The 1,153,433-nt window shown below is 39.8% G+C and overlaps 1 protein-coding gene and 3 long non-coding RNA genes across 5 annotated transcripts; 2 read left to right on the top strand and 2 right to left on the bottom strand.

The window, feature by feature from the left end:
- The first annotated feature begins 221,987 nt into the window (after positions 1-221,987).
- sorcs3 (sortilin related VPS10 domain containing receptor 3) lies at positions 221,988-887,509 on the top strand. The gene is made up of 27 exons (XM_062976280.1): positions 221,988-223,234; positions 459,422-459,489; positions 518,767-518,866; positions 585,323-585,481; positions 627,378-627,451; positions 690,340-690,404; positions 696,426-696,544; positions 720,568-720,657; positions 722,286-722,465; positions 728,802-728,948; positions 729,694-729,796; positions 741,064-741,140; positions 741,260-741,351; positions 753,313-753,420; positions 786,112-786,229; positions 787,668-787,801; positions 797,773-797,886; positions 800,171-800,342; positions 816,490-816,676; positions 825,074-825,207; positions 840,272-840,395; positions 847,109-847,221; positions 852,554-852,685; positions 865,374-865,473; positions 867,148-867,253; positions 881,368-881,528; positions 883,248-887,509. Exons 1-27 carry the CDS (start codon positions 222,578-222,580, stop codon positions 883,310-883,312), a joined length of 3,699 nt encoding a protein of 1,232 aa, XP_062832350.1. The 5' UTR covers positions 221,988-222,577; the 3' UTR covers positions 883,313-887,509.
- Positions 689,895-693,314, bottom strand: LOC134297779 (uncharacterized). Its single transcript, XR_010004649.1, has 2 exons — positions 692,841-693,314; positions 689,895-690,425 (listed from the first exon to the last, which is right to left on the bottom strand). It is a non-coding gene; the product is annotated as an uncharacterized LOC134297779 (long non-coding RNA).
- A 101,890-nt stretch (positions 887,510-989,399) lies between the features above and the next one.
- Positions 989,400-992,846, top strand: LOC134297778 (uncharacterized). Its single transcript, XR_010004648.1, has 2 exons — positions 989,400-989,720; positions 992,677-992,846. It is a non-coding gene; the product is annotated as an uncharacterized LOC134297778 (long non-coding RNA).
- Positions 992,847-1,000,417: 7,571 nt separating this feature from the next.
- LOC134297777 (uncharacterized) lies at positions 1,000,418-1,004,739 on the bottom strand. 2 transcript variants are annotated; one of them, XR_010004647.1, is made up of 4 exons: positions 1,004,399-1,004,739; positions 1,004,125-1,004,287; positions 1,003,248-1,003,583; positions 1,000,418-1,001,334 (listed from the first exon to the last, which is right to left on the bottom strand). It is a non-coding gene; the product is annotated as an uncharacterized LOC134297777 (long non-coding RNA). The 2 variants fall into 2 exon arrangements; XR_010004646.1 differs by having other exon boundaries at positions 1,003,248-1,004,287.
- Between the last annotated feature and the right edge of the window lie 148,694 nt (positions 1,004,740-1,153,433).

The raw sequence follows: 1,153,433 nt of genomic DNA, 5'->3' as shown, positions 1-1,153,433 counted from the left end.
ATGGTGAACTCCCACTGCTAGCCCTAGCTTTTGCCAACCTAGCAGTTCGAAAACATACAAATGTGAGTAGATCAATAGGTACCGCTCTGGCAGGAAGGTAATGGTGCTCCATGCAGTCCTGCCCACCACATGACCTTAGAGGTGTCTTCGGACAATGCCAGCTCTTCAGCTTAGAAATGGAGATGAGCACCAACCCCCAGAGTCAGACACGACTGAATTTAACGTCAGGGGAAAACCTTTATCTTTACTAGCCTATATCATGGAATCTCTTTAATGCATCACTTTAACTAATTTCAAATAAAATATCAATTTATAAAAACCCCAGAATGGATGGTTTAAAAAGTTAAAAGAATTTTAAACTGATTAACATAGTTTGTGATAATTTTTAAAGCCATACACATGAGTAGATTAGGATGAAATCAATTGGGTTTGATGAAAGAGACACATTTGTTTACCTGGCACCAGAATGAGATGAACATCATTGCCATGAGAGCCTCTCTAGAAAAGGAGCTTCACAACTAGGGTGCCACAGCAGATAGGTTGCTCCTACTTCCATTATCCTCACTTGTTGAAAGCTCCTTCAGCACCCATGAAACACATTTATATAGGAAGAGGCACTCCTTCAAATACTGAAATCTCAAGTCATTCAGGGATGTTATCGTCAGAACCTTGAAAACAGAAACTGGAAGTGTACAGTATTGTGTGCCGTATCTATGGAGGACATGCTCCAGGACTATGTATGGATATGTGAAACTGTTGGTAATAGTGAACTCTGTTGAATAAATGGCTTCCAGTAGAAGTTGACTACAGAGTCATCTTGAAGAACTTAGAAAATGCCAGAGAGGATACTTTCCTAGAGAGGACATCTTCACTGGACTAATTACTCACCACAGTCTTACTACAAGTCTCATGAATACATTTATTTTAAGCGCATTGGGTTTTCAAGGAAATCAGAACAGCCAAAGTACAAAATGGAGGCCCAGTCTGCTCAGCAAATATTGAAACTGAGCTATCCTGTTTCCAATCCCATAAAACATTTTACTTAAAAGGCACTTATTTTTCTCTTCTAGGTTAAATTGCGTCATCATTAAAGTCATCTATGGCATTCTCACTGTCTGTTGTTTAATGATTTCTCCCACCTTTGGCTCCAGTGGCAGATTTGCTAACCAGTGTGGTTCTTTTTATTATACTCCTGTCTCCAGCCAGTGTTCATATATCAATAGTTTACTTCTGAATGAAATAGGATGGTTGTATTTTTCATGGTTTTAGAAACTTTTTAGCCAAATAAAATGCCAGATAATGAAAATAAGGATGTCATTGGCATAGGTACTAAGTCTCCAGGGTGCACTATAGTCTATTTGTGTGTCTGGTTTTTTTTTGTTTGTTTGTTTTGTTTTTTGCTGTAACTGAAATCATCCAACTGATGCTCAGGATTTTGGTTCTGTCTATATATTCTATACACACTTAACCATTAGGTTTCCATCATATTTTAAAAAGAATATTTACACTGCATATTTATCAGTTGAATTGTTTGTGTTTTGTTTTTGTTTTTTTGCTCAAATGGCACCCAGTAGATTCTAGGAGCCAATACTAATGAATGGAAAAGTTTCACTTTACATTTTTTATGCATCCATTCAAAATTTATGATCTACTTTTGAGTCCTGAGTTGGTTTAAATAGCTGATTTTAAAGTAGATATAACTGATTTTAATGTTTGTGTATATTTATAATTATTTTATGTCCTGGCTGTATATATGTTGTGCTCTGCCCTGAATCCCCTTCGGGATGAGAAGGGTGGAATATAAACGTTTTAAATAAATAAATAAATAGATGCAATTGCTGAGAAAGCACTATACAGCTTTTCTCAGTATGAGTTTGACCCAAAGCCTATTGGTATTCCTGATTAAAGTAGTTGTACAGGCTATTGAATGGTGAATAAACTTTGTGTAAATCTCATTGCTGCAGTGAGATGACACTAATTGGGGCTACTGATCCAGGCCTGTGTCTCTAGAGTTAGAGATACCTGCATACCATAAACAACTTAATTTATGATTGGTTATCTGGTCACTATGGAAGTAAGGAATGTTGACAAGCAGAGCTGCTCAAGCAATAATCTGAAACCACCTGCAATCACAAACATTGGAGGTATGGGAATTATATAGCCCTTGAGACATTCACTGGCCCACTAAATACCCAATACCACTAAAAATTGTCCTTAAAAAGTAACTTCTTGGCTTAAAAAATCATTTTGAGTGAAAGAATTACAATACTATTGGATCATCTCCAAGAATCTAGAAGTTGCTTTTGAGTGATCTGGCATCACCTCCAGTTGCCAAAATGGTAATTGCCAAAGCAAGTTATGGTGTCATATTTAGAAATGAGACAGCTCTGATGGGCTTGAAATGTTTTCTGCTGCCCCTGGGCATAATGATAGTCAGGACATCACCTCCCCTTCCTCAGAGCTGCACATGAAACAGAGGTCTGTGAGTGGGAGAGAAGATTCATCCTTAGACAGACAGGATGCCTACAGTATTGTTTCGTAAGATTTACCAAGAGCCGACCACTACTGAAGGAGAATCTGGTCTTCACATTAGTGCAGTGGTTCTCAACCTGGGGTCCCCAGATGTTTTTGACCTACAACTCCCAGAAATCCCAGCCAGTTTACCAGCTGTTAGGATTTCTGGGAGTTGAAGGCCAAAAACACCTGGGGATCCCCAGTTGAGAACCACTGCATTAGCAGGATTCAAGGAGAACCAGCTGATACTGATGATAACTGTTTCAAGACCTATCTTGGAAGTTATCGGGTTTACAAAAGACAGTGATCCAAGTTAAAACCATTGCTTTCCATGGGATCCTATGGTTCTGCATAAAAGTCCATAGAACACAAGTTACAGTGATTCACGTTAAAACCATTTCTTTCCGTGGGATCCTATGGTTCTACATAAAAGTCCATGGAATACAAGAGACAGTGATCCAGGTTAAAACCATTTCTTTCCATGAGATCCTATGGTTCTGCATCAAAGTCCATAGGATACAAGAGACAGTGATCCAGGTTAAAACCATTGCCGATGGCTGGGCAATAAAATAGGACGGGAAACTGTGATGGTTCCCATCACACCTGTTTTCCAGTTGTAAAGAAGTGAGTAAAGTGTGATAAGAAATAGGAGCTCTGAACACGATTGCTGGCCTGTGTTCCAAGTCCCCTCCTTTCAGGACATTTCTGTCTCTTTTCAGCCCTGGAACATGTGATGAGCTTCATGTTTCGCCATACTTGAAAGAGGCTGAAGTGTCCTATGAAGGGGAAATTTCTCAATGTGATGAGGTTGATTGTTGGAGTTCCTTCCTTTCAGGAAACTTCTACCTCTTTTCAATCATGGAGGAGAATGCATGACAGCCAGAAGTAGTTTAACTCATGTGATGAGCTCAGTGCTTCTCCATGCTTGAAAAGAGGCTGAAGTGTCCTATGACTGGGAAATTTATCAATGTGATAAGGTGATTAGGCTGACCCAAACCAATAAGAATGAGAATTTAGAATATAAGAGGATGTGGATGTAAAATAAGATGAATACTCTCTTGTTGGCCTTAACATTAGCAGGATTCAAGGACAGTTGATACAGATGACAACAGTTTTAAGATCTATCCTGGAAGTTTCGAGCTCAAGTAGATTTGGGCTTACAAGAACCAATGTACCTCCATTGTCTTAGATAAACTCCTGAAGCAAATGGCAGTGGCATATCCAAGTGGAAACCCAGAGCCAGAGGTTCAGGGACCTTGTGCTATGATAACAGTGGTTAAACTTGATGAGCAGATGAAGCCAGCCTCAAGGGCAAAGCTCTGGTGGTATGTCAAAAAGGGATGGGATGCCAAAACTAGCAATCCCAGGTGTTTTGGCCTACAACTCCCAGAAATCCCAGCAAGTTTACCAGCTGTTAGTATTTCTGGGAGTTGGAGGTCAAAACATCTAGAGACCCACAGGTAGGTTGAGAACCACTGGTTTTGATAGTGCTGAGGCAACACCTTCTCACACTGTGCTCCCTGCTGGACAGCTTCTCTGTTAGGTTGTCATATTGATTCCAGGCCTACTGGATAGTTCATTCTGATAAAGTGGTCTATCTTAAATTGACCACTGCCATGAGATCAGTGGTTTCTGGATGTGAGGTTAAAGCTGCATTAGCAAAGCTCGTAAAAATGTACATTTGAATAAAACAAATGGATGAGATCAAGATTGAGATAGTTTGGCCAAACTGAAATATATAGGTTGTTTCAGATCTAATAATAAGTTTTCTGAAACCCTCGAAGAGAATGTATTTTCTCAACATGACAGAGTTTTACTGACATTATCGCATGAAGACATATGGAAAGAAAAAGACAAATCCTTGACTGTCTTTATGCCATATTATGTTCTTTCGAGTTCATTTTAAAATGAATGTTTATATTCTGTGTACGTGTGTATTTCATTTCTTGTTTCTGATGAGGTGACACAGATACATCTTCAAATCCTGGAAATCATGAGAAAGAGCTGCAAGATTTGTTGCTTTTTAAGAGCCTAACCACTTAGCTATACTAGTTCCCATAAAAGAAGAAACATTGGCTTGTTGCAAAGACTGTAATTTTTTAAAAGAAAATATCTGTGAAACCCCCAATGAAGTAAAACTCTGAATTATCTTATCTAATTGCACTTTGATGTTACAGATCCAATGCATACTCAGTCAGTGATCTCTTTTACTGACTTCTATGGGGAAATGTACAGATGTACAAGCTGGGTTTAGAAAAGGCAGAGGAGCGAGAGACCAAATTGCCAATATCTGCTGGATAATGGAGGAAGATAAGGAGCTTCAGAAAAACAACTATTTCTGTTTTATTGACTATTCTAAAGCCTTTGACTCTGTGGATCATAATAAGTTCTTAGTGGTATGGGGATACCAAGTCACCTTGTCTGTCTCCTGAGGAATCTGCATAACAACCAAGTAGCAACAGTAAGAACAGATCACAGAACAACCTAATGGTTCAAGATTGGGAAAGGAGTTCAGCAGGACTATATATTCTCACCCTACCTATGTAACTTGTATGCAGAACACATAAAGTGACATGTAGGGCTTTATGAATCCAAGGCTGGAGTTAAAATTGCTGGAAGAAACATTAACAACCTTAGATATGCGGGTATTTGATGGCTGAAAGCTAGGAGGTGCTGAGGAGCCTTATAACCAAGAAAGTGCAAAAGCTGGGCTGCAGTTAAACATCAAGAAAACCAAGATTATGGCAACCAGACTGATTAATAACTGGCAAATAGAGGGAGAAAAGGTGGAGGCAGTGACAGACTTTGTATTGCTAGGCACGAAATTACTGCACACACAGACTACACCCAGGAAATCAGAAGACTTTTACTTTTTGGGAGGAGAGCAGTAACCAATCTCAATAAAATACTGAAAGGTAGAGACATCACATTGGCAATGAAGGTCCACATAGTTAAAGCAATGGTATTCCCCGTAGTAACCCATGGATGCGAGAGCTGGACCATAAGAAAGGCTGAGCGAAGGAAGATAGACGCATTTGAATTGTTAGAGGAAAATTCAGAGTGTGCTTTGGACCGCAAGAAGATCCAACCAGTCCATCCTCCAGGAAATAATGCCCGACTGCTCACTGGAGGGAAGGATATTAGAGGCAAAAATGAAGTACTTTGGCCACATCATGAGAGGACAGGAAAGCTTGGAGAAGATAATGATGCTGGGGAAAATGGAAGGAAAAAGGAAGAGGGGCCGACCAAGGGCAAGATGAATGGATGGTATCCTTGAAGTGGCTGGCCTGACTTTGAAGGAGCTGGGTGGCTATGGCCGACAGGGAGCTCTGGCATGGGCTGGTCCATGAGTTGGAGAGACCGAACGAATAAACAACAACATTGGGAAATGTTGGTTTCTCAGTGAGAGAACTTAATGATAAACGGTTTGCTGCAAACCAATAAAGACTTTTCCAATGCGTTTGATATTGAATGGAAAGCAAGGTAAGCATTAAATAAAGACATTTAAAATGTTCTGAAATTTTAACAAGCCAGCTTAATTTCTTACCAGGGATCACAAAGAAAGAACTAAAGAGAATGGTTTATAAGAAATGTAAATCGAGTACTGGAAACGGAAATATCTACAGCTTCCTTGGGTCTGTTCCAGAAAAATCTCAGCTATTATGTAGACCTATTTATAAATTGCATCCATGGAAGGATGTATGCATCACCCCTCTTTTCTCTTTCCATTTTTTTTTCATATTGAGTGGGAAGGTTTGAAGGCAGAGTGGGATGGCATTTGGCTTCTGCGGATACAATCTTCCTCACCATTGGGAACTATTGGGAGCCAGAATTTCCAGTTGCATGGGGAATTGCAGCTATATTTGACCAAAGAGCTTCTTTTTCAATAAACGGCAGCAGTGGATTCAGAAGTTCCCTATGATCTGAAATGCTGAGAATGAGATATGCTTCCACAGACCACAAGGCCCTTTTATTCAGAAGGAACAGAGGGAGCATATTCATCTCTGTGTTTCATCCGCAGGTTAAAAAATGTGAATATCTGAATAGGTCTTATATAATTTCAGTAACAAGACACAAAAGCATATCAGACATAATTAACTATGATTGCATAAAACAGGAACAAGTCAGTGCACAGTTACAGTCAAGGACAAACATTCAGTGACAAATGAAGCTCTATTATCAATCTAAAAGTAACATTCTAAAAAGGCTAAGTAAAAGCAAGAGGGTAGGGACTTTTGGAAAACGGAAATCTCCACAACTTTTTGCAGATTTTATGATCTTTGGAAAGATCTTTATGATCTTTGTTAGAAGTCATGACCTTTTGAAAAATGATGTCATAACCTCTTGGTAAAAAGCACAACCTGTTAGAGTCATAACCTTTTGGGAAAATGGCATGCATGTAAGGCAATCAGGTTTCTCAGATGGATATGTCTTTGAACTGTTAGGGACAAGAATATGCCAATGCACAAACATACAATATATTTGTATATATTTGCAGGACCATAGCCAGAAAAAAATGGGGGGGGGGGATTTGAAACTTTTTTTTAGCGACAAACTTCAGTGGACACTCATGGGGACTTTGTTAATCAGGTAAAATTCATGAGTAAACCCTCCCACACTAGATATTATTCCACAGGTATATAAAACACACTTACCTGCCTGTTTCTTACCTAAGTAAATCCATTTACAATGAAAAAAAACCTGGCTCCCACCATAAAACATATCTAAAACCAGAACAGTAAATACAAAACTACAATCTGAAAACAGGGGAATTCCAGACAAGAAACAATCAGCCAAGCTAACACCACCCAAGAAAAGATTCCCCCAGGGAAGAATCCGCCAGGCTTTTAGGCTACAAGGCCATTAAATCCTACTCCACCTGGCCAATTTACTATGCCACAACATACCAACACGTCCAAGATATGACCTCCAATAAAAAACTTAAACAAATACACAGGAATGAATAGCCTTGCAGCTTCAAACCCTGCATACTTCTCATTACTTTATTTTCCATGCCACAGCAATGCATGGCTGGGCAAAGCTCATTTGTATATATATTCAGCAGAGTTTCAGAAGTGTTCTTTTTATCTTAAGGTAAAGGTTTTCCCCTGTCATTAAGTCTAGTCGTGTCCGACTCTGGGGGTTGGTGCTCACCTCCGTTTCTAGGCCGAAGAGCCGGCGTTGTCCATTGACACCTCCAAGGTCATGTGGCCGGCATGACTGCATGGAGAACCGTTACCTTCCCGCCAGAGCAGTGCCTATTGATCTACTCACATTTGCATGTTTTTGAACTACTAGGTTAGCAGAAGCTGGGGCTAACAGCGGGAGCTCACCCCTCCCCGGATTTGAATCTTTCAGTCAGCAAGTTCAGCAACTCAGAGGTTTAATCTGCTGTGCCACCGGGGTTTTTTTTAGTTGTCCAAAAACATCTATTCTCCTTTAAAATATATTTGCCTTTAAATCATGATCTCAAGAGACAAAAATAAGCAGACTTTTTAAAAAGTAACATAGTTGGTTTACTCACAAGCTTCAGGTATTCAGCATACAGGTACTTTGCTTATCAGTCCAGTTACAGATAGGATTTGAAGTAGTTTCTCTGTGTATATAACACATGGTATCTTTTTCATAATCCGCAGTTGAAAGCATCTCTCTGTTCTGAGAGTCTAATAGAGTATCTATCTAGTCTGAAAATCCAATGGAGTCCCACTGAAATCTAAAGTATACTTTTCTAAAATGGAGTCTAAGTCCTGAACAAGCCCAGATCTGATCACATTGTCTGCAGCCCCTCCCACAACAAAAGTTAAGGTAAAATTGCATACCAATACAGTGTTCCCTCACTACTTCGCGGTTCACTTTTTGCAGATTCGCTGTTTTGCGGTTTTTCAATAAACTCTAAAATACTATTATAAATCATAAAAATTATAATTTACAGCCTAAGGAAGGGAGGAAGGAGAAGCCAAAGGGAGAGAAAATGTGCCCAAGTGGCAATGGGAGGAGAAGGAGGTGATTTATCAATACATAATTGGTTGATAAAGACTTAAAATAGTGTATAACTACTAAAATAATGTATAAATATTAAAATAAATATAGTGCCCCTACTTCGTGGATTTTCACTTATTGCGGGTGGTCCTGGAACTTAACCCCAGCGATAAGTGAGGGAACACTGTACGTACATATAAAATACAGTAAGCAATTTCAATTATAAACATAACAAATAACTAGTGAAAGCTTGAGAAAGTTGCTACCCTGTTTCCCCTAAAATAAGACATCCCCAGAAAATAAGACCTAGTAGAAGTTTTGCTGAATTGCTAAATATAAGGCCTCCCCCGAAAGTAAGACCTAACAAAGTTTGTGTTTGGAAGCATGCCTGCCAAACAGAACACCAGAGCATGCAGGATCGGTAAATGTACGTACCATAAAGTGTTGTACATGGAAATAATGGTAGTAACAAGAAATTCTTGATAGGATTCAAAGTTTGTCTGGTTATGCTGGTTTGTGATGACAACTACTGTACAGTATATAATAAATGTTCATTTTTTTGTTCAACAATAAATGTGAATTCTTCTTCATGGAAAAATAAGACATCCCCTGAAAATAAGACCTAGAGCATCTTTGGGAGCAAAAATTATTATAAGACTCTGTCTTATTTTCGGGGAAACATGGTATTTACAACAGGGACAGAACCCGAAAAAACACGAGGATATTAATGGTTTCTTTATATCTGAGCATTGGTGATATTTGATACAAAATGTACCAAAAGAAAGGAAATGAAAAGGTCTTAAAATGGAATCATAACTTTAAAAATTTCTCCATTTTTGTGTATATTCACAGCCATTTTAGACATGTAGGTGGGTGGGGGACTCTTAGTAACTTCCATAAGCATTGACCTTGGTTTTTCCCAGTGTGAGCCATATTATTTCCTCCCCCTCCACTGCTTTCCCAAGACTATAGCTAAGGAGATTATTGCAAATATCGAGCTCTATCCCCGGAGATTGAGCAATGGTTCTTATAGCCATTGTCCTCCTGTTTTGTTGTTGCTTGCCTGGAAGGAGATCCACTAAACTTGTTTTTTCAAATCCATTGCTATGACCTGATGGGGCTTTTAGCCACATTTCTAGTTATGGTTTGCAATATGCTTTTGAAAATCCCTTGCTGTGCAAAGGTGCACATCTTATAAAAAGTGTGGAAGACTGAAATCCTAAGCACGCTTTCCTGAAAATAAATTCCATTGAATTCACTGCAATTTAGTTCTCAGTACATACGAGCAGAATTGTACTGTATTAGCTACATAGCTTCATTGTAATGTACATTAGAAGCCCCTCCTTGAAGCTTACTAGTGTGCTTATGTGCACTTAAAGGGCTTTTAAGACCATTCATAAAAATGATCTATTTTTAAACCCCTGCCCCTGTTTTGTGCCTTTAGTGTCCCTTCAACGATTACTGACATTTTAGTAGCCATTTTAGGGCTGCCGAAAGACGCTTTGGAATGTCCTTTCCCAGAGGGCTCAATTGACCCTCTGTCTACTCTCTTTCTCCAGGCGGGTGAAGAACTTTGTTTTTATTTCGCATTCTGGCTACTAACTGCTGCAGAACACCTTTCAATTGGTGTGTGATACATGTTTTATCATCTCCATTACTGTGTTCTAGCTGCCTTTTTAATGGCTTTTAATGTTTTAAAAATACAATTCTTTCATTTCTATAATGTTTTTATTCTCCAATGTTTTAAATACAGGGTTGTTGTGAGTTTTCCGGACTGTATGGCTATGTTCCAGAAGCATTCTCTCCTGACATTTCGCCCACATCTATGGCAGGCATCCTCAGAGACGGAGGAGTCTGTTGGAAAGTAAATAAGGACTTCATCAGATTACCCTGGGAAGTGTTCAGAAGTGTTCAGAAGAAGAGAGTTCAGTCTAACTGCATTTCGTAATAAAATGGAGTTTTCCCCTGCCTTACAATCACACTGTTTAGTGCACTCAGTTGTCTTGCATATTTTTCAATGAAGAGGTTTCCACACTGCAGACATTTGGCCCCGCCCACCATCTCTTTTGGGGCTTTTTGGTACTTCAACTCCCACAATTCCCTAACCTGTGCTATTTCATTAGAAATTTGTCAAAACATCCAGAGTTTTGAAAAAAAATCAATTTCCTCACCTCTTCCTGATACGTTGGAAAAAATGCTGCCTTCAACATTTAAAAGATTCAAAAACTGCACTTTAACCAAAACGAATATGATGAACCCGGTAGAATACCAGATTTTAAGTGTAGAACTCAGTGGAATTTAAGTTATGTGATGGAGTGGTAAGTGAGATTTATATATCTGTGGAATGTCCAGGGTGGAGGAAAGAACTCTTGTCTGGTTGAGGTACATGTGAATGTTGCAATTTGCCACCTTGATTAGCATTGTAATGGCCTACAGTTTTGAGGCCTGGCTGGTAGTTGCCTGGGGGTATCCTTTGTTGGAAGGTGTTAGCTGGCCCTGATTTATTATTGTCTGGAATTCCTCTGCTTTTTAAGTCTTGCTCTTTATTTACTATTCTGATATTTTTAGGGTTTTTTTAAAATACTGGTAGCCAGATTTTGCTCATTTTCATGGTTTCCTCCTTTCTATTGAAATTGTCCACATGCTTGTGGATTTCAATGGCTTCTCTGTGTAGTCTGCCATTGTGGTTCTTAGAGTGGTCCAGCATTTCTGTGTTCTCAAATAATATGCTGCGTCCAGGTTGGTTCATCAAGTGCTCTACGATGGCTGACTTCTCTGGTTGAATTAATCTGCAGTGCCTTTCATGTTCCTTGATTCATGTTTGGGCAATGCTACATTTGGTGGTCCCTATGTAGACTTGTCCACAGCTGCATGGTGTATGGTAGACTCCTGCAGTAGTGTGAGGCTCCATCTTGTCCTTTGCTGAATGTAGCATTTGTTGGATTTTCTTCATGTGTCTGTAGATTGTTTGTATGTTGTGTTTCTTCATTAGCTTCCTTATGCGGTCAGTGGTTCCCTTGATGTATGGTAAGAACACTTTTCCTCTGGGTGGTCTTTACTCTCGTGGCTTGTTCTTGGTCTTGCAGCTCTTCTGATGTCTGTGGTGGAATATCCAATGGCCTGTAGAGCCCAGTTTAGGTGGTTCTGTTCCCCTTGGAGGAGATGGGGTTTGTACATTCTTTTTGCATGCTCCACCAAGGCTTTGATTGTGTATCTTTTTTTACTTGGATGGTGTTTGGATTTTTTATATACTTATCTATCCATGTGTGTAGGTTTTCTGTAAACTGTGTGGCCCAATTGTTGATTGGGTTTGTGGATGACTAGGAAAATCTAGAAATGGCAGTTCTAAATACAGTTCGCTTTAGCTAACATTGTGAGCAACCTGGATCCCATATTATGAGACAGGTGGAATATAAATAAAATAAATAATAAATTCACAAAATGTACCCTACTCAGCACTACAACAGTATTATTTCTTCCACTTACTTACATGACTTTGCTCTAACTGATATGTGCAACCATGCCATTACTCGAGTCGGAACATCATGGCAAATGGGCAAAAAGCCTTCTTGCAAGCATAGACCAGCCTAATTTGGCATTGGCTGATTTCAATTTTGAAGGTTCTGCAGTCCATGAAATATGGGTAAGTGATGTGTGGAGATGGGTGAGGATGAACAGTGGAAGCATATTTTTATTTCATTTCTCCAATGTATTAATCCTGCTGGAACTAATACCTTTTAAGTCTGGTCTTTAAAAATTCTGAAAGTGTGCTGGTTTGAATGACATGTTAAATGTATGCTCAATACCAGAGTTTGCAAGATCATATGTGTGTAGTTTTGGGTCTATGAATGGGGTTTGATTTTTTAGTCTGGTTCTCTGGTTGCCATTATGGAACATTGTCGCAGAAAGCCAACATTAGTTTATTCTGGGGGGAGGGAAATGGAGAGGAGCTTTCCTTTGATTTGGGTCAGGAGTGAGTTTCAAGCATACATTGAAGTGGAGAACATTTGCAAGGGCTGCTGGAGGCTATGTGGAGCTCAGTGACAAGCGGTAATGTTGAGTGATTGTTCTTTGCTTGTGGACAATTACACTCCAATCGCAACAGGAATCTGAGCATGGCTAATCTAAATGGTCTGGCATTTTGCTATTCAATGAGTAACAGTTTTTAGATTTGTTAAATTGATCAAGTGCTCGCCACAGCTCACATTTCTTCCTTGTGTTCACACAGCTAAAGGCAGAGCTGAAGCACCTGGGTATCCAGGATGTTTACCATCAATGGAAATTAAAAAAAATACATGCAGAAAACTGGAACTCTTCAGGTAAGTGCAGTGGTGGGGAATGGTATTTTAAAAAGACACTATCTTTTTACCTAACAAAGAGGTTGTCATGATTCATAGAGCAGGTCAAATCCTCAAGGCAGGTAGCAAAACTTTACATGAAATAGATATAATCTTATCCCTGAAATGGATCAAAGCAGAAACAGAGAAGGTCCAGAGCACTTAAGGTGACATTTCTTACCATGATGCATAAACAATCCTGCCTCTTGGGTCACTTCTGCTTCTGGCACAAGCCCTTTCATCTGCAAGGCCATATTGGTTTCATTTGTCAATCTTGACAGAGAGCAACTGGCATTTCGTGTTTTATTTAATGGAAGTTGTGTGACGAATTTAGCTGATTTCATGGACTTAATCATTAATCTTATTAGAGAACACCTATTGCATCAATGTGCCTTGCCAAGTTGCCTTGTGTCCAAGTTTTGCAGGAAAGTATTTTAAAGATACTTTTTTTAGCTGGGTTTTATCACAGCAGGTGTCATACCCCAGCCACCTTTGGTTTCTGACCCTGATCCAGAAATGAACTTTGACCAGGATGAAGCTTATTCTGACTTTTTGCCTAGTCCACAGAGCTCCTTCCAATCACAGCTCCCAGCTGTTGATAGCTCGGAGGATTCCTTAATTGGGAGAGAAATTGAAAATATTACTCCCATGGCTGAACCAGATGTTCAGAGTTCTCCAGAGAATGTGTCCTTCAACAGAAGGGAGTTTCTGCATCGCCAGAGATCAGAAAAACAAGGGCTCCGAAGGAGTAACCGCTTGGCACCCTGAGGGGATAATGGATAGAAGATTCCCTTGGGAACCTCTGGGGAGTTTGGCTTCCCTTCATTGTGATTAGATCTAAGTTCCATAAAAGTGTCTTGCCAAGCCGGGCCATGATTCCCGAGGAGACCCAGAATTAATCCACGTTTTTGCCTTGTTTCTGAATCCAGTTGGGACTTAGTTTCATCTTGTTCCTGCCTTGCTTTCTAAGACTTTCCTAGTGACTCTGGACTTTGTTGTTCAGTCTTCTTTCCTTGCTGTTCCCCGCTCAAGAACTGTCCAACAGTTTTGAGCGTGTTTTGGTTTCTGGACTTGGACAATAATATTGGACATTTCTTTGCAACTCTATGGACTAATTCATACCTCTTTACAAAGGACTATTACCCACCCATCTTTTCCACTTATTCATTCCTGAATTTATAATTGTTTTAATAAAGATATTATATGATTATTGGTCTCTGTCTGGTTTCCAGTGCTCACGCTGCCTTGGGGTGCAACAGCAGGTTAAACTATCACTTGCAATAAATCTTGTCAATCAGGGGGCTGACAGTTCAAAGCCCAGGCCAGGGCCAGTTTCTGTCTATGTAGTGGTTCAAAAGCAAAATGTGAGTAGATAAATAGGAACCACTTAAAAAGGAGAAGATATTTTAACAGCATTCGGAAATTGTCGGCGATTGATCAAAAAAAGCAGGAAGTTTACAAATGAAGCTCTTTGGCAGGGAGATAGAGCGACAGCACCCTGCCCCACCCCCCGCCCCCCTCCATGACCGGATCTGAGCACTAGTCTCCAGGATGCTGAAGATGGGAAAGCCTATGTATCTCTATCTATGTACAATTATCTGTCTTGTCAACTGTCTAAAACAGCATTGAATGTTTGCCGCATATGTATGTTCTGTGATCCGTCCTGAGTCCACTTCAGGGTGAGAAGGGCGGAATATAAATACTGTAAATAAATAAATAAAAGATCACAATGATAATGATATGAAGTCAATATGTATGTCTATCCCAGTGCTTCTATTGGTTTACTCTACATTTGGATTTTTTTATCGTGTCAAAATTGACTTGCAAGTCGCTTCTGGTATGAGAGAATTGGCCGTCTACAGAGATGTTGCCCAGGGGATGCTTGGATGTGTTACCATCCTGATGTAAGGCTTCTCTCGTGTCCCTGCAAGCTAGAGCTGACAGATGGGAGCTCACTCAGTCTCATGGGTTTGAACCAGCAACCTTCAAGTCAGCCACCCAACCTTCAGGTCAGCAATCCAGCTGGCACAATGGTTTAACCCATTGCACCACCGCAGCTTATATTTGGATTTAGCTAGTGCTAGTGCCCCACCAAACTATGACTTTCAGGATTCTATATGATTGAAACATGGCATTTAAAATAGTGTCAAACTGTATTAAATCTACAGCATAGATGCACCCTGAGACACAAGGAGGACCCATGAATCTCAACAATGATGTCATAATTGTGTGTCTGACTATGGGAAAGGGTAGTCAGACCTCTGATCCTGCTTGCTCACACTGAAATAGTGAGCAAACAGGATCAGTGAGCAACCAATGTGAGGGGGCTTTAACATTAGTTGGGGAGGTAGTACATAGGTCAGTGTAGGTATAAGGTCTGCACTACACTTAGGGAATGCTGAATCAAGGCTGTTATTTGGGAAGAACGAGAACTTGGGGCCAGCTCTTTGAACAAACAGCCAAAAAACTGCCAGCAATGTACTGATTCATTCCTGAGAAAGATCTGGATCTTGGAAGTCCCTCCTCATCAGTTAACAGCTCATTAGTAGTGCCCAGATAATTGGGAAGCTATAAATACTGAAGGCAGACATAATATTACAAGGCAGTGTCATCAATTAGCCAACGACAGCATCAGAGAAATGTCAGGTTAAAAATAACTTTGAATGGCATTAAGACTTTTTCATCATTTAATTTTCCCTCCCCCTCTGAAGGAATGAACTACATTGAGAGGCCTACTTTTTTAAAATATTGATCATATATCAAGGCCACTTATGTAGGTGGGTTGTCAAAGAGGTTAGGATACATGCTTTCAAACTAAAAGGTTGTGGTTTTGCTTCTTCTTTTTTTTTTTTTTACAGAAGTTTCAATCTTTGGCAGAAATCCTACTTTGTGTCATTCTACACAATGGCATCTTTTTAGTGGGTGTGAATCGCACTGATGGATACCATCAATGGAAGTACACCAAAGGGATTGTCTAGAAAATGTTTGTGCAGTTTTTCCTCTTTATTATTTGTTATAAAAATAACCCTATGGTTAGATATAACCACAAAAAACATTTTTGTAAGTCCATCTTATTATGTACTGAATGTTCAGAGCTTTCATATCACCCATTATAAAGAACTCTTGTCAAATTCTCTAATATTGTAACTTCAATATTGTGTCACAGACTGGTACTGAAGGAGGTCTATGGAAGTGTCAACATGAATTACTGCAGTAGATGACAACCCTTGGAAGATGCCAGCCACTGTTGCAGGTGAAAATGCTACTGGAACACGGTCATACAGCCTGGAAACCACACAACACCCCAACAGGACTTGTGTTCCTTTAAATCAGCATTTCTCAACCTTGGGGTTGGGACCCCTGGGGGGAGGGTTACAAGGGGGTGTCAGAGGGGTCACCAAAGACTATCCGGAAAAAAACCCCAGTATTTTCTGTTGGTCATGGGGATTCTGTGTGCGAAGTTTGGCCCAATTGTATCATTAGTGGGGTTCAGAATTCTCTTTGATTGTAGGTGAACTATAAATCCCAGCAATGATAACTCTCAAATGTCAAGGTCTGTTTTCCCCATACTCCACCAGTGTTCTAGTTTGTGCCTAGTTTGCCTAGTTTGTCCAGATGTAACATTGTTTGAGTCCACAGTGCCCTCTCTGGATGTAGGTGAACTACAACTCCTAATCTCAAGGTCAATGCCCACCAAACCCTTCCAGTACTTTCTGTTGGTCAAGGGAATTCTGTGTGCCAAGTTTGGTTCAGGTCCATTGTTGGTGGCGTTCAGAATGCTCTTTGATTGTAAGTTAACTATAAATTCCAGCGACTACAACTCCCAAATGACAAAATCAATCTCTCTCCCCACCCAAACTCCACCAGTACTGAAATTTCGGCTTATTTGCAATTTATGTCAAATTTGGTCCAGTGAATGAAAACACATCCTGCATATCAAATATTTACATTACAATTCATAACAGTAGCAAAATTAGTTATGAAGTAGCAATGAAAATAATTTTGTGGTCACCACAACATGAGGGACTGTATAAAGGAGTCGTGGCATTAGGAAAGTTGAGAACCACTGCTTTAAATGAACATATACAAGTAAATATGATAGGTGGAAGTAGGACTGGCTAAAATCCAGGCATTTTTGCAACATCACACTTCTCTGCCTTCCCATATTTTTATCCCATTGGCTCCTAGCATTCCCTCTCCCATCGCTGCACATAGTTTTTGCCTTTTAGTTCTCTGGCACCATATTACTTGCTCCAATGTTTCAAGTACTGTGTGTACTGTTGCCAGTGTTTTTTCTCTCATAGGGACTGCACTTTTATGTGCTGTTGAAGCATGACAAGCATCCTCCAGAAAAAAACCACTCCAAACCAAAGCTTGGGAAATCAGTATGGACTTCCATTCTTCACATAGCTACTGAAGGCATGGGAACTGAGCCAGACAAAAAGTTGGCAATTGAAATTATGGTTTCATCCATGAAAACAGAATGAATAATATAAGCCAATTACATATATGTAGTCAAGTCTTACATTAGCTTTTTTTGTGTGCGTGCAGCTGCCAACAGACAGCTAGGATATTGGCTCTCTGCTGATCCAAGTAAGTTAAATCATGCTTCTGGAGAATGAAGGGAATTCTTTCCTTAATGGCCTTTTGATGTTAAAGCAACTCAATAGACCAGCTTGACTGAAAAATCAGGCTCTACTTGTTACATGATCCAAGCTAGTACATGCTTTAGGAAATGGTAGAGAAGTATGAATATTTTGCTGCCTTGACCTTTCTTTTCTATAATGTAGAGTGATGGCTGATGGCTCTAATTTCTTTTTTTATGAATCATTTTTATTGATATGTTCTCAAAAGGTAAAAGTAAAAAAAAATTAGGGAAAAAATGGGCAAGGAAATGTAAAAAGGGAGGATAGTGAAGTGGAGGGATGTGAGGAGAGGGTTGGGATGGGGGTAGTTTGTTGACTTCTATTCTCTTTCATCAGGATTTTCATATTTGTTAATACTCCGCTCTTCTTTTCCAAATGCCTCCCTTTTGTCCATTCTCTACATGCGGATCCAGTTCTCATGTCTCTTCCTAGTTATTAAATTATAATTTTCATTTTTTGTCTCATATAGTCTTTAATTGGTATCCAATACGTTGTGTTTTGGGGGGATTCCCTGGTGATTCTTGAGATGTTGAGTTCGATTATCCATATTCATAATATCTAAAACTTTCAATATCCATTGCTCTGTTGATGGAGTTTCTTTGATTTTCCAATTTCTAGCATTATTCTAGTGGCTGTTACCAGGTAATTGAATAACATATATTTATTTCTATCTGTTTCAAAATTTAACATTCCTAGTAGAAAGTATTCCGGTTTCATTTGAATTTTAATATTTAATATTATCTCTATTTTTGGTGGATTTTTCTCCAGTAATTGCTACCTTGGTAAAAAGAGCCCACATGTGATTCACACTTCCAACACTTTTCTTGTACATTTTTATAACATTTTGCTAATTTCTGGGAGCTGATGGCTCTAATTTCAATGAAGTAATGAATCTAGTCTTCAATCTAGACTTGACTTTAAACTAGATGTTGAACGTATGAGGGAGGATACGATTCAGTAACTTGGATAGCTCTTTAAAATTTGAAATCAAACCTGGAAGGTTTTCACTAGACCACTGACATGGAAGCCAACAGCCAGTGTTGTTTCATCCAAGTCTTAATTATAGCTTCAGGAACTTCCTACAAAACAGCAAGAGGGATTAGCTGTAGTTCTATTGCTTTTTGATTAAGTGGGCAAAAACTTTGACTGACAGCTTGGTTGCTCGTTTCTTATCTCTGACAGCCTTTCTTGACATTGCAAAATCTTCAGCACTTTTGCGAAATGCAGAAGGCACACTGTTTTGAAATGTCTGAACTTCCAAGCCCTTGATACCAAATCAGGAAGGGAAAAAGATCAGATGAAAGACTGGATGAAGAGGGCTTCAGCAGAATTTATATTTGTGTTGAGAAATAAGTCACAACTTAGGGACACCCCATAACTGTAAGAGAAATGCAGTGTATGTTATAAAAAGTGCCACTCAGTAGCTTATTTCTGTGGATGTCACTCAACAAATCTCTGATCAAATTGGCACTAGTCATGTGCGTGGTACCTGTTTGTGCTGTTTAATCTGTGTTTTCGTACCATTTGTTTTATCGAGATGGCATGATACAGTAAACCCCCCTACGGTATGAAAATAGGCCCAAAACCGAAAGAAAATGAGAGCAGTTACTGCCTAGTCACCTTATTTTTGGGCCACGTGGTGCTCCCATTTTCACATGGCTCGCTGAGCATTGCTATGTGCTATTTATTTACCTCTGAGCCCTGCCTGTTGGGCCAATGGGAGGATAAGAAGCCTCATCTGCTACTTGCCTTCCTTGCCCGCCCACCACCGCTCTGCAAGTGAAGGGGAAAGCATCACAGAATTAGTGCTATCTTAAGCCCTGTCTTTAAACTTAGTTCTCTTCTGCAGATGGAGGGTAAAACATCTCAGAATTAGTGCTATCTTAAATAACTCTGATGCTTTTAATTCAGATGCTCATAATGAAGGATATAAGGACAAACCATGCCACTGCCAAAAATGATGGGAAGGGGAAGGGAATTTGCCCCCATTGCTGCCAGTTAAAGACAAAGTGAAATAGTAGGGGTGGGCACTGGGCGGTGTGTGTGGTGGGTGGAGCATCTCTGACATTTGGAAGGAAGGAGTGGTGCCCTCCCTGCCCTGCCCTGCCTCCCTCCTACTGCAGCTCCTAGAGAAATTAGAGGGCAGGGCCAGCGGGAGGAAAGGTGGAATGTTTTTAAGGAGATTTTATTTATAGAAAGAAAAAAGTCCCTAAAAATCGGGGGATGAGCCAGATATTATAAAACTTGGTGGGATAAGAGTAACTATGATTACAAGAACTAGTGATGGCTGCCAACTGGATTGAAAAGAAGATGACACTAATCCATTGGTTACTTATCAAGATGGACATTAATGTTCTCAAAGGCTGGGAAACATAAGTGAGGAGGTTTTCCTACATTTGAGTCCTTCTTATGGGCTTCTTATTGGCATCTTCTGGACATATGGAATATACAGAGTCTGTTTGTTTGATCCAGTGTCCTTTCCAGTTCAGGATGGGACTCAGGCTATATTCCTGGTAGCTTACACCATTCTCACTGGTGGAAGTGAGTGCTACTGACGAGAGTGTAGGGGCAAGTCTGCTCTGTGTTTTAGTGTGGACTTTAAAGGAGCTACCTAAGTGGTTAAACCCTATTACTGAAGCAGCTGCTTTGAAATTGAAGTCAAATGATGGAGTGAGTTTACCGCCCTAGTGACATGGAAGCTACCAGGTTTCACTGATTCTCATAAAAAGGACCAGTGGTGTGGCTACAGTGAGATCTTAGAGCAGATCCCAAGGACCTCATGGTTGATCCCCACTCCCATGAATGCTCTGAAAATTGCAGATGGAAAACAAGCTTGGTATCAATCTATAGGTTGGCTCAGTATTCTTTCTCTCTCTTGTAAAAAACTTTCTACATCAGGTTCTGACTGGATAATTACAGTCTCTCCTCCTCCTGCTCCTCCTCCTCCTCCTGCTCCTCCTCCTCTTCCTCTTCCTCTTCCTCTTCCTCTTCCTCTTCCTCCTCCTCTTCCTCCTCCTCCTCCTCCTCCTCGCAATGTTTTGCCAGAAATCTTAAGTGTGTATGCTAGAGCAGGGACATTTAAAAACATTTCTCAGAGGCCATACCTAAGTCATATTTGCCTAAGTACCTATGTCCCATCTAGCACATTTAAATCTTTGAGGTCCCACTACTTAAATAGCTAAATAAATTTATTTACAGCTTAGTTCATATCTTTACTGTGCAACTTTTATTTACAGAAAGAAAGATGCATTTTTCCCAAATAATTTTTATGCTTCATTAAATTGTCTCATTTAATTTCCTTGCCAGAAACGATAAAATGTGTTTTTGTTGTCACACACTAATGTGTTTTTTTTAAAAAAAAATCAGTATTATCAGCTGTTTAAAATTACGTTTCACTGACACATTCTTTTCTTGTATTTCCCCCTCTCTCCATCCGTAGGGGAATAAATGGGGGGGGGGGATCTCTGCATATTTTGTCATTCAAATGTCTGTCTTTTTCAGCTACAGAAGCTTTTCTCCATGAAAATTGCATTGGTGACAATAATAAGTGCCTAAAGCTTTCCACCCCATCTCTTCCCTTTTTCCTCCCTGGACAAGTGTGCTAGCCAAGAAAATAAACAAATGAGGCATCCCATGTAGCAAAAACCATTATGCAGAGGGAAGCAATAATCATTTAGATATGCACATAAAAGGGAATAGGTTGTAGCAACAGTATAATTGCTTAATTTATATTATGCGGCAGGATTATCTCTTTGCATTGACAAAATAAGCTTTTAGTTGTAGACCAGCCGGTTCTTGATTAGCAATGGTCAAATAGCGTCCAAAATAGAGGGAGGGTACCCAGAAAAGGAAAACATGGCCATCTGTCCATTGCAAGTCCTCCTGGTACTTGATGACTTCCAGACCACCTGCCCTCCATTGCAGAGCTGATTTCAAACCTGAGAGCAAGTGAAGTGTCCTATGAGTTCCTCTCATGCAAGGAACTCTCATGTGCTTTGGAACAATTCATTAATTACACCCCGCTGCTACCTGGTGAGGTATTATCCTAATTTGAGATGTTGTTAATTGAGGGGAAGAGAAGGCAAGTGACTGTGCGTGACACATTTATGACAGAAATTGAAACATGAGCCTAGGTGGCATGAGCCCAAGTTCAGCCTGTTGTGCATAACCTGCTGTGTCTTCTGATGAGTCAAGATCTTGTTGTGCAGATTGCAGAAATACAAGGTCAGAGGAAGAACACAGTCTTACAGCACCTTTAACATGTGGATATGTTGCAGGATTCGTGCATTCATGGACCTGAGTCCATCTGCTTAAATATATCTGTAGACCTGATTGCTTCTACCTTGTGAAAGGTCAAAAACAGGAGGTGAAATGTCACTAGAGATGGGGATTATGTTGAAATTTCCCCTTTGGAAAGTCACCTGGAAAATGTAGAGTGTGGACTCCATTATTTGTCTCACACTCATTTCTGTCCTTGTCTTGAGGATCTCAAACATTCAGATAAAGCGGGTCTGCTTGGTGCTTGATAACTTGAGCTGCTATCCAGTTAACACAATCTTAGTCAATTAATCATAGCAATTGTAATTGATTAAATTTACATATTAATAAACACAGTAGTTTAAATGGTGAAGTCTATTTTGTTTTTTAATGCAACATGAAGTCAATTGGCCCTTCACTTTCATGGGGGTAAAGGGCATAATACTATCATGAAAGTGGGAAAACTACAAATATATCCTGGACCCCGTGGACCTGTACTGTTGGGGTAGCAGGATGTGCCGATGGTTATGTTCCCTTGCTTGTTTACTCACTCATGGGAAGTGGGAGTGAGACAAAGGCAGGATAAGGGAGAAACAGGATACCTATCCCATCTCCTTTCCTCTCCTGCCCACCCACATGATTAAGTGAACATGAATGCACACTCTCATCTTGGCCCATCCTCTTCCCACTTGACTGAACAAGGTAATGCATGCATGGCTGCACCCAGCCAATACCATAACCACCCAGTGTTATGTCCTCATAGCAACACACAGCTACTCCAGCTACTACAAAGAGAACCACCTGAAGCCTAACCCTTCCAAGACACAAGTGTGTGCTTTCCACCTACGTAACCGTGAAGCCAACAGGAAACTGAAAGTTACTTGGGAAGGCCAAGAGCTCGAACACTGTTTCCATCCTAAATACCTTGGTGTCACCTTAGACCGAACACTAACATATAGGAAACACTGCATGAACACCAAGCACAAAGTAGCTGCACGCAATAACATCCTGCGGAAACTGACTGGCAGCGCATGGGGTGCAGACCCACAAGTAATAAGAACATCAGCCCTGGCCTTGTCTTTCTCAACTGCAGAGTACGCCTATCCTGTTTGGCACAAGTCTGCCCATGCAAAGCAGGTGGACATAGCACTGAATGAAACATGCAGAATAATCACAGGATGCCTTAAACCTACACCTGTTGATAAACTCTATAAGCTAGCTGGCAGTGCCCCCCCTGACGTGCGACGGGAAGTTGCTGCTAACAGTGAGAGAAATAAGGTTGAACATCGTGAAAGCCGTCCACTGCATGACTATTATCCTCCTCCCACCGGACTCAAATCAAGGAAGGGCTTCATGAGAACCACCACCCCTCTTGATGTTCCTCCAGCAACAGCAAGAGTTGTCCTCTGGGCAGCTAAACCAGGTAATTCTAACTGGATGGCCCCCCATGAGTGTCTTCCTCCAGGAGCAAAGCAAGAATGGGCAATTTGGAAGTCCCTAAATAGACTGAGAAGTGGACTGGGCAGATCAAAAGACAACCTGGCAAGATGGCACTACCTGGAGGAATCTTCCACCTTGTGTGACTGTGGAGCTGAACAAACAACCCCTCATATGTATGCTTGCCCACAATGCCCTGCCTCATGCATGGAGGAGGAGTTGTTTAAAGCCACAGACAATGCGATTGCTGTTGCCCACTTTTGGTCCAAAACTATTTAACTGTTTGTGATTCCTTTATTTTATCACTTTTAAACTTATTTATTATGCAATGCTTTTGACACGAAATAAATAAATACACAGCAACACACGAGTTATTGAAATCTATGTTAAAACTGACATAGACTAGAATTGGAGAGAGCAGCAAATACAAAAATCTGTGTATAATTATATTCGCAAATCAGTGGAGGACTGACTATACTTGAAATACAGTACTGCAGCATATAGTTAATACTTCAGACTTTTCAACTTAAGATCTGCAAAGTGCAAATAATGGCTGGGGTACATCCACCTGCTCTCCACTGGTGCACTTAGTCTAGTAAGAGTGCTAGCATGCATCTTCCTGCATCCCTATGTTCTTCTCAATGGCACACTACACAGGGATGGAAGGAGGCATACTGGAATAGAAACAAGTTGGCAATGTGCCATTTTGGTGTTGAGGCACATGAGACATTACTAGTTCCTGGAGGCAACATGTTGGGAGAGGCAGATTCTTTTTCACACTGAAAGAAATGCCTCTTCTGGTATCACCTGTCACTTGTTGATACAGTATGGGAATACTTCATCAATATGTGTCTCGACTGAAGAAAGTAATAGTTAATTCCACTCTATTCTGCTTGGATCAGATCTCACCTAGAATACTGTATCCAGTTCTGGACATCACAATCAAGGTGGATACTGACAAGCTGGAAAGTGTCCAGAGATGAGCCAAATGGTAAAAGGTCTGGAAGCAAAGTCCTATGAGTAGTGGCTCAGGGACTTCCGTTTGTTTAGCTTGGAAAAAAGAAAGTTGAAAGGGATCGTGATGGCCATGTTTAAATATCTGAAAGGATGCCATCTTGAGAAAGACACAGAGCAATGGATTCAAATGATAGGAAAAGATATTCCATCTAAACATCAGGTAGAATGTCCTGCTGGTAAGAGCTGTTCGATAATGGACTATACTACTCAGATGCTGGTAGAGTCTCCTGCTCTGGAGGTTTTGAAACAGGCTGGATGGCCATCTGCCAGAAGTGCTTTGATTGGGTATTCCTGCATGGTTGGGGGCTAAACTGGATGGCCCTTGTGGTCTTTTCCAAATCTGTGATTCTATGATTCTACATGCATGTCTTTCAGACCTAGACAGAAAAAAGTACAAAATCAAGAGTAGGATTTGTACAGCCTTTTGAGGCTTTACTATGGTCCTTTTCCCCATTTTTCATTAGTTGTTTACAACAAATAAAGTCAACAGAGATACAGTATCATATAGTCAGTTTAAACATTCTACTGTGGTCTTGAGATTACCACTGACCATCATAAATTTTCAACACCCCTCCACTGTTTTTTTTTGGGGGGGGGGACAACTCTAATAGGATTCAAAACTGTCAAATATGTTGTTTTCAGTGGACCAACAGTCAGATACAGCAAGACCCTCATGGGCCAAAAGGTGACTGAGAGTGATGTGGTGTCACTTCCATTTGCTAAAACTGTGGCTGTGATGGTACAACTGCAGCCATTCTGGACTCAAGTAGAGTAAAAATTGCCTGAAGCAGTTCTCCAGGCTCTGGAGTGTGTTCACCCATGTACTAAGCAGATTATCTTGCCTTGCCCCTGGATTTCCCGATTACAATTGATGCCATGCCTTTCTTTCTTTTAAGTGGTTAAGTGACAGCTACTCATGGGAACGAATGGACAAATCTGGCGGTGATTTGACAGCATTTTGTCCCATTGCCTTTCCAGACATGCAATGTCAGATCTGGTTTGCCAAGTGCTCACTTTGTGGAATCCATTATGTAACTGCTAATGTTAACTTACCCAAAGCCAAAGCTTATGCTCAACTGAACAGACACATGGGTGCACTCCTTTCTACTTGAAAGCAAAGAAGCAGTGCTGTTACCACTTTACTAGGGTAAACTGGAAATTGCAAACAGCTACTGAGCAATTTACCTTAAAATAGCTTGAAGTCATATTAAACACAGAATTTGGAGAAAAAATAAAACTAACAATACTAACAGACATTTTTTAGGATATTGTTCATCCATTAATTTCAAAATGTTTTAGGATAATTGTTTTGAGAGACACTTGGCTGTTTGGGACCAGGTTTCTATATACCATATGTACTAATACGTCACTTGCAAAGCAACCAGTACAGTCGAGTCTCATTTATCCAACATAAATGGGCTGGCAGAGCGTTGGATAAGTGAAAATGTTAAATAATAAGGAGGGGTTAAGGAAATATCTATTAAATGTCAAATTACGTTATGATTTTACAAATTAAACACCAAAACATCATGTTTTACAACAAGTCTACCACTTGTTTGGGATTGTGGCTGTACTTGTGTTGTTGTTGGGCATGTTGGCCCGCTTCGTGTTGCTGACTAGAGAAACAGATCCAGGCAGGAGACTGACTGCGTTGGATAATACAGAACGTTGGATGAGCAAAGGTTGGATAAGTGAGACTCTACTGTAGTGAGTAACATTAAGTTTTTTTTAAAGGTAAAAATATCAGTGATTTTAAAGAAAAAAAATGTCCTCCAAGTTCGGATAAACAGAAATAGTTTCTAGATAGGAATTTATGGAAAAGTTAAGCACGGGTGTGTGAGAGTGTGTGCACAATATACAACCAGATGTTTCAGAACAACGGGAATAAGCTGCATTCTTTTTGGCACAAAAAGGTTGGAACTCTTTTGGCTTCATCAGCTTGCTGCCACTTCCATCTTTCCACAAATTCTCTTGAGATCTTTTTTGAGGGGGGAGGACCAATTCACAGACAACATCAGGCATCCTATTGGAACAGAAATACTCTCTGAAATGATAATTATAGCTAAACTAAATTAAGTGTATTGGAAATGTATGTATGAGATTTTCAATTTTCTCCCAAATTTACCTTTAGGGTATTTAAGTCCCTAAAGAGATTAAAAGTATTACAGGTCCAGAGTTGCAGTCCTATTTAAAGTGGGAGATTAATCACATTTCCCCATAAATTCCTTGAGATAAAGATACTTAGTATAAGTAAATTTACACATTGAAAATGGTTCAACCAATTGTTTCAAAATGTGAAGGACTATATCTGAAGATGGTGCGAAAGGGGGTGAGAGATACCTTGTTCTCATAGGAATTTAAATTTGTCAAGTGAGTCTTGATGTTAGAGAGCATTTGGGTTAGGCGTCGTGTATTGCTTTGTTTTTTTTTTGTGGTGCTCCTAGGCTTTGTTGATATTGGGCATTAGCCAGTTCATCTCAGTTTTATTGTGTTTCTTAGGAAATGCTACGTATTTCCTCTTGACTCTGCTTTGAGTCAAGAGGAATGTCTGCTTTGCACTGTAGCTGAAAAATAGCAAATTTGCAATTTTTATTAAATGTTTCCCCCTTGTGCCTATATTAGCCTGTGTTTGGTGATAAGGTTCTTTGTGGTACATACTTACTGACAACCTCATCACATTGAGGTCCAATTTGTGGGCATCATGGCAAATCCGGTGGGCAGAAGGGAAACCCGTCAACCCACACTGCCCATTTACCCATCCTATGGCGGGAAGCATTGTTGCTTGGCTTCCCCCCACACTAGCTCCATTCTTTCCCATGAGAACACGGGAAGTATCCTAGGAGGCTTGGAAGATGCTGGAAGGACGGAGCCCCGCCGGAAGTAACTGTGTGTTGTCTGATAGCATCCAGCAGGCTCTGTTTTCCCAGCATCTTCCAAACATCCTAGGATGCTAAAATTCCCAAATATGATGATGTCCTAAGAAACTGTATTGCCTAGCAACAGCATCAGCCAGAGAAGGTGCCTACTTCTGGTTTAGCAGCTCAGTTGGCTAGAATATAGTTCTAGTACCACTAAAGTCATGGATATGATCCTGCTACAGGCCAAGAGGTTTTCTTTTACGCTTGCCTTCATCCCACCTCATTTTGAAAACAAATACAAGTCGTTCATAGGAATAAAGAAAATGTGCATAGGACAATTTTTCAGAGGATGATTTTGATGTTGTTGTTTATTTGTTCAGTCGCTTCCGAATCTTCGTGACCTTGTGGACCAGCCCATGCCAAAGCTCCTTCAAGGTCAAGCCAGTCAATTCAAGGATACCATCCATCCATCTTGCCCTTGGTTGGCCCCTCTTCCTTTTTCCTTCCATTTTCCCAGCATCATTTTCTTCTCCAAGCTTTCCTGACTTCTCATTATGTGGCCAAAAAACTTCATTTTTGCCTCTAATATCCTTCCCTCCAGTGAGCAGTCAGGCATTATTTCCTGGAGGATGGACTGGTTTGATCTTCTTGCGGTCCAAGGCACTCTCAGAATTTTCCTCCAACACCATAGTTCAAATGCGTCTATAGTTCAAATGCATCTCAGCCTTCCTTATGGTCCATAGTTTACTACAGGGAATACCATTGCTTTAACTATGCGGATCTTCATTGTCAGTATGATGTCTCTACACTATTTTATCAAGATTGGTCATTGCTCTCTTCCCAAGAAGTAAACATCTTCTGATTTCCTGGCATCTGCAGTAATCTGCATCTTCAGTAATCTTTGCACCTAGAAATACAAAGTCTTTCACTGCATTCACGTTTTCTCTCTCTATTTGCCAGTTATCAATCCATCTGGTTGCCAGCATCTTGGTTTTTTTTATGTTTAACTGCAACCCAACTTTTGCAGTTTCTTCTTTCACCTTTTTTATAAGGCTCCTCAACTCCTCCTTGCTTTTAGCCATCAAAGTGGTATCATCTGCATATCTAAGGTTGCTAATGTTTCTTCCAGCAATTTTAACTCCAGCCTTGGATTCATCAAGACCTGCGTGACTTATGATGTATTCTGCAACTGAACTATGAAAATAAATGTGAGAATTATATTATCACTCACTTACCTATGTAACCACCTTAGTGATGTAGTTAAGCAGTGTCTTTCAGCCTGACCCCCTGCAATCCACACTTACCAGATAGCAGTTGCTACAAGCAATTGAGGTTTGTTCTCCTGTTGTCGGGAAGCAGCTAAATAATGTTCCCAACCTTTTCTGTAAGCAATCTTCTGAACAACAAACATGGTTCCTATTACAATCAAGGTTCCTATTACAATTCCTCTTCACACTTGAGATCACTTTTATGAGGGATTTGAGAGATTTCAGTCAACTACTTCTCCATTGACAGAGAGACAGAGCCCTGTTGTTTGCAATGGCTGCTACCCACTAAGGGAGGATTGAGGAGCATCATCCCTTTGTATTGTCTAAAATAGAAAAAATGTAGGGATAGTGAACACGAAGCAATCACAAATGCATAACTCTAGCTACACATTTGAAACTGCTTTAGTGATTTCTAGACAAGACTGTTCATCAGGATATGCACAGAGTGTCTCTCCATTTCTACTGAGACCATTCTTATCCTTGCTCAGCTGTGTCTTATCATCTCTCTCCTCACAACTATGGACAGTATTGTGTCTGCTGTTAAGAGCCATTCTTCTTATGTTGGCAAGTGATCAATTTCAATGTGGTTTCCTTGCGGTCCTTTCCCTTTGTATTTCCCTGACAGTGCTAAAGAGATAGGAGCAGTAAAACAGAGTTGATAAGAACAATGTTTAAGAGTATTTAGAAAGAAAAACATATTCAGCCACAGAGGAATTTAAAAACAGGGAGTCTTTCACACTATAATACCATTTTAATTGTCATAACAAAATCCTATGGAATCTTGGAATCTGCTGTATAGAGAGTGACAAGGCTAGTGCCTCTCCAAACTACCACCTCCAATCCATAGGATGTATTAAATTGGAATATTACTTTAATTGTGTAGTGTGAATGGGTTGCAGGAGAAGATCTCTACTTTTTGGAAGTTGTGAAGATATGTTGACAATTTCATTAATTTTTAAAACTCTGCTTTTTATTTAAAAAGCTACCAAGAAAGCATTGTTCTTGTTTTGTGCCTTCATTTCAAAACTATGTAGTCTCTTGAGATGACCCTATCATGGGTTTTACTTGGCAAGATTTGATCAGAGCAAGGTTGTTTTGCTTTCCTCTGAAATTGCAAAAAAAAAAAAATGACTTGTCCAAGTTCAACCAGATAATTTGAACCCTAGGTTCCAGAGTCATATTCCAGCACACAAGCCACTATATCATACTTTAGAATTCTTACCCTTCAGTATTACTCCTGATATTTCTTCACTTTTTTCCATTTTCAATTTCAAATTTGCCTGCCTGAGTTGTCAAAATGCTGCCATTCTAAATTATAACTATCCAACTGGAAAGTAGCACCATCAAAGCAGAATGATAGAGCAGAAAGGGTTTAACTCTGAAGTTAAATTAAATGTGCATTTTAGAGCTAGGAAATAGACCTGCTGCTGGCCATTTGGGATGATGCCTAACATCTCTTTTTAGCTTTTTACTTGCCTGCTAAAAAACTAAAAACTGCTAGGATAAACCACAACTTCCTGGAGATTCAGCACTGACTATCATGTATTGACTAATTTATTAAAAGCTTATCAAAATTAGTACAGGTCTTACTTATAAAACATGTTTATATCTTGGAATCTATATTATGCTTTCTAAAAATAAATGTGGAATCGTCAGTCTCCAAATATATATCTCTAGATTCCTCTGTTTCTATATGAGAATGAAAAAGTTCCTGGGTGGGACTAGTGATGGTTGTGGTGGGGAGACACTACTGTAGGGGAGAAAATGAAATATGCACAACTAGTTTGGAAAACAATGAAGCCACAATTTTATTATTTCTATAATAAAAAGGAGCCCCCGATGGCACAGTGGGTTAAACTGCTGAGCTGCTGAACTTGCTGACCGAAAGGTTGGTGGTTCGAATCCGGGGAGCGGAGTGAGCTCCCGCTACTAGCCCAGCTTCTCCCAACCTAACAGTTCGAAAATAAGCAAATGTAAGTAGATCAATAGGTACCACTTCTGCGGAAAGGTAACAGTGCTCCATGCTGGCCACATGACCTAGGAGGTGTCTAAGGGCAACACCGGCTTTTGTTGCTTAGAAATGGAGATGAGCACCAACCCTCAGAGTCGGACATGACTAGACTTAATGTCAAGGGAAACCTTTACCTTATTAAGACTGGCTTAGCATGGGACACAGAGGCAGATGGAGGCCCAGTTGCCATACTTGTCTGTTGTGGGACAACTGTGGAGTGACCAATATGGAACCTACAATGGTGCAGAGTCCATCATGGTTTCCTTACCACCTGTCAATGAAGCACCTTGCAGTCCCCCAGTAGGGACTGGTTCTGTTAGGCCAATATACAAATGTCCTCAAACTGAATCTGCACTCATGCTCTTCATCAAACATGTGACAATGCTTGCATCAAGACTGTTAAATCTGAAAGTCCATATCTAAAGGGAAGGCCCAAAGTTTGGGTTGGAAAAGGTGTATCTAAGTTACAATTTGCTTGCTAGTTGCCTGGTTTTTGCTATGTGGGCTCTAGGGTAGCCTACCAAGTGCCCGAGGAAGTCTACCAAGCATGAAGAGAAAACAACAAAGAGTTTGGGGAAATCAACTGTTGACCACAAAGCAAAGATGTATTGCTCTGGGTCCTTCAGGTGAATTTGGGTCCCTGTTTTTTGTAGTTTGTTGTCGCTAGCTTTTGCAAACATTGTCTGCTTCCAGGAAGTCTCTGGCACTTATTGAACCAGTTCTTTTACAAAGCAAAGGAGCATACAGCATGAGATAATTACAATCAATTGACCAAATGTCCTAGGATTTGGTATAAGAATACTTCATGTTCACAGCAATCACAGAGTTCCATAAGAGCAAACCCATAACATTTTTGCTAGCAAAGGAAAGAGGGAGGGAGAAAGTGCTCAGCTGAAAATAGTTAAAAAGACAGAATTAATGGCAATTACAGTAAAAAAAAAAAGATCTAGAAATCAATGTGTATGATTCATTGAAATTTGTCAAGCTAATGGGATTTCTCATATCTTATATACATTTTGTTTCCCTCCATCCAGGACTAAGGGCCCTTTCACATTGATGCTAGAATGCAGTTTGAAGTTGACTTGGGGTAGTGATGGACACAAAATGCACACCACCAATGCAAACTGCAACACAAATCAAGAGTGATATAGCATTAAAAAAAGTCCCAGATGATCCCTGAGTATCCTAGGTTCACGGAGAAATCAGCTCTGCAAAATGCAGAGCACATTACAGGCACCCACTTCTGCTGATGTTATATAAAAGACACCAAACAGGGCTGCCAAACATGTCCAAAGGGCTGGGTAGCAGGGGGCTAATAGACACTCCTGGGAGGTGTAATTTATTACTTCTGCTGCTGTCATTTTACCTTTTTTTTTCAACCATATGCCTCTGGTGCACAGATGCACATTTCTCCAGAAATGGACCCTCTGCCCCCCTGCTGGAAAGTGGTTTGACACTGGGTTCCATATTACATGTAATCACCTTCCTGGACTCCCAACTGGTTCCAGCATAACAATCTGATCAACCTGTAGATGGATTATAATGTTTGTGTAGAAGTACCCTAAAATGCTTGTGTGTACTTTTACAAAGATCTTTGTGGCCATGTGTTGTAATTCCAACCAAGACAAAACACAAGATTCTACTCCTTGTGGAATCCCTAAGGGCAGTGTAGAGGAGTCCTATGTGGATTTGTACTTATATGATACCATTCACCTTCCTTTGTTTGCACATTGCTTTCTAATTGGCTAATTAGATTTCAAGAAACATCATTTCTGAAAAAGAAGAAAAAAGTCATGATGATATGAATGATCAATAACTGGTTGCAATGTGCCAAAATACATCAGTAGTATCAAATACGTTGCATACCCACCCAACTAATAATAAACTTTAATAATAAACTTCATTTGTATATGTGGGAGCTTGCCTAATTTCCCTGGAGAGGGTTCCAGAAACACGGGGCCACCACCGAGAAGGTTCTCTCCCTCGTCGCCACCAATTGTGCTTGTGACGGTGGTGGAAGTGAGAGGAGAGCCTCCCCAGCAGATCTTAAAGTCTGCACTGGTTCATAGGGGGAGATGTGATCATGAAGGTAGGTAGGGCCTGAGCCGTTTAGGGCTTTGTAGGTCAAAATCTACACCTTGAAATGGGACAGGAAACTTATCGGCAGTCAGTGGAACTGTTTTATTAGGGGAATCATACATTCCAACTGTCCTGATTTGCCAGAGATAGCCTATTGCCTACTATCTATCTATCTATCTATCTATCTATCTATCTATCTATCTATCTATCTATCTATCTATCTATCTATCTGGAGTATTTATACACTTCTCCTTATCCACAAAACCCCTCCTCTCCCTCCATAGCCAGGATAGTGGCAGTTGTGATGGATACACAGTAGTTTATCTGTTAGTGGTCCTTAAAAATATGAAAGCCATGTCTTTCTTTTCTTCTATCTCCCCAAGGCCACATGAGTGGCATTTCGATAGAGGGAGTCTTTCATTTGCTTCTGGCCAGGCATGACTGAACTTTTTTCTGTTTCCTCCTCTTTCCCTCCCAGTCTAGGGCAGTGGCAGCTGAAAGTGAGCTTTCACTTGCTTCTTTGTTTAAGAATGATGAAGTTGTGCCCACCTATTTTTCTTTCCCTCCAATTGCAATGGCATTTGAGATGGAAGGAAGGCCTCTAATCTTCAGCCAAGTTTAGGCACTGTGGAGCCATGCTTAACTCCTCCTGCTCCTTCCAAGGCCATAGCAGCAGCAGTTGGGATGGAGGCACTTTCATCTGCTTCGGATGGTTGTCAGCCCACTTTTTCAGCTGTGGTTTCTCTCTCCTCCCTTTGTCATCATCTTGCTTCAAATCCTTGAAAAGTACTTTGTACTCAATTAACTTATCAGGGAGGAGAAAAGATGACAGGGAATGGGCAAACTTGCCTTTCATTTAGTCAGGCAAAAGCCAAGTGCCATAGTCACTCCTAGTTTTTGTGTTCTTCTTGAATAGCTTTTGCCACCTCAATCAGACTCAGATGTTTCTTGGCCACACAGGTCCTGTTTTCATTGGTGAGATGTTCAAGAGTGTGGCGTGATCAGTGCTTGATTGCATCTTGGGAAACTCAAATTCTAGTCCTCACGTGATTCGTGAGTGAAAGAATATTCATAATTATCTGTTCCCATGTTTTAAAATGTGTTTCTCAACCATTGGAAAACCATGTTGGGAAAATATCAATCCAGTAAATTTTGCATAATTTTCTCCTGGTATTCGAAATCTTCAAGGTGTTGCAGGAGAATTATTCTGCAGAGAAAAAAAAATATTTTCTGTACATGTTTTTCTCTACAGAATAATTCTTCTGCAGTATTCTGGGACTTTTGAACAAGGGTGGGCAAATGTTTGTTTGCTTCTGTAGGACTAACAAAACTGCTGTTGTTTTTGAAGGATTTCATGGCTGTTGTGAGTTTTCTGGGCTGTATGGCCATATTCCAGAAGCATTCTTTCCTGATGTTTCACCCACATCTATGGCAGGCATCCTCAAAGGCTGAGGGGTCAGTTGGAAACTAAGTAAGTGAGGTTTATATATCTGTGGAATGTCTAGGGTGGGGGACAGAACTCTTGTCTGTTGGAGGCACATGTGAATTTTGCAATTTGCCACCTTGATTAGCATTTAATGGCTCACAGTTTCAAGGCTTGGCTGGTAGTTGCCTGGGGGAATCCTTTGTTGGATTATCACTTATTTAGTTATTTTATTTTATTGTTATTGCTTTAATTATATATGCTGTCATCGTATTGTTTTATCTGTTGATTTGGGCTGGTCTTCATGTGAACCACTCCACGTCCCCTCAGGGAAATGGAAGCGAGTTATAAATAAAGTTTTATTGTTATTAGTTTCTCAACTTCTGAGGATGCCTGCCATAGATGTGTGTGAAATGTCAGGGGAGAATACTTCTGGAACATGGCCATAAAGCCCAGAACACTCACAACAACCCACTACTGTTATTATTTGTCATTTTTGTGAGTATGAAAGATTTGAGGATCTACGTCCCTACTAGTACTATGAAACTCAGTGGGTGACCTTGGCCCAGACATTTTATCCCTATCTGACCAATATGATGGAGCCGTTGTAAGAAAAAAAGGGAGGAGTCATATATACCTCCATGAGATCATTGGAGGAAACATGGTATATTAAATGTAATGAATGAGAATAAATAAGATTTTATAGGTCCTCAAAAAACCTGTCTGAGCCAAATAGGCAATGAATGCACTACAGGAAAGTGTGTCCCTTATCATATTTTCTCTTTAAAGGATGTTGTCTCTCTAGCTGGGAATTTTTCATATTTACATAAGTGTATGAAGAGAACCAAGCCTGAAGACATGCACTGAAATGCAGGAAACCAAAGAGAAAGGAGCAGCGATTTTGACTCCTTTGTGGCTTAGCAGTGAGAAATGCGAGCAACCCTGCAGTGCCAAAGGCAAATAATCAGGTTTGGTACTGTGGATAACAAGTGAGTTTGGCAGTTCCGTTTAATTGCAGACAGTGCCGCAGGCAACAATATTACTCTACAGTAAATGCTCTACTGGAACATAACTATGCCTGAAATATAAACAAGTACATTTGCAAAGAGTCCAATGACCATTATATTCTGTGCATCATCTTAATTACAATTCTCTTCATTGGCTGTTCCCTTTTCCTCTGATTTTAAGCATAGTGGGAGGTAACAAAAGCTGGCAGTTCAAGCTCATTATGGCCCAGGCAGATTATACAAGGTGACAGGGCAAAGAACATGTTCATTCTGTTTTCCTAGGAAGGTGCCTGATATTTTAAGCAGGGGGAACCAGCTGTACTACTGATGGGAGGGAAATGATCAGATGCCCTTAGTTATTTCAATTATAATCATGGCTTTATAGAACAAGCTGCCCAGCCATCTTATTTTTCAGCACCAGTTTTTATCATCTAGACCTAGCTTCCTTTCTCCAAGACAGAGTTCCAGAGGATGGAAAAGTTATTTCTGGGACTATAAATCCCAGAACAACCAACATGATGGCTGGGTGGTCTGGGAGTCACAGTCCCACCCAACAAATAACTCCTTGAAACCGTGCATTTGACACAGAACATTAACAGCTATTTAAGACCTCACTACCACTGAGGATATATTTGTATGAAAGAAAGACATGAAGTATTCAAGCCAGTGGCCATTCAGAATGGCAGATTAACATTTCTGTTTGAAATTTCACACAGTTTTTTGTGTGTGTGTGATCTGGGAATAGATGCATTCCATTTGAAGTGGACTGTTATTTCTTTAACCAGCATCTCCTTCATACACTTGCATTTATCATGGCTCTTTTTATTCCTATTTTCCTTTCTCTCCTCTGTATAGAAGATTTTCTTTCATCATTATTAATGAAAGGTGAGATAGACATAGTTTTAAAAAAAGAAAATCATTGTCCTATTTTTCCATGAGAGTTGGTCTTTTCTTTCATTGACTCTGCTGACTCTTACAGTAATAATAATAACAATAATCTTTATTTATATTACACCCTATCTTCCCAAGGGGACTTAGGGCGGATCACAGTAAACATACACGAAAAACATTCAATGCCGGTTGGACAAACAGATACAACAAACAGAAAGGAGACATGTTGTGTCGAGGTCCAGCTTTGGCACCTTGGAGGTTGTGCTTGTATTCAGCAGCAGGGGGATGCTGTTTTTCCAATCTCTATCAAGAAGAGCCATCAGGACTTCCTCTTTCCTTTTGGTCACCGACATTTCTGGTCTTTTTATGTTTAGTGTCGTAAAATACTGGTACCTAATTTCTCTATTTACAGTTCTAAGCTGTTTTTGAACTGCTTAGGTAAATAGTGAGCTAGGCTTCATAGTCAAGTGCTCACCACAACCAGGCTTTGAGCTGGCCACCTTTCAGTTGGTAGATCTTTTTACTGCTGGTGATTTACCAAGGGTGCTAAGGCCCAGCCCAGTATCTGTACTCATGTACTCAAGGAGAGAAATTTAAGATGAACAAATTTATTTTGTTGTAAACTAACATCTCTTTGTTTTGACCCAGTCTATTGGATAAAACATATTGGGAAGTACTCCTGAATGAAAGACATTGAGGGTATTTCTACACAGGCCATTTAAGATGGTGTAGAATCTCAACAGCCTACAGATTTCCACACAATGACTGCAGACTGACATAAGTTAACCTGGGGTGAGCCATTTAATGCTGCTGTACCCTGGGTTAAAAAACGTACAGGGGAAAGTCCAGGATTCAGACTTTTCCCTGTGGTAGGGCAGTGTAAATACCCATCCCGGATTCATGTGCAGAATCTGGGATTGGTATCCCTAAAGCCATTGCACACTCTCCTATCCCCCCCCCCCCAACACAGAAAAATTGCACATCTAATCTCTGGCATGTTTAATTCCCAGACGCTGCCATGTAACTGAGAGAGGCAGCTTGGAAGGCTCACTCCTGCCAAGCTGCTTTGCTCAGTTTTATGGCAGAGAGTAGGAACTAAACATACTAGAGATCAGGTAAGTACTGTTATTCTGTGTTTTGGGGGTGGGGTAGGGTATAAACTATCCCATTCCCAGTCGTGTTGAACCGACTTCATCATGGCTCAGCTGTGGGGCTGATGTGCCACCATGGATTTGGCAGTGTGGTCATAATGTGGCCATTCATCTACAGCCAAGTTTGTTCTGGAGTGAGATAATTGGCCATCTGCAAGGATGTTGCTCAGAGGACACCCAGATTTTTACCATCCTTGTGGGAGGCTTCTCTCATGGAGCTGGTGCTGATAGAGGGAGCTTATCCATGCTCTTCCTCAGTTGGATTCAAACTGGCAATCTTCAGGTCAGCAACCCAACCTTCAAGTCATCAGTCCTGCTGGCACAAGGCATGGGTTTTTCAAACACTCATTCAGCTTTTTTCTTCTCTCTCAAGATCAAAACATTTAAGAGTGAATGTGAGTGAGAGAGTGCAAAATACTGGATGGGATTCTGGTAAGTCTTTTCAGTATAGACATTTAACATAAGCATGATAATTGTTTTTCCTATTAAACCTAAATGAAATTGAATTAAATATTTTAAGCTTGTTAACAGTGAACTAAATACAACAACTCTTTCCTACAAACTTTCTTCTCCCTATGTTTATTTTGTCTTTGCTTTCCACTATTGTAGCTTTGAACCTGCATTTTACATTCTCCTGCTTCCCTTTATCATAAATGTTTAAAATAATTCTTTATAAAATGGAAATTGTTCCAAATAGCTTTGCTATTCCCAAGAGAAGCACTAGCTGCCTACAAATGTGGCACCACAATGAGCTTTTCTTAAATATTTACCCAAACCAGTTTCCTCAGAAACAGGAACTGATAAACAGAATGGCAATATCGTAATATGATTTTGGACACTTTATGAAACAGTACAACCTCCGTATCTGTGGAGAATACATTCTCGGACTTTGCATTGATAGATGAAATCGTGAACAATAGCAATCTCTACTCAATAAAAGACTTCTGGCCCAATAATAAAATGGCCCAATAAAAAAATCTTTGTGTTTTGATTTTATAGGCCTGTTCCTGATGTTATAAGCAGTGCTGATTCAGAAAATTGCATTGGATAGATCACATCAACTCTACCTTTTTAGATATGGTTATCATTGTTTTCTCTGGGTGAGCAGATGACAACTGGTATATGGAATATGTTCTCTATTGCAAAAACTAGAGCTGATAAAAGAAAACAGGTGCCATTTTTTAAATCAGCAGGTCAACTATACCCAGAAACAGGTCTAACATTGGAGGCACCAAAATGTGTGCTGGCCAGTATAATAAATATCTCCCTGGAGGACGTAGAAAATGTCTAGAGACACCAGATTCTTTTTTAATAACTTCTTTCTCTATCTAAAAAAAAATATTTGCAGTAGTAATCATGAACTCAGAATAATTCTTAAACAAGAAACTCCAATTGATCACATAGAATTATAGGCCCAGGTCCTGTGACTTTGTCATTACAACCAAAGTGCTATCATTATTTTCAGTCTACTGTTTAAAGGCTTGTGCTATTATTTTCAAGCAGAAGACTTTGCTGTTCTGAAAATGCTGTCATATTTTCACTGTGCAGCTGTGCTTTGATTAAGCGGGTGTAAGGATTGCATGAATCTGAGAGTAAGGAAACTGAATATGCACACCACCACACACATCTCACATGTGAGGAAATATAAAACACTGCTAGCCCTAAGCCCTCTTCCATTCAGCCCCACTTCCCTTTAGTTTCTCTTTCAATGGATCCTCAGTTTGTCATTACTCTTGTTTGGTTACATAGCAGGTGTTTGACAGATGTGGCTTTTGTCTCCCCACAAAACCTTAACAGCAATGGATCAGATTTGCGAGTGAGCATGTGCTCCTGGAAGGCCCCATTCCTTTATGGAAAAACTGTTCAGCCTTGCTTGAGAGCAATTGCACTGGCACAACTTCTATCTATACCATACAAAGGTCATCTCAATTTCATGGTGTATACAGTGTTCCCTCACTTATTGCGGGGGTTAGGTTCCAGGACCACCCATAATATGTGAAAATCCGCGAAGTAGGGATGCGATATATTTATACATTTAGTAGTTATTCACTATTATAAGTTTTTATCAACCAATTGTGTGTTGATAAATCGCGTCCTTCTCCTCCTTTTGTCTCTTGGGCTCCTTTTCTCTCCCTTCAGCTTCTCCTTCCTCCTTTCCTTAGGCTGTAAATTGTAATTTTTATAAGTTATAATATTCTTTTAGAGTTTATTGAAAAACTGCGAAACAGCGAATCCACAAAAAGTGAACCACGACGTACTGAGGGAACACTATATACTGTAGAATTAATACAGCTGGATACCACTTTAATTGCCATGACTCCATGCTATGGAATTATTGGAGTTATGGTTTTACAATATCTTGAGCTTTCACTGCCAAATAATGAGGGTCCCTTACCAATCACCAACTCTCAGGATTCTATAGCATGGAGCCATGGCAGTCAAAGAAGTGTCAAACGGCATTAATTCTACAATGTAGGCAGGGCTGTAGCCAGAAAAAAAATTCGGGGGGGGGGGGATGACTTTTTTTTAGCGAATCATGAAGATTAGTTCCATAACGCAAAATAATTTAGAAATCAGGCTCTATTGATAACCTTCAGTGGACACTCAAGACAGATAAACTTCAGTGCACACTCATGGGGATTTGGTTAACCAGTTAAAATTTATGAGTAAACCAGTTTTTTTAAAAAAAAGACCTGATTTTTTTGGGGGGGGGAAGGTTGAATCCCTACCCCCCCCCCCCCCCGCCCTCCTTGGCATCTCTTAGAAGTGGAGGACAGATGGATGATTGAGTGGAACATATGTGTGAATAGAAGGGAACAGGACGTGTTTTCCATGTTGGATTAAAGAAGAAATGAGACAGTGGAGTCGCAGATAGAAGAAAAGATCTAGTTCAGAATTTCTCAACCTGGGCGTCGGTTCCCCTGGAAGGGTTGTGAGGAGGTGTCAGAGGAGTCGCCAAAGACCATCAGAAGACATGTTTCTAATGGTCTTAGGAACCCCTTTGGCAGAGAAGACTGGATGTAAGTGAATTACAACTCCAAAACTCAATTCAATGCCCATCAAATCCTTCCAGCATTTTCTGTTGGTCATAGGAATTCTGTATGCCAAGTTTGGTTCAATTCAATAATTGGTGGAGTTCAGAATGCTCTTTGATTGTAAGTGAACTATAAATCCCAGCAACTACAACTTCCAAATGACGTTATCAATCCCCCAACCCCACCAGTATTCACATTTCGGCATTTCAGATATTTGTGCCAAATTTGGTCCAGATCCATAATCGTTTCGGTTCAGAGTACTATCCGGAGGAAGGTGAACTACATCTCTCCTAGATCCCTGTCAGTTCTGCCCAAATCCTGCCAGTATTTTCTGTTGGTCATGGGGGTCATGTTTGGCCCAGTTCTCTCATTGGTGGGGTTCAAGGGGCTGTTTGACTGTAGGTGAACTATACATCCCAGGAAATACAACTCCCAAATGACAAAATCAATCCCCCCAACCCCACCAGTATTCAAATTTGGACATATCGGGTATTTGTGCCAAATTTGGTCTAGTGAACAGAAGTACATGCTGCATATCAGATATTTACATTATGCTTCATAACAAGAGCAAAATTACAGTTATGAAATAGCACATTTTATGGTTGGGGGTCACCACAACATGAGGAACTGTATTAAGGGATCACAGCATCAGGAATCTTGAGAACCACTGATCTAATTGGACATGATGAAGGACAGTTACCACTACATCTATTCTTTTCATTTTTATTATGTTCTTCACCCCCTTCTTTCTTTGTCCCAAAGGTATACCAATGTGTGGCTGCAGTAGACACATTATTTAAGACTCGTACATGAATGGAAAGGGTTGAACAAAGGAGAAGGAAAGTAGGGGCATTTTTTAAAACATTCCTTGCAGTCCCAATTGAAATAAAAGGATTGGGGAGGAGGTTTACTTAAGCTGGAGAGGAGAGGGTCTGTGCAAGATCCCAAGTGTTGTCAGATCATAGCATTGCTCTGGGTGACCTTGAGGAAAATGCATCTCCTCCATTTCTGCACCTGGGGTGGACAGCACCCACTCTCCCCCACAAGTGTGCCAGTGTAGAGAACCATGATCTCATATTATATCATTAAAATTAACAAGAAAGTTGGATTCATTGCAACTAGTTCAGGCTCCTGAGAATCACACTACATAGCTGGAGACTTCCTTTATTAGGTATAGTACAGATGAGTGGCCCTTTCATGCTATACAGTCTCAGTCCTTTGATTCCATTTATCTGCTATGGCTTCTTTCTATAGAATCCAGGAATCTGTCGATATAGTGCCATTCTCTACTATGAGAAATAGACAACAAAGCATTTTTGGCTGGATCTGGAAATTGATATAGAAATGGGCTGAACTTATGGTCAGGAACACAAAAGAGAGAAAATCAAAAATTGCAAAATCTCAATTTTCATATCTCCTCACCCAAGGACATTAACTCCTTGTGGATTCCTTGCCACTCAAGAAAAGTGGTGAGCGTTTCAATATGATTACGATATATGCCTTGTTCCCAGAATAAAATTGTCCTTTTTAATAATAATTCCAACTCATTGGAAGTAACTAGGGTGTAATTTAAGGTTACTGGTTAATTTAAGAGGCACTAGAATTAGAACTGACAGATTTCAACATAAATGAAGACATTTTATAACCTTTTGGAATACTCACATCCATGGTTATGGTTTTACATATTCAGAAGTGAATCAGCCAGATGTATAAGATTTCTGCAGCATCATATTTTTAGGCAGTGGTGGGGTGAGAGGATAGAGAAGGTTTGGCCATAGCTTGAAGAGGATGATATAAATGGCGATGACTCATTCAGTAAAGCTGGAAATAGATGGCTTTCATTGGGGAGAAAACTATTCTTTTCTGAAAGATCCTGACTTAGAACTACCAAATTTAAAACAAACAAACAAAACCCACAAATAAGTTGTACTTTCTACTGATCAAGCCTTGTGTTTCCCCCCTGCTGTTTGAGAGGCAATTTTCCCCTTCATGTACCCACTTATCTGATTACAGCTGCCTGAGGAAGATGAGAAAGTAGAGCTCTACATACTTCGCAATGCCTTCATTTCCCCCTATGTACTTGAATGAATGAGGTCTGTATCCACAGTCCTCTTGTAACACAGCTAACATTCCCTCTTGTAACACACCAAAAGGGGGGAAATGGGAGAAAATGAAGTTTCTTGTTTTCTGAAAAAAAAAAAAAAGGCTGCAGGAGGAAAATGAAATCTTGGGTCAAATTGTGATCGGGAGAGAATAAGAGTTCTTAAGAGGGGCGTAAATTATTAACTGGAGCGAATTACAGGGTGCAGTCTACCCCCGTGTTCAAGGAGCTCAATTGGCTGCCGTTTATTTTCCAAGCCCAATTCAAGGTGCAGGTTATTACCTATAAAGCCCTAAACGGTTCGGGATCCACCTATCTTTGTGACCGCATTTCCCCCTGCACGGTCTCTTCGATTGTTGAGAGAGGCCCTCCTCTCGCTCCCACCACCTTCACAATCATGGTTAGTGGGGACGAGGGAGAGGGCCTTCTTCATGGTGGCCCCCCGGCTCTGGAACTCACTCCCCAGGAAGATTAGGCAAGCCCCTACCCTTCTAATCTTTTGGAAGACCCTAAAACCTTGGCTCTTCCAACAGGCCTTTGGTGAATGATTCTAGCCCTCATGTCAGGACTTGTCCTGTTGATCAATAATATATCTGTTGCCCTTTATTCCTTCAGTTGGCAATAGTTCTCATGTTTACCTCATCCTTAGTCCCTTATCAATGATAACAGTCTCGGGTTACCTACTTTTTTTGTTTACGTCCCTCACTGTATGCACTTTATGGCCCAGTCATTTTTATGTGTGTCTCAGGTTTTTATCCAAGCCATGTTTTATTGATATGTTTTATTGATATATTTTATCGATTTGTTTTACTTTGATGTTTTTTTACTATGACTGTTATTATTTGAGCTTGGCCCCATATAAGCCGCCCCGAGTCCCTTCGGGGAGATGGAGGCGAGGTATAAAAATGAAGTTGTTATTATTTTATTATGACACAGCAAACAAGATAGATATGCTGGATTTCGTATCACAAAATCATAAGTCGAACACTTCCCAAGTGTCTAGGACTGTGTGATGTTTATTATTATTATTATTATTATTATTATTATTATTATTATTATTATTATTAAATCCAATTGTTGATCCAATGAATCAATGGGAACGATACAATCACACATATACGGATTCCATTGTGTCTATTTTATACTAACAACTGTACTTAGGAGACGCTTTTGGTATTATTATTATTATTATTATCATTATTTATTGACATAAAGACATAGTATGACACAACAAATGAGATATATATGCTGGATTTCGTATTACAAAATCACAAGTCGAACAATTCCCAAGTGTTTAGGACTGTGTGATGTATTTTTGGATGATGACGACGACGACGACGACGACGACGATGATGATTATTATTTGTTTGGTTGCATACTGCAAGTTGCTTCTGGTGTGAGAGAATCTGCCATCTACAAAGATGTTGTCCAGTGGACACCCAGATGTGTTACTATCTTGCGGGGAGGCTTTTCTCACCCTATACCACTGGAGAAATTATGCTGTTTAGCCGGTATTGCACCACCTGATATCCGCCAGGAAGTAGCAACCAGCAATGAAAAGACCAAGGTATTGACATCTTTGGCCTATCCTCTGTTTGGATACCAGCCAGTATGTCAATGACTTAAATCAAGAAACAGCTTCCTAAGATCTACAGAGATACTCACAGGGAAACCTCAGCAAGCGAGAGTCTGAAAGTGGCAGGTAAAAACCAGAACCTCAATCAGAGGCTGATACTGGATGAGAAACTCCCTCCTGGCCACACAGAAAACTGGGTGCTTTGGAAGCTGCTGAACAGAATGGGCTCTAGCACCATGAGATGTAGAGCAGTCTTAAGAAATGGGGCTATAAAGTGGAGTCCATGATATGCGAATGTGGAGAAGAGCAAACCACAGACCACTTACTACAATGCGGCCTGAGCCCTGCCACATGCGCAATGGAGGATCTTCTTACAGCGACACCAGAGGCACTCCAAGTGGCCAGCTTCTGGTCAAAGGAAATTTAGCATGATGCCTAGTTTTGTTTGTGGTTTTTTAAATACATTGTAGCTGTATTCCCAATAAATAAATATTATTATCATTGGTCAAAAATAGCAAAAGAAACAACTTTATTATTCATTTTCAAAGAGCACTTTTCGGGTTGGAAGCTCATTGGAAAATAAATATAAAGAGATTAAAAACTAGATCTTGCATCAGGAGATGGTATATTGCTAAATATCTGTAGCTATGTTTCCTGGTGGTAGCCCCTCGAATTCATTTATAAGAGATCTCCTCTTCCAAATCCTCTCTTTAAGCAATGGATGGACATTTTCAGAGACCTCCTATGGTCCCCAGGAAGTTCCTGTAGATGACAGATGTCCTTGTAGTGTGGGCAGGTACAGAAAAATAGTGTTGCTGATCCCGTCACTTTCTAGTGTTATGGAAATCACTGGAGCGTGACTGGGTTTGCAGGCTGGTGAGTGAAGGGAGCAATGAATCAACTTTTGGATTTGAATAGTAGAGGTAGATAGTAAGTAGAAGTACATTGGCATCATTTATCTATGACAAGTTTTGTTATTTGAGCTAGCAATGGTCAATTGTTATGGAAAAGGAAGTCATTGGTATTCCTCCCTTTTAGATTATTAATTTGTGTTGTGTTGTGTGTGTTAGGTATGTATTGAGAGGGTTTTCCTTGTTTTTTATTTCTATTAAAATGTATGTACTTTAATTAAAAAAAACATTGTGTTAAAGTACAGTTGAATTCTGATCTCCTCAATGAACAAAAATCATTTTGGATTAAAACCAAATTGGTGTCTCTGTGTTAGAGAGAATGAAATGCATGAGCTCTGAAAATAAATATCTCCAAAGCTTACATGAGCACCCAGATCTGTGGTCTCTTCTTCAATGAAAAAAGAATCAGGGATAATAACTGGAAAAGTAACATGAACAACCAAGACATGCCTAATTTGCTTTGCATGGAATTTTTAAAAATGTGTCTGGTTACTGTGGAATGTGTTAATGCAGCTTTCTCCATATTGACATCCTTCAGATATGTTGTACTAAGTCTCCCCACATTCTGAACTGACTTGGGCAAAGGCTATTTTGGCTGGAGATAACGATAGTTGCAGTCTACTACATTGACAGGGCATCAGCGTTAGGGGAGAAAGAAAGACTTATGACCTTATCACAGTGGTTCCCAATCTGTGGGCCGTAGCATGCGGTCCATGAGACATGTGGGGAAAGTCAGCTCTAGATTATTAAATATGGTTTTCTGTGGGTGAGGAGATGGCAACTGCTGGATGGCATATGTTCTGTATCAGAAACTAAAGCTGATGTGGTCTATTCAATGCAATTTTTTGAATCAGCACACCAAAAATCCAAACCGAATTTAAAGTTGACCAAAAACTGATTTGTAACTGATGCTGGAGAGTGGTCCCTGGTCAAAGTGGTCTCCCATGAAGTGGTCCCTGGTTAAAGTGGTCTCTGGTCAAAAAAAGGTTGGGAACCACTGCCTTATCAGATGCAGTCTTCTCTACATCTTCTCTCCATTTTCAAGCGCTGGCAAAATGGAGTCCAACAGAGGCCATCCCACAATATGGATCTCATTGGGTTGGGAGGGATGTTTCATATCATGACTTCAAAGCTTTTAATTCCTTTTATAGTCTTGTGCGTAGCTCAGATTCTTCCTTCTAGTCCATATGTAATGCAATTTGATACTTATAATCTTTAGAACAGCTTATCATTTGTAGTTGGTTTTATTTTGTTATAATTAGCTGTCATTTTAAAATGGCTTCTAATTCATGACACACCAAGTCCAATGGGGAGTGACACCCATAACGTTGCCTGAATTAAAGTCATCGTAGGAGGGAAAATGATGTAGTTTATCACTGATGTGAAATTATTCCAATGGTTTTTCATATTTTTCTAGGGTTTTTTGTTTGAAAGACATAGATTGGATGACTATGTCTTTTGTGGCCAAATTTGGTGTGGTTTGGTTCAGTGGTTTTGTTGTTTACTCAGTCCTAAAAATGTACATTACATTTTTATATATATAGATTGTCCTCCCACCCCTGTTATATGCCTGTGAAATGTGGACGGTCTACAGACGTCACACTCAACTCCTGGAACAATTCCATCAGCATTGCCTCTGAAAAATCCTGCAAATCTCTTGGACAAATGTCAGCATACTGGAAGAAGCAAAGACCATCAGCAATGAAGCAATAGTCCTGCGCCATCAACTCTGCTGGACTGGCCATGTTGTTCATATGCCTGAACACCATCTCCCAAAGCAGTTGCTATATTCCCAACTCAAGAATGGGAAACGTAATGTTGGTGGACAGGAAAAGAGATTTAAAGATGGGCTTAAAGCCAACCTTCAAAATTGTGGCATTGCCACTGAGAACTGGGAGCCCTGGCCCTTGAGTACTCTAATTAGAGGTCAGCTGTGACCAGCAGTGCTGCAGAATTCAAGGAGGCACAAATGGAGGGCTTGCAGGAGAAACGTGCCAAGAGGAAGGTGCATCAAACCAACCCTGACCAAGACTGTCTTCCATCTGGAAAGAGATGCCCTCACTGCGGAAGAACATGCGGGTCAAGAATAGGGCTCTACAGTCACCTATGCATCCACAACCAAGTTAGAGTTGTCATAGTGTGGTTGGAGTACACTTGGAGGGCCATCATCCTCAGGCTAGGGATCGCCTAAAAGCATTGTTAATCTTTTCCACAACTGCACTATGACAACTCTAACTGGCAAAAATGATAGCTCTTTGATAGGTCTTTGGATAACCCATCTGGCAATCTTGGATGTTTATTCAACCTAATAATAGCTATTATTCAGTCATCTCCCTCTTTCAGTTCAGTCTATAGAATTACACTAGGGAAAGATTTAAAAGAACACAGCTTTTGGCAGCTCATTTATTTTGATCAAAGATATTTTACCTAGTCAGAAAATCTCTAAGAATAACCATCAAAGGCTTTGAGGAAACCTTAAAGAATGTTTACCTTTAAAATCTTCTTTAGCAGCAAATAATCGATTAGGAACAAATCCCTCTTGTTCTTTCGAATTTTTACCTCTACATATCATACTGGTTAAATTCAAAGGGGTATAATCTAACCTTTCGATCCTTCTTTTAAATCCATCTGTTAACATTGCTAACTCTGTTTCTACTCATTTTGATTTAAGTTCATATCCCAAGACTTCTCTAAATCCAGTAATACGTTTCCAGCAAGCTGACAAAGATTTTTTTTTAAATTTATCATATAGCTTGGCCACATAATGATTCTTTAAATTAATGTCCCCACTTTGGCTCCTTTTTACTGCATTTATTTTATTACCAGCATTCACAACTGGTTCTATAGCAATGGCAAAAAGAAAGAGGTGATAAAAGCCATCCTTGCATGGCCCCATTGGGGTAATGATAACTTTTGGGAAATTTGCTGTTTTCATTAGTTTTGAGGAGGACTAGCCCTGTTGTTGATAACAAATCTATGACCTCAACAGATGGGGGAAGATTCAACAGCATGTTCCACTTTGCAACCTCTTTAAGCATGGAGCCGGCTCCCATTATACGATGCACAATTACTTCTGGTGGGGCTCAGTGCTTAAAAGGGCGGCAAAGTGGAGCGTCCCAGTGTCGCAGCAACATGGGAGCTTGGATTGATGGGGGAAGCTAGAAGGTTGACGCTGCCCCCATGGGATTGCATGATGGGTTTCCCAAGCCCACTGACAGCAGTCGCCGGATTTGCCATTTATTTATTTTGTATCAAAAGCATTGCATAAATTAGTATAAAAATGGGCAACAGCGACCACATTGTCTGTAGCCTCAAACAATTCTTCCTCTGTACATGAGGCAGGACATTGCGGACAAGCATAGAGTTGCGGAGTTGTCTGTTCTGCTCCACAGTCTCACAAGGTGGAGGATTCGTCTAGGTAGTGCCATTTGGCCAGGTTGTCTTTTGATCTGCCCACTCCACTTCTGAGTCTATTCAGGGACTTCCAAGTTGCCCATTCTTGGTTTGCTCCTGGAGGCAGACCCCCATGAGGGGCCATCCAATTGGGATTTCCTGGTTTAGCTGCCCAGAGGGATACTCTTGCTGTTGCTGGGGGAACATTAAGAGGAATGGTGGTTCTCATGTAGCTTTTCCATGATTCGACTCTACTGGGGGGAGGCTGATAGCTATGCAGTGAATGGCTTTGACAGTGTTTAACCTTATTTCTTTCACAGTTAGCAGCAACTTCCTGTCGCACATTGGGGCGGGGGGGGGGGGGGAGGGCAATGCCAGGTAGCTTGTAGAGTTTATCAACCGGTATAAATTTGAGACATCCTGTGATTATTCTGCATGTTTTGTTCAGTGCTATTTTCACCTGCTTTGCATGGGCAGACTTGTGCACAACAGGGCAGGCATACTCAGCAGTTGAATAAGACAAGGCCATGGCTGATGTTCTTATTAATTTTGGGTCTGCACCCCATGCACTGCCAGTAAGTTTCTGCAGGATCTTATTGCATGCAGCTACTTTGTGCTTGGTGTTTCCTATATGTTAGTGTACAATCTAAGACAGGGGTCCCCTAACTATGTCCCGTGGGCCACATGCGGCCCATCGAAGCCATTTATCTGGCCCCCACAGCATAAAGGCAGAAGGGCGTTGGGCTAAATAGCCCAAGGGGTCTCTTCCAACCCTCTTTATTATTATTATTATTATTATTATTATTATTATTATTATTATTATTAACATTGAGGCTGGGAGGCCATCTGTCAGTGGTGCTTTGCTTGTGTTTTTGGTCCACAAAGGCAGAAGGGGTTGGGCTATATGGCCCAAGGGGTCTCTTCCAACCCTCTTTATTATTATTATTATTATTATTATTATTATTATTATTATTATTATTATTATTTACATTGAGGATGGGTGGCTGGGTGCTTTACTTGTACTTTTGGTGCACACTGGTAACCATCGCCCAGAGGACTTTTTTGTCTGCCGCCCCATAACTGTAGAATGATCTGCTGGAAGAGATCTGACAGCTAAATGAGCTGAAGGGAATTTAAAACAGAATTAAAGACTGATCTCTTCCGACAGGCCTACCCAGTCAGCTCTGAACCATGAGTTTGAATTTACATTCTACAGTAGAGTCTCACTTATCCAAGCTAAACGGGCCAGCAGAACGTTGGCTAAGCGAATATGTTGGATGATAAGGAGAGATTAAGGAAAAGCCTATTAAACATCAAATTAGGTTATGATTTTACAAATTAAGCACCAAAACATCATGTTATACAACAAATTTGACAAAAAAAGTAGTTCAATACGCAGTAATGCTATGTAGTATTTATTGTATTTACGAATTGAGCACCAAAACGAACGAACCCAAAAGGGTGCTCACCAATGCGTCGTCTTCATCATGGAAAGAAGTGACAAGTGGAGTGCTGCAGGGCTCCATCCTGGGCCCAGTTCTGTTCAACATCTTTATTAACGACTTAGACGAAGGGTTAGAAGGCACGATCATCAAGTTTGCAGATGACACCAAACTCGGAGGGATAGCTAACACTCCAGATGACAGGAGCAGAATTCAAAACGATCTTGACAGACTAGAGAAATGGGCTGAAACTAACAAAATGAAGTTCAACAGGGACAAATGCAAGATACTTCACTTCGGCAGAAAAAATGGAAATCAAAGATACAGAATGGGGGACGCCTGCCTTGACAGCAGTGTGTGCGAAAAAGACCTTGGAGTCCTCGTGGACAACAAGTTAAACATGAGCCTACAATGTGATGCGGCAGCTAAAAAAGCCAATGGGATTTTGGCCTGCATCAATAGAGGAATAGCGTCTAGATCCAGGGAAGTCATGCTCCCCCTCTATTCTGCCTTAGTTAGACCACACCTGTAATACTGTGTCCAATTTTGGGCACCGCAGATGAAGGGAGATGTTGACAAGCTGGAAAGCGTCCAGAGGAGGGTCTGGAGAACAAGCCCTATGAGGAGCGGCTTAAAGAGCTGGGCATGTTTAGCTTGCAGAAGAGAAGGCTGAGAGGAGACATGATAGCCATGTACAAATACGTGAGGGGAAGTCATAGGCAGGAGGGAGCAAGCTTATTTTCTGCTGCCGTGCAGACTAGGACACGGAACAATGGCTTCAAACTACAGGAAAGGAGATTCCACCTGAACATCAGGAAGAACTTCCTCACTGTGAGGGCTGTTCGGCAGTGGAACTCTCTCCCCTGGACTGTGGTGGAGGCTCCTTCCTTGGAAGCTTTTAAGCAGAGGCTGGATGGCCATCTGTCAGGGGTGCTTTGAATGCGATTTCCTGCTTCTTAGCGGGGGGTTGGACTAGATGGCCCATGAGGTCTCTTCCAACTCTACTATTCTATGATTCTATGAAAATATCACGATGTATTGAAAACATTGACTACAAAAATGCGTTGGATAAGCGAGTGTTGGATAAGTGAGACTCTACTGTATTACCATTGTATGTTGATTTTGTACTCTTATGTTTGGTGAATGTTTTTATAATGATGTGTTTTTACCCATTTATTTTATTGTATATATGTTATGTTCATATGTTTTGACTCTGTTGTGCCCTACCTCAAGCCTTTAGGAAAGGCAGGTAGCTAATAATAATAATAATAATAATAATAATAATAATAATAAATCTTGAATTATTATTATTATTATTATTATTATTATTATTATTATTATTATTATTATGATGATGTCAGGGGAAAGCCTCTTCATGTAGATCAGGCCTGGGAAAACTTTGGCCCTCCAGGTGTTTTGGACTTGCACAATCCCTAACAGCCTATCAGCTGTTAGGAATGGTGTAAATTGAAGTTCAAAACACCCGGAGGGCTGAAGTTTGCCCAGGCCTGATCTACACTGTAGAATTAATGCAGTTTTACCCCACTTTAACAGCCATGGCTAAAAACTATAGAATCCTGGGATTTGTAGTGTGGTGAGGCACCAGCGCATTTTGGCAGAGAAGGCTAAAACTTGTAATACTACTTTTCCCATGATTTCATAGCACCGAGTCATGACAGTTGAAGTGGAGTCAAACTGCATTAATTCTACAGTTAGATATATCCAGGGGGAGTCAGCTGGGAGGTGGAGCTAGTACTTTCTTCGCTTTGTGCAGTCTTCTCCTTTTGATTCAACACACTTCTTGTGGTGTTCCCGGTGGTGCAGGACTGCTGATGGTTTGGATTCAAGGAGCGGGGTGAGCTTCCTTGTCAGCTCTAGCTCCCCATGCGGGGACATGAGAGGAGCCTTCCACAGGATGGTAAAACATCAAACATCTGGGCATCTCCTGGGCAATGTCCTTGTAGACGTCCAAATCTCTCATACCAGAAGTGACTTGCAGTTTCTCAAGTCGCTTCTGACACGGAAAAAAATACACACACTTCTTGCATGAATGAACTTACGAGCCTCATGCCAAAAGAAGTGTTTTATGGTTTTATTTTCAAGAGCTCAGTTTGGTCTCTGAAGTTCAATGGAATAATTATGAGACCCTTCCATATTCAGTTCCTTCAAAACAGCAAGCACATATTGTTGTTTTCTATGCATAGAAATAAAGTATTAAAAAGTGTTATAAACAATGGTATAACCATTCCCCATTATTTGCTTCCAACTCTTAAAATAACTTGGTAATCTTCTATTGCAATCTTCTTGGAAAATGTAATGTGGCATATATTTTCTGGTAACTAAAGCAGTAATCAGTATTTTGAAATTCTATTATACAGGAGATTGGAGAAGCTAATATTTCTGGGGTGTTTTTTTTTTTGAATTTACAAATCAAATGACTTTATTTTGGATTTTGCAAGTGCTCCATTGAATAAGGAAACTATTTTATGACCAGATTCACAAATACCGATTGAGTAAATTTTTTATACACCTCGTTAGAATTCTCAGTGTAGAAAACTAAATATTAAAAATGATTAACTATTAGAACTTATAAAATTGTGCCTGAAGTCCATCCAAATCAGGGATTATTTTGCTTCAACTGCCTGATTATTATTTGAATGTTTTTTTTCCTTTTGAAATTGCCTCTTTAACAATGGGAAGGCCTTACTATTTCATCAGGTTTATAAAAGGCTTATTTCCTTTTCAGGATTTTTTTGTTTTGTTTAAGACTGAGTTTTATTACTAGATGAGCTTTTAAAAATATTCAATATATGTCTCTTAAACTGCTGTCTCTATAATGTTTCCTCTGCCTTTAAGATCTTATCCTCTCTTATAGTTCATTCAGTATTTCACCTTTGGCTTTCCGTCTTTATTCTTTTCAAGTGAAGACAAATGAATGAAGCGTTCCATAATCATAGCTTTTGTCGCACTGCAGACCTAATTCTAACTGGTCTCCCAATCTGCATTTTTACATATGAATGCTGGGCTTCCCCTTTCTAATCGCTTCCTTGTCATGAAACCTTATAAGCATGATGGTCTACTCCAGTGACTCTCAATCTGTGGATTGCCAGATGTTTTGGCCTTAAACTCCCAGAAATCCTAACAGCTGGTAAAATGGCTGGGATTTCTGGGAGTTGTAGGCCAAAACACCTGGAGACCCACAGGCTGAGAACCACTGGAGTAGACCATCATGCTCTTTACCTACTCACAGTCAGGTCAGAATATGCAGAAAAGGAATGATTTCCAATAGGCAAACGGGTGATGCAAGGCTGCATTTTATCACCTTATCTGTCACTCGTATGCTGAATATATCTTAGGGAAAGCTGGATCAGATGGAGAAGAAGGAGACATGAATACTGGAGAAGGTAACAACACAATTTAACATATCCAGATGGCATGATACTACTAGCAGACTTGGAGTGATTATTGAAGACGGTCAAGGGGAACATGCAAAGGAAAGTTTACAGATGGATATATAAAAAATCAAAGATATCACTTGGCCAACACACATTTTGGTGCCTGAAATGTTAGCCCTGTTTCAGGTATATTTGACCTGTTGATTCCAAAAATGTCACCTGTTTTCCCCTATCAGCTCTAGTTTATGAGATACAAAACATATGCTCACCTTGAGAAAACAGTGATAACCATATCTAAGAAACTAGAGCTAATGAGGTCTAGCCAAATACAATTTTTTGAATCAGCACCCCAAATACCATAACACCAGTAGCAGGCCTAAAAACTTAGACTCCAAGAATATTTTTATTGGACTATGTAATGACCACTGATTATTTGTCCTAACTCAAAGTAGATGATGACGGCATTGAAGCAGTGGAAGGTTTCTCAAAATTGAGACTGCAGTCAAAAAATGGGAAGAGGTCTAGAATGTGGAAGGGTAACTGATGAAGGAACGGGATAATAATAATAATAATAATAATAATAATAATAATAATAATAATAATAACAACCCAGCATATCTTTCTTGTTTGCTGTGTCATACTATGTCGTTGTTTCAATAATAACAACAACAATAATAATAATAATAATAATAATAATAATATTAATAATAATAATAACTTTATTGTTGTATCCCGCCGCCCCATCTCCCTGAGGGGACTCAGGGCAGCTTACATGGGGACCAAGCCCAGCAACATACAATAAAATACAACATAAAATATATTCAAATTACAACAAATTAATACATCAGAACTATAAAATCCTCAGGTGTAATAATATCTATCTGAATATCAAAGTCAGATTTGTCCAAGGCCCTGTACTTCCATTTTCTGTGTATGATTATGAAAGCTGGCCCAAAAGAATCAGGTCATCTGAAATATGGTGTTGGACAAGGGTTATGTGGATAATATGGAATAGCCAAAAATCTAAACCAGTAAATGGTTCCTAGACTTAATTAGGTGATTCCTTGTTGTCTGAGTATGATGGCCTTCCAAGTGTAGTGTCTTAGCGGTGGATACGTAGGTGACTGTGGAGCCCTATTCTTGACCTGCATGTTCTTCTGAAGTGAGGGCATCAGTTTCCAGGAGGAAGGCTGTCCCGGTAAGGGTTGGCTTGAAGTATCTTCTTTTTTGGCATGTTTCTCCCTTTCGCCCTCTATTCATGCCTCTTCAAATTCCACAACACTGGATACTATGGATTGCCCAAAATCTAACAACCAGTAAATGGTTCCTAGAAGACATAAGAAGACATGGCTCACTAAAAAAGACAATGATACTTGACAAGTAGAAGGCAGTAGAAGATGGGGAAGGTCTATTTCAGATGTTTAGATTCAATCACGGAAGGCATTGCAGTTAATGTGCATTCATGGATTTAAATCATGAAGCGCTCAAATATTGTTGAACTACAGATCCCAGAATTCTTCACCATTGACTAGGGATGGGGGGACACAATAAGATCTTTACTCCTATTTCAGCAGATTTGGAGAAAAGGTTATGGTAATTTCTGGACTACAATTCCCAGAATCCCCTAGACAGCACAGTAGTTATAGTAGAACTATGAGGTTGGGAGTTTTACTAAATTTACCCAGATCTAAATCTGCCCCCAGCATGTTTACATAAAAGCATTCAAGAAGCCATGGCTGATTAAACTAAAGGTCCATTATTCTGATACCATTACACTGACAGGCCTTAATAGATGTGTTAAATTGTTATGTTTAAATATCAAATTAAAGGATTACGTAAATTTTGAAGAGTGGATTATTGTTTTTTCTCTCAAAGAGAAGTAATTATTATAATCAATTATTATTAATGTTGAAGAGCTAGCCATTTGTTAACTTTCTGCAGGATAACTTTTTAGTGTTGCAAGATATTTATATGTTCATTAGGCTTGAGCGATCCATGAAAAAATTGATTCTAAACTCGTTTCAAAAGTAGGGGGCGCTAGCGTTTCGTTTCTGATGTCATTTCCGAATTTTGCCCTCAAAAATTTTCGAAATTTAACGAAAATTCGTTAGTTTCAAAAGTAATTCGTTAATGGCGGACGCGCATGCACACTAGCAAAAAAAAATAGCACGAGGGGAGACTTTACAGGACTCTCCCGCCCTCATTTTTTGAGCGATCTTCTTCAAACTTGGTACAGTGGTAGAACACATTTAACACTGATATCTCACCAAAATTCGGAACGTTCCCCTTATCCTCTGATTTTTGGCAAATTTTCATAGCTTATATAATAAACCATTTTTTAATAATTGCAGAAATCTGTTCCCGATTGAAAGTCTTATTTCCTGTTTCATTGGGTTGTCTTTACTGTGAAAGTCATTGTTCTACTTGAGAAACTTTGTTTTTGTGGCTGAAACTTTGTTAAATTGGTGGACCAAACCATAATATGTTCCATCCATGTCGCTTGCACAAAGTTCAGGCAGTGTCATAGATTTTGCCATGTTTCTATGACAGAACCAATTAGGAAATGACATTTATCACCCAGGAACAGAAATCATAGTACACCATCAAATCATTCCTGACAGATGGCTATCAGCCTCTGAATAAGGAAATCAGTTCCTGGTTTGAAAGTGCTATTTCCTGAGAGTCATCTCTGGTTGTTTGAGAGTTTGTATTAATGCTATGACAGTCGACTCTCATTTAACCGGCACCCATGGAGAGCGGTCAATGTCGGATAACCGAGAGTCATCTCTGGTTGCTTGAGAGTATGTATTAATGCTATGACAGTCGACTCTCATTTAACCGGCACCCGAGGGGAGTGGTTGATGCTATGACAGTTGACTCTCATTTAACCGGCACCCAAGGGGAGTCGTTGATGCTGAATAACGCAGAGTCATCTCTGGTTGCTTGAGAGTTTGTATTAATGCTATGACAGTCGACTCTCATTTAACTGGCACCCGAGGGGAGTGGTTGATGCTATGACAGTTGACTCTCAATTAACCGGCACCCGAGGGGAGTGGTTGATGCTGAATAATGCAGAGTCATCTCTGGTTGCTTGAGAGTATGTATTAATGCTATGACAGTCGACTCTCATTTAACTGGCACCCGTGGAGAGCGGTCAATGTCGGATAACCGAGAGTCGTCTCTGGTTGCTTGAGAGTTTGTATTAATGCTATGACAGTTGACTCTCATTTAACCGGCACCCGAGGGGAGTGGTTGATGCTATGACAGTTGACTCTCATTTAACCAGCATCCGAGGGGAGTGGTTGATGCTGAATAACGCAGAGTCATCTCTGGTTGCTTGAGAGTATGTATTAATGCTATGACAGTCGACTCTCATTTAACTGGCACCCGTGGAGAGCGGTCAATGTCGGATAACCGAGAGTCGTCTCTGGTTGCTTGAGAGTTTGTATTAATGCTATGACAGTTGACTCTCATTTAACCGGCACCTGAGGGGAGTGGTTGATGCTATGACAGTTGACTCTCATTTAACCGGCACCCGAGGGGAGTGGTTGATGCTGAATAACGCAGAGTCATTTCTGGTTGCTTGAGAGTATGTATTAATGCTATGACAGTCGACTCTCATTTAACCGGCACCCGAGGGGAGTGGTTGATGCTATGACAGTTGACTCTCATTTAACCGGCACCAGAGGGGAGTGGTCGATGTCGGATAACTGAGAGTCGTCTCTGGTTGCTTGAGAGTATGTATTAATGCTATGACGGTCGACTCTCATTTAACCGGCACCCGAGGGGAGTGGTCGATGTCGGATAACTGAGAGTCATCTCTGGTTGTTTGAGAATTTGTATTAATGCTATGACAGTCAACTCTCATTTAACTGGCACCCGTGGAGAGCGGTCAATGTCGGATAACTGAGAGTCATCTCTGGTTGCTTGAGAGTTTGTGTTAATGCTATGACCGTTAATGCTATGACAATGTTTGACCCATCCACTGATTTTTGGGGATTTTTGAAGCAACGTTTTTTAAAAATGTTAGCAGATCGATGGCCACGCCTCCCTGTCCTTCTTCCTTCCACTTTGATTGGCTTGCTAAGGCTTCTGGGAAATGGAGTTTTTGGCTCATAATGGCGACTTGCTTCATTTCCACTTAAAAGAATGGTCAAAATTCAGAGGCTTCGTTCTCCTGCATTTTGAAAGCTATTATGAAAGCAACGTTTTTTAAAAATGCTAGCAGATCGATGGCCATGCCTCTCCCTCCCTCTCTCTTCCACTCTGATTGGCTGAGAGGCATGCCAACATGGCTTCTCCTCTCAGAGGGGCTACAGCTACATCCGAAGACATCAGAAACAAACAAAAAAGGTCCTTTTTTGATTCAAATTCGTAATATTTGTAAGGCAGTGAGCAGATGTTTCAAATGTCAATTCAAAAGTACTTGCGAAACGAATTTTTAACGAATTTAACGAACTAACGAAAAATTTGCTCAAGCCTAATGTTCATTAACGAAATCAATAGATTATAGAAATAAGTGTATCTTTGTTTATTTTTTAGATGGAGGAGGCTCGATTAGGATTTGGCTATAGCAGCTATAGAGAAGATTGGGAATCACAATATGGGTTAATCTTTACTGTTTGGGATTGTAATTTTTAGCATATAGATAAGTTATTTTAGTATATTTTTATTCTATGTTATATAATTTTAATAAAAGTTTTTTAGAAATATACAGTGGCAGGCAGTAGTTCCTATGTCAGTGGGATGGTGAATCCACTCTATATCTTAGGAGCCCTGGCCTTTCACCGGTGGGGTTCCACAAGGGGATAGAACTCCAAGGAAGCCCCTTGGGTCTTGGACCAGTGCTTGGCCGCTGCAATGGGCTGGATGAGGGCTAACAGGTTGAAGCTTAATCCTGATAAGACAGAGGTCCTCCAGGTCAGTTGTTTGGTGGATTGGGGTATAGGGTGGCATCTTGTGCTCGATGGGGTTACACTCCCCCTGAGGACACAGGTCCACAGTCTGGGGGTCTTTCTGTACTCAGCGCTGACGCAACATGCTCAGGTGTCGGTGGTGGCTGGGAGGGCCTTTGCGCAATTAAAACGTGTGCACCAGCTGCGACCGTATTTCGAGGAGTCTGACTTGACTATGGTGGTCTATGCCTTAGTTACCTCCAGGTTGGATTACTGTAATGGACTCTATATAGGGTTGCCTTTGAAGATGGCCCGGAAACTACAGTTAGTGCAAAGGTCAGAGGCCAGGTTGCTAACTGGAGCAAATTACAGGGAGTGGTCAACCCCCCCTTTTCAAACAGCTCCACTGGCTGCCGATAAGTGTTATATTGTTGTTGATTTATATTGTTTTATGATGCTTTTATTGAATACTAATATGCTCATTTTGACTATGTCGTTAAATTTCCCCATGTGAGCTGCTCCAAGTCCTTTTGGTGAGATGGAGGCAGGATACAAAAATAAAGTTAGTAGTAGTAGTAGTAGTAGTAGTAGTAGGTGTATCTGCACAGTAGGATTAATGTAGTTTGACACCATTTTAACTGCCATAGCTTGATACTATGGAATCATGGGAGCTGGAGTTTGGTGAGGCCCCAGAACCCTTTGGTAGAGGCTACAGACCTTGTAAAACTCAGTTCTCATATTCCACAACTTCGAGCCATGGCAGTTATAGTAGTCTTAAACTGGATTAATTTTACAGTGTAGATCAGTGGTTCTCAACCTGTGGGTCCACAACTGTTTTGGCCTACAATTCCCAGAAATTCCAGCCAGTTTACCAGCTGTTAGGATTTCTGGGAATTGAAGACGAAAACATCTGGAGACCCACGTGTTGAGAACCACTGGTGTAGATGCACTTTTAGTTGGAACTGTTAAATAGCTATCCAAGGTGCTGAACCTATGTGGATGGGGAGTGTGTGGGCGGATGGGTAAGATTCATCACTCTGGATAGATTCTTGAAAGTATGGACTAAAACCCTGATTCCGATTGCTCCTCTGATGTGTTAACTATCAGTCGTCACTCTTCATATATGTGTACAAGTACAGGTACTTATACTATTAATGCTCAGAATTAGCCAGTAAATGGCTTCCTCCCCCATTACAAAACCCTTGGACCTCTTTGTAACACAAGAATCTTACTCCCCAAATCATTTTTAAGCAAAATGTTCCTGGAACTCTAGCTGAACCAACAGAGTTCTTTCATCACACCTTCAGTTTCTTCAATTAGATATTTTCCTCCTAAAGCCAGCTTTGTCTCTAGATTTACTAAGCCCAATGCAATCATCTGGCTTCATAATTTTGTTGCAACAGGCCTGCTGGCAAGTTTATTAAGTAATAAGGAATGACAGGTGGTGCATTTCTTGGCGGTTATAGTGTGTCTTGGGTGGTGTTGATAAGGCCCTGGTCAAAGACTTGTGGTTTTAATAGCCCAAGAAGTGCACTCTGGAGATAGAGTATCTTATTGGTCTAATGAAGTGGAACTGAAACATAAAGAAAAATGTTATAGTAAACTGCCTGTTACTTCTCTACCCTGGGAAAAAAGAGGGGGTGGGAATGCTGAAAAGAGAGAATATATGTCAGGATATCAGGGCAATCTTGAAGGTGAATTATAGAGCTGTGTTCTGATAAAATAGATGAGAGGTTTCCTACCTCTTTTGCCAATAGTGTAGAAAGTTACTAGAAAGGCTTTGAAAAAGAGCATTTGCTTTGTTGTAGTGTGTCTTCAAGTCTTTCTATGGTTCTAAGGGTACCATGTCCCAGGTTTTCTTGGCAAGATTTACCTTCTTCTAATGTCTAAGGTCACCCAATGGGTTTCCAAGCCAAACAGGGATTCAAACTGTGGTCTACAGTCAATAGTCCAATGCTCAAACCATTACACTCTGCTGGCTCTTACATACCAGAAAAGCCAAGGCAGTAGTTGGGTAAACTAGCACCACACTTTACTACTTACAAATATATGAAAGACTTACGGTCCAAGCTTTAAATAAACTACTACTACTACTACTAATGACAGTCTGTGTAGTAATCAAACAGCAAGGGCTTAAACCGATTTTCCTTGAACCTCAACCATGTCAAGGGGCAGTCACTCAAGTCCCTAGTGACAAGCCATAAATCACAACTTACCACTGGTTGTCCATCTCTTATTAAAATGTCTTTCTGACATTATATATTCCTTCAAATTCCAGAATTAGAGCTATCCTAGGCTGGTTTGCTTGCTGACCAGGGACCTAAAGGTTAATAATGTTTACTGCCCAATCCATGAATCCATTGGTTGGGAAGCAAATATTATTAACCTTTGGCTTAATAATGGTAGAGTAAAGAAGCATATTTCACCATCAAGGTGCCCTTTGCTGCTCACTGTCACTAGGAATCATAAAACTTCTGATATAACTGCCAGAAACAAGGGGCAAGCAACTGCTCCATGTCCTTTCCCCTCTACTCTTCCAATATAGAATTACAGTAGAGTCTCACTTATCCAAGCTAAATGGGCCGGCAGAAGCTTGGATAAGCGAATATCTTGGATAATAAGGAGGGATTAAGGAAAAGCCTATTAAACATCAAATTAGGTTATGATTTTACAAATTAAGCACCAAAACATCATGTTTTACAACAAATTTGACAGAAAAAGCAGTCCAATACGCAGTAATGTTATGTTGTAATTACTGTATTTACGAATTTAGCACCAAAATATCACGATATATTGAAAACATTGACTACAAAATGGCTCGGATAATCCAGAAACTTGGATAAGCGAAGCTTGGATAAGTGAGACTCTACTGTAAATTCACAATCTACAAAAGAGTGATATCTTTATTGGACAACCAGCACCATCTTCACTAGCTTCAAAAACATGTGGTGTTGTGTATTTTATTTGATTTGTTTGGTCTATAAAAGCATTGCTGTTGTGTGAAATTTGGATTTTGTTGTATGTACAGTCAGCCCCAGGGCTGTAGCCAAGGGAGTGGGTGGGTTAGGGGTTCATCCCCCCCCCCCCCAATTTTTCAGTTTTTTTTTTAAAACCTGGTTTACTCATGATTTTTAACTGGTTAACCAAATCCCCATGAGTGTCTACTGACGTTTATTGATGGAGCTTGATTTCTAAATTATTTTGTGCTATGGAACTACTCTTCATGATTTGCTAAAAAAAAAAAAAAATCAACCCCCCCTCCAATTTTTTTTCCTGGCTATGGTCCTGGTCAGCCCTCCATATCCATGGATTCAACCATCAATGGCTTAAAAACAATTTAACCATTTAATATGATGGGACTTCAAAATCAACACATTTTAATATGGGAGGTCCAGAAACCAAATCCCAACAGATACTAAGGGTACACTGAACATTTAAAACGTAGCTCCAGCGTAACATTTTAATATTTTTTCATACTCAAAAAAGGAGAGAAATATAATTTTGTAATTTTTTTTGATGTTTGCAATATTACTGATCTAATTAAGATCATTATTAGGGACAAGAACATATTTTCCAGACACAGGAGAACCTCATGAGATGGGTAAACTTAATATCTGGTAAAATCTTTTCCAATTTCATTTCCATTGCTACTACCACTCATCTTGATCTATCTGCTCCAGTATTGTGGATGAAACATTGTACAGGGAGTAATTGCGGTACTGATGCAACCTGTAACTATACTAAATCCTTAAGCCCTAAACCACGAGTAATTCCTATCCCAACCTGTGGTACTGATTCTATGTTACTGGGACATTTAATTGATTTATTTTCTTTATTCTCATATAGCTCCTTTAAAGGTCACATGGTCTTGCTAAAAACCCTTTATAAGGAAATATACTTATAATAAAATATCACTGTCTAACTACTGTCTAACTAACTAGCACATAATAATAGATAACGTCTGTAGAAAAGCCACAAAATCATATCATCTAAACTCTACTGTTTAAGAGAAACAGCAGGCACCCTGAACCAAATAAGTGTTAAATTGTTGCATACAAATGAATGTAAACTGATCCTTAAAAAGCTATTTAAAAATGCAGAACCAATAGCCTGTGGCAAAGAATTCCACAGCTGTTCAAACCCATATTGTGTGGGTATAGGATAATTTTTAAATTCCTGGCATCAAGCAATTTAGGGTACAAATTCACTGTTACGTGCTTTTATTACCTCATTTTCCCAAGCCACCAGTGTAACTTTGTTTCTTTTGTACCATACAGACCACATTATTGATTAGTGCATAGATAACTTTGGAAAAATTACCCTTTCTGGAATATAGTTTCAGAATGTTGAAATCTTATATTTTGGTTTATTTAATTCATGGTGGTTCAATGGGCTAAACTCTTGTGCCAGCAGGGCTGCTGACTGAAAGGTTGGCAGTTTGAATCCGGGGAGTGGGGTGAGCTCCCATCTGTAGGCTCTAGCTCCCCATGTGGGGACATGAGAGAAGCCTCCCACAGGATGGTAAAACATCAAACATCTGGGTGCCCCCCAGGCATCTCCTGGGCACATCTCTCACACCAGAAACGACTTGCGGTTTCTTAAGTCACTCCTGACACAAAAACCTTTCATATACTAGTTCTTCACTGAACATAGCTTCTCTTCTTATCCCTAGGAGGCATGGTATACTAAGAGAGAATGCTTCACCCACAGCCACTCAGGGTGCAGTCATAATTCACAGCTCAACTGTCGCTGAATTTAAGGAGGGATCCTGAATTCCCTCCTTAAATCCTGTCCAATCTTGGAAGCTAACTTGGATCCATCCTGCTTAGTACATGAATATGCTGTAGGCCATATTTTAGAGGAAGGAAATGGCATACCACCTCTGAGTAATCCTTGCCAAAGAAGGTAAAGGTAAAGATTTTCCCCTGACATTAAGTCTAGTCGTATTCAACTCTGCGGGTTGGTGCTCATCTCTATTTCTAAGCTGAAGAGTCGGCATTGTCCGTAGACACCTCCAAGGACATGTGGCCGGCATGACTGCATGGAATGCTGTTACCTTCCCGCCAGAGCGGTACCTATTAATCTATTGCATGTTTTCAAACTGCTAGTTGGCAGAAGCTGGAGCTAATAGCGGGAACTCACCCTGCTCCCCAGATTTGAACTGGTGACTTACTGATCAGCAAGTTCAGCAGCTCAGCAGTTTAACCCACTGTGCTATTGGGGACTGTTGAAATCCCTACAAAATTCACAGGTCAATATTTAGAATTCCCTGCCAGAGAGCAGTAGTGTCTCACCAAACTACAAACTCCAGGATTCCAAAAGATGCCACCATGGCAGTTAAACTGGAATCATAGTGCTGTAACTATGTAGTGGAAAAGGAGCCCAGGATTTCATAGGATGGAGCCATAGCAGCCAAAGAGCTATAAATCAAACGGCTTTAATTGAGAAGTACAGGTACATTCTCAGTTAGCTTAATGGCTGCTTTGGAGCCATTTCCCAATTCTCCCATCATACTTGAAAAGGCACTCTACACCACCAATGTCACCTCCTCATTTAGCACCAGCATTTAACAGAACACAGTAGCTCTCCTGACCTGTAAATCTGATCCCATCTAATACAGATTTCATTCCTCTGTTCAGATTGATAGATTTCCCTATCCACAACACCTGCACAGACCTGAACAACAAGAAATAACTGTTTGTGACTGAACACGGGCTATACATTTCTAAAAAGCCAGAAACACTAACCTCTCAATTACATATAAATGATACATCTCACTGGTGTTGGACTGGCATTAGCACTGCTGTAATGCTAGGCATAAAAAATATTTCTCAGCTGTGTAGGAAAGCCCTTAGTCTCTAAGCATTAAATGTTGATATCATTATTGCTTCCCTGTGGATGTTATATCAGATGTTGAAAGATGTCATCTTTGCAATAAAGACATTAAAACCATCTAAGAAGCTGGCCTTGCTTCGCAATCCAAACACAGCCGGGGCTGAGAAAACTGTTAAATCACCATCTCTATGGAGAAAGAAAGAAATAATTAATGCATCTATACATAGCCTTGGAGATTGATAGCTGTAATTTAGCTCCGGCTGCTCAGCACTTCTATCAGAAATGACAAAGTGACTTGCGGAATTACCTGTTTCCTATTCAATCAATCACTTCCTATTCAGGAGAGACTAGGTTTGCTGTCTAAGGAGAAGAGTTCCTAAAAGAAACTAGGACAGCTAGGCCATATGGATGGCCATATGGGAAAAGGAACATCTGCAGATTCCACAGAAAGGCATCTCTGAGCAAACATTTTCTCCTCTCATATTTGTTATGAAAGGGAATTTGATTAATTTTGTAAACCACATCCACCGTAGAACCAAAATGAGCTTTTACATGTCTTTAATCAGACCCTAATTGGCATTGAAGGAAGGTGGGATGGAAGGTGGCTATTTCATGTTGTGCATCTGTTGGCCAATATCTAGTCTTATAGTTAGGTAATCGGGTTGTAGACATAGGAAGTGTAGATGCAGAAGTATGTTGGGTGCTACTATTCCATATGGAGTAGAATCATGTCCACTCCAGATCCCCATTTCTACATATGTCATCAAATTGAACCATAATGTGATACTAACCCCATTGTAGTTTAGTTGGTCCTAGGATTTCAATCCTTTCTGGGCTCTTCAAAGACTGTAGCAATGACTGAGAACGATAGAGGGCAAGTATCTATCCTTCAGATGAATTAAAAGGAATTAATTTGGGTTCTGCTTGACAACCAGTGGATTACTGTTGTTTATTCATTCAGTCATTTCCAACTCTTCATGACCTCATGGACCAGCTCATGCTAGAGCTCCCTGATGGCCATCACCACCCTTGGCTCCTTCAAGAACAAGCCAGTCACTTCAAGGATATCATCCATCCATCTTGCCATTGGTCGGACCCTCTTACTTTTTCCTTCCATTTTCCCCAGCATTATTATCTTCTCCAAACTGTCCTGTCTTCTCATTATGTGGCCAAAATACTTCATCTTTACCTCTAATATCCTTCTCTCCAGTGAGCAGTCGGGCATTATTTCCTGGAGTATGGACTGGTTTGATCTTCTCGCGGTCCAAGACACTCTCAGAATTTGAACAGCACAGTTCAAAAGTGTCCATCTTCCTTGGTTCAGCCTTCCTTATGGTCCAGCTCTCGCATCCATAGGTTACTATGGCTTTAACTATGCGGAGCTATGTTGCCAGTGTGATGTCTCTACTCTTCACTATTTTATCAAGATTGGTCATTGCTCTCCTCCCAAGAAGTGATTGTCTTCTGATTTCCTGGTTGCAATCTGTGTTTGCAGTAATTTTCACGTGTAGAAATATAAAGTCTGTCACTGCCTTCACATTTTCTCCCTCTATTTGTCAGCTATAAATCAGTCTGGTTGCCATCATCTTAGGTTTTTTGATGTTTAACTGCAACCCAGGTTTTGCACTTTCTTCTTTCACCTCGATGATAAGGCTCCTCAGCTCCTCACTTTCAGCTATCAAAGTGATATCATCTGCATATCTAAGGTTGTTAATGTTTCTTCCAGCAATTTGTGGGAAACAATGGTACAAATATTTTTAAAATTCTTATGAGAGCAAGGTGGCAATATATCATAAATTACAGCTTCGAAAAGGAATGGGCAAAGTTGCTGTTACTTGCCAACTAGAGCATGATGTCACAGTAGATGGGAGATAACAATAAAACTATTTAAACATGTCTGTGGATGCTTTTAAATTGCCTATTGATTTACCAATTCCATAGGGTTTTCTTAGGCAAGGAATACTCAGAGATGGTTTTGTCAGTGAAATATAGCACCTGGTATTTTACAGCAACGAAAATCAAAGTTGTTACAGAACATAAAAACATGCAATATATGCTAATAAAGGAAGAAAGACTACAGCCCCAACTAAAATATCGATATTTGTACAAAACCAAAGATGTTTTGACACAGAAGCCACGTTCCTGCACCTGGCTGTTGGATAGGAATTCTTTGCCTGCCCAATTCTGTCTCTTATCCCTAGTAGTAGCTGTCAAGTTCTGGGAGGTGATCATTGGACTGTACAACAAACAACCAGGAGGGTAGTATATAGGGAGAAGCATTGAGGACAGTTCATTTGTCCTCACTTTGGATCTTAGAAGCACAAATTACCTATTTATTTAAGTACTGCTATTTATTAATCACCTCTTCCCAAAGCTCTCAAGTCAGCACACAACAGATAAAACCACAATTAAAACTACGATTTCCAAAATAACTGGAGGGTGCTCCTGTATCTTTAACTGTTGAGTCAAACAGGGAATTTATCATGAAATGAGGTAAGAAGCAACATCTGCTGAAATCCCCACTTTTACGCTACCTGTAAAAGTTTCCATCTGACAACCCTATTTAAAACATTAAGCAAATAACTAAAAACTAATTAAGATATCCAAATTTATAAAAAATAGCTCTCAAAACAGTTTTAAAAACAGCCTTTAAAAATAACTTTAGAAACATTTCCTGTTGGAAGTTCAGTAAAAAAATAGCTAAAGGGGCTGTTCCCAGATCAAATGTGAAATGAGAGGATTATTCCTTCTCACTTACTTAGGGAGATGAGATAAGGAACATTTAATCTACCCTGCTCACTTACAGCCAAAAGGTGGAATCAGAGAGGACTGAAAGAAAAGTCATGGTGTCACAACAATGAAGGTAGATAAATAATAGGGTTGAGAGGAGCACAAAACTTTCAAATTCCACTGGCTGCTGGTCCCTTTTTGGGCACAACTCAAAGTACAGTATGAGCCTCATTTGGGCAAATCATGGGGCTTTCTGGATCTGAAAGTGGGTGACTTGTCAGGGAGTTTTAATGGCAAAACAGGGAACTGAATGCTGATCTCCAGATTCGTAGTCCTGTGATCAGGCCTCTACAACACACTTGCACTCTTTTCATAGTTTTGTCATCTTTTTTTGGTATGATGTGCATTTGAACTATGTGTTTTTCTCTCTTATAGGCTTTTTTCTTCATGTCAGGAGTGACTTGAGAAACTGCAAGTCACTTCTGGTGTGAGAAAATTGGCCGTCTACAAGGAATGCGCCAAGGGGATGCCCAGATGTTTTGATATTTTTACCATCTTTGTGGGAGGCTTCTCTCATGTCCCTGCATGGAGCTGGAGCCGATAGAGTGAGCTCATCCATGCTCTCCCCAGGTTGGATTCGAACTGGCAACCCAAATGTTAAGTTAGCAGTCTTGCCAGCCCAAGGATTTAACCCATTGCGTCATGGGGGGCTCCTCATAGGCTTATAGGCTTCCTTGAATTCTAACCAGGAGAAAAAAAAATAATGTAATGACTATTTTGTATTCAGAATCTGTACCTAGGCTTTAGATTAGGGGCTATGTAATGACTGTAAAAGTCCCTAAATCTCCACTTACTGGGAAGCAGCAACTGTACTTGATGAGGCTCTGTTTTTCTGTTCCTTGGGGTACCTCTAGCTGTCATTTGCACGCTCCGTGCAAAAGCACTCAATGGTGAAAGGAGGAATTATGATGGGGTCCTTCTTCTGACTGTTATACTCGAGACCTCTCACAATGGTGTGGAAACAGCAGTGAACTGCTTTCTGAGTGATACAGAAACAGATCTCTGTCAGTCTCAATGCTTCGAGTAATTGGGGATGGAGCAGATTAATTGGAATGTACTGTGCATCATTGTAACTACAGTACTTATGTATACTTAAAGATCATGTAGGACACCAACCTATCAGCAGCAGCAGCCTCAGCATCATCAGCATCACCACATGAACCCTCTGGAGAGTCTTTACAAGTTGCATTAACAGATCAATTAAATCTTGCTCTCCTAGCTGAGCTGGAGATTTGCATACAGACCTTTCTTCTTGCCTGAATTCAGCCTACCAAACACTGGACAATTTGTAGTTTTGTCTCCCACCTAGAGATGGCCCACAAAAACTGGGATATGGTTATACCTCATGCCATAGTTCTGTCCTTTGGAATTCTGGGATTTGCAGTTTAGGGAAGGGTAATGGTGCTTTTTATTTTTTAAAATCTTTATTTTTACCCCACTTTTCTCTCCGTGAATACTCAAGGTGGCTAACATTTCACACTAGGCAGATTTAAAAGATGCAATACAAAAGTAAGAAAAAATAAATATTAAAAGTTTGGTAAAAACAAAATTAAAATACAATAGATATACTAAAATGGCATTTAAAACTCACATTCCCCCCAATCCCACCCCCAGAGAGTTCTAGTGCTATAGAAGGTTTCATAGGCTGCAACTATGGCACTCTGTCCAGAAAGAAACACAGTTTCAAGTTATATCATATCCTTTAATTGTCCCAATTTGTTAGGAATGGTCCTGATTATTCCTCTGCTGTCCCACTTTTCCAGCTGCGTTAAAAGTGTCCTAGTTACTCGCTCCTGCTTTACTTGCAATATACCCTAACTGCCTCAAACTGAATCCAAATTACAGTACAAAGGTAGTATTTACTCAAATAAGTGAGCAGAGGGAAGTGGAGAGAAGAAGAGGGATCACAATCTTGTACGATCAGCTAAAAGTAAACTGCTGCAGCATCTGAGCTAGTGTGTCCTTCCTCATTAATAACTTTTGTTAACTTGATTACTTTTTGTGGAGTTATATTCATCCTAATTTACATCTGTGAAATGTTGAAGGGTATAGTACATCATCTTTCCATCCAGAGTTTGTTTCAGGGATTGTGGTACTACTGTACAATTATTTTTAAAATACTAAAGATGAAATGAAAATTGAAAACACTGTTTAGCTGCTGGTTTCTCTGTCTAACCATGGGTATGAAAAAAGAGAGATGACTATAAGTTAAGCCAACTTTGACATTTTGAGATATGTGTGACTGAACAGTTTCAATCCCTGGAGAACTATTATTACTTTTACTCAAGCATTGGTTTCATTTTATTTTCAGTTGTTTAATATCTATAGTACAACATCCACTGAAGACTGCTTTATGTCAAAATGTGTTTGATCTTGTACATGTACTAGTATTTCAGCTGAGAATGTACTTTCTTTCTTTTCCTTCAATGGTTTATGTTATATATCTTTACAGTAGATTTTTGTTCAGTAGACATTTCCCAGCTTCGTATAATGCACCAGGATTTATTTCTTGTTTTTGCAGTTCATTTTCACACCCTCCAACTGTCCTGATTTGGCAGGAATAGCCCAAGTAATCCTTTCCCATCCCACTTCTTCATCTGTTTTTAAAATGTCACAGGTTTTTTTTTTGCTTCTCCCACTATCCTTTGTCCTCAACTTACTGCACTTGCTAGAAAATGAATTAAAAGTTCTAAAGTAGTTTGCATCCTGTTAACTCAATGCTAAGAAATCATAGGAATTGTAGTTTGGTAAGGCACCAGCAAAATTTAATAGAAAAGGTTACATTCCACCAGGTTCACAGCTTACGAGTTATCCTGGACTCATCGCTGAGCCTGCAACCTCAGGTTTCGGCAGTGGCCAGGGCAGTATTTGAACAATTAAAACTTGCGCACCAGTTGTGCCCGAACCTTGGGAAGTCAGACTTGACCACAGTAGTCCATGCTCTGGTTACACCTGAACAGACTACTGCAATGTACTCTACGTGGGGTTGCCTTTGAAGAATGTTTGGAATCTTCAAATGGTCCAACGGGTGGCAGCCAGATTGCTCACCGGAGTGGCATACAGGGAGCATGCAACCCCGCTGTCACGTCAGCTCCACTGGCCGCCAATCTACCACCAAGCACAATTCAAAGTGCTGGCCTTAGCCGATAGAGTCCTAAATTGTTCTGGCCCAGCTTACCTGTCCGAACGTATCTCCTTCTATGAACCATCTCGGAATTTAAGATAATCTGGAGAGGCCCTCCTTCGCAGGTGCAGGTGGCGGGAACGAGAGACAAAACCTTCTCAGCAGTGGCCCCTCAGATATGGAATTTCCTCCCCAGGGATATTGGATCAGCCCCCTCCCTCTTGACCTTCCGTAAGAGAGTAAAAACGTGGCTTTGTGACCAAGCCTTTGGAGAACTTGTGCAATAGATAGATATGGAATAACATGCAATGGCTATAGGAACGGCCCGGATTATGCTTGTGCATCATGTGATTAATTGTGATTGTATTGTTTTAAATGTTTCTAATTGTTTTAATGTATTTGATTATTCAATTTAATTGTTCATTTTAATTGTGCATTGTTTTTAAGGCATCAAATTGTTGCCTATGTGTAAAGCCACTTTGAGTCCCCTTCAAATTAGAGAAAGGCGGAGTAGAAATGTTGCTAATAAATAATAAATAAATAAATAAATAAGGAGGCCCCTGGTGGCGCAGCATGTTAAAGCCCTGAGCTGCTGAACTTGTGGACTGAAAGGTTGCAGGTTTGAATTTGGGGAGTGGAGTGACCACCCGCTGTTAGCCCCAGCTTCTGCCAATCTAGCAGTTCAAAAACATGCAAATGTGAGTACATCAATAGGTACTGCTCCAGTGGGAAGGTAACAGTGCTCCATGCAGTCATGCCAGCCATATGACCTTGGAAGTGTTGTATGGTCAACGCCGGCCCTTTGGCTTAGAAATGGAGATGAGCACCAATCCCCAGAGTTGGACACAACTAGACTTAATGTCAGGGGAAAACCTTTACCTACAATAGTACAATTGCAGTAATTTGCCAATTCATGGTCCCACAATCGCTCTTATAACCTTGTCTTCCCACAATACAGCTATTCCTTGTTTTTTAATTTTTGTTTTTAACATGATTCTGCACTTCTAGCATTTAAAAATGAAACATAAAAAGGACAAATATAACCATAAAAGACAAAATAAAAGGAGGAGTGTCAGCTTGGGAACAGTAACAAGGAAGAAATCTCCCCCTTTGACGTAACTTTACTGCCAGTATGCCTGTGCAGAAGCAGAAAGGAACCATCTCACCAACACATGTCACAGAAACACTGCGAGATTGCAAACTATTGATGGGGGAATCACAAGTAAAAGGCAGAACATTAGTGGGGTGCACGTGATAGCGATTATCATCAAAAGTGCCAGTCTAATTTCAATGCTGGTTTGCCTGTTTTATGCGATAAAGTCCTTGGAAGATTGCTTCCTAAATTTATTTTCTTAATGTTCTCCTTTATAACATTTTCATATTAGTCCTCTAGGCCTGAGCACAAGGACATTTCACAGAAGTATGCCTCCTACATCTGCCAGAAATTATGGCGGCATTTGCTGTGTATGCCTACTTTTATAGTTTTCTTAGCTCAAGTTACTAGGTCACTTGGTGTGGATCAATGCAACCCTTGGAATCAATGCCTATATATGCCAACCGAACATCTATTCCACTTATTTTAAATTTCTAAATGTAATTAACCAGGAGGTAGCTCTAAAAGCAGAGGGTTTTCATGAACCCTGGAGTCAAGCACATTGATCTGCAACACTTCGAGCCAAATTGGTGCAACTTTGCTCATGCTGTCTCTGTTAGTAGAAACAGGTGGCTGGGAACCAAATATTTGGTTTCGGAACATTTGATACAAATTTGATCACTTGCAGCTTATTTGCATGTTCACACTGGTTACAAGATAATCCAATATTGCTACATCATCACATGGGGTCCTTCTATACTGCCATATAATCCAGATTATCAAAGCAGATAATCCACATTGTCTGCTTTGAACTGTATTATATGAGTCCACACTGCCATATAATCCAGTTCAAAGCAGATAATCTGGATTTTATATGGCAGTGTAGAAGGTGCCATGGAGATGAATGAGCACTGCATGGGGATCTTGTTTAGGTGAGTCACAACAGTCCTTCATTGGAGTTTCCCTAAACCCCAAGAGGGCAGGATGAAGAAATATATAGTTTGCAGGGCATCTTGGCTTACCAACTGAGCAATAAGGAGAATGCGGGCTTTACAATGGTGGATTTGGTCGCTCTACCGGGGTGATGGGAGCTGCGTCATATGCATTACATTTCAAGCATTTAGCTGCATGGTTAATGATATATAAACTCTCAGCGGTATAGATTTTGCCCTCGGGTTTCATACTACTGCACTGCTGGATTGCAGCAGTCAGTTGTGCTGAAACAACATTGACTAAAGGTAAAAAAATAGGAGGTATTTATCTACTCAGTTTCATATCTGGATGTTTTACTGCTTACTCAGGAATCAATTGTTTTAAGTACCACCCCATGTAGAGCCAGTTTCTTTAACATCTCAGAATTAGGAAAACGGGCAATGAAAAAGAAGGAAAAAGTCAAGGGAAAAGGGGGGATTTTGTTCAGTTTCACTGTTTGAAGCCTTGTGGCAGGACGTGTGGGATTCTCTTTCCTACCTGCACAAAAGCTTCACTTCTCCCAGCTTTGCTGGGGGAGTAAAGGAATAGTTCCACAGCTTTACTGGGGGATCAGCACAGTTCCTACAGTCTTCATGGAGTAAATCTAAAGGACACCTTCCAGTTTGTCAGAATCTACAGCAACCTTGTCTGGTAAGGGACCACTCGGGCTATCCATAACGCATCTTGGAGCCGGGAGCAGGGGCCTCACGCCAGCAAGGTAAAGAAAGATTGCCCAGGGAGGGGTCAGAAGATTTCCCTAAGGAAAAAGAAAACAGTTTACCAACAGTTGCCTGTCCTTGATAGCAGATTGAGGAAGCTACCGGTTTTCCAAGGTTATAAAGCATTTATTTCATTTGTTTGAAGATTTAAGCATTTGTTTGACGATTTAAGCACAAATAAAGAACTTTGTTGAACTTATTTGGAGCCTCATTAGAAGTTTGTGTTGGGAAATCTATGGGACCCTTCAGCTGAGGCACCCCGGCATCCCGTTGGGCATACAGAAGGCATGTCCTGTAAACAGACATTATTACAGGCCCAGCGTGCGACAGCACAGCTATCATGTCTCCTCTTAGACTTCCCTGGATTTAGACACTATATCCCATTGGCTTTTTAAGCTGCTGCATCACATTGTTGGCTCATGTTTAACTTGTTGTCCACGAGGACTCCAAGATCTTTTTCACACGTACTGCTGTCGAACCAGGCGTCCCCCATTCTGTATCTTTGCATTTCATTTTTTCTGCCTAAGTAGAGTATCTTGCATTTGTCCCTGTTGAACTTCATTTTGTTAGTTTTCGCCCAGCTCTCTAATCTGTTAAGATCGTTTTGAATTCTGCTCCTATCTTCTGGAGTCTTGGCTATCTCTCCCAATTTGGTGTCATCTGAAAACTTGATGATCATGCCATCTAACCCTTCGTCTTAACTTGCTTAACTTCTGTTCCCTTCACTTACTGGCATTTACATCACCTTCACTTTTTTAGACCCTCTGACAACTCTACCTTGCTGGAGAGGTAACCAGTGAGGTTCCCAGTCCTCTTATTTCAAGTGGCCTCCATCTTGGACATCGCACTGGCAACGAAGGTTCTCATAGTTAAAGCAATGATATTCCCCGTAGTAACCTATGGATGTGAGAGCTGCTATAGGGAAGGCTGAGCGAAGGAAGATAGACACATTTGAACTGTGGTGTTGGAAGAAAATTCTGAGAGTGCCTTGGACCACAACAAGATCCAGCCAGTTCATACTCCAGCAAATCATGCCTGACTGTTCACTGGAGGGAAGGATATTAGAGGCAAAGATGAAGTACTTTGGCCACATAATGAGAAGACAGGAAAGCTTGGAGAAGCGAATGATGCTGGGGGAAAAGGAAGGAAAAAAGAAGATGGATGGATGATATTCTTGAAGTGACTGGCTTGACCTTGAAGGAGCTGGGGGTGGCTACGGCTGACAGAGAGCTCTGGTGTGAGCTGGTCCATGAGGTCACAAAGAGCGACTGAATGAAAAACAAAAACAAAACCATTTTGGACATTAGAAAATTCAGGATCAGCCCTTGCATTAGGCCTTGAGTGGTTGGTCCTGGGAAGAGGCAGAAGACTGTATGTTTGCCCTTTGTACCTGAAGTTAACCTGCTTCCATAAAGAACAGTGGGGGATGTTATACCAACAACATTTGTCTGGCAAGCATTTGTGTATAGGGGACACACCATCTTATTCTTTCTTTTAAGCAGCCTGGTGTCTTTGGCCAATGCTCCTATTACTTCCCTGTTGCAATACATTTTTGCCATTGATCTAAAATAGCAGGTGTAACGGAATAGGCCTACCTTGCCAGGTTGGTGTGTAAAGACAGTTGTAGGCCTTTAGTAGGAAAGGCAAAGTCAGGCAAGGGGAGGAGAGATCAGCCAACTCCATATATGGTAGTGGAGTTTGATTAGTTGATGGAGTTAGAGGGTGTTGCCTAGCAACAGGAGGTAGGCGGCACCAGGGAGACAGAAAGAGTTAGTTTAGCCAGGGTTTGGAGCGTGAAGAGAAAAGAGGGAAAAGTTTAGAGCTGGTAGAAAGGAACTTTTGTGAGGAAAAAGAAAAGTTAAATTATCCTTTGAGGAGAAGTGCTGGATATTGTAGTGAGCCTCTAAGAATTAGAGTGCTTATTATAAGAGCCTCTGGAAGGGAGGTGTGAAAGGTTTTAAAAAGCCTGTTTCGTTCTCTTGTGAGGGAACCATTTTATTTTAAGTAACCAGCCTGTTATTCTTCTGTAACCAATATGCAACCTTGTTGTTCAAGTTCTAATAAATTTCACAATTCTGTTTTTACTTCACCTTAAGTTTTCAGTGTGTCATTCTGTATATCAATATAAGGAGGTGGCCAGTCTGCTTATTAACCATCACTCTATAAGCTGGAATTTCCATTCATTTTTGGGTCTCTGTGTTCTGGTTCCGGTGAGCAGTGGCACATATATGTTATAATTGGTGGCAACAACGGTACATATAATATAATTGGTGGCAGCAACGGCCACGTCTGCTAGAGCATGCAATTGCAGAAACATGCCAATAGGTGACAGTCCTGCTACAAGGGTACAAAGGTGAATGTCATTTGCAAGGTTGGATCCAACCCAGGCAAATGACTTGGATATCACAGAGCTAGGGACTCAATGGAGCTAAATTCCAGCATCCTGTGTGGATATGCAGGCTTAGCAGCTCCCTGGCAGTGCAGCATTTTTCAGTAGCACTGCATTCCTATTATAAAAGACCAGGGAGCTACTGGCTGCCTGCCATTTCCTACAGGTTGTAAAAATCAAATGACTCTTGTGACAAAGAAGAGAAGCAAAAGATACAGGCGCAGGTGTTCAAAAGGCTGCAACCTGTTTCTGCTTCAACTAGCTCTGCCAAGGATAGCAGGTGCAGAATGCTGCAAATGCAGGGCAAAGGGGACAAGAGCAAAAAGGATATAGATATTTTGGGGAAAAAATATTGCAGGAATGTACATAACCTACTTTGACCCTCTAGTTAGTAACTAACCACCCAAATTGTAATGGCAAGCCAATTCATTTTTGTATTTCCCTTTCTGAAGTCTCTCACTCTTTGAGTTGCTATTTTGGCATGTTTCATGATCCCTGTTTGGGCCCAAGCTGCTTTTGGTAGATGAAATCATTGTTGATTAAATCATTTTGCTGATCGACAGGGACAAGCTTTGTAAATCACTTCTCCGAAGATGATTATTTTCACTGTCCGTTAAACCTGCTCTAATAGCTAAGCCACTTACATAGCAGGGATAATTAGAATCCTGTTGATACAAGTGGAAAGATGTGTAAATAACTATTAGGGGCTCAAACAGGAAGGGAAAAAGAATCGAAATGGAGAAAGATACCATGTGGCAGATACTGTGATAGAGAAAAATGATAATTACTAAATACGCAGTTACACCCAGGTTTGTCTCAAGCGTAAAGTGTATGACTACCAGGTTACCAATGTGCATCAAGGAATCCGAGAATTATACAATCTAAGTTCACAATTAAGGAAGCGTATCACAAATTTGATCTTGCAATTGATTTTCAGTCTGTATCATTTCAGCTCTGAGCTTACATCATTTTTAGCTGTTTCTTATAGCCACTTCAGTGGGTTTAGTATAGTAAAAAATAGTTCTCCCTCTCCCATTCAATACAAACTTGATAAGGTGGGTATTTCTTGGCTGTCATATTTTATTTATGTTGAAGGTGGGCCAGTTTTTCTTCTTTTAGCAGATCGGATAGCTTCAAACATGTGATGAATAGGCCTAGACATGCAACCATGTATTTTTCAAGACAGCAACGGTAGACAGGAATCCTAGATCTGGATTGATATCCTGGTTCACTTTATGAAACGGATTTGGTATACCTCTTATCATTCAAGACATGCCTGGATACTGATTCATAAGAGCACTGCTATCAGCCCCTGGAATCCTCCACTGGCCATGCCAACTGCCAAAGAGATCAGTAATGAAAAACAAAGAAACCAGAAACCAGATCTGAGGACAACTTCTGGTTTGGTTTATTAAAAAACATACTGTTTTACAGTACAACGTTCCCCTTCCTCCAGCAATCTCCTTAAAATATGAATTGTCAATCATAGAGGCTTCTTAGAGAGGCAATTCATGCACATTTTTAGGAAGAGGACAGAAAAAAATGGCTTGGGGAGACTGAAGGGACTGAAATTTACATGTTTCCCTAAGGCCATACTTCACCAGCTCTTCTTCCTTGGAGATACAAGGCTTCCATAGGTTGTGGAAGCACATAGGGTGGCTTTTTAAATCATGTCAGAAGTGACTTGAGAACATACTGCAAGTAACTTCTGGTATGAGAGAATTGGGGGTCAGGACCGCTGCGGGGGGGGTGTGTGTGCCGGAGGGGGCGCCGAAGACCAGTATTTTCTGTTGGTCATGGGGGTTCTGTGTGTGAAGTTTGGTCCAAAAGGTGGGGTTCAAGGGGCTCTTTGATTGTAGGTGAACTATAAATCCCAGCAACTACAACTTCCAAATGTCAAGGTCTATTTCCCCCAAACTCCACCAGTGTTCAAATTTGGGCATATTGAGTATTTGTGCCAAGTTTAGTCAGATCCATCATTAGGAAGCAGCATTAGGAAGGTTGAGAACCACTGGTCTACAGAGACATTGCCCAGGGGCCCGGATGTGTTATCTGGGAGGCTTCTCTCATGTTCATGCAAGCTAGAGCTGACAGTTGGGAGCTCACTCCACCTCAGGGATTCGAACTGGCAACGTTCGGGTCAGCAACCCAACCTTCAGGTCAGCAGTTCAGTCGGCACAAGGGTTTAACCCATTGAACCACTGTGACAATTGTAGGTGTGGGGAATGTATGGCCCAACAAATGTTGAACCTTGACTATCATTGTTAGTCTTAGCAATGCTGTCTAAGATGTACAAGAATATCTTCTGGGTTACATGTTCCTCACCCCAAATTTAGAGAGAACGCGTTGAAGATGAGGCAGTCTTTTCCCTATTCTCTCCATCCCTAACAATCCTCGTTGCTTTGAAAGCAGACAGCCGAGCTTGTACACACATACACTTTGTACTCTGGTTTTTTTTCTGTGCAAGTGAAGAACCATCATTTTTGCAGTTGATAGCAGGGTATATAAATCTTGAATGCATGTAAGCCATGTTCACAAAGAAATAATGAAACTGGTGGTAGAGGCAATCAGACTGAATGCCCCCTCCCCTCCCTGTTATGTATTTATTTTATTTATTGAATTTATATCTCACCTGTTGCCAAAATGGGGATTCAAAATGGGATTCCCATATGATTAATCTGCATATTTTTCATGGGTGTGGGGTTAGAGCAGTAGTTCTCAAACCTGTGGTCCCCAGATGTTTTGGCCTGCAACTCCCAGAAATCCTAACAGCTGGTAAACTGGCTGGGATTTCTGGGAGTTATAGGCCAAAACACCTGGGGACCCACAGGTTGAGAACCACTGAGTTGTTGTTGTTATTATTATTACAGTAGAGTCTCACTAATCCAAGCTAAACGGGCCGGCAGAAGCTTGGATAAGCGAATATCTTGGATTATCAGGACTGATCAAGGAAAAGCCTATTAAACATCAAATTAGGTTATGATTTTACAAATTAAGCACCAAAACTTCATGTTATACAACAAATTTGACAGAAAAAGTAGTTCAATACGCAGTAATGTTATGTTGTAATTACTGTATTTATGAATTTAGCACCAAAATATCACGATATATTGGAAACATTGACTACAAAAATGGCTTGGATTATCCAGAGGCTTGGATAAGCGAGGCTTGGATTAGTGAGACTCTACTGTATTATTATTATTATTATTATTAATTCATTTCTATCCCACTTGTCTCCCATGGGTGTGATTCAAAGCGGCATACAACATATAAAATTCATACAAATACATCAGACCACAATAAATAATCAGTTAAAACATCCTGATATAAAAACCCAATTAACATGTCAAATAAAACAATTTTAAAAACTTACAGCAAGCATCATTTAAAGATATCCATAACCTCCAGACACTGAAGTTATTTGTCAAGTATTATCAAACTATTTATCAGACTGGCAGTGCCTATCAGACTGTTTAGAGGGTTAAGGACATGTTAAAGTTTGATAACTGATTTTTATATATACACAACACAATAAAACAATTTTTTAAAAGTCCAACAACATCTGGAGAGTGATGAGCTCTCACTACCTTGCTTATTATGTGCCTACCCCAATATTTTTCACATTGTCATAAAATAACTCAGGTTTGCTTTATGAAACACCAACTCTGCCACTAGCTGATATGGATTTCCTACTAGTTTGAGATTAGAGAGTTCCTATCTCAAACTAATCCGTTACTTTAGCTTTTCTTTGTAAAGTTGACTGGATAAAGTCAAAATTAATCAGGCTGGGATCTATGGCAATGCCCTTTGTGTATGGCATCCATGAGTCCGGGGGAAAGCACACAACAGGGATCAGGCAGTGCAATGGAGAAGAACAAATATATTCTGACACTGTAAGTGAAGATTAAACTGTGAAGAGAATGTGGCTTCAGCTATCACTCATTAGATTAACGGCTTGTGTATGAATAATCATCTTCAAGCTATATTTCATCATGCATGTTAACAAAAAGCTTGACTCCTCAAGGTGTTTGCTGTAGGGAAAAAGAGTTTAAAAAGTAAAATGACAACAATGCTGCAGTGTACGAAAGAGGTGTTAATGAAGTTTCCCTTTCTTTAAGATACAAAGATGCTAGAAAAACAGGCTCGTGATTCATTCACTTCTTCCAGAGTTGATCTTCAAGTCAACCCAAAGTACTACAGCAAATCTATTCGTTTCCTTCTTTTATTGGTCAAGCAAAACCCTTCTGAGAGCTCTGCTTATGGGAGATGTGTGGAGCTAGAGGCTAGTCCGACACTCATGTATCAGAGCGGCTATAAGATAACGCGTGGCTTCTGGAAAGATGTCAAGGAAAGAATTAACTTGTCACCAGGCACAGCCTGTGAATTCACTTTTGTTTACTTGGTGCTTGGATACATTCCAGTCCAATGGGCCCTAAAGAAGATGTATGAGGCTTGGAGTCAATGTGCTGCCTGAGTTGCTAAGCAACAGGTTTTATGGGCTTGGATGTCCTACTCTCCACCTGATATTGATGACTGGGTAGTGAAAATCCAAGAATATGTATCATGAGTAGTAACATATCAGCAAAGAAATGCCTTGCACAATATAATGGTGTGCTGCAAGCTGTTTCTCTGGAGTGTTGTGGTTACTAACTTGGGGACACAGTTTTTTTCCTGATTCCAGAAGTTGGTGCTAGATGGTAGTTGCTTCTTTGGGGTTTTATTTTGCAATTGAAAGTCATCAACAGGCTGATGATGCCCAGCTCTGTCTTATTCTTCTCATAAGAAGGAAGCCTATGGTGATATAAGCCACTGCCTAACTTGTGCTAATTGTGATGACGCTCAAAGATTGTTTGAATGTTGTTGTTAATTCGTTCAGTCGTTTCTGACTCTTCGTGACCTCATGGACCAGCCCACGACAGAGTTCCCTGTTGGCCGTCGCCACTCCTGGCTCCTTCAAGGTCAAGCCAGTCACTTCAATGATACCATCCACCCATCTTGCCCTTGGTCGGCCCCTCTTCCCCTTTCCTTCCATTTTCCCCAGCAACATTATCTTCTCCAAGCTTTCCTGTCTTCTCATTATGTGGCCAAAGTACTTCACCTTTGCCTTTAATATCCTTCCCTCCAGTAAGCAGTTGGGAGTATGGACTGGTTGGATCTTCTTGCAGTCCAAGGCACTTTCAGAATTTTGAAACCTATAAATGGTGCAAAATGCAGTGGGCAGAGTGGTTTCTAGTATTCACATTTGAGAATATAGCACTCTAGTTCTTCTTTTTGGCTTGTTCTGATTTATGAGCTCCAGGCCAGCTTCAGATACTATGGAGCTGGTCAAATGTACTTCTGCCTCTGATCTGCAGCAGTGATGGAAAGGAGTCCATTAAGTCCTGCCAGGTCTGGTTTGGCCCTGCTGGACTGTAACCCTTACTTGTCTAGTTGTCTCCATCACCATGGCACACTGAATCATTCCCTGATTTGCTTAATATGGGATTAAACAAGGTCACTTAATATGGGATTAAACAAGGTCACTGTGTATAGAAAAGCAACTATACACACTTAAAAAAACTTTAAGGTTGTAGATGGAGAAAGAAAAAACAAACCAACAAAAACCCAGAAACTGAGAAGCATTCATAGAATCCACAGAATAAATTGGAGACATTTCTTAAAATGGTAGGTCTCTTTTGCCATGGTTGTTCTGTTTTAGCACATCTGGTGCTGTAGTCTATGCAGTACCTTAAGGGGGAAAAGGGACTTTCCAAACAACAGCATATTATTACAAAATGTTGGAATGTAAAGTATTTTGTGCGTGATTTATGACCTCATCAAACACAGTCTTTTCTGCATCTTCTTCTCGTTTGTCCATACTGCTAAAACGGAGCCCCGTGGAGTCCATCTCATGATGCAGGGTAATTTCTGGTGGGACTCCATGGGGTTCTGTTTCAGTAGTGTGGAGAAATTGAGCCCAGAGTGCCTTTGGAGGACACAAATAGAATCATAGAATCATAGAATAGTAGAGTTGGAAGAGACCTCATGAACCATCCAGTCCAACCCCCTGCCAAGAAGCAGGAAATCGCATTTAAAGCACCCCCGACAGATGGCCATCCAGCCTCTGCTTAAAAGCCTCCAAAGAAGGAGCCTCCACCACAGTCCGGGGCAGAGAGTTCCACTGCCGAACAGCCCTCACAGTGAGGAAGTTCTACCTGATGTTCAGGTGGAATCTCCTTTCCTGTAGTTTGAAGCCATTGTTCCGTGTCCTAGTCTGCAGGGCAGCAGAAAATAAGCTTGCTCCCTCCTCCCTATGACTTCCCCTCACATATTTGTACATGGCTATCATGTCTCCTCTCAGCCTTCTCTTCTGCAGGCTAAACATGCCCAGTTATTTAAGCCTCTCCTCATAGGGCTTGTTCTCCAGACCCTTAATCATTTTAGTCACCCTCCTCTGGATGCTTTCCAGCTTGTCAACATCTCCCTTCAACTGTGGTGCCCAGAATTGGACGCAGTATTCCAGGTGTGGTCTGACCAAGGCAGAATAGAGGGGTAGCATGACTTCCCTGGATCTAGATGCTATACCTCTATTGATGCAGGCCAGCATCCCGTTGGCTTTCTTAGCAGCCACATCACATTGCTGGCTCATGTTTAACTTGTTGTCCATGAGGACTCCAAGATCTTTTTCACATGTACTGCTGTCTAGCCAGGTGTCCCCCATTCTGTATCTTTGAATTCCATTTTTTCTGCCGAAGTGAAGTATCTTGCTTTTGTCCCTGTTGAACGCATATCATCATCATCATCATCATCATCATCATCATCATCATCATCATCATCATCATTATACCCTGCTTTATCTCCCGCGAAGGGGACTCAAAATGGTATCACATGATTCCTAATGGCACAAAGCAGTGAAACATGGGGTGACACAGACCTGAAGGGGAAAGCAAACATGGGGAAATGTGAGATGGCAGAAGATGGACCTAGATGGGAAGGAACAAAGTACAATGCTTCCCTTCGCTGTCCCACACTGTCCCCCTCTTTCTTCCTTCCCCCCCTCTTTTCCTCTGATCGTCTGATGAGGTCCTAAGTCTTAACTGGACAACTAAGACTCACTAGCCCTTGTGCAGTGGTCCCCAAACTAAGGCCCCGGGGGCCACATGCAGCCCATTGAAGCCATTTATCCAGCCCCTGCGGTGGCAGCTCCCTCCTCCTCCGCCGAGGAAGGTGCAAGCGGCGTGGGGTAGGAGAGAAATGCGTGCACCTTTCCCATTTTCTCCCTCACCTGGTGCATGTCTTCCAAAGATTTGCTTGTTTTCATAATGGTATTTTAATTATTATTTAATTGATAATTAATTATTAAGGGGTGTTTTGCTAGTGCTTTTGGTGCACAAAGGCAGAAGAAGGTTGGACTAAATGGTCCAAGGGGTCTCTTCCAACCCTCTTTATTATTTTTATTATGATTATGATTAACATTGAGGCTGTACTTATTCCTGTTTTGTTTTTTTAATTCAAAATAAGATATGTGCAGTGTGCACTGCATAGGAATTTGTTCATAGTTTTTTAAAAAAAACTATAGTCCAGCCCTCCAACGGTCTAAAGGACCATGAACTGGCCCTCTGTTTAAAAGGTTTGGGGACCGACCCCTGTCTTAATGGAAGATGGCCCAGGAAGCTGCAGTGATTTAGTACTGGGCAAGGATTGTGGGGATCAGGGTGTGAATCCTTGCTGAGCCATGCAAACCCATTGGACGCCCATAAGCAAGGCACATTCCCTCAGCAAACCTCTTGTGAACAAATCTTGCCAGGAAAATTCTATGATAGATTTTTTCTTGATGGCACAGAACAACAAAACCTTTAATGGGTATGAAAATGGCTGGAACCGCCAGCATTTTTGCAGTCCCCATGGAGTGTGTGACTATGGGAATTGTCAGGTTGACACCATGCACTTTTAATATACTATTGGTTATTTGGGGTTGGAATTCACTGATATTTGTAACATGTTATTATTTTGACAGGAATGAGGGAGATGCCATAATAATGTTCCTTTTGCAAAATAGTATGGTAGTGTAACAGTTTTGTTTTTAAAGCCAAAGTAAATGAAGTGTGTTAAAGTGCTGAGCTGCTGAACTTGCAGACCGAAAGGTCGCAGGTTCGAATCCGGGTAACGGAGTGCGCCCCCTTTGTTAGCTCCAGCTTCTGCCAACTTAGCAGTTCGAAAACATGCAAATGTAAGTAGATCAATAGGTACCGCTACGGCGGGAAGGTAACGGCGCTCCATGCAGTCATGCCAGCCACATTACCTTGGAGATGTCTACAGACAATGCTGGCTCTTCAGTTTAGAAATGGAGTTGAGCACCAACCCCCAGAGTCGGACACGACTGGACTTAACGTCAGGGGAAACCTTTACCTTTTTAAAAATTTGATTTGTTAATTGGGATTGCTGGGAGCAGGTTTTGGCCAGCATTTTATTTTTAAGATGTATTTCTGTAAATATTATTTTAAAAGAAATTGAAAAATGACATAGTAGGGTCGTGCAAAATAATAATAATAATAATAATAATAATAATAATAATAATAATAATTTTATTTTTATACCCCACCCCATCTCCCCGAGGGGACTCGGGGCGGCTTACATGGGGCCAAACCCAGGCAAAACAGACAATATAAAACACAGCAATAAAACAAATCAATCAACAATAAAACAAGTCAAAACAAATGAGGTCACATAAAACAAACATGTTTGATAAAATCCTGGGTTGGCTCCTAAGAAGAACTGGGTCATAAAAATGCTAGTAGTGTCAGATACAGAGTCAAATGACATTTTTTTTTTCATGTCAGGAGTGACTTCAGAAACTGCAAGTCACTTATGGTGTGAGAGAATTGGCCATCTGCAAGAACGTTGCCCAGGGGATGTGTTGATGTTTTACTATCCTTCTCTCATGTCTCTGCATGGAGCTGGAGCTGATAGAAGGAGCTCATCCGCTCTCTCCCTGGGTTGGATTCGAACCGGCAACTTTCAGGTCAGCAACCCAACCTTCAGGCCAGCAGTCCTGTTGGTGCAAGGGTTTAACCCATTGTGCCACTGAAGGCTCCTAAATGAAATAATGCATGTGATTCTTTGGGGGGGAAAGTATGACCAAACATATTACTATGAAAAAATAACTTTCCCTACCAGGTTTTGGGTACACATTCTAAACCAGTCGTTTTCCTTATGACATTTGATGACTGAAAGGAAGCATTTTTAAACCCTTTCCTCAGTCTCCCATCCTGTATGTATTCTATTTTGCCCTGTTTTAGAAATCTGAGTGTGTAGCTTAGTTCATATTGTCTATAGTTAAGTTTCCAGGATAATTTAAATCAATAGACTTTGGAAACTGGAAACATCATATATACAACAATCTCAAAATCATATTGCAATAGTGAAATTTAATAAAGGAAATATCACCCTTTCTTCTGTCCTGATCAGTACTTTGGTATCTCCTTTAATTTTTACAAGGTTAACAGCACAGGGCATATTCCGACCTTCTGGAAAATCATGGCATTTCAAGATGTATGTAAAATGTTTGGAACATGGCATCATTTGACACCCAAATGATGGTCTCAAATCTGAGTGGATGACTTGAATGTTTTCAGTGTTATTGGGTACATTAAATTTCCTAGGAAAAGCAATCTTTTGCTTGGTTAAATTCTGTATGGAGCTTTTTCTCTTTTTTGCTCGGCAGAACAGTAATCAGCAACATGTAGTCATTTCCCTCTTTCTTTTTATTTGGGGTTGTTCCATTCTCCATCTCGCTGGTTATTCAGTAAAACTGTATTTGCAGAACGACTCAGCTGTTGTAAAAATACATTTTTGAAAGCTGCTTCAGAAAGGGCAAGCCTGAATTCATCCCAGAGGGAAAATGCCAGAGTAATTTGTCTCATTCACAAGTCTGTCATGTCACTTTTATTTCTTTGCTTTTGGTAGATCAGTGCCCCAAACCAGTGTTTTCCTTTCATGTAAAGCAGAGTGACAGAACATATCGACAAATTGAAGGGAGTTCAGAGTCAAGTTGAAGAAATAATGAAGGAGATGGAGCCAGGAAACAAGAAGGCGAGGATGAAAGATCCAAGGAAGATCAGAGGGGCCAAGGTTTTGTCAAAGGTAGCATGTGCGCGTGTGTGTATATGGAAAAGGGTGAACAAAAGTCATACCCAGGAGAACTGTCAAAAAGGACCATCATGTTCTGATATGTACTAGTTGGCACTGCTGTGCTTCCGTAGAATTCATATGAGCGATACAAATAGCAACCTTGTTGCACACTTGAAAAGTAGGCGACCCGGGGTGGAGGTATGGGCCATGGCAAAACACAGGCTTTGTTCCCCCAACTATAAATTCTGCCCCTGCCAATGAAATTTTCTTTCATTCCTTAGATTTCTAGCATTGCGGAGTTTGATGGATTGAAAACTATTCATATCTAGGACTCTTATATTTGCTGTGTTCATATTCCCTTGATATCTTTGCCTTTTTCTTTGTTCCCCTGACATTCCTTTCAAATGTTTAACTGTAGTGTTAAGTTACTACAGTAATGGAAATGTAGAGACAGAAGAAAAATGTAATGGTTACCAGGGAGAGGTCTTATTGGGAATTAAGTTCTCTTATTTTGTAGCAACACTCCCCTGGGCTGACCTTCTGTGGAACAATTGTGGCATATACAGTGTTACGTTCCAGGACCACCCGTGAAAAGTGAAAATCCACAAAGTAGGGATGCTATATTTATTTTAATATTTATATGTTATTTTAGTAGTTAGGTGGCCTTTCTCCTCTTTCAAGCCCCGGGGAGGCTCGTGGGCCGTTTGTTTTCTACTGGCACCAGCGGGCCCCTTGCTCTTCTTCTTTCTGCGCTTCTTCTTGGCACCCTCCTACCCGCCAGCTCCCGCCGTGCCCTCCCTCTAATTGGCGTCTGGAGTGGCCTGGCTGCAGGAGCAGAGGCAGCCAGAGCAACATGGCGGGCGTGGAGCAAGGGGGGCAAGGGAGGCAGTCCTGAGAAGGAGAAGCAGTAGCAACACCTCAATGGAGAGCTGCCCCTGGACACCGATGAGAGGGCGGACTCATGCACTGCTCCAAGAAAAACTGCAAAACAACGAGTTTGCAAAAAGCAAACTGCGAAGTAGCAAGGGAACACTGTAGATGTCCTTCAGAGATGATGGGACTTTTTTTTGTTCTGTGAACCTCTATATATGGAACTCCTAACATTTATAAAAGCTTCATGCACCAGAGTGACATGTAACTCTCTACCTTGCTCTGCTAATAGATAATGGTCTGTAAAACTCAACATACAGTGCTTAAATTATCAATGCTCTGTGTCCTCTCCCTCTTTTTTGTGCTTTTAAATAATATTATCTAGCTTTTTAAAAGCGTCCTCTAGCTTAAGCTGGTCTCCAGTTGAGTAGTCTGAATTTTGTGGAAAGATGTAATGAATTCTTTGGGAGGACATGCTTTGGTGTTTTTAGATCTCTCTCTCTCTCTCTCTCTCTCTCTCTCTCTCTCTCTCTCTCTCTCTCTCTCTCTCTCTCTCTCTGTATCTACTTCAGTTTTAGAATTTTCCTCTGGGATATTGGTTTTACTTGAAAACAGTACTGTTCATTTGATTTTTACAGCTGTTTTACATGTATATATTGAAGCTTTTCATGGTATGACTACAAACAAATTCATCATGACAGGGAAGCCAAAACAAATCATTATATAAATATAACACAATTCATAAAACAAATCAATTGTTGGCAATGATTTTTGAGTATATGCATTTGATTGGGCTCCCTACATTCCTTGGGTGAAACAATTTATTTGTGTGGTTTTTTTTGGCTATTTTTTTTGTTAAGTAACAGCTACATAAAATACAAATTGAATAACACATACAACAAACACAAACTACAAATTGCAAACTACATAATGCAAAAGATAAACGCAAGACTTGTCACGCTACCTCTGTACTAATAGAGAACAAAAAAAAAGATAAAAAAGAAAGACAACATCCAACTCTTTTCTACCCTTAAATTCTACCTCTCTCCATCTTGTCAATGAATTACACTTTCTTCCCTGCCAGTCCAGTGATGCATGGGCAGGCTGCCCATCACAAGACGTCCCTGGACTTCTGGTGGAGACTCCACACACAACCAGAGTGGAAGCTTCTTACAAACCTTCCCTCTAAACATGGGAGCCTGCCCGTGTTGGGCAGGCTTCAATGGAGCCAGCAGGGATCTGTGCCACTTCGGCAGTGCTTTCTCTGTGTGATAGGGGAAGCGTCACTGTAATGAAGTGGTGTGCGGGGCCACAGAATCACCTCTCATCCCTGCCATGAAGGCTGGCAAAATGGCAATGAGAAGGAGTGTCCCCTGTGTGATGAAGTCCTTTGACTATGTATTTTAGACCCTATCTACACAGGTCTGAAAATCCAGAAAGAATGTGATAAAAGGAGAAGATGTCAAGAAAATGCACATCCCCAGTGTGCTTTGCAGTACACTCTTAGCCCGATGCAATGCATTAAAAAGCCCACAGGAAATTCCAAAGTTGGTGATAAAATGTGCTGCAGCTGACCAGTGTATGGCCACTACAGAGCAGGAATTTAGGATAAATATGAGCAAGCGTGAGCACGTGCTTTTTGTGAGCATGTGGTGCTTGCCTCTTTGCCTTGGAAAGTGCATGTGTGTGGCGTGCAGGAAGCGAGTGCACCTGCCTGGCCAAGCACTTCCCCTCCACTGTGTAAAAAAGTCAGAAGTACATGCCTCCTTGCCTTGGAGAGTGCGTGTATGGCAGCCAAGTGCCTCTCCTCTAGCCTGGGAAGCTTCCCCCCCCCCCCCAAATGGACCAATAGAAAATGGATCTTCGGCACCCCAGACTGAAAACAGATATCTGCTCTACCGATGTTGGGAGGCTCCCCAAAAATGGATCGGGGGCCCCATGGAAAGCACGAAACAGCTCAAGGTTTACCCTGAAAGCACAACACTACTGGCTACTAGCTAAGATGGCCACCACCAAATGACTTCTCCTAGAACAGCAGATAAAAAATCAAATGAGGGAAAGAGGAAGGCTGGTAATAAAAGTAAATTATCTCAAGGCTTAACTAGTGTAATACTGCTAAAGCATGTTGACTGTAATTCCTGAACAGTAATTAAAAAGGCTCAGCTGAAATTGCTGAAATGTTTCCTCAGTCTATGTGTGAGTGGCACAACTCTGCCTTCCCACTGTGCCACTTCTCTCCTATGTTTTTTTTTCTTTTTTCTTTACTTTTTAGTTACTTTACTGGGTTGGTTTTTTTTACCACAAGGGAAGAGGAGAGGATGCCACCACAAGAGCACCCAAATCTTGATCCATGAAGAGATGTGGGTAACAAATACATTGTTGTTGTTGTCGTTGTTTGAATAGATTTGAATTAGCTCTAAAGTGGTCCAGACCAAATTGGTGCCAAATGTCAATTGTTAACCAGATTGAAAACTTCATTGGGAGGTCTTGTACAGTCTTGCTTGTGTGTAAAATTTTGAAAGGAAGTAACGAACAAACAAGTGAACTCCATATAATCTTTTTTACCACACAATATATAATTTGACCTTCTACTTTGACTCCTTCTAGAAAGAAAAAGCAGAAAAATGAACTATTGCACTGCTAAAATTCCACTGAGCAAAGAGACATTTGGTGTGAATATTCTGGCATGTTTTGAAGATAAATCAAGATAGTATCATTCTCACCATCCTCAGTCAAAGGTGTACTCAGCCATTCATCTTATGGGTTATTTGGAAAAGGAATGTGTGCCCATGCATGTGTACAGTTAAGTCAAAACTGTAATGCATATGTACATTACATAGAAGTGTAATGCACTTCTAACCTCTGGACTACATCTGAATGTAGAATGATACATGGAATTTCATACTAAAATTCCATACTAAATGCAACAGTAGGAAGTTCCAATGCAAAAGACAAAAGTCTGTCAGAGGATGCTCTCCATAGGACGCTGCAAACAAAGTAAAGATTGCTTTGAAGTGTTTTGACAATGACATTTTGTGATCATGAGTGCCTCCGTTCATGACTAGAGAGCTTGAAACACACACTAGAAGTCTCGCGTGATAATCTCCCCAGAGAGGAAGAAGTGTCTTGTCTTCATTGCAAGGGTAAGGGAAATGAGGATGCTCTCCTAGATACACTGTGTCTATTTCTCTTCTCTTTGAAGGAGAGACTAGCTGCTTCTTCCTTCTCAGAGTTGCCTTCTCCCTCCTGTGTCAGTAAACAGCTTTAGCAATGGTCTCTCTGCTAGAGAACAGAGCCCTGTACCCTGTCCAAAATAACATCTACACATATATAACTTAGAATTGCACACATATATACCATGACAGATTTCCTGTCTCTCTTGGTGAACTAGTTGACCTAAAGGACTGCGTTGGCAAGGCAGTTCTTAAATGCTGCAGTTAGTTGAAGTTATCATCGGCAATCATAGAAATGATTAAAAAAGCAATAATAACAATGACTATAATTGTTTCCTCCACGATCAAAGCCAATGACATTCTCAATGCTAGTTACCAGGGAACATGAGTAGAAGGGTGTTGTGCTGTTCTAGTTGTCTTCTATGGGAAACAGGGTGTTAGACTAAACACTCATTTTAGGATGACTATACAGAACTCTTATTGAGTTCCAGAAAGTTGGAAGATCCTTCCATTTTAGTTGCCCAGTATAAACTAAATGCATACTTTCCAGTTCTGGAACATGAGGAAGAACTTTTAACAATGCAGTTTTATACATATCCAGTTAGAAAAAAGTTCCATTACATTCAATGGGGCTTACTACCAGTAAATGGAACAGAATTGCAGCCTATGTCTCTTGGTCTGATGCTCATATAGTAGCTGTGTGGGTGACACAGGAATTATAGTATTGTTTGGAGTTGGCAGTGCACATCTCATGAGCTTAAAAGTGGCCATTAAAAAAAGAAGACGGTATTGAAAATCAATTCTCTCCTTGCAGGCATCGAGCAATTTTATAAGGTATAATAAGATGAGCAATCTAATTCTAACAGTGGAAAAAAATAGATGCCAAGCTATAATTTCCTTTCACAAGAAAGCACTGCTGTGAGGGTCACTTTGTACAAAAGAGAGATAAAGAGAGAGCAAGAACTATAGTATGCCCAAGTCTTCTTGAGGTCGCCTTTGGCCTTGCTAGTTTTTCACTCTTCTATCATATTCAAGTATTACTGAACTTGCCAGGTTTACAAAACAAGGCCAGATTCTTGTTGAGATTTTGTACTGGTGTAAATTGTCTTGCACAAATGATTGCACTTCCTTGGAAGTTGTGAAAGGGCGGTATCCTAGTCAGTGTTTTACAAGTTCCCTGACACTACAATAAGCCTTTAGGCCAATTTATATCATGCTTAGAAGTGGTTCTAACAAAGGGCAGGAAATTGGATTGACTTTTGTGCACTGGGATAATGCAAGGCCCTATCAGCACTGTGTATTTGGTTGTACAACGGTGCATTCCAGAAACTTTAGTGTAGCTTTGCTGGCATAAATTTACACTATGCAACTGATGAGTAGAATTACAGCTCAAGAGTTCTAACTGACTATCAGGACTGACATGGATAATAGCTTGGAGAAGAAAAAGGCAGCTGGGTTAGTAGCATCACCCATAGAAACATCAAGATCTATTTCCTGAAAGCCCAGGGCTAACAAATACATGTTTAATGTATTTATTTTAATTGATTGAATTGTTTGTATTATTTTTATATTGTGTTTTATTGTAAGCTGCCCTAAGTCCCCTATGGATGAGAAGGGCGGGATATAAGTACTGTAATAAACAAACAAACAAACAAACAAACAAAAAGACCATATCAATCTGTTGTTTGAACTACATAGTCATCTTTAGTGTTTTTTACTTTTGGGATTTCAGAACCACAGAATGTCAGCCCTCCATGTTCACAGATTCAACCTTCAATTGCTTGAACCACGGTATATAATGAAACCTAATCATCATGAATTTTGGTATCCACAAGGGTCCTGGAATCAAGTGGATATCAGGGGCCTACTATATACAAACTATTGGGCCATGTGAACCCTCTATATTGTTTGCTCTGACTGGCTGTAGCTCTTCAGATGTTTCACTGAGTGTTTCTCTACCCAGCAACTTTTTACCACTAGATACTAAAGACTGAAATAGAGATATGTTGCATGTTGAACAACATGTGTGCTTCCTATTGCTGAGTACCTTCTTTTCTTTTCTTTTCCTTTCCTTTTCTTTTCCTTTTCCTTTTCCATAATTCTGGATAGTTGATCCTTCTTGGCACCCAATTATTAATTTATTTGTGAGTTAGGCAGACTAGCATAAATCTAATTGATAGTCTCAATTACAGCAGGGTCACTGAATCAATGATAGCATAAATCCCATTGATTCAATTGATCTTCTCCAGTTAAGACTAACAATTGGATTTAGGCTTTTCACCGCATTAACATGAAACCTAAGTTGGCTTTATCTGGCTTTATCTTGATGCTCAAGTTCTATTACATACAATGGAAAAATAGAATAGCATACCTTAGATAAAGTGGTGATAAACTCAAGCAACTGCCAGAGAGAGCCTGAGGATCTGTGGAGTGATTGGATGCCACTGTAGAGTATGCCTACACATTAGTGTAGTGCTTCACATGTGGCAGAATCAAGGCTTGCTTATTGGATTTTTTTTCAGAATATTTTCAAGTTGTGGTTGCTTGAATCCATGGAGGCAGAGCCCATGGAAACAGAGGACCAACTCTATATGAGAATTAATCAAGTGAAATACTGATTTCCACATTTTTAATCAGTTCATCTCACCAACAGACACAGTGAAGACATCTGCCCTTGTGCTTTGCTACTCTGCTGCTGAGTATGCATGCCCAGTGTGGAACACATCTCACCATGTTAATACAGTGGATTTGTCTCTTAATGAGACATGCCATATTATCATAGGATGTCTACACCCCACACCACTGGAGAAATTATACTGTTTTGCTGGTATTGCACCACCTGACATCCGTCGGGACGTAGCAGCCAATAATGAAAGGACCAAGGCAGTGACATCTCTGCCGCATCCTCTGTTCGGATAGCAGCCATTACGCCAACACCTTAAATCAAGAAACAGTTTTCTAAGATCTACAGAGATACATGCAGGAACACCGCAGCAAGCAAAGAGTCCAGAAGTGGCAGGTTAGAACCCAGAACCTCAATCAATGGCTGAGACCAGATGAGAGACTCCCTCCTGGGCACACAGAAGACTGGGTGACTTGAAAGGCACTGAACAGACTGCACTCTGGCACCTCGAGATGCAGAACCAATCTTAAGAAATGGGGCTCCAAAATTGAGTCCACAACATGCGAATGTGGAGAAGAGCAAAACACAGACCACCTACTGCAATGTAGTCTGAGTCCTGTCACATGCAAAATGGAGGCCCTTCTTGTAGCAATACCAGCAGCACTCCAAGTGGCCAGCTACAGGTCAAAGGACATTTAGCATAATGCCAAGTTTTTAAACTTTGTGTTTTTTAATACATTACAACTGTACCTTCGGTTTCGCTTCTGATACAATACATAAATAAATAAAATCAGTTCATCAAAGTTTGGAATAGCCCCCAGAATTTAAGTTATCATTGGAAATGCATGAGCATCTGAACTATATTCACATCACTGTTCCCTACTCATCTTTACCTCTTAATAAACCTCTCTAATGGTATAAAGTGAACAAGATTTTTATAACCTGTCATTTTTATAATCAAGGGAGAAGATTGCTGTTCCAATACATGGCGATGCTTTGTGTACAGTATCTGTCTAGGGGTGGGCAATATGAGTGGCCATATATGTAGCATAATAAATAAGTTCTATCTTAACTGTGTTATTTTTAAATAATAGAATCTGGAATTGCAAGCCACATAAGCAATGGCAGATAGAACAACCTCTTAACACTTGCTTTGGGAAATTGCTTTTCTCATCTCAGAGAGCTTTGAGCAGCTGAAACATCTTATAATTGTTGGGAGACAATGTAAAAGCTGGTAAACTTTTATCACAGGCCTATTACTGCAGTTGTTTGAATGCTCCTTAACCCTCACTTTCCACCCGCAATCACATGCACTGCACTTGGGAATTGATTTAGTATGCAGTTTTGTTCTTCTGTTCTGACTCTAGCCATATAAAAGATAGCTGCTTGCCCTAAAACATCTTGGAATCCAAGATTTCATCAATTCTCTTTTCCCTGCTACCTTCTCTTTCCTAATGCCATAGAAAACATTCTAAAGAGAAGAGAACTAATCAGACTTCCTCCCAGCAAATGATTAGCTGGCTTTGAATTATTGGTTCACCACATGAGCTTAAAAAACCCATACCAAAGTATGTGCCACTCTAGGTGGAAATACAAAAGCTAGGTTAATCGTGAAGTCAGTGGATCACCACCCAGTTGAATATTTGCCTTGCTGGATATATAATCACTTAAAGTTCAAACATCAACATGAGTCCTTTCAGCCATGTACATAGGGGATTTTGTAAAAACACTGTAGAAAGATTTTAGTGGGAAAAGAGTATGAGAGGAAGGGTGTTGTTGTTTATTCGTTCAGTCGCTTCCGACTCTTTGTGACTGTAAGGACCAGCCCACGCCAAAGCTTCCTGTCGGCCATTGCCACCCGCAACTCCTTCAAGGTCAAGTCAGTCATTTCAGGGATACCATCCATCCATCCATCCATCCATCCATCTTGCCCTTGGTCAGCCCTCCTTCTTTATTCCTTCCATTTTCCCCAGCATCATTCTCTTCTCCAAGAGGAAGGGTGGAATCTCTATTTCCTTCTTTTTGATCCTGATCAGACCTATCCCTTATTTCTCTGAAGGTGTAACCTTCTATGCAGAGAAGAAGAAAATATCACCTGCTAAAATTTTCATAAACAAGACCAATGGACCTCATCCAGTTGGCACATATAAACTGTGTTTCTTATCACCATGTTGGTGGACAGTAAACAATGACCAATTTCCCAATATCTGACTGTTTGCCAGATATTGTTGGCTATATTTCAGAAGAAGGAAGCTGCAAATCCACCCCACCTCTCCATATTCCTTTCATAAGAAACCTCTATGAAATTCATGGGGTTGCCATAAGTCAACAGGCAACTTAGAATCATGGAATCAGAGTTGGAAGAGAGCACACAAGCCATCCGGTCCAACCTCCTAGGTACATAACACGACAAGCAGCCTGTGATGTCACAGTACCTGGGACAATGGTGGTTGGAAATGGTCAGAAAAAAAAGATTTTCAAAGCACCTGGCAGTATTTATCATTCTCACGCATGCATGTTTTGTTCGCAATGATGATTAATGGGTTTGGCTTGAGAAGCTTGAAATTGCACGAAGATACAATGGTTTGGTACTCTCACATCATTCATAACAAATTTTTGGCATGAAAACTTTCAGATAACCTGGAAATACACTCGGTTGGGTTGTGAAGACTCAAAAATATTTCAGGAATGCAGATATCCTGGCAATGCATCATGTCATTTGTGGAATCTGTGGAAAAACTAGCAGATTTGCTAATGGACAGCGACATTTTCTGATCATGAATTAAAAATGTCAGGACAGCAATGGGTAACTTGTGGACCTATAGTTGTTGGACTACAAATTCCATGGTGACATCCCATTGGCTATGCTGGATATGGTTGCTGGAAACAGTAGCGTAAGGACATTTGAATGGCCAAATTTGCTCACCCGGTCCCAGAATCATAATGATCGAACAAAACATCAATGGCTAAGGGTAACAGTAATTCTTGAGAATGCAGCTCTAGCTTACTTATAGGTGGGCATATATTCCAGGAGATAATGTGGGATTTTATTCAGCTGTATGGACAGGGCCTTTATTAATGACTTACCAGAAGGGTTAGAAGGCATGATCATCAAGTTTGCAGACGACACTAAATTGGGAGGGAAAGCTAATACTCCAGAAGACAGGAGCGGAATTCAAAATAATCTTAACAGATAAGACAGATGGGCCGAAACTAACAAAATAAAATTCAGCAGGGACAAATGCAAGATACTCCACTTAAGCAAAAGAAAAAAGAAAAGAAAAGAAAGAAAAGAAGAGAAAAGAAAGAAGGAAGGAAGGAAGGAAGGAAGGAAGGAAGGAAGGAAGGAAGGAAGGAAGGAAGGAAGGAAGAAAGGAAGGAGGGAAGGAAATGCAAAGATACAGAATGGGAGATGCCTGGCTTGACAGCATTACATGTGAAAAAGATCTGGGAGTCCTCATGGACAACAAGTTAAACATGAGGCAGCAATGTGATGCGGCAGCAAAAAAAAAAGCTAATGGGATTTTGGCCTGCATAAATAGGAGTCTAGTGTCTAGATCCAGGGAAGTCATGCTACCCATCTATTCTGTCTTGGTCAAACCATACCTGGAATACTGTATTTAATTCTGGGCACCGCAACTGAAGGGAGATTTTGACAAGCTGGAATGTTTCCAAACGAGGGTGACTAAAATGATCAAGGGTCTAGAGAACAAGCCCTACGAGGAACGGCTTAAAGAGCTGGGCATGTTTAGCCTGCAGAAGAGAAGGCTGAGAGGAGACATGATAGCCATGTATAAATATGTGAGGGGAAGTCATAGGGAGGAGGGAGCAAGCTTGTTTTCTGCTGCCTTGGAGACTAGGACGTGGAACAATGGCTTCAAATTACAAGAAAAGAGATTCCACCTAAACAATAGGAAAAAACTTCCTAACTGTGAGAGCTGTTCGGCACTGGAACTTTCTGCCCCCGAGTGTGGTGGAGGCTCCTTCTTTGGAGGCTTTTAAGCAGAGGCTGGATGGCCATCTGTCGGGGTGCTTTGAATGCAATATTCCTGCTTCTTGGCAGGGACTTGGACTGGATAGCCCATGAGATCTCTTCCAAGTCTATGATTCTATGATTCTGATTCTATGTTTCTATGTCAGGGAACTGAATGCCAGTTGTTTGTTTTAAAACTAATAAAGCTTATGTCCACTCGTACATAAATATGGTGTTCTTGGTTTCATTTTATTTGTTTACCCATCAACATCACAACTAGAAAATGAAAGCACAGGAGTGAGAGCAGTACTCTAAACATATCAATGTGACAATTCTCCATGGATAACAGCATTCTCTCTTGTTTTTGCCCACTTCTAGTTAAACCACTATAGTGTCCCTGCTTGTGGTAAACAGTTAGCCTTTTGTGTTCAACAAGATAATATCTCGTAATTCAGTATCCTTAACCTCCTGGGTTGTTGCCTTGTTTATTGAAGAAGAAAAGGAAGATCTTGCATTAAAACAGAGGTATCAAGAGAGAATTCTGTAATTACCAGCCACCAAATAAAGAGCAGGGCTGTTTCCTCAAATGTCAAAGCACAGCAATGCAGATATGAGAGCCAAAAATATAATGGAATATTTAAACGTTTGAAAAAGAAACACATGAAGATCCTTCTGGTGCAGATTGTTTTTGTAAAAAAAAAATTGGCAGAGAGACACGGATCTATAGTACGTATTTTCTGTTTCTTCTACTGAAAATGTAAGACCAGGGCAATTCTTATTCCTCATTGTATTTGCTTATTCAATTACACCCTGAGGACAGGATGGTCCCTGAAACCTGTTTTCCAAGGATTGTCACATATCTATACGTGTGCTGCCCTGCTTGATTTCCAGCTGTACTATTCCAACATAAATTTACACCAGTGTGCTCATCCCTTGCTGTTTTTGGGATTGTCTACATAGATCCTATACCCAGCATTGGACCAGAAATTGCTCATAGACATCCAGATGATATCCAGGGATTTTAGATTCATAATGTGGGCTAAAGCTGGTTTATCTGGTTTTATCCCATGTTATGAGGAATAGGGGAATGTTTCAGCTGTCCACACTAATCCTACACTTCGGGATTGGTGTAGACTGGTAAACTGTCAAAAATTGGAATGGGTCCATAGTCCACATGAGCTAGTGCCACCATCCTGTTTTCCTTGTGCTATGCAGTGCAGGAAAAAAGAGATGGACCAGACACATGTCACCTTCCCATTGTAAAAACAGACAGCCATGGAGCCCTTGAGACTTCTTGGCTGTCAGTGGGTGACATTTGCTGAGATCACCAAATCATAGAATCATAGAATAATACTTGGAAGAGACTACACGGGGCATCTCATCTAACCCCTTGCCATGCAGGAAAAGCACAATCAAAGCACCCCTGACAGATTGCCATCAAGCCTCTGTTTAAAAGCTTCCAAGGAAGGAGCTTCCACCGCAGTGTTCACCACACTATTGAACAGCTCTTTCATTCAGGAAGTTCTTCCTAACTTTCAAATGGAATCTCCTCTACTGTAATTTGAAGTCTTTGCTCTGAGTCCATAAGGAAGCCTGCACCTTCTTCCTTATAACACCCTTTCACAGGGAAGAAGGATCAGGCTTGTTTTCTGCTGCCCTGGAAACTAAGGCAGATGACCTCATGACCACGGAAAAGGAGGGAGATTGTCCCTTCTTCTCCCAAGTTGTTCAGGCATCTTTGCTGATGTCAGCAATTGCATCCAATGTTGGCCAAAAGCTCTCTGGAACTTCATGGCAGCGTGGCAGCAGTAACAGGGAACATCTTAAGTAGGATAATTGTCCAGCAGTGCTGAACTCACTTGAGAAACTGCAAGTTCCTTCTGGTGTAGGAGAATTGGCCATCTGCAAGGACATTACCCAGGGGACGCCTGGATGGTTTGATGTTTTTACCATCCTTGTGGGAGGTTTCTCTCATGTCCCTGCATGGTGCTGAAGCTCTCCTTGGGTTGGATCCGAACTGGCAACCTTTAGGTCGGCAACCCAACCTTCAAGTCATCAGTCCTGCCGGCACAAGGGTTTAACCTACTGCACCACCGGGGCTCCAAGTTACACGTTGACTTATGGGAATTCCATTGGGAAGCCAACATTTAAACATCTCTCTGCCAGTCCTTGCAGGGCCATACTATCGCTAACAGACTGTCTTACTTCCCTGAAGATAACATATGCTGATTGCACCTAGGTTTCTTGATTTGTGATGAATACAATCTGTTAGGTAAAGAATTTTCAAGATACCAGATAAAGCACAGCAAAGCAGGTGACAGTGTGCCTTTCAAAGGATCCAACCTTTAAGCCACATAGTGACGTCCCTATGCCATAAAACTGACTATTAGTTCAGAAGCAAAAATTTGCCTCTCACTAAATGATCAGCAAAAACTGAACATTGCAAACCTTTCTGAACCTAACTTAGCTCTCGTACAAAGTGATCAGAGGGTGATCAGGCATGGCTGTGAGCATTATGCGCTACCCAGTAGGCAACCTCAACAGTCTATAAAAGAAAGTGAAATAAAATTCAATCTTCTCTCCGCACATTGCCTGGACTACTTTTTGTATGTAAAACAAGGCATTGTTCACCGGCAGCTTTTATCCTCAGGTTTCTGCTTCCTTTTCAGAATGATGAAGAACAGAAGGAGAAAGGGAGCCTACTCTCTCTAGCCAGGTTCAGTCTTGCTTCATATACAGCACTAGCTGTGCCCGGCCACGCGTTGCTGTGGCGAAGTATGGTGGTATGGGAAATAAAGTATTGAGGAATTGGTGGTAGTTAAGGTCAAGGGTAAAGGTTTTCCCCAGACATTAAGTCCAGCCGTGTCTTACTCTGGAGGTTGGTGCTCATCTCCATTTCTAAGCCGAAGAGCCGGCACTGTCCGTAGACTCCTCCAAGGTCATGTGGGATGACTACATGGAGCGGCGTTACCTTCCCGCCGGAGCAGTACCTATTGATGCAATTCAAACCTGTAGCCTTTCGGTCCAGAACTTCAGCAGCTCAGCGCTTTAACACGCTGTGCCATCAGGAGATATTATTTACTAAAGGTTGTGAATATACAATATTTCTGATTGTTTTTTTTTTGTTTGTTGGAGGCAAGTATGAATGCTGCAATTAGGAAAAATGATTAGGATGTAATGGCCTTGCAGCTTTAAAGCCTGGCTGTTTCCTCCCTGAGTGAATTTTTTTGTTGGGAGGTGTTAGCTGGCCCTGATTGTTTCCTGTCTGGAATTCCCTTGTTTTCAGAGTGGTGTTCTTTGCTATATTTTATGTGCTTCTACTGTCTGTGGCCCTGAGAAAACAGAGGATTTTCCAGACTTTGATGATGGGAATACTTGGTTGGGGGTGTTAGCTGGCCCTGATTGTTTCCTGTGTGGAATTCCCCTGTTTATTTACTGTCCTGGTTTTAGAGATTATATTGTTCTGCATTATTCTATCCCAGTAATTATTTCATATTAAAGAAGAATCTCACTTATCCAACATTCGCTTATACAATGTTCTGGATTATCCAACGCAGTCTGCCTTTTCATAATCAATGTTTTTGTAGTCAATGTTTTAAATTCATTGTGATATTTTAGTGGTAAATTTGTAAATACAGTACAGTAGAGTCTCACTTATCCAACATAAACGGGCCGGCAGAACGTTGGATAAGCAAATATGTTGGATAATGAGGAATTAAGGATAACCCTATTAAACATCAAATTAAGTTATGATTTTACAAATTAAGCACCAAAACATCATGTTAGACAACAAATTTGTCAGAAAAAGTAGTTCAGTACACAGTAATGCTATATAGTAATTACTGTATTTATGAATTTAGCACCAAAATATCACGATATATTGAAAGCATTGACTACAAAAATGCGTTGGATAATCCAGAATGTTGGATAAGCGAGTGTTGGATAAGTGAGACTCTACTGTATATACTACATAGCATTACTGCGCATGGAACTACTTTTTCTGTCAAATTTGTTGTATAATATGATGTTTTGGTGCTTAATTTGTATAACGATTACCTAATTTGATGTTTAATTGGCTTTTCCTGAATCCCTTCTTATTATCCAACATATTCACTTATCCTGCCGGCCTCTTTACGTTGGATAAGTGAGACTCTACTGTATATTTCTAATCTTAAAGTATCTGCTCAGAACTGGATTATATGAGGCTCCTTCTTCACAGCTGTATAAAATGCACACTGAAGTGGATTATATGGCAGTGTGGAGTCAAGATAATCCAGTGCAAAGCAGATAATATAAGATTATAAATGGGTTATATAGCTGTGTGGAAGGGCCTTGAGTCTACACTGCCATATCATCCAGTGCAAATTAGATAATCTGTGGAAGAAGTCTAAGTGAGGCCTAAACCTGCCTGTCCCCTAACTGAAACCTGGCTGTCCCTTGGTTGCTAGGCAACCAAGTGGGCAGAGATTAGCCCTCTAAACTAGCAGCAATTGGATAAAAAAAATTATTGCTCTCCCTCTAATTAGGACTTTATTTTTCTTTTCTTTTTGTTGTATCAACCTTGAGGCGTGGATGATGGGTTGTGTTGTCAAATTTTGAGGTTGGGGGGCCTGTACTTTTGTTGTTTTGTGAATTGCCGTGATGCCATCACTCTTTTATATATATAGATTACCATATAAAAAGTTTAAAAATTGAAGCAGGCTCATTGAGACACGAAGAGAGATACTGAGTGAAGTTTTATTGCAAAACCGCCTACAACCATTGAAGTGTGTCCAATTAAGTCATAGAGGAGACTCAGTTATAATCGTGCTGCTAATAATCTGCAGAATTTTTTAAAAAGTCCCTCTAGCAAGAGTACTGTAAAAATGGGAATGCAGTCTTTTATAAATAAATTAGTTGACTTCTCAACTTGTGTGTAAATGTGCATGGTCCTGCCAGCTTTATTGAACTGGTGTTCAGAAGGCAATAATGTAAAATGTTCTTTTTTATGCTAGGAAGTCGGGGATCTTATAAGATTCACCAACTACCACTTTGTGTGTATATGTGCCTTCAAGTCGCATGTTAACTTAAATTGACCCCATTAATTTTTCATAGGGTTTCCTTAGGCAAGGAATATTCAGAGAGTTTTTTCCCCATTTTCTCCCTCTGAAATATAGTGTGCAGGACCTAATATTCATTGGTGGTCTTCCATACATGTATAAAACAAGGTTGGCTTTATTTAGTTTCCAAGAGCAGATTGAATCTTGCATCTTTAGGGAAGCTAGACCTTTGTATTTGGACATATGATCCTGGCTGTGTAACCATGAAAGCACATTATATATGCTAAATTTAACATTTGTTTAAGTAAATTATGATGGTTTAAAAATGTTACAATCAGTATATAATACTATGCTTTTTAGGGGAATGTCCCTTTCTATAAAATTGAACAATAGGACCAAAGTGAAGTATCTTTATTACGGGATATAACAGATTAGCCTACCTTACAAGGTCAGTGTACAGATAGCTTCAGGCCTTGCTTGCAAAAGCTATGCAGAGCAAGGGGGAGGAGTGATCAGGCAACATTACTGGAAGTGCAGTCTGATTGGCTGATATAAATGGGGAGAGTTGCTTAGCAACTGGAGGTGGGCGGAGGCAAAGTGACAGTTGGAGCTAGGCAGCCAGATAATGTATTCAATTAGCTAGGGAGCTTGAAGATAGATATAGTTTTGGGAACTGTTATTAGAGAGATACCTCTTTGAGGAATATAGTTAAGAGCCTTCAGGGAAGTAAAGCTAAGAACTATATTGAAACTCTATAGTTTAGAGTGCTGGTGTCAAAAACAGGAGAAAAGGTTTTTAAAAAGGGTTTCATAGACCTCTATGAGGGAACATATCTCCACAGAATTCAAGTTATAAAACCATTCGGTGTAAGAATTAAGACTAATCCTTTATTGTAACCACTACGCATCTTTACTGTTTAAGAACAAACAAACAACAACTTCTTGTTTTTCCTGACATAAAGTGTCTTGTGCAGGGCTGTAGCCAGAAAAAAATTTCGAGAGGGGTTTTGAAAATTTCGGGGGGGGGGGGGTTGAACCCCTAGCACATACCCCTCCCCGCTACAAACCTGTCAATATCTGCTTGAGATAGTGCCTGGAGGGACTCTTAATGTTTTGCATCTCATAGACTTAGCATGGGGATTTGGTTAACCAGTTAAAATTCATGAGTAAACCAGATTTTTTTTATAACCTGAAAAATTTCGGGGGGGGGGGGGTTGAACCCCTAAAACCACCCCCTCGCTACAGGCCTGGTCTTGTGTGACTCTCTAAATATCCTAACACAGAGGTGGCCTCTCAGTTTAAAATCCTGTCAAAGAGGTGGCTGAGGTGTAAATAAATGGTGGCAGCAAAGGAAACCTGAATATAACATTGGTGGCAGCAAAGAAGAAATATAAATTACTAGCTGTGCCCAGCCACGCGTTGCTGTGGCGAAGTCTGGTGGTATGGGAAATAAAGTATTGAGGAATTGGTGGTAGTTAAGGTAAAGGGTAAACGTTTTCCCCTGACATGAAGTCCAGTCATGTCTGACTCTGGGGGTTGGTGGTCATCTCCATTTCTAAGCCGAAGAGCCGGCGTTGTCCGTAGACTCCTCCAAGGTCATGTGGGATGACTGCATGGAGCGGCGTTACCTTCCCGCCGGAGCAGTACCTATTGATGCACTCACATTTGCATGTTTTCGAACTTCTGGGTTGGCAGAAGCTGGGGCTAACAGTGGGGGCTCTCTCCGCTCCCCCAATTCAAACCTGTAGCCTTTCGGTCCAGAAGTTCAGCAGCTCAGCGCTTTAACACGCTGTGCCATCAGGAGATATTATTTCCTAAAGGTTGTGAATATACAATATTTCTGATTGTTTGTTTTTTGTCTGTTGGAGGCAAGTATGAATGCTGCAATTAGGGGAAATGATTAGGATGTAATGGCCTTGCAGCTTTAAAGCCTGGCTGTTTCCTCCCTGAGTGATTTTTTTGTTGGGAGGTGTTAGCTGGCCCTGATAGTTTCCTGTGTGGAATTCCCTTGTTTTCAGAGTGGTGTTCTTTGCGATATTTTATGTGCTTCTACTGTCTGTGGCCCTGAGAAAACAGAGGATTTGCCAGACTTTGATGATAGGAATATTTTGTTGGGAGGTGTTAGCTGACCCTGATTGTTTCCTGTGTGGAATTCCCCAGTTTTCAGAGTGTTGTTCTTTATTTAGTGCTCTGATTTTAGAGATTGTATTGTTCTGTTTTATTATACCACATTAATTTTTATATATTCTGATTTTAGTGTTTTTGAATACTTGGAGCCATTTTCACGGTTGACCGCAACACAATAATAATAATAATAATAATAATAATAATGATGATGATGATGATGATAGTAATAATAATGACTTTGATAATACACAGTGCTTTACTCCCTTCTCAGCTTCCTTTCTGGAAGAATCCTTTCTTGGGAGGTGTTAGCTGGCCCTAATGGTTTCCTTTGTGGAATTTCCAATTTCCCTGCTTTCAGAGTGTTGCTCTTTATTTACTGTCATGGTTTTAGAGATTATATTGTTCTGCATTATTCTATCCCAGTAATTATTTCATATTAAAGTAGAATCTCACTTATCCAACATTCGCTTATACAATGTTCTGGATTATCCAACGCAGTCTGCCTTTTCGTAATCAATGTTTTTGTAGTCAGTGTTTTAAATTCATTGTGATATTTTAGTGGTAAATTTGTAAATACAGTACAGTAGAGTCTCACTTATCCAACATAAACGGGCCAGCAGAATGTTGGATAAGCGAATATGTTGGATAATAAGGAGGCATTAAGGAAAAGCCTATTAAACATCAAATTAGGTTATGATTTTACAAATGAAGCACCAAAACATCATGTTAGACAACCAATTTGGCAGAAAACTTAGTTCAATACGCAGTAATGCTATGTAGTAATTACTGTATTTATGAATTTAGCACCAAAATATCACAATATATTGAAAACATTGACTACAAAAATGTGTTGGATAATCCAGAACGTTGGATAAGCGAGTGTTGGATAAGTGAGACTCTACTGTAATTACTACATAGCATTACTGCGCATGGAACTACTTTTCTGTCAAATTTGTTGTATAATATGATGTTTTGGTGGTTAATTTGTATAACGATTACCTAATTTGATGTTTAATCGGCTTTTCCTAAATCCCTTCTTATTATCCAACATATTCACTTATCCTGCTGGCCTGTTTATGTTGGATAAGTGAGACTCTACTGTATATTGATAATCTTATATTATCTGCTTAGAACTGGATTTTATGAGGCCCCTTCTTCACAGCTGTATAAAATGCACACTGAAGTGGATTATATGGTAGTGTGGAGTCAAGATAATCCAGTGCAAAGCAGATAATATAAGATTATAAATGGGTTATATAGCTGTGTGGAAGGGCCTTGAGTCTACACTGCCATATAATCCAGTGCTAATTAGATAATCTGTGGAAGAGGCCTGAGGCCTAAATCTGCCTGTCCCCTGGGCTGAGTTGGTTTCTAGGAGACCAAGTGGGCAGAGATTAATCCTCTAACTGGCAGCAATTGGATAAAAACAATTATCCCTTTCCCTCTAATTAGGACTTTATTTTTCTTTTCTTTTTTTGTTGTATCAACCTAGAGGCGTTGATGATGGGTTGTGTTGTCAAATTTCGAGGTTGGGGGGGCCTGTAGTTTTATTGTTTTGTTGGTCGCCGTGATGCCATCACTCATTTATATATATAGAAGATGAAACATATAACACCTTATGAACAAAATATCAGTTTTGAGCATTCCCCCCTGCTCCTGTCCTCTGCAGGGACCTTCCAGACAGGCCCTATATCCCAGGTTCTGATCCCAGATTATCTGGCAGTTTGGACTCATATAATCCAGTTTAAAGCAGAAAACCAGGGATCAGATCCTGAGATATAGGGCATGTCTGGAAGGGTCCTAGAGATACCTGGCAAAATCAGAAAAGAGTTATTGTTTGCCTGCCTCAAGTGCTAATCTCACAGGTTTACATGCATACAGCTATTTGTGTACCTCTGTTTTACTCTTATGTTGGATGAGCTTCCTTTTCCTTCTATGTGTGCGGTTTATTCACCAACCTAGAAGGATAGACTTTAGCAGCCAATGTACTATACTTAATTCTCTATGAAGTCCTGGTGCTCTCCAACATTCCTCATCTCCTTCTGGTTTGCTCACAGCTGGGGGAACTAAGTGCAAAAACAAAGTAAAAGATCACCTGTGAAGCTTGAAACCCAGAATGATTTCCTGTCAGGCCAAGCCAGAGCAGGTTTAAAAACTAGGCCCCATGAGTAGAAAGAGCAGCTTGCTCCAAGGTATTAGATTAATTTTAATCTAAGACCTCAATTGGGGAATATGAATCTTGGCATGCAATTCTCCTGAGGGGGGCACAGAGCTGGTTTATAGATTGTGTCTCATGCATCAAAGAGGGAAACTCCACTCTTGCTGTCACAGCAGTTTTCCAGGCTGGTTCTTTGCAATTCAATCCTTTCAGAATGCAAGCAGACCTCCTGGCATGTTCATCTGTACCTTGGTCTTATCTGATGGAGGAACTCAGACTTGCACTGCCTGCTTCAGAAGAGGCACATAAGGCAACTTTGTGGGTCATTGGCTTCGTATGTGGAACTTTAACTGAAAGATTTTGAGCACCATGGCTGGAAATAGACCTCTCTCTCCCTGATCCTCTGCAGATGCAAGGTCAGTAGATATGGCATGGGCTAGATCAGGGGTTCTCAAACCTTTTCAGCTGTGGAGCCCTTTTTGAAGCAAACATTTCTCATGGAGCCCCAAGAAATGTATGTATGTATGTATGTATGTATGTATGTATGTATGTATGTGTATATTTATCAAGCATGGGCAAACTTTTTGACACATTGTGTTTTAAAATTTGACACACAGACTGGTCTAGTGGCAGATGGATAGAGAGTATTTGTGTGAACTAATTTAAAAAATGAATAAATGCCTGTGCACACTGCACATATCTTGTTTGTAGTGCAAAAAAAGGAAGGAAAGAAAGAACATATTTAAAATGAAGAACAATTTTAACCAACATAAACACAGTATTTCAGTGGAAGACCCCTGGGGCCATCCAGTCCAACTCTGTTCTGCCATGCAGGAAAAGCACAATCAAAGCACCCGCAACAGATGGCCATCTGGCCTTTGTAATAGTACCCTGTTTCCCCAAAAATAAGACAGGGTCTTATATTAATTTTTGCTCCCAAAGATGCAGTAGGTCTTATTTTCAGGGGATGTCTTATTTTTCCATGAAGAAGAGCTCACATTTATTGTTGAACAACAAAATGAATGTTTATTATATACTGTAAAATAGTTGTCATCACAAACCAGCATAACCAGACAAACTGTGAATCCTATAAAGAATTTATTGTTACTACCATTATTTACATGTACAACAATCTATGGTACCTCTTTCAGTTTAGGTTTCACAAGGTTTCCACACTGATTTCTCTATATTCTAGTTTCAATGTAGTCATGAATAATATAATATAATATAATATAATATAATATAATATAATATAATATAATAATAATAATATGATAATAGAATAATAATAATATAATAATATAATGATATACAATATATTAATGGGATAATATAATAGGATATAATAATAACAGAATATGATGATAATAATATGGTATTAATAGGATAATATAATAATGGGATATAATAACAGAATAGCATAATAATATAATAATAATAGGATAATATAATAGAATAATAGAATATAATATAATTATATAAAATATATTAATAGGATAATATAAAATGGAATATAATAATAATAACAGAATATGCTAATAATAATATAATAATAATATGATAATATAATAGAATAATAATAGAATAATAGTATAGAATATAATGATATAATATATATTAATAGGATAATATAATAATGGGATATAATAATAGAATATGAGGCTAATAATATGGTAATAATAATAGTATAAAATAATAAGTTTCATGGCATAGGATAGGAATAAGAATGGGAGGAGAATTCCCATTCTCCTCCCATTGGGAGGGGAGCAGGAAAGGGTGTTGAAGCCCTCTTCCTTCCCTCCCACCCTCCCTTGCCCTGGCACCAGGAGCCAGGGCCGGCCGGAGATAATTTTTAATGGGAAGCGGGGGTGCTGAAAAGCGCCCCCGCCACCGGCCCCGCCTCCCGCGCCCTGGCCCCGCCTCCCACGCTGCGTGGGAGGCGGGGCCATGGCGATTAGTGAGGGGGCGGGGCCACAGTTGGCCCCGCCCCCGCCCAGCGTGCCCTGGCCCCGCCTCCCACGCTGCGTGGGAGGCGGGGCCAGGGCACGCTGGGCGGGGGGGCGGGGCCAGAGTTGGCCCCGCCTCCCACGCTACTCCCACTCGCCCGTCCGGCCTTCCTAGCAGGCCAGAAAGCAGCGGAGGTCCCTCCAGGCCGCGATTGCGGCCTGGAGGGACCTCCGCTGCTTTCTGGCCTGGTAGGAAAGGCCAGACGGGCGAGCGGGAGTAGCGGAGGCGGAGCCAGCTCTGACGCCGCTCCCCCCCCCGCCCAGCGTGCCTTGGCCCCGCCTCCCACGCTGCGTGGGAGGCAGGGCCAAGGCACGCTGGGCGGGGGGGGAGCGGCGTCAGAGCTGGCTCCGCCTCCCACGCTACTCCCGCTCGCCCGTCTGGCCTTCCTAGAAGGCCAGAAAGCAGCGGAGGTCCCTCCAGGCCGCGATTGCGGCCTGGAGGGACCTCCGCTGCTTTCTGGCCTGGTAGGAAAGGCCAGACGGGCGAGCGGGAGTAGCGGAGGCGGAGCCAGCTCTGACGCCGCTCCCCCCCCGCCCAGCGTGCCTTGGCCCCGCCTCCCGAGGCAGGGCCAAGGCACGCTGGGCGGGGGGAGCGGCGTCAGAGCTGGCTCCGCCTCCGCTACTCCCGCTCGCCCGTCTGGCCTTTCCTACCAGGCCAGAAAGCAGCGGAGGTCCCTCCAGGCCGCAATCGCGGCCTGGAGGGACCTCCGCTGCTTTCTGGCCTTCTAGGAAGGCCAGACGGGCGAGCGGGAGTAGCGTGGGAGGCGGAGCCAGCTCTGACGCCGCTCCCCCCCCGCCCAGCGTGCCTTGGCCCTGCCTCCCACGCAGCGTGGGAGGCGGGGCCAAGGCACGCTGGGCGGGGGGGGGAGCGGCGTCAGAGCTGGCCCCGCCTCCCACGCTACTCCCGCTCGCCCGTCTGGCCTTTTCAAGCAGGCCAGACGGGCCAGGGCGCACTGGGCGGGAGGCGGGGCACCGTCAGGGCGGTGCCCCGCCTCCCGCCCAGCCTGACGGCGCCCCCCCGGGCCTGCGCCCGAGGCGGCGGCGTCAGCTGCCGCATGAGTGGGGCCGGCCCTGCCAGGAGCCAATCAGAAGCCTCTGGGATGAAGGGAGCATGGCAGGACGGAGCCTTGTCTCCGAAGGAAGAAACGGCAGGCAGATGGAAGGTTTTTTGAGCTGTGGCTGGGGGACAGGCAGGAGGCACAGAAAGCAAGCACTCTCCCTCCCTCCCTCCCTCCCGCCCGTGCGTATGAATGCTGCTTCTGCCCTGCAGCCATGCTTCCCAATGGAACTCTCCTGCAGCCTGGAAGGTCCCATTCTTAGTTGCTAGGTCTTACTTTCAGGGGAGGCCTTATATTTGGCAATCCCCCCAAACCCCTACTAGGTCTTATTCTTTGGGGAGGTCTTATTTTAGGGGAAACACGGTAGTAATAATAATAGTAATAGGAGCAACCTCAGGGGCCATCTTTTGGCAATGAAAAAAAGCTTTTGAGGGAGAGGGGGCCAAGCGAAAAGGGCTTTTTGAGGGTGAGGGAGGTGGGGAGAAGGAGAGGAGCAGGAAAAGAAGAGGGAAAGTTTTTGGGGGGGGGGGCAGAGCCCCTCAAGATGCTTAGCGGAGCCCCAAGTGTTAGAAAAACCAGCATCCTGTCTTACTAAATGACACATTTACTAACAGCTGGTAAATTGGCTGGGATTTCTGGGAGTTGTAGGCTAAAAACATCTAGGGACCCCAGGTTGAGGACCACTGTTCTAGTGTTTACAAAGAACTAAACTGCTATATGATCTCTGTGAACCATAAACCTTATTCAGGCATTAAGAATCCCGATAAAAACACCCAAGATGAACACCCAAGAATCCCGATAAAAACACCCAAGACAAGGTTCCTTGTCTTATCCCTTTCCCATCCATCCATTTGTATATTTGAGTGGGGAACTTCAGACACCTGGGGTGAAATCTGGTCCTCTTGGCTTCTCCATGTGTCCATTGTATTTTCCCATGACATCACTGTTGGGTGGTTCCACAGGTTTTTTAAGGCATGATTTTCCACTCTAGAAGTATAATTTTTTGTGTAAGACCTATTTGTTGGCACAATAACTTTAGCTAAAATAGGTTGGCATTTTTATGTTGCCCACACGTTTCCCTCTGTATTTGGTCTTTGAGCCAAAAGACATTCCCCATCCTCATTCTGTATGACTCTCTGGAGAAACTATCCATAATTTTGTAGTGTTTAGGACAGGGGTCCTTAAACTTTTTAAGCAGAGGGCCGGACCACAATCCTTCAGACTGCTGAGGGGCCGAATTATCTTTTTTTTAAAAAAATACAAACAAATTCCTATGCACACTGCACATGCCTTATTTGTAGTGCAAAACAACAACAATAATGAAAGAACAATACGATATTTAAAAATAAGAACAATTTTAACCAACATAAACCTATCAAGATTTCAATGGGAAATGTGAGCCTGCTTCTGGCCAATGAGATAGTCAAGTTAATTAGGATTGTTGTTGTTGTGTACCTTCAAGTCATTTCAAACTTTGGATGATTCTAAGTCTAAAACTGAGGGCGGGGCCCAGGTAAATGACCTTGGAAGGCCGCATTCTGCCCACTGGCCTTAGTTTGGGGACCCCTGGTTTAGGAGGTCATGGTTTCAAAGCCTATAGGGAGAAGAGGTTGTAGGAAGTGGAGTATGGCAGACTCCCCACAAGTATACTTTACAAGGATTCTGTATGGCTGAATAGAGCAACACTGTTTGACATGTTGTTTTAGATGACACATAAGGTTCCCTGTGCCCTCTTCTCCTGCTGTACCACCATGGCAGTAGCTTGTGGTATACATAAACAAAGCCACAAATAGAGCAGCTTGATATGTGCCAGTCATTTCTAGCTTCTTTTTGAAAACCCTGGTAAGAGAACACATGTTTTGACTTTCGGAGCTGCTGCACAATTCTTAAGACTCATGTCAGTGACCCTTCTGAAATTATACTTTTTTCTTCGTGTACTCTGTGAATGCACACTAATGGAGAACGCTGCGCCTGCGCAGGCTCCAACGGATACTCTTCCAAGCTAAAGTTTGAAATTTGGCGGTAACCCCGCCCCTCTCCCCAGAGGGTATAAAGGGCGCCCTCCGCGCCCGCTCTGCAGTTCCTTTTTTTCCGCCGCAAAGCTCACTTCGGACTCTTCGTTCTTATGTCAACCACGCGTTTTAAGCGGTGCACTCAGTGTGCCACTAAGATTCCAGATTCCGACGGACACGCTAAATGCCTTTTCTGTCTCGGCGAAAGCCACGTCGTCGGTACCTGCCGTTTTTGCCTGGCCTTTACAGCTCAGGCCCGAAGAAATAGATCTGCAAGACTCCGCGCAGCTCTTTACGAAAAAACTCTTGCTCCTGAGGCTTCTACTTCCACCTCGGCCTCGATGGCGTCCAGGCCTGCTCCGTCGGTATCATCTAAAACCTCGAAAACTTCGAGACCGCGACCGACCAAACCGCCCTGCACGGTGACCACCGCTACGGTATCCACCCGGTCGGGCAAAATGGGCCCTTCATCAACTTCGAGTTCGGTGGCTTCGGCCATTTCCACTCGATCCCGCCTGGCTTCGCCGCCATCTTCTTCCGCCATGAAGATTGCCTTCAAGAGGGCTCAGGAGGAATCCAGACGGGCTCAATCTGACTCGGCAGCTGTGTGCCCGATCCCCCCGACGCCAGGACAATCGCTGAGGGTCGCGTCGAAGCAACCCCCAGCAAAGAAACGAATGATCCAGAGGTCGTCCTCCTCAGCGTCTTCGAAGAAGGACGTCCCCTCCTCTGGGCCTTCCTCTAGGAGATCCTCTCCTATCCAACCAGCACAACGCCTCCGCTCCTCTTCCTCTCCTCATGGTCAGTCCTTGGATGCGGACGCTCAAGCCTCCCCCGACCGGTCGGTCAGGACAGTTATTAAGGCTCCCCAGCCGGCACCATCTCGTCTTCCGGCTCGACAAGAACTCTTTCCCCCGGCTCAAACACCTGAGAGGGGTAGACAGATGACGCGTTTAGCCCGTGCCGCCCAGGCCTCCGCGTCCAAGGGCGTTCCTCCACAGCCGGCTCCCGCTGCTCCTGAGGTGATACCTCATCAGGACTCTGTGCTTGTTTCTCCTCCCCGGTCCCCTCAAGGGCCCGAGGAGGATGACCCCGATATCGAACGCCCCGAGTCGATACTCTCCGCCTCCGTTGTCTCTCTCGGTCTCGACCTCTCCCTGCCTCACGACGCCTACGAGGTCGACCCACCTTCCCCGACGGATAATATTCGGGCTTTCTCCAACCAGATGGTCAGAATGGCAGACGCTCTGGGGATGGAAATTAAACAAACCTCAAAGGCTGTTACCGACCCCGTTTTCAAGAGGGTTCAAGCCCAAGCCCCGCCAGCCACCTTGCTGCCTTTTCTTCCATACCTCCTGAACGTAATCCAGGCATCTTGGAAGACTCCATCTTCGATACCTCCAACCTCTAAGAAAATAGAGGCCTGGTACCGAACCGATGACGAAGCCTTGGAATGGCTCAAGCATCACCCTGACCCAAACTCCATGGTGGTAAAGGCCTCCCAATCGTCGGGTCGACACTCCAACTCCCCTCCCGACAGGGAGGGTAAACGATTCGATGCGGTAGGCCGCAAGCTGTACTCCGGCGCTCTCCTCCTTTGCCGTATGGCGAACTACGGGGCCTGCATGGGCGCTTATCAACAGATCCTCTGGGAGAAAGCCCAACCTTTCTTCGCCAAACTTTCTGACGAAGACCGGTCAGTCCTTTCGACCCTCCAACAGGAGGCGGACTCTCTCGCACACCACCAAATTCAAATGGCTAAGCATACCGGTGATACCGCTGGAAAAATGATTGCCCACGCAGTCGCGATCAGACGGCATGCATGGCTTCGGTCCTCAGGACTCTCTTCTTCCTCTTGACAGGTGATCGAAGACCTTCCTTTCGACACCCAGGGCCTTTTCAATTCTGGTACTGATGACAAACTGAAGTCCAATCATGACTTCAAGATTCTCGCAACAAAGTGCGGGATCGATCAGCCTCAGACTCAGCGGACCCGATGGTTCCCGCAACGGTACCGTCGCTACCCTCAGCCTTTTCGTCACCAGCCGTTTCGACGCTCGTCCAGCTCGAGTCACCACAGTCATCAGCAACAACCTCGCCGCCAGCACCAGGTCCCGAAAGGTCGGGGCAAGGGTGCTGCAGCTATGCCACAACCCCAGCGACGGGCCTGATGCCCACTTTCTCGGGGACTTTTCTACTTTCACTACTACTGCCACTGCCATGCCGTTCCTAGGCCCCGACCAGATCCTTCCTCTCTGCTCTTTCCTCGATCGCCTAGCTCCTTTCTACCGCGAATGGGAGTCTATAACCTCAGATGCCTGGGTTCTTCGCATTGTCAGAGACGGCTATGCCTTGGAATTCGAAACTTTGCCCCCCACGGGTCGCATTCTCCACACCGACCCTTCACCGGAAATATGCTCCGAGGTCGACTACCTTCTGGTGAAGGGCACAATCCAGCCTTCTCCTTCCGAGCAGGACACTCGAGGTTTCTTCTCGAGATACTTTACGGTTCCCAAACGGGGCGGAGGTCTTCGGCCTATCCTCGACCTGCGGGCCCTAAACCTCTTCATTCTGCCTTCAAAATTTCGAATGGTTTCGGTGGCCTCCATTCTCCCGATGCTCCGACACGGAGACTACTTTGCCTCTATAGACTTACGCGACGCGTATTTCCACGTCTCGGTGCGTCGATCCCACAGACGCTTCCTTTCCTTCAAGCTCCTGGGACAGTCTTACCAGTTCACAGTTCTCCCTTTCGGCCTCGTCACGGCCCCAAGGGTCTTTACGAAGGTGGTCGCCGTGGTGGCAGCGCACCTCAGAAAACAGGGCATAATGGTCTTTCCTTATCTGGACGATTGGATGATTGTCGCATCCGACCCCTCATCCCTTCAAAACCACGTCTCTCAAGCTCTTTCTCTTCTGCAACGGCTGGGCCTTCAGTTGAATGTCTCAAAGTCTCAACTCCTCCCAACCACAGAGATCCGCTTCATCAGAGCTCTCTTCAACTCCATCACGGAAACCGCCTCCCTACCGAAGGACAGGTTCCTAGCCCTTCAACACCTTTCTCTCCTCCTTCGCAACCGCAGGATCCGAGCCCACTCTGTCCAAGTTCTTCTGGGTCACATGGCCTCCACGGTCATGGTTACTCCTTTCGCCAGACTACGTCTCAGACCTCTCCAAAGATGGTTTATAGACTCTTTCAAACCCCATCGGCATCCGAGCAAAATGTTTCTCACGGTACCGAACCACGTTCGCCTCTCCCTTCGTTGGTGGCAGGACCCAGCGAACGTTTGTGTGGGACTTCCCTTCCATCCCTCCCTCCCGTCAGTCACCATCACGACCGACGCCTCCAATTTTGTGTGGGGAGCCCACATGTCAAACCTCACCATCAGGGACCTTTGGTCCATCCAAGAAAAGTCTCACCACATAAACTTCCTAGAACTGTTATCAATCTTCAAAGCCCTCCGGGCGTTTGCTCGCTTTCTTCCCCACAAGACTGTTCTGATACAAACAGACAACGTAGTAGCTATGTACTACATCAACAAACAAGGGGGTACGGGCTCGAGAAAACTGATGACTCTCTCGATGGACATTTGGCTGTGGTGCATAGCGAGACACATAACCCTGTCAGCGGTTCACCTTCCGGGGGCTCAAAACACCCTAGCAGACTCTTTAAGCAGAATGACAACCTCCGCCCACGAGTGGCGTCTCGATCCCAAAATCCTGAAATCTGTCTTCGACGATTGGGGCTGGCCAGCTCTGGACCTTTTTGCCTCCCCCTCGAATGCTCAACTTCCTCGCTTCGGAGCGAGACTACCTCCAAACTCGACTCCGGGCTGTCTCGGAGATGCGTTTCTCCTCGACTGGACCCTCGAGCCCGTCTATCTTTTTCCTCCCTTCCCTCTCATCTCGAGGGTAATAGAGAGACTCTATCTAACGCCGACATCGGCCATCCTGATCGCCCCTGCATGGCCACGCCAGCCGTGGTACCCAACTCTACTCCGGATGTGTGCGGATCCTCCCTGTACTCTCCCAACTCTCCCTCATCTACTATCTTCACAGGAGGGACAGGTCCTCCACCCCGACGTCCCGTCCCTACACCTGACTGCCTGGAGGATACTTCCTTAAATTCTCTCCACCCAGACCTGCAGGCGATCCTTCGTGCCGCCCATAAGCCGGCCACGTCAAGAGCCTATGCTTACAAGCTTGCAAAATTCCAAACTTTCCTTCGGGACCGACACGTCGATCCCGCCTCTACTTCGATCCCGCTGGTCCTGGACTTCCTACTTTCTCTTGCGGATCGTCAACTCTCTCTGGCCTCGATAAAATCCTATCTCGCCGCTCTCTCCTGGCATTTCCAGCGTCAGGGACAACCCTCTCTTTTTTCTAACAATCTCATTAAGACCTTTCTTCGAGGTTACAACAACCTGCACCCTCCAGTTCAACCTCCAACTCCCGGATGGAGCCTCGAACTCGTCCTTTCTCAACTAGCTTCAGCTCCCTTTGAACCTATGGCCTCGGCAGACCTTCACCTTCTCTTTTGGAAGACTGCCTTCCTAATCGCTATCACCTCTGCGCGCAGGCCCTCGGAACTGGCTGCTCTTCGGGTGGACGAACCCTACCTCCGTTTCCACCACGACAGGGCTGTTCTTCGCCTGGACATCACCTTCCTACCTAAGGTGGTCTCTGCTTTTCACCTGAACCAGGACATAATACTTCCTGCTTTCTTCCCTAATCCTTCCTCTTCTTTGGAACGGAAACTTCATCTCCTGGATGTCAGGAGAGCCCTCCTTTTCTACAAGGACAGGACTAAGGACATACGTAAGTCACCTAGATTGTTTGTGGCTTACGCTACCCATAAGCTGGGCGAACCGCTTTCTTCTCAAAGACTCTCACACTGGATTGCTCAGACTATCGAACTCGCTTACCAGCTGGCTAAACGCCAACCCCCCTCTTCGATCCGCCCTAGATCAACGAGGGGCCTTTCCACCTCTACGGCCTTCCTGAGGGGCGTCCCTCTCGACTCCATCTGTCGAGCGGCTATCTGGTCCACTCCATCCACCTTTGTTTCACACTACAGGATGGACTCAAAGAACCTCAAGGACTCGGCCTTTGCCAGGTCTATCCTTTCCTCCTGCCTTGCCTAATGTTGTTGCCTTACTCAAAACCAGTTTTTGTGGTTTATCCTTCTTACAAGCTGACCGCTGTCATCCACCCTTTATGTACTCGATGTGTTCAGGGGTTCATTAACGTAGTGCTTGTGTACTATACTTACCCACTGCACTGAAATGTATTTCATGAATACCTCTACCTCTGTTTTCAGGAAATGGGTCTATACTTACCTCTGTATTTTCTTACAGACTATCGCTCACATACAATGTTGTGATTGTGTTCTAGGTCCTAATAACAAGGATCGGTTTTTTTGCACTATATGCTGTTGCATCGTCTTCTTTGACTGTTGCACTTGCTTGTTTTTGCACCTTGTGCTCAATAAATGTGTTGTTTGGACACTAGACTGGTTATCGGGTTTGCTATCCCACCTACCTACACCTCAGCTTGCTAGTCTCCATTAGTGTGCATTCACAGAGTACACGAAGAAAAAGGACAGGTTGCTTACCTGTAACCGTGTTTCTTCGAGTGTACTCTGTGAATTCACACAATCCCGCCCTTCCTTCCCCACATGCAAACCTCTCCCTTTCTCGCTGCCTTTGCGGCGTAGGAACTGGAGAGCGGGCGCGGAGGGCGCCCTTTATACCCTCTGGGGAGAGGGGCGGGGTTACCGCCAAATTTCAAACTTTAGCTTGGAAGAGTATCCGTTGGAGCCTGCGCAGGCGCAGCGTTCTCCATTAGTGTGAATTCACAGAGTACACTCGAAGAAACACGGTTACAGGTAAGCAACCTGTCCTTCACCTGGATTTTGTGTCAATTTCAATCCTGAAACAGGCAGTGAAGAATGACCGGGGAGTGAAACAGGCATGCATCTAACTATTCAAACAGTACTTGATGCAGTTTGAATGGAAAACGGGACATTTAATCCTTTCTCCATCTAACCCTCCACTTCAACAAATTATGGCTGCCACATCATCTTATGGAGCCTGCAAGGCTTTCAATGCCAAGGCAAAATAGTTGTAGATTTATACAGTATTAAATGGCCTTTGAAGGCTGATGTGGCCCTTGGTGAAAAGGAGTTTGACACTCCTGATCTAAAGCCACACCATATGAGCAATGTAGAATAATCACATGAATACTTTCTCAGAAGCAAGCATTCTTGTGCTGCATGAGCTTTCCTCTGTGGAAAATGAGCACAAGATTGCAGCCTAAGATTTAGATAGAGAACTGTCATACTCTCCTTGTCATTCGTTGCCTACTTGGCTGGAATATTTTCTATTTTTCCAAGATGCTGTTAATATATAGAGAAGAAGTCAAAATATGCTACAGCCTTTCTTTCTAGGTGCCTGATTTATTTTGGGGGAGTAGCATAGAGGACAGTCAAAGTTCTTCTTTGGGTTGGATTCCTGCCAGTTGTTTACACGCATTGGATTTCTCTGTGTACAGTTCTGGCTATTGATTTAATCAATTAATAACAGTGTGGGGGCTTGTCTTTCCTGTAATCACACAGTGTGTTTCTGTTGACATTTCAAAGGCTGGAGGATACTCGGGGAACAAGAAACCAAACATTTCTTTGAAGCCTGATCTATTTTTCCACCCAATTCTCTTCTAATTACTTGCTGTAAGAATCGCAGTAAAGCTTTCTTCGCTAAGGCCTTACTGAAGTTGAACTGCCCCTTCAGGAGATTATATGGCCACTCCTGAGAAGGGTGATATTTTCAGCAGGGGAATCATATAGCTTCAACTGTAGCCTCCCTGACCCAATCTCATGCCCAATTGTAGCTTGATGTACCTTTGTTCTCCCGTAGAGTAAAACAAATCATTACATACAATTCTGTGCAAGAAAACACAGAGGGCTGTTTCAGGAGCAGTGTGATTTAGGGCTGGTAAGTAAGGCGAGAGAAGAGGACTTAAATCTTCTGCTCTTCTTGACTTTGCTGCTACTTTTCCCCTTATGGCTGCTTTTCTCCTTATGGAAAACAGATGGTGGTGAAAAGCTGAAGTTTCTCTGTTTCATGATGCTTCTTTGCTCCAACTTATCTCCATAGCATCTTTTCTTTGACATAATTCGCTCTCAGGGGCTCTGCTATTAGCTTTTAGTACCAGTCTTGGGCAACAGTGACATCATAACCTACCCCATGAAAATGTCATACAAGTAGGGATACTGTAGAATTTTTTGGGTTCATATTATAAAACAAATAAACCAATCACCTTTCTAAAGCTATTATGTTACCTCGGAATTTCTCTCTTCTCTAAATGTTGTGGTGTATTTCTGACACACAGAAAATCTATATGTTAAGGAAATGTACATACAAAAACACACAATTTAGCGGAAAATGCATTCAAAGATATATATATATATATATATATATATATATATATATACACACACACACACACACACACACACACACACACACACACACACACACAGGTAGAAGCTGATCTTAGACACCACACCAGTTATTATCAGCAAGCAGTTTATTGAAAAATATATGAAAGCCAAGCAAAAAAAGTGATGCAAATAGTATAGTCCAAAAAGATATCTTCAAAATGTAACAGTTAGTCCATGCATTTCAAGGTACAAAGATAAAATACAGGGTACAAGGTTGCAAAATCCACAAGAACAAGGCAGCATAAAATCCCAATACTCACAACAGGAACTTGGCAAGACTGGAACCATGAAACTAGAAATCCACTTGGAAACAAGACTGGCATGAAAAATCAACATTGACCACACTGAAGTAAAAAGTTTTCCCTTGTCTCTTATAAAGCCTTTCCTGTCTCATGCAATGAAAAGAACACATTGCGTTTCACTTTTCCACCAGATAAAGATTTGCTTTCCTTTTTTTGCTGAAGACGGGCTGACCTTCGACGGACCTGTGAACTCTCTCTTTGTTTATAAAAGTCTTGTCGTCTATCTTCAAGCTCATTAAATTCTGCACCTGACAAATCATCCTCAAAAGACTGATTCTCGGAGAAAGCCTGCTGAGGGCCTCTCAGGAATTTGGCCTTGAATATCCTCACTCTGTTCGAGAGAAACCTTAGGCTCAAAGCCAGACCTGTCAAGAAAACCATCATTCCCATTGTCATCAGATACAGGGCCATAAACCCCAGCATCCCCATTGACACCATACATTATTGCAGGCTGAACTGCAACAGAAGCATAGCAAATGGCATATATGTTAAGGATAATTTCATTTTTGTGAGTTAAAAATTCCAGAATTTGCAGAATGTTGTGGAATTTGAGCAGAACATTCATATTACTGAATTGAAATAAAACTGAGATGGGCCAAATGTAAACTGTTACATAAAGAAGTTTCATTTTGTGCCTAATGGGAAAAATAGCAAAGATGTAATTGATAAACAGCAATTACTGATAGGTATTTGTCACTATGTAGCCACTGTGATATATTAAACTATGCATGGGATTTTGCATATGTGACTTTACATACCATATTGAGTTTGAAATGACAGAATACAGTAAACTTTCACTTGCATTGAAGTGTGGAAAAGTTTGTTCCAAAGTTCTGCATCACTCAGATTTTGCTACTGTCATTTTTCCCTGAATTGCTTATATGTTTGTACCTAAGTGGACTGTTCTCCCAGTAGTTGCTATATGTCACTAAATGTCTACCTTCCTATAAAGGAATGGTGGGTTGGGAGGGAAAATCAGTGAATAAAGGGATGAGAAAATTATGTGATTTCTATCTTTGTGGACCTTAACAGGCCTAGACTTCTCTGGGTGCTCCCCTTTTTGACTAAAAATAAAGATCAGTTACCTTTATTGAAACTCTCCAGACAGTCACTTTATTTTTTAAATTGATTGAAGTCTATATGTTGTTTGTGTGACATTTTCAGCAAAGATTGTCATTCCAGTTTGAGTTAAATTCTATCATGTCAAGAAAAGAATGCTCTTGTTTCATTTTTAAATGTGATATCTGAGAAATTCAGGATCTGACTGGATTGCTTTTATGAGTATTTTGTATTTCTTTTATTCTTCTTGCTTTGATACTTCTGTGCCTTTTGTGTTGACTAGTTCTCTGCATTAGGGCTCTGGTGTCCAGCAAACACATCTCTGAATGTTTTATTTGAAAAGTAAATAAAAAATACAGCTTTCCTTACCTCTCCTTCTTCTTTAACCAAGTTGATAGCTTGTCTTCTCCTCCATTTTTGCAGTGTTCCTATTCATTCCTTGTGGGGATGCACTGAATAATTCATGGTTCCCAGTAGAGTATAGACAGAGTTTTGTTATCATAAAAGCTGCCAAGAATCCTGATATTAAATTATACAGTTAGGACCAAAGCTATAAGGTACCAGCTTCCTGATTTCTGTCAGTTTGCTTAAGAAAGTAGTAAACTGACAGCCCAGTGCCAGACATGTTTACTCAGAAGTCCTACTGTGTTTTATGGGATACTCTCAGAAAATTGTAATCAGAGGTTCAGAGACATCTATTACCATGATGATCTGACCTTTTTTCTTGATTGGACAATTGCAGTGTAGCTAAGCTGCTTTGAGTCCCCGCTGGAGGAGATAAAGTGGGGTAATAATAATAATAATAATAATAATAATAATAATAATAATAATAATAGAAACTTTTTTTCAAATTAAGGAGTGATTGATTGGAAGATAATCAATAGATTCTCCTGACTATCGAAACTCAGGTGAATCAATAAACAGGAGGAACCAACAAACCTCATGACAAGGTCTCAACATTGTGAATGATGGACTTGTGAAAGTATTGTTTTTAGTTATTAATACTGGTTTTAAATTGTCATATTTTGTTTCTGTTTTGGGCTTGGCCCCATGTTAGCTGCCCGAGTTCCTTCAGGGAGATGGTGGCGGGATAGAAAAACAAATTATTATTATTATTATTATTATTATTATTATTATTATTATTGCATCAATTTCTCATTTACTTTGGCTAGGTATTTGTTTTACTTTTGAAGACCTCACCTTAAAACCATATTGGAACAGGCCATTGTTTTGTTATCATTTGGACCTTATGGCCATGACAAGGAAATCTAACACATTTCCTTACGGAGTCAATTTTCTCCACTTCTTTCTTACTGTGTAGTTAAGTGATTCTTCATTTATAATATTCCTCTTATATACTGGTTTTCTCTATGTAGATAAAAGGATTGGCCAATAAATAGTCCAGTAGGAAGGGACCCTCCAAATTGAAGCTATATTTCATGAGATGTTTTTGGTTCAGTTAACATGAGCCATCTGATGGGTATGCCAATCCTTTGAGTCACAAAAGATTAGTTCATACTTGACTAGGAATCAACAAGATAAGAATCTGATCCAGAAACATAAGACACATTTTTGTAGGCCGTGTCTTTAACAGAAATAATAGTATATCTTCAGTATATGCAGAAGTAAATAATTCTCATAACTTCAGGAGTATGAAAGGAGCTTCATGGAATCATAGACTTAAAGTATTCTCCACACATAGCTCAGATAACCAAGATCTTCTAAATTCCATGCATATTTGAAGTCCAAAGTATCATGGGAGTACATCCAAAAGGGATCTGGCCTGGTCTCTAAGCCCCTAATTAGGGCAAAAGTTTCAGCCTGCAGTTGTGCCAAAAAGGAATAATACATGAGCACAAACAGTATTTTACTGCCCAGATGCCTCCTTGGTGACAGGTGTCACTGGGTTTTCACCTTCAATTGTATTCACAAAATTGCAGGTGAACCTTTCAGCCTCGTGATATTGTTGTTGTTGGTTTTTTTTTTAAATGGCCTCAAAATATGGCAGCTGTCAAGCCAGATGCGCTAGGCAATTTGTTGAGCCTCTTGACAGTGGTTAAAGTAGAGCAGCAGTTTCAAACTTTTTATTTAAGTACTCCATTTGCCGAGTCTTACTTTGGTTGTACTTGATAACAGAAGGTGGGTAGCCTGTTCCTCTTAGTAGCTTTGCATTCTGTCCTCTCGTCTGTGGTCTCCACGTGGAAGCACTGGAATGGGTGACTCCCATTTCACATAAGTTTTTATCCAAACTTTCAGGATTTATCCAAGTTATGGAACCCTGTGTATAGGATTTGGTACTTTGGATCATTTTTGTAACATTTTGACTAAATATCTGAGTGGATTCACAGTCATATATTGGAACCTTTTTCGCTGCCTTGGAGTTTAGGCCACCTGGTTTTCACGATCTGGGGTAGAGTAGGGAATCGTGGTTCAAGAAAATGTCAGAAAAAGGGAATTAACAAGTCGATTCCTATTCTCTCTCTCTCTCTCTCTCTCTCTCTCTCTCTCTCTCTCTCTCTGTGTGTGTGTGTGTGTGTGTGTGTGTGTGTGTGTGTGTGTAAGCAAGTGGTTTACCATAGTTGGTAAAATTTCATCTTGTGGAGGCTATTAGATTTATGTTAAAATATATGTATGAGTGTGCATGTGCAGGGATGTGTGTTGTTGAGGCTATTTTGGGAGACTTTGTGGAGGGGTAAGTGATGGTTTACTAATATGTGGGAGGGTTTGGTAGCAATTTCCTCTTTTAACCACATTTTGGCACTGCTCCAGACAATAGAAGAGCTGCAATGAGTGAACTACTGATAATTCCTCTTTTATATAAAGACCCCATGAAAATGGCACTACCTCAAAATGTGATATTTTGATCTCAGAAGCATATGTTTGCCCCTCCCAGATGGTGGTCACTTAAACATCACAAAAAAGAGAAGAAAAGAAGGGAAGACACTGATTTGCACAAAATGATATGTACAGTAAGGACCTCATTACATTGATGAAGTCCTCTGGATTGATTCACCAGCCTCCATGGTGAATCTGGGGGGCTTGTTGTAGCCTTGTTGTTTCTAATGAAACATGGGGAAGCTGCTGTATCGGCAGTGCAGCGTTGTAGGATACTACCACCCTAGCTAAACAACAGAGCCCCGCCAGAAGTGAGGCTACATCATGTGATGAGCGGCAGAGGGTTCCATGGCTCAACTGGGGCAGAAGTGTCCTAGGACATTGAAATTTCCTCATGTGATGAGGTTGCAAGACCCTTGTTTCCATGGGGATAGACCCCTGGCTAAAGCGCACTTGCTTGGAAGTGCACATATGACAGTACACCATTGAATAAGGTAACTTCCAGTCCTGGCATACTATAGAATTGTGCTGGAGTACCTAGAGATTCCTAGTGAGATACTCTCTCTAGGAATTTGCTATGTCCTCCAAGACAATTCTATGGCATTTTCCAAGAATATTATACCATAGAATCATCTGAAGGTCCTAGCAAAGGACCATTTCTCCCCAGCGCATATTGGCTTTATGGTTGAGGGAATATTACTGTACTCATTTACACATGCTAGTAATACCCAAATTGGGAAGAAGTTGACCAAGTAACCTGTGCAAACAGTGCCTATTGTCCAGATGCTAATGGTAGATGGACAGCTTCAGGAAACCCTTCAAATAAAGGTCATCATAAAAAAGATAGAGGATAGAGGACTGATCTCTATAAAAGAGGACATGTGATCTTTCCTCCTCCACTAGTCAGTTCTAAAAGAAACTACCCTCAAAGAAAACCTACTACCAGGACTATCTATGCGGATGCTACCATGATAGATGTGGAAAATAATGAATATCTGTTTCTACATCAAGCATTTAATATGTTGGTGCTAAGATGCCATTTGAGAATGCAGTCAAATTCAGACAGTAAAATGTACTGGAATGACACTGAAATGCATACCATATTAACATTCAGTCAGGACAAGTCTTTGTAATGTTTATGGTTTTTATTTGTTTGAAGGCTGTAATTTCTTATTTAGGGCTTTTTCTGAAATCTGTTTCCAAGGTTATTGCTTCATGTTGTTTCATGACAAGACTGGCCCTTAACAAGACTTATTTCAAAACATTTTCCTGTTGCTATACCTATATGTTAGATTTAGCAACCTTTGCATGCCTTTACTCACTAGCTGTTAATTTGGTGGTGATTTCCTAAGCCATTATTATACTACACCAATTCTCTTCATGCATTATTCTAACATGCAGTGATTACTTTTCCCCCTCTCTTTCCTCCAGCAGAACATGCATTTGAATATGGGAAAATGTAATGCAGATGGCAGTTCCTCGCCCCTGGTGAGAGAGAGAGAGCCCTCCCTCACCACACACACACACCGTGCAAAGAAGTAGGCCAAGGCAGTGGGGCAGTTGTGGGGGTTGGTAGATGTCCCTCTAGTCTCCAGATTCATGGCCCTTGTGCAAAGGGAGACTGCCACCATGGGGCTACCCCCGCCTTCACCCTCTTTTGAAAGGAGAGGATTGGGGGGAGGGGGTTGAGAGAGCGGGAGCCCCTCTCTTTCTCTCTTTGGAGATGGTTGTGGTGAGGGGACAAGGAGACATGAAGACACCCTGTGTGTCAGGAGCAATCAAGAATTTCCAACTAACATGCCTAGTACACATTCCAATCTCTCTCCACTCGCTCCTGTTGCCTCCAATCCAAAATAACCCATAAGCCAGGCCGGGGTGTGTGGGTACCTGTCACCCCATGCCCCGCACCGTCCTGGCTTCCCCCCACCTCATCAGATGGGGGGAAGCCTCAGTAAGCCGCTTCAACTCATCTTATGGAAAACCAGGAAGCCTTGTAATGGGTGTGGCAGGAGCCGTTAGACTCCATAGACAAAAATGAAAAACCCCATCACCACTGCTGAAAAGAAGCCCGCGTGAAGAGGTCCATAGACATTAAGGCGTGAGACCTATTTGATGTTAATTAGAGCATGAAAACTTCTGTTTCGTAGCTCAATTTCATTACTTTTCTAAATACATTAACAAATGACTGCTACCTTTTTATTTCGTCATTGGCTTCACACTGTTAGGTTATATGCTGATTTTAATGAAGCATTTATACCTTTAAGATAGTTTTTAGTCATTAGTACTACGTAACAGTGAGTGAGTGTGTACTGGATCTTTTTAGCGATTCCTATGGCATTCTCAGATAGTCTGCATTGATTATCATTGTACAAGTGTACTAACAGATTTTGATTTCCACATCCAGAATTTTGCTATATATCGATGTGGTGATAAAGTTGGACATTTATCATCTCTCACATCTGTAGGACCTAGAGTCTAAGTAGACATTTTCTAATTATTCAATAACAACCAGTGTGCCAGAATGCTTTCTCTGCTTTTTTGTGAGATTAAGATAAAACTCTTCAGACTTTGCTTATGTGATTGGAAAGCATCTTGGTACTAACACCAAACTAAATTTCCTGTCTACTTCATTGTGCTAGGTAAGGGTCATGTATCAAAGCAGTGTACCATTTCTAGTGTAGGGAATGAAGCATGCCTCTAATTTGGTAGGTGTCCTATAATGAGCTAGTAAATTCAAGAGAAAATTAACATCTGAAGTAGGTTGAGATCATACTCCCTGTTCTTCCAACTTTTGTATATTGATTACCGCGAATACTCATGTATAAGTCTAGAAATTTTAGTCAAAAAGTCAACCCCCCAAACATCATCAACTTATCTATAAGTACTGTACTTGAACTGTTATATTAAACAAGAACCATCCTCTTCTTACTCAGAGTATAACATATTGTAATAGCTTACACTTAAGGTTTTCTTTTAAAATAGTCTGGGAATTTAAGTTAATCCAAAACAGGGTAGCTACACTGATAACAGACCAGTTAATATCACCATATTTTGTCAATATAGTCAGCCTTCTATATTCATAGATTCTGTACCCACAAATTCAACCATCCGTTGCTTGAAAATAGTAATAAACCAAACAAACAAACACATCTAAAAGGCAGACCTCGATTTCACTGTGCTATTATATATAATGGGACTTGAGGATATTGGATACCAAGGAACAACTGTATTTCCAACACCTATGCTCTTTTCAAATTAAAAGTTCTGATTTAACTTTTAAATTGCTAAATGGAGTGGTTTAGATTACCATGCATCATACTGTAGTTCCTTGTCTTGAACTAACTTATCTAAGGTTCTTTTCTAGGTGTTCTCAACAGTTCGGGTCCAGCCTATTTGCGTGACTGTGTCTTCCCAGATAAACCCATTCAGTCCTTAAGGTCCTCCAGGTAGGGCCTTCTCACTGTCCCATCACCCTCACAAGCATGACTGGTGGGAACACAGCCTTCTCGGTGGTGACACCCTGGCTCTGGAATGCCCTTCCCAAAGAAATCAGACAGCCCACCCCTTTAGACACATTTAGGAAGGAATTGAAAACATGGACGTGGAAGCAGGCGTTCGGAAATGATTATAACTTATTATGATGATGGCTTTTATAGTTGTACAAACACCAACTGGCTTGAACTGGTTTTGCCCTGGTTCACAATTTGTTTCAAAATCCTTACAAATTAAACCTGTGTATGTAATTATGATGTTGTTAGTTTAGTTTGCAATGTTTTTGATTTTGTTGTTATGTATTATGTATTATGTTTTTAGGGCCCCTGGTGGTGGCGCTGAGCTGCTGAACTTGCAGACCAAAAGGTCCCAGGTTCAAATCTCAGGAGTGGAATGAGTGCCCGCTGTTAGCCCCAGCTCCTGCCAACCTAGCAGTTCGAAAACATGCCAATGTGAGTAGATCAATAGGTACTGCTCCGGAGGGAAGGTAATGGCGCTCCATGCAGTCATGCCGGCCACATGACCTTGGAGGTGTCTACGGCTTAGAAATGGAGATGAGCACCAACCCCCAGAGTCGGTCACGACTGGACTTAACGTCAGGGGAAAACCTTTACCTTTACCTTATTATGTTTTTATTCTTGCTTGATTTTATATTTATTTTTTATAAGCGACCCCAAGTCTTTTTGGAGAGGGGACAGGATATAAATAAAGTTTATTATTATTTATTATTAAGTGAGCCAATTGGCTATAATACAGCACTGCACAATGATAGAAATATTTCACTTTAATAGCCATGGATCTAATAGTCTTAGAACATAGAGATATCATGCAGCCCTCCAGTTGTTACTAGACTGTAACTCACAGCAATTTGTACTATTGGCTGTGCTGGCTAGGGCTGCTGGACTTGACGTTCAACATCTGGAGGGCTGTTTAATTTGCACCCTTACTTTAGAGTGAGAATTCCCTTACTTTCTTCAAAATGCAGTAAGCCAGTTCCACGTGTTTATGAGGCCTCTTGCTTATTATGTACAGGAGGTTCGATGTCTTCCTCACTGTCCTGTTTTGAGGTTGATAAGGGTCATTTTTGGACTAGAACTTCCAGAATCCCCCAGATACATGGCTACTGGTTTTGGAGGACTCTGAGACTCATCACTGGAAGATGTAACTTTTCTAAGTTCTAGCCTTGAGGGCTTCACTAAAGAGAAATAGGTTGTGCCTGGCTGTTGAATTATTTAATTTGAATAGAGCTGTGTGTCTAGTCTAACTTAATTTATGTAAGGTTATTTATTTGTCAATAAGCCCAACATTACAAAACACCATTCGATTCCTTGACCTCTGACCAAAGAAAAGACTGCACCCCAGGAATCAATCAGTGCCTGGAAAAATGAGAAGAGAATAACAATATGTTTTAGTATCTATGAATACTAGTGTCAGGAAAAGTATATGAGAAATAAGAACAGTAACATTGATGTTCAGAAGTTTTTGCCTGCTTCAAATAAGCACCTCACATAAAAAGCAGCCTGCTAAGTAAAAAGCATCATCTTGTGCATTCAGGTGAATGTTCCATAAACGGTAACAGAAACATCTCCATAGGGTGCTTGTGGGGGGTAGGACAGTTGCCTCATTGTGTCATACCTTGCATTCAGTACTCTCACACCAGAAGTGACTTGCAGTTTCTCAAGTCACTCCTGACATAAAGAAAAAAAGTACTGACTTTAGGAGAAATGAGGCTCTGTGCTAGTTAAGTTATGAGGATCTTACTTGGACCCTGAAGGAGGTAAGGGCTACACTGCCTGCTTTGTGGCATGCTTCCATAGACTAGCAATTTTATCATTATGTCTGGAATCTCTCCAAAACAAAATACCTTCAAATTTAGAATTGCACCACATAATCAAAATCCAGAGTAAAATATTTTCTTTTGGCAGGAATATGCCACCCACAGTCAACGGGACCCTAAATCTGGCACTGATTGCACTTCCCAGCATATGAAGTTCTGCTTTTCTCCCAGTGGGAAATGGTTAGTGCAAATTGAAAGCACTCCACTGAGATAATGTTTACTTTGATGTGCAGGTAGTTGAGACTGCCTGAACGAGGACTAGCTAGATAAATACTAGTGCCATTTTCAACCTTTCTTCTAGCTCAGCCATGACAAAAAAAAAGAAGAAGAAAAGGGAGCATCTAAAAGCTGTTGACACGAGTGTGTGGAAACTAGAACATTTCTCCATATGTGGTGGGACTGTGCCAAGGTTCAAGAATTTTATAGAAAATTCAAGAGGGAAATGGAAGAATTATTAGAGCACACAACAGGGTGGAATAAGAAACAGTTTTTTTGCCTTGAAACTGTAAGGAAAAAGCAGCAATAAAGATTGGAGCGAGACAATTAAATATATGCTAGCTGCGGCCCAAGCTACAGTTGCCCTGAGATCGGAAGAACATAAAATGTATGTATGTATTTATTTATTTATTTACAGTATTTATATTCCACCCTTCTCACCCCGAAGGGGACTCAGGGCGGATCACATTATACACACATAGGGCAAACATTCAATGCCCATAAACACATCAAACAGAGACCGAGACAAACAGACGCAGAGGCAATTTAACCTTCTCCTGAGGGGATGTTCAATTCTGGCCACAGGGGGGAGCAGCTGCTTCATCATCCACTCTGATGGCACTTCCTCATTCTAAGTCGTAAATTAGTTAAACTTGCCTCCCACTTTTATAAGTGGTACCTCATAGTCAGAGTTATTTATTGCAGCTGCTCAACAGCCTGCGCCACAGCCCGGCCCCTGTGGCACAGGCCACAGGGGATATATAAATGGGATATATATCCCATGGGATATATAAAATGGTACGAATACTTAGCAGACTATGTGCTTCAAGATTATATCATGGATAAGAAAAATAAATATATCAATGGATACCCCAGGGGGAAATGGGGAAAACTGATAACCAAAGCAAACACAAAATATAAGAAATTGAGCCAGACTATCCTTGCAATCCAACAAACAGAATGAATGATAAAGGAAATGATTGACTGTTCCCAGAGCGAGGAAGTGAATGGGAGAAATGGGGGGGAGGGGGAAAATAGTAGAAAGGGGATAGATACAAGTAGGTGACGAGGGTGATTACATATGAAATTTTCAATCTCTTTTTCCCCATTTTAATTCAATTTATTTTAAATTTAATGCTTTATATGGGTTTAGGCATTAAATAATTGCCATATGTAAGTCGCCTTGAGTTCCCTTCAGGGTAGAGAAAGGCGGGATATAAATAGGGTAAATAAATAAATAAATAAATACATTATAAGATTAAAAAAGACAGAGGTGGTTAAAACACAGCATTGAAACAAATAAACAACACACATATCTAAAATGCCTACTACAATTTGGTCAAAGGTATATCAAATTTAGCCCTCTTTCTAATGTTAAGAGAAAGGAAAGTAGAAATAGCTACTTGATTCATAACATACAGGAGCTCATCTGCCAGTAAATAGTTGATACATTTCTCTTCAGACCCTAAAAATCTTATTACATGTCTCAAAATCTCCCTTATGTTGCTATTAAAATGACAACGTGGAACATAATGTTTATTATCTTCCAACTGACCCAACCCACAGGGACAAGGTTGCCATTCCATAGGGACCTTATTAAATCTGCCCTCAAGATATACAGAGGGCATAATTTGTAAATGTAGACTTGTAAAATTTTCGATAAGGAGGCACTAGTAAAGTTGATGAAGTGTTAAAATGAGAGTATCACCTGGAAATTTTTGAATTTTGAATCAAACTGACATCTTGATTACAATCCCCAGAAAATAGCTAATCATAAACATTTCTATTGACAAGAGCTTAGTAATTTCTAAAGAATACAGAGAATAGATTTGTAAAATAGTCAACAACATATTCACCAATTTATTCCCTTCTTTAAGGAGCCAAAAGCAAAGTTTGGCAAAGTTTGGCTATCCAGTTTCCTAAAATATTTTAATAGTTTCAAGTGAACTCTTACATGGATTGAAGGTAGCCCAATGTTCAATCTTAAATGTTCCACAGGAGAAGTCTGGGAAAGACCTAAAATTGTCCTTAAACATTGTTTTGAACTCACCATCATCTTTCAAAGCCCAACCAAAATATAGGATATAATTACCATATCATCCACATATAACCAAATTGATTTTACATCCATTTACAGCAGTGGTTCTCTACCTTTGGTCCTCCAGGTGTTTTGGACTCCAGCTTCCACAATTCTTAACATCTGGTTAGTTGGAAGTTGAACTTCAAAACAACCGGAGGACCAAAGATTGGAAATCACTGATTTATAGATAGTTGAGAAAAGGAGTATCACTAAATGCCCTGAATAATATTATTAATGCAAAGATAAAATAGGAAAAAAGTCAACAAAAATCCTGTTTGATAGTATCAGAGAGGGACCATTGTAGGTTCACCTTTATCTGAACTGTTAACATTTGATTGCAATTCAGCCAGTAACCCAAGAAGCCTCCTATCAATATACATTTTTTTAACTTTTCTGACATTCACTGTCTGTCAATAGGATCAAATGCGGAAGTGGGGACAACAAACCCAACATATAGTTGTTTACTAAAATGTTAATATATTTTTCAATCATATTTCTTCAAAGTAAAGCAATGATCAATTGTATTATGATCTTTATGGAAGCCTGCTTGTTCAGGATAGAAGAGCTTATCAGTTCTGCCCAGTCATCAAACTTGTACAATAGATGGAGAATGCATAGCTCTGTGGATACGTCCAATAAACTGACTGGGTGATGCTTAGCAAACTCCTGCCTATTTCTCTTTTTGTAAATTGGGTCAATTATATTTTGTTTCCAATTTGGAGGGATAAAACAAGTATTATTGAATTCAGTGAGAAGCCATACAAGAATTGGAAGCTACCAATGAACATTTGATTAATAAACCTCTGGAGTTATGCTATCTTCTCCAAGAGCTTTCCCTAGAGTTTATGTAACAATCAACAGTCTGAATTCAGAATGATTTATCAGGACACAGTGGGAGTGAGGCTAAATCAGAAAGTGGACATTCATAAGCTGTTTCGTTCATAGTGCTGATAAATATGACTGAAAAAACAATTCTACACAGAAAACACCTTATGCTCGCCTTAGGGACACCGTAAGTCAGAACTGGCTTGAAGGTACACAGCAACAATAACAAGGAGAAATTGGATATCTGGATGCCAATGACAACTAATTCCTTCACTTTTCTAATATTTTAAGTAACTTTTCTAAGCTCTGCCTGAAAGGCACAAAGATAGCCTTTCCTTAAAAGCTACGTTGCTTAGTTATTCCTAGAAGAATGGTTTGTTTAGGGAGCTAGTGGTATGTTTATTCATTTTATTTTTAAAGTAATTGAAGTCTTCTAAACTCGTCTCTTTTTAGGTCCCGTTTTGAATTAAGAATTGGGGTTGATCTGAAAGCCACGTTTTATCTGAGGGCTACTTTCATGCACATGCTGAGCCCATCAATCTGGTTAGTAGACGTTTAGAGAAACTTCTGAAACAGAGTCAAAGACTGGATTCTTGTATACAGAGTGCATAAAAGTTATTAAAAATGGGAGTGATTGTTGTACATGAATAAATATAGATTTACTGAACAGAATTGACAGTGTAGGTCACCAGTTTTTCATATTGTTTGGAAAATCCTACACATTTAGAATTCTTATATTTCTTAGATTATTTTGCTAACTTTGCTTGACCCTTTCCTTTGGATGCCAGAAATGTATTTCTAGCAGGTCAACCAAAGTTTTAAATTACTGCAATTCCAGAAATGTGGGCACAGAATGAAAACTTCACTTGGGTGGCAGAAGTCTTATGGGATGGCAATGACCTCATTCTATCTCCCCCCATAGCTGCAACATGAGTTGTTGTGATATCGCTCCTGAGCATTTGCGAGTTGTTATTGCTTTTCCATTTCCTTATTTCATTTTGGATGTCTGTGTGTATGTGTATCTTTTTTTGTATCTTTTTTAGTTTTCAAAACTGAATGGTTTTTTGAGATGATCCCATGTGCACATAATCCTATAGTGCAAAACCGATGAACTATAGCACTATAACGTGGAGAGGGGAAAAGAGAAAGGGAGGAAGGAAGGCAAGCAGGCAGACAAGAGCATGCTACTTTTTTGTTTCTATATGTCCTGCAATTTTTTTTCAAAAAGCAATTAATACCACAACCTACCAACACATTTGCCGGGTTTAGAAAAATCCAAACCTGCGTTTTCTTTACTTTTTAAGTATGCAGTTTGCTTTTAAAGGAAGAGATGCCATACTGATCTGGTCAGACAGAAGCAAAGTGACATGATTTTTTTTTTGCTACTGCAGAGGCATTTGCTACCTAGGTCATTTTTCTTGGCACACACATTCTTTTCACAGTTATCAGCTAGCTTTTTGCCTGAAACAATCCAGAAGGTTGCAGAGCACTTAGTTCAGGAGCCCAAGCTGAAATGATATGATGGAATATTTAGTACCACACTTCAACGAGGACCATATCTTTCCTTTGTGAGATGCCCCTTATTCCCATCTCTTGGCCATGCCTGCTCTTTGCTGGCAGTACTCCTTGACTGCTTGTTACATTTAAATAACAAGATCTATTTATGCATCATGCCCCCGTCTTATTATCTTGCATAAAAATGTCTGCCATGCCATTATTTTTCTTTAGTACATTTTACAAGCTGCATACAATGGAGAGCTCAGCAGAAACATACCTTTAATCAAACTCAGAGGAGTGAAAAAAATGAACTGAATTCCAATTACAAGTAACCCAACCAACTTCAGATAGATTGCAAAAGTGTGTTGGGCTTTACCCACTCATATCCAAAAAAAGTCCGTTTGAAATAAACAGTGCAAAATTAGTAATTATTACTTTTTCAAAAAGAAAAAGAAAAAGAAACGCAATAATGTTGATTTTTAAAGCCTCCAAAAGAAAGTTAGGTTTGGCTTAAAAATCTCAATGTACTTTGAGAACCAATAGGAAAGTTCATATGAACATAGTCATCACATTTTATTACTTAGCATATTTGTATTGCCCAACAGTGGCACTGCCTTTTCACAGTGATGAGATTCAGTACCCCTGTGAGGAAAGGGGTTATGCTGATGTCAACAGTGCTGCTTATAGAATCTTCCATGTCAGATACGCTTTTGCTGAGGATCCAGACTAAATGCGCCAAACAGCTACAGGGAAAAAGCGGCAGGGTTTGAACGTGATATAAACATGATGCCCTCACTCTTTTTACATTTGATGGTCCAGATGCATAACCTGTACTCACGGCAGGAGTATACCATCAGGACAGAACATGGGACACAGGGTGGTTTTCAGTTGGCAACAGGGTCAGGAAAAGTTGCATCATATCACTCAACCTGCTTAATTGTACACTGAATTGTCATATGTAAACAGGATTAGAGTTGAAAACAGGAAGCATGAAAATTTGAGGAAGGGACATCAAAAAATTAAGATATGTAGATGAGACCATATAAGTAGCAGAAAATAACAAAGACTGGTTTACAGTTGAACTTTAAGAAAACAAAAATAATGACCATAGATGATTTGTATAATGTTAAAATATAGGTAAAGGTAAAGATTTTCCCCTGATATTAAGTCTAGTCATATCTGATTTTGGGGGTTTGTGCTCATCTCAATTTCTAAGCCGAAGAGCCGGTGTTGTCTGTAGAGACCTCCAAGGTCATGTGTCCAGCATAACTGCATGAAGTGTTGTTACCTTCCTGCCAGAGTGATACCTATTAATCTACTCACATTTGCATGCTTTTGAACTGCTAGGTTGGCAGAAGCTGGGGCTAATAATGGGAGCTCATCCCACTCCCTGGATTCGAACCACCAACTTTTTGATCAGCAAGTTCAGCAAAGTATAGGATGAAGACATTGAAATAGTCTAAGATTTTCCATACCTTGGCTGAGCCACTGATCAGAATGGAGACTGCAGTCAAGATAGACAACTGTGAAGATGACAACTGTGAAGAAAACAGACAAGATTTTGAAGTATCAAGATATATAACTGAATCCTGCATTTAGGATTGTCCATGCCATTGTATTTTTTCTGTTTTCAAATTTTAAAACAGAAAAAATGATGGCATGGACAATCTTAAATGCAGGATTCAATTATATATCTTGATACAGTACTGTTGAACTGCAGATGTTTCTGTGTGTTCCATAAGATTTTAAATAACTATGTTGTCAACACACTATATAAGAGCAATTATGAAAAAAACAAGGCACTTAAATAGGCTAGGGTATAGTCTATTTATTGGGTATAGTTTGCTGGCATTGGATAACCTATCATTGGTGTACCACTGGTTGCAGGGTACGTATACTGCTGCTGGTTCCTTGCACTGTACATGTTTGCCATGTTATTTCCATACTGGTAGTCATAGCCATTCTGAAAAGCTGTGGTGCCAGCCCTAAATCTACTCTGCATGCTACTTGCTCCAAAGTTGCTTCCAAAGCCAGTTCCATAACCAAAACCTTGAGCACCATAGCCACCATTCTAAGTTTTTGCACCAAAGTCTTTCTTGCCCACTGCAAGAAACTTTCAAAGTTTTCCCTCTCTCTGAAACCAAATCCACCTCTTTTGCCCGCAGAGTATCTATCTCATTGGTCACCTCTGGAATGACCTGAACCTCTGACTTCAACCAACTGGAGAAATATTGAGTTAATTGCCTGATTAGCTTCACGAAGGACAGAGATGAGGTCAATTTCAAATGTGCATATGTGATTGTGAGAGCCGAGCTGTGAAGAAAGCTGATAGGAATAAAATCAACTCATGGTGTTCTACAGACACCATGGACTGCTACCCCCCCCCCCCCAAATAAATTAGTCCTAGAGGAAATTATGCCCGAACTTTCCAGAAAATAAGAGAATTAAATTAAGACTGTTCTACTTTGGCCACGTCATAAGAAGATATGGTCCAATAGAGAATGCAGTAATACTTGGGAAGACAGAAGGCAGTAGAAAAAGAGAAAGACCACATTTCAAATGGATAGACCCAATCAGTGACGGCACGGTCTGCAAGACCTAAATAGAACTGCTTATGAGACTTGGAGGTCTCACATTCATAGGGTCAACATATATCAAAGTCAGCTTGATGGCAGTTCATAACAAAATTCCACCTGAACATCAGGAAGAACTTCCTCACTGTGAGAGCTGTTCGACAGTGGAACTCTCTCCCCGGGGCTGTGGTGGAGGCTCCTTCCTTGGAGGCTTTTAAGCAGAGGCTGGATGGCCATCTGTCGGGGGTGCTTTGAATGCGATTTCCTGCTTCTTAGCAGGGGGTTGGACTAGATGGCCCATGTGGTCTCTTCCAACTCTACTATTCTATGATTCTATGATTCTATGATTCTATGAAAATATTTGAATTGACCCCATATTTCAGGAAAACCTAGGCTAGTCAGGCATTTATTTGAAATTGCAATGGTACTAAAAAGCTAGAGAGAAAGGGTTCTACCTTCCAGCAGTCAGTTTCTTTCATCCTTCTGTTCTTTACATTTACACCATTCTATGCCTTTTCTCTCTTAGCCCTTCCTTTCTGCCTTGCTCTTGTAGTCCCTTCTTCTTGTCCCCTCCTCTCAATTTCCAAGTACTGTTGATTTTATCTGAAGTAGATATTCTTAATCCCCCTTTATAATTTCCATCAAAGCCCTCTTCCCTCTGTTTTACCTTACTCCACTGAACTTCTCTTCTTCCTAGACACCTTTTGATCCACTATTATGATTCAGTGATTTCATTGTGTTGTACCTGCTGTATTCACTTGCTCTTACACAGCCTATTGATTGCTGCCAAGAGGGTGATATGCCATGAGGATGTTCCATAATTTATTCATTGTATTTTATCTACAATTCAAAATATATCTTAATGGGTGAAGCCTGTAAAATGAAAGGGTGTGCAGTGCTTTGTGCAGCCAGTATGCTGTAGTGGTTTGAGTGCTGGAGTAGGATACTAGGAGACCAGGGTTCAGGCATGGAAGCACATTGAATGGCCATGGGTAAGTTATATTCCCTCCACTTCAGAGGAAGGCAAGGGCAAAGTCTGTTTGAGGAAATTCTGTCAAGAAAACCTCATGATAAAGTCACCATAGTGTTGCCATAAGTCAGAATGACTTGAAGGGGTTGTGGCACAGCTGGTTAATAGCCAGCAGCAGTAGATCACTTCTGACTGAAAGGTATTGAGTTTGAAGCTCGCGTCGGATTGAGCACCTGACCGTTTAATAGCCTAGCTTACTGTCCACCTAAACAGTTCAAAAACAGCTGCAGCTGTTAGCAGATAAATTAGGGACCGCTTAATGCAGGAAGGTTAATTTAATTTATGACACCATAAAAATGCCGGTTAGTGAAGAGCAAAGAGGAAATACTATGCTCAAAAAGAACTCGGCATCATAGTGGTTGAAGCAACAGCTCCCTCTGTGCCCGGAATCGAGTATAACCACCTGAAGCTGGAAGTTGGAAAATGTTGAATTACCTCTACTGTCTGTCTGTATGTGTGTTGTATGTCTGATACTGGCACTGAATGTTTGCAATGTATATGTGCATTGTGATCCACCCTGCGTCCTCTTCAGAGTGAGAAGGGCGGATGTAAATAATGTAAATAAACAAACAATAACAACAACCATGCCTATTGTTTACGAGCATACATTTCCTACATGTGGTATCTTGTAGTTCAAGAATAAACACAACAAGGTAATTCTAGGTACACAGTCCTTGTTTCGGTATCTCCTTCTTCAAGTATTGTTCTTCGTTAGTATATTTTGAAAAGTACATAAAAGTGTTGTGTGTAAATGGCTCTTCTGGGATTTCTCAGTACATCAGTACTCCTGTATATGGTCAGCTATGCACGGATGTATTCAAGTGTTACAATCGTGAGCCTTACACACAACAAACTAGAGACTTTTATGTACTTTTCAAAATATACTAAGGAAGAACAATACCTGAAGAAGGAGATACCGAAACAAGGACTGTGTACCTAGGATTACCTTGTTGTGTTTATTCTTGAACTACAAGATACCACTGTTATCACCTTTTTTGAGCTCTTGAATACCACCTGCATCAGTATAGTGAATATATACAGACTTTATATCATCTATTATTGACTAAACAGGTGTTTATATATGTTCTTGTGTGACCTATAACAGTGTGTATTTGTTATAATTGATGTCATTATAAAGTGAGTACCCTGTGAGGACATTATATAAACAGGAGACCTATGTTTTCTTTACATCAATATAATCATAAATACATATAAGGCATAAGGTAGTGTGAATGCTTATATGTAAATTATCTTCTCAAAAACCTTTATTTTCTTAAAAACTTCTGTTTCTGTATTACACCATTTGACTTTTCATACTAATAAATGGCCTCATATGAAATTCTGATTAATTGATGTGGAATGCTAAAATCTGTGTAAACATGTTTGCAAATTTTGAACCAAGAAACATTTCCTGTTGCTTCTTGATAGTTGGTATTTTGTTGTTGTTGTGTATTCATTCAGTCACTTCTGACTCCTTGTGACCTCATGGACCAGCCCATACCAGAGCTCCCTGTTGGTCGTCGCCACCACCAGCTCCTTCAAGGTCAAGCCAGTCACTTCAAGGATACCATCCATCCATCTTGCCCTGGGTCGGCCCCTCTTCCTTTTTCCTTCCATTTTCCCCAACATCATGATCTTCTCCAAGCTTTCCCATCTTCTCATGACGTGGCCAAAGTACATTTTTGCCTCTAATATCCTTCCCTCCAGCAAGCAGCCAGGCATTATTTCCTGGAGGATGGACTGGTTGGATCTTCTTGTGGTCCAAGGCACTCTCAGAATTTTCCTCCAGCACCAAAGTTCAGAAGCGTCTATCTTCCTTCACTCAGCCTTCCTTATGGTCTAGCTCTCACATCCATAGGCTACTATGGGGAATACCATTGCTTTAACTATGTGGACCTTCATGCCAGTATAATGTTTCTATTCTTCACTATTTTAGTAGAAGCTAAACAGCTCAAAGCATTTTCACAACCAACTCTCTTGTTAGGTTCTAGTCTTCCAGGCTGCTAAATGTTGTGTGAGTGCCTGCCACCTGCTATTTGCCAGTACTCTACACCCCCAGTTATAGTGAATCTCCCACACGTTCATTGAGTGAGAGCAAATAGGATACATAAAACCCATTTCTCTTTTGCTCAGTACGTCCAACATCTGCTTTCCCTTCCGCTTTTCAGATAGTCTTAAAAGGCCACAGCTCAGACAAATCCAATTCTGCTAGACCTTGTTTCTTCCCAGTCCTGCAATTCTATAATTTTGTCATTACCTTTGCAAAGCTTATCTAGCTTGCTAGAGTCCTTTAGGGGTTTATTGGATTGTCCTTCAGAAAACATTGGTCCTGAGCCTCAGTTCATAACAGTATATTATGAAGAATGCGCTTTTCAGAGTCATGGATGATGGAAAAACAAAATTAGAAGCGACCCAATCCATCATGTAATTTTTTCTTCTTTGGTTACCTTACATTCAAAACATTCTGCACAGAATGCAGGATGGACTTGTCTCCAAGTTAATCCAAGGAAGCTAATCTCCAAACTAATCTTCAAGGGATGAGATTGTGCAGCTTCCTTAAGTAGTGGACTTCTATTATGATTAGGAAATATATCAGAATGTTGCTGTTCATTTAGCTCAAATCTCTCTGTCCATATTTTGAGCCATTGCTTCTTGCCACCCTACATGGAAGATACATAGATCCCTTTCTGTAGATGCTAGCTTCCCTTCTTAAGGGAAAAAAGATAAAAATTATTCTAGTGATATTTATAATGTATTGGGTAAAAAGAAATCCATTTTGATAGCATTTCAGTTGCACTGCTAAATACAGTTCTAGAAAGTTAAAACACATTTAACTTAGAGGAAGTACACTTGTTCAAGAAAAAGCGTTAAGTAAGTTAACCCCTGGTTAGATTTAAAAGATAACAAGCTGAAAGGTTAGAACATAGAGTAAAAAAATTGGTATTTTTCACAATCTTAGCAGTTTTATTTCACTTTGTGTTCCAACTTGGTCATGACAACTGCTCTGCAGAATCTGTGATTCATAGTTTCTTGGAGTATCTCAAATTCTGTCTGAGAGCTTGATTGCCTCATTAAACTACAAATTCTTAGAAACACAGGATTTTTTTTAAAAAAAACACACACGCATGCCATATTCTGTTCTTATGATATATGAAAGGATAATATAAACAGCAGAAAATTATATACACACACACACACACACACACACACACACACAGAGAGAGAGAGAGAGAGAGAGGGAGGGAGAGAGAGAGGGGGGGAAGAAATATTAGTAATACTATCCTTGAAAGGGCCAACATAAAAGTACTAGTGCAGTATAGTTGGGTCAGGGAGATCAATGTTGTTGTTGTTGATTTATTACCCACTTCTTTTTACAACTTGAGATGGGACACAACACAGTTAAAATACATCATCATTAACAAAGTACATTCAGTAAAAAGTATATATTAAAACATATTTTTGTAAAATACACATATTAGCATACATGGAACAAAGATTAAAATACAATAGACATAGAATGTGAATTTAAAATTCACAGGTAAAACTGCTGGAATAGATAGGTCTTCAGTTGTATTTTAAATTATGACTGCTGATTTAATAATAATAATAATAATAATAATAATAATAATAATAATAATAATAATAATAATAATAATTCTGCCCTGGCAGAATATGTAAAACAAAGTGAAGAACCTGCTTTGATTGAAGTCAAAAATCAGAAACTCCTCAAAGCACAGCAGACAAAAAACCAGTACAAGAAAACCGCACTACAAACTAGAGCTGACAGCTGGCACAACAAAACACTGCATGGAAAGTTCCTTGACAAAATTGAAGGAAAAGCTGATAAAGAGAAGACCTGGCTCTGGCTCACGAATGGGACCCTGAAGAAGGAGACAGAAGGCCTGATCCTTGCAGCCCAGGAGCAAGCCATCAGAACAAATGCAATCAAGGCCAAGATCGAAAAATCAGCTGATGACCCAAAGTGCAGACTGTGCAAGGAAACCGATGAAACCATAGATCATATCCTCAGCTGCTGTAAGAAAATTGCACAGACAGACTACAAACAGAGGCACAACTATGTGGCCCAAATGATTCATTGGAACCTATGCCTCAAGTATCACCTCCCTGCAGTTAAGAACTGGTGGGATCACAAACCTGAAAAGGTTGTGGAAAATGAACACGCAAAGATACTGTGGGACTTCCGAATCCAGACTGACAAAGTTCTGGAACACAACACACCAGACATCACAGTTGTGGAAAAGAACAAGGTTTGGATCATTGATGTTGCCATTCCAGGTGACAGTCACATTGAAGAAAAACAACAGGAAAAACTCAGCCGCTATCAGGACCTCAAGATTGAACTTCAAAGACTCTGGCAGAAACCAGTGCAGGTGGTCCCAGTGGTGATGGGCACACTGGGTGCCGTGCCAAAAGATCTCAGCCGGCATTTGGAGACAATAGACATTGACAAAATTACGATCTGCCAACTGCAAAAGGCCACCTTACTGGGATCTGCACGCATCATCCGAAAATACATCACACAGTCCTAGACACTTGGGAAGTGTTCGACTTGTGATTTTGTGATATGAAATCCAGCATATCTATCTTGTTTGCTGTGTCATACAATGTCGTTGTGTCAATAATAATAATAATAATAATAATAATAATAATAATAATTTTATTTCTTACCCGCCTCTCCTTGTGGCTCGGGGAGGTTAGAGCATAATTAAAATACATATACATTGTAAATATTCTATAAATATACATATCAAATGTATTTCTATAAAAGAAACATTAAAATGTATTTCTATAAAATACATACTAAAATACACAGTACAGAGATTAAACACAAGACACGACTTTAAAATTCATGCTTAAAACTGGCTGGATAGGCTGGTCAGAAGAGATAGGTCTTTAGATGGTTTTTGAATTCCAGCAGCTTATTTAGCTGTCAGAGCTTTTCCGACAGGTTGTTCCAAAGTCTTGGGAAGCCCAATGAAAAGGTCCTCTGGGTGATGGTCACCAGTTAGGTTCTGGCTGATTAGAGTAGCTGTCCCTAGAGGACATAAGTGTGCTGGGCGGATTGTATGGGAGAAGGTGATCCTGTAGGTAACCTGGACCAAAACCATATAGGTGTGATGACTCATGGGCCATGTAGTCCCGTTCCTAGCACTGTTGTGACAGATGAAGAGGAAAACTTAGGTTTCCCACCGTTTCAGCCAGAATTGGAGCTTTTTCAGCCAGAATTGGAGCCCTTGCACCTGCAGGAGATTTGCCTTCCAGAAGTCTGCCAAACAAGCCTTGAGCCGAAATCTCCCCCATTTTCTCGCCGTGATTATTATAAACAACAGAAAAGCGCTCAGGAGGCTTCTCGCAGGAGCGCTAGGATCGCTGCCAGGCATTCAGCTGATTAAGCCTGCTTCCCATGGGAAACTTTAGGGAGTCATGCATCTGGACGCAGAGAATGGCTTTCGGTTCTGGTTCCCCAGAGAATTGTTCTTTGGCGGGAAAACGAGACCCTATTTAGGTGTTTTGCCCACGTAGGAACCTTGCGGAGTCAATTCGTCAGCTTCGGGAGTAGGTTGTGTGTGGACTACGCTACTCCCGCGTCCAAGCCCTTGTTCCCGTTTCCAGCCTTGCCTTGCTTCCCAGGACCTTGCCTTGCTCCACGGACCTTGCCTTGCTTCCCGGACCTCGCCACGAATTTACCACGGATCCTGTTCTTGCTCCTCGTTTCTTGTTGCCTTGAATTAAGCTTAGTGTTCCAAGAATCAAGTTTACTTCCTGGCCTTGCTTAAGTTTCATGGACTATTTTTATTAACTTTATATACTCCTACAATAAAGATATTAGATAGATTCTGGCCTCTGTGTATGGTTATTGGTGCTCTGCAGCCTGGGTCTTGACAGTTTGACTCCGCCACCTTAAGCACCAATCAACCTAGGCCAGAATGTCTACCGGAGCCGGGCCGGGAGACCAGCCACTCAGCTACACCATCGCCAAGGATGAAGTGGACAGAATCCGTGATATGATCCATGCGCAGGAGGGAGAAATACGGGGCTTGAAGGAACGCGGAATCCGTCTCCCTGCCCTGGCATTGCCAACCAAGTTTTCTGGAGAAGCTTCCAAGGTTCACGTTTTCCGTCGTCAATGCCAGGCATACCTAGAAGCCCGTGATGCCGAGTTTCCCAAAGAAGACATCAAGGTGGCGTGGATTTACAGTCTCCTGGACGGCCCCGCGGCCAACTGGGCCACGGCGCTGTTCGATGAAGCCTCCCCACACCTAAGTTCCGCGCAAAACTTCCTAAATCACCTTAAGGCGACTTGGGGAATCGAGGACAATTTAGAGGCGGCCGGCCACAAACTCCGGCGCCTTTCTCAAGGGGACAGGCCCTTGTCCCAGTACATAGCCAAGTTCCGAGTGCTGGCTCAAAACACCGGTTGGAATGACATAGCCCTCAGAGGACAGTTTCGGGAGGGTCTCAATATCGAGATGTTGGAAGAAATCTCCAAGGTGGATCCTCCGAACTCTCTTGAAAGACTTATTGACCAATGTTTACGAGCCGAAGTCATGCTTGCCAACCGAAAACAATGGCTCCGAGGCCAGAGTGGGAGAGCTGGGGCAAAACCTCCCGCTCCCGCCGGCGTCCTGCCACGTCCCGTGTGGAGACCCCCGCCACCAGCCCCATACCCCAGAGAAAGCGGGGAGGTGCCGATGCAATTGGGCAATGTGCGCCCCAGGTTAGACGTTGCCGAGAAGGCCCGCCGCCAACGTTTAAACCTCTGTTGGTACTGTGGAGACGGGGGCCACTTTGCCAGAGAGTGCCCAGCCAAAAGAAAGCCCGCCGCTCGTTTGGCGGCGGCGTCCTCCATGGAGTCGGAGACGGCCGGGGTGGCTGGCGCAAAACCGGCGGGGGAAGCCAACGACCGGGCGTAGAAAGGCTCGCCAACCCGGTCAGAAACCCCACTCAAGAGCCGCCAACCGGGGTCCTATTTCTCCTAGTGGTCACCTTGTGGTCAGCGAAAAAAGGACCCGTCATGATCCATGCCATGATAGACTCAGGAGCAACAAACAATTTCATCGATAGAGAGTATGCCGACTCTCTGGGATTACAATATCACGATTTCAAGAACGCCCGGGTGGTGCAAGCCATAGATGGCCGTCCCCTAAAGACAGGTCCAGTAAGCCAATGGACTGAACCCACCAGAATGTGGATAAGGGAACATATGGAAGAGATCTCCTTCTTTGTTACCGAGGTTCCTCATTTCCCTGTGATACTAGGGATTCCATGGCTGACACTCCACGACCCCAGCATCTCTTGGACCATCAGAGAACTGCAGTTTGCTTCTAAATATTGCCAAAACCATTGTCTTGTAGCCAAGGTCTGCCATGCCACAGACGCTGAATCCATCATCACCTTGCCCAAGAAATACTCAGACTTTTGGGATGTTTTCAATGAGAAGGAAGCCGAGAAACTGCCCCCGCATAGGCCTTATGATTGTGCCATTGACTTGGTGGAGGGGGCCCCGATCCCGCGAGGACACCTCTACTCCCTGACTGAACCAGAGCAAGAAGCTCTCAGGGAGTTCATAGAGTCAAACCTCCGCAAGGGGTTCATCAGACCCTCTCAATCCCCAGCCGCTTCCCCAGTGATGTTTGTGAAAAAGAAGTCAGGGGACCTACGCTTGGTGGTGGACTATAGAGCATTGAACAATATCACTAAGCGGAACCGCTATCCCCTGCCTTTGATCTCGGACCTATTAGACCGGCTTCGAGGGGCCAAGGTTTACACCAAGCTGGATCTTCGGGGGGCTTATAATCTAGTTCGCATCAGGGAGGGGGACGAGTGGAAAACCGCCTTCCAGACTAAATTCGGATTATTCGAGTCCCTGGTCATGAATTTCGGTTTATGTGGAGCTCCCACAACGTTCCAGCATTTTGTCAATGATATCTTTCAGGATTATCTAGATTGGTTCTTGATCATCTACTTGGACGATTTTTTGGTGTTTTCTAGATCACAATCAGAACATGAGAACCACGTCAGAATGGTGTTACAACGATTGCGGGATCATGGACTTTATGCCAAGCTGGAAAAATGCGCTTTTGATCTACAAGAGGTAGATTTCCTGGGATACCGTGTCTCGCCACTAGGACTCTCCATGGACCCGGCAAAGGTTTCAGCAGTATTGGAATGGCGGGCGCCAACCAACAAGAAAGAGGTGCAGCGTTTCTTGGGGTTCGCGAACTATTACCGCAAGTTCATTCCAGACTTTGCCCGCTGGTCTGATCCAATCACCAGCTGCATCCGTGGGAAACAGCCTTTCCGCTGGACGGAGCAAGCAGAGAAAGGGTTCCAGCAACTAAAGAAATTATTCACGTCCCAGCCAATCCTTCAGCACCCAGATCCTAAAACCCCTTTTGTTGTGCAGGCTGATGCCTCCGATGTGGCAATTGGGGCTGTACTCTTGCAACCCGTGGGAGATCATCTTCACCCTTGTGCTTTTTACTCCCGTCAACTAACAGCCCCAGAGAGAAATTACACTATTTGGGAAAAAGAACTTTTGGCCATAAAGGCAGCCTTTGAAACTTGGAGACATTGGTTAGAAGGGGCCAAATTTCCCATTGAGGTCTATACTGATCATCGGAATCTAGAGCATCTAAGAACTGCCCGCAAGTTAAATCAGAGGCAGCAGCGCTGGGCTTTATTCTTTGAGCGTTTTGACTTCCAGATCCATTATGTAACCCCAGCTCAGACCAAGCAAGCAGATGCCCTATCACGGAAACCAGAATATGCTGCAGGGCGCAGAGAGACCTTTGAATCCCAATTGCTGCAGCCCGAGAACTTTGCCACGCTCACAGTGGGGAACACCAAATCCACTCCAATTGAATCTACTTCCTCTACTCCAGGGCCCCTTTGTGCTCAAGAAATCAGGGCCAGTCAACAGGCGGATGCCTGGGCTCAAGATCAACTTCGCCAAGGACTACATTTTCCCTTCTCGCTTAAGGATGGGTTGCTTTGCTATAGAAATCACGTCTACATCCCTCCAGGAACGGGCAGGGAAAAGGCACTTCGTCTGTGTCATGACTGCAAGCCAGCAGGGCATTTCGGATTATTTAAAACCATGCATTTGTATGCCAGCGTTCCAAGACAAGAAGGGAGAAGCCCTCAGGGCTACTGCATCCCCTTCCTACTCCATCTCGTCCATGGGAAATAATTTCTGCGGATTTCATCACTGACCTACCACCTTCCCTTGGATTCACCACGATCCTAGTGGTGGTGGACCTTTTTACCAAGTTAGCCCATTTCATTCCCTGCGATGGCCTCCCCACGGCCAAAGAGACTGCAGATTTATTCCTTCAGCATGTTTTCAGACTACATGGTTTGCCCAAGAGTTTGGTCACAGACCGTGGGACTCAATTCACCTCTCGTTTCTGGAAAGCACTACAAAAACTATTGGGCATAGACTCTCGTTTATCTTCGGCTCACCATCCCCAAACGGATGGGCAAACTGAGCGCACCAATGCCACTTTAGAACAATACCTTCGCTGTTATGTAAACTATCAGCAGGACAATTGGGCTTCCCTGCTACTGCTGTCAGAGTTTGCCTACAACAATGGTGTCCAGGCTTCTACTAAAGAAACCCCGTTCTTTGCAAACTACGGCTTCCATCCACGTTTCTTTCCTTCTGTCATTGAAACTTCAGAAGTCCCTGCAGCGGAGGACTGGCTGCAGGAACTCACAGCGGTGCAACAACTTTTGCTCCAGCAACTAGACCAAGCCAAGGAGGACTATAAACGCCACGCTGACAAACATCGCCAGCCGGGCCCTGAAATCAAGGTAGGAGACCGGGTTCTTCTGTCCACTCGCTTTTTGCCCTCCCACCGCCCTTGCCGGAAGCTAGATGCCCGTTTCATTGGTCCCTATCCAGTGGTGGCGCAACTTAACCCCGTGACTTTCAAACTTCAACTTCCGCGCTCTATGCGCATCCATCCAGTGTTTCATCGCTCCCTGCTCCTTCCGGCGGATGGTGTGCGCCCTGATGTAGACCGGCCGGCCCCCACTCCTGTTTTGGTGGATGGGGAGGAGGAATTCGAGGTTCAGGACATTTTGGATTCTCGCTTTCATCGCCGCCGCCTTCAGTATCTCATTGACTGGGTAGGTTTTGGCCCCGAAGAACGCTCTTGGGAAGACGCTTCCACAGTCCATGCCCCCGATTTAGCGCGCCGCTTCCACCAGGCCTACCCCGCCAAGCCGCGGCCCCGCACCTCGGGAAGGGAGCCCATTTTTGAGGGGGGCCTTGCTTAAGTTTCATGGACTAAAGGACCTTGTCATCTCCCCTCACTTTGCTTGGCAAAGTGAGTGTTTCGGTTACTGGATTACAACTTTGGACCTTAATATTTCATATTGGACATTGTTTCTTTGGACTAATTTTGACCTTTCCTGAAAGGTCTACTTCTGGACTATTTTCTACTCTTGTTTTTATTAACTTTATATACTCCTACAATAAAGATATTAGATAGATTCTGACCTCTGTGTATGGTTATTGGTGCTCTGCAGCCTGGGTCTTGACAATAGGGTTTTAGCTCCCGAATCTCTTCCGGCAGGTCATTCCACAGTCAGGGTATCCAATGATCCATGATCAAAGTCTTCTTTGAGGCATGAAATTCATTAGATGCCTTTGGGACAGCCTCACAGTGTTGTATAAAATGGAGACAAGAAGAATGCTGAATACCAAAGACATTCCAAGAGATCACCAAAGAAAAGGTAAAATTTAAATGACTAAGTAATAAGTAAAGCTTAAAGAGTTGGGCATGTTTAGCCTTCAGAAGAGAAGGCTGAGAGGAGACAGTATGAGGACCGGGTATAAATATGTGAGGGGAAGTCATAGGGAGGAGGGAGAAAGCTTGTTTTCTGCTGCCTTGGAGACTAGGATGTAGAACAATGGCTTCAAACTACAGGAAAGGAGATTCCACCTGAATATTAGGAAGAACTTCCTCACTGTGAGAGCTGTTCAGCAGTGGAACTCTCTGCCCCAGAGTGTAGGGGAGGCTCCTTCTTGAAGGCTTTTAAGCAGAGGCTAGATGGCCATCTGTCGGGGGTGCTTTGAATGCGATTTTCCTGCTTCTTGGCAGGAGGTTGGACTGGATGGCTCACGAGGTCTCTTCCAACTCTATGATTCTATAAATAAAAGCATGAATGAGAGAAATTGATTTCTAAATCCTAATAGACACTGAATAGCAGTGAGCACAATGGGGTCCCCCCATCGTAAAAGCTGAGACTGTTTAGGGGTAACAACTGAGTTTAGATCTATCCATCTTTGGCAAATTAGGAATACACAACTATTATTTCCAAAGTGATCCACTGAACCAATGGAAACTTGGTATGCCAACCTTTTTGTAAATATCATTGATTCAATGGAATTTAGGCTATATCGCTACTCTGTGTTAGTTTTATGAATGCAGAATGTTGTGCTCAATCAGTCAATGTATCAATCAGTCTCCTCTTAAACATTCTAAAAAATTTCTTGATCCGGATTTAGTCTACTTATTGTGTAAACTTGAAATAGGCACCTGAATTTATGCAGGGTCATTTTATCTACTGGACATGCCTAAACACCATACACTTTCCTCTCCAAATGATGGTCTGTTGTCTTACTTCTGGACTGCCAATTACACTGAAATGTGGAATTTAATTAGGAAAGACTGTCTCACCAGAAGGTGTGCCCAGTCTAATGAATTCTGTTCTTCCTCCAGGAAATTTAATGAGCTCGACATCAGAAAACACAACTCTCCTATTAGAAGTATGACAGTGATATGTTTGAAACACCTAAAAGCAATAGTGTTAATAGAAGGGTATCATGAAGGGAAAATGATGTTATACTCAACAGTTTTTACCCATTGCTTATATCAGATATATATAAGTGTTGTTGGCAATAGGAATATCAGACAGCAGAAGTTACCTGTCTTGAGTGTCACTGTGAAGGGGTACTAACATGCTTGCTTACTGCTTCTTGAAAATAGTGCAAACACCCCCCACACAAACTGTAAAAGCTTTCAAACTGCAAAATGTGAGCAGAATGATCAGATCAGAGTTGTATGGAAGCAGGGTTTTTATTGTTTGGATTTTAAATATTTAAATTTGTGTCTAGAGTATTAGAAATAGAAACAATTGCGCTTGTGCATGAAAAATTGAATGGAACAGCAGATTCAAAATTAAACATGACCTGGTAAAATATTCATGGTTGGTATATACAAATTATGCACTAAAGATGTTTGAAGGTAATTTAGTTTGGAAAAGTTTCAAGTTGTGGTGCATCTGCATGTGTGAATTCAACTCAGTGAAGCCAATACAGCACCAGCTCATGAATCACACAAACATTAGTATATTGAGCATAGACCAAATCCTTTAGGTAACATATCATTGTGCTCATTCAGTAACTTGGGGGGGGGGGGGTTCACATCCCACAAAGAAGCAGTATGAAGTAAAAGTGCTTTCTTTACATACCTGCTTTTGACTTTGGGGCTGAAATGCCTTTTCTTTGCATATCTCTGGCACTAAAGCTGTCACCCAGTGGCAGCTGGCGGCTTCCATGTCAGTAGGGTAATAAATCTGATTTGAGTTTTTGTTTGGACTTATTATCCAATTTGTGGATCCATTTGGGGAATAGGATTCAGGACCCTGGATAGTTCCTTTGAAATACAGATTAAAATGTGGGTTTTGCTCACTGGCTCAGAAGCCTTGCAACCAACTCAGACAACATATTGAAAGTATGGGGGGGGAGCTAATTGTGATTTGTTCGTTTAGTATTGTGGGATTTGCACTGTCACAGATATAAAGGAAAGCTTTGAAGGATGTTCTGCTTTCGGGGCCAGAACAACCTGGTTGATCTTGAAGAGAGGGGTCATTTGCTGCTTTCCATCAGGCAGCAAAACCTATTAAGCCAGCCCTGCCTGGAGTCCCATTTTTTTAAAGTGTCAGGAGTGACTTGAGAAACTGTAAGTGAGAGAATTGGCTGTCTTCAAGGACATTGCCCAGGGGACGCCCTGATGTTTTGATGTTTTACCATCCTTGTGGGAGGTTTCTGTCATGTCCCCACATGGAGCTGGAGCTGACAGAGGGAGCTCACCTGCTCTCCCTGGATTCGAACTGGCAACCTTCAGGTCAACAACCCAACCTTCAGATCAGCAGTCTTGCCGGCACAAGGGTTTAACCCATTGCACCCCCGGGGGCCCATAGGAATGCAGAATAAATATACATGGACAGACCTGGATTATAATTGACAGACTTGGATTGTGTCTTGAATTGCGCTTTCTAAATAGATGTTTATATGGATGTTTTTAATTAATGGTTAATTGTTTTTAATTGTAATTGTTTTAAATATTATGCTTTCTAGCATCTAATGATTGCTGCTTGTGAGGCAGCCCTGAGTCCCCCCTTGGGGGTGAGAAGGATGGGATATAAATGTCTGAAATAATAAATAATAAATAAATAATAATACATTGTACCCCGATCAAGAACACATATGTTTTTCAACAGGAAAGATGTGTGAGTTCAGCTGACATATGACTAATAGAAGTGTGGAAAGAGGATACATGTGCCATTCTTTCTTTGTCTCTCATCATTTCCATATTAACTGAAATAGCTCTTGAGGCATGAAAGATGACGCTGTGAGCTTCAGGCATCGCCATCAGCAAGGCTATGGGGCAAGGGATGCATCTTTGAATTGTGATTGTGAGTTCTGGATCTGATAGCAGCAGGCATATGCATAAGAATGATTGGGGCAGCAGTGAATACTGGTGGGAGACAGGCAATTTCAGTTTGAGGGAGAAGTTTATTGGAGAGTTATTGGACAGACTGCTGTCAGAATCTGCAATATTAAGCAGCCTCAGATGAAGGGACATAACATGAAGCTTGGCTAGCACATGCACATGTGGGTGGTTTTGAAGATGAGAGTGAAATATAGAATGATAGCAGAAATGAAGTCAGAAATAGATATGAAGTCAGAAATAGAATGAAGTCAGAAATGGCAAACATTTAGACAGAATTGGATAAAGAAGTTTAATCCAATTAAGAAATAATGGGGGCAAAAATTTGGTTCAGAACTAGAAAAGAACAACTAACTATTCAGGATTGCCAAGCCCTCTCAAGATTGCAACTTTGATGCGCTTTCCCTGATGGTCCTGTTGAGGCCTTGGGAGAGAACAGCACACTGAATTTCTATGTTTTTCTTCTTCATTTAGCTTTTGTTAAGGAGGCACTTTGCAGTTCACAGCAAACAGGTGGTCCCAGAAATCAGGATTGTGTTTGTTTGGCAGAGAAGAAGGAGTTAGAGTGCTACAAACAGTGATGTGATTTATTGCCCTACTTCCTATTATTTATAGAGAAAGGAAGCCAAACAATGTGTGAATCACTGTGGATTAATCCTTTGTTGGTGCTTCTCTGGCATCACCTTAGGTTAAGTTTTGAATTCAAGGGGATGACTACTCTTTTAGTCTGTGAGTATCTGATCAATCCTTGGAGAAATCAGGTGGGAGGAGATGTGCAGATGAGCTCTTTTTAATGTCATATTTTGTGGATTTCTTAATAAACCAGTCAAGACAAGATATGGAATGGTGTCCCCTTTTTAGAAGCAAAATGGACTCCACCATTAAGAGGAACAATTCCTCTTCTCCCACTTATCCTGGAAATCTGATTTGAAGGGCTGAGAGAATATTCAAAAGCATGTTAGGGAGCCCCTGACGCAGCGAGTTAAACCGCTGAGCTACTGAACTTGCTGTTCGAAAGGTCAGCAGTTTAAATCTGGGGAGCGGAGTGAGCTCCCACTGTTTGCCCCAGCTTCTGCCAACCTAACAGTTCAAAAACATGCAAATGGAGCAATAGGTATCGCTCCAGTGGGAAGGTAATGGTGCTCCATGCAGTCATGCCAGTCACATGACCTTGGAGATGTCTATGGACAACGCCGACTCTTCGGCTTAGAAATGGAGATGAGCACCAACCCCCAGAGTCAGACACAACTAGACTTAATGTCAGGTGAAAACCTTTACCTTTACTAGGGTTGCTACATCAGGAGATGGGCGCTGATGGTATTTAAAGGGTATCGTTTCAATAAACTGGTTATGGTAAAGTCATTCAGCACAACACAGGACACATCAACCATTGCCATGAAAAGTACATTTGAATTTTAAAAATCCACTAAGTACTTAATTATGTGAGGCTGATAAAGTGCTATTATGGCAGGAGAAAAAGGCCTTTAGATGGAACTCACCACAGGGCTTCATATGTTTTCTGTAAACAAATTGCACTTGCATTGCTGAATGCTTTCATGGCCAGAATCACCAGATTGTTGTGAGTTTTTCAGACGGTATGGCCATGTTCCAGTAGCATTCCCTCCTGACCTTTTGCCTGCATCTGGCTGACATCTTTAGAGGTTCTATTGGCAATGAAGCAAGTGGAGTGTATATATATCTGTGGAATGTCCAGGGTAGGAGAAAAAAAACCCTTGGGAGGTGTTAACTGGCACTTGATTGTTTGCTGTCATTGTCATGGTTTCCTCCTTTCTGTTGAAATTATTCACATGCTTGTAGCTTTCAATGGCTACTCTGTGTAGTCTGACATAGTGGTTGTCAGAATAGTCTAGAATTTCTGTGTTTTTAAATAATAATCTGTGTTCTGGTTGGTTTATCAAGTGCTCTGCTATAGCTGACTTCTCTGACTGAATTAGTCTTCAGTGCCTTTCATGGTCTTTGATTCGTGTTTGTGTGCTGCGTTAGGTGGTCCCTATGTAGACTTGTCCACAACTGCACGATATACAGTAGACTCCTGAAATGGTTAGAGGATCACTCTTATCCTTTGCTTAAAGTAGCATTTGCTGAATGTTGTGAACAATTTCAACAGAAAGGAAGAAATCATGAACATAAACAAAATCAGATTGCCAGTATTAAAAAGAACATCAGAATAAAAACATTAAACAAGGAACACCACTCAGAAACAGGAGAATGATAGACAGGAAACAATCAAGTGCCAGTTAACACCCCCCAAACATAGGATGCCTCCAGGCAACAGAGGCCAGGCCACCTCTATGCAGATACCCTCACTGATTGATTTTGCAGCTTCATGGCTACTCAATGTCATTCAAGCTTGCTAATTGCAACATTCACATTTGCTAAAAACAGAGAGGCATTCTTTCTCTCATCCTGAACATTACACACACACACACACACACACACTTGCTTCTTTTCCTTTTGGCCCAGGCCAATGATCCAAGACATTCAGAGCCAAATTGCAGTTTAGTGCTATTATTCCAAGCCTCCAGACTTTGGCCCATTTTGAGATGAATGGCTTAACACTTACCCTGCTCTCCAAAAACTACACACGTTTTTCAGGCAGTTAGTCTAGGTATGGATGGTTGGCTTTATAACTGAAGTTGTAAAGATTTGTGTTGTGTAGTTTCAAAATCCCTAGTGTGGCACTTTGTGGCTCTGTGTGTGTACGAGAAAGTTTGTACACATACAAACTACAAATCTCTGAACTGGTTGTGCTGCCAAGTACAGTAATACTTTGATCGACCTTTTATAGCAGGGCTTTAAAGTAATTTATGTATGCTATGCTTGGCCAATGATAAAAATATTTTAGGTATAAATTGCTTTGTGTTTTTAGCAGTTTTTGAATTCTATACATTTTAATGGAGATTTGTATTGAAAAAGGCTTTTGAAATTTGTTCAGCCTACTTATTACTACTAGCCATATACATTTTGAAAATCTAATTCTTGCCAGACTTAACAAAACATGTTTTAACATTTTTATTCAGATGTATTTAGTTATATATATTTAGTAAAGCACAGTGTTTGAGAGCTCTCATTTCTGATATTACATTATAATCTCTTCTGCATCTTTTGTTCTCCCACTTTTGAAAATAGGTAAGGTAAAGGTAAAGGTTTTCCCCTGACATTAAGTCTAGTCATGTCCAGCTCTGGGGGTTGATGCTCATCTCCATTTTAAAGCCGAACAGCCAGCATTGTCCATAGACACCTCCAAGGCCATGTAAATGTCATGACTGCATGGAGTGCTGCTACCTTCCAGATGGAGCAAAACCTATTGATCTACTCACATTTGCATGTTTTCGAACTGCTAGGTTAGCAAAAGCCGGGGCTAACAGTAGGAGCTCACCCCGCTCCCCAGATTCAAACCTCCAACCTTTTGGTCAGCAAGTTCAGCAGCTCAGCAGTTTAACCTGCTGTGCTAATATGAGTCATTAAGCTGTAAAATAGTCAGTTTCAGTATATTATTGCTCCAAGCCACTATATGGCAGTATGTTAGGCGTCCCTTCTCCTCCAAAAAACACCTAAAGTTCAAACAAGATATGAAGAATAATCTTCTGAATATACACATTGTTTTTGATCCTGGTATTTCAATCTTTGAAATAAAATATTGCATTACAATGCACAATGATTTAAATTTCTAAAAACAGGTCTTATGATTGAGCTGGTTACAGAATTGTTAAATAGTGCTTCTGCTTAAGATGCCAAATTTCATTCTAGTTCTTCAGCATTCAAGACAGTCATGGCATTGTTGTTGTAACTGCTGTCAAGCAGACTTCAATTTATGGCGATCCTAGGAAAGAGAGGCCTCCAAGTCACCTTACTATCAACAGCCCTGTTCAGGTCTTGCAAACACATGGATATAACTTCCGTGATTGAAAGTATCTCCACCTATAATGCAGTCTTCCTCTTTTCCTGCTGCTTTCTATCTTACCAAGCATTATTGTCTTCTCTAGCCCATCATGTTTTTGCATGGCATGTCCAAAGTATGGCAATCTCAGCTTAGCTGTTTTGGCTTCCTGGGAGTCTCAAGGCCTAATTTGCCCAATATATCATTTTGGCAACTTATGGTATCTGTATAATTTTCTTCCAGCAATACATTTCAAATGAGATATTATCTTCTTATCAGGTTTTTTTCACTGTCTAGCTTTCACAACCATGCATAGACATTTGAAATAGAATGGCTTGGACAATCCTAACTTTAGTGCCATAATTTTGAATGGGAGAAGGAAATAGAGATCCAGTTAATGTTAGAATATATTTTTCCTGTCAGGAGCAACTTGAGAAACTACAAGTCACTTCTGGTGTGAGAGAATTGGCTGTCTGCAAAGACCTTGCCCAGGGGGGGCCTGGTTTTTTTGTTTTTTTACCATCTTGTGGGAGGTTTCTCTCATATCCCTGCTTGGGAAACTGGAGCTGACAGATGGGAGCTCACCCCACTCCCCAGATTTAAACTGCCATCCTTTTGGTCAGCAGTCCTGCTGGCACCAGGGTTTAACCCAATGCGCCAGTGGGGGCTTCATTAAAATATTAATTAGGTAACAATTTTAGAGAGAATAGTCAGCATGATGTGGCTCAGGAGTCCGGGAGATCAGTGTTCAAATCTCCAATCTATCATGGAAATAAGTTGGATAAGTCACATACTCAGCCTTAGATTAAAACAATGGCAGACCTCCTGTGAATAAATCTTTCCTTGAAAATCCTATGATAAGGTCTAAAATTTGGAGTCTACTTGACATTGCATAACAGCAAAACAACAAAGGTTGATACTTTACACAAGAGATGGTAGTATTTATTTATAGTACTGATATGTTTTTAAAAAGAGATAACTCCAAGGTAACCTGAATAACTTGCAGTGGCTTCTAATAAATCCACTTTTGGTTTAGTTCAAACATAAAAGTGGCTGGGTTGTTGTGTGTTTTCTGGGCTGTATGGCCATGTTCTAGAAGTATTCTTTCCTGACGTTTCGCCCACATCTATGGCAGGCATCCTCTGAGGATGCCTGCCATAGATGTGGGCAAAACGTCAGGAGAGAATACTTCTGGAACATGGCCATACAGCCTGGAAAACACACAACAACCCTGTGATTCCAGCCATGAAAGCCTTCAACAACACATAAAAGTGGCTATCCAGGGTACTGGACCAATTTGAGGCAAGTGCAACTTGCATGGACCTGTTTAGTTCAGTCATATTCAAAACAGATTCATCTCCCTGTTGATATACATAGAAGCCATCAGAGGATACTGACAATGTGTGTGTGTGTGTGGGGGGGGGGGATGAAACAACTATTTGTGTGTGTGTGTGTGTGTGTGTGTGTGTGTGTGTGTGAGTTGGCATATTTATCACCAGTCAACCTTTGAATCTTCACCGGCAGAAGTTCTTAGGTATGAGAATTTGGAGAAGTTGCTTTTCTGGACTGTAATGCAATCTCATGTTGACTAGGGGATTCTAGAGGCTGTAGTCCAAAATATATATTTTCCTGGAATGAGGTGAGCTGAAGGTAGCTTGGCATATATGGGTAAATCTGTGATCTGCATTAAAAATCTTATAAATAAAAATTGAAAACTAAAGGCAATCCCATGAACCTAAATAAGATATCCTTTAGGATATTCTTTTAAAACAAAGAAAGAGAATTCCCTCCAGCCAACAAAATGTATCCCTACATTCAAGGCTATATTCTAGGAGATAGTGGGGTGAAAGTCAAAAGAATATGATCAAAATGCCAGCACAATTCAACAGAACAAGTATGGTATAGTAGTTTCACTGTTGGATTATATATGTATGACTCTGGAGACCAAGGTCTGAATCCTTGGTCATCTTTGGAAACCTGCTGGGTGACCTTGGGCAATTCACATGCTATCGGCCAGAGGAAGGCAAAGGCACCCTGCCTTTAAAAAACTCTGGGATAGGTTCACCTTAAGGTTGCCATAACTTGGAAACAACTGGAAGGTGTTTTTTTTTCCATGTCAGGAGCGACTTGAGAAACTGCAAATTGCTTCTGGAGTGAGAGAATTGAGAAATTCAGAGGGTCAGGCTGAAACTCTAGGAGGGCTGAATTTGACCTCAGGATCTGACATTTCCCACTCCTGTCTTAAAACTGCATTGTGCTTATTGTGCTTTATATGAAGTCCTCCCTTCTCAGCAGTCGTTGAGGTTTAAAGCATTTTTTTTAAAAAAGAAATATGAACATCCAGTAGTGTTAAAGCACTTTCAGAGATTTAAAGTGCTGAGAGCCTTCCCTGCTGAGTCAATTCCTGAAGCCTCATTTGATCCAAGACATGCAGAGCTTCCATCTTCTTCCTTAACTCTCTTTGCTAACTAGACATGAACACAAGGGAGCACCAGAGAGTTTCCTAAGGTTTCAAAGAACTTTGCAGAAAAATCCTATATATCTATACTCTTTACAATCAACACAGGGGAGGGTATATATATTAAAAAGTCACAGTGGATGTATGAGAAGGGATTGGTAACAAGCAGGATCAACTGTGTTGCTTCCTATCAGGAAGCTTTGTTCCAATACTGATTTTATGTTTTCATTTCAAACTATACAGAACTCACTCACACCAATCTCCTTGTGTTATCTGCTTTTTCCCTTCATCATGGACAGAATTACAACAATTAAATCATATTTATTTGTTTCCCTTCTCCCCTCGAATGAGCTTTTCTTTTAAAAAAATGTCTTTTAGTTCCCAAAGTAAGCTTTCCAAACTCTGGTTTAGAGATCAAACTTGTCATACTCTGTCCTCAGTATCTCCTAGGGTTTGGTTTCAAGAAGCCCTGTTGATGCCAGAATTTGTAGATGCTCAAGTCCCATTATATATAATGGTGTAGTAAAATGGCTTTCCTTATATAAAATGGCAAAATCAAGCTTTGCTTTCTAGCTTTTTGGAAAATATTTTGAAACTGTGGGTGTTTGAATCCATGAATTGAGAATCCATGGGAATGGAGAGGTTGTAAAACGTTTCATTGCATTTGGTGCACCTAGATTTTTTTTAGAAATGCAAATATCTTTTATCTATTTCTATCTTGTTGTGTGTGTCTAGAGGTAATTATCAAGGGAAATCTCTTTTCTCAATCTGGAACTTACATTGGCAGGAAATCCCCCGTTGATTTCGTCTGAACGCAATAGCACTCTCAGAGGACAGATTTTCCAAAGGAACACAGCAAACAGGGGTTGGGTTAACCTCCATTCTATCTTTACTATGATTCTAATATTTTTCAGTCTTCATCTATTTGCTCATAGCATTAAAACACTTTAATAATATAAATAAATGTAATGTCACAGTTCGTCTCTTTGTAAGAAGCCTCACTAGATCCTGATAGAACCTGCTGCCTAGAGACAGTGCTGGTAGGGGAGCTTGGTGGAGATAGAAAAGGAATGAGCATTTCCCATTTCAACTACCTTGGAACCGTTTAAAACAACCTTATTTCTGGAGACAATACTGAAAGGATGCTCAGTGAGTGAGGCTAAGTGGGAATATATGTTGAGAGAGCGTGAAGGAGAAATGGCAGGCCTTACCCTTCCAAGTGTGAGAAAAGGAAGGGACTATGAACAGTACCCAACTGAAAACTGGGAATAGGTTGCTATAAGTGACATGTGGTTGCCAGACAGTGTTTGTATATTAATTATGGTCAGCACCAAAATGTTTGTGTAGAATGGCTATCTCTTCAGCTTTATGTATAGTACAGTATCTATGGTGAAACGAATGCTACTGAAATGAAGAACTTCTGATCCAGGATTACCATAGAATCTGAAGGACTCAGAAAATGCATGGAGAGGACATATTCTGTCAGATGTGGATAAATGAAGTTGCTTCTACCAGTCTCATGGATGCTGGGAACATACATTATATAAGAAGTCCCCGAGTTACAAACATCTAACTTACAAATGACTCATAGTTATGAACGGGGGTGAGACAACAGGAAGTGAAAGAAATCTGCCTCTTGGAAAGGAAAGTCACCCCTGAAAAGTTTACCATGAGGAAAAGGTGTCTCCACTGAAGCTTTATCACCAATCCTTGTTAGGAGCCTCCGGATTAAAGCCTTGTAACTTGAAGGTTGGGTTGCTGACCTGAAGGCTGCCAGGTTCGAATCCCACCGGGGGAGAGCACGGATGAGCTCCCTCTATCAGCTCCAGCTCCATGCAGGGACATGAGAGAAGCCTCCCACAAGGATGGTAAAAACATCAAAACATCTGGGCCTCCCCTGGGCAACGTCCTTGCAGACGGCCAATTCTCTCACACCAGAAGCAACTCAGGTTGCTCCTGACACACACACACACACACACACACACACAAACCAATCTTTGTTTCCACAACAATCCAAATGTTTCAAAATCCAATTATCACAGGGACAGAAAGTGAGGTGAAATTTTCTGAATGGGGGCAGCAAAAAACAAAAAACAAAACAAAAACAAAAAACACACACAGAAAGTGTTAACCCTTCCCTATAATAGTGCAATGAATCATTCTCAGGATTGATAAAAAAAAAACATGCATGGATATGTGGTGTTTGGTTACTGGTTATACTTTGAAAATCCTCTTGTAAAAAAGCCTCAGACCTTTTCAAGAGAACAAGATGCAGACCTTGCCTAGGTTCAGATCGTAGTTACGTACATCTGATTACTGAGTGTTGAATCACAATATTCAGAACATCCAAGAAAAATCTGTGACTAGCAAGCAATGGTTACTCACCCGATGCTTTCCCACTTTGCTTGTGCACTTCCACTGGAGTTCTGGGTGTCCAAATAAGGCGGCAGATGACATTATTTCAAACTAGATACTGTCTTGACAAATTAAGAACCTGGACATTATTTGGACCCAATATATTAACCAACCCAATGTGTTATCTTTGTAGATACAGAGTGGGGGTATTTAAGGCTTCTTAGGGTGAAGAGTTATCGTGAAATGATCTAATAGCAAAGTGGCTGTTGTGAAAAGGAGCACTACCGTGTTTCCCCAAAAATAAGACAGTGTCTCATATTAATTTTTGCTCCCAAAGATGCTCTAGGTCTTATTTTCAGGGGATGTCTTATTTTTCCATGAAGAAGAATTCACATTTATTGTTGAACAAAAAAATGAACATTTATTATATACTGTACAGTAGTTGTCATCACAAACCAGCATACTGTAAATCCTATCAAGAATTTCTTATTACTACCATTATTTCCATGTACATCAATCTATGGTACGTACATTTACCAAACCTGCATGCTCTGGTGTTCTGTTCGGCGGGCATGCTTCCAAACACAAATGGTGCTAGGTCTTATTTTCGGGGGAGGCCTTATATTTAGCAATTCAGCAAAACCTCTACTAGGTCTTATTTTCTGAGGATGTCTTATTTTAGGGGAAACAGGGTATATGCTTCAGAATACAGTTTTCTTCCTTGAGCAATTTCCTGCTCAAATTAGCAAACTCTGGGGCATGGTTTCCATAATTGGATCCATTAATCTATATTGCTGTCTCCCTCTTAATGCATTCTACTTTACCAAGCATTATTGTCTTTTTCAGTGAGTCACATTGTCTCAGACATGCCCAAAGTACAATAGTCTCGGTTCATTCAAACTTCTAGTGAGGTTTCAGACCTGATTTGCTTTCAGACCCATTTAGTTCCGTCATGGGTGCTCATCCAAGTCTTAGTCTTCTGAGCTCTTGACTAAAGTCTCCAATTTGTGTAATGACTGGCCCTTGTAATATAAACTATTTGCTGTTTCAGTGTCCTCATTGCTCTACAGAAATTTTTGTTTTCCTAATATTCAAATGTTAACTCTACTTTTGCAATTTACTCCTTAATCTTAATGTAAATTTCTATAACAATGAAATGTATGCAAAAATAGTTCAACTGATCAATGAGAGGAAAAAATGAAAATGAAAATCCATAGCCCTTCAGTTCCTTTAGTGGAACAAAGTAAAACTGCAGAGTTTTGTATTCCCCAGAACTCCTCATCAAGCTAGGTGACATTCAAGACTAGAATGGGTAGAGGAAAAAGCAGGGAAGTTTAAAACTTTGGCCAATTTTTGCCGTTGCCCTGAAGTCTTCTGATAAAAACAGTGCTAAAATGAGGATCACAACAATGAGCAAGTCACTGATAGGTGTGCGGGCAGATAAAATACAGCAGTGCCGAGTGGGAGAGAGAAAGAACAAATAGTCTCTACTTTGGAAAATGTATGTCTCATTTGTCAGTCTGAGCTACTTTTCTCTCTCTCTGTCTCTCTCTCATTCTTCTTCTTCCTATTTGGGGGGATCAGTATCTCATACACCTCTTTTTTTTCTCTTTTTTCTTCTTTTTTAAAGTTTTTAAACTTCTCTACTTTTATAACTTCATTTTCTGCACTTTCTATTCTATAATTGTTCTCACTCTTTCGTTGTAAAAAAATTTTTTTCTCAATAAACCAATATATATATATATATATATATATATATATATATATATATATATATATATATATAAAAAGAAAACCACACAGCACAGTAATTCCCGGAGTTCATTTCTCCAGGCATTATGGACTTCAACTCCCAAAGGCCCTAGCTGACTTGGCCAACATTCAAGAATTTTAGGATCTAAAGTTTAAAACATCTAGAAGACCAAAGTTGAGGAACCATTGATTGACAATAAGTGGGAAATTAGGAGGAAATTGGTAATTGCACAATGTCATTTTAGCCCTCTTACCCCATAGATTAGAGGAAAATTAAGGATGAAATGGGCAAATAAATAGCCTACCTGTCATCACCATCCATTGTAATGGAATAAATGTTAATACATGATTAGACATCATACAAGGATGGGGTGGTGGTGGTGGGAGGAAGTATAGTGGTGGATGGGGTTGTTGTATGTCTTTCGGGCTGTGTGGCCATGTTCCAGAAGTATTCTCTCCTAAGGAGAGCATACTTCTGGAACATAGCCACACAGCCCAAAAGACATACAACAACCCTGTGATCCCGGCCATGAAAGCCTTCAACGATACATAGTGGTGGATGTTTGAGAAAAGCTAACACGCACTCTCAACACATGATTGTGAACCTCACTGTTGGAATTGCAAGCATATATAAACATACTCTATTTAGCATCCATTGGGAAGTATTTTCTTGTTTATCACTGTCAAAGTGGCTTTGACTTATGGAGATCCCTTCAATTCATCATCAATAGCCCTTCTCAGGTCTTGCAGACTCAGACTGTGACTAGGATGAGAGGGAGAAACAACTGTGTTCAGGATGCTCTTTGAATATAGGTGAACAAAAATCCCAGCAACTACAACTCCCAAATGTCAAGGTCTAATTTCCTCATATTCCACCAGTGTTCACATTTGGGCATATTGAGTATTCGTGCCAAGTTTGGTCCAGATCCATCATTGTTTGGGTTCTCAGTGCTTTCTGTATGTAGGTGAATGACAGCTCCAAAACTCAAGGTCAGTGCCCACCAAACCCTTCCAGTATTTTCTGTTGGTCATGGGAGTTCTGTGTGCCGAGTTTCGTTCAGTTCCATCATTGGTGGAGTTCAGAATGCTCTTTTATTTTAGGTGAACTATAAATCCCAGCAACTATAACTCCCAAATGACAACCTCACCAATATCCAAATTTGGGCGTTATCGGGTATTTGTGCCAATGTGGTCCAGTGAATGAAAATACATCCTGCATCTCAGATATTTACATTACGATTCATAACATTAGCAAATTTACAGTTATGAAATAGCAATGAAAATAATTTTATGGTTGGGGGTCACCACAACATGAGGAACTGTATTAAGGGGTCACAGCATTAGGGAGGTTGAGAACCACTATGTTACATTATCTATGGATTACTGATGCTTTCTGAGGACTGTGTTTGTTTCTTACAATCAGGACCTGCTTTAGCATTACTAAATTTGGATTTCCCTTTTTGTAAAATCTTTTTGCATCCATGATTAATGTGGGCTTATCCTAGGATCTTTTTCCCTCCCCCAAACTGACATTCTTCACACTCCAGGTGTGGGCTCCTGCTCCTGGTCCCCGATCAGCATTATTGGATTAAGCAAATTCATAATCGTTGTGTCATTTTTATTGTGTGAACACCTCTTTCTCGACTCTTCCCTCCCACCTGTTCCTTTCTATAGAACAGTGTTACACATGGTGCCGGCTCCAAATAAAGATCAGGCTGTTCTAAGTCATTCCATCTCACTCACGGCTGTGATATGAGTCAGTCACTTTAACTCTGGGCTTTGATGTGTCATCCACAAATGCTGACATCTCTTTAGAGTAAAAGCAGCAGAAATGAGGAATAACAAGTGGGAGAAAAGGAGAGCTGGGGGAAGACAAGAAGGGTAAAAAAAAAAAAGGTGTGGGTGGACTAGAAGGGGAGGATATTTTACAGACAAATCCAATTTTGGAAGAAAAAAACCCCTGATGATGAATCTAGATTTAGAGCCAAAGCATCTCAGTTTCCAGAGTGGAAACTGAACAGCTTTGGCTATAATTCTAAACTACAATAAACCAACTACAATATACTACACTCTATCATTCCAGTACAGAACATCTGATTACTATATATTATCACCATACTTTCTGGAGGCACATGAGATGGAAAAGTTAGTGAAAAGGTACCACTATATTATCTTTATACAAGGAAGTTAAAAAGGGTGTATTAATTACATTTACTTTGAAAAGAGGACATTTATCAAACTTTTATTAATTCTAACTTGACATCTAAATTTACTTTACATTAGTGCACTTAAAAGCTTACCATGATGAAGATGAAAAATCCCATCCATGATTTAATCCCTTGCAAGTCCCTTGCAAAATTGTAGTCCAATGAATGAGTTTTATCTTTGCTGGAGGAAGAAAATGAGTTTGAGGGTTTTTTTTATCTCCAACAAAGGTAAAACTGTTTTATTGGACTATAATTTGGGACTACAATTTGACAAGTTTTACCTATACAACATCTATTTTTTTCCCTAGATGTAATAGTACAGAGACTTATTGAAAAAAATTAAGTGTTCTCTGCCCAAGGGTGTATCTGCACTGTAGAATTCATGCAGTTTGGCACAATTTTAATTGTCATGACACAATGCTATGGAATCCTGGTATTTGTAATTTAAGATTTTTGCTGTCTCTACTAAACAGTGCTGATGCCTCACCAAACTACAGATCTCATGATGCCATAGTGTTGAGTCAGTATAATTCAAGTAGTGACAAACTGCATGCACCTCAAGAAATGAGAAGTTAGCTTTGCACAAGACAGGGAGATCTGGATCTTGAGAAAAGTTACTTTTCTATTGTTAATGTAAGTTGACATTTATTACCTGTTTATTATGGCTCTTTGTTCCTAGTTTACACAAGGCCAATTAGTAGGGACCTCTTCACATGTGCTTCTTTTCAGCGGTGTCCTGTTTTGTCTTTCAAGAACAGCCTTAAAACACTGTGATAAGTAAATGAAAACTGCTTTACTTCAGCAAAACATAAAGTACAGCACACTCAGTGGAATAATGCAAAAGGAACAAGGAAGTCTTAGGGTAAACACAGTTCTTAGTCTCTGTTAAATTCCCAAATCAAATAGCAGTCTTACTTCAGACAAAGAAACAGCAATAAATCCTTAGAAGCAGTTTCCCAGATGCAGACTTGAAGCCGGCACAATGAGAGTGAAGAGTCAGTTTGTTACCAACAAGAGCTGGCTGTACCTGCTTTTGCTTTATAGCCCTGAGTCCCCTCACAGCTGCTAGGGCAGTTCCTAATTACTCAGCTGCATTTCTGGCAGCTATTCTAGCAGAACGACGTCTCTGCACTGTTTCCTTTTGCCTCTCCTGAAATGTGGGTACTTGCAAAATCTCCTCCTCAGATTCCAACTCACCCTCAGATTCATGAGCACTTTCCTACTCCCCTTCCTCTTCGCTAACATCCGGCAGTGACAGGGCTTTTACAGTTTGCCCAAGGAGCCCGATGGCTCCCATCACTCCCAGTACAACTACTTTTGGGGTGGCTCCGTGGCCGAACTGGACAAAAACCCTACCTCCACCGAAAATAAGCCACCGGCGGCTGTCGGGAGGCTCCCCATCTTTCTGTTAGAAAAATGGGTCAAGCCAGATTTAGGAGGCTTCCCCACATGTGATGAGGCAGGGGTGAATGTGCATTGGTGATAAGATGCCCGTGCCCCCTGTGCGGGCATTGCCAGGATGTGGTGAGATTGGCTGATTCCAATGGCACGTATGACAAGGTGACTTGGAGGGTGTTTACATCAACTGCCCTGTCCAGGTCCTAGAAACTCAGTGCAGTTGTGGCTTCTGAATCAATCTTGGGCCCATCAAAATCCATCAACATATCTTTCTTTGTGTCTCCCAGACTGTGCCCTCACAGGGGGGTGGCTCTGCAGCTGATCGATCCTTCACTCTGACCAATCCCCAGCTGCCCTTCTCCCCTGCCTTCCAATCCTGGCATTCTAGTCTCTTTTCTGGCCAATCAAGGGCGGGAGTGAAAAGTCTGAATAACTATTATATATAATATAATACACACATACAGAGTAGAGTCTCACTTATCCAACGTAAACGGGCCGGCAGAACGTTGGATAAGCGAATATGTTGGATAATAAGGAAAGATTAAGGAAAAGCCTATTAAACATCAAATTAGGTTATGATTTTACAAATTAAGCACCAAAACATCATGTAATACACGAAATTTGACAGAAAAAGTAGTTCAGTACACAGTAATGCTATGTAGTAATTACTGTATTTACGAATTTAGCACCAAAATATCATGATGTATTGAAAACATTGACTACAAAAATGCGTTGGATAATCCAGAATGTTGGATAAGCGAGTGTTGGATAAGTGAGACTCTACTGTGTGTGTGTGTGTGTGTGTGTATATATATATATATATATATATATATAATCCTGTATTTCTCTGTATGCTTATGCTTGTATTTTTGGAGTTAGGCTTACATGCATCCTTTTCTGGCCAGATCACAATTAAAACCTCTGTTGTCTGTCAATATGATGACCGTCACCCCGGCTTTCAAATTGATTTGAAAACGCAGCGGAGAGTTCCGCGGATCGCTCACCAAAGGAACGGAACGGGACCGCAGCAGACTATTATTAAGAGATCTTTTTTATTTCACTTTCCCCTTCCCTGAACTATGTAACAAAATCCCCCAATAAGAGTAGCATTTATTTTAACAATAACACTCTCTATCTGGTTATTTTGTATCTTTCTCTGACTCCTTCCTTTGCATGCAATTTCTCTCTCTCTCCCGTCCCTTTAACTCCGGCTGAGGTTTCTCCGCCATAGATTAATATGGCGGACGATACAAATCGGCTCATATCTCTATCAAAATTACCCCTAGAACGCTCCTCTTTTAGTCCTAACCCTTTCTAAGGCTCCTGACTCGAAGACAACCAGCGGAACCGGAATTGGTCCAGTTTTCGGCACCTCAACAGCTGACTGTCAAACGGGACCGACGGCTCCTTTCAAGCTAAACTGCTGCCTTATCCCGGACTTTCCTCTCCCCGCAGCCCGCGGAATGGTTTTAAGAGATCCCTAGCCCCTTTCTGTGAACTGGGGATGGGGGGATCGCTCTCTCGCTGGGGAAACATAGTTCTCCAAGAACCCTTACCCTCTCTACAGCTGCCAGGGGGTGCCCGGACGGATGCCCTCCACGTTTCATTCATACCTTCATAATTTTATGAAGGAGAAGAACACCCTTCCCCAGACCTATCCCTGGACTTATGAAATCTTATACTTCCAAAGACTACAACCCACATGTGCCCCTTCCCCATGTCATCTCTATGAATTCCTTATGAACTCTTTTTCCTCATGTATTTGTGAATTTTCATATTCTATGTACTTGGACACTCTCATGACTCACTGTTGTATGAACTTCTAATCGTTGGGCTAACTTCATGAATTGTGAAATCATGCTGCTAGAACTCCACTTCTATATTGGGTTCCCCAGATGTTGTAAACTTCGTTCTTATCAAATGTTTTCTATTGTTTATATCATTCATGATTCCCCTTTATGCAATGTCACCCACCTTTATGGATTCTCCTTTATTTCCTTGAAATCTATCTATCTGCCTATATGTATTTGTGCTCCATGGGATCCCCGGAAAATATGTATTTTTCCCAGCAGGGTTTATGTTCCAACTTTATTTTAATTTTCATTCTATCCCATATAATTGTCAAATCATGAAATCAAATGGGAAATATTATGACCCCAACGTGAACCCTAGCCCTATGACCCAGACCTCCCTTCCCAAAAACAAAAGGATAATCTGCCACCGTTTAATCCAATCTCATTCCGATCGCATGGACAATATAGGGCTTGAGTCACCAAATTCCTAAAGGTGACTCGCCCCCAAGGCAAACATTGTCATATCCCAGGCCAGGACGCCTCAGGAAGGCACCCCTGTGGAGCCCGTCAATGACGGCTCATCACCACCCTTCTTTACTTCCCGTCTGACACCCCAAAGACATATCTAAAATCTGTGAACGTGACAGGACCCCGGACATCCTTGATGGGTGCCATTAATTCCTTTAGAAATCGGCCGGGCCAGGATTAATCTGATATTTCCTGTCCGGTCACTTCATTGTTTTAATAGCTCCCGCCTCCTCCTCTCTGATTGGCCCGAATGGGGACAAAAAGCGGCTCCCCATTGGACCAGCAGAGCAAGGCGGGAAACGAAAGCCCGCCTCGTTCAACCTCCTAGCCTATCCACGATCAGATGGGCGGGGGAGCGGGGCGGGAAATTCAAAGGGCTGTCAGACCGAAACATTGTATAAATATGGCTTTATTTGAAACATATGTTACGCTAGTAGATTGAATGATCGCTATTAGCGTCCTTTTCAGCTGAATTGCTCAATAAAGACTCCTTGGCGGATTTTCCTTCACCCTTGGCGGACCTTCTTCATTTCAGGCTTCAGGTTGTATTGCGGCTTATATTCTCCTTTTGGCTTCGCCAAGGTCCGTTCCCTCAGGACCGGGTCGGGTCTCTCCTTAAGGGCCCGATCCCCTAAAACGCGGTCGACAACATTCATTTCTGGTGAGTGTAGTCCTTAATCTGAAATTTTGGGTGTTAGCGTAAATACTTGCCAGGCAGGACCTTCCTTAACTGAGGTCCACAGTCTAAATTTGACCTCAATTCCACCATCAAAGTGTAGAGCAGTGGGTCTCAACCTGTGGGTCCCCAAGTCTTTTGGCCTACAACTCCCAGAATTCTCAGCCACTTTACCAGCTGTAAGGATTTCAGGGAGTTGAAGGCCAAAACATCTGAGAACCCACAGGTTGAGAACCACTAGTGTAGTTTAAGAACTCTATAAGCTTAGGGAAAAAATCCCTGTGAAATAGGATATTTGCTTATAAATATAGACATGACCCTTATTCTTAACTGAAGGTGATCTCACCTTTTAAAAAGGTTTGATATTAAAGATAATCACATATATAATGGCACATGCTTTCAAGAATAATACTGTCCACCAGATGCATGAAGTGTTGAATTCAGTTTGGCATGTGTATATATACAAATGCTTTGGGAGCTGGGGAAGGGTATAACTGTAAATAGCAAAGTCAGAGGGAACAGAAAGACAGGAAATATCTCATCCAGTGAAAGAGAGAGGCCCCCAACTGTCAAGAGATTTCCTAACTATTAGCTCCCATTGATAAAGCATCAACAACACATGAGCAATTATCCTAACAAAGGAATAGTCAGCTAGCAGCCATAACACATCATTACATTGCTATGCATGGTTTTAAAATGAGGATAACTAGAAGCCAAGTGACTGCAGAGCTATTTGCTTAGGTGGCTGTTTTCTGCATGGCAAGCTTTGCAAAGATGACAAATAGAATCGGTTTATATTCTTTCTCCTCCCAATTCCCTCCCTGCAGTGAATTCAGAAATTAAGTGGCTGTAATTTTCTAAGTGCCCAAGCAGCTTAACTCATCAGAATCAGATGCAAACACCTGGAAGGAAAAAACAGATGTTGCCAAGATTGGTTATTTGGCTCCATCAAACTGCAGGTAGTTCATCCTCTTATTTTTGCATGTGTGTGTCTAGTGTCACCCACCAAGAGTGACTTGTCTGTGGAGGATTTCCCATCTGGCATCATTTGTCATACCATACAGCTCAACAAGGTTCAGGCAGATGGAAAAATTTTCCTGGATGAAACAGCTGGGGGAGGGGGCTCACTTCACTATTGGCTCACACACAGCATAAAAGCTGCCTGAAAAAACTGTCCCCAGATTCATAGGGTTGAGTCTATCTACCAATAAAAATAGGTTTATAAATGGTCTCTTTCAAATTCAGGCCTACTGAAATTTGTTTCCTTAGAGAGACTGTCATATTATTCATAGAGTTAGGACCTCTTCACACGGCCCTTTTGGGCCATCCCGTTGCGCCAGCAATTGCCGGTGAAAGGGAAGGCGCGTGGGGTGCCCTTTCCCTCCCCTCATCAGATGGCAGAAAGGGCGGCAATGTGTGTTCTGCTATCACACGAGGAAATTCATCCAAGCTACCCAAACTACACTTTCCTCCAACAGTAGTGGAAGACAAAGAACCTTTCAGTAGTGGAAGACAAAGAACCTTTCGGTGCTTCTCCTCCACTTTGGGAGGAAAATGGACGGGGCCTGCCGTATGTTGTGTGATGGTGCATGGCAGGTCCCGTCCTTGGCGCAATTAAAAGTGGAAAAACAGGGCAAAAATTAACCGTGTGAAGAGGACCCTAATGGAATGCCCCAGCCAGTACATTTGGACTACATCGCTCAGAATTCCCTATCAATCTGAGGTCAATGTTTGTAGTCATGCTGGCTGCAGTAGTCATAGAACCCTAGAGTTGGAAAATATCACAAAGGCCATCCAGCTCTTAGTGTCTGGAGGTTTTTTCCTAATGTTTAAGAGGAATCTGTTTTCCTGCAGTTTGAATCCATGTTCTAATTTCTAGAGAAGCAGAAAACAAGTCTGCTCCATCTTCAATATGGCATCTTTTCAAATATTTAAACATGGCTATCAGGTCTCCACTCAACCATCTCATCTCCAAGCTAAAAACATAGTTGACTAAGCTGTCCCTTGTAGGGCTTGGCTTCCAGACCTTTTGGTTGCCTTTCCCTCGGCACATTCCAGCTTGTCAAGATCTTATTCTGGATAGACCAAAAAAGCAGCTTTGCTAAGCCCTAAAAATGGGTATGAATCAAGAATTCTGAAAGACTTTATGTTAACATGATGGTGGAATTGAACTTGTGGAAAGACATAAGCATTAGTGACTTGCATTGTGGCCACATCTACACTGGCCATGGAGGGATTATGATAGTGGCTCCATGAACTGGGATGAACCTATTATGGTGTGAGGCTGCTGTCCAGCTGGTCCAGGTGCACAGTGACCACATCAGCCTTGATGGGATACTACCTTGGTCTCTGTGTCAATGTCACTGCTCTCTAATGGCCACAGAGGTCGATGAAAGTGTCTGGATGCTTTCTGTTGCATCTGCTGATGTCAGAACATGGTGCCTGTGTGACTGACAAGGAAGATGTAGAGTGACCCCTTCCTTTCTGCAGATTGTGTGCATTGTTTTGACATCAGCAGATTATCTACTAAAGTCAGGCACTTGCAGCAAATTCTGTGAGCAGCATCGGTAACATGGATTCAAGTCATCTGTTTTGCTGTGATGATAAGTGCAGGTAAAGGATGATGGTGTCTGTCTTAGGACCTCATCAGATGGTCCTTTATAAAATGGGGGATAGTGAAGGAAATCATGGGGCAGTGTAGGGACAGTAGGGCTGTGTTCCCTACATTCGGGGTACTTCCTCTGCCTTCCCACAACATTTCCCCATCATCCCCTGCTTCTTTGTTGGCTTGAGTGCATGCTGCCAGCATGGAGCCCACCAGAAGTAGGCCTGCTTCATATGATGGGTTCTGGGGGATTCCATGCTGGCAGTGCAGAGAAGCGGGGAGTGCAGTGCAGAGAAGTGGCCTTAATGTGGCAAGGTTGTAAATAGTGGTTTGGGTTCCATTCATGGTTGTTCAGACTTGCAATGAAGGTTGGGGATACTGTGGAATTTCCTGAAAACTCTAGAATATCCCCCGACTTTGCCTAAAGCAAATACTCACTAGAAGTCATAGTGCATTGTGAACTCTTCATTATTTCTTTTTTTTGTACTGGATTTGGAGGATTCGGCGGATTTGGTTGCTGAATCCTTGAAAACAAGCCTGACATGGGCAGCTGAAGCCTTAGCCAGTAAATGTCATTCAGCCATATCTTTTTGGCTAATAGGGGCTAATGGGGACCAATGGGGCTGAGCAGCACTCTACCTGAAGCAGAAGTTGTGGTGTGTGGGCAGGGCAGCCTTGCAAATCAGGAAAGCTGAGGCTCCTTCTTTACTTTCTTTCCTTGTGCTCCTCCAGGGCTTGATGGGAGTTGAAGTTTTTCTCTCTTTGTGTTTCTCACTTTATCAGCCAATCAGAGGCCTGGTTGACTGTGTCTGTTCTCCTCCCCTCTTGTGGCATGGGCTTGGGACTTCAATTCCCAGAACCCCCTCTTGTGTGTTTTTTTTTTAATGTCATGGTAAAAACTTTTAAAATTTCCCAAAAAAATAAGTAGATTGCTGAACATTCTGAAACTTGGCAGGCTTGCAGGAGTAAATGTGGCCTACATGTGAGGTGAGTTTTATGCTGATAGGCTTAAAAATGACAGAGAAATGAGCCTCTAAAGTTTCCCCATTGGCACCAGTGGATCTAATCTTTCCGGCATGAAAACAGAAACCCCTCTCAAATTTGGGCAGTTCCCAAAAAATGGAACTGGGCGCAGCCAAAAATTAGGCACCGAAAATGGCATGAGTTTTTGCCAAATTGCACACCCAAACTCTCCATGCATTCTTCCACAGTTTGAAAACTGAAGACCCGTACTTCATGAAATTTCAGTTCAAAATGTTCAATTAAAATGTATATGCATGCTACCAAAGTTAAAATATTATTGTTACTATTACTATCCCACTCTAGATTGAGATGTGCAGCTACTCACAGCATTAAAAATCAGTTAATATAAATATTAACAAAGAATTAGCCAAATCAAATAAAAATTCTCAAAACACTTAAAATAATCAAATACCCTAGAACAACATAGGAGAGTGATACACCTTTCTGATCTTCCTATTCTAGTCCTTTAATGCAAAACCACTCTGCGACAGTCGAATCATTGCAAGTAGTGTTATTTATGTTCAAGTTCCATGTAATTACTTCTCATTTATTGTGGTATAATTGAGACAGAGGATCTGAATACTTGCACAGTATGGGGAATAGATACCTGATTGTTTTAGTGAGATCAGCATTTGTCAAGGAGGGAGCTTCCTTTCTTTTGTGAATCTTTACGGTGCTATATACATGTGTATGTTTGTACAGGTTGAGCGTCCTTTATCTGGGAATTCTGAAAATCAAATACTCCAAAATTTGAAATTATCCACATGGGTGTCTGAGATATTTTTTTTTCTTATGAAGGTTCAGTATACCTTCAGGTTATGTATATGAGTTGTATATGAACCATAAATGAATTTTGTGTTTAGACTTGTGTCACATCTCCAAGCTATTTCATTATGTACATACATGCAAACACAGATATTCCAAAATCTGGTGTTGTGTGTGTGTGTGTGTAAATTCCAAAATCCAAAACACTTCTGGTCCCAAGAATTTTGGGTAATAGATGAGTTTTAGTATTGAATAGAGTTGGCTGGGACAACTATGATACAGGGGCTGCATTTAGCCACACAAAGCTGTTTTTGCAGCACTTGGTCCCTCCTGATTTCCTAGACTACTATTGTTTTAAAGCTCTAAAAGGGTGAATTATCTTCCATGTTGTCATCTGTATCATTATGGCAATACACTATGCAATTCTCAGATTTTCAGTTTGTAGGTAGCTACTTTGAGTCCCCTTTGGAGAAATAAAGAAGGATATAAATAGTATTACTTATTAATTAACAACAACAACAACAGCTGGACAATATCAAGCATGGGCATGTGAAAAATGTGGTCAGCAAAGAATATGTTTGAAGAACAAATTAAATGGTTGAAATACAATCAAGGCTATCAACACTTGGGCTATTACTGTCATCAGATACACTGCTGGAATTGTGAACTGGACGCAAGCAGAACTGGATGATCTGGACAGTAAACCAGAAAATTTATGACAACCTACTACTCTTTACACCCATGTAGTGATGTCAACAGATTTTACCTGCCCAGAAAATCAGGAGGCAGAGGGCTTCTGTAAGTGAAACCAATGGCAGAAGAAGAGAATCATGCACTGGCAGATTATGTGAAAGACAGTCAAGAACCAACCTTGATGCAAGTCAGTAATAGACAACTGCTTAAAGTGCAAAGAGTGAATACCGTAAAAATACAATGTAGATCGGAAAAGAAAACTGGCAAAAGAAGGCTCTCCATGGACAGTTCCTGGAAAAAAATTGAGAGCAAAATTGACAAAGAAACAACATGGATGTAATTTACTAATGGAACTTTGAAAAAAAAGACTGAGGGCCCAAGAACAAGCAATTAGAACTAATGCCATCAAAACCAGAATTGAAAAGTCGACAACAAATCCCAACGAAGCAGATGAAACAATGGATCATATCTTCAGCTGCTGCAAGAAGATTGCGCAGACAGACTACAAGCAGAGGCATAATACTGTTGCTCAGATGATCCATTGGAACTTGTGCCACAAATACCATCTGTGACAAAGAACTGGTGAGATCACAAGCCTGAAAAGGTTACAGAAAATGAACACGTCAAACTACTCTGGGACTTCCAAATTTAGACTGACAGAGTTTTGGAACACAATACTCCTGACCTCACGATCGTGTTAAAAATGAACTATGGATCGTCGATGTTGCAATCTCAGGCAGCAACCAAATTGACGAGAAACAACTGGAAAAGCTGACATGATACAAAGATTTAAAGATTGAACTGCAAAGACCCTGGCACGAGCCAGTATGGTGGTCTTAGTGGTGATCGACACACTGGGTGCTGTGCCTTAAAGACCTTGGCCTGCACTTAAAAACAATTGGCACTGATAAAATTACCATCTGTCAGCTGCAGAAAGCCACCCTACTCGGATCTGCACACATTATTCGCTGATACATCACACAGCCCTAGACACTTGGGAAGTGTCCGACTGGGATGTGATCCAAGGATTGATACTGCACTGCTCTGTATCTGGTGGAGGTAGAATGGGTTATAGCTACATCTGGCTTAATTTTATTATGTATTGTAATTCATGGCAGTGAGTGCAACCCCTCGAGGGTCCTAGACCTGCTGTAGTTGCCTTTTCCAAGAATACAAAATGGGGAATTTTGCTTTCTTTCTAGAAACCAAACTATTCTAGATCTCTTTGATAGAAGCAATTGAATCTCAGAAAAGTATGCACAGCTCATTAAGCATGTTAGACATTTGCAAGCAGGCAAACTAAGCGAATGGGGAGTCAGTAGTACACGCAAGGGCTTTTATCTATGGCATTTATTCACCCAGTCACCTCTCTCGCCCACTAGTCAACACCAAAATGCAGCAGCATTGTACAAATGATGCAGCTCATTAGGGGAGTTTTCTGTTTTTCTGTTCAAGTATTCAGCTCTGGTCATTACTACGGGGCACAACTGTAACATGGCATGTAACCTGGCAGGTTGGAGATGTGATCCCTCATTGTCAATTCAATGCTGCCTATGAAGAATGACAGACAGATTCCAGCAGCAACCTATAGTCCTTCCTGTTTGCATCAGGTAGAATTGTTCAGTAGAATTATATTTCATATATTCAAGGATCTAGCTCTACTGCTTTCTCTTATAAGTTGTTCCTAGGTGTTCTTTTTCACTGCAGTAACTGCTATCTATTCCTACTTTGAGATTTGTTTTCCCTTCTCGCTGGCAGTTTATACTGGTTTGTAACTCTGCCTTGGGCTGTTTCTGGATTCAGAATTAACGAAGACGCACACTCCATGTGATTTCTGCCATCGCCACAACAGTCCTGATATGGGTTACTTTATTCCTCTGTGGACGATTCCATATATGGCTTTCTGGAAAGCAGATTCCTTAAATTAATTTCTGAATTATGTATCTTATAATGAATGCATGTAAAGATGCATAGAATAATAAGAGTATAGGAGCTTGCACTAACTTTGTTTGGAGATAGTTCATGAGGCTGAATTTTAAAAACTACAGTGGAACCTCAACTTAAGAGCATCCCAGCTTAAGAGCATTTTGAGTTCAGAGCTGTAAAGAAGTGTATGATTTTATTTTGTTTATAGATGACATGTTTATTTTATTTTGTTTAAACAGTCAGGTTTGGTTAATTTAAAATGGTAAGTATTGGAGCTGATAGTGCCAGAAGGTAACCAGCTCAGCATTAGAAGATAGGTTGCCGTGACAATGGGGGCGGAGCCAACAGCCGTTGAAAAGGAAACCAGGGGAGTTTAAATCTCAGTCTGTGATTTTTAGTCATAGGGAAAAGACTGGTTTCAGGTTAAGGAAACCAGGGAGGCAGACCTCTATTAGGCCAGACTAAGCAAGTTAGGTGACTTGTTTAGGGTTATTTATAGAGGCTGTGGATTAGGGGAAGTTAATCCCAGTGGATCCAAGAGGATCAGGTTCTAGTTTAGTTTTGGAGAAAGAAGTATTTTGAAAGTTGGAACACCTCACATCTGTTTGTAACCATTAATCTAAGTGCCTTTAAAAAGCTATAGAAATCATTAAGCTCTGTACATGCAATAAACTTGTTTTGATTTTTGTTCCATCTAAGTCTCTGTCACAATCATATACTAAGTTAAGCAACATCACCATCTGAAGTAAAATAAACAAAGAAAGCATAAAAAGAATAAGTGCCATCTGCCTGACATCTCCTCCATTGGTGGCAGCGAAGAAGATAGTTAAAACATAGAATAATATAGTTAAAATCATCATTAAGACATTTTTATAATTGGTGGTAACTGTGTGTGGTGGGATCAGAAAGGATTCCATTCCTGTCACCTCACACATCTGTACATCTGTACAAGAGCCATTGCTCCGCTCTGGTTTTGCTTTGACATATGGGCAGTGTTTTGCTTTAAGAGCTAGCTCCAGAGGGCGTGCTAGCATAAGATCACAGCTTTAGGGCTTCAAGGGAACAGCCTCTGTGCCTCGTTCTCTTTTCTGCTTTGAGAGATTGCCATCTGCACTCTTGTCCACTTTGAGGAGCTTTGGGTTAGTTAATTTTGTGTGGTTTTTATTTCTGGTATGTTTGGCTTCATGAAGAGAGAGCGGGAGAGAGAGCAAGGGAGGGAGAGATGGAGGCTGGAATGAGTACAATATGAAGCAAATGATGCTTCTGCCTCTTCACTTTGTGCTTCCTTGCCACAACTTTGTCCTTCTACCATTTTAAATTTGATTTTTTATTGTTCCATGTGAATGTGCAGTTATACATTATTTGTTATTTATAAAGTACATTTTCTTTTATTAAAAACAAGTAACAAAAAGGGGGGTTCATGGGGTCAGAGTGGATTAATAGAACAATGCATTTCAATGGGAAAATTCACCTTCAGAGAAGAGCTTTTTGAGTTAAGAGCTTGGTCACAGACCAAATTAAACTCTTAAGTCAAGGTATCACTGTATTATTCAGCTATATACTTATCTATTTCCTGTGGCTTGCATCAAGTCAACTAGTACATTCTCTACATTTCAGCTGTAGGAGCCCCCAGTGGCACAGTGGATTAAACCCTTGCGCCACAGGATGGCTGACTTGAAGGTTATGTTGCTGACCTGAAGGTTGCCGGTTCGATTCCAACTCGGGGAGAGTGCAGATGAGCTCCCTCTATCAGCAGCAGTTCCATACGGGGACATGAGAGAAGCCTCCCACAAGGATGGTAAAAACATCAAAACATCCGGACATCCTCTGGGCAACGTTCTTGCAGATTGACAATTCTCTCACACCAAATGTGAGAAGTTTCTCAAGTCACTCCTGACACAAAAAAAAATCTGTAAGTTGGAAGAACGAAGGCACAAATTTAATGTAGAGAGTATGCCGGCTTCTTTCAAGGCAGACCCTGGACTCCTAATATACTGAAATTCAGGGAGTTGTAGAATGCCTGTCCCCCTATTGCTGTCTATGGTCTGTTCCAGATTGGTGCGAAGAAGTGAGATCTCTTATAATATAACTCCTTAGTTACTGCTAGATATTGCCAGCTGTTGTTGCATGTATCTTTACTTTTACCTGTCTAGGGTGTGGCGGGAATTAGGAACCTCTCATTTCTAAGGTGTTGCTGCCAGACAGTCCAACAAACTCAATAAGGCTGCTATGCTGGCTAATAAACCAGTGTGGAAAGCAGAAAAGAGAGGTAGTAGTGCCTTTCTTCCCCATGCAATTTGCAAGAGCAGGGAAACAAGGATATGGCTTCTATAAACTGAAGGGGAACATTCTTGCTGTCACTCACCTTGTAGGCCTTTTAATTTAATTCTTGTTTTTTTCCCAGGAAAAGTGATCGGACTATCTTGATCTCTATTATTCTACTATGTCTGCCAGGAACTGTACTTTTTTGCTGTATAGTTTGGATACACGATTGGTTCAATGTGACAGAGTATTTGAGTTGTGGCTCTATGCCATGAACATTTCTTTGTAAAACATTTGGGGCCCTTATTTGGTTACTACGAATGATGAATGGCATGTAAACCAGATTTCACCATTGCTGTCTTCACCCATAACTATTGATTTTTGTCTGGTATAAACAACTTTCTGTATTATCTGTGTGCAGTAAAAGAGAAATGCACAGAATACAATTTTGGATGACACCAGATAAATAACAACACCAATCATAACTAAGAATTTGTTAACAGTATCCATAAATTTTGTCAGTCAAGTCTTAGGGGTGTCTAAAGAAAAGCATACTGTGCCACTAGGTATATTGGATTTCAGAGAAAGCATGTTAAATTTCAAGCAAGTCATTAGCTTGCATAAAAGACTAAGAGTCTCAGTTTTCATTGCTTAAGTACATTTTAGAGATGTATTGTTATAATGTGTAATTTGATGCCATCCATCATGCCGTGCCTATCCGATGTTCAAAGCAAACGATTTGCTGTTCCAATCTGCCAGCGGATTCATGCAGCTCAAGCTGGTAATTGGAACATATCGTCACACCATAACTGTGAAAGATCATGAAAAGTGGGACTTATTTTTGTGAGCGATTAATGGCTTTGTCCCATATATCTTCTAAAGCTTGTGCCATAATTTTTTATGGAGCATGTGTGTGTGTGTGTGTGTGTGTGTGTGTGTGTGTGTGTGTGCATGTTGGCATGTTCTCTCATGTGACCATGTCAGATGTAGTTTGCTCTGAAACAGGCTTTATTTATGAAGCAGTTGAGATTACAGTCTGTGCTGAATTTAGCAATTGATCTACATTTGTGGTCTATTTTTTTCAATTTTCAAAGAAATACCCCAAGCCACCCACAATATTTTAATCGCGAAGACCCCATTTTTCCAGATTTATGAAATTAAGGAAATTAGTATGAAGTGCTTGCTTGATGAGCTCATTTTTAACAGATCCGATGGATCTGGAAGTTGTCATTGTTTTATAAAACTCATAATCAGTGTGATTTATGTGTTTTAGGGTGCTTTATTAATGTTTTAAATGAGTTGGAAAAAGTCTGCTAATGCTTAATCAGTCATGCACACGTCCTTTGCTTCTTGGGACTGTTGTGACATAGAATGTGATTGATTTATTCATGCATCACAAATGGTTCAGTTAATGTTTCAAGGAATTAAATAAAAATGAATTTACAGACCCTGTTTCTTTCATATGGACGCACAAGAGATACACAAGCCATCTCTTCACACCACCCCAACATTTTTCCAGGCCAGCAAATATTATGCAAAAGCCCTTTCACCTTTCGTTTCCCAGATGCTGAGATCTTGACCAGTTATACGTGTCCCCCAATGACCTATTAAAATATAACCGCAGCTGTAGGCACATATGCTCTTAATTTGATGCTGATGTTAAGAGAAGTAGGAACTGATTTAAAGTGGCATGCCTTGAAATGACAGGTACTGATGGGTTAGTAGTACGCCAGAGAAGAATAGGAGCTTGCTGAGTAATTCATCTGCATGTTCTGTTAAAAGACTCTGGAATTTCAACATAGGGCCATTTCTGGCACTCTGATAGTAGAATGAAGACTATGTAAAAATGTACTTGCTCTTCTGTCTGTATTACCAGAATTCATCAGTTTATTGATAGGGATGATTGTTGCTTGATGTGTATATATATATATATATATATATATATATATATATATATATATATATATGTGTGTGTGTGTGTGTGTGTGCGCGTGTGTGTGTGCGTATGTGTGTGTGTGTGTGTGTGTGTGTGTATATATATATATATATATATATACACAGTAGAGTCTCACTTATCCAACGTAAACGGGCCGGCAGAATGTTGGATAAGCGAATATGTTGGATAATAAGGAAAGATTAAGGAAAAGCCTATTAAACATCAAATTAGGTTATGATTTTACAAATTAAGCACCAAAACATCATGTTATACACGAAATTTGACAGAAAAAGTAGTTCAGTACACAGTAATGCTATGTAGTAATTACTGTATTTACGAATTTAGCACCAAAATATCATGATGTATTGAAAACATTGGCTACAAAAATGCGTTGGATAATCCAGAATGTTGGATAAGCGAGTGTTGGATAAGTGAGACTCTACTGTATATATACAACTTTATTTTTATATGCTGCCCCATCACCCCGAGGGGACTTGGGGTGGCTCACATGGGGCCAAGCCCAATAACATACAATAAAATACAGTGGTATAAAATACACAATATAAAATACAACAATATAAAATACATAACAATCACAGCAGATTATATATTAACTCTACAACACAGCTTCACAGAATAAAAAAGCATGGCCATTGAAAAGAGACGATATCATGGTATATATATATGAAGTCTTGGCTCTGCCTTTTCCTCTCCTTTGCTTTAGTTCCCTCTGTTTAGGCTTTACCTTTACAGTGTATTAGTTTTTGGGTGGAGCATAATATCCCACTAGAGGACAGCCTTAGTTGGTTTAGTCCTTTTGACTGTATAGAGCCCTCTTGTTAGACTCCTTTCTGCAGTAGAGCTATAGAGACTACAGGCCTGTTTTTGTCTGGAAATCCTAGGCCTAGCAATCCAAAAAGGCATCCTTAGCTCTAAACACTGCATTCAGCAGTATTTTTGTACCACCAGACCCAGAGATACCAGAAGCCCTTGACCAGCTTAGGCTTCACAAAAAAAGAAGATTGAGACAGCCCTTGGACTCCAGCTTATGAGGCATTGCTTCACACCAGAGACAAAGGACTTTCAAAGACTCCAGAGAGATAACTGCAATTGCCTTGAGTCCCCTCGGGTGAGAAAGGTGGGGTAGAAATGTTGTAAATAAATTGTAAATAAATCAGCAAAATCTCCCTTTGTAATGTACTGTTTTAAGCAATCTTTCAATAGCCTTGGGTGGAGTTAACCCTTTATTCAGTTTGTTTTCAGTAAACTCATTTTGGTTATCTTTTCACCGTGCGTAAAGTGCCTCTGTATGTTAAAGGTCTTAATCTTAATAGAAAGTATACAGATAGCCCCCGAGTAAAGCCAGACACTATAGTTTGCTCAAAGGCTTAGGTGTGCCATCACATTATAGACTATTTTTACACACCACAAAATGCCAGTGTAGTTAATAGGAGTCTAGGTGAACTGTTATCTGAAATTTGTCCTTTGAGGACTTGGATTTTGCTTAAGGATATGCATAGATAAAGGTAAAGGTTTTCCCCTGACATGAAGTCTGGTCATGTCTGACTCTGGGTATTGGTACTCATCTCCATTTCTAAGCCCAAGAGCTGGCATTGTTCGTAGACACCTCCAAGGTCATGACTGCATGGAGCACCTACAAAAGTGAGTACAATTTTTCAGTCTGTGTAGACTAGCCCTTGGTCTTCTGCCATGTGGCATTAGGGGAGAATAACTTCAGTCAAGTGACTTTATAAAGCTTGATCCTTTCTTTCCCCAGTAGGCTTCAGTTTCTGATTATTCATGGCACATAGAAGAATTGTACATAAATGTTATGCGTATCTGCAACTGAGAAAGCTGACATGTTCCTTCTATCCAATGACATTTTGTACATATATCATAGTATGTTTGGTTCAGCATGTCATCACAATCCTTTAATTCTGAGGATATAAATGAAGGTTTTATGTTTTAAGTCTTCTAAACAGATTTGCATGCTATGGGAATTTATGCTCAGTTCATAAGACACATAAACATAAAGAAGTCACATAGTGGAAAAGAAGTATATAGTCAGCTCATAATTTAAACTTCATGGAAAGCATTACCTCTTGCGAACCTACCTTTTAATGTGTCAGAATAACCTTTTAACACTAGCTGATTCTAGGCATACATTTTACCTCAACAAAGCTGTTATAGTATTTATTGTGCTATTAATTCTTTTAAAAAGAAATAGAATGCTTTCCTTTTGCATTTCTTTTCGGCATGTAGCAATGAAAACGTTACTTCCCACCATATTTTTCTCACTCAATTTATTAAGTCCTGTCCACAAGTCATTGAAGCCAACTCAGTATTAAACAAATTTTAGAGTAATTAAAGAGACTTAAATCCTGTGTATCTATTTTAAATTCTTTGCGGTTTGCACATTTTAGCGGCTCAGCATCTCAATCTATTATAAATAGTTTAACTATCATTTGGAGAATGGCTGGCTTTTCTTGGCTCTGACTTACCCACCCACCAACTTGATTAAACCACGATATAATTTCCCCACGGAGTGGGGAAAATTGTTTCCCTGGAAAATATAATAAGCAATGGAATATTGAGAATCGATCCATCATAATGTGCAGGCAGAAAACCCAAATCTTGATATAATTACAGGATTCACTACTCAAGGAGACAACTTTTAATTTTACTTCAAGGGACCTAAAATGGGCCAATCCTAAACTTAAAATGCAGGACAAGAAAAATATTAAACTAAAGTGGATGCTGTCTGGGTGAAGATATTTTAAACAAGGGAGTTAAAGGTAAAGGTTTCCCCTTGATATTAACTCTAGTCGTGTCTGACTCTGGGGGTTGATGCTCATCTCAATTTCTAAGCTGAAGAGCCGGTGTTGTCCATAGACACCTCTTAGGTCATGTGGCTGGCATGACTGCATGGAGCACCATTACCAGAGCAGTACCTATTGATCTACTCTAGGTTGGCAGAAGTTGGGCCTAACAGTGGGAGCTCACCCCGCTCCCTAGATTCAAATCGCCGACCATTTGGTCAGCAAATTCAGCAGCTCAGCGATTTAATCTGCTGCACCATTGGGGGCTCATCTCTAGGTGTTATTGGACCAGCAGTCCTTAACTAATACAACAATGCAGAAAGCAACCATTTTTGTAAGTGGCAAGATAGCAGAAAGAGATGAAAACAAGAGAAACTGAATGAGTAACTCTCCAAGAGATCTACCCAAGCTCCCAACAACTCCAAAATAGACTTTTACTGCACTTGAAAGACAAACAGAACTCATAGCTACAATAGTTTAGTTTCCCTGTCCTCAGTCAAAACAACTGCTGCTGAAAACTAGAAGATAGTACTAATGTGTAGATAATTGCTGCACATCACACTGGGGCTTTATGTGGGCTTTATGTTCTTCTGGCGCCTGCAGAATTCTGGGAAATTTAGTTTGGGAAGGCGAGGACCTCTCTAAATGAGTATTCAAAAGTCCCCTCCCTAAGCTACATTTCTCAGAATTCTGCAGGTGCCAGAAGAATGGCTTGTAGTGTACAAACAAAAGGCTGCCACTGAATAGGATCAGGAAAATTGAAATGTGGCAAGAAAATGGGAGAAAGGGATTTAAATAGGTCATGTCAAAGTTGTTACATTGCCTTAAAATGGGAAGAGAAAAGCCCTGAAAATGTAAGCAAAGTAGCCTGGATTGTTGGGGAAAAGCAAACATAACACTAATTGTCGTGGCTTCACAAGATTTTTCACTGTTTCCTCCTGTCAAGCCCTCATTTAGTTAGAGGAGATTAGTATTTTATGTATGGATTGTGTGGGTTAGTCTAGCCTCTTCCTCCTTGTATTTGAAACCTCCCTCACCCTAGAATCATAGAGCTTGAAGAGACCTCGTGGGCCATCCAGTCCGACCCCCTGCCAAGAAGCAGGAAAATCGCATTCAAAACACCCCTGACAGATGGCCATCCAGTCTCTGCTTAAAAGCCTCCAAGAAGGAGCCTCAACCACAGCCCAGGGAAGAGAGTTCCACTGCTGAAAAGCTCTCACAGTGAGGAAGTTCTTCCTCATGTTCAGGTGGAATCTCCTTTCCTGTAGTTTGAAGCCATTGTTCCGCATCCTAGTCTCCAGGGCAGCAGAAAACAGGCTTGCTCCCTCCTCCCTATGAGTTCCCCTCTCATATTTATACATGGCTATCATGTCTCCTCTCAGCCTTCTCTTCTGCAGGCTAAACATGCCCAGCTCTTTAAGCCGCTCTTCATAAGGCTTGTTCTCCAGACCCTTGATCATTTAAGTCACCCTCCTCTGGACACATTTAAGACTCCTCTCAGGGGCAGGGTCTTGGCCAAGGCCCTTCTGGCTCCTTGAAGAATCAGGCAGTGTGGTATTGGGAGATGAAGAGTAAGGAAGGTGGAAGAACCACAAAACAGAACATCAAGTCGGAGTTACACATGTCATGTCGAAGCTACGCAAGTTACGTATAATCCACACAAGTCATAGAAGTTACATCAAAGCTACATAAAAGTAAAGACACAAAGTAAAGCCACGTCGGAGGCTGAGATCTAATTGAAACCATATTAACGTGACATCCAGTCAGAGTTGTGTTGTGTTTCAAGGACTTTAAGTCTCCTCACAAAGATTGACAGTAACTCTCTTGAGGAGAGGAAGTTTGAGATCTCTTATGTAATAAATTGTTGTTTTTACTTCAAATGTGTAGCATTCGATCTGTTACCTGCATCACAGACACCTTCTAAATAAATGCTAATGTCGGGGACTTCTTTATGGCCAGCAAAATCTCAGAATAGATTCACCAGTTCACTGACATGGGAGTCACCAGCCACTGCTGCTCTTTGGCAGGAAGCAAACCACAGAGCTTCCAATATCCACATTGACATGCATGTTGTGTCCAGTGAAAATTAATGTAGGGAGAAGAGATATGCAGAGTGAAATTCCCATTACAATTAATTAGGTCCATCTGTGGGACATACATTTGTCCTAGAAATTTACAGTCCATTCAGATCTGTCTCCAAGAAATTAATTTTTTAAAGCTAATTTTATCTTGGATCTTATTCAAATGTATTGATCAAGAGAAGACATGGATTAATGCAATGTTAATTAAAGACACCAACCTTAATTGACATTTGGCATTTCACTGTTTTCATCCAGAAAAGTTTCGGGCTGTCAAAAAACTGTGGGGCAAGTAAACTGTGCACAATAAAGTAATAAAGAAATACTACCAAATTGCTTACAGATATACAGTAGAGTCTCACTAATCCAAGCCTCACTTATCCAAGCCTCTGGATAATCCAAGCCATTTTTGTAGTCAATGTTTTCAATATATCGTGATATTTTGGTGCTAAATTCGTAAATACAGTAATTAATTACAACACAACATTACTGCGTATTGAACTACTTTTTCTGTCAAATTTGTTGTATAACATGAAGGTTTGGTGCTTAATTTGTAAAATCATAATGTAATTTGATGTTTAATAGGCTTTTCCTTAATCCCTCCTTATTATCCAAGATATTCGCTTATCCAAGCTTCTGCCGGCCCGTTTAGCTTGGATAAGTGAGACTCTACTGTATCATTGCAGGGAAGGAATTGTGTGTTTTGTCACAATAATAATGGAGTTTTAACTGGCAGCTGATTTTAAATCCTGCCAAACATCTGCATGATACTTTCTTTAGGGACCACATCTGTTCATTCATCTCTCTGGATCCCTGGAGCCCTGATGTTTCCAATTCAACATACAGGTCGATTCTCAGTCCAAAGGGCAGATAGGGACAATATGACAGCCAGAACACACTGCTTGTACAAACCAAGGTGCAGTAACAAAACCAGACTGAATATTTTAATCCAGATGTGTGCAGTCCGATCCCATTCATTCTTTTAAAATAACAAAGAATCGCTTCCAGGGGATGATTTGAAATGAAGAAGCAGATGGGATGGGAATGGTTAACATGGTTCTCTCTCCCAAATCACTCCCCCAAAACAAGCTTTTCTGTGGAACAGTATAATTTCCTTCTAATTACTATAGGTCCATCCTATATAATCTTGGGCCTGAGGTTTAGCAAGGCACTAGAGCTCTTTTAGTAAAAAATTCAAAGTATTCCTCCATACGCTACATATCACAGGATTTCGCAGATTGGAACCACAGCAAATAAAATAGAACTATAGAAGCCCCTGATGGCACAGCGGGTTAAACCACTGAGCTGCAGAACTTGCTGACCAAAAGGTTGGCAGTTTGAATCCAGGGATTGGGGTGAGTTCCCATTGTTAGCCCTAGCTTCTGCCAACCTAACAGTTTAAAAACATGCAAATGTGAGTAGAGCAATAAGTACCATTCCGGTGAGAAGGTAATGGTGCTACATGCAGTCATACCAGCCACATGACTTTGGAGGTGTCTACAGACAATGCTGGCTCTTTGGCTTAGAAATGGAGATGAGCACCAACCCCCAGATTCAGACATGATTAGACTTAATGTCAGGGGAAAACCTTTACCTTTACTATAGTGTCATACTTGTGTGAAAGGGCAAGGTAGTAAAACAACCTTTTTGTTTTATGTAGTTTTTTGTAGTATCTAGACTAGCTATAACTATGAGGCTATTGACACCACAACATCATGACAGAGTTTGGAAAAGCTCTATCCAAAAAACCTGACTTTTCAAAATCCAATTCACAGAAGCAGAGAGATTTCTCTTTAAAATTTAGTTTGGCATACATTTCAAAACAGGAGCAATAAAAGCAGGCCTTCTCAAATACCACATGATTAACCTTGGGATTTTGCAAACCTGACTGGAACTAATACATATGTCAGTTTGATTAATTTTCCATTTGCTATTGCAAAAATCCAGGGAAGGGTACACATATTTCAGGATCGGCACCTACACTATGCATGTAGGATATCTTAGATGCAGCACTGACATCTCAAGTTATGTGAAGCAAGTAATGGGAAAGATAGATAGTCTGAAACCCTAGACAGCTTCTGCTGATCAAGGAAGATAATACTGAGTTGATGGACAAAAAATGTGATTGGGCAGGACACGGTTTCCTGTATTTTCACAGCCACATAATGACAAAATTAAATTTTGTCCCAAGTCTGTAGATCAGGGTGGACTAAGGACTTTATTAAATGAGGCAGGCAACCCAGCATTGCAGCTGATCAAAAAAGATATAATGGTATAGCACAATGACATGCACATTCTACTGCCGTTATGCCTCTTCTCTGTGATTATCCCATTTTTCACTTTTGATGAGGTAAATTCCACCAATAGCTTGTAATTTCACAACATTCCCATCTCCTACCTAGATGCAATGGGGCCATTCTGCTTCTGTGCTAGCATGATGGCAGTAAAGTGACATCAGGCAATGGGATTCTTCTGCTCTATCCCCTCCTCTTTGCTATTTCCAAACTGGCTGTTTTCTTTTAATTTTTTGTTTTGTATTTAAATTGGACTTTTATTTTTCAATGTGGAAATAAAAAAATTACTCTAAAATAAAAATAAAACTATGGTACAGAAGAAGTCTGGGAAGTCTGAGTTATGAGGGTATGTAAAAGTATTATCACTGGCCCATGGATAGTCAAATCAATACAACTGCATGAAGAGAAGTGTGATATTGAAGGTGTTCAAGCTGGTATGTATCTGCTATCAATGATAGTGCAACTGCAGTGGAATATGGGTTTGAGCAATAAGGTCCAAAGTTTGGCTTTCAGAGGCTTAATATATAACCCCTGAAGCCCCTCAAAGCACTCAGACTGTTGTACAATTTATCTCAAAAAAGGGGTTCTGGCACAGGAGGCAATGAGACAGAAAATCCAGTCTCGTGAGAGTACAAAAGCAAAGTTTATTTTCACATAGCTATGAGAAGGCGGGACAGCTTTACACACCCCAAAAGGTCTGTACTTACAAATGGCTGCCGCGAAGCGTGGCATCACAAACAAAGGTTATATTTGACGGCTTATCTGTGCTTGACCAATTACTGAGGGTCTTCTTCACCTCCACACCTCTTTGGTACAAGTGGTGTCTATGATCTCACTTGTTGATCTCAAGCTAGCATTTGGCCTTGGAACTTTCTGGAGAAGGTACCAGGGAAGAGAAAAGGGGGGGGGGGCACTGGTCCTTTGTTACTTTGGCTCATACAAAGAGATTACATTGTCTATATGAAGCTAATATATTAGCAGAGGCAAAGCTATATATGCAAAAGTCTACTATTTTCTGGCTTATGGTCCCTTCAAGACAGCTCCCAATTTTTAGTGTCACAGTTTCTTAGAGCAGTGGTTCTCAATCTAGGGTCCCCAGATGTTTTTGGCCTTCAACTCCCAGAAATCCTAACAGCTGGTAAACTGGCTAGGATTTCTGTGAGTTGTAGGCCAAAATCATCTGGGAACCCCAGGTTGAGAACCACTGCCTTAGAGACTTTGTTTCCAGAACTTTTACCATGTGGTTCACCCTCCGCTGGACATATTGCAGATGTAATTGACAGGTGAGACTGGCTGTTGAATCTCACTTCAACAATGAAGACAGCCCAAATGTGTTTTGCTGCATGTTAAAGTAGCCATCTTGCTCAGAAGAGCAAAAAACAGTGAACAGACATACACCACTTTGTCCTGCAACATCTTGTTGCTTGAAATAGCCACTCCACTTAACTAAATAGTATGGCTGGCTCCAGATGAACTCTCACCTGGAATTTAAAGGGATGTGGTTTAGACTGCCATTTGTAAGGAAATGTGATTCCATAGACATCATCCAATGAGGGGAGGAAAGCGCCATATTACCATGGTGCTATGTCCCGCTGCATTATACAGCAAATCATATCATGTCACAGATCCCACCACACTTTGTTCTTTCTTACCTTTTCTCTCAAAATCATTCATGTTCAGATTTATCACATGAGTGAGTCCAGTTCCCATGCACTCAATTAAAAAAAATCTTGGGAAAAAACTTTTGGGGTATAGGTTTTCCCTCCCAATTTTGCCACTCCTGAGTAGATCTAAAACACTCTATACACATAATGAAAGTAAAAAATTTTGTATGTGTGTATGTTGTGAAAGTGTCCACTTACACAGAAAGCCCCCAGCTTGCACAAACAGCCTATAGTTCCAAGTGCAAAGAAGCCACCAAAGGCACTCTGTCTATTGACATTGCAGGTTACAGCGAGCGCCATGAACATGTAGCCCAAACCCTGCCAATGTCCTCCTCAAACACAATGGCCCACCTCCCAGTGACAATTTCATCCTCGATTTTAGGTGGTTCCTCCACCACAGGAAGGCATCCAAGGGTTCTCCATTGGTGTGGAATTTGCATGACCCCACCCACTGCCTCTCCCTTAATCCTTTCCTACTCTTTTCAACTCTGTCTGCATAACAAACTGAGCAGCAACTAAACATACTGGAGGAGTTTGGGAGATTTGTTGTGGTAATTTCTGAGCGGTTAGACTCAATTTAACCCTCTCTGGGGGAGATTCCACCAAAATCAGCAGAGTAGCAAAAGCAAAGCTTTTAAATGCAACAGTTACTTACACAGGGCGAGCAAGAGAAGCCTTTGATCACTTAAAATTGCAATGGACTGCAGAGTCTCAATAAAAGTTCAAAAAGTATTTATTCAGGTAAAAAGAACTCCATTGTAGACAGAAAGGCGTGGGAGCTGTGTAGTCTACTCTAGACTGGTTTCTAAGGAAAAATAAGAAAGGAAAAATAACAAACATCTACATAGTTACATCTTGCCAGGAGAGACAGCAAGATGCTTCTTGTTAGCTAGAAGAACAAAGGGAGAAGAAGCTTAGAGAGGGGCGACTGACTGCATGGTCGTGCCTTTTATTGGGGCAATAAACATTCCAATAGATAGGAAGTTAGTATCCCGAAAGAGTCACATTTCTACTAACTTCAAAGTAAGGGATGTGACGTAAACAGGATAGAGTGAAACACAGTAAAGCCTGTCTAGGCATGCTTTGGAAACAGGGAAAGGATTCCCTCAATCTAACTCTATCATCTATCTAACTACATCTAGACTTGAGTAGTCCAGGATGATTCCCAACAAGATTGACTCCACATGATGGAAGTTGTTAACCCTGTATCAAGTCAGAGCACTGTTACCCCCACTGAGGGATTTATAAGAGTTGTAGTTCACCTACGCCTAGAGCGCATTATTAACCCAAACAATGATGGATCTGGACCAAACTTGGCATGCATACCTGATATGCTCAAATTTGAATACTAGTGGGTTTTGAGGGGAATTGGCCTGAGCATTTTGGGGTTGTAGGTACTGGGATGTATAGTTCACCTGCAATCAAAGAGCACTCTGAACCCCACCGATGATGGACCAGGGCCAAACTTGGCACAGAGAACCCCCATGACCACCTGAACTGCAAGGGTTTAGAGGGAATTGACCTTGATTTTGGGGGTTGTATTTCACCTGCATCCAGAAAAACAGCGATCCCCACCGATAATGGACCTGGACCAAACTTGGCACAGAGAAGCTCCATGATCATACTGCAGTTGTTGGAGGGAAATGGCCTTGATTTTGGGAGTTGTAGTTCACCTGCATCCAGAGAGCACTGATCCCAGCCAAAGACAGATCTGAACCAAACTTGGCACACAGACTCAACATGGCCAACTGTGAATACTGGCAGGGTTTCGGGGTGATTTCCCTGGGAATCTAGGAGCCAGTGACAGATCTGGATCAAACTGGACTCAACATGGCCAACTGTGAATACTGACAATGTTTTGGGAAGATTGCCCCAGGAATCTGGGAGTTGTAGATCACCCTTATCCAGAGAGCACTGCAGTCAGATGATGATCAGCCAACAAGCGATCTAGACCAAACTTGGTGCACAGACCCAAAATGACCAACTTTGAGTACTGGTAGGGTTCGGGAACTATTAACCCATGATTTTGGGAATTGTAGTTCGCCCACACCAAATTGAGAATACCTAACATCAAAAAACAAACAAACCCCAATGCCTTTTTCAAATAACCCGGGTATTGCCGGGTCCCCAAGCTAGTATTCTTATAAGATAGACATTACTTTTGGGATATATTCCCTTACAATCCTATTACTCCTGAGTAGACCGGAAGCACTGTTCTAATTAGATAGACACCACTTTGGGGATTTAGACTTTCCCTTCCAATCCTGCTACTCTCAAGGAGACAGGAGGCATTGATTTGCATCCCCCACTTTTCTGGGCTCCTTTCCCCTCTCCCAATTTCATTGGACTCAATGTCCAAGTCCAAAGCAAAAGTTGCAAAGCTAGCTGTAGCGCAATTTTGAAAGCCAAGATTACTATGAAGGAGAATTGCCAGGAAAAACAAAGTGTTGGTATTTTCAAATTTCACTATTTCTAATTAAATTAATTTTAAAAAAATACCATGCCAGAATCATGAAGCAGGGTTTTGGGAGATAAATGGCAATGTTAATTTCATTTTTCAACTGTTTCAGAAGTGTTTGGGGAGTGGGGGCTGCGTTGGATGTCTTTTGTCTCTGAAACTAGTAATGGATTTGATTGCTGTAAGTGGGCTCAATAAGGGGCAAAATGTATCTGTGAGAAGCAGTGTTTCTGACATTACTAACATGACCAGAGATGCAGATCCCCTCCACCATGATATAATTTTGTAGAAGTTTGACTTGTTTTGCTCTGAACACTTTCATAGGATAAGTATCCTCTTGTTTTACAGTTCTAGCTAGAGCATATGTCCATATCTCCAAGGTGTGAAACCACATTATGTAGTGTCTCTCCTTTCTTGGCTGTGACAAGAAAGAGAAGGTAAACAGACCTACCACAAATAAGATCATCTCCCCACTCCTGCCAGTGACGTGTCTGAGCCTATGCATCGTGTAGGAGTGTGTCTGTCTTCTCACAGCAAAAGGTATTCCTACTCCATAGTGTGTGGGCTGAATATCACATTATGAAAGATTTTGCGGGAGTACAACTGAACTAATAGCAAATGCAGGTGGGACACGCGTTGATAGATCATCAGGATAATCCCTTATTAACAGAGGGCTCAGCTAGGGGTGCTGTAAAACAGTGACACCTCTGAACCTTGGGGCATTCAGCCAAGGATAATTAACAACAGTGCCCAAGTATAGTGCCGCTGTGTAACAATTTACTTCACCTAAGCAAAGGAAATGGAGGTCAGCCCTGCCCCATGTTGTTTTCCCTCAACATGCTATTAAATCTCCACATCAGTTCCTGGGGATAATTAAGCAATTGCAGCCTATCCAGGAATGATCCTCTGAAAGATTCCATTAGCTTGCCAATGTTATATGTGCCCCTTGCAATAAATCAATGCAAACTGTATTAGGCTGTAACACTGCAGTAGCTGTGCAAAGTGTTCTTTGGCTTTTTTTAAGATCAGGGATTGTAGAAAATGTTAATTTTCTAAAAAATATCTCCGCTTCCCCCTTCCTCACCTTAACATTTCGTTGATTTGTTTTGCTTGACTTGTACAAGTGAGTCCAGCAAGGACAATATGGACTAGATGGTTTGATGACATGTTTCCTGAGCTCCAATAAGCAAAGCATAGCCATTGCTCAGCCATATTCTGTTGTCAAATAATGGTGGCTTCAATTTCAGAGGTGCAATGTGTGATGGCATGCCCGAGCCTTTGGGAAAACTATAGTGCCTTGCTTTTATCAGGGGCTATCTGAATACCGTGTGTTAAGGTCAAGAACCTTAACATACAGAGGCAATTTAGGCAAGGTGAAAAGATAACCAAAACAAGTTTACTGAAAACGATGAATAAAGGGTTAACTCCAACCGGGATTATTATAAAATAGCTTAAAAATTAAAGATTTTACGGGTTGCAGTCATCTCTCTGGAGTCCTTAAAAGTCTTCTGCCTCTGTTGTAAAATGATGGTTTACAAGCTAATGCTTGTAAGTTGTCATAACCTTCTACTTTGTGAAGTTTAGGCTGACCAAAAGCTTCTCTTGTCTCTGGGACTGGTGGTATATGAATACTGCTGAATGCAGGTGCTAAAGATGCCTGTTTTGGATTGCTTGGGCCTAGAATTACCAGACAATGCCCAACCCTCTAGTCACTGTAGATCTGCTGCACCAAAAAAAAAAGAGGAGTCTAGCAAGAGTGCTCTGAACAGGGAAATGGAATAGACCAACGAAGGCTGGCCTCTAGGGGATTTTATGCTCCACCCAAAAACTAATACAAAGGGAGATATCTACACTATTGGAGAAACCTATAAACAGGGGAAACTAAAGTAAAGGAGAGGAAAAAGCAGAGCCAAGACTTCACACAATGTGTCTGTTGTTGGTTTTAACATCAACTTGGAAAGATCTTTCCAGGATGCTAAAGTCTATCTCCAGCATGCTTCCTTTTTGAAAACTATGAAACATAGAGTTCTTCCATGCAGCCATATAACCCAGAATATCAAGGTAGAAAATCCTACAATATCTGCTTTAAACTAGGTTATCTGAGTCCACGCAGCCATATATTCCAGTTCAAAGCAGAAAATGTGGGCTTTTATTAAGCTGTGTAGGAGCCCCCTGTGGCATAGTGGGTTAAAGCCTTGTGACTTGAGGGTTGGTTGCTGACCTGAAGGCTGCCAGGTTCGAATCCAATCCGGGGAGAGTGCGGATGAGCTCCCTCTATCAGCTCCAGCTCCATGCAGGGACATGAGAGAAGCCTCCCACTAGGATGGTAAAAACATCAAAATATCCGGGCATCCGCTGGGCAATGTCCTTGCAGACGACTAATTCTCTTACACCAGAAGCAACTTGCAGTTTCTCAAGTCGCTCCTGACATGAAAAAAAATATTAAGCTGTGTGGAAGGGGCCATAGCTTCACATAACAAGTTAATAGCTGGTGAATCCCATGAAGTGCCTGCAAACATCCACTCTGTAGGAGGATTTACAGTAGTCATATAAATCCAGCCAGGCTAAGCATATAATACAAGAGATGGAGAAGAATAATTTGTATTAAAATTAACTACAGTTACTTTTTGAAACACTTTGCCCCTTTCTGTGAGCTAGGCAGGGGCTGGTGGGAAGAAAGGTTGCTGCAGTTAATATCTTAAGGTAGACAAGACCAAACCTAGCCTTTCTGAACTCGTCCACAAACCAAAACATAGTTGCACTTTGACATTCATATTTTTTGAATATTTTTGACCTGTAACAAGTGACAGCAGGTTGATAAACAATGGCAGGAGAGACACAACGAAAATCCAGCTTATTAACATAGCTGAAGAAACAGCTCATCTTCCTCCATCTAAAATGCATCCATCTTACTCACCTTAAGGGTCTGACAGTATTTGGGGCCTTGACAGGTGACAGAAGAGCTATTTTTAAAAAGCAGAGGAAAAGAATGAAAACTCCATGGCATACAATGCAGACTATTTAGCAGTACATTGGTAAAATAACCGTGATGGCATAGCATTTTCAGTCGTTTCTTGATGAATGCAATTATCAATTTCTGCTAACATTAAAGTACTTGCTATGAAAAAATTAACAGCTAAAGTGGTGACTCATTTTATTCAGTTTTTGACTTGAATAGTACTAGTTGACAACATATTGAATTTGGGAATTTAGCAGAAATCCCCATTCTGGAGAAAAAGGTTAATGTGGAAATACCTAGTAGAGTAGAGCCTCCAGTGGCACAGCAGGTTAAACTGCTGAGCTGCTGAACTTGCTGACTGAAAGGTCAGCAGATCGAATCCAGTGAGCTCCCATTATTAGCCCCAGCTTCTGCCAACTTAGCAGTTCAAAAACATGGAAATGGGAGTAGATCAATAGGTACCGCTCTGGCGGGAAGGGAATGGCATTCTATGATGTCATGCTAGCTACAACCTTAGAGGTGTCTATGCACAACACCGGCTCTTTGGCTTAGAAAAGGAGATGAGCACCAACCCCCAGAGTTGGACATGAGTAGACTTAATGTCAGGGGAAAACCTTTACCTTTTACCTAGTAGAGCACACAATGGCTAGGAGAAGAAGAAAAAGGACAGGAGAAGAGTGTGGAAAATGACTTTTGACATGGATCCCATGTCTACATGGGGCAAGTAAAAGCTGCTCACCTTGAACCCATCATGAGAAGACCAGATGATATACAGGTAGTTCTTTGGCAAAAGTGCTGCTTCCAGCCTTTAATATACCATTAGAAGAACAGCAGGTTACTCCAGAGCTTCCAGAAAAGAACTGGATGGGGCTGGATCTGGGGCGATCTAGTGACCACACATCCAAAAGACCCACCACTGTTTTGTTGCCCAGAAGCAGATCGACAGTTGAGCTTTGCCGGCAACATTGCTCCTGGTAATCACATGGCTGGGTGTCTTGTTGTGAAATATAAATAATAATATAATAAAACTTCATTTGTATTCTGCCCTATCTCCTCAGAGGGACTCAAGGCGGAATCTAACATACAACAGCAACATTCAATGCCTCCATAAAACAAATACCGACATAAAATCCCAGAAAAAAACCCCACATATGAAAACAACAACAATAACAACAACAACAACAACAACAACAACAATAATATAATAATAATAATTTATTTATATATCGCTCCATTTCCTTGAGAGGACTCAGGGCGGTTTCCAAAATGTGTGCAAAAACAGCCAATTGTCAAAAACATCATATAACAACTTGAACATAGTAAACATAATAAAACAACATTAAAACCTAACATCACATTAGACCTAACATCAATAAATTGAACCAACATAGTCAGACAAAAATTATATAATGACATAAAATATGAACAAACATCCTCATTAATTTACAAAAGCCAACTAGAGTTCACAGAGTTGTATGGTTCTGTGGCCAGTGATGGTAATTGGGCTGACATGGATTAGCAGAGCCCAGATACAAAATAGTTCTCAACCAGGGCCCAGTAGTGATCTTTCATTATCTAGCAAGGCTCTTCTAGGGAGCTGCTTCTGGCTGGCAACACAGCAATAGGGTGATGGCCCTCAAGAGGACAGGGCACTGGCATGGATGAACTATCAGCCTGGCCAGCCATGTAGGCTGCAATATGGCTTTGGGACACCTCCGCATTACAGGATGCCTTTGGAGTATCTGGGGCAGCTCCAGAGCAGACTATGCTGAATTATTTCACTGGTGGTAGACATAGCCTGAATGTAAGTATAGATAAGAAGCCATCAATTCATGAGCAGCAGCAGCATGAGGAGACCAGTTTGGATAATTCTGAGATCTAGCAGAAGGCTGTAATTTATGGGGGATTTGTGGCGCTTATGGGAGAATGAAAGCAAAGAGTGAAATTGGGGTTAGAATAGTAAAAGGTAGAGAATAAAAGATGGATGAGAGAGACAGCCAGAGTTAGGAGATTATCTCATGATCTATTCATTGATGGCTGTGTTTTGTTGCACTGTGCGTAATTATTTATCATCCAGAATTATGGCTGCAGACCTCAGGTGAAGAGTGAAATAGCCATACCATTGGAATAGCTTTTTACTCAGGGCTACTGGACCTGCTTACCATCAGGTACTGTCATGTTTCTTTAATTTTTAAACATTCAATTTCTCCCTCTTTTCTCACCCGAGTTGTACATTCTCTGCCCTGGCACTCGGAGCACCTGCTGGGATTTTCTTATCTAGGAGACCCTTCTTAACAGTGAGAAAAGGAATAGCCTGAGGTAGAAATCTTTAAAGGTCTGTGTTTATCATATGAGACCAAACAACACGCAGTGGTGGAAGGATGAAATATCTTCTGGCAAACTTTCCTTTCAAAGCTGGAAGAAATCATCTTGGACTTAAAGTCTCCTAACCTGCTAAGAAATTCTGACTTCAGAGGGAAAGTTTCCTTTAATTTAGCAGCACCAGAGAATAAGATACAAGACCCCCCCCCCTGCCTTTGGGGTGTATAGCAGATATTTTACAGTGGTGAACCCCCCCCCCCCCCAAAAAAAAAGCCAACATATTTTATCATGTAAAAAGATTGTGATTGGGATTGTGAATCCTGATTAAAGTCAATATTAAAATGACTTTTGCCCAATTGTGTTGGCCCATTTGATGATTCACAACATCTCAAGACACCTCTACCCACTAAGAACCAGCTGTCTATCCAGAAAGTAGGTCGTAAAGTATAAAGTAGGCTGTAAAATGCAAACCTTTGGGAACTACCTTTCTTTGCTAGCATATTTCTCTTTCTCTTTCTGTTTTCATCTTCTACAGTATTTTTTAGTTACACCTATCCTATCAAGGGTACCATGTGCCCCTGGTCTGTCATAAATATAAGCAAATCTATCCTAACCATATTTCAGATATTTGCAGCTTCAAATCAGTCCAGAGAATAGTTGGAGGAAGAGAGAGGAGGAAGAGGAGGAGGTTTCTTAAACAGGTGGTGAGTGTAAGTAAGGATTGATATTGCTACATTTCCCATAGGGATTGTTTGAGGATAGAATGTCTGCATTTTTGAGCTCCACCTCCTTCTCTGGAGAATTCAAATAACTTATGGGGTGATGAACAGAGAACTTTGGAATATGTCCACCTCTAAACAAACTTGGATTTCTACAGCTGAGAGACTGGCTTATCAAAGGCAACTTCATTAGTTCATTGAAAATGAATTGATACATAACCAATTAATACTCATGAATTACTTACTACTTACTTACTTAGGTAATCCCTTGTTGTCCGAGTATGATGGCCTTCTAACTGTAGTGTCTTGACGGCTGATACATAGGTGACTGTTCTTGACCCGCATGTTCTTCCACAGTGAAGGCATTGGTTTCCAGATGGAAAGCCGTCCTGGTCAGGGTTGGCTTGACATGCCTTCCTCTTGTCACATTTCTCCCATTCACCCTCCATTCGTGCCTCTTCAAATTCCACAGCACTGCTGGTCACAGCTGACCTCCAGTTAAAAGCACACAAGGGCCAGGGCTTCCTAGTTCTCAGTGTCTATGCCACAGTTTTTAAGGTTAGCTTTAAGCCCATCTTTAAATCTATTTCCCTGACCACTAAGCTTCTGTTTCCCATTCTTGAATTGGGAGTATAGTAACTGCTTTGGGTGATGGAGATCGAGCATTTGGACAACGTGGCCAGTCAAGCAGAGTTGATGGCTTAGGAGCATTGCTTCAGTGCTGGTGGTCTTTGCTTCTTCCAGCATGCTGACATTTGTCTGCCTGTCTTCCCAAGAGATTTTCAGGATTTTTTGGAGGCAGCACTGATGGAATCGTTCCAGAAGTTGAGTGTGACATCTGTGACTGTCCATGTTTCACAGGTGTATAACAGGGTTGGGAGGACAATAGCTTTATAAACAAGCACCTTAGTATCCCTATGGATGTCCAATCCTCAAACACTCTCTGCTTCATTCGGAAACATACTGCACTCGCAGAGCTCAGGCAGTGTTGTATTTCAATGTCAATGTTGACTTTTGTGGAGAAGTGGCTGCCAAATTATCAGAAATGGCATGAGCTTTCACGATCCCAATTCTTCAGGTACAGTACCAAGTGATATTAAGGCCTCATGTATAAAGCATATTTATGCAGATATGGGAGCAAGATAGAATGTAAATAGGATCCCAGAAAGATGCAAATCATATGCTTTGCCCCAGATCTCCAAAAAGCAGGTCAAAGTGATTTAGATCATTCAGATTTTACAATGATCAGTTAGTTTGTGAAAGCAATAAATCTGCTTACAAAAAGTAGTTTCCCTCAAATATATATTTGAGAATATATATTCTGTGACATGTGCAATAGTGAGGATCTCATATTAATATATGCAGTGCATCATAGAGCCATTGTTTTTGTTCATTCCTCTGCTAATAGACTGGACTTTCTTTTTAAAAATAAAATAAAAATGTATTACATTACTATTCATTTTGTTACAAAGAAAAGAAAATCTTTGCAATTCATATAATTGAATATTTTCTGAATATAATTCATTCCAGCTGTTTCTCTTTCTAGTCATCCTTTGTCAAGTCCTTGTTCAAAGACCACAACTGGCAGTTATGATAGTACTCGTGATGTCAATGAAATTTGCCTGTTTTAGACACACACAAAAAACTGTTTTAGAATACAGTAATGTTTACTATACTACAGAAGGAAATACATACTGTTCCCTTTTGATATTCTTTTCTGTCTTTGATTATTGTAGCTTGTGTTTGTCCTATGGATAATGGAATAGGACATTGCTGGAAATTAACCACATTAGGAAGGGACCAAGTGAATTAATCATGGGATTTTGTGATGACATTATTGGGTTCTGTAATGGATGTGTCCAATCAGATGTAGGGAATAAAGCTTGTGAATATATGAACAGGAATGTAGTGAGGTACCTGGAGAGGAGTTAAACTGAAGCTGCATGATATAAATCCAATAAATAATAAATAAATAATATTGGAATTACTCTATATTACTCTATATAAAAAAGTAGTAAAGGTTTTACCCTGACATTAAGTCTACTCGTATCCGATTCTGGGGGTTGGTGCTCATCTCATTTCTAAGCCGAAGAGCCAGCATTATCCATAGACACCCCCAAGGTCATGTGGCCAGCATGACTGCATGGACCTTCCCGCCGGAGCGGTACCTATTGATCTATTGCCATTTGCAAGTTTCCGAACAGCTAGGTTGGCAGAAGCTGGGGCTAACAGTGGGAGCTCACCCCGCTTCCCGGATTTGAACCATTGACCTTTCGATCAGTACGTTCAGCAGCTCAGCTGTTTAACCCGCGGTGCTATTGAGGGTTCTATATAACCATTTATAAATCTAGAAATTTCAGTCAAAAATTCAACCCCAAACCTGGGTTAACTTACCCTTTCCTTGAGGAGGATGTCAAAAGCTGAGAGCGTTGTCCCTCCTTGGAAAACCTATATAAGAACCAAAGCTCTCTACTTTCTCCATCATGGTTTGCTTCTGGCCTCACTCTTAAGCTTCAGGAAAAATCTTAAGACTTGGCTATTTAAGCAAGCCTTGGGGGATTAATAGACCCATAAGTATGACAGAACCTGTATAAGAACAACAAAAGCAATTGGTTTAATGTTTATAAAGTTGAGTTGGTGCTAGACCTTTCATATGTTTTCATCATCTGAAAGATTATTTATAACTAATATGTATATGTTTTTCAGGTTTTATAACATTGTGTTTTACTGTTATTGTTATTGTTTGGATCTGGCATTGAAATACTGCCATAGTTTGTAAGCCACATTTGATTTATTATCCATTGGCCATATCAAAACCGATAATTTTGGCCCCAGACCTGTCCTCAACGTATACATGAGTATATACAATAGGCTGAAAGACAAACAACCTCTGAGCCAATGGAACAGAAGAGCAACTGATTCATCAAAATCAGTTTTCAGTTAAACCAGTTGTTCTCAACCTGTGGCCCGTGGCTCAGCAGTGGGCCGCGAGAACAAAAATCCAGTCTGTGAACCTCCTTCCTCTTTATTTTATTTTATTTATTTTATTTCTACTCCTTTCCACAGAGCTGACCATTGCATTGGATAAACCACAACAGCTCTAGATTATTAAATAAGGTTTTCTATGGGCGATCAGACAGCGACTACTGGATGGCATATGTTCTGTATCAGAAACTAGAATTGATGTGGTCTAGCCAATGCAATTTTCTGGATCAGTGACCCAAATAATCAAACTGAATCTAAAGTTGACCAAAGACCGATTTGTAACCCTTTTGGTACTAATGTTGGAGAGTGGTTCCTGGTCAAAGTGGTCCCTGTTCAAGTGGTCCCTGGTCAAAGTCATCTCTGGTCAAAGTGGGCCCTGGTAAAAAAAAAAAAAGGTTAAACTAGAAAGACTTTATATCATTATAGTTATGATTCTACCTAGAATCAAACTCTACTTCTCACTCAACATTAAACCAATGAATAAGTGAATAAATAAAGTACCAGCTGCAAACTGACTGTATTTAGTCCTCCATTTGTCTACTCAGGTGTAAAAAGTACAAAATTCATGTGGATATAGAAATGTAATATCCATGAAGAAGAAAAAACCTTATTTTGGCTTCATTTCACACTGTGGTCCTAAGCAAAGAGGGAAAAAATTAAACGCTATTGAATAATGATGATGCAATGACTTGTTTGCCTGAACCAGTCTCGCTAAACCCATGAGTGGGCTTTTGGCTTATGATGCATAGATCCCATCTGTGTTCTGCTCCTCCTCACATTAAATTATCCATAAAATGACACACACAGCATAAATGCTACAGCAAGCACAGAACTTCTTGCTCTAAATGAAAATCCATATTAAATCCCTACTGCTCCTGTGCGCATTTCTGTTCTGAAAAGAGTGCAACATTCACTTTTTAGTTAGTACGTTGAAAATTATCTCTTTCAGCAGAAAGGATGTATGTGTTCCTGAATTTGTTGCTTCTGTGAACAATCGACCCAGTTAATTTAAACAGGCTTGTGTCTGTGATGTAAGCAAGGGTGCCCTTCTATCAGTTTCTCAGAGAAATATATTACTCTGCTCATGTTCTTGGGTATTATGCATTTTAAAGCCATGCTTATGCCTCTGTACATTATTATCTCTGGCATATTGGCTGACCTCCCAGCCCTTGGAACTTACACAACAGGGACAGATGAACTAGTTTCTTGGATCAAGTCAGAGTTTGGTCATAGTTGATAGGTTAAGGAATAGGGTGGGGTTGGGAGCTTTGGAGCAAGAGATGAAAGATGTGTTGGGTGCTTAGAAATCATATATGCCATTACACAGGGGATTTCAGGCCCAGCTTGACTTGTAGAATCTGATAATTGTGTTACAGAACTAGCTCTTCTGTGAGAAAGGGAAACGCTATTCTTCCTTTATAGCACTATTATGGAGTCTGCTACAAAACAATATCTATTTACCATATTTATATCCCACCCTGGGGGGACTCAAGGCAGCTTACAAATGACACTATATAGTGCCTACAGCATAAAACATGTGAAAGTTGCATTAAAGTTACATTAAAATTAAAATAAGCATACATAAAACATATTGAAATATCTAAATAATAATAATAATAATAATAATAATAATAATAATAATAATAACAATAACAATAATTTATTTGTACACTGCTCTATCTCCCCAAAGGGACTCAGGGTGGCTTCTAATGTAGGTAAAGCATTCAGTTACCAACACAGAACATACAACATAGCCATAACAAAAATAAATAAATAAACATAATACTATTAAAACAGACCTACACATTTAAAATTGGAAGCCAGTTCCAGTACTACTCCATTGGGTAAAATTTAACTACCAATGGTCAGAATTTCAGGGTGGGCCAAGGCAACTATGAGAGGCTGGACCAGGGCTAGTGCAACCAAGTAACATAGGGCTGGGGAGTGGGTAAAGTGCAAACTAATGGCCAGGATAGGGCTTAGGTTACTCAATCCCAAGGGCTACTGAGCAGTTATAGGAGGACTAGGCTAGTACGAGGTATCGCTGGGGAAGTGGGTAAAGTGCAAAGCAGGGTTCTAACTAGTGGCCAGGGTAAGGTCTGAGGCTTTCAAAGGCCTGCTGGAACCACCAGGTTTTCAGATCCCTGCAGAAGGAGGACAGCGATGGGGCCTGTCTTATCTCTCTGGGGAGGGCATTCGAAAGGCAGGGGGCCACTACTGAGAAGGCCCTATCCCTCCCCCCCCCCCACCAACCGTGTTTGAGATGGTGGTGGGAGCAAAAGGAAGTCCTCCCCTGTAGATCTAAGAGTTCGGGCCAGTTCATAAGGGGAGATATGATCGCAGAGATAGCTGGGGCCCGAATTGTTTATAGATCTATTTATCTATCTAATATCCACCAGTATTAAAAAAAGCTCTAAAATCAGGACAGTTAATAAAGAGCAACACTAAAAAAAAACCAGAGGAATTCCAGTCAGGAAACAATCAGGGCCAACGAACGCCTCCCAACAAAGGATTCCCCCCGGCAGGAAGCAGCCAGGCTATGAAGCTGCAAGACTATTAGATGCTAATCAAGGTGGCCAATTGCAACATTTACACTTGCCTCAAACAGACAAGAGTTCTTTCTTCCACCCTGGACATTGCACAGATATATAAACCTCAGTTGCCTAGTTTTCGAACAAACCTCATAACCTCTGAGGATGCCTGGCATAGATGTGGGTGAAACGTCAGGAAAGAATGCTTCTGGAACATGGCCATTCAGCCTGGAAAACTCACAGCAATTCACTATCTAATATCTATCTATCATCTATCTAATTTACAATCTGTTTTTATTCTCAGTGGGACATCAGTTAAAGCAAGGTATATAACTGAATGGCCTAAACACCGAAAAACACTAGATTGTGTCAGATCTTGGAAGCTAAGCAAGGCCAGTCCTTATTAGTACTCGGATGTGAGACCACCAAAAAATGCCAGGTATTGATGGCTATATTCCAGAGGGAGGAACTGGCAAAACCACCTCTGAGTACTCCTTGATGTAGAAAACTCTATGAAATTCACGGGGTCACCATAAGATGATAGACAATTTGAAAGCACTAAATCAGCATTTAATAGGTGAGTGGAGAGGGGATCCGTCACACATAGAAACTCATTTTAACACACAACCACCATTAAAATGTTTTTGGTGTAGTGAACTGATCAACAAGTGGCAGTTGAAATAAAAAGGTGTTTATGTGCTGGTAGAGAATGGCAAAGATGGAGAAAGTCTGGTATCTTGTGGTAAAGAGATACACATCCTGGGAGCAGTTAGCAAGAAGACTCTCTTCTGTGTCCTCATCAAATATATATAAGCAGGCGATATTGAGACAAAGGGATACTGGAACATCCCCTACACAGCCACTCTCCCTGTGCTAACTGGAGGGCTTTTAAAAACTACTGCATCCTCTATGTGGACTTTGAAATTAGAATTGAACATATATGGAAGAAAATAGTTTCAGGTATGTAATTATCTTTGTCTGGGATCTTATATTACTAGGCATGGAAGAGATTAAGTGACCTTTGCTCTGGCTGTTCCATTATTTCAGCAAGTGCTGGGTTAGTATGTGGGTTTTCTGAGATAAAATCTAGTTTAACTCTGATAATTCTATCAACTTGGCTTCTCCTCCTCCTTTTTCTTGCAGTTTCCAGCAGTTTCCAGACTGCAAATCTGTGAAGAAGTAAAAATGATTGGAACTCAGTAGGTATGAGAAGCATAGAAACCAGAGACTGGACCAAACTTCCAGCTGATTCCAATGCCTAACACATCTTATCCTTATTCCCATAGACGTATGAACTAGAGTAATTAATGTGCAATATTGTCAGTACTTTCTACTATTTCATATATATTTTTATTACATTACTATTCTATTCTGCCTTTTTTCTGTACTGAAGATAGTGACAGAATATGTAGGTTTCCCTAGTGTTGTTGCAGTTGGGCAGTGATGAGTTAAATCTGGACTTACATAAGTTCCACTAAGGTTGTTGTTGTTGTTGTTGTTGTTGTTATTTATTCATTTCTATCCTGCTTTTCTCCTGTCGGTGGGATTCAAAGTGGCATACAACATATAAAATCCATACAAATACATTGGACAGCAATACATAATCAATGAAAACATCATATCCTGATTAAAACCCAATTAAGATATCAAATAAAATAATTTTAAAACTTACAACAAGCATCATATTAAAGATTGCTTTCATGACCAGGACATAGGAGCTCCCAGGGGTTAAACCCTTGTGCCAGTGAGACTGTTGACCTGAAGGTTGGGCTGCTGACCTGAAGGTTACTGGTTCGAATCCGGGGAGAGTATGGATGAGCTCCCTTTGTCAGCACCAGCTCTCCATTGGGGACATGAGAGAAGCCTTCCAAAAGGATGGTAAAAACACCAAACATCCGGACATTCCCGGGGCAATGTCCTTGCAGACAGCCAATTCTCTCACACCAGCAGCGACTTGCAGTTTCTCAAGTCGCTCCTGACACACACACACACACACACACACACACACACACACACAAAATGATCAGGACATTACAAAAGGCCCAGAGACTTCCAGAATTGAGAGGAACATTGGTTACCACTTGACTCCCCATGGTTGTGGAGACAGGATATGAACAGATGTCGCTAGTTAGGGTTGTGTGCATGTGTTTTGCATAATATATTTCTTTTTAATAATGAGACTTATTAAACATTTGAGCCAAGCCAGTTTGGTATTATAGATGGAATTTAGGGTTGCTAAATGACAAGTTCATCCATTTTGAATCCTTGTCTGGTGATTATAGATGAGAAAGGGCCGTTTCTACTACTGAGAGATATCCACAGTAGCCTCTTGTAAACAGGACTAACCTCTTTTCTTGTCCTTTTCGAAAAGATCTGAGAAATTAAAGGGGAATTCAGACTGAGAATAGGGATGATATGTGATCAACAGAGGTCATGTGTAATCAAAACAAAATGAAAAGATATGTGAAGCAATACACAGAAAAGCTGTATAAGAGAGATGAAATAATGACAGGTTTCTTCAAGGAACAACAATTTGAAGATGAACTCATAATTTTAGAATGTGAAGCAGAAAGGGTTCTCAAAACACTTGAAACAAATAAATAACCACGAACGGATAGAATACCAATAGAATAGAGAGAGAATCTATTCAGATTCTAACAAAAATTGCAAACAGATATAGAAATCAAAACAATGACAGGCAGACTGGAAATATTTAATATATCAGTGCATTGACGTCACTAAGAAGAACACTGGGAATTGTATCAAACTATTACACTGATCTCCCATGTGAGCAAAGTGATGCACAAGATTTAGGAAGGAAGAAATTAATTCTAAAATATATTGAGTGAGAAATGTCAGATGTCAAAGCTGAGTTCAGAAAAGGAAAGGGTACTAGAAATCATATTGTAAACTTATACAGGCAGTCTCTGAGTTACAAACATCAGACTTACAAAGTTACAAATGAAGTTGAGACAACAGGAAGTGAGAGAAATCTACCCCCAGGAAGGGAAATTCACTCTTGAAATAATAATAATCATCATCTTCTTCATCATCATCATCATCATCATCATCATCATCATCATCATCATCATCATCATCAACTTCATTTATACCCTGCCACCATCCCCCAGAGGGACTTGGGGCAGCTCACAAAGCACTCAAAGGTACAACCCGCAAAATACTAAAAGGGCAAAAGCAATAACATAAAACAGTAAGCAGCCAACATAAACATTACAACTTCACAATGCCCTCTGATTAAAATCAATAAAATACAGTGATTGCGGCAGGTAAAAACAACAGTAATCTATCTCAGTCTTGTAAAGTGCTTGATAAAGAATCTGAAGGTCCTCATGAATATTCATTAAAGTAATCTAAATACGGTCAAAGGCTTGTCAAAAAACCATGTCTTCAATTGTGTGCAGAAGGCTTGGAGAGTGGGGGCTGGCCTGATCTCCTTTGGGAGAGCATTCCAAAGCCAGGGGGGCCGTCACCGAGTAGGCCTTCTCTTTTGTGCCCACCAACTGCACTTGAGATGGAGGTGGGACCGAGAGGAGGGCCTCTCTGGTAGATCTTAATGCCTGTGCCGGTTCATAGAAAGAGATGCGGTCTCGAAGATAGGTTGGACCCGAAGCGTATAGGGCTTTATAGGTAATAACCTGCACTTTGAAGTGGGTCCAGACATTCATCGGCAGCCAGTGGAACTACTTTAGTAGGGGCATGGTATGCTCCCTATAACCAGCTCCAGTTAGTAATCTGGCTGCCGACCTTTGCATTAACAGAAGTTTTTGAGCTGTCTTTAAAGACAACCCCACATAGAGTGCATTGCAGTAGTCAATTCTAGATGTAACTAAGGTGTTATCATGGGAGAAATGTCATGGTTTGCAGACACTGTGCTGTGTGTGTGTTAACTAGAAAATGAAGTGCATGAAGCTGATTGGCTGAGCTTGCAAAGACCTGGGTATTGATTTGAAACTGTTTCTGTTCTGCTGCTGCAGAACCAGTTTGGACAAGTTTTTCAGTGCTGACTGAGTACTGCTAGAGAGTAGTATGTACTCAGAGAGGCCTTGCTATTTTTGAGGCCTGTTTACTGCTGGGAAGAGAGGATGAGGAAACAGGACTGTATTTGTTATGATTGAGCCTCATGGCTCTGCTTCTGGCAGACGTGGACGTAAGACTCCTCGAGAGTCAGATACTCTCGAGGAGCGCGAAAGAAAGAGGCTGCGAGATATCTTTGCAGAACCATCTGACGAAGAGTCTTTTGAAGGGTTTACGGAGAGAATGGAGGAAGAGCTGGTTAGCTCAGAAGAGGATGAGATGGATTGGACTCGGGTAAGGGAGGAGTTGGGTGCCACTGGCAATGATGGGATGGAAGATGATTGGGGACCTTCAGGACTAGACCCATGGACAAGCTGGAGGGATGGGACGGGATCCACAGCTGGGGATGCTGTGGGGCGTAGTCAGAGGTGTTCCAGTTCTGATGAGGAAAGTGATGAGGAAACGCCCGGGTTAAGGAGAACAGCTGATAGTGATGAGGACTTGTAACTGGCATAAAATGGGGCTTGGGAGCAATAGCAAATTGCGTTGGGCAAGGTAATCTGGACAAACGCTTGGGATCTGTGTGGGACGTTTTCCTGAAGACGGGTGTGTTTCGTGTGCTGATTACGTAAGTTGTTTTGGAATTTGGGTTCAGACGGCGGGAGGAATTGTGTGGGCTTTTGTTTGTGCAAACCTCTGCTTAATCTCAATAGCTTTGACCTTCCGTCGTCTTCTTGACGGACGCCATCTGCTGCTCTGGATTTACGGACTGAACTGACTACGGGCTTGGATTCTCCTTCTGGACTTGGAAAACTGCAAACGTCTGCTTCTGCCTATCGACCTTCGGAAAGAACTGGGACTACTCTACTGCTTCAATCCTCAGCTGTGGTGTTTGTATTGGAAGTTTCCCTGCTGGGTGTAGGAGTGACTTCTAAGTTACTCAAAACATAGTACTGGCAGCAGAGAGGCATCTGCTGCCAATTAGTTACATTCTTTTGAACTCTTTGTTTCCCAGCTTCTGTTTTGTTTGTTCCCAAGCTGAAGCAAGCTGTTTTGATTTTACCCGGATTAAACTCCGGTTTAATCCGGTTTATCTTTTGAACGTTTTCCTTGCCCCTTTTTGCTTTTTGAGGCTAATGTTGCCTGGCCCTTGTCTTTTACGGGCATTTTGAGTTCTGTAAATCCAATAAACTCTGTTATCTTTGATCTTGTGGCGTTCTGTCCTTGACAGTATTCTTCTCTGAAGCAGATTTGTGGACTGAGAAAGGACCATTTATGACTGTGGACTTCTGTAAGTGTCTGTAATATGCTAAAAATGCATATTTTTTTGCTAGAGTTACACTTAAAAAGTACCTGTTTTGACTTACAAATTCAGCTTAAGAACAAACCTACAGAACTTACCTTGTTCATAACTTGGGGACTGCCTGTACTGGATAACGGAATACATCAACGAATTTTGGAAGAAAATTAATTTGTGCTGCATAGATTACAGCAAAGTTTTTGATTGTACAGAAATGGTATGCCACAAGATCCGATTGTCCTGATTAGTAACCTATAGTCTGGTCAAGACACAATACAGAGAAACAAAATGATTTCCCATTAACAAGGAAGTCAGAAAAGGCTGGATTCTCCCCTTATCCCTTTAATTTATATACCAAACGTATCATATGGAAAGCAAGATTATATTCAGAAGAGACAGGTATAAAGATTGAGTAAGGAATAATTTGAGATATGCCACTACATTACTTGAAGAAAATAGCAAAGACTTGTAATGAAGTTGTCTATACCTACACCCATTTATTGATCAAAATAAAGATTAAAGTCAAGAATTCAGAAGAAGCCCGGGAACTAATTAACAATGGCATTATAACCCACATTATAACCTACAGGCACATTACAAAGGCCAGGTGAAGCATCTCGCTTTGCCTGGCATCCGAAAGAAAAAAAGGGGTGAATCTGTTGCCCTGCATGCAGCTCTCTCTGCAATTCTTTCCCATGTTGGGGGGAAAATGTCCGATGATGCTTTCACCCCAGGTGGGGGTGGGGCATCCGCCAGAACTCACACAATGTTATGTGATGTCTGCTATAGGGTTCCATCTTCTAGATAGGATGATGAATTCACCTCGTCTGATGAGGTCCTTAGACTCACTCTAAGTTTGCTCCTTGCTGTCCTAATGATATTTCTCTACTTCCCATAAATATCATAGAGTAAACTGGTCTATTAAGAAAAGTTGTGGGATTCTCCAGAGTTTGTGTTGAGCTCTGGAATATTTCTGCAGCTTCAGGGCAGTACAGATAGCAGGATTAGGTCTCATTCAAATCACTTCACTGTTCACATGGAGAAAGAGAATGGTTCATGCCCATGTCACTGCTGTCACTCCCAGATGGTTGTGGGCAGCTAGTGCTGATATCAACAGGAAGGATGGAATCAATCTCCACACATTTTTCCGGGTTGGATGGGCAGCTCTGCTGTGTCAGCAGAGGCCTCATCTATACTGTCATTATAATGTAGATTGAACTACATTATACGGTCAATGTAGACCAGTAGTTCCCAACCTTTGGTCCTCCAGGTATTTTGGACTTCAGCTCCCACAGTTCATAACAGCTGGTAAGCTGGCTTGGATTTCTGGGAGTTGAAATGCAAAACAACTGAAGGACCAAAGGTTGGGAACTACTGATGTAGACTAATATAATGTAGTTTAACCAAATAGAATGGGATTATATGAATCTCTCCATACTGACCATATAATGCTTTAAATCTGCATTAAAATGGCAGTGTATATGGAGTCAGAAAGTGCCATGAAGGCCTGGAGCTTACATAGTGAGCACTGTAGCCATGACAGTCACACGAATTGTAAAATGATGGTACAGTAGGGCCAATACAGTCTTGGTCTGGTTGAACCATGTGGCCTCTGACCTGCCACCTCTGGGGCTAGAATGGAGCATTTCTGTTTGGACTGTCCCGGATTTGCTGGTCAGTGTAGACTCACCCTAAGACTTGGAAAGGCAGCATGAGGGAGAATCAGAAATCATCCAAGCCTTGGTATTTCTATGCATATTTGCGAAAGCTGAACAGTGAAAAAAGCTGACAAGGGAAAAATCATTTCTTTTGAAAAATAGGGATGTAGACGAGTTCTATGGATAGCATGAACTGTTGAAAAGACAAATGCATGGGTCTTAGAACAAATTAAGGTTGAGCTTTCACTAGAAGTGAAAATGACTACATTGAAGCTGTCCTACTTTGAACATACCATGACTGATTGAAAAAGACGATAAAGCTTGGTGACGTTGAAGGCAGTAGGAAAAGAAGGCTGCACTGCAGTTGGATTAACTCCATCAAGGAAGTCATGGTCTTGTGTTTGCAATATCTAAGAAGGCAGGAGGTTGATGACCATGGATTATGGGGTGTGTGCTCTCATTCATAAGGTCACCATATGTCAGATCAGGTTGGGAACAAATAGAAACAACAACAACATACTGTCATTGGATTACTTATTTACATTACTTTGCTTCTGTTTTTACATTGCATTCCTTCCATTAATATTTCTTCTTGCTAAGATAGCCAGCTATGTGATACAACCTGCCTCCCTAGTCAAGCTGTGGTGGAAAAATATATTTTACTATTACTCTGATCAGCATTCTTAGTTTACTCAGCATGCCATCAGTTACATGTTCTTGGACCCATTCTGTTATATCCTGGATCATACTTGTCCCTGTAAGGTAAAGGTAAAGTTTTTCCCTTAAGTCTAGTCATGTCCAACTCTGGGGGTTGGTGCTCATCTCCATTTCTAAGCCAAAGAGCTAGTGTTGTCCATAGATGCCTCCAAGGTCATGTGGCTGGCATGAGTGCACGGAATGCCGTTACCTTCCCCGGAGTGGTACCTATTGATCTACTCACATATTCATGTTTTTGAACTGCTAGATTGGCAGAAGCTGGGGCTAACAGTGGGAGTTCACTCCACTCCCCGGATCTGAACCGCTGACCTGGTCAGCAAGTTTAGCAGCTCAGCCGTTTAATCTGCTGCACCATCCCTGAACCCTTGGATAAAAGAAAAGAAGAAGGTATAGTTTGAATTTAACCCAGAGAAACTGGTGAGATCAATCTCCCTCCAATCCCTAAACATATCTCAGGTTTCCTTTCTTGGGAAATAACTGTCTTGCCCTTTTAAAGACACAAGAGATATGTCAGTAAACATGCCATAGCCCTGGTTACAAAAAGAAAGAAATATTTAAAAATGTGTCGAAAGTTCCCTATTCATTACATTTTGCTTTCTTTCTTTTCCATTTCCTTAGTGCTGCTTGCGTTCCCCTCTTGGATTTGTGACTCTTTTGATCTATAGAATCATGTAATCTTAGATCCTGTGAAGATCTATACTGGCATCCGATGATGCCTCTACATGTGTAAGCTTTGCTTCAATAGGGAAGATCAATGGAAAACCAACCCGATTTACTAAGACACGTAGCACCAGCAGTGGATATTCACAGCCTGCAAGGGATTAAACTAGATTATGCCAAGGTTCATAGCAAGGATTAGGGTTGGTTGTAATGGATATTGTATAGGATTAATCAATTTCTATTCTGGGATACATATTCTTAGAAATCCCTGACCATCAAATCATTTCATGATGCTCCTGTGCCTGCTGCCTTTTGGCATACATTTAGGATGTAGTATGCATTTTATTTTGATAAACTCATAAAATGGAGAGGAATAGAGGAATACTATTATATATATTCAAATAATATGCTATATATGGCCAACATACACACAATTTTAGTAAGATGCTTTTGTGTGTCTCATCTTAATATAAAATATGTAGAATGGACCCATTTTTAAAAATAAAAATGAAGGTGCAATTATACACATTTGTGTAAATCTCTCAAATAAAGAAATAAATCTTTGCGGGATCAGGTTCTTCTCATCTATTCTGCCAATACTGTTGAATAAGTTCCTAAATTCAATCCGATCACATCCTTGTTTGCCTATTGGCCACTGTAGGGCAATTTTGGAATCAGATGGCCCTTTAGGTGTTGGTTTGCAATTTCCAGCATTCATCAGCATTGGTGATGCTGGGAAATGTTTCCGGGAGTCTAACAACATCTGAAAAGTGTCATGCTTCCCACTTCTGCTAATTTAAAGTTCCAATGTTTTTGCTTTTCAGCATGGTGTGATTGTGTGTGTGTGTACTGGTGTGCCTTCGTGTTGCCTATCAATTTATGGCGGTCCATGAACTTTGCAACGTTTTTTTTTTAAAGTTAGGATTACTCAGAGGTGGTTTTTCCAATTCTTCCGTCTGAAATACAGCCTAAAGTACCATTTCTTAATTGGTGGCCTCCAATCCAATTACTAATTGGAGCTGATCCTGCTTATCTTCCAGGATCACACTTTAGTGTATTTGAGCCTTCAGTGCAATACAATTAGCTAAGTACAGGTAGTCCCTGAGCTACAAACATCCGACTTACAAACAACTCATAGCTAAGAACAGGAGTGAGACAAGAGGAAGTGAGAGAAATCTACCCCTAGGAAGGGAAATTCACTCTTGAAAGAGTTATCATGGGGAAAAGGTGTTTCAGAAAGTGCTGCTGAGCTCTACAGTTAAGGCAATCTAAGTCAAAAACATAACTGCATTGCCATCTCATGTTCTACCTGTGTTAAAGACTGCATTGGTGCCTTTTAACACCTGTGTTATACGGATACTCCAAATTCTATTGGACATTCCAAAACCTATTGCAAAACAAAACTTAATTGCATAAGCTATTGGAACATAACTGCACCCAGACTATGGGCACATATCCTTTTGGCAAATGTGAATCTCCATTAATGTGTAGAGACCACCTTTGGAAAACCACTAGTCAAGAAAAGCATAACCTTGTTAGAAGTCAACTCTTTTAAAAAGTGATATTCGCAAGCATTAATGTAATAGCACACAGGTAGCTTGTCAGGACCCAGGCTGCAGAGCACCAATAACCATGCGCAGAGACCAGAATCTATCTAATATCTTTATTAAAGGAATATATAAAGTCAATAAAAACAAGTGAAGAATATAGTTCAGAAGTAGACCTTTCAGGAAAGGTCAAATATAGTCCAGGAAAACGATGTCCAATATGTGATATTAGAGTCCAAAGTTATAATCCAATAACCGAAACACACACTTTGCCAAGCAAAGTGTGGGGAAATGACAAGGTCCTTTAGTCCAATGGAGCTTGACAACAAGGCTGGAAAACAAACTAGATTCTTGGCAAACAAGACTTGATACGTGGCAACAAGAAGCAAGAAGCAAGAGCAAGGTCCGTGGCGAGGTCCGGGGAACAAGGCAGGCTTGGAACTAGAACAAGGTCCGTGGCAAGGTGCGGGGAACAAGGCAGGCTTGGAACTTGGTCCTGGAAACAAGGAACTGGAGTAGCGTAGTCCACACACGATCTCACTCCTGAAGCTGACGAATTGACTCCGCAAGGATCTCCTTGCGGTAAAACAGCCAAGGAACACTTTCCCTGGGGAACAAGAAGTGAAACCCAAACTGTGTCCAGATGCATGACTCCTTAAGATTTCCCAAGGGAAACAGGCTTAATCAGCTAATTGTCTGGCAGCGATTCTGGCGCTTCGGCGATTCGCCTCCCTAGCGCCGCTATCTCGATTATAATTATCCTTGCGAGAGAACGGGGGAGAATTCTGCCCAAGGCTTGTTTGGCTGACTTCTTGAGGGCAAACATCCTGCAGGTGCAGGGGCTCCGATTCTGGCTGAATCGGTGGGAAACCCAAGTTTTCCTCTTCGTCTGCCACAATAGTACTAGGAACGGGACTACATGGCCCATGAGACATCACATAGCTTCAGGTGTTAAACTGAGGAACCATGTCTTTAGACTGCCAAGGGTAAAGTCATGCCACTATAAAAATGTATTTAGTTAGCAGAGGATGGTTGTTTCTTTGCAGTTGAAATTGTCCAAAAGATATACACTCCCTTTAAACCTCCTAGTTAAAATATGCACTCAGAGATAAAAACTAAGTCTTATTTGAAAAATAACATATCTTGTATTAATTCACCATACAGGCTTAATCTTAATAAAGTTCAGTTACAGATAGGATACAGTTCTTCTCTCTGTGTTGAGAACACATGATATCAGCCTTTATCAATAATTCATAGTCTTTAGTATAGCTGTACTCACTAAAGTCCATAAGCAAATATTGAAGTCTCTAAACTGACTTCTCTATTGAAGTCCAAACAGCAACTTGTATGCATTCACCTCCTCTGAGGTCTAATGCAAGACATCTGCTCCCATTGAAATCCAAACAGATACTTCTCCACTGAAGTCCAAACAGATACTAAATACAAAAATGGAGTCTTGAGTCTACACATGCTCAGTATAATCACATGTCTATAACTCCTCCCACACCAAAGAGTCAAACTGACAAATTAACATACATATAGAATATGGGTTACCAAATATACACATTAACAAACAAATCGTGAGTGATTTTGGAGGTTGCTATTTCCAACAAATTCAGATTGTGTTTTGACTTGTAAACATTACTTTGAATCTTGACTAAAACCCTGTTATTTTTAGTTGAAGCCTCATATACATATCAAGTACAATACATCATCTTCCAGTTGCACAAGTAGAAAAATGGTTGAATAACTGAAAAACATAGAAAAAGCAGAGAGAAGGGGTGGGGAAAAGGAGAGAAGGAATAGAGTCATAATTATAATTAAGATAAAGCCAACTGCATCCTTGCTGTGGATAAGTAGAGAGTTTTGTTGTTGCAAAATATCTTGATGTATCCTGTACTCCCAGCATGTATTCATAACACCAGTAGTTGTGATATGAACCCTCCCCATGTCATCATTGAAATGGAAATTGTTTAAAAATGTTGAGCAGCACAAGGCTGTGGTACCCCATTTGTAAAAATGCCCTCCCTTTGGAGATGCAATCCACTTTGATGATGGCTTTTCGTTGAAGCCTTTGGGGCCTCATTTATTTTAAATATACATGTATACGGTTTTTAAAAATCATTTGGCTTTTTTCAGCTGCTTTCTTTAAAATATCATTAACCTATATGATATGCTTTTATCGTGTTTAAATTATTTTATTGTTTTAAGTGTGGAAGTTATTTAGTTTGGCTTGGTTGTTTTAGTTGGACACCACCTGAGATCCCATGATAGAGGGTCAGGCAATAGACAAATAAAAGGGCAAAGCCATGTGGCAGTCCTTCCAAAAGCTCTCCAAGATGACACAATACCATTAATGACTCCTTATTTGGTACAATTGTTGAATCAACCCAAACAGGAATGGGCAACCGTGGGTCCCCGTATATTTTGGGCTTACAACTCTAATCCTTTTTGCTGATGTAGTGATGAGGGCTCATGACACATTGTTGTTGTTTATTTGTTCAGTCGCTTCCAACTCTTTGTGACCGCATGGACCAGTCCACGCCAGAGCTCCCTGTCAGCCTTTGCCACACCCAGCTCCTTCAAGGTCAAGCCAGTCATTTCAAGGATACCTCCAGCCATCTTGCCCTTGGTCAGCCCCTCTTCCTTTTTCCTTCCATTTTCCCCAGCATCATTATCTTTGTCAAGCTATCTTGTCTTCTCATTATGTGGCCAAAGTAGTTCATCTTTGCCTTTGATATCCTTCCCTTCAGTGAGCAGTCGGGCATTATTTCCTGGAGTATGGATTGGTTGGATGTTCTTGTGGTCTAAGACACTCTCAGACTTTTCCTCCAACACCACAGTTCAAATGCATTTATCTTCCTTTGCTCAGCCTTCCTTATGTTCCAGCTCTTGTATCCATAGGTTATTATGGGTAATACCATTGCTTTAACTATGCGGACCTTTGTTGCCAGTGTGATGTCTCTACTCTTTACTATTTTATTGAGATTGGTCATTGCTTTCCTCCCAAGAAGTAAACATCTTCTGGTTTTCTTGCTGCAGTCTGCATCTGCAGTAATTTTTGTGCCTAGAAATATAAAGTCTGTCACTATTTCCACATTTTCTCCCGCTATTTGCTAATTATCAGTCAGTGTTGTTGCCATAATCTTGGGGTTTTTTATGTTTAACTGCAACCCAGCTTTTGCACATTGACACACTGGGTGACTACAATTACTTGTCTCAGGCATAAGACAGGGTTCAGCACTGTGAAGGATGGGAGATACATTAAAGATCATGAAAGAAAATCAGGAATTGTTGTTGGTTCACTATGTTCCCTCTGTCTACTAGACCTGTGATAATGATTGTATTTTCTCTTGGCCATCTTGGATCCCAAGATGCTAATCTTATCAGTGATGGAAAAGTCCTGCTTCCATGAGATAAGCATGGATTCCTGCATTAATTCAATAGGAACCTCCTTGGGATATCAGCTATGGTAAATGTAACATCATGTTATCCTCAAGGCTCTAATGTTGTTGTTGTCAGAATGTTTGTGCTTCTGCCTATAGAGGAAACGGCATTTGAAACTGTCCTTAACCGAGACACATTCAAAACTGATCTATACATAGAGATAACTCAAGGAACCATCTTGAGAACTCCACAGTGGTCACCGTTCTTTTCCTGTTTGTATAGAGGTATTTATTTATTTAAAATATTCTTATTCTCCCATCCACTACCCATATAATAAGGTCTCTGGGCAACTTACACTAAAATGTGTTTGAAAAAATGTAAAATGTAAGACAATACCAATTTAAATAAAAACAATGTAAGCATTCTAAACATATCAAATGATTGAATAATTCAAAAAGTGTAAACAATACAAAACCACACATGCACACATTGGAAGGCCATTAGGCTCCAAAAGCTTCTATGAAAAGCCAGGCTTAACTTGTTGATGGAAAGAAGTGAATATTGGTACCAATTGTCCCACTAAGGGAAAAATCACTTTGCAATCGCAATATGCAAAGACCTGCTTGCTTGTTATGACAGATTTTGTAATTGTGTTCCATACATCCCTTTATGGAATAGACGTGAACATTGTGATATATGAAATCTCAAGACCTAATTTCAAAATATAGGAAGGCCACTGTGTGCTTTACCATGAATAATTATGAGGAATAAATAGCTGTGCATCTGTCAGTAATTTATGAGGTTGGCTTCAGTGATTCAAAGCCAAAAATATGCATTTCTATGAATGGTGTATAGTAAATGATCTCTACAGCTTGTACGCATCATGAATACAAGCAGTTGCTCAACAATGCATTTATGTCCCCAGTGGGGAAGCAGGTTAAACCGCTGAGCTGCTGAATTTGCTGACCAAAAGGTCAGTGGTTCAAATACAGGGAGCAGAGTGAGCTTGTGCTGTTAGCCCCAGCTTCTGCCAACCTAGCAGTTTGAAAACATGCAAATGTGAGTAGATCGCTAGGTACCACTCTGGCAGGAAAGTAATGGTGCTCCATGCAGTCATGCCTGCCACATGACCTTGGAGGTGTCTACGGACAACGCCGGCTCTTCGGCTTAGAAATGAAGATGAGCACTAACCCCCCAAGTTGGACACGACTAGACTTCATGTCAGGAAAAAACCTTTACCTTTACTTTAGCCAGCTTCCCACCAGCATCAGATGCCACCGTAGAAAAAGATTGTTGGACTATGTAGGCCTTTGGTCTTATCCAATATGCCTATTCTTAGGTTTTAATGAAGTGTTTTGTGTGTGTCTGTGTCTTTAAGTTAGCTGTTAACTTTTGGTGACCACATGAATTTCAGAGGCCTTTCTAAGGCAAGGAACACTCAGAGGTGCCTTTGCCATTTCCTTTCTAAGAAAGGAGAAAGTACAGTACAATTGTTCATTGGTGTTCTTCAATCCAGAGTTGACCCTCTTTAGGTTCCAAGAGTGAGTGGGATCTTATGCCTTTAGGATATTTATGCCCTTATATAGTTGTATGTGTTGAAAATTGAATGCACTCACCTGCAGATTTGTTTGAATTGGCGAGATGAACAATATTTTAGTGCCCTTCTAAATGCCCTTCTTCCACTTCCACAACCACTGGCATGACCGGATGGCAAAACCTCAGGATCAGTGCAGCCTGTACAATGTTTTGCTTCTTGCAATGAATATGATGATTGTGCTGCATTTTGATTTTTTGTGCTGCAGGAAGCAATGATGTAGATGGTGAAATTTCTTTGAATATGTGCTAATCACCATAATCATGGTATATATTTCATGGCAAAAGAAAAGATTTTCCCAATAGGAATAAATATTTACACAACTATTTTCACAAATTAGGCTTCTCCCTTGGGAATCGATCTGTTTTGCAATCTTGTGGATGTAACACCAAAGAGGGCAGCCAACACATTTGGATAATTGGGCATTCAGATAAACAAAAATACTGTTTTGCATAGAGGCTACATTAGCATGTGGCTAATAAGAAATTCAAATGTATTTCTGGATAACCTGAGATCAAAGGAATTGGGTTCTTACTGAAATATCCATCACTGCAAGAACTGACAAAAAGCTGCACCAGTTCTCTAAGCATGAACTATGGCCTTATGAAAATGGCTTTTTTGCTCCAATGCAAGGCCCCAGCTCCAAATCATTCATGATTTCCATCAGCGCTGAACTAAGCATATGTTCCTGTCATAAAAACAGCTGTGTGATGGGAAGCATATTGAGTAGTGTGTGGCTGACTGACAGCGAAGAAGCAATTCATCGAACGTTAGACCAACCAATGGCAAGGTTGTAGATGTTGGTCCAAGGACTGAATGTGGAAATTACAAGAGTTGGGCTCACTGCCACTTTAGTCCTGGCACGGCGCTTGGAAATAACTAATCTACAAACAAGGAATTACTTGCTATCGATCCCTTTTTTGCAGTGACTAAGACATATCTTAGTCACATTACGATTCTAAAACTATGAGTGAGAATTGCACACCTCAGGTAAAATGGAAACTGCTTGAGTTAAAGCAGTGCGCAGCCTTACCACTTAGACGTGTTTTGAAGCCAAGGTAGATTATATGCAGACATTTTAAAAAGAAATTGTACCCATTGCCTGCTTTGTCAGAGAGAGAGTGAATCTACTCTAGACTTTAGTTTGAATTTTAAAGGAGCTGCAAAAGACCAGGAACCCTATTGTCAGTACCTTGGATAGCTCCGTGTATATTTCAGACTAATGTTAATTCCAGGATAGGAAAGGCACCAGGTTGTTATTGTTTTAAAAGCCCATTTTAATCTTTTTAAGGAACAATTCAAGCTTTATCCCTTCCCATGTTTTACATTCCCACCTTGGGTACATGCCATTGCTTCTTCTGCTTCTTCTCACAAATGTCTCTGGAAAAATAACAGGGTTCCTCATCCTCTCGTATCAAGAGTCCGAGCTTGGCAAGGTTACTTTTTAAGGCAGTGGTTCTCAACCTGTGGGTCCCCAGATGTTTTGTCCTTCTATTCCCAGAAATCATAACAGCTGGTAAACTGGCTGGGATTTCTGGGAGTTGTAGGCCAAAACACCTGGGGATTCATAGGCTGAGGACCACTGTTTTAAGAACTATAAGGTAAAGGCAAAGGTTTCCCCTGACGTTTAAGTCCAGTCATGTCTGACTCTGGGGGTTGGTGCTCATCTCCATTTCTAAGTCGAAGAGCTGGCGTTGTCCGTAGACATCTCCAAGGTCATGTGGCTGGCATGACTGCATGGAACGCTGTTACCTTCCTGCCGGAGCGGTACCTATTGATCTACTCACATTTGCATGTTTTCGAACTGCTAGGTTGGCAGGAGTTTAAGAACTATAGCTCCCCAAATATTCAAACTGCATGGGTGAGAGAGCTGGAAGTTCAAAAGTAATTTTTCCTAGCTTTGCTTGGCTTTGGAATATGTTCAGTTTAGGTCTGGGATGATGGCAGCTATGTTGGGTTGGGGTGGGATATGTTCTTTTTATTCCTGTGTGAGCTGCCTTGGGTCTCTTTGGACCAAATAAATGCAGGATATAAATTAAATAGGTTTGATATATACTTTTTTAAAACACTGCCCTTTCATATTAGGTGGCCATGAATTCCATTCTGTTTCTTAACACTTCCATGTAAAGTGCTGACATCTCTCTTCCCCAAATAAATGAAGAGCCTTGGGTACATCCTGCAAAATTAAGACTAAGACCCACAATACACCCTCTCCCCTGCAGCAGGTAAAGTAGCCCCAGCGTATTTCTGGAAGACTTTCTTCTCCACCTTTGGGTTGGCTCTGAATGAATGCAGTTTGACACCACTTGAATTGCCATGTGGATGTTATGGAATCCTGGAAGTTGTTTGGGAAGGCACCAGCAAACTTTGGCAGAGAAGACCAAATACTTTCTAAAACCTCAACTCTCATGATCCCATGGCATTGAACCATGGTATCAAACTGGTGTCAAACTGAATTACATTCCACAGTGTAGAGCAGGCTGAGAACAACTTTCAAGGCCAAGAGTGCCTCTACACCAGGCATGGGCAATCTTCAGCCCTCCAGAAGTTTTGGACTACAACTCCCACAATTTCTAACAGCCTCAGGCTCTTTCCTTTTACCTCTCAGCTGCTTAAGCAGTTTAAGAAGGGGTCTGAGGCTGTTAGGAATTGTGGGAGTTGTAGTCCAAACACCCGGAGGGCCAAAGTTTGCCCATTCCTGGTTTAGAGGCACTCTTGGCCTTGAAAGCTGTTCTCAGCCAAACAGCCTGGAGAGCCGGTGATGAAGGCAGAGGAAACGAATCACCATAAAAGACAAAGGATTTGCTGCTTCAAGGCAGGGGGAACGTGTCCATATGATGTGGGACTGAGAGTGGCCCAGCAGCATCAGGAGGAGCAGCAGCAGCTTAGGTAATTTGTATCACTATTTATTAGAAAAAAGTCAGTCTTTCATTTTGTTTTTATTAATGCTGCCATTAGAAAATGCATAAGGATGTGGGTGAACTGCAACTGCCAAAATTGTGTGTCAGTCTTCCCCAATTCTGACCAGTATTCATAGCCATGTCGGCTCTGCATGCCAAGTTTGGTTCAGATGCATCATTGGTGGGGGTCACAGGGTTCTCTGGATGCAGGGAGAACTACAATTAGCATCATGTTGAATCAGTCCCCCCAAACCCCACCAGTATTCAAAGTTGGTCATATTGGGTATTTGTGCCAAGTTTGGTACAGATCCATCAGTTGAGTGCACATTACTCTCTCAATGTGGGTGAACTTTCACTTCCAGCCTCTGAGGTCAGTCCCCTCAAAACCCCACCAGTATTCAAAGTTTGGCATGTTGGGAATGTGTGGCAAATTAACTAGTTCCATCACCAGTTTGGTACAGAGTGCTCTCTGATTGTTGATGAACTACAACTCCCAGAATTCTAAAACAGCCCCCACCTCAATGCCACCAGTATTCAGTGTTTGCCATGTAGGTAGTATGCCAAGTTTGGTGCATATCCATTGTGGGCTGGGTTCAGAGTGCTCTTTGATTGTAGGTTGACTATAAATCCCAGCAACTCCAACTTCCAAATGACAAAACCAATCCCCCCCCAACCCCACCAGTATTCAAATTAGGGCATATCAAGTATTTGTACCAAATTTGGTCCAGTGAAAGAAAATACATCCTGCATATCAGATATTTACATTCCAATTCACAACAGTAGCAAAATTAGTTATATAGTAGCAATAAAAATAATGTTATGGTTGGGAGTCACCACAACATGAGGAACTGTATTAAGGGGTTGCGGCATTAGGAAGGTTGAGAGCCATTGTCCTAAGGCATCTCTAGCACCCTATAGCCACTGCCATGCAGTGTGTACGTCCGGCCTTCTGTATCCACGGATTCAACCCTCTACGGTTTGAAACTATCTCAGTCCCTCAATTCCCAAAAGCAGACATCAATTTTGGCTTTTTATATTTTGCTACGCCTTTGCATATAATGGGAATCCAGCATTCATGGATTTCAGTATCCACCTTGGAAAGTTTTCATGGCCGGAATCACTGGATTGCTGTGAGTTTTCTGAGCTGTATGGCCATGTTCCCGAAGCAGCATTCTCTCCTGACGTTTCACCCACTTCTGTGGCAGGCATCTTGTTCCGAACAAGAAACAACCAAGGCCAGTTAACACCTCTCAACAAAGGATTCCCCCAGGCAGGAAGCAGCCAGACTTTGAAGATGAAAGGCCATTCATTGCTAATCAAGATGGCCAGTTGCAACTTTCACACTTGTCTCAGGCAGACAAGAGTTCTTTCTCCCACCCTAGAATTCTACAGATATATAAACCCCACTTAAGGCATCAGGTCCTTTCAGTTTCAAGGTCTGGCTGTTTACTGTCTGGGGGAATCCTTTCTTGGGAGGGGTTCGCGGCCCTAATTGATTCATGTCTGGAATTCCCCTGTTTTCTGAGTGTTGTTCTTTATTCACTGTCCTGATTTTAGAGTTTTTGAAATACTGGTAGCTAGATTTTCTACATTTTCATGGTTTCCTCCAGATACGAATCAATCAGGGCCAGCTAACACCTCCCAACAAAGGATTCCCCAGGCAGTCAACAGTTGCCAGACTTAGAAGCTGAAAGGCTATTTAGTGCTAATCAAGGTGGCCAATTGCAACATTCACACCTGCTTCAAGCAGACAATAGTTCTTTCTCCCACCCTGGACATTTCACATATATATAAACCCCCACTTGTCTAGTTTCCAACACCTCACAACCTCTGAGGATGCCTGCCATAGATGTGGGCGAAACGTCAGGAGAGAATGCTTCTGGAACATGGCCATACAGCCCGGAAAACTCACAGCAACTCAATTCAATTTCTCTTTTCTGATGCAATGGAAGAGAAATCCCCAAACTACTACTGCCTGTTGCTATCATTAAAAAAAATCAAACATTTAAGGTAATTGTATTCCTTTAGCCTGTCTCCCCCCCCCCCCCCCCCACTGCACTTCTCTGTACAAAAAGAAGGGTGTCTCTTCATTTGGCACTCGGGACTCCGCCTTGAAAAAAGAAATCTCGGAGATAAGAGCTGCTGAGCTGGGCACCGCCTTTAGTGCTGAAGTGGCCGCACCGCTGGCTTCAAGAAGGATTGGCACCCAGGGAACAAGGCATGGGGCGGAGAGCTCTGGATTTCTCAGGTTCTGTGTCAAAAGGGAAGCTTTTGGAGAAGTCAGCGGAGCATCCGTCCAGCCCCATTATCCGCAGTCTTGTTTGGAAGCGCGTTGCAGCTGGTGTGGCATCCCACGCGTGTGCGGGGCGGGCATCAAGCCCACTCGCCTCCACTAGATTCACCTTCGCATTGAAAGCACGCCTGAAAACTAGGGTGGGAGACAAAAAGGCTTTGATTTCGGGAGGAATCCATCAGGTCCCGAGCTTGTTCACGGGTGCATCTACGCTGTTTGTTTGCTCACTCACTGCAATGAAATCATGGGCTGTATAGTTTGGGGAAGCAGCAGCCCTCGAAAGAGCTTGTAAAGCCACCGCTCCCAGGGTTCCATAGCCATGAGCTTTGGCAGTGGTGCCAAACGGCATTCATTCGACAGTGTGGACAAACCTTGTTGCCACACACACACAAACCTACACATCCGGGGGTGCAGATGGAGAGAAACGTTCTTGGGACTTCCCAACACTCTGCTCAGAATCTCCTGTCTCTCCTGCTTCCAGAGCGGAGCCACATCTACATTGTGGAATGAATGCAGTTTGACGCCACTTGAACTGCTTTGGCTGGAGTATGGAATCCAAAGATTCGCAGTTTGGCGAGGCACCAGCACTCTTTGGCACAGAAGGCGTTGTAAAACTGCACCTTCCATGCTTCCATACCATCGAGCCACGGTATTGAAAGTGGTGTCAGGCCGCCTTCATTCCACAGTGTAGACGCAGCCCATGTTTTCTTATGGAAGCAGGAGAGACAGAGGAGATTCCCCTCGATGTGTTGGGAATATCCTCAAGACGTTGTCGAAGGCTTTCACGACCGGAAACACAGGGTTGCTGTGAGTTTTCTGGGCTGTATGGCCATGCTCCAGAAGCATTCTGTCCTGACGTTTCTCCTGCATCTATGGCAGGTATTCTCTGAGGTTGTGAGGTCTGTTGGCAACTAGGCAAGTGGGGTTTATATATCTGTGGAATGTCCAAGGTGGGAGAAAGAACTCTTGTCTGTCTGAGGCAAGTGTGAATGTTGCAGTTCGACACCTTGATTAGCGCTGAATGGTCTTGCAGCTTCAAAGCTTGGCTGCTTCCTGCATGGGAGAATCCTTTTGTTGCTCCGGACAAGAAGCAATCAGAGCAATCCAACAAAGGATTCCCCCAAGTAGGTAGCAGCCAGGCTTTGAAGCTGCAAGGCCATTCAATGCTAATCAAGATGGCCAATTGAAACATTCACACTTGCCTCAGGCAGACAAGAGTTCTTTCTCCAACCCTGAATATTCCAAAAATATATAAACCCCACGTAAGGTGCTGGGTCCTTTTAGTTTCAAGGTCTGGCTGTTTACTGCCTGGGGGAATCCTTTGTTGGGAAGTGTTAGCTGGCCCTGATTGATTCATGTCTGGAATTCCCGTTTTCTGAGCATTGTTCTTTATTCACTGTTCTAATTTTATAGCTTTTAAAATACTGATAGCTAGATTTTCTTCATTTTCATGGTTTCCCCCAGACACCTCCCAAATCAGGGCCAGCTAACACCTCCCAAAAAAGGATTCCCCCAGGCAGTCAACAGTTGCCAGACCTTGAAACTGAAAGGCTAGTCAGTGCTAATCAAGGTGGCCAATTGAAACATTCACAACAAGAGTTCTTTCTCCCACCCTGAACATTCCATAGATGTATAAACCCAATTTAAGGCGCCGGGTCCTTTCAGTTTCAAGGTCTGGCTGTTTACCGCCTGGGGGGAGGAATCCTTTGTTGGGAAGTCCTATTCAGTGCTAATCAAGGTGGGCAATTGCAACATTCACGCCTGCCTCGAACAGACAAGAGTTCTTTCTCCCACCCTGGACATTATTCCACAAATATATAAACCCCACTTGCCTAGTTTCCAACAGACCTCACAATTCTTGGCGAAACGTGAGGAGAGAATGCTTCTGGAAGATGGCCCTACAGCCCGGAAAACTCACAGGACCTTTCTCTCCATCTGGCCCCAACCTGTCTCTCTCCACTTTGGCCAAAGCTCCCGTGTTTTCCATTCGGGCAGAACGATAGGAGCCACCCGCCTCCTCCTCCTCTTGGCTTCTCCTTCGCTGTTGTTGTTTTCATGCCCACGCAACACGCCCGAGTGTCGTTCCTCGCCGCCTTTTGCGTCCTCACAGAGGCGGGCCAGAGCGAGCCACACGGAAAGAGAGAGAGAGAGAGAGAGAGATTGAGAAAGAGAGATCGAAATATATATAGAGAGCGAGAGAGAGAGAAAGAGAGAGAGAGACCGGCGGCTTCCCCGGCTTAGCTGGTGGATTTCCAACCTTTTCTTCTTCTTCTCGGCGGCTCCTCCCCTTGGCGGTCCCCTCCTCTGACTCCATCAAATCCTCGGACGTGAACAGTTTCACTGAAAAGCACTTTTTTTGGGGAGGGAAAGAGAAAGGACGGAAGCAAGAAACCAAGCGGGGGGAAAGCACCGGATCCAAATTCCCGGAGTTTTCGGGATTTGTGTTTTTGCTTGGATTGCGCGCCTCCTCTCCCAGGGGAAAGAAGAGACCTTGGGGTTGGCAAAGGAGCTTCTCTAGTCGCTCTCCTTTCCCCCTCCCTCCTTATTCAGAACCAAGATACCCTCCTCCCCTTTGCTCGCCTTGCGCGCCTCTCTCCCTGCTCCACACTCAACTCTCTTCTTTCCTTTCTCCGTCTCTCTCTCTCTCTCTCTCTCTCTCTCTCTTTGCAAGGCATGGAGAGAGAGGCTGGCCGCTCTTTGGCTTGGCTCGCCTGGGCATGGCTTTTGCTCGGGTCCTTCGCCGGGGCTGAGATCACTTGCAGGTCTTCCCGGGCTGCTTCTTTCCGCGGGAAGGGGCTTCAGCAGCAACAGCCCTCGCCGCATCCGCTGGAGCTTCCTCGGGGAGTGTCGCTTGGGCCGAGAAGAAGCGAAGGTTTCCACGGGGAAACCCTGCAGGGGAAAGCGGGCTTTGGAGGATGGGGAAACCCACTGGATGGCGGAGAGACGGAAGCACACCCAAGCCCCAGCAAAGCGCCTCCCCGGAGCCGAGCTAAGCAAGTTCGGGGTAAAAGGACTCGGAGGGATCTGGTGTCGATGCCGCTTGGGAAGAGCGGTTTGGGTCCAACGCCAAGCCGGAGCTTTCGGGCGCGGAGGGACAGCGAGCAGCCTTTTGCGCCGGACGCTTTGGGGAAGGAAAAGACCCCCAGGGGCTTTCAAGGGGGCTCCTCTTTCACCCAGGGCTCCCGAGAGGAAGGGCGGATGGGCAAATTGCGCGCAGGAGGAGCAGCGGGAGGCAGCGAGGAGTTGAGGTTGACCAGCACCACCTTTGCGCTCAACGGAGACTCGGCCCACAACCAAGCCATGGTGCACTGGTCCGGCTACAACAGCAGCGTAAGTCCAGGGGGAGGAAAGGATTTGGGGGGTAAACACCAGCGCTCTCTTTGGTGGCAAGTTGAAATCAAAATCTTTATTATGTTCCTAGATCAGCATAAAGTGGGGATACAGTGTCATAGAAGCATGTACATACAATCTAAAAGGTTAAAACACAAAACTCTTTAGAGAAGGGATTGGACAAAAAAGGGATGGAGAGGGAAGGAGATTGATGGGTGAGTATGACTATTCAGGGCACAAGTCTAGAGGACTGGAGTGAAAATAACTGATTGACATTTCATAGTTGGATTGTTAGCTGTTGGATCATCACTCAGTGGATTGGCAGCACTGTAGGTTATAACTGGGTTGGTATCTGAGAGCAGCAGGTTGGTGTAAAATTGCCCTGAAGGGCCTAGGGAATTCTATAGCAAAGGCAGGATGAGTCTGGATTCAATGTCCCTGTAGAACAGGCAAGTTCAAGGCGTTCAGCAGACCTTTGCTCTTTCTCCTCCAAGAAAACAAAAGTTTTTGTTTCAGGGTTGAGTTTCCTTTCAAGCCTTTCCATTCCAAACCACAGAAAGAGCAAATGAGTCTCTCTATGTGTATGAGTTGCTGGAGGAAAGTTGGTTTGTTGTGCTGTCTTAGTCTGCCATGGCCTTTATTGTGAATTGCTGGGCTTGTGGGCCGCCCCAGTGCCTTCGGGATATAACTATAACGTTATTATTATTATTATTATTATTATTATTATTATTATTATTATTATTGTTATTATTATTAATATATCTGTGGAATGTGTTGTCGAAGGCTTTCATGGCCAGAATCACAGGATTGCTGTGAGTCTTCCAGGCTGTATGGACACCTTCCTGACGTTCCACCCACATTTATAGCAGGCATCCTCAGAGGTTGTGAGGTCTGTTGGAAATTAGGCAAGTGAGGTTTATATATCTGTGGAATGTGTTGTCGAAGGCCCCGGAATCACTGGCTTGCTGTGAGTCTTCCAGGATGTATGGCCATGTTCCAGAAGCATTCTCTCCTGACGTTTCGTCCACATCTATGGCAGGCATCCTCAGATGTTGTGAGATCTGTTGGAAACTAGGCAACTAGGGTTTATATATCTGTGGAATGTGTTGTCAAAGGCTTTCATGCCTGGAATCACTGGATTACTGTTAGGTTTTTCAGCCTGTATGGCCACGTTCCAGAGGCATTCTCTCCTGATGTTTTGCCCACATCTATGGTAGGCGTCCTCAGAGGTTGTGATGTATATTGGAAACTAAGCAAGGAAAGTTTATATATCTGTGGAAGGTACAGGGTGGGAGAAAGAACTCTTGTCTGCTTGAGGTAGGTGTGAATGTTGCAATTGGGTACTTTGATTAGCATTGAATGGCCTTGCAGCTTCAAGGCCTATCTGGAATGTTCAGGGTTGAAGAAAGGACTGTTGTCTGTTGGAGGAAAATGTGACTGTTGCAGCTGACTACCTTGATTAGCACTGAATGGCCTTGCAGCTTCAAAGCTTGGCTGCTTCCTGCCTGGGGGAATCCTTTGTTGGGTAGTGTTAACTGGCCTTGATGGTCTCTTGTAATGTTGCAGTTGGCTACCTTGATTAGCACTGAGTGGCCTTGCAGCTTCAAAGCCTGGCTGCTTCCTGCCTGGGGGAATCCTTTGTCAGAAGGTGTTAACTGATCCTGATGGTTTCTTGTCTGGAACAACAACGGATTTTCCCCCAGGCAGGAAGCAGCTAGGCTTTGAAGCTGCAAGGCCATTACATTTATTTTTGATTTTATTTATTTACTGTTCATATACACCACCTTTTCCCACAAACTATGGCAATAATTCAATGCCAGATTCATATAATAATAATATCAGTGAAACACAACACTATAAAACGGTGTGTGTGTGTGTGTGTGTGTGTGTGTGTGTATATATATATATATATATATATAATATTGATTAAAATAGTCTTTCAAATGATTAAAACATTTTAAAACATATCAAAAGTCTGAGCTATGTAAACATTTAACCAACTGCTTGCTAATCAAGGTGGCCAATTGCAACATTCACACTTGCCTCAGACAGACAAAAATTCTTTCTCCCACAGATACATAAACCCCACTTGCCTAGTTTCCAACAGACCACACAACCTCTGAGGATGCCTGCCATAGATGTGGGTGAAACGTCAGGAGAGAATGCTTCTGGAACATGGCCATGCAGTCCAGTAAACTCACAACAATCCAGAAAGTTGGCTTCATCTTTTTCTCTTTCTCTGCCGGGAAGGAAAATCCTCTTCCTTTTTCATAGAGTGAAAATGCTCCTCGTTGCCTGGCTGATGATGCAGCCGCACTGTTGCTTTTTCCGCCTCGCCCTCCGCGTATCCACACATGCGCACCTGCAAATGAGTCAGTGGGTCTACACTTGAAGTGATTAATGCGGGGTGAACGCGAAGGAGGGACCCTGCCTGTCCGTGTCATTTAGAACCTGTGGTTTGATTTAGCATACATAAGATGCCAGATGCACGGGCATCCCTTCCTCCTCTGGGCATGTGGGAGGAGAGGAGAGAAAGTGGCTTTTCTCGTGCCTCTCCAGAGGCAATTAAAGGTCCCCCCTCCCACTTTGCAGTCAATAAGGAACAGAGAGTGGAGACATCCCTGAAAGTTTGCGTATTGGAGGCATGGCTCTCTTCCTTGGACTCAGTCTCATCAAAAGGTGGCGCCCTTGAAGTCTTATTCTGAGCGTTGGAGGATGTAGCTGTTACTACATGCAATGTGTCGGCTGGGCAGAGCCATGAAAGCGGCATTGTTAGGTTAAGAACGCTTAGCTAGTAACATCTTGCTTCATAATGCTCAGCCATCAGAAGGATCTGCAATGTTATTTCCACCTGATATAGGAAAGGAAAATTCTGTGTGGAGGTTTGGGAACAGCTTATTAGTGACAATGTTCTCAATAGTCTTTATTGTTTATTTACATTATCATATTATTATTTACAGTATTTATATTCCGCCCTTCTCACCCCGAAGGGGACTCAGGGTGGATCACAATGCACATAAACATGGTAAACCTTCAGTTCCAGTAGACATACAACATATAGATAGACACAGAGACAATTTAACATTTTCCAGCTTCCAGTTTCGATTCCAGCCACAGGGGGAGCTGCTGCTTCAGCATCCACTTGTGACACTGAGTCCTTGATGGAGTACTTCCTCATTCCTTTCTGTACGCTGCTAGAAGTTTTTATGGTGTCGTAAATTAGTTAAATTAGCCTCCCCGCATAAAGCAGTACCTAAATTTTCTACTCGACAGATGCAACTGTCTTTCGAGCTGCTTCGGTCAACAGGGGCTCAATCTGACCTGGGCTTCGATCCCATGACCTCTTGGTCAGGCGTGATTTATTGCAGCTGGCTACTAACCAGCTGCGCCATAGCCCAGCCTCAAATCAGGCATTGAACCATTAAAAACCCAAAGTGGAACATCAACATTTCCTATCACACCTACTGATTTTTAATAATGGGTTGCGGTGAGTTTTCCAGGTTGTATGGCCATGTTCCAGAAGCATTCTCTCCCGAAGTTTTGCCCACATCTATGGCAAGCATCCTCAGAGGTTGTGAGGTCTGTTGAAAACTAGGCAAAAGCGTTTATATATCTGTGGAAAGTCAAGGGTAGGAGAAAGAACTCTTGTCTGTTTGAGGCAAGTGTGAATGTAGCAATTGGCTGCCTTGATTAGCATTGAATGGCCTTGCAGCTTCAAGGACTGGCTTCTTCCCACTAGGGAATCCTATGTTAGGGCGTGTTAGCTGGCTCTGAATGTTTTCTGTCTGGAATTCTCCTGTTTTCTGTGTGTTGTTCTTTATTTACTGTCCTGATTTTAGAGTTTTTTTTAAAAAAATACTGGTAGCCAGATTTTGTTCATTTTCATGGTTTCTTCCTTTCTGTTGAAATTGTCCACATGCTTGTGGATTTCTTTTTAAAAGTAATTTTTATTAAAGAAAATTTTATTTACATAGGATAAAAGGAAAAAGTGTATCGGGGTTGGGTAGTATGTAGGGAAAAAGGGTGGGAAGGGAAGGGAGGGGTATGGATACGGTTAGGGTTAGGTATGGATAGGGGTAGAAAGAGTGAGGTAGTAAGGGGGGCAGGGAGGTTTTGACTTCCAGTCTCTTCTGTCAGGTAATCTTCCTTATTAGAATTCATCTATTTTATCTTCTTTCCTTCTTATAATTGTACTCCATCTCCAAGTTTGCTTTTTCATCTTCTACAACAACAACAAAACTTTATTTATATACTGTTCTATCTCCCAAAAGGGACTCAGGGCGCTTTACACATGGCAAACATTCACTACCAACGTAGAGCATACAACAGTCCAACAATAAAACAGTATAAAAGCATAATAACGATTACAAAAAACAATTAAAAACAATGTACTCATTTGAAATATAAAATAAGTTTTTTTTCTTGTTTCTTTTCATGCTTGTGGATTTCAATGGCTTCTCTGTGTAGTCTGACATGGTGGTTGTTAGAGTGGTCCAGTATTTCTGTGTTCCACAGATATAGAAAACCCCGCTTGCCCAGTCTCCAGCAGGCCTCAGCAACCTCTGAAGATGCCTGCCTTATATGTGGGCGAAACGTCAGGAGGGAATGCTTCTAGAACATGGCTATACAGTCCGAAAAATTCAGAGCAACCCAGTGATTCTGGCCATGAAAGCCTTCGACAACACATTCTCATTAGCCTTTGTTGTTTATTTGCATGTGCTGAAATCAGCCATTGAACAATTCAAAACCCAAAGCGGAACATTGACATTTCCTATCCCATCTACTGATTTTTATTATCTGTTCTTTCCAAGTTTTTCAATGGTCATTCATGGCTCTGACTTTTGGTGTTTATTCCTATCTGTTTTGATGAGCCACAATAATGCTTGACACATTTTAATCTACTTTATGATGTGGAAACTTTATCTCAGCTTGATCATTATTAGTTGGATGCATACCATCTTGAATCGGGCCAAACTGTAGACACCTGTTTTTCCCACAAACAATACTGAAGCGTCTTAAGAGGTGTGCCATGTCTAAGCACTGCAGACCATCCTTTTCCTTTTTAAAAAACACCTTAGATCAATAGGATGAAATCGGTTATCATTGTTTTCTTGTCTGAAGCATTCAGTGCTTAGTGTTCCACCAAAAGAGCGAATCAATGGTAAGGATTTCCTATACTCCCTTTGACTGCCTGTTGCAAAAAGCTTCTGACACTTTGGGAAAATGGAGGTTATCATCCTCCTTATTGTGTATGTTAAAGAGTCCTTCTGTCTTAAAAGGTCTGAGATCACCGGGCCATTAAACTAAGAACTCATTCGCTTTTGGCAGTCTAGCACATTGCAGTGCCGTTTGGTTTTCCCTGGTGTTTCAGGTGGAAGTATTTGGCTGCAAACAGGCAGTGTTTTGCTGCTGGAACAGGCTGCTGTGATGTGTGCATGGGAAGGGAAATAAGCCAGTGTGTTAATAAATAAGTGATATTCTTCCATGATTCTTATAATTAGTCGCCAGGTACCTGGAGACTTTTTTTCTTCCTCTTTTCTGGGAGAAAGCGTACACTCTTGCTCGTGATTAATTAGCTTGGTTTTGAAAAGCCATTGCTGTTGTGAACCTACAGGGAAAGCTCGGTGTTCAACTTTACTCAGAAACATGCTGCTCTTGTGTGTTAACGGTGGGTGGGAAATGTAGCCTGAGATTAGCTGAATCTTTCCTCCCTCCTGCTGTAGCTTTGCTTTTACCCGATTTGACAATGGGCTTGATTGTGGCATAAGAAGGTCAAGCAATTGGCTTAAAGGGGCACAGTGAAATAGTGATTTGGCTAAGACTAGAGCTCAAAGCTATTATATAGCTGACCACAAGACTTTATTACTGCTTAGTGTCATATATTCCCTGAATGTAAAGGATCAGGGATGGAAACAGGGAATACAGAAGCTCATCGCAACTGTGCCATTGTGTAGTGTTCTCTGGAGCAGCTCAGCCTTCAGTTATGAATTTACTAACCCGATGAGCACATATGGGTCACATCTGCACATCTTCTGCTTATCAAAACATAACTTGTCAAAGCCCCCCTCTTGCTTTTGGTAGGCTTCAGGGCCCTTCCACACAGCCGTATAACCCAGAATATCAAGGCAGAAAATCCCACAATATCTGCTCTGAACTGGGGCCTCTTTCATGTAGCTGAATAAAATCCCACATTTTCTGTTTTGAACTGGAATATATGGCAGTGTGGACTCAGATAACCTAGTTCAAAGCAGATATTGTGGGATTTTCTGCCTTGAAGATTAAGATCATCTGCTCTCGATCCCGCCTGTTTCTCAAGCACGGTTGGTGGGGACAAGAGACAGGGCCTTCTCAATGGTGGCCCCTCGGCTGTGGCTCTCCCTCCCGAGTGATATAAGATCACCCCCCTGCCTCCTAGCCTTCAGAAGGAAAGTGAAGTCCTGGCTCTGGGTTCAAGCCTTTGGATAGAATGTAGTGCAATAAGAGATGTATAACTCGTGCAATGACCATAGAACGGCTTTAGACTATGATTTTGGATGGCATGATTTTAATTGACTATCAGGTTTTTAATCTTATTGTATGAATTTTAATTTTGTTATATTTTAAATGTATGCCTGATATGTGTATCTGTAAGCATTGACGAAGTGCCTGTGTAAGCCACCTTGAGTCCCCTCCGGGGTGGAAAAAGGCGGGACACAAATGGGGCAAATAAATAAATAAATAAATAATATGGCTGTGTGGAAGGATTCTCTGTTATTTGAGTCCACACTGCCATATATTCCAGTTCAAAGCAGAAAATGTGGGATTTTATTTAGCTGTATGAAAGGGGTCTCAGAAACTCAAAAAAGTGGTTATTATACATATAGTTTTAGTCAACAAATCCGGCCCAAGGCTCTTTAAAATCTGCTTTGTAGGAAGAAAAAAGAAAAGAGTTAAATGTCAATGGGGAATGCAGGTTGCATGTTGTGTGAGAGAAGGAACAATTATATACAATGCAGGTTAATTAAAATCAAATACAAAAACATCAAGGAGGGGCCATAGTTCATACTTGCTAAATAATTTATTGTGTGTCACGTAAGAAAACATATGAAAACTAAGCTGTATGTTTGGACGACTGTGGTCCAGCCATGGATGGACTTTATGTTCATAGAATCCTAGAGTTGGAAGAGACCTCGTGGGTCATCCAGTCCAACCCCCTCCCAAGAAGCAGGAAAACAGCATTCAAAGCACCCCCCCCATAGATGGCCATCCAGCCTCTGCTTCAAAGCCTCTAAAGAAGGCGTCTCCACCACACTCCGTGGCAGAGAGTTCCACTGCTGAACAGCTCTTATAGTGAGGAAGTTCTTACTCATGTTCAGGTGGAATCTCCTTTCCTGTAGTTTGAAGCCATTGTTCCATGTCGTAGTCCCCAGGGCAGCAGAAAACAAGCTTTCACCCTCCTCCCTATGACTTCCCCTCACATATTTATACATTGTTATAATGTCTCATCTCAGCCTTCTCTTCTGCAGGTTAAACACGCTCAGCTCTTTACGCTGCTTCTCATAGGGCTTGTTCTCCAGACCCTTGATCATTTTAGTCACCCTCCTCTGGACACGTTCCAGCTTGTCCAACATCTCCCTTCAATTGCGGTGCCCAGAATTGAACACAGTACTCCAAATGTGGTCTGACCAAGGGAGAATAGAGAGGGAGCATGACTTCCCTGGATCTAGACACTATACTGCTATTTACGCAGGCCAAAATCCCATTGGCTTTTTTGCCACCATATGACATTGTAGGCTCATGTTTAACCTATTGTCCACGAGGACTCCAAGATCTTTTTTGCATGTACTGCTGTCAGGCCAGGAGTCCTCCATTCAAAGGCATGTCATGCATATATGTGTATAATAATATGTATAAAGTAATATCCAGATTAGGTAAATTGGTTTTCTTTCCACACCACTTTCCTTTTTGTGTATGAAAAGAGATTACTGTTCACAGTGGGAAGCTACAGAGAAGAATTCACTCTTGTTTATTACTTCAGGCATTGCTTCCATGAGATATAGCTTCAGTAGAATCATTTTGTGGTGTGTTGGTGGTTTACACAGTCTTTCTCCACACATGCATTTCTTTAATGTGGCTTTGGAAGATGGTAAAAAGAGGGACACATATGATACCTACTTATCCATCTATATATGTACATATATATGCCGTGTTGGTGAATGAATGGCCAGATTCTTATCTTGTCTCTTGTAATGTCTATCTCTTTTTTTGACCACAGTTTTGGCAGTAAATCTTTGGGCCACAGGATGGTAGTGACCTGCATTTTCTTCTCTGGATACCCAATACAGTTGGCATGAATTTGTGTTAAATCAGTGTCACCTCAGGTATTTCTCATTTGCCTCAACCACGATAGATATGTGCTGTACCATCCTTCATGTGTAACAGCCATGGAAGCTAATAATCTAAGATGCCAGAGGGATTACTTCATTAACTTGGATGAGGGTGTTTTATAGGGTTCCCCCTCCTCAAATAGTTGCAGTTGATTGCTGTGCATTACTGCTGGGCTCTTTGATTAGAAAAGTAAACTTTGACTGAAAAAGGAGATACAAACAATTGTAAGGTAGCAACATCATTCAATACAGCTGAGATTTAGAACTTTACTCATCACTCCATCTTCTTCACAAAAGAGTGGAGGGCTACCTGTGGCCTTCAGAGTGCTGGTCATTACCTTTAAAGCATTCAACAGCTTCGGTCTAGGCTACTTGACCGAACGCATCTCCTCTTACAAATCAGCCCAGGCACTGTGGTCCGTGGAGGAGACCCTGCTCTCAGCCCCACCTCCATCTCAAGTACGGATGGTGGGAATGAGAAAAAGGGTCTCTAAAAGGAGGATTAGACAATGAGTGATACTCCCTGGCTCTGGTTGAGAATTATTTTGCATCTGGGCTCTGCTAGTCTATGTCTGCCCAATTTATTACTATAGGCCACACAACCAACCCACACAACTTTGTGAACTCCAGTTGGCTTCTGTAAATTAGTATGGACGTTTGTTCAGATTTTATGTCATTATATAATTTTGTCTGACTATGCTGGTTTAATTTATTGAAGTTAGGGTTAATTCATCAATAATTAAATCTAACATCAATAAGGTGTTGTGGCACAGCTAGTTGGTAGCCAGCTGAAATAAATCACTACTGACCAAGAGGTTATGAGTTCGAAGCCATCCCACATCGGATTGAGCACCTGACCATTAAAAAATAGCCCAGCTTGTTGTTGACCTAAGCAACCCGAAAGATAGTTGCATCTATCAAGCAGGAAAATTTAGGTAATGCTTATGCAGGGAGGCTAATTTAACTAATTTACAACACCACAAAATTTTCCAGCAGTGTGCAGAAAAGGAATGAGGAAGTAATCCATCAAGGACTCGGTGTCACAATGGATGATGAAGCAGCAGCTCCCCCTGTGGCCGGAATCGAGTATACCCTCATGAACCCTGGAAGCTGGAAAATGTTAAATTGCCTCTGTGTCTTCATCTCTGTCTCTGTCTGTATGTCTAATGGCATTGAATGTTTGCCATGTATATGTACATTGTGATCTGCCCTGAGTCTCCTTTGGGGTGAGAAGGGTGGAATATAAATACTTTAAATAAATAAATAAATAAATCAATTGATCTTAGCTTTAATTTGATGTTAGGTTTTATTGCTGTTTTCATATGTGGGGTTTTCCTGGGATTTTATGTCAATATTTGTTTGTTTTACGGAGGCATTGAATGTTTGCCGTTGTATGTAGGAATCTGCTCTGAGTCCCCTTGGAGGATAGAGCAGAATACAAATAAAGTTGTTGTTGTTGTTATTATTATTATTATTATTATTATTATTATTATTATTATTATTATTATTCTGCAAGTTGCTGGATTGAAACTCCTTGCATTCATCATTGCTGCTGATGCTGGCTATGGCTAATAGAAGTTACAATCCAAGAGCAACTGGAATGCAACATACATGCCACCTGTGATGTGGCAACAATAAATATTCCCTAACATGAAAACATTGGGGCAATAGGGAAAATACGTTTGAAGTTCTCTTCTTAAACATTTCTCCAAGTGTGGCCTGTTCCTCCCTTATAGGAAGAACAGACACAGGATATATTGACATTGGAGGTCATGTGACAAACGTAGAAAGGGAGTTGTAGAAGGGGACCAGAAAGATTTCCTTCTGTTCTTCTATGCCTCAATCCACATTCCTTGTACATGCATGCACATGTTTAACAATGACAGCGATGGCTAGGGACAGGCTAGGGCTGAAAATACAGATCAGAAGATACACACCATTCACTTCATTATATTGTTTTGACACTGGCATCATCCCTAGGAAGAATAATCAGACTGTGGATGATAGATGTTGTTGAATGACACAGGTGGTGGACTAAAAGTAAGGAGAAGGCTCATGTGCTGGGCATGTTTCCACGTTAAGGGAGGTAATATTGCCATTATATGTTGTGCTAGTCAAGCCTCATTGGGAGCACTGCATTTGGTTCAGGACACTTCATTTTAAGAAGGATATAGACAAAATGGAGTAGATTCAGAAAAGAGCAACAGGAAGACAAGAGATATGGATAACAAAGCATATGAGAAAGGTTGCAGGAGTTGTGCATGAATTAAAAACTGAAAGGTTTAATTCTTAACAGACAGGAGGGTGCAGATTTGTTGTCTGATGCCCAAGAAGGTGGGACCAGGTTTTAAGGAGTGAATATTACCTATTATTATTATTATTATTATTATTATTATTATTATTATTATTATTATTATTATGTTTTTTCTGTCTAAAAAAGACTCAAAGTATTTTTAAGTTACAGGAGTGTAGATTTCAACATTAGAAGGAACTTCTTTATAGTCAGAAGGTTCATAAGTGGAACCAATGACTTAGAGATGTGATGGGGTCTATGTCTTTGGCCATCTTCAGAAAGGGTTTGGACAGCTTCCTGTTGGATCTGTTGTAACTTGAGTTCCTGTAGTGAGGTCACACTCAGTGGTTTACCTCAATAGTGTTTCTTCCAACTACATGAGTCTATGTCTTGGTGCCATTTCTGTAATAGCACCCATATGTTCTGTTGAGTAAGATCTGTCAAATTCTGACACATTATTTTAGGAAACCAGCAACATCTTTTTTATTAATTTGACGGCCTGGTATGATATTGCAATTCTCTTATGGCTGGTGTTTTTGGCAATGCTGTCTGTTGAATCTGTTTTTAAATATTCTATGGCCTTTCATTTCTTAAGTTACCTTGAAGTTATTCCTTGGGGGGGGGGATGGTGGAATAAGGTTTTTTAAAAATAAAATATCTACAAATATTTAGAAAGAATCCCCAGATGGGAAAGAAAAGAACGATTATTTTAAATGTGTTGAAGTTGAAGCAGGCTGAGAATTCATATCTTTAGCCTTGGGAGTCGTTCTACCTAACCACATTTGAATGGGACCTAGGTTTGATTGCTCAGAGGGGAACAGAAAGTGCTTTGTAAAATATCAACAATTTTTTCAAGGGCAAATGGAAATTATGCACTGTTTTCGGAGGAGGGTGTGTTCTTGGCCTTTTCCATGTTAGTGAATTTATTTATTTATTTACTTTCCAATATTTATATCCCGCCCTTCAACCCGAAGGGACTCAGGGCGGCTTACAACATTGGCAAATATGCTTTACTGTGCTCATTTTGTCATCCAAGGTGCTGAAATCTATATCTCAAATAGGTTCAACATCTTGCACGATTCTTCGAAAGTTCAAACTAAAACCTACAGCACATTCACTGCCTGTCTGATATGAAAGCCACCAGTTGCCACCAAAGCCAGAATTCCCTCAAAAAGCCACTTTTCCAAGCTGTGGCTTAATTTTGTGCAGCTATAAATTGGCTGCACAGAATCTACACAATTGGTTTTACACAGTGTAATGTAAGTCACATGTGGTTGGATGAGTGTTGATAATTGTAATTATTATCTTACAGAAAACACGAAGAAAGCCAGAGTTGAGTACTGGCCTGGTTGTTCAAAATGTTGCTCACTCACAAAACTTACTATAACAGCTTGAGATGATCATTGTCTCTCAGCCTAATCTATTTCATAGGGTTCTTATGAGAATGTGTGGTAGAAAAACCAAGGATGGAATGCATGGCATTCTTCTGTCGCTGCTATCCTTAGATCCATCATACAGGATAAGTCTGCCTAAGAAAGTGTCACACGGGGAATTCCATGCTTCAGTGGGGAATGGAACCAGCATCTCCTAAATCCCAGTCTAGCGCAGTAATCTCTAACTCATGCTAGCTCCCTATGGATATCTGAACTAGTCCACATGATGGAAAAAGGCTCAACACAACACAAGGGAAATAATGAGCAAGTGTCAGAGCTTGGGAAAAGTCACCTTTGGTCTATAATTCCCAGAAACCCCTATCTAGTATAGCCTGGATAAACACAGTTCAAAAAGTTCTAGCATATGCTCACAATCACATAGGTTGGAATTCTATTGCAGTTATATCTTCATCAGTATATAGAAGTTAGATTTGAGCAGTTCCATCATGTCTGTATTCACAGTAAAGAGTTCCTATTACATTATTACATAGGAGCCTTCGGTGTCACAATGAGTTAAACCCTTGTGCCGGCAAGACTGCTGACCTGAAGGTTACTGGTTAAAATCTGGGGAGAGTGTGAATGAGCTCCCTCTGTCAGCTTCAGCTCTCCATGCAGGGACATGAGAGAAGCCTCCTACAAGAATGGTAAAACATCAAAACATTCGGGCATCCCCTGGGCAACGTCCTTGCAGACAGCCAATTCTCTCACACCAGAAGTGACATACAGTTTCTCAAGTCGCTCCTGACATGAAAAAAAAACCCAACATTATTACATAGGGAGTTGGTGAAGTTATCAGTGTGCATTGGAACTGAGATCCTGTTGTGAATCTTTCCTATTGTGCATGAGTCCTGTTCTGTATGGGATACCAGCTGTGGGCTGCTTATGTACATCACTATCCTCTAACATAGTGGTTCTCCACCTGGGTCCCCAGATGTTTTTGGCCTAGAACTCCTGGAAATCCCAGCCAGTTTACCAGCTGTTAGGATTTCTGGGAGTTGAAGGCCAAAACATCTGGGGACCCACAGGTTGAAAAAAAACTGACTTAGGTGATTACATAGGTGATGGCTGAGATTCTGGATTGGGAAATTCAGATAACTACAGGGATAGGAATTCTGTATTACTGTATATGATGCAATTTGTAACCAGAGTAACATTGAGAATGAAAGAAAAAATGAGAAATAAATATGGATAGATATAACTCCACTCCCCGCTTTGAATCTGGGGAACAGAATGAGCACCCACTGTTAGCCCCAGCTTCTGCCAACCTAGCAGTTTGAAAGCATGCAAATGTGAGTAGATCAATAGGTACCATTCTGGCGGGAAGGTAACGGCACTCCATGCAGTCATGCCGGCCATATGACCTTGTAGGTGTCAATGGACAACTCCGGCTCTTCGTCTTAGAAATGGAGATGAGCACCAACCCCCAGAGTTGGACACGACAAGACTTAATGTCAGGGGGAAACCTTTACCTTTACCTTGTGGACTCTATCCAGGGGCACAGCCATGGGTAATGTAAAGGTAGCCTACCCACTGCTGCTGGTATGGCTTTTGTTGAAATTGTCATATACTTAATTGGAGGAAACCCCAATTAAGCCAATAAATTCTCCCATGTAAACTGGAACTAGGATTCATTAGCCAATAGCTCTAAATTTCTGGCTTTTAGAAAATACTATGAAGTCAGCTTTTCTGTGCAAGAGGTGAACCATTGTAATTTCTACACAATGTGGTTAAAACTAGTTTTTTTCTGTTCTCTGTGTTAATAATACATCAAAAAATTTCATGCAAAGAATTATCTATGACGATGAGTAATTAAAGTTGTGCGTACACCTAGAGGTGTTTGTAAGAAATCTAAGCTGTAATTGATTGCTCTTTTTTCCTCGTTCATCTGATACCTTACCTTCTGCTCAAAGAACTGGAAATGTCTTTATTGAACAAAAAGGTGTGGAAGCACACATTTCTCTTCTTGTTCCTTCTTAGCAGTAATTATTAGGACTGCCGTTGGCGGCGTTCTGATGAGATCGCTAGGTTGTTAATGTACAATTGTCAATCAAATTCTGTTATTTACCTCACACTTCGGTGATTTGCAGGTTCAGAGCCTGCTAGAGACTAATATGTGGCAGGTGCTTTTTTCAAATTAAAGCACCAACAGTATAGGATGCAGCAAACAATTTTTTCTCTTAATGAAATAGTTCTTCAGAGACTCTTACCTCAGATAAGAATGAGAACATCTCAACACTGTGGTACAGGAGACTGCTCATTTACAGTGCAGACCTATAGGTAGCTACTCAGTGGGGTTTACTCCCAGAGAAGAGCATGTAGGATTGTGGTCTTACGTTGTCTGCCATGACATTAGATAGGAAGATAGCCACTTCAACCAATCCCTCTACCGTTGGTGAAATAGAGAGTTCCCTGAAGTATAGGTTTGACTATACTTATTTACTTAGGTGATCCCTTGTAGCTCGAGGATGATGGCCCACCAAGTGTAGTGTCTTGGTTGTGGATGTGTAGGTGATTGTGGAGACCTATTCTTGACCCGCATGTTCTTCCACAGTGAAGACATCAGTTTCCAGGTGGAAGGTGGTCCGGGTCAGGGCTGGCTTGTTGCACCTTCCTCTTGGCATGTCTCTCCCTCAAGCCCCCCATTCATGCCTCTTCGAATTCTACAGCACTGCTGGTCACAGCTGACCTCCAGCTAGAGCGCTCAATGGCCAGGGCTTCTCAGTTCTCATGTCTATGCCACAGTTTTTAAGTTTGGCTTTAAGCCCATCTTTAAATCTCTTTTCCTGTCCACCAACATTATGTTTCTTGTTCTTGAGTTGGGAGTATAACAACTGCTTTGGGAGACGGTGATCGGGCATTCGGACAACGTGGCCAGTCCAGCAAAGTTGATGGCATAGAAGCATTGCTTCAATGCTGGTGGTCTTTGCTCCTTCCAGCACGCTGACATTTGTCCGCTTGTCTTTCCAAGAGATTTGTAGGATTTTCCGGAGGCAATACTGATGGAATCATTCCAGGAGTTGAGTGTGACATCTGTAGACAGCCCACGTTTCCCAGGTGTATAGCAGGGTTGGGAGGGCAATAGCTTTATAAACAAGCACCTTGGTATCCCTACGGATGTCGTGATCCTCAAACACTCTGCTTCATTTGGAAAAATGCTGCACTTGCAGAGCTCAGGCGGTGTTGTATTTCAGTGTCAATGTTGATTTTTGTGGGGAGGTGGCTGCGAATGGTAGCGGAAATGGTTTGACTATATACACAATTTTAAAGAATTCTCAGTGTCTGTTACAATGTCATTATGTTTTCATTGCCCACGTATTGCTTTCATTGGAGTTTAATAGCAATAACATGATGGAGGTATAAATTAATTATATTTACTGATAGGTTACATTAGCTACTTGCCCTGGAGTGACCATGATGTTGGCTAGATGCATCAAGCTGAACTCACTTTGGTGCCATGTTGACAGCAATCAGTCCAGCTGGTTGTGACCACATCAGCCCTACTAGAATGTCACCTCAACCTTCATGCCACCACCGCTACTCCCCACTAGCCATGGAGCTCCACGAGAATCCTGGACAAAGCAGATGCCAAAACAAGCTGCCCATGTGGCTAGCAAAGTGGAGTTCGAGTGACTTTTTCCTTTTTGCTGGACATGTGGTGCCCCATTCTGACATCAGAAATGTGACTATGGCCAAGTGTTCACATAGAGCTCTGTGGCCAGCAGGGATGGTGACAATCCATTCCTTTCCTCTGTACTGATCAGTGTTGGGAGTATGTGTTTAGACCAGTGGTTCTCAGCTTGGGGTCCTCAAAATTTTTTGGCCCACAACTCCCAGAAATCCTAGCCAATTTACCAGCTGTTGGGATTTCTGGGAATTGAAGGCCAAAAAACATCTGGGGGCCCCAGGTTGAGACTCACTGGTATAGACAGTGGATCAGGATGAAACAAAACCAGTAGACCTATCCAGATTGTTGTAAAGCTTGTGGATACTTCAAAGATTCCTGCAAACTCAGGAATAGCCCTTTATTTTGCCTAGGACAGGATACAGTTGGGCAAAGGGGGAAAAAACTGGGATACTCATGTAGGCTGTCATGCTGGTTTTGAGGTGAGTCCACATTTTTTAATTCATGTAGATATGCCCTTAGTTATGTCTGTTACTAAATCCCATTGAGTTTTATGTGAATATCAATGTAGCAGCACTTTAAATAAGCAGCAGTGTCTCCTCGGAGGATCCTTCCACAGCCCACCTTTAGTGAGAGCAGCCTGATCTCAAAGGTAGTCTGGTCTGTTCAGCTGCTGAGTAAGGTGCAAGAAAGGTGACATTTCTAATCCTTTCTGTTAGGGAGCAAGGTTGTGACAAGGCCTTGCAGCAGGGGTCCCACTTCTGATCATTGCAGTTTCCTTTGCTGGTGGGAGGGGAGTTGGAAATGTCTTCTTCTGTGTACCAGCAGCTGAGTAAACCTCCTTCACTCAATTTGTCTATTGGCTCCTAAGGTCAACTGGAAGCAGCGTTTTCATAGCTTTACTTTAAAACTATATAGATTTCCAAGATTCAGGCAGTTATGGATTCATAAATAAAGATTATGAATCTGTAACTGCAATCCTGAATGTTAACCAACGCTTGTAGCATGTTGAGATGTCCATAATGATGGTCTTTCATATAATAACTTGACGACTTGAAACATCATTGCTCCTGCTTGTAACAATTAAGATTTCCATGTTACTTTTCCCATTTTTGTTTGGGGTAATAAATGCTCTGGGACTAATTTGAGAATCCTCCCTCCCTAATCTTAGGCTTTTTAATAGATAATGATTTTAAATCACCCAAAGACTAAAATATAAGATAATAAGATAAAACACTAAGAGTAAAGAACAATTAGTACTTGGATTGAGAGTGAAAAGTTTCATACAAAGCATTTAAAATATTTCTCTGTAATGTTTAATACAATTCCTTAAACTGCTCAAAAAATGAAAAAAATCTTAACCAAGATATAATAAAGATAGCAACAAGCTATGTTTTGGTTAAGAAAGGAGCTGATGCAGTCTCTGTGGGTGCAATAGCACATGTTGCTGAAGTTCTTAGCATATGGCTGGTTGATTTGGGAGAAGATAATCTTTAACAACACCTATCTGGACTGTAAAACTATAAAGTACTTTCAAATTAAAGTCAATCCCTTCAATGAAGCTCAGGAGCGAACCAATGACCAATGTAGATTACTGGCACCTAAGGCTAGATCTACACTGCCATATATATATATATATACAATGCTGAAGTAAAATGGTGTCATTTATATGAAAGGGCAAAATCAGGGTTTGTATTTTGTATTTTTTGTGTGTATTTGGCCCTTCGTGGCACAGCAGATTAAGCTGCTGAGCTGCTGAACTTGCTGACCGAGAGGTCGGTGGTTTGAATCCGGGGAGCAGAGTGAGCTCCTGTTGTTAGCCCCAGCTTCTGCCAACATAGCTGTTTGAAAACATGGAAATGTGAGTAGATTAATAGTTACCACTATGCTGGGAAGGTAACTGCGCTCCATGCAGTCATGCCGGCCACATGATCTTGGATGTGTCTACAGACAACACCAGCTCTTCGGCTTAGAAATGGAGATGAGCACCATTCCCCAGAGTCAGACTCGACTAGACTTAATGTCAAGGGGAAATTTTTACCCTTACCTTATTTTGTTTTGTCTTCCAATATTTTCAAGTCGTGGATGGTTGAATCTATACATACAGAATCCTTGGGTATGGAAGGCCAGCTGTACAATGAATATGAGTCTGTTGGCTATGAGCAGAATCATTCTTAGGGAGTCAAACCTGCTTTGCCAGGAAGTGGTTGTCACTATCACTGTGGTCGCTTTTAAATCTAATGGCTTAGCTGTCCGGGAATGCATGGGATTGTGATTATGCTATGCTACCATTAGTTCTCATTGGGAACTTTTTGTGGTAATGGGATCATAGGATTAGATTGTACATCTGCTTTGTTGTACTAGGGCTGCTGCCTTTAGCCAGTGTGGGCCTGCTTTATCCTCTCCTTTTTGTCTCCTTTTAATGAAAAGCTTGAAAATATTTTAAGGGGGACTGTCATGTCTTGGTACTCTGCCACCTAATGACTTGATTCCATCAGAACAAGCGCACCCTTTCTCTATCTGCATCAAGGTCTTAAAGTAGTTACATTTCAGGCTTTCCTTGTTATTTCCTTTGCTTCATTTCCTTTCTCATTTCCCTCCTCTTTTGAACCAAATTCATGTACAATCCACCTCCTCACTTTCCAACTCTACTTTTTTGCATCTTCAGCTGTGTTGCTCCTCATGTTTGGAATTGCCGCCTCCTTTTTCAGACATTTTTCTCTTTTTGTTTATGTACTTTTTTGAGACTCTGCAAAAATTCTTCTGAATCATATTGCCTTGCCTTACTATGGAAGTTTCCCCCTATCCTGCTCATAACTTCCCATTTTAATCCTTCACTTCTTTTCCCTCCCCCTACCACCGCAGCTGTCTTGTTGGTTAATCTGACATATATTGTGGGTGATATGTCTGTGGAATCATGTTTATTTTGATGACAGTGTCTGGCAAACTGTTGGTACCCAATGTCTGCAATACAGCTCACAAGATGTGCATTTACGTTTGTGCAGGCTGTTTGCACCAGCTGTTCCTTTGGGATATATCTGAAGCTCATTCCAGGCTGCAACCAGTATATTTAAACCATCCAGTAGATAAAAGGGTGTTGGGTTTTTTCAGTGCTTTTTGCCTTGTTCTTTGAGTGTCCCTTTCCCTCAGTCTCTGTGGTAAATAGGACTCCAGCTGTGCCTTCCAGTAAGTGGGGGGAAAGTAGACTAAGAGTATGCAGGGGAAATAGACCAGAGATGCTATGTTAGCTGAGATTTAGTCTTTCAGTGATTTTCTCCACCCAATGAGGTGAGACAGATGGTTAAAACAGAGAAGGCGATTACACAAGCAGCTCCCATAGGCCCTCCCCAGTTAGACTCAGCTGGTGCCTGTTTCATGGTCTCTTATATTGCAAAGCAAAGACCTTTTTATTCCTTCAGGCATTTAAATAATTTTATCTAATACTTTCAGGTAGGGTTGTGGAGTCAAAAGCAGTTTTGGGTGGAGTCAATGTACAGAGGAAGGCAATGGCAAGCCCCTTCTGAACAAATCTTGCAGAGAAAACCCAAGATAAGTTTGCATGGGTTGTAAATGACTTGAAAGCACACAGCAGCAAGAGCAACAAAGTCAGTCAGCAGAAATAAACTGACTCCAATTCTGACTTCAGCATGAAAATGTATTATACCAATACATGGTAAATTTATCATTTTATATTTGCATTTTATACTTATAAATATATTTCCGTTCTCTCAGTCCAAGAAGCCTGAAGATGTGTGTGATGATGCTTTATGCAGCCATTTGCTATAGTAAATGTGATAGATTTTTTTTATTGTGCAATAAGCAACTTGAAAGCATACTGCACGTCACTTCTGGTGTGAGAGAATTGGCCATCTACAGAGACATTGTTCAGGAGACGCTTGGATGTGTTACCATCCTGCTGGGAGGCTTCTTTCATGTCCCTGCAAACTACAGCTGACAGATGGGAGCTCACCTCGTCTTGCGGATTCGAACCAGCAATCTTCAGGTCAGCAACCCAACCTTCAGGTCAACAGTCAAGCCAGCACAAGTGGCTCTAATGTGATAGAATAGTACAATAGTAGAATTGGAAGAGATCACAAGGGCCATCCAGTCTAGCCCCCTTTCATACAGGAACATATCCAATTGACAAACAGCTTTTATGTTTATGTCAAATTTCTTGAACCCATTGCATGTTGTAATATTATTAGTAATTAAGATACATTTGCCATGTTTGGTGGAATTGGAGTCCAAGGTTGGGCAAATTGGCTCCACAGCCCCACTCGAGGTCGTAATACTTTTCAGGTTTGCTGCTGGTTTGATTTTTATTTTCAGCTGGTTTTATTTTTATTTTCATTGTTTTAGTTTGACTAATTGTTACTATTTTAGAATAAGGGTCTTTTTGTGTCAGTCCTTGTGCACAGGCACTTTGCATTCCTCAGCATTTGTGCAGTGCAAGCAGATGTCTGCTGGTCTCTGTGCCAATTGGCATACGTGCAATATTAGGCAGAGGTGCTCTGGCATTACTACATCAGTGGGCTTTTCACTGTGGTCTATTCAACAGGATTTTAGTCCGTATTTTAGTATACTGTGTATATTTCAGAAAACTTTGGTTTTAAGGCAGTCTAACACTGAAATAAATGAACATGTACAGTCAGATCTCAGTATCCACAGATTCTGCATCCATTGATTCAACAATACACAACTTGAAAATATATTTTAAAAAACCGGAAAAGCAAATCATATTTGTGTATAATGGGACAAGCACTCATGGATTTTGGTATCCATGGGGGGGGGGGGGGCTGGACCCAAATCTATAGTACATACATACCAGTGCAAACATTATCTATGGCAGTGGTTCTCAACCTGGGGGTCCTCAGATGTTTTTGGCCTTCAACTCTCAGAAATCCTAACAGCTGGTAAACTGAATAGGATTTCTGGCAGTTGTAGGCCAAAAATATCTGTGGGCCTCTGGTTGAGAACCACTGATCTAGGGGGTATAAACCCATGCTTATTTTTTGCATTTTACTCTCATTGTATTTCACTGAAAGTGTATCCCTATATGGAAACTGCATGTGGAACATTGTTCTTCACACATAATTGCCAGATGAGAAGGAAATTGTTTTTTACTTAACCACTTGGAAATACAGAAACAGCTTTCCCTTATATTGAGGAACCTGTCACCCTCTAGGTGCTACATTGCAACCCAAAAGGCCAATGTAATTTTGGGATATATTTCAAGTATTGTTTCCTGGACTTACTGCTTTGAGGTGATTATCAGTCCCAGACAGAGTGTGGGGGCTTTGGGGATTTGTGTGTCCAGCAATCTGTTATTTGTTTTCTCCTGTTATATAGTAATTTACTTTGGGAAAAAATTAGCAGGAATTCTGCTTTTCATAGAGAACTGTTTTTCAGATATCAAAGTAAATAATGTCCTTTGCTTCCTTACTTCAGATATTTGTTGTTTAAGTACATGCAACACATTAGAATGCCAAATGCTAGGGATGCATTCTGATGAATATACTGTATACTGTTTGTAGCTACTTTGCCTGATTGTATAGAAAAATGAGATATGTAATTATAGTTCTGTATATACTTAAGACTCATCTGTTCAGTCTTAATAGGAAGAATCACTTACCCGAAATCACAATACTTTTATTCTACTATAAATGAAGAATCCTTTCACTGTCTCTTTTAGAGCCATACACAGTAGGAAGTACCAGCATTTTTGCTGGACAGATTGGTAACCTTGCAACTCAAAATAGCATCACTCTTAATTAGTACTGCTGACCTCCTGCCATTGTTCTCCTCTTGATCTCAGCAGCCCTGGGGCAAAAATAATAATAATACTGGAACAAAGAGTGGAAAAAAGAGAGAGGGAGAGATCCCAAACACAGCCAGAAAAAGCATTTGGGAAGCATGAAGGCTAACACTAGAGGGAGTGTGGACATTTAATAAAATATAAAAATGACAGCAGGAGATGAAATTGAGAGCTTTAAAGTATATTACGAAAGATGGATACTGCTGAAATATAAGTATTGGAATTGCTCTTATAGGTGAAATGGCTCCTATTAAAGCCTTTCTTCTCAGGGAGAGAAGTTGGCACATAACAGCTTAAGCATGAGATCAAGAGGTCTCCCAGTCTGGGACACATTCTGGACATCTTGTGTAGTGGTGGATCAAGCAAGCTGTCTTTGCCTTTGTTTGGCTGTGGGGTGTTTTATCCTCTGGCTTCCCCTTTTATTGCTGGAACATATTTGTGTGATTTTAGGCTGGAGAATGGCTGCATTATTGTCTTCTCAGAATTTCTTTGAAAATGAAGTATTTCATCTCTGCCCAGCCCTTTGCTTGTGAGATTGCCTTGGTGTCTCTATTGCTGATGGATGTCACTGGACATTGAACACTCTCACAGTACTGGAAGCAAATAAACTTATTTTTTCTGCCATTGGCTGATAGACGATTGCACTGTTTGTCTTCCACAAGCGGCAACTTTTTTGATGTCACTGGAATGATGAGCGTACTCTGGGTTTTAGTCTGCATTTCAAAGGAGCTGTCCAAGAATTGAACCCTACCCCAATATGTTCAGCACCTTTGATAACTCCTATAAAACACAGGCTAGTGTCTTGAGCTCTACATTGACACTAAAAGCATGTGTAGCGCTACTGAAACTGAACCCATTAGAAACAGATATTAAAAAACAGATATTAAATCCTTATCAAGTTGAGTTACTTGGGAAAGAGATAGTTGAGGAATTACTTTTAAGATATTATCATTTACAGAGCACTGAGCTTACAAAAGGAGTTCATATTTTTAGGTTATATAGCTGTTCTCTGAAATATATTGGCCAGAATCCTGTATAGTCGTTATATAAGCACAGCAGCATGAATTCCAGTGTACCTTCCAACCTCATTTACTAGGGGGCAGTTGCTGCAGTCAATGGGAATCTGTTCTCCTGTCACCCAGGAAACTGCTGGTTGCCTTTTCCAACCCTTTTCCAATCTTTACATAAGTAATGTGGTTAGGTTGGAGAAACAGGGTCCCTGTCACAGTCCCTCCCCACCTCAGAGATGGGTCATGCGAGGAATGTGGATTTGGAACAGAAGACAGCTGCTTTGTGATCAACAGAGGAACAGACTCCTGTTGATCACAGTAGCTACTTCCCAGCTGCTTCCATGATTCCTCCCTCTCTACATGGATAATAAAAATTGTTCTCATTTTGTAGCTGGTTTGCAATAAGTGAAAAGTGCTTCTTTTAGGCTTTAATGTGATATACCAAAACTTATTACTCTGCAGTTTCAAGGAAAATCTGGTCTGCCATTATGGTTTTTTCTTTTACTTGTGTATAATCTATATTGGGCTGCTGGCTTTGGGTGAGGAGGGCGGGACAGTTTGGTGGGTGAAGAGTATCACCATTTCTTTTACACATTACAGAGTGCAAAATTGTGAATGTTAAACATCAGACAAACAACACATGAATTAATGAAGGCTGAGAGAGTGTGTACCTAAGAGAAACAACAGGAAATGATAAGGATATATGCTATATCTCTCCTCTTAGGTATGCCCTCATGCAAGCTAGCAGCTACTAAGTATAAGCATTCTACCCCTAACAGAGAAGAAGATGACAGAAACAGAGGCACTATACTAGGGTCAAGAATCCCACTTTTAGTTTTACTGCTTCTGCCTGTGGACACTAACCTCTGACATATTAATACTATAAGGAATGGATATCCTGTAGAAGAAGAGGTTGATTACACTATGTAACAAAATTTGAAAAAAAAAGTTACGTTCCTGGTTTGCTTAATTGTGCAGAACTTGCTTAGGAAATTAGTTGTTATTTTCCAGCATCTTCGTTTTTGTAGCTGCCACAAACTATGTTGAATTGGTTGAGACTCAATGAGATCTCAGTTGAAAAGCTATAGCAAAATGTGCTGCAGGATGTCCCGCAAAAACAAAGTTTTTGCAGTTTAATAAAATTTTTCCATGTTTTTCCATAGTTTCATTTTAATGTAGATTCAAGACTATTGAGATGTTCTGCTTTAACTTCCCTTTTTGAGCCTGAATCAGTGTCATCGCAGTCCTAGATTTATCTCAGGAAATGTCAGCCATAGAAGCTGGTTTTTTTTCCTCCCTGTGTGCATATGAAATGAAAGGTGGAGTGCTCATTACCTGGACAAGCTTTTGAAGGGTGCACAAAAGCACACTGGCAGAATGGGTGATTAACATTTGCCCAGGCCATTCAAGCAAGCCACATGGATCTGAATTCTCTGTAGATGGTGTCACATGTTTCAGACCCAGTTGGGATGCTGTCTTCTAGTCAAATACCTCCAGTTGTGTCATATTTTCTGTGTTGCTTGGAAAAAGTTCCTCCCTAAAAAACAAACAAACAAAAAACAGAAGAGATACCATTGTCAGCCTTGTCACATTTTTCATCCCAGTGTCACTGGGGTCTTTTGTTCCATGCTTCAGTTTTATGGTGAGCCACTTTAATTAATTTAAGATTGCCCTCATCACTTCTTCTTCACTTGTTTGATTGCAAACAGCCAGAGCCTTATTTTCAGGTGACATTTCTTGGCTTTCTTCTGCAAGCAATTGGCTTCATTTCTCTTTTTTTTCCAGAGGCTGGGAGGCCCAAACAATAAACTTCTTAATTAAATTTTACATGGCCCAGGGTGTAGGGAGGGAGAAATAAAGAAGGAGATCAAAGTGTAAATAAAAGCTTTGAGAGAAGTGCCAGCAAATCCCCTTGTTTGGATTTCAGCTGTTCTCCTTTACCTGAAGGTGGCTGTTCAGGAATCTGGCATATGGGCTGTCGATATGGGAGTTCATTTATGAACAAATGTGGAGTACAAGGAATAACATTTTTTTTCATTTAAAGTACACAGAAAGCATGAGAGATGGCCCCTCCTCCTCCTTTTCTCATCTCTTACCTGCAGTGCAGCATTCAATGTGCTGTTGTTGATATCTTCCTTCAACTCATTTCTGAATTATGGCGCCTCCTACCATGTTTCCCTGAAAATAAGACACTGTCTTATATTTATTTTTCCTCAAGAAGACTCACTATGGCATATTTTCAGGGGATGTCTTATTTTTATTAAGTACAACAATCTGCATTTATGGGATGATCTCTCTGGGCTCAATAGCAGATTGCTTTCCTCTATTCCCTGGTGTTTGTGTTGGGTGAGAGAGACCCACAGACTCTTTTTGGTCAATGCTGGGGGAGAAGACCCACAGCGCTGAGTAACAGGGCAACCACAGCTTTACTTCTTCCCCCTGAGGACACACGATACCTAAAGCAGAGCGTCCTGCTCCTCACTTCACTGAGAAGTTTTTCACTTTCTATGTCTCCCTCTATGCCTCAGCTTGCAGCAACGACTGAAACCTGACAGGGGAGCTGACCTTGTATGCTGCATAGCATGCCTATCACTATGTCTTATTTTTGGGGTATGGCTTACATTGCATAAATGCTTATTTTATGGGTATGTCTTATTTTAGGGGAAACAGGGTATAGTGATTCCATCACAGGGTTTTCTGGGACTGAGGGTGTATGACTCACCCAAGGTGGCTCAGTAGGGTTCCATGGCCATGTGGGGTATTGAAACCTGGTCTACAGAGTTGTAATCCATTCTTTAAACCAACACTCCATACTGACTGTCAAGGTGGCTTCCAAACAAAGGAAGGTGGCTTCCAAAAAGATTTCAGCTAAAAAAAAAAACCCATCATACATAAGTTAAAATATAATTAATCTCACAACAGAATTAAAAGCAGTTGAAAGGATCACCACTGCAACATAGATTAAAACAGAAGGCAGTTAAATTTAATATATGCCAAGTTTCTGAATGTGACTGATTTTAATATTCTTAGGTAGCTTAATATTTTTAATGTTCTTGAAGTATTGTCATCTTAGGTTGATGAAAATGCTTCAAAGAGCATCACAGAACACTTCAACTGGTATGTCAATGAGAAATGCATGTTTGTTTAATTTTAGTTCTTAAGCTGGGCTTCACTTGGTACACAGTGTAGATTTAAAGGAATGTATACTGTCCAAATGGAATATCCTGTTTTCCAGTTAATGTGAAAACCAAAAAGGCACATGTATCTGAATTTTAAAGTATATTTGATTGGGCCAAGCATTAACATATTCCCATGTTACATAGAGAGAGAGAGGGTGTGTGAGAAAGTGCATGCTTTATATCAGAAAAACACTGTCACTTTCGTTACATGAACTTCTAATACCTTGTGGTATTATGATGCTAAAATATCTTTTGAGGTGTCTTATCACACTAAAGCTTAAAGCAGTGGTTCTCAGCCTATGTGTCCCCAGATGTTTTGGCCTTCAACTCCCAGAAATCTTAACAGCTGGTCAGCTGGCTGGGATTTCTGGGATTTGTAGGCCAAAATACCTGGGGACCCGCAGGTTGAGCGCCACTGGCTTAAAGAGTAGATAAAGAGTACGTGTAGGTCACATGTGGCACCCAGTGGTGCCATTTTTCTTCAGCAATCACAGAGCATGGCATTTTTTGTGTTTAGGGGAATTTGCATTGACCCATAGCAGCAGGAAACTAGTTGGGGCTTTGTTATGTACTCAGATTGATGTTTCATCTTGAACTGTGAGATCCTTGTTAGACTGGTGTCCCTGATTTGCCTGCTGTCAGAAAGAATCCATCGAGATAACAACAGAGTTTTTTTGTTTTTGTTTTTTAAATTAATCAGAGAAATTAGCAAGGTGCAGCTGTCAGACCCAGTGGAGTGCATCTGACTCAAGTTTTGTTCTTGGATAACATTGCGCAGCAGTGCTTTCCAGCCTTCAGCACAAACAGCTGAACGACAAGAAGGTGGAAGGCAGGAGAGAGGAAACTCTCTGGCTGAGTGTTGTCAGCATTGCTGCCTTTTGGAATCCCGTCAAGTTGGAGACATGCTTGGGGGAACTTGGGAAGGGCATCACAGAAGCAGCAATATTGCTGGGAGGATTCTACTCAGCTTATGCAGGTCAACAGAGTTGAACGGGTCATCCCTACCTGCCAGAGCTCATAAATTTGTGTCAGGAGAACTAGCACTTTCAAGTACTGCTTAAGTCATCCATCCTGTCAGAAACTGAAGGCAGGAGAGAAATGAGCTGGCAAAACAATTCTGTAATAGTTTAAAGAATTATTGTTAAACCAGTGAAGGCTTATTGGCTTGAATATGGGATGTAGATCTTTTGCATTAGCACGCATTGATTTGAATCCAGATTTCGGTCTTGTCAGGTGTACACAGTTGAGGACCATAAGGTAGAGAACAGTTCCATAGTGTATGAGATTTACTTATATCTCATGAGAGGTAATTAATGCAAATTAGATTCTTAATTGCCTCATGGACATTGAGCATCTAGGTTCTGTGCTAGATTGGGACTGTTGCTACTGTAGCCCTGTGTAATTATGGAGACAGAAGGCTGGATTACTACTTCATGTACATCACTTGATCACTTATCTGTTGGGAACCCACAGCTGGAGGTGTGAACTAACTCTACTGAATGCATTGGGTTATAATGCAGTATAGATTTTTTTTTCTTTTAGAAGGTGTTTCAGTCTATGATGTATCATTCACAGAGGCATATTGCTGTGTTCTTTGAATGGAAGACATTATATGTGAATCTACCACAAGTGTTTTTGCATATCAGAACATTCGACTCTATTAACTCTGGTGATGTAACTTCTTTTCTTTATCAAGATGTTGCAATGATGAATACAAATTTCAGCACTGAGTCAGTCTCATTATTTGTCTAAGCCAGTGGACAACCTTGGAACAAAAAGCACTTTCTGAGTTGATTCCAGAAAATGTGGCTTCTTTCATAGAGGCAAAGATCCATTATGTTGCAGAACAAGGGGGACTGGCATATATAATGCATGCAAAAAGTCATGCAGGGTACATGGATGCTGAATAAATATGCCAAATTGTCATTGTATAAACCCTCCAAATGAATTGGATACCTGTGCAGTTGTATATGTTCAATGCATACCTCCTATGTGTGGTAAAAGCAGATATATACCACTATGCACTGTGTATTACCAAAGTCATTATTATTACTATCATTACTATTATTATTATTATTATTATTATTATTATTATTATTGTGTTGCGGTCAACCGTGAAAATGAATACAATCTGGTTCCAAGTATTCAAAAACACTAAAATCAGAATATATAAAAATTAATGTGGTATAATAAAACAAAACAATACAATCTCTAAAATCAGAACACTAAATAAAGAACAACACTCTGAAAACAGGGGAATTCCACACAGGAAACAATCAGGGCCAGCTAACATCTCCCAACAAAATATTCTCATCATCAAAGTCTGGCAAATCCTCTGTTTTCTCAGGGCCACAGACAGTAGAAGCACATAAAATATCGCAAAGAACACCACTCTGAAAATAAGGGAATTCCAGACAGGAAACAATCAGGGCCAGCTAACACCTCCCAATAAAAAATTTACTCGGGGAGGAAACAGCCAGGCTTTAAAGCTGCAAGGCCATTACATCCTAATCATTTTTCCTAATTGTAGCATTCATACTTGCCTCCAACAGACAAAAAAAACAACAATCAGAAATATTGTATATTCACAACCTTTAGGAAATAATATCCCCTGATGGCACAGCGTGTAAAAGCGCTGAGCTGCTGAACTTCTGGACCGAAAGGCCGCAAGTTTGAATTGGGGGAGCGGAGAGAGCCCCCACTGTTAGCCCCAGCTTCTGCCAACCCAGAAGTTTGAAAACATGCAAATGTGAGTGCATCAATAGGTACTGCTCTGGCGGGAAGGTAACGCCGTTCCATGCAGTCATCCCACATGACCTTGGAGGAGTCTACGGACAACGCCGGCTCTTCAGCTTAGAAATGGAGATGAGCACCAACCCCCAGAGTTGGACACGACTGGACTTAACGTCAGGGGAAAACCTTTACCCTTTACCTTAACTATCACCAATTCCTCAATACTTTATTTCCCATACCACCAGACTTCGCCGCAGCAATGCGTGGCCGGGCACAGCTAGTAATGTATAAATTTGTGTAACTGAAGCCTCATCTACACTGACCATTTAATGCACTCCGTGTTGGAAATAGCAACCTCTCAAGCCTACACTATTTGTTTGTTAATGTATATATTTGCTAACCTGTATTCTATGTGTATGTTGATTTGCCAGATTGATTTACCTCTTTGGTGCAGGAGGGGTTATAGACATGTGATTGTACTGAGCATGTTCAGACTTAGGACTCCATTTTGTATTCAGCATGTGTTTGGATTTCAGTGGTAGCGTTTGCATCAGACCTCAATAGAGGTGGATGCATGTTGCTGTTTTGACTTCAATGGAGAAGTATATTCTTAGACTTTATTGGATGCATGTTTGCTTCATTCAGTGAGTACAAATATACTAAAGACTATGGACTATTGATTAAAAATGATACCCTGTATACTCAACACACAGAGAGAAACTATATCCTATCTATAACTGAACTTAAATAAAATGTGCCTGTACGGTGAATTGATACAAGACGTTTATGAGTAAACAAGATACGTTATTTTTCAAAGAAGACTTTGTTTTTTAAATCTCTGAGTGCATATTTTAAACTAAAAGGTTTAAATGGAGTATATATGTTTTGGGCAATTACAACTGCAAAGAAACAACCATCCTTTGCTAACCAAATATATTTTTGTAGTGACATGCCTTTATCCTTGGTAGTTTAAAGACATGGTTCTTCAGTTTAATAGCTGAGTTACCTGTGTGCCATTACATGAATGCTTGAGAATATCACATGTTCATAGAGTTGGCTTTTAACAAGATCATGCTTTTCTTGACTAGTGGTTTTCAAAAGGTGGTCTCCACATATTAATGGAGATTCACATTTGCCAAAAGAATATGTGCCTAGAGACTGGGTGCAGTTATTTTCCAATAGTCCGAAGCTAGCTTCAAACTGAGGGGGCCAAGCTGCGTATCAGGCTTGTGTAATCACATTCAGGACTCAAACTGCTTCCAGGATTTCCTATCTAATTGTCTGCAAAGTGAAGCCACTTTCTTCAATATCAATTCAAAACTGCATTAAATAGTCAATGTAGATGTAATTGAGAGATCCCCTTTGTGCTTTAAAATAAACAAATAAAGCAAATAGCCCATCAATCGTACCTTTTCCTTGGATGTTTACAACTCCTTTGTTTTTTGTTTTGTTGCTCTGGCTTTTCCCTCCTGGCTATGATCAGTAATGGAGGAAAATGATTTTTACGTTCTGTATATCCTTGGTTGTAGCTACAGAAGAAAAAAGTGATAGTGCAAATGGAGCCATATGGAATGAGGGCAATGGTTTTCTTGGGAATTCTAATCCAAGGGCAGATTCCTTTGATGAATAAAATGAAACAAAACCCACTAGAGAACAATACTTTCATTGGCCAACCAAAGTGCATAAAATGCATCATTTGATTTTTTGCAGTTCTACTGGCATTTTCATCGCGGAACGTTCTCAAATTGTCATACAAGAGCAAGGGGGCAGAGGCATCAAGGTTGTAGTCACAAACCTACATTTTGTATCCAATGTTCTCTCCATTGTAGTCCACTTGGTCTGGAGGCACCTTAATGCAGGCAGAGGCCAATCCCTTCTTAGCCATATGGCTGCTAATGGAGTTTAAATTTTTACTATCTTTTGTTTCAAGATATCTTATTTATTGCTTTTTATTGTTTTAACATCTTAGCATTGATTTTACCCTACACTTCCCTTAGATCTTTTTGTGCAAGGTAGGACAGAAATATTTTTGTACAGGGCAGGATAAAATTATTTTAATAAAATGGATTAAAAGAAACAATAAAACAGTAAGTAGAATTGGAAAGCAAACTAGAAAGGTCATTCTGTATTATTCTGTTTCTAATAATACCCATTCATTGTTTGGCTGTCACATAAAAAACAAGAGGCTGTCAACATGCTAAAATTATTACTAATATCAGAGGAGGTCTGTTAGTTTGCTATTAAGACAAATGTTTGGCCAATTTAGACTTTGTCTCAACTGGAATTGCTTGCTTTAATTGGCAGAGTACTAATAAAGTACATGCAAAAGCAATGACTTTCCAAAAATTGAACTCATGATAGATGGAACAGCACACTTTAATGGTTCAAGTCGAAAATAATGACAAAACCTCAACTATAATTGTGAAAGTCAAAGTAAATAGCACATAATTGTAAGTGGTAAAGCAACTTTAATAAATCACTGGTTTTAATTAAGAATTAAAATACATTTCTGAAATAACATAATGAGTATCACAGCTATTGATATCGCATATCGCAGCTGCTTAGAGTCACATATAATTAACAAACCAGGCTGCCGTCATGTTCCCACTTACCTGGGAGTTAACCTGCTTGAATTCAGTAAGACTTATTTCTGAAGGGGTATGCATAATATTTCATTGTGGCAAGAAATAACCTTTTTGCTGCTGTCTCCCTGGTTGTGGGAGATTATTTTGGGGCGGCACAGGATGAGCTTTTCTCCTCTCTCTCTAGAGTTTGCAATAGGAATGTGAAAGAGCGAGGTTTTCTATAGGGACAGATCTAGAGAAATGGACTGATCTCAGATTTTGAATTAATGAATAGTGGATTATGAATTCATGAATGCCAAATAGTAAATTATGCCCTTGTTAATATTGTATGATAAATTCACTACTGCCAGAGTGGTGGCAACCTCTTACAAAAGCATATTCAGGATTTAATTGCAGGATGCCATTAAATCTGCCTCATGCAAAATGTCTTCCACCAAAACATGTGGATACATTAATTGGCTTTGCTTCTCACTACTAAGTGATTTCTGGTGCACTCTTTGTTCCTCTGGAAAATTCTGTTATGCATGCATTCAATGTAAGTGTGTTGTTGTGGTTTATTCATTCAGTCGCTTCTGGCTCTTCGTGACCTCATGGACCAGCCCAGGCCAGAGCTCCCTGTTGGCCGTCTCCACTCGCAGCTCCTTCAAGGTCAAGCCAGTCACTTCAAGGATACCATCCATCCATCTTGCCCTTGGTTGGACCCTCTTCCTTTTTCCTTCCATTTTCCCCAGCATAATTCTCTTCTCCAAGCTTTCCTGTCTTCTCATGATGTGGCCAAAGTACTTCATCTTTGCCTGTAATATCATTCTCTCCAGTGAGCTATCAGGCATTATTTCCTGGAGTATGGACTTGTTGGATCTTCTTGCGGTCCAAGGCACTATCAAAATGTAATTGTATTTGCTTTTAATTTTTTAAAACATTGAGGGTTTTTTGGGGGGAGGGTGCTATTGATCAGTATGGAACTCAGCATGTCCAGCTTGCCTCTTTTGTTTATCTTTTCTACTTGATTTTTTCCATGTGAAATAAACAATGATAATCAACAAGTATGGTATCTTTCATTAGAGCGGTAAGGTCACCATGCAATGAAAGATGGTTCATGCTTAGCAGTTTGTGAACTTCCAAGATGTTGACTAATGTTGCCTTTTTTGCTTGGGAAATTTGTGCAGCTACTTGGTAGTGTAAAACTGTTTTCCAAAGCAAAATCTATATGTTCTGCCTCCAGCTACCTAAATGCCACTGCATAGGTCATACCTCTGTGTAGAAACTGTCAGAATTTCTTCTTTTTCACTAAGAGTGCTTTCAAGGTCTGCTAGGCAACAATAGATTTTCAATGTGGCTCCTTTCTTGCTCTCAAAGCAGCTAATGGGAAATCTGAATGCTATATTGAGGTGCCATTAAAAAAGGATGAAGTTTGCCACGGTAGATCATTCCTTTCAAGAACATTTATTGCTTGGCCTTGAGCTGAAATTGTTAACTGATATCAGATATTCAGATATCTATTGTTATCCATCATCCAAATCTAGGAGATTGCAAGCAATGGGCAACTGTAAGATTAAAAATACAGATAGAATGGAATAGAAACACACACACACAATATATATATATATATATAAATTTTTGATATTACAACACTCAAGTAAATTTGCCAATGGTTCATGTACACCTAATAGAAAGTTCCATACAATCCATTTACACCCGGATGCCTGACCTCTATAAGTTCTGCTTGCTACTTCTGAACTCCTCTTGTGTGGCAGATGGCGTTTAAAGTTCTGGATCAAATCAGAATCATGTTCTCACTTGACTTCTTCTCCAATTTTGTGAAGAAATGCCTGTGACGGCTGCAAGAGTGTCCTTTGAATGTCTCTGTTTATATGCCAATCACTAGGTTGGATTAGGAAGTCCTCTCCACTGTATGCTAAGAAGGCCTACCAGTTTTCAAGAAGTAGTGAGGACCTAGCTAGTTAAGGGTAGCTGGTGGCTTCTGTGACAGAAATGTGGTGAAACTGTTCTGTGTTGACTTTGAAGGAGCTGTTCAAGATGCCAGAATGGTGTAGTGGTGTAAACATTTAACAACAAGAACAGCAACAATTTATTTCTTATCCACCTCTCCTTGCAGCTCGAGGCAGGGCACCACATAGTTAAAACACTTCATAAAACATTATATAAAATACATATGTTTAACTATGAAAAACGTGTTAAAATACATGGAACAAAGTAAAATACAGTAAGCACTGGACATAAGTTCAAAATTCATAGTTAAAAATTGACTGGTTAGGCCTGCTGGAAGAGATGGGTCTTTAGTTGCGTCTTAAATTCTGACAGCTGATTTAGCTGTCAGAGCTCTTCTGTCAGGTCATCCCACTATGTTGGGGAAGCTGATGAAAAGATCATCTGCATGACGGTTTCCAGTCAGATTCTGGCTGGTTGAAGTAAGTGCCCTCCAGAGTACCTAAGTGTTTGGCGTGGATTGTATAGGAGGTGATCCTGTTGGGAGCCAGGACTCAAACCATTTAGGGCAGTGGTTCTCAGTCTGAGGTCTCCAGATGCTTTTGGCCTACAACTCCCAGAAATCCCAGCCAGTTTACCAGTTGTTAGGATTTCTGGGAGTTGAAGGCCAAACACATCTGGGGACCACAGGTTGAGAACCACTGATGTAGGGCTTCAAAGAACAAAACCTGAAAACTAATTGGTAATGGCAACTAGTGGAGTGACTGCAATATAGGTGTAATATGCTCACTCCTACATGTTCCTGTTACTAGTGTGGCTGCTGTGTTTTGAACTAATTGTAGTTTCCAAACTTGGTGCAGAGGTAGCCCAATGCAAAGCACATTGTAGAAGTCCAACCTTGTGGCTACCAGTGCATGCACTATCAACTCCAGGTCCTCTGACCCATTTGATATACTTTGCACTTTGGCCCAGATCCTTGTTTTACTCTTCTGCTTTTAATGTTTTATGCTATATGTTGATTATTATGATGGTTTTATTGATATTGATGTTTTATTGTTGGTATAATTGTTTCATCATTTTATTGTTGTATGTTTTCGGGCTTGGTCCCCATGTAAGCCGCTCCGAGTCTCCATTGGGGAGATGGGGCGGGGTATAAAAATAAAGTTGTTGTTGTTGTTATTATTATTATTATTATTATTATTATTATTATTATTATTATAAAGGGGCACAGCTGGCGTATCAACCAAAGCAGATAGTAAGCACTCCTGACCATCACATCTTTCTGGGCTGACATTTGTAGAGACGGATCCAGGAGCATTCCCAAGCTGTGAACAGTCTTTCAGGGGGAGTGTAACCCCATCCAGAATTGGTTGTTACATCTTAATCCCTAGTTTAAGACCCTTGATGGCAAGCACCAATGTCTTGTCTGGATTCAGTTTCAATTTTTTTCCATCCAGCCCATTACCTCTTCCAGGCATTCATTTAGAAGAGACATACTATCCTTAGTTGAAGGCAGAGAGAAATATATATTTGGGTATCATCAGAATAGTGATAGCACCCTGCCCCATGCCTCTTGATGATCTCCTCTAGTGGTTTCATATAATGTTAAAAATCATTAGACTATGACCCAGAGACCAGAATTCAATTCCCTGTTCATTGATGCAAACCCACTGGGCCATTACACTCTCAGCCACAGAAACCTCCCATGTTAGGTTTTCCTTAGGGTCATTATAAGAAAAATGGCATGAAGGTACATAATAACAAAGCTGCTGAGCCTTTTTTGAGGATTATGATTAGCACCTTTAAAACTTGGAAGAAATCTCATAGTGACATTACCAAAGCTCTAGGGAACTCTTGGCAATAGAAGACATTGCTTACTATTGGTATCACAAGATGTGAACTAAATATGTGTTAGTATGCCTTTCCTGAGGGAGATCTGGAATTGATGACTCAAAAGAAGGGAGTCTGTGTTTCATTTTCTTCAGAGCAGAGCTTATAAATAGCTAGCTACAAACAAGTAGTTTTGTAAAATCAGGTCCTGTTTTTTTTCCATCAATGTTTAGACTTGGGTCCCCATTTCCATGATAGAAGAAAAGAAGGCTGAGAGGAGACATGATGAGGGCCATGTGAGAGGGAGGAGGGAGCAAACTTGTTTTCTGCTGCATTGGAGATTAGGACGTAGAACAATGGCTTCAAACTACAGGAAAGGAGATTCCACCTGAACATTGGGAAGAACTACCTAACTGTGAGAGCTGTTCAGCAGTGGAACTCCCTGCCCTGGAGTGTGGTGGAGGCTCTTTCTCTGAAGGCTTTTAAACAGACGTTGGATGGCTATCTGTTGGGGGTGCGCTGAATGTGATTTTCCTGCTTCTTGGCAGGGGCTTGGACTAGATGGCCCAAGAGATGTCTTCCAACACTGTGATTCTATCATTCTATCTCATTATGTATTTATGTAGGTATGTATGTGCAAATATAGGCAGTCCAAAATCTGGAAAAATCCAAAACACCTCTGGTTCCAGGAAGTTGGATAAGGAATACTCAATCTGTATCATTACTGTACCAATGTGATTCGTACAGTGAAGGTATCTCTTGTGAAATGGAAAAAATGCACATAAAGACATGGTTTTTATAAAGTGAGAGAACACATTTCTAGGTCTTTCAGCACAACTCTGTGGTCAACTTCCACTAGAAACTGATGATCAAATCACATCGGATGACCTACAGATTTCTACAGAGGTGTGCTTTCGGGTAAATACATAATCTGTGAGTGTGTAAACAATGTGCAACTTTTGAAAATATGCATAAAATCCCACACGTTTTAAAACTTAAAAACCAGAGAGATGTTTCCTTTCAAAATTAATGGTATCTCCCAAGTCTTCCCTTCTGCACCAACCAGATGTTTTTGGATGCACCACCCCTAATTCACATGCACTTATATCCTGAATCATTTAGAGTGTAAAGTTCAAATCAAATGGTTAATGTCCTCTTTTGGGACCATCAGCTGTCAGATGGAGCTCTCCTACTGTTTACTGTTGGAGTGCAGAGACAATTTAGAGATCAAGAAGTGACTGGTCTCAGTTTGGAAATGAAGAAAAGCAAGAACATGCATATATATTTCTTACAGATGGAACACATTCTCCTTCCCCTCTGAGCCTAAACCAGGTACATCATTACTGTCCCCATTATCACTTCCTTCCTCTCATCATAAGTAAGCAGCAGCAACGGTGCCTCCTCCTGAATTGACAGCTATCAGAGGAGGAAGTTTGGGATAGGTTTCAAAGGCCTAGAGAATGGCATCTCAGTCCCAAAGAGACATATGCTCACACATGTCAATAAGTATCTTTCTTTCGTGTCAGGAGCAACCTGAGTTGCTTTTGGTGTGAGAGAATTGGCCGTCTGCAAGGACGTTGCCCAGGGGATGCCCAGATGTTTTGATGTTTTTACCATCCTTGTGGGAGGCTTCTCTCATGTCCCCGCATGGAGCTGGAGCTGATAGAGCTGGAGCTGCACTCTCCCCTGGTAGGATTCGAACCTGGCAGCCTTCAGGTCAGCAACCCAACCTTCAAGTTACAAGGCTTTAATCCTCTAGGCCACCGGAGGCTCCTTCAATAAGTATAAAACTGTGGAATACATTTTTGAGCTAGTCATCTTCTTGTCATCTAACCTAGTAATACTTTCCCCTGGCACAGAGAGAATAAATGTCACTCTCCCTTTCCCACATGCAGTTAACACTGATACAGCTTTTTGGAGTTGGAATTTGCACATTCTCCATATCATCACATCCCAGCATGGGAAGACTCAGAATCAAAGTGTCAGCACATGATGAAAAGGTGAAGGCCAATGCTAATGTGCAATTCTGACCTTTAAAAGAATCAATATACACAGTGTGACACATGCTATACATCTTTACCTTCGATGGCAGTAACCTACTACCTATGTGTTGTTTTCTATATGAGGAAAATAAAGTTGCAGTGGTATCTGCTGTAGTTGTTTCCAGGGTTCTCTGTGAATACAAAAATTGGCAGATGTTAAAGTCCTATTATGTGCAGTGGCCTAGTAAAATAGTATTTCTTGTAGAAAGTTGCAAAATCAAAGTTTTGTAACTATTTTTTTTTTAAAAAAAATTCAAGCTGTGACTGGTTGAATCTGTGGATACAGAATCCATGGATATGGAGAGCCAACTATATATCAAAATGCATCCAATGGAAGAGTAGTTCAGAAATCCTTAAAATCTTGGATCAGTAGAAATAGCTTCTCTCTAAATATGAACTATTTTCAAATATGCACTGCCTACATTTCCATTAAAAGCATACTGTGCCCTATGTATCTGAACTGTCATGAAACACTGAGCACACACAAAATAGCCACATGGTGAAGGGCTTTAGACAGCTACGTTGTTTCCTGGTCCGTCCATAGAGTACTGGGATGTAATAAGCTATGCATTAACTTTATAATTCAGTGCCAGGCTGGGGATCCAAGGGGAAGCTTGGCTGATTATTGAAAATGAATTAGCGGTGATGAAATATTTAGCCCTTAAACAACAAATTTAATATGGTGAATTGCATTTTATTTATTAATGGCACTTGCAATGATATTTGGAGAAGGTTTATGCTGAAGTGTGCTGTTGTGATATTGCAAAATATGGTAATTACTCTAATATTTTTGATGAATTATTAATAAATACTGGGCCTAGGAGAGCACCTATGGATCACAGATTTTGAAAACTGTGTGTGTGTGTGTGTGTGGAAAGGTATTGCTATGGTTAGTAGTTTTCCATTGTTTTTGCTCTCTGTACTTTTTCATACACAAATATATGTATAGGTTGTGTTGCCTGCACCATGAATCTCTTAGAAATGTTAATATTGCTGTTGTTGCTACGTAACTGCCATCAAGTCATCTTTTCCTTAAGGTGACTCCATGAATGAGAGACCCCCAAGTCACCCTACTCAGATCTTGCAGACACTATTGTTTCGTATTGCCTTCTTTACCAAGCATTATTGTCTTTTCTAGTGAGTCATGTTATCTCATAGTATGCTCAAAAGACATTTGTATACCAGCATAGCCATCATGACTGCTAGGCAGAGTTGAGGCTTGATTTGCTCTAGGACCCATTTATTTGTCTTTTTTGCAGTCTATGCTATCTGCAGAAGTCTTCTCCAGCACATTTCAAATGAGTTCATTGCTATCTTACCCATTTCCTTCACTATCAACTTTCACAACCACATGTGGAAACTGAAAATATGATAACATGGGCAATCCTAACTGTAGTACTCAATGATATACTATGGCACTGCAGGATCTTGTCTAGTTTCTTTGTAATTTTCTTTCCCGATCCAAATTGTCTTCTGATGTTTTGGCTGCATTCTCAATTTTGATTAAGGACTGAACCAAGGTATGAGATATCTTGAACTATTGCAATATCTTCATTGTCTTCTTAAAAGTTGTGCAAATCATCTGTGCTCATCATTTTTGTTTTCTTTTTTTCCTTTATTTTATTATTGAAAATATAACAGTCATTCATGAAAGTGAAAAACAAGAAGTAAAATAAAATAAACACATACAAAAAAAGAAAAAAATACATTTTTGTTTTCTTAATGTTCAGTTGTGAACCTGCCTCTGCAATTTATCCCTTGACTTCATTCAGTAATTATTCCAAGACTTTGCTATGTTCTACTTATAGTATATTACCACTCGCATATTTTAAATTGTTGATATTCCTTCCTCCAATTTTGACACCTCCTTCCTCTAGTTTCATCTTGTTTTACAAAGAGGGTGATCAAATCCTCCTTACCAATTCCAGGTCTCCCTATTTTGTCCTGATGGTGGCCTCATGTCTTGATTGCAGGTTATATATCAGGACAATCAGATATTATGACACACCCATTTTACAAAGAGCAGGCCATAGCTTTTTATGAACTATATGAATGTGTCACAATAATTTATAAAGCACAGACTGATTTTCTTTTGAAATTATTTGGTGTGCTCTATCAGGCAATGTATATTTGCAATATGACCCCTAGTGCCTCTTCCTTTTCTAAAACTATCTTGAACAGCTAGCATTCATCACTCAATTTACAATATGATAAAAGTCTTTATTGTACAATATGTGGCATCATGTTGCTTGCACTGGAAATTAATGTAGCAGTCTTGTGGTCACTGCAGTACTTGGTTTCTCCTTGGTTGCATAGGAAATGTATATTGAGCATTTCCATTGGGCCATTGTTTTGTTTGTGGGCCACTGTATCATTTTCCATAGTTGTTGAAAGATTTTAGTTAGATTCAAACAAACAGATAATGAAATTGCATCCTATTATTCATAACTCCAGGTATATTCTCACAGCTTCTTCCTCTTTGCTTCTTTCCCGAGGTTGAACTTTAGTGGTGAACTCTAATCCTAGGTTACATTTTGCTAGAGATCTATGTCAGAAATTGCTGTCAAAATTGCCATAATGATACCTGCCTGGAAAATGTATTATTTGTTTAATCATCTCTGTGCACAAACTATCCTATCCATGAACTGATGGGAAGTTGAATTTCATACCTTGCACTGAAATAACTGGCTAGAACTTTTGCTGCACTAAGGACTTCATCACATTGATGAGGTCCTCTGGATTGATTCACCAGCCTCTTTGGCGAATTGGGGGGGGGGGGGGAGCTGAGCAATCCCGGCTCCCGGCCTTGCTGGCAACTGATGCTTCCCCATCACACATGGGGAAGCATCACTGTGTGGCTTCCCTCTGCGGTAGTCTCGTTGTTCCTAATGCAGCACGAGAAGGCTCCCGTGATGGCACCGCAGTGTCAGGATACTGCATCCCCAGTTGAAATTTCCTCGTTTGATGAGGTTGACAGTCAGCAAGAGCATAAGAGGAGAGCCCTTCTTCAGTGTGGAAGATAAAACACGAAAGGAGTGACAAGCCAAGTAAATTATGAATGAAGCATTGACAGCTAATAAAGACTTGCCAACAAGCAACTGGCAACCAACTTCAGAAGGATGTTTTCTTGTCTTTGGCTTTTGACGCTCCAGGCAATTGTATGAGTCAGGTGATAAGGAAATGCTGTTTACCATATACAAACAGCTGTTCTTTTCTATACTCCAATGCTAAGCTACAGATAAGTCCTTGTCTACAGACTCTATTTCAACACAAGGAGGAAAAGAAGAAAAATACAAGGAATCATTGTGCGTAGTATACTAATACAATCAAGAAAAATGTGACACACATCTTAATGCCAAATATTCTTATAGAGATGGAAAGAATATGTATTTATTATTTTAACTGAATTTTAATAGCAGTTATATTTAATTCTGTTTTAATGTTTATATATTTTTAGATTTTAAATTGCACTTAAATGCTTTTAGTGTAAGCCATTTTGAGTTTCTGTGGAGGGAGAAAGCGAGGTATAAATAAACATAAAAATAAAGCATACTTAAAAAATTTGAAAAATAATAAAAAATATTTCTAGAGTGTTGAGAAACCAAAATGGGGGGAGGGGGGAATTCTAAATGTGTAAAAAGCTTTATAATTTAGCAAGTACTCTGCATGAAGAATGCACCTTTGTTTCTTTGTGCAGAAATTTGAATTTATTGAACTTGTTTTATGTATAGAAATGTGGTCTTTTGCTCTGAAAATGCTCAGAACTCCATTCTGAATAGCGAAACTACACTTTTTTTTGCAAAACAAACTGCAGTTTGAAGCTAGCTTTTGTTGCGAATTGTTCTGTGCATGTAACTCTGTAATCTAGTAATACAATGCCTGTTTAGCCAATAAAAAATGCAACACATATATGAAGAATGCAAAAAATAGAAATTTACTCTTAAATATTCAGAGCAGTGAATTCAAAAAAACACAATCAGCAGTATAGTCACAAATTGTTTTGTTCATTACACTCACACATAGTCCATAGAAATAAAACTTCCAATGTTCCTCAGATGTAGAAATATTGGCCAGCATGAAATGGAGCTGCTGCTAGTTAGAGACTTTATGCTGAGCAGCAAGACTTCCAGCAAATGTTCAGCAAGCTGAACTTTCAACAAGACTTCCAGGAGCAAACACAAAGTAAGCCTAACTCATGGGACGGAGTCGCCCAAACGAATCAACCCTGATTACATAGTCTGTGGTTGTAATTCACCCGGGTGTGTTTTTCTCTTAACACACAGACACACTTGCATACCTGGTGATGATCCCACTGCAACTTAGCCATATACCTTAACAGCTTTGAACTGCATTAAATTGTCAGTGTAGATGGGACCTCAGTCCACCAGTAACTCCTTCTTTAAAATCATGGATGGCTCCTTTATTCAAATTATTTCCATGGATGAACTGCTTGATGCCTGTGCAGGGCTCTTTCATGATAAAAAACGGTAGAATCAAAGTAACAGGTACTTTTAAAAGAATTCATTTCCATGGATTGTTTCAAGATCCATTGCAGTTTTTTTCACAATCTCCCCACTCATAGGATTGTAACATTGAATGAGTTAACCTGGTCTGCAATTTTCATTGTTTGCCACCTAAAGCTTCCACTAAGGCAATATCCAATTAATTCACTTGTCAGACTATCTACTTTTTACTCTCTGGAATGTCTTCTGTGTGTTGCCAGGCAACTGGTATGGAAAGGATAAATGTGTATGTTTGTTAATGCCAACTATTGTATTCTTTATTTTCAGCTTTTATTTACATTTGACACCAGAAAGATAGGGTCTAAGGAATTGCCTCTTTTGACTTTTGCCTTCAAATCTCTTACAGGGCTACCCTATCGTCCTGCCAGAACATATCAGGTGTAGGTGCTGGCCCTATGCACCAATTATGCTGCAGAAAATTGTGACAAGTGTTCTGTTACTTTTCAGATTTTACACATATTGTAAACTAATAACAGCATTACTTATCAAAAAGGAACAAAAAGACTATAGCAATATATTTTTTATAAAAAGAACTAATATTATCATCACATTTTTAGATGATGCTTACACTGTATAACACATTTTCTGGGTTAATTGTTCTATCATAGAAACAAGACAAAATGTTTATTAAACTGCAAAAACTTTGTTTTTGAGGGGCATCCTGCAGCACATTTGGATATAGTTTTTCAACTAATATCTCATTGAGTCTCAACCAATTCAACATAGCTTGTGGCAGCCACAAAAACAAAGTTTCTGAGGAATAACAACTACTTTCTAAGTAAGTACCAAACAATTAAACAGGATTAATACTTTCAAACAAGGAACAGATTTTTTTCAAATTTTGTTATATAGTGTTATACTTCATCACTTCCAAAATAGTACCTCAGAGGATACATTTGTAGGGATTTGTGGGCTTTTTGTATTTTCAACATGCATTAGATATAAAATGAAAATGATTGCTTTAAAAGTAATATATTGTGTCTTTACGTCTTCAAGTTGCCTATTGACTTATGGCAGCCTTGAGAATTTCACAGGGTGGTCTCAAAAATACTCAGAGGAGTTTATTCATTGCCTTCCTAGGAAATACAGCCTGTAGTGCCTCGTATTCTATGGCAGGGCCCCATCCAAGTACTATTCAGACCCAGCTCTGTTTAGTCTCTTAGATCAGATGAAATCTGGTTCCTTCAGATTATTTAATGATGTGCTATTAACATGGAACTCTTCAAGTAACAAATGATGAGCAATGTCAGGAATGCTTTAAAAATGAATAAGCACTAACAAATGGCTTTTAAAAACAGTTTTCCAAATAAACTGAAGCGCAAGTACATTACAAACCTTCTCTACGGAAGCTTTCTTGTTATTACTGTTATTCACCTTGAGATTTCTAAGACGCCTTAGGGTTTCCTGGGATACAGTTTGAAAGCTATTACTCTGCTCTGTCTTTAAGAACAATCTTATAATTTTATTTATAATGCCAACACTTTCAGAAGATGGGATATTGGCTTTTTAGATGTGGATCATAAAAGTAATGGGCCATATGAACCTGTTGGTATTTCAGTGCTATAAGTCATGTCAAGGGGAAAAGGGAGATACTTAAAGAAGATCTGAATGTTTCTATGGTTTGTGTCTCTGCATATGAAAGGCCACACTATCTGTTCTCCAATTGCAGAAGTGAAATATAGACACAGTCAATACTAGAAAGAAGCAATTGGGTATTAATGTGCAGTTGTTCTCATTTTACAACAAATGAAGTTCAGATTGGGTAGGATATCATGACATCCTCAGCTGGAGAATATCTTTCTCTCCTACTTCTCAAGAGACAATCTCTTGTGTCTATTGTTAGAGGAGGAATAAAGCTAGTAATTCTCAACCTGTAGGTCACCAGATGTTTTTGGCCTACAACTCCCAGAAATCCCAGCCAGTTTACCAGCTGTTAGGATTTCTGGGAGTTGAAGGCAAAACATCTGGGGACCCACAGGTTGAGAACCATTGAATTAGGCACTACTATGATATCCCTTTATGAAACAAGCAAATGTGTTACTGCTTCAACAAATCTTTATGGTACTGTAGGTAGTCATAGATTTTTGTTCTGTAGAGGAGGAATTCCTATTAAGTTAGTAAATCTGCATTGGGGTTTTTAATCTGATCAGCATGGAATCTGCACTATTATCAAACTATGAGCAGCAATAAAGTTTCTTAAAAGTTTGAAATGGAACTGGATAAGACTAGTAAGGAAGTAATGAACACAGAGATATATAGTCAAAGTAAGACAACTGGCCAGGCATTCATTTTACCTTTTGGAGGACCTTCAGTGTCATCTTCTCTCCTTCCATGCTTTTTTGATGATGAGAAACCATTGGAAGGAAGTATGATAGTAAGAAAGGCCAAAGTAAGTAAAGAGAGAAGAAAAGAAAATGAGATCTGTTCGGCTAGCCAACATTTTCTGTTAGAGATCCAATCTCATGTTTAACCTTTTGACCTCAGTTTTGAGAGGTTTCCTATTGTTGAGAAGGCACAAAAGGAAATAGTTTCATGTCTGAAATTAGATGGGCTTGCAAAAGGTTCTGAGATGGTTTAGAGGCATTTTCTCCCATTGTACTGTACTGTCTAAAGTCTGTTCTTCTTTCTTTTCACTCACCCTTTACATTTGTCTGTCTGTCTCTCTCTTTAATTTATATCTCACCTTTCCCTCAAGGGATTCAACGTGGTGTGCAACTTTTTAAAAACACAAAATACAACTGAAGAACTCTTAGGATAGGTTAAAGCATAGTTAAATCAAAGTATGGTTTGAAAAACACAAGTTAAAAGGCAGGTTTTGTATGTTCAATATGGAGTGCTGTGTTATATATAGACTGATGTTGAATTGGCTTTAGAAACTCAGTGCATAGGCTTTTATCTTGAAAACAAATAGTTTCTGTGGCCCATGTCTCTTGTAAACAAATAATTTAAAAATGTTGTAGATAAATTGCAAAATCTGCATCATGGAACTTATTTGTCCATCTCATTATATTCCAAGATAGTAAATATAGTTGTCGCGCTTAAATAGGTCTGAGTCATTACCAATCTCCAGAAGTTCAGTCTGAGTAGAGGCTTTTTTGGTTGAGTGGCCATTCGTGTATTCGAGTATTTGATTTTCCCTCCTAGGCTTCAGGGGGTGCATTGGACTTATAGTTGTGGTTTCATCCTCATTCATTGCTAGTAGTGTGTCAACAGAGCCCCCAGCCAAATCCCTCATAGCATGTGGGGGCTCCGCAGAGGGAACTAAGACCATTAATGTTTCAGCCAGATCCCTGATAGTAAACATCATGATCTTAAGGTGATCCAATCTATAGGCGATGTCTTGTTGTTCATTGAAATTTGATCTACTTAGTCCCAAAGGCTGCTTCTCTGTGAGGATACTAGAGGTTTTGACTGGGCTGGACTAGGCTTTTATCATTCTCGGATGGCTTTTCCATCAGGCTTTTGGAGAGTGAATATTCACCTCATGTCAGGTTCTCATTCCAGTGACCATTACTATATTCGATGCACTTTATTTTATCCCAACAGTTAGAAACAATTCTAACGTCTACCTCATCCCAAGTCTCCTATCAATTGCAGCACTTTGGCTTCCTACTTCATTCTCTAGATTACATTATACACTCCGTGTACTTTGGCCCAGTTTGTTTTTATAATCTTACTCAGGTTTTTAGAATATGTTTAGTTGATATTACTGTGTTTTTTAATGTTTAATGTGCATAATTGTATTTTATGTGATGTGGTTTTATCTCTCTGATGATTGTAATTACCCGGGCTTGGTCTCATGTAAGCTGCCGTGAGTCCCTTCAGGAAGATGGAGGTGGGGTATAAAAATAAAGTTATCATCATCATCATCATCATCATCATCATCATCATCATCAATGTTTATTTATTTATTTATTTATATTTATATACTGCTTCTCTCACCTCTGGGGGGACTCAAGGCAGTTTATAACAAAAAATGGCAAAATTCAATGCTAAACACATACATGTGAAAACATAATAAACATATCAAATCATAAATATTCAAGTAAACAATGTCAGGTGTATTTATAGAACACATCAGAAATAACAAAATTAGATATTTAAATATATACATTTATAAATACTCTAATGTTTACATTTGATGGCCATTTCTAGTGGGCTTGGGTGATATATCTGGCATGGAAGAAGCACTTCTTGCCTCTGAAAAGTTCTGTTCTTTCTGCATTCAGCTAGTAATCACTTTCCCCAGTACATTATTAGCTTTCAAAACAGACTCCAATTAATGTAGAATTTATATTGAGGTTGCAAACCTTCATTCTGTCAATGAAAGGTAGGCTAGTTTCTTAGAGCAAAAGGCTGCACAACATTAACTAAAAAAGAATCAATCTAGGTGACTGTGAAGAAATAAACTTAATTACTAAAACAAGGAATAGGTTTCAAACTGCAAGGAATATATGAACATTTAGTAAGCAGGAGTATAGAGGTTGAGATTCATTAATAAGAAGGGGATTTCCATTTTAAACTCTGGAAGATTGAATTAAATTCTCTCTGCTGCCTGAACCTAACATTGCCATTTCTAATAGAAAATGATTATCTTTTCACCCCCACAGTCCTCTCACAGAAGTGACACCACAAGTGGAAGTTGATGAAAATCCTATTTTATAATTTTAACAGTCAAATCAAAGAAATGACTGAAATAACCAGAACTGTCCCAATTTGAGGAGGTACATCCCAAAGAGTTTCAGAGGAGCATCATCTCACATTCCTTTGAAAAATGAAAAAAATTGCGCTAAGTTGGTGACATTACCATGCATACACCCACACCTTATCACATGTATGGCTTTATCTATGGCTGTAGGCAAGCATCAACACCGTTTGGCCTTTTACCAACACTAAGCTTTGAGTGTAGGTGGGGTGGTATGAAAACATTTCCTTTGAGAGAGTGTAGGTCTAACAACTAAACAGGCTTAATATGTATATTTACACATAAACAATATTTTACTTGCACATGGAAACACAGAAGTGGATAAATGCAAATTACTATCAAGGCTGGCTCAGAGATGCTAGATGCAGGGAAAGTGTTGGGTCAGCTTTGTCATGCCAACTTCAGCTCCCAGTATACCTTACTTTGTCTCCCAATAATGTTATTTAGAAGGATGAAAAAAAAGACAGCAACCTAGAGTATTGACTTTATGATCAGAAATCTCAGGTGGATAGCATTGACTAGTGAGCTTTGTTGCTATCATGCTAAGTAACATTGGTTTTGCATAATATAAATGTTCTCTTGATATCTAGATAAATAATATGTTGCTGAATTTGGGACAAAGGACAGCTTCTAATAGGTCAATAGTTCTCAACCTTCCTAATGCCCTGACCCCTTAATACAGCTCCTCTTGTTGTGGTGACCCCCAACCATAACATTATTTTTGTTGCTACTTCATAACTGTAATTTTGCTAGTGTTATGAATCATAAATTAAATATCTGATAAGCAAGATTTATTTTCATTTACTGGACCAAATTTGGCACAAATACCCAATTGAATACTGGTGGGGTTGGAGTGGGATTGACTTTGTCATTTGGGAGTTGTAGTTGCTGGGATTTATAGTTAATCTACAATCAAAGAGCATTCTGAACTCCACCAATGATGGAATTGAACCAATCTTGGCACACAACTCCCATGACCAACAGAAAACACTGGAAAGGTTTGGTGGGCATTGACCTTGAGTTTTGGAATTGTCGTTCACCTACATCCAGAGAGCACTGTGGACTCAAACAATGATGGATCTGGACCAAACATGGCACGAATACTCAATATGCCCAAATGTGAACACTGGTGGAGTTTGGGGAAAACAGACCTTGACATTTGAAAGTTGTAGTTTCTGGGATTTATAGTTCACCTACAATCAAAGATCCCCTTGAACCCCACCAATGATAGAATTGGGCAAAACTTCTCACACAGAGCCTTCATGATCAACAGAAAATATTGGAGGGATTTGCGGGGAATTGACAGTGATTTAGGGGAGATGTAGTACACCTAAATCCGGAGAGCATTGTGAACCCAAACAATGATGGATCTGGACCAAATTTGGCACAAATACCTGATATACCGAAATTTGAATACTGATGGAGTTTTTTTTGGGGGGGGGTTGATTTTGTCATTTGTGAGGATGACAGGAGGAGGGATCTTCATCTTTGCCAAAGGAGTTTCTAAGACCATCAGAAATATGTGTTTTCTGGTGGTCTTTGACGATCCCTCTGACACCCCCTCATGACCCCCTCAGGGGTTCCAACCCCCAGGTTGAGAAATGCTGTAATAGATTCTTTCAGCTTCTGTAAATAGAATTGGGAGAATGTTAATGCCCTCTATCCCAAAGCTTGATATGGGGAATTCTCTGGAGCATGTGTTGTCATAGGCTTTCATGGCCGGAATCACTGGGTTGCTGTGAGTTCCGGATCATGTTTTTGGCACCGCAGAGTGGTAGGGATCCAGGAGACCAAAACAAATGTGATTAACTTCATTATCAATTATTTCTTTTGATTTAGAGGGCTCATCTCAGTAATTACAAGGCATGTAAGAAGGTCTTCAATCTGCTATTCCACCATATCAGGAGCAGCTAGATGCTTCCAGGCCTTCTGAGGCAAATATGTTCAGAAAGAATATAGCTCCTTTGGGCTCATGGTGGTGTTGAGACACCATCTATCCACATGGTGTAACCATGGTGTAATCCTCTGCATTTTACTCACAGTTAAGTTGTCCAACGATGTCCTGTCTTGGTTTCAAGGCGCTGTATTCCAAATGATCAATTTATTGTCTTTCTGGTAAATTTAGTTTGTCCTTCTAGCCAGCTGCTGCAGTGAGCTATCCATGGTGCTGACTAACCTCAGCCTATGGTGTATTCTTGCCTTGTTTATTGTGGATTATCTCATGCAAGGGTCCTCAAACTTTTAAAGCAAAGGGCCGGTCCACAATCCTTCAGACTGTTGAGGGGCCAAATTATCATTTGAAAAAAATACGAACAAATTCCTATGCACACTGCACATGTCTTATTTGTAGTGCAAAACAACAACAACAACAATGAAAGAACAATACAATATTTAAAAATGAAAACAATCTTAACCAACATAAACCTATCAGGATTTCAATGGAAAGTGTGGGCCTGCTACTGGCCAATGAGCTAGTCAAGTTAATTAGGATTGTTGTTTGTTGTTGTTGTGTGCCTTCAAGTCATTTCAGAATTTGAGTGAGCCTAAGTCCAAAATTAATTATTTATTTACTTACTACATTTATTAACTACATTTATATCCCACCCTTCTTACCCCGAAGGGGACTCAGAGCAGCTGTATGTACATACAATATATTATATTATTAGCATAGCAAAATATTAGCATTATACATTACTATATTGAACTATACCACTATACTGTAATACTATATGTAATATATAAAATATAATTAATATTATTATATGGTATTATTATTAGTATTATATTGTATAACATTATAATATTTTTATCAATATTATATGTATATACAATATATTATATTATTAAAACTGATATAAAAATTATTATAAAACTGAGGGTGGGGGCCAGGTAAATGACCTTGGAGGGCCGCATTCGGTCCCCGGGCCTTAGTTTGGGGACCCCTGATCTCATGTCTCTGGCCTTGAACAGGCAATAGAGGGGGGAAATATCACAATTAAAACCAATGAAACCAATTGTTAGAAGGCTCCTGCCATTAAACAAGAAGCTGTAGAAATATTCCAGATAAAAATGTGCATTGGTACATCAATAGTATTGAGGGTTGTGGTGGCTGGTTAGCATCCATACTAGCAGGACAAGAAGTCTGTATTGTTTTAGTGTAAACTTTAATTGTGTTTTCAGGATGTCGAACCAGATTTGGGGATAGGGTTCAAAACCTTATATAACAGTTTTAAAAATCAGACTAAAACAGTGGCTCTCAACCTGGGCCCCCAGATGTTTTTGGCCTACAATTCCCAGAAATCCCAGCCAGTTTACCAGCTGTTAGGATTTCTGGGAGTTGAAGGCCAAAAACATCTGGGGACCCCAGGTTGAGAACCACTGGACTAAAGCATATCTACTGCCCAGCTGACATGGATGTCCTCAGGTGCCATTGGACCTTCCAGTAATAGTGAAAGTATAATAGGAAAGGTAGATCCACACTGGGAATGAGTTGCATAAGTAGATAGAGCTCAGGGCCTTCTGCATAGATGGGACTAGTGGCCTATCTGTTCTCAGTACAGTCTAACACAGAACCTGTTGATCTAAGCTTAATATTCACATTAATTTCTAACTAAAAAAATTAAACAGTGTATATCTTTTTCTTGCAAGTGGTGACATTGACACACAATGACATTTAATAAATCAAAATGCTGAGACAGAGCAAAGTGTTTTGCTTCAAATCAACATGCCTTGTCTAAAAATATACTTCAAAATGTCAGCCTCAAATTATTCATATGTTACATTCGATGAATACTATTTTCATATTGGCATTTCCCGGCATGTTGCCTTAAAGTCATTTTGTATGAGGATGCTGGGCTTTTAAAAGACAAAAAAATATAGTTGGCCTAGGGAACATCATGAAAAAGGATTGTGGATGATAGGGATTTCCAGAGTGTTACTCAGAAAGATGGAGCCCTTGGTGGCGCAGCGTGTTAAACTGCTGAGCTGTTGAACTTGCTGACCAAGAGATTGGTGGTTCGAATCCAGGGAGTGGGGTAAGCTCCCACTGTTAGCCCCAGCTTCTGCCAACCTAGCAGTTCAAAAACATACAAATGTGAGTAGATCAATAGGTATTGCTCAGGTGGGAAGGTAACTGTGCTCCATACAGTCATGCCTGCCATGTGACTTTGAAAGTGTCTATGGTCAATGCTGGCTCTTCAGTGGAGTGGAGATGAGCACCAACCCCCAGAGTCGGACACAACTGGACTTAATGTCAGGGAAAACCTTTACCTTTACTTTTTTACTCAGAAGTACAAGCTACTGAAACAATGGAGAAGAGAGTACAGCTGTTACTGGAAACTTCTGAAGGAGAAGAAAGATGCTTTAAAGTAAAAAAAAAAATGCCTGGCATTTTGAAATGGTGAATTTAAAGCTTGTTGGGCTACACCTCCTCTTCCATTAAGATAAAATTCCTGCTGGAGATCCCTAGATCAATCATATCTCCCATAATCACTTCTAATTGTTTTTATTCAACCTCCCCTTCATAACTTCCATGATGCATTTTGTGGCCCTTATCTGCCTCCTGCTGTTCATATATTATTTCTTGGAATCAGATACCAGCACACTGCTTCCAGATTTTGGAATATGGGCTGCTCTTATCAGTGCAAGAGACTCTGCTGTAACCGAAACCATCTGAGGGCTTGTTGCAAGCCCTGTTTATTGAAAATATAAATAAAGCTGACTGGTATCTCTTCTGCATTTCCATCATAGCTTCAGTACATGCCAGAGGGATTTTATCTGCACATTTGAAAAGCAGGCATCTCTCATCTGGCTCACTCGCATTTCCAAAGGCGGTCTATTTATTATATGCATATAACTTGGGAAACAGTTAATGGAATCCATTAATTAAGGACTAGGCACCAAATGCATATAAACAGTAAAATTAGTTAAAAAAAACAGGCTTACTGGGTAATGCTCCCTTCATCACTTGCACCATGCCAGCATTTAAATTAAGCAGAGTCTATTTGTAGAATCATAAATGCAGGGAAATTGAATGTACATAAGGCTGTTGATTCCAAATTCTTTCTGTGAGACAAGATCTGCCATACTCAAACGTAACCTGTTTGATTTTTATCTTGTTGAGCACATTACGCCAAAGCAGACAGATATAATAAGCAAAGCTTGCTACATCAGAAAATCCTAGGTGATACAGAACAGGGTGAAACTCCAGAAAAATAGCTGTGGGTCTACTGCAGTAAACATAAAAGAGGGTTTCTGGCACTAGTAAGAGTATAATATTTATTATGAACTGGTCTCTCACCCATTACATTTTATGTCACAGTAATTTTGTTAGCATGAAGATTATAAACTTATATATGGCTTATGCATGTGGACAATACTACATGCTGTAGGATAGCAGAAAAGAAATACAGCTTTTCCATATCTGAAAGGCAGTATGGCGCTATATTAAGACCCCTGTGATTTGAGGGAATATATTGCATGTATTCGAGGGAATACACTGCAAATATTTTATTTGTAGTGCAAAAACCCATGAATATTCAAAATGAAGGATAATTTTTCCAACATAAACTTATCAATATTTCAGTGGGAAGTATGGGCCTGCTTTTGACTGATTGGGATTATTGTTGTGTGCCTTCAAGTTGTTTCAGACTTAGGATGACCCTAAGTCTAAAGATTAGAGTGGAAGCTGGGTAAATGACCTTGGAAGGCCACATCCGGCCCACGGGCCTTAGTTTGGGGACCCCTGATACAGAGAATCTTAAAGAAATATTCTCTTCAGGGATTTGCTAGGTCCTCCAATGTAAGTCCATGATAACTTCTGGGGAATGCATACTATAGAATTGTTTCAAGGGCCTAGCAAGCTCCTAGAGCAGTGGTTCTCAATCTGTGGGTCTCCAGATGTTTTTGCCTTCAATTCCCAGAAATCCTAACAGCTGGTAAACTGGCTGGGATTTCTGGGAGTTGTAGGCCAAAACACCTGGGGACCCACAGGTTGAGAACCACTGTCCTAAAGAGGTCCTTCCCTCTCAGGGATGGATAAATGAAAATTCTGTATGGATATGCAAGCCTTATTGTATTTTTTATTTAGCAATTATGCATTAGTTTGGATTTTAGACATGAAAGCAAGTCTATCTATTAGTCCAGCAGTTCTGAAATTTGAGTTGCCAAATGTTCTTAGGCTTCATCCATCAGAGGATCCAGTTAGCCTAAGCAGTATTAATGGAAATGTAAGTGGAAGACCATCAGGCAACACAAGTGGGCATATTTCTATATTCTAAGCCATCACAGTCCTATACTGAAGAATATATAAGATCATAAAATTGTATACATACTCTACCACACTTGGAGGCAGCATAATCCACTGTCAAACAGCTCTTACTATCAGGATGTTTCCCTAACATCTCTTTACATGTTGTTTGAATTTGTTACTCCATGTGTCCCTTGCTCCCTCCTCAATATGACATCTTTTGAAATATTTAAACATGGCTATGATTTCATCACTTAAACTTTTCCTCTCCAGCCTAAATATACCAAGCTCCTTAAGGCTTGGCTTCCAAGCTTTTTACCATTTTGATCACCCTTCACTTCCTCACCCTGGGTCTCTTTCACACTACTGAATTATAGCACTTTGACACCAGTTGAATTGACATGGTTCTATATTAGGATAATTATTTTCTTGAAGTATTTAGAAGTCTCTGCTAGAGATAGTGCTTCATCAAACTACAAATCCCAGGATTCTATAGAAGGCAACAACAGGAATGAAAGTATTGCTAAAGTACTCTAATCCTCTTGTATGACTATAATTATCAGTAGGAGGATTCCTGCTGATATTGTAGAAAATATCAGTTCATGGTTGATGCCCTTTGTTGCAATGGCCACATGGAGCTCTTGCATAGGTAAATGCTTTCCAGTAACCTTTGTATGCTGTCCTCATGTTTTAATGGTAGCTCCAGGGAACTATTGTTATAATTTCTGCTCAGCCATTAAAACTCACTAGGTGACCTTGGGTAGTCATTTTCACTCAGCCTTGGACTGGCAAACACCTCTGAATAAATACTACCAAGAAAACTTCAGGATAGTGTTGCCACAGGATGAAGTTAAAATGAAGGAACATCCCAACAGCAATAAATGGTAGAAAAGACCGTGCTTTTGGTGACAACACATTGTTTTCTTATGAGGGAAGTGATGTAATAGGTGTTGGATGTTGCAGATGTAAACAAATAGAAGCTTTACCATGACTTCTGAATGAAAGTTTACCCTGCAGTGTAATAAGTGCCACTCAGGCCTGTGAAATAAGTAATAGTAACTTTACTTCAGTTCAATAGGTAGAACAGAGCAGCAATATATACAGTAGTCTCTCTGGCTTCTTACAGAGAACAGTCCTTTAAAACAATCTTTAAATAAGCCTCATTGCCTTGTAAATGATCAGGCTTCAGAGAGTCGGCAGCCACTAATTCCCTGGCTGTTATCTCTTTGCTCTCTGAGGTAAAATGCCTACTAAAACCATTTCTCTCAGCAGCAAGCCAGAGACAGTAGCCAATCAGAATCTTGGCTCCTGGCATACTTAGCCAATCAGCTGCTGACACATGTTATTCCAGTCAACTCATTACATCATAGTGCCTTTTACAAATCCCCACAATAGGTACCGTAACTAATGTGCTCTTCTACTTGTGTTTGTAGTACACATGCTTGCCAAACGCCAGAACATGCCTATAGCAACATAGGGATATATAGGACTTTCACCTTGTTTTCTGGGGGACATTTGTTACAAATCTCTTCAGCTAAATATTAAGCATAAGTGCTCAGAAACAAGACCCACTGAATTCAACATGGTAGGTGCACTACCAATAATTGTGCATAGGACTGTAGCCTTAAAATGCCCTTTAAAATCTATTATTCCAAGGAGTTGACTGTAAGTATGCAAGGCAAGCACTATCTGAAATGAATCAGTTATCTCCCGGCTTCTCTCGAGGCTTGTGGATGTTTAAAAATGCATTGATCAGAAATGGGTAAAAATAGCTGTGCAGGAGGGAAGCGTGTTGGAAATCTCTCAGTATGAGCAAAGCTAAAGAAAAATAGCCTGACTGACTGCACACAGGTGTATTTGTGTAGACAACATGGGGAAATTCCTGGGGAAATTGGAAGGAACTTTGTAGCAGTTTCTATCTTTGGAAAGAGGTTTGCAGTAATTTAACAAATACCTTCGGTTTAGTGGTCATGTAGTCTTAGGGCTTTTCCTCTGGACAGAATTTTTTGGGAAAATATGCTAGCCTTCCTTCCTTCCTTCCTTCCTTCCTTCCTTCCTTCCTTCCTTCCTTCCTTCCTTCCTACCTACCTACCTACCTACCTACACCTGTGGAGTCATTGAAAGTTTGAGTAAACATGAGTTGTCGAAGACTTTCATGGCCTGAATCACAGGGTTGTTGTGTGTTTTCCGGGCTGTATGGCCATGTTCCAGAAGCATTCTAGTTGTGTCCAACTCTGAGGATGCCTGCCATAGATGTGGGCGAAAAGTCGGGAGAGAATGTTTCTGGAACATGGCTGTACAGCCTGGAAAACACACAACAACCATTGAGTAAACATGGCCCAGATACATCCATTTGTCTCTGTCTGTGTGACAGTATGACCCCTGTGGGGGATATTTTCCCAACTGGACCATAATTATCCGAAACTGTAGATATGACAGAATGTCATTAAATTATCTAAAATTCAGCTCTAATACACTACCTCATCACCTTGGAGGACCTGGAAATTCATATGGAGGTATAATCTCTAGAAATTGCCAAGATCCTCTAGGGCAACTCGGAGAAGCATACCATAGAATAGCGGGAATGACCTAGCAAATTTCTAAGGAGAAGAATTTCCCCTGTGAGAAGGTAAGTGAAACTGTGGATATGGGTTCCATGTTAATGGAAATTGTGACTTCTGAGGCATCTACGGACAACGGCTTCGGCTTAGAAATGGAGATAAGCACTAACCCCCAGATTTGGACATGATGAGACTTAATTTCAGGTGAAAACCTTTATCTTTACCTATAACAAACTAACATTAATGGGAAAGTGCGGTCTTACAGATGTTCAATTGCCAATCCAAGTTGTAGTACAAAATCATATGGAGAACCACAGATCTCATGGTATGTATGTGTGTATGTATGTGTGTGTGTGTGTGTATATATATATATATATATATATATATATATAGAGAGAGAGAGAGAGAGAGAGAGAGAGAGAGAGATAGAGAGAGAGAGAGAGATATTCTAGAATCCACAATAGTAAAAGTTGTTACCAGCAGTCTGATATGTGTGTATCTTATGAAACACTTCCTCTCAATGAGGGATGGGAATCATGGGGCTTTTCATACAATGCTGAACATTTCTAGAGCATATTTCACTTTAATGTCCACAACATCTGATGGGCCATATGGTTCTCAACCCCATTTTAAATGTAACCATCCCTCTGGCCAAGCATTAATGTTATTGCTATATAATGACAGTTCTGCAAGTCTGCAAAATTGGACAAGAAGTTCACTTTCACTTGAAGGGGATGACAGCCTGAGTCCTGTGAAAATAATGCTATCACTGTTGGGATGTACATAGCCTGTCCATCAAGGATTGGGAAAATCATGAATAAATAACTCTTCTGTGATGTGTTGTTTTATCAGCTATACGAAACCAATGGGAAATAGGTCCATAGACCCTTGTCAGACTTATATGAACTCTCTGAGGTGCCTGCACAGCGTAAGTGTTAAGTTGTTCTGTAACTAAATCAATTATGACACTGATTTATACAATGCATATACTATGTACAGTAATATTATTATTAGTATCAGTACCATGGACAAAAATACATATCAACATCAATTATTCAATCAAGAAAAACATCCATAATAAACATTAAACAATAAGTTCTCATTTACAAAATGTTGTGAGTTCTCAACAGTTCCTCATTATTTTATTCCACATAATGATTATTGTTACTGTAACTGGGTGCTACTATAGCATATCTATTTTTGTTGTCCTTTTGAATCTAGTTTGTAAATTCCTTTAAAGATATCAACTTAAACTGATGAAGTAGCAACCTGAGGAAGGGAAGTTTTCCTTAAACAAGGTTAATAATACAGTAGAGTTCTGGTTATCTGACATAAAGGGGCGGGACAAATGTCAAATAACCGAAACTGTTGGATAATAGGGAGGCCCTATTATCCAAGTCTCTCCACGCTCCAAGCTGGGTGCATGACAGGTAGGAAAGAGACTTTTACTTCCCCAAGCACTGGGCTTCAAGAGCTCCGTTGCTGCCTAGAAAAACACTTTCTCTAGGCAGCAAGGCTCCAAGCTGGGGGCTTGGCAAGGAGGAAAGGGACTTTTCTCTCCCCAAGCACCGGGCACCCTCCGTTGCTGCTTGGCGAGAGAAAAGGCCTCCTCCCTCTCCCAAGCTCCCTCTGGCTCAGCAGCGCTCCCTTCCTTGGGCAGCCCCAGGAGGAGGTGATGGAGGAGGGGGAGGCAGACACAGCGGCAAAGACACAGCGGCCACGAGCACGGCAGAGGTGGAGGCAACTTTCTCCCACGCCTCCTCACAGCTCCATGCCCTCTTCCACATGGAGCCCGCCTCACTGTCCACTGCCTCGGAGCAACTCGTGGGAGCCTCTGAGCTCCTCAAAGGTGAACGAACGACGCGGGGGGGGGGGGGGACTTCCATAGAGTTCTCCTTCAGAACCTGCCGTCTGGCTCCTGAGAGAGAAGTTTCAAAAGTTGCTCAAAGAGCGGATCTTGAGTTTGGCCTCCCTCTGCACCCCCTGGAAGGGCTCCTCCAGAGCATGGTGTGCATTCTATTATGCTAATATAGTCAGTCCCCGACGTGTCGGATAATACAGTGTGTTGGATAACCAGAAGTCGGACAACTGGAACTTTACTGTACCGGAAACCCTTTACTGTACCGGGAATACTAATAATAATCTTACTGTACATAGTATATGCATTGTATAAATCAGTGTCATAGTTGATTTGGTTACAGAACAACTTAACACTTATACAGAGGTATATAGATATCTGTTACTCTATATTGCATGCACAGCAGACTGTCACACAAACCTGCAAGTTTTCAGGTCTGTGTAATTCACACTTGCAGAGTGACATACTTTGGCACTGTATTCCCACAATAAAAGCATCAACTGACTGGACATGGAAAGATTTTGGTGCTGTGATACCCCCCCCCCCCAAATAAAATAGTGGAGCCAAGCAAATGAAGCATATGATCCACTTCCAGAAATAAAAAGCTGCAAAAAGCACACCAATATTTCCGTTTTCTTCATGAAATTCCACAAATAAAAAAAATTGGCTTGTGCTGTCTCTAGGCTTAAATTAACAAGTCCACTCACTTCATCATGCTTCATTCTGTGTTTGTGTTTACCAGAGAAATGTGTATTCTGGTGCCAAGAACACTCACAGCTTCTGTTGCTCTATAAAGCGTTGCCCCCCACAACCCTTGTCAATGCTTCAACGTCTAGTGCACCTGGTTGCTCTGTTTTCCAGCCCCTACTGTGCGTTTACACTTAGGACTTCTGTTCCATTTTTATATCTGTCACTTGTCTCTCTGGAAACTGCTGAACCTCATCTTATGCGGATGCTGTCAGCCAGCCAGGCTCTTCAATCCTTGGCATGGGCCAGCTGGTCACTGATTGGTCACCCCATAGGGCCCAAATCCCAAATTGCCTTTATGAAAAAACATGGCCCTAGAAATAAGCAGAGCTTAGAAATGTGACAGGCAGCACTATAATGGCAGTGGCGCTGGGAGAAGCCTGGACAGTCATCTAGAATTTATACTCTGATACCAAAGTGTGGAAAAAGAACTGGTGTCTAGTTCCCTGTTGTCATTTTAAAAATGCTTGTAAGTATCTACATTGGTTCTGGTTTAGAAGTGGAGCTGTGCAAAGAATTATTTTGGGGACAATGTGGTAGACATTTCCTTACTTTTTTTTTGACCGTCTCATTTCCCTCATAAAATATCTGTGCTGGAATTAAAAAGCTTGGAAATAGCAAATCTTGGCAGGCACACTCAGATTTTTATCAACAAAATATTGGAATGTATGTGTAGTTCATTTATGTGTCTCCAAGGGATGACTGAGCAACTGCGACCCACTGTACCTGCTGCATGCCCTGCAAAAATATCGTTTTTTAACCCCAGACCTGTTCTGCAGTTTTTTCCACCTAAGTGGAATGCAAAGATACAGAATGGGGAACATTTGGCTCGTCAGCAGTAGGTGTGAAAAAGATATTGGAGTCCTTGTGGACAAGTTAAACACGAGCCAACAATGTGATGTGGTGGCAAAAAAAGCTGATGGGATTTTGGCCTGCATAAATAGGAGTCTAGTGTCTAGATCCAGGGAAGTCATGCTGCCCCTCTATTCACACCTGAAATACTGTGTCCAATTCTGGGCACTGCAGTTGAAGAGAGATGTTGACAAGCTGGAGGAGGGTGATTAAAATGATCAAGGGTCTGGAGAACAAGCCCTATGAGGAGTGGCTTAAAGAGATGGGCATGTTTAGCCTGCAGAAGAGAAGGCTGAGAGGAGACATGATGTCCATGTATAAATATGTGAGGGGAAGCCATAGGGAGGAGGGAGCGAGTTTGTTTTCTGCTGCCCTAGAGACTAGGACGCAGCTTCAAATTACAGGAAAGGAGATGAACATTAGGAAGAACTTCCTCACTGTGAGAGCTGTTCACCAGTGGAACTCTCTACCCTAGAGTGTGGTGGAGGCTCCTTCTTTGGAGGCTTTTAAGCAGAACCTGGATGGCCATCTGTTGGGGTGCTTTGATTGCAATTTTCCTGCTTCTTGGTAGAGGGTTGGTCTCTTCCAACTCCATGATTCTATGAAATGTCTCCAGTGCCATCTAGAGGGAGTAGAGTCTTCCAGTTTTTTTCCTGGAACCCTTTATGTTGAGAAGAGAGAGGGAGCTTTTTTGTAATAACAGGAAGTGATTGACTGGGAATTAATTGTTGGCTCACATTGTCTTTTAGGAAAAGGGTTCTCCTGTGTCTGAAACTGTTCAGGGAATCATAAAACATTGCAAAATTGCCTCACAGGCACCTAAAATATTTTTGCCACTTTATTCCACCCCTTGGGAATCTATAGGGAGGCACAAAAATAGGCTTAAGAGCCACTTGTTGCCTATTAGACACATTTTCCCTTTGCTGATCTAAGATGTGCATCTCTCTGTCTTTTGCAATCATTTCAATCCTGATAGCATTGGCTGGCCAGTTTTAGTTTATGTGGAAATGGAAGAGGTTCATGCCATGGACCAGTGGTCTGAACCTGTGGGTTCCCAGGGGTTTTGGCCTGCAACTCCCAGAAATCCCAGCCAGTTTACCAGCTGTTAGGATTTCTGGGAGTTGAAGGCCAAAACATCTGGAGACCCACAAGTTGAGAACCTACTATAGACCAATGTTTCTCAATCACAGTTGTGCTAGTAGTTCTGAATTCCCTCCCCACCCCATTTTCCCTATAGACATTGTGGAAAAGAAAAAATGAAAAAGAAATTCTTATCTCTAGTTGGTGGATAATAGTTAAGCTTTTTGTTTTCTTTTCAAATCCACAAGTGTATTCTGCAGACATATTTTCTGGGATGTTACTTGGCCATCCCTGAGCAACAGATTTTGAGCGGTGTGCTTGGATGCTTAGCAGTCTTTGTTGATGGCCAACCTTTGTTCCTCCCTCCTGTTTTTTGGCTCTTCTCCTTGGCTCTCCTTCTGCCTAGGTTTTGCTTTCATGTTTTTACATAGTACCTTGAATTTCAACTTCTGATGGAAATGACATGTGCTGCCGTGTACTGCTCTGCACCTGCTCTTTTGGCTGTATTTTATAATGCTTAGTTTTCATACACTTTTCCTAACTAGGTAACATATTAGCTACTATTATTGTCCATCCCCAATATTATAGATACAGAATTAGGGCTTAATGGTAATTTTAACTTGCATTAGACCAGTGGTTCTCAACCTGTGGGTCCCCAGATGTTTTGGCCTCAACTCACAGAAATCCCAACAGCAACTAAATTGGGTGGGATTTCTGGGAATTGTCGGCCAAAACACCTGGGAACCCACAGGTTGAGAACCACTGCATTAGTCCCAAGTCAGTGGCTGCTTCTTCTGCTTCCTCCTCTCTTCTCCATCCTCCTTGTCTTTGTTGTCTTCTTTGTTGTTGTTCCTGTTCAGGTTTTTTCAACCTAAGACTAATCTATCACAGGGTTTTCATGGCAAGATGTATTTAGAGGAAGTTTGCTATTGTATTCCTGGGAGAATGAGACTTTCCCAAAATCACCAGTGGGCTCCTATGGCCTGGGGGATATTCAAACCCTGGTCTCCAGAGTCTTAATTCAGTATTGAAACTTCTATACCATGTTAGCTTCTTATTTATTTATAAGCTTTGCTCCAGCCTTGGAACTCTAAGGTGGCTGGCAGAAATTAGAAACAGCTAAAGGCAAACATTATACAAACTGTAAAATGTAATTAATCTGTCAATAGCATTAAAAGCAATTAAATTCATTAAAAATAAAAAAACAAACAAGCATAGCTACAGAAATATGAGATAAATATTAACACAACACAGCACATTATTAGAGATCCTTTCCTTTGAGCCATCATTCTTCAAAGGCCTGCCAAAGCAACGAAGTCTTCACCTGCTTATGGCATGAGGGAAACAAAGTTGTATCTGGGTTGCTGTGAGCTTTCCAGGCTGTATGGCCATGTTGCAGAAGCATTCTTTCATAATGTTTCACTCACATCTATAGTTGTATCTCTCCCTTTTCCTATTTTAAAAGTGTCTGCAGAAAAAAAATCTGAAGTCATTTGAGCTGGGGAGGAAATCGACTTCTGGTCCTTATGCAGTTGCCTGCCCTTGCTTTATAGAAAAGAGTTCAAGAGCCAAAGTATTCTTCTCCCCAGATGTGCATGGATTTCTCCACTCCACTGTAGAGTTGTCCTGGAGATATAGATAATAGTGTTCCAGAATTTGTGAGAACATACCTTTAACATGGGGGTGGGGGGGGGGGGCACATGAAGCTGGGGGCAGTACTGCTGTGACTGATGCAGAAGCAGCCTTTTTCCTCCTTCCCTTTCAGGAGGGAAGGAGATACTCTGCCTTACTTGCCTGCAGAGATTGAGGAGAAAGAGAGTACTCTGGCAGAGTGGTTCACCAAAGAGAACAACCACGATTGCTACAACATTTCAACAATTGCAGCATCTGCCGGAGTTTTGGTGGAATAGCTGCACCTTTTGGAGATAACATTTTAGTCCAGATAGATGCAAAAAATGTTGTCCTAAGTGCCTTTAAATGTCAGGGAGATTTAAAAGTGAAGTAGATGTCTGTCCCACATATTGCCTTCATGTGGACTATGGCAACTCAATTTTTTATCATGTCAGAAGCGACTTGAGAATATACTGCAAGCTGCTTCTTGTGTGAGAGAATTGGCCATCTAAGGAGATGTTGCCCAGGGTTTGCCTGGATGTGTTACCATCCTGCTGGGAGGCTTCTCTCATGTCCCCGCAAGCTAGAGCTGACAGATGGGAGCTCACCCCATCTTGCGGATTCGAACTGGCAACCTTAAGATCAGCAACCCAACCTTCAGGTCAGCAGTTCAGCCAACAGAAGGGTTTTATCCATTGTGCCACTGCGGCTGTTATGGTTGAGCCTTCTGGCTCTGATACTAGGAGACGAGGTCGTAAGACTCCTCGAGAGTCAGACTCTTTTGAGGAGCGCGAAAGGAAACGGCTCCGGTACTTATTTGCAGAACCAACAGACGAAGACTCCTTTGAGGGTTTTACCGAGGGAATGGAGGAAGAGATGGTTAGCTCAGAGGAGGATGATATGGAATGGACTCGTGTGAGGGAGGGTTTGGGTGTCACCGGCAATGATAGCATGGGAGGCGACTGGCGGGTTGCAGGATCGGACCCGTGGACGGGCTGGAGGGATGGAACGGGATCCACAGCTGGGGATGCTGTGGGGCGTAGTCAAAGATGTTTTAGTTCTGATGAGGATGATGATGAGGAGGCACCTGGAATTAGGATAGCAGCTGACAGCGATGAGGAGTTATGAACTGGCATAAAATGGGGTCTAGAATCAATGGCAAGGTAATCTGGATGAACGCTTGGGCTCTTGTTGGGGAACTTCCTGAAGACGGGTGTGATTCGTTTGCTGGATACCTTGGACCTCCGTCGTCTTTTTGACGGACATTAATTGCCTACTCTGGATTGACGCTGGACTGACTGACTGACTATGACCTCGGACTATCCCTTCTGTGGCTATCGGTGGAACTTGTGAACTTAAGACGTCTGTACCTGGCTTTCGACCTTGGACCGGATTGGGACCCTGCTGACCGTTGCTACCCTGATTGATGTGCCTGGACCCGGATTTCGCTCGTTGCACGGAGGAGTAACAACCTGAGTTACTCAATTGTAGCTTTTGAGTAGCAGAGAGTAATCTGCTGCCAGTTATTTGTGTTATATTGAATCTTTCTTTATCAACTTTTGTTTGTTTAAATTGCCAGGCTGAAGTAAGCATTTTTGATTTAACCCGGATTAAACTCCTGTTTAATCCGGTTTATCTTTTGAACCGTTTTTAATACTAGCGGAGTCTTTTTTGTATCTTTTCACATTGAAGGCAAGTGTTTGCCTAGTCCCTTGTTTCTTACGGGCATTTTTTAGTTCTGTAACTTTAATAAACTGTGTTGAACTTTATTTGGTGGCGTTCTGTCTGTGACAGCGGCTCCATGACTTCCATAAGGTTTTCTTAGGAGGAAGTCTTAGAGGTGGTTTTGCCACTTCCTTCCTCTGAAATAGTCTCCAGCACTTGGTATTTGTTGTCAGTATGTACCTTTAAAAAGAAATGGGATTAAATATATATACAGAAGCAAAACATTGTGGGAAGTTTGTCAAAGGAGAGCCTTTAAAATGTTTTTTTTTCTGTCTGACGTTTTTGTTCTGGGGAAAATTTGCATAAAGATGACATACCCTTTAGTTCCTTGCTAAATTTCAGAGGAATAGGTGCAAGGGTTGTAATGAAAGAGAAACAGCTTGAAGCATTTTGTTTGCTTTCAGTAAAGTAGTCCCAGAGTGACAGAAAGTGTTCTATCTTTGGCGAATTGAATGGATTACACTTTACTGAAGAAATATATGAACACATACATACAAGATAATGTAGGGCAAGAGGGTGTATTTAAGAAAAAATCTGAAAGATTTTCCCCAGTGTGATTTAATGCGCAATTTGCTGTGCTCTTTGTTGTGTTGTTTCACTGCCGTTCTGTGACTTTATCTGCAACCCAAGTAGACATAAAGTATCGACAAGATGTGGACACCCAATGAAACTTAAAGACATGCATAAAGTATATCTTGCCTTTCTAACAAAATGCGGGCTCAAGCCAGGTCACAATGAAGATTTTTTAAAGTAGTAAGACCCTCATAAATACGGAATACATATCCAAGCCTATTTATGCCCAAAGGAAAAAAGGTTCTTCCTAGGAAGTTACTAGGCTCCCCAGGCAATTCTGTGGTATGCATCTCCTGGAAGTTACCATAGCATCTCGTTGAAGGACCTAAGGAGGATATATTTCTCCTCCAGCACAACTCTATGGAAAGCTGGGACCAGAAGTTAGGTAATTTAATTGTGTTGGGTCATATCTTCAGTTTCAGGTAACTGCAGTCCATCCAGAAACATTCCACACTGATATGAAAGTCTTACTGTGTGGCTAAAACCCAGACAAAATATTTACAAAATGTAATGAAAAAATAACAATATAAATTAATTTATTTGATTAAAATTAAATAATGAAAGTTAACTTTAACATTTTTACCCCGCCTTTATCACCCAAGGGGACTCAAGGTGGCTTACAGAGTCTGGCAAAATTCAATGCCAAAAACAAGTTCAAAAAATAAAACATAACACATTTAAAATAATTAAACATTACTTAATAAAACAGTATACAAAACTTAAAACATAAATACTTAAATCCATTCATCCAGGGACATTGCATGTACACTGTTTTGTTTCATTGTATGTATGTATATGCGGCATCAAATTGTGCCCTTTTGTAATGCCGCTCTGATTCCCCTTCGGGGTGAGAAGGGTGGGGTAAAAATACAGTAATAAATAAATAAATAATAGATAAAGGTAAAGGTTTCCCCCTGACATTAAGTCTAGTTATGTCTGACTCTCTGGGTTGGTGCCCATCTCGATTTCTAAGCTGAAGAGCCGGCGTTGTCCGTAGACACCTCCAAGGTCATGTGGCGCTCCATGCAGTCTCCATGGCTGCATGGCTGCACGGCGCTCCATGACTGCATGGAGCGCCATTACCTTCCCACTGGAGCGGTACCTCTTGATCTACTAACATTTACATGTTTTTGGTTGGCAGAAGCTGGGGCTAACAACGGGAGCTCACCTTGTTCCTCGGATTTGAACCGCAGACATTTCACTCAGCAAGTTCATCAGTGCAGTGGTTTAATCTCCTGCGCCATCTGGGGCTCAAATAAATAGCATTGCTTTTAAAAATGGTAGTGATTTAAACTAGTTAAAAATTTGAAGCATAATGGAAAAGACAAAACAGCGCAAACCCCACATCCCATTAAAAAACCTTTCTGAAAAACCAGTTAATAGCCAAAGAGTTTAATAAGCCTACCCTAAATGTCTCCTTAACTGTGGCTTTCTAATACATCTGAAAACAATGTGTTAGTAACATTACTTGGATGCACATAGGCAGAGCTTCACATTTGGCTACTCGTTTGGGGAAACCCCTAGACTGTGTGTGCAAATGGGGAGTGGGGAGTACAGGGTGAAGTAACCACCATGGAACCCCTGATAGAAACCTCTACTTCAGTTCTGATTGGATATGCACAACTATGATAGAGGAAAATATAGCAGGAAGATCTATTTTATTGCAGTAAGAATGGACAGATATTGCATAACGTTGGATAAAAGCTGATTTGGTAGACTGTCCTTTTCATTTTCAAAATTAGAATTTGGATTTGCCTGATTGACTGAAAGCCCAGCTCATAGTTAAAAGGAACAGGCCAAATGCTTTTAACTTTTATGCCTCCCCACCCTTTTCTTTGGTGTCTCCCCTTTCCTTTTAATGCCACAGAGTTTTTGACCGTGATGTGAAATTCCTTTCAGACAGTTTATTGGAACTGAGACAGTAAGAGCCAGACATTCAGTCACTGACAGGTTCTGAGGGAATAGTTATGCTAATTTCACAAGCTCTTTCCTGGACTGACAGCGTAATCCGATCATCGCGCCCACAACACGGGTGTCATGAATGTCTGGTCGGAAAGACCATGAACTGGAATACTGTACTCAGTGACTGTATTCCTCATTGTTTTCACTCATTGTAAGCTTACTAGGTTTATAAGAAGCCCTGTATAGGCATACACAAAAATAGTAAGACCCTCATATCTGTAGGGGATAGATCCCTAGACGTTGCATAGATGCTGAAAACCGTTGATAATAGTAAACTCTATCAAAAAGAAGGACTTCTTGACAAACAACAGGATAGAGTTGCAATGGAGCTTAGAGAGTTGGATAGGTGCAGGTTCTGCAGATACTGGGGTTGTCTTTGGAGCTACATCTGCCTCACTCCACTCCCAGTTTCCCCCAGGAAGGTCTGAAAGGAAATTGTGAGCATGTTGAATTGCATACTGTTAGAGTCCTCCCTACAATCAAGGCTCCCAATTGTACAGTTTCCCACTGAAATGAGAAGTGTAACTGCAGCCTGATGACCATGATTACAGCCTAAGTTCAGACCTTTGCACTCTGGTGGAAGAGACAAGGATAGCATTCATAATCATGCAGCTTTTCTGCGGATACAGCATATAAATTCCTGAAAAAGACTGAGAAGTGTTCGTAGGTTTTAAAAATATTTTGTTGTGAGCCTTGGCTGTTCGTGCAAAGTTTCCTTTCACTAAGACGTTTTCTACACTGCACTATAAAATCCAGATTATCTGCTTTGAACTCAATGTATTCTTGAAGGCTTTCATGGCTGGAATCACTGGGTTGCAATGAGTTTTTCAGGCTGTATGGCCATGTTCCATAAACATTCTCTCCTGACATTTTGCCCACATCTATGACAGGCATCCTCAGAGGTTGTGAGGTGTTGGAAACTAGGAAAGTGGGGCTTATATATCTGTGGAAAGTCCAGGGTGGGAGAAAGAACTCAGCACAACCCTATTTTGGACTCGATTATATAGCAGTGTAGACTCATATTATCCAGTTCGAAGCAGGTAGTATGGATTATCTGCTTTGATCATCTGGATTATATGGCAGTGTAGAAGGGGCTTAAGTCCCCACATTATAGTCCTACAGACATGGGGATGTGTAGCATGAGGACATATGACAGGCTTCCTATCTGGGCTTGGTAAATCCAATTTCTCGAGTGTCTCATACACTTGAAATGGTGTGTTGCAGCTGCAGAACCTCTTTCAAAATCATTAGATGAGGTGCAGTTATTTGAGGCTATCTATTGCTTTCCAAGAGTAGAGACATCACACTGGCAACGAAGGCCTGTATAGCTAAAGCAATGGTATTCCCTGTAGTAACCTATGGATGCGAGAGCTGGACCATAAGGAAGGCTGGACAAAGGAAAATAAGAACTGGGAAAAGGAACTGTGATGGAGGAAATTGCTGAAAGTGACTTGAACCGCAAGAAGATCCAACCAATACATCCTCCAGGAAATAATGCCCACCTGCTTACTGGAGGGAAGAATATGAGAGGCAATAATGCCTGATAGCTCACTGGAGAGAATGATATTAGAGGCAAAGATGAAGTACTTTGGCCACATCATGAGAAGACAGGAAAGCTTGGAGAAGATAATGATGCTGGGGAAAATGGAAGGAAAAAGGAAGAGGGGCCGACCCGGGCAAGATGAATGGATGGTATCCTTGAAGTGACTGGCTTGACCTTGAAGGAGCCTGGGGTGGCGATGGCCGACAGGGAACTCTGGCTGGTCCATGAGATCATAAAGAGTTGGAAGCGACTGAACGAATAAACAACAAAAATTGCTTTCCGAAATGGGTAGGTGGCTGATGCTACTTCTAATTCAAGTGTATATTTAATTTGTCATACTGTTTTCACAGAATCGTTGCATATTATATTTACTCTGTTGTGATTTTTGAATTACACATTTTATTAGGTAATATACATTAAAAAGGAAATACAGCCCTCAGCCAATTGTAGTTCTGGCATCACTGCAATCAGTGCAATAAATCTTTCTCCCCTTCTATCCCTTGTCTCCTACAGTCGCCAGCATTACCAAGAATCTGGCTTTAGCTGCACTTTGAAGTAATTCATCCTTTCCAATCTGTTCTGTTTGCAGGTTTCTCTCCCTTCAGTGGATTTTAGTATACTTGGCAGAAACATGTATGGCTATTACATACTACGTAGCACTGTATTTATGATGCCATGTAGTGGATTCTGGCCAGTCTCTACTAAACCCCACTTCCCGTAAGCAGCCACTGGGGTTGATTAGGGTCTATCCTCTGCCAATCAAGAAGTGACTGGCAGGCTGCCATTCCTACTCCTTCCTGTGATTGATTTCTGATGATACAGACAGAAAAAGGGCCCTTGTCACCAATCCTCTTTTCACCAGAGATTGCTTGTGTAAGGGTGTGTGTACCAGATCCCAATCTATCTTATTGTTGCTTATTGAAAAGTGGGATTTCACAGACACCCATGGTTCCTATGTAGTCTCTGATTTAAGGAATATACAAGGACTGTGAATGCCTCTTAAAACCAAACCAGGATTATGTGGGTATTGTGATCCATAGCAGGTACAAATGTGTAACAGTAGGTTACATATGTCTAATTGCTCAACCAGATTCAGGCCAATATTAACAATAGAATGAATAAGTGAATAATAAGGTTACAATAATTTGAAATGGTAAATAGAAGACACACTTACAGATTGATTACTTCCTGCCACTAATTTATATCATGACTCACACTTTAAAAGCATTTGCTATATAAGAGGCGATGATTGCTAAATGTCAGTGAATTTAAATAATAATAATTTTGTCTTTCCTGCCCCCTTCCCTGCTTCTTACACCCATTATTAGTGTTTTTGTTGTTGTTCCACCCTGTTCTATTTCTGTTGCTTGGCTGGTGGCACCCTCATTTGGTTTGCTTCCCTTTCATCTCTGTCTCTGTCTCCATTTATTTCCAGTCTCTCTCTCTCCCTCTCCCTCTCTCTTGCTCTCATGAATGGCTTCTATCTCCTATTCTAGTGAAGCTTTTGATGGACTCAGTGAGACAGGGATTAGAAGGTGCCATTTGTGGACAAGGGGCAAAGCAACCACAGACATTTTAACAATCCTCGGCTGTTTAAAAAATTATTTCTGGGAAGAAATTTTATCTCTAAAATGAAGAATGTATCCAGGAAAAGGAGTATGTATGGCAGTAGCTCTCAACTTTCCTAATGTCACAGCCCCTTAATACAGTTCCTCATGTTGTGGTGACCCCCAACTATAATATTATTTTTGTTGCTTCTTCATAACTGTAATTTTGCTACTGTTATGAATCGTAATGTAAATATCTGATATGCAGGATATATTTTCATTCACTGGACTAGATTTGGTACAAATACCTGATACACCCACATTTGAATTTTGGTAGGGTTGAGTGGAATGATTTTGACATTTGGGAGTTGTAGTTGCTGGAATTTATAGTTCACCTATAATCAAAGAGCCCCTTGAGCAAATGGGGCTTTTGGTGGGAGGATTTTGCTGTCTGTTTCTAAAAAGGAAGAGAAGGAGAGGAGAAGAGATATTCAGCTTTCTCTGCCAAAGGGGTTCCTGAGATCACCAGAAATATGTGTTTTCTGATGGTCTTTGGCAACCCCTCTGATTCCCCCTTGCGAACCCCCCCCCCCCAGGGTCCCGACCCCCAGGTTGAGAAACATTGATGTATGGGAACACTAGAAGAAAGAAGCACACCTCTTCTACAAACCTCATATCTCCTGCATCGTTTTGCCCCTCACTTCTGCTGATAGTTGCCTCCCATATTAGATTTTAACTTTCGTGAGAATATTACTATGTTAGCATTGTGTTGTGTATTACTCACACAGCATATTTTCTTTTTTAAAAAACTTAATGATTTCATCCAACCCTGCAGGTATAATTGGGGGACTGGATTGCTCTGTTAATCATCTTGCAAAGGAATAATTGCAAAGTGCAGGGCTCATATAACTATATCGGTAGGTAGAATCTGATAGGTTACTTTTTCTTATTTTTTCCAATTAAGTTGTAACCCACAACTCTGTAGAGATGACAATATTATAGAGATATTAAAGTTTTTTCAAGGGATGAAAAATTGCTGCTTCATTGAAAGATGACAAAAGATCTAAATCTCTGGCATCAGCACATCTCTCTGACATCCTCCCTTGAAAATGAGGTACCTTCTGATTAATTCCACTTTACTGACTACAGTGTGGGGTTAACAAGCCATGAACCATATCTAAGGTGTCAGTAGTGCAGTGTATTCACTGATGGATGAATAGGTGAAATGCAGAAATTCACTTTTAGAATAGAGAATCAGCACAAATGTATGTGTGAGGCATTTCTTTACAATGGTCAGAATACTATTAAGTGTCCTTGGGCTCATCTACACCTACACCAGAATCCAGTAACAGTCAGGACCAGAAATGCTCTAGACGAGCCTTGGGTGTCATGGAGCTGTTCAGAAGCTCCACCCCAAACTTGTGGAACTAGTGGGGTGGAGTCCAGATGGTCCGATCAATCTGAAACTGATCCAGCCCAGTTGTCACTTTTACCTGTCTTATTGTTTGCATTTCTCAGGCACGCAGCTGGAGAGCTCTGGATAGCTCCTGGCCATCATTGGACACCCTTGCTGACATAGCAGAGGTGCCTTCACAACCAGGGAGAAGGGAAAGCAGAATTACAGGGAAAAGGGAATAATGTGGATGGCCCATGTGGACACCAGACTGGTTCACTTTGGAGCCAGCCTACTAGCCACAATATTCCTGAAGTACAAGGTTGTTCCAAAGCAGTGGTTCCCAATCTTTTTTGACCAGGGACTACTTTGACCAGGGACCACTCTACAACATTAGTACCAAAAGGGTTACAAATCTGTTTTTACTCAACTTTATATTTGGTTTGGTTATTTGGGGTGCCAGTTCAGAAAACTGCATTGGATAGACCACATCAGCTCTAGTTTCTGATACAGAACATATGCCATCCAGTAGTTGCCATTTGCTCACCTGCAGAAAACCATATTTAATAATATAGAGCTGATGTGGTCAATTCAGTGCAATTTTTTGAATCAGCACCCCAAATAACCTCAGGAACATGCCTAAAAATAAAGACACCAAGAAAAAAAATTGGTTGGGCTTTGTTATTATCCATAGTAGTAATGGTGAGGCCGCGGAACACATTTTAGTTCTTGTGGACCACTGGTGGTCCACAGATCATAGGTTGGGAACCACTGCTCCAGTGGTTTGCAAAACTCTGATGCCTTCTACAACATTGCTTAACATGAGGTTAAACTGTCTCATCCTGGTTTTTCCTGTGTTAAGGATTAGAAGTCCATGAACATTTTCTGGACATCCAGTTTGGCTTCTGCTCCACTTTGGGAGAAAAAAACCTAGTGTAGCCTAGTTTCTTAACACATATGGATGTCATTTTCCAGGCACCACAGGGGTTGGTACTCTCTTTGCTCTCTCTGTGTTCAAAATCTCTGCATTTAGTCCCCGAAACACTCTGCATGGTCATCCCATGCTTTGTACTAAGCAGGCAGCATTAGAGAGGCGTCATTGTCAGGTTGACAACATTCCCTATAGCCAGCCAGACAATAATGACATTAGCTCAGAGACCTCCAGGGTCTCCCAGGGTCATTAACATTACTGTAAATAGATAGTTCTCCAAACTTGTCTGCTCACTATAAAGCACAGAGTGGCTGTGTGTGAAGACTTCAGAGCACAGGTCCACATGTAGATATGTACACTATGCAGAGAAAAAGGTTGATTGTGACCAGTGTGTGCCTGGATCAAGAGGAAAATTGTAGTGACTTTTGCTGGAGTTAGACAGGGTGTTTTCACACTACACAAATATTATGTCAACTGCCATGGTAAGATCTCAGGATTTGCAGGTTAGGGTCCCATCCAGAGAGCTCTAGTTCCAAATCACAAGTCCCAGGATTCTATGGATTGCAGTCATAGCAATCAAAGTGTAATCATAATGCTATAATTGTGTACTTTGAAAGGTTATTCTGATCTTGTTCACATACATTATTTCCCAAGGCTGGTTCAGCTATGGCAGTGGTTCTCAACCGGTGTGTCCCCAGGTGTTTTGGCCTACAACTCCTACAAATCCCAGCCAGTTTATTTACTTATTTATTTACTTATTTATTTACAGTATTTATATCCCGTCCTTCTCACCCCGAAGGGGACTCACATTGTATACATATAAGGCAAACATTCAATGCCATATACACATAGAACAAAGACAAAGACAGACGCAGAGGCAATTTAACCTTCTCCTGAGGGGATGTTCGATTCCGGCCACAGGGGGAACAGCTTCTTCATCATCCACTGCAATGCACTTCCTCATTCTAGTGGCGGCTGGATGATTTTTTTATGGAGTCATAAATTAGTGAAATTAACCTTCCCACTTTATAGTGGTACCTTAATTTCCTACTTGATAGATGCAACTATCTTTCGGGTTGCTAGGTCAGCAACGAGCAGGGGCTATTTTTAATTTTTAATTCTTGGGTGCTGGCCTCGAACTTATGACCTCTTGGTCAGAGTGATTTATTGCAGCTGGCTGTTCACCAGCCTGCGCCACAGCCCAGCTGTTTGTATTTCTGGGAGTTGAAGGCCAAAACATCTGGGAACCCACAGGTTGAGAACCACTGAGCTATGGGGCTTGCACACATAGAAAAGAACATCATGAGCCTTTAGGCTGTATTATGAGGTGCAAATTGAACATAAATGAATTTTGTGTTTAGACTTGAGTTCCATCTCCAAGATCTCATTTTTATATGCAAATATTAAAAAAAAACTAAAATGGAAAACATTACTGGTCCCAAGCATTTCAGGTATGAGTTACTCAACCTGTATATAAAACATTATAAATAATATGAGAAGTGTTCATTTATGCCTTAAAGCATGGTTACTGCTGATGTTTTTGTAATATTATTCCCTAAAATTTAGAAGAAAAACAGAAGCCTAAATCTAAAGTTCCAGTAGATGCCTACTTCTATGATAGAAAGTGAGGGGTTTCCCATTCCCTGAAGCATATTTTGAGGGTTTTGCTTCTGGTTTTCCTAACAGAAATATTTCCACCAGGAAAACAACATTGGATGGACCTTGTCCAGAGGTCTTAATGCTTCAGGAGCCAAAGTGGAATTCATTGCCCTTTAAAATACTAATAATGCAATGCCTTTTCCTCCAAGAATAGCAACAACAACAAAAAAAGACCCTAAGCAGCTAGCATCTCCAACAAAAATCCCTAATTGTGTATGAAATGCTCTCTCTGCCCCACCCTTCTCCTCTAACATCTGTTATGTCGCCCATCTAGAGCACAGCCGCAGGTATGATTTTAGTTCAACAAGCATCTTAATTTCCCTTGTGATAAGCAAATTAATTTTGTTGCAACTCTTTAATGTTTATTTTTATGGATAAATGAAATGCTGCTGAACCTCTTCTCGAGGCAAAATAGGGTCCAAGCCAAGTGATTAATGTGGCACAGAGATCAGTCTCAGCTTGGCACTTTCTCATTGGCCTGCTTTTTGGATGACCTTCTATTCTACTACATGTGTCTGTGTTTTTTTTAAAAAAATATCAATATAAAAAGGCTAGTCAAGGGAAACAGCAGCTGCTCACTCTCACGACCTCAATGTCCCATCCAGCTCATCGTCATGAGTCATAAAGTGAAGGTGAAGACTCCTGCTATGTTAGGACAAAACTAAGTCACAATATGGCTAATGGACACTTTTGTAGGAGGTGTGGGAGAAATTCTGGCAGAGAAAAGCTCATAAACGTCCCCCACACTGAGATATATCAATTCCCAAAGTATTTACAGACCTTTAGAGAGAATAAATTCAGTGGACTTACATGCATCCATCTCTCATGCATCACTAGCAGATTTGTGAATGCTACATTGTCCTAAGTACCAGAGTAGTTAAGTCAGTATTGCATATAAGTACCAACCTGGCAACCAGGAATTGCATAGACATGTGTGAAAAGGTAGTGAAGAAAATGTTCTTCTGCCCTTGCCATATAAACCAAGATCACCTCTGTGGCCAAGATTTTATTGATATGAGCTACTTTGGAAGACAGTAATTATCTGAAAGCCAGAATAAAACTACAGCAGTTAATTCATGAAGACATCTAACAAATTTGAAGTTTTGAAAGGCAGTAAACTGGATGAAATTATATATAAATCTAGAGGTGCATCTACACTGCCGAATTAATGGAATCTTGGGAATTGTATTTTTAAAACTTGTCTGTTTTTTTTCTGCCAAAGAGTGCTGATGTCTCCCTAATCTACAAATGCTAGTGTTCCATAACACTGAGCCATGGCAATTAAAGTGGTGTCAATATCAAACTACATTATAGATGCATGTAAGGTTAAGTTTTGCAAAACAGGTAGAAGGTAAAGGACATTATGGATGCATCAACATTGTAGAATTAATGCAATTTGATACCCCTTTAACTGTCATGGCTCAATACTACTGAATAATGATAATTGTAGTTTGGTTAGGTGCCAGCAGACCTTGTAAAACTACAATTCTCAAAATCCATAGTATTGAGCTATGACAGTTAAAGCAGTGTCAAGCTGCATTAATTCTACAGTGTAGATGCACTCTATGTTTAATCATGTATGAGAGGAGTGATTCAGTCCTAGCAAATAAAATATTGCTTTCTAGCCCCTGTAGGAATAGAAGTCTAACTGTGGTTGAGGGTGAGAGTCAGCATAGTGTGGCATTCTGCCCATTGGACTATGACTCTGGAGACCAGGGCTCGAATCCTCCAATGGACATGACAATCCATTGGATGATGTTGGGAAAATCACATTCCCAGTTTCAGAGAAAAGCAAAGGCTAACCTCCTTGGAACAAATCTTGCCAAGAAGACCCCATCTTTGAGTCACCATGAAGGCGCAACACAGCAACTTCAGATGTGGTTGTTGTTGGGCCTCAGGACTGCAGCCCCAGCCAGAATAGCCAGTGGGGAGGAAAGTTAGGATTTGTAGTCCCACAACATTTCCAGGACTGCATGATTCCTACTCTCGGTTTAGCAGAAAACTCAAAATCATCATCGTCACCATCATCTTGTATAAGGGCTTTAAAGATTCCTTTGTGTTTTTACATGAGCTGCTCTCTTTTTGGCGGATTTCAGAACAATTTCCACTTTAGTCCAATTTATTGTCTCATCTTCTGCATCTTTTAACATAGAGTTCTGTATCAGTGGCTATATACCCATTCATAGAAGGGAAATATACACTTTTTGGAATATTTTGTTACATTGCTCCTTTTCTCATGATTTCAGAATAGTTTTTTTTTTTACCATTCCTATTGTCTCCCAAATCCCTGGTTGGTTCTTTTGAATTTTGTCTTCTTTCCTTTCTGACCCCTAAATACAAATCTAGTGGCCAGGTTCTGTGTAGTCCTCGGCAGTAGTTCCTTTATAGGTAGATAACTTAGGCTGAATCTGCACTACGAACTGTAGCAGTTTGACACCGCAGTAAGCACTATGGCTTGATAGTAGTTTTGTGATGTATTTCTGTTAGAGAACTCTGGTGCCACAACAAAATACAAATCCCAGGATTCCATAGGCTGGAGCCTGGCAGCTAAAGTGGTGTCAAACTTCTATAATTCTGCAATATAGATGGTCTGTCAGTGGCTCTATGGATCATCGTGATTGTATTAGTTTTGTGTACTGCATTGTATAGTTAATGCACTGGCCCTTGACCATAATTACATTTTACTTATTTACAAGCGTTACTGATATGCTGTCTGACTGAATTGAACACAAAGCCAACACAATGAATCATGGAGGGATGAAGTGGGCAGCCTTTTTGTGATTGGTACTTTGAACTTGGAGCAGTCATTAATGATTACAAACTAGCTTGCCCTTGAATATGGTTTGTCATTCCTGGCTTAAGGCCTAGCCTTTCATAACTCTTTTTATCTGTCCAAGGAGCATGGAAGAGAAAAAAGTAGTATTGTATCATTTAAATGTCATTATTAGTCACATTAAATAGAGTCAAATAATCTTAGAAGTGGTTCATAGACATATAGGCTTCCATAAGATGACCCCCCAAGGTCCTTCAATGATACCAATGGTTTTAGAAACCACTTCACAACACCAAAGTGCCAACTGTAATAATGAACGCTTCCTCCACATGGGGACCAGCATTTGGCTGCCATTGTGTAATTGTAGTTGTTTTATTTGGTTATAAAAAGGTAAAGGAGCCAGTGTTGTCCATAGATGCTTCTTAGGTCATGTGGCCAGCATGACTGCATGGAGTGCCGTTACCTTCCTGCTGAAGCGGTACCAATTGATCTACTCACATTTGCATGTTTTCGAACTGCTAGATTGGCAGAAGCTAGGGCTAACAACGGGGGCTCACCCTGTCCTGCAGATTTGAATCGCTGAACTTCTGGTCAGCAAGTTTTGCAGCTTAGCAGTTTAATCCGCTGTGCCATCGTGGCCCCTTGTTTAGTTATAATTAATGATTAAACTCAAATTGTTGCATGTCTGCTCAGGACATGGAACTATGTGCAATTCCAAATGGCCAATAGGTAGTACCCATGATGTAGCTTGAGACCATCACAACGTAGAGGATGTGAAGGGTGGCCACCCAACAGCATTGCCCCATGTTAGGTACTACAGAGTGGTCAGCACTCCCTGCTGTCTCTTCAGCAGCCTGGAAGGAGCTCTCTCATCCATACTGGGGCTGATCCTGCACACACCATGCTGAATCAGCCCTGGCTTAATAGATCAGGGTAGATCTGTCCCTTGTGAATTGTGAGGATGCATGACAGGGCACTGGCAAGAATGTTCTGATATACATCAGCCTCTAGCAATGTGTATTGGTACTCTTTAGCCTGTACCCCAATGTGCAGTAATTCACGTGCATCGATTATAATGTACATTGATTTAGTTGATCTTTGGTTCTGTTGTGCATTGGTGCCATTACGCATTGATACTTTTGCTGGCTCCTCTATGTAATAGTGTCCTTTACTGAATATGGATATTGTGAACCCACTCAATTCTATTTCCCTCAGATATTAGCTCGCTTATATATAGATGGTTTTTATATATTAAAAACTCCAACAACTTCCCTCACTGAGAAAACAAATTGCCATGTTTTTGGGTTGTTGTGTGTCTTTCGGGCTGTGTGGCCATGTTCCAGAAGCATTCTCTCCTGACGTTTCGCCCACATCTATGGCAGGCATCCTCAGAGGTTGTGAGGTATGGAGAAAACTAAGCAAAGAGGTAAATATATTTACCTCTTTGCTTAGTTTTCTCCATACCTCACAACCTCTGAGGATGCCTGCCATAGATGTGGGCGAAACGTCAGGAGAGAATGCTTCTGGAACATGGCCACACAGCCCGAAAGACACACAACAACCCTGTGATCCTGGCCATGAAAGCCTTCGACAACACATTGCCATGTTTTTGTTTTTGTTTTTTTGGGGTTTTTTTGCTGCATCATAGTGGGGCCCAGTTCTGCTCTCCATGACGTTTATCCAGAGTTTGGGCCTCTGATGATATATAATTTGATCTCTATCTGATTCCAGACACCAAGCCAGCATTGGCTATCAATAATGGGCTGGATGAAGGTGAACAAATTGAGAGATAGAGGTGCTCCTGGCCACTTGGAAGACAGATCAAGGAATAGGGATTCAAGCTGTATTGGATGGGGTTGCAATGCTGCTGAAATCTCAGGTTCGCACTCGGAATGTGCTCCTAGACTCAAACATTAGCCTAAGTGCTCAGAGTTCAGCTGTAGCCAGGAGTATATTTGCATGGTTAAAACCTTTCTTGAAAAAAGTCAGATCCAGCTATGGTGATGAATGCCTTAATAACATCCCATTTGGTTTGATATAATATGCTGTACATGGAGCTGTTTTTGGAAATTGTTTAGAAACTTCAGCAGGTTCAAAATGCTATGGCAAGGCTGTTGACTGAGGTTGGGTACAGGGACCATGTGACTCTTCTGCTGAAGCAGGTTCTATTGACTCTTGGTCTATTTCTGGGCGTAATTCAAAATGCTGGTTTTTGTCATGGTTTGCAAAAGCACTGTGCCGTATGTGTTAACTGGAAAATGAAGTGCATGAAGCCGACTGGCTGAGCCTGCAAAAATCTGGGGATTGATTTGATACTGTTTCTGTTCTGCTGCTGCAGAACCAGTTTGGACATGTTTTCAGTGCTGACTGAGTACTGCTGGTGAAGAGAAGTGTACTCAGAGAGGCCTTGCTATTTTGAGGTCTGTTTGCTGCTGAGAAAAGAGGGAGAAGAACCAGGACTGTATTCTTTGAAGCAGATTTGTGGACTGAGAAAGGAACTATTTATGATTGTGGATTTCTGTAAGTGATCAGAGGGACCATTGTAAATACGACTGTTTTTGATCTTTTGGAATCAGTAAAGTACCTGTATTTTTGTTCTGCCAACCTGAGTGGCATGTAATTGTTCTGTGGGTGACTCTGGATCGTGGGCACACATAAGAGCTTCCATTATTATCATCAATCCGTAACAGTTTTGATCTTTAAAACTCTACATGTCATAGGTCTAGTCCAGTGGTTCTCAATGTGGGGTTTCCAGATGTTTTTGGCCTTCAGCTCCCAGAAATCCTAACAGCTGGTAAATTGGCTGGGATTTCTGGGAGTTGTAGGCCAAAAACATCTGGGGACACTAAGATGAGAACCACTGGTGTAGTCTATCTGAAATACTTTATCTCTTTATACAAACCAATGTGAACTTTACTATCAACTGAGGATAGATCCTTCTCCATCGCTGTTCCCAGGTTGTGGAACTCGCTTCCATGGGGAGATAGGGTTGCTTCATCTCTGCTTTCTTTCATTTTTATTCAGGCAGGCCTTTGAATTTTTATTATAGAGCAGTGCTGTGTTTGATGTGCTGTATTTTAAAAAAATCTTTTATTGAAACTATGTTTAAATACATTTTAAATCTTTTAAGTATGTTTTAATAACATTGTGTTTTAATTTTTTTGTAAATTAATGTTTAAACTAGATTTTTTTTTTAAAAAAATCATCGTAAGGTGTCTTGAATTCCATATTGGGAGAAAGGAGGGATCTACATTTTATAATTTAAATAATCTTCCCTCATTCTGCACTCTTTTATAAAATATAATATCCTCCCCCCAAAGTGTGACAGATAAACGATCAGCTTGCTGAAACTTCAGTTCCCGGAGGCCATTATACTAAATAAGTTCACAATTAAAACTACCAAAGAATAAATTTGCTTTTACCTGGAGAGACAAGTGGTTTGGAATCTTAAAATAAAATCAGACTGTATTATCTACCAGTTACTGGTGCCTCAGGGAAAACTTTCTTTTTCATGAGCAGTACTTTTGCTGCTTCAGAATTGTCTCTTCATCCTCACAGTACTTTTTACAACATTTTTGCAAGTTAGTCAGAACCTCAACAAAGAAAAAAAAAGAATCCAAACACCTGGAAATAATTCCATATTTTCATTTCTTTGAATTATCTTTGGAATGAGGGAAGATAAAAGGATTATCTCTCTAACTTTATTTGGCACACAATGGGCTCAATCTACCTTACTGAGAGCAGCCTCATTGAAATTAACAGGTCTTGATGGTTACTGCTTCTTGTTAAATGAGTCTTCTTGAAGTAGAACAAATGTCGGATTTAGTTCATTGGTAGTAATATATTGGATCAAAATAAATACACAATAACTTCAAAAATGAGGTTGCACAGCAAAAGATTACATGAGTCTATAACTGTATGTAGACTTATCTGGGAATGAGTCCAATTGAACTCAGTGGGATGCACTTCTGTGTCAGCATGAAGGTGCTGGGGCTGTATCTGGATTATTTTATTTTGCTGCCAGGCCTACTGTGGTTTTCAATGGAGGATGCCTAATTATCGGGGCACAGCCTATTACACAGTTAGAAAGCAGCCCAGCCATGGCTCTATCTAACACATCTTCTAATCTCTACCTGTTTTCAGCTATTCCAGGAAAAAAAGAATACAAATCTGTGGGAGAGCAAAGAGGATGAAAAAAAATGATTTTGGTGTCCATATAGATACAAACATGCTGTGACCGAAAGCTTGCAGATAAAAAGGAGTAGCAGCCAATATCTTAAGAGGTGGGCTGCATTGCCTTGCTGCTGCCTAGAGTCACCACTGAGACTGACAGTGATCTAAACTTACAATCTTGGTCTTTTCAGCGCCACACAGTTTTGGACTATGATTATACTTTAAATGCCCTGGTTTTGTCTTTTGGAATCCGGAACTGGCACTTTAGAGAAGATATTTAGACCTCTCCTGTCAGAGAGCTCTGGTTTCTCACATAATCGCCAAACCCGGAGATTCCATAGGTTGCAGCCATGGTAGTAAAGGTGGAATCATAGTGCTATAATTGTGCAGTGTGAAAGAGCCCAGAGAATGATCATTTTAAAGAAGGCATATCAACCAGCTAGGACACATGTGTCAAATGCAGGGCCTGTGGGCTGAATCTGGCCTGACACATCATTTTATGTGACATGTGAGGCTTTCAATGCCAGGGCAATATACCATATATACTCGAGTATAAGCTAAGTTTTTCAGCCCTCTTTAGGCTTGAGTGGGGGTCTTGGCTGGCTTATATTGGTCTCTATTTTTAATTTTGAAATTTGCCAGAAGCTGCTGCATTTCCCACCCTCGTCTTATACTTGAGTCAATAAGTTTTTCCATATTATTGTGGTAAAATTAGGTGCCTCGGCTTATATTCGGGTTGGCTTATACTTAAGTATATACATTTGTACAGCCTTATAATTATGAACGGCAACCATAAGGCTGATGTAGCACTCAGTGAAAATGGGTTTGACACCCTTGGATGAATGGCTATTAGCCTCTCACAAGAAACATCTGTGAGTGAAGCCAAGGCCTAGAACCCCCCTCAGCGGTAGTTTCACGTGTATACAGGGAAAGCTCTATGAATAATAATAATAATAATAATAATAATAATAATAATAATAACAACAACAACAACAACAACAACAACAAAACAACTTTATTTATATCCTGCCCAATCTCCGTAAAGGGACTTGGGGCAGATCCCAAGTTACAAACAAGATAGGTTCTGTAGGTTTGTTCTTAAGTTGATTTTGTAAATCGGAACAGGTACATTTTAAAAGTGTAACTCCAGTCCTATCTATTTATTTATCTATCTTTGGATAGCATTGGGAAGGGTTAACACACTGTGGCATTTGTTTTTTTTATCTGTGCCCAAATTCAGAAGATTGCACACACTTTCTGCTCCTGTGATAATTGGATTTTCAAAAATTTGGAAACAAGGATTGGCGATAAAGCTTCAGTGGAGACACCTTTTCCTAATAATAATAATAATGGTCCCAGTGGTGATTGGCACATTGGGTGCTGTGCCAAAAGATCTCAGCCGGCATTTGGAAACAATAGACATTGACAAAATTACGATCTGCTAACTGCAAAAGGCCACCCTACTGGAATCTGTGTGCATCATCTGAAAACACATCACACAGTCCTAGACACTTGGGAAGTGTTCGACTTGTGATTTTGTGATATGAAATCCAGCATATCTATCTTGTTTGTTGTGTCATGAAATAAAATAATAATAATATCATTACTTACCTATCTTTCCTTGTGGCTCGAGGCGGGTTACAACTCTTTCAGGAATGAATCTCCCTTCCAAGGGGTAGATTTCTCTTACTTCCTGTTGTCTCACCCCTGTTCTTAACTATGAGTCATTTGTAAGTCAGATGTTTGTAACTCAGGGACTGCCTGTATTTCAACTAGTATGGCACCCCATGGAAATTTGCAGTTTGTATCTTAGAGAGGCATTTACAATTTCCTTTCAGATAACTGTCATTTCTCCACAAATGACAAATATCAGGATTCCACAGGATTCAGCCTGTGGCACTGAAAGTAGAACCACTGTGCTATAATTGTGTACTCTGAAATGGCCCCAGGGCATAGAGCAGGTAAACCCAACAGAAGAATGATTATTTTTCTATCTGTCACTATAATATTCTCCATATTTGAAGACTAGCATTTCCTGCTGACTTCTAGATTCACAACCAGGTACCTTCATAATCATCTATGAACATAGCAACTTTTGCTTACCCAGAGACTGGAAAGGAAAAACAGGGCAAGCACTTCCCCTGTTGGGCCCAGTTCATTCCTCTTCACCCCCCTGTCCCACTTAAAATGCTGATTAAAGTAGATTTGTTGAGAATATTGAGCTCCTGTTTGCTGAACTGCTGTTATTGACAGGAACCTCGTTAACCTCATCATTCAATGGAATTAGCAATTTGTTACAGCATAATGAGAAGCTTGATTTTATGTGAACCATATAGATTGCCTGGGGTTCCACAGAGCCAGCCTCAGCTTCCCTTCTCACGCCAAGCGATCAAAGTCCCTATACCCCCTGAGCTGAAGAACTCACCTCTGTGCTGCACTGTTCAAACCCATACAATGAACACTTGGACGTGATTTTTCAAAGCTACAGCGAAGGACACTGGGCCTCATTTCTCCAGCCAAAATTATTAAGAGGATGTATTAAGCAGAGACAGTGAACATAAAAAATAGTTTAAAAATTAGACAAATGTACTTCAGTTAATGAAGCATCTGATAGGAAAAAACAATTCTTTTTGTGCCAACCCAGCTTCTTAATTTCCTAACTGGAAGGTTATAGAAGTAGTAGGGAAGGAAGGCTTAGAAACACAGATTTTTGTGTTCGTTTGCAGATAGCATATAAGCAATAACTAATGCAGTCAACAAAGTTTGAGCTGGGAAAGAATAAAAAGAACTTTCTACCTGATTTTACTATATCTGCCAATGTCTGTGTATAGCAGGCAGGGTAAACAGCAGCTGCCTTCAGAATCCTTACCTGAACATGCATGAACCGCAAAAGAGAGAGAAAGGGGGAAAATGCTTGCTTTATTTGGCCAATAAAAGAGGCTATGTAAGCCAGAGGAACAAATTTTTGGGCTGAATCCTATAGTTAGATTTTTGAATGTATCAGATACAGTTGTAGCTTCTTATTTATTCAATTAATCTTACCTGCTTTATGGTAGGATGATGTAACTTCTCACATGTTTTAAGGTATCTTTGAGGACATAAAATTGTTATCTGTTTAATTTATTAGATTTTGTCAAGATAGATGTGGGAATATTTTCATTTTCCAACTCAGGCACAAAAATGCCTTCAGCCGCCACTGGAACTACTATATTCTTGTACTTTTCTTACTTGGTCATTGCACACATCATCTTGGAAATAATTGTGCCATGTGATATTTAAGGTTCTCAGATTAGGGGAGCTGAATAAAGTTCTAGAGCCTGAACACTCTATTATTTTCTTTTTTTTCATGTCAGGAGCAACCGGAGTTGCTTCTGGAGTGAGAGAATTGGCCGTCTGCAAGGACGTTGCCCAGGGGACACCCGGATGTTTTGATGTTTTTACCATCCTTGTGGGAGGCTTCTCTCATGTCCCCGCATGGAGCTGGAGCTGATAGAGGGAGCTCATCCACACTCTCCCCAGGTGGGATTCGAACCTGGCAGCTTTTAGGTCAGCAGCCCAACCTTCAAGTCACTTAGTCCACTACGCCATCTGGGGGCTCCAACACACTATTCTGTCCTCAGGGCAAGGGGAAACTATCTCAGGACTAGAGTATAACTTTAAGAAATGTTTGTATACCTAATAGATCATGCTGAATGAGGTCACCAGGGGCTACCCCCTGTTAGGGCCGGAGCCAGAGGGGGGGGGGGGGGGTTAAGGGTTCAAGCCTCCCGAAAGGGTTCAGCCACCCCCGGAACCTGCTTTACTCATGAATTCTAACTGGTTAAACAATTTATGAGTAAACCAGTTTTTATTTTTAACCTGATACATTTCGGGGGGGAGGGTGGGGTGAAATTTAACCTGCCCCCCTCTGGCTATGGCTCTGCCCCCTGTGATATCACAAAGGATAATCTCTAAGTATCAGGTTTTGGCCCTCAAATCACAGGGCATGGAATGGTCTACAAATTACCTTCATAACTCTACCTTTCTTTATCCATCATTCCAGAGATTGGAGATATTACTCATCTTCTAGCTTTCCTAAATCCCTGGGCCAGTGTGGCTCGTAGTCATATTGCCAGGGGGATTCTAGGAGCTATAATCCTCATATTAACTTTTCCAAACTCTGCATTAGATACATGAAAATAATGTCTACTGGTGAATGACCTCTAATCCCATGGCCTGCACATTTAGGAAGTCTACACTTTGAATGAGACTATCTAAATAACAAAAGCCTACTGGTTCTGGTGATCTAGAGTGCATAGATGGATCTCCTTTGTGCAGTCCTGTTACCCTAGGTATGGAGCCCTTCTTGTGCAATCAGCTGTGAATGGGGCTTCTGATATTGGAGCCTCACATATCTTCCACAGAGTGCTACCACCATGCAGGGATGCTTCAGCATTTTTTTTAGTCTGCTTTTAAAGAGAGCCAACCTCACTTGTCCTTCTCACATGAATAGCACGGACAGGCATGCAAATAGGATGGAACAGGCTTATGGCTGTATACATACTCAGGCCAGAAATAGACTGCTTTGCCCATTGATAGAGCATGTTTTGTTGCTGCAGCTGCTGCTTCTTCCCCATCTCGGTCTCTTACCTGTCCATTGGTAGCAGATTCTTCTCCTGGCTGATTATCCAACCAGCAACCTGGGAGCCTCCAATTTGCAATCCCTACTTTGGGACCGTAGCAAATTGTGCTCATCCATAGTGCCCTTTTCCAGAAGGCTTTTCAGACACTTGCCAAGAGAGTGACTAGAATGGATGCTCTTTCATTATACCAAGCTCTTAATTTACACGGTGGAATTATATTCTTGAGAAAAGAGGTCAGAACTAAATCATCCTATTTCACAAGGATTGATTCAAGAAAATGAGAATGCCCAGATGCACTCAGTTACATGTGCTAAATCACTGCACTTTAGAAAAGGTGGTTATGCCCACTTTAGTTTCTTTCTTTGCCTTGTGATTCATGGAAAAATTAAATCAGTGGATAAAATGCACCCATCAGCTTCTGTACGTGTCCTGGTTGTTTTCAGAGTACATTTAAAGTACACAACCAAACATATAGCCATCTATGTCCACTTTCGCTTGATTGTCTTGTTGACATATGAGACTGTGCTCTGCTTAGGCAAGTCATTGGAGAGTAAAAGGTTTTTTTTTTTTAAAAAAAAGAGTAAACAAGATAAAGAGGTCTACACAAACTTTTCCTATTAGAAATGGAGACAGACAACTGTAAAAGTAATGTGCATGCCCCAGAAAGCAGCAGTTGAGAATGTAATCATGTTAGGTACTCTCCATGGTATTTGGAGGACCCATTATCAGAAACTCCCGCTGAAAATGTTAACCTCTTAATTACATATGCACCAAGTTCTTCACTGACCTGGAATGGGAACGGCATAGAAAAGCTTGGGACACCATCTCTCTCTTTAAATATGTGTACAATCTTCTGTCTTTTGTGTAACATTGCCCCCCTGCTAGGAGAACTTCTGTCTCAAGCAGCCATTATAACAAAATGGATAGACTGTGTTTCAGGTCCCTGCTCTTCTCTGATTTTTGTTTTGAAAAAGAAGGATTCTGTCATCCTATGGTGAGCAATTCCTTCAGCACTTACAGCTGCTGCTAAAAAGGAGTGTGAGTCAGTGGGGTGCAGCTCATCAACCGACGTCATAAAGACAGTTTTCATCACTTTGGTTAGCATGCGGTTGACACAAAGCAGAGTAGACAGTGCTTCTCCAATAAACTTCAGGAAAATATCCAAGAAAGTGCAAAGGCTGCCAATCATATGTCATTTATCTGGATATATGTTCCATTTTCCAAAACTTGGAAAAAGTACTTTTCGGTCTACAATTCTCACAACTTCCAGGTTTATGAGGAGTGTCTGGGGATTCAGGGTATTATAGTCCAGAAGAATGTTTTTCAGGCACTGTTTATACCCCAATCTATGTGTTCTGGATTTTGATAAAAGTAGATTATGTAGGTACTTAGCAATCTCTTAACAATAGCCCCTAGGAACAGAAAACACTTGATATGGTTAAACTACAATGCTCTTGAATGGGAGGAATCTTGGGGCAACCACATGTTCCACTAAATCAGTGGTTTTCAATCTGGGGTCCCCAGATGTTTTTGGCCTTCAACTCCCAGAAATCTTTACAGCTGGTAAACTGGCTGGGATTTTTGGGAGTTGTAGGTCAAAACACCTGGGGACCCACAGGTTGAGAACCATTGCACTAAATACTTAGTGTGTGGCTATGACTGGCATCCAGTTAGGGACATATGCATGCGTAAATCACATTGGACCAAAAGGTCACCATTGTGCACTGAACATATTCTATTGATAGTGGTGGAAATGGACTTGCACACTGATTAAAATGACATATACAAGCCTAACAGGCAAACTAGTCTGGTTTGTGAGAGTAAGAAGTCACAAAAGGTCACATAAGCTCACAGATCAAACTTCAGAGGAAAAACGTTCTTATCATTCTGATATTTTCCCTCAATCACAGTGGATGATATCTGGGATCTGCCTTCAATAGATAAATGGCGTGCTCATGGAGGCTGCCTCAGACCAATTTTGAAAGATCTTCCTCATAACACAGCTCATCCTATACGAGGTTTCCTGACCTTCTGTGAGGCATTTTCAAGGGTCTGTAAAATTGTCATTGGGAGGACGTGCCCAGTTGCACATGCCTAAACAAAGATCCAACCATGCAAGTCACACCCCTAGGTTTGAGTCATGCATATATCAGCCTTAAAATATAATACTAACATCTGGATCACATTTTGTCTTTGAGTTTTAAGGACCATAATTGCCTCTGCTTCCTTACTGATATCTTAAAAATAAAAGCCAGTCATCTCCTAGATCTTTTTTCGTTGCATTTCTTGAGCGGTTACACTGACACTGGGGTTGGTTGAAGAAAAATCTTTACTGCACCAGTGCTATTAGGAAACTTAGTCTGTAATCCTATATCTGACTGCTTGGGAGTATGTCCTATGGAACTTCATTAGAGGAGAAGGACAAATGGGAGAGGAGGCTCAGAGCTCTCCAAAAGATTCACACTTCTCTGCAATCAGTATTGAGAATGGGCAAAAAAATACTATAAAGCTAAGTGTGCCATGGTTATAGCAGCTTCAGGAGAAAAAGAGAGAGTGTGTTCAGCGGACTGGCAGAAAGACAGGCTGGCTGGTTGGCTGTCATTTGCTGACCTCTCCCACCCTCTGCTTCTCTTTGATGCTTGTAAATTTTGTGTGCTTTGCAATGTCAACTAAATTTGCTCTCTTCTTTTTTTCTCTCCTTGTAACTCAAACAAAACTAATGATCTAAATGTGTTCTCTCTCTCTCCCTCTCCCTCCACTCCCTCCTTATCTCTTTCTATCCAAGCACTGTTGTTTCTGGTCTGTCAGGTCAATCCTTATGACTGGTTTCACTTTCTTCTATACAAATTCACATCTTCTTCCCTTCTCTTCTATGAATGGAAGTACTACGGATACCTGCTTGCCACTGAGTGACCTTGCATGACTCACATGCTCTCAGCTCCAGAAAACTTTGTGACAGGTTCATCTTAGCATCACCATGAATTAGAAATGACTTAAATGCACATGACAACAACAAAGTGCTGCAAGCCAGAGACTCAATGTGATGTACTCGACTGAGCAGTGGACTACAATTCCAGAGACCAGAATTTGAATTCCTGCTCAACCATTAAAGCCCACTCAGTCATCCGAGGGAAGTCACACCTTCACAGCCAGAGTGGAAAGCAAAGGAAAACCTTATCTGAAGAAATCTTGCCAAGAAAACATCATTATAGGTTCATCTGAAAGTTACCATAAATTTGAAATGACATGAAGGCAAACAAAAATAACCAACTGTTGTATTCAGCTCTCTACCCCAGCTTTAAACGAATGAGTGAATTAATTTTACTAATTTAGAGTGATGCTGTATTTTATGGAGTTGTTAATATAGGCACATATGTATATAGTTTGTACTTAATATAAGCATATATTTGAATTCTGATTATTTTATCCTGTTCATATTCAGAGATTAAGTACCAATTCTGCTGTTTCCCTTTTCCAAACCACATGGATATTTCGATGTGATTCGTCATCCAGTGCAATGATTCCTAAAACATTGTGACTCATGCCTGTTCCCACAGAGAGGAACCCCAGAAAGCTTTTAAACATTCTTGTTCAAAAGCAAATGCATCAATTGTCTGATTGTTTATTGAGTCAACAATAGGCAAATCCAAAATGGGCTGTGCTTCGGGAAACTAAAGCAATAGCAAAAACCATACACTCCCCCACAGCTTTCTATTTGTAGAAGCCTGACAAATGCCTGATGGCAGAATTGGGGTCTCTCCAGCAAAACCCACTTTGCTGTATCATATTGGAACAGGTGTTTAGCTGAATCACTTGGCACTTGTAAAAATTGGTTCATAGACAATTTGAAAGACATTTTGAGAAACTTAAAACACATCATGGAGTTCTTCTGAATTGTCTTTAATCAGGAACCAGAATTTATGCTGTATTGTTGTTAGTTCAACCTCTATTCAATTATGTGTTGACTAACAATAATAAGTACTCCAAACTACTGCATATAGTGCTCAGTTAAGCTGCATGGGAAGTTTATGCTGAATCAGAGAAGTGGAATGTTGCTGGATTGCAAATTCAGACATGCAATCTAAATCCTTCTCTAGAGTCTCTCATACCTGTTGTCTACATTTTCCATACCCTTAACCTAAACCACATCAGGAGGTTGTTCTGAGGATAAATGCGGAGTCATATGTACCATTGTGAGCTTCTTTGAAGGAAATCAGGGCACAAAGGTAATATCTAGGAAGATAAGGAAATGAATGAGAAAATAAATAAGTGATAGTTTACCTACTTTCTATCTTCATGCAAATAACAATGTTGACAATCTAAGGCGATAGCTATCTTAGTCAACTCGTATTACCTTACAAGTAAATTTTGGAACTATGAACATCACTGGAAGTAATAAATCCTATCTCCAAAACAAATTTAGCATTTTTGAATAGCTCTTTTAAAGTTTGAAGTAAAGCATGTAGTAGATGTACTACCTCATTGGCATGGCAGCCTCCAGCCATCATTGGCCTCAAGAATTCAGATATCTTCTTTTTCAATGTCACATTTGAATTATGTGCATCTGACCTTGCTATCTGAAGAAATGATACCATTCTACATCATTGATAGACATTTAACATTTCAGGTTTCTCAGCTTCACAGTAACGTGGTCTTCATTTCCCTATGAAGTGAAATAGTAGAAACTGATCTATTCTGGCCAATCCAGATTTTTCTTGATGTGTCTATAAGCATGTATACTCCACATGGTGACTCAGATTTATTAGCTTCATCTTTATTTCACAGCCTGGCACTATCCCATAGGTTAGTGGTTCTCAACCTGTGGGTCCTCAGGTGTTTTGGCTTAAAACTCCCAGCCAGTTTACCAACTGTTGGGAATTCTGGGAGTTCTGAGGACCCACAGGTTGAGAACCACTGCCATAGGGGAACTCGTAGGACCAAATACCAAGAAAATTATTAGTCTCATCAGATTTATGGGTTTTACAAATATTTGATAGTGACCCAGATTGTACTTTGGGCACACCATGAGAGGACATGACTCATTGGAAAAGATATTCTGGAAAAGAAAGTGTTTGGTAAAGTAGAATGCAAAAGGACAAGTTGTTGTTTGTTGTTTATTCATTCAGTTGCTTCCGACTATTCGTGACCTCATGGACCAGCCCAGGACAAGAGGGATATATTATATGAGGACTGATTCAATCAAGAACCCAATGACCTGAGCAGGGCTGGTGTTGACTGGTGCTCATATAGAATCAACATAATCTTTTTAAAATAAGTTTTTATTATTAAGTTTTAAAAATTCACACAAAGAAAAAAGGAGAACAAAGAATAGGGTGAGGGAAGAAAAAATTGGAGGAGAGGGAGAACAAAAAAAAGTCTTTTAACTTCTGTCTTTTTTCCTGTCCTTTCCCTGATGTTCTAATGGGTTGTAATTTGAGGATGACTTTCAGACCAGTTCCTGGTCTTCCCTTCTGGTGCTAGTGATCATTTAGAGCCCTCAAGCTTGTGGATTTCAATTCACAAGTTTCACATGTTTTGGATTACAATTCCCATAACTTCCTACCTATGGCCATTCTGTTTGCAGTTTATGGGAATGTAGGTGGTCACAACTGTAAGAACAAACTTTACCAAACCCTGTTGTTGTATAGTATAGGAAGAGAGTGGAAGTGTTTGTGTTTTTATATCCAACAGGGTACACTCTATTTTTTGCAATGGAAAGATTTAACTAAACCGTTAACTTGCTACTGTGATTTTAGCAACTATCAGTTTGCAGAAACACATTACCATGCATCCGAGAATCCTGTGAGCAATCTCTCGCTCTGTGCACTTTCTTTACTGGCACATGCTACTTATGGGAAATGAAGCGTTTTACATTGTATTTCTTCAATTTATGATGAGGCCATATATATTAGTTTTGAAGATGTTCACAATCAGAGTGGGTTTCCTTGTCTGAGTTGGGATTTGAACCCTGATCTCCAAAGTCATAATACAACGTTTAAACCACTATACCAGTGTTTCTCAACCTGGGGTCCCCAGATGTTTTTGGCCTTCAACTCCCAGAAATCATAACAGCTGGTAAACTGGCTGCACTACACCATCCTGGCTCTCTTTCCCAAACCATACAAAGTCACACAACTTGGTAAATCTAAGTATCGGTTCTTTTGTCTGTGCCTTAGTAGACTTTTTAGTTCATGTCTATTTCTATTTATAATTAAGCATCTGTAGGAACAGAGTGATTTTGGAGCAGAAGATATTATAGCAAGGCTATTGCACTGACACCGAACCCTGACAAATTTAAACTGAATTTATTACTATATATATATCAGTTGCCAGTCAGTCAAGGCTTGTCAAATGCTTCAGTTTCCTGACAGCTAGCCCCCTCTAGTGGCAGGATTCAACTCAAACTCAATTCTATGGTTTGGATTTCAGCACTGACAGTGGTTCTGATGGTGAAAAAACCTGGGAATATAACAAGGGATAGACTAAAAGGTAACAGTTTAGTTCTCCAATGCAGTTGAGTTCAAGTATTTGCATTTAAAGTGTATTCTATTCCACTGTAATAGCAGTGTGTTCTTTGGATGGGTTATGTAAGAAAGAAAACAGGAAAAAATCCCTGTCAAGATGATACTTGTTTTCTCCCTCACTTGAGATCCCATTTACTTACTTCAGCAAAAGTTTGCAATTTCAAAAGTTAGTAGGCTGGTAAACACATCATAATACATCTTTGCTAGCAACTGAGTTATCAACTGTCTTTCTGTTTCCAGAGTGTGGAAAATTCTTTTTAAAAGCAACCTATTTCTTTGCATTGCTTGCATGTGTCTGTCAAGTAATTTGTTATTGTTACAGCATTGGAACAAGTCCTGCATTATGGCTGGCACTCTGTATTGCAGCTTCAGATTTCCAATCGAGAGCCACAAAATCTGTAAATTGTTCTGTATTCTCTAACACCACGTAGACACAATCCTGGTGTTATTGACACAGTTGTAAATGCTCCCTAAGCTCCTTTACCAGGCAGCAGCTGCATCAAAAGACAGGGTCTGAATTGTCATGGTATGCAGAAATACTATATGTGTGTTAGCTGGAAAATCAAATGTTTGGCTGAGTTTGCAAGGACCTGGGAATCAGTTTGCAACTGTTGCTGTCCTGCTGCTGGAGAACTGGTTTGAACAGGTTTCTCTCTCTCTCTCTCTCTCTCTCTCTCTCTCTCTCTCTCTCTCTCTCTCTCTCTCTCTGTACTCAGAGGAAGCCTAACTATTTCTGTGGCCTTGTATGCTGCTGATCTTCACTGAAAAAGATTCAGTGAAGGATTGTCTATCTGTAAGCAATCAGAGGGACTCTTGTAAATACTATTGTTCTTTCGATCTTTTGGATTCAGTAAAAGTTCCTGTGTTATTTGTTCTGCAAAGATGAGTGGTGCATCATTCCGCAGGGTATCTCTGGGCTCACGAGCATATGTAAGAGCTTCCATCTGTCATTCAGAAACCCCAATATGAATGAGGGAATAAGAAGAGCAGCAGGGTAAGGAAGAGTTGAGGATTAGTGGTAGGACCTTTTAATGAGTTGTTTGCTCCTACAGATCTCTGCATTGTGGCATAACTTTGCATAGATGCAACACTCTCTGTGTTGGGTTGCCTTCTAGGATGGTCCAGAAGCTGCACATGATAAAGAATGCTCTAGAACAGTTTCTAAGTGGAGTAACATTCTAACAGCACTGTATAACTTTGGTGAAGCTATTGGTATACAAAAGCCTGAACATGCTGAACTAAATAATATCTGAGAGAGTGCTTTCTTCCTCAATAGTCAACCCCTTGAGTCAACACTTTCCCTGTAGACTTCATGCTCAGTGTAGTGTTTCATTATTGTATGTTGCTATGCCATATTAAAATGTAAACAATTAAAAAAATTAAATAATAAGTAAAGCAGTGGACCACAGCACACTTCTTTCATTCGTATGATGTCTCCCATGCTTGCCTAGTGCCAGAGTAGGTACAGAAATGTAATCCTCAACACTGAGAGATCAAGGCCCAAGAGACCTTTTGAATTTCACCTTTTAGCTATACTGTTCACTTTCCACCTTCTGTACTTGTACGCTCTCTGTGAGCATGACATCCTGTGCAAGCAAGAACAACTGATGAAGTATTGACTAGTCCACAAAAGCTCATGCCACAATTAATCTTATTTTTGAAGATGCCAGAACGAGGCTCCTCATTGTACAACTTCATGTGTGATTCAAAATCTAATGGTGAATGCTTTTGCATTAAAGTATAGAGAATATGGCAGAGATTAATGGTAGAGGAGACACAGGTCATTACTGGCATATCAAGAAGTAAATGTAAGAATAGCTTTATTTTTCTGTTCTTTCCGCAACATGGAGTGCATAGTGCAACCTCAGCTAATCCTTAAACATACACATTTTACTTCGGCTATTTTCTTGACAGTGGATGAAAAAGCTGCTGAAATTTATCATGACTAACCTCCCAGGAAAAGCAAATATGTACATACATTCTGGTTCATGTTAATGGAAAGAAGGTCATGCTGCTTTTCGTACATTATCAGACTTCTCTAGCTAGGTACCCCCTTCCACTCCATTATTTCCTGACAGTCCAGGTTTCCATTTGAATCAGCCCAGCATTTTCTCCTCTGCACTGTAGAACTAAATGGCAATGCTCATCACTTGATCTTGGTATATTCACTCCTGATGTTCCTTTTCATTTGTTAAAAAAAGTGTAGCTCTTTCTCGCAATCGCTTTTAGAGGTGATGACCAGTTATTTCACACTTCTATCCTCGAGGGAGGTTGTATGAAGGAATCTTTTATTTAAATAGCTGTCAAGGTGAAATGTGCATTAAGTATCAAGAGCTCTATAATGGAACAATTCAGGCTCAGAAGTTGCCCAACAACACTAAGCACACGGGGAGCAAATAGCAAGCGTAGGTGTCACTGTATCAGTTTCCTTCATTATGGTGATATGGGGGGGGGGGGGGGAGATGGAATTAGAATTAGAGTTATGACTTCATCATAAAGCCCTGGTGAAGCATCCCATTTTGCCAAGCTTATGGGGAGGAAAGAGGGAGCAGCGGGGCGAATCTTTTGCCCTGCATGCAGCTTCCTCCTGGTGATGCTTTCCCCATCACATGGGGAAAGCATCAGCATTGTGCGGAGGCCCCATGCTGCCAGGGAAGCATCTGGTGATGCTTTCACTTCGGTTGGAAGTGGGGTTTCCACAGGAAGCTCCCTTGCATTGTCTGCTGGGCAACGAGCCCATCAATCCTCCAGACGGGGTGAAAGTGTCCTAGGACACTATAATCACCCTATCTGATGAGATGGCTAGAGTTAGAGTTATGAGACACATACAGCTTTGGTCACCTTCTTGAATTACCTGTTCAATTCCTTGGCCACAGGCCCTCAGGGTTCTGTTTTGCTCCTAGACTTTGGAACTCCCCCCCCCCCCCCCCCCAAGAGAAACCAGGATGGCCACATCCCTGCTTGCCTTCTGCAAGCAGGGAAAGACCTTTCTCTGCCAGCAGACATTTGAGGAAATATAAGGGGCATGCTGCTAGGGAGTTGTGGGATTGTGAGCTTATTGGTGGGGGGATTGTGAGCTTTTAATGTTATTTCAAGTGTATTTGTTGCATTGTAATCTGTATTTTATCTTAAATCCACACTGTATTATTTAATTTTTTAAATTTTGTATTTGCTTTGTTTAAATAGTGACCAAAGTGTGTGATTATTAGCTGTCCCCATGGGATATAAATAAAGTCAATAAATTAATCAATCTATACAATTTCCTACCTTGGATCAGTAGCCACAGCTTTGTAAACCTTTCCTCTTCCTGGATGAATTTGGGAATTCCCCAAAGAACAATGTCAGTTTAAATTCCAATCCATTCCCATGGGACATTAATGTCTTGATTATAAGACTGGTGCTGGGTAAATTGTGTGTGTGTGTGTGTGTGTGTGTGTCTTATGACAAAGGCAATAATGTCCCAATTTGGATTAACAATTGTGAATGTGGAAGGGATACAGATTAGTCATTCTAGTTAAGTGTACTCAGTTAAGTAGATGTTTTAGAATGTTGTTGTTATGTGTCTTAAAGTCATTTCATATGGTGACCCTATCACAAGGCTCTGGGACAGATGATGTGTGACTCAGCCATCATCACCCAGTGCTTTTCCATGGTTAAGCAGGTAGTCTAACCAAGGTCTTCAAAGTCATAATTCAACACTCAAGCCACTGGCCATTTTTTCTAAATTTGCATCTATACATATCAATTAGCTTATAAAAATGTTATAAAAGTCTGTGTCTTTTGCCTAACCAAGATGCTGGGAACAGAGTTCCGTGACTTGTAGAGTTTTTTCTGACATTCAGACCTAAACCCAGAGGCTATTTATGGCTCCACTGACATCAGAACCACCAGCTACCCCTGTTTTCCTCTCGGCTTCTTTTGGCCTTTAGACTGAATGTGCAGTCTCTCTGAACTGGCAGTTCTTTGCCAAGATGCCTGTGCTGTGCGCACCCCAAGGGCTGATCTCTTTCTGCTGAAGTGGAAACGTTAATGAAGGGAAGCCACCATTAGTACTTATACCCATATGACAGATGTCATGCCAAGGAGGGAGTCCCTGACTGCCATTTTAATGCTCCGGGGTATCATCCCAGATCAATTGATAGCAGTCACAGTTCATCCCCTTTTTCATTGCCTGGTTCAGGTTGTCAGGCATTTCATGTATACCTCGGAAGATATCAGCAGCAGCCTGCACATTTCCTGGGTTTTTAGGAAAAGATATTTCTCCTAGGGGATTCACAATCTATAATAGAGATTGAAATGCATCAATTCTTTTCTGTGCTTCTCCTATCTCTGTATGAGTTTTGAATATGTGTGATTTTTAGGGACTGGCTGAAACATTTGCCAGATTAGACCTTGGGAAATTAATTTAAAAAGGTAATTAATTATGTAGTTCCCTGCACTGTCTCTCCATAATTTGTTACATTTGATGGTACACATTTAAATTCATTAAATAAAGGTGCATCTGCACTGTAGAATTAGTGCAGTTTGAGATCATTTTAACTGCCATGGCTCAGTGCTATGGAATCATGGAAGCTGTAAACCAAAGAGTGCTGGTTTCTTATGAAATTACAAATCCCATGATTCCATAGCATAGAACCAAGGTAGTTAAAGTGGTGTCGTAGTGCATTAGTTCTATAGTGTAGATCAAGCATAGGCAAACTAAGGACTGGGGGCCAGATGCTGTCCCCTAGGTGCTTACTTCGGGCCCTCCTAATTTTCTCTGTCCTCTTAGCATAAAGACACGGTAGCCTGCCACATCCTTATGTAGAAAGTACAGGGGAGGATGGCATGCAGCAGCTGAGAGACCTCTAGGGTGCTCTCAGCCACTGCATGTCTCATCCTCCTCCCATCATAATGCCAAGAGGACAGCCCAAAGATCAAGGGAGGAGGATCGGGGATGAGGATCAGGGCAGTTGCCGCATGTCTCATTTTCCTCCCAGCATAAGGATGGGTCGAGCAGTCCCATCTTTATGCCAGGAGGACAAACTAAGGATGACCCGGGCCTTGCCATGCCCCCTCCTCTCCAGGTCCTCTTCCTCCTGGCCTGCCACTCTCAGTCAAGACCACAGTGTGGCACCAAGGCAAAAAAGTTTGCTCATGCCTGGTGTAGATGCACCCATAGTAATGATGATACTAAGTACTTTATTGATTTTTTTTCGCAGGAGGGGACACCATAGTTATTATTTTTTGCAGGATGGGATACCAAAATTATTAAACTGAAATGCCATAGAACTTGAATTTTCCCCTTAAAATGCCCATAAAAGTAACTAGAAAATATTACTCTTTGAACTGCTCAATGTAGCTTGGCTCCTTTTGAAATGTAACTTGGTTGCACCTTTTTAAACCACAAAATCAGCTTGTTACAGGTAATTACAAACTTCTAACTAATCATTTCCAAGCTCAGCACCTACCTACTATGCTCACATTTTCATCCTCTCCTTACTTGCTGAACAATTATCTGAAACAATGGCTTCATTGGCCTTATGGATGGGATGCTGTCTTGCCTTTTGAGAGTAATTGCAGGTTTAATTTCAGACTGATGATTTGATGGCCTTTTCTTCTTTCCTTCCCTCGCCTCCTTCCCGCATTCTACTTTCAATAACTCTGTGTCATTTCCCCCTCCTTTCCACCCTGCCTTCCCCATGGGTCTATTTCATTATGGTAAACACGTTCACTGTGTGGACATTAATCAATGGTAAATTAGAATGGAATTGATATATGCATATGACATGCACATTAATTTTAAATGTGTTTATTGTAATTAGCATCATTACAATGAATGCCAGTGAAATCAGTGAGTGATTAACCTCAGTTACGATTGGTTACAGTTTGTTTTTTGTAAAGTTCAGTGTTAAAATTAGCACATCAAATGATCTCTATGATATTTTGCATAGTTTCTGGGCTGAATGCATAAGTATTAGAAAATAGATTAATACATAGTCGTAACTTGTCCTGATTGACATGCTATTATTTTTTTAAAGAAAGCATTCTGACATCTTAACCAACCCCAAACAATTAGCAGTGTTTTTGAAGCGAGAATAATTGTTTGGGTTCATAGAATCATAGAATAGTAGAGTTGGAAGAGACCACATGGGCCATCTAGTCCAACCCCCTGCTAAGAAGCAGGAAATCGCATTCAAAGCACCCCCGACAGATGGGTTGCGTGAGATCAACATACATTCCTGGCTTTTAGATATTAAAGTGTAGAGTTCTATATCATAAATCTGTGCCAGTTTAAAGCCTGCGGTTCTTGATTTCTTTACAGCAGTGGTTCCCAACCTTTGGGCCTCCAGATGTTTTGGACTTCAGCTCCCACAGTTCCTAACAGCTGATAAGTTGGCGGGGATTTCTGGGAGTTGAAGTCCAAAAAGACCTGGAGGCCCAAAGGTTGGGAACCACTGCTTACAGGAACGCTCTCTTCTATTCTGGAACTGGCCATCCAGCTTCCCAGGACTGTGGTTATGGGAATATCTTGCTAAGTCTCCAAAGCACAATGGTTTACTTTGAAACACAGGTCTTGCACAATTCTGAATAGGCTATTATACTTACACAACACAATAAAATGCAAGTGCTTGTGTGATGGCATTTATACTGGTGTAGATCCACATCAGCATTATAGCCAGAGCACCTTCAAGCTCTTTGTACAGTATTTTTGAGTCTGACCCAAACATGTCCATAATAACAATTTCCTATTTTATTTTCAAGTTTTGGACTGACAAGTCAAGCTTTTTATGGAATGATAATCCCCTTCTGTTCTGTTTTCTTCTGATTTAAGCACAAATTCATTTCCCTTATCTTTAAAGGACACTGTGGTTATTATATCCCTGAAGGTCAAACTATACATTATGCAGCTCCCTTTTACTTTTTATTTACTCCAAAATAGTAGCTCCAAAGTAAATAAAAAACAGAGGAGCAGCTTAAACTAGATGTTATGTCTTCCTGTGTATTACTGCTATCAAGACAGAGGGCTGTTGCTGTGGATTTGTTCATTTGTATCTACTCAAGGCCTCTTCTTGATCGATTTTTGTGACCACTGGAGCTTTCAAAACTGTATAATGCATTACTATCCCAATAGAAAAGTCAACAAATGCAGCCCCTACTTAGCTTTACTTTATATATAGGAAATGTCAGGGCATTTAGGTTTCTTGTATATTTAAGAGAGCTTCTTGTAGCTTTATATTTATTTCCTATATAAAGAAAATAAAACATTCCATAGATGTTTTATAGCATAAGATACATTTCATCATGTTTCAGCTCAGTGTACCATTATAAAAGACATTTCATTTTTATAAGATCTGTTGTAATGCAGTTCACTATTTCGACTATATTACAATAATTCAGCAATTCTGCTAGCGTAGTACGCGTTTCAGTGTAAAAAAACAATATTTTTTCTGGGGTCATTTAGTTGGTAGTTCATCATTTCAGAATGATAGATTCAGGTAGGATATGGCAAAGGGCCTGTCTACATGGGAAAAAACCAGAATATATTCACCTAATAATTGCCTTGATCTTGACATAGGACGTTTGACCCCTTTAGCAGTGAAAGCACTTCTTTTAGGCTTTAATGTAACATGCTTTTATGTTTTAATATAATAAAACTCACCCCAAGCTCTGCAGTTCCTAGAAATAGCCAGTCTGCAGGTGTGTTTTGCTACATGGAAACCTGAAAACATGAATTTTCAAACAGACCTTTGACCTTGAGTAGGCTGAATAGGCCCATATATGAAGCTGACACTTGGCACTTTGAGAATTGATGGCAGTTATCTACTGTTGTTTTAAAATTGTGTTATTCTGATTTTATGCTATATGTGTTGACAGGGGTTGTTCTTATAATTTTATGTGACTTGTTTTATACTTTTGTATCATTTTTACCTGTTGTATGTTATATGTGCACCCTTGAGTGCCTTGTAAGCCACTCTGAGTCTCTTCAGGGAGATGGTGGCGGGATATAAATAAAGATTATATTATTATTATTATTATTATTATTATTATTACATGTGTACAGTCTTGATTGGAGTGCCATTGGAGATTGGGTGGGGTGAAACTGGTTGCTGGGTAGCAAGCATTGCCATTTTTAAACCATATCTATATCTATATCTCTAGTACTTCTTGCTGGACCTCCTTTCTAATGTTAAAATATATTTATTTTTACACTGGAACACAGTGGAGAGAGAGAGAGAGTAGTAATGGCAAATTGCTTCCTGAGTCAGGAACCTTCTTCTCTTATTTCCACTGCTTCACATGCAGAAATATTTGTGTGCTGGAAAGTTGCCGGGTGGGGTGGGGTAGGGGGCTTCATTTCTCAATTCTTTTTTTCTGCTTTGCTTTGCCACTGGTGGACAAATGTCTTCCTGGTAGAGCTTTACTGGAGAAGTCGCTCAGAATGAGATGCTCAGGATTGATCAGTTTGCCTCCTTATTATTGATCACATGTCTGAGCCCTCCTTGTGATGTCTAAGCAAGTGACATTCCTAGCAGACATTTGCTGGGAAGCTGTTTGGCCAGGAAAGCAGCAACAGACAAATGTCTTTGTGGGAGAAGGAAAATAAAAATAATGCTGACTCAAATTTGGGACATAAACAGCAATATTGTTTCGATGTGGTATATTAGGTAGGTGTGGTGCTGACAGAGTGGCTCTAGGGCAACTCTGGACCTGAATAATCTGAATCACAGCTGAGTCATTTTACTTGTGTGGATGAGCCCTGAGTTGACAAGACAGCTGGTCCATTTCTCCTGCAACTATGTTATGTTTTGTCAGGTTATTGCTTAGGAATGGCTCTATGTACGCCACAAGTCTTGCACAGTATACAATATTTTATCCACTTGTTCATGGATCATGTTCTGGAGTTTGTTCTGTGATATTTCCCTTATGGTATCTGTGCTATGGGCCTTTCTTCAATACAATGGTTCTAGTTTCCTTATAAAGAAACTCTTTATGAGTTTCTTCAACAGGTTGAGCATCCCTTTTCTGAAATCAAAAATTGTCCATATGGGTGACTGAGGTAGGGACACCCTTGCTTTATGATGGTTCAATGTATGCAAAGTTATTAAGCATATTGTGTATAAAATTACCTTGAAGTTACCATATATACTTGAGTATAAGCTGAAGCACCTAATTTTACCACAAAAAACTGGGTAAACTTATTGACACGAGTCTGAATGAAGGCTCTTGTATAAGGTCTGGTAGATGAATGGCATAAGCACTTTGCATTGTTTTAAACTTTGTATATTGTATTTTATGACTGTTTTAATGTTTTAGTTCATTGTATAACGGTGTAACGGCATCAATTGCCACTTGTAAGCTGCCCTGAGTCCCCTCGGGTGAGAAGGGCAGGATATAAATAATTGAAATAAATAAATAAATAATAAGCCAAAGGTGAAAATGCAGCAGCTACTGGTAAACTTCAAAAATAAAAATAAAAATAGATAACAATAAAATTACATTAATTGAAGCATCAGTAGCTCAAATGTTTTTGAATATTTACATAAAACTGTAATTTAAGATAAGACTGTCCAACTCTGATTAAATCATTATTCTAATCTTCGTCAATGTAAATGTGCTTACGTATCCTTCCAATAAAAATAGAGTAATAAATGTAATAATAATAATAGAATAAAAATAGATGCAGTGATGATAGTAACAATAGAGTAAAATAATTAATTTAATAATAATAAATAGAGAAAAATAATAAATGTAGTAATAACAACAACAACAATAGAGAAAATATATACCCTATTTACTCGACTATAAGCCAACCCAAATATAAGCCGGCCAGGACCCTTACTCGAATATAAGCCAAGGGGAGCTTTTTCATCCCTAAAAAGGGGCTGAAAAACTCAGCTTATACTCAAGTATATACGGTATATGAAGCAGAAATTAATTTCACATTTAGATTTGAATCCCATCTTCAAGATATCTCATAATAGTCATATATTAAAATAAATGTATTCCAGAATCCAAAAAACATTAATTATTTCTTAGTACAAGCTATTCATCTAGATTCTAGAGTCATTTTCTCAGTATGAAAAATACATAGGTATAATTGCTGGACCTTGGAATGTTCCAGCAAGTAGATAATAATACATTGGTTGTTTTTTTATCAAGCTGAACTTGTTAGCTGGCCATTATTTCCTGTAATTTGAATCCATTGGTTCATGTCCTAGTCTCTGGAGCATCAGGAAACAAGTTTTTTCCATCTTCTGAATTTGACCTCTGGTCATTTGCTCCAACCATTTTCAGCTGCCCTAAATGCACCAATGTCTTAAAATACTTTGTCTGTTCCTCCTTGCTGTCTGTATCATATTTCTGGAACTTTCAGGACTCATGTGTGGTGCTACCTTTTTCTGTATTTATTAAAATCCTTCCTTAAATTGTAAATCAACTTTGGTAAGTAAGGATAGTGTTGGAAATAGAACCCAAGTAGACTTTCTCCTGGCCATCATTTCCCTAGACATTGATTTTTAAGTTTAGGAATAGGGAAGCCTACATGTGCACAAATATCCCCAGGACAAAATTTATGGATGAAGATATCAATATTATGTTGAATGTGAGCGGATGTATAGATTTAAATTGACTTCATTGCCATATGTGCGAAAATGGTTAAAGGATAACCAGAAGCTGTCAGCATATAACCTGCATAATAAAGAGATCTGATTAAAGTGCTGGATTTGGACTTCAATATCCATACCCCCAAATTTTAATAAATAGCAAATAAATAATAAATAAATGAAAAACAAATACATATTCTCATTATCATGGCCAAGATTTTTTAAGGGTAGAGTCTTGGCTGAAGGCCTGCAAGTGACTGTAGAGACCTATCCTGGACCTGCATGGTCTTGTGCAGTGAGAACATGCATTTCCAGATGGAAGGCAGTCCTGACAAGGGTTTGCTTGACATATCTTCCTCTTGGCACATGTGCCTCTTCAGAGTTGGTAGCTAACACTGTTGGTAGCAGCTGGCCTCCAGTTAGAAGGCTCAAGGGCCAGGGTTTCCCAGTTTATTTCACTTTTTTTAAAGTTAGCTTTCACCACATTTTTAAATCTCTTTTATTGTCCACCCATACTCCATTTTTCATTCTTGAGCTGAGAGTAAAGTAACTACATTGGGATACCATGATCAGGCATTCAAACAACGTGGCCAGTCTTAGGAAGACAGATGGACAAACATCAGCGTTCTGGAAGAAGCAAAAATCACCAGCATTGAAGTGGTGACATAATTCTATAGCAAGTATAGTTAGAGGGAAAGAGCCAGTGTGGTGTAGTGTTCTGAACACTGCTGTCACTCTGGAGTCCAGAGTTCGAATACTTGCTTGAAAGGTATTCAAACTCTTTGGAAGCCCACAGGGTGATCTTAGGTAAGTCACATGCTCGCAGCCTCAGAGAGAGGAAAAGGCAAATCCACCTCTGAAAAATCTTGCTCCATCATAGGTTTGTGTTGCCATGTCAGAAACTACTTGAAGGCACCCAACAACTCATTAGAATTGATGTTCAAAAACTTGGTCTCAGTTAGGGGTATATTTTCAGTTTCTCACAGTAAATACTTGTTTCAGGCTATCTCCTGCTCAAAATAAGTATGTGGTGATCAAGAAAGATTGATAAATTATTTGCCATGGGTTGCCATGACACCTACTTCTCTCACATGCTGGAAATCACCTTGCATGCTATTATATCTGCTAGCAATTAGGAATACATTTTGCTTATAGCATGTAGTAGAGATGCCAGTTTGTGGGGACATTATGGGCTTACTGAAGATAATGGCTCTTCTAATTATGGAAGGTATTTGCACATAATGGCTGAACATCTAGACATCGATTACTAATAGCTTGTTAAATTCATGAGGACTCTATGCATTAATGGCCATATTAAACTGTGACAAAGCAGTGAACATTTGAATTCATTTTATACTGTTCTCTCATCCCCCACCCTGCATTTGTAAAATGCTTCAAGCCTTTATCGCATCAGTTCCCCACTATCTCAAATGCATTTCTTCTCATTAAGCTTCATGAGGTAAAGTGAAGCTATTATTTATTACAGAAATGCAGTAACTGCCATGTTACACATGTAACCTTTATTCAGGGCCGGTGATATGATAGGTACTATATGGAGTGCAGAATTGACAAGGTTTCTTCCCAGGGAACTTGTAAAATACAATGGAGGAACAAGAAAAAGTTGAAGCAAAGCTCAAGAACTGACAGTGAATGGTGGAATTGCAGGAAAAAAAACATGGACAATGTAAACACTAGTATTCCGATATGGAGGATTTCAAATAAGCACTTACCTGTGATGAGCATCTCATCAAAATTTCTATGTATTGATTCAAGCACAGCAACATCTCCGTGCCTAACTCAGCAGACATCCAGTATGATACACAATGCCAAGGTAGTGAGATATGTATGCATATCCTGTAGGCACATACATACTGTTGTATGTATATAGCAGTTGCTCTACTCCGAACTCAAGAACGGGAAACATAATGTTGGTGGGCAGGAAAAGAGATTTAAAGATGGGCTTAAAGCCAACCTTAAAAACTGTGGCATAGACACTGAGAACTGGAAAGCCCTGGCCCTTGGAGGTCAGCTGTGACCAGCAGTGCTGTGGAGTTCGAAGAGACACGAATGGAGGGTTTAAGGGAGAAACGTGCCAAGAGGAAGGAGCGTCAAGCCAACCCTGACCGGGACCGCCTTCCACCTGGAAACCAATGTCCTCACTGCGGGAGAACATGCAGATCAAGAATAGGTCTCTTCAGCCATCTACAGACACACCCCCAAGATGGAAGACAATCGTCCTCAAACTATGAGGGATTGCCTAAGCAAGTAAGTACTGTTGTACTGGAGTCAAGAGTTATGCCAAAGTACCTGGGTCTAGAAGGCTGGAAAGTCAATGCTAAGGAATGGAGCTGGACCAGAACTAAGAGAGAATGCCAAGAGCTTGAGCCTAAACAGACCTAAATCAAGAAATGTCTGTGTCGTATAAGCAATTTCTCAGCTAAAGAGGCAAAATCTGTCTAAAGCTCTCCCTTTTAGGACAACTCAGTATAGAGTCATCCTAGAAAGAGCTAGTATAGAGTTTGAGAATATGGTTGTATCTACACTGGCTGATAAATCGACATCAGTCCACAGCAGAAATGCTCAGGGCTCGCCTTGGAAGTGGCTGTATGCACCCCCCCTGGACTCACCACAGTGACAGGTTGGAATCTACATTGTCTAGCTGGGCTGAGACCACATTGACTCCACTTGACCATCACCTCATGTTCTGCTTTGCTGCTTTCAGATAACCACAGAGCTCTTGTGTTAGCTTCTGGCCATCATGGACACTTGGTTTTGACATCAACAATGACATCAACCCAAACAGGAAGATGGGAGATTATTTCCTCACCACTTTCTGGTCATGTATGTGCCTCTGTTGATGTCAGAATGGGGTGCCCACATATAGAGCTCTGCAGCCAGCTGGGAGTAGTGATGGTGATAACATGCTGATGGTGGCTGTGTTTCATGTGGACAATGGATCAGTCTGAATCAAACTCAATCCAGTTTTCCACACTGTTCCAAAGATGCAGGATACTCCAGTGTTTCAAGCAAATTCTGAAACATTCTCTAACTTTTATTAAAGAGGGGCAAAATCAGATTCATTCAGTACAACCAGTGTCACTCACTGGAAATAGAAAACATAATGAGGACAGTCAGGGCCCAACTTAGAGTGAGTCCAGGTTTTAATACCCCTTTAGATGAGCCCTATTCCACTGCCCAGGAAAATCATTTCTCAGTTCTGGTAAGGAACCTCTTTAGGGAAGCTATTGGCTCCCAACAAATAGAATTTAGAAAGCTGCCTTGTACTGAATCTGACTATTGATTCATATAGTCTAGGGTTATCAACTTTGGCAGCAGCTCTCCAGGATTTCAGACATAATCTTTACTAAAGGTGCCTTGAAATCCCTGGTATTCTTTGGTGGTCTTCTGTCCAAAAAGTTGACTTGGCCTGACCATACTCCGCTTTTAAAAAGTCAAATAGTGTTCAGCAGACTAGTGTTCAGCAGATATGATAGCTACATGCTCTCAATCAAGGGCATAACTGAACACATTCAGATGTGTGGAAGATGGCTTCTTAGGCCGGAGCTTTAGTGAAAACAACTAGTGAGCCTTTACACGATAAAATTATAATGCTTTTATTTAAAATGGATTAATGGTGATGGTTTCTCAACAAAGATTTCTGGTAATTGTAGTTTATGAGGTAACTGAGATTTTGTCATCACAGATCCCTAGTTTATTTTATTGAACTTTATCTTCTAACTTTTTTCGGGGGGGGGGGGGGGAGGGGTGAGAGGCAGTGTTGTCAAACTGTCTGAGGAGACTTTCTAAAAGAAAGCAAAACAAAACAGATGCAAGCCACTCTGTAGGAAAACTGAATGACAATGATAAAAAGAAGTGGTTGAGTCAAGGAGTACGCTCACATTCTTCATTGTGCTGAAACTGGAAGGAAGTGATAAGAGGACATTACAATTCTGGTTTCTCTCACAGTAAATACATACAAATAAAGCATGGTGTGATAGGAATCAAGGAGGAGTCCTTATCTCCCTAGTAACAGACTGCAGATCCTTATAGAGTTTGTCTTTTATTTGAAGAGTCCTAGGTCCAAATTGGTACAGAAACTTAGTGGTCACATAATCCATGTGATGCTCTTGCAAAATAAATAAATAAGCAAACAAGTATGTATGTATTGTCCTGGATTGCTTTATTAGAAACATAATATCCAAGATTGTATAGCACAGCTGGAGTATTCTGTTTGAAAGCAAATACACAAAGAGGAATGTGCACAAATTGAAGGGAATCTGGAGAAGATCAACACAGGTGATAAAAAAGCCTGAGTAGTGTGCTACAAGAGGAAAATCAAATGGTATATGCTATAATTAGTTTAAAGAAAAGAGGATTAAGAGTGCATTTAATAACAATCTTCAAATATCTGATGGATGTGGCAAAGAAAGTATAATTGTGTTTCTTTGCCACCAAGACAAGGTTGAATGTGAATTGAAAGTAGAAGATCTCTTAACCAAGTTTATGTAGGATAGTGTTTCTCAAACTCTGCTTCTTCAGGTGTTTTGGACTTCAGCTCCCACAATTCCTAAAAGCTGGAAAGCTGGCTGGGATTTCTGGGAGCTGAAATTCAAAACACCTGGAGGAACAGAATTTGAGAAACACTGATGTAGGAGGAGATGTTGGTCATGTCATACCAAACTTTCTTTAAGCTGATACGTTGTATTACCTGTGTCATAAGGCTGAGGGTCTTCTGATAATTTTGAAGGGAATATTAGGCAATGTTGCATAGGAGAGTTTTCTAACTGCACGTGCACATATGTACAATGAGAATGTCTCTCTCAGTATATCCCCAGTGTTCACACACACATGGCATAGCAACCAAAAGGTTGCAAATAAACCATAGAGAAGCCTTGTTGAGGAAGGGATTCCATAACCTTTGCTGGAATGCTCCCATCATTTCCTTTTTGTGGAACAAAATATTTATAGTAAATGAGGCATCTGTCAGAAGAGTCTCAACCGAAGAGAGGATATATTTCAGAATCAGTGCAACAATATCAAAGAATAACAATCCTTTTGACTGGATAAGCATTTACTCACAGTACTTCTGTCTTGTCCAGATCCAACTTCAGTTTATTGACCATTAACTAGACAATGGTTCAGCATCAATATAGTAATATATAATACTAATATTGTGCTATGCTAATAATATAATATATTGTATGTGCATATAACTTGTAATCTGCTCTGAGTCCCCTTCAGGGTGAGAAAGGGCGGGGTATAAATGTAGCAAATAAATAAATAAATAAATAAATAAATCTTTCTAGGTTCATTTTAATCATCTACAAGAAAGAAACAGACCTATATATCATCAGCATATTGATAGCACCACAAGGCAACCTCGGACATAATCAGCATCTTCTAAACAGAGGTTTTGGCCTTCAATTCCCAGTTAATAGTTGGTTAATTGGCTGGGATTTCTGGGAGTGGTAGGCCAAAACACCTGGGGACAAACAGGTTGAGAACCACTGTTTCTGAAGCATGGGAAGGTAGGATAAGAGCAAACCTGTGGGAGACCATAACACAAGGAGGCTCCAGTGTCACCTTCTAAAATCTATATATATAAAAGAGTGATGGCATCACGGCAATTCACAAAACAACAAAAGTACAGGCCCCCCAACCTCAAAATTTGACAACACAACCCATCATCCACACCTCAAGGTTGATACAACAAAAAGAAAAGAAAAATAAAGTCCTAATTAGAGGGAGAGCAATAATTTTTTTATCCAATTGCTGCCAGTTTAGAGGGCTAATCTCTGCCCACTTGGTTGCCTAGCAACCAAGGGACAGCCAGGTTTCAGTTAGGGGACAGGCAGATTTAGGCCTCACTTAGACTTCTTCCACAGATTATCTAATTTGCACTGGATTATATGGCAGTGTAGACTCAAGGCCCTTCCACACAGCTATATAACCCATTTATAATCTTATATTATCTGCTTTGCACTGGATTATCTTGACTCCACACTGCCATATAATCCACTTCAGTGTGCATTTTATACAGCTGTGAAGAAGGGGCCTCATATAATCCAGTTCTGAGCAGATAATATAAGATTAGAAATATACAGTAGAGTCTCACTTATCCAACGTAAACAGGCCGGCAGGATAAGTGAATATGTTGGATAATAAGAAGGGATTCAAGAAAAGCCAATTAAACATCAAATTAGGTAATCGTTATACAAATTAAGCACCAAAACATCATATTATACAACAAATTTGACAGAAAAAGTAGTTCCATGCGCAGTAATGCTATGTAGTATTTACAGTAGAGTCTCGCTTATCCAACGTTCTGGATTATCCAACGCATTTTTGTAGTCAATGCTTTCAATATATCGTGATATTTTGGTGCTAAATTCATAAATACAGTAATTACTATATAGCATTACTGTGTACTGAACTACTTTTTCTGACAAATTTGTTGTCTAACATGATGTTTTGGTGCTTAATTTGTAAAATCATAACTTAATTTGATGTTTAATAGGGTTATCCTTAATTCCTCATTATCCAACATATTCGCTTATCCAACGTTCTGCCGGCCCATTTATGTTGGATAAGTGAGACTCTACTGTACTGTATTTACAAATTTACCACTAAAATATCACAATGAATTTAAAACACTGACTACAAAAACATTGATTATGAAAAGGCAGACTGCGTTGGAGAATCCAGAACATTGTATAAGCGAATGTTGGATAAGTGAGATTCTTCTTTAATATGAAATAATTACTGGGATATAATAATGCAGAACAATATAATCTCTAAAACCAGGACAGTAAATAAACAGGGGAATTCCACACAGGAAACAATCAGGGCCAGCTAACACCTCCCAACAAAGTATTCCCATCATCAAAGTCTGGCAAATCCTGTTTTCTCAGGGCCACAGACAGTAGAAGCACATAAAATATCGCAAACAACACCACTCTGAAAACAAGGGAATTCCAGACAGGAAACAATCAGGGCCAGCTAACACCTCCCAACAAAAAATTCACTCAGGGAGGAAACAGCCAGGCTTTAAAGCTGCAAGGCCATTACATCCTAATCATTTTTCCTAATTGCAGCATTCATACTTGCCTCCAACAAACAAAAAAAAACAATCAGAAATATTGCATATTCACAACCTTTAGGAAATAATATCCCCTGATGGCGCAGCGTGTTAAAGCGCTGAGCTGCTGAACTTCTGGACTGAAAGGCCACAGGTTTGAATTGGGGGAGCGGAGAGAGCCCCCACTGTTAGCTCCAGCTTCTGCCAACCCAGAAGTTCGAAAACATGCAAATGTGAGTGCATCAATAGGTACTGCTCCGGCGGGAAGGTAACGCCGCTCCATGTAGTCATCCCACATGACCTTGGAGGAGTCTACGGACAACGCCGGCTCTTCGGCTTAGAAATGGAGATGAGCACCAACCTCCAGAGTAACACACGACTGTACTTAATGTCTGGGGAAAACCTTTACCCTTGACCTTAACTACCACCAATTCCTCAATACTTTATTTCCCATACCACCATACTTCACCACAGCAACGCGTGGCCAGGCACAGCTAGTGAAATATATAAAGAGAAATAGAACCTTCCTATGGTCTTGCTCCCCCCACTTAGCATCTACAGCCTCCACCCAGAAGAATACCCTAAATAAAAGGTTATCTTAAAAAGCTGCTGAGACATATGGAAGAACAAGGAGTACTACAATTCCCATTTCTCATTCAACAGAATAAGCACCGTCAGGGAACAAGATTTCAGTATCAAAACTGAACTCAAGCTGGATTGAAATGGCTCTAGATAAACTGTTAGGTCCAAGAGTATTTGCCATTGAACTAGTGCTACCTTCTCAAGCACCTTGCTCCGAAAGGGATAGTTGTAAGATTTTATTCTGATCCAATTTCAGTTTCCCCCCTCTATACTGTACCTTAGTTATGTGCAACACATTATTATAATATTCAGTAACAATGGATATTATTTTATATAGTTCCAGGACACAACTGCTTTCTTAATTCTACATCTGTTTTCATGAATATTGCAAAAATAGTTTTTGAACACTCAATGTGAACTTCAGATATTTTCAGTACTGTGTACCCTTCCTTTCACTCCTTTCTGCATATTTTGTACCATTTTTTATTCTTTGCCTTTTACATCCTTGGGTGTCATTTACTCATATTCAGCCGCAACATGATTAGCTGTGACAATTCAATGATTTTGTTTGTGAATGTCCTTTACATCATCATATCAGTAGGGCAATGTGACATCATCAAGAAAAAGCAAATCAGGTGGCTGCAGCTAATCACATTAAATGACATTGAGGGCAAAAGAGGCAGAGAATAGTGAAGGCAAATGAAAAGAAGAGGAAATGAGTATTATAAGTTAAGCAAAGAAAAACAAGAAGATATGAAAACATTGAAACAGTTCACATTTGTAAAGGCACTTCATGGTCAGTGTGGAAAAAAGGTAGTTCTGAATGTAATCTTGAAATTGGTGAATATTTGGTGCAGTAATAATTTATCTTCTTGTTTTATTTTTTCATACTTTTTTCTGCGAAAAGTTTATAGTTGCTTTTATTTATGTTCTCCAGGAGCCCATCAAGTCTGTTAGGAGGACTCAGGATGAAAAGATAGATGTGCCCTCTGAAGGATGGATGACATGGGCATCTGTTAATCTTCTGGGGCTTTTATGCTTCGTTTCAGTTTTATGTAACGTTTTAGTACAGTGGTGTTGTTTTTTAACCTAGTATAATTTCTTCAAAAAAAGAAAACAGGAGATATTGATTAGTAATCTGCTCGTTCATTACTTCTGACACTTAATTTGTGCCCCTTCCTGTTTACTCAGAGCACAAAGCTTTACTTGGGCTTCTACATTTCTCACACATGTCCATTACTCCAGGCAAAGTGCCCTCCTTTCTAAAGTACAAGGTCAAACAGCCATTCAGATGTTGTTGGACAGGAACTCGCAGCATAGTTAGCTTTGCTGACTATGGCTCATGACAGTTGCAGGCTAACAACATTTAGAAAGCTTTAGTCTGACTACTCATGTTGCAATTAAAGAAAGGAGATTGCAGTAAGTAGCCTTGCTATATAGTGTGTTGCAACTGTCATACTTGGCCACAGTAGTCCACCCTCTGGTTACTGTACATCCCAAATAGATTACTACAGCACGCTCTACATGGGGTTGCCTTTGAAGACTGCTCAGAAGCTCCAAATGGTTCAATGGGCGGCAGCCAGATTGCTAACTGGAGCGGTGTACAGGGAGCATACAACCCCCCTGCTATGCCAGCTCCACTGGCTGCCAGTCTGCAACTGAGCACAATTCAAAGTGCTGGCTTTAGCCTATAAAGCCCTAAACAGTTCTGGTCCAGCTTACCTATCCAAACGTATCTCCCTCTACAGACCATCATGTAGTTTAAGATGATCTGGGGAGGCCCTGCTCTCGGTCCCGCCTTCTTTGCAGGCGCAATTGATGGGGATGAAAGACAGGGCCTTCTCAGTGGTGGCCCCTCGGCTATGGAACTCCCTCCCCAGGGACATTAGATCAGTCCCGTCCCTCCTGATCTTCAATAAGAGAGTAAAAGCGTGGCTTTGTGGCCAAGCCTTTGGAGAACCTGTGCAATAAACAGATATGGCATGACATGCTATGACTATAGGAACGGCCTGGTTTATGCTTGTGGATTATGTGATCAGTTGTGATTGTATGGTTTTTAAATGTCTGTAATTGTTTTAATTGTATTTTATCATTCCATTTTAAATGTCCATTTTAACTTTGTATTGTTGTTAAGACATCAAATAGCTGCCTATATGTAAGCTGCCTTGAATCCCCTTTGGGGAAGTGAAAGGCGGGGTAGAAATATTGTAAATAAATACATTAAAAACTGAGCAACCTTTGAAATCATGTGGACAGCAATAAATGTTCTGCTCTTGTATGTGCCTTTACAATTAGAGCACTATGATTCCACTTTGAGTACCTTGAGTGCCATTGTCCATTCAACCCTGGGATTTTCAGCTGAAGGGAAAGCATTTAGAATTCAAGGCTGGGGAGCTCTTCTGGTGACCCAGCAGAGTACAAAATCCAGAATTCCATAGTATATTGCCATGAGAATTAAAAGGAATCATTCTACTATAATTGTGAAATGAGCCATTTGTTGTTAGTGCTGTGGGCTTTCAAGTTAAATGTCTGACATCTGGAAAACCAAAGGGAAACCTATTATGGAGTTTTCTTGGCAAGATTTTCCTGGAAGATGTTTATTATTTCCTTTCTCTATGACAAAATGTAGCTTTCCCAGGTCACCCATTGGGTATCCATGGGCTCAAAATCTAGATTCAAACCATTATACACATGGATTATGTCAAAGGACCCATAAGATAATATAAAAGAGTCTTTTTGACACAAACTTTATCAATGTGGGCACTCAATAGGAAGTCACACAGATCCTTTCAGAGGATAGTCAAGCTGTTAGGTTGCTTTCTCTTTGGTTCAATCTCCTCTTTTTCCTTCCTTATAGCTCATCACCCAGATTCTTGCATGCATCCTCTATTTTCTCTTTCTTACTTTCTTTAAGAAATATGCTTCCTTTTGCTACCACAGTGAAAGGGTAGCTATAGCTTCTGTTTCATTGCCTAGCAACAGTAATGCTGATGGTAAGATGGAGAAATCATAAGGAATTTCCAAAAAGAGTCAGACCCTGGGACAAAACAGGTATGGACTTTACTGAGAGAGAAAGTGATAATGGCAATAAGGAGTATCTCCTCCCATCCACATATTTCTCCATTCTGAAGTCCCTCTGTTTTTTTTAAAGGTGGCAGAGCTATTCCATATTTCTCTGTGTGTAGGTTAGTTGGTTCCTTGCATACCCTATTAAAGGGTTGTCTTCATAAAAGGAAGACTAATCCTTTCCTCTTTATTTAGTGATAGGGTAAATGGGCATGGAAGAAGGCGAAATTCTGGCTACCCCAGCAGTCCTTTGGCATGCCTATTTTATTTGAAAGCTTCGCAGCTATTAAAATATATAGAGACAAGCCTGCATAATTTATAGGAGATGTGGCTCCTTGTGTTTTGTTTGTATGAAATGGAAGATGAAATTAACTGGCCTTCCAGATATTCTCAGTGTCTTGATATCCTAAACTATTCAGGACAGGGTCTTAATTTAATTCCTTGCTTTTATGGTTCTGCATATTGTGCCAATACCAAATACCTCTTTAATTAAGAGATGCTGTACAGTGGCCAGACATTCCTGTAATGAAGTTGAGCAAGCAGTCAGCAGGCTTAAAACAGATCATTAATTTGTGCCAACTCATTGTGCATTGAAACTCTTGTCATTAGCAGGAGCCCTTTGAATATTTCAAATGAAAAGTCTTGCCTCCTTGTGAATATTGCTCTTAGAAAAATTATCTTATTGATGAAGCCAAACTTTCTTTTAAAAAAACCTAGTTAGAGGCAGAACTATCCATCTTCTTGTATTGTTGAGGCAACCCCCGAGTTACAAACATCCAACTTATCAATGAGTCATAGTTACAAATGGGAGTGAGACAACGGGAAGTGAGAGAAATCTGCCCCTTGGAAGGGAAATTCACTCCTGGAAGAATTACCACGGGGAAAAGGTGTCTCCACTGAAGCTTTATAACCAATTCTCATTTCCACAGCAGGCCACATTTTTCAAAATCCAATTATCAGAGGGACAGAAAGTGAGGGGAAATCTTCTGAACAGGATCACAGACAGCAAAACAAATATCATAGGGGTCTTAATCCTTCTCTATGCTATCTATCTATCTATCTATCTATCTATCTATCTATCTATCTATCTATCTATCTATCTATGTATCTATCTATCTATCTATGTATCTATCTATGTATCTATCTATCTATGTATCTATCTATCTATGTATCTATCTATCTATCTATCTATGTATCTATCTATGTATCTATCTATCTATCTATCTATCTATCTATCTATCTATCTATCTATCTATCTATCTTGGATAGCATAGAGAAGGATTAACACCGATAAGGATATACAGTATAGTCTCACTTATCCAAGATAAACGGGCCGGCAGAACATTAGATAAGCGAAAATCTTGGATAATAAGGAGGGATTAAGAAAAAAAGTCTATTAAACATAAAATTACATTATGATTTTACAAATTAAGCACCAAAGCATCATGTTTTACAAGAAATTGACAGAAAAAGCAGTTCAATACACAATATTGTTATGTAGTAATTACTGTATTTATGAATTTAGCACCAAAACATTGCAACATTTACTACAAAAACAATGACTACTAAAAGGCAGACTGCCTTGGATAATACAGAACCTTGGATAAGTGAAGCTTGGATAAGTGAGACTCTACACACACACATGCGTGCATGTGCGCGCGCGCACACACACACACTCACACACACATGGAATTACACTTAAAAATGTACCTGTTCCGACTTAAACACAAATTTAACTTAAGAACAAACCTCCAGAACCTCTCTTATTTGTAACTTGGGGACTGCCTGTATAGGCAAAAATGAAAAGGGCAATGAATTAAAATGGTTCAGTGATTCAACTTGCTCATCCGCAGATAAGGATACCAATTTCTTTACTACTGTTACATTTTCTCTAACTGTTCTTGACTGAAACATGGTGCCCCTGCCACCTATATAGTGTGCATTAAATTTATAGCCTTCCTTTCTTCCTTCCATGTTGTTAAAGATGGCATAAAGACCTCTCTCCTCCTTATGACAACTCTGTGAAGCTGGTCAGATTGAGAGATGGAGATTGGCATTAGTCCACCTGGTGGCTTTTACAGTGAAGTATGGCTTTGAACTTGGTGCCTTGCGGTTCAAGATTATGCATTTGAATTAATATGTCACTGCATCTGCTACAAGTTGGCTCTCAGATAGCCATTTCTTAATTATAATGATAATATTGAGCCACACCTAATACATTGCAGGCTGAGTAGAATCTTCCCCAAATTCACACTTTGCTTCAAAGGTAGCATTTTGGAAATTAATCCCTACAATGACTTTTAAGAACATAAGTATTCAGAAGAATTGCAATGGATAAGACCAAATGCTTAAGAGTATAACATTTGCCAACAGGACAGTCCCTGTTTTAGGCTGCCCAGCAACTCAAACACAGAAGCACCATGCCTCTGAAGCTGAAAGTGATATATAGCTACCTTGACTAGTGGTCTTTGGTGGCCTCATGCACTATACATTTATCCCATTTCTCTTTAAATTCATTTAAGATGGCAATCATATCCAATTTTATCAATATTTATATGTATGTATTTTTATCCTTTACAATTTTATCTTGTAAATCGCCTAGAGCATCTTGGATGGAGGGCGATTAATAAGTAATTAAATGATGATGATGATGATGATATTTTGTAGCACTGAATGCCACACTTCCAACTTAGCACTGTGTAAGGCGCTCTGGGTGAGTGTAAGCTAATTTCTCTAAATCATGCATGATTTTATATGCCTCTATCTCGTCCCATTTACTTACCTTTTAATAAGCTAAGTATCTCAAAACATTCCTGCTGAGGAGTTGTCTAGGCTGGATCTACACTACCCTATATTCTAGGATCTGATCACAGATTATCTTCTTATCCCAGATTATTTATTTATTTATTTATTTATTTATTAGACTTGTATACCGCTACTCCCAGTTTGGCTCGGAGCGATTTACAGAAATAGATTAAAACAATACAATTAGCTTTAAAATAACAATAAAAACAATAAAAACAACAATAAAACAACAATAAAAACAGACATAGCCCCGAGTTTTTCACCCATCGAAAGCTTGTCGGAAGAGAAAGGTTTTGCAGGCTTTCCGAAAGGCAAGTAGGTCTCGGATTATCTGGCAGTGTAGACCCAGATAATCTGAGATCAGATACTGGGATAAAAGGCAGAATAGATCCAGCCCTAGTCCCCTGTTTGTTTTGCTTATCACAGTCTTTACCTTTTGCATGTCCTTTTTGTTAGAACTGGTGACCAAAATGGTGCACACTATAGGGGTATGCAATTCGGGAAAACTCCATGCTTATTTTTGGTGCCTGGTTTTCAGCTTCCCCGCTCATTCCATTTTTCAGCAACTTCCTGAATTCAGGAGGGGTTTCTGTTTTCATGCCGGAAAGTCTCGGTCCATTGTTACCAATGGGGAAACTTTAGAGACTCATTTCTCTGTCATTTTTAGGCCTATAACCATGAAAACTGTGTCACTTGTAGGCCACGTTTACAACTCTAGGCCTGGCATGTTTCAGAAAATTTCCCCAATCCACTGATTTTGGGGAAACTTTTAAAGATTTTACCATAACATTTAAAAAAACCACAAGAGGGGGTACTAGGAATTGAAGCCCCAAGTACACACCACAAGAAGGGAAAAGAATGGACACAGTCAACCAGGCCTCTGATTGGCTGAGAAAGTGAGAAACATAGAGAAAAAAAATCTCAACTCCCATAATTCCCCAGGAGGGAACACAGGCTCTTTCAATGCCTGTGTCACACAAAATGCTGCTGGGAAAGCAAGTTTCCGTTTGCCTCAAGCAGGCACTGGTGGGGTGGCTTCAGGAAGGGATAGAGGAGGTTGCAGGGGAGGAAAAAACAAGAGGATCCTGAACTTGCCTGATTTGGAAGATTGGCACACGGTGCTTCTGCCTTAGGTAGAGTGCCGCTCAGCCCCATTAGCTGAAAAGATCCAGCAGCTGTGATCTGTATCAGCTAAGGCTCCGACTGCTCCCTGCCGGGCTCTATTTCATGCATTTGGCAGCTGAATCCCCCCAAATTCGGTAAACTAAAATGATATTGTGCACACCCCTAGTGCACATTATTCCAAATACAGTCACAATGTAGAATTGTAAAAAGGCAGTATGCCATTAAAATTTTTAATTTTCAATTCTGTTTCTCACTACACACAATGTGGAATTCAACTTTTGGGTGTATTCTGCTTGAAACTACCAATAGAATTTGGTTTGATGCCTGTTGTGACCCCCCATGTCTACATCTTTATTGACACTTTCAAAAATCTCTAAAGGGTTTTTGAGGAAGGATTCTTTATGAAAGTCATGCAGATCCCTTCCCTTACTCTTGTCTATGATTGGCAATTTTATCCTTAATAACATTTTCCACCAATTTACTTGGCATAGAAATGTGGTTTAGCTACCTGGCCTATAATTTCTTGGATCTCCCCTATATTCCTTTGTGAAAATTGGTATTGCATTGGCCACTCTCCAGCTCTCTGCTAGAGAGCTTGGTTGTAGATGCTACATATTTTAATTAGAAGAGCAGCAATTTCACTTTTAAGTTCTTTAAGATCTCTCAGGTGGATACCATCTGGAACTGCTGATTTGCTTGTTTGTATTTTGTCAAAGAGATCTTAAACCTTCCCTCTTGTTCTCTTATTGTGACTGTTAGCTTCAGACTCTCACTCTCTTCACCCGGAAACATCAGTTCAGATTTGGGTATTTCTGTTATATCTTCAGTAGTAAAGACTAGAGTTAGGTCTGAATCCTGTTTCATCTGTGTCTTTTGTGGTTTTGTACCGTTCCATCCATTCGGATGGCACAGAATGGTACAACCCCCTCCAGAATTAAAGAAACAGTGAGACAGAAAAAAGGGGGGAACGGTAGCTATTTGGTCGGCAGATTTTCGGTGCTTGGCTGTAGGCCCTGCTGGCAGGGCCTACAGTCAAGTGCTGGGCGTGCAACACTCATAGGCCCAGCAGGCAGGGTCTACAGTCGAGTGCCAATCACTTGCTGCTCGTAGGTCCAGCAAGGCCCTAGCGCTTTGCCACCCAATGCCCAATAAATCTTTAATTTTCTTCGGACCTTGAATGGAAAAGCTCATTTGTATAGGCACCTGTTTCCATAAGCGGAGAATGGAAAAGGGGCCATACAAATGGTACAAATATAAATGGGTAGTGATTCCATACAGATGCATGAGACTAGTACAAGACAGAAATGGCCGAATAAGCAAATAACAACTGGCTGATGGCAGGTGCTGCAGCCAGGATGTCTGGAGTTGGGCTGGATGAATACATTAGGCATCAGGCCCTTGCTGACCTCTACCCTCAGTGGAACTGTTACTGTGCTGCTTTCTGAAGAAGAATTAAGCAGCTGATCCTAAACGTTTTTTTCTTTCCCAAAAAAAGGATGTATAAAAGCAGAGATTGCAGAGGCAATCCTTTCATTCAGCTTTTGTATAGTATCTCTACTCTGCTTCAAAGCTCATTTAGTACTATTCTTATTTAAAAATCCAATTGTTTATCTGGCTGGTTTTGAGTTTCTGATGCAGATAAAGAAATTTTGGACATGACCTTGATCCTATTAATGATATGGTCCATAGAATTCGGTTTTGCTTAACTAATGTAAGTAATGTTGTTGCTGTTTGAATTTCTTCTGTACAACATTTGCGTTATTTTAAATTAGACTTATTTGGATAAGACTCCTAGTTTCTGAAGTAAGAATCTTATTTCTTAAAAGTCTCTTTGTTAGCTATTCTGGTAACCTTGTGGACTTAATAATTCACTTCCTGGCCTGTTGTAAGCAGAATCTTCGCTGATCTACCCTTAATGTGTTTTGAGCTATCCCCATGCATCACGATTTGAGCCTTTAACCTATCCTATCAGCTTTCTTCTTATCTGTTCCTTTGTTTTTGAGAAGCTGCATTCTTCTGAAGTCAAATAAGAATAATTCTTGGTATTTTCCCACCCACACATTAATTACCTCTGATAGCATTATGGTCAGTGTTTCCAGTTGGTTCAATCAAGCACAAATCTTACAGGGTTTAAGTGCAGGGTCACTTCTCTTCTCATCAATTCCGTGCCAATTTATTCTAGGGTAGCCATTTAAGGAGAAATGTTATTGGTTTATGACTAGAACATGCATTTAGCCAGTCAATAAGAAGGTAGTTAAACCTACCTGTTATTGAACATTTTCTCCTTTAGATGCTTCATTCTCCATTTCACCTCCTTTTCGACCATAAGTATAGATTCTTTTCTCTGGTCAGTAATAGATATCTCAATTGAAGTGTGTAGCTGAGAAGGCTGTAGTCCTCTGTCATTTGCAGGTGAAATGCCGTGATAAAAGTTTTTACAGGTGTCGACATTTGGAATCATAAATGAAATAGAGCCAGTAGGATTAGTGAATGGAAGGGATAGTAAAAATCTTTTATTTAGTGCATTTTAAAAAAGTGTCTCAAAAGCTAAAACAGTGTTCAATTATTTTCCAAAACATCTTGACCCTTCAGAACTAACATGGATCAAACGTTGACACAATGTCTGTTTACTTGTTTTGAAGTAGCCACAAAGCTTGCAATAAAGTGATCTGCTTTTTAAAATCTGGAACTTTTGAAATATCCTGTACAAACATATCTTGGAGATAGTTCCATTGAACTAAAATGATTGCCTTTCAATGAGAAATCAAAAGAGATTCTCTGTAATTGAAGAAATGATCATCCGCTCTCTGTCAGAAGGAGATCTGAAGGTCTCATTCTATCAAACAGTTTCCGAAAACAGGTTTCATACTGGTTATTCCTTTCGATGGATGTGAGTGGAATGTTCCTGCTGACTTCTGGTTTTCTTTATATGGACCATGGTACCTTTTTTTTTGCCTTTACAAGTATGGTAGTATGATGATTGAGACATAAAACAATAAATTGTAACCTTTATACCCCTTTGCTCCCCAGCATAAACTGAACCTCTCTAAACTAATCCTAAACTTTTTAGTCCAAACCTCTGAATCAGCAGTTGTGACACTGCTATTCAGTGGCATAAAAAAGATCTTTAAAATGCAGTTTCACATTCCCATGTCAACTGTATAGCAAAAAAAGCTTTATCTTTCCCCATTGCTTTTGTGGATTTTAAAAGATAGTTTTGCTCCTCACAGGGCTGGGATTATGGATGAATAAAATGGCTATGTTTCTGTGTGATATGCTTTTCTGTATATGGTTGCTTGATCATCTATATTAATGCACAAGAAATGAGATTTTTCCCTTTTCTCTTCTGCATACATCTTCATTTATGACATGTATATACTGCTGACCAACAAAGGCTCTTGCTGTGGCTTGGAATAGAAGAAACTGATATATAAAATATAAAACCATAAACATGAAAATACATCCTAAAAACTCAGTAGACAATAAAACAAATATAATGAATCCCTTGCAGCATTTGGAGTTGCACAGACCTTAAGCTCTAAAAACATCAAAATATCTTTATAGCAATAAGAGCATTAAAATAATAATGATTAGGAGGAGAGAAGGAAGCATGTCTTCACCAGACATCAGAAATACAGAATGTGTAAGTTAAGCTCTCTGGAAAAGTATTTTCATGAGCTACCAGATATGTGGATGATTTCTGAAAATTCCGACAATTAAACCCTATTCCAGACTGTAGAGAAGGCCAGGTGAAGTATGTCCTTCTTAAGCCAAATAACATCCCACACTGGAACCAGTGGCAGAGCACAAGAAGGTCTTTCCAGATAACTCAGATCATGGAAACTTCAACTGGAAGAGGAGCTGTTCAGCCTTTTTGTGAAGACATCCAAAGAAATAGATCCTGTGATACTCTAGGCCAGGCTTCCTCAAACTTTTTAATCCGAGGGCCGGTCCACAATCCTTCAGACTGTTGAGGGGCCGGATTATCATTTGAAAAAAAAAATACAAACAAATTCCGATGCACACTGCACATGTCTTATTTGTAGTGCAAAAACAACAACAAGAACAACAAAAGAACAATGCAATATTTAAAAATAAAAACAATTTTAACCAACATACATTTATCAGGATTTCAATGGGAAGTGTGCTCCTGCTTCTGGCCAATGAGATAGTCAAGTTAATTAGGATTGTTGTTGTTGTTGTTGTTGTGTGCCTTCAAGTCATTTCAGACTTTGGGCGAGCCTAAGTCTAAAATGTATTTATTTATTATTTATTTATTTACTGCATTAATTACACATTTGTATCACACCCTTCTCACCCCAAAGGGGACTCAGAGTGGCTTACAAATTATATATACAGTAGAGTCTCACTTATCCGACGTAAACGGGCCGGCAGAATGTTGGATAAGCGAATATGTTGGATAATAAGGAGAGATTAAGGAAAAACCTATTAAACATCAAATTAGGTTATGATTTTACAAATTAAGCACCAAAACATCATGTTATATAACAAATTTGGCAGAAAAAGTAGTTCAATACACAGTAATGCTATGTAGTAACTACTGTATTTACGAATTTAGCACCAAAATATCACAATGTTTTGAAAACATTGACTACAAAAATGCGTTGGATAATCCAGAACGTTGGATAAGTGAGACTCTACTGTACATCCAATATATTATATTATTAGCATAGCACAATATTAACATTATATATTACTATATTGAACTATACCACTATAGTGTAATATTATTAGTAATATTATATGTAATATAGAATATATAATTAATATTATTATATGGTAATACTATTAGTGTTATATTGTATTACATTATAATATTATTATCAATATTATATGTATATACAATATATTATATTATAAAACTGAGGGCGGGGGCCAGGTAAATGACCTCGGAGGGCCGCATCCGGCCCCCGGGCCTTAGTTTGGGGACCCCTGCTCTAGGCAGTTGGTTCCATTATCAAACTGCCCTCATGATCAAGACGTTTCTTCTAATGTTCAATCACTTGTAACACATGTGCACCATTAAGAACTACACTTCATTGACCAGCTTGGTGCAGTGTGCAGACAGTAAGTAGCTTTAAGGCAGTAGTTCTCAACTTGTGGGTCCTCAGATGTTTTTGTCCTACAACTCCTAGAAATTCCAGCCAGTTTACCAGCTGTTAGGATTTCTGGGAGTTAAAGGCCAAAAAACATCTGGGAACCCCAGGTTGAGAACCACTGCTTTAAGGCATTCTGTGGCTCAACGTGGACTGTGAGAGCCTAGGAAAGGAAAGGAGGGTTAAGCAGCAAGTCATCCCCCCACCCCCAACTTGTGATTCATCCTCTTTCTAATACTTCCTAGGCTGTGTAATCCTTTCCTGGTCTTCTCCTAATCTTCCCAGAGCCACAGAGCCTTGGTACTATGTTTCTTGGTACCTGGTACTCTGTTTCTAAACAGCATTAAAGAGACCCATTAACTAATTTGTCCCCTTCAGAACATCATTCATTTGGGTAATTTATGGTATTGGGTAAGGATTTTAACAAGTTGGTGTAAGGCTTCTCCACATTCTCCACCTGGTTGGGTAGTCATCTGTATTGTTGATTTGTGGCTCATAACGTTGACTGAAGAATCTGTTTCTCTGAGCTACAGAGTTTTGTGGCTAGATTAATCTTGTAAGGAACAGACTGTCTGCATTGTATTTTTGAATAATTTTTAGATTTTTTTTACAGTGCAAAGCATTGTTTATCTTTCCGTTGTTGACTTTTCTGAAAGATTTAGACCCCTGTTGTATAACATTTGTTTCATATTTTTAAAGCTCTTGTTTCCCCTTCATACACCGTACTTGTGTTACTGGTAAACTCATGATACCTCCAAACTTGAATTAGGCCCCATCTACACTGCCATATAGTCATATAATGCAGTTCAGTGGTCAGTGTAAACTCATATAATACCTCCAGATTACACCATAATCCCGGGACTTGCCTGTTGTGATGAGGTCTGTGTGGAGATTTGTAAAAGGCACCATGATGTAATGGGTTGACTGGAAAGGCATGTGGCAGCAGCTGATTGGCTAAGTGTCCCAGGAGCCAACATTCTGATTGGCTACTCTCTTTGGCTTGCTGCTGAGAGAAATGGTTTGAGCAGGCATTTTTACCTGAGGGAGAGTGAGGAGAGCCCTGACTGGAAACAGGTAGGGAATTAATGGCTGTCGACTCTCTGAAGCCTGATCATTTTAAGGCATTGAAGCATATTTATGGACTATTTAAAAGGACTGTTTATTTCCTCTGTTCTCTGTAAGAAATCATAGAGACTACTGTATATATTGTTGCTCTGTTTGATCGGTTGAAGTGAAGTAAAGTTACTGTTACTTATTTCACAAACTCGAGTGGCATGTTATTATATTGCAGCGTAAACTTTGGTTCAGAAGTCATGGTAAAGCTTCTATTTATTTACATCTACAACCTCCAACAGTCTGGACTTCTGTGGTGGTATCTTCTCCTTCTCAATTGCCAAGTGTCTCTAATTTGTTTTTAAAAGGTGTGTATGTGTGTGTGGGGGGGAGAGGCACAGTAAGAGGAGCAACTTACATGGCTCACCTGGAAGTATGGTTTAGTACTGCTGATGTCATGGCGATAAGTGGCCACTATCCTGTGTTGTGGGAACACTGTATGAGAGTGGTTCAGGTGTGATAATGTCCTTGGTGTATCAAAACACCTTTTCTTGAAGGACAATAAAATTTGTCAGTATTCTTTATATCCCAGAGTTAGACTAGATAACATTTTGAATGCCTTCAAATAACGAATTATTCTCTGAGAGCTATCGTACAACTAAATGACAAACAAGTGGACATAAAGTTTTATAAAGATTTAATATAGAGTCCTCTCCTTGTTACAGTGGCAGACAACATGCTTCTTTGAGTGACAAATATTTGGAGCCATTCAAAACTGTCTCTGGACAAAATGAAACATCTGTTGTGATTAGAATCTTGTTGCAGAAAGGATTGGACATCAATCCTTTTATCAGTGTTGGCCAGAGCAACAAAGATTGGCTAGTACCTCTTTTGAACAAGATTGCTTGAAAAGTAGCTTTAATCATAAAATAAATATGCTGTTTTGCAGGTTTTGTAGGACAGCAAGACTAGCAATTTGTACTTTAGTTGCTATAGCTGGTGCATGAAACTTAATTTAAGGCACTTGTGGACTTTATCACTAACATTTTTATTGCTTTTAATTTTGTCTAGATTTTTATAATGGACCAATGGGGTGAAAATAATGTTTCTTTTCCAGTTTGAGCTTCATCATATTTAACCAAATTTAATTTTGTTTCTTCATTGTTTTTATTTCTAAAATGTTGTTTTGCACTTTTCAGCAGCTTCTGTTGCCAACACTGGGACACAAGTGCCCATTACCTAAAGTTTAGTACCAAACATTAGACTGATGTTTATAAAACTTCCCAGGAGAAAAATTTCAGATTCTAAATACTGTAACAAATGTTTCCATAAGAACTTAAAGTTCTACCAGTCTGGATGAGAGAGAAAAGCATGATGAGTGTGTTGAAATGTTCTTTCTAATAAATGGCTAGCACTGTTTGAGCAATGTACTAAAGTACTACAAAGGGACTCATTGTAGTTCATCCCAAATAATACTATATAATAATTACAGTAGAGTCTCACTTATCCAACATAAATGGGTGAAAATGTTGGATAATAAGGAGGGATTAAAGAAAAGCCAATTAAATGTCACATTACATTATGATTTTACAAATTAAGCACCAAAACATCATATTTTACAACAAATCGACAGAAAAAGCCGTTCAATATACGGTAACGTTATGTAGTAATTACTGCATTTACGAATTCAGCACCAAAACATCACAATATATTGAAAACATTGACTAAAAAAATATTGACTTCTAAAAGGCAGGCTGCGTTGGATAATACAGAATGTTGGATGAGCAAAGGTTGGATAAGCAAGACTCTACTGTATGTATATTACTGCAATATAAAATAGTAACCCATCGGGGATATAATCAGTAGTAGAGAAACTATTGAAGAGTCACAGTGCACCCTTCCCCTTGAAGAATGCCAAATAAAATTATTTCATAGCAGGCCTGAAAGGGTTCTTCTAAGCAAAAAACCACTTCTCTGTACCACTATTCCTTTGGAAGACTCCTTTTTTTTTTTTTACTATTTTTTCTTTTCCAGACTTTTCCAGACTGTTTTCTTTCTCAAACTTTGCTGTTCTGCTGCTCTATATAAACTCAACGCTTTGACATGAGCTTTCTCTGTACTTCTTTCCTGCTGTCTTTTCAAACAGATCACTCAGATTAATCTTCCTAACAATAGACAAACATATATGTGAAATAAAGTTGAGCTGTGACTATTCTGTTTTTCAAATAAAACTTCTCTTTTAACTTCATTCAACCATTGATACATTTTATTTTTAAATTTTGTAAAAAATGTTTTCTGACATATGTTGAGCCTTTTGCAATATATCCTCACTTTCAGTGACATCTTAATGATGTATTTCATTAATTGTGATAACTCAAGGGGCTTAATTTGAGATATATGGAGATGTCATGTGTTCTTATGTACTGCCACGAAATGGGTCATATTGGACTGGATTGGCTGGATGGATGACTTAAGACAGCATTGTCAACTGAAGTGATAGTACAATACCGAGATGAATACTTTTTATTTGGTTCATGGTAGGAGCCCCTGGTGGTGCAGTGGATTAAACTGCGGAGCTTCTGAACTTGCTGACCGAAAGGTCAGCGGTTCAAATCAGGGGAGCAGAGTGAGCTCCCACTGTTAGCCCCAGCTTCTGCCAACCTGCCAGTTCGAAAACATGCAAATGTGGGTAGATCAATAGGTACCACTCTGATGAGAAGGTAACGGCATTCCATGTAGTCGTGCTGGTCACATGACCTTGGAGGTGTCTATGGACAATGCCGGCTCCTCGACTTAGAAATGGAGATGAACACCTACCCCCAGAGTCGGACTCAACTAGACTTAATGTCCAGAGCAGTATATAATCAGGCTCAGTTGCTGTATAGAATGTCATGTATTTATTCAGCTTTGATGCCATTCAAAGATGGAACCCATGAAGTGTTGTTACCTAGTGGATTAAAGCCTTGTGACTTGAAGGTTGGGTTGCTGACCTAAAGGCTGCCAGGTTCGAATCCAACCCGGTGAGAGTGCGGATGAGCTCCCTCTGCCAGCTCCAGCTCCATGCAGGGACATGAGAGATGCCTCTCACATCAAAAAAATCTGGGCATTGCCTGGGCATCTGACACACAAAAAAGTGTTGTTACCTGACAAATAAATCCTCACATTTGAAGGGTTATTCATCTTTATTAGTGTAAAAGCTATTGCATTATTAGAAATAGGGATTATCAGGGCTGAGCCACAGAATCTGTGTTTAATGCCAGAGTTGAGCCATGGAATAAATAATAGTACATTTGAATATTTATTTTATACATTTATATACCACTTTTCTTCCATTTTCAACTTAATGCATTGTACATACACTTCAAACTTTTTTCCACAATATGGCATTCATAAGATTTAAGCCTGCCTTGATTTAGTGAATGATTGTAAGGTCTGCCTTCAGGTCAACCTTAGGATTAGGTGCACAATGTATTTCCTTTCCATTGAATTGCTATAATTGAACTTTACTACTCTAATAATAGTAAAGACTTCAATGTAAGGTCACATGTGTTGCATGTAGCTTTGAAATTCAGTTGGGTATTTTATTTTAAACCAACACTTATCATATGACCGGATCTTAAACAACTGATTTATATAACAGTTGCTTAAACCTACCTTAATGTAAGTCAGTGCTTCTCAACCTGTGGATCCCCAGATGCTTTGGCCTTCAACTTCCAGAAATCCTAACAACTGGTAAACTGGCTGGGATTTCTGGGATTTGTAGGCCAAAACACCTGGGGACCCACAGGTTGAGAACCACTGATGTAAGTGATACACCTTCATTTACAGAAACAGTTCTGCTGTTCCCAAACTATAAGCAGCATTTTTCCTTTCATTTTCATTATTTTGATGCACTATCACTGATTATTCTGATACCAAAAATAGCTTTGTCAGCAGTTCTTGTAACTGAACAAACTAAGCAAGTAACAAACTCATTTCTTAATTAATAGCAACAAAGGCTTTGGTCTTTTGAGTTCATTAAACTCTCTACAGCAATTAGGTGTTTGTACGTGATCCTATCTGCTATCTATCGACAAAATAGTTCTAATTATACTCAGCACCTGGACATATCTTGTTTACTCATCTAGCCTTCATTTAGGTCAGGCAGGAGAAATTGCTTCTGTGACAGATAACCTTTTTCATTTTATCATGTAATCTCAGTAGTCCATATCAAATTCTTAAAGTAATAAGGGAACCCACGTTATTATCATCTGAAAATCTGTTAGAGTAGTGTTTTCCAATCTTTGTTTCTCCAGATATTTTGAATTTCATCTCCTGACTGTTGGCCAGGCTGGCTGGGACTTCTAAGAGTTGAAGTCCAAAACACCGGAGAACAAAAATTTGGGAAGCACTTTGTTAGTTCTTTGAAGGTCTGTCTGGTCCAAGACTATTTATTGAAAAAGAACTTCATGAAGGAAGGGCAGAGGAGTTGAAGATGGCCATCATTAGTTAATAGCTGGACAACAGACTGAATGAGAGGCACACAGGGTCACGTGGTCCATCTATACATAAGTTGTTTCTCCTATCCATGGAATTATGTATTATATGGACATATATATTGTATTTTTATTTAATGTGTAGAAAATATTTATGCAGTTCATATATATCTGTGTTTTTATTGGGTTTTTTTGCGATGTACATCTCTTCTTTTATGGTGATGAAGTGCTGCTTTTAGCCGAACCATGATTAAGAAGAAGAATCGGCAATTGCAACAGGCTTGGTGGGCACATACTGTAGATTCCCAAGTAAACATTGTATTTCCTCTGCAAATTAAATTAAAATTAAATAAACACAATTTTTGTCCCCAAATACTACTTAGGGGCAAATGGATTTTGTCATGTTTTCATTCCCCCATGGCCTAAACAGGAACTAAATGAAAGTCACTTCTGGTTCAATTTCTGTTTCAAAAAGGCCTCTTCAGAGTCTAAGGCCTCTTCTACACAGCTATTTAAAATCCACATTGAACTGGATTACATGGCAGTATGAACTCAGATAAACTTTAGGAGGTTAACTGCAGAATCCTATCTTCCCAAGCTAGAAATTCATGGAAACACAGGCTTGCTTAGGACCTCTTCACATGGGCTTCTTTTTGGCAGCGGGGTTGGGGTTTTTAATGTTTGGCCACAGAGCCCAACAGCTCCCATCACACCCAGAACAACTACTTCTGGGGCAGCTTTGTGTCTGAACTGGAAAAAAATCCCTGCCACCACCGAAAATAAGTCGGCGGCAGTCGATAGGGAGCTCCCTGTCTTTCCATTAGGAAAGATGGGTCGACTCAGATTTAGGATGCGCCCCCCCCCCCCCCGATGTGATGAGGCAAGGGAAAGCCACAACATTGCAGGGCACGAGGCGGCAGGATCCCAAGCCCTCTCCGCAGGCATCGCCGGGATGTGGTGAGACTGGCCAATTTCTTGCCGCGCATGTGACAACGTAATAAAAGAGAGCAAAGTATTGTGCATACTGCTCATTTCTTCTGGCTTGCAGTGGGAATGGCTAAACAAAATGCTATGTTATGCTCCATAGTTGCTATAACACAGTGCCCAACAAGCAAACAAGAGGGAAAAAAATCCAAACTTTGATCTGGACATCCTTCTCTCTGATTTATTGTAGGAAAATAAGACAAAGAAATGAAATAGCCTTCTGCCAAGTGACATGATAAACCAACCAGGGAGTCAAACTCTGTGTTTGTTTACAACAAGGAGTGATTGGCCAGCATGCAACAGCTCATTGCTTGACTGGTTTGGGCTGTTAAATGGTTGTCATTCAAAGTCTTCTCAAGAACTTCTTTGGTACCAAAAATTGACACCGTCATCACTGCTATAAGATAAGCTTTATCAATGTAAATTATGCATCGGGATGGAATCTGTAGGAGAAAAAAATATTCTAGTCTTTTAACTCAGGAAGTGGTACAATTGGACTACTAATTCTACTCACATTGTATGGCTGACATCCTTTCCCTCATGGCTAACTATCCTAGAGCTGAGGTGCATCCTTCTTGATCACTGAGATCATTGGGAGACGTGATCCTAAATTGGTATAGTGCAAAAAAAGAAAAGAAAAAAAAGGAAATAAAAGCGGACATTACAACATCCAGGAATATAACCCATCTTTCATCCCAATATCTATGAGAAGTGTTTAAGTAGGTTAGGAAAGTTTCCAGTCCATTCCTAGTCTTTACTATAGTCTTGGCCATTAATTGCCAAATTGGAATAAACCTATTTTGCAAGGGCAATTAAATATAAATTAACTCTACACCACTGAATAATTGTTTTTATTTAGCCATGATGCTAACAAGGACTGTGAACATCACCTGCCTGATACCTAAGGCCTGGTTCATTATAGTGACAACTTGGGATTTTTTTTTCTTGTCACGTAAATGTACTCCATATATGTCTAATGAGAAATAAGCTTCATTGCATTTTGTGTTGCTTTCTTTTAAATAATTGGGTACAGCTGCAGCCCTGTTTATTATATTGGGAAAATCCAGGTCATACAGTTTAAGCTATGGAAACCTATATACTTCAATCATATTAACAATCTAAACTGAATAGTGTTTTACTGATATGGAAATGAAACAGACAATTAGTGTTTTGGAACTATTGCAAGAAGTCATCTTTGGAAAAGTGTTTATAACTGCATTTTAGACACTGTTCTTTACTAGCACAGTGATGCACCATATTCAGAAACACACCCAGACACACAGTATGAAGTTTTTGATTTTCAATATTCATCTATTAGGAGTAGGGATACTCATTCTGGTCCAGATGTGTTGAATTAGAGCTTCAGTGCAGAATAGTTTCAGTAACACCAGCTCTGTCTACTTATTCTTGATTTTATTTATTTAAGTCATTTCTATCCCACCTTTCTCACCTGAGGGAACTCAAGGCTGCTTACAGATCTGGCAAGATTCAATGCCAATAATACAATAGAGTAAAAACATCAAGCAATAAAAACAATTAGGCATTAAACACACGAAACAATATACAAAACTTAAGACATATAATGTGCATAAATCAATTTGTCCAAAAGCCTTGCGCATAATCCATGAATCAGGCCGTTTCAAAGCCATGAAAAATTTATTCATTGAATGCTTGTGTGCATAACCAGGTCTTTAGCTTCTTTCTAAAGCCCAGAAGGGATGGAGCCTGCTAGATGTCGCTGGGGAGGGAGTTCCACAGCCAAGGAGCCACCACTGAGAAGGCCCTGTTCCTCATCTCCTCCAGTCTCGTGAGGCAGGTGGGACCCGATAGCAGGGCCTTCCCAGATGATCTTAAAGTTTTAGTAGGCTCATAGGAGAAGATACGTTCGGACAGGTAAGTTGGACCAGAACCGTTTAGGGCTTTATAGGTCAAGACCAGCACTTTGAATTGGGCTCAGTAGCATATTGGCAGCTAGTGGAGCTGACGCAACAGAGGAGTAGTATGCTCCCTGTACGCTGCTCCAGTTATGTTGTGTTGTGTTAGTTAGAGCTTCCAGGCCATCTTCAAAGGTATTTTAAGGCATAATAATACCAAAAAGAAATATAGCTTTAAAAAAGTTAGAATCCTCTTTAATTCTATGTGCCACTAGAGATCATGATGGAGAATTTGCAAGTGCCAGGCTGTTACTGTTTTTCAGCAGCATGACTGCCGCACATTAAATAAACTGAACGCTAGGAGGTTTTCATACTGCACTGGGTATTTGCAAAGTAATGAATCTATCTTATCCTCAGATGTCAAAAAACCTACAGTAACTTGACTGACAAGAGTTGGCATCATGTTTATTACCATCAATAAAGTTTATTTCTCACCATTTAAATGACAGATGTTGAGAACATGAATTCCCTGGACCATGGGCTGTGAGCTAAGACTTTGTTTACCCTGATCTCTGAAATAATGATCCAGGTGGAGGGGCAGCTGAAAAATATTGTCAGAGACCAATTAAATTATAAAAAGCTTTGCAGTAAAGTTCTGTCTCACTGATGAGATTAGAGTCAGTTGCTGTCCCAGATTAATTTAGCATTGTCATCTAGAAAAGTATATATATATAAATGAACCAGAGAATTTGTAGTCTGCCCATTTTAAAGAATCCTTTTTAAAAGTCAAAGATGGGTATTCTGTGCCGTGTCTGAACGGTCTTTGACTTATGATTTATAATCAGAAGATTAAATGATTTTATTTTGAAAGTAATTGAACAGAGATAAATCTATTTAATTTTTATTATTAAGCATTTTCCAATACAATAAAAGATCACATAGACACAAGAATAAATAAGAAAAAAGAAAAGATAGTAAAGAACAAGAATGTAAAAAATAATGAAAAAGGATATTACATCTGATTTCCAATTTTCCTAATGATGATTACACATAGCTCCATAAAATAACTTCTCTGATTATGATTACCATTTATATACTCCCCTTCCTTTATTAAATCTACTAATTATCATAGTCTACAGTTAACGTGTCATTCTCCTTTCTTTGCAAAAAGCCAATTCAAAGTTCATAATCTTTCAAAACTCTTGCTATTAATTTTTTTGTGATCAATGTTGTTAATTTGTCCATTTCTGCAAAATCTGTCAGTTTCAGCAGCCAGTCCTCACTGATTGGGATTATTGTTTTTTCCCCCCACTTCTGGGCATACAATATCATAATCTTGCTGTTGTGGTCATGCATCATAATAAGTTTCCACCTGATCATCCAGGAGCCCCTGGTGGTGCAGTGGGTAAACCCTTGTGCCGGCAGGACTACTGACTTGAAGGTTGGGTTGCTGACCTAAAAGTTGCCAGTTCTAATCCATCTGGGGAGTGTGCAGGTGAGCTCCTTGTGTCAGCTCCAGCTTCATGCGGGGATATGAGAGAAGACAAGGATAGTAAAACATCAAATATCCGGGCAAACCCTGGGCAACGTCCTTACAGATGGCTAATTCTCTCACACCAGAAGCAACTTGCAGTTTCTCAAGTCGCTCTTGACACAAGAAAATCTGTAATACGTTTATACAAATAAAATTAAAGTTGAATAAAACAATAGCTAATGATCTGGCAGTCAACATCATGGAACTTACAGTTGAGTAATTCAGTTGTACAAAGTATAAAAGTATAAAAATATAGCTTTTCAATAAATTACAATAAAATCATTGTCGGATTCAGTCCCCTTAAAGCGCCAATGAGGTTCCTCATCCTCCTCTCCATAGGCAAGCAAGCAAAGATGTGTTTTTAGTAGGGATGCTCTGCTCCTAACCTTCACAAATGTAGAAAGGTGACTGTATTATTGGATATATGCAATATTGTTGGGTGGCTATACAGATGGATAGATGTTGGATGGATATACAGTTGGAAGAAAGGAAAATGTGAACATTCCAATATTTAATATGGTTCCGAATTATCAGTTAACAAAGCCTTTCAAATTTCCTTGCCAGTCAGTTACATTTCTACCTATGGCGGTCTTTTTCAACTTTTCCAGGTAAAGTAGTAAACCTTGTACTTTCCGTTCATCCTGCATCATTCTCATATCTGAAGCTGCTCTTGGTTATTTACAGTCTAGGACAAAATTGTTATGGTCATACTGTGGGATAATCCCTTGAGTACAGAGTGTAAAATTGTATAAAATGTCTTTAAAATTGAGTATATAAATACATTTAAAATAGATTTTAGATCTCCCAGTTTTCAAAATAATTGGCTTGTTTTGTTTCGTTACTGCCCTTCCATCAATTGAAGAAAAGATCTGGAATTGTAAAAATAGCACCTTTCCTCTCAGATCCAATTGGCAACCAGGTTTTTAGCTCCCTTTTGCATCTGAAGCTGTATTATTGTTTGAAAACCCTCATTTAGAATGAAAAGATCACCTATTTTGCTCCTATTTGAGAAATGCCAAGGAAAATTACCATGATTCTACACACAATCTTTCATCTTCTTCTTGTCTCTAACAACAATATTGTTATGCTTATGCTTTAATCGTTTCCAAGGTATTTACGAATGAATGATGTTACTGCATGAAATATTCATGGCTCATCTTTTCTTCTACTAAAGGTTGAAAGCGTCCAAAGTTGGAAGTTCAGACAACATGAAGCATATGGAAATAGTACCTGCAGCTATGCTTGAGGGGCTGCTTGTGACCTTTTCTTCAGTAGAAATAAACAAGATGTTCCCTCATTTCTTTAATCTCTTAAAAATGCTATCTAGTTATAATCTTGTATTTATGGTCTGCATTTTATCTTGTTCGGCAGCCAGTATGTATAGATCTAAGAGTACCACTGAATGCAATATTTCTGTTTTTCTAATGCAGCAACTCAGAGTGAAACTTGCGAGCAAAATATCCCCATTCTTCAAAAATGCACCAGAGAGGATGTATGCCTAATAATAATAATAATAATAATAATAATAATAATAATAATAATAATAATAATAAGGTCTCCTCACTTCAAGCAGTATGTAAAAAGACCATGGCTGAAATTCTACACCATAGTCTACTTTGTATAATTTTACAAATACTTAGCCACATTGCTGAGGCACAATGAAACCCTTTACCTGAATTGCAAATGTGCATGTCAGAGCACTATGAAATGAGGCCCAGTGTGCATCAGGCATACTGTATCTGACATGCATTTGGATATGTATTGGGCACTCGTGTTGTCCTCCAACATCTCATAGTTAATGTCCTGTTGTACTTTGAGGAATGCTCAATGCATATTGGTGCCTATTGTACATTAGGCCATGTTTGATCAGTCACACCATTATTGTGCAACAGATTTCTATGTGTAGTAATGTCATAGCATCCCCAAGGTGAATATGGTCATTGAAAAACTGTTCAGTTGTATTTCCCACACACATAAGTCCAATTCTGAAGATGTAAATACTGTGCTGAATTCCAGCATGTATTAATGTGTTGTCAAAGGCTTTCATGGCTGGGATCACAGGGTTGTTGTATGTTTTCTGGGCTGTATGGCCATATTCCAGAAGTATTCTCTCCTGATGTTTCACCCACATCTATGGCAGGCATCCTCAGAGGTTGTGAGGTATACAAACAACCCAGCATGTATTTTTTTTACTAAGATCACTGAATATTCCTTCCAGTCTGCTGTGCCAAAGCAGTTTGCCTTATCCCTTTTAGAAGGAAAAGTTTATTTATAATTTATTTAAAATATTTATATTCTGCCCTTCTCACCTCGAAAGGGACTCAGGGTGGAGCACAATATATATACGGCAAGCATTCCATGCTGGGACATAAAATAACTATAAATATACACAAACATGACATCAGTTGTATCTCCTTTAAAATCAGCTGTTTAAACCAACTCAGGACACAATGTTTCCTATTATTGCCTCATTGCATTGCCCCAAAGGCTTGGTCCCACAGCTAGGTCTTTACCATCTTTCTGAAGGACAGGAGAGAGGGGGCTGATTTAATCTCACCAGGAAGGGAGTTCCATAGCCAGGGGGCAATAACTGAGAAGCCCTCTCTCTTGTCCCAGCCAAATTTGCCTGTGACGGTGGCAGGACCGAGAGAGCAGGTCCTCCCCAGACAATCTCAGTCTTTGCGGTGGTTCGTAAAGGGAGATGCGTTCCAACAGGTAAACTGGGCTGGAGCTGTTTAGGGCTTTATAGGCCAAAGCCAGCACTTTGAATTGTGCCCAATGGCAAACAGGCAGCCAGTGGAGCTGACATAACATGGGAGATGTGTGCTCCCTGTATGCCACCCCAGTTATTAACCTGGCTGCCTCTTGTTGGACTATTTGAAGCTTTTGAACAGTCTTTAAAGGCAACCCTGTATAGAACGTGTTGCAATAGTCTATCCTAGATGTAATGAGAGTGTGGACTACGATGGCCAAATCTGACTTCCCAAGGTACGGGATACTTTTCTTCAACCAAAATTATAATGTAAAATGGTAAATATAAACACACTTGTATTTCTGTTCTTCATTTAGAAAGGAAATAGGGCAAAAAGTAGATCTGAGCTTCCATACTTATGGCAGTCCCATTTGAAGTGTGATGAGCAACAACAAGTAGGATCAGTGGCAGAGTGATTGATGATGATGATGATGATGTCTCATTTGATAAGACATTGTTTCAAGAAGCCAGAGAACCTCCAGTATCTGCGACAATACCAAAATGGAAACAGTAAGACAAGTGTGTAGAACTTCTGTCAGGCAAGTTCTGCTGCCTAAGTGTGCATTGTTAACCTCAGTGAGAAACACACAACAGCAGTACATTGCCTGAAGACTTACTGTTTTGTTACTGATAACAGAATGCTACTTTGATTTTCATATTCCAGGTGGATATTTTCATCAACCACAAAATACTACATAACCTCTCACTTTACCTGTCATCATCTAGTTTATTAGCATTTGAAATAAAAATAAAAATACATCTTACAAAAGTATTTTTCTTCAGCCCTTCATCCCCACTTTCCTCTCTACTTCTCTTTGTCAGAGATGGTCTTTAATGAAAGGTTTTAGTACCTCATGTCCTTTGACAAAGACAGTGGTATGTGACTAGGTGAGAGAGGTGTCATTTTACGATGCAAGTTATAGTTTGCTGCCTAATCAAAAGCCATTAACCTTTTATCTTTATTCTAGCTGTAAGTGCTGTAGAGAAAATAAAACAGAGAGATATACAAAAATGGCTGGATCTTGCTTAGATCCTAAGCACACCGTACTTCAGCATTTATTGCAAAACTTTTATGAGGAAGGATAGAATATAAATTGATCGGTCAACCAAAAAGTGTAGTTCAGTTAACAAAGAAGATGTATTCCTCAACATTACCACAGAAAAGAAGAGCAATTCAACACATTTCCTTAAACATTTTATTCAAAATTAACAATATTATTGTATGAAATGAAACAACCTGGTCAGGTAAGCCTTGCATGGGTAAACAAAAGCATTTTGAATATTCTTTAGACCAGGTGAAGAATTCTTCCAAAATTCTTTTTAAATCTAGTATCTCACTGTAGTAGATTACATGAGCATAGCCCCCCCAGGTTTCTGTTCATTGAATCAGGATTAACTGAAAATCTCCGCACAAAGGGTTAAATTGTAGCATACTAAATTGGGAGAAGGGTAGAGATGCTTGCTTGGCCATGCAAGGAGGGAAGACTATAGTGTTCACTGCAGCTACAGATTGTGTTAATTCCAGTAAACCTTGGTTAGCAACCTAACAAATTAACTATCCTGTCTGATCTATTACTAGACATAGGTAGCTAATTCACAACTAGTGCATTAAGACTGGTAAGTGAGATGCTTGTGCCACTGAGAGGCTTTTCATTTCCACTGGTTGGGAATAAGACCATGTTTGTATATTTTAATCATTGTGTGAGTTTATTGTTTGAAGACAGTTTGGAAACTGCAACTAGTGCAAAGGGCGGCTGCCAGATTACTAACTGGAACTAGTAGCTATAGGGAACATATCTTGCCTCTGCTGGAGCATCTCCACTGGGTTCTGCCAAGTCTCCAGGCTTAATTCAAAGTGTAGATGATTACCTATAAAGTCCTATATGCTTTGGGTCCAACATATTTTCATGACTGCATCTTTTTCTGTGAACTAGCGCAGGCTCTGAGATAGGGAAGGCCCTTCTCTCGATCCCACCACCATCTCAAGCGTGGTTGGTGGGGACGAGAGAGAGGGCTTTCTCTGTGGTGGCTCCCCGGCTCTGGAATACCCTCCCAAAAGAGATTAGATTAGCCTCCACCTTTTAATCCTTCTGTTCCAGCCTGAAAACATGGATGTTCAAACAGGCCTTTGGCCTCAAGTACGGTTAATGGGCTCATACGATGTTGAGACTTGGCACTTTCTGAATTGATGGCTGCTAATTTTATTAACTGATGTTTTTCAAATTGTATTATTTTGACCTTTGTCTTATATGTGTTACAGGGGTTGTTGTTATAATTTGATGTGATTTGTTTATACTTCTGTACCATTTTTTACTTGCTGTACGTCATATGTGCACCTTGGAGTGCCTTTGTAAGCCTCCCTGAGTCCCTTCATGGAGATGGTGGCGGCATATAAATAAAGTGTATTATTTATTATTATTATTGATTTGGTTGTATGTTTATCATTATCTGTATCTGTGTTTTTTCTGTTTTAAGTCACCACAACTCCTTTTGGGGAGAGGAGGTGGAATATAAATAAAGCTATTATTATTATTATTATTATTATTATTATTATTATTATTATTATTATTATATTGTATGACACAGCAAACAAGATAGATATGCTGGATTTTGTATCACAAAATTACAAGTCGAATACTTCCCAAGTGTCTAAGACTGTGTGATGTATTTTTGGTTGATGTGCGCAGATCCCAGTAGGGTGGCCTTTTGCAGTTGGCAGATCGTAATTTTGTCAATGTCTATTGTTTCCAAATACGGGCTGAGATCTTTTGACACAGCACCCAATGTGCCAATCACCACCGGGATTAACAACAACAACAACTACTACTACTACTACTACTACTATTATTATTATTATTATTATTATTATTATTATTATTATTATTATTAGCCATACCCAAAAGCCCTAATAAAAAGAAGCTTCTCTCCCAGAAACTTTGTAAATTGAAGTATGGCTGAAAATAAACATTCCTAAAATGAGAAGTTGCCAATGACATATTTGTTTGGCACAGCTATCTAAGGCTGGGTTCTCCTCCTTGTTACCCATTCTCTTGTGTAATATAGAGGGACAGACAATAGGAGACAGGGTAAGAAGCTTTCAGTATGACTTTATTTCTACTAAGGTTGGATATTTGTTCCTGGAATTGCAGGAATGGCACCATCTGTATACACATGCTCAGCATTTCTGGCACAATATCATACTATCTCTGTCATTAATCTCTGCCACTATGATTGATTCTGTGTCTCTCTTGGTGTGTCTGCTCTGTAGAGGTGTCCCTGCCTCACCCTGGCCTTTCTTGTTCTAATGCCATGCCTGCTACAGTGATGGCATTTTGTAGAATCTGAGTGAGAAAGGTTGTTTACGAAGAGCTAGCATTTTTGGCAACATAGCCATTCAGCATGAACACAATACTGAATTGTATATGAAAGCGCTCTTCTGCTTCGCTGTAAACATATGGAAAACAGGTGTCAAGGATAACACTGTTGTACCACTTAGTGAGAGTTCCTGTGTAGCAGGCATTAAGGAGACAGGCAGGGAAGAGGCCATGAAAGGCCAGCAGGTTGCTGTTTTACTTTGTTAATATGCTTACTTGTTTTTTTATATTTTTGGTTGACTTTGGATATTATGCACCTTGGTTAGGTGCCGTTCATCAATTATGGTTTTGCAGTGAATAATAATAAATAGAATAAGAAAAATATATCTAGGGCACATTTCATTTGGATGTATCTTGTATACAACTTCCTTCTGTGTGGTGGGGAAGTATGCCTCAGATGCAATGTGCAAGACATAAGCCTTAAGAAACATTACAGTCGGCCCTATGTATGCATGGATTTTGTGCCCACAAATTTAATTATACATGGATTTAAACTATTCACTACAAAAATCTAAAAAAAAACATATCTTGATTTTGCCGTTTTATATAAAGGGCATTATTGTACTATGCCATTTTATTTAATAGAACTTCAGCATCCATGGATTTAGGTATCTACAGGGGTTTCTGGAACAAAACCACAGTGGATACTAAGGTCCCACTGTAGATGTGGATGCCTTGCAAGGATTTGAAAGCATGTAAGATTGAAGATTGGAGCCCCCAGTGGTGCAGTGTGTTAAACTGCTGAGCTGCTGAACTTAGTGACCGAAAGGTAGGAAGTTCGAATCCGGGGAGTGAGATGAGCTCCTGCTGTTAGCCCCAGCTTTTGCCAACCTAGCAGTTTGAAAACATGCAAATGTGAGTAGATCACTAGGTACTGCTCAGTTGGGAAGGTAATGGTGCTCCATACAGTCACGCCAGCCACATGACTTTGGAGGCGTCTACGGACAACACCAGTTCTTCAGCTTAGAAATGGAGATGAGCAGCAACCCCCAGAGTGGGACACGACTAGATTCAATGTGAGGGGAAAACCTTTACCTTAAGATCAAATTGATGTAGTATGCTCCTCTCATCTGCTGCTCGTATTGTTCCGATAGTGCACATCACAAGAGTGCAGCTTAAATGCTCTTTGATATGAGTTGAAATGGGAAGAAGGTCTTAAATTTAGAATGCCTTCAATGTTTAGCACATATATTGGGATATAGTTTACACTGAAATCAAATTTTGTTCTATAAATATATGTAGGATATAAATGAAGAAAGAGCAGGCATCTGTGGTCCATCATTCAACTGATCCAGATGACGGCGACTATCCTCCCTCCTTTCCAATGTGAGACAAGTTAATCTGGATTTATAAATAGGTTACAGTAACTGAGAGGATTCACCATTTCCCAGCAATATTTCTTTTTCACTTGCTTCGCTTTCTGTTATTTTTCTCAGTCTGCAACTAGTCCAGCTCTTTATAAATGTGAGGGAACAGAAATATATTGGCTTCTTGCATGACCCTTGGATAGTGGCCATTCTTCTTGGATCAACAACTCTGCTTTTTTGTTGTTATAGAATTTGATCACCCAGACAGGCGTCATTAATCCTCCAACAAGATTACTTGCTCCAATCTATAATGGCTGCATGCTCTGCGTGCTGTAAGTCAGGTTGCAAAGTGAAACTGTTGATTGTCAACAGCAAGCACGAAAAAGAGACACAGACTTACTTTTCTGTGGTTCTACCTAAAGAATCAGTCTCTTTTGTTAGGCAGCAACCAACTCCATTGTGATTAAGAATGCAAAAAGAGAATATCAGTTACTATCAGGTGAGAGCTGCAACAATCTCTGTGTCATGTGTTTCCAGAGAAGTATTTCATTGTTAATGGTTTTTCCATACTCTTGTAAGCCCATTAGTGCTGACAGAAAGTGTAATTAATGTTATGTTATAGGAATTCAGGAGAAAAATAACACTAAAGGCTGTCTCTGCTTCCCTGAGTTCCTCTAGAAGTTTCAATTTGGGGGGGGGGGGGTTATAAGATACCTTTATAATATTTGCTATATTTACAGGTATACAAGGAGATCATTCTGCAGACAGAGTAGAAGGAATATACTTCCCAAAGAGAAAAATATCCAGTGTTCTAGCCACCTCATTTTTCACTGACATCATTTAGAGATTTCTAAGTTTGTCCTCTCTCTTAATTAAAACTTGTGAAATGCTAGGGTTGTGCATTTGTATGGAACTACTTACAGTTTCTGTTTGTTCCATTCATATAGCCCCATTTCCGTTTCCGTCCGCCACTTATGGAAATAGGTGCCTATACGAATGGGCTTTTCCATCCAAGGTAAAAAAAACAAACAAAAAAACCCCCAAAATATCCAGGCCTTGGGCAAAAAAGTGCCAGGCCCTGTGAGCCGGGCCTACAAGCCATAGAGCGCTCGATGCTTGTAGTCCCAGCAGGCAGGGCCTACAAACATCCAACGCCTGGCACTTGGCTGAAGGCCCTGCGAGCCACGGCCTACAGCCAGGGCCTACAGCCAAGCAACGAAAATCAGCTGACCAAACGGCTACTGTTCCCCTCTGCCTTTCTTTTCACTGTTTCCTATGGGGTTATACCATTCTGTGCAATCCGAATGGATGAAACGGTACAAAACCACAAAAGAAACAGCCAAAACAGGATTCAGGCCCAACTCTACTAAATGCTTCTTTCCTCCCTAACCCAAACCCTAACCCTGAAACATTTTGTCTTCATAGCATTTACTGAATCTTTAGGAAATATGGTGTTTATTAAAAAAATGTTCACAGTTACTCATTCATAGTGGTCAAGCTGTCCATCCTTGCCATATAGCCTGTATTTTCTGAAGTCAATACCTCGACTTCAGCATTTCCCCTTTTTAACAATCTATGAAAACCTTCAGTGCAGGTGGAGGGGGGGACATAAACCCCTTCATTCTATTATGAGACTATAGCATCCACCATTCCCAAACCTTGGCCAAGATAATAGGAACCACAAAGTCTTCTAACAGAATCAACAGCTCCTCAACCCCTTCCTTTATATCGCATTCTAGCAAGTATAAAAAACATTACTTTTGGAGTCTCTTTCTTTTCTTATAGCTGAATGGGAAGAATTGGTTAAGCAGGATTGGCATGTCCCTCTCCTCCCTGCCAAAGTAATAGAAATTGACATGTTAGTCCTGAAGTTTGTCTAGGATTCTCTCCTTCAATTTGAAAAATGGTAGAACAAGATTAACCTTGTAAGATGTAGGGAAATGGAGAAGATTGGAAGTTGTAGAGTGTCCTAATGAATGCTATCCCTGACAATGATGCTGTTAATGAAGTCTTAGAGTTGGAGTGTTATGTGATGCCCAGTTTAAAATCACTGTCCGGCTGTGAATCACTAATAGGTAACCTTGAGAGTTAGTCACAGTCTGACATCCTTATCTATCTCAGGGAGCTATGGTGAGAAGCAAAGGAGATAAAGCTAAGTCCCATGACTTTCTTGAATGGGAAATATGGTCTTCCTCATTGGGAGGACAATTCTGTAAATCGGAAAAGAAGTTCTGGCCAAATATTTATCTGCCACAGAGGTATAAAGTGTACAGGCATGTATTTCAAAGCCAGAAGTTGGTAACTTTATCCTGTTCAGTTCTATCACTGGCATACCAGTGCAACAGTCAAGGAGACAGTAATTCTTAATAGAGATATTTTGGGCAAGTTAGCCTTAGTGATGATATGGATATATGGAGGCACTGGAAATGGAAGCAGAAAGTGTGGGAAAGTTTAGCAATATTATGAGAGAAAAAATGTGATAGGAGTATTGAAAAGGGTGGGAGCAAGTGCAGAGTGAAGGCAGCAAGAGAAAAATAAAATTAGTGATGGGACAAGAGGCAAAAATTGAGGCAGATGAAGCAACGAGACAACAACCTTACCAAGCAACATGAATCTATTATTAGTCTTTGACAGCTTTGTTTATTTTACTCGTTCTTGGTCATTGGTTTGAGTGGCTTTCCTGCTGCAGGCATGCCACTATTATGCAGTGTTTCACAGAGACAGACAGACCAATATATTAAAAATACTTGGCTAGTCACATGTCCAGCACAAACAAATACAGCAGTAATCAACTGAGACAAAGAGCAGACTGTGTCAAAAACAACTGAAATAAGCCAGTGTTGCTTCTCTGTCAAAAGCTCTGACTGATCATTAATTTATCAAGAGAAGTAATGAACTGCAGGGGAAAAGGGTATTGCAATAATAGATCATCTCAAGGCAGTTTTAATGCCAATCTATATTCCTGCAGATATCTCCCTCTGGGAGCTGTCCTACTACACATGAATTCTAAATCCATGGAATTCTTTGGAAAAGTCTCCATCACTTTTATGATATATATAAGAGAAATAAATGGACCACCTTGCATCTCTTATTACCTTTATTAACATCTCCATGTCTTTGGAAATGAATGCATAGTGGGTTTTATTCAGAAACTAGCTTGGTGACTCGGCGGTGGCCAGGTTATATGAGAGAGGCATTGTTTGCCTGTGTTCTAAATTTAGTTTAGATCCAGTATCAGCTGGGTCAGTGGGTGCAGGTGAACTACAACTCCCATATGCAAGTCCCATGGTCCATGGTCCATCCCCCTCCAAACTGCACCAGGGTGTAAAGTGGGTATGTGTGTCAAATTTGGTCCTGATCCATCATCAGTTAGAGTAACAGTGTCTGTGAGAGACAAAGCATTTGAAAGTACTGAAAATCCCATTATTCGTGGTCCATCCTCCTTCAAACCATACCAGGACTTAAAGTGGGTCATGGGGGTTAAGTGTGCCAAGTTTAGTCCAGGTCAGTCCTTCGTGGTGGTCACAGTTGCCTGTGAGAGTGGCAGCCAATCAGAAAGCTGCCACATACACCACCGCATACAAACACTGACTTTTAATTATATATGGAGGTATAGCTATAGATAGATATAGATTTGGATTTAAAAGGCCTAGATGAAGTGCTGAATCTGTTTTGGGGATTGAGGTCAGCACCATGGATAGCTCCCTATGATATGGAAGTTACCAACTACCACTGTACCACTATTGGAAAATAATCTACAGAGGAATCCACTGACTGCCCAATGCTGAAGGAAAGATTCAGGTGCAGATGCAGAAAAAAACTACAACTAAGGATGTCTTCAGTGTTTCAACTCAGATGGCCCACCACAGCAAGTGACATGAAAAAATGCCCAAGCCATTTTGCTGCAGTGCTAAGTAAAAAGTGGTGCTCATCTACACTTCTTCCACATAGAGAAGCAAACTTGATTGGCCTTTGAATTTTACTTCAACACTGCATGGGTCAGAGTTCTCTATTGCACCCAAAGGCAGCAGACTAACTTATGAATACAGTGCAGGCCATACAGTATATATCTAGCTGTCATCTGACAGAGTATAAGGACCAAGATACTCACCGAAACCTCTGGAGGTTGTTGTAAATATTTCCTTCCATCTTCTGTACGAGCAAAATGCCTTACTTTTGTATTTGTACTTTCCCCCAAATTCATTATGATTTTTTTTGGGGGGGGGGGTGATATTTTTTTCAAAAGTAGTAGTAGTAGCTGTTGTTGCGCAAAACGTTGTGACTTTTTGGCACAGTAATCAAATCAACATACAATTTGAAAAAATGAATATAAAATTCCTAAATGACATAAATCATTAGAAGAAACAGGCTATATTTTTGTACAAAAATACAATGGATTGTACATCGAAGGGGAAGAAAATGGTTCATTTTCACAAAATAGAAAAAAATATTGAGGTTGAATTGATACTTTTTATGGGGTGTCTCAGTGTGTCAAGATACTATTTCTCAATGAGAAGAATGAAAAAAATATATAAGAAAATGCTTTATATACCTAAAGAAGAATGGCTTCCCCAAATGAGAAACTATTTTCCATGTAACTCTCCTTCCTGAGTGGATGGCTACGTGCAAAACCTCTTCTCCATTGTGCCTTAATTTAATAGCAATCACTGCAAATGTTGTTCAATGTAGCAATTACGTTTTGCCAACTATAAGAGTATAGTTGGAACTTTGACTGGGGATGAATCATGGATCCTGAGCTAATTTGAGAGGACAGAAGATAGGGGTTTTTGTCTCACAGAAATGCTTTTAATTATACTTGATCAACCAACCTTAAAGCAATAAGTTTTTGCTCAAGGAAAAAAAATGTTCTAACTGGGGAAGAAATTAAGAAGTTAAGTGGTGAATTAGAGTGTGTTTGATGAAAAGGTATACTGAAATATAGAATGTAGGTTTGGTGTGCCCTGATCCTTTGGAGATCGGGCTGTGGTTTTTCTGTTGGAATTTGAGAAACAGCAGTTCTAGGTCTTCCGTTTCCACAGTGTAGTGTACATAGCTTAGTTAGGGACAAAAAAGAAAAGCATATTGATCAAGGTGTGTATGCACACTGTAGAATTAATGCAATTTGACACCACTTTAACTGCCATGGCTCAGTGCTGTGGAATCATGAGAGTTGTAAGAGCCCCTGGTTGCACAGTAGGGTAAACCTTTGTGCCGGCAGGACTGCTGATCTGAAGGCTGCCAGTTCAAATCCAACCCGGGGAGAGCGTGGATGAGCTCCCTCCATCAGCTCCAGCTCCAGACATGACAGAAGCCTCCCACAAAGATAGTAAAACATCAAATATCCTGGTGTTCCCTGGGCAACGTTCTTGCAGACAACCAATTATTTCATACCAGAAGCAACTTGCAGTTACTCAAATCACTCCTGACATGAAAAAAAAGAGAGTTGTAGTTTTACCAGGTCTTTAGTCTCCCTGTCAAAGAGTGCTGGTGACTCACAAAACTACAGATCTCAGGATTCCATAGCTTCTGGTCACTGCAGGTAAAGTGATGTCAAATTGCATTAATTCTACAATGTAGATGAATCAGAGATTTGTTTAAAACTCTATCTGATTTTTTTACTGTGAAAATATTCATGGAAATATTCATATAGCTTTTGGTTTCCTATTACTGGGAGAAAACAGTGAATAGTAAATTCTTCCCCACCCCTGAATTGTAGACAAGACACTTTTGTCAAGGGCAAAATATGTAGTAATAATTCATTATTAAACAAGCAAAATGTGCCCAATGAAAAATGTATATAAAATGTATCAATGTCTATACATTAAGGGGTGGGGTGGAAAATCTCACAAGTTAGCATGAACGAGAAAGACTATTCTCGGGATTATGAAAAGCATAAACATGAAGCTGTTAAATCCTCATACTCACACTTCACAAGCTTTATCCTCTTGTTCAATAACCTGTTCCACACTCTCAAAATACAATTTGAAAATCAACATGAATCTTCACTTTGTCAGTTTGAAATTATGAATATTGTATTTGACTTTCTTCTGGTATGTGGTGATTATTACATCAGGAAGAAACCCACTGACAACCAACCACTGAAATAGAGGCCCCTAAGCATCTACTAATTATCCTAAAAGCACCAGAACCCATCTAATCTTGGAAGGTAAATAATAATAATAATTATTATTATTATTATGCCATCCCAGGTGACAGTCGCATAGATGAAAAACCACAGGAAAAACTCAGCCGCTATCAGGACCTCAAGATTGAACTTCAAAGACTCTGGCAGAAACCAGTACAGGTGGTCCCGGTGGTGATGGGCACACTGGGTGCTGTGCCAAAAGATCTCAGCCGGCATTTGGAAACAATAGACATTGACAAAATCACCATCTGCCAACTGCAAAAGGCCACCCTACTGGGATCTGCACACATCATCAGAAAATACATCACACAGTCCTAGACACTTGGGAAGTGTTCGACTTGTGGTTTTGCGAAACGAAATCCAGCATATCTATCTTGTTTGCTGTGCCATACAACGTCGTTGTGTTGATAATAATAATAATAAGGTAAGGTCCCCTTGACATTAAGTCTAGTCGTGTCTGACTCTGGCGGGTGGTGTTCATTTCTAAGCCGAAGAGCCGGTGTTGTCCATAGATGCCTCCAAGATCATGTGTCTGGCATTACTGCATGGAGAGCCATTACCTTCCTGCTGGAGCGGTACCTATTATCCTACTAACATTTGCATGTTTTCGAATGGCTAGGTTGGCAGAAGCTGGGGCTAACAGCGGAAACTCACCCACTCTCCGGATCTTAACCGCCGACCTTTCGGTTAGCCCAGCAGTTTAACCCACTGCACTACCGGGAGGTCCTAATAATAATAATAATAATAATAATAATAATAATAATAATACATTTTATTTATTATCCGCCTCTCCTTATGGCCCCCTGGTGGGGCCATAAAGAAGAGAAACGACAAAAAAGGACACTTTGAGACAAAAGTCAGTAAGTGCTAGTGCTATCCCTATTCAGTAGGCAGAACAATCCTGAACCTTTAGGACAGCACTTATAATAAGGGAAAATTAGTTAAGTTGACTTGTTGATAAACCTTTTAATTAAAAAATCAAAGATTGTTACTCTACATTTCATTTGTGTGTTTTCAAGTTATTTTTGCCTCGTGGTGGCCCGAAGGTGAACCAATTGTGGAAGTTTCTTGGTGAAATGTGATCAGAAATGTTCTGTCATTGCCTTCTGAGCCTGAGCTAGTGTGACTTGTCAAAGGTCCCACCATGGATTTCCATGGTCAAGTGGGGATTCAATCATAGTCCAATGCTTAGACCACTACACAATGTTGGCTCTCTCTGCACTTCAGTAGGTTATAATTTGTTTTTGAATATGGGAAACATAAATATTATTGTTATTGTTGTTGTTGATTTCACTTCATTTATATCTTGCTTTTTCCTGAAACCTGGGACACGGGATAGCTTACACATTAAAAAGATTATATTTGAAAATATGCGATGTCATTATAAAAGCATATTAAACTATTAACCATATTAAAAAGAGATACACAAAACATACACACAGTCTATATAAAGCTAATAACAGTTACACACTATTTAAAATGGTGCAGGATGTAAAGCCTTTTGTTAAAACCTTTCAGCCCCCAGTGGCACAGCAAATTAAAATTGTTGACTGAAAGGTCGGCAGTTTGAATTTGAGGAGCGAGGTGAGCATCCACTGTTTGCCCCAGCTTCTGCCTCTCTAGCAATTTGAAAACATGCATAGGAGAGTAGATCAATAGGTACCACTCTGATGGGAAGGTAACAGTGCTTCATGCAGTCATGCCGGCCACATGACCTTGGAGGTGTCTATGTACAATGCCGGCTCTTCGGCTTAGAAATTGAGATGAGCACTAACTTCCAGAGTCGGACACAATTAGACTTGACTTAATGTCAGGGGAAAACCTTTACCTTTTTTTATATAACATACCCTCAAACTTAAACAGTTGTTTATTTTAACCTGTACTTCAGTATGTTTTAAGTTTGAAGGCATCTGGTATGTACTTCAGTTTCCTATATTCAAAAGCAAGTTAATTTCCAGCAATATATATACATATCATCATACAAAAGAGCCCAGAGGTTGCAGAACTGTGGTAGCTATCGTAACATAATTTAGCTTTTGGGATTTAGGACACACTCAACCATTGTGGATAGTTTAGAGTGTATGATCAAGGGCTCTTCATCTAGCTTAAAACGTTTGTTTACAGACACAAGATGACATTTCCCCATTTATAAAGTAATATTTTAAAGGATTGAACTAATTGCTTGATTCCTCTTCCCCTGGTTCTACTGGAAGGATGAGTTTAAAGGGAAAACGGCTGCTTGATTAGCTATTCCTAGAGAATTAAGGCCTGGTGCTGCAGTGGCATTCGAGACCCTTTGGTGTTTGTGTTGATATCAGATAGCTAGTCCAATTTTAAAAAGTCATCAAAAACATGTTTGAAGTGCCATTGGGTAATTCTGAGTGAGCTTTGGAGAATGGCTATGAAAACAAAATTCGACCTTCGGGGGGACAAAAATCAGGTTAACCACAGAGAAAAAAGATGGAATTAAATGTAAACACCATTTCTCTGCTGTGCATGCTATGAAGTTGTAAACATGGAAGAGAAATGGCTTGTCAGTAATAACCTTTACAGGACCTCTGTCACCTGATATCTCTGACAAGATATGCAATGTCTCAATTGACTTGAGACGTTATCCCACGCCCCCTCCATTTCTAAACACTTGTAATACGGTAATTTAACAATGTATAATGGAACCCATCACACAACACAGAGGGACTTCCTCCTTGCGTCCATCATTTCTTGTACATAAATCGCATCTGAAGTGTATGGAAATGATGGGGAAAGACAATGGGCAGAGATCGTCTTTTGAGCTTGAGAATTGCTTTACAATAGGAGAAAATGGCAATGGGATCTATCAGATTCCCCGCAATGAATTGAATTGATAATGTGGAATAAGAGGCATTCCTTTTGGCAGTCTCCTACTAAACATTGACATTTCTTCCAAAATCCAAATTTCCAAAGTGGTTTCTGTCTTCCTAGATCAATGCCCTGTTCTCCTTGGAAGTAGTACGATTGGAAGGGAAAGTGTATCCCCAAAGTGGTGTCTTATTTTTCTCAGATCAGTGCCTCCTATCTCCTCGAGAGTAGCAGGATTGGAAGGAAAAGTATAGTATCCTTTTTTCAAGGGTTTTTTTTTGGGGGGGAGGGGAAAATTGAGTGGGTAGGAATTGCACGCGGTCATATGATAAATCTGAAAATTGATAATTTTGGGAGAAAAGGCAAGAAAGAACAAGGTGTAATGGGATCTGAGAAATGATACAATTTGCTTTCTAATACAACAGGACATAACACCACGGATATATGATGCCCCCCCCCCCCCGGTGGGATAATGTCCTTGGTCATAAGCCTAAGAATGCTGTACCATTTCCCCTTTCCTCCTTTTTTTGGGTTTTCTATTCACCTATGTTTGGGTTGAGGCTATTATAAGCTTGTAAGGCAGGCATGGGCAAACTTCAGCCCTCCAGGTGTTTTGGACTTCAACTCCCACAAACACTTGAAGGGTCAAAATTTACTCATGCCTGCTATAAAGAACTGGGCCACATGCCAATTACAGAATGGCCTCTGTTAGGAGGGAAGTGAGAGCAAGACAGGTAGAAATGAAAAAGGAAGAATGTGTTACATACAGCTTCACCTTAAGGTATAGCTATGACAAGGGCAAAATATTCACTCCCCCCCCCCCCAAAAAAAAAAGAATTATCCCACCCAAAATTACATTTCCCTTCAGTTCCCATATTTACAGCATTGTAAATATTGAGATACTGAGAATCATCTACGTCTGGAACTTTTCTATTTGTGATCTTTGCATTCCCTTGCTCACTGCCTCTATTATGTCTAAACTGTATTTCTAAATGTTCCTACTGCAATGCTAGAAATGTGTGGAATGAAAGAAAGTTCTATGAGGTGGTGGGATTCTTAAGGTAGGGTAATTGGCTCAATTTTTCCCCTCCTCCACATAGTTAGATCCATGCTTCTGCCATGCAAAATAGTAAGAAGGCTTTCCCGGAGACCCCCTCTAAGAAAATGAAGAGGGCATGCTCACCATTTCCCACTGATTTCCCAAAAATATTGCCTAGTTGTTCCTGTTGTTAACCAATATTAACTACTACACTGTTCAGTTCCAGCAATTTTGGAAGGCATATTTAACACAACGTTTTGTTAACAATTATCATGAGCTTTCCACTAAGGAAAGCATCTCTGTGGAAAATTCTTCTTCCTCCTCCTCCTCCTCCTCCTCCTCCTCCTCCTCCTCCTCCTCCTCCTCCTCCTCCTCCTCCTCCTCCTCCTCTTTTCCTTTTTTTCACCAGTTGCATAGAAAGGCTTGTGGCAAGGACCATCTTAATATACATTTTCATTCAATTCTAGCAGCAGCTAAAAGTTCTGTAATGGAGTGGGAAGTAAGCAGTACAATTTTGTATGTGTCTCCCTCAAATATTCCCCATCAAAATCAATCACTGTCTATGTACTCCAGAGTGCAGCCTTAGGATGAATAATGTTTAATCAACAATGTTGCATACTGCAAGTTACTTCTGGTACAGCGAGATGCAGAGCCAATCTTAAGAAATGGGGCTACAAAGAGGAGTCCATGACATTCGAGTGTAGAGAAGAGCAAACCACAAACCACTTACTACAATGCAGTCGGAGCCCTGCCACACGCACAATGGAGGAACATTTTACATAGACACCAGAGGCACTCAAAGTGGCCAACTTCTGGTCAAAGGAAATTTAGTATAATACCAAGTTTTTAACTACTTTGTTTTTTTATACATTAAAACTGTATTCTCAATTTGCTTCTGACACAATAAGTAAATAAATCAACAACATGTATTGTAATATTTCTGATCAAGCGTTTCTTCCTCAGTATGGAGTTTAGTATGTAAATTTGCTATCTATGAAATTTCAGGTCACAATAAATCATCTAGTTTCTAAGGTGCCACTGCACTCTTTTCTAATGAGGATGGCTGCCATAGTGATAACTCAAAATACCATTCTGAAACTTTTGGCAGCTCTAATGAAACCAGTATCACTTGTAGCAAACCATACAGAATACCTTGCAAGTACTCACTTTCTGCACATAAAAAGCCAACAATTGCAAGGCTTTTCTCATATGTGAGAAATGTATGTGTACAAAACTCTTAGGGCATCAGAACCTTTTGTTTTTGTTTTTTACGCAAACCCTTATTTTTGAGATTTTTTTTGCACAAAATGATTGTGAAATGACTTCCCAATGTGAAAAAATAACCAAAACATAGAAGGATCCTGTCATCTTACAATAGCCTTTGCAGGCTTTAGCAACAAATCAGTTAAGTCTTACAAATGATAGCAAGTTGGTACTAGGTGAGCTGTAGATTTCTTCACAACCTTTTTCTTTTGCCCAATACTTGAAGCCATTAAAATGCCAAAAAATTGTACTCGTCTCCTGACTGGAGAAAACTTACGAAACCTGGAGATTCAGGCCCAGGCCCTGATTTCTGTCAACCATATTTTTTGCTGTTACATGCCACCAAATAGACATCAATTTTGGGCATTCAACAACACCCGGAGGGCCTCGTGACTCCTATCCTCCAATAAGATTTACTTAAATAGACCTACGAAAAACTTAGTTTTTCCGGGAAAGGAAGGTATGTCCTCTCAGCTGTTATATATTTTGTGTCTGTCTTGTCATAGTTTTCACAGTGAGTCCATGGTTTTGAGGCCCCAAGAAACTTTAAATGGTATTAATGACGTTTAGTTATAGGAGTAAAACATAGCATCCCAATACCATTTTAAAAAACTTCCAGGAAAACAATTTAACTCTGATAGCATTATGAGAACTAATAAAGCCACTCTGGAAAAAAACATAATCCTAATATTCCACAGAAGTACAGCACAGGGCCTTTCATTTATTCCATTTTGAGTTCATAAAATAGATGATGAAGAAAAAAGAATAATAAAAAGAGCCACAGTACCGAAGAGTCTTCCAATTTAATATCCAAAAGGGAATTGAAAGAAAATTAAAGTTTCTGTGAATCCCTTGCAGCTACTTTTCTGGATCTAGTGCTTCTCAGCAGAAAGAGTGTAGACTGAATTGAGTCGCTTACGTAGCCAGCACTTTTCTTCCTGTTACTTTCTCTGTGGGGAATGTTTACTGATCTCAATTAAGGCTAGTGGGGAAGACTAAGCAACATCAGGCTCATTCTTGGACTCTGAAAATTTTATTAAGTTTGGAGGGATTTAAGAAGCAATGGTCTCCACAGAATAAATACAAAATGGAATGTGTTATTTTGAGCCCTATGTTTAATATTTGTTCATGCATGGCACATATGTGGGCAGAGATTTTGACAGAATTTGTGATAGAAGAGTGTTACTTGAACATAATATAAATACATCAAAGAAAATGGATAAAAGAGCAGTGTTTGATATATTGTATACAGAAATGAACAAAAAGATGATATTGAAGGTAATGGATATATATAAAAAAAACACAAGCTTCCACCTGATGGAGAGAAACACCGTTCTTGACATTCTTCAAGTCTAACAACTCAGTCAGCCTGAACTTATTTATGACTACTTTTCCTCATTGATTTCAATGAAATCTAGAAAAAGTTAACTTTATTTTCATTGGGGTCAAGCTGTTTAGTCATAAATGAAAGATTTCATGAGTGTAATTTTTTTTGATTGCCACCGAACTTGCTGTTGTCAGGTGCCTTCAAGTTGTTTCCAGAGTATGGCAATCCTATGGTAACTTATCATAGAGTTTTCTTGACAAGATGTGTTCAGAGAGGGTTTGCCATTGCCTTCTTCTGATACAGTGGATTTCTGTATCCCAATAAGGGCTTGAATCCTGCAAAAGAAAGAAATAATAGAAGTGGAGAATATTTGAAAAAGGAACAACAGAGAAAAATACTCTATTAAAGAGGAAAACAGTCTACTCAAGTGAAGTGGGATGTTGGACCAGTTTCTGAATTTATATTCTTCCTTTGTAGTGAACTTGCTGAGCAATCTAAGAGCAATTAACTGTGGTTTGTAAATGTGGAAATTAATAGCCTGAAGTAGGTGAACTTGGGGACCACAGTGGTGGTTAAACCGCTGAGATGTGGAACTTGCTGACTGAAACGTTGGTGGTTCGAATCTGTGGAGCGGGGTGAGCTCCCATAATTAGCCCCAGTTTCTGCCAAACTAGCAGTTCGAAAATGTGCAAATGTGAGATCAATAGGTACCGCTCTGGTGATAAAGTAACAGCACTCCATGCAGTCATGCCAGCCACATGACAAAGGAGGTGTCTATGGACAATGCCAGCTCTTCAACTTAGAAATGGAGATGAGCATCACCCCCCAGAGTCGGACACGACTAGATGTAATGTCAAGGGGAAACCTTTCTTTTTGCCAAGGTGCTACTGTGATAGAAATGATAAACAATTATTAAGGTAAAGGTTTTCCCCTGATGTTAAATCTAGTCGTGTCTGACTCCAGGTGTTGGTGCTCATCTCCATTTCTAAGCTGAAGAGCCGGCGTTGTCCGTAGACACCTCCAAGGTCATGTGACCGGCATGACTGCATGGAGCACCGTTATCTTCCTGCTGGAGCAGTACTTATTGATCTGCTCACATTTGCATGTTTTCAAACTGCTAGGTTGGCAGAAGCTGGAGCTGACAGCGGGAGCTCATTCCACTCCCCGGATTCGAACCGGCGACCCTTCGGTTAGCATGTTCAGCAGCTCAGTGGTTTAATCCACTGTGCCACCAGGGACTCTTCAAACAATTATTAGCAATCAAAATTACTTTTAGAAGGACACTTTTCAAAAAGCTTGAAAGTTCAATATTACAGTATTGAAAAAGACATAAAACAGTAAATGATTGTTGTAAGAAAGAAGACCCTGAGAAGAAAGGGTTGGATTGTTAGATGGTGGGAGCCCTTGGCTGTTTGAACAATGTTTATTTGATCCTGCTTATCTCCTCTTATGTGGAAAATATGCAATAGGTGGTCTTGAGAGAGGATGGGAAGATGGAGCGTGGGCAAAACACGTTGAACAAGCTGAGCATGAGGAGAATTCTCTTCTTTGGCAGATGAGGAGTTTGGAAAGGCTTTGTTGTTGGAAAGGACCATAGGGATCAACGAATCTAATCCTCTACTCACAATTTCTAGTTCTTGGGGCTAGAGATGGTTAACAGATTTAGTATAGGAGAGCAAGAGAGATGACAGAGGCTGCTGTACTCAATTTGCTATCTCAAGATATTTTGCAGCTGAAGGGAGAACAGCAAATGTCTCCTCTGATATTGGGTGCCCAGAACTCAAAGCCAGCCAACTTATTTGGGCCCTTAAGTAGAAAACTCTAATGTTCCTGCCAGTAAAAATACAATTATAAGAAATTATGTAAGTAACCATTTATAGTCATTTCCAGAAACCACAAATCCTCTGTCTGGTACAATGCCCTCATTCTGCCTAATGACAGGATCAGTCCTAGCAACACGTTTACAAGGACTGTGTCTTCCAGCTCCATTTGCTCACTGATATAGTGCAGAGAGGAGGAGAAGCATTAACAGTTAGAGATCAATCTGGTATTTGGATGTGGATGTGGGGGACATGCTGGTTGTGGTTGTAGCTGTAACTGTTGTGTGCCTTGAACTTGATTCTGATCTAGGATGACTCTAAAGTGACTCTATCACAGTGTTTTCTTGGCAAGTTTTGTTTAGAAGAGGTTTGCCATTGCCCTTCTCTGATGCTGAGAGAGTATGACTTGCCCAAAGTCACCCAGTGGAATTGAAACACTGGTCTCCAAAGTCAGACCACTACACCACCCAGGCTCCTACAGGCTGGCTAGGACACTCTGTCATTTCCCTACCTACTTTCCCTGTATTGCTCTTGCCATTTATTATTTATTTATTTTATTTATTTATTTGCTACATTTATATGCCGCCCTTCTCACCCCGAAGGGGACTCAGAGCGGCTTACAAATTAAATTTACATACAATATTATATTAGTATAGTACAATACTGGTAACAAATTACTATATTGAACTGTATCAACATATTGTAATATTATTAGTAATATTACATGTAAAATATGATATATAATTAATATTATTATATTGTATTATTAGTATTATATTGTATTACAATATAATATTATGAATATTATATGTATATACAATATGTTATAATTATTACATATTATTGTAAATTATATTGTATACTAGCTGTGCCCGGCCACGCGTTGCTGTGGCGAAGTCTGGTGGTATGGGAAATAAAGTATTGAGGAATTGGTGGTAGTTAAGGTCAAGGGTAAAGGTTTTCCCCTGACATTAAGTCCAGTCGTGACCGACTCTGGAGGTTGGTGCTCATCTCCATTTCTAAGCCGAAGAGCCGGCGTTGTCCGTAGACTCCTCCAAGGTCATGTGGGATGACTACATGGAGCGGCATTACCTTCCCGCCGGAGCAGTACCTATTGATGCACTCACATTTGCATGTTTTTGAACTTCTGGGTTGGCAGAAGCTGGGGCCAACAGTGGGGGCTCTCTCCGCTCCCCCAATTCAAACCTGCAGCCTTTTGGTCCAGAAGTTCAGCAGCTCAGCGCTTTAACACGCTGCGCCATCAGGGGATATTATTTCCTAAAGGTTGTGAATATGCAATATTTCTGATTGGTTTTTTTTGTTTGTTGGAGGCAAGTATGAATGCTGCAATTAGGAAAAATGATTAGGATGTAATGGCTTTGCAGCTTTAAAGCCTGGCTGTTTCCTCCCTGAGTGAATTTTTTGTTGGGAGGTGTTAGCTGGCCCTGATTGTTTCCTGTCTGGAATTCCCTTGTTTTCAGAGTGGTGGTGTTTGCGATATTTTATGTGCTTCTACTGTCTGTGGCCCTGAGAAAATAGGATTTGCCAGACTTTGATGATGGGAATACTTTGTTGGGAGGTGTTAGCTGGCCCTGATTGTTTCCTGTGTGGAATTCCCCTGTTTATTTACTGTCCTGGTTTTAGAGATTATATTGTTCTGCATTATTCTATCCCAGTAATTATTTCATATTAAAGAAGAATCTCACTTATCCAACATTCGCTTATATAATGTTCTGGATTATCCAACGCAGTCTGCCTTTTCATAATCAATGTTTTTGTAGTCAGTGTTTTAAATTCATTGTGATATTGTAGTGGTAAATTTGTAAATACAGTACAGTAGAGTCTCACTTATCCAACATAAACGGGCCGGCAGAACGTTGGATAAGCGAATATGTTGGATAATGAGGAATTAAGGATAACCCTATTAAACATCAAATTAAGTTATGATTTTACAAATTAAGCACCAAAACATCATGTTAGACAACAAATTTGTCAGAAAAAGTAGTTCAGTACACAGTAATGCTATATAGTAATTACTGTATTTATGAATTTAGCACCAAAATATCACGATATATTGAAAGCATTGACTACAAAAATGCGTTGGATAATCCAGAACGTTGGATAAGCGAGTGTTGGATAAGTGAGACTCTACTGTAAATACTACATAGCATTACTGCGCATGGAACTACTTTTTCTGTCAAATTTGTTGTATAATATGATGTTTTGGTGCTTAATTTGTATAACGATTACCTAATTTGATTTTTAATTGGCTTTTCCTGAATCCCTTCTTATTATCCAACATATTCACTTATCCTGCCGGCCTGTTTACGTTGGATAAGTGAGACTCTACTGTATATTTGTAATCTTATATTATCTGCTTAGAACTGGATTATATGAGGCTCCTTGTTCACAGCTGTATAAAATGCACACTGAAGTGGATTATATGGCAGTGTGGAGTCAAGATAATCCAGTGCAAAGCAGATAATATAAGATTATAAATGGGTTATATAGCTGTGTGGAAGGGCCTTGAGTCTACACTGCTATATAATCCAGTGCAAATTAGATAGTCTGTGGAAGAAGCCTAAGTAAGGCCTAAATCTGCCTGTCCCCTAACTGAAACCTGGCTGTCCCTTGGTTGCTAGGCAACCAAGTGGGCAGAGATTAGCCCTCTAAACTGGCAGCAATTGGATAAAAAAAATTATTGCTCTCCCTCTAATTAGGACTTGATTTTTCTTTTCTTTTTGTTGTATCAACCTTGAGGCGTGGATAATGGGTTGTATTGTCAAATTTTGAGGTTGGGGGGCCTGTACTTTTGTTGTTTTGTGAATTGCCGTGATGCCATCACTCTTTTATATATTTATATATAAACACACACACATATGTATGTGTGTGTGTGTGTGTGTGTGTGTGTGTGTGTGTGTGTGTGTGTATATATATATATATATATATATATATATATATATATATATATAAAAACTAGCATAGCATGTTATTGCGGATAGGGGCCTCCAGCTGATGCAAAGAGACAAGATGGAAGTCTCTTCATGCCCCCCCCCCCCCTTAGCTCTGGCATCCGAGCGTCAGTTGGAGATGGTAGGAGGGGCCTCAGCCGATGCAAAGAGACAAGATGGAAGTCTCTTCATGGCTCCCTCTTAGCTCTGGCACTTCTGTTGAATCCTCTCCACCGTCCGCAGATGAACTGGGGGATGTTCAAATTACTATATCTCATAACCCTCTCTGTGTCTGCCAGTCTGTGTGCATTGTGGTTGGCTAAGGACCAGTGAAGATATTGCTCTTTTGTAGGTTTTGGATTTTGTTGTTTTTGAGCTCATCGTTGTATCAGCTGTAGCAATGTACTCCCGTACTTCATAAATGATGACGCCACCAGTACAAACACTCTTTGTTTTGGATTCTAAATTGTGAGTGAAGTACACTTCACTTTTTTCATTTCCTTTCAGAACAAAAAAAAACCCATCTAACTTCTGTTAGAAAATTTAGTTACAGTTCCTTAAGGACACTTCACAATGGCAGCATCACACTAACAAAAAGTTTAGTCTGTGAGAGTCCTTATTGTTCTCATATCAGAAAGATGTGTAGGTCTAAATCTTTTTCAGAGTCTGCTTGAAACATTCAGTGGCTGAGCAATCTCAGTGTCATCATGACTCAGTGCAAGTGAACCTTTATTTACAGCAGTCAGGCATTATTTCCTGGAGTATGGACTGGTTTGATCTTCTTGTGGTCCAAGGCACTCTCAGAATTTTCCTCCAACACCACAGTTCAAAAGCATCTATCTTCCTTCCCTTGGCCTTCCTTATGGTCCAGCTCTCGCATCCATAGGTTACTACGGGGAATATCATTGCTTTAATGATGCGGAGCCTTCGTTGCCAGTGTGATGTCTCTACTCTTCACTATTTTATCAAGATTGGTCATTGCTCTCCTCCCAAGAAGTAAATGTCTTCTGATTTCCTGATTTAATGATGAAGGATGTTTTGCTTGACTGAATCATGTATAAAACTAAAATGTCTTTTTTTGGAAGCATCTTCTCAGAGGCAAACATCTTTATATGGCCTGCTTACCAGCATGGGTATTCACTCCAGTTAAAAAGCAGCTGTTCAAGTTTTTATATCCATTCTTTAATTGAATTGTGGGCATTGAATTGGTTGTTTCATTGCACTATAATTGTAAGATTTATTGAAGTGTGTTTAAGTCAAACCTTGCCACTAAGTGTAGGACGATAAAGTACTTTTTGTTCTTTATAAATACTAGATAGGTATAATTACCTCTTATCAAGAGGTATCTAAAGTGGTTTTGGACTACATGCAGAGAGAAAGCCTACTGTAAGTTTTCAAATACAGCAGTGCTATTTACTAAAGTGTAATTATCATATTTAATTTTTAATGAAGTAATTGTTATTGCTTTACTGTTTAGTCTGACCTTTTAAAAGCCACCTTTACCCGAAAGCCGAAATGCATTCATCTGTTTGCTTGTTACACATTAAGTGGATAAGTCATCCGATTTGTGCTATCTTTGGTACAGAATATATTCACTAGACCGTAGCATTTAAGTACTGTGACCTACAGATTCATGAGAATTACATAGTTCGGAATTGAACAGGTCTAGGTCATTGCAGAGTAGAAGTGGTTTGCACCAGGGATGATAGTAATTGTATAAAACAGATGGCTGAACAGCTTGCCTACTTGTCCGTGTGGCTAGTGATACTTAGATCCCATGCTTCTTTTTTTCTTGGAAGAGTTGTATCCATTGTGCATTAGCTTATGTAGATAAAAACATGTCACATTTTTTGTTCACTTGTTGAACTGTTGATCTGGTTTTCTTTCAAATTGTCGCAAGAGCAAAAGCCATAGACTTGTTTTACAATCTGTGTATGAAATAAATCATTTTGTTGTTGGCTGTAATATTGTTAGCAGAGCTCAGTACATGGAAAAAAAATTACTAGGTGATACAGGCCCCAAATTCTCCCAGCTAACTGTCTAGGGAATTCAGGGAGCAACTTTCCACCTCTGCTTTAGCTACTTTCAGAGGCAGCTGTGAATCTGTTTCATACGTTTAAAAGAATATTGCCTTGTGGTCATGAGCATCTTACCTCTTTCTGGCACATGAACTGAATTTTAATGTTTCATGTGCTCCAACTGCCTTGATTTGGCAGGAACAATCCCGATGAATCCCTGGTCATCCCACTTTTTCAAGTGCTAAATTGTCCCAGTTTCTCTCTTTGTACCGCTCCCGCCTCCGTCACAATCACGGTTGGTGAGAACGAGAGAGAGAGGGCCTTCTTAGTGGTGCCCCCCCCCCAGCTCTGGAACTCTCTCCCCAAGGAGATCAGATTAGCCCCCACTTTGTCCACATTCCGTAAAGACGTGAAAACTTGGATGTTCCAATGCGCCTTCCAATAATGGTTTAGTGTGATGACCCATGGGCCTTGTAGTCCTGCTCAGGACATTGTAATTCCTGATGAAGATGAAAACTTGGGTTTTTTACCTTCCCAGTCTGAACTGGATTCCTCTCTGCCAGATCTTTCCCAGGCAGATCTGGGAACCTTGCACCTGCAAGAAAGTTGTCTCCCAGAAGTATGTCAAACAAGCCCAGAGCCTACTTCTCCCGTATTCTTGCGCCGGGAGTTTTGTAAACAACAGAGAAGTTTGGATTCAGCTTCGCGCAGGAGTGCGAGGATTGCAGCTAAGAATGTGGCCAATTAAGACTGCTTCTCGTGAGAATCTTTGGGGAGTCTCACATCTGGTCTCAGAGTTAGCTTTCGGTTCTGATTCCCAGAGAACTGCTTCGGCGGGAAGCTAGACTCTATTTAGGTGTTTTACCCGCGTAGTAACTTCGCGGAGTCAATTCGTCAGCCTACGGAGCGAGTTGTGTCTGGACAGCGCGCTCCGGTTCAAGCCTCGCTCCTGCTCAAGCCTTGCCTTGCTATCCAGCCTTCGCCTTGCTCCCCAGCCTTTGTTTATCTACGGACTTTGCCTTGTTTCCCAGGATCAATCCTTGCCTTGTTCCACGGATTTATCAAGTTATTCCACGGACCTTGTTCTTGTTCTTAGTTACCTTGTTCCACGTTCAAGCCTTGTTTCAAGTATCAAGTTATTTCCTAGCCTCGCTCAAGTTTCATGGACTAAAGGACCTTGTCATCTCCCCTCACTTTGCTTGGCAAAGTGAGTGTTTCGGTTATTGGATTACAACTTTGGACCTTAATATTTCTTATTGGACATTGCTTTTTTGGACTAATTCTGACCTTTCCTGGAAGGTCTAATTCTGGACTATTTTCTACACTTGTTTTTATTAACTTTATATATTCCTACAATAAAGATATTAGATAGATTCTGGCCTCTGTGTATGGTTATTGGTGCTCTGCAGCCTGGGTCGTGACAGTTTGACTCCGCCACCCTAAGCACCAATTAACCTCGGCCAGAATGTCTACCGGAACCGTACCTGGGCCGAGCGGCCAGCCGATTACCTACACCATCGACAAGGAAGAGGTGGACCGAATCCGTGATAAGCTCAATGCACAGGATGGAGAAATAAGGGGTTTGAAGGAACGCGGAGTTCGTCTTCCGGCCATGGCGTTGCCAACCAAGTTTACTGGAGAAGCTTCTAAGGTTCATGTCTTCCGTCGCCAATGTCAAGCTTATCTGGAGGCCCGTGCTGCCGAGTTTCCCCAAGAAGACATCAAAGTGGCATGGGTTTACAGTCTTCTAGACGGGCCAGCGGCCAGCTGGGCGACGGCACTGTTCGACCAAGCCTCTCCACACCTAAGATCAGCGCAACACTTCTTGGACCACCTCAAGGAGACTTGGGGAATCGAGGACAATTTGGAGGCAGCCGGTCACAAACTCCGTCGCCTTTCCCAAGGAGACAGACCTATGTCTCAGTATATAGCCGAGTTCCGAGTGCTGGCCCACAACACCGGCTGGAACGATGTAGCCCTCAGGGGACAATTCCGGGAGGGTCTCAACATTGAAATGCTGGAAGAAATCTCCAAGGTGGATCCTCCCCAGACCCTCGAGGCACTCATTGATCAATGTTTACGGGCTGAAGTCATGATTGCCAACAGGAAACAGTGGGTTCGAGGCCAGGGCAGTAGAGCCGGGGCAAAACCCCCCGCTCCCGCCAGCGTTCAGCCACGTCCGGTGTGGAGACCCCCACCGCCAACCCCATACCCCAGAGGAGGCGAGGAGGTGCCGATGCAGTTGGGCAATGTGCGTCCCAGACTAGATGCCGCCGAGAAGGCCCGTCGTCAACGCTTAAACCTCTGCTGGTACTGCGGGAACGGGGGCCACTTCGCCAGAGAGTGCCCAGCCAAAGGGAAGCCTGCCGCCCGTCTTGCGGCGGCGTCCTCCACGGAGACGAAGGCGTCTGAGCCGACTGGCACACAGCCGGCGGGGGAAGCCAACGACCGGGTGTAGAGGGGCTCGCCAACCCGGTCAAAAAATCCATCCAAGAGCCGCCAACCGGGGTCCTGTTCCTTCTCGTGGTCACATTATGGTCAGCAAAAAGGGGACCCGTCATGATCCACGCCATGATAGACTCTGGAGCTACCAACAATTTCATCGATAGAGAGTATGCCGACTCTCTGGGATTACAATATCATGATTTCAAGAATGCCCGTGTGGTGCAAGCCATAGACGGCCGTCCCCTCAAGACGGGCCCCGTAAGTCAGTGGTCGGAACCCACCAGGATGTGGATAAGGGAACATATGGAAGAGATTTCCTTCTTTGTTACCGAGGTCCCCCATTTCCCTGTGATTTTGGGAATTCCATGGCTGACTCTCCACGACCCTAACATCTCCTGGTCCAACAGAGAACTGCAGTTTGCTTCACCGTACTGCCAAAACCATTGCCTCGTAGCCAAGGTATGCCATGCCACAGACACCGAGCCCATCATCACCTTGCCAAAGAAGTACTCCGAGTATTGGGATGTATTCAATGAGAAAGAAGCCGAAAAATTACCCCCACATAGACCTTATGACTGTGCCATTGACTTGGTGGAGGGGGCCCCGATCCCGCGAGGGCATCTCTACTCCCTGACTGAACCAGAGCAAGAAGCTCTCAGGGAATTCCTAGAGACAAACCTTCGCAAGGGATTCATCAGACCCTCTCAATCCCCAGCCGCCTCCCCAGTGATGTTTGTGAAGAAGAAGTCAGGGGAACTACGCTTGGTGGTGGACTACAGAGCATTGAACAATATCACCAAGCGGAACAGCTATCCCCTGCCTTTAATCTCGGATCTACTGGATCGGCTTCGAGGAGCCAAGGTTTACACCAAGCTGGATCTTCGGGGGGCTTACAACTTAGTTCGCATCAGGGAAGGGGACGAGTGGAAGACCGCCTTCCAGACCAAATTCGGATTATTTGAGTCCCGAGTTATGAATTTCGGTTTATGCGGAGCCCCCGCAACGTTCCAGCATTTTGTCAATGACATTTTTCAGGACTATCTAGACAGGTTCTTGATAATCTACCTGGACGATTTTTTGGTGTTTTCCAGATCACAATCAGAACATGAGAACCACGTCAAAATGGTGTTACAACGATTGCGGGATCATGGACTTTATGCCAAGCTGGAAAAATGCGCTTTTGATCTACAAGAGGTAGATTTCCTTGGTTACCGCATCTCGCCTCTAGGGCTTTCCATGGATCCAGCCAAAGTTTCAGCAGTATTGGAATGGCGGGCGCCAACTAACAAGAAAGAGGTGCAGCGTTTCTTGGGGTTCGCGAACTACTACCGCAAGTTCATTCCAGATTTTGCCCGCTGGTCCGACCCCATCACTAGCTGCATCCGTGGAAAGCAGCCTTTCCGCTGGACTGATCAAGCAGAGAAAGGGTTCCAGCAACTAAAGAAACTATTCACCTCCCAGCCAATTCTACAGCACCCAAATCCTGGAACCCCTTTTGTGGTGCAAGCGGACGCCTCTGATGTGGCAATTGGGGCTGTACTCTTACAACCGGTGGGAGATCACCTCCACCCCTGTGCCTTTTATTCTCGTCAACTAACCACACCAGAGAGGAATTACACCATTTGGGAAAAAGAACTACTGGCCATAAAGGCAGCCTTTGAAACTTGGAGACATTGGCTAGAAGGGGCCAAATTTCCCATTGAAGTCCACACTGATCATCGTAATCTAGAACATCTAAGAACTGCCCGCAAACTAAATCAGAGGCAGCAACGTTGGGCTTTATTCTTTGAACGTTTCAACTTCCAGATCCATTATGTGACCCCAGCCCAAACCAAGCAAGCAGACGCCCTGTCACGTAAACCGGAATACGCTGCAGGACGCAAGGAGACCTTTGAATCCCAACTGCTACAACCTGAGAACTTTGCCACGCTCACGGTGGGGAACACCAAATCCATTCCCATTGGTTCAACTTCCCCTACTCCAGGACCCATCTGTGCTCAAGAAATCAGGGCTAGTCAGCAAGCAGATGCCTGGGCGCAGGACCAACTTCGCCAAGGTCTGCATTTCCCCTTTTCGCTTAAAGATGGGCTGCTCTGCTATAGAAATCATGTCTATATCCCACCCGGACCGGGCAGGGAAAAAGCGCTTCATCTGTGTCATGACTGCAAACCAGCAGGACACTTCGGACTATTTAAAACTATGCATTTGATCCTAAGGGATTTTTGGTGGCCCAAGATCCGCAAGGATGTGGAAAAATATGTCAACACCTGCCCAGTATGCCAGCGCTCCAAGATACGAAGGGAGAAGCCCTCAGGGCTTTTACACCCCCTTCCTACCCCATCTCGCCCATGGGAAATAATTTCCGCGGATTTCATCACTGACCTACCACCTTCCTGTGGATTCACCACGATCTTAGTGGTGGTGGACCTATTCACCAAGTTAGCCCATTTCATTCCCTGCGAAGGCCTCCCCACGGCCAAGGAAACTGCGGATCTATTTCTTCAACATGTCTTCAAACTACATGGATTGCCCAAGAGTTTAGTCACAGACCGTGGATCTCAATTCACCTCTCGTTTTTGGAAGGCACTACAAAAACTATTGGGCATAGACTCTCGCTTATCTTCAGCTCATCATCCCCAAACAGATGGGCAAACGGAGCGCACCAATGCCACTTTGGAGCAGTATCTTCGCTGTTATGTAAACTATCAACAGGACAATTGGGCTTCTCTGTTACCACTGTCTGAGTTTGCCTACAACAATGGAGTTCAAGCTTCTACAAAAGAAACGCCGTTCTTTGCAAACTACGGCTTCCATCCACGTTTCTTTCCCCCTGTCATTGAAACTTCAGAGGTTCCCGCAGCAGAGGATTGGCTGCAGGAACTCACAGCGGTGCAACAACTTTTGCTCCAGCAACTGGACCAAGCCAAGGAGGACTATAAACGCCACGCTGACAAACATCGCCAGCCGGGCCCCGAAATCAAGGTAGGAGATCGGGTTTTCCTGTCCACTCGCTTTCTGCCCTCCCACCGCCCTTGCCGGAAGTTAGATGCCCGTTTCATTGGCCCCTATCCAGTGGTGGCGCAATTAAACCCCGTGACTTTCAAACTCCAACTTCCGCGTTCAATGCGCATTCACCCAGTGTTTCACCGTTCCCTGCTCCTTCCGGCGGATGGTGTGCGTCCTGATACAGACCAACCGGCCCCCCCTCCTGTTTTGATGAATGGGGAGGAGGAGTTCGAGGTTGAGGACATTTTGGATTCTCGCTTTCTCCGCCGCCGCCTACAATATCTCATTGACTGGGTGGGTTTTGGCCCTGAGGAACGCTCCTGGGAAGACGCCTCCACAGTCCATGCTCCTGAACTAACCCGTCGCTTTCATCAGACCTATCCCACCAAACCGCGACCTCGCGCCTCGGGGAGAGGGCCCCAGTTTGGGAGGGGCCTTGAGGAGGGGGATAGTGTGATGACCCATGGGCCTTGTAGTCCTGCTCAGGACATTGTAATTCCTGATGAAGATGAAAACTTGGGTTTTTTACCTTCCCAGTCTGAACTGGATTCCTCTCTGCCAGATCTTTCCCAGGCAGATCTGGGAACCTTGCACCTGCAAGAAAGTTGTCTCCCAGAAGTATGTCAAACAAGCCCAGAGCCTACTTCTCCCGTATTCTTGCGCCGGGAGTTTTGTAAACAACAGAGAAGTTTGGATTCAGCTTCGCGCAGGAGTGCGAGGATTGCAGCTAAGAATGTGGCCAATTAAGACTGCTTCTCGTGAGAATCTTTGGGGAGTCTCACATCTGGTCTCAGAGTTAGCTTTCGGTTCTGATTCCCAGAGAACTGCTTCGGCGGGAAGCTAGACTCTATTTAGGTGTTTTACCCGCGTAGTAACTTCGCGGAGTCAATTCGTCAGCCTACGGAGCGAGTTGTGTCTGGACAGCGCGCTCCGGTTCAAGCCTCGCTCCTGCTCAAGCCTTGCCTTGCTATCCAGCCTTCGCCTTGCTCCCCAGCCTTTGTTTATCTACGGACTTTGCCTTGTTTCCCAGGATCAATCCTTGCCTTGTTCCACGGATTTATCAAGTTATTCCACGGACCTTGTTCTTGTTCTTAGTTACCTTGTTCCACGTTCAAGCCTTGTTTCAAGTATCAAGTTATTTCCTAGCCTCGCTCAAGTTTCATGGACTAAAGGACCTTGTCATCTCCCCTCACTTTGCTTGGCAAAGTGAGTGTTTCGGTTATTGGATTACAACTTTGGACCTTAATATTTCTTATTGGACATTGCTTTTTTGGACTAATTCTGACCTTTCCTGGAAGGTCTAATTCTGGACTATTTTCTACACTTGTTTTTATTAACTTTATATATTCCTACAATAAAGATATTAGATAGATTCTGGCCTCTGTGTATGGTTATTGGTGCTCTGCAGCCTGGGTCGTGACATTTAGCTTGCAACCATCCCTGCCCAGCCCTAATTTATTTATTGTTCCAGTTCTCAAGCACTATATTCCCTATTGCACTGCATTTTGTATAAGCCTTGCCCTCTCTCGCAATTTGAATATTTCCACTTTTTGGTTTTGTTATGTTGATTGATGTATTTTATGATGGTTTTACTTCTTTGGTTTTTAATTGTTTTAATTACAGTATATTGTTTTTTGTTATGTGTTTTAATTTTATAATTTGAATTCTCTGTTTTATTCTGGGCTTGGTCCCCATGTAAGCCGCCCGAGTCCCTTCAGGGTGATTGGTGGCACGTTATAAAAATAAAGATGATGATGATGGTGGTGATTATTATTATATATGACCAGCAAAATAGAAATCATAAAAATTAGAGCTCATCAAAATAAAAAGCATCCCTAGATGCATTTTGGAAGAAACCTTCAAATAATCTCTTTGACAGGATGGCCCTTGTGGTCTCTTCCAACTCTATTATTCTATGGCAGTAAAAAAAAATACAGTAATAATAGACTGAATAACAATTAGGTTCCATTTCATGAGATTCAAAAAGTGCTTAATGAGCTGGTCTCCTCGCTCTGTTTCATAGTCGGGTCGGGCCTGCATGCAAGCTTTCACAGGATCTGACTCTTTGGTTTCTAATTTGTCAAAGATTGATAGATTTTACCCTTCACCACAAATGGAACATCTCTGAATCTGGCTTTATAGTAATAAATGAATTGCAGGGTCCAAGGACTGGATTAAAATGAAATAAGTCATGACTGGCTTCCTTTGTACTGGAGGACAGTGTCATACAGTATTCTGGAGGAGACTGTTAATCACTTTATCAAGACACAGAAATTCAGCCTGAAATGCTGTGTTATCGTAAAGATGAATGATAGAAAAGGGTTTGGCTGTGGAAGTGGTGTATGTCGGGCGGGTGAGGGAGGGATGTACTTGGGCTGGTGAAATGTATCTGTCTCCCTCAGGAGCTATTTCAGAGACAAATCTTATTGCAGGGCACAACTCCTGCCAAAATAGCTTCTCTTGCTCTGCTGACCTGTCTGACCCTCCTGCCATATCCAATCAGCAACACTGTTCTCTGAACACTTAGAAGGTTTGATATTCAACCCCCACCACCCGTGCCTTTACCATAGTAAACAGTCTCAAACTCTCCTTTGTAATAACTTGTGTAATAAATCCAGACAAGAAACCATTTTGTAAGCCTCGGGTATGTTGAAGATCCAAGACCGCCAAGTTTGCTGAGTGCAGGAACAAAACTCTTGTAAAGCTTGCAAGCTTTACGCCTTTTTGCCTGCCAGGCTGATGTTGATTGTGGTAACGTGGTGCATTTACTCTTTTAAAAAAAAATGCTGCAATTTTATTGGCTCCTTCTTTTCACTTTACGCATTGCTACTTAGGGCTTAACTATGGTGCTTTATTTCAAAGTAATTGTTAGTTTTGCCTTCTGGACTAAAGAAATAAATAGCATGTTTGTTTACGCATCTGTAAAAAGTGAAGACTATAAGGGAGCTTCGCCCACTATCCAATTTATCATTTTGGATTTTGACCTTTCTTTTTTTTTTGTGTAGGATAACATTTTTATTTAAGATACACTGTTGCATATTATTATACAGTGTACTCTATGCTAACTCTATGCTAACATTTTCAAAGGCAGATAATGTAAAAATTGTGCTGCTATCCCAAAAATGTAATCATATTCAATACAGTTACATTGCTTTTAAGAGAGAAAAACTAGAACATTGACATTTATCATAGCTAAATGAGGATTTGGATTCAGGTTTTAATATTTCTGTTCCTGTTTCTTTTCTTTCTTTCTTTTTTTTTTGAGGGGGGACGACAGTTTATTATAGTTATGGTACATAACAGAACAACAAATCATAGCAGATATAATCAAGTAACAATAATTTTTATGTATAATGCCTATCTACATTAGTCAATCAAGAAGTTAATTCTGACATTGAGTATATATTATTATCAGTAACATAACTATAAACTTGCTATTTCTACATGTTATCCACTATTTTCAGTCCAAGCTTTCTACTCATTTTTTTTTAAAAAAAAATAAATATAAGAGTTCACCATAACATTCAAACAACAACACACGACATATTACATACGACAGACCATACACACACCCAAACCCCTATCCCACACAAAATAAAACCTCTTCCCCACACCTGTGCACCCTTCACCATGACCCTTCTGTGTGGAGACAGTTATTCAACATTGTTTCCATATCCAATCCTGGTTAGGTAGCCCAGGATACCAAGGCTGATGGCATCAAATACAATAACCAGGGGCATACTACCCCATCCAGTGCAGGTCATCCACAAAGGCAACCAAAACAATACCTTCCCATTGAAACCAAATTGAAATTGATTTATATAATCCATCTCATCCAGGAACTCCTTGAATTCGGAGGCCACCACATGCTTCCATACTGAACCCAGGTTGATTTCTGTCTAGTTTAGTGGCATGCTGGAAGGGCTTATTCTCACAAATACCATTTTAGGTATCTTGGTACCCTGACTTGTTTTATTGAGGCATTAACCACTCCTTTAGACTATTTGGACCGTATCTCTTTGGGCGTTTTAATGAACCAAAAAGGGCAAGGGTCTAAGCATATATATGTTGGCTTTCATCTCTTCATTAATTCTTTCCATATCCTCAGTCTGTACAAATATATGACTAAAATACCTAGTGTCCTCGGTCAACAAAGTGTTATGAGAATTGTATTTAAACATGTTTAGAGAACACCATGTTGGGGAAACCAACTTTGCAGCGTTTAATTAATGACCTGGAAACAAAACCATTTAAAGACTTAGGACCTTAGGTCCAATTTTGGGCACCGCAGATGAAGGGAGATGTTGGCAAGCTGGAAAGCGTCCAGAGGAGGGCGACTAAAATGATTAAGGGTCTGGAGAACAAGCCCTATGAGGAGAGGCTTAACGAGCTGGGCATGTTTAGCCTGCAGAAGAGAAGGCTGAGAGGAGACATGATAGCCATGTACAAATACGTGAGGGGAAGTCATAGGGAGGAGGGAGCAAGCTTATTTTCTGCTGCCCTGCAGACTAGGACACGGAACAATGGCTTCAAACTACAGGAAAGGAGATTCCACCTGAACATCAGGAAGAACTTCCTCACTGTGAGGGCTGTTCGGCAGTGGAACTCTCTCCCCCAGACTGTGGTGGAGGCTCCTTCTTTGGAAGCTTTTAAGCAGAGGCTGGATGGCCATCTGTCGGGGGTGCTTTGAATGCGATTTCCTGCTTCTTAGCAGGGGGTTGGACTAGATGGCCCATGAGGTCTCTTCCAACTCTACTATTTTATGATTCTATGATTCTATGACCTCATCACATGACAAATATTTATTTATTTATTTATTTATTTATTTATAGTATTTATATTCCGCCCTTTTCAGCTCGAAGAGGACTCAGGATGGATCACAATGCACATATACATGGCAAACATTCAATGCCATTAGACATACGACATACATAGACAGCCACAGAGGCAATTTAACATTCCAGCTTCCAGCTTCATGAGGGTATGCTCGATTCTGGCCACAGGGGGAGCTGCCATTTCACCGTCCACTTGTGACACCAAGTTTTGGTGGAGTACTTCCTCATTCTTCTGCATGCTGCTGGAAGGGTTTTTATGGTGTCATAAATTAGTTAAATTAGCCTCCCTGCATAAAGCGGTACCTAAATTTCCTACTCAACAGATGCAACTGTCTTTCAGGCTGCATGGGTCAACAGCAAGTTAGACTATTAATGGTTGGGAGCTTACTCCGACCTGGGCTGGCTTCGAACTTATGACCTCTCAGTCAGAGGTGATTTATTGCAACTAACCAGCTGTGCCACAGCCCAGTCCTATTTAGCATCTTACCATGTGTCCTACGATGTTGCCACCCCAGCTGAGCAATGGAGTCCCATGCCGCCCATCATATGACATAACCTCACTTCTGGCAGGGCTCAGTTGCTCAACTAGGATGGCAGCATGGTGGGACATTGTGCCACCAACACAGGAGCCTCCCCATGTTCCATTTGAAACAACGGGGCTACCACGGGGACAAGTCCTCATGTGTGACCGGAAAGCATTGCTACTGGCTGTCTAGGGCATGGGATGCCGGTTTTGCCTTGCTGCTCTGCTGATTTTCCACAGACGCTGACAAACCGGCACAGGGGACCTCATCAATGTGATGAGGTTCATAGACTAAAATTCTACCTTGTGGTTTCATAGCATAAATCTGAATTCATATAATTATGCTGTGGCTACATTATGCCACCTTTCATAAAGCAGCTATATGTGTGTCTGCCAGTTTTTGCCTGCTTATTGTCTCGTTGTGGAAGGTGGCTATTCTACAATTGTAATGAATAAAATGATGCATTGAAAGCACTGATGAATAGGTATGCACTAGTCATGAATGCAATGGAATACATTCATTGCATGGTGGTCAAAAAAGTACATCTTCTCATGTAAAGAAACCTATTTATCTGTGTGCAACCAGCCAGAGTCCAACAATTTGATCCCAATTGCAAAATGTTATTAAGAAACTGGGTGAGATTTAAAAGGGGTATGCACATTGTGCCACAAAAAAATCTATTGCAAATAGGAGGAGCATGAATGTATATGTGGATAGGAATGCGTGGTGCCTAAAGTTTTCTTGGTAGACACCTAAGATATGCACACTATCTAAAGCAGTGGTTCTCACCCTGTGGGTCCCCAGATGTTTTGGTCTTCAACACCCAAAAATCCTAATGGTTGGTAAACTGGTTGGGATTTCTGGGAGTTGTAGGTCAACTCAGGGACCCACAGGTTGAGAACCAATGATCTAAAGCAAATCTAATGCTAGAAAGCATGGTGGCAGGTCAAGAAAGAACTTTCTGTTATTGGATATTGTTATCTGCAACAAAGGAAATGTTTTGTCCATGTTTTCTGTGGCTGTGTTTGTAAATATTTGCTGAAAAACACTTTCCTTTTGAGTAAATCTATATAGAATGTTGTCATTTAAATATTCTAAAATTCTCCATGAAATAAATTGCTGATGCATCATACACATTCTGAGGAGGACACCTTGGCAGATGCCAATCTCTTCAACATTTCTCTTTGCCTGTGTGGATTTAATAGTATAATCTAAATTCTTCTTTCTCTCGTTTCCTCATATCAGAAGGAATATGTCCATTATTGACCTAGACAGGAGTATCCCTAGGAATGCCAAGTTCTCTCCACATTGACTAATGGAGTTGGGTTGAGTGCTGAATCACATTATTAGTGGGATTATGAATTATTTAGTAAGATGTGCGCATCATTAATGTGTCATTCATCACACCAGGATTTGAAAGCCATATTAACCTCCTGCACAGAGCTGTTTGCTTGCGAGAAGAGTTGGTCAAATGGAGGCAGGATTTCATTTAGCAAAAAATGTAGACCGAGGTTGGGGGAAAACCCAGCAGGCCTGAGGAAGGAATGATGGAAACAATTAAAAGAAGCTGGAAAGCACAAACCAAAGGAAGACAGAAGTAGTTTTTGTTTGTGATAGTTAATAATTCATTGGAAGCACCAACTAAAGACTTTATTGTACAAAGCTGCTATTCCATGGTGGTTGTGTGATCAATGCTGGATAATGCTAGCATGAAGACCCTCATTGTCACACCTTTCTCCATTCGTGCAATTGCACTGATCTACTAATCTGATCTATTGTACTTCCGCCAAGCCTTGTAAACCTGTCTTCTTGCGTTTCCACTGCTCTATAATTTTAAAAATTATTTTAAAGTAATTTCACCATTTCAGCAAGGGTTAATTAAAAGGCATATATTACTGTACATTATAAACTACATTGTTTGGGAATAGTGAGGAGGAGGGAGCAGACTTGTAGAGGAGAAGGATCTTGCCCTCTGACTTCGCTTCAAGGCAGGTATGTTGGTACAGAAGTGGACCCATTGCACACATTAATGATGGGAACATTAATGATTGTAGCTATTAATGGCTTTTGCCTTCGAATAGTGAGGAAAGGGTTAATCATATAGAAGAGGCAGACCAGCCACAGGATGCACACTACCTGCTTCAATGCCAGTTTGCTTCCCTCATGGAATAAAGTCCTTAGCCATGTTTATGCAAAATCCTATCTACAATAAGACATGCTTCTCATAAGTATGTTCAGAAAGGTAGCAGGTAAAGGTTTCCCCCTTTACCTGCTAAGTCTAGTCATGTCCAACTCTGGGAATTGGTGTGCATCTCCAGTTCTAAGCCGAAGAGCCGACGTTGACCGTACACACCTCCAAGGTAATGTGTCTGGCATGACTGTATAGAGTGCCATTACCTTCCCATCAGAGTGGTATCTATTGATCTACTCATATTTGCATGTTTTTGAACTGCTAGGTTGGCAGAAGCTGGGCCTAACCCCAAGCCTCGCATTCGAACCATTGACCTTTCAGTTAGCAAGTTGAAGGGACCTGACGAGCCAGAAAGTGTCCAGAGGAGGGAGACTAAAATGATCAAGAGTCTGGAGAACAAGCCGTATGAGGAATGGCTTAAAGAGCTGGGCATGTTTAGTTTGCAGAAGAGAAGGCTGAGGAGAGACATGATAGCCATGTATAAATATGTGAGAGGAAGTCATAGGGAGGAGGGAGCAAGCTTGTTTTCCGCTGCCCTGGAAGCTAGGACGCGGAACAATTGCTTCAAATACAGGAAATAATGTTCCACCAGAACATTAGGGAGAACTTCCTCACTGTGAGAGCTGTTCATCAGTGGAACTCTCTGCTCCAGAGTGTGGTGGAGGCTCCTTCTTTGGAGGCTTTTAAGCAGAGGCTGGATGACCATCTGTCGGGGGGCTTTGAATGCCATCTTCCTGCTTCTTGTTAGGGGTTTGGACTGGATGACCCTTGAGGTCTCTTCCAACTCTATGATTCTAAGTTCAGCAGCTCAGTGGTTTAATCCGCTGTGCCACTGGGGGTCAAATAAATAGTATTGCTTAAAAAATGGCGGCTATCTAAACTAGTTAAAAACATTTGAAGCATAAGGAAATAGACAAAAACAGTGCGAACCCCACACCCCATTGAAAGACTCTTCTACAAAAACCATTTAATAGCCATAGAGTTTAATAAGCCTACCCTAAATGCCTCCATAACAGTGGTTTTCTAATATAGCTGAAAGCAATGTGTTTTTAACTTTTCTTGAAAGGACATAGGCAGAGCTTCACATTTGAGTACTCATTTGGGAAAACCCCTAGATTGTGTGTGTAAATGGGGAGTGGGGAGTACAGGGTGAAGTGGCCACCGTGGAACCCCTGGTAGAAACCTAATATCTCTACTTCAGTGCTCATTGGATATGCGCAACTATGATGGAGGAAAAGTTCAGCAGCTCAGCAGTTTAATCCACTGTACCATTGGGGGCTCCTTGAAAAGGTAGCCCTTGTCTTATTTCATGATTTGTGTTTAATGTTAAGTGTATTTGAAATGGTTCTTTTAATGGTCTGATTTTCATGATTTCTTGAGATGAACAGAAGGTAGAAGAAGAAAATAGGAAAGAAACAGGAGGGAGAGATGATAAATCAATTCTTTTGCTCCCTCTATGATGACTAGCTTAAAACTCCTTTTATCCATATGCAAACTGACTGGGATTTTAATGCACTGTTTATGACTATAATAAATACAGAGCCGCTGTCATGGAAAGTTCCAGCACTCTCACTAATTCTCATCCTCCAAGACATGTGGTTCAGTTATGGAATGACTGTTTCAAAGTGAGAGTTACTGTAAAAATGGTGGGCAATTCATCTTTTTTAAAAGAAAGCTTTTAGAGGCAAATTATGCCACTGTATCCCTCCTTTGCCGACTGTGAAGGAGGGACATTGTGATAAAAATAATAAACTTCTTCTAGAGCATATTCACCCTGAAATGTCAAGGGAAGAGAGATGAACCTCTCTTGAAACTCAGCATTGTCTATGCATCATGTCTGTCCACTTCACTTTATTCAGACAGTCTGCAGAGTTTAGTGGGGCCAAAAGGTAGTAAAGCTTATTACTATTCAGTAGTTCGTGTCAGATTGAACAAGCTATGTATACCTTCTCTCATTGACATAGGTGTTCCCTGCACTGTTTATCAACTATATTATTCTAACCTGTGCTTTTCTGCTCTCCTCTCACTCAAGTTTAGTCTCTGTCAGTGTAAATGCATGGTATTATTTTAACATCACTGTGTATCAATATATAACCGAACCACTGATATTAGATATTTACTTTGCCATACGGTGTTTAGCCATGATAACTGCTGTGAGCAGGTTTGTTTTCTGAAAGGAAAACTTAAGATCTCGAACTAGAGATGTAGGAAAAATAAGAAAGAAATAACTAAGTAAGCCTTCGCGCAAAGATCTTAAAATGTAGATCAGATCATATGGTAAGATATGGATAAATAAAATTAGTTGTCATCTGTTTACTGGTGATACCGTATCCCAAAACTCTGGATGGCCTCTCCCAGAAGTTGCAGCTATCTGATTATGTCCCTGTTCAGGTTTGTGACATGCTTGCAACAGCTATAGTTCTTTGAATTAAACTATTTATTTATTTACAGTATTTATATTCGGCCCTTCTCATCCCGAAGGGGACTGAGGGTGGATCACAATGCACATATACAGTAGAGTCTCACTTATCCAACATAAACGGGCTGGTAGAACGTTGGATAAGTGAAAATGTTGGATAATAAGGAGGGATTAAGGAAAAGCCTATTAAACATCAAGTTATGTTATGATTTTACAAATTAAGCACCAAAAACATCATGTTTTACAACAAATCGTCAGAAAAAGCAGTCTAAAACATGGTAACATTATGTAGCAATTACTGTATTTATGAATTTAGCATCAAAACATCACAATATATTGAAAACATTGAATACAAAAACATTGGCTACTAACAAATTGACAACAAATAAAGTTAGAATTGCATAAAATGAACCTACATTAGCAACATTGTCGGAAATTAAATCCATAAAAAGTTCAGTCCTTACTGTCTAGAGAAACTGTTTTGGGTCGGGGCAGGAGGCAAACTGCGTTGGATAATCCAAAATGTTGGATAAGCAGATGTTGGATAAGCGAGACTCTACTGTACATGGCAAACATTCAATGCCATTAGACATACGACATATATTGACAGACACAGAGTGCTATGACTGCTGAAGGATGGGAAAATGGATGGAAGGATAAATATGAGATTAAATAGATAGCCATTTGATGTGTTCAACCTTTCTGGTTTTGTATCTGCCTTTCTTTTGGCTTTCTTTCTTATTAAACTTGCAAGAGCAAGCATTAGTCTCACTACAACAGGAATCTCGAAACGAGTGCCATGGGAAAGTAGAGCCTTCATTTTCCCTAAGAAGTGTTCTCAGTTTAGAAGTAAGGACAGCTCTTTCTGGCAATCTGAATGCTGATCTCCAGCTCTGATCTTCTGGAACATTAACTTGCTGACTCTTATGCAGGATCAGGATGTTTTTGAATGATAGGCTTCCTTATATCTAACTAAATCCATGTCTTTCTACTGCAAACGTCAGTGACTGACTGCATATTTTAATATTCTGTTTTACCCACTCTTGTTTATTTGTTATTCTACCTGACCAAAGTGGCACACAGGATAGTATGTAATGATTTCTTACAGGGATAAACATTGCAATAGCCTTTGAAAATGAAATTGTTGTTTATGGTGTCATATCATCTTCTGTATTTCTTTCTGATGTTGTTTTGGTTTAGTACATTTTTCAACACTTGCTTCCTGTATACAAACAGTCCCCGAGTTACAAACATCCGACTTACAAGCGACGCATAGTTAAGAATGGAGCTGGGACAACAGGAAGTGAGAGAAATCTACCCCTCGGAGGGGAAATCCACTTTTCATAGGGAAAAGGTGTATCCACTGAAGCTTTAGCACCAATTCTTCAAAATCCAATTATCACAGGTACAAAAAGTGAGGTGAAATCTCTTGAACAGGGGGACAAACACCAAAACAAACACCACAAGGGTGTTAACCCTTCACTATGCTATCCAAAGCATGTGTGTGTGTGTGTGTATGTATATATGTGTGTGTGTGCGCTTGCTTTTATATGTATCTATATCTATATATCTATATCAATATCTATAGCTGGAGTTACACTTAAAAATATACCTATTCTGACTTGCAAACAAATACAACTTAAGAATAAGCCTATAAAACCTATCTTGTTCATAATTTAGGGACTGCCTGCACCTTGGTTGTCAGACAATATTCCTAGGAACCTCAGTGTAGCAGCAAAACATTCAGATTTTTCCCCTCTACCTTATAAAGTATTGAGTCATTTGTGGCATGGGGAGGGGGCTAGTGGGAGAGATAATGAATATTGCTTTTTCCCCCAAAGTCTAATTTTGATACCTTATATATTTGTGTATAAAATACATGGCAGAGAGTCACCAACTGCACTGCTAAGCGAAAGATCTATACTAGTGGAAGAACTGAGGTCCAAAGAAGGACCAGAGAACTCAAGAACATCTGGTGGACAAAAAAGGCTGAAGAAATCCAACACCTTGCTGATCTCCATGATGCACAGGGATTCTTTAATGCCACAAAGGTCATCCGTGGACCAAGAAATCATGGCATACAGTGTTTGAGGATCAGGATTTTCAGAGGGAGCCCAAGATGCTTGTTTATAAAGCTATTGTTCTCCCAACCCTGCTATACACCTGTGAAACATGGATCATCTACAGACGCCATACTCAACTCCTGGGACAATTTCATCAGCGTTGCCTTTGAAAAATCCTGCGAATCTCATGGGAAAACAGGCGGACAAACGTCAGTGTACTTGAAGAAGCAAAGACCACCAGCATTGAAGCAATGATCCTCTGCCATGTTGCCAGAATGCCTGATCACTGTCTCTCAAAGTAGTTAGTCTACTCCCAACTGAAGAAGAGAAAGCGGAAGGAAAAGAGATTTAAAGATGTGCTTAAAGCTTGCCTTAAAAACGGTGGCAAAAACACTGAAAACTGGGAAGCCCTGGCCTTGTACGCAATAGCTGGAGGTCAGCTGTGACCAACAGTGCTGTGGAATTTGAAAAAGAATAATGGAGAGTTAAAGGGAGAAATGCATCAAGAGGAAAGTGCGTCAAGTCAACTCTGACCTGGACTGTCTTCCATCTGGAAACCAATGCCCTCACTGTGGAAGATCATACAGGTCAAGAATAGGTTTCCACAGTCATCTATGGACCCATTACCAAGGCCCTATGCTTGGAAGGCATCCTACATGGACACAAGTGATCACTGATGATATATTCATATATAAGTCTAGACATTTTGGTCAAAAATGACCCAAAACATCTCAATCAATGTATACATAGGTCAATGTAAGTACTGTAGTTAGCTCTTATAAAAAAAGAATCTTCCACTTTGAGTAGAATGGCAAAAGGTGAACTTTTAGTCTGCCCTCGGAGAACCTAAAAGAGGCACCAACCCTTCTTCTCTTTGCAGCATGGCATCACTTCTGGCCTTTTTGAATGTCTGGGTGGGAAAATGACAGTGGCAGCAAGAGGTAGCTGGCTCCCTGAGGCAACACTGGTGCTTTCTTCTCTCCATGGAACAACCCTTGACGTATCTATGCAACATATCAAAATCCATAATTTTGGCCCCAAATCCTGCTCTTAACTTACACATGAAGTATATATTGTAGTCTAGCATGGTTCTTCCCCAGGCTTTTAAAAAATGACCAGTAGCACGAAACCTTCTTACATCTTATAAAGTGCACACAACTGTCCCAGATTCATATCATACAAAGAGAACGTGATTAATTGAAAAGATAATCCTTGAGATATCCTGCAACTTTCAGGCTGTCCCATGTGCCATAATGCACATCTTCTGTTTTTTAGCTGAATTCCATGTCAATATCTTCAATAATAAAAAATGGAGAGCTATTGTAAAATAAGTGGCACTTTAAGACCATTTGATTTGATTGTGCTATTAACTTTAATATTCAATTAAGATAGTTACTTCATTCTAAGCAATGTAAATGGTTTCCATTGGGAACTTAACCTCTCCTGGCACAGATATGTCTGTCATTTTGGCCATCGTTTATATGGACAGGGCCTTACTTCTCAATGTCTGTGTGAGGTCACCTTGATGACTTCTTTTTTCTGCCGCCAGTAAATCTCAGTCTATGAACGACAGACAGTTAAGCCTAGAGCTTTTCCATAGACTCTGACAGGTTATTTTGAGTTCTAGAAACAGTGTTGAGCTGTTGAACACTCTGGATATAAAAAGGAGAAAATTGAATACAAGCGAAATGAATTGAAAATGGAAAGAATCTACAGCTGACGGTTGCAAGCAGGGAAATTATAAAGTATAAGCCCTAGACTCTGCAAAGTCAAAAAAGAAAAATCTTTCTTTATTCAGGGCAGATTTGAAACTACTGACCCGAGAATCAAATGTCAAAGAAACCAACCCTCCAGAATCTCTGATCTGTCTCTATGGTAGATGAGATGGCTATCCTATGTTAAAGACTTAAAGAAAGGTTACTGGTGTGAGTATGAGCAACAGTAGGGAAAGAAAGAATGTCTCCACCCCAATACACAACATTTGGTTTAGGAAAAGAGCACTATATCAAACACAGATAGACACATGTTTGTTTGCTTTTAAACCAATATTATATTATTAAATTACTTGATAGAGTGGGTTTGTTTTACTTTTCTGCTACTATGAAATCTATATCTTTTTTGGTGTCATTTTATTATTTCCTTGCTCAGAATTTCAGAATACAAAATCTGATATTAAATTTTGAATTTGAATTGTTATTAGATGAGAGTTGAGGGAGGGGATGTTTCTTGATGGGATTATAATGACTATCCAATGATTTTGAACAGACAAGTATCCACTAATGCAATAATAACAATGTACTATATATCATTAAACATTGTATTATGTACAATAAATGAATATAAATATAATATAAATGGTTACAAATCACAACCAAACTGTTACATTCACAGTATGATGAATGGTAGTTGCATTCACAATGTAGTAAACTTTCTTGTTTATATTCTTGAGTCTTTGTAAAGGATGAGTAGACTCCTGATCCACAACCGGTTTCAACTGCCTATAGTCTTCGTCTGGTGGTAGGATTTTTGTTATTTAGTTCAATAATTCAAGGATGTAATCAATGAAGAGTAAAATCTATCATAGATATTGTGGAACAAAGCATTCTGTTTCTAATCAATGATACTCTGCATTCAGGTTTTATTTCACTGCGAGTAAGTAGAATAAAACCTCGCAGTAGAATAAAACCTGAATACTTCTCTGGTCAAACCCTTGGGAACCCATTTTTTTCTTATAGTATCCTATGATTTTGATACTAAATGTGGATTTCAAGAGATGAAATACTAGCCACCAAGTCTTAGTTGAAACCAAAGATTTCATTTCATGTATTCACCTTGAAATCATAATCATAATCATACAGCAAAATGGTTATGCGGATTTTAATGCTGAATTTGGTGCACTTTTCTTTTGGGACAATAATAGATAGATATTGTTCATCTTGTTATGGTGGCCTTTAACATGTGAACACTATTGCAGCATTCATATACTCTGGTTCCTACTGCAGAACTCTGTCTATGCACTCCATGTTTACACTTTTTGTAAATCTTTGGCAAAGCCTTTTTCTCATATTTCTCATATTTCTCAGCTAGTGGAAATTGTAAGGTTTATAAACATATCTTCTTCAATGCAGCAAGTAATGCCCATTACTTTTTTCCTTCTTTCAGGCTCATGATTCTGTAGGAAAGACATTTCAGGAATAGTAATGTTAGGTAGTGTGTGTGTTGTGCATACACACATTTTGAAGACGCCTTCAAGTCACCTGTTGACTTATGGTGACCCCATAAATTTCATAGGTTTTTCTTAGGCAACAAATACTCAACAATGGTTTTGGCAGTTCCTTCCTCTGAAACATTTCCTACAGCAGTAGTTCTCAACCTGTGAGTCCCCGGGTGTTTTAGCCTACAATTCCCAGAAATCCTAACAGCTGGTAAACTGGCTGGGAAATCCCAGCCAGTTTACCAGCTGTTAGGATTTCTGGGAATTGAAGGCCAAAACATCTGGGGACCCATAGGTTGAGAGCCATTGGCCTACAGTTCCTGGTATTTGATGGTGTTCTCACATCCAAGTACTAACTAGGGCTGACCCTGTTTAGCTTTCAAGATCTGAAAAGCCTTTAGGATATTATATCAGAACTTTGGGACACATTGTAATAAGTGCTCATTTTCTAAATTGAGAGCTCTTTTCCAGCTTCCCCCACTTCCTTACGCCTGTTAAAAAATAAAGCAAAAAGTTCATGTTTTTATTAGCTTCACTGATTTTAATGATGAATAAACACAACCTACAAACTATTTACAGACCCACTAAGAAAATCCAACAAATGCTATGGTCAGCGAAGGACAAGAGGGATCCACTACTTGATGAACCAAGCTGGACACAGCATATTATAGGAGGAAACCATGAAAATGAACAAAATATGGCTACCAGTATTTTAAAAAAACCCTCTAAAATAAATAAAGTAAATAAAGAACAACACTCTGAAAACAGGGGAATTCCGGACAGGAAACTATCAGGGGCAGCTGATACCACCCAACAAAGGATTCCCCCAGGCAGGAAGAAGCCAGGCTTTGAAGCTAAAAATCTATTCAATGCTAATCAAGGTGATCAGTTGCACCATTCACAGTTGCCTCAAACAGACAAGAGTTCTTTCTCCCACCTTGGACATTCCACTGATATATATAAAACCCCACTTTCCTATTTTTCAACAAACTTCACAACCTCTGAGGATGCCTGCCATAGATGTGGGTGAAACATCAGGAGAGAAGCTTCTGGAACATGGCCATACAGCCTGGAAAACTCACAGCAACCCACTAAGCAGCATTACTTATTATTAAATTGAAGTAATAACAGCAATGACAACATCTGTTTGTGCTAAACCTTACATCCTGGAGAGCCTAACTACAAATATTTCACCTCTGAAGAGTTTTTTTTAAAACCTCCTCTGGGCTGTGAATAGTTTTACAGATTAATATTCCTTTTGAAAAAAATAATGTTCATACAGTATGTATTTGTGTATGGAGGGGGAATGCAAGGTGTCCCCTGGGATCTTTTTTCTTCCCTTGGGATCTTCTGAATATCACTGAGATGATAAGGAATGCTAAGAATATATAACATCAATCAAATAAAAATTCTATAGTGGCTAGAAATTCACTTCTGGTTTTAAAAATCCTTCCTTGAAGTGTCAAACATGACAATCTAGAAGATTTGGAGCAGGGGTCCCCAAACTAAGGCCCGGGGGCCGGATGCGGCCCACCGAAGCCATTTATCCGGCCCCCACGGCACAAGGGCTGAAGGGGGTTGGGCTAAATGACCCAAGAGTTCTCTTCTTCTCTTACAACCATTATTATTATTATTATTATTATTATTATTATTATTATTATTATTATCATTAAGGCTGGGTGGCCATCTGTCAGGGGTGCTTTGCTTGTGCGTTTGGTCCGCAGAGGCAGAAGGGGGTTGGACAAAATGGCCCAAGGGGTCTCTTCCAACCCTCTTTATTATTATTATTATTATTATATTAACATTGAGGCTGGGTGGCCATCTGTCAGGGGTGCTTTGCTTGTGCTTTCGGTGCACAAAGGCAGAAGGGGATTGGACTCAATGGCCCAAAGGGTCTCTTCCAACCCTCTTTTTTATTATTATTGCTGTTATTATTATTATTATTATTATTATTATTAACATTGAGGCTGGGTGGCCATCTGTCAGGGGTGCTTTGCTTTTGCTTTCGGTGCACAAAAGCAGAAGGGGATTGGACTCAATGGCCCAAAGGGTCTCTTCCAACTCTTTTTATTATTATTGCTGTTGTTGTTATTATTATTGCTCGGTGGCCAACTATAGTCCGGCCCTCCAATGGTCCGAAGGATTGTGAACTGGCCCCCCGTTTAAAAAGTTTGGGGACCCCTGATTTGGAGGCTTACAGGCAAAACAATTCACCCTTACTCTTAGATCAGAAAAGATCCACGCAATCTGAAGGGATTTAAGAATGTAAAGCCATTTTTGAGCATGCCTGTGGCCCAAGGTAACATTTTGCCAGTGAGTGTGCTTGGACACTCAAGTTGCCTGTGGATTTATGGTAACTCCATGATTAGGGTTTTCTTAGGCAAGGATGACTCCAGACAGTTGTGCACATTTCTTTCTCTGGAATATAACCTACAACACCTTGTGTTGGTTGTGGTCACCCATCCAAATACTAATCCTGCTTAGCCTCCAAAATCAGACAGAATCTTTAAGGTATTTAGGTCCCTGTTCATAAGGGTTGAGTAGTGGGAAAATAGTGGGAGCCCTCAGGGGTGCAGCGGGTTAAACCGCTGGGCTGCTGGGTTCAAATCCAGGGAGTGGGGTGAGCTCCCACTGTTAGCCCCAGCTTCTGCCAACCTATCAGATAGAAAACATGCAAATGTGAGCTCCAGCGGGAAGGTAACAGCACTCCATGCAGTCATGCCAGTCACATGACCTTGGAGGTGTCTATGGACAAAGCCGGCTGTTTAGCTTAGAAATGGAGATGAGCACTAACCGCCAGAGTTGGACACGACTGGACTTAATGTCGGGAAAACCTTTACCTTTACCTAGTCGGAAAAAGCCTCTTTTACTCTTGATATTCATAACAGGAAGTTGATATATATGACAGACTTATTTATGAAACCTATGAACTATCCCTTACATGTTTGAGTCATGGTCAGGGAATAAGAAAAATGAATGAGAGTGTAGCTTACAGGTACACCAGCTTTGTTTGCTGCAGTTTCAGACTCCCAGTTTAAAATGGATCAGGTAGCAAGGAATAGGAATGGCCCTTTCCTGAAAGGTTGGTCTGTCAGAATAGATAATGCTGGGCAAAAAGATTGGGTCCTTGTGTTCTCAGACAATTTTGCCTGAAACCAAGAAGACAGAAGCAGACACATTTCTTTCTGAGAACAATGGCGTGTTTCAAGCACTCTTCCTCACAGATTACTTCCCCCAATGAGGAGACTTAAGGGAAAATGAGTTTCAGGCAGTATAGAGAAACTGATTTTATTTATTCCTTCAATTTAAGCTGCTCTTTCTACTCTTGACACAGAGACCTTTTTCATATTTCTGCTTTTTTTCTCCCTGACAGCCCAAGGCAGCTAGCACTTTTCCAATAGTCTCACTATCTAAAGCTAGGAGATTTTCTAGGCGACTGTGATTCTTAAATGATTCTGGTTTTCATTATGATTTATCCTTTCATCTCTCCACTCAAGAAAAGAAGCTCATATAAGAGAATATTCTAATGAACTCCTTTATTTTTATTATTAGAACTGTGCAGGCACCCAGGACATTTTCAGATAGTACAAGATACTCTTCTGCTGAAGGGCTTCAATGGCAATGTGAGGCAACTTAGGCCCCTTCTGCACTGCCAGATAAACCAGATTATCAAAGCAGATAATCCACATTATCTGCTTTGGATTGGATTATCTGAGTCTCCATTGCCAGATAATTCAGTTGAAAGCAGATAATCTGGATTTTATATGGCAGTGTAGAAGGGAACTTAGATATATCTGTAGTGAAGAAGAGACAGACAAGGCCAATAGAAACCACTTAGGCTACAAGATGTTAGAGATCCAGGGCAGCAACTTCATTTTAATTTTCCCAATTGCAGAACTGTAGCCAAGATGCATGCTCTCCATATGAGAAAGATCTTGGGAGTCCTGTGGACAACAAAGTTAATGTGCTAACAATATGATGCAGCAGTTAAGAAGGCCAGTGGGATTTTGGGCTTCATCGAAAGAGGTAAAGTGTCTAGATCGAGGGAAATAATGGTGCCTGGTTTGACCTCACCAGCTGTGTCTAATTCTGGGCACCACAGTTGAAAGTGACAAGACTGTGGTGGAGGCTCCTTCTTTGGAGGCTTTTAAGCAGAGGCTGGATGGCCATCTGTCGAGGGTGCTTTGAATGCGATTTCCTGCTTCTTGGCAGGGGGTTGGACTGGATGGCCCATGAGGTCTCTTCCAACTCTACTATTCTATGATTCTATGGTATCCAGAGGAGGGGGACTAAAATTATCAAACGTCTAGAGACCAGGCCCTGTGAGTAGCATCTTAAAGAACTGGGAATGTTCAGCCTGCAGAAGAGGAGGTTGAGAGGACACATGATAGCTATGTATTAATATGTGAAAGGGTGTCATAAGGAAGAGGGAACAGGTTTGTTTTTTTGCTACCCTGGACATTAGGATTTGGAGCAATGTATTCAAATTACAGGAAAGGAGATTCCACCAGAACATTAGGAAGAACTTCCTGACTGTATGAGCTGTTCAACAGTGGAACTCTTTGCCTCAAAGTATGGTGGAAGAGCCTTCCTTGGAAACTTTTAAACAGAGGCTGGATGGCCATCTGTCAGGGATACTTTGATTGTGCTTTTCCTGCATGGTAAGGGGTTGGACTAGATGGCCCATGTGGTCTCTTCCAACTCTATTGTTCTGTTATTCTATGATTCTATATCACCGATATGAATCCACCCAAGAATATTTAGTGAATATGTAGTCAAATGTTCTATTTCAATTTGAAAATCATATAGTTATCTATGTCTGTGTGGTCTTTTGGATACTTAGAGTGAATTTACATGGGTGTGAAATCCAGAATTCACCCTGAATTGACTCCTGGCTGTCTCCATGACATCACTGTATATCTAGTGAGTAGTATTGCAGGATATGTTGGATTGAACTCACTTTGCCTGGCTTCAGGCAAAGTCAGGTGATTCTCTGGGGTTTGCTGAAACTGAAGAGTTTGCCATGGCTTCAGGGTAGTGTGGGCAGTTGAGTTGGGTCTGATTTGGCACAGGGAAAAGGGGATGGATCATGCCCATATTGCTAGCACTGCCACTCTCAGCTGGCCACAGAGCTCTGTGTGTGCTTCTGGTCATCAACGGCATCCCATGCTGTTATCAACAGAGGCACCCAAGTGACCAGGAATAATGTGGGAAGATTGACCTCCTCCTTCTCTTTGGTCATGTGGGGACTTCTGCTGGTGTCAGAGTGCAGTACTGGAAATGGCTAGAGAGCAGCCAGCCATGGTGACAGGGAAGGTGTCGGGCATGTGTGACCACCTCTTTGGCCAGTTTGGAGCATTTCTGATCCACATTGGCTGTGGATTTACCAGTATACTTGGCTTTAGACTTTTAAACAAACATTATATGCTCTTTCTTCTTTGCAAAATTTCATGTACTTGGCATTATATTTCAGAGATGATTAATACAATGCTCCAGTCTCAATGAGTGACACTAGAGAATGGATCCACTTTAAATCCGGTTGCTGCCTCTTGCCGAATTCTGGGGTTTGTAGTTTTGGGGGGGGGGCTTTAAACTGCTAAGTCAAAGAGGTCCTGGACCTTACTAAAGTAGAACCCCAGAAAAGACAAAGGAGGAAGGCATGCAGCAGCTGAGAGTCCTCTGGAGCGCTCTCAGTCACAGCATGTCTCGTCCTCTTCCCATCATAATGCCAAGAGGACAGACAAAAGATTGGAGAGGAGGATTGGGGAGGAGGATCGGGGCAGTTGCCACATGTCTCGTTTTCCTCCTGGCATAAAGATGGGGCTGCTTGCCCCATCCTTATGCCAGGAGGACAGCCTGAGGCTGACCTGGGCCCTGCCCCACCCTCTCCCTGCCCCACTCTCTCACAGGCCCTCTCCCTGCTCTAGTGTGATGAGGCAGTAAGTCCCTTCCAGTTGCTATCACGTTAAAATTTAGGGATGTTTTCCATAATAATATAAATATGATGCTTCTAATAATTTATTCCTATTATTTCTCATATTTCTTTTTCCTTTCCCAATTGGATGCACTTTCCTGCCAGTTTGTCCCTACTATTTGCATCTTTGTAACTCTGTCCAGTAAGAAAAGAATCAGCTCCGTTATTATTTCTCTAATTTAATGTGGGTTCTCTCCTCGTGAAGTAGCAGAGCTCCCATATTTCTGCCTCTCTGCCTCTTCTGCTCCAATCTTGTCAGTGCAGTTTGAAAACCGCTGTCCTCCATCAGAAGCTAGAAGCTATCCCTGAGGTTTTGATCCTTAAAGTCACCGTGATTTACTGCTTTCTATAAAGAGAGGCAAAAATGCTCATAAACCAAGTAGGAATCAGATGAGCTCTCTTTCCATTACCATCCTTTTCCTCCTCATCAGCCAAGGCAGCCAAGACAAAAGTTCTTTCTGAAAATTTACAGCAAGCATAGGTGATATTAGACTTCCCCTCAGTGATAAGCTGGTGTTCCAACGCTTTTGGATGCTGTACTTTGATTTGTAAGGAAATGACATATAAGTCAACTGCTTGGACCTGTTGCTGATACTCAATTTACACTCCAGACTTGTTTTTACCTCATGCTTTGTTGGTTATCTAACCATAACCTGCCCTACAGTTCAATCCTGAGGTTGCTTTCAGCTTGTTTATAATACTCAAAGAAGTAATAGAAGAAGGCCTACCATTAAAAAAGGAACGTAGGAAGCATAGGTCATTTTCATTTCCTGTTAACTGTATTTGTTGAGCTTTTAAAAACCAACCTAATTAACAGGATGATCCTAATACTTGCTCCAGGGGATTCCTGTGTCCAAAGCCCTATGTCTATCCGTAAACAAGCGGAAGAGAAGGATTGGCATTGTGTCCCTCCATTTCCTTTTGCTATGAGAGTGTGCTATTGCCATCCCATTATAAGCCACATGGGTGAAATAATTTATGCCTCTTCCAGGGCTGCTGCAAATTCTCTTTTTATTTTTTTAAATACAAGTAGAATATAATATATCCACATTTCCTTACAAGGATGTTTAGAATACAACAAAGGCGACTTATACAATATATAAATAGAGAGAGAAAGAAAAAAAAGCCCCATATATATTTGCTGCCTTCTGGTGTTGCATGTTGTCTATACCTTATTAATTCCGTACTTATCTCCTATTTATATCCATCCATTTTCCACTGTTTTCCCCCTCCCCCTCATCCCCTCCCTCAGGGAACAGTCGTACATTTTCTTTATCATTTTCTTTAGTTTCTGCCACAAACTACAGTAGTCTTACTTATCCAACATCGCTTATCCAATGTTCTGGATTATCCAACACATTTTTGTAGTCAATGTTTTCAATACATCGTGATATTCTGGTGCTAAATTCGTAAATACAGTAATTATTACATAGCTTTACTGCATATTGAACTACTTTTTCTGTCAAATTTGTTGTTAAACATGATGTTTTGGTGCTTAATTTGTAAAACCATAACCTAATTTGATGTGTAATAGGCTTTTCCTTAATCCCTCTTTTTTATCCAACATATTCGCTTATCCAATGTTCTGCCGGCCTGTTTATGTTGGATAAGTGAGACTCTACTGTATGTTGAATTGGTTGAGACTCAAGATATTGACAAACTATAGCAGGGTGTCCTGCAAAAACAAAGTTTTTGCAGTTTAATAAACCTTTTCCATGTTTTTACGATAGAACCAATTAGGAAATGATATTTATAACCCAAGAACAAAAATAGTGTTATATCAGGTTATTTTCCAGACAAAACATGACATAGAATTTAGCTGACCTACCAGATTGGTAGCGCAGTTGTGGGTTAATAATATGTTGTCGAGCCTACTTGTAAAAGTTACAGGACAATAATATGAGTTTCATACATTCTATTTCCTGGTTGCTGCATGGGCAAAGTCTTCCAGATTCTAGCAGCAAGACGCAAGTTGGAATACATCTGGGGAACCGAAAGAAGGCCCTCGGGAATATTGCTCTTTTAGATCAGTTCAACACAAACTGTTTGATATGGGAGATCACAATTTCACCCTTAATATGATAGGAACTAATCCCATCGTATGTCTATTGGCTATAGTCTTTCTTTCATGGAAATTTACCAGGGACTGGTGGCCAATGGCTTAGTAGCTAGCACTAATCTACTGATTGTCACTTCGAATAGCACTGTTCTAGATTTTCCTCCCATCCTTCCAGTCATTTGGATTTATTCTTGTATCAAAAGGTATCAGAGGTAGCATGGAGTATATGGAGGCATTGACACGAACAGAAATGAGTTGATGGAACTTTCCTTAAGCATGATTTACTTCTGCCAGATAGGGAGGAAATGAAAAAGTAGCTATTGCAATAGTCTTTCTGGTGAAGTGTGGCTTCTAGATAGCCAAAGGGATATTTCACTGTGGTTTTGCCAGAGTAGGTTCAAGTTAGTTTTGAAATAAGTCATGTATAGGATTTTTTCCTATATCGTTTAATTTATCATTGCAGCTGACACTAAGAACCGAAGCATGTCTAGTGAGTTATGGTTTTACTTTTCTTTATGGGATGAATTGACTATATTACAATACACATAAATTGCATTTATATCGCAGCAATTTGTGAAGGGCTGTATATCAGACAGCACTGACTTCTTTGCTAATGACACAATTGCTTGAGACGAGCTTTGGCAGACAAGAATGCACAGCTCAGTAAACCATAGACCAATCGTACCTTGGCCCTTTGCTTTCTCAGACAAGGAACCTAGAATCAAACCACTCACAGAATGAACTGATCCACAAGTAGTTTGCTTCTTTTACCACTTTTGCAGGGAAATTTCAGAGGGGTAATTTTCCATGTGAGTAGAAAAGCAGCAACAAATGACAGCAGCAAAGGATAATGACAAGTGGCCCTGGCCACCTGCTGTACTTGTATGCCAGCACCAGCACATACCTCTTGACACAGGGCAGCAATATCTGTGGCAATTTCCTCCCACAGTGTCTGGCTCTCTCATATCTTTGGAACTAAGGCAATGCTGAAGGGGTGGCTTGAGACATTGCCTAGCACAAAAGCACAGGCAATTTCTCAAGCCTCGCAGAACCAGGCATTGAGGAAATAAGCAGATAGAGCTGGCATGTCCTGAAACATGAATTGTGCAATCATAGAATCATAGCTGGAAGAGACCATTAGGGCATCCAGTTCAGCCACCTGTCATGCAGAAATACACCCCAACAAGCAAAGCACTCCCAACAAATGACTACACAGCCTCTTAAAAATGTCCTGAGAAGAAGACTCCACCACCAAGGCAGCACATTCTACTGTCAAATAGTCTTGTGTGCAAATGTTGGCAGTGTGTTCCATTCCATCAAAATAGAGTAGGATCTCAGTGCTAAGCATCTTCAGATCATCAGGCTCATTCGAAAGAAGGACTGGTTCAAGTTCAGGATCTGATTTACTGTACGTGGTTGAGACTGAGGCCCCTTCCACACAGTTGTATAAAATCTACATTTAATAATAATATTTATTAATTGTATTTATTTATCTTATTCCTACCCTGCCTTTCTCTACCCTGTAGGGGACTCAAGGCGGCTTACATATGGCAACCATTAGATGCCTTAAATATACACAGAGACTTAAAATCAATTAAATTTAAAATTAATACATATTAAACATTTAAAACATTACATTCAATATTAAAATCACATCATACAAAAATCATAGTCCAAGGCCGTTCCGTTGTCAGTTATCCATAATTCCAAGTTTATTATTGCACTTTACTAATCACCGAAAGCCTGATCCCAGAGCTGTGTTCACTTCTCCACAGTTCCCTTGAAACATCTAATTTTGTTGGTTGCCTTCTAGTAATTTCCATCTTATGGCAGCCATGAGATTTTCTTGGAAAAATTTGTTCAGAGGCAGTTTGCCTTTGCACTCCTCTGAGGCTGACAGAATGGAACTTCTGCAAGGTCGCCCAGTGGGCTTCCATGGCTAAACAGGAATTTGAAGCTTGGTGTCCAAACCATTACTTTCCTTCTGAAGGCTAGAAGGGAGGGGGCTGATCTAACACCACTGAGAAGGCCCTCTCTCTCATCCCCGCCAGCTACTCTTGCGAAGCAGGCAGGGACTCCCCAGATGATCTTAATCTCCAAAGTGGCTCATAGGGGGAGATATGTTTGGACAGGGAAACTGTCCGACAACAACAACAACAACAACAACAACAACAACAACAACAACAACAACTTTATTCTTGTACCTCACCTCCATCCCCCTAAAAGGACTCGGGGAGGCTTACATATGGCACAAAGTGCCTAAAACAGAGCATAAAATAAACACACATTACAATACAATAAAGTAAAGGATAGCATATAAAACAACAGTTTAAAACTCAGAACAACGCCCCAAATTCATGGTGACAACTGTCTTAGGACATGGCCAGACTGTAGACAAGGCAAGAGAATGAGAAAGTGCAATTTGTAACTAAGGAACAAGGGCATGTCATGAAAGTGCAGTTCAAAGCAGATATTGTGGATAATATGCCTTGATATTCTGGGTTATATGGCTGTGTGGAAGGGCCCTGAATTCTTTCCAGCAGTGGAACAGATAATATGTCTCCTCAGTGGAAGCCAATCACTTTAGACAGGTCTTGGTAGTAGGTGACTCCCTCCTTAGAGGAACGGAAGCCATCATTTCCAGACCGGATGGGATGGCTCGAGAAACATGCTGCCTCCTGGGGGAAAAATACACCATATCACTCAGAGGCTCAGCAGGCTCCTAAAGCCCCATCACCCTCCCCACCTTATGTTGATTCATGTAGGTACCAATGACACCGCTAGGCATACTTTTCAAAAGATCACAAATGATTTTTGAGCTCTGGGAACAAAGCTAAAACTGTATAATGTACATGTGATCTTTTCATCCCTCCTCCCCGTTGTAGGACACGGCTCTACAAGGGCCGGAAAAATAGTACAGGTCAATAACTGGCTCAGAAAATGGTGTCAAGAGGAGCATTTTGGCTTCCTTGACCATGATCTACTCTTCCAAGAGGATGGACTACTGGCAAGCGATGGGGTGCATCTCACACAAGTAGGAAAACATCTTTTTGCACACAGACTCACAAACCTCATCAGGCGCACTTTAAACTAGATCCACTGGGGGAGGGGAACAACAGCCTGGAGAACACTATATTACACACGACCACAGGGAACCGCCAAAAGGCTAAACGGAGGGCTGCACAAACACAGCAAGGACCAAGTACAGAGAGCACAATAATCCCAAATAAACAGTTCGAGGGGAGGTCACAGGGGCTTACATGTCTTTACACTAATGCTCAGAGCATGGGAAATAAGCAAGACGAACTCCAACTCCTAGCACAGCACCACACATACGATGTCATAGGCATCACTGAAACCTGGTGGGATGACTCCCATCACTGGAATTTAACCATTGAGGGCTATAACCTCTTTCACAGAAATAGAACAAAGGGGAGAGGAGGGGGAGTAGCTTTATATGTCAAAAACAGTTACGTTGCAGAAGAAATGCAAGACTGTAATCCGGGAAACCAGCTTGAAAGCATCTGGATAAGAATCAAGGGAACCGGGACTCAAAAAGATCTTGTCGTGGGTGTCTACTACAGACCTCCAAGTCAGGATGAAGGACTTGATGAAGCCTTCTGTCAACAGCTGACCAAACAGGCACAAAGAAGAGATATAGTAGTCATGGGCGATTTCAATTATCCCGATATCTGCTGGAAAACAAACTCAGCCAAGAGTACAAAGTCCAACAAATTCCTCACTTGCCTTGCAGATAATTTTATGGTCCAGAAGGTAGAAGAGGCAACAAGGGGATCAGCAACTCTTGATCTAATCTTAACAAATGTGGAAGACCTGATCAATACAGTTGAAGTGGTTGGATCCTTAGGGGCAAGTGACCATGTGCTCCTGCAGTTTGCAATACAAAGGAATGCTGAAACTAAGACAAGTCAAACACGCATTCTGGACTTTAAGAGAGCTGACTTCCAAAAAATGAAGGAATTACTGTCCAAAGAACTTCTAACTGAGCTAAAGCTCAAAAGTGACATGCACAAGAAGTGGAAAAGGGGAGAAATCACCAAAGAAGAATTCAAACGTATAGCCAACACCTGTAGGGAAAAGGTTCGCAAGGCTAAAGCGCAAAATGAGCTCAGGCTTGCCAGGGACATAAAAAACAACAAAAAAGGCTTTTTTGCTTACGTTGGTAGAAAAAGGAAGAAAAAGGAGGCGATAGGGCCATTGCAAGGAGAAGATGGGGTGATGGCGACAGGGGACAGGGAAAAGGCAGAACTACTTAATGCCTTCTTTGCCTCGGTCTTCTCACAAAAAGAAAGCCATCTTCAACCTCAGCAACATGGAATGGACGAAGGATTGGGGGAAATCCAACCCCAAATAGGGAAACAAGTTGTCCAGGAACACCTGGCCACTCTAAACGAATTCAAGTCCCCAGGGCCAGATCAGCTACATCCAAGAGTACTGAAGGAAGTAGCGGAAGTTATTTCAGAACCACTGGCAATTATCTTCGAGAGTTCTTGGAGAACGGGAGAAGTCCCAGCAGATTGGAGGAGGGCGAATGTGGTCCCTATCTTCAAGAAGGGAAAAAAGAACGACCCAAACAATTACCGTCCGGTCAGCCTCACATCAATACCAGGCAAAATTCTGGAAAAGATCATTAAGGAAGTGGTCTGCGAACACTTAGAAACAAATGCGGTCATTGCTAATAGTCAACACGGATTTACCAAAAACAAGTCATGCCAGACTAATCTGATCTCTTTTTTTCGATAGAGTTACGAGTTGGGTCGATACAGGGAATGCTGTGGATGTAGCGTACCTGGATTTCAGTAAGGCCTTCGACAAAGTCCCCCATGACCTTCTGGCAAACAAACTAGTAAAATGTGGGCTAGACAAAACTACGGTTAGGTGGATCTGTAATTGGCTAAGCGAACGAACCCAAAGGGTGCTCACCAATGCGTCGTCTTCATCATGGAAAGAAGTGACAAGTGGAGTGCCGCAGGGCTCCGTCCTGGGCCCGGTTCTGTTCAACATCTTTATTAACGACTTAGACGAAAGGTTAGAAGGCACGATCATCAAGTTTGCAGATGACACAAAACTGGGAGGGATAGCTAACACTCCAGAAGACAGGAGCAGAATTCAAAACGATCTTGACAGACTAGAGAGATGGGCCGAAACTAACAAAATGAAGTTCAACAGGGACAAATGCAAGATACTTCACTTCGGCAGAAAAAATGGAAATCAAAGATACAGAATGGGGGATGCCTGGCTTGACAGCAGTGTGTGCGAAAAAGACCTTGGAGTCCTTGTGGACAACAAGTTAAACATGAGCCAACAATGTGATGCGGCTGCTAAAAAAGCCAATGGGATTCTGGCCTGCATCAGTAGGGGTATAGCGTCTAGATCCAGGGAAGTCATGCTCCCTCTCTATTCTGCCTTGGTCAGACCACACCTGGAATACTGTGTCCAATTTTGGGCACCACAGTTGAAGGGAGATGTTGACAAGCTGGAAAGCGTCCAGAGGAGGGCGACTAAAATGATTAAGGGTCTGGAGAACAAACCCTATGAGGAGCGGCTTAAAGAGCTGGGCATGTTTAGCCTGCAGAAGAGAAGGCTGAGAGGAGACATGATAGCCATGTACAAATACGTGAAGGGAAGTCATAGGGAGGAGGGAGCAAGCTTGTTTTCTGCTGACCTGCAGACTAGGACACGGAACAATGGCTTCAAACTACAGGAAAGGAGATTCCACCTGAACATCAGGAAGAACTTCCTCACTGTGAGGGCTGTTCGACAGTGGAACTCTCTCCCCGGGGCCGTGGTGGAGGCTCCTTCTTTGGAGGCTTTTAAGCAGAGGCTGGACGGCCATCTGTCGGGGGTGCTTTGAATGCCATTTCCTGCTTCTTAGCAGGGGGTTGGACTGGATGGCCCATGTGGTCTCTTCCAACTCTACTATTCTATGATTCTATGATTCTAGACCCAGTTGCATTCATGATCAGGGATGTGAATAGGATTTAACTCCTATCCTGTCCCAACCTAACTAGCTCCTAAAACCCATTTCCGATCCTCCAGGTATCTGTGCACCTACTCCTGTCTTATTCCAACACTTGCCAACACGATGAAAGAAGAGGCTGATGTGTGGAGAAGGAGATTTTACTTCTGTTGCAAGCTATGGTGTTCAATGTGCTGCCATTTCCCAAATTTGCTTTAACATTGCACAGTCCATAGCAGCGCCATATGCCATGAACAGTGGAATCACCTTTACTTTACTTTGCTTTCCTGTTTCTTTCTGAAGTAGCGCAAGCAGGTTGTGTGGTGGAATAAGTGAATTGAAGAATTGTTTGCTGTGTGGTTGTGAGAAGAAACTTTGGTTGACATTGTGACTCCATTGATATGCCCGAGCAGTATTCCAGGAATAGGATATATTGACGTTGTAGTTGAGAGGAACATTACAATTTCAGTCTCCGTTCACATGAATAGTGAGACTGTATACAGAGCTTGAATGTGCTGTAATATGTTGCTTTGTGCTGCAAATAGAGTACAGCACCTAAGAATGCTAGGTTTAGTTGAATTTTTTGTTGATTTTTTTGGTTTTGTGGCTGAGAAGTGTAAAATCAGAGTTGGAAGAGGCTACAAGGGCCATCCAGTCCGACCCTCAGCCATGCACTTCAAAGAAGAAACTCTATTATACTCTGAGGAAGGCTATTCCACTGCCAGACAGCTCTTACCATCATGAAGTTCTTCGTAATATGTAGAATCTGTTCTTTTGGGACCAAGACAATCTTGCTCCATCTTCAATATGGCCTCTTTTCAAATATTTAGGCATGGTTATCATGCCCTCTCTTAACCTTCATATGACATGTGTCTGCTAACATGTGGGTAGAGTAATATTTACCAAGAAGTAAACCCTATTGTGTTCAGCCCAAGAAAAACAGTCACGTTCCTCATCACCATTAGATGATAATTCTCTCTCTCTCTCTCTTGGTTATTTATAGCAGGTGTGGACAGCTACAGTGGGTGCAGGAGGTTGGCTTTTGCTCATGCAGTGGGCAACACTGTTAAAAAATCATAACATCCAGTTGAGATTTCTGGTTTCCACCATGGCTGTTGTTTTGGAGTGAAGGTGGCTGGGACTTTTGGAAAATAAATAAAGGAAAACCTCTGCTCCAAAAGTTCAGCTCTGCCTCTTTTGTGCCATTTGGAAATGGTCATTCATCACAATTTCTATTAATTTGTAGGTTTTTTAAAGCATGGGAGATTTTGGAGAACCTTAGGGAGCACCTGAGGCCCATAGGATTTAATTTTCCCATTTCTGATTTATAGTTCACTGTTTTTTTTACTTCATGTACAAGCTGAGTTCTGCTGAAGTTTATTTAGAAGAAATAATATCACTCCAGGAAAAAAGGGAATGTGTTTTAAAACCAATTGAGTGATGCTTGTATTTATAGATATCGCTGAAACAACATAACAAACTTATTTTTAAAAAGGCTTAAAGACAGTTACTGTTTACTTTTCTTGCCTTAGCAAACTGCAGATGAAGACACAAAGAACACCAACTCAATCCAGTTCTTCCATTGTACTGGTCCACAGGACCCAGCTTGTTCACTTCTCTGGTTCATGCTGCATATGTATAGTTTGCAACTTTAAGATAGAATTTCACTGATTTGGGGGCTACAAATTAGCAATTAAATTAACTGTTCAATTGCTGAAATGCACACAGTTGGAAAAAAGATAGGTAGCTGGATAGTCAGAAAGATAAAACATAAGTTTTGCATGTGTTGTTATTTTTCTGTTTACAAATTTCAGATAGTATTTAGTTACAGACTGCCAATTTTCTCACACCAGAAGTGACTTGCAGTTTCTCAAGTCACTCCTGACATGAAAAAAACCCACTGTAATATTGAGCTTTCAAGCTTTTCAAAAAGTGTCTTTCTAAAGGTAATTTTGATTGCTAATAATTGTTTATCATTTCAATCACAGTAGCACCTAGGTAAAGGTAAATGTTTCCCCTTGACATTAAGTCTAGCCAAGTCCAACTCTGGGGGTTGGTGCTCATCTCCATTTCTAAGCCCAAGAGCCAGCATTGTTTGTAGACACCTCAAGGTCATGTGACCTACATGACTGCATGGAGCACCGTTACCTTCCTGTCGGAGTAGCACCTATTGATCTACTCACATTTGCATGTTTTTTGAACTGCTAGATTGGCAGAAGCTGGACTAATAACAGGAGCTCACCCCACTTCCCAGATTCGAACCGCCAACCTTACGATCAGCAAGTTCAGCAGCACCATGGTTTAACCCGCTGTGTCACCAGGGCTCCCTCTTTCAGCTTTGGAAGAAAGGAGTGGTAAACCCCTGAATAAATTTTACTATGAAAATTCAACGATAGGATCACCATACATTAGCCAGCTTGAAAGCATATAACAATAGTTCTTCTCTGGACAACCTTACATTCAAGAGGAATGGAAAATTGGTAGGATTTTCCATTCCATTTGAATTAAAAATAGGATCTCTATGAGTAAAAGTACTCTAGGTAGGACACATATAGGATTAACAACCAGTTTTCCATCTCTGAACATAGATAGCATCTAAAGTATCACATAGATGCAATTTGAAGACCATAGTAAGATGATGTGATCCTAGCAGTTGTTTAATGTGCATTATTGAAACATTGAAATCAATCAGTATGTAGCACATATGATTTCTCTCAAAGGCCCTGTTTGAGTCTATGAGACTTTCTGGATAGAATATGGGATAATTGTATTGCAAAATGGTGTGTGTGTGCGCGGGGGAGAGGGGAGGGGCTAATATCTTTTGCTGTTCATCACTTATTATGATGATATGGCTGCCTCCAGTGTCTATGAGGCACTTCCTAAGAGTTCATAAAGAGTTCAGAAATATTTCATAAGAATTTATAAATATTCATAATGCGGCAGAGAGACCAAATTGGTCAAATGCTGAATTAAAAATCTTTTAGATCAATAAATTAATTAATATGAATTCACCTTTGTGTTGTTTTTCTCTCTGTGTTGCATTCTAATTCTGAGATCAATTTCATAAAATGCAACCCATGTTTCCAAAGCTGATTTCTGCCATATGCTCTTATTGTGAAACCTTTTGTTCACCTTCCTGAAAAAGTAGTTCACACATAATTTTGTTCCCCTGCCCACATTGTCACGCTCCTTTTAGTGTCTTTGGAGCTCTTCTCATATGCTTTGACACATGCACAATGGATTAGAGTTCATTTCAAAATAATCACCCCTAAGATGAATATCCTGAAATCAAATAAAGGCTGTTAGGAAAGCAAAGGACAACATCCAGGTGTTCCTCCCAATAGGCCAGTAGCCTCACAACTGTGGCTTTCTGCATGGCCGCTCAATTTGTGATTCCTTCAATCATTCCCTTCACGCTTCATAAAATAACAGGAGTCTTCAGGGTCATGTGTAACTTATTTCTTGCACAAATGCATGTAGGCTTTGGAGGCAGATGCTGTATATAATTTCAGGGGATAAGAGCTGGTATCCATTTCACAGCTTTAAAAAAATAAAACTGCAGCCACTTTCCTGAAGCCATACATATTTGTAGGTGTGATTTTTCTCCTTCCATGAAAGCCCAAATCTTTTTTTTTTAACAATAGGAAGCTCTAGAGTAGCATGACTTAAACAAATATTAGTATTTGACTTCACTTTCTGTGACAAGGAAATTTCTGATGTGTTTCATTGAGGACACAATTACTTCCCACCTTTTCTTTTCTCTGAAGAATGAAAGGGAAATGGGCTCATGATAGCTGAGTAGAATATGCAGATTAAAGAGTATTGTATTATTTAATATGAGAAGAAACAATGACTTTTATTCAATGTAATTGAGGAACTGAAAAGCGGATGGAATTGCACACATGCTAACAATTGTATCCTGGATATAGTTATTTAACAGTAGAAACTATTTACCACTTTACCTCTCATACTTCATTCCTTCTTTCCTTCTCTGTTGCCTCACCTTTTCTGTTCATAGTGCCTCTCTCCCTTCCCTCACCATCAGGTTTATATCTCTGCCAGATTCCCCCCTCTTGTTCTTGCACTCTACATTTGCATCTATAGTAACAACAACAACAACAACAACAACAACAACAACAACAACTTCATTCTTATACCCTGCCACCATCTCCCAAATGGGACTCAGGGCAGCTTACATGTGGGACACAAATACAGTCAATCAATCAAAGCAAAAACAGGTTAGAATGAAAACCTAATTTAAAAATAACAAAACAGTTAAAAACACTAATTAAAAAAAACATAAGAATATAAAACAGTTGCGTAAACAACATTCAGCGAAACCAGTTGCCATATTACAATGGGCATTATAAGGATATACAAGAGCCGGGCATGGGGTAGTACTGAAACAACAAAGTTTTCAGGTCCCCACGAAAGGTGGACAATGTCAGGACTGCCTAATTTCCTGTAGGGAAGGGAGGGAGTTCCAAAGCTGGGGGGCCACCACCGAGAAGGCCCCCTCTCTCGTCCCAACTAACTGTGCTTGTGACAGTGGCAGGAGTGAGAGGCGGGCCTCCCCGGCTGATCTTAGAGCCCGTGCCAGTTCATAGAGGGGGATGTGGTCTCGAAGATAAGTAGGACCAGAACCATTTAAGGCTTTATAGGTCATAACTTGCACTTTGAATTGGGATCGGAAACTTATTGGCAGCCAGTGGAGCTGCTTTAATAGGGGCCAGCCTCATCTCCCTCAATGTTTCACCTTCTGCCTTCATTGCTTGTATTTTCCACCACTTTATCCTTCACTCTTATTTGTTGTTCCCACAGCACATCTCTTTGTTTCCTTGCCTTACCTCACACCTTCCAACATGCCTCTCTCCTTTCTTCTTGCAGACTACCACTTGTACATCTCGACTTTTCTTTCTCTCTCTTCCCCAATCAGCTGTATTGATGCACATTGTACCCATATGTTATATAGCTCCTTCCTTAACCGTAGTTAGTTTCACCTGGTTCCTGTGTCAATGCATATCTTCACCTTAATCTTTGTGTGATACCTCCTAACAGCAATATTAAATGGAATTTGCTACAAATGAAGTTTTCCCCTAAATACAGAATTTCTAGGGACATTTTTTCCAGAATAGCTTGGAATTTGGATAAATTAATCAGTGTCTGAGGGTACCAAGAGTTGCATTGGGCCTCCTTAAAATGACAAGTACCTTGTGGGCTTCCCATTTCCCACATCTGTTAAAACAAGAGCTCATCTAAAGTTTTGATCACATGGCAGACTTCAGAAAATATTTCAGTTAACAGCAGAACATCAAATTTGTGAAGCATGTCATGTAGCTCTGGTTAATTTTACAAACTTTATGTAATTGATCTGTGTACTGAGAGCTTCCATTACAACTACATTTTAGCTTCTGCCTTTTGTTGAGTTAAAAATGGATGGAAAATGGATTTTCAATTTTGAAATAATGACATTACTTTTGCAAAAGAACTTTTGTTCAATTTTTGTTTAAAAGTTCTCATATGCAAACTATCATAACAAAATGCTTGCAAATCTTACTCATCAAGTAATTTTGTTGTTCTTGTTCTGATGTGTGAGCATTAAATAAGCAAAGATTTCAATCCCTAGTATATCTACACAGGTCCAGGTAGCTTCAAAACTTATGGAGACCTCTATAATTTTCTAAGGTTTATTTTTAAGGCAAGAAATACTCAATAGTGGTTTTGTCAGTTCCTTCCTTTGAAATATAGCCTACAATGTCTGTTGGCAATCTCCCATCCATGTACTAACCAGGACTTATCCTGCATAGCTACCAAGATCTGATCTGGTGCCTTTAGGGCAGTGGTTCTCAACCTGTAGGTACCCAGATGCTTTGGCTTCAACTCCCTGAAATCCCAACAGCTGGTAAACTGGCTGGGATTTCTGGGAGTTGAAGGCCAAAACACCTGGAGACCCACATGTTGAGAACCACTGCTTTAGGGTATACAATGAAGAATTTCAACAATTTTCCTCCAGCTACAAGAAAATTTTCTAAAACCAGTAATTATCAACTACTACTTGCAATTTGGGATTTATACTGTGCAAAATTCACAGATACCTGTTTTGTGCAATTAAACAATATTTTCTGGGCAGAAAACAGCATGTTTTGCATAGAAGACACCATGTTGCTACAAAAAAATCCTGCCCAGAAATTGTTGTTTTCTGCACAGAAAATGCTATTTCCTGCACAAAATAATTGTGTGTGAATTTTTCACAGAATATGTTGCAAACTGCAAAAAAAAAAGTCAGTCTTGTCATTCAACACTAAAACAACCCCATGTTTTGACCAACTGGGTTATTTTGCAGTGTGGATTCAGATAATCTATTTCAAAGCAGATATTGTGGATTCTCTGCCTTGATATTCTGGATTATATGGCTGTGTGGAAGGGCCCTTAAAATCTGGAAAGATAACTATGTTTATTCTGTTATTTAGCTAGCAAGCACACAAAAAATATAAACACATGTTATGGATATTCCACAGGATGCCTATATATAGTCTTTCGGGCAAGCAGAAAGAAGTAAAAACCTTGTTCTGCTTGTGGAGTCTTCGAGTGTTGCTGTTTACAAGAAACCTCTGGGATTGTGGTTGAGAGATGACATATTGAGAAATTAAGTATATGGCATTGTCAAATACGAGACTGTATGCTATTTACAGAGTATGCATTGGTCCCATGTGCTACTTCAGCCACCTTCAAGAATTGACTGAGAAAGTACTCTGGACTTAATTAGGGATAGGAGTGTTAACTCTGGACCATCCATCCATCATTTTGGCATTCTGGCATCAAAGCAGGATTTGAAAAAAAAAATGACAGCACACACCTAAACCTCTATACTTGTTTTGTGTCTCAGGAGGCGTAAACCAGATGCCAAGGCTGAAATGAGCTACCATTCACAATCCTTAACATTTGTTTCCTTTGGTACTGAAACTCTGATTCTCATCCACTGAGAAACATAACTCATTCTAGTTCTCTTCTGACTTCAGTTGTTGTAGGCTGGCATCCTGTCAGTGGCTTATGCATATGTAAGTTCCCCTAGAGAAGCATGGGGACATTTTTAACTGAACTGGAACAGCTGTATTCAGTTGAAGTTTATGCAAAGAGAGTTGCATGTGCATTGCAATTGCTCATGTGGCACCACTGTTCATTGTGAATGCAGATATGCCTTGTGCATGCAGATTGAGTATTGTAATAATGTTGGCTTTTGCTTCGGGGCCAGATTAAATGGGTCAAACAGTTATTGTGTAGCAGCAATAGTGGTAGGTGAAATGGTCAGAGGATATTTTAGGGTGTTTCCAGACAGTGGCAAAATCCACATTTTATAACTAATTACCTTATCAGATGTGTTCCCCTCCCAGTAATGTTACGGCTGGGAGAGGGTGGCCACGTGCTCACCCTCCTCCTTCCCATGTGATGGGAAGGGAAGGGTAGAGCAATTGCTATGGGTGCATGGCATCTTCTTGCTTCCACTCATCAGATGGGGGGAGCATCAAATTGTGCTAAAATAAAGAAAATAGTGCAAAACTTACCTATATCACATGCACTACTCATGATGACCAAATTTAGAGACAATGATGCCCTTAGAGACAATGATGGTGGCACTATAGCTAACCCTTCTTAGTACTATGCAGAAAGAGGCAAAGTAAACTGTTTATGAATGTTTTTTTATAATAAAAATCCTATGATGACACAATTCATAATAAAACAAAGGGTAATTCCAGAAGGTGAGATTTCTAGGTTGCAACACATCCCAAAGTTATTGGGTTGCAACATAAGACAGCTTCAAGTAGCAGTGTGGCTAATGATGCAACTGGAACCAGGTTGAAAGGATGTTCAGCTGTTGATGTTCTCAGAGTTGAAAAGGGAAGTCCAAAGCTGTTCAACACATACTGTAGGAACAGGGAATGGAGGATGAATAAATCCGGGGAAACTAGATATAACAACTATATTGCATAAACATTGCAATACTTGAGTGAGTGAACCAATATTACTCACTCTGATAACCCCCCAAAATTTTCTCACCCCAATGACATTATGCACCAGGTATATAATGGTATACCTGGTAGGTATAGAAACAAAAAACAGTGTTTTCTCTCACAGGTTTATTTTTAACCTTTAATATAACCTTGTTTCCAAGGAGATTAATGTTCTCAGAAGACTCTGAGAAGTGCAAATCTACTAGTAAACAAGGGACACTGTTTGTTTCAAGGGAAGAAAACCTCCAGTGACTTTAAAATAAAAACACAGCTTTTTGGAAGTGACATGGGGTTTGGTCTGAACAGAGGTGGCCCATGGACTAGTGATGGAAACAGTGTTACAAAATATGATTATATCCCTCACTCCTAAAATGGGCTTCTCAGGTATTGCTAAGCTAATGTGAAAAATCCTAGATTACAGGAGAATCTTTCTGATTTGAGAGATATTCTGCATGTGAAGATTTGTTTTAGCCCAGGGTAAATATGTTCTGGTACTGCTGCTCCATTGGGGCAGCCCATAGTATGTGTGTATATATATATATATATATATATATATATATATATATATATATATATATATTTGTGTGTGTGTGTGTGTGTGTGTGTGTATGAGAGAGAGAGAGAGAGAGAGAGAGAGAGAGAGAGCTTTTCAACATATTTACTAGAGTTGTTCATTCGTCTGGATTCACTGTTTGTTTTGCGTAGTTTCATTCGTTTCATCTCATTTTCATATTCGTGTCCCACTAAGGAAAATGGGCCACCTATACAACACAAATTTTCATCTGGCTAAGGAAAGACATGAAAATATTCGTGCCATTGGCAGCAATGAGAGGGCTTCCAAGGCTAATCTCCCCCTAGATTTTTGGGCTAGAGGGATGAAAATCGCCACACACGGAGGGCATTTCGATCCCTTCTAGCCCAAGAATTTTTAAAACGTTTGGATTTTCCCCAGAATACTATTGTTACTAATAATAATATCACATTAACCCACATTTCTACAGATCAAATCTAATGTGGAGGGAGGCATTCCCCTCTCTCAGGCTGAGCTTGGATTACCAGATCCTTCTTCATATATATGATATGTGTGTGTGTATGTATGTATATATATTATTGCCTTAATCCCCATTGCCACAGATCAGATCTAATGTGGAGGGAGGCATTCCCCTCTCCCAGGTTGAGCTCGGATTCCCAGATCCTTCTTCATATACTTACTTTCTTAGGCGATCCCTCGTAGTTCGAGGATGATGGTCCTCCATTTCTTGGAAGACGCCTGTGCGTGATTTTTTTTTATGTGTGGAGGTCGGTGCACGGCCAGTCAACACACAGTCTTCACAGGTCCCAGTAGTGGTGTGATTAACACAACGAGAGTGGCTTCTCAGTCTGTTTCAGCCTTCTTCAGCCTTCACAGCCATTGTAACATGTACTGTTATCCTCCGCCTGCTCCGCCGTTGAGGTCTTTGGGTCTTCGGATTGTTCTTGGTCTGGATCCTCCCCTGTGGCCACTCCTGGGAGTGTGAGACTCCCGTGGTTGTGCCCGCAGGTTCATTGGAACACGCAAGCCCCCTCACCACGTCAAGGTGACAATCCATCGAGGGGGATGGATATACTTGTTATTCTTCATATACGTGATATATATATATATATATATATATATATATATATATATATAAAAATATTATTATATTAACACCCATTAGTACACATCAGCTGTAAGCCCTCTGTCAGTACCTGCTTATTGTTACAGGACAGAAACGAAAGGAAAGTGAAAGCAAGAACAATTACTGTGCGGCTTTCATTTTCGTGTCACCTCTCATTTCATACGAAAATGTCATCATTCGTTTTGTGTAGACAAATGGTCGAAATGAAATGATAGCATGAAGGAAACGAAGGGAAAATTTTCATGCACACCTCTGTTATTTACACTTTATTTCATCTGGTGCATATACACACATAAGCATCTCATGCCCATGTTTTTGAATATTGGTATAACATATATACTGCAAACGTTTACGATTCTTTCGAGTGCACCTTATTATTTTATACAGTCTTTTTTCTGAATGACATTTTATTAATTTTTGTTGCTAAAACCATCCCCATCTACCATCAACCATTACCCATATCTAACCTCTGCTTTGTCACCAGCACTGCTCCTAGTCAGACATTGAGTTCCACCGTCAAGGGTGCCTCTGCTGATGTCAGAGAGGAGAATGCAGATGATTAGTAGGAAGGAGGGCATGTGGTCAATACAAGTTGTGAAGATGCCATGCAGCATGTCTGTCTCAATCAGAAAATGAAAATATTTTGTTGCTATATGAGAGCGTTTCCTAACCAAATTTCTTCAGCTATTTTGGAGTATAACTCCTACGAGACAGCTGAGCCCATGATCAGGAATTATGGGGATTGTCATCCAAAACACCTGGAGGAAATCAGGCAAGAAAAGGCTGTTGTATAGTATAGGTGACATTGAAAAAATGATATAAATGAATAAAGTTTAGTTTTATTTGTAGATATTTTGCATAACAGCTAAATGAAAGTCCAGTGTACATGGACATATACTCCAACATTTAAGCCACCCAGAGGGATGTGGCTGTTGGAAATATAATGGCTGGATTTGAGAGTATGAACCACAAAAGTAGTTTTTTTTAAAAAAAAAAATGAGCTCTAGAAATCTCAAAGTTTATTCAGTGGATTATAGGAAAATAGCTATTAGGGTATGCAGAGCCTTCTTGCTTTGCCTTCTGAGGCATTACTGTTAGCTCAGTTATTTCTGAATATTCCTAATAGTTGGGAAAATGCACTTGGTGTTTATGAGATTACAGGATGATGGCTCAGCTTGAAGTGGTTTGGCAGTGCATGATTTCCTTTTGCAATTAAAGTGCATAAACGGTGGGGTATCATGGAAGAAAGAAGGTCTCACAAAAATAGTAGCAGAGCAATTACTTCTCCTTAGAAAGGGTCTACAGTTTACTGCTTCAAGACTGCACAGAGAGAGTGAGATTAATTTTCTGCCAGCTCCCCTAGTTTCATTAAACTTCTAGTCTCAGGCATGGATTCATTCCGGACTATTTGCAATGCCTGTTGCCATCTTTGTCACTTGAATGGGATATCAGCATGTTAATGCCTCATATAATCCATGAATGATGTCCGTCTGCTGCCGTTCTTTGACATTTTCAATGTTCTGTAATTTCATTATCTGGCCATATCTTCTCTCCCCCTGTAGTGTTGTGTTTTTGACGTGGTGGTTGCCACATCTAATGTCTTTTCCTACAGCCTCAGCCAAAGAATGCTGTCTTTCATTTCAGGTGGCCTATTTTCTTTGAAGAAATTAGTTCTGCCAGTAGAACAAAGAGTTCCTTCTTATCCTCAGCATCAAAAACACTCAGCAGAAGAAGAATGAACCACTGAAACAATGCTGCAGTAAAGACACTCAATAGTAGACAAAAACATTCCTGAGCATTGTTCTCTTTTGACACAGTTTGGCAGTTAAGATTATGCCTTTTTGTCTACACATATACCTATGTTAGTCATTTTAATGTATTGTAGTAAGAGAGGGGAAGTGAGAACAAGCACACCAGTCTAGTCTTTATGAAGTATGAATTGATAATATGTGAACAGTTTGACAGTGGAATAAGCAATCAAGATGGGTAGGAGGCTAGTGCAAAGTTCTTGAATGGTTCCTTTGGAAAAAATGTTGCAATACTTGGGATTTTATGTTTAGAACAGCTTTGGGCAATCCCCCCCCCCCCCAAAAAAAATACATCAGCATTGTCTTGATGGAAATTAAAGGTCCAAACACTTCCCATAGCTCTGAAGCCCTCATTTTGGGAGAACAGGAAGCAAAGAAATTGCATTGATTTCTAGAACTATGCATGGTGTGGAGAAAATTGATAGAGGCCTTTTTTTTACTCTTAAGAATATTGGAACCAAGACTTTACCACCTATAACTACTCAGTTAGATTAAAACCCAGGACACATTCATCATCTCACTATAAGAGGAGCTGCCACTGGTTGAAACTGGTGGGAATAGACAGAAATTGGCCAATCTGAACTAAAATAGTCTGTTAGCTCACTATCTACAAAACTTTGCATTTTACTCATGAACACATTCTGGTAGATCTTGGAATTTCAAACTTTGGTCCACATATATTGTTGACTCATTGCTCTCATCATCTCTGATTATAATAATAAATGATAATAAAGTTTATTTTTATCCTGTCCCCTCTCCACAAGGGAACTCAGGGAGGCTTACAACAAGAGGAAACTATGTATATGATATTGGTCACACTTACAATTCAAAAAAGGTTAAATCAAAACAAATAAAAAAAAAGATAAATCACAATATATAGAATGAAAATAAAACCCAATAACCATATTAATTATAATTCATAAACATCAACCATATAAATATAAAACTTTACAGCAATTAATACATATAGGACCACTAAAAAACATCAGAGAACCTGCTCTTGTTGGAAAAAGCAATAAAACCTTATTAAAATTAATCTCATTAAAACCTCAATCTCTTGATTTAAAATTACAGTAGAGTCTCACTTATCCAACCTTCTCTCATCCAGCATTCTGTATTATCCAACACAGTGTGCCTCCTGCCCGGATCCACAGCTGTTTCTCTAGGCAGCAATGCATAGCGGGCCAACACGCCTAACAACAACACAAGTGCAGCCACGCTCCCAAACAAGTGGCAGACTTGTTGTAAAACATGATGTTTTGATGCTTAATTTGTAAAATCATAACATAATTTGATGTTTAATAGGCTTTTCCTGAATCCCTCCTCTTTTCCAACATTTTCACTTGTTCTGCTGGCTCGTTTATGTTGGATAAGCAAGACTCTACTGTAGCAGTTTTCAAATGCCTGCTTCCAAAGCCATGTTTTCAATTGCTTCCTAAAGATCATTGATGTGGGGGTCAGTCTAATCTCTTTGGGGAGGGCATTCCAGAGCCGGGGGGCCATGACCAAGATAGTCCTTGTCCTCACCAGCCGTGCTGCCGACAAAGGTGGGATTGAAAGGAAGGCTGCCCCGATGGACCTTGGGGCCTGAGCAGGCTCATAGGGGCAACGCTGTTGCACAATCTCATTGCAGACTAGGGATTGGGTGTTTGTATGTCCCTTTAAATCACCCGTTGACTTAAGCAAATCCCTGAATTTCATATGGTTTTCTTAGAGAAGGAATACTCAGAGGTCATTTTGCCACTTCCTTCCTCTGGAATATAGCCTATAGCACCTGGTATTCATCTTATCCAAATACCAACCAGGCCTGACTCTTCTTAGCTTGCAAGATCAGACAAGACCTGGTGCCATTAGAGCATTCAGAGCTCTTGTCCAGGTAATCTAGTCTAGTAGTTCCCAAATATGAAGAATCAGAGGTTGTCTTTTACTTTTGCTAAGGTTTAACAAAAGTAAAAGTCACCAAGGCCTGAGGACTCACATATGTGAACTATCACACTAGACAACTTGTATGTGTGTCCTCACAAATGTGTTCATAAATATCTATCTACTGAATATTTCTATTGACTGAACTGAAAAGCTAAACAACTGTAAAATAAGAGAAATGCAATTGCTTGGGACATTCAAAAGATAGAACGGACAGTGAGGGGAAGTCATAGGGAGGAGGGAGCAAGCTTGTTTTCTGCTGCCCTGCAGACTAGGACACGGAACAATGGCTTCAAACTACAGGAAAGGAGATTCCACCTGAACATCAGGAAGAACTTCCTTACTGTGAGGGCTGTTCGGCAGTGGAACTCTCTCCCCCAGACTGTGGTGGAGGCTCCTTCTTTGGAAGCTTTTAAGCAGAGGCTGGATGGCCATCTGTCGGGGGTGCTTTGAATGCGATTTCCTGCTTCTTAGCGGGGGGTTGGACTAGATGGCCCATGAGGTCTCTTTCAACTCTACTATTCTATGATTCTATGATTCTATGAGTACAATATCTTTTGGGGAATTATCCTACTTTTACAGGAGGATGATATGTTGAGATAGCAGGCTTTTCACACCCCCAATTTCTGTTTTGCTATGTTGGTTATTGGCTTTCTTATTATAAAAGGCTGTGCTTGGCAACTGGTCAGCTCTTTGCCAGGTCCTGTAATTCATGAGTGTTGTACATGGGCTGTAGTTTGCTTAACACAGCAATTCATGTATTCTAAATTGCTCAGTAGCTTTCAGCCAATAAAATTACAGGTTTATTATGTGCATTTGGATCGCTTATTTAATCAGGAGCTCCTCAGCTACAGCAAATGCTATGTTGTCAAGCTAAAAATAAAAAATGTTTGTCAAGTCTCATAGCTCTTTCCGCTTCAGTTGCTCTCTTAATGATTTTTCATTTCACTGTAAATTCAGTATTTGATATTATAAATAACAGGATGTAGATGTTTAAGAGCTCCCTGGGTATTCTTATAACTAACTTGATCTAAGTCTCTTTTCCAAGACATGATGACCTGATGTTGTCTTGTATGGTTTGATCATAAATGAATACATCAAACAAAACAAGAACATGACAACATGCTCTTGCCCAAACATCTGTGATGGCTTGTGGATCAATAGTATTTGAGGTGACACCTTTTGACATACTGGAGAAAGACTCCACTACGTATTTTCTTCATATGGTCCTGCTAGTTCTTGATTGATTGATTGATTGATTGATATTCCTTACCCTCCAAGAGTCCCAATTTGGAAGGGACAGTCCCAGTTAATCTTCTGTCCCACTGTCTCAGCTATTTTTAAAAGGACAAGGTTTCTCTTCCCTTCTCCCACTTTCCCTTTTTTTCCTCAGCTCCAGTTGCTGTAAAATGAGTTCAATGTGCAAAAATAGTTTGCACTGTTAACTCCATATGTGAAAATATTTTCCCTTCCCAGCAGACTCATGCAAAAACAAACTGGTGTAGCCCTTACTAACTTGTTTGTTCTTTCCCATTAAGAATTTTTGCCAGATAGCAATCTGTAGCCACTTGCTGTGTTGTTAATTAAGCAGTTTTGTAGCAATAATAATAATAATAATAATAATAATAATAATAATAATTGTATGACACAGCAAACAAGATAGATATGCTGGATTTTGTATCACAAAAACACAAGTTGAACATTTCCCAAGTGTCTAGGACTGTGTGATGTATTTTCGGATGATGTGCGCAGATTCTAGTAGGGTGACCTTTTGCAGTTGGCAGATCGTGATTTTGTCAATGTCTATTGTTTCCAAATGCCGGCTGAGATCTTTTGGCACGGCACCCAGTGTGCCATCACCACTGGGACCACCTGCACTGGTTTCTGCCAGAGTCTTTGAAGTTCAATCTTGAGGTCCTATTATTATTATTATTATTATTATTATTATTATTATTATTATTATGTTTATTTGTATCCCGCTTTCTCTCTCCATAAGGAGACTCAAAGCAGCTAACATTAAAAGCACAATACAATTTAAAATATAAAAATATATAAATATTAAAACAGTATTAAACATCATTAGTATTCAAACAATTCAGATTAAATCCATAAAGCATATAAAATCACTGCAGCACCTGACATGACCTTAAAAACATTCTTTAAAAGCCTGCCTAGCCTGCTGCCGGAAGGACAGCAGGGAGGGGACCATTCTGGCTTCCCTGGCCAGGGAGTTTCAGAGTTGAGGGGCAGTTACTGATAAGGCCTACTCTCTTGTTCCCTCCAACCAAGCTTGAGATGGAAGTGGGACTGAGTGAAGTGCCTCTCCTGAAGATCTCAGGGCCTGGGTAGGTTTGTACAAGGGGATGTAGTCAGTCAAATAGCCTGGACCTGAGCTGTCTAGGGCTTTAAAGCTCATAACCAGCACTTTGAATTGTGCCCGGAAATAGACTGGCAACCAGTGGAGCTGCTGCAACATGGGGATTGTCTGCTCCCTGTAACTAGCCCCAGTGAGCAACCTGGATGCAGCTCTTTGGACCAGCTGGTACTTCAGAGGCAGCTCCATGTAGAGTGCGTTACAGTAATCCAGATAGGATGTAACTAAGGCATGTATCACTATGGCCAGATCTGGCTTCTCAAGAAGTGTGCACAGTTGGTGCACAAGTTTTAATTGTGCAAAGGCCCTCCCAGCCACTGCAGATACCTGGGCCTCCAGATTCAGTAGAGGGTCCAGAAGGACTCCCAGACTGCAGACCTGTGTCTTCAGGGGGAGTGTGACACCATCCAGCACGAGCTCGATCCCTATTCCCTGATCTACCTTCTGCCTGACCAGGAGTACCCCTGTCTTGTCTGGATTAAGTTTCAATTCATTTGACCTCATCCAGTCCATTACTGACAACAGGCTCTGGTTTAGGGTCAGGACAGCTTCCTTGGCATTTGGCGGAAAGGAGTAGTAGAACTGGGTGTCATCTGCATATAGGTTGGGCGGCCACCACATGCTTCAAAACCTTGCTCAGAAAGTGAAGGTTGGACACTGGCCAATAGTTGTCCATTATAGAGGGGTTCAGGAATGCCTTTTTAATTACAGGTCTCACAACTGCCTCCTTTAGGCAAGTTGGAACTTTGCCTTAATTCCAAGGAGGCACTAACCACCACCTTCACCCACTTCGCCAGCCCCCCTCTGGCCTGTTTGATCAGCCAGGAAGGGCAAGGATTTAGAATACATGTGGTAGATCTCACCTTTCCAAGGATCCTGTCCACATCCTCAGCCTGCACAAATTGAAGGTATCCATAGACACTGGACAAGCAGGAGCCAAAGTTACATCCATTGGAACTGTATCAATAACAGCATCCAAGTCAGAATGGGCACTCTATTTTACTGATACTGAACCTGTTTCCCTCTTATGCACCTCCTCCTGCTCTGTGTGACTCCAATGGCTGCCCCACAAATCCGAGGTCTCCCTCCCTCCTTAGAAAAGCACATCCTTCCTGTATGGAACAGGCCACCAGATGACAAATAAAACCTTATATAAAAACAGCCATGCAGATGTTAAAAGAAAGGTAATAAACTTGAGGACCACCAAGGACAGGCAACAGTAGCAAAGTCTGCTGTCCTTCTCCAAGCAGAAGGCACTGACTTTCTCAGCTCCAGTGGACCCCAACAGCTGGGGTAGTTGGCACTGGCAGGCAGAATCTATTGAATCATGGCAAGTGGCAGGCCTGAGTCAGTGAAGAGGCAGGAACAATGAACCTTCCCTCTGTAGCTCCACAGATGGTCTCCAGCAAGGCAAACCAAACTTCAGAAGTTAAACCTTAGAGTCACACTGGAGATTCTCTAGAGATTTCTAGAGATAACATTTTTATATTGTAGCCCAGAAAGTAGGTAAAGTAGGAACGCTGGGTGTAAAAACTCTTAACTTTCTGAATTGTTTCTGCAACAAAGCAAAGCAGGATTTTGTAAGCTTTTGTGGTCTCCTCTTTGTCTGCTGCTCTCTTCAGCTGGGAGCTGAAGACTGAGTTGTTTTGGAAAAGTTATAAAAGAGCCATGTCCAGTTTGCTGACTAAGATGTTTCAAAGCAGAAGTTCTTATACTGTGGTCCAGAAGGTAGGCAAATCAGGAATGCTAAGTGTAAAAACTCTAACCTTCTGTCTGTTTCTGCAACCTCTTCTTGCCTAGGTAGCAAAAACAATGCTACCTTGTCTTCATTTGTTATTCTGTGGCTTACATCTGTGGCTGCATTAGGAGGCACGAGTGTAGCATAGAGGTCCATGCCAAAGGTCCACAGAAAGTTGTATCACCAGCAGCTCCTATTGTAATGTCTTCAGTCCTGAATACATTGACCCCTTCTCCATTTTTTCAAAGAGGCAGGTCATTGAACTAGCTGATAATTCTATTCTGAGGCAATCAGTTCTGATATCTTGATATGCAAATCACTACAATCTAGGGTGAATGATGAAGCCTAATAAACTGGCTGATGTAGCCTAATAAAGCAGGCAATGTATGATGTATTTTCTGGGAAATTATTGTTAATCTGAATGTATCCAGTGAGATAGTTCTTGATTTGTAAAATAATCATTTCTTCTAGAGAAGAAGTAGTCCTTAGACATGTCATCTTCTAGATTGTATTTTTTTCAGTAATTCAAGCTGAGGCAGCTGTTGCCTTTTCCAAAGATTCGTTCCATATTTTTAAAAGTTGGGGATCAGCATTATTGGAATAGAGAAGCATTTTCTTCTTAATGTTATCTCCCTCCCTCACACATCCTGTCTTTTCTTTCTGTGAATTTTGCTTGGCTTTGTCTTTCAGAAATGTGTCAGATGTTACTGTGTCAGCATTTCAGTTGGACTATATTACTTTTAGGTTTTGTTTCCTTGTTTGCTTCCTCCCATTTGTTTTGGCAACTGCTGTTCAGCCCATACAGAGTTCTTCTCCAATGCTCTCAAGTATACTGAATTTGCACCTGTATTTTCCACCCCTCACACTCCCTGTTGTGTTTTAACATTTAGTTGGTGTGTAAAATGGCAGGTCCTCCAAAGTACAACATGAAGAGGCAGGGAATTGGTTAAAGGAGTTGGCAGGAAATTGGTTAAAGGAAAAATGGATTCACTTGGCTCATAAGGAACTTTCTACATCATGTCAATGGGCCTTTTCTTCTCATACACTGTTATCTGGGAGCTGCTTTAGGAGAAATCTGTCATAAGCTGCTAAGGTCACATGTGAAACCCCAGGCAATGCCAGAAGAGTCAACATTGTGCTTTCATCATATGTCGGTATTCAGTTTATCAAAGTAGTAAAACAGAGTGTGATGAGAAATTATCACATGGATACTTTGCAAGCCACCTGGTGTTTTCCATGTTACAAGTGGTGACACAGAAACAAGGCCACATTGTTATAATGTCCCTCCTCACTGTATGTTAGATGTTGTTGGATAATATTAGATTCTAATGAATGGATGGATTCATCCCCAAAGATATTTAATCAATTGACAGGAAAAGAAGAAATTTGACTCATATAATTGGCTCATCTGACCTATTACTGTGTACACTGGCCCTGGTACTCCAAGGCTTCAAAACACCAGGGATGGAAACCTGGCATGTTTTCTGTGCAGACTATGTGCACAATCATTAAATTATAAGATGCTCCTGTCTTATCAGAGTTTAAACATAGATTGATCTTATAATCATTCGTAGCATTGAATTTCCTGCATATCATAATGCTTATATATCCTGTCCCTCTACATCATGCGTTGTGCTCCTTCTATTTCTACCATCATCCGCGTATACACACACCACACACACTTGTGTTTGGACATTTTTATTGTCCTTGTCACCTTTTTCTTGCCAACAAATTCCACATTATCTAAGAATATGTGAGCAAACAAATCAGAAGCCAAATGTTGCACTCATTTATTTGACAAAGGCAAATAAATCCCATGAAAATCTTGGGAATGAATGGCAACCATGAAAATATAGCAGACAGAACACCCTGTATCTTATTCTGAAATGCATGGAGTCAATGATGCATTAGCAACGAATAAATAAATTTGCTTTTGTGGAAGCAAACAACCACTGGTATTTTTTATAACATAAAATTACCTTAATGCCTTATGGTTTTCTATAAAATCCTCAGACACTTTAATAATTCCACAGGGAAAGGGAGTAGGTCTATGGTCTTAGAATAAGCAGGCCTATTATTTGATGGTATGAAGGAAGGTTGCACATTATTAAGAAAGAAGTATTGCACAGAAATATTTGATATGGCTGTTCCAGAGCATACAAGGACGCATCCACACAGGCCTAGAAACTTGGAAGAAAATTGGCTACAGAACACACACCAATAATGCTCACTTGATCACAGAATAGCATAGAATCATAGAATAGTAGAGTTGGAAGAGACTTCATGGACCATCCAGTCCAACCCCCTGCTAAGAAGCAGGAAATCGCATTCAAAGCACCCCCGACAGATGGCCATCCAGCCTCTGCTTAAAAGCCTACAAAGAAGGAGCCTCCACCACGGCCCCGGGGAGAGAGTTCCACTGTCGAACAGCTCTCACAGTGAGGAAGTTCTTCCTGATGTTCAGGTGGAATCTCCTTTCCTGTAGTTTGAAGCCATTGTTCCGTGTCCTAGTCTGCAGGGCAGCAGAAAACAAGCTTGCTCCCTCCTCCCTATGACTTCCCTTACGTATTTGTACATGGCTATCATGTCTCCTCTCAGCCTTCTCTTCTGTTGGCTAAACATGCCCAGCTCTTTAAGCTGCTCCTCATAGGGCTTGTTCTCCAGACCCTGGAAAACACGTGATTGAAAGTTTCAGTAAAACCTGATATCAGGAGAAAAATGCACTGCTCTGAAATACTATATATCCCAGTGCTCCCAAAAAATCCTGAGAGAGTTCCTTGCGGTACACTGTGTAGACTACTCCAGTGCTTATCCTCATTTTAAAATTTCAGAACAGCTGATGGACACACAGGTGGCTAAATGGAATCATGAGAGGAAAGCAATTCCCATGAGAACTCCTTCCAATCATTCCTTTGTTCTCAAATCCTGTGTATTATTGAAAGGAAATGGAACTTGAAATTACACGGTGGACACCAGTATGTCGCAGGCAAGTGACCACAAAGGGAAATGGAGTCCAAGAGGGCAGTGAGGGTAAGGAGAAACAATGGCAGAAAATCTGCTTGTGCACCCATTGTTATATCTGTATCAGTGCTGCATCTCAGAGAGTCATTAGGGAAAAAAAATTAAAGGAAACCTTCTCACAGATATCCCGCCATATATTTTATGGTTCTGTTCAGTCTGCATTAACCACCAGAGCTTCATGGATCCTATAGACCATTTCTCAGGATTAATGGGTATATATGTGAACTTTCTCTGTGGTACCAGAATTTTTCATTTCACTTCATTACCTTGGATTAGGCATCTGTTTAGAAGGGCCTTAAGTAGAGAGGATCGAAGGATTGCTACAGGATGTAACTAAGGGCCTCAGCTACATGTTGCATTGGTGTCAGTATCCGCACAGGTTCATCTCCTACCTCATTACAGACTTTGTGCCAGACTTACTCCCTGTATCACTGCAAGACTTTCTCATAAGAGTGTCAGTGTAGTGGTGTGATATTTGTACAGATGACACATTTTCTGAGTAGTAGTTGGACAGGTAGATCAGGGTGAAGTGTAGGATTCAAAATCACACATAGGGCTTTAATCCTCATTTCCCCTATCCACAGTAAGCTATCACAGAATTTCACTGATTCTATGTTTAAATAAATAATGGGAAGGGCATGAATTCACAGTTTTACTGCTTTCACCTTGCTCAGGATTGAAATGTTCATCCTCAGTGCTGCATTGCCATTGATTTGAATTCAGCACCCATTGTTTGTTTGTTTCTTTTCTTTCTCTCTTAAAAAAACAACAACAACAAAGCACTTAAGTGGGTAAGAAAAATTACCCATGACAGCAGAAGTGGTGCTATTTTACATCTCCCACAGTCAACATGACTAACACAAGACTTTTTTTTATAAATAGTGGGGACATATGTATTTATCTTATTTATTTGGCTTGAAAACGGATGAGTGTGGCTTTATTCTAACAACACATACACATACACATTAACACCAACACCCACACAGTCACTCTGGATGAAAACAAAATACTTTAATTTTATCACAAAAACCAGAATGTTTCCCTTAAGAGTCTCTTCACTCAATGGAAGTTTTGTACGTTTTCTTTAGAAATACACATTATCAGCATCTTTACCACAAGGTCAAATTTGCAAATAGCTATTGAAAGTCTCCCACCCAGCTTTTGGCAAATATTCAGATTAAAAGACAGGTAATTTTGGAAGATGGTTAGCTAATTTTGGCACAGAATCTCTCTTGAACCTATGCCAAGAGGCTGTGTTCTTCATCTGCATACCTCTCTTGCCACCTAAGAAACTGGCAAAGTATACTAAGGAGAGAAAATTGAACATAATAAGGTTTCATTTTAAAATATTTTTTCTATCGTATTTTTAGTACTTTTTAAAACCTTGAAGGCAAAATTGTTTATAATATTACATCACAAAATATTTTTTTCTCAATTCTACTAGACGGTTCATCTGTTCCATTAGCCTTTGCCTAGTCCCTCATAGTTGGCCATGTCCATTCTGAAATTCTGGCCATTGGTATCTTGAACCCATCTGCTGGAGTACTCTGAAACTGAATTTTAAAATTTTTGGTTGTTTTAGCAGGATTGTATGTTTTTGTTTGGTGATGTTACTTTTGTTGTATGGTTTCCTATTGGCAATTGAATGTTTTGTTTATGTTGGAAATCACCCTGAGTCCTAAGTAAATGGCAACGGTGACGCACTTTCTAGGATAATATTTGGCTAAATTTGTAAATAGGGGATTTGCTACTGTCTAATTCTAAGAATGAGAGAATATGATTTGTCCAAGGTTACCAAGTGGGGATTTTTACTCTGGTTTCCCAGTGCCCTCATTCAAGATTCATTATACCATCATGTTAGCAGTCCATTGTGATCTTGATTGTATCTGTCTACACATGCATGCAACCTGAGAAGGTGGTAAGGAATCAGAGGCTTCATCTACATTGCCATGTAATGCAGTTCCAGAATCCATTGAACTAGATTATATAACAGTAAGGATTTATATAATCCAGTTTAATGCAGTTAATCTGCATTCTACGGCAATGTAGATTCAGCAAGAGAAGGATGTACCTGTCTTCTCCTAATTTTGTAGTATGAATCAACATGGTGTGTGATATAACTCTTGACCATATATACATTGCAAAGTGTGTTTGCTTCCTATCCATAGTCCCATATGATTCCATATTTATTTATCCTCAAAACATTGTGGAGAAATTAAACTCCTCCATTCCTCTCTCCCCCCACCCCTTATTTTAAATCTTCATATTCCTGTAAGTGTCCAGGAGCCAAACATGGTCATTGTGTAGAAGATTAGATATTAATTAAAAGAGTGAATTTGGCTGCATCAGCTTTTGTAAACCTACTTTAATACATGCCCGGTCATGAAAATTATTGCATAGATACATCTTTCTTTATTCTGAATCACTATATCCCTTGCAATACAGTACAACCTCCTTAGCCAAGTATTCAATATTCATGATTTCAGTTCCAAAATATTCCTCTGGAAATGTTTGTGAGCTTCTCCAGGCCCTCTAGTTTGATTCTATGCTATGCTTTCAGCCCAGTTAGAATCAAAATAAATGTTTAACTGTTATCTACCATTTCAGATATTAATGGGAGGTCTTGCAATGTATCCCTCATTGATATGAGTGTCATATTTTATTCTGAGGAGTTGTGATGGAAAAGATATTCATTTTTTCCCCAAAAAGGTCACAAACTTGTTTCTCTATTGTTGGGAAACCCTAACAAAGAAATTCCTCAGCTGAGATCTTTGCAGTTTGGGAATTATTTTGTGCAAAATCAGCACATTTTGTTTGTGCAGAACTGTTGGTTTCTATACAGAAAGTACTTTTCTCTATGTAGAAAATGTTGCTTTCTCTGCAAAGAGTGCATATTTTATACAAATTAAGTTCCCAACACTACCATTTCTGTGTGAATTCTGCAAATAATTAGTGAATGCTCTTCCAAAACTGCAGTTTTTGAAGACTTCTCATAGCAGCAAGAATATTTCAAGAATTACACACTGCTTCCTTTGAAAACCATGTTAAGATAGACAATAATAACAAAGAAGCGATTGAAGTATTTTAAAAAGAAAGTTACCCAAATTCCAGACAACCGATAAAATTTAAAAACAGAGACATTACCACGTCTTTATGATTAGGAGTCTGTTACTCACAGTATATCCTCTTCCATGTGTGAAGATTGGAAGGAATTACTAGATCTTGAGGACTAGATGTCTGTAACACAGTATCTCAAATCTCAGTGGAAATAATAAGAAATTAGATTTGTTGTTGGGTTTGCTGTGATTTCTTCTCTTTTGTTCTTAAAGGTAGCATAGAACCCAAAGGACCAGCTGCTATATAGAAAAATTACTAGAGATCCACAAATCTGTAAATTATCAGGAAGCTTGAGAGCCTGTGAGCATATTCAGTAGTAGCGCAGACCTTTCATGACCATAAAATTTTACAAGGAAAGAAAATTACTTTAGTTCATTAAACTCTCCTTGTGTGCCTGCCAACTTTAAATTGGCAGAATGCTTTGCATATACCACTGCACTCGAATAGACGGTTCTTTGTTTCTAACAAATTAGAGTATAAATGTATTCAACTCTTTCTCAGACATGATGGAGAACTTCAGAGACAACGAAGAAGTGTCAAGTCAAAGGCAGTTAGCCTCGTGCATCAAGGAGACATGGCTATTAGGGGGAGAGATGTTTGATCACTGTGGATAGACTACTGAGAGGCTGTCGCTGCTGATCCGATGCATTGGAGTCCTCTCTGTTCTCAGAAATCCTGCTTTATCAGCACAGAGATTAGCATAGCTCAACCAGAGGCCTGTCCACATATTTACAAAGTATAATTAATAAGGGGACCAGGGGAGAGCGGAAGAAGAGTAACACAACGGTTTGCCAGGCATTGCCTAAGAAAAAATAATAAAAATGTTGAAAGAAAAGAAAGTGAAACAAACATATCCTTCCAGTATTCTGAACTGGGTGCATAAACTTACTCCTTGATTTTTTTGACATTATAAATATGCAAACCATTGAACATACTATACCAATGTCTGCACAGGTGCAAAGCTGGCATTGATCATTATCCAAATTAATGTAGGTGTTTCATAAAACCAATAAAGGACTCACATTATTATACAATCAGGTCTCCGGTTGTTTTTCCTTGCTTAATCAATGTGATTGTTTAATATATTTCATCAATCTTTGAGCCCTTCCAGACAGGCCCTATATCCGAGGATCTGATCCCAGGTTTTCTGCTTTAAACTGGATTGTATGAGCCCATAATGATAATCTGAGATAAATAGAAAACTTGCAATCTGATCCTGGGATATAGGGCCTGTCTGGAAGGCCCTTAATCAGTTGATCTCCCAAGTATTTTACTAGTCATTCTTCTCATGTAGGGACATTAAAGTCATAAAATTACTTTGCTTCAAAAAAATTGCCACCACAAGTGTTTTAGAAGTGAACTCTTGCATTTTCAGTTTAGGACAATCTTGAAACTGACCAAGCATAATTTTTAAATAGTTCAAAGTAGGAATTGTGATCCTATCAGATGTTGTTGAATTGCAACGTCTAACATGTTTACTCATTGGGTTTATATTGTCCAGGCTTGCTGGAGGTTGCAGATCAACACTATAAACTATTTTCCAATTTGTTTCTGGGCAAAACACAAAGTGTTGGTTATATATCCCTACATGGTTTGGGTCCAGATTACATACAGTATGGCCTTCTTTCATATAATCTGGGATGTTTAGGGGACTTTTTTTCCAAACAGCCTGGACCAGTTGGCAATTGTCACTCAGAGGACATTTTCATCAGCTGTCTCTGAACTATGGAATGACCTGCTGGAAGAGATCTGACAGCTAAATGAGCTGTCAGAATTTAAAATATAACTAAAGGCCCATCTCTTCTGGAAGGCTTAACCAGTCATTTTAAACCATGAGTTTTAAATTTACACTTTACTACTATTGTATTTTAAAAGGAGCCCCCAGTGGTGCAGTGTGTTAAAGCGCTGAGCTGCTGAACTTGCAGACCGAAAGATCATAGGCTCGAATCCGGGGAGCGGAGTGAGTGCCCGCTGTTAGCTCCAGCTTCTGCCAACCCAAAAGTTCGAAATCATGCAAATGTGAGTAGATCAATAGGTACCGTTCTGGTGGGAAGGTAATGGCGCTCCATGCAGTTATGCCGGCCACATGTCCTTGGAGGTGTCTACGGACAACGCTGGCTTCGGCTTAGAAATGGAGTTGAGCACCAACCCCCAGAGTCAGACACAACTGGACTTAACGTCAGGGGAAACCTTTAACTTTGCCATACTATTGTATTTTAGTGTTTTAATATATGTATTTTATCGTGATGTGTTTTAACTGTGTTGTGCCCCAGCCTGAGCTTTAGGGAGAGTTAGGTAATAATAATAGTAGTAGTAGTAGTAGTAGTAATAATAATAATAATAATAATAATAATAATAATAATAATAATGTCATCATCGTCATCATCATCTCTGGCATAGAGGTGGATGATTGAGAAGAGAGTTTAAAATCTGCCTGAGGTTTGTGGTAGGAAAGTGTCAAAGGGAATGACAGCTGAGGCTGTCGGTGGGAAAGGAGTTTGCAACATGCATGCTTTTTGGAGTGTGTGCGTGCGTGATGATATTCATAGTTTTTCCATTTTTATGGGGTCCTGGATCCCTAACCCATGTAAAGATGGGTGACTGGACAGTACAACAATATTTACATGAAAATCATAGACATTATCTTCTCTTTGGATGTTCAGGATTCGCAGTAAGATTCTCTTTGGTCAGAAAGTGATTCCCAGGATGCATGTTTTGTTCAGAAAAGCCATCCGAATAATGGAAACAATATTGGTAGTTGCAAATATTGATTCACAAAGATATTCTGAAAAAGATTCCATATTACCTGCACATAAATATTTGCATAGCAGGATGACTAAAAATCCTCAGAATATTATTATTTTTTCAGAATGACCCAACATAAGCAATTGTCTTTCTAAAACAATGAAGGAAGCCTTGACTTGTATGCTCAGTTTCCGCCATTTAGAATTCCAGTTTTTCCATCAAAGTATCTTTGTCCTAGAGTCACCCACAAGATTGGTCACATAACATTGGAAATGATTTACACAACTATATTTGTATGGCAGTTTTTGGCATTGAAGTGGAGTGTTCTCCATGTGAAAGACTGTGACATCCAATTTGGATTTGAAATATTTTTCTTTTGATGGGGAACGATCTACAAAAAAGTATTATGTTGTGAGTCCCATCATACCCTAGTTTTTAAAAAAGTCATTCATTTCTTAGCTTTAGGGCTCATACTTTATGAAATCACATTTGTCTAGCTTAACTGGGTCAATGTCAGCATCATGTGAAAGAAAGTGAAGTCATTTCCCACAAACTGCGTTTGGTTGAGCAGGATCAAGGGGGCCAAACCTATTAAGTTTTGAAGTTACAGTTTTTCTTTTATGCAGGAAACAGATAGCAATCTCTTCTAGCCTTTTCAGGCCCACTGAAATATCTTGTAACTATATTAGGCAGAGTGGCTATACTCTCTCAGTGCTTTTTCACTTCTTTGTCATCTGCCCCAGGTCCCAAGCTTTTCTACTATTTGTTGCTGTGCAGTTAGTCCTAGTTTACCAAGGCTCTGCATGTATATATACTGTTGGCTTATTCTTCTCCACTTACTCCTGGTATGTAGCACTATGATGGAGAGGAAGAGGCTTTTTAGAGCGGGTCACCCTCCTCCTGTATGGGGGGAAGGTAATTTGAACCCGCTGCCTCCCCCCCCCCCCCCGGTAAGCACTGCCACCAATTTATAACAGGGACCCTTTTACGTATCCCACCAATTATATATTTGTAATAATAATAATACATATAGATGTATAGATGTTCTTTCTTGTACTTCAGATGTACTCTTCTAGATTTATTAGGTGTTTTATGGCACTGAGGAAAGATACACTAGAAGCAGTATTTTTGAGGAAAACAAGATATTGTATTTATTAGTTTGAACAGGAATGCATAGTGGTTACCGTCCGGTACTTAAGCATAGTGGTTTCATAATGATCAGGCTCTTGGCTTAGTTAGAACAGTTCCAAAACTTTTAATGTTGAGCTAACTTCACTATGTTAAATAATTCAACAAACAGGACTCTTCAGATTTTCTTGAATTTCTTTCTCTGTCTAGATAATCACCACCTAGTTCTCTTTGTCTCAAGACAGTTGTCAAAACTATGCTCTCAACTCAAATTACAGTTCCCAAAAATATGTCAACTCTCCTTTCTCCGACCTTCAAACTCCATACACCCTAGAAATTTAACTTCCAACATTCCAACTCTCCAACTGCCCCTTTGGCTCCAAGCTGTAACAATCACTTTGGCTCCGCCCACATTCTGTTACTGGGCAAACACTTCATTTAAATCCACCAATCAGATTGCCCTCCCTGAATTGGCTGCCGGATCGCCCCATCCCTACAGGGTAGGCTAATCCATTACAAGCCCTATACAAGCAACCCATCAGTCTTTAAGCTGACTGATAACTCAAGATTGTTCGAGGATCAGGAGAAGAGGTGGCTGAGAGGAAAATAAGAAGCAGAGATGCAGAACATTGGTTGTAATGCTGCCAAATAATCTGAGACTGGTTTGAGTGTCAGTGGGAGTGAATGAAAGAAGCCAGTCTGACCAGTCAGGTTTTCATTTACAAAGCCCAGTCATTCAACCATTCCTCTGGGTACCGCCATAGCCATTGTCACTCTACGGGTTGTGACCACAAGAAATCCAGAGGCAGCTTCTGCTCCTCTTCTGTATCTCTTTCCATCTCTCTACAGTGGCAACTGCAATTATAATTGTATCCCTTTCTTTTCCTTCTCCCTACTTTCTCTTCTTTGTGACTAGATCAACCCTGGACCCCTTCTGTGCTGGATCCAGCACTCTGCCTATATTATCCATAGTGAGTGCTTTGCTGCTGACTTGAAATACATGCAAAAGTTGTGCAGTGAGGGACATGCCCAGCTTATTAGTGCACCTGGGATAGTTTTGTACTTTGGCGGCAGAAGCGACATTGTGCAGGAGGGAGTGAATAAGGAGTTATTTTATCCCCGTTTCCAGCTGTGAATTGTTGGAGGGTATGCATTTAACCTGCTGCAAACTATTATATCGTACCTTGAGATGACTAACCTTAATGTCATCAATATTCATAGAATCTCAATTTGAGATCCATACCAAGCATTAAGGGTCTCACTCAGACCTTGATGAACATTCAGCTTTTCTTACTAATAGGATATGAAAATTCATTATCTGTAATTTCCATGAATATTTCTGCCTCCCTTTGGGTTACTGTTCCATATTCAGGATAATTATTTGCAAACTTGTGCTCCCCTTCACCTACCAATATCTTCTTGAAATATAGATGTGAAACATATAAGGGATGATCGGCATCATGAACATTTTATAATCTGCAATTGACAAAAGAAACATTTCTGGATGCTAGAAAATCATTTTTATTAGCAAGAAAGGCATACAATCATAGTGTTTATAAGCTAAAAAGCACAACCCATTTCAGTTTATGGATGTGTTTCTTCTTTTTCAGGCTTCAGAGTATCCATAAGCTATCACATGCCATGCTTTTTATTCAATTAAAACCATTTGCAATCATTCTGGGATATGTTTCCCTTTTCTTTTTTGGAATGATTTCGATATCCCCCAGCTTTTGTTCTTGTTATTATATGCAGTTGGTCAATCGTATATCATCTTACAAGTGTAGCCACAATTTTATTTTGCAGTCTATTTTTGAAATATTTTTGATCTAATTTGCAGCCTATTTTTGAAACATACAGTAGAGTCTCACTTATCCAACATAAATGGGCTGGCAGAATGTTGGATAAATGAATATGTTGGATAATAAGGAGGCATTAAGGAGAAGCCTATTAAACATCAAATTAGGTTATGATTTTACAAATGAAGCACCAAAACATCATGTTAGACAACAAATTTGGCAGGAAAAGTAGTTCAATACGCAGTAATGCTATGTAGTAATTACTGTATTTATGAATTTAGCACCAAAATATCACTATATATTGAAAACATTGACTCCAAAAATGCATTGGATAATCCAGAACGTTGGATAAGCGAGTGTTGGATAAGTGAGACTCTACTGTACTTTCAACAGTGTGGTTTTTACATAAGAGTGTTTTTTTTTTTAAAAAAAAAATTCATACCTGAGAGCACAGTTCCAACAGGCATGCTACATATTTTAACTTGATTTTAGCATGCCATGAATGCTCTGGGAAGTCATAAGGTAATGGCGGTGGTGACATATTGTGATGCCTTACACCAATGGTTCCCAACCTTCATAATGCTGCAACCCCCTTAATACAGTTCCTCATGTTGTGGTGACCCCCAACAATAAAATTATTTTCGTTGCTACGTCATAACTGTAATTTTGCTACTGTTAGGAATTATAATGTAACTATCTGATATGCAGGATGTATTTGCATTCACTGGACCAAATTTGGCACAAATACCAGATATGCCCACATTTGAATACTGGTGTAGTTGGAGGGGGGTTGATTTTGTCATTGGGGAGTTATAGTTGTTGGGATTTATTGTTAACCTACAATCAAAGAGCATTTTGAACTCCACCAATGATGGAATTGAACCAAACTTGGCACACAGAACTCCCATGACCAACAGAAAATACTGGAAGGGTTTGGTGGGCATTGATCTTGGGTTCTGAAGTTGTAGTTCACCTACATCCAGAGAGTACTGTGGATTCCAAACAATGATGGATCTGGATCAAACTTGGGATGAATACTCAATATGCCCAAATGTGAACACTGGTGGTTTGGGGAAACTAAACCTTAGAATAATAGAATAATAGAGTTGGAAGAGACCTCACTGGCTATCCAGTCCAACCCCCTGCCAAGAAACCTTCACATTTGGGAATCATCATTGCTGGGATTTATAGTTCACCTAAATCAAAGAGCTCCTTGAAATCCACCAATGATAAAATTGGGCCAAACTTCCCACACAAAACTCCTGTGGCCAACAGAAAACACCAGGCGGACTTGGGTTCCTAAGATCATCAGAAATATGTGTTTTCTGATGGTCTTTGGCGACCCCTCTGAAATCCCCCTTGTGACCCCTCCAAGAGTCCCGACTCCCAGATTGAGAAATGCTGCTTTACACCAACATAACTCTCATTTAGGGATCAATGTTGCCCTGTGTAACATTTTTCCATGGCTACTAGGTCATGCCACATGTAGCTCCACCTCTGATTCAAATGGTTCAAAATGTATAATGGACAAACACGAATGGGCTTCCATTACCTTCCTGAACTGCTCTATAAGTATACCAGTGGGGTTCTGTGCAAACCAGTATTAAATAGGATCACAGTTTTAACATAGGAATTTTTAACCAGAGTCTGTGAGCTTGAGTTTTCTTTTAAAAAACACCAACATTATTTTTATTTTCTCTGAGCTCTTACTGAAATCTAGCATTACATTAATTTAAATAGAGCTCTTTGGCATGCTTGGCTATTATTCATGATGCTGGCACATTTGCCAAATTCCGGGGATTGCTGGCAGAGAATTTAGATCACAAAATGCCTTCTCACCAAAGAAGTTCCACACAAAGGCTTGATATTATTTATATTTATCAGACATAAGTTAGGGTGAGATAATCTATGAGGAGATGTAGGGAATATTAGTCAGCCTTTAAAAGCTCACTGGAAAGCACATGGGACGCTGGGGTAAAATCCCAAGATATTAGAAACAAACACAGCAAGGAAGAAAACAGCTTGCAAGTAACCCAAATCACAGAAGTTAGAATCTGAAAAGGACCTATTATGTTATCTAATCGTTTCCTCTGCTAGGTTCCAATTGTTCCCCACAGTATCTTTGCCAGCACTGCTAGATGGTTGGGCTGCAAGTACACAGGAATTCCCCCAGAGAAGACATCTCGCTTGCTTAAAATAACAAAAGCCTGAGCTTTATCTCTGTGTAAGCCAGTTAAAAATAAATACGATCTCTACTAGCTGCCTGTGATATGATTTAAGAGTGCTCTATCATGCATTATAGGACTCTGCAGCAAAAAAGCCACCATAATTTATTTTTATTGATTCAGCAACCCACACTGGATCATATCTTCCAGTTGTTCTTTTTACTAAGATACCACCCTCAAAGCCTTGGGAAAATTTATCTCCCTTGCTGTTGTTGTTTCATTTTTCTTAAAACTACAACATGCATCATAGATCCCAGAAACAAGAAGGCATGAAGGCAAGGAAGAAAAGAAAGTGGAGGAGGAAGGGAAGGGCTGGGACTGAAAGAAGGAAGACTAATTTCAATTTTCTTTACTCCATCTTCTTTTTGAAAATTGTATACATTAAGGTGCTTTGAGATGAGGTTTTTACTGTAGAATTGCACTGCTTCATTTAAACATCTTGTTAGTGGATCAGACGTCCTCCACTTTTTTCTCCATGTGTAGCTTGCTTGTGTTTTCCCATTGTTATGCAATAGGAGCTCCCCATCTGGAAACACCCTCAAACAGCAGCTCACAACTGCCAATTCTGCTAAAATGCAAAGATTAAACCTGATCATTGCATTTCATGTGCATTGACAACAGAGTAGTGCTAACAGTTAATATATTAAAAGCAGTTAATGGAATGAAGGGCATTGGGGACCTTCAGGTGACAGCCAAATTTGACAGCAGTCAGAGTAGATGGAAGATATTTGCATAGTCTGTGGTCTGCATGACGTGTAATTCATTGTTTCTAAATCTGAATCTGGCTAGTACTGTTGAAAAAATAGGCAAATGAGAGGATGTGGATTGAAAAGAAGACACGTGAGGTGAGGAGGTCAGGTGTTTAAAATATGGATGGCTGTGTTAGAAGAATAGGAGATTGAAGTTGATGTTCTGGAAGGGGTTCAAAATTTGCCTCATGCTGTTGGAAAGAGAGGAGATTGGCATCAGTGAGCTGAAAGGGGTTTAAAATCTTGTTGGCACTGCTAGAAGGATACGAGATTGAGGAGTGGTGGATGGGAAAGCAGAGAAATGGGTGAATATGGAGAGCCATCTATATATATTCACACATACACCTTTCTATATGTCTTTCATGTTCCCCTTTGAATCATGGACAGTTCTAGCAGTGCAAAAACATGCAAATGTGAGTAGATCAATAGATACTGCTCCAGCGGGAAGGTAACAGCACTCCATGCAGTCATGCCGGACACATGACATTGGAGACGTCTATGGACAACGCCAGCTCTTCAGCTTAGAAATGGAGATGAGCACCAACCCCCAGAGTCGGACACAACTAGACTTAATGACAGGGGAAATGTTTTCCCTTTACCTATCATGGACTCAGTATTACTTGGACAAGGAGAATCCAATCAAGTTCCTCACTTTGATTCAGAATTGTAATGGTGGTTTGGGGGGGGGGGGGGGAACCACATGGACTCACGTGACTGATTGCCAGAATATTGGAAATTACACCAGAGAAAGTTTTGGAACAGCAGAGAGCCATTGGCACATTTTTCTGTCAATGAAAAGAGGTGCTTAACTAATGGCTGAAATGCAAAGCAGCTAGAGGATCGATGTAATAAGTACAAGCCTAACATGCTATTATCTTGACATAGTTGCCGTTTACTTGCTTCTTCTGATAGTTTTCAATAATTTGAAAATGAAAGTTATTCTCAACTCACTGACTTCCAGTTTCAAATTCTGATTGTATAATTTGCACCAACCATTCAAAAGCTGATAGCTGATTACTTTTAAAGCTTGCCACTAGTGCTTGGGGAAAGAGCTTACTCAACTGAAGCTAAAATTAAGGTGAATCTGTATAGAAAAGATGGACACTGCCTTATAACAGATGAGAATATTTATCCAGTATTGTCTATTTTGATTGAAAGTAATACTCCAAGGATGTATGCAGAACTTTTTTAAATAACTGTCATGTTGATTGTCCATAAAGGTATTCATATTACACAATTATAACAGTCAGATCCATTTTAACTGCCATAGGTCCATCTGAGATATGAAGATATGTAGTTTTTTAAAGTGCTTAGATTCCTTTGCCAGAGACCTCTGTTGCAATACTTTAGGGTACTATAAACTTCTGAATACTTTAAGTAAAGCTAATGGTTTTCCCCTGACATTAAGTCTAGTCGTGTCTGACTCTGGGGCTTGGTGCTCATCTCCAAAGAAGATCTATGCATTTCAGTAGCCAACATCATACATCAACACTGCAGTGCACTGTGGCAGGTTAAAAAGTATATTCAATTTTATATAGAATCAATACAAGTAAAATGCCCAAATCACAAGAAAGAAAATAATTCCACTCTATTCTACTTTGGTCAGATTTCACTTAGAGTCACCTCTGGGTGCCTCAGGATAGCAATAAACATGAGGTTTGTTGAACTGGATAATGGATGCTGACAAGTTAAAATGTGCCCGGTATATAGCAACAAAAATAGCAGACTAAGTCCTATAGAGCTGAATATGTTTAGCCCAGAGAAAAGATGTCTGTTGTTATTTGCCATCAGGTCACCATTGACTTTTTAGCTTTGGATAGCATAGGGAAGGGTTAGCACCCCTGTGGTGTTTGTTTTGCTGTCTTTGGCCCTGTTCAGAAGATTTCACCTCACTTTCTGTCCCTGCGAGAATTGGATTTTGAAAAATTGGATTGTGGAAACAAGTCTTGGAGATAAAGCTTCAGAGGAGACACGTTTTCCCCATGATAACTCCTTCAGGAGTGAATTTCCTTTCCTAGGGATAGATTTCTCTCACTTTCTGTTGTCTCACCCCTGTTTGTAACTATGAGTTATTTGTAAGTTGGATATTTGTAACTTAGGGACTGCCTGTATTTCATTGTGATTTTTGAATTAAATGACTATATCATCAAGTTCTAGGGATTTGAATATGTTTCGCCCAGAGAGCAAATATCTGTTATTGTTATTTGCCATCAAGTCACCATTGACTTATGGTGTCTCTGCATCAGATTCAAAGACTCTAAGGACCTCATCGTATTGATGAGGTCTCCAGATCGGTTTGCCAGCTTCCCTGGTGAATCAGGGAACAGCAGGGCAATCATGCCACTCCGAGCTCTGCCTCGCCAGCAGCCAGATGCTTCCCCATCACACATGGGGAGGTGTCACTGCACGACTTCCCCTCATGGTAGCCCCATTGTTCATCTGCATATCTTAAATAGTGCATATTCCTTCGCAAAATATTCATATAAGTCTAATCCTTTTTATGTATGTTTTGCACATAAATTAAACACATAGGGAGATGAAAAACAGCTCCATTCCATCTGGGAAACCATTTTGTTTCTCCATATTGTGTTCTGATAGTGGATTCTTGTCTAAAGTATATGTTATGCGTCAGGACAATCAGATGTTCTCTCTTTACAGGAGAACCATGATTTCTTATAATCTACATAGGCAATGCTGTGATCAGTAAAGCACAGGCTGATTTTCTTCTGAAATTCTTTGACGCATTCCATTATCCAACATGTATTTGTCTTATGATCATTGGTGCTTATTCCTTTTCTAAACCCAGTTTGGACATGGGTGATAGTATTAATTGCCTTCAAATATCTGAAGGGCTGTCATAGAGATGATGGGGATACATTGTTTTCTTTTTTTCAGGCAGTAGAGTATGAACCAATTTAAAATCAATAATTCTTAGGATTTAACTGCATTATATGAGTCTACATTCACCATTTAATGCAGTTTAAAACTGCATTATATGGCAGAGTAGATGAGGCCAGAGTATCTAAAGAAAAATTAATGGACACGCTTGAAGGACAATAAAAACTTTTTTTGGTTGGTTACAAAATTCTAAGAAAATGTTTAGCTTTTTATGACAAAAGGTATTCAGGCAATGGTTATTGAAGTTGTTTCCTAGGTACACACAAAGAGTGATTGTTTCATTGCTCTTTAATTCTGGTAAGAATCTTGAAACTACCAACATTCCTTTCTATACATCTGAATTAGATCAGCTATTAATAATATAACCCGTAAATTAAATGTATATCTGTTAATTGTCATATAAATTTCCATTTTCTTACATCCTAGCTGGGCAGCTTCCAAGGGTAGCAATCTATGCGAAAGCTTGGTGGATCATACCTAGCCTGTGCTTTGTACTCCAGTTTTTTGGTCTTTCATCAAATATTGGCCAATCACCCTGCCCCTGAAATCCTTATGGGACATCATTGACCAATTTGGGCCATTCTGGCTCTTTTCCTTGGGTCCTTCTGGGTCTATTTTCAAAACTGGAGGTGATTTGCAGTCATACTTGTCTTTGAATAAAGGCCTCCAGCCTTACAAAAGACTTGACTTGGCTGAGAATGGAAGGCATGAACAATTAGATCTCTCTCCCCCCTTTCCTCCCTCCCTCCCTCCCTCTCTCTTTTTCTCTTTTTTGGCTGTTTTTTTTAGGTGGTGCTATACCACAGCAATCAACATAAATCCGAAATGACAGAAATAGACTATGCTGAAATTCATCATCATCCATTAGGAAATGAAATTCATCTTAATTATCTCCCATAAATAGGCAAAGTTTCATTTAATAAAAACAGGATGCAAATTAAGTAGAAGTTACCATGTGGGAGGAGGGGTTTCTCATAGGCCATCCCTTACCCTTCATCAACGTTTCATAAATGAAAACCAGGATATGTGCAGCTAAGCAACATTGGAGTGTGTTCAAGAGGATAAAGGTTATTATGGAGAAGAGCCAGAGCCGGCCCTAGGCAATTTTCAAGTGTAAGCGAACAGAATTTTGGCACCCTCCCCCAAACCAATCACTGAAAAATAAAAGTGTTGGATAAGCGAAAATGTAGGAATTACTATATTTGCGAATTTAGCACCAAACATTGAACTGAGATGTAGGGCAGTGTGGACTCAGATAACCCAGTTCAAAGCAGATAGTGTGGGTTATTCTGCCTTGATATTCTGGGTTATATGGCGGTGTGGAAGAGCCCTGAGGATCCTTCCACAAAGCCATATAACCCAGAATATCAAGGCAGATAATCCACAAGTATGTTTCAGTCTACTTGGAATACACGAAGCGTGTTTAAGAACCGATCCAAGAGTTCAGAAGAGCCTTGATTCTTGCTAGGTAACTTGAACCCAGTATGCTTTATTATGCCAGTTGTTTGCCTTAGATCAGGCATGAGGCAAACATAGGCCCTCCGGGTGTTTTGGACTCCAACTCTCACAATTCCTAACAGTCTACCAGCTGTTAGGAATTGTGGGAATTGCAGTGCAAACACCCGGAGGGCCGAAGTTTGCCCCATGCCTGCCATAGATAGTTGAGCAAATAGTTTTCATGGTTGCCCCTCGCTGTTAGGAATTGTGGAAGTTGAAGTCCAAAACAACCAGAGGGCAGAAGTTTGCCTATGTTTGCTATAAAGTAAACAAATGCAACTTGGCAGCATTTTTAACTGCCATGACTCAGTGCTATAAAATCCTGGGAGTTTCAGAAAGTTTTTGGGCTGTTGATTCCCATCCTCAAACCCAGGTATCTGAAGCAACCAATCAGGAGGCTGCACCTCAGCCCTCCCCGGGAGCTCTCGGAGAGCTCCTTCAACCCCCTCCCAAACCCCCCGCCCACCCCGAGTCCCAGCTTATGGCACTGAGGAGTCGGGCAAGGACTTGGGGCTGCTGCAGGAAGCACCACAGGTCGAAGAGGCTGTCTCCCTTGGCCGCTCCATAGGCACCCCCGGCACCCTGGCCCCCACTTTCCATGCCGCCGCCTTCCATTCCTCGCCAGTACTGGGAACAAGCTGCATCCGCCATGCCCGAATTTGAGTGGCCTCCTCCTCAGGCCATGTCACAGGTGCGGCTGGTGGGGACGAGAGTCAGGGCCTTTTCAGTAGTGGCTCCCTGCCTATGGAAGGCCCTCCCCAGTGAAGTCAGGCAGGCTCCCTCCCTCCTATCTTTCTGTAGGAAAGTTAAAACTTGGTTGTGGGGTCAGGCTTTTGAATAACAATTAGCAGCACTAATTATTATTATGTACGCTGGAACTCAATTGACAAACCCAGTCTTTTAGACTTGAACATGCCCATCTGTATTTTATAAGTGTTTTATGAATGTCTGATGTAATTTAATAACTTTTTAATTGATTCACAATGTATTGTACAATTTTATATATGTGTTTTATTGTAAGCCATCCTGAGTCCCCTATTGGGTAAGAAGGGCTGGATATAAATATTGTAATAAATAAATAATAAATGTCCCCAAGGAGAGACTTCAACTCCCAACAGCCTCACTGCTTTGGCTGATGCTCGGGGTTGGTGGGAACTGGAGTCTAAAAAACCTGGGTCACCACCGAAGCTTGGCCAGCACTTGAAGGAAGTGACTCTGCACTTCTGCTTTAAAGTGAAGGCACCTTGGCACCACTTTTAACTGCCATGGAGGCCAGGCCAGGACATGGCCAGGCAGGCAGGCAGGAAGGCCACACCTGGGCAGAGGTGCCTCAACAGCACCCCCTAGGCGCCCCCTAGGCGTCCCCTAGAGGATGGCACCTTCAGCAACTGCATACTTCGCCCAGTGGTTGAACCACCCCTGAGAAGAGCACACAAGGTAGGGGGAGCTCTAGTAGTTTCTTTTTGCCCAAGCCTACTGGGAAGGGCAATATTCCTCCCCTGTCTTCTGTCTCCTACTGAGTTAACTGCACTTTTGCTTTTTGAACTCAGTTTGAAGCAATTCAAGTACCATGAGGATGGAGAAGGAGAGCGGAACTGGGCCATTCTATAAAAGCAGTGGAAAAGCTGGAACAGTGGGTTGAACTTCCTGTGCTAAACTGGAACAATTGAAGGGCATACCAATATAGAAGCTGATGCACAGCTGCAATCTTAAGCATTTGTAAAAGCTAATAGGGAGCTAAATAGTTCTCTCCATGTGGTCCATGTGGCATCATCTCTACTTGTAGACCATTGTAATCACAGAGCAATCTCTGCCAGGTAAGTGGTGGGAGATTCATTTCTGCCAACCTGATTTCCTTGGGCTAAAACCGAGATGAAAATGGAATGTAATAAATAATGACATGTAACTCAGTAGATATAATACTGAACTAATGTACAGTTCACTAGAACTTACTTCTGAGAAGAGTTATTGGATTTTAATTTTATTATGTGTTTTGCTTTTGGCGATACACACATGCACAAACACACTCATGAGATCCAGCATGGTTTAGCGGTTTGAGCATTGGATTACAACTGTGGTTGTCAGGTTTTGAATCTCTACTGGGCCACTCTCTCCACCACAGAAAAAGGCAAAGGCAAACCAGCTTTGAACAAATCTTGCCATGACAGGTTTGCAGAAATGGCTTGAAGGCACATAACAGCAACAACTATACACATATATGCACATACCGAATCTATGTCTTTGAAAAAAGGGACTATTTTTGCAATTGTTACTGCTGACAAAAGCAGGAGAAAAACTCTGGTCTTTTTGCTCTTGCTTAAGGATCACCTATCATGGCAGTTGACAATTTTATTTTGACATGCCATGACAACCTTTCTTGTTGAAGTTGAGAAAATTTGCAAATATTCATTATATCTCTCACCTATCTTGCCTGAGCCAGCAAAGAAGTTAAAAGTGAAATTGCTGTTTCTATTGTAATAGTTTTTCCCTGAACTGTGTCACAAAAGATGGTGTTGGAGGAAGAATAGCAGTACTTCTATTTTTCTGAGGGGATTGGATCTACCATCTCCAGATTTTCTAGCTAGAAAACAGGAAGAAGTTTAGAGTATCCTCTCTTTTGTTTTTAATAAGATCTAGTGTTTTAAGATTGCAGTTTGGGCTTGTCTACTCAGCATGGGAATATATAATTTATACTGGTGATACACTGAACATTTTGGCCACATTGTACATCATAAATGCCTCAGGCAGTCTTGTTATTTGCGAGAACCTTGCATGAAGTCATGGTCCAAAGGGATCGTTTGTCATCTCTTTTTCTTTTTCATTGCATTTCCAAGTCAACTCCAAGCAGGAGGGCAGAATTATTATTTGATAACTTGAGTGCACCTATAATATTTTTGCTAAAGGCCAGGGCATTACTCTAGGCTTACACTTCAGCAGTGTTGGACACATAACGGGGGAAGTTGGATGAATCCTGATGCTTGTAAGCTTTTCAGGTGATAAAGAATGTAAGAAACATAACAGCACAAGTCAATTTAGACATTTTCTAGATATTTCTCCATTATTTAGAAAACTGAGATCATAACCTAATAAAGACAGCTATCATGAAGATAATGAAAACCCATGCAGAAATCCATTTTTACCACCCCTGCTGATATATATATATATATATATATATATATATATATATATATATATATGAATGAGAGAATGAGGTCCCTCCAGCCACTGGTGCTTAGTGTGCCCAATGCATATCCAGAGAGGTCTCATCCCTGAGTCAGCATGGTTTCCTTATGAAAATTAAGAAGTGTTCCCTCGATGTGGCACAGCAGATCCAAAACCTGGGAGCCGTGATCAACACCACATTAGAAACAGTTTCTCTCCCATTAGATCAAAATAATAAGATTGTCATGCTTGCCATGCAAAGGTGACCAGCATCAAGACTAGTCAAACTACTGTACCTACAGGGTTTATAATTTTTAATGTAGTGTGTTTCCCCATAGCACACTTCCATGCCAAACCTCTTCAGTGCCTTCTTCTTCCAACACAATTTAACCATAGTCTCATGGAATCAGTAATCCATTACTTACATAAGAAAGGCATCAGTTCCCTCAAGTGGTGCATCTCACCAGCACTGAGGAGGCTGTGTGTCATCTAGAGCCCAAGAAGGTCCAGATAACCACAGATGCCAGCCTGGGAGCCCATTGTGTAACAGGAAGGAAAAACAAGATTGCATTCTCTGATGCAGAGGTGCAGAAGCTACTGAGTTCAACAGAGGAAAATATGTTGTTTCTGAAAATTGAGCTCCTAGCAGGGCACCCAGAAATTGAAGATGAATTGACTTTACTTGGAGGTGTCAAGGCTGGTTACAGTCATGCTACAACAACCAGAATTAGACTTGTTTGTCTTCCTAGCAAATATCAATCTTTCAAAGTTCATATAGAACAGTGGTTCTCAACCTGTGGGTTACCAGGTATTTTGGCCTGCAACTCTTAGAAATCCCAACCAGTTTACCAGCTGTTAGGATTTCTGGGAGCTGAAGGCCAAAACATCTGGGGACCCACAGGTTGAGAACCACTGTTCTATATGAACTTTGAAAGATTGATATTTGCTAGGAAGACAAACAAGTCTAATTCTGGTTGTTGTAGCATGACTGTGACCAGCCTTGACACCTCCAAGTAAAGTCAATTCATCTTCAATTTCTGGGTGCCCTGCTAGGAGCTCAATTTTCAGAAACAACATACTAGTTGGAAGGGATGAGTCACACTCTCACCTTCCCTTGGATGCTGGTACTGCCATATGCTGCCCCCCGTACCAGCATTACTATCCTAATTCAGTTACCACATGATCACAGACCGAGGGAGGGAGGAAGCCAGTAATTTATAGTTTAGAGATAGCTCATATGAAGGCAATATATCAATGAATCATCCATGCCTGGCAGTAGTATAGTCACACTGGGCCAGGTTTTAAAAAATAAGTACTGTCATCAGCAATCTGGGGTCTAGGCAGTCAAACATAGGGGTCAGAATCACAGAAATCATTAACACCAGACAGAAAGCAAACAAGTTGCCTCCAGCAACTGGCACTAGCCAGAGTTGGCTCTCACATGGGCTATAACCAGCTGTTCCTAATCAGGATTGTTTGTTATGCTACCTGGCAAGAAGCCTCATTAACTATCTCTGTTCTGTTCTTTTTTCCGCTTTCTTGGTACATGAGCATAGAGACTGTGCTACTTTCTCAGCTTATCCCTCTAACAGATCAGATGACAGTGAATCCTAGCTTTATGCCTCCTGAGTCTGTTATTCAGCAGGAATAGCTGCAAGGCTCTTCAGATTCTGAGTTGGCATCCTGATCCAGGACAGCTATCCAGGCGAATGGGGAAGATTTGGAGAGAGACAACCACAGTTATTCTGGTGGCACAAGCCTTGGCCAGAAAGGCTTGTTTCTCTGAGATTATCCACATGATATTAGGTTGCTTGCTTCTTCCAGTTTACCAAGATCTCCTCTCACAGGGACAGATTTAACACCCAGACCTAGTATGGCTACTAGCGGTGTGCATTTGAATGGATTCGCTGTTCGTTTTGTTTAGTTTCATTCATTTTGTATCAGCTTTGTATTTGCCCCCGTTTCCGAAAACGGGGTGCCTATACGAATAGAATTTTTGTCTGGTTTACCAAAAAGAAATTAATTTTTTCAGACCATTGGCTCCAATGGGAGGCCTTCCAAGGCTCATCCCCCCCCCTCGATTTTTGGGCTAGAGGGGTGAAAATCACCACACACAGAGAGCATTTCGATCCCTTTTAGCCCACCACCTTTTAAAATGTTTGGGTTTTCCCAAACACGAGTAATTCTTTCCTTTCCCTGGTTACTAGACATTAATGGGAAGAGCAACCAAACTTGCAAGTCCCAACTTGCAGGATGGTAATCCCTTATCTCAGTGGTTCTCAACCTATGGTACAACCCCCCTGCTAAGCCAGCTCCACTGGCTGCCGATATGCTACCGAGCCCAATTCAAAGTGCTGGTTTTGACCTACAAAACCCTAAACGGTTCTGGTCCTGCCTATCTATCCAAACGTATCTCCTCCTATGAGCCCGTTAGAACCTTAAGATCTTCCGGGGAGGCCCTACTCTCGATCCCACCTGCCTCGCAGGCGCGGCTGGTGGGGACGAGGGACAGGGCCTTCTCGGTGGTGGCTCCTCGGCTGTGGAACTCCCTCCCCAGTGATATCCGGCAAACCCCATCCCTCCTGGGATTTAGAAGAAAACTAAAAACTTGGCTCTGCGCCCAGGCATTCAGCGAATAAGCTCATGGGCTGATGTAATCGGGTCGCAAATCTGTAATTGTAGCAGTAGTGAATAACTGAGGATGGTGCAATATCGCTGCCTTGCAGCATTTTAATTTTTGTATACTTTTTATCATGTTTTATATCATGTTTTTATCATGTTTTAATTGTTTTGTTTTTATAGTATATTTGTTGCTGGCCCTCGTGGCAGAATGTAAGCCGCTCTGAGTCCCCTCAGGGAGAAGGGCGGGGTATAAATGCATGTAATAAATAAATAAATAAAATGGGTCCCCAGGTATTTTGGCCTACAATTCCCAGAAATCCCAGCCAATTTACCATCTGTTAGGATTTCTAGGAGTTCAAGGCCAAAACATCTGGGGACCCACAGGTTGAGAACTACTGCTTTATCTGCTAGAAAAGAATGCATCACAGTTGAGACCAACATCTCTCTCCCTAAATTGCTGACTTCCAAGAGAAAGTGAGAGACACAGAAGGAATCTATTTCTGTCTCTGTTGACCTTCTAAGACAAAGGTGGACATGCAATGGAGCCTAGGGAACTGCATGTCATTATTTGGATTTCTCTGGAGATCCACAGTACTCCTTTGACTATGATTTTGACAGATCACTTTGGTTACTTTTGGCCATCATTTTAAAGTCATTTAAGGATGTTTGGGATCTCCAATATGCCCTGAAATTAGTGTGTTTCTAGAGTCTTAAATGTAAGGATGTTTGTGTGAACATTTAGGGCATCCCAAGGGCATGTGGGACATCTGAATTGGCATTCATTCTTCAATTTGGATATGTAGATTCATTAAATTCATTCATTCATTCATTCATTCATTCAAAGCCCTGGTGTAATCTTGTGCATTATATGTGTGATTCTGGAAACACAGAGAGGTATTGCACTTGTGTTTTAGCAAAGTTTGGAGTCATACCAGATTCAGACTGGGAAGGCTTTACACAGTTTGAATGATCCGCTTTGTCAAAGGCACTGATCAGCAGAGTGGTCTCTATTCTATTGTTTAAGCTCAAATCATATGTGATTGTCTTGTGAGTTCAACTAAACCCAGCAGGGCTTACTCCCAAGTAAACAAGAATTTACACTGTTAATGGAGTAAACCCAGATGGAGTTGTAGGGAAGTGGAAAATGTACAAAGTTAGTCCTGGTTAGTATCTTATTTTATTCCTCAAGATATTTTGAACCTGAAATGAAAAAATGTGAGCTATGAGAATACATTAAGCAATTGATTCCCTCTTCTTAGCCTTTTCCCTACATCTTGTTTGATCCTATAATACCCTAATGTAAATAGATAAGTGCTGAATTCTCCTTTGGGTGATTTGAAATATGTGTTTATATATTATATATATGTATAATTTCAGAAAGCAAAAGGAAAACTATTTATTTTCTCCCCCCCTCTCTCTTCTTTTCTCAGGTGATTCTCATTCTTACAAAGCTTCATGATTTCAACTTGGGAAGTGTTACTGAAAGCTCACTCTGGAGGTAAGAGGATTATAGACCACATGGTATTTCTTGGGTAGAGGTTAGCTGCGTGTTGCATGAAATGCTGATGTGGGTTTATGGGGATGACAAAAAAAGGAAGAAAAGCTCCAAGAAGGCATCACCTTCGCCAAGGTTCAGTCTGAAACAATTTACTGCATGAGACAAAAGAGACATTTTCTCCCATGCATGCTGAAGCTTCCTCTCTCAAAAATGGAGCAAGCTCTGTTGCCCTCAACAGCATCCAAGAATTCTCATTACTGTAGATGCACATTAGCACTGGAGGTGACAGCAACCGAGGAAGGCTGGATGTGCCTCCAATCACCAGTAAGAATATGGTGGAAAAGGATGGGAGGCTACTGGCCAGATAGCCACAGGACCAGTGACATCAGCCGCAGTAGCAGCAGATGTGACACAAACCCAGTTGGTCAGGTGGAGGAGGCTAAACTAGGAGAGGAGGGCTGGGCTTTCAGGAAGGTGATGGCCAAGGCCATTATAATTCAGATTGAACTGCATTATATGGTGATATAATGCAGTTCAATGCAGATAAATTTCATTATATAAGTCTACAATGATTATATAATGCAGTTCAATCTGCATTATAATGGCAGTGTAGATGGGTCCCAAGAGGGCTGTGTAGGCTTCTTGTAGGATGAAGTCCATGTGGGTCTATTTCATGTCCAAAGCATTGCATTATAAATAAGTTTTTAAAAGTGATTAAATAAAGGAATCACAAGCAGCTAAATAGTTTTAGACCAAAAGCGGGCACAGTGGCTGCATTGTTCGTAGCTTTAAACAACTCTTCCTCTGTACATGAGGCAGAACATTGTGGGCAAGCATACATATGCAGAGTTGTTTGTTCTGCTCCACGGTCACACAAGATGGAGGATTCCTCCAGGTAGTGCCATCTTGCCAGGTTGTCCTTTGATCTGCCCACTCCACTTCTGAATCTGTTCAGGGACTTCCAAGTTGCCCATTCTTGGTTTGCCCTTTGAGGCAAACCCTGATTGGGGGAGCATCCAGTTGGGATTGCCTGGTTTAGCTGCCCAGAGGGATACTCTTGCTGTTGCTGGAGGAACATTAAGAGGAGTGGTGGTTCTCATGAAGCTTTTCCTTGATTTGAGTCTGGTGGGGGGAGGCTGATAGTCATGCAGTGGATGATGTTCAGTGTTCAACCTTATTTCTCCCATAGTTAGCAGCAACTTCCTGTCTCACATCGGGGGGTGGGGGCGGGTGGGCAGTGCAAGCTAGCTTGTAGACTTTATCAACTGCAGGTTTAAGGCATCCTGTGATTATTTTGCATGTTTCGTTCAGTGCTATGTTCACCTGCTTCACATGGACAGACTTGTGCCAGACAAGACAGGTGTACTCAGCAGCTGAGTAAAACAAGGCCAGGTCTGATGTTCTTATTAATTTTGGGTCTGCACCCCATGTGCTGCCAGTAAGTTTTCGCAGGAAGTTACTGCATGCGGCAACTTTGTGCTTGGTGCTCATGCAGTGTTTCCTATATGTTAGTGGTCGATCTAAGGTCCATGGGGGTGACACCATGAGTTTCTACTTCATAACACCAACCCTATTGATAGCACTGATTTTATTTGATTAATTAATTCATTTAATTGAATCATATTATACATTTTTCCCAGCACAGAACCAAAGCAACTTATATCAAAGTATTACAAGGTGCAGCTCAAAATCATACAGATACCAAGGTTATAATTAAAGAAGCATGTTTATTAAAAACACAATATTTAAACCAATTAAAATAAATTTCATAAAAGCACAGGGTGCCCCATTAAAAATGATTCTACTATAAGAACTGAGATGCATCTACATTGTAGAATTAATGCAGTTTGACACTATTTTAACTGTCATGTCTCAATGCTATGGAATCCTGGGAGTTGTAGTTGTGTGAGGCATCAGGATGCTTTGGCAGAGAAGGCTAAAGACCTGCAATTCTCATGATTCCATAGTTTTGAGCATGATAGTTAAAGTAGTGTCAAACTGCATCACTTTGACCATGTTGATGTGCCCTTAGAGCCAATAACCCCCGATGGCCCAGTGGGTTAAACCCTTGTGTTGGCAGGACTGATTACTTGAAGGTTGGGTTGCTGGCCTGAATGTTGCTGGTTCAAATCCAACCCAAGGAGAGTGTGGATGAGCTCCCTCTATCAGCTCCAGTTCCATGCAGGGACATAAGAGAAGCCTCCCACAAGGATGGTAAAAACATCAAAACATCCAGGCATCCTCTGGGCAACGTCCTTGCAGACAACCCATTCTCTCATGCTAGAAGTGACTTGCAGTTTCTCAAGTCGCTCCTGACACAAAAAAGAGCCAGAAGTTGTTTAAATAAAAAGATGTTTGATTGTTGGCTAACAACCACCTATAGGAGGAAATTCCACAACCTGAAAGCAGCAACTTTGAAATCTCTCTCCACCAGCTGTGCCTGTAATGGTGGTGGGACCAAGAGAAAGCTCTCCTCCAAATATCTTAAAACATGGACAGGCTAAAATAGGCAGGTGCAATATTTTCAATAGTCTGGGCATACACTGTATAAGGTTTTAAAGATCACAACCTTTGAGGATAAACTGGATACCCAGAATGATGAGAATTTCAGCATTTAGTAGAAGAGTGGCAGAACATAACCTCTGTTTTATTTTGTGCATACCAATTTACTTTGTGTAAGTGTTGGCAATTAGAGATAATCATCTCTACAGAAAACAAGTGATGATATGGGTGATGGTAATACCGAAGAACTGATTTAATACATAATGTGAGATAAAAAGCCTTTGTCCTCATTATGGTCAAGAACGCAACTTTGTGAGTCCACAAGATAGACTGAAAACCTTCTTCAATCTGAATGTGAGTTGTAGGCTGTAGTTTTCCAACTTCTGTTCTAAAGCGGCACTGCATATCGATCTATCTGTCTGTCTATCTATCTATCTATCTATCTATCTATCTATCTATCTATCTATCTACATTTCCATTTTAAAACCCGGAAAAATTAAGCAAACAGGATTTGAAATGTTAATTAGCCCTAACAGCAGAGGAATGCTGTCCCCTGTTAAAACATCCTTGATGAACGAGTTAAGTTGCCTCTTGACCTATGTTTGAGCTTCATATGGAATATTAGAACTACACCTCACCTACAGTTCCCCCTTTTCCCCATCTTTCTGTCTTAACTGTTTGTTGGAATCTCACTTTCTGGAATATAACCAAGAGAAAAACAGCTTTGCAAGCAGAAGATGCTAATGTGGTAGGGGTTAATTGTTCCTAAGAGCTCTTGAAACTTTTCGATTTGCATGGCACCTCTAAAGCCTAATTGCACTGTACCGCGCTAATCCGCAGAGGTATAAATAACCCTGAGACTAATAGGCGGGAGCATAGTCATTTCCACTTCAGACTTTTCAGAGTATTTAAGCCTGGAAAGAAACTTTTCTCTCCTTATACCTAACATGTGCAAATGACACAGTGATTATAGCATAGGCATAATTACCGTACAGTCTGGCTCTGCATAAATAATATAATGAGCCAACGGAATTCCTCTACTAATACTGAGAAATGGCTGCAGTCCTTCAGCTGGGTAAAAAAAAGGGGGGAAAGGGGACAGCGGTGTTAAACCCTCAGCTCTTCAGAGACATGGAAAACACTGCATTCAAAATGAGAACTCCCGTCCCCAATTTTTTGGTAAGCTTTAGTCTTAAAGGTATACTGAATATACACATACTAAAAACATCCCTCCATGCTTTTGAAATTACTCTTTCTTTGTTCTCTATGACAGAGGTCACTGGGATACAGGGAATGTATGAATTCCTGGCAAAAAGACATTTTACTGAGGTGGATCAGTAAATTAACACACATACGTTGTGTTCACACTGGCTCATCTCAAGGTACATAGTGTCCAAACCCTTCTAAGTTAATTTGGCACATTAAGCAGAAGGTTTCACCAACACCTCACTCCATCTGTGGTAGTAAAATCTGATAATTTGTGGTTATAACCCATTGTTTCTGCTTATTCTTCAAGAAATGATTCTGTTTATAGCAGAACTAGCTTTCCTGAAAGCAGAATGTATTGTTTTAGTACTTCAGAAACAATAAATAGCTCAGCAGACCTGTACATTGGCTTATCGATGCCAGGATAGTTTGACTAAACCAGCCCTTTTAAATTTATGACCAGTGTTACAACTGTCATAAATAATGGACAGACCTGGATTACGATTTGTAATGCACCCTTGAATGTATATTTATATGGATGTTTTAACTAATGCTATCTATTTTAACTGTAATTGTTTTTATATATTATGTTTTATACTGGTTTGTTCAGCGTCTAATGGTGCTAATTGTAAGGCTGCCCTGAGTCCCCCCTCGGTGATGAGAAGAGTGGGATATAAATGCTTGTAATAAATAAATAAAAAAAATCATATTTCACCCTGATCACATATCATAACTATACAAAAAGCTTCAGTATTGCCCTTCATAAATGCATCTAAGCAAATTGATTGCAATTCAAAAGTTTATCCTAAAAAAGGTCTGTTAGTTTTAAATGTGTCTCAAGATCTCTCTCCCCTCCCCTTCTTTGAAAAATTTAATAGACTAGCATGGCTCTCTCTTAGATCAGAAGAGTATAATTGACCATTTCCTGCTCTTTAGTAATATTTCTAAGGAAGAGGTCACTGAGAGACTATAGCTGAACCTTGGATATGATTCTGGCAGTTGCCATTTAAAAGCCTCAGTTCTAGGTGGTAAGAACTACATCAACAAGAATTCTCTTGATGATTTGTGCTATTGTAATTTGAGCTTAATTTATTTTTATACCAACTTTGTCCTGGCGTAGAACTACAGGGCCCCTGATGGTGGCGCAGTGTGTTAAGTACCACCCTCTTGAATGTTAAAGTCTTGTACAAATGGTTATCCTTGATCGGTTGCTTCCGCATGGGTAATTTCTCTATATAGCTTCAGGGTTCAACTCACTTTTGGGTTCTCCCCCATGTTCTTATAGCACTTTTAACTTCCTCCATGTTTATAAGTCTCACTTAGTGCACTTTGATCAGCCCATCCTTATGTTTTTTTGCTGTGTTTTTAACTTTGTCTAATTAATGGTTTGATTTTAATCGTATGTTTTAATTTTACATTTGTGTGTTTTCGATATTTGATGTTTTTGTATGTATACTGTTTTGCATTTGTAAGCCGCCCTGAGTCTCTGCGGGGAGATAGAGGCGGGGTACAAGAATAAAATTATTATTATTATTATTATTATTATTATTATTATTATTATTATTATTATTAAAGTGCTGAGCTGCTGAACTTGCAGACCCAAAAGGTCCCAGGTTCAAATCCCAGGAGCGGAATGAGCACCCTCTGTTAGCCCCAGCTCCTGCCAACCTAGCAGTTCGAAAACATGCAAATGTGAGTAGATAAATAGGTACCGCTCTGGCGGGAAGGTAACGGCGCTCCATGCAGTCATGCCGGCCACATGACCTTGGAGGTGTCTACGGACAACTTCGGCTTAGAAATGGAGATAAGCAGCAACCCCCAGAGTCGGTCACGACTGGACTTAACGTCAGGGGAAAACCTTTTACCTAGAACTACAAAACAGATTAAATGAAAGTAGAACTGAAACCTATAACCCAATTGTTTTGATTTTTTTAAGTGATTCTAGTGAAATTTAATTTAAAGCTTGTTGCAAAAGAGAACTGGGAAAGGGGTTAACTAAGTCTGCCATGGAAGCAAACTCCACAACCTGAGAGCAGAAATTAAGAAATCTCTCTCCTATATCCCACTAACGACCTTATTAGAAAGGCCTGGCAAAGCAGCTCACTTTGACTGGCTTCTGGTGAGGAAAGAGGAAACAGTGAGGCGAATTTGTCACTCCATGCACAACTCCCTTTCGCAATGCTTTCCCCATCGAATGGGGGAAAGCATCACCCTCATGGGGAGGCCTTGTGCTTGCTGTATTGGAGCCAGCACAACACAGGAAGCCTCCCGTGTTGGGATGAAAACATCTGGAGATGCTTTCACCTCGGGGGTGGGGCCTACACTGGAAGTCACATGACGTTGTGTGATGTCCGGCATTGGCCTCTATCCCCTGATGGGGTGAAAGCATCCTAGGGTGCTTTTTTCACCCCGTCTAATGGGGTCATATATGTACTCATTGAATGACTGAACGTTTTCCCTTCAAACTTGGCTCATTTTAAAAAAATCTTAAAATTTGGGTTGGCTCATATAAGAAAGTATGATCTTTCAGTTACTCTTAATGGCAGAGCTTTATATGTCATGGCAGGCACATTAAATTCTGCCAGAAATTGACTGGTAGCCAGTGAAACAGAGAAGTTATGTGTTTCTGTAAACAACCCCACATAGTAGTCGAGCTGCAGTGTTTTGGAGCTACACCAATCTCCCAATGTACTTATTATAGTAATCCAATTAGGAGGAAATCAACACATGACTAAATTAACAAACCATTTTAGTGTAGCAGAAGAAGAATATCCTAAATATTCTAAAGGCACCAGAGCTCATCTGATCATGGAAAGTAAGCAGGATCAGCCCTGGTTAGTGCTTGGATCAGAGACCATCAATAAATACCAAGTATTATAGTATAGACAGTATTTCAGAGGAAGGAATTGGCAAAATTCCATCTGCATATTTCTTGCTTAAGAAAACCCATGGGGTAGCCATTGGTCAACAAGTGACTTGAAGGCACGCACACACACACACAAAGTAGAAGAAAGTAGCCATGTACATCTCACAATTATTGTCTTCCTTTATTCACATTTTGAGGTATGCTTATAAAGATATATGTGAGATTATGAAATCATTATGGTGTGATCTTATCCCTCTCCAGTTTTCAATTATTTGCAAGTTATGTTCTTTTTGGCCATAATATCCATTTTATTAAACATATTTTCTGTGCTGAATATTAGTCCTGGAAATGTTTGCAGAGTTTCTGGGCTGAATCTTTCATTTAGAGCAGTGGTTCTCAACCTGTGAGTCCCCAGGTGTTTTGGCCTACAACTCCCAGAAATCCCAGGCAGTTAACTAGCCGTTAGGATTTCTGGAAGTCGAAGGCTAAAACATCTGGGGACCTACAGGTTGAGAACCACTGATTTAGAGCAAAGGTTCCCAATCTTAGGCCTCTCAACCTTGGATCCACATATGTCATTGGACTTCAACTTTCAGAAACCCTAGACAGCATGCCTAGTAGTCTGGATTTCTGGAAGACCCAAAAGCTTGGAACCTCTCATTTAGAAAATGGTGGGAGACTGTATTAAGTGATTACAGACCTGACTTTACAGTAATTCATTCACACAAATCTTCTGATATAACTTTGGACACAGTAGGTAACCTTCTAAAATTGAAAGCTGCATAGAAATATAGATGAGAACCTAATTTCAACAGCAGAATATATAGGCAGGAAGATCAATAAATATGTATAGACAGTATAAACTGAAATATTTAACTGCATTTGTGCCAGTTTGTTAATAGTCTATTATTAAACAAAATAATTGACTATCAGACTAGAAGAAAGCAATTAACATGGTGCCTAAATGTTCTTATGCATGACTTTGACTGTTGTCTTGCTCTTTCTGCTTGTGACAAGTCCTCAATATTGCCTTATCTGTGTAAAGAAATGCTTCTTTTCTTGTTGTAGGTTTCAGCTAGTATCCTGGGGATAATCAAATAAATTTACACAGGACACATAATGTTCTGATTTGTGAGCTTAATTCTTTTAATTCTAATTGGCTTTTGTGCTGGGATGAGTTCATTTACCCTTTCATCATTTTGACTCCAATATCACATCATGATTTGATACTGTTACAATACTTCATGTTTTCTCACCTCTAAATTCAATGATACCACTTCATTACGGTGTTGGCAAATTCTGTGGCATACTCAGTTTTTGAAGAAGTCATATTTCATATTTCTAAATGCAACAATGAAGCTTACCTCACTTTCCTATATTGACAAAAACATGCAGACAGCAGTCATGACAAGATTACATCCTGCAGCACTATTATTATTAAGATAACAATGGATATTATGCTCAAATTTTCTTGCATATGCAAGAGAAATTCTACTTTAGCAGATATCATATGTATCCAAAATAACCAGGCTGCCTCCAAACTATAAATTCCTATTTTGTTGTAATATTTGATGGATTAATTTTTATTTCGATAGTTAGTTCAAAGGTTTTGCAGTAACAAAATGTTCTCATAAAACAAAATAAATTTACACAGTCACTCCCCCCCCCCCCCCCTGGCTTTCTCTCCATTCCCCCCTTTAACAGAAAGCACTATATGTACAGCTTTATCAATTGGATTGTATCAGGCATCAAATTTGAAAAACATATACGAGTCTTGTAGGTACTAGTATTCATATATTGGACTTCTTTGGTAATGCTGATCTTTAAAAAGAGAGAGATTTATTATTTTTCAATTATAATAAAAGTTGTAGGTTGTTTCTGTTGGACTCAGGACTTAACGAGTTAAAGATTTCTGAGTAAGAATAGCAGTGATGGAGTTAAATACTTTTCCAAGTCTCCATGGCTCTTATCCACCTATTCTAACCTCGCTGAGATGTAAACAAGATACTCTTAGGGATTGTTCTATCTTTTTTCTTTCTACCACCTTATTCTCTCACTTCAACCAAAACTGAAGCTAGCTCAGGTCATTGTCAGCTTAACACCCTTAGAGAGCTGTCATATCTTTAGTAGAGTTCTTACAAGAATAATGTGCTATATATACTCATGTATAACTCCAGAAATTTTAGTCAAAGAATTCTCCAAAAAAGTATCCACGTGCCAATGTATTGGAGTTTAACCTTATCAAAAAGTAAACATTCCATTCTTTGAGTAGAGGGGTGAAAGGTCCATCAAAAGAAATATCGACCTCATGATGCCGAATCTGGCTTTTTTTTTTTAATGCCTGGGTGCAGTGTTGGATTTAGGACAAATGAGGCACTGTGCTAGTTAAGTTATGAAGTTCTTTACATGAGCCATGAAGATTGTAAGCCCTGCCTGCTTTGTGGCACACTCCCATAGACTATCAACTCTTGAATGACTCCAAAACAGAATGCCTTCAATTTTAGAATTGCACTACATAAGCAAAATCCATCGTTAAAAAAAAAAAAATCGGCAGGAAGATGTCTACCCTCCCCCCCCCCCCCCGGCCAATGGGGCTCTGTGATTAAGAACATCTAAGCACAATGGTAAATCCAGCACTTCCTGGTTGAGGAAATGGCAATGGCACCCAGGTGTGGCTGGACCCCTGAGTTGGAACTGGAAGTTCCCTACTACTCTATGGAATGATTCTTATCTATGGCTCATTAAAAAACATAATTTTGCTCCCCAAACCTGACCTCAATTTATTCATGACTTATATACAACTTATACATGTGTATATACTATAGTTTATTTCTTTAGCCATTGGTATCTGTTCCTTATTCAGAACTGCTACCCACTGAACAAGCATATTCTCCATTAGTTTTGTGGTATGCTTGTCTCACTGAGACTTGGGACTTCATGCAGAATCATGATCTTGGTGTTTTGCTTCAAAAGAGCAACATGCAGAAGAATTGCAAACATTCATTATGACTTAGAGGATAATTTATCACAATCAAGTGACATTTTTGTGGAAGAGCATTGAAGTTCATCAGAAAGAAATATCTTCCATAGCACCTAAATGATACTACTGGGAGAAGACACCATTGGAAGCTGCTTGCTCAGCAGTTAGAGGGTTTTAAAAAATATCTGAAGGACATAGTTGGAAAGTTAAACAAGGCCACTGTAAACAGGTTAGACTGCTTGTCGCTATAAAGCCAAATTTCTGTAGGTTTTGGCTTAGCATGAACGAATGTGCATGGTGACTGATCAATGCTGCTCAAGAAATTGCAGATCATATGTCCATGGTTTGTGTGCTGCAAACATGGACAATTTCAGTGGATCTGGGGGGACATATTTCTCCTTTTGAAACCATCCAAAGCCATAGGCAACCAAAATTGCTAAAAGCAAAGTAGTTGGAAGCCCACTTGTGATTTTGAAAACTGTGTAATTCTTATGTTAAATAATACAGCAGAGTCCTTAAAAAGCAAATTATCACTCATAGTGATTTTCCCCCACATATCCTTGCTAGAAAAGGGTGGTTTTAAGGTATTAAAAGCTTTAAAAACAGTCTAGGGGAGGGACTGTTAGGAGTCCCAGAGTTGCACTTTGCCTATTCCTAGTTGCTGTGAAACTTGGCATGTGGCTTGTCTTTCTCCTAACAGACAAATCTGTTGTTATGAATCCATAAATTCATAACCAACAAAAATACCTTAAGTAAACACACAAGTCCTAGAAAATTTCTCCCCAAGGAGATCATATTAGTCCCCACCCTAGCCACAATCTGTAAAGACTTGAAAACATGGATGTTTCAATGTGCCTATGAATAACAAATCAGCTCGCAACCACCATCACCCAGTCCTAATTTACTCATTGTTCTGGTTTCCTGCACTTTATCTTACTCCTGGTTCTACTATCCTGCTGTTTGCACAAGCCCTGCCCTTCCCTTGCAATTTTAATAGTCCCATTTCTGGTTCTGTGGTGAAGATGTTTTGAGATGTATTTTAAGATGTTTATGGTTTTAGATTTTGGTCATTGCTTTTAGCTATATTGCTCTGTTATGCATTTTAATTTTGTATTGTGTTTTAATTTTTTGTATTTTGAATCCCATGTTTTCTGGTCTTGGTCCCCATATAAACCGCCCTGAGTCCCTCTGGGGAGATGGAGGCAGGTTATAAGTATAAAGTTTTTATTATAAAGGACAGAAAGTACTTGGTAAAACCCACATTCAAGTTTGCAAGCAATAATATCCAATGATCATATACATTTGTATAGAAGTCGACCTCATGTATAAATTGTGGTTAGGATTAGGGAGCAAAATTATGAATTATGCATTTTTATGCAACTTGTGGATAAATCGAGGCCATTGTGCAGAGAGGGGTAAGCACCAACATGTCAAGAAAACATCCCTGGCTGCTACTGCCACCATTTTCCCACTCAGGAAGAGGAGGCCAGTGGTCCTTTTAGGTTTTCCCATGAAGGACTAAGCTCTCACCTTTCCTCCCTCTACTCAGAGAGTTTCTGATAAGAGTTAAATTACGATACTTGCATTGACCCATAGGTAAGTCAGCCCAGTTTTTTTAGTCGACTTTTTGACTCAAATGTATCTAGACATTTATATGAGTACATAGCGTACAGTATGTTTCAACATTTTTGAGCCTTAAAATATTTGTTCTGGGGTAGGTTTCTGTATCTTGATACAAATAATAATAATAATAATAATAATAATAATAATGTATTTGTATACCGCTCTATCTCTCCGAAGCAACTCAGGGCGGTTTCCAACATAGGAAAAACATTCAAGAACTATCACAAAAGCAAACTACACAACCATAATGAAACATCAACATAATTACTATGACACAACATACTCATAGAATTAAAACCAGTTCATTGGGTGAAGTTCAACTACCAGTGGACAAGATTCCACAGAGGGCCTAGACACTATGAAAGGCTGGGCCAGGGCTAGTGCTACGAAGTAACATAGAGATGGAGGTGGGTAAAGTGCAAGCTGATGGGTAAAATGCAAACTGGATTTCTCAATCTCACAGCCTTTTGAGCAGCTATAAGAGGGTTAGACTAGTTCACCATTTCTGCAAAACGATAGTGACATTATGGATGCAGTTCTAGGGAGGTTGCCTCCAGTAATAAAGGCATACAGTTCCTTCATCACATCCTGAATGGTGACCCTAGAAATGCAGCAATTAAGAAAAAAGGCAATTTTCTTTTGCTTCTTACAAAGTTTTATGGCTCTGGCCTTCATTACTGACCTCTGCCCTTTAGAGAAATACCTTTTCTGTCAAGCCACATAAAAATCTTTGGGGTTTTAAAAGTCAAATTCCCAGGTGGTTCATTTGTTTTGTTGCCTAATTACTCTATCAATAGCTTTTCTTTGGGACGACAACTTTAAAAACATATATCCTTTTGGCTTTATTAATTTTTTTTTGTTTTGCCAAGAAAGCTCTGAGACTAATTGCTGAGGCTTCCCAGAAGATATTAGTTTACAAATTTTAATGACACTCATGATTTATTAATGCACTTCTCTTGCATCTGCTCATCTCTATTCCTTGGTGGAATTCCTGCTGAATCCAAGCGAATTAATAAAAACAAAACTGCAGATTGTAACGGTGTTTTAGCTTGGCTGTTAATTAAAAGCTTTTGCCCCTATTCACTCTTTATTCTGTTCTTTCTTCTCTCTACCCCTCCCTTCAAATCCAGTATTCACTAAAAACTAGGCAAGCATGAATTGCCAAGGCAGATTCAGCATCAGTCTCTTGGTCATAATGGCTGTGTTTAGTGAGCTTTCTCTTCCATATCCAAAACACAGAATTGAAATCGCTCCTTTGTCTGAATGTGATTAATTTGCATAGATTGTTTCTGTCATTAGATGTGTAATGTTGCATGCCATTGTCCAGTTGTACACATGCAGTTCATGGTCACAAGATTGATGCTCAGCTTTGAGAAGCTTGCAACAGAACTGGTCCTTTGTCTTCACTTCATAAAATGATAGGGAGTTCTCTTATGTTAAGTGAAGTTAATGGCCTGTCTAGTCTAATAATGTAGGTTTTGGACCCAGGAGTCCATTTAGATGTATTATTTTGAAAAGCAAGAATTTTAAAAATCTTTCAGTGTTCTGCTATCTGAATCCTTGGTGCAGTTGCAAACAAACTCTCCTGTCCATTTCTCCATCCTTCCTTTATAGCGTTTTTATTTTAAAATGCATTAGAAAAGGTCCATCTCTGCCCCCAATCTTGAGGTATAAAAAGATATGGAACAAAAAGAAAAATTGGCAGTGATAACTTCCCGCCATCAAAGCTCCTTCTTGATACAGATCAAGGAAATAACTAACTTTTTGTGGTAGCTATAGCAAGCAGAATTACATAGACACAATTCCCTGTCTTGGATACATTCCTTGGAAATAACTAGGTGATGCAATGGGTTAAACCCTTGTGCCAGCAGACTGCTGACCTGAAGGTTGGGTTGCTGACCTGAAGGCTGCCGATCCGAATCCAACCCGTGGAGAGCATGGATGAGTTCCTTCTGTCAGCTCCAGCTCCATGCGGTGACATAAGAGTAGCCTCCTACAAGGATAGTAAAACATCAAACTTCTGGGCATCCACTGGGCAATGTCCTTGCAGACGGCCAATTCTCTTACATCAGAAGTGACTTGCAGTTTCTCACGTTGCTCCTGACATGAAAAAAAATGGGTTATTAATAATGCACTACTTTAAATTATTTTTGCAAAAAGTATGACATAGCAAATGTATACAGTTGACCCTCTGGAGTTTGTATCTATGAATTCAACCTTCCATAGCTTGAAAATAGTTTTTGAAAAATCCAAAAAGTAAACCTATATTTTTCCATTTAAAATAAGAAACACCATTTTGCTACACCATTGTATATAAAGGGCATGAGCATCCAGAGATTTAGGTTGGTATCTACAAGATATTCTGGAAGGAAACCCCATCACATACCAAAGGTCCATGGTAACACATTTTGAAAATAGAGAGGCATAACATCTCCCTTTAGTGGATCAATTACAACAGGTTTTACTTTTAAAGTTAGAGAGTACACATGGCTTTTACTGTTTACATCTGTTTTATCACATAGTGCCAGTGATTTGAAACATTCTGGTGTGTTTTATAAAATTGTAGCTTGCAAACATGCCTTTTACTTTTCCCATATCTGTTGACTAAAAAGCTATATTACAACTGTATTGATAGGAAACTGCCCTTTTGGATAGTTGGAACCAGAATGATTTGGTTTATCTTTGCAAAGGAACTTTCCAAGCCCTGATTTGATAGGATGTGGTACACATTTTAACATGAAAAGAAAATGATCTTGAGTTCCTTCCTTACTAACTATTGTATTTTCATCTTCCCACTATCCTTAATGCACTAGAAAAAAAGAAGACTGTTATGAAAACCTATGTCTATTAGATGTGTAGGGACTTCATACAGAAACAGTACAAATTACAATATGCTTCTTTAGCATTATGCTAAATACCATTTAGTATTATTCAGAGCATAACACTAGAGGTGGTCTTCCAGTTATGCTCTGATGAGATAATTTGAGTAATTAACTACTGAAGATATATCAAGTGTCTATCCAGTGGGTGTTGGTTGTGCCTTCTCCTTATGTCTCTTGATAGTGCTGATATTTTGAAATGGATATTTTAGTTGCATCTAACTGGGAATATAGATAATGACTTTTATCAAGGTTCCCTTGATGGTTGCACTAGCAATGTCTTCTCACCCTTCTCTCACACTGTAAACCTCTCACATGTGTCTTTTTGAGTCATGAATTTCTCTGGATCCTTAAGACACCTTGAAGGTCCTGATAAATGGTTGGGATGGAATATTCCACTGTATTTCTCAGAGCCTAGGTAATTACCAATTACTTTATTAATCACTGGGAAGTAGATGGGCTAAGTGGATCTACTGAGGGCTTGAAAATTAATGCAAGTGAGTGAAAATGTTTGAAGAGTGTCTTCCCATGTGTAGGAACAATAGCTGCTGGATATGGGTGCAATATTTTGGGGTTTTGTTAATAAATCTAATGTCATCTGTTGAACTTTACTGCTAAGTTCAGGCCTAAAAATATGAGATAACTTATCTAATTTATTTACAGAGCTCTGTTTCCTTGGCAGAGCTCCAGATAGTATTATTTATCTACCATTTAGTGATATATCTAACATTTAGTCACAAAAATCAACCCAAGTATCTTGAGCCGATTTATTAATGAGTCTGTGTGACTGTTGTACTTTGCTCTTATCAAAAAATGAACCATTACCTAAGGAGAGAGCTTAGTCTACACCAGGGGAACCTAAAAGAAGCACTGGCTCCCTCTGCTCTCTCCATTGTGCCATTACCTTTGGCTTTTTTGAATGCCTGGGTAAGGAAATGGCAGTAGCAGCCAGTAGCAACTGGCCCCTAATGTTGTGCTCTTGTATGAAATTGCTGTTCGTTTTGTGTAGTTTCATTCGTGCCATCTCATTTTTGTATTTGAATCCTGTTAATGAAAATGGGCCACCTATATGACATGAATTTTCATCTGGCTAATGAAAAACATGAAAATTTTTGTGCCATTGGCGGCAATGGGAGGGCTTCCGAGCCCCCCCTCCCTCGGTATTTGAGCTAGAGGGGTGAAAACACCACACACGGAGGCCATTTCGATCCCTTTTAGCCCACCAACTTTTAAAACGTCTGGATCTTCCCCAGAGTACTATTGTTATTATTAATATTATTATTATTAACACCCATTGGCACACATCAGATGTAATGCGGAGGCATTCCTCTCCTAGACTCAGCTTAGATTCCCAGAGTAGCTATTGTTATTAATTTATTATTATTATTAACACCCATTGGAACATATCAGCTGTAATGCGGAGGGATTTCTCTCCCAGGCTCAGCTTAGATTCCTAGAGTATCTATCTATCTATCTATCTATCTATCTATCTATCTATCTATCTATCTATCTATCTATCTATCTATCCACCCATTGGTATACATCAGCTGTAATGGGAAAGCAGCTCTCTGTCAGTACCTGCCTATTGTTATGGGGCAGAAATGAAAGAAAATTGAAAGCAAGCACAATGACTGCGACTTTCATTTTCGTGTCACCTCTCGTTTCCTATGAAAATGTCATCATTTGTTTAGTGTAGACGAACAGTTGAAGCAAAATGATAGCACAAAGAAAATGAAGAAAAAAATGTCATGCACATCTCTACTGGCCCCTGAGATTGCACTGCTGCTTTCCACTCTATATAGAATGACCCTCCATTTATCCAGTTGTCATATCAAAACTCACATTTTTTGTCCCTAAAACCTGCCTTCAAGGTTGACTTAGCTATAAATATATACAGTAGTCTAGGCAGTAAAGAAGAAGGCAATTTTGGAGGTTTAGATTTCACTGTCATTGACAACTGAAAGTATGAATGTAGGTTTGTGTGTGTATATATATATATACACACATACTTACATGAAGATATACATCCAGGGAGTCAAATACACATTGCTTCTAGAAATCTGTTTCCTCTGTTTATAAAAAGTAGATAAATTAAATCCAAAGTTTGCTTTGCAGCCAAGAACTTGCTGGTGCAGCCCCTTTGGGTGTTCAACTGTTGCACTCTCAGCAAAGGTGCATCTGTTAGCAGGTCCAATACATCCCATCTGCTCTAATTTGTGGCACAAATTCCATTGCTGTCATTAGAAAGCATTTCTCTCTTGGGAAACCTCTTCTGTCTTATAAAATTGTACCCCCAGTAAAATGTGGAGGTAAATTAACTTTAGTGTTGGTGACCGCTTTCTCCAAAATATTGTTACAATTGGTTTCCCTCAGCATTCCCACCATCATGTTTGAACTTTTTTTTTCTGATCCTCTTGTTTCTATTTTTTCACACTCAGAAGTGTTGATGTATATTGGTGAGAAAAGTGATATATCTCATTCTGTTGTGTCTCTTCCCACTTGTTGTTAGAAGTCTAAATCCTACAAAAGTAGCTTTTTAAAACAGTATGCTTAGTTGTTACTTGTTTATCAGCCCAGATGGCTTCTGTTGCATGCAAGTGTTTTCAAACACCGGTGTGATGCTACTCTCATTTTCCCAACCCAATGAACCATGATGGTGTTATTCATTTGTGCAATCCCAATTAAGTAATGCATCTCTCGCTACCAGGCCAGATCTTTTGAAAACTTTTTACCGAATCAACAGTTTTGGGCTGTTATATACAATACCTTCTTCAACTTAGTGCACAACTAACAAATTGAAATAGGCTGTCTTTAAAGATGTAACAATATCACTCTGATAACCAGCTTAATTGTTTGCAGGAGTGTGAGAGGCTTGATGTACAGATTGATGTACGTTCAGAATCCAGCCCAGGCTAGAATAAAGTCCTGCCAAGCTGCATTTTAAACTTGAACTGCAAGAGTTGTAATGATGTGTGAAATAAGAAGTACATTGATTGATTTTGATTTCTAATGTGCTTTTTAGAGTACATTTCCCTCACATGGTATTTACAAATGAAAACATTTACAATATAAATAAATACAATCTACAGTATTAAGCCACAAATGTAAAATCCATGGTAGTTAAAAGTGTATCAATCATAATACATTAAAAGACTTGGATTAGAATAAAAACATCTAGAATCTCTTTTAAAAACAACAATAATGGAGCCATAGGAGAAGGAGAGAGTTCAAAAAAACGGGGCATCCACTGCAAAGACCTTGTCTCAGGTACCTGCCAATTCTTCTATTATTAGGCCAGATAGTAGGGCCTCAGATGCTGACTCTAGTGCCCTATTGGAAATTCATAGAAAAATGACTCTTTAAGTTTAGGCTACTACACAACAGCACATGCAAATTTTTGAAAATACAATATGGCCCCGGTATCTGTGGGAGTTACCTTTGCAGGCTTCATGTGGATATGTGAAACACCAGCTAAAAGCAATCTCTATTGAAATGAAGGACCTTTGACTGGAGAATATCATAGAGCAGTAGTTCCCAAGGGTCATGGAACCCTTCGGAAGATGTTTTTCCCTTGTGGAACCCAAACTCCGTCCTTGATTTCCCCTCAGAACCCTAATTCTATCTCTTAATGTTTTATGAACTTACAATGTTCTTCCTTCTTTCATCTACTCCTATAGCCTGAGTGTTTTGTATAATGTAGTGAGTTTGGGAAAAAAGAGAAAACATTTACAATATAACTACAAACATTTATTTTGGCACAGAAAAATATTTGATTCACACCTGAACAGATGAATGAAATTGTTTCATTTTTCTGCTTAAAATAGTTTTGAAATTGGGCTTTACATCTGGCCAGTGAACATTCAAATCCAGGGTAGCATCCGACTTACTCATATATTTGTCTTGGTGTAAGCATAAGTTGAAAAGCTGATTTGCATTGCTGTTGGATGCAAAGGGGAACACTGGCTGGATAATCTTTCTGACAGCTATATATCTATCAGTCACACCTCAAAGTCATTCTGTGGCACAGATTCCAATTTTATTTTTAAAGCAGAGGCACATTGAATTTCACTAATATCTTCATACTTTGGCACATTTTTAAAAATTGTTTTTTAAAAGATGTTTCACTGAACTTCTATGATGCCTAGGGTTTTGTTTGAAACTGGTGATGTAGAGTCATTGGGAAGGACCTATTTTGTAAGATTCAGATAAATGAAAACATGGGGTACCACGCCATGCAGATCAGGGAGTCGTACTATCTTTGAATAGAAATGGAAAAGCTGGATACTATCCGAGATAACTTTTTGTGTGTGTGCCAGGAGCGACTTGAGAAACTACAAGTCACTTCTGATGTGAGAGAATTGGCTGTCTGCAAGGACATTGCCCAGGGGATGCCTAGATGTTTTGATGTTTTTACCATCCTTGTGGGAAGCTTCTCTCATGTCCCCACATGGAGCTGACAGAGGGAGCTCATTCACACTCTCCCTGAGTAGAATTTGAACCAGCAACCTTCAAGTCATCAGTCCTGCCAGCACAAGGGTTTAACCCACTGCACAATCGGGGGCTCCTATCACAGAGAATTGGGGCCTAGCCAGTGATAAATAACAGAATAACAACTACAGACACCCTACTCATCCCCTTTCTTAGCATTCTAATGAACACTGATTGCCCAATATTGTTGTTTTCCACAGTTTCCTGTAGTATTCTGATACTACTTTGAAAGAGATCCACTAGACCTGGGAACATTCTTGGAGGGAGCCCTATTACCAACCTGCTGTAGTTCTCTTCTAAAAAATTGTTTTAAAAATGGTTTTATATTACTTTATGTGGTTATTTTAATAGTTTTCAAGTTATATTCTGATTATTTTCCCTTGGTTCCTACTCTGAGAGAAAGGCAACATAGAAATAACTAATAAAAAAATAATTAAAGATGTCAGGCCATTGAATCAAGTTGTTTTTTCCTTCCACTTGCCAGCATCATGAAAGGTTTAATTTTCCAGATACTTATCAGAAGTTTTCTCCTTCCTCAACCTGGAAGTTAGCTCCTAATTCATTTGATGGCCAGGTGTTCAGCGTATAACTAAGGCTGGGTTGAAGTTTGGATTGTGTTAAGAGCCAAATGAATAAAATAAACATTCCCTTGAAGTGCTGAGTTACTAAAAAGCTTATACAGTCTTGACCCCCCAAGATTATGGCTCCTGCAACAAAACCGTAATGATTAGATCTGCCATTTTTTCTTACGGTTCTGTTCTTGCTGTTTGATGCACAATTACTTTGTAGCACAGCAGCTGTAAATGTTAATAGCTAATCCCACCTAAGTGTCCCTGGTGATTCAAGGAATGTATCATGCAGAATTGGAGTGGCTTGCTTTTGGCACATCATAGGCGTGGGACAGGAGCAATTAGTTTAGAGCTTGGCAAAATGCATTCATTTCCAGTAAGCAGAATAAGTTCTGTACATCTAAATGTTTTGCTCCAGGGTTGTGTTTCTGAGACACGCTTTCCCCTGTGGATAATGTTAAAGCCTGCAAATTTACTTGTGAGAATGCTTTGGTTCTTTAATTGTTATTTTTTAGATACTGTGGCTTGTGGAGAGGAAAAAGGTTTCAAGCATCATCATTAGGATTGCAAAAATTTGCAAATGTGGTAAAAAAATATGAGACCACTGGGGCTCATATTCTACCTATATGTATAGTATGCATTGGCAACACAAATCTAACATGTGGTGGATATCATGTTGCCTTCCAGAGTTGCACTGAAACTCCCAGCAGCTCTACTTAACCTAGCAATGCTGAGGGACACTCGGAGTTACAGTTCAACAACATCTGGAGAGCTGCATGATTCCTGTCCCTGAGCAAATAAAAGCAATTTCATTGTAGTTATTAAACAATAGCTGTAGTTCAAACCTTATTAAGAAATATCTAATATCTGGGAGAGATGTAATTCTTCTTTAACATTCTATATGAAGGAAGCAAGTGTAGCTTTAGCAATTTTCTTCCCACTGTGAGAAAGTCTTCAAAATCTGCATAAGTTTTCAAAGTCTATTGAGAATCTGGGGTTTAAAATTTCCATGAGCAATCTTCAAATTGGCAGACAGAAACAGGACCTTTGTTGCAGGAGAGGGTAGTAATGGCAGACACATGGTTCCTAAGCAGAAAGTGAACAGACCCCTATGGATCACAGCAGCTGCTGCCTGGTAAATAGAGATTGGGGTGGTAGGAGAGGATGTGCATATTGGGGACTTCCATAATCTCTGTATAGAGATTGTGAATATGTAACAACAACAACAACAACAACTATTATTATTATTATTATTATTATTATTATTATTATTATTATTATTATTTATATACTGCTCTACCTCCTCAAGAGGACTCAGGGCAGATAATCTGGGATAGCAGCAGTGTGGAAGGGGACATAGGCTGGATCTACACTGCCCTATATCCCAGGACCTGATTCCAGATTATCTGATTTAAACTGGATTATATGAGTCCCCACTGCTATATAATCTGGGATAAGAAGAACAGTGACTGATCTGGACCAAGCTTGGCACACAGACTCCACATGGCCAACTGTGAATACTGGGGGAGTTTTGGGATAGTTGACCCAAGACTTTTGGGAATTGTAGTTCACCCACATCCTTATACATTTTCTCATGAGAGCATTCATAAAAAAACAAAATACGGAGGTTTTTTCCTAAAACATAGTGTAACATTGAAAGAAACCCCCTCCTGACTGCTTTCCCTCCTGGTTAGAAGTGTACTAAGCCCCATCGGAAGAAATCCACTCCTGAGCATTTTCCCTCCTCGCCCACTGCGTGATTTGAGAGTTGGACTACAATTGTGACTTGATTCCCCACTCAGCCATGGAAACCCACTGGGTGATCTTGGGCAAGTCACACACTCTCCGCCCCAGAAAACCCAATGAAACAGGAAAACACTTTCAAACCAGGAACAGATTTCCTTATTCAGAGGCTGATGGCCATTTGTCAGGAGTGATTTGATGGTGTGCTATGATTTCTGTTCCTGGTTGATAAATGTCATTTCCTAATTGGTTCTGTCATTAAAACATGGCAAAACATGATTACACTGACAAAACTTTGTCTTTGTGCAAGGGACATCATCCTATATAAAAATAGCACATTATGGTTTGTTGAGTCTCTGTCCACCAATTTAGCAAAGTTTCAGGCACAAAAACAAAGTTTCTGAAGTAGAACAATGACTTTTGAAGTAAAGAAAACCCAATGAAACAGGAAATAACACTTTCAAACCAGGAACAAATTTTTGTTATTATTTAAAATGTTTTTTTATAAAAACTTTGAAATTTTTATTTTTATTTATTTATTTACAGTATCTATGTTCCACCCTTCTCACCCCGAAGGGGACTCAGGGCGGATCACATTATACACACATAGAGCAAACATTCAATGCCCATAAACACATCAAACAGAGACCGAGACAGACAGACGCAGAGGCAATTTAACCTTCTTCTGAGGGGATGTTCGATTCTGGCCACAGGGGGGAGCAGCTGCTTCATCATCCACTCTGACGGCACTTCCTCATTCCAGGTCGTAAATTAGTTAAACTTGCCTCCCCACTTTCGCCAAAATTCTGAGGATAAGTCAAACGTTCTTAGATTTGGTGGGCTAACAGTGGTAAATGTGTTCTACCACTGTAGCAAATTTCATTAGGATAGCTCAAAAAATGAGGGAGAGAAAAGCCCCTCAATTTTCCCCATTGATGATAATGTTTTCCTTCATGTGCATGCGCATCAACCATTAACGAGGTACATACGAAGAATCGGAAGTTTCAGAAAGTTTTGAACTTTTTGCCTTCAAAATTTGGAAATGGCTTTAGAAACAATGTGCCAGCGCCCCCTACTGTTGAAGCAAGTTTTGAACCATTTTCTTCATGGATCGCACATGCCTAATAGATATCAGAAGGGTGAAAATATAGTGGTACTCTGATTAGGATCTACTATGAAGTCCTTTAATATGTAATATTTTGGATATTTGAGTTTTTTGCCTCTGGAACTCCCTTCTAAAGGAAATTAAAATGGCCCCTTCACTACACTCCTTTAAAAAAGCAGTTAAAAACCATTTTTGTACTCCCAAGCATATGGAAAAGCAGATAGTTAAGCTAAGGTTCTCAAGTTTTTCAGGCTTTTAAGCAATGTGGAATGGAATAGGAATATGGCTTTTAGCATTATAGGCACTATTTAGTGTGGTATTGTTTATATGATTTTTTTAAAATATCAAATGTGGTTGGGTTTTAAGTACTATTTATTAAGTTATGTCTGAATGTATGTACTTGTTGGCATTGAATATTTGCTTTTTATGTTGTCAGCCACTCCGAGTCCCATATTGGTAGATGGGGTGGGATATAAAGTTTTATTATTATATTATTATTATTATTATTATATTATTATATACAACTCCCAGGATCTCTCAGCTAGCATGACTAAAAATAATGCCCCCAAAAGGATTTTCCATGTTTAGGTCCAAAAACAATTTAAATAATTTTGGGATTAGCACAGAGCCTGGTTGTGATTCATGAAAATTCACATAAACACTTTAAAGTGACTTGTATGTTTATCACTCTGGGCAGCCCCTGAATGGCCGCATCTAGACTTCCACAAAGTGTGGTGTAGGAAATGCATAAGCCAAATAACACACCCAGGTTAATGTATTTTAACCGAGGTAAGCTTTTTATTCCAGCAGTGGATCCAGACTGCCATCTGAGATCACCAGGTGGTATGGCAGTGCCTTCTTGCCCCTTGCTGCCCATTCCCGCAGGAAAGGGTAGCAAAGTGTGCTTTATTCCTGCAGGGTTTGTTCTTCCTCATTCTAGCAAATTTAGAAAGTGACTGACATTTGGTGGAGGGAAGGGGACTTACATGGTGTTTAGACAGTAGCCATTTATGGATCTGAAGTTTTGGCAGAAGACAGACCCCTTTTTGAAGGCATCCCCCAGTGTTTGCCTTTAAAATTATGATCCACAACAAGACAGAGCAGATACTTTGAATGTGCATGCCACCACCCAGCATCTGGAAGCATACACATCATACACATACACATACACAATATTTATTTATTTATTTACAGTATTTATATTCCGCCCTTCTCACCCCGAAGGGGACTCAGGGCGGATTACAATGAACACATATATGGCAAACATTCAATGCCAACAGACAAACAACATACATTAGACAGACTCAGAGGCATTTTTAACATTTTTCCAGCTTCACGATTCCGGCCACAGGGGGGAGCTGTTGCTTCACCGTCCAGAGGTGGCTGTATTTCCTCATTCCTTTCTTCGTGTTTTGCTGGCAGTTTTATGGTGTTGTAAATTAGCCTCCTGCATAAAGCGTCCCTAAATTTCCCTAATTGACAGGTGCAACTGTCTTTCAGGGCTGCATAGGTCAACAGCAAGCCGGGGCTATTAATGGTCGGAGGCTTAACCCGACCAGGGCTTCGAACACATGACCTCTCGGTCAGTAGTGATTTATAGTAGCTGGTTACTAGCCAGCTGAGCCACAGCCCGGCCCCAATAGTCTTCTTTATTATACTGACATGCCTTATATGCCTGTTTACATCAGAAGCAGATAGCTGGTGAAGGGTCAACAGCAATCTCCCCCCACCCACCTACCTCAACCTGTGTATTGCACCATTACTCCTGGCATAAGCCTTAGAATGGCCAGCTTTTCATTATTTTTCTGGGGTTGTGACTGACAGTAGGAGTTAAAGAGAATCAATGTGTCAAGTCTTTGTGGTGGTTTGGTTGTCTTGCCAACCAAAAAAGGAGTCCTAAGACCATGTGCTATACTTGATTGAAATATAGTTGTTATTCCCAAATTTGCATCTATTTGCATATGCATTTTTGCAGGTCAGTGACCTCTTTCAACTCCCCTTTTGGTGACACATTTTTAAAAATCTCACATGGATGTGTGTAAATGTCCGCCTTAAACTTTTATCTCTTCTTTTGGTGCTAGTTAGGCTTTTAATCTGACTGATCTATTTAGATTATTTTAGTGGTTTCACTCCTGTTTCACTGCTGTATTATCTTCACATAATTTGTAAATCACCTTGAAGATAAATGTGTAGAAACGGGGAGTATAAAATGATTCTTACTCACCTTCAAGTTGGTTGTGACATGGTGATCCTATGGTTTTCTTGGTTTTCTTGGTAAGATTTCTTTGGAGGAGGTTTGTCATTGGCTTCCTCTAAAGCTGAGACTGTGACTTGTTCAATGTCATTCATAGGTGAGCTGGGATATTAATTCAGGTGCCTCAGAGTCCTGGACCAAGACTCAAACTACTATAGCATGCCAGGTCTTTGGGGTATGAAATATTAACCTAAAATATAATGAATAAATGTACCATTTTCTTCCTTGAAACTTGGAGGTTTGAGTTCTCACTGACATGAATCAGTGCAGCAAAGCCACTTCTTGAAAGAGTCAGACCAAAATTCCCTTTCTCTTGGGGAATATTTGTTATCTCTAGGCCAGCCCACCAGAGGCCATTACAAATGATACAGCTGGTTGCGATAGGGGCTGTTATCTTTGCACATGACTTTCATAAAGGTTAATAATTGGAATAAGTTCTGGCAGTTACTAATTAGCACCATTACACAATCAGTTCACATTCTAACGGCATTAGGCATACTTAATCAGTCAATTATCATTGATCTCAGAAAGTGCTTCCTCCAAAGTTTGCAAAATACTAAGGTGCCTTTGCAAGTTTGACAGCTCACCAGTGGCCATGCCAGGCAAGAATGTCCAACTCCCCATGACAATAAATGAAGAGGAGTAAGGGAAAAGCCATTCACAACTTATTGCCAGTATAGGATGTTTCGCCTGAAGCCTTTTCTGTGCCCTTTATACTATAAGGCTGATAAAAATGAATAGTTTGTCCCAGATGTCCAACTCTAATTCATCTAACAATAAGTTTCCTCGAGGCTTCATGCTTTTGGCTAGATGTTTAAATCTGACACTAACTTCGGGAAGCTGGTGGAGGTATTTAATAGCTTCATTGAATCCCAATTAGTGTGATGGGAGAGAGTGTTCCCAGTGGAAAACCCTAAGCCAAAGCATATATATTATGTTTCTCATGTTCTCATAGAGATGGCAAATTATAGCAATTTAGGCAGAAGGGAGACTCATATAAGGCCTGGAAAAATAGGCTACAACTATGAAAATGGGGTGAAATATGAAATAGAAGTCTGAATTGGCTGTTTCATGTGTGCATTCTTAAGCACATTATTTTTAAACACTGGATTTTGCAGGGTCAGATCCTAGCTCTGGATGGGATAGGTTGGGGTGGGAATGGTTGTTTCTCCAGATGTTATTGGACTGCAACTCCTGGCCAAGCAAATATGAGGAATGCCAGGATTACATTTGTCGGAATACCTTTAATGATTGTATCTTTCATGGTTGTTTAGAAGAGGGGATTTCATCAGTTTGCATTTGTCATGTAACAAACAACAGCTACTCAAACTCCATCTTCTACACATGCCTTAAAGCAGTGTGGGCAAAGTATGGTTAATTGGGCAGATGTGGCCCTAAGGCTGTTTTTGTGGCCCTGTTCTGATGAGGGATTCAACAATATCTAGAGGGCCATGCTATTTTAACCTCAGGGATACATTGGCAGTGTATGATGGAATCTCTCTCGTCTCTGTCTCTGTCCCTCTGTGTGTGTGTGTCTTCTTTTCAACCCAAGAACTGTAGCAACTCTACTCCGTGATCTACAAGTTTTACCTGGTGGAGAGCAGTTCTTAACGATTCTTCTAGATGCTGTTGGGCAAAGAGAAATGTGTTATACCTTATTTCCCTTTGGACTAAGCATGTGAAGCACACTATCCTTTACAGCAGTGGTTCTCAAACTGGGATCCCCAGATGATTTTTGGCTTTCAACTCCCAGAAATCCTAATAGCTGGTAAACTGGCTGGGATTTCTGGTAGTTGTAGGCCAACAACATCTGCGGACCACAGGTTGAGAACCACTATGACCTCTGATACACTTGTTTTACCAAATTCTGACTGATAAGCTTTCTTCAGGAGTAGAGATAAGAAGGCAAACAGTATCCCAAAAGGAAAGCACACTGTAAATCAATATGTACAATTTTTTTTGCCATTCAGGTCCATGAAAATTACAATTTGCCTGTGAACTAACTGTACCACTAACTGTACTTTTGCCTAGCAGTCTTGTCCTCCTACTTTGCCAACCAGCATGTGGTTACTTAAAAGCTGAAGAACATTGGGTCTGTATTGTACTTGAGTAAGAATCTCATCACTCATCAGACACATTCTCCCCTCCTCCCATTTCAGTACACTTCAGTCCCACAGAGCCCATCATATGATGCAAAACCACTTCCATCTGTCGTCCATTGTACTTTGTCTGTGAACTGTTTTACAAGTGTGGAGAAATGTGTGTGTGTGGGGAGGAGACTGGAGCCAGGGAGAAATTGTCTTCTGAGCTCCTGATTCACACGGAAACAGTAGAACGTGCTAATTTACACATGGGACTGGATCTTTCAGATTCCCCCGTATTGTGTTGTTTCAGTGATGTTGAGAAATTGGTGTTCCTATGGGTGGTCGTCTACTGAGCATTGATACTCAGTTTCTCAGCAAAAATCCTGCTGCATGATCCTTTCACAGTATTTTTCTTCAATTGAATTTAATCATTAGGAATAGTACAATTGTGAGATATCTACTTTGCTGTTGCTGTATTTTCTCCTTCAATGAAACCTTGGCTTTTGAAATTGTGCTATTGGTAGCTTGTTAATTTATTTACTATAGCCTAAGTTATCAGCTAGAAATTGCTAAGTATATTGGGAAAATCAAGTGTTTGGTGCAAAGCTATATCAGAAGTACTAACCTCCATGCAGTCTCATGATCTGGGGCTTTTCCTCGCAGCCAGGGACTTTCCGAAATGTTTTTCTGGGAACTGAGAGTAGAACATTTGAATTACTGGACTTGACTTTTGAATAGGAAATGACATATTGACCACAGGACTCTCATGGTTTCAGCACAAGGGTAAAGTGACAGTCCTACTTTTCATCTGTAGTGGTACATTATCACATCTTGAATGATAAAGTGTGTCTATTTTAAAGTCCAGTCTGCATACCACTTGAGACTGAAGTATGTCTGTTTTACAAAAGTACCCATTGTTGTATGCCATACTTTCAGATAATGTTATTATTTAAGCCTTTCTAATGCTCTCAGGAAAAGTAGTTCAATTGGCAGGAAATAAAGTATATATTGCAATGCCATTGTAATCTGCTTTTAAAATGTCCGTTTCTCTCTCATCCTACTTCCACTCCCCTCTTTGCCCTCAATGTACTTAAATTGCTGCAGACTGAGTTCAAAATACAAAAGTAATTTGGTCTCAACTCAGTAGAGAAAAGAAGAGAGGAGAAGAGTCCTGCCCTTCCCTGTAGACTTAAGGAAAGACAGATTGTTTCATCTCTGCCATTATTATCATGAGGAGCCCCCAGTGGCGCAGTGGGTTAAACCCATGTGCTGGTAGGACTGCCGACTTGAACGTTGGGTTGCTGACCTGAATAATAATAATAATAAAACTTTATTTATACCCCGCCACCATCTCCCCAACGGGGACTCGGGGAGGCTTACATGGGGCCATGCCCAAAACAATACAATATAAACAGAATATAAAAGAACAGCACATCACAATACAATAAACAATGCAATAAATAATAATATCCATTACAAAATAAAACAAGGAAACAATGAAAAACAAGGGCAGACCACATGAACATTAAGTTAAAACTCGGGTAAGAAAGACATAAAAATAAAAACCACAGCGAACAGGGTCATAAGGAAGTGGGGTATTCTGGAGGTTGTCGATTCAAATCCAACCTGGGGAGAGCATGGATGAGCTCCCTCTATCAGCTCCAGCTCCTTGTGGGAACATGAGAGAAGCCTCCCATAAGGATGGTAAAAACATCAAAACATCCGGGCGTCCCCTGGACAATGTCCTGCAGATTGCCAATTCTCTCATATCAGAAGTTATCTGCAGTTTCTCAAGTCGCTCCTGACACAAAAGAAAAACCACACCCTCTATATTGTGTGGCCATACATGTTCCAGTTTTCATGTACAAAATGTTGGAAGGTTTGAAGTTACCTCAAAGTCTAGTCAGCTACACATTCTTGTGTGGCAAAGTTTCGTATCCCCTTGAAAAGCTTTTTTATAGATAACAGCCAGAATTTCCAGGAAAAAAAGCTTTATAAAATATTAATGAAAACTGCTTTTAAGGATTTTGTGTACGATGTTGGCCTGTCAAGTTGAAGTAGAAGAACCAGAGATCTCCCAAGGTGCATAACCTCCCTTAAATGTTTCCAATTTACATTGTCATAAAATATTGATGGAAGTCAGGAAGCAAAGATGAGGAAAAGGTAGTCTTTGCCAAAATTTCATTTGAAAGAGAAGAAACATTTTTGTAAGTCTCTTATGTAGGTCATTCCTATTAATAAACACAGGTAGGTATCTAGTCACAAAAATGAAGTACTTCTGGAAAAAATATTATTGCATTAAAAACAGTAATGCCAGCAATAATTCTCCATAGTTCTTATAATTCTAATAAACAAAAGATTGTTGTTCTATTTCTTTCTCAGCTCTCCCACTTAATCATTGCCAATAAACAAAGATTATGATGGATGAGTTGAAAAGATGCAGGAAAGCATATTATTACTCAATTCTATTAGAGTGAGAACAGCATTCAGTCTCATTCAGTCTATATCTCCCATACCCTTGCTTCTGTTAGAGCATAAAAATCTGATCAGAGGCTTGTACACATTTAGAAAGCTCCCGCGATTGGAATTCTTCGTATTGTGTACATGTTGTACACCTGCCATTAAAATTAGGTATTTTCAGAATTTCTTGATTATTGAAGTTTAGCATGCGGAACCCTGCAGAACTAGTGTTTGTCCTCAAGAATCCAGTATTTTGATGTTTTCAGTTTGTTTCCTAAGGCACCACAAACAATTAATTTTCTCCCAAGCTTGGGATATGGCTGCTTATGGTTGATTCCCATATTAATTCTAGATAGCATCTAAAACAGTACAATAAATTGAAACTAGTAGATTCTCTCTCCTTCTTGTAAATTGATGGACACTTCAACAAGGCTTTTAACCAATCACTTGTGATGGTTGGAGTTAATCTTACCAGAACAGTGGTTCTCAACCTGTGGGTCCCCAGATGTTTTGGCCTACAACTCCCAGAAATCCCAGCCAGTTACCAGCTGTTAGGATTTCTGGGAGTTGACAGCCAAAACATCTGGGGACCTACAGATTGGAAACCACTGTACTAGATGGTTTCTATAAGGGACATCACACATACAATATAGCATATATATTTAATATCATGACATACTTAGGAAATGTTAAACCACTAGTCTGGTGATGTGTGTTTGGGCCTGAAGAATAAGAGTGATAAACTCTTAGCAATGGACTGTTTAGAGTGCAAGACATCTCATTCTCTTACTTGCCTTCATTAAATTCTGGAAATGCAACTGTTTTTAAAAACTTTTATTTCTACATCACCTTTCAACAGGTTCCCAGAATAGCTTTCAGATAATTAAGGCTTAGAATAAAAGTTAAAATAAAACAAACCCATAACACAAAAGATCAGTATAAAGTGGTAATCAGAATTAAAAGCAGATATTGCTAGGAAAGCAAAGTACAAGGTATTCATTAGCCCAGAAACATAATTAAAAAGTCTGGAAATATATAAACATAATGCATAGCCTCCCTGTGAATACTTCACAGCCAAGGAAACATCATTGAGTAGACTATTTTCCTCTGTACCAGACTAGTCTAATTACCAAGGAAAGTCTGACAGATTAGACTATGTTTGCCTAGTTAAAACAGAGTATTTGGTACCAGCTAGCCAAAGCTGGTTCTTGGTTTTTAACTGATATATTTTGTTATGTGCCATGAAAGCAATTGATAGCTCCCATCCAGGATGGAGTGAATATCATTTACATTCCACACATCTCTTTTCTAGCTTTTGTTGATCAACCATGGAATAACAGGACTGGACACAGAATCCTGGATTGAATTTTACTTATCTAAACTGTATTGAACTTGGAAAGGAACAAGATGGGACCTAATGTGGAATCAGCTGGGGCAGGCATCATCCCTTGAGTTCTTCTTTCACCTTCAATCTAAAAGAAACAGTTGATGTAGTCTCCTTCTCCATCCCAGGTCCTAAAGAGACAGTTCCAAAGCCTTCCCTTTATCAAATGAGTGCCAAGACATTCACTTACACTTATTTTTCTCTTCCACCACAGGCTAGGTAACCATCAACTAAAAAATCCACCCTTAGCCAGCTATAAAACTGCCTCAGATCCAGTGTCAGGTAGGAAAAAACAAAAACAAAATGAGTTGCCTTATGCATAAGAACTCGCCTTAGTAGATGACTATGCCCAGGAGTATCAATTGCTCAATTTGTCTTTACATTCCAAGTGAGAATATAAATCATGGCAATTGTAAATTTATCAAGGGATTTCTAGAACCCTGTGGATTTATGGCAAAACACCTGAATAGGTTCCTCATGCTGTAAATGAAAGTCCTCCAAAAGTAGAAACATTAATAGGAACTATTGTGACAATGGAATGAATAAAACTCTCTACACATACTTCCTGTCTATTTGAGAAGACCAGGTCAAGTGTATGTCAGATTCAATTTTAGAACAGCCCCATGTTTGGCATAGCAGCCAGATGGCTTCAGATGAGGGCAGGCAAGTAAAACTAAGCTTTGGTGGCATAGTGGAGGTAGAACTTCAGAACGCATAATATTTTGATGTAGTAATATTAATTTATGTGCAGAAAATTCTGTTTTCTGTGCCAAATATGCTATTTTATGTAAATCAACCATATGCATTTTTTACACAGAACAATTATCCAGTTACAACCTCTTTCTATGCAGAAAACAAGAATTAAATTTCTGTGTCGAACTATTATTTTCCACAGAGAAAATGCTGTTACCTTTGCGTAACAGCCGCATAATTTTTTTGCACAGAGTAATAATAATAATAATAATAATAAAACTTTATTTATACCCCGCCACCATCTCCCCAATGGGGACTCGGGGCGGCTTACATGGGGCCACGCCCAAAACAATACAATGTAAACAGCATATAAAAGAACAGCACAACACAATACAATAAACAATACAGTAAATAATATCCATTACAAAATAAAACAAGGAGACAATAAAACAAGGGCAGACCACATGAACATTAAGTTAAAACTCGGGGTGAGAAAGACATAAAAATAAAAACCACAGCGAACAGGGTCATAAGGGAGTGGGGTATTCTGGAGGATAGATATTAGGGGGAGCAACGGAAAAGAAATATAAAATGGTTACTCTCCAAAAGCGCAGCGAAAGAGCCATGTTTTCAAGTCTTTCTTGAAGGCTGCTAGTGTGGGGGCTTGCCTAATCTCCGCGGGCAGAGAATTCCACAATCGGGGGGCCACAGCAGAAAAGGCCCTCTCCCTTGTTCCCACAAGGCGGGCCTGGGATATCGGGAGTGGGGACAGGAGAGCTTCCCCTGATGAGCGAAGGGATCGTGTAGGCTTGTGGTAGGAGATACGGTCACGAAGGTAGGTGGGTCCCAAACCGTTTAGGGCTTTATATGTGATGGTATACACCTTGAATTGGGACCGGAAAATAAAAGGCAGCCAGTGGAGCTCCTTGAACAGGGGAGTAGATCTCTCCCTGTAACTCGCCCCCGTAATTAACCTGGCAGCCGAGCGCTGGACCAATTGTAGTTTCCGGGCCGTCTTCAAGGGAAGCCCCACGTAGAGCGCATTACAGTAGTCCAGTCTAGAGGTAACTAAGGCATTCACCACCGTGGTCAAGTCAGACTTCACGAGGTATGGTCGCAGTTGGCGCACAAGCTTGAGTTGTGCGAAGGCCCTCCCGGCCACCGCCGACACCTGCGCCTCAAGTGTCAGCACTGAGTCCAGGAGGACCCCCAAACTGCGGACCTGTGATTTCAGGGGGAGTGCGACCCCGTCCAGCACAGGTTGCCACCCAATACCCCGATCCGACGCGCGACTGACCAGGAGGGCCTCTGTCTTGTCAGGATTGATCCTCAGCTTGTTCCTCCTCATCCAGTCCGCCACAGCGGCCAGGCACTGGTTCAGCATCCGAGGGGCTTCCTTGGAGTCAGATGGGAACGAGTAGTGGATTTGCGTGTCATCTGCGTAGAGATGGCAACACCCTCCAAAACAGAGTAAAGTCCTCAAGTGCGAAGAGTCCTTCTCATTGGAGTATCTTGATAGTGAAAAATGTTTCTTGACCATTTTTGAAATATTTTTGAATATTTTTTCTATTCCTAGTGCTGATATAGTCTGAAGCCACTGCCAGAAGTCAAAAGAATCAAGACCAAAGTATTATAGCTGGGAGAGATATTTTCCATACATTGGATCTGGCATTGCTTCTACAACTGACATTATTGCCAGTGTAGCCTACTTTATAAGCACAGGATGAAGATGGAGTAGAAACAGCTAGAACGGTTGTGATTTTGCTACACAATTGCTTTTGCGTCTGTGCTAGCCATTGCCCAAAGATGCATACATGAACCATGGCTGTGTCTGCTGCTATCTAAAAACGAGGCTCAACACAACCCAAAAGGACATGACAGCAAGCAGATTGGCCACATGAGTTATGGTACCACGTGGGCATGTTTAAGTGATCAGTTTAAGAATTGTGGAAATGAACTCCAATTCACTCTACCTTTGGCTTTATTCTAAGTCTGGGCATAGTCAGTTAAAAGTTGAAGGATGTCCCCTACCTTGTAAAAGATGGGCACCATAGGAATTGGATTTCTTACCTTGCTTTCTAGATTGTGCAAACACATCCATCATCAAGGCAATTTCTCTCTGCTTCACTTGAGAGTTCTCCTTTCCCCTAGAAGCAGTGAAGCATTTAGCTTCAAATGGGTGAAAGAGGGATGAAGGAGGGTGTGTAGATCTTTGAAGGATTAATAGACAATTCTTGGACAAGCATTCAGCAAAACTAGATATAGTGTAGTAAGCTTCTTGGTCCCATATACTAGTTTAGAACCAGTGAAAGATTTACTTCTTCACTGTGGTCAATTTAGTTTTGATTAGAAATTAGTAGAATATGAGAGACAGAGAAAAATGATAATATAAAGATTACATATGGCAGCTCCTCATGCTGCTGTTTATATTGCCTTCAAAATGACTCCATCTCATTGCATTCTTATCACAGGGGTTTCTTGGCTAGGTTTTACTAACTTTCCAATTAGACCAGTGGTTCTCAACCTGTGGGTCCCCAGGTGTTTTGGCTTACAACTCTCAGAAATTCAAACCAGTTTAGCAGCTGTTGGGATTTCTGTGATTTGAAGGCCAAAACATCTGGGGACACACAGGTTGAGAACCATTGAGTTAGACTGAAAGAAAGGTTACCTTGTGGATTTCCATAGCTGAGTAGGGATTCAAATAATAGGCTCCTAGAATTCAGCATTGCCACATCCCACATTTCTACTCGAACTGCGAGGCTATAATTTTATAACAGATACCTCATAACTATACGCACACGCGTGTGTGTGTATGTATAATCTCATTGTATGTTGACTTTTGCTTGTAATTCTTAATATTTTGGATGCCAGTAGGAAATTATAGAAACTTTTAACACTTACTGGTCAAGGCCAGTCAAATGCCTTTGGATAATTTCTTTAAATTCTACTCTCATGTGTGTGTGTGTGTGTGTGTGTGTGTGTGTGTGTGTGTGTGTGATGCACCAACATTTGTAAACATTCTGTTCACTCTGCTTGGCAAAAATTAAATTTCACCCTAAATGATATATTCACTAGCAGATGTCCATACATATGTTGAAGGCACCTTGAAGTTAAGTAGGGTCAAGCCTGGTTTGATACTTGGAAGGGAGATTGGAAGTTCCTGTGGGCTATATTTAGAGCAGTGGTTCTCAACCTTGTGTCCCCAGATGTTTTTAGCCTTCAATTCCCAGAAATCCTAACAGCTGGTAAACTGGCTGGGATTTCTGGGAGTTGTAGGCCAAAACACCTGGAGACAGACCCACAGGTTGAAAACCACTGATTTAGAGAAAGACAATGGCAAACCATCTCTGAGTATTTCTTGATTAAGTAAAAGCTATCAAATCCATGGGGTCTTCGTAATTAACAGGTAACTTGAAGGTAGACAAAGAAGAGATAAATGTCCAAAATAAATTTCATGACAAAACAATGCAGTGTTCCTGGGCATGGCAAGGTTGAGAAATTAGGGGATGCTGATGTGTACAGTGATCTGGGGGTGGCATACATAGCCCATGATCATATTCTTGTTCATCTATCCTGCTTGTGATTAATACCCAGCAGGGCTGTAGTTGAGCTGAATTAATGCCCTTTCATTACTGTTTTAAATTGAATGTTCTTTTTATGAGCTACTGTTTGACTAATGGAAATGTTGTAAATATAGTGTAAACAAAATGCAGTGGAATATTAACTTGAAAGTGGCTTTGTCACAGTTTGTAGGCATATCCTGAAATTATGGACCTGTTTGCCCTATATTCTGAACAATACTTCTCACTGACACCAGGAGATAATTGACAGAAGCACTGTGTTTACACAAAATACCAGATGAAAACTATTCCATACCCAAAGGGTTGTTGTCAGCTCACTCTGACTTATTTTCCTTTCAGCATGTAAGCATACTTCAGCATGTAAACCTTTGATAAACATGCCAGAGGTTGAAGAGAATTAGTGCCTTCTTCAGATCCTAGCAATAATTCATTGAATAAATAAAAACATAGCAATGCAGTGAAGGAGATCATACATGACAAAGGAGTACTGTGCTTCAAGAAGCAGCTTCCTCAATACACCCTTAAGGAATGGAAATAAATTCCATTGGATTTGACAATCCTGACAAAGGTTGTTCTTTTTTTTTTTTTCACTCAACAACCTTTTAAAGGTGGTATCTATATACTTTAGAATTATAGCAGTATGACACTACATAGCTGCCGTGGCTCAATGCTATGGGAATTTGTAGTCTTTAAGATATTGGCTTGCCTCTGTCAGAAAGCTCTGGAACCACAACAAATTACAAATCCCAGTATTCCATTGACATGAGTTAAAATGATGCCAAAATGTTATTATTCTGTAGTGTGGCTGGGCTATAAGACTCAATATGAGAAGAAATGTATTTCCAAAACAAGAATGTGTACCTTTAAGAACTTTGTTGGGCATTTGGAGGAATAAACTATGTACGTAACAGTTCATGCATTTTAAACTGTGAAAGTCTAAAAAGAATAATGAGCTGACGGTGAAAAATGCATGTATGCATGTGCCTTCCAGTTGCGTGTCGACTTGTGGTGACCTCATTAATTTCATAAGGTTTTCATGTGCAAGGAATAATGAGAAGTGGTTTTATAGAATAATGGAATCATAGAGTTGGAAGAGACCTCGTGGGCCATCCAGTCCAATCCCCTGCCAAGAAGCAGGAAAATCGCACTCAAAGCACCCCAGACAAATGGCCATACAGCTTCTATTTAAAAGCCTCCAAAGAAGGAGCCTCCACCTCACTCTGTGGCAGATAGTTCCACTGCTGAACATCTCTCACAGTTAGAAAGTTCTTCCTAATTTTCAGGTGAAATCTCATTTCCTGTAGTTTGAAGCCATTGTTCTGGGTCCTAGTCTCCAGGGTAGCAAAAACAAGACTGCTCCCTCCTCCCTATGACTTCACCTCACATATTTATACAGGACCCTCATCATGTCTCCTTTCAGCCTCCTCTTCTGAAGGTTAAACAGCCCAGCCCCTAAGCTGCTGCTCATAGGGCTCATTCTTCAGACCCGTGATCATTTTGGTCATCCTCCTCTGGACACATTCCAACTTGTCTACTTATTTCAATTGTGGTGCCCAAAATTAGACACAGTATTCCAGGTATAGTCTGACCAAGGCAGAATAGAGGGGTAGCATGACTCCCTTTTGTCAGTTTCTTTCTTTGACATATAGCCTATAGCAGCATTTCTCAGCCTGGGGGTCGGGACCCCTGGGGGGTCACGAGGGAGGTATCAGCAAATACCATCAGAAAACACATATTTCTGATGGTCTTAGGAGCTCCTTTGGCAGAGATGGCTGGATGTAGGTGAACTACAACTCCAAAACTCAAGTTCAATGCCCACCAAACCCTTTCAGTATTTCCTGATGGTCATGGGAGTTCTGTGTGCCATGTTTGGTTCAATTCCATTGTTGGTGGAGTTCTGAATGCAAAAATCTATTTATAGTTTAAAGCAGAAATAAAACACCAAGACTTGTAACTCGGTACAAAACAAAGCAGGGACAAAAATGCATTTCGCGAAATACAAAATACCATATAAAGATTGAATGATTTTTATATCTTGATCTATTAAACAGGCATACTTTTAGAATTTTTTTTAAAAAACTGAAGTTGTAAATACATTATAAAACAATGGAACACAATGTGAAGGAAATGATTGCAAGGTTATATGACAATCTCCCCTTCTTTCTGAAGACAAGGGAGGATGCTTATTTCAAGTTTGTTGTTGACAACTGCATTTCTCCAGATATTACCAGATATTACCCTCGGGGCTCCTAATGGCACAGTATGTTAAAGCGCTGAGCTGCTGAACTTGCGGACCAAAAGGTCCCAGGTTCAAATCCCGGGAGCGGAATGAGCGCCCGCTATTAGCCCCAGCTCCTGCCAACCTAGCAGTTCGAAAACATGCAAATGTGAGTAGATCAATAGGTACTGCTCCGGGTGGGAAGCTAACGGCGCTCCATGCAGTCATGCCGGCCACATGACCTGGAGATGTCTATGGACAACGCCGGCTCTTCGGCTTAGAAATGGAGATGAGCACCAACCCCAGGGGAAACCTTTACCTTTACCTACCATGTGGTGGAGGAAGAAAACGAAATTTTCTATCTCACAAAGTTTCTGTAAGTGGATATGAATTTGAATATGAGAGTGCATCTACACTGTAGAAGTAATGCATTTTGACACCACTTTAACTGCCATGGCTCAATGCTATGGAATCACAGCAGTTATACTTACTTAGGTGATCCCTTGTTGTCCGAGTATGATGGCCCTCCAATTGTAGTTTCTTGGTGGTTGATACGAAGCTGAGAAGGTTTTCAAAAGCTACAGTGCAGAATAAGTCATAAGCATCCAGGGTTTTGCTTAATGGGATTTCCCAACAGCTGAAAAGCATGGTTGTGATCATTCTTTGAATATTTTGAATTTCCTTTGCATCCCTAATCCCTATGTGTCTGTTGTTGTCATTTGTCTCTGTGTATGTTATTTTCTCCAAGAGTGCTAGGCCCCATGGGCATTGAAACCAACTCTTTGAAGAATGGTTTTCTCCATTGTAGGTATTAATGCACGCACACAAAAATGACTATTCATTCAAACATATAAATATTGTGAAGAACAATTATCCAAAACACATTTAGTGGTGTACTAGCTTAATGAGCTCCATTCATTTTATAGTGCATTTACAATGTCAAATAAAACATTAATGTGATTTTCTTAAATCAAGCATCTAGACCTGTAATATTGACTTTGTATCCACACATCTGTTTAGTCTTTGTTCTTCAAACTAGTCCTCACTCAGACCAAATAGGACCTGTCACTGCAGAGAGAAATCTTATTTTAAAGGATATGAAGTATACTGGGAATCATTTAGTTGTATCTGTTCGCTGGTGACAACTTCTCCCTTTTTGTGTTTTGTTTTTCTGCTTTTCCAGCTTGAAATAGCTACAAACTTACACAAACATAGCCTCTTGCCAACCTGTGCAGATGAACTTTAACCCATACTTTGTTTAGGAGATAAATGAGAATTGGTTGCAATATTTAATTACATAGTCTTCTGTAACGTGTCTAGAATACTCATTCATCTTGCCATTGTAATTATTCTTAGCATGTCCATATGAGCAGGATTATGCGTTGGTAATTAGTTTTGAATCCTAGAACCATTTTAGTTTAGCAGTCCTTTTTCTGTAAGCCCTTCTGTCAATGTTTAGGGATTGAAGAATCAAGGCACACATAGAGAAACACAGAGATTTATGGTTTCACTTTCTTTGTTAGGATGTTGTGAAGCTGGCATCCTGTGGAGAGAGGTTGTGGAAAAAGAGATAAAGCCAATGTTACTACATTGTTCTGAAGTTGTGTTGCTAATGACCATGTCTAGACATCATGGTGCCATAGACTGCCATTGGGTGTCTCCTAATAAGAAATAACTAAGTTTAAAAGAAATCTGCTTAGATGCACCTAAAACACTACCATGCCCTCCTGTGTCTCTGTCCATAGGCCAGAATATAAGATCGAATTTAGCTTCAACTGTACAAGCATTTTCTTGATACAGCAATGGGGTTAGAAATTGTAGCAGCAGGCTTTCTTGGTAGAGCAGGGAGAGTCACTTTTTAAAAACAGTTGGTTTTTTAAATAGTTGTACAGCATAACCTCCCTATCCACAGGACTAATATTCTCAATTTCATTCATCTATGTCTGACAAACTAGGCCTCCATCTTCACTAACGATTTAATGCAATTTCAAGCCAACCTGAAACTGTGATGACCACAAAACCACACTGCCAGTGCATGCTGCAGCTTGGAATAAAGGGGCTACATTAAATAAAGTTGCAGGAAAGTCCAAGATAAACATTTTAATGCACCGCAGCAGAACCCAATACACTCTAGATTGCAGGGCAAAATTGCCTCCACAGAATGCAAAGCACATTGTGGATGCCTGTGTACACTAGAGCACTTAGTAGTGGTGTGCATTTGTAGGGAATTGCTGTTCATTTGGTTCAGATTCATTCGTTTTGTCTCAACTTTGTATTTGTCCCCATTTCTGAAAATGGGTCACCTATATGAATAGAATTTTCATCTCACTTACGAAAAAAATGAAACCTTTTGTGCCATTGGTGGCAATGGGAGGGTTTCTGATGCTTCCCCCCCTCACTCAGATTTAGGGCTAGAGGGGTGAAAATCACCACACACAGAGGGCATGTCGACCTCTTTTAGCCCACCAACTTTTCAAACATTTGGCTCTTCCCCTGTTTCCTAGTGATTTTTTCCTTTTTATAAATAAAATCTATATATATAAAAGAGTGATGGCATCACGGCGATGGACAAAACAACAAATCTACAGCCCCCCCAAACTCGAAAATTGGCAACGCAATCCATCATCCCCGCCTCCAGTAAGATACAACAAATTTACACATAAAACACTATCACAACACCAAAAAATGCCAAAACTAAGTACGCATGCGCAAAAACACCATGCTTCAAACCTTTATGGCGCTCGCGCGGCTCCAGTAAGATTTATATGCCAAACACAATCACAGGGCCACAAACGGCCAAAAACTGCAACAGGCGATGTGCGCCTGCGCGCACCCCCCCATCCCTTCCCGCGCGCGCACACACACACCTCGCCTCAGAGCTGAAGGAAGGAAGGCAGGGAGGCCGATTCCTTGCTGGGCGCGGGATGGAGGAGGCCGCGCTGGGAGGCGTGCGGGCCTCACCTCGCTCTCTGCCCTCTCCCCCTCAATCTCCCCCCCCTCAGGGCCCATGGAGGGCCCCGGTTGCTGTTCAGGCCCCCTCCTCCCGCCCCTCTCCCCTCCCCCCAATGCGAGGAAGGCCCCGCGGAGCCCCCCCGCCTCACCCTCTCTCCTCCTCCTCCTCCCTTCTCGGTTCTTCTCCTCGGAGGTCTTCAAGCTCTTCAAGGTGAGGGGGGAAGAGGAGGGCACGGCCCTCGAGCAGGCCTGGACCTCCCCTCGAGTTGTTTGGGGCGCCAACCCCCGCCCTTCCCGGCCTCAGGGCCCTTCCTTTTCCCCCTCACCCGGTTAAACGGCTGATGGGGAAAAGGAAAGAGCCTCAGGCCAGGAAGGGTGGAAGTTGGCGCCCAAAACAAGTCAAGGGAAGGCCCCAGTTGGCCCAGGCTGAGCTTCCCCCTTTTCTGTTGTTGTTATTGTTGTTGTTGTTCTCACCCACAAATTACAACCCCTCCAATGCCTCAGAAGCCCCCCTTTTTCCCCTCTCAAACCCTATCGCCCTCACCTTTCCCTTCCCTGTAATAATTATTAATATAATAACTGATCATCAGTTAAGAATGTAATAATCACCAATAATAATACTAATTTATTATTAGTATAATACTGATAATCATTCGAGAACATAATAATTCATAATAATAGTCAGTTCTTATTATTATAACACTGACAATCATTCAACAATGTATTAACAAATCGTAATAATAGAAAATTATTATTATTATTATTATAGTAATAATCATTCACAAATTAATAATTATTATTATAACATTGATAATCATTCAACAATATAATAACAACTAATAATAAGTAGTTATTATTTTTATCACAATGATAATCATTCAAGACTATAATAATTATTATTGTTATAACAGAAGGCGCCTCATATAATCCACTTCTAAACAAATAATATCACATTATAAATATACACTAGAATCTCACTTATCCAACATAAACAAGCCGGCAGAACGTTGCATAAATAAATATGTTGGATAATAAGAAGGGATTCAGGAAAACCAATTACACATCGAATTAGGTCATCATTATACAAATTAAACACCAAAACATCATGTTATACAACAAATTTGACACAAAAAGTAGTTCCATGCGCAGTAATGCTATGTAGTAATTACTGTATTTGCAAATTTACCACCAAAATATCACAATACATTAAAAACACTCACTCCAAAAACATTGACTATTAAAAGGCAGACTCCATTGCATAATCCAGAACATTGCATAAACGAATGTTGGGTGAGATTCTACTGTAATATGAAATAATGCACAACAATATCATCTCAGGACAGTAAATAAAGATCAACACTCTAAAAACACAGCTATTCCATCCAGGAAACAATCAGGGCCATCTAACACCTCCCACCAAAGGATTCCCCCCTTCACACAGGAAACCACCCACACTTTGAACCTACAAGGCCATTCCGTACTCATCACTCTCTCATCTCAGCACAGTAAATAAACAACAACAGTCTGAAAACACACAAATTCCATCCAGGAAACAATCAGGACCACCTAGCACCTCCCAACAAAGCATTCCCCCCCTCTAACACACGGAACCACCCAAGCTTTGAAACTACAAGGCCATTCCGTACTCTGGGGCCAATTTGCAATATATTAATATATATAATAATACAATACATATATAATACAATACATTGTATATACATATAATACTACTAATAATATTATAATACACTACAATATAATACTAATAACAAAACAAAACAATATATATATATATATATATTACTACTAATATTGTGAAATAGTCGTATATGTTATAGCGTAATATCCTATCATATGTCTTTAATGTAATAAATGAATAAATAATACTGTATAATTTTTGTTGACGGTCACAACAAAAATAAAACCCAATGTAGATTGACCAACATCACTAAAAAAAAGCCACAGCAACGCGTGGCCGGGCACAGCTAGTCTCCTATAAAAGCATTCCCTTTTCTCCCAGTTGGCCCAGTCTTCTTAACTTCTGCAGCAGCAGAAGGAGGGCCAGGGGAGCTGCCAGCCAGCCAAATGGGAAAGATGCTCCACACAAACATCACACACAGAGCCCGGTGCCTAGCCCCAAGATTTCACTTCTTAATAAAAATATTACAACATCAAACAACTCCTTCAAAAACTTTTTGCTGATCCTTTGAATGGATAAGAAAATGTTCCTCATAATGTTAGTTCCTCATGATCCTAGTCCCTACCAGTGCCCTCACCAGCAAGGCAAACACCTAGGCAAGGCACAAAAAGAAAAAGGCAAGCCAAGCCAAGCAGAGACACAGTAACAGCAACTCCAGCCAGCCTAGCACACAACAGCAGCAGCAATGGCTGCTTTAGGGGCAGTCCCCCCTTATATACCCTCCCTGCCCAGCCCATTTCCGTGATTCCTTCACCTCCGATTAGCCAAGGATCATCTCCTCCCCGCCTCCTTCTCTGATGTATGAGGAAGTGATTACAGGCATGGAAGCCATGTGGCCAGAAAACGAAAGCAAGCACAATGACCGTGCAGCTTTCATTTTCGTGTCACCTTTCGTTTTCTACAAAAATGTCATCATTTTGTGTAGACTAACAGTTGACATGAAGCAAATGCACAAAGGAAACAAAGGAAACATACTGTGCACATCCCTAGCACTTAGTAGAATTTGGATTGCAAGGCAAGGGGATGCCAAAAAATACCCCAAGGGCATGGTTGGCTAGCAGGGCCCTTTGGTGTCAAAATGCATTTTGAGACCAAATGCATCAATTAGGGCCCTGCTAAGCATGGCTTAATACTATGGAGTCATAGGGGCAAACATGCAACATTTTCTAGCGGGGACACATGCAACACAATTAAAACTCCTAATGGCTTTTAGACCAGCAGGGGAAGAATGAATGGAGCCATCACTGATACCATGTTTTGCAACTTTGAGGGTGAGATGATGTTTTTATACATAACACTTTCTCTATGTCATGATTTTTAGCATAGGGCCAACACAGACAGAATTTTGGTGGAAGCAAATTGTTACTTGTTCACTTTTTGTGATTATATTTTTATGACCAGGAATTGGGAGAGGGATTTTCTTCCTCACCATTCCAAAATAACTTGGCTGATTTGGGGTACTGTGCAAAGGCATGCTTCACTATGGTGGGTGATCCCAAACAGCAGAGTACAGTAGAGTCTCGCTTATCCAGCCCTTGCTCATCTAACATTCTGTATTATCCAATGCAGTCAGCGGGCCTCTCCGCATGCCGTGTGCATGCTGGGAGGGGCGAGACATGGCTGGAGCAGACTTTTCCTGTCGGGCACAGCATCACGCCTGCACAGCATCCATCCTATTATCCATTATCAGAATATTTATATCCTAAACACTCAAAGAGTGCCTTGTACCGCAAGAAGATCCAACCAGTCCATCCTCCAGGAAATAATGCCCGGCTGCTCACTGGAGGGAAGTATATTAGAGGCAAAGTTGAAGTATTTTGGCCACGTCATGAGGAGACATGAAAGCTTGGAAAATATCATGATGCTGGGGAAAATGGAAGGAAAAAGGAAGAGAGGCCGACCAAGGGCGAAATGGATGGACGGTATCCTTGAAGTGACTGGCCTGACCTTGAAGGAACTGGGGGCGGTGACAGCTGACAGGGAGCTCCGGCGTGGACTGGTCCATGAGGTCACAAAGAGTCGGAAACGACTATGCGACTGAGAGAGAGAGAAACACTCATATATCCCAGGGCAGTGGGAAAACAGATGAGATTAAAATTATGCTCACAAAGTGGGACTGAACCTCAAGAAAAACTGTGAGTTAATGCTGCTTTATTATACCACATCTCTCCATATCTGACTCCTTACAGTTCCAGAGGCCCCAACGGGGAATAGGGAAATGCCACCCGCCAGGAGAGTAATGTGAACATGACCACATCACTTTTATTTATATAATGACAGCACATTCTGATCTTTTATATTGCAGAGATTATCACTTACCTTTTAGTGAAACCAAAGAACTACACAAATTACAAACAACTAAAAACAAAATGTATCACCACAACAAGGAATTCAACCAGTTCTTCTCACAAGCAGGATGAACAACATCCAATTTATAAAATTCACATCCACATACGTAATTTCACGTTTAATAGGCTTTCCTTAATCCCTCCTTATTATCCAACATTTTCACTTATCCAGTGTTCTGTCAGCCTGTTTATGTTAGATAAGTAAGACTGTATTGTACAATTAAAATGTTTTGCTAGTAGAATATTATTTTCTTTGCAGCAGAGATTCTTTCTAATTCAAAACATCTTAGTCAGTTGTCTAATCAATTGACTAAATTTGCATACATGTCAAAAGAGTAAACATAACAATTCTGGAGCAAAACAGTATTTTTAGATGAGCTGTGCGTATAGGAGACACCAGCTTAGAAAAAGAAATTCATATTGTATGAGAATACAGAGACACTACTAAAATGGCACAGGCCACCTGTATTTTTTATATATGGCATCAAATCTTCATTTCAGGCACTCTTTTAAATACCCAGAAGTTTATATCTATTATTATGCTCAGTTAACTCTTGCAGATCAACTTTAAAATTCAGAATTGGGATCTAGGGCTGCTTGTTCCAGCCGACAGGCCAGAAAAATTCTACTTGCTGAATATAATATATAGTTATTGCAGGCAGCATTGGTTAAAAATGGTTACAAACAGTTTAATTCCAATTAAACTCCCTGCTGATATTCTGTTTCACTCATTTAAATTTATAGCTTAGGGTTCATTTGTTTTTTGAGTCACTGAACTAAAGCAAAGCCCTTTCAGTTAATAACTTTAGCGAAGGTGCTAATAAATAACCAATAAGTACTGTGACTGTGGCAATTTAGAAGTTTACCTGAGAGACTCTTGATCTTCCTCAGCTTCTGAATAGAAATGAAAAAAGAGAGAGAGAGAGAACACACTTGTTCTGTCATACAAATATTGAGGATGTTCAGTATTCTTTCTAACTGAAGACTTATGCCTTATACAAAATTAGGATTTTGCCATAAAGCAATAAATTTCATATCTGACTGAGTGTGTATATTTAGTTTTGTATATTATATGTAATTATATGGAGAATCAGGAGAGGAACAATAGCACCAGGTCTGCCTCCATGTACATATCTGAAGATAAGCCTGTATAAGTGAGAGTACCTTTTCAGAAGTATGTACTCAATGTGTTGATGTCAAGAATTGGTTATCTTCGTCATATAATATTGCAAAAGGGTCTGCTGGCATGGATCTTCTAAATCAGTGGTTCACAACCTGGGGTCTCCAGATGGTTTTGGGCTACAACTCCCAGAAATCCCAGTCAGTTTACCAGCTGTGTTATATCATGCTGATTCAGACTGGACTTCCACGTCTGAGAATAAGCACTATTAAAAGCAATAGGATTGATTTATTACATATGTGACTCTGAATTACGTACAATCCAAATATACGTGGGGCATCCATTATGAGTGCATCATGTACATTTATTGATTGTATTTATACAATAGTTACTGATCAAAATTGGCTCATAAAAGAAATGTACCATTAAACCACAAAAATATATGGGAGATACTTTGGGAAGCAAAGTAATATCCACATTTTACAGAGGACTGATTCTTGATTTCTACAATTATTGTGGCACATTCTCAATTTCCTCATCATAATGCATTTAATCCACGATTATGTAAAAAACATATCTTTTAGCTTCTTAAATGTTCTCGTGAATGCTGCTTTATCTTATTTTTCCCCTTTCTATTAATCTGACTTTTATACAAGCAAACAGATTGCCATAAAGGAAAACAAAATTTCTCAACCAGTGTCGCTAATAGCTGTATTTCAGGAAAGGCCCTCTGGTGCATGTTGAACAATAACTACCACTCTGGTGCCACTTGCAGTTTTTAATTGAATTTCTATCCCATGGATATCAGGTTGAAGCTATTCATCTGCTCCACTAAGTCTTCAGATATGAAACAAGTTCTTCCATGTTATTATTGTAATATAAATATTGCTCGACAGTTGATTTGCATTAGAAATTCACAGCCGTGGTGGGGATAACAGTGCAAGAAGCTTTGCCCTGCCTATGTAAAGGCAAAAGGATCTTATTAATATGGATGAAATTCTGTTATGCTTATCAGGCATTCGGATATTCAGCTCCTTACCATATTTGCTGTTTGAATCAAAACTTGGCCAATACTTGAAATAAATTATTCTCCCAAATCCAAACATTTAAATATATTGATTGGGATTCTTAAACAAACTAAGAATTTTAAGCCAAGCAAAGTTGCCCATATTGCATTGTGTCTAAACTTTAAAGAATAGACACCCCATTTTAAATTCTGGACCATTTTTACCAAATAGTAATTTAATATTTCAGGCCTTTTGCCAAACTAAAGAGTTGCAAAAGACTACTTTTAATGCGAAAAAACTATTTTTGTAATACGTAAGTATCATTGTAACTATTAGATTCATTAACTTCTTTTCAGTCCTTGGAACTATAAACTTAGTAATTTCTCAGCTTCACTTATACATACTTGTTTTTCTTATCTTGTTTCCTTGCCCGCTTGTTTTTTTTTTTAAAAAAAATTTTTACGACTTTGTTAACAGCCACAACAAGGAGTGGATTCCCCCAATCTCCTTTTATTCAAGTTTGTTGTAGACACTCTGTCAGTGTTAATTCATTTCGTACTTTAGACCAAAACTTCATTTCTCATTTAGTTTAGGTACCAAGACTAGACATCTAATCCCATCCCATACAATCCCATTGCTCTTGTACATGTTTATTGTGGTCACCATCATTTAACCTTTGCTTGTTTCTGTCTGTATCATTTTGCCCTGAACAGATACCCTTCTTGATTGGACTACAGCAGGCAAGGACACAGTTCTGCTTCTTCTTTTCATGTGGGAACATAAACCTTGACTTTCCTGGCCTGTCCTGAAATTGAGTCAGAATCAACAATAGGGCTGGGATATAAATTAATATAAATTTTGGAATAAATGTCATTAATGACACGGAGATCACAATAACCAGGCACCAGTTATAGAGTTATTAATGAGGGGTATATTGTGTTGGTTGAGAAGGAGTGATTGAAGCCCAGCCTGATTTGTAATACATAGAAGCAACAATGAAAAAGATGGAAACAATAGATGGAAACTCAGTCCATACAAGATATATGTACTATTGGGAAGTCCCTACTTCCCAGGACATATGGTCTACACTGACAAATAGACAGACCGACCCAGCCACATAAAATCTCAAACTGTAAATGTCAGTGCTCTTCAAGATATGTGTGTGTGTGTATGTGGAAGGGGGGTTAAATGAACTTTTACAGGCAGGGGAGTTGCAACCTATTTAAAAGCTGCAGTCATTCAGCAAGCTTCTGGGATTGACAATTCTCCTTTTCTTGTACATTTTTGCCATCTGGGTGAGATAGAAAGTCTGGGAGGGACTAGGTGGTTGAAAGAACAGCCGGGGACTACTGTTCCCTCCCAACATTTCATAGATGAAAACTGTGGCTTTTACCTGAATCTACAGGAAAGAAAGATTCCAGCCCTCCTTGCTCCTTTTCTCCACACTCAGTTAAGTGAATGTAAAGGACTTGTGCACTCTGAAATCAGTTTGCAGCAATTGATGTAAGCCACAGACAAAATGAGAGAAGGGGAGGGAAACAGGGACCTTTTAAAAGAAGCTGGATATGTGTGAGAACAGGGGATGAATGCAATCTGTTCTTGCCAAATTGGGTGACAGCTACAGTGGTGGTTCTCAACCTGTGGGTCCTCAGATGTTTTGGTCTTCAACTCCCTGAATCCTAACAGCTGGTAAACTGGCTGGGATTTCTGGAGTTGTAGGCCAAAAACATCTGGGGACCCCAGGTTGAGAACCACTGATCTACAGGATTTCCACCCTTGCCCTAAATGATTGCGTCAGTAATTTCAGGGCCCTTATTAATCCAAAAATAGCAATAATGGCCCAAAGAATTGCTGGGGCTCAAACCTCCCCTCTCCTACTTCAATTGCCATACTTGTATAGAGATAACTTAGCTGCAATCAGTGCTGGATTTACCATTGTTCTTAGGTGTGCTTAAGCACACCTAATTGGTGGGTGGGAGGCATCTTCCTGCCATTTTTTTTTATAATGGATTTTGCTCATGTGGTGCAATTCTAGATTTCAAGGCAATTCCAGACATAAAGATAGAGTTGATAGTCTATGGGAGTGTGCCACAAAGCAGGCAGTATGGGCCTTCCAGACCCATCTCCTTCTGGCCCCAACCAAGTAGGGCATCTCATAACGTAACTAGCACAGGACCTCATTTGTCCTAAATCTGGCACTGGCCACAATCACCTATGTTCTGTTCATTTCCAGTTTTTTCTTTGGGAAAATGTGATTGGTCTAAATTAGTGTGATTTTTTTTACTAACTGGAACTGGTCATATTATGCTTGTCTTTTGTCTATTGCCATGTCATGGCTCCCACTGTTTTCCCAGCTCCTGGTTGAAATGTTAATCTTTCAAGTCCTGACAAGCTTGGGACTAGGTTATTTGAATGAATCCCTTCCAGGTAGTATGCCCATATTTTAAACTTAAAGTCTTCCTCAGAGGCAGAACTCTAAGGCTCCATCTATACTGCCATATAATGCAGTTTCAAAATGAAGTTCAACTGCATTTTATATGGCAGCGTAGACTCATATAATCCAGTTCAATGCAGTTAAACTGCATTATATAGAAGTGTAGATGGGGCCAAAGCAACTCTGCATCATAAAGTGAAATTATCTGACTATTAGAACGAAGGGTTTGAAAAGCTACTATTACAGCACCTCTGTTATGGGAGGATCCTTCTGGTCTTTTAAGTGCTCGGTGAAGGGTGTTCCTCACTCAGGACATTTAAATATTTCTGGTCATTTGAGCTCCTCCATTTTAAAATATGAGCCTAATTTATGGAGTTATGGTGAGTTTGGAGGATTTTTCCCCTTTTGCTTTTGCATTCATGCTGCTTTTCATTTTCCACTTTTAGGTTTTATTTCGTGTTTAAATTGCTTTTATGTTCATTTATTGTAAGCTGCCCGGAGAATTTTATGTTACAGGGTGTCCTACAAATGTCATAAATAAAAGGAAATGAAAGAGCTTTTGAAGGATGAATCAAGGGAAGGCAGCAGCTTGAATGTTATGTTGTACAGAAGCAGCAATATGGATTGTCCTTCCAAAACACACCAAAGGCCTGCATAGCCTTCAGAAGTCATTCATCTCTTAGTATCTTTGTTCTTGCTTCTGTAACAGCTGCTCTTCAACTGGGTTGGTCAAAGGGGAATCCCAGCCTACAGTTCTTTGACCAGTTTTCATTCATCCCCCATGACAGACCATTCAGCCAGCATTTATGAGTATGTGACACAAATCTATTTAGAGACTGTCTGGAGGCCATATTGCAATGCACTGATTTCAGTCCCTAAAGTTCTCTTGCTAGGATGTAACACGGTTATTAGTTGGGGAGCACAATTATTGATGGTGTCATTAAAACCTGGATCCTGTTTCATCTGTTTTTCCCCTGCAGTAGAGTGCCACTAGGTGTAATCACAAAGAGCATTAAAAAACAACACATTTTATTGGTCTGTGTGAGGAAGAGGGATTCATGCATACAAATTCTTGAAAGCATTATGCGCCCTGTCTTTGCAAGATAATAACTTGCAGCAAAATCCCCCAATCATTGTTCATTTCCTTTGTCTCCATTATCACTTCATGCATAAAGCTGAAGGGAAGCATCATTCTTTTGGAGAACCCTCTTCAACATACATTACTGTTGAGTTATATAGATCGTCCCTGCTTTACTATGCTACACTGATTATCACAAACATATTGCTTGATGTTGTGTAGCTGTGCAGTACATACAGATGTTTGGAAGCAATAATATTGCTTTCCTTGCTTAATCTCTTATTCTCCTTGCACTGCAGTTAAATTTTACAGATAGACTGATCAATTGTTGCTGCACATTAACATGCAGCTGTCTTATGTAAGATTCACAAACATATGGCTTACTACAAATTTACCATGGTGCATTGTTTAAGAAGAGCAATATACAACATTGAACACTAAGGCTAAATTTATTCCATCCAAATACAACTTACAGATAATTTTACACATACCATATTTAGATGGCAGTGTGAGACAAGAAGTGTCATGGTGCACTAGGGCACCACTACTCATCAGTGAAATCCACAGAACGGTGTTAACATCTGTGTCAGAATCAGGAATCACAAAGTCCTCAATATAATGCTGAACTGTTTGTTATTAATTGCTGGCAAGTTGGCTTCAGGTTATGGCAACCCCAAGAATGACAGACTTCCAAGACATAGCATCATCAACCATTCTCTTCAGTTCCTGTAGACACAAGGCATGGTTCCTTGATTTAATCTAATGAGTTGTAATGCAGTCTTCTGCTTTTCCCGCATCCTCTCACTTTGTCAAGTGTTACAGTCTTTTCCAATAAATTGTGTTATCTCATGATATGGCTAAAGTACAATAGTCTCAGTTTCATAATTTTGGTTTCTAGAAAGAATTCACACTTTAACTCTCAAGGACCCACTTATTTGTAATTTTGACAGTCCATAGTATCCACAGAACTCTTCTTGATTAGAGTGTTATCATCCAATTTTACAAGATTCAAGGTTATCCATATAATTGTTAGAATGTTGGTGGTTATAGTGTTAGACTGTAATCCAGTGGTTCTCAACCTGGAGTCACCATATGTTTTTGGCTGACAACCCCCAGAAATCCCAGCCAGTTTACCAGCTGTTAGGATTTCTGGGAGTTGAAGGCCAAAAACATCTGGGGACCCCTGGTTGAGAACTACTGCTGTAATCCAACATATTCAATTCTACTCTCTCTCCTTCTCTATCCATTCTTCTTTTATTTTTATTTTTTATTTTTTGTGGGGAGTAAACAGTTTATTATAGTTATGTTACATAACAGAACAAAAAATCATAACAGATGTAGTCAGGTAACAAGAATTTTAATGTATACATGCATATCTATATTATCAACCGGTTAATTCTGACATTGCATGCATATTATCAGTAACTTAAAACATATCGTCTAGCTATTTCTGCATGTTATCCACTATTTTCAGTCTAAGCTTTCTACTCAGGACACAATATAAGAGTTCACCATAACATTCAAACCAGAACACATGATGTATTACACACGACAGACCATACACGCACCCAAAACCCCTATCCCACACAAAATAAAAACTCTTCCCCACACCCGTGCACCCTTCACCATGACTTCTGACACTGAAGCACCATGAAACTTTAAGCCAAATTATCTATTCTTGTTCATAGTAATCCTAAATTCCTAATGGAGCTCCTCTATGTCACTGACCCTCCATTCAGATAGGCCATGGCAAACTTCTATTTTTTTTTCTTAAAAGTCCTTATTTCAGTCATGGGAACCATCCCACTAAGCCTCTATAGCTTTAAAATTGTATTTACTTTCTTAAGCCTGTGATTAATTGATTGATTTGTACGTGTAGTGTACTTATGCTCATTATTGTATTATGTTTTGTTGTTCTATAGTTTTAAGTTGTTGTATGGTTTCCTTGCTATGTTGGAAACCGCCCTGAGTCCCCTGAGGAGATAGGGTGGTAGATAAATAATCTTTTATTTTACTGACTGTTTTAGTGGAGCTCCCATTCTCTCCCCTAGCTTATCTTCCTGTTTAGAGCTTACATTTTAAGTTTTTAAAAAGATGTTTCCTGGATGCAAAATGGCCTGGGACCCCCCCCCCCCCCCAAATGTGATAATAATGTCTCCTGCACATTCTAGAAGTCATGTAAGAACATCAATTATTTTTATTACTTTTTTAATAGGATGAGCACAAAAATACCCTAGAGGGCCCTGTCTGGCATACACATTGCAATTTGTCCAACCCTACACTATCTGGATGCCTTGCACTGTCTAAACCATGTTTTATAGTGTAGAAAGGACATACTGTGGCATCCCTGCCATTTGCTGCCTGCACTGATCACCTCATTTTTGGCTCCCTGTAGTCATGACTGTATAGTGTCAGACCCTGCTTTGAATTCCCTAATAACCAAGAGACTGTCATTTCCTTTAACCTGTCATTCCATTATTATAGATACAGACTTGAAGCTGCCTGTTTGGGAACTGGCCAGAGACAGATTGACTTCTCAAGTTTGGCTTCCTTATTGATTTTGGTGCCTGAAAATGTCTGACAAGTTTATTTTTTCCCATCCTAGGTGCTTTGTGTTAGATGAAACTCTGAATGGACTCTGTTAAAAATGACAGGGAGAAGATGATAGAAGGAGGTTGGCCTGATGAAAGGGCTGAGGCATTATCAGGCTGGGAACCAAAGAAGTCTCAGACCCGAGATGACTTGTTAGCCAGACAAGTGGCTCAGCAGTAATTGGATTTCAATGTTGATCCTTTCCTTTAACACAAGGAAGCTGCCAATTTCTGCCCACCCAATCTGTGCCCATCCAATTAAAGTGTTGAGTATCCAAATGCAACCACATTTTTTGGCCCGCAGAAATTCTGCAAGCACCAGCACTCCTCATTCCTGATATGTCTGCAGCCTGCTCAACCCTGTGAAATGGCAGGGCTGACAGTATAATACTTTTCCTTACTTTTGTGTTTGTTGCAGGATTTCAAGTAGTGATGGATGCATCATTCTTTTTCTACACTGTGAATTTTGCACATGCTCACCATTCTATTTCAGCTCCACATTGATCTGAAGATTTTCACAACTCTCTATCGTTCTCTCTCACACAATTTGCATTTAGATAGGTATTTAATTAATGTTTGTTTGCTTTTTATTTCATTTATCACGTCTTTTCCCTAAATGGGACCCAGAGCATGAGATATACTCGGGGTCCCATTTAAAATAAGATATCCAAATGAAAATCTTTTTATACAAAAGGATAAAAAGCAATGAATTAAATGACTACATTAAAGCATCAGTACTTAATTTTTGTAAAAAAAAACCCCCAAAAAACAGCCAAGAAAAACAAAATACAGTGCACACACTTCCAATTAAAGACTTTCCTGCAAGGCTACTTAGTTATCATATGGCAGTTCAAACAAAATGATATTTTACCAGCAACCCCCCCCCCCCAAAAAAAAACAACAAAGAAAATGAGTTCTTAAATATTGTATTTTAATACATTCAGACATCATTCCCATTGTTTCCTCTTTTCCCCTTCTCCAACCAAATGATTCTATATATCCTTTTTCATGGATAGGATGAATCTGGTTTCTTCAGAGTATTAGCCCTGCTAGAGGGGTTAGGTCGAAGAACTGTGTTAGTGCTCATGCTATTTCCATTACAAAGCATTTAGGCATATTCATCTATTAAGTGCTGCCTGACCCTATGAATCTGCAACTACCACATGTCTCCTGCTGTGGATTTAATTGCTCCCAAATTACCAGTATTCAGCTTTGTACACGAGGGAACTCTTAATTCCAAACTCTTTTTCAAGAAGAGGTCACTTGTCAGCAATAAGCCTTCTCACAATACCAAGATAGATGGCATTGGCTACTGCATTTGGATCCAGACCAACGGCTCTTAAATGGGTGGTTTCTCAAGTTGTCTTGGCCCATTTCAAGATTAAAAGCCAATTGGCAAAGGACGCAAAGGTGGCCAGTGGTATTGATTTATACCTCCCATTTTATGGATTCCACAATCAATTGACCTTGTAATCTGTCTCCAAATAGGTGGGTGTAACTTTTCCATTTTCCTGAACAAGCAATATGCATCTAAATTATATGCTTTGAATGCAAAAGGTATTTAGCATAAATGATCACAGTTTGCTATGATGCAGCAAGACTGGTGAAAGAAATATGGAGTCAGCTGGGAACTGTTAAAAGGGGCAAGAAACAACTAGAGATTATAGTAAGATTTCATCCTAAATTATATGCACATATGCATGTGTAAATACATACACATAACACATACAGTTAGGCACTTGGGCGATTCATTTTAAAATTTTCACTGAATCTGCGTGGCATTGGGAGAGTCACATGCTCTCCCAGAGTTGTTGAAAGGAGAGCCAAATATGCCGTCATAGGTTCTTTGGAGAAAAGGTGTGATAACACATGCTGGGAGAGGCATCTAATAGTAACTATTTGAAAATCTATGCTCCACTTTTTCATTGGAGGTTTGTGGTTGCAGAGATACAATAATTCCAAATTGGGTCCATATATTTGAAACACTCTGTACAACAGCAACTCCCAATCACATATACAGTCATTCTTACACACTCTCTTACACTACTGCCTCTACAATGTCCAAAAACGTCCCACATTCCAAACCAATCTTGCTCTCCTGCAGACACCCACACTCAGTCATGGCTTGTTCTGTTAGAGAGGAGAGCAGCTCATAAGCACCGCACTGTTTTCCTGTATCAAGATGCAGAGCACTGAAATCATCTGGGCTTTAGCATAGCTGGTAAATCACCAACAGTAATATGATCTACCAATGGAAAGGTGGCCGGTTCGAAACCCAGTTGGGGTGAGCACCTGACTGTCAAGCTCTGCTCACTGTTTAGCTAAGCAGTTCGAAAACAGTTGAGCAGTAAGTAGAGAAATTAGGTGCCACTAATTTAGCGGGGGAGGTATTTTACAACACTATAAAAAGCTGGTGACCAAATGGAAGGAGGACATCCTGATGGAGCAACAGCTCCCCCTGTGGCTGAATCTGTGTACAACTTCCAAGGCACAACCTCCAAGCACAACTTCCAAAGCACTGAAGCTGTACTTTAAACACAACATACCTCCTTTCTGTCAGCATTGATTGTTTGCCTTATATGTGTAATGTGATCCGCCCTGAGTCCCCTTGGGGAGATAGGGCGGAATATAAAGTGTTGCTGCTGCTGCTGCTGCTGTTGCTGTTGTTGTTGTTGTTGTTGTTGTTGTTGTTGTTGTTGCTATATTATCTGCAGGGGCCTCAGGAGAACTCCTGGAGATCTATCTGGAGGCCACCACTGCACCTCCAGCTATAAGAAAAAAATAGCTGGAGGTGCATTTGCTTGCTTATTACTCCACTGCCCTCCAACTAGAACATGGCCATGTTTATGGGGTTGTGGCCGAGAAAAGGTAATTTTTGACGAGTGTGAGGGAGATGGGATGAAAGACTATCATAGCCATGGCTCATCTTTGTCTTGATGTTGAATTCTGACTGACGTGTGAAGCAGACAATTCTTGCACATAGCTACTAAGCATTAATGGGATGGCAGTGTCTTCCTTTGCAATCTTGACAATTCTGGAGGATGTAATCATTATTCTTGTTTTCTGACATACTGAATACATACTTTTGGGACAAGGTCACCCTCTATGTGTGCCTCTGACTAGCAATGGGAAGGGTTACAGACTTTTTAGAAGAAGAACACAGTTCTTGTTGTGTTCACAAGAGATAAAGTGTGAAAAAAGGAGGAAACTTGTAGAAGAAAAGTCATTGAAAACAGAATTGAACTTCCTGCCAGGGGCAAACAGTAAACACACCACCTCCAGATCGTCTGTTATAGCTTTCAGGCTCAGAAGCTGTCTTCAGAAGGAAATAAAGTTGTCCCTTCTCTGTTGTCCCATCTGCTGGCAAACAAAGACATTGTTTCATTCCAATTCAGAGACTGGCTGGTTGTTTTAATAGACCTGGGCCATGTGCAGCTTTTATTTCTGTGTCTTGAATTAGTGTGTTTGAAATTGTTTTTATTCTTAAGGGTCTTAATTTTTAGATGCTTTAATTGTATTTTAACAATGTAATGAGTCCTTGTTTTCAATCTTATCAATCTTTGTTTTGATTGTTAAAAAAAAATCTTTGTTTTAACTTGTGTTGTTGTTGTTTATTTGTTCAGTCATTTCCGACTCTTCATGACCTCATGGACCAGCTCACATCAGAGCTCCCTGTCAGCCGTGGACACCCCCAGCTCCTTTAAGGTCAAGCCAGTCACCTCAAGGATACCATCCATCCATTTTGCCCTTGGTCGGCCTCTCTTCCTTTTTCCTTTCATTTTTCCCAGTATCATTCTCTTCTCCAAGCTTCCCTGTCTTCTCATGATATGGCCAAAGTATTTCATCTTTGCCTCTAATATCCTTCCCTCCAGTGAGCAGCTGGGCATTATTTCCTGGAGGATGGACTGGTTTGATCTTCTTGCAGTCCAAGGCACTCTCAGGATTTTCCTCCAACACCACAGTTCAGAAGTGTCTATCTTCCTTCGCTCAGCCTTTCTTATGGTCCAGCTCTCGCATCCATAGGTTACTACGGGGAATACCATTGCTTTAACTATGCAGATCTTCGTTACCAGTGTGATGTCTCTACTCTTCACAATTTTATTGAGATTGGTCATTGCTCTCCTCCTAAGAAGTAAACATCTTCTGATTTCCTGGCTGCAGTCTGTGTCTGTAGTAATCTTCATGCCTAGAAATATAAAGTCTGTCATTACCTCCACGTTTTCTCCCTCTATTTGCCAGTTATCAATCAGTCTGGTTGCCACCATCTTGGTTTTTTGTGATGTTTAACTTGATCTTAATCTTGTAAGCTGTCTTATGATCAGTTCAAGGGAAAAGGCAGGATATAAAATACATGCACACGCTTGCGTAAGAATAAACAATTCTCTTCTTGGAGAAGTAATACATGCAGAGAGCTAGCTATTTTAATCTTAGTAAATGAGGATGACAGTTTGGCTACTCTCCAGGGATGAAATCATTTCCCATCATTTTGAATTTCATTTTTATTCCTGATTATTTACCTTTATAGTTCCTTCTGGTCCTTCATGATTTTCACTTGGATCTATCTCCTATATGTCTTTGATGTGCTAGCTCTTACCTGTTATAACTATTAGGCTTGCTCAAATAATTCGTTTTCCCCGTTAACCGTTATTAATTCGTTATTTTCGTTTGTTTTGAAGCAATTTTGAAGCATTGGTTGTCCACACGTCTGGATATCGCGGTTTCGAATCGCAAGAGGCCGTTTTTCGTTATGTCGTCGTTTTTTTCGTTAGGAAGAAAAAGCTTTTGCAAATCACCCAAACTCCCACCATTCAGGCCCTTTCCTTTTGCCCCTCAGCAAAAGGGGCGTCACGGGCTCAGCCAATGGGAGGGGGCGAGGGGGAAGGAGGCCGAGGAGGAGGAGGAAGACGGAGGGGGGAAATGGCCACCGCCGCCTTGCCTCAGCTCAGGCCTGGTGTCTCTCTGTGAGGCGGGAAGGCGGCGGATGGAGCCGGGAATGGAGAGACCGAGAGAGACAGAGAGGGGCCCGGCGGTGAGGTTTTGACGTCTGTGCGAAGCTAGGCAAGTGGGGTTTATATATCTGTGGAAGGTCCAGGGTGGGAGAAAGAACTCTTGTCTGTGGGAGGCAAGTGTGAATGTTGCAATTGGTCACCTTGATTAGCATTGAATAGCCTTGCAGCTTCAAAGCCTGGCTGCTTCCTACCTGGGGGAATCCTTTGTTGGGAGGTATTAGCTGGCCCTGATTGTTTCCTGTCTGGAATTCCCATTTTCTGGGTGTTGTTCTTTTACTGTCCTGATTTTAGCTTTTCTGTAGCTAAAAATGCATATAAAATTGATTCTATAGGGAGGATAAATGATTGGATTTCAACTCCTACAGCTTAGCTTTCTCTGCCAATAATGGTACCACATCAAACTAAACCTCCCAAGATTCTGTAGCAGTGAGCCATCTTGGATATTGTAAGGGATTTATTATTATTATTATTATTATTATTATTATTAGACCTTGCTCCCAGGAAGGTGCCTTCGCTGTGGCTCCCAACTTATCTATCTACCTTTCCACATATTCTCCACATTGTGTGTATGTGTATGTATATTATATATACATGAGCCCCGATGGCGAAGTGTGTTAAAGCACTGAGCTGCTGAACTTGCAGACCGAAAGGTCCCAGGTTCAAATCCCGGGAGCAGAGTGAGTGCCCGCTGTTAGCTCCAGCTTCTGCCAACCTAGCAGCTTGAAAACATGCCAATGTGAGTAGATCAATAGGTACCGCTCTGGCGGGAAGGTAATGGCACTCCATGTAGTCATGCCGGCCACATGATCTTGGAGGTGTCTATGGACAACACTGGCTCTTGGGCTTAGAAATGGAGATGAGCACCAACCCCCAGAGTCAGACATGACTGAACTTAACGTCAAGGGATACCTTTACCTTTACCTATATATATATACACACACACACACACACACACATTATGCAGGGACTATATACACAGTATATATCACACACACACCAATTTAACAAAGTTTCAGCCACAAAAACAAAGTTTCTGAAGTAGAACAATGACTTTCACAGTAAAGACAACCCAATTTAACAGGAAATAAGACTTTCAAACCAGGAACAGATTTCTGCAATTATTAAAAAATGGTTTATTATAAAAGCTATGAAAATTTGCCAAAAATCAGAGGATAAGGGAAACGTTCCAAATTTTGGTGAGCTATCAGTGTTAAATGTGTTCTACCACTGTACCAAGTTGGAAGAAGATCACTCAAAAAATGAGGGCGGGAGAGTCCTGTAAAGTCCTCTCCCTCTGTGCTGTTTTTGGGAATTGCGCATGCGCGTCCGCCATTAACGAATTAATTTAGAAAATAACGAATTTTCGTTCATTTCAAATTTTTTGGGGGGCCAAATTCGGAAATACCATCAGAAACGAAAAGCTGCCCCCCTCTAGTTTTGAAACGAGTTTAGAATCAAATTTTTCGTGGATCGATCAAGCCTAATAACTATACTATCTGAAGTGTCTATGTAAGTGGCAAGAGACTCTGTTTTAGTAGTGGCCTCAAAAGCATCTTTTAGGTATGACAGAATTAATTAAACTGGGGTAATTAAACTGTAGAATTATTGCAGTTTGAAACCACTTTAATTGCTTTGGCTCCATACTATGAAATCCTGTAAGTTGTAGTTTGGTGAGACACCAGCACTCTGACAAAGAAGGACAAAGACTTTGTCAAATTGTAGCTCCTGTGGTTCCATAGCATTGAGTTATGGCAGTTAAAGAGCTGTGAAACTGCATTAATTCTACATGTAGATCCATCCGGGGACAAGCTTTATATCCAATGAACATGTATTAACTGCAGCTTCCAAATTGGAGTGGATCCAAGGGATTTTATCAGCAAAGTATTATGCAAACTCTTTACAGTTGGTGGTTGAGTGGTCTACAATGAACATAAGGTCTTCTGCAAAGGTGTCTATCATAGGAAAAGAGGGAAGGCTGATCTCTTTTTCCAACTCTTGTTTCTCACTTTAGTCCCTAGTATTAGAGTACTATTCAAGAGGATATATATGCCTGCAGGGAAACAGGAGAATCTATAAAAATAATTTCTTCTATTTCTTTCACAGAATATGTCTACATAGTAGATTAATAGAGGATCCAATCTAATGCTTCAAAAGTCAAATTCAAGTGGATCCTGCTATTTTCTTATTAAGCATTGTCTAAAATACTGTAAAAGCTCATGTTTCTATTTCTTTGCATACATGGAAGCATACAAAGGCTTCAAGATAAATCAGTAATAAAATCTTTTTGACAAAGAATGAAATAGATGTGGGTAGTCAACCTCTCATAAATGGATCAGTAATGCATCCAAAGGTAGACAGGTCCAAGTCCTAAACAGTAACTAACTATATTTTCTTTTTATTTCAGATCCACAGATTATGGTACTACTTATGAAAAGCTAAATGACAAGGTGGGATTGAAAACAGTGCTGAGCTATCTTTATGTCAGTCCTACTAATAAGCGGAAGGTAAGAAAATATTTTTAAAGGTAATTTAACAAGTATCAAGAACAGTTGGGATGTAAGCTTTATTGAGCTTAATGGAATGTTCTTCAGATCACGCTGTTCAGGATTGGTACAAATCAGGTTTAAGAAAGTTCATTATAGGTATGTTGTCACAGATGGATTCTTGCATCCCCATCCTTTCCCTCAAAATAACAGTTGAACATGTTTCAAGAAACTTTTTATTCAAAAAGAATAATATGCAGATGTGAAATGAAATTATCAAGTTAAACCTTGCATAAGTAAAACAATTTTTAGAAATGTTTAGAGTCCAATTAAAGGTTTATTTTGAAAAAGGAAGCTAGAGGAGACATTTTCTTTCACTACCTTCCCCTTTCCCCATTTTGATGCCTGGACACATGCATTGGTGGTGTGTGTTTTATGGCCATCGTGGTTTTGAATCATCTTGAAGCCGCACTGTAGTGTCATTGTAGATGGGTCCTTTGTCTTCACCACTTGAAATGTTCTGAGCACTTATGCCATTTGCACGCACTCAGAAGCCACAGCACTGGGAAAAGAGCCTTCACAATGGCATATGAACATAGGCAAATAACAAACCTACTCAGAACATCTCTCATGCTCAAAAGTAGCTGAGAACAAAGCAGTGGGAAAATATTAAATTATTTCCTTGCCTGATTGTTGCAGGTAGGAAGTAAGCCTACTTGCCCAAATAGAAGAGCCATGTCAACTTCATATTGTATGTCCCTTGTGAGAGTTCTTCATGGAATTGCATCATGTGGAAGATAAATCAACTGTACATTTATTTTTATTTTTATTTATTTACAATATTTCGATCCCACCTTTCTCCACCCCGAAGGGGACTCAAGGCAGCTTATATATTGGCAGCTATTCAATGCCTAAAAACAGTACAAATTTAAAAACAATTAAAATAAGATGATGAAATATAGTTAAAACAATAAGAGACATTTTGAAACTAAACAATTAAAAATGATCACATAATCTACAAGCATAATCCAGGTCTTTCCTGTGGTCAGTACACGTCAATTCATATCTATTTATTGCATAGATTCACAAAATGTGGTTTCAGAGCCACATTTTTCTCTTTTACTGAAGCTCAAGAAGGAGGGGCCAATCTAATATCCCTGGGGAGGGAGATCCATAGCCAAGGGGCCACCACTGGGAAGGCCCTGTCTCTCGTTCCCACCATTTGTGCTTGCGAAGAAGGTGGAACCGAGAGCAGGGCCTCCCCGGATGACTTTAAACTCCATGATGGTTCATAGAGGGAGATACATTTGGACAGGTAAGCTGGGCCAGAACTGTTTAGGGCTTTCTAGGCTAAAGCCTGCACTTTGAATTGTGCTCGGTAGCAGACTGGCAGCCAGTGGAGCTGACGTAACAGGGGGTTTTATGCTCCCTGTATGCTTTTCCCATGAGCAAACTGGCTGCCACCCGTTGAACCATTTGAAGCTTCCGAGCAGTCTTCAGGGGCAACCCCACGTAGAGCATGTTGCAGTAATCTGTTCAGGATGTAACCAGAGTGTGGACTACCATGCTCATGTCTGACTTCCCAAGGTATGGGCGCAACTGGCACACAAGTTTTAATTGTGTGAAAACGTCCCTGGTTACTGCTAAAACCTGGGTTTCCAGGCTCAGCGATGAGTCCAGGAGAACTCCCAAGCTGCAAACCTGCATCACATTACATGCAATGTAGATTTCAAATTTATAGCATAGTTAGGACCAACATAGGTATAAGGGTAAAGGTTTTCCCCTGACATTAAGTCTAGTCATGTCCGACTCTGGGGGTTGGTGCTCATCTCCATTTCTAAGCCGAAGAGCTGGCTGTGTCTGTAGGTCATGAGGCCGGCATGACTGCATGGAACGCCGTTACTTTCCAGCCGGAATGATACTTATTGATCTACTCACATTTGCATGAACTGCTAGGTTGGCAGAAGCTGGGACTAACAGCGGGAGCTCACTCCACTTCCCGGATTCGAACTGCCGACCTTTCGGTCAGCATGTTCAGCAGCTCAGTGGTTTAACCTGCTGCGCCATTGGGGGTTCCAGGACCAACATAAATCCAAACCAATTTAAGTTTCACATATAGTATAGCCTGGGGATAGTTTGTGTCCTTGTGCTTTCATACTATGTATCTACTTAAAAAATAATGCTAATAAGAATAACAAATTCTTAGTTTTTCTACTGAGGTATGGTGCTACCTTCTCTGAGCAAGACCTCATGTATTATAAACCAATTTTACTGCAATAAGGACAGGAATACAATTTTAATGTCCTAAATTTGGCTTCTATTTCCTCTTTGGGATAATCTTATCTCTTCTTTCTGTCTTCTATGCCTGGAATTTAGACTTAAAATTTCAGTGTTGTCACCTGACATTTTAACCAAATGCAAAAAGTCAAGAGTTCAAAGTCATAAATAAGAATATGTATGGAGTATGAGGAAAATAGAGAGAACCAAGTGTGTGCCTAGAATGTGTAGGAAGGAAATTGATGTTCTTGCTTTCTCCCTTTGAATGTGACTTACACTGAGCTGCTACTGACTTACCAGGGGAGAATCTGGGGTCACTTGTTCCTTTAAAAAAAACAAAACCTTAAAGTAATTGTGTTGATTCAAGTCATTGGTAGGGAACAGATGCTTTTATCTATCTTATGTTGTCAGAGACAGATTGCTGTTGTAGATGACTAAGTGGGAGCAGCAGTGTTGTGTACTTGGGAACTATTATACTTGATCATTTTCAACATGCCATTTTGTTTTTGCTATAGCTGTTTGAAGGAATATTGTGCTGTTAGCATTTTTACTATTATTTTCTCATTTCTTGCCAGGTCACCAAGTTCAGTACTGGTGTTTATTTTTTGCCAGGGATCTTTAGGCAGGCAGATTGACACAGCTGCAATTCACACCATTACATCTATGAGGACTCTTTTTTTCCCTTTCTAAATGTCTTAGGCTGAATTCTTCTCCATCATCTTCAGCGGGTCAGTGTTCTGGAATCAGATCACAACTGTATCTATTTCATATCATATAAAATAGAATACCCTTCAAAAGAGTATATTTTATATCCATATAATTTTCAGATTTTTTTTGTTCAAGGTCTATAAACTTAGAAGATAATTAGAAGATAATTTATGCTCTGGCTATCTCCCAATATGAGACCCAGTTTGGCTTACAATATAAATTAAACAGCTAAAACAGCCAATCCAGTTAAAACATTAATTTAAAAACCCATCCAAAACAGACCTTTTAACATCCTTCTGTCCAAACCAATTAAAAGATCAAGGGTTGTTTGCCTATCAGCCAAAGAATACCAGAGAAGAGGCAAACAAGATGCATCTACACTGGGGTCATTGCAATCTGACACAACTACTATGGCTCCATACTATAGAATTCTGGGGTTTGCAGTTTGGTGTGGCATCAGCACTGATTCTCAGAGGTTAAAAACCTTGCAAAAACCCAAGATTTCATTGAACACAGCTGCAGCACTAAAAGTGGTGTGAAACTGATATGTTTCTGCAGTGTTGATACCCAATGGGGCTTTTTATGGTAACCAAAAAAGTGGACCCTGAACTCCAGGTTAAGCGTGCTTGGTGGCCTGACAGGTGGCAGGGTGTCCCCACTGTCCAGCCATACTGACCACTGTTCACAACTGCAGGGTAGTCACCCAAAAGGTTCCCCTTTCACCCCATGACTCCCCCACCTACCTCAGTCTTGGGGTACATTGGCTGAGGCAGCTGAGAAGGAGGGGGATTTCCTCACCTTTCCACCTGCCCAGTTTCCTTAGTGAAGTCCCATTCTGATTGAGGGCAGCCAGGCACCCAAAGAAAAGGTAGGTATTGTATCGCAGTTGTGGACAGCCACCACACAGGGGTGGGGACAAGGTGGGACTGCTATCCCACATCCCTGGGTCGCCTGAACTAAGGGACTGCAGGATAGCTGTTAAGACGGTGATGGCAAGTTCCAGTAAGAAACCAGCCCAGTTGTCTTTATTATAGATTTTGATGATGATAAATGGAAGCTCTTACATGTGCCCACGATCCAAAGTCACCCACAGAACAATAACATACTACTCAGGTTTGCAGAATAAACATACAGGGATTTTACTAATTCCAAGATATAAAAAACAGTAGTATTTACTCTGATCACTTACAGAAGTCCACAGTTCCTCTGATCACTTACAGAAGTCCACAGTCCTTTCTCAGTCCACAAATCTGCTTCATTGCTCTCTTCACCAGCAGTATTCAGTCAGCACTGAAAAACTTGCCAAAACTGGTTCTGCAGTAGCAGAACAGAAACAGTATCAAATCAATCCCCAGGTCTTTGCAGGCTCCGCCAATTGGCTTCATGCACTTCATTTTCCAGTTAACATACACACAGCACAGTGCCTTTGCAAACCATGACAGTCTTGACACCCCCTGACTCAGGGTACACTCCAAATCCTTGCCTCTTAAGGTGGTGGGGTCTATAGAAAATCTCAGATCAGGAGGGGGCCTTTCATATTCCCAGGTCCTACTATGTTTAGCACTGTTCAGGACCTTGCATTGAGCCTGCAAACAAATTGGAAGCCAATTCACTCAGTTTGTCCTGGTTTGGAAATAAATGTTTCCTAGTTCTGAAAACAGCAGCAAACCTACATGAGACCTAACACTTTCAAAATCTAGCCCATTGAAGTTATTATGGTTTGATGTAGAACTAGCCACCCTAGGACCACCTTTCTTGTGACTCATCAGGCCAAACCATTGATGGCAGCCCTTGAAAGGATTCATCAATTTTCATTTTAAAGTAATGGGTATATCAGAAAATTTGCAGGAATATTTAAATTACTATTCTGAGGAGCCTGGGTATTGGAATCTCTTTTTCTTTCTGCTTCGTGAACTAGAAACCATTGGGAATTCCTCTTTGATAAAGTTATTAACACAAGACATATGCTGCTCTCTTGAAGCTACCAACTCTTCTGGCCTTATTAAATGGTATATAAATTATAAGAGACATTCAAGCAGAAATTCCAGGTACCAGTACATCTGTGAGCTTATCTAAGAAAGTCTGACATGCTTTAGAATTTAATTCAGCAAGTCACATCTGTTCTGACAATAGAAACTCTCTTCCTTTATTGCTCACTCTCCTAGTATTGCTTCTTCTTTTATAGCTTCAGCTTTTCAACAGAATTCTTTGTCCATTAGATTAGTACTGCCCGAAATGGTGCTTGGCCTTATTCAGGTGAATGTTCAGGTCACTATCTGTTGAAAAATGCAAAACATGTTGAAATGTCTTGTATGTTTTCTAAGCACTGTTATACACCAACATTCTTTGGTTGGCCAATGGGACTCTGTAATCCATAACAGTTGCCCATTGCTCACTCTAATGTGGGTATTTTTACTGAAATGACCTAGAATCAAAAGTAAATTATACATGATGAGGTTTTTTTTTACCTGAACTGTGGAAATCTTTTCTAATATTTGGATATTGAGTTGGTTGTTTAAAATGCAGAAGATATACAGAAGTTGTTAAGGTTCTAACTAGATTTGAAGTTCCAATTCTTTGCGCAGTCACAGAAGGGATTTCTATCTAAAATATATGGGTACTTGAGGAGATTGGATTTCATGATGATGACATTTGAAGTAGGTGAGAAAAAGTATTTCAGATTAGATTCAACAATTCTGGAGTTGAAGAGGCAACATCAATTCTGCAATTGCTGTTGCTGCATTTTGATAAACTCTTATAGAAGTAAGATCATGTAGGTGTAAAGACACTGAAAACATCAGAGAAAATGTGAAAAGAATAGTGCAGAATTTAAAATATCTTGAAGATGTACAGTGATAGATTCACAGCATGATTTTTACTAGAATAATATAAAAGGAACAGAAGAAATGCTAAGATGCAAGGTTCTTGTTCGTTCTTTGATCTTCCCTTAAAACATTTGCAGTTCACATTCTGCATGTCAAAAATTAGAAGAATTCTAAAATAGTAGCTACTTATAAAATGAAGAACTATGGTACCTTTTCTCCTGAAATTCATATTGCTAACTTTGGAAAATATGAGTCATTTTATTTCAGTTTAGTGGTCCAAACTATATCTGAACTTCATCTTGGCCAGTGAGAACTTCATTGACAGTCTCCTGTCTTATATAGATGGATTTTTCTAAATACAGGCAGTGACATCACAGAGGGTCACTTCACCTATCAACACATTTGTGATACAAACAGATAGGCAGACATACATAATTTGACTCTTATATACAGGCAGTCCCCCAAGTTACGAACAAGATAGGTTCTGTAGGTTTGTGTGTAAAGTGGATCAGAATAGATACATCTTTAAAGTACAATTCAGCCAAATGCATTTTTTTTAGTTTTGGATAGCATAGGGTGAACACCCCTGTGCTGTTTGTTTTGCTGTCTGTGCCCCTGCTTAGACAATTTCAGTTCATTTTCTGGAGCCCCCGATGGTGGTTTAATCCTTGTGCCGGCAGGAGTGATGACTTGAAGGTTGGGTTCTGACCTGAAGGTTGCCGGTTCTAATCCAACCCGGGGAGAATGTGGATGAGCTTCCTCTATCAGCTCCAGCTCCACGTGGGGACATGAGAGAAGCTTCCCACAAGGATGGTAAAAGCATCCAAACATCCGGGCGTCTCCTGGACAATGTCCTCGCAGACGGTCAGTTCTCTCACACCAGAAATGACTTTCAGTTTCTTAAATTGCTCCTGACACACACAAAACAGCCTACTTTCTGTTCCTGTGATTTGATTTTGAAAAAAAAAATGGCTTGTTGTAGAAACAAGGAATTGTGATAAAGCTTCAATTGAGATACCTTTTCCCCCATGAAATTTCAGGACTGAATTTCCCTTCCTAGGATAGATTTTCTCATTTCCTGTTGTCTCACCACCATTCTTAACTATGAGTCATTTGTAAGTCAGATGTTTGTAACTTAGGGACTGCTTATACATGATAACGTACACCAGATTTTACTCTTTTTTTTAGCACTTTACAAGGTTTGTGATTATGACATTCCAATTGAAATTGTTCTTTACGATTATATAAACATGAAACAACAGTGTTCCATATTATTGCTATGGATATAAGGGATATCAGCTGTCTCATTTTAGTTTTGGTGATATTCTTCCCCTTTCATTAAATGGAAATGAATACATCACAACCTGTTTTTCAGAAAAGTTAATTTGTCTATAGTCATGCTGTGGTTTAGGTGATGAATTACTGGAGTCATCCTTACAATGGCCAGATTATTTAATGGAGTCAATACTTATCCACCTCAGGAGAAAAACAGCATACTTTTTGGGGAGAATAAGTAGGTTGAAGTACATTTCACAAATAACAGATTAGGCTTGTCAATTATATTTTTCCTTTAAATAGTCTGAAAAAGTGGATTAGATTACAACAATGGTTGAGTCTTTACATTTTATTGTCAGTTCTAGCCATTCAATAATAGTTTTATCCATAGCAGAATTTTAGACACTAGGGACCTCATCACACTAAAGCTTGGATCCAGTTTAAATCCACTTTAGGGAGGGCCTCACCAAACTACAAACTCCAGAATTCTGCAAGAGGTAGAAACTTGATTTAAAGTGGATATTTTAAACTCCTCCACTCCACTTTCATCAGAGTTCCTTTCTGTGAGATTTACACAGACTTTGGGCCATTTACATTTGGGGCTACAGCTCTCAGAATCCCCTAGCCAACATGGACACCCAATACATAAAGTAACTTTCCCAAATTCTGGATTTGCTGAAAAGTTCTATTTACTAATTAAACTAAGGCCCGTGGGTTGGATGCGGCCCTCCAAGGTCATTTACCTGGCCCCTGTCCTAAACTGTAAACTTAGGGTTGACCTAAATCTGAAACAACTTGAAGGCACACAACAGCAACAATCCTAATTTTGGACTATTTCATCATAGTCCCCCCCCCCCACCCAACAGTCTGAGGGACCGTGAACCGGCCCTCCACTTAAAAGGTTTGAGGACCCCTGATCTACAGTATTGGCATACTTAAAAAGTCATAGGAATAATCAAATATAGTACTGGGTTATGTACTAAATATCTTAATGGCTGATCTTGGAAGCTGAGCGGGTCAGGCTTGGTTCGTATTGGAAAACAACCAAGGAAGCCTTTGGACACTGTCTCATTCTAGTTCCACTGCGTATTCTGCCTTTCCTTAATTAAAATTTCTAACTTGTGACCAGAGGAATTCAAATGTAGCAAAAATATGCAAATGGGTACAATATGGATTACTCACATCAATCATAGGTATTAGGTTTTGTTTGCAGAGAGAAGTTTGAACATTTATACTTTAATCCTCTTTGATTAACAGATTTAGATGTTCAGTATCATTCCCTGTGAATCCTTCCCGACAGAAGTAAGATGACCTGCTTAAATAGCATTCCCCACCCAAGAGCACAGTACAGCTCCAAGGCATGTCCCAAACAGACTAATGAGTTCTGAACAAAATTGAGGAGGCTTCAATTCAATTTGAAGCTCAGCTTATATAGCCTCCCTTTAGTGTGAACGGAGGAGTTAACCGCTCAGCAGTAAATGTATTTTGTTGAGCCTCAGGAAAAGATTAGAAATAAAAGGCAGGAGAAAAACAGTTCTGTTATTTCCCTTTGGCTGTGATTCAGTTTGAACTGGATTTTTTTCTTGTAATAAATACACTATATTCTCGATCGGAATAATGTATGTCAGTTTGTAACATGCCCTGTTCAAAGGAATGACAATGTGATAAAGATAAAAAAAATTCTACAGAAACTTTCCATCTTTTAAATGGATCTAGGACACTCTAGTGGTCTGTCCACTGCTATCCACACCACATTTGCTAGGGATGCAATATTAGGATGTTAAACAAATTATACAAAGAAAACAGACATGGCACTGGTAGATGGCAGTTGATCCTACTTGGCATCAGTAAGTGCCAACTTAAGTGGTCCTAGAAAATGGAAGCCTCATCATACAGTTGTCCAACTCGATCACCTAAAAAAATAGCAAGTGTATTTTAGCCAAGATGAATATAAATGGAAGAAAAATAGACCATGCTCTAGACCAGTGGTTCTTAACCTGTAGGTCCCCAGATGTTTTGGCCTCCAACTCACAGAAATCCTAACAGCTGATAAACAAGACAGGATTTTCAGTAAATGAAGCTCATATCCATGATGTTCCTGCTGTTCACACATAAATCTTTGGGGGATAGGGCCACATCTCTCACGACTGTGGGAGTGTTCCTTGCTTCACTGTATAGTATGCAATTAGAAAGCATAGCATTGGAAGAAGAAGAAAAAAAATCTTTGACCCTGGGAACATCTCTGAGAGTGATTTGAGCACTGGAATATGGACTTCATCAAGTGGGGTGCTGCAAGTGCCGTAGGATGTGTCCCAGTTGATTTATGGAGCCCCACATTGCCCATTCCATGATGCATGCTAACTTCTAGCAGGGCACTGTCGATGAACTGGGGTGCAAGCATCCTACAACACTGTCCCCAGAACACAGGAAGCTTACCATGTTTCAAAGAAAATTCCATGATGGGGCCAGCATCTCTGTAAGTCAGAAATGACTTGAAAGCACACAAGAGCAATATGAGGAAGGTAATATACTTACCAAACTCCACTGGTTTTCAGAAACCTTTTGATGTCTGACCACGATCTTAATTAAGCAAAAATGATGTGTGTGTAGTCTTTGGAGTTAGCTTGGCTTCTATAATGTTTATCACTGATGCGTTGGGGGGCCCATGAATTTCCATTCTTTTGTTCTGTCATCTGCAGGCAGTAGCAGACATGGATGCTATTTCCAGAATGATTGATTATTCATGGTCCAGGGAAAGGCCGGTTATAATAGATGCCTCTCCTTTTAAACTTTGTTACAGATCTCTGAATCTCAATCCATCCTGTGGTTTCAATCAAGCTACAATAACTCACATGTGGCAGAGTTATGCCAGATGCTGCTTTGCTTGGTTTCTCATGCAAATCACTAGCCAGCAGTTTGTTCATGAAATGAAAAGCATGTCTTGGAATATGCTTTCCTGATTAGTGCCCCTTAACTAAGGTGGGGAAATCTCAGAATAACAAGCACTGTCCCCTTGTTTAAATGGAAATTATAATTGTGTGGGAAACCTCTAGCCACGTGACAGTTTTCATGCATCAGAAAGCTGCTATGACTGCTCTGAAGTATGTGGTTGGCAATAATTAAGCACAGATTCTCTGAAGTTAAAAAGAAAAGGTCTACATCACCCATGTGATTTTGTTGGGATTTTAGAATATAAAACCTGAAAGCCTATCACAATTATATCAACACAGGGACCTCTGAAATCATCATATGGGTGATTGTCACAAATCTAGAAATGCTAAATGAGTTTCATTGCTTTAGAGTCGGTTCTGTCTGCAGTAGAATGTGGTGGGGCAGTGGTTCTCAACCTGTGGGCCATGGCCCAGTGGTGGGCTGCAAGAACAAAAATCTGGTCTGTGAACTTCATTCTTCTTTATTTATTTATTTTATTTCATTAATTTTATTTCTGCTTTCTTCCGCAGAGCTGACCATTGCATTGGATAGACCACATCAGCTCTAGATTATTAAATATAGTTTTCTGTGGGAACAGATGGCGACTACTGGGTGGCATATGTTCTGTATCAGAAACTAGAGCTGATGTGGTCTATCTAATTTTCTGAATCAGCACTCCAAATAACCAAACTAAATCTAAAGGGATTTGCAACCCTTTTGGTACTAATGTTGGAGAGTGGTCCCTGGTCTAAGTGGTCCCTGGTCAAGTGATCCCTGGTCAAAAAAAGGTTGGGAACCACTGGTGTAGATGTTCCCGAGGTTAGTTCATTGGATAATGTAAGTAGGCCAACATATCTGTGTGGATTCAGTTCCAGGACCCACTGTGGCTAAAAAAAAATCAGGATGGTCATGTGGCATTTAAATGGCATATGTTTCAGTGTGTCTGTGTTCATGTCACTGCCATTTGCTTACAAGGGCTCTGATGATATGGAGTCACTGGAAATCATCGATTTGGACTGGGACAACCTACTGTATACATTTTACAAAATTATCTGCCTGAATGTTGTTGAAGGAACTTAAACAGCAATATATAAGCAAAAGGAGTAGGTCATTTCATATAATTGTTACTAGAGGGAACTGATCATTTCCTTTATTCAGCTGTCACATACTTGATTGTTTTCATGTTGAAGACTAGATAATGATTTCTTTTTAAAAAAAAAAAGAAAACCACAAAATATATGGCTTTCACTTATTTAAAAAAAGAACATTGAATCATTGTTCATTTTTCCTAGTGTTTTGACATAACGATATCACTTATTTCTTTAGAAAGATGTTAAGAACAGATTCAATTAGCAAAAAGAATAATTCACCTCATCTAGTATTTTACCCTGATTGTAAAAACTGTATAGCACGTAAACAGTGACTCATTTTAGTTTCTTTTTAAAGGAAAGTTTGTAAGGGACAAAAGGAAAAGATTTGGCATCATTAAGGGGAAGGGATGACTAAGGAAGCATTTTTGTGCAAAAATTAAAAGAGCTGAATTGCTTGTGCCTTGTGCTCTAATTGAGCTCTGGGCTTTTCCTTTTGACCCAGGAACATGAGACTTATGTAACTGGCATTCCAATGGTTGCATAATTCTTATTTAACAGCTGAACATTTGAGGGCTTCAGATGATCTTTATATGTAATTCCCACTGCAATTATGGATGATAGCTGGGAAGTATTATCCTTCTGTCTAGTAAATCAATTAGGAAAGGATAGGTATAACACAGTTCTCATGTTTTTGCTACTCTTTCCTTACTCCTGTGACAAATAATAAATGGAGAGTGACAGTCACAGTGCTTCTAACAATCAGGAGATAGGGACTGTCCCTCCCAAAGGAAACCAAGAAAATTCAGCGCTTGACAACAAAGTAATTTACAGCATTAAGGAGTAGACGTCATGATTCTGGTTGAAAAACCTATGAGACAAGCAGCAAGCTATGTATTTGCTACCATGTACAAAGATTTGCAGACATGCAACCACAGAGTAATTACTGATCAATCACTGGGAGAATCTTAGGGGAAGAGGATTTCAGACTTAATTTCAACTTTCTGGTTCATACCTATCAGGTGATTGATTAGCAATAACAGCCTGAATATTCCATCTGTCTAGTAAACTTTGCCGAATGATTCTAATCCAAAATTGGGCAACATGTTTGCATCTTGATGTTAGAATTAGACTTTGCAGTCAATCTATATAAAGTGCATGTGCACATGCTTGCTTTTAGTGTACACTTGGAATCTGCTAGAATGTTATGTATGACCCTTTTTCATATGTGTTGGCAATTGGAAGTATGTGATTCAGAATTTACTTGTCCTAAAAGTGGTGACCAATACATAACTTGTTTGTTGGATCCTTTTGGTGAAGTACATTCCATACCACCAGCTGGCAATTTCAGAAGAAGCTGAGTTATTTCTGAATGTATCCATGCCGTTTTTCAGTGTGCATCATAGGTCAACAGCTGGAGCAAACACTCTTGGATCAAAAAGAATGCTACATTATTGTAGCATCCAATTTACATCTCAAAAAAATGGGATGCATAATACAAACACAAAATAAATGAAAATGCGACTAATTAAAATGTAATTTTTTAAACCACTTATATAAAAAATACAACAGTAAATCATTTAAAAGCCTTTTTGGCTGGCAGTGAAGTCATTTGTCAGAAGTGTCCTGAATAAAATGATTTTTTTCTTGCAAGCAGGACAAGAGAAAGAGTGGCAGGTTGGTGTTCCTTGTTAGTATGTCCTGGAACTACGATGAAAGCCCTTTGTGGCATCCTCAGAAAAAATTCTCTCAGAAGCTCGTGGGACCAATGTTTAAAATTAAAAAATATTAAAATATTGATATCTTACCTTATATAAATATTCAACAACATAATAAACTAAAACAGATTTTAAAAAGTAGTTTTTAAAAAAATTAAAAGTAGTCCCAAATTCACAAACAAGATAGGTTCCGAAGGTTTGTTCTTAAGTTGAATTTGTTTTAAGTTGGAACAGGGCTGAGGAAGACGGGAAGAGAGGAGACGGAGCCCAGGCTGTTGGCGGTTCCTTTAAATCACAGTAGCAGCCTGTCACAGATATTTACTAAGGATTAGTTTAGAGAATGACTCAGCTAAAAAAAATTGTCCTAAAATGAGTGGATGTGTGAACTTTTCTGCAACTTTGGGAGAATTATGCCCTGGTTATCTTGTGTCATTGTGGAGAAATCAAAGGGAATAGCTCTTGTAGTTTTTTTAAAATGTTATTTGTTTAAAAATTAAAAACTTCCCAGAAATCAGTGGATGAGTGAAATGTTCTGAAATTTGGGGGCCTTACAATGGTAAATGTGTCTTACAGTTGTAGCAAATTTCATACTGTTGCACCCTTAGGCTACGTAGGCACCGCAAAACCACACTGGAGCCCCAGAATATAAACAAGTAAGCTGTTTATTGAAGGTTATATGCAAGCAAAAGCAAAACAAAGTTCAGAGTTAATAAAATGGGTTTAAATCCACAAGAGCAAGGTACTTGGAATTCATGAAGCAGGAGTCTGTAAAAGTCACTCAAAGAACATAGTCCAAAACTGGATATCACAGTGGGTTCCAAAAATGATATCGTGAATAGTCCAAACAGGATTAATTCCAAGGCATGAGTCAAACGATAACCACAGGAAAACAAGACTAGAGTGCAGGATTAACTCCAAGATAGTCCAAGGTATGAAGTCAATGAAGAAACACACGGCAAGGGTCTTGACTAGAATAAAAACCAAACGGCAAAGTCACTGGAATATCCAACTGGATTCACAGGCCAAGGCAAGACTGTAACTTGAAACAAGATACATGGCTGCAGGAAATACACAGGAACACGGAGCAAAGATCCTTCTTTCTTGAATAAGCAATGTTACCACTTCTGGCTGTGGCAGGGAAAGCAAACTATTTTAAGGGAGATCCAAGTTCTTCCTCCCATTGGAAAATTGCTCATTAGATTGCTTCAAAAGCAATTGCCTGCTTCTTCACAAAGATTCTCGTTCCCTCCTCTGATGAGTTACAGTGTTCCCTCACTACTTCGCGGTTCACTTTTCGCAGATTTGCTGTTTTGCGGTTTTTCAATAAACTCTAAAAAACTATTATCAATCATTAAAATTATCAACACATGATTAGTTGATAAAGACTTAAAATAGTGAATAACTACTAAAATAATGTATAAATATTAAAATAAATATAGCATCCCTACTTTGCGGATTTTCACTTATTGCGGGTGGTCCTGGAACCTAACCCCAGCAATAAGTGAGGGAGCACTGTATTGCTGCCTTCCTGTCAAACTCCTTATCCCCTTCCAGAGTCTCAGCTCTCACATCCAAACTCGAATGTATATCTGGCACCTGGAGATCTGACCTTGATTGCTATGAGGAATGCGATTCAGAATGCCTGCTTGAAACCATTCTGTCTCTGGTCCCAGAATCCACTGGGGCAAACTCTGGCTGTATCTCAGATCTAAACCCAGAGTCTTCTGGCAAAGCAGGTGCAGGGACAATCACAAGCTGAATGGGGCTAATCTCAGGCTGGGCTACAACACATACTGATTGCCATAAAAATGACAGAGAAATGAGCCCCACCTGGAACTATACTATGAAGCATTTCAATTAAATCCACTACTAGAAAAGCAGGATAGAGAAAAGAGAAAAATGGTCTAAAATAGAGGACGTAGTAAATAATGGAGAGGAAAAAAATGGCATATTCACAAGAAATCTAGAGGCAAGCATTAAAAAACAGGAAAGCAGGAAAGGCAACAATAGCATGGGGATGGAGAGCTAAACATGGAATTTGGAAAATTGGAACAGTTACCTGTTTGAGCAAGTCCAATTGGATATTATAGCATGTATAGTTTGAGAGGATACGCAGGAGAATAAAATAGAAGAAGTTAAAGAGAAATTGGTGACTTATGGAATGGATGGAAAGTGGTGAAGCCAATATAGATATTGTACAAAGATTTGGAATATCGTGTTCATGGTTAAAGATAAAGATATAGAGGATAATGTGGTAAGGGTATGGGAGGGTGGAGAGGGAGAAAAAAGAGGAAAAATGTGAAAAGAATAATAACTTTGTAAAACAGATGAATAGATAATATTGAAATACTTTATTACTTACAATGTGTACACACAATAGCTATTACCTATTTACAAATTGTGTTATTATGTACTTAATAAAAATATTTGAAAGAAAGAAAAGAACAATGAGTCCTGGAAGTGTTCCCATTGGAGGGAATGGACAGATAAACAAAACAAAATATTAACAATTTTTGGTGTTTTCAATTTGAAACAAAATGAACCCCTCAATATAGTTTAGAAACATTTATGAAATGAAACAATGAGCATACTAAATGTATATTTTAAAACAAAACTGATTTCGGCATTTCACACACTTCTAGTTTAGAATATTAAAATGTAGTTGAAATAAAAAGCAGTGATATCAACAGATACTCAATTCCCATATTTTGCTTTGCCCTCTTATTACTGGGTATCTGCCTTCTACTATCTTTCCCAAATGGACACCACACAATGAGATGAAGGTATTGATGTAATGCTAGTTGCTGAGCTGATCTTTGAAAAAGATGAGTTTCTTGCATTGGTAGTGCCATGCAGCCCAAAGACCAGTAAATTATTCAAACCCTAATTTTAAGAGTACTGATTAGAATTTTTCTTTGCTTTTAGTATCATGTTATTTTTAGTGAATGCTTGAATCATTTTTAAAATTAAGCCTCAGAGATTAAATTTGTTAATATTAGTAAAAAGCATGGATGCAAGATGTGAGTAAATGGTAAATAATTATGCTGTATTTATAATTGCAGTAAAATCTTGGTTTTTATTAAATTTTGGCATGAGTATCAAAGACCTGATTACACATTTAATTCTAAGCTATGTGGCTCTCTAAGATCTAATTTAGATATATGTATCCTTTAGTTTCAGTATAAAACTATGAGGTTGTAATGGCCCTATTTGGTGCAAAAGACTCATCTAAATAAATCTAAAACTCATCTTCCTGGAAAAAGCATTGTAGTTTAATAACATTGGATGATATAAGCCCACTTTCTACATATTTTGCCATGAAAAAGAACATCTGAAATATCTGTATTTCCTACATTGATCTGTCTACACTGACTTGGACACACGTATATACATTGTGATAAGTATGCTAAATATGTTTTGACTATATTTGGGCTGGAAGCATGCCACAGAATAGCACTGAAGGATTTAGGGAGTCCTGTAAACACCTTTTTTTTGGGGGGGGGGGGGGGTTGCACTCTAGGTAGGTGAAATCATGGATATTGAGTTCATAGATAAGGGGATCATACTGTATATGGAAGATTGCTGTGATCTCTGGTCAGACAACTCACATAGATTTTTTTAATCATTAGTCTCAATAGTTGTTAGACAAGTAATCTTTCCCCCAGATTTTCTAACCTAACTTGCTACCATCAGGCAGAGTGCTATATCTCAATGGTGGAACACACATTTTGCATACTAAACAATTTGGATTTAGTTTCCGGCATTTTCAGATAGGGTAGGGAAAATCCCAAAGATATACTATTAGTCAATTTAGGGTCCATCTACAGTGGGGCATTCCAGCTCTGTGCCACAGGAGCCCACATGGCTCAGTGGCTCCTAGGTGTCTGTGCAGCAGAACACCAAGTGGGCCCAAGTGACTGACTGGATTCTGCTTGGCCTAGTGATGCCGAAACTGGTTTAGTGCTGCTGGACTGCTACCCTTACTTTCCCCATCTTATCCTTGACTTACCAGTGATCACAGGGCATGAAAATACAAGTGGTCCTCATTAATCACATCAATTTATGCTAGACATAGCAATGGAATAATGTGGGGAAGGGAAAGGGGGAATAAATAGTTCACTCCTTTTCCTCTCCCTTTTCCAATTGTTTTCTTGCACTAACCAGAATCATCGGATATAATAATAATAATAATAATAATAATAATAATAATAATAATAATAATTTATTATCACCATCATCTTTATTTGTATACCTCCCTATCTCCCCGAAGGGACTCAAGGCGGTTGGAAAGAAAACCATACAGACAATATATCGGAATAAACACATTGAACAATAAAACAAACCTAAATAACTTAAGCAACCGAAATATCATCCTAAAAAACCCAAAAACCAGTTAAAACACACCAAAGTAAAAATAAAAGATAAAAACCCATTTCTTTGTTACTCCATGAATAACAATTCAACAAATCCATGGTCAGGATTACAAAATGAGCATGGCTAACTATAAAAGGGCTAGGCCAGAGATAGTACGTCAACATATCATAGGGTTGGGGAAGTGGATAAGGTGCAGGACAGAGTGCTATCTGTTTACCTAGGGACTAGGCTTAGGGACTAATCATTCTCAAAGATTTGCTGTAACTTTCAGGTTTTCAGATCCCTATGAAAGGAGGACAGTGTGGGAGTTTGCCTAATTTTCCCTGGGGAGGGTGTTCCAGCTATGGGGGGCCACCGCCAAGAAGGCTCTCTTCCTTGTTGCCACCAACCGTGCCTGTGACGGTGGTGGAAGTGAGAAAAGAGCCACCTTGGCAGATTTTAGAGCCCGCACTGGTTCATAGAGGGAGATGCGATCAAAAAGACAGGTAGGGCCTGAGCTGTTTAGGGCTTTGTAGGTCAAAATCTGCATCTTGAATTGGGACCGGAAACTTATTGGCAGCCAGTGGAGCTACTTTAATAGGGGTGTCATACGCTCCCTATAGTTAGCTCCAGTTACAAGCCTATGACTGGTGGTCACTGTGATGTCTTAGGGACCTTTCACCCATGACCCCGCAGCCATCATAGATCAAACTGAAGAGGATATGGGTTTTTTCCCATCTCAGCAAGATTCTGTTCCATTCCAAATGTCCCCTGTTGACATTTTCGTGCCAAAGCCAATTACGAACGCCCTTGAAACAGAGCCTGGTTCCCCAGAAAGTGTTGTGTTTGATAGGAAGTCCTTTCTCAAAACACATCGCTCCCATAAGGAGTTTCAGAGACGAAGCGCGAGATTAGCGGAGAGAGACGATTATAATTAAACTGTTTCCCTTGGGAAGTTTTGGGGAGGCAGGCATGTTGAAACAGCTACTTTCTCTGGGAACAATTGGGGAGTTAAACACCTGTTGGGGGGAAGCTCTTCAACTTCCATAAAAGTTCTGCACTGAGCTCTCCCTATCGCGGTGTAAACGTGACTAATCAAAGAAGAACATCGTCCCTTGTTTCCGAGCTCCTAAGCAGCCTTTCGGTGCGCTTACTCACGAGTAGACTGGGAGTTGCATTTTCACTCCTGTTCAAGTTTGGACTGCGTTTCAGATCCACCATGAATTACCTTGCCTAGCCTCGAATCCTTGTCTGGACTTTACTTCAAGAATCTCCCGGTAAATCCTTGCTCTTTCCCCATTCAAACTTCCAAAGAGTTTGAGTGTGTTTTGGTTATTGGATTATAGACTTTGGACTCTAATACTGGACATATAACTTCATTTATTTGGACTATTTTTGATCTTTCCTATAAGAACAATTGCTTGACTATATACTCTGCATACTTTTGTTTTATTCTTTTATTGCATTAATAAAGATATTAGATTGTTTATTGGCCTCCATGTTGGTTTCCAGTGCTCACGCAGTCTAGGGGTGTTACAGTCACCACTGAACCGAGGATGGGAGAGAGAAGGTAAATGCCACTCCTGTCCCTGGGATGGCTGAGCCTGGGTAAAAGGTATGGCCATGTGAATAGGTGTAACTACTTCCTAATAGGAAGCCACCCAATTGTTCACAATACCACAAATTGTGGGTGAGTTCCAGAGCCTTCTGAAACTTTTTGAAATGTGGGACAATGCCATGTTAAACTACAGGCCATTTCCACATTTGTATTTATTTTATTTTTGCAAATACTGGAGCTCCAATGTGTTTGTGAAAGTTATCTACTTAAAAGGGCTCCTTATTTCTTGAATGGGGAAGTGATCTAGGTAATGTACTGGGGTTGTTAGGAACTCTAATGCCAGTGGAATAATACATCTGTTCTGATTTTTTTTCCTGAATTTTAAAGGAGTTATCTAAGGTGTTGAACAATTTTAAGGATAGGATTCAGCATGTTGGATAGATTTTTAAGTATTAAGACTCAGGGAAATTCACTCTCCTACTTTCATGGGAGCCAGTAGCCATGATTGAAGTACTGTAGAAACTGGATGTGGAAATTAAAAGCTGCTAATTAGAAACTCCATGAGGTTAGTAGAGCATGCAACAGGGCTGATACTTTGTAGTAGAGACACAAACATAGAGCTGTCTTGCATGAGAATGTGAGGTGTGTACATTTGACTTGCAAATTTTAAGCTGGACCTGGTTACTTGGTCAGACGGTGAGGTCAGACATATGTGCACATTGTGTTTTCTGGGAAAAAATATCTATACCCTTTCCCAGAAATATAACTTTCTCCTCTACTGTTTCAGCAAGAGTAATATATTAATTTATGAAGTATGAAAAATGAGGTAGTTTTGCATTAATGAGGAAGGGAACAGTGCTTTGCAGTCAGCAGAATAATCAATCAATAATAACGAGTCAGCATGTTCTGATATTAAAAAAGGAGGAAGAAAATAATAGAATGGGTGGAGAGCCACTCAGGGAGAAGAAGGAGGGAGGGTTTAATTTCTTTGGCAGCATTACCAGGGATGCCTTGAGGACCTCTGGAGGCCAGAATTGACACACCAAGGACCAAATCTTTACTTCCCTGTCCCTTTCCCTGTCCCTAAAGGAACTCAGTTATCCCTCAGTTAAAAGCACACCTCTTCTTTTTTCGTATCAAACAGGAAATATAGAGAGTTCCTTGAGAGCAGGGAAAAGTTATGATTCAAACATTGTATACATGTTCAAAGCTTATACCACCCCTGCAGGAAAATAAGACCTCCATTACCTGTATTTTTCTTTGGGGGTGTCTGAACCTGAAGCATCTGAGCATTTAATTAATGCTGTCATTCTGGTGTCCCAATTGTGGAATGCAATTACCTAAGGGTGTTCATCTTCTGTCTTTTCAGCACTTTCCTCCCAGAACATTTCATTTTCCAATGGGACAACTAATGTATACCAAATGCTTCTATGATAATTCCAGGTGGAGTCAGTAGAAAAGCTAACAGCAGGTTTGATTTATCAGGGCATTTTAGGATAGTGATGGGGATTTTTACAGTAAAAGTCTAAATAGCCTTCTATTGTGATATGGGAACATGTTCAAAAATACTCTCCTTTATTGTTTGAACTTTCAGCTGTGGTTTAGCACTGTCCTATGACTTTTTCCAGATCTTATTTCAAAAGGGAAATGGATGATCTTGTTTCTCAGAGGCTATGAATTGGCTTGAAGAGTTGTTTAGCCTAAGCCTAGCTTAAAGATAAAGAACCACAATAGGGCTTTGAAGCTCCCCATCAATAGTAGGCATATTGATAGCAGAATAAGCAGATTCTTGGTCAAAATATATCCCCTTATAGTGCTATAAAATATTATTATTTCCAAATTTGAATCTCTAAATATCCACCTAGGGTTTTTTTTTTGTGTCAGGAGTGACTTGAGAAACTGCAAGTAGCTTCTGTTGTGAAAGAATTGGCCATCTGCAAGGACATTGGCCCAGGGACGCCCAGATGTTTTGATGTTTTTACCATCCTTGTGGAAGGCTTCTTTCATGTCTCCACATGGAGCTGGAGCTGATAGAAGGAGCTCATCCGCACTCTCCCCGGGTTGGATTCAAACTGGCAACCTTCAGCTCAGCAACTCAATCTTCAGGTCAGCAGTCCTGCTTGGCACAAGGGTTTAACCCACTGCCACCTAACACACCTAGTAAATACACATTTAATGCAAATCTGTGGTCTAATTTGCCAATTTAGCCCTTTTCTTTTGTGGTATACAAATGGCTACTCTAAAATAGACAGTTAAAAATAATAAAAGTATGCAGAGGCCCCTTAAAGAGGAGCACATTTTTATACTAAAGTCCTGGCCAGAGTCAAGATAGATTCTTACCCTTTTGTGACCTTTGATAGCCACCAAATTCAGCACAGCATGAAATCCTAGCTAAATGAAGAGAGCATGGGAAAAAGCAGTTAAGCCATGCGTTCCTTAAACCGGGGCTTTTCCATGAAGCATCACTGCTAGGCAAGCTGTAATGTTGTGTCTTGCTGTCTTCTCTTGTATTTTTGGCACCTGACACGTGTACTTTTCACTTTTAATTAGAAGGCACAGCAAGCATAAGAAGCATTTGCTTGTTAAATTTCAGGTGCCAGTGGGGATGGAAGCCATCCAAGAACTGCACATTTGACCTGTCAAGGAGGGGCGTGTGGCTTATTTTAAAAATTCTCTCTTTTAAAAAAAGGAACAGCTCGCAACCCTGCTTGCTTTTAATTAGTGGCATTTTATATTTCTTGAAAGAATTATGTAATGATAAAGCAATGTTTCTATCTAGACTATAAGTATACAGATAAGAACTTTCTTATTCAGATTGTGCCAGGAGGACTGATGACTTAAAGGTTGGGTTGCTGACCTAAAGGTTGCCCGTTCGAATCCAACCCACAGAGAGAGTGAATGAGCTCCCTCTATCAGCTCTAGCTCCATGCGGGGACATGAGAGAAGCCTGCCACAAGAATGGTAAAACATCAAAACATTTGGGTGTCCTCTGGGCAATGTCCAATTGTCTCACACCAGAAGCAACTTGGAGTTTCTCAAGTCACTCCTGACACGAACAAAAATTAAGATTCTACTTCTTTCTTCCCTCCCTCCCTCCCTCCCTCCCTCCCTCAAGTCATCTACAACTTATCATAGAATCATAGAATCATAGAATAGTAGAGTTGGAAGAGACCTCATGGGCCATCCAGTCCAACCCCCTGCCAAGAAGCAGGAAATCACATTCAAAGCACCCCCGACAGATGGCCATCCAGCCTCTGCTTAAAAGCAATCTTATGGCAATCTTACAGTGCACCAGAAGGGTTTCTTTTGCAAGATTTATTCAGTGGTGGTGATGGCTGAGAGTGTGTGACTTGCCCACTGGGTGGGTTTCATGGTTGAGGATGGGTTCCCATTGTCATCCCACTTTTGCAGCTGTCTCCTTCGTCATATCCTTATGCTTTGCACAGATGAAAATTGGGATAAGTATGAACAAGCATCAAGAGAACATGATCAAGATGGCAAAAATAATTAGTGAGGAAAAACAAACTAGGAAATGCTAAAGCAATTTGATTTTGCCTGAGTCTGCAAAGCAAGGCAAGATTCTGGCTCTCCTTTCCTTTCTCCCATGCTGAATTAAGTGAGTGTGAGTGGCTTTTGCACAGCATTTTGGAACCACTGACCATCCCCAAAAGTTTCCAAATGCAGCCTCACATATAGTGTGTTGCCACAAACCAAACAGGATGTAATGGTGGCATGTGTTACCATATTGTAATATTCTCTCAGTTGTCTATATTGGAACCACGATATGTCTTTGAAATTTTCCTTGAGTTCTTCTTGTGATTTCATTTCTAGTCTTCCGTCACTCTGTTTTAATATATCTTTATATGTGGGCCATTTCTTCCAGCCTAGTAGTCTCCTTTGTCCCGCTTCTAGCGGGGATATCCAGAGGGGGGGTTCTAGAATATATCCTTACTTTATATTTGTTCCAGATTTTCATAATTGCAGGTCTTATAAAATGATTTCCGAAATTCTTTTCTACGTTTGTTTTGTTATACCACAAATATGCGTGCCATCCGATTCGAAGATCATGGCCCTCTAAGGTTAGAATCTTTTCTCTCTTTAATGTTGTCCAGTCTTTAACCCATACTAGGGCACATGCTTCGTAGTATGATTTCAGGTCCGGCATTCCTAGACCTCCTCTCTTTGTATCATCAATCAGATTGGTATATTTAATTCTTGCTTTTTTCCCTAGCCAAATGAATTTAGTTAAGTCTTTTTCCCATTTCTTAAATATGGACATATTTCTAAGAATTGGAAGATTTTGGAACAAGTACAACATTTTTGGCAAGACGTTCATTTTTATTGCCGAGATTCTTCCTAATAATGACAGTTTTAAATTTTTCCAGTTTTCCAATTGTTTTTTTTTATTTCTGCCCATTTAACTTCGTAGTTGTTTTTCAACAATTGCGAGTTTTTTGCGGTAATTGATATTCCTAAGTAGTTAATTTTGTTTGTGACTTGGAGTCCCGAAATTTCCATTAATTTTCCTTGCTCCATCTTGTTTATATTTTTTGTCAGCATCATCGACTTATTTTTATTGATTTTAAAGCCTGCTACATTGCCGTATTCTTCTATTATGTTTAACCATTTTTTTATATCTTCAGTTGGATCCTCTATAACACAAATCAAATAATCAGCGAATGCTCGGGTTTTATAATGGCTACTCCTGATTCTAGTACCTTTCAGATTCGTATCTTCCCTTATAGTCTGTAGTAGGATTTCCAGGGCAAAAATGAAAATAAGGGGGGAGAGAGGGCATCCTTGGCGGGTGCGTTTATTGATCCTTATTTCCTCAGTTTTACAGCCATTGATCCAAATTGTTGCTTTTTGATCTTCGTAAATAGCCCGTATGGAGTTTGTAAATTGAAAACCTAAGTCTATTTCTTTCATTAATAATTTGAAAAAGTCCCAATTGATGTTGTTGAAGGCCTTCTCGGCATCGACTGCAAGTAAGGCCATTTTCTTTTCATTGTTTGTCTCATAGTAGTCTATAATATCGATAATTGTCCTAACATTGTCTTTTAGTTGCCTATTTGGAAGAAAGCCAGTTTGGTCCTCTTTTATCCAGTTTCCTAGGAATTCTTTCATTCTTCCTGCAAGTATATTAGTAAATATTTTGTAGTCTACATTTAATAGAGAGATGGGTCTATAGTTTTTCACATTTGTTGGGTCAGTTTTTTCTTTATGTATTACTGTTATATTGGCTTCTTTCCAAGAATTTGGTATTTTTCCTTCATTAAGGATATTATTCATCAAATTTTTTAAATGGGGTGTTAGTTCTTCTTCAAATATTTTATAATATGTTACTGAGAAACCGTCTGGACCCGGTGCTTTGTTTGAGTCCATCTTTCTAATTGCCTTCTTTATTTCATCTTCGTCGATAGATATGTTCAAAAGTTCTCTTTGATCATCTGTTATCTTCTGTAGTTTTTTACCCCCTAGGTATTTCATTATATCTTCTTTTTTAATTTGATCTTTCTTATATAATGTTTTATAAAAAAATTCAAATTGTTTTAAGATTTCCTTATCCGTCTGAAAGCATTTTCCTTTAGAGTCAATCCTAGTTATGTATTGTTTTTGTTTCCTCTTCCCGATTTTCCTTGACAACCATCTCCCCGGTTTATTTGCATTTTGAAAATAGTCTTGTTTTACAAATTTCAATTTTTTGCCAATTTTTCCATTTCTATGTTATTTTTCTGTAATCTCAGAAGAATTAGATCTTTTTTCAATTTTTGGTTTTTGGGAGATTTTTTAAGATTTTTTTCTATTTTTGCCATGTCTTCTTGTAGATCTTTTAATTTTTGATTTCTTAATTTATTTCTCCGTGCATTCTGTCTTATGAAATGGCCCCTCATGACGGCCTTACTTGTGTCCCAGACCGTTTGTATCGTGACTTCTGGGGTCGTATTTATAAGAAAATATTCTTTCAGAATTAATTTATTTTTTCCTATGTCTTCTTCCGTTTTCAGAAGTAGGTCGTTTAGCCTCCATTTTCCTGGACTTTTTGTTTCATGAATTGTAAATCGCATTGGGCAGTGGTCTGAGTGAGTTCTGGTTAGAATTTCTATTTTAGACATTTTCGTTATTATGCTATTGGAAGCCCAGACCATATCTATACGTGACCATACCTGGTGCCTATCCGAATAGAATGTGTAATCTCTTTCTTTTTGATGGAGTGATCTCCATGCATCTTGCATATTGAATTCTTGTAGCAGATTTGTAAAAGTTTTTGGTAAGTTCCCCCCTCCGATTTTTTTATTTTTATTATTTGCTATTGTCTTGTCGATATCTGAATTCATAATCCCATTGAAGTCTCCAAGTATAATCAAATTATCAAATTCATGTTCCATTATTAAATCTTGTAGTTTTTTAACAAATTCTGTTTTTGGGCCATTTGGGGCATAAATATTACAAATTAATGTTTTTTTATTATTTATATAAATAAATACCCCCAAGATTCTTCCCTCGTTGTCTTTAAATGCAAGTTCTGCTGTTATCCATTCTTTAACATATGTCACCACCCCCTCTTTTTCTCCTTTGACAGTGAGTAGAATTCTTTGCCTAGAAGCTTTTGGGTTAAAAGTAGATTGTGTTTCTGTGTAATATGAATTTCTTGTAGAGCCACGATATCATAACACCCTTTTCTAATGTTGTTGAAAACTTTATTTCTCTTGGTTGGCGAGTTAATTCCATTAATATTGTTAAAATAGCATTTTATTTGTCTCTCCATCCTTCAGATTTTCCCTCTTCTCTTGATCCGCTATTTCTTCCTCTTCAACTTCATCCAATTCTGGGAGAGCCATGCCTTCAGGGAGGTACTCCATAACCGGGGATTCTTCTCTCGACCTCTTCTTGTCCATCTTGCCCTTTATTTCTCCTTTTCCTTTGTCTTTTTGGGGTATTGTTTCAAAATCCTTTTTTAATTTACGATAAAAGTCTTTTGCCTTTTTTTCCGAGGTTAGCCACGATCTCTCCTCCTTATAGGTCACCATGATTCCTTCTGGTTGTTCCCATCAAAATTTGATTTGTCTCTTTTTTAATTCCTCTGTTAAGAACATATATTTTCGTCTTTTAATTAATGTTGATGGTAGGAATTCTTTTAAGATAGCTATTTTTTTATCTTTGTAGTAAATTGGTTTTTTGTTATTTTCTCTTAAAATATCATCTCTGGTTTTTTTCTTTATGAAGTGTACTATTACATCTCTTGGAGCCTTGTTTCTCCTGGCATAATTAGTGGAAATCCTATAGACCCTGTCAATCTCCTGATCTACAACTTCATATTTACTATGTGTTAGTTCGGATGTTAGTTGAACTATTATTTCCCTTATATTCTCTTCACTTTCTTCCTCTACGTTTCTATATCTTAATTGGTATTCTAGATTTTTTTGTTCCATAATTTCTTGTTTCAATTCTAGTTTTGGATTTTTAATTTCTAGATTCTCTATCTTAGCTTGGGTTTTTGTTTGTATCTTCTCTTGTTTTTGTTTATCTTGTTTAATTTCTTGGATTTCCTGTTTTAAATTATTTATATCTTTTTTCATGTCCCCCAATTCTTCTGTAATCTCATTTTTCATACATAACATTTGTTCCTGAATCATTTTCTGATAGGCATCTTGCTTCTCTGCCATTCTCTGGACCTCTTTCATCATTTCCCTCATTTCCTTCATGACGTCCCTGAGACTAATATCTTCTGAAAGCGAGCCCCTCCTTTGTGCACCTTTATCTTTATCCATTTTAAATCTAAATGCTGACATTTTATTAAATTTAATCACAATCTTGTTTATTCCCCCCCCCCTTTAATTTCTTTTCCTTAGTCTCAATTTACCTTTCTGATACTATCTTATTTCTTATTTCCTCTATTTCTTAGTGAACTTTTGACCACCGTTCCACACCCTATTGTTCTCTTTATCAGTTATCCGTTGTCTCTTCAGGGATTCCTTTTATCCTCTTCACCACTCCGCAAATGTCTATGAGTTAATCTTCTTCTTCTTCGTTGTCCCTTCGATCTTTCTCTCTGACTCTTCTCTCTATATTGTTGTCCTCTATTTGCCCTCTCTATTTCTCCACTGTCTCTTATACGCCTACCCTTGGCCTCTTCGTCAGTCTACTGGTGTCCTCGAGTTGCCCCTCCGTTTCTCCGCCGTTCCTTCGCTCCTTCCCTTTGGCCTCTTCGTTCTGCTGGTGTCCTCTGGTTGTCCCTCTGCTTCGCCTTCGCCCCTTCGCACCTTTCCTTTGACTTCTTCACTCTGCGGGCACCTCTGGGTTGCCCTTCTCCTTCTTCGCCGTCTCTTCGGATCTCCCCTCCTCCTCCTTGGACGGTGTCTCTCTGTCTCTCCGTCTCTTTATTGCTCTCTTCCTTCCCTCGTATCCTTTCTTGAGTTCCTTTCTCTCTTTTCCCCTTTCTGTCTTTTATGTGCTCCAATATACTTCTATAGTCCCTCTCGTCTTAATTTTCTCTGTTCTCTACTTTCCACAGTCTATAGTCTCCTTTCGTATTTTCTTCCTCCCTTGGATCCCTTCCTGGTCCGCAGCTGTAGTCCGCTCCTTCCCACTCCTTCTCTTTCTCTATGGTATGTGGGCTGCTCCTTTTGGTCCGTTCCGTTCCGGGTTTCCCCTCCACCTTCCGTTAGTATCCCTTCCTCCAGCCCGCGTGGACAGATTGTTTTGTCTAAGTTTCCTGGCACTGACCCAGCGATCCTCTCTTCAAGGTCAGCTGAGTCTTCCTTCCTTTATTAACCATTTAAAGTCGAGTTCTACTTCACTCGACCAATTCTTAATTCTCTTTCAGTTAATTTAATTTTCGGTTAATTTGATTTGATTTCAAGATTCACCTTAAGTTCCAAATGGATATGCTTCTGTATATATCGCCTCTGTTTTCTTTCTTTCTTTTCTTTTCAATAGATTGGTAAGTTTGGTCTACAAACTTGGGAAAGGGGTTTTCTTAATGTTGCATTTAATTCCCCTGTATATTCTTATATATTTCTTCCTCCGTATAGGTAAAGTCACTCAGTCCATTATAGAGAAAAGATTTTCTTTCATACCTTCTGTTACTTGGCTTGGTATGTGCTGTTAAAATCAGGCGAGTTTCAGCGGTGTATCTGGACACCTTCGGTCCTCTCGCTTCTCCACGACCCGCTCACCCTGCGGGCTGCCAGTCCGGGTCTCTCCGGCCCCCACTCTTGTGGAGTGAGGGTCTCGAGACTGTCGGTTGACGCCCTGTGGGTTTGGCTGTCTCCCCGAACTCGATCCGTCGGGGAGAGGGAGCTCTACGCTCTACCCGGTTGCCAGGATCAGCTGGCTTCTTGAGAGCCCTCAAGAAGTCCACCCCGCCGCCATCTCGCCAAACTGGAAGTCCCTAGACTACGATTTTTGGATGGCATGATTTTAATTATTAATATGTATTAATTTTTCATTCAAATATTTTAAGCTTATATATTATGTGTGTTTTAAAAGCATTGAATAATTGCCATATGTAAGCTTCCTTGAGTCCCCTTTGTGGTAGAGAAAGGCAGGGTATAAATAGGGTTAATAAATTAAAAAATAAATAATCTCCAACGTTTCAGAGATGAAAACTGGGGCATTTGTGGGCAAGCAACCATCAGGGTGTGGTCAAGGCAAAAGTTATCTATGGGGAAGGACACACAAGCTGGGGAGATTGAGTGGGTATACTTTTGCCTTAGCCTACACAGGGCAGTTGCAGGGTATGTTGGCTGAGTGGATGACTGGTTGTCCACCCTCCCTTCTTACAGCACTCTTTGATAGGGTAGAATGAGACAGCCACCCCAGGTGGAACATACTGGGAAACTGAAAGGGAAATATTAGATGGCATAGCTATGAGTGTGAAGCACCCTGACCCTAAGCTAGCAAAACTGTCTGCATATATGGTGGAAAACACTGTCTCACTGGGAGCATTGAATCAAGATTCAGCAATCACTCTAGTCAGATTCTCTGTATGGAATGGAAAGAAACATTTACTCCTTTGCAGCAAAATATATTTGACTAGCCCTGCAATATATAGTTTCTGAGTTTCCTTACCAGGATATGATTTATTTATTTATTTATTTATTCGCAGTATTTATATTCTGCCCTTCTCACCCCGAAGGGGACTCTGGGCAGATTATAATGCACATATACATGATAAATATTCAATGCCATTAGACATATGACATATATAGACAGACACAGAGGCAATTTAACATTCCAGCTTCCGGCTTTATGAGGGTATGCTCAATTCTGGCCACAGGGGGAGCTGCTGCTTTATCGTCCACTTGTGACACCAAGTCCTTGATGGAGTACTTCCTCATTCTTCCGCATGCTGCTGGAAGGTTTTATGGTGTCGTAAATTAGTTAAATTAGCATCCCCGTATAAAGCGGTACCTAAATTTCCTACTCAACAGATGCAACTGTGTTTCGGGCTGAATAGGTCAACAGCAAGCTAGACTTTTAATGGTTTGGGAGCTCACTCTGACCTGGGCTGTCTTTGAACTCATGTCTTCTCAGTCAGTACTGATTTATTGCAGCTGGCTACTAACCAGCTGTGCCACAGCCCGGTCCCTAATGATGGCTACAATCCTTCATGGCTTGGTTTGGTGTAACAGCTCTACATGCAGAACTATTACAGAATCATCTGACTATGTTCCAGTAGTCAGGTAGGATTGTTTACTTCATCCACTAAAATCCATTTAGGACCTCCAGGATTTTTAGGTGATGTAATCATTTCACTTCTGGCCACAGAGATATAGTCAAATCCTTTTGTGGTCTTGCTCACTGTCCGCTAGAGTTTTATTTTAGGATAGGCTTCACTGGATCCTTGATAGCTGTTTTTGGCAGGGGTTTGGTCTTTGCAGAGGGAGGAAAGGGATCAAGGATTTCATCAGATGGAAAGAGGGGAAAGAGGGGGTAAGCATCAGGAAGAGTGGGGAAAACATCTTACCTCGTTCTCTCCCAGCAGGTTCCATCTTCAGGGATGGCCAGCCATCCCATAACTTTTCATGCCTGCTTTCCACTTGTTGGCAAGACACAGTACCACAGGCAGCCACTGGGCAGCTACCGGAAGTGGCTGCGTCTCATGGGATGGCCTCCATGGGACTCTGTTTCACTAGCATGCAAAATTAGAGAGAATATGAGGGGAATTTCCACATGATGAGGTTGCCAATCTCTGCAGTGACTAAAAAATAAAGATATGCAGGATCAAGGTTAAGCTCAGAGAGGGTAGGAGAGATGGATAAGAGATGTGGAGGCTTGGGGGTCACTGAAAGTTACTTAGCCCTATAACTGCTGCTCTGAGACTTTTTCTAAAGTATTGAGTATAGTTGCATTTTCAACAACAATATTCCCATAGCTTTATTTATAGCCACCCCTTATTAATTAGTATTTTTGATTTCCTCATTTACTAGCAGACTCTGAATATTTTTAATGGGGAGTACATTATTCACGGTCACACTGTGGACTTTGCTTGTTAAGAAACTTACTGAGAAATTAGAAGGAGGAGGGGAAGAAGGACATGAAGAAAAACATAATGGGAAGGAAATCAGACAATTATTATTGTTAAGCACTTTGTCATATTCTCAGCCCTAGACCAACATCACAAATTTGCAGTCCAAAAAAGAGTGTAGATGTTGGCTTTGTGATGTTGGTCTAGGGCTGAGAATGCAATAAGATGCTTAATAATGATACCAGGGCTGAATGTGCCTCTCACAGTTTGGTGGAAGGCACTTTGCCAGTTTTGACAGCAGTGAATTTGTTTGAAAGTGTTAATTGTTTTGGGGAAGGAAGCCTACACTTTTTCTTAAAGTTCAAGCAACAAGTGGCTCCTTTTACTTCTTTCCTTTACCCGTGGATCAAGGGTGGGTGGAGTACTGTAACAGACTAGCTTGCTAGCTAAGGACTTCAACAAACTAAAACATCTTTCCACTTTAAAATTTGTTTCTATCTCCTGTAGAATTGTGGGGTTTGTAGTTTAGGGAAGGGCCTTTAAACTGTTCAACCAAAGAGGGACTGGGCCTCACTAAACTACAAACCTCAGAATTCTGCAGGAGGGAGCGATTCAATTTAAAGTGGATAGATGCTCTAGTGTGATGAAGTACCAAATCAGCTTACTGTAAGAGCAACCTGTATCGAATGATGGCCTCCCAGAAGCATTTTGATTGCAACTCCCACAATCTCTTATAATAGGCTATTTATTTTGGATGGGAGATGATAACTATATCGACAACATATGCACAGTTGTAGCACCTCACTTTTGATGCAGAGTGTCCTTCCATGAAGCTAACGGAAAGTGGCAGAAATAACTGCTTATGAGCCCTTATCTAGTGCCTGTCAGCCAGAATTCCCCCAGTACTCTGCATACAGAGATAAAGCAAAGTAGATAGGTTACTGAATGAGTAGAGCTACCGTGTCTTCCCAAAAATGATATTACCATAATATAAGCCATAGCAGGATTTCTAAGCATTTTCTGCTCAATATAAGCTATACCCTGAAAATAAGGCATAGTAATAGACGTGGCTATGCAGTGTACTGGCACAGAGCGGTAAAGAAGGCAGCCGTCTCTTCCCTCTGCCTCGGCCACGGCCGACTTACTAGTTCACACTAGCATACCCTCCTCCCTGCCCAAGAAAAGGCACAAGGCACTCCAAGGTCTCCCAAATGGAGGGAGCAGGAGCAGTGGCAAGCCTCAGTAATGGGAAACACTGCAAGAAGGTGAAGGGGACGGGACCCACTCAGACCCCACCCTGCCCACAGTGCAGCTGCAGGGCTCCTTTCCGGCACTCTTGCTGCCAGAGAAGGATGCCAGAGCACTACTAATTGGGCCACCTCCCTCACTGTCCCAGGGCTTGGGTGCCACCACATTCCCTCCCTCGCAGGAGTAGCAGCCTCCTCTGGAGGGAGGCATCTGGCCATCATGCCATCTGAGCACTTGAGTACTGGCCATGGATTTAAAAATAAGACATCCCCTGAAAATAAGCCATAGTGTGTCTTCTTGAAGAAAAATAAATATAAGACAGTGTCATCCCCATGTTTTTTGGGAAAACATGGTAGCCTGTTAGTCACTTCTTTCGGGCAGCTGGGGAAATAATTTCTTAGCTGTATTATACACAGATATTTTTTTTAAAAAAAGACAACCTTTTTGTTTTCATGATTGGAAAGATCAGCATCGAACCTAGTAATCACTCTGAAGATCAAACCAGGTAAAAACTTTAGGGATCCAGATAGTTGGTTGAAAAAAGCTTAAAGAGGAGATACATTGTCAAGATACCCATCAACTTATGACAAGCACATGAATTTCATAGGGTTTTCTTGGGCAAAGAAAATAAATTGGGGGACACTTTTTCACTAGCACCCCCTAAGTTAGGTGTTACAAGCATCACTAAAATGATATCTTGTCTGCCATATTCCGTTTCATTTGAAATTTTCAGGCAATCATACAATCAGTCCATAACTGAGTTACATGTGTGTAATCCTTTGAGGTGGATAGCATAAAAGTTTTTCAGGTTACTGATATCCTGTAATAGTTATGCATGTAACCTTTTTATTTCTCCCTGATTATATTCCACAGTTGCATTTAACTATGGCAATTTAATTCTTTTTAGAAATGACAATTGAATTGTACAATATATGGCAACGATTAGTCTTTGTTTCCATACTAAATTAGAATTATTCATGGTCACAAGCTATCTGGGATACAAGCCTTCCACACAGAAGATTCTACAGCTATATTGACTAGAGCCAAACATTTAATCCAGAATTTATTTCACTTTATTAAATAATCTTTCATTTGGCTGTCAAATTGATATGATTCATTTGGTAGGCATATTAGTCTCCCTTTGGACCTAGATCTGGATTGAATATATAAGGGGAAATGCCTTGAGTAAATTAAGTATTGAGCAATAAACCAGTAACCTTGTAGAACGGATGGTGGAATGTACGGCTGGAATCCAAAGTTCTAACACATGTAATGAAAGAATCATGCATCCAATTGAAACTGTGACTAATGGTGTTTGGAAAATGTGTATTGCTAAATTCTATGAAATTCCCTAGAATTATAATTGAAGGCTTCCATTTCAATGTGAGTGTGCTTCATGCCTTAACGTTCATCTACACTAGATAGGTTAGTCTGGTGTAAATATGTCCTAGAGCAAATATGTCCCAGAGCTGGCATGTTATATCAAACCTGGAGCCGTTTTTCAGTCAGTCCGCTTTGTTGTGACTCACATTTGACCACCCTCTCCTCCTCCTCCTTCTCATTCCTCATCATGTGGATGCTTTGTTCTGACATCAGGAGAAGCACCCATAATGTCCAGGAGCTCTGAAGAAGCTCAGTGACTGGCTAGAAACAGCAGCGCTGGTGACATGAGCATGATCTATTCTCTTTCCCTGTGCTGATGAACACAAGGAAAGGGATATGACACCATTGTCAGGTCTGGACATCAGATTGGACCCAATCAGACCTGATCCAGTACAGACTGTTCTGAAGCTGCTAAAGTGGGGTAAACTGATTTAAAAGAAAAACAAACAAATACAGGATACTCATGGGAATCACAGTGTGTCATGGGGAAATCCTGCCTTCCATTTGTGATTAATCCAGTTTTTTTTTTTTTGCAAGCATAGACAAGCCCTGACTTTGAATATTAGAGGAGCAATCCAAGGTACTGACTCTATTTTGAGGGTAGAGTTCATCATCTTGTGCAGATCCAGGAGCAGATTTACCAATCTATTGACATGATAGCTATGGATCACCACTGACTCCCTATAAAAGGAGGCCAGGTTTGGCCTCTCTCTATAGACTTCTATGAGAAAACAAGGAACTTTTCATTCAGATGGGCTTGTACTAGTCAAAAGGATTACAGTCAAAGGGGTTTTTTTTTCATCCAAGTATGTGCTACTTTTAAAAAAATAAAAAGTGATTTGTGGGTTTTCGGGTGGGGTTGATGTTTTAAATCATCTATTTTGCTTTTCACCTGTAAGTGCTTTATTCATTTTGTTGTACACTACTAAGCATAGTTTTGGGGGGAGAGGTGAGGGTAAAAATCAAATGAATTGATCAACATGTATACATGCAATATTTTGTGGAGATGGTTCTAAACCAATGATTTCATGTGGAAAATAGATGGATATAGGTGTAAGAAGTGATTTCATGTGGAAATAGGATGAAACTAGATTTAATAGTGTCAATGCATATGAAAGTGACAAAGACTAGAAATCATAGCAGACTCTTATGCCTGCCATCTAATGTTCTATGTAATCAGTCCCATATAAACCATGCCCAACAGCCATGTAATCCATCTATGGCGTTTGTTTGCCTGTAATTTGGTACCAAATAGATCCTACCCTATATATAATCTTGGTTATTAACAAAAAGGACACAATAAGTTATTGCATGGCAGCAAATGTGATCCTGAGTCTGATACTCTCCAAATGTATTGCTGCACAACTTCCATAATCCCATAGCAGCTAGCTTCTTATTGGGCTGTGAAATAAGTTATAATCTAATCTATCAGATAGGGAAATGCTGATCAAAATACACTGATTGCATGAAAGAAGCTTGATAAAAGCTAGAAAAAGGTGAATTCGACCAATAGCAAACTTAATTAGTGTTTAATTAGAATTGCTACTCAGCATTGAATTTTGCATTCTCAATCAAAAGATTTATGTATTTCAAGTCTATGTCTCTTTTGCATTTCTTTTTTCATAAGAATTTTATAATTTTTCCCATTATTAATTTCCAGATTGCATATTTGCTTTCCTCTCATATATACATCTCTAAACATATTTTACATTGCTTTCTTTCAAAGCCTGCATTTGAACCAATTTGGTTAAGATTTTTGAACCTTTGGGAAAGGACACAGGCAACAGATCTACATGTTACTCGTGCGTTAAGTCATGTGCAGATAGAATTCTGAAAGACACACTTCTTCAAACATTCCTATTTTGCATTCTTATCTGTAAAGTCCAGCTCATAAAATAATCTGTAAAGTCTAACAGTCTTGCGACAGAAATCATAATGTCTACCATATTAACCATCAATTTTCTCTCAAAGCAAGGAGTTTATCTTTGATTCCCAATCAATAGTGGTAAGAAAATAGGTAGCACTTACTATTTCAATCTACATCATTTGAACTGAAAGCAAAGTATATTTCCCTGCCTCCCCATGGACCTCAAAAGCCATTTTGCTTGTTAAAATAACTCTGATCTGTAAGGGAAAACAGTTGCAGCATTATAATGCTGGCAGATTGTCTCCTGTGTGTGCTAGAATTCCCAACAGAGAAATACATTGACAATTCTGGTTTTATAATAGTACCTTTTGCAGATGGAGTTCCTAATCGTGCAGCTGCCAATAGAGCACAAATAACCTCACTTGTACTAATAGCGTTATTAAATTATATGTGCGACCGAAATATGTATTATATCCTTCCACATCTTCTTGACCTGCAAGTTAAATGTGCCCAGTTCATTTGTATTCCTCTCAAATAATACCCTTCTTATAGTTTTTATTTCCATATATGTTTTTTGTTATGACCTCTCCTACAGTAATACAATAGCTCAAGATTAATTGTGCAGTCACATAGGCAAAGCCCTCCCTTCCTATTCTCTTTTTAAAAGAAGGACTTCATAGTTAATAAGAACTAGTGGTGTGCATTTGTATGGAATCACTGTTCGTTTTGTTTTTGTCCCCATTTCCAAAAATGGGGTGCCTATACAAATAGAATTTTCGTCTCGTGTCCAAAAAAATGTCAATTGGCACCAGTGGGAGGGCTTCCGAGGCTCAGCCCCCCCCTCCAGACACGGAGGGCATTTTGACCCCTTTTAACCAATTTTTTAAAATGTTTGGGTCTTCCCCAGAGTACTATTGTTATTAATAATATTATCATTATCAACACCCATTGGCACACAGCAACTGTCATGGGGAAGCAGACCTCAGACTCAACTTAGGGTCCCAGAGTAATTATTGGTACACATCAGCTGTAATGGGAAAGCAGACCGCTGTCAGCACCTGTGTATTGTTAGGTGGCTTGAAATGAAAGGATAATGAAAGAAAGCAAGGTGACCATGCAGCTTTCTCTTTCGTGTTGCCTTTTCTTTAATCCGAAAATGGCATATTTTGTTTTGTGCATCTGGATGGACGATACTAAACGAATAGATGAATGAAACAGATGAAACAAATACCGCACACATCTCTAATAAGAACCCTCCTCTTACAAAATACTTACTCATTCACTTTCTTCTACTCCTATGGTGTCTTCTTCCTGTGGAAGAAAGCTAGGAGACTCCCCTTATTATCCTTCTGTTTTTTGGAGAAAAATCTAACATGTTTTTGAGAAGATACAACTTTTAAAGAAGTAGGTTTTAAGACTACATTGTTTTAACTGTATTGTTTTGAACTGCTTATTTCCTTTTAAGTTTAGACTATTTCAGTGTTGTTAATAATTCATTCCATCTTAATGCTGCTTTTTATATGTTTTAACAATGTTGTTCTTTCCACTTGTAAGCTGAATCAATTCTGATTTTTATGAGAATAATAATAATATTAGTTCAAAATATCGAGCATAGCAGGTTTCTGTCAAATCAACAAAGTACATGAATTTATCATCTTGACCTGTGAAAAAAAGGAACTATAGCACCTCTTGCCAGGAAGAAAAATAAAGATAGAATTTCTGTTTCTAAGGACTATCCCTAAGAATCTCTAGAAAGGAAAATCTAATCCAGCATTCTGTTTTCTTGCAACAAAAAACAGATACCTTGTTGATATTAACTTAGATCAGCCATAATGGGAAATAACGAAAGTTGAACCCATGAACCTCCAAATGTCTAGGAGTGTATCTACACCAGTCATGAGCAAACTTCAGCCCTCCAGGTATTTTAGACTTCAACTCCCACAATTCCTAACAGCTGGTGTGGGAGCTGAAGTCCAAAACATCTGGAGGGCTGAAGTTTACCCGTGCCTAATCTACACTGTAGAAATAATTGCCATGATTCAATGCCATAAAATCATGGGAGTTGTCATTTTACGAGGGACCTCATCATACTACCTTCTCTGGCAAAAAGTACCGCATCAAACTATGAATCTCAGGATTTCACATCATTGATCCATGGCAGTCAATGTGGTATCAAAGTACATTCATTATACAGTGTAAATGACACCCAGGTGCTATTGTATTCCAAGAATGTCAGAAGATGCATTTCTGGGGGCAAACCTTGGGTAGTATCCTTAGGTCTGACTAGATATGTATCCTCCAAGTAGTTTGGATCTATCATATGCTTTAAAGGTGAAACCTGGCATTTTGAATTGGACTCAAAAATGAGCTGTCAGTCAGTATAGAAAGAAAAGTATTGGCTTATATCGATCAGTTCTAGTTAGAAGTCTTCGTGCCCCTTTTTGGAAGAGCTGAATTTCTGGATTATTTTCAAATCCAGTTCCATGTATGACTCACTAAAATAATCCAAACAGGAGGTAACCAGAGCGTGAAGAGTTCTTTAAACAGTAGCATTTTACAAGGCATTTACCCATTATGAAACTGCATTATATAACCACAAATGATAGATATTACAGTCTGCTCTTTTAAAGTTTTCTCTGTTTCTGCTAGCATGTATTCCTTATTTACTGATTAGGTTTCTTTTGTTATTACATTTTGGAAATGTTCTGTAAAATCAAAAATGAGTCCAGTTAAAACAAACTAATCTATTCAGAGCTTGGAAGTGTTCCTTTTGAACTGCAATATTCAACACCTTGCAGCCAGTGAGCTATCGGGAGGATTTCACAAGTTGTAGTCCAAAAGATTAACTTTTGTAGATCAATATAGGCATGACCAGGATCAGACTGAGAAGTGGGCAGATCAACCTGGCAAAATGGCACTTGTCTAAAAGAATCCTCCACCTTGTGCGACTGTGGAGTGGAGCAGAAAATTCTGCATCTGTATGTTTGTCCACAGTGTCCTGCATCATGTAAAGGGGAAGAATTGTTTGAGGCTACAGACAATGTGGTTGCTGTTGTCTATTTTTGGTCAAAAGATATTTAACCACTCGTGCTCCTTCTATTTTTATCAGTTTTATACTAATTTATGCAATGCTTTTGTTACAAAATAAAAACCAGGATGAGGAGGAACAACACTTTTTAAATTTGCATAATAATTATTGAAAAGAACAACAATAAAATCTATACACCTGCATATATACATTAACAAATGCATTTTGTAGCAATATTTCCTAACATATATACAGTAATTGTTCCCAACTATGCTGTTCTCCTACCCATATCATTGTTGTCATTTCCCATTATTTGGGTGGAAAACAGTCATGTACAGTTATGTCTTTCCTAATAAAATATTTTTCCATTCTTCCTTCTAGCATGACTGTTATTATTTGAAAATTCCATACAAAAGTTGTAACATTAAAATACAAAGGCTTCTACAGAAATTTTCTCCTTTTAGATTCTATGATTCTATGATTTCATTTTTATGAGAGAAAATTTCTGCAGAAGCCTTTGTATTTTAATGTTATGCATATAGCATCAGTGCTGCAATTATCATGTAGCACAGTATTTTAAAGTCTAGTGATTTTGTTTGTTTGTTTAGCATTTCCACTAAAATTATTCAGGTTTGAATTGTTTCCAAAAGGTTCAGGTTCAATTCAGGTTCGAATTGTTTCCAAAAAATTGTGCGCAGTTACCCATTCATCCCTTGATCAGTTCTGGTCCTATTTTCATCTTCAATATTACTTTATATCTCTTTTCAATAAGGCATTCTTTATTAGTTCATAATTCCTTTTAGTACATAATAGATTTCAGGGACTAGATTTAATAAATAGAGTCCCAGAAGAACTATGGACAGAAGTTCACAACATTGTTCAGGAGGCGGCAACAAAGTACATCCCAAAGAAAAAGAAAACCAAAAAGGCAAGATGGTTGTCTGTTGAGACACTGGAAGTAGCCCAAGAAAGAAGGAAGATGAAAGGAAACAGCGACGGGGGAGTTATGTGCAACTAAATGCACAATCCCAGAGGTTAGCCAGGAGAGACAAAACTATTTTTAAGCAAGCAATGCATGGAAGTGAAAGAAGACAATAGAATAGGAAGGACAAGAGACCTCTTCCAGAAAATCAGAAACATCGGAGGTAAATTTCAGGCAAAAATGGGCATGATCAAAAACAAAGATGGCAGGGACCTAACAGAAGCTGAAGACATCAAGAAAAGGTAGCGAGAATATACAGAAGATCTGTATAGGAAGGATAATAATTTAGAGGATAGCTTTGATAGTGTGGTGAGTGAACTAGAACCAGACATCCTGAGGAGTGAGGTTGAGTGGGCCTTAAGAAGCATTGCTAATAATAAGGCAGCAGGAGATGATGGGATCCCAGCCGAGTTGTTTAAAATCTTGAAAGGCGATGCTGTCAAGGTGATGCATACCATATGCGAGCAAATATGGCAAACACAAGAATGGCCATCAGATTGGAAAAATCAATTTATATCACTATACCCAAAAAGGGAAATGCTAAAGAATGCTCAAACTTCCGTACAGTGGCATTTATTTCCCATGCCAGTAAGGTAATGCTCAAGATCCTGAAAGGCAGACTCCAGATGTAGCAAGAGTTGCCAGATGTACAAGCTGGGTTTAGAAAAGGCAGACGAACAAGAGACCAAATTGCCAATATCCGCTGGATAATGGAGGAAGCCAGGGAGTTTCAGAAAAACATCTATTTCTGCTTTATTGACTATTCTGAAGCCTTTGACTGTGTGGATCATAACAAATTGTGGCAAGTCCTTGGTGGCATGGGGATACCAAGTCACCTTGTCTGTCTCTTGAGGGATCTGTATAAAGACCAAGTAGCCACAGTAAGAATAGATCACGGAACAACAGACTGGTTCAAGATTGGGAAAGGAGTATGTCAGGGCTGCATACTTTCACCCTACCTATTCAACTTGTACGCAGAACACATCATGCGACATGTGGGGCTTGACGAATCCAAGGCCGGAGTTAAAATCGTTGGAAGAAACATTTACAACCTTAGGTATGCAGATGATACCACTCTGATGGCTGAAAGCAAGGAGGAGCCAAGGAGCCTTATCAACAAGGTGAAAGAAGAAAGCACAAAAGCCAGGCTGCAGTTAAAAATCAAGAAAACCAAGATCATGGTAACCAGACCGATTGACAACTGGCAAATAGAGGAAGAAAATGTGGAGGCAGTGACAGACTTTATATTTCTAGGCATGAAGATCACTGCAGATGCAGATTGCAGCCAGGAAATCAGAAGATGTTTTTCTTCATGGGAGGAGAGCAATGGCAAACCTCGATAAAATAGTGAAAAGCAGAGACATCAGACTGGCAACGAAGGTCCGCATAGTTAAAGTAATGGTATTCCCCATAGTAACCTATGGATGCGAGAGCTGGACCATAAGGAAGGCTGAGCGAAGGAAGATAGATGCTTTTGAATTGTGGTGCTGGAGGAAAATCCTGAGAGTGCCTTGGACCGCAAGACGATCCAACCAGTTCATCCTCCAAGAAATAATGCCCGATCGCTCATGGGAGGGAAGGATATTAGAGGCAAAGCTGAAGTATTTTGGCCACATCATGAGAAGACAGGAAAGCTTGGAAAAGATGCTGGGGAAAATGGAAGGAAAAATGAAGAGAGGCTGACCAAGGGCAAGATGGATGGACGGTATCCTTGGAGTGACTGGCATGAACTTGAAGGAACTGGGGGTGGCGACGGCTGACAGGGAGCTCTGGCGTGGATTTGTCCATGAGGTCACAAAGAGTCGGAAACGACTGTGCGAATGAAGAAGAATTCCTTTTCAAATTCTCATTGTTCTCTTTTAAATCTAACTCAACAATCCATAATCCAAAATGAAATAAAAAGAACTCCCCAAAACAATAAAAGTGTTGGAGAAAAAAAGGGTTTTTTTTTTCTTTTTGAAGTACATTAATGCCAATAACTCACTGATCTGTTCCAGGATGGGATTTCACAAACAGAGACAGCCCTAGGTATTTTTCAAGTGTAGGCGAACAGAATTTTGGCGCCCTCCCCAAACCAATCACTGAAAAGTAAAAGCGTTGGATAAGCTAAAATGTTTGATAATAAGGAGGGATTACAGAAAAGCCTATTAAACATCAAATTACATTAAGATTGTACAAATTAAGCACTAAAACATTATGTTTTACAACAAATCAACAGAAAAAGCAGTTCAATACCTTGCGGAGGCAGGCCGCAGGAGACAGGAGTTGCCTCGATGGTGCCCCCAACAAGATGGCGCCACAGGCAACTGCCTAGTTGGCCTGGTGGTTGAACTGCCTCTGTTCACAAATGAAGCAGCATCAGTTTGAAATTCCTCTCCTTGGTCATTGTTTGATCTCCACCAGCATCTCATGATAGGTACCTACAGAAGAGGGCCCTTAAAGCAGAGTTTTGAACTTGACAAGTTGAATGAGGATTTCTGTGTTTCAAAGAGAGGCTACATGTTTTTCCCAACCTTGATTTTTATGGGGTTGCTAGGATTTGTGGTATTTTCCCCACCTGGAATTTCATGCATATTTTTGCACTCTCTCCTTTATGTTCACACCTATTTGTGTATTTTGATTTTCCCGTGTTGCCTTAGCTTATTTAAATTTTAAATTCTGTGTATTTTTAGCTACTCACATTTAAAATGCACCAATTTATACAAACCATGTAAGCTTTACAAACATGAACATTCTTGAGGCAACATGAATTTTGATTTCCCACAACTTTCAAAAGCAACAGAAGATTTCTTTCATTGAGAATGTTGACTGCAAAGAAATCTTTCCTTATTTCTAAACACTTTCCCACCTTATTTTCAACATCCAATTATTGCATTTCACAATACAATTGCTGTCTTACATTTAAAAAAATACAATAACTGGATTTTCAAAATATAATTATTGCATTTTCAAAATGCAGTTATTGCACTTTGATGTAGAACAACTGAAATCATTTCAAAATCCAGTTTGCCTTGCCTTCATGGACATCTATCTTGCCTTTATAACACAACAGTATTTTATTTTCAAACTGTACATTCAAAAATAAGACAAATCCGAACACTGGGGGCATTTCTAAAAGAGCTTATGACCAAATGAATAAGCTACTTGGCTTAAGTTCTGTTAGTGTTTAATTTTTCTTAATGAAGATGCTCATATAAAGGGGTCATGGTTCATTTCTGAGTGGACTTCTGATCAAACAAAATATATTGACAGTCTTTGTGTTGTAAATACTGAGTTTTAAAGCTGTCACTGCCTTTTTACTCAGCCCAGGTTTTGACACTAATGAACTGTACAGAGAAAATAAAATATGACTTTTTTCTAATCATATCTACTCAACTTCCTATATATAACATAGTTGACCATCTGGGTACTGTATTCACAGATTCAACCAACCATAGCTTGAAAATACTCGCAAAAAATAAAAAGGAAGCTTGATTTTGCTGTGCACTGAGCACCATGTTGATGCATTCACATACTCTGCTGTATCTCTCTCACACATTTTATAGCTCCTCAAGCTCTCTTCAGCACTCATTTGAGTTGTTTGCCATTTTGTATAAGGGGTGTAATTATATTGTTATAAATCATCAGACTTGGTCATCCACAGATTTTGGAAAAATGGGTGGTCCTAGAACCCAACCAACTGTACTAGAACCACTAGTCATCTGGTTAAGCTTAATCATTAGAGATTCAAGATAGGTAAAAAGATGTCTGGTGATTGCCACAAACTATAATGATGTTTTCCATCTTGGATGGCTTAACAGAGAGCTAGACAAATTCATGAGGAATAAGGTTATCAGTGACTAATAAGATTTTTGGCCACATCCAATCTCTGGGAATGGAGACAACGTTCTTCTGAGTATACATTATTGGAGCACAACACTTTGAAAAGTGGTGTTTGTAGTAGGCTTGCTCAAATAATTCGATTTCCCCGTTACTCGTTACTAATTCGTTACTTTCGTTACTTGTGAAGCAATATACGACCTTGATTGTCCACGCGTCTGGATATCGCGGTTTCGAACCGCGACAGGCCCTTTTTCTTATGTCGTCGTTTTTTTTCGTTGGGAAAAAAAGGTTTTGCAAATCACCCAAACTTGTTTAAGTGCACTGGGGCAACCTAGCGTGTTGTTTCCACCTTGTGGCCAATCAGAGAGCACGTTTAACCCAGGGGAGGGGCTGGTAGTACGTCCTGAATGAAAAGAGCGTGCACGGGCGCCTCGTGGCTCATTTCGGGATCTGCAGAGAGAGGGTGGGTTGAGAGTGAGATTCCGCAGGCAGGCAAGATTGCTGCATCACAGCTTCCTTGGCTGAGCTAGAGCTACAGATTAGAAGACCGGGAGAAAATGTTGGGTGGGTGAGGTGGGGTGGGAAAGTGTTGGGTGTTTCAGAATTATTTTTTTTCCCAAAGGGCCTGTGGCTTGGCGTTTGCCACCAGCCCTGCAATTTTTCTGCTGCGCCATATTGCCTGCTGCTGCGGGCGGGGTGGGCTTTCGTTTTTATTAGGAAACTTCTCTTTTTTTCAACACTAGTGAGATTCCAGGCACTGCAGGCAGGCAAGATTGCTGCATCACAGCTTCCTTGGCTGAGCTACAGATTATAAGACCGGGAGAAAAGGGTGGGTGGGTGCGGTGGGGTGGGAAACTGTTGGGTGTTTCTGCAGGGTTTTTCCAAAGGGCCTGTGGCCTTTTTCCCCCCACAAGCTTGGCGTTTGCCATTTGCCCACCAGCCCTGCAATTTTTCTGCTGTGCCGCCATATTGCCTGCTGGTGCGGGCGGGGTGGGCTTTCGTTTTTATTAGGAAACTTCTCTTTCTTTCAACGCTAGTAGCAAAGTCTGGCCAAAGGGTTGCACATCCCATTATCCTGCGTTGCATCCCACCTCCTTTGGGAATAAAGGGAGCCTGTTTTTGCTTCCTTTCCCACTCTGCTGCTCTAAAGGGCTTGTCTGTGCCAGGGCAGCAGTGATTCAAAAGCAAAGTCTGGCAAAAGGGTTGCACATCCCATCCTCCTCCATAGAATACCGCCTGTTTTGGGAAAAAAGGGACCCTGATTTTGGTTCCCCCTCTTTCCTTTCTTCTCAGCTGCTCAAGTAGGGCTTGCTGCAAATATCTTTCTCCTATATTAACCCTATCAAGGTCTGGAAAATACAGGTATCCCCTTTTTAACTTATAACAACAAGAACAACTGTAATAGAAGGGTTTGCGGCAGTTCGACCCAGAACACATTGCCAATCAAGAAACAACACATGCTTTTAATGGATCCAAACCCTCATGTGTATCTCTGCAGCTAATCCCCCGCCCTACTGCTTTAGGGAAAGGGGCAGGGGTGTGGGATCCATGCCCCCATGTCTATTTCTGCAGTTTAAGCCCATGCCCTGCTGCTTTGGGGAAAGGGGCGGGGGTGGGAGCCGGCCCACAGTGGCCGGCTCCCCAGGGGAGTGGGATCCAAGCCCCCATTTTGCCATCAGGCGATAAATCAAACCAACGTCGCACAAATCTTACATTTCTTGGGAGGGGGAGGGGCTTGACCACTGTGGTATAATGGCCTCCAATATGGATGCCTGGGGAAAGTCATTGCGCATTGTGGCAGGCAGCACAATGTGTCTCTTGGCCAATGGCCCCCAATGCCCTAACATTTTGACAGATTTACGGGCACTGAAACAATGTTACACAAGTAGAAGAAGGACTTTCACAGTGAAGGAACCCCTATTGAACAGGAAATAACAATTCAAAAGCAGGAACAGATTTTTTGCAATTGGTAAATAAATTTTTTTTATATGAACTATAAAATTGCGCAATAAATCTTAGGAAAGGGCAAACGCTCTGCAATTTAGCGAACAAGCAGGGTGGATTGTGTTCTCCCACTGTACCAAATTTGATCAGTATAGCTGAAAAAATGAGTGCAGGAGAGCCCCCTAACTCCCCCCCCCTCTTGGGCTGTTTTTGGGCCACTGCGCATGCGCGTCCACCATTAACAAATTAATTTTGAAAATAACGAATTTTTGGGGGGGCAAAATTCGGAAATGACTTCAGAAACAAATCGCTACCCCCCTCTACTTTTGAAACGAGTTTAGAATCAATTTTTTCGTGGATCGCTCAAGCCTAGTTTGTAGGCTTCTTAAAGGTATTTGAGCGGTCTTTGGGTGAAACAGAATGGTGGAAGAAGACAAGGATTTAGACTGGCCCATCAGAACTACATTTTGGTGTTTTCTTCTATTAGCATTATTTTCACCCTGTGAGGTCCTCGATTGACTGCTTTTTCAACATTGCATCCAGTTTCTGTTCTCAGGATGTCATTGCTAGGCATCACAATCAGGGAGATGTTTTGTCACTGGGTGGAAGGCTGAAGAAGAAGATGCAATAATCATGTGGTTGTGAAAAGCAATGCAAAATGTAGTACTGTGTTTTCCATCCAAAATGGATGAGCAAGTAGGTTGGCTTCTGAGTGATTTTACAGGGAAAATCCATGATTTTACAGGGAAAATAGCTTGGCGGTGTTGGTTTGAGCTGACCTGCTGACCTTAGCATAATCTCACGTGAGCTGAATTGAAGATTACACCTGAAGTTCTAATCAGTGTCAGTTTCCATGTTGTAAACTTTTTCTATCCAAATTCTAATAATTAATGCTTGGAATGCAGTTATCAGTCTTTGTATCTCACTCACATAGTGAGAACAAAGAGCAACATAACCTGCTGTTCTGGAGAGTTACATGAGCATCTCTCAGTAATATAGTCTTTGAAATCATAGTTATAGCTGTAGGAGGATTATGTTCCCCATGTTTTTCATCATACAGGTGAGTGCCTGCCTCCCAAAAGGGTTTGTTTCCAAAGAGAGAGGAGAAACAAGGGGAAGGGAAGGAGAGAGCAGAACAGACAATGGCTACACTTTGCTCCTAGCCTGCAGCCTTAGGGCGGTTTCTTTAGTTCAGAAAATAAAAGGGGATGAGTTTCTTCAGTATTATGCTGCTTACTTTGCTATTTTTGTTTAGGAAAACTGAACTTTACAAGGCAATGAAATGCTGAGCTTGTACTTTCTTTAACACAAAACTGAAACAATGGTTTCCTCTGTGCCATTACAGATATGTGTCTCAAAATTCTGGTGACTTTTGTAGGGGAATAAAGGTACGAAATCTGGCAGCACTGGCACTCCTTCCAGCATTTGGAGTCAACATTATTATTTATGGAGGGAAATATCCAGCTGTGGGGGGTAGGACGTGTGTGGCCTTGTGTGCACACACCCAACTATTTTAAAGTCTATCGACCTCTCCAGACTCTCCAGAGTGTCTTTTTTTCAGGCAAAAAGGAGAGGAGGAATCATCTCCAGGGGCCACTTCACACCAGAGAATGATAGCATTATGATTCCATGGCAGCTGCCATGCACTTATTCCATAAAGTCCTAGGATATTTGCAGTTTAGGATGGAGATTAATAATTCTCAGCCAGAGCACTCCTGGGTTTCAACAAACTAAAAACTCCAGGATTCTGTGGGTTGCTCCATGGCATTTAAAGTTGAATCGTAATGCTATAATTATGTAGTACGAAAGGTCTCCAGAATGGCAATTTAACATTTAAATAAAGTGCAATGTGCCTCCCATTGATAATTTTCTTTCAAGACCAGAAGTGGATTTCTGTTGTGTTTTCCCATACGCTGTTGGATTGTATCTCTTAGCATTCATTCCTGATGTCTATGCTGGCTCGGTCATATTGCAGCATAACAGCATCCAATGGGTCACATTTTGCCCTCTCCTGTTTTAGGGCGATTCTTTTCACCCTTATCTCTCAGAATTTGAAACATGTGCCATCTCAAAGAAACATTTTTTCTTGGCTGTTGTTGTTTTTGTTTATTCCTTCAGTCGCTTCCGACTCTTTGTGACCTCATGAACCAGCCCATGCCAGAGCTTCCTGTCAGCTGTCACCAGACCCAGCTCCTTCAAGGTCAAGCCAGTTTACTTTACATGGGTTTTTGAACCATGTGCTATAAGGATACTTCAAGGATACCATCCATCCATCCATCCTGCTCTTGGTCGACCCCTCTTCCTTTTTCCTTCCATGTCTTGGCTGCAGAATTCCTTTTCTTAACTTATTTTTCTCTGGTTCTTATTCTTTTTTGTTCCAAGGAGGCTGTTTCAGTAAGTATTGAGAAGTTTTCTGCTTTTTCAAGCCTGGGAAAGAGAAAACAAACATTAAACTTTCCTGATTTTTAAAAGCATGATTTCTGAAGTTTGACCAAGAGAGAAAACTTTATTTTGAAATATCTAGTAGGATGTCATACATATAACCTGTCTCTGCTTTACTCAGCATTTTTTTTATTCCAGTATTCCTGGATTTGCTCATTTGTTGGAGAGTTTCTATATTCAACATTTTTTATTCAGAAGCTGCGATAGAGAAATTCAAATTTGAGGAAGAGATCTATTCTGAAGCTTTCAAAGGAGTGCTGTTCTATTATTGTTGCCTTAAAATCAGTGTTAGTATTTTTTATACTGGACTTTACTATGCGATAATGGATTGTATTGTACTTTACTTTTTAAGTCCCACTGAGTGTCTTTCTTGTTCATTCATTGCTGTAGTGAAAGTCACCTTTAACACTTTAGGATTTGCATGGATTTTATGAGATTGTCTTGAAATGAGTGCCAAGGTATAAAAGACGTATGGCTGAGATACTTTTATAGTACATGGTTCATAAACCCATGTAAAGTAATGCAGTGCATTTCGTCCTGAAGGATTACATCATTATGTTCCAGGATATAAACCCATATCTGCTAATTAAATATGTTATCAATGTTAATTTCTAAGTAATATAAAGTGATGTTACAAGGAAGTGACAATCTGGTTTTGGGGATAGAAAATCACTGAAAAAGGATTGATGCCTCAAAGGTTAGAACTTGGGAATTTGTGGAATCAAACTAGAACAACATTACAAAATGAAGTTTCATTCATTGTAATATCACACAATGTAATTTTTGAATGTTAAGTAGTCATGGGAAATTGGAGATATATATGTCTACAGATCTGGGGAGTTCCTGGTGGTGTAGCGGGTTAAACCGCTGAACTGCTGAACTTGCTGATCGGAAGGTCAGCGGTTCAAACTTGCTGATCGGAAGGTTGAGCGGGATGAGCTACCACTGTCAGCCCCAGCTTTGCCAATCTAGCAGTTCGAAAACATGCAAATGTGAGTAGATCAATAGGTACCACTCCGACGGGAAGGTAACAATGCTCCATGCAGTCATGCCAGCCATATGACTTTGGAGGTGTCTATGGACAACACCGGCTCTTCAGCTTAGAAATAGAGATGAGCATCAACCCCCATAGTCGGACATGACTAGACTTAATGTCAGGGCAAAACCTTTACCTTTACGTTATCTACAGCTTTACAGGTGTGGGATATTTCACCAAAAAAGTATTAGAATCTAAAGCGTTGCTTTGCTCCTTATTTTCATGGACTCTCACAAGCGGTCTGAAACTTGCTTGATTTAAAAACAAATCCCTCATTGGCTTCAATCATCCTTGTGACCACTAGAATTCTTCCGTGCTTGTTGTGATGGAGTCTTCGAGTAGAGATCCTACTAGTTGTATTAGAAGAAGTAAGAAAACTACTTGTGAGCAAGACTCCGATGAGAAGAAACAAAGAAAGAGAATCCGGGAAATACTTATGGAGCCCACTGATGATGATACCTTTGAGGGCTTTGAAGGGGATTATGGGGCTGGGAGTCAGGAGGATGGGATGTCAGACTCCGGGAGTGAAGTGATGGAATGAACTAAGATTCAGGAGATCCGGGAGATTCTTGAGGAACCCACAAGCAGTGGTACATTTGAGGGATGGCACAGAGAAGATACAGATGGATTCTGGAGAGTTATGAGTTTGGATAGAAGGTGGACTGGCTGGAGAAATCGTAGAGGGGCAGCAGCTGGAGATGGGACATTGGGCGGCACCAGCTCTGATGAGGATTTGCAGCACCAAGGTTCAGCTGTGGATGGGGCATTAGCTGGCTCAAGTTCTGAGGAGGATATGTAAATAAAAGTAAGTTTGTTGCTAATGTGGCCTTGCAATCAGCAAGGTGTTTGTTGAGCGCTTTCGGGATCTCTGTTTCAGAAGACGTGTTTGGAAGACTGCTATGGGACGTAAGTGTTAACCTGGGTTTTTAGTGGCAACAGGGGCTGGCATTGTGTGGGTTTGCGCTGGATTGTCCTGTGTTGGTTTTATGCATTAGCTGCCGGCTTGCCTCCATCGCTTTGGCTCTTTGTGTTTACCTTGGACTGGAATTCGGTGACTGTGACTTCTCCCTGATGACTTGGACTGGAATTCGGTGACTGTGACTTCTCCCTGATTACTTGGACTGGAATTCGGTGACTGTGACTTCTCCCTGACGACTTGGACTGGAACTCGATGACCGTGACTTCTCCCTGACGACTTGGACTGGAACTCGATGCCTGTGACTTCTTCCTAATGGCGTGGACCGGATGTGGTGGCTGTGACTTCTCCTTTATGATGTGGTTTAGCTTTAACTACGTTTTGGGGCATTGTGTGGCCGTTGGTCACTGTGGGTAATTGCTGGTAGCTTTCCTGTGTTTGTTTAGCTCCAACCAGCAGGTGGAGCGAGTTTCCAGCCTTTTTAACTAAGTTTGTTTTAATCTGGATTATTTCCCAGGATGATCCAGATTATATCCTGAGTTGGGGTTTTTGAGTTCTTTTTGGACATTGTTACTTCACACTGAAGAGAAAGTGTTTTGAGCCCTTTTTTGGTTGCTTCTGAGGCTCTTTTGTATTGTTTTTTGCAACAGGGGTCTCCCAGCACCACCTTTGGGATAAGGCCCTCCAGAAAGGATCGGAGCCACTGTAAAACAGTGCCTCTCAGTCCCATCCCAGTGAGACAACTCAGAAGGATATTATGGTATCAAAAGCCACTGAGAGATTCAAGAGACTCAATATGGACACATTACACCTGTCTAGCTCTCTTCGTAGGTCATCCACCAAGGTGACCAAAGCTGTCTCTGTTCCATAGCTAGGCCTGAAACCAGATTAAAATGGATCTGGATAATCAATTTCATCCAGAAATCCCTGGAGTTGTGAGACTACCACATGCTTCAAAACCTTGTTCAGAAAGGGAAAGTTGGACACTGGCCAATTGTCTCATATCCGAGTACTTACTAGGGCTGGCTCTTTTTAGCTTCCAGTATCAGGCAGATTCTGGTAAAAATGGCATATTTGGGATCCTACTTGAGACTGAATTCAGGCAAACTCCTGCAAAAACAGATGTTGCTTTCCTTTTATTTTTAGTGCATTCTCTTTGGAAACCACAGGGATGCTACACATGCTGAGCCTTATAGTGGGGTTCTTTCTAGACACACTTCAAGGACAACTTATATCTATATATACATACACACATATATGGCAACAGTGTATTGTGAATGATGATGGATCTTATCACATTAACATATGGATTCACACACATTGTAATGAATCCATGGGGTCCCAACGAGGGGTATGGAGAATCTGCCATCCCAGACCCCACACCACCTTACTTACTCTTGGCCCAATCCCATGGGGGGGGGGAGTGCCCATTGCTCAGCTTCTCCTCATTGTTGTAAATGCAACACAGGAAGCTTCCTGTATTGCTGCCATGGTTGCACATGCCACTTCCTCTCTGCTTTTGACATGAAGCCTCACTGGAAGCAGATGTATATCATGTAATGGGCTCTGTGGCAAAAGGGGAGAGGAACTGGTATACAACTGGCAGATTAGCTTGTACGATGAGGTCAAATGTGGCTACTGTCATTCAAAAGTCATTCAACAAAAGTCATTAACCTTAACCTGGAGAGTATTAGTAAAAAACCAACAAATCTTCTATTTATTCTCAAGGGGAAAAGGCATTTATTTCTAACTTTATTCATTTGCTAAGATGTTTCCTGCTATTATTACTCCACAATGATATTGTCACTAATATTGCATCTGTAAATTTCCCAGGATCCATTTAAAGAGGTGGAAGCAGATAATTTGCATTTGAAATGTATGGTTGGTTTGAGGGTGGGAGAGGAATTAATAAGGCACAAGACATTGGGATACTAATAGAGAAATCTTTCTCAGTAGAATCTTTTATGTCAGAATTACTGGTGTATGGGCAGGTAAGACATACCAGAGTTTATGGTTGTAATGTATTGTTAAATGGGTGAAATGCTTCATAGATGTCATGTATGATCTGCAAAAATATTTAGAAGGCTAGCTTAATGCAAACAAAAGCAGGGTAGACAAAGCTATTTCACTTCAGTTGGAGTATTGTGATGTACAAGGACCAGGCTTGGCTCTCTATTAGGCATAGTAATGTGGCAAAAAATTGATTGTTAAGCAAGGGCAGAAAATGTTTTGTTACCTAATTTGTTATTACTGTATTTTGCTGCTAGCCAGAGCAAAGGACCTTACAGGATTGTTTAAACCTAATTTGACAAAATATCAGTGACTTTAGATAGTATGTACCTTGACTTACATAGGCAACTTCAAGTATATCATTTGCAGCTCTGTCCCAAGCAGCAAATTACCTTGGGTCAGTTTTGATCAGGTCCACAAGAGACCCCAGGTATACAGACGTTGAAAATACATTCCTGTATATACTCCGGGTGTTGAGATATAAGGACTTATAGAGTAATAGGAAAAGGAAAACATAAGGACAATCAGACAATTTTCATAATCAAAAAATAAAATAATACAAAGGGCAGAGGTACAACTATTCCCTGAGTGAAGGGGAAAGGAGGAAGAGGAAAGGTGAAAAAATTGGATATGTGTAAATAGCAGATAAGTAAGAAATGTAAAGGATAAGAAAACAGGAATCAGTAGAATGGTATAATATATGGGATTTGTTTTTCAATGGTGACTGTGACAATGTTATAATTTACTTGCATAACCAAATGAATACACACACACACACACACACACACACACACACATATATATATATATAGACTAAAATATATATTCTGTTCCTATATTTATTAGAGTCAGATATTGTTTTCTACTATGGTCACATTAATAAATCAATAGATTGGTCTGGACATAAAATTAAACTAGAGGCTAATGATATGAAAAAATACTAGCTCAGATATTCACTGGCACTGCTAAATGGAGTTATTTAAACAGTTGCTTCACTTTTATATTAGCAGCAGTATGCTAGGTCACCTAGATGCAATAACTTGTGATTAAACTTCACTATGGCTTATTAAAAGAATCCAACAACATCAAACCATAATTTAAGAACTTTTTGTATTTTGGCAAGCCGTTGTTAAGATTATCTTTGCCACAGGAGAGAAGGGGAAGTGTTCAAGAGTTAGGCTTGCTGTGGCTTTTCCTCATAACACTAAATTGTGGTTTAGAATTAAGTTTGGGTGTCCTTTGTAACTTTTTTGGTACATAGGCAAAGCTTAATATGCATTGTTCAAGTCTGTAACTAAGATGTTTCACTACTTCATGGTTCTGTGGCCAGATTTCCTGTGGAAGAAGGAACTCTGCCCTCCTGTAACTCCATAACTCCATAAGTTTTAAAATAATTTTTAAAAAGAACTTTGCAGTTTTGTGAAGCCTACTTAAAATAACATACGGGAAATCATCACACAGGCCCAGGGCCATGACATGATCAGAAGCTGTTGACAGGTTTTGACCATCAATAGAAGGGGACAGATTTATTGTGCCTAGCAAAGGGTATTGCACAATATTGTGCTATAGGAACCAACAATAAAGTGATGGTTCTATTTCAAAGCCATTTTGCCACTCCCATGTGATAAAGTCCTGAAATACTATGTAATGCATTTCATGCAATCCAACTGTGAAGAAATAATTTGAATTTCTGATACTATACAGCAGGATAGTTAAACATTCTGTTCTATGTTGTAGCAGCAGCAGAAGAAAACCAAGCAACATCTTGGCCTTTATCCGAAAAAGATAGGATTGCTGCAGATTAAATAAATCCAGCAACAGAACAAAGCCTTAAGCAATATGTAATAATGGCAGGCATGAGTGGAATAGCAGGAACCTGGTTATGAAAATTAGGTGTAATAATAAAAACAAAGAGTGGTTCAGTATAATGCTTTCAAGTGTTTAAAGCAGTGCATGTAGAATGTCAGTATCTCAATTACATTTCCAGAAATATTGTGGAATAACCATAGGTTCTAGGAGAATGCATTTCAAAGGGCTATGTTGAAAATAAAAAGAGGACCTTAATCTATTTTAGCATTGGTGGAGGGAATAAAATACTTTTAACAAAGTTGTTCCACTTTATACATTTGGCCAAAGTAGTTGTGCAAGAGGTTCAGAACATTTTGTACAATACCATACCTCCACCTGTCTTGTTTTGGCTTAGACTGTTTATATTATTCTTTGACTTTCCTACTTTTTAAAGCTATTCCTAAAGTGTTCCAGCGTGTCCTTCCTCTTCCTCTTTCTCCCATAGTACACAATTGCTACAAATTGAATTCAAAATGCAAAAAGTACTTCACATTCAATTAACTGAATGAGGGGAGGAGCATTGGTGGACGTGTAATAAAAGATACAATTGTTCTGCTAAATCAAAAAATTCAGCCTCTGGCATAACTGATTTTTTTAGTAATGCAGTGACATCTTTCAGGAAATTATTCTGTCCAGGAACACATGCTGGTTCTTTGCATGATAATTGGGTTTGGATATGTAGGCAAATGTTCATTTTTTTACAGAAAAATACTGTTTCAGAACAGTATGGGCTGTTTTAAAAAGATGGACCCGATTTGAAATCGCTGTATCTCTGTAACCACAAACCACCCATGAATGAAACACCTATTGTTTGAAACAGTGGGATGTAGGATGTCAAATAATTGTGACTAGATGCATCTTCTAAATGCACAAGCAGCCCCTAGCCTCAGTCATTCTCAAGATGGTGACCCCACAACATGAGCAATGAGATATCCTCAATTTGAGAAGTTATTTTCTAGATTTGTTTCTGACTCAAAATTGTTAGTAAAACTTGATATCTTGACAACTCATTAACAGTTTGCAACTTTTTGTGTAATTGTAACATGTTGCCATTGTGAAATGCTTTGAAATTGGGTCCATCATTTTGAATCAATCAATCAAACTTTATTTATATCTTTCCCCATCTCCCAATGAGGAATCAGAGCGGCTTACAACATAAAAGGCAAACATTCAGTGCAGAAAAAACCAATAAATTAAACAATATGGATAAATAGTATAAAACATTCAATTGTAAAGAACAAATCACAATAAAAGACCAATAAAACATGTCTCACAACATCAATAAAACAGAGTTAAAAGCCATATCCATAGTCCATTTCTTATGGACACCCTGTATTTCTTTATTGTTCCATACAATTTATTTTTGCACACAAAAGAGCTCTGCATCCATTTTTGTGTGAAATATTTTGTGTATGTGTGAAGTTAGTGATTTTGCATAACAATTAGTAATGGCGCAAAACCCACACACATGGCTAGCATATTTCACAAAAAATCTCATATTCTTGTCACATACACACACACACAAATAGCCACTTATTAAATGTAAGATTGCCATTTTCTGAACAAAGAAACCTTCATATATTTAACTACAGTTTTTCTTCTGTTTCATGAAAAAGAAATCTTGCAAAAAATCATGTTATTTTTTGCCAGTTTTTTAAAGCAAGATTACTAGGGTGGGGGTTGGATAGAAAAACCTCAGTCTTGCAATCTTACGTGAAAAATGTGACTGTTTAGAAACTCATTGCTCTAATTAAAAAATCTCTACACATCTTTCTGGAGCCCTCCATGGTGCAGCAGTTTAAACTGCTGAGCTGCTGAACTTGCTGACCGAAAGGTCAGCAGTTCAAATCCAGGGAGCAGGATGAGCTCTCACTGTTAGCCCCAGCTTCAGCCAACCTAGCATTTTGAAAACTTGCAAATGGGGGTAGTGTTGTGACTTAGCCTTTGCCTTTGTTTGACTCTGATGAAGATTCTGGGTTATATGTGCATAATGATGGGTTTCAGGATGAATTTGAAGATGACTCTGATGTTGGAAATTATAGGAGCGTTCCAGCTGTGGGAAATGAAGAGCAGGGAGTTGTTCCCATGGGAATAAATCATGATGTTGTTTCTAACGAAGAATTTCAGGTGCAGGAAGCAGAAAGGGATGATAGTGCTTTGCCTCCACCTGATAACAGTAACAAGCTCAGTGGCCTTAACTCTGAGGATCTCGATCGGGCTTCAAAACTGGAATTTAGGGGGTTGCAGAGAAGTCTTCACATAGCTAATAAACGAGAGATCAAAGGGCAAAAAAATGCCTTTATGTCATGCTTTTAAAACAGTCTGCTCATAGAGAGATCTCTGTCAATGCAACTCCATCACTTGATCTAGAAGCAAGTTTGCTTTCCTGTGCCAAGTTTGTTTTCCTGTAATATCTCGTGGATATATTCTATTTGCTGGGTCTTTTGGTTTCTATGAAAAAGACCTTGTTTTATGCTCTATGTTTTTATGGACTTATTGCTTACAGCCTTGGTTTTGTACCTATCTTTTGGAACTGAACTTTTATTCTTATATGAACTATCTTTTGCCTATTTTCTAAATAAACTACAAAAGACTACTTCCTGTGTGTGGCTTGGTGTCTTTAGCAAGGTGAATCTAACCTGAGGTGCGACAAGTAGATCAATAGGTACCTCTCCAGGGGGAAGATAACGGTGCTCCATGTAGTCATGCCGGCCACATCACCTTGGAGGTGTCTACAGACAACGCCGGCTGTTCAGCTTAGAAATGGAGATGAGCACCAATCTTCAGAGTCAGACATGACTAGACTTAATGTCGGGGAAAACAAACCAAACACCTATTTCTGCTCATAAAATTTCCCAGAACACTGTTGGAACCACATAAATATTTGTTTTCTTCATAACAGGAAGAAAATTGTGGAAAGTGGAAGAATAAATGGTTGTTGTTGCTGCTGCTGCTGATGATGATGATGCTGTTATCCCACTTTATCTCTTTAAAAAGAAATCCACAGTGGCTTGGCTAATACTAAAAACAATACAATATATAGATAGTTGAAATAGTCAAATCCTACCCTGCTAAGTGCAGGACCTCACAACTATTCTCATTACATGTATGGGAATTCATCCCTTTTCTATTTCCTTTTCAGCAGGATCCAGCAGGCAAAAAAAAATCAAAACATCCGGCATCCCCTGGACAATGTCCTTGCAGTCAGCCAATTCTCTCACACCAGAAGCGACTTTCAGTTTCTCAAGTCGCTCCTGGCATGAAAAAAAAAGCAGGAACCATTTCTTTTTTTGCATCTGCATCCAAGTATCCAGTCTATATTATGCCCCTGTTAATCATTCATCCAGGACAATTTCTACAACCTAAAAACTGTACAAGAATAAAAGTCTTGTTCCATTCAGATTCATTTTTCCTGAATTCCTTAAAACTAATTACTTTTTTCCTTCTTTAATCTGAAGAGAAAAACAATATGTAATGAAATGTTCTAGAAAGTGGCAAGGTGAGCCATAATTTCCCATTTAATAAAATACTGCCATTTCGTCCAATATTTTAGAAAATGATTAGATCTTAAAAGCCTATACATTACGTTTGACAACACTCTGGTGTTTTTTATGGCAATTACAAATGGAAGAGCTGGACATTGGCAAGAATCACGTTCTTGCTAGTATTTGTTTATTGGCTTTTAATGAAAAGTGATTAATCTAAATCACAGTTTGGGTGGATCTTTTATAGAAGACACATAATGAGAAGAGGCAGGTTGGCCCTTTGACAAATATAAGACTTTTTTTAGCATACAAGAAAGGTTATGGTTTATAGATTTTGCCGGGGTTTTCTTTTGTGGTAGAAATGGGAGGAAAGGAAGATGAAGGCCCCTGGACCCATGGAACAAAAAATCAATTTAAATAATTTCAAACAATTTGAAATTTTAAGCAGGAAAAATAACCCAAAAGCCAAGAATACAGGATGAGTATCCTTTAGCCAAAACATTTGTAACCAGATGTGTTTTGAGTTTGGGAATTTTTTTCAAATTTTAGAACACCTGTACAGTACATGCATGAATGTACATAAAGGCATATTCTGGCGATGGGACCTAAGTTTAAATTTTAAATTCATTTATTATTCATGTACACCTTATAGTCTGAAGGTAATTTTATACAATATTTTGAATACCTTTGTGTATGAAGCAAAGTTTGTGTATACTGAATCATCAGAAAGTGAAGGACTCACGATTTCAGCCACCCATGTGGACAATTTTGGATGTTTAAGAATATCAAATTTCAGAATTCAGGATGAGGGTTGCTCGACCTGTATATTTAATAATTTATCAAGTTAAAATACTATAGAAACAGTTTTTTTAATGTCAGGAGTGACTTGAGAAACTGCAAGTCGCTTCTGGTGTGAGAGAATTGGCCATCTGCAAGGATGTTGCCCAGGAAACGCACACATGTTTGATGTTTGATGATTTACTGTCATTGTGGGAGGCTGCTCTCATGTCCTCACATGTGGAGCTGGAGCTGACAGAAGGAGCTCACCTGCTCTCCCCTAATTCGAACTCCCAACCTTTCAGTCAGAAGTTCTGCCTATAGAAAAAGTATGTATCTATATATTTGGACAAAATCATTAGATATCAAAGACTGGAACAGGAAGGTCTCCCACAACCAAGGAGTCACTGCAAAGACATACTATTAAAGAGATTACTTGAATTGCTTTTTGAGATAAGTAATTGGATGTAGCCTGTGAGATTTCATCAGAGAGGACCTTCGAGACTTTTACTCACAATAAAAATTGATGCTGGCTTCAATAAAGCAAAGTTGCTGGATTTTACTATTGTTGCCTCATGTTTGAGATGAAATCATTGGGAACATATGAGAATAGGATTTCAGACTTCTTTCCGAAGGTCCTTTGGGGCTCTAGAGCAGTGGTTCTCAAAGCGTGCTCTGTTAAGTTTATGTTGGTCAAAAAGGTTTGACCATGCCTGATACATATACATTTTATATAATATATAAACATTTATTGGGGCTCCACAAGAAACTTTTGCTTCAAAAAGGGCTCTGCAGCTGAAAAGGTTTGAGAACTCCTCAACCTGTGGGTCCCCAGATCTTTTGGCCTTCAACTCCCAGAAATCCTAACAGCTGGTAAACAGGCTTGGATTTCTGGGAGTTGTAGGCAAAAACACCTGGGGATTCACAGGTTGAGAACCACTGCTTTAGAAGAAGGCTCTTCTCAATGGGCAACTCAGAAGGAGCCTTTTTTGTGTCAGGAGTGACTTGAAAAACTACAAATCACTTCTGGTGTGAGAGAACTGGCTGTCTGCAAGGACATTGTCCAGGGGACACTTGGATGTTCTGATGTTTTTACCATTCTTATGGGAGGCTTCTCTCATGTCCCTGCATGGAGCTGGAGCTGATAGAAGGAGCTCACCCGCGCCCTCCCTGGGTTGGAGAAGGGCCTGAATCAGTTAGTGATAGCCCATAGAGGCCTCAGACAGTGACTGTGATTATGGCCAGCAATGAAGAGCAAACATGTAACTCTTTCTGAGGAAAGCCTGGCTCTTCCTTCTTGTTGCCATTTCTCTGGTAGGCAAAGGTATTTCTATTCAATCATGTATTTGGTGTCTGATTACCCACTAAACTAGGATATAGTACTACTACACGGTTTAATTCATTTTTATTAATATTTTGCTAGAACTAGCATTATTACTCATGAGAGTCAGAAATGTATAATCTCTCATACTGAGGTTCCAAGAAAACTATTTTTGCTGCTTCTTTGTTCCAGCATGAGCCCTCCAATGTTGTTGCTACCTGAACTTTATATGGTTGCTTGCCAATGGAACAACCCCATGCAGTGCCATGGCAAATAGCTGGGGCTTGCAGAAAATAAGCTGAGAAAAGAAGGCACACCTTTCTTTGCTTCTGTGTATCCATCATGGAATGATATGAACATGGAATGGCTGCCACATACTCACTGAATTCATAAATATATGTGTGATGAGTCAGACCACTGGCCTTATCCCAGCCCTCAGATGTTCAACTGATGATCTAGCAATTACATAGGTCCACACAAGGATGATCTTATGGCATGATGTGTGGTTTTGTCCTTGTAAAGTCTCCGACAGGCAATTTGCCTTATCATATGCAACCCGAACAATCACAACTTCTTTCACCAAAAACAAAGAGATTTGGAGTGACCACAGTTGGGTGAAGATCTTTCACCTCTGCTTTTTCATCTGTTCATCTGGTGCTTGGGACATTGGGAAGGATGGACTATTATTTGGGTTTCATTCAGTAAGCTTGGTAGAAGTAGATCTACATTCCTAATTCATCTTATTGCTATTTCACATGAGCTTTTCCCTGGAAACATATGTCAAGCTTCAGCAAAGCCCAGGGCCCAGCTGGCCAAAACTCAGTTGAGGGACTCAAATGTAAGGAAGCTGAAAGAGAAGGCTGAATTCCAGGAATAAGAGTGCAGGAAATTGATTGTGGAATTATTCTTTCAATATCCTTACTAATTAGGTGAATCACTAGAAATAAGGAGGAAGGTAGAAATATGTGATAACATCTGGATACCTGTTTTCTGAGATCCACATTTTGATTGTTCCAGACATTGTGTCACACTGGAAATATGCAGCAGCTGGACTAGTAAACAGTGAAAGATTGGAAAATGTGGATTCCCATCTGCTACATATTAGTATTAAAATTATGTGATCTTCACATGTACAGCAATAGAATCCGACTAGCTAAAAAGGTTTGTTGCCATGGTAGATTGCTGAATGAATGTGCTGATCTGGTACCCAGTTGCTTTAAAAAAATACCCAACAGCCCCCCAAATTTAGTGTTGATGTTAGTCAGGAAAGGAATTGAAAATAAATCTAACACTATCATAATACTCTTATGCAAATCTAGGGTGTATTTATACTGAACATCACTGTACACTTTTGATCACTGGGTCTGCAGAAATCTACCACAGAGCTGAGAAATGTGCAGAAACTTTCAGTTAGTTTTACATAGCTGAATTGCATGCCTTATGATAAAAGATTGCAATGTTTGGGACTGCTCATTTGAGAAAAATAAGGTGAGATTATAGAAATTTAGTGTGACGAAAGTAGACATTTCTGATAATATTAGAATGTGAAATCATTGACTGGAACTACAGAGGTTCTTACTTTCTTGTGACTTCAGAGCAAGAGTCTGTGAGGAAATCTTTAAAGCCTTATTTATTTGATAACCTTTAGTGGCATTTTAATGGAAAAACTATGTACTCCCAAAGACTTCCTTTTAAAAGTAGAGTCCTTTTGGGATGTTTCACTTTACGGCAATCTTTGATTGTCTCGTCTACTCTGCAGATGTAAGCAAATGTTACACATGTGATACAGATGGCTCTCTTATTCCCCAAATGTAAACAGATCATGAAACAAAGCAAGTCCCAAATGGAAGGTAGCTTGCATTCTGAAAAGTTGATTTGATTTTTCAAATATTGATTAGAAGTGAAAACCCCTTTCTTGCATAGTGCAAAATAAAAACCCTTTGGGAAGCAACAAGAAATAGAAGATCAGGATTGTATTTCCATGGTATACTGAGTTTTTGTCATGTCAGCCCTGGAGAGCATGAAAAGGGGATAATTCCTATTGAACTGTGTTTTGCTGAAATGAGGCTTTGAGAGTTTCAAAAATGTTTTTAAAACTGACCTTAAACTTCATTCCATGCATTTGAGGAGGTAGACGTTGTCTACTAAAGCTTAGGCTACCAACGTAGCCTACCTACTCTATTAATCTCTAAGGTACTACATGTTCTCTTTGAATGCTTAAGCTTTCGCAGTCCTACGGGTTGGCCCAAGACATTTTGATGCATGAGGTGATGGGCATGGTTACATTTTTTTCTGTGTGTATTGCATAGAAAGCAGCTACACTGACAATAGAATATGAGTTTATCACTCAAGTGAGGACAGTGAACTTTATTGCATGAACCTCCTATTCCATGGCAGTTGCATGATCATCAATAGTAGTAACATACAAGGATGAGCATGCTCAGTATCAGACATTTCTGTATTTGCACAACTGTGCCAATTTGATGATTAAATGGTCCTGTGGTTGTAAGAATTATTATTATTTATATACTGCCCTATCTCCCCAAAGGGACTCAGGGCAGTTTACAGACAGAAATAACAAATTGGCAAACGTTAATTGCCAAAATGAACAAATAGCAAACAACAATAAAACAACTGGAGCCACACCGGTTTGGTAGAGGGTGATGGCATTACTCTACTGGGCCTGTTAGTGTCGTGGTGGCCTCAAGGAGGGTGATGGTGAGGCCCTCCTGAGTCCGTTGGTGAGGCCATATGTACTTCCATATAACCTCAGACTTCACCCTTTTACACTTCCACTGCTCTCAGGGTTGTAGCCTGGGGGGGGGTGGAGATTAGGGGTTCAACCCCCCCCCAAAGGTTTTTCAGGTTTTAAAAAAAACCCTGGTTTACTCATGAATTTTAACTGATTAACCAAATCCCCATGAGTGTCCGCGGAAGTTTATCTGTCTTGAGTGTCCACTGAAGTTTATCAATGGAGCCTGATTTCTAAATTATTTTGCGTTATGGAACTACTCTTCATGATTTGCTAAAAACAGTTTCAACACCCCCCCTCCCCAAATCTTTTTCTGGCTATGGTCCTGCTCCAGATAAATAGATATAGATATAGATACACACACACACACACATACACATACACAGAGCAATTTCACAATTACAGCTGAGCCCCCCCCCCCCCCAAAAAAAAAACCAAAGAAAAATTAACATCAAAATATTCCTTAGAAATAGTGAGAGGAAGGGGAGAGAAGACAGAGGAGAAGAATCTCACAAAGTCAATGCAGGCACATAGGCACAGAAATAAAATCGCCCTATCACTGGGTACATGCCATGATCTGCAGTTATTGATGGGTCAATAGCAGGGGACAAGTTTTCCACAGAATGGGTGTGACATTGTACAAGAGGGACCATCACCTTAGATGATGGTCCTGCTTCAATGCTGGTTTGTCTCCTTCACATGATAAAGTCCAGTGTTATCCACTATATAAGGGATACAACTAGTTTTGAGAATACAGGGTTGGCTGGATGACACACACAGTTCACTGTCTACCAAGGCTTTACCACCATTTCTTTCTCATGATCATCTGCAGTTTTGGGCATTTTTTTTTTACTCTGCCTAATGACAGATCTTGGCCTGTCTATCTGATTGCAGCTACAGAATATTCTATATGCAGGCAGCCTGTGTGCCATGGATTCTTCTTGAGCTCAGGGAGAGAAAAAGAGTTTGTCAGTGGGGCACTGAATTCAGCTTTCTACAAATCTCAGCATTCAGTTAAAGAAAAGGTTAGGTTTTAGCCTTTATGCCTGCTCTACAAATATATGCTTGAAAGCAGATCTTATGTTTAATGGAGAGTTCTTACTGTTTGAAAATATGGGTTGAGAGAGCCTGCTGAATTTGCAGAAGTCCCAGAGGAGCTGCTCAATGAGATAAGAAGTGGAACTTTTATTACTTGCATAGGTGCTTATGTCTTCCTATGATTATTAAAGCTATACTAAATTATGCAAAAGGTAAGTATTACCATATAAATCATAGTTTGTGAAATTTATACAGGGTATGAAATTGATGTTTTCTTATTCAAAAGTAGTACACACACCTTTGAAAACTAAACCTGTCCAATACCAGCCTATGGGGTATCACAGCCTTTGCTTCTGTGCTCAGCCAAGCATATAATAAATGGTGGATTCCTAGGGAAACTGCACACTCGCTTTGCTTATTTTGACTAATCTATGAGTAACTGATACTTAAAAAGTCTTCTGTGTTAGTAAAAAATATGAAGCAAGTATGTATTTATATGCACAAGCAAACAAATACATTTGTGTGTTCATGGGCGACACACCTCCAACTGGCAGACCAATGAAGACACAAACATAGGTATGGGATCTACAATGGCCACAACTTGTTTATTAATTACAAGAACAAAGGTTGGCTGACATGCATGGTTCCTGGATCAATACTGACCGATACCGATGCCGGGTCAATACCAGACCAAAGATACCACCACACCCCTGGCAGCCACCAGATGCTCCCCCCTCCTTACAATAAGGGGAGGAGTAAGCCAGATCCAGGGCCCATGCCACATGCCAACCAGGAAGTTGTGAAAAAGAACAGCAAATAAAACCACAAACATAACATATGCAGGATGGATGGGATGGGATGGGACGAAGAAGAGCAAGCACGGTGCCTGCACTGGCCAGGGGCAGCCTAAAGAAGGTTGCCGCAGCCAATGAGTGATGGGCCCTGGCTTACCAGGAGGCGAGGAGAGCCCACCACTGATAGATCAGGTGGCGGGAAACTTTCCCACCATGCAGGGGGCTTCTGGCAGGAAGAAGCCCTCTGGAGACGCCATGGCCGGCAGGAGGGCCCCCACCGCTGCAACAGCCGTGCCCGTTAAGTTGGATGATGTATTTAATCCATGCAGTTCCGCATTTGAGTCACTTTGATTTGGCAATGAAAAGAGTGTTAAGGATTGTTGACATATGTTGGACCTTTGAACCATTACAAGTCACTGTAGAGGCTGCAGTTCTCAACCAAGGACACATTTTCAAAAACCACACTGCAGCCCACCTTTTGTCGTCTGCAGAACAGGGGGAGCAATAAACAAACATTCAACTGTTTTCCTGTAACTATATATAGAGCAATGACATTATCTATAGGCCTCTGAAGGACACTGTGCAACACCTGTCAATGTGCCATCCAGCTAATAGGAAAACAGGTGGACACTTATTTGCCTTTTCCCCTACTCTATATCTAACAGTAAATGCTTATGTTTGGAGATCTGCAACACAGAAAAAATAGATTTTGGGACAGTGGCTATATGAGAGACTATTGTATCTAATCTTCTTGCTACCACTCCTGATGTAGGATTATGACCAAAATTTAAGGTTGATTTTGAACTGGATTATAATGTCTTAATAACTGTTAAAACATTTTAAGTTTGAAGCGTGTGTATTCCTTGCAGTTTCAGAAATGTTATGAATCCATAGACCTCTAATTTACCAAACCTAATGAACCATTTTGTGGTTATTTCCATAAAGAACTAGATGATATAGTCATCCTAACTGTATTTTATGAGTTTAAGAATCCCTAATGAAGACTCAGTAGTCATTTACCATGCTTTGGGGCTGTGTTTAAGGAAGAAGTAGAGGTTTGCTGTTATGCTGTCTATCTTTTTTTATGTATCTCTTCAACACTTAATGGGACATATTGCAGGCATAAAAATACTGTGCAAAGTGATATTGAAACTGATTGCTAGTTTTATTTAACACAGAAAAGCCATTTAGTTTTTTATTAGAATCAGCCCTCCATCAATAACTTGCTAGTTAGCATTCATCTGGAGAAGGATCCCTGGTTTACTCAATCAAATTCTATTTGCTTTCGATTCTATGCAATATCTGTTTTTAAATAATGCTTTGGCTCTTAAGAATAGGAAATTCATGAAAAGAAAGTTTCCCATCTACTCAATAGCATCTGTGTTCAAGCATAGGTCAGATTGGTCTCCTGTAAATATGGGACACAATAAGTCGGATAAAAGGAAGAAGGCATAGAATACTTGCTAGCAGGAACAAAATGAGACAATTTTCTTCAGTGTAAATCATGCCAATATAAAATCAGAATACAAAGCCAAGACTTGCACATTTTAAGTCAGTGAAGGTATCTCCATGCTTCAGAAACAAGAGTCCTGTTCTTTTTATGGTTTTTTTCCTTTGTTTCCTAAATTTCTAAGATAGCAAAATTTAAAATAGTTTTGAATGTTTCACTCCACGATATTAAAAAAAACTGAGAATGAAAGGAAACCCCCATAAGGGGGCACAATTCTTATTGTGTGGGGTGATTTCTCTTATTTTTTCCCCTTCCCATAGAAAGATTTTTGAGGAAAGGATGTGAAACTTTCCTAGCATAGCTTTAATTAATTTAACACTTAACCACTGTCAGATTTCCAATGCTCCCTTCCTACAGGAGACCCATGTTTCCAATTCCTATAGTTTAGCAGCCCCTTAGCATTCTTTAGGGGATTTGGAGCCTCTGAGTGGGTGCCAAAGGAAGGAAAGGATAGTTGACACATAATAATAATAATAATAATAATAATAATAATAATAATAATAATAATAATAATAATTGCAGCCCAGGAGCAAGCCATCAGAACAATTGCAATTAAGGCCAAGATCGAAAAATCAGCTGATGACCCAAAATGCAGACTGTGCAAGGAAACCGAAGAAACCATTGATCATATCCTCAACTGCTGTAAGAAAATCGCACAGACAGACTACAAACAGAGGCACAACCATGTGGCACAAATGATCCATTGGAACATATGCCTCAAGTACCACCTCCCTGCAGTAAAGAACTGGTGGGATCACAAACCTGCAAAAGTATTGGAGAATGAGCACGCAAAGAGACTGTGGGACTTCCGAATCCAGACTGACAAAGTTCTGGAACACAACACACCAGACATCACAGTTGTGGAAAAAATGTTTGGATCATTGATGTCGCCATCCCAGGTGACAGTCGCATTGACGAAAAACAACAGGAAAAACTCAGCCGCTATCAGGACCTCAAGATTGAACTTCAAAGACTCTGGCAGAAACCAGTGCAGGTGGTCCCGGTGGTGATCGGCACATTGGGTGCGGTGCCAAAAGATCTCAGCCGGCATTTGGAAACAATAGACATTGACAAAATCACGATCTGCCAACTGCAAAAGGCCACCCTACTGGGATCTGCATGCATCATCCGAAAATATATCACATAGTCCTAGACACTTGGGAAGTGTTCGACTTGTGATTTTGTGATACGAAATCCAGCATATCTATCTTGTTTGCTGTGTCATAATAATAATAATAATAATAATAATAATAATAATAATAATAATAATAAAGGAAATCCAGCATGTCTATCTTGTTTGCTGTGTCATAAAATAAAATAATAATAATAATCTTTATTTCTCTATCCTGCCTCCATCTCCCCGAAGGAACTTGAGGCCAGGCCCAAAAACAAGAACAAAACATGAGAAGTTAAAACTTATATAAATAACTAAATAAACACTATCAACAACAAATCAAATCAAATAAAACAGATTAAAACACAGTAATACAATATAATACCATAATAACCAGATAAAAAGATAATAATCCAATCCAATATAAAGAGCCAGAACAAAAAACATTTAGGTTTTCTTGCTGACTCTACTTGATAACTTGAAACTCTGCACTTACCCAAAGCATGAAATAAATTCTTGACTACACAATGGAATAATGCAATCTCTTGCAACAGAAAATGAATAATATCTTCATTGCATATCCCATAAACACTAATTATAAATCTTCATCCCCACAAAATGTGTACAAAATATGTGAGTCCTGGCTTCTGAACTCAGATTCTCTTGGTTTACATTTGATGAAAATTATCCCATGAGTATGAAATCTCAATGTATTTTTCACATGAAGTCTTTCTTCAGTGATGTGTGTGTGTTCAATTACATTTTCTTTCCTGAAGGTAATCCATGCTTATGCTCTTTGCACAGTATTGTAGTTTGACACTACAATTTATGTTGTGAGAAACTCTCTAGGAGTTCTTCTTGGTTAAGGTACATAACAATAATCTTGGGATAATATGTGATGCATTGTTAAACCTGTACAGTCCTTTACCCTGGATTTTCTTTCTTCTTATGTAGATAATGCTATTGAGCGATCCTGAGGTTGAAAGCAGCATATTGATTAGTAATGATGAAGGGGCCACCTACCAAAAATATCGACTCAGCTTCTACATCCAAAGTCTCCTCTTCCATCCTAAACAAGAAGACTGGATTCTAGCATATAGTATTGACCAAAAGGTACACTTCTATCTATCTGTCTGTATGGTTCTGCTTATCTACCTATCATTTCTACTTTTTATCTTTCTCTCATCTATGCATGCCAATTTCAGATGTAACAGTAAAACTAACTGTAGTGATCTTCAGTTTCATACACAACCCCTCTGAGCACGCCTGAAACAATATTCCCCATTGTTTGGGGGTATCCATATATTCATGCTTGTGTTATCCTAGTTTACTGTGAACAAGCAATGCCTCTACAATTTATCCTTGGTACAAGTGGGTAAAACTCACCAGTAAGTTTCTTGATATCTGAACTTGAAATTCCAATTTGTTTTTTCCAAAACAATACAAGATTCAAAAATTCTGTCTAGGGAATAGTTTTGCCAAGGTGAAAATAAAATGAATAAAAGCCAATGGTGGTAGTGGTGCACACAGAAAATTTATGTTACACAAATCAGCTGTAGAAGGAACTTGACAGATTGCTGCAAAGCTTCATCCAGTGTTACCATATTCACATGCATCAGGTACATCCAGCATTGAAAGACATGACTAGTTCCCCATTGAGGATACTCATCTGCAATACCTTTTCTTTTCTTTTCTTTTCCCTTCACACACATACTTCCCACTTTGCCAGATGACTTTTAATCTATGCAACTTAAAATGTTCAGCATGCCAAGAGGGAAAATCAGGGTTTACTGAAGCAAAAATAATAATACAGAAAACTCATGACCACCAACCCCAATTCCCACTCTAGTGGTATCTCTTGAACAAATTGAATCTCTTCCATCATATTCAATCTGGGCAGCTGTCAACACTGTGTCTACTACTGTTGATTCCATCTGGAATATGTTGGAACAAAGTGACAGGCATGCCTAAGGTAATATTTCTTTGTAAGGTGGACATCACTGGGTTTATTGAGATAGAAATTGCACACACAAAACTTTTGCTGGATGAGAGGACCATTGCAAGACGTAGTTCTGAAACTATGATATGAACAAAACAAATGCTTCAATAAAATAAAATTGCCTGGAAATTTACAATTTTACCCACAAAATCATGATCTGTATGTCTTCCATTGCCTTTCATGTTCAGACAGCACACATAGGAAGTTGTCCTTTTGTTCAGTTTGAATGCTGCTTACTTCTTACCTTATGATAATGTTGTAGCATCTTCTCCCTTCATGGACATCCCATAGAAACTCAAGATGCGGGGAGGAGAGAAGCAAGTGATGACAGCAACTGCTTTTTTCTGCTTCATATTCCATGTGTTGAGTTTTTGTATCCACAGGATACTTACACAATATGAAAATTCATTGTGAGATAAATGATTCCTCTTCTTTCAATGGAACTGATTCTGAAGGCTTTTCACATGAAGGATTGAAGTGTTAGATATATCCCTTGATAATGTTATCAGTATCTGTATCACTATCTTTGATGTGCCCGTTTGTCTGTGCAGTAAATGTGGGCTATGCATGGAAGCGGGAACATGAGCACAAGATCTCTTCATGTTTCACTGCACACTGTTCTACCTGCAATTGCTCTTTCGGTTTCTGTGTGCATACCAAAGCCCTCACAAGGAATAGGGGAACATTTGGTTCAGCAAGTACATTTGTGAAGGGCAAATGTGAAGGGCCCTCATTAGTGGTCAATTGAACAATGTGTGTCAGTCTCCTTTGCTACGATATACCATAGTACCCAGATCTTTCTGCTGCCTGACCTAAGTAATTTAATATACTTCAAAATATATTAAAGTGTTCTGTTATCTACTACCATTGTAACCATAGATAATAACTTGAATATAGTCTTCACCTTGTTAACAGAAGGCTTCAGGTGCACATTGCTATTTCGTTGATGATGCCATGGTGACATTTGCAGATGCTGTGCCACTGTAAATGGGAAGCCCTTTTCTGTGCCAGGTAGTTTCAGTATGAAAGGACATAGTCAAATGTCAGTCCTTTTGCAAGCTTAGATGTGCAGTCTAGGAGCTCTGCAGTGCAGGTTAAAAGATCCAGTATATCCATTTGATGCCAATAAGTGGTTTCATACAGCTTTTAAACTACGAAGAAATTCTTACTGTATCTGTAATTTCCTTACAAACACCTTAATAAGCTGACAAATGATGATTTGGAAGGCATGTGATATTTGGTGATAATTAATGATAGGACAGGTTTGTCTGCCATACTACACTTATCTATGGGGGATACATTCCAAGACCTTCTTGTGGATACCTGCGATCATAGCTAACCCTATATTTTGACTATGCTTAGGCCAGAAACATACCATAAAATTGCACTGGATGACCTAGAGAGGTCCACAAAACACCTCTTGGAGTACAGGCAAGTGAAACTCTGGATATCAAATCCATGGTTTATGCTGTATTTATTTATTTTATTCTTGAATGGCACTGATTCTGTTTTGCTTTTCTACAATGAAAGCTGAGATGTTTTTGTGGTACAAGAGTCTGTATTATTTTGCCACCACTAACTAAAATGTATAGAACTTTGAATACCATAATTAGAATGCACATAGTAATTTATTATGAAGCCAGAAAAGTCTAATAAATAGTTATTACCAAAGCACCTGCCACAATGTTGCTAATCAAAGAAGTTCTAAAATGAACGAGCTTGGCAATCAAAGGTCTCATCTTCCATTAAGCATATTCATCATCAAGATTCTTCATTAATCTTCATAAAAATCACCTATGAATTGCTGAATTAGATGTTTGAGATAATATGGCAGTATGCCATTTCAACACACCTGGTAGTCAATCTCCATCCCAACAAGGTCTTCCCAGTAATCACAGCATCATAATTTGAAAGTCTAATTCCATGATGCAGTTGTCATGGTTTGCTAGATGGTATAATGCTTTCAGCAAAATGGGTTGCATACGCAAAGAAAAATTAAGAAAAAGTCTTCATAACATTGCTATTTTATTTTTTCACAAAAATCTGTCTATTTGCATGAATGAAGACATGAGCCTTAATTTTCAGAATTGCTTGCCTCTCTGGACCATTAGTAACAGTGATAATTCTGTGTTAAATAGCTTCAAAAGAGATAGAGATGTTTATGTAGGGGCTAAGATGGTTTGCTTTCCCCTCTTCTATCACCACCACCACCAACTTCTTTTCCTCTAGAAAAATCTGTTTCAACATGTTTCTCTTCATATTAACCCAGAATATGATCTAAGTCAATGGCTGGAATCCTGAATTGTTTTTTTTTCTTTTCTTTTTTAAATTTTTATTACATTCCAACAATTAACAAAATTAAGCGATGCATGTCTTATTTCAATATACATAATACCAAAAGTAAGTAATGCTTAAATGACATTTTAAATGATCCTTTGGAATCCAAAGGAATCCTGAATTGGTTAATCCCAATTAGGGTAGTTCTATTGACTCAGTTTTGGAAAGGCAAGCCAACAGGCAGGTTTAGTCTCAATGAGTCAATGTCTCTACTCCAGTTGGGATTTAAAATAGGATTTAGGCCAATGTTAGTTAAATTAGATCCTATCACACCACTAATATATGACATGATCTGAGATTTTCCTGAGTTGCCACTTGAATATCATGACATTCTGACTTACACACTTTATCCATTCAACCCTATCCTCAAAACTGATTTGCACCAGTCCACCCACCCGTGCCCAGAAACTGATTGCTATGTCAGGTTCATTGGTTGTTGGTTCAATGGTTGCCTTATACTCTAGTATAATGCTGCTGTTTTATGATATTGCTTTATGTATCTAGTGTATTATTTTAGCTATGTTGATTGTTCTCATCTTATTGTAAAAACATTCTTCCAAAAGTTCATGTGGAATCTCTTTCTGTTAATTGGAATCCATCAGTTTGTTCCATCTTTTACTTTTATTTATTTATTTATTTATTTATTTATTGAAAATTTTTTTATTATTTCTTCATACAGATAACAAAACAATACATTGCAAACCTTTGCCATCTAAATGATAACACAAAAACTGATTACAAACTTTATGGCTGGGATACAGGTTCCAATTGTGATTCCCTTTACCATATATCTTAATTAATTACCCCTTTAAACCCCTCATCCCACCCACCCTCTTCCAACCCCCCTCCCACCCCCATCTGGGTTGCTTGAATCAATACATTGATTTAATTGTCTGGAAGGCCTGATTTAAAGTTTTGTACCTATCTTTTCCTTCCGTTTTGTCGATTAAACAAGACCATTTCCTATGCCAATCTTGTCTTGATTGAGTATTCAAATATTTTTTTTTTCATGGATGAAATCATTAATTAAATATTCAGAAGATACGACCACCAGGTTTTCAGGTCCCACCTTGTTTTATCTTCCCACCCTCTGGCAATTGTGGCATGAATAGTGGCTATCATAAATTTTTAATATATCTGACCATTGGTTGTTCCCCTCCTTTACCTCTATGTTAAGGGACAAAAATCGAGCTTTATCCCAATATAACTTTTGCTCTATTATTTCCTCTATTACTGCTCTAACAGTATTATAGTATTTTTGGATTTCAGAGCAGTCCCACCACATGTGGGAAAAGGTACCAATTTCCCCGCATTTATGCCAGCATTTGTTAGAAATGTTTTTCATAATGTGAGCCAATTGATAAGGGGTCCTGTACCATTTTGAGATTATTTTCTTTTGTGTTTGTTCCATCTTTTACTTGACAGGTCCATAGGTCTCCATTATGCAATTGGTAGATGTTAATCGATTTTTCAAGTTACAATAAACTGTGTAGACTTCAGCAGTGAAATATCTATGTTCATAATGAAAAATAAGAGTATAGTTTTAACTTTCCCTGTTCTGAAGTGAAAATCAGTGGGTAGCTTTCCTGCATTTCCTTGGAATGAGTAGGAATGTGAAAAGGTATTGCTTCTAAAATATAGGGCTTTAAATCTTGGCCTACTTCCTTATTACATTTGAGAATGAAATTTTTATCCACTGGGCGAGTATGCTGAGAGTTTTTGTGATTTTTTTCAATTACGTTTTGCATTTGGAAATATTTTTGTGAATTTCTTTGAAGATTTAACAACCTGCACGCATTAGTGTTGCTAATGAGGATGGGTAGGTGGGTGGGAGATGTTGGAATATTTGACTTTTTTCAATGGAGGACAGCACCTGATATAATGAAATACATTGTATTGTTAATAGTTTCTTTTTCCATACTATTCTCCACATGGTATGGGAATTTATTTATTTATTTGCCTCATTTGTATACCTCTTTTCTCCCCCATCAGGTACTCAAATCAGTTTCCAACATAAGGCAAAATTAAATGCCTTACAAACAAAGACCTAACACAATAATAGTAACATAGGGTTGTTGTGTGTTTTCTGGAACATGGCCATACAGCCCGGAAAACATACAACAACCCAATAGGAACATACAATAATTGATTAAATCATAAAACAACAACATAATTTAACATTAAAATGTAGAATTAAAAAACATATTAATATAATATTAAAATCATAGAATAGTAAAGTTGGAAGAGACCTCATGGGCCATCCAGTCCAACCACCTGCCAAGAAGCAGGAAATCGCATTCAAAGCACCCCCGACAGATGGCCATACAGCCTCTGCTTAAAAGCCTCCAAGGAAGGAGCCTCCACCACAGTCTGGGGGAGAGAGTTCCACTGTCGAACAGCCCTCACAGTGAGGAAGTTCTTCCTGATGTTCAGGTGGAATCTCCTTTCCTGTAGTTTGAAGCCATTGTTCCGTGTCCTAGTCTGCAGGGCAGCAGAAAACAAGCTTGCTCCCTCCTCCCTATGACTTCCCTTCACGTATTTGTACATGGCTATCATGTCTCCTCTCAGCCTTCTCTTTTGCAGGCTAAACATGCCTAGTTCTTTAAGCCGCTCCTCATAGGGCTTGTTCTCCAGACCTTTGATCATTTTAGTTGCCCTCCTCTGGACGCTTTCCAGCTTGTCAACATCTCCCTTCAACTGTGGTGCCCAAAATTGGACACAGTATTCCAGGTGGGGTCTGACCAAGGCAGAATAGAGGGGGAGCATGACTTCCCTGGATCTAGACGCTATTCCCCTATTGATGCAGGTCAGAATCCCGTTGCCTTTTTTAGCTGCTGCATCACATTGTTGGCTCATGTTTAACTTGTTGTCCACGAGGACTCCAAGGTCTTTTTCGCACACACTGCTGTCAAGCCAGGCGTCCCCCATTCTGTATCTTTGATTTCCATTTTTTCTGCCGAAGTGAAGTATCTTGCATTTGTCCCTGTTGAACTTCATTTTGTTAGTTTCGGCCCATCTCTCTAGTCTGTCAAGATCGTTTTGAATTCTGCTCCTGTCTTCTGGAGTGTTAGCTATCCCTCCCAGTTTTGTGTCGTCTGCAAACTTGATGATCGTGCCTTCTAACCCTTCGTCTAAGTCGTTAATAAAGATGTTGAACAGAACCGGGCCCAGGACGGAGCCCTGCGGCACTCCACTTGTCACTTCTTTCCATGATGAAGACGACGCATTGGTGAGCACCCTTTGGGTTCGTTCGCTTAGCCAATTACAGATCCACCTAACCGTAGTTTTGTCTAGCCCACATTTTACTAGTTTATTTGCCAGAAGGTCGTGGGGGACTTTGTCGAAGGCCGTACTGAAATCCAGGTAGGCTACATCCACAGCATTCCCTGTATCGATCCAACTCGTAACTCTATCGAAAAAAGAGATCAGATTAGTCTGGCATGACTTGTTTTTGGTAAATCCGTGTTGACTATTAGCAATGACCGCATTTGTTTCTAAGTGTTCGCAGACCACTTCCTTGATGATCTTTTCCAGAATCTTGCCTGGTATCGATGTGAGGCTGACCGGACGGTAATTGTTTGGGTCGTTCTTTTTTCCCTTCTTGAAGATAGGGACCACATTCGCCCTCCTCCAATCTGCTGGGACTTCTCCCGTTCTCCAAGAACTCTCGAAGATAATTGCTAGTTTAAAATTGCTAGATTACAATTGCTAGATTAAAATCACATAATCCAGCAATTATGGTCCAGGCCGTTCTGAATGTCCTATCTATTGCACATAATCCTTGATCATTCATTATATTGCTTACTGCCCAAAAGCTTGGTCCCATAACCAGGTTTTTACTTTTTTTCTAAAGGCCAGGAGGGATAGGGCTGACCTAATTTCATTGGGGAGGGAGTTCCATAGCTGAGGAGCCACCACTGAGAAAGCCCTGTATCTCGTTGTCACCTGTCACGCTTGCGAAGGGTGCAGGACCGAGGACAGGGCCTCCCCAGACAATCTTAAACTCCAAGATGGTTCATCGAGGTTCATGTTCAGACAGGTAAGCTGTAAGAATTTCTAGTTGAAATCCTGAGTAGGATTTTTTTTATTGTGCCGCAGCTGGTTGCTGACATTGTTTTTTACCTACTTCATGGTATATAATGTTTAAGCCTGTTATCTGCAGATTTTTATTTGGCTAATTGGTTAAGCATTGCTTTTATGTCAAACTGGTGGAATGCAGGCAGTTAGTGTCAACTGATTCTCTTTGAACTCTTTTGGTTACACCATGTAGTGAAATAAATCTACCCATTTCTCGGTCATTGCCAACTTGAAGGGACATGTTTGGTTTGGTTTTTTCTCCCAAGGTGACTTTCTCAGGAAAGAGTGCCATCCAATTCTACTTAGGCAATCCCTTGGGATTCTCTGATCTTTTGATGGGATCATGGTAGGATAAATCATAGGGTCAGTATCTTGGGTTTCAAGCCCCAAAATCAAGTGTAACTGGATTTCTGCTAGCAAATTTGTCCTCACCTGTCCCATTTGCTACTGTGTCATAGGTCATTGAGTTATTTCACTCAAATCTTGTGTCTGGCAATGTCGTTTGGGTGGGAGGGCAGAATCCTAATCTGGTGATCCCTCTGTCAACCCTGTTTCATAGGGAAAGTGTTCTAGAAAATGGGATGGAAGAAAATAACAGCAATCTCAATCAACAGAAGGCCATTTTACTCACCATTTTATCCTTATTAGTAGGGATGACACCCCAAATCAGTCTTTGGTATCCATGAGAAGTCCTAGGTATCAGTGGTTACCTAGAAACCACTATAGAGGGCATTATTTAAATAGTACATGTTTGCTGAAAGTTTCTCATAGTCTTGCAAAACTGTCTCAGATGTTTTAGTCATTTGAATCTCATTTGTATCCTAGGTATATTGTACACAAGAAACTATAGCTAAACCCCTGAAATATAGATCAATGTGTATTTTAATAGTTAAACAAATAGAGATAGTGCAAGGAAAAAAATAACTTGATGAAAGTAATATGAATGGTAAAAGATGAGTTCTTATGCATGCCTCACAATGTTTTAAATGAGTTTAATCTTATGAATGTAACACATGTTCTAGAATATAATTAATACCAAAGTTGGTGTTGTAAATTATCTTTTGATTGGATTATGATTATTTTTGTACCTGAGTTATAGCAAAAACAGAAAAAGAGACTGAAAATAGAAAGTGACATTCTCACTATTTCCATTAAAAAGTGTTTACTCCCAAATCTTCCATACTGTCTCTGCAAACTATCTCAAAGGAAACAGTAATAAAATTGTACTGTCTATTCTAGTGATAACCACTAAATTGCAACAAAATGTCAACCATGTAGAAGTAGCAAAACTCCATGCAAAATGTGTGTGTAGGTTTCTAAGGATCCAAGCTCACTTTCTACCTTATCACATGCATAGAGAGAAGCGTCTTCTCCCCGTGTCTCTCCTCTGCTGGCACGGAGTCATGTCGAACCCATCATTTGACGCAGGGCTGTTTCTGGCAGGTCTCTGTGGGGCAGAGGAGCCAAAGAGGAAATGGGGTACAGCAGGGAAACATTGTAGGAAGGGAAGCCACATACCCTGGCAATATGGGAACACACCGAGATGGCTCCCTACATTGCCTCATGATTTTCCCCACAGTCCCCCACTTTACAAAGGGCCATCTGATGAGTTTCTTAATCTCAGGCTTTGGAAAAAAATCTTTTTTTTTTTTTTGGATGATTCGAATTCCAGTGGGGATCCTGACTAGAGAATTTGGGAAATCATAGTTCAAAAAGTAACTTTTTCCCAACTTCTACTCGATAGTCATTACTAGTTAAATATCTGAAATGTTTGGGATCCGAAGTATTCTGTATTTTCATTTTTTTTGAGATGTTAAAATGCTTACATATGCATAATGTTATCTCTTGGAGGTGGGACCCAAGTCTAAACACAAAAAGCATGTATTTTTATATACACCGTATAATTTTCAACACAATATTTTTTACTATTGTTGTGCATGAAAGAAAACACTGTTTCAGACATCCATGTAAATGATTTTGGAGTTTGGAGTGTTTTGGATTTCAGAATTCTAGGTAAAGGTTACTCAACCTGTTTATTTTTCTGCTTTAAACACATTTTGCTATATGTTTGTATTTGATATTAGTTTTACAGTGAAGTCCTATACATGTGTAATGTATGCAGAAATTTTATTGTTGTTTATTTGTTCAGTTGCTTCTGACTCTTCGTGACTTCGTGGACCAGCCCATGCCAGAGCCCCCTGTCAGCCATTGTCACCCTCAGCTCCTTCAGGGTCAAGCCAGTCACTTCAAGGATACTATCCATCCATCTCTGTCTGTACTGATCAATTTTGTTTTCATGGCAAGAATACTGGGCTGGATTGCCATTACTTTCCCCAGGGATCGTATTTAGTCTGACCTCTCTGCCATGACCTTCCCGTCTTATTATTATTTGAGAACACAGAAATGCTGGACCAGTCTAACAACTATCATGTCAGAGAAGCTATTGAAATCCACAAGCATGTGGACAATTTCAACAGAAAGGAGGAAACTATGAAAATGAACAAAATCTGGCTACCAGTATTAAAAAAAACCTCTAAAATCAGAACAGTAAATAAAGAACAATACTCTGAAAACAGAGGAATTCCAGACATGAATCAATCAGAGCCAGCTAACACCTCCGAACAAAGGATTCCCCCAGGCAGGAAGAAGCCAGGCCTTGAAGCTGGCAAGGCTATTAATGCTAATCAATGTGATTAATTACAACATTCATTCTGGCCTCCAACAGACAAGAGTTCTTTCACCCTGGGCATTTCACAGATATATAAACCTCCTTTGCTTAGTTTCCAATATACCTCACAATCTCCGAGGATGTCTGCCATAGGAAATGTCAGGAGAGAATGCTTCTAGAACATGGCCATACAGTCCGAAAAAACACACAACAACTCTATCCTATTGAATTCAGCGGGTCTTACTTCCAGTACATAGGATTGAAGCCTCATTCCACTGCATGCCATGACTCTCATTCTGGCTGGACTTACCACCATATATTTAATAACAGAATCAATCTGCTAGAAAATTTACTGTTAAAAAAGCAAATTCCAAGTTCAAGAGTATTTAACAGCAACTTGGGGTAGCAGTTTCGTGAATATGGTAATCATGCAAGGAATCAGAATCACTTAGCTTCATTTACAAATCATGAATATGTAACGGTGCCTTTAAATGAAAGGATAACTAAAACAGAAACAGTGTTTGCTCAATTCATTAAAGAGAAGACAGTTTATCACTCCCATTTCCCCCCCCTCCACCACACTTCCTTAAAGAGCAGCCGTATGCAAATACCAGGAAATCAAGACCCAATGTTAATTCTTCAGCATGATGAATATTTTTATAGCCCTAATTAGCTCTAGTCATTTAGTCTTGCAATTTTCCCCAATTTAGCCAATTTGAAATGAAAATAGATGCCTTGATTACCAAACTCATTAGCAAAGGAGCACCCTTTTCCCCAACTGGTTCTCTTTTAGTGCCGACACCGACTGCATCAAGTGTAGGGTTCTTGTGTTGTCAACCACTGCAAGTGGAATAAACCTTAATTGTTGGCACTGTAAAATATTTGTATCACCATACATTCCATTGCAGTGCAATCCATCACTCATTAAATGTAACAAAAACATCTTTTTAAATGCTTTAATTAAGTGGAGTTGCTACTCTAGGTATAATTTTTATAAAGTCAGATGTCACAATTGTTTCCATCGGAAACATGGAAAGTATTAAGGTTGGCAAGCAGAAGTATGACTTTGCATTTATCACCGCGATTATGTTAATGCTGGAAGTTTTAAAGGAGGATGAGGAATTTAATTATACAGCTAGCAACCCGATTATTTTGAGACGCACCAGAATGCATTCTGTCCTAGCATTGCGCTGAACACTGGATGTATGATTTGCCATTGCAAACAAAAGGAACTGACTATGCAACTTGAATAAGATTAATGATTTCTTTAATATGGTAGCGAGTCCCTACCTGTTTTTGTTATCCTTGAAAAATGATTTCTTGAGTAGTATGAGTCAAGTCTGCTACTAAATCCCTTATTATGGCCCTTCACATTTGTGGGTTTTTTCTTTTGCAGATTTGATAATTCATGGATTTGATTAAAATGTTCTTTCTTGGAATATCTAGGTTCTCCAGTGCAACTTTCTCAGACATTAAGCATAGAATCATGCTGGGGGACCTTGATACTCCTAGAGCAGGTATGGGCAAACCCAGGTCTGGGGGCTGGATGTGGCGCCTTGGGTTCTTTTCTGAGGCCCTCCTCTCTCTCACCATCCTATCTTCCTTCCTTCTCTCTTTCCTTCCTCCTTCCTGCCGTCCCTTACTTCCCTTTCTCCTTTCATACTTCTTTCCCTTCCACCCTTTCATCCTTCCTTCCTTCCTTCCTTCCTTCCTTCCTTTCTTCCTCCCTCCCTCCCTCCCTCCCTCCCTCCCTCCCTCCCTCCTTCCCTCTCTCCCTCTTTCGCCTTTCCTTTTGTCTTTCCTTCTTTCTCTCTTTCCTCCCTCTCCCCATTCCCTTCCAACCTTCCTTTCTTCCATCCTTCTCTTCCTCTCTTTCTTTCTCCCTTCCTTCTCTTTTTCCTTCCTCCTTTCCGCCTGGGAGATGTTTAGCTCAGAGAAGAGAAGAGAACGTAGAGTCCCCTCAGGAGCTAGGGCAGGTTATAAATTATTATTATTATTATTATTATTATTATTATTATTATTATTATTATTATTATTGTTATTATTATTATTATTGTAGAGAAGGAACATGAGAACCGTTTTTCAAGATTTAACAAGGTGTCACATTGAGGAAGAAGGAGGGGGTAAACTGACTTTCTGTTACAGTAGAGACCAGGGCACAAGGCAGCAATGGTTTCACATGGCAGAGAAAGAGACTGAAAAGAACTTCCTGTAGAGTGGCCTAGGCTGCCAGGGAGTGTGGTGGGGTCTCCTTCTCTGGAGGCTTATTGGGAGTACTTTGATTGCGCCTTTTTGCATGGCATGGGGTTGGACTGGATGGCCCTTAGAGTTGGTCTCTTCCAACTCTAAGTTTCTAGGATTCTTTATCAGGAGTAGGCAATATGGGGTCTCATGGATACACTTTTTCCTCTCCTGTCCACCATCTCATCCTGACCAAAGCCAACCCTTTGGAGATCCAAATGTTTCCTGTCTTTGCTTCACTTTCTGCTTCCAAAAGAGAAGGAGAAGAGGGCAGCCCCCCCTCCCTCCCAGCCTGCCCACACTGCTCCGGCCCGCCATGCGGCCTCTGAGTTAGAAAGTTTGCCCATGCCTGTCCTAAAAAGTTGTTCTCTCAGGTAAAAGAATAGCATTTATTTTATTCATCGCTCTTCACTTTCAGGCAGGTCCTATGCCCTTTAACATGGATTCTCTGCTTCAATTCCCATCTACTCATGATTTTTTTGGGGAAAAGAAAGGCTTCTGATTAATTTTTCTCTAGCTTTAAAATTGAGGTTAGAGCACCCGAGACAGCTGTGTAAACTGCAGGGAAGTATAGAATAGTCAAAAGTCTAGGCACATTAGCACATCCTGTTGAGGAAATGGTCAACTGCTGTGAGATATTTTTACACTGTATGTAGAAAAACAAAAGTTCTCAGTGCCACTGACATATGACACTACCAGAAGTCAAAACTATGTGAAACATCATCAGTAGCTGAAGCCACCTGAGAGGACCTTCCAACTTTAGGAAGTATCATCTAGTTCTAATAGCACTTGGTCTCAAACCTTGGTTTCCTGGTCCGGGGGGTGGGTGGGATAAGCTCCCATTGTTAGCCCCAACTTCTGCCAACCTAGCATTTCAAAAACACGTGAATATGAGTAGATCAATAGGTACCGCTCCAGCGGGAAGATAACGGCACTCCATGTAGTCGTGCCAGCCAAATGACCTTGTGTTGTAGTAGAGCCTGTGAGTAATGTTAAAAACAGTAGTATGGGTGCCAGAAGGGGAAAAAGGTTTACTCGGGAGCAGGAATCTGATGAGGACCAGCAGAGAAAGAGGATCTGGGACATACTTACAGCACCTACAGATGAGGAGTCATTTGAGGGATTCTCTGGGGACGATGGGTCAATGAGTGAAGGAGTAGAAGGAGACACCATGGATTGGACTAAGATAAGAGAAGTGCAAGCTATTTGTGAGGTGCCAACAACTAGTGATCCCTTTATGCGGTTCTCTGGGGGGTGAAGACTGGCAATCAGGGGATCCAACTGAGCCTTGGGGGGATCTAAGTCTTGACAGGAGATGGAGGAATTGGAGGGAAAGTCAAGGGAATTCATGTGAAGAGCTGGGAGCAGCTGCGGGGGATAGTGATGGGGCGGTGGTCAGTTCATCTTCTGATGATGATGTGTAAATAAAAGTGGGTTCAGGGGTAAGGGGTCTTTGCAGAAGGCAAGGTGTTGATGTGTGTTCGTGTGCTGGGTGCTGTGTATTGGTAAAGATTCTTGTAGACTTGTTGTTGCCTGTTTTGTGTTCGGTGTTGGATTTGGATCTGCAGTTTGGACTTCTCTCTCTCTGGACCTGGACTGGTTTGGCTAAAGATGTTGCTTCTGTGGACACTGGAGCGACTCTGTTTTGGATTTCTCCGGCTTCGACCCTGGACTTCAGCTGATGACGCTTCTCTTCCTGCGACTCCTTTTGTTAACCATTTGTGTACTGTACCTTTTTGTTTTACCTCAGAGCGCTTTGTTGGACTTGTTGCTCTTTGCATCCAGTTAATCTGGGTTATATTTCTGTTTACCTTTTGAACCAGGTCTGGTTTGGTTTTTTGAGTTTTGACCAGTGAAACTGCATTTTAGTATCACTGCATCCCTTTTCTTTTGTTTTAATAAATTCTGTTTTGAAGTCACTTTTAAGTCTGGCCCTTTAAGGCGTCTGTGATTCCAACACCTTGGAGGTGTCTACAGACAACGCTGGCTCTTCAGCTTACAAATGGAGATGAGCACCAACCCCCAGAGTCGGATATGACTAGACCTAATGTCAGAGGAAAACCTTTACCTTAACCTTCTATATTATTGATATTATTTAAATTGTTTAAATATTATTTAAATATGAGTGCTGGTGTTGTTAGACTTAGTAAAAACAACAAGATAGGATAAACTTTGGGGTGAACACAGAGATACATGATGGAGAACAGAAGCACACTAATCTGCTTAACAATGCCAGAAGTAATGAAGAGGATGGATCAGATGCCACTTGTGTTTTGTACTGATACTTTGGGTATATTTTCATAGTGGAAAAGTTTAGATGAAAATCCATAACTATAAAAGGACAGAGTCTTACATGGTTCTTATAATTGGATGAAATAATTTATTTGTCTTTTCAGATAGATCTAAAATTATGATATTCTGTAAATGTAATTGAGTCTAGCTCTTCCCTATTCACTTTATTCATTTGTTCTGTATAATGTTATGTGTGGAGTATGCCATGAACATTTCAAAACTAACCTGGAGTCAGGTAGTATTGACTTTGGAACTCCCTCCTCAATGAGATCAGGCTAGCTCCCTCGCTCTTGTCCTTCTGTAAAAAACTTAAAACTTGATTATGGGACCAGGCATTTGAGCAGCAGACACAGCATTAATTGTAAAAACGATTTGATGACGGATAACGGACAAACCTGGATCACGACTCAAAATGCACCTTCTAAATGTATGTTTACATGGATGTTTTTAAATTAATGTTCAATTGTTTTAACAGTAATTTAATTTAAATACTATGTTGTTCAGCATCTAATGATTGCTAATTGTAAGACCACCCTGAGTCCCCCCTCGGGGGTGAGAAGGACGGGATATAAATGCTCAAAATAAATAATAAAATTAATAATGGCTACCTGACTCCCCGCTAGCAATTTTTTTTATCTCTTCCTGCGTTCTCTGGCTCCTTGTGGTTCTGCCTTGGTAAGGGAAGACTGTTGGAGGGACAGGGATAAGAAATGAATGCCTGGATACAGTTAATAATTGTCAGCATCTTCTGTTATCAGCAGACTCTTCTATTTGATTCAACTGAAGAGATGAGAATAATTTGAACAAAACAGTTTAAACAATGGACAACTGGAGAATTAATTTCTTAGTTTCTCCACACTTCAATGTCATGTATTTGTGGGAGAGGCATCTTTCTCATGTTCAGGATCCCACATTGCTTTGGCTTGAGAGCACCCTAGAATCCAGAATTATTTTGTGACATTTCCGCTCCTGTCACCTTCAATATCTGCTCAGCTCAGCTGCTGACTTTGCTGACCTTTATATTTGTTACTAACTGTGATCAGATTGGCTAGCTATTACCCTTGCTCCAGGCATCAACGTGACTTCATGCTAAGATCTGCTGATCAATTCCCTTTGGAGTTTCATGTAACCAAGAAGGGCAAAATTAATCATGGAAGCTAATAATCCCCTGGGGGCGATGTGGTAGGAGAGAGTGAGGTTGCTTAATAAATAGTTAAATGCAAATTGACTCCTCCCCAAGCATTATTTGAGATACATTTATTTTTAGCATGAAGATATACATTATATAGGTTCCTGTTGGGGAAAAAATCAAAAATATATTGTTCAAATATGTACATTTGAATAGTTGATGGCCAGCTTAAATATCTCAGCTCATTAATTTGATTAGGAAAGACAAATTCATGAGTCTGAAGGCCAACTTTACACTATGAAATATCCCCACCTCAATTGCTGCTGCAATCCATCACCACAACATCAACCTGAAAATTTTCCCTCTTCTCATTTCAAGTTGTTAACAATTTTAACTAGCTGGACTGCATAGGAAAAGTTATTGTGTGCTTCAAGTTGTTTCTGTCTTATGAAGACCCTAAGGCAAGCTTATAATGGTTTTTCCTTTGCCTTACCCTGGCTAAGAAAGTGTGACTTGTCTAAGATCATCCAGTGGGCTTCCATAGCTGAGCAGGGATTCAGATCCTGGGCTCCAGACTTATGGTCCAGCACTCAAGTCACTATACCATGGTAAGTCTCTAGAAACAAATGCAGTCAATTTCAGCCTCTGGATTTTCAGGACTGTTGGTTTTACATATCTAGTTTGTACATGGGAAATACATATAATAGCCTACCATGCCAACTATTTCAGCACATGCACATAACATTTAAAATGGTTACTATTGACCTCCTGAGACATACAGAAAGCCTGAAAAGTGTTGGCATCCTCAGCATAAAATGCCAGTCATGGTTATGTAATACACAAAGTTTTTAGTGTTCCCCAGATGTTAAGTTCTTTCCATTGGTTGGTTGTAGAGTGACTGGAGCCCCTAACCAGATACCAGATCAAATTCTGGTGATACTGTGGATGACCAGAAGATGGCATGGTTTGCTTGCAAGAGGTTGCCCACCTGAAATGATGAGACACTTCAAAAAAAATTGTGTCAAATTCAGACTTAGTGAACCTTGAAGTTCACTGTAATGGATATGTGCACTGAAATTTGCATTTTCAGGAATTTTGAAATTACAAAAGGTGTATAAAATGTGTTTATTAAGAAAATGTACTCCCCAAAAGTCACCAAATGAAGCAGAAATGTATTATGTTAGGTTAAGATGCTGGCTAAAACAATTATTTGTGGGAAGTGGAATGCATACATTTTATAATGAAGAATGGACATAGGAAACTGTATATTTAAATTCTCTTATCTGTAGTGATGCCAGATTTCCTATGCAATTTCTATGATACGGTCTCTTCCATGAGCAGAAGAGTCTTTCATCTTAGTCCTCCGTTTGATTGGGTAACATGTGGCCTTTCAGATGTTGTTGTACTACATCTCCTTGCATGTGTCACCATTTGCTATGCTGCTTGGGACAGTCCGACAACATTTTGAGGACTGAATTATTTCTTCATTGTCCAACACCATTCTTTTCCTGAATAAAACTGTTGCCTTAGGCCTTCTTTTTGAGCATACAGAATAAATGCCCAGAGGGAACTGGTGTGAGATCAAAGAACCCAACAATCATTTCACAGCGCAGTTTCCTCATGATTCAATTTACTGTTTGGTTAATGTAGAGGTTATTTGAGGATGAATCCATGATGACAATATAAAATGTACTTTGAGATCACTTCAGGGAATCCTTGCAACATGCCAGCTTTCCAATGTATTATTTTCTCTGGCAAAGATTTTTCAGTAATGTAACAAATGTTGTGCAGCTGTCAAACCAAATTCTTCCTGACAGAATCTGGTATTTGTAGAGTTACGTTCATCATGCAGTTCACTTGTGAAGAGTCTGCTTACTTATAGTTTGACATGCTTTTATGGAGAAGAAGACACTAATGATGGAAATATTTTGCTGGAAGTTCTGCTACAGGAAGGGTCCTATATGGTATGGTTATGTGTAATAGTGGTTATGTTGGGGTCTTTAAGTAGAGACACCTGTTTCCTACAGGAATTCCTCCATGAAGGTTGTTATTCCACCAAGTTACTATTGAATAAACACAGATGTCTATTCTAAACAATGTAATGAACTATATAAAACACAATAATGGTTCAAAACATAAGTAGTACACAATATGTATATTAGAGCATCATATACATATTACATTCACAGAATCAATGCTCAGTCCTATGGTATATAACCCAAAAGTATCTAACTCAGTATTATAAATCAAACAAAATGATATAAGTCTCTGCAGTCCTAAAAGGATTAGATTGGCTTAATGGCAAACCGATTCAGAGTCTCTGCAGTTCTGGAGGGATTCCTCAGGACTCCACAGGTTTTGGATCAATAGTAAAGCCAAGGAGACAGAGTCAATGCTGATGTAGATCCTGAATAGGTGGTAATATATCTGTTCACACCGTTTACAACTGATTCCCGGGTTTTATCCCAGTTTCGGTAACCCTTCTTGTAAGCAGCAAATGTTTTATTATTTCTTTATTGATGGCTCTGCATCAGGTATTCTTAACGGAAATAAAAATAAAAGGAAATTTGTCTAATGTCGTGCTCTTTATAAGATATAAATCATAAATTATATAGACCTTGTGAAAATAGACATGTCAAAGCACCCCAAGGTATGCGGTATTCTAAGTTACAAACAAGGAATTACCTTTTCCCCAGATATAGTAGTAAACATATCTACTCACATGTTTGCAGTATCAATATGCTGCTGTGGATTTTGTGGTGTGAGCAGCCATTCATGGTCCCCTAGTGATTTAAAAACCTGATTACAGGAAGCAGGTGAGGTCCAATTTGTCATTTAGACCATGAGGGGTAATGGTTCTCAGTTTGTGAATCCAGAAGGCTTCCCTTCTGAGGAGACTAGTTTTGATGTCTGTGTAGCTAGTAGTATAAACCTTCTCTAGAGCAAGAAATTTAAAACTGTTATATAGGTGAGATTTTTGTTGGAAATGAGTGTATAGGTCTAAACTTTCTTTTTTATTTTTGATCGATGCTCCTGTATTCTGATTTTCAGGGGTCTGGTGGTCATACCTATATATAATAAATCACAAGGGCATCGAATTGCATAGATTATGTTTTCTGATGAACAAGTCATGTAGTTTTTCAAATTGATCTTGATGTGCAGTGATGGATGTTGGAATTGCTTAATATTAGACATGAGACCACAAACATCACAATGTCCACACTTAAAATTCCCTGTGACAATATTCCTGGGTTCTAAATTAGATATTTTGAAATCAGAATAAATGAGAATATCTTTTAAATTTTTAGATCTTTTGTGTGCTATAATAGATGCATCTTTGCACCCTGCTAATGGAGGGATCCCACTTAAACACTTGCAAATCAAGCTTGCTAATTGCACCCTTCACACATCTGGGTTGATCCAGCTAGATAATACTAAGTTACTGAAAATACAGTGTTATTCATGCATTTATTTAGCACGATACCCTTGGCTTGGTCACAGATGAAAATGCATTGGACATATTTTACATGTTTTTATAATCTTCATAAGGAGATTTGCTTCATGAACTAACTCAAATTGGATGTTAGTGTATGGATCATCATTTAGAAGTAATACAAAACAGGTAGCAGTGTTATCTGTAATAAATTACTATGGGCAGTAATGAGGCAGCAGATCTGTTCCATTATTAAAATAATCTAACCCCCCCCCCCCCGATCATTACTATTACAAGAGACCACCAATACATGCTGTACCATCAGGATTATTCAACCATAACATTTGTACAATACCAGTCATATTGGGCATTTCTATAACCTCTGGGCAGCATCCTATCAGTTAAAATGGCTTACTACTTTCTGACTTGATATTCAGTGTTATTGAGAGCAGGGGAAAAGCAGTTCCACCAAATTTCTTGAAATAATGTTTAAAAGTTATTCTGTGTCATAGTTCTACTTGTTATCTTGAAGATGATAACCTTGTTTTAGCAGCATCACAATTTTTTGCTCTTGGTAGCACATACAGTTAAACTCTTACTCTTCAGCAAAATAAAGATGAAGGATTTTACAATACTGTGTAATTTAAAAGACTGCATCACACAATAAAGCACTTGAAAGGAAAACAGCATTGTTGTCGCTCTGCAGATAGCAGCCTAGGAATTCTAATTCATTTTTGTTGATGCTAAAGTTTTATATTTAACCACTTTAGGAGCAGTTGGAACAAGGCAAATGAAGGACAGTCTTTGAGTGCCCCAAGGGGAATATTGGTCTTTCTACTATTAGATGGAAGGAATGTAATTTTTTGGCATGCTTGTTCATAACAGCTTTGTCCCATCAAACATGCTCAGAGAGCTGATGGAAATGATTAAAATCACCAGTGCTGCCTGTGGCAGACATGGCCATATGGTGTTTTTAACTGGGAAGGAAATAGTTGGGGAAGAGACAGAGTCATGTGGAGAAGACGATCAAATGCTTAGTCACTTGCATACTTATTTCAGTCTCTTCCCATGTGCTGATTAGACTGAGAGGAGAAATGAATTAAACATGCATTGACAGGGGATCAAGAAATGTTCATGTCAGTGATAATGACTGCTTTGTGCAGCATGGAATCTATCTTTTTCATTATACAATCCAAGCATAAGATTAAGAAATGCCTGTAGGTTAGTGGTTAAGGGCTTGAAAATGTGCAGATAGTTTCCCATAGTGGCAAGTTGGATGCCTCCAGAAAGCAGACAAAGCATGGTGTGAGGGCTATAGCCCTCCCTTATTGGATATGTCAAGCATTTGTTATTCAGAGGTATGGATGGATCAGCCTATTTCTAGTCTCTGGCATTTCAGTATGTGTTCATTCATAAACCTGTTCCTTCTTGTTTTTCCACTGATTTTCCCTTAAAAATACACAATTTTATAGTTAAAATCAAATGCATCATTACAAAGAATATATATTTTAAGTGTTTTCTCCCAAAATATGAATGACCTTACACACATTATCCTGAAATGTTCATTTTTGAAACACTTGGAATCTGAAAATATTAAGACATAATTTAGAGAAGCTGGGAAACTGAAGGATAACAATGTACTTCTCCACAAATTATATTTGGAAGTGAAAAATAGATTTTCTTAAAAAGACAGATGAAATGAAATCCTTGAGCACCACAATTTAAAGCAGGGTGGCATAAGGCTTGTCAGCTCCATGTGGCCTTTTGATTGCACTTCTGTGGACTCTGAAGCCTCCAGCAAGCAATTGGGGTGGCGAGTTTTCCAAAAACACAGGAAATACTCCAAACATGTGAAAACATGTAAACAAAACAAAATCTCAAAGCCTATGCTATTGAAAAATGCTTCAATTTTCTTCTGTATTTTTTTAAAACTCCAGCATGAAACAATACATTTCATTTCCTATCACAATTTTGAGAGGAACAGCAGATTAAATTTGAGGTTTATTCTTAGTGTGTGTGACTTGTAGATGTGTATCTGGAGGAAAATTGGCTCCTGTGCAATTGTCTATCTCTGGTTTAGAGGCTATAATAATGTGAAAAACCTGGAACTAACATTGCAGTTGAGAATTTAAACTGTATAGGGAACTAGAAAGTAGGCTTTGTTTGATGAATGTAAAGGCAAATGAAAAGATGAGCTCAATCCACTCATTAACAGAGATGAGGAGAGTGATTGACTCCTGCATTTTCTATGCAGATATGAACTATTTCTGTAAACATGTGATATATATTCTGTCTTGCCATTGTAGCTTTATAGCATGCCTTCTAAATAGGAAAGCATTCTCACATTGCCCAGGTAACCAAGCATATCTCCCAGTTTTTCACAAACAACTTGCTATGATAAAATCAAGAAATTGTATAAATGCTTTGAAATTATGGAGGCATGTCCCAGTGTTCTGGTCCTTTGCTGCAAGAATGATAGGAAAACTTCTCCATGCTGCCAGTGTGAGTCAGCACTTTTAAAGGACCTCATCAGATGACTCTTACAAAGCTGAGGGACAGCAGGGGAAATAGTGGGGCAGCGTCACACTGTTTTACCTACCTGTTGTAGGTCATTGTGGGTTGTGGTATCCCTTCACACAATGTTTCCCAGCTGTCCCTGCTTCTTTTTTGCCTTCTCCAGTTTTGTTCTATGAGGAGTTGGGTGTACAGCAGGCTCCACTTCTCTGTGCTGCTGACAAGCTGCCGGCATGGAGCCCTGCTGGAAGAAGCCCTGTGTCATATCATAGGCTCTCTGGGGGACTCTGTGCCAGCAGTGCAGAGAAGTGAGGGGCAGACACTTCTCAGCGCCAGTGTGATGAGGTCATAAGTCTTTCCTCAACCTTGTTTACATATTTGTCCTATGAGCTATAATATAACATAATAATAACAACACTTTATTTATATTCTGCCCTATCTCCCCAAGGGGACTCAGGGTGGATCACAGTACACATACACAGTAAATGTTGTTTGGAGACAGGGAAGAACAAAATAAGACAGATGTACCGTGTTTCCCTGAAAATAAGACAGTGTCTTATATTAATTTTTGCTTCCAAAGATGTGCTAGGTCTTATTTTCAGGGGATGTCTTATTTTTCTATGCAGAAGAATTCACATTTATTGTTGAACAAAAAATGAACATTTATTATATAGTGTACAGTAGTTGTCATCACAAACCAACATAACCAGACAAACTGTGAATCCTATCAAGAATTTCGTGTTACTACCATTATTTCCATGTACAACTGGTATGTACATTTACCAATCCTGCATGCTCTGGTGTTCTGTTTGGCAGGCGCTGGGCATGCTTCCAAACAAAAATTTTGCTAGGTCTTACTTTCGGGGGAGGCCTTATATTTAGCAATTCAGCAAAACTTCAACTAGGTCTTATTTTTCGGGGATGTCTTATTTTCGGGGAAACAGGGTATGTAGTCTTGAAGTCCAGTTGTTGGTTTTTTTTGGTGCTTTGGGGGTTGAGGTTGCACTCAGATTCAGTCACAGGGGATGCTGTTGCTTAATTCTCTATGATGAAGAGCCATCAGGACTTCCTTTCCACCTTCCTCTCGGTCACCGCATTTCTGGTCTTGTTATTTATGGGGTCGTAAAATACCTCTCCCGCAATTTGTGGTATCTAATTTCTCTACTTATAGCTATAAGCTGTTTTGGAACTGCTTAGGTAAACAGTGAACTGCGCTTGAGGTCAAGTGCTCACACCGACCGGGCTTTGAACTGGCCACATTTCCATTGGTACAGCTCAGTCCTATGATGTCTGGAATCCTGTGATCCACAGAGGAACTTGTAAGGATTCTGAGAAACTGTGTTATTATTAACCTTCATTTTTCACTATTGATCTCTTTTATTTAATTGAAATTCAGTGTGAAGTTGAATAAAGATTGTGAGATCCAAATAAGCCATGGAACCTTGGGCCAGTCACGGTCTGTCAGCCTGATCTTGCTCACAGGATTATTTTAAAGATGAAATTGGGAATGAAGAGAGAATCTGCTTTTGTTAAGCTCAAAGGGAGAAAGTTAGGGACATAAATGTAGGTAACAACTAATAACAAACTAAAAAACAAACAAACCATGAACAGCAAACAAATAATGGCACTACCCTATTCTGGTTTGATCAGATCTTGCCTAAAGTGCTGTGTTCCCTATGTTGTCGAAGGCTTTCATGGCCGGGATCACAGGATTGTTGTATGTCTTTCGGGCTGTGTGGCCATGTTCCAGAAGTATTCTCTCCTGACGTTTCGCCCACATCTATGGCAGGCATCCTCTGAGGATGCCTGCCATAGATGTAGGCGAAACGTCAGGAGAGAATACTTCTGGAACATGGCCACACAGCCCGAAAGACATACAACAACCCTGCTGTGTTCCCTTCTTGGCACCACAGTTTAAGACAGATTTTGATAAAATGGAACATAACTAGAGAAAAGTAACCTATAAGGAATGGTTGAGAAATTAGGGTATGTTTAACACAGAAAAGAAAATATCAGAAGATGGTATGATAGCCATATTAAAATGACTGAAGTTCTGTGGTGTAGAAGATAGAACAACTTCAGAGATGTGTTGTTTTTGATCCAGAGAATAGGGTCCAAATGAATGGATTCAAATTCCAAGAAAACTGGTTCTGGTGATACATTAGCAAGAACTTTTTGGTTTGACATGAGAAAGAAAACAATGTTTACCTCTGAAAGTAATGGAGTTTGAATCATTCCAAAGTGTTTAATGGACACCTATGGGGGATGTTTAAGTTGTGGATTCTCCTATTGGAAGAGGATTGGATGCATCCCCACTCTATGATTAAATTAAATAGAATTTAAAAAGAGTGGCAGTACAGCAGTACTTATCACTAGAAACTGCATTGTCTAGAAATGTCATAAAAAGATGAAAGCTGATTGTCTAGAAATGTCACAAAAAGATGAAAGCTCCACACTACATATTGTGCTTATTCATTCTGCCCAAGACTTAAAATAGCATGCATGCCTGAAGAATTTGCTGGAGTCCAGTTTTACATTATGAGATGGCTAGGGGAAGAGGGGGTCTGGAGTAAAAAGGGATGCAGTAATTTTTATCCTAAACTTGATATATTTCTTCTTCAAAAGAATCTGAAATGGCTGGTGGAAATATCTGGAGAGAATCTACTGAAAATATTTTCTGTCCCGCTGCCAATCTGGTGCATAATCAGATCTCACAGAGCATACTTATCAGTTCAAAACATGCACAAACATCTGGGAAAGGGACATTTGAAGCAAGAACCCATTTATCACCCATGTAATTTGACTTCTCTCCAAATTCATGGTGAATGATAGAAAGTTAAGCTCACACCACCCCAGTTTGGGAGCTGAACTTCTTTAGAAAACTTGGGATCCAAATTCAGATTGATATAAAGTGGAGGGAAAGGGAAGAATGGATGATCTCAAGTGAATAATGTGAAAAACAAAATGTGTGAAACACAATATAAGTAACCTTGTTGATGGCAGAAAATAATGAATAGAATTTGACCAAATCAAATAATATTGCTGTAGTCATGAGTCCAAGCCTACTGTTACAGGATGCCTTATATGGCTATCCAACCTTTACTTAAAATGTCTACTAAAAGAAAATTTATTGGAGACCCTGTTAGTTTAAAAAGAAATTGAGCAAGTCTTCCAGCTGCATAGCAATCATCTATGACACACAAATTCATGTTTAACATTGATAGTTTCATTTGAATGCTAGTATGAAACTGGAAACGTTCTTTACCTGTTTTTATAAGATTGGTGGTGTATCACTTTGTCATTCTATAATATGTTATTTAAGAAACACTACTTCTAATAGAGATGAAAAATGATATCCTAAGAATAAATTCAGAGTGATCTTATTCATATAATGAGTACAGCTGTAACTTGATAATCTAAATCTGTTATACTGCTGTGATCAGCAATTATGCTTGTCACTCCATGCAGTTTGATTCAATGGTAACTACCTGTTTGGCAAATATATATGAATTCTCTCTCTGTCATCCTTAGCCAACTAGGTTTGCTAGGGATGCATTAACTGATATGGAACATAGCTACTGCAGAACCCGTACAACATCCTAATAATACAGCTAGATGGCTGACATGCTGCATGAATGTAATGATGCAATAATGTGGATTAAGGTTTATATTCTGACAAAAGCCTCGATTGCAAACTGGAAAATGACTCACTTATATACTGGCAGAAGGAAGAGGCTGGGTGGATGCAGGAAGGGGGGGGCTGAGGAGAGAGTGAAGAAGGAAGTGAGCCATCACATAACCTATGGCAAGTAAACACTGTTCAGCTATGTAGAACCTAAAAGACAAAACAGAGAAATCTTTCTTATCTATCATGCATCCTTCTGGATTATTACAATGGTTCACTAGTTTATGTACATTGGCGGTGACCAAACTTGTGTGTGAAATACCGTAAAAAATCTCTTATATCAGAAATGATAGTAACAGGAGAAGTATCCTAATGTAGTATAATCGGCACAAATTACTCAGTGTGGTATTGCACCTATGTACACATTTCAGGCCTTAAGAATATAAGCAATCTGTTGGAAGAATGTAGTAAATTTTATATATTAGCAAATATTTATTTTTTAATTAATTAATTAATTTTATTTTATTGCCCATCTTTCTCCATGACTAACATATCTACTCAAAAAGAACAAAGGCATAGAAGTAAAAATGACCGATTGGTCAATATTTGAGGATTATAGCAAGCTGAACTATCAAATCTAAGAAGATGAGAGGTAACATTTTAAAGAAGATAAATAAAAGGGAAAGGTTTAGGTATAGTAAAAAGGAAATAAGAAACGTGGACAGAAGGAAGAAGAATGGAAGCCAATTTTATGTAAATTAACCCTTGTTTATTTGTTTTTTGCCTTGAAGTCATTTTTGACTCATGGTGACACCAAGGTGAACCTAGCATATCATGGGGGTTTTATGGTAGAATTTATTCAGAGGAGGTATGTCCTTGCCTTCCACTGAGCCTGGGAGAGCTTACCCAACATTAGAGAATTTCCATGGCTGAGAGGGAATTCATACCCTAGTCTCCCAGTTTCCTAGTCCAATGCTCAAACGACTACATCAACTTGGCTTTGTCAAGAATGATATTGTCCAAATTGAAATGAGTTCTGATATCTATTCCATTCTGCGAGAATTTTATAAAAATCACTTAAATGATCTTCTTTTCTGATCATAAAAAAATCACATATTCAAGTCCTGTGCAATTTCTTGAAGCTCCATATATCCTAATCAAACCGTTTATGATAAGTGCAGTCTGAAGATACTGAAAGTATGAGACTCTGTGCCGATCTATCATCTCAATTGAGTTCTCAAATGATCTCATTATCCCATTTAGCACATCTTTATTCTGCATTATACCTGTTATACATCCCAAAATACCCCTATCTTCCACCTCTTCATTACAGAAATTCAAATTCAAAGATGAAAAGCCAGGTTTAAATGTTCTCTTCATACCATTGTAAAGAGGGAGGGGAAATTGAACATTTTTTATTTTCACTTTGAAAGTTACAAGATGTTGTTTTAACAATACTGGCATGATCCATTCACAAAAAAGTTCAGGAACTTTGCTCAGACAAAGAGGATTCTTGCATGAGGCCTATAAGCCATGCATTTCCTAGCCATGAGTGAGAAATCTTACCATTGTATGACATTATTGACAACCTACTGGAAAAACCAGCCTTCAATTGAAGTAGTTGTCTTTGAAAACTGTAGGCCTGTTCAACACACATTCAACCAGTCTTACAAAGTGCTTTGAGCCATGCAGTGATGAGAAGCTGCTTCTGCGTTGACTTTGGGGCTAGTGTAGCTCTCAATTCCCAATCTGCTGCCATTGCCACTTCTAGTAAGCAGACAGACAAGAAGTCTAGTTGCAAAATCAAAAGTTTCTTCTTTTTCCTATTCTATTTCCTTTAAAAATGCTTTTAAATCAAGTAAATGCACAGCTTCATTAGCTGCACCAAGCCATCGAGATGAATTTCCCCTCTTAATTAAATATTGCCTTTTCTTGCACGACAAGATCATTTTGCAGAACTTCCCACTCATGCGTGGTGTTGAGTCACTAAATATGGTTGCAAAGTCAAAATGACAAGTCTCCCTTGCAAAATAAACACAATAGGAAAATCCTTTTAATTGTAAAAGCCTTATTTATGTTTTAATTAATATTTTGCATGTTTGTAGGGACGGTTCTTTGGTACTTAGAAAGCTCAGAAGTACAGAGGTATACAGTTCTGAATCTTTAAGAGAGTGCAAGGCCAGACTCATGAGATTTTGAACTCTTGGAGTTCCACAATTCTTACAGAAAAACAAAACAAAATTTAAAAGGGGGGCATTTATGAAGACAGGGAATGCATGGATTGGGAGGAGTTGAGTCCTTGCAGTTGCAGTAAACTAAACAGTAAGTTTTCCCAAAGTGTTTTCTGTAAGGCTTGGTGTGATAAGACGAGGGGCTAGGCAGGCATAGTGTAGTCTAAAGGAAGGTGGATTTGTGATGGGAGAAACCATTTAGTAACTTCACGTGATAACATTAAACTGAGAGTGTGTGTATGTGTCTGTGTGCACATCTTATCCAGTTTGCACTTTCCAGACCACCCAAATACCAGCAAATCAAACTGTAGAATCTGAACACTGATGGATAGCTGTGGACATACCTATTAAACACAATATATATCAGATGTGTGAAAAACATTGTACACTTTAATCAATTAAAAATGTGGTTGAGTAATACATACAGCTTTAAACGTGTGCACAAAAATATACAGAAATATGTTGGTTATAGGCCAGACATATTTCAGTTGGCAGCTTTTCAGCCTGCTTATATAACATTTAAAAAGGGCATGTAACCCAGTATGACCTATAGACTGTAGAATATAGAGCATAAGATATGTGACAGTGTTTGCCGACATTCTGTCTTGTAACAGAAAGAAAAAGCTTGTTTAGGTTTCAGTTTGAGGAGACTGCCAGATGTTTGGTTCAGAAATGTAAATGAAATAGAGGCTGACCGGAGGTAACCCTCCAAGTTGATACATTATATCACACCGGATGTTAGGTAGCTTTAAAAGCACAGTTTTTTTTTTCATGTCAAGTCATTTCTAGTGTGAGAGAACTGGCTGTCTGCAAGGACATTTATTTATTTATTTATTTACAGTATTTATATTCCGCCCTTCTTACCCCGAAAGGGACTCAGGGCGGATCACATTATACACACATAGGGCAAACATTCAATGCCCATAAACACATCAAACAGAGACCGAGACAGACAGACGCAGAGGCAAGTTAACCTTCTCCTGAGGGGATGTTCGATTCTGGCCACAGGGGGGAGCAGCTGCTTCATCATCCACTCTGACGGCACTTCCTCATTCCGGGTCGTAAATTAGTTAACCTTGCCTCCCCACTTTTTTTATAAGTGGTACCTTATTTCCTACTTGATAGATGCAACTATCTTTCGGGTTGCTAGGTCAGCAACGAGCAGGGGCTATTTTTTTTTAATTGACGGGTGCTCACCCCGCCACGGGCTGGCCTCGAACTCATGACCTCATGGTCAGAGTGATTTATTGCAGCTACTCAACAGCCTGCGCCACAGCCCGGCCCAGGGGACGCCCGGATGTTTGATGTTTTACCATCCTGTAGGAGGCTTCTCTTATGTTCCTGCATGGGAAGCTAGAGCTGACAGATGGGAGCTCACCTCACTCCCAGGATTTGAACTACTGACCTTTCAGTCAGCAATCTTGCCAGCACAAGTGTTTAACCCATTGCACCACCAGGGGCTCCAAAAGTACAGTGATTTATAACAACAACAACAACAACAACAACAACAACAAATATGTATTTATTATTTGCCTCTCCCTATGGCTAGAGGCAGGGTACAACTTATTTAAAACAGACAGACGAATGCAACACCATTGAATACAATACCATAAAAATGCATATATCAAAATATACACAACCAAGACCAAGACCAGTATCAATAACATGCAGATTAAAATCAACAGTTTAAAGTAGATAGGCCTGCCAGAAGAGACTGGTCTTTAGTTGTATCTTTAATTCTGACAGCTGATTTAGCTTCATATCTCTTCTGGCAGGTCTTTCCATAGTCTTGGTTCAGCTGATGAAAAGTTCCCCTGAGTGAGGGTTGCCAGTTGGGTTCTGACTCCCTGAAGTAGATGTATCCCAGAGGACTTAAGTGTTAGATAAAGACCTCCAGTGTATTAGGCATGAAGATAAGTTCTGGGGCTCCTGATTGAATAACGAGTGCTTCTACTTTATTTACATTTCTGAACCAAACATCTGGCAACAGGAGGGAAGAAAAGAGCTAAAGTAGGCCTATAAAGGAGGCGACTATTGTGTGTGTCGCAACATGGAACAGTGTTCACAGGTTGCTCTATTATGTTGATATTGGTAGTATTACAGTATACTTAGGCAATTCTGAGACTGGATATGGGCATAAGTAGATACAACTGATACTAGGCTAATATAGATTCCTCCGATTCCTATTTAAATTTACTGATACCCTCATATTTGAACATGTATAAGTGCAGTGTTGAGGTTAACCTGGTGTGTCTGGGTTAACCATTATCATGGGTTGACAGAGACAACCCAGAATTGGGTGATAAATGGCAAGAACCCTCAGTCCTTCAGTCTAAGAGATTGGAGGTGAGAGCCACGGCTGTTTCAGTTCTCTGAACATCCCTTCAGCATAATGTAAATATTAGGTCTGTGCAAAACTATCTTTAGTCCTTGTAAGTTGTTAGTAATTTGTTAGATTCGTGCATACGAATTGCTATTAAGAAATGTGCAAGAAGAAATGTGTAGAAGACTAACCTCTTCTGGTCTTCCAATTTCCAAGTTATGGTCTACTGGAAGCAAAGAATCTGTGACACAGCCAACAGAAAGGCTTTCATCCTTTTTATTTTTGAATGATTGCCTTTATTACGAAAGTGACTGAGGCTGATCTATAATAGATTTGTATATATAGATCACCCACTTTTTCATGATTAGAGAATGGGAAACGCAAAGGCAAAGATGGAAGTCCTTTTTTTTTTTGGTATTTTTGGTTGGTCTTTTTAAAAAGTTTTTAAACTTCTCCTCTACTATCTTAATCTTAATTTCTGCACTTTCTATATCAAAAATGTTCTCACTCTTTCGTTGTATTATACTATTTCTTAATAAATATATATATAATAAAAAAAGAAATGTGCAAGGAAGGGGGAGAAAAAAAATAGGAATCAAAACACTCACCAATAATTTGCCTTAGGATTCTGTAACATTTTGAAGCTTCTCAAAGTCAGTTTAATTTTCAGTATAAGCATTAAACAACTTTGGCAAAGCCAAAGAGGCCATTGCTAGTGTTCAAATTAAGACCCGGGCTGCTTGCAGGTTGCTATAAGGAAGGGTAGCTGGGGTGGGCTAGCTGAGCTGGATGAGAGACTGAGAATACAGCATTCTGGGAAATGTAGTTTAGGAAGGTGAGGCATCCTGTGGCAAATAATTCCAAAGGCCCTGCCCTAAACTACATTTCCCAGAACTCAGTGCTCAGCATCAGAAAGTCCCAATGAGAGCCGCAGCAGCCAGCCGTTTAGAGTCAGTCTAATAATAATAAATAAAATTATTGAATCTGCAAAGAGGACTAAAGTAAGTAAGTAATAGTATACATCTATGCTAAGTTGAAGCTCTGTGGTTAATTGTATGCCAGAAAGACATACTGTCAGACAGACATTCAAGAGGATTGCTGTTGTGGATTTTTGGGAGATAAATATATTTGTCTAAATTTTTTTAAATCCCCCAAAATCAATAGATGTGTGGATCTTTCTAAAACTTCTGGGGATTGATGCCCTGGTTATCTTGTGTATTGTATATAAAATACAAGTAGATAGCTTGTGTAGTTGTTTTTTTAAAAAGATACTGTTTGTAAAAAAAAAATTGAGCGAGCAGTGGGAAATGTGTGGTACAGTTATAATAAGTTTAATCATGATATCTCTAAAAATGAGGGAGAAACGAGCCCCCGAAGTTCCCCCACTAGCTCAATTACTTAATGAAAAAAGTAACAAAAATTCATTATTTCATTATAGTTACAAAAGAATTTAGGTCCATAATTTTGGAAACACCCTCAAAAACTATTTTCCCCCTCCCCAATTTTGTAATGAGTACTGTATTGATTTTTTTTCATTGATCACACAGTCCTAGTAAATATCCAGATGCAGAGATATGCTACCCTTGCCATGGATAACCCCCATCCAGAATGGCAACATTGCACAACACATGGCAATGACTGCTGTGGTGTGTGCACATGATGCACACTATTACTATATGTACAACCCCACTTCTGCCACTGTTAGCAGAATGCGATTGTTGTGTTATAGCAAAGAACTCACCCCACACCTGTGTATGTCACTACATAATGCTAGCCAATGAGTGTTTTTATTAGAACATAGCAACAAAGGTGAAGGGAGGTGGAAAAGGGTCAAAGTCTTTTGATCAAAGACTTCCACAACCCTAGTCACTGTATGTATGAAAGACTGGTATGCTCAGTTCTTGAGAAAATGAGTTATGAACAATGTCTTCTTGAAGAAACCTTAAAAAAAAACATCTTCATACAAGCAGCATTACAACAAACTGCTTTTGTTCCTTCACCCTGAATACCAATGACAGCAAATGACTTACTAATGCCATCTATATTTCTCTTGGCTGCATTTGACATCTCCTCTGGGCCCAGAAAGCAAGGTGAACAGGAGGTACAGTGTGCACTCAGCTTTTATGCTTGCAGAAGCCTTTAGTTTATTGGCTTTCTTTTAGTAATGTGTAATTGACCTTTATATTTGCATACATGATTAATGCCAGACAAGCTGTGATGAAACAAAGTGGGGCTAAAGGGACCTTAATCCCCCCCATCCCCATCCCCTTAATAGCTCCGTGGTGTAAGAACTGCTTTTCTTGATCATCTAATTTCAGTGGAAATTCAAAGAGTGCTTTTACGAAGAAATGAAAGAGGGAAGAAAAGCCCAGCCCTTTCAAATGAAAAGCTTCCTTCTTATCTCTTTATCTAAACCTGCCTAAAGGCTACAAGTTCAATTTAATCCTTCTGCCATCAGTCAGTCTAAGATCTAATCGGAAGAAGAAAAAAGCTGCTCAGCAGCTGGTCTGACTTCTGCGATGATAGGCAGAAGGATGCTGTTGAGCGAGTAACCATAGGGCACATAACTAACTGCAATGAAAGGGGCTTAATGCTCCAGAGTTGGCCATATCTACAGCTGTTATAAGAAACCATTCCTTTCTTTCCTTTGTAAAAAAAGTACTTATGTAAGTCAAATGAAAATCTCTGAATCCAGATAGTAGCCACTGTGTTTGGATTTGATCATACATTTACTGCCAAGTGATATATAATCTGGCCATTTAACTCTCAGCATTCACATGTCACAAATGCTGTGGTTTGTCTCCAGTCTTGCAAAAGCAGGTCAGCATGGGGTTGAGACACAGGTTTGATTCCAAATATAGTATTTACCATGTCATACTGATAACATTTCTCTCCTGAATTTACTGTATCCTCGCCAAAATCAGACCTTTGAAACAATAATATGGGCTAGATGAAGAATAGCGTAACAGTTATCCCTTCCTATAAGAACCTGACTATGCTTTGAAACACAACCTAAGGAGATCAGATCAGTAGGACAGGACATTTCTAGCTATTGTATTCTGGCTGTGTCCTTGGATGTTTACTCACTTCTGTCCCTTCTGGCTATTCAAAATCTTTTGTTTTGTTTGACAGGGCTTTTGGGTGGAAGGTAGAAATTAAATTATCATTTTCCAGTTTCCCCCACTTATTTTTCCTACTCTCTTATAACTAGTGGATCTATATTTGTTTAATTTGTATTTGGTACATATTTCACTTGTCTTTGACCAATATATTTTGATTTTTTTAAAAATAAAAAAAATAAAAAAGGAAATAAGAACAAAACAAATAATTTCTTGTGCAGTAAAAGTATATGCACATAACTCATTGGTAATAAAATGATACTACTTTAACTGTCATGGCTTTATTCTACAGAATTTTGGGATTTGTAATTAGATTAACTAATTAGAATTCTTTACAGCAGCTCAGGGATTCACTGGTGTTCACTGTTAAAGAACTCTGGCTAACTCACAAAATAACAGCCCCAAGATTTACTGTGTTCTGTAAATTACAATTATTATTTTATTGTATGGCACAGCAATCAAGATAGACATGCTGGATTTCATATCACAAAATCACAAGTCAAACACTTCCCAAGTGTCTAGGGCTGTGAGATGTATTTTCGGATGATGCGCGCAGATTCATTTATTTATTTATTTATTTACAGCATTTATATTCCACCCTTCTCACCCCGAAGGGGACTCAGGGCGGATCACATTGCACACATAAAGGCAAACATTCAATGCCATGACACAGAACAGAGACAGAGACAAGACGCAGGCACCGGGCTGGCCTCGAACTCATGACCTCTTGGTCAGAGTGATTTGTTGATATGTTGCAGCTGGCTTGCTTTCCAGCCTACGCCACAGCCCGGTCCCAGTAGGGTGGCCTTTTGCAGTTGACAGATCGTAATTTTGTCAATGTCTATTGTTTCCAAATGCCGGCTGAGATCTTTTGGCACGGCACTCAGTGTGCCCATCACCACCGGGATCACCTGCACTGGTTTCTGCCAGAGACTTTGAAGTTCAATCTTGAGGTCCTGATAGCGGCTGAGTTTTTCCTGTTGTTGTTGTTGTTGTTGTTGTTGTTGTTGTTGTTGTTGTTGTTATTATTATTATTATTATTATTATTATTATTATTATCTATGTTTATATCTCACCTTTCTCCCTGTGGGGACTCAGGGCGGCTAACAATCCCACACTGGACAAGTTTAAAACATGCAGTACAAAAGTTAAAAAACAATTAAATAGTAAAAGTGTGGTATAAACAGAATTAAATGCAATTAAATGGTCTTTAAAACTCATACCCCCCAAATCCCACCCAACCTCCCCAAAGCCTGCCTCCTTATCCTTCCCCAAATGCCTGCTGACAGAAGGAGGTATTGACCTGCCTGTGGAAAGCCAGCAGGGATGGGAGGGAGTTTTACAATCTGGGAGCAAACACCAAAAAGGACTCCCATGTTTCCACCAAGTGTGCTTCAGCAGGGGGTGGGACAGAGAGAAGGTCCTTACGAGTAGATCGTATATGTCTCTCAGGTTCATAGGAAGAAAGACCTGGACCAGAGTTGTATAGGGCTCTATAGGACAAAACCAGCACTTTGAATTGTGCACAGAAATGTGTTGGCACAGCCAGTGGAACTCTCGCAACAGAGGAGTTGTATGCTCCCTCCTATAGCCAGCTGCAGTTAGCAGGCTGGCTGCTAATCTTTGGACCAACTAGCTATATAATATTTTTAATTACCTTGTTTTAGAATTTAAGCCATCCATATTCAACATGTTTGTTATAAATAAGACCATCATATTTTATTTTTATATAGATTAACGTTTGGTTTAAGTAACAAAACCACATATGTGGTCTAATATTTTCTCCCTCTTCTTCAATTTTGCAGAAAATAGTTCCTTTTTTTACTTTCAGCAATATAATCTAGAATTTATGAATTATGGAATCAAACATATTTTACTAGAAGTAATCTAGTATGAATCCTCTGTTCACCTTAATATTTTAAGCAAAATGTGTCTCAAAAATTAGGCTGATCAAGTGGGAAATCAACACCCACCAGAGATTTCCTTTAATTCTTCCCACGCATCCTTAAAAACTATTCCAGTGAAATGTGTAAAACATTAGATCTGGGAAAAGTTGGTTCTTTGATACAAGGCTTGAGAAATACCAAGAGTTCCTTCAAGCTCAATGGAAATTCAAGCATGTAATGAGCACAATCCAGTATAGATGATTTCTCTAAAGGACTTAAGGATTCAGCAGATGTTTCCTGTTCCTGTAGAACATTAAATGCATCACTCCCACCAATCACACAGTGATACAATGTCCCAGATACAGTAATAGAATGCTTGACTAGCCGAGCTGCTCCATTGGCAAAGACAAGCTCAACAGTAGAGTTTTAAATTGTACAAGAACAAGCACATTTATGCTAGATCCTTCACTCAGTGGCCATATCCCTGCCAGTGGTGCATCAAACTCACATCTGTCACCAGGAGTCTGCTTCTCATTAGTTTCAGTGTGCGTGGGAGTGTGTGTATGAGAGGGAGAGGGAGAGGGAGAGGTGGTGGTCCTTGCATAGATAATCATCTCATATCATCATGAGAACATATACAAAACAGTAAATCTCAGAACTCATAGCCTTAATCTATTACCCTATACAAGGAACCAGCAATTTGGATGAGAAGTTATATTTCATGTGCGCTATAACGCTCTGGGTCTACTTCCTCACACTTAAAGTTGACAAGAAACTGATGTTGGGAAAAAGCCTACTCCATGGCAATGGAGGCAACAGAAAAATTGTTGCTTGCTTCCATCATTACATCTGCAATGAACCATCTAGCTGAGCTGTTTTGAATGGTCAGAGAGCTATTACATACTGGTACAAGGAGAAATCCTCGACCATTCAGTAGCTTGCTGTGAAGAATTTGCAAGGTACTTTGCAGATAAAGTTGCTCAGATCCGTTCTGATTTGGATGCTTTTATGGATACAGCTCCAATGGATGTAACTTTGGCTCCTGCTTGTCCAGTGTTGAGGGATACCTTTCAATTTGTGCAACCTGAGGAACCTTGGGAGAGGTGAACTGCCACATGTATTCTAGATGCTTTCCCTTCCTGGCTCATCAAACAGCCAAGAGGGGAACTGACAGAGTGGTGAAGGTGGTGCTCAATGCCTCCTTGGAACGAGGCAAAATTATAGCTTGCCTAGAGGAGGCAGTTGTGAGACCTATATTTAAAAAGCCATCACTGAACTCTTCTTTATTGGACAACTATCGAGCAGTGTCCAAACTTCCATTTCTGAGCAAGGTCTTAGAGCATGTGTTGGCCTCCCAACTCCAGGGACTTCTGGATAAAACAGATTATCTAGATCCATTCCAATTTGGTTTCAGACCTGGCTATGGAACAGAGACAGCTTTGGTCATAGTGGTGGCTGGCCTATGAAGAGAGCTAGACAAAGGGAGTGTGTCCCTGTTGGTTCTTCTGGATCTCTCAGCAGCTTTCAATACAATTGACCATGGCATCCTTCCAGGCCATCTCACTCGGATGGGACTGGGTGGTATTGTCTTACAGTGGCTCCGGTCCTTCCTGGAGAGCTGTACCCAGAAGATTGTGCTGGGGGACTCCTTTTCGAACCCTGGTCGTTGATCTGTGGGTTCTTCAGGGTTCCATTTTGTCCCCCATGCTGTTTAACATATATAATAAATTGCTGGGAGAGTTCATCCAGAGTTTTGGAGTACGTTGCCACCTTTATACAGATGACACCCATCTATAATACCCCTTTCCACCTAATGCCAAGGAAGCTGTCCTGACCCTAAACTAGTGCCTGTCATCAGTAATGGACTGGATGAGGGCAAAGAAATTGAAACTTAATCCAAACAAGATAGAGGTACTCCTAGAGGGCAGATCTAGAAACAGGGATTCAGCCTGAAGACACAGGTCCACAGTTTGGGGTCCTCCTGGACACAGCACTGAACCTGGAGGCCCAGGTGTTGGTGGTGGCCAGGAGGGCCTTTGCACAATTAAAACATGTGCGCCAACTGCATCCATTCCTTGAGAAGCTAGATCTGGTCACAGTGGTACATTCCTTGGTTACATCCTGTATGGATTACTGTAACACACTGTACATGGGGCTGCTTCTGAAGAGTGCTCAGAAATTTCAGTTGGTCCAAAGAACTGCAGCCGGGGTGCTTACTGGGGCTGGCTACAGGGAGTGGACAACTCCCCTGTTGCAGCAGCTCCACTGGCTGCCAGTCTGTTTCTGGGCGCAGTTCAAAGTGCTGGTCATGATAATTCAGGTTCAGGCTACTTGACTGACTGCATCCCCTTGTACGAACCTTCTTGGGCCCAGAGATCTTCAGGAGAGACACTTATCTCGGTCCCACCTCCATCTCAATCTCGTTTGGTGGGAACAAGAGAGTGGGCCTTCTTGGTGGCTGCCCCTCAACTCTGGAATTCCCTGCCAGAGAAGCCAGAATGGCCCCCTCCCTGCTGTCTTTCCAGCGGCAGGCCAAAACGTTTTTTTCTTCCAGGTATGCTTTTAAAGAAGAAGGTTTTAAAGATCATGTCAGCGTCTGCTGTGGTTTTTATGGATTTAATCTGAATTGTTTTAATACTAATAATGTTTAATGGTGTTTTAATATTTGTATATTTGTATATTTTAAATTGTATGCTGATGTTTTATGTTAAGCCGCTTTGAGTATCCTGCAGGAGAGATAAAGCAGGGTATAAATATAATGATGAGAATGAAGATGATGATGATTATGATGATAATAAAAATAAAACATGGGGGAAAGACACTTTAGACGCAAAGGGAGTGCTTCATGCAAAATTGATCAACCTCATATTATGCGTCCACTAGAATATCGCTAACAGTTTTCTGCTTAGAACCATAACAGGTACTTCAACTGAGAATCCAACTGCAACCGTGCACCATCCAACTACATCCAAATAACTGCAGGTGCTAAGGAAACAGCCACACACAGGTAAGCAAGGAATTGAGACAATGTGCAGTAATAACGATTTGCTGTGCCCCCTCCCATTATGTTTGCTTCATATGAATGGGGTGTCTTAGCTGAACTACATTGTCTTTTTCCATCTCACAGTAACAGTGGGGAGCAGCATCTTCCACAGACATGGAAAGCACTTATCTCTGCATGCACTTAAGCTTTATGTTGTCAACGTCCTTGACAGGGAGAGCACTAATGAACACTTCTTTCTTGCAGGACCTTAGACCAGCTGAATGGAGAAGAACAAGCAGGCACTGCATACAGAGTGCTTCACTAGAAAAAAGAAGGAATGCATACAGTCACAGCTGTATCCCGGTTCAACAGATGCATGAAAAATTGGGGTATGGATCCTGGCCAGGCAGTTAGGTCTCACTACTAATTATTTCTTCTCTCAACTAAATATTGGCCATCTACTTATTATTTCTCTTTATTCTCTCAATTCCTATTTCAGATCATCTTCCCACAAGGAGAGTATTCTTCCCATTTCTATTCCTTGCAAATCAGAAGGGAGGCCCTCTGATAAACAAATGTGGTTACTAAGATACTCCTGACTGTTTCTGAGTGGGTTTGATAATATACAGGGTCATGGAGCGTCCTTGGTAGGTTCCACAGTAGACAGATATCCAAATGTGTTTCTACCACTGAGCTGATGCTATAAGGGTTCCTTATATCTACTGCCCTGCTGTCTGCTGAACTACAAGAGCTCTGTTTGAGTAAACCAAATACACACATCTTCCCTTTTCAAGATCTCCTCCATCCTGCGTGCTGTCCAATAAAGACTTCTGTTTTGACATGTGTTGCTTCTTTTTTAAAAGTTGGGAGTGAAGAATGATGTTCCTTTCTTATATCTAAGTAGGACTTGGATCCATATAGCTTTGGGATGGCTTTTGAAGTGCATGTATGTTTGTGGGTCCCTTTGTTCCCTCACCAATTATTTGAACAACAACAGAAATTCTCTTCCCTGTTTCAATTCTGAACAAGACAGAGGTATGGGCAGTGTGTTACGTATTTTACTCTTTCCCGTATGACTTTTTCTTCCTGTCAGTGGGTTAACACTTTTAATCTAATCATACAGTTATATTACTTTTCTTGGTGCCAAGGAGTGGTTGATAAAATCAGAGTTAAATACAGATAATGAAGTTGCTCACCAAGGAAGATTGGTCAAACAGATTCTATGAACTAATCAAATTATCTTCAAATAAGTCGTATGACCAGGATTGTATTATTCTTTGGGATCTCAGCCATGAAGCAGTTGGACCGTTACTTTGAAATTCAGAGGGAAGGTCTTTATAGGATCTCGGATGAAGAGTGTTTCAGTCAATACAAAGAGATGCTTTGGTTAGTGGTGATAACTGTAGTAGACAGGGGGAAAATGTTGCTCTTGTAGTGGGCAGAACACTGCAAGTAGAATTCAGCTTGCTTTTGACAATGCCTAGTCCAGTGGTTCCCAAACTCATTTGGCCTACCGCCCTCTTTCCAGAAAAAATATTACTCAGCACCCCCTAGAAAGGGGGGCGTGGCTTTGAGGGGTGGGCGTGGCTCCTACTCAAGAGAGTGGGGCTGAGCCTCTCCCCTAGTTCATGATGCAGGGCTGGGAGGGGGAGGTGGGTGGGGCCACAAATGGGCGGCCAGGACTGGGATGTGTGGAGTTATGAGCTCTGAGGCAGGACTGAGCTTCTATCCCTGTCCTACGGCGCCTGCCAGGACACAGGGGGCAGGGCTAGAGAAGGGGGCGGGGCCTCTTCCCAAGTGCCTGATGGGGCTGAACCACTATATCCCATGTCCGTGTTCTAACAAGTGCCTCAGGGGAGGTATACAGAGGCTAAGCCCTGTCTCACGCTCTTGGGAAGAGGCTCTGCCCCTAGCCCCACCCTTTAGTCCTAAAAGGCCTCTCCAGAGAAGTATAGAGGCTCAGCCCTGTCTCAGGCTCTTGGAAGGAGGTCCCGGCCCCTTCCCTAGCTCCGCCCTTTGTGTCCTAACAGATGCCTCAGGAGAGGTATAGATTCTCAGCCCTGTCTCTGGCACTTGGGAAGAGGCCCCTCCCCTCCCCTGGCCCCACCCCATCTCCTAATAGGTGCCATCACTGCCCCCCCTGGATCGCTATAGCGCCCACCAGGGAGCGGTAGCGCCCACTTTGGTAATTACTGGCCTAGTCCCTTGTCACATATGCTCAGCCCCGATGTTCCAGAAGATTATGCTGCTATCTCACTTTATCCAATACCCGGCCCTATCTACACTGCTTACACTGTCCCATGCCTTTGCCCTTGTAGACCCTTACCACGCCCATTGCACTATGGCAATTTCGCTGCATGTGGCTGTTTGATAGCCTTATGTTTTATTGAAACTGTCTTTTGAACTATTTTGTTACTTTTATTGTTTTTATTTTTATCTATGTTTTTGTTTTTGATGGATCGTTTTTATTTGTATCTAGGGGCACTTGCCCCATGTGTAAGCCACCCCAAGTCCCAATTGGGAGATTATGGTGGGGTATAAAAATATATTATTATTGTTGTTGTTGTTGTTGTTCTAATTGTTGGCTTCCAAAGTTGCGTGTTATAAAAAGTAGTTTTAACCTATGTAAGAATAAAATGCTGCTCTAGCAGCAATGGTTTGCCATTTTTATGTTTTCTAAAATTGTGTTTAAAGCCTTTTTTCTGAATACTAGATGAAGAAGAAAGAAGGGCACATATAGCCTGTGGAGTTCAATTTCCCACTTCTGTTAAATAGTTTACTTTTAAAAAGGCAAACATCTGCTCAGAGCAAATTGTTTATTTATATAGTCATTATATCACAGCTGAGGAAGAGTATGGGCTCAGTATGATTTCTCAAAAGGAGAAGAGAACCTACAGTAGGAATCCTTAGCCTATTAGAGTAAGGAGATGGGTAGATGGTGGTCAAACACTTGAAAGAAAACCCAGTCCTTGAATCCAAGGATAAGGGCAGGAGACATGTTTAGTGTGACACCAAATGTTCAACTAGGAGTGAGACATACAGGTGTTGCCTTGATGGTTGAACCTCTGCCTATAAGGATGTCTGGAACTGATATTTTGGGGATTATTGCTGTTATGTTTCTGCAACTGAGGAAGTGAAAACATTCTGAGAGCTAACATGGTGCAATAGTTTCAGTCTTGCATTGGAACTCTGGGAGATCAATATTTGAATTCTATCCATAGTAATTATCGGGATGACAACTAATCATTGTGTTGTGCAGAAGGAGTTGTGCTGGAGTTGTGTACCCATTGTGAGTCCATTGACCCTCTGTGTGTGCGTGCATGCGCACAGTCCCAGAGGTGTGTGTGTGTGGGTAGGTGTGGGTTGTCCCTTTCCCCACAGACTGTATGTATTTTGCCAGTGCTCTGCTGGCATCTCTCCAATGCTGGTATAATGGTTGTGGAGGAAAGTTCTGCTTAAATGTATTGTGCTTGTTCAGTCCAAGTGTATGTAAATAAGCAAGAAATAATAAAAACAAGTACATGCGTACACACAGATTAAAATTTTCAAGCATTTTTTCCAAAGTTGCTGGTACTACTATGATTTAAAACAACAGACACAACTTCTTAGTTGAACACAAAACAAAGGATTTCATAAAATCCAGCTCCATGAGGGAGGCACTTGAAGAACAAAGACATTTGCAAATCAAAAGAGGCACTTCTATCCAGAGATAAAGCAGCTACTGAAATGTCCTTTTATGGTTAACCTTACCTTAAAACTTCTTCAGATGGTTGTCCCTGTCACCTCTCCTTGGCCTGGAAAAATTGAATATCCTTTGTTAACGACCAGCCTAGTATTGGAATATGCAATTCTGAGCACCAACAGAATGTCATTTAATAATACTGAGCATCAATAATGAATTACTAGATATTGCATACAGTTCTGTTTGATGTGAATGTTGAGGTCATTCTTTCCGACAATCTACTACATGTAAAAATGAATCCTTTCCAAAGAAATATTATATTTTCAAATATTAAATGTATTTTATAAGACCAAACATTCAAATGTTCAACCAATATCTGATTTACTTTTGCAGGAGCATCTGTTTTGGTGACAGATTTTAGGGAGCAAGCATGTCTAGTGTGACACTTATTTGCCATTTTTTTCTTTTAGCTCTACAGTTCAATGGATTTTGGGAGAAGATGGCAGATCATGCATGAGCGGATTACACCAAACCGATTTTACTGGTAAGTTTCTGTCTGTTTTGCTATTATTGCTATCAATAAAGATTGTGTTGTCCTGAAAAAGGATACAAAAATTGAAATTTCATTCAAATTGCTTCGTTGTATTGACTCATTGTACCATCTAACAAAAGTTATTTATTTTATTTTATTTACTTTATGTCTATACTACTTTACTCCCCCTGGGGACTCAAGGTGGCTCACAATTACATGAAACAACCCAATAAAATTAAAAATGGGAAATACAAGAATTATAAACAAATAAAAAACAAATAAATATTAATGTCATGGATGTGAGTTAAATATAGTTACAATATAATAAATACAATAAAAATTATGCTTACAATTCCCAATCCCTTCTCCCTCCCAAAATCCCACCCTCAACCTCCCCAGCAGCATGCCCCTCATTCTCTTGTGAAATTGGTTTGGAAGGATGAAACGAGTCCCAGTGAAATAATAGAGTAAAGCATGGTTATTGTACACCCAAAAACATGCTGATAGAAATACAAAAGAAAAAGAAAGAAAAAGAAAGAAAAATAAAGAAAGGAAAAGGTCATATAGCTGGTTTGAAAAAATCCCAGATATAAACACAGAAATAGCCTTTAGCGGAACAGAATGATAGAGATGTCATGTGCTTCATGAATTGGATTTGGGGGGGGGGGGAGCACATTTTTTTCCAGAATAGCCCTGGGAGGAATTTGAATGAGAAGCAGCATTCCTAAATTTGTTCAATACTATTTTCTTTGTGTGCATATCTTTTTTTTTTTTGAAGGGGCAATCTGCACAAATCCATATTGTTGCATTGGGATGTTATCTGGTAGCTGAGTTTAAAAAGATTCTTTCTCTTTAACTCCCTTGAGTCTATAGTTAGCTCATGGTTTATGCTGTCTGTCATTTTCCAGCATCTTATTAAATTTGCAACCAAGTGAAAATTTCCTCTACCCAGTCGGGAAGGGAAACTCTGCATTTCCAAATGCATCAGTCAAACCATTCGCCTAATTCTGTTAGTGACATACTCTCCTTGCTGATTCCCATGGGGTGATGTTAAGAAGGAGAAAATGAGCACCCAAATGCTCAAGTGAAGAGGTTACGGGACAGTCTAGTTTATAACAATGTCTCTTTATGTTTTCCCCTCCAGTGCATAATTGCCTCTATTATTCTTTCTCATGTCATATCCATTCTGTAAAGAGAGTTTATTCATGCACGTGGTTTCCTCTGTATCAAAAACACATGCCTTCTTAAAAAAAATGCAAGCTGTGAAAGAACTATCTTAATTTGCTACTAGGAAAGTATATGTTACACATATTCAAGACACATGAAACCTGTGTAAGGAGAAAGGTAGGATGGATGTTTGAAAAATAAGGAGTATCTTTCTGTAAGCAAGAAAAAAACTTTTTTTCCAGTAGACTTTTGAGAATTGATTTTTCAGGCCTTATATAATGTGCTGGATGTTGTTGCTGTTGTTTTAATTTATTTTACATTTTTCCTAGTTTAATCAGTAGTGACATTAATATTAATTTGTAGGTATGTAAAAGATTGTCTGTAAAAAGTTGCCCCAAGGCATTAACAGACATTAAGATGGGATATAAATAAATCTGGCAACATACATACAACATACATACATATATACATACAATGTTTAGGAATCTTCAATGGCTGATTTGGAAATTGTGTTGCACCCTCTTCTGGTTTTGTTATATTAAAAAACAAAGAAATTGTGTTGCATCCAGCCTCTTCTGCTTTCATCAGACTAACAAATGAATCCAGCTGATTTAAAAGTTGAGCTTCACCCAGCCTTGTCTGATTTTCTCATATTAACAAACTAATCCAGAAACCATATGACCTCAAGGTGTTGTAGGACTGCAGATTCTAGTGTATACTTTAGCATTGGCTAGGACTGCTGGAAGTTGCAGTCCTACAAGATCTGGAAGACTACATGATTCCCTTCCCTGAGCTTCATTAGCTCAGTCAATGAATGATTTTTCTACCACTATAAAAATATAAAGTGCATTCATTACTTTTTAAAAGTAACTTCCTAAATTCTAATTATTGCCATAAATGAACATATATGCCTGCATTGTGTAAAAACATGGAAAAAGATATTCGTGTGATCATATGATTATTGCTGTGAATCTTCAAGTTGTCTCTGACTTATGGTGACTCTAAGGCCCTTTCCACTCTGCTGTATAAAATCTGTTGGGTTATCTAAGCAATCATGCATGCATTTTCAATGTGGGATGGTTTATGTAGTTAGTTTTGTTTGTTGCTTAGTAACCTGAGCCAAGCTGCATTCCAAAGTTGATGACACCATTTAGGGGTTTTGCATGTGATGTGGGAAATGGGAGTATCCTTTCTGGGGACACACAGGAAGTGATGTACATATGCCTCTTCCTGCCTCTTTGTCTCTCTTCTTCTGCCTTCTTGACTATGCCATGCCATGTTGATGTTGCTCTTGATTAAGAGATATGTAGTATCCTGAACTGTATTCTTTTTGGAACTAAGATGTTTTTACCTGTATGACCATCATCATATAAGATTGTGAGTAAACATATTTTTACTATTTTATTTTGATGTCTCTGATATTTATTTTATGTGCATGACCTTTTAAAGGGAAAGGGAGGCTGGCTATTTTTTGTTTCTTTGTTTATTTTTATTTTTTATCTCTGCTCACCTAAACCCCTAGTCTTCTGCATTTTTGCTGCTCTGCACCAATATCTAACTGTATTGGTTTCATAATTCTAACAGGTTATGAATATATATTTCTATTAAAATCCCACATTATCTGCTTTGAACTGGCAGTCTGGTCTCAGATAACCCAGTTCAAAGCAGATATTATGGGATTTTCTTCCTTCATATTCTGGGTTATATGGCTGTGTGGAAGGGCCCTAAAATAAACCTATGAAAGAGTTTTCTTGACATTTGTTCAGATGAAGTTTGCATTTTCTTCCTCTGAGGCTGAGAAAATATGACTTGCTCAAGACGTTACCTAGTGAGTTTCCATGTGAATCACCATACTGGCTCAGTCATATGATTACATCGAAGTTACTTACTGTGCATTAGATACTTGAAATGAATAATTGGAACCTATATAGGACTCTAAGATTTGGTAGTGAATTTCCTTCGAAAAGACTCTGTGACATGTTTCTGTGACAAGATGGTAGAGAAACAATCCTTTACTTCTGGAACAACTGGTGCTGTAAATCAAAAGAAGATGTTATCTTGAGATAACTAGATCTAAACAGGTTGGCATAAGAAAAAAAGCTATCAAAGCAACATTTCTTCCCATGCAGGGATGGGGAACCTTGGGTTGTCCAGATGTTCCTGATCTCGACTGCCATCAGCTCCAACTAGTGGAATATCTGGCAGAATTTGACTATAGTGTCATGCTGGAGGTCTAGAGAGAACACTTTCTCTGGGCATTTTCTAAGTTCTCTAAAATGACCCAGTGGTATTCAGAGCTCTTCATATAAATGAAACTATTCAACGAGCTTACATAATAAGCAGGGCTGCTGCACAGCCTTCCTCTCCCTCATAATTCATAAAACATTCTTGATCAGGTTTTGCCATGCATTGCCATTGCTCCCCTGTGGAATAAAAAGAAAGGATAAGGGCGTGTGGACTTTCAGCTTCTCTGTTACATTATGGATTTTTGCCAAAATCAGAACTTTAACTTTTCTGATACATATGCTTCTGCCCACTCAGAAGTTATCGGTCCAAAATTTAATTTTCATGAAACAGTGATAAACTGTTTTATAAAGGGCAGTGGCCTGAATAGAATAAAGGGACCAGAACCATTGAATTTTGGATGCCAATAAGGGTAAATCTTAGTTAAAATTTGAATGGGAAACAGCCAATGAATACCAGCTGCTATATTTCCAGGGAAGGAACTGCTAAACCAACTTTTGAGTATTTCTTACCAGAGAAAACTCTACAAAGTTCCAAGGGGTCACCATAAATCATCAGGTGACATGAAGGCAGGCATATAAAGGGGAAACACACTTCTGATGTTTTCATTAAAACCTAAAGTCACATCGAAAGGCTATCGTAAGAGTCCAGGAACAATGTCAAATAACAATGTTCAAGCATCTTTCCATTGGGAAGTTACCAGAAAGAAATCTAGAGCAGATAATTAAACTGACAATCTGTAAAAACTTAGAAAGGAATGGCATACTCATAAAAAGTCAACATAGATTTCTCAAAAATGTGTAACACCTGGCTTAAAAACAGTACACATGTAAGGGATCTAGGAGTCTTGGGAGACTATAGATCTACCAACATGATTCAACAGTGAGATGTCGCAGCTAGAAAGGCCAATTCAATTCTAGGCCACATAACAGTAGTATAGTGTCTATATTGAGGGAAGTTGTGACGGCGCGAGTGGCGCCATCTATATGTCAAACTATAAGTTTCAAGATTTGAATTGTTGTATCATGCCTGATTTTGCCCTTACCCTGTAAATGTAGTTGGATTGGTTATTTATATCTGTCAATCAATGTTGTTTGTACCTGTTATATTGCTCACTCAGTAAAACTGTTTGGCTCCACCTCTTCCTGGAGTAGGACTGTGTTTCCTCCTTTTCATTCCACCAGCAAGCTCTCTATCGGATGGACGTGAGAGAGAGACTTGGCACTAAAAGCCCTTTAAAAGTTACCTCTCAGCACCAATTCTGAGGTTCTTACCCTTGGGACTCACACTTCATGTTCAGGGCCAACCTGAACAACATTGAGGAGTCTCAAGCGCCTTCACATCAGTCCTTTGGCAACAGAGGAAGACTCTTGTCTTCAGATATAGGTCATTGGACTGAGGCTGAGTTTGCTCCGGCATTCACAGCCAGAGAAAGAGGGATCTGGACAAGCTTCATGGACTTAAACAATCAAAGACTGTAATGTATATTTTCTTTTACCCCCTTTGTGAACAATAAACCCAGTTTTTGAGTTATCTACAGTGTTTTGGTCCTTGGGAGTTCCAGTTTCCCTAAAGGAGGGCAAGAAGCAATCCCCTGGGGAAAGATGTCACGTCCATGCCTTTCACTAAGAGTTTACAGCCCCAGGCGTGACGGCACAGAAGTAATAGTACCACTTTCTTCTGCACTGGTCAGACTTCACCTAGAATAATGTGTCTGATTTTGGGTACCCCAGATTAAGAGGGATATTGACAAGCTGGAACATGTATAGAGGGGAGGGACTAAAACAAAACCAAGCCCTATGAGAAACAGCCTAGGGAGCTGGGGGTGCTTCTCTTGGAAAAAGGAAGGTTGAAAAGGGACATAATACCTACGTTTAAATATTTGAAAATATGTCATGTTGAGGAAGTGGGAAACTTGCTTTCTACTGCTCTAGAGACATAGGACTTCATTAGGCATAAGTCCTCTGTTTCTACACACTTCTAAGACATTTCAGAGACAAAGTGCCACGGAACCCTTAGCACGACATAAAACTACTTCTGGTTCTCTGTAGTAGAAGTGTAGAGATAGTGTCTATGTGTGTGTGTGTGTGTGGGGGGGGAGCTCCTGATGTGCCTTGAAGAAAGAAAAAGTGGTTAAACATGTGAGATGGGATCTGACAGATTCACATTTCAGTGACATCGAAATTATGCACTTGCTAGCTTTTTAACATCACTGGTTTAAAGGAGGGAAGGCAAGCATGGGAGGAGGGGGTCCTGGCAAAGTTGTTTATAATAACACTGGTCTAATGGAGGGAAGGAAACTTAGGAGGAGAGGATTGTTGCAAAGTAGTTTATAATAACACTTCTAATGGAGAAAACAAAGGCATGGGAGGTTGGGATAATGGCAAAATGGTTTATAATAACACTAGTCTGATGCAGAACCAGGAGCGGCCCTAGGTTTTTTCAGTATATACGCAAACCTAGGGCGCCCCCCCCCCCCCTAATTCACCCCCCTCCAACTTACCAGCGGCGGCAGCAACCATTAGGTCGCTCACTGCGGAACAAGGAAGTACTTGTTATTCTCATGAGATCTCGCCGAAATCTCGTAAGAATAGCAAGTACTTCCTTGTTCCCTGGTGAGCGACCCAATGGTTGCCGCCACCGCTTTGAGAGCACCCAGCAAGGGCTGTGCCCGAAGTGGTGGCTTCATGGGCCTCCATTAAGAACCATCCCTGTGCAGAACAGGAAGGCATGGGAAAGACAGATTATGGCAACGGGGCTTAAAATTTGCTCACTTCCCCAACCCACAATGGGATGAGGTCCATAGTAACCTTGTTTTTCAATATTGAAGTATTGATTAAAAATGATTGAAAAAAAGAATGCAGAGTGGATGAGGGCTACACTTGCTGGTGTGATGGTGTGGGGCAGAATGGGAGAAGGCCGGAGAACATATAGTGCCTGATGGGATTTGTAAGATGAAACAATGTCTTTTAAAATTGAAGGGGATTATATGCTTTGCTAAGATGACCCCCTCCCTTTCTGCAGTGTACCTGATGAACTCCATAGACATAGGGCAATTGATTCAAATTGCAGGAAATGGGATTCCACCTAAACATTAGGAAGAACTTCTTGACTGTAAGAGCTGTTTGGCAGTAGAATGCGCTGCCTCAGAGCATGGTGGAGTCTCCTCCTCTGGGTTTTTTAAGGCAGAGGTTGGATGGCTTCCTGTCAGGAGTGTTTTGATTTTGCTTTTCTTGCATGGCAGGGGGTTGAACAGGATAGCCCTTCTGGTCTCTAGGATTATATGATTTTCTTTTTGGAAAGTGTTCTGTCAAGTCTTTTAGAGCTGATTATTCTATAATACTGACTCGAATTGAATGTATATTGCATTTCAGATTGTTTTCAACCTGGTTTTTAAATGTCTAAACAAGGAATTTCAAAGAGAATTAAATATTGTCTTCTAAAACAAGTCAGTCTTTATTGAGGCTCTGGATTTGACTTGATAAACCATAGTTAATATTAACCATAATTTGTCTTCATTTCTCTATACACTAAACAGTGATTAGCTGAAAACAGATGCTTTCTATCTTGTCCTTCTGGCTGTTAGAGTGGTTAAATCCATGGCTTGTGCATGTAATTACAGACTGCATTTGCACATTACATTCAAATGCATCTTGTCTGTAAAATGTTTTGAAATCTGATGATTTTTTACTTATTTCCAGAATTAGTATGATTCCTGGTCCTGAAAGTAAAAATCTGGCACTGCTTGTGCAGAAGGGCTCCCGCCCCCCCCCCCCCCCCCAAGATGTCTGATGTGATAGTCTGATTAATTTCTTTCTTCTTTTTTTAGAAAGTGGTGCTGCAAGACATTTGGAAGCTTCTCTGTCATTAAGTTTAAACCACTCACACATTTAGCAGATTGAGTGGGATGCCTGCTGTGTACTAAACACAGTCTCTTATCATGGCAAAACAGACAAGACACTTCCCCGCTTGTTTTGAATGTGAGCCATTTTGTATAGCTCAGTAACATTCCATTAAAGATAAGGAGATTCTCCTTTTATGCCTGTCTCCCCACTGGAAATTAACAAACTCTTTAAAGATGACTATACATCAGCAGCTATATGAGGCAGAATCCATTCTCAGCAAGAAGAGAGAATTGAAACTCCTGTCCTTTTGTTTCCTGGTATTCCCCAGAGCTTCCTCTTTACAAGGAGCTTAGTTTAATTTTGCCATCATTAAACAGAGGGAACATGAGGCTCCATAAGAACTTCAGACACAGAAACTAGGATACACCACAGTTCTTTTAAGTAAAGTAGGTTATGTGAGTTTCCAGCAACTAGTTTTTTTTCCCCATAGTGAGTTTTGACAGCAGTGTAGAGAAATCGTTGTCCTTTATTGCTGTGCGTAAGAATAATTGGACTAGTTGATAGCAGTTCCATTTGTTTAGATGGCAACAGGAGTCTATAACAAGCCCCTGGATGACAGTTGCCAGTATCAAGGATATTCTGTGTATCTTACAGTTTAGTCATGAAGATGAACTTTTAGGAATGTTGGCAAGTTTTTTAAAAAACTGTTGCAGCATGCAGGAACATACAAAAAGGCTAAACGATATCTAAGGAATCATTTAGGTCAGTCCTACTCAACGCGGTGGTTTATGAATCAGCATTGGTTTTCAAAGTATTGACTGTCCTAAGTTTCCAGGAAGCAAAGAAACGGGTATAGTTAATGACTGCAAATATACTTCTGCTCTCTACATATTGGGAAAAAACCAGATAGTTTACAAAAAACAAATTTAGGTAATTTGTGCCTCTAAAGGAGGGGGGGAGTAGGGCAGAGAAAAGGAAAGATGTCTCAAATTTGAGACTTGATAGAACACATCAGACAAACAGATAAGCAAGCAAACAAACAAGCAACTTTGACGTTTTCCAGGCTCATTAGGGCCAGAACATGGCTGGTTGGTGGATCTTTTCATGAGAAGAGGATCTTGGTATTATAGACTTTTCTTCTCCAGCTATATATATGCTGAACTCTGTTTGGGACAAAGAGGAGGATGGGCCTTAAACCAAGAGTAGAGAACAACAAGCATGTCCCCTGTCCTGGCAAGGAATCTGTGAGGGTATCTCAGCTGCAAATGTGTTGCTGTGGATTAGTCTTCTTGAAAGAGTATGCCAAGATTCTTTCACAATGGCTGTAAATGCCATATGTCTTTATTGTTTGGAATACAAGATTCTTGCACTTCTGCCCATCTATATAGGCCTTGCTACAGCATCATAAATCACTCGAGTCCTGGCAGCTGGAGCTTGCCCATTTCTACATTCCAGAGCCTGTCCCCCCCCCCCCCCCACCTCAGGGCAACTTGACTTTTTATGGCTGGTTCATATGTCCTGTCTTCCCTTTTGTCCCATGGCAATGTGCTCTGTTTCAGTGCTCTGTGTCAGGAGGGCTGTTAGTCGGATAGCATGAGATAGGGATCATGACAGAATCCGATACATAAACTCCATAAATACAAATTCATCTTCCAGTCCTGTTCATTCTGCTGTGAACATTCACATGACCAGATATATGGGAAAATGCAATACCTAATGATATAAGGTGAAGTTGAACAGAGTACTTTCTCTTCTCCTCACGGTGTAGCTTGGAGAAAAAGAAGAAATTAGAATAGTGGATTGGACAGTAATGCTTTATAAGTTTGGGATTGTCTTGCCACACACGTCTTATTTGACCTATAATCTAGGTGTGCCACTCATTTGGATCATCATATGACCTGAATTCCAACTTTCATTTTTAAAGTAAACTTCTAGCCCTTGGAGGTGCTGATGATACGGTATGAAACATGTAGGCATTCCTTGATTAAGTTGCTCATCAAGCAATAGGTTTTCCTCTGCCTTTTAGGTGTGAGAAAGCAATGTGATGTGAGCAAGGGAGTTGAAGGATAGGGCAGCAAGCTGTGAAAATAAGAAAATGAAAGAAGAAAGGAGAAGGTGCACTATGAGGATGAGTGGGGAGGAGTGGAAGGTAAGGGAGCATGATTGGTGCTAGCAGAGTGCAAGAAACAAAAGAAGGCTGTGTTGTGAAAGTGTGAGGTGAGATGGTGAGTAGCTTCTATAATTTCAATATTTTACTCAGTGAGAAATCGATGCTCAGATTTGAGGAAGTGGAATATGGCAACCCTATATTGATTTCTCTAGGTAGGTATAATCAATATAAAGTTCTTTTAGAGTCTCTCTTGAATTGTCATAACATCCAGGAGCTGGATTCTGGTGAAATTGTATAATTTAGAATATGGAATTATAGAAGGCTTACTTCTATTTTGCACAGTGTGTTGGGCCGATTAGGCAGAACGGCTATCCCATCTAGAGTAGTTTCAGGAACTATGGGTGATCATTCTTCGTTCTGGAAATGTTATCTTTGAACAGCTTGGTCTGATTTGGCAGAAAAGAAGATATGTTTCTAACCTTTCCAGAGTAGTTCTTCCCTTTGTCATGGTGGGAATAGTAAATTTTGTATCAGGTGGAGCTGATTTGTCAGTGGGGACTTTCATCTTTGTCATAACTATCAGAATCAGTGCTGATTTAGAGAAGATCTCAGAATGGGAAGTATGAGAAGATGTTTGGAATATTATGCAAACAATGATGACAAGGATTCACTTCAGAGGAACTCTTTTGTCCTGAATGTGAAAGGAGGTGAATTACAGCAGTTTGAAGTTTTCTTTCTACCATTTTCCTAGATCATAGACTTCTCATTCAGCAGGTATGTGGCTCAGGCTTGAGGTAGAGGTGTTAGCTAAGCATTTAACGCCTATCTAAACATTTAACAGGTTTTTTTTTTTTCAGATGACAATTTGCTCTGTCAGGGTTTCTTTTAATGAGAATAGATTTTTGCCCCGAGGCAAAGTGTACTACTACTCACCTAAAGAAATGTATTCTGTATACACCAACACATAAGCAGTACTTTATGAACACTACAGCCCTCAATATACAATACAAAGGATTATTTATGTATGAAAGAGGATCAGTAATAGGAGACATATAAATGACAGATGTTGTAGGTGATGACACTTTCAATAAGGATACTGATCTGTAGGTGACTGAGATTGTTTTGCACCTTCCCAGAAGACTTCTAGATAAAGGGGCAGAACAGTTTTATTTTTTATAGCAGTGGTTCTCAACCTGGGGTCCCTGGATGTTTTTGGGCTACAAGTCCCAGAAGTCCCAGCCAGTTTACCAGCTGTTAGGATTTCTGGGAGTTGAAGGCCAAAACATCTGGGGACCCCAGATTGAGAGCCACTGTTTTATAGGAAGGTTTTAGAAGTCAGTTGAGGAATACTACATTGATTGCTGCTGATTTGATTAGATGTTTGGGTATTTTCAGTTTGTTTTATTGTTGGATTTATGTTGTGGTCAGTAATATTTTTACATTGTTGGTAAGCAATTTTGTGCAACTGTCAAGAGTAAAAAGCCATATAAATATACAATTGTCTACATTAGCTAAAAAGCAAATGTCTAGTAAGACTAGCCAATTGAACGGATTTAGATGGCATACAAAATGCTGCAAGAGCAATTAATCTTTCAAAGTATCTGCTTCTTTGGATTTGTTCATTATATACTGTGTTGTTTTCAGTCTTTTTATTTCTCAACCACCTTCATAGTTGGTTTCGTATATATTGTTAAGCAGCGCTATACAGAAACATTTCACCAATTAAGTCACAGTTGACCTCCATTGAAAAGAGAAGACAACCAGTTTCTATGATGGCCTTTGGCTTCATGCCTGACCTTTCCTTTAAGTGCTTATGAAAAGAGCTGCAACACCCTCATACTGTTGACATTTAGTGTGGGTGCTGTTGAAGAAGTTCTTGACATTTCTGCTTTTAAATTTTCTAAGTGAAATAAACTTCCTAGGAGAAGTTCTCTTTCTTTCTCAAAAGTTTTAATTTCTTGCCCCCTTGGTGGGAAATCCAAAGTATGTTTCTGAGTAAGCTCCTCATCCCAACAAGGAAGCCAATTACTGCCATATGGAATAGAAATACTGGAAGAGCTCAGCGAGCTGTATTCACAAAAGGCCAATGTTGAGAAAATATACAGTGCACACGGAACATAGCAGAAGCTTTAGATGTTGCTCCAGCAAAAGATTTCTTCTCTAATGTTCTGAAGAAAAGTCCAGTCTACTTATTTTAACCACAGCATGTCACTGGCCCTCAAATAGCCCTGGCATTAAAAAGTGTTGCAGGCCACATCAAATGACGTGACGGACCGGATTCAACCTGTCGGCCTTGAGTTTGGCTTGCATGCACTAGAGGAAGTACATGGGCTAGGAAGTGATAGCAAAGCAGGTTGAAGAAGCTGGAGCCACAAAGAGGCTTTGAACTGTTAGTTTTTAAATTTCAACTCCTATTATTCCCACTTAGCTAGCTGGGATATTCTGGGAATGCTACTCCAAAAAGTTGCTTTTCAGGTAATTTACTTCTGGAAAGGTATACAGGTTGAGTCCCGGCATCAGTCACCAGGGAAGGCAGAAAAAGAAAGGGTGACTATTAAGTGCTTTATCAGTATTCTGTAGTGTCATGAGAGAAGCAAACAAAGTTCCTTTTCTTGCTGTTCTTAAGGGACCTTCCATTGTATTTTATTAAGAGTTTTTGTCAAGAAAACAACCAAGATGGTCAGGCATTAAGACTTGCAAAGATCCAGATTTCTTAGGTATTCTGTCTTATAATGGACTATCATAATTTCAAATTATGTACTTCTGATTTTATAAACCAAATCTTTCATCTCCTGCTAGAGCAATCTTCCTTAGACAGAAATAAGCATGACTGAGTGAAATGTGTGAATCAGGATTTTCCAAATAGGGTTCCCTGGATTTTTTTTGTTGTAATTTAGGTAATGCAGCTTCTTGCTGTAGCAATCTTTAACCATTTTCTGTCATACAATCATCAGGTTCATGTGCATGATAAAAATTGCTTCTATTGAGAGGCTGAGCAGAGTTTGTGGATGGAATGGGGAACCTGTTCTATTGAGATCAGTACCCACTGTCAATTATTTGAAGGGTGGGGTTCTTTCCACAGATTAAGCACTCTCACTATCTATTGAATTCTTCATATCCTCAAAAGTGGCTATCATGTCCTTAAAAATATCTGTTCTTGTAATTCCCTTTGCCACTGCTGGTCTTCTTTATGTGTCATGCTGTTTTATGTTTCTTCTCAGGGCTGTCAAGACAAATTAACATCTAATTTGGCATGAACCTATGCAGGCCCAGTTTGTTAAATGGGTATGATCTGAGGAAAGAAAAAACATTGCTGTTTTTGCCTTATTTCCTCTAGAAGGAAGGTCATACAATATGTTTCTCTTCATTGGTTGCTAGCTCAGGCTCCATTTGTTTTCTGCAGGTTGGCATTTTACTCCCAGAGGAAGAAAGCACCCAGGGATAGCTGGATTTCTACAGTTCTGTTCCTTATTATATCATGCTTTCATGTGTCTTGATTTGCACTGCATTTTCCTCCAGAATGGATTTTAGAAAGTAGATAGATTTTATGCAGGAAAACAGGGAATACACTTGTAAATATTATTCATATAAGATAATTAGAAAAAATTACATAGCTATATAATAGAGGTGTGCAATTTTTCATTAATCATTGTAAGTCGTATCAAATTTGTACTTACGATGTGATATTCGTTGCGCGGGTATGGCCCACACCAAAAACTTAAGAATCAAAATTTACCCAATACTTTTTCATTTGGATTTTGTAAATCTCAGAAGCCTTCCAATATCAATTTAATTTTCAGCGCAAGGAAGCAAAGCCAAGCCAAAAAGGCTGTCTTTCCTCTTTAAATTAATGGCCTGTCACCATTAGGAGAGGGAAGCAGAGTTCGTTGGGAAGGAGACTGAGAAAGCACAGAATTCTAGGAAATGTACTGTGGGAAGGCAAGGAACCCCTATGTCAGAGAATTCAAAAGGCCCTGCCCTAAACTACATTTCTCAGAGTTCTGCTCAATATCAGAAAGGCCCTATCAGGATAGGCGAGAAATTTGTCCCTCCTAGCAGTAGCGAGCCAGAGTTCCAATAAATTGTTAAATCTGCAATGAGGAGGACTGACTGATACTTCTAATAAATACATCTCTGTGCTGGGCTGGGAAAAAAAAATCCCCAAATCGAAATTTTATTGGTTAATATGAGAGACATTCAATGAAATAGCTGTTGTCAAAACTTTTTTAAAAATCCCTAAAACCAGTAGATGTATAAATATTTCTCAAACTTGGGAGGAGGAATGTTCCCCTATTATCTTGTGTCACTGTATAAAAAATGTAAGGCGATCCCTCTTATAGTTTTAAAAAATGTTATGCATAAACACTTTAAAAATGCCCCAAAATCCATGGATAAGTGAAATATTCAGAAACTTGATGGGCTAACAGTGGTAGATGTGTTCTATCATTGTATCAAGTTTCACCCTAATAGCTGTACAAATGAGGGAGAAAGGAGCCCCTAAATTACTATAATAAAAAGGGGAAAAATGCATTGCTCTCATTATAGTAATTAAATTTTCACTAATGACACTTTAGAAACAAATCACTAGTGCCCCCTAATTTTGTAATGAATTTTGAAACATTTTTGTCATCGATCGGACAGCCCTATGATATAGCTATGTAACCATCATAGTTATGTAACTAAAAAATGTCTCCTGCTCTGTCCTCCCTGTCTTCACTAATTTTATTTATTTACTAAAATATTTATACCCTGCCTTATAATCAAGAGATCTCAGGGCAGTTTGCAATAGCATTAAAACAGGGTAGCAAATTTACTTACACCAGCCACTACAATTAACAGGAATCTGTTCGCTTTTTTGACTAATGCTGCCAGTTTTTCTCCTAAGTGATCTCACTTGCAACTGTAGAAGCAGATCCTCTGTTGCAGTTCTCCCCTTGTGTAGTTCTCCCTTGTGTTAGAGATTGCTTGTGTGAGGAGGTTGGTGGGAAAGACAGTCAGCTAGTTCCCTACTGATAGGAGAACAGGTTTCATTTGTTGCAGCAGCTGCTGTCCAGTAAGTGTGGGTCTAACTGAATCTGGGGGTCACAGGAATGTGTGTAGCTTGCCACCTAGTGGCTGATTTAGATGTTTACATTAATTCAGCGGGGGGAAAGAAAAGCCAACAGAGTGTATTCTTGAGGCTGCAAACCAAATGTTGAATCTTGTCTTGTGGGTCAATTATCCTGCCACAATTTAATTCTTTATGGAAAAGTAGACAAAGTTCATTTGTTTGCTAATGTGATGACCCATGGGCCTTGTAGTCCTGCTCAGGACATTGTAATTCCTGATGAAGATGAAAACTTGGGTTTTTTACCTTCCCAGTCTGAACTGGATTCCTCTCAGCCAGATCTTTCCCAGGCAGATCTGGGAACCTTGCACCTGCAAGAAAGTTGTCTCCCAGAAGTATGTCAAACAAGCCCAGAGCCTACTTCTCCCGTATTCTTGCGCCGGGAGTTTTGTAAACAACAGAGAAGTTTGGATTCAGCTTCGCGCAGGAGTGCGAGGATTGCAGCTAAGAATGTGGCCAATTAAGACTGCTTCTCGTGAGAATCTTTGGGGAGTCTCACATCTGGTCTCAGAGTTAGCTTTCGGTTCTGATTCCCAGAGAACTGCTTCGGCGGGAAGCTAGACTCTATTTAGGTGTTTTACCCGCGTAGTAACTTCGCGGAGTCAATTCGTCAGCCTACGGAGCGAGTTGTGTCTGGACAGCGCGCTCCGGTTCAAGCCTCGCTCCTGCTCAAGCCTTGCCTTGCTATCCAGCCTTCGCCTTGCTTCCCAGCCTTTGTTTATCTACGGACTTTGCCTTGTTTCCCAGGATCAATCCTTGCCTTGTTCCACGGATTTATCAAGTTATTCCACGGACCTTGTTCTTGTTCTTAGTTACCTTGTTCCACGTTCAAGCCTTGTTTCAAGTACCAAGTTATTTCCTAGCCTCGCTCAAGTTTCATGGACTAAAGGACCTTGTCATCTCCCCTCACTTTGCTTGGCAAAGTGAGTGTTTCGGTTATTGGATTACAACTTTGGACCTTAATATTTCTTATTGGACATTGCTTTTTTGGACTAATTCTGACCTTTCCTGAAAGGTCTAATTCTGGACTATTTTCTACACTTGTTTTTATTAACTTTATATATTCCTACAATAAAGATATTAGATAGATTCTGGCCTCTGTGTATGGTTATTGGTGCTCTGCAGCCTGGGTCGTGACAGTTTGACTCCGCCACCCTAAGCACCAATTAACCTCGGCCAGAATGTCTACCGGAGTCGTACCTGGGCCGAGCGGCCAGCCGATTACCTACACCATCGACAAGGAAGAGGTGGACCGAATCCGTGATAAGCTCAATGCACAGGATGGAGAAATAAGGGGTTTGAAGGAACGCGGAGTTCGTCTTCCGGCCATGGCGTTGCCAACCAAGTTTACTGGAGAAGCTTCTAAGGTTCATGTCTTCCGTCGCCAATGTCAAGCTTATCTGGAGGCCCGTGCTGCCGAGTTTCCCCAAGAAGACATCAAAGTGGCATGGGTTTACAGTCTTCTAGACGGGCCAGCGGCCAGCTGGGCGACGGCACTGTTCGACCAAGCCTCTCCACACCTAAGATCAGCGCAACACTTCTTGGACCACCTCAAGGAGACTTGGGGAATCGAGGACAATTTGGAGGCAGCCGGTCACAAACTCCGTCGCCTTTTCCAAGGAGACAGACCTATGTCTCAGTATATAGCCGAGTTCCGAGTGCTGGCCCACAACACCGGCTGGAACGATGTAGCCCTCAGGGGACAATTCCGGGAGGGTCTCAACATTGAAATGCTGGAAGAAATCTCCAAGGTGGATCCTCCCCAGACCCTCGAGGCACTCATTGATCAATGTTTACGGGCTGAAGTCATGATTGCCAACAGGAAACAGTGGGTTCGAGGCCAGGGCAGTAGAGCCGGGGCAAAACCCCCCGCTCCCGCCAGCGTTCAGCCACGTCCGGTGTGGAGACCCCCACCGCCAACCCCATACCCCAGAGGAGGCGAGGAGGTGCCGATGCAGTTGGGCAATGTGCGTCCCAGACTAGATGCCGCCGAGAAGGCCCGTCGTCAACGCTTAAACCTCTGCTGGTACTGCGGGAACGGGGGCCACTTCGCCAGAGAGTGCCCAGCCAAAGGGAAGCCTGCCGCCCGTCTTGCGGCGGCGTCCTCCACGGAGACGAAGGCGTCTGAGCCGACTGGCACACAGCCGGCGGGGGAAGCCAACGACCGGGTGTAGAGGGGCTCGCCAACCCGGTCAAAAAATCCATCCAAGAGCCGCCAACCGGGGTCCTGTTCCTTCTCGTGGTCACATTATGGTCAGCAAAAAGGGGACCCGTCATGATCCACGCCATGATAGACTCTGGAGCTACCAACAATTTCATCGATAGAGAGTATGCCGACTCTCTGGGATTACAATATCATGATTTCAAGAATGCCCGTGTGGTGCAAGCCATAGACGGCCGTCCCCTCAAGACGGGCCCCGTAAGTCAGTGGTCGGAACCCACCAGGATGTGGATAAGGGAACATATGGAAGAGATTTCCTTCTTTGTTACCGAGGTCCCCCATTTCCCTGTGATTTTGGGAATTCCATGGCTGACTCTCCACGACCCTAACATCTCCTGGTCCAACAGAGAACTGCAGTTTGCTTCACCGTACTGCCAAAACCATTGCCTCGTAGCCAAGGTATGCCATGCCACAGACACCGAGCCCATCATCACCTTGCCAAAGAAGTACTCCGAGTATTGGGATGTATTCAATGAGAAAGAAGCCGAAAAATTACCCCCACATAGACCTTATGACTGTGCCATTGACTTGGTGGAGGGGGCCCCGATCCCGCGAGGGCATCTCTACTCCCTGACTGAACCAGAGCAAGAAGCTCTCAGGGAATTCCTAGAGACAAACCTTCGCAAGGGATTCATCAGACCCTCTCAATCCCCAGCCGCCTCCCCAGTGATGTTTGTGAAGAAGAAGTCAGGGGAACTACGCTTGGTGGTGGACTACAGAGCATTGAACAATATCACCAAGCGGAACAGCTATCCCCTGCCTTTAATCTCGGATCTACTGGATCGGCTTCGAGGAGCCAAGGTTTACACCAAGCTGGATCTTCGGGGGGCTTACAACTTAGTTCGCATCAGGGAAGGGGACGAGTGGAAGACCGCCTTCCAGACCAAATTCGGATTATTTGAGTCCCGAGTTATGAATTTCGGTTTATGCGGAGCCCCCGCAACGTTCCAGCATTTTGTCAATGACATTTTTCAGGACTATCTAGACAGGTTCTTGATAATCTACCTGGACGATTTTTTGGTGTTTTCCAGATCACAATCAGAACATGAGAACCACGTCAAAATGGTGTTACAACGATTGCGGGATCATGGACTTTATGCCAAGCTGGAAAAATGCGCTTTTGATCTACAAGAGGTAGATTTCCTTGGTTACCGCATCTCGCCTCTAGGGCTTTCCATGGATCCAGCCAAAGTTTCAGCAGTATTGGAATGGCGGGCGCCAACTAACAAGAAAGAGGTGCAGCGTTTCTTGGGGTTCGCGAACTACTACCGCAAGTTCATTCCAGATTTTGCCCGCTGGTCCGACCCCATCACTAGCTGCATCCGTGGAAAGCAGCCTTTCCGCTGGACTGATCAAGCAGAGAAAGGGTTCCAGCAACTAAAGAAACTATTCACCTCCCAGCCAATTCTACAGCACCCAAATCCTGGAACCCCTTTTGTGGTGCAAGCGGACGCCTCTGATGTGGCAATTGGGGCTGTACTCTTACAACCGGTGGGAGATCACCTCCACCCCTGTGCCTTTTATTCTCGTCAACTAACCACACCAGAGAGGAATTACACCATTTGGGAAAAAGAACTACTGGCCATAAAGGCAGCCTTTGAAACTTGGAGACATTGGCTAGAAGGGGCCAAATTTCCCATTGAAGTCCACACTGATCATCGTAATCTAGAACATCTAAGAACTGCCCGCAAACTAAATCAGAGGCAGCAACGTTGGGCTTTATTCTTTGAACGTTTCAACTTCCAGATCCATTATGTGACCCCAGCCCAAACCAAGCAAGCAGACGCCCTGTCACGTAAACCGGAATACGCTGCAGGACGCAAGGAGACCTTTGAATCCCAACTGCTACAACCTGAGAACTTTGCCACGCTCACGGTGGGGAACACCAAATCCATTCCCATTGGTTCAACTTCCCCTACTCCAGGACCCATCTGTGCTCAAGAAATCAGGGCTAGTCAGCAAGCAGATGCCTGGGCGCAGGACCAACTTCGCCAAGGTCTGCATTTCCCCTTTTCGCTTAAAGATGGGCTGCTCTGCTATAGAAATCATGTTTATATCCCACCCGGACCGGGCAGGGAAAAAGCGCTTCGTCTGTGTCATGACTGCAAACCAGCAGGACACTTCGGACTATTTAAAACTATGCATTTGATCCTAAGGGATTTTTGGTGGCCCAAGATCCGCAAGGATGTGGAAAAATATGTCAACACCTGCCCAGTATGCCAGCGCTCCAAGATACGAAGGGAGAAGCCCTCAGGGCTTTTACACCCCCTTCCTACCCCATCTCGCCCATGGGAAATAATTTCCGCGGATTTCATCACTGACCTACCACCTTCCTGTGGATTCACCACGATCTTAGTGGTGGTGGACCTATTCACCAAGTTAGCCCATTTCATTCCCTGCGAAGGCCTCCCCACGGCCAAGGAATCTGCGGATCTATTTCTTCAACATGTCTTCAGACTACATGGATTGCCCAAGAGTTTAGTCACAGACCGTGGATCTCAATTCACCTCTCGTTTTTGGAAGGCACTACAAAAACTATTGGGCATAGACTCTCGCTTATCTTCAGCTCATCATCCCCAAACAGATGGGCAAACGGAGCGCACCAATGCCACTTTGGAGCAGTATCTTCGCTGTTATGTAAACTATCAACAGGACAATTGGGCTTCTCTGTTACCACTGTCTGAGTTTGCCTACAACAATGGAGTTCAAGCTTCTACAAAAGAAACGCCGTTCTTTGCAAACTACGGCTTCCATCCACGTTTCTTTCCCCCTGTCATTGAAACTTCAGAGGTTCCCGCAGCAGAGGATTGGCTGCAGGAACTCACAGCGGTGCAACAACTTTTGCTCCAGCAACTGGACCAAGCCAAGGAGGACTATAAACGCCACGCTGACAAACATCGCCAGCCGGGCCCTGAAATCAAGGTAGGAGATCGGGTTTTCCTGTCCACTCGCTTTCTGCCCTCCCACCGCCCTTGCCGGAAGTTAGATGCCCGTTTCATTGGTCCCTATCCAGTGGTGGCGCAATTAAACCCCGTGACTTTCAAACTCCAACTTCCGCGTTCAATGCGCATTCACCCAGTGTTTCACCGTTCCCTGCTCCTTCCGGCGGATGGTGTGCGTCCTGATACAGACCAACCGGCCCCCCCTCCTGTTTTGATGAATGGGGAGGAGGAGTTCGAGGTTGAGGACATTTTGGATTCTCGCTTTCACCGCCGCCGCCTACAATATCTCATTGACTGGGTGGGTTTTGGCCCTGAGGAACGCTCTTGGGAAGACGCCTCCACAGTCCATGCTCCTGATCTAACCCGTCGCTTTCATCAGACCTATCCCACCAAACCGCGACCTCGCGCCTCGGGGAGAGGGCCCCAGTTTGGGAGGGGCCTTGAGGAGGGGGATAGTGTGATGACCCATGGGCCTTGTAGTCCTGCTCAGGACATTGTAATTCCTGATGAAGATGAAAACTTGGGTTTTTTACCTTCCCAGTCTGAACTGGATTCCTCTCAGCCAGATCTTTCCCAGGCAGATCTGGGAACCTTGCACCTGCAAGAAAGTTGTCTCCCAGAAGTATGTCAAACAAGCCCAGAGCCTACTTCTCCCGTATTCTTGCGCCGGGAGTTTTGTAAACAACAGAGAAGTTTGGATTCAGCTTCGCGCAGGAGTGCGAGGATTGCAGCTAAGAATGTGGCCAATTAAGACTGCTTCTCGTGAGAATCTTTGGGGAGTCTCACATCTGGTCTCAGAGTTAGCTTTCGGTTCTGATTCCCAGAGAACTGCTTCGGCGGGAAGCTAGACTCTATTTAGGTGTTTTACCCGCGTAGTAACTTCGCGGAGTCAATTCGTCAGCCTACGGAGCGAGTTGTGTCTGGACAGCGCGCTCCGGTTCAAGCCTCGCTCCTGCTCAAGCCTTGCCTTGCTATCCAGCCTTCGCCTTGCTTCCCAGCCTTTGTTTATCTACGGACTTTGCCTTGTTTCCCAGGATCAATCCTTGCCTTGTTCCACGGATTTATCAAGTTATTCCACGGACCTTGTTCTTGTTCTTAGTTACCTTGTTCCACGTACAAGCCTTGTTTCAAGTACCAAGTTATTTCCTAGCCTCGCTCAAGTTTCATGGACTAAAGGACCTTGTCATCTCCCCTCACTTTGCTTGGCAAAGTGAGTGTTTCGGTTATTGGATTACAACTTTGGACCTTAATATTTCTTATTGGACATTGCTTTTTTGGACTAATTCTGACCTTTCCTGAAAGGTCTAATTCTGGACTATTTTCTACACTTGTTTTTATTAACTTTATATATTCCTACAATAAAGATATTAGATAGATTCTGGCCTCTGTGTATGGTTATTGGTGCTCTGCAGCCTGGGTCGTGACAGCTAATTTGCTTTGATCTTTAAGAAATGGTGAAATATTATGCATATCAAATAGTTGTTTCAAAATATGTATCTTTTTTATTTGTTGTCAGTAAATGCTTGTTTAAAAGCAATGCAATGCTTTTTGGGTTGGAAAGATTGGCCGTTTACAAGAAACATTGCCCAGGGGACGCCCGACTGGGTTTACTCAATCTTCGAGGAGGCTCTTTCCGCTTCATGAGAACCACCACTCCTCTTGATGTTCCCCCAGCAACAGCAAGGGTGTCCCTCTGGGCAGCTAAACCAGGCAATCCCAACTGGATGGTCCCCCATGAGGATCTGCCTCCAGGGGCAAACCAAGAATGGGCAACTTGGAAGTCCCTAAATAGACTGAGAAGCGGAGTGGGTAGATCAAAAGACAACCTGGCAAAATGGCACTACCTGGAAGAATCCTCCACCTTGTGTGACTGTGGAGCAGAACAAACAACTCCTCATATGTATGCTTGTCCACTGTGCCCTGCCTCATGCACAGAGGAGGAGTTGTTCAAAGCTACGGACAATGTGATTGCTGTTGCCCACTTTTGGTCTAAAATTATTTAGCTGTTTGTGATTCCTTTATTTTATTGCTTTTAAACTTATTTATTATGCAATGCTTTTGACACGAAATAAATAAAAAGTAAATGCTTGATCTGTATACCTATTTTAATACCTATATACCTGGGTCACATAAAATTTCTCATGTGAAAAGGGTTATGAGTGGAAAGGGTTTAAGTAGCATTGCCCTAGAGCAGCGAAAACATAGCGAGACCAAAGTTATATACCAGCTAACAGCACTGGAAGGTAAAATTACTGTAAAAAAAGAACTCCAATACCTGTGGGTCTGAAAGAAAGTATAACAAACAAATCTCTGATTTTAAGTATTACTACCATTACTGCCAACACGCCCCACCAGCCTATTTTAGTTCTCTGTCTGCTAATGTGATAATGAAATACAAGTGAATTTTTCATGCAGCTGAAATAAAAAGTCTTGGCTTCCTGGATGGATTGCATAAATTTAGTGTGCTAATAGTGTCCTAGGATGGCTCCTTGTGATTGCCTCCAGCAGAGATGTTACGCTTCCTTAATTAAGATTGAATATGCCATACTTGAACACATCTAGCAAAATCTTCTTACAAAATCATTGTTGTGATCAAGGGAAGCAGTACTTAGGTTACTGGGCCTGTGAATGATGGATGTTTTGCAGATGTGTTTTGCCATTGGCATTTGTGCCAAGTGCTGTCCTAGCATCTCCTCTGAGCAGTTTTTAAACTTTGGCTCCTTTTTAAACTCTCTTCTACTGCACTAATTTATCAAATGAAGCTCTATTCCAAACTTGATCCCCCCTTTTTTCTCTTTATTTCCTGAAGCTTGTCTCTCTGCCTCTCAGTCCAGAAATAGCTGGATCACTGAACCATGGCATATCAGGCATGTCATATTCACAATCATAAATGTGGATGCAAATGAAAAGAATGAAACACGCAAGGAAAACTGAGCATCTGTAGGCAGTTCAGGGTTTTTTTTTTCTAGTGCAATGTTTTAAAGATAATGTATCAGACTGAAGATTCTGCCAAATTAAGCCAGAAAGATTACTATGCAATAAGTTAAAATGTCCAGAATATGCTTCTGCAATGCGATAAAAGTAAAGTATTGGTTGAAGTGGACATAGGAATATCACAAACTCAAATACAAAACGTACTCACAAATTTGGCATGGCCTCTGTATGTAATCTTTTCCCTCTTGATTTATTTTAATTTGCCGGTCTGCTGAAAAAAAGCTGTCTGAGGGTTTTACTTCAGAGGAAAATGTCCATGCAGGACTTGTATCTCTTATTTGAAATAATGATTACAGTAAAAATATCCTCAGTTCCCATTTAATTTCATTGCTGTAATACTCTTACCAAAAATGCTGAGGAATCAAGGACTTTTGGCATGAGTGTTTTTAATACAAAAATCATAGATCACAATTGCATATTACAAATTCATCAAATGGATTAGCATCACGGCAGAGTGTAAGAACTAAACATTATAAAGTAGTACTAGTGCCATCATTCTTATAAAGTGCGATAGAAAGTGGGGTTATACTTGACTCTGGTTATACTACAAAAGCTATCCCACTTTTGAGTCTATTGGACATTTGTGTGTGATCATATTATTTGCAAAACATCTTCTCACATAAAAGTCAACATGTGTTGACCCACAAAATTAATTCCCAGAAATTTGATGGCATATCAGTTGGATAATCTGATTGACACTAGATTTTTTGAATATAAAATCTATGCCCAAACAAAAGAAAAGAAAGCCAAAAAGAAGCCCTACATGGATAAAATAGAAAATGAAAATCGGGACAGACTTTTGCAGTACATATAGTGGATGGAAGTGCCTAAATATCCTATTGGCTACAGATCCTGTCTCTTCTTGGAGGCTAGGCAGGGTGAGTCCTGATTAGTACCTGAATAGCAGGCTGCCAATGAATATCAGGTGCTGTAGGCTATTTTTCAGAAGAAGGAACTGGCAAACCACCTCTCTGGACTCATCCAGGCAGGGTCCATAATGCGGGAGCTCTTGCAGTTTTACCGGAGGCATCCAAACGATGCCTCCAGTAAAACCAAATTAATTCAGGACAAAGCAGAAAAACCTGGATTTATCCTGAATTAATTAGGTACTAGATTAGACCTGGGTCTAATCCAGTATGGGCCCTGTGGTGACCGCCTCCTTGGTAATCCTGGGACTACTGAGGGGGTGGTCCACACAGTCCTCTTGAGTTTTCTGGGCTGAATTGGCCTGGAAAATCCAGAGGGCTGTAACCCCTTCCCGAAAACCCTTCAAAAATCCTTTAAAAAATAAAATAACCTACCCAGCCACCATTAGCATGCTGCCAGAGTTCTCCTGGCGCATAGAAATGACACACCAGGAGAAGTGGGGATGAGGAGGAAAATTGCTACTTGGTGCGTCATTTTATGTGCCAGGAGGAATTTGGCAGTATGTTAATGGCGGCCGGGTAAGTTATTTTTTTAAAGTGTTTTTAAGGGTTTTAGGTGAAGGGGTTAGGATGTCTGGGTGTTCTCCCAGAAATTTCCAGGAGGGTATCTAGACACCACCGCCAAAAGCATGAGCTATGAGGCCTGGTGTGAGGACATAAGGCCGCCCCAGACTTCTTCCCCGTGTGGAACCGGCTTCTGTGTTCCTTGCCTAAGAAACTCCTATGAAAGATTCGTGAGGTTTCCATAAAAACAGCATACCTAAGTCGCATATGAAAATCCATAGTGGAAAATCCATATTATTTTATGGTATTTTTATTTTATTTTAGTATTGTGTGAATTGCCTAAAGAACATTGGACTGTGAATATAGTGAAGAAGCAAATAAGCAACCAACCAATGTATGTGGCTCTTAATTTTTTTAGTGTTATTTAATTAGGGGAAAGGAAATGTGTTAACCCCTAGGGTTTAAATTCTAGAAATCTTAATTGAACATTTTAAGGTGGAAGGGATTATTCATTTTTAAATGGAGGTAGAATCATTTATGACTAGTTTTAGATTGGCGCTTCAGGTGTAGCCTAGAGTGAAAATATATTTCTACTTAGTATTTTGATTTCTTCTGTTTTACGCTGATTATATTTGAATAAGGCTACAGAACAATGAATCACTGTTTAAAGAACTGATTCTGTATTCTCTACCATTTTGGTTAGTTGTTAATATTTTGATTATAAGGCGCCTTCCCAATTTAATAGTTTGTATAATTTGAGCACAGTTTGCTTTATTGAACATCTAATTTGTTATACAGAATGTCATTACTTGTCAGAAAAACTTGGAACTAGAACTGCTTTGGGTTCTGGATTTTTTTTAAAAAAGATTTTGGAATATGTATGTAACGAGATATCTTGGAGATATAAGACTCAAGTCTAACCCAAAAAATTATGTTTCATATACACCTCATATACATCGTCTGGAGTTCATTTTATACAGAATTTTTAAAATAATTTTGTATGTGAGATAAAGTTTATGTACATTAACTTTCAGAAAACAAAGACAGCACTACCTCAGCCACTCAAGAGGATAGTTTTTGATTTTGGAGCATTTTGTATTTTGCATTTCTGCATAAAGCTTATTTAATCTTTATCAAATTTTAGCATAGTAACTCTGTACCAATGGCATGCTTTAGACTGGGCAGTGTGGAAAAATTCTTTGCTCAGTTTCATCTATTTTCAAAGACAAATCCATGAATTGTAAAAGGATATTACAGTAGAGTCTCACTTATCCAACATTCACTTATCCAACATTCTGGATTATCCAACACAGTCTGTTTCCCGCCCGGGTCCACAGCTATTTCTCTAGACAGCAAGGACTGAACTTTTTACGGATTTAATTTTTGACAATGTTGTTACTATAAGTTCATTTTATGCAATTCTATCTTCCTTTGTAGTCAATTTGTTAGTATCCAATGTTTTTGTAGTCAGTATTTTCAATACATTGTGATGTTTTGGTGCTAAATTCATAAAAAACAGTAACTACTACAAAACTTTACCATGTATTGAACTGCTTTTTCTGTCGATTTGTTGTAAAACATGATGTTTCAGTGCTTAATTTATAAAATCAAAACGTAATTTGATGTTTAATAGGCTTTTCCTTAATCATTCCTTATTATCCAACATTTTCACTTATCCAACATCCTGCCAGCCCATTTATGTTGGATAAGTGAGACTCTACTGTATAAACCTCTCTTCTGTATTATGCACATAACACTGTGTGTGACTAATTAAAACAGGTAGTTGCTTGCAATTCCTTTCTTTCCTCAGTAATTGGGATACAAAACATAATCGTTATAAGTTAATAAAGGATAGAATCACTCCATTTTCAATGTCAGTTTGCAATTTTGTGTATTACTTTTATAATGGCAAGAATTTGGCCTCACAAAAGACTGGAAAAGTATTATTTCATTGTTCAGATACCCCTTACACCTGCCTCATATTATGCTGCGGCATTTTGGCAAAGATACAGCAACACCGTTGCTTTTGTTGGAAATGACAAACTTTTTAAAGCCTTTTCTGGTAATGTTTTATCTATGATCCTGTTGCTTACTGTTTCCTGTATGTATGTTCTGATATGCAGCTTCTTTTACTCTATGGCTGCTGAAAAGTTATAAAAGGGGCTGCAGACTGCATGGACTTTCTTCTCTCTCTTTTTAACTATGTGACCTGTTAATAGCTGTTTTGTTATAAGAAAGTTGCCCTGGCCAGATGGCACAGAGAATGATCTCAAACATATCTGAAATGAGACTGATAAGTTTTGTATCTGTGTATGCTGAAACCCAGTAGTTTTATTATTTTTAGGCAACAGCCAAATTATTATTAAATGAAATTAAGAAGGCAGAGAGCACAGAGAGAAATATAATAAAACATCAGAGAGAACTTGTGATGAGATTGCAAAGCAAAGAAATTATTAAGTACTAGCTGTGCCTTGCCACGTGTTGCTGTGGCCAATTGGAATTGCAGTGAATAGCCTTGCTGCTTCAAAGCCTGGCCGTTTTCTACATAGGGTATTCTTGCTAGGCCAGCTTGAATGAGATGGAGTAGCCTCGTGGTTTCCAAAGTCTGGCTTTGAAGCTGCAAGGCTGTTCAGTGTTAATTAAGGTGGGCCACAAAGGGGTTGATATATGTGTGGAATAACGTGCAGTGTGGTAGAAAGAACTGTTGTCTGGTTGAGGAAGGTGTTGCCATGGATCTTCTTGATTAGCATTGAATAGGCATGCAGCTTCAAGGTCTGCCTGGTTAGTACCTGGAAGAATCCTTTACTGGGACGTGTTAGCTGGGTGTGATTATTTAAGTTGTTTAGCATTGAATGGTCTTGTAGCTTCCAAGTCTGGCTGCTTCCTGCTGGAAAGAATCCTTTGTTGGGAGGTGTTAGCTGAGTCTGGTTGTTTCCTGTGTGGAATTCCCCTGTGTTCTGAGTGTTGTTGTTTATTTAGTGTGCTGATTTTAGAGATTATATTGTTGTGTATTGTTATTAGAGCACAGTGATTATTATACATTATATTGTTAATGCGTAGGAGGCAGCCTGGCTTTGAAGCTGCAAGGCTGTTTAGTGTTAATCAAGGTGGGTCACAAAGGGGATGATCTATGTGTGGAATAACGTCCAGTGTGGTAGAAAGAACTGTTGTCTGGTTGAGGGAGGTGTGGATGTTGCCATGGATGTCCTTGATTAGCATTGAATAGGTATGCAGCCTCAAGGTCTGCCTGGTTAGTACATGGAAGAATCCTTTACTGAGAGGTGTTAGCTGGCTGTGATTGTTTCCTGTCTGGTATGTCCGGATGTGTATTTGAGGTATTTTGTAAGTGTAATTGTTGTAGTGTTGTATTTTTAGTATGGGGCTTCCCCTTTTCCCCCTCTGTCTGATGACAGTGTTTTTGTTTGTTTGTGTGGTATGGCGTTGTCTCCCTCTCCTTTTCCCTTCCTTCCCCTGAAGTTTTTTAAGTTCTGTAGTTTTTGTGGGGATCTTGCTGTCCCATGGTGTCTCTTTCCCTTGGGGATGTCCCTGATGGCTGCATTTTGGAACATACCTTGTTGTAGTAGTGTGTTTTTGGCTGTGGAGAGACTTTTTTCTTCTTCCCTGCTTTTGTCTCCGGTGGGGGGAGGTGAGAGCTGTGGTCGGCAGAAGTGGGGAAGGGAAAGTGAGTGATGGTGGCTCCTGCGGCTGGGGGGGGGGGCGGTTTGGAGGTAAAAAACATTGCAGGGAAGGTGAGTGATGGTGGCTCCAGTGGCTGAGGGGGGGAAGTGTTGGGGGTTTTTTTAAGAGAAAGGGGGCTGGGCGGCTAGCGTGTTCTTGTCTCCGGGATGGTGTGGACGGTTTGGGAAATGGCAGTGACGTTTGTGGCGCGAAAAGGATTGCGCAGGAGAGGGACCATTGAAGGGAGGGGTGGGGGTTGTGCTGTCTGTGCTTGGACTGGCCTTTGGCGCAGGCAGAGCATTCCGGTTTTTTTTGGGGGGGGGTTGGCCCCATGGAGTTTAGGGATGTGTAGTTTGTAAGAACGTAGAGATGTGGATGAGGGGTTGTGTTGTCAATTTTCTAGGTTGGGGGGCCTTTAGTTTTGTTGTTTTGCCCGGTGGAGGGATACTATTCTCCTTTTATATATATAGATAGATAGATAGATTAGTAATAGGCTTAGATAGGTAGGTGGTTTTTTTTTTATAATGAGGCTTTGCTGTTTGCTGGAACTCTTAGAATTTTTAATAATAATCTTTTAAAAGTACTTTCTGTAAGAGAGGAGGGAGGAGAAAAAATATAAGGGGAGAAGAGAAGAAGCTAAAGGCTTTAAGTAAATGCTAAAGGGTGAGTCAAAGTTCAGAGCCACCCTAAAAGAAAAACACCCACCCACACATACTTTCCAACTCCCAGTCCTTAAATTAAAAAATCAAGAAAATAAAGAAAAATCTAGGAAAATCAAAAAATAAAATTGGAGCCAATGAGCCAAGCCAAAACCTAACACTCCGAGCTAGCGAGTGGCAAAGAAATCTGACTGCAGTGATTGAAGCACCTCTCTCTAGAGCCAGGACACAACTGAACAATGGGGGTGCTCACTTCATTAAATAGACACAGCTTGTGTAAGGCACGTCATGACGTTCTTCTATCCTGATTGGACCTAATGGCAGGACTCACAGAGAAACCCCATGCGAGTACACAGCACCCTCAACCGCGTGCTGCTTGATCCAGAATAGAACAGAAGGTAGCTGCGACTGGCAGCCATGTGGTCTATCTTGGTAAAAGATAGACTTACTGTTATGGGTGCCTAAAGAAGCCGATCAAGCCAAAAAAAAAATGGACGCAAACGTCCACAATGAGTCTGTGCACAAGCCTAGTAGGCATGTCAGAAGAATGGTTCTATGTGAATGCAGAATTGAAATGAAATAGTCAAGATTCTATGCTGTAATGTACCTAGACACTTTCATGTATTAATCTTGAAAAATCCCTGTTGATTTGTGGATATTAAATTCCATCAACCTTAATAAGACCATGAAAACTAAAAAGAATGGTTCAAGATGACAAAGACATGTGTAGGAGAAGATTAACCCCACCAGGGTTCTTCAAATATATGTAAAGTATCCTCTCTCTCTTAACGGCCTAGAACAAGGGTGGGAATTATGTAGCCCTCTAGTTATCCTTAACTCTAATTCCCAGCAGCCTCAATATAGCCAGTAATAAGAGATGCTGTGAGTTATAGTATAACCACATCTGGAGAACTGTATGATTCCCACATGATTCTCACCCTTATTCTAGTAATCCAATTTCCAATACTGGAAAGAGAATAGCTTGATTGAGGAACTAACTCTTGGCTTTACAAGAGCTTGTAAAACACAGGAGTTTTAGTCATGCAGTTATGCAGCTATTCAGATTACGAATGACATTCTTTACTTGCCTGATTCTTGCTGACACAAAGTTAAGAAGGCATATATGAAATGACATGGATGAGTACAGAATCAGAAATGACACAAGGCCAAGTATAAAGTGTAATATATTTTTTAATAATAATAATAATAATAATAATAATAATAATAATAATAATAATAATAATAATGTTTTATTTACATCCAACCCCATTTCCCAGAAGGGACTCAGGGTGGCTTACAGCAAGTAAAAGTAAAGACAATACAAAAAAATAGTACATAGGCCAAATTAACATAACTTAAAATAGAACCATTGCAATTACTGAAAACATATAAGAATATATTCAATATAACATAACACCATTATCAAAAATAGCTGCTCTTGCTGGAATAAAAGCATTAAAAATGTTAAAACCATAGATCTTACTAAAATACTTCCATTGAAATATTTATTTGAACTACAGCAAAGAAACAGAGCAGTGACTCTATGATAAAGTTGGAATATGGAAAATGGAAATAAAAGCATTGTGCATAAAAATGAATTTTAGAAAAATATAAGGAACATTACATTTGTGGTGAACTGAGTACATCATGATTGCACGAATAAAGTAAAGTGAAATAAAGTATGAATTGACCTTAACACACTAGGCTTTCAGAACATAAAATGAGCAACAATTAGACCTGACAAAAACCTTCACATTTACCCCAGCCTCCTAGTTAAAACCTATGGTGCTCTCATATGTATGAGTCGTTTGAACTAAATCAGGGGTGGGAATCATATAGCCCTCCAGACTTTGTTGGATTACAACAATCAGCAGGGCTAACAGCAGTCAACAATCAGAAATTATGGGCAGTGCAGTAACAATTGGATAGCCACATTATTTCTGCTTCTGCCCCAAGGAAAGCTTATAAACCAAGTCAATTACTGGACAGTCACCCTTATTGTCTCCTCCTGTTCTTCATGTTGCCAGAATTTGGACTGTCCCCCAACATCGTTAATGCAAAGCAAGGTCATGTTAAAACGCAAGGTAGCCTTGCCTCGTATTGCAGTGAATCAGCTTTGCGTGGAATTTGGCCATCATGGAGTGATCTGAGCTTGTTGCAACCTATTTGGTCAATGTATATGTGCCTTTAGATCAGCAGTTCTCAACCTGTGGGTCCCCAGATATTTTGGCCTTCAACTCCCAGAAATCCTAACAGCTGGCAAACTGGCTGGGATTTCTGGGAGTTGAAAGCCAAAACACCTGGGGAGCCCAGGTTGAGAACCACTGCTTTAGATAAAGGATGTAGAATTCAAACATTCCAAGCAAAAAGTATTCCATGTAGTAGTCTTTTGGGTGTTTTTTTAATCCTCTGGTTTTAATAGATTCAGTGTCAGCTGTTTCACCCAATTCTATACATTGCTTAAAATAAGGTGTCTATATTTTGCTGATTTCCTTTGTCTGATAAAAAGGAGAGGTGGCAAAGAAAAAGTGAAGTCATATAATCTGTAGTTGCACAATTTAAAGAATAAATGTGAAAGGATGTTGCTGATATTCAAATGAGGAGCTTTAGATTGAACCACCAATTGTTCATTGGACTGACGACTTCAAGAAAGCAAGTAGGCCATTGTTGGGCTCAGAATGAAGTTGGTTTTAATGGAAGGAATTGAATTAGAGAATGTTGCATTAAAGCTAGTGACTGAGATCCTAAATCATTGGATGGGCTGTGAAGAAATGTGTCTTTTCATACTACACGTTATCTTTTAAACTATGCAGCTCCTCATCTCTAATTTAAAAAAACATAAGCATTTCCATGTCACCAGAGAATGAGGAACCTTTCCCATTTAGTGGATGCACTGTGATAGTTATAGTGTGTTCACCTAAAAGTTATAATGTGTTCACCTACAAGGAAATGACTTGACGTGTCCATGTTCTGGCAATCAAAATGACCTTGTTGGGTTTTACTATTTTAAATGTATGTTTTGAGGGAACTTTCAGTCATTGCATGTTTGGAAGTTTCCAACCTGCACAACAACTGTAAGCATGAATCACAGTGGTCAGACTCATACCATCAAAATGTCACCCAATATGTATTCCTCAGGATAATCTCCTAATCTCTTCAGACTAATCTCTTCTTTCCTCCATCATGAGAGCCATGCTAAGCATCCCTACAGAGGATCAAACACACTCACATACATACAATTCAATCTTCTCAAGCATCTTTTTGACTCTCTTCCTTATTCCTTTTGCTCTGTTTACTGTTGCCATTATTCCTATTTTTCCTATTGACTTTTCCCTTTCAAAGCAACTGCTTAATGATGTCCCTTTTTTCAGTTCTTTCAGTTCTTGGTTGGTGATACCTAGGATGTAGACAGCAGGCCTTAAAAGACTGAAAAGCTTGAAACGTTTTATATGCTTTACACGATATGACACTGGTTCTCAGTGATGTATACACGCTTCTACATGTACAATTAAAAGCAACGGCAGACATGGCAAATAAAGTAAAGCATTAATAATTTAGGCTGAGTATTGGATTCAGAAGACATCATTTACTGATGCACAACTATGATAGAGTGTTTCCCTAGAGAGCTATAGTAGTTCTATGGTTTAGTACATTTCAGATTAGGCTATGACTAGAGAAGCTTTGGAACATGCTCCGAAGAACTGCCCTAGGCTACTCCCCAAGGATTGAATTAACATCTTTTGCAGTTTTAACTTCTGTGACTAGATTTCTGGTACGTTTGCAAAAGCCATAAAGAGGACAGTTAATCTGCAAGATAAGGCAGAAAGTTGCCAACTGTCTTGTGTTCAGCTAATTTCCTTACTTCACAGCAAATCCAACAAAATGAAGAGAAAAACATCCCATGTGTTTGAAGCTTCTTAGAAATAGGTGTAACAAGGCACTAAAGAAAAAGTTGAACTGAAATTTAAGTGTGCTTTACAAGAACTTTGAAATTTTATAAGACAAGTCGCTGATCAAATGGAAGAACTGGAAAGTAAAAAATGATCCCAGTATCTTATCAAACCAGATCACATGACTATAAAGTTCTCCTTATCCAACACTTCTGAAGTCTAATGCACAAAAGCCTCATTCACTTGGTTCTTTTCCTGGTTTTCGCACTGTGTGTTAGATGATTACTAGTCTTGTGCACGTGTGTGGAATTACTTGACATTCCTATTTTTACCATTCATATGGCCCCGTTTCTGTCCACCACTTATGGAAATGGGTGCCTATACAAATGGGATTTTCCATCCAAGGCCCAAAAAAACCCAAAGATTTTTTGGGCCTTGGGCAGCAAAGTGCCAGGCCCTGCAAGTCAGGCCTATGAGCCATCGAGGGCTCAATGGGTCTTAGGCCCGGCTTGCTGGGTTTACAGTTGAGCACTCGGCTTGCAGGGCCTACAGCCAAGCGCTGAAAATCAGCTGACCAAACGGCTACCACTCCCCTCTGCCTTTCATTTCATTGTTTCTTTTATTCCTGTGGGGTTATGCCATTCTGTACAATCTGAATGGACAGAATGGTACAAAACCATGAAAGAAACAGATGAAACATGATTCAGGCCCTACTCTAATAATTACTCACAGATAATCAAAAAGAGTGCAAAGGAAGGTGAAACTTTATATTGTATCCCATGGTAATTGATATGCAAATGCAGAAATTATAAGTATAATTTATATAGGGATGCAATCCATTTCACCAATGAGGAGACATTGACAATGTAAAATGTGCGCCTCTTCAACATTCAATAGGAGATAGGCAAGTGTCAGTTATCAATCTTGTTCCCTCTCTTTGGTTTTATTTATCCCTAGTCAACTTGGTCAATCATTTTTGGACTACAGCTCCGAGAATCCTGCAGACAGCACGGGCTACATTGGCTCATAGATTCTACAAAGTTTTTAAAATGACTATTCTGCCAATCCCAATTGCTCATTGTGGTGGATAATAGGTTTTGATTTTTTTCTCATTCCCCGAGAAACTATTGTCTAACTGGCCTTATCCAGACACACACATAGCACAACGAAATGGTGAGGTCAATTGCATCACTGCATAGTGCCAGGTTGTTTTTTGTGCTTTCTTGCATAGAAGATAGGATTCCCAGATCTTAGAGCTCTGTTTTTTTTTTTAGCATCATGATGAGAATGGGAGTCTCAGGGTAGATTCACTTTTTCAGAGTCGCTGCAGAAGACTCTCCCTCTAATTAAATTAAAACAGTATTGTTAAAAAAATGCATACCTTTAACATTATGCTCATTCTACATGAACACAGGAATAATAGAAATGTGTTGGTGCAAATATGCTATTTTCCTGATATTGTTAATGAGTATTCAATGTATTATTACCCAAAATACACTGCCCAATAACTTTTAAGCATCATCTATCAATTCTGAATGGGGAGTTGATGTTGCCTTCCCAGATCTCAAGTATTCTTGAAGGATGGAGGCTCCTTCTTTGGAGGCTTTTAAGCAGAGGCTGGATGGCCATCTGTTGGGGGTGTTTTGAATGTGATTTCCTGCTTCTTGGCAGGGGGTTGGACTGGATGGCCCATGTGGTCTCTTCCAACTCTATTACTCTATGATTCTATGATGTCTTTCTCATAGCACTTCCTTTCCCCCAACTATTAAATTATTGTGGCAGCTTGAAAGAGGAAGGCAAAACTTTGAAGCTGTAGCATTACACTCTGCCAGTGCAATGTAGGATGTTGACCACAATGTGTTGATATGTTAGCTATAAAATGGCATCAATATACAGTATATACCAGAATCCTCGGTTTAAATTTGAAACTCTATCCTCCTACATTGTGGATGATTTCTTCATCCCTGTAGTGTATTTCTGTTATGTGGCAGTTTTCTAAAGGCTTCCAATGTTAGTTCAAATAGCTTGAGTTGGATTTCAGTTAGGAAGAACTGTGATTCCCCTCATTAAACATGTTTGTGAGCAGACCCAGTTTACTTAACTGGCTCCAAAGACATGACTCTTTCAATAATGTGATTTATTTTAGATAATTTAACTAGGCTGAAATTACTTAGCTCACTGGGATGCAAGTCAGTGTTCTTGTTTCAAATATAATGTGTCTGTACTCACCATGTTTCAAACTACCTGGGTGAGATTCCAGGATTAGTAAATTGGGACTAAATGTCTATATTCTCCTTCTTTGTGGTTGCAACTCCAATAGTCAATATATCCAGCTGATTCCAAATTATGTGCACATTATTCATCATCATGCTGTTTTCAAAGTAATTATTACCAAATTCAAGGATAATTCAAATGGTAATGCCTAAAAAAACCACTGAAGATGTTAATTAAAACCACTTTAATCTCCTTTAAGATTTCTCTTTACCAGCAAATATTACTAATTCAATGACTCATGTAAAAAAAAAACCCCCACCAACAAACACTTTAATAGAGCAATAATTCCCTTTGGGGGGAAAACTAGCAAGTAAGCAAAACAAATCTACATGACTAAAAGCAAAATGTTTCTTCATTTGCATATTAAGTCCTATAACCGCTCTTTTTTCCAGTGGTGAAATTATACTATGTTTTTTTTTTATGTGTGTAAGAGTGTATGTATGTATTTATAATCTCTTGGAATCCCTAGGGCATTATACAACAGACAAGCATTCAAAAATATTAAATGCAAACATGAAACATAATTTAGAAACAGACTAAAACAATTTCTTTAAAATAGTTCTTTTAAAAAAGCAATCACACAGACTGTTAGAACATCCAAAGCAATCATTTCTAATTTGAAGGGCTAAAAGCCATATGAAACAACACATTCTTAGTTTGTAATGGGTCTAGGGCCAGCCTAGCTTTGCTTGGGTGTCATTACAGAAAAAGGCATGCCGTATCTATCTTAGTTTCTTGGAATTCAGATTACAGATTCATATCGTAGGAGGTAATGGTTAAGTATTCTGTTGTAAACCAGTGTGTGTGATATGTGACTGTGAAACATAAACTTGCAAAAACATACAGTTGTATGGCAGTAAGATTTCTGATTGATGGATAGAAAAACTGTGTATCATAGAGACTGTAAACGGACACCTCAATGCCTCATCTCTTGCCTAAACAGTTTCCTTATGCAGTTGTAGAGACACAAACTAGTATCCAATATACTGAGACAGAATTCTTTCATCCCCTATATTTATACCATATTGTTTGTTGAAGCATTCAAAAGAAATTAAAAGTTTTACATCTATTTGTGTCACTTTGTGTTATCTTAGTGTCCTAATATAGGTATTGCCACAGTCTTATATTAAACATACAGGTACCGCTCCGGCGGAAGGTAACGGCGCTCCATGCAGTCATGCCTGCCACATGACCTTGGAGATGTCTATGGACAATGCTGGCTCTTCGGCTTAGGAATGGAGATGAGCACGAACCCCCAGAGTCAGACATGACTAGACCTATACCTTTAACCTATGCCTTCTTTTCTGAGGAACTTGCGTTAAAAATCTTCCTCACAACTGGTATTATATTGGTTATAAACAGCTTTGCCTATTTCTGTCATTCATCAGTGCAAATGAAGACAGTTTTTGCTCAAACACATGGACTGTTCTTTCAAATACAGTCTTATGTGCATGGTATGACTGCGGGTTGTATTCTTATAACAACGAAATATGTACTTTACTTGCATGATAGCTGCAATTGTGTAGTCTTTACACATTTACTCCAGAAAACAATCCAATTTTGAGGTCATGGTAGAAGTTGGAATTTAACCCTAGTATGAGATTCAAACACAGGTCCATATTGCTTACTGCGTTTGTTTTCCAGTAATTATGGAGCACAGGAAGCTTTTGACCCAACATTTAGTTGAAAATGTAAGGAATATTGTTTTGTTAATTGAATACATTTGGTTGGTGAAGGTTTACAATTTATATATAATAGCTTTCCAAGTCTGGGGATATTAAGAATATTTGTGAACTTTGACAAAAAGGGTGGCTCTGAATTGTTGGTCATTCCCTGTTGTTGATGTATAGATATTGACCTTGTCACACGATCACTGGAGTCACTTCACTTCGTCTGCATTGCAGCTGATCCCATGGGGAGAAGCGTGGAGCACACAGCTTTCCCCCATGGATTCTAATTACAACATAGGAAGCAGTGGCAGCAGCATGCTAAGCCCTCCTTCACTCACAGAGTGTTGTATGATGGGAGACAGCAGGCTCCGTGGGTAACCTGGGCTAGACCGGCACATGCCACTGAATTTAGCCCTTTGTAATGAGGTCGTTAGTGAGATTTTTTCATCCACCATAAATCCAGACTCCAGAGGCAAAGGCAATTTTCCCCAGTGCCCTTTCAGACTTACCATGGTTAGGAGTGTGTGGCTTATATTAGGTAAAGCTCCCATAGTGACAGAAGCAGGATGGATGGAGCCAGCAGAATCTCCAACTGGACTGGTCATCTAGTTGCTGATGGTAGATGTTTCTTGTTATCCTACTCCCCTTGATTCACTTAGGGTCTGCAAGTAGTGCAAGAGTCACCCATGTGTTCACACATAGCAAGATGAGAGGCAGCAGCAAACTGGTAAACAAGCAGATCTCCAGCTTTGTTAAACAATTGAGCACATATCCCTCTCTTCAGTAGAGGCATACTACTTCCCTTGTCATCTTCATAGCCCTCCAAGAAATTGATAAATGTGAATGAGGGAAGTAAAGTGGGTAAAGTAGCGGTCCTTTAGCATCATACTAGACTCAGACAAGGAAGAACCCTGTGTCCTTGAACAAAAGTATAACCATACTCACTGCACCCTGATGTAGAGTATCCCAGTGCTCTTCCAGCCCAGCCAAATTCACTCACCTTCTGAGAGAAGAAGATCCCCTTGCTTCAGAAATGTTCCCTTTCTCGTTTGTTTTTGTACATTTCCCTGTAAATGGTCCTCCAAAACTGAAAAGATTTCTTGCAGAGGGGAGAAAATAATTCATAGTATTCTTGCTTGCATGTTTTCTAGCAATATCCATAGATATATCAGACAAATGAGACAGTTATGATGAAGATGGAGATGCCACAATTTACATTTTCTAGAAATGCAATACTATGCAAATGAATTAATGCTTGTCACTGCTTTAAGTGCAATGGAACTCAAATAACTACTATCAGTTTTCCGCATCCCTGTAGTTTTATTTGTTCTGACTGGCACTGGTTGTCCAGGATTTCACACAGAGGCCTATTACATCTATACCTGAAGATGCCAGAAACTGAACCAGAGTAACCACTGAGTGATGGACATGCCCTGGTTATTGTTAATTGTATGCCTTTATCATCAACCTTTTAAAGTCAAATATAAAGAAATAAAAATTCCTACTACTATTCCATCTTTTTGCTGTAGATTTCAGGGTTTTTACAATTTATTTTTCACCACCATTTTCCCATGTAGTTTGGGTCACTAGCCTACCACCACACTTTCAATCAATCACACAAGCATTTATGGTATGGATACCTCACAACCTCTGAGGATGCCTGCCATAGATGTGGGTGAAACGTCAGGAGAGAATACTTCTGGAACATGGTCACACAGCCCGAAAGACATACAACAACCCTGTCTTGCTTTTTCTTGGGATTTTCTTTCCTATAAACATTCTTGCTCTGCTTACCTTTCTTTGAAATGAATTTTCAAAAGACACTTTCTGCCTAGCATAATGGAAAATTGCATGTGTTCCTTGTCACTTAAGAAAGTGATTTTCTGCATCTTAAGTCCTGTTGAAATTATGTTTCTGAAATTGTTTTCCTTTTCAAATGTATACAATTATTTTGAGTAGTGCCATTGTAAAACTAGTTATGATACTGTGGATTTCTGTGTTTCTAGCTATTCCAACCAATTGGGTATGAAGAATATATAGGTTTGGCATCTCTTATCTAAAATGCTTGTGACTAGAACTGTTTTCTATTTTAGATTTTTTTCCCCAGATTTTGGAAGATTTGTATTTGCATATGCATAAGCAATAAAGTATCATGGAGATGAAACCCAAGTCTAAACATGAAATTTAAGTATGTTTCATATATACCTTATACACATAGCCTGAAGGTAATTTTTGATATGTAACAATATTTCTGTACACTGAACAATAAAAAAGCAAATGTTTTTGCCAACTACGTGCCTCACCACCAATGTGGACAGTACTAGATTTTGGACTGTTTTGGATTTGGGAATTCCAGATAACAGATGCTAAACTTGTACTGCTTTATCGCTTCTATAATAAAATACTAACCATGGAAGGGTGTCTGAAGTGAAAAGAAGTGGAGACAACACAAACAGTTTGGGTGAGGTGCCAACAGATTATCAGAAAAAGGTTTCAGGATACCAAAGTTAGTAGGCATTGTTTCAAACAGTTTCATTGCCCCAAGAATGAAGCAAAAATTATCAAAGTACTAGAACTGCAAACAGAGCTCAGTGGCTCTGACATTCTGGCCTTTTCTACTCCTAAGGGCATACCTACTACTGTCAAGCAGATCTTGTTTCAACCTGAATATTTCATCTTGACATCTCTAAACAAGCTCAAGCATCCAGGCCCCTATTAGACTCTGAAGTTGAACTGCCTTTGTCTAGGAGTGAAATTTCAGGGTCCCCTATCTGCAGAGAAAGCCATCTCTTCATAACCCTCTGGATCCATGTGTGTGTGATTCTCTGATAATGCTATGACAGATACAGACATATGCCATGCACATTTGCATCTATGTGCTTTATGTTATGATAGTATATGCCTTTGTCATTTGGCAATGCATTTTCTAAAATGTTGCTGTAATTGCTTGCACATTCATATATTTGGTTATAATATTTTAAGAAACCTGTCCAATTAATTCAAGCATGAAGAAACCTGTCAAAGATTCTTCACAACAGTGAGAACATTTTCTGGTTGTGCTACACCTCTAATCTAAGATACAATAAGCATGTTATTCCACAATACTATTTAGGGATGGTTTGTGATTAAAGGCAGCTGATGAAGCTATGATTTGAATGGCAAGGCCAGTCATTTATTTATTTATTTATTACATCACTTCTACCCCTCCCTTCTCACCCATCAGGGGACTCAGGGTGGCTTACAATATAAACATATACATAAAAAAAACAGTTTACATCAAATTTAAAAATCCATTAAGATTAAAGATTACAATAAAATTAAGAGCATACATTAAAACCATACATATTATACATTTAAATATACATTTAAGGCGCTTTTCATGTCCAGGTGTGGTCTGCCAGTGAGTCATAGATTCATATCTCATTTTTGCTGCTACTCCTGCTCAAATGCCTGGTCCCATCCATAACCATGTTTGGAAGTCATGGAAGTCATGGAAGAACTTCTTTAATCCTTTGTGATAGGCTTTGTTCTTCTCCATTTCTCATCATCCCCACCCCCAAGCTTGGATAAAATGGTATGATAGAACAGTTTTTTATGTGGATTGGGTATGGAGGAAAGGATTATAAACTAGCTTCCAATTTATTTTTTAAAAACCTTTTAAAATCACAGAATAAAGCTCTCTGCTCCAACTCTAGTTCCATGTTTGAGAGAAGAGGATTCAACCCTTTTAATTTTGATGCCACCTTGTTAACTTGAATTGTGATTCCTCAAACACTGTCTTTTACAGTACAGTGTTCCCTCACTTATCGTGGGGGTTAGGTTTCAGGACCACCAGCGACAAGTGAAAATCTGCGAAGTAGGGATGCGCTGCCTCCTTCTCCTCCCGCTGCCTGCACCCGACTGAGACCACCTCCACTGTAAATCATATTTTTTAAAATGATTTATAATATTATTTTAGTGTTTATTAAAAAACCGTGGAACAGTGAGTCCGTGAAAAGCGAACCGTGAAGTAGTGAGGGAACACTGTATTCCAATTTCCTTTTGGATTTGTGGGTCTACTCAAGTGGATGTTTTCTGCGGATAGCTGAATAAAGGAAGACATCCATAAATCAAGTATTTCCCATCCCTATCCTATTCGTGAAAGCTCAGTTTCTTTAGGTCAGAGATGCCATATTTGGCAAAATCTCCTACTAAATGTGCAGTCAAGCAAAGAACTCTGCCCTAAAGTCAGAAGAAATGCAGCTTTCACAGCTACCAGCCCTTCAACCTTCACAAACACTTAATTCAATAGGAAGAAGAAATTGCACGGGAGTAAAGTCTCCAAGAGGCCAAGAGCTGTCAAAGTAAAAAAGAAGAAATAAAAAGCAATGAGAGCTTCTTTCTTCCTAATGGGATTTTGAGTCCGTTTGAGTTATTAATTGTCTAATAATCCTGAACCAGTTGCACATGTAGCTGCAGGCTTCTTGTTCTGAAGGCTGCATCAGCAGCAGTCAAGGGACACATCAGCAAAAATGTGACCTTTACTGTCCCTCCTGGCTGCATCATCGTCTGCTGACTTGATCTGATATGAGCAGTGATAAAAAGAGAGGCAATCTGGGATAATGAGAGGGGGACATTGTGTTGCTTCCTGTATCATAGCCGAATGGTGAAAGATGAATATATTGATGCCTTCCTCCATTTCTATCTAGTATGTTTACATGTTGTAGCTTGCATCTACACTGTAGGGTTAATGTCATTTGACACCATTTCAACTGCCATGGCTCAAGGAAATGAGATCCTGAAAGCTGTAGTTTTACAAAGTCTTTATCCTTCTCTGCCAGAGAGTACTGATGCCCCACCAAACTACAAATCCTAGGATTCCATTTCATTGAAATGTTGTCAGACAGCATGAATTTTATAGTGTAAATGCACCTTTACTCTCATGATCCATTGGAAAGATTATCAGAAGAAATGCACAGGGTCTTGTTGAAGGCTTTCATGGCCAGAATCACTGGGTTGTTGTTAGTTTTCTGGGCTGTATGGCCATGTTCCAGAAGCATGTTGAAAAATATTTCAAAATGACATTTAGAAATCACTTCTACAATATCAGTTGTTATCAGTGTTAGTTGTCGAATCAATAAAGTAGCCTTGTTCTTACATATTACATTGGTTTGAAATGGACCTACATTGTGTCATTGTCAACCCCAAATAATTGGTTACAGGTACTAGCTATGTTACATGCAACTTGTTACTGCATATCTGAACTCTGGAAAGATGTTATTGAATAGGACTGTCTTCTCTTGTTATTTTATGCCACAAATCTCACTATGCCCACCCAATGCCATACAACCTGGGAGTAGTGGGAGTGATGACTGAAAACACAGAAAGAACATTATGCTGGGAAATAAAAGGCTAAATAAGTCATTAATGAACAAGTGACATTGCATCTATTCCTAACTCACAACACAATTTACCATAGTCCCTTTCTCAGATTCAGTTATTCTCTGCATGATATGCACGGTTCAGCCTCTGAGTTTGATGCACTTCACACAGGATTAGACAGAGAATCCCATCTAGATTTTACTGTTTGCTTTCCCCACCCACCAACCCAAAAGGTAGGACAATATACAACTGGAAGCAGGTATAGGCCAACAATCTGTGTAGGTCAAACTAGTGCAAACTATTGTCCCTAAACAGAGTCATGCTGCTACTAGTTTCCATTGAGTTCCCTCTATGCAGCTCATGAAATAGTGTGCATAAAATAGATGTATTATGGAAGGTGTCTATAGAGTAACTGTTCTAGCTGCCAAGCTAAGTGATATAAGTGATGGCAAATAACCTTTGGGAGCACTAGCTAATCTAACCAGGCAGAAATATCTTCTCATTTCCAAATATGGCTGTCACTTAGATTCTGGTTTCAAAACTGACCCATTTAACGAGCCATAACCATTTGCCACTCGTAATTGTCTTCAGATTCAATCATTCCATAACTACAGAAGGCCAGGAGAAGTTTATATTGCATGAAAAGGAGGGATAATTTCCAACACTAGCAGAACACAACTGAGACCATTCATTCATTATTTTGTAGTTGTTTGAAGGCTTCAAAATGTTATGCTAAGTACCCTGATCTCACACAAATGATGAATTGGAACATTCGGATAGGTGACAAGATCCACAATCCATTTCCATAGATAGTTTCATACATAGTTAGAAATTCTTCTGTGCTACTTCAGATTATCTGACATTTTTGCTGACAAATTAAAGATATGAAATAAAAATATGAGTAATTTAAAAGATAGTTATAATATGCACTTGGTGCTCTAGTTGTTTTTACTCCAAAGTATTTACTAAAGCTACTTCATTCCCAGACCCCAGTGACACGGTGGGTCAAACCGCTGAGCTGCTGAACTTACTGACTGAAAGGTGAGCGGTTTGAATCTGGGGAGCGGGGTGAGCTCCCTCTGTTAGCCCCAGCTTCTGCCAACATAGCAGTTTGAAAAAATGCAAATGTGAGTAGATCAATAGGTACTACTCCAGCATGAAGTTAATGGTTCTCCATGCAGTCATGCCAGCTACGTGACCTTGGAGGTGTCTACAGACAACGCCGGCTCTTCATCTTAGAAATGTAGATAAGCACCAACCCCCAGAGTTGGACACAACTAGACTGAATGTCAGGGGAAAACCTGTACCTTTACCTTATATTTCATTTCCATAAATGCAAAGTTTTCACTAATTATGTATGATAATTTTGATGTAAATAGTGGCATTCCAGATGCAATTGATAGAAATATTTTTATGCTTTCAAGGAATTTTGGTATTTTGGAACACAGTCCTATGCAATTTTACACAGAAATAAGTCCTATCCAGTGCAATATTATTTACCCTCAAATTAATGTGTATAGCATTAAAGTCTTGCATCACAATCCTAAATATGGTTAATCAAACACAAGTCCCACTGAATTAAATATATCTTATCCCAGGTGCAACCTTAATGACACTGGTATTCCTCATAAGAGACAGATATCATAGTGTGTGTGTGCGTGTGTGTGGGAAGGGGAGGGGAGCATTAAAAATTTGCTTATGGGTTGACAGCGGTAGTGGTGCAAATCTCCTAAAGATCTTTCCAGACTATACAAAGTGCTGAACAAGTTGGGTTGGTTTGGCTCCTTGGATAGTTTAGAGTTCAGATTAAAACAGTGGCAATTGGTTGCTCCTACATCAAAGGGAGTTGAATTCACTCAGATGTTTGGAAGGATTCAAATGAGTTATCTTATGTGCTGAACCTATTGAAAGCTTAGAGTTCAGACCTTGGAGTGGATTCACCAGACAGGAGAGCCACTGGTTTCCTCTAGATCAGTAGTTCTCAACCTTCGTAATACCGTGACCCCTAATACAATTCCTCATGTTGTGGTGACCCCCAACCATAAAATTATTTTCATTGCTACTTCATAACTGTCATTTTTCTACTGTTATGAATTGTAATGTAAATATCTGATATGCAGGATGTATTTTCACTCACTGGACCAAATTTGGCATACTCATGGAGTTGAGGGGTATTGATTTTTGTCATTTGGGAGCTGAAGTTGCTGGGATTTATAGTTCACCTACAATCAAAGAGCATTCTGAACTCCACCAATGATGAAATTGAATAAAATTGGCACACTGAACTCCCATGACCAAAAGAAAATACTGGAAGGGTTTGGTGGGCATTGACCTTGAGTTTTGGAGTTGCAGTTCACCTACATCTGGAGAGCACAGTGGACTCTAATAATGATGAATCTGGACCAAACGTGGCACGGATACTTAAGATGGCCAAATGTGAACATTGATGGAGTTTGGGGAAAATCGACCTTGACATTTGGGAGTTGTAGTTGCTGGGATTTCTCTGCCAAAGGGGTTCTAAGACCATTAGAAAAATGTGTTTTCTGATGGTCTTTGGTCATCTGACAGCCCTCTCATGACCCCTCTTGAGGTCCTGACCCCCAGGTTGAGAAATGCTGCTCTAGATTAAAATTTGGAGAAAATTTGTCACCTCATTGACTTTGGAGGTACCAATTATCAATCTATGTGGCTGAGTGCTGTGGAGAAACTATTGGTAGTTGTAAACAATTGTGCAGTAGTGCAGCGCTCTTAATTTCCGCCTCTCTTCTGCTGCCAATGTCATCAAAGTGTTCACCAAAAGCTGGGAAGAAAGCATGCAGCTTGTACATGAAGTCATTTCCTATTCTCAAAAATGTCAATTACATCAGCTAGATAGAGACCAGTTTTTATAACTTTGATATTTGCTTTCCATCTAAAGACACGGATCAAGCACTAGCTCATTAGTTCTGTTTTTCATTTCAAAATAATAAGGCTGACATCAATTTGGACAGTTTGTAACATTTGTCTTCTGGTTTATCTTCATGTGTGTCAGTTTTTGTAACTTCAAAGGTATTGCTGTAACTATGTGAGCAAGAAATACATTAAGACTGAAGCAACAGCAATAACAACTGTGATTATCAACATTCTAATGATAGATGGTTTCATGGCCATTATATTCGAGTAGTAAGTACAAACCCTGCATATCTGGATCTCTCAAAGGATCTTTGCATTACTAAATTACTTAAATCCTCTTAGACACATACTCAGGCTGAAAGATGGTCCTTTGTGCATATTTTATATTTTGAAATCTAGCAGTAAAGGAAAGGCGGCACAACTGGGGACCTATATCTATTGTCTCTTCTCTCCCTTTTTGTTATGAATAGACCTGTCAGCTCTGTCAAAACAAATTAGGAATAGAGCCAGATCACAGACAATAGCAAAAGTAGGGAAGATCGACATGTTTCAAATGCATTCTACTCACATGATCAGCATTCTAAATCATCTGCTCATTTATCTCCAGTTTGCCAACTGCATGTAAGACTTTTCGAGTCTCTTTTTGAGTCCTAATGCTAACAGTTCATTGGTGTAAATAAAAAACATCTCAGCTATTTGAGAATATACCAGAAAAACACATCACCCCCCACAAAAGGCATTTTTAACCTGACTTAAAAACTGAATTGATTTAAAGCATAAAGCAGAGCTTGAATTTAATCACACATTTTAATCAGATCTGTCAATTTGTTTTGCTGTTATTATATAAAAAGAAATTCACTGCATTTCAGCTTACCATTAAAATGTGTTGATTTACATCTTGACTCTAGATCTCACACATTTTCTTCCCAGATTTAAGGGCATGCAATGATTGTCATTATTGGTGGTGGTGGGTATCAATATATTAATATCATAACACATTGTGTTCCAGTAATACTGACTTCTATGCATAGACATAAAGTAAGGGCCATAAATAGTTGCAACTCATTGGAATTATTAGGAGATGGGGGTAGAAATATTTCTGGGTTTAATCAAGAAAACATATTTACTTATTAGCTATACTGTTCAGAGTTCAGGTATAAAGCTATTAAGAAGCTGAAGAAGCAGATTGCTAAATTCGTTTGCCACTTTTATGTGATGGTACAGATCTCCTCCTAAATGTTTAAGATTAAGACTTCTATTTTTAGCCAAATATATACAATACGGCCTACTATAGGTTAGACCTAGTTAGAGCAGATCCATTGAAACAATTGGTGAGTGAGTCAACTAATAAATGCAATGGGCCTACACTAATTAGGATTATAGACAAGATTCGGGCCAATATGTAAGATGTAAAAGGTGCGAAATAGAATTAAGCCATCATTAGGACTTTTCTGAGGCATAGCTATCCAAAGTATATGCCCAAAATCCATTGTTCCATGAGACTCCATCATGCTCACTTAAGTCTAACTAAGCCTAGAACCTAAAGTCAGACATGTTATTTTGGCAACTGAGGCTAATGAGAACACCAGTACTTGTTTCCAATTATAATGATTTTTTTTTAAAAAAAAACCTAGTTTCTGTATTTCATGACAGTCAAACAAGTGATTTACATCACCTTATAGTAGGGATATATGAATTTGTCCAAAACACAAGACAAGTCTGATTATACTGTATAGTAGCAATGTAGAACAAAGGCCGATGGATTCATAATCTGCCATTGCCTAGTTGTGTGCATGAAGAAACTCCTTGTCCCTTCTGCCTCCTGCCTTAAGGAAAGTGAGTGCAGATTTCTCTCAATCATCCCAATTAGAAGACAATCATCCCAATTTGGAACTCTGCAGGAACTCCATATGCACACATGGTGAACAGACAAGGTCCTCTCATTCATTTCAGTGATTCTTGATGCTTTATATGCTATTTGGTGACTTGTGTAAAGTTGTTGCTAACACTGAGGCAAGTGGAAAACATTTCCCCTGCAAATGAGCCACCATAGTGTAATGGCTTGAACTTTTTACTATGGAGACCAGGGTTGGAATCCCTGTCCAGCCACTGGGTGACCTTGGACATATCATGCATTCTCAGCCCTCAGAAACCCATGTGATTGATGTAGGGATTTGTAAAAGGCACCTTGATGTAATGGGTAGACTGGAAATACATGTGTCAGCAGCTGATTGGCTAAGTGTGCCAAGAGCCAACATTCTGATTGGGTACTGTCTCTGGCTTGCTGCTGAGAGAAATGGTTTGAGCTGGCACTTTTACCTCAAGAGAACGAAGATGTAACAGCTAGGGAATTAATGGCTGCCGACTCTCTGAAGCCTGATCATTTCTAAGGCAATGAGGCATATTTAAAGACTGTTTTAAAAGGACTGTTTATTCCCTCTGTTCTCTGTAAGAAGCCAGAGAGATTACTGTATATATTGTTTCTCTGTTTGACCTATTGAACTGAAGTAAAACTAATATTACTTATTTCACAAATCTGAGTGGCACGTAAACTTTGATTCAGAAGCTGTGGTAAAGCTTCTATTTATTTACATCTACAACATCCAACAATAGACTTAGGGTTGCCATTAAGTCAAAAATGACTTGAAGGCATGTAAAATGCAACATCTCCTGTATAAGAGAAACTATTTCTCACATAGTAAGAATGAGTAGATGTGACAAATGATGTTTTTCCTATGTCTCTCCTGGAGAGCTGACTGATATGTTTTTAAAAAACAGTTTTCATATACACACAAAAAACCCTGCCAGATAGACCAATGTTCAATATATGCTATACAATAAGATGCATTTAGCAAAACAGAAATATAACATCCCTTCCCCAATGTTATTGCTGATTCACTCTGATAGCAGTCATTTCAATGCTTATGGTGCCATTTTCAGTTATCAGTTAGCTGGTGGAGTTATGCCAAGAGTACAACTGGAGACAATGAGCATTCTTGGCTGTCCTTTGATGTAGACGAGATTGAGTCCAGTTTTGCTACTTATAAAATGTATGCTTCAAAACACAATGCTTACAATTTTTTTGTTGTCTAAGTCTGTATGCTCTTTGTCTCTACCATAGCAGCTGACAGGCAGTCACAGTTTTAGGTGCTGATACATTAACTTAAGAAAGTTAATGGAAGAAAAGTTTCCAGTCTTGTCTTCCTTCCTGCAGGCACTTTTTTTTCAGAATAGTTTTTCTGGAAAGTCAGAGGTACCCCCTGAGAAAATTCCACATATCTAGAAACGTGTAGAATGTTTACAACTTTTTTCATCAAAGTGCCATTACAGAGGGCCCTTTCAGACAGGCCCTATATTCCAGGATTTGATCCCAGGTTTTCTGTTTATCCCAGATTATCTGGCAATGCAGACTCATTTAAAGCAGAAAACCTGGGATCAGATCCTGGGATATAGGGCCTGTCTGGAAGGGCCTTTGGTAGCATAATACTGAGTGTTTGACAGTCAATGTAAATCATTGTAAAATTGCCATTGGCTGCCAATGGGAAAGATATACCGTAAGTACCCACTGTATATAATTATGTATAAATGAACCTTGTGTATACTTAAGGGCAGGTTTGGGCGCCAAAATTATGGATGCTGACCCATAAATAAATTGACCCGTGTTTTTTGGGTCAGTTTTCTTACTAAAATGTACAGACTTAAACATGAGTAATTCAGAAATGTAGACAAAGCATCAGGAGAGAAAGCTACTGGAATATGGCGATACAGCCTGAAAGACTCACAGCAACCCATGAGTAATTCTTCAATCATTAACACACATACATTTGGATTGTGGAGTAAAACTGTTATTTTAAAATCCAGTTTTCAACATGAGAGGGCCACAAAACTTTAATTCCAGAAAATGTTTTTTCTTTGGGAGGGGGGAAGGTTTTCCAAACTTATGTAGCCCAAAGGTAGTTATTTTTCTATCCATTTGGGATAGGAACAAAGCTTACAAATCCTCATTCCTTTTCATTTGAGCTAATGGAGAATAAAATCTCAGTGGATTTTACCCAGCGGCTACATCCAGCCTTTTGCTTTAAGTACCTTAATAGTTGAAGAAACTAGTTTAGCACTCAAACTGCTGACTCTAGAGACTGTCAGATCTAACTGGCCACAGAATTATTTGTTTTGATCTGCCATTCTCTTTCCCAAAATAGTATTAAGTTTAAAAGAAAATTAAATCCCATATTTATTAGTTACTCTTTCTTTCTGTATTCATAACACTTACTCCCTCACACAAAGCTTGTCATAACCTAGAAAAGGTGAGGCAGCATCCTCAAGCAGAAGTTTTGGGATGTAATTAAAGGAAAGCGAATTCTTAGCTTTTAAATTTGTTATTATTGTAGGAGAAGCACTTGTGAGAATTTCTATCCCAAGTGCCAAAGCAATTTGGTTCCTTTTAGCTAAAGAATGCAGCAGGGATCCAAAATATGTTGGACTGGTATCTCTCCCTGATGTCATGGTCAATAGCCTTTGGCTTCATTTAGGTGTTGCTACTGGAATACCAAAAAAGGGAAACACTAAAGTATGCTCAAACTTTCATAGAGTGGCACTTATTTCACATACCAGTAAGTTAATGTTCAAAATCCTGCAAAGTAGACTCCAGAAATACATGGAGCTAGTGTTGCCAGAAGTACCAGCTTGGTTTAGAAAAGGCAGAGGAACGAGAGACCAAATTTCCAATATCCGCTGGATAATGGAGGAATCCAGGGAGTTTCAGAAAAACATTTGTTTTTGCTTCATTGACTATTCTGAAGCCTTTGACTGTGTGGATCATAATAAATTGTGGCAGGTTCTTGGTGATATGGGGATACCAAGTCACCTTGTCTGTCTCCTGAGAATTCTGTATAAAGACCAAGTAGCAACAGTCAGAGTAGACCACGGAACCACAGACTGGTTCAAGATTTGGAAAGCAGCATGGCAAGGCTCTATACTCTCACACTACCTATTCAACTTGTATGCAGAACACATCATGCAACGTGCAGGGCTTGATGAATCCAAGGCTGGAGTTAAAATTGCTGGAACAACCTCAGATATGCAGATGATACCACTTTGATGGCTGAAAGCGAGGAGGAGCTGAGGAGCCTTATCACCAAGGTGAAAGAAGAAAGTGCAAAAGCTGGGCTGCAGTTAAGCATTAAAAAAAAAAACTAGAATGCTGGCAACCAGTCTGACTGATAACTGGGTTGTTGTATGTCTTACGGGCTGTGTGGCCAAGTTCCAGAAGCATTCTCTCCTGACGTTTCGCCCACATCTATGGCAGGCATCCTCAGAGGTTGTGACTGATAACTGCCAAACAGAGGAAGAAAAGGTGGAAGCATTGACAGACTTTATATTTCTAGGCGCAAAGATTACTGCAAACGCAGACTGCAGCCAGGAAATCAGAAGACGTTTACTTCTTGGGAGGAGAGCAATGACCAATCTCGATAAAATAGTGAAGAGTAGAGACATCACACTGGCAACGAAGGTGCGCGTAGTTAAAGCAATGGTATTCCCCATAGTAACCTATGGATGCGAGAGCTGGATCATAAGGAAGGCTGAGAGAAGGAAGACACACTTTTGAACTGTGGTGTTAGGCAAATCCTGAGAGTGTCTTGGACTGCAAGAACATCCTACCAATCCATACTCCAGGAAATAACGGCCGACTGCTCACTGGAGGGAAGGATATTAGAGGCAAAGATGAAGTACTTTGTCCACATAATGAGAAGACAGGAAAGCTTGTAGAAGAGAATGATGCTGAGGCAAATGGAAGGAAGAAGGAAGAGGGGCTGACCATGGGCAAGATGGATGGATGGTATCCTTGAAGTAACTGGCTTGACCATGAAGGAGCTGGGGATGATGACAGCCAACAGGTAGCTCTGGTGTGGGCTGAGATCACAAAGAGTCAGAAGTGACTGAACGAATAAACAACAATTGGATTATTACTAGGATATATTGACTGCGGTTTGAGATTTGGTTGTTTTTTTAAGTTAATTTTTGTTTTCAGTATATTTAGGACTAGGGGTCTGGTGTAAAAAGTTTTCTTCTCCAAACCATTCCTTTTGCTTTTGTCTGGTTTTACCTTCTCTTTTGTAGGAAACTTCACAGATTTTTTATATCACACCCTCAAAATTGGAGATTTGCATCATTTCCCAATTGTAGATGACCCACAACAATTGGAGATTGAAAGCTAGAAACTGAGATCTGGCAGCCGTTTGCTGGCCCTCAATACGTGCACTCACTCAGTTTCTTCCAGCCCACTAACTTCAGTCTGGCTTTTTGGTGTGCTGTGGTTGCCCATAATTACTCAGAAAATCCCCTTCTGTCGCATCATGCACCCTGAAAAGTATTTCTGTACCAGGAGATATGGAGAAGCACAGCATATTCTTGAAACACAATTCATTGTGTTAGCTTCAGCCAGCTCTCTCATTTGTTAAGGTCATTTTGAATTATTATCCTGTCTTCTGGGGTATTAGCTACCTCTCCTAATTTGCTGTCATCTACATATTTGATAAACATCCCTTCATCCAAGTCCTGAAGAGGAAGGATCTGTGGAGAAAAATCCTTATATAATACACATTTAATATTTATTTGCCTTTGGAATCCTTTGATTGTTGGTACTTTGAAGATCAGGGCAGTTCAAGATGGAAAGGAGTGTTTAGAAAGGTATCTAATATTCACTGGATTGAATTCATTTCACACCAAATTAAATGTGAGAGGGACCATGAGAAAAATCAGGTTTCAATCTAACCCCTTGATTAACTTGGAAAAATTCACCCCATAATTCCCAAAGGCAACTATGAATCACCTCCCCAACACTCTGCTGGCATGGTGCTGAATATTCAACCGATCACATTTATTTGTAAAAAGATTTGTTTTTGTGTTGTCGAAGGGTTTCATGGCTGGGATCACAGGGTTGTTGTATGTTTTCTGGGCTGTATGGCCATGTTCCAGAAGTAGGGTTGGGCAAATTTTTCGTTAGTCCGTTAAATTTGTTTCAAATTTGGTTCGAAAGCACTTTTGAAGCGAGTTTTGAAACATCTGCTCACTGCCTTCCTAATATTAAGAATTTGAATAAAAAAACACCTTTTTTCGTCTGTCTTTGATGTCTTCGGATGTAGCTGTAGCCCCTCTGAGAGGTGAAGCCATGTTGGCATGCCTCTCAGCCAATCAGGGTGGAAGGAAGAGGGATGGAGAGGCGGGGCCATCATTCTGGTAGCGTTTTAAAAAAATGTTGTTTGAAAATTCCCAAATAATCAGTGGATGGGTCAAACATTATGAAACTTGATAGGCATAGAGTTAGGAATATTTGTTTCCATTCTGGCAAATTTCATCTCAATAGCTTTAAAAATTAAGCAGAACAAAGCCTCTGAATTTTCCCCATTTATAAAAGCATTGGGCTGAAGCAGACATTTCTCCAATAGTACTATGCCCGCTTTAAAACTACAATTCCCAGATGTCCTAGGCCCTCTCTCCTCTTAACATTCCCCACCCCCTTTTGTCCTCACTTAGAATCATAGAATCATAGAATAATAGAATCGGAAGAGACCTCATGGGCCATCCAGTCCAACCCCCTACCAAGAAGCAGGAAATCACATTCAAAGCACCCCCGACAGATGGCCATCCAGCCTCTGCTTAAAAGCCTCCAAAGAAGGAGCCTCCACCATTCTTCAGGGCAGAGAGTTCCACTGCTGAACAGCTCTCACAGTGAGGAAGTTCCTCCTCATGTTCAGGTGAAATCTCCTTTCCTGCAGTTTGCAGCCATTGTTCCATTGCGTCCTAGTCTCCAGGGCAGCAAGCTTGTTTTCTCCTCCCTATGACTTCCCCTCACATATTTATACATGGCCTCCTCTCTCTCCGCCTTCTCTTCTGCAGGCTAAACATACCCAGTTCTTTAAACCGATCCTCATAGGGCTTGTTCTCCAGACCCTAGATCATTTTAGTTGCCCTCCTCTGACCATCTTGACCAAACTTTCATAAGGTATGTGAATTCTTGGAAGGTATGAGAAGTTTAGAGAGAGAGAGAGGGAGGGAGGGAGAGGTTTGACTGTTGGACTCCGATTGTGGCTTGATTCCCCACTCACCCACCCACTTGGGCAAGTAACACACTCTCAGCCCCAGAAAAGCCAATGAAACAGGAAATAGCACTTTCAAACTAGGAACTGATTTCCTTATTCAGAGGCTGATGGCCATCTGTCAGGAATGATTTGATGGTGTACTATGATTTCTGTTCCTGGGTGATAAATGTCATTTCCTAATCGGTTCTGTCATAGAAACATGGCAAAATGTATGACACTGCCTGAACTTTGTCTTTGCACAGGGGGCATGGAGCACATTATGGTTTGCTGGGACACTGTCTACCAATTTAACAAGGTTTCAGCTACAAAAACAAAGTTTCTGAAGTAGAACAATGACTTTCAAAGTAATGACAGCCCAATGAAACAGGAAATAAGATTTTCAAACCAGGAACAGATTTCTGCAATTATTAAAAAATGGTTTATTATAAAAGCTATGAAAATTTGCCAAAAATCAGAGGATAATGGAATCATTCTGAATTTTGGTGAGCTAGCAGTGTTAAATGGGTTCTACCACTGTACCAAATTTGAAGAAGATAGCTCAAAAATGAGGGTGGGAGAGTCCTGTAAATTACCCCCAGTGCTGTTTTTGGCCAATGCATATGCGCGTCCGCCATTAACAAATTAATTTTGAATATTCCGAATATTCTTAAGTTTTGAAACTTTTTTGGGCTAAATTTTGGAAGTAGTTTCACAAATGAAGCACTAGCGCCCCCTACTTTAGAAGCAAGTTTATAACCATTTTTTTCATGGATCGCTCATGCCTAGTAGCCATATAGGAGCTGTGACAGTCATACGGATTGTAAAACGATGGTACAGTAGGGCCAATACAGTCTTGGTCTGGTTGAACCATTTAGCCTCTGACCTGCCACCTCTGGGGCTAGACTAGAGCATTTCTTTTTGGACTGTCCCGGATTTGCTGGTCAGTGTAGACTCGCCCTAAGACTTGGAAAGGCAGCATGAGGGAAAATCAGAAATCATCCAAGCATTGGTATTTCTGTGCATATTTGCGAAAGCTGGACAGTGAAAAAAGCTGACAAGGGAAAAATCATTTATTTTGAAAAATAGGGATGTAGACAAGTTCTATGGATAGCATGGACTAATAAAAAGACAAATGCATGGGTCTTAGAACAAATTAAGGTTGAGCTTTCACTAGAAGTGAAAATGACTATATTGAAGCTGTCCTACTTTGAACATACCATGACTGATTGAAAAAGACGATAAAGCTTGGTGACGTTGAAGGCAGTAGGAAAAGAAGGCTGCACTGCAGTTGGATTAACTCCATCAAGGAAGTCATGGTCTTGTGTTTGCAATATCTAAGAAGGCAGGAGGTTGATGACCATGGATTATGGAGTGTGTGCTCTCATTCATAAGGTCACCATATGTCAAATCAGGTTGGGAGCAAATAGAAATAACAACAACAACAACAACAACAACAACAACAACATACTGTCATTGGATTACTTATTTACATTACTTTGCTTCTATTATCTCTTGACGTTTCACCCACATCTATGGCAGGCATCCCCAGAGGTTGTGTGGTATCCTCACAACTTCTGAGGATGCCTGCTGTAGATGTGGGCAAAACATCAGGAGAGAATACTTCTGGAACATGTCCATACAGCCGGAAAACATACAACAACTCAGGTTTGTTTTTGTTTTTGGTCAGAGGGGATCTTTTTTAAAGACTACACAATGTTAAAAGGGTATGAAGTAGTAAGTTGGTTTATCCTAATTCTAGGCTTTGGTGTTTACATGCTTTACAACTGTCATCAGTGGTACTAGACCAGTGGTTCCCAACCTTTGCTCCCCCAGATGTTATAGATTTCAGCTCTCACAATTCCTAACTGCTGGTAATGTGGCTAGGATTTCTGGGAGTTGAAGTCCAAAACAACTGGAGGACCAAAGGTTAGGAATGACTGCCTAGATAGTAGGGATGTGCATGTCTCATTTCATGTCCTGGCTTTCATTGGAGGCCCAAATTTGTTTTTGTAAGCCTTCTGAAATTGGACTGTAGGCGTGCTCTGGGCCGGCCTGCCTGCACAGCCCACTCACCCACACACTCTTTCCAAGGCAAGGAAGTCAATTTTGGATGCATATGAAATCTGCTTTCATGTTAAGCAGATTTTTGTGTGGGGAGGGAGCTTTCTGTTTCATGCTTCTGAAGAAACAGAAGACACAAAGAAATGGTATAAACGGTAGTAACAAATTTCATGCACATGCCTACTAGATAGACCATATTTACTAACTTACAGATTTCTTTTATTTTCAATCTTTTTTTTTTGGGGGGGGGAGCGGTGGGGAGAAGCACAAACTCACCTGCATTACATTGTTTTCCATCTTTTTCTCATAAGTGCTTATCCAGATGCCAAATCTAATGTTGCTGCCTGCAGTTTAAACTCTAAAAAGTATAAATAAACTCATTGCTCCCAGCCCGCCAAAATAAAGAGGTTGAAATACCACAGTGGGTTTTCAAAGGAGGATTTCTATTTCAACTACATTTTAGGTATCAGCAATGCTAGATGCTAAACTTTCTCCCTATGGTGTAGGTTTCAGGGGCAGAATTCTGAAGGGTTGGGGCCCTGTTTCATCATGTTAAAGTAGGCTTGGGAAATGTATGGTCCTCTAGGTGTTCTAGAAATCAACCACTATCAGCCCTAACCAACATGACCTTGGATGGAATATTACAGGCCATGGGTTGGATATTACTGGTCATTAATTTCTGGATGAAATATTTGCTTTTTTAGTACATTGTGCCAGTCTCATTATGATACCAAATTTCTATTCCTACACATTATTGGATTCTCACTTCAGAATCCCAGAATCTTGGCTGAGGCTTCTGGAAGTTGAAGTCCTGCAAAGGCCCAGGTTTAGGAACCATAGTAACAGGACATCACCAGAAGGAAAACTGTCGGAGTCACTTTACTAAAACATTTCATCTCAATTAGATTATTGTAGTGAAAGTAAAAAAAAAGAAAACACCAAGGCCAGTGAAAACTAAGCAAGGGAGAAAACTGTATTGGAAAAAATTCTCCAGTGCTGTGTAACAGAGAGGTGGTAGAATTGGAAGAGGTGAGTTTTGGTTTATTGTATTTGTGAACAACAGTCTCTAACTATTCACAGTTAGCAACAAATCAATTCAGATGCCAAGGGCTTGTCTGAATTAAATAAAAAGCCCTTGGTTTGCTGTTTTCACTGGAGGAAAAGTGGAGGGGAAAGCCTAACCTTCCTGGGCAGAATTCCAAAGACTTGAAGCAACCATTGAGAAATCTCTGCGTGAAGAGGGCTTATGCCCATGTTTGCATCTTTGAAATGATGGTGAGTGTCAATTTACATAGTGGATTAAGGGCAGGCATTTAACAAGTATTCCCGCCAAGGCACGCTGAGATCCAGTGTCAGAGTTTAATAACTGGGGATGTAAATCTTTGTAAAAAAAATACCGTTCTCACAATCAAGAATGAATAATTTTATTATTTTTCTCCATGTTGGGAGAAAAATGTTGAAAACTGCATAGTTTAACAGCTATTTTGTGCAAAAATGCACTTTTGCATGGACAAACAGTATTCTCTGTGGGGGGAAAAAAAGCATTTTTCCACACAAAATACACCTGGAACTACAAAGAGTCTCATCTCACCTAGAATTCTTCTCATCTGGTTTTAAAATATTATTTCTATCCTTACTGCTTACCTGCCACCAACAAGGTCATTATCCATGCCTTGTGTTGTCAATCTTGCTGAGGTTAAAGAGCCTGCCATCTGTCTGATATGTGATTTCACTTACGGACCCACCACCAAGATTCTACTCTTGGAAGTCAATCATACTCGGCCACGAGTGATAGCCTTTGATGGTGGTTCTCATCCTGTGGGTCCCCAGGTGTTTTGGCCTACAACTTCCAGAAATCCCATCCAGCTTACCAGCTGAGAACCACTGGCCCATGATATGTTGATCCTCTGTTGATCCTGTCCTTTCTGCTGCTACTTTGTCACATTCTCTCTTAAATAGCAAAATAAATAAAGAGCAGCATCCTTTGATTGCGTTGTTTTTCCTTTTAGGAATATAAAACAGCAGGGAGTAAGATGAGCAGGGAGGAGCTTACTGAAAATATTTTGTCCAGATGTAGTTTCACATGTGGGACTGGGACTGGTATGGATTGGGAAATTGAAATTGAATCTTTTTCTTGCCAGATGAGAGGCGATCTCCACTTCAGTAATCCTTTCACACATGGCAGTTTGAAGGTTTTTCAAGTGGCCAGTTTTTAATTGTTGTGTATCAATTCTTGCTTTCACACCCTGACTGCAGCAAGATTTCTTGTCAGGCTTTCTTCCTCCAATAGCATTGGCTCCTGCCTTCTTTCCTTCCCACATTGTCCCTGAGTATGGCCTTAACATACTCTCCAACTGTCCTGGTTTCAGCAAGAGCAGGCCTGATGAAGCCTCAGTTATCCAGTCTTTTTGACTGGTTTCCAAATATCTGCCAAAGATATACATGCAGAATCCAACTCCGGCTTATTTATTTATTTATTTATTTATTTATTTACATCATTTATATTCCGCCCTTCTCACCTCGAAGGGGACTCAGGGCGGATCACATTACACATATTAGGCAAACATTCAATGCCTTTTAACACAGGACAAAGACGAACAAACATAGCTCCGAGCGGGCCTCGAACTTATGACCTCCTGGTCAGTGACTCATTGCTCTCCCATCTGCGCCACAGCCCCGGGCTTATGACTTTTAAAGCTATAAATGACTTTTGGTCCAGGCTATTTAAAAAACTATATGTTCTTATATGAGCCTGCAAATGTCCTAAGGTCTCCAGAGAAAGGTTTTCTGCTAGTCCCAAGACTATCCCAGACATGCCTGGTGTGGAATTCTCTTTCTTGGGTGGTCCATTTGTTATCCTTCCTGTTGTCTTTTAATAGTCTTTCAATATATTGTGGACTTTAATGGAGGATGGAGTATTTTATATTGCTATGTTTTAAGTGTCTTTTACATCTCTTTTAACTTGTGTTTTTAAAATAGGAATTTATTTTAATTGTGCTTTTTGTATTATGCTTTACAAACACTGTATATTGGGGGACATAAATTCCATAAATAAAGATCCCAGTATTTCTCTCCTATCTTCCACGTTTCACCCTTTTCAGCTTACTTCAGTGGCTGCAAACTGAGTCCGAACTGCACTAGCAGTTCCCACTCAGTTATTTTAGCAGAGGGAAAAGGAGGAGATAGGGATGTAATCTTGTCCTTTCCTGTAAGTTCTGGCCAAAGTATACCTCTGTAGCCTCTCCTAGCTTGTGTGTTTTGGCAAATTAAAACATTTTGCCATTTTGACAATGCGCTGATGTTATTTCGCCATATGGATCCTGGTTTTTGTTTGTAAAAAGTTGGCATTAATCCTTCACCTACCTGTTCAGGTTTCACCATGGTAACCTCCTTTTTTCCTCAAATTGGTACAAAGCAATGCACAATACCTGTCCCTGGATCATTTTACAAAAGCAGCTTCACCTTGAGTCTTTTTGTGGAAAGTCACATTTGGAGCAATAGGAGGCCAGACATAATGATTGCTTGTGGGTGTATTAGAAGCAATGTGCAAACGCTTCTAAAAATGTCTTCTTGCTAACCAATTCTACCATTTCTCCAGGATTCCTATTGTTCTAATATAGAGTTCCCCCCTTCCTCCAATTTTTATTAAAATAGTCTTTGTATATTAACACATATACACATATATTTCATATACATGGTGTCTGACTATATCAAATAGGAAATAAAAATAATTCTTACTTTTCTTCTCCAAAATAAGACTTATCAAAGGACAAGAGACTCATTTACATGCCTACTGCAAAACAGGAAAAACCAACTGTCATTATTTGGGAAGCAAACATTGTTCTCTGTCTCAGAGCAGCACGGTGATGGCATTCTACCTCCCACATGTGGAATTGTATGCTTTCACAGACATTTTTTCAATTGATGGAAAATTACCAAGGTTAATTGCATACATTCATGGCAGCCAAATAATATAATTTCTAAGAAATTACAAGGAATTAGAGGAAGCGATGTATAACCTAAAAGCATGTCATCTAGAAAAATGCAATGCAAATTGCAAAGTGTTCTGGGTAACTGCATATTAATTAGAAGACCATTCCACCTTGTACTAAACATGGCAGTCACCTTTTGAAAGGGAAGAACAAGAGAAAAAATTGCTTTAAAGGAGAAGGTGTTTGCTTTCCTTTTATGTATGGCTGAATCTATTTCATTTTCTCTTAACTATTTTCTTTGGGTACTATTTGATCCCATCCGAATTCTGCATCAGGTTGCCAATATTTTTTAAAGTCCATATAGAATTCATATGCAAACAAACAATAAATCACATTCTGAAAGACATTTCTTGTGGCATACAAGTCTTGCCAACACGTGCTTTTTATATACAAACATTTCCCCAATATATACATTTTCATGCAATATGGAATAATATTGGTTTATGCTGGGAACAGGTCATATGGATTTGGCCAGTGTCAATGGGGATGAAATTTATGCCAGATTAATCTGCATCATTCAGAGAGTCTGCAGCAAATAGGTTTACATGTACTGAAAGGTCCTGTTGATGTAGAAAATTTGAAAAACATTTTGAGTCCTCATGTTAATAAGATCTGTATTCATATACAAGGATACCATAGTTATTGAAGTAAATGTGTTCTTGGACATTACTTGTTTAATGAAGGCTTTAGAACCACTGGTAGAAATAAAATGAAAAGAATAGGATAGGTTGCTATATCAAAAAAGAAAAGAAAAAACAATTAGCATTACGCCCAAAGGAAATGAAACAACCTGATCAGATAAGTCTTGCATACCAAAACAGAAACATTTTGAATATTCTAGAGACCACTTGAAAGCTCCCCCAGCACCACACTTTTCAATAATATCCACATGATTTCCATTTGAGTGGAGGCATTTATAAATCCATGTTTTTTCAATATACAGTAGAGTCTCGCTTATCCAACATAAACAGGCCGCCAGAACTTTGGATAAGCAAAAATGTCGGATAATACGGAGGGATTAAGGAAAAGCCTATTAAACCCGAGCAAAGGGGCCGGGCTGTGGTGCAGGCTGGTAAACAGCTGCTGCAATAAATCACTCTGACCATGAGGTCATGAGTTTGAGGCCAGCCCGTGGCGGGGTGAACACCCGTCAATTAAAAATAAAATATAGCCCCTGCTCATTGCTGACCTAGCAACCTGAAAGATAGTTGCATCTATCAAGTAGGAAATAAGGTACCACTTATAAAAGTGGGGAGGCAAGTTTAACTAATTTACAATGTTGGAATGAGGAAGTGAGGAAGTGCCATCAGAGATGAAGCAGCTCCTCCCCCCTGTGGCCAGAATCGAACATCCCCTCAGAAGAAGGTTAAATTGCCTCTGCGTCTGTCTGTCTGTTGTTTCTGTCTTGGTTCAATGTGTTTATGGGCATTGAATGTTTGCCCTATATGTACATAATGTGATCCACCCTGAGTCCCCTTCGGAGTGAGAAGGGTGGAATATAAATACTGTAAATAAATAAATAAATAAATAAAGGCAGGAGTGAGGGAGTGGAGGTTATTGATATCACTCCCAGACGCCTATCGCACATGACTCCCCCTTCCTTGCCTCCCGCCTTAGTGCCCACTCTCTTTCTTTCTTTCTTTCTTTCTTTCTTTCTTTCTTTCTTTCTTTCTTTCTTTCTTTCTTTCCTTCGCTCTTCCATAAAGCAAATATTTCCACTGCTAGAGAGAGGGAGAGGGAGTCGGGGCAGGGCTGCAGGGAGGGGGGTGAGGAGAGGATGGGCGCCGAAGTCAAGAGTGTCCGAGAGCGAGGCTCCCCCTTTACCCGTGTGGAGGCCACTTCCCCGAAGCCTTGCCTGGACTGAATGAGAAGCCCCAGGGAGGAAAGAGACAGCAAGGAGGGAAGCAGAGTTTGGAGCAGGAGCCAGAGAAGGAAGGAAGGAAGGAAGGAAGGAAGGAAGGAAGGAAGGAAGGAAGGAAGGAAGGAAGGCCTCATTGCAATTCTCTGAGGAAGAGGAAGAGCCTTGTTTTTTTTTCTTCCAAGCCAGAAGCAGCCAAGGCGTGTCAGATAATACAGAATGTTGGATAAGCAAAGGTTGGAGGCCCTGCTCTTGGTCCCGCCCGCTTCTCAGGCACGGTTGGCGGGAACAAGAGACAGGGCCTTCTCGGTGGTGGCCCCTCAGCTATGGAACTCCCTCCCCAGGGAGATTAGATCAGCCCCCTCCCTCCTGATCTTGGTTTGTCGACCAAGCCTTTGAAAACCCAGTGCAGCAGTAGACATAAAAGACATGGAATCTGATCAGTGGAACGGCTCAGACTTTGCTCTTGGATCACATGATGTTAATGGTTTTAATTGTGTTTTTATTGTAATTTAATGTGTATTTTAAAATGACTTTTTGTAATTCTTTGTAATTGTTTTAAATGGCATTGAATTATTGCCATGTTGTTAAGCCACCCTGAGTCCCCTCTGGGGTGAGAAGGCCGAGGTAAAAGTATAGTAAGTAAGTAAATAAATAAATAAATAAATAAATAAAATAGCTGAAAAGGATGGTTAATTGGCTTTCCCATTTTTTTCTTTTGTTCTTCAAACATCCCCAACAAGTGATTCTGGATACAGATCTTTAGCTTGCCTCCTACAAGTAAACATACACAGCTACAGTAGGATCTCCTAGATTAGAATCCTGTTCTTTCCCACATCAGGTTTATTTCATTGTTTACTGCAGACACACTGCTAGAACCTAACATTGTGTTGTTCCACTGTCCATCATCTTTCCAATGCAAATGTTGCAAAAACATTTCCAACTGAATACAAGGTAATACAAATGGGTTAGTGTGGGTCTGCAGTAAAACAGCTTTGTAAAACATGCTTTTTTGTCACAGCCTTTTAAATTGAGGTATGCCTGTAATTACATTTCCTTGCAATGAACAAAAAGACCTAGAGCCCACTGCCTTTGTAATGAGAAATGTACAGTACTAGTACATACTATTAAATTATGTCATTATGATTCCACTTTAAGTGTTATGGTTGCATCCTATCGAATAATCAGATCTGCCATTTAGGGAATAATATTTAGAATACTCTACCAGAGAGCTCTAGTATCTCACCAAATTACAAATCTCAAGATTCTATATAATATTACATAGGCGTTTAAAATGAAGTCATGGAGCTATGATTGAGTACTGTGAAAGGACCTACAGTCAAGTAATTACAAATAATTATTCACAATTCCAGTTTTACCCATGATGTTCCTTTCAATCAGATTCTTGGAGATTGCTCACAACCTAAGTATTCAATAGCAAAGGTGGGTAGTGGATCCAACACTACACACCTTGAATCTCCTGTTTTTCCATTCCAGCTGCTCCAAACTGGATGGGAGGTCTTCCATTGTTCTCCCACTTCCCTTTAGAGCAGAGGTTCTCAACCTGTGGGTGCCCAAGCATTTTGGCCTTCAACTCCCAGAAATCCTAACAGCCGGTAAATTGTCTGGGATTTCTGGGAGTTGTAGGCCAGAACACCTGGAGACCCACAGGTTGAGAGCCACTGCTTTAGAGATTATGGTACCTAAATTGCTCTCACTCAGTTCAAAGCAGCTGCACAAGGAGTGGTTGTAAAATCAAAAATGGATTTCCCAACCTGCAGCAGCTGATCTACTAGTCATTTCTGTCAAATACTTATGACAGCAAATTATATGTCAAAATATTATTGATGCTATAAAACCCTATGGGAGTGTGGAAAGCAAAAAACAACACATTAATGTTGAGAATGGTGTGGGATGCCTCTTTCCCGCAAAACTCTTACACGTTAATACTTCTGCATACAAGTTTTTTCAAAGATTAAAGCTACATCCTTTCAGAATTTTATTCAACTGTGATAGTATAGGGCAGGAAGAGGAATGAAGTAGCCCTCAAAATGTTACTGGACAGTTCAATTGTATTGAAGGGCTTCATGTTCCTCAAGTCCTGATTTAGGGCTTATACAAATATGGCAAGGCCTGTTTTAGAAGGTAAACATTATAGCATTGGTTCTATATGAGAATATTTCACAAGGGCACACAATGGTAGTTCTCTGTGCTTTTTGAACTAGTCTCTTCATTAAATCTGAGCTCCTTGGTTTTTGTGCTTCTTCATGCACTAAATCCTTTCCAGTCTCAGGGTAGCTTACTTAAAATGAGAAGAAGCCAACTTGCTTTCTACTTCTTTCCATTTCTCATCCACTTTGACCTTTGCTTGCTACTACACCATTCCACCTCACAGATTGATTTCCTTCTCTTCTTCTTTTCTCTCAGGTCTGTCACAGGCTTGGACAAGGAGCCTGACCTTGTACACATGGAGGCTCGGAGGACAGATGGACGTGAGTGTCTCAGCACTAAGCCTATAAAGTCAGAGAAGAAAAGATTGAAGTTCATTTGGCTTGTTTTGGTTTCTTGATTTGCATTTTAATTGAGAGGGGAAATGTAGGTCACCAGGCTCAATTCACTGAGTGCTCATATCCCAGACTCCAAGGGGAGTCAATAGTAGAAGTTTCATTTATAGTGAAGAAAAAGACCCTATCTCAATCAGGAACTAGTCAGCCAGGACAGAAAACCTATGTTTTGGGTAATTGCAAGTCTGTGTTTGCTTCCATATATAAGGAGCCAAATCTCATGCTTCCCAGATTCCTACTGTGATCTGTCCCATACACCTTCCCTCTAAAGATACTCATCTAGGCTAATGCTTGCTCGGGATTCAGATGTAACCAACTTAAAGACATCCGAGGCAGGTTTTGAAAGACAATGTTGCACCAATAAATCTCCCTCCCTTTCATTTCTTCTACTATAATGGCAAAGGAAAGGCATATTTAGATAAAGATCTTTCAGTAATTTTTAAAACAGTGGTTGTTAACCTGGGGTCTCCAGATGTTTTTGGCCTTCAACTCCCAGAAATCCTAACGACTGGTAAACTAGCTGGGATTTCTGGGAGTTGTAGGGCAGAAATATGTGGAGACTCCAGGTTGAGAACTACTGTTTTAGTTCTCATGCCTTATCTGGAATAATTTACTTCCTGCCCTAAATGGCTAATCCTGTATGTCATATGAACATACTGGCGTCATTTTTTAAAATAAGAAAAACACCTTCAAATAATTCTTTTTTTGTGTGTGTTTGCCATATTCTAAAATATTTATTATTATCCTGGTAAAATGTAATCTGGGTAATGTACTTTAACCTCTCCTTTAACTACAGACCAACTTGTTCTGACACAATACTCAGTATACTCCCCCAGCCTCTCTGAAACACTTCCAGACCTTTACTATATTTATTCCCCCATTTATTTTGCAACCTGTCTCTGTCGTCCCATTTCCATATACTCTCATAAGGAGGTGACTGAATCTGTGGCTATTGAGGCTGTGGGATTTCCAGTCTCCTCCCCACCACATGTTCTGGCCCTAGTGGTCATCCCTCCTTGTATGTAGCAGGGAGCAAGCCATTCTCATGCCTTTCTCACAGTGTGGAGCTCAAGATAGTGACATTGGCAGCATTACTTCCCACTTGAGACAATAAAGGTTAGCAAAATCTGCTGTATTCTCTGCTGAAAATTGATTCTAGTAGTATTCTCAAATACTCCCTGAAGAGGTTGAGGTAAGTGAATGGAATTCTTGAAGGGCTAGATTCATTTTCTGAACAAGCAATAGCCTGCTTATCCATCTTAAGTGGAAATCCCTGCTTAAACACTGATAGCTACCGCAAATGTCATGTGTAGTTAGCTTAGGAAATGGTACGGTATTTACCACTTCACAAATTTAGGGAAATCCTTGTTATATTACCAGGAACGTAGGGCATAACTGTCTATGGAAATTTTTAATATTACACTGATAGTGATCAATTAACTTGGACTTTTTCTTCCAAAGGAAGGAAAATGCATAAACTTATAGAAGTGTTTATTAATTTTAGTATTGCTGTAGGCTCTAACTGTATTCTAGTTAAGTGTGACAGTGCTACATGATTCTCATTATCTCTTTAAAAACTTCCCCCTACTTGTTGTTGAGACTGGATAGAATCGAAACAAATCTGGCCTGCCCAAAGCTTGCCCTAGGTAATTTTCAAGTGTAGGTGAACAGAATTTTGGCACCCCCCCCCCCCCAACCAATCATTGAAAAATAAAAGCGTTGGATAAGCAAAAATGTTGGATAATAAGGAGGAATTAAGGAAAAGCCTATTAAACATCAAATTACAATAAGATTTTACAAATTAAGCACCAAAACATCATGTTTTACAACAAATCAACAGAAAAAGCAGTTCAATACATGGTAATGTTATGTAGGAATTACTATATTTGCGAATTTAGCACCAAACATTGAACAGGCATATAGGGCAGTGTGCACTTAGATAACCCAGTTCAAAGCAGATATTGTGGGTTATTTTGCCTTGATATTCTGGGTTAAATGGCTGGGTGGAAGAGACTTGAGGGTCCTTCCACACAGCCATATAACCCAGAATATCAAGGCAGATAATTAAAAGGCTACCTAAAGGGAATCTGGCCCCCGGTATTAAAAAAAAAACCCCTCTAAAATCAGGACAATAAATACAGAACAATACTCTGAAAACAGGGGAAATCCAGACAGTAAACAATCAGGGCCAGCTAACACCTCAGAACCAAGGATGCCCCCAGGGAGGAAGCAGCCAGGCTTTGAATCTGCAAGGCCATTAAATGCTAATCAAGCTGGCCCATTGCAACATTCACACTAGCCTCAAACAGACAAGAGCTCTTTCTCCCACCCTGGACTTTCCACAGATATATAAACCTCACTTACCTAGCTTCTAACGGACCTCAGAACTTCTGAGGATGCCTGCCATAGATGTGGGCTAAACATCAGGAGAGAATGCTTCTGGAACATGGGCATACAGCCCAAAAAACCCATAGCTACCCAGTAAAGTCAGTGCACCTGAATTCTGGGAGTTGAGGTCAGAATGTGTCTGGAGGACCAAAGAGAGGGAACTTCAGAGGCCACGCCCCCGTACTCCTCGTAGCCAAAAGCAGAGCACCGGGGAAAGGGGCGGGATCTTCTTTGCGGCCCAACTACCAGGCTCTACTTCCTCCCGAAGCCTGGCTGGGAGTTGGAGGCAGCCTCCTCTTCCGGTGCTACTTCCGCCATGGCATGCTGCTGAGACCAGGTCCAGGCAGCCCAGAGACCTTGTCGGAAGCGGCGGCGTGCACACTCGCCAGCCTCCCACCAGGTGAAGTGGCTGGCAAGCGTGCGCGCCGCCGCTTCCAGCTAGGTCTCTGGGCTGGGAGTTGGAGGTGGCCACCTCTTCCGGCGCTACTTCTGTTAAAACTGCAGTCCTCATCGCCATGTCTGCATGATGAATAGCATATCAGACAAACATTTCGTGGATAAAAACTAGGGGTGGATCTACTCTGTAGAATTAATGAAGTTTGATACCACTTTAATTCCATGATTCAATGCTGTAGAAACATGAGAATTGTAGTTTCACAAGGTCTTTAGCCTTCTCTGCTAAAGAGTGCTGATGCTTCACCAAACTGCCATATCCATGATTCCATAGCACTGAGCCATGGCAGTTAAAGTGGTGTTAAACTGCATTAATTCTACGGTGTAGGTGCACCTTGGGACATGTAGACAAACAATATCAGAGTGTGGTCAAGGTGCACACTGTTTTGCAACCTAGGAGAGGCTGCAGCAGTTTTCTCTTGCCTGAATCTACTGAAAATAGTAAGATTCCATCTCCTCTCTCTGCCACAGGCTGAATTAACTGAATGGAAACAACCTTTGCCCTTTGGACTCCATTTATGTTGTTTCAGCTCATTAGTTAGATTTTAGTTGGCTAATATCTTTTTGTGCACTCCTCCTTTGCTATTTAAAAAACTCCCTCAGGAAAGAGAATCTTTTCACATTTGCAGTAAGTGTAGTCATTATATTAGATACCACTTTTATTCCTTCCTTTTTGTAAAAAATATACATGTGAACCTATATTTTGTCAAACTTGTGGCATGAAAATGAACCAAGATTGAATTCATGGCTGTATCTAAATTCATGAACTGCTCTAGTTTTTTCGCCTTATATTTTGTCAGCAAATGTCAGCAAAAAGCAAACAAACACACAAATACCTTGTCTATATTTTCTTGTTTTGAAAGAAGGGGAAGAGTGCACACAGTCCAATCTGCCCAGCTGGACACCCTTATGTTTTGTGTCTCCAAGGTAGCAGATAGTAAGAAGAACTCCTGCTGGTACTGAGCACCTTTGCACACCTTAGCACAGGGAAAATTGTGTGGTTGTGCTGTCCCACATGGACAGCAGACAGATTCACATTGGAGCTGATCTGCTGTCCACTTTGCTCAAAGTGTGAGGTTGCTGCAGAGTTTGATGAAACCTTGAACTACTGTTCAACTTTGCTTAGTGTAAAGTTAGACTAGCTCAGGGTGGTTTATCTTGCATTAAGAGCTGGAAGTCCATGGACTCATCCGGACATTCAGGAATGATTTCTGATCCACTTTAGGTTTTAGGGCTGGTGTTGACAAGTCTTCAGTTCCCTTGTGGAATTAGGAGTTTGCTATCATTTGATGTTGTTATAAAGAATATATCTAATTAAACCAGTATTATATCTAGTCCAATCACTTTAGTTTACATTCTAAGGCTTTTATCCTGAATGTTTATGTTGTTGCTGGACTTATCATTCTATAAATTGTTGAAGGTAATGGTTAGTTACAGGGGTCTAGAGAGGTCCGTGATGAGACCAAATGGCTAAACTGGAACCATACCACAGGCCACATTAAGTCTATGAGTCACACAATGCCCAGGCCAGCTCTGTGATTCCATGATTCTTTGGTTGCTTTGCCAAGAGAGCTCATTGAGGGCTTATCCCAAGAATGTCTAGATAACTCCCATATTTTGTCACAATTGGCAGTGCTGACTGATTGCCATGACTTGGATTCAGACAACTGATGGGCTGCATGATTCTCATTCCTGCTGTAAGGAATCTCCCCTGGGCTTGAAGATTTGTGAAAAATCAAGGAACTCTCTGTCTATAGTTTCTTAGGTAAAACTATAGAAATTACCTCAATTTGGAGCTAAGGCATTTAGATTTCTGCTGGATAAGAATTCTAATGTTTATTAGCCATGTAGGCAAGGGTTCCTGCGCCCTTGAAGCTTTAGAGTCCTAAGCCATGCTTGTATCATTAATTGGAAAATATATTGCAAGTGATGCTGCTTCCAATGAAGTGTCGTTTGGAAACAGTTATCATGTGAACTGTTTTGATCCAAAGTGTCCTCCTGCAGCTTAACAGTAATGTTTGTGGATTTGAAAAAGTTTGGTACTTGCTGGTCGTCCATTGGGCCGCTTGATAGGCCAGGAAAAATATAGATAGCTGTCCAGGGGGTGGAGCCAGCTTATCTTCTCCATGGTCTTTCACTCTCCCTTCCTTACAGTTTCATGTCTAGTCAGTCACAAGTTTGGTCACCGACAGTTGACATGGATCTGGGAAATGGAGCCAGTACAAACAGATACTGGCAAGTATAGGGTTTCAAAACCCTGGCCTGGAATGTGGTTCAGACTGGTCCAGATCAGATGTTGGGGAAGAGATATACCATACCTGAAACTTCAGGGCTTGAGACAGATCAGGGTGGGGCAGCACAGCAGTTTTTTTCAGGTAGCAATGGAAGACCAGGCTGGATGGGATAGATCTATAAGCATGGAGGGTGCCAACCCTGGGGAGCTGTAACCAAATAAAGTTGTGGCCTTTTTAACACCCAAAATCATTGTGTTTTCTGATTCTTTGGTATATGCAGGCAGGATCAACATCCATGTTGGCTGGGAATGAAATCTAAATGTCTGACATGGGATAGGCTTAATAAGTTAAATCTGGAACTGTGTTGACAAACACCATGAACAGAAGTTGCAAGAAGTAGGCAATAAGGGACATGAAATGAGGTACATAGCTGATAAAAATCTAGGAGAAGAAAGGGGGAGGGAATCCAGGGGGATTAAACCCAAAGGGGTTTCACACTCTAAAGTGATAGCACCATGCTTTCACTTTCAACTGCCTGGTGGCATCATATGAATGTTGTTTTTTCAGTTTAGGGAGTGTTTAACTCAGAGAACTCTAGTGCCTCATCAAACTAAAATATCTATTATACCATGGAACTGTTAAAGTAGAATTGCAGTACTATAATTGTGTGGTGTGAAAGGTCCTTCGTTTCCCTGAGCAGTGCTTGCAAGTCAGCAGGCAGCATTTCTAGCTGTGAACACAGGTTTCTGGACTCACAGTTGGACAGTACAAAAGATGAGGCACCATCCCTGTTCTGACAAATTGTTTTCCTTAACTTACAAAAAAACCCTATTTGCTAATATTTTTCATATACTGTTTCTGTTCACATTTATAGGTGCCCATTATATAACCTGTAGGATTCAAGAATGTTCAGAAACAACCAGAAATGGACCTTTTTTGCACTATATTGATGTTAGCTCACTTGTCGTCCAGGATGAATATATTTTCATTCAGGTATGTTGATAGCAATGTTTAATAGTGACATGTAGTCCTCGCTTGGCATATTTGCATCATATTTGCACCAATCTGAAAGCAATACATAAATCAGAGAGCTGTTTGCAGATGAGACAGAAGTTTACTAGTATGAAACAATTTAAAATTATTGTCAATCTATTTAAAGTTCAAAATTTGGTCTATTCATATCTCTGACAAAACAATACCAAACATATTTCACCCGTGATAATCACAATAGCCTTGAAATGTGTATCTAAAATATATCAATCCCATGAGGGAGGGGATAGGAAGCCCTCTGATCCTTGGGAGAGGGCAAATGTAGCCCCAAGGCTACTAAACATTGTTTACTCTTGTGTACTGATATTTTGGTATATTAATTGATATTGAGGCTTTAGCAACAAAATAGATTACTGTTTTGGTAGTATATTTTTAGCACAGCCAGCCCTTCACATTCACTGCAGTTAAGGGACACAGAACATGCACAAAAGTGAAAAACCTTGGCCTGAGGGAACACCCCTCTATGAATGTTTAGGTTTTCCCATATGACTTTATGGTCAGGCTCCATTAGAAGCTGATCATAGAAGCAAACTGAAGGGTCTGGTAACTCTTAGACAGGTGTTTTCTCTAGAATGTTTAGGTCCTCCAGTGTGAATATGACCATAAAGTCACAGTGGAGGATTTAGAGATTCCTAGAGAGAATATTTTAATCAAATCAGTGAATAATCAAATACACAAATCTGCAAATATGAAGGGCTAACTGTATATATTTTTGCAATAGACATGTAATATATTAGTAGTATATAAGCCTTAGGTTTCCAGTAGAGCAGTGTTTCTCAGACTCTGCTTCTCCAGGTGTTTTGGACTTCATCTCCCAGAAATCGCAGCCACTTTATCAACTGTTAGGAATTGTGGGAGCTGAAGTCGAAAACATCTCGAGGAGCAGAATTTGAGAAACACTGCACTAGAGTTTGATTCCAGGTCCCTCTGTGCAAATTCTAAATCTGTGAATATTCAAGTCACATTGTCTACAATGGTGTAGTAAAATGGTGTCCCTTGCATAAAATGGCAAATGCATACTCTGAGAATGCATCCCCCATGGATATGTGGGTCATAGTGCATTGCAATATCTGAATGACTTCATTATTTGTATTGGTCTTGGGGATGGACATCATTGAGGACTTTTAGTCCACATATACACCTGTCCTCACCACAATTTAGTCTTTGGGGGAAAGGGTTTTAGTACTACAGGTACTATAAACTTCCAGTAAATATTAATATAAGCATTGTATATTGATTACATTCGTTATCTATTTTGAGCTTTTTTAAACTTCTAGAGAGAACAATCTAAGGAAATGGAGTTATTAATTTGACTGGCACTTTAGAAATGCAGCTTGTTGTGTGCCTTTATTCAATTAAGAATATAGGGCTTGATCCCTTTTTATATTCATTCCTTCGTTGCTACAATTTTTGATTATTTCTATATAACTAATAACTTTTTGTCATCATTTTTGTGTGCATCTGTTATCCTATCTCAGAAAAGATTAAGAAAATAAATTGTACTACAAATTACCACATTTTGTAAAGGAGGTGAATCTGTTTGCTTGTATATGTATGCACGAGCATCAAGAGTGCAGGGTAGATGGGAACCTGACTGAGAGTCAATGGAGTAGAAAGAAGTAGGACAGAACAATAAAAAACCAAGGAGCTGGAGAAATAGCATGTGGTGGAAGTAATGAGTTAAAGAGTTAGATGTGAAAGCAAAGCGGATCTGTTGCTTGAAAACTGAGAATGCTGTGACAGCAGGTGAAGTATAGCTGGGAGGGAGTCACTTCTCTTATTTGAAGTAGATATTGTTTCTACAGAAGAATTTGATTTTCCGTCTTGAAAGCTGCTGATGTTACAGCATGCATGTGAGTGAGAAAGTATGAGCACTCTACTTTTGGAATAACAGACATACTTTCTATGTTGAGTATAGAAATTGTAACCACCCTGGAACTGATATGTTTCATAACGGGACAGATGCATATGCACCATAATTGTTGTCTCCCCATTACTTCTGTTGTTATTTTATCTACATCCATGCCCTGATTTACACATTACATTTCTTAGAAAATGCCAAACCTATGTTACAAGTGAATGATATTAGTTGGTCGAATTAAAAACAGGGCTTCCCCCTTTCAGCTATGGGGCTCATGCATGTTTAAAAAGAGCTTCTAGGTATTTCAATCTGAAACCAACCAAAGAATGTCAGTCTGTTTACACTACTGATGAAATGTTCCTTGTAGGGTGATCAGTCATCTGCCTTCAGTTGGCATCTACTGGAAACAGAACACTTGGGACTGGAATTAATTGTTGCTAATTTATCTGGGTTTTTAAAAATCAACACAGCAAATGAGGTGCCTGATGTATTTTCCTCTGCTATTCATTTCAAATTAAAGGGAAATGTCAATTTTTCATAGTTCCTATTTTGAATGTCTGAAAAAAGAAAATGAAGCTTTAAGAGTACATGGAGCTCTCAAAAGCTATAGCAGATGGAATCATCTGCGATAGAGAAGCTCACTGGAGCAAACTTTCCAACAGGGAAAAAATCTTCTGCATCTATATTTTTTGTCCTCATAGCTGTCCACACTGCTGAATTGTAGGGGAATTATCCCTAACATAGCAGGGGCCAGTAGCATGTTTGTGCTCATTGCCTACAAACATTGCTCCCCACCCCGAAACTTGCCACAATAGCCAATAGCTTGTGGAATGACACTATAGTCCATAGACCAACATTGTAAAATTGGTCTGGAGTACCACAAATCACAAATCATTGTGTCTTTTTATCTATATACAAGGTGCAGTCTAAAGTAAAAACTCAAATATTGTCATAAGAACATGCTTGTATACATGGATAATTCACGATATGTTGACTACTTCAGCTCCCTGAAACAAAGCAGTCTACTCCATCTTGACATTCTCATAAGTGTGTCGTCTTCATCTTGGAAAGAAGTGACGAGTGGAGTGCCGCAGGGTTCCGTCCTGGGCCCGGTTCTGTTCAATATCTTTATTAACGACTTAGACGAAGGGTTAGAAGGCACAATCATCAAGTTTGCAGATGACACCAAAATGGGAGGGATAGCTAACACTCCAGAAGATAGGAGCAGAATTCAAAACGATCTTGACAAACTAGAGAAATGGGCTGAAACTAACAAAATGAAGTTCAACAGGGACAAATGCAAGATACTTCACTTCGGCAGAAAAAATGGAATGCAAAGATACAGAATGGGGGACGCCCGGCTAGACAGCAGTACATGTGAAAAAGATCTTGGACTCCTCATCGACAACAAGTTAAACATGAGCCAACAATGTCATGCGGCTGCTAAAAAAGCCAACAGGATTCTGGCCTGCATAAATAGGGGTATAGCATCTAGATCCAGGGAAGTCATGCTACCCCTCTATTCTGCCTTGGTCAGACCAGGAATACTGTGTCCAATTCTGGGCAACGCAATTGAAGGGAGATGTTGACAAGCTGGAAAGCGTCCAGAGGAGGGCAACTAAAATGATCAAGGGTCTGGAAAACAAGCCCTATGAGGAGTGGCTTAAAGAACTAGGCATGTTTAGCCTGCAGAAGAGAAGGCTGAGAGGAGACATGATAGCCATGTACATATACGTGAAGTCATAGGGAGGAGGGAGCAAGCTTGTTTTCTGCTGCCCTGGAAACTAGGATGTGGAACAATGGCTTCAAACTACAGGAAAGGAGATTCCGCCTGAACATCAGGAAGAACTTCCTCACTGTGAGGGCTGTTCGGCAGTGGAACTCTCTCCCCCGGACTGTGGTGGAGGCTCCTTCTTTGGAGGCTTTTGAGCAGAGGCTGGATGGCCATATGTCGGGGGTGCCTTGAGTGCAATTTCCTGCTTCTTAGCAGGGGGTTGGACTGGATGGCCCATGAGGTCTCTTCCAACTCTACTATTCTATGATTCTATGATTCTATATTTTTGCACACAATTGTTGGGTTTTGCAGTTTTTGCATAAAGCAGTATTTTTGTGCAAGTGATTTTTTCTGCTTGGAAATCCCAATATGTTTGTTTGTGTGTGTGTGGGGTGGGGGTGCAGTAGTTCAAGTAGTATTTCAAGTGTCTGCTACACTTTTTTGGGTCAAGAATTTCCAAATATCCAGTCTAAGTAACAGTCAAAATTCTAGGAGTGTGTCAAGTTAAATTGATGGGTGCATGGGGTTTTACAAGTACCTATTGCAGTTTCAGAATATTTTCTAAACAACTCCAAACCACCCAGAAAACACCTAATATTATTTGATTTTGGAAGCTAAATAAGATTGAATATTTATAAAATTTAAAGACCACCAGGGAATATTAGGGATATGCCAGTAGAGCAAGTTAAGAATCCAGACAGAAGATCAACAGTCAGAATTGACAGCAGTGTTCTAGATTGACAAATATTTTTTTCTCCAGATAAGGTGTCTTCATATGTTCTTATGGAGGGGAGAAGTTGAAAACATGGGAGTGTTAAGGTAAATGACCACTCATGGACCTTTTAAATACAGCAAAAGGTAGCATGTTCTTCTTCAGAAAGGCCCTAGTGTTTGTTTGTTTTTTTTAAAAAAAAAACCAGAGGCGTTGGCATAATTACATTGAAATCCTATGCATGTTTAATTAGAGGTAAGTCACATAGTGTTCAGTAAGGTTTAGTCCCAGGATATTGTACAGAAAATTAAAACCTCAGTTGGAGGTAGTGACATTGTCAATATTTGGAGTTATTTCAGTTAGAATATGCTTCCCCCAAGTTTATAATGTCCACATCGATGAATAGTGATGGTTCTTGCTAATGGGATATATTTTGAATCAGTTTTTTTCCAGAAGAATTTTTCATGACTTAGAATGTAAAATGAGATTTTTTTGCTTCTGTATATTCAAAGGCCTCTCAAAAATTCATTTATTTTTCTTCAAAGACCTGCACACTAATTATAGTTCAAAAAAGAGCTAGGCAAAAGCTCCCAAAGGTTCACTGTAAAGTCTCAAAGGAGCTATAAGCAGTTAATGAGCTAATGGCATAGAAGGCAACAGAGGAAAGCTCTTGGGGGGTTGTAGGCAAGGGACCTGAGCAATTCTTAACTTGTCTGACCAGCATACTATAACTATAACTTCCATTACCTTACTTACTTCAAAGCTTGCTGGAAATTTTATATTTGGACTAATCCATTGTACAGATTGGACATCAGCACAGTTTCACTGCACTCATAAGTGCAAGAAAATGGATTTTGCCTATGGCACTGCCACAATTCCTAGTTGGCCAAGGAGCTCCATCTGACATTATTAAAAGTGTCTATTTGACTGTTCTGATATCAGGAGAAGTTCCCGGAAGGAAGAGAGATCACTCCTTCCTTCTTCCTGTTCACATCGCTGTCCCATTCTGATCAACAGAGGCAATGTCAGCTAAGAGTGGTGGCAGCAGCAACATGGAGGAGGTGAAATGTGGGCTGCTCCATAAAAAATGATGTGTTCCCAGACCATCTGAACAATGGACCTGGCTTTGACATGAACATAATTGATATAAAACTGCACTGAAGCATGTTGACACCAGGCTATACTGCTAGGTGTACACGAGTCATGAATCTCCCAAGTCCCAGTCCAGCATAGTATACCACACTAGCTTTTGGTATGCTCTTGACAACTTTCCCCAATTGATCCTTTAATGTCCCTAGATGACTTAAATGTTATAACTAGTTTTTACCCTAGAGCAATATGAATCTGTGTTAGTTAGTAATACCTGCCCCTATTCTCAATTTGAGCTGGGTTTGGCCTTTGCAACCAGATGTACAGTATTCCATTTTTACTTTAAATTGGGAGATCATTGCACCATTAACCAAAGAGAGATGTAATGAGGAGGCAATATATTATCCAGGGACATGGGCCACGAATATGTTCTTTGTCTTTGCCTTATACAAGATGTTTGCTCTGACTTCTGAAGTACACAAGAAGAAATGCAAATAAGGGCCGTGGAGTGAAGTCTCTGATTTGTTGGTTGTTTACATAGTGTCTCTCTCTTTATCTCTCTTGCATTTTCTCCTCGCATCTTGGTTTCTCTTGTGTTTCACTTTCATTTGTTATCCAATTTTGTGCCTACTCAAATATTGGGAAGCCTTTCTCATCTGATCTCATTTTGCCAAATAGAGTGACAGCCAAGGGCATCCTCTTCTCATCAGCAGCTTCCTTAAATCAGTCTATACTGATAATGAAGGGCTCCAGCTGCATCAATATTAGCAGATTGTAATCTTAATGCCTGCTCCTCTTACTGATGATACTAAGAGGGAATTTGGATAATGCTAGAAGGAGACCTTTTGATTTCATCTGGTGAAGGGTGTGGCTATAGCAATTTGAGCTTGATGAAAGAGATTATACAGTTGGGTACTGTACTTCTTGCTAATTTTAGAGACCAGGCAATGTTACCATAATTGTTCCTCAAGCAGTGACACTGATGCCTCCTGATTTTTAAAGGTGACTCTAGTGTTCCTGGAGTAGTCCAGCAATTTTTATAAAGGATAAATTAGATTTCTTTCAACAATAGCAGTTATATATCTTTTATCTGGACCTTTGCTTCATCCTTTGCAGAGGTGAAATAGAAAATTGGATTCTCTTTCTGAATAATTTGAGGCTTCAGTGAAGTCAGGTAGTGTGTATCTGGAATCTGCACCCACTGAGATGGTGCATTCTTCTCACACAGAACATATTGTATTCCTAGTATTTGATCATTTAATAACAGCTTGCTAATTTTACTGCCAACAAATTGTAAATGTCAACTGTCATGGACTGCTATTACTTATTGATAATGAATAACAATGTATAGTGATGGGTAATATCAAAAACAATTCATCGTGGTGTAATATTTCTTCTTTTAAAATGTTTCCCAAAGCAGAGCTTGAAACATTTTTCAATGCATCTTGGCATTGGTCATCTCTTGAAAAGTAGCTCTTTGCTCGTCTCTTCTCACAAGAGTTTACCCACCCACTCAGAAGAAAGAGACAGACACAAATGTGTGGCTAAACTCAGTGCCATTTTATGAGCTATTTATATTTAATCTGCAGCAGGGGTGTATAGTGCAGTGTATGCTGAAACAAGCATATGTCTGTTGTCTCTTCAGCATGTCTAGAATGTGCAACCGAAATCCCAGAGAGAAACAGATAAATTTAGCTTGCCCTGGCTAGCCTACTCATCACTGGAAGTCTGCACAGCTCGACTTCCCTTCACACTCTGAAAGGAAGTCAAATCCATCGTCAAATGCTTTTCCTCTTTTCCAGCTTCACTCCCAGACCCCACCTTTCACCACAAGGCTCCTGTGGTTGTCCATTGACAACCACACCTATCTACCACAGAAAAGAGAAAGTTTCTGTGTAACTCCCTTCTCTCACAAGCCCACTCCAGGTAGATCTCAAGCCCTGCTGAACATTCTGTGAGAATACCATGACCCACAACAAATAGATGAACACCACAATCCCCAAAAAGTTCTTCCTTCCTTTAGAGGTCAGAGGGATGAGAAAGAAGATGATCCAACCCTGTCTTCATGGCATTGTGAATCCCTGTTAGATTTATATCTGTACTGTTAAACATCTAGGGAAGTGGTTCTGAACCTGGGGTCCCCAGATGTTTTTGACCTACAACTCCCAGAAATCCCAGCCAGTTTACCAGCTGTTGGGATTTCTTGGAGTTGAAGGCCAAAAACATCTGGGGACCCCAGGTTCAGAACCACTGATCTAGAGGCTCCTTGCCATGTCCTTACCATGTGCATTAGATCAAATTACATGATTGGTTGCCCCCCTCTGCAGCCATCTCTATAGACAATGTGGAGGTAAGGGGTCAGAAATGTATCACATTCCATTTTTCTCATTTTTATTTCTTTTTTAAAAAGCTAGAAATAAGAGGGGAAAGGTCACAAATCTTTTGAAACATTTAAGATGTGTTGTCATTTATATCCAATTCTCCATAGTTCTGATGCACATATTGAATCACATTCACAAATATTTAGAAAGGAAATGTAACTGTTCTTCTTCCGTGAAGCCATCCACCTGTATTAAAGGTGGTTAAAATGTTTTGATCAGGGCCATGATGTTTAGCTATAATAAATTTATTCATGGAAGGGATGAAATATAAACATATTTCCCCTCCGCCTCTTAACTGGGATCTATTTGGTTTTAACAAAAATTGATCTGCACAATTTATTTTTAACTTCTCCCTCTTTAGCTCCGATTGATTTTTATCTTTCTGATCAATGGTGACAAGAAAGCTTTTGGCAAGACTGCAGGGGTCAGCACCTTGTGGCTTCTATTGAACCAATCATTAAAAGCTTATTATAAAACTAATAGGATGAAAACATTTCTGGGAGGAACATGATAGCAGCTGTTTTATTGTTGAATGGCAACTAACACTGTTGACTTTTTTAATACTTAAAAAAAAAGGCAGGGAGGAAAAAATGCTCTACTGCCAAAAGAAAACCCAAGAAGGCTAGAAAGTGAAACCATACAACCCAAAGGTTTTGTTTTTTTTAAAAAGAATAACACTACTAAAAGATATATGAACAATAATCAATCAAATGTTTTCTTGCCTGTGTTTGCACTCTCAAATTTCTGTCATTCTTTCATCAACACTATTATTGGATTTGGAACTTGTAGCAAAACATCTGCTGGCAAGAACTGATTAACATTACTCTCCTTATTTTGTTTCCAGGGGCTTTTTTATTCCGTCAATCCTTTTAATCTGTCACTTTTTTCTCTCTTGCCTCGTGTCCTGTTTTGTCTGATGTATGAAAAACATCTGCACAAGAGGATATAAGACTCACCTAAACAGCCTTAACTGTTTTTCTCCTGGTTCCCTATAAAGATGATTAAATATAAGCAGCTGTGTGCATCAAAAAAAACCTCATGTGAAGAGAAAAAGATGTTGTTTGAGGATGCTTCATTTCCAAAGTCTATATGTGGTTGTGTACAACCAGTTTGGCAGTTCTTGCCATGGCAGCAGGGTGGCAGGGAAGAGGGATAACAAGCATCTGAAAAGGAAACAGATCTATGTTGGGTGGCATACTTTCAGAAAAATCAAATCTCACAAATCATTGTGGTTTTAGAAGTTTTGCACAGCTATATGTGTCATTTTGCTTTATCCAGTCTCACAACAAAAATAACAAAAATTTAAAGACCTCGGTGCAACAACTGGGTAGATTTTAAAGAAATCATTGTTTCAGTTTTAAAAAAATGCCAATTGCTTGCTGGATTTTTAAAATAAAAATAAAAAACTGATTTATAATCAGTGATAACAAAGTTTGTTTTTTTTTTTCAGACTGCTGTGTTTTTGTTTTTGTTTTACCGTGGTTTGGTTGTTCAATCCTGATTAAAATTTGATGTGATTTATAGAAATTTTACTTAACCCCTGGATTTCTTTCTAACCTCCTTCTAGGCAGGGATGCTTGAGGAATTTGTTCTTTGAAAATTCTGATACAAACTGATCTAACGCACACCTCTTGAACTGATGTGTGGATATTATAAATATTATAACACAATTCTTGCCCCAAAGGAAATGCACCTGTGATTCATATTGTGAACAAAAATATAATTAAATGAAGGTATTGTGGCAGAATATATGTTGTAATATTAAAATATAGTAAAACCCTCATATCCACAGGGTATAAGTTTCAAGACTCCTCCATGGATTCCTGAAACCATGAGTAATAGTTAATTCTATATTTTGATTATACTTGTCCTAGAAACATACCATAGAATAGCATTGGAGAACTTAGGGAGACCCACAAACACAGTTGGGGAAAATATTTTTGGATAATGGGTAAGTGAAACCATGAAGATCGAGTCCAAGCAATAAGAAGATTATACTGTGTCTTTACATTATTATTATTATTTATCTTGAAAGTTATAGAAAATGTAGAACTGTAGAACCAAATACAGAAGTTATGGTTGAGGTGCTATAAAAGTGAAATGAAGTGGAAATGTTTCTCTCTCTCTTCCAAGCTCCTTATACCTTGTTATTTTAGTATTGACCTACTGACACTACCAGTAGTGTGCCAATTTGGTCATGCCCTCTTTATACCTTTATTCCAGCACATCATAGCAGAAAAGAACTATACATGGGCTCTCAGTATCAGCTAAGGTTTTGTACTGTGGACACCAACATCCATGGCGGCTCAAACCCCATTATATACAATAGTAAAGGTACATCCCTTACACAAAATGGTAAAAAAAACCCCAATGGGTGCTGGAGAGGGCCTGAAGATTTGTGAACTGGCAGGAGGCTACAAAAGAGTAGTGCTTGGTGCATGGCAAAATCAAGGTTTGCTTTTTGGATTTTGTTTTTCTGAATTTTTTGAGGCATGGCTGGTTGAATCAATTGATGAAGAACCCATGGATATGGAGGGCTAATTGAATTTTTATTCTGTTCTATATTAAGGGATCTCAATAATGGAAAATAGTAAGAATAATTTAAATAAACTATGGGCTTGTTAATCAGTCTGAAAGATTTAAAGGAAATAGGTTAAAACATCTTATGGCAATTTAAAACCATGCACATATTTGGATTTGATGAAATCATCTGGCCATTTTGTTTTCACTTGGTGCCATAATAATACTGTTGTTACCACATCAGGACTCTGAGTAGAATGTATTTTATAATGGAAGTGCTGCAGTAAAGACCTACTGTAACATTCTCCCAGAGTTAATTGTTCCTGTTGGTGGAGAGCTCCTCCAACAACTTGGGCGGGTATACATAAATATTCTCCCATTCCCTTTTCAGTTCTATCCTGGGAATGTGAACCTGCTGCAAACCATTGCTCCAAAAGTAGTACAACTCAAGGTTTTGGGCTTCTCCCTTTTTGCTATTTTTTTATGATTAGCTGTTCTTCTGTATCCTACTCAATCATTGTCACCTAAGAGAGAAGGGGACCAAACCTGGATTACTGCTGTTCCTTTCAAAGAAAGCAAGAAACAGGCAGCAAAGATCTGAAGGAACACTTCTAGAGCTGACAGACCTCACAGATTAGCTGTGGTGTCCCATTAGGGTTGAGGATCTGTGCTTGATGGTTCCAATCCTGACAACATGTTTTTAAAGTTTGTGAACTGCAATTGTTGGTTATGGTCTACTATTAGAGCCTATCTTAAATGGAGTGGCAACCAAAGCTCTTTGTTCCATAACCAGTCCTAAAGCCAGATTGAAATTGATCTAGATAATCTATCTCATCCAGAAACCTCTGGAGCTGGAAAGTCGTATGGGGAATGAAATATTTTCAGTAATTTATCTAGTCTACTACAGTCAAATGTTGATCGGCAGTGACTTTCCATTGTCTTAAACAAGATTTTCCCCTATCTCAGCCTAAAATCTCTTCAGTCGGTCAATAAAAATCTATACAGTCAACTCTAATGAGAATCAGGGTAATACAAAATAGAAATTTTCTCTTAGATCCATTTAATCTGCTTTGGCTCATAGTAGAAATGTTTTAAATTGGCCATGTTCCTAATGGCTATGTTGAATCAATGTGGGTTCCTCCAGATCAGGATCTCTGAAATCTGCACAGTCAACCACCAAATCAGGCTTGAGGACTGGTGAGTGTCCATGCTGTGTGGCACTGAATCACCCTGGGGGTTGGATGGCATCCCCATAGCCCAGCCTTGATTGCTTTGTGAATTTGGCCAGTTTGATGTCTGGAGGTTGCCATTAAGGCCAGATTGACAGGGGAAAGACAAGTACTAAACCCAGTCCCTGGGCTGCCTGAATCCTGGTAAAGTGGAATGATGGTGGCCCAAAATAGGAAGTGACACAACTGTTTACATTGGCCCATTCTGCAGCTTTTTTCCCCATTGATATTGTGCATTATGAGCCAAGCCAATTCATTTGGCCTATATAGATGGCTCCTTAGGTGTTCATATGCTAGATTCTTAGTTAATGGCCAGTTGAGTTTCCTTGTGTCCTGTCCAAAGAGCATACTTTTTGAAAAATGAAAAATAGAGATTGTGCTAGATTATTTTGATATAGAGATGCATGCATTTATTAGCAAAGGCACAGTTTCAAAAGACCTTGACAAGTAAATTTTAAATATGAAATAATGGAAGGAGGTGAAGCCAAATCTTGGAGATGGAAGTCAGGCTAGAGATCAGGAAAGACAGATGTGTTTCATGACAAACGTATTTGTCCGAAGGAATAATGTCCATTGGCCAACTTCCCAATTAGACTCATAAAATGGAAAGCCAAAATGCTTCACAGATTAACAAACCTATCATTAAGCAAAGGAGGAAGAGAAAAAGACAAATCCAGCTAATTCTAAGCATGATGGATGAGTGCAGTAGAAATAATTGGATGACATTAATCAAATATGAAATAAAAGGTGATGTCGGGAAGGAGGGAGCAGTAATAATCTCTGGGATTCAATGTACGCAAGTTTGCTTATAGGAAAAGTTCATCAAAATAAATGAAAAGGACTCCTGAACTTCATTTCTGACTAGAGAATTTCACAAATGGTAATGAAGGTTTGATAACTGCGTACAAGTTTTATTACTCTAGGTGTAAATCATGGAAAGGCCACATCCCTGTTGAGGTAAGCATCACTTTGGTCTTAGCAGCTGAAGGTTTCCTTTCATTCTCTCAGAGGAACTGCTGCCAATTGAGTAAATAGCTGAGATAATCTATTTCTTTATCTTTTTGATAATACTTGCACTCTTCCAGTGATGAAAGTTTTGCTCTATAATGTAAGTAGCACTGAGAAATGTAAATTAAAAATAGAAGTCAGCTATAAAATGAAGACATTCCACTTTAATATTCTGAAGCTATGGTGTAATACAGTTGGGCCTTGGTATCCAATTGGTATCAATTGGGGTTTGGTATCAGAATCTCTGTGGATATCAGAATCCATGGATGCTCAAGTTCCATACAGTGGCATAATAAAATTTTGCCTGTTATATAAAATGACAAAAAAATTGTTTGTTTTATTTTTTAAAGACAATATATTCAAAGCATTGATGGCTGACTCCATGGATAGAGAATCTGTGGACAGTCATCTTGATTCCTGTTTTATGTATCCCTCAGTGTCAACTAACTTTTCTCATATTGTGTGTTATTCCAATCTGATTTCGTAGTTTGGGAAAAAATCCTGTAAAGATAAAAAATGTTTGAACTTTAATGTTTTATCATGTGTGTGAGAATTGGAAATGGGGCCAGAACCCAAGGATTTTATGGGACACACTGCAGGATCCCAGTCCTGAGTGGTTGTCTATCTCATCATATTATTATAAAGGAAAACATCTGCATATGGCAGCTACTGTTCCTAAATGGGAGGGGATGTAATGGTTTCTGAGAACAGTAGAGATCACCATCTCTTGAAACAGGAGGAGCGGGACTTTCCCCCATAACTTCCAAAATCATTTGGACAGTTAAAGAAAGTTCCCCTTAACGTATTGCATCCCCACCACACCCATCCCAACCCTGTTTATCAGAGATTAATGCTATATTTCTGTCACACTATTCTCTAATTAGTATAGTTTCCTTAAAACTCTTGACTATGGGTGAAACCAGTATTTTTAATTATTCAAGAAATGATGAAAAACATTTTTGAGTATTAAAAGACCCTGATAAATCCTGGACTGACAGGAATAATTGCAGCTCATGACTTATTTTGCACAACATTCTCACATAGTTGTTTTGCAAAGAAAATTGCATTTTCAGCATAGAAATAATATTTTCTGCACAGAAAAAAACCCCTCGTGTGGTTTCTATTGCTGCTGCTGCTCAGTCGTTTAGTCGTTTCCAACTCTTTGTGACCTCATGGACCAGTCCACACCAGAGCTCCCTGTCGGATTTGGAATAATGTATTTGACAAGCTAGAATGTATCCAGAGAAATGATCAAAAATTTGGAAGCCACTCCTATGAGGAACAGCTTAGGGCAGGGGTCCCCAAACTAAGGCCCGGGGGCCGGATGCGGCCCTCTGAGGTCATTTACCTGGCCCCCGCCCTCAGTTTTATAATATAATATATTGTATATACATATAATATTGATAATAATATTGTAATGTAATACAATATAACACTAATAATAATACCATATAATAATATTAATTATATGTTCTATATTACATATAATATTACTAATAATATTACAGTATAGTGGTATAGTTCAATATAGTAATATATAATGCTAATGTTGTGCTATGCTAATAATATAATATATTGTATGCACATATAATTTGTAAGCCACTCTGAGTCCCTTTGGGGTCAGAAGAGTGTGATAAAAATGTAGTAAATAAATGCAGTAAATAAATAAATAATAAATACATAAATTTTAGACTTGGGCTCGCCCAAAGTCTGAAATAACTTGAAGGCACACAACAACAACAACAACAACAACAATCCTAATTAACTTGACTATCTCATTGGCCAGAAGCAGGACCACATTTCCCATTGAAATCCTGATCAATGTATGTTGGTTAATATTGTTTTTATTTTAAAATATTGTATTGTTCTTTCATTGTTCTTGTTGTTGTTGTTGTTGTTGTTGTTTTTGCACTACAAATAAGACATGTGCAGTGTGCATCGGAATTTGTTTGTATTTTTTTTCTCCAAATGATAATCGGCCCCTCAACAGTCTGAAGGATTGTGGACCGGCCCTCGGCTTAAAAAGTTTGGGGACCCCTGGCTTAGGGAGCTGGGGACGTATAGCTTGGAGAAAAGAAGACTGAGAGTGGACGTGGCAGCTATGTTTAAATATTTGAAAGGATGTTACATTTAAAAGAGGGTTTGATTTCTGCTGCTCTGGAGACAAGGATATGGAGCAATGAATTCAAGGAAGAACTTCCTGATGGTAAGAGCTGTTCAGCAGTGGAATATGGTGCCTCAGAATGTGGTGGGAGTTTTCTTCTCTGGAGATGTTCAAACAGAGGTCGGATAGCCATCTGTCAGGAGTGCTTTGTGTTTTCCTGCTAGAAATGAGGCTGAGCAGGACAGCCATTGGCAGTCATTCCAATTTGTCATTCTATGATCACTGATAACTCCTTTTGCTGTGCAGAAAATAATAACAGAAGAAAATGCCATTGTTCTAGGTCTCATTCATTTGAACTGGTATTTCCTGTTTCAAGTTTTGGAAAAAGATAGATTTTGGGAAAGAATTTTATTATGTGGATTAAAGCGATATTTCATGTCCAAAAAGCACAGATAGTAATTAATGGGAAAATGATAAAATAGAATCAAGAAAAGGTTGCCCTCTATTTCCTCTACTTTTTATATTAGCTCTGGAGGTTCTTAAAACAGTTCTAAGGAAAGAAGATGGAATTAAGGGATTGAATATTAGAGGGAAAATGTTTAAATTAAGACCTTTGCAGAAGACTTGGTGATTATATTGAAAAATCCCTTGGCAATTATTGAACTCTTGATTGTGTTAAGAGACTATGGAGATTTAGTGGGTTTTAAAATCAACAAGGATAAAATGGTGATACTGGCTAAAAATATTAGAAAAGAATACAGGACATTGTTAACTGAAAATACTGGGTTTAATAGAGAGAAAAGGGAAAAAAACTTTGGTATTAATTTGATAAACATATTCAAAATTATTTCAGAATAACGATGTAAAATTTGGAATAATATTAAGAAGGAGTTTTTTTTAAAAAATGGGTAAATTAAGCTCTCACTCTTATGAAGAATCTTGGCAATAAAATTGAATGTTTTATCAAATATATTGTTTCTGTTTTAAACACTTCCAGCTTTGACTAATAATGCATCTTTTAAACAATGGCAAAAAGATCTTTGAAATTATATATATCATGTGAAGGAACATAGAATTAGATTTAAACATTCTAAGATGCCAACTGGGATTACCAAAGTTGAAATGGTGCTTTTCAGCATACTGCCTAGTTTGGTTAAAAGACTGGAGAGTTTGGAACGAAAATAGATTATTGCAGCTAGCAGGATTTCATCTAAAGTTTGGTTAGCATGGGTTTTAAGGTATGACATGATTAAAGTGAATGTTGATTTTCATAATGATCATGTGAGATGGTTTTTATTTGGAATCTAGAACCAATATAAGAGTAAAATTCTAAGTTTTATTAATTTCACCACCTAAAGGTTTTTTATATAGAAGAGAAAGAACGTGCATCTGTGGACACATATATAGTTGTCATTGGGGAAATAGAGAGCAAAGATAGAGTATAAGTCTTACTTTATTTCACTCTTCCAAATAATTTCAAAAGCTTTCTCCCCACTTGTATTTCCATGCATATTTCTTTTTTCACATTTTGGGACTAAGTTTGTAAAAAAAGAACCTTTCACATGTAAAAGATTGTTTTTACTTAAACATTTCCCCCAGGAAGCAGTGTATTTTGTACCAATACAATTTATGCAAAATCCACTGTTTTTTCAGATAAATATTGTAAATAAATACATCAAAAATATTCACCCAAATCATTGGCCATAGGGTCTTTCATCATGTATGCAAAATTATGAGTATAGGCAATTTCCAAGTTATGAACAAGATAGGTTCTGTAGGTATATTCTTAAGTTGAATTTGTTTGTAAGTCGAAACAGGTGCATTTTAGTGTAACTCCAGCCATACATGTGTATGAGAGAGCTTTGAATAGCATAGGGAAGGTTTAACACCCCCCCCCCCCCGCCCCCCAGATTTTTCTTTTGCTGTTTGTACCTATGTTCAGAAGATTTCACCTCACTTTCTGTCCCTGTGATAACTGGATTTTGAAAAATGTGTCTTCTTCTGGAAACAAGGATTGGAGATAAAACTTCAGTGGACACTCCTTTTCCCCATGATAACTCTATCAGGAGTGAATTTCCCTTCCTAGGGGTAGATTTCTCTCACTTCCTGTTGTCTCACCCCATTCAATTGTAAGTCAGATATTTGTAACTTGGGGACTGCCTGTAGTTATTACCTTAGTAGTGGATGGTGTTGTCATACGGATCTTCCTTATGATCTGCCAATAGTTATTTCATAGGGGTCAAAATGCTGGATTAAGTAGAATTTTGGATTGCCAAACTCTTCTGATATTCTTAAAGATAAGAAGCCCAGCACTGTAACTGTATTAAATGCATTCTAGTGAGTGTGCCCAATAAGTGCCAGTTACTTTCATTCTTCGAGTCCTTGAAATGGAAGCAATGTCATGTTTTGTAACACTGTGCTGCAAAAGATTTAGTTGTGCATCAAGTGAAGTGTCTGCGAATAAGTCTTACAATTGGACTTCTTTCTGTGCTCTTACCAACTCCAGAGAAAATGATTTCAGCCTCACATGCCTGACTTAAGAATGAGGTACTGAAGAATTAATGATAACAGCCTACATTCAGAATAGAATTGTATTCTCAAAATATTCTGTTGCTGTAAGAACAGGACTCTTTTTTTCTCCTTCTCTGTCAAAGGAAGACCTTCTAGAGAGGATCAGATACAAAATCTCAGTTCATATGCCAGTCGAGTGCCATCTTTGAATGACAGATTCACCATGAAAAATATGTCTCTATCTTGAGATGGCATGATTGCTAGGGGAGTTATAAAACTTCAAGGGATATAACATGCTGCAATTTCAAAGCAAGTAACAATAAACTGTATTTGCACAGGGAGTTTTCTGTGCTGTATTGGAAATCTTAAAAGCCACAATACGGTCTATATAATTAAGATTTTTTAGGTATTGTATTATTTCAAACTTGCATGGCTGCCATACCAAATACTATAGAATGGAAATCTCTAGACTTAGAAATGTAAATGTTTTTTTCTTAAAATAGCCCTACTTGCCAATAAAAGGTGAAAGTTATACAATTGTATTACTCTGAAATTACCAGGAATATGAATATTATATACATCAGCCATGAATTAGTTTATAAACTTTGAAATCACATTCTCCTTGTTTCTTGCGTTCATCTTGCCATACTTCAGGCCAACTGCTATTCAGATACCATGTTATATATTTGGAACATGAATACATGGTGAAAGATCAGGCCATCAACTCCTGATTCTTAAGACGTAAAATATGGCCATCAGATTCTATTATTTATTTATTTATTTATTTCCATCATTTCTATCCCGCCTTTCTCACCAGAGGGGACTCGAGGCGGCTTACAAATCTGGCAGAATTCAATGCCAATAAACAACAATACAATAGAATAAAACAAAAAGCAGATAAAAAACAGTTAAATGAATAACTATATACAATATACAAATTTAAAACAATACAAAGTGCTTAAACCATTCATCCACAAAACCTTGTACATAAACCTTGATCCAGACCAAGTCAAAGCCAACAGAGCTTATTCTTTAAATGCTTGCGTGCATAGCCAGGTCTCCAATTTTTTTCTGAAACCCAGAAGGGATGGAGTCTGTCGGATGTCGCTAGGGAGGGAATTCTGCAGCCGAGGAGCCACCACTGAGAAGGCCCTGTCTCCCCTTCCCACCAGCCGCACTTGAGAGGCAGGTGGGATCGAGAGCAGGGCCTCCCCAGATGATCTTAAAGTTCTCATAGGCTCATAGGAGGAGGTACATTTTATTTTTCCTAAATAAAAATCTTAGACAAATGTGACATTTCCAGTTTTGATAGAGCATGTCAGTGGTTTCAAGTTAAACAGCAGAAGCAACTTGCCTGACCTACTTTTTCTAGCATTTCCTTGAGAATCCTCGAGTGGGGAATGATAAAAGAAGGAAATGTTCATTAGTGAAATAATTACCACCTAACCTAACACTTTTCCTCATTTCTGGTCTGTGCTCATTTGTTTTTAAGTAGGGAAGAGAATAAGGAATAGATGCCATTCTAGACTCTTTGAATAGGCAGTGATATCACCCATAATTGCTGGAACCTTCATTTTTTGTTCTGCTTCCCCAGTTGAACATGTAAATTCCATCTTTTGTTCTAACAAGGTTTACTCAGAAAAAATGTGATGCCCAGCTTTACCGAATGGTAAGTGGTTGTGGCAGAGTGGGAGAGGAGCCATAATAGCCGTCCCCTGCTCCATCTTTTTCTTGAAGGTCTCTCAGCTCAGGAATGTGCTCTGGGTGAGTAAATTCAAACCCACTTGGTCAACATTAATATATGGTTTCCCAGACCTTGTCCAGAATGGCCCGGATGTACAGGCTTCACTCTGGTGGGTTGGTGCTTTATTTAGACAAGTGCCAGGCATACAGAGAACCGATTGTCTTTGAGGTTTCCATTCCATGGTGTCAGTCTAGTCTATGGGTTTTTCATGTGGATGCAACTCATCCCCAGCACATGCCATTATTTCTGTCTGTGGAGAAACCCAAAAGGTCTCTCCTGTATCTAGTGACTTGAACCCTTTCTGCTGCCTATTGTCACTCTTATTTCTCAAAGAAGAGTTTATTTCTTTGTGGGAACAGAGAGCAGTGTGAACTAAATAACTGTGGAGCAAGGAGGAAACATACTTTGAGACAGTGCTGAGATCTGGACACAAATCAAAGTTCAACTCTCAGCTTCCCCAGCAGCACCACTAACTCAGAGCAGTTGCCACAAGTCTAATTATGTTTCTTAAACAAGTTTTCAGCATTTGCATGTTGCTAATGAATTTCAGTCAAGGGAAGATCAAGGTGAATTTATGAAGTTCATATGCAGGAAGAAATATCTAATGGACTTACTGGTAAAGTTCATAGAGGTTAAATGAATGCATTAAAATACCTTCAGGTAAAACAGAGTGGATGTCTTTGCTCTTTTTTTTCATGTATGCCTTTACATTTTGTGATATCACTTTTTCTTTTAAAAAGTTTATTATCTATTTATCTAATTATCTGTCTGTCTGTCTGTCTGTCTGTCTATCAACAGTGTACCCCCTCCATTCAGATTCCCTTTCTTTTAATTCCACAAATTATGTTGAGTTTTGATATAACCCTGTATATGGCTTTGGCTTAGATTCTTGGCTTAATTGTCTTGATGTCCTGGCAATGCATTTATTTTAAGGTTTTTAAGGTTTTTAAGGTTTGAAGTTTTAAAGTGTTAAATTTCCTGACCCTTAGACCTGATGTGTTTGTGCGGGACTGGTTCCCTCTTCTTATGAGCTGATAATTGACTGTAATAATGTGAACTTGAACTTGAACAACAAAGTACCTCATAAACAGAAAGAATGATTCTATGGTGTCATGTTGTCTGTATTATCTATATTGAAAATTTTGACATGGTGTTATATCCTCCAATATTCCACAAATGACACGTGTGGTCAAGAAACAACAGAATATGGTCATGATGACAAGGGTTATTAATGGCAAAGAACATATAAGCTAGAAGAAATTACAGAAGTTTGCTTTTCCTGAGTCTACCCTTCTTCTCATCTCTTCTCCCATCCTCTCCAATGCAAACTTTTTCTGCACTTTGGACCCAGTTTGAAGTTACTTGCTTACTTAGGTGATCCCTCGTAGGTCGAGGATAATGTTCCTCCATTTCTTGTGTCTTGGGGGTGTGTCCGTAGGTGGCTGAAGAGACCTATTCTTGATCTGCATGTTCTCCCACAGTGAGGACATTAGTTTCCAGGTGGAAGGCGGTCCCAGTCAGGGTTGGCTTGACGCTCCTTCCTCTTGGCACGTTTCTCCCTTAAGCTCTCCATTCATGCCTCTTTGAACTCCGCAGCACTGCTGTTCACAGCTGATTTCCAGTTAGAGCGCTCAAGGGCCAGGGCTTCCCAGTTCTCAGTGTCTATGCCACAGTTTTTAAGGTTGGCTTTGAGCCCATCTTTAAATCTCTTTTCCTGCCCACCAACATTCCATTTTCCATTCTTGAGTTGGGAGTAAAGTAGCTGCTTTGAGAGATGGTGATCGGGCATTCGGACAATGTGGCCAGTCCAGCGGAGTTGATGGCGTAGGAGCATCGCTTCAATCAGCACACTGCCATTTGTCTGCCTTTCTTCCCAAGAGATTTGCAGGATTTTTTGGAGGCAACGTTGATGGAAATGCTCCAGGAATTGAGTGTGATGTCTGTTGACCATCCATGTTTCGCAGGTATAGAGCAGGGTTGGGAGGACAATGGCTTTATTTATTTACATCATTTTTACCCTGCCCTTCTCACCCGGTGGGACTCAGGGCAGCTTACAACAGTCGGCAAATTACATTGCCCAAAATACATTCAATAAAATAACGACATATAAATAAACAATAAAACAGTACCACATATATTAAAACTCTAATTAGACTCTATAAAACCATGAATTATAAAATTTAAAATGCATGTATAGTTAAATTCAACCATTAACACCTTTGTGTGCACCTTGATTCACGTCATATCGACCTCAGATGTTACTCCTCGAATGCTTGAGTACATAGCCATGTCTTCACGGCTTTCCTGAAACCTAGGAGAGTCAGAGCTTGTTGAACACTACTGGGGAGGGCATTCCACAGCTGGGGAGCCACCACCGAGAAGGCTCTGTCCCTCGTTCCCACCAGGCAGGTGGGACCAAGAGCAGGGTCTCTCCAGATGATCTTAACAACCTAGTAGGTTCATAAGAGGAGATACGTTCGGACAAGTAGTTTGGGCCAGAACCATTTAGGGCTGTATAGGTCAAGACCAGCACTTTGAATTTGGCTCTGTAGCATATTGGCAGCCAGTGGAGCTGGCTTAGCAGGGGGGTGGTATGCTCCCTGTATGCCGCTCCAGTTATTAATCTGGCTTCTGCTCATTGTACTAGTTGGAGCTTCTGGGCCGTCTTCAAAGGCAACCCCACATAGAGAGCATTGCAGTAGTCCAAACGGGATGTAACCAGAGCATGGACCACCGTGGCCAAGTCCGGCTTCCCAAGGTACGGGCGCAGCTGGTGCACAAGTCTAAGTTGTGCGAAGGCTCCCCTGGCCACCGCTGAAACCTGGGGCTCCAGGCTCAACGATGAGTCCAGGAGAACCCCCAGACTGCAAACCTGTGTCTTCAGGGGGAGTGTGACCCCATCCAACACAAGTTGCAACCCTGTACCCTGTTCAGCCTTACGACTGACCTTTATAAACAAGCACCTTGGTATCTCTACGGATATCCCGATCATCAAACACTCTCTGCTTCATTCCGAAAAATGCTGCACTCACAGAGCTCAAGCGGTGTTGTATTTCAGTGTCGATGTTGACTTTTGTGGAGAGGTGGCTGCCAAGGTAGTGGAAATGGTCAATGTTTTCTAATGTGACACCATTAAGCTGTATTCCTGGTATTGCAGAGGGATTAGCTGGTGCCTATTGGAAGAGCACTTTGGTTTTCTCGATGTTCAATGAGAGTCCGAGCTTCTCATATGCTTCTGCAAAGATGTTTAGAGTGGCTTGTAGGTCTTCTTCTGAGTGCGCACAGACTACGTTGTAATCGGCATATTGGAGTTCTATAATAGATGTTGTGGTGACCTTGGTTTTGGCTTTCAGTCTGCTGAGGTTAAATAGCTTGCCATCTGTCCGATAGATGATTTCCACTCCGGTGGGAAGCTTCCCATCAACAAGATGAAGTATCATAGCGATGAAGATGGAAAATAAGGTAGGGGCAATAACACATCCCTGCTTGACACCCAATTCCACCTTAAATGGGTCAGTTTGAAGTTATTGAAATAAACAAAAGGCAAAAGGGGAAGACGGGAGAAGGAGAAAGAAATCGGGACATTTTAAAAGCAGTACAGCAAGTGGCATGAGCTGTGATATCAAGGATTTACATATATCCTATGATTGCAATTTGATTTTGTGTGAACCCAAAAGGAAAGAAAACCTGCCTTCCTCAATCACTACCCTTTCTTGGATCAGTATAGCTTCCAAAAGTTTTTCAAAAGGGGACTACATACTTCTAAAATATATATTTTAAATAAAATGCTAACTTAATATGTTGCATTTTAATCTTTGCCAACAAGTTTTTTTCATCAATAAATATTTAACGTTTCTTACGTGGAGCTTCTAAGGAGACCATCCAAAGAAAATCAGAAACCAGAACATGTCTTGTATTTAAACATTTTGTTGAAAATTGTTTTATATTTTAGATTCAATCAATTTATTCTGCAGCTATATTTTCTCAGGGTGACAGTTTCTTCATTAAATTTCAATTTTTTGTTTGTCAGTTACTTTGTTCATATTTCACAATTAATAATTTACGTAGTTATACATCTATTTGATATACAGAATGAAAACAGTCAGGGCTCTTCCGTATGAAAGAGAGAACAAATATCTACTGGTTTTTCCCCTCCTGTTTTCCATTTCTGCCTCGACATATTTAATTTAAATACAGTTGTCTGCATCAAGTGAAGGAAAAAATTGTTACCATTACCATTTGTAATAGGTAGTAAACAAGAGAAATAACTGGCCATGAAGTGTCCCCTTATGGAACATGTTTAATTGATTTATGCATTGATATTTTCCCTTTTAAATTTACTTTTGACAGTGTTCCTTGGATCTATTCTGACTGTATCATCTAATAATGTTTTGGAAGTAGAGTAGGATTATGCCAACTATACTTTCTTTGTCCATGAAACCAACTTTCCTCAAAAGGAGAGATTAGATTGGTTTAACTTGTCTTGTTCTTAAGAAATCCATGTGGGCAGCTAGCAATTTCCAAGGTTATAAATTGATTGCCGTACAATTTGTTCTAACCATTTTCTATGTGTTGAAGTCAGACTAATGAGACTATAGTTCCCCAGGTTAGCCTGGCTTTGATACTCAGGAAATTGTTAAAACAAATTATACACCAATCTGTCCAGGAAGACCTTGAAGAAAAGAAAGAAGGATGTTTGTCTAGTGAAAAGCATGCAAAATCCACTCGGCTTCAGAACAAGTGACCCTAACTAAGTTGCAGCCCTTTTCCTGAAAAGCAATACAAAAATCATTTAAAAATTGTAGCATGTGGTTATGTATTCAACAAATAACAGAAAGTGAGATAAAATTTTGAATAATGTGATTGCAGATTATATTTTGACTGTCTCAAGCTTGCAAGATTTCATTTTAGGTTTGCCTGACTTCTTTCAGCCATGATCATCAATTATATTATTCTTTCAGATTTGCCAGGGAGTAATAGAATATTATGTGATTAATAGACATTCACTGCACCTTTCTTTGGTATTTCTATAGGTGACTGATGGCGGAAGAGCAAATTATTATGTGTCCTACAAAAGGGAACCCTTCATGCAGATAAAATTGCCCAAGTACTCACTGCCAAAGGTAAATGTGCAAGTAATCTGGATAACTAGAAAGATTTTGATTAAAAAAGAGAGGATTTGATTTTGTTCTTTATATTTCTGTCCCTTCATTTTAAAACACCTTTCTGTATTATATTTTTGTCTAATCATATACTTGCTTCATGCCTGCAAAGCTGGTAACTGGTAATGAGACTTGGTATTGTGAATAGGTAAAGGTTTTCCCATGACATTAAGTCTAGTTGTGTCCGACTCTGGGGGTTGGTGCTCATCCCCATTTCTAGGCTGAAGAGCCGGCGTTGTCTATAGACACCTCCCAGGTCATGTGACCAGCATGACTGCATGGAGCACTGTTACCTTCCCGCTGGAGCAGTACCTGTTGATCTACTCCCATTTGCATTTTCGAACTGCTAGGTTGGAGAAGCTGGGACTAACAGTGGGAGTTCACTCTGCTCCCCAGATTCGAGCTGCCAACCTTTCAATCAGCAAGTTCAGCAGCTCAGCAATTTAACCTACTGCGCCACCATGGGCTGCCAGTGTGCTTCTGTTTTCAGTTGTTGGAGGCTGCCTTTTGCATCATGTGCTGGTTATAATATTCCCATAAGTTGTAGGGACAGAATCCAACATTCCAAAGGCCTGTGGCCTGATTAAGCATGGCTCTTATTTTTCAAAGTCCTTATGACCCACAAACTAAATACAACCCACCATCCATATGGGTAAAGTGCTTGGGAATACCTTTCCCACACCCTGTGCTCCAGGAAATAAAATGAAGAATGATATGAAGTTCTTTTTGGGCGATCGCATTCTTGGTTGGTGAGCTGTGTTTATAGCTTGGAGCATAATATATTCTACTGTCTCACTTTCTATTTAAGCCTGCTAGAGACCCTTTCGGCTTTCATCTGGTGAAAAAAAGAATACAGCTGGTTTATTGAAAGATGGGGTAACTGAATAATTTCTTTTCATTTCATTTTGCCAGGTAGCAGGTGCTAAACAGCAGGCTCAAAACCTCAAGCTGTTGTGCTGATGAACATCAGATAGTGCTAGAATAGAAGTTTAATGAATACATTGCTCTGGTTTTCTAAGAACAAAATAGGTCCAGGAGCAGGAAGACAGATATCGCTATGGAATGAGTGCTACTTGTTTCATTTAGCAGTTATTCCGAATGTAATAATGGGATGGTTGGACGCTTCTGCCTTTTTCCTATTGCAGGTGCTGAGTTTTCCTTATTGAATGCTCTGTGTTCCTGATTAGCTTGACAGCTATGTTTTCTTTATCTTCTGGGTCCAGAAGAAAACCCTTTAGGTTCTGAGATATTGAAAATGAAAATGAAAATGTATAAATAAAAATGAGGAAGATTGAAACTCCTTCAAGGACTCTAGAATCCTCCTTTCCTTTAATCCACCCTGTAGCTATTTTAAAATTAAACACTACACACACACACACACACACACACACACACACACACACAAATAAGAGAAGCACGAATATGGTAATTTATTAGCTTGGTCTAATGGAAAACTGTTTAACATAACTCATATCTCATGGCCCTTCCCTGCTGTGACATAAGTCATAGTAATTGCTTTACGTCCCAAAGGGCAAAAAAATAAAATAAATAAAGACTGGGGATAATAAGTCTTTTATCTTCCTTAACAGGACATGCATATTATCAGCACAGATGAGAATCAGGTGTTTGCGGCAGTTCAGGAATGGAACCAGAATGACACATACAACCTTTACATCTCTGATACCCGAGGGGTCTACTTCACCTTAGCCTTGGAGAATGTCAAGAGCAACCGAGGACTTGAGGGGAATGTCATTATTGATCTGTATGAGGTATGCATCCAAAGTCACCTTGAAGTGAACTCTTCCTTTTGAAGGGGGTAAATATCATTGGCCAGTCGGGTTGCCAGATAATTAAAGGTCTTGTATCATGTTAACAATCACTGGGCTGAGCAGAAGGTAGAACAGGAACTGCTGATAGATATCTTGTTAATTTTCAATAGGCAATGGTTTCTGAGTCATTATATTATAGAAATGGCAGCAATTCTCCCCCACCCCCACAAATTCCCCTAAGTTGAAATGAAGGAAACAACCCAGAATAAGTTTTGCATGGAGGAATCCGAACATTCAGTTTTGACAGTCAAAAGAAATTTCAGGGCTCAAAATTATTTTATTCCAAGTGAAAATTTTGTACCTGGTTCACCGATCCAAGTTCTACTAAAATGAAATCAGAGATGGAAAAGTTAGTAAGAAGGAGTTAGAACTTTAGTTTACTGTTAGTAAATCCATTATCTGTCTCAATAACAAATCACTAGAAGTTAGCTATTAACTCCTCCTAATAAGTTTTTCACTCCTGGGAAAAACAACAAAACCAAAATGAAATGAAACCCACAGCAGAGCAGATGTGCCTTTCTTTGAACTGCTATATTTTAAATGAAGAGCTGGATTTATTTATTTATTACAGTATTCCATTAAAATATCTAAGGGCTATATATTAAAAACTGGAATATGTGAGTATTGTTTTTATAATTGAATGTATCCAGTTAAATCCCACATACGAATGGCTTTGGTTAAAAGCTCACTAACTCATTTCTCAATATCGAATGTTTTGTGTTCTTTGTTAGCTTGATACGTGTATTTTAATTGTCTTCTGTATGTTAGAGCATACATTAACCCAATACAGACAACCATGCCTAAGTAACTCAAATATTAAGTGAAGTTCTTTAAAGCTTTACTTACTAGTGAGGCTGCTTTCTGCTTCGGAGTCAAAGAAGCGTGTGCAAGTGAACAAACCTTTAATTTGATTTACATACACATGCTAATGAACACATGCACACATACACAAACACACAGAGAATCAAAAATTTGTCTAGGTCTTCAGTAGTCTTTTAGCTGATACCTTTTTTAAAAAAAAAAAAAAAAGTTGGAAGCCATGGAAGCATATAGTGGTATTCTTAAGTGCTTTACTTTTTGGGTTTCTTCTGGCAGCTCTTGTTGCATGCTAAATTGGAAGTGAAAAAAATCTGCACAATGTTCTCTCTGCGATACTACATTTTTCTGTAAGTGTAGATTCATTTTTACAATTTATCATCAAAAGGGAAGATAAAGAATCGCTTGTATCCTTCAATAAAAGAGAATAAAATGCATCATATAATTTTAAATTACCATAGATACACAAGTATAAGCTGAGTTTTTCAGCCCTTTTTTAGGGCTGAAAAGGCCCCACTCGGCTTATACCCGGAGTGAGAATCCTGGCCGGCTTATATTCGGGTTGGCTTATGCTCGAGTATATAGGTAATCAGAGTTGGATAGTCTTATCTAATTCAAGTTTTATTATTATCTTAAATTACAGTTTTATGTAAATACTCAAAAACATTTAACATACTGATGCCTCAGTTAATGTAATTTTATTAGTATCTATTTTTATTTTTGAAATTTACCAGTAGCTACTGCATTTTCCACCCTCATCTTATATTCGAGTCATTAAGTTTCCCCAGATTTTTGTGGTAAAATTAGGTGCTTTGGCTTATATTTGGGTCGGTTTATACTTAAGTATATACGGTAATAATTTTCTAAAAATTGATAATAACAAATGTTAAAATCACAATATGTCCTATTTTTTTCATGTGATAGACAGTAGTGAATAGAGTCATCCCCTGTCATTATTTCTTTCATTGATTGAAGTCTGATTTCTTACTGAAACATAAATATTCATGTAAGGTATTTCCATTCCAAATTTTGATGACTCTTTAGAAGAATACATTTAATTTTCTGATGGCTGCTGTTCTCTTTGCTATTGGAAAACATATTGACTAACTACAAAATGAACTAAAATAAATGTTGACTTCTATACATTAAGTGAAGTAAGCTGTTCAGAAATCATCTGAATACGGCTACATCTGTGTCACGGAGATAATCGCAAAGTTAATTCATAAATCAGTGCATCTTTGGGATCATTCAAGGTGGTGTAAATCCTCACCAGCTACCTTAAAACCTTTGGAAACTGAGAGCCCTTCCACACACCATATAACCCAGAATATCAAGGCAGATAATCCACAATATCTTCTTTGAACTGGGTTATATAATCCAGTTCAGTGTGGGTTTTATACAGCTGTGTGGAAGGGACCTATATCTTTAGACCATATGGTTCCACATGGTCCCTGAAACTTTCTGTGATGAGGTTGCCTTATAGAGTTCTTTGTAATTACATTTCCAAATTTCAAACATCCACAGATCATGATCATTCTTTTTATTCTTATCAGTCTGAAGAATAAAAGCACTGAGTTAGCTTGTACACATAGATTAATTAAAATTCTTAGAGACGTACATTGTCACTTAAAATTCACTTGAAATTTTTGAGATGGTTTGTCCAATTTTGCTTTTAGTTCCCACTTGGACAAAGCATCTGAAAAACTCCAAGATAATCAAGTTTTAGGAGATGAACAATATTACCTGGGAATGTAGGCCTCTGGGAATTTGAATAAATGAGTGTTTATAATAACACTATGTAACAAAATTTGAAAAACATTTCTGTTCCTGGTTTGAAATTGTTATTTTTTGTTTAATTGTGCAGTACTTGCTTTGAAAGTAGTTGTTATTCACCAGAAACATCATTTTTGTGGCAGCCACCAACTATGTTGAATTAGTTGAGACTCTTACGAGATATTGAAAAACTATAGCAAAATGTGCTGCAACATGTCCCAGAAAAACAAAGTTTTTATTTCAGTTTAATAAATGTTTTCCATGCTTTCATGATAGAATTAGGAAATGACATTTATAAACCAGGAACAAAAATCATGTTGCATAGTGTAATCTACCTCAAATACTTCTATTGTTCTTCTATTGTGCAGCTTGACTGTTGTTTCATTAAGGGTGTAAATGGGCATATCCTGGTTGACCAATGTGAAAGAAAATAAGTCAAGAATTTAGTCTAGACTGATATATTTTCTGTATGTAAAGAAGTTAGCTTATAGCTCTGTCTAAAATGTTATAGGGTAGACCAGGGGTTCTCAAACTGTGCTTCCTGCCTCCTCTTTTGTCCTCCTGAGAAATGCAGGGAAATTAAAGTTTTGAGTTGCTGGAAACAACAATGGCAGGAGCATTCTCCCGAGGCACAGACCCTTTCTCTCCTGCCTTCCTCACTGCCCAGACTAATATTCTCACCACCCAGACCCCCCCACACACACACACACTTTGTTTGTTTCCAAAACCCTTTTTCCCCTCTTACTGCTCAGAGGGTGGTTTCATTGCGTATTTTCTGCCTCTGGGGTTTCTGCCATTATTATTATTATTATTATTATTATTATTATTATTATTATTATTAGGACTGGATGATCATCTGTTGAGGGTGTTTTGATTGTGTTTTTCCTGCATGACAGAAGGGGGTTGGACTGGATGACCCCTGGGGTCTTCCACTGAAATACTTTTAAGTTTATGTTGGTTTAAATAGTTCTTCATTTTAAATATTGCATTGTATTGTTCTTTCTTTCTTTCCTTTTTTCTTTTTTTTCTTTTTGCACTGTGTAATTATTTCACACAAACACCCACTGGCCCAGTCCATCACACACACACACACACACACACACACACACACACACACACACATATATATATATATATATAAAATGCACACATACATACATATATACACACACATTATATATAATATAATATATAAATATTTCTGGGGGGCTCCACAAGAAACTTGCTTCAAAAAGGGCTCCGCAGCTGAAAGGTTTTGAGAATCCCTGGGTTAGACCATCTATCCCAAACCATTGAATATGAGTGCCATGGTTTTTGTATTAATCACCTATGAATTAGCATATTTTGTATTCTTCTTTCTAAGAAGCTGACGAGTAGACAGGTTTTGGCTATCTATGTACCATGTTTCTTGTAGTGCAGCAGCATAAAGGAGAGTGTGGAAGGCCAGAGAGCTAAAAAAAGAAAACCATAATAGCACAATTTTGTGAACAACCCAGTAGTTTATTATGTTTTATATTAAAGGAAATATTTTCACTAATTGCTGAAGCACAGAAAAGTGTGTGTGTGGATGTGCATGTGTGCTGTGGCCTAATCTAGCTTTCCAGTGTTTGGGATTGATAGTTATGCCCCCCACTTCCTTTCTATGCAGGAGCACAGTTCAGAATCAGAGCTGAAGCACAAGTGAGTAATGTCTATGAATAAAGAAAACCAGAATGTGGCCTGCTAAGTTGCTATTATGCAGAAAATGGCAAAAGCAATAGTTTGAGGAGTTCTGCTGCCAAAGAGGAATTCCTCCGGAGATGAGATTAAAGTCCTCTTACTGCGTTCTTAAGAAGCAATTTGTTTTTTGATAGGATATTTTGTGCTCACTTCCCCTGTGGATTTCAAAAATAGGTCTCTATCTTTGCTTGGGCAGTGTCAGAAGCCTTTGTAAGAAATTCTTTCTGTATTTGAAATTACACTCATTTTTCCTCTACCTTTCTCTGAGTTTCCTTTCCATTTTTTTAATGCTGGTAAGGAGAGGCAGTTAATAAGTAATTCAGCAAGATGATTATGGTATAACTTATATTTCTGTGCTGCGCAACAAATCAAGCTGGTGCAGGCTTTAGGAAAAGGAATCCGAAAAGCAGGCACAGAGATGGCCTTTCACCTTACACGTTAAGTGTTTCAAGAGCAAAGTCCAGGTGCTAGTCCATTTTAAGCCATTTCATAGAATAAGAATGCTTCTCTGAATTAATTCAAGAAAATATTCTTATACCCATTGTAACTTTGCAGGGGATGGCAATGCTACATAATTGAGAACCTGCGTGTTAACCTGAGTACAGGAGGATGCTAATGATGAACTGTCCTAAACACAGTGCCAAAACATATCCATACAAGTTGAGCACCTATGTGAGTTTTGCAACAGAGAAAGGATGGTGGAGAACACGAACCTTCTGTACTTTCTGCTAGCAGGGTATCTTGGGCAACCTAACCAAACCATGTAATACATTAAAAGTATAATAAAATATAAAAATAAACATGAAGGTTGAAAGGCACCTGAGTTGTGGTGGCTACTTGGTTATCATACTGAGTGCCACATGCATAGCTATTTGACTGTTGTGAAAAAGTTCCTTTCCTTAAGAGTAAGGTCACTCACTTAGAAAAGGTGAGAAAACTAAAGAGATTAGCGGGCATGTCTCTTGGAGATATTATAGTGTTATTCCATTCTCAGCTTGATAGCTTGCCTGCAATTATAGCGAATGATAGTTTTGGAAGAAGATGCTGTCAATTGAAAGGAGAAGGAAATGCATTGGGGAGGGTGTTGAGTAAAGTAGAAGTCGTAACTGTAATTGACTTCCATAACTAAAACAATCACTATTAAGCACCAAAAGTTTGTCTGTGTGTGTGTGTCACTATATATACCGTTTCCCCAAAAATAAGACCTACCTGAAAATAAGACCTATCATTTTTCAGCGTTTCTGAGGATGCTTGAAATATAAACCCTATTTCAAAAATAAGCCCTAGCTATAGTTCATTTAAAAAGTCATTTTGAAAAAAAAAATAAGACTACCCCTGAAAACAAGCCCTAACATGTCTTTTGGAGCAAAAACTAATATAAGGCCCTGTCTTTTTTGGGGAAAACTGGAGATATCTCATCTCAGTAAATGAAATATATGTTTCTGGACACTACTTCTCTAACATCAAGTTTAGTACCAGAGGCAAAAATAACACTTAAAGAATAGGAATATGTTACTGCACTGCCAAAAACAAATAGCCCAACAACAAACTTTTCATCGAAAATTAACAATATTTGCATGTGAAATAAAACAACCAAATTAGGTAAGGCTTGCATAAGTAAACAAATCTTTTTGAAACCACTTCTTCCAAAATGCATGCAGAAATGACTTTTTATCAGTTTCATTCCTCTTATGATTTCCATTTTGATTGTCAAACTGATAAATCTTTAACATTCTGGAGGTAATGCAGGTTTTGGTGCTACTGGGCTTATGCAACGTGAAGACCTAAAAGTGACCATGAAAGAAAGAAAACGGAGATGCATAACTTGGTTCCTACTGTGTTATTGGTTTTGGTTTATTCAACACTGCGAATTTTCAGCATATTTAGCTGCATGTGTGCACTATTGACTGTGCCTTGTGCATGCCTGGTTGTCCAATGAGGTTTTTCATCTCTCATCATTTTTCCTAGGTAGCAGGGATCAAAGGCATATTCCTGGCTAACAAGAAAGTGGAGGACCAAATTAAGACTTTCATTACCTACAACAAAGGGAGAGACTGGCGCTTGCTACAGGCTCCAGATTCGGATTTGAGAGGAGACCCCATACATTGTCTGCTGGTCAGTGTTGAAATTTTCTAAGCTATATTTGGTGGGTGTTTTTTGGTTTCCATTCTCTAATAGAAAAGGAATTCATTTGAAAACCATGGGTTGCCTCCCTAATACCATAGTTAGTCCCTTAATTTGTATCAGTTATTTCTTCTTTTGTTTGACAAGTTAATAACTTATCAACATCTGGTGTCACAGACTTTTCAGACCAGAAAGAATCATTATGGAAATGAAAATGTTGACTATGAAATTGTCCCCAATTTAAAATATTCCGCAGATTGATAGCTTGGGATCAATATTATTGATTTGCATATTTATATCCTAGCCATTCCCTGCAGTGCAGTGTGGCTATAAAGATATCTAAAGGCCTCAATATACATATAAATAACAGAACAACAGTAATTAAAATTAGATTGCACTGGATGATACCATACTGTGTGAAAATTTCTAAACCCTGAAAAAACATAACTGTCATTCAGACTGGAAAAAAACCCCTTGCATTGCTTCTAAAAATGCTCAGACTCTTACTTTTATTTAATTTCCATTAAAGATAGATTCCACAATTGCAGGAAAACTAGTGAAGAATGTAATTTTGATGACATGGTGTTGATGGTGGCATTGGTTCCTTTTATGAAGCTCATTCCATGCTCTCTAGAAACTAAAAAAAAGTGAACTATGATACCAAGAGATGGAATTATTCTATAAATTCAACATTCCTGTATCAATTTGTGTTTCCATTATTTCTCACTCCTTTTAGCCCTTCTGTTCTTTGCACTTACACCTTCAAATCTCGGAAAATCCTTACACGTCAGGCAGTATCTCAAGCAAAGAAACAGTTCCTGGACTACTTGTTGCTACAGGTAAAAAATTGTCTCTCTAGTTATTCTTACTTCTTTCTTACTTTTCTTATTCATCTTCCTGGGGCAAAAATGCATAGATCATATTACTGTATTACAGTTCAAATTATTATTATTGGAGTATGTGAAGGGCATGCATTTTTGGAAATGTGCCCCCTGGAGCTGGGAAATTGATTGTTTTGAGAGTGCTCTGTATTAAAAACTTCTTAATATGTACCTTCTATTCTGAGAATTAAAACCTAGCCTCCGATATTTTAGGTATTTTGCTGATGATTCACAGGATGCTGTTATTACAGATCTTGTTGTATGAAAGCTGTGAATAGAAGATCAGCCCAGTTAGAAGAGCTTGGGTTGTCCATACTTAAAACTGGCATGCATTGCTCACCAACTTCCAAAGAAATGAGCTCATATTTTGGGTCTTTGACAGTGCATGTATTGGACTAATATCAGACAGAAGGGAGACTGCCCTTTCGTTGGAAGCTTAGGCCTCAAATACTAGCAGAGTGTTAATCAATAGTCCGAGTCAAGCAAATAGTCCAACAGATGTGCCAACATTCACAGGATAACACAAATAGAGAAGTCGAATGTCCATTCCAGGATCATAAGCCAAATACTACAATGTCCAAAGTACAAGGTTAAATCAGTATCCGTAAGCTGAGGTTCAAGGTAAGTCCAGAGTTCAGAAAACACAAGATAGGAAGAGTTCAAAATCGTAGCTTCTAGAACTGACATTGCATCCAGCAACAAGGTGCCACCCATGAGCTCCTAAAATCACAGATGTTACCTGTTTCTGGCTCTCTTCTCAGCTAATCTGAAGGACTTGAAAGCTGGAACAGCTAACCCTCCTTCAGTCTCCTCAGAAGAATTTGCTTGCATTTGTTCTGCAGGCTGAGAAGTAACGGCTCTTTCCATGGGTGTTGTTTTAAAGCTTGGTTGAGAGAGTTGCTGGGCATGGCTGGGCTCCAGTTCAATTCCTGAACTTTCCACCAGCATCTCCTCATCCTCGTTTTCCAAGCTGTCCACAACACCTTTCTGGATTATTTTGTTTGACTTTATGTCATACTTATGGCTTTGGAGTGAATTGTTGAATTGTCAGACAGTAGATGTGGGAAAAATGCTTTTAGAGTCATTTCAAAAAGTGACAATTGGAAATTTCTGTCTGATCTAATGATATTTGTAACCTTGGATCCATCATGTCTACCAAATTTCAAAATTTCTGTATGAAAGTAAGGGAGGGAGTCATCCAAGGTTTTTGAGTGAGAGGTTATACTGATTTATCTCTGTCATGAGAGTCAGGAATGTCTTTGCAGAAGCTGACATGTAGACTGAATTTGGAAAGCAAGTCTATGATGCACAACAAACTGAAGCCAAATTGCAACAAGATGGTTATTGGTTATGCTATGTGTGGTTAATTTTTGGGTCTGAATCTGCTGGACAAGAGCAAGGTTGTGGCTTTCGATTTGGCCTCAAGGGTATAGAGTGCCTTTTTGGCAGCTTTTATTCATATACCAGTTGCAACTTTACCCAGCTACTATCATTAGGCAGATTGATATTGCCCCTTTTAGTACCAGGAATATGGTAAAAAGACATGGGAGTATAATTGTACATCCCCTCTTCCACCTCCTAACATAGCTTGCTACCTTCAGTTGCAATGGAGAATGCTGGACCATTGCCAGAATGGGAAAGACATTCAACTTCTTTCACATTCAGTTATTGTATATGGAATGGGAAATGACGCTGTCTTATTCTTTACCTCATAATGCAATCTCTCCCCTCCAAAAAAAAAAATAAAAAATAAAAATCCAGGTTCCTGATTAGATAGTGTGAATTAATGTGTTATTCATGATTCTGCCTTTGAAAATGTCTTAGAAGCTTCAGCTACTGAAAAATACAGTTGGCAGAAGTGTAATTGGTACAACCAGGCCTGTTCACATTATGCAAACTTTATAAGAAGGGCCTATCTGCTTCTAAATGGCCCTAGACCCAAGTATGTGCAAGGATACATCTTTCCATACTAGACTGCCTGTGATCTTCTCCTGAACCTCTTCTTCAAATGCCTTGTTTATCAAAATTATACAACAACATAAGCAGTAGAATTTGTGCTGATGGCCTTCCACCACTCCTTTCTTTAAGGAATGCCCCTTCTTAATGAGAAAATGTCGCCTTGCATTTCCCTTTAACTAGCTTAAACCTTTTTATTTTTTTCCTGGCATATTAATTCTAGAAAGGTCTGCTATATATTTTTTTAGTTGTGCCTCATTTTTCATTTCTTTTGTAATATTAATATACTATGATACAATTTCCTGTTCACTGATGTGGAATCTAATAAATAAAGGATGGTATACAAATGTTTAAAGTAAACTAATTGATAAACATGTATGTTTAAACAGAAGGTCAAAATGCAGTCACAATGATAACATTGTGCCAGTTTCATATGTGATTTACATGAATATATAAAGAAGCTATATTTAGAAATTGTTCTGTTTAACATTTTATCATGTAATTTAAGCAATCTGTAGTGTGGAGAAGGTACAAAGTAAATAGTTCAAGTGGTTCATCCTAATACAAAACTTGTAGCTGAAATTCAGTTATAATTGTTTAGTACAATATGTTAGGCACATAGGTTATATGCAATTAATGTAGCTTCACTCATCCACAAACAGAAATTCAGGCTAAACTGGGAGCTATAAGAGAAAATTTATATTATACAGTCATAACCTTCTAGGCTTTAAAAGTATTTTATTTTATTCAAAAAAATAAAAAACAGAAATGTTATATATATAAAACTACAAAAATGACACAAGTATATATTGCATCTTCCTCCCTTTAAACATTAATGTAATCACACTTAAGACAACACTCTACTACTTCATGAATCCCAAAAAGTTGATAAATGTCTCCATACATAATTGTAAAAAGGTCATGAATAGGTACCAACCTTTCTGAAAGTTGATGAAAAATTGCTTCTTAATCATCAAAATACATTTATCAGTTTTTGTTTCTTTGCGGATCTTCATCAGCGTTCCTTCCACCTCTAAGCATAAGCAAGACTTGTATAACCTTCTAACTCAATGATTCTCAACCTGTGAGTCCCCAGGTGTTTTGGCCTACACCTCCCAGAAATCCCAGCCAGTTTACCAGCTGTTAGGATTTCTGGGAGTTGAAGGCCAAAACATCTGGGGACCCACAGGTTGAGAACCACTGTTCTAAGTTGTAATGTGTAGTATTGTTATGCAAACAGTAATGTGAAATTAAATAAAGAAAAGTACTCCATTATGGGTCTGCCTTCTCTCTCTCTCTATCCCCCCCCCCCAACCCATGGTCATTCAGCACCTCTCAAAATGATCAAAGGAAATTAAGGTTCTGAAAGCTGTCAATCTCTGAAATTTGAGGGTGACATTTTCCTTGTTAGGCTCTCCGTACAACATTGATTATAAATGGCTCTTATAAAATTTCAGTTAAAGAGACATTTCCTCCATCCTTTTTTTTCTGTCTCTCTGCTTCACTATCTTTCTATCCATGCTTGGCGTGTGTGAGGTCTTTGCATGCCGTCACTGTGCTGTTTCTGGTGTCAGAGGCAATTGTCTGTGAAATAGCATTGATCCATGCTGCTCTGCTTCACAGTGAAACCTTCACCCAATTGTAGATACTTATTGGCTGACGGGTTGGCCTGTTGGCCCATGAACCTGCCCCCCTTCAAAAACATACTGAATTCCAGCCTCATATTAAAACGGAGAGGTAGAATCTGGGGAAAGAGTTGCGTAGGTCTCAGTTATAAGACACAGGAAACAAACTTAGCATGTATGCCTGGAATAACACTATTTATTGAACTGGGAATGCTTTAGAAAGACTGTTGCAAATTTGACCATCCTCTGGATTGTCATGGTGGTTATAAGAGGTAATCAATCCTGCTTCCTTAATGCCTGTGAAATTATAGAATGTGGGAAGAAAGAACTGTCACAATTGGATCTCTAGCTGGCATACAGCGACACAGTTCCTTTGAAGCATTGCCATTTTATGCCCTCCTGAATCTAAAGTTGGTTGCTATGGAATAATGTGTCCTTATCCTTAAGCATTAGTTCCTTGAAGCTTTCCAGTGTAGTTGTTTGCTGCTGGGAATTTTTAATGCCAATTCAGGACACCCTTGAGCAACTGGCAGCAACTCTTTAATGGGGATATAATGCTCATGGTCCATTTCTGGGCTTTAGACTTTCATGGAGTTGCTGCCAAAGAATTAGTTGTAGAGGCATATACAACAGTAGCTGAATCACTATTGCTCATAATTTATGGGCTATTTATCCCATAAGAAGAAAAAAAAAACCTTGAGAACATTTTGCCCCCAGTGCATTGATGTTCTCTGCTTGTTGGTGAAAACTGTCTTTAGCAGATCGCAGGAATCTAATGACAGCCTGTTACAATGTTACATGCCAGCAATGCCCAGCCCCTGATAATTAATCTGACAGCCATCACAGCCCCTTTATGTCTGCTACTGCTTGCTCACAGTAGGTTCCCTCATCTGGATGGCCATCTTCACCCAGCCTTATGTACAGCTCCCACAGTGCTTAGCCTGGTGGGAGCTGTCCAATATAACAAAAAAGCTTGTTGAGTGGTTGTCACTGTGGATAATGTGTATGCATTAAATGGAGGGTATTCTGTAATTATGCCAGGACACTGGCATATTCCTGATCACAGAAGTCCATTGTAATTTCCTCCAGTTACTAGAGTGCTGATCCTAAGGAAGACAAAAATTCTGTTATTGTTTGGGGCTCAATTCTAAGAAAAATAACCTTGGATTATCCAAGGAGGCAAGACGACAGGCTGAAAGCTAAGTGTATGGTAACATAGAAGGGGAACCAAGTGGAAGAAAGAAGTGGGTAAGCAGCTCTATTTCAGTCTATGCTGACATCTCAGAAACCTAGAGTTAGAAGAAACAGGCACCATCCAGTCCAACCCCCTAACATCAGGAAGACATAATCATAGCACTCCAGACTCTATTTAAAAATCTCCAAGGGAAAAACCATCATATTCCGAGACAGCATATTCCACTGTTGAACAGTTCTTACCATCGGGAAGTTCTTCCTAATATTTAGGTGAAATCTAGTTTCATGTAATTGGAATCCATTACTCAGTGTCCTAGTCTTTAGAACAGCAGAAAAACAGCTTGCTTCCTCCTCAATACAACATCTTTTCCTGTTTTTAAAGATGACTATCATGTCCCCTTTTATCCTTTTCCAAGCTAAACAAACCCAGCTCCTTAAACCACTCCTTGGCTTCTAGACCTTTTACCATTTTGGTTGCCCTCCCTGTGGACAGTCTGAATCTTATTCAAACCGCTTTCCCAAGTCAGCAGGTTTAAGATTTGTAGTGTTAATGTACAAAGTACAAACTGGAGTTCTTAGCAGATCTTCTTAATATTTATGTGGAATTTCCTCTTGGAAACTGAATCTATTGGTTTGTGATCTAATCCCTGGAGCAGAAGTAGCCAAGCTTGCTGCAGCTTTTACCTGGCATGCCTTCAGATATCTTTTAGTCTTCTTTTATCCAAGCTAAACATACCCATCTCTCTATGTTGCTCTTCCCAAGGCTTGGTTTCCCAAGCTTTGATCATATTCTCTGAGGACATTCCATCATATCAATATTCTTCTTGAACGGTGGTGCTCAGGACTATACACAATATTCCAGGTGAGGTCTGACTAGAACAGAATAGTGACACAAATACTTATTTATTATTTATTTATTTATTTACAGCATTTATATTCCGCCCTTCTCACCCCGAAGGGGACTCAGGGCGGATCACATTACACATATAGGCAAACATTCAATGCCTTTTAACATAGAACAAAGACAAACAAACATAGACTCTGAGCCGGGCCTTGAACTCATGACTTCCTGGTCAGAGCGATTCATTGCAGTGATTGATTGCAGCTGCTCCCCAGCCTGCGCCACAGCCCGAGCCCTTCCCTTTATCAGGACAGTATTCTCCTGTTGATGCAGCCCAGAATTACATTGGTTTTTGACACTAGTGCTTTCAACCCAGGTGTCACTGATCATACATTTTAATTTCTTCCAACCTAGAGGTGGTACATTATATTATTTATACTTGTTGAAATTAATTTTGCTATATTAGCTAGCTGTCCAATCTAACTAGGTCGTGGAATACAGTAAGATCCCCTTACTTGTGGACTTGATGTCCACTTTTTTTCCCAATGCTACAAAAATATTCTTCCCTAATTGTGTTTGTGGGGCTCTCTAGGTCCTCCAGTGCTATTCTATGGTATGGTATGGTATATATCTGACCCAAGTATACTCAAAATATAGGGTTTGCTATTATCCACTGTTTCAGGAGTCCAGATGGCGTAGTGGACTTAGTGACTTGAAGGTTGGGTTGCTGACCTGAAAGCTGCCAGGTTCGAATCCCACCCGGGGAGAGTGCGGATGAGCTCCCTCTATCAGCTCCAGCTCCATGCGGGGTCATGAGAGAAACCTCCCACAAGGATGGTAAAAACATCAAAGCATCCCCTGGGCAACGTCCTTGCAGACAGCCAATTCTCTCACTCCAGAAGCGACTCAAGTTGCTCCTGACACGAAAAAAAATGTTTCTATGGGATGTGGGGTAGAATGGGGTCTTGAAACATACCCATCATCTATAGGAAGACCATATTGCATTGATATTGGTTTCTTGGGTATTCGCTACCTCCCTCCAATTTGAAGTCATGTGCACATTCAATAAGTATGCCTTCTGTTCTATTCTGTAAGTTATTACAAAGATATTAAGCAACATCAGGCCCAGACACAAATTTCTATGGAGTCTCGTAGTCACTTCTCTTTAGACTAAAGAGAAATCATTTGTGAGCACTTTCTGGTTTGGTCTTTCAAAAAATTATAATGTCTACGTTACGGTTTGTTATCCAGAGCCTTTACAGATGCCAGGCTAGAGGGGAAAGAGACAGATTAGCAAGAGGAACATCGTTCTGTTAAGGTCCTTAAAGCCTGAAAAATGAACCTAAGAAACTGGACATAGAAAGATGTAGCAAGGTCTGACTTGCTACCAGATTTTCTAATAATTTTTGGAAACTGTTTTTTTTCTTTTAGATTCCTGACACTTAATATAGTCTCGCTTATCCAACCTTCACTTATCCAACATTCTGGATTATCCAACACAGTCTGCCTTTTAGTAGTCAATATTTTTGTAGTCAATGTTTTCAAGACATTGTGATGTTTGGTGCTAAATTCGTAAATACAGTAATGACTACATAACGTTACCGTGTATTGAACTGCTTTTTCTGTCGATTTGTTGTAAAACATGATGTTTTGGTGCTTAATCTGTAAAACCATAATGTAATTTGACATTTAAAAGGCTTTTCCTTAATCCCTCCTTATTATCCAACATTTTCATTTATCCAGCGCTCTGCCAGCCCGTTTATGTTGAATAAGTGTGACTCTACTGTATTTCCTATATATACTGTATATGATGCTGTGGTAATATAAATAAAAATAGAGGTGGTATGAAATATTTTAAACCTCTTCATGACTTTTGGATAACCCTGTGGTATTATGATCTGGATAGGTACCAGCAAGGCTTGAATTTTGCATACATAATGGGTTTATGGACTGAGTAATTGCCACAAACGTAGCTCCTAAATTCAGAAGGTATTACTGGTCACGATCCATGCAGAACAGCAGAGGCTTAGTCCTTTTGTATTTTCATATGAGCAACACAAGTAGTAGAAGGAAAACATAAATTGTACTCTTATGCAGCAGAGTTCAAAAACCAGTAACTTCAACACAAACTAATTTAGCCCAGAAAAGCATTGGACTACTGTCTGGACTCCCCCTTCAAAAGCCTAGAACTTTTGAGAGAGCAGTCCAGACAGTGGAAGTAGTCGGTTTATTTCGTGCCTTCCAAGAAGGCGCAGAATAAACCCAGTTAATAAATTAATTGGCCACAAACTAGAATTTTCCTGGTTTGTGGCAAATTAGTTCATGTTTCTCTAGGACATCATCTGGACAGCCCCCTTTTAATTGTGGGAACTCCCGCATGAAAGAGGTTGTCTGGATGGGCCCTTAAGCAGCATAATCATTCCTATAACTCCAACAGTGTTGAGGAAAACTCTCATTTGTTGCTTTATATAAATCACAATCCCTTTGGCCTCAGGTTTTATTTACAGCAACATAAACACCATTAGAAGTTCACAAGCTGTATTCTTTACTCACTGGTAGGAATGTGTCAAGTTGCATCTGTGCTCTAATTTTTCATTTTCAAACATTAAATGTCAGGAGCTCAATTAACATTTACATTAGCGTGTATTTATTTTGTTCCTTTCAAAGCTACAGAAGTTTGGGACTGATTCTTCTTTTCCTTTTTTTAAAAAAGTAAATGTATTATGTTACGGTTTAAAAGTAAAATGTAATGCAACAAGTTTTACAGGATGAAATAAATATCTGCTCCAATAGTCAATATGCCTGTAGGGCATGTAAATTAGGAAACTATAGACATGAAATCAGTTAAGTTATTTCAGGGGTTGGATCTACACTGCCAAATAATGGAGTTTGAACTGCATTATATTGTCAGTGTAGACACAGGCCCCATCTACACTGGCAGATAATCCAGTGTAGCAATCCAAATGCTGTACCCAGTCTAATGTGTTTTAACCTGCATAAACCTTTTAATCCATATTTTATCCCTAATTAAAAAAAACACCAGCAAAGATCTGGATCTTCCAGGAAGATCTTAATCTTTGCAGGTGCTGTGGCAGTGGATATTGCCATCTGGATTAGCCATGCACTATCCCAGATTACATTCCAAGCTCCTCCGGCTCAAGTAGCCAAAAGAGCTGGGATGCCAGTCTCTCTGAGCCTCCCTACATCGCAATTCAACCACAAAAACAATGAGGGATTGCCCTTAACTTTGCTGTGGGTTGTTCTCTTCCTGGACCTGTATCATTCAGGATGCGACAGAGATTTGGAGTAGGGAGGGGGGCTTCCGACTCCAAAACATCTATTGTGTCCTCAGCAAAGCAGATCTAGGAAAAGAACAACCTGCAGTGATGATAAGGACAATTCTTCATCATTTTTCTGGGAATTCAGGTGCAGGGAGACTCAGAAGGACTTATACCCAACCATATCAAATCAGTGTTGGCACAGCAGAGCTGTGTGGCCAGTCCCCCACCGCGGTTTTTGGCAGGCAATGTGGCTCCAAAGTGACATTTTAAATGCTAGTTTGGACCGTATTTTGTGGCAGCGTAGAAGCTCCCCTATATAATGCAGTTCAATGCAGTTCAAACTGCATTATTTGGCAGTATAGATCCAGCTTAAATCATGGCTAGTTCTCCAGCTTTCAAATCAGATATGCCCTAAACAAACTTGATAAAACTGCCTTTTGAATGTCTTTTGGCAGTTATGGGACAATGTGGTTTACTGAACTTCACCTATGGGTAAACAGGTGTATAGTCCACAAAGCCAACTTTTAGTTCTTTTCGTCTTGGCAAACTTCATGACAAATGACTCAGTAATAGCCAACAAGATCAAAGTGGCTTCTCAGCCTTGAAAGGTTTATCCTGAAATGTTAATCAGTTCCAGCTGAGTACTGACATAATGTTTTTTCTCTTGTCATGTTGCAGCCGGTCTCACAGGCATATCCACTGCGGCTAAAATGGGATTTAACTCCAAATATAAAAAATGATACAATTTCCAAAAAAAGAAAAAAAAAGTGAGAGAGGGAGAGTGCTTTAACGGATGCCAGCACTAAATTTTCATGCCAGATTCACGAATATCTGCTAACCAAATCAAGGATGCAGGATAGCTATACTTCTGTTTTCTACAGTCATAATCATTTTGAGATTAGACAATTGATTGAAATGTTGATTTCCTAGTCTATATTTTAATGGGACTAGCATGGGAGCAATCATGTTTGGTGTTTTATATCTTCAAATATCTACCAGCTGTTAGGAAATGTGGGAGTTGGAGTCCAAAACACCTGGAGGGCCAAAGTTTGCCCATGCGTGTTCTAGGTACTCTCAGAGTAGGTGTATATATTAAGGATATTTTAACACAAAATTGGGATGTGGGGTGCAATAGTTGAGGAAAAAGAGAAGGAATCTTGAATCAGAATGCCAATATATCTATCATATTTCTGACAACAACAATTTTTCAACATATGTTCGACATACAGGGACATGAGATTGGGTGTTATGCGGTTTGTAGGGAGCTGACTCAAGACATTTGCCTGCAACAGAGAGACAGATGGGACCTTTCTAGATAGCCATTACGTCATGGAGTAAATATAGACCTATGTTTCCTACATTGATAGGGACTTGGGGGAAAATAACTTCAGGGTTCTTTCTGTCTACAGTTCTATGATTCATTCATGTCAGGCTGGATAGTACTGAAAGTTATTTTGGCAAATTACTGTGACATATGAGGCAGCAAGTTTCCCAAGCATGTCTCCATCTCCCTGGCAATCAAAGAATGCAACAATAATAAATCAAAATAAGTAATAATTATCTGTCAGTTAACAGCAGCCCAGATCTTCTGCTTGAAGCAGCTGCCTTACTCTGCCTAAAATGAAGGCCTTCTTTTATCATTGTAGGGATCAATTATTTTGAATTAATGTTTTTAAGACCTGGAGAAACATGGTACAGAATTATATGTGTCCTAAAGGGAATTAATTATCTGTGTTTCAAATGAGTTGGGGGTATTGGTTTGGTTTGTGTTCCTTGTTATAACCTTTTGAATTTGTGTAAAAATATACAATGGGAAACAGGGAATAATTAATTTCTCAGCATCCAACTATTTCAATTATTTGAGCTCTGCTCACATACCAGAAATGCAAATTAATTGGTTCAAGTGCCAGGTTGAGTTTTTATTTTAAAGCATTAAAGTCTGGTTCATGTTCATGCTATTAATGACTTTGTATGGTGTCCTAACAATTAAATGTTAACAAACTCCAAAAGGAAATAACCCTAATTAAATGGATGGCTTTCGTAGGAATCTGCACCCTTTTCTATATTGGTGCATTGCACATAAATCACAGCATGACTCAGTGTAAACATAAATTCATTCATTCATTCATTCATTCATTCATGTGTTTTAGTCATTAATTACATATGTTTGAAGGTTTTCTTCACTCAGTCCTTTCATCAGCTAGTTTAGCTTTCAGTTTTCTCTACACTGAATTGTCAGTGAATAGCTTTCAAGAGTTGCCTTTGCATAGGTGAAACTGTGATTCCTCTTCAACTATACAGGTGTTTATTTTGTGTCTTGTATTTCAGGCAATGTGGGTCCAGAATTATCATATACTGAAGTTGGAATGTTTGTTTCTTCTGATGCTGGAAATTCTTGGAGACAGGTAAGTCTTGTAGAACTGACAGGTTCAAGAAACACGTGGGTTTTCTCCAAACAGTTATCATATGTTTCATGAATCTTTGGAGACGTGTACATTTCATGCTGTTTCTTTCATGCTTGCAGATCTTTGAGGAAGAATACAGTGTGTGGTTCCTTGACTGGGGTGGAGCACTTGTAGCCATGAAGCACACATCGATGCCCATTCGTCATGTGTGGTAAGGAAGTCCTCTTTAAGGGGAAAAACTGCTCCTTTGGCCATGCTGTCCGAGATAGTTTGGGAGATGTGTTGCAAAAAAAAAAAAAGTAACATTTCCAATTGCTGCTCCTTCTGCTGGCAGACTTAAATTTGCATAGTTCTCTTTTGCAGAGTAACATATTCAGATAATATATGGAGATTCTATAGCAGCATGTGTTTTGCACTTGTATAGCTGTTCCAGCTAAATATTTTCAGACATCATCAACACAATTCCAGATCAAGTCTATGAGAGGACATCTGGAAATAAATTTGCAACGTATAAGAGAAATTCCTTATGTGATCTTAATCATTTCTTTAAGGAAACAATTGTTTGTTCATTTTATAAACTATCCTTCTGGAAAGGGTTCCAAGGTCAATAGTCAGTAAAAATGATTTTTTTTTTCATGTCAGGAGTGACTTGAGAAACTGCAAGTTGCTTCTGATGTGAGAGAATTGGCCGTCTGCAGAGGATGCCTGGAGGTTTTGATGTTTTTACTATCCTTGTGGGAGGCTTCTCTCATGTCCCCGCATGGAGCTGGAGCTAATAGGTGCTCTCTCAGGATTGGATTCGAACCAGCAACCTTCAGGTCAGCAACCCAACCGGCTGGCACAAGGGTTTAATGCACTGTGCCACCGGGGGCTCCAGTAAAAATGATAATATATATTTAAAGACACAGTTAAAACCAAAGAGAATCACTACAGCAGTAAAATTCAGCAATGTTGCTGAAGCTGTCATTGAAACAAGCTCACATGAAAGACTGGAATGTATAAATAAGAATATTTCACCCAGTGCCTGAAAGACACCACAAGCTTTCCTGGGGAGCAGATTCCATAAGTATGGTGCCACAACAGAAAAAAGGCCCTTTCACGGTCTCTTGCCTGATTTCATTGGCATTTTGCTATTTTCACAATGTACAGGTGAACAATTCTTCCTGACATATGTAAGATTGTGTGTGTACTCCTCTGTCTGTCTTGCCTTGATAATTTAAAATTGTTATCTTTTCATTTAGAGAATGTATACCTCATTTTACAGTCTTACCAATGCAATATGTAAAATGCATTATTTGCCCTGCAAATGCCTGGGGAAAAAAACAATCTGGGAAAAAATGATGCTGACTTGCTTAAAGCTATCTTACTATTTTTTCTATTTATTACAATATTTACATTGAACATTTTGAAACAATAAGGATCTGCAAGGCTTCTAGCAGAGCTGAAATCCAAATGCATGCTAAAACAACTAAAGCATAGTGTAACTAAAAACAACAACATACAGCAAACTCCTGTGCTCTGAATTCATTTATTAAACTTGAATTCACTCTTCAACAGACTCCCCAGGGCAGCTTACAAATATTCCAGGGAATCAAAAATTAAAATATAAATAGTAATACATATGTTGTCTGGACATACTGCAGCCTTAACAAGTCTGTAGCTTGAAGATTCCGAAAATTGTTGTTCAAAAAGTAATCTTTCCATGCTCAGATAACCAGTCACACATTCCATGTATCCCTTTGCATTATGGAAGGTCCCTGATCTCTAGAAGGCCCTAAAACCTGGAGAACATTTCCTCATTTTAGTTGTTGTGCTGTTTCGATGGTTCTAAATTTTAGCCATGTTCTGGACTTTTAAACACTGGGTATTTTTGTACACTGATTTTTTCTCTCTCTCAGTCAACTCAGCTCCATCTAATGCTTAGATTTGCATTTGGAAAAATGTAAATATGGGTTGCAGTTTTCAACTGATTTCATTTTGTTGCAATAGTCGAGTCCCTAATTTGTCATATCAGCAAAGGTATAAGGTAAAGGTTTTCCCCTGACATTAAGTCTAGTCGTGTTTGACTCTGGGGCTCATCTCCATTTCTAAGCCCTATCTAAAATTAAAATTTACAAATCAAAACCCAATTAAAACTTTATTGTATCCCACCCCCTCTCCCCTTGGGGACTCAGGGAGGCTAACAACATGAAACAATAAATAAAGCAAATGAGCAATATAAACATTTAATCATAAATTAAATCATCATAAGATCAATAAAACACAGTTACACAAACCACATTAAAACAATAAGTAAAACAAGGTTAAAAGCCGTGTCCAAACTTAAAAGCCACATTCAGAGTTAAAAGTCATATTCGGTAAAGCAGTCCTTATTTAACAAGCCAGATCTTCAGATGTTAGGCTCTTCATATGGCTGGGTGCATAGGCGTGTTTTTAATAGCTTTTTGAAAGAGGGCAACAAAGGGGCCATTGTAATTTCCTTCGGGAGAGAGTTCCAGAAGCAGGGGGCAAGCAACTGCAGAAAAGACCCTCTCCCTCGTCCCCACCAACTGGGTTTGAGATGGGCATGGGATTGAGAGAAGGGCCTCCCCTGATGATAGCAGCTTCTGGGCAGGGTCATATGAGAAAAGGCGGTTTGTCAGGTAGTCTGGACCTGAACTGTTTAGGGCTTTAAAGGTAATGATCAGCACTTTAAATTTCGCCCGATAGCAAACTGGCAGCCAGTGAAGCTGCCATAACATGGGAGTTGTTCTTTCCCTGTATGGAGCTCCAGTTAGTAACCAGTCTCTGAACCAGTTGAAGCTTCTGAGTGCTCTTTAAAGGCAGCCCCACGTAGAGCGCATTGCAATAATCCAATCGAGATGTAACAAAAGCATGTACTACTGTGGCCAGATCTGGTGTCTCAAGGTATGGACACAGCTGCTGCACAAGCTTTAATTGTGCAAAGGCACTCCTGCTGACATCTGGGCCTCCAGGATCAACCCCAGACTGCGAACCTGTGTCTTTAGGGAGAGTGTAACCCTATCCAGCACAGGTTGTATTCCCATACCCTGCTCTGCCTTACGACTGACTAGGAGTACCTCTATATTGTCAGGATTTAGTTTGAGTCTATTTGACCTCATCCAGTCCATTACAGATGACAGGCACCAGTTCAGGATCAAAACGACATCCTTGGCTTTTGGTGGAAAGGAGCAATAGAGTTGGTGTCATCTGCATAAATATGGCACCGAACTTCAAAACTCTAGATGATCTCTCCCAGCGGTTTCATGTAAATGTTAAATAGCATGGGCAACAGTTAAAAAGTTAAAAAGAAGTTAAGCAATATAAAAACAAACAGATTAAAAGACACAACATATGCATTTCTTTACACTAGCACAGCAACTAGGAAAATCTAGCACACTGTTTAGCTGCAATGGGCCGTATCCATTCAATTATTGATTGCCCTTCAAAAAAGGAATATCTTTGTTTGTGGGGGGAAAACCAGGGAGGGTGCCAGTCTAACTTCTCTGGGAAGAGAGATGCAGAATCATGTGACAACTATTGAGAAGGCCCTCTCCTGTTTTCCTGCCAGATGTACCTGTAAAGGTGGTGGAACAGTGAGAATAGACTCTCCTGCAGATCTCAAAGCATGGACTAGTTCAAAAGAAAAAAGTGTCTGCCTTTTATTTTTGTAGTTCGTATGCCTTTTCTCTTTGCTTAATTTCATGTAAAAATAATTCAAAACTGGAATTTCAACTGGCATTTATTAGTTAGTCCTGTAAATGGACTGAGTGCTGAGCATCTTTTAATAGGTTGACCTACTGTAGGTTCTGGAACTGTTAATGGTAAAAATAACAGGGAAACAGCCTTCAGGAGGTGGCAGCCAGAAATACCCCTATGCACAACAGTTGTTATAATCCACAAGTATGTCCTGTGCTTAATAATTTGAATTAGATGCTAATAAAGTGAAACCAGAAACCTCTCCTTTCACATAGTAACATTCAGAGGCAATTTTACATATTCAAGACGTAACAGGTATCATTTCTCAACGTCTACACAGCCTGTCCCAGTGGGATACTCATTGCTAGGGATACAATTTTGTATTTTCAAATTCTCATGCAAATGGATCTAAGCTGCATCTCTCAAACTAATATGCAGATAAGACTTATTTACTCAATTTGCAATTCTGGGTTCAGCAGTGAATGGGAAGAGCCTGCCCCAAAATAACTCACAAGACAATAATAATTGTAACTAATAAGGCCACAACTGTTATCCATTACAGCTACATACACTTGATCTCAGCATGAGCCCTGGACCCAGATATCAGATAATCATACTGTCAACTGATGGTAACACACACATGCCCATCCCATCTGGGATGACATAAATTGGATGCCATGAGAGCAGATGCCTCTGTATGCCTCCCCTAGCACCTGGGAAATAGTGTGAAGTCGACTCCCATCAAATTGGGCAAGACATCATTCTTTGTGCACAAAGGCACAAAGTCTGGGGACTACCAACTGCCTGTGACAGAACCTTCTTGTTATTCCCCAAATGGATGTGGATTCCATGCAAAAAAAGAACTGGTTTGGGCAGCACAGAGCAGCTTGCTTTAGATCTGGGGAGTGGACCTGAGTGAAATCTTCCCTCAATCCTGCTCAAGTTCTACACCTCCAGACAATCAGGCAGACCGTGATTAGTTGCCCCTTTCCATGCACATTCCCAGGAACCTTGTTATCAGGGCTGTAGCCAACCCCCCCCCCCCCCGAAAAATTTCAGGTTTTAACAAAAACCTGGTTTACTCATGAATTTTCACTGATTAACCAAATATCCATGAGTGTCCACTGAAGTTTATCTGTCTTGAGTGTTCACTGAAGTTTATCAATGAAGTCTGATTTCTAAATTATTTTGCGTTATGGAACTACTCTTCATGATTCGCTAAAAAAAGGTTTCAACCTCCACATCCATTTTTTTCTGGCTATGGCCCTGCATGTGACGGTCCTGACAAGAAATAAGTAAAATAAAAGAACAAGGTCTTGAAGCGGGTGGTTGCCTTTCAGCTCCAGGGATTCTTGGAAGACACCGATTTTCTGGACCAATCACAGTCTGGCTTAAGACCTGGCTACAGTATCAAGACGGCTTTGGTCGCCTTGGTGGATGACCTCCACAAAGAACTGAACAGGGGGAGTGTGACCCTGTTGGTTCTCTTGGACATCTCAGCGTCTTTCAATACCATCGATCATGGTATCCTTCTGGGATGACTCTCTGGATTGGGCCTTGGGGGCATAGCTTTGCTGTGGCTCCAGTCCTTTCTGGAGGGTCGTTCCCAGTCAGTGAAGCTGGGGGACATCTGCTCGGTCCCCTGGCCATTGACCTGTGGGGTCCCACAAGGTTCCATTCTGTCCCCCATGCTTTTTAACATCTACATGAAACAGCTGGGTGAGGTCATCTGGAGTTTTGGATTTTGGTGCCATCTCTACACAGATGACACCCAACTCTACTATTTTCCACCTAAATCCAAGGAAGCCCCTTGGATTCTGGACCAATGTCTGGCCGCTGTGTTGGTCTGGATGAGGGTGAACAAGCTGAGGTTTGATCCTGACAAGATAGAGGTCCTCCACGTCAGTCGTACGTCTGATCGGGGCATAGTGTGGCAACCTGTGCTTGACGGGGTCACACTCCCCCTGAAGGCGCAGGTTCGCAGCTTGGGGGTCCTCCTGGACTCAGTGCTGACACTTGATGCTCAGGTGTCGGTGGTGGCTGGGAGGGCCTTTGCACAATTAAAACTTGTGCGCCAGCTGCGACCGTACCTTGAGATGTCGGACCTGTTGCCTATTTTATCTTTATTGCACTTAATTCCGTTAACCAGCCATAGTTTCCTTTGTACACCTTCCCCAGCACTTTAATAGCACAGTAGTTCTGGTATCTAACTCTCCCCGATTGTAACTGCCACTATTTGCACTTTCTTTGGCCCAGTTCTTTTTTGGAGCCAACCCAGGATTTTATCATGGTATGTTTATTGTATATTTGTTCTATGACTTGTTTTATTGTTGATTAACTTGTTTTATTGTAAGCCACCCCGAGTCCCTTCGGGGAGATGGGGCGGGGTATAAAAATAAAATTATTAAAATTATTATTATTATAAGGTGCTACCTGGGGAAGTTCTCCTCCACCAACCACAAAATTATTTCCCCAGTAAGCAGTAATGCAGTTTTCTGGTTCTTGGCATGTATTTTGAGATTAAATGCTTATCACATATAAATATGTGCATTTGAATGAGTACTTTATGAAAAAAATATATGCATATTGATTAAAAATAGAATGGGATTATAGATTAAAATGCATAAAATTGATAGATTCAGTCATGACTAATTATAGGGTCTTTCATTAAAGTGGCTTTCTCTCAATATAGTTGGCCTTCTCAAGGTGTTCAAATACAGCTGTCATCATCATGTCCTGCCAATGAAACTATTGACCAAGCTGTCTGGAGAGAACTGGCAAAGCAACCCAACCTCTTGAAAATTTTAGGAAAGGTTCCACTAAGCCAAAGATTTGTTTGGAGACTAATCTCTTCTTAAAGATGTAAAGGCAACCAGGTCACCAAGTGATTAGCAAAATATTGAAAAGCACTTTCTCTTACATGGTGAAGTGGGAGCAATTTTGTGACATTGCTGTAGAATTTTTGCAAAATTTCTTATCCTTTAAAATTTACACAAAATGCATGGTTCAAAGAATTTCTCTTACAAAGAAATTCTTTGGAATAAAGGAGGAGTACAAAATTCCTAAGTTACAAACATCCAACTCCTAGTAACAAGCGAGGTGAGACAACAGGAAGAGAAAGGAAATCTACCCCTAGGAAGGGAAATTCACTCCTATAAGTTATCATGGAAAAAGTTGTATCCACTGAAGCATTATCATAATGGGTTGCTGTGAGTTTTCTGGGCTGTATGGCCAAGTTCCTGAAGCATTCTCTCCTGACATTTTGTGCACATCTATGACAAGCATCCTCAGAGGTTGTGAGGTATATTGGAAACGAAGCAAGGGAGGTTTACATATCTGTGAAAGAACCAGGGTGGAAGAAATAACTTTTGTCTGTTGGAGGCAAGTGTGAATGTTATAATTAATCACCTTGATTAGCATTTAATGGCCTTGTAGCTCAAGGCCTGGCTAATTTCTGCCTGGGGGAATCCTTTGTTGGGAGATGTTAGCTGACCCTGATTGTTTCATCTCTGGCATTCTTGTTTTCAGAGAGTTGTTCTTTATTTATTGTCCTGATTGTAGAGGTTTTTTAAAAAAATAATAATACTGATAGCCAAATTTTGTTCATTTGCATGGTTTCCTTCTTTCTGCTGAAATTGTCCATATGCTTGTGGATTTCCATGTAGTCTGACATGGTGGTCCAGCATTTCTCAAAAAATATGCTGTGCCCAGGTTGGTTCATCAAGTGCTCTGGTTCATCACAATCCTTGTTTCCTACCCAAAATTTTCAAAATCCAGTTGTCACAGTGACAGAAAGTGAGGTGAAATCTTCTGAACGGGGGCACAAACAACAATACAAATGTTACAGGGGTGTTAAGCCCTATGCTATCCAAAAACTCACCCCCCTTTCTCTCTCTCTCTCTCTCTCTCTCTCTCTCTCTCTCTCTCTCTCTCTCTCTCTACACACACACACACACACACACACACACACACAAAGTGTGTGTGTGTGTTAGTGGCTGGAGTTACATTTAAAATGTACATGTTCTGACTTACATACAAATTCAGCTTAAGAACACAACTAGAGAACCTATCTTGTTCATAACCCTGGGACTGCCTATAGTAAAATGTGACAAATATTTGGATTTCCCCCTCAAACTGTGAGATTATAAGACAAGGAACATTTTTTTCTGTGAATGTTTCTATAGATTGTGCCCACAATATCTGCAAAAATCTATCTTTTCTTTTCAAAGCAACTCACACAAAAACACAAAAGAGTAGTGTGAATAAAGGAATACACACACACACATATACAGAATAACTGATTTGTAAGAGTACATGTAGCCAGGCAGTAAGTAGCTACCATTAAGTTCTGCAGAAACTGCTCTTTTAATTCATGACAAAGAAATCATTCTCAAAAATGTGAACACTCTTCTTTAGAGTGCCAGAAAATATCTTGTTTTCATGCAGATGAAGAGAAAATCGTTAACATTTCTCCTTCCACAAATGGGAATGAGACAAATCATCCCTAATCAAAACTTACATTTATATGTGGAAAATGGAAAAATATGTCTATGTGTAATTTCCACTCCTACTAAAATTTGGACTTCACAAATAATTCAGTTTAGTTGCTTGCCCTGCATGACCATGAAATAGTTAGGTTCCTACACAATCAATTCTTGCTGTTTTCTTAAATAAAAGTGGCCCCATTTCATCCAATTCACTTGTTTCTGACCTCTTTATTTGCCAGTATGTTCACAAAGAAAAACAGACCAAAATCCAATTACTGCTAGCAACTCAAGAAGACTCATTGAATCAACTGTTGAGTAATAAATCAACACTTATGTAAATCCTACTTATTCAACTATGCTTTCTGGAGCTAGCAATTGGATTTAGGCCACAGAATGTAAACCGAAAGATCTTCCCAGCCTCCGGTGCCATGAAACTATTGTGAAGAGTTTCAGGCTTTGACTAAAGCTCTTCTATGATTGCAGTGGGTAATGTAGACTTTATAGTTGTTTCCTTTCTAAAACTAGTAATCACTATGGCAAGTTCTGTTGAAAAGTCTAATACCAAAAGTAGCTACTAGCTTCAGTAGGATATGGGGTAAAATGGAGTAAATTTTGTGAATGATGGCAAAATTAAAGACAACAATCATGTGTGTTTCCTTTTTGATCTGATGAAGTTGTGAAGGCAAAAATCTGGGGAGAAGATGGTTGATAGCAAAGGACCTTTAAACCCCTCTCCATTTCCCTAATAAAAAGTGCCCATACAAAAGTGGGCGTGTGGAGCTGTGTTTTTCTTTTGCACTTATCTTCCAGTCTGGATTATGGACTCTGGGCCTATACTTGGTATAAAATGTATACTTAATTGTGTGTATTGTGTGTACTTTTGTCATAAATATGAGATAAGATATAGATTATTACTACCTAGAAGAGTCATTTAGAGACCTTGTTCTTCCAAGACACTTGTAAGCATGTATATTCAGGTCATTGGATGGTTGAGGTTAGCAGTTGCAGAAGTGCTACATTAATGACAGTGTTGATAAACCAATATTAGCCAATTAGAGCATGGACACAACCAGGTCTTTTATTGGCTAAGAAACAAAGCGAGAGAAAAAAAACTTCAACTCCTATCATGCTCTAAGAGGAACTCAGAGACCTTTCAATGCCTGCCTCATGCAAGTACTTCTGGGAAAGTTAGTTCCCGTAGGGCCCTCTCTGAAGGAGGAGCTTAGGGGATTTTTCCACTGCTGGAGAGGGAGAAAAAATGCTGCAGGTTCTTCTCCAAAAGCCCCTCGGCAAACCCCTGCCTCAGGTATAATACAGACTTAACTCCATCCTCTCCAGTAGCCGATAAATCCGGCTCTCTTAATGCATTTTGCCCAGCTTTTCGGTTTCCTCCTCTCGTTCTGTTTTTTGGGGGATTACATGAAACAGACGACCAAATATTACAAATTGCATTCACTCAAACTGATCCAGGTCCAAGCCTAACATATACTCCATATTCTGCCCCAAAGTTGGACCTCTGAAGTGCTAGTGAATCACATTAGGAATTCTCCATTCTAAGATGGGGAGGGGTATAAAAATAAAATTATTATTTATTATTATTATAAGCAAACGGAGAATTCTTAATGTGTTTCACAAACAAGACAGAGTCACTCAGAAGTCCAAAATTCATGGAGTAATTGAGAGGGGAAACATCTTTGTGGTGTGATCCTAAATTGATAAATGTAGCAGAATTAAATATTCTTCCATAGATACGTTGGCAACCTTCACCTGCATTTTAATATTACTTTCACTGCAGAGATCCATGGGTTGGTCTAACTTCAAATAATATTTCCCACTTTGTGTATCACATATCTGTATTAAACTCCATTTTAAGAAAAATATTTTTTTATTTAAATAAATTTATTTATTTATTTATTTATTCATTTACAATATTTATATTTTGCCCTTCTCACCCTGAAGGGGACTCAGGGCAGATCACGATGTACATATAATGGCAAACATTCAATACCATTGGACAAACTACATATATAGATAACCACATACAGACAGACAAAGAGGCAATTTAACACTCCAGCTTTTGGCTTTATGAGGATATGCTCGATTCCGGCCCCAGGAGGAGTTGCTGCTTCATCATCCACTGTGACACTGAGTCCTTTTGATGGAAACTTCCTCCTCTTTCCACATACTGCTGGAGATTTTATAGTGTTGTAAATTAGTTAAATTTGCCTCCCCGCATAAGCGGTACCTAAATTCCTACTTGACAGATGCAACTGTCCTTCAGCTGCATAGGTCAACAGCAGCTGGACTATTTATGATCAGGAGCTTACCCTGACCCAGGCTGGCTTCGAACTCATAACCTCTTGGTCAGTAGTGATTTATTGCAGCTGACTACTAACCAAATTCTACATTCCTAAATATACATATTGACAAGATGCATTTTTATCAGCCATTCTTTGTGGAATATTTAAAAGCTAGGGGAGATATAGGCATATTTTTTAATTGTGTCAGAAGTGACTTGAGAACATATTGCAAGTCGCTTCTGATGTGAGAGAATTGGCCGTCTACAGAGATGTTGCCCAGAGGACACCCGGATGTGTTATTATCCTGCTGGTAGGCTTCTCTCATGTCCCCGCAAGGATATAGGCATAAAAAATGTAAACATCTATTTTCTGTTGAAGTATGTATTCTTAAATGCATATATCTCACAAATACATATTTTGTCATTTATTTTTCTGAAATATTAAAACCTTAGCAAAAATAGCAATGTTTCAATCTGCACATTAGTGGGAGAAATTCAAATTAGATTTGCATCCCAATGGAAATTGTAAAAATTCAAATTCTTCAATCATCTCTAAATTATGTGGAATCCAACCAATGAAAAACAGAGGACATTTGGAACCCACTGGAGTTTGGTTCCGGCACCCCTTGTGGGTATCAAAATTCATGAATGCTCAAGATCCATTATATTCAATGGCATAGTAAAATGATGTCTCTTCTGCAAAATAGCAAATCCAAGGTTTCCTTTATTGGGGTTGGAGTGGGGTGGAGGGAGGTGGAATATTTTGAATCCGTGAACAGTGGAAATTCCAGGTGCAGAATCTATGGATGTGGAGGACAGATTGTATGTGATCATTTGATTAAATAAGTCACTTCCTTATATAAATTTTTCAGCTTCAAAATAATGTACTTCCTTTATGGTAGAACGTTCTCACTGTATTTATAATGATTGGTTTCATGTTAGCTGAGACCCTGTTATTGTAGCCATGCTGTGTCAAGGGTTTTTAGAGGGAACTCAAGTGGCCATCCAAGCAATGCAATAAAATAAAATAAATTGTGAAGCAACCAAGGTAAACATCTATGTAAAGAGTTCTCAGGTGCCTCTTTACACCAGCTGGTAAAAGGTCTAACTACTTTTATTGTTATGTTTACATTTATGTTTATTTATACCCCACTTCTTTTCTCTACAAGGAGACTCAAAGCGGCTACACTGGTTCCATAACTGACTGATTCCACAGCTATAACACTCAGCAGGATTCCTTATGTTTAATTAATTGCTTGGTTGACATAATAATAAATGTGTAGATTGGATTCAAAATAAGTACAATCTTGTGAAGATTTTGCAGCTCTCTTGATTAAAGAAATTCCTTCACTCCTTCAGCAAAATAAGGGACAACAGTTCACTGCACAGGCTGAAGTGAAACCTTATTTTGCCAGATGCTTGAGTTTCCCCCAATCAGAGCTAAGCTGTAGTTCGATGCAGGCAATGCTGCCCCTCATTGACTATGATAACTGTTCATGGTGCATTACTCCTCCAGAGCACTGCGAAGCAGAGCATTAATTAATAACAAGACACGATTGAAAAGATTGATGCCTGTTTATAAATCCAGCTACTGTCACTCACCAGCCTAAGGAGGTGCTTAATTACTTTTGAAATGGTTCCACTGAAACCCTTTTATGTGTATTTATCTCATCTGTTTCCATCACAGGGTGAGTTTCGATGAAGGAAGAACCTGGAATAAATATGGTTTCACATCAGCACCGCTCTTTGTGGATGGCTCCCTAGTGGAGCCAGGCATCGAAACACAGATAATGACGTAAGTTGTAGAGTTAATCAAGCTGTCTTGGGAGTCAGTAGAGATCTGCCATGTTAGCAATCCATCAAAATGAATGTCAGGTTTGTTCCAGGATGTCTGTGTTGCCCTCTGGAGTCAGGAGGCTTGCAGGAAGGCTCTTTGCTTATTCAGCAGCTGCATTTTCCACAGATCAGTTGGTATAGTAGTATTTATGCAATACAACCTTCCTATGGCTTCTTGATTTAAATGTACACAACAAAGATACACAATTAAAATATCTGTAGCACTGAGCAATAGCAATGGTACCAATTCTATGGTTAAACCATCACAGATACAGATCGAATGGGGTCACACTGGGGTGGAAAGAAGATTCAATGAGTCTGGGGAGAGGATGGCAAATGGCCTTTAGGATAAGGAAATTCTGACGAGTCCTGCTAAAATTCCATTATTCTTCCCTTCCTCCATATCATGAAATATACTTGAGGACTACACACACACAGCCCAGATTCACAATATTCTCCATACATGCCAATGTGGTGAATGTCAAGAGGGTGGGGAGCAGATGAGCAAGGGGGATCACTACTAAGTCCCAGGCACAAATTTATGATGTCATCCTCCAAGATCTCTACCCTGGTAGGTCCCAGAACAACCTCATCATGTTCAAACTATGATAGCTGCTGATAAATTATTCTCATTGCATGGCTGTTCACTTGCCTGCTCCCATCTCCTCCCACTGGTTACGACATGGACATTTTAATGAAAGGAATGGAAGGAGGACATCCAAGTGAGACTCATCTGTTACCAGTTATGATAGCCTCACTAAGTTGTCACCTATCCCTCCCACTGACCATTATACAGCTATCTTGTTGAGAAGGGACAGGATGACTAAGAGTATTCACCCATCATGAGCTGTAATCATTTATTGAGAGGTGACTCTCCTCAACATGCTGTTCTCTCGCTTATTCCACTATGTGACTGTGCTGATGGGAGGAACGGGGAAGGCTAATCTGTCACTGTCATTGACAGACAATCTTCCTTGTTTGACTGCCCTCTGCCCACCACTACACTGTCAACTGCATAGCCATGCTCGCTAGAGGGGTGGGGTTAGGTGGACAAGGCCAATGTGACACTGACTATAATGATCATTGATAGGTCTCTTTTCCTTAGCTGCTTGCTCAGCTGCATCATGGTCCTTTATTGTCAAACATAGAAATGAGGATAAGGAAAATCAGGAATGAAATAGGAGCTTTGTCCTCCCTACACAAACATTTTTAATACATGAATAGTTTTGTAGATGTTTGTTTAAATTTATTGTTAACTTAAACATACATAAGGAAGCCTACATTGCTAAATTTGTCCATGCTACCTTGTCCATGTAGCTACAGTATATGGATAAATGTTAAAAAAGGATTGTGAACTGGGTATAGCTATTTTTGAGATATAACTGTAGGCTTTTATTTTCAAAGTTAATTGTGTGTGTGTGTGTGTGTGTGTGTGTGTGTGTATATATATATATATATATATATATATATATATATATATATTCTAAAATATTTATTCTAATCAGACTATGGTGGGTAAGTATGTGCTACTTTTCAGGACTATGGCATATTTTGAGCAATTCTGAACAATTTTAGGATACAGTACCATTTTTACAGCTACCTTGGTAAGTTGACTAGGCTGCAAATCCAACTTCTTGCTTGAATAAATAAATGGGGCATCATGCACAAGGGTAGAGGATTTGAGATTGCATTTAATACTACTATTTAAATTTCATTGCCTTAAATTTATTGTAGTCTATTTGGCTATTATACTCCCACTGCAGAATTGAAATTATTCTTCTGACTTAGACATAAATTCAACTGTATTGAATGTACAGATTGAAGATTTTGAAATTGCCGAGGGTTTTCTATGACTTCAATAGAATATCTAAAGCAATCTGCTTAGTCAACCCCCCCCCCCCCATTAACTCTCTTCACTGCTTGCAAAGCCTTGGGGACCAGGTTGCCAGTAACTACAAGAAGAGTCCCCCATTGTTTGCTGTTGGAGATTGTGGTAGCTAAAAAGCTTCTTAGATTCCAAATAGATAACAATTCTCTGTGGCCAGACTAGGGATGTAATTCTTCAGTAAATTTCTTCTTGAGGGAAGCAATAAGGAATTTTGATTATTTTCTCCCAGTTGCCAAAAAGTTTACAAAACCTGTGGTGATTTTGAAATCTTTTCACAATTTAGCAATTATTCTGTGCAAAATTCACATGTAATGGTTTTGTGCCAAACCAGCAGTTTTGATGTAGGAAACATGGGGTTTTTTGATCCAGAAATATTTATTAATACACAATACTGCTTCTAGCACAAAATATATGTTCTATGCAAATAAGGCTGTGCAAATTTTTCATAGAACAAATCCCCATTTAAAGCATTTTATGCGCAGAAAACAAAATTTTCTGGCAGGAAAAATAGTTCCTTATTGAAAGGAAAGTCCTATTTTCTGTTTTTCAACCATGTTTTCAGTATTCTTTCAATCTCTAGGCCAGGAAAAACAGGCATTCATTTGCAGGTGGAATTATGGTGGAATGTCCACGAACAGGGTCACAGTAGAGTCCCCTTTGAGCTGGATAAATCTGCTCATAGATTGATGTTACATTTTAAATGTAAGATTTGTTATGAATGCAACACCCCCTCCATCCCCACCCCACGTAAACATCTCATTCCTGTATCTGAATATCAGTTATACTCTTTGCCATTAAGCCTCCTGCCTGGAACTATAAGCAACTTCTAGATAACCTTTATGTGGTTTCCTTTGTACTGGTTTGCAGTTGCAACTGCTACATGTTTTTTCAAGTCCTCTCTACTGTCCAGTTTAATTTTCATTTATTACTACTTTCATGAAAATAAAATGGTGAAAGAAAACCTGTATACAAACCTGCATCTCTACTGGAGAGGTGGAGCATAGAAAATTCCAGGGAAATAATCACATTACCATTTGAGTACCTTAAAAACTGTCAAATATTGTTTAGGCTACTACATTGTATCTGATGAAGTGGGCTCTGACACATGAAAAACTATATTAAATAACATTGGATATTCTTTAAGGCAGGGGTCCTCAAACTTTTAAAGCAGAGGGCCGGTCCACCATCCTTCAGACTGTTGAGGGGCCAAATTATCATTTGAAAAGAAAAAAATGAAAAAATTCCTATGCACACTGCCCATATCTTATTTGTAGTGCAAAACAACAACAATAACAATGAAAGACCAATACAATATTTAAAAATGAAAATAATTTTAACCAACATAAACCTATCAGGATTTCAATAGGAAGTGTGGGCGTGCTTCTGGCCAATGAGATAGTCAGGTTAATTAGGATTGTTGTTGTGTGTCTTCAACTCATTTCAGACTTTGGGCGAGCCTAAGTCCAAAATTATTTATTTATTTATTTACTACATTTATTTACTACATTTATATTCCACCCTTTTCACCCTGAAGGGAACTCAGAGCAGCTGTATGTACAGACAATATATTATATTATTAGCATAGCACAATATTAGCATTATATATTACTATATTGAACTATACCACTATACTGTAATATTATATGTAATATATAACATATAATTAATATTATTATATGTTATTATTAATATTATATTGCATAAAATAATATTATTACCAATATCACATGTATATACAATATATTATATTATTAAAACTGATATAAAAATATTATATTATAAATGAGGGCGGGGGCCAGGTAAATGACCTTGGAGGGCCGCATCTGGCCCCAGGGCCTTAGTTTGGGGACCCCTGCTTTAAGGAGTTACTAGACCCTTTATTCTAATTAATAAGCAATTAATAAAATTGGCAGCTATTGGATAAAAACAATTATTCATTTCCCTCTAATTAGGACTTTATTTTTCTTTTCTTTTTGTTGTATCAAGCTAGAGGCGTGGATGATGGGTTGTGTTGTCAAATTTCGAGGTTGGGGGGCCTGTAGTTTTGTTGTTTTGTTGGTCGCCATGATGCCATCACTCATTTATATATATAGATACTAATAATGATGATTTGATTTACTTGCCTCTCCTCAAGGCGGGGCACAAACATTATGTAAAAGACATATATTAAAATGTACTTCTATTTTCTGACTAGAAAATTATCTTTTCATGACAACTTGGAATTACCAGTATTGATCACCTTTACCCAGAGATCCTTATGCTCCGAATAAGGGCCGAGCTGTGGCGCAGGCTGTTTGAGCAACCAGCTGCAGCCAGCTGCAATGAATCACTCTGACCAGGAGGTCATAAGTTCGAGGCCAGCTCGGAGCCCCATGTTTGTCTTGTCTTTGTTCTATGTTAAGGCATTGAATGTTTGCCTTATATGTGTAATGTGATCCGCCCTGAGTCCCCTTCAGGGTGAGAAGGGCGGAATATAAATACTGTAAATAAATAAATAAAAATAAATAAGCAGTAGTTGGATGGCAATATATCCTCCCCTGAACAGGTGTGTTGGTTAATAGATATAAATATAAATATCTTCCTTCCTGTTCAAGTCACAGAAGTTAAAGCTAAATCTCTTGCTGATTCCCCCCCTCCCCAGTTATTTACAATTGGAATCTGAAATTCATCTGGAGGGTTCATTATACTAACCTGGTTGTAAGTCATGCACAGATTGAGAAATATCAATTTCCCCTTCAAAACTTTTCTGGCACCACATGGAAACCATGGAAGCATTTACTTTTCCTTTCAAGTACCGTACTACTTAGCAATTTTCTCTAAAATGAAAAATAAAAATATCTCCTATTACATTTTGTAAAAGCAAACCATTTATTTTAATGTGACAACCCATTAAGCTTCATCTTGGTTTGGTTGCTTTATGACAACAAAGAATGCAGTGAGGATAGATTTCTCATTATGCTGTAAGCAACAATGTCTTACAGTTTTGTCCACTGGATAATGATGTATCAGTGGGAAGCATAGCGATGGTTTCACAACGTGCTGGAAGAATTCTTTTATTTAATAAAACAAGAGTTCTAAGCTTCATTCTGGAAAAAATGTCAGGATTTTCTTTGCTACTGAAGCTACATTGGAAACATAAGCACAGGTTTTGTTTGTGACAAAATGGAGTGAAAAAAGGTGGAGGAGAATTTGATTTGGAACTTAAAAAACATATTTTTTTGTTAAGAAGACACCAAATGGAAGCTGGTATTAAGGAAGTGTATCACATGGCAGAGAAGTCTGGATAGCTATCAAATGTAGGAACTAGGGTAATGTGTGTGGATTGTTTCTTAATGTATCCTGAATTGTTAATATGAGAAATCTTTATGTCATGGGAAGAGCTATGGTGCATGTATAGAACTGGCTGTTGATTTTGATCATACTAACATTACAAAGTATGGTGCCAATGGTGGTATTAGGTGAATGGCTCCACGACAAGAATGTTCAAACTTTTTGCCTAATGCTCCTTTCCAAATGTACACTTGGAAGTATTTTTTGAATATGACATCGTTACTGAAAGACACAAGCAACCACATAGCCTCAGTTATACCTCTTCTGTGTGATACTAACATGAAAAGGGAGATTGTGTGCATACTTTTAGAAGATCAAGGCCCCTTCTACACTGCCATATAAAATCCAGATTATCTTATTTGAACTGGATTTTATAACAGTGTAGATTCATATAATCCAGTTGAAAGCAGATAATGTGGATTATCTTCTTAGATTATCTGGATTATATTGCAGTGTAGAAGGGGCCCAAGACTTTTTGACTCACTGCTCTTAACATCCAGAATACTGCCTGATTGTGGCTATAAATGTTGAACTGGAATGGAAACTAGTTCATATGAACATCTAATTGCATGTAGCCAGGTAGCAAGCATGCTTTATTCAGAGTGAAAATCCAGGAACATATACAGTGTTCCCTCACTACTTTGCGGTTCACTTTTTGCGGATTCGCTGTTTCGCGGTTTTTCAATAAAGTCTAAAAGACTATTATAAATCATAAAAAATTACAATTTACAGCCTAAGAAAGGGAGGAAGGAGAAGCCAAAGGGAGAGAAAGGGAGCCCAAGCGGCAACGGGAGGAGAAGGAGGCGATTTATCAACATACGATTGGTTGATAAAGACTTAAAATGGTGTATAAATACGAAAATAATGTATAAATATTAAAATAAATATAGCGTCCCTACTTTGCGGATTTTCACTTTTTGCGGGTGGTCCTGGAACCTAACTCCAGTGATAAGTGAGGGAACACTGTACGTTTCGTCTTTACTCATGTGATATACCAGTCTTTCACATGGGCAGTGAGTGCTTGAGAGAAGTGAAATTGTTAACACATTGAACATATCACATTTTCATTGCATTTTTTCTTTGCAATAAAGATACATACGGATGAACATGGTGTAAGTTGAGTATTGCAACTACTTCCTCTTGCTGATAGTGAATGTAATGTTTCATTCTGTGTATGCGTGTAAGAGAGGGGGGAAGCGTGTGAAAGAAGTCACGAGTGGAGTGCCACAGGGTTCCGTCCTGGGCCCGGTTCTGTTCAACATCTTTATTAACAACTTAGACGAAGGGTTAGAAGGCACGATCATCAAGTTTGCAGATGACACCAAACAGGAGCAGAATTCAAAACGATCTTGACAGACTAGAGAGATGGGCTAAAAATAACAAAATGAAGTTCAACAGGGATAAATGCAAGATACTTCACTTTGGCAGAAAAAATGGAATGCAAAGATACAGAATGGGGGACGCCTGGCTAGACAGCAGTACATGTGAAAAAGATCTTGGAGTCCTTGTGGACAACAAGTTAAACATGAGCCAGCAATATGATGTGGCTGCTAAGAAAGTCAATGGGATTTTGGCCTGCATAAATAGGGGTATAGCGTTTAGATCCAGGGAAGTCATGCTCCCCCTCTATTCTGCCTTGGTCAGACCACACCTGGAATACTGTGTCCAATTCTGGGCACTGCAGTTGAAGGGAGATGTTGACAAGCTGGAATGTGTCCAGAGGAGGGCAACTAAAATGATCAAAGGTCTGGAGAACAAGCCCTATGAGGAGCGGCTTAAAGAACTAGGCATGTTTAGCCTGCAGAAGAGAAGGCTAAGAGGAGACATGATAGCCATGTACAAATATGTGAGGGGAAGTCATAGGGAGGAGGGAGCAAGCTTGTTTTCTTCTGCCCTGCAGACTAGGGCACGGAACAATGGCTTCAAACTACAGGAAAGGAGAGAGTGAGAGAATAGGGGGAGGCATGAGGAAGAGGCTATCTTATATATTTCTGTGATGAGACCTCAATGTGATTAGATATTGAAGTCAATTCTCACCTTAAGCAGTGAATGGCACAATTGCTCTGTCTTATGAGATAGTATTAGTTATTATTTATTTATTTCCAACATTTATATCCCGCCCTTCTCACTTGAAGGGATTAAGGGCGGCGTACACAATTGGCAACAATTTGATGCCAACACATAATTAACATCATAACAGTATATAAAATCCATTACAAACAATTAATATAGTATAAAAATATAAAACATATGATTAAAATCCATTCATCTAATATCCTCGAGCTTTAGTCATAAATCAGCCCAGGTCATCTTTGTCAGTTATTCATTAAAAGCCTGAGCACATAGCCATGTTTTTAGGGCTTTTCTAAAGCTTAAAAAGATTGGGGCTTGTATATCTCTGGGGAGGGTGTTCCACAGCCGAGGAGCCACGACCGAGAAGACCCTGTCCCTCGTTCCCACCAGCCACACTAGCGAGGCAGGTGGGACTGAGAGCAGGGCCTTACCAGATGACCTTAGGGATCTTCCTGGCTCATAGGAGGAGATACGTTCGGACAAGTAGATTGGGCCAGAACTGTTTAGGGCTTTATAGGTGAAGACCAGCACTTTGAATTGGGCTCGGTAGCATATTGGCAGCCAGTGGAGCTGGCTTAGTAAGGGGTGGTAGGCTCCCTATAAGCCGCCCCAGATATTAATCTGGCTGCCTCCCGTTGTACTAATTGGAGCTTCCGGGCCGTTTTCACAGGCAACCCCATGTAGAGAGCATTGCAGTAGTCCAAATGGGATGTAAGAAATCAGAAGATTAGTTTCCTCATTTTGATCATAAGTAAAAAGGAACCTTGTTTAATAGGTTGTATTGTGTTCTGCTGTGCTACTTAAGCAATGTCCTTAGGTTCTAGAATTTTTATGAGGACTTCAAGGCTGTAGGTTTGAAGAATTTATTATCTTTTTAAGGGTTCACAAAAACAATAATAACATTTTTTTAAAGCAGTCTTTGCTGAGAAAGGATTTTTAATGGCAAGATTTACATGCGGTTTCACAGGAGCTAAATAATAAGTTCCACTCTTTTATAGCGTCTATAAGTGGTTACTATGGAGCTTGTGTTTCCCTCCATGGAATTTTTACTAAGCTGATCTTCTTACACCTGGTTAGACTCACATTGTGCTAACAAAATAATGAAAGGATAAAAGACCTCCTTCTGATAGAGTCTCTAAGGGTAGAAGTATTCATTCTATTGCTTTAGAATGGCACCTCCAGAGTTTAGAATTAGGTCCAGTGGAAACAAATAAAAGCTCCTGAATGTACTTATATTGTGTTACTTATCAGCACTAAAATAGAGTATTTAGAATTAAATGAAAAAGAGATCTAGTCTCCTTTTTTTTGAACTGGAAGTAGTCAATTCAAGCAACACACACACACACACACACTTTAGGAAACATGAAATTTAAGGCACACACAAAGCCATAAGAATTAGCACTCAATATCTTTAAAAGAGGATTAGACAAATTCATAGAAAATAGACTCCTGGAGAATCTTTGCATGTTGCAGCAAGAAATGATATTTGCAGTTCGTAGCAAGCTGCTTTTCTAACTAGCTGAGCTGGAAATTTGCCTCTTGTCTTGAGGTGAGCCCACCAAAACTAGAGACTTGGTGTCAAAACCTGAAATCTGGCAATCCTAATCATGTGGCAGCAGTATAGACTTGGTTTTGTACATACCATCTAAAAAGATTTGTACATAACTAAAAAAACCCATCATGTAATATGTAGTTCAAGGAGCCTGCATGGTGTTTGGGTGTTGGTCTAGATTCTGCTGAATCAGGAAAAATGAAGGCACATGGAACAACCAGATGTTTTGGCCTTCAACTCCCAGAAATTCTAACAGCTGTTAAACTGGTTGGGACTTCTGGGAGTTGTAGGCCAAAACACTTGGGAACCCACAACTTGAGAACCACTGCTCTAAAGTGTTGCACAGCTAAGGATATCTCAGAAATCACCTCTCCCACATCTTGATCTTAAGATTGACATTTAAGGCTTTCAAGAAATGCTCAGAGGGTGCTAACAAGAGAATGAACATTTTTTTATAGTAACCCTGAATTTTGGAATGCTCCACAGAGGGAATAATTAAAATGCTGACCTGCCATTTTTGTAATCAAGGTTGCTTTTTTCCAGCTCTGTTAATAAAGCGAGTTTCTGTTTATATCTATGACATTATGATTTACCCTTTTGAACTGTACATACAAGTGCTATAAGGAGATGCTAATTATAGCTCACCACTGTTTGGATCGGCACTCCAGATTTATTTATTTCCTTTTTTATAAATAATATGATCCTCCTACACAATGGCATTCAAGACAGTATAATGAAATATTAAAGCATGTCAAACCATTATAGCTTCTTTTAAACCCAAATATATATAGATAGATAATTAGGCAGCCAATCATACAATTAATTGCTCATGTAATTACCCAATTATTTCTTTCAATGCCTAATTATCTTGAGTTTCTTACTAATGATGTAGAACAATCAACTTGGCAAGCTCTGCTCCAAATTCGTATTCTCCAAGTTTAAAAAAAACTCTTAAAGGGGTGTCTGTAATCCTGATGACAAGTTATTTCAGGATGAAAATGTATTCAGCCTCAAATGTGAGAGGCTACAATGCGAATTGCTGATAAAAGCCTAGAAACTGAATGATTGAGAAGCTTTGATTTCAGTTTACAGTTAGGTTTTAAGGAATAAGAGGTTGGACTCATAGAACCAATGCTTGACCTGGAATTCAGAGACTTTATTAAACTCTTAAATACTTAACCATGTCGTCATTGTATATCCAGCCATGGAGTCTGGCTCTGGCCTTGAGACAGAAACTAAAACTTTAGGTAAGCAGACATAATAACATGTTGCAAAGTGTTCAGGGATGTTTTGTTCAGCTATCCGCACCATACCTGGTTTTGATCAAAATAAAAACTTCCCTTCTCAAGGCTGAGTGTCTGTCAGTCTTTCATGAACAAGAATAAGTATAAAAAAGAGGGGAAAATGCTTTGGGGAAAATGCCATTAAATATTAATTCTCAGTTTCTCGCTCCTTCCACTTGTTCAGAGCTATGTTTCGTGTAACCAGGAATTCTTTGAACCAAATGTCACACAAAGCTATTTGGAAACATCATAAATACTCCCCCCCCTTAAAGAACCAGATTTCTAAAGCCTTGATTTGTCATTCAAAGAACGCATATTTTGATATCCCATTAATGTCTCTTCCCTTCTTCTTGCAGGAGTAACCAACTGACTAATCTGTAAATCCGCCCTGAATAGAACTCCCTGCGTAATTATATGTTCAGCAGATTATTTCACTAATTGCTCTTGGCGTCATTTGGTAGCTTGGAGATCTCTCCTTGGCATGTCATTTGCTGCTTTGGCACAGTGCTGCCAGCCCTTTAAGGAAAGTGCAGGCTGCATTGTCAACTGACCATTTTCTAAAAGGTCTCCAGCGCCCATTATAACTGCCAGACAGAGACGATATTAAGATCCTCTTTGTAGCTACTTACAGTGATGAGCATTCAGTGGTTGGGTTTCTCCTGTCCACTCAGGTTTTGCTGCTTAATTCTTAGAGGCCCCAGTCATGGCTGAATGGGAGTTTTTCTTTCTGCATTTATAGGTATTCCATTGAGACAGTTGACAAGGGAACCTCTTAATTATTTCTATTTACAATATATATGTGCCAGGTCCAAGATTTCCTCCTGTCACGTTTGACCTTAACATTCTATCACACTGTCGCATAAGCAAGGATGTATTTTCATTGGGAGTTTTCATGTGGTTCTTTCTCTCTAGTATACACATTTAAGGAGTGATGTGCTTCTCAGGGCTCATCTCCCCAAGCAGTTTAGTCCAGTATAAATCTGCCCTGGAGCAGGTCTGGATTCAGCATTTCCATCCTGAATCTAGGGCCATTGCCAAGACAGCACAGGAGTGCATCTACTGGGATGGCACATCTTTCACCTCCTCCATGTCACCACTGTGCCACTCCTAGCCAGCCATGCATCTCTGTCTTACCTGCTGGCTGTCGCAAACACATCTGCTGGTGTCAGAAAGGGGTGCCTATGTGGCCAGTAAGATGGAGGGGGAAATCCAGTCTAGTGGTGGCAACATGGGCACAGTCCATTCCCTGAGGAGTGCAGGGAAAGGGTATTGATGCCTACTCTAGACAATGGATCATGCTGAATTGTGTCCAGTCCCACTGTCCATACTGCCCCAAATTTGTGGGAGCCCCCTGAATTTCCAGAAAGTTTCAGAGTATCCCCAATGCTGTCCAAATCAGGTTAAAGCTGGTTTAAACCCAAAAGCTCCCATGATACTCATTGCATGCAGCAGTGTGTCTTGGGGACAGCCTGTTGTCTACTTAAAATAAGTCCAGGATTGATGTTGTTATTTGCCAGTGTACATAAGCCCTTAGTATACGTTTTCCTGTTGTTTTCCCTCTGAAAATTACTGAAAGGGTTTTGAACATTGATGCTATTTAACCAAATAGTTCTTACAGCATCTCCACCTACTGTTGAACCACTTGTTCATGGTGAATAGGATTCAGTGCTCCTGTGAGGCAAAGAGGCTATGCTGATGGCTTCACCGCTGTTAGTAGGGTCTCCCATGTCAGCTAGGCTTTTGCTGAGGCACAAGACTAAATGTGACAAATTGCACAACAGCAGTAATGGAGGATGACACTGGCCGAGGACCTCTTGAAGTCAATAGTAATAGTGCCATAGCTACCACTTGTTAATACGGTGCAGGAGAAGGCAGAATAAACACCTTTTTAATATCTTTTACAATAAAACCTTTTGATGACACAATCCAAAATGAAACAATAAATAGTGCCATAAGAGGACACTCCAAGGTCAGAAGGCATTCAGCAAGCTACTGGGATACAGCAGAGGACAACTACAAATGGCACTGTGTCTAATAATGCAACTGGACTCAGGACAAAAGGATATCCAGTTGTTGACATACTCAGGGATGAAAGTATGAAGCTGCACAATAGATAGTACAAGGACATGGAATGAAAGAAGTAAGAACTAAAGGGAAGTTCAATATAGTAATATAAGAACCAGAAGGCATGAACATTATAATACTTCAGGTGAGTGAGGTAAAGTGGACAGGAATGGGACATTTTGAGTTAGATAATTACACCATGTTTTATTCAGGAAATGAAAATGAGAAGAAAGGAAATGGCATTAATAGTGAGGAGAGAATTGGCATAGGCATTAAAGGATATAATGCAAGGTCTGACTAAATAATATCAAGAAGACTTCAAGGAAAACTCATCAATATAACCATAACCCAAATTTATGCTCCAACTACAGAGGCAGAAGAAATTGAAAGATTCTGTGCTGGAATTCAGGAGGAAATTGATCACAAACCCAAGCAGAACTTGTTAATCATAGACACTTGAAATGCAAAAGTAGAAAACAGAGCAACATAAAAGATTGTAGGAAAAAATGGTCTACGTTCAAGAAATGAAGCAGAGAAATGATTGAATTTTACAAGGCCAAGAGTTTGTTCACCACACACATATTATTCAAGCAACCAAAGAGATCACTGTGTGCTTGGGGCCCTTCTACACTGAGTCCAAAATGGGCCTGATCTGGCATTCTAGATGCCATATTGGACCTGCACAGTGTCCTTATAGAGACTCCCTCAGCTGTCTCAGAGGTGACAGGGAATCCTTACTGCCCAACCTTGCCGAACAGTTTGGTGCAGTGATTTCTCAATATGTGGGTTCCCAGGTGTTTTGGCCTTCAACTCCCAGAAGTCCCAGCCAGTTTACCAGCTGTTAGAATTTCTGGGAGTTGAAAGCCAAAACATCTGGGGACCCACTGGTTGAGATCCACTAGTTTAGTGCAACGGAGCAGACACCCTAGGAATCTTCTCCCCATGTTGCAACTGTCCCCACCTGTGATACAGCACTCCCATCTCCTTGGTGCTGTGCTTGCCTGCAGTCAGAGTGTCATCATGCTAAGGGAGTACAGTGTTCCCTCACTTATCGCGGGGGTTAGGTTCCAGGACCACCAGCAATAAGTGAAAATCCACGAAGTAGGGACACCATATTTATTTCAATATTTATACTTTATTTTAGCAGTTACAATATACAGTACACCAGCAGAGAAGAAGAATGGAAGCTAAATAACCTTTTTTTTATTTCCAACTCTTCTTTACCTTCCCCCTCTCCCTTTATTTCTCTCTTCCCCCCTTCCAAAACCCATAAAACAGTGAAAATACCATGATACATTGTGTACATTAATATTTATTAATATTTATTGAAAACTCGTGAAGCAGCGAGGGTGTGAAAAGCGAATCACGAAGTAGCGAGGGAACACTGTAGGCATGTTTCCTTCAGCCATCTTTCATCAGTCTTGGTGCACAGGCACTCTCCCTAGTGTGAGGAAAAGGAAGATGGAATGCTGTGGCTGGGGATGGCTGAAACATGGGGAGGACGATGATAGGGGATTGCCATCCCATATCCCTGGGTTGCTTGAGCCCATGGAATGAATGGTTGTTCCCCCCCCCCATTCTGTCCCCCCTCCATATACACACACATTCAGTTCTAGGCTTGTGAGATACCATCCCACATTTTTGCAGGTAGACATATAACCATACAACACTGATTTTCTTTAAACTGGATATAACTATGGGTGCATCTACACTGTAGAATTAATGCAGTTTCAGACAATTTTAAGTTCCATGGCTTGATGCTGTGGAATCTTGGGAGTTGTAGTTTTGTGAGACACTAACACTATTTGAGAGATAAGTCTAAAAACCATGGAAAATTCCTATGAGCCCTTAGCATTAAGCCGTGGCAGTTAAAGTAGTGTCAAACTGGTGTTTTAAAGTGGTGATTTAATTCTACAGCATAGATGCAACCTAAGTCTGGCTAAGCATTTTTTCCCATTCCATCTCCCCATTCTTCCACCACTGACTAGTTCAAATGAAACATTATCCATGTATTGCTTAATGTTTATGGGATAAGGTTATCACATCTGGGCTTGTTTCCAACTTGATACCTGTTTCCATGTGCTTAGCATTATCTGTGATAGTAATTTTTCTAAACAGTGCCATGAAGACACTATCTAGATATACTGCAGTTTAGATTCAGTGTAACTTGTTTTGCATTGGGACAACTGAATACAGATTGCCCACACAAAAGCATGATGACAACAATAATAATGTTATAGTAGGAAAAGTTCTTCTTTTATCTTGTCAACATACTTTATGCAAAGTGATAACCTGTTTCTTTTAGTTTTTTTTGGGTGGGGGGAATTATGCCATGATTGTTCAAATAGTTCTTGCCCCTTTCTTTGAAGCAGAGATGATCCAGATAGGATATCAACTGAGGTGCTTTATAAAAGTGAGGTGGTTTATGACATGAGTTTTAAAGGTTTTTCTTTTAAGAAACTTGTTTATATTTTTAACTGACAAATAAGCACCTAAAAAACTACTATGTTTAGGAAAATGTTATTCTGTTCAGAGTGTAATGGTTACTCCCCTTCACTCTCTATATTTTATGATTTCCACTTTAATAAGATCGTTCTCTTCTAATGAGACTGAGACCTATGCTCTGATGCAACTTGATAATTTGGCTTTTCTCGTGTAGCTGCTGCATCAGCAAGAATTATGTTATAGTGTTTACAGGCAAATTCCAGGGCCTGTTTTGCCATATGATCTTGATGTATGGTACTAATTTGCAGGTATTGTTTGATGGGAGAAGTGAAACCATTGAGGGGTATTTTCTGCTTTGTCTAAGTCAAACGTGTTATTGTCTTAATGTACAGTTTACTTATCTGAATATCTCCATATATCATCCTATATATTCCAGCCAGAAATCTAGAAAAATGTTCACCTATAACAGTGTTATATAGGCAGTCACAAAGCATTATTCTATATTCTCAGTCTCTAGACAATGGATAAACTTGCATGAAATTACTTGAAAAGCCTCCAAGCAGCTCTTCCAACCCTCTGTTCATTGTTTGGGGAAAAAAATTATGGAGTGGTTGTTTAGCAGATCTTTGTTTAAACCGTCATTTTTCAGCTGTTATCTTTCCTTTGTTTCATCCTCCCCTTCCCCATGCATCATCTTGCCAATGATTAGATAATTTTAGTCCAGCTCCTTTTTCATTCTCTCTGATTCCTGATCTCTGTCTACCTCAATTAGGGCCTGGTTCTTTGACTCACTTCCTTGCCACCAAATTTCTGTGTAACCAGTGACCTCTCTGAAAACTAATTCCATCTAAACCCTAATAAGAAACAATCAAGAGGTTACACAGCCCATTAGACTGACTGAAAATATGTAATTCATGTTTTATTCATGCTCTAGTTTTTATCCTCCATTCATAGATCTAGGTCCACTGACTAAAGTAAATGTGTGTGTGCTTCTTTGTTCGTTATGATCAGCATCTGTAACATTGTACTTGCTTGCAATGTATTCAGCTGTTTCATATTAAGCACAACCTGGAATCAACCATGAAAATACAACCCGACAAAATAGTCCAAAGCAAACAAGTAATACCTATACATGTCTGCCATTCTTGTGAAGCATCTAAGCATCACATGTATGAAAGCAGAAGAACTGAAAACCATGGATATTAATGTCTGTCTCTAATAGTATGTTAATCAGAGGTGGCTGGGCATGTGTCTTTTAATGTTCTTATTCTGTGTCTTAGGAATGATTTCCTTTTTATGTAGAGCCACCACCAGGAATATCTGGATCTAGTATAGGCATGCTGATTAATTATTCTTCCCAAGGCTGATTTATCAGCAAGACAGGAACAATTATCAGGAGCTCTTTGTTCATTTTCAAAATAAGGAGATGTATCTGGATAGCATCAAAGGCTTTGTTTCGTTCATATCACCACCTGCAGTACTCATTTTGCACAGGTCACTGGCCAGCCAAAAATCCTTTTCTTGTGTTTTTTCTTCTTCCTGCGGGCCCTTCTACATATGCAGTAACACCTGGAAGTAACCAGCATAAAAGGGGTGGGGGTGGAGTGGCTAAATAATGTTTGGGGAAAGTGTGGGCGAAAATGGGTTAACAGCTGAAAAGCACATCTTTAAAAGGTGAGCTGAAAACCCGATTCCACTCCAAAAATGTGCCTTCACATGACTGCATATCCTTGCAGTTATACAAAACGCATGGCTTCCTTCCCATCCTCTTGTGTGAACTGCTCCAGCTCACATATGCATTTTAAAAGCCTGAAACAGCTGACTGGGCTGTAAAAAAATGGAGCTATGGGGAAGCACAATTAGAACCCTCTGCAACCATTCTTTTATTTATTATAATATTAAACAGCTTGAATAAACAGTTGGGTGAAGAGAGACATAAGAAATTTGCTTATGTGTACATTAGGATCTCTGCATGTGCACATATAAGGTCCAGAGCATCTCAGAGAGCATTTTTAAAAAACTTGCCAGATGCCCCCCATCTGCCCTCCACCTTGATCCACTTCAAAGGAAGGTGTGAGAATGGTGAAGGACCATTTCTCGGGACTGACAGGTCTGTGTGTGGATTTACTGTCAAATTCTGGGATTTTTTGCCCCACTTCAAAACCCATATTTTGACACTGTCTGGAAGCGCCCTGGGTTGTGCTATTTTGAGCTTCAGTTGTTCTCCCTTGCATTGAAAAGGGAAGCCATTATATGCTAAAAATATCTTCTACAATTTTGCAAAGGACTTTGTGTACATTCCAGTTCCTGTCAATTATTAGCAAATTTGAAAGAAATGCCATGTAGGTTTCCCATGCCTTGGCCAGTATAACTTCAGAACTCTTCATAATCACCAAAATAATTTCCACATTAGGAGAGTTGATTTGTGCAACTAGTAAATGATCCTCAGGTGTGACCTTCATCCCCACTAAATTACTTGGAAAACCAAAGGTTGAGAACCACTACTGAAGTTGCTGCCTTCAACCAGACAGAAAAGCAGGGCTTCTTCAAGGTTTTGTTCTTAACATCATCTCTCTTCTTACATTCTCATGGCCCCACTCTAGTCATGAGTGAACCCTCTGACTTTAGATAGAGAAAGACAGAAAACATGATGAGAAAGTGATATCATAATGTACTAACATAATACACATAATAAGATCTCAGATGTAACCCAGGACGTCCATATTGTAGCAACGAGAATGGCTTACTCTAAGCCATTCTAGGACCATCTTGGGAGGTTCACCTGCTGCATTGTGATACCAAAACTTGGCACTGGCACAACCACTGCTGAAGTAGTCGTTGACATAAACTGGATTATTCTTTAATACCCTCTAATATTAAAGCTTTTGATGCCAGAAGAATGTGTGTGTGTAGTTGTGTTCATACACAAAACATATTCTTAGTGCTATGCAAAGGTCCCTGATCTATTTTAGACACTAACCAATTCAGATTGGTCCATAATGCAATGTGGGCTGATTCAAATCCACTTAAATCCAGTTCAGATCTCAAATCTGAATTGAGATCCAGAAACTTTGGGTCTCGCATTGGCTTTCATTACCAAATTGAATTATCCATAGTTTTTGTTTTCTTTTTACAAAAGTGCATAAAATTTGGGAAAAAAATGGTAGGCTTTTCTAGGCAGATGGTCCCTTCTAATTGTGGACTGATTTTTCCAATATAAAGATAAAGGTGCACTTTCCAAGTGGCCACATCCCCATAGTATTAGAAGTCATGCTACAGCCACTAAGAGTATTTCCAGTATTCAGAAATCAGATATGACTGCATACAAGAGCAAAGATCAGAAGCAGTAGACAAACTGAAAGAGCTGCACAAAAACTAGTGCTATGGCCACTGGGTGGACAAGCAATGTTAAAACCTGGCAGAGTTGGGCAGGCAGGTAGGCAGGCAGGCAATAACTGCTGCTCTCTGCTAAATAATTGCTGCTTCCTGCTAAATCTACCAAGGAGTATAATCCTGTACAAAATAAATGAATATATAGAGTTCAGTGACTTCACACCATTCCTGCTTTCCCCAAGCACTATGATTAGAATAGGCATATAAAGAACATTTGCAAATGTTCCCAATGACAAAGTGAGTCTTGATGCAGCCACGGAAAAATTGTTATCCATCATGAGTTTTTTCTTTCAATACCTCCAAACCAGTGTTTTTCTTAAATTGTTTTGAATGCTGCCATGTGTGCAAATGATTATATATATTTTTATAGAAAACATTGTGTTTAGCACAGAAAGATGTATTGTAGAATGTCCTACTCATTCCACATATATGATGGCTTCACTCTGGCATTTAATAAATATGCAGCCAAGATTGTTATATCAATTACTTAAGATGACTCTACACTGAAAAGTAAAGTGGATTGGAACCAGCACCCAAGCCAGTGGTTCCAGCCTGCTTTCAGGGATTCTCTTAGTAGCCTCAGTGGCATCAGGGAGACCTCACTGCCTAGCCACTTAACTGTGACCCATTGATACATACACCAGTCTGGTACTGGGGACTGTTCTTCCTACAATGAGATCATATGACTCATCCTCCTTTGCAGGTAACATGTCCCCATAGTAGAAAGAAAAAATCTCCCCAGGACCAGATGTGTGGTTGTATCTATGTTGTAGGCAAGGTAATATGGGGAAAGGCCATGGCTGTTGAGACAGTTGTAGCCAGTTCCACATAGGAACTGGCTGCAGCTGTCTGGCCAGCCCCTAACTTGGGGGAGAAGCCAAGTCCTGCTTCAGGAGTTAGGTTTTCCTCTGAGGGTGCTTCCAGACAGTGTCAAAGCTTGGATTAAATAAGTAAGTTTTAAAATCATGGGACCTGACAGCAAGTCCATATGTAGAAGGGTCATAAGTGAGTTTAACCTGAGGTGAAAGCTGTATTAAGTGTCTGGTCTGAGGTTCAGACCGATTAGTCAAATGCACTGTCTAGGTGCCCAAGGGTTGGTCCGACTCCATACTGACCTTGCCATAAAATTAACACTTTTCATAAAATTATTTTCATGGTATATGTATAAGGTGCATATGAAGCATACATGAATTCTGTGTTTAGAGTTGGGTCTCATTTTCAGGATATCTCATTTTATATATATATATATATATATATATATATATATATATATATATATATATATATAAAAGCAAATACATGTATTTTTAAAAAAATTAAAATCTAAACCACTTCTGGTCTCATACATTTCAGATAAGGGATACCCAACTTACAGTATAGTTTCTCCTTGACTGATCAGACTTTTATCATCCCTGTCTAATCTTTACACCATTGCTGAGATTATGAATATGCGAGGACAAGTTAGGAATGCCTAACTCTAAGTTGCATATTCATAACTGCTGTTGTGAATTCTAGCTGATGTTTTTAATTGCAGCCTTGAATTGTTTCTTGTAGCTATTCAGTTTTTACATGGCTTTACTTGCTTTAAACCATTATATGTTTTCAAACTGCTCAAATTACCTTTTGTTGCTTTAAAATATTACATGTATAGCTTATTTTGTATTGCACACTGATCCAAAATGTTTTGATGTAGGAGGATGTAAATATTTTAGGATATTTAAAATAAGTACTGAACACAAAATACATTTTCTATGTAAAGCATTGTTTTTAGGCAATACACAGTTTGTTTTGTGTAGAAAATTCTAAAATGTTAAAAAGTGCACAAAAAATCTTATTTAGTATGGGAATATTTTTTCAGATTTCTTTGCTCTCATATGTGAGAATGAAATAAACTTTGCTTCCCTAGATTAGAGAGTACTCAATGCTTTCAGAAGATGCTAGAAGTTTCAAGAAGCAAAATACAGCTGCCCTCCTCCCCTTCCCAAACAACACACGTTATTATCTGTACATGGTGACATCAGCTTAATACATTGCTGGGCTCTTCTTTGGTTAAGTCCACATTTGTGTGAATAATTTTTAACCAGACCTAGTTTCTTAATATTCAACTAGGATTTATATGGTTCAGGATTTGTTTCTTTTTGCAATTCTGAATTAGTTTGCATCACTATAATTTATCCTAGATTCTACATAACAGATGAAACTGGAACTAAGGTGGCCATGTAAGGCTAAGCCCTGAATATTTCACGCATCTGTACTTACTCTGTACTGCTGGACGCCAACTACTTCCTAAAGAACTGACACTTTGGGTATCAGTAGATTCCACTTTCTAGTTAGAGATATATTTCATTTAGTCTCAGAAGTTGCATTGGATGATTGATCTTTATCCTTCTGTTTAAATCATGGGAGTTAAGTATGCATTGGTAAGATAGCCACATGGAGATGCAAGATATAATTCAGTATTGTTATTAACTGTGCTATTGGGTTGTATATATTGTGTTTTGCAATGTGGTATACAAATAATAACACTTATAGTCACCCAAGAAGTGTCAGTGGTCGTGTAACTCCAGTGATTTAGAAGTATTGCAGTTTAGGTAAAACTACCCTTTCTTTGACAATGCTACACCAGCATTTATCTTCTCTGTTCAAATTTTGAGGAATTTCCCATTGAGCTTAGTGATTGCTAAGCTGATGGCCTTGTAGACTCATAAAATAAAAGGCTAACTGTCCTTCCACTGAGTAGCTTCAGGCATTGTCTCCTACTGCTTTGTCAGCACCATTGATTTAAAGAGGACGTGAAGTGGCTCAACTTGGCATGGAGATGACTAGAACACAGACTTTCAACAAAGCTGATGGATTGCATCACAAAGCATTTTTAAAAAAGATTTTGCCAGTCAATAGCAGTAAGAGAGAAATCTGTTTCTTTTGTTGCCATTACTTCTATAATTTGTATTCCAGGTGGTTAATGATCTCATAAACCAGGATTACATCTGTTCGGAGATTGAGCCATTTAATTCCTGCTGGGATTACTTAGCTCCTACTGTGTCTACAGACAAAACTGGGAAATTTATTTCAGGTTGCAAGCTCCCATTTCAAGTACAGTGTCAATTGCATGTGTTGCCAGTTGATCATGTCCTACTTATTTGGGTGCATTTGCTCAACAAAGCAAAAGTTGGACCAGAAATGTTTGGATATCTGGTGTTCCAAGGATCCTAGATGAATCCTCCAAAGGACTAGTCTCTTGCACACCCACAAAACTCCAGTCAGTAGTATCTGGTAGACTGTGAGACTGGAATAGCAGATGTTTTAAAATATCTTACTTTATTTAATTGTATACATTTGTATGGATCCTTTAAGACAGCCTTTGCCAATCTGTTGTGGTCCTATTGCTTTGGATCATGACTGATGTCATTCCTGTACACTGTCTGTGTAGGCAGGGCTAATGAAAGCTATAAACCAAAAATATGGAGGGCACTTGGTTGGAGAAAGCAGCTGTATTTTTGTTAAAGTAGTTAAAAGTCTTACAGGTGGTATACATGAAATATGGTCTATATAGGTCTATATATTTATTTAGTTAAATATAACTATATATAACCATTCCTCTATATAGAAATGCATCAACCATCAACATAGTCATTGTAGGCACAAGTGCTGGTGTGTATATCTCTGTAATCTACTCATATCTAGACTTATTATACCACATCTCACTGTACTCTGAAAATGTCATCCAGTTTAATTGATACTGATGCCTCAAATATTTCTGTACAGCCCCTTTATCCACAGATTCGATATTTGTGGTTTCACATATGCATGATACAAAAATAATCCCCTTTGGAAGATTCTCCAGTGCGATTTTATGGTATGCAAGTATAGTAAAAAAAATATAGTAAAAATATAGGACTTATTATTTTCCATGGTTTCAGGTATCCATTTGTGGTTTTGGAATGGATCCCCTGTGGATATGGATTTTGCTCTACTTAGATTATGATAGCTAAAAGCAATACAATATCAGCAGTGACATTTGGTTGTATTTATTGCTGAAAATCCAATTCCTTATCCTAAACAGGAAAACCTCTTGCATCTAATGCTGAATATTATCCCCACGGAGTCATTGGGACTTGGAATTAGATATTGGCCATAGATTCCATTTTGATGACCAAATAATTTAAGTGATTTGAAATGACTATGGAAAAATAAGATAGTTTTATTCTTACTGATGATTTTTCAAAACTAGTAATCCAGTTGTATTTAACATTTTCCCCAAAGGTGATATTTCTGTCAATCCATACATGATAAATGGTTTCCCTAAAATTACTAACCTTTTTTAAAGCTCATATTGTAGCTACAATTCCTGAAGCAGAAAATCCTAATAGGACATATGTATTAATAATATAAAAAGTGACAATTTGCTGCCATTTAGTATTACCACAAAAAATAGTATCTAAGGCAAACAGCCTTACCAAGTTTAATAATAGCCTTGGCTGACCTATGTTAACATAAATGAAGGGCTTCCACAAATGATAATATGAAATGAACATTTTATTATTTGTTTGTGGGAGGGATGTGCATGCTTTCCAAAATTCTCTAGTTTTATTCATTGGAATGAAGGAAACAGCTTGGAAATGCTACAGGATGCCTTTTGTTTGAAAATTTCTTGGATGAAAACCAATTTCAGTTAAAACTAGTGGTTTGACACTGAGTATTTTCCCGTAATATTAATTGAATGTAACAATTCATAAATAACTATCTATTCAAGCCTTTTAGCTGATCTGTGATTAATTAACCATTTTTTAAATAAAAAGAACTCTCCTGAATAGGAAATAAAAAAGAAGGGAAAAAAGCATATCACAATAACAATTCGATTATAGTACTAGCTAACACCACACACTAAATAATTCCCAACAGGGTCTTCTGGTCAGATTTTATATTGCATTTATAAGTTATTGTGTATTTTAAACATTAATGAAAGATTTAATTATAGCAGTGTTGCCACTGACCTTTCTGAAATTGGTCTCTCATAAATCCACAGATGATTCAACATACTTTCCCAGGTTTGTGTTTTAAAAATTGCTAATAAATTAATGGCATGCACCCTTGATTCATTTTTGTAAAAGCCTGAAAGTTTAGACTTTCTGCTGAGGTGACTGAGAAGTTCTCATAATTTATTTGAGATGCTCATGGGGTTTAACGGTTTCGTTTGAGAAATATAAAAACTGGCAGCTTCTTGTGCTGTAAAATATTGTTTTACAGCCCAGAGTGGGAAATATTTGCTAAAAGTACACATTTCTGGAAGGTGACTCTGTCCCAAATGCCATCTAGGCTTCCATATTTATTGTTTCTCAATGGTTTCCAATTCACTCCTGCTCAGATGAGAAATTGAGTAGAGACTTCTCCTATTGACTTTTCAGACTACTGGTTTGAAAATGTGGCTGCATTCTTTCATCAATGACAGAAAAGCCCTTATAAGTTGGCACTCTGATCTTGGGGGAAGTGACTACACAATTGAGGAAACATACTGCAGCATTTTAGCAAGTCACTGGTAAATGCATTTTCTAGAGTCATGAATGTTTCTGATCCAGTTAATACAGTAACTGTTTGTATGTGTAAATTCAATAAAACGAGTTAAGATAATGATTGCCTACTACACTGATAACTTCTGGCCAAACATAAACACTCCTATTAGTGTTCTAGTGAAATTGTATTGTGACATCATATCTTACCTGTGTTTGATTTTATTCACAAAAGACGTGATTGCAGGAGTATCTTTTAAATATATATATATTTATTAAAGCTTTTCAATATGATAAGTAAAGTAAAATGATTGGGGAAGGAATAAAAGAGTTGGGAATAGTATAAAATTTAGGAAAAAGGGGGTAAAAGATGAGGGGGAGGGAAGGGAGAAGGAGTAAGGGGATGGGGTTGCTGGTTGACTTCCTGTCTCTTTCATCGGGGTTTTAAGTCTTTGTTTGTAGGTTCCTCTTCTTTATTCTCTACCGCCCCCTCGTTTTACTTGGTTATATCTATTTCATAGTTCTCTCATAGTTATTATTTCCATCTTTTCTTGTTTCATATATTATTTGACTGGTAACCAGTCTGCTGTCTTTTTAGGGATTCCTTGGATACTTTTAAGTTGTTGTGTTAGGGTGTCCATATTCATAATATCTAGAACTTTTAATAGCCAGTCTTCTATTGATGGACTTTCTTTGTTTCCAATTTTTTGCATATGCTGTTCTTGCTGCTGATACCAGATAGTTGAGTAGTATGTCTTTACTTGGTTCCAATTCCAGATCTATCATTTCAAGAAAAAGGTATTCTGGCTTCAGTTGAATTTTTGTCTTTAGCATTTTTTGAATTTTCCCATGGATTTTCTTCCAATAATTGCTCGCTGTTTTACATGACCACCACATGTGGAAAAACGAGCCCTCCTGTGACTCGCATTGCAGGAATATCTTAATCCAGTCCATTTTGGCAAACTACAGTTAAGCTCATGTATTCAATGGACGCATCATGACCAATTATTCCAAAGGGTAGGTGAATGGGCTTGATGGTGGCTGCATAATGCACTGAGCTGATCTAGGTTTTAGAAGCATTGGGAAGACTAGAAAGTATTATGTCAGCAGTGACCCATAGCATCTTTTCCCTGATGTGGTAACCATGCCTCATCTAATGACAAAAATGTTTTTGATTTCTGTAAACACTGGTTAGGCAGAATCATTTTCTTAATAGACAATCAGTCACTTATTTCTTTCATTAGTTTTATTAGTATAGATGTCTCCAACAAAGAACACGTGATTCTTGATATGTTGTTTCAAGCTAAGCAGTGGTGGCTGGTGGCTTTGATGTTAGTGAATTAGGTTTTAGTCTGAACTTTAAAGAATCTATCCAAGGTACTGAAAATGAAACCAGCACTTTGATGGTTTAAGTTTGGACAAAAATCTAGCCGATTTGCTGGCCCAGTCACTACTCCTGCTACGTAATCTTGTCAGGAAGTGATCTCTGTGCCATTTGCATTTTACCTTCTTCCTTTCCCCGGGGTACTTCTTTTTTGTTTGTCTGTGATTTTTGCATAGAGATTTTTTTGTGTGTGTCAGGAGTGACTTGAGAAATTGCAAGTTGCTTCTGGTGTGAGAGAATTGAGGGCAAGGACATTACCCAGGGGATGCCCAGATGTTTTACCATCTTGTGGGAGGCTTCTCTCATGTCCCTGCATGGGAAGCTGGAGCTGACAGATGGGAGCTCACCCTGCTCCCTGGATTTGAACTGCTGACCTTTTGGTCAGCAGTCCTGCTGGCACAAGGATTTAACCCATTGCATAACTAGGGGCTCCTGCATAGAGATGGTAGTGTGAGTGCAGGATTCATAGGGAAGGCAGAGTGGCAGCAAATCATTAACTGTGGATTTTGAACATGCATACTGAATCCATGAAAAATTCCTCAACTTGTTCAAATATTCACCTAAACACTTGAAAAGACCAAATAACTATTATTACTGAGTTATGCCAGGATGGTGGAGTACAGAGGTGAAGTTTCATACATTCTTAACTCACACTACATAATAATATATCTATTCACATTTGCTGGGGCTAAAGGCACAGTACCCTGTGAGAGTGAAAAACTGCAAATACTAAGAGAAGTCATCTCTAGGAATTTTTAAGTTTTCTAGCATGACTTTATGACCAACTTGTCTTGAAAATGGCACATAGAATCCCAATGAAGGATCTAGAAATTCCTAGAGGGCTGTTTTTTCAGGAAATCTAGGTCCTCCAGCATGACCAAGGAAAGTTGAGCATTCACACTGAATGACCTAGACATCCTGAGAGAGAACATTTTCAATCAAACCCATGAGTAATCGAATCCTCAAATGTGAAAACTACAAATATTTCATCCATATCTACAGATAATATTTCTGTCCATTTGGTGGCAATAATCTTTATTCCAAATCTTATGTTTAAAGCTGAAGGGAAAAGAAAAATGATCCAATTCAGATGTAGTAGGCCAACATTAACTCTTAAGTTAAACACATGGTTTTGCATTTCCATGAGCACTCAGATATTGGTGGATGTGGCATACTCTGATTATTCCATTCCATTGTTATCTACAAAGTTTGCACTCAAGAATCATGCAATCAAGTTACCAGAAAAAAAATCTTAATTTTAAAGTAAGTTTATGTTTTTGTGTGGTGTCACATTCATAGGCATCCTGGACTGCATATAACCCATGAGCCACATGAGCCTGCTTTACATGAAATCTAAATTCCAGAATTAAAATTGGAAATTTGTGTTACCCCTAATTTTACAAAGAGAGAGAGAAAAAGACTGGCAATTTGACCTAGAACTATTTCTGTAGCTAGAAAGAAAACATCCTTTGCAACTCCCGCTGTTCTAATTACATTTATTATACTATTGTTTCTATCTAAATTATAGTAATTAAATACACAAGTCCTCTTTGAAATCATTTAATTAAAGAGTAGCTAGCACTTTGTGCCTTTTGGAATGCTAATGTATTTGCTTTCCCTCATACAACTTTTTTCCACCCTCAATCTATCGAAGATTATCAGTTCCCATCCCCTCTGATCTCTGATATATTTTGAAAACATTGGGATTTTTAAATGACAAATTTGGTCATGGGTAAATGTGCAAGCAATCTTTTTCAATGCTGAAAATTTGCAAAAGATGGTGTTGGTGTGTATTAGGAGGGCAAGATGTGATCTTTCTCCAAAAATGTGGTTGATGTACATTTTGTTTTACTGAAAATTGAGCAAGCTTTATTTTCTGCTTCTACGGAGACTAGGCAATGAAGCAATAGATTTCAACAACAAAAGAGATTCCACCTAAAGATTTCAAAGAACTTTCTGATGAAAAGAGTTGCTTGTCAGTGGAATATGCTGTCTTGGAGTGTTATGAAGTCTCCTTCTCTGGTGGTTTTTAAACGGAGGCTGGATGGCCATCTGTTTGGAGTGCTGTGATTGTGTATTCCTGTATGGCAGGAGTTGGACTTGGATGGCCCTTGTGTTCTCTTCCAGTTCTGTGATTCCATGATTCTATGTGAGGAATTCCACACTGAAGAAGCTGGTTCATGTGGTGAGTAGTAAAGGGAGAGGTCTGTCCTCAGAACCAACATTAGTATTATAACTCACCCTTTGAAGACTGACAATTCAGCTATAGTGAGAATTGGATGTCCAGGAATGTGATAGTACTTTTTTCCAAGTCCAGGAAGCTAGAGATGGACACAGTGGGGGGGGGGGGCGGTGTGCAGGCTGTTAATAGGTGATGCATACTAAGAACTGAAGATATATCACCATTATTTTTGAATGACGAAGAGAAAGAGACCTTGGCAAACCCAGTGGCTGTTAAAGGTAAGGAGTATTTTGGAGATAGCTGGCCATTTATCTCCCAGCAGCACCCCATCTTCTCCATTACTCAAACTACTTTATCTGGGTGACTGGCAGTACTCTTTTGCATTCATTTTTTCTTGACTGTTGATTGGCTACACTTTAATAGATTTATTTACTCCTTGCTTCTTTTTTTTATCTACTGACTTATGACAACTCTTGGACTAGCTGATAACCACGCTCCTGTTTCAGCCTTCAACACAGTGACTGCCAGTAGTTCTTACATCCTAATCACATGATTCCTGGGACACCCTGCTGAAGCATAGGTCAGATTCAATAATGATAGGTTTTTAGCACTCCACATTGGCAGTTTCTATCATGCCCCACCATTAGCAACAATGGCTAATACAAGGGTCAATCCCAACCGCCAACCGCCCAGTTACATCACAATATAACTTTGCTGCCACCAATCTAATTGTATTGGTCTACGACCGCACAATTCACTCTTCACTGGCCCACCGACCATCAGAGTGAGTTCGCAGAGCCACTCAAAAATGAAGGGAAACTCCGACTTAAAGAGTGATGGCTATTATGCAGACAGCCCCCCTTCCTACATTGTTGCACAGAAAGACACACTGAATTCTTGTGGTGAAGTATAAACAGATTTGTGAAGTTTATTTGATAAAGAACAAGAAGGTTGCTCAGATATTAGGAGGGGTTCAGACACGTAATGGTTTCAGAAGATTATCAAACTGTTTTCCTTACAAGAAAATAGTTCCTAACTTGTCTTTCACAGAACTATGTTCATTCACAGGAGAACTAATCGGGCTTTTCAAAATCCTTCAGTCCTCCCTTCCAGAGGCTCTTTAATATAAGTCCTCTGTCCCTTAGAGGCTCTCCAAAAAATGTAGCGCTTTTCCCCCGAAGGCTATTTTTAACCCCCCCCCCCCCAGAGGTTCTTTTCTCCGAGCTCCAAACACTTCCTTTCTCCTCCTGCCGATTATCGCTCTCTCCCTGGCGCCCTCTACCTTCTGTAGCTAGGCAACACTCTCCAACTCCCCCACCAATCAGACACGACTACCATATAAGGTGCAGGCTGATCCCTCTTCCTTTAGCTTGGATTGGGCCTTTTCTCCCAGGGTCTAGAACTTTTCCTACACACTGGCCTGGCAAGGTAGGCCAATTCCGGTACAGCTAACATTGAATAGATGGAGTTTTTAGTCAGCAATGTCTGAGAGTACCATAAATTGCCTTCCTCTCTATCACAAAATTTACTAGCAGTTATATAATTTGATTGTGTGTTTGTGATTATGGTCCTACCATGATTTCACAGTGTGGGCATACCATAGCATGCTGGTATAAATTGATGTCTATGTGGCAGTGCAAATGTTTCATTTTCCACTTCTTCTTTCTTTAAAAAACATCATGAAGAAAATGAGCTTTTTAAAGCTGACCACATGATTTAACACACAGGGAAAAATAATGATCCTCTTTTTCTTCCCAACGAACAAATACATATCACACTGTAGGGTTCTTTACTTGGCTAGTTTGACATTAAAAAATGAACACGCATCCTCAAAAAGCAATTTTAACCTGCCTTATTGATATCTTTTCAACTGAGATTGTCAGCTCCAGAATAAGTTCCTGCACATTGAGTACAAAAATGAATATTTTCCCCCAGCTTCTCTGGGAGAGATAGTTAAGCTTTGTTTATATTCTAAAAATGTCCACTGGTGTTGTCATTCGCTCCTGCCACCAACTCCTTTGGAATTGAGGTTCTAACTGATTGAAGAACTCTTCCTTACTGAGAAAATAACTACCAATATGCTGTACATCGGGCAGTTTCTTGATCAAAAACAGACCCCCCACAGATAGACCAATGAACAGAGCCTTTTCTCTGAATGCCTGGGGATATTTATTAATTAAAAGATTTTGTATTTCCCCCTCATTTTTCAAAGGCTTGTGCTTTTTTCCAGTGAGATTTTTAAAGTCACTTAAATGCTTTAGGCAGCAGTGCACCTTTGAACCTGGTGAAACTCACTTCTGAGCAGATAAGCACCAGTTTGCGTTTGTGTACTTTAAATTTTACTGCATGTTCCCTTGTTCTGAATTCTTTTTGAGGTTCATATCCATCACAGAAGTCTCTATCAAGAAGGCAGGAAAGGGAATGTTAGCAAACCAACAACAATAACAACAATTTTTAACTTTTCCCCCTTTCACTTTCTCTTCTCCATATTCTACTTTGGGTACCTTCTGAAAAATGTACATCTAAAAGGGTTTCTTCATTGTGTTGTCAAAGGCTTTCATGGCCGGGATCACAGGGTTGTTGTATGTTTTTCGGGCTGTATGGCCCGAAAAACATACAACAAACAAACATGCAAGGAAGATTTATATATATCTTCCTTGCTTAGTTTCTCCATACCTCACAACCTCTGAGGATGCCTGCCATAGATGTGGGTGAAACGTCAGGAGAGAATACTTCTGGAACATGGCTATACAGCCCGGAAAACATACAACAACCCTACTCACTTATACATTATTAATTTACTAGAAAATGATAATTAAAAGTTATTTTAAAAACTTTAATGAAGTTTTCTGGGACTGCTGATATCATTCAATTCTATATGTCTTTGCCACTGGATTTGGATAGGATCAGGGGAAACACACATGAAACCTAATGTGAATATGACAGAGATGCTCATGATTTATAAGACTGTAGATCAAACCCATAGAGAGCCTCCATGGAGTAGTGGTTTGAACATTGGACAGCAACATTGGAGACTGGGATTTGAATCCATAGTTGTCTCACTGCGTCACCTTAGGAAATTTTCACTCTTTTTGGGGGAGGCAAGGACAACCCTCACTCTGAAAAAAATCTTGTAAAGAAAAGCTTGTGATAAGGTCACTGTAAGGTTACCATAAATTAGGAACAACTTAAAGTCACACAACAAATACCAAGTCCTTAAAAAAAGGTAAAAGTTTTCCCCTGACGTTAAGTCCAGTCATGTCTGACTCTGGGGGTTGGTGCTCATCTCCATTTCTAAGCCGAAGAGCCGGCGTTGTCCGTAAACACCTCCAAGGTCATATGGCCGGCATGACTGCATGGAGCGTCGTTACCAAGTCCTTAGTCAGATCTTTATACCAGGGTACAAATGTGGTATCTATGATCAAAACAAGGATATTGGCAGTAGAGTAAAACTGGCTGTGGCGCAGGCGGGCTGTGGCGCAGGCTGGAAAGCAAGCCAGCTGCAACAAATCACTCTGACCAAGAGGTCATGAGTTCGAGGCCAGCCCGTGCTTGCGTCTTGTCTCTGTCTCTGTTCTATGTTATGGCATTGAATGTTTGCCTTTATGTGTGCAATGTGTGCCCTGAGTCCCCTTCGAGGTGAGAAGGGCGGAATATAAACGCTGTAAATAAAATAAATAAATAAATAAATAAATAAATAAATAAATAGTAGGCTTCTGCATGGACTCGGAGTGGTCAGTTCCCTTAGGCCCATCTGGCTTGTTTGGCTTGGTCAGATAGCTGTAACGGCAAAGGCCCACCAGTCTTTTTTGTTGTTGTCCATTACAGCACAATATGGCAGCCGATCATGGCTCCTTCTCCCCTTTTGGTATCATGCATCTCGCAAAGTTGATGTGTCTTATGCAAGCTGTGTCTGCTGCCTTAACCCCATTGCTGAAATCCAGCTTCCCTTGAAGGGAAAAAAGGAAAGGGTGCTTCTTTAACACCGTTGCTGAAATCCAGGCTCCCTTGAAGGGAAAAAGGAAAGTTGCAGGGTATATGCACTGAAAAATACCTAGATTTTGAATATGCAATTAGAAGTTGGAGTCTGTGATTTTTATAGTTCATTGCTAATGTCATGAATCTTAAGATGTTACTCGAAATTATAATTATCTGAAAAGATTTAATGGCAAGAAATATTTTTCTCTCCTAGCATCACCTGTATCACTAAAAGTCTGCCAATAGTCTTTGTGAGTCCTTTGAACTGTATAGACCAGGGGTCCTCAAACTTTTTAAGTCGAGGGCCGGTCCACAATCCTTCAGATTGTTGAGGGGCTGGATTATCATTTGGTAAAAAAAATACAAACAAATTCCGATGCACACTGCACATGTCTTATTTGTAGTGCAAAAACAACAACAACAACAACAACAACAACAAAAGAACAATACAATATTTAAAAATAAAAACAATTTTAACCAACATACATTTATCAGGATTTCAATGGGAAGTGTGGTCCTGCTTCTGGCCAATGAGATAGTCAAGTTAATTACGATTGTTGTTGTTGTTGTTGTGTGCCTTCAAGTCATTTCAGACTTTGGGCGAGCCTAAGTCTAACATTTATTATTTATTTATTTATTTGCTGCATTTATTTACTACATTTGTATCACACCCTTCTCACCCCAAAGGGGACTCAGAGTGGCTTACAAATTATATGTACATACAATATATTATATTATTAGCATAGCACAATATTAGCATTATATATTACTATATTGAACTATACCACTATACTGTAATATTATTAGTAATATTATATGTAATATAGACTATATAATTAATATTATTATATGGTATTATTATTAGTGTTATATTGTATTACATTATAATATTATTATCAATATTATATGTATATACAATATATTATGTTATAAAACTGAGGGCAGGGGCCAGGTAAATGACCTCGGAGGGCCGCATCCGGCCCCCGGGCCTTAGTTTGGGGACCCCTGGTATAGACTGTATGTTGGTGCTGAGAAAGGGGGAAACTCTTTCAAATCATACTTCAAATCAAAAACATTTCCTGTGGATATTTGTAAAGGAATCCCTTCTTCCCCCTCCAACTCAATATGTCCAGTTCCTGCTCAGGAGGGAGTCCTGACCCTGTTGATAGCTTTTGGAGCATGGGCTTAGATTGCTTCAGGGTGGCAGAATTAATGAGCAACATTACTTCCAGAAACTTCTGAAACTTATCTTAGAATCCCATCATTATGTTTTTTTGTCACTGGTTTATTTTATTTTTAATGTTAGCTACCTTGAATATTATAATGTTGGAAAGATGGAATATCAATGTTCCCAGCAATAATGACAAAGCAAACTTGTGCTGGGAAAGGTTACCTCTTCTCTTTTTCAAGGTGTGGAGATGCTAAGAAGCAACATAATTTCCTCTCATGGTTTTTGGAAACAGATGGTTCATATGCATGTCGTCTTTAAGGAATATTTTCTAGACAGATTAATTGCAGCTCTCTCCCTCTCCTCTCCCTCCCTTATTCCCTTCTTCCCCATCCATGTTCAGGATTTTTGGCCATCTCAGTCTCCGTTCTGAGTGGCAACTCATAAAAGTGGATTACAAATCCATCTTTAGCCGGAGATGTACCAAGGATGACTTCCAGACATGGCATCTTCACAACCAGGTACTACTGAGTGGAATGGTCTTTTTCATTCTCCTTCCCCATCAGGACCAGACATTGAAATTCCAGCCCAATACGCACACAAAAGCTGATTGTCATAATAGTTGACTCTCATTTGATTCTTCAGTTCGGGCATAGGGAGAACAGTCTTCAAGCACACCAGAGGCAGTATAGGGCCCTTCCAGATAGGCCCTATATCCCAGGATCTGATCCCAAATTTTCTGCATTAAACTGGATTGCATGAGTCTCCAGTGCCAGATAATCAGGGATAAACAGAAAACATGAGAACAGATCCTGGGATATGTGGCCTGTCTGGAAGGGCCCTTAGAAAAGCAAGGGCAGATTGTTTTGTGTACTCAGCTATTTTCTCTAATTGAGAAAACCATGGGACTTCCTTTTCTACCTCTCAACCTGTGGCCTACAAGTCCCAGAAATCCCAGCCAATTTACCAGCTGTTAGAATTTCTGAGATATGAAGGCCAAAACATCTGGGGACCCACAGGTTGAGAACCACTGCCTTAGCATTTGTAACCTGAAGCAGTTGCCTCCTTTAGGCTAATGGTGCAATTGACTTTGTTCCAAAAGAATAGTTGAATTACATCTATGTTTCTAGTTTGAGTGTTGTTAATCATTTGATTTAGTCACACTGAAAGATGGGTAGTAGGAAAATCTGAATAGAAGGAACTGTAAACAAACATTAATAAGAAAAATACAGCCAGGGACTAATCACTGCAATATTGGAAGAGAAACAGATCAAGCTTGCCATGATGTTCTGGGGAAAAAAAGTTAAGTGACAGAGAGTTAAAAGCAGTGGTCTTAAGGCTGAACAAGAAGGAGCTATGAATACACAGGGGAGAAAGAATTCAGAAATATTTTGCAGTCACCATTTGTATAAATACTAATTTTAATTAGCCACAGTGTGGCTTCTTATGACTTAATTAATGATTGGAAATGTGTTATAATTAAGGCACAGAGATAAGTTTTAATCTGAGTGAAAGTCTGGTATTTAAATACTGAAGCTGGAGTTTAGATGTGGATCAGAAGTTCATATCAAGCCACAAAATCTGTCACCAGGGATTTCCTGGGGTTGTTTTTCTTCGTTCCTTCAAGGTGTTTTGAAAAATACTTGGATTACAAAATATGCAGAATGTCTCTCCCCCTAAATTTATAATTTATTTGTTTTGTTTTACACTATAGGTTTAGAAATGCTATTTAGAACTGCAAATGTATTATTCTAGCTTTTCTCCTTGTTTTTTGATGTCACTTTTTCCTACAAATAATTGATCAAAAGATATATAATAATAGAGTTCTTACTTTTTAATTGATCTCATTGTAAGGTTCTCTGTAGAGATTAACAACCTGCACCTCTCTTACAAAGAAAGGTTACAGAGTTCATTGGTTTTCACTCCTTCACTCTGACTCATCCTTCTTCTGCATCAAAGGGTGAACCTTGTGTCATGGGAGAAAGGAAAATCTATAAGAAGCGAAAGGCAGGGGCATGGTGCTCACTGACTAGAGACTATTCAAGAACAGTTGTTTCCGAACCTTGCATCTGCGCTGAATGGGACTTTGAATGGTAAGTCAAGTTGTCCTTTGCTGAATTTTTTGAGAATTCTTTTTGTGCTTTGTGCACTCAGTTCCAAAGCTGACACATAATAACATGTTGTTGTTCTCTATTTACCATTCTACCATCAAAGTATTATGCAGCGAGAGTGATGGACAGATTCTCCTCCACACAATTCCTCGATAATGATACGGGTTCACTGTGCCTTATATTCCAACATTTGACTGGCTTCACTCTGCCTTATATAAATATATTTGACTGATTCCTTATTTTTAATACATGTATTGATTTCTTACAGTGTTTCTTCCTATAGGACTCAGATTGTCATCCATTTATCCTAACAACAACAGAGAAAGGTTGTAATATAAGATAGTTCACTTAAGAGCAGCATAGTTTTTGGTCAATCACAGCAGACTGCTTTCACATTGGTTAACCAAACGTCTGTGGCAGGGATTCTCAGACTTTTTGAGCCACAGAGCTCTTTGTGAAGCCAAAGTTTCTCGTGAAGACCCAGTAAATGTTTATATATTGTATTATATATAAAACGTATATATATCAGGCATGGGCAAACTTAACCAACATAACAGTATTTCAGTGGAAGACCCCAGGAGACATCCAGTCCAACCCCCTTCTGTCATGCAAAGCACCCCCCAACAGATGTCCATTTAGCCTTTGTAAAAATAATAATAATAGTAATAGGAGCAACCCCAGGGGCCATCCAGTCCAATCCCCTCCTGCCATGCAGGAAAAAGCACAAAGTACCCCCACCAGATGGCCATCCAGCCTTTGTAACAACAACAACAACATAAACCCCAGTGACCATCCAGTTCAACTCCCTTCTGTCATGCAGTAAAAGCACAATCAAAGCGCCCCCTGAGTGATGGGAGGGAAATAGGGTTTTGAAAGCAAGCAAGGTGAGGGGGAAAGGATCTGGAACGCGAGGAATGTGAGGAAAAAAGACTTTTGGCAGCAAAGGAAACAGGTTGAAAAGACTTTTTGCAGCAAGGGAGATAGGGGAGGGGAGGAGCAGGAAAGGGAAAGGAAAGCTTGGGGGTGGTAGGAGGAGGAGGAAACTGCGGAGCCCTTCAGTATGCTTTGTGGATCCCCAAGGGCTCCATGGAGCACACTTTGAGAACTGCTGGTCTATGAGAATGCCACAAACACAGGACATGAGTGCAAAAGCACCCTTTCTGTTAGTGGTCTTTATTAACTTGTTTGCAGAGTTATGTTGCTTGTTACTAGGAGCTGTATATAATAATCATAAATATTAATCATTTGTTTCTTGTTTGCCACTATATCTGACGATCTTTCAAAACCTTACCTGAGCACAGTTTTATGGATGTGATTTTCGCTATTTATTGTGTGTAAGGCACTATCCATTCTGAATTCCCCACTGTACTACTTCACTACATGATACTTCCTCTTGGTATGTAAGAAGAAGAAAAAAACTCCATCATATCCACTTTCTCCATATCATGTACAATTTTATATGCCCCAGTTATCCTTTTTTTCTGAGCTAAAAAGACTCAGATGTTTCCTGCTGGGGAGAAGGAAGTGTTTTAGCAGCTTGCTCATTTTGTTTTTCCTTTTCTGATTATTTTTTCAGTTGCAATGATCAAAGGTGTACACAGTATTCCATGTGACTGCATCATTGGTCTGTTTAAGGGTATTAGATTGTTTTCTTTTCAGCTCCTATCCTAATGCTCACCAATATGTAATGCGAGAATGGTTTTATATATTGCATATTGCTACCCAGAGGTTTCATTCCAGTTGCACTCTGGGCTGATTTTTTTTCTACTGAGCAGTCACTGAGCCCTAAGTCCTCTTTCCTTTTCAGTCATCACTAAATGTGTGAAATACAGATCTTTTGTCCTTATGTGAATTGAATTAGAGTTGTGTTGTCGAAGGCTTTCATGGCCGGGATCACAGGGTTGTTGTATGTCTTTCGGGCTGTGTGGCCATGTTCCAGAAGCATTCTCTCCTGACGTTTCGCCCACATCTATGGCAGGCATCCTCAGAGGTTGTGAGGTATGGATAAACTAAGTAAGGAAAGGAAAGAATATATATCTGTGTCCAAGGTGTGGCAAGAGTCCTTTGTCACTGGGAGCCAGCATTAATGTTTCTGTTAATCACCCTAATTAGCATTGGAGATGTTTTGTCCCTTGCCTGGGGGCATCCTTTGTTCAGTCAAGCCTTCATTGTGTTGGTTCCCATCTACTGTTTTGATTTTGGAGTTTTGTAATACTGGTAGCCAGATTTTGTTCATTTTCATGGTTTCTTCCTTTCTGTTAAAGTTGTCCACATGCTTGTGGATTTCAATGGCTTCTCTGTGTAGTCTGACATGATAGTTGTTGGAATGGTCCAGCATTTTTGTGTTCTCAAATAGTATCCTGTGTCCAGGCTGGTTCATCAAATGCTCTGCTATGGCTGATTTCTCTGGTTGAATTAGTCTGCAGTGCCTTTCATGTTCTTTGACTCTTGTTTGGGCGCTGCGTTTGGTGGTCCCTATGTAGACTTGTCCACAGCTGCATGGTATCCGGTAGACTCCTGCAGAAGAGAGAGGATCCCTCTTGTCCTTCGCTGACCGTAGCATTTGTTGGATTTTCTTCGTGGGTCTGTAGATAGTTTGTAGGTTGTGCTTCTTCATCAGCTTCCCTATGCGGTCAGTAGTTCCCTTGATGTATGGTAAGAACACCTTTCCTCTGGGTGGATCTTTGTCTTGACTCTCATGGCTTGTTCTTGCCCTTGCAGCTCTTCTGATGTCTGTGGTGGAGTATCCATTGGCCTGTAGAGCCCAGTTTAGGTGGTTGAGTTCACCTTGGAGGAGGTGAGGTTCGCAGATTCTTTGTGCACGGTCTGTCAGGGCTTTGATTGTGCTCCTTTTTTGACTTGGGTGATGGTTGGAGTTTTTATGAAGGTATCTATCTGTGTGTGTAGGTTTTCTGTAAACTGTGTGGCCCAATTGTTGATTGGGTTTGCGGATGACCAGAACATCTAGAAATGGCAGTTTTCCTTCCTTTTCTTTTTCCATGGTGAATTGGATGTTTGGGTGGATGCTGTTAAGATGGTCCAGGAACTTGCTGAGTTCTTCCTCTCCATGGCTCCAAATTGTGAAGGTGTCATCTACGTATCTGAACCAAACAGTTGGCTTTTTTGGTGCTGTTTCTAGGGCCTGTTTTTCAAAGTATTCCATATAGAAATTTGCTACTACTGGGCTGAGAGGGCTCCCCATGGCCACTCCATCCTTCTGTTCATAGAATCCAGCGTCCCACTGAAAGTAGCTAGTGGTGAGGCAATGGTGAAACAGGGCTGTGATGAATTAGAGTTATTTACACTGGACTGTGTTTGCCATTTTTAACTAGAGTGAAAGTATATATTTGGACCTCTTGAATATCTATTCTTGTTTACCACCCTGAATAATTTGAATAATACAATAAAGATGGTTGCCTCACTTCTCATCTTTGCTCCAGAACTTTTTAAAATATGCATAAAACATATATACATGATGTTTCTCTACAAGTGTTCCTTTTGTGTGCCTTCCCTGCTGTACTCCTTTTATCATTGACTGCCTATCATATTCTTTATGCTTATATTTTTAACATTCCCCTTGTCAAAAGAAACATATTTTTACCTTCATCCCTTACAGATGATTGATCTCAAACAGGGTGCTTCACAGTTCATTTCAGGTTTCCTTGAGGGCGATTTTGAATGCTATTAACTTTTAAGTGCAAGTAGGTTGGCTGCATTCTGGGTCCCGGAAAAGCCATTTCTGTTTATAGACTTGTTCCGAAATTATCTTTAACACTTAACAATTCTACCCTCAAGCCACCACTTGCTTTCATCACATATTGAGATTCTTCTGCCTTACCTGGTCTAGTTCATTTTACATATGAAGCAGCTATATTGGAGATTCTGGCAATCAGACACCTATTTGACAAACTAAATTTGTTTCTCAAGTCTACACAGCTACATTTCCCCATGTAAATGGTATCAATTTGCACTACTGTTACTGACTCCACTTGTAATACTTTCTATGATGCTGTCTAGATCAGGGCTTCTTAAATATTTTCCATGCACGACATCTGTTTACCCAGGACATTTTTGTGCAACCTTGGATATTATGGGTACATAAAATAGGTATGTTGTTTATTTGTTCAGTCACTTCTGACTCTTTGTGACCTCATGGACCAGCCCACACCAGAGATCCCTGTTGGCTGTTGCCACCCCCAGTTCCTTCAAGGTCAAGCCAGTCACTTCAAGGATACTGTCCATCCACCTTGCCCTTGGTTGACCCTTCTTCCATTTTCTTCCCATTTTCCCCAGCATCATTATTTTCTCCAAGATTCCCTGTCTTCTCCAGTGAGCTGTCGGGCTTTATTTCCTGGAGTATAGACTGGTTTGATCTTCTTGTGGTCCAATTCACTCTCAGAATTTTCCTCCAACACGATATTTTAAAATCATCCATCTTCCTTCGCTCAGCCTTCCTTATGGTCCAGCTCTCACATCCATAGATTACTATAGGGAATACCATTGCTTTAATTTTGCGGACCTTTGTTGCCAGTGTCTCTACTTTTCACTATTTTATCAAGGTTGGTCATTGCTCTCCTCCCAAGAAGTAAACGCCTTCTGATTTCCTGGCTACAGTCTGCATCTGCAGTAATCTTTGCACCTAGAAATGCAAAGTCTGTCAGTGCCTCCACGTTTTCTCCCTCTATTTGCTAGTTATCAATCAGTCTGGTTGCCATAATCGTGGTTTTCCTGATGTTTAACAGCAACCCAACTTTTGCTCTTTCTTCTTTCACCTTGGTTATAAAGCTCCCCAGCTCCTCCTCGCTTTCAGCCATCAAAGTGGTATCATCTGCATATAAAAGGTTGTGAATGTTTCTCCAGCAATTTTAACTCCAGCCTTGGATTCATCAAGCCTTGCACATCACATTATGTGTTTTGCATACAAGTTGAATAGGTAGGGTGAAAGTATACAGCCCTGCCGTACTCCTTTCCCAATAAGTGCAGAAAGCAATTAGTTACTGATAATAAATCATACAGATATTTATTTTAAAGCAATTACAAATGTATTTATGTAATATCTTTGGAAAATTTGATGTTCACCCTTCCAAGTCAGGGATGTAGCTATTTGAGGGAGGAGTCAAATCCCCCCCCCCCCAAAGAAATGTTGCTTAAGGTTTCAAATTTCTAGCATTGCAGTAACTTGAAATGTTCTTTTAGCATTTAGAAACACAGTGCAAGCATTTAGAGAAAATAGGCAGGCAAAACTACTAAAGAAATATGAACTCAGTACAGGAATACCGGATATGAGTGATACTCAGTGAAAAGTCTGCAAAGCTAGAAATTTTAGCTTGAAGAAAAAATCATTTTGTGAGGCAGACTCCATATAAGGAGGCAATGTCCTCATTAAACCCCCTGTAGTAGCTACAAGCAGTTGCTAGTTCATCTCTATTTCCTTTTTTTATTGTGGACAGAAACTTGCAAGTGCTTGTAGATACTGGACGAGGGTTGACCTTCGGAGAAAAATGGGGCTGCAGATCCCTGGATTACAGCCATTGGAATCCAGTTTTTCCAAATTCTGGCACGGGGACTACTCCTAAGAGCAGAATAGACATGTAATCACAGGCTAGCAGAAAATAATCTTATTAAAATATTTGCTTGAAGTTTCCTTGCCTTTGTTCTTTATTTACCCTTGTCAAGTAAGCTTTTTCCAAGCAAGCTAGAGCAGCAGCTGGTCTTGGTAATTTTTCTAACATACAAACCCTAGGGCTTTCAAATGGGAAGGTGGGCAGCATGTGTATTTTTAATATACATTTACCAGAAGTTAATGAATGAGGCTATGGCCTTTGGGGCACACAGCAATGTTGTATTTAATATTATTTAATATTAATGCAGCGCTTTCTTTCTTTCGGGCAACATGTGGCTCCTACTGAACATTTTTAATTACCAACCACTAGCAGGCATATTTTAAATATGCAGGGTTGGCCTGCTGAGCATGATTAAATTTGAACATGAAGACAAAAAGCATTAGGGAATCTTTGATCTGCTTTAAGCAGTTCAGAAATGTTTGGTCTCTGTAGAATAATAGGATTCATACAAGATCATGGGACACAGAAATTATGCCACTCTTTTTAATCCTCTGGAGACCCAGAAAGCCTATAAACAATAGTCAGTAGGCTTTGTTATATTCACTGTCATGACATCATGTCTGACATTGCTATGTGAGTGACTCCAGGAGCCCTTGTTATTTCCAGTTGCCGTCAACATAAATAAAATGAAGTGAAACTCTTCCGAACATTATGTTTGCAGTAATGACTCAGCAGTCACAAAATGAAGCAATGACTTCGGCCATGTCCAAACATCTTGTGTAATTGGATACTAGATCTATATTACTGCAGTTCAGGGATCTTTGGAAGACTATTCATTCATAGAAACTATTTCTTCCTACAGCCATTTCACACCGTATTTTCACAATTCGGTTTTGTAGGAAACAGTGGGACCTTCTTTTTTGGCTATGGCTGAACCTTTAAAAATGAGGTCTTGAAAAGGGGCAGCTAAGATCACAGAAATGGTTGCAGTTGTGGATGTGTAAACAATTCACATGAAGATGTGTAAACACTGTCTGCCTGCCTATGTTCCTCACACTTGGGTGGTCTGATGACATGGAATAGCAGTCCCCTGATCGTCCCCATGTCACAATGGTCCTCAGCCACAACACAGCCCTTCCTTTTCCTCCACTGCTTGCTTTGATATCAGCAAATGACAGTGAGTGCTGGGAAGGGAGGGGGATAGAAGGGGGGGTTTCTTCCTCTTCCTCCCTTGGCAGGGAGAAGATAGGTACCATGTTGTAGCCAGGGATGTGACCTGGAGGGCAGTGGAGGGAAATTTAGGATGACCACCCAATGGCAATGAACTGTGTTTGGTTCCATTAGGTGGTGAAGACTCCTTCCCACCTACTTTTGTAGCAGCTGAAAGAGTCTCTGTGTAGACTTCTGTCAGGTTTGATCTAGCATCCAGATCGGGCTCAAAAACAGAGTCAGTGTAAATGGGACTCAAGACAGTTTACAAGGTAAAAAGGACAATAAAGACATGTATAAAAACTTACAAAATTAAGACTAAAACAGCATTAACAGTATAATTTAAACCACATAAATCTTACTTTAAAACAAAGATTAAAAACAGTGTGGCATTATAAGATGCATTTTACGTATCAAAATACATTTCCAAAAGGTTGCTAGAGAACTTCCCTGAAGATTTTGCTGCCTGTATAGATGAGCCTTTACTGAAAGTATTCTATGCATACCTCTGATACTGGTGCTCAAATAGGCCAAGCCCAGGGTGGTCTTGAATCCTCTTAGTTGAAAACTGACTTGATTCCCTGACATGCCCAAGAACTCAGTCTTTCATGGTTACGTTCTAAAGCTGATATAGTGAAAAAAATTGGGAATTTTACATATGTCAATAGGTGTGAAAATACAAGAAAAGAAACCACATAAGAGCCACTGTTCCTCCTCCATTTGCATTGATCCAAAGGGATTTTGAAAGCTTTGAAAATGTTGTGATAACTATTTAGACATGTGTGTACACACACACAAATGTACATGTAAGGGCCCTTCCACACAGCCCTATATCCCAGAATATCAAGGCAGAAAATCCCACTATATCTGCTTTGAACTGGGTTATCTGAATCCACACTCATATAATGTGGGATTTTCTGCTTTGATATTCTGGGATATAGGGCTGTGTGGAAGGGCCTTAAGACATAATTCCAGTAGTTCCTTTCTCCACTAATTAAATTCTAAATATGCTTCACTAAAAGCACTTACATCTTTCTAAATGTCCCTGCACACACAAACCTATTAGCCTTATTGATGCTTTCTCTTGAACGCCTGAATAGGACTATTGAAGTACTATTTAATCAGATACTGGTAATTTATTCCTTTATGATTTATTTGGGGAATACTGCTGTTATTTTATGTTTTATTGAGCTTTTGAAATGAATGCCTATAACAAGTATAGACTACACATAATACCTCTAATTAGGATTAATTTTCTTTTCAGGAGAGGTGTTGAATCCATGTTACAAACTCTAAGTTCAACCTGATTTCACACTACTGTATTTCTTGGGATTTGTTTGTTTGCTTAGATATTAACCCCCTGACCCTTTTGCAATAGCTTTAAGGCATGATAAAGACTATAATCTAGAAACAATGAATTAAATCATACTGAAGTATTCTAGTCCAATTTGTGTATGCTGTTGTCATCAGTTCCTCATTGTTGAGAAGAATTTGAATATGAGGCCAAGTGCCTAGGCTCCAGCACCTCATGAAATAACACAAGATGCTGGCATTACCTTCTGCACTAGCTAGATGTTTTCTTCCTTGGATCCCATACAGCTGCTGGTCCTCCAACAGCAATGAGGACCTTACCACATTGGGATATACTCTGTTTCTGAGACTCTTTAAATGTGATTCTGAATGGGTCTTATCACATGATGTTTACCCCTTTCCATTAGCATTCTTTCTGATTCTGTCTGTAAAACATTGCAGAAATGGGGTAATTTCACATGGGATTCTAATCATGTTTTTCTGATTTACTAAAATTGAATATGGTGCTGAGGTGCTGGGTTTTTTGTGTGTGTGTGATCATAAAATCAGTATGCTAAAATCTCTTAAGAACAGTAGTTTGAGACTTCCAGGCTATGTCACTGCACAATATTAGAATGAATATACAGTAGAGTCTCGCTTATCCAACCTTTGCTAATCCAACATTCTGTATTATCCAATGCAGTCTGCCGTTTAGTAGTTAATGTTTTTGTAGTCAATGTTTTCAATATATTGCAATGTTTTGGTGCTAAATTTGTAAATACAGTAATTACTACATAACGTTACCATGTATTGAACTGCTTTTTCTGTTGATTTGTTGGTGCTTAATTTGTAAAATCATAATGTAATTTGACGTTTAATAGGCTTTTCCTTAATCCCACCTTATTATCCAACATTTTAACTTATCCAACATTCTGTTGTCCTGTTTATGTTGGATAAGCAAGACTCTACTGTATATAGATATAGATATATAGTGACATAGGGAGGCATTTGAATGGATTGGTAGGAGCCAGCCTTCTGTGGTGTGAGGAGTCAAAGCACAGTATTTTCAAATCATAATAACTGTGTGATGGGGAAATTGTGTATCCCATCTGAATACAGTATGCATTTGGTTCATAAAAATGCAGAGGAAAACAGATTTTAAAATTGTGCACAATATTATATTTACTCCTTCAATAAAATTTGCGCTCTTGCAGAAAAGACATTCTATGGCTCATTATCTTTGCTTTCCTAAATGAGCATTTTTCTACTCTTTGACTTTTGGCTTGCTTTGGCATATTGCAAAGAGGCATTAAGTTTCACTTAGTTACAAAAAAATGACTTTCTTGCTAATTGTTTAAATGATAGCAAATACCACAGCCTGGGAAGTACTTCAGTCAAAAAAAAAAAAAAAAAGCAAGCTCTGGAGAGCTGTTGATTTTCATGGCTGGATTTCCTTGGAAGTACTTTGGTGGCTCAATTTCCCTCACTGTCCCCTGCCAGAAACTATAAACATTAGGAAACAGAGCGAAGATGACTTGTGTAGCCGATGTATACATGAGAGGTAATAGGATGTAAGCTGGTGGAACTTCTATCCCTTTCTGCCTTCCTCTCTTGACTTCCTATTGCTTGAACATCACACAGACATTTTCCTCCCTTCCTTAAAAAAAGACTACACTAGGACCAGTGAGATCTCACAGGAAATCTCAACTAACAATGAAAATCCCAGTGTACCCTTCAGTAGACCAACATCTCTCTATCCAATTTATCATACAGGCTTATTCAGAGAATTAAATCGATTCTGATTTGCTCGGAAGAACATTATGATGAAAATGTAATCAGTACTACTCTATGTATTAATGCAAATGGCTTAATTTCCCAAAATTCCTCTAGTGACTATGGCTATGAAAGGCACAGCAATAATCAATGTATCCCAGCATTCTGGTTCAACCCATCTTCCCAGTTGAAAGAATGCAGCCTTGGTCAGAGCTACCTGAACAGCACTGGGTAAGTGAACCTACTTTGTAATGTCTCTTTTTCAAATCTAGGAATGATCCTACCTTTACCACTTCTTTAAATGCTACCATTGTTTCTTTTTTTTTCATGTGATGAAATCTAATGCTCTTTTGCTGATTTAATGTGCATTTATCTTTTAAATTGTTCTCACTACTTGAATACACCCCCTAAGGTATCATTAAGGAGCATTTTAGTGTATTAAAATATACATTTTCCACATTTATATTTCAAATACATATTTTTTTCACACATATCTACAACTCTCTCTCTGAACATCTGAATTCAAGAGGGCAAATTGTACTTGATGCAGAGATAGTTTATGGAGTGCAGACTAGGCAATGTTTGCCCAAAAAGCCAACTGGAGTGGATTCCTCAGAGATCCTCAGTTATCTCTGTCTTGTTCCAAGGCTGAGCCATTAGCTGGATGTTTCAGCCTTGCTTTTCTAACATTCTAGGTAAAAATGATTCTTAGGAAATCATTAACATAAATGATACCTAGGGACTGTACTTGTATATAGGGATAAATGCTCCCCAGGCGACCAGCTTTGCTGACCAAATTAAAGTAGAAGCAAGAATAATCTATTTGCAGAGCATTTTAAATGAGCTCTGTTTGTTTTTAAAATGGGATGGGGGATTTGTGATCCCTGAGACATTATTCTACTAGTGCTTTCATAATTATTTACCACTGGCTATGATATTTAGAGTTTATGGGTGTTGAAGTCTGAGATAAATAATATTCTCTGAGGCTGGATCGACACTCCCATATAATTCAGTTTCTGAACCCAGATGATCTGCTTTAAACTGGGGTATATAAATCTACACTGCCATATAATCCAATTCAAAGCAGATAATCTGTATTCAAGTTTCTCGAGTCGCTCCTGACACGGAAAAAACAAAAACAAATCTGGATTCAGAAACTTGATTCGGTGGCAGTGTAGATGGGGCCTAAGGGACTCATCTCATGGAGGTCCATACACCGGGGGACAGGGGGGAATCTGTTGGGCAGTGGGGCCAATCTGTGGGAAAGTGAGGGAAACCATTGGGCAGCTTCCCGCATCACCCCCTTACCATCCCATGCCATTTCCCGTCCATCCCTGGATTGGTCCCACGCTGTCCTTGGCTTAGTCTATGAGAACACAGGTACTCACCCATGTCCTCTGGGCTGCCTCATAGCACATTGCCGAGACACAGAATGCTGGAAGTAGTCCTGTGTCATGTGATGGGCTCCGGCTGGCTCCGTACTGACTGTGTCTCAGCAGCATCCTAGGATAGGCAAAAAGCCCATTGTGGTAAAGTCCTTAGAGCACTGATTCTCAACCTGGGGTCCCCAGATGTTTTTGGCCTACAACTCCCAGAAAGCCCAGGCAGTTTACCAGCTGTTAGGATTTCTTGAAGGCCAAAAACATCTGGGGACCCTAGGTTGAGAGCCACTGCCTTAGAGGAAGGCAACAGGAAATCTCCCCTTTAAGAAAACCCTGTGATAGAATTGCCATAAATCACAGGGCAACACACAACTTGCATGTGCATTAACTCAACCTCAATGAAATATTTAAAATTTTACTGTTTCTTCTGGCTCATAAATATAATATTGTAACAGGAGTGGAACAGACTGAGCTGCATTATAAGGTCAGTATAGACTCATATAATGCAGTTCAAGGCAGTTAGCTGCATTATACGAGTTTACACTAATCATATGAAGAAGCCTCACACTGCATTTATATGGCAGTGTAGATGAAGCCAGAGACAACAAAGAAATATATGTCTCCATAAGTCAGCTGTTTGTTTTAAAAAATGTAATGGGTTTTAAAATTACTTGAAAGCTAACGCACACGCACACATTCAAACTAAGGTTTAACATTACTGACCCAAACATTTGATCCAAATAGTGTTTTGTTTTTGTGAAGAAAAGTAAATTATTTTTTGTAACCTAGAGACACAATGTCATATAGTATACCTTTCTTTTCATTTTCCTTTTTAGGCACACTGATGCAAAACCAAGGGTCTATGCCAAATAGTAAGGAGCATGGAAATAGACAAAAAAAGAGAAGGAATTTTCCTCTATATTCTTCAATTTAACCATGTGTTGACATTTCCTAGGGTTCTTGGCAGAAGTCTTAAATATAATTTTCTCTTGCAAATTATAAACTCTTAAGTTTATTTGCTTCTGTTTCCAGTTTGCAGTCAGAATGTGTATGATATCAAATGTGGTTTCATGCTTGAAACAGGACATTTTGAATTACCAACTCAACCCAACATGACCTATGCTATTTTACAGGTATCGGAGAATTGTTTCTAATAACTGCACAGATGGGCTGCAGGAAAAATATGCAGCCAGGTCTGAACAATGTCCGGGCAAAGCTCCTCGGGGTCTGCATATCCTTACATCAACTGGCAAATTGGTAGCAGAACAAGGATACAACACTACTTTCATAATACGCATGGAGGAGGTAAGATCACCACCTTAATATCAATGTTAATAACACAATGGTTTTATGTATCTTTGTTGTTTATTTTACGGACTTGTATTGAATGTTTGCTGTATATATGTTGTGCTCCTCCCTGAGTCCCCTGAGAATGGCAGAATATAAATGTTTTAAATAAAAAATAAATAATAAATAAATAATCAATTGCATCATAGCACTACTGCAAAACTTCAACCATCTGCAAATGCCAAATCTTATAACTCCACATCTTCAAGCAGTTGTGGGAGCCATTGAACAAGCACTTCCATCATGCATGAAAACTTCTCATACCAGCTGGGAATTACACTAATTCTGTTTCAAACATATACAAACACTGGTAGAACATACAGTGATCAGTAAGACATCATCTCATGTAATATTTCTGTTTGCTTTACAAATATTTCTTTCGATATTTCTTCTTGCCTTGTGGCTTTATACTTGATTTACTTTAACCATTACAGATGATTAAAGTGTATCATAACCCCTTTATCCATGAATGGGTCCCTTATCCATGGTTTTACTTACTCCTGCTCCCGAAAAGAATCCACATGGAGGTATATGCAGGCCTTTCTAGGTCCTCCAGTGCAACACAAACAGAAATATGCTTCTGGACAAATATAATCAAAATATAGAGTTTGCTATTAACCACTGGAGTCTTGGAGTATATCCCCTGTGGATATGAAGTTAATACTGTAGATAGAAATCAGGTCTAACATTGTTCAGATTTTTTTGTTATTCAATAATGATATTCATGTTTTAAATTCCCCAACATCCCAAAATTTAAAAATAATTTTTTGTCAGGAGTTTGCTTCTTGTTTCAAGCAGGTGGATATTTTTTTTAAAAAAATCAGAAAATCAAAATCAAGATATGTATATTAGTATAATAAAAGACATTCAAGAGGTTCCATTACTTAGTTCTCAAGAATTTAAATATGACTAAAGAATATTCTTTTCAGCTGCCTGAGCAGTACCCATGGGAATGTTTTCTATGACTTTTGGGCAAGCAAATTGAAAAAAGGGGAGATAAAAAAAAAAAGCTCACGTGAAATTCTGCTTCATTATCCTATTCTCTCAAATTTTAAAAAAAGTTGGTTTCTGTCCTGAGTCAAATCATTAGTCCATCCAATCCAATGTTGTATAGTGCCTGTGAGCAGCTTTCCAGGAACTTGAGCAGAGATTTCCCTGAGCCCTGCTAGCTAAAATACTTTGACTGAGAGGCTGGGAACTAAAGGTAGGATTTGTGAATGCAAAGCATTTGTTCTGTGAAAACTTTCTTTTAGCTTGTTCTCTGGTCAGTGAATGGAAACAATACATTTTGTCTTCACATTATGAGGATGAGAAAGATAGGATGTAAAATATTCTGCAACCATACATGTTATGCAAAAAGCAAGCTAGGCATTTCTATACCATTGAAAATGTAGCTTGGAATGAAAGATATGTCTTTTAAATGTCCCTTCAGGTGTTTCAATGAAGACAGACAAAAAATGGAACTGCTTTAAATCTTCCTATAAATGCTTTAAAGTCTCCACTGCCTTGGGGACTAGAGAATGTCCATTGTTGTCTTCTGTTATTATTTCTTTGGATTGTTTCACCCTGGATTCCTATCTCCTGAGGTTTCGTTTAACTAGGAAAACTGTTTAAAGTAATTCAAGAATCATATAGACAGAGTTTGCCTCAGCTTTAAGTGTCCTTTCAGCCATTGGCATATCTTACCACCTTTCTATTAAAAATCCACAACAGTATGGTATAAAACAATGAGGAAAAATACAATCTAGACACAATTGTGTTTATGATTGTCCCCCAAAGTCTTTCAGTGTAGTGTTATTGATCCATATATGCAATTCTCAGATTGATAAAGCATTACACATAGCAATCTTCCTACAACTTTGTTTATGTGGTGTTTTTTTTAATGTTTAGAAGTATATATTTGCAAAGAAAATCTTCATACAGTTTATATAGAAAGAATCATCATGCAATTTCAGAATATAGGTGTCTCAATATACCCCCCGCATTTTGTGATGTTTTATTTACCAACATAAACATACTGACAGCAAAGGTGAAACACACAGTAAACAGCTAATTGTATGTGTTGAGTGCCAGCTGAGCTTGGAAGGGAAGAAGGAAAGGAAAGGAAAAGAAGGAATTTTAGTGGAGTGGGTAAGAAATTGATTTTCCAAATTTCATGTAGCTATTTTCTTCTCTCCCCAATAAAAACATTATGGAGGTTGGGGAGTTAGGGTAAGATCCTCAATAATTTAAATTTAAAACTTAAATGACAATTAAACAAAAGATAGTGATTATTTCCCTTCGTTCTAACTTGAGATAGAAAGAATATTTGAATATTCAAGTGAAACATTGAGAAAGGGGGCTTTTTCATATCTGAAAATCCTGAAGAAGATAATTCTCATCAAGCAACTTTCTCAGTTGCCCCTTCAGCCCTTGAAAAGCCTAAAAAATGAATACAGGCCCCATTCCACTTCATGCTCACCCTTGGTGCACTGGCCAGGGTGTCAGCTAGCCCAATGGCAGGTGGGTCCCTGATGACAAGTGGCCCTCCTTAAACATTAGACAATATGTTAAACATGATCTTTTATTAGTTTGACCTGGGGAGAGTGCGGATGAACTCCCTCTCTCAGCTCCAACTCCACATGAGGACATGAGAGAAGCCTCCCACAAGAATGGTAAAAACATCAAAAACATCCGGGTGTCCCCTGGGCACCATCCTTGCAGATGGCCAATTCTCTCACACACTTGGTTCAGATATCAGCATCATATTTATCAATGGAGAGAACACATATCGCCCATATTGTTGAACACTGTGTTTCTTTTTGCCTTGTAGATTCCCTTTTCTATTCCCACTGATGCAGAGCACTGCACAGAAAGTTGTGTGTGAGGAAACAACAATCCTAAACTAAAAATTAGGAAGCCAGTAACAATTTATTACGGTACCTGAGCAGAATTTCCTCATTTGAAGTACAATACACAAGAGGCAATAACATAGTAGGTGAGGTAAATTGAAGAGGCAGCTTCTTGAGCAGAAAGCGGAGGGACTGAGAGGTTTCATGGGGAAAAGAAGCTCTGTGGGATTAAGGTTTTGAAATTGGGGGCAGGAATATTGACTTCCACTATGGTGTACCGTGCCATGAACAACCCTCACAACTATATTAATGTCTCTTCCTATCTTCTGTACATCCCTTCAATTTTATTCCTACCTCTGCTTTTTCTCGGTGCTGTATTGATCACACTGTAACTGTACAGTCTCTTTTATTTTGTTAGCTTTTTATTTTTGGAAATAGGCTTTTTAATGTTTTATAAGAGCAAACCCAGGGATTGTTAGAGACCACAATTCCACAAAGCTCCACTGAACATGGCAAATTCATATTGATTTTAAAACAACAGTGAATTCTGTCCCAGTGACTTAATCGGTGATCAGTTTCAACTTTAGGGACACAAACAATGTATTATGTCAAGCGTGTTGTTTGGTTTTGTGTGACTGTTTTTCTAATATGGGAACCATGCTGGTTGGGCTGGAGTAGGAGGGAGGCTATCAGGACTAGGGACTTCATCACACAGGGGTCTGCAAGCATCGTAGGATGCTTGCACCTCAGTTGATACACAGAGCCGCATGCCACCCAATGTATGACACACACTGACCTCCAGCAGGCCTCTGTCGATGAACTGGTGCACAAGTGTCCTATGATGCTTGCCATCCTCTGTGTGATTGCTGGGATAATGATACTTTTGCTTTCTGATGTCTCTGGGTTTCACACACAAAATGATTAATAATAGTGCATAAAATTATCTTTAGTCTATTTGTATAAGAGGTATATGAAACATATGAGCCCATATATAGAAGATGGCTCTTGTAGTATGTTCTAAATCTATGATTTAATGAACAACAGTAAAAGCAACAACAATTCCCAAATTCATACTGGTATATCCTTGAAAATATTTACAGAAACATATCCAAGATTTATCAAGTGATTATGCATCACATAGTATAGCATTATGAACCAGAAGCTGCAATGCAACATCCCTTCAGAGCAATGCAAACATCCACATGTGGACCTATTCTGTGCTGAACCACAACCCCATTCTCCATCAGACCATTTCATGTCATTCTGTACTTTATGGCAAATGGCAGGATCGGAGAAGTGTCTGGTTATTACAACAGATCTGAGACCCATAGATAACACACAGATCCCAATACTGTTGAAATCATTTTACATTTGGCTATGTGGATGTAGCCAGACATGCCTTTGAGCCTGCTTCCTTACCATGAAGCACAGAATGTGAGCTGCTTTTGAGAGTGTTGTAGTAAATTGTAGGGCTGTGCACAGATCCATTTTTCAAAATGGGCTCCAGCTGCTCCGACTCTTTCGGCCAGCCATAACAGCACAGGCTCCACCACCATTTTTTCCCTGGTCGCAACAGACCACGTGGTTGCCAAAAATGGCTGCATTCAGTTTCTTTTGGCTACATGTGGGGCGTGGAGAGGCAGCCACTCGTGCACATGGGATTTCCCTGTAAGCCATGCCTACTGATCCAATCAAAACAGAAGAAAGTCATGACGTATCTTTTAGCCCAGTGGACTTCCATTTTTCTGTTGTGAGCAGGCTTCTGATAGAGACAGATCGGTGATCTAAATTATCAGTGCTGCTTTGCAGTTTTGCATGGCTTGGCTTGCTTTATGACTCAAATAGCAATAGGGTTTCTTAAGCCTGATGCTTTTAACCCAGGTCTTTTTGGAGGGTATAAGAAGAAACGATCCCAGAACGGGTGGTTTCTTCAGTCTGATACATTTAATCCAAATCTTATTGAAGGATATAAGAAGAAACAATCCCAGAAAGGGTGGTTTCTTAAGACTGATGTCCTAAAACTGACAGAAAGGGGAACCTCATAAGTTTCCTATTGCTACCAATGGGCCAGATCTTCCCTGATCTTTGAGCTGTTGGATTGAAAATTTTTTTTTTCCTGACTAAATTCAGGAGATCTTGAAAAATGGATCTGGGGGTCCACCAAAATCAGGATACTGAAAACAGAATGGGGTTAAACCAAATTGCACACCCCTAATAGGTTGGCAGAGGGCTTTAGAAGCTGCATAAAAATAGAGTCATGCTAGTCCCATGTTCCGGGCTAGTAAGGAACACTGTGCTTTATGTGTATGTGCCACATCCAGCTAAAATTATCCAGCAAAAGCTAAAATTATCCAGCAAAAGCATATCCATCTGATATGATTAAGGTCAGAGGAGAGAAGATTTGTTTACCAGAATCGGGGTGTGGAAAGCAATGCAACAAATTTTGATATATTATTTATCGCACCATTTTTAACCTTAAGTATAATAAACTTTTGGCCCATGGTCCTACTATGTATGAGAGAGTTCCCCACGCTGATCTCCATCATTCACCTGAGATTATCCTCAGTCAAATTCTATATGATTGAAAATGAGAAGTTTCATGCAAGTCTGACTTTAGTTTTTGTATTGTTAGAAATAGATTTTGACATAAACATTTGTGCTATTTACATAATCTCTCAAATATTTAAATGAAGAACTTGCTATTGAAAATATGTTCTATTCTACTTGGAATACTTTTCTGAATGTATCAGAATAATGGTTTTTTCAATCTGCCACATAAATCACTCTGGTTTTCAATATTATGAGTTGCTTGTTATTTTGATAAACTATGCAATTATTTTCAAATACTGGCCCTTATGGAGAATGCCTGTTGTTTTGAGGTATACGACTGACTTTCTGCTTGTAGTTAGACTCGGAAATACCCATGTGCTATTTACAAAAGCTGCCATTCATAGGGCTTTCCAAGGTGCCTTATAAATAACTTAACTTTCTCACCCAGTCCCCATCACTTGTCAACTGCACTCGAAGTTTACAGACTTGTGAGCTTTAGAGCACACCATTATCACATTTCCATTTGATTCTTTACAGGACTCGCACTATAAAAAGTGCCTCTTGAATATATCCAGAGAACCATGATTGTTATCTGTTCGAAATGCCTCCACTGCATTTCCACTTTAATTTATATTCATAAACTAGGGGATAGCTGACATTGCATGTGTGGCAGATGATACACCTTTCACTGTTTCATACACTGGGAACATAGTTAACGGGAAGGGATTAGCAAATCGCTGCAATGCAGAGCAAGCTACTAAAAGACTGGAAATAGGATTTGCGGCTGTTTTGCTATGAGAACTCTCTCCCCTTTCTTCACAACACAGCAAATAAAGAATGATGAGGCTGGATATGAAATTGTGGCCAGAACATTAGCATGCTGAATAGTGAATTAATCTAGCAAGACTCCTTATGAACCAAGAAGCTATAGTCCTCTCAAAGTACAGCTCTTACAAATGATGTCTCTGTTGTAATTCTGGAATAGGCTTCAAAGCTAATTTGAAAAATGGTGACTAACTCAGTATTTTCTTTTAATTGAAGCCGGAGAGAGGCAGGTTTCTTAGAGGAGATGATAAATGTATAGCCTTCATGATGTTGTTGGACTACAGTTTTCACCATACCTCTAGACTGGCTAGGGCTGATGGGAGCTGCCCTCAAAATAGAGAAGCAGACTGAGACTGAAAAAGATTCATTTGATTTTTCTTTAAAAGGGCCAGGGAAATTGTCTGCCGCCATATGTTAGATTCAAGTTCCTATTAGCCAAAGCTCACCAGTGGTGAATGATGGGAGCTGTTGTTCACAAACATCTAGGATGCATACACTGCAGAATAAATACATTTTGATACCAAGTTAATTGTCAGGGCTCAATGCTGTGGAATCCTGGGAGTTGTAGTTTAATGAGGCATCAGTACTCTTTGGCAGAGAAGGCTAAAGACCCTGCAAAACTACAACTCATGCAATTCCATAGCATGGAGCCATGGCAGTTAAAGTGACATCAAACTGTGTTGATTCCACAGTGTAGATGCATCGCTAGTGGGCTACATGCTATCTGGGAAGGGGGAATCTAGATTTTAAAATAGAGTGATAACATAATATCAACTCTTTCCCCCTCACCATGTGCATACTAAAATATAGTTTTGTGACATTTTTCATCTTACCTATTGTACTCAGCTCTTAGTGGCTAAAGTCTGTCTCCTGTTCCGAGAAAAAGTATTATTTATGCTTTACTCCGGGACATTGGCTATCCCCAAAAGTGCAATAGTCATTCTAGATCAGTGGTTCTCAACCTGTGGGTCCCCACATGTTTTGGCCTTCAACTTCCAGAAATTCTAACAGCTGGTAAACTGGCTAGGATTTCTGGGAGTTGTAGGCCAAAACATCTGGGGACCCACAGGTTGAGAACCACTGGTCTAAATGTAGAAAACAACTATGAGGAAAAGTTTAATTACCTTTTCTTTTTTATTTATTTGTTTATTCAAATAGACATAATTCATAAGTGTTTGTTGTGTACAGTGAAATAGTGTCACGCTCAAGGCAGCGGAGCACCAAGAACCATACACGGAGGCCAATAAACTATCTAATATCTTTATTAAGGAAATATATAAGAATGATAAAAACAAGCAAAAAATATAGTCCAGAAGCAGACCTTTAAAATGAGGTCAAATATAGTCCAGAAATAGTTTGTCCAATAAATGATATTAGAGTCCAAAGATAAAATCCAATAAACCGAAACGCACACCATTGCCAAGCAATAGTGTGGGGAATTGTGGGGAATCGGCAGCCAGGCTTCTAACTGGAGCGAATTACAGGGCACGTTCAACGCCTCTGTTTAAGGAGCTCCACTGGCTGCCGTTTACTTTCTGGGCCCAATTCAAGGTGCAGGTTATCACCTACAAACCACCTACCTTAGAGACCGCATCTCCCCCTACGAACCCGCACGTTCTCTTCGCTCGTCGGGGGAGGCCCTCCTCTCGCTCCCACCACCCTCGCAGTCGCGGTTGGTGGGGACGAGAGAGAGAGCCTTCTCCGTCGTGGCCCCCTGGCTTTGGAACTCGCTTCCTAGAGAGATCAGGCAGGCCCCCACCCTCCTCTCCTTCCGTAGGAGCTTAAAAACCTGGCTCTTTCAAAAGGCCGTTGATACTTAATCTGGTGTTGGACTGATCGATCTGCCCATTTTATAATAGCCCCATTCTTGAGGTGTTGCCAATGCTATATTGCACTTTGTCCATTTTAACTGTGAAATTACCTTCCCCATTTCGGCCCATTTCGGCACATGTTGCACGTTGCCTGGGTTCTATGAATTAGTCTCCAGTGTTAATATTGTATGTTTTATGTTGATTTTAATGATTGTTTTTACTGTAATTGATGTTTTTATTGGATAACTGTTTTATTGCTGTGTTTTGGTATTTGATTGTTTTATCGGGCAAGGCCCCATGTAAGCCGCCCCAAGTCCCTTCGGGGAGATGGGGCGGGGTATAAAAATAAAGTTATTATTATAAAGTTAATTGTCCAAGGTCTTTCAAGGTCCAAGGTAAAATCTTCAACAAGGCTGGAACCAAAACTTGATTCTAGGAACAAGGTCCATGACTATGAACAAGGCAAGGCAATTCTTGAATACTTGAATAAGCAAGGCAAGGAAACTGGATTTGCGGACTTTGCGAAGTCCACACAAGGCTGGAACACGATTTCACTCCTGAAGCTGGTCTGTTGTCTCTGCACGGAATCAGCCGTGCCAGGCACCTTTAACTGGGTCTCGTTTTCCCGCCAAACAGGTGTCCAGCGTTCTCTTTCCCTAGAGAACGGGAAGCGAAACCCAACTTTCCAGATGTGAGACTCCCTGGATTTTCCCAGGGGAAACATGGCTAATCAGTGTCTTGTTTGGCTGCAATTCTTAAACTCCTGCGAACCCGCTCTTTCACTCCCCTGTCTGCAGCAAAGGACTGTCTCCTAGCAAAGGGAGGTGAGAGCTGTTCAAGGTCTGTTTTAATGGGCTCTTGGGCAAGAACATCAACATCAGGCATCTGGAAGGATTCCGGCTGTTGTTGTTCCGGAGAAAACCCCATGTTTTCATCTTCGTCAGCCACAGTGACACTAGGAGCGGGACTACAAGGCCCATGAGGCATCACAAATAGTTCCTAGCTATTAGTGTTCCATAATCATTTCTCAGACAATATATTTTCTTTAAGGGGTCACAATCTTCTATTTAAATAGTACATACTAGCTGGGGGCCCCGGCGGTGCCCAGGTCATTTGAAAAAGGCATGATTTGTCTTTGAACGTTATGCATTCTGTTTGGAGTGGGTGAAGTACAATTCCCAGAATCGTGGGTCCATCCTCCCCAAACCTGCCAGTATTCAAAGTTTGCTATTTTGGGTCTGTGTACCAAGTGTGGTCCAGATCTGTTGTTGGCTGGCTTCAGTGCTCTTTGGATGCGAGTGAACTACAACTCCCAGAATCCAGGCCCATTCCCCCAAACCCCTGCTATATGTTCAGTTGGTCATGCGGCTTCTCTGTGCGAAGTTTGGTCCCAGTCCATTGTCGGTGTGGGCCAGTTTCTCTGGATGCAGGTGAACTATAACTCTCTTTTCCCCAAACTTGTCCAATATGTTGTATTGGTTATGGGGGCTCTGTGTGCCAAGTTTGGTCCTGGTTGGTGGGGTTCGAAGTGCTCATTCATTGCAGGTGAACTATAAATCCCAGTACCTACTACTCCAAGCCAATTCCCCTCAAAACCCACCAGTATCCAAATCTGGGCATATCAGGTATGCATGGTAAGTTTGGCCCAGAGTCATCATTGTTTGGGTTCATAGCATTCTGGGTGTAGGTGAACTACAACTCCTCTACATTCCCCAGTAGGAGTCACAGTGCTCTGACTTGATGCAGGGTGAATTACAACTTCCACCATGCAGAGTCAATCCCCTAAACTCCTCCAGGAAGTGTAGTTGTGCTGTGTTTGTTCTGCAGACAGATTTGAAAGGGAAGGGCAGTGGGCGGGGTCATGCAAATTCCACACCAATGGAGAACCTTGAGGTGCCTGCCTATGGTGGAGGAAAATGCAAAATCTAGGAGGAAATTATCCCCAAACGAAAGCATTCCTTGGGTGGTGGGCCGTAGTGTTTGGGAAGGACATTGGCAGGGTTTGGGCTACATGTTCATGGAGCTCGCTGTAACCGTAATGTCAGTGGAAAAGAGTGCCTTACTGGCTTCTCATCACTGGGAACTGTAGCCTGTTTGTGGAGGCTGTCGGCTGTCTGTGTGAGCAGACACCTGTGCCACATGCACACGTAAGGGTTTTCACTTTTATTATAGATATAGATATAGATAGATATAGATATAGAAGATATAGATGATATAGATAAAGGTACAGTAGAGTCTCACTTATTTATTTATTTTATTTAAAACATTTATATTCCGCTCTTCTCACCCCAAAGGGGACTCAGGGCGGAGCACAACATATATACGGCAAGCATTCAATGCCAAGACATAAAACAATTATAAATATAAACAAAAATAAAAACATTAGAAACATCAAACATTTAAATCAGTTATATATACTTAAAAATCAGCTATTTAAACCAATTCAGGACGCCATGCACCAGGTTTCCTATTATTGCCTCATTGCACTGCTGAAAAAGCTTGGTTGCAAAGCCAGCTCTTTACCATCAGGAGGGAGGAGGCTGATCTAATCTCACTAGGGAGGGAGTTCCATAGATGGGGGGCAATCACTGAGAAGGCCCTGTCTCTCGTTCCCGCCAATCGTGCCTGTGACAGCGGCAGAACCGAGAGCAGGGCCTCCCTGGAAGATCTTAATCTCCGTGGTGGTTCTTAGAGGGAGATGCACTGTCCACATTTCAATGACACATGAGGGAGGAGGAGTGCACACCAGAGTTTCTTGGACGTTCTGAAGTAATTAACAAGTTATCTTAAATCTACTAAAGGCTAAAAGAAGCAAAAATGACCTGAAATTTTCTGGTCTGATAATACCAAGTTTGAGGGGATTGTGGCTTTTTGGGTACACTGGCCTGATAGTACACTGAACCAAAGTAAGGAAAATTGTCTGCTTTAAGGGTTTGTTTTTTGTTTGTTTTCTTGATGTTCAACTGTAAACTCATTTTTTTCATTTTCTTATTTGGACTTTCTTCAGTAACCACTCAAAGCCTTTGCAATATTTTTGCTAGAAGCATGGTATCATCTGCGTATTTTAAACTGTTGATGCATCTTCCTCCAGTTTTCACACCTCCCTCCAAGTCTAATCCTGCTTCATACACTATATATTCAGTGTGTACATTAACTGGACCTGGTGGTAAACTGTTAATGTCATTCAACACATTTTTAACACAAACTCTTTGCCATTATTCATTCTGATTTGCAAACTGACTAACTAAAGGTAGTGATATTGTTACAGTTTACTTTTTCTTACTTATGTAGATGTGAACAATCTATCTATCATTCTAAAACATCAAGAAAATGGCCAAAGATTCAAGTAAAAGTCCCTTCAAAATGCCCTGCTAGTAACAAGTAGAAGCAATACAAGTAGAGTATATAGGGCCGCAATGCTGCAGTGGGTTAAACTGCAAAGCTGCAGAACTTGCTGACCGGAAGGTCGACAATTCAAATCTGTGGGATGGAGTGAGCTCCCGTTGTTAGCCCCAGCTTCTGCCAACCTAGCAGTTTGAAAACATTCAAATGTGAGTAGATCAAATGTAAGTAGTACCTTCAGCAGGAAGGTAATGGTGCTCCATGCAGTCATGCTGGCCACATGACCTAGGAGGCATCTACAGACAACACTGGCTCTTCGGCTTAGAAATTGAGATGCATGAGCACCACCCCCTACAGTCAGACTCGACTAGACTTAATGTCAAGGGGAAATCTTTACCTTCTATATGTTACTCATTACAAGAAGAAGAAAGAGAAACATTACCCATCACTATTTAAAGAGGGATGTTGTTGCGCCCGAGTTATCAGAAAAAGTAATGTTACAGGCAAGACTTAAGACATCAAGGTCTGGGTCTCCATAGCATACCTTCAAATTTTCCTGCTTTGAAAACTGGCACACTGTTGCAAATCTAATGATATTTCTTTGGGACACAGAAATCTACGTTTTGCCAGGCTAGGTTGTCTGCTCATCTAGGTATGTATTGTCCAGCAGGATGGCCAACATCCTGCTGGAATCTCAGGCTGAGGTCTGCATGTCATCTGCTACCTGGTCTATTAGGATGTACCAACCAGGAAACCTTTGGATACAAGGTTTCATAAGAAGCATAAAGAATTCTTGTTTCAGATGTGGATGGAATCACCAAACCTCTAGAGTTGATGGAATCAATTTTCCATTTCCTTTGGCTGTTGTGCTCATTCACGAGAGTACCATTTCTTAATGTTAGGGTCCAATTCTGCCTTGCTTGGACTATACAAGGCAACTTCTGAATGTTTAATGCTCAGATGCATAGAAAGAGCTTTTATTCCAATAATAACAGTTTTATCCAACATAAACAGGCTGGCAGAACGATAGATAAGTGAAAATGTTGGATAATAAGGAGGAATTAAGGAAAAGCCTATTAAATGTTAAATTATGTTATGATTTTACAAATTAAGCACCAGAACATCATGCTTTATAACAAATCGACAGAAAAAGCAGTTCAATACACAGCAACGTTACATAGTAATTACTGTATTTATGAATTTAGCATCAAAACATCTCAATGTATTAAAAACACTGACTACAAAAACATAGAGTAGTAAAAATTGACTAGGAATAAATATAGAATTGCATAAAATGAGCTTATAGTAGCAATACTGATGGTAGGTAAATCCGTAAAAAGTTCAGTCCTTACTGCCTAGAGAAACAGCTGTGGATCTGAGCAAGAGGCAGACTGCGTTAGATAATCCAAAACGTTGGATAACTGAAGGTTGGATAAGTGAGACTCTACTGTATCATGGGCTCCAAACTAATATCCGTTTCTTCCTTGTCTACAGTTTTATAGTTTCCCCTATACAGTTCCCTCTCTACTTGGCGGTTCGCTTTTCGCTCCCTCATTGCTGCACGGTTTTTTTCTGAGTGGCGGTGCCTGCCAATTTCCCTTTTGCGCATGCATCCTCCCTCTCATTGGCGTCCAGCTGGGCCACTCTGGATGCCAACAGGAGGGAGGCACATGCACAAAAGGGAAACTGGCAGGTGCTGGAGAGGAGGCCACCAAGAAGAAGCACAGGAAGACGGCTTGTGAAGGGGAGAAAGGCCACCTAAAATAAATATAGGGCCCCTACTTCATGGATTTTCACTTATTGTGGGTGGTCCTGGAACGTAACCCCTGCAATAAATGAGGAAACACTGTATACATTTTTAGAATAATTTGACATTGGGATGTTGGATCATTGGTAATGAATGTTGAATCATTCATTAGCAAAGCTCTCTAAAGGTTCTCCTCTTAAGAGTATAGTCATTGTATCCATTATCAACCAATCTGTAATGTAATTTTTCCATTCTTCTAAGGGAGGTATCTCTGAGGTTTTCCAGTATCTACCATATACCACTTGAGCTGCCACTATCATATAAAACAAAATTTTCCGAATTTCCTTTCTAGTTCTTCATCAGGCATGTTCAAAAGGTACATTTGTGGTATCATTTTGAAATTTGTGTTTAGTATCTTTTCGAAATGTACATGAATCTGTTTCCAGTAGTTGTTTACTGGGGACCCACAGGTTGAGAACCACTGACTTACTGTGAGAGTACTTACTCTGTACTCCTATCAAATGTTGAACTTAGGTCTCTCTAGTCTTGCAACATTTATAACATTACTATCTTGTTGTTCACTGCTCAGTTTCCTTTTTGTAGTATTCATAATTGCATCCATTTCGTTTAAGGACTTGTCAAGACCATTTTAAAGGGGGAGGGGCTTTAAAAGGACAATGTTACCTGCTGCATGCAGAGACTTTGATTCTTTCAGCCAATCTGACAATTTGGATTAGCTATATTACATCAGAATTGACGAGTCTCATTTGTTTACACCTAAACACTTACGTTTAACCTGCTCCTAATACTTGTAAATTGTATATCCAATTTATGGACTGGTCTGACTACAGCATTTCTGGATATCCTTAGATCTATTTTCCCTCTTTGGATGGCAATTTTGTCATGATTGGAATCATAGAAGGAGCAATATGGAGACACACTCATTGATTCACCCACTGCCTGTCTTGTTAGAAAAGTCCGTGCTTTGCTTCTTTTAATGCGACAGTAGAGTCTCACTTACCCAACATTCACTTATCCAACGTTCTGGATTATCCAATGCATTTTTGTAGTCGATGTTTTCAATATATCATGATATTTTGGTGCTAAATTTGTAAATACAGCAATTACTACATAGCATTACTGCGTAATGAACTACTTTTTCTGTCAAATTTGTTGTATAACATGATGTTTTGGTGCTTAATTTGTAAAATTTGATGTTTAATAGGCTTTTTCTTAATCCCTTTTTATTATCCAACATATTCGCTTATTCAACATTCTGCCGGCCCATTTATGTTGGATAAGTGAGACTCTACTGTACCTGTATTCCCTTGTTCATCCCTTCTGCTTTCACTCCAGCATTTAATAAGGTTCCTTAAATTAGAATTGGAGGCTTGACTTATTCACAAATCAAAGTTTTCCTATTGCATGCTGCAGACTCCACTTTCAAACCTTATGCCTTGGCCAAACGGAAATAATGAAGAAAGAAATAATTGTTTAAAAAGAAACTCAGTCTTCCAAGAATAGGCTATTCTCATTGCAGTGGAATAACAAATGCCTCAATAAATTCCTTGTGCTGCTTATTACTAGAATTTTACTTTTTTTGTTAGTTTTGTTAAGGGGAAAGACCTTGAGTGGAAACATTTCTGCCAAAATGCACATAAACACATCCCTTGAAAGTAACATTCAAGAGTAACTAAGAATTATTATGCATTAGTAGAGATGTAAATATTTGGCTAATTTGGCTAATTATTTGTTCCCACATCTGAGAGCAAATAATTTCATTGGTTCTCTCATTTCTATGGGAGAAACTGGATATTTCTTTGCAGTTTTCACAGATATTCACACATCAAAAAGTGTTTCATAATAGAAAAATTGTGCTACTTGTGTAATGAGTAAAATAGAAAGAATACCCACTATTATTTGTTCTGTGATTAAAAATGGGTTTCCTGGCACTCGGGGAAAACCAGTTGGGAAGAATAACACAGACAGTGAGTTTGTAAATATTTTACCTGATGTTTGCATATTCTAAAGTGTTTGGGGAAATTATTCTGTATATTTTCAGCCAAAAAAAAAAGGCAGAATTGGGAATAAATTTCAGAATTTAAATGCAAAAAAGAGTCCTGTGTTCAGAAACCTATAAGATTTCTGTATTGTATACCAATTTTTCATTCAAAATGGGAGCCCCCACTGGCGCAGTGGGTTAGGCTCTTGTGCTGGCAGGACTGATGACTTGTTAGTTGGGTTGCTGATCTGATGGTTGCCGGTTCGAATCCAACCCGAGGAGAGTGTGGATGAGCTCCATGTGGGTACATGAGAGAAGCCTCCTGCAAGGATGGATAAAAAACATCAAAACATCCAGGTGTCCCCTGGGCAATGTCCTTGCAGATGGCCAATTCTCTCACACCAGATGTGACTTGCAGTTTCTCAAGTCTCTCCTGATACACACAAAAAATTCAAAATATGTTTATTTCTGGAAATAGGCTTTTTGAGTGATAAATGTAGGAGAAGTCCCAACTATTTTCATACAAAAACCCCTCATGCACATACTTTTTGCAAGATAATTTTATTGAGGGTAAAAGGTATCATTGGGAATGTGCTGTTCTTATAATTTACCATTTGCTTCATCATTGTTGTTAAAATTAATAATTATTCACCTATCATGTGTATATAGATTTCAGCCACATCATTCAGTTGTATGTACAGATTCTGGCCCCTAATAAAAGAACCTCATCTAGACACAAGTCGTTCACCAATGGGCTTAAAAATATGGAAAATATTAAACAAGATGAAACCATATTGGTGCAATATTTAAATTAAGTCAGTCTACCTTGACTTTGTTTTTAGCGAAGATGAGCACACCTAGGAGTGTAGCATAAAGGACTGCAGAGCATTTGAGCAACATTCATGCTAATGAGTTTGTTTTATGTGGCCAATGCACTGTATAACATAAATCATCCCTTATCAGCTGTATTCCTAAACAATACTGTTGCCTCCTACAGGGTGATCTCCAAAGGACAAATATCCAGCTAGATTTTGGAGATGGCACTGCTGTGTCCTATGCTAATTTCAGTCCTATAGAAGATGGTATCCGACACATTTATAAGAGCACCGGGATCTTCCAAGTGACTGCCTATGCTGAAAATAACTTGGGTTCTGATCTGGCAGCACTCTTTTTGCATGTGGTCTGTAAGTAAATATCAAAGTTAACTCAATTGATGGCATGTATAGTCATTGTTTCACCTTGACATTAGAAAAAGTAAAGCAGTGATTTCATACAGTAGATGTATGTGATTTATGTTATGTATATATGTGTGTGTGTATGCCAGGAAATAGTTACTTATTCATTTATTATTGTATTTATACTGTAAATAGAAGATACAGGGGGAGGTGTTTATGGGATTTTCTGGTTCAGGTTCAGCGTAAGCTTTGTTTAGCTCACACCTGCATGCATATGAATAAATCACCCACCCACCCCCACCCCCAGATGGGATTACAAACCCCTTTCCACAGTTTTTGATAATTTTTCACATGCTGACACTTTTTTCATAAAAATTGCACAGAATTGTTTTGGGTACAAAGTAATGTATTTTGAACTGTTTCCTACATAACAAATACCTCTCTGCACAAAATGTATTATCCTGTGTTTTTAGTGTAAACACCTTTATTTATTTATTTATTTTGGGGGGGGGGGAGATCTGAAAGAGTAAAAATGTGGTATTTGGCTGTATATTCAGTGAGATCCTCCACAGATGCCAGGTTTACTTGGTTTGGCATAGGTACCTCACTTTCCATCCACATTCCAGAATTAAAACTTTAACTACCATGGCTCCAATCTACAGAATACTAGGAATTGAAGCTTCTTGTAGCACCAGAGCTCTCTGGCAGTCTACATGAGGTGGGATGGAGGTGAATGAACTCCATGGTGTCCATGGGGCACATGGAGCTGATTTGCCCCACATGTCTAGCAAGGCCACTTCATGTGGCTATGCCCTGTGTTAGCAAAAGTCAGAGGATGCACTGGAGCTCACCTGCACTTTGGGAACATATAAACAGTTGGGCCGGTTCTGATTCTGAACTGGCCACGACATGGTCATTCCACTTTTTCTAGGCTCACGTGGTCGGGGGACAGAGGATGGTACTTACCATCATGTCCTGTCCCCATTGTAGTGGGGATAATGGATTATAAAATTGCTGATGGTCACCACTCATTGCAAGTGTTGATGTCCATTGAAGTGGCAGAGTGATCGAAAAGGGGAATCACTGAATCACTGCTATGGTAGGGGCAGAAGGTGATGACAAAGGTTGCTGTTTAGGAGCACCAGACTGGGTTTGGCACATTGGGCCATGTGAACTCCCTCCAAGCATCAGAGTAGCTTTGTGCTGTGCTCTGAAGACAAATTCTCACTGCTGGATCAACTTGGAGGCTGGCTGTGCAGACTTCCTTGAGATTGCTCCAAAGTGTGGTACTCCAGACGAGACCCAGCATAGGTGGCATGTATAAATGTGACTGGAAAAAGGTACATATATCATAAAACTAGGCATCTCAGAATTCCATAGCACTGATCTATGGCTGTTAATGTGGAGACAAACTTCTGTAGTTCTATAGTGTGGATACAGCCTCGATTTCTATTTTCTATGTTCCATTGTGTAGTTACTCAGATTTTACTGCATAACAATGCATACCTTCTTTATTCCATCCTTCTCTCCACCTGTGGAATAGATTTATTTACATTCTTAGTTTATGCATGATAATGAATGACAGAGATAATGGGTTGGATCCTGATTCTTTATTAAGTTAGCCAAACTCAATTCCTAATTCAATCAATGGGTGTTTTCGATATAAGTGGGATCTACATGTTCTTAATTTACACCCAACCTAATCCAGTGGTCTGTTTACATTTATCTGGAGAGTCTAATCCAATGGACTGTGCATGAAATTCTGTTTTCTGCCTATCTGTTTTATATATAGGTAGAAAACAACATACCTACATTTTTACAAAGCACTGAAATATTTATAACATATAACATATTTTGGTTTAGGGATTGAAAAACATTTTGCTAGACAATGCTTTATGAGTTGTAAATAATTATGTTTTGCTAAAATTCTTCCTTCGCTGTGACAGAAAGGACTGGAAACCTATAAACATTTGTTGCATTAATGTGCAACAAACTTCTGTGTCCTTGTAAAATTAAATCTAAGATAAAGTATGGTTCTAAACTGCAGCAATATGCTACGATGTAATCAAAGCTTTTGATTGATTGATTGATTGATTGTGTGGACTAGTGTGATATAACTGAATTATATTATATATTTGAAAACATCATGGGTTGTTTTCCCTGATTCATTTGCATTACTTTTTATTTTTTCAAACCTTTTAGTTTAGTTTTCAGATTTGTTTTTGATTTAAAAAACAAAAAACAAAAAAAACCACTTCTCTATCATGTTAAATAGAAACAACATATGCTCAGAAAAATGTCTATCCTCTCCCGCTCATGTGAAATTGTTTAACTATAAAATTAAACACTGTCTAATATTTACCAAGGACATAAACTGTCATTGGAAAAAAAGAAATTAAGCTATGACTTTTGTATAGCTTGTACCTTTTACAGTCACAGTGACATCTTGTATTTTTAATAATTGGTTTGTATGCATTTATATATTGCCTGGGGTTCTTGCAGCTTCATTATTAAAGCCTATACCGGGGCCGGGCTGTGGCGCAGCTGGCTAGTAACCAGCTGCTATAAATCACTACTGACCGAGAGGTCATGAGTTCGAAGCCCGGGTCGGGTTAAGCCTCTGACCATTAATAGCCCCAGCTTGCTGTTGACCTATGCAGCCCCGAAAGACAGTTGCACCTGTCAATTAGGGAAATTTAGGGACGCTTTATGTGGGAGGCTAATTTACAACACCATAAAACTGCCAGCAAAACACGAGGAAAGGAATGCGGAAGTACAGCCACTACTGGACGGTGAAGCAACAGCTCCCCCTGTGGCCGGAATCATGAAGCTGGAAAAATGTTAAAAATGCTTCTGAGTTTGTCTAATGTATGTTGTTTGTCTGTTGGCATTGAATGTTTGCCATATATGTGTTCATTGTAATCCGCCCTGAGTCCCCTGTAAATAATACTGTAAATAAATAAATAAATAAATATACCAAATCAATGATGATTTATACTATTAAGTTACCCAACTATGATTAACTTTTAATATAATACATAAGGCATTTTGCACTCTGTTCATCCTTAATGTCAGAGTGAACAAATGTGACATGTCCATTTTTTTTATTTTGTCTAGAGTGTCAGCCAGAATTTCAGATGTACAGTACATTACAAAATTACTGGAATTGAGAATCCATTTTTCTGCAAATTCTGTACTATGTCTACTATAGAGTTCCACCAGATGCCTATCAAAGTTGGGCCAAAACTAATAAAATGAATTACATTACTACTCTTGGGCAATAAAAATGAAATGTACATATATAAGATGGGTGACACCTGGCTTGGAAACAGTCCATGTGAAAGGAATCTAGGGGCCTCATCACACTTGAACATTTTCCCACTTTAATCCACTTTAAAAGCTGCCTTCTGCAGAATTCTGGAGTTTGTAGTTTAGGAAGGGGCCTTTAAACTGCCCATCCAGAGAAGCCCTAGGCCTCCCTAAACTTCAAACCACAGTATTCTGCATGAGGCAGTCACAGCATTTAAAGTGGATTAAAGTGGAAAAATGCTCAAGTATGATGAGGCACAAACACAGGGAAGGGCAACCAAAATGATCAAAGGTCTGGAAACTAAGTTCTATGAGAATCAGCTTAGGGAGCTGGGTATGTTTAGCTTGGAGAAAAGAAGGCTGAGAAGAGAAATGATAACCATGTTTAAATATTAGAAACGGTTTTTTTTTTCTGCTGTTCTAGAGACTAAGACATGACCAGGATAGTTTGTAGCAGCTAAAAGGTGGGGAGGAGTTGGAGTGAAGAGTTTTACCACTGCATAGTCAGCAAAAGATATAAATCTATGCAACAACAACCCTCACCAAAAAAAATCAGGGATGGAATATTTCACTAATTTATCTTTTCAAATTAAGTTGCCAGTATATTTAGTTATGTTGTCCCTGCTGTTATAAATATTTTAAAAAAATGAATACTATTTGTAGATCATTTTCTGCATAGGAAAAATAATTTTCCTATCCTTTTTCCTGCACAAAGAAATTGCCGTTTGCAAATTTTGCATAGAATACAGCATATCATATATGGTTTGCTCAACTGTATCTTCTATATGATCTGTAGTTGCTTTTGTTTTTGTTTTTTTTTAGCATGGCTGATGGATTGTATTTTAAGCTTCTTTGTGAACGGTGCAGAGAGTTTATTCACCTGGGTAGTTTGTAAATATATTAAATATAGTAAATACGTACAAATGTTCCATACACAATGACTATATTTTTATTGAGACAATGCCACTTTCAGCCAAATACATTAACGTAGTGGTGGTTGTAAGTGTTTTACAGAAGTTCTCAAAGTCGGACAAACAGAACATCTTGGGACCTTAAGAACACAAATATTTCTCTTGCAATGGAGATCTCTTTCCAGCTCAGTTTGTACTCACAGATGTATTGTTTTTAATGTGTATGCATTGAAGAATCATTCTGAAAATCACCTTAGGAATGCAAAATATGTTATTAGAAACTGGTCCAGACAGTAAGAATGAGTGAATGCTCTCCCACCTGCTTGCAATTAGAGAAATTTACCTGATTGTAATATTTGAGCAACTGCAAGAAATAATCAGTTATTCTAAATGTGCTCCCTGCACAACAATGACAAATTAAAATTCAGTTCCACACATTGCATTAACAAAAACAATGGAGGGAATAGCAGATGGAAAGAAAGCCGAGGTTTCAGTTTAAAACTTTGGATTTTTCCATCTGTTTTCATTCTTCCCTCTCTGTCTTTTTTCTCCCCTCTTAGTGACAAACTAACTGCCTGATTTCTTGATATGAAAGCATCCCTAGCCATCTGCCACCTTACTCTGAGGGCACTGGAGTACATTGCTTGTCTATAAGTCAGGCTTTTCTCGCCTGCCAGTAAATGTATCTTTTCCTCCCCCCAAGAATATCTGATTTTTTCAATTTCCTTCCAGAAAATACAAAGAAATTCACTTTACAGTGCTGATATTTTATAACTGAGGTGTTACAATAATGATATTATAATATATTAATGTTTTAAATCTTGTATTATGATATAATTATAATGCTGAAATGTGCTTTTGTGTTCAGTTTAGTAGTTAGGTGGTAGCCTAATTTCAGGTACTTCCTCTTTGCATGGCTATGAAAATATACAACATTCTGAAAAATATAGATATATCCATTTAGAATTAATTGCTGGTGAAGTTTTAGTATCCTTTATCCAAATGGTTAAGATCTTAGATTTTGGTTTATTGCAGATTTTGGAATATTTACATATACATGCCATAAGAAAGAGGGATCCAGCTTGTTTTCTGCTGCCCTGGAAACTAGGACTCGGAGCAATGAGTTCAAATTATAGGAAAGGAGATTCCACTTGAACATCAAGATAACCTTTCTGACTGTAAGACCTGTTTAGCAGTGAAACTCTTTACCTTGGAGTGTGGTGGAAGCTTCCTCCTTGGAAGCTTTTAAACAGAGGCTGTATGGTCATCTGTCAGGGGTACTTTGATTGTGCTTTTCCTGCATGACAAAGGGTTGGACTAGATGGCCCATGTGATCTCTTCCAACTCTATGATTCTTTGATTTTATGATCCATAATGAGATATCTTGGGAATGGTGCTCAGATCAAAACATGAAATTCATTTTGTCTCATATAAACCTAACAAATATAGCCCAGAAGTAAATTAATACACAATATTTCAGTTTTGTGCATGAAACAAAATGTTTATACACTAATTAATCAGAAAGCAAAGTCATCCATATGGATAATTTTGGAGTATTTTAAATTTCAGAATTCCAGATTAGGGATGCTCAATCTTTACCACAACTGAGAAAGAAAAAGACCCTGTTTATACAGTTTTTAAGGAATCATCCTTGAAACACACACAAACATGTGCTCACACATGCACACACACATCCCATCTGCACAGTTGACAGGACATATGGATGCATTTTCATTCATATCTGATTATGTTGTATAAAACGAGAATCTGCTAATAATAATAATAACTGCAAAAATAATAACAAACACTGCAAAAATGCCATAAATACACATATTACAACATACCTCTATAAAAGCTACATTCCAAAACTTAATCTTTATAAAATATATATTAAAATACACAAAACAGAGATTAAACAAAAGACGCACATTCAAAATTCATGTTTAAAGTCTGGGTAGGCCTGCTGGAAGAGATATGTCTTGACATGGTTTTAAAATTCTGAAAGTTCATTTAGCTGTTGGAATTCTTCTGGCAGGTCATTCCACAATCTTGGGTCAGCTGATGAAAAGGTGCTCTGTGTGGTAGTTGCCAGTCGGGTTCAGGCTGGTTGGAATAGCTGCCCCTCAGAGGACCTCAGGGTTCAGGTGGATTATATGGGAGAAGGCAATTCTTTATGTAACCTGGACCAAAACCATGTAAGGCTTTAAAGGTCAAAACCAACTTCGTACTTTGCCCAGAAACTAATTGCAGCCAGTGGAGTGAACACAGTCTTTCAGGGGGAGTGTAACCCCATCCAGGGCTGGTTGACACACCTCCATCCCCAGATTAGGACCCTTGATGGAAAGCACCTCTCTTTTGTTTGGATTTCATTTCAATTTGTTTTCCCTCATCCAGGCATTCATTCAGATGAGACACACTATCCTTAGCTGAAGCTGTTTTGAAGGCATGGAGAAATATATTTGAGTGTCATCAGCATACTGATAACACCCCGCCCCATGCCTATGGATGATCTCTCCCAGCAGTTTCATGTAAATATTAAAGAGCATTGGGGATAGAATGACACCTTGTGGGACACCACATAAAAGCTCTTTTTTTTTAGAAGTAGCTATCCCCAAGCACCACCAAGTATAACCAGAATCACCACAGAACAGTGCCTCCAATTCCCTGCCCCTCCAGGCATTCCAAAAGGATACCATGCTTGATGGCATTAGAGGCCACTGAGAGATGAGACACATTCCCCCTTTCCATGTTGAGATGGACATCATCCACCATCCACTCTGTGTCCTGCTCTGAAGCCAGTTTGAAATGGGTCAAAGAAGTGTGTGTCATCCAAGACTGCCTGGAGTTGGGGGGCAGCTGCCTTCTCAATCACCTTACCCAAAAAAGGAAGGTTAGACACTGGTCTGTAATTATTAAGGTTCAGGGGATCCAGGGAGGGATTTTTCTGTAGCGGTCTAACTATACTTCATTTAAACAGGATAGAAAATTCCCCTCCTTAGGGATGCATTAGTAATTTGTTGTACTTGAGATCAAATTGCATCTCCTCCCTTGGACAACCAGCCAAAATGAATTACTTGCCCCAGCAGCTTGTCCACATCAACAGTACTTAACAATTGAAGCTGATCCAGTGTAGTCTCACTTTCAGAGTTGCTGGATACCTCATTGTTAGCCTCTGATTCAATGATAGTCTCTAAGCCAGCTCTTATGTGAGAGATTTTATCTGCAAAATGGTTTTTAAAAGCATCACAGTAAGCTACTGAAGGTTCTGGCAATGGGATCTGAGGGGAGGGTACCTGGGTTAAGCCTCTCACCACTCTGAACAGCTCAGCTGGATGTGAATCTGCAGGCGCAATGCTTGCAGAGAGGAAAGCTTTCTTTGCTGCAAGTATTGCCACCTTATAGGAGCAAAGGTGCCCTCTATACTGTGTCTTGACACATAAAAGTCGAGTTTTCCACCATCTGCACTTCAGTCGTCATCCTTCCCATCATCAAATTGTATTAATTCTGCAGTGTAGATTGCACCCTTATTCTAGTTCGAACTGCTAATAGGATTAAGGCGTCATAGAGTTTGCCTATTAATTTATGAGTTAAATGAGCCATAAAGACTCTGCAAGTGGGCAACAAACACTTCAGCAAAAATGACTGAAGTGCTACTTTATAAAGACTCATACTTCATACCCATTGGTTGCAAACATTACTATATAAAATGTTTGGTTGAAATGGCAATCACAGACCATAACTGTGGGAATAGTTGGATGCTAAACTAAACAGTGATAAATGAATTGCACACTAACTACATGATTATCTGAGAATCTTGATCATATGAGGACTTTGCAAAGTTGCAGGCTACTTTTAGCTTAAAAAATAGGGAAATATTGGGAGGCAGAGAATATAGCATTGTACATTTTAGACATTAGTTGCATTCTTCATTTTGTGTATCTGTTTTAATCTGTTACAAGTGTTACTTGTAACAGAACATTACTTAAAAGTATGGGCAAGAAAGAAGATTTCAAAGATATATTTTGCATTTCTTTTGCAATTCACACTATGCAGTAAAGTGGACAGCAGTACACAAAAGCTTATGCTAGTAATGTTCTTTCCAATCTCAAAGGTGCTTCACAATTTCTTTATATCTTTTTGTTACTGAAGAAATCTGTAAACGATATCAACCATTGTCTCCTCACAGGTCCAGTGGAACGTGTTGATTTGAGAGTCCCATTTGTGGCCATCAGAAATAAAGAAGTCAATCTCACTGCTGTTGTTTGGCCTAGTCAGTCGGGTACCCTCACCTACTTCTGGTGGTTTGGAAACAGCACAAAGGTTTGATACTATAATATATTGCAATATCACGTTTGTTTTATTTAGTCCACATAAACACCTAAATCCTATTAGCAGTTCAAACTAGAATAAGGGTTTATTCTTGCAGAATTAATACAGTTTGACACCACTTTAACTGCCATGGCTCAATCATATGGAACCATGCACCAGCAGCCTTCTCTGCCAACGGCTACTGATGCATTACCAAACTATAAATCCCAGCATTCTGTAGCATGGAATCATGGTAATTAATGAGGTGCCAAACTGCATTGATTCTACCGTGGAGATGCACCCAAAGACTTGCTGAATCAACCAATTTCACATCATTTCCAAGTTCACTGGTTCAATACTCATACCAGTTGGATTCCGAGCAAACAGTCCTATACTGAACTTCAATAAATACAGTGTAATTTTCCCTTGCTGCCCTAAGAGTGTCTTTATTTTCTGGATGTTATACCTCTCTACCTTTCTTTCTCCCCCCCCCCCCCCCTTGGCATTTGTTATTTGCTGTACTCCTTACAGTATCTAGTAGTTGGTTATAAATGAAATGTTGTGTTTTGAAGCCAATGGTATTACTAGAATTCAAAATTACACATCTTTACTGAGTAATAGCATTTAAAAACAGTATTCCCAATATGAGTTCCAGCCCTTAGAATTTTATAATCCAACATAGCAGCTTTCTGAATTCACTAGGGACCAAATAATTTCTGACATCTGTGAATTCAAGAAGATCACAAACAGCTCCCTCCTTGTCTTTCTGTGCTGCATGTCCCTGCCTTTGGGGAATTTATCAGAGAAATACAAGCAAAACTGTTGTTGAATCTTCAACAACATTAAGTTACCTATTCTTTAGATTCCTGATAAGTTTTTTCCTGATACTATGGACTTTTTTCTAAAATAAAGTTTCAGTTATTACTTACCATATATACTCCTGTATAAGTCGACTTCATGTATACGTTGAGTGCTGATTTGGGGGCCAAAATTATGTATTTTGTTAGGACTCATGGATAAGCTGAGAGTCATTCTACAGAGAGGGGAAAGCATTGGTTCCGCAACAGGAGGCCATCCATTCCTGGTCTCACTGTGGTTTATTAGGGCATTAATAAAGGCTAGAAACAGAGCAACAGCAGAGAGAGTAGAGGGAATTGCTTCTTTTAGGTGATGGATTAAGTTCTTGCCTTTGCAAATGTATTCAGAGATGGGGATGGTTCTTTCTTGATGACAGTTAAGATTCAGTATTCACATTAACCCATGGATAAAATGAACCACATTTTTGGACTCCTCTTTTTTTCCCTAAAGTTTCTGGACATATACTGAGTATATAGGGGTCAAAAGAAAGGAAACAATACTTATGGCCTTTTATTTGTAATAAAACAAGCTGGGGCATAGCAGCCAAGACTACATTTTTATTGGCCGGTTATAACCCCATTGTGACAACAAAAGTGGCCCTGTATTTGCTTAAAGCTGCTAAAAGGAGATCGGAGTACATAGATCAGATTGGGGTGCAGTGTAGGGGAGATGAGGACAGCTGATGTATACATCTATGGTTAAGCTACATTGGCACCAAGCTGGCAAATACCTGTATATTTTTATTTTATTTTAAGTGTGCCAGATGTATGTTGTATTTCATGTTTGTATTGTCTGTGCTTGATAAGGCCAACTGGCTAATCAATAAATTGTTGTTGTTGTTGTTGAGTATATAGGGCAATTTAGGTAGGCTTCTAACTTAAGATGGGGTCAGAACTCACGTTGTTTAAATAGTATGCGTAGTTTCCTCAGATGCATATCTAATGCTCCAAATGAGAAAATATGCCTTGGTCAACACATTTTCATAAAATACAGTATGTTTCAATTTTCCCTCGCAATGAGCAATCAGTCTGGAGATAGTGTATATATTCTAGGACATACGCTGAATTCATATGGACTAAGACTAAAATCCTATAAATTTGGTTGGTGCTCAGTATAGAATGAATTTGAGCCCTAGAGCACTCTCCTGAATCATCTGAGACATGTAGGCCTTCCATGACAGATAATCAATATTTCCTTTACAGATAGATCAATGCAGAAAGGATTCCCTCAAGCTAGAAAGCCTGAAAATGAAACTATTATAGTATAATTGTGACTAGCGCCTTTTTAGAAGCTTACTTATACCGAGACAAACCATTGGTCAATTTTGCTTAATGCTGTTTATTCTGACTGACAGCCCTCTAGGGAAGCAGACAAGATTTTTCTAGCTGTGATACTTTCTTTTTAGCTAAGCTTCTGAATTAGTGCTGTGTTAACCAAACTATGTTCCTTCTTCATTTTTGGCAGGTGCATTACATAACCTGGACAATTTGGCTAATCCATGAATGGGCAATTGTATTTTACCTACAAGCTGTACACTAGTGGTTCAGAAAGAAACAAATAAGAATGATCTAGAATTGTAGTTGAGCAAATCTTTTTTTCTAACTTATGAGAGCAGAGTGCTTAAAAATTATTTAAATGTAGGCTGGAACGTCTTTTGCATCTCCACTACTCTTGTGAGAATCAGATAATAATCATCATCATCATCATCTTTATTTATATGCCACCCTATCTCCTCAAGGAACTCGGAGCGGTTTCCAATACAACAGGAAACATCGTCGTCATCTCACTCGTTCAGTCGTTTTCAACTCTTCGTGACCTCATGGACCAATCCATGCCAGAGCTCCCTGTCAGTCGTTGCCGCCCCCAGTTCCTTCAAGGTCGAGCCAGTCACTTCAAGGATACCGTCCATCCATCTCGCCCTTGGTCGGACTCTCTTCCTTTTTCCTTCCATTTTCTCCAGCATCATGATCTTCTCCAAGCTTTCCTGTCTCCTCATGATGTGGCCAAAATACTTCAACTTTGCCTCTAATATCCTTCCCTCCAGTGAGCAGCCGGGCATTATTTCCTGGAGGATGGACTGGTTTCATCTTCTTGCGGTCCAAGGCACTCTCAGGATTTTCCTCCAGCACCAAAGTTCAAAAGTGTCTATCTTCCTTCGCTCAGCCTTCCTTATGGTCCAGCTCTCGCAGCCATAGGTTACTATGAGGAATACCATTGCTTTCACTATGCGGACCTTCGTTGCCAGTGTGATGTCTCTGCTTTTCAGTATTTTATAGAAGTTGGCCATTGCTCTCCTCCCAAGAAGTAAACGTCTTCTGATTTCCTGGCTGCAGTCTGCATCTGCAGTGATCTTCGCACCTAGAAATATAAAGTCTGTCACTGCCTCCATGTTTTCTCCCTCTATTTGCCAGTTGTCAATCGGTCTGGTTGCCATGATCTTGGTTTTCGTGATATTTAACTGCAGCCCGGCTTTTGCACTTTCTTCTTTCACCTTGGTGATAAGGCTCCTCAGCCCTTCCTCACTTTCAGCCATCAGAATGGTATCATCTGCATACCTAAGGTTGTTAATGTTTCTTCCCGAAATTTTAACTCCAGCCTTGGATTCGTCAATACATACATTGCATGATGTATTCTGCGTACAAGTTGAATAGGTAGGGCGATAGTATACAGCCCTGCCGTACTCCTTTCTCAATCTTGAACCAGTCTGTTGTTCCGTGGTCTGTTCTTACTGTGGCTACTTGGTCTTTATACAGATACAGGGGTCGATACAGGGAATGCTGTGGATGTAGCCTACCTGGATTTCAGTAAGGCCTTCGACAAAGTCCCCCACGACCTTCTGGCAAATAAACTAGTAAAATGTGGGCTAGACAAAACTACGGTTAGGTGGATCTGCAATTGGCTAAGCGAACGAACCCAAAGGGTGCTCACCAATGCGTCATCTTCATCATGGAAAGAAGTGACAAGTGGAGTGCCGCAGGGCTCCGTCCTGGGCCCGGTTCTGTTCAACATCTTTATTAACGACTTAGACGAAGGGTTAGAAGGCACGATCATCAAGTTTGCAGACGACACAAAACTGGGAGGGATAGCTAACACTCCAGAAGACAGGAGCAGAATTCAAAACGATCTTGACAGACTAGAGAGATGGGCCGAAACTAACAAAATGAAGTTCAACAGGGACAAATGCAAGATACTTAATTTCGGCAGAAAAAATGGAAATCAAAGATACAGAATGGGGGACGCCTGGCTTGACTGTAGTGTGTGCGAAAAAGACCTTGGAGTCCTCGTGGACAACAAGTTAAACATGAGCCAACAATGTGATGCAGCAGCTAAAAAAGCCAACGGGATTCTGGCCTGCATCAATAGGGGTATAGCGTCTAGATCCAGGGAAGTCATGCTCCCCCTCTATTCTGCCTTGGTCAGACCACACCTGGAATACTGCGTCCAATTCTGGGCACCACAGTTGAAGGGAGATGTTGACAAGCTGGAAAGCGTCCAGAGGAGGGCGACTAAAATGATTAAGGGTCTGGAGAACAAGCCCTATGAGGAGCGGCTTAAAGAGCTTGGCATGTTTAGCCTGCAGAAGAGAAGGCTGAGAGGAGACATGATAGCCATGTACAAATACGTGAGGGGAAGTCATAGGGAAGAGGGAGCAAGCTTGTTTTCTGCTGCCCTGCAGACTAGGACACGGAACAATGGCTTCAAACTACAGGAAAGGAGATTCCACCTGAACTTCCTCACTGTGAGGGCTGTTCGACAGTGGAACTCTCTCCCACGGGCTGTGGTGGAGGCTCCTTCCTTGGAGGCTTTTAAGCAGAGGGTGGATGGCCATCTGTCGGGGGTGCTCTGAATGCGATTTCCTGCTTCTTGGCAGGGGGTTGGACTGGATGGCCCATGAGGTCTCTTCCAGCTCTACTATTCTATGATTCTATGATTCTCAGGAGACAGACAAGGTGACTTGGTATCCCCATACCACCAAGCACATGCCACTATTTGTTATGGTCCACACAGTCGAAGGCTTTAGAATAGTCAATAAAGCAGTAGTAGATGTTTTTTTTGAAACTCCCTGGCTTCCTCCATAATCCAGCTGATATTGGCAATTTGGTCTCTTGTTCCTCTGCCTTTTCTGAACCCAGCTTGGAAACATACAACAAGTTAAAACCATACAGAAATTAGAACATAATACCACATAACATAAATGCATAAGACATATCAGTTAACCAAGATTTAAAACCCAATGACAAAAACTCCATCAATAAACCCAGATACAGTGGCCAGGATTCAACGTTGGTGTGGCTGATTATAAAGTGCTAGACGTGCCAGGTGCTACAGTACAGAGAGGGCAAGGAGGTGTGTAAAATGCTAAGCGAGAGCATAGCCAGAAGGCCTAAGGGGGCTCTACTCAAAGATCTGCTGAAACCACCAGGTTTTCAGATCCTTACAAAACGAGGATAGAGTGGGGGCTTGTCTGATCTCTCTGGGAAGGGCATTCCCACCACCGAGAAGGCCTTGCTTGTGATGGTGTTGGGAGCAAGAGGAAGGACTCCCCGGAAGATCTTAGAGCATGCACCGGTTCATAGGGGGAGATGCAATAATGGAGATAAGCTGGGCTCGAGCTGTATAGTACTTTATAGGTCATCGCCTGCACCTTGAATTGGGACTGGCAGCTTATCGGCAGCCAGTGGAGCTGTTTAGTAGAGCTGTTGTAAATAGGAGAATAAATCATTCTCCTATGGTCCCCACAGTACAGGCCCCAGGAGCAAAGGAAAGCTGCCCATACATTTTAGTTTTGTATTTTCCATGACACACATTTCTTAGAAGGCATAGTGTTACAATCACATATCATAGTGTTCCGAACACAGAATAACCTGAAGAAGAGAAAGGATGGCTATGGAAGTTCCTTGCTTAATATTGGATTTTAGATCTAATTTTTAAATTTTCTTGAACTTAAGATAGGTATTTCCATAGCATGATAGCCTCAAACATGCAAAGATTTTTCTTTCTACACTTTTCAAATTAGAGTAATTGCAGTTGCAGTTTTGTCCCATCAATTAAGATCTTATCTATACTTCTGAATCTTGGGTACAATAACCATGGTTTGAATTCTTCAAACTGCAAGACTAAGTGGCACCAGAATAGAGAACAGATTTAAGCTGGCTTTGCAAGATGATGGTAATCATGAGATGATGGAACTAAATGCCAAGTAATACTGCCATTCAGACAGCTTGCTTGATGATTTTCTGAGAAATTCCATAGAATCGCAATAGTAGCTGAAACAGCTACTGAAAAATCTCTGCTCACTCAGGACCATTGTCTCCTGAAGTCTCCACTAGAGGTCAAAGCAGCTATTATTCTCTGAACTCAATTTATGTCCTCTCCAGGAGCAAAGAACTCTAGGAATCGTTTCCTTGAATACTGTGAGCCCATGTGGCTTGAGGAGCAATTCTAGAACTTTTTATATGTGCACCGATTTGTAAGCATAAAGTCTAGAAGTCTGCACTAAAGCTTTCCAAATCCCTCAATGAACAAAAGTATAAGGGGTGGAAATCCCATACACAATCTGCAGTCTCCCCCTCATTCTCAACATTGTCATGCAATGCATACCTTTTAAAATCTGTTCTTCCATAAATATGCAGTTTAGAAAGCGTGATTGTCAGAATGGAGATCTTTGTAGATGTTGCCTCATAGTAATGCAACTAATCAAGCACTGCATTCTGCAAATCCAAACCAAACGCAATAAATCATGATCTGAAAACCCCAGGAAACGTACTGCTGCTAATATAGTTTTAAAATATGCATGAACCTGTTGAGTTTGTTGATTTTGCTATTAGTACTGGCAAAAACTGAATTTCTGTTTTGAGCAGAAAAGATTGATCGATTATGTGATGTAAAGGTGTCTATACATGGCCAGCAAAACAATCTCCTCTTTTACTTGCTGTTGTGGAAGACTGTGGGAGCTTTTCCATCAAATCTGCTTGAAGGGCCAACCCACATGTGAGAAAATCAACTAGGTCCAAACAGCAAGCTCAGTTCATATTACTTTGTGGTCAGCATGTTGTCACACTCCTTTCTTGCATAACTAGGTGGATTTCTCAGCATGTGATAATAAACATGTTTTAAATAGTTTTCAGAGAAGTTGCCATGTTAGTCTGTTGTAGCATAAATAGGAAAAAATGAGGGAGGAAAGAAAGGGAAATCTGGTAACACTTTTAAGATTGATTCTTGTTTTAGCATGGTTATTCAACATATTTATACAGTTGTGGAAGTGGGTTAGAATGTAATGCAATTCATAAAGATGCAAAATGTGATCTTCAGCCTAAATCTGCAAAGGGCTATGTAAGATGACACAGTTCTTTTAGATCTCTATAGTATTCTGTTACTATTGATGTATTAAAACAATGAATATGCTAATGAAAAGTCAGTTTCCTTAAGGTCAATTTTTTTCAGAAGATTCCTCTTTGTATTGGAGTGTAAGTAGTGAGGATTCATATATTCACGCATGTAGCATGTCATGACACCATTATCTTTTTTCATATATCTGCTAATGGTTTGGAATTTGAAAATACAATTCAGTTCAGTTCTTTCCTTTCTAGTCTTTTTTTTCCAATATAGGTTCTTGAACAATTAGGATGATAGTTACCATTTGCACCTTTCTGAATCCTATTACATTCTACCGCACTTGCCAAATTATATAAAAATGCTTGTTAATCAGAGGCTTTAAAATCATTCTGTATAGCATCTGAAGAAATAATTTGATATCAATGTAAGCACATGCTAAAATAAAAAAAAAAATCAGTTAGTTCTAAAGGTGATGCTAGGTTTCTTTTTTCTCTCTCCCCTCCCTTCCTTTATTTCTACTTTCCAAACAACATTTACACACTAATCAAACAGAGCATTAATGGAGAAAAGGATAATGCCACAGTGCTCTAGTGATAGAGATTCAAAATCGATCTCCAAATTTCCTCATGATTAGTGAGATTAGTATATTGACAGGTTAAGGCTTCCCAAGGAAAATGTCTGCCACTGTGAGATTCCCCCACCCCGTATATAACCAAAGAAAGCAGGGCTTTTAAAAACACTTTTGATTGCATGTAAAATACATTTGGTGGCCTCCTATTGGGCAGTCGTGATGTGAATGCTAGACTTGCTCATTTGTATGGTATTCTTGCTTTTGGTATTAATGGCACTATTGTCAGAATTTTGCCTCCTAAAAAGACTACTATATCAGTCAGCAGCCACATGGAATGTAGGAAGGCTGTGTTTACACCAGGCAGGTTACTCCTGGGTATTTCTGACCTAGAATCATAGAATCATAGAATAGTAGAGTTGGAAGAGACCTCATGGGCCATCCAGTCCTACCCCCTGCCAAGAAGCAGGAAACAACCCCAGATCCATCACATACCTGCAAGATCCAGGGCAATGTCCAGACAGCCCAGCCTATCCTTATATCTGGCAATCATCTGTTGTCAGAATTCCATGTGATCAGCAAGGAGGGGATAGATCAGCTCCCTCCTTCTTCCTCACCCTGTGTTCAAGGCAGCCAGACACTTGAAGGGACCTCTGTAACCAACAAGAAGTGAGAGAGATGAGAAGAGATTAGCCACCCCATTCCCCTGCGTTGATGAGGACAGGGAAAGGGTAATGAAGTAGTGTCCATCTGAATGGGGGACTGGGCCAAAAATGGACCAATCCTACTGTTCACAAGTCTATGAAGCCTGTGGATACTCCAGAGTTTCCTGCACATTCAGGAATATCCCCCAGCTTTACCTAAACTGGAGCAAAGTTATTTATTTATTTACCCTATTTATATCCCGCCTTTCTCTACCCTGAAGGGGACACAAGCTGGCCGACACGTGGCAACCATTCAATGCCATTAATACATACAAATTAAAATTAAATTAGATTGAATTAAAAATTAATACATATTAACATTTAAAAGACATTATATTCAAGATAAAATTACGCCATCCAAAAATCGTAGTCTGGGGCAGTTCCATGGTCATTGCACATATGCTGGATCCATTTTTGTACTAAGCTATTCTCCTAAAGCCTGATCCCAGAGGCAGGTTTTTATTTTCCTTCTGAAGGACAGGAGGGAGGGGGCTGATCTAATGTCACTAGGGAGGAAGTTCCACAGCTGAAAGGCCACCCCTGAGAAGACCCTGTCTCTCATCCCTGCCAGCTGCATTTGCGAAGCAGGCAGGACTGAGAGCAGGGCCTCCCCTGTTGATTTTAATCTCCAAGGTGGTTCATAGAGGGAGATATGTTCAGACAGGTAAGCTGGGCCAGAACCATTTAGGGATTTATAGGCTAAAGCCAGCACTTTGAATTGTGCTTGGAAGCAAACTGTCAGCCAGTGGAGCTGATGCAACAGGGGAGTTGTGTGCAGGGCCGTAGCCAGAAAAAAATTTCGGGACGGGTTTTGAAAATTTTGGGGGGAATTGAACCCCTAGCACATACCCCTCCCCGCTACAAACCTGTCAATATCTGCTTGAGATAGTGCCTGGAGGGACTCTTAATGTTTTGCATCTCATAGACTTAGCATGGGGATTTGGTTAACCAGTTAAAATTCATGAGTAAACGAGATTTTTTTTTATAACTTGAAAAATTTCGGGGGGGGGGGTTGAACCCCTAACCCCCCCCCCCTCGCTACAGGCCTGGTTGTGTACTCCCTGTACGTTGCTCTGGTGAGCATCCTGGCCACTGCTTACTGGAACAGTTGAAGCTTCCAAATTGTCTTCCGAGGCAATGCCACGTAGAGCACAGTAATCTATATGGGATGTAATAAGAGTGTGGACCACTGTGGCCAAGTTAGACTTCCTAAGATATGGGCGCAACTGGCACACAAGTTTTACATGTGCAAACGTTCTCCTGGCCACCGCTGAAACCTGGGGTTCCAGACTCAGCAAGGTAGATTTGCGGAGCTGGGTCAGGAGAAGAGGTATTTGTTATAAATTCATAATTACATATATGATGTAGGATCTTGGCCATGATTTTATGCAAAATATTTGCATTTCTCATTTTGCATTTTGTGATAAATTTGTTTATTTTCCATGATGTTTGGTATAGGACAACACGTTTCTTGTACAAAAACAACCATCATGAAATTGTCTCAAAACATTTGACATTACCAAAAAAAGGTGTACAAAAACTTCCGTAATTTCTCTAACCATTGAGAAAATTATTATTTTTTGTCATCTGTAAGAATGAAATGTATTTCCATATTCATTGCCCTGCTATTTGTATAATGTCATTAAACAGACTGTGCCATAGAAATTGATTTTTGTTTGTTTGAATCAGCCATCTTTCGAAGTAGTGAACTCCATGGCAGGAATGAGTTAGGCATTCACTGAATCCCATAGCTATTACATTTTTCTTCTTGAGGTGTACTACTGCAGCATACAACATCATTTTATACACATCCTAAATAGGGCTCTAATTTCCTTTTTTAAGATAGAGCCATTGTAGTGAAGTGCTGGTCCACTGCTTTAGCCATATACCAAAAGGCCAATTTGCTTCGATTAACACAGGTCCAGTTTAATAAATGTGTCTGGCTGTCTAATAGAGTTTGAGCAAATGAACCTTAAACTCCTTGATTTAATTTAGAGTTGGTTTCCCAGACCTCCGTGCTTGAATTAAATCTAAGAAACTGCTGGAATGTTAAAACTCTGTGATGGAAATGAAACCAGCCATATCTAAAGGACATCCATCAAAAAAGCAGGCAATTTTTAAAGCAAATTTGAACTCTCTAGCCTCCATTGGCCTCAGAAGAAGTACTTCAGTAGTGCAGTCCCTAACACTGGTTCCCTCTGCAAATGTTGTAGGTAGAATTTGAGAAGAAATTATCACCTCATTGCCACACAATAATATCAGGATACAAAATAGCAAAGCGACACAACATGAGAGAAGCCCAGAAGCATGCAATAATATCCAAACAACCAAGTCAGTTCAGTGGTTTGAGTATTGGAATATGATTCTGTGAGACCAGTCTATGAAACCTGGGGCAAGTCACATTGTCCCAACCCTAGAGAAAGGCAATAACAAACTCTCTCTGAAATATCTTGCCCAGAAAACCATGTGATAGGTTTTCTTTTCAGGGTTTTCATAAGCCAGAAATGATTGGAAGGTTCAGAACAACAAAAAAGAGAACAACTGTGTCTGTAAAGATTGGCACTGAATAACAAATTTCGTGGTATGTATATGTCTTAAATAACACCAAACAAATGTTTAGATATTGAACAGAGATGGGAAACAATTTCTATTTTTTTCACTTGCTGTTAACAGAAAACCATGACAATTAGTGGTGTGCATTTGTATGGAATTGCTGTTTGTTTTGTTTAGTTTCATTTGTTTTGTATCAGTTTTGTATTAGTCCCCCTTTCTGAAAATGGGGCACCTATACAAATAGAATTTTTGTCCCCTGAAAAAAACTAAAATTTTCAGCCCATTGGTGGCAATGGGAGGGCTTCCAAGGCTCACCTCCCCCCCCCCCCGGATTTTGGCTACAGAGTGAAAATCGCCACATACGGAGGGCATTTTGACCCCTTTTAGCCCACCAAATTTTAAAACATTTGGGTCTTCCCCAGAGTTGTGTTGTTGTTGTTGTTGTTGTTGTTGTTGTTGTTGTTGTTGTTGTTGTTAACATCCATTGGCACATATCAGCTGTCACGGGGAAGCAGCCCTCTCTCAAACCCAGCTTAGGGTCCCAGAGTAACTATTGTTATTTATTATTAACACCCATTGGCACACATCAGTTGTAATGGGAATACAGCCCTCTGTCAGTACCTGCTTATTGTGACACAGCCCCAAACAAAAGCAAGCCCGGCGACTGTGCAGCTTTTTCTTTCATGTCACCTTTGTTTCATCTGAAAATTGCATCTTTCGTTTCGTGCATCCAAATGAACGATACTAAACGAATAGATGAACGGAAACAAATACAAGGCATATCACTAATGACAATACCTCAAGGCTTATGTTCTTCTTCCCCGACTTTATGTCTTCATTCCAAGAGAACTTAGAGGATAAGATCTATTTTGGAGTAAAAATAAGAATTCAAGGCTATAGTCTATAATTTATTTCAAATACGTATAAAGAAATTGCACTTTGAAATGATTAATAGTAGGTACATCTGCCAGTCTTGTCAATATTGCCTCATTTTAAAGAAGAATCTCATGTTTTCTTGTTTCATAGGAATAAACGGTTCTCAGAAGTAATTGGCATATAACTCATCATAAAGCTTCCTAAGTAAACTCTTGTTATAATTTGGTAGCATGTCCTTTTGCATGTTGAATTTCTATTGCTTTTGGAGGGACCCATCAAGAAAGCAAAAAATGTCATAAATATTGGTAGGAAATCCACTCAAATGCTCCATCAAAATGATAGAAATTTGATAAGAAGAGAAGTGGCACAAAAATTACTCATTAATACTTTCAAAGGAAAGAAATCTAACCAGTTGTTACATTATTGAGAAAAAGGACTATTGTTGTGCCTTTTTTTCCTCAAACGCAATGTGTTAGAAGTAACATCAATAGCTATATAACATTTATCCTAAACTTTGTTTTGGTGGAAGGTGGGGGTTTTTTTTGTGTGTGCATATGTGTAGTGTGCCCTTCCTATAAGCACATTTTTAATGTACACCTTTCCCCAATCACCTTATAATAGTGCAATTCGTTTTAGTGCACATTTTTGTACAAATTTCTGTGTAATTTCTTTTGCTGTGCACACTCTTGCATGCATTTCTCCCCTGAGACAAATTTCATAGAATTTATTTTTTACAAATTTTTTAATGCAGATTTTCTTGATTTAGATTTTTATTTTCATGTCAGGAGCAACTTGAGAAACTGCAAGTCACTTCTGGTGTGAGAGAACCAGCTGTCTGCAAGGATATTTCCCAGGGGACACCCCAATGTTTTGATGTTTTTTACCATCCTTGTAGGAGGCTTCTCTCATGTCCCCACATGGAGCTGGAGCTGATAGAAGGAGCTCATCCACACTCTCCCCAGGTTGGATTCAAACTAACAACCTTTAGGTCAGCAACCCAACCTTCAGGTCATCAGTTCTGCTGGCACAAGGGTTTAACTCACTTTGCCACCAGGGGCTCCACTTGATTCAGATAGAAGATGTGGAGACATGATAGCCATGTATAAATATGAGGAGAAATCATAGGGAGAAGAGAGCAAGCTTGTTTTCTGCTGCCCTGGAGACTAGGATGCGGAACAATGGCTTCAAACTACAGGAAAGGAGATTCCACCTGAATACTAGGAAGAACTTCCTCACTGTGAGAACTGTTCGGCAGTGGAACTCTCTCCCCCAGAGTGTGGTGGGGCTCCTTCTTTGGAGGCTTTTAAGCAGATGCTGAGTGGCCATCTGTTGGGGATGCTTTGAATGCAATTTTCCTGCTACTTGGCAGGGGTTTGGACTGGATGGCCCATGAGATCTCTTCCAACTCTATGATTCTATGTGAGTTAAGAAATAAAACTGATAATTTTCCCACTTCTCAACTGATGTTGAGCAAAAGAAATCTTTATTTCTTTCTGCCTTGTTGAAACATTCGGGACTTCTATTTCTTACAAAGAACCAAAAACTCAACACCGTGTTTAAAAACGACACATTTTCAAGAAATGCAGTTTTGTTTGGAATTGGGCAACTTTCTTAAAAACAATTATACAGTTGCAATTCTGATACTGTCCATGAGCAAAATAGACAGCATAACACAGGAATGATACCAGGAATTAATAAATGAAGTGTAGTGTATACAGAACTTTTGAATCTGGTTTTCTAGTTATGCAACTAAAATCACCACCAATGCCCTTTCAGTCTCTTGCCTAAGGAACCCTTAAACAGTGGACTCTATGGTCAATAAGTCTGCACTCCTCTTTTTTCTTGATCTGCCTGTCTGTCTACTCTGATTCTCCAATTCCTTCGCATCCCTGCTGATTTGCTCAATTTGCACCAAGGCTCATCCTGTCCTGCATGACTACTTCACAACTGGAGTAGTCATGCAGGTCAAGAAAGAAGGGGAATGCAGACTTGGAGCCAGAGTATTCAGGAAGCAAGCTGCATAAATAGTACCAGCAGCAGCAACAACAGATGAGAAAGAATCATGAGGAGATGTACACAGAAGAATACCCTTGGTGGGGATAAATGAAATTAGAGGACAAAATAGTCATAGTTTTCACAGCTCGGGTGCACAAATTTAGGGCTTAGTATTCAAGGAATGTTCTACTCCTATATCCTCTTTTCAATGTTGTAGCATTCAGATAGTTATAAAAATTGCATGGTTTTAATTAGTATAAGTGTTCAACGTTGCCTTAGAGACTTGTTCTGTAGTCCAACTGTACAGTTTTTAAAGTTACACATAGTTGACAAAGTTACACTTTTTTACTGTGCTGAAGCCAAAAACAAAAACCAACCCAAACAAAGCTCCTGCACAGTGCAAGGACCTTCCAAATGCTATTTTTCTTTCCACCAGTGTATCCTGAGTGGTCAGGAACACCAAATTCCAAACACATCAGGAAATTGTCGAATACCTACACTATTCCTAGTGAGAACTGGATAAATCCATTAGAATTTGGTACAAGTTTCTGTAGTGTCAGATTTTCTTTGTATCAACAACAACAACAACTTTATTTATATTCCACCACCATTTCCCAAAAGGGACTCGGGCAGCTTACAGAGCAGCACATGATGGTGCCATCACACAGCCTAGGAAATGATCCATCAGCAGAATCTACCAAGCTGGCATGGAAGATGCAATAGATATTCACCTTGCTATTATACTATTCACTTTTAATACTGGTAGAAAATGTAGCATTCTTTCTAAAGCAAGACCCCATCTTATATTGGGAGACATTGTCAGCTTTATTTGAGAGCAAGAAGAAATAGGATAATCTATCAGGCGCGCTTGGCTTCTTTAGGACAGTAATCTATATTGGCTTTTTGTGATATTATGTCTGTTGCTTCTCAGATTAACTTTATTACTTAGTTTTCACTTCTGTGTCCTCTTAAGAAATAAATGTGATATTGAAGGTTGCCTGCACAGCTTCTAAAGATTACTAGAAACTGATTGCATAGACTTATTTCTGAACCTCAAATACACAAATAAAATTGATGTATTCATGTAAAATCTAGTATGAATGACTTGTCTACATTTGAAATGTTACCAAAACCTGAAATTATGGTTAGTGAATAATCAGATACTGTTTTCATGTGACTTTTGCAGCCATTCATAACCTTGGACAGCAGCATTTCTTATACTTTCACTTCTGAAGGAATGAATACTATCACAGTACAAGTCTCAGCTGGCAGTATTCTCATCCAGGACACGAAGGATATTGCTGTTCATGGTAAGCAAACATAGCCAATAAAGAGCCTCTGTTGTGGGTCTGTAAGCATTCTTAGCAATCACAATAGCATTGGTCATATTCAGATATCACATTCCCAGCCCTTCAAACTGTGAATGAATGCGTTGTCGAAGGCTTTCATGGCCAGAATCACTGGGTTGTTGTGCATTTTCTGGAGGCCTCCAACAGACAAGAGTTCTTTCTCCTGGATCTTCTGGAGATATATAAACCTCCCTTCCTTAGTTTTCCAATATACCTCACAACCTCTGAGGATGCTTGCCATAGATGTGGGTGAAACGTCAGGAGAGAACACTTCTGGAACATGGCCATACAGCCCGGAAAATGCACAATAACCTTGTAAATGAATGTTCATGAGCAATAGGCACAGACTCAAATAAAACTGACTTCTATTGGTGTTTGGAAGAAATGCTATAACCACAGTTTGTTATTTCAGGCATTATTGAATAAACCACAATATTTTTAGTAAGACATAATGAGAACCTTAATCCTAAACTTTGTTTTGGTGGAAGATGGGGTTTTGTGTGTGTGTCCATAAAGATTATAATATTTTAATGTTTCTTTTAAGAAGGAAGATTTTTAATGGCCAGATAATGTAGTATCAATACTCAGTCATGCCGTAGCTTGTCAAATTTATAGGTCAATATCAGTAATTGTTTTCCATTGATTTTCTAAAATGCCAATTAGTCATATCACAGGAATAAGTAGTAAGGCATTTGGAGAGTCAAAACTTGAATGTGTGGCTGTGTGTATTAATTGAGGTTTTTAAGCATGGTAGGTAAAGATAAAATGGTTGTTGACTAACTGGTATTTGATATATTAATGCAGGCAGTGTGGGTGAGTTATCATGCAATTGCAGTAATACAATATTAGTCTGAGCATCCTCAAAGATTGGGAAAAAAATTATCAGGTCTTTTCCACTTTCCTCTACTACCATATTTGCTATTTGGTATTGTCGATAAGCCAGGATTAATTTTATTCTTTTACAAAATCATTAACTTGGTGTTAAAGCTTAGCAACCTGCAAATTCACATATTTACATATTTTTATTATTATCTTTGCTCTATTACGTATGCTTGTATATCTGGAATCCAAACACAGTTTGTGACCAAAAGCAATGATATTCCAGTCTGCAAAGGCCATGCACATGTTTTGGCTATTAATGTTTGACTGCATAGTTTAAAATGGTCCAAGGCTAAGTGATGCAAAATTAATCTGGCATCAAACAGGAAAAACAAAGAAGTGATATGACAGCCCATTGAGGGCATGATATTAAATATCTGGCGGACTGCACAATGCTCTTTGGGTCTTGAATTATCACCCCATACTCACTCCATATCCTCTGGTACAGCCTAAGTAGAAGGAATGCAGCTATGATGGAGGAGGTAAGGAGGGCACTCCCTTCCCAGGATATAATTCTATGAATCTCCAGGAAATTTTCATTCAGTTTCCAAATTTCTATCACTGGAATTTCCTTGTAACTTCACTTGAATAATTAGCTTCAGCATTCAAAGAAAAGGGACAAATGAAGTTACTAAGAGAATGTGAACAATGCCAAGATAATTGTGTTAGAGGTGTGTAAGTTTCTTTGTATCACTCTCTGCAGTGCCTCATTTTGCCTCCCTTGTGAACACCCACACATCCTGCTTCATTGCTTCATTCAGTTGCTTCATTTTGCTGCATAATAAGGCTAGATCTAGCTAAAATTACACAAACTATCCACTTTCTGCAAGTTTTCCACCTAGTTTCCATCCCTTTTATTGTGGACCTTGCTAAAAATCACATCCTTCATTATTCATCACACGTAGAAAGAATTTTTGTCCTAGCCGATGAACTAGAAGATTTTCTCTTCTTCAAATCCCTTGTGGGACTTGTTTGTTGTGATCCAGACTTGTTCTTACTCTATGTCAATGCATACATGTACTGGGTGTCATGCAGAATTTCATACTTCACTGTTCTTGTTTTGCCAAACCACTCCAGAAAGTTGGACATTGTCAATGTGCAGAAGACTTGAAGGTATAAAAACAGATCTTCAGATAATCAGGTGTCAAAAATGGCTAGAGCACAACGTCTAAAGGCAGACAGCATTGACCATAATCATTTCTTTTCACCATCTTTCTGGGCAAATATGAAGGAGTCTAATGTAATAAAAATGCCTGAGGACTTGACATTAAGATTTGAAAGCTTGAGTCATCTTCCTCATAAGTGGTCAGCACTGTTGGGCTGAGTTCTCCAGGTCCTCTGAGCTATCTGGGTATCTCTGCCAATGACATCAGTAAAATGCAAATAACATATAATATTTTACATAGTGTATTGGGAAGAAAATGTAGTATACTTTCTCAAATGGTGCACTGATATATTTTTATCAGATTACATACAGATTGAGTGCTTTGTGTCGCAATCTCAGAGATGAAATAGGCATACACATAAAACAATAATAATAGTAATCATCATCATAATCTAATCATCTAATCGTGTTGGAACCAACGTAAAAGTTGTGTATATGAGTTATTATTATAGTTATATAGGTATAATCAATCATAAAGGGCAGTGATTTCCCTACTTCTGAATTTCTTGTATGTGCTTAGGTGACTTAAAAGAGTCAAGATAATTAGATCAGATCATCCATAACTTTAGGACAGAGGTAGACATGGCGGACTCCCAAGGGATAAAAAAATTGAAAGAATTTCTTTTTCAAACAATTGTTTTGCTCTTCAATGTCCTGGGATTAAAGGAAAGCCTTCTCTTGGTTTAAAATGGACCATAAGGTGAAAATGCTCCTGACACTCTTTAGAGCAGTGGTTCTCAACCTGTGGATTCCTGGGTGTTTTGGCCCACAACTCTCAGAAATCCCAGCCAGTTTACCAGCTGTTATGATTTCTGGGAGTTGAAGGCCAAAACATATGGGGACTCACAGATTGAGAACCACTGCTTTAGAGGATATTTGGAAAAAATTCTTTATACAGTAGAGTCTCACTTATCCAACATTCTGGATTATCCAACACATTTTTGTAGTCAATGCTTTCAATACATTGTGATATTTTAGTGCTAAATTCGTAAATACAGTAAATACTACATAGCATTACTGTGTATTGAACTATTTTTTTCTGTCAAATTTGTTGTATAACATGATGTTTTGGTGCTTAATTTGTAAAATCATAACCTAATTTGATGTGTAATAGGCTTTTACTTAATCCCTCCTTATTATCCAACATATTCGCTTATCCAACATTCTGCCGGCCCATTTATGTTGGATAAGTGAGACTCTACTGTAAAAGGTTCAGAGCTCTGTCAAAAGTTTCCTAGTGGCTAATCTGGTCCCTTGAGCCCTCGGTGGCACAGCGTGTTAAAGCACTGAGCTGCTGAACTTGCAGACTGAAAGGTCACACCACACCTGGAATATTGTGTCCAATTCTGGGCACTGCAATTGAAGGGTTGACAAGCTGGAAAGCGTCCAGAGGAGGGCAACTAAAATGATCAAGGATCTGGAGAACAAGCCCTATGAGGAGCGGCTTAAAGAACTAGGCATGTTTAGCCTGATTCTATGACCTTGGTGGTGTCTACAGACAACGCTGGCTCTTCAGCTTAGAAATGGAGATGAGCACCAACCCCCAGAGTCAGACACAACTGGACTTAACGTCAGGGGAAACCTTTACCTTTACCTTAATATGGTCCCTTAGCAGCCCACAGTGCGGTGGTGATACTAAGCTGATGTTGTGGGTATAAAACAAAAAATATTCAAGGAGAGAGAGGGAGCTATATGCCATTCAGTTTCCTGTTGCTTCCTGAGTTAGCCTGGTGCTTTCAGGCACAATGAAAGATGTCCTATTGTCAGTCTTGAAGAAAGAGTTCACTGGCAGTCACTTTAATGTAGAACATTAGGGCCACCTCCTGCACCCTTGCCTCAGGCAGCAAAATATCTTAGGCTTGTACTGAAAAGACAGCACATCATGAGGGGGAAATGCAAGAGTGAGAAAAGTGGAGAGGAGAGCAGCAGGAAAGAATTGGAACTCCATCTTCTGTGCAGCTCATAATAAAGAGGGGAAAAGAAGGCTCCAGACCTGTAAGAGGCAGACTCTAGAATGGGTTATAGAACAGGTCCAGCACTGTGCATTCATAAACTTGCTTGCCATTAAAATTAGCCTTGCTCCCCGCAGTCTGTTAATTAGAAAGTAATTTCTTAGTGCCTCATGAATTGCAATACCCTGATTCGTCTGTCATTAGCACGATTGGTATCTGATTTGTTATGCATTAACTACTCATGGCTGCACATAGGACTCACAAACAGATAATTCGTGCTTTTGGAAAACAGATTACTTACAGTGAGGATTTGCTCAGTGGAGCGCAAAGCATGCCAAGTGCAACAGAAAAACATCACTTTAGGAACATTGGCTCCCATTTCCTTGTTGGCAAGGTTTGATTGCTGGACACCTCTGCTGAATGCAGGAGGGTCTAAGGTCAGACCGCCAAGCAAGCTACAGATCTCACACCAAGAAGGAAGATTTATAGGCTCATCTGGCTTGCTTCCTGTTTTCACTTTCTCTTTCTGTCTTCCTTCATTTTACTTTCTTATACAAAATGCTTTAGGATGGGATAAAAATTACTTTATAAAAAGCAATCTAGTCTTCTGTCTCCTTGCTTGTCTCACACAATATGTTATTCCGCTTCTTTTCTTCCCTGCCTTTTTCAATTGGACTCATCTCAGACTTCACCTAGGATTTAGGCTGCAATCATGAACACACTTACCTGCAACATTGGATTCAGTGGGATTTTAAGCAAAAGCCTATGGGGTTATGTACCTTAAAAGTCAGTACAAAATGGACTGTTACCTTTTGCAAAGTTCTGTTTTGATTTTAAAAGCACCGTATGGTTAGAGCACAGGCTATCTGAAAGATTGTCTTTTCTAATATGATAATGCCAAAACCCGTGGATGCTTGAATCTTATTATATACAAAGTTGTCATGAAATGATGTTCCTTATATAAAATGTTGAAATCAAGATTTGCTTTCGGGGAAAAAACTGGAATATTTTCAAGCCATGAATGGTTGAATCTGTGGGTTCATAATCTATGGATATGAAGAGCCAACTGTAGATAAGAGAGGACTCTTAGTGGCTGCTCCTAGATATTAAACTTCCATGGAAGATTGGACAGGTTTTCACTCAAGAAAATATCTTTTATGAACATTCTTTGTATGGGTTTTGGAATTGTAGTATCACCAAGTGTTGTGGTTCTGAAAGCTGTGGTCTCAAGTTTCAATTATTCTTTTACTAGATGGAACCCTGTATCAAACTATACATTCAGCCCTTCACAATCACTGCAGTTAGGGATACAGCCTCCACCAAAAACTGGAAAAAATGCTAACATTTTAAATCTGAGAGAGATTTAAGAAACTCTAGGTCCTCCAGTGTCAACTCATAGAATCAGAGAATAGTAGAGTTGGAAGAGACCTCATGGGCCATCCAGTCCAACCCCCTGCCAAGAAGCAGGAAATCGCATTCAAAGCACCCCCAACAGATGGCCATCCAGCCTCTGCTTAAAAGCCTCCAAAGAAGGAGCCTCCACCACACTCCGAGGCAGAGAGTTCCACTACTGAACCGCTCTCACAGTGAGGAAGTTTTTCGTGATGTTCAGGTGAAATCTCCTTTCCTGTAGTTTGAAGCCATTGTTCCGCGTCCTAGTCTCCAGGGCAGCAGAAAACAAGCTTGCTCCCTCCTCCCTATGATTTCCCCTCACATATTTATACATGGCTATCATGTCTCCTCTCAGCCTTCTCTTTTGCAGGCTAAACATGCCCAGTTCTTTAAGCCACTCCTCATAGAGCTTGTTCTTCAGATCCTTGATCATTTGAGTCACTCTCCTCTGGACACATTCCAGCTTGTCAACATCTCCCTTCAATTGTGGTGCCCAGAATTGGACACAGTATTCCAGGTGTGGTCTGACCAAGGCATAATAGAGGGGCAGCATGACTTCCCTGGATCTAGACACTATACTCCTATTGATGCAGGCCAAAATCCCATTGGCCTTTTTAGCAGCCTCATCACATCATTGGCTCATGTTTAACTTGTTGTCCACAAGTACTCCAAGATCTTTTTCACATGTAGTACAGGCATCCCCCTGGCCAAAAGTGGGCCATAAAGGTCTTCTTTCTCATAATCTAAGTACTTTAGCACAACTCTGTGGTCAACATCTGATAGAATTTGACCATAGTATTGCACTAGTGAACTTAGAGGTTCCTAGAGAAATCATATTAGCCAAGTCAGTGAAATGATTAAAATCTGCAAAAGTTACCCCTGCAAATATAAGAATTTATTCAATTTCCATGTTAAAATAGGATTTTAGTTGTATATACTAGATACATTTTCATTAGACAGGCATAGGAAACATTACATTTTAAACTTTTTTTATTACACTTTCCCCAAACTAATATTTTCAACATCTGAAAAAATCAATTGTTAAAACCATTTGTTTGGTTTTTTTTTTGGGGTTTTTTTTGGGGGGGGGGTAATAACTTGAAAGCGTTCCCCTGTGAGTTAGCAAAATGAAAAATGATTTTGGTATACCTGATGTTTGATGAATTTTGCTTTTCTGAGCATATTTGCTTTTGATCTATCTGAAGCTACATAGAGAAACTGGTAAACCAAAATGGGCTGCATAATTGAAAGTGTATTTTGATGGTGGCTTCTCTCTGTCTTTGCAGAATATTTCCAATCTCAGTTGTTATCATTCTCCCCAAATTTGGATTATCACAATCCAGACATCCCTGAGTGGAGAGAGGATATCGGCAGGGTCATCAAGAGAGCCCTGGTACAGGTAAATACCCATGACTAATGAAGGGTATGGAGGACAGTTTAGGGAAGGGAGTAGATAGTTCACAATTAGTCGCAACATGTTACCATGTGAGTCTTCATTTGCAATCATGTAACTATACCTCTAACTCTTGGAAATAGAAGTAATAAATAATAATAATAATAATAATAATAATAATAATAATAATAAAACTTTATTTATACCCCACCACCATCTCCCCGTGGGGACCCGGGGCGGCTCACAATGTTACAAAAGTAACAACGCAAATACATAAACACATGCCTTGAATCTAAGGACCTAATCAGATGGTCTTCAGACTCCCTTTCCTTACAGTCAAGAAACTGAGCCCCATAGAGTTTATCAAATAACATAAGGGCACTTCCGCTGGGACTCTGTGCTGCTCCAATTGCTAAGCGCATGGAAATGGAGCCCAAAGACCATTATCAGGAGTTGGGTGTTATCTGGAGGGCCAGAGTTTGCTCATGCCTGGTCTAGAGGCCACCACTTAGAAAGCTCTTTCTTGTGTCTCCACCAACCTTGCCCATGATGTTAGTGAGACTGAGACAGGGCCTCTCCTAACAATCTCAGGACCTGGGTAGACTCAAACAGGGAGAACTGTAATCTCAGAATTGCATCCAATATTATCATGGAAGTGGACACTGGGATTAACTGTGTGTGATAGTTCCGAATGGGGCAACTGAAACATAGGACCATAAATGATGTTTCTAAATGTTCTTATCCTCATTTCAGAAGTGTGATTTGACACATATAAATGTATCACAAGAGTGCATTTGGGCCATTTTGCAAAGATGTTTTGTACATTGTGTTGCCAAAACCTTTTCCCCTACAAAAATGTATTTGTGGGAAAATACATTTTTGTGTTCAGCTTTTATGCATAAAATACCCTTTTGTGCAAAATGTTTGCTACAAAGGCTTGCGGTGTGAAAAAAATTCTAAATGTACAAAACCTTGAACTCAGCCAGGATTTACATACTTTCTGTTACCATTTGTGCATTTTGTTATTTCCTCTCACTCATCTCAGATCTTGTGCACTTGGATGAATTATGAAATGAAGGAACAAAGGAGTTTTGAAGGGAGAGGCATGGCATGCACAGTTTCAATATCAACCATTATTCCAAGTGTGATCTGAAGTGAGTGCAAATGATGGTGAATCAAATGAGAGGATTTTTAACAATTTGGTGACAACTTTGGATGGGAGAAGACAACGGAAAGCTGACACTTAGGACCTGATCACATTGTCTACTAGTTCTGCCGTAGTGCACTTCCAGGATTGAGCCAGGACAGAGACCACTGGAATCCTGCACATGAGACAGGGCTACCTCTGGTGGGGTTCCGTCTTGGCTCTGTCTTGGAAGCATCCTAAGATGGAGCTCAGAAAACACAGGAAGCTTCCTGTGTTTTCATTACTTAGAATGGGGCCAGCATGGGGGGAAGACGGGCGATGATGCCTTCTTCCATGTGATGGGAAAAGTAGCAATGTGGGCTGTGGGGTGATAGTTTCCCCCACTGCCTCACAGATTCACCATGCTGCCCAGAGAATCTCCCCACTGTCACCTGAGTTTGAGACTTCCATGTGATGATGTCCTTAGAAACTTTACACAAACCTTTTTCTTTGGCTTCATTCACATTGATCAAACTGTGCCGGCCAGACAATAAATTCCCACAAATGTGTGCAAAAAAAGAAGAAGTCCCAAATGCACATCAGTTTTCTGTGGCTGTGTAATATTCAGGCCTCAAACTGGTTTCAGGATTTCCTATGTAATCTTTTGCACAGCAAAATCAGTTTCTTCAATACTGATTTGAAATTGCATTAAATGGTCCATGCAGATGTGCCCTCTTGCCACCAATTACCAAAATGGATAATCTGTACTCTTGGGAAAGGAAAGGGGTTTCTTCCTATCACCCAAGCCTGCTGATTGCTTCCTCCTTTTAAATGGGTGCTGCTTTGTTATATAAGCATGGAGCTGCAAAATAGAGAGAAATAAGATAGAGAGAATTATAATGATCTATTCTGAACTAGTTGGTTATGTACACTGAAGGCATTACACCCCATAAGATAAGCAGAGTCAAGCTTGACTAGTACTTGAAAAAATGAACACCAAATAAAACCAGGTGCTTCACTTCAAAGAGGAGGTAAGGTTGCATACCTGTAACCACCTTTCTTCATGTGGTCATCTGTGAAATTCACACGACCCACCCATCCTCCCCGCATTGTCATGCCCTGTCCAGAGCTGCTGTTTTCCAGCTCTGGAACTGAAGGGCAGTCCCTAGGGACTCATCATATCCAGCTGGGATGGGCAGGGCTGGAGTCCATTAATTGTAAAGCTTGTCAGAAGAGTCCACTTCAGCTGTGTGGTGCAGAGAATACTAGAGATGTGATCCTCTTCTGGGTATTCCTTGCCTGACAAAATCCTATTAAATTCCTATAGTCATCATAAACCAATAAGCAGCTTGAAAGTATATACACATACAGTGTTCCCTCACTACTTTGCAGTTCACTTTTCGCAGATTTGCTGTTTCACGGTTTTTCAATAAACTCTAAAAGACTATTATAAATCATTAAAAAATTACAGTTTACAGCCTAAGGAAGGGAGGAAGGAGAAGGCAAAGGGAGAGAAAAGGAGCCCAAGCAGCAACGGGAGGAGAAGGTGATTTATCAACATAGAATTAGTTGATAAAGACTTAAAATAGTGTATAACTACTAAAATAATGTATAAATATTAAAATAAATATAGCGTCCCTACTTTGCGGATTTTCACTTATTACTGGCAGTTCTGGAACCTAACCCCTGCGATAAGTGAGGGAACACTGTACATACAATCATTGATTATTCTATGTTGTTTTTTTAATGCAGCTCTCTGTCCATGTTTCCTTTTGAGATTTTCTTGGTGTACTGAATTTTTGCCCTAAGTGAACATGATGTGAAGATTGAAAATTTTGTTTGCTTGTTATCTCCACTGAGGAAAAATAATTGCTTGGCATGATTTAATGATAACTCTGTTCTCTTAGACCAATTGTATTCCCTCTTCTCTTAAATATATAAATACACGGGCAGGGACTGGATTTTTAGCATCCCGAGAATCAAATAGCATACTGTTTAAACACACCTGTTGAAAACAACATCTGGTCTGCTCTAGCCTGATTGCACCCTATCTTTCCACACACGAAGAGCTGGCATCCTCAAATAAGTATACAGTATTTATGCTGGCATCCCAAAGTAAGTGTTAAATTGCTGGGATGTTGAGACAGCTTGTCAAGAATTCTTTTGCTCCCATGGGAGCATTGTCTTCCAGCATGAGAGAAAGATGCCAAGTGACTTTTTTAAAAAAAGAGGAGGTCATGTTTTTTGTATTTTGCATAAAAAATCTTTTTTGCAAAACTAGTGTCTTTTCTCTTTTTTTCTCAGCTAAGCGCAGACAGACAGAAACAGCAAGTCCCAAAGGACAGGCTGATAAATCACAAAGATATACGCAACTCTTCCAGTACAGTACTTTTACAAGTCTATGCAACAAGAAAACAATTTTCAGATCTCCCTGCCCCATTTTGAAGAAAACAACAACAACAAAACCTAGCAAAAACAAATTTCAAAAATGCACAAAATGGTGGGAATTGTGTAGGTGACATATCCTGGCCTAACCTCCCATTATGCCAGTGTATGTAGCGTTCTGATCATTGTAGAACAAAGTATGCAATACAACCTTGTGCAACAGATTCACTTGCATGTGGCAAAGCTTGCCAGAAGCAACCTCCTGGTGAGTAGTTCTAGGATGAGTGACTCCCAGGTACCACCTGTCATTTTGTTTTGCAGTCATGAGCAGGCATTTTGGAATAGCATTGGTTTTATTTACAAATATATATGATGAGTACAGGTGGAGGCAAAGAACAACACAATATTTCTACAAAGCACAAATGTATTGTCTCTCAACAGAGAGCATGCTACCATTCAGTGTGTCTTTCTGTTTTGACCCCAAATTGCTATTAATTGTTCCTTTGCAGGTCACCTTAACACCATTTGTCTAATGAGAGCTCTTTAGTGACAATGATATAGAATGCTCACATCTTCATCTATATGGTTTTCAACCTGCGGGTCCCCAGATGTTTTGAAATCCTAACAGCTGGTAAACTGGCTGAGATTTCTGGGAATTGTAGGCCAAAACACCTGGGGACCCACAGGTTGAAAACCAGTGATATCTATCGATGAGTAATAAGCTGAAATATAAGTTGAAAGGAGTTAAATTCAATGAGACCTGGAGCTTGGTGCACTACATGGCAGGGGGTTAGACTTGATGGCCATTGTGGTTTCTTCCAACTCTATGATTCCATTCACAGGCCTACCAAAAAAAGTTCTTGGTGTCTTGGTTTTTTAGCCTGCTCTCAGGGTTATTTGGGACCCTGATGCAGCGCTTGTTTCTTAGGCCCCATTTACACAGCCTTATAATCTAGTTTCTGAATGCAGATTAATTGCATTGAACTAGATTATATGGCAGTTTAGACTCATATAATCCTGTTCAAAGCCTCAGTGTGCATTCTGAAACTGGATTATGTGGCAGTGTAGATGCAGCTCCACCTATAGTTATCATGGTGTTCTATGGGTGAGGAGATAGCAACTGGTAGTTGGCCTATGTCTTGTATCTCAAAAAGTTGATAGGAGAAAATTGGTGCCAATTTTAGAATCAGAAGGTCAAATATACCCAAAACAGGGCTTACATTTGAGGCACCAAAATGTGTGTTGGCCAGTTTTATTAATGGGAAAAGTTGATAAGGGGGATATCTGATTTTAGAAGACTAGTAGTACAGGGTGCACGTCTATATTATTTGGATGTTGTGGAATGTAGGCCTCACACAAATCTGCTCCTTTGTGTAGTAGAGTGCTATATTAACTTTCTCTGTCGTTATATGAACTTTTCTGAATGTGTGATTAAACCTAGTACTCAGGCCCGTAGCCAGGATTTTGATTCGGGAGGGGGGGGGGCTGGGATTTTTGTTTGGGGGTGAGTCTGGGTGAGAGAGGATCTACCCTAGCAAACCTTTTGTATCGTTAGGCCAATACCCCCATGCATATGGGATATATTGAGCATGGTGCTCAGATCATGATATGAATAAACATAACGGTTTAAATAATAAATGTAAGGCCTTTTCGTGGACCACCCAGAGAATTTCGGGAGTGGGGTGGGGAGGTGAAGCGCCCCCCCCCCCCCCCCGGCTACATGCCTGCTAGTACTGTTTGCATATTAAAGCTCCTACAAGATACTGAATAACTGATCCAAATGCAATTATGAATGTTACTCATTCCCCTGCTTGTCCTCTGTTTCAGGTGACTGGTATTCCCGAAGAACAAGTTCTGGTGGCATTATTCCCTGGTTTGCCCACCTCTGCTGAACTCTTCATCTTACCCCATCAAAACATATCAGACAGAAGGAAAGGCAGCGAAAATGACCTGGAGCAGGTAAGGAAAGCCCTTGCCATCTGAATATACTCTCATGTAATTCCACACAACACAAGATCAGATAAACTAAACACTTCCATGTAGGTGTGTCCAGCCTTGGGGGTATAATTTCTCAACTGTATAATTGCATTAAAATCACTGTATTTACTCAGTTCTAATGCTCACCTTTTTTTTTTTACTAAATTACTTTGCCAAAATTAGGGTTGTATTAGATTCACGTGATATTGTAAATACTTTTTTGGGTTTCAGGGTTTTGAAAATTGAGGTGTGCATTAGATTCAATAGCACATTAGACTCAAGTAAATACTGGTAGGTAAATTTGACACTATGGTTTCTAGACAGTAAAAAAGGGGGCAGTTTTACTGTAAATTAGTAATAGTGTTGTTATTATCCAAGGCCCTGAGATGTAGGGTCAGAACCTGAGATATTGGAAATTACTCTGGCAATGTCACAGTCTTCTGCTGCATTTGCACCAGCATGGAGATGTAATTAAGCACATTATATTATGCATCAATCACAGCTGTTCAGTGTAATTGGAAAAGAAGTCTGATGAGTGAGAAAGTATTTTTAATTGTTTCCAAGCACTTTCCTAAACAAAACTAAACAAAAGAATAACCAGATCTTTTGAAAATACCCCTGAAAGCATTGCTTTCAACAATACATGGGAGGTGTGGTCTAAACAAAGACAGCAACATTCCTCAACTTGATTTCAAGAGTCTTGAAAGTGGCAATTTTAGCATAAGGGTGCTATAATCCAGCAAAAGTATCTCTCACAAACAAAACGAATGTATTTCAAACACTGATTTCATGGTTTTCTCCCAATACAATTCATTGGCCAGAGTTTTCTCCTCCTCCTTCGCAGACACCTTGTGGAATGCTTCCCTTTCCCCCAAAGAATCACAAAAATGCTACCAATCATCAAACATTTGGAGGAAGTTGTTGACAGTGATAGTGTTGTGATGACTGTAAAGTGGGGGTGGTGGTGATAAACCCTTCAGACAATAGAAGCCAACAAAACAATTCTGTTTTTGCAGATCTATTCAGAAATAGGCCCTGTTTGGTTTAAGGGAATCTACATCTCTTAAGATGAAAATCTAACGTATCTTAGCCCTAATTTCAAGGTTTCTTGCCAAGCATATTAGGAAGCGTGAAAGAGGGAGAAAAGAATCAGAATACAGACAGGGCTGTAGCCGGGGGCGGGGGGGGGGGGGGGCTTAGGGGTTCAACCTCTCCCCCGAAATTTTTCAGGTTAAAAAAAACCTGGTTTACTCATGAATTTTAATTGGTGAACCAAATCCCCATGAGTGTCCACTGAAGTTTATCTGTCTTGAGTGTCCACTAAAGTTTATCGATGGAGCCTGATTTCTAAATTATTTTGCATTATGGAACTACTCTTCATGATTTGCTATAAAAAAAAGTTTAACCTCCCCCCCCGAATTTTTTTCTGGCTATTGCACTGGATACAGAAGTAGTAGAACCTAGTAGAGGAGTGGGAAGAAGAGTAGATAAGAGAAAGAGTGGCACAGAGAAGGTGGAAGAAGTTAAATACAGCCTACAGCCAGGAAAATTTGAAAAGTGGACAAAGAGGAAGACAGGTTGAACTAGAAATATGCAGAGAAGAAAAGAAAAGAAGAAAAAAGAAAAAGAAATAAGTACATGTTTAGCAAAAAAATTGCTTAGGGTGACAAAATAGAGGAGCGAGAGTAGGATTGTGGGTTTGTGGAAAGGATTTTAATTACTGTAATTTTAGAAGGTGTGCATCTATAGTCAATCATCTCTGCTTAAAAAAACAATGCCACCATATATCAATTGACATAATTTCTACTAGGATTAGAAAGGAATTGACTAAGCTCAACAGTCAATACCAAATAATACTTGCATATTTCCAAAACTTGCTATGAAAACGTCTTAAGTATGTGTAAGGCTTACAGGGCATGCCTAAAATAAAGTGTGCTGAAATGAATGCCCATATTTAAAATGTGAGTGGCAAAATGTGCATAATTACAAAAATAATAAACACTGACTGTTTAGTCAGTGGGGAAAAGTAGAGTAAAATTGGATAAATTACATAAGTAAGGACATATATCAAGATTAATGCATTCAAATGTGCACACATTTCAGTGCAGGAAGAAAACACTAAGTCTTGTTATCTTATGTGGAAGAAAGTTGGAAAAATGCTGATAGGATTCAGAGAAATTCGATAAAAACAGGACCAAGACATCTGTAGTTGTGAAAATGGGACTACAGGTGGCACAGGATATGATAATATGTTTTCTATGTCAAGAATGGGAGCCCCCGGTGGCGCAGTGGGTTAATCTGCTGAGCTGCTGAACTTGCTGATTGAAAGGTTGGCTGTTCAAATCCAGGAAGTGGGGCAAGCTCCATTGTCAGCCCCAGCTTCTGCCAACCTAGCAGTTCGAAAACATTCAAATGTGAGTAGATCAATAGGTACTGCTCTGGCAGGAAGGTAACCACTCCATGCAGTCAGGCCAGCCTCATGACAATGCCGGCTCTTCGACTTAGAAATGGAGATGGGCACCAATACTCAGAGTCGGACACGACTAGACTTAATGGCAGTGGAAAACCTTTACCTTTACCTATGTCGAGAATACTATGTGAAAAGTGAAGAAAGCCAGTCATATGTAGAAATCAGTCACCTCCTATGCAATAACCCTGGAAGGGCAACTATATTATCACACTCCATTACTCCTAGAGTATCTCGAGCTTGATTTTTAACCAGCGTCCTTTTAGCAGCTCGATATTCAGTCCGTTTGACATTAATATTATTTATAAAGCAAGCAAGAAAAAGATTCTAAAGGGCCTTGAATCACTTCATCATAGCCTTAAAATGGTACAGAATGGACTTTATAGTGAACATGTGCAAAAGTGACACAAAACAGAATTAGACTCCTCCATCCATCACTACTTTCTCATCTCAGCTATGTGTGATGAAATTCCTTTTTCTAAGCAGCTATCCAAAGTGTAAGAATTGCCTTACGTTGAGCACATCTACAGTGCTCCCTTTATTCTTGGTAGTTGTTTCTAAGGCAAGCCCAACTTTAGTCTTTATTGATTACCAGACAAGTTGAGGGTAGTTGAAGTTTCTTTAGCTGCCTACGTGAATTCTCCTCTCTGCCACCATCCAGTATCATCCATTTTTGCCTCTGTTCTTTCTCTGAAAGATATGATGCCATTGCCTCCCAAATATGACCTCATATGTCCCTTTTATAGATTGCAAATTCAAGGGTAACTGTGCCCCATTGATTTTCACTGTTCCAACACATTTCAAACATAGCCATTATATCAATATTCTCTTTCAGTTCCAGGCTATTGCTATAATTAGAATGTCCATATTTAATTCAGGGACATTGTATTTTTAACAGATGTATACAACAGGGGTTTTCACTAGGTGCAGCTTTTTGAATATCTGCATAATCATATTAGCTGGCATCTGTCGAAGTGGCCTCTCTTCTAAAACTTTTACATTTATATTTTAAAGTTTGTTAGCTATCTTTTGCATTTGATTGCCTTTTAATATCTTATGAAAAGGGATGGGAAGGATATTAAAGGATCAAAAGATTTTTTTTTCTCAAGGTTGGTGGAACTCCAAAGAATCTGGACTGGGGAATCTTTTTCTGAACATTGTGAAGAAAATGCTACTTCCTGCATAAAAATGTGTGTATCTTCACATTACCTGTGAATTTAATGCATTTCACTGGTTTTTAAGCAAGTGTCTCTTAATTAAAAACACTGAAACAAAGAACACTTAGAGGTGCTTTTCCATTGCTTTCCTCTAAAATTTAGCTTGGAGCACTCGATGGTGGCCTCCCATCCAGACACTGACCAGGCTTGAGCCTGCTTAGCTCCCAAAGTGAAACAGGATCTTACACCTTCAGGGTATTTGGACTAGATGGAAAATGTTAACAAAACATTCTGTCTTCAAACATTGTGGTGTTTGTGAAAATATTCTCTTACTGGGAATTTTTTTTTTCAGATTACTTGTTGCTTCCTTCTAAAACAAAATTAGCAAAGAATTGTACCCCTGCTTCTGAAGTCCTTTTTCATGTCCCCAACAAAGAAGGCCTTGTGCCAAGGGATGGGCTTTTCGAATGCATCCCCATTTACCTAAACATCGTCTTCTTACAAGAAAAAAACTTACATTATTTTCTTGGCCTGTTTAGTCTGAACATTATTTCATATATCTTTCCACCTAAACAATTAAGCTTTCTCTCACTTAAGTGTGCACAGGAGAGCAACCAGGAACCCCACTCTTAAGAAGATCACTCTCCTGAGCATGAAAAGGTTACTTTATTTATTTAATTTATTTATTTACAGTATTTATATTCCACCCTTCTCACCCCGAAGGGGACTCAGGGCGGATCACATTGCACATATAAGGCAAACATTCAATGCCATAATATAGAACAGAGACAGAGACAGACGCAGGCGCGGGCTGGCCTCGAACTCATGACCTCTTGGTCAGAGTGATTTGTTGCAGCTGGCTGCTAATCAGCCTGCGCCACAGTACTTTTTTGAACTATTCTGATTAGGCACACTGGAAATAGAAGTAAAAAAAATACTTTTCTAAGATGTACTCAGAAACAGATCTGTGTTCACACAATACCTGATTAACATGTAAGTTTTTCTAAAAAAACAATTGGAGATCTTCACTGAGGATATAATGAATAGGGATGATAGATCAGATTTAGCATAAAGACTCCACTCTCAATCTAGGCCCCATCAACACGGCCATATAATGCAGTTTCATTATGCAGTTTAACTGAACTGAACTGCATTATATTAGTCTACACTGCCATATAATGCAGTTCAATGTAGTTAAACTGTATTGTGAAACTTGCATTATAAGACAGTATAGGAGCCCTAGACATTTTGATTGAAAGTGAAATGGCAAGTTGTACATGTACCATATATACTCGAGTATAGCTAAGTTTTTCAGCCATTTTTAGGGCTGAAAAATCCCCCCTCAACTTATACGTGAGAGTCCTGACCGGCTTAGATTTGGGTTGGCTTATACTCAAGTATATATGGTAAATTTATTCTTCTTCTCTATTATTATTGTTATTATTACATTTATTGTTTTATTCTATTTTATTATTATATTTATTATTTTACTCTATTATTATTATTACATTTATTATTTTACTCTATTTTTTATTATTGGAAGGATACGTAAGCACATCTACATTGAAGAAGGTTAGAATGATGATTTAATCAGAGTTGGACAGTCTTATTTTAAATTACAGTTTAATGTAAATATTCAAAAACATTTAACCTACTGATGCCTCAATTACTGTAATTTTATTGGTATCTATTTTTATTTTTGAAATTTACCAGTAGCTGCTGCATTTCCCACCCTCAGCTTATTACTCGAGTCAATAAGTTTTCCCAGTTTTTTGTGCTAAAATTAGGTGCCTCGGATTATATTTGGGTTGGCTTATATTCTCATACACATACACACACACACACACACCCCTAAGGACTGGAAGTAACCAGTTACAAATAGTGATACAAATCTTCACAAATGTCATTCTCAAAGCGAGCAATTAATGATTTTATCAGGTTTCTTCCAATTGTGATAACATTTTCAAGAAGTGTGAAGATTATTTTTAATTCATGATATATTCTGCCAAATTCCACACATTTTTTTCTGTTGTGGGGGAGTTATTATATATAAAGGTAGCATTTTCTAACCATGGAAAAATGTTTTCTGTGCAAAACCATCATGTTTGAATTTTGCACAGAAGTCATGAGCTGCCCTGGATTGTGCTTATCAAGAATTCCCAACACTCAAGAAACACGTTCATTTTGAATATCTTCAAATATTCCTTCCATCCATTGTCACAAATAAAATGTCACTTGTGTATTATTTTCAGTTACAAGAGATCATTCTTCTGCCATTTATTCTCAGGGATTTCTTGCAATAGATATTTCCTGGTAAGAATATGCCAGAAAAATGACTAAAAAGTTGTAGAGAAGAAATAGTTTTAGAAAGGAGCTAAATTATTCCAGACGCCAACTTCCAATAGCTTGAAACCACAATGTTGGCACAAAGTTAGCCCCAAGCAGCAGTACTTTCTGTAATTTTCAATACCCCTAAAATGGAGAGGGGTCAATTTAGCACTGCTATACCTGGTCTTATGTCAGATCAATCTGCTCTTGGTCAGTTAGGGGTGAAATGGTAACTTTACTCCTTTTGAACTAGTTGCTGTCACAGATATAGGTTATAATTTGGTCTAGCTATGTAAGTACATTCTGTATTATAGGCCAGCAGCTTGCACCATTCTCGTATTTCTTTAGAACAGGGGTTCTCACTCTGTGGTTCCCCGGATGTTTTGGCCACCAACTCCCAGAAATCCCAACAGCTGGTAAACTGGCTGGGATTTCTGGAAGTTGTAGACCAAAACACCTGGGGACCCACAAGTTGAGAAACTTCTTTAGAAGGATCTAAAAGTAAAGGAAATTGTTGGCATTACAACCATCATTAAATATCTGAAGGGTTGTCATGAGGAATAATAATAATAATAATAATAATAATAATAATAATAATAATAATAATAATAACTTTATTTTTATACCCCGCCCCATCTCCCCGAAGGGACTCGGGGCAGCTTACATGGGGCCTAGCCCGATAAGACAATCAATATCAATAGCACGACTATAAAACAATTATACCAGTAAAACATCAATAGCAATAAAACAATCATTAAAATCAGCAAAAAGCATACAAAAAACATACAATATTAAAACAGGAGACTAATTCATAAAATCCAGAACAGAATGTGCCGGTAGAAATTGACAATAAAGTGAAAAATAGCATTGGCAACATCTCAGAAAAGGGGGCTATTATAAAATGGGCAGATGGATCAGTCCAACGTCTAATTAGGTGTCAAAGGCCTTCTGGAAGAGCCAGGTTTTAAAACTCCTACAAAAGGAGAGGAGGGTAGGGACCTGCCTGATCTCTCTAGGGAGAGAGTTCCAAAGCCGGAGGGCCACGACGGAGAAGGCCCTCTCTCTCGTCCCCACCAACCACGACTGCGAGGGTGGTGGGAGCAAGAGAAGGGCGTCCCCCGATGAGCGGAGAGAACGTGCGGATTCGTAGGGGGAGATGCGGTCTCTAAAGTAGGTGGGTCCCAAACCGTTTAGGGCTTTGTAGGTGATAACCTGCACCTTGAATTGGGCCCGGAAAGTAAAAGACAGCCAGTGGAGCTCCTTAAACAGAGGCGTTGAACGCACCCTGTAATTCGCTCCAGTTAGAAGCCTGGCTGCCGATCACTGTACTAGTTGTAATTTCCGGGCCGTCTTCAAAGGCAGCCCCACATAGAGCGCATTGCAATAGTCCAGTCTGGATGTAACTAAGGCATGGACCACCATGGTCAGATCAGACTTCTCGAGATATGGTCGCAGCTGGCGCACAAGTTTTAATTGTGCAAAGGCCCTCCTGGCCACAGCCGACACCTGAGCCTCAAGCGTCAGCCCCGAATCCAGGAGGACCCCCAAGCTGCGGACCTACGCCTTCAGGGGGAGTGCAACCCCGTCAAGCACAGGTTGCCACCCAATACCCCGATCAGACATACGACTGACCTGGAGGACCTCTGTCTTGTCAGGATTAAGTCTCAGTTTATTCACCCTCATCCAGGCCAACACAGCGGCCAGACACTGGTCCAGAATCCGAGGGGCTTCCTTGGATTTAGGTGGAAAAGAGTAGTAGACTTGGGTGTCATCCGCGTAGAGATGGCACCGCACTCCAAAACTCCGGATGACCTCTCCCAGCGATTTCATGTAGATGTTAAAAAGCATGGGGGACAAAATAGAACCTTGCGGGACCCCACAGGTCAATGGCCAGGGGTCCGAGCAGGTGTCTCCCAGCTTCACCAACTGGGAATGACCCTCCAGAAAGGACTGGAGCCACTGCAGTGCAGTACCCCCAAGGCCCATCCCAGAGAGCCGCCCCAGAAGGATACCATGGTAGATGGTATCGAAAGCCGCTGAGATGTCCAAGAGAACCAGCAGGGTCACACTCCCCCTGTCCAGTTCCCTGCGGAGGTCATCCACCAAGGCGACCAAAGCCATCTCGGTACTGAACCCAGGCCTGAAGCCAGACTGTGATTGGTCCAGAAAATCCGTATCTTCCAAGAATCCCTGGAGCTGAGAGGCAACCACCCGCTCCAAGACCTTGCCCAAGAATGGTAGGTTAGAGATTGGCCTGTAGTTACAAGGATTGGTCGGATCTCATGAGGCCTTCTTCATAATAGGCCTTACCACGGCTTGTTTTAGGCTGGATGGAAATTTGCCCTGCCCCAAAGAGGCATTAATTATTGCCACAAACCAATCAACTAACCCACCACTGGCCTGTTTTAAAAGCCAAGATGGGCAGGGATCAAGGGCATAGGTAGTTGCCCTCACCGCTCCAAGAATCTTGTCCACATCATCAGGTTGCACAAACTGAAACGAATCCCACAAGATCGAACAGACAGATGCCGCGGTTACCTCACGGCAATGCTTCAAGACTGGCGTCCAAGTCGAAACGAATCTGAGTGACTTTGTCTGCAAAATGGTGAGCGAACTCGCTACACCGAGTTGCCGAGGAGTCAGGTGCCCCCCCCCCACCCTGAGAAGGGTGGAGGAGCTCCCCAACAACTGATGAAGACGGTACATGCTTGTTTTCTGTGGTTCCAGGATAAGACGCTAAACAATGGGTTTAAGATATCATAATATGATAAAATGTTAGAACTTTCTGATTGCAAGACAATAAAATACCTAGGAAGGTGATGGATTTCTAGGAGTTTTTTAAACAGCAGTTGGATGGCAACAGGTATGCTATGGCTATATCCCTGCATTCTTAGGCACCTGAACTAGATGGCTTTTGCAGTATCTACCACTCTGACAGTTCTGTGATTCAGTGTGCTCTCCTTAAAGAAAAATAATTGGCTGCTGCTCCCTATAACGTCCAATTTGCAAAACCAGTTAAGATACAGAGTACAAACTGCATTTGGAACTTGCCGTGCCCATTTACTTAAATAAATAGGTAATTACAGTGATGAATACTGTTATACCGAGGTGAGATTAGAGTCATGAACAAAAGCAGAAGCTTCCTAAAAGGTGTCTGCAAAAATAACTAGTGAATAAATCAGCCAAATCTTTGTTGGGGGCTTTATGAAGAGCAAGTAGTATTACAGGACTTTCCCAGCAAATTTAGTTACTATTGTTGATGGCTTGCCATATAGGAACGGATTTCAGATTGATAATCTATAACAGTGTGGCCCAAGCTTTAGTTATCCGAGGGTCAATCAAACTTTAGTATAGAAATGAGTGAAGCTCCAATATGGCGATTATATGACTGTTTCTCAAAAACTTAAAGCAGTAAGAAGGGTAAGCCATTTGTTTTCCAAATGTTAAATTAAAATATTTTTCCAGTAAGAAAGACAAGGGGCAATAAAAATGAATTGGTGGGCTGCATGCAGCCTGTGGGTTGGACCACACTGATCTATAACAACCATTGGCCTTTTTGTAGTCCTTTAAAATGCTCACAGGTGTTCTCTTTGGTGCTAAGCTAAATGTGGTGAAGGGAAAACTTGGTCAACTTGGTGCACAAGAAGGAGGTGAAATTAGAAGGGGTAATTTCAGGGAAGTGAAGATGTTTTTTTTTTTTTAAACTATAGTGTTTCTATCACTAAAGGTAGCAATGACAACATAGAACAGCTATGGGCAAACTTTGGCCTTCCATGTGTTTTTGACTTCAACTCCTACTGGCTGTTAGGAATTGTGGAAGTTGAAGTCCGAAACACCTGGAAGGCCAAAGTTTGCCCAAGCCTGGTGTAGAAGGTAGTCAGTTGATATCAGCTATTCTTCCCTTTTCTCTAGACTATCCCACAAATAAACTGTAATATGTTAAGATCAATATTATGTTGCTTTGAGATGGGGTTTAGGTATGGATTATCAAGAAAGCATTATCTTAGTGCCATACAAATGTGCATATATGTCCCCTTTTTTCACAGCCACAATGAAGTATTATCTACTTCTTTGACTCCATCCAGAATGTTCCTTCCTTAAAAGCCCCAGCAATGGCTAGGCTGCTTACATGTAAGGAAAAGAAGGAGACGAAGACAGTTCAGGAGATTAAATTATAGTTATTCTGGTCTCCCAGGAGAAGGAAAGGGAGGGTGCGCTCCATCTGTGGGTGCACCATTGTTTCTTCCCCACGCTTGAGGAACTAGCTGCCTATTCAGTTTCTGAATTGCCTCCCCTACCAATTTAAATCTTTGAGCATTTATATTACAATTTAATTAATTACATAATTGTATAATACAATTGTAACATAACATAATGATACAATTTTGATTATATTAATAATTAAGATAGCTCTAGACATGCTCAGGGGGAAAATGAATATTCATCTGGAGTATTCCCCATTATTAAAATGTTCTGAAATGTTGTGGGGGAGTTATTATATAGAAAAATGAGACTGGGATACTTTTTGCATAGAAAAAGTTTCATTTGACCACACAAAACAAAAGGATTTGGCTAGCATCTGTTTGGTATTTATTTATGATATTGTATGCTATAGTTTTGGTATTCATAGCATCATTAATCTCAAATACTCCCTTCTTAAAAGCCCAGCAGCTGCACCAACTGAAAGGAGTGGTCAGAGTCATAAGTTCCAATTGCTTAATGTAGGGTGTAGGCAAGTCTCACCAAAACATATTCCTAACACTTATTTGCAAAGCACATAGCAAATTGTGGTGGGGTCTGTGCATTGTTTTTCAACAGTACCTTAGTCATCATTACGATAAGCATACAATGTATGTTGTTTGCCAATGAAGTTCATCATGCAAGTGGCATATGAACTTGGGATAGTTCATTTTTAACCACTACACTTACATGATTTCTTAAAACAAATCAGAATATCTTTGATCCCAGAGGACAAGTAAAGAACAAAGGAATGTGAAAAATGATTTAATATCCCAATATGGAGTTAATTGCTTGCTGTGAAATCATCCTCTTTTTAAAAAGTGTGTCACAGTTACACTTACACTGCGTGCTTATCTAGAAATTTTGGGTGCAAAACATTTAGAAGTTTAACTTTGAAGTTACAAAGAATATTTATGTTCCTTGTAGATGTAGATTTAGACTTGAAAGAGGCAGACAGTGAAGAGATCCTTTCTTTTTCTCTGCCCAACACTAGTGCTCTGAAGCTGGAAGTAGGCTTCAACAAGCAGATTTTTCTTGATGCATGTATGTCATACACATTAAAGAATAAGAAGGCTGGCTGAAATTATGATAAAGACAACAGGGCTTTTTATCCCTTTCTTCCTCTTGCAGAACTTGCAAATCTGTCTGGGGGATTTGGGGAATCTTCCTAGTTAAGAGTGAAATATGGTCTGGGAGGTACAGTTAGAAGGGGGATTTGCCTTACAGCAGATGGAAGACTCTATCACGAAGAGGGATGCAAAGGTTTTGAGTGACACTGGACTCTTCAGTTGCTTGCCGGTGTATTTGATCCAAAACCTAAACCAAAAATAAGAAAAAATGAAGGTCAACCTTAACATCTGTATACCAGTTTTGTTTGGATGTGTCTCCACATCTGGCTGTACCAAATGCAAATAATGTTCTTAGTCTGTTACAAGAACATACCTCTGTGTGGTGGTAATAATGTGGGGAAAACAATAGGATCTGTAATTTGAAAACAAATGGGAGCTGTAGCAAAATGTTGTAAATGGCTACTTCATGGTTCCAGCTACTCTTTTCTTTTTCCTCTTTCCCTAGTTTTCCATTTTATCACAACATAGTAACTTTATTCAGATGTTCAGAAAGTTGTTTAAATCAATATGCTTTGTCTATGCCTCCTACTACTATGGTTTTGACCAATGAAATATGGTAGATGTGAAAAGGAGAGGTTTTGTACTGAACTTTGTTTTATGCTACTGCTTTTTAAACTGTGGGTTCCGACATGAAATGGGTTCCCCTCAGCTCAATGTCGAAGTTGCAAAGATTTGGCAGCGTTATAGGTTTCTGAATGTTTTGAACATTTACACAAATCTGTTGTGCAGTGTTTACAGTGGACTCTGATGAAGATGTTTCAGCTGTACTTCATAAAAAAGAAGACCAGCCTATTTAGCAAGGTTGTTGTGTGTGTTTCCAGGCTGTATGGTCATGTTCCAGAAGTATTATCTCCTGACATTTCGCCCGCATCTATGACAGACATCCTCAGAGGTTATGAAGTATATATATACCTCACAACCTCTGAGGATGCCTGTCATAGATGTGGGCGAAACATCAGGAGATAATACTTCTGGAACATGGCCATACAGCCCGGAAAACACAACAACCCTGTGATTCCGGCCATGAAAGCCTTCGACAACACTATTTAGCAAGCCTTACAAATGCTGGTTGTTATAAGTAAAAGTTTGATTTTTATGCATACTTTATACAGCAATATGCCCAGGGTCATGTAAAACTTTTTACGTCCAAAAGGGGTCACAAGTGGGAAAGTTTAAGAAGTCTTCTTTTATACCTCTGTAAATCTTGCAGTTCCTCAACCTGATGACCCTTTTCTCCTGCATTTTAGCTACATAGTGCTTTGCAACTATGTTCTATTACTATGTATGAGATATCAATGAGTAGTCTTCCCAAGTGCTACCATTTAGACATATTAAATTATTTTTTTCAGACGGTTGAAATCCTCTTCAATGCATTGAATCAGAACCTGGTCCAGTTTGAACTGAAGCCCGGTGTGGAAGTCATAGTGTATGTCACTCAATTGACATTAGGTAAGCTTACAGAGAAGAAAGGCCTATGAAATGTAATATCTTTTTTGCAATTAATCTAATGGATTCAAATATGTCTATAGTGAAACTAATATTTTCAAGGAAGAAAGCAAAAGATAAGTACCATTGTAAATGTTCATTTTTGATCCATGGACATTGTACTTGGCCAACTCAGCCCTACATTTATATTCCAAATTGGGTTATGAGCAAATTTAACACTATCATTCATTAATATATGCCAATCACATGTAATGTTCAATGTTTTATGAGTATTGTCATAATCAGTATTTAAGAGATGAACCTTGCTCATAATTTCAATTAACTTGATTTGGAGTCTGAAATGCTTTCTTCTTCTCCAGCCAAAGTGACTTTCTAATTAGAGGGCTTTGTCTTCCTTGTTCTTAATTTTCTTTTCTCTTCATCTGTGGCTTGGTTGACCAGCAATACTTGCTCCTCTTTCTCTGGTGTAATCTGCTCCCTCTTTCTGGCACTGAAAAATGTCAATTATCTAGAATTACATTATCATAGATGGGAAGTCCCAAAAGGCTGAATGGCCTATTTTTTAATCTAGTGGTCATTAATCGTTCATAGATCATATGAGTGACTTATTTTTTAAAAAAGATACTCTAAAACCGAAAAAGTTTATAGAAAAAGGCAGCTGAAATTATTGTTGGATCCCATAAGGAGGGAATAAAAACGATTAAAGCTCTTAAAATGATAAGTTAATACCAGAAAAATAATTGAGTTTTATAAGATTGTGAATAATCAGGTAAGAAGATTTTCCTCTTACATTCAAAATTCCTTCCTAAATCAAAGTCCAATCCTTCTATCTCAACAGTAACCTTGTTGGGAGTTTTTGCTTCTCCCACACAGAAGAGCACCAAAGATTGTATTTTATTATGAAAGTGGTAGAATAATAGAAAAAACTTGAATATCCTTTCCTATTCTAGCTAAGTGAAATCAAAAGTTTCACCTGAGTTATAAAGGATGAAGGCATGTTATGTATGCAAAATGATCATTATTTTCACATGTTCCAACAGGTCAATAATGCCAAGTGGTACAGAGTACTTTGAAAGTACTTCAGTGAATTTTTTAGTCAACATTAAGGGTTAAAGACAAGCAGTTTCATTAAATTCAGAATGAGGAATGGCAAGTAAAAGCAGCAGTAAGCAAGGGGGAAGATGTCATCCATTTAGGGCCAATTTCAGGTGACTTAAGAGTTACATAAAAGGACTGTGAAAGAAAATATTTGAGCTTTACCTTATCTTTATCCTGATTAAACTTCAAAAAGCACAAGAAAAGACACTCTTTTCCTCCCTTGCTTTTGCTGTTTCCCCATTAAACAAATTCTCTGTACTCAGGCTCAAAAAAAGATTGAATCGAAAGCTGACCAAAGCGGACCAAGGTGGGCTGTTCCTGCACACAGTTTGTCTTTACATGCTCCACAGCTTCCTTTTCATTATGATGCTGTCTAAAAATTGCAGCCTTGAGTTCAAAAAAAGAGGGAGATCAATTTTTTCCGATGTGAGGTGTCTTTTTAAAGACAGCACAAGTTACATGTCAGTGACAATAAACTGGAGACTCCAAAGGAAAATGAGCAAAGCTTCTTCTCAGTCCCTCATCCACTCCTGCTGTTAATGACTTCCTAGACTAACGTGTTGTTCTTCCATCTTCTAGCACCTCTTGTGGACTCGGGTGCTGGGCACAGTAGTTCAGCAATGTTGATGCTGTTGTCTGTGGTCTTTGTTGGCTTGGCTGTTTTTTTAATCTACAAGTTTAAAAGGTATGTTGCTACTTCTCTCTATTTCAAAGAAAATATGGTCAAAAAGTTGGAAATGAGTCTGGTTTTCACATAGGTTTTGTTTTCAGACTAGAGCAGAAAGGAAAGGAAGAGAAGGAGAGGACAGAATATTCCTCCAATATATGAAATAGGGAAGGAAATGTCTGCTCTAGGTGTGCTTTACATGCGTAACTGTCCAGTCGCAAGTATTCAGAGTAAAAACATACAAGGTTTTTGCACAAAAATATGAGGGGCTTTCCTGCAGATAATTGCTTTACAGCACTTTGGGATGTTTGAATACCAGGATAAAATTGTGCCAAGTCTACAGTGGTCCATTATTCTTCCCAACTGGATTTCTGAATAAGCAGATCAGCCATTTCTTAGCCTGGCAATAAATCCTTATTATTTACATTACTTCCATTAAAAAATAAAAAATAAAGGACTTTGAAATTTTTATTGAGCAAATACCAAAGCAGCTGATGAATCACATCCAAATAAAGACCTTCATTAATAATTATTATTGAATTATTAATAATTTAGGCTCAATGTTTTGTATGTGTTTAAGGCATTGAATAATTGCCATATGTAAGCCACCTTGAGTTCCCTTTGGAGTAAAGAAAGGCAGGGTATAAATAGGGCAAATAAATAAATAAATAAATTCTGGTTTCATTGGCAAACACACAAGTTTGAGAACTCTGTCATCAAACATAGGGATTTCTACAGTAGAATTTTTCTCAGTTGCCACCTACCCTTCTAATCCTCCAGGATTTCCATTCATGTCAAGTTGTCATCTAGAGTGCCTGGCAAGATGTATTTATATCCAGTATGTCAGATAGTTGGTTTCAGCCCAGTGATTGTAAGAACACATATCCTCTTATAGTCCCATCAATGATGTTAGTTATGTCTGTCTGCATTCTACTAGCCTTCTTGCTGAAGTAATACTAGGGTCAATGCAGTGCACTGCTTTCTCCATTGAGACGTGCATCACGGGATCACTCAGTTCTCTGCAGTATCTAAAGATATACAATTTTGGCTTCCTGAAGAAATGATTGAATTATTTCAGGGGTGTTATTTCCTGAACCAAAATATTGCAGCTTGTCCAAAGAGAATTCACAAATTAATGATTCATTGAGATAATGTGGCTCTGTTCAGATAAGTGCTTAGTTCTTTGGAAGTTTGATATCTACCAATAGTGGAAACATATGGAGCCCAGCATAATTTTTGTATTATGTATGTATTGGCCAATTTATATAGACTGCCATTTTGGTAGTGATTCTTGTCTTTTCCCCTGTTCAGTGGCTTTATGTTGTTGTTTCTTCCACAGTAAATGAAGCATATAAATATTCCAAACCCCAGTGTCCCTATGCATGAAAGGTTTATCTTCTAAATACTTCCAAAGACGCTGATGCATAAGAGCAACTATTTCCTTGAAAAATGCAAACATGGAATAACTCTGTCAAAACCTGGCAGCTTCTCAAGCATACAACTCCACAAGATTCTGCCTGTTTGAAGGAATGAGGTTACCCATCATAGACCCAGTTACAATTTCTTATCTTGATTATTCTGATTAATGTCATAAACAAGAGGCCTCAACAATGAAGATAATAAGAGAGTCTCCCATACTCCCTGTGTATTATGTGGAGAACTCTTTGGTTTCATACCAGGATCATATAGCATTTTTATACATTTACTTAGTAACACTTTTTTAATTCTGTCAGCAAGTCTTGACTTGAAAGTAAATCATTAGAATTTTCTCCAATTAGAAATAGAGAACTAATCCTGCACCTTCTTGGTCAATGGGCGATCTACAATGTGAGCAATTCAAATCTTTGAGTTAAAAAGCTTTTGTTTTTCTAGATTGCAATGCTCAGAATGGAGGATTTTAGTGCTGGGAGATTCTGGTCTTAGCAGTTCAAGAATGTAACTTTTCCCAAGTTCTGTCCCTGTATCTTTCAACATGCTGTTCTGTAGATCACAAGAAAAATATAGATATACTGTTTCTCAAAGGTCATATTTCAAAACATTTCTGACATTTGGGGAATGGTGATAGCATACTAAGGTGTAGCTAGATCCTGGAAACAATTGCCATACAGAAGCCCTCCTTTAGGTGTCTATGCTGCATTACTTTTGATGCCCATGATCATCTCCCCAAAATCTGCCATTCTATTCTTTACAGTTGTTATAAAACAAACATCTGACTCCTGATTATATTTTCAAAAAGATGAAAGGATGCTGCAATGAGCTACAGTGACTTTAGTGCATCACCATATCCCCATGTTGAATTAAGCATTGACAATGGACTTTTTGTCAAGGTTCATGTCGCTTGGTAGGTTATTACTACAAAATGTAGTGGAGTTGGGAGATTTTAGCCTATGTTTGAAAGTGTGTGTGTTTGTGTGCAGCTACTTCAGCCAAATCAACCACCCTGATTAAAAACTTTGTAGGATTTCTTCTTATTCTTAAAACTAGCAGGTTTTGGTGTATACACTCTTTGGAGAGGAGGAGGGATACATTTGATTTGGTGTTATATTTTGTACATACATAACACCATCCAAAACACATGCAAATGAAGTTATAGAATCCATTTTTAAAAACATAAAATATCTATAAGCATTTTGAAATTTGATGCTTTTACACTGACTCGCCTTCAAAAATATTTTAAGTTGTCAAGGGTTTTAAAAAAACTTTAATATAGTCATATTTCTACTAATTTTATATCAAAATTTCCTTTCTCTCTGAAGACCAGATTAACACTACCTGGGTGTCCTTTTGGGAATTTAAGGATATAGCTACATCAGTGTTGGAGGAGAGTCTAACGTAGAGAAGCTTTGACCGGTGCGATCAATTAAAAAAATGTCTCAATACTCATTACTAAATTTGGGGGGCATGGAGAATCGTTTCTAAAGTGTTTTTAAATATCGTTAGGGGTCTGTATTGTAATTATAATGATATAACGAATTCTTCAATACTTTTCATTAAGTAATTGCACAAGGGGGGGAGTCCAACCCCCTTTATTCTGCCAGGAAGGAAAAGCACAGTCAAACCACCCCAACCGATTCCCCTCCAGCCTTTGAAATAACAACAGCAACAGCAACAACAATAATAATAGGAAACCTACTAGGTATACTTTGGAGTTACTGCCTCTCAACTTTGCCTACCTCACAGGGTTAATTCAACTCCCAACAACCCATTTTATCTCAAAATCCCTTTAGAGAATGAACACCAAAACTTTCAGGGAGGAGGAGAAGGCACAAGGCGATAAGCAGAATTCTGGGAAATGAAGTTTGGGAAGGCAAGGACCCATGTGGTAGAGAATTCAAAAGACCCCGTCCTAAACTACATTTTCCAGAATTCTTCTTGCTTCCTGCATTAAAATGCTTGCGTATTCCCTCTCCAAGTTGGAGAAGTTACTTTTAATACGGAGGTGCTGCATTGCCTCCAGATCAGCAGCACCAGAGAATTCAAAAGATCCTGCCCTAAACTACATTTCCAAGATTTCTGCTCACTTCCCGCTTTAAAGCTTCAATGTGAGTGTGGTCTCTGCCTCTCTCTCTGAGCCAGCCACGTGCAGAGGAGCTTCTTCCTTGCCTGGCCATCCAGCCAGTCATCCCCCCCCCCCTTGCTGCACCCTTTGGGGAAAAAGCAGAACTTCTTCCTTCACTCTGGCCTCACTATCCACCTCAAGGTCCTTTTGAGAACCAAACACAACACCTTTGATGAAGACCTGGAGCTATTTATGAGACTTATGCAACCCATCCAAAAGTCATAGGTCAGTGTTTTGAATCTTAAGTTTTTTGTGTGATGGCCTCTCCCATTTATTAATATTGCTTTGTATGTATGAATCTAATGAATTATATCCAAAAAGTTTTGCACAACCCTAGAAGCCATGTACAAACCCAGTAGAGCTCTGTTAACTTTATGGCCTCTAAAGGCAGCATATTTATAAAATATCTCCCTTGCACCCATTTATCACATCCTTATCTCAACCACATTTTTACTACTGCTGGTACACACGGCAAAATCCCGCAGAGATCCCTCCTCACAGAGGAGGACACGGCAAGCTTGAAAAATGTGATTGGGAAAGTGGATAGAAGAATAGGCTTGCACAAAAATTTGGTAAGTCGTATTAAAATTAATTAAATGTGTACCTTCAAAGTACTTCCAACACATGGGCATGGCCTGTGCCTAAAACTTAAGAATCAAAACTTACCCAATCTTTTTTATTTTAATTTTGTAATGCTCAGAAGCCTCTCAAAGTCATATTCATATTCATGACATTCCTCTTTAAATTAATGGCCTCTTGCCATTACAATAGGAAAAACAAAGAGAAAGCAGAGTTGACTGGGAAAGAAAGCACAGAACTCTGGGAAATGTAGTTTGGGAAGGCGAGGAACCCTTTGCAGAGAATGCAAAAGGCCCTGCCCTAAACTATATTTCCCAGAATTCTGCTCGCTTTAGAAAGCCCCAATCAGGAGAGGGAAGAAATTTGTCCCTCCATAGCAGCAGCCATCCAGAGTTCCAATGAATGGTTGCATCTGCAAAGAGGGAGGACTGACTGATACTTCTAGTGAGTAACAACAACAACAACAAATTATTATTATTTATTTAAATCAGTGCTGTGCTAGGAAGAAATCCCTAGATGGATGGCCCTTGGGGGTCCCTTCCAACTCAATAAAGGAAACATATTGATTTGTTTAGAGGCTGGATGGCCATATGTCAGAAGAGTTTCGATGGTGCCCTTCTGCCTGGAAGAAGGGACTTTGACTAAATGGCCCTTGAGAGTCCCCTCCAACTCTAGGATTCTATGAATATATAGAATTGGTTAATATTGGTTTCTATTGTTTAATAATGAGATAGCTGTTGTGGCTTTTAAAAAACTTTTTTGTCAAAATTTTAAAATATTTCCTAAAATCAGTAAATGTATGAATATTTCTGAAAGCTCGGGGGAATTACCCTCTGTTATCTTGTGTCATTGTATACAAAATTTAAGGAGATAGCTCTTGTAGACTTTTTTTAAAAAAATGTTGTTTATAAAAACCTTGAAAATTCCCCAAAAATCTGTGGATAAGTGAAACATTCTGAAACTTGATGGGCTAACAGTGGTACACCCCAATAGCTGTAAAAATGAGGGAGAAAGGAGCCCCTGAAGTTCCTCAGTTGTAGTAATTATGCACAATTACTATAATGAAAAAATAACAAAAATTCATTACTCTCATTCTAGTAACAAAATTTGCACTAACTATACTGTAGAAACGCTTTAGAAATGAAACACCGGCACCCCCTAATTTTGTAATGACATTTGAAACATTTTTTTTAATCTATTGCACATGCCTAGTATCCATCTGTCACTGTCTGTTAGGCTAATGTGGACCAGGGCTGGTAGCATTCCATACTACATTATGGGGCAGCAGATATCTACACACGGAACTGGGGGTAGTGGATGAAGATGGAACAGCTGCCATTAGAGGGTATTAAATGCAGTACATCTGCAGTGTATCTCCTAAATCTAGTTTAGATTATCCAATTTGGCCAGGAAGTTTTAATGACGAGGGTGCTTCAAGGACGTGCAGTATAAGAGAACACAATCCCTTTGAATTCAGATAGGTTTCTGTTGTTTTTCGTGTACTGCTCTTTTGAAAACTTTCTTGAAGCTATAAAAGAAGGTAAAATCTTGAAAGAGGTTTTTAAAGCTAACAGTTCTGATCATATAAAAAAACATTTTTTTTAAATTGAGCTGACATTTGTGCTGTGAGCTTTTGATGTATTCATGTTTCTGAGTATCAAAACACTAAAAAAAACCCACTCTTGACACTTAAGGCACATGATGGACATAGAGCAGAAGAGATGGGATGAGGTGAAGGCTGTGACATCAGTTGTCCGTTTCATCGATGCCTAGTCAACTTGGAGAGATACCCATAGTAGCAGTGTATCAAATAGCCCGAAGAAAGGGAAATGACCCCCATTATATTCACTCTATTATTTTAAAAGTTTTGTTTTTGAGATGGGACCAAATCTTGGAAGATGAGAACTAAATATTGCAGTCCATTGTCCCTCTGCCTGAGATGGCACCTTTATTCTCCTAATTCTGTTGTATGAAGCTATCATATTTAGGCCATGGATTGAGACAGGAGTAATCGGAATAATGTTACAGCTACAAGCCAATCTTTGATCAGCTAGGGGGTTGGCCCCAGACGTTTTGCTACCAGGGGTGATTTACCAGATGGTGCCTCTTTCCATTCCAGGCTGACTAGTCTGCCAATTCTGTCAGTCTGCATTCCTTTGGTTAAAAGGTACTTACCTGTTACACCCCTTTGGTATTTAGCAATAAATGTGTGTGTGTGTGTGTGTGTGTGTGTGTGTGTGTGTGTGTGTGTGTGTTTCTCAAAGATCCTGCGTATGTCTGAGCCAAAAGTCAACTGGGATGACAACATGCAAACAAGCTACACTGCTAAGCATTTCTGCATGTGTTGACCTACCTTCCCTGTTTATATTAAGGGGTAGGGGAGTCTATAAATGTAGTTTTGCAATGAATTCCCTTTGCCTTCCTTCAGTTAATGAAAAGGATCAAGTATGTGTCCACATGAAAGAAAGGAACAGATGTGAGTTTGGTGAAGCTTCCTTCCTTCCTTCCTTCCTTCCTTCCTTCCTTCCTTCCTTCCTTCCTTCCTTCCTTCCTTCCTTCTTTCCTTCCTTCTTTCCTGAGAACCTGATGTAAGGTTACAGATTTGCTATTTTATAGGCAAAACTTCTATTTTTTCCTGCTTATGTTTCACTTGTTGCGTGCCTTCAAATTATTTCTGATTTAAGGCACCCCATCCCATGGATCTTGTTGCAAGATTTATTCAGAGAAAGTGTCGCATTGTCTTCCTTTTAGAACAAGAAAAGTGCAACTTGCCCAAGTGGGGCTCTGGAGTTTGGTTTCCTGGAATTCTAGTGCAGTACTCAAATCACTACACAACGCTAGCTGTATGCTCCACATGCAGAGTGGCGAATAATTGTCACTGTGGCTTCTGGTGTCAGTAAATCTACTCTAGGTTTTAGTCCAAACGTTAAAAGATAGTATACAATGGTTCAGCACCTTGGTTAGCGCCTCCAGTGTTTTAACAAATCAGGCAAATGTTACAAAGAAAGCACATTTTTCTTATGCTTTCAATCAATCAATCAATCAATCAATCAATTTATTAATGCTCTGACAAATTGTCATATGCATTTACACTGACAGAAAGAACAACTAACAAGCATTTATACAAAACACTATAAAAACCAACAGGATGCAAGCAGGATGTAAGCAGGATAAAAAAACCCAGGGTTCAGTGAAAAAAGGTAGTAGAGAATCCCTGTGTCTAACCACTCATTGTTCCTGCTGTGGATTATTGTTGCTTGATCCCAATTTCCCTGAATAATGATAAGCTGGTGAGAGCATAAGACTCTCTTCACCAGCTAAAAAGAGGCATGAGACAATGTCTAAACTTTAATTTCACTAGGTAGAATGAAAGCATGTAGTTAAAATTAGACCTTTATCAGAACTGACTTCGTAGTTTAATTTCATACAAAATTGGATTACTGGTTCTTTACCCACCATGACAATTTTCTTAACTTCAACAGCTTAATTTACAGATAAGAAAAAAATTGTTCTTATTTTACAATTTTCCAAATAGAATAAGAATTCAGAAACCTTTCTAGGCATTCTGCCTATTGGAACTCAGTCACATCCTGCATACGTTTATAGTCCTCATAAAAGAAATAGATGTGTTAGCTGGCAAGGAAAGCCCTTCCCCCCATTGTTCTCTTTGTCTACCTGTTACTTTATCCTATTACCTGCTTGTTAGACTGATACTTCCCAAGGACACGCCTCTTTCTATATGAAGAGTTTCAGTCATATGGCAAGCCCGAGTTCTCCATTTTTGTTCTCCTGTGAGCATGGAGAGAGACAAGATGTCTGCTTCAAAGTGTTAGAAAGCTAGGCCCTTTATTTTTTTATTTAGTAATTATTTAGTTACTAAATATTTAGTAATATAGTTCTTTGAATAAAGTCTATTAAACCTTGACTCTGCCCCTGTATTGCTGAAGGTCATTTGCTTTACTGCTGAACTCAAAAATATTCTGATCTGTTAAACTGCTGCTGCAGGTGATGATAATGTACACTTTAAAATGTTTTCCCTCTTTTAAAAATTACCACAACACTGCCCAACCCTGCTTCATAGCAGTATTTGTCAATCTGGTGCCCTTTTAACCACAGCTCCTATCTGCTTCACTGGAGCCTCCAGTGGCGCAGTGAGTCAAACCCTTGTGCTGGCAGGACTGATGACTTGAAGGTTGGGTTGCTGACCTGAAGGTGGCCGGTTCGTATCCAACCCAGAGAGAGTGTGAATGAGCTCCCTCTATCAGCTCCAGCTCCATGCGAGGACATGAGAGAAGCATCCCACAAGGATAGTAAAAACATCAAAACATCCGGGCATCCCCTGGGCAATATCCTTGCAGACAGCCAATTCTCTCACACCAGAAGCAACTTGCAGTTTCTCAAGTTGCTCCTGACACTAAAAAATAAAACTCTACTTCACAAGTATGAACAATAGTCTGTAACAATGAAACGTACAGTTTATAACCCCTGCAGGGACTGAAGAGAACATCTTGCTTTATAGTGATAGCTTAAACTAATTCCATTAGCAATGTGTATTTTTGCAATTAGGTAGAATGCCAGCTTGAATACTGAATTTCAGCTTAGCTAAGGTAGGCAAAACATGCGCCTTCATGAATTTTTTATTTTGTAGATTGCTGCAATTGACACTCTTATGGAAAATACACACACACACACACACACACACACACACATTGTTTATGAGTGAGCTGAGTGAAGAAAAGTGTTCTGGTGCCTTACTAGGCAATTATGTTACAAACTATTCTTCCAGTCTTGTACACTTGGCTATGTGAGCCTCATATGTGCTGGGAGGGAAATTATTAGAAAGTGAAAAAAGTATCTTGCTGTGAACAAATAACAGCATAAGGAGACATATTGATTACATTTTATGTTTCTCCTCCATTGAAGAGGAAACTGATCTCCAGCAAAACACGGATATGTCTGCACGGGGCATTTTGGGATTACGAGAGGCACTATATATACACACAGATACAGTTCAGCCCTTTGGTTTTATTACTTCCAGTAAGAATAGCTCTGAATTCAATTGTATTTTCATTCTGAAGATATCTTACATCATGTCTGAATCAATTTTTAAAGTGTTGTCGAAGGCTTTCATGGCCAGAATCACTGGGTTGTTATGTGTTTTCCGGGCTGTATGGCCATGTTCCAGAAGCATTCTCTCCTGATGTTTTGCCCACATCTATGGTATATACTTCACAATCTCTGAGGATGCCTGCCATAGATGTGGGCCAGGCTGCAATAAATCACTACTGACTGAGAGGTCAGAACCAACCCAGGTCTGATTGAGTGCCTGACCAATTAAAAAATAGCCTAGCTCATTGTTGACCTAAGCAACGAGTCAGATAGTTGCATCTATCAAGTAGGAAATTTAGGTACCACTTATGCAGAGGCTAATTTAACTAATTTACGACATTATAAAAATCGTCCAGCAGTGTGCAGAAGAATGAAGAAGTATTCAATCAAGGACTCGGTGTCACAGTGGATGATGAAGCAGCAGCTCCCCCTGTGGTCAGAATCGAGCATACCCTCATGAAGCTGGAAGCTGGAAAATGTTAAATTTCCTGTGTGTCTTTGTCTCTGCTTCTGTCTGTATGTTATATGTCTAATGGCATTGAATGTTTGCCATGTATATGTACATTGTGATCCGCCCTGAGAGAATGCATCTGGAACATGGCCAAACAGCCTGGAAAACACAACAACCCAATTTCTAAAGCTTTTGAACTTTCTAAAAATATGAAGCTAGTGGAAGGTTCCTAGTCTACCCATTAGTAAATATATTTCCTTTTCCATTATTAAAATGGAAGAGAGATATCTTAGAAATCATGTATTCTTCACAGATGATCTAAGATGCAGGTATATGTTAAATGGAAGCAGAAAACATAAAATTTTAATGGAGTGCAGTGTTTTATTTCATCCAAAATGTGTGCTCGTTTATTGAGCAATAATGAAATCAATAAGTCAGAGGCAACTATTGCAGAATCTCCTTTTGATGCCATTCTCCTCCTCTGTCATGCACAGAGAATAGCACAATGGGGTTTTATTTCATTCAGATAGCTCACCGTGAATTTTATGAGGTCCTTTATTAGATATGAAAGGGGGACAATATATGTGGGTATGCACATATAGTCTACTGGCAGGAGGGAACCACGTACATTCAAGTACCTCTAATAGGCACTGGACATGCACCTTTTCCATGCATTGTGTTGAAAAGGTGCCCATTCAAGTATCATTGGATGTTGCATTGATCAAAGACTAAACTAGGATCTCGGAGCCTCATTCTAAAATGGATTTCCCTTTATGTGGCTTTTTCAGAGAAGCAAAGAAAGATGCTGCCTGTGAACTCTATGTAAATTCAAAAAGACTAGGAGTTAAAATGAGAGAAGAAGCAAGGGAGAACCCAGACAAGCATTCCAAGCAATGATGACACATTATGTGAGCTATCATTGTCCTAATTGAGATGTAGAAAATCAGGCAAGCATGCACCAAAACTAAATGAGCTTGGCCATCAGTGTTCAAGAGCACTAAGAGAATGTTAAAGGGCTTAAAAGATAAAGCAGAAAAATCAAAGGCATCAGATATATGTGCTCTAATGAAGATAAAAGTAGGAATGTTGACTATTCCTCTCTAAATTAAGCCACCTGAAGAGGTGCCAGACGTGACCCTTTGTTGTCCACTCAGAATAAAGGTAGAGTCATAGCACAGCTTAAAAATTATATATATTTTTAAGATACAACTCCCAGAATCTTATTTATTTTATTTATTTACAGTATTTATATTCCGCCCTTCTCACCCCGAAGGGGACTCAGGGCGGATCACAATGCACATATACATGGCAAACATTCAGCGCCATTAGACACACGACATATATAGACAAACACAAATACAGACACAGAGGCAATTTAACGTTCCAGCATCTGGCTTCATGAGGGCATGCTCGATTCCGGCCACAGGGGGAGCTGCTACTGCACTGTCCACTTGTGACACTAAGTCCTTGATGGAATACTTACTTATTCTTCCGCTTGCTGCTGGAGATTTTATGTTGTCATAACTTAATTAAATTAACCTCCCTGCTTAAGCGTTACCTAAATTCCTACTTGACAGATGCAACTGTCTTTCGGCTGCATAGGTCAACAGCAAGCCGGACTATTAAATGGTCGGGAGCTTACCCCGACCTGGGCTGGCTTCAAACTTATGACCTCTCAGTCAGTAGTGATTTATTGCAGCTGGCTACTAATCAGCTGCTGGTGATTTATGGGGTTTTTCATTCAATATTAACATTTCAACTCTCTGTTTCCTTCAGACATTAAGACCAAGTAAAAATCTTTGAGAACCAGCTATCCCACTTGAGCTGTGTCAGTTGGATTCTCTTTCCACAGTTCATTTCTTGTTGACCACATGAAATGTGACCAATCTACCTCATGATCAGAGGATGAAATATTTTACATTTCATTTCATATTATAATAAAACACTGTCCACTGCCTTTCTATTTCACTGACTCCTGTTCCTGCTTCACTGTGAAATTTTCTACCTCCAACTCTAACTCTACCTCACAACCTCTGAGGATGTGGGCGAAACGGGAGAGAATGCACCTTTAACATGGCCATAAAGTCCAAAAAAACTCACAGCAATCCACCTCCATTGTTTTTTTGTTTTTGTTTGTTTTGCTTTATTTGTTCCTCAGATTGCTTGGAATAAACCACATTATTTACTAAATGGCATCTAGAACATCGTCAGCAAAATCACATGGCCTGTGTCAGTTAATACAAGTAGTTGAATAAATTGCCATAAATGATTGTGGATCTGTTGTCGAAGGCTTTCATGGCCGGAATCACAGGGTTATGTGTTTTCCGGGCAGTATGGCCATGTTCCAGAAGTATACTCTCCTGACGTTTTGCCCACATCTATGGCAGGCATCCTCAGAGGTTGTGAGGTTGTGTGGATCTCTTCTCTTCAAATAGAGTGGAAAAGCATATCTTTAAAGTATTTTGAAGGTGTGGATTACATAAACTCTTGCTTCTCTTTATTTCTGTGATCCTGCACAGTCACCTCCAGTCACTGGAATCAGTGAGCAAAATCTTATTTCAATTAGAATTCCAGGCTGATAAACAAAGCAGAGATGTGAACCATCAGCAAGAGGAGTGATGTGATTAAAGTACTTGAACTGAAATGAGTCTACCTGTTAAATCAGAATACTCCAAGACTGGAGTCTTTGACTTATCTAAACCTACTTGGTTTCTGATGGTGTAGTGAGAGTAATGGTTTGCTTTTATCCTTCCCTTTTTCCCACTAAAAGGACAATTTCTTTTCTGTTGCAGTCAGTTTGAGACAAATTCTTTATATCACCTTCAATGGTATAGATGTTGCTGTAACATTTTCTCCATGAAACTAGGGAATTGGAAGGTTCTGTTCCTGCAGGTTCAAAGCCTCCTTTGATATTCCAATACTGTGCCAGTGATCCTTATTTTTTCTATCTCTCTCATTTGGGGTTAGTGTATTGAAGAGGTAAGAGTTACAGAACTCCTGAGGCTGCCTCTCCTCCAACTCTCTGATGGGGAGTTGATCTATCCCATTGCCCTCTAGATACCAATTCAGGGGTTTAAGGATTCAATTACTGGTTTTAATTCTTCAACATGATGTTGATTATTATATCTGTTTGTAGGATTAATCTTCCTAGTGTTTCAACTAGCATCCTTTTCATGAATTTAAGTCTGACCTATGCCAGGAAAAATCACTTTTATGGTCATTGTGCAGGTTAGATGGTCTTTTAACAACATGGGTCTTCTGGCTATGTAATAGCCAAAATCTCCCCAACCTACCTTTTAACTGTCTCCCAATACAACAATTTTCATGTTGATAGAGAGCAGGGGGATGAGCAGTGATAAGCCCAGCTCTTCTTCTGTAGCTGGATGTGCTTCGACAGATACCTTGAGGGTATGACCCTGCCAGGCCTGGTTCTTTATGGAGGCCCATGAAGCTGCCGCTTCAGGCGCAGCCCTTGCTGGGTGCACTCAAAGCGGTGGCGGCAGTGGTGGCGGTGGTGGCGGCGGTGGCGACCATTGGGTCGCTCACCATGGAACAAGAAAGTACTTGGTATTCTCGCGAGATCTCGCAAAATCTCGCAAGAATACCAAGTACGTCCTTGTTCCGCGGCAAGCAACCCAATGGTTGCCACCACCGCTAAGTTGGGGGGGGGGCATAATTTCGAGGGGGGGGGGGCACGGCCCTAGGTTTGCTTACATACTAAAAAAAACCTAGGGCCGCTCCTGGACCATGCATCTGCCTTTTGCAAAGCATCCAGCTAAAGGAAAATAGCTAGATGTATCCTTGTTCATCCTTCCTCACCCTAGAAATACAGAAATAGTTTCCCTTTGGAGAGGAAAAGCAGGACATAAATAAATAGAAGCAACAGCAGCATAGCTATATCTCATGATGCAATATCTTGGCATATCTATAATCTATCTACCTCTATCTATCTATCATTGGAAACCTATTAGGTGGGGTTGGATTTTTGTTACTGTCAGGTTCAATAAGAGGGTTAACATCTTCTAAGTATAATTTTAGGACTAGTAGAATGAAAGCTTAAGCTTGCAGTTTTCCATATCTGACTACTTATTTATACTTAGGCGATACCTTGTTGTCTGAGTATGATGGCTTCCAAGTCTAATGTCTTGGCGGTGGATACGTAGGTGACTGTGGAGCCCTATTCTTGACTCGCATGTTCTTCCACAGTGAGGACCAGATCTGACTATGATGTATATGTTCTCTTTTGGGTGATATATTCAATAGAAATGATACTGTCATTTTTAAAAAATAATAATAATAATACTTCTTTCATGCTTTGTTCCTCTTGCTTTTGTGATTTAATATACATAAATGATAAAATGTCATCAGTGCTAATGAAACAACTGCCACTCTGAAGCTAATGGAAGGTTTCTTTGCTTCTGCTTCTTAATACAGGAAAATCCCCTGGATTAATATATATGCTCAGGTCCAGCATGACAAGGAACAAGAAATGATTGGTTCCGTCAGCCAAAGTGAAAATGCTCCCAAAATCTCTCTGAGTGAATTCACAGATCCTGAAGAACTCATGGACAAAGAGCTGGACACACGAGTTATAGGTACGCAGCAGGACTGCTGTTCACTCAAATAGGGGGTGTAAGAAATAGTCACCAAATTTCTGATTTTCTCCATGCTGAAATTCCTTGTTGAAATGTTAAGATCCACTTCAGGAATTGCCTGCAGAAGAGTGAATCATTAAGTGCTGTTTTAATCCTTTGAAGTTTGTATTATTTTCAAAGAAAGCCCCTCAGCCAAACCAGCTTCTGTCCAGTAATTCTATTTTTAAAAAGTTCATGCAACAAGGTAGCAGCTGTTGCGGTCTACATAAACACCATTGGCATAATTTGTGCAAAATGAAAGTGTCAGAAAGGCAAACACTGTGTTTGAAAATGCACAAAAATAGTTCACTGTCTCATCCAGCGGAGATAAGTATTTTTAATTTTCCATTCTCATGCATGAGAATGAGGTAAGCAACGATTTGCATTCCTATTCAAGTCTTCTCAGTATATCATGGATGAAACGAATATACTCTGCTTCCCTGATTGTATGCATAATGCTGACAACAACAGTAGGATTTTCATTAAGAGAAATAGCTTAAATCATGGACCAATGCTAGGCTATTACTCTTCCTGAAGATCTTATTGGTATGTTGTTTCAGAGATGAGAAACATTTCTGGACAAATAATTGAACAGCTTTATACAGTAAATGATATGTTGAACTATCTGTGCCCTGACCTCACTGTAGGCGGTTTGCTGATAAAATGCAACACAGTTAAAACATAATAAAAAAAATCTCCACAACATTATAATGGAATTAAATTACCAACAGCATTTAAAAACAATTTAAAACATAGTTAAAACTGATAACATTGATTTAGAAAATTATGAAGTTAAAGCAGCAAGAATGGAATAGTACCCTCCTTAAAACCCTTTAAAAATATTGAGTTTTCAAAATTATTATTATTATCAAAATCTAGACAAATGTAAAAATGAGTTCCATAGTCTTGGGGAAGTCACTGAAAAAAGAATAATGTTAGAATGATTTCTTGGACTATGATGCTTTGTATCCTTAAACAAAGCTTGGAACTTACTTTTTGGGCTACAGCTCCAAGAATCTCATAGCATCCTTGGCTACCAAAATTTTACAAGCAGTTCACCCAAATCTTTTTTCTAAACTCTAATCTCAAGGTAACAGAGGGTTTTTTTACTAGTAGGGAGAAACACACAGATTCAGTGAAGGAGAGTGTACTGGATTTTTTTTCTTTTGTATTCAACTCAATTTTCCAAGTCTCAGGCTACCTCCTCCTCACGTACAATCTGTGTTATTCATTCTGTATTCCCACTATTCCTCAATGTCTGTTTTCACCCTCTCCTTTTTGAACAGGGACAGTATCGCTTCTGTGTTATGATCAATACTTCATATCTTGGCAGTTAAAAAAAATAACGGTCAACATTAGTCAGACCAGTGAACACCACGAGACAAGTGAATAAAGAAACTTCATTATCTATAAAAGTAATACAGAGCTTGAGAACAGGTGGCCCTGCTAATGTCACTGAGGAATATTCATATTATTCCTCACTCTGGGTCAGGCTGGTTGATAGGAATTAGAGTCCAACCACATTCTTAGGGTCACAAGTTCCCCAGCCCTTCATTAAAGCAGAAAAGGAAATATATAGTACACACTTTTCAGTGGTTGATACATGAACAATATCTTATCTGCAGTGGGGTCAGGCTCACAACAAGCCATTCCGCTGACTGTCTTTCTCCTTTTCCCTAGGAAGTATCTCAACGATCTCCAACAGCGAAAGCACAAAAGAAATACCCAACTGCACTAGTGTTTGATACCAGGAATCAACTCTGACAGTGACATTTCTGAGTTTTTATTTTTAATTAATAATATTATTATTACAAAGGGAAAATTCTATGTCATTATTATAATAATAATTATTATCATTATTATTATTATTGGGTGAAGGGTATGGGATTTTTTTTAAAGTTCTGGTTTTTTAAAATGTTTTCTTCCCTGGGGCCACATTCATAAATTTAATATTTGAACAACTGTATCATAGAAAAATACAAGCTTCATGGAAAGCAGGAGTAAGACCCTGAACTTACATTTTGGGGTACATTTTCTATTTTCTTGTGCAGCAAAAATAATTGTCCTACTTTGCTAGTGGTGGATTCAAAAGACAATTGGATTGTTCAGAACCAGGCTTGTTCTTATACAGTATCGGGTTCTCCCCCCACTTAGCAGCCTGTTGGATCCAGTCCACTGAGTATATATATAATATTGTATATCTTTGAAATGGGGAAATAAGCCTTCCATGGTTAACTCTGTCTGGGTTCTCATGAGGGTGGGCAGGATGCACAAAATGGCCACTAACACGCCTGACCAAGTTTATGAATGAGGCCCTCCCTGGTGCATGTTAATACTGAGGATACTGATGGCAAACTGTAGATAATGACCATGTAAATATCTTTTTATTTCCTGAGAAATAATTTAATGTTTAGTAAAAGAAAATTTAAAATGATCAAATCACACACATGCACACCCCCTTCACACCTACATAAGAAGCAAAACAGTTCACTGAGATCCTGCAGTGAGCAGCTGAATCACATGTGGGGTCTAAATACGTATCAGTTGCCTGTCATATTTAACTCTTGATCAATATTGCAAAGAGGAATTAGATAAAGAATGAAATGTATCTCAGTGATTTTAAGATACTGGGTAATTAATACCTTGGAATTAAAAACTCACCTAAGGTATTTGATCTTCTATGGAAACAGTGGGTCTTCGGTATCTACTCGCCTTTTGGTAGGACACCTTGTGGATACCAAAAATCCATGGATATGGTCAGTCTGACTGTATGGAAGTGAATCACATCTTTAATTACTCTATCATGAAGTTTCAGAAATAGTCCATTCAAATCATGAAATATTCATTTAAATCAGAGGGTTGGGCAGGAAAATATGTGTGAACAAGAAAGCAAGAGAATAATGAATCTAGTTTTAATTTTTAACCTAAGCTATTGGTTACCACAACAAATTGAATGGTTCCTTCTCTGCCACGTTCAGTCCTTAAACCTTTGAATCTTCCACAATTTGTTCTACCTAGTCATGGTCATGTTTACCACACTTTATACCAGCTTCACTGTATTAATTTCAAATTCAGCAGATGATGATAATGATGATGAAGATGAAGATGCAAGTGGGCATGCTGATGTTTCTGTGTGATTGTCTCTAGCCTTTGTAGTGCTGAGCAGCTCTCCAGTGAAAATGATCTGAGATCAGAAACACCAGATGTTACAAACCAGCATGGTATAATTATTCTCGCAGCAGTAAAGAAATCTGACCGGTCATGAGAAATAATGAGATAAACTAGGTAACTCAGATGAGGGATTTTGGCTTTGCCATGAAATACGTTCCATTTCATTGATGGTGAAGCTGTTTTTAACTGAACAATAGCATGCTTTATTACTGGATTCATCTGTATGCAGTGGAAGTGTCCATACTGAATTTAAGCCACGAACTGATCTGAGTTCATGATTGTAACCAGCAGTATAGTAAAGCAATTGCCCAATAGCAATTTTTTTCCTGGAAGTCTCCAACACCATAGCTCAAGTAGCTCAAATATAAGTAGAAATGGAGCCTCCAGTGGCGCAATGGGTTAAACCAATGAGCTGCTGAACTTCGAATTTCGGGAGCAGCTGTTAACTCCAGCTTCTGCCAACCTAGCAGTTCAAAAATGTGCAGATGTGAGTAGATCAATAGGCACTGCTCCAGTGGGATGACAATGGCAATCATTCCAGCCACATGACCTTGAAAGTGTCTATGGATAATGCCTGCTCTTCGGCTCAGAAATGGAGATGAGCACCAACCCCCAGAGTCGGACATGACTAGACTTCATGTCAGGGAAAATGTTTACCTTTACTATAAGTAGAAAAACAGCAACAATTGAGAAATATTCAGCCCATCCTCAAACTCCTGATTTGCTCAAGTCAATAACACTACTGTATAGGAAATTGCCATTACAGCTAAGTGTTCCATCAAGATATTTTTGAGAGACTAATGATGATATGGCTTCCAAGACCTTAAAAGGGCCTCACATGCAGAGGGGGTTCAACCACCAGGCCAACTAGGCAGTTGACTGTGGTACCATCTTGTTGGGGGTGCCATCGAGGCAACTCCTGTCTCCTACGGTCTGCCTCCACAAGGTATTGAACTGCTTTTTCTGTTGATTTGTTGTAAAACATGTTTTAGTGCTTAATTTGTACAATCTTAATGTAATTTGATGTTTAATAGGCTTTTCCTTAATCCCTCCTTATTATCAAACATTTTCGCTTATCCAACACTTTTATTTTTCAGTGATTGGTTTGGGGAGGGGGCGCCAAAATTCTGTTCGCCTACACTTGAAAAATACCTAGGGCTGGCTCTGCTCACATGGAAGGAAAAAAGTCTGTGAAATACAAAGGTCTCACTAGAATCAGATATCAAAGCTATAATCAACAAAAATTTTCTTCCCTAACAGAGGTTGTATGTTCTGTTTACTTATTTACCCTATTTATAACCCGCTTTCTCTACCCCAAAGGGGACTCGAGGCAGCTTGAGTCCTAGCAGATTAAATCAACAGCTGTTTCTATTTCTTGAACTTGAAATGTAATGATAGCAAAAATGTCCAAATATTAAATTCAGATCTTGGAGGGAAAATATTTCCTTCAACTACAACTCTTGAAATCCACTGCTATGCAGTTCAAAAAGTAACTTTTCAACATGGTTTCCTATACAATACCAACCCAGTTCATCAGTCTCTCATTCCTAGCTTTGCTAATCTGGGTACTTTCACATGCAAGACCCATGCTTCCTCTTTTAGATAATTATGTATAGGATTTCAGTTACAAGAGGGCTCTTATATCCTTAATGGTTGTATAGAAGATGCCCCTGGTGGTGCAGCAGATTGAACTGCTGAGCTTCTGAACTTGCTGACTAAAATGTCAGTGGTTTGAATGTGGAGAATTGGGTGAGCTCCTGCTGTTAGCCCCAGCTTCTGCCAACCTAGTAATTCGAAAACATGCAAATGTGAGTAGATCAATAGGTACCATTTCTGCGGGAAGGTAACAGCATTCCATTAAGTCATGACAGCAAGATGACCTAGGAGATATCTATGGACAACGCTGGCTCTTCGGCTTAGAAATGGAGATGAGCACCAACCCCCACAGTCGGACATAACTAGACTTCATGTCAGGGGAAAACCTTTACCTTTAGAAGAAAATACTTCTGCGTTTTTTGTTACCTGGTTTGCATGACAAAGCAACACCACCTGATATATGAGCCCTCCCAGTTTTTGATCCAACAACTCTAATGAAAGCCAAAACAAACCCACCGCAAAATAAATAAATGTTAGACCAGAAAACAGACAATGCATCAACAAGTCAAATAAAAAACAACTACCACCACAATTTTCCAAAAAAGCTATTCACGTTGAATTCCTTTTTTCTTTGCCTGGAAATAAATGCTATGTAGAAGGGAATAATACATTTCAGAAGTAATGAAGTAAGTCTCTATAATCATGATTCCTGGTGAGCTGCTCTATTTTGATTAGAATAGTTTGAAGAAAAAAAAGATAGTATATCTGCTGGCATTGATCAGGACTGAAGTGCTCTAACCCTCTGTGGTGCTGCCCCCATCATCTGCTGATCTCTGGATTGTCTTCTGGGCTGGGCTTGCCTTAGGAGCCCTGGATATTGGCTCCATAGTCTCCACTGAGTACAGCTTCTCCAGACAGAGAGAGCAGGGATCCAAATGTATTACTTTTGCAAGCTGGCAAAGTGGCATATTTTGTTTTTATTTATGTTAAGCTTAAATAAGACAGACAACTGTGATACTTATTTGAAATGAAGTATGACAAATGCATGAATCATATATATACATAAAAGTACCTATATACTGTTCTTGGTTTTATTGTTCCATTTGAATATTTCTACTTTAAAAAAGGCAGTGGTTTTGAAATTGTTGAAAATAAATGTATTTTTGTACATCAAAGCTGCCACTGTGCATTATTTGTGGTGCCTCCTTACAGGTGGCAAAGAATTTATATCCTCTGACATTATAAAGATAATTTATATCCTCCAACATTACAGAGATAATTATCCAGTAAGCAGAGACAAATTGTTAAATAGTCCCACCAGGATTGCAACCAGTCCATACTCCAGGAAATAATGCCCGACTTTGGCCACATAATGAGAAGACAGGAAAGCTTGGAGAAGAGAATGATGCTGGGGAAAATGGAAGGAAAAGGGAAGAGGGGCCAACCAAGGGATGGAAGGTATCCTTGAAGTGACTGGCTTGACCTTGAAGGAGCTGGGGGTGGCTACAGCTGACAGGGAGCTTTGGCATGAGCTGATCCATGAGGTCACGAAGAGTCGGAAACGACTAAACAAATAAACAACAAAACTAGGATTACTTTTGTGGGTGGGGCTGGCTTTTAACCTTGAAGCCCTGACTCTGTGTTTCACTTCTGGACAAGCGCAGACCAACCCTCCTGCCCTTTAACAGTGTACTTAGCGGTTGCTTTGGGGCCGGGTAGGAATTCCCTCTTCCCAAGAACTGAGGGGGGGGGGTCACCTACCTTACACTGTTTCTTTAGAACAGTGGTTCTCAACCTGTGGGTCCCCAGGTGTTTTGGGGACCCAGTAAACCCAGTAATCCCAGCCAGTTTACCAGCTGTTAGGATTTCTGGGAGTTGAAGGCCAAAACATCTGGGGACCCACAGGTTGAGAACCACTGCTTTAGAGGCTAATTGGTGTTGGGGAGTCTTAAATAGGTGGTCATGCAGGAACCTGGGATGGGTTTTACATCTCGGTGTGCACCTAAGGCACCCATTTTGGTGAAGGCCAGGAACAGGAACCCTCATTTAGGGGTTCGGATAACCAAGATGGCAGTGAATGGGAATGGTCTTGGAGAGGCGGGAATTTGGGCCTCATGACTTGAGGACCAAATTCTCTGTGCAGCTTCCCTAGGAGATTGCCCTGAGAGCTGCTCAGGTAGGGTCACACTTAGGGGACCCAGGTGTCTTGCCCAAGTTAGCTGAGGATGTCTTGGATGGCCACTGCCTCTGCTTATTCCACACCACCCTTTAAAAATAGGTTTTCATGTCACAAAGGAAGTTAAATTGGTAACATTAATAAAGTTGCTCATAGTTATCCCATATAGTTGTGTGGTCTCATTATTTCAATGGCGGGGAGTAAAAATGGAGGCACAAGTAGTCCAGGAACATCCGACTGTGGTCATAATAGCAAAATATATTGAGGAAGACCAGAGAAGCTAGAAGGGGATTCAGCCGTTTACTTTTGCTAAATCTACAGGGAAATGCAAAATCACACACCCGCCAAATCTCCTCTCTCCCGCTGCTGACTGAATTGAGTGCTAGCTACTTTTGCAATTGAGTTGGCTCCAATGGAAACAAACCAAGGAAGAAGGGGAAAATGGGAAAAGAGAAAAAGTGTGACATTTTAAAAGCAGCTGAAAAGGTAGAATGACAGAAAATTAATGAAGACTGTCACCACCAAATCAAGACAATTGCAAGATATGTACTTTACCTTGAAGAGCAGATGTATCTGCTATTTTATGTAGTACCAGAGTGCATAGGATGCAGGCTCTTAGCCAGGATTTTGATTTTTTTTTTTTGGGGGGGGGGGGGGCTGGGATTTTGGTTCAGGGGAGGGGGGGTGAGTCTCAGTGAGAGAGGATCTACCCTAGCAAACCTTTTGTATTGTTATCCCAATACCCCCATGCATATGGGATATATTGAACATGGTGATCAGATCATGATATGAATAAACATAACAGTTTAAATAATAAACGTAAGGCCTTCTCACGGACCACCCTGAGAATTGGGGGGGGGGGCTGAAGCCCCTCAAGCCCACCCCTCCCCTCCCCGGCTACACGCCTGATAGGATGTATCGAATAATCCCAAGTTCTTAGCCAAGAAGATTTTGAGGCTTAATAAACTTCATACACCTGTTCATGTGTGATTACAATTTTAGTTATAAACCAGGAAGCAGATACTTTCAAACCAGTCTTAATTCATATGCTTGGAGAAAGGCCTAGTAGGCTCACTTAACATAGATTTTAAATTGGATTATGCATTAAATCTGAATAAGCCAACATCAATTCACTAATCTAGGTATTGCTAGGAAAGGCATCAAGCTAAATATGAAACAGCAGCCAATTGTGGCACCAAATGTGTTCAAACCAGAGCCTTATTACATTTTCAGGCTCCCAAGAAGCTGTGTGAGTCATGCACCTCAAAGAGCAATGAAAATAGAAAATTCTCATTAGCCAACAGGACCATAAAATAATCTAATCATTTCAAACAAAAGATAGACACAATGTATCAGATCTGATCTTTGAAACCCACATTAAAAGCCAGATGCCTGTCTCTAGTGAAGGAGATCTGTATTGCTGGTGGGCAGGGTACTAAAGCATGACATGTCCAGCTCCATCCCACCAAAAAGCAATGGTGCAATAAAGAGTTGCAACAGAAACCCACAAATTTGTTTCTCAAAAACTGGTTTTACAGTATCTTCACTCTCTATCCATCCAATTGCAGATCCTGACTAACTTCCATTAATGTAAATGAAGTTAACTCCTTTAAACAAATAATTATTCCCCTCCAATTAAATGAAAGATCTTACTGGACTTCATATTACACAGCAGTCAGTGGTTCCTGTCTGCTTTTTACCTGGTTATATCAGCCATGTGATTCTAGTAACCCTTGAGTGCATTTCAAGAAAATCCTTTAATTAAACTTTCTTTCAGAACGTTCCTCTTTTTATCAATTTGTTCATAGTTAGGTTGTTTTCCTGCTTGGAATTGGTCAATGCCTAAATCTTAGGTGTTTCACTAATATTCTTGATCTTCACTTAACAAACGGTCTTAATACATTGCTATTCAAGTTTCTTGTGCTTAATAAACAGGCACAATACAGCCAAAGTCAGCACTCGGCATGTAACATTCCTACTGTGTCAGAAAATGGTTATACTAAAAAGCTTGATATTCTATAAATTTAAGCTTCTTCATTTGGACTTTTGTATAACTTCATTTTTTATGATTCCCCTTGAATGGCCCAGTGCCATCTCCTTCCATGTTTAAGATGGTTCCTTACTTCTCTAATCCCCATTGGGATTGGAAGTCCTTGCGGGGAGGTAAGGGGCAAAATATTATCCTTTTTTGTCATTTGCATGAAACAAAAGGGATCAATTTTATGAGTGGAACTCTGCTAACCTCTGAATTTCTCAGTCAAATGTAATGAGGAATTTTGTATTTACAAAAGTCCAACACATACAAATGCAGATTCTGCAAAGGTCTTCTTACAATAAAAATAGTTTGAATATACACAAGTTTTGAAAAGAGGTTTTAAATATTTTCTTTCTTGCAAACAAACAGCAAATGGTCTAACAATTTCCTTTACTTGTAAAATGTTATATCCATCTGAACCTTATAATGTCTCAATATGGGCATATTGGAAAACTTGCTGGTCACCCATTTAATCTCCTACTACAAGGTTTTATGTCCAAAGGCCACCAGGTAGAAAATCCGGTGAAATTCCAATATGATACAAGGATTATACACAAGCTATCTCCTGTTCTCTCATTGTTTTCCTTGGCATTCTCCCCAGTGCAGTAGTACAACGATTAAGCATTATCAAAGCACCACTGCACTGCCTACATATTATTGCAATATATCAGCCAAATGCTATTCTCTGTATCTTGGTACTACATCCCCTGACTGATGGCTGACAGGAAGCATAAGGTGTGGAAACAAGTCTGCTCAGTGTGACATTTTACAATACTGGCTTTCTCGGGGGTAGGTTTTTTTTGGGGGGGGGGGGATATTACATTATGAGGAATGTCAAGAGATGAGAACAGTAATCCCTTATAACCCATGGATATTTGTTATACAACATTTTTAGATCTTGGTGTTACATAGTAGTAACACAAGAAAAGAAGGCTCCTTGCAGCAGAATGGAGACCAATCTAAGCTTAAGGGTTGCTATAGCAGTAGCCATGTCAACTGATGTGTTAGCACTTGCTGCTTTACCTGATGATGTGTATTACGCTATGGTTCATTGCTCAGAAAGAAGCAATAGTTCTGTTAACAGTGTAGTTGTAAAGAAAGCTATTCATGTAAAGAGTAGGATTCTGCTTAGGGTATCCTTACCGTTTTGCAAGACACCATCTTTAGCTGGTGCAATGCCTTTGCATTCTCTCAAGAAAGCAGTCACTGATTCACACCTACAGTCTTAATGTTAATCTGAGCAAAATCCCCTTTCATGAAGTTGTTCTTTCCTCAGTCATCGAGCCATATCGTTTTTAGAAGACATTGCTTATACGAATCTCCTAAACCAGTCTAATACCTGTCCTGGATCTCCTAAATTGGCCAGCTAGGCAGCTACATTCTATATGTGGTCCCTATTACATTATTATCCTTCAGCTGCCAATTCAGTTAGCTTCACTACATGGATAGGATAAAGGGACACCATCTTAGCAAGAAAAAAAATGTGTTCTCCCAATGAAATAGAAAAGATAAAGAACTGCATTTAATATTTCCAAATTTCAAGTACATATGAGGTATACCTGGCTGGAATTCTGTATTGTATCTGCAGATTTGTCATCTAGCATTGCAGATATATAACTACTCCCCATTTACTAACACCATTGTGGCACCATTTTCACAATTGTAAATGTCCCTCTCACAACCTACTTTAACAGACAACAGTAGTATGAAAGATAGGAGTCTGTTCATCTGTCAATCAGGGTGTAGAAGGATGACATTTTCATCCCTTCCCACCAGTGAATGAGGCTGTGGCAATCAGAAGCAGGACCCCTGTCACAATTCTGTATAAAGTAGATTTGTAGGGGTCAGGCCAGAAGATAGACTTAATTATGTGTTTGTAATCAATTAGGCAATTATAGGCCATAATGTTTTAAATCACTAATAATAGGAGAATTTATTCTTTAAGATATGGAATTCCGGAGGCAGCAGTGCTTCAGTCTGCATCATGTAATCATCCAATTGTTATTTGGATCGGTGACCTCTCTAATGTGGTAATTACCAACAATAACCCATATATTATGTCAGCAGTCTCATGCTAGCATAATATTAAAGCAGATGTTTCTGCCTCCAACACTTCCCTCTAGCTTTTGTAGAAAAACATGGGAAGCCATCTCTGTGTACCCCATTGTTTTGACAGGAGGCGATCACTTGAATATATGGATTGCATCCTCCTATTAATCCCAACTAGAATAGGACCACTAAATAAGTGGGATTTACTGTATATACTTGTGATGACCCATGGGCCTTGTAGTCCTGCTCAGGACATTGTAATTCCTGATGAAGATGAAAACTTGGGTTTTTTACCTTCCCAGTCTGAACTGGATTCCTCTCAGCCAGATCTTTCCCAGGCAGATCTGGGAACCTTGCACCTGCAAGAAAGTTGTCTCCCAGAAGTATGTCAAACAAGCCCAGAGCCTACTTCTCCCGTATTCTTGCGCCGGGAGTTTTGTAAACAACAGAGAAGTTTGGATTCAGCTTCGCGCAGGAGTGCAAGGATTGCAGCTAAGAATGTGGCCAATTAAGACTGCTTCTCGTGAGAATCTTTGGGGAGTCTCACATCTGGTCTCAGAGTTAGCTTTCGGTTCTGATTCCCAGAGAACTGCTTCGGCGGGAAAGCTAGACTCTATTTAGGTGTTTTACCCGCGTAGTAACTTCGCGGAGTCAATTCGTCAGCCTACGGAGCGAGTTGTGTCTGGACAGCGCGCTCCGATTCAAGCCTCGCTCCTGCTCAAGCCTTGCCTAGCTATCCAGCCTTCGCCTTGCTTCCCAGCCTTTGTTTATCTACGGACTTTGCCTTGTTTCCCAGGATCAATCCTTGCCTTGTTCCACGGATTTATCAAGTTATTCCACGGACCTTGTTCTTGTTCTTAGTTACCTTGTTCCACGTTCAAGCCTTGTTTCAAGTATCAAGTTATTTCCTAGCCTCGCTCAAGTTTCATGGACTAAAGGACCTTGTCATCTCCCCTCACTTTGCTTGGCAAAGTGAGTGTTTCGGTTATTGGATTACAACTTTGGACCTTAATATTTCTTATTGGACATTGCTTTTTTGGACTAATTCTGACCTTTCCTGAAAGGTCTAATTCTGAACTATTTTCTACACTTGTTTTTATTAACTTTATATATTCCTTCAATAAAGATATTAGATAGATTCTGGCCTCTGTGTATGGTTATTGGTGCTCTGCAGCCTGGGTCGTGACAGTTTGACTCCGCCACCCTAAGCACCAATTAACCTCGGCCAGAATGTCTACCGGAGTCGTACCTGGGCCGAGCGGCCAGCCGATTACCTACACCATCGACAAGGAAGAGGTGGACCGAATCCGTGATAAGCTCAATGCACAGGATGGAGAAATAAGGGGTTTGAAGGAACGCGGAGTTCGTCTTCCGGCCATGGCGTTGCCAACCAAGTTTACTGGAGAAGCTTCTAAGGTTCATGTCTTCCGTCGCCAATGTCAAGCTTATCTGGAGGCCCGTGCTGCCGAGTTTCCCCAAGAAGACATCAAAGTGGCATGGGTTTACAGTCTTCTAGACGGGCCAGCGGCCAGCTGGGCGACGGCACTGTTCGACCAAGTCTCTCCACACCTAAGATCAGCGCAACACTTCTTGGACCACCTCAAGGAGACTTGGGGAATCGAGGACAATTTGGAGGCAGCCGGTCACAAACTCCGGCGCCTTTTCCAAGGAGACAGACCTATGTCTCAGTATATAGCCGAGTTCCGAGTGCTGGCCCACAACACCGGCTGGAACGATGTAGCCCTCAGGGGACAATTCCGGGAGGGTCTCAACATTGAAATGCTGGAAGAAATCTCCAAGGTGGATCCTCCCCAGACCCTCGAGGCACTCATTGATCAATGTTTACGGGCTGAAGTCATGATTGCCAACAGGAAACAGTGGGTTCGAGGCCAGGGCGGTAGAGCCGGGGCAAAACCCCCCGCTCCCGCCAGCGTTCAGCCACGTCCGGTGTGGAGACCCCCACCGCCAACCCCATACCCCAGAGGAGGCGAGGAGGTGCCGATGCAGTTGGGCAATGTGCGTCCCAGACTAGATGCCGCCGAGAAGGCCCGTCGTCAACGCTTAAACCTCTGCTGGTACTGCGGGAACGGGGGCCACTTCGCCAGAGAGTGCCCAGCCAAAGGGAAGCCTGCCGCCCGTCTTGTGGCGGCGTCCTCCACGGAGACGAAGGCGTCTGAGCCGACTGGCACACAGCCGGCGGGGGAAGCCAACGACCGGGTGTAGAGAGGCTCGCCAACCCGGTCAAAAAATCCATCCAAGAGCCGCCAACCGGGGTCCTGTTCCTTCTCGTGGTCACATTATGGTCAGCAAAAAGGGGACCCGTCATGATCCACGCCATGATAGACTCTGGAGCTACCAACAATTTCATCGATAGAGAGTATGCCGACTCTCTGGGATTACAATATCATGATTTCAAGAATGCCCGTGTGGTGCAAGCCATAGACGGCCGTCCCCTCAAGACGGGCCCCGTAAGTCAGTGGTCGGAACCCACCAGGATGTGGATAAGGGAACATATGGAAGAGATTTCCTTCTTTGTTACCGAGGTCCCCCATTTCCCTGTGATTTTGGGAATTCCATGGCTGACTCTCCACGACCCTAACATCTCCTGGTCCAACAGAGAACTGCAGTTTGCTTCACCGTATTGCCAAAACCATTGCCTCGTAGCCAAGGTATGCCATGCCACAGACACCGAGCCCATCATCACCTTGCCAAAGAAGTACTCCGAGTATTGGGATGTATTCAATGAGAAGGAAGCCGAAAAATTACCCCCACATAGACCTTATGACTGTGCCATTGACTTGGTGGAGGGGGCCCCGATCCCGCGAGGGCATCTCTACTCCCTGACTGAACCAGAGCAAGAAGCTCTCAGGGAATTCCTAGAGACAAACCTTCGCAAGGGATTCATCAGACCCTCTCAATCCCCAGCCGCCTCCCCAGTGATGTTTGTGAAGAAGAAGTCAGGGGAACTACGCTTGGTGGTGGACTACAGAGCATTGAACAATATCACCAAGCGGAACAGCTATCCCCTGCCCTTAATCTCGGATCTACTGGATCGGCTTCGAGGAGCCAAGGTTTACACCAAGCTGGATCTTCGGGGGGCTTACAACTTAGTTCGCATCAGGGAAGGGGACGAGTGGAAGACCGCCTTCCAGACCAAATTCGGATTATTTGAGTCCCGAGTTATGAATTTCGGTTTATGCGGAGCCCCCGCAACGTTCCAGCATTTTGTCAATGACATTTTTCAGGACTATCTAGACAGGTTCTTGATAATCTACCTGGACGATTTTTTGGTGTTTTCCAGATCACAATCAGAACATGAGAACCACGTCAAAATGGTGTTACAACGATTGCGGGATCATGGACTTTATGCCAAGCTGGAAAAATGCGCTTTTGATCTACAAGAGGTAGATTTCCTTGGTTACCGCATCTCGCCTCTAGGGCTTTCCATGGATCCAGCCAAAGTTTCAGCAGTATTGGAATGGCGGGCGCCAACTAACAAGAAAGAGGTGCAGCGTTTCTTGGGGTTCGCGAACTACTACCGCAAGTTCATTCCAGATTTTGCCCGCTGGTCCGACCCCATCACTAGCTGCATCTGTGGAAAGCAGCCTTTCCGCTGGACTGATCAAGCAGAGAAAGGGTTCCAGCAACTAAAGAAACTATTCACCTCCCAGCCAATTCTACAACACCCAAATCCTGGAACCCCTTTTGTGGTGCAAGCGGACGCCTCTGATGTGGCAATTGGGGCTGTACTTTTACAACCGGTGGGAGATCACCTCCACCCCTGTGCCTTTTATTCTCGTCAACTAACCACACCAGAGAGGAATTACACCATTTGGGAAAAAGAACTACTGGCCATAAAGGCAGCCTTTGAAACTTGGAGACATTGGCTAGAAGGGGCCAAATTTCCCATTGAAGTCCACACTGATCATCGTAATCTAGAACATCTAAGAACTGCCCGCAAACTAAATCAGAGGCAGCAACGTTGGGCTTTATTCTTTGAACGTTTCAACTTCCAGATCCATTATGTGACCCCAGCCCAAACCAAGCAAGCAGACGCCCTGTCACGTAAACCGGAATACGCTGCAGGACGCAAGGAGACCTTTGAATCCCAACTGCTACAACCTGAGAACTTTGCCACGCTCACGGTGGGGAACACCAAATCCATTCCCATTGGTTCAACTTCCCCTACTCCAGGACCCATCTGTGCTCAAGAAATCAGGGCTAGTCAGCAAGCAGATGCCTGGGCGCAGGACCAACTTCGCCAAGGTCTGCATTTTCCCTTTTCGCTTAAAGATGGGCTGCTCTGCTATAGAAATCATGTTTATATCCCACCCGGACCGGGCAGGGAAAAAACGCTTCGTCTGTGTCATGACTGCAAACCAGCAGGACACTTCGGACTATTTAAAACTATGCATTTGATCCTAAGGGATTTTTGGTGGCCCAAGATCCGCAAGGATGTGGAAAAATATGTCAACACCTGCCCAGTATGCCAGCGCTCCAAGATACGAAGGGAGAAGCCCTCAGGGCTTCTACACCCCCTTCCTACCCCATCTCGCCCATGGGAAATAATTTCCGCGGATTTCATCACTGACCTACCACCTTCCTGTGGATTCACCACGATCTTAGTGGTGGTGGACCTATTCACCAAGTTAGCCCATTTCATTCCCTGCGAAGGTCTCCCCACGGCCAAGGAAACTGCGGATCTATTTCTTCAACATGTTTTCAGACTACATGGATTGCCCAAGAGTTTAGTCACAGACCGTGGATCTCAATTCACCTCTCGTTTTTGGAAGGCACTACAAAAACTATTGGGCATAGACTCTCGCTTATCTTCAGCTCATCATCCCCAAACAGATGGGCAAACGGAGCGCACCAATGCCACTTTGGAGCAGTATCTTCGCTGTTATGTAAACTATCAACAGGACAATTGGGCTTCTCTGTTACCACTGTCTGAGTTTGCCTACAACAATGGAGTTCAAGCTTCTACAAAAGAAACGCCGTTCTTTGCAAACTACGGCTTCCATCCACGTTTCTTCCCCCCTGTCATTGAAACTTCAGAGGTTCCCGCAGCAGAGGATTGGCTGCAGGAACTCACAGCGGTGCAACAACTTTTGCTCCAGCAACTGGATCAAGCCAAGGAGGACTATAAACGCCACGCTGACAAACATCGCCAGCCGGGCCCCGAAATCAAGGTAGGAGATCGGGTTTTCCTGTCCACTCGCTTTCTGCCCTCCCACCGCCCTTGCCGGAAGTTAGATGCCCGTTTCATTGGTCCCTATCCAGTGGTGGCGCAATTAAACCCCGTGACTTTCAAACTCCAACTTCCGCGTTCAATGCGCATTCACCCAGTGTTTCACCGTTCCCTGCTCCTTCCGGCGGATGGTGTGCGACCTGATACAGACCAACCGGCCCCCCCTCCTGTTTTGATGAATGGGGAGGAGGAGTTCGAGGTTGAGGACATTTTGGATTCTCGCTTTCACCGCCGCCGCCTACAATATCTCATTGACTGGGTGGGTTTTGGCCCTGAGGAACGCTCTTGGGAAGACGCCTCCACAGTCCATGCTCCTGATCTAACCCGTCGCTTTCATCAGACCTATCCCACCAAACCACGACCTCGCGCCTCGGGGAGAGGGCCCCAGTTTGGGAGGGGCCTTGAGGAGGGGGATAGTGTGATGACCCATGGGCCTTGTAGTCCTGCTCAGGACATTGTAATTCCTGATGAAGATGAAAACTTGGGTTTTTTACCTTCCCAGTCTGAACTGGATTCCTCTCAGCCAGATCTTTCCCAGGCAGATCTGGGAACCTTGCACCTGCAAGAAAGTTGTCTCCCAGAAGTATGTCAAACAAGCCCAGAGCCTACTTCTCCCGTATTCTTGCGCCGGGAGTTTTGTAAACAACAGAGAAGTTTGGATTCAGCTTCGCGCAGGAGTGCAAGGATTGCAGCTAAGAATGTGGCCAATTAAGACTGCTTCTCGTGAGAATCTTTGGGGAGTCTCACATCTGGTCTCAGAGTTAGCTTTCGGTTCTGATTCCCAGAGAACTGCTTCGGCGGGAAAGCTAGACTCTATTTAGGTGTTTTACCCGCGTAGTAACTTCGCGGAGTCAATTCGTCAGCCTACGGAGCGAGTTGTGTCTGGACAGCGCGCTCCGATTCAAGCCTCGCTCCTGCTCAAGCCTTGCCTAGCTATCCAGCCTTCGCCTTGCTTCCCAGCCTTTGTTTATCTACGGACTTTGCCTTGTTTCCCAGGATCAATCCTTGCCTTGTTCCACGGATTTATCAAGTTATTCCACGGACCTTGTTCTTGTTCTTAGTTACCTTGTTCCACGTTCAAGCCTTGTTTCAAGTATCAAGTTATTTCCTAGCCTCGCTCAAGTTTCATGGACTAAAGGACCTTGTCATCTCCCCTCACTTTGCTTGGCAAAGTGAGTGTTTCGGTTATTGGATTACAACTTTGGACCTTAATATTTCTTATTGGACATTGCTTTTTTGGACTAATTCTGACCTTTCCTGAAAGGTCTAATTCTGAACTATTTTCTACACTTGTTTTTATTAACTTTATATATTCCTTCAATAAAGATATTAGATAGATTCTGGCCTCTGTGTATGGTTATTGGTGCTCTGCAGCCTGGGTCGTGACAATACTCGAAGATAAAATGAGTTTTTCAGCCCCTTTTTTTTTGAGCTGAAAAAGCCTCCCCTGGCTTATAATGGGGTCAAGGTCAAGGCCGGGCAAAAGAACCTGGAGGCCATTGCTTGCAATATATGATATATTCCTCCCTTGCCCTCCCTTATCAGTGTGTTTTCCAAAGCCTCCCTCGCTCTTAACCAAGGGAATGTTTTGAAAAGGGAAAGCGGCCCTTGCAAGTCAGGAAAATATATCTATCCATCAATCTAATAAAAGCATTTTCCCCTGAAATATTTGTTAAACTCTCCTACAGATATATAGGCACAATATATCTACACGCATTTTCAATCCCTATGTACTTATATATCTGTATCTATCTATATACATTAATTTTATATATGAATGTTCAGCTCATATGTTTGCAGGTCTTTGCAAATCCTATATACATATAGATCCATGAACCTGTATATCTGTATCCGTATACATACATTATTTAACCTACTGATGTATCGATTAATGTAATTTTGTTGGTTTCTATTTTTATTTTGAAATTGACCAGTAGCTGCTTCATTTCCCATCCTTGGCTTATACTCGGGTCAATAAGTTATCCCAGTTTTTTGTGGTAAAATTAGGTGCCTCGGCTTATATTCGGGTTGGCTTATACTCAAATAAATACGGTACCTATGTGCTGATTTATAGTTGATTCATTGGGTCTCTTCTATTTGGGGCTGACCAACAGGATTCATGCTAATGGTTTCTGAATAAGGGCTGAGAAAATAACTAAATTCAATTTGAAAGTTGAGTTTTGAGCATTGCCATGAAATATTCCTAACACATATGGTAGTCTGTTGTTTATTAGTTCAGTCGCTTCTGACTCTCCATGACCTCATGGACAAGCCCATGCCAGAGCTCCCTGTTGGCTGTCACCACCCCCAGCTCCTTCAAGGTCAAGCCAGTCACTGCAAGGATACCATCCATCCATCTTGCCCTTGGTCGGCCTCTCTTCCTTTTTCCTTCCATTTTCCCCAGCATCATTATCTTCTCCAAGCTTTCCTGTCTTCTCATGATGTGGCCAAAGTACTTTATTTTTGCTCCTAATATCCTTCCCTCCAGTGAGCAGTCAGGCTTTATTTCCTGGAATATGGACTGGTTGGATCTTCTTGCGGTCCAAGGCACTCTCAGAATTTTCCTCCAACACCACAGTTCAAGAGCATCTATCTTTCTTCGCTCAGCCTTCCTTATGATCCAGCTCTCGCATCCATAGGTTACTACAGGGAATACCATTGCTTTAACCATACAGACCTTTGTTGCCAGTGTGATGTCTCTACTCTTCACTATTTTATCGAGGTTGGCCATTGTCTACACAGATACCTTTACTACTACAATCTGCTAAGTCACTGAAGATTTCAGTAAACAAAGTGGTCAGTAAAAAAGAATATAGCTAGACAACATGGTGATCTTGAATATTTTCTTTCTTGTAAATGCTGACTTGTCCTTGGTAAGATCAGTAACAATGCAACTGATATGACCTAATGGATTCCACACTACACCAGTCGAAACGCAGTGTTTTTATTTGCAGAGCATTTGAATTCAGAACACTGTTTATCAGCTCTCTCAAAGGGATAAATGGAGGTTTGCTATTGATACAGAAATCAAGTGTTTGGTAGAAAATGGAAGTGCTATTCTTTTTTTCATCTAGGACATTGTATGAAGATTCCTGCGGGAAGTAAAAGGTGAAAAGAAATGTACTTGCTTTGCTAGTGACTTAAAGATAAAGAAGTTATGAAGTTGAATGCACTGCAATTCTCTAGTACAATAGCATTCCTATAATCTAGAAGTAGAGCAAAGGCTAAGAAGATGAATAATAAAATTGAACACAGCCAACACTAGAGCCCAGATGTTTGTTTGAAAACAGGGAAAAGTGGGAATATTTTTGGGAAAGTCCATTTAGAATTACATTTTGAAGGAGAGCATCAGGCTGTAGAACTGTTAGCCAAACGTCTGGAATATATTAGAAATTAATTGACCCTACATTTATACCCAGGGGCCCCTGGTGGAAAAGTGTGTTAAAGCGCTGAGCTGCTGAACTTGTAGACCAAAAGGTCCCAGGTTCAAATCCCAGGAGCGGAATGAGCGCCCGCTGTTAGCCCCAGCTCCTGCCAACCTAGCAGTTCAAAAACATGCAAATGTGAGTAGATCAATAGGTACCTCTCCGGCAGGAAGGTAACGGCGCTCCATGCAGTCATGCCGGCCACATGACCTTGGAGGTGTCTATGGACAACACCAGCTCTTCGGCTTAGAAATGGAGATGAGCACCAACCCCCAGAGTCTGTCACGATTAGACTTAACATCAGGGGAAACCTTTACCTTTACCTTAAATTTATTCCCAGCTTGTGGAACTCTCTGCAATCATCATTTTCTATGACTTCATTTTTATTTTATGTGCTTTCAAATCTCTAATCCAGAGGTCCTCAAACTTTTTAAACAGGGGGCCAGTTCACTGTCCCACAGAACATTCGAGTGCCGGAACATAGTTTTAAAAAAAAACTATGAACAAATTTGTATGCACACTACACATATCTTATTTTGAGGTAAAAAAAACAACAAAACAAAATGGGAACAAATACAATATTTAAAATAAAGAACAAGTAAAGTTAAATCAACAAACTTACCAGTAATTCAATGGGAACTATGAGCCTGCTTTTGGATAATGAGATGGTCAATGTCCGGTTACATATTTGATGCCCCAGGCAGGAAGCAGCTAGGCCTTGAAGCTGCAAGACTTTTCAATACTAATCAAGTTGATTTATTGCAACATTCACACTGGCCTCTAACAGAGAAGAGTTTTTTCTCCCACCCTGGACCTGCCACAGATATATAAACCTCCCTTGCCTAGTTTCGAACAGATACCACAGCCTCCGAGGATGCCTGCCATTGATGTGGGTGAAATGTCAGTAGAGAATGCTTCTGGAAAATGGCCAGACAGCCCAGAAAACTCACAGCAACCCAGTGTTTCTGGCCATGAATGCCTTCAAAAACAAAGTTTGTTTTGTTGACTGAAGCAGCGGGCGAGGGAGGTACTTTAGGAGCCCATTCCCCTTTCTCCTCCTTTTCCTTCCTTCCTCTTCTTCCAGAGCAGTGGGTGGGGGAGCCAGCTCGCCATTCTCCTCTTTTTCCTCTCCTTCCTTCTCTTCCAAAGCAGCGTTGGCGGCAGCACAGCTGTAGACTGAGCATCTTCTTCTTCTTCTCCTTTCTCCTCATCCAAAGCAGTGGTGACAGTGCTGCTTTGGAAGTAAAGAAGGAAGGAGAGGTAGAGGATGACACTCAACCTGCAGCCGCGCCACTGCCACTGCTTTGGAAGAGAAGGAAGGAGATGAAGAGGAGAAGGATGGTGGGTGGGCTCCTAAAGTCCTTCCCCCACCCATTGCTTCGGAAGAAGAGGAAGGAAGTAGAGGAAAAGGAGGAGAATGGCAGATGGCTCCTAAAGTCCCTCCCTCCCACCTGCTGTAAAGGGCCAGTAGTAGCAGCACCACAGAAGAAGCAGTAGCAGCAGTAGTAGTAGCAGCAACAGTCTTCCTCCTCTTGGCTACTTCCCCCCCCCCACCCAGAACGAGTTGGCTGCTAAGTGGGACAGGCAGCAGCAAAAATACCTGCTAGGCCAGATAAATGTTTTCGGCAGGCCACATGTGGCCAGTGGGTCGTAGTTTGAGGACCCCTGGTCTAACCCATCTTTCAATCATAATACTGCATAAGGATGTTTATGGTATAATAGAGGAAAAACTACAAGGAAGAAAAACATCAGCCCATAATAAACATCAAAAGGTGAAAGTCTACAATGACAACAAAATCTGTTACTTTTCACCAACTGTCATTACCTCTGTTAAGTTACCATATGAAAAAAAGTTAAAGTGTCTAAATTCAGAGCATGACAAGAAACAATTCCTGAGATCCTGGACTGGAAAATATTTTTGATACAAGTAGCTACTTCTCCATAGCTATGTCTCCCATTCGTGTCTCCCATTGGAAGGAGTGCTATCCCACCCCCACGCCCAATATAATCAATTTCCATATTAAAAGAGAGCAAGAGATGAATAGAGATAAATTTTCTTGCAGGTGGGCATGTTACAATTAAAATATTTGAAGAATGATTACAAGACCATGCAGAAATCCCTGAAGATGTATGTCAGAACATGTCCAGCCACAAGAAAAGAGCTGGTTGCATCCCCACTTGATCCCCTTGGTCTCTGAAAACATGAAAACAGTTGTGGACATTTTTTGGAATATTTTAGAGAAAAGGGTTGGTTATTGTATGGTTGGAGTAGAATTCTGAACTACGCAACAACCATAAAAGTGAGTGGCCATAAATATCCAACTTAAGACACTGTAATTCACTAACACGTAGCTAGCTGACATTTCCTGTAATATGATTTTTAGAGTAATAAATGACAATGACATTAGTGTTTTTCTTTTGATAATGCTACTGTGGTGGTGATAAGCAAATGAATAATTTAATCATTATTCGTCAAATGCTATTTTGAGAGTTTATTTGGTGTTACAGGTTTTTTCCTTGCCATTTTGTTCATTTTTTTTACTTGTAAATTTGTGGGAGGAAGAATGTTGAAAAATGAAATAAAACAATGCTAATTTAGTCTTTTGCCCCAAACCCATTGCTTATATTAAGGCAACCGAACTATAAGAGAGTAATAACTAATTCTAACACACTAGCCTTTTACATAATGATTCCAAGCGATTGTAAAATTATGGATTATGTTAACAATAGATGGTTATGAAAATTTATTTTTCTGTAACCATGGACCTGTTGTCCAAATCTTGTAAAATGTGGTGAATCTAAGACAAATCAGTGTTAAGCAGACCACTGAATTGCTGACCCAAACTCATTTCAAAACAGAAGCCATGTGTTGGAACCAAAGAGACATCCGTGCTTGTGTAAAGTGAGAATTGTAGGATGGGGTGGTGGTACCTGCCCTTTGTTTTCACCTCTCTTGTACCCCTTTCTTCCTTTTTACCTCAATATGTCACTTCCCTCTTCTTTAAAGAAATTGGTTAGCATCTTGTTTTCCTTTGTCTTGGAAGAGGCTTCCTTTCACAAGTAATACTTTTCTAATAATTAAAACCAAGTTAGGAAGACATTTTCTTTCCTTCCCAAAATAGCTCATGGGGGGGAGGGTTCATTCTTTAAGAAATATCAACAATAATGGAGCTCCCACTGGCACAGTGAGTTAAATCCTTGTGCTGGCAGGACTAATGACTTGAAGGTTGGGTTGCTGACTGAAGGTTGCCTGTTCAAATCCAACCTGGAGAGAGTGCAGATGAGCTCCCTCTATCAGCTCCAGCTCCCCATGCGGGGACATGAGAAGCCTCCCACAAGAGTGGTAAAAACATCAAAACATCCGGGCATCCCCTGAGCAGTTATGCCACTATGGAATTCATCAGACAGAGCTGGGGAAAATGGGAAAGTGGGAAAAATAATCTTGTTTGTGTGTGGAATTGTCCTTTTTGCATGGCATTTTGTCTTTAAAAAGACAGAGAATTTATTTATCCCTGTCACACAGAATCGCCTCCTTCCAGCTCAAACATTACTTAGAGGAGACAGAAGGCATGGTTCTCAATGCAGACACCCCTTTTCTGGGCTCCTTTCCTTCCTCTCCCAATCTCCTTGTTCTCAACTGTGCTAATCCAAAACCTACTATGCACGAGATCTTAGTGTAGTTGGTAAAAAAAAGAAAAAAAAAAAAGAAAACAAAATGTAAAAGCTAGCACTAGCACAATTTCAAAAGTCAAGATTAGTATGTAGGAGAAATGACAGTAAAAACAAAGTGTGAAATTGCAGCATTCTGAATGTTTAATTTATTTAAAAGAAACGACCATATCAAGCTGATGAAACAGGATTTCGAGAGAGAAATGTCAATTCTTGTTAGGCGCCCACCCATAAGAATGCCCATTACTCCATGTCACTAAAGCGATTCAACATGGGCAAATTTGACAAATCCCACCCCACCTGTTTTTCCCCACTTTCTCCCATATCTATGCGAGTCATAAACTCAGAAGATTATTTCTTCCCATCTCCTGTCCCCCTTGCCCCATTTCTTAACACTTCTAAAACAGTTCCCTGACAAAGAATCATGGATGACAGATGGAAGTCTATTTGTGTCATTTTATGGGCTCCGTGTTGCTTTGTCAGGAAAAAGTTTTAGAAGTGTTTAGGAAAAGGGGGATTGCATGTGATGAAGTCCTTAGTTAGTTACAGAAGGCAAATCTTTATTTATCTTACTCATTATACACTGTTATTCTCATTCCATACACTTCAACACAGGGCACATTTAACCTATATGGTGTTACATGCACATGCATGCCTCATAATCATTGTAATATACACATTAAAATATAAAATGGTGGCAATTATTTTTATTATTACCAGAAAAAACTGCACTTTCGTGGGCCCAGTTTTCACAGAGGAGAAGAGAAGGGAGCAAGTACACACTCTTCTTTATCCTGTTATGCACAGTGGCAGAACAGCTTACCAGAGGTGACTGCTTGAACCTCCTCTTGCTAACATATTTCCACCTTTGCGTGTAGGAGATTGATGATGAGACAAAGAAGAAGAGAAGAGAGAGAAAACAACCCAGATCACTACATGTACCACCTTTAAAGAAAAAAAGGGACAAAAACAAAACCCACTGGCAGCCGTTCATCAGCCAGAATTTGCAGAGTCTGCAAAAATGTTGTGGACTGATGAAAGCTAATGAGACATGGAAGATTTGCCATAAAACTCACTGGGTGGCTTTAGGTCAGTCAATGCCTCTCAAACCAACATATCTACAGGGCTGTGAGACTAACTTGGGTAATGTGCCATCACACCCGGACACCTGTAGTAAATTAAGATGTGCTTCTTTCTTTGCCGGATGAACTGCGGGGGCCTTACTTTGAAACTCAGGAGTCCCAGCAACTAAGACCACTCCAAAATGAACATCAAACAAAGGTTTTATTTTCTGAAAGTTCTTAACAGGCTTGGCACAAGTTGTTGAGGTTACAAATACAAACAGTCAACTTATAAAATCATGCAGATGTTCCTTTTTGTTTTTCTTTTTAGCTGCTGGGTTAACTTCCTCCAAAGGTGAAGAGATCCTGGGATGCTCTTTACCCTAACCCTGAATTGCTATATTAGAAAGAGCTTGCTTTCCCTATCTGAACTCAAAATTAGCTTGGAGACGAAGTGGTTAGAGTTTCTTCCAATGGCAGAAAAATCCTGGGATACTTTTGCCCCAGTGCTGAATTACTATTTTTAGAAAGAGCAGGTCTTTCCCTATCCAAACTCAGCACCAGTTTTAAAAGCAGAGGTTAGTACTTACGATGGCTTGTCTGAGCTGGCCTGGCTTGACCACACAAGCACATCTGAAGTCTTTTCTCTTCAGTGAAAAGGCCGAAAAGGCTTCTCAAAATGGAGATTTCATCCCCAGGAAAAAGGGGCGGTCTCAGGAACAAAGGGATACTTTTGCAAGCTGAAAGCAGCAAAGGCTTGCAGGTTGGTTGCAAACCTCTGTTAATGACTAACTATCAGGGTGCTATTTCCTACAACTATGGGACAATGCAAATCAAAACTCTGGGGGATGGAACAGGTAAGGAAGGGCCACCTACAATTTCTTGAACTCGGTTGAAGAAAAACTGAATATATAAACATAAACATAAATAATAAAAATGACCCCACTAGGATCTGAATCCATGACATCACTAGGCACTGTTCCTACACCTCAGAAGTTGGCAGAACCCTGCAAGAAATTATATGTGGATTGGATCTACAGCTGTTGTGGAGGGACCAACATATTAGTTCATCAGTAGAGCTGGTATGAAGGGAAGCATCAAGAAACTGAAAATAATTTTCTCACCCATTTTCTTTCCTTAGATGAGGGATAGTTACTGTTATAAAACACAATCAATGACTTGCATGTAATGAAAAACACTATAATTATTTAATTGCTTAATGAATCAATTACTCAGCTGAAAAGCAAGGTGCTTAATAGACTCAAAACCATTTAATCTATCGATAGCCCTATGAATAAATTCTGAATCTTGGTTTCAACTGTTTTAATTACAGCCACTTTGAAATTTAGAAACATGATTGCCTCATTTTCATGCTAGTAGCTTTTGTCTCTTAATTTAAAACTAAAACACATGCACCCACATGCAATTAAGTTCTTATCCACTTTGACTTTGTTATGTTACTATAAGAAGGCAGGGACATTTTCAGGCAAGTCTTTAAAGTTTAAGGTGGATTGCTATGGAAAGGAACTTAACTTGTGATTTTAATCTGTTTAATGCTTCTGATGAGACCTTTATCCCCAACTTCTTTTCCAAACACCACACCGTACTTACAGAGTGCACCTTGTACATGAAATGAAATGAGCAGGCTAACCAGGAAAATCTGTTGAACCATTTGGGTTGAAAACTTAGATGCCTCTTCTTATCCACAGGAAATACATATCCTGGCAATGGAATCTGTGGATTTTGCACTAATTGAGCTTTCACTTGGTCATCAGAAACAGTCTTGTTCATATAAAGTACAATGACAAAGCTTCTTCTCTTTGCTCCTGTTCTGTAGTTTCTTTGGCAGGGCTTGGATTAGATGAACTAGTGGTAGACACCTCGGTTTCCACACTTTCCACCTGCAATCCAGGTCAAATCCACTCCCTCCCCCCTTTAGACTTTCCCTCCCAGCTGCAGGTAGACTTGCTAATTCCAACTATGTCAGCTATTGCAGCTATTGCAATGTAAATTGGTAGAAAGGTAGGTAATGATAGTGTGAATAATCAAAATTTGGTTGAGATAGTGCTTGTAGTTCTGGAGGGAATCTAATTTTTGCTTCTTGTATATTTGGCATAGGGATTTGGTTAACCAGTTAAAATTCATGAGTAAACCAGGTTTTTTTTTTACCTTAAACATTTTGGGGATGGTTTGAACCCCTAAACTGCCCCCTTGGCTATGGGCTTGGGGCACAAGCTGGGTGGGTGCGAGCCCGAAAGGGGAGGGTCTGGGAGAGGTCTGGGCCAGGAGGGGGCAGGGCAGGGCCTGGGTCATGCTCAGTTTGTCCTCCCAGCATAAGGACGGGACTGCTCCCAGCATAAGGATGGAATATCCTTATCCCAGGAAGAAGGTGGGATACCCCCCTACCCACCTCCCCATCCTCCTCTCCAGATCTATTCTCTTGGCATTATGCCGGGAGAAGTGTGAGACAGGCTGCGGTCGAGAGTGCTCCAGAGGGCTCTCATTCACTGCATGCATTCTTCGAGCTGTCCTCCCAGCATAAGGATGGGGCCACTCACACTGTCCTTATGCCAAGAGGAGTTCAAGACATACAGTGGCTTTGAGTTCTCCAGAGGGCTCTCAGATGCTAAATGCCTTCACCATATTTTTGGCATAAGAATGCAGTGGGTCACCGTGTCCTTCTGCCAAAAAGACAGGGAAAATGAGGAAGGCCTGATGTAAGCAAGCACCCACAGGGCCACATCTGGCCCCTGGACCTTAGTTTGCTCATGCCTGCTGTACTGGCTTATGACCACTCCATTGCTTTTCTTCCTATTATGCTGGATATCCTGTGACTGATCTGGACTGAATGAACTCCTTTACAGCACTTTGCTGGTTACTAGGTCACTTGCTGACTGGAGTATAGGATAGGACCCATGGCTGAACAATGCCTCCTGCTCCCATCCCACAGATCCAGTCCAAGAAGGTACCATGATAAATGACATTTAAAACTGGTAAGATATTCAGGGAGACCTGCAACATAGCACCCTCCCTGTCTTTCCATCAGAGTAGGTTGGCAATGACACTAAGGGCATGTTAGTGCTATACCTTGACCTGAAACCAGATTGAAATGGATCCAAATGTCCTATTTTCTGCAAGAGCATCTGAAGTTGTCTAGCTACCACATCTTTAAGTATCTTACTCCAAAAAAAATTTGAATATTTGCAATTGGGTGGCTGTTCTCATAAATCTCTGTGTCTAAAGAGATCTTCTTTCGGAGATGATGTACCCTCACATAACAGGCATTTATTACCCAAGGCATTTACTATGACCTGGACCCACCTAAGTAGTATCTTCAGGTCTGACTCCCACAAAGCAGATAATACATTCACTCACATTCCAGTCACTGGTAGTTGGACTCTTCTTCTACCCATGCAACCAATGCTAAGTGAAAGTTGTAAGGATAGTTTTTATCATGGCAACAGTGTCACAAGAATAACTAAGTACAGATTGTGAATATGAAACAGCTACTGATAAGTAAAGCTAGGTGACTGTTTTGTATCCACAATTACTACTAACACAATGATAGCCAAATACTGTGTTTGACTATGGGAAGATAGATCTGTCCACTGCTCTTCATCAGACATGTATTCTTATTTTGGTATCTAATGATATGTCTTTTACCCAAGCATTTTCTATAGTTTATTCATTATAGAACACTAAAGGATACTATCTTTGCAAATGGAATCTAATGACACCAATCTTTTCAAACCATATAAAGCAACAAGGCTATTTCTGCACTTACTTAAGTTCTGGCTGCACTTAGGAAGCTTCTGAAAGCATGCAAAGTCATTGAAAGAACATTAAGCACTTATATTTAAGTACTTAAAGGGATAGCACTTTTATCTATGTTTCCCTCAATACAGGTTTCCTGAGCTTTATGAAATCTCTAATTAGAAATCTCAGAGCATAACAAAGTTAGCCATCTCATGAAGTGCAACACAATGAACCACTGAACACAAAGCCATTACTTTCCCCCACCTTTGCAAAGCAGATGAATTTGACAGGCTGGAAATGAGGACCCATGCAGGGTGAAGTGGTGTAAACTGACAGAGATTGATTAATTTCTCTCCATCTGTTTGTTATGAAAGCCTCAATCACACCAAGAGGCCGACTGACGCCTTTGTAAGTGAGAATATAGGATCAAACTACACGTTGTACCAGTGTGTGTGAGAAAAACCTGAATAGCTTTTGAAGAAACAAGATGGTTTTCAAGCAGGAGACAAATGAAGAGCCTGGAAAAAAAGTTATATTTTTTAGACTCAGTTGCCAAAACGTTCAACTGACATGGTCAAATATGATATTTAGAAATACTGGAAAATATTTTTATGCCATATAAGAATGTATTCTTGCTGACAAGAACCAGCTTGAATGACACCAGGGACCTCATCACAAAGGGCAGTGGGATCCCGGTGGGGAGCCTGGAGAACCCGTCATCAGCTGACTTACCTGGACCCCCATCCCATGGGGGGAAGCAGCACTGCCTGGCTCCCCCCCCCCATTGATCCAAAGGCAACACAGGAAGCCTCCTATGTTGCTGCTGCAGCGGCATACACTGCTTGCTCTCCCCTTTCGGCATGGAGCCTGGCTGGAAGTCCATGTGTGTTGTGTAATGGGCTCTGTATCGAAAGTGCAGAGCAAGTGGCATATGATGGGCAAATCAGCCTGTTTGATGAGGTCATAAGGGTGAGTTTACATTGGCAAGAAGAAGTAGACTCATCTCAAATCCATTGCTGGCTGTCCTGATGATGTTTGTCAACTTCCAGTGATCAGTGTTGGTTTTCTTGATATACTCCAACTTTGCTCCACTTTAGGCAAAGTTGGGGAATATTCCAAAACTTGCTGAAATCTCTGGAGCATCCTGCGACTGGCAGTAATCAGGATATTAATCCCACATTATCTGCTTTGAACTGGAATATATGGCAGTGTGGACACAGATAACCCAGTTCAAAGCAGATATTGTGTTTTATCTGCCTTGATATTCTGGGTTATATGGCTGTGTGGAAGAGCCCAGAGTAAAGTGCAGACAGAGGACATCTCCAATCATGATCCACTGGCCTGTATATAGCTATGGGAACATAAGCAGAGTTTTCATATCATTTCACTCTCCATTATGGGCAGCTATTGCATCAACACAGTGAATTCTGGGGAGCAATGTTTTGGTCATAGTGGAAGGAGGAAGAGAAAAGCAACCTTCAGAATGACCAAAAGAAAAAAAGCAATGGTAATATTGAATGAGTTCATATATGCTACTAACAGGGTACCAGCTACAATCTGTTTTTATGCAAAACATGATTTAATCCTTTGTTAGAGACTTTGAAATAAGACCTAGTATGTTGTCACAACAGATTTCCTACAATAGCAGTAGGATGAACTAGATGACCCTTCCAACTCTATGACACAACTCTAAACGTTTTAAACATATATAACAGGGAAGAAAACATGAGAACATATTTGAGTGCTGGGTGCATTTCTATAGAAGCCAAATCTCTTTTTTTTCTCCCCAAGTATTCTTTTTCCATTCTTCTCTTTTTAAACCATAAAAAAATCTGCAGAGGAGGACAAGGATTAAAATGAAAAAGGATCTAGAATCATTTTGACTGAGAGGAAAGAAATATTTGTACATTATTCATCGCATTCTGGGTTATTCATCAAAAGTTTCATTCTTCAGCTAAAGTCTTTTCCTTATCTTAAAGCCACTGACATGAATACATATCACCCAAGTTGAAAAAGATTGAATTATATTTCTCTTGCTGCTGCTAAAATTCATGGGAGCTCAAAGCCAGGGTTAGTCCCTAGGTGTACCGAGTCAGTGAATTTTATGCCCCCCCCCCAAGAACAATGCTAACAGGGTTTGTCTCTTCATTGTGCTACAGAGATGATTGAAAATAGGGTGCTATATCATTTGATAAAAGACCTTTGCTTAAAAAGAGAGTAGCTTTGTCATCCAAGAACATTACCCATGAGATTTCAGAGACTGTTTTCAACACTAAACTCTCAACGACCTTTCTTTCTGCCCCAAGCCAGATAGTTCTCCTAGCTAGGTCCCTTGCAAAGGTGAGAGGAAAAGTTCCTAAGAGTACATACAACAGAGCAAATGGGCAAACTCTGGCCAAGGGTTGATTAAAAATGAGTGCCTTGCTTCCAGATTAATTCCATCTGAAGTGCATGGATTAAAGTTGTTTGAAATTAAAGATTGTGTGTATATCTACACTATACTGTAACTGTCATAGCTCCATCCTTTTGAATCCTGGACTTAGGGCCTCATCACAAAGGCCAGGCGAAATGTCCTGTTGCCTTGCACACAACTTTCTCTTGACAATGCTTTCCCCATTGAATGGGGGAAGCATCAGCCTCCTGGCCAGGCTCCCTGTCTCTATTGGATCCAGCACAACATGGGAAGCCTCCATTGCTGTGGGGAAAGCCCTGGCAACACTTTCACCCCGGTTGGGGGTATGGTCTCTGCCAGAAGTCACACAATGTCATATGATGGCTGTGTGGGGTTTCACCCATTAGACAGGGTGAAAGCATCATAGGACGTTAAATTCCCCCCATCTGATGAGGCACTTATTCATTTTATAAGGTAGTTAGACATCTCTGCTACATAATTTCAGTGCTTTAATATAACAATGCTTTTCAGCACAGAATTCTGAGTACATCTTTCTATAACTCCCAAGGTTTCTGGGACCACACCATGACAGTTACAGAGGTAGCAAACTGGACTTCTAACTGCTGTAAGTATGTAGTATAGAGCACCTCATAACGTACATCGCTTGTATCCAATAGCATTTTAATTAGGATCCTGGGATGTATAGTTTTCTAAAGTGTTTAGAACCCACTGTCACAGGATTCTAATGCTGCATCAAACTAGAAGGAAGCATGGCAGTTAAAGGGATATTGAACTGTTATAATTCTACAGTGTAGATACACCCATAGAGCATAATTCTACACAACCTATCCCATAAAAATAAAGGACAAATAAAGTTTGAAATAGATATTGGTGCTTGTGGATTATATTTTCATACAGCACTGTTTGGAAAACATAGGAGGAAAGTATCTATATTTAAATTTTAAAAACTGCAATGTCTCTTTGACATAAAAATAATGTCCACATTTTAAAAAGAGAATTAGGGACACTGACATTTTGAGGCAGAAGACAGACAGCTCAAAAGATGAAATGGTATTACAATGATGCCTCTGTTTTTTTGGTGGGGGGTGCATGCCCCCCAGAGTGGAAAAACATGAATATCTGATGAATGGGACACCATCACTGCTTTCTGGGTCATGGTCCCAGTGTATACCACTTCACTAGTTTCTAGCTTATTTTGCTTTCTCTGCATGCTCTGGGTGTCTCTTGACCTAGAGCAGTGTTTCGCAAACTCTGCTCCTCCAGATGTTTTGGACTTCAGCTCTCACAATTTCGAACAGCTGGTAAACTGGCTGGGATTTCTAGGAGCTGAAGTCCAAAACACTTGGAGGAACAGAGTTTGAGAAACACTGACCTAGGGAAACGAAGGGAGCAGTTCCTTAGGGAAACAGAAACATGTGGCAAACCAGAAAAGGAGAAGGAACCAGCCAAGAATGCACCTTCAATAGCACCTATTCTGCAAATTGGGCTTCTTTTCCTTATCGTGTCTACCTGTTGTTTCTTTCTCCAGGTACTTCTCTTCCTTTGCTAAAGCAAAGCAGACATTTGCAGCAGACAGGAAGGGAAAAGTCAGATCCACAGTAGTAAGATCCATGGGGTAAGTGAAATCACACGTGGGCTGGTTCCTCCTCTTCCTGCATGCTGCAAATGACTGTTTCCCCTGAGCATAAGAAGGAAAATTCCAAGGAAAATGAAAACAAGTGACACATCTGTATCTCAAACAGCCCCTCCCACTTACTTCCTGAAGAAAGAGTAGCCTTGTTTACATTTACATGGCAGCCTCATCTTTGGAAGCAGAGCACAGTGTGGGCTGTGATCTTCGCCTCCTCCTGAAGATGGGAAGCAATGGTACAAGCTCATGAAAAGAAGGGACAGACTTACCTGGCACGGTCATTGCGAGGGTGGGCGTTTCCATGCTTTTGTGGTGCCGGCAGGGGTCTTCTCCTTCCTAGGAGTCCCTGCTTGGCGGGAAAGTTTCCCACCATGGACGATCGCTGGCCTATCAGCAGCTGGGGCCTGCTCGATGGCCTGCAGGCCAGAGCCCGCCGCTGATTGGCTAAGGCAGCCTTTTTAAGGCTGCTCTCGGGGACTTGGAAGGCACTGGGCCTTCGTTCTTTGTCCCATCCCTCCCTCCCTGCATGTCTTTTTTAGTTGAAGTTTGTTCTTTTTCTGCTTTGTCACAACTTGGGGGACGTTTGGCATGGGCCCTGGATCTGGTTTGCCTTCCCCCCTACCGGATGGTGGGGGGAGTGCACGATGGTTGCCAGGGATGCGGGATCAACTCTGTCCCGGTATTGACCCCGTTGCATCCTGGTTTTGTTTTGGTATTGGTCAGCATTGGGCTGACTGATCTCTGGATCCAGAACCCATACAGGGCAGCCAACCCATTTGCTGTTTCTGTAATCAATAAACAAGTTGTGACCATTTTTCCTCCAACCCTGGGCTTGTGTCATTTATGGTATTTGAAGCAGGAACTGTGTCACACATCCCCACGCAATAATCCAAACCATGAGTGTTAAAACCATGAAAGAGGAGGGACTACTGTAAACTGTCTGTATGGGACGGCTTCAGTTTTACATTTGAGATCTGTAGCAGTATCCTATCTGATAAAGAATTCATAGGTCAATCAAAAATCATCTTATCCTGAGGGCTAAAGATAAAAGATCCTTAATGCTTCAATGTAAGTTAGGTTGAATTCATAACAGTGTATTGTTGTTGTTTATTCATTCAGTCACTTTCAACTCTACGTGACCTCATGGACCAGCCCACACCAGAGCTCCCTGTCAGCAGTGGCCACCCCCAGCTCCTTCAAGATCAAGCTAGTCACTTCAAGGATAATATCCCTCCACCATGCCCTTGATCAGCCCCTCTTCCCTTTTCCTTCCATTTTCCCCAGCATAGTTCTCTTCTCCAAGTTTTCCTGTCTTCTCATTATGTGGCCAAAGTACTTCATCTTTGCCTTCCTTCCAATGAGCAGTCAGGCATTATTTCCTGGAGTATGGACTAGTTTGATCTTCTCATGGTCCAAGGCACTCTCAGAATTTTCCTCCAACACCACAGTTCAAAAGCATCTATTTTCCTTTGCTCAGCATTCCTTATGGTCTAGCTTTCACATCCGTAAGTTACTATGGGGAATACCATTGCTTTAACTATGCGGACCTTTGTTTCCAGTGTGACAACAGTATATTAGCAGATGAAAAGTATCTCAGGCGAGAATGCTACAGGATCTGAAATGAGGTTAAAGTTCATTTATCCATACTTATTTCAGCATATTGTCTATTCAACTGCTTTGTTTTTAAATATAATTGCAAAGAGCCACATTTCTAGTAGTTCTAACCTGTCCTGGTTTTTCAAAATGATACATCTGCACTTGATTTTTTTGTCCTGATAAGAAAAGAAGCTATATAAAAATAGAAGTTTTGTTCCTTAGTTCCCTGAATATAAAAGTTTAATGGATAAATACTATTATTTTTCTTTCAGTGAAATCAAGTGCTGTGAGGCAATTTCTCTCACATGCTGCTTTCCCCAGAAGCTTCATTAATAACCCCTCCTAAGAGCTTTTGTGTCATGAGCTTAAGAACAGCCACCTGGGTCACACATCACTCTAGCTTTCACTCAATAGTGTGAGGAATGTTTGATGATCATAGCCAAGTTGTCCATCAATCTTCAGCAACTTGCAAGTGATGAGAAAATGGGCAGCAGAAATTTTTACCAAGGCACAGCTATGACACGTCAAGGACACCAAACATTTGATGAATTCAAGGAGAACCTTGGGGAACAACAATGCTAATTCCAACTACAGGTTGAGCATCCATTATCTTGAATTCTGAAATCCAAAATATCCCAAAATCTAAAATTGTTTAAATGCATAGCTGAAACAGTGACACTTTTGCTTGCTACTAGAATTACAAACTTTGGGTTTATACTACATTGTAGAGTTGATGTAATTTGACAACACTTTAACTGCCATGGCTTACCAGAAGGGCTTACACATCTTTAAACTTCTCTGCCAAAGAGTGCTGATTCCTCAGCAAACTACAAATCCCAGGATTCCATAATATCGAGCCATGACAATTAAAGGATATTCTGCTTTTATTGGCTCCTATCACCCAGGTGTTTATTGAGGTGTCCCATTTTTATTATTTGATATGGTATATATCAAATAATATATAAATATGAATATATGATATATGAATGGTAATGCCTAAAAAAGAAATAATTTTTTTGGAAGACTCAATATCTTGACTATTTTGATCCTATTTGTTAGGTCCCAGTTCCATTTATTCCAATTTCAAATTTGCTTCCTAATTTGTTTCCATAATTGATTATAGTATATTTGTATTATATTATTTACATTTTGGGGATGTAAACACCCAAATATTTAAGCTTCTTTTCCCCCAATCTTGTCCCCAGGATTGTTTGAATTTCTTTTAACTCTTGCCAGGAAAGATTTTAATGTATAATCTCTGATTTTTGAAGATTTATTGCAAGACCTGATATCTTTTCAGTTTTTTAAATAATATTTACTACTTCCCTTACAGATTCCCCTGGTGACCCTAATATTATCATGATGTCGTTGGCAAATAAACTTTGATTTCAGCCCTACCTAATTTAAGTCCTTTTATTCTTTTTTCTTTTCTAATTTAATTAGCTAAAGATTTTATTGCCATGGCAAATAAACTAGGGGAGAGAGGACAACCTTGTTTTGTTCCACTTAGTTCTTGTTTTGGATTCATTGACAATTATTTTACCTGATGATTTTTGTACAATTCTGTTATTACCTTGCAAAATTTATTTCTCAATTTAAAGTTTTCACAGACTTGGGATGAATAATGATGACTTACAGAATTGAAAGCTTTATAGACATCCAATTTTAATATCAATAAGTTATCTTTCTTTAATGTTGCTTGGTTGATTACATTTATTATGTTCCTAATTGGGTCAACCAGCATCCTTTTTAATGAATTCATATTGGTCTTCTTCAATTAAATTTGGAATAATCTCTTTCAGCTTGTTAGTTAATATCTTTGTAAAAAATTCATAATCTACATTGCATAAGGTAATTTGCCTGTATGAATTGGGGTTATCTTTTTCCTTATTTGGTTTTAATATTGTTATTATTTCTGATCTTTTCCATGCTTCAGGGATTATTTTGTGTATCATTATCTCATTGAAAAGGATTAAATTTGGGACAATTTCTGCTTGAAAGGTTTTATAGAAGTTTGTTGTGAGACCACTTGGTCTGGGAGATGAATTTGGTTTAAGATTCTTGATTACTTCACTGACATCCTCAGTAATTATTTTACGTCCAAGTAGTATTTGTGATTGAGTGTCTAGAATTTTTGTTATAATTCCCTCTTTTCTTTCAATTTCCTTATTGGTATATAACTTTTTATAGTATCTTGCCATAATTTCCTTTAACCCATCATTCTTGAATCTTAGTTGACCGTTTTCATCTTTTAGTCTTACTATTCCATTACACTCTTTCTTTTTTTAGATATCTTCCCAATCTCATAGAATTGTTGATAAAATTTATATAGTGATTGTTCTTAACAAACATGTATATTTTTGTTACTTCAATGCTCTCTAAGTCTTCTATTTGATTTTTCATCTCCCTCCATCTTTGTTTTTTCTATTTGGTTCTTTTCAAATTCCTGGAATATTTTCCCCATTTGGTTTTTAAGTCTCTAATTTACTCTTTATTTTTTCTTAATCCCACTTTCCATTGAGATCCATTTCTCTCTGATGACTGCCTTAAAGGCATCCCAGATTATGTTTTCCTTTATTTCTGGCATCCTGTTTGATCTAAAATAGTAGTTTATTTCTTCCCTTAGCCCTTGTTTATCATCTATTAGAGTAACTAATGGGTTAAATTTCCATTTTCTTTCTGGTCTTTGGAAGTCAAATCCTAATTTTAGGTACAAGGAGGAGTGGCCACCTGGCCACTGTCCTCCCACTGTTAGGCCTTTGTTTCATGAACAACATGTTTCATGTGTTTCAGGCACAGTATGCTGTATAAAATTATCTTCAGGCTATATGTATATATAAGAAACATATGTGGATGTTGTGTTTGAAATCAAATTTTGATTATTTTTTTAAAAGTCATATTTTCAAGTGCACAAAGTTAATTTGATTCAATTATTTTTTAAAATACCAATCTTCATAAATTACTTTATATTCTTGATGGAAAGAACTCAATATTTTAAAAGTTTTTTTTCTGGAAGATAGAAAAGCTGGTGTATTTTGTGCATTCTTATGGAGCTTTTCCTTAGATATATTATACATAGGATTACAACCTTAAAATTCTCGCATAAATGGAGGACTTCTCATTTATTTCACTAGAAGAGATAGAATGTTTTATGGTTCAGATGACTTGAAAGGCCCTGATCTTTGGTGCATTATACTTTGGTGCATTCAGCTAGGGAAAAATTGAGCATCCATATCTCCATTTGACATATTCAGTAAGTGCAGCTGGATAGGAACACATATGTATCCAGATGCATCAGTGATTTGGTGATAATTTATTAAAACTTAAATAGACCTTCAAAGAAGCAATACATGACTTGCAGGCCATTCATTCATTTACCATTATGAATGTGCTTAATGTTTTACATTGGTTTGATGAAGACAGAATGCTCGTAACTTTGCAAGGCAATTGAATCTACAAGTCACATGTTCAAAATGATTCAATGGAGGGCAGAATTAAATAAACAATTTTTTTACAATGTAGATTTCTGCTGACTTATGTTTTTTCCTTCTAAAAATTAGAATGTAATTGTGAGGCTTTTGAACCTAAACTGGATTTGGCCTTGATGCCTGGTTTCCTCCCTTCATCTCTTTTTTGCTATGATGAAAGCTTCAAAATTCATCATTACACTCTTCTCTCTGGATTGTTTTTATTTTTTATTTTATTATTTATTCTTCCTACTTCTTCTACAGATGCTACAATGATCAGCTGTTTGCCTGAAACTTGATGTTTTCTTGCCCATGTTACTAAAACAGAAAGTATCCCTCATATCTTAGGCAGTTTTACTTTGTCTTCCATAAATATATTTTTATTGTAGCCTTGAACAATTATGGCAGCCACGTAGTGTTAGATGTGTAATACAAATTGCATCTTGAGTCCCTGCTTTCATTTTCTTAATAAGCTTCACACACCAAAATTATAATTCTCCCATTAAACTGGTATTAACACTGGCAGTACTAGTTAATAAAGCCTCAGTAGCAGAACTGTTACATGTACAATAAATCAGATTGTGTAGGTTGCTTTTTTTCTTGTTTTCCAGAAAGCCTAGCTGTCTTGAAAATGTGTTTTCCTATTGATTATCTATATAACAATATGAAAAGTTCCATTTTCAACCAACTATTCTCTTTAAAGTCAACTTCACACACTACATTCTAAATAATGATCTGTATTCACTTTGTTGTTTTTATATTGGTTCTTGGACTGTATTATTATAAACCAAAAGTGGGGCAATATACAAAGATAGGAAAATTATATCTGCTTTGATTTCATTGCGTTTTGCTGAATTGCACATGGACTCTCATCTTCTCATTGGTTTACATTCTGTTTTAAGTTTTTCCCCTTTTTAAGGGCGTATCTGTGTGTTTGTGTCTGCATGCAAATATATAGAAAGAACATATTTCAGGGACACACTAGAAGGGAAGTTTTAATTTATCTTTCTGTTTGCAACAATAAATTTGTATGTGTATATATTATATACTATATTATGCTATACTTGGCTATATATCTATTAGGGGTGTGCAATTCAGCAAAACGCATGCCATTTTTGGTGTCCAGTTTTCAGCTGCTCCCTGCTCAATTTTTAGGGAATTTCCAGAATTCAGGACAGGTTTCTGTTTTCATACCAAAAAGATTTGTCCATTGGCGCCAAAAGGGAAATTTTAGAAGCTCGTTTCTCTGTAATTTTAGGCCTATCCACATGAAACTCACCTCACTTCTTCTACTGCAAGCCCGACACATTTCAGAATGCTTCATCAATCCACTAATGTTTTGGAACTTGTCAAACTTTTTACCATAACATTTTTTTAAAACCACAAGAGGGGATTCTGGGAACTGAAGTCCCAAGTGCATGCCACAAGAGAGGAGGGAGGAGAATGTATGGACACAATCAAACAGGTCTCTAATGGGCTGAGAAAGAAAGTGAGAAACACATCGTGATCTCTGTTCTGTGTCACCATGATAGGATCGTGAGTAAGAATAATAGTTGTATAATAAACTGTACATAAGGAGCAAGCCAATAACAAAAGCTTTTAAGTTATTTGAACAAAACTCAAAGTTCTGGAATCAAATTAATTGAGATAAGGTTCAGGGAGCTGAACTGTTATTTTTAGCACTCTGCTTATAATGAGCAAAGTTGCAGATAAAGAGTGTGCTGGAATTGGACTAGATGTTTTTGCTTGCCTTGAGCATTTCGTTTAAGAGCAACATCCACAGAGGCAGTTGTAAATTAGTGGCCTATCTTGTGGGGTTGTGGGTGACTGCTGACGAAGCCAACCCACGCTGACATATACAAGTCTAGAAATTTTCCTCAAATATCCAGCCCCAAAAACCTGGATCAATTTATGCATGGGTCAATGCGAGTATTTGTCAATCTCTTAACAAGAAATAAACCGTCCCTTTATCTGAGTAGAGCGATGAAAGGCAAGAGCTTAGTCCTTCTCATAAGAACCTGGAAGAAATATCAACACCTGCTTTCCCCGCCATGATGCTACTTCTGGCCTTTTTTAATGCCTGAGTGGAGAAATGGCAGTGGAGCCCTGGGCCCTTCCACACAGCTGGAAAAAAAATCCCACATTATCTGCTTTGACCTGGAATAGATGCCTATGTGGACACAGATAACCCAGTTCAAAGCAGATATTGTGGAATTTTCTGCCTTGATATTCTGGATTATATGACTGTGTGGAAGGGCCCCTGGAGTGACTAGCTCTTGAAGAGGCTTTGATGCAATCTCCTCTTTGCAGAATGACCCTCAACTTATCCATGAATTATACAGAAATCAATATTTTTGACCCCTAAACCTCAACTTAGACCTGAGATCAGCTTACATGCACAAGGTATGAATCTAAATCCCGACTTGGTTATAAATACATAGTAAAAAGGAGGCAATGTAAAACAGTATTTTTGTGAGAGCTGTTTATTTATCATCAGTCTCAGAGAAATATTATACATTTCTCTGAAAAGTGAAAACTGGAAAAATGACAACTGTCGCTTTGTTGCATGGATTAGTAAAAGTAGTAGCGCTGGATGGGGGTGCTTGTGTTTTTGTGATCAATCAATCTGTCCTTTTCTGCTTGTTCTGTATGTATGCTTACCTTCACAAAGGGGGGGGGACCTCTCAATTCAAGCAGAGACACTTCATGGAAATGTAAGACAATGCACACAAAAAAAGCACTTTAGATTTTGGTTCATGTTCAAGGTAAGAGCTGGAAAATCCATTATAGGTTGCAACCAACACAATAGCTTCCATCATCCAAATTTCCAAAATCATAACAATGGTTTTAAATAGCTCCCTTTTCACAATAGTTATATGAGATTAGAAGGAACTTAGCTTGAATAAAAGTGGCTGAGGATGAATAGTAGAAGGCAATTGCCCACATGTTCTACTTCCCAGTTTTCAAGCAAGCCCGTAACTAATGGGGGTTGTGTGTGTTATGGGTTCAACACTCTCCCCCCGAAATTTTTCAGTTTTTTTTTTTTAAAAAAAAAACTGGTTTACTCATGAATTTTAACTGGTTAACTAAATCCCCATGCTAAATCCATGAAAAGCAAAAACTAGAGTTCCTCCAGAACTGCAAACACTATCTCAACCAAATTTGGATATTTTGTTCACACTATCACTACCTACCTGACATTGCAATAACTGCAATAGCTGACATAGTGGAAGTGACCAAGTTTTGACATCACAGATGTTTTCAACGTGAAGACAACATAATCCACTGACATCAGAATCAGACTCCCCAGGTTACACCCATAAGAAAAACTTAAGTTTATACACAATTTATGATGTTTCCATGTAGATAACAACTGTGATAATTTCTGCTTGCTTTAAAAATTTATACTTTAATTTCTCCTGAACTATCAAGTAATTTTTGAATAACTAGGTACCAGATTAAAAGTATTTTATGTAGTTTCTAAAAATCGAATAATATGTGTGAGTCATAGATCTTGGTTTTTAGATTCTCCAATTTAAAGTGAAAATTTATGTATAAGATCTTTCAAAATGCTGTTTCTCTGATTCTAATTAACCCTTTTTTGAGAAATTTGAACACAATTATAGATTTTATTATGTAGTTCCATTTGTTTTACCCCATGTAATTATCTTTAATAGTTTTTGAAATATTATTTTAAAAAACCTGAAAGTAGTCACGTCACTGCTCTCTTGCTCTTCACCCCTTCAGAGATCTCTCTTACATTTGCCTTCTTGTTCCTCCCACTGGGGTATAAAAGGAAGGCATGAAAGCAGCTGTGGGTCATTCCAAACATAGCTGTCTTATTGTGCAATTGTCTGCTAACTTGCGTGGCCATTCTGAGTCTTAAAGTCATGTTAGTTGACATAGTGTTTCCTTTTGCCCACCTGACTCTAGAAGATGCCTGAAGGTCTATCAAAGCAATTGGATTTTTTTGAGTTTATGGAAAAAATAAAAAGCCAAATATTGAAGACCAAGAAGAACCATTGCAGCAGCTGGTACTCATGAAGACCCCAGAACATGACACCTTGATCGCAGATGAACACTGAGGAAACTGTGAAAATGGTGTCTAACACTGGTTCATATACTCCAAACCCTGCCAAAGAAACCATGGACCAGGAGCAAAGCCAAAAAGCTGTGCCATTGTTAGACTTGTTAGACAATTTAACTGAGTCCTTTTACCTCCATCTATACCCAACCTTCATTACTGGCCCATCTTATCAGTGACCTTGCGATATATTGCACAGGTATAATTTATTGCCTTGCCTCAATGTTTGAACACATCCATTGTGCCTGGCTATTGGTTACTGATTATTAGTTGTTGTTGAGTATATGCTTTTTATTTTTATATGTTTTTATGTATTAATTCATTGTAATTGAATGTATTATGTTATTGTATTTTCTTGTTGTATTACTGGGTTTGGTCCCCATGTAAGCCGCCCCGAGTCCCTTTGGGGAGATGGGGCGGGATATAAGAATAAAGTTGTTGTTGTTGTACTTTGGACTTTATATAAACAAGACTGTTTCTGTTGACCAAGTGAAAGCTCTTCGAAAATGTCTCCTAGATAAAGCTAGGGAGATGCTCACAGAATCTGAGAAAGAATTTCAGAAGATCCTTGACACAGCAAGATCAGTGGGGGAGTCTATGGGTGGAGAAGTGAGGATTCCTCACATCTGTTCGAGCCAGACGTGTCAAAGCAACATGCAGGCAACTTCACCACCACTAATGGAATATTATAGGCTAAATGTAGACATTCCATTTATGGACTTTTTCTGCAGTCAGCTTCAAGAAAGGTTTGCAAGGCACAGGGAAGTAGTTCAGGAACGGCAAGAGTTCCTCCCTGTCAATTGTGGCCTTTTAAAATCCAACTTGAACAAGTGCACAGACCTTTACAATGAATGTCTTCAAGATACTGATACACTGATGGAAGAATTTGACCTGTGGTGTAGAAAATGGAAAAGGATTGTACCTGTAGAAAAACCATCAAATGCGCTGGAAACATATCTTGTCTGTGGTGGACAGTTGTTTTTTTTCCAAATGTGAAGAAACGTCTTCAGATTTCTGCAGCATTGCCAGTGTCAACAGCTACAAATGAAAGGTCGTTTTCAACTCTTAAACGTTTAAAAACATACAGAAGAAGCTCAATAGGGCAAGAAAGACTGACTGGACTTGCTCTCTTGAGTGTCCACTGAAGTTTATTGATGGAACTTGATTTCTGTCAAAATGTATTCACACAATTTTGCAATACGTACTCTTTTGTAACCACTAAATAACCAATTAGGAATCATTTTCAGGAGTTTTTTTAGACTTGAAACTTTGTAGCTAAAATAGAAATTTGATTTAATTAATTCTATATAAAGATATAGAATGGGAATTTAAATTACTTTGTGCTAGGGACCTAATCTTCACGATTTGCTAAAAAAAGGTTAAAAATCCCTTCGATTTTTTTTCTGGTTATGGGTCTGCTTATACATGAATATGTATGGTACTTTCCTGGACCTAAAAAGATGCAATCTGTGGCATATTCCCATAGTTGCACAGCACTATTTTGGGCAATAAAAAACACCCAGGGAGCTCTGCATACAGATCCTAGGCCAATACTGCTCTAAGTATTGTTCCAATTCCTCCTTAAGAATTTTTTCTTGCAGATAATATTCAACCCCTCCTTTACTACTAGTATTTATCCAATCAGATATAAAAGTTCGAGTCTTCCTGTCCACCCATACTGTTGTATTCAACTGTAATTAATGTAAACTTCATTTACTTGTGTGTGTTCATATGTGTTTATGATTTATTAGCTCATTCCTAATGCCAGCCCACCAATAAAAAGCTTTATGCCCAACCATTCTGTGCTTTGCTGTTCCCACATATTAAGGGAAATATATTTCTGATCATTTTTCAAAGGTTTGCCATGTTTTATAGAAGCAATTTTTCATATCCTTTTATCTTTGCAATGATCAGTGCTAGTTTTATGGAAAGGATTCAGTGGAAAGGAAATATTAGAATCATTTCTGAATCATATGTTTTAAATACTTTTTGAAATGGCAGAAAGAAAACAGCTCACCTTGTATCAGATTGCTAATACCATATTGCCTCCATGCTATTTGTTATGTCAAAGTGCAATGTAGCAATAAAATAATGAAATGCATATATCTGACTCAGGTTAGTGTTTTTCAGAAGGACTCTTCATTGCTGTATTCCTTTAAGATGTTTCCAACTTGTGGAGGCTATAAAATGAACCTCATCTGAGGTGTTTCCTTGACAAGATTTCTTCTGAGGAATCTTGACATTTTCTTCCTCTGAGGTTGGGTGCACAGTGCTAAAGATAGCCCAACACATTTTCAATGATAAGTCGGGATTTGATCCTAATCTAGGACTCAGACTATTAAATCACCCTGGGTCTCTATAAGGGTTAAAAATAAATTCACAACCTCTGAGGATGCCTGCCATAAATGTGGGTGAAACGTCAGGAGAGAATACTTCTGGAACATGGCCATACAGCTCAGAAAACATACAACAACCCTGTGATCCTAGCCATGAAAGCCCCTGACAATGCTATTGAAAAACATACATCTACCAATCCATTTCCCAGCATCTATTGTTTATTTGTTTACCTTCTGTGTACAAAATATTTTTGTTTCAACTATCAAATCAGGAAATCTCTGATTCATAAGGCCAGCTGGTTGCTAGTCTAAGGCTCACAGGCCTTATTTATGAATTCTATGTGGTTCACATTCTAGCCACTGCATCAGCTTCTGTTATGGGAAGCATGTTCATGGGATGAGTTTCATTATTAACCATAACAGAAGAGCTTCACACTTGAAGGCCTTAGAATTTGAGATACTATTTTCTCCTTTCCATATCTGTTGGGAATTTAAGATAGATCAGTAGAAAATTGCTCTGAATACCATGCCATTGGCAGAAGCAATCTATAGACAATCTCTTTTAGAATCATAGAATCATAGAATAGTACAGTTGGAAGAGACCTCATGGGCCATCCAGTCCAACCCCCTGCCAAGAAGCAGGAAATAGCATTCAAAGCACCCCCGACAGATGGCCATCCAGCCTCTCTTTAAAAGCCTCCAAAGAAGGAGCCTCCACCACAGTCCAGGGGAGAAAGTTCCACTGCCAAACAGCCCTCACAGTGAGGAAGTTCTTCCTGATGTTCAGGTGGAATCTCCTTTCCTGTCGTTTGAAGCCATTGTTCCACGTCCTAGTCTGCAGGGCAGAAGAAAACAAGCTTGCTCCCTCCTCCCTATGAATTCCCCTCACATATTTGTACATGGCTATCATGTCTCCTCTTAGCCTTCTCTTCTGCAGGCTAAACATGCCCAGCTCTTTAAGCCGCTCCTCATAGGACTTGTTCTCCAGACCTTTGATCATTTTAGTTGCCCTCCTCTGGACGCTTTCCAGTTTGTCAACATCTCCCTTCAGTTGAGGTGCCCAGAATTGGACACAGTATTCCAGGTGTGGTCTGACCAAGGCAGAATAGAGGGGGAGCATGACTTCCCTGGATCTAAACGCTATATCCCTATTGATGCAGGCCAAAATCCTGTTGGCTTTTTTAGCAGCCGCATCACATTGCTGGGTCATGTTTAACTTGTTGTCCACAAGGACTCCAAGATCTTTTTCACATGTACTGCTGTCTAGCCAGGCGTCCCCCATTCTGTATCTTTGCATTCCTTTTTTTATTGCCGAAGTAAAGTATTTTGCATTTGTCCCTGTTGAACTTCATTTTGTTAGTTTCGGCCCATCTCTCTAGTCTGTTAAGATTGTTTTGAATTCTGCTAGTTTCTTCTGGAGTGTTGGCTATCCCTCCCAGTTTGGTGTCATCTGCAAACTTGATTATCGTGCCTTCTAACCCTTCATCTAAGTCGTTAATAAAGATGTTAAACAGAACCGGCCCAGGACGGAACCCTGCGGCACTCCATTCGTGACTTCTTTCCAAGATGAAGATGACGCATTGGTGAGCACCCTTTTCAGTTGAAAGTCAACGTATTGAACTTTTTGCTTGTTAAGATTGTGGAAGTTCTTTCTGATAACTTTTTTTTTTGGATGAGAACTTTTCCAGTAATGACATCTAGCTTTTTTGTTAAAAAATAATGGGTTGATTTTTGACTTCTGGATGTACAAGGACATTGTAAAGGTGGGCAAATGGCAAGATGGTTTGGTTTAGTTTTGTTTAGCTCTATCAGCATTTTTCCAGATCACATATACATTGTTATTCTATACCTGCAGACAACCTTAACTTGAATGGAGAAGTATGAAGAAATATAAGTTGATTTACTCATGCTTAGAACATCACTGAAATTTCAGTGAGTCTCAGCAAACATGTCCAACTAATTCTAATGGGTCTACTCTAACTATGACAAAGTCTAAATCAATCTAGCTTGTGGCACACAGCTGAATTATAATGAAGACATTCAGGCCAACTGATTAATGCCAATCTTATATGTTCAACAGTCCAATGGAGGAAAGTAATAGGGCTACGGGAAATATCTGGAAAGTAAGGCAACAAGATTTTTTTTAAATATGAAGAATGAATATATTTTAATAAAACTTACATGGATTATAGCATAGGTATTACATTATTTTTCTACATAATCACCATTCAGTTCAATACATTTTGTCATCTGTGAAATGAGTTTTTTATGCCTGTGTCATAGAGGTCTCCCACCGGAGGAAGCAGCAGTAACAGATCCAGAGCTGGGAGCGGGTGACAGAGGTGAGGCTGCCTCTTAGCTGGAGGGGCTCCCTGAGCTGCCAAGCCCCCCAACGAGCTGCACCATGGCTGAGTGCACCCAGTCCAACATGCTGCTGGTCCTCCTCCCCTGGTGAGACCATGAAGCTAGGAGGAGGGCACCAAAAACCAGTCAGACCCCGCTTGAGGATGCCACCAGGGGAGGAGAAGGAAAGAGGTGGAGAATGCAGTGGCAGAAGCTGCTTGGCAATGGTTCTCTAAAGTGGCAGTTTCTCCCTCTCCCCCTCCTCATCACTCCGGCGGCACATTGGGCTGGGTGCACTTGGCCATGGCGCAGCTCGTTGGGGGGCTCAGCAACTCAGGGAGCCCCTCCAACCAAGAGGCAGCCTCGGCCTCACCTCTGCTGTGCGTTCCCAGCTCCGGCTCTGTTACTGCTGCTTCCTCTGGTGGGAGACTTCTGTGACACAGGCATAAAATACCCATCCCACAGATGACAAAATGTGTTGAACGGAATAGTGATTATGTGGAAAAACAATGCAATACCTATGCTATAATCCATGTAAGTTTTATCAAAACATATTCATTCTTTGTACTTTAAAAAAATCTTGTAACCTTACTTTCTGGATATACCTCATACTTTATTGTGTTTTGCTCAGAAGTTACCTGAAATGCTATGTTCATTTCTGGTCACCACATTTCCAAAAGGATATCAACAAGCTGGAACATGTCCTTAGAAAGACAATGATTAAAGGTCTGGAAACCAAGTGTTATGGAGAACAACTTAGGTAACTGAATATGTTTAGAGAGGATAAAACTGAGAGCTGATTTGATAGTTATCTTTAAATAGCAGAAGGGATGTAATGCAAAAGATGAAGCAAGTATGCATTCTGCTGTTCTAGAACATGAATTAATTCATTCAAATTACAAGAAAAGGGTTTCCACCAAAACATTAGGAAGAACTTTTTACTGTAATATTTGTCTACAGCATAATAGATTGTCTTAGTGTCTGGTGGCATTTCCATCTTTGAAGGTCTTTAAACAGAGGATGGGTGGGCATTTTTCAGGAGTGCTTCAGCTACGTTTGTATCCAGGCATGGCAGGGGTTAAATTAGGTGGACTATGTTCTCCCTTCCAGCACCAAGATTTTATGACCCTGTATTTTCATGCTTATTAATTACCAAGCATTAAATTAAAGTTAGAAAATGAAAAGCATGTGTGCTTTTCTCTTCTTCTTCTGGCCCTTCTTTCTTCTGCATAATCTAATGAGCCTCATGGGTTACATTTTAAAATGGCTTATGGATCTTCCCATATGTGACTTCCAGATGTCCCACTTCAGTTAATATTATTAGAAAGTAGAGTGACCATGTGTCACACTTCACAGAAGATAATAGTCTGTTTTGAAAGTGTCCTCAGGTTGAAAGACAATGTAAACCAAGATTCCTTTATGTACAAAGTGCCATTTTAAAAAGAGTGAGAACTTGGAACATGCTCACCAGTCTTAAAACCTTGATTTATCACCTCTACTGATCACTTGGTCAGTGTGATAAAATATACTATGCTTCAATTTAAATTACAGTAATTACTTCAACCTTTGAAACAGTAACATTTGAAATGTCTTCAGCCTTCGAAACTGTAAGTAACGTAATGTCCCAATTAGAGATTTAAAACTTTGAAAATGTTATTCTTGCAACTAAGAACAAATAATTTTTCCATTTTAAATTCTACTTATAAGAAAGTTGAGGAAAACTGCACAGATTAGAAGGCTATTCATAGTTCAGGACTTATGTGATGTCTCAGGCACCTTTGCCCCCTGACCCCGCAGCCATTGCTGATCAAACTGAAGAGGACTTGGGGTTTTTCCCAAGTGAGCAAGATTCAATTCCTTTCCAGATCCCTTCTGTTGACATTTCCGTGCCAGAGCCAATTAAGGATTCCCTTGAGATGGTGCCGGCGCTTCCCGGATCTCCGAAGGGTTTACGTTTTGATAGAAGGGCTTTCTTGAAAACAGATCGCTCCCAAAGGCAAAGTTTAAGTGTCAGATTAGCAGAGCGAGGCGATTGTGGCTAAACCCAGTTCTCTTGGGAAGAATTAGGGAGGCAGGCACCTGGCGTGAGATTTTGGCGGCTCAGTTCTCTTGGGAAGTTTTGGGAAGTCAAACACCTGCTTGGGGGAGCTATGAACTTCGTTAAAAGTCTTGCGCGGAGAATCTTCTGTGCAGTGTCAACTTAACTTCTGATTGAAGAGTTCATCGTCTCTCGCTCCTGAATTCCAAGCGGCCTGCCGGCGCGCTTACCTTTGAGTAGACCGGGCGTCGAGTCTCATCCCTTGCCAAGTTTGGACTGTGCTTCAGATCCATCACGAACAGCCATAGCCTTGCCTTGAAACCTTGTTCTGGACTTTTACTTCAAGTACTTTCCTGAGGAACTTTGCTCCTTTCCCCACTCAAACTTCCATTAAGTTTGAGTGTGTTTCGGTTATTGGACTTTGGACTCTAATACTGGACATAAGACTTTCATTTATTGGACTAATTTTGATCTTTCCTGAAAGGTCAACTGCTTGACTATCTATTCTGCTTATTTTTGTTTGAAACTTTAATTGCTTTAATAAAGATATTAGATTGTTTATTGGCCTCCGTGTTGGTTCCCAGTGTTCACGCTGCTTAGGAGTGTTACAACTTATTATATGCAAACAAATACAATGTCATTTTGTGCAGCATCTTCTATGAACAAAACATCTGTTTTTGGATAGGACACTTCTTTTCTTATTCAGAAATGTCATTTTCTGTGCAGAAAATTCTGTTTCCTACACAGGAAAGTTATTTTGTTATGTACTATATCAGGGGTCCCCAAACTAAGGCCCAGGGGCCACATGTGGCCCATCGAAGACATTTATCCGTCCCCCATGGCAGCGACTCCCTCCTCCTCCACCGAGGAAGGCGCGGCAGCACACGGGAGGAGGGAAAGCCGCACGCCTTTCACATCTCTTCCCTTGCCTGGTGTGCACCTTCCAAACCTTTGCTTGTTTATAATGGTATTTTAATTATTATTTAATTAATTATTAAGGGGTGCTTTGCTAGTGCTTTTGGTGCACAAGGGCAGAAGGGAGTTGGACTAAATGGCCCAAGGGGTTTCTTCCAACCCTTATTATTATTATTATTTTATTATGACACAGCAAACAAGATAGATATGCTGGATTTCATATCACAAAATCACAAGTCGAACACTTCCCAAATGTCTAGGACTGTGTGATGTATTTTCGGATGATGCGCACAGATCCCAGCAGGGTGGCCTTTTGCAGTTGGCAGATCATAATTTTGTCAATGTCTATTGTTTCCAAATGCCGGCTGAGATCTTTTGGCACGGCACCCAGTGTGCCGATCACCACTGGGACCACCTGCACTGGTTTCTGCCAGAGTCTTTGAAGTTCAATCTTGAGGTCCTGATAGCGGCTGAGTTTTTCCTGTTGTTTTTCATCAATGTGACTGTCACCTGGGATGGCAACATCAATGATCCAAACCTTTTTCTTTTCCAGAACTGTGATGTCTGCTGTGTTGTGTTCCAGAACTTTGGCAGTCTGGATTCGGAAGTCCCACAGTATCTTTGCATGTTCATTTTCCAATACTTTTGCAGGTTTGTGATACCAGTTGCATTTGTTCTGATGGCTTGCTCTGGGCTGCAAGGATCAGGCCTTCTGTCTCCTTCTTCAGTGTTCCATTCGTGAGCCATAGCCAGGTCTTCTCCTTATCAGCTTTTCCTTCAATTTTGTCAAGGAACTTTCCATGCAATGTTTTGTTGTGCCAGCTGTCAGCTCTAGTTTGTAGTGCGGTTTTCTTGTAATGGTTTTTTGTCTGCTGTGCTTTGAGGAGTTTCTGATTTTTGACTTCAATCAAAGCAGGTTCTTCACTTTGCTTTACATATTCTTTGACTGCTTGTTTGACTTGTAAGAGTCCTCTGCCACCTGATCTTCTAGGCAGATATAGCTGGTCAACATCACTGCGAGGGTGCAGTGAATGATGAATGGTCATGAGTTTTCTTGTTTTTCTGTCCAAATTGTCCAGTTCCACCTGTGTCCAGTTTATGATGCCTGCAGTATATCTTATGACAGGTATGGCCCAGGTGTTTATGGCCTTGATGGTGTTGCCTCCATTGATATTATTATTATTATTATTATTATTATTATTATTATTATTATTAACAACTTTGAGGTTGGTTGGCCATCTGTCAGGGTGCTTTTGGTGCACAAGGTAGAAGAGGGTTGGACTAAATAGCCCAAGGGGTCTCTTCCAACCCTCTTTTTTATTATGATTATTATTATTAACATTGAGGTTGTATTTGTTCCCATTTTGATTTTTTACTTCAAAATAAGATATGTGCACTGTGCATGGGAATTTGTTCATAGTTTTGTTTTTGTTTTTGTTTGTTTTTTAAAAAAACAACCCTATAGTCTGGCCCTCCAACAGTCTGAGGGACCATGAACTGGCCCCCTGTTTAAAAAGTTTGGGGACCCTGTACTATATTATCTATTCTGATGACCCATGCATGGACTCTAAATCTAAAATAATCATTCTTCTTCTCAGGCTCATTTTTGAAAATACTTAACTGCATACTGCTTGAAATGTTTTAATGTCAGTGTAAAATGTTTACCTTTTATTAATAGCTTGAAATTTAATCAAATGCTGAAAAGACTATGTTTGATTTTGTGTTCTTGAATCAATGTTGACCTTACACATCACTGTATTTGAAGCAAAAAACAAAGCAAGACAGCTTTTTACCACACATTTTGTTTGTGTTAGGGTAAGCTAAAAGATCAGATTCCCTTTGGTTTTTTATTAAATTAGTTAATTGTCACACCGTGCAGTCAGCCATCTCACACCCATCTCCCTAATGTAGAACTTAATGTGTCCTAACCTTACCTGTGAATATGCAGAGGAATTAACAGATACCTTTCTTGTAATATGTGTGGCCAGGTTGGGGATTGTGGGATAACTTGCAGATTGGCACACAGACACATGTGAACCAGCCCTCCTAATATCTTCAGGTAAACGTTAGCTGGAGACACTTTCAGTTCCAATAAATGGAACTAAAAGAGCAGAGCTTGGAAACTCACTTTTTAAAAAGCTCCAGAAATGCACAGATTTTAACAGGAAACTCTATTTTCATTTTATGGTGAAGATGTGTGAGTTCATGTTGAAAATGTGTGAGTCACACAGAAACGAATACTGTACACATCATTCCCTATGCATAGCATCTGGCTACCTTTTCCTGACATTAAATAGTTCTTCTAAAAGCAGGAGATTCAATGAAATTATTTCCCACATGATGGCTGCACTGAGTTAACTTCAAATATTCACATCATAAAGTTTAAATAGGGCTAGTTAATTTATTATTCAAAATATATTCCCTGCCCTACATATTGTTTTATATTCCCCCAAAAAAACAATGGTCCTTATGGCATCTGAAAGACTAACTAACCAGTTATATTTGCCTTAAGTTTTTGTAGCATTGGACTCCAATCCACTTTATACACACAAAATGGACTGGAGTTTATAGGCTCATATACATCTACCTGGTGTAGACTGACCCCAGAATAATTGACAGTGTCAAGATGGAGCTAGCATGGTCCAGTTGGACCAAAACCAATTTGGCCTTGCTGAACCTTTACCTTTACTGTCAACCCTGTCACCATAGCAGATGGCTACAAAGTTCTGGTAGATCTACTGGCTATTGATGGGTGCCTATGTTGATTTCAGCAAAGTGCTTACATGACCAGTGAGAAAGAGGGGGGTAATCTCGGGGAAAAGAAAATGGAAGCACCAGCCTATGTGGACAGCAGACTGATTCACATTGGAGATGGCCTGCTGTCCACATTCTGCCCAAAGTTGAAGACATTTCTGAAATTTCATCAATGCTAAATTAGTTCACTCCAGTCTTACTTTGTGTTATGAGGCACAAGTCCCTGGACATTGATTGGATTTCCATGAGCAACTGAAAAGCCCACTGAAAGCTTATTCTTAATACAACATCCTAGTCTTTAATGTGCCACAGGGTTCTTTGTTTCAGGCTTTGTTTTTTGCTTTTATTAACTGCAGCAGACTAACATGTGTGCCCCCCCCCAAAAAATGATATCCGAAAGAACTTTTGGCCCTGTGTAGTTATATGCACTTTTAGTTTTCTCTTTCTAAGGGTGTGCTGTTTGAGAAAACACCACATTCACATCAAGATCCTCACCAGTTTTATGAGGTAAATCAACTTTGTTCCCGTTTGAATTAAGGGAGGATTTAGAACTTCATTAAAGCCAGAGCAGCTTGAAAGGCTTCATCTGCATTCAGAAGTAAAAAGGTCGTAAAACATTTATAATGTCCATGCATTAGCACATCCTAAACTGAAAATACAATAACATCCAATCTTTTACTAGACTCTGCTGTTAAATAATAATAAAAAGAAACATAAAATTACCCGTATGACATTTCTTTTGAATTTTAATGACAGCATTAGCAATGCCCCTGATTTTGCAATACCAACTAGAAATCACAGAAATATGCATCAAAATTCTAACATTTAGTGAGAAAGACAAGACAATACACTGTGCTCATCTTCCTTGCTTACTGATATTGTTGCACCTTTTCTATTTCCCCCCACACTCTGAATATTATATAAAAATGCATGGATCTATATATAATGGGTACATGCAGAATAAGCGCTAGTAGATGGACTTGCATACACAGTGATGATAAAAGGATGTTTGTGTGTGTGCCAAGGGAGTAGAGACACAGCAATTACTTTTCAATTGGAAGAAGCCATTTCACAAGATAAAATAGAGGAGTGAACACTTTTTCCAGTCATCAGTGGCCATTAATTGATTATAGACAATTGAGTATTTATATGTATGGGGCAGCACTGAAAAATACTCTTTCTTCCAGGTATTTTTGGGAGGCTGTGTCTCAAACCCTGTAGAGCAAAGATGGGCGAAGTGAAGCCTCTAGCTGTGTTCAGCCCTTGGGCTCCTAAGAATGACCCTTTAAGTTCCTTAGAAGCTCCCCAAAGCCTCCTGATTTGCCAAAATATTTTTTAAGTGGGAGGAGGCTATTTTCAGGCATTGTTTTGCCCCCAATTGATCAAAATGTGTCAAAAGCAGAATGTTTGCTTCAACTAATGCACCAAAGTCCTCCCCTGAAAGCTCTTAAAAAGAGAGAGAGAAATCAGCCCCTAAATTCACCAAATGCTGAGATATGCTGATATGACTTGCCAGGAAGTTCCAGGGTGGAAAAATGCTTCCTGGCCTCTGTACTGTTGCCCACAACAATGGTAGAACAAAAATAGGCAACCTACCAATGTCCAGATGCCATTGACTCTAAATCCCATCAATCCTACCAACCACATTGAATTATCAGGGAGTTATAATTGTTCTTGTTGTTTTTTTCTAGTGCATAATGTTTGTCCATCTCAGGTTGAGAACCACTGATCTAGAAGGATCAATAATTGCTGTAGACTGTCAATTTAATGCACTTATAAATCTATCAAAGAAAAACAAGAACATGTATCATTTACAATTGTACTGTTCTCACTTAGTAAAGTTAAAGTATTTTTTTAAAAAAAATATGAACGTCCTCAAATTTAAATACAATGAAAGAGTTGATCTCTTTGTAGAGATACTTTATCAGCAATGTGGCAATGAGCACCTCAGAGAAGTCGCCAGTAAATCAGTGGAGGGCTTAATGTCTCATAGGTGTCCCACTGATACCTGATTCTGAATACTGAATGGTCTTTAGTCAGACTCTGGGCTTAGATGTTCTATGATGAGAACGAAAGGGATTTGTTTATTGTCCCCTCCCATTCTCATCATAGTGGTGGCAAGCAGCAGTGATATGGTAGTGTTGGTTGATCATTGCCTCGGGTGATATTGGCCAGGGTGCCAGAGCAACACAGAAGATGAGAGGGAGAGAGGAGGAATCACCTCCTACTTTTTCCTTATCTTCTGCGACCAATCTGGAACCCTGGCTGATGTCAACCCAGGCGATGAGTGATCGAGACTAGCCATGTTATACCTACTAGCCACCAAAATAGTGAAAATCTGAAGGGGCCAATGAATGGCATACCATGTCCCAGGGCTACCTGAGCCTGGGGAATATGGGATGGCTGTGTAAATTGTCTCAGAAACAATTTTGTAGTTTGAACCAGAACAGAGCAACAAGCAACTTTTTGTTAATGCAGTTAAAGGCTGTGTTAAGAGATATGTTGTGGTTGCTTGCTTATGCTATTATTTAATGTTATTTATCAGTTACTTTGTTATAGTTATTAATTTACTTTTGGGATTGGCAGAGTTATTTGTTTTGTCTTTGTTTAATGTATTATGGCATTGAATGTTTGCCATTTTTTGTTGGAAGCCGCTCTGAGTCCATTCAGGGAGATAGGGCAGAATATAAATAAAGATTATTATTATTATTATTATTATTATTATTATTATTATTATTATTATTATTATTGACACAACAACATAGTCTGACACAGCAAACAAGATAGATATGCTGGATTTCATATCACAAAATCACAAGTCGAACACTTCCCAAGCGTTTAGGACTGTGTGATGTATTTTCAGATGATGCGCGCAGATCCCAGCAGGGTGGCCTTTTGCAGTTGGCAGATCGTAATTTTGTCGATGTTTATTGTTTCCAAATGCCGGAGAGAGTCTTTGCAGTTCGATCTTGAGGTCCTGATAGTGGCTGAGTTTTTCCTGTTGTTTTTCATCAATCCGACTGTCACCTGGTATGGCAACATCACAAATCCAAACTTTTTTCTTTTCCTCAACTGTGATGTCTGGTGTGTTGTGTTCCAGAACTTTGTCAGTCTGGATTCAAAAGTCCCACAGTATCTTTGTGTGTTCATTTTCCATTACCTTTGCAGGTTTGTGATCCCACCAGTTCTTTACTGCTGGGAGGTGGTACTTGAGGCTTGTGCTTTGAGGAGTTTCTGATTTTTGACTTCAATCAAAGCAGGTTCTTCACTTTGCTTTACATATTCTGCCAGGGCATGTTCTTCTTTGACTGCTTGTTTTACTTGTAAGAGTCCTCTGCCACCAGCTCTTCTAGGCAGATATAGCCGGTCAACATCACTGCAAGGGTGCAGTGAATGATGAATGGTCATGAGTTTTCTTGTTTTTCTGTCCAAATTGTCCAGTTCCACCTGTGTCCAGTTTATGATGCCAGCATTATATCTTAAGACAGGTATGGCCCAGGTGTTTATAGCCCTGATGGTGTTGCCTCCATTGAGCTTGCTTTTGAGAATTTTTCTGATCCATTGTGTGTATTCTTTGCTGACCACAGTTTTCACATGTTCATGCTTGATGTTGTCCAGCTGTAATATGCCCAGATATTTATATTTTGTGTGATTTCTTAGATGTTTGATAGCCAAATTTGTTTTTGTAAGATTGTTGACAGAGGGATCATGGCAATAATGGAACGCAGAGGGGACAATGAGTCTCCCTGGAAAATTCCTCCTCTGATGTTGACATGTCCATAGCTTTCATTTCCAACAAACAGTTCAGTTTCCCAGTGCTCCATCATGTTTTCAATCAAGGTGCCAACGTTTTTACTAATCCCGAGGGTGTCCAGGCACATGATGATCCAGCTGTGTGGGAGTGAGTCAAAGGCCTTTTTGTAGTCAATCCACGTCATGTGAAAATTAGCTTTTTGGCTTTTACAGTTCTCCAGAATTATTATTATTATTATTATTATTATTATTATTATTATTATTATTATTATTATTATTATTACTACTACTACTACTACTACTTAGCCAGCATTAACCTGAATCAGCTCCATGTGTTGTGCAGCCAACACAGAACTGGTTCACACACACACACCTTAGAGATAATAAGTCAGTGTAGATATGGCCATAGTTAATTTCAAGAGCAACAGTTTTTGTACAGAGAACTCCCATTCTTCAGTCTAGGCTGTAGTAAGTGCTTCTGTAAGAACATCAGAATTGCTGTAGCTCCTCCCCTCTCCCCATGGAAAAAGTTCTGGTAAGATTACTCTGACCATATTAGTACTTACAATTTTTGTTCTACTCTGTTTTAATATATTGTTTTTCTTTATTTAATTTTTTACTAATGGAAACTCTCTTGTGAATCTGTTATGGCTAAAATATGCTATAATATTTTTTTTAAAAACTTGAATATAGATAATGAAGTAGATTTATTCCTCTGCATTACTTCTTTAGCCAAATCTTTGGCACCAGAGATAGAAATAACATTGGAAGAACTCTTACACCACAAAAGAGAAAACAACTTGTACATCTTTCAGCAAACCTAAAAATATGCACATATGGAAGGAAGCAACCAGGTCAGGTAAGCCTCATATGAATAAACAAAAACATTTAGAATTTTTTAAAGACCACTTCAAGGTTTTTTCCAAAATGCACTTAGGGATGATTTCTTTCTTTTATCTGTATCAGTTTTTCTTATTATTTTCTATGCTTTTTTAACATTCTGAGATGTTTGAGGGTGTATGTGTGTGTGTGTGTGTGTGGGGGGGGAGCTAGTAAGATTTATCTGCTTTCTCCTTTTCTCCCTATTTGGATGTACACACATGCAAAGACAGTTCCTGCTTACCTTGTCTGTTGTAAGCAGGCATACATGCCTATAGTTGTCTCAGGTAAAGTAGAATTCTCCTCTTTCGTCACTAAGTACATATTAAATTATTACAGATGTGTGCCTTTAATCCAACAGCAAAAACCTGTGTTTCTGTAAGCCTTCCTTTACCATCTTCCTAATACTGACAATGTTTACAAATGCTAGAGGACAAGAAGCAGCTATTAAAAGACTTTTTTAAATGATTTTTTTTCTCTCTCAGAGGCTTTGTTAACTGTTGATATGTCTGAAAATCAGTATTTAAGTACATGGGAAAGAGCATCATTGGAAACATACATGAGAAAATACTCAATATACAGTATGTGAATATCCACTCCCCATAGCAAAGAACCACATTTTGCCTCCTGGCTATTTTTTCCAGTGGTCTTTTATATATATGGCTATTAACATCCCAATTTATATGGTAATGGCGTAATGTATAGATATTGTCTTTCTGCTCTTCTTTCTAAATATAATCTCAACATTATTATTTTAGAATGTCTCCTTGAGGTAGCCAAGAAACATTCTCTCCTGCAATATGTAGGAACTTTTTCAACTATATTTAGTCATAGCAATTAATTTTTTAAAGGACATCCTCTATTGGTTTTTGCACATGCAGCTTTCAAATTAGAATTTGCCATTCAGTTGATTCATGTGATGAAACCTGACCTCTTTAATTGGATGGAATCTGCTTTTTTATCTGCCAAAGAAGAGCTGCTGTGCATCATACACTGTGTTTATAATAGATGTTTTTCACTGGTGAATATAATCCAGTAGCTTCAGAATGAAGACCTCTGTTCCATCCCTCCAAAATCAAATACCTATCAATACTGGTGACATGAAAGGGCACAAAAGACAGGAAAGCATATATAGCAGGTAGGGGAAAACTTTGGCCCTCTGGGTGTTTTGAATGGAAACTCCCACAATTCCTAACAGCTGGTAAACTGGCTGGGACTTCTGGTAATTGAAGTCCAAAAATACCCAGAAGACTGAAGTTTGCCCATGTCTGGTATATAGGCTAGACGGGTGTAGGTGACATGCAATACTTTAGCCTCACAGTTATTCTAGCCTATGTATTTTTGGAAGTGTGGAAGGAGGTATTCCATGCCTTCTTGCCCAACACCCTCACTATAACTTCACACCTTGGTTTCTGACTGATTGCAAGGGTGCATTGACAAGGTTCGGTTGCCTTCACGTATCAAGGTAAGAAGGAACAGTTTTATGTTTAGGATAGAGGCTCCTCTGTCTTTTCCGGGTGTGCAAAAGTAAAGTTCCTAAGGATGGAGTTGCATCTGTTAGTCCCATACACTTCCAAACAGAAAATGGGGACAAATGAGCAACTCCATTCCCCTACTGATGGAATAATTATGCTGATGAGACCATATTTATTTATTTATTTATTTACCCTATTTATACCCCACCTTTCTCTACCCCGAAGGGGACTCAAGGCAGCTTACATATGGCAATTATTCAATGCCTTAAACACATACAAACATTAAGCTTAAAATAAATCCAATTAAATTAATACATATAATGGCAGAAAGTATTCATTAGAGATATCAGTTTTATTAATTACTTGTGTCTCTTTTACATTATATGCAATTTAAATACTTTCTTATCCTTTGGATTGCAGACAATGCAGACAAACTGGTACTGCAGGTAAACCACCTTCTTTGGTGACTGTAGCTATAACATAATACCATGAACATCCTGCTGCCAGTTTGCCTCCCCTCTCCCCATGGCAAAACCTATCAACAGCTCCCCATCCCATTACATTCTACTACTGACATTAATACAATGGTCCCTTCCACATGTGTGCCAGCATGCTGTGAGTCAAATGACATAAGTGGGCAAGATTATTCTCCTCACTATTCCCAAGAATCCTGAGAATTCTTGTTTGGTAGAGAACAGTAGAGTTCTCTGACCGAATATTCTAAACACCTCACAAATCTACCAATTGCAGGTTTCCATACAATAGAGCAATGGTAGTTAAAATGGCACTGAAGTGCTATAAATATGTAGTTGGAAAGAGACAGTCATTTCTCATTAACACTGAACTCCATCTCACAAGAGGTGGGGGGGGGGAGAGAATTGTCTTCGAAGTGTGGCATTCAGTGGCCTTCTGTTTCCAAAGGAAATTGAGAATTTAACAGCATTTCCCACCCACTTCACCTTAAATCTCACCTTAAATACCAACTCCAGTTGTTTCTATGCAGAGAGATAACAGTAAAGTTGATTCCTCTCTTGATTCATAAGTCTCTATTTCTATACACTTTATAAATGAAATCCACCAGAAGCAATCCTAGGTTGTTTGATAGGCTCCATGGGGCTGACTCTGTCTTTAAAGTGACTAGAAACAGTGAGAAGATGACTCCCACTGCTTTTTCCCTTTGTGAGATAAGGTCGTAAATGTTATTTTGCCTATCCTTTGAATAGGCTAAGTAATTGATTGTACTTTGACAACTGGGTTAAAACGACTTTTCAGTGAGAGTGTAATAGTACAACAACTAGTTTTGGCTAATACCAGACAACACAGTTTTGTCAGCCACTTCAATGTCTTTCAGGACCCCTATGTACCGGCAGGACCCACACTTAAGGGATTTCATAGGAAATTATAATGGCTGTTACATTTATTTATTTATTTATTTATTACATCACTTCTACCCCGCCCTTCTCACCCATCAGGGGACTCAGGGCGGCTTACAATATAAACATACACATTAAAAACAGTTGTCATCAAATTTAAAACTCCATCAAGATTAAAAATTACAATAAAATTAAGAATATCCATTAAAATATACATAATTATACATTTAAATATACATTTAAGGCGCTTTCCATGTTCATGTGGGGTCTGTCAGTAGGTCATATATTCTTATCTCATTTTTGCTGCTACTCATGCTCAAATGCCTGGTCCCATAACCACGTTTTTGTCCTCTTTCGGAAAGACAGGAGGGAGGGAGCCTGCCTGATTTCAATGGGGAGGGCATTCCATAGGCGGAGAGCCACCACTGAAAAGGCCCTGTCTCTCGTCCCCACATAGTGTTGATTGGAAGAACCGTTCTCCTTCTGGAAACACATTACAGGGGCCGCTGGCCTAAAATGGTTCTCACCAGATGTTGATGTGCACTCTTATATTTCTTATTCCTTGACAATCCTAAAAAAACATCTATCTCCCTGATTAGAGTTTGAAACCCATAGAAAAAATATTACAAATTCAATGTTGTTAGATTTCATTCTTGAAAGCTTCACCAGGATAGGGAAATGTCACCTTCTGAACTTAACCATCTGAAGCAATTATTTTACTGCACTAATATATGTGTGTCTGTTTAAGAATGGAGAAAGTCTGTTTAAGAATGGATAAAGGTTTAGAGGGCATGCTTATCAAGTTTGCAGATGACACCAAAATAGTATAGCAAATACTCCAGAAGACAGGATCAAAATTCAAAATGACCTTAACTTGTTAGAGAGCTGGGCTAATTCAGTCAGAATGAATTTCAACAAGGAGAAATGTGACTACTACATTAAGGCAGGAAAAAAAATGAAATGCACAGATGCAGAATGGGTGACACCTGGCTCAACAACAGTATATGTGAAAAGGATCTTGGAGTCTTAGTGGACAATTTAAACATGAGCCAACAATGTGATGCTAAAAAAGCCAAGGGGGTAACGGTGCCTCTCTATTCTGCTTTGATCAGATCTCACCTGGATTACTGTGTTCAATTCTGGGCACCACAATTTAAAAGATATATTGACAAGTTAGAATGTGTCCAGTGGAAGGGGACTAAAATTATCAAAGGTCTGGAAACCATTCCCTATGAGGAGCAGCTTAATGAGCTGGGGATGTTTAGCCTGCAGAAAAGAGGTTTCAGAGGAGACACGATCACCATAAGGAAGAGGGAGCAGACTTGTTTTTTGATGCCCTGGAGACTAGGACTCAGAGCAATGGGTTCAAATTACACGAAAGGAAATTCTACCTGAACATTAGCTAGAACTTCCTGGTTGTAAGAGCTGTTCAACAGTAGAACACTCTGCCTCAGAGTGTGGTGGAAGCTTTTCCTTTGGAGACTTTTAAACAGAGGCTAGGTGGCCATTTGTCAGGGGTACCTTGATTGTGCTTTTTTCTGCATGGCAGGGGGTTGGACTAGATGGCCCATGTGGTCTCTTCCAACTCTAGGATTCTATGAATGTCCAAGGTGGTTAAACAGATTTAGAAGGAAAGTGTCCTCTGGACACACTGTTCAAAAACCTACATGCTCAAATGCAAATACTTATTAGTATGTAGAAAACAGGCATTCTAATGCCAGCTTCTCATGCATTTATTGAGAATGCCTGTCATACATATACCACCAAACTCCATAGAATGTTAATCATACAGCCTTCTTGGCAGCATCTTGATACACACACACACACACAATTTTTATTGTGATATATGAGAAACAGAAACATACAATCTTCAAAATTCAAACAATCGAAATACAAATATTATTTCCCCAGTCCCACCACCTCCCCATTTCCACCTGTGAACCACCAACCATGACTTCCAACACCATGCCATATGGAACTAGTATCTAACAAAACTCTAGTCTTATCAGTACATTAATAAATTCCACATGAGGCTATTTCAAAATCTATTTTTGTCTTCTTTTTTAAATACCCAATGGCAAGTCTTCATTTTCTAACAAACTCTTCATTGTTTCCTCCCCTGAAGCCATTGGGAAGCTTGGCTATTTGAATATACTTGAATATAATTAGTATATACTTTGAATATACTAATTTTCTTCTCCAATCCTTAATTAGTAGTTCTTTTACTCCCTTCCAAGACTTACCTATTATAATTCTTGCAGCCACAAGATTATATTGGCAAATTTCTACATCATCTTTACTGATTCTCTCTTGAAACAAGCCCAGTAGGCATCTTGGTAACACTGATGGAAACAGAAGATTGGATAAGAAGGTCATTTTATATGATCTCCTAGAATTCCTCATAAATTCTCAAGCTGAGTTCTGTCTATAAAGGTATTAAGAAAAACTTCACACTCATGTGGTATGAAATCTGAACTTCAATGAGGTGGAGACAAGTATATATGAAATATATTATAGCCTTACATGGAGAGCCTCTGGTTCTTCTGGTGATAGAATGCAATGCCTATCAGCCTTAATGAGCATAGGCAGTGGTCACAGATGAATGTGAAGATAGTCCAAGCCTGTATGGAGGGCCATTAGGTGTCCAACCCAAGTAACCCATGCTTCTTTATTGGTAAGAATCAACAATTCAAGGTGTATCAAGGGGAACCAATCTCAGCCTCTGTTTTTAATTCATGCAGCAATAAAGGGGATTATGCAAAAGGTATTGGCCCCACTTTTTTATTTTCATTATTTTGGGGAATTCTAAAGCTTGCAGGGTGCTAGTTATTTCCCCTCTCTCCCCCTCCCCCCCTCTCTCTCTCTCTCTCTCTCTCTCTCTCTCTCTCTCTCTCTCTCTCTCTCTCTCTCTCTCTCTCTCTCTCTCTCTGAAGGACAATTTCTCCTGGCAGCAAGTAGAGCTTTTATTCTGCTTTTAATCTTTAATGTTGGTTAAAAAGTAATAATGCATCTTTATGACATGAATTATAGTGATAAATATTTCAAGGAGTTGCATAAATCTGCCATGTCATAGAGATGCAAGGTGGTGAAGGATGATGCTCGACTTGGAAGACGAACATTTCCCTTTTGAAAAGGATCAAAAAGAAAATCATCATGCCTGTCTACCCCCGTTATCTCCTTTTGCATATTGCAGATGCTTACATGTAGGGGCACTAGCAATCTCATTGGCTGTGAACATGTTAGACTGCTCTGAATTTACCTCTTAATTGTGTAATCTCTTAAAAACTGGTTGTCACAGGTGTGCTATGAATCATCTGATGGCTACAATATTTTGTGATGACTTTTCACATAAAAGTGACCAACAAAACAGATCTGAATGTATATAACACACACTAACACACTTACGATATACATTAGATAATAGTCATTTCTAAATATAATGGGACCTTAGTATTTGCGATAGTTTGGTTCCAGCTCCCACACACCACTTTGTGGATACCGAATTTTGGGGACATTCAAATTTAATTATATACAATGGCACAGTAAAAATGATGTTCCTTATGTAAAGTGGCAAAATCAAGATTTGCTTTTTTAATTTTTGGGAGGGGGAAGAAATATTTGAAGCCATGAATAGTTGAAGTCATGGTTGCAAAATCCATGGACATGGAAGATCAACTATGTGAAAAACATAAACAGATATTTTAAAAATAAGCAAAGTTTAAACCAGTGGTTCTCAACCTGTGCGTCCCCAGGTGATTTGGCCTATAACTCCCAGAAATCCCAGCCAGTTTGCCAGCTGTTCGGATTTTGGGGAGTTGAAGGCCAAAACAACTGGGGACCCACAGGTTGAGAACCACTGGTTTAAACAAAGTATACTCAGAAGTAATTTTGCTAGTTCCTTGTAATATATAATATACAATTATTATTATATTATTATATATTCTTATATTGTCCCCCCCCCTCTCTCTCTCTCTCTCTCTCTCTATATATATATATATATATATATCCTATGCTACCAATTTCTTTCTCTTTGTCTCAAAGGTGCTATAAGATCCCTTTGCAATATGATATCAGTTCGGTTATCATATTCCCTTTCTTTTGAATTATGGGAATTATTTGATGAAGTACTTACACCTTTCTGATTAAATACTCGAGTGCCCTAGTTCAATACTGTACAGTAGAATGGTCTAGCAGAGAATGTAAATTCCACTTCTTTTGGTCTCATGTGTGGCCATTGCTGATTAATATTATGAGAGTTCTGACATGTTCTTCACATTGAAGAGAGGGGAGCTTGTTTTGTTTTTGTTTTTGTTTTTGTGTGTGCTCTGTAGGAGATTAGGACATGGAGGAATGGATTCAAATTGCAGGAAAAAAAGATTTCATCTAAACACTGATCAACTTCCTGATGATAAGACTGGTTTGGCAGTGGAACAACACAGGCTTCCTTAATAATAGTCTGACACTCCAGTCTCTTAAAAAGTTTTGACTCAGGCTGTTTAGGAGTTTAAAAGTTAATACAAGTTTCTTGGAATTGGTCTAGACAACAGCACTTTATCGTATGCTTGTCTGCTGAGTTATGTACCATTCCATTGATTTTGAACATCTCACTTTTTATACCTTAATCATATCCCTCGAAAACACAACTCAACTCCTCTACTCTCTTTGTCTCTCCTCTTCAATCTCCCTGTTTTTTCCTAGACTTAATGAACCAGTATTGCCTCACAGATTTTGCTGGGAGAGGGTCAAAATGAAATGTTCCCTCACAAATAATTTTTTTTTTGTCAACCACTGACATTTTGTATAAACCGAGATAGCAAAATGCATTCAGATCTAGAACACATATCTATTATGTGTTCATTTGCTTGTTTACTTTGCTTCCTCCTTTTCTTTGTATGCCCCTAAATGGTATTTATTAAATGGACTGAAATTTAGAATTATAGCAATGCTAGGAATTTGGGAGATGAAGAAAAATTTCACCGGGAGGAGAATTATTTTGGAGTGAGGGAACATGCCCTCCTAGGTGTCACCCTTGGGCACATTGTGCATAGAGGCTATACATGCACCAGCTGTTTCTCTCCTCACTTCCATTCTCTTCTGTGTCTTTAGTGCACACATACACACAACTTTTCACTATACAGTCCATAGGCTTAAAATCCAACTTATTCAAAAATACCCCATGTTTCCCTCTTCCAGTGTCACTCACGCTGAGATTTGTTGGAGACCTTGAGATATGAAGAAACACAATTCTTCCTTCAGGCTTCAATCAGTCCCTTCACAACTTGTCAACTCTGATAGAGATATTATCTCGCATGTGCACTGACCTCAAAACAAACATGGATCATTGGTCTAGATCAGGCTTGCACAACCTGTGGCCTTCCAGATGTTTGGGACTCCCAGAAGCCATAGCTAGCTTGCCCAATGATCAGGGAGTCTGGGAGCACAGGTTATGCAGGCCCGGTCTAGGTAGATACTGGTTTCAACTAACAGAGCTGTTCCCATAAGTTCAGGCTTGGCACTTCTTATCTACATTATAATAGGGATCTTAAATTAAATTCAATTGCAGCATCTGCAAGCTCAAAATGCTTGCAATATAAAATGAAAGTTTAAAAGCCAATATGTAAGGATGATGGAGAAGTTTTGGTGAAACAAAGCTAAACATTTACAGCTTGTGTCTTTTACTTCTAAAGAAAAGTTTTGTTTTCCAGCTGAAACTTGGGAAATCAAAATAGATCATGAAGTAAATGCTGTAAAATCAGATTCAACAACACATTGCAATCATCCTAACAGATGCTTTCCAGAGGATTATATTTTATTTGATCCCTTTATCATTTTAACTTGCCTCTTAGCTTTTACACTGTTGCACTAGTTTGTTTCAAGGAAATTTGTTTTCATATCAGCCCTAAGAGCAGGATGCAGAAGATGGTTGAACTAAAATAAATGCCCTTTTCACATTTAAATACATAAGTATATTCAAGTATTTTATGCATGAGGATTTTTTAGAAATTCTCCAAGCTTTTTTGCATTCAGGAAAAATGTGAAAGCACTTATTTCATAAAGTCAATGCTGTCAGAGTTTACAGAGCTGATGTGTTTATAATTGCATTTTACCACATTTTTGACAAAAAACATAGGTATTGACACCAGGACCAGAGGTTTTACCATCACTATTCCAGCAGCATATAGCCTGTTGCCATTACAAAATCAGAAATTAACTGATTGCTTACTTGCAAACATCAACAACTTAAAAAAAAGCCGAGCATTGAAAAATAGCCCTAATAATTAGAATTATTAAAGTACATAAGGAACATTAATATCTTAAATCACATGCAATATACAAAGCCAACCCACTACCTTACTCCCCTCCCTTACATTTTGGCATAGGGGCAGAATACTGGCTATGATCCAGAAACTGGTTTGTAATAAATATTTGGGTGCAATGAGAATGTTAATGTAATCTACATTTTAACCCATACAGCATGATCCCTGTAACCATGCAGAGTATATCCCAGGACACACACAGACTATGAATGCCTGAAACAATTGATGCTACCAAACCCTTCTTTTTACTATACTAAGGCTGGAAGCATACCATAGAATCGCATTGGAAAACCTAAATAGGCCCACAAACACAGTTGATGTGTATGTGTATCTTTTAGAGTTTGCGTAAGTAAAATTGTATATATTGAATCCAAAGATAAGTGACTCATACTTGAAGAGGGAAAATGATGCTAATGTGTATTCCAAGGAATGTGTTGTCAAAGTCACTATAAACACTGCTTGCTGTTGCTAAGAGATTTGTGTAAATGGCTGATGTTCAGAAACCTTTTACTACTGCCAAATTTTTGTGACCCCAACCTTGAGTTAGGGGGAGGAGTTAGTCTTGCATATTTTGATTTTCCTCATTGACTTCTGCACTATATAACTCTTGACGGCTCATCTTCCATTGTCCTTGTCCTGGGAGAGATGGATCGCAGCCCAGGAGCTCCCTATAGCCAATTATGGATAACTAGGTTGTCAACCAAGGACAATCTGGATAGAATTAGTTGTTAGGGGCCCAGTTATACCATATGGTATGAGGGAATGTTGGACCTCATTAGCAAAAGGGTTGGAATGTTTCTCATCAATGTATCATATTCTACATCATTACCAGTAAAAGTTTTCTTATGGCAGGAATGTGTGGGTACACTATAGAATTAGTGAAGCTGGATCCCACTTTAACTGCCATGGCTCAATGCTGTGGACTCATGGGAGTTGTAGTTTGGTGAGAAATGAGCACCCTTTATCAGAGAAGGCTAAATAACTTGTAAGACTCCAACTCCCATGATTCTGTAGAATTGAGCCATGGCAGTGGAGTCAAACTGCATTGATTTTGCAATATATTTGCACCCTGTGTTGTTTTTAGTACCAAATGAGGTCTTGGGCAGATTTGGGAATAGAAATAGAAAAATAGAAATAGAAAACCACTTCGTTCTGATTTCACTTCTTTACATTTTCCCTTCATATATGTATCTTTTGATTCTTTTAATTTTCACTATCTCTATGGCTCCTCTTCCAGTTTTTAAATGATACTAGCCACTCAAGGGAAAGGATATAAAAATAATTAAATGCTATAGTTTTATGATATTAGCTTCAAAATATGTTGGGGGCTAGGGAGAGAAGCAAGCGGTACTTTAAATAGCAGTACTTCAAAGTTCCTATGTCTATATTAAGGTGCAGGATCACTGGTGAGCTTTTGTCTGAGAAATCTGATGTTTCAGATTTACAGCTGCATTGAAGTTAGTGAGCACAATAATGAATGCTATGCATAATGCTGCTCCTTTATTTCAGTGCAAATCACATCACACAAGTATCAGAGAAATTTGGCCAGATGGATTTTCTTTTTGATTTTATAAGCACATTAAGTGGAAATATGCGAGGGAAAATAAATTATTAACAAATGTAGAACAACAAAAGAAGGCTTGGGCTATGTAAGCACTCTATTGTTTGTTGGTTGGTTTTTTTCCCCAATCCTTTGGCATAGAAAAGCTATAGTGAATACCACTGGTGAGAGGGGATTGCTTTTCCCCAGTTTTATGCTAAATAGTATGAATGCTGGGAATTTGAAGATTTGTGAAGTTTTCAAAATATTTTTGTAAAATTGTATACATTTCTAGCAGGGAACAAATACAATAAAAAATCTAGTTGTCTTTTCTAACCAAACCTTCTTCACAATCATGTTGTTTCCGTGTCAAGCAAACAAGACAACCACCATTTTGCAAGCACCCTTCCCAAGATATTAAGTCTAACCACAACAATAATTGCCTTGACTCTGGTATGGATCTTACTGCAGATAGAATTGGGGTTTGATGAGCTCCTTCAAGGTCAAGCCAGTCACTTCAAGGATACCGTCCATCCATCTCGCCCTTGGTCGGCCTCTCTTCCTTTTTCCTTCCATTTTCCCCAGCATCGTGATCTTTTCCAAGCTTTCCTGTCTCCTCATGATGTGGCCAAAATACTTCATCTTTGCTTCTAATATCCTTCCCTCCAGTGAGCAGCCGGGCATTATTTCCTGGAGGATGGACTGGTTGGATCTTCTTGCGGTCCAAGGCACTCTTAGGATTTTCCTCCAGCCCCAGAGTTCAAAAGCGTCTATCTTCCTTCGCTCAGCCTCCCTTATGATCCAGCTCTCGCATCCATAGGTTACTGTGGGGAACACCATTGCTTTGACTATGCGGACCTACTTGGGCTGGATGTATAACATAGAATCACATTGGAGGACACGGAGTCTGACAAACCCTTCAAGGAGGGGGGATATTTTCTGAAGCACAAGTCAATTAAACCATGGATACTGAATTTGTGGGCAAAGGGGCTGTGCTATATTAAAAGAAGCAAAATTGAGAATTTAATCCACGCACCCTGTGAGATGTTAGCTCTTAAAGGGCTGGTATTGAATCCATATGTATTGATTCTGTTTCTAATGTTGATTTAGAATTGACTTTTTGTGTGGAATCTTTAATAGTTAAATAGTAGGCAAGTAAAACATTGATCTCCCATGGCCTGGATAGCTGAATTTGATTTATTTGATTGGATCACATGATAAGGAACTCACCAAAATTTATATTACTTCATAAGAAGGATGGAAGCAAAACTTTTGAGATTTCAAATGTAGTATAAAGCACACCTGATAGATTTTTCTAGTCCTTTGGGATGGGCTTGATTTCATCAAATTTATTAAAATATGAAGACTTAAAAATGTGGATGTGCCATTGTGCTTTCAATTAAGCAGTTCACTAGATATTCGGCCTCTAACTCTAACTTACTCAGTTCCTGCACTTTATCAATGTCCCTTGTCCTATGGATTTAGCATTTCAATTTACATTGCCCTTCTAGCCCTAATTTATTATTGGCTCCTTCACTTTTCCACCAGCCCTGTCCTGAAGCTCTATTGCACAAGCTCCTACCCTTCAAAATTTAGGATTTATTACTGTTCAGACTAGTGGTTGTTTGATGTTGTTGTTTTTATGTTGTTATAACGTTGTTTAATTTTACTGAGTTATGTTTTTAAACTATGTCTGATTGGGCTTGTCCCCATGTAAGCTGCCCCAAGTCCCTTCAGGGAGATGAGGAGGGATACAAAAATAAAGTAGTAGTAGTAGTAGTGGTTGTTGTTGTTGTTGTTTTTGTTGTTATTACATGCAAAATTTGAAATGTGGGGGAGAATAAAATGACAAATTTTCGCATTGTTATCAGGGACTTTCTGTAAGCAAAGAATGTGCTCTGCTACTAAGCTTTGGCTCTTCCACAAATTCCTGTGGCCTTGTGCTCCAAAACAGTGCAACACAAAGTAGTGGTCCACTAAGTAGTGTCAACAAAGCAATCCTTGGATAATTTCCAGGAAAGAAACAATGGTAGCCAAACAAATGTGGTTCTGGTTTCTGTGATAGTATTGGGGAAGGAAAAACTCTGCCAGTCCCCCACAGTAGACAGCTGAAGAAATATTGCTCTGAAACATCCAGGATTGAATTAAAAATGTCTTGCAAAAGATGGCTTCAATCCTATTTATACTGAGCCTCCAATAAGAAAATACTGAGAAAGTCTCCTGCTATTCCCATTCATTTGAGGTAATGTTAACAGGCACCCTCAGCCTGCAGCTAACCATAGGGAAATGTGGGAGATCTAATTTTATTTATTTTGCAGTACAAATCAATACATGAGAACCAAAAAAGGGCATCATTTAGGCTGTTTCCTTTCATGTGTGAAGATTTATTTTAGTAGCTGGAGCAGCAGGGCAGCAGGCAGACCTTTTATTAGGTATTTCTTAAAAAGGAAAAAAAAAGTGTATAAACCCAATTAGATTGTCAATAGGGCGCTGATTAAATTTGGCCTTTGCGTTTCCCTTGCACTTCCTGCTTTGCCGTTTGATCCCTTCCCCCATGGCATCGATTTAGTATTGTTAACCTTTCTTTATTACTTGTTTATGTTCTCCCATTACATTAAAACATCAATAAGGAGCTTTTTAAAAAGGACAAAAGCAGCAAACAAAGAAACGTTGAGGAAAGGTCAGAGGACGTGGAAGAAGGTACTGCCAGTTTGCTGAACGGAACAAACTGACAGCATTGAAAGGTTAGTGTTCGAATTACTGAAGGGATGAGAGGACATATGCTGCATGCTTATCATAAAGGAGTGTTTGGCAGTGTGAACATAACTCCTGATACTTGTAACTGGCAGCAGAAGGAAATGCCATGTGTAAGCCACTGTTTTGCATACTAAATAATGCCTTCTTGTAAATAATGCCTTTTTGATAGGAAAAATAATGAATCCTGAGAGCAGTGTGATGGGGCATTTTCTCCTTGAAAAAAGCTGTGAGTGAAATAGATATTAGAGAGAGGGAGAGGAAAAGGGAGATACGTACATCACCATTGGATAAGAAAATGAACCAACAAATGAAGAGGAGCCAACATACCAGCAATTGCCTGGTTAAACCCTAAAGCCAAGGATTGCTTCAAATATAAAATCAATGCTGTAGAAAAGTGTGTGTTTAAAATCTGGCTCAGAATTTAATGCAGTGTAAATAGTAGGACATAATAGAGTCAGTGTGATTTAGTACTTTCAGTGATGGACTATGACTGGAGACCATGGTTTGAAATCCTACTCAGACATAGAAATAGATGTTAGACAACGCACACACTCTCGCAGACTCAGGCCCTTCCACACAACTGAATATATTCTTACATTTTCTGCTTTGAACTGGAATATATGGCAGTTGGGACTCAGATAACCCAGTTCAAAGCAGATATTGTGGGATTTTCTGCCTTGATATTCTGGATTATATGTGTGGAAGGGCCCTCTGAGGGATGCAAAAGCAGTTCCTACAAACAAATCATGCTGAGAAAAAATGTGGTAAGTTCACACTATGGGTGCCATACATTGGAAATGACATGAAGGCACACAACAGCAATAACAATAAGCAAATGTGAGCCTTACATTTCTTTCCTGGAATTTTCTTTCCTCTGCTAACATTAAAATCTCTCTGCTGGTACTAACCCTATATGACAAATAATGGAGACACCTTGATCTTAGAATTGCTGTGCGCCTTCAAGTCATTTTTTACTTATGTGGCTCTATGATGAAGACATGACTAGGTTTTCTAGGCAAGAATTGTTTAGTTGGGGATGATAATTCCTTCTCTTTGCCTGAGGTTACTCAGTGGCCATCCATGGCCAAGTGGATATGAACTTAGGTCTCCCAGCACCTTATGGCAACACTCAGGCCACTATACCACACTGGTGTAAGTTTAGTGTTGTGGTTCAACCTGATGAAGATGAGTGGCTTGGGGTTTCAGGGCCTGAGAAAATGCTGGGACCAGATGCAGTTTCAGTTCCTGAGAGAATGCTGGAACCAAATGCAGATGAGGAGGGGGAAAAGGCAGGGGTTTTAGAGCAAGCTGCTGCCTCTGAAGACGGCATGTGAAAGTAGAGATGTTTTGGAATCCAGCAGCCAGGGACATGATCTTTCACTACAAGCAGTCCTGATAACATTAGCTCATCCAGGGGAACAGTTGATTTAAATACAGATTTGAGACTGCTTCTGAGGGGGCAGAGATTCAGTTGCAGAAAATCAGAAAGAATTCCCGAGAGAGAGAGACAGAAAGCGGGTCCCTCAAGGTCATGTTTTGCAGTCCTTAAAGCAGAGAGAGCTCTGTTGGGATTTTAGATCTAGCAAGGTCACTATCCATGTGAAGTACTCCAGTCTTGTTCCTAGTTCAGGCCTTAGCTTAAGATCCAAGATTCATGCTCATGTTTTGGCTCCACATTTCATGGAATATTTTTGGATTCATGTTTATGTTTTTCTCCTTGTTTTCTGGATTTGCCTTGGAATTCACGTTCATGTTTTAACCCTTGTTTCCTGGATTTATCCTGCCTTTGGATTGTTTTCCTGCATACAGTTTGACCTGGGTTTTTGCCTGTGAGATTTGCCTTCTATATATTAACTCTTTATTTCCTTCATGGTGTTTCCTCTTTTTAGATGTGTTTTCTTAATACACTGGTTTGACTATCACATTTGGTTTCTTGGTGGGTGCTGTGAACAAGGTGAACCCCCGCTGAGGTGCAACACTTAGTGAATTGGTATCAATACATTACAGCAATACCAGTAGCTGGGTACAAAACTGGTAATTTAATTTGTGTGTGTTGTTTGAACATCAAAGACAATACTGTATGCCTATTGTGGGTTTCACTGCTGAGCCAGAAAACATTTCCTATTTCTAGACCCATTTTGACTTTAAAATTCATTTCTGATTTAAATTTTAATATATTTTAAAATGTGTAGAGAAGGCCTTGGCATCCATGAGTGACTGGTTTCAATGCCCCTGCAGGTACAATCAATCCTTCAATCAATCACAAGCTAAAAACTGGTGGTGGGCAGCACTGGAGCTAGTGACAAGGTCCAACTGCCATACATGCCACCAGGCATTTTTCTTCTAATTCTCCTACCTGGTCACTTCCATGATCCTTGAAGATTGGGGACCCCAAAGAATGAGGCATGTCTGGTATCTGGCGCATACAAACATCTTTATTGCTGCTTGCCGCTATTTTTAATAGGAACTTATGAACTTCATGTTCACAGTCTCTCTGCAAGCCTCCATACTTATTAATGCCCCAGTCCTTCGTTTGACCACAGTGCAATATATTCACCAATATTTCCAAGTACTTTATTCTCCAATAAAACAAAAACAGGATTCATAGTAGTAAATACAGGAATTCCCTTAGTGCACTGGCCAATTTAAACTAAAATTCCCAATCTGCAATGGTTTATTCTCTCAAGTCAGAGAAATGGTCTACAGACATATTCAGAGATGTTTTGAATAGTGTAATACAGGAACCTAGAATCATAGAATCATAGAATAGTAGAGTTGGAAGAGACCTCATGGGCTATCCAGTCCAACCCCCTGCCAAGAAGCAGGAAATCGCATTCAAAGCACCCCCGACAGATGGCCATCCAGCCTCTGTTTAAAAGCCTCCAAAGAAGGAGCCTCCACCACAGTCTGGGGGAGAGAGTTCCACTGCTGAACAGCCCTCACAGTGAGGAAGTTCTTCCTGATGTTCAGGTGGAATCTCCTTTCCTGTAGTTTGAAGCCATTGTTCCATGTCCTAGTCTGCAGGGCAGCAGAAAACAAGCTTGCTCCCTCCTCCCTATGGCTTCCCCTCACATATTTGTACATGGCTATCATGTCTCCTCTCAGCCTTCTCTTCTGCAGGCTAAACATGCCCAGTTCTTTAAGCCGAAAAAAGAGATCAGATTAGTCTGGCATGACTTGTTTTTGGTAAATCCGTGTTGACTATTAGCAATGACTGCATCTGTTTCTAAGTGTTTGCAGACCACTTCCTTAATGATCTTTTCCAGAATCTTGCCTGGTATCGACGTGAGGCTGACCGGACGGTAATTGTTTGGGTTGTTCTTTTTTCCCTTCTTGAAGATAGGGACCACATTTGCCCTCCTCCAATCTGCTGGGACTTCTCCTGTTCTCCAAGAACTCTCAAATATGATCGCCAGTGGTTCTGAAATAACTTCCGCTAGTTCCTTCAGTACTCTTGGATGTAGTTGATCTGGCCCTGGCGACTTGAATTCGTTTAGAGTGGCCAGGTGTTCCTGGACAACTTGTTTCCCTATTTGGGGTTGGATTTCCCCGCATCCTTCGTCCATTTCATGTTGCTGAGGTTGAAGATGGCTTTCTTTTTGTGAGAAGACCGAGGCAAAGAAGGTATTAAGCAGTTCTGCCTTTTCCCTGTCCCCTGTCGCCATCACCCCATCTTCTCCTCGCAGAGGCCCTATCGCCTCCTTTTTCTACCAACGTAAGCAAAAAAGCCTTTTTTGTTGTTTTTAATGTTCCTGGCAAGCCTGAGCTCATTTTGCGCTTTAGCCTTGCGAACCTTTTCCCTACAGGAGTTGGCTATACGTTTGAATTCTTCTTTGGTGATTTCTCCCCTTTTCCACTTCTTGTGCATGTCACTTTTGAGTTTTAGCTCAGTTAGAAGTTCTTTGGACATCCATTCTGGCTTTTTTGCATGTGCCATATTTTTTTTCTTTGTTGGCACTGTTTGCATTTGCGCCTTGAGTATTTCACTTTTTAAAAATTCCCATCCATCGTTAACTCCCTTGTCTTTTAATATTGGCATCCATGGAATGCTGCTCAGTATTTCTTTCATTTTTTGGAAGTCAGCTCTCTTAAAGTCCAGAATGCGTGTTTGACTTGTCTTAGTTTCAGCCTTCCATTGTATCACAAACTGCAGGAGCACATGGTCACTTGCCCCTAAGGATCCGACGACTTCTACTGTATTGATCAGGTCTTCCACATTTGTTAAGATTAGATCAAGAGTTGCTGATCCCCTTGTTGTCTCCTCTACCTTCTGAACCATAAAATTGTCTGCAAGGCAAGTGAGGAATTTGTTGGACTTTGTGCTCTTGGCCGAGTTTTTTCCCCAGCAGATATCAGGATAGTTGAAGTCGCCCATGACTACTATATCTTTTCTTTGTGCCTGTTTGGTCACCTGTCCTTCTTCTAAAATAGCTATTTTTCATAATCATGTTTTGTTTCCAGAGTGTGGTTTGGAAAAAATCAGGTCTGTGTTTGGACTTTGGATGAAATACTAAAGCAGCAGAATGAAAATATGTTTGTTTTACACATCTATGATTCAGTTGTGAAAAATAGTAAGGAAGAAAAGCTGCCATCATTTATTAAACATAGAAATTTCAAGTGACCTTTTTAGATCTGATGCAATTGAACAAAATATCTCATGCTTCACACACCCTCAGAGCTGTATAAATAATAAATCTTTACAATTATGTTTAAGTGCCAGTATTGCAGAGAGAAATGCATGCCTGTAACAAAGTTCCCAGACTTAGTGCCATTTAAATAACAGAAGTGCAGACAAGGCTTTTCATTATTTCACAGGCAGATGAAATCCTGTAATATTCCAACCTTCTGAATCTGGAAAACAGTTCAGAGTTGGTTCAAGAGGAAACTGAACTTTTATTTTGCACCTGACAGATGTAATAATTCCAGTTCATTGTGTTGCATTGTACATTTCCATCATCTGCTTATCAAGGGGACCTACCTGGCATAATTATTGGCTCTTAGTTCCATACCCTGACATTTATCTGTTCACATATTGTTATTCCCCCTGAGATTTTCAAAAAATGTCAGTAGCAAACAAAGCACTACAGGTGTTTGCGAAATTCCTGATTTGCCTCCCTGCTCTACAACATGCTGTATTCATGAGGCATCACATGCGGTTAAAAGATTGAGCTAAGACTGAACCAAGAAAAGGATTACATCTACCATGGATGAAATTTGTTCTATTACTTCTTACAGTCTCTAAAAAGTAACCTATTCCTATAATTTGTCATAATGGTGGAAAGAGTGAATTTGATATATTGCTGACTGTATTTCTCAATATTTTCTATTACTTTCAGCTACTTTTTTGAATGTGTGGGGAGAACTCTTAGGATCAACATCATATTTTGAAAATTGCCCTCAAAATGCCATTAAATGGTTCTTCAAAAATATCATTTAAAAGTATTGGGAAGAAGTTTCTAGTTATATCAGCAAAGTAGCTTGTTACAATCAACACCAATAAATCATTGCAGGCAGCAGTGTTAATTATAACTTGTAACTTTCTCATTCTAACCTGCTCTTAGGGAGAGTGAAGCAAGCTCCTCAAATAGTTACAAGTTAAGTTACAAGTTACAACCTTGCATCACGAGGAGAGGTGGAAAGGAAATAAAATTACTACTATTACTATTACTACTACTACCACAGGGCAGAAGTAACAGCTTATTTCGCAAAGCAGCCATTATCTCCAAGTTTTCTCATGGCTTCCCACTACTGGAGTAAGTAGAGGTCTGTTTGCCATATGCTCTTTTTTGTATTTTGAAAAGAATAGCTTGATGCACTTAATACTCTTCTCTCATCAGATTCAGGTGCTTCTTCTCTTTTCTTCAATATTCAAACATATTGTAAAAAATAGTTGGAAAATTTGTTTCTTGAGTATCCTAGACAGATACTTGGTGAGATTCTTCACACTTTGATGTCTATTGTGTGTGTGTGTGTGTGTGTGTGTGTGTGTGTTGGGGGGGGGGGGGTCAACATAATTTTATGTGCAGAAAGTAGTATTTCAAATACTAAAAAGAAAACTCCTGCACAAAAAAATGCAGTTTTTTGTGCAGGAATGTTACCCGTTTTGCAGAAAAATCTGTTTGTACATAGAAAATGCTCTGAGAAAAACTCAGAACAGAATAAATTTTGAACTACAGACAGCAAGGAGAAAAGTGATAACATTATATATATGGCTTTGTAAATGCTATGTAGGAAGACTGTCAACACTATAATCTTTATGTGAAATAAGTAATTTATCCTACTGATTCATTGTTTCAAGCAGAAAAAATATATTATGCCATCTCTAATCAGGAATGAATTGTTTCAAAAATCTTGTCTCTGACATAATCTCAATAGGCATCTTTCTGCCCATTTTAATTCCCATCTGTATATGAGTATAAAGATCATATAAACGGTAGTAGATTGTGACATCTGCATGATAAAGATTTGTGTCCAGAACCAAGATGAATCATCACGCCACCCAACCCCTCCCCCCCAAAAAAGCCTTAAAATAAAGAAAAACTTACTGATTTGCCACTTGGGCTCTCTGCAGGCCTCCTGGAATGTACCAATGATGTGCCAGGAAGTGGGGGGCAGGAGCGGAGAGGGGCCTAATGACAACCCAGTAAGTTTTCCTTTATTTTTAAGGCTGAGGGGGGGGGGTTGGGGGTGCCTCCCTCAGTTCTCCAGGCTTTTGGAAACTTGAAGAACCTAGGTGGACTGTGGGAACAAACCCCTGAGTAGTCCGAAGAGTATCTGGGAGTGAGTCCTCACAGGGATCTAATGGGGTATTGAAATAATTTGGGACAAAGCAAGGTTTACCTTCTTTGTCTCGAATTACTTTGTTTTTACCTGAGTCGTCCAAATGGTACCTCAGGTAAAAACAAGTGTGGAGCCCCCAGATGGCATAGTGGACTAAGTGACTTAAAGGTTGGGTTGCTGACCTGAAAGCTGCCAGGTTCGAATCCCACCCGGGGAGAGTGCAGATGAGCTCCCTCTATCAGCTTCAGCTCCATGCGGGGATATGAGAGAAGCCTCCCACAAGGATGGTAAAACATCAAAAACATCCGGGTGTCCCCTGGGCAACGTCCTTGCAGACAGCCATTTCTCTCACTCCAGAAGCGACTCAAGTTGCTCCTGACATGAAAAAAAGGTAAAAACAAAGTAATTTGGACGACTCAGGTTTTTTTTGTGTGTGTGTGTGTGTGTGTGTGTCAGGAGCAACCGGAGTTGCTTCTGGAGTGAGAGAATTGGCCGTCTGCAAGGACGTTGCCCAGGGGACGCCCAGATGTTTTTTTGATGTTTTACCATCCTTGTGGGAGGCTTCTCTCATGTCCCCGCATGGAGCTGGAGCTGATAGAGGGAGCTCATCCACACTCTCCCCGGGTGGGATTCGAACCTGGCAGCTTTCAGGTCAGCAACCCAACCTTCAAGTCATGAGGCTTTTATCCCCTAGGCCATTGGAGGCTCCATAAACGACTCAGGTAAAAATCCAACAGGGTCCGGGACATGGCCTTGTCTGGAAGGGCCCTCAGTAGGAAAATTGCCTAGCCATCTCTCAAGACTGGAATGCTCTGATTATGTATTCCTGCATTGCAAAGGGTTGAACTGGATGGTCCTTGGTGTCTCTTCCAACTAACTATGATTTTATGAGATGATCTTTCCTATTCAAAGGCTTTAAATGTGGGTTAAGGCAATTATGAAAACTAGCAATGAGGGCAAAAATGAAAAATGGTTCCTGAATCCTAAATGGAACTCCTCTTTATGGATTAAATCAGTCACGTAGAATAGGGAACAGTTTTGTATAAGTCATTCCTGCTTGAATTTTTTCAGTAGTTAGAGCTTGTGACTTTGAAAAGGCCCTGGCCTCACTATGAATAGAACAGACTATATTGACCTCTTTGATTTTGCAGAGTTTGAAGTGTTTTTAGAGAGTTTTGAGAAATAAAAGAAGACAGAAGATGACTAGAGCACAAATAACTTAAAACATGTTTGAAGTCAACCAGACATGTACTGGAATACGTAATGTTGCCTATTGCATGGTGATGAGAACAACAAAGATCTATTTTATCATTTTCTCAAGCAAACATCTAGCAGAGGTATTCTGAGTGGTGCCGCGTGTGTTGACATCTGCCTGGCTGAATGTTATGTTAAAACCCTAGGAGGCCAGCTGTGACAATTTTGCATGGTACTTTGAAGATAAAATCACTCATCTCTCTGCTGACTTAAATTCTGCTATTAGTACAGTCTGTGCCACATGAGATGTACATTAAATGGTTGCACCCTGTCATGTGGCACTGGCTTTAATTTTTCTGTGGAATGAAGATGAATGCAAGATACTTGCAGGTATTCATAATATATTTTTGGTTAACTTGTTTGGCCCAGGGAATACATTTTGACATGATGGAATTGTATCCAACAGTTTTGATCAAGCAGCATCTTGTTTTCTTTTCAACATGCCCTCTTGGACCAAAGGTTTACAATAACTATTAATTAATCATTAATACTCTCTTTCAGGAAACGCTGTTCCAGTGAGTGGCATTACTTGAAACTACAGATAATATTAGTAGCTAATGATTTTCTTGACTTATTTTAGCCTGGATCAGATATGACTCTTAGAACCAAGACTGTTATTTTTTGGTAGAACGACAGAGCTGTACAACAATATATATTGATGTATAGGTTTACCACATATATAAATGAGAGCAGATTTTGGACCCAAACTTAAGGATTTGAAAATGAAGGACTCCAAAACCATAAAAACAGCTGGGAATGCATGAAGTCAGTGGATCATATCTTGATCACATTTCCTGAACCACCTTGGCCCAGGTTAATTGAAGGCCTTTTTTCCTCTGTTCAGTCTTTTGATCATTAAGACCTGAAGAGAGAGGGGTATGTGTGTGCAGATTTTGCAGTTTTAAATAGCCAAAGGGAAACAGGACTTTTCTATGGTGGCACCTTCCCTTTCCTCTGTTATTCAGAAAGCAATTGGAATAATTAGTATGATAACACTGATAATCAGAAATTTAGCCCTTTGCAAAGCCATCTTTGAGTATTAGTATTTGATAATAATCTTTGATCAGTTTTGATATATTTTATTGCTAATGACATTCCATGGTAAACATTTTGAATTTGTTCATCGTATTAAAAAAGTTAAAAATGGTTTAAAATAAACAGATCTGAAGAATTGAGATCAATAGTTGAAGCAGTTAAACTTCTAAATTAATTAAGGTGAATATTGGCATATCTTTTTATGTGGGAGTTTTCTGAGTGCATATCAAGTAATCAAGGTGCTTGTTTTCCCACCAGCAGTTACTCCAAAATAAGGGCTAATAAGTGCCATGATGGAATGATGCTAAGAGGGCCTTATGCTGTGTAAATATAAGAGAGTGGGTATTTTTGATCAATGATAATTCCAGAAATCTACGCTGGCATTTCCCAACCCACCCCAGCATGATTTTATGCCTTTTAGTTATGATATTCAGCATAATTTATTGCTCAGCATCAAAGCTAAATTATCAAAAGGCAGAATGTTCTTTACTGAACATTTAGACATTCTGGCCACAAGACAGTTCATTAGACACACAGAGAGTCTCTTTCTCTAAAACACACTCACACAATAAATCAAGAAAGCCACACATTTGAAAATCTGACCCTTTGAAAGAATGAAAAACTCTTAAATTAAAGCAAACCAATCCATTTAATTAAAGTGCTCAGACACATTAAGACACATTTCTAGTTGGCACCCAATTTATTTGCTTTTGTCTCTTTCATTCCACAGCTAACTCATATTTCTTTTTCACCTTTTCATTTGATCACTGTCTATAATAAAGTGACTCATTAATTTCATCCATAAATACAGAGAGGTCAGTTTTTCTCCCATGGCAATGGATGGCACTTTAAGTAAAGGATCAAAATGATAAACCAGTATAGTAATTGAACATAATTAGAATGATACAGCATGGCTTAGAATGAGCTGAGGCAGAAATTAAAAAAATCAAGAAACTTCCATAGAAATTACTTGAATTGAAAGCAGCAAGAGATAGTAGAATAGATTCCCTCATTTGTAGCATTTAAAGGGTTTGAAATGAGCTATAGCAGATAGAATGTGAGTCAAAGCGGCAGAAGGAGAAGTCTGAAGGCCCTTCCATACACGGCCCAAAATGTGAGCCCTGTTGGACTTTTACTTGAGGCGTCCAAACAACGCCTCAGGGAAAAAAAGGATTAATTCAGGACAAAGAAGGTGAACCATGCTTTGTCCCAAATTAATTTGATACGCCATTAGACCCGGGTCTTCCTGAGAGTAGAGCTCTGTTTAAAAACAGTTGGAAACATGTATCAGGAAGAAGAATAAGAGAGTAAGAACTTTGTGCTCTTGTCTCATGATATTCAACATCTCAGGGCACATCCAGACAGCACCCAAAATGTGCACCCTCCTGCGTCTTTATGTGTAGCATCCAAACGATGCCCCATGTAAAAACGAGTTCCTTCAGGACAAAGCAGGAAAACCCTGCTTTCTCCTGAATGAATTAGAGAACCCATGAGACGCGTGCCTTTGTGAAAGGCCGGATCTAATTGGCTATGGGCCCTGTATGGACAGGCCTCAGGGAAGTCCCAGGACTTCCCTGGGGCCTGTCCATACACCCATCTCGCACCTTCTGGGCTTCTGGAACCGCCCTCGAAGTCTTGTACAGGAGTTATTCTGTGAAGAATGGCACATGCTTTTGTAGCACATGGATTTTAGTCATTTAGCATCCATTGCTATCTAACTCAGAAAGGGAATTTTGATAGTATGGCTGAATCCCCCTGTCCAGTCCAGCTCTTTTAAAGCAACTATGCATATACATGTCAGCCCTGATTGACCAGGACTCTTCACACTTATGGGATTACATGATGCTGGAATTATATCGCTGGCACATTGGAATGGTGGGGGAGATTAACTTCTGAAATTCAATGCCCAAAGATATTGAATGACTAAAAGGGGAACAGGAATTGATTTAGACCTGAAACTATCTGATGCTCTAGTTTCTCTTGGACCTGGGCTTTATTTCCATTTCCCCTCACAACTCTACTCCATTAAAATCAGTTTCTCCCCTTCTATGAGTTTGCCCTCCCTGTGACTTTTTGCACATTACAGAAGCCACTTATTCTGTTTTCCCCCAATGCTTCTCATTTTGCTTCTCCAAACCTCTGCTGAACTCCCTGGGCCTTCCTTGTCTTGATGCTTCTTTTCTTCACCTTTCTGCTCCATTGACTTTGGTCTGCCTTTCAAACTACTGTCCTCATTCTACCCTTGCATTTGTATTTATTAGCTTACCACCTTCACTATCTCCGTGTTCCCCAGCATGTGACCATTTGTGGATGAATCTTTAAGAAGCTACATAGCCTGTTCTTAGTATCCTGCCTTTTATCTTCTGCTTCAATTGCCTTCCGTTGGAACACTCCCAAGTGTACTCATTTGTGGATCAGGATGTAAAGAATCTACCCCTACTGCAATACTATGTCAAAGCTACAGTTCATTTCCTGCAGATCCTTCTTACTTCCTTTGTAATTTCCAGATTTCTATCTTCAGTTGATGCTTTCCTCAATGTGCCAAATGTTTAGGTTTACTAGAGCAAGAATGCATCTTGAAATTTACTCTGTGGGAAGCTATAGGAATGAAAAAATAGTAGGCTATGAAATGGAGCCCCGGTGGCAAAGTGCGTTAAAGCGCTGAACTGCTAAACTTGCAGACTGAAAGGTCCCAGGTTCAAATCCCGGGAGATGCTTGAGCGCCCGCTGTTAGCTCCAGCTCCTGCCAACCTAGCACTTCAAAAACATGCAAATGTGAGTAGATCAATAGGTACCGCTCTGGCGGGAAGGTAACGGCGCTCCATGCAGTAATGCTGGCCACATGACCTTGGAGATGTCTACAGACAACGCCGGCTCTTCGGCTTAGAAATGGAGATGAGCACCAACCCCCAGAGTCAGACATGACTGGACTTAACGTCAGGGGAAACCTTTACCTTTACCTATGAAATGATTAAGTAGCTCTTTGCACCCATATATCTTCTCTACCAAGTCTCAGAAAATCTACCTGCTTTCCAAACCTGAATTTCTTGCCAGCTTGTGAGCCATTAATTGTCTCAGTCAGCAATCAAACTTTAAGAGATTTGAATAATTATCTTGTGCCACACCAAAGTCTATCCTTAATCTAACATTCTCATTCAAAAAATAGAGGTGAAAATCACACTGGCTCATCACTTCCATACCTGTATACCTGGACTGGGCAGACTTTAGTATCCATGAAGACCTCCCATGTCATTTTAAAATCCAGATTTTCCAAAGTTCTAAATCAAATCTCTTGATTTAGCATAATTTCTATCTCTGTCTGCTGATACAATTATTTATTGACTGCTAAATGGGGGCATTGCCAATATCTGAGTAAAATTGCGACAGATTGATAGAAAGAAGATTCTCAAGACACTGCAAGAAAGTCCACTTCCAGAAAAGAGTGAGTCATTAAGCAGTTTCTCATCATTCTTTGCACAATTTATGAAAAATTGTCTCTAGTGATTTCTTCCATTGTGAACCTAAGCGTGTGTGTGTGGAGAAAGACAGAATAAGCAAAAATGAACAAGGCTCATTGCCCGTGAGAGTTTTTCAGTGGTCTAAGGAAGCAAATTTATCATAATTTTAAATTTTGCAGATTAAAAGAAACAAAAATTGGTTTTAAAATGCAAGCTCTCTTTGAGACTGGCATAAAATAATACTGCTCTCATGAGATATTAATTTTTTATGCTTTTTAAATAGCGTACAGTGACAGATCAGATCTGTGAGAACATTTAACCTGCCAGAATGTTTAGACTACAACTCCCATAAACTTTCACAATTGACCATGGTATCTGGATTTTTGGGTTGTTCAAAACATTTGGAAATGGAAACATTCCCTACATCTTCCATCAAAGTTTATGCATTTGTATGATGGAATGTACATCTGTGTTATTATTCTAGATGTAGACATAGTCTACATTGGCCTTTCTTTGACTTTTAGATCAATCTCATACATATTTACATTTATTTATTTATTTATTTATTACATGCATTTATACCCCGCCCTTCTCCCCGAGGGGACTCAGAGCGGCTTACATTCTGCCACAAGGGCCAGCAACAAATATACATTTCAGAATCCATTAAGACTTAGGTAAGTAGAGTATAGCAAGATTTAGTCTATCATTCCCTATTTTTTCAGGAGACAATCTTGTGCCTATTAGATAGTTGGACTACAGTTCTTACACCAACTCTATATTGTCTGACAAATATGGATGTTTTGGGTCAAAAATGTCTGGAGGAGATGAAGTTACCTATCTCTTTGCTAATCCATCATGATTCATACCTATCAAAACAAAGTACTTCAGCAAATTATTTGGCTAAACCAGATGTTGCCTAAGTAACGGACTCTTAGATTATTGAGTTTTTATTCCACAGTTTCTTCAGTGTGTGTTTTTGTCCTCATGCACGCCCCACAAAAACCCTCCTGGGAGGATATAGGGCCACCCAGCAGCCCTCTAAAAAAGCCCAGACAAAAGCCTAAAAATTTAAAGAAAATTTACTGGGGTGACATGACACCTCTCCAGAGGCCTCCTGGCACATAGAAATGACATGTCATGTGGTGGTGGTGGGGACAGGAGCGCTTTGGCTACCGGAGAGGCATTAAGGCAGCCCAGTAAGTTTTCTTTAATTTTAAGGCTTGGGGGGGGGGGGATTGGGGGGTGAGTGCCCTCCTAAGTTCTCCAGGCTCATGGGGCCAAAAAACTGAAATGGGCTGTGGGGACTGACCCTTGGGTAGTTGCGAGACTACCTAGAAGTCAGTCCCCACAGGGCCTAGACCCCATTATTTGTGTGCAATTTACTCAGTGACATGATGACTATCCTCTGAAAGTTTTCCAAACTCTAATGGGATATCCTAGATATCTGAAGGATATAAAGATAGAGAAGGAGGATGAACAAGGTTGTTAGCAATGGCAAAAATAGGTCCAGTTGGGGGGATACTTTTTTGAGAAAGATTTCATTTCTAGAAAGAAAAGTGGAAATTGAATACTAAAATATTGAATTATAAAGAAATTGTGGATCGAATAAAAATGAAATGGCAAGAAATTTGGGAATTTAACATAGGGAAGTATCAAAAGGAATGCTATGGGATATAATGAAAGTGGTGGTGAGAGGGTTATGTATAAAAGAGACAATTAATCTCAAAGAAAGGCAAGAAGAAACGAAAGAGAATTTAGAAAAAGAGATAGAGTAGTTGGAAAAAGAATATGCAATATATACATATGAGATATACAAATTTATATAAGGTCAAAAGCCAAAAAAAAAGGAATTGGATAAAATGGAAATAGATGAAGTCCAAGAAAATTTAATATACTTAAGGAGGGAATTTTTGAATTTAGCAATAGACATTAAGTCTAGTCGTGTCAGACTCTGAGGGTTGGTGCTTATCTCCATTTCTAAGCTGAAAAGCTGGCGTTATCCGTAGACACCTCCAAGGTCATGTGGCTGGCATGACTGCATGGAGCACCATTACCTTCCCACCAGAGTGGTACCTACTGATCTACTCACATTTGCATGTTTTCAAACTGCTAGGTTGGCAGAAGCTGGGGCTAACAGCAGGAGCTCACCCCACCTCCAGATTCGAACCTGCGACCTTTCAGTCCACAAGTTCAGCAGCTCAGTGCTTTAACACACTGCACCACCAGGGCTCTGAATTTAGCAACAGGAATTCCAAATATGTTAACCAAATTCACACAAAAAGTACATAGAAAGCATAATAAATAGGAGAAAAAATAAAATGGGTAAAATATGTAGATCAATGAAAGAAAAATTTAAGGCCTTTGAAGAGTTTTATAATGAACTATACCATATAAAAGCCAGCTCCATAAGAAGTAATTAGGAAATACATGGATGAAAATTGGGGGAGTAGGTTGGAGGAGAAAGATAAAGAACTATTGGAACAACCAATTAAGAGGACAGAAATAGAGGAAGTTATTAAGAATTTAAAAGCCGGGAAAGCTCTAGGCCTGGATGAACTGGGAACAGAATATTATAAAAGTTTTAGAGAAATATTGATTCCAAAATTATTAGAATTGTATAATGGAATAATGAAAGGAGAGAAGATACTAGAATCATGGAGGAAGTCATTAATAATACTAATACCAAAACCTGAAAAACATTTAACAGACCCAGGGTCATATAGGCCCATATCATTAGTTAATCAGGACGCAAAGATTTTATCAGCTATAATACCCAATAGAATGAATAAATGCATGTACAAGTATATAAAAAGATCAATATGGGTTTGTAAAAGGAAGACAAATGTCAAATTTCATAGATATTAAATAAAATCTGTTTGGCTTTAAAGAAAAAGATAAAAGTAAGGATACCAGCATTAGATATATGTAAAGCTTTTGATTGTGTGGAATGGTGGACATTAAGAGATTATGAACAAATTTGGAATGGGAAGTAGAATAAAAAGATGATTGGAACAATACTATTTAAGAAATTCAGTAGTAGTAACAATTAATGACGGGGTGATAAAAGAAACAAAAGTGACAAGGGGAACAAGACAAGAGTACCCTCTATCTCCAATTCTGTATGCTATGGTGATAGAATTATTTGCAAATACCATTAGGCAAGATAAGAACTTAGAAGGGATAGGAATAAAGGAAAAGCAGAAGGTGAGCTTATTTGCTGATGACACTGTTATTTATTGAAAATATGGTAGGTAAAATGGATAGGATAAAGGATCATTTAGAGATATTTGAGATATTTGGGATTCCCTGTTTGGATACCAGCCAGCACGCCAACACCTTAAGTTAATAAATAGTTTCCTAAGATCTACAGAGATACTTGCAGGAACACCTCAGCAAGTGAGAGTACAAAAGTGGCAGGCTAAAACCCAGAACCTCAAGTCATGGCTGATACCGAATGAAAGACTCCCTTCTGGGCACACAGAAGACTGGGCGACTTGGAAGGCAATGAACAGACTGCACTCTGGTGTCACAAGATGCAGAGTCAACATTAAGAAATGGGGCTACAAAGTGGATTTCACAACATGCGACTGTGGAGAAGAGGAAACCATAGATCACCTACTAAAATGCTGTCTGAGCCCTGCCACATGCACAATGGAGGACCTTCTTATAGCAATGCCAGAGGTACTCCAAGCGGCAGTTTTTTAAAACTGAGTTTGTGTTTTCAAATACATTACAACTTGTACACTCGGTTCGCTTCTGACATGATAAATAAAATAATGACTCTTAGATGATTTAGAAGGATTAAAACAATGGAGTGGCATGCATGGTACAAAGACAGCCAAGCAAAGACATTTGCCCTCTTTCAAATTCAAACAGGATTGTTCAACATCTCTGGAAGCTACACAATACTTTACAACAGAGTATGTACCAGTTTGGCAGGATCTCCATTTTTAAGCATTTCAATGAGGCCATTTCCTAATTTATTATTTGTTTACCATATTTATATCCAGCCTTTCCCAAGCCCGGAGGGGACTCAAGGTGGCCTTATCAGTGTGAGGGAGTGGGTTTTGAAGGGAAATTCCACTTTGCACTTTGAAATCAAACATGACTTCTCCAAGATGGACAGGGATCCTGGCTCTTACAACCTTACCCTTTCAGCAAATTTGGCAAAAGGCAGATCCCTGCCGAATTCATCAAAGCCTACTTGTAATTTGTTTTTATTGATAATAACTGGTAACACTTCTTGAAGATTCCATTAGCACTTAAGTCCCTCCCATCCTTCACGAGGGTGTAGCAGGGCTTGTGGAGTGGCTGTGTGATAAGATTAGTAGTGGGAATATGCATCACTATTTTGCTGGGCATCAATCCTACCTCTTTCCTAGTACCACTGAAATAAAGAATGTAAGTGGTCAGAAGAGCCAAGGAGTAAAAGCAATCAATACTTTCTGCAAACTAGTGCCATGTTTTCATGTTGAAAAGGCCACATTAATTTTTTATGTCTCTTATTCCTTCATTTCCTTCCTCATAAACCATACCTTTAAATCTTGCTGCTAATTTAAAGGTGGTGACATGTACAGCACATATTATTATTGTAAGAATCGTTTTCCATTTTAGAAAACAAAGAATGGGGGAGAAATGCTAAAATTCCTGCAAAACAGAATAAAACAAAAAACCAAGTGTAGATGTTTACCTGAATTGGGAGGGGAAAGTGTTGTAGGTGTTGATCAATACTGGTTTGCTGGAATTCTGATCAATATATGCTCAGCACAAGATTAGCCGTGCACTCAAAATCTATCTATATTTTTAAACAAATGCTAACGTTATGTAGGAATAGTTGCTTTGACATGGGGATGTGTAATACACCTCCCAAGAGCAACACAGATAGTATCTACACTTTTAGATTATTTATTGTAAAGTTTCATGCTTCAACAAGTAATCTATAGGGGAGGGTAGGCCTGTTTGTATCTGCTGGACAGAGTTTGGAAAGTTGCATTTGAAAGAGATAAACTTTTTAATTGATAAGAGAGCCCAATAACACTTGAATGATTCCTATCAATGTATCTCTCAAATGTCTTTAGAAAGTATCTTTTGAAAATGCGGTAACAAGAAACAGTTAACTCTTAAACCAGTAAAGTTTACTCTTAGTCATAATGTTACTTTTGTAATGAGACTTTTGACTTCATCACATTGTGATCCAGGAAACAGAGGGGTCATCCATGAGGCAGTGGGGCAAATCCGATGGGCAGTGAAGGAAATCGTCATCTTGCACCCCACATTGCCCTCTTCCCCATCGCACGGGGGAAACCGTCACTCCCGGACTTCCCCCTGTGCTTTCCAAGCTTATCTAATGAAAACACGGGAAGCTTCCCATGTTCTCTGGAGTCCATCCTAGGATGCTGCCAGGGCACAGCCAGGATGGACCCCCAACAGAAGTAGCCCTGTGTCATGTGATGGGCTCCAGCGGGCTCCGTTCTGGCTTCATCCTGGAAGTATTCTAGGATGGACCCGAAACCTCATGTGATGAGATCTTTTCTTTGTATCCTCATCTACTCAAAGTAATAGCATTTTTGCAACCCATTGGTACTTCCAGGTTTAGGTCCTGAGTCAGGTACAAATAATTACCCTTGAAGCTTTAGCTGGTTAAAAAAAAGGATAGTGAGTGAAGTGGAAGAATTCATAAGCCTGAATACAGTTATTAAAAGGAAGATTATTTTTTTTATTGTAGACCACTATCACATAATGTTAGTAAGTAAGTAAGTGAGTGAGTAAGTAATGTTATTAAGCATCACATTTACAAATCCACACACTGACAATTTCAATATGAAGTTAATATAAAAAATCAAATTTTTCTCTCTTAAATTGGTGATCTAATCTGAGTTTCAATGTGTACTTTTGGAAATCAGTTGTTGAGGTGGGAGGTGAGAGTAATGTGTAATCAATGTCATAGACTATAGACTGAACTTTGCAATTAAAATGATTTAACACAGAATGCTTCACCTAAATAAAATATAAGTTAGGGGTTCATTATTGTTGATGAACCATAATTACAAACTTGAAAAATAGATATACACAGGAATGTAAGAAGTTAAATATAACATTACTAGTTATGGTTATATGTTCATTAAAAAATTCAAAAATCCCATCCATAACTTCTTAGTTCTGCCTCACATATTTCACCTTACTTTTGTGAAAGTGACTTTCAGTGATCAGAAATCAATAGCTTAGAAATAAGGGCTGTGATCAAATTGTAAGCAGCTCAAAGTTGCTAGTTTCTGCTGACAAGAAATCCACAATCAATGCATTGTCCCATAAAAACAGGGGACATATTTTCTATGAACACAGGCCTGTGAAGGGGAGTGCTGTTAGCTTGTATGTGATGCTAAGCTCTAAAATTAAAGTTATATAGAACACTTTGTTACTATGGGATGAAAGTCAAAAGAGTATAGCTAAGCAAATGATGATTTCCTCTATAAATGTATCTGGTAAAAAAAAATAAGGGTATTCTTTAGGTTTCTCTAGGGCTGGACTTTAGCACAGCTGGTAAATCACCAGCAGTAATAAGATCTATCAGCTGAAAGGTGGCCAGTTCGAAGCCTGGTCGGGGTGAGCACCTGATTGTCAAGCCCAGCTCACTGTCTACCTAAGCAGTTGTGATGTCCCATGGACCCTTGGGCCGTGAACCTGACTCCATTGTGGACAACAGTGATGAGGAAACAGGTTTAGTGCCAATTCAGCAAGACTCTGCCCCGTTCCAGCTGTTCCCTATTGACAATTCTAGTTCAGTGCTCATTAAAAAGGGCCTTGAAACGGAGTCTTCTCTTCCCAGTTCTCCTCCCTTTGATAGAAAGATGTTTGTGCAAACTAACAGACAGGAGAAAGCTGGACAGAGACGAAGCGCGCGATTAGCAGCAAGGGAATCTGCTGATTAACCTATTTTCCCCTGAGAACTCTAAGGGAGGATTGCATCTGGTCAAGATGTTGTTCTAGCTCTTTTCCCTTGGGAAAAGAGCAGTTGAGACACCTGTTCCGAGGGAAGTTTCGAAGTTCTTAAAAGTTCTGTGCGCTGGCTAGCCAGCGCGGAGTCAACGTGTCAGTTTGGAGGATTAACTTCGCTTCCAGCCAAGTGTGGACTGCGTTTAAGTCCACTACTTTCCAGCCTTGCCGTGCCTTGCCTAGCCGTGTTTCTTGTCTTGTCTTGCCGTGAATCCAGCCTTGCCTTGTCGTGCTGTGTATCCAGCCTTGTCTACAATTCCTTGCCTTGGACTTGTTTTGAACTCTAGTAAAAGACTTGGACGTTTCCCCACTCAAACTGCTTGGAAGTTTGAGTGCGTTTCGGTTTTTGGATTACAAACTTTAAACTCTAATATTATATATTGGACAATATATTACTGGACTATATTTGACCTTTCCTGGAAGGTCTATTGATGAACTATATCTTCTGCTTGTTTTCGTTTTAATTTCTTAATTCCTTAATAAAGATATTAGATTGTTTATTGGCCTCGGTGTATTGGTTTCCAGTGCTCTCGCAGCCAGGGGCGTCACAGCAGTTTGAAAACAGCTTAGAGCTGTAAGTAGAGAAATTAGGTACCACTAATAAGCAGGAGAGGTATTTTACGGCACCATAAAAGAAAAAGACCAGAAATGCCAGTGACCAAAAGGAAGGAGAAAGTCCTGATGGCTCTTCATCATACAGAATGGAGCAACAGCACCTCCCTTTGGCTGAATCTGAGCACAACCTACAAGGTACTGAAGCTGGACACAACATACCTCCTTTCTGTCTATTCTGTCCTGTTTGTCCAAAATGGCATTGAAAGTTTGCCATGTGTGTGTGACCCACCCTGGGTCCCCTTGTGGAGATAGGGCGGAATATAAACAAGTTTTATTATTATATTGTTATTCTCTATTAAGATTCTAAAAAGAAAATTCATTCTTTGATAGTTACAGATCCTTCTCTTAATGTTGCCCTCCACATATGTGTTTAATAAAGGTGAATGCTGTTGGGGATTGTGGATGATAGATGGAAGCTCTTATGTGTGCCTATGACCCAGAGACACCCTGAAGAATGATGCACCACTCAGCTTTGCAGAACAAAGCAACACAGAAACTTTTACTTAATCCAAGAGATCAACAGAACAATGATATTTTCAATAGTCTCTCTGATTGCTTACAGAAATCAGGCAATCCTTTATTTGTCCATGAATCTGCTTCAGCGAAGATCAGCGGCAAATGAGGCCTCTGTTGCACCCCTAGGCTACGTAGCCACCTCAAAACCACACTGAAGCCTCAGAATATAGAAAGCAAGATGTTTATTGAGGATTATATGCAAACAATAGCAAAATCTAAATTCAAAGTCAATAAAATGGGTTTGAGTCCACAAGAACAAAGTACTTGAAAATCTTGAAGCAAGTGTCTGTAAAAGTCACTTTAAAAAACATAGTCCAAACCGGATATCAAAATAAGTCCCAAGAAAGGCATCAAGAATAATCCAAACAAGATATCAAGGATTAATTCCAAAGCATGAGACAAACTGGAAACACAGAAAATAAGGCTAGAATGCAGGATCAAACTCCAAGGTAGTCCAAGGTAAAAAGTCAATGCTGAAACACAAGGCCATGATCTTGGCTAGAATAGAAATCCAAATGGCAAAGTCACTGGAACATTCAACTGGAATCACAGGCAGAAGTGAGGCTGGAACTTGAAGCAAGATACAAGGCTGCACAGGAACACGGAGCAAGGATCTTTCTTGGATTAGAAATGCTGCCACCTCTGGCTGTGTCAGAGAAAACAAACATTTTAAGGGAAATTCAAGGCTTTTTTTTCCATAGGAAGATTGCTCATTATTTTGCTTAAAAAGCAAATGTCTACTTCTTCTCACAAACTCCGGTTCCCTCCTCTGGTGAGTTATCACTTTCTTCTTGTCACTTTATCAGCTCCCACACCTAAACTAGAATGTCCATCTGGCACTTGGAGATCCGACCTTGACTGCTGTGAGGAATGTGATTCAAACTGCCTGCTTGCAACCATTCTGTCTCTGGTCCCATAATCCACTGGGACAAACTGTGGCTGCATCTCAGGCACAAACCCAGAGTCCTTTGGCAAAGCAAGTGCAGGGACAATCACAGGCTGAATGGGGCCAATCTCAGGCTAGGCTACAACAGCCTCAGAAATAGTCAGGCCTCTTCTGAGTACAGAGCTATCTTCTTTCTAGCCAGTACTCAGAAAACTCAGACACACAGAGAAACCTGTTCAAACTGGTTCTCCAACATCAGGATAGTAACAGTTACAAACCAATTCCCCAGGTCCTTGCAAAATGAGTCAATCAGCTACCTGCATTTGATTTTCCAGTTTACACACATATAGTATTTTTGCAAACCCTGACAAATGCTAACTTCAAAGACTGATTTCAGAGTCAATTTTGATACTTTCCTGTAGCTAGTCACAGGGGATGTATTATCTCTGTCTCGATTTTAATATTGACCATGGTGAACATCAAACCAAATTTTGAAGCCATGGTTAGAAGTGACTTTATACTTGAAAAGTCAGCTTCAAAACCGGAGAGAATGCAATCTGAATCTTGCAATATTTTCTGTGCAGAAAAGGAAAGAGGACATTGCAGGAAGAACAAAAGTGATGCATATTGGAATGAAAAATTTGTTTGCTTTTGATGACAGCCTTTTCCAAATGGAACATTTTGTAAAAGGAGATGTGGCTTGCTTCAGCGCTATAAGTCATAAGCAATAATAGCTTTTATTGAATGTGAAGCATATCAAAAATAACTGGTAAGCAAAATAATAAAAACAGTCACCAATGTGTTTGTGCTCTAGTTCAGGCAGAAATAACATTAGTAGATAAAACCTTTGCAACACCCCCCCCCCCCCAAATAGAACAATTACACATGGCTTAGTTGAAATTAATGAGTTCTAAGTCAATTTTTAAAGCAGGGCATGAGATTGAATGAAATGAATATCTGCTGATAAAGAGTTTTATAAAGAAAAACACATGAAGATGTGAAAAAGATACATGATTTAACAAGTAACAAAGAAACAGAAGAACACAAAAGCTGAGGCAGAGAATGTACAGGTAAAATCGGAGATAGGGAATAAGCTTATGGTAAGAATGAAACCATCTGAAAGTAAAGAAGCTAAAATTGAAGAGGAATACAAAAAGGTAGTGAGTGAAAAGAAATTCAATCGTACAGAAAGATAAGCATATTTGCATTCAGGATAAAAATAAGCGAAATGGCAGAATGTAAAAACAGAAATACAATACTTAAGCTGGAAACAAGGAACAAGGAACTAAAATGGTTTTTTAAAAAAATTGAGTGAAATAGCAGGATGAACTGAAGTAGCAGATAAATCTATCTGTGTGTGGAGGGGGGGAATAACACACATACTCATGTTTAAGTAGCCCTCATGTATAAGTGAGAGAGTAGGTTTGGGGGTGGATTATGGATTTTGATATGAGCTGTGGAGAAGTCAAGTGTTATTGTATGGAGGGCGGAAAGCACTCACGTCACTTGGGGGCCAGCTGACCCTGGTTGCCATCACAATTTTCCCACTTAGGCATTCAAAAAGGCCAAAAGGCCATGCTTTAGCACAGCTGGTAAATCACCAGCAGTAATAAGATCTACCAACTGAAAGGTAGGACGTTCGAAGCCCAGTTGCGGTGAGCACCCGACTGTCAAGCCCTGCTCACTGTTTACCTAAGAAGTTCGAAAACAGCTGAGCTGTAAGGAAAGAAATTAGGTATCACTAATTTAGTGGGGGAGGTATTTTATAACATTATAAAATGCCAGTGACTAAAGGAAGGAGGAAGTCCTGTTGGATCTTTGTCATAGAGCACCCCCCTGTAGCTGAATCTGAGCACAATCTTAAAGGCATTGAAGTTGGACTTCAAACACAATATACCTCCTTTCTGTTCTGTTCTGTTCTGTTCTGTTCTGTCAGTCCAAAAAAATGGCATTGAATGATTGCCGTGTATGTGTACTGTGATCCACCCTGAGTCCCCTTGGGGAGATAGGGTGGAATATAAATAAAGTGTTATTATAAGAGTACTGCTGTAGTTTTGGTCTATCATTTAGACTTTCCGAGGACAGACTAAACATTCACCATTCACTACTCAGAAAAGGGGATTTTTTTAACTCTTTTTTTTTAAAAAAAGCTAAATTATAATATTTACATTGACTTATAAAGGCCAGCTTCTGGTCAAAGGAAATTTAGTATAATGCCAAGTTTTTTAACTTTGTTTATGGTTATACATTATAACCATATTCTCAATCTACTTCTGACATGATAAATAAATTGACCTATAGATAAATTGACTCAGGTTCTTTGAGTTGATTGTTGACTGAAAAATTTCAAACACATTCATAGGCATATAGGGTAAATTATCAACATTTAATAACTGAGAATAATAAGATTAAAGATGAGCAACAACACCTACAACTCCATATCAGCTTGACTTGAAAATAAGTCGTGCAGTTCCTCTCTAAATCAGGAAGGAGTTTGTCTGATTTTGGAAGCAACCAAATATTTAGTATCATGTGCAGAGAAAACTATTTAAGTGATTTGAAAGAAAAGGGTATTTGATGTTTCCTGTCAAAGTTGGATTCATGATGGGCAATAATTTAGGCTTCTCTACCATTAGACCCTGAATTTGTTTCTCATAGATATTGTTAACATCAGACGAGCTTTCTACATCTGCCTCTTACTATACCATTCCACCACATTCCTCTGCTGTCAATCATTTCCTCATTTATTCTTTTATTAGAAATTGCAAGCATGTGACCCTAACATTCCTGGACATTCACTGTGCTGAAGGGGAATATAGAGGTATAGGTGACAATGGTATTGAAGTGCATTGTAGTGTTATGTCCCTGATGATGATGATGATGATGATGATGATGATGATGATGATGATGATGATGACTTTATTTTTGTACCCTGCCTCCATCTCCCTGAGGGGACTCAGGGTGGTTTACATATGGCACAAGGTGCCTAAAACAAGGCATAAAATAAACACACAGTGCAATAAAAAATAAAACCACTATAGTGTTGTAAAATCATGGCCAACTTTAAACAAGAAGAAAAGAAAGGGGCAGTGCAAGTTGTGGCTAAGGAACAAGAGAATGGGATAAAGGTGCTGTGCTGTATCATTGGTCTAGACATTATCAAACGCTTGTCTAAACACCCAAGTCTTCAATTCCCACTGGAAGGAGGATAGGGTGGAGGCCTGCCTAATCTCCCTGGGGAGGGCATTCCAAAGCTGAGGGGCCACTACCGAGAAGGCTCTCTCCTCGTCCCCACCAAACTTGCTTGTTAAAGAATGCTATTAGTTCCTCCTACAACAGTTTTCTCAGTGATTCTGCTATTGGTTGTCTTGACTTCTCAAAATCTCTCAAAATCAATTCCATGGCTGTATAATTTAGTTTCATGATTTTAGGATGAAGTAGTGGAAAGTTGAGCTTTATCAGAAGCTCCAGTTCATTTGCACTGAGGCTGGGACTCATTTGGTCAATGCTAACTTCAAGAAAACTAATATGTGACTACAACTTGTTTTGGCTTATGGTGAGCCACTTCTTTGATGGTTCCATGCAGGTACTTTACAAAGCAGAATTGAAGTTACAGTTCTAGATATTGGTCAATGAAAGATAATTTCAGAAATGTCGTTTTAGACATTTGCTTCTTCACTATTTGTTTAAGGTTAGCTATGCAACTCCAGACAATATGAAGTTACTTTCCTAGTTTTTAATATAAGTCCTGTCTGATCAGACAGGGTAGTTGTGGCAGTGGGTGTTCCCTCTGCCCATCATTTTCTGTCCAACTTCCTGGCTGCTGGCCAACTGGAGCAGGCCACATGGCCAGCAGGGGAGGACTTAAGGGTATTATCTACCCTGATGTGGGTGCTCCTCCATCTTCAGTTGAGTCCCCATCGAGGAGATATGGTGAGATACAAATAAAGTTTTATTATTATTCAATTCTCTCCCCCCCCCCCCACCCACCCTCAGTTTTGTTTGTTGTTGTCATGTTTTCTGGCACAACTTGGGGAGGTTGGCATGGGCTCTGGTTAAGGTGCTGGTTTTTGGTGTCTCGGGCAGTGAGGTTTTTGGTGTCTCGGGCAGTGGCATTGGATGGGCACCTGGGCCATGCTCCTTTCAGTGGTTATGCCATACTAGCAGGTGGGTTTTCAGATGCTGTGATTCAGGACCCATATGTGGCTGCAAACCCTATTTACTGCTCTTACCAATAAATTAAATTGTAGCCTTATTATCCCAAAAACCTTTCTGTGTGGCTTGTTCTTGTTGGGGGATGTGGGTTGTCACCCTTCACAGATAACACATTAGGCATGTTTTAAATAGTTTTTAAGGTGACAAATTTTAATCTAGAACTGGCTGATAATTATGTTTCAGTAACGTAACTAACTACACAAAAGAAAATGCTGACTCAACACAAAAGTGTCTTGCTTCTTGTAACTTTAAATCCAGTTCATATAATGCTTTGGCTTAGCGTCTGTAGAATGTGGATGAAGCAGAATATGTGCTATTATGGGAAGAATATATGTTTTTTTCTATAAAAATAAATTGACATTAAGCAAGTAGTAAAGGTAGGATACAAGGAAATCAATTTGCAGCTTGCAAATTGTTTCCAGTAAGTTAGTATTAATGGAATATTTGGAGATGCTTTTCACCATAATGGCAAGTTAGCAACTTTTTGACTAAACATACATCATACTTATTCCAAAAAGTGATGAGTGAGAGCACAGAAATGTCTTAGAGTAGTGCAATGGTAAATTATTTGAACCTGCTTAGGAGATTGGAATGAGAAATGCAGATAACACATTTGCTTTAAGTTTGAGGAATTAGCTTAAGCTCTTGTCTTTGATTTGACAGCATTCATAGCTCTTGCCAATGAAAATCCAGTCAATGAGATGAAATGTAATATACCCACTGAAATGTGTAAGTCTCAGGTGATTCAGAACACTGGATTTAAGACCATAGCCCAAAGTTACAACCTCATCAGATGAGGCTGAATTTGGCAATGTACTTTGGTTCCCCTTCCCCTTTTCCATGGAGCCTACTGGCTCCCATCCCATGATGCACAGCTACTTCTGGTGGGGCTCCATGGTAAAAGGGAAGGTGAAAGAGCATATGCTGCCACAATGGCAGGAAGCTTCCCGTGTTGCATAGAGATCAACAGGGAGAAGCTGGGCTGCAAATGAGGTAAGGGAGAAGCGGGGCAATGTGGGGCATGGGATGACAGGTTCTCCACACCCTCTACTGGGCACTGCTGGATTCGCCATGGTTCATGGGAATTCTTGGCAGTAAATAGGATGAGGTTATTATTCTGCTTGCTCAAGCTACTCCCGCCTAATATTCATGTTTCTTACTATCTTTGGCTAAATCACGGCATGTAGTAGCTTCACTGCCTTCCATGTTAAATTCTACTTTTGCTAGCAAATGCTGCTGCAGAACTTGGGGAATTCCTAAGCATGGTCTAACCAACTATCACTACTCTAATTTTTCCTTTAAAGCAGGGGTGAGATTATGAAGCCTTTTGTATGTTATGGTAATGCACACTCCAAGAGTCCTAGGTAGTCCAGTCAATGTTGAAGAATTTTGGGAATTGAACATCTGGAGAGTGACCTGATTCTCACCCATTTTAATGTTGGGTGGGATACTACATTGCCAGGTTAGTTATGAACACATAACTAAGTACCACTCTTGACTTGATACTAAAATCTATGCTAAAAGCCAGGACTTGCTTTGTATAACTGAGGTCTATTCTGCTGGTGATCAGGGTGCAGCAAGAAGATGTTTCTAGCTCCCTCCTCCCAGTTATCCCTCCAATAAGGAATTGCTACAGAGGTCTTGCTTCTGATTGTCATAGACTTGCTTGCTGGCAGGAAGGGGCTGGAAAAGTCACCAGCAGAACCCATGCCCAAGACCCAAACCAACTCTCTGAAGGTTAAAGTGGAATTCAGGGGTCATTTATGGGGCAATAGTATCATGATTGTGCATAATATAAGTGAGTATGAAGTAGTTATGGATTTAGGTTACAAATTTATAACTTCATCTTGGTGTCTTCAAGATCATAGTGATGGCATTTTCATAACTGAAGGCAGTAGAAACTATAATTAGGAATTGTGTATTTTATTCATCCTAGGTTTGCACATGAATGATGTCTGTTCCTGAAAAGACTACAGCCATGGTGACATGGGTCTTCATTACATCTAGACTGGCCGACTCCAGGATGCTTCATACAAAGATGTCAAGATTGGGGAGAGAAAGAGTAATTAAAGTGTCTGGTCCTAACTCTCCAAATATGGCAAACAATTTCCAAGAGCTGAGCACAATTCATTATCTTCCAATTAGATTTTGGCTCCTAGCCTTAATGAACAACCTCAACAATAAAAGGAAATAAGAGAGTGACCACGTCTGCTGAGGCCCCATCTAAAATTTCATATATTGCAGTTTGGAACTGTATTGTATGGCCAGTACACACTTATATAATGGAGTTCTGAGAAAAAGAATTAAGATCAGAAGTTGGAGTGATCTGATACTGTACATAATCATACACATAATTTTAATATTTTTGGTGGAGACAATATATAAGCATCTTGATCCAAAGTGTTATTTAGCATTTTATAAAAATCTATAATATATATTTCTCATTTTTTTTAAAAAAAGGGAGGGGTTTTTCAGAGAAAAAATGAAAAGACTTTTCCCCAAAAATCTCCTCCTAGACCTCCACAACTCTATTCTGTGCTTCTCTATTATTTGTTTTCAGGCGGGCTCTTTTATCACAGTCCTGTCTTCTCATGTATACCAAGTCAATTCTAGTTTCTTCCAGCTTTTTAAAAAGGCATTTCAGTTATTCCAAGTTTTATAATATCTCTTTTGACATTTTTAAAGCACTCTTTGACCTTCACTGCTGTAGGTACATTTACACCATCATTAAAGTTATTTGTCAGCAGCATAGCTGATGTCAGAAGCACAGAACCGAATGACAAGAGTAATATCTGTCTTGATGGCTTCAAATGAATCAAGATCATACATTTGGTTTCTCTTGCCAGTAAGCTGGTAATTTCCTTTCCAATTAGTTTTCTAGGCAATGACTATAGAATTCTTGCATAGTTATCTGTATGTTAGTTAAATATGGAATTAATTTCTTCACAACAGTTCTTATTGTTCTGTATATTTCAGAATGAACCACAATTATGGGACTGATATCATTGGACAAAATTTCAATGGATGATGGTTGTCAAAAGGTGAAATTGAAGTTTTTGTTTAGTTTTGTATTTTGTAGTGAGATGCTTCCAAAGTTGATCAGTTGAGACAAATTTTGTCATGTTTGTAGCTGCCCTTCCTACGAGAATATGCCTTGGGGACAATATGAGCTTTGACATGTTTCTGCCTCGTTTTTGATTAAGTGAATAAGAATTCACAGAAATAATATGAAAAAAAAGCTTCTACACTCTACATGATTCTCTAACTGTATAATTCAGTAGCACACAATACACATACTAATACACAATAAAAATAGGACAACACATAGTGCTGCACAATGGTATTTTTCAACTAACCTAATGCATTTAAAGTCATTCTCATCAAGAATGACTGATGCAACCTGTCCAATATATATCTGATTATCTCTGCATGATGTGTGAGATGACCCATATCTGACGGATGAGGGGAAATAGACATAAATCTTTCATATAACATGATTTTTTATTACAAAAGTAATGAAAATCTTTGTCAAAATACGCTTCAGGTAGTCAAATGTAATGTTTGGCTTTTGAGAATATTTCTGTTTATGTTAAAAAATTAAAAACTTATTTCATGGATTTCCCAGAATGCACTGCACATTTCCTAGATAACACATAAAAGTAGTTGCATTTTTAGAACCTGTGGACATTTTGTCAGCCCTGTTGGAGTTCTAGTGCTAGACAGAAATGGAAACAGAAATAGCTGAAGATATTTAGAATACATTTTTAAAACACTTTCACATATTTATTTATGTATTAACTACTTCATTCATCCATTCTTAAAAGAATCTTCAAACTGGCCTATGGACAAAGTTAAAGTCCATAAATAAAGAAAATCAATAAAACAATAAAATTAAGGAAGTAGCAGTGTAAAACAATGCAGCAAGCAGCATTCACAAGGAAAAAGAAGGGGAGAAGAGAGAAAGGAAAGGATAGGGAAATGAAGGGAAGGGAAAGGGGATGGAGGAATATGTCAGTGTTAGATTCATAAAATAATAGTTGGAAGAGACCTCGTGGGCCATCCAGTCCAATCCCCTCCCAAGAAGCAGCATTCAAAGCACCAGCCTCTGCTTAAAAGCCTCCAAAGAAGGAGCCTCCACCAATGCCCTTTCCCACATTCAGCTTTTTCAATCTTTGGGTTTTTTTCATCCCAAAGTTGAAGCTATTAAATATTGGTAAACTCTTAGAAAAGAAAGTGATTCAAATTCAGTCTCCATTTGTGCTGGCCTCTTTCAATAGTCACAACTGTATGAGGATCAAATTGTAAATACTGGCCATAGAGGTGTCAAAGTAAGATGCTTTCTGCAAAAAGAGATGTTAATCCTAATTCAGCATATGTACTATGTATCATTAGCCCACCTGATTTCTTGGACATGGCCATTGTGGGATGGGCAGAGAAGAGTATGGGACTGCCATTTCTTTCTGGTGGTTGGACTCTCCCTCTCTCGGCATGCTCCATGCTGGTAGATGCCAGGGGAGGGTAATGGGTCAATCTCATAGGCTGGCTGGGCCACCTACTCTCTAAAGCAGGATTCTGTTTAAACGTGTTCTTTCAATAATTGTTAGAAGAATAATTTCCGTATTAAATAGTTATTTTGAAATGTTGGTTCAGTAGCACAGCAGAAATTAGAGGGGGAAGTTTGGTAAGAGTAGGCTGGGTTTCCACAGCAATGGGGAACATGCTGACCTGAAGGTTCCAGGCACCAGTCCAGAAGATAAGATAGTGGAAATTGGAAAACAAATACTTCATTCAGAAACTTGGACATGTGCAGAGAATAACAAAAAGGGAGGTGGAGTTGAAGGAGGGACAAGAGTAGGAGGTGGAACTGGGTGGAGCCGGGGGTAGACAGGAGGTGGAGCCTCGAGGAGCATGGGGTGGAGTGAGCAATGTTAGTGTGCAATGTGTGACCAAGAAAAACTTGTACAAAGCTTTTGTAAGCTGAGGGTGTGGCATCCTTGCATTTCAGACCCCACTGTGGGGTTTGCTTTTGCAGAAGCTTCTATGTTTATAATCTCCTCGTTCCTAATCTTAATTGGAAACAAGGCCAGGAATATATTTAAAGGAAGGCCTGTCATTTCAGTAGAACAACTGATTCTCTTATGGCACATCCTGGTGGCAGGGGAGAAGGCCAATCAGGCAGGATGCAAATATAGTCTCTTCCTATCTCTCCCTAAGTCATCACATGAGCTTCAGCTTCAGTCCAGAGCATCAGGTTGAACCCACCGACAAGTTGGTCAATGCTGAAATCCAGGTCCTATGTATTGTGGGCCAGCCCTATTTCAGTCAAATAGAATTGTGGCCTTTTGTTGTCCATAGATGATAGATAGATAGATAGATAGATAGATAGATAGATAGATAGATAGATAGACAGACAAATAGATAGATATCTCTCTATGTGTGGTTTATTTCAGGGGGAGAGATCTCACCCTGTACATACAATTTGTAATTAAAACTTTTTTCTCTCCCACTGCTAAATTTCTCCGGAACTATGTGGCTCAGCAATCAGCTTTGGAAATTGAGCCATTATCTACTTTCCAATGACCGGTCACAAAATAAAGCATACTCAGTGCAAAATACATCAATGAGGAAAGTAATGTTCTATGAAAAAAACAGATGTCTTTCAGCACTGGAGATGCTCGTGCAAAAAATATGTTAAATGTATCGAATCCCAATATTGATACAATTTTTTAAAAAACCAAAATATACCAAGTACTTTTCTTCTTGAATATGAAGGAATGTACAAATTCCAGTGAATTCTTTTCAGAAATGGACAGAAAGAAATTTCTCACATATAGGGATGGAAGTAAATAGAAAATAAGGGAATAAAGAAAAATTCACTAGAAAAATATGGAAGATAACATCTTTCACAGACACACAGATAGAGGTGGAAACTTACTATTGAAAAGGCAATATAGTAATTTCACTTCTGTAAGTTTTAGGGCAGTAGAAAAGCTTTCAGAAGTGACTGGTAGATGGTCTGAGGACAGTTTTGTAATAGATGTAAACTTGACACATAATGGGATTCGCCTTCATGCTTTTGGTCACACATTTAATCTTCACCCTTGTGTTGTTTTCCCCAGCATCAACAGTTTCTATTATCAAGGAATTTACTCAGCCTCAAACTTGCAGTAGCTTTAGAGATAAATCTAACATCATTAATATTCTGTATGGTGGGTTATTGTGTGTGTTTCCGGGCTGTATGGCCATGTTCCAGAAATATTCTCTCCTGATGTTTCGCCCATATCTATGGCAGGCATCGTCAGAGGTTGTGAGGTATACAGAGGTTATACCTCACAACCTCTGAGAATGCCTTTCATAGATGTGGGCAAAACACAACAACCCTGTGATTCCGGCCATGAAAGCCTTTGACAACACATTCTGTATGGTGATTTACAAATTCCCAAAACCAAAAACAGAGGTAATTTTTTTTAAAAAAAGCAACCCCACCTTTAAAGGCTTTGTCAATTTGGGAGATATGTTAAAGAATTTGACCTAACAAAAGTTTGTGAAAGATTTATATTTTTAATAAGGTCACCAAATCTCAGGATCAGGTTCTGGACTTTCATATTTAGTCTTTGGGACTTCAAGACAAAGGGAATCTCAAGGTAAGAACACAGTCTTGAAAGGTTCATGTATAAAAATTGCTTTGATTTGGTGATTTTCATTTTAATGGAACACTCTGTGCAACTGTGGGTGATACTGAATGTATCAAACTTAAGGCCATTATCACATTCCTCTCAAAATTTCAGAAAGGAAGCTGAGGTATGTGTGGCCAATTACAGTGTGGTCAATATGGCAAATGTTATTAATGTGGAGGAGCACACAAGCTGGGAGAAGTTACAGCAGTTTGCTATTGCCTCAACCTACTGGAAAGGTGTGATGTCTCATGGGCCATGTAGTCCTGTTCCTAGTACTATTGTGGCAGATGAAGAGGAAAACTTGGGTTTCCCACCGTTTCAGCCAGAATTGGAGCCCTTGCACTTGCAGGATGTTTGCCCTCCAGAAGCCAGCCAAACAAGCCTTGGGCAGAAATCTCCCCCGTTCTCTCGCCGGGATAATTATAATCAAGATAGAGGCGCTAGGGAGGCGAAGCGCTGAAGCGCCAGAATCGCTGCCAGACAATTAGCTGATTAAGCCTGTTTCCCTTGGGAAATCTTAAGGAGTCATGCATCTGGACACAGTATGGGTTTCACTTCTTGTTCCCCAGGGAAAGTGTTCTTTGGCGGGAAAACAAGATCCTATATAGGTGTTTACCTGCAAGGAGATCCTTGCGGAGTCAATTCGTCAGCTTCGGGAGTGAGATCGTGTGTGGACTACGCTACTCCTGATCCTTGTTTCCAGGACCTTGTTCTCGTTCCAGCCCTGCCTTGTTCCCCGGACCTTGCCGCGGATTTCGCCACGGACCCTGTTCATGTTTCTTGCTTCTTGTTGCCTTGTATCAAGCCTTGTTTGCCAAGAATCTAGTTTGCTCTCCAGCCTTGTTGTCAAGCTCCATTGGACTAAAGGACCCTGACATTTCCCCACACTTTGCTCGGCAAAGTGTGTGTTTCGGTTATTGGATTATAAATTTGGACTTTAATATCTCATATTGGACAATGATTTCCTGGACTATATTTGACCTTCTCTGAAAGGTCTACTTCTGAACTATATTCTTCACTTGTTTTTATTGACTTTATATATTCCCTTAATAAAGATATTAGATAGTTTCTGGTCTCTGTGCATGGTTATTGGTGCTCTGCAGCCTGGGTCCTGACAGTTTGACTCCGCCACCCTAAGCACCAATTAACCTAGACCAGAATGTCTACAGGAGCTGGGGTGGGAGCCCAACCTCTCAGCTACACCATTTCCAAGGATGAATTAGACAGAATCCGTGATACACTCCATACGCAGGAGGGAGAAATATGGGGCTTGAAGGAACGAGGTATCCGGCTCCCTGGCCTGGCGCTTCCAACCAAGTTCTCTGGAGAAGCCTCCAAGGTTCATGTTTTCCGTTGCCAATGTCAGGCATACATAGAAGCCCGTCAAGCCGAGTTTCCCCAAGAAGATGTCAAGGTGGCGTGGATTTACAGTCTCCTGGAAGGGCCAGCGGCCAATTGGGCGATGGCGCTATTTGATGCGGGCTCCACGCACCTAAGTTCCGCGCAAAACTTCCTGAACCACCTTAAGGCGACATGGGGGATCGAGGACAATGTGGAGGCGGCCGGCCATAAACTCCGGCGCCTTTTCCAAGGGGACAGGCCGTTGTCCCAGTACATAGCCGAGTTCCGAGTGCTGGCCCAAAATGATATAGCCCTCAGAGGACAGTTTCGTGAGGGTCTCAACTTCGAGATGCAGGAAGAGATCTCCAAGGTGGATCCCCCAAACTCTCTTGAGAGACTTATCGATCAATGTTTACGAGCCGAAGTTCTGCTTGCCAACAAAAAACAGTGGCTCCGAGGCCAGAGTGGAAGAGCAGGAGTGAAACCTCCCGCTTCCGCCAGCATTCAGCCGCGTCCAGTGTGGAGACCCCCACCACCAGCCCCATACCCCAGAGGAAGCGAGGAGGAGCCGATGCAGTTGGGCAATGTGCGTCCCAGATTAGATGCTGCCGAGAAGGCCCGCCGCCAACGTTTAAATCTCTGTTGGTACTGCGGGAACGGGGGCCACTTCGCCAGAGAATGTCCAGCCAAGAGAAAGCCCGCCGCTCGATTGGCGGCGGCGTCCTCCGCGGAGACGGAGACGGCTGAGGCGGCTGGCGCAAAGCCGGTGGGGGAAGCCAGCGACCGGGCATAGAGAGGCTCGCCAACCCGGTCAAGAACCCCACTCAAGAGCCGCAAACCGGGGTCCTATTTCTCCTAGTGGTCACGTTGTGGTCAGAGAAAAAAGGACCCGTCATGATCCATGCCATGATAGACTCAGGAGCAACAAACAACTTCATCGATAGAGAGTATGCCGACTCTCTGGGATTACAATATCACGATTTCAAGAACGCCCGGGTGGTGCAGGCTATCGACGGCCGTCCCCTAAAGACGGATCCAGTAAGTCAATGGACTGAACCCACCAGGATGTGGATAAGGGAACACCAGGAAGAGATTTCCTTCTTTGTTACCGAGGTGCCCCACTTCCCTGTGATTTTGGGATTTCCATGGCTGACGCTCCACGACCCAAACATCTCCTGGACCAACAGAGAACTACAGTTTGCTTCAAAATATTGCCAAAACCATTGTCTAGTAGCCAAGGTCTGCCATGCCACGGACGCTGAGACCATCATCACCTTACCCAAGAAATATTCAGACTTTTGGGATGTTTTCAATGAAAAGGAAGCCGAAAAACTACCCCCACATAGACCATATGATTGTGCCATTGACTTGGAGGAGCGGGCCCCGATTCCGCGAGGACACCTCTACTCCCTGACGGAACCAGAGCAAGAAGCTCTCAGGGAGTTCATAGAGTCAAACCTCTGCAAGGGGTTCATCAGACCCTCTCAATCCCCAGCTGCCTCCCCGGTGATGTTTGTGAAAAAGAAGTCAGGGGACCTGCGCTTGGTTGTGGACTATAGAGCATTGAACAATATCACGAAGCGGAACCGCTACCCCCTGCCTTTGATCTCGGATCTATTAGACCGGCTTCGAGGGGCCAAGGTTTACACCAAGCTGGATCTCCGGGGGGCTTACAATCTGGTTCGCATCAGGGAGGGGGACGAGTGGAAAACTGCTTTCCAGACTAAATTCGGATTATTCGAGTCCCTGGTCATGAATTTCGGTTTATCTGGAGCTCCCGCAACGTTCCAGCATTTTGTCAATGATATTTTCCAGGATTATCTCGATCGGTTCTTGATCATATACCTAGACGATTTTTTGGTGTTTTCTAGATCACAATCAGAGCACGAGAAACACGTCAGAATGGTGTTACAACGATTGCGGGATCATGGACTATATGCCAAGTTGGAAAAATGCACTTTTGATCTAGAAGAGGTAGACTTCCTGGGATACCGCGTCTCGCTACAAGGGCTCTCCATGGACCCGGCAAAGGTTTCAGCAGTATTGGAATGGCGGGCGCCAACCAACAAGAAAGAAGTGCAACGTTTCTTGGGGTTCGCGAACTACTACCGCAAGTTCATCCCAGACTTTGCCCGCTGGTCTGACCCAATCACCAGCTGCATCCGTGGAAAACAGCCTTTCCGCTGGACGGAGCAAGCAGAGAAAGGGTTCCAGCAACTAAAGAAGTTATTCACGTCCCAGCCAATTCTACAGCACCCTGATCCTAAAACCCCTTTTGTTGTGCAGGCTGACGCCTCTGATGTGGCAATTGGGGCTGTACTCATGCAACCAGTGGGAGCACATCTTCATCCTTGTGCCTTCTACTCCCGTCAACTAACAGCCCCAGAGAGAAATTACACTATTTGGGAGAAGGGACTTTTGGCCATAAAGGCAGCCTTTGAAAATTGGAGACATTGGTTAGAAGGAGCCAAATTTCCCATTGAGGTTCATACTGACCATCGTAATTTGGAACATCTAAGAACTGCCCGCAAGCTAAATCAGAGGCAGCAGCGCTGGGCTTTGTTTTTTGAGCGTTTTGACTTCCAGATCCATTATGTAACCCCAGCTCAGACCAAGCAAGCAGATGCTCTATCACGGAAACCAGAGTATGCTGCAGGGCGCAGAGAGACCTTCGAATCCCAATTGCTACAGCCCGAAAACTTTGCCACGCTCACAGTGGGAAACACTACAGTTGAATCCACTGCAGTTGAATCAACTCCCTCTACTTCAGGACCCCTTTGTGCTCAAGAAATTAGAGCCAGTCAACAGGCGGATGCCTGGGCTCAAGATCAAATTCGCCAAGGACTACATTTCCCCTTCTCACTTAAGGTTGGGCTATTATGCTACAGAAATCATGTCTACATCCCTCCAGGACCAGGCAGAGAAAAGGCACTTCATCTGTGTCATGACTGCAAGCCAGCAGGACATTTTGGACTTTTCAAAACCATGCATTTGATCCTACGAGATTTCTGGTGGCCTAAGATCCGCAAGGATGTAGAGAAATATGTCAATACCTGCCCGGTATGCCAGCGTTCCAAGACAAGAAGGGAGAAGCCCTCGGGGCTATTACATCCTCTCCCCACTCCTTCTCGCCCATGGGATATAATTTCTGCGGATTTTATCACTGACCTACCACCTTCCCTTGGATTCACCACGATCCTAGTGGTGGTGGACCTTTTTACCAAGTTGGCCCATTTCATTCCCTGCGATGGCCTCCCCACGGCCAAAGAGACTGCAGATTTATTCCTTCAGCATGTTTTCAGACTACATGGATTGCCCAAGAGTTTAGTCACGGACCGTGGATCTCAATTCCCCTCTCGTTTCTGGAAGGCACTACAAAAACTATTGGGCATAGACTCTCGTTTATCTTCAGCTCACCATCCCCAAACGGATGGGCAAACTGAGCGCACCAATGCCACCTTGGAACAATACCTTCGCTGTTATGTAAACTACCAGCAGGACAATTGGGCTTCCCTGTTACCTCTATCGGAGTTTGCTTACAACAATGGCGTCCAGGCTTCAACTAAAGAAACCCCGTTCTTTGCAAACTACGGCTTCCATCCACGTTTCTTTCCTTCTGTCATTGAAACCTCAGAAGTTCCCGCAGCGGAGGATTGGCTGCAAGAACTCACATCGGTGCAACAACTATTGCTCCAGCAACTGGACCAAGCCAAGGAGGACTATAAACGCCACGCTGACAGTCATCGCCAACCGGGGCCTGAAATCAAGGTAGGAGATCGGGTTCTGCTGTCCACCCGCTTTTTGCCCTCCCACCGTCCCTGCCGGAAGCTAGATGCCCGTTTCATTGGTCCCTACCCAGTGGTGGCGCAACTTAACCCCGTGACTTTCAAACTCCAACTTCCGCGCTCCATGCGCATTCATCCAGTGTTCCATCGTTCCCTGCTCCTTCCGGCGGATGGTGTACGTCCCGATGCGAGCCGGCCGGCCCCCGCCCCTGTTTTGGTGGACGGGGAGGAGGAATTCGAGGTTCAGGACATTTTGGATTCTCTTTATATATTCCCTTAATAAAGATATTAGATAGTTTCTGGTCTCTGTGCATGATTATTGGTGCTCTGCAGCCTGGGTCCTGACAAAAGGGCAACATTTCTCCCCCCCCCCAGCAAAGTGCCTATCAAATGAGGATCCTTGATGTTTACATAATGAAGTCACACATTTTGTGACATCACAAGGCGCTGTTTCTAGGGACCTCATCACACGATGGAAATTCGGCATCCTAGGATGTTTCTGCCCCAGTTGAGTCATGGAGCACCACAAAGCCCATCACATGACGTAGCCTCACTTCCGGTGAGGCTCCGTGGACCAACTGGAATGGCAGTGTAATAGGATGCCACACTGCCAACACGGGAGTCTTCCTGTGTTCCATTTGGAACAATGAGGCTAGTGCAAGGGGAAGCCGCACAGTAACGCTTCCCCACATGGGGAGCTGGGCAATGAGATTGCCCCACTGTCTTCCAATTCACCACAGTGGGTGGCAAATTGGAACGCTGGACCTCATCAATGTGATGAGGTCCTAGATCTCATATTTTGGCTCTGAAATCTCAGGATGTGGAATAGTTGCAACCTGGCAATGTGACCTGCTGTTGTCACCTTCCAACTTCCTGTCAGTTTGCAATCTGAACTTAGAGTATATAGAAATTTCCTGTACCAGGTTCCTCTGATTTCCCCTTTGATTTTGGAAATCTAACTACATTCCTTGCAATTGTTGAACTTCTATATGCAAATAAGCAGTTCTGTCAGAATATATATAGATAAGAAGTTAATGTGCAAATGGAGCTGCTCCTATGGCACTTCATGGAGCTTGTTAACTTTCTGTGTTCCTCCTCTGAGCCAGCCAAAGGGAGGAGGCAGCCACTTTGGCTCAGTTCAGTCCAGCCTGCTCTTTAGAGAAACAATTATAAAATGCTAATATTAAAAAAAGCGCAGAGCTATTCTATTTCCTGGTCCTCATTATTTGCAGGACATGAGCGTACTTGAAACAAGATTGCAATGCTTCTTCTTTCTCTCTTTTGCCTCCTTTCCATCTACCCCCCCTCCCCCTTTGCACCACTATTCAAATAACAGGAGAGCAAATTGAGGGATCAAGTCGTACTTAATGGGTATGCTTTATTCAGATTTGATAATCAAATAAAACAATTATTCCTTCTTTTCCATTTGAATGCCAGTGTTGCTATTTTCTTGGTGGGATTAATATGCTAAAATAGTTAACTTTAATGCAACTGTACTAATTAAGAATGTTACGATGCTGAGTGCTCCATCACAGGTTTCCAGTCAGCCATGTCTTCTTTTAAGATATTACATCACTTCCACCCTTATCAGCCTCCACAAAAAGTGACTTGTGGGCTGTTTGCAGTTTATTCTTTGTTGAAATATCCTTCTCCATCACAGATTAAAGGTGAAGGTTTTCCCTTGATATTAATTCCAGTTGTGTCCGCCTCTGGGGGTTGGTGCTCATATCCATTTCTAAATTGAAGAGTCAGTGTTGTCTGTAGACACCTCCATGGTCATGTGGCCAGCATGACTGCATGGACAGCTGTTACCTTCTCACTGGAGCGGTACCTATTGATCTACTCACATTTGAATGTTTCCAAACTGCTAGGTCAGCAGAAGCTGGGGCAAATAGTGGGAGCTTACCCCGCTCCCTGGATTTGAACCGGCAGCCTTTTGGTCAGCAAGTTCAGCAGCTCAGTGGTTTAACCCACTGCGCCACCTGGGGCTCCAGATTAGTTATTATTAGTTTATTAGTTATTATTAGTTTATTAAAGCATTTGTACAGTTAGGAACAGAAAAACATAAAAAAATCAACAGATTGTGCCTATCTAAACTTTTGTTGCTTGAAACAAATCATATACAAAAGTGAATTTCCCCTGCTTTTCATATCTGGAATCCTGTTCATGACATATACTGGCATAATCTGGGATCACATATTACACTTGAGGGATGTAGCAGGAGGAAGTATTCAGTATTTTAAAATCAAAGAGGGGGAGTTGGAAGGGGCTCTATTCTTAAGGACATCAAAAGCATCTAAGAGACAAAGACAGCAGATTACTTGTGCACAGCAGGAGACATCCATGTTTGGAAGGAACATTGATCTTGAACAATGAGCTGCTGTTTAAAATCAACCTTAACATTTCAAACATTTATTTAAAAAAATTACATCTTCTAAACAGAAAAGTTGGGGACTAAACTATCTAAGTAATTCTAAGTTGAGAAGTGCCATGATCTTCACTTCCATCTAAGACCAAACAAAGCAAAAAAAAAAAAAAAAAAAAAAACCAAACTCATTTGACTCTCACATACTGGGCTCAGACATACTACACTGGCCACAAGGTTGGGGGAACTTTAAAAAAGACATGCATCTGGAGATATATCATTACATCATAATGAGATGGGAGGAGGGAATAGAGAAACAGACAGACAGAGACAATAAGCATTCAGATCTAACCTTAGCAGCGACAAGGTAGAAATAATTACAAAACTGATATGTATATATACAATACACACAGAGAGATACACACTGCATTATACATATCACAAGAGCATCCAGAATGCTCATTTTCCTTGTGATATTGCTCTGTCGGGATACCTGAGAGTTCGGGAGTTGGAGTTTCCACTTTAGAAAAGGGAAGCGATAGTATAAATATTGACCAATAGGGAGAAATTTCAGGAAAGATGCTTTGTCTACCTGTATTAGGGTATTTTGTTTTTAGTGCTATTACTTAGAACTATTATAGGGATTCTTAGCCACATTTTGCAAGCCATTGCCCAGGTCACATCACCTCTATATCCTTCTTTTTTCCTGACATTTTTTCATAGTCAGCAGTGACAAAAGCAAATACATATGCAACACAGAAAGGCAGATACTATCTAGGGAGGAAGGCAGTAATTTCTCTCTGAATTGTGTTACCTTTTAGGTACTGTGCTTTGTGTGTAAGAGAAATGGAGAAAGAATGGGTTGTGTATGAGCCAATGCAGTGTGTATGTGTGTGCATGTGCACGAGCCTATATATGAATGAAGTATTTGTGCAGGGAAGTATGTTGGAAGCTGCAAACCCACAGTGAAGATGTCCCTGCTCACTTGGGGCTATATCTGCTAATGGTTAGCATGATGCTGCTGAGTTGCTCATATAGTTATCAGACAGAGAAAGCAAAGGTAAGAACCTGAGTGCCATGGCAAAAAAATACAAAAACTGTTGAAAGATTATGTGACCAAACAGGGAAAAACAGGGGATAAAAGGAGTAAAAGCACTCTTATTTCAATATATTTTAATGAAAAAGTTTGGCTTTTTCCCAAAGTGGAGAACTGGTAAATCATGACTGAAAAAAGAATATGATAGCTGTAAAAGTATAGCATATGTAGAATGTATTTCATTGTTGCTTCATTTCTCATGTTCTATATCTTTCTCTATTTCTTCACTCACAGGCACATCATTACATCCCTAGGGCAAATGTACTTGGAATGATGCATCTCTATGTAACTTTTCAGTGAGCAGCTGTATGTGGAAGAGAAGGAGAAGGAGAAAGAGAGACAGACAGATGGGAAGACACTACCTCTCCCACATACATAAATCTGTGTGAGCAATTTTCCCTGTAGACATAGTTATCTTGATCCTTGCTTTATTTTACAAGTGAAAAACTGTTCTCCAAGTTTCCAATACATCTGGTGGGAACCCAGGAAGCACGAATGAAGCAATTAAGCAAGGATTAAGGAATTATTTCAGAGTATCAAGACTAGAAACTAGCAACAATTGGCTGAAGAATCCGGAAGGCAAATTGCATTGCTTGTCTGTAAAAAAGAAAAATAAATACAGTGTTCCCTCACTACTTCGCAGTTCACTTTTCGCGGATTCGCTGTTTCGCGGTTTTTCAATAAACTCTAAAAGACTATTATAAATTATAAAAAATTACAATTTACAGCCTAAGGAAGGGAGGAAGGAGAAGCCGAAGGGAGAGAAAAGGAGCCCAAATGGCAACGGGAGGAGACAGGGCACCAGATTTTTTTTCTATTTTAGTCCTTGTTTGAGGAAAAATGTATTTTTATAAAATACAGTTTTCTGTACTAAATTTTGGCTTGGGCGGGGGGGGGGGACAGGAACGGGACAGGACAAGGTTGCTTTATGAAAAATTATTTCTTCACATAGAAAAGCCCCAGAAAGCAAAATATCATTGTTTAAAATAATCCCTTCTTTGTATTAGAATTATATAAAGTCAAAATTTACATCCATATTCTCTGGGTTGGATAACACAGTTCTTCCCCAGTTCACTCACTGTAATGTTCTATTTTTCTGCCTCTCCTTTCTTCTTCTTCTTTTTTGTGAAAAAGTCAGTTATCCTGAGGTGATGATGCCAAATTTGTTCAATGTCACTAAAAGTCAAACAAAATTGCAAGTGAATAAAAGATGGACATTTGATTCCCACAGAGAAACCGAAGCATAGTCTACTATGTTGTTGTATTTTTTTAACTTCAGTAAACATTTGTAAATCTAAAATATTTTCAGCATCTTCTCTTTCCCTGATTCCTGCTTCAGGCCTGCAGTACTGTATTTAAAGATATCCCTTCTGCTCTTTGTCATGTTTTAAGAGGAAAATGACATTGATAGGTATGGGCCTGCTGAAAAAAGGACTTTCCCCTTGTGAATGCTGACTTATTGATGTCAAATCGAATCATTCCAAGGAGCTATGATGGCTATGAAATAGATCACAAGGGGGTGAGGGGTAGTCCTGGTTCACTTTGCTTCTTTCCAGCGCTGTGTTTACTGCTTAAATTGGTGACACTTTCACATCAGGGGATTCATTACAAGCCAAGCAAATCAAATGTCAGTTCCCTTTAATCTTGATGCCTGACAATAAGCTGTTGATTCCAACTGCTGAGATGGGATCTGGGAGAGGACAATGATTCAATAGCAAGGTTGCTCCTGTCTTTACTCACAGCTTTGGGAAGCTGAGACAGGGCAATGGGTTTCAACAAGGCAGTTTAAATAAGGACAGAAGACATTTTCTTTCGCTGTATATTATTTATAAACTCTTTAAATAATCCCTTTATCTTGGTCCCATGGTTGTGTAGTGCATTTCATATCTAGACAAAGGTGCATGCTTAAAGCATTGGCTTCTTTTCAACAAACCTTGCTTTAAACAAAAACTAAATGAAACAAAAGTGAATGGCTTCTGCATTATTATAAAGGTGTCACTGGGTTTAATTCAGAGCCAATTTTGTAGTTTGCATTTAAATAGATTTATGCCCCTAACAGGTTGTTTTTTTTTTAAAGTTTGGTGACAATGCTTTTTATGGTACAAATATGTTAAAAAATACAGGAGTAGAAAGGAGTAAATTAATCCTACCACATGTTGAGAGGCAGAATGAAAAATAGAAGTACAGTGTTCCTTCACTTATCACAGGGGTTACATTCCAGGACCACCCACAATAAGTGAAAATCCACAAAGTAGGGATGCTATATTTATTTTAAGATTTATACATTCTTTTAGTAGTTATACACTATTTTAAGTCTTTATCAACCAATCGTGTGTTGATAAATCGCCTCTTTCTCCCGTTGCCACTTGGGCTCCTTTTCTCTCCCTTTGGCTTCTCCTTCCTCCCTTCTTTAGACTGTAAATTGTAATTTTTTATGATTTATAATCCGCGAAAAGTGAACCACGTAATAGTGAGGGAACACTGTAAAGTTTTTGAGGAAGAGTTAGCTAACCTCATTTTTCCCTGTAAAAACATGGTATATAATGCTCTGCTTAATTAATTGAGGACCCAAGGGAGTTGGAATGGGTAGGAGAGAAGGATTAGCTCACAGTTATACAAATTTCCTCTTTAAAGAATTATAGATTTCCCATGCAAGGGATTTTTTTTTTTCATGTCAGGGGCAACTTGAGAAGCTGCAAGTCACTTCTGGTATGAGAGAATTGGCTGTCTGCAAGGATGTTGCCCAGCGGACGCCCAGATGTTTTGATGGTTTTACCATCCTTGTGGGAGGCTTCTCTTGTGGAGCTGGAGCTGATAGAGGGTGCTCATCCGCATTCTCCCCGGGTTGGATTCAAACCAACAACCTTCAGGTCAGCAACCCTACCTTCAAGTCATCAGTCCTGCTGTCACAAGGGTGTAACCGACTGCACCATCGGGGGCTCCAACCATGCAAGGAATGAATACTGCAAGGTAGTCCTTCCTTCCTCCATTCTAATTTTTGTTTCTTTTTGTGATATGCACAAACCTGCTATATTAGGGATTACTTTTACTGGTTTTCTCCACCCTTTCCTTTTGATTTACTAATCCTATGTGAATTGCATATGAATGTTTATATGCACATGAATACAGAGTGTCACAAAAAAGGAATTTTTTACCCATAGGTCCAACACAATGGGAAAATTACTATCTGCTTTGTTGAAAAAGGTTTTTTTCAGGTAGGAGAAATATTCTGTTTATATTAACAATGCAATCATACAGATGTCTACTTCAGAAAAACCCTTCCTTTCCTTTCTCAGCTGGATAGATGATGGATACGTAGTTAATGCGTATATGTTGCTTCTCCTAAAGCTGTTTCAATTACTACAGGATCTCCCAAATAACTCAGAGCAGTTGCAGGAAGAGTGGTAATAAAGTAAAAAACTGCATTTGTCTCCTTTGGAGTGGTTAATCAACCAATCATTCCTGTTCTCAGCCATATAATATGAGATACTGTGACAAACACAGCTGTGGTGTTGTGGTAAGGTTAATTTCTCTATGCACTTTGACAACCCTCTCATCATCCAGAGCCAGTTAAGCATCAGGAAAATCTATCCATGATACTCAACTTGAAGCAAGATTTAACTCAGTGGAATTTATTTCTGAGTAGATATTGTGTAGGATGTTTCTGTTGCTACTTTTTAGCAAAAGTGGACTGTCAGTCCATATACTCTTGTACTACATATTGTGGACTGTGCCGGCTGGGGCTGACAGAAACTGAAACCCAGAAACATTTTTACAGACCCATAGCTTTCCAATCTCTAGTTTACAGCATGTAATGAATCATGAAGGAACACTGTAAAAGGAAACATTGGGAGATAACAGTTTTTATAGCATTGAGGAGTACATTGCTTGAAGAAAAACTTTTTAAGATCTGTCTTTTGTTTAATATCAGGAATAAATTTACATGTGATTTTAGTTATTACAGGGTTTGGTATGCAGGCCTATATTAAGGATGAGTCAGAGGAACTGAGTTCTGCCGTTACAATTAGACCAATATAATGGAGGGGTTTGTTTTATGCTTATGCTCAGAAAATGGCTTGATTCATAGATCTGAAACTTGGCAGTGTAAGAGAGACAGGTCTGAAGATGAGTGATCTTCAGGTAGAAAGGGCTAAAATGGGTTCTTCTTAAGAGGCTAAACCCTGAAGATTGACTCCCCAGGAATTTGACTGGTACCATCTGGTGTTCCCTCCCTCTCCCCTCCTCAAGGCTACACACCTTTGTTCTAATTTTGCTGCTTTCTGAGTCAGGTTATGGGTATGTTTGTGTGAAAGTGAAGGTGATTGTGAGCGAGTTAGGTCAAGAGAAATGTTTATATATGTGCTCTGCTTTAAATTCAGTAAAAGATGTTATTAATTTTAATTTTATTACAAATGCATTTCTTTTGCCTATTTCATCTAATGATCCTTGTTGCCTAAGTAACAGAGGCAGCAAGTGCATTTGTTGCTACCAGGTAATTAATTCACTTTTGATTTTACTCCTGGCCATTACATAATGGCTTTTGAGTATAGCAGGAGTTCTGCCAAGGCAAAACCATATTAGCTCGCAATGAACTTGGAAAGCTTGCAGGAGAGGTTAATGAGTATTGGGCCTTATTCACTCTGCACCACTGTACCAATATATTGCACTTTAGTTATCATGGCAATATCCGGTGGAATCCAGGGGGTTGTGGTTTGGTGAAGCAGTACAACTTCCTGACAGAATACTAAATGCCCTTCCATAAACTTCAGATCATAGACTTTCCTAAAGACTTCATCCCATGGGATAAGTAAAGTGTTTAGGATCATTGTTTTTCCCTTAAGCTTCGCATAGCCCCATATTGAAATTAAATTGATAATTTTCCTACCCCCATCACATGGCTTCAGTCTTTCCACTTTCTTTTTGAATTATCTGTTGCCTTCTCATCACATGGGAGACATATTTCTCCTCCAATTGTTTCCTCCTCCATTTTCTTTGGATATTACAATTTATCTTTATAAGTACAGATAACTCTCAATTATAAAGGTAATTTTACCTTTTTAAAAGAGATATAAATGAACATTCCTTCCTCTTTGATCTCAAAATGGTAATGGCAGAAGAAAGGAATCAATACTGCCCATCTCAGTTCCCCCCTCCATGTCATTGTTATGTTTACAAGTGGGCAAGGGGGAATTCCCATCACACAGCAAATTGGGTTTTTTTTTACACATATCTACGTGGAGTATTGAAAAAGAAGTCAATTGCCAATCAACTTAGGAAGCATAGGGAAAAACACACTATACAAAGGACTAAATATCTAGAACCCACTGTATGAGTTTGCATCATGTGATGGACTCCATCAGTAGACGTTCCTTAAATATGTAGAAACTGTGATGACTCATGGGCCATGTAGTCCCGTTCCTAGTACTGTTGTGACAGATGAAGAGGAAAACTTGGGTTTCCCACCGTTTCTGCCGGATTTGGAGCCCTTGCAGCTGCAGGATGTTTGCCCACAAGAAGTCAGCCAAACAAGCCTTGAGCAGAAATCTCCCCCATTTTCTCGCCGCCTTTATTATAATCAAGATAGAAGCGCTCGGGAGGCGACTCGCCGGAGCGCCAAGATAGCTGCCAGACAATTAGCTGATTAAGTCTGTTTCCCTTGGGAAAGTTTAAGGAGTCCTGCATCTGGACACAGTATAGGTTTCGTTTCTTGTTCCCCAGAGAAAGTGTTCTTTGGCGGGAAAACAAGATCCTATATAGGTGTTTGGCCGCAAAGGAATCCTTGCGGAGTCAATTCGTCGGCTTGAGGAGTGAGATCGTGTGTAGACTTCGTACTCCAGTTCCCAGATCCCGGATCAAGTTTCCAGCCCAGCCTTGTACCATGGACTTCTATGGACTCAGTTCTTGATTCATGTTTGCCTTGCTTCAAGTTTGTTCTTGCCAAGTCTCAATTCTTGCCTTGCCTTGCGTTTTAAACCACGGACCTTGCTTCTCAGATTCAAGCCTTGTTTCCCAGTTTCCTTCGGATTTACCTTAAGCCTCAAAGACTATGGACAGTTCCCCACAGTATTGCTTGCCAAATAGTGTGTGTTTCGGTGAAGTGGATTATAACTTTGGACTTTAATATCACATATTGGACATTGTTTTTCTGGACTATATTTGACCTTTCCTGAAAGGTCTACTCCTGAACTATATTCTACACTTGTTTTTACTGACTTTATATATTCCTTTAATAAAGATATTAGATAGATTCTGGCCTCTGCGCATGGTTATTGGTGCTCTGTAGCCTGGGTCCTGACAGAAGACAGATTTTATTGCATGTGATAAAATCCTAAGAATCAACCATGGAAGTTATAGTAGAATCCCTATTTTACCATTGCATAGTGTGAATGGTCTCCTGGTTTGCTGCTGGAGTTAGGGATTGAAAGTCAGGATGTAAATAAAGTTAAGGGTTGACAAGTTCCAAGCAGGAAGATCAGAATAAATAGAACACAAGGAGGAAAAGTCCTGTGGTAGTCTGTTAGGAGTATACACATTCTTTGAACTTTTTTCTCCATTGAACAAACCAAATGTAGGAGTTAGGGTTGGGTGAATTTTTCGTATGCCCATTAAATTTGTATCAAATTCGGATCTAAAATCCTTTTGAAGCATGTTTTGACACACCTGCTCACTGCCTTCCTAATATTAAGAATTTGAATCAAAAGGCACCTTTTTTTTGTCTGTCTCGGATGTCTTCGGATGTAGCTGTGACCAAGCCTCACTGAGAGGTGAAGCAAAACATGTTGGCATGCCTGTCAGCCAATCAGGGCTGGCAGAAGAGGGAGGGAGAGGCGGGGCCATCGTTCCTGTAGCCTTTAAAAAATGTTGTTCTAAAAAACTTTGAAAATTCCCAAAATATCAGTGGATGGGTCAAACATTATCAAACTTTATAGGCAACAAGTGGTAAATATTTTCTGCAATTCTGGCAAATTTCATCCCAATACCTTTAAAAATGGAGGAAAACTGAGCCTCTGAATTTTCCCCATTTATTTAAGGGGAAGCGAGAAGCCATATGCCTGGACAAAACTACATTTCCTAAGAAGCATTGGGCTGAAGCAGACGTTTCCCCAATAGTGCTATGCCCGCTTTAAAACTACAATTCCCAGATGTCCCAGGCCCTTTCTCCTCTTAACATTCCCCACCTCCTTTTGTCCTCACTTGACCATCTTGACCAAACTTTCATATGTGAATTCTTGGAAGGTATGAGAAGTTTAGAGAGAGGAAGAGGGAGGGAGAGGTTTAAGGGTTGGACTCCGATTGTGACTTGATTCCCCATTCAGCCATGGAAACCCACTTGGGCAAGTCACACACTCTCAGCCCCAGAAAAGCCAATGAAACAGGAAATAGCACTTTCAAACCAGGAACAGATTTCCTTATTCAGAAACTGATGGCTCTCTGTCAGGAGTGATTTGATGGTGTACTATGATTTCTGTTTCTGGGTGATAAATGTCATTTCCTAATTGGTTCTGTCATAGAAACATGGCTAAACTTTATTACACTGCCTGTACTTTGTCTTTGCGCAAAGGACATGGTGCTATGATAGCACAATAGGGTTTCCTGGGACACTGTGTCCACCAATTTCACTGAGTTTCAGCCATAAAACCAAAGTTTCTGATGTAGAACAATGACTTTCAAAGTAAAGCCAACCCAATGAAACAGGAAATAACACTTTCACACCAGAAACAGATTTCTGCAATTATTAAAAAATGGTTTTTATGTAAGCTATGAAAATTCGCCAAAAATCAGAGGATAAGGAAAACATTTGGTGATCTAGCAGTTGTAAATGTGTTCTACCACTGTACCAAGTTTGAAGAGGATAGCTTAAAAACTGAGGGTGGGACAGTCCTGTAAAGTGCTGTTTTTGGTCACTTCGTATGCGTGTCCACCATTAACAAATTAATTACGAATATTCTGAATATTTGTTAAGTTTCAAAAATTTTGGGATCAAAATTTGGAAGTAGTTTTAGAAACGAAACACCAGCGCCCCCTACTTTAGAAGCGAGTATTGAACCATTTTTTTCATGGATCATACATGCCTAGTAGGAGTAATTTTGCAAAAGAAAGCACATTTTGTTGATTTTTTAAAATCATGCCACAAGCTTGCAAAATATGGATTTCTGACTGAAACTTGAAAACAAGTCTAGGAAGTCTGAATTGGATAGTCTTATATTACAGCATGAAGCCAATGAATTTCCTACCCATCCCTACTGCTTGAAAGATGTCTTATTGTGGTTTTCTTCAAGTATAGTAGCAAGAATTGTTTAATTAAGGTTATTGGTTATCTACAAAACTTGAGCTGCAGGACAGTTTAATCTATCATCCTCTCTGCTTGTGGTACAGTGCTTTTCTTAAGGCAATCTATTAGGGCTGTGTCTTAGTATCACAACATCATCCAGTTTTCTCCAAATTCCAGCTTTCCAAATTGGAGCACAAATGCCATGATTTCTATAATGTTTTACTATGTAACAGTTGCATCATAAAAAGCCTAATATTCTTCAACAGGCAACACTTTAAACATGCTGTCATAAAGCGAATTAATGAGAGGTATGTATTGTTAAAAAGGAGTTTAGAGGCCTCTTTTCATGCATGAGTTTAGTTATTACAAAAGTATTAGGAATCTCCATATAATTTAATAGATTGCAGTAAAATATTTATGTCTGGCATTAGAAAACGATCAAAGAGAAAACCATCTACCCTCAGGCTACAGCTATATCAGACACCACATGAGTTGAGAAGCATCATATGTGGTCAGCTAGACACTATCATGTAGGCGGGGAAATGAAGATGCTGAAGTATTGTAGGTTCCTTTTTTGTTCATTTGTCCTGCAGTGTGTCTGTGTTCAGACAAGTCAGTGCCTGTGAGGAAAGAAGAATAAACATTTTGAGAACAGTGGATGACAGCCAAAGTTCCCTTGATTGTTTACACGCACTGTGAATCCCTTAGTTATATCCATTATTATTTGGAAGGGTATCCATGCTTACGTGTGCCAAGCCAAATTAAAACTCACTCTCATTTCTGGGCAAATTATGAATCTTGCTTTGTTGCATTCATAATAAAGTATTTTAAAATGAGGATATTTTGCAATTCTTAAATTGAGAAATCTTTTCATAACAATGGCTGCCAATTTGCAAAGTTCCATTAACTTGAGCAGATCCATGTAGTTAGTGGAATATCTTTTTAATACTAATTTAAAAAGGGGGGAGTCATCATATAATTTATTATTACTTTGATAAGAGTAATAATAAATTAAATAATGTTTTTCCTCTGATTTGAATCCACACAACTGAAATGGGCTGAGATGTCTTACAGAGGCATTTCAGACAACTTATAAAGGAGTTTTATATGTAGTTTAGTGTTGTGTTCTCCTTTGCTGGAATATCATCCTGATCGTATGGCTAACATATCACAAAGTACAAAACTGTTAAGATAATTGCCCTAATCCTTCATTTTTAACTGATTAACCAGCAACTTATAGTTGAGTTGTCAGGAATAAAAGCATCTTATAACTTCTCAGAACTGATTCTTTGTTATCTTTATCTTGACCCAAACCGAGTCCTTCTTTTGAGCTATCAAGCCCAGTAAGTCATTTGTTTATGAACCTATAAGTGGTTCTATTTCAGACGGAAGTTCACTATGGATAAGAACTATGGATGTGAATACCTTCCCCCTCTTCTAATCATGCACCACTGAAATTTTTGACAAGATACTTCTTTGCCTTGACAGCTTTTCAAATAAAGGATACTCAGATGAAAAATAATGGATGGCCATCTGAGTTTACACAGAAAGAAGGAGTACACATCCATCCATCCACTAATTACACCTGGTCTTGGTGTTTCCGTCTCACTTTGTAGACAGGGCACAAAATACACTACACATCACTATTTATTTATTTATTACATCATTTCTACCCTGCCCTTCTCACCCATCAGGGGACTCACACTATCACTCCTCTATCCAACTGAGAGCACTGTTTGACAGAGGAGGTAGCAGCAAGAAAGCTAGAAATGCATGATAAAGGCACTATTGTTGCAGAAAGGATAACAAATCCAAGATGGGTTCATGTCAGTGATGTATATTCTGCTTTTATGTTGCCAGATTTATGCTAATCTGTTTAAGGAAATCCAAAATTTGAAATTTCACCAGGTTGAAACTGGGTGGTCCTTGTGGTCTCTTTTCAACTCTATGATAGATTCTATAATTCTAGTTGCCCGGACAGTTTAAGCCTTTTTGATTTAAACAAGTGGGGCACAGAAAGCCACCATTTCCTTTTGGTTGAAAAAAATGTTTTAAATTTCATCGTCAGGAATGTACACTAAACATGCCCTGCCCCTAAACTTTGGCTGATGCCCCATTACCTTGCAGTAAATAAACTGAACTTGAGAAAGTATGCTTTTCATGTTTTTTATATATAATTAATTATTAGCTCACCTTTCTTTCAGAATAGAACCCAGGAGTTTTTAACCTACTTCTGAAAGAATTCCACAACGAGCGTAGCTATTGGTCAGAACAATTGTGGGAGTCTTGGCATTGTAGTCAAAATTACTTTTCAAATTACCAAAAAATGAGACATGAGTTCTGTTAAATACCTTTTTGCTTATTCCTAGCTAGTGTCATTCTTTAAAAACATCAGTTAGGGGAAATGCCACCACCATGTTCAAAAGAGGAGTGGAACACAACATATTTTTCATCACAAAAAGCTGACAGCTATATATATATATATATATATATATATATATATATATATATATCTCTGCAGCCATACAAATACCTGATAGAAGAGAATCCCACATACTGCTGAAATACCATGTGACAGTATCCCTGCAGCTCAGCATGAATTAATTTCTACCACGGTTTGTCATGTGGGATTTAGGAACCTCTCCAGTGGCAGTCCAATTAAAAACAGAAGGTTGCCATCTCCCCTGACTTCATAGTTCCCTTGCCAGCTTCCTGTGTGAAAAGATAAACCTGGTTTGCCTGAACATCTTTATGAGTGCAGTAGACAGAATGTAGCAGAGACAAGAGAAGGATATTGTCATCGTAGAATACATCACCAGTACAATTATTTTCTTTTCATTTTTGCAGTGGTATGTTTGATGATGGAAGCCTGCATTTAAAGACAGATTGATTCAGCCTACTGAAAGATAACAGAAATAAATATATAGCAGACAGTACAAGACAAAATTCTCTTACTATCAACAAAACACCTCATCTCCCCAGTTGTATTCATTATTTTATATCCAGACCAGGCATTACTGTGAAATTTGTTTGTTTATTTTAATCTCAGAAGGAATTCCTATGCATTAAGAATTGGGATGAAGGTTGCAATTGGAGTTGGCAAAGTGGTAAGGGCTTAACATTACCCATGAGGAACCCAGTGTTCATGTGATGGAAGTCATTTCAAGTTCTTGTGAATACAGCCAAATTGCTGATGACCAGAACACTTCATTTTTTCATGATGGTTTGCCAAAAACAAACATAAACAACCCCCCCCCCCCACACACACACACAAATACAATATGGGAGTATTTGTATTATTTTGTTCTTAATATACTGCTTTTCACCTCAAACAAAAAACAATTAATTTCAGAAACTTTCTTGCATTTTTTGCTAGCAAAAACAAAACGTTTCTCCCACATCCCCCTTACCATTTCCTGTTGGTATACACTCTTGAAACCAGGAATGCAATCTGAGAATTATTCTGTGCCTCCATATTAATATATTTCCTTGTCTGAAAGTGTCTGGTTCATAATGTAGTGGATTGATTATGATAAATAGAAGCACTTATGTGTGCCCATGCTCCAGAGTCACCTGTAGAACAGTAACATGCCACTCAGGTTGGCAGAACAAAAATACAGGAACTTTACTGATTCCAAGAGATCAAAAACAGTAGTATTTACAATTGTACATCTGATTACATACAGAAGTCCACAAGCCTGCTTCAGAGAATAATACGGTCCTGTTTCTTCTCCCTCTTTTCTCAGCAGCAAACTAGGCCTCAAAATAGCAAGGCCTCTCTCTGAGTACACTGCTCTCATCATCAGCAGTACTCAGTCAGCAACTGAAAACTTGTCCAAACTGGTTCTGCAGCAGCAGAACAGAAACAGTATCAAATCAATCCCCAGGTCTTTGCAGGCTCAGCCAATCGGCTTCATGCACTTCATTTTCCAGTTAACACACACAGCACAGTAACTTTGCAAACCATGACACATTAGTCCTGTGTGTATTTAGCATATTTCCACGCTTATTGTTGGGACATGCTGATTGTTGGGCAGTCAGGGAAAGTACCAACCAGTGAAGGAACCAAGTCCCTTTGCCAGCTTCATGTCATTCTCAAGTATTGGGAATGGTATGAGACTGGCAAAGGAGCAAAGGTGCTTGGGTTTCTTTCATGGTTAGCCTGTTCCCTGTTTGCCTCAGGCAGGCAGGAAAGCAAAAAGCTTTGCTTGGCTGAGACAGACAAAAGGCCAAGAGACAAGGGAAAGCAAATCCCCTTCGATCCTTCAATTTTGCCTGTATGTTGACGTTGCTTGTTGGTTACTAGTGTAGCTTTACTGCTAGGCAGTGAGAGAAATGTGTGTGGCCACAGGTGCCAAAACAACTTGACCAGCTTAGTTAGGGCATGCCTTGACGGTTTGGCCCAGGCAGCAAAATGTCTTAAGAAATGTCTGCTGATGATGCTGAAAAAAAACCCCACCTCAGAATCTTAGGTACTTCAGGATCAGAACCCTGAAGAGATCTAAATGTATAAAGTAGATTTGCTTTTCCAATCCAAACCATTCTCTGAAATATTCTGGAACAGGAATGGCTTTTCAGGTTGCATACCATCACAACATAGCCCCCAATGACCCTGGACTGAGCATACAATCATAAAAAATACATTTTGTTTTTATGTTTAGGCAGCCACCAGCAGAATGGGATTTGGAACTGTGATTGTGTTAATGAACATTGTGCTGAGAGGACTGTGCTGAGTTTCCAGTCTTTTGCACATAGTGAACAAATATACCCACTTCAGAGACTATGCCATTCAGGCGAGTGACACTTAGAAAGAGGCACAGTGCAACCTCAGATTAAGATGGTTTCTGAATGGGTTTGGAGCACACAAGATCATACTTTCAAACTTCACCTAGAGCTCACAGTTTGGGCAGTCATGCTTCTCAGTCAAGTAGGAGTCAGAAAAGGATGCTGTCATTATAAATATACAAATGGCATTATCAAAGAAGAAAGAACAGCAATTTGCAACCTAGGTCCCTTTCACACTACACAGTGGTTACATTTTAAAGCTATGGTTCCATCTTGTGGGATTCTATGACTGGGCGTTAAAGAAGGGATATTTCAAATTCTCAACAAGAGAACACTAGTGTTCTCCCAAACTACAAATCTCCAGATTCCATAAGTTCAAAAGCAATGCCTGGCAAAATGGCATTACCTAGAAGAATCTTCAACCTTGTATAACTGTGGAGCAGAACAAGCAACCCGCATATGTATGCTTGTCCACAATGCCCTGCCTCATGCACAGAGGAAGAATTGTTTAAAGCTACAGATAATGCGGTCGCTGTTGCCCATTTTTGGTCAAAAATTATTTAACTGCTTGTGTTTCCTCTATTTTTATCAGTTTTATACTTATTTGTGTAATGCTTTTGACACGAAATAAAAAGCCATGCAGTTACTAGAATAATAGCATCATACTTTTTTTTAGTGAGAAAGTGTCCTTGCTCATGAGTTATAGTCACAACAGAATTCCAGTAGCACAGAATCAAAAGGGTTCCTAAATAAGCTAGAGGACTGGAGCTCAGAAATGTTACTTTCTTTTAGTTATAATGCACTAAATCCTCTAGACACTTTACCAATATTTTAGTGTTTGGTTGTTTTTATGTACTAATACACCAATCATACGAATAGGACATGAACCTGAAGTCATTATACCTTTGATATGAATGCTATGCGATCATATGAGTAGTTGATCTTATATAGGCAGTTTTTATGAATATTCTTAGACTAAGCCTTTCATCTTAGACAAATGTTTAGAAAAAGAAATTCACTTTAAAAAAACACCAGGAAGAAGAGCTTTGATGTAGCTCTTTCCCTTAGATATTTGGTTTCAATGAACGAGGATCATTAGAGTGAGTGGGGTGGATTTCATATACAAGAAGATTTTATCATTTATGCACCTACCCATAGGGTTGTCTATAGTCTCTTTTTCACTGTATAAACAGTGGCAACCATGGGTTTGCTTCTAAGGAATGGATGAAATTGTTTTCTTTCAGTGAAGGAAAAGAAATCTTTCATCTCCAATAGTAGTTTTCATGCCCACTTTGTAACAATACACCAAATTATAATGGTGGGAATGTATTTGGGTTGGGAGAAGGAGTGCTGCAAATGTGGGAATATGGTAGTTTAGTGGCCTAAGGGGTGTTTAGTGTATTACTTGTGGTTTGTGAAAGAATGAGAGAGTGGCGGGAGGCTGACAGCTACTGCTGTTTCACCATTAGTGTCATGAAAAATACATATGTGCAGTTGCAAGAACTCACTGTATAGTCGCTGCCAAGGATATTTCCTGGATTATTTTTACACTCCATTTCATAAAATGTACACCTTTTATAGTAACTGTACCTGGAATCCGTTTTTCCAGCAAGATTCCAGGTCATCTTCTTTGTTCAGAAATTGATAGCGAAATGGTTTCTAACTCAAGAAAGAATTTCAAAGGGAAGAAAATGAGATTTGCATAAGACACACGATTGCTTGCACACACAAAAAGGAGTAAGGTGAAATGAAAATCCTGCCTTGCCATGTAACATCCCTTGAGGGGTTTGAAAGAGCGGTGGAATTACACCTTGCTTATTGGTAATCGCGTGTCTTTAACAAGGTGTTCTGCCGACATAAGCTAGCAAAAGAGCTAGAGATACTTCTCTTATCAATGTCTGAAAGTTGCATGAAATCCCTTGCTAAATGGATTATCACAATGCAGAGTGATAACCGGGAAGGTGTGCATTAGTTGGCAGGCGAACATTAAAACTTACACACAAAGGCCCTGTTTTTTCACACCTTCACAAGATATCAGAATATTTTGGGCAGGCTAAAATTGTTCCACTAACTCTTGATAATAAAAGATTTGACATAGGCGTTTATTACCATAAGAAGAGCTATGATGAAAAGCTTATTTAGCCCAGAATTTTGTTCACATAGTGGCCAATCACAGGCTGGATATGACAGTAATAATACCCAGCTGTTGAAGAGCCCAACAACTGATATAGTGTAGAATATTGTCTCTTATACTAGATCAAATGTATAGCCAAAATGCTGTAGTGGTTGGAGTAATAGACTATGACTCTGGAGACCAGGGTTTGAAGCCCTGCTCAGTCGTAGAACCCACTGGGTGACTTTGGGTAATTCACACTCTCTCAGCCTTGGGAGAAGCAATGCCAAACCCCTTTGAATAAATTTTGCCAAGAAAACTCCTTGATGGGTTGACCTTAGGATATTTGCGCATTGCTCTCAAAAATTGTCTCGTTTTTAACAAAAAAGTAAATGTTTTAAAATTGGAAAAGGGTGATGTTTTTGTACAAAATATAGCTTCTTGTACAAAAATATACAATAGCTTGAAGGTAAAATGCAACATTTTTGGAAAATATCACCATGGCTGCTAGTACTACTGCTGCTTCTGACCATGAAAGGCACTTGTTTTTCACTCTCACACAGAAATGAAAACTTTGCAATAGGACACCTTTTTTGGACAGGCTGAATTGACAGATACCATTGTTTATCAAGAATGATCCCTTATGAAAAAATGCTTCCTGAAATGGTGACCTGTCTTGAAAGTGTATCAATACTTATCAATACATGATTCTATATATAATATGTACTTATTTTGATATTTATTGATATCATTCATCAAATACATCTAGGACTGGCATTTAAAAGAGAATACAATGTAGTCATAAAAGCCGATTTAAAATAATAAATCAAAATGAATCTAGCATCATGTCTGAAAATCACTTACAGTAGAGTCTCTCTCACTTATCCAACATAAACGGGCCGGAAAAACATTGGATAAGCAAAAATGTTGGATAATAAGGAGGGATTAAGTAAAATCCTACTAAACATCAAATTACATTATGATTTTACAAATTAAGCACCAAAACATCATGTTTTACAACAAACTTGACAGACAAACCAGTTCAATACGTGGTAACACTATGTAGTATTTATGAATTTAGCACCAAAACATCGCAATGTATTGAAAACATTGACTACAAAAACATTGACTACTAAAAAGCAGACTGCATTGGATAATCCAGAATGTTGGATAAGCAAATGTTGGATAAGTGAGACTGTACTTCTACTATATTTCTTTTTAGCATGAGCTTCTGTGGATTTTAGTCCATTTCTTCGAATGCACTGATGGAGTGCTATTAAAGCACAGGAATTTAGGCACATTTACACTATTATGGGGGTGGAATAGATTGTAATAGAACACAGAAAGATATCAATTCTGAACCTGAACATAGATCTTCAAAAAGTTGTGCAAGACATTGAAAGTCAAATGGCTGATCGTTTACTAATGAAAGCAATAAATCTCCTGGCTGAAAGTCAATTTTCTTGGAGTCAGAACCTTTTCTAAGGAGATTTCTTTATATGCAAAGATTTGATATTGGTAAAGGGGACCACCAGATCCAGTCAGAGGAATGTTTACCTCTGCCGCCACCATTAAAATGTAGAAGACCTTTAAGGCAGGGGAGAATTTTATTTCTCTTTGAGGCTTAGTGAAGAGAGTGAGTCTTTATATATGTTGAAACGAGAACTGTTTGTTTATTGAACTCTTTTGAGGCACATACGCTTGACAGTTTCCAGGAACATAACTAAAGTACAAAATGCTTGGTGAAGTACATTTGGTTTTAGAATGCTTTCCAAAGAGATTTTTACTTTAAAACGTTTCTGTGTAACTTTATGTTATTGCTTGGCTTTTCCTTCCTAGAAGGTTTTAGCACAATTACTTCCAAAACTGTCTTTTAAACCTAAACTAGGACACTCTGTCCTTCCTGAGCACTTATCTAATCAGCTATAACCAATAGCTATCTCAGCTATCACACTAACTGAACTCCAGGGAATCAGCTGACTCCTTCGCTGTTCCCAACTCAGTTCCCAACTCTCAAAACCGAACTGAACTAGCTCCTAACTCTCTACTGACCTAGAATGTTCAGGCATAACTGCCCCAATGGACGTTTTAGCCACGCCCCTCTCTTGGGCCTTAGCATAAGCTTATTTGCATCTAGCCAATCAGACTGCTTCATGCAAATAACTCCTATCTAGCTCCTCCCCCTGGCTCTATTAGAAAGGAGCCACACAAAATGTCTGCCTGGTGCTTTTTCTCTACAAAATGGCTGCTCCCAAACCAACCCTTCAAACTAGGCCACATATCAATTTTCTTTTTCAGGTAAATCAAATCCGTTAAAACATTTTATCTAGAATTTCAAAATCCAAACCTTCCTAAATTTGTAATTGTACTCATAGGTGACTGAGGTAATGAGATTTTTGCTTTCTGATTATTCAGTGTACATTAATTTTATTTCATATACTATATATATATATATATATATATATATATATATATATGCTATATATGCATGAATGTTGTACTTAGACTTGGGTCCCATCTCCAAGACACATCATTATGTATATACAATAGAGTCTCACTTATCCAACACTTGCTTATCCAACGTTATGGATTAACCAATGCATTTTTGTAGTCAATGTTTTCAATACATCGTGATATTTTGGTGCTAAATTCGTAAATACAGTAATTACTACACAGCATTACTGCCTAGTTCATACTTTTTCTGTCAAATCTGTTGTATAACATGATGTTTTGGTGCTTAATTTATAAAATCATAACCTAATTTGCTGTTTAATAGGCTTTTCCTTAATGCCTCCTTATTATCCAACATATTCGCTTATCCAACATTCTACTGGCCCGTTTATGTTGGATAAGTGAGACTCTACTGTATATGCAAATATTCAGTCTACAGTATATCTTTTAAAATACGTGAACACCTACCATTCAGTCCTCAGCATGACATGCCCCCAGTGGACATTTTGGAGCTTTATATGGCTTAAAAATGGCAAAAATATATTTGATACCTAGAGGTCACAGGGAGTCTCCAAGCACCGTGGAAATCCCTTTCATTGAACCCAGTAGAGTGCATTTAGGGGCATATTTTTGAGCCCCATGGATCCTAGAAAATAGCCCTGCAGCTGTGTATGATCCACAGGCCACTCTTTGCCCACCATTGCTTTACAGCAAGTTTAGAATGGCAGTATATACTGCTCAACCTATCATAGGTCTAGATGTGAATCTACCAATCTACACTGGGTCATTTAATATTGTAGTCATAATGTTGTTTTGCAGTTCTTCTGTTTCAATGTTTTATTCTAATTTCTTCTTTAAAAACTGTTTTATCTACTTTCTATTGCACCAATTGAATTATACCTATAGTGATTGGGGCACTAGTTGTGAATCATGTATAGGTCTTCATCCTTAATGAGCAGGTTTGAGTAGTTTGTTCTTGTTAGGGGACCATAAGTCTTAACATTGAAGTGGGGGAGGGGGAGAGGCTGGTAAAGCAAGGAGACATTCATAATTATATTACCGCCCCACATGACAAGAGATACATATACCTGAACATAATAAGACATGGCCTATGAAAACACACTAACAGATGGCCTTGCATCAACCCACTTTAAATTGTCAGGTTTATTGCTGAATGACAAAATTACAGCTGATGTTTGGAAACAAGTCTGAAAAAAACAGGATAAGGAGTGTGTTATCTGAAGTGCAAAAAAGAAAACCTGCTGTAGTGTGTATAAACAACCCTCTAGAGCAGGGGTTCTCAAATGTTTTCAGCCCCGGAGCCCTTTTTGAAGCAAAAGATTATCGTGGATTCCCAAGAAATGTTTATATGTTACATTACATATAACATTATGTATACTGTATATCAGACATTGTCAAACTTTTTGACCAACATAAACTTAACTGTATTTCAGTAGAAGACCCCAGGGGCCATCTAGTGCAAATCCTTGCTGCCATGCAGGAAAAGCACAATCAAAACATCCCCCAATAGATGGCAATTCAGCCTTTGTAGTAGTAGTAATAATAATAATAATAATAATCATCATCATCATCATCATCATCATCATAGCAGCAGAAATCCCAGATGCCATCCTGTTCAACTTCCTTCTGCTATGCAGAAAAAGCACAATCAAGGTACCCCCTGAGTGGTGGGAAGGAAATAGTGTTTTGGAAGCAAGGAAGGCAAGGGGGAAAGGATCTGGGTGGCTAGGAAGGTGAGGAGAAAAGACTTTTGGGGATGAGGGGAGGGGGAGGAGCAGGAAAGAGGGGGAAGATGAGGAGGGAGGAGAAGATGCTGAGAACAGCATGCTCTAGTGCTTGTATGCTTAGAACGGCTGCTCTAGAGCATGCCAGTACTCTCTGTGAAACTGTGAGACCTAGTTTATCAAAAACAAAACGAGAGGACAGTGCAATCAATGGATTGGTGCTCAGAAGTCTGGTCATGGAGTTAAAGAAAAAACTTTCTTCCAGGTTATATGTGTCAAAAGGATGTTGTTGTTGTTGTGCACTCAAGCCTTTCATTCGTTCAGAGAAAGTTTGCCATTGCTTTCCTCTTAAGGCTCAGAAAGTATGATTTGTTGAAGGTCACCCAATAGTTTTTCATGGCCAGACAGTGATTTTAACCCTACTCTCCTAGCCTCTTAATCTAAGGCTGGATCTACACTGCCAAATAATGCAGTTTGAATTGCATCATTATGGTCAGTAAGACATAAACCACTTCATCAGTGGTTCTCAACCTGTGGTACCCAGATATTTTTGGCCTTCAACTCCCAGAAATCCTAACAGCTGGTAAACTGGCTGGGATTTCTGGGAGTTGTAGGCCACAAACATCTGGGGACCGCAGGTTGAGAACCACTGCAGTACATGGTAGTGGCAGCAAGTCTTTAAGACTGCTAACAATTGCAGAGAATTTCATTTCACCAATATATTTTAAGCAAAATCCAGAAAACCTAGCATAAAAATATCATGGTATGAATTATAAACTATGGAGATGGAGTCATCGTCAGAAATCTTCAATAGCATGGTTATAAATGGGCATTACCTGAATTTCATATTCAAAGCTACCATTAGATCCATGGAGTCCGTAAAACTGTGCTGCAATGCTTTGCATTTTATAATAGTTCTTTCCAAAACCCAGCTGGAAGTTTCTATAGCACCGCTTTAAACAGACATTTATATACAAAAATAGCATCCTGAGCAACACATATTGCCCCATAGCTAGCAGCACTGATTTTCTTTTCTCCTCTCTTTCCCACATGCAAGGCAATGGGCTTGTTTAACATTTTCCTTCCCTTGGCTGCAAATGGAACTGCATTTCAATTCACTCAAATATATTATACATGCACATACATTGGCAATAATCAGAAATCCCAGAATCCACAGAAATCAAATGTCTTTAAATAAACCTGGGATGAGCTCTCTCTCTTTCTCTCTCATTCAATCTCTGAGGTGATTTTATATTGAAATCTGTTATATTTCCATCTTGTTTTCCTCAGTACGCTTTCCCTACTTAAGTTATCATTCGTTTTAAAGTCCATCAACTAACTCTCTATATAAAGAGAGTTGACTGACACAAGATAGAAAAGCTCGCATTTTATTTGGTTTGTTTCTAAATCTCTTTCTTCTACATCAGTCATCCTCAATCTGTAGCCCTCAGCTGTTTGAGCCTCCAACTCCTGGTTCAATGTGGATTTTATACAGCTATGTGGAAGGAACCCTACTTTACGTATAGATCTTTTTCCTGGCAAAAATGAGTACACATCTGGAAGCTACCACAATGCCCCTACACTACTCAATGAAGCAAGAATTAACTGTCCATCTATCCCCCTTAGGGCCCTTCTACACTGACAAAATCTTGGGAGGAACTGTGTTGTTTTAATCCAATTCCTCATGAAATTTTGTCCCGGCCCCCAGCCCAAACCCTTGGGAGGGGGTGGCGATGCCGGCAGGCCCCTCAAGTAAATTTTGTATGAAGAAGTGATGTCCAACACTGCCTAGTAGATAATTGCAGTTCTTGATTTTTCAAAGTTCCCCATATTTGTGCTAAAGAAACCAAATGGTGATTAAGTACCAAAAAAATGTTTCTTATGTTTCAGAAGCAAAGTGCTTTGTCAATGGGTGTACCATCACACATCAAAAATGTGCCTCTGAGGCATGCAGAAAAATAAAGGATGAGTGAAGTCAATTGTTTTCCATTTTATAAAAGTTGTGTGCCTTTGCCTATGAGTGCATATGGATTACCTATGAAATGGGCCTTGCATGATGTAATAGGATCCATAGGCACCAGTAGGCAAAGGATGTCAGAGATGAATAAGAGAAGGGATAATGATAAATGACTGTGTGAGAGGTCCACTATCATGGATAATGGGAGAAGTAATCCTAGGCTCCATGTGTGCCCCATCAAATTGGGGGGGGGGGGGGGCGGCTGGCTGCTGAAATTATCACAGATGCTTCTAACATATATAGAATGCCAACTTTTGTCAATCCCACAGAAAGACCTCTTAAACCCAGTCTGGGGAAACTTTGACCAACAGATTGGGAATACTAAGATCAGACATAGAGGTAACCAAAAAAAAAAAAAAAGAGTGCAATAAGCCATCACAAAATTGGTGATGGTGGTTCTGAACATGTTAACAAAAAGTGCCTATTTAATTAAATGTTTCTTTTGGGGTTCTGTCATTGCTTGCTAGAGTGAAATGAGGAAATGTGATCCTACTTAAAAGATTTCTTTTGATTTCTAACCTACATTTGTTCGTGTCTGATATATACCCAGCGGCTTTTGTATCCACAGGGTTTATTATTTTAAAATCTAAAAGTAAAGTTCATTTCCTTTACTGTAATTATAGTCGAACTAAGTGTACGTGCATGTGGGAGTAACAATTCAGTTGGAAAAGACTGACTCAGATTTTTAAAAGCCTACTTATAAAACTTCATTTGTTCATTTCTTGTTTGGTATGGATAAGCAAAGTAACTTCAACACACAATTATGTAGGAAAAATAATGTAGGACCTTCAGGGCAGTACGTGGAACAGAGCTCCTTATAAGATGCTTTTACATTAAGTTCGCCTTTAGTAACATTTGTCTTTGGTAAGCAGAGACTAAATCTTGTTTTCTCACCCTTCTCCCCACTTCCTTCTCTTCACCTTCTTTCTTCCTGTCCCAGGAAGCTTCTTGTGTTTCTTGTTTAGTTTTGCTTCCAGCTCATATTACATCACTTTAGATTACAGCCGCAGCTGCTACGCTGTCACCAGCTGAAATAATGTTTTGCACTGAGATATGTCACCAGCTCCCTAAATACCTTGGGCAAACAAAGAAATAATGACTTGCTCATTTTTCTGTTGTTTTCCCTTGTGGCTCAGTTAGCTGTTGGCATACTGCAGAGCTCAGAGGCAGAGGATGGCTGGTACAGGAATTTATCATATGAACTGAAAAATGAGAAAGGTACCCTCTTATGAGAATAGGGTTTCTTTTTTTTTCTTTTTTTTTTTTGGAAAAAGGGAAATTTATTTAATGTAAGAGTAGGCAATATGAAACCCTACATGTGCCATAAGCCTCCACTAGTTTTTGTGGACCAGCTGTTGAATTTATCATTGCATTATCAAATCTCAACTAAAGGGCAAAATGTTGGCAGTGTAGCAGCAATGTCTTTTACTTGGAGCCTTCCGTGGTGAAGTGGGTTAAACCCTTGTCCTTGCAGGACTGATGACTTGAAGGTTGGGTTGCTGACCTAAAGGTTGCTGGTTTGAATCCAACTCGGGGAGACCATGGATGGTGTTTACCTTGGTACATATTGTGGTGTAGGGTATGGCTTCTGCTGGCCACAAAGCATGGGGGATTTGGGAAGGAATCTCGTAAGGGAAAACTTGGGATTTTGCTCTTGCTTGGAGTATCCAGAGAGACTACTCGAGTGGCTGGAAAGCAACCCAAATATTTGAATTGCCTTCATGGCTTAGGTGATTCACCCAGGCCCCTTCCACACAGCTGAATAAAATCCCACATGTTCTGCTTGGAACTGGAATATATGGCAGTGTGGTCACAGATAACCCAGTTCACAGCAGATATTGTGGGATTTTCTGCCTTGATATTCTGAGATATAGTGTTCTGTGGAAGGGCCCCAAGGGAAGGCTGTAGACAGAACCGGCCCTAGGTATTTTTCAAGTGTAGGCGAACAGAATTTTGGTGCCCCCCCCAACCAATCACTGAAAAATAAAAGTGTGGGATAAGCGAAAATGTTGGATAATAAGGAGGGATTAAGGAAAAGCCTATTAAACATCAAATTACATTAAGATTTTACAAATTAAGCACCAAAACATCATGTTTTACAAGAAATCAACAGAAAAAGCAGTCTCGACTGCGCCCCGTATGTTTTGTGCCCGAAGCAACTGCTTAATTCGCCTCATTGTTGGACTGGCTCTGGCTGCAGAGGTTGTATTAAGGTATATACTGTCCTTAGCTAGACCTGCATCAAGTTGTTGTTCCCCACCCCACTCTTTTTTTTAGCTCTAAACAAATAAACAGGTCATAGGCAAATCAGCTGATGGTTGTTGTGTCTGGTTTCATTATTCCACCAATTGGGTTTCAAAAGGGAGAGAAATCTAGAACACATTAAATAGGGGAAAGTTGAACTACAATTTTAAATTCACATTTAGAAAAGAGGCTATAAATGGATATTGAATGTCTTTCTTTCACAAATCCCTAAAAAAAGCTCAGAAGCATTGTAAGAGGCATGTTACTACTTTAAAAGGTATTAGTTAAATAGTTTTAAAAGCCCTCTTATGATCACCATGTTACATTTCTTAATAGGACTACTCACTCTTCTTGGTCTCAAACACATTATCATTCAGAAACAATTCCCTACCACTACTGTAACAATCTCCCAGGTGAAATTTTGAACAATATCAAATCTCTTCGTTACTGAACCTTGTCATATAGGCTTGTCACTTTCAACAGGAAGGCCCTATGAAGTGTTAAATTCAGTTCTCTGGAATATGAAAGATTCAGGGAGGTTGGTTTGCATTTCAAGAAATAATCCCTCCCTACCCTCTCCAGGAGTATTGTTAAGAGACATTCTCTGTAGTCACTGCCGTGTTGTTAGGTATGGTACAGTGCTCCTTTTGTTTTCATGTTGCCACAGACAGGGATAATTTATCAAGATCTGCGCTGCTACAAAATACTTTGATGAGAAAACAAGAGGGTGAGTTTCTAATGCAAGCTAGATTTCATTAGGCTTCCTAATCCATGCATTTATAGACAAATTGCATCCCAATTGACTTTTGCAAATCTTGCTGCCTATTCATAATACTTGCTAAATAATTGCAATTACCGGCTGCTTTATTACACAATGATGCTTTGCTAAATAGCTGTAAAAGGTGTGAGGAGGTGGGGGGGATTGTAACTCCGTATGCATGGAATTGGAAACAAAGACGATGGGAACCCACTGATCCTCTTTCCTGCAAACACCTGCAGAACAAACAATAATGCTCACAACAGGAAATATATATTGCTCAACATGCATTTTTTTTCAAAGCTGATCCTTGAAGAATTTACCTCAGAATTTGCAAGAAAGGATATTGCAGTAGATATTCTAAGCATTGAACTTTTCTCTCAGTGGCAGCATTTCCATCCAAGTGAGGTGACTCCCACCTTGGACATTCCACAGATATATACACATACACTCCACTTGCTTCACTGCCAACTGAACTTCTGAAGATGTCAGCCACAGATACAGGTGAAATGTCAGGAGAGAATGCTACTGAAATATGACCATACAGCCTGAAACATTCACAGCAACCCCAAGTTAATAATGATGATGATGATAATTGCCTGACAGTATTTGGCAACCCATTGATTTCCTCTGAAATATAATTTACAACATCCAGATATCCATAGTAGTAGTGTCCCGTCTAAGTACCAACTAGTCAAGACCGGGATTTTACTCCCAAAACAGACAGGTTGTTGAGACTTTAAGGTATTTAGGCCTTTACATTTAAACATTGTTGTTATGTGTCTTGAAGTCATTACGTATTTATGGAAACCCTAAAGCAAACCTCATGGCGCAGCGGATTAAAATGCTGAGCTGCTGAACTTGCTGACCGAAAGGTCAGCGGTTTGAATCCAGAGAGTGAGGTGAGCTCCTGCTGTTTGCCCCAGCTTTTGCCAACCTAGCAGTTCGAAAACATGCACATGTGAGTAGATCAATAGGTACCGCTCTGATGGGAAGGTAATGGCACTCCATGCAGTTATGCTAACAACATGGTCTTGGTGGTGTCTATGGACAACACTGGCTCTTTGGCTTAAAAATGGAGATGAGCACCAACCCCAGATTTGAACACGACTAGACTTAATGTCAGGAGAATACCTTTACCTTTTTAAAGCAAACCTATTATGGGTTTTCTTGGCAATATGCATTCGGGACTTTTCCAGACAGGCCCTATATCCCAGGATTTGATCCCAGGTTTTCTGCTTTAAACTGGATTATATGAGTCTGCACTGCTAGATAAACAGAAAATATGGAATATATGGCCTGTGTGGAAGGGCCCTCTGAATGTGTTTCTCATGGCCTTTTTCCGGCCAGGGGTTTCCATGGCTAAGCGGGAATTTGAATCTTGGTCTCCAGAGCCCAATGCTCAAATCACTATCCCATGCTAGCTCTCTATTTAAAACATATCTACTGATGCTGTGTGTATTCAACACATCCTGGGATACTTGGATGATATTCAAACAACTGCCTACTGGAGCCTCACCCATTTCTCTTCACATTTGTCTCAGAACCACAATACTGATGTCCATCAGTTATTTCAACAGAGTAAGAAGCCTTTGTGATCTAACAGGAAAGTGCCTGCCAAGCCAGACTAACAAGGTTTCACCATGACACCCAAGCCAAGAGTTTCTCATACCTAAACTTCCAACCTTGCAACAGGCCCACTGGCTAAGTGGTTTAAGGAGTACAATGTGGATAATCAATCTTTGAATTTTAGCTCCACCAGGTGATTAGATTCATTAGTACTAGCTTGGTACTCCACTCGTGATTTTAGCACTCTCATTACTATATAAACCAGACTCATTTTTATTGCATAATATTAGCCTTGTTGGGATCAAAAAAGTGATAGTTCCATTCTAGGACTTGTTTGGAAATTTTATAGACAGATCAACCTTCAGTCGTCATTTAACCTCCTTTGGATCGATGAATTACTAAAGACAGTGCATTGATTTGTGGCTACTGGAAAAAATGTCTTATACTCCAGCTGAGTAAAAGTTTAACTCAACTGGGCTGCAGCAAAATATAGTGCAGATTCTCTCAACTGAAGCGATCATTAAGGGCAGATTTGCAGGTAGGTTTGCGTGCCCATTTGCTTGTTTTTGTGAGATATCAGTATCCAGGAAGCAGGTATATTCAGTGTTTGCTGAAAATGCAGTTTATAGATCGGTTGTGTAACAAAACAGGTGAACTAATGAAGCCATTACCAGCATACGCTCTCTGAAACTGAACAGCTGTCCACGTCTTCGCAGCTTTTCCCAACTTTTCCCTATTAGACCTTCTCATTAGGGGGGCAGAGGGTCCTCCCTCCTGTTCCCGAGGCGATATTTCTGCTCTGATTATACTGAAGTCTAACTAGGAGAAGAGTTTGTCTCAGCCAAAGATAAAATAAAATAAAAATGCTCAGCTTGTGTTGGCTTTCCTGCCTGTAGACTAAATGAGAACTCAATATGGGATGTGTTGCACAAGGCAGTCTGCAGATTGTAATTCACTGCCATATAAACCCACTATTATAGAAGGAGTTTGTTACAATTCTCATTTCCGCAAGCAAAATTTCAAGATGGAGAAAAAAGTAATGCAAAGGAAAGAGATGCCCATGGGGACATAGGTGCAGATGGATACATAGCGTTTTCAAGGCAACTTTTTCCCATAAAAGCTGAGCTTGTAAGCACCATCAGCATTAAAAGAAATGGGATTTGTTGGTAGTGATGTGGATGGTGATAAAGCTTCAAGTGATAACTGCCATGAATTACTCCAATAGCCTAGAAATTTGGGGATGAAATTATTTAGCAGGCACAACAAACTCCAGCAACAGCAAGTGAGTGCTTAAAGGACCCTCAGCCCATTAAATTCCCTTCAGTGTGATGAAAGGAGATCAGCCTGAAAGAGACATTACACCACAGACTGAGGACCCTTCCACACAGCCCTATATCCCAGAATATCAAGACAGAAAATTACACATTATCTGATGTGGACTCAGATAACCCAGTTCAAAGCAGATATTGTGGGATTTTCTGCCTTGATATTCTGGGATATAGGGCTGTATGGAAGAGCCCAGAATGTCTCAGAATCTAGGCCAGGCAGAAGAATCTTGTCACTAGAGGACTGAGCATGAACACAGGCCCTTATTTATTTATTTATTTATTATAGTATTTCTAACCTACCCTTCTCACCGAACAGGGGACTCGGGGCGGCTTACAGTATAAAACACATATATATCAATCATAGTAACATTCAAATTCAGTTTAAAATTAAATTACATTTAAAAAATTCATAAAACACGTATAAATATACATTTAGGCACATTTCAAGTACGAACCGGGTCTATCAATTATATCCTGAAGCATATGTTACAGATGGTGCTGCCATTCTTGTACGAAAGCCTCGTCCCACAGCCAAGTCTTAACTCTTTTTCGGAAGGAAAGCCCTTTTCACACAACCGTATAAACCAGAATATCATAGAATCATAGAATAATAGAGTTGGAAGAGATCTCATGGGCCATCTAGTCCAACCCCCTGCTAAGAAGCAGGAAATCGCACTCAAAGCACCCCCGACATATGGCCATCCAGCCTCTGCTTAAAAGCCTCCAAAAAAGGAGCCTCCACCACAGTCCGGGGCAGAGAGTTCCACTGCCGAACAGCTCAAGGCAGAATTATCAAGGCTTTGAATTGGATTATTTTAGTCCACATTGCCATAAATTCCATTTCAAAACAAAAAAATGTGGAATTTTATTCAGCTATGTAGAAGGGCCCCCTGTTGCATTAAACAGCATCAAAACATGGAGGGTCCTAGGAGAAAAGATTGAAATGATTGATAGTTCAGAGTGATGGGAATAGGAAAAAGCTAAAAGAAGAATTTTAGAAAATGATATCTAGATGGGAATATTAGTTTGCTGAAAAGACAACTGGACGAAGTAAGGTCTGGCATAGGGAAAGGTAAAGGTTTCCCCCAACATTAAGTCTAGTTGTGTCCAACTCTGAGGGTTGGTGCTCATCTCCATTTCTAAGTCAAAGAGCCAGCATTGTCATGAGGCTGGCCTGACAACTCCAAGATCATGTGGCCGGCATGACTGCATGGAGCGCCGTTACCTTCCCACCGGAGCGGCACCTATTGATATACTCACATTTGCATGCTTTCGAACTGCTAGGTTGGCAGAAGCTGGGGCTAACAGCAGGAGCTCACTCCACTCCCCAGATTCGAACCGCTGACCTTTCAATCAGCAAGTTCAGCAGCTCAGTGGTTTAACCCTAAGGTCTGGCATATTTATTTCAATTAGTCACCCAAATTTGAAAGTTCAGTGTATTTCAATGGCAGCAGTTGGTAGAACACATTTATCTATAAGTGAGTGTGAAAAACGACCCATTCAAATAGACTGAAAAACACAGCTGCAAGTTCTGAGAAAAACTAACATAGTCAGTCCAACACATATAGCTGAATCAATTGGACATTAGTCTACCATGTAAGATCTACTAATTGTTGATAGGAATCACACAAACAGTGGCTTTAAAGCAGACATGGGCAAATTTCGGCCTCCGGGTGTTTTGGACTTCAACTCCCACAATTCCTAACAGCCGATGAGCTGTTAGGAATTGTGAGAGTTGAAGTCCAAAACACCCAGAGGACCAAAGTTTGCCCATGCCTGCTTTAAAGAGATGGTGCATTGATTCTTAAATTGAAGTTTGAATTGTGAGATAAGCAATCCTCAAGAAATTGACAACAATAACAACAACAACGATAATTGTCAGAAATGTTAAATATTAACTGGATATTTTTGATTACAAACGTGTAGGACGAAGCCTGTTAGAGTGAGTGGACCTAAACTGGCATTGCTCTTAGGAGAATGATTAGGCTGAAGCCTGTTGGTGGTAGTTTTTTTTCCTCAGTGAAGGAACACCTCAGTCAGTCTTAGGTGAACACCTGTCTGAGGTAAACCTGTTTGAGAGACGCCTATGTTTTAAAGCTCCTCTGTATTTGTGTTATAGAAACCTTGTAATTGTAAATAATACAGTTATATTATTTTACTACAAGGAAAAGCCTTCTTTGGATGATATAACATTGGTCTGTGTGTTTTGTTCCTTTCATCACTTTGGGCTTATTTATTTCTTGTGTCAGAAGCGAACCGAGGGTATAAGTTGTAATGTATTTGAAAACATGAAGATTAAAAAAATCCCTTGGAATTAATACTAAATGTCTTTTACCCAGTAGCTGGCCACTTGGAGTGCCTCTGGTGTTGCTGTTTGAAGGTCCTCCATTGTGCATGTAGCAGGGCTCAGAATGCATTGCAGTCGGTGGTCTGTGGTTTGCTCTTCTCCACAGTCGCATGTTGCGGACTCCACTTTGTAGCCCCATTTCTTAAGATTGGCTCTGCATCTCGTGCCAGAGCGCAGTCTATTGAGCGCCTTCCAAGTCTCCCAATCTTCTGTGTGCCCAGGAGGGAGTCTCTCATCTGGCGTCAGCCATCGATTGAGGTTCCGGGTTTTAGCCTGCCACTTTTGGACTCTCGCTTGCTGAGGTGTTCCTGTGAGTATCTTTGTAGATCTTAGAAAGCTTTTCTTGAGTTAAGGCATTGATGTTCTGGCTAATAGCTGAACAGGGGATGGGCCAGAGATGTCAATGCCTTGGTCCTTTCATTGTTGGCTGCTACTTCCCGGTAGATGTAAGGTGGTGTAAGGCTGGCTAAACAGTATAACTTTGGGCTACTGGTGCTGGATTGCGCCACTGCTCCACTATACATTTATGAGGAGGGTCTTTTGATATTAAACCCATGCCTCATGGCTCAAGGTGGGTTACAGAATAATTAAAGCCCATATGCATAGTAAAAACACCACGAATACACATATTATAATATATTTTATAAAATATACATATTAAAATTTATTTCTATAAAATACATTTTAAAATACACAAAACACAGATTAAACAAAGGACACAAGTTTAAAATATTGAAATCTATGTGTGTGGATCTCCCTGGTCTTTTCCTCCCCTCAAAGGATTTTTTTCCAATTTCAAGTCTGCAGACAGGGACCAGTCAGCCATGGAGGCAAGCTAACCAACTCATGATCTGAGGGGTAACCTTTCTCGGCTCTTGAAATATTTTTAGAAAAGAAAAAGAGACCAAGAACAAAAGAGTGATTGAGAGAGGGGAAAAACACGCCTGGGTTTATTGTTCAGTTTCTCAATGCAACATAGTACAATAGATAGTCCTAGGGGAAGGGGAGCACTTATGTTAATAATGGTGCCCAGATACCTTACTTAGGTTAAGATTAATGTGGGTTAACAATTAAATCTAGATAAATCTGTATAAATCACCATTCTGCAGTAATAAAGTTATTAAAAGGAAAATAAGAACAGTTACCAAATGCAGGTGCTAGTCTCACATTGAATATATCCACTAAACCAAGTGTTGAATAGTAAGTGAATACTTATGTAAGAGAGATTCCATTCATCTATCAGTTGGATATAGGCCATCCGTTTTCAAAAGAAAGAGAAAAGAAATATTTCCAAAAAATTCCTGTGATCGGTTCACTTTAGAGTCACCATTAATCTGAGATGACTTGAAGGCAAACAGTAACATCAACAACTTAGTTATAGTGCACATCCAGAAAATAGCAAGAAAGAAAATAAAATGAAGAATCAAAAGCAGTGGCAAACTGTATATGATTCAGTTTTGGAATTTAGTTTAGGTGCTCTCCTTAGAACAAATCCCTGTAATAAAGATGGCAAGAAACAGGAAAAAAACTGTTTATTCTTAATACAAATGCATTTAATGATCAAAACTTCTCTAGAAAACTCATTTCTCTGTCACTTTAGAAATTACAATAAATAAGGTCCAAATTATGACAAATTTATTCATTCATTTATTTATTATTCAAACTTATATGCCGTAACTCCCCTAGGGCTCGGGGCGGCATACAAATAAGGTCAGTATTTAATACAGGTTGTTTTATCTAATTTAAATACTTGGTTTATGTGATGTTAGTATTGTTCTCATATTGCTGTATTTATTTTATGTATTATGTATTTTATGTATGTTATTCTTGTGTGCTATTTTGTAAGCTGCCCCAAGTCCCTATGGGAAATGGTGGGGAATTTAAATAAAGTTTTATGATGATGATGATGATGATTATTATTATTATTATTTTGAAATTAGGAATGTTTTGCAAGCACTTTTTCTTAAACAGCATGGAACAACAATTGAGTAGTTACAACTAGTCAAAGGACTTGACGCTAGGTTCTAGTTTGAATCCTCATATTTCAAAATAGTGTGTTCAGTAGGTGATTGGATTCAATGGAAAGTCTAGATGTGAAACAACAACCATAGGAACAAATGGGAGCCCCTCTTCTCTACCCTCCAGGTTGAAATTCCAATCACAGTTGAGTTCTAGCTTGGTGTTGTACTACCCCACCATACTTTGCAAACCATAATACGTTATATTGAAATTTCCAATTCCAGATGGTTCTAGGTACAATCATTATGAGGATGATATAAAATCAGAAGGGAGAAACATTATTCCATAAACAGGTGGGAAAGCTGTTAAATGTATAATCTTGATGAAAGAATTATCCAGTGTGATTTGAGCCCCATCAGAAAAATCAGGGATTGTTAGCATAATAACATTAGCTTTCGATAAAAGCTGTGCAAGTATTACAGCAGTGGACTTACTTCCATGTGGTACCTTTTTATCTTAGATAATGAGATAAGATTAAAAATGCAATAGTTCTCTTCATCAGTGATAGAAGGTTTGCTGGTGCCAATTTATCCTGGCAAGTGTATTTCCTCTGCTGACCCCACTGAAGAGGATCTTGAGGTTAATTAATGGCAGAACCTATTCCCTGCAGTGCTAATTAGCTGAGGATACAATGAAAATGTCCACAAAAGCAAAAGATTGAAAGTCCCAGGTTCAGAATGCACTTGTTGAGCTGATCCATATTCACAAAACACTAAAGAATGTTTCAGGACCACAGAAACCATTTATATTGGCATCAAAGCCAGAAAGTAAGGTTCTGGTGGGAGATAGTTGAATTCTGAATGTCAAATTTATAAATGTCAAAATCAGTTATGATAGCTCATTTTGCATTTCAGCATAATGCATAACACAGATAGGCATTGTATGGCAAGTGCTCTTTCTTCTGATCTTTTAGCACCAGACTGGAAGTTCTGGAGGGTTACAAGGATTAAAATGTGTCTGATCTGATACAAGAAAATAGTGGAAGGCTCTTCATTAGAGATTTCTTTGGAAACTGCCTGCGATCAAAAGCTTAGAAACCCATGGTCAAATCCATCATGGAAGAACAATCCATCCCCCTGAGAAAGCTTAGCCAAACTTAATGAGAGAGATTATACCAATATGGTTAGATATTGGTGCAGAGTAGCAAAAACACAGAAGACTAGGGGTTTATGTGAGCAGAGGTGAGAAAAAGCAAAATAGCCAGCCTCTCTTTCCCTTTAAAGAGTCATGCGCATAAAAGAAGCATCAGAGACATCAAAAGTAAAATAGTAAAGATATGTTTACTCACAATCTTGTATGATGATGATCATACAGATAAAAGCATCTTAGTTCCAAAAGAATACAGTTCAGGATACTACATATCTCTTAACAAAGAAGTAACATCAGTAGCATGGCATGAAGGCAGGAAGAGACGAAGAGCCAAAGAGAGCCAAAGAGAAAGAAGGTCTCTCCTTTTATACTACAAGTTCTAAAGGCATATGTCACTTCCTGAATATCTCCAGGAAGTATACTCCCATTTCTCACATCACATGGAAAACCCCAAAATGGTGCCATCAACTCTGGAATGCAGCTTTGGTTTCAGGTTACTAAGCAACAAACAAAACTGACTACATAAACCATCCCACATTGAAAATGCAGGCTTGATTGCTAGATAACCCAACACCTACACAGCTGTATAAAATCCACATTCTCTGCTTTGAACTGGATTATATGGCAGTGTAGACTAAGATAAACCAGTTCAAATCAGGTAATGTGGATTTTCTACTTTGATAACCTGGATTATCCTGCAGTATAGAAGGGACCTTAGTGAAGAGGAAATGGTTCAAGAACTCTTTGTTCTTATTTCAGTCTTGCTACACTGCCTGGCTGCTGGGACTTTTATGCCTTTGTCCTGAGAACAAACACTTGGTGCCTCTTAAAATGCTTGAGCATCTGATGTTGTAACACCTTCGTAATTTACCTCTAATACTTTTCTGACTACAGTAAACACAGATCAAATTTTTGGGATGCATTCTTATTTTAATATACTACCAAACAATGCTCTATCTTCTCTGTCCTGCTGTGGATTTTCTTAAACTGCATTCCTTCAATAGCATAGTGATACATTTTAAATATTTTCTAAATGCCTGTAGTTATCTGGATCCAATAGAGCCCTCTTAACAAAAAAGAGAGAGAGACTACCACTAGGTTGTGTTTTTACAAATATTACTGGGATAAAGCAAGATTGCTTCCATTACTACCAAGGCTTAAGGAACGTTCCTTATGGTGGTACTTTAGTCTGCCTTTTAATCTACTTCACCATTTTTGTTGGGAAAAGTGAATGCCAAATTAATTATTCATGTCTTAGATCAGTGGCTCTCAACCTGTAGGTCCCCAGATGTATTGGCCTTCAACTCCCAGAAATCCTAACAGCTGGTAAACTGGCTGGGATTTCTGGGAGTTGTAGGCCAAAACACCTGGGGACCCACAGGTTGAGAACCACTGACTTAGATGAAGGGTTAGAAGGCATGATCATTAAGTTTGCAGATGACACCAAATTGTAAGTGATAGGGAATACTCCAGCAGAATTCAAAATGACTAAAATGATTAAGGGTCTGGAGAATAAGCCCTATGAGGAGCGGCTTAAAGAGCTAGGCATGTTTAGCCTGCAGAAGAGAAGGCTAAGAGGAGACATGATAGCCTGTACAAATACATGAAGGGAAGTCATAGGGAGGAGGGAGCAAGCTTGTTTTCTGCTGCCCTGCAGACTAGGACACGGAACAATGGCTTCAAACTACAGGAAAGGAGATTCCACCTGAACATCAGGAAGAACTTCCTCACTGTGAGAGCTGTTCGACAGTGGAACTCTCTCCCCCGGGCTGTGGTGGAGGCTCCTTCTTTAGAGGCTTTTAAGCAGAGGCTGGATGGCCATCTGTTGGGGGTGCTTTGAATGCGATTTCCTGCTTCTTAGTGGGGGGTTGGACTGGATGGCCCATGAGGTCTCTTCCAACTCTACTATTCTATGATTCTATGATTCTATGATGTTAATAGATCAGAGAGATGGGCCAAAACTAACAATGTTCAACAGGGACAAATGCAAGATACTCCACCTAGGCAGAAAAAATGAAATGCAAAGATAGAGAATGGGGGATGACTGGCTCAACAGCAGTACATGTGAAAAAGAACTTGGAGTCCTCATGGACAAGAAGTTAAACATGAACCAACAATGTGATGTGGCAGCTAAAAAAGCCAATGGGTTTTGGCCTGCATAAATGGGAGTATAGTGTCTAGAACCAGGGAAGTCATGCTCCCCCCCTATTCTGCCTTGGTCAGACCACACCTGGAATACTGTGTCCAGTTCTGGGCACCACAGTTTAAGGGAGACGTTGACAAACTGGAATGTGTCGAGAGAAGGACGACTAAAATGATCAAAGATCTGGTGAACAAGCCCTATGGAGAATGACTTGAAGAACTCGGCATGTTTAGCCTGCAGAAGAGAAGGCTCAGAGGAGACATAATGGCCAGGTATAAATATATGAGGGGAAATCATAGGGAGAAGGGAACAAGCTTGTTTTCTGTTGCCCTGGAGACTAGGACATGGAACAATGGCTTCAAACTACAGGAAAGATGATTCCACCTGAACATAAGGAAGAACTTCCTAACTGTGAGAGCTCTTCAGCAGTGGAACTCTCTGCCCCGGAGTGTGGTGGAGGCTCATTCTTTGGAGGTTGTTAAGCAGAGGCTGGATGGCCATCTCTTGGGGATGCTTTGAATGCAGTTTTCCTGCTTCTTAGCAGGGGGTTGGACTGGATGGTCCATGAAATCTCTTCCAATTCAATGATTCTATGATATCAAGACAACTAGTGTGTGTGTGTGTGTGTGTGTGTGTGTGTGTTGATTCACATGCATTAAGAAGTGTGTATATGAGATAGAAATGTATCTAAGCAAACATATTTATGGATTGTATACCAGCAAAATGAGCCAGCCCACTTTGGAGTCAGACAGTTCACCCCACTCAACGTTGACACATCATAACTTGCCAAGAGTTGCCTTTACTAAGGTTGAAAAACCTTTATGCCTAATATATAGGTATCTGCTGTAAAAATTCTTCTGTCTATTTTCAAAGATAGTCATTTTATTCCTTTTATACTGGAAGCTGAATTTAGTTTTTCCACAATTACCATGCTACCAATTAATTATCTTTTAATAAGCAACCATTTAAAGTTAAGATTTTCCCAGCTAATTGCTATGTTAACTAATAAAATGGGGTGCCTCTCCCTCCCAAGGTAGAAACATTTCCTAATGAGAATTCAAGGCTGTTATGTAGTGATAAGCATCAGCACGGCAATTTTAAAAGCATGAGAAACTCTCAGTTTTTTACCTTATCATTTCGAAAACAGGCCAAGACAGGCTTAATGGAGCTTGTAAGTAAACTTGAGACTTGCTGTTTGCCAACTGCTTTAGCATATTTTGCAGCTGCTGATGACAAGTGAAAATAAATCTTTGTCTACGCGGGGATCCAACTAAGCAGCCATATGCTCCAAATTCAACATCTCTTCATTTTGTGGGTGTCCATGATAGGGCAAAGAGCAGAACTGCCTGTGTTTAGAGCATTGGGTTGGCAATTACAAACAAAATGACAGCCACCCATGCTTCTACCAATTTGGTCAAGATGCAGAAACAACAGGGCAAAATGTAAGAGAAGGCAAAAGCAGTGTGAGTGCATTATTTTAACTGCCATTTTAACACATTTGATGCACAATCAATATGCAGTGTGATTTGAATTTGGTGTAGACAAATATAAATCTGGTTTCAGCAATGCATAAATATTAAATCCAGTAAAATTGAAGGGTCTGATGAGATATTAAAAGAAGGACAATTGTATTCCCTTGTAAAATAATAGCAGCATCACAAAGAGTGCCAAGGTTATGGCACAAAGATGTTTAATTGAGTTTTATTTAATTAGTTGCAACAAAATCAAATTAATAGTGACTGGGCACTAAATTTATCCCTCACATGCTTCTATTTCCAAAACGTTGTTAAATTTTATCTTGAATGCAGAAGAAGGCATTGTAATTCCTTCTTCTGTATTGTTAAATTTATGGAGTGAAGAAGAATGTTTTAAGAGATAAGTGCTATTAGGTAGTTTTCCTCTCATTTATCCTAAGTAATTTTTTTCACCACTTGGCTCTCCCCTCTTTACTGCATACTGATAGTATCCAATAGAAATTGAAGTTGTGCTGTTTCTTTGTAAACCAATAGCCACAGCACATCATTTTGAGACTATAATACTAGAGTTTTCAACATCCAGAGGATATGACAGATGGTAGCTTATAATCAAATCCTAATGTGTAAGGATTGAAAGAGTTGCCAAGAATGGAGTTGAACCATCTAGAATAAAACTGTATACTCTCATAATAGTGATTTATTCTGGAAGAAAAATTTGGAAAGCTCTAGCAAAGGGATTTCCCTGCCCTGTGACATAATATCAGCAATGGGCCAACTGCCTTCACCATAATTCAGAATTGGGTTCAGCAGATCAAAAATTCTCACTCGAAAGCAGCTCAAGTGAGGCCAACAAAAGATACAACAGTTTGCACACTATGCTGGTGTAGCTATAGGTTTGGTAGAAAGTTACTGTGAATGCAGCAGTCAAGGAAAGGAAGGCACAGAAGAAATAAGAGGCTTGGATTTTATTTGCCTTCCCTTCCTTTCTCTCCATGGCTCAGAAAAAATGCAGTCATTAACATAGTGCAGCAATAAGATTTCTGCTCTAATGCAGTGGTTCTCAACCTTTCTAATGCCACGACCCCTTAATACAGTTCCTCATGTTGTGGTGACCCCCAACCATAAAATTATTTTCGTTGCTACTTCATAACTCTGATGTTACCACTGTTGTGAATCGTAATGTAAATATCTGATATGCAGGATGTATTTTCATTCACTACACCAAATTTGGCACAAATACCTGATTTGAATACTGATGGGGTGGAGTAGGGGTTGATTTTGTCACTTGGGAGTTATAGTTGCTGGGGTTTATAGTTCACCTACAATCAAAGAGCATTCTGAACTCCACCAATGATGGAATTGAATTAAACTTGGCACACAGAACTCCCATGACCATCAAAAATTACTGGAAGGGATCGGTGGGCATTGACCTTGTGTTCTGGAGTTGTAGCTCACCTACATCCAGAGAGCAATGTGACTCAAAAAATGATGGATCTGGACCAAACTTGGCACAGATGGAGAGATCTTTAGCCTTCTCTGCCAAAGGGGTTCCTATGATGATCAGAAATATGTGTTTTCTGATGGTCTTTGGAGACCCCTCTGACTCCCCCCTCACGACCCCCCCCCAGGAGTCCTGACCCCCAGGTTGAGAACCACTGCTCTAATGCCATCATGGCCAGACTCCACTGTAGCAGAAAAAAGCTGTAAGTTAAAAACTCAGGAGAAATTGGCAAGAAGTAGACCAGATTAAGAGGAATTTCAGGATAGACATTTGGCCCATGGGCAAAAAAAAAATCATAAAGACTAAACACCAGTCAGGTTTAGTCCTGAAAGCTTAGTGTTAAATGGACTTCAAGAGCACTGGATAAGAAATATTGTTTAATTTCCCAGAGGTGTCTTCTTGCTCCCTTTTCTATGGTGGTATTGCCACACTGAAAGTTAGTGAGAATATAGAGCTCAAGTTAGTCTTAGCTGTGCTTGATTTTGCAAAGCCTCAGAGCAGGACTGAATGGGCATTCCTCAAACCTAGACTGCAATTGCAATTTTTGAAGCTGGAGATTTGTAAGGCCCTTGAGCAAAGTAAAATAAAAAATGAAGAACTTATCGTGTAGGTCTACCAGCAGAAAATAAATAGTGCTAGTTTTTTTTCCACTGACTCCAAGGGTTTCTGCTATATATACACTGGCACTAAAAATGAATCACAGCTGCATTATTTATGTGACATGAATACATATACATTTGGTTGTACATAAAAATATATTTCAAAAACTAAACATTATCATGATCAAGATTTAAATACAACAAAAACCCTTTGATGATTTTTATTTTGTTTTTAAATTTCACACAGGGCTCAGTACAACTAAAGCAAAGTTTTCAATAGAGTGGTAGGCTCTATGAGATAGGTCATATCTGGGGCAGAATCATCACCTTCTTTCTTTTTTTAAATGATCCCCCCTCCACCAGCAGAATGGTAAAGAAACAGGATAAAGCAAAATAACAGTGCAAAGCATGGGAAGAGACAAGGAGAAATGTGTTGGATGGTGAGGGGAAATGAAGAATGTAGTGACATATAGTGAAAATATTTGGGTTTCAATATGGGTTCCAGATTTAAATAACTGAAAATATAGCTTACATCCAACTGTTAGTTTTAACTGGAGTGGATCTCGTGGATCAATGAGAATCCAACAAATCAATACAGGCGGTCCCCTAGTTACAAACATCCAACTTACAAATTATTCATAGTTAAGAACGGGGGTGAGACAACAGGAAGTGAAAGAAATCTACCCCTAGGAAGGGAAATTCAAAGAATTATCATGGGAAAAAAGTGTCTCCACTGAAGCTTTCTCACCAGTCCTTGTTTCTACGGCAAGCCATGTTTTTTTTTTCAAAATCCAATTATCATAGGGACAGAAAGTGAGGTGAAATTTTCTGAATAGGGGCACAGACAACAAAACAAACTCCACAGGGGTGTTAACTCTTCCCTATGCTATCCAAAGATATATATTTGTATGGAAGTCAGAACAGGTATATATATAGTTACACTTTAAAATGTACTTGTTCTGACTTGCATGCAAATTCAATTTAAGGACAAATCAACACAACCTATCTTGTTCATAATTCAGGGACTGTTTGTATTTGAGTATATTCCATTGGTTTAATACTTTGTAGTTGGGACTAAGAATTGAATTTTGGCTCACAGAACTATAATATGTTCAGGTTAGCACTAGTTCAGAATCTACACACACTAATATACATAATGTATACATAGAAAAATCACTAGGCACTGAAAATTTTGTTTGCTATTATGGATGACGCATTTTCCTTTGACAAACGTTATGACCAGCTAGATATCTTCCAGTGGAGAGAGAATGTCCAACAACCACCCCACAATTTTCCATGTTCTTGAAAGGAAGTCTGGAGAATGTTGACTCCTGCATGACCAAGGAGACTGAAGAGACTGAGCTATGCAGGTCCAAACCGGGAAATGCTTGTCCCATCCACCTTCACAACTTGCATTTGCAGTTCTGGAGCATAACACATGGGGAGGGCATTTTGAATGTTGCTTCTCAAAGCTCTTCAATGAAAACGATTCAACTGGCCTTGCCCTTGGAGTAAGAGAATAGATATTATTGCTTGAATAGGATGCCTTGATGCTCCCCTTAACCATTCATAAATGAGTTATTGTCTGGAAAGAGGAAAACTAACAGCTACAATGTTTGCTTTGGTCAAGATGACTAACCAAAATATTTAGATTTCCTGAGAATCATCATCATGTGATGAATGATCTCAAAGTTGAATGCACCATTGATGGTGTGGTTTAAGATTTACTGTCCTTTTTTAGTACCTTCTTTCAATGGATCTTCAGGACATGGCAAATCTGAGATCTTGATATTTTGGGTTATACCTGGAAGAATTCTTTTGTATTGTACAAAAGTGATGAATCACACAGTGATTACCAGGTCAAACATTAACACAGGATTCATGTCATGCCTATCCTGGCATAACTAATAGTATAAAGCCACCTATTCTTCATAGTAAGAAAAGCCTTGACAAAATGATCTTATTTCATCAAATTATTCTCTAGCAAGCTTCAGAACACATGGAAAAATGATGTAGGCAGCAACCGTGTGATAAATCAGATGCATTCACCGATACTGATTTTGATTCATTTTGATTTACTAGGCTGTGAAAGAAAGAATAATACAGCACTCTTTGCCATCAGTTAACAAAATGTTTCATTATCCCCTAGATAACTAATTCTGCATAAATTACTGTGTCATATCCCCATTGGTCATTGTGGGAAATTGCTATATCTCTTTAAGCTGCCTGCAAGATTTCAAAGCATGATGAACAAAAAAGAAACATTTCTTCATGCAGCATATACTCAGCATGTACATTGACTGGGAAATGTCTTGCTTCACATTAGGTAAGATAAACATTGCTGTAATTTAATGGATTACATCACTGTAAGGATGGAAAAAAATATGAAAGACATATTGTTTTCCACACATAAATAACAATAACACAATGAACAACATATTTTATTTCAATTATCCTTACATCAGCAAAGACATTGACATTTGACAATTATAAAGCTAAATGTTCACAATATTCCAGCTATTCTGGGAATACGGAAAAAGTTGTGACTTTGGCTGGATTGAAAACCTCACACAGAGTGTAAGAACTAGGTTAGCAGGGTGAAATTGAGACTGGGAATAGTTCCTGAGATGCAAAAAATCGAAAGAACAGAGGTGCAAGACTGATGAAAGAAAGGTGTATATATGGCATTTGAGGTGGATGAGAAAAAAAATAGATTAATAATCAAAACAGACAAGGATTGGAGCCAACAAGCACCTATCTTTTAAGGAGCCTTGTGGAGTCTATGGCCCTTGCTAGATGGAAAGAGTGCTCGGGAAGATAACTAGAAAATAAGATGTCTAAAGAAGTAGCCCATGCTGGGTGGCAGGTGATAAAATGAAAAGAATAATAAAGACTACATAGTGGTAGCATGTAGTTGAAGAAAGGAGGAGTCAAGGAGAAAGTAATACTTGTGAACTACTTCATATATGGAATAGAGCTAGAACAGGCTATTAATATTAATAATAAAAAGATGATCTTGCAGGGAAACTATTGACAAAATAAGGTTCTTCAGTCCTTACTAGAAATTGGTAATAATCCTTCCTCAAATTGGAGCAGGCTTGGCAAAAACTTTTCCCAGTATTCTAACTTCCCAGAGGGGGAAAAGCCCAACAAACCAAAACAAAGCCAAAGGTTAATTTGTGTTATTCAAATTTGGAGGCATTTTGATCAACGCTCATCCATTTGTGATTTTTGTTTCTATTTGATCAGTTCTTCATATTTTCTGCTCTTTGGGAGAATAATAGCTTCAGCAACCTTTTCTTAGCTTATTTTGAGTTCTTCTTGGCATTTGGAAACAAATTAATTTTAAAACAATACATTGAAATAAATGTGTCTGATTTAAAGGAGGGCATGCATAACTGTGATTATGTCCATATTCTGGTCATTTCTACATTCCAGAGGTCAGCCAAGGTATCAACAGGATTACCAAACAAAGCAAGAGGCAACTACCCAATCATCAGGAATCCATTTAGATTCAGATATTTTATAGAGGTGGTCCACCTTGTCTAGCTTCCGTACTCCTACAGAGGATTCAAGGCCAGTGAGTCTAAACTGCATCAGCTGCCCATGATAACAGAACTATGGAAAGTTTCTCTATACTCAGATCACCAACCATGCCATCCTTCACAGAAAACTATGTTCAAAATGTGTCCTAAGATATGGGTGGCAATATTTGGAATAGATCCATGGTTGTCATGAAGGGCATTAACACTTGAGCTGTTCTTGACACAGGAGTCACTGCATAAATGTTGAGGTTCCTCAGTGTGACAAACTGAGAAGACCTCAGCAATGCTATCAAGACCAACTCAGCTCAGGAAGAGAGATTGTTGAGCAGCAGGTAGGGAGAGGAGAGAAACATCTCTTTTTTTTTAAATTAAAACATTTCCAGATAAATTAAAAACTACAATTATTTTAACAATAAAAACAGATTTAATAGAAAGATAGATATGCTGGATCTCGTATCATAAAATCACAAGTCGAACACTTCCCAAGTGTTTAGGACTGTGTGATGTATTTTCGGATGATGCGCGCAGATCTCAGTAGGGTGGCTTTTTGCAGTTGGTAGATCGTAATTTTGTCAATGTTTATTGTTTCCAAATGCTGGCTGAGATCTTTTGGCATGGCACCCAGTGTGCCGATCACCACTGGGACCACCTGTACTGGTTTCTGACAGAGTCTTTGAAGTTCGATCTTGAGGTCCTGATAGCGGCTGAGTTTTTCCTGTTGTTTTTCATCAATGCGACTGTCACCTGGTATGGCGACATCAATAATCCAAACCTTTTTCTTTTCCACTACTGTGATGTCTGGTGTGTTGTGTTCCAGAACTTTGTCAGTCTGGATTCGAAAGTCCCACAGTATCTTTGCGTGTTCATTTTCCATTACCTTTGCAGGTTTGTGATCCCACCAGTTCTTTACTGCTGGGAGATGGTACTTGAAACATAAGTTCCAATTAATCATTTGGGCCACATAGTTGTGCCTCTGTAGTCTGTCTGTACGATTTTCTTACAGCAGCTGAGGATATGATCAATGGTTTCATCAGCTTCCTTGCAGAGTCTGCATTTTGTTTCATAACTGTGCAGTTTTCTGGCATTGTATATTTCTGCTGCTTCTGGGGCTGTTCATTTGTATTTTGATTCTGTAGCCCACTTGTCGATGGATGTCCGGAATTGGCAGCATCCACCGCGGTCCTTTTTATCCTGGGTGATGACCGAGCCAGTATAGACTTCGTTTTGGTTTGTTTCTCCATAATACTAATGGGTTAGGTGCTCTTAGTTCCACTTCTCAGCTGAGACCTCTCTGGCTTGGTTGGACCTGCCGGTAGTTACGCTACCACCAGCACAGCTCTCAGCATCCTTGAAACAGTTAAGCCCCCCCCCCCCACCACAACAAGGTGGCACCTATGGGGGGATTATTATTATTATTATTATTATTATTATTATTATTATTATTATTATTATTCAGTTCTTCTACGTTAAAATGAAGTTAGTTATGCTGCTAATATGCTGCCTCCAAAGGCAGAATATGTAATTTAGAGCCTGTATCTTTAAGAGTAGGGGAGGGGTAAGGAGCCCTAGCTTTAGAACTCTGGGAATGACAATTAGAATGACAGTTGGTTGGAGATTTCTGTTCAGTTTAAGATTAGGCTTGAAACGAAGCAGAGTGTTATTGGTAGAGCATAAAAGTCCATATCAAGTCGGAGTATTAGGAATATATAGAAGTACGTCACGTCGGAGTCAGACATTTGTGTGAAATTCCTTTCAGTCTCACTATAACACATTACACAATAATGTGTTGTACACAATCACTATAACACATTACACCATCAATTAAGAAAGATATTGAGGTACTTCATCGTCTTCGTCTCACTCGTTCAGTCATTTTCGACTCTTCATGACCTCATGGACCAGTCCATGCCAGAGCTCCCTGTCGGCCATTGCCGCCCCCAGTTCCTTCAAGGTCGAGCCAGTCACTTCAAGGATACTGTCCATCCATCTCGCCCTTGGTCGTCCTCTCTTCCTTTTTCCTTCCATTTTCCCCAGTATCATGATCTTCTCCAAGCTTTCCTGTCTTCTCATGATGTGGCCAAAATACTTCAACTTTGCCTCTAATATCCTTCCATCCAGTGAGCAGTCGGGCATTATTTCCTGGAGGATGGACTGGTTGGATCTTCTTGAGGTCCAAGGCACTCTCAGGATTTTCCTCCAGCACCAAAGTTCAAAAGCGTCTATCTTCCTTCGCTCAGCCTTCCTTATGGTCCAGCTCTCGCAGCCATAGGTTACTATGAGGTACTGAAAGTGTTGAAACTGTGTGACAAAACCTACTATTGGTCAATAAATTTCCTTTTGACTGTGATAGCTACGCTACCAGTAACGACATGCAGTGTGGAAAGATTGTTTTCAACCATGAAGAGAGTGAAAAGTATATCTAGAAGTTTAATGACAGACCAGAGACTTAGTGGGCTAGCAATGATTTCCATCCAGAAAAAGTAATTGACAAAATGGTCGAGGAGAAGAAAAGAAGACTGTTGCTGTAAAGTAAAAAATAAGTCAAAAAGTGTTCTAAACATTTTGTTAATGAAAGTAAATAAATAACATTCATTATTTAAACTGTTATTGTTTATTCATATAAATATGCTCAATATATCCCATATGCATGGGGGTATTGGGATAACGATACAAAAGGTTTGCTAGGGTAGATCCTCTCTCACTCAGACTCAGCCCCCCCCCCCCCCCGGAATCAAAATCCTGGCTATGGGCCTGCACATACCCAAACCCAACAGATTATTTTAAAAAAATAACTTTTATTAATAGTGGGACACAATATTAAAAGTACTAATTGCACTGGAGTTGCTTTGTGTTTTATTCAATAATATACAATTTGCACTAATTCATAGCTTTTAAAGTTGTTAACAATATGCTATAAGGCAAACACAGACTCCTCTATGCTTTTAACACTGATCCTTTCCAATCTGCTATGCCTGTATCTTTTATTTGACTTTGATTGTTTACAAATAGTAATTAGCTTGTAAAATTGCCAGCTTGTCAAGGGACATTTATTTCATTTAGCATTGGTTAATTTCTCTTCCTCTAGCTAACTCAAAATAAAGGTTTCTCTGAAGTAAGAGCAGTGAGCACAAACATAATAAGAAAAGAGTAACCGAGATATAGGACTTTATCACATGAGACTGTTTTATGACAATCATCATAAAACATAACCATATCAGTACTGAAACATTAATTTTCATACTCTCCCTTCATTAGGGCTTTGGTTCCATCTTGTTTACTATTATTTCCATTACTGGTGTATCACCAAACATCACTGACTATCACTGACTATTCAGCATATGCATAATTTTAAAAAAATACATTTTCTTCATCATAATTGCACAATTGTAGATGGGCTGAGGTGTCAGAGTCCTGCCCAGAGAGTCTCTGTAAATCCGCCAATCACACAAATGTAGCCTAGGGCAGTCCGAGGCCAACACATATATCAAACAACTGAGTAAGGATGAGGCAAGAGGGAAAGCTGTAAGTCTGTTCCAATATTCCAAAGCCAGGATATCTCACCAACACAGTTTCCAAGAATAGTCCACAGTCCAACATCCAGTGTACAGTCCATCATTCAAGGTTCAAGACAGTTCTTCAGGCTGCAACAAAATGCCAATGTTGCTACTAGCAACTAGTTATTCCAAACTTCAGCTATTTATGTTGATCCCTTAAGTGATTCTACCTGCTGGCCCTCTTCTCAGCCCAACAATTAGATCTCTGCACTTGAATACCATCTGTACTTAATTGTAGATAATACGGAATACTTAAATCCTGGTCTCCCATCTCATGGCCCCGATCCTACCCTTGCTCTGAGCACAGAAGAATGTTAAATCTTCCATTGTCCACTTGGGTTTGTCGTTGTTTCTGCTCCGCAGTGGTGGGTTCTTCACTGTCTGAATGCATGTGTTGAGACCATATGGCTACCTTGAATATTATGACTGCATCAGAAGAAACCATCAGTCCTACTGAGCCTAGGAAGTAGGCTCAGTAGAGCTCAACATTGATGTTACGTGGGCTTTTGTTGCCCCCCCCCCCAAAATGAATTCAGGAAAGCACCACAATAACAACATGAACACAAAGCCACTATAGCAGTACACTGATATTGTGTGGCAAGTTCCTCTGGCAATTATCACACTACAATTGTGATTGAGCAGCCTTCTTTAATAAAGTCCATTGACTTTTCACAGTGATTGTGTGAGTTGTTCAACCTCATCATAAAGGCCCATGGATTCACCCTGCTTTGTAGCAAATCCATGGACCAACAGCAGGGGGCATGGAGAACCCATCACTCCATACCCAGCTTTACACAAATTACCTTACCTCTCGTCCCATGGGAGGAAGCATCACTGCCTGACTTCTTCCCATTGCTGGTAAGGCAACATGGGAAGGCTCCCATGTTGGTGCGATGGTGGTCCTCTTTCAGTATGGAGCCTTTTCATCATCTAATGGGTTCTGTGTTGAAAGTGAAAAGGAAGCAGCGTATCCTCATGAGGTTGGAAATGTTAAATTGCTGTGTTTATATGTCACATTTCTAATGGCATTGAATGTTTGCCATGTATATGTGCATTGTGATCTGCCCTGAGTCCCCTTTCGGGTGAGAAGGGTGGAATATAGATACTGTAAATAAATGAATGCATGAATAAATAAATAATGGGAAAATCAGCCTGTCTGATGAGGTGGTATTTGTGAAGTATGAATATCAAAACATCCGAGCATCCCCTGGGCAATGTCCTTGCAGATGGCCAATTCTCTCACACCAGAAGCCACTTACAGTTTCTCTAAAATCGCTCCTGGCATGAACATTTTTTAAACGGACATACATAATAAAAACATTTATGCCAGCAGCAGAAAAATTTGGAGCCAGATGATCATGTAGTAGTCTTCTTTTCTAATGCACGTGATTACTGTTTTGCCTCCGTACTTAACTAAGTAAACTGGAAGGCACCGTAGCACAAAGGACAGATTGGAGACTGTACTTGGCAAATCAAAATGTTTTATTAATAGACAAATTGAACTTCTTTCCCCCTTGGTTGCTACTATAAAGTCTCTGTGAGGAAAGGAAGCCTTGAAGTCTATGCAGTCCTGGTTCTCAAATCTTCTTTTGTTTCTGGATGGTTATTGCTATATAGTATAAAGTCCCGGTGTGACTGGATTCTGTGTATCTTTAAACTAACTTTAATACAATGTTGACATGACTTTATATATCATTGTATTATTTGGCTCTTTAATTTAATACAGTTCTGACATGACTTAAATTAATACAGTTCTGACATGATGTGAATTTATGTACACCTTCTAGCTTCCTATGCTTTCTTCCAGCACTAACACTGACAAATCCTAACTCCGCCCCCTCAGATCCTTAAAGAGGCAGGGCAGCAAATTGAGAGCCTTCTGGTGGCATGACAGTTACCTAGGAGCTGTTTCAGCATGTGTTCCCAATGAGATTGGGAAATCTGTGTAAATATTACAGGCATACAGTCAGAAGAATTGGACCCATTGGAATTGCCACTATACATGTAGCAGGCACAAATTGCAGCTATGAGAGATACCACTGTGGGAGAAGCCCTCCCAAATTGGTACTTCCACACTGAACCTTAAAATGCAAGTGGATTTTATAAAATTCAGATGGATCATTGTACATACGTCTTAAAATACAACTACATAGGCAAGTTTCCATGCTGTGCTTTGAAAATGTGGCGTTTCATCTTCCAAAAGTTTTTGTAGGCAGCAATACATTTTTAAACAAAATTCTCATCTCAAAAGGTTCTCTTTTCCAAATAGTCCTCAGAACTGATTGGCAATTAAGGCTTTCGTTATATCATGGAAAAGCAAAGTATATTCTTCACACTAAAGCTGCCTATTATCCTTCCCTGAATCTTGTCCTAGCTTGCATTTAGGCTCATACATCACTTACCAAAGATGAGGCTCAAAGACAATTGAAATCATTGCCATGATCAGGGTTATTCACAATTTATCTTATGCCAACTTTCACTGCAAAAACAGAAAGGAATAACAACAAATCCAAAGATTCACTGGAAGGTTACTGTCAGGATAGACCTACACAGGTTTTGATTTTATTTATTTCTTACACACCAGAAGCATAGATACAACAGCAAAACTAACTTTCTCTCTATTCATTAAGCTAGTTTGGTTCAAGTTGGGTGCTTCATTTTCAGCTAGCAGGATAGTAAAGCCACAGTCCTAAATTGGCTGATGTGCTGCATCCTATAACTTTTGAAATAAAGTGGACTCCATTGCTTACCCTCCAGGATGTCTGCCAAGGTGATAGTTCATTACATTACAAGAAAATGTTGAAAAACATAGATACAGCACAAAGATCTAGGTACTTCCAGATTAACATGGGGACTCGAGGGTTTGTTTCAACCTTTCACACCTTGGATTCAGATAAACTTAGACTTCAAAATTAATTCAGTTCATCATCATCATCATGTAGGAACCCCCAATGGCATAGTCGGTTAAAGCTTTGTGACTTGAAGGTTGGGTTGCTGACCTGAAGGCTGCCAGGTTTGAATCCAATCTGGGCAGAGTGCAGATAAGCTCCCTCTATCAGCTCCAGCTCCATGCGGGGACGAGAGAAATCTCCCACAAGGATGGTAAAAACATCAAAGCATCCGGGCGTCCCCTGGGCAACGTCTTTGCAGGCGATCAATTCTCTCACACCAGAAGTGACTTGCAGTTTCTCAAGTCGCTCCTGACATAAAAAAAAATATCATCGTAATCATAGACAATACCTCATGGCTGAGTATGATTGCCTTCCAAGTGTAGGGTTTTGGAAGTGGGACTGTAGGTGACTGTAGAGACCTATTTTTAATCTGCATGTTCTTTCGCAGTGAGGGCATCGATTTCCAGATGGAAGGCGGTCCTGACAAAGGTTGGCTTGACATGCCTTCTTCTTGACACATTTCTCCCCTTTGTGCCCCTTCAAATTCCACAGCACTGTTGGTAGCAGCTGACCTCCAGTTAGAATGTCAGGGCTTCCCAGTTGTCAGTCTCTATGCCACAGTTTTTAAGGTTGGCTTTAAGCCCATCTTTACATCTCTTTTCCCACCAACATTCTGTTTTCCATTTTTGCATTGGGATAGATGGTTCACATTGATCTAGGATCTACCTATATCAAGGACACATTGCTATTGCGAGCCCCACGAACATAGAGGCTTCATGCCAATTTATGCACAGACCAGAATTTTAAACTATTTTTCCAACCACTCACCTCAATGTTCAATTCAGGAGAAAAAAATGACTTTTAGCTGAGAGTTGACATGTCGGTGTTCATCACGTAGGTTTGTCTCCTCCCTTCCTCTTTCTTTCTTTCTTTCTTTCTTTCTTTCTTTCTTTCTTTCTTTCTTTCTTTCTTTCTTTCGTTTTCTTTCTTTCTTTCTTTCCTTTCTCAGAGGAACACAACTCCTTTTTGATATTAACTTACTCAGTAAATGGCAGGGAAACAGCACCAGTGCAAAATGGGAGGCCGTAATTGAGAACTCAGCTATAATCACAGTAGTGACCACTATGTGTGGTTGTGTAGGCAGGGCCCAGTGCACTGCTTTGCCCTGGGGACCTATAATGCCGTAAAGATCACCCTGCCATGACATATCCAGATACAGAACAGAGTAGGCCTTCTGGAAATATCCTGCAAGATCAAATAGTGATTTCAAAGAACACAGAAACACAGACACTGAGCTACAAAAATACTTTTTAGAAAATCCAAAATTGAAGGAAGGAATGTTGTGAATTGCAGTTTTATCTTCTAATCACAATGGTGTTGAACTGCATTGGAACTGCAGTGTAGATCTTCAGTATGCAAAGGGATCTTGTAGCATCTTAAAGACTGATTAAGTTGATAGCATAAGCATTCATAGATCAAGTCTCCTTCCTCATCTTTATCAGAGTACAAAAACTTAGGCTACCAATTTCCTTCTCTTTAAGGTGCTGCAAAATCTCTTTGCATATTCATATTCTAGACTATTTGAATAATTCTTAAAGTAAGCGTACACTACAAACATAATATTTATCAACTATTTAGTTTTGAATTCTTAGTTATGTTGCAGATACTGGAGGCTAGACATTATGTTTTTAAAAGGCTTTATGCTGCATTGGATCTTGTGCTGAGAGAAAGGCAAGATATCAAATAAATAGATACATGCATACATACAACTGGAGGGGAAGACTCTGAGAGCAAATCTACACGGACCACTTAATGTTGGATTGAACGTAATTTGAAAATGCACTGTTTAATTGACAGCTAGTGCAAACATACACATCAAATGCCCTGCCTGATTTATCAGGCAGGAATGTTGAGGCGGTTGGTGCTTCCCAGCCCACCATTTTCTTCTGGGGTTCCTCTATCCCAGGAGCATGTCCAATGTTTAGCAGCATGCTCGACCGGACAACCAATCAGGAGCTCACTTTGCCCTGCGTTCCAATTGGCAGAGCTGTGGCACTGTTTTGATCCGCTAAGGTGGATAAAAAGGTAATACATCAGCTCCTTGGCCACACAGCAATGCAAATTAAAGTAATCCACATTAGTGAGTTTAAGCGTAAAACAATTCACATGGTGAAACTAATTAAGGGAAGGGGGATGAGCAGCCCATACATGCATATTGATATAGCAGGAGGTGAAAAAACTCAATTCCTCCATGTTCATGAAGCTACATGATCATGAAGCTGCCGATGCTACGGATACTGGAATTAGGTAAAAGTAAAGGTTTCCCCTGATGTTAGGTCCAGTCGTGTCAAACTCTGGGGGTTGGTGCTCATCTCCATTTCTAAGCCAAAGACACCTCCAAGGTCATGTGGCCAGCATGACTGTGTTGCATATAAGCACAATTGAGGTCTCAACACGGTTCTAGGGCTCTGCATGTCATCATCTCCATGATAAATGGCTGTCACTCTTACTGTCTTCACCCAACATTAAGTGTTCCATTGAAGGTTCTAGCGCACTTGGTCTATTTATTTCACTTCTTATACTTCGCTTGGATGGTTAAAGGGTCTATCTTTCTCATCTGTTGCCATGAAATACAGCTCAAACCCTACAGAATAATCTGTTCAGTCACAAGAATGGAAGGCAAGCAGTCAATGCATTGTCTTATTGCTTTAATGTTTTGGAAAGTGTAAACCAAACAGCTCTATTTTCAGCCTTCCTCCATGCATACAAAAATGCTGCATTATGAATGGATATGGAGGATCCCATCTTTATTCCAAATACTACTATTGTATGATGAAAATTTACCTATTGTACTGCTAGCTCTCTCCCACTTAATATAAAATGTGAAGCTAAGCATGTAACAAATGGGCAGAGTCACATTATCCATCTGCATTTACATACTGAAAACCTTTTTAGAAGCCTTGGATAATCACTTAAATTAATCTCTCAATTTATGTAGAAACTCAAAATTGTACATGCATAAAATATCATGAAGTTAAGTAGCTGAGAAGGTTCAGCCAGATAATGAAGTGCAAAATAAAGGCCATGTATTGCTTCCTTCACAACACTCCCATCATTTTCCCTCTTTCTGCTCCCACACTATTCTTTTAAAAACCAATTCCTCTGAAACTTTAATAAATGAATACTCAAAGTGATTATTCTCTGAGATGATAACAGTGACATTTGGACTTTGGGATTAAAAGGTTGAAATATTTTTTTTTTCAGAAGAAATGAATTTGCTACTGACTAAAGCAAGATGCAAATATTGTTATGCTCAATCCAGGAGAGAATTAGTGAAGAAAAACTTTGTGGGGCATTAAGGATTATTTTTTAAGGCTAAGTATCTGGGTCAATGTCTTAATAAATGGCACCCTGGAATGAGCCTATTTTCTAATGATTAGGTCAATTAGTACTAATTACTCAATCGAGGAAACATAGCTTACTGACTGTTATAATTATGTGGCTTTTTGTCCTATCAGCCTATGAGCCTGTTAAAACATTCCCAGTAGCTCAAGTGGGTCTTAGCTGACACTCGGGCTTGCCAAACTATTTTCTATTATTAACTGAATTCATGAATCCCACTTCCACACATGTAAAACCTGAAATGCCATTGTCACACCCACAATCCCTGAAAGACCTACAGCCTATCCTGAGTGATAAACCTCGGCCACAATATTATAAAACCTTATATAGATTAAGTCTAGATTATCTGAATTATATTTTCTGTTGGTTAGATTCAACTACAGCAGATCCAATGATTCAGTTGTTGAACATGCAGACCAACTTAATTTATTGAACAGATCTGATGCAGTGTGGATTTTCAATAGGATTTCAGTTTATATCTCCCTGTATGAGCCAGGATTCTGAATTTACAGGAAAGGGATTTTTCTAGGTCACACATCTATCACAGGATATCTTGAAGGGACATATAGGATGTCCTTTTCAATGGCTTCTCCTAGGCTTTGGAGCTCCCATCTCATGGGAAGCCTAGATGCCTTTGTTGGCTTTTTTTTCTGCCAGCAGGTGAAACCCTATTCATTTAAACAGACCTTAATGATTACAGGGTTTTAATTGTGTGAGTGTGCTGCATTTTTATCAACATTGTCTGCTAAATATAGCCTTAAGCCCTGCCTAAACATTTTTGGAATGTATCCACTATCCACAACTACTAGCACCACCAGATCAAAAACTAAAAAGAGTGAGCTACAAGCCATTGAAAACTAGCCACAAAACATGACCTCATCAGCTCATCCTGATCAGTGTCTCTTCTCTATCTGAGCAACAGTGGAAAAAAAAGGAGAGGAAGGGTTGGGCTTTATACCCTACCAATCTGTCCCCTCTTCCCAGTGTCGTGTTTGCTTAATTTCATGATGCTTTTGATTGTCTCTCCCTCCTTCCAAGAGGGCAAATGATCTGCATTTTGCAACCATTTCTACAGATGACATTCATAGAAGGTGTTGGATTATCTTCATACAGTAACAAACATTTGCCTATAGGAAAAAATTCACAGAAATACTTACAGTAGGAAGATGTTCACAAAAATTGATCACACTAGGGCAGGCCCATAGCGGGGGGGGGGGGGGGGGTTGAGTGGCTTCAGCCCCCTCCCCCCCCCCCCGAAATTCTCAGGGTGGTCCGCAAGAAGGCCTTACTGGTACATGGCATTTATTATTTAAACTGTTGTGTTTATTCATATCATGATCTGATCACCATGCTCAATATATCCCATATGCATGGGTGTATTGGGATAACGATATGAAAGGTTTGCTAGGGTAGATCCTCTCTCACTCAGACTCAGCCCCCCCCCCCCCAGGTTCAAAATCCTGGCAACGGTACTGCACTAGGGAAGTGCACACAAAAAACTGTGTATGGACGTTAGGCTTGCTCAAATAATTCGTTTTCCCCGTTTACCGTTATTGATTCGTTATTTTCGTTTGTTTTGAAGCAATATCGAACCTTGGTTGTCCACACGCCTGGATATCGCGGTTTCGAACCGCGATTGGCCGTTTTCCGTTATGGCGCCTTTTTTTTTGTTTTTAAAAAATGCTTTGGCAAATCATCCAAACTTGTTTAAGTCCACTGGGGCAATCTAGCGTGTTGTTTGCACCTTGTAGCCAATCAGAGAGCACGTTTAACCAGGGGGAGGGGCTGGTAGGACGTCCTGAGCGTGCACACGCCTCGTGGCTCAGTCGCACTGGGAATTTTGGAGAGGGTGGAAGGGAGATTTTGGTGCAGGCACTGGCAGGCAGGAAAGATTGCTGCGTCACAGCATGGCTGTGTGAAGACCGGGAGAAAAGGTGGGGTGGCTGGCTGAGTTTGGGTGGTGTGTGTTAGTTGGGTCTTTCTTTTTCTTTTGTTTTTGCAAAGGGCTGTCCTGTGGGTGTTTTTTTCCTGGCGCCATTTTTCTTCTTGCGGGCGGGGTGGGCTCTCTCCTTTCTTTTTTCCACGCAAAAGTGTTTTTGGAAACAAGGGATCCGAGCCAGGGACGCTTCCTGATAATCCTAAGCCAAGTTTGGGAAAGAGTTGCATATCCCATACTTCCCTGTACAAAATACAACTCCTTTTGGGGAAAGAAGGGGGGGGTGCCTTTGTCCCTTCACCGCTCTCAAACACAAGTGGGGCTGCTTGTGTCTCAGCCGGGGATGCTTCCTGATAATCCTAAGCCAAATTTGGGAAAGAGTTGCATATCCCATACTTCCCTGTACAAAATACAACTCCTTTTGGGGAAAGAAGGGGGGTGTCTTTGTCCCTTCACCGCTCTCAAACACAAGCGGGGCTGCTTGTGTCTCAGCCAGGGATGCTTTCTGATAATCCTAAGCCAAGTTTGGGAAAGAGTTGCATATCCCATACTTCCCTGTACAAAATACAACTCCTTTTGGGGAAAGAAGGGGGGGTGCCTTTGTCCCTTCACCGCTCTCAAACACAAGCGGGGCTGCTTGTGTCTCAGCCAGGGACGCTTTCTGATAATCCTAAGCCAAGTTTGGGAAAGAGTTGCATATCCCATACTTCCCTGTACAAAATACAACTCCTTTTGGGGAAAGAAGGGGGGGGTGCCTTTGTCCCTTCACCGCTCTCAAACACAAGCGGGGCTGCTTGTGTCTCAGCCAGGGACGCTTTCTGATAATCCTAAGCCAAGTTTGGGAAAGAGTTGCATATCCCATACTTCCCTGTACAAAATACAACTCCTTTTGGGGAAAGAAGGGGGGGTGCCTTTGTCCCTTCACCGCTCTCAAACACAAGCGGGGCTGCTTGTGTCTCAGCCAGGGACGCTTTCTGATAATCCTAAGCCAAGTTTGGGAAAGAGTTGCATATCCCATACTTCCCTGTACAAAATACAACTCCTTTTGGGGAAAGAAGGGGGTGCCTTTGTCCCTTCACCGCTCTCAAACACAAGCGGGGCTGCTTGTGTCTCAGCCGGGGACTACACCAATTTAACAAAGTTTCAGCCACAAAAACAAAGTTTCTGAAGTAGAGCAATGACTTTCACAGTAAAGACAACCCAATTTAACAGGAAATAAGACTTTCAAACCAGGAACAGATTTCTGCAATTATTAAAAAATGGTTTATTATAAAAGCTATGAAAATTTGCCAAAAATCAGAGGATAAGGGAAACGTTCCACATTTTGGTGAGCTATCAGTGTTAAATGTGTTCTACCACTGTACCAAGTTTGAAGAAGATCACTCAAAAAATGAGGGCGGGAGAGCCCCCTAAGTCCCCCCCCTTCGGGCTGTTTTTGGGCCACCGCGCATGCGCGTCCGCCATTAACGAATTAATTTCGAAAATAGCGAATTTTCGTTAATTTCGAAAAATTTTGGGGGCCAAATTCGTTATTAGCAACAAAAACGAAAAAATGCCCCCTCTAGTTTTGAAACGAGTTTAGAATCAAATTTTTCATGGATCGATCAAGCCTAATGGACGTTATACATTTTTGTACAGGTTACTATATAATAAATAACATATCTGCACAGAAATGTTTATACATGTGGCAAATGTTGTCAAAAAATCTGCACAAAAATGTTTATCCATTTTGTGCATATTTTTTGACATTTGCCACATTCACAAACTGATGTAAACCCGGACCTAAACATACCTGCAGTCAGGGAAAGGATAAATTTATCACAGGCAAAATTTAGATATTCATCCAATCCCTAGCATTATCTAGCTACTATTTTTTATTATATTGCTTTTGCAATTCTGTCTAAATCCCTGCAGAAAATGTGTATTAAATAACGAAATATTTAAAAATACGTTTAAAATTATTTTAATTATTTAAAATTTGTTTTAATGTTGAGAAACCCTGGCAAGAGGAATCCTGGACTGACAAGAATCTTTGCAGTTCATGACGTATTCTGTGAAAAAATTACACATGGTGGTTTTGCATAGAAATCAACAACGATATTTGAACACTGATATTAATTTCTTCACAGAAAAATACTCTTTGTGATGAAAAAGCCATAACTTGATATTTGTGCTACATAAAATTCACACATGGTTGATTTGCACAGAAAAGAGCATATTCTACCCAGAAAATAGTATTTTCTGCAATTGAACAAATATTTCTTTCCTGAGACATTATTTTCTACACAGAAAACACTATATTCTGTGCAAAAAATGTGCAAATTTTGTGCACTACAAGTTTTCATTTTTCAAAGAATGTGACTGAATTTACTCATGGTTGCCTTGAAGATAAAATGTAGTGTATAATGACATTCTATAATTGCTTCTTGCACTCATTAGTTTAAGGAGATAGATGAATTGTAAAAATCCATAAATTGGAATTTGATGCTAAAAAGTGAGCAGTAACTTTTTCAGTTATCAAAATAACAGGCCACTTCCAAAACCTCCCCAGATGCTTTACCTAGAGTTGTTTCCCTGAATTTGTGACATCTTAGAGAAAAAGCACTATTGTCCCAAAAAGCAGTCTGATGGGAGTTTCAAGAAAACCAATTGCAACATTTGGGTGCAAACATCTTTTCTCTCTATGTTCCCAGCTTCTTCCAGATCTGTGTTGGTTAAACAACCGAAACATCATTAGGGACAGTGGCACATATATTGCATACAGTCAAGCTGTTTATATCTATTACGGTATCTGAATTTTAATAAAGTTGGCTCTTTATAAATAATTATTTTTAAATTGGCACCTTCTCATTTAATAAGACTTTCCCCCTTCATTTAGTAAGAAGCCCATCTGCTTTGTTTTCCAGATATTTCATTTAAGATTCAGTAACATTTCAGGCTGAATGAATGACAGATTTATGAAAATCTTGTTTTACAATTAGCACAAGAAATCAACTTGAAACTTAACCTTTCTTAGACTCAAAACTCTGAAAGAATGCATTTTATAGACACTATGAACCAATTTTGGGAACTACCACAGATAAATCATAGCTAAGAAGCTTAATCATGGTAATGAAACACATTTGATTATATTTCCAGTTCTTGTGACTGGGTAATTGATCTTGGAAGTATGGTAAACCTTGGCAAGTACTTGAATCAGTACCAAAAAGTGCCAGAAACTGTAGGGAAGAATATGGCAAAACCATACTCTAAATATTTCTTTCCTAAGGGAACCCTAGGAAATTCATGGAGATACCATAAATTGACAAGTGATTTGAAGGCACATGCACAAATGACTAAGAAAGAGATGTAACCACTTCCATCATAACTTGGAGTGGGCATCAGGAGCAGCCCTAGGTTTTACCAGGTGGTAAGCCAACCTAGGGCTGCGAACCCCCTGCCTGAAATTGCGCCCCTCATCCCAAACTTATCGGCAGCGGCGGGCGGTGGCAGCGGCGACCATTGGGTCACTTGCCGCAGAACCAGGAAGTAGCTTGTATTCTCACGAGATCTTGTGAGATTTCTGCGAGATCTCGCAGAAATCTCGCGATATTTCACGAGATCTTGCAAAATATCGCAAGAATACAAAATACTTCCTGGTTCTGCAGCGAGCAACCCAGTGGTTGCCGCCACTGCTGCCGCTGCTGCTTTGGGTGCGCCCAGGAAGGTGCTGCACCCGAAGCGGGGGCTTCATTGGCATCCATGAAGAACCGGGCCTGGTGGGCATACAGAAATAATAACATGTGAGTGCAGAAGTGGAAAAACAAAACAATATTTCAAAATTTTGAGAGAAGCAGGGCAGGCACTAGATATATTTTTCTACCTGAGTCATTTTGCATGATGGCACTATCTTCTCATTCCATAGGGAAAAGCGAAAGCAAATTACTATTGAATTTAACTTTTAACACCTGTAGAAGCTCAATGACTTCCAGTAAAGGGCCAATGCAGCAGAAAACGACAGGCAATGCATGGCAGTCTGCCATCTCACATACAGGTCTGCCATCTCAAATTTTCTTAAGCTTGCAACTCACTCTGCAGCAACCTCACTCTGCCTAAATGAAAGAATAGCCTTGCAGGGACCATAATCATTCATTTTGTCTCTGAATGACAGCATCTTCGAAGCTATAAGATAAAGTATGAGTAGATCTTGTTCAAAAAGACATTTTAAACAAGAATTGTCCTGCAGCCCCCTAGCTATAGCTTATCAACTTGCCATCACTTTATGTATACAGTATAACATAATTACACCATTCAAATAGCTACAGACTATTAACTAATTATTGAATATCAGGAAAAAAGATAAGAATAAATTAGCTTTATATGTTATCTCAATAATGTCACAGTCCTATGAAGTAACCTTACCATTTCATATAATATATTAGGATTGTGGAATATGAATATCATCTCTTTTACTCCCTCTGGACGAAGGCACACCATATTATTTAATGGTCACATCTACATTAATAGCAAAGATCTACAACAAGTAACAAGGTCCTAACATTCCTATATCAAATGTATACACACTTGAAATTGATACAAACATCTGTTTCTTAATGAGCAATGCCATACATTAAGACAACTTAATCTTCTTCTCATAGCTTTATTAGCCTAAATGTGAGTTGAGGAAGCTCTCTTGTTCAACACAATAGACCTTTTGTTAGAGCTGTAATCCAAGCACCCATGGTCCTACACTTGTTCCTTTTCCACATTTTCCTTTAAAAAAAGGTTGTTAATGGAAAATTGGCTAACTATCCAACCTTTCATACTTCAACTGCTCCAAGAGGCTCATCAGATGACCCTCTCTTACTTTCCTTTGGGCCATAAGTCTTGTCACAATGAAAATCCATCTTATGCTACCTAAGACCCTTCTACACTGCCCTTTCAGGATCTGATTCCAGATTATCTGCTTTAAACTGGAATGTATAGTCCCCACTGCCAGATAATTGGGATAAACAAATCTGAGATCAGATCCTGGGATAAAGGGGCAGTGTGGAAGGGTCCTAAGTTGCTATGAAGGAGGCCTCCTTAGATGGAGTAGGGGAATCCCAGCTGGAGGAGGCTGAAAGACTTGTTGTGAAAGAAGCATAGCCCAGTCCACCCCAAGTAGCATGAGCAGATTGGCTGGAGGATGCTGTATTATTCACATATTTATCTTCATTTTTTAAAAAACAACCAGAAGATTATACCCTTTTTATTTATGATCCAGGATATAAAGGGACAGAATAGTCTTAGACATTTTAAAACTACATTCCAACAAAGATAGTGGAACTTTCTTCTAAACAGTGCATCTCCTATTGTGTTTTCTCAAAAGTAAATGAACTAAACAGAAGTGACTCCTAGTAGCTGTATATAGGACGATTGCTTTAGTATAGTTACAGTCAAGATTTGGGTCTTAGAACTCTGACTCCAGCTGTTTAGTACACTCAAAGCAACCTGCAGGTTTCTTTCATCCACTTGCCTGTGATCACATTGCTTGTCACTGGAAATGGCCAGAATTTGAAAGATGAAAAGAAAAAGAAAGCCAGAGCACTGGGTTACTTTATTCTGTGCTTCTTGTGCCTGTAACAGATAGAAATAAATTACATCAATAATCAACATCTGTGGATATTACTTTCCTGGGAACATGCAGTGAACTGTGCTGAGTGAGGGGGCGATTTGATGGCCTCTGCGAATAGAGACCAGAAGTAAAGTACTTTTCCATGACACATCACATCTTGGCATGTGTAGAGAATAGAGGTGAAGGTTATTTAAGGACAGTCTTACTTGCACAAACCCGCTTGCTTTTTTAATATGTGAGGAAATTTAACTGAACATTGAACTGCCTGCATTGTTGAGTTTACCCCCTCTTTTTTGGCTTGCTCTCACTGCACATGGCTATTTTTGCAGTCTTTGACATTTGCTGCTTAGCCAGGTTGTTGCTGTCAGGATGGGGTGAAGTTATCAGGATTCACCCTCCCTTTTGCCTTTTCTTTTGTTTCAGAGTTCTGAATTTAATATGACATGTGATGCTAGTTTTTCTCAGAAATGGTAAGAAATTCGCAGGTATCGGGGGAAGAATATTAAAGTTTGGTGTACATCTTGTCACCTCCTGTTCATAGGGGGGGGGGCAATCTGGAATAACCTCTTTAGGTCTTGAGACTTACGGAGTTGTGAAATAATTTGTCCTTGGGGCTAACCTAGAAGACTGGGATTTGGGAGGGAAAGCCCTGGGATTGCCTTCTAGAAAATTACCAGCTAAAGTGAGCAACCCACTTGTCCTTGAGGGTGATGTGTTTCTCCCAAGGGAAGGCTGAGGATCTGCTTCCATGACACCTAGCTTCAGCTAAAACTACATTGATTTAGGTACAAATAGGCAGTAAGCCAGGTAAAGCAGCTCTTGTTTTAGCCCAGTTCTCTGTTTCTGGTCTTGCTATTTCATGAGTGGTTATCAACTCTAAATGCACTTTTGTTTTCTGTCACATTCAAAAAATGAATGCTATTAGATACCCAGCAATTGATTTGATCTTAAAACAGTGGTTCCCAATCTGTGGGTCCTCAAACGTTTTGGCCTTCAACTCCCAGAAGTCCTAACAGCTGGTAAACTGGTTGGGATTTCTGGGAGTTGCAAACCAAAACATTTGGGGGCACACAGATTGAGAACCACTGTCTTTAAAAGTTTGTTGATCACTTGTTTATCTACACCTGAATGTGGGAAGTAGTGTCTATTTAGAGTTTGGAGAATTTAAAATCCTGCCACATCTTATCTTCATTTAGCAGCAAGCTGTCATGGCCACTTGAACCAACTGATTAGTAGTTACTGATGTCTAATGGAGCCAGAAGTCTCTTCAAGAAATAAATAGTGCTGACCCTTTGGCACAGAAACCACCTGTCCCAAATGTCTCATATATTCCACAGATTTCCGAGACTCTAGTAGCTTAAATATTTAGACCTTTCAACTTTAGTTCAGCTTTTAAAGACTTATTTTAAAATGCTGCACAAACTTAAGGGCATGGCAAAAAAAGGTGATACTGCAGAGATATGTCTTGTTTCCATCCACTGAAGCAACCAGAAAGGATAATATAAAGAGTAAGATTGAGAAGATAGGAGTTTGCTGATAGCAGAATGCCCTACTATGTCATCACAGAGGGAATCAGATATCTCCAAGTAAGCTGCAAGAAAAGTTGGTACTATTTACTGAGAATTTTCAGACATTCTAAACGAGCTTTTATATGATCTGGCTCTATGTTTGCTGCTATCTCTTCCTTCTGCTCTCCCATTGTTTGGAAACAGAACAGGCAATGAAAGGCTAGCTGCCCTGACTGGGGGGGGGGGGGGGGGGAGAGAGAGGACAGCAGGCATATTTCTATCAGAAGAAACTCCATATTCTGGACTTAATCCCTTCCCTCACTGCTATCCCCTTTTCCTTGTGTGTGTTTGTCCTATTTAGATTGTAAACCTAAGGGAGAACTGAAATTAATATTTTTAAACTGCTTTGTGGCTGAAAAGAGGGACATAAATATTCAAAATAAATGAATAAATAGGGTTACTTAGGTGACAGAAGAAGTACAATGGAGCATACATCCTTTGGCAAAATGATCCTACTATATAAACACTGTGTTGTCCAAAGGGTAATGATGCTAACAACAACAACAGCCAATGAAAGGTCAAACAGACTCTTTGTTAGCTGTAAATGATTATGATAGCATCATTAGCCACTGAGTTTGTAGTTCAGGGCTCTTAGGCAAAAGGTAGTGCTGGTATCACTGATTTTAAGGAGGAGAAGCTCATTTGTCATTCCCTATTTTTAGTTGAAATGTTTACCTGCTCCTATCTGAGCCGAGTGCCCTCAAATAACTGGGATTGTAACAGCTTCTTTAAGTGACCTGACCCTACCTCAGTCCTATTAGCAATGTTTAAATCGGGATTACTTGCTTAAGTGAACACATCATATTCGAGATGTCCCCCAGTATTGATTTGTTTGACATGATAATTATTTAGAAGTCAGATTTTTAATTTTAAGAAACCAAGTTGGCGATGACCAACAAATGTGGCCCTTAAGGAAAACAACAGCTTGATTGATAGACTAGAATTAAAATAGAATTAAAATATACTAGAAAAATAACAAAAGCAGATTGTAGAATTAATTAATTTTAAATTAAAGAAATCCAAAAAGAAACATGAAATCTCCACCCCCCTAAAATGAAATCCTACCCCCCTCCCCACCCACCCACACACACAAAGAAAAAATATGCTAAAAGGATCCCAAGATGTGGCAGTAATAAACTGTGGTCTGGCTGCAATTAAAATGATCCTAAAAGAATCTTAAGCTGCTGAGCAAACTAAAATACTACTGCATGGCACATGCAAAAGCATTAGAGAATGAACAAATTGATTTAGCATGGGGATTTGGTTAACCAGTTAAAATTCATGAGTAAACCAGTTTTTTTTTTATAACCTGAAAATTTGGGGGGGGGGGGGTTGAACCCCTAACCCCCCCCCCCTCGCTACAGGCCTGACTCCTGCATTTAAAGGCAATCACTGGAGCTCCATCTCCTCTCTTCCCCTCTCTCTCACCCCTGATAGGCTGAGGAGGTCATGTAACATAGCATATGTGGCTGCACCTACCAAGAGGGTTTTCTTGCATTGAAAAACAAGCTGACTCATTAAGACTTAGGAAAATTAATGAACTTCTAGTGAAAACTTTGTAAATGGGAGTTTTAATTCATTTTTGTATTCTGGCTTCGTAAATCAGGTCTTAAGAACGGATTTAGTGAAACACAACTTTCGACCTGAGTCTGATTTTTTTGCACAGTCTTAATGTTTATTTTCCTGTTTGGCTTATAAATAATCTCTCTTTATGCATTTATTTATTCTCATGAAGTCACATAGACTTGCAATTCTTTCTATTCCTGCTTGCTTTCATGATGCAGGCATGGTAGCAGCTTCTCTGGCTACATGCTCTTGGTTTCCTAATTCAATGTAATACTCTTTTTCTTATCTTTTCTGAAAAAAATTAACCTGTGTTGACTATGCACAAGTATAGTGTGTATAACTACTTTTATATACTATATTAAGAAGACTGAGATTTGATTTCTTTCTCTGCTAGATACTGTGTATGGTGGATGTGGTGGGCAGGTGAACTGTTCAAGTGTCCATTTAATGCATCAAGTGCTCTGATAGAGAGATTCACTAAAACTCTCATATTACCCAGAACTTATGCCCCAACAAAAACATAAGAGATCTTGAAAAAAAAAATAGTCTTTCTGGATGGCAGACCTTTATTGGCCTTATAGACAGTCTCCCAGCTTTAAACATCTAATCAAGTACCAGAGGATACTTAATAGAAATGTCAATACAGGGACAAGACCCTGTCACAAATTAGATGTCAACTCTGTCCTACATCTCCTCTGGTAGTGGCATTACAAGGACTAATAACATCACCCAGAAAGCCAGAGATGCACTTATATTTTCATCCTTCAATGTATTATAGACCATCATATTATACCAATATCCATCTCCTTAGCTTTGGCAGAGCAAATAAGTATGCTATGACTTCATATTGCTGTGACATTTGTAATTAGGAATATTACAGAGTCTGTTTAGTGTGATACTTGATTTTTAGCTCAATATTTCATCTTGCTGAAATCATAATAGATTTCAGGGAAATTAAGATATCCTGTTAGCCTGAATGTGATGACATTTAACTAATATTTGACTTCTTTCAGTCCATTCAAATATTAATTAGAAAGGGTGAGGCAGAATTCTGAACTTGTGCAATGATTTGATAGTCCAATTGAAAGACATCATTTCCAGATTTCTACATTGACATTTTGAAAATATGACCTGATGGTAGAATGTGTAATAATAATAGAGCAGCTTACATGGGGCCAAGCCCAGGCAACAAGCAATATAAAACTCAACAATAAAAACAAATCATAAACAAATAAAATCACATATACCAATAAATAATAAGCACACTTTGATAAAAACCTGGGTTGGCTCCTAAAAGGGGTAGTGGGCCAGAAAAATGCAAATAGTTTTGTATGGTACAGATTAGGAAAGAGGTAGGTACCAGGGACTATTATCCCATTAAGGTGCTGGAGGAGGCATTCACCTAAAGACTAAATGCTTATTACCTATCTCTCCCTGCAGAGCGAAGTGGGGAGCATCAACAAATAACACAATGAATCATTTAAAAGATCAAATAAAATGAATACATATGAAAATACATCTATAAAAACTTTTTAAATTATTTTAAAATAATCAGGATAAACCTGTTTTAAACTCAGATAGTATATTGACTGGTTTGACGATACATGTTTTTTCCAATGTTTGAATTTATTTTGAGGTGTCATGTTGTTTAATCTGGTTTGCAACTGTTTAAATTATATTTTACAATTTTGAATTGTTTCAATTTGTTTATGGAACACCCCCTGAGATTGTTTGATTCAGAGTGAGATATACATATTTTAATAAATACACAAGTACAAATTAATTCCAAGATGAAATTTGAAAGTTGGTTTAATTTCATTGCTTAAATTATTGCAGTGTCTCATGGAATTACTTTGTTTTGTTTTGGTTTTTTTTAAATTGGAACTGTGTAAAATGGGAGCAGGTGAAGGAGGTTTATTACCTGATTGAAGATATACTATACATGTAATTATAGGTATAAATAAAACTATTATTAAAACCTTGCTGTTTTAATAGTTATTTGTCTCTAATCATTTCCTAATAAAGAAAGAGAATGGCAAGAGTGAGCAGGAATAATTTGCTGCTAATCAAGAATAATAAAGTGAGTAGTCTAATTTCCTCATCAAACATCTCTGATTAGAATGTCATTAAAGCTTTCTGCTTCCAATTGATTACATGTTGATTGAGAGGAAGTTAGATTGCAGAAGAAAATATAGAGGAAAAATAAATTTAGTTTGAGGGATGATTCTGTAGGATTAAAACTACAATTATATGCATGACTATTTAGAAGTAAGTCCCACAGAGTTCCACAGAGCAGGTAGTTTTAGTAAGTTGTTGCTACTGCTGTTGTGTGCCTTTAAATCATTTCCAACTTAGGAGGTTTTCTAAGACTGAGAGTATGTGACTTCATTAGCCATCACATAGGTTTCCATGGCCAAGCTGGTCCCCAGAGTCATAGAATCACAGAAGAGACCTCATGTGTCATCCAGTCCAACCCCCTGCCAAGAAGCAGAAAAATTGCATTCAAAGCATCCCCGCCAGATGGCCATCCATCCTGTGCTTAAAGCCTCCAAAGAAGGACCCTCCACCACACTCCAGGGCAGAGAGTTCCACTGCCAAACAGCTTAAACCAGTGCTCAAACCACTACAACATACTAGGGCAATTGTGATGTTGAGTTCCAAGTCTATATAAATCTTCTCAAAAGTAAGCACAACCAAATTCAATGATGGTAGCCTAAGTCTTTGTACACTAAGGGCCCTTCGACATTTATAATTTCAGCCAGCTTGTAAATGGTTTGGGATAAACCAATTTCACTGATTGTCATGGCTGGAACTGGTTTGAAGCCAGGAAGGTGACTGCATTAAACACAGAAAATGGCCTCAAATTGTTTTGCAGGTCCATCCCCCCCCCCCCACCACCACCACCGCCGCCGCCATGTCCAGAAGTGGTTCACACTAGTGTTCTGGAGACATAAAAGGTGAGGAAAAGGGAAAGGGAAAATTAGGAGTGAAAGTACTCAATTACCTCTCCCAGGGGTACAATTAGCTTCCTGTTAGCCATCCATGTCCTTGGGACATTTTTCAGCAGCCCCTGTTCTGGATTCTATAATGTGCTTCAGCAAGGGTAGGTGTCTACAATGTTCGCCACATTCCCATTTCACCTTGGGATGTAGTTTCCATTTTGAGCTCGTTGATGCTTTCCTGTGACTTTGTTTAATGTTGATTATTAGCCTTAATTCATGTTGAAGCATGCATTGGTGGCGTGCATTTTATAGATGCCACAGTTTCAAGTCAGCTTGAATCTGCATTAAAAAGTCAGTACAAATGGGGCTTCAGTCTATTTTATCAGATGCATGGAGCAATGACAGATGTATTGGCAGATATTTATACCCATTCATGAGCAGGGGTTTGTACAAATAGTAATGGAAATGCAAAAACTCTTGAATATGGTGATGAGGTTTTGCATTACCATTTCTTTTCACACATTTAACTGTTCATTCTTGGTTTGAATATCTGTTCAGGCATCAATCTTTCAGGCATCTGATGAAGTAGATTAGAATGGTCTACAAAAGCTTATGCTACAAAACCTTTTCTCTCAGGACCTCATCACATGGAGGTCCAGAAGTCTGGGACAGTGGGAGAAACCATGGGGCAGTGCACCACTTTCCACTTCATCACATGTACTAAATTCCACTAAGTGCTACACTTTAAATCCGGGAAACCACTGCTCCCACCACATTTGTTTGGCTTCAAGTGTAGAAAAGAGCACTCCTTCTGTATTTTTAAGTGTGGTGGCCAGCAGTTGTTTTCAATGTTTCAGAAGGTGGTGAAGAACTGGATTTTTTGAAATCATCTGGAAGTTTGGCCTTTTCTGTAATGTAGTGGCCTTTGTTGAAAATATGGGAGGGGAAGTTATGGGAGGAGTTAAACCACCTACCCTGGTAAGGAAGAGTTCTGTCACTGCCATTACCTTTTCCTCATGGAAAAGCCTTTCCAGGTCCCTCCCTCCCTTTTAGAAAGAGAGGGGAGAGGGGGAGGAAGGCACCGGGTGCACTGTCACAGAGGGAGAGAGAGGGAGAAAGAGCGAGTGAGAGACAAAGGAGGGGGAGAGAGGAGGGGAGGAAGGCAGCTGATAGCAGAGGGGGGAGGGCAAAGAAAGACAAGGAGGGAATAGCCTTACAGCTTCAAAGCCTGGATGCAGTAATGCTATCAAGCAAGTATCCAGATCTTTGGGATTCAGAAGCTGGATTTCATTTCTCCCACATCCCACTTCAGAGGCAAGTGGAATTGTTGCAATTGTCACATCAAGATAAAATTCCTTGGAAATAAGGCTCACTGAGTTCCAGAAGCATTATCTCATTGTTATCAGAGGCAAGTGGGAAATTAGCAACTGGCCACCTTGGTTAGCATTGAATAGCCTTGTAGCTTCAAAGCCTGGCTGCAATTACGCTGTGATGAAATTATCCCCTAGTCATTTGTTTGTATATGATTTTAAAAGTATTATACAGTGTATAATACTTTGTTCCCAGAGTACATACAACTAAGTTGCAGAGTTTTCCCCCCTTCCCTCATGCCAGAAATAACGCTGAAGTACCTAATTCCTCTTGTTCCTATCTTTCTTTCTTACTTACTTCCTCCTCTCTTTTAGGCAGCATCCGAAAGGGACAAATTGACTATGCTCAGAAACTTCTCAGCTCTCATGTTAATACAGAGTAAGGCTGAGATTTCAAGGAGAGGAGGATTTCATTCAACAAATAATAGGGGGTGGGGATGGTAGGCAGATCTGTAATGTGGTGAGAAATTTACTCAAGGAATGCGGAGGACATACTAAATTGCATGGAAGTGTGGTGAAGGTAAGGAATTCATCCGTTTAATAAAAAATGGAACTCTACTGAGCTCTACTGAGCAAAACATTTTCATCACCTTAATGTGATGAAATCCTTTGTCCCCTTTCCATGGTTGGTCGTGGGCTGCCATCCCATGATGTCTTCTGGCTGTCTCTGGCTTCGTCCTCTGCTGTCCCTAGCTTCTTCAGTTGAGTTCATTAGGTCTTGTTTCTAACTAAAAGTAAGCAGGATTGGGCAGCAGGTGAGCCAGCTAACCACTGAATTTTGAATTTGTTATTATATGCACTTATCAGAGTCAATATATAGGCTTATAGGTTTCTACCACCAAGAGCAGTAGCTATGTTTCAGTAATTCAATGATATTGTAATTGTAGTAATTACTTCTAGCATGATAAACGAAGCAGCAATGCTGCCAAGAGATATGTCTATAATGAAAGCTACAAGAAAAATAAATCAGTGAATACGGACAAGTGAGCAGGTGAACATGAATGAGACAAACTTCAAAGGGCACATAACACAATGAATAATATTCTGTATGGTGGTATATCAACATGTTTCAAATCTTTGTCCTGAGAAGAATCTATGTATAGCCTTAACCATTGGGATGTGGGTGGTCTGGTGGAGAATATGACATAACCTAATCAAGATGGGATCAAGCTTGTGCATTGTGAATATAAATAAAGTTATCATATCCTTCTGGGGAGGCTCTCTGGGATGGGGCTCGGTGGCACAGTTTTGCAGTGGCTCCAGTCCTTCCTGGAGGGCCGTTCCCAGATGGTGAAGCTGGGGGACACCTGCTCGGACCCCTGGCCATTGACCTGTGGGGTTCCGCAGGGGTCTATCCTATCCCCCATGCTATTTAACATCTACATGAAACCGCTGGGAGAGGTCATCCGGAGTTTTGGAGGGCGTTGCCATCTCTACGCAGATGACACGCAAATCCACTACTCGTTCCCATCTGATTCCAAGGAAGCCCCTCGGATGCTGAACCAGTGCCTGGCCGCTGTGGCGGACTGGATGAGGAGGAACAAGCTGAGAATCAATCCCGACAAGACAGAGGCCCTCCTGGTCAGTCGTGCGGCAGATCGGGGTATTGGGTGGCAACCTGTGCTGGACGGGGTCGCACTCCCCCTGAAACCACAGGTCCGCAGTTTGGGGGTCCTCCTGGATTCAGCGCTGACGCTTGAAGCACAGGTGTCGGCGGTGGCCGGGAGGGCCTTTGCACAACTCAAACTTGTGCGCCAACTGCGACCATACCTCGTGAAGTCTGACTTGACCATGGTGGTGCATGCCTTAGTTACCTCTAGACTAGACTACTGTAATGCGCTCTACGTGGGGCTTCCCTTGAAGACGGCCCGGAAATTACAATTGGTCCAACGCTCGGCTGCCAGATTAATAACAGGGGCAAATTACAGGGAGAGATCCACTCCCTTGTTTAAGGAGCTCCACTGGCTGCCGTTCATCTTCCGGTCTCAATTCAAGGTGCAGACCATCATCTATAAAGCCCTGAACGGTTTGGGACCCACCTACCTCCGTGACCGTATCTCCTTCCATAAACCTGCCCGTTCTTTGCGATCATCCGGGGAGGCCCTGTTATCACCATTGCCTATATCCCAGGCTCGCCTTGTAAGTACAAGGGAGAGGGCCTTCTCTGCTGTGGCCCCCCGACTGTGGAACTCACTACCTACTGAAATTAGGCAAGCTCCCACTCTGTTAGCTTTTAGGAAAGAATTGAAAACATGGCTCTTCCGCTGTGCTTTCGGTGAGTAATTTCTGTTATATATCTCCGTATTACTCCCCTCCGAACATCTATCCTCTAGTTTACCCCTTCCAAATGTCCCTGCCCATAGGAGTACTCCTCGGTCCCTCTCACTCCGGGTTTTATCTCTGTGTTCACGCGGCCTGCCCTTGCTTTATTGTTTTTTGATTTCTTGATGTTCTGTTTATTATTATTTATTGTATTTTAAATGGTGCTATGATATGTTGTTTTTATATTTTATTATGTTGTATTGCTCTGGGCATGGCCCCATGTTAGCTGCCCCGAGTCCCCATTGGGGAGATGGTGGCGGGGTATAAATAAAGTTTTATTATTATTATTATTATTATTATTATTATTATTATTATTATTATTATTATATTGTGTCATTGCCAGAAGAAAATCCATCCTTTCTGTTAGGATTGTAGATGATGTTAAATAGAAGCTCTTAAGTCCACCTGTGAACCAAAGTCACCCTGCAGGGTAATGATGTGCCACTCAGCTTTGTAGAACAATTAACAGCAACTTTACTGACTTCAAAATGATCAAACAGAACAATAATATTTACAATAGTTTCTCTGATTGCTTACAGAGAATAGTAAGAATAAATAGTCCTTTTAAAATCCATAAAATTGCCTCAGTGCCTTAAAAATAACAGGGCCTCTGAGAGCCGGCAGCCATTTTCTCTTTTGGCTGTTTCCAGTCAGCATACACACACTCACTCTAAGGGGAAAAAAATCCTGCTCAAATGGTTCCTCAGTAGCATGGCAGAGAAATTGACCAATCAGATTCCTAGATGTTTGCAGGCTCAGCCAATCAGCTTCTTACACACACTTTTCCAGTTAACCCATCCATAATGGTGTCTTTACAAACCTCAACACTTTCCACCCACTGTTAATATGAGAGTATTGATGGTCAAGTAGCTGGTGGATGAGGTTATAGCTGCCAGGAACTCAATGTAGATGCATATAAAAAAATGTCTGTATAAGCTTAGGCTGCAAACTTCTTTTTCTCAATAGCAGTGTTTACTCTTTTTAAATGTTATTTGTGCTTTTGATTTTGTCACTGCGGGAGCATAGATTTTTAGCTAGATTTCACCAGGGAAAAAGTAGCCCATTTCCACAAATAGAAATATCAAAGGCTAAAGGAACAATGGAGCTATCATCTTGGGAGGTTATTATTGGGCAGCCTAGCCTGACCCTCATCATTCAAGTGGTGGAAAAAACACACACACAATTCAACCCGAGTAAAGTACATTGTTGGGGTCAGGGGTGGGTGGTTGAATATAGCTCTGAATATTCCTAGACAAGATTATACTAAATCTTAATAGAATGCTTAAAATAGTAATATAATAAGCATAGGGCTAGATATTACTTTAAACAAGTCAGTTCTGATTTAGATAGTGATGAAGCTAAGTTTAAGACACACTGCTTCTAGATTCCTTGAGTACCTGGAGTGTTCTGGGGAATAAAAACAACCAGGCATTGGGACAAGGAACTTGACTTTTCTCATTAATGCATTGTAAACTCTGGCACCATTCGGAGAAAGCCTGTTTAGCTCTGCACAGAATTTGGAGTTTTGATTGTTCCCAGTCCTTAAGATGTCAAGCTCTTACTCAGACAAGCTTAGCATGTGGATAATCAGACTTAGACCAGCAAGGGATCATTATGGCCTTTTTGTACCTACATATATTTTTAATCAGCTTTCACTTAGCATTCCAATGGAGCTGACAGCTTTTTAGTTCCATGATTTCTCACACAATGTGATACAACCAACCTATTATTTAACGTGGAAGAATGTCTTTTCTAGCTTGGTGCGCTATTGTAACTACCAATCCCAGTGGGAAAAAGGGTTCTTCTCATTTGGTGGTGTTGCTTCCAATAATAACCTCTCTGCAATTTGTCAATCCATGAAAATTTGTACCAGTATTCAGTTCAGAGCATTTTCTGATTATTATTAATATTAACATTCTCCCTAGAATAGTTAAGAAATGAATTTAAAAGAGCTATAAGTCTCAAGGGATGTATGCTACCTCTGCTTTTTTGAGTCTTATCAAAACTTCTGCTTCTCCTAGGATTTGTTGGAATTCATTCTGCGTTTCGAATCCCTCAGATTTACTAAAGTTCTAACTGGTTTACCAGTCTAGTTCCAGGTATTAATATATAGCACTACGCAGAGGATTTTGGCTTTGGGTTTTTGGAAAATGCCTGTTTGTAACCGGGTGTCTTATGCTACAGGGATACTTGACTACCAACTAGCAGAATGTCCACCTCCAACTGCCTTGATAATATCAAAGTTAGTAGGTAAAGGTTTTCCCCTGACATTAAGTCTAGTCGTGTCTGACTCTAGGGTTTGGTGCTCATATCCATTTTTAAGCCAAAGAGCTGGCGTTTTCCGTAGACACCTCCAAAGTCACGTGACTGGCATGACTGCACTGATCTACACTGCCATATAAAATCCAGATTATCTGCTTTGAACTGGATTGTATGGCAGTGTAGATTCATATAATTCAGTTCAAATCAGATAGTGTGGATTATTTGATTTCATAATCTGGATTATATAGCAGTGTAGATCCAGCCTATCTCACTGCTTTATCCTAATACTTATTCTACCAGAACAGCATGTCTAGTGAACAAAAGGGTTGAAAATAAATCACCACATGGATGTCTGACAGGGAGGAGGAAGAAAAGTCATTTGGAAGCTAATTCTTGAATGTAAAAGAAGATTTGCTACACATCGTATCATAAATGACATAATTGCAAAACTCATTGGAGTCCAGTTGGGCTTTAGTGAGGTTATTTTCAGAATGCTGAAGAAAATACATTAGTTTTCTGAGCCCAGTTTTAAGTCAGCCTAATTTTCTTTTCCCGTAATGATCAAGCTTTTCAATTACCTTTCCCTTTAGTTTTATGGCACCCCTAGCATTTGTTAATCTTGCTGAACATCTATTTTAAAGGCTGTATTTAAAGTTAGATATATTAAACACTCTCTGAACTCAAATTAATAATGTAAGAGAATAAAAATGCCCAACTAAACCAGCATTCTGTCCACACAATGAGCAACCATGTGCTTGGAATATGCAAGTTGAAAATATGTGTAACTGTGCCTTCCATCTCATGTTCCCTAAAAAATGTACAAAACATGATGCTCTGAGATTGAATTCCATCTTCAACTGCTATATCTCAGAACTGCAATGCATATCTTGCACAGAGAAGACCTGGTTCACATCCTGACATCTCCAGACAGTGCTAGAAAAATTCTAGTCTCAAATCTGAAGAGGTACTACTAGTCAGTGTCAGCAATACTGAAATGGTAAACAATAGTCTGTTTTGGTATAAAGCAGCTTTCTGTATTCATGAGATTGTGTGAGAAACCCAAGTGCCTGGGCCGGTTGGATAAGAAAAAAGAAAGGGTAAATGAATGGAAAAAATGTTTATTTATAAGTAGTGTCAACTCCAGTGCTAGGCATTTGAAGAACTAGAGAGAACTAGCAGACAGATAGCACAGGAGCCATTGAGACTGCAAGACTATGTAAAATAGATACAGAATTGAGACTGCTATTACATATTCATCCATGGACATGCCTTGGGGTGCGATGGGGGTTGCCCTGGCTAACCAATCTTCCACTTTAATTTCACACTCAACTTTTGATATCTTAGGTCAATAATCCTCTTTGAGTGCATTAAGTGGTTCCAAATTGTGCCCCATTTGTGTATGAACAATGGAAGATTGGATTTAGTTCAGGGTATTATTGATCAGTATGGCCCCCTTGATGGATTATCACCTTGTGGTGCGTGGGCTTGTCTGTTCCAATGATCCAGCGGGTGAAACTGTTGGAACTATGTGCTCCCAGGAGGGTTTCCCTGGGCAGCAGGGCAGCAGGGAAGGAACCAGACCAAGCACAATGTGAAGTTCTTAACAGAGGAACAGGTGGACAATAACATGGGACATGTTACAATGGTTATAAAGAAGGAAGACGGCTCCAACAGATGAGAAGCCAGCATTGTCATGTTAATCATGCCACAGGGTGGGACCCTCATTCTGTGAAGACTCTGTTGATCGACTGTGTACTGACCTCCACACAGAAATCAAATTCATGCACATGCAACTCCCAAGAAAAATCAACAGAAGTCCCATGGCAATCAGCAAGTGGCAATGGGGGCAAAACTGTGAAATCTGGAAGTCTCTACTCACAGACGGGCACATGGGCATTGGATATGAATTCAGTCATTCTACCTCAAGGTTCAAGGCAGTTGAGTAGTTCAGCAACTGTAACCATGACTGAAAAGCCCTTTTTAGGATCCACTCTGCTCACCCCACATGGGAGGGGTCTAGAAAAGTTACCCTAAACATAGTCTGCATCTCTTATCATTGACTGGACTGTTGTTTCCAGAGGGGTCACCATTTTGCGGCCAAAAAAGAAAGATGAATTTTGGAACATGGAATGTACAGATGAAGAATACACGGAATCGGCTTTGCTATCAGAAATGACTTGGTGAAGCATCTGTTTGGAGTACTCATTGGCATTAACTAACAACTCTCAACCCTCCAAATTAACCTTGCCAAAAACCAACAGGCAACTATTGTAACTGCCTACACACCAACACTAGATGCTGAGGAAGACATCAAAGAAAAATGTTACTGTCAGCTGGACACCATCCTGTTGGAGATATGTAAGGGGGACAAAATCATCCTCCTAGGGGATTTAAATATGAAAGTTGGAAGAGACTTCAACCTGTGGCCAGGGACCATAGGTAAAGATCGGGTTGGAAACAACAACCCGAATGGCATCCTACCTTTCACCAAATGTGTGGAACACAATCTTGTCATCACCAACATGTTATTCTGCAAGAAAAATAGGCTTAAGACATCATGGAAGCACCTCCGGTCAAAGCATTGACACCTCTTAAACCATGTAATTATACATGCCAGAGGCTGCTTCTCACAAGAGCCATGACAAGCACTTTTGCAGAAGCATATGAAAAGGTTGGCATCTCACTGAACATTGAGAAAACTAAAGAGCTCTTTCAGCAGGCACTAGCCAATCTCCCTGCAATGCCAGAAATACAGTTTAATAATGTAACATAATGAAATGTTGACCATTTCCTCTACCTTGGCAGCCACCTATTCACAAAAGTCTGCATTTCATCAACATTGAAATTCAACACTGTCTGAGCACTACAAGTGCAGCATTTTTCCAAATCAAGCAAAGAGTGTTTGAGGATTAGGATATTTGTAGGGATACCAAGATGCTTGCTTATAATGCTATTGTCCTCCCAACCCTGTTATACGCCTGTGAAACGTGGACCATCTACAGTGGTCATACTCAACTTCTGGAACAATTCCATCAGTGTTGCCTCCAAAAAATCCTGCAAATCTCTTAGGAAGACAGGCAGACAAATGTTAGCGTTCTGGAAAAAGCAAAGACCACTAGCACTGAAGTGATTATCCTTTTCCATCAGCTTCGCTGGACTGGTCATATTTTCTGAATGACTGATCACTATCTCCTAAAGCAGTTACTCTACTCTCAACTCAAGAATGGAAAATGGAATCTTGGTGGACAGGAAAAGAGATTTAAAGATGGGTTTAAAACTAACCTTAAAAATGGCATATGCACTGAGAAATGGGAAGCCCTGGCCCTTGAGCATTCTAACTGGATGTCAGTTGTTACCAACAGTGCTGTGAAATTCAAAGAGGCATGAATGGAGAGTGAAAGGGAGAAATATGTCAAGAGGAAGGCACATCAAGCAAACTCTGACCAGGACTGCCTTCCATCTGGAAACCAATGTTCTCACTGTGAAAGAATATGCAGATCAAAAATAGGTCTCTATAGTCACCTATGGACCCACCACCAAGACCCTACACTTGGAAGGCAATCATACTTGAGCACGAGGGATTGCCAATGATGATGATGGCCTGTATGGTTATTAGGGTTTTTTCTTCTTCTTGAAATGACATCTACATCAAGACTCCAGGAGTGCAACCAGTACAGTAATGTTATAGGAACAACCTGAAAATGCATTTGATTTCAAATGGAGGTAAGAAAAAAAGCCAAGTACAGGCAGTCCCCGAGTTACAAACATTCAACTTAAATACAACTCCTAGCTACAAAAAGGCTCAAAATCGGAGGGAGGAAACCTATTCTTTAGAAGGGAAATTCACATCTGTAAGATTTACCATAGGGAAAAGGTATCTACAGAAGGTTTATCACAAATTCTTGTTTCCACGACAACCCAAAAATTTCAAAACCCAGTTTTCAGAGAAACAGAAAGTAAAATGAAATCTTCTGAGCATGCACAAACAACAAAACAAATGTTACAAGGGTGTTAGCTCTTCCCTATGCTATCCAAAACTTTTTTAAAAAATCACCGGAGTTACACTTTAAAAGAATCTAACTGTTTCAACTTACATATAAATTCAGCTTAAGAACAAACCTACAGAACCTGTCTTGTTTGTAAACTGGGGACTGCCTGTAATAATACAGGCAGTTTCCTTGAAGCCTCTTGTTAATAATCAGACAATGCCTTGGTTTTAATTCAACGGTGTAGTATATGCCTCTCAGCTTAATCAAACTGATCAACAAAAGAACAATGACAGCTCACTTACAGCTGCAGTGGCAGCCCATAAATTCAAGCAAGGAGAAAGATTATCAAAAACATCACTGTAGTTGCATCATTTTTACAGGACTTAAGCAAATAATATGAAATGAATAAGTTCTAATATGTTTTTGTATTTCTCTCTTTTGACACTTGTCTGATAGATATGTTTGCTCTCCGTCTGCTGAAACTGGAATTCTGAATATACTTATATTAAACTGAGATATTCATCTAGTGACCCATGACGACTATGGAATTCTGGGTGATTGGAAAAAGACTGGGTTTTTCGGTGATTGAAGATGCAAGAATGGAATAAACCAAGTCAATTCCAGTGTTTATGTCAAAGACATGAAGACCATGAATAATAATAATAAATTATAATAAATTTTATTTATACCCTGACCCCTCTTAACAGAAGGACTTGCAAAAGTGTACAGATATCAAACGAACCATCCAAAGCTTACTCTACTGCCACACCAGGTGCATCAATACTGTAGATACAATACAGTTAAATCCCACTTTACCTGTGAAGCTTACTACAGGCAGTCCCTGAGTTACAAACATCCAATTTACAAATGACTCATGACTCATACTTAAGATCGGGGGTGAGAGAAATCTACCTCTAAGAAGTGAAATTCACTCCTGAATGAGTTATCATGGAGAAAATGTATCCACTGAAGGTGTCTTCCCAATCCTTGTTACCACAACAAACCAAATTTTTAAAATCCAATTAACACAAGGATAGAAAGTTGGGTGAAATTTTCTGAACAGGGTTACAGACAGCAAAACAAACACCACAGGAGTGTTAACCTTTGCTCTGTACCTGATCAATAAAGTGTGGGTCATCTTTGCCTTCCAGATTTACCTTGGTAAAATTGCTAACCAAGATATAACCCCAGGTCATCAGGCCTGGACATATCACAAATCATCAGTGGCCTGTAAACAATGTTTTTTCTTTTCAATAAACCAAATGGATAATAGGAATGTTTCAATTATCCAAATGGATAATAGGAATGTTGGGGCAGTGGCTCTGCAGTATCAGGAAGTAGGGGCAAGATTCCACTCCAGTGTAGATCCCTTCAGCCCTGCTATGCGGTGATAGCAATGTTTCTTAAGTCAAGATAAGTGCCTATGTGGTCCAGGTGAGCATGTCTTACAGCCTAGTAGATCATACTATGGCCAGAAACCCTTTGCCTCACCACAGAGGGCCTAGGGGAACTGAAAGAGATAGCATTAATAAGTGCTCCCATGTGGAGGTAAAGGGCAAACATAACAGAGAAAGGCTTGAGATCACCATCTCCCTATGCACTGTATGTCATGAGGCCCTAATCCCCAGGCATGGGCTATGAAGGCAGCACTAATCCAGAAAGAATGAGTGACACATTTTACATCTTGACGCTATAGTGAGGGGCTGGCTGCCTTAAATAGCCTGAGCCATGCTCCTCATGCAAACGGAGGCTGGACTCATGCCAGCCCCAGGAGACACAGGACTGGCCTCTATTGTGCAGGCATCAAAAAGCCCCCCACCTCACCCCACAATCAGGCCTTCTGTCTAGTTGTAAGGTAACCTTGTCTTAACAGTAGGTTCTCCATTTGGTCAGATTAGGTAAACCCTTTCTTTATTTACTGTATCAGAAGTGAAACTGAGGATACAGTTGTAATTTATTTAGAAATACAAACAAGGTTAAATCTGGCCATTTGGAGTGCTTCTGGTGTCACTGCAAGAAGGTCCTCCATTGTGCATGTGGCAGGGCTCAGACCGCATTGAAGCAAGTGGTCTGTGATTTGCTCTTCCCCACACTCTCATGTCATGGACTCCACTTAGTATCCACATTTCTGAAGATCCACATTTCTCGTGGTGCCAGAGCATAGTCTGTTCAGTGGCTTCCATGTCATCCAGTCTTCTGTGTGCCCAGGGGGGAGTCTCTCATCCAGTCTCAGTCATGGCTTAAGGCTCCGGGTTTTAACCTGCCACTCTTGAATTCTCACTTGCTGAGGTGTTTCTGCGAGTATCTCTGTAGATCTTAGAAAGCTATTTCTTGATTTAAGGCATTGGCGTACTGGCTGATATCCGAAAAAGGGATGGGCCGGAGATGTCACTGCCTTGGTTCTTTCATTGTTGGCTGATCCTTCCCTGTGGATGTCAGGTAGTGCAATAATAATAATAATAATAATAATAATAATAATAATAATAATAATAATAATAACAACAACAACAACAACAACAACAACAACATGGTTTAACATGGTGAAATGTCTTCCACACTGAGCATGCCTATTAAGCAGCAGAGTAGCAAAGCACAAGGGTGGATGTCTTCACTTTGCCTGATTGTGCCAGTCAGCTTTTGTATGATATAGTTTCTAGCACCCACTTTTTGCTTGATATTTAAGCAGTGCTTCTTGTAGATCAGTATTTTGGTGTGCTGCAATGCTGGGGATTCCTTCCCAGGTAATCCTCAGAGCTCAAACTTTGGGTAAACCTCTGAGGTGCTGAGATCTGGAAGAGACAACTCAGGCCGAATCTACATGACTATATAATACAGTTTGAAATTATTATATGGCAGACCCATATAATTCAGTTTAACTTTATTGATCTTCACTATATGGGTCTACACTGACTAATGAAGTTTCAAACTGCATTGCATGCAGTGTAGGTCCAGCTCCAGTTGGTATATTCTTTATGATTGTCATCAGAAATACAGAGAAACACTTTAAGGTCAAGGTCTCATTTCATGTTAGTATGTGTAGTGTCTCAATCACCTTTTCACACTTCCTGCTTGTATAAAACTGAGTAAATTGTGTTTCAGCTCTATCTTTCTTTAAAGGCAGATTCATTGCAGAGGGCTAAGACTCAGAATTTTATAGCACTTTCTAGTCAGTACCATGTCTTATCTTATTTTCTTATTCAGCTTTCCTTGTTAAGGTTTTAAATTATCAGACCACAAACAACAGCTGGCATTTATGTTTTTTTCTAACCTTTGTGTGTAAAATCCTCCTACTCATTCCTTCTCATTCACAGTTCCCTGGTGTCTTCTGTCTTCAATGTCCTTGAAGTTAAAAAATTCCTCTTGCTCTTTTAGTTTTCTCTTATATTGCAAAGCCTCAGTTCACTAAATCAAATCACAGGGAAGATAGGGGAAGAAAAATAAGAGTAAAAATAATAATAAAAGGAAAATGTGGGAGTAAAGCCTCCCCACAACCACATTTTCCCCTTCTCAGTTGGTCTGAAACTCATATTCAAGTATTTGAAGGCTGTTTTAAAATGAGAGTGCAATGTTGACGGATAAACTGCTAAGTATAATATGTTGTGCAACTGATATATGTCTAAAATAATGAATGCCTTCTGTTTTTGCCTTTCCACTAAGACACTGATAGGGAAATTATCTACATAGCTAAAATTAATAACATCAAAAGATAAAGTGGTTTCTGTCTTTATTCAAAAGGCATACTTCCATTTTGAGGATCCCTTAAGCTCTCTGTGTTGTCTTCTGTTCCATTATTTGAAGTGGAACATGTGGTCCAACACAGCCAAGAACAATTTTGGGACCTGTGTTTTTATTATTTATTTATTTGTGTATTTATTACCGCATTTGTAGCTCGCCTTTCTCCACCCCGAAGGGGACTCAAGGCAGCTTATACAGGCACTTGTTCAATGCCTACAGAACACACATCAGACATATATTTAAAATATAACAAAATTAAAATTCATACAATAACATTAAACACCTGACAATCAATTAAAATCTCGCCATCCGAAAATCATAGTCTAAAGCCGTTCCATGGTCATTGCACGAAATATACATCTATTATTGCATCATGTTCTTATCCAAAAGCTTGTTTTTTTCCTCTGTTATATAATCTCAAGATCCATCCTTATGATTTGAGACAAATTTACAATGGAATACCTATTATCTTCTCATTTCCTCCTGGTCTAATCAGTTCTGGTCATGTACAAACATTAATATACTGATGTGAAAAAGAGGAGATAATGTTCACCAACTATCCTTGCCCCCTGTTGTGTTCAAATAGAATATTTCTGAGTATGAGCCTTGTTTAAATCTTTGAAACTATGGTGCCATAGCTTTTTATATCTCTCAAAATAATGAGCATTATGTCGTTTACTTTTTTATTCTTACTATAGTTATTGTTATTATTATCCAGTCCTTAATTGGCAGCCTACACGTTGATATAGTGCAATTCAAAATCTCTGAATATGGGAAAGGAACAATGTACTCTTTGTTTATTATTTACATGCTTGTTTTCGGTTGCCATGGTCCAAGGCATTTTCTGTTTGCCACAGATCACTGTTATGCATTATGTCTGAAGCTAATGAGTGAGGGGAAAAAGAAGAAAAATCCAGCACTGCCTCTGCAAATTAACGAATAGTAGACGCTATAATCTCAGCTATAGCAGAGAGACGGCTGGGGCAACCTGATTGTGCAAGCCTGCTAAAGTGTGCCATTCATTTGAGTAGGAAATTCATATAATGGCAAGATTCAAATCCCACCCAAACTGGACAAGGTATTCAACTATACTCTTCTATTCATATCACATTATTTCCTCTAGTAATGAACTGGCTCAGAGCAGGTCTTCCATTTCCAGATCTATAAAAGTTTGTGATGGACAGGAGTCTTCCCTCTACTGAGTTCAAGCAGTAAGATCTAATAAAAATTGAGAAATTGGGGTGGAATGAAGGTAGAGTCTGAAAAACCATTGTCAGCTAGAAACAGAACGATTGGGATTTTAGCAAGCTGGAAGAAAGATGGTAGTAGAGAGGCTTTGAGTTCAGGAAAAGGTTGGAGAGCTATTGGAATATATCTGAGGAAGCAGAAAAGTTGTGCCTCTCTGGCATTGTAATGCATTTGAAAAGAAGACTTGAAATATAAACTTTTCTTTCTTGTACGAGAGACACATGGATTTCTGGCCTTGCGTATATAGAAACACATGGGGACACATGTGCAGTGATTTTTGCAGTTTACTTATTTCTCTTGAGACAACCCAGTAGTCAGTTTTGAGGAAGAGTTAAACTGGGACACATTTTCCAGTGTAGGAAAGAAGTGATTTGGGAACTGTCAACAATATCTAGTTTAGGTTTAAGGTTAATCCCCTTCAAAAACAACTACAACAAGGAGTTGCCTTGAATGTAAGAAAAGTATCAAGAATGACACAAATGCTACACTTTGCTCTTTTCTAAAATGCTCTACACAGTCAGATTATTTCAATATTGAAAGAAATGTTTGAGACAAGACATAAAACTAAAACTTAATGAAAAAGACCAGAAAACAGCCAGTCTGAATTGACTCCCCCAAGATTAAGATAGTGAATCTTGAGCCCTTTCAACATGTTTCCACTAGGAATGAAATTAAAAACTGTTTTTATTCTTTTCCTGGCTAGAAATAGGTTTGTGGTCAATTAGGACATATGGGATCAGGAAGAATAACACATAACCACACATTTTGGGCCAGTTTTGCACAAAATACATTGCAAATTGGGGAGGGGATAGCAAAGCTTTTTACCATTTTTGCACAAAGAAACACAGTTTTAAGGAACACTTTTATGCCCAAATAGGTGACTTCTTGCATAAAACGGCAATTTTGCAGAAGCCTCACAGTGAGGTTTAAATGTGAAAAATTGTGAGGGTTTTGTTTTTGTGGTTTTTACAAACCCATAGGTTTTGCACCCCAAACAACCCACAAATATTTCTGTGAAGAATAATTTATCAAAATGCATTGGGATTTGTGCATGCTAAACCAAAAAACTTCATTGGAGTGAAATTTGTAGAAATTTTAAATCCTCGAACATGATTTCAGACTATTTTGCCTCCTTTCTGTCCTTTCCCATAATTTTTCATCCTATACATATAAACTAACCGCCCTTGGTAACCAAGACACCCTGAATGAATGAATGCTCTTAAGATTTATTTCAGTCAGACAGATTCCTAGTTATGTTATTCATACCAGTGATGTTGGGAGTATCCGCTATGAGGGTGAATGTGTACACATAAAGTTCATATTTTGATAAATGTCCATAAAATGGACACTTTTAAGAATATGCAAAAAGATCCAAATAGACTTCCACCCACAAATCAATATCTCCATTTTAAAAAATGGAAGAGGCAGAGGCTGGATATAGAAAAACAAATAGAAGGTAGTGCACTGAAAAATAACTATCAGATAATACAACCTAAGGCAGAATACAGACATAAACACACAGATGTGCAGACTAAGGTCACCTGTACAGGAAAAACTGCTAAAAAGATGTAGAGATAGAGATGAGAAAGAAAATTAATCATACCACCCATGAATATTGCTAATCAATACTAGAGCAACGTGGGGGAAAACTCACAAAAATGGGGTTAAGTGATTAAAGAACACTTCAGATAATGTTTACCCAGATAAAAATACCCACAATAATAATGTAATAATGTACATGTGTCTCCCAATGCAATGAATTATAAATATATCATGATGCTAAAAACTCAAGGATTACCTAGGCAGGAGTCAAGACAGAGCGATTTCAAATTGCTAGAGCAATGCAGTTTGAAATAAACCCTTATCTCATTGAGGTTGAGGAAAAATGTGATTCATAAAATCATAGAGCTGAAAGAGACTAAATGGGCCATCTAGTTCAACCCCCTGCTATGAAGGAAAAAACAATGAAAACACCCCTGACAGATGGCCAACCAGCCTCTGTTTAAAAGCCTTCAAGGAAGAAGTTCCTCCACATTTCGAGGCATAGAGTTCCACTGCTGATCAGCTCTTACAGTCAGGAAGTTCTTACTAATGTTCGGGTAGAATCTTCTTTCCTGTAATTTGAACCAATTGCTCCTATGACCTTATCAGAAAAAACAGGCGAAGTGTCCTGCTTTGCCTGTCTTCTGGCAAGGAAAGAGGGAGCAGAGGGGCAAGTCTGTTGCCTGCATGCAGCTCCCTCTTGTGATGCTTTCTCCATCACATGGGGAAAGCATTGCCCTCGTGAGGAAGCCCCGTGTTGGAGTGAAAGTGTACAGTGATGTTTTCACTCCGGTTGGGAGTGTGGCCCACACCAGAAGTCACACGATGTTGTGTGATGTCCAGAGTTGGCCTCTATCCCCCAAGCAGGGTCAAAGCATCCTAAGACACTGATTTCACCCCAGCTGATGAGGTCATTAGTTTCCAGGGCAGCAGAAAACAAGCCTGCTCCTTCTTCTTTATGACATCTTTTCAAATATTTAAACATGGCTATCATGTCTCCTCTCAACCTTCTCTTCTGCAGGCTAAACATACCCAGCTCTTTAAGATGCTCCTCATAGGACACCGTCTCCAGACATTTGATCACTTGAGTCACCCTCTTCTCGATATGTTCCAGCTTGTCAATATCTCTCTTATCTCTCTTAAGATATCTCTCTTAAACTGTGGTGCTCATAATTCGACACAGTATTCCAGGTGAGGATAAAGATGAAAAACTGGTTTGCTCTTTCTGACTTTAGTTGAACCTCATGGGGCATTAACACAAGTAGCAATGCAGCAATGATGCATCATAGTTCAATTAGACTAATGGTGCAGAGGAAGGGGAAGAAGAGCAGTTAGTTAATAATAAATAAATTTAACTAATAAAGAGGCAAAAGGGAAATTAATTGTATGTATTCTCAACTGAAACATAAGAATCAAGAGGCCAATAAAAGAGTAATGCTTTTGCTTCATGTTAAATGTAGTGGTGTCAGCAGCAGCAGCAGCAGCAACAACAACAACAACAACAACAACAACAACAACAACAACGAATGCACACGCACAGAATAGCCAGAATCTCCTGATTATGTTACATTATTAAATAAACACACCCAGGAAAATTCATGAATGTACAATTAGTTATATACTTTCAGCTCATTCTGCGATTTGTTTGAATTTTTCTGAAAATTTGAATCTAAAAGGATCTAAAGCACCTTTGAAGCAAGTTCTGACCCACCTGCTCACTGCCTTCCCAATATTAGAAAGGAGCCTCTGAATTCTTCCCATTTACAGTAATTTAATGGGAAGTGAGGAGATGTCACAATGCCTGCACTGAACTACATTTTCCAGAGAGCATTGGGCTGGAGCAGTGATTTGTGGCATTGAGGGACAGTCTAATTATTATAATATATACAATCATGGAATCTGCAAAGAGGAGTTAAGGAAATAAGAGTATATATAAACCTGTGCAAAGTTATGTGATTGTGTGTTAATACGAGGGAAGCTAAACTTGACTGTGCCTCTCAGCCAATCAGGGCTGAGGGAGGGAGAGGGAGGGGGACTTGTTCTTGTAGTCTTTTTTTAAAAAAAGATGTTGTTTTTTAAAAATTGAAAATTTCCCAAAAAATCAGTGAATGGGTGAAACATTATGAAACTTGATAGGCAAAAATATATTCTACTGTTGTAGCAAGTTTCAACCCAATAGCTTTAAAAATGAGGGAGAAAGGAGCTTCCCCAACAGTAACGGAGGAATGTGCCTGCTTTAAAACTGCATTTCCTAGATGTCCCAGTTCCTCTCTCTTCTTAATATTCCCCACCCCCTTTTGGCCTCACTCTTTCCTTATTAATAACATTGACCATCTTGACCAAATTTGGATGATTTTATCTGTGAATTCTTGGAAGGTATGAGAAGTTTAGAGAGAGAGGTGTGGGGGAGGGAGGAAGGGAGAGAGGTTTGAGAGTTGGACTAGGATTGTGGCTTGATTCCCCACTCAGCCATGGAAACTCACTGTGTGATGTTGGGAAGTCACACACTCTCAGACCCAAGAAACTCAATCAAACAGGAAAGAACACTTTCAAACCAGGAACATATTTCTTATTCAGATCCATCTGTCAGGAGTGGTTTGATGGTGTGCTATGATTTCTGTTCCTGGGTGATAAATGTCATTTCCTAATTGGTTCTGTCATAAAAACATGGCAAAACTTTATTACACTGCCAAAACTTTGTATTTGCACAAGGGACATCATCCTATAAATAGCACATTATGGGTTGTTGAGTTTCAGCCACAAAAACAATGTTTCTGAAGTAGAAAAAATTACTTTCAAAGTAAAGACAACCCAATGAAACAGGAAATAAAACTTTCAAACCAGGAACAAATTTTGTTATTATTAAAAAATGGTTTTATAAAAAAAATTTGAAAATTCACCAAAATCTGAGGATAAGTCAAATCTTATGAAATTTGGTGAGCTAGCAGTGGTAAATGTGTTCTACCACTGTAGCAAGTTTCATTAGGATAGCTCAAAAATGATGGAGAGGGAAGCCCCTCAAGTTTCCCCATTAACAGTAATGCTTTTCTTCATGCGCATGCGCGTCCGCCATTAACAAGGTACATAGAATATTTGGAAGTTTCAGAAATGTCTTTGGAAATTCAGAAATGTCTTTGGAAACGAAGCGCCAGCGCCCCCTACTTTCGAACAGAGTTTAGAACCATTTTTTTTCTGGATCGCACATACCTACTTATTAATATTTATTTAATCTCATCATAAACTGTGTTACTATAGAGACACAGAACCATACTGTACTGATGAATATGGAAAGATTGAAGGGCACAGACTTGGGTTTTAAACAACAACAACAACAACAACAACAACAACAACAATAACAAATGCCAACACACTAGGGCTAATAGGAGGTGGTTAAAATAAAAAGTTGATTGCTAAAATCAGCTGTGTGTACTGTGTACACAGGCATAAATTAAAATGTTTTCTTTTTAAAATGATGCCACCCAAAAATAGAGCTATGCTAAGGGATGTGGACCGAATAATAAATTAAATAATGAAATCAACATTTATACAACCCCCCCCCCCCCAAAAAAAAGTCCTAGGTTAATAGGCAAAATAAAGCAATGCAGACTCAGGCTCTGACTCTAACAGAGAGAGGCACATCAAATCACATCAATGTTCACCACCTTTCAGAAATGTTCAGCTTTAACATCTAGTAGCTGTAACGATCAGAGGTTAGTACTGCTATTAGAACTGACCCGAAGGAAAGAATGAAAAACAGCAAGAGGATGGAATAGAAAACATAAGTGACCTCACACACATATTGATGTAGTACTTGTTCCAACTAGAGCTGTCAATTATCTAAGTACCATCCTCTCCGCCCCCTCCCAATCATACGACTCTAGCATTCCTGTTTAAAGTGACATTCGAAACACAATGTCTGGGCATTTTCCTCTCTTGTTTTTAATGCTTTAGTTTTCAAAGCACCAAGACATTCCAAATAGCTTCAGACCCGGATAACCCATTCTGGGAATTAGTTAGACCCGATCTGAAGCCAGGTTCAGGATTTGGCCTAAATGACTGCAAAACTCTGGTATGTTTATTTGCCTCTTTACAATAAGCTACCCCCCTTCCCAAAATAAACTCTGAAAACAAAGCTGGATATTATTGGGATGTTTTTGTTTGTTGTGTTCTGATGTTCTGGAATTTGTACAGCCCTTAAGAAGTGTCTTCAAATCATATAGTACTTTCAGAGGTGGCTTTGAGACAAATTTTGCAAACATTTGTAGGGGGGTCTAGGAGGAGGCCTGGGTGGACAAGAAAAATTTCTTGGGCTACTGTTTGTAGCTGGTGGGGCACACCAATTTAGGAAATTAGAGCAGGCAGTGCTAAATTCATGATACCTTGTTATAAACTTTTCTCCTCAAGCATAGATGATTAGAAAATTTTGGAGGGGAACATCTCCCTCCCCCTTCCCCAGTTACATTGTTCAATTAATATTTAGCCATGCTTTTAAGGACCAAGAAGGTAATTAAAACAAACAATCCAATTTCATTTGAAATCATTCCCATTAATAGATTTCAAAATATATGTCAAAGGACTATGCAGTCAATTAGATATTTTAGAGGATCTGTAAAAAAAAAAATGACATTTCTTTAGTTTCCCTTGCCACAGTGAGCTCATTTGATATTTGCTAAGCAGAGAATAACATGTTAGTGTTAGAAAATCCATAAATTAATTTTAAAGGCATACCACAGTAGGATATAGTTACTCACTGATGAATTTCATCATGCATGCAAATCAACTCATAAACAATATTATCTTCAGCTAGAAAAATATTATCTTCAGCATTGCTTGCCTCACTTATGATGGTCACAAAAGTGATGTGATGCAAACTAAAAATATTACTCATATCATTTATGGGGGTGGGAACATTTCCTGCTTATCTTGCTAGGTTTCTGCAATTGCAAAAATTGATGCAGTATGGATACTCATTCCATAATACTTTTTTCATCTTGTTATCCATCCTGCTTTCCCCTGATACCTGTTGGAGCCACCATCTCCATTTTCTTCAATAGTAGGTGAGTGGTAGAGAGCAGAAAATGAGACAGTCCAAACAGAAACAACATTTCCCTAGTTGTAGCCAGGAAGTAGCCAGGCACAGAAAGGGAACCAATACTACAATATGGAATCCTTCCATTTTTCCCAGCATCATGATCTTTTCCAAGCTTTCCTGTCTCCTCATGATGTGGCCAAAATCATCTTTGCCTCTAATATCCTTCCCTCCAGTAAGCAGCCAGGCATTATTTCCTGGAGGATAGACTGGTTGGATCTTCTTGCGGTCCAAGGCACTCTCAGGATTTTCCTCCAGCACCAAAGTTCAAAAGCATCTATCTTCTTTCCCTCAGCCTTCCTTATGGCCCAGCTCTTGCAACCATAGGTTACTATGGGGAATACCATTGCTTTAACTATGCGGACCTTCGTTGCCACTGTGATGGCTCTGCTTTTCACTATTTTATCAAGGTTGGCCATTGCTCTCCTCCCAAGAAGTAGACATCTTCTGATTTCCTGGCTGCAGTCTGCATCTGCAGTGATCTTTGCACCTAGAAATATAAAGTCTGTCACTGCCTCCATGTTTTCTCCCTCTATTTGCCAGTTATCAACCAAGTTAAAATCTTGATTTTCTTGATGTTTAACTGCAGCCTGGCTTTTGCACTTTCTTCTTTCACCTTGGTGATAAGGCTCCTCAGCTCCTCCTCACTTTCAGCCATCAGAGTGGTATTATCTGCATACCTAAGGTTGTTAATGTTTCTTCCAGCAATTTTAACTCCAGCCTTGGATTTGTCAAGCCCCACATGTCGCATGATGTGTTCTGCGTACAAGTTGAATAGGGAGGGTGAACGTATGCAGCCCTGCTGTACTCCATTCTCTAACAGTTCAGAAATCCATCTATCCAGGAGCTGCACAGGTTAAAATATAAATGAGGGGGGTGTCTTTAACCATGTTAGAGAGCAATGACTTTAAAAGTGTATTTGTGTAATTATGATGCTGGTAGTCCGGGGGAATACAACACTGTAATTATTGAAGAGGATGCCAGCTCATACATTTTGTACACAACTCCTTTAATGAGAAAACCTCCTGAGATGCTAAAAACATTTCATCATTTTCTTGATGTGGTGTCTATTTGAGGGCATGATAATTTGCACTTATTCTTTACATAAGAGATCGTTTGTCATCATACGCATGGTAATTTCTGATGCAAACATGAAGGGTTCTGTTGCTCATTTCCTTTGCTGTTGTCAGTTTCCATGACAGCACCTGTGATAAAAAGTTAAGACCAAATTTTGTTCCTCTCTCTACTGTGGACAGAAGATGATCTTTTGTAGCAGAACCAATGATGGAAAATGGATGACTGACTTCTTTGCTTTTTAGTAGAGAAAGTTTGCACATTAGGTTATCTGTCATCTTGCATATAGCAATCTAAACAGTGAAGAGCATACAAGAATGAACCGTGTGAGAATTGGCTGAAGTTACATTGAATTATCCAGTGACTGAATATTATACTGGTATTCTCCTCCTCTCTCTATTTTGAAAAAGTTATAGTCACTGGCAAACTACAGCAGCTACAGGAAAATATTGTCTGTGGACAAGCAGTGCTATTTAGGCATTGCTTTCACCAGATAGTCCATTGGGTGAAATTTAAAGCCTACCAGTACTGAAAACGATGGTGAAGAAATACTATAATGTGAAGAAGATCAGTAAGATAAATATGACAATGGGAAAGACACAGAGAGGAAGAGAAATGCCAAGAGCAATCATTTCCCCTATCACTAGCAGACTACTTTTGTCATAGGAAGTTAGGAAGTTGGATGAATCTTGACAAAGTTGACAGAAACAGCACATGGGAAATGACTGGAGGAATAACAAAGGAGAAATGGCATAGAATAAGTAATTCAGAGGGGAATGAATACACTCTAGGGGTAAATGTGTGACTCCTCTTTATCTTCTGTTAGTATATTAGTTCAGACATTTCTTTATGGCACACACTGGTGGGATCCACATACAAGGCTCAAGGCACCGCTGCAGCTGTCAAAGAAGCATTTTCTCTTTTAGACAAAACACCAATCATTCTCTTTGACTTTAAAAAGTAGTTCTACATTTCACTGATCACGGCTCTTTTAGTGTCCATGAGCACAATTTCATTTGTTTCATTTTGGATGAACAAATGGCTGAGTAACTCTTAGAATCATACCTTTGGAAGGGCTGGATATAGTCTTGTCCCTATGAATCTAGGAATCTACTGCTTAATCAGCACTGAAAGGTTGTCATTTAGCATCTGTTGAAAAAAACAACCAATAAAGAAGATTTTGCCACTCTCTCAGGTAGTCTATTCTACCACCAAACAGTTCTTTTATTTAGAAAATCTATCAGTTAAAAAAATCAGTTAAAATCACCTTTTATGGAATTTGAATCCATTGGTTTAAGTCATATCCTCTGGAAAAGATGAAAAAAACTCATCCATCTTCTATGTGATTTCCATTCAGATATTTAAAGATGGCCTCATAATCTCTTCTCCAAGATAACTACTGTATATCCAGTGCCCTATGCCTATGGGCAGCTAGTGTTCAAAATGACAGGTTATTTGAAAGGAAGCAGTTACAGGAAAGTTGAACTAGGCAATCCAAGAAGATGAAAAGAGCTACGTGGCAAGGTCTTGGACAGTCTAGAAGTGGTTACTCATAGCTAGTAGTCCAGATAAACTAAGATAATGGATAAGATAAGGAGTCATTAAACATAGTGCAGAAGGAAACATGTGAACACCCAGAAAACCGAAAATGATGGAATGGCTGTAAGCTAGGAGGTTTCCCAGAATGAGGGTTTTCTTTGTGTTTGCTGGAATTATTATTAATATCATTATCTTTTAGAAGTATTTTCTGAAGGAGAGGGGGGGGGGGAGACTATGGATTTTGGCCAAGTTTCCCCACAGATTGAAGCCCAACTAAGTGTCGTAGTCCAGAAGTCAATTATTCAAGGAAACACATGAACACCCAGAATATTGAAAGTGATTGAATGGCTGTAAGCTAGGAGGTCTCCCAGAACCTGCTGGGAGATTTATAGGTGTCTGCTTCTGGACATCAAGAGCTTGATGTATCTACATATCTGATTTAACTACCTTTGATCTCATCTACACTCATTGTTCTCTCCTTGGCCTCATCTAAATTGACCATGTAATCAGTTTCAAACTGGTATTGAAGGAAGGCTTGTGCATTTTGGCTGAACATCAGTCTGTTTCTGCTGGCCAGACACCGTTAGACCCCCATATCTGTTTTCGTGCACCTCCCAGAAAAGGGTGCACAGCTGGATGGCATTTTTCGGACCGCAGCCAAAAAATACAGCTAGATCCGGCCCATTGTCAACAATGGGGGGAGGGGCCTCCCAGGCTCCCCTTCCTGTCATTTTTAGGATTAGGGCAGATAGGTACCTGAAGGTAGTAGTTTTCTGAGAATGAGGGTTTTCTTTGTGTTAGCTGGGATTATTATTTTCTGAAGGAGAGGAGGGGAGATGATGGATTCTGACCATGTTTCTCCACAGATTGAAACCCAACTAAGTGTTGTAGTTGTTCTTTGTACTACTGGCAGGTGGCAACAGTCAGCCAATACTACTACTTCTTGTTCTTCTTGTTCTTCCTGTTCTTGTTCTTCTTCTTCTTCTTCTTCTTCTTCTTATTATTATTATTATTATTATTATTATTATATTTTTATTAGAAAATTCAGAAGGCAGAGATGAGCAGATTGGCCAAAGGAAAACAGCTAAAACTGACCCGTGCACAAGCCTATTGTGCAGATGCTTACATAAGAAATCCTGGAACCAGTTTAAAGCCCAGATGGTGATTACACAAGTCACAGAGCACTGATACACATTAATGGCTTTTTATGTGCTTTTGTGGGAGTTTGCTATCTGGCTACTGCAATTTGAAGCTAAATTTGAACTGCATTCAGTGATCAAGGTATGTGGGGCCTATGCTAAAACTCAAAGTACAAGAATGTCCCTTGAACATTTATCACACCCTGCTAAGGAAAGAGACCCTCAGCTGCTTCAGACACCAGCTGCTCAGATTTGGATGAGCAGGCATCAACTGAAGCCAGAAACGACTTGCAACCCAACCCTTCTGTGCCAGATTCGTCAGATTCCATAGGGTTGCCATCTAGCTCCATCAACTGTTCCACATAGGGTGATTTGCAGACTTGGTTGCATTCCTCTTGATATGTTCTATTTTTCTTTCCTAAACTGGACACCACACTTTTTATGAATAATTTTCACATATTTGAGAGTTTTTAAAAATGAATCTGTCTTGTAATTTCAATATTTTTAATCTAGTTTCAATCAATTCATATGTATTTCTTTCTAAATGTTGCACCCCAGACAGAGTTCACCTTGTCCTTAGCTCCAATCAGGAATCCAAAAGTAGCAGTAAAACAATTTATTGAAGAAAGTACATATAAAAAGGGGGAAATCACTAAAGGGAATTAGGAAGGCAAAATCCAACAGGTAATCAGAAAAGGTAGTCAATATGTAAAACCCCAACCAAGTTGGTGAGGAGTGAAAATAGTTCAAAGGCAATAATCCAAATAATCCAAATGTTACATGACTTCTTAAAACACGAATCTATGCTCCAGGAAGTAAATCATGAACTGGACATCTTTACTATTCAGCAGTATTGCCTGATCTAAAATCTCAGTGAGACGGTCTCTGAACCACAACACTAAATTTAAAAGAATGAACCCATTTTTTTAATTTAAAAAATGGACACCTCTATTCACTGTCATTTTGAAATGGTTAGCTATGCTTGTTCTACCTGAACTTAGTGACACCTGGTGACTTTCATTCCAGTGGGACATTTGATTTGTTCTGTTTTACTACAACCTTAAATCTGCTATTCATGCTGAAGAACATTTTCTGTGGGTATGGTTCAGCACCTTGGATAGCTCCTTTAATGTTTGTAGTAAAACTCAATTGGATTCACAAACTAAAACAAAGACTATTGCCTGATATCATGCATTTATTGGATATTTCCCGATGTGAATATTTCACCACAACAATCTGTAAATAAATGGAACACACTGGCTGTAATGAGCAATATTCTACTATCCTTCGATGATAGGACACACACAGAAAGAAAAGGAGAGAACTGAAAGGACTACATTGTGTACTGCATTTGTTTTATGTAGGACATTACATGATAATATTAGGTAGTCATTTGTCAGAGCTGACAATAATGGCCTCAGTTGAAAATCATCATGTTTCAGGTAGTGTCAAGTGATATGAAAACTCTGCCTAAGATTGTTTATCTGTGATATTTCTTTCAAACCTATAAATCATTGCTCGAGTTTATGAATCAAGGGCTAAACAGATATGTGTAGAGTAGTCTTCAAGAATCTGTGGGGCTGTTTCCATTTTTGCAGTTTATTGTTTGGTTTTGATCCCAAAGTCTTCTCTTTCAACATTTCTTATGTAAGTAATTCTCCCAGTTGGGTCAAAAATGAAAAATCCTGATATTTGAGGGGTTATTTTACAAATCTAAAGGCTGCCAAAATACACCATGGCAAAACAGAATCTCTAGAGTAGAAATGTGGAGCCAACTTACTACAATGAGCTTTATTTCTGAGTAGGCACTAAAAGACTCACTCTACAATAACACCTTTTTGAGGTCCATGAACTGTTTTGTGATCCTTCTAAAGTCTTCAGAACCCAAATAAATTCTTGTGTGTGTGTATGTGTCAGGAGCAACTTAAGAAACTGCAAGTCATTTCTGGTGTGAAAGAATGGCTGTCTGCAAGGATGTTGCCTAGTGGGCGCTTGGATGTTTTTGATACTTTTACCATGTTTTTGGGAGATTTCTCTCATGTCCCTGCATGGAGCTGGAGCTGATAGAGGGAGCTCATCTGCACTCTCCCCAGGTTAGATTTGAACCTGCGACCTTCAGGCTTAGCAACCCAACCTTCAAGTCATCAATCCTGCCGGCACAAGGGTTTAACCCACTGCACCACTGGGGGCTTCCAAAGAAATTCTAAACCAATTTTTCATGATTTATTATGTCTACAGCAGTTCAAACCTGCAGCCAAAACTATGGTTTTACTCTCACAGTCCCCAAACTTCTCAAATTCTCCTTACTCATGGCATACAAAAATGAAACTAGAAGGGATGCAAGTGAGGATGCCATTCTTCATTAAGGATCTTATTACACACACCTCAGAAAACACATTTTTAAATAGGCCACCATTGTTTATGAATGCTAGATAAGAATTGGATGCCTTCTCACTCCATCTCACACATTAGTTTCCTTTCTTTATCTAATAAAATAATGCACATCAGACTTATCACAAAGGTGAGAGATGACTCCTTTCAGTCTATGCCTTCCTTTTGGGGAGAGAGGGATCTTGAGCAATAAGAAATCTAACAATGTAATAATTTGTGGCTATGGTGTGGCCATTAGATTTTTAGTTGAATGCTTAAAGGGACAATTATATATACTTTCTTTTGATTTTTACTTTTTTCATTGGATTGGGAGTTCAAAATCCTTAGTGTGTTGGTTTCTGATTGATGTTTTAGGTTAGTTAAGTTAGGGATTTGGTAGTTTGTTTTAGTTCTAGTTTAATTTAGCTTAGTTTTAGTCTTATATATGCACATGCATTTCTTTACAGTGTTCTTTGTTCTTTTTATTTACATTTTTGCTTTTTCATCATTTAGGTTTTGAATTACACTGTTTCTATTAATGTTAATAACAATAAAAATCATAGTTCCAAAAAGCAGTGATAGTCATACAAAAAAACTAAGCATGCCTCCCACTGTGAGCGATATTAGAATTTTGGCTGATAGTGTCAGCAGATGTAGTAGAAAACAGAAACATGTGGTGGTTGACCTGCCATATCAAATGATCAGAGGGGTTCATCTGGTAGAAAAAACCTAGATCAGGATGTACCTTTATTGTTTTAATCTAGTCTGCATTTATCTCTTCACCACCTCCTTTGTCATCGTCATCGTCATCATTATCATCATCATCATCATGAATCCATACTGATTTCCATATTGAAGTCATGATGTTGAATTTATGATGTCTCTAGGATATCAGAAATTGATCACTGACAGCTACCTTGAAGCAGTGTATGTAGTTTTTTTAAAACAAAAAAAATTATTAAGTGTTAAAATAAAAATATTACATTAAATATTTTTAATCCAGTACATATATCTAATAAGATTAATTATAACGTTAGTAGGTTAATACATTTGAAATCAGATGCTCAAAAATGGACAGTGATTTAAACCACTGTTTGGATTTCTAAGGCCCTTCCACACAGCTTAATAAAATTCACATTTAACTGGATTATATGGCAGTGTGGACTCAGATAATCCAGTTCAAAGCAGATATTATGGATTATCTGCCTTGATATTCTGAATTATATGGCTGTGTGGAAGGTCCCTAAGGCCCCTTCTACACTGCCATATAAAATCCAGATTATCTGCTTTGATCTGAATAATATAGCAGTGTAGACTCATATAATAATGTGGATTATCTGCTTTGATGATTTGGATTATATGGCAGTGTAGATGGGGCCCTAGACAAACAATTTCAGCTAGTGGCTTATACATTAAGAATACATGCAAATAGCTTTCTGGAATAATTAAAACCTATTGGTTTGCAACAAGTTATAGGAAAAGGGAAATTTATACATTTACCTATTACACAATTTGAAATTTTGCCAACAAGCCAGACGAAATCAAGCAAAACGTGAAACTGAGCCCCCCTCTATACTGCCATATTATTCAGTTTATCAAATCAGATAATCCACATTATCTGTTTTGAACTGGATTATCTGAGTCTACATTGTCATATAATTCAGTTCAAAACAGATAATCTGGAATTTATATGGTTGTGTAAAAGGGGCCTATATCTTCACTCATTTCCTCAAGCCAAAATGGATAGATATAGCTATTGCCAGCCTTGTACAGTAGTAAAGATGAGGAGACTCTTAAGTGGCGAAATTAATTCAGCACTGACATGGTTAAATAGACAGGGATTCACTGCCACTGCCTTCCTCTGTGGCTAAAAGAATATGACTATGCATGGTCCTCAGTAGGTTTCCATGACTGAGGGCCATTCCACACAGCCATATAACCCAGAATATCAAAGCAAAAAATCTCACAATATCTGCTTTGAGCTGGCTTATCTGAGTCCACACTGCCATATAGGCGATCATGTGGGATTTTATTCAGCTGTGTGAAAGAGGCCTGAGTGAAATTTGAAACCTGGTTTTCCCCGAGTCCTAGGCTAATAGTCAATACTCAACCACTACATCATGCAATATCTCCATCTTTATCTCATGAGTGCTAAATGTAGCATTTACTAGGTAAGGAAGATGAGGCAAAGGTAGGCTTGCATATAGATAAATGGTCATTTTTGAAGATCGGTAAGAGATCCTAGCTCATTATATAAGGTATGAAAAATACTTATTGACTCCCATAGTACTCAATTACATTGGCAAGATGAAATAAGTTGGGATTAGGGAGGAGAACAAGGAATATACATTATAGCATTTTTATAGATAAATTTATATTATATCATTTGGCGAATGCTACCTAAAATTTAAGTAGGACACTCTGCTTGCAGAAATTTTATTGGATTATAATAATAACTTTATTCTTATACCCCGCCCCATCTCCCCGAAGGGACTCAGGGCAGCTTACATAGGGCTATGCCCGGACACAACAGCACAAAATCAAAACAAAAACAATAAACAAATCAGCCAACAATAAAACATCAACATGGATAAAAACAGTCATAAAAGGTCAATAAATAAAATAATGTTAAAATGGATTACAAACAAGCATAGTACAAGCTTTTTTAAGAGAGAGGTGGTGCACTTTGGTTGCTAATTCACCTACTCTAGTGACAGCAGAGGTGATCCTACCCATCAAACATCTAACTTTGAAAAATTAATCTTCAGAAGAAATCATTGTAGGCAAGGTGTGCCTGTATCACATGTATCACTGTGGCACAGGTTGCAACTTGGGTAAAAAAGGTAAAGGTTTCCCCTGACGTTAAGTCCAGTCATGTCTGACTCTGGGGTGTGGTGCTCATCTCAATTTCTAAGCCAAAGAGCCGGCGTTGTCCATAGACACCTCCAAGGTCATGTGGCCGGCATGACTGCATGGAGCGCTGTTACCTTCCCACTGGAGTGGTACCTATTGATCTACTCACATTGGCATGTTTTCGAACTGCTAGGTTGGCAGGAGCTGGAGCTAACAGTGGCTGCTCCCGCCGCTCCTGGGGTTTGAACTTGGGACCTTTCAGTCTCCAGCTCAGTGCTTTAATGCACTTCGCCACCAGGGCAACTTGGGTAACCTTATATAAATGTTTCATTCTGGGCCCAGCAACCTGAGGTCTGCAAAAGGAATCATCTAATGCCACAGTGTGAAAATGTCTTCCTTCTGAGCAAGGCACTGAGCCTGGTGGGCTTCAGAGATTTTCTGACCTTGCTCACAATGTTTTCCTCTGAGGAAGGATTCTCTGAAGCAGATCACTGGTTAAAAGAACCTCCTGGAGACCATTACAGTCAATTTCCTGTTATGGCATGTGTGGTCAGAAAAGTCACCATTAGATATTTTGCTCAGAGAGGTCCTTCTCTTTATAAGGGAAACAGTAAGTCCGATAGAATATCCAAGTGAACCCCTCATTATTCCATTCTTAGAGTGCGTCTATACCAGACATGGGCAAACTTGGGCCATGCACGTGTTTTGGATTTCAACTTGGAGTTGAAGTCCAAAACACCTGGACGGCCTAAGTTTGCCCATGCCTGATCTATACTGTAGACTGAATGCAATTTGACATCACCTTAACTGCCATGGCTAAATGCTACAGAGTCATGGAACTTTTAGTCTTTAGCCTTCCTTGCCAAAGAGTGCTGGAGCCTCACCATATTACAAGCATTGAGCCATAGTAGTTAAAGGTAGCAAACTGCATTCATTCAACAATGTAGATGCACCCTGAGAGGCTCTCCCTTAGAGTGAGGCATTAAAGAAGTATTTTGGAGAACCTAACTGGGAAATATATGCAGATGTGGTGGCAAAGGACAGCCCATCTGGCAGTGAATGGGGGAGGGGATGTAATCCACCATCCCAAACCAATTGCCACCTGAAAAATTGGTTTCATGAGACACCTCGCTAATAGGACAGCAGGCTGTAAATACATCAGAAATGTTTTCTATTCTGTGAGAGTCAGAAAACATTTGGTTCTTCCTCCAGATGAATGATAAACATTAAATATTTAAAATGTGGCTCATATTCAATTCTCCCCCACTATCCAGAAGGGGGAAAAAGCTAAGTAGTTAATGAGCCTGCAGGCATTTATAATGTTCTCATTAGGAAGCTGAACGGCACACAGATGGGATGTGTACGAAATGCAAGAACAAATAACCATGAATGAAATGATAAGAATTCCAAACCAGACCCTTTTACTGAAGAACGCAAGCAGGGCACTGTTCCAACTAGTCTCATCACAAATGAATTTTTTAAAGGTAAAGGCAAAATAGGCCATGCAAATATTTTTGCAATGAAAAATATAATTGGGAATTAAGCAAAGAAATAACAATAAATATAGGCTTGCAGGTTTTTTTCCCCAATCATCCTCCAGGACCAAACCAGAAATAGATTTGTTTGTTTAAATCTAGATATGTCTCAGATGTATAAAAATCAAGTGTGCTCTGAGAGTAAAGTGGATGTACAAATAAAGAAAATAGACTCATCCTTGCACCAGACAATGCAATTCCCATAGCCTACCTCAAACATAATCCCACCAGCAACAACCAGGTGTTAAAGCTCAGCTGTAGAGATAAAAATACAGATAGGAGATTTCCATTGGTGGACATTTCAGTTTTCTTTTAAGGATATGCATACTACTTCAGTTTTAACAATGAAAGATTTTATCATGGTCTGTAAAGCTTTGTATTTAAAGGCGCACGGCTTAAGAAATAAGTGAATATGTGCAGGATTTTGCAGGAGAAGTCCTATTTGATTGTAAACAAAACCAAGTCAAGCAAAACCTGAAATTAAATCTTCACTCACTTGCTAAAGCCAAAATCAATAGATATAGTCCCCGGTGATGCAACGTGTTAAAGTTCGCAGGTTCAAATCCGGTGAGCGGAGTGAGCATCCGCTGTTAGCCCCAGCTTCTGCCAACCTAGCAGTTCGAAAACATGCAAATGTGAGTAGATCAATAGGTACCACTCCAGCAGAAAGGTAACGGTGCTCTATGCAGTCATGTTGGCCACATGACCTTGGAGGTGTTTACGGACAATGCCGGCTCCTTGCCTTAGAAATGGAGATGAGCACCAACCCCCAAAGTCGGACACGATTGGACTTAATAGCAGGGGAAAATCTTTACTATTGGCTATTGGCAACCTTGTACAATAGTTAAAAAGTGGTGTGTGTGCAAAAAAAAGTGGGGGTTTTTTTGGAGAAAACATGTTTCTGTGTAGGAAACTTGTTTGCTCTGCAAAAATGTTTTTTCTGTGCAGGAAACTGTATCCTGTATAGAAATTGTTTTTCTTCACAGAACATACTACTTTCTAGGGAAAAACAAAAACAGAGAAAGTATTTTTCTACATATTATTATTGCCAGTCCTAGAAGCATTTATGAGTTTTGGTTTGGCTTTCAATCTTCCAGACTCAAGAAACAGTTCAATGAAACCTAGTCACAGCCATAAGTAACCTTCAGTTGTAGCAACGTAGTGCATCAAACTGTGGGCATTTATAGGGGTGAAAATATACTATTGTATCCATAGTGGTTGCTCTATAAATGTCTCTGAGTTAACCATATGTGATGTGATTTCAAAGAGTTGTTTTTCTAGAGATTTTCTAAGAGTATGGGGAGAAATAATATTCTATTGATGGACCACATGCTCCACTGAGCTGGAGAGTTAGTCAACTAGAAATTAAAGATTTACACATACATACTCATCATTCATTTATTTATTTCCCATATTTGTATCCTGCCCTTCTCACCCGGAAGGTGTCACAGGGGGGTCTTACAGCAGGCAGCAATTTGATGCCAATACATATAAATACAAAAATAAACAAATACAATTAAAATCCATATTATTAAACATAAATTATTAAAACATGAATTAAAATAATGTAATCCAAATCATAGTACAAGGCCTGTTCAATTGTCAGTTCCATTAATCCATTATCATTATTATCATTACATACAGATATTTTTAAAAATCACTTCTTATAAACTATATAGAGATCTTCTTTTGATTGCAGATCCCAGGTTTGTATTGCACAGAATAAATTATTTTAATTATGTTGTGAGCCAATTGGATTGAATAATTAAATATAGGAGTATGAATGTTTTAAACAAATAATATTGCTTTCTTAAAATTAGGAAAAAATAAATTAACTTTCATTTGATGGGATTCCTTCATTGAGAAATCTTGCTAGTTGTCATGGAGGCAGACTTTTTCTTCTCTGTACCATTTTCTTAGCAATTCATAACCATGCATTTGTCTGTTTTATGTCACACCCTAACCTATGCCTTCATTTTTTGGGATCATAGAAAAGTTGAATTTGAGTATGTATTTAGATATGTATTTATAAGTGTGAAATTAATAAAGCAAACCATTTTAACAAGCAAAAAATTAGTTGATATTTCTATCTATCATATATTTATCTATAGCGATGTAGAAAGGAGAGTATAACAAATATTAAAATGTATAATAAATCCATTACATAACCAATTGTTAAAAAATTGTTAAATTGGAACTGCTCTTATATTACTGTTCCTAAATTTAGACTGTAGTCACGATCTGAACAACTAATTATTTCATAGATTTATTATACCTTTTAATATATTATACAGTTTTCCCTCCCTTTCTCTGTATATATTATAGTATATTTAAAGAGCAACTCTGTTTGCTCTCTAGGAGTTTAGTGAATTAAGTTTTACATCCTTCACCCCACATCTGCCTTTTTTTTTGGCACCACCTGGCATTCATCTTTGAATAAACAGTTAGCTTTGGATTTTTAAATATCTTTCCTGTTAGGAGCCCCTGGTGGTGCAATGGGATAAACCCTTGTGCCTGCAGAACTGCTGACTGAAAGGTCAGCAGTTGGAATCTGGGGAGCGGGGTGAGCTACTGTCTGTCAGCTCTAGCTTCCCTTGTGGGAACATGAGAGAAGCCTTCCACAGGATGGTAAAACATGAAAAAAAATCATCCAGGTGTCCCCTGAGTAACGTCCTTGCAGACAGCGAGTTCTCTCACACCAGAAGCGACTTGCAGTTTCTCAAGTCGCTGCTGACATGAATATATATATATATATATATATATATATATATATATATATATGTTGTACGTTGCTGCCAAGTTAAAGCAATCATTTTTGAATAAACATTTAGCTTTTGATTTTTAAATTTCTTTCTTGTTTGCACTTTACTAGTAGCTCTTATTTTTTACACAGATTTAACCTGTTGAAATCTTAGGGAAAAGTTTTGTTTTTAGGGTTTTTTTTTTCATTTTCATTGTTATTGTTTTAGATTTGTGAACATTGCCAGTAGCATATCAACATTTTAAATACATGCATGCATGCATGCATTCATACATACTTACATACACAGGCAAATATTTCAAGAGAAAATACAAGTGATATTCCGTAACATTAGGTTTATGGTTAAAAAGCTTTTTGTGAAGTAAGTGAAGGTCACAACATCATGGAGAATGAGAGAACTAGAGTTAGGTAAGTTCAGGCTTGTTCTAGCAAGTCACATATCTAGGCGTTTTAATGTTCTGTCTAGTTTTGTGGGAAAAAGCAAGGACATTGGCAGTGAGCATTTTGGATTGAACGGGCACTTGATTTTAAAAGAGGAACTGATTCGAATTAATGGCAGCTATCTCTCACTGAAAATCCTGTTGTCAAGGGTTTATAGACTGGCTGCTGTGACCTCACAGAGAGCTGTGACCTGGAAAATAGTTCTAAAAAGTTCATTTTCTGTCCTGTGCTGGTTCCCAGAATAGCTTTGAAAAGTTTTTTTAAAAAAAACTCATTTATCTGAATCAAACCTTAACTTGACTAATATTGGTAGAGCTTCGGCTACACTACACTGAACAATATAATACTTCAGCCAACATGTAAATTAGTTGTGTCTTAGTTATTGCAATCACTGACTGATTTGCAAGTAGCTCATTGATTGTAATGAGCTGCTCTTCCAGCTTGAACTGAGGGTGGATTTCCCACTTACCACCTTTTAGAGCAGTGGTTCCCAACCTTTTTTTTTTTAACCACGGCCCATTTAACCATGGACCACTTTGACCATGGACCACTTGCCAACATTAGTACCAAAAGGGTTACAAACCAGTTTTTGATCAACTTTATATTCGGTTTGGTTATTTGGGGTGCTGATTCAGAAAACTGCATTGGATAGACCACATCAGCTATAGTATCTGATACAGAAAATATGCCATCCAATAGTCACCATCTACTCACCCACAGAAAACCTTATTTCATATTCTAGAGCTGATGTGGTCTATCCAATGCAATGTTCAGCTCTGTGGAAAGGAATGGAAATAAAATTCATAAAATAAAATAAATAAATAAAGCGTATAAACCAGATTTTCATTCTCACAATCCACTGTTGGGCTATGGCCCACAGGTTGGGAGCCACTGTTTTAGAGGGAGGGAAAATGCTAGCATTCAGTGCTGAAATCATCCAATTATGGTAGGAATACTCAAGATATAGTCTTTCACTCTAGTGGGTACTCTGGTCTTGCCTTTTTAGACTGCACCACACTGTATGGCAGTTGATGTTACATTTCACTGTCAGAATTGATGGGGAGTCATGTAGGAAGTCGGGGTAAGAAGGTATGTCACAGGCTATGTCTAAGGCTATATGTGTAATGTGTATATCAAATATTAATTTTTTGTTTAGTATTGGTTCCCATATTTTAGATATTTCATTATGTATATGCAAGTATCCCAAAAAATTTTTAAAAAATGAAATACGGAGCACTTCTGGTCCCAAGTGTTTTGTTTAAAGAATACTAAACTGCTCTCTCATTGACGGTTGCACTTAATTAACTACCTCATGTTATAATATTCACTCGTTGCACTTTGCCCAATTTGTTTTTACTCCCTCTACTTGGCTGCCAAATCCATGTCTTAGTATGATTATCATTTTATACTTTGTTATGTTTAGAATGTTGAATTTTAATATTTGTGTCTGTATTTTTTGATGTTTTTATTTGGTTTGCTGTTTTTATCCAGGCTTGGCCCCATGGAAGCCACCCGGAGTCCCTTCAGAGAGATGGAGGCAGGGTATAAAAATAAAGTGTTGTTGTTGTTGTTGTTGTTGTTGTTGTTGTTGTTGTTATCATCTGTTTATGTTTACCAATTTTCAATACATAAAGTGTATCAATCATGTGGCAGATTTTGTTTTATTAACATCTATGAAACAAAAAAAAATACTTAAGAGTGCTTTTCCAGCAACAATGTGTTTCCTCTTTGGAAGAATGTATTTGATAAAAAGCCATCCATGTTCAACTGATCAGATGATAGAAACTACATGGCTATGCAGACTGCTGGATAAGGCCACTTTGCTGTTTTATTCCAAAATTATATCTGTGAAATCTGTGGAATAGCTGTTTTCTTCTCAAGAGAGGTGGGAAATATGAAATTGCTGGCTACATTTGTTTTTGTTATGGCTTTTTACATTATGCCTTTCATTCACATTATGTTTTATTTTCTGAAGCAGCAGTTAACTTACAATGACATAAAAATACTGCTTTCATTGTTTACTGCTTATTTTTTTCCCTTGCCAATAACAACTTTCAAATGAAAACACACTTTTGGCATTTGAGTACCATTATGAAATCAAAAGGACGCCACTGCAGATATTTGCTCGACTTTTATTTTATCTTATACTCTGGTAGATAAGACACTGATATCCTAAAGAAGATCCTCAAAGTGCTCCCCGTTATGATGTTCATTGCAACCCTAGAAATATCCGCTCATAAAAGCACACCAAGAAACCCTAATTATCTTGTTCTGAACAAACCAGGGCTTCTCAACCACGTGACTGGAGAATGCATTGCAATTCATATGTGAAACCACAGAGCAATCTGGAAATACATTGTCTCTGTTCCATTGACTACTTGCACTTAAAATTCAATAAAACAAAAAACTCTGAGATACCACAGTTCTGCAGAATCTAAGAGGATATCCCAGGGGCCAAAGGATAATTTTAGACATTATCCTATGGTCCCTTCAGACATAAACCTTTGGCCCGGACACTCATTGACTTATATGGTATATCTGGGCTCATTCTGATGCCCAAGAGCATGGACTGAAGGAGAACTTCCCTTGGTTCTCAAGAGCACATAGATTGACCCTGAGCCCACCCTTATAGTTGATCCAGGGCAAGGGAGATAGAACTATACTTATTGACCCTTGATATGTTGTTGCACACTGGAGTGGAGATCACAACAAAAGAAATTCTGGATATCTATCTTCTTTAGCACCATCAGCCAGAGAAAGAGGTCTACTCACTCTTATAGAGATTTCCTCTATCCTCTTCCCTCCTCACTCAGTGTGGAATCATGCTGGGTTGTGGATCAAGGAAACCTTTGGATTTTGTTTCCCTGACACATCCCTCATAGGAGAGGGAATTCTTATCACGCCCACTTCTACACTGGTTGAGATAAGCCTGGCAAAGTGCTAAAAACTGCATCTGTCTGGTAATTTTTGATGCTCAGCTTTCATCATACCTTGCTAGAGTTTATGGTAGTTCATTACTGTTCATTTCTGCTTCATATTCCTTTCTTGTATGAAACTAGGTTTCAATCTTCCAAAGTTTCTTCCCCAGATTAAAATCTAAGCTCTGTTTTACATTCCTTAGTTGGTTGCATGGTCGACAAGTATACTAGAAAAAGTATCTTTTCCATTATGATTCTAGATTTGAGGAACATCATTTCTTCACATCCCAACATTGTATTAATAGAGATGAATGAATGAAATGTGATGCTCATGAAGGTGTTTCTTAAATACCGTTTCCCTATATGTTTCTCTGATACGGATATTATTTCATCTATGTGTATTTTATGAGACATTTTTCTATTTATTTTTCCAGATATATATCTTTTGGATTAATGATCTTCTTGTTTTAAGGTTTTCATTTCATGAACCACTTTGAGTCCCCCTGGTGGAAACAACAGGTATAAGAATTTTGCAAAAACCTTTACATAGACACTTTTTTCTGTCTTTGTGTGTGTTTATGTCACCTTTTGGCTTATGGCTCAGTTTCAATGACAGAGGCCAGGAAAACAATCCTTTCTCTTCTTTTCTCATGTAAAAGTCCAAATTAAAGCCTTATCTCTAGCCTTGACTCTAACATGAGGAGGAAGGCATCCTTTTGTTGAAACACATCCTTATTTGAAAGATGTTTCCAGGTTTGATCTTTGGCATCATTACTTCAAAGGATTCCCATCAGTCAGATTAGACACAGTTGGGCCAATGGACTAATTCAGTATGAGGCACCATCAAATGTCACACACTTCCCAAGGTATTATTGTGCACTAAGAATGCCATAAATGTGGACACAGCACATTTCTGATTCTGGTGGCCCAGGTGAAAATGAGTTGTCATTCTGACTATGACACAACTATTATCAAAATGTACCCCAGAAATGAGAGAGAGAGAGAGAGAGAGAGAGAGAGAGAGAGAGAGAGAGAATGAATCGGGAAAAAATACTCTTTGTGAGACAAGTGGAATACACATTTCACAACAAGAATGGGGAAAATCTGAACATGTTTGAATCCCAAGGAAGAAGTAAGGAATGGAATTTATACAGAAGAGTGTTTGGCTGCAGAACACACTGGAGCTCAAAATAAATTAAAGTGACATGAGAAAACATTCAATTCTAGTTTTAGCTTTCTTATGTCTAGCTCAAAACCAAACTCACAAAAAACAGTGGAAAACGGCAAAGTGCAAACGACAATGTCAATGCCAAGGGAACTGACAGAGCACATGGTAGGAAATCTGCTGGGTATAATCCGGTTTCCTGCTATGCCTGTTCTCTGAAGTGTAACTGTTCGTTTCATTTCTCAGCTTCTTTTCTGCTTTGGATTTCTAACAAAGAAGCCCCAGTCACAACAAATCAAACTGGCCACACTTTGACATGTCAGTTTCTCTGGAGCGTATTAAAGGGCAATTGATTGTACCATACTGCTGCCTATTTGGCTTATTTGCTTTGGTACCATCCTTTGATTTAAAGCCCCTTTCAGCAGCATTACACTGAGATTATGCAAATTTGGGTTTGGTATTATTGGCATCATGTTACCTTAATTTTTAAAAAGGAAATTGAATCTTCTAATTCAACCATGTGCCTTTATACATTTATACAAACAGACACAAAATATATGTTTTGTTTTGTTTCTGTGGTTAGTAGCTGGTGAGGAATAAAAAGAACTGGGAAATAATTGTAAACACCTGTTCTTTTCTGACTCTCTTTTATGTTTAGGACAATCAAAGACCTTTATGGCTAGACTTGTACAAAAAGTCCTAAGAGTTTGCGTACTAATGCTAAATATGAAAGAGGCTTTGGATCTTGGGGTGGGGTGGGGGGATGGCTTTCATTTTGTAAAATTAAGATTATTAATTTATCAAAACTATCTGTAGTATAGTTAAGGAGGAACCAAAGGAACATCTCTATGGGATCCTCCATCCCCACCCCTGAAAAGGGGCAATCATAAATTTGGCTGGAATATCAGGAAATGCATTCACTTTGAGGAATTTATTGAGGTTTTGAAGTGCCGCTATTATTTGCAGCAGATTGATAAGAAACGAATCAGTGAATTTGGAAAACAAATAGACAAGAGCTGGCTCCTACTTTGCTTTCCTTTAATGGGGTTTATACTTCTGGGCAGTAGTTTAAATGGTGACACTTCTTTTCAAGAGTGCTTGTATTTCTAATTAACAGCTAAAGGTTGCATTTCACCCTTCTGCAGATCTTTTGTTAAAGCTCAATCGATGTTATAACAGTAGATGTTAAATGTTGGCATTCAAAAGTAAGATCTAATGAATTCAGTGGAGCTGGAAATCTGTTAACCACTACCCATGCAATACAAGGATTCTTTTACATTGCATAATTATATAATTATATGCCCCCCTTCCCCATGCAAAGGATCATTACCTTGACGCGGTGCTGGGGCTTGCAAGCCTCAATGATGCTATGAGCTAAACCGTGCAGGGCCACCCAAGACAGGAAGGTCATGGCAGAGAGGTCAGACTAAATATGATCCCTGGGGAAGGTAATGGCAACCGACCCCAGTATTCTTGCCATGAAAACTAAATGGATCAGTACAACCAGAGAAATGTTGGTATACAATCGGAAGATAGGACTCCCAGATCGGAAGATGGTCAAAATGCTACTGGGGAGGAACAGAGGACTAATTCAACTAGCCCCAGATGTGATGACGCAGTTATCTCAAAGCTGAAAGGAAGACTAATGGCCGACAGTGCTGGAGGTGAACGACAAATCCGATGTTCTGAAGATCAACACACTATAGGAACCTGGAATGTAAGATCTATGAGCCAGGGCAAAATGGACATGGTTATCGGTGAGATGTCAAGATTAAAGGTAGACATTCTGGGAGTCAGTGAACTGAAATGGACTGGAATGGGCCACTTCACAACAGATAGCCACCAGATCTACTACTGCGGACAAGAGGAACACCGAAGAAATGGAATAGCCTTCATAATTAATAATAAGGTTGCTAAAGCAATGATTGGATAAAACCCAAAAAATGATAGAATGATCTCAATTCGAGTTCAAGGCAAGCCTTTTAACATCACAGTGATCCAAATATTTGCCCCAACCTTAGCTGCTGAAGAAACAGAATTAGATCAGTTCTATGAGGATCTGCAGCACCAACAGCCATCCTGAGACTCCTATTGGGTTAGAAGGGGTGGGATACAAGTACTGTGATAAATACACCAAAAAGAGACATTATTTTCATTACAGGAGATTGGAATGCTAAGGTGGGCAATCAAATGACAACTGGGATCACAGGCAAGCATGGCTTGGGACAACAAAATGAAGCAGGACACAGGCTGATAGAATTTTGCCAGGAAAACTCACTGTGCATAACAAACACTCTCTTCCAACAACCTAAAAGACGACTTTACACATGGACTTCACCAGATGGTCAACACCGAAATCAGATTGACTACATCCTTTGCAGCCAAAGATGGTGGACATCCATCCAGTCGGTGAAAACAAGACCTGGAGCTGACTGTAGTTCAGATCACGAACTTCTTATTGCAAAATTAAGAATCAGACTAAAGAGAATGGGGAAAATACAGACCAATTAGATATGATCTCACAAATATTCCTAGTGAATATGCAGTGGAGGTGAAGAATAGATTTCAGGGACTAGATTTAATAAATAGAGTCCCAGAAGAACTATGGACAGAAGTTCACAACACTGTTCAAAGTATGTCCCGAAGAAAAAGAAAACCAAGAAGGCAAGATGGTGTCTGCTGAGACACTGGAAGTAGCCCAAGAAAGAAGGAAGGCGAAAGGAAACAGTGGCAGGGGGAGATATGCCCAACTAAATGCACAATCTCAGAGGTTAGCCAGAAGAGACAAAGGGCTATTTTTAAACAAGCAGTGCATGGAAGTGGAAGAAGACAATAGAATAGGAAGGACAAGAGACCTCTTCCAGAAAATCAGAAACATCGGAGGCAAATTTCAGGCAAAAATGGGCATGATCAAAAACAAGGATGGCAGGAACCTAACAGAAGCTGAAGAGATCAAGAAAAGGTGGTGAGAATATACAGAAGATTTGTACAGGAAGGATAATAATATAGAGGATAGCTTTGACGGTGTGGTGAGTGAATTAGAACCAGACATACTGAGGAGTGAGGTTAAATGGAAACCTTAAGAAACATTGCCAATAACAAGGCAGTAGGAGACGACGGGATCCCAGCTGAGTTGTTTAAAATCTTGGAAGATGATGCTGTCAAGGTGATGCATGCCATATGCCAGCAAATATGGAAAACACAAGAATGTCCATCAGATTGGAAAAAAATCAATTTATATCCCCATACCCAAAAAGGGAAACGCTAAAGAATGCTCAAACTTCCGTACAGTGGCACTTATCTCCCATGCCAGTAAGATAATGCTCAAGATTCTGCAAGGAAGACTCCAGCAATACATGGAGCGAGAGTTGCCAGATGTCCAAGCTGGGTTTAGAAAAGACAGAGGAACGAGAAACCAAATTTCCAATATCCACTGATAATGGAGGAAGCCAGGGAGTTTCAGAAAAACATCTATTTCTGCTTTATTGACTATTCTAAAGCCTTTGACTGTGTGGATCATAATAAACTGTGGCATGTTCTTGGTGGTATGGGGATACCAAGTCACCTTGTCTGTCTCCTGAGAAATCTGTATAAAGACCAAGTAGCCACAGTAAGAACAGACCGTGGAACAACAGACTGGTTCAAGATTGGAAAATGAGTGCGGCAGGGAACACTGTACAGTTTAAGGCCCCAAAGAAAAAGGCCAGGCTAAATTACTGAGCATGTGCAAATACAGCAAATATAAGAGTTCTAGATATGCACTATTCTTAATTTCCAACTGATAGAACTGAAAGACATTACAGTGGGGAAAAAATTATTATCAAGGATGCAATGCCCTTATTCCTCCCTCCCTCATAGCTACATAGGATAAAGTTAGCTATTTGGTTGTAGGACCAGTGACACTATTTAGTAGCATCCTGATCTAAATGTCCTTATTACTCTCAGAATGAAATAATTGATCTGAATGTGTTTGTATGAGCGAGATTGCTCTTTCTCCTGAGTGTTACATGTCCGGAGACTCTATATGCTTTTCTAGTTTCAGCCTACAAGATTTAAAACTAATTGGGAAAAAACCCTAATATTTTTGAAAAGATTCAGCTTGAATGGGTTTTTTGTTCCTGCAGAAATTAACAAGTATGAGGAGAATATAACTAACAATGGCTTCCATCCAGTTTCCAGTCCCAAGTAGATTAGATCCACTGAATTAATAAGAACTTACTCGTCAAGACTTGTAGAAGTTCTACAGGTTCAATGATTTGCTCTTAACTCAGGCATGGACAAACTTTGGCCCTTTAGGTGTCTTATAATTAGACTTCTAGATATTCCAGCCACCTTACTAACTGTTAGGAATTGTGGGAGTTGAAGTCCAAAACACCTGAAGGGCCAACCTTTGCCCATGTCTATTCTAACTGGTACTACACAACTTAAGTTCTCGTTATTTGGCAGGGGCAGTCCTAATTAATTCCATTGTCCCACTTTTTAGTTGCTCTAAAAATGTCCTAGTTTTCTCTCCTCTTCAATTGCTGCAAATTGAGTGACAAGTGAAAAGTAGTTTCCATTTGACTACCTCAGCAGTGAGGAGAGGAAAGGGCAAAATACTTTCCTTCATAGTAGGCAAAGGCAAAACCAAACTTCTACAACCTTGTTTAGCTTGTCTCTTAACTTTCTCATTAGTAATTTTGCTATCTTGATCACACTTTGTTGTTGCTTGACTATTCTGACCGTCTTGCCAGTGTGCAAAAACACAGAGAAGACTCCGTTTACAGGAGTTGGTGTTATCTGATTCCTAATTGAAGAAAGAGGAGAGAAGCAGGGGAAAGAAGGAAGAAGATGGAGAAAGGACATGGGTTCCCTGAAGACAAAACTGGCCAGATCAGACGAATCCCCATCTTTCCAAAAGCTTTCCTTGTTTTCCCCTGCTTCTCTTTCGACCGTGGGATAATGTCCTTAGTGTCCAATATTTTGTCTGTGAAATGTTGGAGGCCTTAGCTTAGACCATCATCCTGACTGATCATAATGACCAGTTTTGAGGTGAACCAGCTCTTCATAAGTTAATTTAAGAGTATCAGGAATTACTTAAGACTACCTTCATTATAGACTATTGTTGTGCTAGTAGTGTAATTTTATCCCAAGCTGGAGGAGATTTAGACATGACGTAACTATTTATTTGTTATTGTTGTGCACTTTCAAGTCATTTCCAACTTATGAAAATGAACGTATCATGAGGTTTTCTTGGAAAGATTTGTTCAGAGGGCAGTTTCCTTTCACCTTCTTTGAGGCCGAGGGACAGTGACTTACTAAAGTCTCCCAGAGAGTTTTCATGGTTAAGCAGGGATTTGAATACTAGCTTCCAGTATCAAACCAGTATATCATGCTGGCTCAACCTTTTATTTCCCATTTTTTAAACATGTGAAAATAAATATTTTTAATTAGTAAAAAATTGGAATGCTGTTGGCTATGCATCTACCTTGATGTTACCTTAATAGCTCAAACAAGCAATGAAGCAGTAGCATAATACATGACACAAGGCAGCCCTTGTATCATAACAATAACAATAATGGAATATTCATCATGGAATATTCATCCTTCAGGATGAACTGTGTGATTTTGCTTCACTACCATTTAATGAGGCCACATTGCCTTACCTACACAAGTTATAGGTACATTACAAAAGAAATGACATTATCATCTGCTGAGTTAAAATTACAGTGTGACTTACTTAAATGATCATGAAATGTTACTGTTGAAACTGCCATTGTAAATTGCAACTTAATGATTATGAAAAGTTACTGCTGCGATATAGTTAATTAGTTATACCTTAATTTCTCACTGGTTAATTCAAAGTCTGGGTCAAAAAAACAATGAATTAAAACGAGGAGGACAAAGTTGATACGTTGCCAACAAACTGATATTTTTCATTTTCAGTATGTACGGTTAATTGATAATTTAGAAATTTCTTGATTTTTTAAAAATCCCTTTTGTGTAGGGATATTGAACACTTCGGCCCCTTCCATACAACTGAATAAAATCCCACATTATCTGCTTTGAACTGGAATTTATGGCAGTGTAGACAGATAAAGCAGATATTGTGGGATTTTCTGCCTTGATATTCTGGGTTATATGGCTGTATGGAAGGGCCTTTTGTCTTTTGATCTCCACCAATGGCTTCTTATCTGTACTCCCTAAATATAATAATGAACTCTTTTTTGTTACTCCACTCTCAGCCACACAACTTTATGGATTTCTGAACCTTTCCAATCTCTCCCATTCTATATATACTCTCTCACACATTTCAGAATGAAGCAGTAATTGTCATGTGTCTGTGTAGTTAAACTGTGCATGCTTGTTCTCTGCTGAGAAAATATAATTCAGGTATGATTCTGAGTTTTGTGTTTTGCCTTTGCCTCACTGACAACAGTGTTTCGCTGCTTATTGGGTAAAAGAGATATTGCCTGTTTTCTAATCTGTGATAGAATACAGTCAATTAGAATGATTGAGAGTCACCTAAATAATCTGTAAGGGGAGGGCTTGTGGAAACTCTGAGCATTTAATTATTCTACATTTAGGAAGTATTGCCAAGTTAAGCCTCTGAAAAGTTTGTCTCAGGGCCTGTCTACATTGATGAAAAAATGTTTGGCACATTTTCCTGATTCACATTGACTCTGCAGTGGCCTGATTAACATCATACACATCACACACGTTGTGGTGAGATTCCCGTAAGTTATCCACAAAATTTCCTTTGACTAATTCACCTTCCTGTCAAGGGATGAGCCTAACATTTTGAATCCCTTTCATTATTTTCGGCCACACAACTGTGGATGCTCCACACCCCCCTCCCATTATGAATGTGAGTAAACAGTTTTTCTGTTCAGAACTGCTGGTTTGAGTCTCCTTTGGGAGAGAAATAGTGATGTATGTATATGCAAGTATCCACACATACAAACCTATTTTAAAACAAAATTAAATTTGAATCCTGGCAAGAGCCACTTCCAGCCTCCACTACTATTCCTTACTCTACAGTGAAGTGAGGCCACCTGGAAAGCCGGCCACTTACCAAAAAGTCTGAATTTTCTGTAAAGTCTAGAGGTTTTTTTTAATAATAATAATAATAATAATAATAATAATAATAAAACAGATTTAAAGCCCAATAAAGTGCATTGCAAACCAATTTTTATGGGCATCATGTGTCAGGATCAGAGCGCTTACAATGTGTTGGACTATGAGCTTCCTCCAGTTAAGTACTGCACATATTATCTTGATACATAAGCATTAGTGCCCTAGACCAGGATAAATATAGAAAAAATGCTAAGAGAATATTTCAAAATACAAGTGTTTTTTTCTTCAATGACATTTGCGTGTTCTCTCCCCCCCCCCTCCAAGTCATGTGTGTGTGTGTTTTCAGACTCCTGGTTTATTTGTATTGATTCTGCTACCCAATACAGTTTTTACTATGTTGTCTAATTATTCAATTTCTGAGTATTTCGTTGTCGATATCTTTGAACTTGATATATTGGTTGGACATAAATCATATAAAGTCACATGAGAGCTTTGGAGACCAGGGTTCAAATCCCTGCTCAACCATGAAAACCCATTGGGTGACCTTAAGTCACAGTGTCTCAACTTTAGAGAAGGGTGAAGTCACCTAAACTGCCCAAACAAATCCTGCCAAGAAAATAGGTAATAGGTTCACCTTAGGGTTTCTGTAAGTCAGAAATAATTTGATGGAAAACAACAGTTACCACATGTTTGTATTTTGCTCCTCCACTGACATAGACTATGCAGAAAAGCAATGCATGTATCAACTAATGTAGCCACCATGAATATCATTTGCATTTTTTCTTATCCAAAAGAGAAAGACCTGTAATCCTCTTATGCTTCACATGACAAGTTCTAAATTGTAACCCCACTGTTGTTGCCTTATGTTAAGGACACTTTCAATGAATTGCATGCCGCTTTTATCAGCTATTGGGGGGAGGGGGGCAGGGGATATTGTTTTTGTTCTTGTTAATTGGATTTATCTTTATACTGGCTCTGACCAGATTTATTTTTAGCATAATTTGTTGGCAAGCTGAACAATTTATTTCATCTGCAGCCTTAGAAATAGGATGCAACATCAGTTTAGTTGAATCTAGAGGATAAAGTATTGGCTCAGTGACTATATTCCCCCTCCTCCACAGGAAAAACTGGAACCAGTGACATGCTCAGAATGGAAATCAATCCATTAGTAGAAGAGATAACCTTTGATTAGGCAATATCTGTTGAGCTCGATTGAAGTTAAAGGCAAATTCATTCACCACATATTGATCCACAAGGAATTAACACCCACAAAACATCTGCCGATACTGCCCACAGCATTCATTTTTATTACTGTGGAAACGAATAGTGATTACAAATTGATCCAGGTATATGGAAGGATCTCAAGCTCACCTGGGGTTTAAATATATAAACTAAAGTCAAACAAGCAGTTTTTTTTTCTTTTTGCTGGGATAGGTAGGTGCGTTACAAATATTATGATCACATCTTTCAAAGTGCCCCCCTTTCCTTGGTTCTTTGGGAAGATGCAAAATATGTTTACAGGAGAAGAAAGTGAATGCATTGGCCTATTGCTAAGATATTGAGGCCAACTTATCTTACTATCTTGAGCTGACGGCAAGGAACCTATTCATTCACATAAAAACAAAGGGTTTGTGAGCTGTTTTTGTCTTGAAACTGTTATTTTCCATTCTACTCAGATTAAGATATGAATGGGTTTTTCCCTTGGTGATATCACCATGAAGCTAATCATTAGAGGTGTGCAATTTTTTCATTATTCATCATAAGTCATATCAAATTTCTTAAATTTGTACTTATGACGCGATATCTGACACATGGGCATGGCCCGTGCCAAAAAGTTAAAAATCAAAATTTACCCAATACTTTTCAGTTTGAATTTTGTAAATCTCAGAAACCTCCCAAAGTCTGTTTCATTTTCAGTACAAGGAAGCAAAGCAAAGCCAAAAAGACTGCCTTTCTTCTTTAAATTAATGTCCTCTTGCCATTAGAAGAGGGAAGCAGCAGGGAGAAAGCAGGGTTTGCTGGGAAAGAGAATGAGAAAGCACAGAATTCTGGGAAATGTAGTTTGAGAAGGCAAGAAGCCCTATGTCAGGGCATGTCCCTCCATAGCAGCAGCCAGCCAGTTCCAATACATTGTTGAATCTGTAAAGAGGAGGAGATTTACTCTGTGCTGGGACGAAATCCCTAAATGGAAATTCTATTGGTTAATATGAAAGACATTCAATGGGATAGCTGTTGTGGCTTTTTTTAAAAAAGGTCTTGTCAAAACTTTTTGACAAAATTACTGAAAACACAGTAATCAGTAGATGTATGAATATTTCTGAAACTTGGGAAGAATGATCCCGTTATCGCGTGTAATTGTATAGAAAATTCAAGGATCGTTCTTATAGTTTTTTTTTTATTAAAAAAATGTTGTTTATAAAACCTTTGAAAATTCCCCAAAAATCTATGGATAAGTAAAATGTTCTGAAACAGTGGCATTCTACCATTGTAGCAAGTTTCATTCCAACAGCTATAAAACTGAGAGAAAAAGAAGCCCCTGAAGTTTCTCCACTTGCACAATTACTATAATGAAAAGTAACAAAATTTTGTTACTCTTGTTATAGTAACAAAAACTTTCACTAACACCTAAGAAACACTTTAGAAATGAAATGCCCCCCTAATTTTGAAATGGGTTTTTTTCACCAATAGCCTTACTAATCATCATATCATTAACATGGCTATGCACTCCCTTATTAGTTGAGCCACTAATTAATTGCCTATTAATTCACAGATAAATAGCAGGAAGATAACATTTTTAAAAGAAAAAAAATATGCATTACGTTAGGTTTCACCAGGGATAGTGAACAGGACAGTACTGTTTGCTCAACATAGGTAAAGCATTTTAGGGTGACATGTCACTTTTTATAGTTAGACTTCAGAACAATAATTCAATTTGTTTCTCTTTTGTCACATGCCTTGTTGCCATTCTGTAGGGTTCTTATATTCTACAAAATGCAAACATCCCAACAAAATGTTAGACTCTGCAAGCTTTTATTAAATTTTGTATCACTTGAATTTATGCTCTCGGTCCCTAAAAGTTGTATTGCTTGAAAAAGGTAGCAAATTTCAAGCTATTTGTAAGCCAATGTGGATAATGGGATGTTGAACTTAAGAGTGCAGGAAGTATTGCCACTGAAAGGCCTGTAATGATTATACTGAAGTGAGTAAAGATAGAAAGAATGGTGGTAAGACTGGATACATTTTTTGAAAAGGAGGTACATGGGAGAAGCAGAAGCAGTGACTATACTACCCTAGCTGGAAAATCCAAGGGTGATTTCTATCCTTATTCACTGAGGATCATGTCACAGAAGTACCAAATCTAGAAGTGGATAGTATACAAATACATAACTACAAGAAAGGAGGGGAGAGAAGGTGTAAGAAAAGAGTACTGTATTTTCATAAAATCGAACTATCACTTCAAAACTCTTCTTTTTCTGCTTCCTATACCTTGAAATGAGCATGGCATCCAAGAAATCCTGGCAGTTAAATTTTTTCTACTTGGATGAAGAAGATTGAAGCCTTGATATGGCAGCATTATTAACATCAGACCTATGCAATGGGAAAATTAGAGGCAGCAAGAAAGTAAGTCCATTACCCCATGGGTCAGGAAGGGACTTGAAAATCTTCAGAAGATAAATTCCTTTCTGTCTCTGCTAGGTTTCAAGCCTTGTAGAAAAAAATAACTTAAAATGTAACCTAGACCTTCTATAACTCTGGTGAGAGAGGAGTCAATGGTGATCGGTCACAATAGAGGGGTTGGCAGGTGAAATGTGTATGTGCTATTTTCAGCATTGTTTGATAAGGTTACAATTATTTGAAATCAATTACCACCTACCATATGAGAGCAGGTACGTACTGACCTTCCTCCTTAGCAATTTCAACTATAGAGAAAAAGAAGAGAGTACTTGAGCCACCAGAAGCAAGAGAACATAATGATGGTAAAAACCTGGCCTCCAGCATTCTGGTCAAAAAATAGCACAGGAAGGAATTGGAAAGGCTAAGCAACCCAATTCTGTTGAGAGAGTAGCCAACCTGATGTTTAGAAAAAGTCAGTAAGTAGTGTATGATACAATTTTCTGACTCAGTTGCCATCACAACTGACTCTTATCCTTCATGTTCTCCCAGCTCCCCATTACTGCCTCTTGTACTTAAAGGAATACATATTATTAAGTATGACTAGTAGCCACTGATATTATCTAGATGCAAGACTTAGGAGTAGGGACTGTTACCTTCAAATTGGCTGATCTAGAGTAAAAACAGCAGTGTAGTGAAATAGCATGCCCATGTTATTCATATTACTAAGCTGTCACTAAATGGAATTTGGAAGTGTTGAGTAATTATTGGAAAAACATCCCTAAAAGCCAATTGCTCCAACGCAGATGTTGTTTGGAAAAGGGTTTACTCTCCTGCATGCAATGGCAACCACAACAAAGAAGGAGGACAGAAAAACAAAACAGTTCACTAGAAAGACATCTTAGTGGTGTGCTGAGCAAATGAGAATAGAAATGACGGCTGGAATGCTGGTCAGTAATAGAAGTCTCATAAATGTAATCGAGACAATTCTAGTTAAATGAGGTGTATCCCCAGCAGCTGTCCTGGTGCATTAGGAAGCCATTTAAGGATTCTCCCCATGTCATTTTTTAGAAAAAAATCTTATTGGCTCACATTTCCTTTAGTGCCTAGAATAATTCATCGAGCTTATAAGTTGAGTTCTTCATGAGGCAGGATTGCATTATAGTTCGACTGCTTTATGTGTCATAATTACCTGGCATGTTAATGTACCATCTGCAGTCTTTAATCATCAAAGCAACAAGGCAAGCAAGTTCACACACCTCATTTGCTTGGCATTGTTTCCCTTCTCTGATATATTCTTGCTATATGCCTGGAGATGGATTGATATTTGAAAAGTACACCCATATGCGAGACTACAGTAAACTTTAATTGTTTTTCTGTGTTTGTGTATCCATGGGGCTCCAAGACTCCAAAGTATCCAACCTCCCTAAAGTACATAAGTAAGAAATGATTATTACTAAGATATTCTCCCTGCATCTGTATAGTGTCATGCACAACAACAAGCCTCTTTATAAAGTACTGGCAATTGTATACCAAACCTTTTTGGGTGAGTGATGTAATGCATATTCATAATGGGGCAGCAAGTTTAGGGCATTGATAAAAGTAAATGTCTTTCTTCTGATGAAGAATGAATTCTTCTAAAAAGAAAGAGAAGTATTTAAAAAGAAAAGTTAATACTCACTTCAAAGTATTCAATAATCATTAACAACTTCCTATAACATCAGATTAGGGACAGGTTCACATTTGCTAGCAGGTTTGTGCAATTTGGCTGGAGGACAATACGTTTTTGGTATCCAAATTTTGTTGAGCACCCAGGTCCATTTTTGGGAGCCCCCTGAAAATTGGCTAATGGAAATATCTGTTTTTGGCTAGTCAGCTAAAAGATCTGGGAAGAACCGGCCAATTGGTGGCAATGGGGAACTTACAAGGCTCCCCTTTCCATTCCTGGAATCCTTTCTTTTCTTCCTTTTAAGGGAGTTTGGGTTTGAGGAATGGGGTTACGAAAGCATGTGCCGTGTACTCCCGAATAGAAGGAAAGAAGCTGCGCCCTCTAGTCATGTGGGCCATTTCGGGTGAAAAAAACATGGTGGCTGAGCTCTTGCCTTTGTGGCCGTCTGAACAAGCCAAACAAACCGGATTGGCCAAAAGAAATTGACCAACCCAAATTCGTGCACAAGGCTACTTGTTACTATTATCCCATTCTTACATTTTGGCTTTAAACGTTTTGGTATACCATTTTTATGAGATGTTGCTTTCATACACACACACACACACACACACACACACACACACAATGGGGTTTTTCTTGTCCCAACAGCGTTGCTCAATAATCCACAAAAGTCCATGACTAGCAATGGAGAGCATAAGCCAAACATTACAGTTTTGTGGGGGTATAAAATATGTATATTAACAATAGCTAAATCTGTGTAAACAGTCAAACTGCTCTGTATCATTATTTTTATTCATTATAGGATATAAGGGTAAAACAAAAACAGAAAAAAAATCCTCTTTTCCTTTTGTGTCATGTCGTAATTAGACTGTAAGCTCAAAGGCAGGGAATGGTTTTCTTGTTCTTTTACTTGTAAATCAAATGAAAGAACAACAGTGATGGTACTATATAAATACATGATTATGATGATAATGATAGAAAATAAAAAGTGTGTTTTCTGAATAAATATTACTTTCCTATGTTTGAGTGGTTCAGCAAGGGAGGACGGGTGGAAGGAACAATGAATAAACAGACAGCATAAAGATAATTAAACATAGGAGTAAAGGGAGAAAACATACAGGAAGGACATCCTTAGAGTTCATGTTTATTGTAAACAATTAACATTTTTCTTTTAAAACCCCATGATACATTTGATGGCAAAATGGTAGTCAGATTCAACATTGCCCTTCATAATTAATGCTGGCATTTTAAAAGGTGGCCTATTTACAGAAAGCCTTCCTCATGAATGAATAATGGAAGAAACATATTTTCTACCTTGCAATTATCTTTGTTTAGCAAATTGACAACATACAAAGAAGCTCTATCCAACTAATTACAAAAATGTTTGTACATATGCATAATCATCATCTTCTTCTTCTTCTTCATTCACATAGTCATTTCCGACTCTTTGTGACCTCATGGACCAGTCCACGCCAGAGCTCCCTGTCGGCCATCACTGCCCCCAGTTCCTTCAAGGTCAAGCCAGTCTCTTCAAGGATACCATCCATCCATCTTGCCCTTGGTCGGCCTCTCTTCCTTTTTCCTTCCATTTTCCCCAGCATCATGATCTATTCCAAGCTTTCCTGTCTTCCCATGATGTGGCCAAAATATTTCATCTTTGCCTCTAGTATCTTTCCCTCCAGTGAGCAGTTGGGCATTATTTCCTGGAGGATAGACTGGTTGGATCTTCTTGCGGTCCAAGGCACTCTCAGGATTTTCCTCCAGCAGCAAATGCATAATCTATATTTATATAGAGAGAAATGTGTCTATATCATCTATCTATTGCCTGTCTGTTTGTCTGTTTATCTATCATCTCTGTGTTTATGTGTTTGTATATATGTGTGATAGTTGCAAAACGAAACTGAACAGCAGTGTATATACTCAGAGAGGAGGGAAAGAGGCAAGATGGATGAAAAGTAATGCATTTTGTATCTGAAGTAGACAATCTGTTATTACCAACCCAAGATTTTTGAAAAGAACATTTCAAAGCTGAAGCTCTGGGCCCTTGGGGATGAGGAAAATGGCCTGCTACCCATGCAAAAAGAAAAAAAAAATACCCTCAAAGCCTTTTCTGGTGAAGGCTTAATAACTTAGCTTACTGAAATAAACAGGAGCAATGTGGGGAAATTTAAGCATTATTTGAAGCCTTTGGGTACTTTTGGATCACCTATTAGTTTTCTTCATATGCTAAGTTTAATATCCTTTTCTTGGCAGGGTTCATTGAGTAACACGCCATACAATCACAGAGAAACCCCTACATTATAGGAATCTAATTCCAATGCTGCCTGGGGGTTTGTGAGCTTGCAGAACACATCATTGGAATTATTATGCTGTTTTATAATGTGGTGAAACATGAGAGAGTTATTGATTCTCCCTTTCCACGAATAGTTTGTTTTTCAAAAAGTTAAAATCCAATATATTAAATCTCCCAAATATCTCTTTGACAGTTGTGCATGAATAAAATCCAAATGTTTTGTTTCAATAAAGACAAAATAGTTTGGTATTTGGTGCTAAAATAATTAGCATTCAACAGGACTGGTGTGTGTGGGTAAAGTGTATGCAGAGTTAAAATTGTGAAAATATCACAGGGTGCATTTATACTGTAGAATTAATACAGTTTGACAATAGTTTAACTGCCATGGCCCACATGTGAGTTGTACAAGGTTTTTAGTCTTCACTTCCAAAGAGTACTAGCTTTTCACCAAACATTAATCCCATGATTCCACAGCACTGAACCATGGAAGTTAAAGTGGTATATGAAACTGTGCTCGTTCTACAGTGTTGAGGTGCCCTTAGTCTCAGTCCTTCTGCCTTTTTAAAATGTCATTGTTTCATGTTGGATTGTTGATTTCTCGTAAAAATTTTAAGTACCTTTCCCCATGCTTTTTTCCCTATTCTACAGGTTTATTTGCCCTTAAAAAATCTAATGCATACATTTTCTCCACTGACTATTAATATTTAAACACAGGCTGCCCTCTGTATCCATGGGTTGTGAATCTGCAGATTCAACTAATAAATAATAATAACTTTATTTTTATATCCCGCCTCCATCTCCTCGAAGGGACTCGGGGTGGGCTACATTGGACAAGCCCGATCCAACAAAGATTAAAACCAAACAAAGATTGATACACAGCTAGCAATATCAACCCTTGATTTTGCTGTGTGCTGAGAACTGCACTGATTCATTGACATACCCTGCTGTAGTGTCCATCTATGCCAGTGGTTCTCAACCTGTGGATCCCCAAGTGTTTTGGCCTACAACTCCCAGAAATCCCAGCCAATTTATCAGCTGTTAGGATTTCTGGGAGTTGAAGGCCAAAGCATCTGGGGGCCCACAGGCTGAGAACCACTGGTCTATGTGACATGTCCTCAGGCTCTCTTTGGCATTCGTTTGAGTTGTTTGCGATTTTATATAAAAGTATGTCATTTTAGTAAAGGTAAAGGTTTCCTCTGACATTAAGTCCAGTCGTGTCCAACTCTGGGGGTTGGTGCTCATCTCCATTTCTAAGCCAAAGAGCTGGCATTGTCCGTAGACACCTCCAAGGTCATGTGGCCAGCATGACTGCATGGAGCACCGTTACCTTCCCGCCAGAGCGGTACCTATTTATCTACTCACATTTTGCATGTTTTTGAACTGCTAGGTTTTCAGAAGCTGGAGCTAACAGTGGGCGCTCACTCCGCTCCCCGGATTCGAACCTGTGACCTTTTGGTCTGCAAGTTCAGCAGCTCAGCGCTTTAACACACTGCGCCACCGGGCACACTATTTTACCACACTATTATTAATAATGGGCATTCATGGATTGTGGTATACATGGGGGAAAGGTGTATCCTGGAACCAAACCCCAGTGGATAATTTCATTGAGGCTCTTGAATCTGCTCCATTCCTACTCAAATTATCCTGAGAAGAAACCAATAAATGATACATGTGAAACAAATGACAATAGGATGTAACAACTGTAGAGCATATGTCAGTGCTTGATGATTTCATGTTTAGCACAAGGAACCAATCAAAATACTAGTTTGTAATAACCCCTATACAGCATTTGCCAAAGGACCTATCATACTACATAATTATAAGTACTATGGTTCTACTATAAATGCCATGGTTCCATCCTATGAAATCCTGTGAATTGTAGTTTAGGAAGAGGTATTTTGAATTCTTTGTCAGAGAGCTCCTATGCTTCACCAAATTACAAACCTCAGGATCCAATAGGATGTTGCTTTGACAGTTAAAGTGGAAACGTAGTGTTGTAATTGGGTAGTCTGAAAATTCCCCCCAGTGACTATCATGTCTTTGGAAGTAGAATTATTCTGACAGTATGGCAGATTCTCAGCAAGAGAACTGTCTACACATAAAGGTCAGGTGGGATTTCTCTTTCAAAGAGAGCTAAATTGGGGTAGAGCACTGAATTGTATGTAAGGCAGAGTGTAGGCATCAAGCAATATCCCTCAAGAGATGAATAAAGAAACAGAATTGATAGAGGCTGGATCTACACTGCCCTATAAGGATCTGATCCCAGATTATCCACTTATTCTAGATTATTTGACAGTGTAGACTCATATACAGGCAGTCCCCGAGTTACAAACATCTGGTTTACAAACAACTCATAGTTAAGAATGAGGGTGAGACAACAGGAAATGGGAGAAATCTACTCCTAGGAAGGGAAATTCACTATTCATGGGGAAAAGTTTTCATGGGGAAAAGGCGTTTCAACTGAAGCTTTCTCACCAATCCTTGTTTACACAACAAGCCAAATTTTTCAAAATCCAATTATTACAGGGATGGAACATGAGGTGAAATCTTCTGAACACCACAAAGCAAACACCACAAGGGAGTTAACACTTCCCTATGCAATTCAAACAAACAAATGAATAAAATGTATGTGTGAATCTTAGATTTTGACTTTTAGATGTTCCAATTTAAAGTGAGAATATATGTATAAGAGACTTTATAAAATACTGTATCTCTGATTCTAATTTTAAAAATTCATGAAATTTGAACACAACTATAGATTTTATTACGTAGTTCCATTAGTTTTTTAACCCAAGTAATTATCTTTAATAGTTTTTGAAACATTATTTAAGAAAACCTGAAAGTAGTCACGTCACTGCTCTCTTGTTCTTCTTTTCAGAGCTCTCTCTTATGTCTGCCTTCTTGCTCCTCTCACTGGGGTGTAAAAGGGAGGCATGAAAGCAGCTGTGGGTCATTCCAAACACAGCTGTCTTACTGTGCAATTGTCTGCTAACTTGAGTTGCCATTCTGAGACATAAAGCCCTGTTAGTTGCTGTTAATGTTTCCTTTCATCCATCTGACTCTGGAATATGCCTAAATGTCTATCAATTTAACTAAACATTTTTGAGTTCATGGCAAAAAGAAAAAGCCAAATATTGAAAACCAAGAAGGCAACAGGTTGAGAACCATTGCAGCCGCTGGTGCTGATGAAGACCCCAGAACACGCACACCTGGATTGCAAGTGAAATCTGAGGAAACTCTGGAAACTGAGGTGTCTGTCTACCACTGCTTCATGTAATCCAGACCCTGACAAAGAAACCATGGTATAGTAACAAAGACAAGAAGCTGTGACATTGTTAGACTTTGGACTTCACATGGGCAGAACTGTTTCCGATGATCAAGTGAAAGCTCATTTAGTGCAAAATCCACAGACTCCACTGCCATGATATGTATTTCCTGTGGATAAGAAGAGGCATCTAAGTTTTCAGAAAAATATTTTATATAATTTCCTATGTATCTGTTTCAGAGAATTAGAGTGAGAAATAATTTGTTAACTTTAGACAATTTTATTACATGAAACTAGTACAACTGCAAATATTTTCCTTCATCTTCTCCTCTCTCTTGACAAGACAAGAAAATGTAAAATTATTCACAGTGCAGTAGGGAAATCTCTAATTCAAATACCAAAAAAGCCAATCCATTCTTAGAAGCCATGGAATGATAGATCTAACATTGCTCCCAGCAAATCACGTTTTTGTTTACATTTGCTTGCCAAATTCCTTTTAAAGCACAATGTGAATCCCAAAGTATGAGAAAGATTTAGAAAGAGCAAAAGTGAAAAAAACTTGTTAGGTTTACAGCAAAATGTATATAAATGGTATTATTAACTTTTTGACCAGATATGTTTCAGATAAAAAAGATATAGACTTTTAAAAAAGAGAATTAGCTAAAGTTAAAATATTTATTATAAAAACTTTTGACTTATACCTTTAATAGTTATTTTTGCTGCTTTTTGTTCCTGACTTCTTGAAAGCAACTGGTACTTCTCCTCCTTATCACATGACTGTCAAGAAGCCATTAAAATGATGTATTAACGCAAAACACAATAACTGTGTTATTGATGTCAAAGTGATTTGCCTCCATGACAATATCATGGAAACCAAAGCCAGCTGAGAATGGTGGATATCTCTCCTAGATCATGTGGAATTGCAGACAAGTCAAGTTCTCAGAATGAATGGGTATTATCTATGTAGCCAATCCGATTTGGCTATGAGTTAAAGTCACTTTGAATAAATAAATTGACTTCACAGTATTTGCAAAAGGAATAGTTTATGCTCTGGGGAAAAACAGGAAAGTGTAGGGAAAAAAAGAAATGAGATGCAGATCAGGGCCAATACAGAATTGAGCCAGTTGTAATATAATCTCCTCTGCTTTAGGGAAGTATTTCCCATCCTGACCATTTCAAAATGCATTGAACTTCAAGATGCATTGAACCAATAAACTGAATTATCATTTTTGTAACACATCTATGAAAATAACATAATGGAAAATACCTTTAAAATAGCAAAAAGACACTTGGTGACATTATAGATATGTTTAAATATTTGAAAAGATGTCATATTGAGAAGGGAGTGAGACTAGAACAAGAAGGAGTAAATTCAAACTACAGGAAAATATTTCATCTAAACGTTAGAATGAACTTTCTGATGGAAAGAGCTGTTTGCCCATTATGCTGCCTTAGATTCTAGTGGAGTCTCTTTCTCTTGAGGTTTTTAATCGTAGGCTAGATGGCCATCTGTCAGTGGTTCCTTAATTGTATGTTCCTGAATAGTTCAACTGGATTGGACTAGATGGCCTTGGTGTAGTGCCTCTATGTTGTGGTTTCATTGATTTCAATAAAAAAATAAAAAGGAAAATGTTATGGCACTTAATTTTAGCCCAATAGAGAGAAGTATCAATGAACTAGGAATATTCTCATCTACTAAGGGAGGCTGTAAGAAGCCCCTGCCCAAGGTCTGGAAGAATTAAACATTGCCAGCTTCTTATGTTAGTTTTTCTAAATAATTGGCTATAAATAATTGTAAAACAAGGCAATTACACTAGAATAGCATATTGTGTTAGAGTTATTTCCCTTATAAAATCAGAGTTATCCAGCTATTTTGAATTTTTTTGAACCCTTTAGTTCTCTTTGCAAAATACTAAATATGCACATAGGGCAATAAGTTTAACACCAATATGTCTCCATGCCCAAATAATATTTTAAATTATCACTCAGGTCCCAGCTCCCCTTGCGCATACCAAGTTACCACTTATCTATTCCTCATCTTAATTGTGTCATTAGCAACCTTTGTAAACTAATCTGCTACAGGAGGTTTGATTACTTAATTTCATAGACAAAACAAAATAGATGTGGGGAAGCAGGCAAAATATATAACCGATAGACTTCCCTAATGTTGATAATAAACAGATTATGAAATATTGGCCTTGGAATGCAAATGATATGGCCATTAATGTTCTTGTTGACATATATTGCCAAGAGCATTATACATGCTTCACTAGGATCTGATTTGGCTTGCTGATTGAAAACCAAATATACAAGAGGCATGCAATGATAAATAGTTGTACAACTCCTGTCTCCTTAATACCAGGAGGAAATTTTGTTGTTTATTTCAGCAGAATAATGGTTTTCCATGTAAGTTTAACTTAGCTAATGGAAATCATTTCAAAATTATTTGCCAGCCTTGCTGAAACATTAGATCAATCAACAACTGCATGTCTGAGCAATCCTGACTAAACATGTGCACAAAATTCGTTCCTACTGTTTTTCCTGTTTCTTTTGTGTCTTCTGTTTAATCGGAAATATGAAACAGGAAGCCCCCTCCCGACATGGAAAGCTGCTCAAGCTGAAATTGCCTTCTTGCCTGCATGTAGGCAGGCCTGGAGCTAGGCTGCAGGCATGCTCTGGGCCTGCCTGCAGGCCCTGCCACACACACTCTCTCCAAGAGTGTGGTGGGCATGTTTGGTGGCTGGCAGGGCCTGCAGGTGAGCTCCAGACCTGCTTGCAGGCCCTGCCACACACACACTCTCTGAGAGTGTGGCAGGGAATGTGTGGTGGCTGGCAAGGTGTGGCAGGCAGGCCCCAGAGCATGACTGCAGCTGAACACATTACTCCATTTCTTAAGATTGGCTCTGCATCTCGTGGTGCCACAGCACAGTCTGTTCAGCATCTTTCAAGTCTCCCAGTCTTATGTGTGCCCAGGAGGGAATCTCTCATTAGGTATCAAGAAATAGTTTCCTCAGATCTACAGAGATTCTTGCAGGAACACCTCAGCAAGCGAGAGTCCAAAAGTGGCAAGCTAAAACCTGGAACCTCAAGCCATGTATATAATAGCATGTGGTGATGAAGTTTCTTGTGTACAAAGGCATAAAACCCATGGATATCTACAGAAGACTTCAGCACAGTACTATGATGAGAAGCTCAGCCATAGTAAGGCATTTGAATGGTGGAAATGTTTCAAAGATGGCAATATGTCCTTCAGTGGTGATTCTGGCCATGGTGGTTCACAGCCCACAGTAGTCATTCCTGTGAACAATCAGCATGAGGAATACCTGATCCTGAATATTTGATGCATAACCTGTTGTGAAATTAATCAAGAGATTAATATTTATGTGTGAATGGTGAACACAATCATTCATGAACATTCACATTTTTGAAAAGTTAGAGCATGCTGGGTACCAAGACAGCTTTTGACTGGTGGAAAAAACAGTCTGGTTTGATAACTACAGGCATCTTGTTTATCCAGGACAATGCAAGAGCACATTCTACTCACGGCACTACATGCTGAGAGGTATTGTGAGTTCCACCTATGATTTGGACCCCGCAAAGGTCAGCATTTCAGCACTGATGATGAAGTGAAGAAGGATGTCCCAGGATGGTTCTTTCTATGTCGAAGATTTCCAGGCATTAGTTAAATGCTGGACTAAGTATATAAATGTATCAGGAGAGTATGTTGAAAAATAAAGGCAATTTCCACTCCTTGAAATTTGTTCTTGTACTTTATAAACTCAAAGCCCCAGTTTGATTCTCCCTCATATATTTGAAAGATACTTAAAATCATGGGCCCCCGGTGACAAAGTGTGTTAAAGCACTGAGTGGCTAAACTTGCAGACCGAAAGATCACAGGTTCAAATCCCAGGAGTGGATTGAGCGCCTGCTGTTAGCTCCAGCTTCTGCCAACCTAGCAGTTCGAAAACATGCAAATGTGAGTAGATTAATAAGTACCGCTCCGGCGAGAAGGTAATGGTGCTCCATACAGTCATGCCGGCCACATGACCTTGGAGGTGTCTACGGACAATGTTGGCTCTTTGGCTTAGAAATGGAGATGAGCACCAACCCCCAGAGTCAGACATGACTGGACTTAATGTCAGGGGAAAACCTTTACCTACTTAAAAGCATGTTTCTCAAATATCAGAAGAACGACATTCGAGAAGTCTCAAACTGATCTTATTCTTCACACTTCACATTTTTTCTGTACAAAGTTCATATTTTGCTTGTACAAAAAAAATACCATAGAAAATGTGATTTTCTGTGAAAAAACACCACATGCACATTTGGTATGGAGTCAATCACAAACAACTGTGCAGTTTTCAAACTCTCAAGAAATGCCCAACTATACCAGTTTCTCAATGGAAGCTACCATTTCACAATACAAATATCCATCTGCTATACCAACCAACATCATCTACATTATTTTCAGAATGTGCTGTCTCTGAAAACAAAATTCACACATGTGCACATGCACATATATATTTCCTCACAGATTAAAGGTTGCACTTTGTCCTCTTTGGATGCAAGTAGTTATACCTACTTATTTCTTCTTCTTTATTTCATCATTTATTTTGTTTAAAGGGACTTTATACAAATTTTGCAATAGCATAGAGCAGCAAAAATAGCTTCATTTCAGCTAAACTAGTCCTTTCAACAGTTCATTTTCCCATTATGTTTGACCTTTCTCATCTCCTGGGTATTAAAAGTCTTTGAAAACATGTTCCTTTATCAGATATTCCTTTCTGAAAGGAGTTGTTGTCAGTATTTTTTTCATAAGCCGGTGCAAAGAAAGTGCCGAGTACTGTACTATCCACAGGGTATTAGTTCTTTTTAAAATCTTGAAATGCTAGTCTTTTCATACAGGGATAGACTTTGTTCCTTTCACAGGAGATACCAAAACTGCAATCCCAATGCCCATGGTGATATCACACACGATACAACCTCAGAAAAGAATGTTTTCCCAGAACTGACTGGCCCCAATGCCATAATTTACATGAGAACAATATGACACCGCATGATGTTTTTACTCTTGTGATAGTCTTGCACACAAGTGGTTAAGGTAATTAACCTGTTAACAGTGAATAGCTCAATGAAATCAAGCCAGTATATGCATATATTAAGAGGACAAATTCCATACTGGAGAATATTGCACAAGAGTAGGAAATACAATGGCGAGAAATGAAATGGCAAGGTATGAACATCTGCTGGTTTCATTTTCCTCACATTTCTTAGAATATACTTGATTTTTTAAAATTCCAACAGCCTTCTCAATCCTGAAGTAGATTTAGGGAATATGTATACTGATGCAAAACCAAAGGCAGATCTGTTTTTTTGGACCAGTGTAGATATGTACTAAAACTACTAAGTGACTGCTCTTATTTCCCCCCATGTTCGACTGTCACAGCATTCTTTGGCCACCACACATGTCCTATCTGTTCAGCTTTGTTTTCCATGATATCAGCCAGGGTGGTGGGGCACTGAGGAATGGGGAGAGCAAGCAAAGAAGGATACCACACTCCTCTCCCTCTCCCTTTCCAGACCTCAGCCACCCCAACTAATATCAGGCGTAGCAACAAAGTACAGGTAGGACCTTTCTCATGGCCAGAGACCAACAAAATGTAAGGGGCAGAGAGAAGGTACTACCATGAGCCAAGGAAATGTGGGATGGCAGTGGGGACAGTTGCAGTTGGTTCCAATATGTTTTTTGTCAATGCGACTGTCACCTGGGATGGCAACATCAATGATCCAAACCTTTTTCTTTTCCACAACTGTGATGTCTCGTGTGTTGTGTTCCAGAACTTTATCAGTCTGGATTCGGAAGTCCCACAGTATCTTTGCGTGCTCATTTTCCATTATTATTATTATTATTATTATTATTATTATTATTATTATTATTATTATTATTATTATTATTATTATTGACTAGCACTTTAAATTGTGCCCAGAAATAAACCAGTATTCAATGGAGACTTATTTTCCAATGATGATACACTATGTTCATATAGTATAGATCTGCACAGGAAAAGTCTTGTGATTTCCCTAGAGGTGAAAAAGACTGGCTATGACTAGTCTTTTGACTAGATGGGGATGCATCCTTAGAAAGAAAAGGATTCAGGAAAGATGTTGATGCTCTGAGCTACCTTGGTAATCCAAAGAGGTTCTTCTAAGGAAGGATTAGCATACATAACAATCAATTTCCTCCTTGGCACTTCTCATTTTATTGCAATGACAACTGTTTCAAACCAGATTGCAAAAGGCTTTTTGTTGTCAAATCAGATTTACATTGTAAAATTTAAGGTAGTGCTTGTCAGCTTTAAATACTAGAAATATCAATAAAATGCCAAATTATATTTGCTTCAAACCCAAGCAGTTATAAAAGCGTGTTGCAAATTTATAGCCATTTAATATTTCTTCTTGCCCAGCTGACAATGTGGGCTAGATGTGTATGTTTTAAGGAAGAGACCAAATGTTATATATTTTCCCCATCATGTTGTGATTTATTAGGATTAACAGCATAACTGAAAAGTGTTTCCTTTAGAAAATCAATAGGAAGACCAAAAGCAGGACCAAACTTTTAAATTATGGCCTTGAAATAATGCAATTGTGGTTTTTAATAGCTCATATATTGCCTTGATTGATTATCTGATTTTGCCCAAAGTGTTCAGAGCGATTAAATTATTTTTTGGACAACTGGCTATGGAGAAAAATGAATTTGGGTGATGCTAATTAGATTGCATGGGGTTATACTGGGAGCTTCTCTAAGACAAGATATATTAGTATACATTCACTTTAGCTAATGTAAGCATTAAGGCTTTATTCTGTTTTCTGTCAGCCAATGGTAACAAGGCTGTCTCTTATAAAGATGCTGTTTATTGCAAATCAAATTGTTTTGTGATGTCATGTAGTCTCTGATGTGTCTGTGATAGGCTCACTGATGACTATGGAGCTTATCATACTAAGCCATCATGCCATAGCATTTTCATGATCACTGATCCTGGTAACTTACAGGGATGATCACCTTTGATATCCATTTTTAGTTCTCATTCAACAATGACATTTCTCCTGTTGAGGCGGTAACTTCACCCTCCCACAATTCCACAAGTTTTTTAAAAAATATTTTTGAAGAAACTTCACAGTTTCTACAAGGTTTAGTTTTGCTAAAAAAAACACATTTACATTTTAATTGCTGGGAAAGGGCGTGTGGAAAGCAGAACCATCTCGTCCCAATCGGGGATCATCACATCTGGTAAGTTGTGACACCAGGGTGTGATTGGGGACTATTGACTCATTTTTCCTATCAATAGCAGGGGATGGATTTGTCACATGGCAGGCCGGTAATGGCTTGTGCATAATGTCATACAATAGGGACCATCACCAAAGGTCCTGCTTCTATGCCAACTTAGTTTCCATGCAATAATGTCCTATGTGATACCCTTCTTTTTAAAAATAAATACTTTTATTTAAACCTTTGAAACAGAATACAAATGTCTTAGTTCACCTTCTGTTCCCAGATCTATACCCTCTCAACCTTCCCATTACTTAAAGCATTATAAAAATACAGCACTGTCAATTCTTTGACAACACATTGTCAATTCTATTATTTCTATATTATTCTAATTTTATCTGTTACATATAATTATTGTAATGTATTTATAAATTACTATATTATGCACTTCTTGATGCAATTTTTTAAAAATTAAGAACAAATGGCAGTTTATTTTTTATATACTGTACATTAGATGTGAGAGAAATCACGCCCCGGCATATACTTTTTTGTGTTCTCATATTTTTTAAAATATATATTTTATTTAAAGATAAGTAAAAGGACAATGGGATGGGGGGATAGGGAATGGGACAGGAAGGGAAAAAAGAGAGGGGAGAATTTTTTTCTTGTACAGGTAAAGTGGGGGAAACAATGGTATGATAGGAAAGTAAGAAATCTTCTTCTTCTTCATTCATGCAGTCATTTCTGACTCTTCGTGACCTCATGGACCAGTAGGAAATCTATAAGAATATAAAGAAGAAAGGAAGAGAAATAAATAAATAAATAAATAAAAAGAACAATTCTGGTGATGACTTCCATCTAGTTTTTTGTGATTTTGTCTTTATCTCTATGTATATGTTCTGTTTTGAGGGTAAAAAAATTCTTAACAACCTAAGACAGAGGTGAATCTGCTCTTCTTGTTTCTTACTTTGAAAAAGGAAAAATTTCACTTTATTGTTTCTTTTATTTCCTCTTTTTTCATAATCCTCTATTTTGGACCAATCTGTGTACTTAATTGGATTTCCCATATTTTTCTTTAATAAAAAAGTAAGTTTATCCATGTCTTTAATCTCTCTCAATTTCTGTCTCCATTCGTTTATATTTGGTATTTCGTTTTGCTTCGAGTGTTTTGCATAGCTAATTCTAGTGGCAGTAATCATATATGTGATCATTAGAATCTAGCTGAATATTCGAATCTGTTATGGCTAATAAGAAGTATTCTGGTTTCATGGGAAATTTTAGTTTGAGAATATGCTGGCATATTTCATGGATTTTCTCTCAGAACATCTTTGCTTCTTTACAAGTCCACCACATATAGGAAAAACTACCCTTGTGATCCTTGCATTTCCAACAATTATTTTGTGTATTTTTGTACATTAAACTTAATTTTCTTGGTGGGATATACCAGTGGTGGAACATTTTTAGCCAATTCTCTTTCATATCCATTGCATATGTATATTTTAATTTCCTATTCCAAATTGATTCTCATTCTGAGAGGCTTATTGTTCTTCTCAAATTATTGTGTTCTCATACTTGTAGAGGTGCAGGAATATTACACTAAATACTGACCAAGTGAGGAAGAAGGTGATTTTGAAGGAGGATCTACTTTATATCTACATTTTGTCGCCCAATCAAGATATTACTTGAAAATCTTCAGCATTTCCAAAGATGCACACATTATAGTAATTGGATTAACACCATCTCCCTTCTTCTCCATGAACTGTAAATAAAAAAGATGTTATTTAAAGACAAGAAGAAAACTAGGATGGAGTTTTATTAATGTTAAAATTAAATAAATGACATGACTAATCTGATTTGCATGAAGTGTTTTATATTAGATACAGTCTATGATTCAACCAATTATTAGATGGAAAATAAATAACTACACGATCAACTTTAACACTTCGCAAGGTAATTTTGTGCTAAGACTGTGTGTTCCCACATGTATAATGCTTTCAAATTAATTAGTGAATAACTGATATCTGAAAGGGTTCCATCTGAGCAAGTATTTAATAATCTAGAAGAAAAAAGTATTTTGTAAGAGGTACATGCAAATGGTTACCATCAAACGATCCATCTGATTATTTGAAATGCATATGGAGTGAAGGCTCTAATCTTCATATCACTTGTGGTTTTTTGACATACAAAAATACCTTAAATACAGCTCTTGTGGTAATAAATTATGATGATGTCAATATTATTATGCATAAACTGGCATTCTTCAACTCCAGTAAAACTGAGTGTGAAACCACAAGTGGTTTGCCAGTTTTGTCAATTGTCTGTTAAATTGTAAACAGAAGTTTTGAGTTCTGAATTTGATAAAACAATGATACTGTGGGTGGCGGATGTTTAAGAGAGGTATGCAATTTGGGTTAACCTCATGCTGTTTTCAGTATCCAATTTTTGGGTGCCCCCATTCTGTTTTTTCAAGAACTTTCCAAAATCAGAGGGGGAAAATACCATTTAGCGATCTGTCAGCTGGAAGTTCTGTTTTCGCTACAGGAAGATCTGGCCCATTGGCAGCAATGGGGGAAATTTCAAAGTTCCCCTTTCTGTCATTTTTAGGGCTATTGGGACAAAAATGGCCACACTTGAAGCACACATTTACCACAGCAAGCCCACCAAGTTTTAGACCATATGGTCTGTTTCGGTCGTGTCTGCCGATTCCATTTCCAGGGATTCGGTTTCCAAAACTGCTGGATTTTTTTTGATTCCGTTTTGTAAAATGGCACCGTGCACACCCCTAATGGTTAATCCTTTTCTTCATGTCAATCTTATGAAGCAGCCAGCACGCATTCATGAATGTTAGAGGATCCATGCAAAATTATTAATTATCACCATCCCCTTCTGACAGGACCTCAACTCCTGACAAATGTTAGAAGCATCTGCATTATACTTTGTATTTTCTTTCAGGTTTTAAGAATAGCATAGCATTTTTTTCCTGTCATGTCTTTTAAAAGACAGAACAAAGACATGTATACTCGTTGGATCAGTTAATTAACATGTTGATCTTATAGATCAACCATGAAGAGGGTAGAAGCCATTTCTCCCCAGTGTACACTCAGAAGGCAGCAACCAAATATTATGGCAAACTGGTAGTGATATGATGCAATTTGTATAGATTTGGCTTTTTTGGCAGTGGGAGGGGCTGGTGGTGGTGGGAGCAAACGGCAACATATGTGGGCAAATTTAGAGAAGTTTTGAATGAAAAAAATAACTCAAAAGTGGCCAGACAAATATATTGCAGTGGTTCTGGGGGCTTTGGGAGGTTTCTGGAAAGCTTCTGGAAGAGGTATATGTAGCTCATGAGCCACAATTTGACCATTCTTGCTATAGATGTTCACTAAATAGGACAACTGGAAGTGTTACATGATTCAGTCTCACTTTGTTAAAAGCATCTCTGCCTATGGATGCATAAAGTTAAGAACCCTTGAAAGAACAAAGGATGTGTGTGCATGCTAAACATCCCTTAACATTTATATTAATTTGTCTCTTGCTCTTTTACTTGGAAAAATAAATCTGGTAAATAAAGAGAGTTTAGATCAGTCACGGGCAAACCCTCCTCTTGACAGGAGGATGCAGTGGCCCACCAGGCATGGAGGAATGACCCCAAGGAGCCGCATCTCCCGGCACAGGCAACAGCAAGGCAAGGCAGGCAGGTAGGCACAACGGCCAACAAGGGGGAAAGGGAAGGAAAGCGGGGAGGAAGCCAGGGAGGGAGCATGCTTTTGCTCTTCTCCCCTCCCTCTCCTTCTGCCTTGCATATGCCCTACTCTTAAAAATGTTTGCTCATGCCTGGTTTGGATCCTCATCCATATGTCCTTTTCAGTCTCTACCATTCCTCTCCACTACATGTCTGCCTTTATAGGTGACAGAAGCATATCTGCTTTAAGTCTGGTTTAGTGGAAAGATACTGGGGAATTGTCAGATATCTGTGGGCCTTGTTTGCAGGTAGACTTTTTGTTCCTGACATATACAATGAACACAGAACCAGCCTTGGCAAGATCTTTATGTGCAGCTACTGAAAGCCAGTCAAAGCAGCCAGGGCTACATGATGTATTGTTTCAACCAGACCTAGGAAATATTACATTTTTGTACTGCCAGAAACTAAAGCCAGCATGACCATATTGGCTTAATCCCACATAGAAATTTCAAATGAAAGCCAAGGGGGGATGCTATAATAGTCTAGAAAACTATAATACATACACAATTCTGCTGTGCATCTAAGGAATGGGTAAGAATGGAGCCCATGTTTGACATTACAACCAGCTAATAGCATTTTTGTTTTATGCACTAACTTAACAAGTGAAGCTTTATGTTACTTTTAGGTTGTTTTAAGCATGGGACTGAATAAACCAGCATGTACGCTTCAGAAAACTGACATTCTCATATAGGTAGTTGCTGTGTGAGAGCAGAAAGCTGGTTGCTTCTAGCAGAAAAGCCATTAAGTTATGTCAACCCTGACAGCTCTACAGGTGCCTCCAGGGCATGGCTGCATTAACCAAACTTTAACAGACTTGCCTACAATGTTAACTAAACATTTGGTTGCATGTACTTGTTCGGAAAAAGCTGCAGTGGGGAAGATAGAACACATAGCCTTAAATATTTTTGTTATACACTTGTAATTTTGTCCATGGAAGAAAAACATCTGAAGTCCCCATAAGTGTAAGAATGTAGTAAATCATAGATGAGAAGCATTCATATTTGTTCTGGAAACATGGGTTTACAAAGAATATGCAACCTTTTGATTTTTCACAGAAATATGAATGATTTGTGCCTGAATAATCTGCAAAATCTGCAAAAATGACCTTGTCACACTAGCCACCGGAATCACCATAAATTGTGGCAAATCCAGCAGTGTGGGATGTGGTGGACTTGTTGCCACATGCCTGGCATCATCTGGCTTCTCCCTTACCCCATTCCACAGGGAGGAAGCGTTGGCCAACCGGCTTGTCCCCGTTGATCTCTATAAAACACGGGAAGCCTCCTGTGTTGCTGCCACAGTGGCATACGTTGGTTCCTCTCTGCTTGTGTCGTGGAGTTCTGCTGAAAGTAGATGTACATCATGGGATAGTAGCCAGTGGGCCCCATAGTGCAAATGAAGAGGAACTAGTATATGCTGCCAAATTTAGCCCATCTGATGAGGTTAAAAGAAAATCTAGTGAGGTAATGGGTTCACAACTTTTTTTCTGATATAGTATGGATAAGTAAACAACTTCCAAATGACAAATAAAAGCATAACTCTGTTGTTTAAGATTATTGTAAGCCAGAATGGTGTAGGGGTTTGAACATTGGGCTATGACTCTGAAGACCAAAATTCAAATCCCCAATCATGAAACTTGCTGGGTGACGTTGAGCATGTCATACCTTCTCAGCCTCAGAGCAACCAAATCCCCAAACACATCTTGCCCCAACCCCCGCCCCCATTACAGGTCCCCTTAGGGTTACCATAAGTTGGAAATGATTTTTTAAAAAAGCAACATTGTGAAAGATGTTATAAAATGCATCAAGCATCTGTGTAATAACACAAAGCTGATTATTTCTGCATGCATTAGCTACAACTCTAGCACCAGTGTAATCTACATGGCTTGCATTTCCCATCTGAAGAATGACGTTATCCCAAAAGAGAGAGGGGAGTGTCATATTACTGTAGCTGTAGTCCCATTGCAGTAAGAAGCATAACATTAATACATTCTTATCCAATATTGTTGTCTCTTGACCTTGCTCCTGAAATTATTAGTTTTTAAATCTATCTCACAAGCAAGTATAGTTCCCACCCACACTCTTCCAGATGATGTTAGGGAACATTGTATGATTCAACTTTGCAAACGTTAAGAATAGCTCATTCCATTAATTGTTAAGGGAGAATTTTACAATAAGAAGGAAAACTTTTAAATATAACAGTGATTCTAAAATTCAGTTCTCATAATAAAAAAATGTAATCATCACTATTCAAATCAACTCTTTAAGAATCTAACTCATATGGGGAATTGGACTTTCCCTTCCCCTGTTTCTTAACACCTTCACACATTTCTTTAATGGTGCATGATGGACGAAGACAGGAAGTCTCCTTGCATCATGTGATGGGCTCCGTTGCACTTCATTTCACAAATGGATTGCAACCATTTAGAAACTAAGGGGGGATGTGTGGGATAATATTCTTAGACTAAGTGTGGGTTTCTCATAACCTGGGCATCTATTATGTATCCTGATGAAATGGAAGAACCCATGTCATTGTTTCTTGGTAGCATCTTTAGAGAGATCTTCATGGCTTGCATAGACCCCTGTGATATTCATTCAGGTGGTCAATCAGAGTGGCATGTGGGTGAGTCAGGAGGTGACGTCTCAAGGGTAGACCATAGAGAAGAAGTCTCTCCAGGTAACACAGCATCTCTCAGTGAGAAGAGATCCCTTTCTCTCTGTGTGTATCTGAGTGTGCTCACAAGAGAAACAGGGTGCTTCAGGAGTTTTACTACAGTCCTTTATTTTCTGCTTTTTAAATTTGCCAGTCTACAAACTACTTGAGACCAGTCACAATTCTATTGACAATTTTCAAATCTGAGATCATTTAAGACAACTTCATGGCAATATCTAATTACAATCACCCTACCAGTAACCAGCATGATTTAATGTTTTGAAAAGACAGCAAACTGATCTTTAAAAAGAAACTGCATTGCTATAAGTATGCTGCTTAACAGGATTTTTTTAACGTCAAGGATGTGTTCCTTTTGCCTGTATGAGAGCAACAGGCTAAAATGCATTCAGAATATCACTCAAAGACAAACACTATATCTTGCTGCCCAACCTGCCTAATTATTTGGTTCACTTTTTTTAAAAAAAAATCTATCAGAATGGCAGTTACTTATTGAGTTTTTGGATGTATCTCACAATTCTAATTAAATCCAAGGTTCCTCTTGTTGAGAAACCAGCAGAGAATAGCTAAATGGCTCTTACAGATTGGCTGATGCAAAACAGTTGTATTCATGATGGAGCACAATTAAAAATTCAATATATCTTATCTGCTGCAGCCAGCAATTTTTGTTGGAACAAGTCAATCTCAGCTGTTGCATTTATGCAACATTGTAAACAGGTATTCAGAAAAGTGATTTTGACTGTATCGAGTCCTCCTGGTTTAGTTGTTTTGTGGGGGTTCTTTGGAAGGTCTGTGCATGCAGACATTGCTAAATCAGTCTCGTAATGTGAAAAGTGTATTTTAAAGATGTGAAAAAAAATTGCTGTATCTCCATATGAGAAAATCTTAGTCTACAGGTTCATTCTCCGTTCATACTTATAGACTCTCTTAGAAAGATAACATAGGAGTACAACTATCTAGTTTTGAAGAATAGTTTTATCCTTCTTTGTGGTTTGTTCTTCCCTATTTTTAATTTCTGTCCCTTTTCAAATCTCAACTCACCCAAAATCTCCTTAAACATTTGCCTGGGTTTCTTTAGCCGCCTTCCACTTTTCTTTCTCATTTCAATTGTTTGTAATTGTGACTTTGGTATTGCATTTCTGAGAAACTTCCAGCCATCATGAACTGTTTTTTCATGGAATCTCATCCATGTATTTCCTTAACCTTACTGAAATCAGCCTTTATAAAGTTCAGTGTGCATAGTCAATCAACTTGTTTAGAGATGTAGTTTGTTTCTAGTTTCCCTCTTGAAGGAATCAATAAGTAATTTAAATATATTTTCCTTACTATGAGACATTTTAAATACCATATAGATTTTTCCATATGCACATTTCTGGGAGACTAACTCTCAAACTGCAAAGATTCTTGTCAGTCCAAGGTTGTCTTCATCAGAATTCATTGATATAATGATTTCCCAATATCTTTTCCATCCCTATTCTTGTCCTTCTTCTGCTCTCTATAACATGAAATTGCCAGCAAGGCAAGTTTAAAATTTATAGAAACCCCTATTGTTTACAGAGTATGACTTCCAGCAAATATCACAGTGGCTGAAGTCTCCAATTACTGCTGTATCTCACCTTTCTGAATATTTGATCATCTACTGTTAAATCTTCAGTATATCTTGGAGGTCTATAGTAGACTCTTAAAGAGATGTCACTGCCATTTCCTTTTCCATAAAGTTTATCCAAGTTCTCTCAACTTACCCTCTCCTGTATTCCCCCATTGTTGAGTTAGTTGAACATAAATTATGTTTCCACTTTGAGATCAGTTTGTTGCAACTGAAGTAAGCTGAGAATAATGAAGAAAAGTGGGAAGAAAAAGAGATACTGGATCATTAAAATATCTAGGAAAATTGGATTTATTTATTTATCGTGTCAGAAGCGAACCGAGGGTACAAATTGTAAACACAAGGTTAAAAAAAGAAGAAAAAAAAACACAGCAGCAGCAGCAACAGCAACAACAACAACTTAGCATTATACTAAATGTCCTTTGACCAGTAGCTGGCCACTTGGAGTTCCTCTGGTGTTGCTGTAAGAAAGTCCCCCATGCTCAGGTGCATTGTAATAGGTGGTCTGTGGTTTGCTCTTCTCCACACTCACATGTTGTGGACTCCACTTTGTAGCCCCGTTTCTTAAGGTTGGAAAATGGGATGATTATGTAGGATTTTCCTTCTTAAATCAGAATAGTTGAAGAACATGGTGCTACAGCATTAGTTCCAAGATAAATCAGACAAACTTCATGAGGAGTCAACAAACAAAGCAGATCAGAAATACTCAACTAAAAGATCTACAAAGCAGAATCAAAGATGCAGTGGATGGATACATTCCAGCCAGATCATTCTGAATTCAAGCAGGGAAAAGCCAGCACAGGGGTCTATTCTCAAACCAAGGCCAGAGGACAGGAGAACCTTGCAATCTGGACATACAAGGACCCAAGAAACATTTAATATGATGTGTGGTTTCCAGATTGCTATTAGTCCTCTCCCACAGCACAGCAAGATTAGAGGCAATTAACACAAGACCTTTTAACATAGAATTCCTTATACTTAAGAAAGTATTCTACAGCTTTGCATTCAGTTGGTCTGCCTTTTTACTCATTTTGGCAACATGGAGAGCAACTCTGTTTCTGATTCTGCAACCCATTCTCCTCTCTGGAGAGAGCTGATTCCTAGCTGTTTTCTCCAAGTGGTCCCCAACTACTCCTTGAATCTGGTAGGTCCCAAACAGGCTCTGTTTTTCAAATCCTTGGATTTTCCTTCTGCCCAAAAGAGGAAATATATAAACAAATCTGTATTTTAAATGTGTGCAGATGAATGCAGAAATGTAAAAAAAAGAAAAGAAATTACTAGTAACAGTGAGAGAGACATGATCCTGAAGGAGATTTATCTACTCTTAGAGAAGTGAGTAGGGCATACTTAAGAAACCCTGTATGAAGGCCAGCCGTCATCATGTGATGGAAGCTACATCTCATTCTTCCTGCACCCTGATTAGATACACTTCTCATGCACATAGCTTTTCAAAGAACATTTTAAGCCAAACAGCTGTTACGTTCCGTTTTTGCCAGATGGCTATATAAAGAGGCATATAAAATAATCAACTTCAGTATTTGTTTATAGTGGACACAAATCATGAAGTACGGTCCTCTTGGAAAAGGGGGGCGTGCTCAGTTCATTATCAAGGCACAGCAGCTCGAGTAAGATTATTAATTTAGGAATGTTTAGTGCTCAGATTTGATTTATGTCTTGATTTTATGTTCTAGAAATGTGTGAGCCGAATAACACACTTCTTTCTTAGATTTCCTTAGCAAGCCCATACCAGTACTTCAAGAAATAGTTTTTGTGAAGCAGGATGTCATTCACTCAGTATTTTATTAGGTTCATGCTTTTGCCCTTGTTTATATGTTGTCATAAGCATCACTTGCAGTGACTGGAATGAGAAATGCAGGTGTAGTCATTTGGGAAGCAAATGAATATGTGTGAAGCATTATGGAGTTTTCAGCTGCAAAAAGAAAAGGAAAAAATGCCTAGCTTATTCTGGTACTTTTAACAGCAGGTGATATGCAAGAATTAGCAAATGAGGCTTTTTATGGCATGGACATAAGTATTATCACCTCTTAATGTCTGTGTATCAAGAGCTAGGCTGGAAGGCTCAGGAAAGAAGTTGATAACAAAATTTAGCAATTCTAGTAGATGGTTGTTATTGGAAACACACTTGAAGTTGTTCTTTCAGTTGAGCAAAAATGCTTTCAGAAAGGAGATAATTGCAGCCCCTGTTACCTTGCATTTCCGGGTGAGCTTCACAGTATACATGAGGCACTGTATACACAGTATATATGAATACCACAGCATGAGTCTAGGGATTTTCTCCCACCTGAATTTTCCACAGATTGCCTGCATACCATTGGTTTTGAGAAGCTGCGAGGCTTCTCACAGAGAGCAGGCCTGCTGATGAGGCAAATGGATCCACTATTCATGTATTACTTATGGATCAGTTAGCCTGTTGATAACTAGCATTTGAGGAAGCTTACAACAATGTTTAAAACCATGATCAACCAAAAGCTGAAGTACCACATTTACTTAAATCTAATGTGCACCTTTTTTGGGCTAAATTCCATTGCCAAGATTGAGATGTACATTGGATTTTGTGGAGCATTAGAATCGCACCTATGCCATTGGGCTTGTCACCAGGCAGAAGAACAGAACAGCTGCCTTGGCCTCCCCTTCCTTTAGCAGCAGTGTCCATGGGGAGACTGAGGCACTATTTGTCACCTGAAAGGAAGAAAAGATGGGCTGGAGCTGGAGCTCCCTCATGGAGCTCTGTTTTTCAATTTTTTGTAATGCGCACCTTCAAAATTTAGGTGCACATTACAGTTGATGGTGAATTATACTTAAGTAAATATTGTAACAAATATTGGAGCCTTTTTCAGGGTAGAATCTATGCTTGTTTGATGGGTGGCAGCATGCCTGAAAATAAAAAAATATGCTTACTTTATATTCAACTGTCATCAGCACCAATGGTAAGTGAACATCAACCAATGGCTCCCATCCAGCAGTTACCATCACTACCACTACACATATGTAAACATACTGCTCGATCAAAGTAGTATTATTCCAGACCAACTCTGGAAAAATAAATGTGACCCACTAGTGTGGGTTTCAACATCTACTCACCCCACCATATTTAACTATATCCAGAAACAAACCATTGGACATGGACAATAAAGATGGGGCTATGAAGGAATGCAATTTGTAACTGTTACTAGCAAACTACAACTTAATTATATTTTGGCTTACTTTCCACAAGCAGTTCATCACAGTTAGGTGTTTCTAACACCTTATCTGTTGCACTCAGCCTCCCAGTCTCCAGCTGTTTTTCAGGCCTGCCAAAATAGTATTATGCAGTGAATTCAGAAAGATCACATGTAGCTTTATTCTTTTTCGAATAATGTTCTGATATCTGCAATCTGTCATTACCTCTGCTTACAAATGTCACTTTTGGCAATGGGAATATTTGTAGTCTCACAATAATCCAACTCTTGTATGTCCATTTGTATTCTGTCATATTTATCCTTCATATTAAATTATCTGAATTATCAGCAGCAGAACACACATTCCAAAGAAACATAGCACTTTTTTCTTGTGGTATTTTACAGTTAAGATAATACACATCCATTCTTCTCAGCATGCAAAATGTAGGACAGATTTTTGACCTAGGAAGCTCAAAATGTAAAGTCCCAGGCATAAGAAAATTTTGTGATAGATTTTATATGTCAATAACCATACAAATATGGCTTGATCTTCCAAAGTAAACTGAAAATTTAATCCACTCTTCTGTCATCTGCCAATTCTACACATGAGCTGTGTAAGTAAAACACCTGCAGTACTTTCCTTCAATGTCTAACTTTTGAGAATATTTTGTCAGAGCATAACACAGTAATGGTAGGATGGCTGACAGCTACCTTCCAGTATTTGAAATAATGCTTCTGATCTTTCCCTTGCATCTTTTTGCTTTAGCCACTAGATAGATTTTCTTGATTTGCTCATTGTCTGGTCCTGCTTCCAAGCTTCTCATACATATCTTTCTACTCTATCCAGCTATGCCTCCTTTCCTTTCTGCCATCATCTTTTCTTAGAAATCCTTTTGCAGCTATCACAACCACAATTCATCTGTTCACCTCTTTGCTGTACTTTCTTGCAGAAATGTATCTACAGGGTGAAAAGGGGAGGCAAAATGTGGGCATTGTGCTCCATTAACTTTTCTTCCATCATACAAATTTCCTACAGTGGTCAAATTTCTAGTATTGGAGTACCGTAAAACTTGAATTTATGTATTAAAAACAAAGGGATAGGTAAACGTACCAAAGCAATCTGAACACAACCAACAAGAACTCTAGTGTGAACAATGTTAATATTATCTGCAGTGCTAGACATTTTGGGACTGAAGAGAAATTTGGGGGGGATCAAATTTGTATTAGGGGAGTTAGTGCTACCATTTCTCCCACTAATACAATGGTTGTAAACCTGGGGTCCCCAGATGTTTTTGGCCTTCAACTCCCAGAAATCCTAACAGCTGGTAAACTGGCTGGGATTTCTGGGAGTTGTAGGCCAAAAACATCTGGGGACCCCAGGTTTACAACCACTGCACTAATAGCTAAATCCCTGCACCTTCCGTGTCTCCTTATCCTGTTTTTTTCTCATCTTCCTCTGTCGGCTAATTTTAACTTTGTTTTATCAGCCCCTTTCATTTGCCTTTCTGATCCTTGTTTATATCTACCTTGGGATCTTTCCCTTACCCCTGTTTTGAGCTGTTTTCCATTTTTCAGTCTGTTGTCTCAAAAGGCTTCAATTTTTCTCATTTTCTCACCAAACAAGCTCCCAACTGCCCTTTTCCAATTCTAGGTCAGCTTACAATCTCTTGGTGGTTTGTGGGATCTGTATCCAAGTTGTAAAATTGCCAAAAGAAATCCAATGTGTATTCAATTGTTGTATTTGGCCAACAATAGCAGAGTAAGAAAATGGAAGCTGTGATAAAGTCTACAAAACCTGACTGACATTTCTGTGATTTTGCGTTACCTGTGGTGGAATTTTGATCCAAACGTTTGAATTTTTGGGGGTCCACACATTCCTCTTTTCCTAAGGATGGTTATTTTTATGCAACAGTTAACAACCATAATAGAAAGTTTATCCACATACTTACTATGGCTCTGTGGGCTTCAAGGATGAAAGGAGGGAAGGTCAGCCATGCAAACACAACTGAAATCTGGCATGCACAAGAAAACTGTAGTGGATTATTTTGTAAACAAACTAGTGATGGAGTCTTGTGATTTCATATTTATCACAAGGAGCCCCCAGTGGTGCAGTGGATTAAACCCTTGTGCTAGCAGGACTGCTGCCTTGAAGGTTGGGTGGCTGACCTGAAGGTTGCCGGTTTGAATCCAACACGGGGAGAGTGTAGATGAGCTCCCTCTATCAGCTCATGCGGGGACATGGGATAAGCCTCCCACAAGGATGGTAAAACATCAAAACATCTGGAACGTGGGCAATGTTCTTGCAGACAGTCAATTCTCTCACACCAGAAGTGACTTGCAGTTTCTCAAGTCGCTTCTGACACAATTTTTTTTTAAAATCACAGACATAGGGCATTTGAAACTTACAAAATCTGCCAGTGTACCTCTACTGGTATTGGAGCTGGATCTATGATATATTAAATTTTGCTTGCTTATGTAATACTGATTGTAGCTGCAAGGAATGACTGAATTTGTTAGGCTTATGGGAGTTTTTGTTTGTGTAAAAAAGTATCTTCCTTCTCCCCTAACGCTTAGAATTGAAGGCAAGGGAAGCAATAAATAACACAATCTTAAAAGATAACAAGTCAATAGATCTGTGCTTCTTCCTGCTAAGCTCATTTTCACTTTTCCTTCATGGTCTTTGAACCAGACAATAGCATTTAAGGGATGCTACAAATGCTATTGATTAGAGAATTTGAAAAAGTTTCTGTTGATCATGAAGATAAAGAATCTTCTTCAACACAGGCCTCTCAGTGAATTAGCAGTTCAGGAAAGGAAATAACAAAATAAAACAAAATTGCCACTTTTGAGTCATCAGCAGCAGCATTTAGCTGAATATAGCAGCATAAGCCTGCCAAAGTACATTGGAAATCCCATGGAGTTTATTAATGAGCAAATCTAAAGCATGCATTAAGGTGGGGTTTTTTTTTAAGGACAAAAGCACAAACGCCACTAATGACCGAGCAGAATATGTTCATCCCCTTGAAGAGAGAAAGAGCCTGATTTCCCATTGGAGATACTAACTCACAAATGTTAGAAAATGTTTGATCTTCAGAAGATCAATTTCCACAAATGCTAGAGGCCTCACTTTAAGATAAATTTCACACAAGACACCAATAGGCATATTTGAGATTCTCTGAAGCTATGAACAGTGTTTATGCTGGGTAAAATTGCCAAAAGAAATCCAATGTGTATCCAATTGTTGCACATTTGCATAACAGATCACTCAGAGGACAAGCAGGGTTTAGAGTTTTGTTTTAATTTAAAGACATAAATAGAACTTTTTTCTATTGTGGTAGGACAAAAAACATAATTCAAATGGCCAAGGTGTTTTCTCAATAACAGATGTTTGTAAAAACAGCACACAATTGAACATGGCATCACACACATCTTTGGTAAAAGGACTTAGATTCAATTCTGTTTGGAATTTGGGGCACAAATTGCTGCTCAACTGCCAAAAATGTGTGGTTCTGTTGCAAAGTATCTGTGTAATGGCATGGAGGTGCACAGGCTTTTGTTTAGAACAATGCAGATTTTTGCATAAAACTTTATAAATAATTTTGTGTCATTGGAACAAACATGAACTAGTTTTCTAACCAAGACTTAATTCAAACTTTTCAATCCCTTGAGTGACTTATGCATGGAGAAAGACAGCATGTCCAAAAAGATTGTTTTTTTTCCCAGGGCAACACAACAGCTTTTCCAGAACTCCACTACAGTTTGAGAAACTGCACCGCTTTATTTTCCTTCCTTTCCCCCATGTTCCCCTCTCCTCTATGTCAAAGTGGTCATTTCTTTGCTGTCCTTCTGTCAGTAGACATAGAACTTTTTATTCCAGCAGGCTATTTAAAGATTGGATTTTTAAGATAGTGCTGTATTGTTTTAAACCAAAGTGGTGTCAATTGGTTTTTATTTTTTTACATTGATGTTGCAATTGTTTGAATTTTATGAAAAGTTTAATTCTGTTTTAATGTTCACTTTTTAGAAGTAAATCTGCTCCAGACACTTAGGTCCTTGGGGGAGGGGAGTGTCTACTCCAACCAGCTAGATCCCAACTGTCAACCAGAGGACTTTTCATCAGCTGCCCCAAGACTGTGGAATGACCTGCCAGAAGAGCTTTGATAGCTAAACCAACTGCCAGAATGTAAGAGATGAAGACATATCTCTTCCTACCCAGGAAAATTTTAACTATGAATTTTACATATTAAAATACACATAACAAAGGTTAAAATACAGTAAACACAGGATGTGACAGTAAAATTCATAGTTAAAATTTTCCTGTCACATCCTGTGTTTACTGTATTTTAATCTTTGTTATGTGTATTTTAATATGTGTATTTTACAGAAATATGTTTTAATATATTTTTATGATTATGTATTTAACTATGTTGATCCTCGTCTCGAGCCATGAGGAAAGGCGTGTAAGAAATATTATTATTAATAATAATATTTGGCTTTACTCCTGTTTTAAATGAAAAGCCTCCTTGTGTCCCAATTTTGGTGAAAAGGTTAAATAACATCAACAACTACAATAGCTACTCCTACCTATCTCTACCTGTGGAAATCTGCTTAGAAATAGGCCAGCCTGCCCTATTTGAGATGCCAAGAGATTCTACAGTACATATGTTGCTGTTAGGCGTGTAATTCTTGAAATTATGTAGCTGCTGAAAACTACTGAATGTTCATGATTATGGTTGTATCTACACCAAAGAATTAATGCAGTTTTCCACCACTAACTGCCATAGCAGGATGTTGTGGAATTATGGAAGCTGGTCTTTCTGTCAAAGGCTACTGCTGCCTAACCAAGTTACAAACCCCTGGATTCCATAACTTTGGGCCATAACATTAAAATGGTGTTGAACTGCATACATTCTACAGCTAAGGGGAGAGGCGGGAATGGGCAAATCTTCTTCAATCACACAGTCATTTCTGACTCTTCGTGACCTCATGGACCAGTTGACGCCAGAGCTCCCTGTTGGCCGTCGCCGCCCCCAGCTCCTTCAAGATCAAGCTAGTCACTTCAAGGATACCATCCATCCACCTTGCCCATGGTCGGCCTCTCTTCCTTTTTCCTTCTGTTTTCCCCAGCATCATGATCTTTTCCAAGCTTTCCTGTCTTCTCATGATGTGGCCAAAATACTTCATCTTTGCCTCCAATATCCTTCCCTCCAGTGAGCAGTGGGCATTATTTTCTGGAGGATGGACTGGTTGGATCTTCTTGCAGTCCAAGACACTCAGGCAGATCAGTTCAAGAAAATGCAGAAGCTTAAAATAGTTGTCACCTAGTCCCATCTGTCAGGAATACTTTGTTCTTTTCCTGCATGGCAGGGGGTGGGCTAGATGGTCCATGTGGTCTCTTCCAACTCTATTATTCTATGATTCTATGATTTTATATTATTTCTATTCTTACTTTTTATATTCCCAGATTGATCCAACTAAAGAAGAGCATAGAAGAATGAATGAATTGTTGGTCCTTTGCAAGGGAAAAATAATGGTTGTCCAACAGCAACTAGGAAGTAGGATCCAGATGTTGGTGAGTCTCCTAGTACTGCACAGGCTCCTACAGATGTCCACCAATAACAACTTCTAGATCTGAAGTCCAGAAGTTAGTAATTGCTTGCATGTATTCTGGAAATGTGATGTATGGAGAGTGGAAGGAGAAGTGAAATATGGAGTGAACAGCAGGAAAGCAATAACTTGGGTGCCAGCAAATTGGTCCTTTCGAGAAAATGAATTTTTTACAATGGGAGTCTGGGAATGTTAGAATACAGTGGGATTTCAAAAGGTTTTCTTCTACATTTCAGAGAACAGAGCAGGCAAGGCCATAATTTTATTCTCATGAATCTATAGTCAAAATTGCACCATTTTCTCAATGGCAAATTTTAAAACAACCCATCTATTATAACCAGCTATTCTGTTATGTTGGTATGGCTGAATAAATGTTTCATACATCAAGAGTCTGCTTACACATGACACATACCCTGAACTGAGCCTGGAAAAGATGGAAAATCATGGAATTGAACTCAGAACCTTCTGTGTGTAGAAGTCCCTATTTTACTTTATTCTGGTCTAATCACCACAAAAGACCTCAACATATGTGCAAACAAATAGATTATGCTCCTAAAATAGATGATGTGTTTTCATGGGTTTTATGCTCCACAAACTTCAAAATCCAAACATTGTAAGCTACATTCATGATGGCCTCTGAGGAGTAGTAACTTGATTATTTATAAAGCAGAAACCACTAACTGTTTTAACTAATCACATTTTAATTTAATAAGTTAGGCAATATTATATTTATTGTACACAAATAGGAATTTTATGAGCATGTCTGGATATTACTAATGACTAGTATGTAGGCTTCCCTCTAGAGTCTGACCCTGCAGAGCACAAATATCAAATAAATAGAAACAAATTAATGTTTGATAGGCCTCTGGAGTCCCCTTGCCAAGCAAATAAAACAGTCCCTTCATCATTGCTCAATGAATCCATTAAACTGATTAAAATGATACTTTTTTTAAAGTTACATTTCCAACTTCATTTTTGCTGATCCATTACTTGTCTATGCTGAAGGGAGCACAACAAGACTCTTAGCTTATATTTAGTGGATCCATAATTTATGTCAGTATTCAAAGCTTAAAGTTCATAACATAACTTCTGCCTGGGATTATAATTTAGGAGTGAAGAACATTCAGAATAAATAGCATTTTCCTCAGGTTTATCCCTGAATACACTCAAAAGTAGTGATTATATTTTATAACATTATTCCACTTAAACACTTTTTTTTAAAAAAAAAACTAGAGTTGTCCATTGGGCAGTGGATCAGAAAGATTTCTTCTTTGAAAATTGGAAGTATAGAGAGAGAAAAGTAAGTGGTGGAATCAATGTCTTGCTAGAATGAACTCCAGTCCAGGGTGACTTTTATATATTTTTAAAAGCCCACCAATTAGTTGGCCAGAGACTGATGCACGGAATTTATCTAATGCATCCAAACCACAATTACAAATACGTAATAGTCATGTGATGTCAATAATGATGTCATGGACTAGAGTAGTGGTTCCCTACCTTTGGTTCTCCAGGTGTTTTGGACTTCAGCTCCCATAATCCCATAATCCCAACAGCCAATAAGCTGGCAGGGATTTCTGGGAGTTGAAGTCCAAAACACCCGGAGGACCAAAGATTGGGAACCACTGCAGAGAATCCAACATACTGCACTGAATCCACAGCTAGAAAGGATTTCCATAGTTTAAAGAACTCAGCTGTAACAGTTATCCATGCTGATTAACTAAATCCTGGAGCAAGTGGTTATCACAATGTTACAGAACCTGAAATTCTGAATATTTAATGTATAAGCTAGTTTAGTATAGCAGTAGCAGTAGTTCTCAACCTGTGGGTCCCCAGATGTTTTCGCCTACAACTCCCAGAAATCCCAGCCAGTTTACCAGCTATTAAGATTTCTGGGAGTTGAAGGCTAAAACATCTGGGGACCCACAGGTTGAGAACCACTGCCCTATACTTTAACCTATAGTTTACCCTTCTTATTGAGTTAACAGCTCTATTTATTGGTTGAATTCTTGCTTCTAATATTTACATGTTTGTACGAGGCTGTTTATGTGGAAATTTAGTTCTTCTTGAGGTTTCATCACACTTTTTTAAAAAAATCATTCATGAGACCTTCAAAGTTTCTCCTTTTTAAGTTTCCTTGCATATTTTCTGCTGCCACCATGTTTCATATGTATTATTCCCCTTCTTCTCAATTTAGTAGAAAGAGTATGCAGGTGTACCCCAATTAAGAAAGTAGATGTGTTCCTGAGCTATTAGGGTTGTCCAAATTTTCGTTATGTTTCTCGTTTCGTAATTATTTCGGATTGTTCTCGTTTTTTGAAACGAGTATTGAAACGTTTTCCCTGGGCGCAACTGGCAATGTAATTCGAACCATTCATTGGCCCATTCTCTAATTGTTTCTTAAAATTTTCGTTAAATTTTTTCCTTCCAATTTTTTAAAATATATTTTGTAATTTTTTTTTAAAAAAAAATTTTGTTTCTGCAACCTAACATGAATGGGAGCCTAGCGCAGCCTAATATGGCTACCGCTCCCTGGCCAATCAGAGTCTTCCACAATGGCTAAAAAAGGTGGGGGCTAGCGTCCTCCGCGTCCACGTGGAGGATCGCTATAAAAATCCCCTTCGCAACAGAGCCAAGCCATTCTGGGCTAGGATACCGAGGAGAGAGGGTGGTTCGCGCGCGCTGGGAAGCTGCTTGCTTGCTTGGGGGAGAGAGGGCTAAGTGAGTGTTCTGGCTATAGGGGGTAGAGTGTCTGTCTGTTGTTGCTGGTTCGATATTGTGTGGGTTTTTTTGGGAAATTGGCTTGGGGCTTGTGGCAGAGTCCTTGCTGTGGCTTTAGGGAACTTTTATTTTCCAAAGGACATCTGCGTTCCTGCAAGTGCATTGCTTCCCTCCCGCTCCGTTTGTAATCCCAAGCCCCCGGGCTGAGTGTTATTGCAGCAATCACAAAGACACACATTGTTTTCAAACCTAAAGGGTACATTGGAAGAAATAGTTTCCAAAGGACGTGGGGCACCCACCAAGGCATTGCTTCCCTCACGCTCCATTTCTATTCCCAAGCCTTGGTCTGAGTTTTATTTCTGCAATCACAAAGTCAGACATTGATTTGATTCAATAGAGGGTCCACAGCAATTTATAGTTTCCAAAGGACGTTGCCAATCCTGTCAAGGCATTGCTTGGCGTGTGCTGCATTTCTAATCCAAAGTCTACACAATTAGAAGAGGGACTTTTACAGTGATAAGAACCCAATTGAACAGGAAATAAGACTTTCAAACCAGGAACAGGTTTCTTCAAATATTGAAAAATAGTGTATTATAAAAAGTTATGAAAATTCGCCAAAAATCATAGGAGACAGGAAACATTCTGCAATTTGTTGAGAAAAGAGTGTGGAATGTGTTCTCCCACTGTACCAAATTTGATGAGAATAGCTCAAGAAATGAGGGCGGGAGACCCCCAGAAAAGTCCCCCCCCAGTTTCCTGTTTTTTGGCGATTTCGCATGCGCGTCCGCCATTTTAGAAACATTTTAGAAACATTACGAATTTTCGGAAATATCTGAAAATTTTGGGTGAAAAATTAAGAAATAATTTCTATATCGAAGAGCCAGAACCCCCTACTTTAGAAACGAGAATTGAAACATTTTTTGTCCATCGATCGGAAAAGCCTATGAGCTATACTTGTTTAACAGTAACTTTGGTACTAGAGGTTGAAGCAACAAAGTACGAAAAGGGGTTGGTACTCCACAAAAAAGAAGAATTCATTTTATCAAACATTTTATTCAAAATGAACATTACGGACATATGGAATGAAAAAACTGAGTCAGATGAGCCTTGAAGAAGTAAATGGTGCGCAAGTACAAAATAAAAAAGATAGAGGGCTGGAATGTCATAAAAAAAGACTGTAAGAAAAAGCTTCTTTTTGATAGGCTTTGTTAATAGACGTATATCTTGATTTCATTTAGTATAAGTCCTTCAAAGCAGTTACGGGGCCATCTGTCCTCTCCTTTCCTGCTGCTTCCGCTTCCACAGTTCCTGCTCTCTGTACCATCCTACTACTTCTGAGGCCTATTGTCACCCAGGTAGCTTTTAGTTTGCAGTGTACTAAAGGACAGTAAAAGGAAGCAGCTATTACCTTAGGCTTAGAGTTATTTAGATCTACTGATTTAATAATGGATAGCAGTTGGCGACAAAGGTGACTGATGGGCCCAAACCTCTTTGGTTTTCATTATAGATCTGTGGAATATTAGAATGGAGTGTGGGAAGATACGGCACATGGTATCTGGAAAGTTGAACGTCAAGCATCCCCTTCTTGAAAGCTTATTGTTAAATGCTGGAGGCAGTCAGGGAAACTGTACCCAGCAGAGTCCAGAAAGAGCAGCCATCAGAAGGCGGTGAAGCAAGAGTAAAGCTGAGGTGGGTCAGAGGAGACAAGAGAAAGATAAGAAGTAGCAGGAAAATAAGAGCTAGAGTTAAATGCACAGAAGCTCTACAAGGACCAAGACTTCTATAGCAGCCCTAAAAGAGAGGTGAAACCATATTTTAATGATCAAACATGCTGCTTCTAAATGATGGAGGTAATATATGACATTTAAACAAAAAACTAAATGGGGTCTAATTTTAATATTCAATTTTAATATTTTAATACAATTTTAATATTCAAAATCAAATAAAAATTGAGGAATACGCTCAAAAAATAAAGAAGGAAAAAGAAGACACACAAACTGAATGGCAACAGAAGCCAATTGGTCATGAATGATGGATTCCAGAGGCAACTTTTTGCTGACTGCTTCTAACAATTGGGGATAGTTGTCTAGCCAATGTCCAAAGCAAGGCGGGTGAGGCCCCTTCCCATCCATCTTTTTTGCCCAGTCGCACAAGATGCTTCCCTAACTTCCCTAAGCAATTATGTTTATGTTGTGGATAGTTTAAAACATATATTAATATTTATGTCTATCACTTATAAATAATTGTATTACAACTGGTTTGCAGTGCTGAGAGCAAGAGTCTACTAATAATTAATGCAAATAAAATAGAGGAGAAAATCAAAATATCAATGAAAACCACCTTCTGTAAAAAGCTAAATGTTGCTCAAACAACAAATCCTAAAGGTCCCTACATGATCTTAACTTAGGGCCCTTCCACACTGCCCCTATATCCCAGGATCTGATCCCAGATTATCTGTTTATCCCAGGTTACCTGGCAGTGGAGACTCATATATTCCAGTTTAAAGCAGATAATCTGGGAACAGATCCTGGGATAAAGATAATTAGAATTCTGATTTTCCAGGAATGATAGAAATGAATTAGGATCTTGCAGGTTTCACAACCAGATAGCCTCCTAACACTTTCAGCAGCCATTTTGTTCCCAATGTAGCATTACCTTTTCACTGGGGATACATTTTAATTCTACACATTGCTCAAGGCGAATGCAGTGTTAGAAGCACGATCGGAATTCAATACTGATCAAATCAATACTGATCAATTCAATACTGATCAAAATATCACTTCTGCTGCAGTGTTGTCATCATGTCAGTCAAAAGTTTGTTCATCAGAAAATATTATGCTATCCCCTCTAAAAAGGCAGCCTTGTTGATAGACTTCAGTGAGGAGGAAGAATCTTAGTTGAAAGGAAAAAAGATCAAAATATAATCTAAGATTGGAGAAATTGCAACCTTGCAGATGATTTTGGCTCATAACTCCCATAATTCACTTCAAATGGTAGGGGATGATGGAACTGTGTCCAACCAAAACTAAACAGACTTTGGTTTTGCTGTAAACTAACAACTGGTTTTCACCATATTAGAAAATCAGGGATGCAATAGTAGATTTTGGCCATGTTTACTTTTGTGTGCCTGCGTTTCTCATCAGCAAATACATCTTACTTGCTATAATAATAAGCCAGCTGTTAGGTTGAGAGAAGGATTTCTGTGGAACAGTGATAGAGATGTACGGCAACCTTCAACAATTTAATTAGCTGCTTTGGTCAATGCAAGACAACTCTCTTGAAGGCAAAATGAAAAGGTCACTTCAAATCCCAAGCAAGAGTGGGCGTCTTTTGTCATCAGTACTGACACATTTTTAAATATAGCTGCTTGCTCTTCTGGCACTGAGAATGTAAACCAAACAACTGACAAGCATGAATGTAGTCAAATCCTTCTCTATTTACCCTCCGTTAAGAGATTATAACATTTGAGCTTGATGAAACTATGGGATGTTCTTTTTAGAGTCTTCCATTCCTACAATGTAAATGTCACACCACAGCTCAGATGATATAAATCGAATTGCTAGTCTCAGCTAGGGTTGATTATTGAAGCAATGTTATTTACATATGCTGCATTATCATTTGGCAAGTATGACCTCTTCACATGCACCTTATTTTCAGCGGCTTGATGGTATTTTTGGGTTTCAGCCACGGAGCCCAGTAGCTCCCATCACACACTGGATAACTACTTCAAGCGTGGCTCCATGGCTGAAGTGCTGCCGCCTCTGAAAGAATGGTGAGTCAGACAACGGCAGGCTCCCATTTTTCCATAAGGAAAGATGGATCAATCTGTCAAAAAAGGGCTTCCTCCCATGTGATGAGGAAGTTGGGAAGTCACAATGGAACTGGGCGAAGGGTGAAAGATCCCCACACTCCCTGCATAACTGCTGGTAGAACACAGCAATCCAGAACATTTTCAGTGGCACGTCTGACAAGGTTGCTAGAATCATAGAGTTGAAAGAGACCACAAGGGCCATCCTTTCCAAACCCTACCATGCACGAATATATAACTAAAGCACTCCAGATGGCAATCCAGCCTCTATTTAAAAATCTGAAAAATAATACTCTGCCCTTTAGAAACAGGAAGTACTGAATCACCTAAACTGGGCTCTACAAGCCAATGGATACTCCACCACAGAGATCAGAAGAGCTGCAAATTCAAGAACAAACCATGAGAGAAAAGGCGAAGTTCCACCCAGAGGGAACGTGTTCCTACAAGACATCAGGGGAACCACTGACTGCATAGACAAGAAACACAACCTACAGACTATCTACAGACCCACTAAGAAAATCCAACAAATGCTACATTCAGTGAAGGATAAGAGGGATCCTCTCAACTCTGCAGGAGTCTACCGTATACATGCAGCTGTGACAAGTCTACATAAGGACCACCAAACGCAGCACCCAAACACGAATCAAGGAACATGAAAGGCACTGCAGACTGACTCAGCCAGAGAAGTCAGCCATAGCAGAGCACTTGATGAACCAACCTGGACACAGCATATCATTTGAGAACACAGAAATGCTGGACCACTCTAAGAACCACCATGTCAGACTACACAGACAAGCCACTGAAATCCATAAGCATGTGGACAATTTCAACAGAAAGGAGGAAACAATGAAAATGAACAAAATCTGGCTAACAGTATTAAAAAAAACTCTAAAACCAGGACAGTAAATAAAGAACAACACTCAGAAAACAGGAGAATTCCAGACAGGGCCAGCTAACACCTCCTAACAATGGATTTTCTCATGCAGTAAGCAGCCAGTCCTTGAAGCTGCAAGGTCATTCAGTGCTAATCAAGGTGATTAATTGAAACATTAACACTTACCACAAACAGACAAGAGTTCTCCCACTCTGGACTTTTCATAGATACATAAACCCCTCTTGCCTAGTTTTCAACAGACCTCACAACCTCTGAGGATTCCTGCCACAGATGCAGGGCATACAGCCTGGAAAACTCACAGCAACCAAATGATTCCAGCCATGAAAGCCTTCGACAACACAGAAAGCAGGATTTCCTCCACTTTTGTGTGTGTGTTGGCTGCCTGACCTCCATTGATTTACAGACATACAATGCCCCAAACAATGGTCGCTATGGGGAATTATGGAACACACAAAACAATAGCCACTCATCTGCTACTGTTGTTACTTCCAGGGACATGAAATTTTACTTTTTCACAGTTGCACATTGGTTTTGAAGGGGTGAATCCAATTAGTCTATATTACAATTCTGATAGAACAGCTTGCTCAGGCAGTCCTAGTTGAGGCTACTGTTGAAATGTGAAAACTAGTCTCTTTGCTCTCTAATTGACCTCTGATGGGGATGATCTGATATATATCTACAGTAAGTGAGAACTTGATCCCAAGATACACCGCTTAATGAATTTTTGTGTCTTGCTTTTGCAGCTTGAGTTTTGTTGATAAAAAGCCTGACTCTGACTTTCATTAGCATGCGTATTTTAATTCACAAGTGCTATGAAGAAGATAGAAAAATCCTCATCAAGAAATGATCAGTAATTTCTATTTCAGATAATAAAGTAATTTGAATTAGTGTTTCCTAATCTTCGACATGCAATTGGAGAAAGATAACATGAAACAAGTTCTTGTTTTATCATAAGGCTGCATTGCTTAGGGAAAAGAGGGGGGAACCTTCAACAAACAAAATAGCTACTTTGATGGCAGTCTGACAGGCTTGATGTTATAAATAAAATAACCAATATTCAATGGTACCTTTTGTTTTTTCACCTTCCCCATGCATTTTTGAATGTAGGTTTCTGCCTTCTAGATGCAGTGGATGTCAAGTTTCTCCAACTTATAATGCAGTTAAGCAAACATGTTTTTCAAAAGTCAAGTTAAAAAAAATAGGAAATACCATGCTTTCTATTTAGGAGCTGTCCCTTTAAATCACACGTGTCAAATGCAAGGCCTGCAGGCCGAATCTGACCTGCCATGTCATTTTATGTGGCCCGCAAGGTTTTCAATACTACAGCAACATGGTTACATTTATGCAGTCTTACAATTGCAAACATCATTTGACAACAACCATACGGCTGATGTGGCCCTCGGTGAAAATGAGTTTGACATCCCTGATCTAAATGTCTACTACCTCCAGGTGAAAGGTTCATGCATGCAAAATTAATATATCACAAAACACCTATAGAAAAGGTAGCACACTGCTGGGAAAGTTGAAGCACTATGTTGAACTGTAACTATTGTTAGCTTTAATCAGGACAACCAGTTGGGAGGGATACATAAGCAAATCCTGAACTACAGTTCAGAAAGAGTCTAAGGTTCTTCTGGTTAGATGAACTAGTTCATCTCTGGTTAGATGAACTAGATTAATAATAATAATAATAATAATAATAATAATAATAATAATAATAATAAGCACGCAAAGATACTGTGGGACTTCCGAATCCAGACTGACAAAGTTCTGGAACACAACACACCAGACATCACAGTTGTGGAAAAGAAAAAGGTTTGGATCATTGATGTCGCCATCCCAGGTGACAGTCGCATTGACGATAAACAACAGGAAAAACTCAGCCGCTATCAGGACCTCAAGATTGAACTGCAAAGACTCTGGCAGAAACCAGTGCAGGTGGTCCCGGTGGTGATGGACACACTGGGTGCCATGCCAAAAGATCTCAGCCGGCATTTGGAAACAATAGACATTGACAAAATTACGATCTGCCAGCTGCAAAAGGTCACCCTGCTGGGATCTGCGCGCATCATCCGTAAATACATCACACAGTCCTAGACACTTGGGAAGTGTTCGACTTGTGATTTTGTGATATAAAATCCAGCATATCTATCTTGTTTGCTGTGTCATAATAATAATAATAATAATAATAATAATATTTATTTATTTATTTATTTATTTGTATACCACTCTATCTCCTCGAGGGGACTCAGGGTGGTTTACATCATAGGTAAAACATTCAATTACCAGAACAAGAAACATATAACACCACCATAATACAAACATCGACACAATTACTATTAGCACAACATATTAATTTAAAATTAAACTTGTTTCAGTACTAGTCCATTGGGTAGGATTCAACTGTCAATGGACAGGATTCTAGGGTGGGCCTTAACAGCTACGAGAGGCTGGGACCAGGATTAGTGCTGCACATGACATGGGTAAAGTGTAAACTGGTGGCCAGGAGAGGGCCTGGGATACTCAGTCTCAAGGCCTGTTGTGAAGTTGTTAAGGGATTGGGCTAGTGCAATAATGTATCGGGCCAGAAGATGGATGAAGTGCAACCAGGGTCCTAGCCAAGGGCCAGGGCAGTAGCTAGAACTAATCATTTTCAAAGGCCTGCTGCAACCACCAGGTCTTCAGGTCCCTGCAGAAGGAGGATATTGACAGAGCTTGCCTTATCTCTTTGGGGAGGGCGTTCCAAAGGCGGGGGCCACCACCGAGAAAGCCCTCTCCCTCGTCCCCACCAATTGTATCTGAGATGGTGGTGGGAGTGAGAGAAGGGCCTCCCCGGAAGATTCTGCAAGGGGCATCTCCTTCATAATATTTGTGAGTCTGACATTATTAACGCCACAGTAATCATAATGTTGATGTGCACCCTAGGAATTCTGCATCAAATCCCCACACAGTTGTTGTTCTCAAGAGCCCCAACAGACCTATTAATATCAATGTATGTGAGGCTAATCATTTAGACCAGGGGTTGGAGTATATACATTTCCAGAATTTCCAGCTGCAGTTTCCAGAATTACTAACCAATTTCTTTGATACGTAAGACTGCTGGGACTTACAGTTCAACATATCTGGAGCATCATATGAATCTCATGTTTTAATTTAGTTCCCCACACCCAGAAGCTGCATTAATATATTATGCAAACAAGGTGCATATTATACAGATCACATGGTGGGTCATGTAAAAAATGACTTTTCTTTATGCCCACACATATCATTAAATTCTACTTCAGATGCATTCATTTCAAATTGTTTTGCTTTCTTAGCTTTGCTTTCTTAGCTTCTTTGCATGCAAGGTAGGGATGTATAACCTGCAGCATAAGATATTTTATGGAGTCCCATGACTTTGTCATCTTTCTCCTTACAGAACTCCTCTGCTATTTCAGCTGCAAGAAATGCAGATGTTCTGCTCATAAAGTGAGAATTCTGCAGTACTTGGGACTGTATTGGAGGCATAATTATACTGATCCTCGGGGTTCTCCTCCTGTTCTTTATTTGCATACTGCTTCCCCATAGTAAAGCCATATTAACAAAGGTTTATGGTAACTTTAGAAGAAAAGTTACTATGCATAACAAAAAACACATTTCCAGATAATTTAATAACAGTTGCTATGCAAAGTTTAAATAATCATAGTATAGGCTAAACATTTCACAATAATAAACATAATCAGAGATTAAACAAACCACAAGTAATTCACACCATGGTCAAATGACTAATAAAGAAAAAAGAAAGAGAAATATACAAATCCATTCATTATGTATTATTGGACCAATGAAGAAAAAGTGCTGTAAGTGATCAAAAACACATTTAAAATGCTAAGTGTTATTAGTCGTGATACAATACAATAATAGAAATGACACACTGAAATTATAGCTCTCCAGAGTACTTTCCCTTTGAGAAAGGAAATAGGTCTTGCTTTTTAAAAAATTGACTTGAAAACCAATTTTCTTTTTTAAGAAAACCTAGAAAAGTCTTTTTTAAATTTTTGGCAGATAAGTTATTCTCTTCTCTTAAACCAGAGACAATTTCACTGAATACTATTTTTAATCATGCTATTAAATATAATTTTACTATTATTGTATCTTTGTGGGAACTAGTTTCTGCATGGAGACAATACTGTTAAATCTATTTATGCATAATGAACTTGTTATTAGAATAGATAAGGCTTATTAATCACCTGAGATGTGTGCTAGTAGGATCAGTGTTGTTCCAGGAGAGGAAAACCTAGCATTGGGTTAGTTTTCTACAACCCCATCAAAACCAGCTTCCAAAAAGCTATTGTTCCTTAGGAGTGTTATATTTTGTGCATACTTTCCTATTTAAGCCTTTAAACATAATAATTAACTGTATCATGATATAGAATACAAGTGTTAAGTGTTTTGTATATCTGATGATGAAAGGCTTAAAATGATGATGAAAGGCTTAAATTCTGATTCTGAGTGTTTAGCAAAGTTTATATAACAGAAAGGTCCAGCTGAGAAAAATAATAAATAGGGTGTTGTAGCTACAGCCAAAGAATAATGATCTTGACAGTGTTCTAGTAAAATAGATCAATATTGTATAGGAAAAATCCTCAGATGAAAGTAATCAACAGTTATCTGAATCATGAACAATAACAGATAGCTAACAGGCACTAGTAAAAAAAAAATTCTGATGGGTAGCCTGGTGAGACAGGTGTGGTTCCCCACAACTTTTCTTTAAATTGAGATATTTAGAGCTCTTTGCCATTTGTCACCTAATCTGTTTCTGATTGGAGACCCTTCTTGTTTCTCTCTGGTTATCTGAGCCCCCAACCTTTGATCAATGATATGATCCAAATGGGGAGAGTTAACATCAACTCTTAGTTTAAAATACTCTTAGGTACTGGAAATGTGGAGCCTCCGGTGGCTCAGTGTGTTAAAGCGCTGAGCTGATGAACTTGCAGACCGAAAGGTCACAGGTTCAAATCCGGGGAGCGGAGTGAGCGCCCGCTGTAAGCTCCAGCTTCTGCCAACCTAGCAGTTCGAAAACATGCAAATGTGAGTAGATCAATAGGTACCGCTCCGGCAGGAAGGTAACGGCGTTCCATGCAGTCATGGTGGCCACATCACCTTGGAGGTGTTTACGGACAACGCCGGCTCTTCAGCTTAGAAATAGAGATGAGCACCAACCCCCAGAGTCGGACACGACTGGACTTAACGTCAGGGGAAATCTTTACCTTTAACTTTTTACTAGAAATGCAGTATATTTCTAAAGGTCAGTGGTTTTCAACCTGGGGTCCCCAGATGTTTTTGGCCTTCAACTCCAAGAAATCCTAATAGCTGGTAAACTGGCTGGAATTTCTGGGAGTTGTAGGCCAAAAACCTCTGGGGACCCCAGGTTGAGAACCACTGCTATAGGTGGTTAAGTAGGATTTCTATTATTGTTTTAAGCAATTTTATTAAACATAGTAGATATGTAAGCATACATTCCCCTTAGGGAGGGACATAGATTTTTCACTGTGTAGACACATTAGGTATAGGTAAAACTTTTCCCCTGACATTAAGTCTACTCGCGTTCGACTCTGTGGGTTGATGGTCATCTCCATTTCTAAACCAAAGAGTTGGGGTTGTCCGTAGACATCTCCAAGGTCATGTGGCTGGCATGACTGCATGGAGCACCATTTTACCTTCCCACTGGAGCAGTACCTATTGATCTACTCACATTTGCATGTTTTCAAACTGCTAGGTTGGCAGAAGCTGGGGCTAACAGTGGGAGCTCACCCTGCTCCCTGGATTCAAACTGCCGACCTTTCGGTCAGTAAGTTCAGCAGCTCAGCAGTTTAACCCATTGCACCACATTGCTTACAAACTATTTTACATTTCACTGAAGTCCTGTACCCCTAACTCCACTGAACGTGGATGGCTTACTGTATATCAAATTCACAGGCATCCCTAGGAAATGTGCTAGATCTACCAGCAAGCATAACAGGCATCCATGGAAAATAATCATCCTTGGATACTATAACCCATTGCTACATCCACTATAATTGTAATACGTGTTAAATGTATTCAGATAAGAATTAAATCATTGCTATTATTTTTTCCTTTCCGAGAGCAAAGATTCTCTGTTCTTTTTTTACTAGCGTTGTCTTGGTATTTAGCAGCTAGGAACAGTATTATTAGTATCAGATGTGTTATAAACTTCTTTATCCACACTGAAGACTGATTCTCATCAGCTTGATTTTTGTCTCTCAGGAGCTGGGTTTATAGAATCTTTGGCCTTTATCGCGCAATCAGAGACAGATCTTTCTAGTCCCCAATAAAATAAACAGATATTCTCCTATTCAATCAGAGATTAATCTTATTGGACTTTTAGCCGTGACTAATCATTTCTGAAGTCATTGTTTCCTGGCATGTCATACCTCATGGAGGTTATTTTATCAGTCGCCACGTATTATAACCCTTTCATATCAACACAGCACATTTTTCTCAGTTTTGTTACATACAGTCCATTTGTTTACTTTTTTTCTAAGGCTTAACCCCCACCCCCCTTTTCTAAAAATCTGGTTGACTTCAAACCTAGAACTCTCAGTGCCTATACTCTTTTCAGTTAGATTTTCAGTCTAACACACAAATAGTATTGTTCAAGGTTAGTCGGGCTTCGGGGGTTTAACTTTTGCAAAATATCTTTAAATTAGTGTTTCACATATACCTTTAGTAGAAGTCAATCAATCAGTCAAGACTTTATTATGGTCCATGACCAGCACAGAGAGGTGCACAAATGCC

Source organism: Anolis carolinensis, chromosome 3, assembly GCF_035594765.1.
Source record: "Anolis carolinensis isolate JA03-04 chromosome 3, rAnoCar3.1.pri, whole genome shotgun sequence".
Classification (NCBI taxonomy): Eukaryota; Metazoa; Chordata; class Lepidosauria; order Squamata; family Dactyloidae; genus Anolis; species Anolis carolinensis.
The sequence above is the reverse complement of the archived record's forward strand: the minus strand, read 5'-3'. Positions and strand labels throughout refer to the sequence as shown.

Bases quoted from the DNA above. Each gene is read 5' to 3' on its own strand.
- sorcs3 (XM_062976280.1), top strand. From the start codon at position 222,578: ATGGAGAGAGAGGCTGGCCGCTCTTTGGCTTGGCTCGCCTGGGCATGG. The intron at 696,545-720,567 runs GTATGTTGATAG...GTATTTCTATAG, and splicing joins ATGAATATATTTTCATTCAG to GTGACTGATGGCGGAAGAGC. The intron at 720,658-722,285 runs GTAAATGTGCAA...CTTCCTTAACAG, and splicing joins CCAAGTACTCACTGCCAAAG to GACATGCATATTATCAGCAC.